The sequence below is a fragment of the Lytechinus pictus genome, chromosome 6, assembly GCF_037042905.1.
Source record: "Lytechinus pictus isolate F3 Inbred chromosome 6, Lp3.0, whole genome shotgun sequence".
NCBI classification, from domain to species: domain Eukaryota; kingdom Metazoa; phylum Echinodermata; class Echinoidea; order Temnopleuroida; family Toxopneustidae; genus Lytechinus; species Lytechinus pictus.
Genome location: NC_087250.1, coordinates 1,807,928 through 2,961,360, shown reverse-complemented (window position 1 = coordinate 2,961,360; position 1,153,433 = coordinate 1,807,928). Strand labels below are relative to the sequence as shown.

Genomic DNA, 1,153,433 nt, shown 5'->3' with positions numbered 1-1,153,433 from the left:
CAGACAAACGGTTAATTTCTCCGTTTTACTGTTTTTAAATATTCTAATTTTTAGTTTTTTCCTTTGAAAAATACAAAATTAAATTTGATTTTTCCTTTTATTTTTCTGCTTTGCGTTCAAGAAACAGAAAATTGAATCGATATCTCGTTTCCTTTTTCCTATCTACCTTGATTCTTAATTATGGCTCTGCAAAAATGTAGCATATCCTCTCTATCTAGTTTCAATTCATTGATTTATGCCTTATAAACACAAATATTTTACCTAGAATGATGGGATGATAATACAAACAACTGTACTTTGGGTTGGGTCTAAAATATTATTTAACAAATTTGCATCTTATCGCGGTACACGTGCAAATTAAATTATTAAATTACCGGCCGGTACCGCATGTACAGAAAGTCAGTTGCAACTAAGTGTGATTTTTTTTTGCAGAGCCATAGTCTAAAACCAAGATGAATAGTATATAATGTTTGACATGGCCGGCCAGCCATAGTTCGTGTATGGGTTACACTTCGTACTTCGTTATTCCGAAGGTTCGTAATTCCGAAACACTTACATTGCCTCTACCTCGACGTTCGTTTATCCGAAAAGGGGTTCGTCAATTTAAACATTTTGGACGTTATTCCGAAGGGTTGTCAGTCCGAAAACGAAATGAGTTCGTTGTTTCGAAGGTTTGAAAGTCCGAAAACGAAATAAGGTTCGTTGTTCGGAAGGTTCGTTAATCCGAAAAATTAAACAATCGATGGCGAAGCCGGGAAAACCGGAAGGGTAAGCGTAGTAATAATAATAATAATATAGGGTATTTATATTGCGCACATATCCACCTTGTTAGGTGCTCAAGGCGCTCCTATATTACCCGGCTAAGCTAGGCGCTCATAGCGCACACAGCTTTTTACGGAATTACTTCCTACCGGTAGTGGAGGGGAGGGGGGGGGTGAGAAGAAACACCGTTGCTGTTCAATTGTTATGATGATGGGGAGGCAAAAAGAAGGGTGGGGAAGCAAGATATAGTAAAGTAGCGCATAGCCTTTTTGAAGGGATTTCTGATTATGGAAAGATATATATTTAGGCTATACCTTTCGTGAGAGAGTGTAATGAGCGAGCGGTTTGGGCAAATTTTAAAACCTGATGTTGTAAAACTCTTTTTTTTTTTTGGGGGGGGGGGTCAATTACTGTGAAAAGGGCATCCTTGTGAGGTGTCGCTAACGTGAATTGCAAGCTCAAACATTCTGAGCATTTTGTTGCAGTCGTTAAATGATGTGCATCTAACTGAAGAATTTTACATGAGCGCGAAGTGCAAGCTGATTATACTGACAAAAAAGGAACCTGCTAAGGACTGCGTTTAGTGACTCATCAATAGGATGCATCGAAAATTGCCAGTGCAAGGCACGAGCTAAAAAATATTCCAGCCTTAAAACGTGACATTCTAAGCCTTTTTAACAATAACTGTAACACTACCCCCCCCCCCCCTGGGATATTGTAGTTCAAAATGTATACTTTAGAAAGGGGTATTTCATTTCGAAAAAAACGGCACATTTCATTTTGGAAAAAAACATACATTATATTCAGTAAATAAAATAATATATCCTACACTTTTCCTTTGTTTTTCTTTCCTCCTTTTTGGTTTATTTTTGATTGTAGAACTTTTTGGAGCCATGGCCCAACCCTTTCATACGCAGTGCTGTGCTGTTTGGGTCCGGGGCGGGGCCTTCCGAACTTCTTGATATCAAAGCCATTTAAACCTCGCAGATTGACTCAATTTCAATCAAACCGCGGGCATATACAGAATATAGCTTTTACACAACACATTTATTCAACCCAAATGAACCAACTATTTTGAAGGGCAAAACCTAGCAATGTGGGAAAAATTTGTAAAATTGGGCAGCGTGCAACGCAGCTGGAAATAAAATGCTTATTGAAATTGAATTTTAATTGTGAGATAGATTTTTCCATTATATTCAGCAAATAACACATTTCATTGTTTTCATTCATTTCATTATACGTTGTCCCCTATAATTTATTTTATTTCCTCTTGGGTCTGAAACGAATTAGACCCCCCCCCCCCCCCCCCGCCTGCGAAATTATTTTTTCCCACCGAGTATTGGACCAACATATGAATATTCATGACTTGCGTCTTCGGATTGAGAGTACGCATGCGCGTGGACCACTGCCGATCGTAAGCATTCACGTTGCTCAGAATGAATTAGCATCGTCAAATTACCGGTACCCTTACATAGTTACATAGGTCTTATAGGCTTAGATCTATATGTATATATATATATCAAATTCTTAAACACTTAATAAACTAGCTGCCATTAATGGCAAGACATGTGCTAGGGTAGGGCTAGCTCCTAGCTTAGGCTAGCGCATTAACTTTACCTCAAATCTGGACCTGTCTAATTAAAGGAGAATGAAACTCTTGGAGCAAGTTAGCTTTTGTGAAAGCAGAAAAATCAAAGAATAAGATCAACAAAAGTTTGAGTAAAATAGGACTAGCAATAGAAGAGTTATGAGCATTTGAATGTCGAGATCACTATTAAATGCTATGGAGATCCTTCCATTGGCAATGCGACCTAGATCTATGATGTCACAGATGAACAACTCTCCCCTTTTGGACACTGACAATATACCCCAAAACATCTCTTTTTGCTCATTCTAATCATATGACAAACGATTCATCAATAATATAATGTTGTGAAACCTCTGTACTTGTCCTCTCATATAAAGAGAGCACCTCACCTTGTGATAGACTCTATAAAAGTGAGAATATAAGTGAAATAAGTACTAAAATAATGAGGGAGTTGTACGTGTGTGACATCACAGATCTTGGTCGCATTGCCAATGGGAAGATCTACATGGCATTAGTGATCTCAATATTCAAATGCTCATAACTTTCTTATTATTCATTCAATCTTCCTCAAACTTACAACAATATGTTTCTTTGATTTTTCTCTTTGATATGGATTCAGCTGGTTTCAAGGGTTTCATTCTCCTTTAATGCCTAGTACTAATCAGTGTTGTAGTGCCTTGATGCTCGGCCTTGGCGCCTTAATGCCTAGCTACTTTTTCAAAGCCTTGGCCTTGAGGATTTTGAGCCTTTAAATTTTAAGGCATTTTCAAGGCATTTTCAAGGCTTTTTGTATGTTGTACTTTCATTTGTTTTAAATAAGTAATTATAAATGTTTCAATTGATTTTTATATACATATTTAATAACACTAATGGTCAATACTACCAATCACCAGTAACAGTAGCAGCAGCAGTACTAGCAGTGTCATCAATTGTAATTGTCACCATTATCAAGAAATTCAAACAAAGAATACATCAGTTATGAAATAGAGCATTATGTATTGGTAATGTGTTGTAATCATATGATGATAATGACAGTAAATAATAATGGTCATGATCAAGATAATAGTGCTTTGATGACAAGAATAATTTTTACATCTGACTGCAATTTTGACAACAATTTTCATACTTTAAACATAGCTAACTCTAAAGAACGATAACAAGGTTGATTTCTATTCCATTAGGATTTTCCTTGTATTATTTTCTTTGGCCAACAAGAATGTTTTAAGTCTTAATGATATTCTGAAAAGATTTGGTAAACTTGAACACAGTCTCCAATTTTGTCATATCCAAATGGGTTATGTCAATGGCATGATGAGCCAGAAACTTTGAGGGGCCAAGCATGGCATATATAGAGCAAAATTTCTGTCAAAAAAAAGAAGAAAGCGATTGAAGCGAGCGAGTGAACAAAATGTGTCCCCCTCTTTCTATAAGAAAAGCTAATTTTGCAATAGATTGTTTAAAAAATAACATCACATTTACTCCATCTTTTCCTTTCCCTTCCCCCCCCCCCCCTTGTCTAAGTTTATTCTTGGTGGTGGGACTTCTTCTTCTCTCTATCTCTCTTCTAAATTTTATATTTGTTTTGGGTCAGATTGACAAAACAAAGGGGAAAAAATGTTTACTTCTTTTTAATCATATATCGTTCAACATTGAATCTCATTTCTCTACAGTTTCAAGGAAATAAGCAACGTATTTGTTTTTGTGTCAATATGGTTTCAAGAAATAATAATTAACAAAAAATAATTTAATAATTAATAATTATCAATATTATCAATAAGTATTAATAATTAATGATTAATTAACTGTTTGATAAAAATGGTTGTAAGCAGAAAAAAATATGAAAACTTACAAGAGTCCTAAAAATGACTCATTTTCAGTTTAAGCATTTAAAAATTTTAGCTTGCGCTTTGTGCTCTCTTGCCCCCCCCAAAAAAAAAATCCCTGTATGATTTTTTTTTCCAAATGAAATATGCCCTTTTTAAAAAAGAAATACCTTCTTTAATAATAAAACATAATACATTTTAGGTTCGAAAATCACAGATTTTGAATCGTGCTTGCATCAATTATTGTTTAGTACAGTACTGCTAATGGTTACAAAAATGTATAGAATGTTGCTTTATGGTTGAAATATCACAAATATTTGGCTCGCTTCCTGCACTCGCATCAATTATTGTACTCGTTCTCTTCTCGTTCACAAAAAAATGCTTAGAATGTTCAGTTTTCAGGTTGGAATATCACAAATTTTTGAGCTCGCGCTTTGCGCTCGCATTATTTTTTATTGGTGAGTTATGTATCTTATTTAAAATGCCGTAATTAATTGCTTCCTTTACTGGTCAGTATATAAAAAGAATTAGCGAGCGCAAAGTTATTTTTTAGTTAGATACACATCTTTTTCATGATTACAAAACCAGCTCAGAATAAAATAATTTCCATGTCTTATTACACGACATGTCAAGAAGTTTGAGCTGGTGATTTGCGCTGGCAACATCGCGCAAGGAAATTTCAACAATGATTAGCCCCATAATTGACCATAAATCAAGTTTTACAACATCAGAATTGATTTTTTTTTTCAAAACCGCTTGTTCGCTATGCTTTCTCGCTGAGAAGTAAAACCTAAAGCAAAATATCTATCTTATAATTAAAAATCACTTTAGAAAGCCTTTGCTCAACTTAATTTCTATAAAACACACAATTACTTCACGCAGTTCATAATCTTATTTTGAAAATACATGTATCTGTTTGCACAAAAAAGAACTCATTTTGATAAATGGGTGCCTTTTTGGCGTTGACCCCCCCCCCATAATAATTTTCTGTTGCCCCTGTCCCATGGAGTGGAGAAAAACATACGTTGAGAATGCCAGGATCAGATGACCGTGGTAATAATAATTATTGCAATGTAAATCGCCTATAGAAAAATTATGGATTATGTGTACACAGGTAACTATATCATTATTTTAATATGTCTCTATCATGAAATTATTTTTGTTTTAAATGTACAAAGGTTAATTTTTTTTCTCGCTCAGTCCCCTCGCTCACATACATTTTACCATGTGTGGTGTCTGCCGCCTAAGTATTGTTAGTTCATTGTTCTGTATATCGTTAGTTTGAAATGCCTTGGCCTTGAGGTTTTCAGGCCTTGGCCTTGGGTCTCCATGCCTCCATGGCCTTGGCCTTTGGTATTGAAGCCTTGGACTTGGGTATTAAAGCCTTGGCCTTGGAGGTTTGAGCCTTGACTACAACACTGAATAGCCGACTATAATGCCATGGTTAACTTCGAACTGGTTAATTCCGAACTTCACGTTTAATTAGGTTTAGACAAATATTAGCTTATTTGCCATGGTTTAATATGTCTAGTCCGTATACAAAGCCAGTCCTAGATCTAAAAAAAAAAAATATCTTAATTCTAGTCTAGTCTCTATATCTAGACTCTGATCTACGCTGTATCAGCATGGAACCACTAGTGTACCAAGGGGGGGGGGAAGACTGTCCCTCTGACGAGTCACAACTGATTCGGGGGACGTGCCCCCTTTGAGAAGCCAAATTAATAATTTGTAATGTAAAAATGCAATGAAAAAGACGTATGTCCCCTTTTTTGAACGTGAAGATCTTTTTTTTTTTGCTTGTCAATTTTTTTTCAGCTAAGAAATCCATAATTTGGGGTGAAGACCCTTTTTTTTTTTGGGGGGGGGGCTTGTCACATTTTTTCGCGGACGAAATATCCTCTAAGAAATTTGCCCCCCTTTTGGAAAATCCTAGATACACCAGTGCGTGCATGGAACGTATTCTAACGTCAGGCACAAATTAACGTCAGGGATCTTGATCCCCGTCTTCACCCAAAATTAAGGATTTCGTAGCTGAAAAAATTTGACAAGAAAAAAAAAAGATCTTCACGTTCAAAAGAGGGGACAAACGTCTTTTTTCGTTGCATTTTGACATTACAAATTATTAATTTGGCTTCTCAAGGGGGGTGGGGCACGTCCCCTGGATCAGTTGTGACTCGTCAGGGGGGCAGTCTACCCCCCCCCCCTTGGTACACTAGTGGTTCCATGCTGATAGCGCGTAGATCAGAGTCTAGATCTAGAGACTAGACTAGAACTAAGATATTTTTTTTAGATCTAGGACTGGTTCTGTATACGGACTAGACATATTAAACCATGGTAAATAAGCTAATATTGGTCCAAACCTAATCAAACGTAAAGTTCGGAATTAACAAGTTCGAAGTTAACCATGGCATTAGTCGGCTATTCCTATTAGTATTAGGCATTAGACAGGTCCAGATTTGAGGTAAAAGTTAATGCGCTAGCCTAAGCTAGCCCTACCCAAGCACATGTCTTGCCATTAATGGCAGCTAGTTTGATAAGTGTTTAAGAATTGGATGTATATATAGATCTAAGCCTATAAGGCCTATGTAACTATGTAAGGGTACCGGTAATTTGACGATGCTAATTCATTCTGAGGAACGTGAATGCTTACGATCGGCACTGGTCGAGACCACGCGCATGCGTTCTCTCAATCCGAAGACGCAAGTCATGAATATTCATATGTCGGTCCAGAACTCGGTGGGAAAAATAATTTCGCCCCCGCCTATATTGAACGATTGAACGGGGTTATAGAGCTATTTGAAGGTTATAAATGAAGAGTGGGGTATGGGGCAAAGCCCCGGTAGCTTATTTGCATAAAATTTAGCAAGCTTATAGCACGATGTTGTATGCAGTCCATCTTTATTCCCGCTCTTTAATTTTAATCATCGGCAACCCGGTCATGTTATTATTTTTCTTGTTCCTTTTCTTTGTTTCCGATTTAGCTTTTAATTACATTCTACCTTCGTTTCCCGCTATTGTTTTCCATCTTGTCATCTTTTAATGTATTTCCCAACGTGCTATTGCATTACATGGGCCTATTTCGAAATGATTTTTTTCTTTCTCAACTGTTCTTCTTTCGAACATTTTCCGCTTTCATTCCTTTTTCAATTAAAAAAAGAAGGTTTTTTTGTTTTCTTTTCATTTCCTTTTCCCTTTTCCTTTCTTTCTCCCTCTTTTTTTCTTCTTTTTCCTGTTTTTCTTTTATTTTCCCGGTGAAATCCGCCAGAGGGGGGGGGGAGCTTGCCCCCACCCCCCCCCCCGCCTGTTACGTCACTGATGCCAGCAAGGAGCGCCAGCTGATAATTTTTTACGATCAGACCTGAACAGGAATATTTTTGAGAACTTCTCAGAATACTTGAATATAAAAAGCTTCATTTTTGGATTAACGTACTTTATTTCGTTTTCGGACGAACCGTCGCACAGTGGGCCGAGGCGAAACAAAAGTGCGCCAAAAGTCATTTTGGACATTTTCAGATTTTTAATTTTTGTCATGCCCAGCTGAAAGACAACACTTTGAATAATACTTCAGCAAAATATTTCATTCCGGAATTTGCATAAAGGTTGTTAATTTCCTACCTCAAATCGTAAAATGTGACATTTTGCGAAGTGTCGCGTATATGACAACCTAGTTGAAAACAGGCCATATCACAGGAGGTTTTTCATGTAGGAATCTAAAATGGCTCCCACATTATCCTGATGTATTTTTTTTGTGTGTGAAAGGGTTCAAAGTAGATAAAAGACACCTTTCAGGAGGTATATAGGATGATTATTCCCCGAAATAGGCTGAAAATCCATGTTTTTTGTATTTACATTAGAAACGTTTAGATTTCCGTGGATTTCCGTCTAAATTCTATAAGCATAATTTTTCCCGATGTCTAAGCTTTAAGTCGATACCAAATTTAGCTGCCCGTTTTTGCCCGTTTTCATGTTAGAGCCGATTTTACTTGATACAACACCCCCAAAACCTGTTCAAAAACGGCATATTTTATACCGCGCAGTCGTCGTAGCGCACCGTATGGGTGTACATTGCCGTTCGCTTTTGCACGACGATTCCCATTCCATGAAAATGACGTGAATTCCGGGCATGATGTAAACAAAATAAAGGTTGCTAACGCAAATAAGGGCTATACCCACAACTCTTCCAGAAATAAAACTTACTTGTAGAAGAATTTCAGCCAAAAACCCTCCTCATAGTGATACATTCGTGGTGTTATACTCTGCGTTTTACACAAGTCAACACAGCTTGATAAAGCACGGTTAGTATTTTTCAGATTTTAAAGTTTTTTTTAAGAAATCTAATCAATGATCATTTTGATGCCATAAAAAATTATTTTCGGCATCTCATACACACTTTTTAGGCATGTGAGAACCAAAACCAACATTCACTCTGGTCAATCTTAAAGTAGCACATAACACATAATTTATATACTACACATTGTTTGGCGTAATTTGTCTTTTCACATATGGGTTTTGAGTAGCCAATCAAAATTTGGTATCAAGGTGACGTCACATCGGATTTAAATTATGTTCAGTCGATTCTACGCCCAAAATTACCAATATGAAACATGTTTAAGTAAAAATCTAACTCGGAATATAATTTTGGCGCACTTTCAACTCATTCTGGCCCACTGTGCGTCGCATAGTGGGCCGGGGCGAAACAAAAGTGCACCAAAAGTCATTTTGGGCAATTTCAGATTTTTAATTTTTGTTATGCCCAGCTGAAAGACAACACTTCGAAGAATACTTCAGCAAAATATTTCATTCCGGAATTTGCATAAAGGTTGTTAATTTCCTACCTCAAATCGTAAAATGTGACATTTTGCGAAATTTCGCGTATATGATAACCTAGTTGAAAAACAGGCCATTTCACAGGAGGTTTTTCATGTAGGAATCTGAAATGGCTCTAACATAATCCTCAAATATTCTTTTGTCGTAGGAAAGGGTTCAAAGTAGATAAAAGACACCTTTCAGGCGGTTTATAGGATGATTATTCCTCGAAATAGGCTGAAAATCCATGTTTTTTGCATTTACATTAGAAACGTTTAGATTTCCGTGGATTTCTGTCTAAATTCTATAAGCATCATTTTTTCCGATGTCTAAGCTTTAAGTCGATATCAAATTTAGCTGCCCGTTTTTGCCCGTTGTCATGTTAGAGCCGATTTTACTTGACACAACACCCCAAAAACCTGTTAAAAAACGGTCATTTTTATACCGCAAAGTCATCGTAGCGCACCGTATGGGTGTACATTGCCGTTCGCTTTAGCACGGCGAGGACGATTTCCCTTCCATTCCATGAAAATGACATGAATTCCGGGCATAATAAACAAAATAAAGGTTGCTAACGCAAATAAGGGCTATACCCACAACTCTTCTTGAGTTAAACTTACTTGTAGAATAATTTCAGCCAATAACCCTCCTCATAGTGATACATTCGTGGTGTTATATACTCTGCGTTTTACACAAGTCAACACAGCTTGATACAGCGCGTTTAATATTTTTCAGATTTTAAAGTTTTTTTTTATAAATCTAATTAATGATCATTTTGATGCCATAAAATTATTTTCGGCATATCATACACACCTTTTAGGCATGTGAGAAGCATAAACCAACATTCACTCTGGTCAATCTTAAAGTAGCACATAACACAAAATGTATATACCACACATTGTTTAGCGTAATTTTTCTTTTCACAAATAGGTTTTAAGCAGCCAATCAAAATTTGGTATCAAGGTGACGTCATATCGGCTTTAGATTATGTTCAGTCGATTTTACGCCCAAAATTACCCAAAAGCAACATGTTAAAGTAAAAATCTAACTCGGAATATAATTTTGGCGCACTTTCAACTCATTCTGGCCCACTGTGCGTCGGATTAACAAACCTCATTTCGTTTTCGGACTACGGAACCTTCGAAATTATGAACCTTATTTCGTTTTCAGAATAACGAATCTTCGAAATTACGAACCTTCGGAATTACGAACATTTGGAATAACAAACCTTCGGAATAACGAAGCATCTGAATTACGAATGTATGCGAGTTCTGGCTCTCCCTCTTTCGCAAAAGGTTCGGTCTTCAATATTCCGCGGTACGATCAGAAAAATCGTGTCTGATTTCGAATCGGAAAAGGGAAACGAGAAGGCGCGCTCAATTTTCTGTTTCATGCAGGCGAAACAGAAAAAGAAATTTTCAATTCAATGTTGTTCAAAGAAAAATTAAAATATGTGAAAACAGTCAAACGGAAAAATGAACGTGTATTTATGTTTTCCCGTTTTTACATATTTCATTCTTGAATAAAATTATTAAAAGATTGCCGTTTTTTCTGTTTTAAATCCCGAAAATAGAGTCAATTTTTACTCAATATTATTTTCGTGCTTTTTTTTTCTTTTGGAAATCAGAAAAACGAATTATCTAAAAGTACATTGATTGAATTATTATTGAGTACCATCTTAACATTCCAGTGTCACAAAAATTTTAGTTGCCATTGAATGTGTTTCTCTGCCTTTGGCATTTGAAACCAATATAAGCGCCCCAAATTATATTTTTTTAGATTTGCTTCGAGTTTGAAAAGGCACATTCTAAGCGCTTAAATATATAACCTTTCAAAATAGATCAGTAATATTGTAAAGATAGCTCAAGAATAACTTAAACAGGAAAGCTAATCTACTGTAGAGCTTAAAGTCGAACACTAGGTTTGAAGTTCGGGGCTAACTGGGGCATAAGATTTGCACAATGTTCACATCTAAATGGAACTATCAAGCAGTCTGTAAAAAAAATGGTTGTGTCAAAAAACTGTCCAATCTTGTTTTCTTGTCAACTTCTTGATGTCAAATTTTGACAAAATGAAGGACAATATCACTCTTTTTGCATAACCTGCATGATTTTTGGCAATCTTAATTACTATATTGGCTATTAAAAAAACGTACCACATGACCTTTTGATGGTTTGGGGGTGGCTGGTTCACATTTCTATATTCAAGTTCTTTTTTGATTGATTTTGAAGAAAAAGCCGTAATATATGTATATATATATATATATATATATATATAATATGTCAAAATAGATCAGCGAAACTTAATGGATAGACCTAGAATAACATATAAACAAGTTCCTGATTAAATGCCAAAGAAGCCAAGCCAGAGCTTAAAGGAGAAAACTAAGCTTTAAAGGCAGAAGGTTTACACATTGTGCACATCTTATGAAACTTCCAAGCAATCTGCAAAAAAAGATATATTGTGTCAAAGAAACTCTGGTATCTTGTGTTCTAGTCAAATCAACGATAAATTTTGACAGAATGAAGGAACTCTTTCAACTAACCTGACATTTTGCGTTCGCTTTTTGCGATTCAAATTACTCTTTTGGCTATTTTCAAACAGCCTTAACTCAAGACTAATTGTTGGAAATGTAGGCCCAACAAATTAGAAACAGTTGAGCATTTTTTAATCGAGTGTCCCAAATATATAATAGAGAGAGCCATGCTACTTACAGAAACAAATCTATCAACCCCCCAAAAAATAATGGATCTCTTAAAGAGTACTAAGGTAGAAACCCAATCTGCATTGGTCCGTTTCGTTCTCAGAACGAAACGATTATAAAGTCTGAATTTTCTCCGCCCCCTAATTTTGTATTTTTTATTTATTTATTTATTCATTATTATTATTTTTTTTTTCTACAAGCGTTAAATCTATGAAAGGGAGACACAAAGCAGAAGACGATGCAGACACATGGTCGATTTTTACTCACTTTCCTATGGTCCTATACATTTTGATTATATGTCATTTTACTACATCGACAACAGATAGCCCGTAACGCGGAGCTCAGCGATCGTCGTGGATCCTGTTTTTCTCTCTTTTTTTTCTCCCATATTCTTTTTCCCTTCCTTACCCGTTGCTAATTATCCGAGTTCTTTAATTTGGTGATTTGTCAGGGGGGGACAGAAAGGAGTTAAGAATGACGAGAGAAGTTTTGTTGTTTATTTGTTGGTTTGTTTGGTTTTGTTTTCAAGTTTGTTTGCTTGTTTTAATTTTTTTTTGGCACTTTCATCCCATACTTTAGTTTTCGGTGTCCCGAAACCTGAAGTTTTATCAGGCCACAAATCCAGTTTACTTTTGTTTTCTCTATTGCAGCTTAATGTAGCAGAAGAAAATACAACGTGCTGCAAGAAACAGAACGCATAAAAAAGAAAAAAAAAAAAAAAAAAAGGAAAATTCTTATTTTAAAAGGACAAAAAATACAATATGTCTATATAAGAAGAAAAGAAAAGAAAAGAGAAAAAATGAAACAAGAGAAGAAAAAAGAGAACAATAGAAAAGAAAAGAAAAAAAAGAAATGAAAAGAAAAAAGAGAAAAAAAAAGAAAAAGAATAGGAAAAAAAAGAGAAGAGAGAAAAAAAAAAAAAAAGAGGAAAAAAGAAAAAAAAAGATAAATAACAATAAAAGAAAAGAAAACAGAAGAAAAAAAAGAAATATATCAAGAATAACAAGCTGTTAAAAATGAACAAAAGCTGTGGCAAAAATAGTCAATCCTGACTGGTTGCCAACCAAGGAAAGAAGAAGAAGAAGAAGGTGGTTGCTGACAATGTTGGTTAATGTTACAATTAGTTGCTCTCTGATAACGAAATTATACGCTGATTGTATTATCTGTATTACCTTAAAAAGGTTTATGTCAATACTAAGATACTACACATAGCGTTTGTAAATAATTTCGTGCCCCTTGATGCTGGTTTACGTTCCCTTCTTCATGTTCTTTTGTAAAAGCTTGTAACTCAAACCCGTGCCTTAACGGAGGAACGTGTATGGAGGAACTATTTGGATATAGCTGCTCTTGTGTCCTCGGATACGGTAGGACACATTGCGAAGAAAATATCGGTAGGTTTGTTGTAATGATGCATTTTGCGTCATTTCGTAGTTTTAGCTCTCGTCCTTATTAGTCATTATCTTTTTCTGCTGCTTCCTCTCTCTTTCTTCTTTTCATCCCCTCTGTTTTATTTATCGATGATTTATCATAACTTAATCAAAAATACAATAGATAAATGACCTACCATTTTAAAACTTAGATTCTTCTCTTTCATCTGGTATTACTTAGATAATTCCTCATTCACGCGTGAGTGAGCAAAAACAATTTGAAGAAATAATAATAATAATAATAGCAATTTTCTATAAAGCGCTTTTCCCAGAATGGCCCAAAGCGCGTTACAGCATATTATTACCCCGGTCATTGAATTCTTCGCAGCCACATTGTGGCGCTGGCAAAATCAAACATACAATATATTTCGCATCCTACCGGGTACCCATTTAGCACCTGGGTCGAGAGTGGCAAAGTGTGGATTAACGCCTTGCCCAAGGACGCTAGACCGCGATGGGATTCGAACACACGACCCTCTGTTTACAAGGTGAGAGTCAGAACCACTACACCACGGCTCTTCCAAAAACCAAAAACTCATTTGGCGGGCCGTACCTGAGTTTTAAAAATAAAAAAACCACATGACTAGAAAGTTCAATATCTGCTCTTCAATTTGATACCTCAATTACAGAAAATTGTCAACAAATAACAAAGTTCTGGTTATTTGAAATAAGGCTTGAATTTCAATAATTTCATAAAATGAAGAGGTTTTACAGGCTAGCGTTCAGCCTCACTCGACACTCCGTTTTGTTGACGATCAGCCATGCATTAAGTCTTTTGTTACCGTGCGATAGTTTTTGTGGGAAAGCGGTGAAAAACGTTTATTTAATGAAATTATGGAAATACAAGCATTGTTTCGAGGGATCATAACTTTTTACTTCTTGACCATTATCTGTAATTGAGGTATCAAAGAAAAGAGCAGATATTGAACTTTTAAGTCATGTGATTTTCTTTTTGAAATTCAGATCCCCCCCCCCCCGCCAAATGGGTTTTTGGTATCTTTTCTTCAAATTCTTTTTTGCTCACTCATGCGTGAATGAGTAATTATTTAAGTAATAACATATGAAAGAGGAGATTCTAAGCTTTACATTGGTAGGTCATTTGTCTATTCTATTTATGATTAAGTTATGATAAATCATCGCTAAATCTCGGTTTCGTTTTTTGTGGGACGCACTGTATATATATATATATATTTCACATGACACTAATATACTTTTCACACTGCACTTTTTGTCCTTAATTGGTGTGGGGGGGGGGGTCTTAGCCCCACCAATTTCCGGGGTTAAGCTTAGCCCACTTCGTTTTCACACTACGTTTAAGCAAAGTGGGCTAGCACGGTAAATAGTACGGTACTATCTGGTTCTGCAAAAAAGCAGGGTTAGCCGGCTTATTGTGGTGCTAGCACCACAATTGCGGTGCTAAGAGATGCAGTGTAAAAACGAAACAGGGCTAAGGAAAGTGGGGCTAAGCATTAGCCAATCACATAAGTCGAATTGCACATTAATCACGCTCTGTATGGTAAAATCATCAATATTTATGAGCTGAGGGATAATCCGGGGTTAGGGCATTAACCACGGTTGAGCAGATAGTATGGGGTTAAGAAAGACAGTGTGAATTGAAAAAAAAGATAGTATGGGGTTAAGGATAGTCCGGGGTTAAGGATAGTATGGGGTTAAGGAAATGCAGTGTGAAAAGCATATTTTTGTCCTAAATTGGTGGGGCTAAGGGGGGGTCTTAGCCCCACCAATTTTTCGGGGTTAAGCTTAGCCCACTTCGTTTTCACACTACGTTTTAGCAAAGTGGGCTAGCACGGTAAATAGTACGGTACTATCTGGCCTTGCAAAAAAGCAGGGTTAGCCGGCTTATTGTGGTGCTAGCACCACAATTGCGGTGCTAAGAGATGCAGTGTAAAAACGAAACAGGGCTAAGTAAAGTGGGGCTAAGCATTAGCCAATCACAGAAGTCGAATTGCACATTAATCACGCTCTGTATGGTAAAATCATCAATATTCATGAGCTGAGGGATAATCCGGGGTTAGGGCATTAACCACGGTTGAGCAGATAGTATGGGGTTAGGAAAGACAGTGTGAATTGAAAAAAAAGATAGTATGGGGTTAAGGATAGTCCGGGGTTAAGGATAGTATGGGGTTAAGGAAATGCAGTGTGAAAAGCATATTTTTGTCCTAAATTGGTGGGGCTAAGGGGGGGGGGGTCTTAGCCCCACCAATTTTCCGGGGTTAAGCTTAGCCCACTTCGTTTTCACACTACGTTTTAGCAAAGTGGGCTAGCACGGTAAATAGTACGGTACTATCTGGCCTTGCAAAAAAGCAGGGTTAGCCGGCTTATTGTGGTGCTAGCACCACAATTGCGGTGCTAAGAGATGCAGTGTGAAAACGAAACAGGGCTAAGGAAAGTGGGGCTAAGCATTAGCCAATCACAGAAGTCGAATTGCACATTAATCATGCTCTGTATGGTAAAATCATCAATATTCATGAGCTGAGGGATAGTCCGGGGTTAGGGCATTTACCACGGTTGAGCAGATAATATGGGGTTAAGAAAGACAGTGTGAATCGAAAAAAAAAGATAGTATGGGGTTAAGGATAGTCCGGGGTTAAGGAAATGCAATGTGAAAAGCATATTCGTGTGACTTTGATCACCTCGATCATACGAGTCCAAGGCATATTCTCGATATATATATATATAAATATAAAGCCCACAACAACAAGATTACAGACACTAGCAAAGACAAAGCCAAGGACTCCTGCAACTGCAGAAAGAAAGAAGACTGTCCGATCCCTGGAAAATGCATGGCCACCAATGTCATCTATGAAGCCGAGGCAGTGACATCTAGGGACAGGAAAGTGTACATCGGGCTCACATCAACTCCATTCAAGACAAGTTACGCTAACCACAAAGCAAGCATCACCAATCGGGGGAAACGGCACCAAACTAAGCTCAGCGAGTACATATGGAGACTGAAGGATGAAGGAACGCCCTACTCAGTCAAATGGAGAATCGTAAGACATGCGCAGCCCTACTCACCCAAAACAAAGAGATGCAACCTGTGTCTGTGGGAGAAGTACCACATAATCACGGCCAAGAAAGCAGCAATGATAAACTCAAGAACAGAACTCATTTCAACTTGTAAACACAAGAAGAAATTTTTACTTTCAGGTTATGGTTAACCATAGAACACCCCCCCCCCTTATGTGTCAAACCCACTCCACCCCAACATTACCCCAATTCTCCTTACTCAGTTTAAAGAATAGCTATTACCTGTTCACTGTAGTCATTTATCCCCCTTACATTGTGGCTTTTGTTTGTTTGCTTGACTGCACTAGAGTTATTGTTCTCTTTAACTGTACTTTAGTTCAACATTAAATTTGATTTAGTTGCTGATGAACCCTCAGGGGGAAACAGTCTGTACAACTAAAATCTAAGCAACTCGCTCCACCCTATTACTATACTACATGAAGCTCCTATATGTACATGTAGTTGAGCACTTTTCAGTAACTGCAATTTCGTATAGTCATTATAAATATATATATATATATATATATATATATATATATATATATATATATATATATATATATATATATATATATATATAGCTACGCCTACCATTGTTCTCTTCATCCATTTCTTTCACACACAATATTTAAATATAAAAGAGTTGCCAAAGCTGTAGTACATGTATAACTTCACACACATATATATATATATATATATATATATATATATATATATATATATATATATATAATGAGATGAGGCGAGGCCATTATGTTTAATATTCACAACTCAACGGCGATTGGTAGAAGTAAACTTATCATCACACTATATATATATATATATATATATATATATTATTTAATTTGATTTGTTTGTCTCAATGTACATGTTGAGATTTTTAGCAGCTCTGTAAGATGATTTTAGAGAAAAGTAGAAATTCCCATTAAAAGTCAACTAAAATGGGGAAAAAAACTTTTTTTTCAAAAGGGGTTAAGTCAATTTCAGTTTGGTTGCAAAAGAGGTTAAGTCCACAGAGATTTTTTTTGGGAAAGAATATCGTTATATAAAGACAGGTAGATTTCTTTTATACCCAACTTTATGTTCTCATGAACATGACAATTTAGTTTCTCGTAAACAAATATTGCAATAAATCAGAATAAGTGAGAATATTGCAATAAGTGAGAATAAAAATATTTTTTTTCTCGGAATGGTCAAAAGTGGACATAACCTCTTTTGAAACTAAACTCTCCATATATAAAACACAATATATATGTTTACATAAAAACACAATACGAATATTTGCAATATTGGAGAATTAGAAACATTTTCTTGGAGTGGACGTAACCCTTTTGTCAATAAGGGGTTAGGTTCAGTTTTCATGAATTTTATTGTTTTCTGACTCTAAATCTCTAAATGCTTTATTCGCTCTGGTGATACCAAATAAAAATTTGAAATTCAAATGAAAATGTGATTGAAAGTGACAAAAAAAAATCACTTTTTAGTCAAAATGTATTGGATTCTTTTCAGTTTGCTTGCAAAAGGAATTAGGTCCAAAATTATATATTTTTTAAATGTATAGAGAAAAATGAAGAGGGGTTGATTTCATCGCATACATTCGTAATTCCGAAGCTTCGTTATTCCGAAGGTTCGTAATTCCGAAGGTTCGTATTTCCGAAGGTTCGTAAATCCGAAGGTTCGTTAGTCCGAAAACGAAATGAGGTTCGTAATTCCGAAGGTTCGTTAGTCCGAAAACGAAGTGAGGTTCGTTATTACAAAGGTTCGTTAATCCGAAAACGAAATGAGGTTCGTAATTCCGAAGGTTCGTTAGTCCGTAAACTAGTGATTAACGAACCTTATTTCGTTTTCGGACTAGTGAACCTTCGGAACAACGAACCTTATTTCGTTTTCGGATTGACGAACCTTCGGAACATCGAACCTTATTTCGTTTTCGGATTATCGAACCTTCGGAATAACGCCACAAATGTTCGGATTAACGAACCGTTTTACGTTTTTGGATTAACGAACATCGAGGCATAGGCAATTTACGTTTTACGGAATTACGAAGTGTAACCGATTTCATTTATACTCAGTTTCATGTTCACATGATAGGGTAGTACATCATGGCAATTTAATTTCTCATAAGAATATTACAATTAGTGAGAATAAAAAACAGGTTTTTTCTCGGAATGGTCAAAAGTTGACCTAACCCCTTTTGCAAATAAACCCTTAATGTATAAAACACAATATATATAAAATACATACACAATATAAAGAATATTATCTCCACTCTACTTTCTAATAGAGAATTGTAAATTAAGTTTCTTCAAGAATATATTATCCCTGTTTGAAAATCGATGAGGCGGAACTCTTGTTTTTTTTTGTTTTTTTTATAGTATGCCCTGACAAGTGGTTGTACGCGACCAAAAAGTGTTTCCAGTTCCGCTATTCAGCAGACGTACTTTCTTACAAAAGCGCTCGTGAAAACTGCGATTCTCTTCCCCTTGTCACCTTGGGTAATGGGAAGACGACCGGTCCTTCTTTGATTAACATTGAGAGCATCGAAGAGTTCGACAAAATAAGACATCTCTTGGAAGGGGATTTCCTCTGGAATCACTGCGAAAGATCGAATGGACAGTGGAAATGCTACAGAAATCGAAATGGGGACTATAGTTCCTACCGAAGTAAGCTTTCACAATAATAGTATCATTATGATAATAATAATAGAATCATAATGATAATGATAATAATATTTTTACTGTGCATGACGAATAATACAGAGCATTACTAAGAAGATGCTATCTTCAACATATTAACTGTGGATGAATCCCTTATAATAGAGAGTCGCATTGTGTTCCATACTTAAAGGACAAGTCCACCCCAACAAAAAAAGTTGATTTGAATAAAAAGAGAAAAATCCAAGTAATTTCCGATACAAACGTTCAATCGGTTATAGAATACTTTCGGCTTCTTAAAGGTCAAGTCCACTCCAGAAAAATGCTGACTTGAATAAGAGAAAAATCAAACAAGCATAACACTGAAAATTTCATCAGAATCGGATGAAAAATAAGAAAGTTATGACATTTTAAAGTTTTGCTTAATTACAAAAAAAAAATATATATGCACATCCTGGCTGGTATTCCAATGAGGAGACTATGACGTCATCCACTCACTATTTCTTTTGTATTTTATTATATGAAATATGAAATATTCTAATTTTCTCCTCATTGTCAAGTGATACAACGATTTATTCCTCCCTGAACATGTGGAATTAGCATTGTTTAATACTATATGGTTTAGTCAAGTTGGTCCTTATTGTCAAATCTAAAAAAATGAAATATTGTTCAATTCAAACAATAAAAAACAAAATAAATAATGAGTGATGGACATCATCGACTGACTCACCTAGTTGTGCATATTACTGTTTTGTGAAAAATAAGCGAAACTTTAAAATGTCATAACTTTCTTATTTTACATCCGATTTTGATGAAATTTTTAGCACTATGCTTGTTTGATTTTTCTTTTATTCAAGTAAGCATTTTCCTGGGGTAGACTTGACCTTTAAGAAGCCGAATGTATTCTATAACCGATTGAACTTTAAATCGGAAATTACTTTATCACATTTTGGTCTTGGGTTCAAAATCTACACTGTAATTGTATGACCTCATGTCGTGATCCTCTAGGGCCACAAAGTGGTGGCATTTTTAACGCCGGGGGGGGGGGCACTTACATTGCCGATAGGATACCATGCGCGACCAAAACAAAACATGTAAAAAGGATGTCTTTTTCAAGGTAGGGCACGCTACGTACGTAATATAATAAGGGTGTCAAAAGCAATCAAATAATGAATGGAAAGCTCCGTGTTTAGGGTAAAATTTGCGAGGTTATAACAATTTAAAACTAAAATTTTATAAATAAAGGATGTAATTTTTGGCACAACAGACAACGCTACGTGTTTAGAGTACGATTTGCGCGAGGTGTGAGAGGTTAGGCCGTATATGTAGGAAAAGGTAAAACCAAGGAGCTTCCAAGCTCCTTGGTAAAACCGACGTCCGTGACATAACACTTAAAATATTGCTGTACTTGTTTAGGTGTTCAGTTCAGGGATTACTTGCCAAGATTATCGTTTTGTTTCCAATACTTGTTAAGGGTAGGGTTTTACACGCCAGTACTTGTAAAAGGGTGCATTTTCAGAATATGGAAAATACTTGTTTAGTGTGCTTTTCGAGATCCCATAGTCGCACATGGTATCCACTCGTCAATGGAACAGCCCCTGTTACACCCACCACTGGCGTAAATCCGTGTTGATGGGTGGGGGGGATGACTGAAATATTTTGGAATTTTTTTGCAATCATGTTTTTAGATATGCAAGGAATTATCATTGATATGTCCACAGTAGCGTACCGTGGGTCGCGGCATTGGGGGGCACCAGCAAAATGTTTAAATCACTGAGTGAGTGCGCTAGTGAGCGCGCGAAGCGCGCTCAGTTGCCAGTTAATCTGACCAAATAGAGACATTTTAAGGACAATGTCATTAAACGGATATGTATCTCACTGATCAAATAATGCGAGCGCGAAGCGCAAGCTGATTTTTTTTCATATTCACACCTAGAAAGGGACATTATAATCAAATTTGTGTAATTATGATAGGTACCTGTCTCGCTAAACAATGCGAACGCGAAGCGCGAGCTGAAAATTTAGATAGTTCAGACCTGAAGTGGGGCATTTAAGGTCTCTTTGTAGGAATTAACTAGGACCATACGTATTTCATTAACCAAATGATGCGAGCGCGAAGCGCGAGCTGAAAATTTTTGATATTCAGATCAGAAGAAGGGACATTTTAAGGACTGATTTGGGGAATTCATGAAGAGCAGACATATCTCATCAATCCACTAATGCGAACGTAATCACGGACAGGAAATGTTTCATATATACGAAGACCTTAACATGGGGCAATCACTTTTTGAGACATGAAAAAGAAGCATATATGTCACTACATAAAACAATGATAACTCAAGTGCTAGGAAACATATTTGGTTTGTATTGACTTGAAAACGGGATGTTTTAGTACAACAGGATTATATATCTCGTTAAACAGACAGTGCGAGCACCAGGAACAATGAATACGTAGGCCCTGGGCAAATCATAAAGTTATGATTAAAATGTTTCCTATGTAATGTAACATAACATAATTATGATATAATATAATATTATAATGATGAATAATATTTTCTTTTTTCACTATGTTTCTCTTCCTTTCTCCCTCTTTTCTCCTTTTCCTTCCCCCTTTCCCGGTTTTTTTTTCTGGTCAGCCAATGGAAAGGGGATGTGCCCCCATGTCCCCCGTAGTTACGCCACTGTATGTCCATATGGCAAATACCCCTCCAATAATATTATATTTTTTACCCCATGATTGTTTAATGGTTTTATTAGAGATTTTATTCATATTTTTTTTTGACATTCCATCTTAATCCCTTCCAAAGACCCTAACATTGATGAATTGGAAGAAACGGGGGTTTCTCTTCAATGTTATAATAAGGACATAAGTTTTTCGTTTGGAAATGGTGAAATGGCTTTTTATTTGCATTTTATGATTCAATAATATTGTTTTATTTGTTAAGCGGTATTTTAGGAAGAATTTTCACCAATAAAACATTTATCTCTTGTGATTTTTTTTTCATTTCTTTCGTAAAAAGTGGGGGGATGTTTGTACAGGCCATCCCCCTCCTCGAAAAGTGGGGGGGGGATATATCCCCCCATCCCCCCCCCCCCCGGGATTTACGCCAGTGACACCCACAAATGTAATAACGCCAACAAACGTAATAACGCCCACAAATGTAATAACACTTTACCCACAAATGTAATAATTTCACCCACAAATGTAATAATGCACTTTACCCACAAATTTAATAATTTTTGATCGCCCACAAATTTAATAATTTTTGATCGCCCACAAATGTAATAAATTTGGAGGGATTTTTGGCGAATCCGTTCTAAACTAAACTTTCATATAGCCCAAAAGTGCAAAGTCTTTTTTCCAGACCCGGTAAGTCCAAACTAAGATACCATAATGATATTCCAGTGGAATAAAAATGAGAATCGAGCTAAGTCTTTTCTCCAGACCCAGTTAATCAAAACTGGTGGAATAAATGTCTTTTTTTTTTTTTTTACTTATATGGCGCGTATTGAGAATATATGCGCTAAGAGTTAATTGAGAATCAAACGTAGTCTTTTCTCCAGACCCGGCTACTTAATACTAAAAACTAAAACCCTATAGTAATGCGTTTATATAGCGAAAAAAGTTCAAAGTCTTTTTTCCAGACCCGGTTATTTCAAAAATTTTAATGTAAGTCCTAAATCTTTTTTCCAGACCCGGGCCCTGTTGCAGAAGGAGTTGCAATCAAACGCAACTAAAAAAATCTTGCGCAATTTGATTTTCAGCCAATGAAGCAGCTGCATTCAGGACTTGCGCTTGATATTTTGACTTGCCTTTAAACGCAACTTTTTCTGCAACAGGCCCCTGGTTAGTCCAAACTAAGATACCATAATGATATTCCAGTGGAATAAAAATGAGAATCGAGCTTAGTCTTTTCTCCAGACCCCGTTGAATAAAACTGGTGGAATAAATGTCTTTGTTGTTGTTTTAACTTATACGTCGCATATTGTAAATACATGCGCTAAGAGTAAATTGAGAATCAGGCGTAGTCTTTTCTTCAGGCCTGGCTACTTAAAGCTAAAAATAATAAATAAAGCAACACCAAAAAAAAGAATTCCTAAGGCCAATCAATCCTAAAAAATAAGCAATCAAACAAACTAAGACCCTGTATTATTAAGAAAGGCTTCGAACATTGTCTTTATTCCAGACCCGGTCATTTTTACACAAAAATATCAAGACCCTATCATTCATATTCAAGTGGAATTATTATATTGTTGTTGTCGTCATTTATTTTGGTATGAGTATTGAGCGTATTCTTTCATCCAGACCTAAATTTTTCTTAACGAAAAAAAAACATATACAAACAAATAAAGAAACAAACACTTAAAATTGAAAAACCCAACCATCATTCAAACTAAGACCCTGTGATAAAACGTGGGTTTAGAGCGGTGTCTTTACGTTGGATTTATTTAATTCATCCAGTACAAGACAAAAGTTTGGGGCCACCCTCAGATTTAATAGAAAATAATGTAAGAGAGTACATTATGCATAGTAGTGTTTTGTATGATTTTTTTTTTATCGAATCTTGGGATGGCCCCTAACTTTTGGCCGGAACTATATATCTAATATTTAAATGAAAAACAATGGAAAATAACACAAAACCTAAAAACTACGACCAATCTTCCGAATTCAGACTCAATAAAGCGTTGTTGTTTACGTTTAACGGCGTTCATTAAAAAAATATATGCCTTCTCTGTTTATTTTATCATCAAGATGAAAGGATTGGATTAGAGCGTAGTCTCGGTTATTTTACACTTCGCCATCTCATCCCTGTACAATAACATGGGTTGTTGTTGTTTGAGCTTATACGGCGCCTATCATTCAGCAGCGAATATTTGCGCCAGCACAAATTTGCGGTCGATTTTATATGTTCTTTTCCTGTATTAATATCATTCAATTAACATTGGTAGTATAAAGAATGTAGCATTTATATCCCGAAACAATCTTAAAACTTAGACCCCAGCATCTTCCAAACTATAAAAACCCTGTGATAACGCATATTTAATTTGACCAGACCAGTTTAAAAAAACCAGAACAAAACAAACATTTAAAATTAAAACCCTCTTTCAGCCTAAGATTCTGTAAAAAAGAATGCATTTAAACACTCACTTTTTCTTCCAGGTAAAGAAATTTATATTTAAAATAATAAAAACTAGGAGCCCAGGGAGCATTTCATGAAAGGAGTTGTATGACGTTTTATCCGACAAGTCCCATTTTATCCGACACTTACCATGGTAGCACTGCTTCTTAGCCAATCAGCATCAAGGAGAGTTGTCAGATCTGGCAACTTGTCAGACATAAATGCTGATGAAATGCTTCCCCAATCATCTTATCATGTTGAACAAGCACAGGAATATGATTGAGTCTTAGTTATGAAAATTTCATTTATCTTATTTTTTAATATGACAAGGTCTGGAATAAAGAGAACTCTCTAAGCCTTCATTTATTAAAGGTTCTTAGTTTGAAGGATATTTGGGTCTTAGATTCCGTTGTTCTTTTTTTCTGATTTTTGTTCTTTTGAAATAATTGGGTCTGGAGGAAAGAGTATGCCATTTCTCCATGTTGAAAAGACGAGAAAAGAAAAAGAAAGGGAAAAGAGAAAAAAAAGGGAAAAGAAAAAAAAAGACACAGAAAAGAAATAGACAAAAGAGAGAAGAAAAAGTAACAAAAGAAAAAAACAAGAAAAAAAAAGCAGAAGAAAATAAAGAAAACAGAAAAAAGGGAAACAAAAAGAAAAGAAAAGCGGAGGGAAAAAAGGAAAAGACAAAGAAAAACCAAAAGGATAAAGAAATGAAGAAAAACAATGTAAAGGAAAAAAAAAAAGAGTAAAATAGAAAAATGATGAAGAGAAAGAAGTTTCCTTCTTCCCAAAGAAGGCTCCAAATCAAAGCAGTGGCAAAAACAGTTTTTTTCCGACTGATTGCCAACTCAACACAAGACAGAATAAGAGGAAGAATTTTTTCAGCATTAAAAGATAGGGGGTCTTTGCTACTTTATTTTTACTTTTTAAAAATGATTTGTAATTTTGAAATAAGTGGGTCTGGAGAGAAGACTACACTATGTTTCCATGTTATTTAATATCAATAAGATTGTGGGTCTTTGTCTTTTTTCATATTTTATTTTGTATTCTATGATTTTTTGTATAAAAAATCTGGGTCTGGAGGAAAGACTGCGTATATTTCCATGTTATTCAACATCAATAGGATTGTGGAATCTTTGTTTCATTATTATCTATCTCTTTTACGATTTGTTGTTTTTAAAAACTGGGTCTTGAGGAATAACTACAATATATTATTCAACATCAATGATATTGTGGGGTCTTTGTTAATATTGTTTGTATGTTTTTATTTTCATTGTTTCTTATGATTTGCTATTTTGAAATAACTGGGTCTGGAGCAAAGACTGCACCATATTTCCATGTTTCCATATTTACACGTCTGACAAAACTCAAAAACACACACACACGTTATTCAATGTTGACAAGATTGCAGGGTCTTTGTTTTGTTGTTGTTGTTATATTTTTAATGACTTTTATAACTGGGTCAGGAGTTAAGACTACACTATATTTCCATGGTATTCAACACAAAGAGGATCGTGGGCCTTTTTTTGTTTTTTATTATTATTAGTTTATTATTAATATTCATCATTTGTTATTTGAAAGATCTGGGTCTGGATGAAAGACTACGCTATATTTCCATGTTATTTAACATTAATAAGATATTGGGGGTCTTTGTTACTTTTTGACTCTTTAAAGGTAAATTGTGTCATTGGTTTATTTCAAAACTTTCTTTTAAATTTCACTCTTTGCTTTCCACAATATTCATAAACAAGTTCTGAGTCCATACAATGTATTGCATTGGCCAGAAAGAACTGTTTTTATTCTCAAAAAAATATATAAAGATGAGAAGATTTGCCGAGTGAGCTTTTTTTATATTTATTTTTTGAACTAACATAAAAAATGAAGAGCGCCACCTTGAGACCAAATGACATCAATAACTGCTCATGAATATTCATATCTCTAGCTCTCGCCTCTGCGCGAGTCTCAATCAAGTGCAGTGCCGATGCACGGTACGGACGCATGGACGGGTACGGAGTCTGTACACCGTGAATGCACGGGTTTCTTTCCCGGTTTCTATTGCATTTCGTAGAAAGCGTGTACATTGAAAACAAAGTCTGACGGCTTTTTCCTTGCTTTTATCTTTGCTTCGTTGATCTGTATTGTTTCTCGATTTCTCCAGGGTATGGAGGGAGGGAGAACGGTGCTTGCGAAAGCGAGAGAAAGGCTATATTCTTATTTATTATATTTTTCTAGTTTTTTATATGTATTTTTGTTTTGTTTCCGATTCACTGAATTGTTATCATTTTCTTCAGGTTCTGTATTTTGATTTGTTCATTATTATCACGTGTAGTAATATACGTTGTAATTTCTTAATTGTTTAAATAATAGGCCTATGCTACATTTTTTTTAAAGGAAAAATTAGAAATCATTTTGTATTGAACTAGCTTGGCCACCAATTTCGTTATTTGCTTTGTGTGTCATATAGCTCTCCACCACTGAATTCGTCCATATACTGCCTCGACGTATTTATCAATTAAATTGGACAAATACCGCGTGGCCTATAGTGTTTTTTTTTTACAATATCCAGGGGCGGATCCAGCTTTCACTAATAAAGAGGGAGGGGGTTGAAAAATATTTTCCCCGATCGATCCGCAGCTCAAAGCTATTTGTTTGTATCTATATAGTCGTAACAGTTACTCATAAGCCCTATAAAAAATGCGAGCGCGAGGTAAAATTTTCGGAAATCGTGTATTGTGTCCTGAAAATTGACGGATATCCATGCAGCACGGGCCGGCTGTGCCCCCCGCCCCCCCCCCCCCCCCTTCAGAGGCACAATCAATATTTCTTATGTAAAAATCTATCGTTCTAACCATTTTTTTTTTGCTTGTCAAATTTTCCTCGGGAAAATGTGCCCCCCCCCCTTTGGAAAATCCTAGATCTGCCTCTGAAGATTAATCATAATAAAACAAAATAATCATAACGGTACGTAGGGCCTATGGTGCACTGGGTAGCCACTTCAGTTCCGTAAACTGTTCTCCCAGCGGGCCATGCTAATACCCCGGCTTATTAGCTTGGCTACCTAGTAGGCGATCAAGCATTTGAATTAGTAAATGGTAGTTCCCTTGTTTGTTTTACCATGGACCTATAATAGGTCCATGGTTTTACTAAGGCCTGTTTTTGTTTACATTGATCAGCTGATATTTCTTTAATTTGATATGAATAATACCTTTTTATTGTAATCGCTATTTTACTATGTTTTATTATACAAGGACCAAGATGAAAAAACCAGTAATTACAACTCTGATCTTGTGAACTTTTTTAGATATGACTGAATGAATAAATAAATTAATAGGTAGGCCTATTGATAAATAGATATTCCATCGAAACTGAGGCAATGCGAACACGAAGCGCGGGCTAGATTGTTTTATGCAGTGACATGGTTCCCCCCCCCCCCAAAGTCTGAATTACCCTCACCTTATTTTATTCATTCTTCCCCCTTATATTTTTTCTTCTCTCCCCACCCTCTGCTTTCCATTCTATTACTTGTTTCCCTTTCTTTCCCCCTATTATGCGCCGCCAATAGGGTGGGGGCGCCCCGTTGGCCTCCTGGATCCGCCTATGATACCGGTACGTCAGGCCTGTATATTATAAGCAATTGATGTTGTAACATCGATTATCCCCCCCCCCGAAAGTTTTTCTTTGTATTTTTCTTTTCAGCTTGTTATGGTAGTATATACTAAACAAGTATCACGTTTGACTTTGTCCAACTTTGTGACCAAAACTTTAGTACGGTTTTCTCAGTGAAATTGATGATGACGTCTCCTGGGTGCCTCCCCCTTCACCCCACTCCTCCTTGGTCCTCTGGGCTTGGCGAATAAAATTGCGTACGTATCATGGAGAGATATATCGAGGACATACAGCTAGGCGGAATTATTTGGGGAAGGGGTCTTCCATTTCTTTGTTATTCAGCGATGGTTCAGCGAATGTGCTCTATGCAAAATCACGTTTTGGCACGACTTCTAAGCACTGGGCATGTCAACGGACAATAACAAAATAAATGCAAACATGTCATGGATCGAAATGGTAAAAAATATATATTTTAAAGAAAACCATCGATATCAAAATTTGATGCAGTCAAACCAAATTTTTTTGTTAATACCAGTTTCAACTTACATTAAAAATTATAACCCGAGGCCATATTAGCACCGGGGGGGGGGGGGGGGGCAGAGAGCACTTGCACCCCCCAAAAAAAATCCCAGTAGGAATTTTTTTTTTTTTTTCAAAATGGAAAGTGCCCTTCTTTCAAAATGATGTGTGCCCCTTTTAAAAATAAAATACCTTTTTTGAAGTCAAACAATACATTTTAGGTTAGAAAATCACAAAATTGTTGGCTCGCGCTTCGCACTCACATCATTTTGAAAGAAGGGCACTTTCCATTTTTTCCCTACTGGGATTTTTTTTGGGAGAGGGGTGCAAGTGTTTTGGTTACAACTTCTGCTTACAATGTTCAATTTTCAAGTTTGAATATCACAAATTTTCAGCTCGCGCTTTCCGCTTGCATCATTTATTGTTTATTCTTGGTTTCAAAACTTAGAATGTCCATCAGGTTAAAATATCACAAATTTTCGACTCGCGCTCGCATCAATTATTATTTATTGGTTTCAAAAAATGCTTAGATTGTCCAGTTTTCAGGTTGGAATATCGCACTCGCGTCCATTATTCAGTTAGATACCCATCTTTTTCATGATAACAAAAACAATTGCTCGGAATGTTTGATTTTCAGGTCTTATTAGTACATGCAATGTCCAAAATTTTGAGCCCGCGATTTGCGCTCACACCATCTCGCAAGGATGCTCTTTTAACAATAATTTGCGCGGTAATAATTGACCAAAAAGCGAGTTTCACAACTTCAGATTTGAAAATGTTTCCAAACCGCTTGCTTGCTACGCTCGCTCCCGGGAAAAATAAAGCCTGATTACATATTTAATCAATCAGAAAAGACTTCAAAAAGGCTTTGCTCACCTTAATTACTATAAAACGCACAACTATTTAACGCAGATGATAATCTCATGGTGAAAATTTCAATTGCATAAAAAATACATATAAGTGCCCTCTTTTGCCCCCCAAATGAAATACGTTCCGCCCCCCTGATTATCACCCATCGCACTTGCTGGTATTTCTATTTATCGTCATTCCCCCCTCTCAAAGAAAAAAACTTATGCTTTTGCCCTTTATTTAGCCTGCAATGGAACTTGTCGGAAATTTTATTTAAACGCGAGCATATCAAACAGGATGCAAACGGAGGTCTATTCAGCTGGGCATTATTTATACGCTTTGGATTCTTGTTTGCCTAGAAAATGTAAAATATTTCAAGAGTTCTTATATTTTCATTACATCTTTGTCCTTATATCTCTATATCCGTAGCTCCACCATGCGCGTATTCGAGGGCCCTTGGGGCACACCCCCCCCCCCCCCCTGGGTAGGCGAAAAAGGGGCGCCAAAAATAGGGAGAAAAGGGGAGAAAAAATGAGGGAAAGAAGAAGAGAAAGAGAAAAGGGGGAAAGAAAGAGAGGAGGAAAACAAAAGAGCGAAAGGGGAGCGCCGAATTAATGTTCGCCCTAGGGAGGGGGGCGCCCAATTGATAATCGACCCATAGGGGCGCCGAATTTAAGTCCAACATAGATAGGGGAGCCGAATAGTTATTCGACCTAGGGGGTGCCAATTGATGTTCAGCCTAGGTGGGGGGGGGGGGCGAATTAATGTTTTACCTCGGGGCGCCGTATAGATGTTCCACATAGGAGGGGCCGCATTGAAGTTCGACATAGGGGCACCGAGGGGGCGCCGAATTGATGTTCAAACTAGGGGCTAGGGCGCCGAATCGATATTTTCCATAGTGTTGCCGAATTGATGTTTGACATAGGGGGGCGCCGAATTGATGTTCAACCTAGGGGGTGGCAAATTGATGTTCAACCTAGGTGGAGGGGGGGGGGGGCGAATTAATGTTTTACCTCAGGGCGCCGTATAGATGCTCGACATAAGAGGGGGCCGCATTGAAGTTCGACATAGGGGCACCGAGGGGGCGCCGAATTGATGTTCAAACTAGGGGCTAGGGCGCCGAATCGATATTTTCCATAGTGTTGCCGAATTGATGTTTGACATAGGGGGGCGCCGAATTGATGTTCAACCTAGGCCGGTGGCAAATTGATGTTCAACCTAGGTGGAGGGGGGGGGGGGGGCGAATTAATGTTTTACCTCAGGGCGCCGTATAGATGCTAAGATGCTAAGATTTTAAGTTCGACATAGGACATAGGGGCACCGAGGGGGCGCCGAATCGATATTTTTCATAGGGTTGCCGAATCGATGTTTGACATAGGGGGGTGCCGAATTGATGTTCAACCTAGGGGGTGCCTAATGGATGTTCACCACACGCGGGCGCCTATTTTATTTTTGTCCTGGTGCGCCAAATTCAGGTTCAATTAACCAAGGGAGGGGGGTGGGCGCCAAATTCATGTTTGCTCGCATCAAATACTCATCCTGTTCATGATTACCAAAAGTGCCTATAATTTTAGATCAGAATACAAAAAAAAAATCATCCTACTCTACGCACTCGCATTAATTGTTTAGTAAAGTGACGATCCTGTTCATGGTTAGATAAGTGCTTAGAATGTCCAACTTTGGATCGAAATATATAAAAAAAAAATCAGCTCGCGCTTCACGCTCGCATAAACTGTTTTGTTAGTGCTCATCTTGTTCATGATAATCGAAAATGCTTACTCGAATGTCCAAATATTAGGTAAGAATATGAAAAAATTTCATCTCGCTCTTTGCGCTCGCATCAATATTGTTTAGTTAGATGACAATCCTGTTCATGATTACCAAAAGTGCTTAGTCAATGTCAAAATTTTAGGTCAGAATATCAATAACTTTTTAAGCTCGCGCTCCGCGCTCGCACAATTGTTTAATTAGATACCCATCCTTTCCATGGCTATAAAATATGCTTAGAAATTCCAGTTTTGGGTCGGAATACTAAAAATTTTACGCTCACGCCTCTCGCTCGCATTAAATGATTTGTTAGATACCCATCCTTTTCATGATTACCCAATAATGCTTAGAATGTCCAAATTTTAGATCAGAATATCAAAAATTTTCAAGGCGCGCTTCGCGCTCGCATTAATTATTTAGCTAGATACCTATTCTGTTCATGGTTATAAAAAGTGCTTATCATGTCCAGTGTTGGGTTGGAAATTCAAAAATTGTCAGCTCGCACTTCGCGATCGCATAAAATGTTGACAGATACCAGCCCTGTTCTTGATTACCAAAAGTGCTCATAGATTTTTCCAAATTTTAGGTAAGAATATGAAAAATTTTCATCTCGCTCTTTGCGCTCGCATCAATATTGTTTAGTTAGATGACAATCCTGTTCATGATTACCAAAAGTGCTTAGTCAATGTCAAAATTTTAGTTCAGAATATCAATCACTTTTAAGCTCGCGCCTCGCGCTCGCACAAACAATTGTTTAAATAGATACCCATCCTTTCCATGATTACAAAACATGCTTAGAATGTCCAGTTTTGTGTTGGAATATCAAAAAATTAAGCTCGCGCCTCGCGCTCGTATTAAATGATTTGTTAGATACCCATCATGTTCATGATTACCCAATAGTGCTTAGAATGTCCAAATTTTATGTCAGAAAATCAAAAATTTTCAACTCGCGCTTCGCGCTCGCATTAATTATTTAGTTAGATACCCATCCTGTTCATGATTATAAAACACATGTGAAAAGTGCTTATAATGTCCAGTGTTGGGTTGGAAATTAAAAAATTGTCAGCTTCCACTTCGCAATCGCATAAAATGTTGATAGATACCCACCCTGTTCTTGATTACCAAAAGTGCTCATAGATTTTTCCAAATTCTAGGTAAGAATATGAGAAATTTTCATATTGCTCTTTTCGCTCGCATCAATATTGTTTAGATAATACATATACCCATCATGTTCACGGTTGCATTAAAACTCAGGATCCGCCCCCGGTTAAGAAATTACAGCTCCCGCACATAATTTTAGTATGGTCTACCACTCTGATGAGAAGTTGAACTAAATTGAAACCCCAAAATGCTTAAAATTCTGTGCTTTCTGGTCGCATTTATTTTTTTCAAAAGGTGGTTACAACATATTCATGGATGTTTTTTTTTCATGAACACATTGAAAAGTGGTCTTCGATGCCTTTTTCCCGTGATTATGAAATACGATCATTCAAACTGCATTTAAGGCACCTATGATTGCCGTGCTGGGCGCGCGCGCGGGTCGGGGTGCCATTTTCCGAAAAGTTCACAGGGGCGCCAAAATAGTCGGGCTCAATCATGGATCCTGGATACGCGCATGTCCGTTGGGCATCGTTTCCAACACTACCTCCTTATCTATACCGGCGTGATACTAGGCGCTAGTCCATGGATCGGATCGGTTTACTTCCATTTCGTCTGATGCCAACTCGTCCAAATGCCAACTCGTCTACTATCATTATTTGGTCTACCATCAGTTCGTTCACTATCCACATGCATGCATTCCGTCTAATAACCATCTGATCCAATAGTCATTTAGTCCATATACAATTTGGTTATTGGACGTGTTATTGTGCAAAATGAATTGGATACTGGACTAACTGGACCAAATGGTTGTTCGATGAAATTTTGATGGACGGATTGGCATTGCATGGACTAAATGAAAGTAGACCATGTGATGAATGGACGAGTCGGCAGTTGACGAATTGGCAATTTACCAATGGACCTACTAGTACTAGGCCACTGAATTGAACTTGTCATGTGCCATAACACCTAAACTGCTTCCTTATATCCGATACCCCCCTCCATCCTAGCTCGGCCGCCCCAATAAAGGGAAGGAGGAGAGAGAAGAAAGGAAGAGAGAGATAGATTGTTGAAAGGGAATCAAAAGAACGATCAAAAGGGAATTTGAACGCAACATAATATTATACTCTGTTATTGTTTGAATCGTTTCTCTCTCATGAAATCTATATTTTTAATATATATCGTTTCAGTCATTCTCATTATTTTACTGCATAGCGAATTACAAAACGTCCTATCCTCGTTTCCACTGACCACACATGACATTATTTATCATTTTATTATTATCATGCAATGAAATTCATACTGTTTTTACACGCTGCGTCGGCTGCCATGCACTTGACTACCTTGTAAATATTTTTCTGATGATATTCAGTTTAAATCAGTGGCGTTCAAAATAAGGCTTGGGGCTGTATGGATTCCAAAATTTGTCACGGCCAAGAAAAAAAAAGGAAAGAGAGAAGGGAAACTATTATCTGAATATCATGTCAAAATCTATCATAGATTACAAAAAAAAAATCAAGATTTGTGCCCTATATGTATATATGGCCCCTTCATTTTTGTTATGTTAATTATTTACGCCACTGGTTAAAATTAAATTCAACTTAAAACATTTTCCCTTTATCATTGCATTATACATTCATGAATAGTGAAAGCATGTTCATAATATCTTTCTGTATTTTTCGCTTTTTATACAATTCCTAACCTTAGGTTGTGTGTATCCCTTATGTTCGCATTCTCAATGTTATTTTTCTCTTTATTTCAATATTATTCTCACAAACTTTATTATGGTATGCCTATTCAAGAAAGTATTACTTGTTTGCTTGCCCCATGACAGCTTTGCCTTCACGTTTGCAGATCGGAGTGTCTCTCAGTCAGTATTCAGAGCTATTACTGTATTCTCCTTGACCCCCCCCCCCCCCCTGTGAGTTGTAAAACACCCATAAAGGCAAAATATCATATTTTTATCGGCAACATATTTGCGTCACATCACCATAAATTAAGTACATCAGAATAGGCGTATACCCATTGAACCTCGCCAGAATGGGCTTGCCCAAAAATTTCAAACACAAATTTCTTTTTTTCCCCGAAAGTCATCACCGCTTGGAAGTAGGCGACCTTCCCGCCCCAAAATATTATTATTCATACAATAGTGCAATCCGTCACGAACACCATGCACGATTGGCCTTTCATAATTAACTGATCTCCAAAATATTTGAACCATATTCCAACACTTTCTACGATCAATACGATCGCCTTGACTGATCTGATACTTTCTGATACGATTAATTATTCCGCGATTATATGCCTCTTGGAAGCGGGGGGGGGGGGGAGGGGGGGATGCGGCATGTATTATTTTCCATGGGCAGCACCCCCTGGAATTCTGATAGGTGTCAAATTTGAGAAATGTATGGAATGACCAACATTTCGTGTTAGAACCTTTATGTTTTTCTTTTGCTTTGTCAATTTTTTTTCAGCAGGTAACCCCACCCAAAAAAAATCGTGACAGTGTGAACTGAGCACATTTTTTTTTCAATCATCAAAAATGATTATTATATTATTTTCCCCATGAGTTGTGAAATGTTGACACGCCGAGATCTCCTTGGTCCCAATCCCAATGAAGAATACATTTCCTCGGCTATATAAAACAACAGTTATCATTCGTTTTTCCTATATTTATAGCAGGAAAATGGGAGTCCCAATTCCCGGTTCCACTTTCATTGCTAAATAAGTCTACGTTATGCCAATCAAGATGTGAGTGATGTCTTTGTGTCCTGCTCACGTCGCCACGCACCAGTCATTCACATTTTTTTCAACAGTTGAACTGCTCGTGCACACACTGTATGCGTAGGCCTATATCCCGGAGGCCTATCTTCCTCTCATTTGTTGCAATAAAAGTTCATCTTTCCATCTATTTTTATTTGTTTATTGTTTATTTAATAAGGGGTAGCCCATTCAACAACAGCTCCCATGGGGCGCCCCTATCTATTATTCGTCATTGGTATCCATTTGTCTTTGTCCATCCATTCTTGGAGTTATACATTCATCGGATGATCCATTCATATATATGCCTATTCATCCATCTATTCATTCTTTCAGTCATCCATCCATCCATCCACTGATGGATTTGATTAGGCATATAGGCTATACCCCCACCCTCCCCATACTGGAGAAATACTCTGCGACCCATTCTCTGGAAATCCTTATTGATACACGTTTCAAAGCAGACGTAAATTACTATCCCCTCGGACGTTGCTTCTCCAAGTCTACTTAGTCTTCTTTCACGTACTTCGTTGCCCTGTTTCACACGGCATGACTTGTAAAGTTCTGTTGTAAAACATGCCGGTCGGCCCCCGGGGTCGGCTCCGAAATTCACCCCTCTGCATACCTAGAGCGGTTCTACCATAGACCACAGCCTGCGCCGCGCAATATTGAATATACTCAACTTCTCATTACTCCATATCTAGCTACAAGCTTTCTTGTGTGGCTGCAAGAATAAGAGTTTTCCGAGAAATCTTGCCCCTTACGTCTACCCCCCCCCCCCTTAATTTTTTTTTGCTTTTGCTCATGATGCCTCTGCTCTGCTTGTGAATATTGACCAAATAACACTTTATTCTAAATTTGCAACTTGATGCATGGTCGCATACACACACTGTCACGGTCTACACGATGTAGACTACGCTACATACTTCGCATCAACAGGTTTCTCAGCTCACCTTTTGACCTCGCAAGTTCAGTCTAAACAACGAAGAATAATCCTACTTTCATGTCAATACTGTGTGTCCTCCATGGTCCCATCAACTTTTATATTCCTTTTATGTTTTACTATTTTGCATCCCGCCCTGAAAATAATCGTTTTTCTCTTCGCCCTTCCCTTTCTTCATACTCGGCCCTAGACAGAATGGGGGTGGCCGTCTATATACATATATATACATATGAAAATTTTTCATCTCGCTCGCTTCAATATTGTTTAGTTAAAATTAGATGACAATCCTGTTCATGATTACCAAATGTGCTTAGAATGTCAAAATTTTAGGTCAGAATATCAATCACTTGGGCTTAAAAAGTGATTGATATTCTGAACTAAAATTCTGACATTCTAAGCACTTTTGGTAATCATGAACAGGATTGTCATCATAGATATCTCTGATTGTCATCTACCTAACAATATTGATGCGAGCGCAAAGAGCGAGGTGGCCGTCTAATCAAACTCAGCCCTTGCCCTTCTCTGGGATTCTCGTATCTCTTTTAGTCTTGGAGTACTTTCAGATTCATGACATAAGATTCCGAAAGTAAGCAGTATTACAATCCTTTGCTTCGTCATTCACGTCCGATAATCCACGTGTCTGAATCCTTATTCACGTACGATACAATCATGGAGCTATAGCTCCATATAATATGCTTGTAATTGTCCTGTGTGTGCTATCGCTAATAGTGGAGTATGTCTAAAGTAAACGTGCATGCAGAGCGCAAGCATATCGCTATAGCTAGTCCACCTCCTGGACTGTTGGTATTTTGTACGATACGACCTTAGGATACGACTACCAAACACAACACACTACATCCCCATAACACGCATACACACACCCCCTGAATAGTCACACGAAACAACATTTTTTTTCGGGGAAAGTGAATCAGTGGGTTAGGTGAATCACTGGGGGTAAGTGAATCAGTGGAGGGCGTGTGTGTGTTGGTTATGTGTGCGCGCGGGGGTACCTGTACAGTCCGATAAGGTTTGCCCCTGGTTTGCCCAATCAATAAAAATCGTCCAGGACGTGGACCAATCGCTAGCCGGCTAGCATCGGCTCATTGAGCTTGCACGCAACGTTCGGTGTTTGCTTCTACTCGACTCAGCTACTTCTGCACACAGCGCTGCACTTTGTTGATACGGGGATTTCTTGATACCGCGCATGCGCCATGACGTATTTCATCGATATGCATGAGGTTGTAATGAATATGCATGATTCGAACGGTGTTCTAATATCAATTTATTTGTTAACTCGAGAGGGCGGAAACAAAATATATAGGTTAACCTACATATTATAATATATATTTCACCCCTCAATATCATGAAAACAGAAGAGTTATACCAATTTCTTTTGAGTGATAAAGTAGAGCATTGATATAGATATTTAATGAAAATAATATCTTTACAATTGATTCACTGACCTTGTCTAAGATTAACCAATCATACACTATACCTTTAAGAAATGATTTGCAAGTTTGAAATAAGTGGGTATAGAGGGAAGACTACATCATATTTCCATGGGCGTTGTGGCGTGCACCTGTTATCCAAGCTATGTGGGGAAGTTACAAATTGATGCAGAGATTCGAGGTTCGATTCTTGGACACGTCTTTCGGATGGTGACGTTAAAGGTCGGTCCCAGACGTAAATAATCATATTTGATTGATACACGTTTGACAAAAGTCAAATACACACATACACACAGTTATTCAACATCAATAAGATTGTGGGTCTTTGCTTTTTAATATTTTGTTTTGTATTTTATGATTTTTTTATTCGAAATATCTGGGTCTGGAGAAAAGACTACGCTCTATTTCCATGTTATTCAACATCAATAAGATTGTGGGTCTTTGTTTTTTTAATATTTTGTTTTTTATTTTATGATTTTTTATTCAAAATATCTGGGTCTGGAGAAAAGACTACGCTATATTTATATGTTATTTAACATTAATAAGATATTGGGGGTCTTTGATAATTTTTTACTCTTTAAGAAATGATTTGCAATTTTGAAATAAGTGGGTCTGGAGGAAAGACTACACTATAGTTCCATGTTATTCAACATCAATAAGATTGTGGGTCTTTGTTTTTTTAATATTTTGTTTTTTATTTTATGATTTTTTATTCAAAATATCTGGGTGTGGAGAAAAGACTACGCTATATTTCTATGTTATTTAACATTAATAAGATATTGGGGGTCTTTGATAATTTTTGGCTCTTTAAGAATTGATTTGCAATTTTGAAATAAGTGGGTCTGGAGGGAAGACTACACCATAGTTCCATGTTATTCAACATCAATAAGATTGTGGGTCTTTTTTTTTTTTTTTTTTTTTTTTTGTATTTTATGATTTTTTTATTCGAAAGATCTGGGTCTGGATAAAAGACTACGCTATATTTCCATGTTATTTAACATTTATAAGATAGCGGGGGTCTTTGTTACTTTTTGACTCTTTAAGAAATGATTTCTAATTTTGAAATAAGTTGGTCTGGAGTGAAGACTAAGCCTTATTTCCATGTTATTCAACATCAATAAGATTGTTGGGCCTTCGTTTTATCATTATTATATATCTTTTTTAATGATTTGTTATTTTTAAATAACTGGGTCTTGAAGAAAGACTACGCTATATTTTTAAGTTATTCAACATCAATGAGATTTGGGGTCTTTGTTAATATTGTTTTTATTGTTCTCTATGATTTGCTATTTTGAAATAACCGGGGCTGGAACAAAGACTACACCATATTTCGATGCTAAGATTGGAGCTGTGATTTTCCTCATCTCTTTCTTTGTCATCTCCATCCTAGGTTTTACTTGCATACTAGTAGGCTTATATAACATATTTTCAGTAAAAGCCCTGGTATTTAATTGTGAGACACACCTACTCGACTATAAATCCTAGTAGATATCCTAAAAAAAGGACAAAGAAAAGAAAAAAAAACAAGAACAAAAAAATATTTGAATTTAACATTATTCATTTACTTTTTTTTCCAAGAAAACAAACGTTAATATTATAATATTTATGATGGCGAAAATAGTCAAATTGACTGGTTGCCAAATAAAAAGGAGAATCCCCCCACCCCCCCCCCCCTCCCCTGCTATTCAATGTTGAAAAGATCTGTTTTGGTTCTTGTTTTGTTTTTTAATTGATTTTTATAACTGGGTCTGGAGGAAAGACTACGCTATATTTCCATTTAATTCAACATTAATAAGACTGTCGGATCTTTTTATTATTATTTTTTATTTACTATTAAAAATATTTGGGGGTGGAGAAAAGACTACGCTATACTTCTATGTTATTCAACATTAAGAAAAATCAATTTTGGGATCTTTGTTTGGAAGATTGTTTAAATATTTTATATAACCGGGTTTGGAGAAAAACTTGAGACCGACTTTGCGCTATATGAACTCATTACTATAGGGTTTTAGTTTAGAACAGATTCGCGAAAAATCCCTTAAAATGTATAACATTTGTGGGTAAGGTCATTATTACATTTGTGGGCGATCAAAAGTTATTACATTTGTGGGCGATCAAAAGTTATTACATTTGTGGGAAAATGCATTTTTACATTTGTGGGTAAAGTGTTATTTCATTTGTTGGCGTTATTACATTCGTGGCACTAGCGTACCTACGGGGGGGGGGCAGAGGGGGCAATCTGCCCCCCTGACGAGCGACAACCCATGCAAAGGACGTATCCCTGCCCAGCCCCCCCCCCCCCCCCTCTGACGAGCTTTTTTTTTCTTTTTTTTTTTGCTTGTCAATTTTTTTTCTGGTACGAAATCCTTCATTTGTGATTGAAGACCTTGTGAAAAATTTTTCTGGTACGTAATCCTTCATTTGTGATTGAAGACCTTTTTTTTTTTTTGCTTGTCAGTTTTTTTTTCTGGTACGAAATCCTTCATTTGTGATTGAAGACCTTTTTTTTTTTTTTCTTCTTTTTTGCTTGTCAAATTTTTTGGCGGACGGTTTTGCCCCCCCCCCCCCCCTGTGAAAAATCCCAGGTACGCCACTGATTCGTGGGTAAAGTGTTATTACATTTGTGGGCGTTATTACATTTGTGGGTAAATTGTTATTACATTTGTAGGCGATTATTACATTTGTGGGTGTAACAGCCCCCCCCCCCCCCCTCACCCCCCGGGTTAACGCCATAATATTTACGATGATCGTTGCTTTTGATACTAGATGTATGTGGTCTCTTGCAGACTGGGGCACGAACCAACCGGAAAATCATCATCTCAAAGATTGCGCTCTGATTTACGTGCCTGATGGGAAGATGCATAACTCCGACTGTAATGAGCCAGCAGCCGTTGTGTGTCAAGTCATCATATAGGGGTCAGAGGGGCTAGAGCCCTAAGCCCGCCAGGCACTAAAAGTTTTATTGTTTTTTTTGTAAAGCGACGCAGAACAAATTAAAAAAACCCATTGAATGCATTGAATATACCCGTCAAAATAATGAACAGCTGGGAGGCCTTTGTCGAAAATTGATTTACCGGAGCGGCAGTTCCGTCCTATCTTTCAAAGCTGCTAAAAATGGAAAATGTGTCATTTGGGCAGAGTTAGGACGAAACTACCTTCTTTATATATCCCAATATTTTATATTATTTAATTTGATGAATTAGAAGACAAGAATTATTGTGATGTAATGTTAATAATGATACATCATTATCATTAATGTTCTACTGTGCCGTATTCATGGAGTAAATTTCGGTAGTGGGGAATATATTCCCCTTCAAAGGTGGGGGGGGGTGGCATGTACAATCAACCCCCTCCCTACCCCACCTACATGTAAACGGTCTTTTTTTAAGACGGAAAGGATAATTTTTTTAATCATCAAATGATAAATATTACTTTTAATGAGTAGAATTATCTTTACCTACAATGTGCTTAAATGACCTTTTTTTTCAGATTGTGTAAGTACAGGGTTGGGCGAAGGTTTTTTTTTTTTTTTTTGGGGGGGGTGTTAATTCTCTGGTGGTTATGCCGTTTACTATCCATCATTTTACTAACCTCTCAAAAAAACTGTGATAACGTATCTTCATGGCTGAGCGGGCACATTTTGTGACGTATCATCATAGGGGGTTTACGGTAAAAACGTCTCTATCTTAAAAATACATGTTAAGGACGTTCCACAGTTAAAATGAAGTCCATGTCATTTTCACCAAATTTTGCAGAGAGTTACTTTGGTATCTATGCATTATGAAAATGCAAAAAATAATATATGTTCATGTGCTTATTTTTTTTTCTACGGGTCTTCAAAGTCGCCGTATTTGAATGATATGCAATCTTGCGCAATCAAGAGAATCATGCCTCTCTTAGACCTCACGAATTCACCAAATGAGTTTAAATCATCTTTACTAAGTGGATACCGCATCAAACTTCATAAATTTTTCAAGATGTATTACAAAGTGTATACCAAAGTAAGAGAAAGTCTTTTAATTGGTAAAACTATATCAATTTGGAGTCAGCAGCGCCCTCATTTGGCAAGAATAGTGCAAAAACTCGAGAAATTTTTTTTTTTAAGACGTGAATCTACTCAAAAATTTAAAAAGTATTTTGTAAGCTGCACTTTTTTCAAAATCCATGTCATTTTCATCAAATTCGGCTAAATTGTAGAAAAACGCATATCGAAGGTGTAGGGACGTTGAAAATATGGGGTCCATGTGCTCGTTTTTTAACTATGAGTGTCCAAAGTGATGCGAGTTGGCATGAAAATCGCCGAAAATGCGCCCAAAACATGCAAAAGTCTTTTAATACCTAGCTCTAAAATGCAAATGGTTCCATATTTCGCTCCTAAACATTTGAAATCCATGTCATTTTCATCATACTCTCTAGATTTGTAGAGGAATATATTCATAAGGCATTAAAATATTAAAAGTATGGGTTCCATGTGCTCGTTTTTAAACTATCAGTGTCCAAATTGTTGCGAGTTGGCTTGAAAATATTGAATTCCACCTAAAATGCGCCGAAAACGTGCAAAAGTCTTATAATCATACCGTCTAAAATGCGAATGGTTCCGTAGTTTTGCGCCCTAACATTCAAAATCCATGTCATTTTCCTCATACTCTCTAGACTTGTAGAGGAATATATTATGAAGGCATTAAAATATTGAAAATATGGGGTCCATGTGCTCGTTTTTGAACTATCAGTGTCCAAAATGTTGAAAGTTGGCTTGAAAATCGCCTAAAATGCGCGGAAAACATGCAAAAGTCTAATAATACCGTCTAGAATGTCGAAAATACGAATGGTTAGTTCTGCTCCCAAACATTCAAACTCCATGTCATTTTCATCCTACTCTCTCGATTTGTAGAGTATTTTATTTTGAAGACGTTAAAATATTAAAAACATGGGGTCCTGTGCTCGTTTTTGAACTATCAGTGTCTAAAGTGTTGCGAGTTGGCTTGAAACAGCCCAAAATGCGCCGAAAACAAGTTTGATATAATATAATACCGTCCAAAATGTCTAAAATACGAATGGTTCCGTAGTTCGATCTGCTCCCAAACATTCAAAATCCATGTCATTTTCATCATACTCTCTAGATTTGTAGAGGAAAATATTTTGAAGTAGTCAAGACATTTAAACTATGGGGTCCATGTGCTCGTTTTCAAATTATCAGTGTCCAAAATGTTGCAAATTAGCTTGAAACAGCCCAAAATGCGCCGAAAACAAGCAAAAGTCTGTTAATACCGTCTAAAATGCGAATGGTTCTGTAGTCTTGCTCCCAAACATTGAAAATCCATGTCATTTTCATCATACTTTGCACATAGATACTTTAGCACCTGAATATTCCAAATATGCAAATATTAACATGGGTCTATGTGCTTGATTTTTTGCTATAGAGCTTCAAAGTTCACCTAGATGGATGTTCTTAAGAATTGCGCATCCAAAGGAATTTGGCATTTTTAGACCTCACGAGATCACAACAATGAGTTTAAAGCTCTATTACTCAGTCAAAATCCATGAAAATTTCATGAAATTTTGCAATATGATTAATAATTGTATCCGTAAGATGGATAATTTATTTATATTGCTGTCAATTGTTTGCTCATTCAAGTCTAACAACTCTCTCAGTTCTTAGAACTTGCAGGAAAGATACTCAACCTAAAAAATGTGAAATTTCAATAACAAACTTGAGAAGTAAAAGAAATGCAGTTTATTCAAAACCCATGTCATTTTCACCAAACTTTGCAAAGTTGTAGAGGAAGGTATACCTAAGAGGTGCAAACATTAAAAAATATGGGTTTATGTGCTTGTTTTCAAACTATCAGCACTCTTATTAGAGCAAATTTGCTTCTTAAAACACCGGAAAACGCGCTAAAAGCTTTGTATCTAATAGGAAAAATTCCGAACCACTTTTCCATTTATTCAAACTCGGGGTCACATTCATCATACTTTGCAACACTACAGAGAAACTATTTTGAGGTATAAAAAAATGGTCCATGGAATATTTCCACTTTATCAGCTTCATAAAATAACACATCGGATCTGCAGTTTGTGCAGATAAGGAGAAAAATCAGCTCACACTAGTACTACCTACAGCTGATTAATCTCCAATTCATCCATTGTGACGTCAGCGCGCAGAGTGTAACATATGCGCAGATCATGATGCGCACAAACATAACTGTGGAACGTCCTTAAGTTGAAATCTTTTAAATAACATGTAATAAATCTTTTTTTTTTACTTTGTATGTTGAAGATTCTACAGCTTGATTTAATCGTTTGCTATCACAATTTTACTATTTTACTATGTAAATATGTAACGTTTTTATTGTTTTTAAATCTCAATGCATTTTACCTGCTACCATCTCTAAGTGAGTCATGTAAGATATGGCGTGTACATGTTAAAATGTGATGAACGTGATCTGTTTTTTTTTCTTCTTTGTTTCCGTCATGTTTTTCCTCCCTTTGTCTCCTCGCTTGTTCATTCTCTCCATTTATATCCCTACACCTTCACGACTTCCATTAACATTCGTCTAGTTTCCCTCTTTATTTTCACTCACCTACCCCTGCATTTTTCTTTTTTTCCACTGAATTTTTTTTCTAAGATCACATAGTTCATATAATTAAAGGTTTTTGTATAATTTGATACAATTTTACGATACTTTGTATGTCTGTAAAATTGATCCCAATTTGGCCTTTGGCTGCGATTATCTTTTAATAAACCATTTTATATATATATCTATATATCTAAAGCCCATTTCACAATTGACATATGACCAGTTTACGACCGCTTGCAACAGTTTTTTCTTGTTGTCGCACGATCGATCTCTTGGTGTCTTGCGAGCATTCGCAGTCGTTTATGACGATCGCACGAACTCGAGGTGTTCGTGACTGGTCGCATCTGAACTTTGAACGTGTTCAAACCAAACAAGATCAAATACGATCGATTCACTCGCATCAGGTCGTGCCATCGGTCGGGCGATCATCGTGTGAGTGTTGTTCAACGTTGTACGACCTGATGCGAGAGGTGGCACAACTACACTGCAAAAATGCCAGTGTTAATTTAACACCAGCATGGTATGTATATCGGTCCACACCAGAGGGGTGTTGAAACAACACCAGTTTGGCCTTTAAAAAAGCTGAAACCAATATGGCATTCAAATAACACAAATTAGTGTTAAGCCAATATCGGTTTCATTTTTAACTGGTGTTGTTTCAACACCTCTCTGGTGTGGACCGATATAGATATCAGGCTGGTGTTAAATTAACACCAGCGTTTTTGCAGTGTAAATAGTCATATTAAGTCGACTGGAAGTCGTACAAACTTGCACATGTGCTAGCGACTTACAGAGACCAGTCTTGCGACTTGGTGCGATGATATATAGGCCATAAAGCCCCTTTCACAATTGACGTACGATCTGTTTACGACCACCTGCAACAGTTTTTTCTTGTTGTTGCACGATCGATCCCTTGGTGTCTTGCGAGCACTCGCAGTCGTTGTAGACGATCGCACAAACTCGAGGTGGTCGGAGGTGATCGTGACTGGTCGCATCTAAACTTTGAACATGTTCAAAATCCAAACGCGATCAAATACGATTGATTCACTCGCAACAGGTCGTACCATCGGTCGGGCGATCATCGTGTGAGTGTTGTTCACCGTTGTACGACTTGGTGCGAGAGGTGGCACAACTAAGTATAGTCGCATTTAGTCGACTGGAGGTCGTACAACACTTGCACCTGTGCTGGAGACCTACAGAGACCAGTCTTGCGACTGGGTGCGATAATATGAGACTGTTGCAAGACCGATCGAAATTACGGCTTACTACATTCCACTACCGTTGCATTCGCATGTATGCGACCGTTCAGCCCCTTTCACAATTGACGTCCGACCAGTTTACGACCGCCTGCAACAGTTTTTTCTTGTTGTTGCACGATCGATCTCTTGGTGTCTTGCAAGCACTCGTAGTCATTGTAGACGGTCGCACGAACCCGAGGTGGTCGTGACTGGTCACATCTGAACTTTGAACATGTTCAAAATCCGAACGCGATCAAATACGATCGATTCACTCGCATCAGGCCGTACCCGGGGTCGTACCATCGGTCGGGCGATCATCGTACGAGTGTTGTTCAACGTTGTACGACTTGGTGCGAGAGGTGGCACAACTAAGTAGTCGCATTTACTTGACTGGAGGTCGTGCAACACTTGCACATGTGCAAGCGACCTACATGTACAGAGACCTGTCTTGCGACTGGTTGCGATAATAATATGGGCCATAAGACTGTTGCAAGACCGATCGCAACGGCTTACAACATTGCACTACCGTTTCATTCGCATGTATGCGACCGTTCCACTCGCAATCCCTCGTGCAACACTCGCATGTGATCGCACGAGCACAATAAGAGCATATGCGACTTACTCGTGCAACGGGGTTTACTGGTTGTTTTTGTTGTACGACAGCTGTTGCAACTGTGAAAGCCTCTGTGCAATCTTATGAGATGACTAGCGATTGATGCCTGTTGCAGCCTGTCGCACGACCAAAAGGTGGCAAATTGTCGTACGTCAATTGTGAAAGGGGCTTAAGACGGTTGCAAGACCGATCGCAACACGGCTTAGAACATTGCACTACCGTTGCATTTGCATGTATGCGACCGTTCCTCTGTGTTACAAAATAGGAGTTAATAATAAATGAAAGAAATGGCAGAAAATATAACAAACAAATGTAACATAAACTGCACAAAATTAAAAGGGCAAGATAAGTTTATGTTTTTGTCTTTTGAAACATAAATCAAACTTTTCCGAAAAAAAACCTAGAGAAAATAGGGTAAAGGGCATTCCTACCTCAACAAACAGGCCCGCATACTGAATTCGGGTTTAAATTAAACTCTTCTAAGGTTGTCGTTTAATTAAGGATAACTAATTGTTACATAAATCTGTAATGGTGCATATTTAATTTATTAGCTCATTCAAACAACATAATGTACATACGCGCATACATACACGCACCTAGCTATTTGCAGATTGACTGACAGCCCATTGGAATCCCCAAGCTATGGCAGCTATTACATTGCTCTGAGTTCGAATTAGTCTATACCTCGCATCAATTACACGAACACTCGCACTGGTTTCATTCAAACGTACGAGCAATCTCATTGTCTCACGTCGACTCCACGACTATGCAATCAGTCGTGCAACTAATGAGACTGATATCAAACCAATCGCAGTCTTTCGTGAACCACTCGCATGTGTATCGCACGAGCCCGAGATGAATAGGATTGATAGTTGTTGCATCGTGTCGCGCGACCAAAAGTTCGCAAATGATCGTACGTCAATTGTGAAAAGGGCTTAATGTAGCGGATTTTGAAATACACACATGCGCTTCATTTCAAATATTGGCAAGCAGCAATTCACTTATTTTCGACAAAGACATTTTGGTTGCTCTTTTCCTGAAGAGCATTTTGACGATTCATTTGTTTTATTCTTGAAAACGTTCTGAGTAGCGGAGCAAAAACTGACTATGACACGATCAAAATACGAAGCGCTTGTTTCTCTATGAAATGTTATTATAATTATTTCATTTCAAGTTTGGCATAATGCGAGGAAAATTTAAAAAAGAGAGTTCTCGTTTCTACAAGCCTTGTCGGGAAAAGTTCAGATCGGCTTCAAGCATGTCAAGTCGCAGCTGGTGATAAAGTCCTTATGATTAGGAATTGAAGTTGTTGTTTCTTTTTTTATTATTATTACTGTAGGGAAGCTAGAAATAGACTAGAATTTCGATTTTAGTACTTTTACAACTATTGGGATCTTCGATTGATAAGATTTGATAGGTTAGAATATTTAATTGGAAAGCTGAAATGATTTGTTTAAAAATTGGATCGCAACGAATCGTTGTCAAGTTGTAGATGCGCTTTTTTTAAGCCCCTTTCACAATTGACGTCCGACCAGTTTACGACCGCCTGCAACAGTTTTTTATTTGTTGTTGCACGATCGATCTCTTGCGAGCACTCGCAGTCGTTTATGACGATCGCACGAACTCGAGGTGTTCGTGACTGGTCGCATCTGAACTTTGAACATGTTCAAATCCAAACAAGATCAAATACGATCGATTCACTCGCATCAGGCCGTACCCGGGGTCTTACCATCGGTCGGGCGATCATCGTGCGAGTGTTGCTCAACGTTGTACGACTTGGTGCGAGAGGTGGCACAACTAAGTAGTCGCATTTACTTGACTGGAGGTCGTGCAACACTTGCACATGTGCAAGCGACCTACATGTACAGAGACCTGTCTTGCGACTGGTTGCGATAATAATATGGGCCATAAGAATGTTGCAAGACCGCAACGGCTTACAACATTGCACTACCGTTTCATTCGCATGTATGCGACCGTTTCACTCGCAATCCCTCGTGCAACACTCGCATGTGATCGCACGAGCACAATAAGAGCATATGCGACTTACTCGTGCAACGGGGTTTACTGGTTGTTTTTGTTGTACGACAGCTGTTGCAACTGTGAAAGCCTCTGTGCGATCTTATGAAATGACTAGCGATTGATGCCTCTTGCAGCCTGTCGCACGGCCAAAAGGTCGCAAATGGTCGTACGTCAATTGTGAAAGGGGCTTTATGGGGGCAGTTTTACGGATCTATCCGAACAGTCATTGACTTACACCAGCAGTATTTCCTCTTCCCCTCCTTATCCATCTATCGTCCATTATACTTTGTGGAAGACCAATGTGATTTAGCATTTTAGCTTGTTTAATACTCATCAGTAGTTAGCTGAATTAAAGTAAGTACTTGAGCTTTTTGTTATTTGCTGAATTAGAAATTCCTTTTTGTCCTTGGAATAAATAGGCGCTTTGCATAATATCTTCACAAATTTTCATTCAATACACGCCTGAGTAGCAAAAATAAGACAGTTGAAAAGTAATTTGTTTTCTGTGTAAATATTTCTTTGAGTAGTCTGCTTCAGTTGCAAAATAATGAAAGTATGCACTGGTCATTGTTTATTCTTTGTGTATCAATAGTTAGCCCATCTAAGTTTAGTACCGAATTGTGTTCTTCTTTATTAATAAATCGGAATATCAGTTTGCCTTTCAAATAAATATGCGTTATGAATAATATCTTTACATATTTGTAAAATCGTGTGTCTGAGTAGTAACAATGGAATAGTTGACAAGGTTGTTTTTCTTGAATCCGTGTAAATATTACATGTCATATAACTATTTAATTGCAACAATATACAAATCAAATAGTGTGCTTGTATTGCAAAATAATAAAAGTGTGAAGTGCATATTATTTATTCCTTGTACATCAGTAATAATCTTTATCCTGTGTATAGATTACTTGTCAAACAGCCTCACAATTGCAAAACTACTAGTAATTAAATCAAGTAGTGTGTTTTAATGTCAATATATTAAGAGTGTGCAGTGTTCATTATTATATGTTCATAAATTTATTTACATGCCATTCCGTGAGTAGTTTGCCAATTTAAAGTTGGTAAGGAATATTAGTTTGCATTCAAATCATACACCTGATCGGGAAAAATAAGCCAATTGAAAAGGATTTTTTTTATTTCGTCTGTGTAAATATTACATGTCATACACCTATACTATTGCATAAAAAATAAAATCGAATAAGTGTGCTTTCATTACAAAATAATAAAAAAAAGTGCAAAGTGTATTATTTATTCCATTTACATCAGTAATTCGGGGGGAAAGGTGTGTTTTTTTAGTTTGCGTTAATATTGCGTGTGATACAACTATACAATTGCATGAGTAATTAAATCGAGTAAATGTGCTTTCATTGCAAAATATTAAAAGTGTGCAACGTGTTATTCCGTGTACACCAGTAATCCGGTAAATTTGTTTCTGTGTAAACCTGGCATGTCATTGAACTATCAAACTGTAAAGATAATTAAATCGAGTAGTGTGCTGAAATTGCAAAATAATTACATTGTGCTGTGTGCATTTCTTTTCTATGTATAATTATATACATGACATGCAACTATACAGTATAATGTTTTATAAGTCGACTTGGCAAGAAAAAATATCTCGCTATGTTGACATATAACGTCTTATATCTGTTTATAAGTCGAATTGGCGAGATTACGTATCTCGCCATGTCGACATATAACTTTATATAAGTCGACTTGGTGAGATAACGTATCTCGCCATGTCGATATTATACGGTTATTATGTCGACATGGCAAGATAAAGTATCCCGTCAAGTCGATGGCACTTTAAAGGCTCCGTACGTAACAATTTAAAGAAAACGGTGATTCTACTCCACCACGCCCGTCCTTCCGGTTTACCTGGCTTTGCCACATAATATTATTTTAGTTTTTCATACTAAGGAACCTTATTTCTTTTTCGGGAAAACAACTTCATTCTGCTTTCGGACTAACGAACCTTCGGAATAACAAGCCTTATATTGTTTTCGAAAAAAATAAATAAGGAACCTTATTTCATTGTTGGAATGACGAATTTGATTTCGCTTTTGGACTAACAAACATTCTGAATACCTTACCTTATTTCGTTTTCGGAAAAACGCCCAAAATTTGAACCCTTTTTGGTTTCGGAAAACCGGATATCGAGATAAAGGCGGTTTACGTGTTTTGGAATAAGTAAACAAACCTTTGGAATAGCGAACTGTAACATTAACATCATCATTTGCATTCAAAACCCTTTTGATCTGAACTGTTTGACAACAACCATATTAATCACATCTTGGCTCATGTAAAGTTAAATGTAAATGTCTTTAATAACATAAGTTTTATTAAGTTCTCAGGTTGCAAAAGGACTAGACAGTGAACGAGAAGCAAAAACTGGGTGTCACATACCAAACTAAACAAATAATATATTCGAATTACATGCACATATTAAACATTTATATAGCGTTTTTTTTTTCAATTGAAACATGCTTAAAGCGTTTTAAGATTTAACATGACAGTGAAATAGATTCCACTTTACATGTGCTTATATCATTAATAAATGGGAAGGAGACATATATTTTTTTTAGCTTCATTTTGAATACTTGTACTGATGAGCGTTAACGGATTTTGCAGGGTAGACTATCGCGGACATTGGGGCCTATGAAACGTATCTATTGTTGAACTTTTTTTAGTTTAGTCTAGGAATTTGGAAACAAACAAAGGTCTGTTCTAAAACATTATGCACGGGGAGATTGTTTGAATGGAAAAAGCAAGCACACTGCAAAAACTCAGGTGTTGATTTAACACCAGCCCGGAATATATATACATGTATGTCCACACCAGAGAAGTATTGAAATAACACCAGTTTAGTATCAAACCGATGCTGTTTTAATACTACTTGGTATTGTATAAACACCTATCTGTTGTTAGACCAAAACCAAACTGGTGTAGTTTAACACTTCTCTGGTGTGGACATATATAGATTCCGGGCTGGTGTTAAATCAAAACCGGTGTTTTGCAGTGCATGTATTGTGGTGTCAGGTTATTCATGGATATGTAAATATACATTATGGATTCAGTGAAAATGTAAATAATTGCGAATAGACGCATACTCATTGAATTAACGCCATATAATGACAACACATGACTATTCAATACCAGTAAATGAATGTAAACAAATTCAAATAATGTATCAAACAAATGCGATTTTCATATTAATATAATTATGTTAAAACTTATTAACCCTAGTCAACGAAGCCAAAATGCTTTATTTCACTAGCGCGGAATACATTCTTCAAAATTAATGCTAATCCCCCAAGTTCCACCGAAGCCTCAAATTTAAATTCCTTTAACAACAAGTGAACATTTCATGTAAGATCTCTGAAAACGCTTTATTCCGCAGATTCGTATGTATTAACTAATCTGATTAATTACTTTTTTTTAACCTCCCTTAGACTGTAACGCATTGCTATTTCGTAATTCCATCTTTCTTAACGAAGTATATTTTACATTTGCCTTTGTAATCTTCAAAATAATGAGTTTTGATTATTTTCCCATGAAATCAACGGAGTTAAGATGCAATCAAAAGCAAGCGCATTTCAATGAATGATTGATTCGATTAAGATGAGAAAAAAACAATCATGGCACTGAAGGTTTCTTTAAATTGGGATGTTGAATGATAGAGTTGACAAATTTTAAAGTTTCGCTTGATTTCACAGAACAGTTATTTGCACATCCTGGTCTGTATGCAAAAGAGGGGACCTATGTCATCCGCTCACTCATTTTCTTTATTATATGAAAATATTATTGTTTATTGATTCATCATTGTGAAATAGTGGTCTATTACTTCTAGAATATGTTGACCTTCCTTTTTTCCACATTTTGTGCTACAATCAAGAGGATCCCTTTCTTTGCAAAATTGTAAAAATTTAAACATTATTCATACTATAAGTAACAAAAGAAACGACGCGTGGCTGGTATCAGAGACGTTTTTTTTTTGTATCACATTTTAATGAAAATTTCAGTGTAATTATTTTTTGAATTTTTTTCCATACAGACCATACAGACCTTACATTATCTAAATATGAGAGTCGAATTATTTATTTTTAACTAATTCTTATGAATAAACATAAGAAATTCGAAACCATTTTAATAAACGGATTATGACATTAAAATAAATTAATAACAGAGGTGTTTCAACACGAAAACAAAACAAACGATGCTATGAAATTATCAATAAGTAATGGTATTCCTATTTTTTTAGAAAAAAATAATTATTGTACATGATAAAAAGAACATTATATGGTTACAATATTGACAGGTGCCTATTGTTTTGATCGAAATGACCCAGAACAGTTAAAATGGCGGCAATGGTAATTACAAACGAGAATCACTTTCACTAACAACATGGATCAAAAGAACAATTATATCAATACACGTGTTAATAATATACTGTATTATAAGGATAGCATTGGTCTATGCACTCTAAGAAACGTTGTAACCAAGCAATGAATTGGTTCAAATAATTATAAACCTACCAGTTGTTTGTTGAAAACAAGATTGCATGCAAATTGAATTGGATTTATTTTGTGTTATTTATTTATTACGTTTTAGGAAAAGTTGGCCTTTTCATATTTCTCCCAACTTTGGGGTTGGTTGAAAAGACTTCCTTGCATCATATGCGGAGTCTCCCTTAAAAGATCACTTGACAGATAGTGACATCCTATGTAAACGAACAGTCAATAGGACTGACATTGATAATAGTCCGAGAACACCATATTTACCATTAAGCAGGACTTTCCCCCTAATGCGATGCTCTTTGGGATTCTGTCCTGACCTGGAAATGAAACATAAGTAAAACACATGAAAAATACAGACACCTTAAAATCCCAGTATCTTATTCAAGACATACATAGATATTTGTAAATACATACATTATGTGTATAACGGGCCTTTCACGCTATAACCCGTCATTCGTCCAACAAGTGAACGGCCCTTCATAGTATCACCCCGTTAAAGGAGAAATATATAGAGTATGACTATAGTCTTATCATATATCAATGGGCAGGTGGTGATGTGGGGATTATCATCATGTCATTTGAAATAATTGAAAATAAATACATATGACAGAAATCACAATTATAAAGCGCTGAAATGCCTTTCCGAAATATTCTTCGAATCGGTCTCTGAATTGACTCGAAATTGATGACATGTGTTTGCCTTTGCCCAACGATCTGTACCTGAATGGAATAAACTCCCTCTCCAAATAGTTAATGCAGTTTCGCTTGACAGCTTCCAAAAGCTTCTGCAAAGTCACCTTGAAAATATCCCTCACTCCTCCTCTTAACGTGCGTCCAAGTTTAATCTCATCTTCGAGATAGGCTGCAGAGCCCTTTGAAGATTACAGCAGATGATAATGACCAGATAAGTGATTGGCTTTCCCACATCAAGCTCCACTTGCAAGCATAACCTGTTGCGAGGGTACGGGAATAACTCGATCACAAAATGGAAGCAAATCCAGAAGATTATCTAAGACACACACAAGAACCAAAGAAAAAAATACAGAGACAAAATTATAGGCTGACCGATAGAGAGGGAGGGTGTGTGTGACTGGGAGGGAGGCAGACAGACAGAGCTAGATGAACAGACAGACACACATAGGGAGAGAGAGGGGGGCAGAAAAGGGGGGCAATCAGGATGGGGAGAAAGAGAGGGGAGAGAGAGAGCAAAATGAGTAGGAGACCGGGATGGTCGACGACATGTCGGGATCTTTGAAGGACGACGACGTCAGCTCGGCGTTGATCGTAGTGCGCGTATTCAAGGCTGGTTTCTCTGTAAAAGGAAATCAAGAAGAGAAAAAAAAACATAAGTAAATGTGATTCAAGAACAACATATCGGGGAATGGTGAATGGCGGCAACATATCAATTGTCTGGATATAAAGATTAACATAAAGTCCAAAGTGGTCTTGCAAGATTTTCAGAATGTTTCCAATGTATAAAATACAAATATATTCATTATTAACTTTCCCCCAGTTTGAATAGGAATTTAAGTCGCCGTAGATCAAAACTTTTTTGACCAAAAATATGCAGAAAATAGCTTTGCTAACATGGCAAGGTTTAGAAAGCAGCAAAAAAAAAAAATATATATATATATACAGTATGTGTTTTAAGAATAAAAAGAAGCCAATTTTCCTATTTTATTTCATCTTTAAAAATGAAATAAAAAGAGTCGGTGATTGAAAAGTGTATAAGAAAACTTTTCCCTTTTAATAAAAGTAGTCCAAAAATTCGTCAGAAAAAAAGTTTTTTCAGCTAAAAAATTATTAGGGTACTCATTCCGTTTTATTCAATGAATCACGACTACTTGTGGCTGCTTTTAGTTCTATCTCAATGAAAACTTATTAAATATGTTTTTATGAAATATTGTCTCCGGCGTTGATAGGTGTATTAAAGTTTTATTGAATATTTTGAAAAATTGTAATCTTTCGTAATAAAAACATGTATTTCTTCGAACCTTTTGTTTGTGTTTCTTGCAAGTATACTTAAAGCAGCATGACTGAAACTCATGACAAAATTGAATTAAGCAGTTAACCGGTATCTACTCAGATTATCAAGTACAGAATAGTTAGCATCAGGTATCAATAGTATGTTCATGTTGTTTAATTTTCTATCATCAAACCCATGTTGAATAGCTTGGTTAAATGGTACTGTACGGCGAGTCTAAAACAGTTGTTTTTTGTACGAGCTAGATAATGCCTTCGTCACATATGTTCTACGGCGGCCGTACGGCGAGTCGAAAACAGCCGTTTTAACATTTTTTTTGTACCAACTACATATAGGTGGTTTGAATAAAAATGAATAAAACGGCTGTTTTCTACTCGCCGTACGGCCGCCGTAGAACAAATGTGACCAAGGTATAAGGGTGGCTTAACTTGCTGCACGGCCGCCGTAGAGCAAATGTAAATGAGGTGCAACTTCCATTCTCCTTAGTTAGCATCAGGTATCAATAGCTCGAAAGTCCACCTCCATTTCCATTGCATTCCAATCACAACGGTCAGGGCTCAGTGAAATCATTGTTCGATTTTTCTAATAGCTCGTGAACCTGGTCATTTCTTTGTTTGTTGCCATTTCAACATTAAACTGTTTACTCGATGGAACTGAGGAATTCATCACCTTTAAAGGTCAAGTCCACCCCAGGAAAATGCTGACTTGAATAAAAAGAGAAAAATCAAACTAGCATAGTGCTGAAAATTTCATCAAAATCGGATGTAAAATAAGAAAGTTATGACATGTTAAAGTTTCGCTTATTTTTCACAAAACAGTGATATGCACAACTAGGTGAGTCAGTTGATGATGTCCATCACTCACTAATTCTTTTGTTTTTTATTGTTTGAATTATACAATATTTCATTTTTTACAGATTTGACAATTAGGACCAACTTGACTTAACCATAGAGTATTAAACAATGCTAATTCCACTTGTTCAGGGAGGAATAAATCATTGTATCACTTGGCAATGAGGAGAAAATGAGAATACTTCAAATTTCATATAATAAAATACAAAAGAAATAGTGAGTGGATGACGTCATAGTCTCCTCATTTGCATACCAGCCAGGATGTGCATATAATTTGTGAAATTCAGCGAAACTTTAAAATGTCATAACTTTCTTAGTTTACATCCGATTTTGATGGAATTTTCAGTGTTATGTTTGTTGTTTTTTTCTCTTTTTATTCAAATCTACTTTTTGTTGGGGTGGACTTGTCCTTTAAGATAAACATTGGTTGCGGCAACAGAAAGAACACACACCAAAAAAAAATGTATTCATATTATCAGAGTTCAAGTTCGGCAATGGAATAATTCATGAGCATGATGAAATGTAATTAAGGATGATTAGGAAATTATTCCATGCAATCATAGGGTTTTGTCCTGATGATTACGAAGACTAAATGTAAAATGTCATTATGAGGATAGACTGTTGATTGTAGATGTGTGATTACAAAGATACTACAAGGGGAAGATCGGCCACTTCGACGATTTTTTAAACGCTCGATAAATGCTTATGGGGAAGGGCGCCAATCAGCGTTGAGTATGTAAATCTTCGCATATCGGCACGCGACTGTGTATAAAACATATGGGGAAAATGAGAGAGGGAAGTTTGGAGAGGGTTCAAGGGTGGCGCATGGAAATAATTCCACGTTTTATTACCAATAAACCTCTGAAATATATTCATCTCAAATTTAAGGGGGAGGAAATTGAAGAATAAAAAATGAAATGTAAAATTCGTCTATTCCTTCACCCCTTCACCATTTCTGTCATATGTTTTGTACACAACCATCTCGCGATACGCAAACTTGAAGGTAAAAAAGGTCGTTACTTACTCAACGTTGTAGAGCGTTTCATTACGCGGTCTATCTACCGTCCAATCTTCCCCTTGAAGTAACTTTGGTGATTATGGAGACTTAACGCAAAATGTCATTATAAGGATAGACTGTTGATTGTAGATGGGTGATTATGAAGTATTAATGCAAACTGTTATTATGAGGATAGATTGTTGATTGTAGATGGGTGATTATAAAGACTTAATGGAAAATGTTATTATAAGGATAGACTGTTGATTGTAGATGGGTGATTATGAAGTATTAATGCAAAATGTTATTATGAGGATAGACTGTTGATTGTCGATGGGTGATTATAAAGACTTAATGGAAAATGTTATTATGAGGATAGGCTGTTGATTGTAGATGGGTGATTATGAAGTATTAATGCAAAATGTTATTATAAGGATAGACTGTTGATTGTAGATTGACCTTCAGGCCTAGTACAAATTGCAGATTAGTTTATTTATTATATTGCGTTGTGATTTCTACAATGCAATAGGTTCGGTATCGGTTGATAATCATTGTTCACATCTACCAACTGAACCCTTCCACATGCAAGAGAATGTATTCAAATCATCATACTTCAAGTACGCAATAAAAATGAGTATGATATAATAGAACATGAAAAAAAAGTTGATCAGTGTAATCAAGGCCAAAATAAACCATATAAACTTTAAGGTTCGTGTAAATAGAGCTTTATGATATAGTTTACAAGTGTGTAAGACTGTGAGCGCATGTAGGACAGAGGCGTCCCATTCCATGATGTAATCGTCCAAATAACAGCGAAACCATATCTGAGATCCAGTTTAAAAAATTGAATTATTTTTCCCCAAAGAATTATGCTAATATATCAAATTGTCTCTGCACAATATGTGTTTCGATATTGGTTCAATAATGCTGAAAAAAAAACTAAAAGAAAAAAAAAATTATGGTTATCCTCATAATCAGCTAATCTACACATGCGGTGTATTTCACATACTCCATATCATAGCATCAGACATCGAAGCCTTGGGTGATTTGAAGCTGAAAACATGCTTTAACACCTCATTTTCAAAGAGTGTCAAGATGCCTTTATTATTGTGAGTTGTGTATTGTATTGTAATTCACTACTATTGTTCAATTTTTTTTCCAACGCAGATAATTAAAGTGAAAATGTAATTATGACTATTGGTAAAATCGTGGCGTACGATCACGGAGGAGAGCGCGCTGTCGGCTTTTCCTCATGCGGAAAGCCAAAGACCTGTTCTAATCAAATCGTTCAAATTAGGCTGATTATGGTTATTTACATTTCATTACCAATAAAAGAAGAACGCCACAATATTAAATGCGATGTACTTTGGCTCAACTGATAATTCGGTAGAGTCGGGTCGTACTTGAATATCCAGACATAACTATCCAAACTTTAGCGAAGATCTCACTTGTGTATAAGAATGGTTTGTATGACGTCTTTTTCACAATTATAATGTTTTTAGTCCTATTCATTTTTACGCACCTTTGAGCTGGATGCTGGCAGGAAAAATAGTCACACATTTCCACATCTAGACTAGTTCACACACATAATTATGTATCTATACAGACATATGCATGTTTCTCCTTCGTTCTTAACTATTTGAGTTACATTGTATTACATTTTTTCTTATGTTATTGTTACAATTGAGGGATTAATCATTCGACTGTGTTTCTTGCGACAACATTTTAATTATTGAGCAATATTTTTGGAAAATGTAAGCGATACTCATACATGCATTCGATTTGCTTATAGTTGTAAGGCGAATAAATACCTTTATCTCTCATTTCATCAATATTATTCATTGTTATCATATCTTCACCATTTTTATAATTAATAATATTATTAATAATATTAATAATAATAATCAAAACATTCACAGCACATAAATTAAAAAAAAGTTGTTGTACACGATTTCTCACATTAATGTAACACGTGAACTGTACATGTGTAATATTTCACAGTTTGTTAAATTTTCGTTTCTCTTTCTTCCTCTTTAAGCATTATTTAGGGGTGACGGCCTTATCTGTGTTCGTCATACTGAACCACGAGTTTTACGGTAAGACATAACGTTAAACCCTTTCAAACTTACTCGGGGACCATTTTATTTGTACAAATAATGTTGTTATTACTTTGCACAAATGGTAAAAGAGAAAGAGGAATGATTGAAAAATACGCCGGACCTCCTTATTATTTTTTTTTACAAAATGCAACTCTCTTGCGCGGCTTAAGTCCATTAATTGCACTATAAAAAGTTTTTTCTAGATCATGCGTAAAATATCACCTTTATATTTTACAGCTCTTTATAGGCTGAAATCTATTAAAAAAAACAAAAAACAAGGAGAAAGCATACAGACAAAGAAGAGCAAGAAGAAGAAGAAAAAAAAAAGTTACGCCAGTGTCAGTCAGCTTCTTATTTATCCTTCGTTTTTCCCTCATGATTACCCGGAAGCAGGTGTATTCGGTGGCCAAACATGTGGAACAATACCAGACATCGCCTGCCCTCAAACCATTTCCGAGCACACCGGGGAATTAGTGCAGCCTGTTCCCAAGTATCTAACTCGTGATCATCCTGAATATGAAGTCAGAACACCACCGGCGATGAGAGATAAAGTCAACCTATACTGCGCACATCCAGGTAGGCCTACGATTGCTACTTTGACCGAGCACAAAACCCTTGCAACAGGTCGGCTTGTACCAAAAATAGAAGAAATGATCAACAAAAGTTCGGGAACAATTGGACAAGCAATAAATAACGTTATGAATATCTGAATTTCTAAATTACTAATTCTGTTAAAATGGAGATCCTCCTATTGGCAATTGATAATATACCCCCAAACTATTTTTTTTAATCCATTCTTATGATAGTACAAGCTCTTCGTCATTGGCTTTTTACGAAGCCTCAAATAAACTTCCCCCTGGACCAATGAAAACAAGACTATGTCATCTAAAATGGATAGACCTCATAAAAAGAACATTTAAAAGTGATTGAGGAGTTTTTATAAGTATGATACATGTATCACAAATGTTGGTCGCAATCACAAAGGAAGAATGTCCACCTCATTAGCAATCTCAACACTCACATGCTGATTACTTTATTATTTGTTAAATTTTTCTTCAACTTTCATTGATTTCTTTTATCGATTGTACTGCTTTCACACAAATTTCTTGGTCTTCGTTATTACGACAACGAAATAGGAGTCGGTATTTCGAATGTTTTTTTAATCAGAAACTGAAATAAGGTTCGTTATTTTGACGGTTCGTTAATCTGAAAAGTGAAATAATCTGTGACTATCTAATCTAGGGTTTCATAAAGCCGTTCATAAGTTAAGAACGACTGGTGATCCTTTCTTGTGGTAAATGGTATATTGAATTGGCGATGGTTAAGCGCGTATGAAGGGTTCACCAGTCGTTCTTAAAGTTGCTCTGAACTTACGAACAGCTTTATGAAACGGCACCCAGAACATCAAGCGTGGGGGGGGGGGGAACACCGTTTCATTTCCAATTTGTATAAGGATGGGAAGGCAGGGCACGTAACTTGAGGGGCCAAATGGGGGCACTTTTATGTCTAAATGGGCCTTTTTGTGATATTGTCATTTACGTCGTTGTGTGTTTTGCAGTAATTCAGTTGAGCAAAACCTTTTTTTGAAATGAATTCTGATATCTAGGCTTTTACACGGTTAAACTTTCAAATCTGAAGTTCTTAAACCCACTTTTCGGTCAATTATGAGGCTAATTAGGCCATACTGTTAAAATGGCATCCCATGCGAGATGTCGCGAGTGCTAATCGCAAGATCAAACTTTGTGACACTTCAAAAGGAAATAAAAATTAAAAATTCTGCGAAGTTCTCATAATCATGAAAAAGAGCACAAAGCGCTTACCTAGAATAAATTATATTCCAACTTGAAAACTGGACATTTTAAACATTTTTATTACCAGAATAAAAAGTGAGTACATTGCTACAAAAAAAAACTGAGGCGAGCGTGAGCAAAAATGAAAAGGGATTTTCTAACCTGAAATATATTATGTTGTACCTCAAAAAGAGTATTCATTTTCGAAAAATGGCGCATTTCATTTTGAAAAAAGGGCATTTTCCCTTTTGAAAATAGCATTTTTTTCCTACGGGGAATTTTTGTTTTATCATAACCAGCAGAAGCTTTAAAAATCGCACTATCAGGCAGCAATTGCTCAGAGAAAATAAGATTTTTGATCCAAGCGCCAATTTTAAATGCAATAAATTAATTTTACCACAACATACACATGTATCAACCTCTGTTGGAACTGTTGCTGAAAAATGTCTAGTTGTTCTTCAATGTTTTAATTTAACTGGTTTATGATCAAGTTGTTATTTTGATTTGTATATGCTATGTACATGTAACTATAAGAAAATTTATTGGGAGGCTGCACTCTACAAGATCCGCTTTTTAGCAGCCTCCTCCATTTCCAACCTGATATGTAATAATCTTGAATATATTTTTTGTACAGGGATACGAACCTTTCAATTTTGGGCTCACGAACTTTTAGATTAACGAACATTATTTCGTTTTTTGACTAAGGAACCTTCGGATAAACGAGACTCGTGAAACTTCCAAGCAATCTGCAAAAAAAGATACATTGTGTCAAAGAAACTCTGGCATCTCGTGTTCTAGTTGACTCTACGGTAAATTTTGACAGAATGAAGGACAATTACTTTTTCAATTAACCTGCCGTTTTCTGTTCACTTTTTGCGATTCAAATACTACTTTGGCTATTTTCAAATAGCCTTAACTCAAGACTATTTGTTGGAAATGGGGTGGTTGCTGACAGATGTTGGTTGATATTATTATTAGTTGGTCTCTAATCACGAAATTATACGCTAATTGTATTCTCTGTATTATATCAAAAGGTTTATGTCAATACTTTGAGACTACACACAGCGTTTGTACAAAAATTATAATTTCGGGCCCCTTAATGCTGGTTTACGTTACTTTCGGCATGTTCTTTTTTAATAGCTTGTAACTCAAACCCGTGCCTTAACGAAGGAACGTGTATAGAGGAACTATTTGGATATAGCTGCTCTTGTGTCCGAGGATACGGTGGGACACATTGCGAAGAAAATATCGGTAAGTTTATTGCAGTGTTGCATTTGCGTCATTCGTAGTTTTAGCTCTCGCCCTAAGTCATCATCTTCTTTTGCTGTTTTATTTTATTCTTCTTTTTCTTCTTCTTCTTAATATTATTGTTATTTTGCTTCTTTTTCTTCCTCATGAATCAATATAAATTGAATTTGAATTGATAGCGAGTTATAATGATGAAGCTAATGATACAAAGTAAGTCACTGCCGTAAAGATGGATGGGTTTTGGAGCTCTATATACCTCCCCCCCAAAAAAAAAAAAAAATAAGTACATAAATAAATAATAGAAAAAATCACTACTAAGAAAGAAAAAGACAAAGGAAAGGAGATAAATAAAATTGAAAGAGTTAAAATGTAGTATCCTTTCCTAAATGAGATGCTTTACAAAAAGTCAATATTTGTGTTGTTCGCTTCGTTCACTCGCATTCCTAAAAAAATACAATATGTCTGACTCCGTCAGGGTTTCATGTTCTCACTATGCCACTGAGTATTGCGGTAAGGAGAATTTGAGCTTATCGAAACGCAATGCTAATCCATCTAAACCTACCCTTTAAAAAATAGAACAATTTAGTCTCTGTAACATCATCAGACAAATATGATGGAAGAGCCGTGGTGTAGTCGTTCTGACCCTAGCCTTGTAAACAGAGGGTCGTGTGTTCGAATCCCACCGCGGTCTATCGTCCGTTTGCAAGGCGTTAATCAACAATTTGCCACTCTCGACCCAAGTGCTAAATGGGTACCCGGTAGGATGCGAAAGATATTGTATGTTTGAATTTGCCAGCGCCATAATGAGGCTGCGATGAGAGCAAGGAATGCTCCCCATGGAGTGGAAATTGTGTACTTTTTGTGCGGGATTGAAATGAATAAAATGACCGGGGTAATAATATCCTATAAATTTGATATTGTTAATATCATTATTAAATGGCATCCTTTAAGGGTGATTCTTTGTGCTCCTTTTGGCCCGATCGGTGCAAAATTGCAGTTACATACCTTTAAGGGTGCCAATAAAACAAACAAACGAAGGTACAGGGCCCCGTTGCATGAAAGTTATTATAATTGTGGCTCTACCATCAGATGATAACTACACTAGTAATGATGGTCAACAGCCAATCAAAATCAAAGATCATATAAAAGTTACCATTAGATGACAAAGTTACAATAACATTAACTTTTATGCAGTGGGGAACAGAGTTAGACTAACGTTTTAGTACAGGGTCAGTAAAGTGAATTAAATTAATATACTGGGGGAATTCAAGTTTATTGTTGATCTATTGGTGTTGGTGTAAGGTAAATTTTTACACGAGTATAAAAGTAAAAAGGCCACTCGCTATTTTATGATATGTCAATAATGAGATCTGGATCAATTTTACAAACTCAGAATAGATTTTGGAGCCAGGGGAAGCAAACTAAATTGCAACACTAGCACCAACACTAATGCCAACACCGGACTTCAAATCAAACATTGTTAGATAACTTTTTTTTAATGATTTCGGAACGGAAAAAAATATACATATTGAGTGAAAATGGAAAGTATTTTTTTTAATTTAAAACAGACAAACGGTTAATTTTTCCGTTTTACTGTTTGTAATATTTTAATTATTAGTTTTTCCTTTGTAAATACAAAATATTTATTGGAACGTTGTGGCCCAGTGGATAAGTCTTCTGACTTTGAAACAGAGGGTCGTGGGTTCGAATCCCAGCCATGGCGTAATTTCCTTCAGGAAGAAATTTATCAACATCGTGCTGCACTCGACCCAGGTGAGGTAAATGGGTACCCGGCAGGATGCCTTGAATGCATGAGCGCTGAATGGCAGCTCGAGCTAAAACCGGGGTAATATTGATATCAACAACGTGCCTCGGAATATAATATTTCTAGATAGATGGCGCTATATAAATGCCTATTATTATCATTATTATTATTATTATTATTTTATGTTATTGCTTGACCTGCAAATATTTAACTTATTATTCATATTTTTTTAATTCGGTTTAAACATAAATAAATGTACACGATACAAATGTGCAAGGACCAAACTGACCATGCTTACAATAACATGAATAAGTAAAACTTACTGAAAATCAAGCAAGTAAAATATAAATGCATTTAATAAAAAGAATTACTATTAACGTTTTTAACGAAAACCAGTATAAGGGCAGAATAGTTATCATAGAAGTTATCAGATTGAATATCGATAGGGGCGTGTTGAGGGGCATTTTGAAACTATTTTGTCAAAGTTCTAAATGTCTAGTAAAAAATCTAGTCTTGATTAAATGTTCACCACTTATAAACCTGAACAATATATATATATATATATATATATATTTATATAATCATAAATGGTTTGGTAAAAGGAACATATATATATCAGCACGGGGGTGGTCAATTGTTTGGACCAAAAAAAAGATGGTAAATACCCCTTTTGGGGCTGGGGCGGGGCAAAAAAAAGCCATCCGCAGCTATCGAGCCAGTTTTTTTGGAATATGGGGGGCACTTATTTTACATTAAATTCATATTTGTATTTATACTGATGTGGACTGAGCTTTCTCCAATAAGGAGGGTGGGTGATTTCATTTACATTTTCCCCGATCGGCTGCTCAATGCTGATTTTTTTTTCTTTTAAGGGTTAGTCCGAAGAGTGATCTCTTAGCTTTATCCTTATAAACAAGATTGAATAATTCGAACGCGAGAAGCGAGCAAAATTTTATAGGAATGTCAGGAATTTGGTCCTAAAATTTAAACATTCTGACCAATGTTATGAACAAGACGCATATGGAACTAACTTATTTATTTGAGCTCGAAGTGCAAGCTGATATTTTTGATAAACTGTCATAAAGAGGGATTTTAAGCAGTTTGTTCGAATTCATATAAAAGTAGGCTTATACATACTAATGGAAATAATGCGAGCACGCAGCGCCAGCTGATAATTTTTCATGATCAGACCTGAAAAGGAATATTTTAGAATTACACGGAATACATGCATAAAATAAGTGCTTCAAACGAACCTTATTTCATTTTTGGATTAACGAACCTTATTTCGTTTTCTGACTAACGAACCTTCAGAATTACGAACCTCATTTCGTTTTCGGACTAACGAACCTTCGGAAGTACAAGCCTTATTTCGTTTTTGGACTAACGAACCTTCGGAATTATGAACCTTATTTCGTTTTCGGAATAACGAACCTTCGAAATGGCGAACCTTTGCAATTACGAACCTTCGGAAAAACAAACCTTCGGAATATTCGAAACTTCGGAATAAGGAAGCGTCGGAATTACAAGTGTATGCGAGTTCTGGCTCCGCCTCTTTCGCAAAAGGTTCGGTCTTCAATATTCCGTTTGGCTTACGAAAAAGGAATTATCTAATCGTACCTTGACGGCGGTGCGATCAGAAAAAGCGTGTTTCTGATTTCGAAACCGAAAAGGGAAACGAGAAGGTGCGCTTAATTTTCTGTTTCATTCAGGCAAAACAGAAAAAGAAAACGACATTTTCAATTCAATTAGAACATGCCAAAACAGTCAAACGGAAAAATGAACGCGTTTTTATGTTTTTTCCGTTTTTACATACATGTATTTCATTCTTGAATCAAAATATTAAAAAAATTGCCGTTTTTTCTGTTTTAGATCTCGAAAATAGAATCAATTTTCACTCAATATTTCGTTTTTTTTTTTTTTTTTTTTCCTTTGGAAATCAGAAAAACGAATTATCTAAAAGTACCTGGATTGAATTATTATCGAGTGCCATCTTAACATTCCAGTGTCACAAAGTGTAGTTGCCATTGAAGGGGTTTCTCTGCCTTTGGCATTTGAAACCAATATAAGACGCCCAAAAATATATTTTTTTAGATTTGCATTGAGTTTGAAAAAACACATTCTAAGCGCTTAAATATATAACTTTCAAAATACATCAGTAAAATTGTAAAGATAGATCAAGAATAACCTAAACAAGTACATGAAGTCTGTAATAGAAGCTAATCTACTGTAGAGCTTAAGGAATAAAACTATGTTTGAAGTTCGGAGCTAACTGGAGAATAAGATTTGCACAATGTTCATATCTCAATGATTGTGTCAAAGAAACTCTCGTATCTTGTTTTCTTGTCAACTTCTTGATGTGAAATTTTGACAATAGGACAATATCACTCTTTTAGCATAACCTAGCATGATTTATACCTTTTTGGGGCAATCTAAATTACTATATTGGCTATTTTCAAAAACCTTACCAGATGACCTTTTGTTGGTTTTTGAGTGGCTTGTTCACATTTCTATCTTCATGTTCTCTTTGAATTGATTTTGAAAAAAAGCACATTCTAAGCCGTAATATATATATATATATATATATATATATATATATATATATATATATAATTGGACAGCAAAAGAAAGTACCCACCCCTGTCAAAGGCCGCACACAAAAATTCACGACATAAATATAAACAATTTTTGTACACAGTTGTGCTACAATACCCCTTACTAATCACATGCACATAAGCAATAGAATATCTTCATAACAAAGAAGAACTTGACATGCAAAGCATCTTTGTCTCTGAATCAAAAGTCCCACACAAAAGCACTTTCAACCGAGCACAAATGGCCACTGAATGGACAACATTTTTTATTTTTAACAACCAATATGTCAAAGTGAACACCTGTTTGTCAAAAATGATGCTCATGAGTGTGCTCTGCATGTAGGGATGCTCTCCTTCCTGATTATGCAAATTCTCAGAATGAAATCAGTTAGCTGTTTTAGACTTAACAGTACTTTACTCTGGTCTAAGCAAGCTTCCATCAGGAAAATCATGCCACGTTTGACACATGAACAACGATTAGGGGCCATTGGGATGCTTGAGGCAGGTGAAAGTCATCGAGCAATTGCAAGACGTGTTGGTTGTTCGCACAGAGCAATTTCTCAACTGGCCACACGGTATCAGGAAACTGAAAATGTAAGTGACAGACAAAGAAGGGGAAAGCCTCGGGTCACAACCCCTAATCAGGACAGGTGGATTCTCATTCGACATCTTCGAGATAGTTTTCGTCCAGCTACCCAAACAGCTGCAGAAACAGTGGGCCAAAATAATAACCCTATCAGTGCTGACATTGTGAGACGTCGCTTGAGGGAGCAGGACCTGGTATCAAGACGGCCTTGCAGAGGTCAGGAGTTGACCGCTATCCATAGAAGGAATAGACTGAGGTGATGCAGAGAGCATAGCCGCTGGACCAGAAGACAATGGAATGCAGTATTGTTTTCATATGAATCCAGGTTCTGCGTCAATACAAGTGATGGACAGGAGCGTGTGTGGCGCAGAGCAGGAGAGCGATATGCAGAATGTTGCATTCGTGAAGTTGATCGGTGGGGTGGACCTTCTGTGATGGTGTAGGCAGGCATATCAGCCAACCATATGACTCATCTGGTTATCCTGGCAGGTAATCTGACAGCTCAGCGCTATTTTGATGAAGTATTGAGACCCCATCTGCTCCCTTTCCTGCAGGCACATCCTTTCACCAGGACAATGCAAGACCCCATACAGCACGGTTCACAACCAACTTCCTTCAGGAGCAGGACATTGACGTCATCCCATGGTGTGCATGCTCTCCTGACCTCAATCCCATTGATCATCTGTGGGATGAACTTGGCAGACGGGTGAGATCAAGGGAACAGCCTCCTACCAATCGGCAAACATTGATCCAAGCTCTGCAGGAGGAATGGACAGAGCTTCCCCAGGACTACGCCAGACAACTTGCCCAAAGCATGCGTCAGAGATGCCTGGAATGTGTCCAGGCACGAGGAGGACATACACATTATTGAACATTGTTGTTTGTGTCTGGTTTATTTATCCTTTGACATTGACTTTTGTGTAAAACCTGGACGGCTCATTCTGTTACATTTTGTGACTTTTGATTCAGTAACCAAGATGATGTACATGTCATTTCATGGAAGAACAGTATAGTCATGTCGACTAAACTGAAAATGGGCTATCCATCCGTTTTGCATTTGAATTTTTGTTTTTTATACGGAAAATAAATACTATACTACTATACTATACTATTTCTTGGTAATAAAGATAATCACTTCCTGTTGGGTATGTGATTACTGATGGATATTGCACCATACCTGTGTACTAAATTGTTTATTTCTATGGGGTGAATTTGTGTGTGCAGCCTTTGAAAGAAGTGGGTACTTTCTTTTGCTGTATGTATATATATATATATATATATATTATATACATATGTCAAAATAGATCAGCGATACTTAATAGATAGACCTTGAATAACCTATAAACGAGTTCTTGATTAAATGCAAAATAAGCCGAGCCAGAGCTTAAAGGAGAAAACTAAGTTTTAAGTTCAGGGCTTACTTAGGCAGAAGATTTGCTCATTGTGCACATCTCATGAAACTTCCAAGCAATCTGCAAAAAAAAAAATATTGTGTCAAAGAAACTATCTTGTGTTCGAGTCATCTCAACGGTAAACTTTGACAGTATTAATGACAATTACTCTTTCAAATAACCTGACATTTTGCGTTCGTTTTTTGCAATTCAAATTACTATTTTGGCTATTTTCAAACAGCCTTAACTCAAGACTATTTGTTGGAAATGGGGTGGTTGCTGACAGATGTTGGTTGATATTAATATTAGTTGGTCTCTGATAACGAAATTATACGCGAATTGTATTTTCTGTATTATATCAAAAGGTTTATGTCAATACTGTTTTTTAACACAGTCAGTGTGAGACTACACACCGTTTGTATACAATTTCGTGCCCCTTTATACTGTTTTACATTTCTTTCTTCATGTTCTTTTTTTTTGAAAGCTTGTAACTCAAACCCGTGCCTTAACGGAGGAACGTGTACGGAGAAACTAGTTGGATATAGCTGCTCGTGTGTCCAAGGATACGGTGGGACACATTGCGAAGAAAATTTAAGTAGGTTTATTGCAGTGATGCATTTTGCGTCATTTCATAGTTTTAGCTCTCGTCCTTACTAGTAATTATCTCCTCTTGCTGCTTCCTCTATTTTTTCTTCTCCTTCTTCCTCCATGTCCTCCTCCTCTTCTTCTTTCTCTTCTTCATCCTCTTCTCCTTCTTTCTCCCCTGGGCCTTGGAGTTGTAAAATAGGCCAAGTTATATACATAAAGTCTTATGATATCTTAAAGATGCAAGGAATCATAAGTATCAGCGACCCTATAATATTATAAATAATGATATATTATGATTCCATGAATTCATTTTTGATAGGTCAAGATGACCGAAAATTTCCCATAAAGAAGCGGGTATGAAAGGAAGCATCGTTTATATTAACTATGAATTTACTCTGATGATACGTGTAGGTTTATGTAGCAGTAGTAAAGTGGAGTGGAGGGTACGCGAACCATCACCCGAGGTAACTTCACGCAAAGTTCGCGAAGATAGACATAATGGATGCCTGTGTAAACCACGTATTCAGTGTAAGTGGTTCTGATCAACGAACGCAGAGGTCGTGAACACCAGAACATTGAATTTGCGCTAGATACTTCACAGATTTGGGCTTTGAGAATATTATTTTGCTGAAATCATGTCGGGGCAATGCCTGAATATTGCGTGAATAGCGCACGTATCCACCTTGCTAGGTGCTCAAGGCGCTCCTATATTACCCCGGCTAAGCTAGTCTACCGATTTCGATGCGCTCAGCTTTTTGAGGTATTACTTCCTGCCGGTTCCCATTTACCTCACTTTAATTGAGTGCAACATAATCATACACAATCAATGCGGAAACATGTCGCAACTATGTCCTGAATGCGTCAAGTGCGTGCACTGATACAGTCCTGCACTGAAACGCATCAATACAAGGCAATAAGCAACACAAATATTATAACATGCAGCACTTAGTGAAGGCTTCCAAGAAACTATACTTTTACCACTCAAATTGTATCAGGGCATTTTCTGTCATTTTTAATATAACCTTACATATTAAATAACTTTGTGACGAGATCAAATCGAAACAATCTTGTTGTCAGTCACATTGCTCGGAAATTAATTGAATTGTAAAGATGTGTGAAAAATAATAAGCTATAGAAGAATGAAATGATAATGTTAATATAATCCCCCGTATATGCATATTTTCATTTAAACAAAATGATTCAAACAATTGATCAATAAATATTTTGAAATACAAACGTGCAAAATAAAAACAGATTAAGCTTTCAAAATGTACGAGATGCACAGAAACTGGTTATCTTGATCAGGGAGGTATTGCAGGTGTTAGAATCTACTCCCTACTTCCTATAACAGATCTAAACTACTCCAACTGCGTACGGCTATGATTATGTATGTAAAGATCTCATCTGAATAGCGTCTGGTTGAAGTAAAATTTCTACCACTATATATATATATATATATATATATATATATATATTTATATATATATATATATATATATATATATATAAATATATATATATATATATATATATATATGTATATATATATATTTATATATATGTATATATATATATATATATATATATATATATATTAATGAGGCAAAGTGGTATTGCATTGTACTTAGTTCTTCTTCAGGAATACAATAAAGCTCACAGTGACAAGAACTGAAATAATAACATTTATGATTATAGTAGTCATGGGACCGCGCACAAAACAGCATCACCATCATAATAATAAAAAGTATATTGGAGGCGCAGGCTGTAAAATTTATCGCGTGAGGACATCATTGATATGTCACAATCACTTATTATGACGCCACCACAATCATGAAAGTGCAAGAATATAATGGACAAAGGCTTATTTTTCAAGAAAATAAATTACGATAAAGGGAGGTGACAATGACCTCCCAAATCACTCTGTCTTGAAATAAACTGTTGATATGTATGGAGGAGAGTAGAGCAATAATAATAATAATAAACCTCTGAGAAATTCCTGAAATTATTTATAAAAATTGTATTTGTCCAGCCAAGACAGATCCTTTTTTAGGCCATACTGAAAACTTTGGCTATGAATAATGGCTCAAAGTTCAGCGAGTTTCCTCTCTTCCGCGGATTAATACCAAGTCTGTAGAATTATTTAAAAAAAAACTGAAAACATACTTGTACAATGCTGCATACACATGATTAACCAATATCATTTTTCACCTCTATTTACGCTACTTTTTTCTAACAACTTTGTCCTTACAACTTCAACAGAGACAGCGGGATCGACATCCCCGACTTCTGGATGCGAACCATCAGACAGCACAATACCCCCTTGCCTGGCAGTGCACGCCGACCCGATCGTTCCCGGCCCCGAACGAGGGACCGCTCAGCTAGTCAGCCCCCGCCCACGGGAAACTAGCGAGCCCGCCATTTTTGTCTAATATGCATATCGCCGACCCACGGCGTATTTGCATATACCCCCGGCTTATTTGCATATACGGATTACCGGCCGCACCGCATACCGACGCAACGGATCAATGCCCACCTATTGTTCTCGCGTTCGTGCGTACGGTCCTGGAGATTAGTATAAATAGAGTACGTTATCAGATAATTTTCGTCACTTGATAAAGAGTTGCAGCGGCACTCGAAAGCTCGTGAACTTGTAAGCCAGTGAACACTTTTTGCGAGAGTGATCACGAATTTCCTTGTTGACCATAGTAGATTGCGAGACAAATGAATACCCTCTAGCGATTATATATATATATATATATATATATATATATATATATATATATATATATATATATATATATATATATACATATATATATATATATATATATATATTTATATATATTTCACATGGCACTAATATGCTTTTCACACTGCACTTTTTGTCCTAAATTGGTGTGGCTAAGGGGGGGGGGGGTTAAGCTTAGCCCACTTCGTTTTCACACTACGTTTTAGCAAAGTGGGCTAGCACGGTAAATAGAACGGTACTATCTGGCCTTGCAAAAAAGCAGGGTTAGCCGGCTTATTATGGTGCTAGCACCACAATTGCGGTGCTAAGAGATGCAGTGTGAAAACGAAACAGGGCTAAGGAAAGTGGGGCTAAGCATTAGCCAATCACAGAAGTCGAATTGCACATTAATCATGCTCTGTATGGTAAAATCATCAATATTCATGAGCTGAGGGATAGTCCGGGGTTAGGGCATTTACCACGGTTGAGCAGATAATATGGGGTTAAGAAAGACAATGTGAATCGAAAAAAAAAGATAGTATGGGGTTCAGGATAGTCCGGGGTTAAGGAAATGCAATGTGAAAAGCATATTCGTGTGACTTTGATCACCTCGATCATACGAGTCCAAGGCATATTCTCGAAATATATATATTTAAATATATATATTTGAATATATATATATATATATATATATATATATATATATATATATATTATTTAATTTGATTTGTATGTCTCAATGTACATGTAGAGATTTTTAGCAGCTCTGTAAGATGATTTTAGAGAAAAGTAGAAATTCCCATTAAAAGTCAACTAAAATTGGGGAAAAAACTTTTTTTTCAAAAGGGGTTAAGTCAATTTCAGTTTGGTTGCAAAAGAGGTTAAGTCCAAAGAGATTTTTTTTGGGAAAGAATATCGTTATATAAAGACAGGTAGATTTCTTTTATACCCAACTTTATGTTCTCATAAACATGACAATTTAGTTTCTCGTTAAAAAATATTGCAATAAATCAGAATAAGTGAGAATATTGCAATAAGTGAGAATAAAATGATGTTTTTTCTCGGAATGGTCAAAAGTGGACATAACCTCTTTTGAAACTAAACTCTCCATATATAAAACACAATATATATGTTTACATAAAAACACAATACGAATATTTGCAATATTGGAGAATTAGAAACATTTTCTTGGAGTGGACGTAACCCTTTTGTAACCAAAATCTTATGAAGAATTCATTTGTCAATAAGGGGTTAGGTTCCGTTTTCATGAATTTTATTGTTTTCTGACTCTAAATCTCTAAATGCTTTATTCGCTCTGGTGATACCAAATAAAAATTTTAAATTCAAATAAAAATGTGAATGAAAGTGACCAAAAAAAATCACTTTTTAGTCAAAATGTAATGGATTTTTTTCAGTTTGCTTGCAAAAGATATATTTTTTTTAAATGTATAGAGAAAAATGAAGAGGGGTTGATTAAATCTCATACATTCGTAATTCCGAAGCTTCGTTAGTCCGAAGGTTCGTAAATCCGAAGGTTCGTATTTCCAAAGGTTCGTAAATCCGAAGGTTCGTTAGTCCGAAAACGAAATGAGGTTCGTAATTCCGAAGGTTTGTTAGTCCGAAAACGAAGTGAGGTTCGTTATTACGAAGGTTCGTTAATCCGAAAACGAAATGAGGTTCGTAATTCCGAAGGTTCGTTAGTCCGAAAACTAGTGATTAACAAACCTTATTTCGTTTTCGGACTAGTGAACCTTCGGAACAACGAACCTTATTTCGTTTTCGGATTGACGAACCTTCGGAACATCGAACCTTATTTCGTTTTCGGATTATCGAACCTTCGGAATAACGCCACAAATGTTCGGATTAACGAACCGTTTTACGTTTTTGGATTAACGAACATCGAGGCATAGGCAATTTACGTTTTTCGGAATTACGAAGTGTAAACGATTTCATTTATACTCAGTTTTATGTTCACATGATAGGGTAGTACATCATGGCAATTTAATTTCTCATAAGAATATTACAATTAGTGAGAATAAAAAACAGGTTTTTTCTCGGAATGGTCAAACGTTAACCCCTTTTGCAAATAAACCCTTAATGTATAAACCACAATATATATAAAATACATACACAATATAAAGAATATTATCTCCACTCTACTTTCTAATAGAGAATTGTAAATTAAGTTTCTTCAAAAATACATTCTCCCTGTTTGAAAATCGATGAGGCGGAACTCTTGTTTTTTTTTTTTTTTTTTATAGTATGCCCTGACGGGTGGTTGTACGCGACCACAAAGTGTTTCAAAGTCCGCTATTCAGCAAACTCACTTACTTTCGGCCAAGCTCGTGTAAGCTGCTCTTCTCTTCCCCTTGTCACCTTGGGTAATGGGAAGACGACCGGTCCTTCCATGATTTACATTGAGAGCATCGAAGAGTTCGACAAAATAAGACATCTCTTGGACGGGAGTTACCTCTGGAATCACTGCAAAAGAGAGAATGGACAGTGGAAATGCTACAGAAATCGAAATGGGGACTTAAGTTCCTACCGAAGTAAGCTTTCACAATAATAGTATCATTATGATAATAATAATAGAATGATAATGATAATGATAATAATATTTTACTGTGCATGACGAATAATACAGAGCATTACTAAGAAGATGCTATCTTCAACATATTAACTGTGGATGAATCCCTTATGATAGAGAGTCGCATTGTGTTCCATACTTAAAGGACAAGTCCACCCCAACAAAAAAAGTTGATTTGAATAAAAAGAGAAAAATCCAAGTAATTTCCGATTTAAACGTTCAATCGGTTATAGAATACTTTCGGCTTCTTAAAGGTCAAGTCCACCCCAGAAAAATGCTGACTTGAATAAGAGAAAAATCAAACAACCATAACACTGAAAATTTCATCAGAATCGGATGAAAAATAATAAAGTTATGAAATTTTAAAGTTTTGCTTAATTTAACAAAAAAACTATATGCACATCCTGGCTGGTATTCCAATGAGGAGACTATGACGTCATCCACTCACTATTTCTTTTGTATTTTATTATATGAAATATGAAATATTCTAATTTTCTCCTCATTGTCAAGTGATACAACGATTTATTCCTCCCTGAACATGTGGAATTAGCATTGTTTAATACTATATGGTTTAGTCAAGTTGGTCCTTATTGTCAAATCTAAAAAAATGAAATATTGTTCAATTCAAACAATAAAAAACAAAAGAAATAATGAGTGATGGACATCATCGACTGACTCACCTAGTTGTGAATATTACTGTTTTGTGAAAAATAAGCAAAACTTTAAAATGTCATAACTTTCTTATTTTACATCCGATTTTGATGAAATTTTTAGCACTATGCTTGTTTGATTTTTCTCTTATTCAAGTCAGCATTTTCCTGGGGTAGACTTGACCTTTAAGAAGCCGAATGTATTCTATAACCGATTGAACTTTAAATCGGAAATTACTTTATCACATTTTGGTCTTGGGTTCAAAATCTACACTGTAATTTTATGACCTCATGTCGTGATCCTCTAGGGCCACAAAGTGGTGGCATTTTTAACGCCGGGAGGGGGGGGGGGGCACTTACATTGCCGATCGGATACCATGCGCGACCAAAAAAAAAACATGTAAAAAGGATGTCTTTTTCAAGGTAGGGCACGCTACGTACGTAATATAATAAGGGTGTCAAAAGCAATCAAATAATGAATGGAAAGCTCCGTGTTTAGGGTAAAATTTGCGACGTTATAACAATTTAAGACGAAAGTGTTTTATAAATAAAGGATGTAATTTTTGCCCCAACAGACAACGCTACGTGTTTAGACTACGATTTGCGCGAGGTGTGAGAGGTTAGGCCGTATATGTAGGAAAAGGTAAAACCAAGGAGCTTCCAAGCTCCTTGGTAAAACCGACGTCCGTGACATAACACTTACAATATTGCTGTACTTGTTTAGGTGTTCAGTTCAGGGATTACTTGCCAAGATTATCGTTTTGTTTCCAATACTTGTTAAGGGTAGGGTTTTACACGCCAGTACTTGTTAAAGGGTGCATTTTCAGAATATGGAAAATACTTGTTTAGGGTGCTTTTCGAGATCCCATAGTCGCACATGGTATCCACTCGTCAATGGAACAGCCCCTGTTACACCCTCCACTGGCGTAAATCCGTGTTGATGGGTGGGGGGGATGACTGAAATATTTTGGAATTTTTTTGCAATCATGTTTTTAGATATGCAAGGAATTGTCATTGATATGTCCACAGTAGCGTACCGTGGGTCGCGGCATCGGGGGGCACCAGCAAATTTTTTGAATCACTGAGTGAGTGCGCTCAGTTGCCAGTTAATCTGACCAAATAGAGACATTTTAAGGACAATGTCATTAACGGATATGTATCTCACTGATCAAATAATGCGAGCGCGAAGCCCAAGCTGAATTTTTTTCATATTCACACCTAGAAAGGGACATTATAATCAAATTTGTGTAATTATGATAGGTACCTGTCTCGCTAAACAATGCGAACGCGAAGCGCGAGCTGAAAATTTAGATAGTTCAGACCTGAAGTGGGGCATTTAAGGTTTCTTTTTTTTTTAAGGACAATGTCATTAACGGATATGTATCTCACTGATCAAATAATGCGAGCGCGAAGCGCAAGCTGAATTTTTTTCATATTCACACCTAGAAAGGGACATTATAATCAAATTTGTGTAATTATGATAGGTACCTGTCTCGCTAAACAATGCGAACGCGAAGCGCGAGCTGAAAATTTAGATAGTTCAGACCTGAAGTGGGGCATTTAAGGTTTCTTTGTAGGAATTAACTAGGACCATACGTATTTCATAAACCAAATGATGCGAGCGCGAAGCGCGAGCTGAAAATTTTTGATATTCAGATCAGAAAAAGGGACATTTTAAGGACTGATTTGGGGAATTCATGAAGAGCAGACATATCTCACCAATCCACTAATGCGAACGTAATCACGGACATGAAATGTTTCATATATACGAAGACCTTAACATGGGGCAATCACTTTTTGAGACATGAAAAAGAAGCATATATGTCACTACATAAAACAATGATAACTCAAGTGCTAGGAAACATATTTGGTTTGTATTGACTTGAAAACGGGATGTTTTAGTACAACAGGATTATATATCTCGTTAAACAGACAGTGCGAGCACCAGAAACAATGAATACGTAGGCCCTGGGCAAATCATAAAGTTATGATAAAAATGTTTCTTATGTAATGTAACATAACATAATTATGATATAATATAATATTATAATGATGAATAATATTTTCTTCTTTCACTATGTTTCTCTTCCTTTCTCCCTCTTTTCTCCTTTTCCTTCCCCCTTTCCCCGTTTTTTTTTTCTGGTCAGCCAATGGGAAGGGGATGTGCCCCCATGTCCCCCGTAGTTACGCCACTGTATGTCCATATGGAAAATACCCCTCGAATATTATTATTTTTTTTACCCCATGATTGTTTAATGGTTTTATTAGAGATTACATTCATTTTTTTTTTTTTTTGACATTCCATCTTAATCCCTTCCAAAGACCCTAACATTGATGAATTGGAAGAAACGGGGGTTTACTTTCAATGTTAAAATAAGGACATAAGTATTTCGTTTGGAAATGGTGAAATGGCTTTTTATTTGCATTTTATGATTCAATAATATTGTTTTATTTGTTAAGCGGTATTTTAGGAAAAATTTTCACTAATAAAACATTTATCTCTTGTGTTTTTTTTTTCATTTCTTTCGTAAAAAGTGGGGGATGTTTGTACAGGCCATCACCCCCTCCTCGAAAAGTGGAGGGGGGGGGATATATCCCCCCCCCCGGGATTTACGCCAGTGACACCCACAAATGTAATAACGCCAACAAACGTAATAACGCCCACAAATGTTATAACACTTTACCCACAAATATAATAATTTCACCCACAAATGTAATAATGCACTTTACCCACAAATTTAATAATTTTTGATCGCCCACAAATGTAATGATGACTTTACCCACAAATGTAATAAATTTGGAGGGATTTTTGGCGAATTCGTTCTAAACTAAACTTTCATATAGCCCAAAAGTGCAAAGTCTTTTTTCCAGACCCGGTAAGTCCAAACTAAGATACCATAATGATATTCCAGTGGAATAAAAATGAGAATCGAGCTTAGTCTTTTCTCCAGACCCAGTTAATTAAAACTGGTGGAATAAATGTCTTTTTTTTTTTTACTTATATGGCGCGTATTGAGAATATATGCGCTAAGAGTTAATTGAGAATCAAGCGTAGTCTTTTCTCCAGACCCGGCTACTTAATACTAAAAACTAAAACCCTATAGTAATGCGTTCATATAGCGAAAAAAGTTCAAAGTCTTTTTTCCAGACCCGGTTATTTCAAAAATTTTAATGTAAGTCCTAAATCTTTTTTCCAGACCCGGGCCCTGTTGCAGAAGGAGTTGCAATCAAACGCAACTCAAAAAATCTTGCGCAATTTGATTTTCAGCCAATGAAGCAGCCGCATTCAGGACTTGCGCTTGATATTTTGACTTGCCTTTAAACGCAACTTTTTCTGCAACAGGCCCCTGGTTAGTCCAAACTAAGATACCATAATGATATTCCAGTGGAATAAAAATGAGAATCGAGCTTAGTCTTTTCTCCAGACCCAGTTAATTAAAACTGGTGGAATAAATGTCTTTGTTTTTGTTTTAACTTATATGGCGCGTATTGAGAATATATGCGCTAAGAGTAAATTGAGAATCAAGCGTGGTCTCTTCTCCAAACCCGGTTACTTAAAACTAAAATCCTATAGAAATGCTTCATAGAGCATAAAAATGCAAAGTCTTGATTTCCAGACCCGGTTATTTTTAAAATTATAATATAAGTCCAAAGTCTTTTTTCCAGACCCGGTTATTTCAAAAATCATAATTTAAGTCCAAACTAAGATACCATAATGATATTCCAGTGGAATAAAAATGAGAATCGAGCTTAGTCTTTTCTCCAGACCCCGTTGAATAAAACTGGTGGAATAAATGTCTTTGTTGTTGTTTTAACTTATACGTCGCATATTGTAAATACATGCGCTAAGAGTAAATTGAGAATCAGACATAGTCTTTTCTCCAGACCTGGCTACTTAAAGCTAAAAATAATAAATAAAGCAACACCAAAAAAATAATTCCTAAGGCCAATCAATCCTAAAAAAGAAGCAATCAAACAAACTAAGACCCTGTATTATTAAGAAAGGTTTCGAACATTGTTTTTATTCCAGACCCGGTCATTTTTACTAAAAAAATATCAAGACCCTATCATTCATATTCATGTGGAATTATTATATTGTTGTTGTCGTCATTTATTTTGGTATGAGTATTGAGCGTATTCTTTCATCCAGACCTAAATTTTTCTTTAAAAAAAAAAAAAAAAAACACAAATAAAGAAACAAACACTTAAAATTGAAAGACCCAACCATCATTCAAACTAAGACCCTGTGATAAAACGTGGGTTTAGAGCGGTGTCTTTACGTTGGATTTATTTAATTCATCCAGTACAAGACAAAAGTTTGGGGCCACCCTCAGATTTAATAGAAAATAATGCAAGAGAGTACATTATGCATAGTAGTGTTTTGTATGATTTTTTTTATCGAATCTTGGGATTGCCCCTAACTTTTGGCCGGAACTATATATCTAATATTTAAATGAAAAACAATGGAAAATAACACAAAACCTAAAAACTACGACCAATCTTCCGAATTCAGACTCAATAAAGCGTTGTTGTTTACGTTTAACGGCGTTCATTAAAAAAATATATGCCTTCTCTGTTTATTTTATCATCAAGATGAAAGGATTGGATTAGAGCGTAGTCTCGGTTATTTTACACTTCGCCATCTCATCCCTGTACAATAACATGGGTTGTTGTTGTTTGAGCTTATACGGCGCCTATCATTCAGCAGCGAATATTTGCGGCAGCACAAATTTGCGGTCGATTTTATATGTTCTTTTTCTGTATCAATATCATTCAATTAACATTGGTAGTATAAAGAATGTAGCATTTGTAGCCCGAAACAATCTTAAAACTTAGACCCCAGCATCTTCCAAACTATAAAAACCCTGTGATAACGCATATTTAATTTGACCAGACCAGTTTAAAAAAAAAACAGAACTAAACAAACATTTAAAATTAAAACCCTCTTTCAGCCTAAGATTCTGTAAAAAAGAATGCATTTAAACACTCACTTTTTCTTCCAGGTAAAAAAATGTATAGTTAAAAAAATAAAAACTAGGAGCCCAGGGAGCATTTCATGAAAGGAGTTTTATGACGTTTTATCCGACAAGTCCCATTTTATCCGACACTTACCATGGTAGCACTGCTTCTTAGCCGATCAGATCTGGCAACTTGTCGAACATAAATGCTGATGAAATGCTCCCCCAATCATCTTATCATGTTGAACAAGCACATGAATATGATTGAGTCTTAGTTATGAAAATTTCATTTATCTTATATTTTAATATGACAAGGTCTGGAATAAAGAGAACTCTCTAAACCTTCATTTATTAAAGGTTCTTAGTTTGAAGGATAGTTGGGTCTTAGATTCCGTTGTTCTTTTTTCTGATTTTTGTTCTTTTGAAATAATTGGGTCTGGAGGAAAGAGTACGCCATTTCTCCATGTTGAAAAGACGAGAAAAGAAAAAGAAAGGGAAAAGAGAAAAAAAAGGGAAAAGAAAAAAAAGATACAGAAAAGAAATAGACAAAAGAGAGAAGAAAAAGTAACAAAAGAAAAAAAAAATAAAAAAAAAAAAAATAAAGAAAAATAAAGAAAACAGAAAAAAGGGAAACAAAAAGAAAAGAAAAGAGGAGGGAAAAAAGGAAAAGACAAAGAAAAACCAAAAGGATAAAGAAATTAAGAAAAAAAATGTAAAGGAAAAAAAAGAAAGTAAAATAGAAAAATGATGAAGAGAAAGAAGTTTTCTTCTTCACAAAGAATGCTCCAAATCAAAGCAGTGGCAAAAACAGTTTTTTTTCCGACTGATTGCCAACTCAACACTAGACAGAATAAGAGGAAGAATTTATTCAGCATTAAAAGATAGGGGTCTTTGTTACTTTATTTTTACTTTTTTAAAAATGATTTGTAATTTTGAAATAAGTGGGTCTGGAGAGAATACTACACTATGTTTCCATGTTTTTTAACATCAATACGATTGTGGGTCTTTGTCTTTTTTAATATTTTATTTTGTATTCTATGATTTTTTGTATTAAAAATCTGGGTCTGGAGGAAAGACTGCGTATATTTCCATGTTATTCAACATCAATAGGATTGTGGAATCTTTGTTTCATTATTATCTATCTCTTTTATGATTTGTTGTTTTTAAAAACTGGGTCTTGAGGAATGACTACAGTATATTTACAAGTTATTCAACATCAATGATATTGTGGGGTCTTTGTTAATATTGTTTGTTTGATTTTATTTTTATTGTTTCTTATAATTTGCTATTTTGAAATAACTGGGTCAAGAGCAAAGACTGCACCATATTTCCATGTTTCCATATTTACACGTCTGACAAAACCCAAATACACACACACACACGTTATTCAATGTTAACAAGATTGCAGGGTCTTTGTTTTGTTGTTGTTGTTATATTTTTAATGACTTTTATAACTGGGTCTGGAGTTAAGACTACACTATATTTCCATGGTATTAAACATCAATAAGATTGTGGGTCTTTGTTTTTTTAATATTTTTTTTATTTTATGATTTTTTATTCAAAATATCTGGGTCTGGAGAAAAGACTACGCTATATTTCAATGTTATTTTAACATTAATAACATATTGGGGGTCTTTGATAATTTTTGACTCTTTAAGAACTGATTTGCAATTTTGAAATAAGTGGGTCTGGGCGAAGACTACACCATATTTCCATGTTATTCAACATCAATAAGATTGTGGGTCTTTGTTTTTTAAATATTTTGTTTTGTATTTTATGATTTTTGTATTTGAAAGATCTGGGTCTGGATAAAAGACTACGCTATATTTCGACGTTATTTAACATTTATAAGATAGTGGGGGTCTTTGTTACTTTTTGACTCTTTAAGAAATGATTCTAATTTTGAAATAAGTTAGTCTGGAGTGAAGACTACGCTTTATTTCCATGTTATTCAACATCAATAAGATTGTTGGGCCTTCGTTTTATCATTATTATATATCTTTTTTAATGATTTGTTATTTTAAAATAACTGGGTCTTGAAGAAAGACTACGCTATATTTTTAAGTTATTCAACATCAATGAGATTTTGGGGTCTTTGTTAATATTGTTTTTACTGTTTTTTATGATTTGCTATTTTGAAATAACCGGGGCTGGAACAAAGACTACACCATTTTTCGATGCTAAGATTGGAGCTGTGATTTTCCTCATCTCTTTCTTTGTCATCTCCATCCTAGGTTTTACTTGCATACTAGTAGGCCTATATAACATATTTTCAGTAAAAGCCCTGGTATTTAATTGTGAGACACACCTACTCGACTTTAAATCCTAGTAGATATCCTAAAAAAGGACAAAGAAAAGAAAAAGAAAAAGAAAAAAAACAAGAAAAAAAATAAATATTTGAATTGTACTTTATTCATTTACTTTTTTTTTCAAAGAAAACAATCGTTAATATTATAATATTTATGATGGCGAAAATAGTCAAATTGACTGGTTGCGAAATAAAAAGGAGAACCCCCCCCCCCCCTGCTATTCAATGTTGAAAAGATTGCAGGGTCTGTTTTTGGTTGTTGTTTTGTTTTTTAATTGATTTTTATAACTGGGTCTGGAGGAAAGACTACGCTATATTTCCATTTAATTCAACATTAATAAGACTGTTGGATCTTTTCATTATTATTAATTATTATTTTGTATTTACTATTTAAAATATTTGGGGGTGGAGAAAAGACTACGCTATACTTCTTTGTTATTCAACATTAAGAAGTATTAATTTTGGGATCTTTGTTTGGAAGATTGTTTAAATGTTTTATATAACCGGGTTTGGAGAAAAACTTGAGACCGACTTTGCGCTATATGAACTCATTACTATAGGGTTTTAGTTTAGAACAGAATCGCCAAAAATCCCTTCAAATGTATAACATTTGTGGGTAAAGTCATTATTACATTTGTGGGCGATCAAAAATTATTACATTTGTGGGTAGAGTGCATTATTACATTTGTGGGTAAAGTGTTATTTCATTTGTTGGCGTTATTACATTCGTGGCACTAGCGTACCTACGGGGGGGGGGGGGGGCAGAGGAGGCAGTCTGCCCCCCTGACGAGCCACAACCCATGCAAAGGACGTATCCCTGCCCCCCCCCCCCACCCCCTGACGAGCTTGAAGACCCTTTTTTTTTTTTTTGCTTGTCAATGTTTTTTTCTGGTACGAAATCCTTCATTTGTGATTGAAGACCCTTTTTTTTTTTTTTTTTTTTTTTTTGCTTGTCAAATTTTTTGGCGGACGGTTTTGCCCCCCCCCCCTGTGAAAAACCCCAGGTACGCCACTGATTCGTGGGTAAAGTGTTATTACATTTGTGGGTAAAGTGTTATTACATTTGTGGGCGATTATTACATTTGTGGGTGTAACAGCCCCCCACCCCCGGGTTAACGCCATAATATTTACGATGATCGTTGCTTTTGATACTATATGTATGTGGTCTCTTGCAGACTGGGGCACGAACCAACCGGAAAATATTAATCTCAAAGGTTGCGCTCTGATTTACGTGCCTGATGGGAAGATGCATAACTACGACTGTAATCAGGCAGCAGCCGTTGTGTGTCAAGTCATCATATAGGGGTCAGAGGGGCTAGAGCCCTAAGCCCGCCAGGCACTCAGCAGCCGTTGTGTGTCAAGTCATTTTTTTTTTTTTGTAAAGCGACGCAGAACAAATTCAAAAAACCCATTAAATGCATTGAATATACCCGTCAAAATAATGAACAGCTCGGAGGCCTTTGTCGAAAATTGATTTACCGGAGCGGCAGTTCCGTCCTAACTTTCAAAGCTGCTAAAAATGGAAAATGTGTCATTTGGGCAGAGTTAGGACGAAACTACCTTCTTTATATATCCCAATATTTGATATCATTTAATTTGATGAATCAGAAGACAATAATTATTGTGATGTAATGTTAATAATGATACATCATTATCATTAATTTTCTACTGTGCCGTATTCATGGGGTAAATGTCGGTAGTGGGAGATATATTCCCCTTCAAAGGTGGAGGGGTGGCATGTACAATCAACCCCCTCCCTACCCCACCTACATGTAAACGATCTTTTTTTTTTAAGACAGAAAGGATAATTTTTTTAATCATCAAATGATAAATATTACTTTTTAATGAGTAGAATTATCTTTACCTACAATGTGCTTAAATGACCTTTTTTTTCAGATTGTGTAAGTACAGGGTTGGGCGAAGGGTTTTTTTTTTGGGGGGGGGGTTAATTCTCTGGTGGTTATGCCGTTTACTATCCCTCATTTTACTTACCTCTCAAAAAAACTGTGATAACGTATCTTCATGGCTGAGCGGGCACATTTTGTGACGTATCATCGTAGGGGGTTTATGGTAAAAACGTCTCTATCTTAAAAATACATGTTAAGTTGAAATCTTTTAAATAACATGTAATAAATCTTTTTTTTTTACTTTGTATGTTGAAGATTCTACAGATTAATTTAATCGTTTGCTATCAAAATTTTACTATTTTACTATGTAAATATGTAACGTTTTTATTGTTCTTAAATCTCAATGCATTTTACCTGCTACCAACTCTAAGTGAGTCATGTAAGATATGGCGTGTAAATGTTAAAATGTGATGAACGTGATCTGTTTTTTTTTTCTTCTTTGTTTCCGTCATGTTTTTCCTCCCTTTCTCTCCTCGCTTGTTCATTCTCTCCATTTATATCCCTACACCTTCACGACTTCCATTAACATTCGTCTAGTTTCCCTCTTTATTTTCACTCACCTACCCCTGCATTTTTCTTTTTTTCCACTGAATTTTTTTCTTCTAAGATCACATAGTTCATATAATTAGAGGTTTTTGTATACTTTGATACAATTTTACGATACTTTGTATGTCTGTAAAATTGATCCCAATTCGGCCTTTGGCTGCGATGATCTTTTAATAAACCATTTTATATATATATCTATATATCTAAAGCCCATTTCACAATTGACATATGACCAGTTTACGACCGCTTGCAACAGTTTTTTCTTGTTGTCGCACGATCGATCTTTTGGTGTCTTGCGAGCATTCGCAGTCGTTTATGACGATCGCACGAACTCGAGGTGTTCGTGACTGGTCGCATCTGAACTTTGAACATGTTCAAGTCCAAACAAGATCAAATACGATCGATTCACTCGCATCAGGTCGTGTCATCGGTCGGGCGATCATCGTGTGAGTGTTGTTCAACGTTGTACGACCTGATGCGAGAGGTGGCACAACTACACTGCAAAAATGCCAGTGTTAATTTAACACCAGCATGGTATGTATATCGGTCCACACCAGAGAGGTGTTGAAACAACACCAGTTTGGCCTTAAAAAAAGCTGACACCAATATGGCATTCAAATAACACAAATTAGTGTTAAGCCAATATCGGTTTGATTCTTAACTGGTGTTGTTTCAACACCTCTCTGGTGTGGACCGATATAGATATCAGGCTGGTGTTAAATTAACACCAGCGTTTTTGCAGTGTAAATAATCACATTAAGTCGACTGGAAGTCGTACAAACTTGCACATGTGCTAGCGACTTACAGAGACCAGTCTTGCGACTTGGTGCGATGATATATAGGCCATAAGACGGTTGCAAGACCGATCGCAACACGGCTTAGAACATTGCACTACCGTTGCATTTGCATGTATGCGACCGTTCCTCGGTGTTACAAAATAGAAGTTAATAATAAATGAAAGAAATGGCAGAAAATATAAAAAACAAATGTAACATAAACTGCACTAAATTAAAAGGGCAAGATAAGTTTATGTTTTTGTCTTTTGAAACATAAGTCAAACTTTTCCGAAATAAAACCTAGATAAAATAGGGTAAAGGGCATTCCTACCTCAACAAACAGGCCCGCATACTGAATTCGGGTTTAAATTAAACTCTTCTAAGGTTGTCGTTTAATTAAGGATAACTAATTGTTACATAAATCTGTAATGGTGCAGATTTAATTTATTAGCTCATTCAAACAACATAATATGTACATACGCGCATACATACACGCACCTAGCCCATTGCAGATTGACTGACAGCCCATTGGAATCCCCAAGCTATGGCAGCTATTACATTGCTCTGAGTTCGAATTAGTCTATACCTCGCATCAATTACACGAACACTCGCACTGGCTTCATTCAAACGTACGAGCAATCTCATTGTCTCACGTGGACTCCACGACTATGCAATCAGTCGTGCAACTAATGAGACTGATATCAAACCAATCGCAGTCTTTCGTGCAACACTCGCATGTGTATCGCACGAGCACGAGATGAATAGGAATGATTGTTGTTGCATCGTGTCGCGCGACCAAAAGTTCGCAAATGGTCGTACGTCAATTGTGAAAGGGGCTTAATGTAGCGGATTCTGAAATACACACATGCGCTTCATTTCAAATATTGGCAAGCAGCAATTCACTTATTTTCGACAAAGACATTTTGATTGCTTTTTTCCCGAAGAGCATTTTGACGATTCATTTGTTTTATTCTTGAAAACGTTCTGAGTAGCGGAGCAAAAACTGACTATGACACGATCCAAATACGAAGCGCTTGTTTCTCTATAAAATGTTATTATAATTATTTCATTTCAAGTTTGGCATAATGCGAGGAAAATTTAAAAAAGAGAGTTCTCGTTTCTACAAGCCTTGTCGGGAAAAGTTCAGATCGGCTTCAAGCATGTCAAGTCGCAGCCGGTGATAAAGTCCTTATGATTAGGAATTGAAGCTGTTGTTTCTTTTTTTATTATTACTGTAGGGAAGCTAGAAATAGACTAGAATTTCGATTTTAGTACTTTTACAACTATTGGGATCTTCGATTGATAAGATTTGATAGGTTGGAATATTTATTGGAAAGCTGAAATGATTTGTTTAAAAATTGGATCGCAACGAATCGTTGTCAAGTTGTAGATGCGCTTTTTTTAAGCCCCTTTCACAATTGACGTCCGACCAGTTTACGACCGCCTGCAACAGTTTTTATTTGTTGTTGCACGATCGATCTCTTGCGAGCACTCGCAGTCGTTTATGACGATCGCACGAACTCGAGGTGTTCGTGACTGGTCGCATCTGAACTTTGAACATGTTCAAATCCAAACAAGATCAAATACGATCGATTCACTCGCATCAGGCCGTACCCGGGGTCGTACCATCGGTCGGGCGATCATCGTGCGAGTGTTGCTCAACGTTGTACGACTTGGTGCGAGAGGTGGCACAACTAAGTAGTCGCATTTACTTGACTGGAGGTCGTGCAACACTTGCACATGTGCAAGCGACCTACATGTACAGAGACCTGTCTTGCGACTGGTTGCGATAATAATATGGGCCATAAGAATGTTGCAAGACCGCAACGGCTTACAACATTGCACTACCGTTTCATTCGCATGTATGCGACCGTTTCACTCGCAATCCCTCGTGCAACGCTCGCATGTGATCGCACGAGCACAATAAGAGCATATGCGACTTACTCGTGCAACGGGGTTTACTGGTTGTTTTTGTTGTACGACAGCTGTTGCAACTGTGAAAGCCTCTGTGCGATCTTATGAGATGACTAGCGATTGATGCCTCTTGCAGCCTGTCGCACGGCCAAAAGGTCGCAAATGGTCGTACGTCAATTGTGAAAGGGCTGTAAGCCCCTTTCACAATTGACGTACGACCTGTTTACGACCACCTGCAACAGTTTTTTCTTGTTGTTGCACGATCGATCCCTTGGTGTCTTGCGAGCACTCGCAGTCGTTGTAGACGATCGCACAAACTCGAGGTGGTCGGAGGTGATCGTGACTGGTCGCATCTGAACTTTGAACATGTTCAAAATCCAAACGCGATCAAATACGATTGATTCACTCGCAACAGGTCGTACCATCGGTCGGGTGATCATCGTGTGAGTGTTGTTCAACGTTGTACGACTTGGTGCGAGAGGTGGCACAACAAAGTATAGTCGCATTTAGTCGACTGGAGGTCGTACAACACTTGCACATGTGCTGGAGACCTACAGAGACCAGTCTTGCGACTGGGTGCGATAATATGAGACTGTTGCAAGACCAATCGAAATTACGGCTTACTACATTCCACTACCGTTGCATTCGCATGTATGCGACCGTTCAGCCCCTTTCACAATTGACGTCCGACCAGTTTACGACCGCCTGCAACAGTTTTTTCTTGTTGTTGCACGATCGATCTCTTGGTGTCTTGCGAGCACTCGCAGTCGTTGTAGACGGTCGCACGAACTCGAGGTGGTCGTGACTGGTCACATCTGAACTTTGAACATGTTCAAAATCCGAACGCGATCAAATACGATCGATTCACTCGCATCAGGCCGTACCTGGGGTCGTACCATCGGTCGGGCGATCATCGTGCGAGTGTTGTTCAACGTTGTACGACTTGGTGCGAGAGGTGGCACATCTAAGTAGTCGCATTTACTTGACTGGAGGTCTTGCAACACTTGCACATGTGCAAGCGACCTACATGTACAGAGACCTGTCTTGCGACTGTTGCGATAATAATATGAGCCATAAGACTGTTGCAAGACCGATCGCAACGGCTTACAACATTGCACTACCGTTTCATTCGCATGTATGCGACCGTTCCACTCGCAATCCCTCGTGCAACACTCGCATGTGATCGCACGAGCACAATAAGAGCATATGCGACTTACTCGTGCAACGGGGTTTACTGGTTGTTTTTGTTGTACGACAGCTGTTGCAACTGTGAAAGCCTCTGTGCGATCTTATGAGATGACTAGCGATTGATGCCTGTTGCAGCCTGTCGCACGACCAAAAGGTCGCAAATGGTCGTACGTCAATTGTGAAAGGGGCTTTAGGGGGGCAGTTTTACGGATCTATCCGAACAGTCATTGACTTACACCAGCAGTATTTCCTCTTCCCCTCCTTATCCATCTATCGTCCATTATACTTTGTGGAAGACCAATGTGATTTAGCATTTTAGCTTGTTTAATACTCATCAGTAGTTAGCTGAATTAAAGTAAGTACTTGAGCTTTTTGTTATTTGCTGAATTAGAAATTCCTTTTTGTCCTTGGAATAAATAGGCGCTTTGCATAATATCTTCACAAATTTTCATTCAATACACGCCTGAGTAGCAAAAAATAAGACAGTTGAAAAGTAATTTGTTTTCTGTGTAAATATTTCTTTGAGTAGTCTGCTTCAGTTGCAAAATAATGAAAGTATGCACTGGTCATTGTTTATTCTATGTGTATCAATAGTTAGCCCATCTAAGTTTAGTACCGAATTGTGTTCTTCTTTATTAATAAATCGGAATATCAGTTTGCCTTTCAAATAAATATGCGTTATGAATAATATCTTTACATATTTGTAAAATCGTGTGCCTGAGTAGTAACAATGGAATAGTTGACAAGGTCGTTTTTCTTGAATCCGTGTAAATATTACATGTCATATAACTATTTAATTGCAACAATATACAAATCAAATAGTGTGCTTGTATTGCAAAATAATAAAAGTGTGAAGTGCATATTATTTATTCCTTGTACATCAGTAATAATCTTTATCCTGTGTAAAGATTACTTGTCAAACAGCCTTACAATTGCAAAACTACTAGTAATTAAATCAAGTAGTGTGTTTTAATGTCAATATATTAAGAGTGTGCAGTGTTCATTATTATATGTTCATACATTTATTTACATGCCATTCCGTGAGTAGTTTGCCAATTTAAAGTTGGTAAGGGATATCAGTGTGCATTCAAATCATACACCTGATCGGGAAAAATAAGCCAATTGAAAATGATTTTTTTTATTTCGTCTGTGTAAATATTACATGTCATATACCTATACTATTGCATAAAAAATAAAATCGAATAAGTGTGCTTTCATTACAAAATAATAAAAAAAAGTGCAACGTGTATTATTTATTCCATTTACATCAGGGGGAAAGGTGTGTTTTTTTAGTTTGCGTAAATATTGCGTGTGATACAACTATACAATTGCATGAGTAATTAAATCGAGTAAATGTGCTTTCATTGCAAAATATTAAAAGTGTGCAACGTGTTATTCCGTGTACACCAGTAATCCGGTGAATTTGTTTCTGTGTAAACATTGCATGTCATTGAACTATCAAACTGCAAAGATAATTAAATCTAGTAGTGTGCTGAAATTGCAAAATAATTACATTGTGCTGTGTGCATTGCTTTTCTATGTATAATTATATACATGACATGCAACTATACAGTATAATGTTTTATAAGTCGACTTGGCAAAATAAAATATCTCGCTATGTTGACATATAACGTCTTATATCTGTTTATAAGTCGAATTGGCGAGATTACGTATCTCGCCATGTCGACATATAACTTTATATAAGTCGACTTGGTGAGATAACGTATCTCGCCATGTCGATATTATACGGTTATTATGTCGACATGGCAAGATAAAGTATCCCGTCAAGTCGATGGCACTTTAAAGGCTCCGTACGTAACAATTTAAAGAAAACGGTGATTCTACTCCACCATGCCCGTCCTTCCGGTTTACCTGGCTTTGCCACATAAAATTTTTCCAGTTTTTCATACTAAGGAACCTTATTTCTTTTTCGGGGAAACAACTTCATTCTGCTTTCGGACTAACGAACCTTCGGAATAACAAAGCTTATATTGTTTTCGAAAAAAATAAATAAGGAACCTTATTTCATTGTTGGAATGACGAATTTGATTTCGCTTTTGGACTAACAAACATTCTGAATACCTTACCTTATTTCGTTTTCGGAAAAACGCCCAAAATGTGAACCCTTTTTGGTTTCGGAAAACCGGATATCGAGATAAAGGCGGTTTACGTGTTTTGGAATAAGTAAACAAACCTTTGGAATAGCGAACTGTAACATTAACATCATCATTTGCATTCAAAACCCGTTTGATCTGAACTGTTTGACAACAACCATATTAATCTCATCTTGGCTCATGTAAAGTTAAATGTAAATGTCTTTAATAACATAAGTTTTATTAAGTTCTCAGGTTGCAAAAGGACTAGACAGTGAACGAGAAGCAAAACTGGGTGTCACATACCAAACTAAACAAATAATATATTCGAATTACATACACATATTAAACATTTATATAGCGTTTATTTTTTCAATTGAAACATGCTTAAAGCGTTTTAAGATTTAACATGACAGTGAAATAGATTCCACTTTACATGTGCTTATATCATTAATAAATGGGAAGGAGACATATATTTTTTTAAGCTTCATTTTGAATACTTGTACTGATGAGCGTTAACGGATTTTGCAGGGTAGACTATCGCGGACATTGGGGCCTATGAAACGTATCTATTGTTGAACTTTTTTTAGTTTAGTCTAGGAATTTGGATACAAACAAAGGTCTGTTCTAAAACATTATGCACAGGGAGATTGTTTGAATGGAAAAAGCAAGCACACTGCAAAAACTCAGGTGTTGATTTAACACCAGCCCGGAATATATATACATGTATATCCACACCAGAGAAGTATTGAAATAACACCAGTTTAGTATCAAACCGATGCTGTTTTAATACTACTTGGTATTGTATAAACACCTATCTGTTGTTAGACCAAAACCAAACTGGTGTAGTTTAACACTTCTCTGGTGTGGACATATATAGATTCCGGGCTGGTGTTAAATCAAAACCGGTGTTTTGCAGTGCATGTATTGTGGTGTCAGGTTATTCATGGATATGTAAATATACATTATGGATTCAGTGAAAATGTAAATAATTGCGAATAGACGCATACTCATTGAATTAACGCCATATAATGACAACACATGACTATTCAATACCAGTAAATGAATGTAAACAAATTCAAATAATGTATCAAACAAATGCGATTTTCATATTATTCTTATTATGTTAAAACTTCTTAACCCTAGTCAACGAAGCCAAAATGCTTTATTTCACTAGCGCGGAATACATTCTTCAAAATTAATGCTAATCCCCCTAGTTCCACCGAAGCCTCAAATTTAAATTCCTTTAACAACAAGTGAACATTTCATGTAAGATCTCTGAAAACGCTTTATTCCGCAGATTCGTATGTATTAACTAATCTGATTAATTACTTTTTTTAACCTCCCTTAGACTGTAACGCATTGCTATTTCGTAATTCCATCTTTCTTAACGAAGTATATTTTACATTTGCCTTTGTAATCTTCAAAATAATGAGTTTTGATTATTTTCCCATGAAATCAACCGAGTTAAGATGCAATCAAAAGCAAGCGCATTTCAATGAATGATTGATTCGATTAAGATGAGAAAAAAACAATCATGGCACTGAAGGTTTCTTTAAATTGGGATGTTGAATGATAGAGTTGACAAATTTTAAAGTTTCGCTTGATTTCACAGAACAGTTATTTGCACATCCTGGTCTGTATGCAAAAGAGGGGACCGATGTCATCCGCTCACTCATTTTCTTTATTATATGAAAAGATTATTGTTTATTGATTCATCATTGTGAAATAGTGGTCTATTACTTCTAGAATATGTTGACCTTCCTTTTTTCCACATTTTGTGCTACAATCAAGAGGATCCCTTTCTTTGCAAAATTGTAAAAAATTAAACATTATTCATACTATAAGTAACAAAAGAAACGACGCGTGGCTGGTATCAGAGACGTTTTTTTTTTGTATCACATTTTAATGAAAATTTCAGTGTAATTATTTTTTGAATTTTTTTCCATACAGACCATACAGACCTTACATTATCTAGATATGAGAGTCGAATTATTTATTTTTAACTAATTCTTATGAATAAACATAAGAAATTCGAAACCATTTTAATAAACGGATTATGACATTAAAATAAATTCATAACAGAGGTGTTTCAACACGAAAACAAAACAAACGATGCTATGAAATTATCAATAAGTAATGGTATTCCTATTTTTTTAGAAAAAAATAATTATTGTACATGATAAAAAGAACATTATATGGTTACAATATTGACAGGTGCCTATTGTTTTGATCGAAATGACCCAGAACAGTTAAAATGGCGGCAATGGTAATTACAAACGAGAATCACTTTCACTAACAACATGGATCAAAAGAACAATTATATCAATACACGTGTTAATAATATACTGTATTATAAGGATAGCAGTGGTCTATGCACTCTAAGAAACGTTGTAACCAAGCAATAAATTGGTTCAAATAATTATAAACCTACCAGTTGTTTGTTGAAAACAAGATTGCATGCAAATTGAATTGGATTTATTTTGTGTTATTTATTTATTACGTTTTAGGAAAAGTTTGCCTTTTCATATTTCTCCCAACTTTGGGGTTGGTTGAAAATACTTCCTTGCATCATATGCGGAGTCTCCCTTAAAAGATCACTTGACAGATAGTGACATCCTATTTAAACGAACAGTCAATAGGACTGACATTGATAATAGTCCGAGAACACCATATCTACCATTAAGCAGGACTTTCCCCCTAATGCGATGCTCTTTGGGATTCTGTCCTGACCTGGAAATGAAACATAAGTAAAACACATGAAAAATACAGACACCTTAAAATCCCAGTATCTTATTCAAGACATACATAGATATTTGTAAATACATACATTATGTGTATAACGGGCCTTTCACGCTATAACCCGTCATTCGTCCAACAAGTGAACGGCCCTTCATAGTATCACCCCGTTAAAGGAGAAATATATAGAGTATGACTATAGTCTTATCATATATCAATGGGCAGGTGGTGATGTGGGGATTATCATCATGTCATTTGAAATAATTGAAAAGAAATACATATGACAGAAATCACAATTATAAAGCGCTGAAATGCCTTTCCGAAATATTCTTCGAATCGGTCTCTGAATTGACTCGAAATTGATGACATGTGTTTGCCTTTGCCCAACGATCTGTACCTGAATGGAATAAACTCCCTCTCCAAATAGTTAATGCAGTTTCGCTTGACAGCTTCCAAAAGCTTCTGCAAAGTCACCTTGAAAATATCCCTCACTCCTCCTCCTAACGTGCGTCCATGTTTAATCTCATCTTCGAGATAGGCTGCAGAGCCCTTTGAAGATTACAGCAGATGATAATGACCAGATAAGTGATTGGCTTTCCCACATCAAGCTCCACTTGCAAGCATAACCTGTTGCGAGGGTACGGGAATAACTCGATCACAAAATGGAAGCAAATCCAGAAGATTATCTAAGACACACACAAGAACCAAAGAAAAAAATACAGAGACAAAATTATAGGCTGACCGATAGAGAGGGAGGGTGTGTGTGACTGGGAGGGAGGCAGACAGACAGAGCTAGATGAACAGACAGACACACATAGGGAGAGAGAGGGGGGCAGAAAAGGGGGGCAATCAGGATGGGGAGAAAGAGAGGGGAGAGAGAGAGCAAAATGAGTAGGAGACCGGGATGGTCGACGACATGTCGGGATCTTTGAAGGACGACGACGTCAGCTCGGCGTTGATCGTAGTGCGCGTATTCAAGGCTGGTTTCTCTGTAAAAGGAAATCAAGAAGAGAAAAAAAACATAAGTAAATGTGATTCAAGAACAACATATCGGGGAATGGTGAATGGCGGCAACATATCAATTGTCTGGATACAAAGATTAACATAAAGTCCAAAGTGGTCTTGCAAGATTTTCAGAATGTTTCCAATGTATAAAATGCAAATATATTCATTATTAACTTTCCCCCAGTTTGAATAGGAATTTAAGTCGCCGTAGATCAAAACTTTTTTGACAAAAAATATGCAGAAAATAGCTTTGCTAACATGGCAAGGTTTAGAAAGCAGCAAAAAAAAAATGTATATATATATACAGTATGTGTTTTAAGAATAAAAAGAAGCCAATTTTCCTATTTTATTTCATCTTTAAAAATGAAATAAAAAGAGTCGGTGATTGAAAAGTGTATAAGAAAACTTTTCCCTTTTAATAAAAGTAGTCCAAAAATTCGTCAGAAAAAAAGTTTTTTCAGCTACAAAAATTATTAGGGTACTCATTCCGTTTTATTCAATGAATCACGACTACTTGTGGCTGCTTTTAGTTCTATCTCAATGAAAACTTATTAAATATGTTTTTATGAAATATTGTCTCCGGCGTTGATAGGTGTATTAAAGTTTTATTGAATATTTTGAAAAATTGTATTCTTTCGTAATAAAAACATGTATTTCTTCGAACCTTTTGTTTGTGTTTCTTGCAAGTATACTTAAAGCAGCATGACTGAAACTCATGACAAAATTGAATTAAGCAGTTAACCGGTATCTACTCAGATTATCAAGTACAGACTAGTTAGCATCAGGTATCAATAGTATGTTCATGTTGTTTAATTTTCTATCATCAAACCCATGTTGAATAGCTTGGTTAAATGGTACTGTACGGCGAGTCTAAAACAGTTGTTTTTTGTACGAGCTAGATAATGCCTTCGTCACATATGTTCTACGGCGGCCGTACGGCGAGTCGAAAACAGCCGTTTTAACATTTTTTTTGTACCAACTACATATAGGTGGTTTGAATAAAAATGAATAAAACGGCTGTTTTCTACTCGCCGTACGGCCGCCGTAGAACAAATGTGACCAAGGTATAAGGGTGGCTTAACTTGCTGCACGGCCGCCGTAGAGCAAATGTAAATGAGGTGCAACTTCCATTCTCCTTAGTTAGCATCAGGTATCAATAGCTCGAAAGTCCACCTCCATTTCCATTGCATTCCAATCACAACGGTCAGGGCTCAGTGAAATCATTGTTCGATTTTTCTAATAGCTCGTGAACCTGGTCATTTCTTTGTTTGTTGCCATTTCAACATTAAACTGTTTACTCGATGGAACTGAGGAATTCATCACCTTTAAAGGTCAAGTCCACCCCAGGAAAATGCTGACTTGAATAAAAAGAGAAAAATCAAACTAGCATAGTGCTGAAAATTTCATCAAAATCGGATGTAAAATAAGAAAGTTATGACATGTTAAAGTTTCGCTTATTTTTCACAAAGCAGTGATATGCACAACTAGGTGAGTCAGTTGATGATGTCCATCACTCACTAATTCTTTTGTTTTTTATTGTTTGAATTATACAATATTTCATTTTTTACAGATTTGACAATTAGGACCAACTTGACTTAACCATAGAGTATTAAACAATGCTAATTCCACTTGTTCAGGGAGGAATAAATCATTGTATCACTTGGCAATGAGGAGAAAATGAGAATATTTCAAATTTCATATAATAAAATACAAAAGAAATAGTGAGTGGATGACGTCATAGTCTCCTCATTTGCATACCAGCCAGGATGTGCATATAATTTGTGAAATTCAGCGAAACTTTAAAATGTCATAACTTTCTTAGTTTCCATCCGATTTTGATGGAATTTTCAGTGTTATGTTTGTTGGTTTTTTCTCTTTTTATTCAAATCTACTTTTTGTTGGGGTGGACTTGTCCTTTAAGATAAACATTGGTTGCGGCAACAGAAAGAACACACACCAAAAAAAAAAATGTATTCATATTATCAGAGTTCAAGTTCGGCAATGGAATAATTCATGAGCATGATGAAATGTAATTAAGGATGATTAGGAAATTATTCCATGCAGTCATAGGGTTTTGTCCTGATGATTACGAAGACTAAATGTAAAATGTCATTATGAGGATAGACTGTTGATTGTAGATGTGTGATTACAAAGATACTACAAGGGGAAGATCGGCCACTTCGACGATTTTTTAAACGCTCGATAAATGCTTATGGGGAAGGGCGCCAATCAGCGTTGAGTATGTAAATCTTCGCATATCGGCACGCGACTGTGTATAAAACATATGGGGAAAATGAGAGAGGGAAGTTTGGAGAGGGTTCAAGGGTGGCGCATGGAAATAATTCCACGTTTTATTACCAATAAACCTCTGAAATATATTCATCTCAAATTTAAGGGGGAGAAAATTGAAGAATAAAAAATGAAATGTAAAATTCGTCTATTCCTTCACCCCTTCACCATTTCTGTCATATGTTTTGTACACAACCATCTCGCGATACGCAAACTTGAAGGTAAAAAAAGGTCGTTACTTTCAACGCTGTAGAGCGTTTCATTACGCGGTCTATCTACTGTCCAATCTTCCCCTTGAAGTAACTTTGGTGATTATGGAGACTTAACGCAAAATGTCATTATAAGGATAGACTGTTGATTGTAGATGGGTGATTATGAAGTATTAATGCAAACTGTTATTATGAGGATAGATTGTTGATTGTAGATGGGTGATTATAAAGACTTGATGGAAAATGTTATTATAAGGATAGACTGTTGATTGTAGATGGGTGATTATGAAGTATTAATGCAAAATGTTATTATGAGGATAGACTGTTGATTGTCGATGGGTGATTATAAAGACTTAATGGAAAATGTTATTATGAGGATAGGCTGTTGATTGTAGATGGGTGATTATGAAGTATTAATGCAAAATGTTATTATAAGGATAGACTGTTGATTGTAGATTGACCTTCAGGCCTAGTACAAATTGCAGATTAGTTTATTTATTATATTGCGTTGTGATTTCTACAATGCAATAGGTTCGGTATCGGTTGATAATCATTGTTCACATCTACCAACTGAACCCTTCCACATGCAAGAGAATGTATTCAAATCATCATACTTGAAGTACGCAATAAAAATGAGTATGATATAATAGAACATGAAAAAAAAGTTGATCAGTGTAATCAAGGCCAAAATAAACCATATAAGCTTTAAGGTTCGTGTAAATAGAGCTTTATGATATAGTTTACAAGTGTGTAAGACTGTGAGCGCATGTAGGACTGAGGCGTCCCATTCCACGATGTAATCGTCCAAATAACAGCGAAACCATATCTGAGATCCAGTTTAAAAAATTGAATTATTTTTTCCCAAAGAATTATGCTAATATATCAAATTGTCTCTGCACAATATGTGTTTCGATATTGGTTCAATAATGCTGAAAAAAAAAATAAAAGAAAAAAAAATTATGGTTATCCTCATAATCAGCTAATCTACACATGCGGTGTATTTCACATACTCCACATCATAGCATCAGAGATCGAAGCCTTGGGTGATTTGAAGCTGGAAACATGCTTTAACACCTTTATTAAACTCATTTTCAAAGAGTGTCAAGATGCCTTTATTATTGTGAATTGTGTATTGTATTGTAATTCACTACTATTGTTCAATTTTTTTTTTCCAACGCAGATAATTAAAGTGGAAATGTAATTATGACGATTGGTAAAATCTTGGCGTACGATCGCGGAGGAGAGCGCGCTGTCGGCTTTTCCTCATGCGGAAAGCCAAAGACCTGTTCTAATCAAATCGTTCAAATTAGGCTGATTATGGTTATTTACATTTCATTACCAATAAAAGAAGAACGCCACAATATAAGGCGATGTACTTTGGCTCAACTGATAATTCGGTAGAGTCGGGTCGTACTTGAATATCCAGACATAACTATCCAAACTTTAGCGAAGATCTCACTTGTGTATAAGAATGGTTTGTATGACGTCTTTTTCACAATTATAATGTTTTTAGTCCTATTCATTTTTACGCACCTTTGAGCTGGATGCTGGCAGGAAAAATAGTCACACATTTCCACATCTAGACTAGTTCACACACATAATTATGTATCTATACAGACATATGCATGTTTCTCCTTCGTTCTTAACTATTTGAGTTACATTGTATTACACTTTTTCTTATGTTATTGTTACAATTGAGGGATTAATCATTCGACTGTGTTTCTTGCGACAACATTTTAATTATTGAGCAATATTTTTGGAAAATTTAAGCGATACTCATACATGCATTCGATTTGCTTTTAGTTGTAAGGCGAATAAATACCTTTATTTCTCATTTCATCAATATTATTCATTATTATCATATCTTCACCATTTTTATAGTCAATAATAGTCAATAATAATAATCAAAACATTCACAGCACATAAATTTAAAAAAAGTTGTTGTACACGATTTCTCACATTAATGTAACACGTGAACTGTACATGTGTAATATTTCACAGTTTGTTAAATTTTCGTTTCTCTTTCTTCCTCTTTAAGCATTATTTAGGGGTGACGGCCTTATCTGTGTTCGTCATACTGAACCACGAGTTTTACGGTAAGACATAACGTTAAACCCTTTCAAACTTACTCGGGGACCATTTTATTTGTACAAATAATGTTGTTATTACTTTAAACAAATGGTAAAAGAGAAAGAGGAATGATCGAAAAATACGCCGGACCTCCTTATTTATTTTTTTAAAAAAATGCAACTCTCTTGCGCGGCCTAAGTCCATTAATTGCACTATAAAAAGTTTTTTTCTAGATCATGCGTAAAATATCACCTTCATATTTTACAGCTCTTTATAGGCTGAAATCTAAAAAAAAAAAAAAAAAAACCAAGGATAAAGCATACAGACAAAGAAGAGCAAGAAGAAGAAGAAGAAAAAAAAAAGAAGTTACGCCAGTGTCAGTCAGCTTCTTATTTATCCTTCGTTTTTCCCTCATGATTACCCTGAAGCAGGTGTATTCGGTGGCCAAACATGTGAAGCAATACCAGACATCGCCTGCCCTCAAACCATTTCCGAGCACACCGGGGAATTAGTGCAGTCTGTTCCCAAGTATCTAACTCGTGATCATCCTGAATATGAAGTCAGAACACCACCGGCGATGAGAGATAAAGTCAACCTATACTGCGCACATCCAGGTAGGTCTACGATTGCTACTTTGACCGAGCACAAAACCCTTGCAACAGGTCGGCTTGTACCAAAAATAGAAGAAATGATCAACAAAAGTTCGGGAACAATTGGACAAGCAATAAAGAACGTTATGAATATCTGAATTTCTAAATTACTAATTCTGTTAAAATGGAGATCCTCCTATTGGCAATTGATAATATACCCCCAAACTTAATTATTTTTTTAATCCATTCTCGTGATAGTACAAGCTCTTCGTCATTGGCTTTTTACGAAGCCTCAAATAAACTTCCCCCTGGACCAATGAAAACAAGACTATGTCATCTAAAATGGATAGACCTCATAAAAAGAACATTTAAAAGTAATTGAGGAGTTTTTATAAGTATGATACATGTATCACAAATGTTGGTCGCAATCACAAAGGAAGAATGTCCACCTCATTAGCAATCTCAACACTCACATGCTGATTACTTTATTATTTGTTAAATTTTTCTTCAACTTTCATTGATTTCTTTTATCGATTGTACTGCTTTCACACAAATTTCTTGGTCTTCGTTATTACGACAACGAAATAGGAGTCGGTATTTCGAATGTTTTTTAATCAGAAAATGAAATAAGGTTCGTTATTTTGACGGTTCGTTAATCTGAAAAGTGAAATAATCTGTGACTATCTAATCTATGGTTTCATAAAGCCGTTCATAAGTTAAGAGCGACTTTAAGAACGACTAGTGATCATTTCTTGTGGTAAATGGTATATTGAATTGGCGATGGTTAAGCGCGTATGAAGGGTTCACCAGTCGTTCTTAAAGTTGCTCTGAACTTACGAACAGCTTTATGAAACGGCCCCCAGAACATCAAGCGTGGGGGGGGGGACACCGTTTCATTTCCAATTTGTATAAGGATGGGAAGGCAGGGCACGTAACTTGGGGGCACTTTTATGTCTAAATGGGCCTTTTTGTGATATTGTCCTTTATGTCGTTGTGTGTTTTGCAGTAATTCAGTTGAGCAAAACCTTTTTTTGAAGTGAATTCCGATATCTAGGCTTTTACACGGTTAAACTTTCAAATCAATTATGAGGCTAATTAGGCCATACTGTAAAAATGGCATACCATGCGAGATGTCGCGAGCGCTAATCGCAAGATCAAACTTTTGGACACTTCAAAAGGAAATAATAAAAAATTCTGCGAAGTTCTCATAATCATGAAAAAGAGCACAAAGCGCTTACCTAGAATAAATTATATTCCAACTTGAAAACTGGACATTTTAAACATTTTTATTACCAGAATAAAAAGTGAGTACATTGCTACAAAAAAAACTGAGGCGAGCGTGAGCAAAAAGATAAGCGATTTTCTAACCTGAAATATATTATGTTGTACCTCAAACAGAGTATTCATTTTCGAAAAATGGCACATTTCATATGGAAAAAAAGGCATTTTCCCTTTTGAAAATAGCAATTTTTTTCTACGGGGAATTTTTGTTTTATCATAACCAGCAGAAGCTTTAAAAATGGCACCCCACCCTTAACTAAATCTGGAGGTTATTTTTTATTATTAATTGAATCGCACTATCAGGCAGCAATTGCTCAGAGAAAATAAGATTTTTGATCCAAGCGCCAATTTTAAATGCAATAAATTAATTTTACCACAACATACACATGTATCAACCTCTGTTGGAACTGTTGCTGAAAAATGTCTAGTTGTTGTTCAATGTTTTAATTTAACTGGTTTATGATCAAGTTGTTATTTTGATTTTGATATGCTATGTAACTATAAGAATATTTATTGGGAGGCTGCACTCTACAAGATCCGCTTTTTAGCAGCCTCCTCCATTTCAAACCTGATATGTAATAATCTTGAATATATTTTTTGTACAGGGATACTTGAAATATGTTTTTTTTTTGTCAAAATGTACAAAACAAACTGTAATTGTTGAAAATGGAAATAAACGAAATGAAATTAAAAATTGCAACACCGTTTTGTTACTATAAATGAATGAACTTAATTTTCAGAAAAACGAACCTTTCAATTTTGGGCTCACGAACTTTTGGATTAACGAACATTATTTCGTTTTTTGACTAAGGAACCTTCGGATAAACGAGACTCGTGAAACTTCCAAGCAATCTGCAAAAAAAAGATACATTGTGTCAAAGAAACTCTGGCATCTCGTGTTCTAGTTGACTCTACGGTGAATTTTGACAGAATGAAGGACAATTACTTTTTCAATTAACCTGCCGTTTTCTGTTCACTTTTTGCGATTCAAATACTACTTTGGCTATTTTCAAATAGCCTTAACTCAAGACTATTTGTTGGAAATGGGGTGGTTGCTGACAGATGTTGGTTGATATTATTATTAGTTGGTCTCTAATCACGAAATTATACGCTAATTGTATTCTCTGTATTATATCAAAAGGTTTATGTCAATACTTTGAGACTACACACAGCGTTTGTACAAAAATTATAATTTCGGGCCCCTTAATGCTGGTTTACGTTACTTTCGGCATGTTCTTTTTTAATAGATTGTAACTCAAACCCGTGCCTTAACGAAGGAACGTGTATAGAGGAACTATTTGGATATAGCTGCTCTTGTGTCCGAGGATACGGTGGGACACATTGCGAAGAAAATATCGGTAAGTTTATTGCAGTGTTGCATTTGCGTCATTCGTAGTTTTAGCTCTCGCCCTAAGTCATCATCTTCTTTTGCTGTTTTATTTTCTTCTTCTTTTTCTTCTTCTTCTTAATATTATTGTTATTTTGCTTCTTTTTCTTCCTCATGAATCAATATAAATTGAATTTGAATTGATAGCGAGTTATAATGATGAAGCTAATGATACAAAGTAAGTCACTGCCGTAAAGATGGATGGGTTTTGGAGCTCTATATACCTCCCCCCCCCCAAAAAAAAAAAAAAGTAAGTACATAAATAAATAATAGAAAAAATCACTACTAAGAAAGAAAAAGACAAAGGAAAGGAGATAAATAAAATTGAAAGAGTTAAAATGTAGTATCCTTTCCTAAATGACATGCTTTACAAAAAGTCAATATTTGTGTTGTTCGCTTCGTTCACTCGCATTCCTAAAAAAATACAATATGTCTGACTCCGTCAGGGTTTCATGTTCTCACTATGCCACTGAGTATTGCGGTAAGGAGAATTTGAGCTTATCGAAACGCAATGCTAATCCATCTAAACCTACCCTTTAAAAAATAGAACAATTTAGTCTCTGTAACATCATCAGACAAATATGATGGAAGAGCCGTGGTGTAGTCGTTCTGACCCTAGCCTTGTAAACAGAGGGTCGTGTGTTCGAATCCCACCGCGGTCTATCGTCCGTTTGCAAGGCGTTAATCAACAATTTGCCACTCTCGACCCAAGTGCTAAATTGGTACCCGGTAGGATGCGAAAGATATTGTATGTTTGAATTTGCCAGCGCCATAATGAGGCTGCGATGAGAGCAAGGAATGCTCCCCATGGAGTGGAAATTGTGTACTTTTTGTGCGGGATTGAAATGAATAAAATGACCGGGGTAATAATATCCTATAAATTTGATATTGTTAATATCATTATTAAATGGCATCCTTTAAGGGTGATTCTTTGTGCTCCTTTTGGCCCGATCGGTGCAAAATTGCAGTTACATACCTTTAAGGGTGCCAATAAAACAAACAAACGAAGGTACAGGGCCCCGTTGCATGAAAGTTATTATAATTGTGGCTCTACCATCAGATGATAACTACACTAGTAATGATGGTCAACAGCCAATCAAAATCAAAGATCATATAAAAGTTACCATTGGATGACAAAGTTACAATAACAGTAACTTTTATGCAGTGGGGAACAGAGTTAGACTAAAGTTTTGGTACAGGGTCAGTAAAGTGAATTAAATTAATATACTGGGGGAATTCAAGTTTATTGTTGATCTATTGGTGTTGGTGTAAGGTAAATTTTTACACGAGTATAAAACTAAAAAGGCCACTCGCTATTTTATGATATGTCAATAATGAGATCTGGATCAATTTTACAAACTCAGAATAGATTTTGGAGCCAGGGGAAGCAAACTAAATTGCAACACTAGCACCAACACTAATGCCAACACCGGACTTCAAATCAAACATTGTTAGATAACTTTTTTTTTATGATTTCGGAACGGAAAAAAATATACATATTGAGTGAAAATGGAAAGTATTTTTTTAAATTTAAAACAGACAAACGGTTAATTTTTCCGTTTTACTGTTTTTAATATTTTAATTATTAGTTTTTCCTTTGAAAATACAAAATTACATTGCATTTTTCCTTTTTTTTCAAGAAACAGAAAATTGATTTAATATCTTGTTTTCTTTTTTTCTATTTTGCATTCACGAAACAGAAACGTGGGCGCGTGTTCTTGTTTCCCTTTTTCCGTTTCGAAATCAGAAACACGAATTATCTGATCGTATCGCCGTCAAGGTACGATTAGATAATTCATTTTCCTTCGGCCAAACGGAATATGGACGAGTGCTGAAGCTTACGGCAAAAGGGGCGGAACCAGAACTAAGCACCTAGCATCTCCTTTCTATCTACGCATTTCAGTTTCAAATCATTGATGTATGCCATATAAACACAAATATTTCACCTAGAATGACGTGATGGTAATACAAACAATTGTACTTTGGGGTCGGTCTAAAATATTATTTAACAAATTAGCATCTGAGCAGAGACTATCTTATCGCGGTACACGTGCAAATCAAATTATCGGGCGGTACTGCATGTACAGAAAGTCAGTTGCAACTAACTGTGATTTTTTGCAGAGCCATAGTTTAAAACCAAGATGGATAGTACATGTTTGACAAGGCCGGACAGCCATAGTTTGTGTATGGGTTACACTTCATACTTCAGAATATTCGTTATTCCGAATGTTCGTAATTCCAAAACACGTAAATTGATTTTACCTCGATGTTCGTTAATCCGAAATGGGGTTCGTTACTCTGAACATTTTGGGCGTTATTCCAAAGGTTTGTCAGTCCGAAAACGAAATGAGTTCGTTGTTCCAAAGGTTTGATCGTCCGAAAACGAAATAAGTTTCGTTGTTCCGAAGTTCGAGAATCCGAAAACGAAATAAGGTTCGTTAATCCGAGAACAAAATAAGATACCTTGTTCCGAAGGTTTGTTTGTCCGAAAACGAAATAAGGTTCGTTATTCCGAACGTTCGATTATCCGAAAACGAAATAAGGTTCGTTGTCCCCAAGGTTCGTTAATCCGAGAACAAAATAAGGATTGTTGTTCCGAAGGTTTGTTAATCCGGAAACGAAATAAGGTCCGTTGTTCCGAAGGTTCGTTAATCCTAAAACAAAATAAGGTTCGTTGTTCGGAAGGTTCGTTAATCCGAAAAATAAAACAATCGAGTGCGAAGGGTAAGCGTGGTGGAGGGGGGGGGGTAGAAACACCGTTGCTGTTCAATTGTTATGAGGATGGGGAGGCCAAAAGAAGGGCGGCGGAGCAAAATATAGTAGTAGAGCATAGCCTTTTTTAAGTGATTTCTGATTATGGTAAGATATATATTTAGGCTTTACTTTTCGCGAGAGAGTGTAATGAGCGAGCGGTTTGGACAAATTTTAAAAGCTGATGCTGTAAAACTCATTTCTTTTTTTGTCAGTTACTGTTAAAAGGGCATCCTTCTGAGGTGTTGCGATCGTGAATTACAAGCTCAAACATTCTGAGCATTCATGGCAGTCATTAAATGATGTGCATCTACATGTAACTGAAGAATAAACACGAGCGCGAAGTGCAAGCTGATATATACTGACCAGAAAAAGGAACCTGCTAAGGACTGCGTTTAGTGACTCATTAATAGGATGCATCGAAAATTGCCAGTGCAAGGGGCGAGCAAAAAAAAAATATTCCAGCCTTAAAACTGGTCATTCTAAGCCATTTTAACAATAACTGATAACACCCCCCATGGGATTTTCTAGCCTAAAATGTATACTTTGAAAGGGTATTTCATTTAAAAAAACGGCACATTTCATTTTGGAAAAAACACGGAAATTCCCCATTTTGGACAGATAGTATTTCTTTCCTACGGGGATTTTTTTTGGGGGTGCAAATGCCCAATGCCCCCCCCCCCCACCTCCACGCTGATCTATCATTACCAGGTGCGTTTACGTACGCAGAATTCTCTCAAAGGAATAATCATAGGCTTGTGAGGCTAGTTCATTATTGGAACGTTGTGGCCCAGTGGATAAGTCTTCTGACTTTGAAACAGAGGGTCGTGGGTTCGAATCCCAGCCATGGCGTAATTTCCTTCAGCAAGAAATTTATCAACATCGTGCTGCACTCGACCCAGGTGAGGTAAATGGGTACCCGGCAGGATGCCTTGAATGCATGAGCGCTGAATGGCAGCTCGAGCTAAAGCCGGGGTAATATTGATATCAACAACGTGCCTCGGAATATAATATTTCTAGAGAGATGGCGCTATATAAATGCCTATTATTATCATTATTATTATTATTATTATTTTCTGTTATTGCTTGACCTGCAAATATTTAACTTATTATTCATATTTTTTAATTCGGTTTAAACATAAATAAATGTACACGATACAAATGTGCATGGACCAAACTGACCATGCTTACAATAACATAAGTAAAACTTACTGAAAATTAAGCAAGTAAAATATAAATGCATTTAATAAAAAGAATTACTATTAACGTTTTTAATGAAAACCAGTATAAGGGCAGAATAGTTATCATAGAAGTTATCAGATTGAATATCGATAGGGGCGTGTTGAGGCATTTTTAAACTGTTTTGTCAAAGTTCTAAATGTCTAGTAAAAAATCTAGTCTTGATTAAATGTTCACCACTTATAAACTTGAACAATATATATATATATATATATTTATATAATCATAAATGGTTTGGTAAAAGGAACATATATATATCTGCACGGGGGTGGTTAATTGTTTGGACCAAAAAAAAAAGATGGTAAATACCTCTTTTGGGGCTGGGGCGGGGGAAAAAAAGCCATCCGCAGCTATCGAGCCAGTTTTTTTTGGAATATGGGGGGGCACTTATTTTACATTAAATTCATATTTGTATTTATACTGATGTGGACTGAGCTTTCTCCAATAAGGAGGGTGGGTGATTTCATTTACATTTTCCCCGATCAGCTGCTCAATGCTGATTTTTTTTTTCTTTTAAGGGTTAGTCCGAAGAGTGATCTCTTAGCTTTATCCTTATAAACAAGATTGAATAATTCGAACGCGAGAAGCGAGCAAAATTTTATAGGAATTTCAGGAATTTGGTCCTAAGATTTGAACATTCTGACCAATGTAATGAACAAGACGCATATGGAACTAACTAATTTATTTGAGCTCGAAGTGCAAGCTGATATTTTTGATAAACTGTCATAATGAGGGATTTTAAGCAGTTTGTTCGAATTCATACACAAGTAGGCTTATACATACTAATGGAAATAATGCGAGCACGCAGCGCCAGCTGATAATTTTTCATGATCAGACCTGAAAAGGAATATTTTAGAATTACACGGAATACATGCATAGAATAAGTGCTTCAAACGAACCTTATTTCATTTTCGGATTAACGAACCTTATTTCGTTTTCTGACTAACGAACCTTCAGAATTACGAACCTCATTTCGTTTTCGGACTAACGAACCTTCGGAAATACAAACCTTATTTCGTTTTCGGACTAACGAACCTTCGGAATTATGAACCTTATTTCGTTTTCGGAATAACGAACCTTCGAAATGGCGAACCTTTACAATTACGAACCTTTGGAAAAACAAACCTTCGGAATATTCGAAACTTCGGAATAAGGAAGCGTCGGAATTACAAATGTATGCGAGTTCTGGCTCCGCCTCCTTCGCAAAAGGTTCGGTCTTCAATATTCCGTTTGGCTTACGAAAAAGGAATTATCTAATTGCACCTTGACGGCGGTGCGATCGGAAAAAGCGTGTTTCTGATTTCGAAACCGAAAAGGGAAACGAGAAGGTGCGCTTAATTTTCTGTTTCATTCAGGCGAAACAGAAAAAGAAAACGACATTTTCAATTCAATTAGAACATGCCAAAACAGTCAAACGGAAAAATGAACGCGTTTTTATGTTTTTTCTGTTTTTACATATTTCATTCTTGAATCAAAATATTAAAAAAATGCCGTTTTTCTGTTTTAGATCTCGAAAATAGATTCAATTTTCACTCAATATTTCTTTTTTTGTTTTTTTGTTTTCCTTTGGAAATCAGAAAAACGAATTATCTAAAAGTACCTGGATTGAATTATTATCGAGTGCCATCTTAACATTCCAGTGTCACAAAGTGTAGTTGCCATTGAAGGGGTTTCTCTGCCTTTGGCATTTGAAACCAATATAAGACGCCCAAAAATATATTTTCTTAGATTTGCATTGAGTTTGAAAAAGCACATTCTAAGCGCTTAAATATATAACTTTCAAAATACATCAGTAATATTGTAAAGATAGATCAAGAATAACCTAAACAAGTACATGAAGTCTGTAATAGAAGCTAATCTACTGTAGAGCTTAAGGAATAAAACTAGGTTTGAAGTTCGGAGCTAACTGGAGAATAAGATTTGCACAATGTTCATATCTCAATGATTGTGTCAAAGAAACTCTCGTATCTTGTTTTCTTGTCAACTTCTTGATGTGAAATTTTGACAATAGGACAATATCACTCTTTTAGCATAACCTAGCATGATTTATACCTTTTTGGGGCAATCTAAATTACTATATTGGCTATTTTCAAAAACCTTACCAGATGACCTTTTGTTGGTTTTTGAGTGGCTTGTTCACATTTCTATCTTCATGTTCTCTTTGAATTGATTTTGAAAAAAGTACATTCTAAGCCGTAATATATATATATATACATATATATATATATATATATATATATATATATATATATATATATATATATATATATATATATAATATATATATATATATATATATAAATTGGACAGCAAAAGAAAGTACCCACCCCTGTCAAAGGCCGCACACAAAAATTCACGACATAAATATAAACAATTTTTGTACACAGTTGTGCTACAATACCCCTTACTAATCACATGCACATAAGCAATTGAATATCTTCATAACAAAGAAGAACTTGACATGCAAAGCATCTTTGTCTCTGAATCAAAAATCCCACACAAAAGCACTTTCAACCGAGCAAAAATGGCCACTGAATGGACAACATTTTTTATTTTTAACAACCAATATGTCAAAGTGAACACCTGTTTGTCAAAAATGATGTTCATGAGTGTGCTCTGCATGTAGGGATGCTCTCCTTCCTGATTATGCAAATTCTCAGAATGAAATCAGTTAGCTGTTTTAGACTTAACAGTACTTTACTCTGGTCTAAGCAAGCTTCCATCAGGAAAATCATGCCACGTTTGACACACGAACAACGATTAGGGGGCATTGGGATGCTTGAGGCAGGTGAAAGTCATCGAGCAATTGCAAGACGTGTTGGTTGTTCGCACAGAGCAATTTCTTAACTGGCCACACGGTATCAGGAAACTGAAACTGTAAGTGACAGACAAAGAAGGGGAAGGCCTCGGGTCACAACCCCTAATCAGGACAGGTGGATTCTCCTTCGACATCTTCGAGATAGTTTTCGTCCAGCTACCCAAACAGCTGCAGAAACAGTGGGCCAAAATAATAACCCTATCAGTGCTGACATTGTGAGACGTCGCTTGAGGGAGCAGGACCTGGTATCAAGACGGCCTTGCAGAGGTCAGGAGTTGACCGCTATCCATAGAAGGAATAGACTGAGGTGATGCAGAGAGCATAGCCGCTGGACCAGAAGACAATGGAATGCAGTATTGTTTTCATATGAATCCAGGTTCTGCGTCAATACAAGTGATGGACAGGAGCGTGTGTGGCGCGGAGCAGGAGAGCGATATGCAGAATCTTGCATTCGTGAAGTTGATCGGTGGGGTGGACCTTCTGTGATGGTGTAGGCAGGCATATCAGCCAGCCATATGACTCATCTGGTTATCCTGGCAGGTAATCTGACAGCTCAGCGCTATGTTGATGAAGTATTGAGACCCCATCTGCGCCCTTTCCTGCAGGTACATCCTTTCACCAGGACAATGCAAGACCCTATACAGCACGGTTCACAACCAACTTCCTTCAGGAGCAGGACATTGACGTCATCCCATGGTGTGCATGATCTCTTGACCTCAATCCCATTGATCATCTGTGGGATGAACTTGGCAGACGGGTGAGATCAAGGGAATAGCCTCCTACCAATCGGCAAACATTGATACAAGCTCTGCAGGAGGAATGGACAGAACTTCCCCAGGACTACGCCAGACAACTTGTCCAAAGCATGCGTCAGAGATGCCTGGAATGTGTCCAGGCACGAGGAGGACATACACATTATTGAGCATTGTTGTTTGTGTCTGGTTTATTTATCCTTTGACATTGACTTTTGTGTAAAACCTGGACGGCTCATTCTGTTACATTTTGTGACTTTTGATTCAGTGACCAAGATGCTGTACATGTCATTTCATGGAAGAACAGTATAGTCATGTCGACTAAACTGAAAATGGGCTATCCATCCGTTTTGCATTTTGAATTTTTGTTTTTTATACGGAAAATAAATACTATACTACTATACTATACTATTTCTTGGTAATAAAGATAATCACTTCCTGTTGGGTATGTGATTACTAATGGATATTGCACCATACCTGTGTACTAAATTGTTCATTTCTATGGGGTGAATTTGTGTGTGCAGCCTTTGAAAGAAGTGGGTACTTTCTTTTGCTGTATATATATATATATATATATATATATATATATATATTATATACATATGTCAAAATAGATCAGCGATACCTAATAGATAGACCTAAAATAACCTATAAACGAGTTCTTGATTAAATGCAAAAGAAGCCGAGCCAGAGCTTAAAGGAGAAAACTAAGTTATAAGTTCAGGGCTTACTTAGGCAGAAGATTTGCTCATTGTGCACATCTCATGAAACTTCCAAGCAATCTGCAAAAAAAAATATATTGTGTAAAAGAAACTATCTTGTGTTCGAGTCATCTCAACGGTAAACTTTGACAGTATTAATGACAATTACTCTTTCAAATAACCTGACATTTTGCGTTCGTTTTTTGCAATTCAAATTACTATTTTGGCTATTTTCAAACAGCCTTAACTCAAGACTATTTGTTGGAAATGGGGTGGTTGCTGACAGATGTTGGTTGATATTATTATTAGTTGGTCTCTGATAACGAAATTATACGCGAATTGTATTTTCTGTATTATATCAAAAGGTTTATGTCAATACTGTTTTTTAACACAGTCAGTGTGAGACTACACACCGTTTGTATACAATTTTGTGCCCCTTTATGCTGTTTTACATTTCTTTCTTCATGTTCTTTTTTTTTTGAAAGCTTGTAACTCAAACCCGTGCCTTAACGGAGGAACGTGTACGGAGAAACTAGTTGGATATAGCTGCTCGTGTGTCAACGTATACAATGGGACACATTGCGAAGAAAATTTAAGTAGGTTTATTGCAGTGATGCATTTTGCGTCATTTCATAGTTTTAGCTCTCGTCCTTACTAGTCATTATCTCCTCTTGCTGCTTCCTCTATTTTTTCTTCTCCTTCTTCCTCCATGTCCTCCTCCTCTTCTTCTTTCTCTTCTTCATCCTCTTCTCCTTCTTTCTCCCCTGGGCCTTGGAGTTGTAAAATAGGCCAAGTTATATACATAAAGTCTTATGATATCTTAAAGATGCAAGGAATCATAAGTATCAGCGACCCTATAATATTATAAATAATGATATATTATGATTCCATGAATTCATTTTTGATAGGTCAAGATGACCGAAAATTTCCCATATAGAAGCGGGTATGAAAGGAAGCATCGTTTATATTAAGTATGAATTTACTCTGATGATACGTGTAGGTTTATGTAGCAGTAGTAAAGTGGAATGGAGGGTACGCGAACCATCACCCGAGGTAACTTCACGCAAAGTTCGCGAAGATAGACATAATGGATGCCTGTGTAAACCACGTTATCAGTGTAAGTGGTTCTGATCAACGAACGCAGAGGTCGTGAACACCAGAACATTGAATTTGCGCTAGATACTTCACAGATTTGGGCTTTGAGAATATTATTTTGCTGAAATCATGTCGGGGCAATGCCTGAATATTGCGTGAATAGCGTACGTATCCACCTTGCTAGGTGCTCAAGGCGCTCCTATATTACCCCGGCTAAGCTAGTCTACCGATTTCGATGCGCTCAGCTTTTTGAGGTTCTACTTCCTGCCGGTTCCCATTTACCTCACTTTATTTGAGTGCAACATAATCATGCACAATCAATGCTGAAACATGTCGCAACTATCTCCTGAATGCGTCAAGTGCGTGCACTGATACAGTCCTGCACTGAAACGCATCAATACAAGGCAATAAGCAACACAAATATTATAACATGCAGCACTTAGTGAAGGCTTCCAAGAAACTATACTTTTACCACTCAAATTGTATCAGGGCATTTTCTGTCATTTTAAATAAAACCTTACATATTAAATAACTTTGTGACGAGATCAAATCGAAACAATCTTGTTGTCAGTCACATTGCTCGGAAATTAATTGAATTGTAAAGATGTGTGAAAAATAATAAGCTATAGAAGAATGAAATGATAATGTTAATATAATCCCCCGTTTATGCATATTTTCATTAAAACAAAATGATTCAAACAATTGATCAATAAATATTTTGAAATACAAACGTGCAAAATAAAAAAAGATTAAGCTTTCAAAATGTACGAGATGCACAGAAACTGGTTATCTTGATCAGGGAGGTATTTCGGGTGTTAGAATCTACTCCCTACTTCCTATAACATATCTAAACTACTCCAACTGCGTACGGCTATGATTATGTATGTAAAGATCTCATCTGAATAGCGTCTGGTTGAAGTAAAATTTCTACCACTATATATATATATATATATATATATATATATAATAAACACAAGTTCACAAGGTTGACTGGAGGTTCATCAAATTTAATTGCAACTCTGAGTTTCACGCAACCTACGTGAGGTGCAATCTTCAGGCAACTGATAAAACATTTCAATACCATTGAACAATGCATGTCGCGATCGCGCTGAGGTTTTATAATTCCGCGATTAATCGATAATTAGATGAGATGGCATCTCATCTAATTATCGATTAATCGCGGAGTATCGATTATTTGAAAAACATTCAAATTATAAAAACCTCAGCGCGCACTGGTTACCTAGTTTCCTGCGCCCAGTATGTGCGTGTTTGGTGTAACGCGCTTCGCGCGATCGCGACATGCATTGTTCAATGGTATTGAAATGTTTTATCAGTTGCCTGAAGATCGCACCTCACGTAGGTTGCGTGAAACTCAGAGTTGCAATTAAATTTGATGAACCTCCAGTCAACCTTGTGAACTTGTGTTTATTATTCAAAGCTCTTCCTGTAAAGGACATCGAGCACTCTATACAAGGATAGTATTCCCGAAGTATATATATATATATATATATAGTAATGAGGCAAAGTGGTATTGCATTGTACTTAGTTCTTTTTCAGGGATACAATAAAGCTCACAGTGACAAGAACTGAAATAATAACATTCATGATTGTAGTAGTCATGGGACCGCGCACAAAACAGCATCACCATCATAATAATAAAAAAGTATATTGGAGGCGCAGGCTGTAAAATTTATCGCGTGAGGACATCATTGATATGTCACAATCACTTATTATGACGCCACCACAATCATGAAAGTGCAAGAATATAATGGACAAAGGCTTATTTTTCAAGAAAATAAATTACGATAAAGGGAGGTGACAATGACCTCCCAAATCACTCTATCTTGAAATAAACTGTTGATATGTCTGGAGGAGAGTAGAGCAATAATAATAATAATAAACCTATGAGAAATTCCTGAAATTATTTATAAAAATTGTATTTGTCCAGCCAAGACAGATCCTTGTTTAGGCCATACTGAAAACTTCGGCTATGAATAATGGCTCGAAGTTCAGCGAGTTTCCTCTCTTCCGCGGATTTATAATCTCCTCCGAAAATAACTATTTTGATATCACTGATAGAGTGATTTTCTATGTTGAAGTGCTCAGCTACCGGGAAACCATCGCGGTATTGTCGGATAATAGACCTGTGATTATTGAATCTTGTCCTAAATTTAGTTATTGTTTCTCCAATGTATGTTACATCTGGGCATTTGCTACAGAGTAAGCAATACAGAATATTGCTTGAATCACAGTTGTGGTTGGGAGGTTTGATTGCATAACCAGTAGGGAGGTGTACTGAGCTGTCGGTTATGATGTGTGGACATATCTTACAACGGGCTTTTCCACAGGGTTGGTTACCCTGAGGTTGAGGGGGTCCCGGTAGCCGACTCTTCACGATCAACATTTTAAGGCTGGGAGGCTGCCTCTGTGCATGCAACGGGGCCTTTGGCATGACCTTGAGTAAGTTTGTCGTTCCGGTCATTGTTCCCGTCCTTCTCAGAGAAGAACTCCTTGAGGTTGACGCGGCGGTTGAAAGACTCGACGTCGTAGCAGAGTTGAACTTTGTCGAGACATCTAGGGCGGCAGTATGACAGACCAAGACTGAGAGTACTTGCCTCTTGTTTGGATAGTTTATATCTGGAGAGGTTGACGAGATTGTTAGGTGCTCCAGACGCATCATGAAGTGTCTTTGTGTGACGATTATGGTTTTTACCGTCACCAGGTCGCCGGGGGGCTGAAGATCCCCGAAGTAGAGGGGACTCGAGAATAAGTTTATCGAGCTTACGACCCTTCCGTGTCAGGGAATGATGTAGCGACTGACGGTAATGTTTATCAAGCTCACGGAGTATGACTTGAGGATTAGGCTGGTCATCATCAGGATTGAATGAGGCTTTCAGGATAGAGACTGCATGATCAAGGCGTTGCTGGAATTTTTTTATCTGTCGCTGGTATGATTCATGAAGGCAAAGATTCCGAAATCTCTGAGATGTACGGACACAAATGTTCTCGGCGAGTTTTGATTTGAAGGTATCTTTTAGAGGGTTTTTGATGCGGAGGCCTTTAGGTATAATATCGAGTTCCTTGGAATTAGACAGGAAAAAGGTGTCCGATCTTGTCTGAGCGAGTTTCGTGTAGAGACGTTCACAGGAACGGCGGGCGCGGAAAATTACTGCATTGAGTTGAGACATGACGATATTACATTTCGCGTGTTGGACATAGATTATATTAATGAGGAAAAGTGGTAATGCATTGTACTAGTTCCAAATGAGTTTATTTTGAAGTCCAAATTTTCGACGTTAATTACACGTCTTCTTCAGGGATACAATAAGGCTCACAGTGACAAGAACTGAAATAATAACATTCATGATTGTAGATATATTCGGTAGATATTCCACGTGTTGGAGTAATATTAAAAGAAACAAGGTTGAAACTTTCATGCTTTAATCCAACAAAATTGATTGAAGTCCACAAAATTTTCGACGAGTACATACACAGAGGGTAGCTTATAAAATTACCTACCCGCTTATGTAAAAATATATTAAAAACTCGCATTGGTTCGGAAATTATTGATGTTTGTTTCAGGGGGACTTACTTTTTTTGTTGTGTGTATATATATATATAAGAGAAACAAGGTTGAAACTTTCATGCTTTAATCCAACAAAATTTATTGAAGTCCACAAATTTTCGACGAGTACATACCGTCTTTATCAAGTGAATGACAAAAGTACCGCGTTTCCATGTACAATTTCCTTGTGTAACTAGGCGTATTGTCATGGAGACGCATTAGGCTCAAAAACATAGATCATAATAAGTACTAAAACGTCATTTTGACATCACAATATATAATGTTAATCGAAATAGGCGAAGCGTATCCAAATAAAAAAATCAAGCGGCGCACTACTAGCGACTTTGGGACGTCATATATGAACAAGACGTCATAATGTATGACGTCATTTCTTGTAAACTGGCCAGTAAAAGAAAGTACCCACTTCTTTCAAAGGCTGCACACAAAAATTCACCCCATAGAAATAAACAATGTTGTACACAGGTATGGTGCAATACCATTAGTAATCACATACCCAACAGGAAGTGATTATCTTATTACAAAGAAATGAAATGACATGTACAGCATCTTGGTCACTGAATCAAAAGTCACAAAATGTAACAGAATGAGCCGTCCATTCACTTTGACATATTGGTTGTTAAAAAATGTTGTCCATTCAGTGGCCATTTTTGCTAGGTGGAAAGTGCTCTTGTGTGGGACTTTTGATTCAGAGACAAAGATGCTATGCATGTCAAGTTCTTCGTTGTTATGAAGATATTAAATTGATTATGTGCATGTGATTAATAAGGGGTATTGTAGCACACCTGTGTACAAACATTTTTTATACAAAAAAATATATTGTGTGCGGCCTTTGACAGGGGTGGGTACTTTATGTTGCTGTTTAGTTTATTATGACGTAGTAGCAATAAGAAATCATAAATGAATATTAATGATCAAGAAAATCAATCAAGTTTATGTGTTTCGAAAAAAAGCTGTAATTAGTGAGCCATGACATATCAATATTCATGCCAGGTTTTCTGTAACTTTCCGTTTTGATTATCATTTTCATTTTGAAAATGTGTCTTTCCTCGAAAGACACAAGTCCGTGTTTGATTATACAACAACGCAGGTCGCTTATTGAATGCCCCACTTGATTGAAATGCTCTGCTACAGGGTGATTCAAATTACGAGTGATGCTGCTCTTGTGGTTGTTAAACCTCTCCCTAAACCTGAGAGTTTCTCCTATGTATATGTTTTGGGGCATTTGGAGCACTTTATGGCATATATAGCATTTGTTACGTCACAGTTACATGCGGGGGGGGGGGCGTTATCACACATTTGTCTGATAGCCTTATTTTCTGATCAATAATTATGTGCTTGCAAATTTGACATCTTGCCTTTCCGCATTTTTTGTTTCCAATTTCTTGAGCACTTTTGGTGATGGAATTGGTCGTGAGTAGGCGGCGCAGATTTTTTGGCTGCCTTTGTGCATGCAGAGGTGGTTGGTCAAATTTAGACGCCAATTCAGGATCATTCTGGTCCATTCATTCCGAATATCCTTAGCCAGGGAGGTAACTTGTGGATGGAAAGTTGTCACAAGAATTTTGCGTTGCTTTTTACCTTTGTCTTCATGTGCACCTAAGAGACGCAACCTGTCACAATGTAATGCTTTTAGCCTGCATGATTCAACTGAATCCAAGGGGTATCCCGCTCGAATGAAGTGACGCGCCAGTTGAAGCGATTCTTGAGTAAACTTTTCATGGTCCAAAATAATTCGCCTGTAACGTAACATCTGATTATATACTATTGAGCCCTTCAAATGGTCCGGAAGAAAACTATCGTATTGGAGATAAGAGAACTGTCTGTAGGTTTATTGTACACTGTGGTAGAAAGCTTACCTTCCTCATTAATGATAGTGTCATCGAGAAAGTTAATTCTTTAGATTTCTCGATAGTGAATTTGGAAAAAAATTGTTCTGTTGGCATTTAGAAAGAAATTGTTCTTCAAGCATGGCCATGAATATGCAAGCGTATGATCAAAACGGAAAGTTACAGAAAACCTGGCATGAATATTGATATGTCATGGCTCACTAATTACAGCTTTTTTCGAAACACATAAACTTGATTGATTTTCTTGATCACTAATATTCATTTATAATTTCTTATTGCTACTACGTCATGATACAATAAATAACGTCATACATCATGACGTCTTGTTCGTATATGACTTCCGAAATGTGAAATAAAAGTGCGCCGCTTGATTTGTTGTTTGGATACGCTTCGCCTATTTTGAATAACATTCTATATTGTGACGTCGAAATGACGTTTTATTATTTATTAAGATCTATGTTTTTAGCCTAATGCGTCTCCATGACAATACGCCTAGTTACACAAGGCAATTGTACATGGAAACGCGGTATCTTTGTCATTCACTTGGTAAAGTTGGTATGTACTCGTCGAAAATTTGTGGATTTCAATAAATTTTGTTGGATTAAAGCATGAAAGTTTCAACCTTGTTTCTCTTATATATATATACACACAACAAAAAAAGTAAGTCCCCCTGAAACAAACATCAATAATTTCCGAACCAATGCGAGTTTTTAATATATTTTTACATGAGCGTGTAGGTAATTTTATAAGCTACCCTCTCAGTAAATTTTATGGACGTATTTTACGTCATGCTTCAGTGAGCACCGTCAGAAGGCAAAAATGTAACCTTTCAAAAGTCACAAGCCAAATATCATGACTTTTAATCAATTTTTTTGGAACTGATTCCACATTCTCATCATTGAATATAGTCAGAAGGCTTGTAAAAGGTACTTTCTAAAAGACGATACAACTTTTTAGGTACATTTCACGGTTGAATAAACACAAGTCAAAAGTTGCTATAATTTGATTTGTTACACATTTTTATCAATAAAAATTTAGAATATGATGACAGATATTTTTGGGAAGAGTATCTTCAACACTATTAATCGTTTCACGGTTCAATGAACATTTATTGAAAACAAGAAATACGATTTTCAAATATCATAGGCAGGTATTGTTTAATTTTGGTAACTGAAACTGATGTTTTATCAACTTTTTCTTTATGTTCCTGACCAATTAACATGCTTCAATAATTCAAAGGCGTTTGATTAAACATTCTTGCTTGAAGGAACATGTGGAATGTGATTAGCTCCTTTTTACGTTATTGGAAAAATGCAATTTGTAACTATGGATATCTGTCACAAACCTCCTTGCATTATTCATTTGATTTGATTTTTATGAAAATCCCGATGTTTAATGCATCAGTGAGCACACAATATTCAAAAATTATGAAAATTAGAAGAAAGTTCAAGGCCTTGGCCCCACTCTGTGCCGTATCGAATGGTTATTTTGGTGTGCGCACCTTTTGGATAATGTAACTCTGAAGCCTTGTGCGAAGTTTCATGAAATAACTGTTGGCAGAAGTAACAAAAACCGTCTACTAATCAAACCCTCATTTCATATTTGCTAAAATGTTGACTTCCTCTCTCATAGACTTGTATAAATTATGGGTGCATATGTTTAAGAATAAGTAACCCCTTATTCAATATGGTGGAACTTTTTTTCAAGGCTGTCTTTAGCAATGTCATTTGGCAGTAATGTTTATCAACCTATGGGCAGAATTCTGTGCAAAAATGAATTCGATTTGTTTATTAAAGGATGAGTGAGCACGAAACAAAGTGGGAAAATGGCTATTTTCAATGTCAGAGACTCATTTTAGAGAGTAATAAGGTGAATATTGGGGGCAAATTCGGTTTCAAATGTGACTTTAATTGCTGTTGATTTTATCATCCATCATTTCTATCACCACACACTTTCCAAACTTTTAACATTTTTATGGTTGAGCGAGCACAGTCGAAAACTAAGGAATTAATACTCTTTATACTGCATAAATGTATTATTTTCCTAACAATTTCTCATGATCAGTTTAATTTATGGAAAATCAGTGGTGAATCCAGAATTTTAAAATAGGGAGGGGCCTATAATCGGGGGAGCCAACAACATTTTCAAAATTTAACCTAACAATTTGTAGAGAATACTACCAAAAACCCCTATGATGATACGTCACAATAAAGGGGCCGCGGAACGGCTTTCAAAGTGTGGGGGAGGGGCTGAGCCAAAAGTGGGGGAGGGCTGACCATGCAAAAAATCACAATCGTATGGTAATTTTTACATGTTTGTACATGCTTTTGGAAAAAAAAGTGGGGGCTGAGTCCCACCCCCTCCCTCACCCTGCTTCCGGGCCCCTGCAATATTGTGCTCACTCAACCATGAACATACGATTTAAAACTTGTGTGTGGAGTGGCTAAATGATGGATAGTTAAACAGCATTAACACCATAAAAATTCACCTAAATACAACTTTTGCCCAACTTTGTATTTGCACAGTCTGAAAAATGACTCTTGTGACTTTCAAAAATTGTCATTTTTAATTCAACCTTTAATTAATCATGCATGACTCAACCGATCAATCTCATTTTCCCCCAGGAGTCGCTTAATGAGTGTAGAAAACCACCTACGAAATATCATATTTCAAAATAATTCCGTTCAAAGGTTACAGCAATTTGATTTTATAGGGGGGGACTTACTTTTTTTGTTGTGTGTGTATATATATATATATATATATATATATATATATATACATATATATATATATATATATATATATACATATAACGAAGTATGTCCCCCGTCACGGAAAGAAAATAAAGACGAAACTAGTTAAAGTGGAATATTTGAGCATTCTTTAACTATTCTTCATTTAGTTTGATTATTATATATATATATATATATATATATATATATATATATATATATATATATATATTAATGAGGCAAAGTGGTAATGCATTGTACTTATATATATATACATATATATATATATGTATGTATATATATATATATATATATATATATATATACATATATATATTATTATTATTATTATTAGTATTTGTTTGGCGTCACCTGTGCTTGGGAGGCGAAAAGCGAACTGAATCACTATGACCCTCAGGTCTCTCCTCCCGATATAACTGATTGGGGGGGGGTGCAGGTGTTTCCCCCTACTCTTATACGAATAGTGCAATGGGTTCTTAACGTGCAAAGGTATATCTATATATATATAATCACTAATAGTTTAGAAAATGCCGTAGAAATTAAATCGTAGATTTTAATGTCTCTTGATAATGAAAGGTAAGGTCACACTTTTCGTCAATGACCATGATGTAACAAAAAAAGAGAATTCAAAATGGGTATCTAAAACAGTCTTGAAAAACACGTGGCGTACCTAGGATTTTCCACAGGGGGGGTGTTTTACCCACAAATGTAATAACGCCCACAAATGTAATAACACTTTACCCACAAATGTTATAACGCCCACAAATGTAATAACACTTTACCCACAAATGTAATAATTTCACCCACAAATGTAATAATGCACTTTACCCACAAATGTAATAATTTTTGATCGCCCACAAATGTAATAATGACTTTACCCACAAATGTAATAAATTTGAAGGGATTTTTGGCGAGTCCGTTCTAAACTAAAATCCTATAGTAATGCGTTCATATAGCACAAAAGTGCAAAGTCTTTTTTTCCGAACCCGGTTAATTAAACATTATAGTACAAGTCCAAAGTCTTTTTCCAGACCCGGTTGTTTAAAAAATATAATAAACGTCCAAAGTCTTTTTTCAGACCCGGTTAATTAAAAAATTATAATGCAAGTCCAAAGTCTTTTTTTCAGACCCGGTTGTTTCAAAAATTAGAATTTAAGTCCAAAGTCTTTTTTCCAGACCCGGTTGTTTCAAAAATTATAATATACGTCCAAAGTCTTATTTCCAAACCCGGTTGTTTCAAAAATTGTAATATAAATCCAAAGTCTTTTTTCCAGACCCGGTTGTTTAAAAAATTATCATATAAGTCCAAAGTCTTTTTTCAGACCCGGTTGTTTCAAAAATTATAATATACTTCCATAGTCTTTTTTCCAGACCCAGTTGTTTCAAAAATTATAATATAAGTCCAAAGTCTTTTTTCAGACCCGGTTAATTCAAAAATTGTACTGCAAGTCCAAAGTCTTTTTTTCAGACCCGGTTGTTTCAAAAATTTTAATATAAGTCCAAAGTCTTTTTCCAGACCCGTTTATTTCAAACATTATAATATAAGTCCATACTAAGATACAATAATGATATTCCAGTGGAATAAAAATGAGAATCGAGCTTAGTCTTTTCTCCAGACCCAGTTGATTAAAACTAGTGGAATTAATGTCTTTGTTGTTTTTTCAACTTATACGGCGTATATTTTGAATATATGCGCTAAGAGAATCAAGCGTAGTCTTTTCTCCAGACCCGGTTACTTAAAACTAAAAACTAAACCCTATAGAAACGATAGAAATGCGTTCATATAGCACAAAAGTGCAAAGTCTTTTTTCCAGACCCGGATAATTAAACAATTACAATATAAGTCCAAAGTCTTTCCTCCAGACCCGGATATTAAAAAATTAATTTAAAAACTTCAAATCTAAGACCAATTTTCCAAAGTTTCACCCAGTAAAAAAGTATGTCTTTACCCCACACCCAGTTTTTTTAATAATACTACGACCCCTACAAAACATTGTAATAATGCATGGGTAAAGCAAACATCCTTTCTCCAGACTTGGTTATTATTTGAAAAAAATAAAATAGTTTTTACAAATATTCTAAAACGAATACCCAATAATCTAATTACTGTGGAATTACATGAAGACCGATTGTCGAAGATAGACTTTCCTCCAGACGCAATTATTTCAAGAATAAAAAATCAATAAAACCCAACCCCCAAAACGAATCTTAGAACCAACAATCCTCCAAATTAAGACCATGCATGTAGAAAAGCACATGTTTAGAGTGTTGTCTTTATTCCAGACCCAGTAGTTTAAAAAATGATTTAAACAATCTGAAAAACAAAAGACTTTGTCATATTCTTATTCTTGTGGAATAACACGAGTATTATGCTTAGTCTTTCGTCTAGACCCGGTTATTTAAAAGATAAACAAATATTGAAAAAAAATCACAGCTAAGACCAATCTTCAAAATTAAACCCACTTAAAATGCTTGGGCTTAGAGTGTTGTCTTTATCCCTCACCCAGTTCTCTTTAAAATACAAATTAAGCAAAACATTAATCTTAAAACTTAGACCCCAGCATCTTCCAAACTATAAAACCCTTGTGATAACGCATACTTAATTTGACCAGACCAGTTTATTATAAAAAAAACAGAACAAAAAAATTTAACCCTCTTCCAGCCTAACATTCTGTAATAAATGATGTAATTAAACATTCATTTTGTCTTCCAGTCAAAGAAATTTATTATAAAAAAAACAACATCAAAACTTGGAGCCCGGGGAGCATTTCATGAAATGAGTTGTCTGACGTTTTATCCGACACTGGTAGCACTGCTTCTTAGCCAATCAACATCAAGAACAGTTGTCAGATCTGACAACTTGTCGGACATAAATGTTGATGAAATACTCCCCCAATCATCTAATTCATGTTGAACAGGCACAAGAATATGATTGAGTCTTAGTTATGAGGATTTCATTTATCTTATTTTTAAAATGACAAGGTCTGGAATAAAGAAAACTCTCTAAACTTTTATTTATTGAAGGTTTTTAGTTTGAAGGATAGTTGGGCCTTAGATTCTGTTATTCTTTTTTAATGATTTTGGTTATTTTGAAATAATTGGGTCTGGAGGAAAGACTACATCATATTTCCATGTTATTCAATGTTGATAAGATTGCAGGGTCTTTGTTTTGTTGTTGTTGTGTTTTAAATGACTTTTATAACTGGGTCTGGAGGAAAGACTACGCTATATTTCCATGTTTTTCATCATAAAGAGGATCGTGGGTCTTTGTTTGCTTTTCTTTATTAATACTAATTTATTATTATCATTCATCATTTCTTATTTGAAAGATTTGGGTCTGGATGAAAGACTACGCTATATTTCCATGATATTTAATATTCACAAGAGAGTTGGGGTCTTTGTTACTTTTCCACCTGTTCTAATTAACTGGTCTGGAGAAAAGACTACGCTATATTTACAAGAGAGTTGGGGACTTTGTTACTTTTCTACCAGTTTTAATTAACTGGGTGTGGAGAAAAGACTAAGCTCGATTCTCATTTTATTCCACTAGAATATCATTATCGTATCTTAGTTTGGACTTATAATAATTTTGAAACTACCGGGTCTGGAAAAAAGACTTTGGACGTATTTTTTAATTTTTGAAACAACCGTGTCTGGAAAAAAGACTTTGGACGTATATTATAATTTTTTAAACAACCGGGCCTGGAAAAAAGACTTTGGACTTGCATTATAATTTTTTAATTAACCGGGTCTGGAAAAAAGACTTTGGACTTATATTATAATGTTTGAAATAAACGGGTCTGGAAAAAGACTTTGGACTTATATTAAAATTTTTTAAACAACCGGGTCTGAAAAAAAGACTTTGGACTTGCAGTATAATTTTTGAATTAACCGGGTCTGAAAAAAGACTTTGGACTTATATTATAATTTTTTTAATAACCGGGTCTGAAAAAAGACTTTGGACGTATATTATAATTTTTGAAACAACCGGGTCTGGAAAAAAGACTTTGGACGTATATTATAATTTTTGAAACAACCGGGTCTGGAAAAAAGACTTTGGACTTATTTTATATTGTTTGAAACGAACGGGTCTGAAAAAAAAGACTTTGGACTCGCATTATAATTTTTGAAACAACCAGGTCTGGAAAAAAGACTTTGGACGTATATTATAATTTTTGAATTAACCGGGTCTGGAAAAAAGACTTTGGACGTATATTGTAATTTTTTAATTAACCGGGTCTGGAAAAAAAGACTTTGGATGTATATTATAATTTTTGAGACAACCGGGTCTGGAATAAAGATTTTGGACTTCTATTATAATGTTTGAAACGACCGAGTCTGAAAAAAAAGACTTTGGACATATATTATAATTTTTAAAACAACCGGGTCTGGAAAAAAGACTTTGGACTTGCATTATAATTTTTGAATTAGCCGGGTCTGGAAAAAAGACTTTGGACGTATATTATAATTTTTAAACAACCGGGTCTGCAAAAAGACTTTGGAATTGTACTATAATGTTTTATTAACCGGGTCTGGAAAAAAGACTTTGCACTTTTGTGCTATATGAACGCATTACTACAGGATTTTAGTTTAGAACAGATTCGCCAATAATCCCTTCAAATTTATTTCATTCGTGGGTAAAGTCATTATTACATTTGTGGGCGATCAAAAATTATTACATTTGTGGGTAAAGTGCATTATTACATTTGTGGATGAAATTATTACATTTGTGGGTAAAGTGTTATTACATTTGTGGGCGTTATTACATTTGTGGGCGATTATTACATTTGTGGGTGTAACAGGGAGGCAAAACCGTCCGCAAAAAAATTTGACAAGCATGAAAAAAAAAAAAAAAAAAAAAGGTCTTCAATCACAAATAAAGGCATTTGTACCAGAAAAAAATTTGACAAGCAAAAAAAAAAAAAAAAGCTCGTCAGGGGGGACAATAAAGGTCTTCAATCTCGTCAGGGGGGCAAAAACGGTATTTCAAGCTTGTCAGGGGGGGGGGCAGGGATACGTTCTTTGCATGGGTTGTGGCTCGTCAGGGGGGGGGGGCAGACTGCCCCCCTACCCCCCCCCCCCGTAGGTACCCTAGTGATTGTGAAACTTACCTTTAAAAGATATCAATGCGCTGAAGATGGAGGAAGCGCACTGTAAAAGACGCATCTAAAGACGCGTTGTCATGACTGCAAGATGACAATGGCGAATATCCGGCTCCAAAACAGGACAATCTGAAAAGGGCCTCACCGCCAACAGTCGAAGTTTAGCAGTCAAAGGTACTTGATTTAAAAAGAAATAGTTTCCTTCGGAATATGGAATAATATAATCACAAATAGTTTAGAAAAAGCCGTAGAAATAAAATTGTAGATTTTAAAAGGAGTATAGCTCTAACAAAAATGAAAGATAAAGTCACACTCTTCGTCAGTGCCCACGATGTGACCAAAAAAAGAGAATTCAAAATCTGTTTCTGAAACAGCCGTGAAAGACAGGTTTGTACATGGGCATACGAATTGTGAAACTTACCTTTCAAAGATATCAATGCGCTGAAGATGGAGGAAGCGCTCTGTAAAAGACGCATCTAAAGACGCGTTGTCATGACTACAAGATGACAATGGCGAATCTCCGGCTCCAAAACAGGAAAATCTTAAAAGGGCCTCACCGCCAACAGTCGAAATTTGCAGTAAAGTATATATAAAACACACTTACACAATATATACATGATGCATGTGTAAAGTTATTCATGTACAACAGCTTTGGCAACTCTTTGTATTTAACTATGTTGTGAGAGAAATAAAGGAAGAAAACAAAGGGTTTTTTTAGCTCTGGGGAAACGTGATTTAAGCTACGCCTACCATTATTCTCTTCATCCATTTCTTTCACAATATATATATATATATAAATTTATATATATATATATAATTTTTCAACCAAACTGAAATGGACTTAACCCTTTTTGAAGAAAAATATGTTATTTTTATTTGCCAACCAATATATATATATATATATATATATATATATATATATATATATATATATATATATATATATATATATATATATATGCATATATATATATTTATATATATATATGAATTTATATATATATATATATATACATACATATATATAACACAATATATATTTAAAACAATATATATAAAACACTTGCTCACTTGCAAAAGGGGTCAGGTCCATTTTTCATCAAATTTAATTTGTATGTCTCAATGTATAGATTTTTAGCAGCTCTGTAATATGATACCAAAGAAAAGTTAAAATTCCCATTAAAAAGTCAACTAAAATGGCAAATTAAAATAAGATTTTTCAAAAGGAGTTAAGTCCATTTCAGTTGGTTGCAAAAGGGGTTAAGTCCACACATATTTTTTTGGGGGAAAAGAATATCCTAAAAATATAAAGACAGGTAGATTTCTTTTAAATCCAATTTTATTTTCTCATGAACATGACAATTTGGTTTCTCATAAGAATATTGCAATAATGGAGAATATTGCAATAAGTGAGAATAAGAAACATGGTTCTTCTCGGAATGCTCAAAAGTGTACCTAACCCCTTTTGCAACTAAACTCTCCATGTATAAAACACAATATATATATATATATATATATATATATATATATAACCCACAATAAGAACATATTGCACTATGTGAGAATTAAAACAATGGGTTTCTTGGAGTGGACCTAACCCTTTCGCAACCAAAATCTTCTTAATAATTAATTTGTCAAAAAGGGATTAGGTCCAGATTTCATAAATTTTATTGTTTTCTGCCTCCAAACCTCTAAATGTTTTAGTTGCTCTGATGATACCAAAGAAAATTTGAAATTCAAATGAAAATGTGAACGAAAGTGGCAAAGAAAAATCACTTTTTAATCAAAAGATATTGGATTCTTTTCAGTTTGCTTGCAAAAGGGATTTGGTCCATAATCATATATTTCTTAAATGTATAGAAAAAATGAAGAGAGGTAGATTTCCTTTATACTCAATTTTTATGTTCACATGATAGGGTAGTACATCACGGCAATTTAGTTTCTCATAAGAATATTGCAATAAGTGAGAATAAAAAACATGCGTTTTTCTCAGAATGGTCAAAAGTGGACCTTACCCCTTTAGCAACTAAGCTCTTCATATATAAAACACAATATATATATAAAACACAATATGAAGAGTATTGCCTCCACTCTACTTTCTAATAGAGAATTGTAGATTAAGTTTCTTCAAAAATATATTCTCCCTGTTTGAAAATCGATGAGGCGGAACTCTTGGTTTTTTATTTGTTCTGTTTTTTATAGTATGCCCTGACGGGTGGTTGTACGCGACCACAAAGTGTTTCAAAATGCTCTATCCAGCAATTTTATACGTCCCAGCTCGTGACTTCTGCTCTTCTCTTTCCCTTGTCACCTTGGGTAATGGGAAGACGACCGGTCCTTCCTTGATTAACATTGAGAGCATCGAAGAGTTCGACAAAATAAGACATCTCTTGGACGGGAGTTACCTCTGGAATCACTGCAAAAGAGAGAATGGACAGTGGCAATGCTACAGAAATCGAAATGGGGACTTAAGTTCCTACCGAAGTAAGCTTTCACAATAATAGTATCATTATGATAATAATAATAGAATCATAATGATAATGATAATAATATTTTTACTGTGCATGACGAATAATACAGAGCATTACTAAGAAGATGCTATCTTCAACATATTAACTGTGGATGAATCCCTTATAATAGAGAGTCGCATTGTGTTCCATACTTAAAGGACAAGTCCACCCCAACAAAAAAAGTTGATTTGAATAAAAAGAGAAAAATCCAAGTAATTTCCGATTTAAACGTTCAATCGGTTATAGAATACTTTCGGCTTCTTAAAGGTCAAGTCCACCCCAGAAAAATGCTGACTTGAATAAGAGAAAAACCAAACAAGCATAACACTGACAATTTCATCAGAATCGGATGAAAAATAAGAAAGTTATGACATTTTAAAGTTTTGCTTAATTTAACAAAAAAGCTATATGCACAATAAATAGTGAGTGATGGACATCATTGACTGACTCACCTAGGTGTGCATATTACTGTTTTGTGAAAAATAAGCGAAACTTTAAAATGTCATAACTTTCTTATTTTACATCCGATTTTGATGAAATTTTTAGCACTATGCTTGTTTGATTTTTCTCTTATTCAAGTCAGCATTTTCCTGGGGTAGACTTGACCTTTAAGAAGCCGAATGTATTTTATAACCGATTGAACTTTAAATCGGAAATTACTTTATCACATTTTGGTCTTGGGTTCAAAATCTACACTGTGATTTTATGACCTCATGTCGTGATCCTCTAGGGCCACAAAGTAGTGGCATTTTTAACGCCGGGGGGGGGGGGCACTTACATTGCCGATCGGATACCATGCGCGACCCCAAAAAACATGTAAAAAGGATGTCTTTTTCAAGGTAGGGCACGCTACGTACGTAATATAATAAGGGTGTCAAAAGCAATCAAATAATGAATGGAAAGCTCCGTGTTTAGGGTAAAATTAGCCAGGTTATAAAAATTTAAGACTAAAATGTTTTATAAATAAAGGATGCAATTTTTGCCCCAACAGACAACGCTACGTGTTTAAAGTACGATTTGCGCGAGGTGTGAGAGGTTAGGCCGTATATATAGGAAAAGGTAAAACCGACGTCCGTGACATAACACTTAAAATATTGCTGTACTTGTTTAGGTGTTCAGTTCAGGGATGACTTGCCAATATTATCGTTTTGTTTCCAATACTTGTTAAGGGTAGGGTTTTACACGCCAGTACTTGTTAAAGGGTGCATTTTCAGAATATGAAAAATACTTGTTTAGGGTGCTTTTCGAGATCCCATAGTCGCACATGGTATCCACTCGTCAATGGAACAGCCCCTGTTACACCCACAAATGTAATAACGCCAACAAACGTAATAACGCCCACAAATGTAATAACACTTTACCCAGGCACAAATGTAATAATTTCACCCACAAATGTAATAATGCACTTTACCCACAAATGTAATAATTTTTGATCGCCCACAAATGTAATGATGACTTTACCCACAAATGTAATAAATTTGGAGGGATTTTTGGCGAATCCGTTCTAAAGTAATCTCCTATAGTAATGCGTTCATATAGCCCAAAAGTGCAAAGTCTTTTTTCCAGACCCGGTTATTTAAAAAGTTATAATATAAGTCGAAAGTCTTTTTTCCAGACCCGGTAAGTCCAAACTAAGATACCATAATGATATTCCAGTGGAATAAAAATGAGAATCGAGCTTAGTCTTTTCTCCAGACCCAGTTGAATAAAACTGGTGGAATAAATGTCTTTGTTGTTGTTTTAACTTATACGTCGCATATTGTAAATATATGCGCTAAGAGTAAATTGAGAATCAAGCGTAGTCGTTTCTCCAGACCTGGCTACTTAAAACTAAACATAATAAATAAAGCAACACCAAAAAAAGAATTCATAAGGCCAATCAATCCTAAAAAACAAGCAATCAAACAAACTAAGACCTTGTATTATTAAGAAAGATTTCGAACATTGTCTTTATTCCAGACCCGGTTATTTTTACAAAAAATAACAAGACCCTATCATTCATATTCATGTGGAATTATTATTTTGTTGTTGTCGTCATTTATTTTGGTATTGAGCGTATTCTTTCATTTAGACCTAAATTTTGTTTAATAAAAAAAAAAACATATACACACAAATAAAGAAACAAACACTTAAAATTGAAGGACCCAACCATCATTCAAACTAAGACCCTGTGATAAAACGTGGGTTTAGAGCGGTGTCTTTACGTTGAATTTATTTAATTCATCCAGTACAAGACAAAAGTTTGGGGCCACCCTCAGATATAATAGAAAATAATGCAAGAGAGTACATTCTGCATAGTAGTGTTTTGTATGATTTTTTTAATCCAATCTTGGGATGGCCCCGAACTTTTGGCCTGAACTATATATCTAATTTTTAAATAAAAAACAATGGAAAATAACACAAAACCTAAAAACTAAGACCAATCTTCCGAATTCAGACTCAATAAAGCGTTGTTGTTTACTTTTAACGGCGTTCATTAAAAAAATATATGCCTCTTTGTTTATTTTATCATCAAGATGAAACGATTGGATTAGAGCGTAGTCTCGGTTATTTTACACTTCGCCATCTCATCCCTGTACAATAACATGGGTTGTTGTTTGAACTTATACGGCGTCTATCATTCAGCAGTGAATATTTGCGCCAGCACAAATTTGCGTTCGATTTTATATGTTCTTTTTCTGTATCAATATCATTCAATTAACATTGGTAGTATAAAGAATGTAGCATTTGTAGCCCGAAACAATCTTAAAACTTAGACCCCAGCATCTTCCAAACTATAAAAACACTGTGATAACGCATACTTAATTTGACCATACCAGTTTATTAAACAAAACAGAACAAAACAAACATTTAACATTAAAACCCTCTTTCAGCCTAAGATTCTGTAAAAAAAGAATGCATTTAAACACTCACTTTTTCTTCCAGGTAAAGAAATTTATAGTAAAAAAAAATAAAAACTAGGAGCCCAGGGAGCATTTCATGAAAGGAGTTGTATGACGTTTTATCCGACAAGTCCCATTTTATCCGACACTTACCATGGTAGCACTGCTTCTTAGCCAATCAGATCTGGCAACTTGTCGGACATAAATGCTGATGAAATGCTCCCCCAATCATCTTATCATGTTGAACAAGCACATGAATATGATTGAGTCTTAGTTATGAAAATTTAATTTATCTTATTTTTTTATATGACAAGGTCTGGAATAAAGAGAATTCTCTAAACCTTCATTTATTAAAGGTTCTTAGTTTGAAGGATAGTTGGGTCTTAGATTCCGTTGTTCTTTTATTCTGATTTTTGTTCTTTTGAAATAATTGGGTCTGGAGGAAAGAGTACGCCATTTCTCCATGTTGAAAAGACGAGAAAAGAAAAAGAAAGGGAAAAGAGAAAAAAAAGGGAAAAGAAAAAAAAGATACAGAAAAGAAATAGACAAAAGAGAGAAGAAAAAGTAACAAAAGAAAAAAAAAAGAAAAAAAAAAGAAAAAGCAAAAGAAAATAAAGAAAACAGAAAAAAGGGAAACAAAAAGAAAAGAAAAGAGGAGGGAAAAAAGGGAAAGACAAAGAAAAACCAAAAGGATAAAGAAATGAAGAAAAAAAATGTAAAGGAAAAAAGAGAAAGTAAAATAGAAAAATGATGAAGAGAAAGAAGTTTTCTTCTTCACAAAGAATGCTCCAAATCATAGCAGTGGCAAAAACAGTTTTTTTCTGACTGATTGCCAACTCAACACAAGACAGAATAAGAGGAAGAATTTATTCAGCATTAAAAGATAGGGGGTCTTTGTTACTTTATTTTTACTTTTTTTTAAATGATTTGTAATTTTGAAATAAGTGGGTCTGGAGAGAATACTACACTATATTTCCATGTTATTTAACATCAATAAGATTGTGGGTCTTTGTCTTTTTTAATATTATATTTTGTATTCTATGATTTTTTGTATTAAAAATCTGGGTCTGGAGGAAAGACGGCGTATATTTCCATGTTATTCAACATCAATAGGATTGTGGAATCTTTGTTTCATTATTATCTATCTCTTTTATGATGTGTTGTTTTTAAAAACTGGGTCTTGAGGAATGACTACAGTATATTTACAAGTTATTCAACATCAATGCTATTGTGGGGTCTTTGTTAATATTGTTTGTTTGTTTTTATTTTTATTGTTTCTTATAATTTGCTATTTTGAAATAACTGGGTCTGGAGCAAAGACTGCACCATATTTCCATGTTTCCATATTTACACGTCTGACAAAACTCAAATACACACACACACACACGTTATTCAATGTTGACAAGATTGCAGGGTCTTTGTTTTGTTGTTGTTGTTATATTTTTAATGACTTTTATAACTGGGTCTGGAGTTAAAACTACACTATATTTCCATGGTATTCAACACAAAGAGGATCGTGGGCCTTTTTTGTTTTTTATTATTATTAGTTTATTATTAATATTTATCATTTGTTATTTGAAAGATCTGGGTCTGGAGAAAAGACTACGCTATATTTCCATGTTATTCAACATCAATAAGATTGTGGGTCTTTGTTTTTTTAATATTTTTTTTTTTTTTAATGATTTTATATTAAAAATATATGGGTCTGGAGAAAAGAGTACGCTATATTTCTATGTTATTTTAACATTAATAAGATATTGGGGGTCTTTGATAATTTTTGACTCTTTAAGAAATGATTTGCAATTTTGAAATAAGTGGGTCTGGGGGAAGACTACACCGTATTTCCATGTTATTCAACATCAATAAGATTGTGGGTCTTTGTTTTTTTTATATTTTGTTTTGTATTTTATGATTTTTGTATTTGAAAGATCTGGGTCTGGATAAAAGACTACGCTATATTTCCATGGTATTTAACATTTATAAGATAGTGGGGGTCTTTGTTCCTTTTTGACTCTTTAAGAAATGATTCTAATTTTGAAATAAGTTGGTCTGGAGTGAAGACTACGCTTTATTTCCATGTTATTCAACATCAATAAGATTGTTGGGCCTTCGTTTTATCATTATTATATATCTTTTTTAATGATTTGTTATTTTCAAATAACTGGGTCTTGAAGAAAGACTACGCTATATTTTTAAGTTATTCAACATCAATGAGATTTTGGGGTCTTTGTTAATATTGTTTTTACTGTTTTTTTATGATTTGCTATTTTGAAATAACCGGGGCTGGAACAAAGACTACACCATATTTCGATGCTAAAAGAGACAAAAGAAGAAAAATAAGAAGAAAAGAAAAAGAAAAAAATAGAAAAAAAAAGAAAAGAAAAAAGAAAAGAGAAGACAAAAAAGAAAAGAAAAAAAAAATAACATGAAAAGGAAAAAGAAGAAAAAAAAAAGAAGAAAATAACAGAAAAGAAAATGAAGGAAAAAGAAAAAAAAAAAAATTAAAAGAGAGAAGGAAAAAAAAATTATAATAAGCTACTGAAAATGAACAAAAGCTGTGGCAAAAATAGTCAATCCTGACTGGTTGCCAACCAAGGAAAGAAGAAGAAGAAAGAAGAAGCTAAGATTGGAGCTGTGATTTTCCTCATCTCTTTCTTTGTCATCTCCATCCTAGGTTTTACTTGCATACTAGTAGGCCTATATAACATATTTTCAGTAAAAGCCCTGGTATTCAATTGTGAGACACACCTACTCGACTTTAAATCCTAGTAGATATCCTAAAAAAGGACAAAGAAAAGAAAAAGAAAAAAAAAACAAGAAAAAAAATAAATATTTGAATTGTACTTTATTCATTTACTTTTTTTTCAAAGAAAACAAACGTTAATATTATAATATTTATGATGGCGAAAATAGTCAAATTGACTGGTTGCCAAATAAAAAGGAGAACCCCCCCACCCCCCCCCCCCTTCTATTCAATGTTGAAAAGATTGCAGGGTATGTTTTTGGTTGTTGTTTTGTTTTTTAATTGATTTTTATAACTGGGTCTGGAGGAAAGACTACGCTATATTTCCATTTAATTCAACATTAATAAGACTGTTGGATCTTTTCAATATTATTAATTATTATTTTGTATTTACTATTCAAAATATTTGGGGGTGGAGAAAAGACTACGCTATACTTCTATGTTATTCAACATTAAGAAGAATTAATTTTGGGATCTTTGTTTGGAAGATTGGTTAAATGTTTTATATAACCGGGTTTGGAGAAAAACTTGAGACCGACTTTGCGCTATATGAACTCATTACTATAGGGTTTTAGTTTAGAACAGATTCGCCAAAAATCCCTTCAAATGTATAACATTTGTGGGTAAAGTCATTATTACATTTGTGGGCGATCAAAAATTATTACATTTGTGGGTAAAGTGCATTCTTACATTTGTGGGTAAAGTGTTATTTCATTTGTTGGCGTTATTACATTCGTGGCACTAGCGTACCTACGGGGGGGGCAGAGGAGGCAGTCTGCCCCCCTGACGAGCCACAACCCATGCAAAGGACGTATCCCTGCCACCCCCCCCCCCCCCTGACGAGCTTGAAGACCCTTTTTTTTTTTTTTTTTTTTTTGCTTGTCAATGTTTTTTTCTGGTACGAAATCCTTCATTTGTGATTGAAGACCTTTTTTTTTTTGCTTGTCAAATTTTTTTCTGGTACGAAATCCTTCATTTGTGATTGAAGACCTTTTTTTTTTTTTTTTTTTTTTTGCTTGTCAAATTTTTTGGCGGACGGTTTTGCCCCCCCCCCCTGTGAAAAACCCCAGGTACGCCACTGATTCGTGGGTAAAGTGTTATTACATTTGTGGGCGTTATTACATTTGTGGGTAAAGTGTTATTACATTTGTGGGCGATTATTACATTTGTGGGTGTAACAGCCCCCCCCCCCCCCCGGGTTAACGCCATAATATTTACGATGATCGTTGCTTTTGATACTATATGTATGTGGTCTCTTGCAGACTGGGGCACGAACCAGCCGGAAGATGATCCTCGCAAAAGTTGCGCTCTGATTAACGTGCCTGATGGGAAGATGCGTAACGCCGCCTGTAATCTGCTTGCAGCCGCTGTGTGTCAAGTCATCATATAGGGGTCAGAGGGGCTAGAGCCCTAAGCCCGCCAGGCACTCAGCAGCCGTTGTGTGTCAAGTCATCATATAGCGGTCAGAGGGGCTAGAGCCCTAAGCCCGCCAGGCACTAATTTTTTTATTTTTTTTTTAAAGCGACGCAGAACAAATTCAAAAAACCCATTGAATACATTAAATATACCCGTCAAAATAATGAACAGCTGGGAGGCCTTTGTCGAAAATTGATTTACCAGAGCGGCAGTTCCGTCCTAACTTTCAAAGCTGCTAAAAATGGAAAATGTGTCATTTGGGCAGAGTTAGGACGAAACTACCTTCTTTATATATCCCAATATTTTATATTATCTATTTTGATGAATCAGAAGACAAGAATTATTGTGATGTAATGTTAATAATGATACATCATTATCATTAATTTTCTACTGTGCCGTGTTCATGGGGTAAATGTCGGTAGTGGGAGATATATTCCCCTTCAAAGGTGGGGGGTGGCATGTACAATCAACCCCCTCCCTAACCCAACTACATGTAAACGATCTTTTTTTAAGACAGAAAGGATAATTTTTTTAATCATCAAATGATAAATATTATTTTTAATGAGTAGAATTATCTTTACCTACAATGTGCTTAAATGACCTTTTTTCAGATTGTGTAAGTACAGGGTTGGGCGAAGGGTTTTTTTTTTTGGGGGGGGGGTTAATTCTCTGGTGGTTATGCCGTTTACTATCCATCATTTTACTAACCTCTCAAAAAAACTGTGATAACGTATCTTCATGGCTGAGCGGGCACATTTTGTGACGTATCATCATAGGGGGTTTACGGTAAAAACGTCTCTATCTTAAAAATACATGTTAAGTTGAAATCTTTTAGATAACATGTAATAAATCTTTTTTTTTTACTTTGTATGTTGAAGATTCTACAGCTTAATTTAATCGTTTGCTATCACAATTTTACTATTTTACTATGTAAATATGTAACGTTTTTATTGTTTTTAAATCTCAATGCATTTTACCTGCTACCATCTCTAAGTGAGTCATGTAAGATATGGCGTGTACATGTTAAAATGTGATGAACGTGATCTGTTTTTTTTTTCTTCTTTGTTTCCGTCATGTTTTTCCTCCCTTTCTCTCCTCGCTTGTTCATTCTCTCCATTTATATCCCTACACCTTCACGACTTCCATTAACATTCGTCTAGTTTCCCTCTTTATTTTCACTCACCTACCCCTGCATTTTTCTTTTTTTCCACTGAATTTTTTTTTCTAAGATCACATAGTTCATATAATTAAAGGTTTTTGTATAATTTGATACAATTTTACGATACTTTGTATGTCTGTAAAATTGATCCCAATTCGGCCTTTGGCTGCGATGATCTTTTAATAAACCATGTTATATATATATCTATATATCTAAAGCCCATTTCACAATTGACATATGACCAGTTTACGACCGCTTGCAACAGTTTTTTCTTGTTGTCGCACGATCGATCTCTTGGTGTCCTGCGAGCATTCGCAGTCGTTTATGACGATCGCACGAACTCGAGGTGTTCGTGACTGGTAGCATCTGAACTTTGAACATGTTCAAATCCAAACAAGATCAAATACGATCGATTCACTCGCATCAGGTCGTGCCATCGGTCGGGCGATCATCGTGTGAGTGTTGTTCAACGTTGTACGACCTGATGCGAGAGGTGGCACAACTACACTGCAAAAATGCCAGTGTTAATTTAACACCAGCATGGTATGTATATCGGTCCACACCAGAGGGGTGTTGAAACAACACCAGTTTGGCCTTTAAAAAAGCTGACACCAATATGGCATTCAAATAACACAAATTAGTGTTAAGCCAATATCGGTTTGATTTTTAACTGGTGTTGTTTCAACACCTCTCTGGTGTGGACCGATATAGATATCAGGCTGGTGTTAAATTAACACCAGCGTTTTTGCAGTGTAAATAGTCATATTAAGTCGACTGGAAGTCGTACAAACTTGCACATGTGCTAGCGACTTACAGAGACCAGTCTTGCGACTTGGTGCGATGATCACTGGCGTAAATCCGTGTTGATGGGTGGGGGGGATGACTGAAATATTTTGGCTTTTTTTTTTGCAATCATGTTTTTAGATATGCAAGGAATTGTCATTGATATGTCCACAGTGGCGTACCGTGGGTCACGGCATTGGGGAGGGGGGCACCAGCAAAATGTTTGAATCACTGAGTGATCGAGCGCGCGCTCAGTTGCCAGTTATACTGACCTAATAGAGACATTTTCTGGACAATGTCATTAAACGGATATGCATCTCACTGATGAAATAATGCGAGCGCGAAGCGCGTGCTGAATTTTTTTTATATTCACACCTAAAAAGAGACATTATAATCAAATTTGTGTAATCATGATAGGTACCTGTCTCGCTAAACAATATGAGCGCGAAGCGCGAGCTGAAGTTTTCGTATATTTTGACCCCAAACAGCGAGATTTTGAGGAATATATTTTAGGAATCCATTAAGAGTATGCATATCTCACCATAGTCATCTAATGCGAGTGCCAAGCGCTTGTTGGTTTATAAGGATTAAATCTGAACACACGAAACACTTTTTGTAGTCATTGCAATCATGATTATCATACGCATCTCACTAATCAAATATTGCGAGCGCGAAGCGCGAGCTGAAAATTTAGATAATTCAGACCAGAAGTGGGGCATTCTAAGGTTCTTTGTAGGAATTAACTAGGACCATACGTATTTCAATATCCAAATGATGCGAGCGCGAAGCGCGAGCTGAAAATTTTTGATACTCAGATCAGAAGAAGGGACATTTTAAGGACTGATTTTAGGAATTCATGAAGAACAGACATATCTCACCAATCCGCTAATGCAAACGTAATCACGGACAGGAAATTTTTCATATATACGAAGACCTTAACATGGGGCAATCTCTTTTTGAGTCATGAAAAAGAAGCATATGTCACTACATAAAACAATGATAACACAAGTGCTAGGAAATAAATTTGGTTTATATTGACTTGAAAACGGGATGTTTCAGTACAACAAGATTATATATCTCGTTAACAGACAATGCAAGCACCAGGAACAATGAATACGTAGGCCCTGGGCAAATTATGTTTAATGAAGTTATGATAAAAATGTTTCTTATGTAATGTAACATAACATAATTATAATATAACATTATAATGAATAATATTTTCTTCTTTCCCACTATACGCTTCTCTTCCTTTCTCCTTTTCCCCGTTTTTTTTTTGGTCAGCCGATTGGGAAGGGGGGGCACGTGTCCCCCATGCCCCCCTGTAGTTACGTCACTGTATGTCCATATGGCAAATACCCCTCCAATATTATTATCCTTTTTACCCCATGATGGTTTAATGGTTTTATTAGAGATTACATTAAAAAAGAATTGACATTCCATCTTAATCCCTTCCCAAAGACCCCAACATTGATGAATTGGAAGAAACGGGAGTTTCTCTTCAATGTTATAATAAGGACATAAGTATTTCGTTTGGAAATGGTGAACTGGCTCTTTATTTGCATTTTATGATTCAATGATATTGTTTTATTTGTTAAGCGGTATTTCAGGAAGAATTTTCACCAATAAAACAATTATCTCTTGTGATTTTTTTCTTCATTTCTTTCGTAAAAAATGGGGGGGGGATGTTTGTACAGGCCATCCCCCCCTCCTCGAAAAGTGGGGGGATATATCCCCCCCATCCCCCCCGGGATTTACGCCAGTGGCGATGATATATAGGCCATAAGACGGTTGCAAGACCGATCGCAACACGGCTTAGAACATTGCACTATCGTTGCATTTGCATGTATGCGACCGTTCCTCGGTGTTACAAAATAGGAGTTAATAATAAATGAAAGAAATGGCAGAAAATATAACAAACAAATGTAACATAAACTGCACAAAATTAAAAGGGCAAGATAAGTTTATGTTTTTGTCTTTTGAAACATAAATCAAACTTTTCCGAAATAAAACCTAGAGAAAATAGGGTAAAGGGCATTCCTATACCTCAACAAACAGGCCCGCATACTGAATTCGGGTTTAAATTAAACTCTTCTAATGTTGTCGTTTAATTAAGGATAACTAATTGTTACATAAAGCTGTAATGGTGCAGATTTAATTTATTAGCTCATTCAAACAACATAATATGTACATACGCGGATACATACACGCACCTAGCTCATTGCAGATTGACTGACAGCCCATTGGAATCCCCAAGCTATGGCAGCTATTACATTGTTCTGAGTTCGAATTAGACTATACCTCGCATCATCACGAACACTCGCACTGGTTTCATTCAAACGTACGAGCAATCTCATTGTCTCACGTGGACTCCACGACTATGCAATCAGTCGTGCAACTAATGAGACTGATATCAAACCAATCGCAGTCTTTCGTGCAACACTTGCATGTGTATCGCACGAGCACGAGATGAATAAGATTGATAGTTGTTGCATCGTGTCGCGCGACCAAAAGTTCGCAAAAGATCGTACGTCAATTGTGAAAGGGGCTTAATGTAGCGGATTTTGAAATACACACATGCGCTTCATTTCAAATATTGGCAAGCAGCAATTCACTTATTTTCGACAAAGACATTTTGGTTGCTCTTTTCCCGAAGAGCATTTTGACGATTCATTTGTTTTATTCTTGAAAACGTTCTGAGTAGCGGAGCAAAAACTGACTATGACACGATCCAAATACGAAGCGCTTGTTTCTCTATGAAATGTTATTATAATTATTTTATTTCAAGTTTGGCATAATGCGAGGAAAATTTAAAAAAGAGAGTTCTCGTTTCTACAAGCCTTGTCGGGAAAAGTTCAGATCGGCTTCAAGCATGTCAAGTCGCAGCCGGTGATAAAGTCCTTATGATTAGGAATTGAAGTTGTTGTTTCTTTTTTTATTATTACTGTAGGGAAGCTAGAAATAGACTAGAATTTCGATTTTAGTACTTTTACAACTATTGGGATCTTCGATTGATAAGATTTGATAGGTTGGAATATTTAATTGGAAAGCTGAAATGATTTGTTTAAAAATTGGATCGCAACGAATCGTTGTCAAGTTGTAGATGCGCTTTTTTTAAGCCCCTTTCACAATTGACGTCCGACCAGTTTACGACCGCCTGCAACCGTTTTTATTTGTTGTTGTTGCACGATCGGTCTCTTGCGAGCACTCGCAGTCGTTTATGACGATCGCACGAACTCGAGGTGTTTGTGACTGGTCGCATCTGAACTTTGAACATGTTCAAATCCAAACAAGATCAAATACGATCGATTCACTCGCATCAGGCCGTACCCGGGGTCGTACCATCGGTCGGGCGATCATCGTGCGAGTGTTGCTCAACGTTGTACGACTTGGTGCGAGAGGTGGCACAACTAAGTAGTCGCATTTACTTGACTGGAGGTCGTGCAACACTTGCATATGTGCAAGCGACCTACATGTACAGAGACCTGTCTTGCGACTGGTTGCGATAATAATATGGGCCATAAGAATGTTGCAAGACCGCAACGGCTTACAACATTGCACTACCGTTTCATTCGCATGTATGCGACCGTTTCACTTGCAATCCCTCGTGCAACGCTCGCATGGGATCGCACGAGCACAATAAGAGCATATGCGACTTACTCGTGCAACGGGGTTTACTGGTTGTTTTTGTTGTACGACAGCTGATGCAACTGTGAAAGCCTCTGTGCGATCTTATGAGATGACTAGCGATTGATGCCTCTTGCAGCCTGTCGCACGGCCAAAAGGTCGCAAATGGTCGTACGTCAATTGTGAAAGGGGCTTAAAGCCCCTTTCACAATTGACGTACGACCATTTGCAACCTTTTGGCCGTGCGACAGGCTGCAAGAGGCATCAATCGCTAGTCATCTCATAAGATCGCACAGAGGCTTTCACAGTTGCATCAGCTGTCGTACAACAAAAACAACCAGTGAAACCCGTTGCACGAGTAAGTCGCTTATGATCCTATTGTGCTCGTGCGATCACATGCGAGTGTTGCACGAGGGATTGCGAGGGGAACGATCGCACACAACGGTAGTGCAATGTTGTAAGCCGTTGCGATCGGTCTTGCAACAGTCTTATGGCCCATCATATTATTGCACCCAGTCGCAAGACAGGTCTCTGTACATGTAGGTCGCTAGCACATGTGCAAGTGTTGTACGACCTCCAGTCGAGTAAATGCGACTACTTAGTTGTGCCACCTCTCGCACCAAGTCGTGCAACGTTGAACAACACTCCCATGATGATCGCCCGACCGATGGTACGACCCCGGATACGAGCTGATGCGAGTGAATCGGTCGTATTTGATCGCATTCGGATTTTGAACATGTTCAAAGTTCAGATGTGACCAGTCACGACCACCTCGAGTTCGTGCGACCGTCTACAACGACTGCGAGTGCTCGCAAGTCACCAAGAGATCGATCGTGCAACAGCAGGAAAAAACTGTTGCAGGTGGTCGTAAACTGGTCGGATGTCAATTGTGAAAGGGGCTGTACGGTCGCATACATGCGAATGCGACGGTAGTGGAATGTTGTAAGCCGTAATTTTGATCGGTCTTGCAACAGTCTTATATTATCGCAACCAGTCGCAAGACTGGTCTCTGTAGGTATCTAGCGCATGTGCAAGTGTTGTACGACCTCCAGTCGACTAAATGCGACTATACGTAGTTGTGTCACCTCTCGTGCCAAGTCGTACAACGTTGAACAACACTCACACGATGATCGCCCGACCGATGGTACGACCTGATGGGAGTAAATCAATCGTATTTGATCGCGTTTGGATTTTGAACATGTTCAAATTCAGTCACGACCACTTCCGACCACCTCAAATTCGTGCGTTCGTCTACAACCACTGCGAGTGCTCGCAAGACACCAAGAGATCGATCGTGCAACAACAAGAAAAAACTGTTGCAGGCGGTCGTAAACAGGTCGTACGTCAATTGTGAAAGGGGCTTTAGGGGGGCAGTTTTACAGATCTATCCGAACAGTCATTGACTTACACCAGCAGTATTTCCTCTTCCCCTCCTTATCCATCTATCGTCCATTATACTTTGTGGAAGACCAATGTGATTTAGCATTTTAGCTTGTTTAATACTCATCAGTAGTTAGCTGAATTAAAGTAAGTACTTGAGCTTTTTGTTATTTGCTGAATTAGAAATTCCTTTTTGTCCTTGGAATAAATAGGCGCTTTGCATAATATCTTCACAAATTTTCATTCAATACACGCCTGAGTAGCAAAAATAAGACAGTTGAAAAGTAATTTGTTTTCTGTGTAAATATTTCTTTGAGTAGTCTGCTTCAGTTGCAAAATAATGAAAGTATGCACTGGTCATTGTTTATTCTATGTGTATCAATAGTTAGCCCATCTAAGTTTAGTACCGAATTGTGTTCTTCTTTATTAATAAATCGGAATATCAGTTTGCCTTTCAAATAAATATGCGTTATGAATAATATCTTTACATATTTGTAAAATCGTGTGCCTGAGTAGTAACAGTGGAATAGTTGACAAGGTTGTTTTTCTTGAATCCGTGTAAATATTACATGTCATATAACTATTTAATTGCAACAATATACAAATCAAATAGTGTGCTTGTATTGCAAAATAATAAAAGTGTGAAGTGCATATTATTTATTCCTTGTACATCAGTAATAATCGTTATCCTGTGTAAAGATTACTTGTCAAACAGCCTCGCAATTGCAAAACTACTAGTAATTAAATCAAGTAGTGTGTTTTAATGTCAAGATATTAAGAGTGTGCAGTGTTCATTATTATATGTTCATAAATTTATTTACATGCCATTCCGTCAGTAGTTTGCCAATTTAAAGTTGGTAAGGAATATCAGTTTGTATTCAAACCATACACTTGATCGGGAAAAATAAGCCAATTGAAAAGGAATTTTTTTTTTCGTCTGTGTAAATATTACATGTCATACACCTATACTATTGCATAAAAATAAAATCGAATAAGTGTGCTTTCATTACAAAATAATAAAAAAAAGTGCAAAGTGTATTATTTATTCCATTTATATCAGTAATTCGGGGGGAAAGGTGTGTTTTTTTAGTTTGCGTAAATAGTGCGTGTGATACAACTATACAATTGCATGAGTAATCAAATCGAGTAAATGTGCTTTCATTGCAAAATATTATAAGTGTGCAACGTGTTATTCCGTGTACACCAGTAATCCGGTGAATTTGTTTCTGTGTAAACCTGGCATGTCATTGAACTATCAAACTCTAAGATAATAAAATCTAGTAGTGTGCTGAAATTGCAAAATAATTACATTGTGCTGTGTGCATTTCTTTTCTATGTATAATTATATACATGACATGCAACTATACAGTATAATGTTTTATAAGTCGACTTGGCAAGATAAAATATCTCGCTATGTTGACATATAACGTCTTATATCTGTTTATAAGTCGAATTGGCGAGATTACGTATCTCGCCATGTCGACATATAACTTTATATAAGTCGACTTGGTGAGATAACGTATCTCGCCATGTCGATATTATACGGTTATTATGTCGACATGGCAAGATGAAGTATCCCGTCAAGTCGATGGCACTTTGAAGGCTCCGTACGTAACAATTTAAAGAAAACGGTGATTCTACTCCACCACGCCCGTCCTTCCGGTTTACCTGGCTTTGCCACATAATATTATTTTAGTTTTTCATACTAAGGAACCTTATTTCTTTTTCGGGAAAACAACTTCATTCTGCTTTCGGACTAACGAACCTTCGGAATAACAAGCCTTATATTGTTTTCGAAAAAAATAAATAAGGAACCTTATTTCATTGTTGGAATGACGAATTTGATTTCGCTTTTGGACTAACAAACATTCTGAATACCTTACCTTATTTCGTTTTCGGAAAAACGCCCAAAATGTGAACCCTTTTTGGTTTCGGAAAACCGGATATCGAGATAAAGGCGGTTTACGTGTTTTGGAATAAGTAAACAAACCTTTGGAATAGCGAACTGTAACATTAACATCATCATTTGCATTCAAAACCCTTTTGATCTGAACTGTTTGACAACAACCATATTAATCACATCTTGGCTCATGTAAAGTTAAATGTAAATGTCTTTAATAACATAACTTTAATTAAGTATTTTTAAGCTTCATTTTGAATACTTGTACTGATGAGCGTTAACGGATTTTGCAGGGTAGACTATCGCGGACATTGGGGCCTATGAAACATATTGTTGAACTTTTTTTTGTTTAGTCTAGGAATTTGGAAACAAACAAAGGTCTGTTCTAAAACATTATGCACAGGGAGATTGTTTGAATGGAAAAAGCAAGCACACTGCAAAAACTCAGGTGTTGATTTAACACCAGCCCGGAATATATATACATGTATATCCACACCAGAGAAGTATTGAAATAACACCAGTTTAGTATCAAACCGATGCTGTTTTAATACTACTTGGTATTGTATAAACACCTATCTGTTGTTAGACCAAAACCAAACTGGTGTAGTTTAACACTTCTCTGGTGTGGACATATATAGATTCCGGGCTGGTGTTAAATCAAAACCGGTGTTTTGCAGTGCATGTATTGTGGTGTCAGGTTATTCATGGATATGTAAATATACATTATGGATTCAGTGAAAATGTAAATAATTGCGAATAGACGCATACTCATTGAATTAACGCCATATAATGACAACACATGACTATTCAATACCAGTAAATGAATGTAAACAAATTCAAATAATGTATCAAACAAATGCGATTTTCATATTATTCTTATTATGTTAAAACTTCTTAACCCTAGTCAACGAAACCAAAATGCTTTATTTCACTAGCGTGGAATACATTCTTCAAAATTAATGCTAATCCCCCTAGTTCCACCGAAGCCTCAAATTTAAATTCCTTTAACAACAAGTGAACATTTCATGTAAGATCTCTGAAAACGCTTTATTCCGCAGATTCGTATGTATTAACTAATCTGATTAATTACTTTTTTTTACCTCCCATAGACTGTAACGCATTGCTATTTCGTAATTCCATCTTTCTTAACGAAGTATATTTTACATTTGCCTTTGTAATCTTCAAAATAATGAACTTTGATTATTTTCCCATGAAATCAACGGAGTTATGATGCAATCAAAAGCAGGTGCATTTCAATGAATGATTCATTCGATTAAGATGAGAAAAAAACAATCATGGCACTGAAGGTTTCTTTAAAGTGGGATGTTGAATGATAGAGTTGACAAATTTTAAAGTTTCGCTTAATTTCACAGAACAGTTATTTGAACATCCTGGCCTGTATGCAAAAGAGGGGACCGATGTCATCCGCTTACTCATTTTCTTTATTATATGAAAATATTATTGTTTATTGATTCATTATTGTGAAATAGTGGTCTATTACTTCTAACATATGTTGTTCTACCCTTTTCCAAATGTTGTGTTACAATTAAGAGGATCCCTTTCTTTGCAAAATTGAAAAAATTTAAACATTATTCATACTATAAGAAACAAAAGAAACGACGCGTGGCTGGTATCATCGACGTTTTTTTTTTGGATCACATTTTAATGAAAATTTCAGTGCAATTCTTTTTTGAATTTTTTTCCCATACAGACCATACAGACCTTACATCATCTAAATATGAGAGTCGAATTATTTATTTTTAACTAATTCTTATGAATAAACATAACAAATTCGAAACCATTTTAATAAACGGATTATGACATAAAAATAAATTCATAACAGAGGTGTTTCAATGCGAAAAAAAAAAACGATGCTATGAAATTATCAATAAGTAATGGTATTCCAATTTTTTTTGAAAAAAAATAATTATTGTACATGATAAAAAGAACATTATATGGTTACAATCTTGACAGGTGCCTATTGTTTTGATCGAAATGACCCAGAACAGTTAAAATGGCGGCAATGGTAATTACAAACGAGAATCACTTTCACTAACAATATGGATCAAAAGAACAATTATATCAATACACGTGTTAATCATATACTGTTTTATAAGGATAGCATTGGTCTATGCACTCTAAGAAATGTTGTAACCAATCAATAAATTGGTTCAAATAATTATAAACCTACCAGTTGTTTGTTGAAAACAAGATTGCATGCAAATTGAATTGGATTTATTTTGTGTTATTTATTTATTACGTTTTAGAAAAAGTTGGCCTTTTCATATTTCTCCCAACTTTGGGGTTGGTTGAAAAGACTTTCTTGCATCATATGCGGAATCTCCCTTAAAAGATCACTTGACAGATAGTGACATCCTATTTAAACGAACAGTCAATAGGACTGACATTGATATAGTCCGAGAACACCATATCTACCATTAAGCAGGACTTTCCCCCTAATGCGATGCTCTTTGGGATTATGTCCTGACCTGGAAATGAAACATAAGTAAAACACATGAAAAATACAGACACGTTCAAATCCCAGTATCTTATTCAAGACATAAATATATATTTGTAAATACATACATTATGTGTATAACGGGCCTTTCACGCCATAACCCGTCATTCGTCCAACAAGTGAACGGCCCTTCATAGTATCACCCCGTTAAAGGAGAAATATATAGAGTATGACTATGGTCTTATCATATATCAATGGGCAGGTGATGATGTGGGGATTATCATCATGTCATTTGAAATAATTGAAAAGAAATACATATGACAGAAATCATAATTATAAAGCGCTAAAATGCCTTTCCGAAATATTCTTCGAATCGGTCTCTGAATTGACTCGAAATTGATGACATGTGTTTGCCTTTGCCCAACGATCTGTACCTGAATGGAATAAACTCCCTCTCCAAATAGTTAATGCAGTTTCGCTTGACAGCTTCCAAAAGCTTCTGCAATGTCACCTTGAAAATATCCCTCACTCCTCCTCCTAACGCGCGTCCAAGTTTAATCTCATCTTCGAGATAGGCTGCAGAGCCCTTTGAAGATTACAGCAGATGATAATGACCAGATAAGTGATTGACTTTCCCACATCAAGCTCCACTTGCAAGCATAACTTGTTGCGAGGGTACGTTTTTCTCCACACTTACTGAATAACTCGATCACAAAATTGAAGCAAATCCAGAAGATTATCTAAGACACACACAAGAACCAAAGAAAAAAATACAGAGACAAAATTATAGGCTGACCGATAGAGAGGGAGGGTGTGTGTGACTGGGAGGGAGGCAGACAGACAGAGCTACATGAACAGACAGACACACATAGGGAGAGAGAGGGGGGCAAAAAAGGGGGGGCAACCAGGATGGGGAGAAAGAAAGGGGAGAGAGAGAGCAAAGGCCCCTGTTACATCTGAAAGTTTCCTACCCGAGACCCGACCGAGTCCACTTGCAACCTTGACTGGATTGGATTATTGGTGGATTAGCTTCGCGAACGGACCGAGTCCGAAATGTGGTCTGTTTACATCACAGCGTTCATTCCCTCCCCTATCGGTATGGTTTCGAGCGGTATCCGATTGCTGACACCAAAGGGCACTCTCGATCTAGGCTCTGAATAATTTGCGCGCGCTAATTGAAGTTGTTTACATTTCGTTATTCTGGAAGCATGCTGATGATCCCAGCAGTCGTTGAAGATATGATCGATTTGAAAAGAATACGTTTAAAGTGCTTCCTTCTTTCCACTAAAATCAAAGACTTTATCAATCACAATTCACATGTCAAAAGCCGCAAAACATTCGAAGAACGACGGGGCTGGGGAGGGGATAGCGCGCGCTATGACGTAATTTGACAGCTGGCGAACGGACCGAGATAGGTTTGAAAGCTTGTGTGCGTTTACATCTACGAATCGGTGGACCGGGGCCGGCCCGATACCTACCCGAGACTACCTCTTGATGTGGTCTCGGGTAGGTTCGCTAAAAGGTGGCCCGAGGTAGGTTTGGGATGTTTACATCTGATTTCTTTCCGACCCGAGGTAGGCCCCGGGCCGGCCCGAGGTAGGGAATCTCTCAGATGTAACAGGGGTCTAAGTTCGTACTAACATGGATCAACGAAAGCGCTACATACATGGTCATGAAAGCACAGATTTGGGGTTGACGGAAATTTTAGTGTGAGATACAAAATTTGTCCTATAAGTTATTCAGGACCTACAAACAAATCAGCTTCGTTTGTAAGTAACAAAAATACTTTTAATTTTTTCTTGAAGGAGTTGATGGAGGGGGCCTGTTGAATATCTTTGTGGAGAGAGTTCCAAAATTAGGGGGCTGTAAAAATGAAAGTACTTTGAGCAAAAATAGTTCTTAGCATTGGCAGATGGAAGTGGTCGCCATGTCTGGTGGGATATTTATTATAATTATTATTTTGAAGAAACATATCGTGGAATACGGAGGAAACCATGTTGTTTTTATAGTTATACATAAACTGTCCTAGTTGGAATAAGTACAAGTCTGGGATTTTAAACAAATTATATTCGAGAAATAGCGGATTAGTTCAATTCAATTCAATTCAAAAATGGTCTTTATTGATAATCAAACATGTTAACAATCATACATGAGAAAACAGCAAGAGCTGGAAAAATCATGTTTACAAGTTGGTGTTGGCACATTATTAAATACATAGTAAAAACCACAGTAAAATGCATTTAAAAAGGCTATACATTTAAAAGTTAATGCAATTTAAATAAAGCATAAAAGGTAATGAATGAATGAATGTAATATGATAATTGCATACTTGAAGGAGAGGAGACTGACACTTATTCAAATGACAAAAATAACTGTATGGTGGGGTGGGGTGACCATTTTGCATTGCCTTTCCTAGTCTACACACTCATCTTTTGTTGAGTATGTCAACCAAAAAAGGCAATGGACTGTTTTTAAATCTTGTTGTTCTTATTGGAAATTGTTGATAGTTGTTTGTACGACGAAGATATATGTTTGTATGTTTTTTCTTAGGTAGCCATGTCTTACACAAAGGATGAGTTGAAAGTGATTTTGCAAATTTTTTACACAGTGTCAGTCTTCTCTCCTCAAGTGTTGGTATATTACATACCTGACATGCATTTGTGTATGTGATGTAATTATGTCCTAAGATAATTTTACAAACTCTCCGTTGTATTCTTTCAATAGTATTATTTTGTTTTGCTGTAAGACTGCTATGAAAAACTGGAGCACAATATTCTAAAATTGGTCGTATATAACCCATATATATTGTCACTAAATCCTTCAAAGGTAAGTTGAACTTTTCAGTTTCCTTAACATATATAATTTTCTATTGCACCTTTTAACCAAGTCATCGACATGTAAATTCCATTTCAAATTAGATTGTATAATAACTCCAAGAATTTTGATACTTTCTACATTACATAAGGCAGAGTTATTAATGGCAAGAACCTCAGAAGTGATGGGGTTTTTCATAAAAGTAATATGTAAAGTAAAACACTTTGAAGGATTGAGTGACATATTATTTGATTGTGACCAGGATTGCACTGAATTAAGTACTGATTGTAATTGCGAAGTGTCGGTTGATTTACGACACTGTACTAAAGACAAATCATCAACATATTTAAAATAGTGTATAGGAATATTTTCACATAAATTATTTACCATAATTAAAAAAAGGATTGGGCCAAGTCGTGTCCCTTGGGGCACACCGGCATGATTGACTTTGATATCAGAAAAGATTCCATGATATAATGTACATTGCTTGCGATATTCCAAAAAACTTACAATCCAATTTATGATCCATGGTTTTATGTGCATATTAATCATTTTTTGAATTAGAATATTGTGATCCAGGCGATCAAACGCCTTTCTAAAATCTGTACATACAACAGTGGACACAGATTTTTTGTTTTCTGCATTGTCATAGAGATGATGTAATAGACCAACAAGATAATGTGATGTAGACAATCCTGGTCTGTTACCGAACTGGTGCATATCAATTTGTTTCTCAATGTCTTTCAATAACCATTGAGCCATAAAAGATTCGGCGAGCTTAGCAAAATGTGAAGTTAAAGCTATAGGACGTAAATTATTGATGCAAGGTGGGTGAGATTTTGGAATGGGAGTTACTTGACCGAATTTCCACTGTGAAGGTACTATTCCTTGTCTAAAAGATATATTGAGTATCCTAGTAACCGGTACACTCAATTCACATGCAAATTCTCTAATAATACGAATGGGGAGATCGTCTCTGACAGATGCTTTGTGTAATTGTAATTTACGCAATTTACAATAGACTTGCCAACAACTGATCTCAGGACTTTCAAACTGAGAAGGTAAAAAAGCTGGTAATGATCCTCTATTTAGAGGAGAAAGATCAGAAGCAATTGACACAAAAAAATCGTTGATTGCATTAGCTGCTTGTTTATCATATTGATCATCTTCAATGTCAATACCAGGAATCGTGATTGGAATATTGTCTTGATTACCATTTGTAAGTATTTTAATATGTCTATACCAGGCTGAAGGATTATTTAATTGTTCCTTTTTTATACGAGTGTTGTAATAATTAGTTTTTGCAGCAGAGATAGCTTGAGCAATTTTATTTCTTAAATGTCTCCAAAGAGTGTCATTTTGTTTTTTAAAAGCCTTTTGTCGGTCACGTATAAGTGATTTGATAAAAGGTGTTATCCAAGGTTTATCAGTCTGACTAATTTTTACTTCTTGCGAAGGTAAGTATAAATCAAGTTTATTTTTTATGCTATCGATCAACCTGGTATACATTATTGATAAATCAGATGTATTTAAAAAGACTTCTTCCCATGTTTGTGCTGTCAACCATTGTTCAAACAACCTTAAACCACTGTCCGTTAAAGGACGTACAATTCTAATTTTCTTATCAATAATTCTTTTAGAAATATTAGAAGGATACCAAATAACACAGTTATGGTCGCTTCTGCTGACTGGCGGAAGAATAAAAACATTTTCATAAAATTCAGAAAAGTTTGTAAAAATCTTATCAAGTATATTGTGCCCTCTTGTTGGTTTATTTACAACTTGTTTAAACATGTCATCATTTAGTATTTCTTGTAAATTCAGATCATTAAAATCACCAAGCACAGTTATCCCTGCATCAGGGTATTTCACAAGTAAAGAATCAATTGTTGAGATAACATGATCTGTATAATCAGCCTCATTAGGGCTTCTTGGAGGAAAATAGAGTACACATAAAATGATACTTGAAATTTTCCTGGGTAAATGAGGGGGTCTTAACATAACCCATATTGCTTCAATATTCTGTGGTACTTTAATGTCAGTTAAAAGACGAGGATGAAATTCATGCTTGGCAAGAACAGGGATGTGAAAATGAAATAATACGAAGGAATTTCTTTTGTAGAAGTAATATTCTGTTTAGTAAATTTTGTTGTGTATTACCCCAAACCAGGAGTCCATAGTTGAGATATGGTAATATGAGAGAAGAATATAGAGTTAGTAGAGAGGTAACAGGAATAAACCTATTTATGATGCCTATATTACGAGAGATGGTTTTGCAAATATCAATGTGGCATTTCCAGGAGTTTGTTATCTACATGGACACCCAATAATTTGATTGACGGCTGAATATCTTCAATACAAATATCAAGAGGCAACGAATCTATAGTATTACTAAATAGCATGTGTGGAGGTTGACGTTTGTGACAAGATGACTAACTCAAATTTTGGAAATGTTCTAACAACTCTGGAGTGACAAATTAGTGACAACAAGATGAGTACCAATATTATCACACGAGTTCGACGTTTCTTCAAGACTTTAATGACCATTGCAGTTATCTCTACCTTGAACTTGGAACTGTTCAATCTGTAATTCAATGACACAGAAAAAGATATACAATGTATTAGTTGTCAGTTAACAAAACTGTCATTATAAACTAAATGTGTCGCCATAAATATGTAAACTTTGTCTTCCTGATTACTTTAACTCATATAAACTCACTCATCAGAAATGAATTATTTGTCAGCCACTGCATAATTATCTGACTATAAACCTGTGCCTCAGTCTATAAATTATTTATCTATCTTGTTTTTATAATTGACATCTGCTGTAATGACATTGCATGTGTATGTGATGTATTTATCCAAATAAATTTATATCTGCTCTGAATTGCCCACAAAATATGCATCCGTCTTGCCTTATTTGTCTTGTGTCTCGTCAAATGCAAATATATATGACATTCAGTCTTATTAACCCATAACATACACATGCACTGCCTACCCTTACACTGCAGCCATATTACACAATAGCAACAAGCCCTTTAATTCCTAGAAATGTTTCAAAAGCTCACCTAACGTCTATTACGATAGCAATTCATTCATGTACTGTTTTACTTGGCTGGTTTTACATTTCAAAGCTTTCTATGAAACACTTCAGTTATCTAAATCTAGCTTCACTTTCATTTATAACCTTCGGAAGCTCATACAAGTCAATGCTTTATCGCATACGCTGTACCACGTATAACGAATCATGTTTTCTATGTGATAATGCCAAGTTTTGAACCAAAAATACACATTATTTGTGATCATATTTTATACCTCTACTGGCACTAATCATTAAACTAAAGATCATACTACGGAAATATGAAGATAAATTCAACTTACAACATTGGCATTTCCAGATTAACATGAATTTTAGAAACAATCCCAAAATGACTTTCATTCTATCTCATAGAAAATTTAGATCCTCGACAAATCAACTACGCCCTCACTCGGCATGTTCGAGAAACGAATCCAAAACTCTCGCTTCTGACGTCATCGCAAAAATTCAGAAGCTCGTATTTACAGCATGTATTTGGTTTTTTGAAGATTGATTGATAATTTGTTAGCTCTAATCCAACTCAAAACTTTAGTTAATTCACAGTTTATTATTTCAGCAAAGGTTAACGGATCCTTGTGAGACAAAATAGATTTGTGTCATCAGAAAAAAAATGAAAGATAGAATACTGGATGCTCTGCTAAAGTCATTTATCTGAAGTAGGGAGAATGTATTGGAACAAAAATTCTTAACAATATCATTAAACTGGGAAACAGTAACATATTTACAAAGGGAAGTATGTGCCGGGTCATTGTGATCAAAGTAAAATTGCAGCTCTTCAGCCGATGAATTGATGGAATCAGCAATGAAATTATCATATGTACCTGAATAACTTGTGAGGGTTACATTATTGGAAGGAGATCTAAACAATTCAAATAGATCTAGCATGGAACAAAACAAGTGTCACTACAACATTTGTTGAATACAAAACGATACCCTCTCAATCTTTATTAGACTTTCACCCAACTGTCACTATTTTTATATTTGTGTGTGTGTGTGTGATCTTTCTTTTTTTATAAGGACGGACACGGTAAAGAGTATAAACGCAATCCAGCTCGTTATCATGGTTATACGCATAATATTTTCAATCTCTGAAACGCACCTTTTTCACAGTCTGTAACTGTCATCAATATTGCTTGGAATATTTTGACCTGTTAACACACATAATGGCACTTGCAATATATTCAAAGGAAAGCAATACCCAATAATTGAAATCATACCTTACCTGCTGATAATATCAATAACAGGAGGCATAGTGCTATCCGTTGGACGGCTAGATGTATGATAGCCTGGGTAAGAATAAAACAACCGGAACAATTAGCTTGGTTGTGCAGAGCACCTTAACATTGATGTACAATTCATAGCACAATGTTTTCGTATTTGTAAAAGGACTTTCCGACTTTACAAGGTCATTGTTTTCAGTTTAAAATCATGGGCAAGAAAATTACGATTATCATTAGATGAAGTCCACATTTTCAGGTTTCCGAACATTTTCGTCATCATATTTTTTATTTTACCCCTCCCCATGATTTATACGATACATGCAGTTCGTCCGACAAAATACGAAACCGACATTGATCGATGATATAACTAAATAACAAATACAATATACAAATGACATATCACTATAAAGCTTAGAGCCCCTCATTTCATCTGCAATAACTTAAATGATTCCTCATTCACGCCCATGAGTGATTAAGAACAATACGAAGCGAGGACACCAACAACATTGGCGGCCGGTATCTCAGTTTCAAATGGGAAATAACATTTTTGAAAAGCTCAATAACTGTTGTTTTATTTTGATATCCCAATCATTAAAAATGGTTAATAAATATAAATAAAAAATTGTTCATTTGAAATAAGGCTTGAATGCTGATAATTCCATAAAATGAGGTAGTTTAACAGGCTAGCTCAGACTTACTCAGCAATCCACTCTGTTCACGATCAGTCATGCATAAAGTCGTTTGTTAACTGTGATAAACCGGTCAGAAACGTTGGTATAATGAATTTATGGAATTACAAGCATTGTTTCAAAGAACCAGAACTTTTTCTTGACCATTTTCTGTGATGGAGGTATCTAATCAGGGATCAGATAGTGTTTTGTGTTTACACTTGTAATTTTATCTTTGAAACTCAGATAACCCGGCCTTGTAAGCTTTTAGTATCCTTCCTTCAAATTGATTTTGCTCACTCGTGCATGAATCTTGAATCTTCTATGTTATACCATGGAGCTATAGCTCTATGGTTATACCACCCGAAAGACGGGACTGTAAGCTTTATAATGATTGGTCATTAGTCTATCATGTATGAGTGACAAAGTGATCACTCTCACAAAAAGTGTTCACTATAGCTTACAAGTTCCCGAGCTTTCGAGTGCCGCTGCAACTCTTATATCAAGTGACGAAAATTATCTGATAACGTAGTCTATTTATACCAATCCCCAGGAGCGTACGCACGAACGCGGGAACAATAGGTGGGCACTGATCCCTTGTGTGATTGGTCGGGCGTTTCACCAATCAGTGCGTCGATGTACGGTGCGGCCGGTGATCCGTATATGATTGGTGAAACGCCCGACCAATCACACAACGGACAAGCTAGTGAACACTTTTTGCGAGAGTGATCACGAATTTCCTTGTTGACCATAGTAGATTGCAAGACAAATGAATACCCTCTAGCGATTATATATATATATATGTATATATGTATATGTGTATATATATATATGTATGTATATATAATTGTGAGGAGCATATGTATATGCATGTACATTAAAAAAACTGTATATATATATATATATATATATATATATATATAAATTTTATTCGAGATCAAGTGTATGGAGAGGGCCGTAGCAAGGTCAATACCCGTCTTCATCAAGCTTTCGGGCACATGCCCTTCATCAGGATCTAAACCAATCAAATACAAAATATAGGCCTACTAATAACAATGGTAAATACAATACAATGCAATACATAACGGAGATAAGTAATTGTAGTCTATAAATAATAACCAATTATACATGCAAGGTAATGGTAAGTCAATATGTAACGAAGTATAGAATATATAGTTACCGTAGGGTCCGTAAGTATAGTGTGTTGTTTATAGTAAAGTTAAGTGTGAAGTGAGGTCAGGTGTGCGGGGGTGAGTTCATTAAAGGGTGAAGAGGGTCGTTTATTGGTCGGCGTTTATACCACGTGGTCTTAATGTTTTGAGTTTGTGTATCCAATGAGATTCCCTTTTTATAATGGTGCCGTGTTTCTTGTTTTTTTACTATTTCGATGGCAGTGATGTTAATGTGGTGTACTGTATGCCCGGGAAGGTTGAAATGTATGGTGTACGGGAGGGTTTTGCTGTTGGGTTTGTTTTTGTTGTAATTGGTTACTTCTGATCTAGTGTTATTCAGTCGTGTGTATAGTGTTGTTTCAGTCTTTCCGACGTATTGCATGTTGCATTTAGTGCATGTTAGGAGGTAGATGACCCATGAGGATTTGCAGTTTATTTGATCGCTACGGCCTTGCTGCGGCCCTCTCCATACACTTGATCTCGAATATAATTATGAAGGAGACCCGTACACGTACATCGCCAAGATTAATCACACTTACATATATAATTATATATATATATATATATATATATATATATATATATATATATATATATATATATATATATATTATATATATATATATACTGTAGCTTGTATATATATAAAAGTGCAAATCACATAGAATTAATTGAATTTCGTAACAAAGTGACATATGAGGTCTTTAAAAAATGTTAAGATCAACTGCCCTAAAAATGTTACCCTGCATGATTAAGGGGAATGACTCGTGTGGAGGTGAAATAAAATGTGGTAATAGTCGGTATCTAAATGTAGGTAACAACCTAATGCTTGGGCATCAGGAAAATGGAAATAATACACTCTAAAAACACTGAGTAAAATTCTACCCAATATTAAGTAAAAAGGGAACATGCATGTTTGCTGGGTATTTTTTCACCCCATATTAGGCTATTTCAACACAACATTGCGTAAAATTTACCAAATATTGGGTATCTTTTTACCCAACCAGCATGCATGTTCCCAATTAACCCAATATTGTGTAAACCTTTTTTAGAGTGTAGAATATAGACAGGGATCCATGAAAGTCTGCACATTTCTTGTTCTATGTAAATGTAAATAAAACACGGATAATCAGCCTATTTCGTTGAATAATGATCATATAAACCACCTAAAAGGTGTCTTTTATATGTATGCGTTAACAACTTTTTTTTTATTTAGTCATCAACATTTGTATACGTGGTACCTAGCAAAAAGTAGTAGAAGTAGAATATCATCATCCTTGATCAGCATACCGGAAATAAATATTTTATTGAAGTGTCTTCTTTCAAATGGGCATGACCAAAACAAATATATCAAGCTGCCCAAAATGATGTTTTCCACACTTTGGTTTCACCCCGGCCCACTGACCGACCTAACAAGTAATTTCTTAAAATGATTACTGTATATCAAATATTTTTAGTGAAGTGATTTGAAAAAAAAGGACTTTCCATATTTTGATAGATTCAAATTACCTCCAGCGATACAAAAGAGAATCAAACAACTTTCCACCCGGGTTGTTCACAAAACGGTCTTAGCGAGAAGAGTTCAATTATAATACCATAATACAACAAAAGTGACCTTTCCAGAAATCAAATTGAAAAAAAAAATGATCCAAAAAACTAGAATCCCATCAAGGCGCTCGAACCTCTTTGATGCTGACAAAGCTAATTGTTCTATTCCGATTTAAGAGTTATATGGGCGTGTATGTGTTTCCTCTTTTTCAGGCCAGAGTCAGCATTTTTATACGTGATTAGTTGAACACGGGTGCATCTTCACTTTCATTCACCCTTCGAGAGTGAATCTGTATGTCAAACTAAAATTTAAATGTTCACCTTACTGCTTTATCCCTACCGAGAGGTCTGTTACAGAAAGAGAAAGACTTCGAATCGAACGCAATTCGATTTTCAACCAATCTAAAATGCACATTCGGAACTTCCGCTTGATATTTTGACTTGCATTTATTAACGGAACTATTTATACATCCAACTCGAGAACTCTTCATACTATGATACGTTATATACAGCAAATAACCAATCAATGGTATATGCATGAAAAGGTAATACCATAACGACTTCGATTCAACACGTTTATTCTACACTTGACTTTACAGGTTGTTGCTACCGTAGTCGCGCGTAAATTTATACGCGTAAAAAAAACTTTAAACCCTATTCAAACTTGTTTGATTTAACATTTTTTAAAGATATAATCTGAAAAAGAATAATCCATACTCTCTAATTCTTAAGATGGATCTAAAAACCAAAATTTATTGATTGAAGAAAATCCGTTTGAAATTAAGAAAATTTATATGATTTTAAGTTTTGGATTTGTGACGTCATAAACGAGCAGCTGCCCAAGATGCTATGTAATATAACATGCGTGAATTTCATTTTTTTTATTCGTCCTGATGACTTATTTTGGTTTGCTATTCGTGATTTGGTGTAAACAAAATTTGTCTATTTATATTTAAATGGTTCAGTAAAAACCTTTTTCAATTTTCTGAGAAAATGAAATTTCATAGATTTTTTACAATTCGCTATGTTGGAATACTGCTTGTATATGATGCCACAAATCAAATGATTACAATTCTAATGTTTTTTAGATGGATTTTTCTCAAACCTTCGGCATTAATTTCTAACATTTTTCTGCTATTAAAAAAAAATGAATGTTTTACCAAGGTGAACTTTCCATTTAAAATATGTACTGTAGACCTACACTATAAAAAAAGCTATGTGCATTTGATTTTTCTATAAAATGAATAAATGAATAATAGTAATAATAATAATAGTACTACTTCTACTACAAACTTCTGCTACTTCTACTAAAAATGATAATAATAATAGTAATAATAGTTACAAAAATATATTAATAAAATAGTAATTATAATAATAATAATAATACCAATAATAAAGCAGTTTTGAATGCAACAGCTCGTATAGATTTTGATTTTTTTCTCCCTTAATTACTACTTGTTCTGAAGGAATTTGATTGGGAAAATCTGTACACGATATTTTCTATTATATTTTATTTCTATGTCATAATAAGTGAATGTGGGTCGGTGATCAATAAGTCTACCTCTATCTACTGGAAGTCTAGTCATCATGGCAGATGATCTTACACCAGTTGAAAATCTTTAACTCTTTCAACACAACTTATTCAATCTAAGAAGCACGTTCCATCTCTCAAAGACCGGTCACACTGTCTCCAATTCCACAATTCACAATAAGTTCAGAATGAAACACCAACGTGATCCAGAAAGCTTGCCTCTAGAATTAAATATAGTCTGCTGTGCAAACCCTTCACTCGAGTTAAGGGTCTGAATGTGCAGTCTACTCATGCCTTGTGTACTGAAGGCCCTCTCGCTCAGGTATGTGCTAGTCTTTGCGTGGAGACACACTTGCTGATCACAGTTTCAGGTCTGTGCCTGCAGACTACACTAAATACGTGTCACTCGAACCATTATTTTGTCTGGATTATCTTGCAAGCGTCTAGTAAAATCAAACTGACTGTCATGGAAACCAGACCTTTTTCCTTTTCAAGAGAAACGGACAAGCAGCCTTAATAGCGCCACGTCAAGTCCTCAAATGCTTACATTTGGCAAGTATTTTACAGGCCTTAAACTATCCTATAGACTCGTGTGTTAAATGGCACTTTAAAAAGATTCTGAAAAAAATAAGGATGAAATTCAGGGGTTGAATGTTTACTACCAGTAAATATGATATATATCTGACCTGTCCAGAAAATGGTCACTCGACCGGCTCATTCTAAAAATAATTCGGCATATATAAAGGATCTCCTGAAGGTACAAATTCACATGAAACAGTAAAATAGCCCTTATCCTTCCACCAGTCAAAATAAAGTTCCACAGTAATTCTCATTATTTTTATTATTATTATTTATTGGGCAAAAAAAAAAAAATACTTTTCCGTATAAACAATACAAAATAAGAAATATCAACCATTGGAACGCCAGGGACAGAAAAAGTTAACTGAATTACTGTGGCATGAAGCCTCCTGTCCCTTTTCCAATGGTTGATTTACAATTATATTAATAACTAAACAATAATAAAATACTCGTAATATAAAGGGGTGTAGCATGCGATTAATAAAATATATAAACAAATTTAGTTACTTGTAACTGAAAATGAGTGGAAATGACGGGGGACTCAAAGAGAAGAAAGTTGAAGGTGACAAAGAGACAGGAAAGGAGAGAATGGGGGAGAAAGAGGGGGTGGGGAAGGAAAAGCAAAAAGTGACACACCCGAAATGGTACACTAATACTTAAAATAAGACGTATTAAGACTTAACTTCTAAGGGATTAAACACTAAACAGCTCGTTTAAATCGGGCGCTGGCGAAGGTAACGCCAAAGCGCTACAAGCCATCTCGATAAGGAAGTCTCGACCACCCCCGTGCGCAAGGACTCGGGGAGCTCATCCCAGTAACGGAGAAATGCATTATGATTGCCGAACCATGCAACCACTGAGTCCGCGCACGGAGGTGGACGAACCTCACCTCATCAGTTCGCCGAGTATTTACCGAAATGGCACGCCCAACAGTAGTACATTCAATTACACGGAATAATGACTTCACATCATAAAAGATATCCATTCTGAGAACTTGATGTTGTATTGATTACATTGATTATATTGGTTATAAGATGGTTATATTTCTTTCCAAATTGGGAAAAGAAAGTTCAGTAATTACTGAAAATAGAATCCGTGTTCGATGGTCAATCATACTCATACACTTTGTCAATCAGCCATATCAACATAAAACATTTGAGAATGGGTTGGCTCGAATTAATATATATTGCCTTCCCGAGGTTTATAGACCCATGCGACCTATAATGCAAATTTTTGGCAACACTGGGTAAATATATATATAGATAAATATATATATATATATATATATATATATATATATATATATATATATATATATATATATATATGTATATGTATAGATACAATTGATCTTTAAAAATATCACTATCATATATATCAAATTAAAACAACAGTAGATAATGGATAGTGGTGAATAAAAATAAAATCACCTGATTAACAGAACGTCACTAAAATAGTATGGATTAAGCTCGGTTTTAAATAAAACTTCAAACAGGATCAAATCGATCGGCATCGTTGCTGTATTAGACTGCAGTTGTGTTACGTAATACAATCAATAAAAAAAACATTGACAAAAATGAAAGAAACGAACAGAAGTAAATTATATGCAGAAATAATGTACAATTGGCAATAACATTAAACATAATATATTCAAGATCAGGATAGTTTAGAACGTCTTCAAATTGAAAAAAAAACATCCACCCCGAAAAATAAATGTCCAAAAGCAAAAAAAAAAAAATTATGGGAGAAATGAGGACTAAGACTCTCTTTCTATAACTTCTTACACCAAATTGTATTTCTAAGCGCGATTAAATTCTTGTCCTCGTTTGGTTATCTTAACTCGCAAGTTTCGTTGTTTTTTTTTCAGATAGAGAGAGACAAGATCTGATAGGAAGAGAAAAAGAGATGGATAATTGAGTGAGAGGATCATACAAGTGTATCATTTAAGAAACTTTCGTGTGATTCCATGAAAACTTGACACAAATCCCTTCTTTAACTCGATACCATACTAATGTGGTATGTAATAACGCTTGGATGTTTTGCGCCAACGTATTGAGGCATGGCTGCAATGTTTGAATTTATTTGCAAGTGATCAAAACCCAACAAGAGTTAGTGCAAATATTTGTTAATCCCTTTGCCATAAAATTAACTTGAAACTAAGTATTCAAAAATGTTTCGAGCCTATAATATCAATTTTTGAACATGTGATTTGCAATGGATTACAATGCTTCCCTTATAAGATAATTAAATCATTGATATTTGGATTCAGTTAGTGCAGTGCAGTCATGTCTTACTTTGGCGCAAATCAAAAGTTACATCACTGCAAAGAATACTTTCTGATTATCAAATACATACCGCATATGGTATCAAATAATTTGGGAGAAGATACTGTTTTCCGGCCATATATACACAACAAAAAAGTAAGTCCCCCTGAATCAAATTGCTGTAACTTTTGAACGGAATTATTGTGAGATAGGATATTTCGTAGGTAGTTTTTTACACTCAATAAGCAACTCCTTGGGAAAAATGAGATTGATCAGTTGAGTCATGCATGAGTAATTAAATATTGAATTAAAAATGACAATTTTTGAAAGTCACAAGAGTCGTTTTTCAGATTGTGCAAATACAAAGTTGGGCAAAAGTTCTTTTTGGGTGAATTTTATGGTGTTATGCTGTTTTACTATCCATCATTTTCCCACTCCACACACGATTTTGATATCGTTTGTTCATGGTTGAGTGAGCACAATGTTTTGCAGGGGCCGCGAAAGCGGAGGGGAGGGGGTTTCAACCCCCCCCCCCCCTCCACTTTTTTTACCGAAAGCATGTACAAAAATGTAAAAATTACCAATAAGACTGTGATTTTTTGCATGGTCAGCCCCCCACACTTTTGGCTCAGCCCCCCCCCCTCCCCTTTGAAAACCGTTCCACGGCCCCTGTATTGTGACGTATCATCATAGGGGTTTATGGTAGTATCCTCTACAACTTGTTAGATCATGTTAAAATTTAAAAATGTTGGTGGCTCCCCCGATTATAGGCCCCTCCCCCATTTCAAAATTCTGGATCCACCACTGATTTGTCCAGAAATTAAACTGATCGTGATAAATTGTTAGGAAAAGAATACATTTATGCAGTATAAAGAGTATTCGTTCCTAAGTTGTCGAATGTGCTCGCTCAACCATGAAAATGTTTAAAGTTCAGAAAGTGTGTGGTTATAGAAATGATGGATGATAAAAACAACAGCAATTAAAGTGACATTTGAAATCGAATTTGCCCCCAATATTCACTTTATTACCCTTTAAAGTGAGTATGTGACATTGAAAATACAAATTTTCCCACTTTGATGCGTGCTCACTCATCCATAAATAAACAAATCGATTTCATTTTTGTACAGAATTCTGCCCATAGGTTGATAAACATTACTGCCAAATGACATTGCTAAAGACAGCCTTGAAAAAAAGTTCCACCATATCGAATAAGGGGTTACTTATTCTTAAACATATGCACCCATAATGTATACAAGTCTATGAGAGAGGAAGTCAATTTCTTTTTACAGATATGAAATGAGGGTTTGTTTTAAGGACGGTTTTTGTTAATTCTGCCAGCAGTTATTTCATGAAACTTCGCACATGGCTCCAGAGTAACATTATCCAAAAGGCGCGCACACCAAAATAACAATTCAATACGGCACAGAGTGGGTCCAAGGCCTTGAACTTTCTTCTCATTTGCATAATTTTCGAATATTGTGTGCTCACTGATGCATTAAACATCGGGATTTTTATAAAAATCAAATTAAATGAACTATGCAAGGAGGTTTGTGACAGATTTATCCATAGTTACAAATTGCATTTTTCCAATATCGTAAAAAAAGAGCTAATCACATTCCATGTGTTCATTCAAGCGTGAATGTTTAATTAAACGCATTTGAATCATTGAAGCATGTTAATTGGTCATGAACATAACGAAAAAGTTGAGAAAATATCATTTTCAGTTACCAAAATGAAACAATACTTGCCTATGATATTTTAAAATCTTATTTTTTATTTTCAATAAATGTTCATTGAACCGTGAAATGATTAATATTGTTGAAGATACTCTTCCCAAAAATAACTGTCATCATATTCTATAATTTTTATTGATAGAAATGTGTAAAAAATCAAATTATAGCAAATTTGGACTTGTGTTTATTCAACCGTGAATTTAGCCAAATAAGTTGTATCGTCTTTTAGAAAGTACCTTTTACAAGCCTTCTAACTATTTTTCATGATGAGAAGGTGGAATTAGTTCCAATAGAATGGAATCAAAGTCATGATATTTCGCTTGTGACTTTTGAAAAGTGACATTTTTGCCTTCTGACGGTGCTCACTGAAGCATCACGTAAAATACGTCCATAACATTTAATCGGAGGGTAGCTTACAAAATTACCTACACGCTCATGTACAAATATATTAAAAACTCGCATTGGTTCAGAAATTATTGATGTTTGTTTAAGGGGGGACTTACTTTTGTTGTTGTGTATATAATGAGTATGTGCTAATGATATATATATTTTAAACTGGGGTTCGTTATGTATCTTAGGCGTCTCTTTTCACTCACGGTACATTTGTTTACTGTGTTATCAGTTGTAAGAGACGTGACCCCGTCCCGTCTCCGGGTGGCAGAACGTGCTTCCTAATGCATTTTGGCGAACAAATTATCACGAATAAAACCTAGGAGAATTTTAGCTGATGTAAGACTTTCAGCCATGGTAGCTAGACACTCGGAATTATCATTTTCAACATAAATTACAACGAGTCCTTTATTTTATTATAACAGGAGTACAATCTAACATACTGTGAATTAAAAAATATATATATTTCACGGAACAATCAAAACGTGTCATAATCTAAATTCAATCGTTATGAATTGATTTTTATAGGAACAAGTTGTTAAGCACTTTTAGGTTTGCGCCTTAACTCTTTAGTCTGTGATTATTTCATCCCTCATATGCCGAATTATATTAGAAACAATAAAACGAAACAAAAAATCATAAACAAGGTTTTGCGTTGTGATTTACAGCGTTTTATACCTCTGTACAGTAGTTTGAACAAAAGTGTACTCAAGAAATATATTAATAGATAGGTAAGACCATGAGTAATACATAAAAAGTAGATAACAAGCAAACGTTAGAGAGGGAAAAGAAGGAAGCAGGATATCTTAGAATGAGTAGAAGATAAAGAGGAAGGAAGAAAGTACGTCAGAATATAAATGCAAAAATGAATAATATAATCAATTATAAAACTATCTACCCCAGAACTGCTTGGACTCAGAAACAAAAACAGGTCAGTTGCTGTTGTTATGACCACTATGATTTTGATTATTTAAAAGTGAAAGTGTATTATCATACCGAAACTGAAGAAATGGAAGAAGGGAAGAGAAGACAATGGCACGAGAAATCGATAGAAAGGATACATGAGAATAGAAAAAAATATATATTTATATGTTATTTTATGTATGAGGACTAATTGGGTAACCTTTTTTAATTTGAACGGTCACACAAACTATCACCATTTTTATGAAGACCAATAGGATAATTTTTATGGAAAATAAACTTTCATTACGGATAGAATACGTACTACACTTGTGAAAGTCCAATGATGCCGATATCATTGATAATGCCATTTTGCAGAAATAGCGAGTGGAGGACACCATCATGACATGATGGACTCGAACTACAATAATCAGATTCATGATTATTGCTATCAATACGATCACCATTATATATAAAATATCAGTGAGTATAATTTGTGATGATTATCAAAATCATCATGATCATCATAACAATGATGATAATTATGATTATTGCAATCACGATCATGACTTTAATCATGGGAAGAATGTCCTCAAAATTAGTTTCATTTTTATCCAAGTGGGTTTAATGACTAGAAAGGTTTTGCATGATTAATGAGCTTGATGCAGACTAAAAAGCCTCTTTTCATTCGGTCATCGCTGCACCTAATATTGATAAAATTCCATGTTTTTGGTATCTGTATAAATAAGACTATTTTTCGGGCCATATGTCTGAATTTTCAAAACAAATTTGTTATATAAATATATATAAATGTGTGAAATCATATATGTACAACAGCTTTGGTAACTCTTTTATTTAAATATTTTGTGAAAGAAATGGATGAAGAGAACAATGGTAAGCGTAGCTTAAATCAAGGTTCCCCAGAGCTATCTGCCCTTTGAAAAAATTGGTGATGCCAAAAATGTCTCTGCCGGGAATTGAGCCCAGCTTTGAACGCCGGTGCTTTAACCACTAGACCACAGAGACGGGTAATACCTTGGTCACATTTGCTCTAATTCAAACCACCTATATATAGCTGGTACAAAAAAATGTTAAAACGGCTGTTTTCGACTCGCCGTACGGCCGCCGTAGAGCAAATGTGACGGCAGTTTATAATCACTCGCGTCGCGTGCGGGTTCGTAATCACTCGCGTTTTGAATTTTTGGCGATTTTTTTTTTCGGTGCGATTTTTTTTTTACGGTGTCTTCAATGGGACAGACATGCAGAGAAAATAAAATGAAATTGAAATTCGAGTTTCGTTTTAAGCCGGCAAATAAGTGCCTTAAAATAAAATGTACTCGACTACTGTTTTAACATAACAAACAGGCAAATCAGCCATGTGGCTCAACTAACTTAGAATAGATCCGGACTTCTACTGTGTCTTATACGAGGACTCCGAGCCGGACTTGCCATATCTGCCACATCGATATTACATCGTATCATTCCCATATGCAGACATGCCTGCATGCAATGGCCCCAAGGCGGCCGGACCCGGCCGCGGTCGGACACGACGTGCATCGGTAGCATGGAGCAAGCTAACGTGAGTCGAGCTGAGTTAGATCCCACGTTATATATGAGGCGCCGATTGTACCAATATTATATAGAACAATTATTTGTTATATAATCATTATTCATTAAATAATAACTATTATTTATATATAATTTACATTCTATTTGTAAATAATTACTATTATATAAAATAACATTTCTAATTATTTATATATAATTCCAAGTAATACTTCATTATTTGTAAATAATAATAGTTCGACATTCTATTATTTATAAATAATGATTATTTGTTTTTCATTATTTATAAATACTGATTGTTTGTTTTTCATTATTTATAAATAATGATTATTTCTTTTTAATTATTTGTAAATAATGATAATTTTTTTTCATTATTTATGAATAATGATAATTTGTTTTTCATTATTTATGAATAATGATAATTTGTTTTTCATTATTTATAAATAATGATTATTTGTTTTTCATTATTTATAAATAATGAATATTTGTTTTTCATTATTTATAAATAATGGTTATTTGTATATAAATAACGATTATTTTTATATAATGGCAAACTGTAAAAATCGTTTATAAATAATGATTATTTATAAATAATACGATTATTCGAATTAGCGAATAGACGCATTTGTGAGAGAATGCAGGTCCTTACAGCAGACGTATCTAATAGCGTTCCATACAATCCGTGAAGATCAATTAATGCGCGCTTGTATTCCGCGGGAAATCTTCAAGGACACACCCCCAACAACAGGTCTGCGATTGGCCGACAGCAGCCTCATTAGCCCCATAATGCAATGTCCTTAGTGATAGCTTAACAACTGCCGAGCAGGCTCCGCCTATATGCAGGGAACAGCCAATGAAATATAGCAAGCGATTTCGGGACGTGCGCACCCGCTGGAAGAATTGCAAACGTGTGCTCATCCTCAACTTCGCACTGGGGGATTCAAGACGTTATTTTTTGTGATTTGTTCACTACGTGAATTTTTCCCGATTAGCGTTAAAACATGGGCAAACGGAAAGCTGGACGTGGCCGTGGCCGTGGTAGACCACGCAAACAAGAGACTGACACTGCCGGGAGGACGGCAAATAGAGTTATTACGAGATCAAGGAGGAGAAATGGTGAAAATACCGGGCAAGGTGGAGCAGCGTCAGCGCAGGCCGAGGGTGGTGAAGTCCAACGGACGCTCTCGGGACCGGGGCAGCTGGAGATGAGCTCTACGCCTCAGCCAAATCAACCACAAATACCCGTGTCAGGTGAGGTTGCTGATGCTGTTATTACAACTAACGTGATTACTAGTGCAGATACAGCTAATATCGGTAATGCCGTGACTACTAGGGATGAGAGTGGTGTGGTGTCACCCATTCCCATGGGGTCATTTCCGAGTATTGTGCCACCATCATACACTAGGCCTAGTGACCTAGGTCCCCCTGTAGGTCGTATCCTTTCCGAGGACGGTTACAGCAGTAATTCTAACGTTAGATCTAGCTCCAGTTTGACTCGGAACGTAGGCCTAGATCCAAACCAGGGCCAAGCTTCAGCACTAAATGATAGGCCAGTGAGTGTTAACCCAACTCAAATACACGGGGAAGCATTAGGGGCTGCGATTCCCAAGAACATCAAAGAAAAAATATGGAGAGGTGAATATATAGATCTAAACGGGCTAGTTGGTGATCAGGGGATGTCCACCCGGCCCATGGGGCCACAGGAGGAACAATTTGGGTTCACGATGGTCCAGAATGGTCAACAAATTTTCTTGAAACCTGTGGCTAGCTCAAAAAAACAAGATTACCAATATCGAGTTGTGGACCAGCGCGTTTCTGGTATATTCTGGTATATGCGAGCGTCTACTTAGAGGCGCACAGTCACTCGGCCCAGGCCTTACTTAAATACTGCAGCCTTATCAGATCAGCTGCTAATAAATATACTGGATTCGGGTGGCGAGAATACGACATTCAGTACCGTTCCCGCATGTCGGTGACGCTTCTGGGCCAGGCTTGGGGTAGAATAGATGGCGAATTATGGCTCATGTATGTGGTCGGTGGGGGTTCTCCGAAGCAAGGGGCCCATAACCCCTCGAGCTATAGACTGACAGGATACGGGAAGAACAACTACACATCTCCTGGTCAATTTCCCTTTGCCCGCCAGCAGGCCGGGGGGTGGAGGCAAAATTCGGACCACCGAAAGGTTAGCAGTAAGCGAACGCCAAGCGCGTCAAATGTATGTTACGAGCTCAATTTCGGACCAGGGGTCTGCAATAGGCAGCAATGCAGATTCTTACATAAGTGCGTTGCATGTGGCATCCCGGGACACGGGAAAGTCAAGTGCCCCAAGTTCCTGCAAGCAACTGGAGGCCAGGGGCAAAAGTAGGGATAAAGTAGAATTAGGTATAGAGTGCTGGCCTAGTCTTTTGCCAGCGTTAGCCCCGACTCCAGTTTTGGTTGAGAAGTTAGTTACCAAATTAAGGGACTATCCCGACAAAAGGACTGCCGAATTTTGGAAGTTAGGTTTTATGTTTGGTTTTGACTTGAATTATACAGGCCCCCGGATGCCAGTCGATTTTCCGAATCTAAAATCAGTGGAACACAACAGGGAAGAGGCGAAGAAGAAAATTGATAAAGAAGTTAGGCTAGGTAGATATTTAGGACCATTTGACAAGAGACCACTGACCAACCTTAGGGTCAGCCCTATTGGTCTTGTGCCAAAAAGAACTCCTGGAGAATACAGGTTAATTCACCATCTTTCCTATCCTACAGGTCTTTCTATAAATGATTTCATACGGGAGGATGCATGTAAAGTTGAATATAGTAGGTTTGACGATGCAGTAGACATAGTGTCAAGGATCGGTAGAGGAGTGCAGCTGGCAAAGGAAGACATTAAGTCAGCTTTCAGGTTGCTCCCTATAAATCCCCGGGATTTTGAATTGTTGGGTGTGAAATTTCAGGGTCTGTATTATGTTGACAGATGTCTCCCGATGGGCATTCGGTGTGCACCAGCATATTTCGAAAAGTTTTCATCCTTCCTCGAATTCTGTGTGAGAGACAAACTGGGAACCGATCGGCTGATACATTACATGGATGATTTTTTAGCAGTGGGTTCAGCCAAGGGAGGGGGCCTCTCATGTCTAGAAATTATCCAAGAGTTTAGGACATTATGCAAAGAACTGGGGGTCCCCCTCGCTCAAGAGAAGTCAGAGGGTCCCACAACCAGACTTACATTTCTAGGCTTTTGAAATTGACACAGAACGCATGGAAGTAAGAGTCCCTTGCGAGAAAAGGACACAATTGAAACGGAAGATCGCAGAGACAATTAGGAAGCAATCCTTGTCTTTGAAGGAGATACAGTCCTTGATCGGGTCGCTTAATTTTATATGTAGGGCGGTTAAACCGGGAAGGGCCTTTCTGAGGAGGTTAACAGATCAGACAAAGAAAATTTCAAAACCAGACAGTGTAATACAACTCTCAGAGGGAACAAAGTCCGATCTAACAACATGGCTCGCCTTCCTAGATGACTTCAATGGGGTGACTATAGTTCGACCGGGTCGCTGGGAGAGTGACTTTGATCTTGACCTCTTCACTGACGCGAGTGGTACAATATGTTTCGGTGGTTACTTTCATGGCAAATGGTTTTGCGGCCATTGGCCCCCTTTTGTTCTATCTGGGGACTATTCCATTGCATGGAAAGAGATGGTCCCAATAGCCGTAGCACTGTTGGTATGGGGTTCCGATCTAGCAGGGAAGCGAATTAGACTTCATACCGATAATATGGCCATTAAGAATGTTATAAACAAACAGACATCCCATTGCCCAAGAATAATGTCACTTGTAAGAACCCTAGTTCTCCAATGTTTGAAGAGAGACACGATAGTCACGGCAGTCTATATCGCCACAAAAGAAAATGATATTGCTGACTCTCTATCCCGGTTACAGATGAGCAGGTTCCACACGCTGGCACCACAGGCGGATGCAACATCAACACCAATACCAGAAAGCATTTGGCGGATATAGAGCAGGAGGTATGCCGGCTTATTTCAGATGCTACAACTAAGGGGACCAAGACCTCGTACCAGAGAGCTATCGACTCGTTCCAGCGATTCCGACTGGCGAGCATGCTGGATTCATCTTGGCCGGCTACTCCCCAGCAGGTCATGTCATTTATCGTGCATCTGTCACTGAGTGGTAGAGCACCATCAACTATAACACTTCATGTGGCAGCGCTATCATACTTGCATAAGATATACAGCTGGCTTGACCCGACCACCCATTTTCTGATCAGGAAGATGATTGAAGGAAGCAGGCGAGGCCGGAAGAGGAAAGATTGGCGCAGGCCTATAACATGGGATGTCCTTGTCAATATTTTACCTAACCTCTGTCTCATCTGTGAAACCCATAATGAAGCCGTCATGTTTCAGGCATCATTTCTGTTAGCCTTTTTCGGAATGCTGCGGGTTGGTGAGTTCACGGTAGATGGCACAGGTGGGACCGAAGACAGGACCCTCCTTGACCAAGACATAAGTGTTTTCCAAAGCTCTAAAGAAGCTTACCTGTTGGTTACCATTCGATTCTCAAAGACAGATCAATATGGCACTTCAACAACTCTGAAGATAAAGCGAAATGGATTGAACAGCAGCTGTCCAGTAGGGGCGATGGTTAGATATCTGAAAATGAGGCCAGTGATGCAAGGCCCCCTCTTCTGCCATGCAAATGGGTCACCGCTAACTAGGTATCAGTTTAGAGCTGTGTTGAGGAAAGTCTTGGGAGTCTCCGGCTTTGAAGCAGAGAAATATGGGACCCATTCCTTCCGAATTGGGGCCGCCACTACAGCGGCCATTGGAGGAGCGACAGAAGAACAGCTTCAAGAAATGGGCAGATGGCGGAGCAGTGCGTTTAAAACATATGTGAGAATTTGAGGGGAACTGAGATTTCTATCATTATGTTGATGCAAACAAGCTTATGATTTTGGTTTGTACAAGTATGAGGTATAAGCACTTGACTATAGGGAAGCCTAACTATGTTACGACCAGGAAGAAGGAAGGGTAAAAAGTCTGTCATTTAATGTAGGACGTATCCCATTGAGTTTAACGGATAATACAACACAAGGAAGTGAATTATGAATCTATTAATACATATCAAAAAAAAAAAATAATAATAATAATAATAATAAGAAATAAATAAAGATGAAAAAATAGGTAGCACATATAAGGATAACCATGGAAGAAAATGGACAAAGCACGATATAGGAAGTAAACAAATATCGAAGCGGTAGCAATTACAATTACGCATTGTGGGGGGGATTCACCCAAGAGTCGAAAGATATATGATGCTCGTGATAGTATAATTTCTTTGTCATGCAGGACCAACAGGCAACCGGAGGATCTGGATCGTAGGAGACAGCCTAGTGCGAAGGGCGGGAGAAAGGGCCAAGGCGACAGGTCTCCAAAACCTTGAGGTTCAGCCAGGGAGCCAAGTCCTGTGGATCGGGAGGGGCAGCCTTGAAATGCATGACCTGGCCAAGTCTGTACAGTCTCTGCTAAAGCATCACGCTACCCCGGACGTGGTGATTCTTCATGCGGGCACCAATAACATCGGTAGACACCCAGTGAAGAACTGCAGGCAGGCGGTCGACGAGACTCTCCTGTCTATCAGACAGCAGCTTCCGAACAGCCACATCTGCTTTTCTGAAATCGCACCAAGGCTATTTTACTACGGCAGATCAGATGGTCCGCACTCCCAATTGGCGTTGAACAACTGCCGTAAGACTATTAACAAACATGCCCGGGGAAAAGTAAGGAGAATGTTTCGAGCATCTTATCTGCATCACAACATAAGCATACAGGACCACAGGCAGTACTTTCGAGACGGGGTACACTTATCTGATAGTGGTAGCGATCTGCTCATAAATGACTTCCGGATCGCTTTACAATCCTTGGCTGCCTAACAGGTAACGGTTCAGGAAGTGTGGTCGCTAGGAGGATGGCAAAAAAAAAAAAAAAAAAAATATTGGGGTTTCCTTTTTGGATGGGTGTTTCTGTCTTATTTCACAAAAATTTTCAACACCAGGGGGAGGGACTGTGTACTTATTGGGTCATTAAATATTGGAGAGGGGAACGCGTCTTTCTGAGTCTCCTGGCTTGGAATTCCGGATGGATTTCTTCCTCCCGGCAGGTCACATGACCAGGTTCCCCCTCCAAGATTTCACATTCATGTCTTGAAACCTCTCCCCCTCCTGACACACGAGATAACTATAATATTGAATAGATGAAAAATGTATAGGGGAACCGCACCCCAGGAAATACCTGTCCTGGAGTCCCGGTCGGATGTCTTCCTTCCGGCAGGTCATGTGACCCGGTTCCCCATCCAATATTTCATACTCATATACGCCTCTCCTTCCTACATCTCTGACACTCGAGAACATAATATTGAATAGTTGATAATTGTATAGGGGAACCGCACCCCAGGAAATACCTGCCCTGGAGTCGCGGAAGGATGTCTTCCTTCCGCAGGTCAAATGACCCGGTTACCCCCCTTTATTTGGACCTCCTTCGCCGAGGTCTCAATTGTTTGATCTTGCTTAATTGTTAAATATTGTTGGAAAATTGTTCTTAATCTGGGAATATCCCCCAGTGACAATAAAAAATGAGAAATGGCAATTTCATGTGTGAACTGTATTTATTCTCGCAATACGATTATTCGAATTAGCGAATAGACGCATTTGTGAGAGAATGCAGGTCCTTACAGCAGACGTATCTAATAGCGTTCCATACAATCCGTGAAGATCAATTAATGCGCTTTTGTATTCCGCGGGAAATCTTCAAGGACACGCCCCCAACAACAGGTCTGCGATTGGCCGACAGCAGCCTCATTAGCCCCATAATGCAATGTCCTTAGTGATAGCTTAACAACTGCCGAGCAGGCTCCGCCTATATGCGGGGAACAGCCAATGAAATATAGCAAGCGATTTCGGGACGTGCGCACCCGCTGGAAGAATTGCAAACGTGTGCTCATTCTCAACTTCGCACTGGGGGATTCAAGACGTTATTTTTCCCTCCCTCCCACCCATTAAAAGCATTGATTTCTGTAGGGGGGGGGGATAACCGGAAACGATATGTTTTGTACTTCATTGTATTTCAATACTATGCTGGTATATGCGACAAAGGGGGTTGTGATGGGCAAGAGGAATACCCCACATTCTTGATGGCTAGGTATAGGGACCCTTTACGGGCCAATTGAACTAAGTTGGTTGAATGTGTTCTGGTTGGAGGATGGGCTTGATTGGTTGGTTGGATGGGCTTGTTCTACTTGTTTAATTGGTCTGATCCATTTGGTTGGATTGGCCTGGTTTTGGCTGGCTGGTCGGTCAGGCTTGTTTTGGTTGGTTGGTTGGGCTAGATCTGGGGGCTTATTATAATCACTCGGGTCGCGTTCGCGTTCGAAATCACTCGGGTCGCGTTCGAAATCACTCGGGTTTTTTATTTTTGGCGATTTTTTTTTTTATTTCGATGCGATTTTTTTTCTAACGGTGTCTTCAATGGGACAAACACGCTGGGCAAATAAAATGAAATTGAAATTCTAGTTTCGTTTTAAGCCAGCAAATGCCTTAAATAAAATGCATCATCTTAAAGGCGCAAGTGCAGTTAAAATGTAATAGAAGTCGCAAGCACGCGCGATGATTCGGAACATGTTATTAAAATGCTTTGGGGAGCTAACGTTTTCAAATAAATGTATTACTATCTTCAGAAATTAACTTTTGATAACCAAGAACAAATCTAAAAGAAGCGGGGTCCGCTATCACCACGAGGTTGAAGAGAAGTGTCTATCATCATAAAGGAGGTAAGAGAGTAGTGCAGTGATGTCCGTCGGTAATACGACCTCTAAAAGTTCACGGCGGCGTCCGCTATCACCACGAGGTTGAAGAGAAGATATCTATCCTCGTAAACATCGTCAGAGATAATACTGCGTCTTTCTCCCTGATTAATGCGACCTCTAAATAGCTAGCACCTCAAAAAAATCTTGAAATATGTTCTGAACGATCACGCACTGTAACTAGATCTACGCCGATATTTTATATCCGATTTTTCCTTCAAGGGGCATGATCGAAGATTGGCAGGTGATCGCGCCGATTGTGGTAAAATCGGGTAAAATCGGGAGCCGATTTTAAAATCGGTTAATTAGAACAGGTACAATTACGATTTTAAAATTAATTTAAAATCGATTTCCAAAATCAATTTTAAAATCGATCTAAGATCAATTTTAGATCAGTTTTAGTATTAGTTTTTAAAAGCCCATTCACATTTTTACTGATGCTGACGAAAAGTTAGTTTGGTTGTCAGAGCATTATTTGTCCTGCGTCTAAATAACTATGTCCGATCGAAGGACCGTTTTAATTTCGGAAAGGTAGGAGAGACAGAGAGAGAGACTGACCCCCGTTCGGCTCAACGTATACGTTTGGCACGCGAGCACCAAGAAGATCAATTAAGCACATCACCTAATGCAATGTTTCGAGAATTTAGGTAGGGAATTTTTTAGGTCTCCAGTTACTTAAAACATGATATGGCGATTTTATCTATAAAATAAGACAAATTTTATGAGAAATGGACAATAGTTAAGAGCAGAATTTTAAAACGCCTATCGGAAAGATCGTCCTCAAAGCTCATTACGTATTAGACAGCTGGCAGCCGTCTGTTTCGAGTTTTTTTAACATTTTTATTTCTCCTCGTACACAGACGGCTCGCTATGGTGCAACCATCATTACGGGTTAACAATGCAAAATCCCCCAGACAGCGCTCATCGATTTTTGTCTTTATTTCATAAAAATATATGGAAAGAACTTTATCAAATAAATATTATTATTCCGTTTTGTCCTAAAATGCACCCAAAAAAGAGAAAATAAACTTAAAAGGGGAAAAACAGTAACTAATTGCTTCGGCTGTCGCGCAACTTCACTTCCCCGTTTTATTGGAACTTAATGCATAAACATATGGCCATTGAGTCCCTGTACAGATCGAGCTAGAACTTCGGTCTCTGTATTGGTGAGTGGAGCTAATGGAGTTCAGCGGAACAACGAACATTACAGACTGGAGACCGAAGCTTTTGGTCTAACTGCGTATATATGCATTAAACCACGGATGGCTGGCTATGCATACCGCTGAATAAAATACTTTCGGACGAGCTGCAGACTGACTGGCACTGTAACGTGGGATCTAACTCGGCTGGACTCACGTTACCTTGCTCCATGCTACCGATGCACGCCGTGTCCCGCCTTGGGGCCATTGCATGCAGACATACATGTCCGTACATGGGAATGACGATGTAATATCGATGTGGCAGATATGGCAAGTTCCGACTCGGAGTCCTCGTATAAGAACAGTAGAAGTCTGGATGTATTCTAGGATAGTTGAGCCACATGGCTGATTTTGCTTGTTTGTTATGTTAAGCAGTAGGCGAGTGCCTTTTTTTTAAAGGCACTTGCCGGCTTAAAACGAAACTAGAATTTGAATTTCATTTTATTTTCCCAGCGTGTTTGTCCCATTGAAGACACCGTTAGAAAAAAAAATCGCCAAAAATCCAAAACCCGAGTGATTTCGAACGCGACCCGAGTGATTTCGAACCCGAACGCGACCCGAGTGATTATAACAAGCCGATCTGGGGCCCGTTTCACAAATAGTGGGGGCTCGTTTCTGTCTTATTTCGCAAAAATTTCAACACCAGGGGGAGGGACTGTGTACTTATTGGGTCATTAAATATTGGAGAGGGGAACGCGTCTTTCTGAGTCTCCTGGCTTGGAATTCCGGATGGATTTCTTCCTCCCGGCAGGTCACATGACCAGGTTCCCCCTCCAAGATTTCACATTCATGTCTTGAAACCTCTCCCCCTTCTGACACACGAGATAACTATAATATTGAATTGATGAAAAATGTATAGGGGAACCGCACCCCAGGAAATACCTGTCCTGGAGTCCCGGTCGGATGTCTTCCTTCCGGCAGGTCATGTGACCCGGTTCCCCCTCCAATACTTCATACTCATATACGCCTCTCCCTCCTACATCTCTGACACTCGAGAACATAATATTGAATAGTTGATAATTGTATAGGGGAACCGCACCCCAGGAAATACCTGCCCTGGAGTCGCGGTAGGATGTCTTCCTTCCGCAGGTCACATGACCCGGTTACCCCCTTTCTTTGGACCTCCTTCGCCGAGGTCTCAATTGTTTGATCTTGCTTAATTGTTAAATATTGTTGGAAAATTGTTCTTAATCTGGGAATATCCCCCAGTGACAATAAAAGTTGAGAAATGGCAATTTCATGTGTGAACTGTATTTATTCTCGCAATGGGATGTTTAAACAAAAATGTTATTTATAAATAATGAAACACGATGAATTTTCATTATTTATAAATAATGGGAAACTCAACAAATTATTTATAAATAAAGAAATGTGCACTGGCATTGTTAATAGATGATTATCATTTACAAATAATAGAAAACTCGACAAACTTATTTATAAATAATAAAAAAACGAATTGCAATTATTCATAAATAATGAAGTATGCAGTGTCATTATTTATAAATAATGAAACACAAAAATTATCATTTATAGATAATGCAAAACAAATAATCATTATTTATAAATAATGGAATGTCGAACTATTATTATTTACAAGTAATGAAGTATTACTTGGAATTATATATAAATAATTAGAAATTTTATTTTATATAATAGTAATTATTTACAAATATTATATATTAAATAATAGTTATCATTTAATGAATAATGATTATATAACAAATAATTGTTCTATATAATATTGGTACAATCGGCGCCTCATATATAACGTGGGATCTAACTCAGCTCGACTCACGTTAGCTTGCTCCATGCTGCCGATGCACGTCGTGTCCGACCGCGGCCGGGTCCGGTCACCTTGGGGCCATTGCATGCAGCCATGTCCGCATATGGGAATGATACGATGTAATATCGATGTGGCAGATATGGCAAGTTCCGACTCGGAGTCCTCGTATAAGACACAGTAGAAGTCCGGATCTATTCTAAGTTAGTTGAGCCACATGGCTGATTTGCTTGTTTGTTATGTTAAAACAGTAGTCGAGTACATTTTATTTTAAGGCACTTAATTGCCGGCTTAAAACGAAACTCGAATTTCAATTTCATTTATTTTCCCAGCGTGTTTGTCCCATTGAAGACACCGTTAGAAAAAAAATCGCACCAAAATGAAAAAAAAATCGCCAAAAATAAAAAACGCGTGTGATTACCAACGCGACGCGAGTGATTACGAACGCGAGTGAATATAATAAGCCAATGTGTGTTAGGCGGGTAAGTGGCTATAGACGAGTCTATATATGGTTTGACCCGGAACAAATTGCAACAAATGATTTTCAACTGTTTTTGGTAGTATTTGATCTCAGGAATAACATACTAAAAATCTACCAAAATCCGCATACGGGAAACTGGTTATTTTCAAGATGGCGTCCAAGATGGCCGCCATTCACTGAAAATTGATATAACTCAGTCATAATTCACCCAAAAATCCTAATTCGGTTCATATTCCATGGTCAAGTGGGTAAAATAATTTATTGATACGAGTCAGAGTAAATATTAGCGCTCCGGGGTACCAGGAAAATCCAAGATGGCGCCCAAAATGGCTGCCGTATACTAAAAAATCCACAATTCATCTATTACTTTCTTAGGTGGCTTTAATTTGGTTTCTATTCAATGGTTTGAATGGTGAAGTAGTACATCGGGACAAGTTACAAGGACAGCCAGTGGTTTGGTGCGTCCAAAAATCCAAGACGGCTTCCAAAAATTGAGTTTAATATGGCTGTCAATACTTAAAATGGACAGCTCATATCATATCCACTTGGGAGATATGATTTTGGTGTCTAGACCATGGTTTAAATGGTCAAATAATACATTGGAACAAGGTACAAGGACAGTCAGTGGTCCGGTATGTTCAAAAATCCAAGATGGCTCCCAAAAATGGAAAAGAAAATTATCTTGCTATTAAAAAAAAAACCCAACATAGTATGTTCAATATCCGGGAATATGATTTTCGTGTCTATACCATGTTTAAATGGGTCAAATAATTCATTGGGATAAGTTACAAGGACGATGGGTGGTGAAGTATGTCCAAAAGTCCACGGTGGCTTAAAAAAATAGTATAGATTAGCCACTGGTATTTAAAAATGGACAAAGTTCATGTAATATCCGTCAAGGGCATATGATTTTGATGTGTATACCATGGTTTTAAAAGTCAGAGAATTAGTAACAAGGACAGCCAGTGGCCCAGTATGTCGAAAATTCAAAATAGCTTCCAAAAAACGGAGTCTAAAATGACTGCTGTTACTTTGAAAATGGACATAGTTCATTCAAAATCCACCAAGGAGATGTGATTTCGGTGTCAACACTATGGTTTCATGGTTAAAATAAGACGTTTGCACCGGTTACATTGATATGTAGTTGTCCAGTTTTCCTAAAAATCCAAGAGGGTTTTCAAAAAAGGCATCTTAAACGACTCATATCACTCAATAATGGTCCGAGTTCTACAATTTCTTTCTGTAAGAAATAATGTTGGTGTCTAAATTGTGGTATGAAGGGTCAAATAATACATTCGGACAAGTAACAAAGATGGTTAGTATTACATTTTGTCAAAAAAAAATCCATAGTGGATTCTGAAATTTCATCAAAATGGGTGCTGTTACCAACTCATGAAACAATATGAAAACTAAATGTAGACACCAAGATTATTTCTCACAGGTCTATAATGTTTGAATTATGTCAATTTTTAAGTAACAGCACTCACTTTGAAACCGATTTTTTGAAGCCAACTTGGATTTTAAGGCAAAACGGATAACTGCATATCATGGTATCCAGTCCCAAAGTATTTTTGACCCTTGAAACCTTAATGTAGACACCAAAATACTATCCCCAAGTAACAAAAGTAATTTAAAACCCCAATTTCTAAAGCCATCTTCGATTCTTGGACACACCTGACTGTCCTTTCAACTTAACCCAATATATTACTTGACCCTTTAAACTCTAGTGTATACACCAAAATCATACCTTCAAGGTGTATTTCTAATAAACTATGTATACTTTCAAGTAACGACTGTCAATTTACACCCCATTTTTGAAGTCACCTTGGATTTTTTAAACATACAGAAAACTGACGGGTCTTGTAACTTACCCTGGTGTATTACCTTTAAACCATGGTTTACACACCAAACTCATATTCTCCAGACAGATATTGTACAAATTATGTCATTTTATGAGTAACATCAGACTTTTTACTCCTTTTTTGGAAGCCATCTTGGAATTTCTGACATACTAGTCCACTGACTGTCATTGTAACTTGTCCTTATATATCATTTGACCCTTGGAACCATATTTTAGGCACCGAAATCATATCTCACAGGCGGGTATAAAATGAGCTACATGTATGCCACTTTTATGTATCAGCAGCCATTTTAGAATCAATTTTCGGAAGCCATATTGTATTTTTGGTCATACCAGACCACTGAATGTCCTTAAAACCTGCCCTAATGTATCATTTTGACCCTTGAAACCAGTGGTTTAGATGCCAAAATCGCATCTCCCAGGCTGATATGAAATAAACTATGTCCACTTTCAGTAACAGTAGTCAATGTAGAATCAATTTTTGGAAGCCAACATAGATTACTTGAAATACCAGGCCTCTGACTGTCCTTGTAACTTGTCCAAATGTATTAATTGACCCTTGAAACCAGTTGTTTAGACACCAAAAATCACATCTCCAAGGCCGATATAAAATGAGCTATGTCCACTTTAAGTATTAGCAGCCATTTCAGAATCAATTTTTGGAATCCATCGTTGATTTTTGCACATACCAGGCCACTGACTTTCCTTGTAACTTGCCCCAATGTATTATTTCACCCATTTAACCATGGTATAGACACAATCATATTTCTGGATATTGAGCAAACTATGTCGGTTTTTTTTTTAAATAGCAACAACAATTTTAGACTCCATTTTTGGAAGCCATCTTGGATTTTTGAACATAATGGACCACTGACTGTCCTTGTCACTTGACCCAATGTCTTATTTGACCATTGAAAACATGGTCAAGACACCAAAATCATTATGTCCCAGGTGGATATGAAATTAACTAGGTCCATTTTAATTATCAACAGTCATTTTAAATTCCATTTTTGGAAGCCATTTTGGATTTTTAGACACCATCTTAGATTTTTGGACACACCAGATCAATGGTGTCTTTGTAACTTGTTCCTATGTACTACTTCACCCTTAAAACCAATGAATAAAAACCAAATTATTACCACTTAGATGAATTGTGGATTTTCAGCCTACGGCAGCAATTTGGGGCGCCATCTTGGATTTGCCAGGTACACTGGAGGGTTTATAATTCACGCTAGCTTGTATCAAAAAAATGTTTACCCCCTAGACCATGGAATATGAACCGAAATAGGATTCTAGGGTGGATAATGAGTCATTTTCAGTGAATGGCGGCCATCTTGGACGCCATCTTGAAAATAACCACTTTCCCGGATGCGGATATTGGTAAATTTTTAGTATGTTATTCCTGAGGTCAAATAGTACAAAAAGCCGTTGAAAAATCTTTTATTGCAATTAGTTCCGGGTAGGGGTATTTTTGTTCGTATATTGACCCGTCTGCTAAGGCGACCCCGATCCGATTGACCGTCAGATAGACAGATTTTCGACACTATACCAATTATAATTTCCTGTGTCGGGTGTAGATAGGTTTTGAACAATGACAAGCCGCCGTGCCTCTGCTGGATCGCTTTGATACAGTACACGTATGGGAGAAAGTATAAAAATGTGTGAAATTATATGTACATATATATATATATGTACATAATATATATGTCACGTGGGAAGTGACTATTTTTTAATTATTTACTTACTGCTGCTTGACACCAAATAAAGAATACGTAAAACTGATAAATACAGTTATTAAAAAGATTTAATCAAATCTCTTGTCATTCTGTGGTTTCCTTTTCTTTTACAATGATTGTACATGAAATATACATGGATATAACAAAATATAACTTAACTTAAACAATAGTTGAATAAAGCCCACATCGTCTGTTCTGGCTTGACATGCCCCACTCGGCCCTGGTGGTCGGTCCAGTTCCTGGCCTCCGCAGCTTGCGATGTCTCTTCCACTCGGCCTCGGCCTCCGCAGACAGTTGCCCCCTGATGAGTAGCCCTCAGATCAGAGATGTGGCTTCAACGAATTATTGGACGAGATCGATCCCCCAATGATGACATGAATTTTGACCAATCATGTCGGTGGAGAACCGGCGGCAGCTGGGGTCGTTATCTCGTCACCGGCGTAGTCCCTCAGTTATAACTTAGACTGCCTACACGAACATCTGTAGTCTATTTTAGCTTAGGTGGTTCTCCCTGAACTACTGAAACTAACCTCTAATATACCCTACCGTTACTAGGAATAACTGTAAAGTTTCTATAACGTAATTCAAAGAATTTCAATAGCAGATGAGTGCATAAAGCAACACATTCTTAATAACAAAAGACTTCCTGTGCATCTGTACATCTACATTCTTCAATGCTAAAGCACAGTATTAACTATTTATGACACCTGTATGAAGATGCTTAGCTAGTACGAAATATTTTTAACACTTGAACAAAATATGGCATCCACCTGATACTCTAGGGGGGGGGGGGTATCAAACGTTTCCAACGCAACGCTTGCTTTTGAAACATTCAAAACATATGTACATATACAATTGTCTATAGGCCTACCATAACCTGGACCAAGTAAATATTTTAAACACATGTTTGAGCTCTAACTGAAACACATTTATAATTAAATTTCTTTCCCGACAATATCCCCCACCTTAAGATAAAATTAAGGGAACCTGAATTATATCCAATAAAGAAATTTATAACAGAGTCTCCTTTAACAAGGTATTAATAAATCTCTATCATAATGTTTTATGAAAACGTTAGTTATCCATATTATAAAACGAATATTTCACTAACTATATCCAGTGATACATATATATATATATGTATATATAAACATCCAAAGTAATATGCATAGACATACAAGAGCTCATTTCCAATAAGCCATCTATATTAGTGTTTAAACAATGTAACCTTTACTGTCTAAATATCACTATGTTTTGCAAAACTGCTCTGAACTGATATTCAACAATCTCTGAAAATCTTATTTAACGATCTATAACGAGAATTATTAAATTCGGCAAACTTCTTTAAACACATTCAATGCTTTAAAACTACATTGATGTCTCTAACTTAAAAATCAGTAAACTTTCTGAAAACTGTGTTTTAACGAAGTAAAATGATTCTTACTACTGTTATATTATGGATTAAAATTCAACATAAAAAATACAATAATATAACCGTTAGACATTGCTTCAATAATAAAGTCTTTTATAACTTTGAACATTGCTTTGCTAATTGAAAATCAATCTATCCTTTTCCAAATAAGTGAATCACTTTTTTTGTTTAAAGATTGAAATGACATTTCATATATAAAAACAAGATGTCTCATAATAAACAGACAATATCCACGATACTATGATATAGGAATATGTATGGGTTTATCTTTCAATTAAATCCTGACTGGTTACAGTTACAATTTTTTTTTCTAAATGTAATGTTAAAATACAGTGTATAATTTAAAACACTTCTGAATCTGCAAGAAAGCAATGTATAATTTCGCAAACTGTCAATTCAAATTTTAACTATACATTCAACATCATTTCAAAATCGATAGAATAAAGATGTATTTCTTCAAAGTGTATTTATTTTTAAAGTGATATATAATCAGTCAAGACATTACATGAGATATTAAAATGACTAAAGATTTTCCTTTCTTTAAAGTATTTTTTTTAATGGCTTGTTATTTCAATTGGCAAAAATTAACAAGATTTATCCTTTTCCTTAAAACTACGATTACAATCTTAATCAACTTAAATAAAACCTATCAGCCCTAAACTAACCTATACTATGTATAACTAAGCCCTACCACACACAGTTTCCTTAACCTAAAAGTTACAGAACAGCGAAAAGCCCGTTGAAATGTGAACGCTGTGTGCTGGTTCCAGGGTTCCTGAAAGAAATGAGAAAACCTTCATGAAGTAGCTGTCATATGTATATTACAGAATAAGTGAAATGATTCACGTGTATATCATTTAAACATGTTAAATGTGATTCGAATTGTTTGAATCTTAACTACGTGTTTACTCAATTCATTATAATCTTCATTACAATGTTTTCTAAGCGCCTTGAGCATGTGACCAAAAATGTATAAGACGCTATAAATCGTAAGTATTATTATTATAGTAGTTTGTGTTAAATTCGAACTATTGGATTTGTACCAATAGAAATTCTTTATTACATATATATGTTTTTATTTGGAGTTCGCGCTCTCGCATTTTGTCACCTGACAGAGCCAGTGAGACAAAATAAATAAATTCCATCTACTAAAGCCCATTTCTTCACCAAAAGTTGATGAACCTTTAACCTGCTTTAATGAACTATATAACGAGTAAACATTAAAATCTGACAAGATTTAAATATTCTTTCTTGGCATTCAGTTTTCACATAAACCTGGCAACCAGTGTCTGAACCCCTAGTGCCTTCCAGTAAGCACACTAGAACGTACCTCCCAATGAGCGTACAAAATTCAACCATGCGAAACACCTATCCACCATACGCAATATCTAAAGCCTATCAAATGCAATATCGCCTCTCAAAAAAGACAATTTCCTCTTAATCTGTTATTTTAAACTTCTGATTGCAATAAACATTGGCAAAATCCTTTCCACATGGCGTCCAACGCCCATTATCAAATACCCTAGACCATGTGGACGGTTTCTCGCGCTAAGCTGAGAGCCATATCCAAACATGCGGAACACCACCAATTTAATGCAATATAATTTAGTATCCATAAACCGCTTAATTATAAGCCTCCACATAAAACCTGACATCCAATGTCAAACCTAGAGCCTCCCAGTGAGCACCCTAACGTGTATCTCCTAGCGAGCATACACAAACCATGTGAACAACTTCTCCAATCAAAGCACATGCGATACAAATATTTGATCAGAAATCCAAAGTTCCAAATATGAGAACAATAATCTGTATTATCTTTCATCCAAGCAAATTTAAGTCTAAAAAGCAATAGGCTACCAAAGACATTAAACCAAGGGGTTTTATTATATATTTTCAGCGGGGAGAAACAATTAACCATCAAAATGCGTTCATCGATCTCCATTCTACTTGCCTCAAACAAGGCCCATTTCCCTACCTAACGTGGAAAGTTATTTTATCTGTTCAATGCTAGCCATAGCGACTATTATATAGATTCCAACAAATTAAAATGTCCTAACAGGCTTTAACCGTCCGCATAAACAAAGCAAAAGCTTTAACACCTGGCAACAAATGCCAAACCCCTAGTGCCTTTTAGCAAGCACACTAGAATGTATCTCCCAATGAGCATACAATTTAACCATGCGGAACCACACCAATCCACTTCATACAAGAGGATTCAAAGCCTAGTCAAATTCAACACCGGACTCTATTCAAGCACGTAAACTTGCATCAACAATCACAATTGCCTAAATACCAGGCATTACCAAGGACGTAACCTTGGGGAGAAACCCCTAAACTATTACATCAATATCAATAGACCATAGTGACATCATTCATCATTAATTAATTCCTAAACATGGAAAGGTGACCATAGCAGTAATTAATTCCTTTCCAGAATAATTTTGAATTATTTCAAGCAACAGGATCTCGGTGGGACCTCCAAATTGTCACGTGGGAAGTGACTATTATTTAATTATTTACTTACTGCTGCTTGACACCAAATAAAGAATACGTAAAACTGATAAATACAGTTATTAAAAAGATTTAATCAAATCTCTTGTCATTCTGTGGTTTCCTTTTCTTTTACAATGATTGTACATGAAATATACATGGATATAACAAAATATAACTTAACTTAAACAATAGTTGAATAAAGCCCACATCATCTGATCTGGCTTGACATGCCCCACTCGGCCCTGGTGGTCGGTCCAGTTCCTGGCCTCCGCAGCTTGCGATGTCTCTTCCACTCGGCCTCGGCCTCCGCAGACAGTTGCCCCCTGATGAGTAGCCCTCAGATCAGAGATGTGGCTTCAACGAATTATTGGACGAGATCGATCCCCCAATGATGACATGAATTTTGACCAATCATGTCGGTGGAGAACCGGCGGCAGCTGGGGTCGTTATCTCGTCACCGGCGTAGTCCCTCAGTTATAACTTAGACTGCCTACACGAACATCTGTAGTCTATTTTAGCTTAGGTGGTTCTCCCTGAACTACTGAAAATAACCTCTAATATATCCTACCGTTACTAGGAATAACTGTAAAGTTTCTATAACGTAATTCAAAGAATTTCAATAGCAGATGAGTGCATAAAGCAACACATTCTTAATAACAAAAGACTTCCTGTGCATCTGTACATCTACATTCTTCAATGCTAAAGCACAGTATTAACTATTTATGACACCTGTATGAAGATGCTTAGCTAGTACGAAATATTTTTAACACTTGAACAAAATATGGCATCCACCTGATACTCTAGGGGGGGGGGGGGTATCAAACGTTTCCAACGCAACGCTTGCTTTTGAAACATTCAAAACATATGTACATATACAATTGTCTATAGGCCTACCATAACCTGGACCAAGTAAATATTTTAAACACATGTTTGAGCTCTAACTGAAACACATTTATAATTAAATTTCTTTCCTGACAATATATTTATATATATATGTATATATGAAAAAAGTTGACCTAATACAAAATAATTATTTTCATCCGTAAACTTTTCTTTTTTACACTTTATTTCCGTTTGCGCCCGAATACGATCTAAACTTTGATAAGTTGTAAGTTGGGAAAAGGGTGTTCTAAACGGGACAATGTCCACCTAATTATAGTCCAAGTGCATTTTGCATCGTAAAACAAGAATACTGCACTCTTATAGGTCAGAGACACATGCCTACGGTACATGAATTCCAAACGTATTCATGCTGGGGCCTCTCTAAGGTCACACCATGCGGTAGTCTCTTCAAATTAATCGCAGCATTTGAGTTGAAACATTATCCAACCAATCAGAACTCTGGATCCCTTGCTACTTAGGAATCTCGTCTGTATCTTGATGGGAAAATGTCGATCTTGACCCATTTCCAGGGCGCCATATATTAAGAGTGACATTTTGAGAAAGTATGACATAAATAAAAGTTGGGCTAAAAAAATAATTAAATAAAGCTAAGCACGTTTTGTAGGAGAATATAGAGGAAGAAAAGTTCAATAATATTGAATTTTACTCGGAGATAAAGTCGTAAAATTATTTTGAAAAATCTTACGATTCAAAAGATTTTGCAAAGGAATCAAAACACGAGAGGTTTTGAATAAATCGTGCTCATTTGCTCACTAGCAAAGGGTCCTGCAGTCTGGTTGGGGATGGTAGGATGGATGAGATTGTAGAACGATGGCAAGATAGGAGAGATAAGATATTAGAAGAAAAAAGATGGGTGGCAGGAGAGAGCTGGAATGGCAGGAGAAATGGGATGCTAAGAGAGGTGGGATAATAATAATGATAATAATTCTAATAATTATAGTTATAATAAATAACTATAATAATAATGATAATAATAACGTCATATTTTACCCAAGGTTGCCACTTCCATACCTCGGCTTTGGCACGGCTACCTTGATATGGCGCTCGAGCATTCGAGGAATTCATTTCTACCGGGTACCCATTTACGTCACCTCGGTAGAGCGCAGCGCAGTGGACATGGTGGATAGTAGGTGATGGATAAAAACTTGATGGGGGACTTATAGAGATTGTGGGCGAACAAGAAAACGGATGACATATGAAATAGAGCTGAGCCATCATAACGGATAGAATACACGTAAAAGACAGAGAATATTATGTGAATAGGTCGTACAAGACAGATAGTATTATGTGAATAGGTCGTATTACAAAGGTATCGCACATGATGAAGTTATACATTAATGGATTTAGATAGATAGATATATAGACAGATTGCTTAGAGATAGAGATAAAGCTAAATAGGTCGACAGATCAATAGATTAATATATTTATGGATAGGCAGATAGATATATAATTTGACAGATACATAGATCCACAGACAGACATACAGATCGATGGATAGATAGATAGATAAACAGATGGATGGATAGATAGATAGATAGATAGATAGATAGATAGATAGATAGATAGAGAAATAGATAGATAGATAGATAGATAGAGAAATAGATATAAAGATAGATAGATTGATAATGGATCCCCATTACTGATAGAATAAAAAAAAAATGATGAAGAAGTTTTTGAGATTTTATGGGAACAAGAAAAGGGTGGGAAAAAGACGATAAAGAAAAAAAATTACATGAAAAATTTTAATAAGACGAGAGGTGATCTTTCAGATTCACAGATTAGTAACTATACTAAAAAGATGAAGGCATAAAGAAAAAAATATATATACATAACAATGCAATAATAAAACAATTTTTATCAGTAGATCCATGCACTTAGCAAAACGTCCTATTCTGGGGACTGAGCCATGCCCGAGCTAGCAGTCATTATTTTCCTTTGAATTTACTACATTCTTTCTTCCTCGAGGTCCGTCTACCATAGGCCCGTTGATATATTCAGGCTCGCTTCCACGTACCGCTGTCAAGTCAAGGTCCTGATAAGCAGCTGCCTCGTTACTCGGTCGTTCATAGAGCTCCACATACGTCTCGGAAGCACCTGCAGTCTGCTTACCGTCATCGTGTTTGTTCTCATTCTGTATGTGGGGAGTACGGTGGGATTGCCGTCTATGTTATGTAAAAAAAAATAAAGAAAAAGACGTATACATCTTTTTAAATAAATTAAAATAAAATTTATAATTCTTCCTCATTGTAATGATTATCAAAAACAGTTCATCCATGATATGGTGTTGTGAAACCTCTAAATCAAGCCATCTAATAAAAAAAAAACACCAATTCAAATGAAGTATGTAATACAGCACTATGAAAGTTGTACGAGTGTGGCATCACTGATGGTATACCTGTATTTAGCATAAGCAGTTTCAATATTGAGAATTATGTTCTCAACTTTATTATCATTTATTCAATCTTCCTCAAGCTTTCATTGACTTGTTTATTTGATTTTTTGTTTCTCTATTGTCTGAATTTACCGGGTTTCAAAGGTTTTGTTATTATCCTTTAAGGATATATCTTTATATTGCCCATCTAACGTCTAAAGTGCGTGACTTAAGAGCCTTGGTACAAAATTATGCGAAATGGACTTATTCAGCTTACCTTTTCAAGAGAAGTAAAATAAGTATGATTAACAATATACTTGATGGAATAAGCGCAGAGAGAAGAATTTCTTTAAGGTGATATCTTGGTCCATATCCTGTAGAAAGTACAAACATGATTACATGCAAGTAGATATTGAACAGCCGTGTTGGCTGCCAAGTGACCGTTTTCACGTGACTTGCGAACGTTTTGCAAAGGATTTGCAATGGCGCGGATGTCGGAAAAATGAGGGAGATGGATTTTTTTCTTTATGCACAAAAACAGGCCCTTTAATGTTCAAACGCTTTGCCAATATTATTCCACGCTTTTTGTTTGGGGTCATTCTTCGTTTGGAAGATGAGGGCAAAACAAATCACTCGCGACGGAAAAGGGACTCCAAGCAACCCCTGCGAAAAAAAATGGCGAATCTTCTGAACGGCCAAACAGTCTAAACAAAACAAATTAAAACCCCTGCCAGCAATATATCTTTTATTTTCCGGGCATGCGCCTCCAAAAAAAAAAAGAACCTCCACGTCGGGAAAAAATGGTAACGGGTTTGATTTCTTTTCAAATTATATATATATATATATATATATATATATATATATATATATATATATATATATATACATGTACATATAAACATTATACATATTTTACTGTGTAATGTAATCAGTTACAGGCATGACAACGGCGCCAGGCTTCAAACTGGACGCATATAAATCGGGGACCATAGACGATCAAACCAGAAACAATCATCTTACCAAAAACTTCGATCAAAAGAGTTCTTGACCATTCACCCGGGCCCAAGCCATTGACCGTGTTTACCTGAAAGCAAAATAAAATTAAACTGGTAATGATAGTAATTGGTGAGTTTCATTAAAAAAGTACACAATTTTTTTTTTAGTTCAGATCTTGATATACATGTACTGGTTACTAACGTGGTGACTAATTTGATTTCTACGTCGAATAAGTGGTAATATAATATTGTTTTGTAGAATATGGTTTAGTAAAGGGGAATATGTGATTTACAAGGTCACACTTAATTATTTATTTAGTTTTTTTTTCATGAGGGGGAGGAGACATGTAACAAAGTTATGCACATAAAGCGTATCTTATAACCTGCCACCCAAAGCAACAATAACTCGTCCAATTTTCTTTTTCGATATTTTCTATCGCGAACACCTGACAAAATTAATCAACAACTGACAACACAAGCACTTGACTGAATACGGATGTACTTCTTTGAGAGCTTAGAAAAATAATGAGAAAATGTGGTTTGAAATTCGAAATTTGCTTAAGCATGAAATAGTACATTGTGCACATTATTGAATCTTCCAAGGAGTCCGCTAATTAATGATGTCGAGGAAACATATACATGTATATATTTTTTATGCAATTTTACAACTTTAAATGGTGACAGTATGAAGGCGAATAGTTTATTCTTTTATTCTAAAGTTATATCATCTTTCATTCTAAAGATATAACTTATTCCGGCGTTTTATAAATAATATAAAAAGGTTTCGTATGTAAAGGAGAAATTCGAAATTTTATAATATAATATATAAAAAATAAAAAAATAGGTGATATCATCAGTCCTTTTTCTTACATAATGACCAGGATAAAAAATATGTCTGATTTGTGAAATGAATCAAAGCTATATTAAAAATGATAAAACCTTCTTATTTTATATTCAATTTTGAAGAAATATTCAGTGTAATGGTGTATTTCTAGTTCATCTCTTTTTACTCCGATTACCTTTTTTAAGGGTTGATTTGTCCGTTTGAATTGTTTACATGAGATGTTTCTTACCCGTATCTCGTAGACCTCCCCTTCTTGCACTCCTTTTATCACATAAATGTCGGTGACCTGGGATGTTATAATAGACTCTGAATGGGCATCTTCAATGGTGGGTGATATCTTCTTGTAGTTAATAGTATATCCCGTTATATGGCCATTAAGATGAAGCGGAAGAGATGCATTCCATGTCACGATTATAACAGAAGTTATAATTTCAGCTTCTATTTCTGACGGGGGTGGGGCACCTTGTTTACATGAATTCAAATGAAAATATTATACTAATACTAGGAGTGGGCTATACATTGGTCAAAAATACTTTTTCTTTGGTCATTTTAATATGGCAATAGTTTTTATTTTTTCCTTGTAATGTATCTCAACATGAAATGACAATTTTTTTTGTCTCGGGTCCGAGAAAAATGTGTGCCATGCCAAAAATTCAAAATCCGCCAACCCCCCCCCCCAAAAAAAAAAAAAAAAAAAAAAGGTTTCATCGTCTTGTGGTTCTTGGATATTGGACGATACGAGTTCCGCAATAGCAATTAGCTTCATATACATGTAGTTATATTGCTTTTATTCCTCTACTTTGGATTTTACGGATATTTGCGAAATATATCTTATTAAAAAAACAATGTTATTTATCCACAGGAGCCATGCAGTATACAATGTATTGTACATACTGCACTGCATACAGGTATGTCCATGCATTGACCACCGTGACAAGGTTTGTATATAAACTATAGTGACATAGATATGAGCTCTTAGGTTTAAAATTAGATGCCTTAGAAATTTAAGATATGTTTTGTCTCAAAAATTGAAGACACGTTTTGTCAAATATGCTCATTCAGGGGGCGGAGAGGGGGAAATATCATTAATAATGGATTATAGTCAACCGCACATTATGACATTTAAACTGTGGCTATTGTGTTACCATTATGATAGCTTTGCCATTCAATAGGAACTTGCATGGAATCCTTGATTCTGATTGGCCGTTGATCAGTGTTGCCATGGTAGTTACCTGACCCAATAAACATAGGGTTAGACACCACAACCAGGTAAAAACAAGTCTCCAAATGAAGATATGGCTAAAAATGTGATGTGCGTACATGTACATGATGCTTACACTGTGTGTGCAATTTATGTTTATCATCGGGTTACATACATGTACATCAGCTGACAAGCAATCAAATGCACAAGTCACATTCCAATTCTAAACCTCAGGAGCTCACTTCTATCACACTATAGTTTATATACAGGACTTTAAGTCATGGTGGTCAATGCATGGATATATATGCAGTGTTGTATGTACAGTACATAGTATACCATACAGCCCCTATGGACAAATGACATTTTATTTTATTTGATAAGATAATTAATACTAATTTTAGGGGAAACGAATTGCCTGCCCCCCCAAAAAAAAAAAAAAAAAAAAAAAAACATATGAATAGAAAACAAAAACCATAGAAAAATACTACCAAATAAAGAAGTTGTGCCCAAATCTCTTTTTTTTTGGGGGGGGGGGGGTGGCGGCCATTTTGGATTTTGGCGCAGCACACTTTTTTGCAGTCATTTGGGCATGGTTTAAAAAGTAAGACGAAATATATTAAAAAACAAAGAACGGACTTTAGAAGTTTAGATACGTGATAAAGAATCAAAAGGCCCTGTAACACATTGGTATCCCTAAAAGTGTTCTTTTTTTATTCAGTTTATAACTTTAGAAGGAAACACATTTGAATCGTGTTTGTGACTTATACATAGACAATATACCAACAAGTGATGAGCGTGTCTGCTTCAATTACTAGTGCCTGAAATAACCCTTATTTATTTATATATTTATGTATTCATTGAATATAAAACACATTGATACCTTTTTCGTTTGCAACCATAATAATATATTCCACCAATTATTCAGATATTCGAACATGGAGCTGTCTTACTTAAGTTCGGTTTCGGTTTTAAAAATATATATATACAGTGCGTATAAAAAAAAGTTTACACTTTGAAAAAGCCCTGGGAATTAGAAAATATACAACATGTCGGTAATTTGTTCACATATATTTTTGGGTTTGGGTCTCATATATCCAATGAAAATAAATGTTTTTGACAGAATGTTACACCTGAGTGAGCACTGTCCATGTTTGTAAAGCTCGCAGAAATCTGTTTGTGCAGAAATGCTCGTTTTCACGCTGTGTCAAGGGAAAGGGCGAAATCAAACTTACCCTGCAACACATTTCTCATACATTTCCCATGCATTTTTAGTCAATTGAAATAAAACGGATACATTCAAGCATTCTGTAACAATTTTGCCACCCAAATTGAAATGTTAGCACTTAATAAGCACAACCTTTAACCTTTTTGTAGCAGCTGGATCTGAGGACATAACTGAATCTGAACAAAAGTTTATATCAAACATCTCCAGCATTTTTTCACAAAGTTTTTATCATTTAAAGCGGGTTTACATTTCATTTTTCATTTAATACTAGTTTCTCCACACTTTTCCCAAACTCGACAATGATTATCAAAATGAAAATCAAGCCTAAGCCATTTCATGTAAATCACAGCTCAGTGTAAAGCAAATATCTTCACGATGGCATCGGTGTGTGTGGGAGTAGGGTGGGGCGCAATTCACTCTTTGAAGTGTTTTTGGCAAAGAAACAAGTAAAAAAAGGTAAAATATATATTTTCAAATCAATTTTACTAGCTAAATTACATGTGTTCTTTATGATTAAGGTCTACTTTTATTCGCATAACTATTTCAAAGTTCTGCGCAAATCATTTTCACTAACTTTTCAAAAGTAAGTGGTGCTCACTCAAGCGGAAATATTTTTCGACAGTTATATCGTCATTTGCTTAAATGGATCTGTACCAATGTTAAAATGTGGATAAATCTTCAGGATATTACAAATGTATAATCTTACAGGATTTTTTCTAAGTGTAAACTTTTTTTGATACGCATTGTATATTAATTACCTCAAAATCTGTTCTGTTCATCTGCTTTCGTCGACGGTAATTATCTCAATTGACTTATGTAAAATAAATGAATTGCCACCAACTGTGCGCATTATTTTGGTCATTAATATTGATAATAACAAATATATAGGTTTTCTTGATGTTTTTTTCCCGAACAAGTTAATTTTGAATAAGATAAAAAGGGTAAATGATTCTACTCGGCTTACTATCTTCTGCAGTCATATCCAATAATGGTTGACTCATATCACCTTCCGAATCACGATTGAGGATAGCCATAGTGATAATATAAGTGGTGTATGGCTCTGGCAAAGACAGATCAAAACCCATAGAAACATTTAAAGGAACATCGATGGATCCTCGGGATACCGTTGAAACTTCCACTGAGTTCCAATAGATTCGAACGCCCGTTAATCCACTCCGGCAGTTAGCGTCCGAAATAGGGTTCTGTAGCATAATGTTTAAAAATAATTAACAAGTATTCCAGGCTTGGATAAAGTATTGCCGTCCAGGCTTTGAGAAAGAAACTTGCCGTCGAACTTTGGATGGCTTGTGGCTTCCACAGGAAAAAATAATATTGCCCGTCCAACCGGGGATATATAATTCCCATGACTTCCCTCAAAAGAAACGCCTAATATATCTGTATATACTTGTAGTTGGTCCGCATCTAGACCACAGGAAGCGGGGGGGGGGGTGGCAATTTGAAAATTTACAATTTTTACTGATTTTTTTAAACAAACTTCACCCTAAGTGTGCACGAAATCTTTCAATTTCACTTGAAAAAGCCCCCCCCCCCCCCCCCACCTCCTCCATGACAAGCTTGGTCCCTTTGCTCCCATTTCAAGTTTCTTAAAAAAAATAATAAGAAGAAATAAACAGAACGTTTCTTTTCCACTGGGAAAATGGGTAAAGTATTCTGCGAGCAACAATAATCCGCATCCCCATTCTCGACAGAAATTTGTTCAGCGATCGCGCTTGGTTGGATCTGGTCACGAAGGCCGCCGCGCGCCCGGTAGAGACAACTTGTCATTCGGTGTGCCTGAGATTCGGCACAACCTCCCCCCCCCAAAAAAAAAAAAAAATTATAATAATAATCCGGGCAGAAATATGCATGTTCTATTTAAACCATTAACCTTGCGCAGTCCTGTCTCCCCCGAAACAATAATAATAATAATAATAATAACCAATAAAATGTATTAATAAACAATGAAACACCATCTCTTCACAAACTCTGTCTACCGGTTATATAAAGCAAACAATGCACATACTTTCATGTTGCGATAAAGCCCATACTTCTGTTTATACGGAAATTGCGCAAATTTCCATGACATGCGAATAAACGACATGCAAGCATCGAAACTTATATCAGAAAATTAACATGGGAATTGCTTAAAGGGATGGTCCGGGCTGAAAAGGTTTATATCTTAATACATAGGGTAGAATTCACTGAGCAAAATGCCGAAAACTTCATCAAAATCGGATAACAAATAGTAAAGTTATTAAACTGTTCTCATGTTATTACATAAAATTCCGATTTTTTTCATCAATTCATACTTGTGTGAAAAATATGTCTCCCTTATAATGAAATAAGTTGCAGCAATAAACATCTAATGCACTAAATCAGTTGTCAATCCAATTTTTATAGTACTTGGAGGACAAAATTTGAATAAACCTAATTTCATATAATAAAATACAAAAGAACAAGTGGGATGTGACATCATCAGCCCACCTAATGAATGTTCATGACGACTGTTCTCACAAAATATTGCGAAACTTTAAAATTCAATAACTTTGTTATTTTTGTTATCCGATTTTGATGAAATATTTGGCATTTGCTCAATGAATTCTACTCTATTCATTAAGCTATAAATACTTTCAGCCTGGACCATCCCTTTAATGAAACGGGTTCGCAGAATTTATTCGTAATGGGAAATTTATTAGTAACCCCTCCAAACTCTAAAGGATTGCGGAGACGAGTATGCCATCTGTTTTCTAGTGTGACATCACAGGCCGATGTCTACGGAGCCCGCCAGGTGAAATGAAGGAGAAAAATTATCCGTGCATTATTTCGTTCCCTCGCAATATTACTTTGTTCCCACGCAATACTATTTCGTTCCCACGCAATATTATTCCGTTCCCTCGCAATATTATTTCTTTCCCACGCAATACTATTTCGTTCTCTGTAAATGTTATATCGTTCCCACGCATTACTATTTTGTTCCCACGCAATATTATTTCGTTCCCACGCAATATTATTTCCTTCCCAAGCAATATTATTCCCCTCTCTCTCCGATCTCCCGAACCGCAGCGGGCGTGTATAACACGTGCATCATAGCAACATGCTTTGGAATGGTATGCGCTGATGATGGTGGTGATGACGATGGTGCTGGTGATTATGATGGTGATGATGGTAATATCATTTCGTCCATCAACGTATTCATCTAACAACCATTTGGTATAGTAATCACTTTGTCTAATAACCAGTTCGTCTATGACCAAGTCGTCTCATAACCACTTGGTTTAATACCCATTTTCTTTTCATTTATTCCGCGCACAATTAACACTTGGTCCAATTAAACCAAATGGTAAACGGATCAAATGGCTCTTGAACCAACTGGTTATTAGACAAAATGGTGAGTTGACGAAATGGCAATTAGACCATAGAGCTATTATAGCTCTATTAGACCATGTGAATAGTGGACGAACCGATGATATACCAAATGTAGACGAGTTAGTAATTGGACGAATTGGCAGTAGACCAAATTAGAATAAACCGTAGGCCTATCCTTTGCATTTTGATTTTTGCAAGCATGGCTGAATAACCGACACACACGCATACCGGCCCCATCCCCTACTTCACAAATCTCCTTCTCTTACACTAATCTCCCACTTTCTTTATATTCGTCCTAACGTCATTCACAGCTGCTCCCTGTGACTTTCTTTTATTCTTAGACCATAGAGCTATTAACAGAACCTCACACACAAATTTAAATTAAGAATGTCACACAGAGAAGAAATTTTGAAATTGATCAAATTTTACAAATTGATACGAATTCATGCACGTGTATTCCTATTTGTTCAAAATCTGAAGAAAAAAAGGATAATTCTTTATATATCCTCTATATTCCTTCTGTTCAATCTTCTCTATCAGAAATTACCAACATTAATGGTTTTCCAAATAGCTTTATTTTCAATTTGTTTAATGCCAATTCGTCCAATAACCAGGTTGTAAGACGAATACATTGGTAGACGAAATGACATTACCATCATCACCATCATAATCACCACCACCATCATCATCACCACCATCATCAGCGCATACCATACCAAACCATGTTGATATACTGCACGTGTTATACACGGCCGGTGCGGCGCGGCGGATCGGAGAGAGGGAGGGGGAAAAATATCGCGGGGGGTAATATTGCGTGGGAACGAAATGATATTGCGTGGGAACGAAATATTGCGTGGGAACTAAATAATTTTGCGAGGGAACGAAATAATATTGCGTGGGAATGAAATAGTATTGCGTGGGAACGAAATAGTATTTCGAGGGAACGAAATAATATTGTGTGGGAACGAAATAATATTGCGAGGGAACGAAATAATGCACGGATAACTTTTCTCCTTCGTGTCATCTGGCGGGTTCCGTAGAAGTCTAATACATTAATTGACGAATTCGTTATAGCCTTACATCTCGGGGAACGCGTAAATATAAAAATACCCAATTTGCATGTGTATTTAAGAATTTTAAATAATTCAAAACTCAGCTGTAAAGATTTAGTTTGTGCATCACTGTCTCAATATGAGTCAACTCATTAAAAAAAAATGGTTTCATGATTAAAAATATGATACTCACCTTCCACTTGATGTTCAGTGTTCGAGATAGAGAAGATGATGAAACGTTGATAGACTGCACTAAACCAAAGGGCGCTATGAAAAAATAATGATCGAAGAAAAGATCAATTTACCTTTAGGTTTTACCGCTGAACTGTAACGGCGAATTCGAGATTTATGGACGCGTCCGTTACTTGCTGTTTCGGCGCGTACATTCTACTTTTAAAAAAAAATTGATATCGGTACGATATTCCCCCCCCCCTAAAAAAAGTGAAAACTTACGTGAGCACTTCGTTGTACCTTGGACTTCCAAACGAGGTCCCCCACCCCCTACACCTGGTCTAACTGCTGCTACAGCAAACACATAGTCTGTATCCGGACTTAGACCAGTCACTCTCTCAGATGGTGCAAGAGGATCAGACCGTGGGACTTGTTGTTCCTGTTCTTCTGGGTCGTTGACCCTATAATAGATACGGTATCTTAGAAGAGGAGGATCACCTATATCTGTTGCTGCATCCCAGGCATCCCACATTAGAGTGATGGATTCATTACTCCTTCTGGTTACCACGGGTGAGCTACGAAGCTCTGGTTGGGCTATAGAAAGGCGATATGTAGAAGCGATAATGATATAGCAATTAATAACTCCTAATGAAAATAATGTATTAATAAATTAGAATTTATAGATCTTAACCAATTTTTTTTACCTAAACACATTTACTATGGTCGGACCAAAAACGCAAGATTTCATTAAAAAAAATATGTTGATTTGCAAAAGATTTCCAGAGAATCTCTATTGGTATCAAGCTTATTTTTATGATTTGTCTCTACGTTTATAATACCCATTGTATGGGATAAAAAAAATTGTTATTTTTAAAATTTTCACCTTCTGGTTGCCTTATCCACTTGCTAACAATTTCCTTGAAATCATGTTACATACTTATTTGCTGCTACCAGAAAATATTTATCAAAGCATGGGGGACGAAAACACCTTTCCCAATGATTTGGCTGAGGGGAAAGGAAAGAACGAACGAAGGAAAGGAAAGAAAATACACGACTGAAATTGAAATTCCGGGTCGTGTAAGCCTATAACTTACGTATTTGATAAAAAAACGTTACATGATCTAAATAATGTTAGCTCCCCGCCCCCTCCCGTCCTTCTTTAAAAATTACATCAATCTCTCTATCTAACAGAAAATTTAACAATTCACCTACTGAATTCTCCGTCAGCCGTAAGAGACTCTGACCAACATTCGTTTACGTCGTGAATGGAGCAGGCGAATGTTTCTCCAACGTTAACGTCAGTTACAAGAAAAGCAAAACGTCCGAATGGTGTGGCTCCGATTGAAATTATATTTTGCTGCGTAAAATTTCCACTGCCCAATTTCCTGTAGATATTTACCACTGGAGCAGCCGTAGAAATGAATTTATCTCCGTTTAGTTGACAAAAGAAATTGCTATACTGTCCTCTGTTAACTTTTTCATATTTAACAGTGAATGCTTTAAAACAAAATAGATATACACACATAAATGTAATTACAGTTTGGTTATTTTTTTTTGTTTCGCTGCAGTTGTAGAGAAGTTTATCATGTTTACAGACTCAATGATTTTGTTTAAAATCAGGTGCATGCATCCGATCACTGACAAAAGAAGCAATAGTTTGCATTTTTGAAGAAGTACTCCGGATCGAAAATCGCTAAATGTGATGGCAAATAATGAACTTATTTTAAATTCTAGCAGCGCAAAGTTGTTGAATTTGAATGTTGCATTGTCTCTATATTGTAAAGCGCGCGGATATCCGATTATCCGGTCTCTTGTCATCAGTTCCCTCATTTGCATACCGAACAGGATGTGCATAAAACTGTTTTGTGAAATTAAGCGAAACTTAAAAACTTTCTTATTTTTTATCCGATTTTGATGAAATTGTCGGGGTTATACTTGTTGGATTTTTCTCTTATTATTCTAATAATCTTTTTTGCTGGGGTGGACTTGTCCTTTAATAAACCACACACTCCCACTCAGTACTCGGTAAATTATCTTCTATTTTAATGAGACTGGCGCAGGATTATGCACAAACAATTATTTGCACACCGTCATTAATATCAATATGTAGAATGAGGATGTCATGTCCCCACATTGCTTTTTAATGTTATTACATTGAATCATAATTACTTCATATTTCCTTGCATGAGTGAATTAGTAATTGATATGCAACGATGATTATCTAACAAATTAAATATGTTTTTCAATCCATTTTTATCCATAATTTGCGGACGAAATGTAAGTGTTGCATCCAGGGTATTATGTTCTTTACGCGAAAAAGTGAATATACAAAAAATGGGTTGTACATTAATGATGATGAGTAATATTAATACTAATAATCATTATCATTATAATGATTATTACCCGGCAGGATGAATTGAACGCCTTTCCGCCTTTTTGGCGGTTCAGCTACAGCCGGGGTATATGATACCAAGTATCAATCGCAGAAGAATATATATTGAATATAGAAGTTGTGCTGTATGAATGAACCATAGTATTATCACTTTTATTATAATCACCATCATCATTATAAATATTATCATCATCATCATCGTCATCATTTTTATCCTTACCATTATCATAATTATTATGACAAGAACAATTACAAATTATTATAATGATGATAATAACATCATATTTTAACCAGGGATGCCACCTAAAATCTGAAGAAAAAAAAATGTTGTGCCAGCAGGCACTGCTTAACTACCCTGATAAGGCGTTCAAAAATGTGTGGATTTATGTTTTCTACCGGGTACCCATTTGTAACACCTACTTTGTCAAGAGTTGCAAAAGTAGATAAACGCCTTGCATATGATGCGAGTGCTGCCATGGGATTCGAACCCCGGACCTAACTAATCTTAATCTTTGACAACATTTGATATATGAAGAGTTTAGTTGCAAAAGGGGTTAGATCCACTTTGGACCATTCCGAGAAAAAACATGTTTTTTATTTTCACTTATTGGACTATTCTTATGAGAAGTTTGCAAGTAAACTGAAATGAATCTAATCTCTTTTGATTAAAAAAAGTGATTTGTCTTTGCCACTTTCATTCACGTTTTCATTTGAATTTCAAATGATCTTTGGTATCATCAGAGTGATAAAAAAATAGAGGTTTAGAGACAGAAAACAATAAAATTTATGAGAATGGACCTAACCCCTTTTGACAAATGAGTTCTCCAGAAGAGTTTAGTTGCAAAAGGGGTCTACTCCACGAAAATCTTTTTTTTTTTTTCTCGCATATTGCAATATTCGTATGCGAAACTGAATTTTCATGATACCCTACCATGAAAACATAAAACTGGGTGTACGAGAAATCTACATGTCTTCATATTTTTTAAGATATTCTTTTCCAAAAAAAAATTGTGTGGACCTAACCCCTTTTGCAACTAAACTTAAATGGACCTAACCCCTTTTGAAAAAGAAGCGATTTTTCTTTGCCATTTTAGTTCACTTTTTGATAGGAATTAAATTTTTTGTTTGGTATCATCTTATAGAGCTACTAAACATCTATACATTAAGACATAAAAATCAAATTTGATGGAAAATGGACCTAACCCTTTTTGCAAGTGAGCTCTTCATATATATATATATATATATATATTGGAAGTTAAAAAAGCAGATTTCCACTTACGTTCGCAATTAGGACCACATCTTCCCGAAACGCATTCTGTAGATTATAATTAGAAAGATAAAAAGGGTAGTTTAATAATCATTTAGAGTTGTGATAATCTCTCCTAAAGTGCATACGTCATTCACTTCCTTTAAGCAAAGTGACTGTATATATGTCAGGAAAATATATTTCTGTATAGGTTCCCAATATCTAATAACTAACATTGTAAGAAAGTTGCCAGAGGGGGGGGGGGTTTAATTGAAACATTAAAGAGTGGGAACTTGCCCCCTCCCCCCCACCAAAAAACTAATATTAATAATAACTTTAATTGCCCCAATGCTTCAACGGAAAAATAAAATGACTCAATGGCTAGTTAGTGCATTTTTCTTTTAAGATTTGAATGTTAGATGACATCCGAGTTTACATCGCATTCTAGACCCTTCCATGTGTAAAAGAAGCAACCGGGGATCGGTCATTCGTGGAATAGCAAACTAGTATAATTGTTCTTATTAGATATCGTACAATTATTTTATTAAATATCAATTTCACTGACCTTGGCAGTTTGTCCCTGTCCATTCTGATTCGCAATCGGAAGAGCTTCCAGTACAGACCCCCGTAAACCGATCATATCCTCCTGATACACAATGACACGTCTCAGTACAACTAGCTCCAAACTCTCCTATATCACATTCTACAAGTATACCGATATAGAACAAGATAGAAAAAGAAAGGGGATGAGAAGGACAAGGGGCATGGATAGGCATGTATAAATAATATGAGATGATAAATTTAAGTGGTACTACAGGCTGGAAATATTGTGGTTTGAATAACAAAAAAACAGACAATCAAAATACTCAATATTTGATTAAAATTGGACAAAGAATAACAAAGTCAAGGCGTTATGAATATTTGTGCTTTCCCCTGCGACAAAATATCACACATGTAAGGAAAATATGAAACAATCATGATTTAATGTAATAATATTAGAAAAGGGATACGTGGAGATGTGACATCATCAGCCCACCTAATGAATATTCATGACGACATGCGCATAGCAGTATGTTTTCTCAATATATTGCTTAACTTTAAATTCTATATAACTTCACTCTTTGTAATCAGATTTTGATGAAATTTTTAGTATTTTGCCTTTGGATTTTTCCCTACTTAGTAAGATAAAACTATTTTCAGCCCGGAGTACCCCCATCTTAGGCATACTGTACTGATTATCAAGATACAGAACGTTCAAACCTAGGAACATGGTCCACCTCGATCCTGCAAATGTATTTGATATGTCAACCTCATCCTCGCATATCCACTGTAATATCTTACGAATCAATCTAGTTAATCGATCATTCAACTAATCAATCGATCGATTCTCATGAAAATACTATTAATACTTTCGAATATACAGATATATATCTATTCTTATCGGGTTATGTTTGTTGAGTGAAATTGATCATGAGATTTGTGCCAACAACAACAACAACAAGATTTATACCATTATATTATATATATACATGTTAGCTATGACAAGTTTCTCTGTCCCTTATTCTCTCCTGACATGCATTATCTACTCATTTCCCTCTTAATTCCGTTTGTTTAAAACCGTCGATCTGCATTCTTATATTCCCATTTCCTCTATCATTGTTTCATTATTACTGTGAATTGTAAGATTGCCACGGAATTACCACAATCCTGTTTATTTACATTAACAATGTTCATTGTGCGCATACCCCACGCAAAAAATGGGAAAATCCCTTTTCTATATGGCGATTTTGAAAACACAATCAGAGGTTTGTAATATGTTTGAAAATATATGCAAAATAAATAAACAGACAATAGGCTTCCGGATTTTGAGTTGGAACTAGCTTTGACTGATTGGAAGTTCCAACTGATTGAAAAATCGGCGGTGCGTGGCCTTAGATATGATGGTGGTATTTATATTCTAGTAATGGTTGATGTTCATTTATATGCATATCAAATGCACCAGGGTTTTTCACCTTTAATAGGCAACGCCGTGCTAAATTCGCTTGTTTTACACGGTTTTTATTATTTTTTTCAACGAAACAAACAAATCACCTAAAAGCAAACTGAGCGAGTGGCATACATGAACGTTTTAATTATCTTCTGAATGGTGAAAAACTGAACTACGTTTTGATACTCTTATCTAAACAACATGGGCCTATTCTCTATAAAACATTCATACAATGTAATTTTATTGCTATCGCACATTAGGTTGACACAAGAAAGCAAGCTGGTCTGTGATGATGGAAATAATGATTAAAATATGTAGGCCTATTTGCTCTCTAAACATATTTTTTGTAGTTTACAGGTAAGACAAATAAATATGATATGCACCTTGGCTCGGAATTATTAACTCACAACTTTTCTGAATGTACGAACAGTAAACGCTGCAAAAGCGCCGGTGTTAATGACTGTTAAAACAACATCTGTTAGGCTAACACCAATTTGGCATATAAGCAACTTTAATAAGTGTTAAACCAATATCGGTTTGATTCTTAACCGGTGTGGTTTTAACACCTCTCTGGTGTGGACAGATATACATACCAGGCTGGCGTTAAATCAACACCGTTTTTTTTGCAATGTAGCATCGGTAACCATAATATCATACCTGTAGTACAGTCTAATCCTTTATATCCTGGTGTACATGAACACCCATATGGATCAGGTACACAAACCTGAAGACCACTACATGCCGTCTTATCATCTGAAAGATCGTAGTCACATCGGTACTCGCAGTTACGACCAAAGCGATTTCCACCGCATACTGTAACATGGTAGAGAGATTGTTATCCTCACAGCATTAAACAAATTTTAATTCATTTCCAAATGAATGAGTACAAAGAAAATTGCAAAAACAGGATGAATATTTATCATTACTCGGGCGAGTCGTGTGTTCCAGTGGTTAATGAATTGGACTCATAATCGCAAGGTTGTGAGTTCGAATCCCCAGTCTGCCATTGTCTTCACTTTGATAAGAAGGCCCAAGAGTAATATATGTCGTCTATAAGGTCCTATGACTGATCAAACTAGACGTTAAAAGTGTCCTTGGTAGGTGGTTGTTTACCAGCTTGGCATTTACCAGCAACAAAGCTGTCCTCCCGAGTTTCTACGGGAGCTACCATAACCAGAAACAGAAAGACAGTCACGTTTGAAAGGAAAGCTAGCGAAAGTTCCGGGCGACTTCAGGCTGAAGTCCTACTTTTTATGGAAATGATATGAAAATTGATAGGGAAAAATTACATGTTGAGGATTCAATTTTTGACACGTTGAACACGTTTATTTCTCCCCACAGATGTAATGAATAAGACAACTTCGACTGACTTGCAGGTCACTGAACAAGATTCAGTAGAATATAATGGCTCGATAATTATGCAGTAATAACTTACCTCTTTCGCAAGAATCGCCCTGAAATCCTGGAGGACAGATGCATTCCCCGGTTTGATCGTGGCATATTCCTCCATTATAACATGATGAGCACAATTGGGTGCAACCACTCGACTCATTATAGCGACCAGCCGGGCATGCTGAAACATTTTTTTAAATATAATTGTTTACCAAATAATTTCTAGTACGTTTACTTTAAACAAAGAAGACTGTATTTCAGTCTTATGGTCACCTTTTAAAATAGGATTATCGTTTTGCCCAATGTATTTTTTGAACTTTTCTATTCACCGAAAATTATATTAAAGTATATATTACATATATTAATATATGAAGTTTAGGGGGCTGGGGTATTTCAGTCCGTTTTTTCAAATAAAATCATCACGATATGAGACATTTCAGAATATATTTTCACATTACAATTAACATCACTATTTTAACATTTTTAGTTGATTTAATAGAAATACAATGAGACGAAATTCAATACCATTCCAACAAACTGGCATGTTAGAATTAGGCGTTGGCCATCAAACGTTTCTGGACTTGCATCAGCGCACCGTGTTAATAAATATTTGTCCCACTTGAATAAAGACAATAAATACGCTGTAATTTATAGACCACCAAGGCAGCTTTGCAAAATTTGTTTCAATTGCTACGTTATAGAACATAACCTCCTCTTACCTAACCCGTCTTGTCAAATTGGATTAAACTGATAAAAATAATGATTTCTTAAATTCAGTTTCCCCCTCACCCCCCACCCCCCCCCCAAAAAAAAAAATGGGAAAGAAAAAAGATGATCTGCCACCTCGACTGTGTACCATGACGTACCTCTTACAATTAGTCTTTGTAGTCCAGCCCTTGCCAGTCCTCTTTCACCTCGTAAATGAATTTCATAAACACCTTTATCTGATGTATCCACTTTTCCTACTATTGTATAGACTGTCAAACTTTCGAAGATTGTGTTCTGAGATATAGTGTCAAAAGGGCTTGTTGTACCATTAAACCTCCATTCTTTGATGGTATCAATAGGGGTGACCTCAGTAAAATCAACAGTCACATTCACATCACCTGTGTTGACTGTCTTTGTAAACCTGCCACTACGAGGTAAAAATTTAGCTGCAAAAAAATAATAAACAATTGTGATGTATATGGATTTAAAGATAGTTGTGACTAGTGATAATACAGATAAAGTAAATAAAAAAATAATAAACAGACAAAAATAAACAACCAAAAACGCACCATCTGAAACAATAAGAATAAAACGTATCAATGAATAGTAATACAGATAATAGTCATCATAATCCCTTGCCTCTTTTTAGATATTGTTTTATCATGTTAAATATATGAAAGGCCATCAACGACAGCCTCAACCACATACGATCTTTAATCGTAAATGATGCAAATCACTAACTTCAGCCAGTTACAATTTTTTATAAATTTTTTTTTATCAATCGAGGTGGAAAATGAAGAGCTTATGATATGTATGAGTTCATATTACAAACAGAATGTTGTTATTTTGGAAAGATTCGACTGAAAAAAGACAAGCTTGGACTAGTGTGCATTCTTTTTTATACGGTTTTATGATACATCTGACTAATTTCCTAATATACTTTCCCTTGCTATTTTTTAGCAACGTACACTTTGCTAAAAAATCAAATTACATGGAGTATTGCCTGTTTCATTGATTCCCAAATTTTTTCCAATCTTTCCCATTATAACCAAATATTTTGCACTAAATGGATATAGATAATGTGTTTCCACAAATATTGGTAAGCCTTTATTTAGTTTTGGTATCAGCCCCCCCCCCCTCCCCGAAAAAGAAATTAACAAATGAATGCATTAATAAAAAAATATTAAATAACTGATTAATAAAATATATATTTTAAAAACTTGTCTTATATCTTTAGTTTGAATTTTATATATCGCTTTAATCCTGTCCTAGTTGATTAGCGTCCCCTTTCCAAGCAAAATTTGTTCGGAGTTTCCGCGCTCAGGAGGACTACGCAAAATTATCTTATATCATGCATGCCCGCGAAAATGAACTTAAATAAATATTCATTTGTTAGTCGCCAGAGCACCAACTGACCAAGTATTTATACAGTAATTATGTTTATCCATAAAAGATTATAATTCAATATATATCATGTGTATTAGGTGTGTCGATAATATATGTCTTACCATCGGATCTTAGGAAAATTGTTGGTACAGCGGAGAATTCTCCATTACGCACTGCAGCGCAGTAGAAGACACCATACGACCTGTGCTGACTTGTGTCAAGGTTTACTCTGTAGACTTGAGTTGATGGATTGCCAGCCAAGAAAGAATCGCTTGAAAATGGATTATCATTAGCTGGGTCATCGATATCATTGTAAGTGTAGACGTACCTCCCTATATAGACCTGTGCCGTCAAATCAGGAGCATTTCTGTAGCACTCGAAGAAAGGTTCACCAGTCTCTGCGCTCGTGTATCCTCGACTGGTAGAAGATATATAAACACTTATGCATGCTGAAATAAAGAAACATGCATAGGTTTGCTTCATCTTCTTCTTTTCTCCCTTGTACATCCGTTCTTATATTGGAGAACCGGGTAGTAATATCATTAAACATTGGCCCTACATTATATTGTTGCATTTGTCACATGTAATCAAATTTTGAATAAAAATGCAATAGTCATTTCGAGAAAGGGAGCAAACTTTCCTGTCCTACAACTTATTAAAATTACGCACGAATTTTTAAATCATAGGAAGACTCAAAAACACCCACACACACCCTCGCATCAACACCTTGAAACACACCATCATGCACACCAAAACACATACAGTATATGTATTTGTGTGTATACAGTGCCGGCCGCGGGAAACGTCACGGTGCGCCCTAGGGCGAACGCGGGAGCCCGTAGCGGGCATTTGAGGGGAGCGGACGAAGGCATATGGCCGCGGTTGATACCCTAGGGTGCATATGCCCTAGGGTGTTTCCCTAAAGAATTCACCCGTGCATTCTTGGTCGAAGCGAGTACAAGCATTTGACACATTTGTTCAAAACTATATGTGATTTTAATCCCATATCAAGCATAGGTTATCAAGGCCGTTTTTTCTCAACATTTATCGTGGATAAAATGTCTTATAAAAATTAAAAAAAATTGGGGTGATAACTTAGATTTCATTTTTTTTTCCGAATCACTCATCTTGTTCGAATACACACTGACATCGGCGTGAAAAGCCCTTTTCCTATTAATATTATTTTTCCCTTTCCATTCTTAATCTCTCTCTTCCCCTTTTTAACCTTTAATTTCTTCACCTCTCCCTTCTCCTAATTATTTCGCCTCTTTTCTATCTTTACTTTCTCTCTCTTTCCCTTCCTATCCTTCCTTTCTCCCGTTCCCATTTTCTCTCTTATCTCTCCCTCTCTGTTGATTATCCCTCTCATTTCCTTCTCCTCCATTTTTGAATTCCCTTTCTTCTATTTCTTTTAATTTTCTCTCTTCCCTTCCCATTTTTATTTGCAAAGGTTTCAAAGGGAGGGGTTTTTAAAGACCCGATTTGAACTGTGATGAAAAGAATATCCTTATTTATTGTTGTTCACCCATCAACAAATCAATGATCCCCTCCATTTCTAAGAACATCCTGTCACTATTTGGGAGGCGGATGTGATCACAGGAGTTGGGTGAGTGAACGAGGAGCAAGACTAACCCGGACTGTTAACAATAACAAAAGAACAAAACAACATAAAAGTACAGCCAGTTTTGCAGGTGTTCGCTTTGTGGCAAATCTACTTTGTATGATCTTGGCCAAGTAGTATTCATTTCAACCTTTCATTCCCCTCATTAGGTTTTACATGTTTAATAACTGCTTTTATCAAATAATTGACGATGCACGTTTTCATATGTGAATTCGCAAATGCACATAATGTTCATAATTCTGTTTTATCTAAGTTTTGTCATATATAGTGTTTTCTTTATTGATATGAAATGTATTCAACTGGTGATGTGTGGACTTCTGTTAGTAACTTGGCAATTCTGATTTACCAAAAATCAAGTCTGCTCAATTTTTTTTGTTATTTGTTGATATGTCTTTCTTCTTTTCAACCCTGTGTCCCCCGATAAAACACATTTCGATATCTTATCTAAAAAGCTCCAGTGGCGTAACAGGAGGGGATAGGGGTGGGGCAAGCCCCCCCCCCCCCTTGCAGTGGCGTAGCTACGGGGGGCCTTGGGGGCACGTGCCCCCCTGAGATTTGCCGTGGCCCCCCTCCCCCCCCCCCCCCCTGAAAAAATTGGCGGAGCAAAAAAAGAAAAGAAAAAAAGAGAAGGGGAAAGACAAAAGGAAAAAAGAAGAGGATGAAGACGAGAGAGACTTGCAAAACAATAAATCTTTCAAATAAAATTTTCGCTCGCGCTTCACGCTCGAATTTCCTGTTCGATGAGATTCATATCTTGTTCAATAGGCTGATATGGATCTTGAAATATCAAGTTTTTAAGTCAATATACAAAACAAATTTCATCTCGGACATCGAGCTTTCATTATTTTTTTTTCATTTACAAATTTAATGCACTCTGTAAAATGTCCGTTAGTATGGTCTACATAATTATCAACATTTTGAGCTCAAGCTACGTGGTCGCATTATTTGATTTGCCAAGTTCCTTGTCTTCGTGTATTCCATAAAGTTCTCAAAATATCAATTCTAAAAACGTAGGCCTATTTTTTTATTTCTAGTTTTCAAGCCTTAAAAACAAAAACTTCCACGTTGTCATTACGCATGTTAGATAAACAAATCTTTCATTAAGTGTGATCCACATCCACTTCAAAATTTTCCTACACAGTACTTGAAATAGTTTTTAAATGACCCTTTTCAGATCGTAATATAAAATGTTTTCAGCTCGCGCTTGCATTATTGATCTTCATGATTATAAAAATGTATTCAGAATGCCAAGATTCTAGGTCTAAACCTAAAATATGCGCACGCATGTTTATTGAGAAAGCCTGCATGTTCTTTATTTAAAATATGCTTATCCAGTTTCAGATCAGAATATCAATAATTGCAATGTTTCTGCTCGCGCTTCACACTAGCATTATCAATGATACCCGATTAACCATATCCTATTCATAATATACAAAATATGAATAGAGTGTCCCGCTTTTAGGTCTAAAATCTTAATTTTCTTCCGCTCGCGCTCGCATCAATTGTTTAGTTACATACCTATCCCATTTATGATTACAAAAAGTGCCTTGAATGTCATTTTTTTAGGTCGAAATGTCAATAAGTTTTAGCTCGCGCTTCGCGCTCCCATTATTGAAATATGTACCGTATTCGTGGGTAGCTGTAAACAGTCCTTAACAGTTCTGTTTCCGATCATGCTAGAACATTTATTAAAAATTTCTGCTCGCGCTTCGCGTTTGCAGTAATTATCTAGTTACATACACATCTTGTTCAGGATCACAAAGAGTGCCCAGAATGTTCAATTTTCAGGACAAAATAAATGAAAGATAAAAAGACATTCTCTCACACTTTGCGCTCGCACTTTTTATGTAGGGCTTATGAGATTATTTCATATTTGGGTTGTTTTATAAGAATAAAGCTAAGAAGTGACTGATCGGGGAAAATATAGGTGAAGATAATTTCGGGCCCCACCCCCAGTCGGATCTGCCCTTGTGACATAGTATATACACACACACAGAAAAAAAATGTTGCCCCCCTGAAAAAGCAAGGACCCCCCAGTGCCCCCCCCCCCCCAGGAAAAAATCCTAGCTACGCCACTGCCCCTGTAGCGGATTTAACCGGGACAATAAAAAAGGGGGAAGGGAGAAAGAGAGAAAGGGAAAGGGGAAGAAAGAAAGAAAGAAAGAGAAAGGGGAAGAAAGAAAGAAAGAAAGAAAGAAAGAAAGAAAGAAAAAGGGATAAGGGAAAAACGGGAAAGGGAAAAAAGAAAAAAAAGGGAAAGAAAAAAGAACATAAATAGGGAAAATGGAAGAAAAGCGGGAAAAGAAAGGAAAGAAGAACATGTGAGGAAGTACAAAATATTCTGAAATACTAATTCATTAGCAATAGAGGGATATAAAATAAAAGGATATAATTCAATGGCACGGGCATGAATGGCGGGAAATGGGGGGAAAGAGGCAAAAAGAAACGGGAAATGAAGGTACGGCCAAAAGCTAATTGGAAAATCAGAATATGAAGAAAAGGGACAAGAAAAAAAAAACATAACATGACCGAGCTGCCGAGGATTGAAAAATATAAAGAACGGGAAGAAAGGTGGATGGCGTCTATTAGAAGCTTGCTAAATTGTATGCAATAATGGTCGCAATCAGGACAAAAAAAACCCTAGCCAAGGGTTAGCCAAGGGCTTGTATATCAGCTATAATAATCCCAACCTATACAGATTTACCGCTGGCTATTACCGTAAAAAGCCTCTTGATGTTTGTTTTGGCTAAATTTCCAAAGCTAATTTCAAAATCATTTTAAAAGGCCAAAAAGGAAGGAAGGAAGCAAGGAATGGAATGTAAGAATAAGGGAAATAATTAAAAATGGAAAAAGGTAATTAAAGAATGAAAGAAAAGAAAACACCTAAATATCTCAAACTAAAAATGTAATCTACAACATTTTCCGATCACACTAGTTTTGAAAACATAATGGTCTATCACAAGAGAACCGAAGTACATGTAAACCTAATGCTAATGTGCCCTAGGGTAAATGCAGGCGCGGCCAATATTTTTAAGGACGCGGGTGATTGAGGGTGCGGGTAGACACCCCCGTCCTCTCCGCTCGAATACCCTCGGTTAGACGCTAAAGCATCCTAGGGTGTTTAAGGGCACGGGCGTGACGTTTCCTGCGGCCGGCACTGTATATATATATAAATATATATATATATATATATATATATATATATATATATATATATACAGTGCGTCCCAAAAAAAACTATACACTTTTGAAATGGCTGCCAAATAAAAAATATAGCAGTTTGGGGAAAAAGACTTACATATATGGAAAGCCAATAAAGTCAACTTTCAAATGACACCAAAAAGTTGGAAAACTGTTCATGCTTGAGCGAGCACTGCCCACTGAAACAATGGGTATGAAAATTAGGGTGGGCTGGAATTAGCCTTCCAATTTATGTCAGTTTTTAAGAGGCAAATCCTTACGAATTTGCAAAGTTAAGGGCGTTGTGATGAATTAATGATCAACCGTGACCAGTTTTGGTTGCTTATGCAAATTTTCTAAATTATTAAATTGAACTTTAATGCATGAGTCAACACAAATTACACTTTTGGGGCAGCATTTCAACTTTATCATGTGGATCTCAGCAGTGTGTTCATGGGAGTCGGGAGAATAGGGGGTGAGATAGGCCTTAAGTGGGAGAAGTAGGTTGATCGAATAAGGGTCAACAGAACATTCAGCCCCCGCCCCCTCCCTTTTTCCTGCCCTCCCCTCCTGTTGAGAGACTGATGGCTATTGTCATGTACGCGTGAAGTCCAGAGCGGAATGTTGATTTAATGATTAATTCTGAATTGGGGCATCAACTTTTTCCTATCAATCATTTCATCAACAATTTATCAGTAAATCAACTCATTCAATGTGCAATGTGATCAATCAAACATTCAGGGTTTTTTCTTCTATAAATTATTTCATTAATCATCATAATCATTAAATTTCTTGGTAATAATTCAATAAAAAATGACCATCAGCCACCGGTCACTTGGCAGCCAGGAAGGGAGACAGAGAGGGGGGCTGGGAAATGGAGGTGGAGAGGGGAGGGTACATATGACTTTTAATTTGTAAAAGGACAAAAAGAAGAGGAATGCCCTTTTAACCAAGTCTTAGCATATCTCGCCTTCTTGCTTGTAACAGGTACCATCACATTACTCTGACTCTCACGAACACATTTCTGAGGTCAACAAGATGAATATGCTACACTAAAATTACAATTCCTGTTCACTCATGCATTAAATTTCAATTTAGTAACTCATGAAATTTGCCTAAGAAACCAAAACTTATCTCACTCATTAATTTAGCTTAGCAAGTTCCAAAGGACTAACCACTCAAAAAATTGTAAGGCTAATTCCTGCCCAGCCTAGCCGAGCTTAGTGTCTGAGGAGGAGAGAAGCGGGGGGGGGGGGTTGAGATGGAGGGAGGGGTTGCTAAATGTTCTGTTGACCTTTCTCCCATCAATGTTCTTCACCTACCTAAGTCATATTACCCCCTTTTCTCCTGACTTTCGTAAACACATTGTTGAGATCCACATGAAAAAAGACAAAATGCTGCACTAAAAATTGCAATTCACGATCACTCATGCATTAAATTTCAATGTAATAGATTCAATTTAATAACGCATTAAATTTTCACAAACAACAAACTGATCACAACTGATCTTTAATTCACCAAATAACCCTCAACTTTGCAAGTACCAAACAAAAAACCTGAAAGAAATGTTCTGTTGACCTTTCTCCCATCAATGTTCTTCACCTACCTAAGTCATATTACCCCCTTTTCTCCTGACTTTCGTAAACACATTGTTGAGATCCACATGAAAAAAGACAAAATGCTGCACTAAAAATTGCAATTCACGATCACTCATGCATTAAATTTCAATGTAATAGATTCAATTTAATAACGCATTAAATTTTCACAAACAACAAACTGATCACAACTGATCTTTAATTCACCAAATAACCCTCAACTTTGCAAGTACCAAACAAAAAACCTGAAAGAAATTGGAAGGCTAATTCCGGCCCACCCTAATTTTCATACCCTTTGTTTCAGTGGGCAGTGCTCGCTCAAGCATGAATAGTTTTCCAACTTTTTGGTGCCACTTGAAAGTTGACTTTATTGGCTTTTCATATCTATAAGTTATTTTCCCCAAAGTGCTATATTTTTTGTTTGGCAGCCATTTCAAAAGTGTATAGTTTTTTTTGGGACGCACTGTATATATATATATATATATATATATACATATATCTATATATATATATATATATGTGTGTGTGTGTGTGTGTGTGTGAAATTATACATGTACAACAGCTTTGGCAACCCTTTTATTAAAATATTTTGTGAAAGAAATGGATGAAGAGAACAATGGTAGGCGTAGCTTAAAGCAAGGTTCCCAACGCTATTTACCCCGAAAAAATGTCTCTGCCGGGAATCGAACCCGGGCCCCCAGCTTTGAACGCCGGTGCCTTTACCACTAGACCACAGAGACGGGTTAGTGGCTAGGGTGACCCCGATCCGATTGACCGTCAGATAGACAGATTTTCGACACTATATGCCAATTGTAATTTCCTTTGTCGGGTGTAGGTTGGTTTTTGAACAATGACAAGCCGCCACGCCTCAGCTGGTTAAAAGCTATTGCTTTGATACAGTACACGTATGGGAGAAAGTATAAAAATGTGTGAAATTATACATGTACAACAGCTTTGGCAACCATTTAATTTAAATATTTTGTGAAAGAAATGGATGAAGAGAACAATGGTAGGCGTAGCTTAAATCAAGGTTCCCAAGAGCTATTTACCATTTGGAAAAATTGGTGATGCCGAAGAAATGTCTCTGCCGGGAATCGAACCCGGGCCCCCAGCTTTGAACGCCGGTGCCTTAACCACTAGACCACAGAGACGGGTTAGTGGCTAGGGCGACCCCGATCCGATTGACCGTCAGATAGACAGATTTTCTACACTATACCAATTGTAATTTCCTTTGTCGGGTGTAGGTTGGTTTTTGAACAATGACAAGCCGCCATGCCTAAGCTGGTTCAAAGCTATTGATACAGTACACGTATGGGAGAAAGTATAAAAATGTGTGAAATTATTCATGTACAACAGCTTTGGCAACCCTTTTATTCAAATATTTCGTGAAAGAAATGGATGAAAAGAACAATGGTAGGCGTAGCTTAAATCAAGGTTCCCCAGAGCTTTCTACCCTTTGTAAAAATTGGTGATGCCGAAAAAAATGTCTCTGCCGGAAATCGGGAATATATATACATACAGTAGAGGCCAGAAGTTTACATACACCCAGGTCATTCAAAGAAAAGTTGACACTTGCCAAACATCATAAAATTTACTGTATCTTATGAAATATTTGTGCTATCATGACGAATTTCATATCAAACAAATGAGTATGTCATGCCCCTTCATCACATTGATTTGTCACCAGGAGCTGAAATATATTTAGGTGTCATTTTCTCCCCCGAAATCTTCATATTTTAGACAAATCAAAAATAAAATCTTGACAAAAACATTTCATATTTGTGCTAGTTACTTCTTAACACAAACATTTTAGATTGCACTTTTTTGTTCAGCGGTGACTAATGATAGAAAATGTAATATAAATCATGCATTAGACATTTATACATTTCTATGAAATGATGTTTGAAAATATAATAACAAACAAAAGAATACATTTGGCACGAATATTACCGTTTTTCTTCAAAGAAAATTCCACCTGAAATATACTTTGATCCCAACGGCATTCAAACCATATGAAAGAGCTTATTACGCTCTTTCAATAGATAACAAATTTGTCATTGTTGTATATATATTTCTGTAGATATAGTAAATGTTTCGATGTTTGGCAAGTGAACAAATTTCACTGAATTCCATGGGTGTAAGTAAGCTTTTAGCCCCAACGTTATATATATATATATATATATATATATATATATATATATATATATATATATATATGTATATTGCATTGCATTCATACCTACACAAAACTCGGGTGTTTATTTGATTAGATCTCGTCCAAACCAAGTTGAAAAAAATTACCACAACTCACATTTATGTTCATGATTATGGGTAAAATACATTTCCAGAGTCAACCGACAAATACAAGATGCTTAGATCATGGCCATGTTAATCAATATTTCACCCGAATCCGAATGATCGCCATTTGATTTATAAAGAATAGAGCGGAATGAATATATGTGGTACATCGGTAAAAAGAAGCAATATTTTACCTTCATATAAATTCAGCAGAAAGGCAATAACAACCAACCTATTGAAATTCATTTTAAAACCAGTCACCAAATTCTTCAAATCGTAAGCACGGTAAGGGATCCGACCAGTAGCAGCACGAACTGTTTAGAAACCGATATTCTCTGGGCATATAGTCTTATAGCATGTCTAAAAGAAAATCAGCCTATTTATGATTACTGTCTATCAAGCGGGGAAATTACAGGAAGTATAATACTTGACTTTCTATTTCGCTTTGGGAAAATGCACTACATGTATATCCGCATCATGAACATGTATTTATATTCGGTGAAGTTCCTGAAATGTGGAAAAATGCCATCGTGACTGCATTACGCAAAGGAGGCTCTAATGAACTTAATAATATTAGACCGATTTCTATTTTACCGATCTTATCAAAAATCTTAGAAAGAATAGTTGTACAATTACTTTAATTCTCATCATCTCTTGAATGCTTCCCAATCAGGCCCCTTCATTCAACCATGACAACACTGCTTTCAATCACCGATGATTGGTTTAATGAATTTGATAACGGGAATGTTGTATGTGCTGTAATGCTTGATCTGCGCAAAGCGTTTGATACTGTAAGTCACGAATTGTTAATCGATAAACTATGTCAGTATGGTCTGGATGGAGTGTCAATAAACTGGCTCACGAATTATTTAAAAGGAAGAAGGCAGGTTACAAGAGTCAGTGGCCATATATCTCAAACTCGCCTTATCCTGGGTGGTATTCCCCAGGGGTCAATATTGGGACCCCTACTTTTTATCATATTTGTTAATGATCTACCGTCCATTTTGAAACATTGTAAAGTTAGCTTGTATGCAGATGATACAATGATTTATTGCTCAGGCAAAAGCCCCACTGAAATATGTTTTAAGATTAATGAAGATCTAGAAACCATAAGAAAATGGCTGATTAAAAATAAACTACATTTAAACATCGATAAAACCGAGTACATTGTACTAGGTACCAAACAAAGGCTCTGTAAAATTAAAAATGCTATGTTTCAGATACATATTGATAATACTCCATTGCGTAAGGTAGATGAATGCAAATATTTAGGTGTTATCCTTGATTCTAATTTAACATGGCAAAACCATATTGATATTGTTCAGAAGAAAGTAAATGGTGGTTTATTCATGTTAAAGTCTATAAAGAACTTCGTCGACGAAAAGGACCTGATAATGTCACATTTTAACTATTGCGATGCTGTATGGGGTACCTGCGGGTTGATTAATCAGAAAATTATTCAAAAGCTACAAAATAGGGCTGCCCGAATAATTAATCGATATCCATGGTATTCATCTTCCAAAGAAAATTTAAATAAATTAAAATGGGTAACGCTACAAGAAAACAGAAGAGACAACATTGCTATAATTATGTTTAAAATAATGACAGGACAGGCACCGACATATTTAATTGAAAGATTTTCATTTTATAGGCATACATATAATACACGGTCAGGTCCACTAACTTTAAATATCCCCCAAGCAAAAACCGAATCTGGTAAGAAAACTTTTACGTTCAGGGGGGCTCAATGCTGGAACTCACTACCAATCCAAATGCAACAATCTAATACCACTACCAGTTTCAAAAGGGCATTAGCTAATTCAAGGAAATGAATCACAAAGGGATATGTTGATGGGGGAGGGTATGTCTTTTTTTTCCCCGTTATACCTGTATGCGTTAAATCAAAGGGATGAGACCTAATGATGACGGGTGTATGAAAGGGTGTGTGGTGTGTATCTGTTTGTGTGTAAGGGTGAGTGTGCAGTGTTGTTAGATATAGTTTTTTTCATCAATAATTCAAATTAATCCATTTATAACTATGTATCTGAGTAATATTTCACCCTATAATAATGTTATATTTTCTGTACTATGCATTCATATTGAAGGTATTCTGTATATTACCAATTTGTCATTTGATTACAATTCGTAATTATTTGTATAAACTTACCGTCTTTGTATTATCACCTGGTTATAATTACGATTATTATGGTTTATGTATTATTCATGTATACTAAGATTGGGTGCCTTTTACTTTGTACATTTTATTCATGGCACGGCCCCAGTGCAAATCAGACTATGTATCTGTTTGGGTTTTTTACCGTGTGAAAATAAAGTTTATCTATCTATCTATATGTTTCCACAACTTGCGGCCTTCCAATCGAAAGGTTACCCGAAAACACGTTAATGTTCATGATTGTTGAAAACAAAATCTCATGGGTAAATATTGTTTTAGTTATAGCAAAGACCTTCAGTCTCGGTCTCGTTTCATAAATACTTGTTATAATAACCAAATGCGTAATTTCTGCGACAACCTTACCATCAGCCAATTAAATTGAATGACTTCAGTAGCTTTTAAATGTTGTTTCGAATTTGATATCATAACAAGTATCATGAAACGGGCCCCAGTTCCTGGTTCCAAACCAGGAAATAAGCATTTCCTCGAACACTTTTATTAATGGAGGAAGAAGTAGTTCATGGAGGTAGGACTATTTATTTCTTCTGGTTCTGCTCTTCTCTACCGAGTAACGTCAAGATCTCTGAATTGACCATCGACCCCAGGAGGAGAGGGGGGGGCAGTCAAATGTATTGCTGTACACATGCGTTTCTAAACATTCCCTAAACGAGTTCTTCTCTGTGTGCAAAATAACCCCTTAAACAAGTTTTTCACGGGCTTCATTTACACATTTTGCCCCTAAACAAGTTTCGTCTACTTGCTAACAGTAAGCTTAAATAGACAAAACTATATATATGGTATTGCATGCCCCCCCCCCCCCCCCCCCCCCCCCCAGTGCAGTTAACGTTTCAGTCGGGAAGAACCCGAACACTTCAGAAACGAGGAGAAAAAAGGCCCAGGGAAAAAAACATACCCTAAACACGTTTGGCTAGTCTATAAAAAAAAAGTTTTGAAAAAAAACATACCCTTAATGCGTTTGACACCGCGATTGACCATTTGACCAGTTTCTCAAAACCACCTTTCCAAAAAAATCGGTGTTCTTTGTTACCCTTAACGAGTGCACGCGCGGCCCGCGTCCAAAACTTAAAAACGCCCCTTTAAACTCGTTTTTTGTTCACGCATGTGTACAGCAATATATTTGACTGGCCATGACGGGCCATCGACCTCCTTAAATGCCTGTTATTTCCCTGGCGTGTTGTTTTGGGGTATTTGTTCTAACTTTGTTATTATGGCAACTACATGCACCAAGTTTCCGGGCCAAGTTTACCACGGTGACATGGCTCAGCGGTCGATCACAATCAAGATTTCCATTGGTTTTTTTACCATAATTGGCAGCATTGCTATAGTAGTAACTACTTGGGAAACGGGGCCCCCGATTCCATGATAAGTCTATTACTTGAGAAATCCATACGCTACAACTTTTTTTCCTGGTTGCAGTATATGATTTAGGTGGTGACTCTGGTGTAATGCATGCTGGATTGGGGTTTATTTTTACCCGCTTAACATATTACTGAAGGCTCTGGTTTTCTTATCAACCCTTAATTTACGACATATTGATTATTTGTATAATACATTGCAGATTTTCCTAATTCATCAAGCTGACCCCTTGCACAAAACTATAGGATACTTTTCATGTTAGAAAAAACATATTCTGCCTAATCATTCAAAACTTGAAATTATCATTTCCGGGGTGAGGGGGGTCGCTACCATTTGAAACTCCTCCATATCTGAATTCCAATACCAGAACATTTCAATGTTCCCCATTGGTGATGGGCGGTGGGGAGGTTACATTTCTTGTAAATATAAAGCAGATTGGCATATGTTCTTGCATCAGATTGATACTGTTAGCTACATGTACATGTAGGTGAGGCTTTCTGCTATATGGCACATGTTAAAAGATAGTAGGACTTTCATATTCCAACTCATTGAACCATCTAAACGTCGCACTAGTGGGGCTGCGATTGACTGTAACACCTCCCGTTTTCCAACGTTGTTTTTATCGCGTTCATTCTGGGAAATCAGAGTAAAGTACTGCAACGAAAAACTAACACTATTCTTGCAGTATAAGTAGAGGTCTTATCATTTCGTCCGAACTAGTAATACAATAGAAATATGCTCAAAATATATACAATGCATTCAGATGTACTGAGAGAATCGCAGCTAGTTACAGAGATACAAATTTACCTTGGCACAATCGTATCAGCATCAATGAGTTGAACAGTGCCCTCCTGGAAAACATTGTCACACAAGAAATCAGACTTTTAGAAAGCGATGTCCAGGACATTTTAAATCTTGAATTTAAAACCGAACTGCTTTATTCTCAATATTAACATTCACGAACACACGGATGATTGAATACGTGTAAACAATACGGCATTAAACAAAAAACAAAAAACACACATTATTTTCTTAACTCAGTTCAAGAACTATCCAATGTCTCCTTATTTGCCATTCAAACATTTTATCTAAAATCACTGACTTTGTTGTATTGCCATTGTTTAAAATAATACGTATTGAGTTACATCCATCCGCCGCGTTGGCTATTTAAAGGACAAGTCCACCCCAACAAAAAAATGATTGGAATAAAAATATAAAAATCCAACAAGCATATCACTAAAAAATTCATCAAAATCGGATGTAAAATAAGAAAGTTATGACATTTTAAAGTTTCGCTTAATTTCACAAAACAGTTATATGCACAATCCTTGTTGGTATGCAAATGAGGAGACTGATGACGTCACCCACTCACTATTTCTTTTGTATTTTATTATATGAAATATTCTAATTTTCTCCTCAATGTCAAGTGAAAGGGTGATCAATTCCCCCCTGAACATGAGGAATTATCATTGTTTAATACTATACGATTCAGTCAAGTCGGTCCCTATGGTCAAATCTCTAAAAAATGAAATATTGTATAATTCAAACAATAAAAAACAAAAGAAATGGTGAGTGATGGACATCATCGACTGACTCATTTGCATGTCACAGAGTTGTGCATATCACTGTTTTGTGAAAAATAAGCGAAACTTTAAAATACCATAACTTTCTTATTTTACATCCAATTTTGATGAAGTTTTCAAGTTTTGCTAGTTTGATTTTTCTCTATTTATTCAAATCAATATTTTACTGGGGTGGACTTGACCTTTAAGGTCATATGTGCCTAAAACAGACCATGTTTACTCCCCTTGCTACATATCATATGAAGTGTATACCAGAGAGACATTTCAAATGAACGATTCATCCCCCTCCCCCTACATAATATTGATTGAGTTTTAGGGAGATACCACATGGATTGCCAAAATAGCCTCATATTTCCCTGAGTCGTGCTAATTGGAATAAAACCAGGAAATAAAATCAACATGATCAAGGAGGTGATTTTTTAGCATGATTGTCCAAATTCATACACCGGGTATCCTGCCTTGGCCATTATGACGTATTATGTATCATTAGACAGACAAAATATGTTTGTATTTTTTACATGTACGTCCGAAATGCCCATTCCAGGTAATAGTTGAAAAAGTGTATCATAACTTAAATCACAGATACGAAAAAGAAATGTCCTGCACGTGAAAAGACACCCTTATTTATTTGGTATATAACTGACGCCTTTGAAGGATAAGAAAGGTCACTTGGCGAACGACAGTACCAGAATTTCAAAAAGAAAATCACATCTTGATAAGGGATGCAATGTCTGCTATATATCATTTTATTTTATTAGAAAATATCACATCACTGCTGCTTCAAAATAAAGCTTAAATTTCCAAAATTGATTTAGTTTTATTATTAGCGATTGGTTTTTTTTTTTACCTGATTGCTATTAAAACTTAAATTTGCGACTTTTAAACAGTTTTCGTAATCATAAAAAAGTGCGAATGTCACTGAGTAAAATAACGAAAGCTCGAAACGAGGGGAGAAGTATTCATTATATATTGATTTTGAAAATGAAATGATTTAGGCGCTATTTAATACTCTTGTGGGGGAGCTTTTTGTTTGCGTTTACTCTAGAAAATGCAGTTAATACCTATGATTTCTTCATCAATAATTAGGTAACTTAGACAGCATTTTTTTTACCTTGGGAGTAAGACTGATTTTGACACGTTAGTAGATCATTGAACCCATTACCTTATCATCTTCTGATAAACGACCTCATGAACACCTTGTCATTGATGGTTCAGTGGTAGAATACACGCCTCATGAACGTGAAGTCGTTGGTTCGATCCAAGGCCGAGTCATACCGAAGACTTTCTAAAAGATGACACTTCTGTCTTCTTTTTAGGCACCAGCATGTAGAATATAGTAGGGTAATAATAGCCTGTTATTGTATGCAGGGCCTTCTGGAAGAACAGCTTTCAGATGAAGTTGCTACCCTTGGAAAACAAGTGGTACTATTATCATTACAAAGTATGCTTTCTAGTTGAAACGATCTCCGACCATACGGTACAGTCCCTCCAACAAACGAGAATCTGAATCCACCTATTGGATGTCATATATATTTCCCGCATACATTCGCGATTCCGAAGCTTCGTTATTCCGAAGGTTCGGATATTCCGAAGGTTCGTTATTCCGAAGGTTCGGATATTTCGATAGTTCGTTATTTTCTATCCTTATCTGGAGCCCAAATAATATCAATCATCTTTATTCATGAAAAGGTGTAGGCCTAAGTCTGCGAGTGTATCATTATGATTATGAATATAAATATTTATATGAAACATCTGTAAAATTCAAGAATGATAAAATAACAAGAATTAAAGTACCACTGCACTATGAATACATTAGCCATAGATATTTTGTTACATAACAGTGCAGATTATGCAAAGGAAAAGTGAATTGAAACAGTGAATTTCAAATAGTATAAAGTTTTTTTTTTATTTTTGATATTTCAGGGGGCGAGAGGAAGATCAATAAATCTTCCAACGCCCGTGAATATTATTAATACGATGAGCCCATTATCACAAAACATGGCGCTATAAACATTAAAAGATGAACAAGTATTGTTTAACACAAAATGCCATTTAAATCGTTCTCAGCAGATTTGCTCGTCTGTTGGTGAACTCTGATTGTATTTGTATAAGACCTAAACTTTGCTCATATTTTTTATTCATAATACTCTTAGAGATTGATAACCACCATCGTCATATTTATGCAAGCCAATCTTTAAACCCATTTCTTTATCATTTTGGCCTGTATCATCGTAATTATCTACCTATTTAGCAAACTTATGCATGTACAAGACGCGATCTTTGACCTTTGCTGTATTTGCATTATTATCTTTGAAAATTGTTTTCCATAATTATCCCAATTACCAAACTCTGCTCCTCCTTGTACGAAGGTGTACCTTGCCATTTACTTGATAATGGTCTCTGATTAAAACTAAACTTTTGTCCTCAGTAATTTCCATTGCTCTTATTATAGTTTTAGTAATACTGAAGACAGGTTTATGTGTTCGCTGAATCGGGATTTTCACGCAAGAATGTTGCATGTGATGAGTGCGATCCTCTCTCCGTCTTACGAAAATATCTATCACTACAATGTTATTCAAATAATATTTTCTTCGTGACAAATTGGACAAATCTTAAAGGAAACGTATATGGTCTTATCTTCTTTATAAGCAAAGTAACGCTGATTTTGTTTGGAAGTTAAAGGAAATAATGATCCTTGGAGACAAAAATTTGCTCACTTAAGGAGCTCTATATTCGATGGATTCAGCCAACACACCATCAATGTAAATTAATACATACATATAACCTTATTTTGTGTAACGGTGCAATAATTTTACAGAGGTTCCTTGGACCTCAAAAGAGGGTAGTGTTTAGCAAGTCTTACATCCAACTATTCGAGTAAAATTGTGTAATGGCACGATGAAGATGCCTTCGACGATCCGTTGTCTCATCTATCTGGCCTTCTCGTTGTCCATGATCAAAGCCGATAGCAGCGTACCGGACTTTGACTGTGACTTCGAGGCGAGCTTCTGTGGTTGGGTTGTGGATCCAGCAGGTGATATCCAATGGACCAGGCTCTCAGGACCAACGCCTACTCCAGATACTGGCCCATCATCCGACCATACATCAGGCAAAGGTATGATAATAGAGATAAGAACCTTCGGATGCTGTATGAGGGATTTTAAAGATCCAGACCGGACCCGAAAATGAAATTGATAAATTATATACCAATCGAAAGCTTATAAGCTACTGAATACACCAAGGTATGCTTTATGCATTTTCACCGCTTCCAAGCTGAGTATTTTGCTTAAGAATATTCCAATTATCGGGTTTCGAACCCCGCTTAGAAAATAGGCTTTATTGTGCTTTTCACCTGCCTCGAGACCGTGACGTCACGTTGTGTAAGAAGCGTCGTGATTCCATAGGTTTGTACACAGAAAAACTGGGTGATTTTTTTTGCTTTCCAGATAACGCATTTCATTCTCTTCACTTCTATCACAGAGGGATATCACATATATTTTTACCCACAAGCTTGAATTTATGAAATCTGCAGTTTTTAACTAGTTTTTGCCATATTTTATTTCCTGCTAATTTGGCGCAGATTTCAATTCTATCTGCATTTAGATTATGTATAACAACTTTTCCTGACATAGCAATTTAGGCCCAATAAGAGCCAAACAAAGAAATCACAAAAAAGGTAGTGAATAGTTGTAGGTTTACAACAATTTGAACAGTGAATAATTTTGAGTGCCATTTTCATCTGAAAACGAAAAAAAAAATGGATTCATAACATGGAAATGGAAGAAAATACCCAATGCTTTTGTACACAAACCTATGGAATCACAACCTCCTGACACAACGTGACGTCATCATTTCCAGGCGACGTGGGGGTGCTCAATCGAAGCGTACTTTGGAGGAGCAGTTTCTTTGATTTTTATTTAATATTTTTAACTATTGGAAGGAGATATATGTAATATTTTTGGTATATTCGTATTGTATGAATCATTACCTTTATTTTGATATATGATTGTTTTTACACCGGTCAGGGTCTTTAAGTTACATAACATAAATAGAGAATTTTCACCGAGCGATGTACGGATGATTCAAGAACAAAATATTTTTTTATTAAATGTCCGTCAAATGACAAAGATCAATTGAGAAAACTTTCTCGAAAATCGGTCAACTGGAACGGCAGTTTCTTCGTTGTTTCAAATTTGATGGAAAAATTGAAGTGTATCGTTTGTTTACAGGTAGAATCAAAGACCGAACTGTGGTTTTCATTTACCAATTTTGAAGAATGACGTCTTTCTTGTCTCTTTGTCATGACGGGCATTTGACAATTTATTATGTTCTTAACTCCTTTGTAATATGCCCGATAAAGGTAAACCCTACGTTAGAATTCAGTCAGTAGGGCACACACAGGTAGTCTATGACATCCAAAGCGTCTTGTCTGCAAGGTAGACGACTATTGTCTTACCTCCTTCTCTTTTCCAAACAGGCGTTACTTTGTTAACCCTACTCCGCAAGAATTTAACCAGCACGAGGGTAATTATGTGTCCAACCAATTTGGGGCAGTATTTTACCCAATGCGAGAAAAATATTTTAAGGTTAAAAAATAAGCAGCAATTACTTTAGAATTGGCAACGCTTTCATTACACTAGATAGATAAAAATGCCCAAAAGAAATGTCCTATGTTGGTTGGACACATCACTAACCTCATTGAACATTTTACCCAATATCTTTTTAGAGTGTAACGTCGTGAGAATACACCCGATGGAGAAGTGGAGGCTCTTCCGTTTCCGCATGCAGGGAGGGGGAATTGGTTTGGTTGATCAGTTTTTCGTCGAGGATGCAACAAATAAATTTCAATGTCAATTTAGCGGAAAAATATATTCGGGAATATTTCCGTCATTTTAATGTAAAACAAAAATCATAATAGCATTTATATATCACCATTAATGATATGTAGATCATACTTGTTTTGAATGATATGTTTTATCCCATTTTGTGTTCTATGATTCATGCCAAAAAGAGTTGTTGTTTTTATTTATGTTTATTTAAAAATGTATGATACGAATGATATGAATACAGAAGAAAACAATAAAATAAAATATAAACCTAATCACACATTATTTCAGATGTTTGAATTTAATACTGACATACATGTAATAGCGCCCTTTCTGGATAATGCTTTCATTTATTTTTATTTTTTAATAAAAAGGTCAGTAATAATCCAATATAAAAAATAAAAAGCTACATTAACGATTATACCCTGACATTTTCAGCCTCTTTCATGCTTGAGGAGAGATTCTATATTAACCCTACTGTTTTGTGATCAAAATTAATTTCGAAGTCGGTAAATTCAACCAATAAATACATGTTTAATTAATTTTTTTTCAAATCAATAACCGTGTTAGGGCACAAATGTCCAAGTAATATAATTGTGAATTGGAATAGTGGCATTCACTTTGGGAAATTTGCCAAACGAAATTATTTATAACACAAATTGGTATAGCAATTAAAAAATGAAGAGAAATATCATTCCCTTATCACTTCTTATATAAGAAAAAAAGTCAATTATAAAGAATGAATAATAAATGAAAGGTGTTACATCAATCTTTAAATCGTTTTTAAACAAAATAATACAAACGTAGATATTTGTTAGAGTAATTTTGTTCATCATTAGATCAGAGGAAAATTGGTCATGATGGAAAAAGCAGCGACTTGGGACTAGTCTTCCGTCTTATAACTGACTTCAGAACCAAAATGATAAAATGTTATCAGATCACAAATAATGGGAACGGTTAACGTTTTATAATTTTGTGTTATTTGGTAAAGCTGACAAGGCATTGTACATGTATGTTCAAAGTCAGGAAGAAGTAATTTAGACGCCTTAATCATGTTAAAATTAATAAATAATAATGATTATATATTGTCCATATTCTTTTTCAGAGCGTTAACAAACACCAAAATTAAGATTAAAATCAAGGTGACTTTGTCATGTAAAAAAAACCCGCATATTTGTGTTATCTCTTTTTCAAATACTATCTATATTCCTGTTTAAACTCTCCTATTTTGAAAAATGATTAAAGCGCGTTCAAAATTTCACCCGCGTTAAGATCACACGAGGCATACTTCACTTGCGGTCCGATTGGAGGGGGAGGGGGGGGGGGTAGCCACCCAAAATGCTCACAAACAAAAAACAATAAAAAACAAAAAACAGAGAAAATGAAAAGGGTTTTTGTTTATGAATATTCATGGAAATTGTTTCCCCAAAAGTTCGTTGTTTGTGTGTTTTAAGGGTTTTCCGTTACTCCATCCGCCAAACAGCCAGAGCCTGCCCCCTCAAAGCGTTTGGCTCATTACGTCACTGCATTACTTCACTATGGATATTGGATAAGAAATCATATACAAATCGTCATTAGATTCACTTTGTGTACAGATTTTTGTTAGGATTTCTACCTACTTTAGATTCCTTTTTTTTTCAATAATTCAATAATTCTATCACCGTAATCATGAATCATGTTGGGTTTTTTTCGACTCATGTGGTTTGTGAGTATAAAACTGCCATGTCGATAAGACTCACAATTTCATTTTACTTGATCCATGCAGTGTTCACGTGAGGCTATAACATAAAGTTAGGCAACAGTTTATCTCTACTGACATGCACTCAGGGGCCGAAAAACTTAGTCTCACCTCTTATAAGTGATAAGGGATATAAGTTTATTCAAACCGATCAGGTGATATAATAATGCAAATATTTTGTATAAAGGTTCAATGGCAAAATGAATATAACAAGAAAGGTTTAGGACCCTTTGGCAGGTAAATTATCCCAACTTACCTTTACCTGTGCCTGTTTTTTTGTAGATTGATCATATAAAATTAATGCCGTTGTCTGATTAAGTGTTATATTGATTGATCTTTGTTTCTATATTTTAAAATATCCGATATTAAGATTTATATTGATCTTTAAAAAAACATTTCCTGAGCTATTAAACAATTCACAGTTATATTATAACCTTTCAAAATTGACGAACAAACACCCCAACAATGAATCGCTTAATGAAGTGCAGATGAAATTCAGCAAGACCTTCCAATGATAAAAAAGGGTGTTTTTATTCGATTTTACAGCTCATTTTTTTTCACATTATGAATAAAATTGAATACTCTTGTAAAGAAGCTACATGTAGTTGTCTATTTTTGGCTTTTTGAAGACCGCGTTACTATTTTGGCGATTCCATGCTAGAATAATCAGCCATCTTCGCAGCATGTTTCATCCTACAGTCCAAATAAACGAGGAACTTAATTTGTTTGTGTGGTATACCCAGTTGTTGTGTGTCCGGACGATCAATTTTAGAAAGTCATTTGGAAAAAATTACAAGCGAAGTTACATCAATTTTTAGTACAAAATGTTACAAAATATTATAGAGAACAAAATAGAGGATGATTACAACTATTGAATTCATATTTTTAGTGTAATCTTAAGACAAAAAAGAAGGCTTCAAAAATATAAAGTGTCCGGACACCCGACCCCCCATCCTAATAATAAAGTACCACTGGGTAGTCTTATAACGAAAAAATGACAACGAACAAAAAAATGTTGTCCATGCATGGGTGAAGTAGCGGTAAAAATGTTTTGCTGTCGTACTGCACATTTCCGAGTCCCGTACGACACACAACATTTATGACCGACAAGTTGTCAGATCTGACAACTTTCCCCGATTCTGATTGGCTGAGAGGTACTGTTGCTATGGTAACTTTAGGATAAAACGGGGCTTGTCGGATAAAATCCTTTCATGAAACGCTCCCCTGTACGACACACAACATTTTTACCCTTACTTCACCCATGATCAAACCTTTTTGTGTAGGTAATCATTTTTTTCACATGACTGCCAACTATCACTTTAAAATAGGCAAAGCAAATATTTTTTTTATTGCTCAAGCATTTAGCTAAGAGACTATAAATTGTTGTCGAAATGTCCCGTACGACAGGTATGGAATCGCCCATTGTAGCTATTAACATAGAACTCTCCCTAGCGACTTGTTGTTGGTTTTGGGTTGGCTTGTCCTATTGGCCCGAATTCACAAAGGTGGTTTTAAAAACCCACGCTTGAATCCATGGTTTATGCAGATTTCATGTATAAATTACGCTTAATTTAGCGCGTATCGGGCGCGCGTGTAAGAAACGTCCAATGCTAATGCGCGCTTTTGTCACAGTGCGCCAAATTGATGCCTGTTACCATGGTTAGATACGCTATTTTATTCATTAGTCCACCGTTTGAAGAGTGGACTCATGAATAAAATAGCGTATCTAAAATGGTAACAGGCATCAATTTGGCGCAATCTGCATTGGACATTTCTTACACACGCGCCCGATACGCGCTAAATTAAGCGTAATTTATACAGGAAATCTGCTTAAGGACGTTCCACAGTTAAAGTGAAATCCATGTCATCTTTATTAGAGCAAGTGTGCTTTTTAAAACACCAAAAATGCGCTAAATGCTTTGTACCTATGTGAATAAAAAATAAAAACCACTCTATACCATTTATTCAAACTCGGGCTAGTATTCGTGATTCTTGGCAGCACTGCAGAGTAAAGTATTTTGAAATTGTAGAGATATTTTTTAAATGGTCCATGGAATAATTCAATTTTTTTAGCTTCATAAAATAACCTATCGGATCTGCAGTTAGAGTGCAGATGATGAGAAAAATCAGCTCATACCCACAGCTAATTAATCACATGTTCATCCATTGTGACGTCAGCGCGCAGAGTGTAAAATATGCGCAGATCATAATGCGCACAAACATAACTGTGGAACGTCCTTAAACCATAGATTCAACCGTGGGTTCTCAAAACCACCTTTGTGAATTCGGGTCATTTGGTCTCAGCTCTGAAATGCGCTACTCATGAATTCAATCATTATTAATATTATTTTTATTACTATTACTATTAGCGTCATTATTAATGCTATTACTATAATTATTACTATCATTATCATTTAGGAAAATATTAGAGAATGAAGAGAGCTTATTTGATATGTTTATTCTTTCCTATTTGAAAACCTCAATATAGGATATTATATTTACACTGAAACCGGTGATATGGACTACGGAGCAACGGCGACCCTGACGTCTCCATCTATTCCTCCGCTGGGAGTGGATGGTGCTTGCGTGACGTTTTGGTACCACATGCTTGGCAGCTACATAGGAACATTGACGGTATACAATCCTGTTAATAATGAACGCTGGAAGAAGACGGGTAACCAAGGTAATATGTGGCTGCAGGCAAATGTCTGGTTAGAATCGTCCGCTTCAGTTACCCAGGTAAAATATCGTTATTTCACCAATTTTCAATTTACAAATTCAAGATGGCCAGAAAGATGATCCTTATTTAGCCTTTGCCACAGGCACTCGGTGCTGTTATTAACTCCCGAGAGCAGACAGTACCTGGTCATTTCTGTATTGGCGTATTAGCTTTTGCTTTTGCTAAACATATCTTTTTTTTTAAGTGAATAATAACACCGTTGATAAGTCAGTACACACATGTCGTTTTGTCAATGTAACTGATCAATAGAATAGTTCCGATGATAAAATTTGCCTAAATCAAGTTTTTAATAATAATCAACATCTTCAAGTTACTGTATATAATTCTTTGATTTTAATTACAAATATTTGCATTTGGTCATTCACTGACTTTTAAAAGTATTGGGGCTCAAATTTAGAACGAATAGCAGATTGATCGGCTGCTGATATTGTAACATTTTTTTCTCTCTCTCTTTTTTGTGAGGGGGCCTTTTTTTTTGCCTTTATGTTATGATAAAACAAAATATTAAAAACTAAGCTTTAGAAAACTCTATACATGGTATATATAGTTTTGTACGTGCAAATGTATTTTTTTAGCATGATATTTGGTTTATATTTCAACAGGTTTACATCAAGGCTATGATTGGTGGAGACTACTACTCTGACATCGCTATTGATGACGTCATGATCCAAAACGGCCTAATCTGCGAAGATGCATGTACGTTTGTCTTTTTTTATTTATCTCGAGTTTGTTCGTTGGGAGTTCATTCCTACACGTGTTGTGTGATTACTGATAATACTTCGTGTACCAATCGTTTGGAGATCGTACACATCATATTTTCTTGTCTCACCACTTTTAAAAGGTTACTGACAACCTGGTTATTCACACAATTTTTTAAGTAATCATATTTTATCCCCTTTATGATTAGATTCCTTTTTTTAATACTTTTTTTACTGCTTCATGAGCTTCTCTTTTATCATGGATACTGGCGCATTACAAATGTCAAAATCATTATTTGAACTCATTTGTTTTCGTTCCAACTGAATTTGGACGGACTTTATTCGAACAAGGAAAAGGTTTCGTTCCATATGGTTTAAGAAATAAAAAAGGTGTACTTAACAACCGCGTAGCCAGGATTTCATTTTGGAGGGGGCGGTAAATGCACGCGAAGCGTGCCAACACTTACAGAGCGCGCGAAGCGCGCTCCCTAGGGGGTGGGTGCAGGGAGGGTGAGTTTCCCCCTCCCATGCGAAGCGCGAAGCTTTTGGTGTTTCATAAATTAAAATGAAAAGGAGCCGTCTCTCTTGTCTCTAGTACCTATATCAGCTCCAATTCAGTTGACTATATTGTGATTTTGAACCTTGTTTTCAAAAGTGATTGTGAACGCACAAAAAGGAATACAATGGAGGAAATTAAAATCATAATAACCCCGCGCGAAGCGCGGAAGCTAAAGCGTTTTATCAATTTTTTTGCCATGAAAAGGGTCACGAGAAAAGGGTATTCTCAAAGATATATTGAATACTTCCCTTGGAAATATCAGATTTGATTACAAACAATTTAGCGACAGTGCATATCTTTAACTCGCAAAACAGAGGGAAAGAAGTGTATATGCAGGGAGGAAGATATTCCTCCCCGCGCAGAGCAATAAAACTCTGAAATTTCAAAGGGAGGACGTTTCATCAAATGCAGATATATCTAATACCCCATCGGCTCTAATCCAATTGATTTCCTAAGATTATTGAACTTCATTACAAGGAAAATAGTGCGCAAAAAGTTGAAACTTCTGTGATTTATTAAAATTATATAAAAAAGGATGCCTAATTTCTTTGACTTATCCTGAAGCGCTTCATTTGAATTATAAAGAAACCTAAGTGTCATTCAAAATTTCACACTGAGGGCAAAAAACAGGACAGGAGATGAATGTGCAGGGAAATAACATGAAGATTAATAGAATTTGAAAAAATATTGTACTTTTTTATTTAATACGACACGAATTTTATACATTCCTCTTTTTAAATTAGGAACCTGTTTGCCCCAAATTATGGTTGTTTAGTAATGACCTGAAAAGCAGGAGAAGTTGACTTTATGGAGGTGACGGCAGAAATTTATATAAAGATTTTGCCCGCCCGGAGCCGACCCGACCAGAAGTTGCGCGATCAATAAAAAAAAAAGATAACTTCATATACTTCGGCCTAACCTTACTCTAATTCCATGCCCTATTCTATACATTTGAACTTTAACTGGCAAGAAACACATATAGCTGAGGTGGAAAAGCAGGGTTAGAGAAAGGGTGGGGTAAACAATGGAGAAATGTCAATATTGTCATTTAACCGCGCGCAACGCGGAAGCAAAATTCATATATAAATTTAGAGCAAGAGTGAAGGAGTTTCTCTTTTGAGAAAAAAAAAAGAATAAAAAGAAAAAAAAACCGACAAAGCTACCTTTCTTCCCTTTCCTCCCTTCCCTTTTCTTTTTTTCCTCTCTTTTTTCCCTTCTTTTTTTCTTTTTGGGGACGTTTGGGGGGGGCGACCGCCCCCACCGCCCCCCCCCCCTGGCTACGCGCCAGGTAATTAACACCCCCTCCCCCCCCCCCCCCACCGAAAAAAAATAATAAAGTATTAAAAAATAAATGAATGGAACTCTGATGCGAATGCAGAAAATATTATTTTGTATCTATTGAGAGCAAGACAAAAATTCTGAAGATAGAAATGCTTGATTGTGATTATCAATCCCACTATAAGACGCTCCGAATCTGTGCTGTCTTTCTGACCTTCAATCATTTGTATTGTGATAAGCCTTCTCATAGCTCGGTATTTACCCGCACAATTAAGATAAGAACATTAGACATTGTTGACAGAGTAAGTTTACGATACGAATCTCACGCTGATAATATCAGCATAATGCTAATTTTGCATATATTTACTCTGATATTCTTCATGATCGTTAAAGGTAAAATCCTCCCCAGAAAAATGCTGATTTGATTAAATAGAGAAAAATCAGACGAGCATAACGCTGGAAAAAAATTCAAGATCAGATGTAAAATAAGAAAGTTGTGATAATTATAGTTTCGCTTATTTTCCTCATAACAGTGATATGCACAACTTAGTGACATGCAAATGAGACAGTCGATGATGTCCCTCACTCACTATTTCTTATGTTGTGTATTGTTTAAATTAGACAATATTTCATTTCTTTGACAGCTTTAACAATATTGAACAACTTTACTGAACCATATAGTATTAAACAATGCTAACCAGGGGCCGCGGTACGGTTTTCAAAGCGGGGGGGGGGGGGGGCTGACCATGCAAACATCACAATCCTATGGTCATTTTTACGTTTTTGTACACGGTTTTGGAAAAAAAGTGGGTTGGGGCTAAAGCCTCCCCCCCCCCCCTCCCCGCTTCTGCGGCCCCTGCTAATTTTACACGTTCAGAGATTTTAATATAAAACTCAATTTTGGAACGAGGTGTACATCAACGTTTAAAGACAAATCGTATGAGATGTACAAAACTTCGGTGACATTTAATTCTGTTTTGGAGTTATTATTCTATGATCTTTATTATAATTTTATGGTTCATAAAATGTTTCAAATATTCATGCAAAGACAAGAGTATCAAAGCTAACTTTGCCAATTTCAAACCGGGCTTTAAAAAGGAATAGAGGAAATTTTTTTAGAATGAATACACGGAATAACTTGTATTAGACATGAACTGATTCCATGCATCTTTATGCATAAAATGAGTTATGTGATAACTAGGAATTTTTGTGATGAGTTGATAAATAAACGCAAAAAATTCTTGAACAACAAAAAAATCTTAGAAAGTATCTACGAATTAACCTCATTAATTTCTATTTAGAAAACATATTTAAAATGTCCTACACGTATCAACATGGGTTGCAGTTAAATAAAACATCAAACAACATTTTTGATGAATCCATAATAAGGGATCATTTTTACGGGCGTTTAAACTTTTTACCTGTTGAGGCAACATACTCGTAACAATTTTGGGCTCTTATTTAAAGCTTTTCCAACCTGTGTGTGTAGAAGGGGGGGGGGGTTGCTGAGTTGAATAAACATGAATGCGTACTTCCCCGTACACAATTATAATCCGGACTTGACCCGTAAATCCTTACTCTAATTTTGTCAATGAGTATGGTTGCAATGTGTCCTTTTCGCTCACCGATTATATAAACAATATAAATGTTCCTTATAATAAATGAAGAGCTCACTTTCAAAAGGGGTTAGGTCGGTTTTTCATCAAATCTGATTTTCATGTCTTAATGTATAGATTTTTAGTAGCTCTATAAGATGATACCAAAGAAAAGTTGAAATTCCTATTAGAAAGTGAACTAAAATGGCAAAGAAAAATCATTTTTTTCAAAAGGGGTTAGGTCCATTTCAGTTTAGTTGCAAAAGGGGTTAGGTCCACACAGAATTGTTTTGGAAAAGAATATCTTTAAAAAATATGAAGACAGGTAGATTTTTCTGATAACCAATTTTATGTTCTCATGGTAGGGTGTCATGAAAATTCAGTTTCGCATAAAAATATTGCAATATTGGAGAATTCAAAAAAAATATTTTCTTGGAGTGGACCTAACCCCTTTTGCAACTAAACTCTTCTGAAGAACTCATTTGTCAAAAATGGTTAGATCCGTTTTTCATGAATTTTATTGTTTTCTGTCTCTAAACCTCTAAATTTTTAGTCACTCTGATGATACCAAAGACAATTTGAAATTCAAATGAAAGAGTGAATGAAAGTGGCAAAGAAGAATCACTTTTTTAATCAAAAGAGATAGGATTCATTTCAGTTTACTCGCAAAAGTCTACAATGATATATTTTTTTTAATATATAGAAAAAATTGAAGACAGGTATATTTCTTTTATACCCAATTTTATGTTCACATGGTAGGGTAGTACATCATGACAATTTAGTTTCTCATACGGAATATTGCAATAAGTGAGAATAAAAAAAACTTTTTTCTCGGAATGGTCCAAAGTAGACCTAACCTCTTTTGCAACTAAACTCTTCAAATATAGATTATAGTATGATATAAATTATTATACTTAACAAAATTAAAACAAATACAATGTTGTCCACAAAAATTCTAAACTACGTCGCCCCGTTGTACTACAAAGTAACAAGAGTAAATGTGTCATACAAGAGTTAACTACCACGATAGACCACTATTTTGTTCACGAAAGATCACCGATCATGTATTCTTCTGCTCCTTCATTCATCTTTCAATTATCTCTCCGTGATCCTTTTGCAATCTAGGGGGCAATCAAAATTTTGCGTACAATGCTACTTCCTTATATATAGCAAGGATCCAGCGAAATCATGCGACTATTAAGCATGTCTAGGGGGACAATTATAAGACGACCTCTATTGCAGCGGTAAACAATTTGAAAATTGTAACTGCCCTCCCCCACCCTCGCCGACGTTGCCCCCAATGGCCTTAAGTCGACACATGGGCCCGTATTCTGAAGTCGGGTTAAATTTAGACCATGGTCTAACTCTGTGCTAAAATTATGGGGAGCCAAATATTTAAAAAATATGTTTTTGTTGTATATTTCTCATGTTTAATGTTTTGCTTTTCTAATGAAGAAAAATACATCAAAATACTTAGTTTATCATTCCCAGACAATTATGAACAATTTGGGAGTCATATGAGTCAATAGATTGAATGTGTACTGTTAGCGATTTGTGCCCCAATTGGCTCTCCATATTTAAACCACAACTTTAAACCAGGGTTTAATTTAAACCTTAGTTCAGAATACGGGCCATTGTGATTTGGGACATGACATTAGGATCCAATCGTTTGTAAATTCGTTCATAACTTTACGAACAACTTCATGAAAGACAACCAAGTGATTGACACAAGTTTATCATTATAAATCTGCAACCGTTTCCATCAAAAGCTCAATCTTTTTTGTTTTGATTTCAGCACCCGGTCCCAATGACTGTGATTTTGAGATCGATCTCTGTTCCTGGCACCAGGAGATTAGCAGGGATGATATAGATTGGGATCGAGTATCGTACGCAATCAACCCCAATCCTTTAGGACCACCGGCTGACCATACAAGGGGCGATGAAACAGGTAAATATGCTTTCAAGCATTAACATTTTGGCCTACTTATTCCGTCAATTCATATCAATAGGTGGATAGAGATACATCGCGCTCTTTCGAGGGCAAAAAGGTACCCCAGATGGTCAAGAACACACGAAGCTCTATCCTTTTTTCCCCTTTTTTTCATTTTGTGTGCGCTGCCTTCATGGAGTCCTTTTACGCGTTTCTGTGGACCCATACACTGCTAATTACACTGTAAAAAATGAAGTGCTAATTTAGCACTTACAGTGCTTGTATAGTGACTGCACTTCAAATGCTGATTTTCTAGTTTAAATTTGAACTAGAAAATCAGCACTCGTAGTGCAGCCACTATACAAGCACTGTAAGTACTAAATTAGCGTTGTAAAGCGTTGTGGCCCAGTGGATTAGTCTTCAGACTCTGAGACAGAGGGTCGTGGGTTCAAATCCCAGCCATGGCGTAATTATCTTCAGCAAGGAATTCATCCACATTGTGCTGCACTCGACCTAGGTGAGGAAAATGGGTACCGGCAGGAAGTAATTCCTCAAAAAGCTGTGTGCACCTGAATAGGTAGCCTAGCTTAGCCGGGTACTACTAATAATAGCAGGGCCTGCTGGGTGAACAGTTTTCGGAACTGAAGTGGGTACCCTGGGTAAATATACCGTTATTATTATTATTATTATTATTATTACTTCATTTTTTACAGTGTAACTACTTTTCCATTTCCTTAAGGTGGTGCGTGGGGCAGCGCAAATCGAGATCCATCCAGGTTATAATGATTTTGAGGGACGATAACTATATCAGCCGTTTTCTTAATTTTTTTTTTGTATCTCAATAATCGCATTTTTGCATTCTTTTCTTGAGACACTCATTGTTTTGCATATTTTTGAAAATATTCTGGCTGTTACCAACATGTAATTGTTGACACCAAGATTGGAATACTTGCTTTAAAAAAAAATTAAAAAAAACACCGAATGAGAAAATGACTTGCCCCACGTACAGTACGTCGGCATCGGCACTGTTAAAACCATAGAGCTAGTACAGATATCAGATTCCATTATGAAAGCAACGGTACATGAAGGTGTTGCCCCATATTAAACACTTTGAATATGTCTGGTAATTATACGTTTAGCTAATTCATTAAGGAAGTTCAGTACAGTAAAAACACAATCGAAAAAAAGAGCGAACTTATACCTCAGTCATATTTGCTCTACGGTGGCCGTGCGGCCAGTCGAAAACAGACATTTTATTAGTTTTTATTCAAACTACCTATATGTAGCCGGTACAAAAACAAATGTTAAAACGGCTGTTTTGGACTCGCCTTACGGCCCTCGTAGAGCAAATGTGACTGAGGTATGAGTGTAATGCTTACAGGACCAGCCTTTTCAAAATAGCCCTAAGCTTTAAAAAAAACCTATATGAAATTAAGTCACCCATAGAAAAAGAGATTCACACACTATATGGAAGTTGGAAAGATTAAGCGCATATAAAGACCTAGATAAATCACGAAATGCGTAAATGATCTATTCGTGACATTTATTTTAAGTGGAGGATTCCCAGGTGCAAGAAAACAAACGAACGAAAAAAATATCCCTTATATCGAACATGTGCCAGAATATATGTAACTGATTGTAGAGTATTGTAGAGTATATTGTTAAACGTTGCTTCATAGTAAAATTAGGTTTGCAGTATTAAACAAAAATGGCTGAAGGTCCGATCTACAGTGGAAAAGTGTTATTACAGTGAACACATGACTCAAAAATGTCTAACTTCTATTGAATGTACTACAAGAAAGTAAATCACTTAACATCTATTCACAGGTTATTACATGATGGTGGCCGAGTCAACCAACTTTGATGACGAAACAGCGAGACTGGTATCCAATACTATTCAAAACACTGATGACTTGGGCGCGTGTTTGGAGTTCTGGTACCACATGGATAATACGTATAGTATAGTGTTGAAGGTCCTAAAATGGATTAGTGGTCCAAGTGATGACCAGGAGGTAAAATGGCGGAAGGAGGAGGCACGTGGTCCAGGATGGCATCAGGTCTACATACACTTTACGGAGAAACAATTATACACGGTACTTTTGTTTTTGTTTTGTTTGTATAAATGCTTTAATATCATTTGATGTCGGAAGCGAAATATTGTCATAATTTAATATCAAATTAAACAACAAATGATGAACGCTGATAGGCCATTAACAGAAGATACAACTCTTCAAATTTCACAGTATAACAGTTTAGTATTTCTTAAGAAATAGTTTAGAATATTCGAAATTAGGTATTCTCGAAAATGGGTTTCGTTGCACCTCTTTACAATTAGGATTTAATCACGTGATGTAATGAGGACGGAATCGTTATAACATGCGTTTCTTTGTAGAAAATGTGACTATTATTTTTGAAATATCACTATGCATACTTAGAAATGATTTGCAAAGAAAAGACTTACCTACAGACTGAGTACTCACCAAACGGAAACCATATTTGTGTTATTTCCTTGGTTGTTTCCTATTTGGCTTTGATTGCCTTGTCGGGCAAAAACGCTACATGCGATAAGAATGCAGAGTTAATGGTGAAAAGCACGCCCAATAAGCATCATACAAAACATTGGTATTGCGGAAAAGTTATAGAGCCGCATGGAGATACCATTAATTATATCAGGACAAGAAGATACTCATTATTGTGTCGTCGTATATCATCAGGCATTGAGTTATACAACGTTCAGCGTTGAGATCATTATATAAACAACGAGTAAGATATTATGATGGGCCTATACGGTAAAGCAGTATAGTGAAATAGCTACTTCGCTAACAAATACTTACTGTCGATATTGTTATCATTATAACTTCACATTGTTATCGACCGTGGATTTTAGGATCGAAGTCGATCATGAAGTCATAAGCAATTTTAACAGCCACTGCATGAAACGACAAAAGATCCATTCGTAAATTATATGAACAAAATAATAATGTTTAGATCTACTTTATGAAGTTGTCAAACATACAAATTTCACATGTCCACTGCAGATAACCTTTGAAGCCACAAGAGATTTTGTCAGCGACGGTGCAGTTGCAATTGATGACGTCACTCTTAATGACGGGATATGCCCTACGCCAAGTGAGTAAACGCATGTTTTCTAACGATTAATGTCCATCTAAAGTAGGGTGTTATTAAATATGGTGCCATTTTACTAGCTATCATGGATTTAATTACCACTTATTGTGCTTAATGGTTGTCAGCGTTTTATCATGGTCGATCACGTTTTGAACTATTTTTTTTTATTATCGACATAATAAAGATAAATAATAATGTAAAACGCGAATGTCTGATTAATCTATTTGTCATGTTCATACTGCACTCAGAATATATCACAATATCCTTTTTTGTTAAGCAGTATCGGGGATTGCCTCAAATGTTTTATCGGGTATTTCGTTGGAAATAAGCTAAAATATCCGGAATATATCCAATATAAATTATACGTAAAAAGAGTACAGCAAGGGTTAACCTAATTGCACATCAATGAACTTTCTAAAGGGGCTGTAATACCAGGGGCCCATGTCATAATATTTGTTACAATAACAAATTTGCAATAAAAGTTAAAAGCTTATTCGCTGGTAGAAAATTTGTTATGGCAATTTGCATTTGTTAATATTGCATTTTTTTATGAAATGAGACCCAGAGTCCGTTTCCCAAGGACTCATAACTGTTGTAAATTTACCATTATTGTAATTACCATTGACGCCTTGATAGTGATTGGCTGTTGAGCCATTATTACCATAATTGCAAAGTGTATGTATTCCAGCAAAGGGTTCCCTGACGTTTAGCCAGCGTACGCGACGTAAGTAGTGCAAGACAATTTATTATATTGGTCTAGTCATATTTCTATTATGACAAACAAAATAAACGAATGCTTGATGTTGAGAAATATGATTACATTGCAGACCATTTCTTTATGGAATTCTATTCCTTCATTTAATATATGGAATGATTGGTAATGGTACATGTATAAAGAAATATTAAATGAGAAAACGGCTTAAAAACATACGTCGCCATATACGCAGGCTTGGAATATCCATGATTGACTGTGTAACACGTAACATACAGACATTCTCAAGATACTTCGCTCCTTTATAAACAATAGTTTACTTTTTGTCTCACCTGCATAGCAGAGTGAGACTATAGGCGCCGCTTTTCCGACGGCGACGGCGACGGCGGCGTCAACACCAAATCTTAACCTGAGGTTAAGTTTTTGAAATGACAGCATAACTTAGAAAGTATATGGACCTAGTTCATGAAACTTGGCCATAAGGTTAATCAAGTATTACTGAACATCCTGCATGAGTTTCACATCACATGACCAAGGTCAAAGGTCATTTAGGGTCAATGAACTTTGGCCGAATTGGGGGTATCTGTTGAATTACCATCATAACTTTGAAAGTTTATGGATCTGATTCATGAAACTTGGACATAATAGTAATCAAGTATTACTAAACATCCTGTGCAAGTTTCAGGTCATATGATCAAGGTCAAAGGTCATTTAGGGTCAATGAACTTTGGCCAAATTGGGGTATTTGTTGAATTACAGCCATAAATTTGAAAGTGTGTTGGTCTAGTTCATAAAACTTGGACATAATAGTAATCAAGTATCACTGAACATCCTGTGCGAGTTTCAGGTCACATGATCAAGGTCAAAGGTCATGTAAGGTCAAAGAACTTTGGCCACGTTGGGGGTATTTGTTGAATTGCCATCATATCTCTATAAGTGAATTGGTCTAGTTCATAAAACGTGGAAATAAGAGTAACCAAGTATCACTGAACATCTTGTGCGAGTTATAGTAGTTTTCAAAATCAGCACTGCTGCTATATTGAATCGCGTGATGCAGGTGAGACGGCCAGAGGCATTCCACTTGTTAAATTTGTTGTTTTATTTTTTCATTTTTTATTAACAATACCTCCTAACATTAAAATGGTCAATTTTTTCATATCGAATAATATATTTCTTACATTTCAGTAGGTTTCTTCTATACTCTGTGCTTTCATTATGCAATGATTACAGATAATAATAAATGTTTCTTTATCCAATAGATAAATGTGATTTTGAGAATGGTGACTGCAATTATTCCCCTGGTGCTGGGACAGATTTCTTGTGGACTGTGGTACAGGCAAACTCGGGTGACCCTGTGCCCCCGATGGACGTGTCATACAACAGTCCTGCAGGTAAATTGTATTCAGTTTGTCTCGTTTGGTTTACAGATAGAGGTGGGGACCGAAAATGCTAACGAACATTTCGAAAAGGGTAAAATAGATATGAAAATAAGGGTTTATTTTAAATTATTCTGTGTTTTATGATTATGTGGCTGTTATATTATATCACAAAATTTGATTGTTGCATTAACGTGCCAAAAGTTTGCCCGTACGCCAAGTCTGCCAGCCCCCCCCCCCCCCCAAAAAAAAAAAAATAAATAAATAAATAAAAAATGCGCCACTGTTTGGTCATAGAGGAACGCAGGAGCATAGCCTTGATTTGCCCTGTTGGCATAATAATTATTTCAATAAAGGGGCAATTTACCCTGACAAGTTTATTGTAAAAATAGTAGAAAAGGTAATAAACAAATATTGTCGAAGGTTTGAGAAAAATCCATTAGGAATAAGAATTAAAGTTATTAGAATTTCAATCATTTGATTTGTGACATCATATACGAGCCGCTTTCATGCATATCGTATGGTAAAAATCAATGAAATGTCCTCTTAGAGAATCGAAAATGTTTTGGGGTTTTCTGTACCTTTAATATATCAATAGACAAAGCATTTCATACCCGTTCCTAAAGCAAAAAAATGTCATCACAAAACATTAACAGATATAAATGTATGCATTTTATAATACATAATATATGGGGCAGCTGCTCGTTGATGACGTAACAAATTCCAAACTTTAAAATCTAATGACTTTCCTAATGTTTAATTGATTTTCCTCTAACCTTCATCAATATATTTCTTCTGCTATTTCTTCAACAAACCCTTTTTCAGGGTGAACTGCTCATTTAAGTTAGCCTTCATATTTTGAAGAAAAAAATATACACGTATCGGTCAAAGCTACTTTTATATAGACCATGTAGACATTATATGGACATTTGCCGAAAGCAATTTAAGCAGTAATGTTTGTTTATTGACGTGTTGCCATTTTTATGTAATTAGCTTATCGGCGGATTTTTTTCAGGAAAGACAACACCTACTGCAACAAGAACTGTTCTTGATATTGAGTTTTAATACATTATATATATATATATATATATATATATATATATATATATATATATAAATCACAGTCTAGCTGTTATATCTTTTGAGCTATGGCTAAATTGAAACAAAAAGTGTCTTCTACTTGAGGTAACGTACTTCTGTGGGATGATAATGATGATGATTAAGTTGATATTGATAACAAACATTATAATAGGCAATGTTATATTCCTAGAAAGATCACCGTACCTCTGTGGGATTATGATGATGATGATAATGATGATGATGATTAAGTTGATATTGATGAAAAAAACACAAAAAAAATAGGCAATGTTATATTCCTGAAAAGAATGCCCCCTTCGGCTACATATCTCGGTCCGTGTGGTTTCATTAAGGGGGGTACATCCCTCTGAACAATGGTACTCTCGAACTCTGGTCTTGTGGAAATGTATTAAACTATGTCACATTCGGCTAAAAAAAATCTGGAAACCCCTGGCATTTTACCACATTTATAGAACCACGGTTTGTTTCAGTGGCGTTTAGACGGGATGGAGGGCTAGGCAGGGCGCTTGTACCCCCTGCAATCAAATAGAACCCAAGAAAAAAAAAGAAAATTGAAAATAGAAGTGAGACATATAACATCATTTTCTAAAAATCTACGTCAAAATTTATTACACAACTGGATATTTATAATCGAAATGTTGAAATTTTGGCACGATACGCCAAATCTATCCTCCTCAAAATGTTTGGCTCATTACGTCACTGGTGTGTTTCCATTTAAGAATACTGCCGTCCTGGATGAGATGGATGGGTTTATGGATTCCTTGGCGATATCTTCACGTGATCACACGGGACCTAAAATTATTGCGTGAATAAGCCTATTCCATTATGTAGCTCACTTTTCTGTTCTAATCCCTCACCAAACCAGGTCATATGATTTTTGCTGACATGTCATCAGTCCAGTCAAACAGCCAGTTAGGGATAGTTGAGACAGGTTTGCTAGATCCTACAGACAGTAGCGGTAGATGTTTTCAGTTCTGGTACCATCTTGGAACAAGCCGAGTGGTCATTCTAAAGGTAAGAAGGATATGCACTAGGTTGATGAAAGTTGTTTTCAGTAATACCTTGGTCACATTTGCTCTACGGCGGCCGTACGGCGAGTTGAAAACAGCCGTTTTAACATTTGTTGTACCAGCTACATATAGGTGGTTTGAATAAAAAATAATGAAACGGTTGTTTTCGACTCGCCGTACAGCCGCCGTACATGTAGGTCATATGTGTCCGAGGTATAACAGAAGAAATATCACAGCAAGAATGTTTCTGAATCTATGAATAGATTGTGTGTAATTCAAACAATAAAATCGGAAAGAATAATAAAAAATACCACTTCCCCTATTGCATATAAATGATTTGCCTGTTTTGTGAAAAGAGCAAAAATGTTCATTATATTTTGAGAGCTACAAAAACAATTAGCATATGAGAAAACTATAGTAGTAAGATCGTCTTCGAGGAAAGCTCAACGCTCATGGAGGAGGGGGTGGCATTTTTTTCTAAGATTATTTATTTTCCAAGCACTTCCTTTCTTGGTCAGACTTTTCATATGGGAAGAAATTAATATGTGTATTGGTTGGATGGATGCTGTCAACATTCATGTTTTTATCCTTTACAGGTTTATTTGGTTACAGAAGGGGGTCAAAGCACTAAACTTTGGGAAATGGATGAAGTCAGCGATCCCAATGAGTGGCATGTTCAAGAAACAAACATCATTAGTACCAATGAAAGAATGAAGGTATTTAATTCATATTTATGTACAAGACAAAATGTAATGTAGATATCTGCTGACTTTTGGAAGCCCGGTAACAGTGTCGTTTTTTTTTTTTCTTCTAAAAATGTCATGAAGGATTTTACGAGGAATAGATACCAAACAGTTATTCAAATTTAGCATTATGCCAATCTCCAAATTTATTTACCAGAATCTATCAAAGGATAATCAGATTCTAACCCAAAAAAAGGTTTTAGTATGTTTCAATCATGTACACGCATTTTGTAACTTCGTCAGTAGATTAAGTCCGCTCTACCTTCTTCTTTTTAGTTTCCTCCTCCAAGTACAGACCCCTTTCTGGTGTAATACTAGTGAGTTTGGCGGGGACTGGTAGGTTGAATAGACTGTGTCCATCTTTGTTTATATATTTATTCGCCATTCATTTAAAATATTTTAAGAATCTTCATTAGGTATTTTAACTATCATTTCTGCTAGAGATCATGATTAGAGAATAGTAGAAATTCAGATGGCTTCATTTTTGTATTTGTATTTATTTATTTATTTGTGGTGTTTACCGTTTGCATATCGACCAGATATGGCAAGACTTTATCACAGTAATGTCTTGCCACTTTCAATTGCAATAGGTGTCTTTTGAGGCGAGCACGACTGATTATCGGCAGGTCAGTGGAATTGCCGTTGACGATGTTTATTTCAAAGATTATCCATGCCCTCTGGACCGCAGCTGTGATTTCCAGAACAGTTTCTGCACCTGGAAGAATGATCAAGCCGACGAGGAAGACTGGTACAGACTTCATGGAGCGACTCCAGAATGGCCCAGTTCCGGCACTGACGTTGATCATACGTATGGCAGAGATTACGGTGAGTTACTGGATTCTTCCCATGTTACTTAATTGGAATTAATACATAAAATAGTATATTCAAAAGAATGTCACACTACATCTAATTCCTTGTAGATGTGATGTGTAGAACGAAGATTGATACTAAATCGGCATTCAGTTCAAGAAAGACTTAACCAAATACTTCATTTGACTAAGGATCATTACTCAAATCTCACCAAGATCATCACTAATTAATCACTTTTTAATATTTCAACAAACTTCTTAATACAGGATAGTATTGTGACGTCATGTCATTGTTGACACGCAAAAAAATAGTGCACCACTAATGCGTCACGCCAGAGGCTCTTCTTAAATCGGGATAATTGCGTGATAAACTTTTATCTGCCAATTGGATTTCCGAATTATGGCTCAAGTTTGTCTCCTAAACAGGCGTCTTGACTTTTAAGTAGCATCCATAATTATATCACATTAACCATATATTTTGTATGAATTATTCTGTAGAGACGCGGAATACACAATATAATCGATGAGACATCCACACTGGTGTCAAGTTTCATTTTATTTACCCGAGCTCCATCCGTGACGTTGTTCGTCAGGCCACAACCACAAGAAATAAAGACTTAATTATAATTACACGAGTGTGTAATCATTGTAGTTTGAATTATGTGCAATTGTCATTTTTTCATTGAACCTAATTCTTCTTCAGAATTGTAATGGTACAGGAAACGTTAAAATCAATCAATTTCAAAACTCAGAGCTTTGATGTCATATTTGCTCCCGGTGTCTGCAATATGTTGTAAAAGGGGACAAGAGCTACCTACAAAAATTATCATTTAACTTGAGTGAGAAAAATATGTATCACAATACCTTTCAAATTGCGTTCCATATGTTCAATTTGCTTCAATTGGACTTCCAAGGAGCAAAATTATATAGATATTGATTTTCAGTCACAGATACTTATAGTGTGTGCTCCTATTTGACTTTGATCAATATCAAATATAGAGATTTAATTTGTATTTAGATAAGTTACATTTATTTAAATTTAGATTAATATGTACTGATAACCGATGTGGTTATTTTTTTTTTATCCAAGGCATATACATTCATGTGTATCATGGGCAGTATGATCCGAGTCCGATTACTGCCATTTTGAAATCCACTGTCTTCACTGCTGATATATCACGTTGTTTTGGATTCTATTACGTTCTGTTCGGTGATCGTGTTGGGAGCATTGAGGTTCAGGTACTTACCGATATCTCTGCAACACCATGGAGTCTTCAAACACTAGAAGGCAATTTGGTCTCTGGATGGAAGCAGGCTTTGGTAGGTGGATTATTTCCTTTGTAAAATTTACCCTATTTTTATATGTATTCAACTTTCTACCACCACCCCATACCCAAAATGGCACGAACGAATGAAAGACGCATTCTGTGAGGCCTCAAAACGTATTTCTAATTGTACCTGGACTCGGGAATAAAACTGATCCAGATCACAATATTGACATCTCAAAAACTAGTGAGTGACTTTTCAGGACCATCTTTATTTTATGTGTGGTGTTATACTCGTGTAAAAACTGACCTAACACTAACATCAGTAGGTCAACATTGAACTTGAAATCACACATTGAGCAGCTGAGCGGTCTTTGACGAAAATTGGTAAACCGGGACAGCAGCTCTTCCTTAGATTCAGAGCTCACGAAACATTTCAAATATATCGTTTGCCCAAAATCATGGACAAAATTTTAATGTGGATTAAAGGCCACCGCACACCTTACGACTGTTCGCGATCCGATTTTGGAACAAATCGCATTTTGCCTATTTTCTGAAAATGTGAATGGAACAAATCATTTTATTTGAGGTTGAAATCAATTGAAAGAATACTAATATAACCATTTTGAAAGATTGCAAGCTATAGTTTTGAGTAAAGGCCAGATTAGTTTCAAATCGTAGTCAATCGTACGACTGATATGACGTCATTACGACTAGATATTGAATTCGCTTTTATTCTAAGGAGGATGATAGCATAGTCACAGATTTGAACATAGGTATTCGTACGATGATTTAGAACATTACACAGTACGATATTCCAAGTCTCAATATTAGCATCAAATTCTACTACATTTTATTCTGAAATCGAGTCGCCGACCAGTCGTAAGGTGTGCGGTCGCCTTAAGAAATTTTCGTCGCAGCCTTCTTTGCCTTAAGAGGTTTTTTAGAACATCGTTTGCTTAGTGTTGCCAAAACTTCCTAGTGCTTTCCAGCCGAGGGGCTCGCCGGCTGGCGCGAACATCTCCCGGCACCTAAGAGAAGCCAGAACCAAATTGATGAGGAATATAAACTAAGTAAACAGTAACTTGATTTTTGTGTTGTTGTTCGTTTCGTACCATCTTAGGTTCCTATCCTCCAATTCAAAGAAGCCTACTCGTACCAGATCTTATTGGTAGCACACATACCTGGTGGAATGGATGGAGAACAGTGCGTTGATGATATAACACTCGAGGACCGTGATTGCTCTGATCTACTAGGTAAGTCGAGGTACGGCTGGGCAAGACAGGGTAAGACCGGTAAGGACTGGTAAGGACTGGATAAGACTGAATAGCACTACATAAGACTGCACGAGATTGGACACCCAGACTGAATAAGGCTGGGTACGATTGGTTAGGACTGGATAAGACTGAATAGCACTACATAAGACTACACGAGACTGGACACTCAGACTGAGTAAGGCTTGGTACGACTGGTTAGGACTGGATAAGACTGAATAGCACTATATAAGACTGCACGAGACTGGACACTCAGACTGAGTAAGGCTAGGTACGATTAGTTAGGACTGGATGCGACTGAATAGCACTATATAAGACTGCACGAGACTGGACACTCAGACTGAGTAAGGCTTGGTACGACTGGACAAGACTGAATAACACTATATAAGACTGCACAAGACTGGACACTCAGACTGAGTAAGGCTTGGTACGACTGGGAAGAACTGGATAAGACCGAATAGCACTACATAAGACTGCACGAGACTGGACATTTAGACTGAGTAAAGGCTGATGAAGACTGGGTCTTTTCATGAAAATTAAACAAATATGACATAAATTATACTTTAAACAAAAGTAATTATTTCTTTAACCCCCTCTCTATCATTCTCCTTTTGTCTCTTCAGCTCCAGAGAACCAGGGTTGCGATTTTGAAAATGGCTTCTGTTCGTGGGCCCAGGGAGCAAGCAGTGCCAACGGCGGATGGATACGAGCGTCAGGAGAAATGCAAACCGACGAAGGACCAGGATCGGATCATACATTGGGGGACGAAAGGGGTAAGGGAAAGATCGAATGACGGTTTACGCGTCATCGGGTAACCCACGTATTAACCCTTAACGTGCCATGAATACATATCTGTTCATCCACTGGAGTGCCACGAACACAATTTCATGCAATGGTCATACAGCTATTGTTTATGCCTATTGCATTTCGAGGAGTGCATTGCATGCATGAGTGATTCCATTTGTCAGTTCAGCTTATGGTCAAGAGGTTTAACATGATTGTCTCATGAGTAATTCCCTTTTTAATGAATGAAAAAATTAAATATAGACTCTTTGAAAAAATTGGCACTCGCTGATTACAGTGAATGGCACATTAAAAATGCCTTTTCCATCAAAAGTTATAGTTATATATTTATTGTGTTTTATATGGACTAACTTCGCGAGTCGTGATTACGTCTATTAGTTCTGACTGTCGCCTCTGAAATTGGGGGTCGAGGGTTCGAATCCCTAGCCAAGGCGTGTTTTCCTTCAGCAAAAAAAAAATACCCACTCTGCTGCAGTCGACCCAGGTGAGGTGAATGGGTACTTGGGAAGATTATTTGAACGCCCTGAGTGCTGTTGAAAAAAACTGGTAGCTCGAGATATTGAAGTAGGGGGGTAATAGCGGCGCTTTGTGCCATCATGCAAAAAACGCTATTTACATCATTTATATCTAATTATTATTACCACTACTACTCCTTATACTTTACTATAATTTGTATATGACTAGTATTTTTAGTATCATAATTATCAATATTATTATTGTTATCGTTATTATCATCATCAGTATCATTGATGTTGTTGGCATCCTAAACGTTTGTTTAATAATGTAGGATTCTATGTGTACCTGGATAGCTACAATGGTGAGTGGGCGCAGCTGACCTCATCACGAATGCTTCAGGCAAGCCAAGATGACGTTTGTCTTGAGTTTTGGTACCAGAGTTATGGATGGCCAAGTGGAAACAGGCTTACTGTCTATGTACAGACATCGGAAGGGCTTTCGACTTTATGGGAAGAAACAGTACCTATGGGGCCTCACTGGACCCAGGGGCTAGCTAAGCTTCGACAATCTGGAGAGTTTGTGGTAAGAGGCACGATTTTCTTTGTAAAATCTATTCAAAACCATGCCAGGCCCTTCTGTCTATCCCCCTCTTCCCCATGACGTAGGCATGATGTGGTACACGCACGTGTTTGGGGTGTGTAGAACAAGGCGAGGGTGCGTTTGTGCGTGTATGAGAGTTTATGTAACAGTCTGTAAATTGAGATATTTATTTATCTACTTATTTTCGATTATTTTATTTTATTATAGTTTTATTCATGTTTTATTTATAACAAATGATAAAATAAATTGGAGGGCAGTCCTGTTTAGTTAAAAAAAACTGCTTTACAACGAAGCCCACGATCACCTTTATAAACAGAATATAGAACTGATAAAAGATACATGAATACAAATGAAAATTAACATTAAATAAAACAAACGCAATAATCTATGATTATAAACAACAACAAAAAAGAGGAAGGAATACGAGATCAGAGTTCATGTTATAACACATGTTTGGCCAAATGGACAGTATCCTCGTTTTAAAAGAATTGATAGAATTGGTGGATTGAACTAAAATTCGGAGTTTAAAAGGAGCTTGCTTGAAAAGAGGAGGATCGTCTTTTGAATCCAGTTTTAGGGAATGGAATGTAGAGGAGAGAATTTAGTGCATAGCGGATTCAATATTTAAAGGTGCAATGAGTAATTAGCGGTTTTTTATAATTTGGGGCTTTTATATTAATTGATTTGAATACTAATAAACAGTAATGATACTTAAATTAGTCTTTGTTCAACAGATTGCCAATTTAGGGTTTTGCACTGTGATGTGTAATAATAATCCTTATTTAATATTAATCTCGCATATTTATTCTATTTTTTTGGTAGTTTGGATAGATTTTGTTTTGAACAGTTTGTCCATGTAGTGCAACAAATATCAATATGTGGTAAAATTCATGCAAAATATAAGGTTACAGGAGTATTATGGGGTATTAAGTGCTGTATGCGGCGAATACATCCAATTACACGTGTACGGACTATCTTTGTACTTATTGTTTTACAATTATACCTAGACCATGTCAGTTGTGAGTCAAGTAAATGTAAAACCCCTATAAATTTCACTTTATCAACACACTGCACGTAGTTATCGTATAATTTGATCTTGAATTGGTGATTATCTAGCTTTTTGTTTGTGCCAAAACGAATAACCAGTGTTTTTTGCGGATGAATATACATCTTAATAATATCAAACCACTTGCATATTAAATCAAAGTCATTTTGTAAATTCAACTGATTAAATTGTAATCGTAGATTTCTTATGAATCTTTTATAAATGTTAATGTGTAAACAAAAGTTCAAGACGCCCAGAACTTATTTATTTTCTAGAACTAGAGTTTGGAGTGTAAAGGAAGTTAGCATTATACTGATGTGCACATTTTTAAAAAAATAAGAGGTTAACAACGCATGAACGAACGATAATAACGTTACTTCCCTGAATGTACAAGATAACCGATTAGGCGTCTCGTGGACTAGTGGGGGTATTTTGTGGGACCTTTGCGGCAAATCCCTTAAAGTTAGACAAAATACTCCATAAGACAATTAACGAAAAACATCATGAACCGTGCAAATTCATATTAGGTTAGTATTTTCATTCAATGGTAATTATTGTGAAAATGAAAATAATCACTAAAATCTTTAGAGTGGCCACGCTATGAACAAACCCAAAATACTCCATTTGCCCAAAACTATGAAAAACTTTTTTGTTGGTGTAGTTGTTGTTTTTAATTCATAATACTAATTTTTTTCCTTTCGCAACATTTAAAAGATCAGATGTACATGTAGACTGGCATCAAGGTTAATGAGATTGATGTCATTGATGACTTTGGAATTGAATAAATTGATTTATTTCGTAACAATGTTTCTTTTATTCTCTCTCTCTCTTTCTCTTACTAAAATATCCCTCAAAAGGTTATTTTCGAAGGAGTTCATGGCACAGGCTACGACGGGGTACTAGTCCTAGATGACATCGATTTCACAATTGGTGAATGTAAGATACCGAGTAAGTTGAAATTGCCCTGCTAGAAAGAACGTGGTGTGGACAGACTAGTCACACTGTTGGCTCAAATTCAGCAGTGTGACGGTATTTTCACGCTGTTGACACCTCGACAGTGTCATTTCTCAAAGCGTGTTCACATGGTTGACTATTTGAATATGTAATTCACACTGTTGAAATGCTCGGATTGAACAGTGTGATGGTGATTTCACACTGTGTACCACAAGATGACACATACTGTGAGCCAAACTGCAGGACATTTCTTTCCAGTTTGGTGGAAACAAAATGCTATGCCTACTGAAGAATTTTCTTTTTACATGACATTAAGTTAACGTTGGCAACATGGAAATAGAAATTAAATCTGACAACCAAGATAAGAACCGACGACGTCATTGTAATTTTCTTGCGGCATGCAGTGCTGGGGACAAGGGAAGCAATTTGACACGTTGTTGAACGGTGAACAGAGCTAATGTTAAAGGAGAATGAAACTCTTGGAACAAGTTAGCTTTTGTGAAAGCAGAAATATCAAAGAATAAGATCAACAAAGGTTTGAGTAAAATAGGACTAGCAATAGAAGAGTTATGAGCATTTGAATGTCGAGATCACTAATGCTATGGAGATCCTCCCATTGGCAATGCGACCAAGATCTATGATGTCACAGATGAACAACTCTCCCCTTTTGGACACTGAAAATATACCCCAAAACATATCTTTTTGCTCATTCTAATCATATGACAAACGATTCATCAATGATATAATGTTGTGAAACCTCTGTACTTGTCCTCTCGTAAAGAGAACACCTCACCTTGTGATAGACTCTATAAAAGTGAGAATATAAGTGAAATAAGTACTAAAGTAATGAGGGAGTTGTACGTGTGTGACATCACAGATCTTGGTCGCATTGCCAATGGGAAGATCTACATGGCATTAGTGATCTCAATATTCAAATGCTCATAACTTTCTTATTATTCATTGAATCTTCCTCAAACTTTCAACAATATGTTTCTTTGATTTTTCTCTTTGATATGGATTCAGCTGGTTTCAAGGGTTTCATTCTCCTTTAAGGGAATGTCATAGTCTTTGGATATGGGGCATTCTTCTCGGAGAAAAAGGTCCACATTTCCTTTCAACAGTTAAATAGTTTAATTTCAAACAGAAGTTATTACGAAATGTTTATAGCATACAACATTTACCTTGTTATGTTCACGTATTGATTCGTCTTTGGGTAAATAATAATTAACAGGCTATTTCGAACAAGGGGAAAGATACAGACTTATCTTCCAAGTTGTTCGATTTGCATGAAAAAGTACGAATTAACGGTTCAATTTCAAGATCCCTTGCCCAAAATAGAAAAAAAGAAAAGACAAATACGCGTTGGGTCGACTGGATTGTAAATTGAATATCATGAAAAGACGAATATTTACTTTCATGTTATACCTGTCTTTAATCACAGTATCCCTACGTACTGCTGTCATAACTGAGTGTCAGCTTGCTAGCTTCTCGAATATGATAACTTGCCTTTGCATGTTGCTGAAACATTAGTTATCTTGTTATCAAGTTTTCTTGGTCCTTGCATGCAAACGTCAGGGCCCTGTCCGCTAAGGATTATATTCACTGTTGTTACTGAGGGTGCTGTGACAATGGTCAACAACACCCCAGTAACAATTCAATAATTCTCCCTGGCCAGGCCCAAAGCAGACATTATACATCATTCAATAAATAAAGCAGCTTAACATTGTTGCTTGGGGGTTTATGAACAGGGATCACTAACCCCTCCCCCCCCCCCCCCAAAAAAAAAAAAAAAAAAAAAACGGAATAAATAAATAAACGAAATAAGTAAATACACTTAGTATCTCTTTTTTTTGTGTAAGCCACAATCGTCACATTAAAAGTCAATTGACATCACAATATTCCTGTTTCAACAATTATAAGGTTTCTGATACTTCTGATCATTTACAGATTACTGCGGATTCGAAAATGGTCAATGTGGTTTCAGTCAATCGCCAAGTGATGCGTTGCTATGGCAACTGTCTTCCTCAAATTCCAGTTCATCCCAAGTCATTCCACCTTATGATTCAACTTTTCAGTTGCCTTTGGGTAAGAAGTGAACACAGCTCTTCTTTTCGTCATTCTACTATTTAAATTCTGGTTCCATGACGGCGCGGCAAAGGCATGAGTGATTGTTATAAGCACTTCTAGATGATGATGATGATGGGGACGATGATGGTGATGATGATGATGGTAATTACAATGATGATGATGATGATAATGGTTGTACTTGTGATGATTATGACGATGATGATGGTGACGATGATGATTATGGTGATGATGCTGCTGCTGATGATGATGATCATGATGATGATGACGATGGTGATGATGATGATCATGATTATAATGATGATGATGATGATGATGATGACGATGGTGATGATGATTATGATGATGATGATAATGGTGTCGATGATGATGATGATGATGATGATAATGGGTGATGATGATAATGGGTGATGATAATAGTGATGGTGATGATAATGATGATGAGGATGGTGATGATATTAATTGATAGTAATTGTTCTAGTCTCTTCTCAAGGTATGACACGAAAAATGAAGATCACATGCAAAAGTGATTTGAATAAACTATGAGAATCATGAGACTTCACCACCTTGTTCTATGTATCTTTCCCTATATCTTGAACTTGAACATTTGTATTTTTAGAGATTTTTTGGACATTACATTTTTTTGTACATTAAATTTTTTGTACAGTACTTTTATACATGTATGTATTTGAATGTATCTTGTAGGATATAATTTTAAATGTCAGTTTCCTGCTCATGTCTACTATGCAATAAGAATGACACTAACATAACTTGTAACAATTGTCATCTCTGTTTATACACTTCATACCCTGTATCTTCTATAGCAGACTGTGACAACTCTCAAATTTCCAATCAGTATTACTTGCCTAAAAAATTTCATGAAATAGCTGGAAGACATGATATTAATTCTTCCTTATTGTTTGTGCACTTCAATTGCAGAAGCCTGAAACACAATCTTGATCAATTAGTCAGCTGTTTAGATAACATTAATCATCCTCTGTCTGTTATCGGTATAACCGAATCATGGTTAACTAAAGAAGATTATAATTTTATCACTTTGCCACATTATCTTTACATTGGTAACTCACGGCCCACAAAGAGAGGTGGCGGTGTTGGTATTTATGTTATCGATTCTTTTATATTTTAAAAGAAGAATAGATCTTGAATTCTTCAATGAACATATAGAAAGTGTTTGCATCGAAATCATTGGGAATAATACTAGTATCATAGTTTTAGTGGCCTACCGTCCACCTCGTTATAATCCTGTGAAATTTATTGAATTTATTCAACCTATACTTCATGTCATTTCTCGTGAAGATAAACAATGTGTATTACTTGGGGATTTCAATGTTAACATTATGAAATATAACCACTCAAATCATGTTAATGATTTTGTAGATGTATTGCATTCATTCTCTTTTGATCCACAAATATCCAGGCCAACCAGAATAACATCACATTCTGCCACAATACTTGACAATATATTTTGTAATCAAACTGATAAGGTAATTCATGCTGGTATTCTTTTAACTGACGTGAGTGATCACTTGTCACCATTTATCATTATCAGTGCTTCCTCTTTTATGAACAAGTCAAATGATGTGATCAAATCTATAAAAAGGAGAATATTTAGTGATGAAAACAAATAAATATTTCAAAGGAGATTGCATGAAGTTCATTGGGTCACCTAAGTTCCTTATTGGATGTGGATGAAAAGTTTGATGAATTTTTAAGTATCTTCTTGAAAATATTTGACGAATGCTTTCCTGTTACTGAAACTACACTGAACCTGAAAAGAAATAAGAAACCTTGGTTTAATTCGCACCTTAAAAAAAGTATGTAAGAAGAAACACGACTTATATAGCAAGTTTGTAAATAAACCCTCTTCATACCGTGAAACCACTTATCGAAATTATAGGAATTTTATAAATAAGGAGATTCGAAATAGCAATCGTAAATATTATAATAATAAATTTATAAACTTAAAAAATAATCCACATGCAGCCTGGAAAATTATAAATGAAGTTCTTCATAAAGCCTCTAGGTCTCATGATTTTCAGCTTGAAGATGCAGACAACGTAGGTTCACATATTGTTAATAAGAATTTGATAGTAAACATGTTTAATTCATATTTTTGTAACATAGGTCTTGACATTCAAAATAAACTTGATTCAAGTAATTCTGTCAGTGGAAACTTTGAACAATTTTTACATGGGAATTTTGTTAAGTCAATGTTTTTTTCTAGAATAACACAAGGAGATATTTTGGAAGTGGTTCATAAACTGGATCCCAGTAAGAGGTCAGTGTATGATGATCTTGATCCTAAGATCATTAAATATAGTATTCTTGCCATAGTTACTCCACTTTGTGATATTTTTAATGCATCTCTTGCCCAAGGGAAATTTCCTAGATCTCTTAAGATAGCAAAAGTAATACCAGTTTTCAAGAGTGGAGATAAAGGTAAACTTACCAATTATAGACCTATATCTGTTTTGAGCACATTTTGTAAAATATTTGAGAGACTTGTTTACAATAAATTGATGACTTACATTTCAAACAATGATATTTTATGTGCTAAACAATATGGATTCAGACATGGGTATAGCACAAACTTAGCACTCATTGATTTCACAGATAGACTTGCGAAGGCTTTTGAAAATAAACAAACCACAGTTGGCATTTTTTTAGATTTATCTAAAGCATTTGATTCAATTGATTATTCTATTTTACTTAAGAAATTACAATTTTATGGAATCAGAGGTTTGGTTTTACAATGGTTCACTAGTTATTTAAACGGTAAAAAACAATTTGTAAAAGTTCAGGATTTCATCTCTAATTGTCGGAATATAACCGTAGGCGTACCGCAAGGTTCGATTCTCGGTCCGCTCTTGTTTTTGTTATATATCAACGATCTTCAATTTGCTAGTAGTATTCTGTCAATTTTGCTTTTCGCAGATGATACCAACCTTTTTTTAAGTGGAAAATATCTAATAGATTTAAATAACATACTACAAATTGAATTGGTTCATTTTAGTGATTGGTTTTTTGCAAATAGATTGTTGGTAAACTATGATAAGACTTGTTACATGATCTTCACATCTAAAAAACAGAACAATGATGACGACTTTGTCAACATTTCTCTTAACGGTATCACTATTAAGAGAGTAACCAATACAATTTTTTTAGGAGTGACCATTGACTCCAACCTCTCTTGGAGAGTGCACATTGATAACTTATGTACCAAAATATCTCAAGCCATTGGCATTTTTAATGGACAAAAAAAAAAATCCTTCCATTAAATGTATGTGTTACTTTGTACCACACAATGATTTCACCATATAGAACTTATTGTATTACTGTATGGGGTAATTGTGCGAAATACCTTATCAATAGAATTTCCATTTTACAAAAAAGAGCAATTAGAGTAATCACAGATAGTCATTATCTTGCTCATTCTGATCCCCTTTTTAACAAACTTAAAATTTTAAAAGTTCATGACTTGTACAATTTGCAAACGGCTTGTTTTGTATTTTCAGCAATGAAGAAGCTCCTACCTCAAGTATTTAATGATTATTTTGTGTATAGATATTTTTTAATAGGTATAATTGTCGTAACTCTTATGATCTGAATATCCCCTCATGGGGTTATCAATTTTCTAGAAGTACTATATGTTATAGTGGACCTGTTTTATGGAATTCTTTGCCCCAAGATATGAAGCAATGCCCAACCTTAAGTAATTTTAAAAGAAAATATAAAATATTTTTATTGAATTGTTACATTAATAGGTAAATTCAACATATTGCAGTTACCCCCCTTCTCCACCGCCCCCTAATTATTATTATTATTATTTTTTTTTTTTTTTTTTGATGTAGGGTCTTTCTTTTCTATTTCTATTAAATACAATAACTGGTTTCTTTTTTGCAGTATACAAGGGATCAGCCTAGACAGGCCAATGGCTTATTGCTGATCCCCCACATCCACTGCTACCTAATGTTATTCACTCCTATCTGTCCACTTTTTTACAATTGATTTATCGTGTATTTTTTTTTCTTTGTTTCTATTGTGTATATTTGTATGAATATGTTTTACATATTGTATTTGTCATTTGAATGTTTTTATGAGAGATGTGAAATAAATGAAATTGAATTGAATTGAAATGGTGATGATGTTGATGGTGGTGATGATGCTGATGATTATAATGATAAACTTGATGATGATGATGATGGTGATGATGATGGCGATGATTGTGATGATGATAATGATGATGATGACGAAGATGATTATGATGATGGGTCTTAGATAGCACAAGTATCTGCCTCTGCTTAGTGCTCATGACGCTTGGTAAAACAAAATACGAAATGTCTCACAAATTTCTACGACATCTACTCCCTTTTTATTGGTCTAGATGCTGTAATATTTTTCTTCTCAATATTGCATTCTTCATAAATTTTCAACCATATTTATTTGTAACAAAGTCTTCCGCTGCCATTACTTTCCGTTGAGTCTTAATGCGAATATTGTTTTAAAAAACGTATAATTACATTATTAAACATTTTCAATTGTATAGTAAATCTTACGATAAAACACTACAATAAAAAATTAACATAATTTTATTTTCCCCTGGCCCTGGGGGTTGGGGTGGACACATGACCTTGATGAAGCGCAAGGATATGCCCCCTGACCTTCAAATAATTCCGTTTTATATCATTTTTTTTTCGGTTGAGTCGAAAATGTCTAAGTTTATGTTGGTATTAACACATATGTATGTTGGGTCCTTTTTCAACTCCGTTTTGCTTCCTTTTCCAGGTCATTTTATGTTTTTAGATCTAACTGATGTTCAAACTGTAAACCAGTTTGGGTTATTAGAGTCAGGTGTCTATTCTCAAGAGCCAAACCCCGATCGTTGCCTTACAGTATGGTTGTATATGTACACTTCCATGGATGTTAGCCTTACGGTAAGTCCTACTTGTTTTTATTTTAATACTTGTTGTATGAAAGCGGAAATGTGTGAAGGGTAATAATTTCTCAAAATGAATTTCTCTAATAGTAAAACATTCCTTGTTTAATAAATGTACGAAATTGCACAATATACGAAGTTAATGCATGTTAGCCTTTCAGCGCTTATACGATTAAGCCTAAAATATGATAAAGTGAATGCAACGACCAAGAGGTTACCTGCATGAATCTAATACTTTTTATTATGAGACTAAATGAATGAGTGTGTAAGCCGGTCTAGGAACTCTGACAAGAAAACCGCTGATGGCTAACTGCCCGCGTGTGCGGGTGTGTATGTGTGCATGCGATTGAATGTGGGATATTATAAGTGTGTATTTGCGATATGGTAACTAACCAGTATTTCTTATAATAGTAGTTTTTTGGGTTAGGTTTGTTCATGAGTGTTGGTGTGGGTGTTGAAAATGTATCAGGGAGGTAAGTTGAAGTATATGCAGTATATGAGAATTGTTTAAAGATGTAATGTAAGCAAGGTTAGTGTGTGCTCGTTTGAATATTGATGAAAAGGTGTTTATTGGTTCAAAGGTTCCCAAACTTTCCATAATCTTACATTTATTTTGTTGAATAATAGGTTAACCAAGTAGGTGTTCCTTCGGATAACGCTAAGGTTATTCGATCCTATTCTGGGGTAGATCTATCGCATGAGTGGTTCGTGTCTCAGATCCAACTGTCGGTCAATGAGGACTTCAAGGTAATTTATTTTCTTGTTGGCACATAAACATACACTTCAAACTATAAAACTATGTCGATATTAGAAAAAGGAACCACGGCTACTGAATTTTAAATTATTTTCCTCATAATTTAATCACAATCACATCTGCAGGGCCCAACGAGGAAATATTTCATAAGAGGTTCGTTCATTATAATTCTTATCAAAGTACTTGCATGCAACGGCGTAGGCTGGTTTAATCATGGGGAGGTCCACATCGTGGGGTGTTGGAGCTAAAGTTTGGAATATCAGCTGTTGAAAGCAGAAGAAGGGGTACAATATCCGGTTATCTTGCTCATGTCGGAACTCCTCTGCCGAGCGGGAGGTTGCATCCCCGGTCTACACCCTTGAATTGTCACCAATACTGTGCAGTAAAAAAATATACAGCGCTGTTTACTATCTATGAACCTTACAGTAATTATTTCAACAGTTTAAACGAGTGTTTACATTTTAAGCAACAAAAGTTTAATTTTCAATATCTAATCTTCAATAAATTAAACATGATTGTTTAAACGGTTAAACACATACTGTAAGGTTCATAATTATAGTAAACAACGCTGTATAAAATCTTCAAACAGCGTTTTACTGTGTAAGCCCTACAGTGTTCTTGCTTGTGCCCCCCCCCCCCCCCCCCCCGTTTTACTCTTTTTTCATTTTATTTGTTTTTGTCATTTGCATGCCGTCGATTTTGCCCCACTTTCGTCGTGCCTGAATGTTCGGTATAAGGACTAATCGTGAAATTCTAAATCGTTAAGTTCCAAAATACAGTTAGACAAAATTACTTCATACCTCCTGACGAAACAGTTTTTCAGTTGTTTTGAAAATTATGTGGGTTTTTTTTTGGGGGTGGGCATTATTAATTTTGTGTCTTAGTCTACTCTCTTAAGACGTCAAGAAATAAAGTACAGAAAGACACATTTCGATTAAAAAAAAATAAGCACGCATCTGCTTTGTAAAGTACGGACCATTTTATTCTTTGAATTTTCCGTTTTTGCGTGCTACGGCACCCAGCGCTTGATGCGCTAATATTTACTTTAAACAAAAATTCGTACGGTTTAGAGCTAATAAGCATAATAATAATGATAATAGTAATAATAATAATAATAATAATAATTTGCATTTATATAGCGCTTTATCAATCTATAAACGACTGCTCAAAGCGCTTCATAATTTTTATTACCCGGTCACTGGATTCATAGCAGTCCAAGAACCCTGCTAGGCGCACACTTGTTAAACCAACCACAATGACGGTTGTTTCCTACCGGTACCCAATTATCATCTGGGCGGAGAGTGGCAAAGTGTGGATTGACGTCTTGTCAAAGGACGCTAGGCCATGGTGGGATTCGAACACACCACCCTCTGATTACAAGGCGAGAGTCAGAACCGCTACCCCACGGCGCTTTCACGCTATAGGGCGTGGTTCAGTAGTCTACCCCTTAATAAATATTATGATAATTTAACAATATTTTCAAAAGATGAATGAATTAATAATAAAATATATCATGATGAAATAGTGAATATATAAATAAACATAAATAAATGAATATACTAAATTAATCTAAACTAAAAATAGAAATGAATAAAATTGCAGAGGTTGAGGATAATAATACAAATATTCTATATCAGTTAAAATCTAATTTCTTAAACATCGGCAATCAAGGATAAAATGCCCACTTGGGGGAACAACCGAATAAAGGTATGTAATTGAGTGCACCGCATTTCTTTCAATTGTCACATTGCCATCCATCCTTCCTTAGATCACATTCCTCGTGAGGAGTCTTGACCCAACCAGCGATGGATCGGTAAGCCTTGATGATTTCAAGATAGAAGATGGACCCTGTCCGGTACCGGGTACTTGCGATTTCGAGGATGGGTTTTGCATGTGGAAGAATGAGGTTGATATGGATGATTTTGACTGGATTCTCTATAGGGGATTAGAAGGTACAGGGACGGACAGTGGACCTTATGGAGATCATACGAAGGGAAACCAAGAGGGTAAGGAATATATCATCACTTTCACTTTGGCTTAGATAAAGATAAATTTATGTACATGTAGCTGCAGCAAACAATGATTATTTTATGACAATGGCCCGTATTCTGAACTCGGGTTTATTATTAAACACTGGTTTAAAGTCTTGGTTTAACTATGGAAAGCCACATGGAGCACAGTTTCCTTACAGTACACTTTCAATATATTAACTCATTATGACACCCAAATTGTTCATAATTGTCTGGGAATGATAATTGAAGTATTTTTCATCATTATGAAAGCAAAAGGAAATAAAATAGTAAACATAAGAAATATACAATATAAACAGAATTGTTGAACTTTTGGCCCCCATAATTTTAGCACAGAGTTAGACTGTGGTGTAATTCAAACCAAACTTCAGAATACGGGCCAATGTCTTTAAAATTAGGGTTATTAGTTACACTATTATCATCGATCTAGATCCAGTGCATTAACATAAACTTATCTTTGTGGAGTCGTGAAATCTTAGCTGAAAATAGATCAATCTGATGAATATTGATACAGAAAAATATGTTTGGGAAAGTCTGCTAATATTGTATGTAAAAAACCTTACATTGGATGGAATTCCGTTATCGTTTTTTTTTTCATTTATCTAAACATTTTTTGAACAGCTATTTGGTGCTTTTTATTGATGAATATTATTAGATAATACTTGAGCTCATTTGGAGAGCGTTACCAGCGTAGTGGTAGTAATTTTTTTACCTGATTGCTAAGAAAGTAAAAATGCGTGTAAGCTACAACCAGAGGACCGGCGGTTTAAGGTCCTCTCCGAGGGACCTGGTTATGAGGATTTAAATGCCTCACCAAAGGGCACCAGCGCACCAATTGAGAATCCGACCCGGGTCACCGGAATCCGAAACCCCCGCTCTACCGACTGAGCTATCGTGCCTCCTCAAATTCGAATATTCATACTCATTGATCTCCCTATCTCTTTCCAGGCGTTTATGCAATAATTTCCCCACCGGGACGCTCTGTGCAGGATTATGCAATTCTCAAGTCGCCGGAATTCCTGGCTGACTCCACCCGATGTTTGAAGTTTTACACCTACCTAAACTATGAGCTTACGGGTAGGTTGGACGTTCAAGTCCTGCCAAGCACGGATGCAGTTGGTGAAGTTGTCTTATCCCTCGAGGGGAAGCAAGGATCTTCTTGGAAAGAATCATTGGTGGGTCCATTTTCGAATTATAATTTCATTTTCCTGAACACAAGATTAAGATGTACAATGTACTTTGTATGAACAAGTTTTTCCCATAACTCATTTCCGATATGTCACGGTGCACTCGCCATAAGCTCTGCTTGCAGAATCGCTACTTCCAATATTTTGTTATTTTTTTGAAAATGTATTAATACTTTTATCTTTGGAAATAAATGTTGAATTGAGTGAGTAAAGTAGGTTCACTTTTAATAGTGATTATAAAAGATGGGCCACCCAGGTAGGGAATGATTTTGAGATTGGGGTGAGGGTAAGCGTGAACATAAAAACATGATGGTATTTTTTCACGTTAGAGTACACATGGCTACTGAAAGGGGGGGGGGGTGAAGCTTTTTGGCTGCACCGGTTTCGCGTCCGTTAGCCGTTTATCGCAGGTGGGCTGATAGAAACCTTGTATCTCAAAATTCAAGTGTTTTGATGACAGCTCAAAATAAGCTAGATTTAGCATGGGTAGCAACATTCACTCGCTTCGAAACAGTTCTTCAGAGGTATTAGGAGGAGACTGTTTACAGACTATATGAGACCCTATATTGCTCATTTTTTTTAAACACAGCCTTTTCTAATTTGACCAGAATTATCAGCCCGCCAGCCCTATGTTTATTATGGAAGGCGCTATTCGTTAATTTATGGGTAAAATACTGAAGACATTGAGACTGACAAATTTCACAATAACAGGAAATTCCTGGCAAGAATGACATTGCCCTATATTTGGTGATTAATGATTTTTTTTCTCAAAACACTAACCAATAATTATTATCATTTCTTGTTATGGCGTTTTAGGTTACTTTGAATATCACCGGCACAGAGTCGTATGTTATCCTTTTCAACGCGAGTGTTGGCGCTGTTGATGCTAAAGCTAACATCGCTATCGATGACATCGCTTTTTACCCCGGAGAGTGTACAGGACTTACAGGTAATTCGAAGAGTTATCTCTCTCAATTCTTTATTTAAAGTCTACCATATCGGCGATTTTTTTTTTTGCAAGAAAATATAAAAAATAAAAGGAAACTATGTTTTGCCATTTAAGTGAAGCAATCAATCTAAAACGAAGAGACAGTCTTTGCAATTGATTATCCAAAAAGGAGCTCTAACCGACTGAGAAACGCCACATCCTCATGAAAATAAATAAGTTGCATTGATTGGAAGAATGAATATATTTCCATCTTTGTTCCTTACCATGTTTACATGCCAAAGATTCAACACATCCTCTTCTTCGGGTATTTCATTTCATTCTTTGCAGACGTATGTCATTTCACATCGGGATTATGTGACTGGATGCAAGAGGATGAAAACGATGAATTTGATTGGTTGGTTGGCTCTGGGGATGACACTCGCTACGGCAACAATGAACAGCTTCCTGACCACTCATTCGGAACCGTTCAAGGTAAAAGGTTATTAACCCTCTGATGGAGGTCATGTAATACTTGAAAAGTATACATCAATCTCTTCGTAAACTATTTGACTGTAGACCTTTTATTCTTTCTTTCTGTCTGTCTTCTTTCTGATTTTTTTTGGGGGGAGGGGGTGCTGGCTTCTTTAGATATTAATATGTCACAATCATCGTTTATGTCAGCGTTTTCTCACTTATGATATGCTATCAGTTAGGTTCATAACAATTTGACAACGCTTCCTAAAAGATGGTTTTCTGTTAACAGTCAGAATTGATCAGAATCGATCAATAATTATTGATATTGATCAATAATTACAATCTATCCATTCCAAGTATCAACAGTAAACGTAAGTAAATTTCTTTATTATTGTGTCATTTTTTTTCCGCAGGTGGATACGCCTACATTGATATGAGAGACGCGAGGAACCAACCGGGCGATAGAGCCAGACTGGTCAGCTTAGAAAGGTCTTCTCCAAGAGATGCTCAGGCCGAATGCCTCACATTCTGGTATCATCAAGATGCCGAAGCCGTGTCCCTCAATATATACATGCAGTGGTTTGACAATGGAACATTATTCATCACTGACGACCAGCTCTGGTCGACCATCGGAAACAGAGGGGATTATTGGTGGTTTGGAGGGGCGACTCTCATAAGCAAATTTCCTTATCAGGTGATTAATGCCTAAACTTTATACGTAGAGGGTGCAATTTTAATGGTAGCCCTCCTGTTTGTTTGTTTGTTTGTTTGTTTGTTTTTTTGGTCACTCAATACCTAACTGAAAAGGTCGTAAACCTTGCACTTTTTAGTACTTCATAAAATCCCTTTTTTATTTTAAGGAGCATAATAATGATGCAGTTACATGTAAACATGGAATCGGATTTCAAAGACTTTGGTATTTGGAAGACTAAGCTGGAATAGTTTGTTGCAGACAGGAGGTAGCAATGATTGGCTCTCTTTCAAAAGCATTGAAAAAAGGGCCTAATTCTACCTTCTAACCTTTCATTACATAATGAATATATTGTGGCTGCTTTGCGATCAAACTTGCAATGATCACATCATACCTAACAAGGAAAATCTAGCTTCGATCGGTACTAACCAACTTCCAAAATGAAAAAAATATATATATTATGTTATTATTCGTAATGAAATTTGAAATAGAAATACTCCGATAATTGTTCTACCCCATTGACCGTGGGCCTAGCAGCCCTTGTGCAGCGCGAGATCCAAAAAGATTATTGTCATCAGTTTGGTGAATCAAGGAGATATATCTCCTTGGGTTGTTGTTGTTGTTGTTGTTATTTTAATTAGGCAAACTAGTCAGTTTTGACTATTGTTGCCTTGTTAATTTGCTTTTTTTTTTTCAAAAGGAATAATTTCTTTGTTCAATATATATCAGTTAAAAAAGTAAAGGAAAGATAGGAAAGAAAAGTTCTTAGGAAATCGTGCAAGACCACCTCTCCTGCCCTGTATTAGTACGTTATCCTGACAAGCCCGCTCGAGGTACATTTCGAGGGCGTCTCAGGAGTACAAACAAATTGTACTCCCTATGTCTCTCAAACGTGAGCAGGTGGCGCTCTATCCGATAAATCAACTTCAAACGTGAATCGTGTATGTGTATGTTAATGACAGTTTTGCAATTATTCTAGGGTACCAGATCGAAGTTAAAACGTAACAGCGGTCAAACACCAGAAGAATATCATTCCGTTGTAACGAAGTGAGAGAGAGAGAGAGAAAAAAAAAACATTTAAAAAACGTTAATTGCTGTTATTCATAAGTGGAGTACATTTCATAAAAAAACGTACAACTTAAGGCGACCGCACACCTTACGATTAGTCTGCGACCCGATTTCAGGATAAAATGTAGTAGAATTTGATGCTAACCTTGAGACTTGGAATATCTTACTGTGTAATGTGCTAAATCATCGTACGAATACCTATGTTCAAATCCGTGACTATGCTGTCATCCTTCGTAGCATAAAAGCGAATTTAATGTCTAGTCGTAATGACGTCATAGCAGTCGTATGATTGGCAACGGTTTGAAACTAATTCGGCCTTTTCTCCGAAATAAAGGCTTGCAATTTTTTCAAAATGGTTATATTAATATTCTTTCAATTAATTTAAACCTAAAAAAATGATACGTTCCATTCACATTTTCAGAAAATGAGCAAAATGCGATTTGTTCCAAAGTCGGATCGCAAACAGTCGTAAAGCCCCTTTCACAATTGTTGCCAAAGACTACAACGGCTTGCGACTCGAAATTTTTCCCGTTGTACGACTCGTTGTAGCCGTTGTACCACTTATTGTACGATCCAGATGCGACAAAATGGTCGTATCTCGGTCGGGAAAAAAAACTGTGCTGCTCCGATATTTTGAGCGACTGACGCGATGAAAAATAATTGCACGACAGGCAGTACGAGTGTTGTGCGACTTTGCACGCACTCGTAAGACCCCGAACGAGTGTTGCACGAGTATTTTCATGTCGTACGATGATGCATCCTGTCGTACGAGTCCGTTGTACCACCCTAAGACTATTGGAAGACCTGTCTTGTTCCCTTTGCAACGTTGTACGATTTTTTTTCACCCCCAATATAAGCTCGAGAACTCCTGAGCTTTCATCCCAAATGTCTGGACCATCCATACTGTAAACATGGCTGCTGCTCGACCAATAGCTCCTGGGAGGCTCTTGCATTTGCTAAGTCTGAGAAGGCAAATCCAAAACGTTCAAGACAGACATGTCATATTGATGGCCTTACCCATCCGTAGACGTCAAAGACATGCAAGGCAAAGAAGAAGGTGGTGGTGGGTCAAACCCTGGATTGAGAGACGTGTGCTGTTTGGACAGTATGATAATCTGACGACGGAGTTGCAGAGAGAATGTCAGGGTGACTTCCTGAACTACATGAGGATGCCACCAGAAACGTTCCTTGAACTGTTGCAGTGCATCACTCCGAGGATAGAGAAGTCCTATCGCTACCGGCAGCCACTGGATCCTGGGCTCAAACTGGCCATCACCTTGATATATCTAGCGACCGGCAACAGCTACAAAACCCTGCAGTATGCCTTCCGTGTTGCCCATAATACCATCTCTCTGTTTATACCAGAGGTGTGCCAGGCCATCATCAGTGAATACCAAGATGAAGTATTTTCCTGTCCAACTACCCCAGATGAATGGAGAGAAGTGGCACGGACTTTAATACGCTGACAGATGGAACTTTCATCATGTCTGCGGAGCCTTGAACGGAAAAAACGTGGCCATCAGAAATCCACCAGGGTCTGGTACGATCTACTACAACTACAAGGGTTTCTACAGCCTCATCCTCTTGGCCCTAGTTGATGGCAATTACAAGTTCCTCTGGGCTGACGTTGGTAATCCCGGTTCATCATCGGATGCCCAGGTCTTCAACCACAGCCCGCTGAGACGTGGACTGGAGAATGGTACTCTTGGCCTGCCAGATCCAGAGCCCCTGCCAGATGATGACCGAGACACCCCTAACTTCTTAATTGGGGACGACGCCTTCCCTCTCAGGACATGGATGCAGAAGCCGTACTCCAACCGTGAGCAGACCGACGAGGAGAGAATCTTCAACTACCGTCTCTCGAGGGCTCGCCGTGTGGTGGAGAACAGCTTTGGCATCCTTGCCCGTCGCTGGAGATGCTTGTTGAGTACCCTACAGCTTGATCCAGAAAAAGCCAGGACAGTCATTATGGCCTGCATGTGCCTCCACAACCTAATGAGAGATCGTTTTCCTAGGCTTCAGAACATTGACGTTGACCATGAATATGAGTTGGGCAACCACATCCCTGGGGCATGGAGAAACGCAGCAGTTCTGCAGGATGTTGAACGAGTTGGCGAAGGCTACTAGGCAAACAAAGAGGGCAAGAAGCTGAGAACTTACCTGAAGCACTACTACAACAGTCCAGTTGGAAGCCTGCCCTGGCAACAACACATGATATAGACTGCCACTTGGCGCACTACTTGGGATACAGCACAGACTCTGCCATAAAAATGGCATGTAAACTTCGATCATGATTTTGTGGAATGAATCATTTCAAAGTAGAAATGAATGACCATGTCAACAGTTATTTTAAACATACATTACTTTTACATCGAAAGGTAGTTTGAAATTTAAAAAGTTAACTCTCCTTAATAACATGTGTTTGAAATAAAATAATGAAGGAGAACATGTTTGAAAAAATGTGATTTATGAGAATAAAAAAGATGTACAGATATAACATTTTTTCTTTTGTCATTAATCATGTTGTTTAAAAAATTATATATTTTTCCAAGACATTTTGTTAACGAAAATGAATTCTATTCACCGAGTAAATGTTTAAAAAAGTTTGAAATAAATGTTCCAAAATAATCAAATTATAATTTGAGTTGAGACAGGTCGTCAAGTAACAATAAAAACAATCCTAACAAAATTTCACTGTTCATCTTCTTCATCTGACAAGTTCAACTGGGTGATGATTGATGTGTTGGCGCTGTTGCTGCCTCCTTGCTGCTGCTGCTGAAAGGGGGCCTGCTGTTTTTGCTGGAAGTGGGGGTGCTGCTGCTGGAAGGGGGCACGCTGCTGCTGGAAGGGGGCCTGTAAATTGGGCTGCTGAAATCCTCCCTGAGGGTTCTGAGGGGTCCAGGTGCTGCTTGGGCCGAGCATCCCAAGGAAGGAAGCAGGTGGAGCGTCCTGGGTGAAGCCGATCGGCGCTGACTGAGGCCTGAGTGGCTGGATCATCTGGGGAGTGCTGGGGCGAGATACTGGGGTGGTGGAAAGGTGGTCCGCCCGATCCTGGTAGCGGCTCACCAAGTTGAAAGTGTCCCTGGTGAACTCTCGCCAGAGGGGTCATGGGAGTGGGCGGACGGCCAGCAGCATCCATTCTAGCCAGGCCTGCCTCTCGTCAGCGCCTTGGGTGAGTGCCGCATCCACCTGGCTCCGGATGGCCGTCTGCTCGGTGGATGTTCTGATGAATTCCAGGAGGGCCTTGTCCACATCGGTGGGCGACCCCCTCTTCTGCCACTTCTTGGGAGGTGCAGCCCCCTGGCTGGAGACTTGGTTGGAGCTGGGTGCTTGGCTGGCATCTGGACCCTCCTCATCTAAACCCTCTTCGTCGGAGGCGGCTTTAGTAATTCGGCCACTGAGGTGGCCCAGTTGGCAGCCCTGTGACCGATGGACTATGTGCTTCGTCAGAAAACCAAGGTTGTTATTGACCCATCTCTGCCTGGGGGTAAGGACGATGGCCTTCTGACCACTCTTCTTTCCAGCGGTCTTCATCTTCCCCAGGATGGTCCTCTGGCTTTTATACCATAGTCTGATGTCGGCCACTGAAAATATACAAAATGTAGAAGCAAGAAATTAGTCAACATCCAAAAAATTGGCATGTTTTACTAATAAACATCATCAATAAATCGGAATGTGCATATTTTTCAGCTACTACTTACCGGTGACTCCCAGCTTTTCCGCCATCTCCATGTACTTGCGCTCCTTCTTCTTAGAGTTTTTGAAGTCCACCTTGCTCTTGTCGTAGATGAACTCATTGTCAGCGAAAAACTCGGCAAGCTCCTGCTCCATGGCTTTGGTGATACCGCAGGTAGCATGGCCAGCTGTCACGTTGTTCTCATCACTGGCGGCGGCTGGTGGATCTTGGCCCCCTTCCTGCAGCATTTCATAATCCTCGGTCTGGGCTTCACCAAATTCATCACCCTCATCACCAGCTATGACAGAATCAGTAGCTTTCTCCTCGGCCACGGGTATAGGCTTATTTTTCCTCTTTTTCCTTGACTTCTTTGGGGCCATGCCGATGCTTGTATTTTGGTTGTGTCTTGTTCACTGTAGCAGCGTCTCGTCAGGCATCAGCGGTTGTAATGAAGAAAGTCGCATCGCGTGTCGTATTTATAGGCCAACACCTCGCGCGACAGGTGGTGCGGTGTGTCGCACAATGGGTCGTAGCCTTGTACGATCGGTTGTAGTAGTCGTACAACGGGTCGCTAGGTCGCGCGACATATGGCGCTACAAAACGCATATGTCGTGCGTCTTGGTCGCATCATCGTTCAACCGTTGCAGCCGTTGTACGACTGTTGCACCCGGAAACATGAAAATAATCGCACGATTACGTCTCACGACTGTTGTATCCTGGTGCAGTGGTCGTTCACCTCTCGTACGATTTTATATATTGCTTGCGATTCAAAGACAACACTTCTACAACAGGACGGAAAAAATATTTTCAAAAAAAAAATTATCGCACGAGTGAGGCGCCAATTGTGAAAGGGGCTTTAGGTGTGCGGTAGCCTTTATATGTCTTTGTCCTTGATTGTGATAGGGCGCTGAGCCCAGTTATATACAATTGTAGTTCCCGTAATGACAAAATTAACCTTCCTTGTAAGCCTTTATAAAACGGGCCCATCACAATGGCGGAGGCATATTGGACGGCGTGCAGTCAGGGATCCATCCTCTCCGTTTCTACTTGCATTAATATTTATCTGTTTTCTTTATACACTATAGGCTGTCATTGAGGGTAAGATGGGAACGGGAAACACCGGTGGTTTGACAATAGATGATGTTGAATTCAGGACAGGACCTTGTGATCCGAAAGGTAACCACTCTGTTAGTATTATGTTTACGATATTGAAATAAAATAGAACTGTTAGTCTGCGACATTTCCAAAGAATGGATGAAATATGTTTTTTTTTATGTAAAGTAAACATACAATCCAACTTTGTAATTGTAAAAGCATTGAGATCTTCAAATCTGAACTAAATACAAATCTTTTTTCAGCAACCTTGTGAAAAATGTGTGACTGATTGGAAAGCATGCGCCTTTGAAAGTGTTCTTTTTACAGATAAATGGTACAGACTATATAAATGGTGTTCGTCATCATCATCACTGTCATCATCATTATCATCAACATCATAAATATCATCATCATCATCATCATCAATAATATCATTATCATCATCAATATCATCATCATTGTCATCATCAATATCGTCATCATCATAATCATCATCATTATCTTCATCATCATCATTATCATCATCATCACCATCATCATCATCATCATCAATATCATCATCCTCGTCGTCATCATCATCATCATCTTTCATTGCATACCTTGAAATCAAAACTTTCTTGAATTCAAGAGAATTGCACGCCAAGAATACATGAATACTGACTTTTCTTGTGTGTGTCATATATTTATACTGGTAACAAGGGTCTCATTATCCTTTTAAGCCTAAATCGTAAGTTAGTCCGGAGACATGTGAGCCTTCCGCTTATTTCGACTGTTATATTTGCATTTCCTATTGTGGGGAGGGCACTAAATTCCCCAAAAGTCATGGAACGAATGGTATACTATTGCACGCAATTGTATACATATAGAGTAATATATGATTGTATCCGTAAATAGGACGTGAAACAACTACTTTGAGAACATATTTACCCTACAATCTTTACCACCATAAATGATCACGTAGGCTGAAAAATAAACAATAACTATTTAGTGTATGTTTTCCACACGCCTTTATCATATTTCTAGTTATTATATTTTTTTGTTAATAATAACCATGACCCCCCCTCCCCCACCAGCTCTTTACATTTTATTGATGAAATAATGTTGAATTCACCCAGCAGCTTTACAAACTCAGCAAATTAACGAATTCTGATATCAATTTGCTGGAGTCCAATACGGCGAAAAAAATTAAACCATTAATAACCGGTTGGTGATTATCTTTCAATATTGGCCAACGCATTTCTTGAATATTCATCAATTTCATTCTCCCCTCATCATTACTGTGCCTCTTTTCGGTTGCCCAAAGTCGATTTGGCGATGCAACGTATCTCACCATGTCAACGTGCAATTTTAGCCTTATTACGTCGACATGGCAAGATATTTTGTCTTGCCAAGTCGACCTTTAAAAATGCATGTTGGCATGGTGAGATACGTTACATCACCAGATATATATTAAAAATGTACTAGTATATGTAAAAATGGCGAGATCCTTTATCTTTCAAAGTCGACTTATATGTCGGCGTGGCGAGATACGTTATACGTTATCTTTCCAAGTTGACTTGTCAACTTGACGACATAAATTATTTCGTCAGCTTCATACAAAAAGTGACTTAGCGCGCATGTGCAAAAAAAAAGAATTCAATAAAGCACAAATTACGTTTTGACCTCATGCTTGAATGTGCTTTTAGCAGCTAGTGTATCATTTTCTGTCCTAATTCTCAAGCACGATTTTTACATTCATTGATATTTTTAGATTTTGTTAAAACACTCTAAACGACTTCTGATCTTGAGAATGAATACCGTATGCCATTTTTCCGGGAACAAAAATAGGCAATCCACTGATCAGGTTCCCGGAAAAAAGACGCTATAATGCGAATGTGCAATCCAGTTCTCGGAAAAAGACTGCTAGCCCGAAGCGGTCTATGTGCATAAGCACGTTAAACATAATTGTTTTTTTCTTCCTGGAATGAAATGCGCGATCCAGTTACCAGAAAAAAGGACGCATCTATGTGCGAAAAGCTCGTTGGAATGTTTTTACTAATTGCGTCATAATGACGCCACTTTTAGGTTCGAGAATGGTACCAGAAGAAATTTCATGACATACTTTTTCCACTTCAGCAATACAAGAAATGCGATTTTTTAAAAGAAAATGTCGATAAGTCCATTTTTGCAGGGAGCCGACGATTTAAACAAGATAAAATATCTCACCATATTGACATACATTGTACGTTTAATAATTCGACTTGACAAGATAAACGTTCTCGCCATGTTGACATAAAACTTTCTATCAGTCGACTTGGCAAAAATAACATTTGTCGCCATGTCAACAGGCAAGTTGTTATAAGTCAATTTGACAAAATAACATTAGTCTCCATGTCAACATAAATTTTTCAAAAGTGCTCGGCACATCGAAATAATAAGGTTATTAAGTCGACATGTATAAAGATAAAGTATCTGACCAAGTCGTTCACTAAATTGCACTTTAAAGGTTCCGAAGCCAGCTGAACGCAATGAACAATCCATGAATATTTGATACATTTGCTCTTTTTTTTCGTTCTGTAGGTCACTGTAATTTTGATCATGACATGTGTTCTTGGAGGAACGCTGCTGATGATGGTGTCGATGATGATGAGATTGCTTGGATACGAGCTTCAGGAAGTACTGAATCAACAGGCACAGGCCCGACCAATGATCACACCCGAGGAACGAAAGAAGGTAAGTCAGTTCGTCACTCTATTTGTTCATAATACAAGCGCGCAAATTGCGTTCTTGTTATTGTGAAGTCTCTGATTCCTCTTTCTTTTGAGAGATTGATTACTCTACCCCGTTCCCTGCGCTTATGCTTAATCCTTTAATTGAATATCTGTTCATAATACAAGCGCGCAAGTTGCGCCCTTAATGTGACGTCACTGATTCCCGTTTCTTATACATGTTATAGGGGATTTGCGGACCGTACTGACTACTCTACCCTGTTACCTGTGCTTACGCTTAATCCTTCAATTGAATATTTATGTAATAATTCATTTCTCACACTCGGCCCGGTGTTGTTTAGTATGCCTTTAAAAATCGACTTAATTCAACATATTTGGGGGATTACATGCACTGTAAAAATGCTGTTTACAATTTTAAGCACGTTGTTTAAGCCCGTTACTCTAACAATTGTTGTTTACACGTTTTTTTAAACAGCTGATCAAACTTTTTAAACAAGCTGTTTAAGAAGTTTAAACAATTTACTAAAAAAGTTCAAACAATTGAAACAAGTTCAAACAACTTGTTAGAGTGACACGCTTAAACAAAGTGTTATTTTTTTTATTCTTACTGTTTGCATGATGTTAAAGAAATGTTACATTCTTGTCATTTCGATTTCGGATATGGCTATTTGGGGGGTCCATATTACCGTTCATAAAATGTTTAATGTCAGAGGGTATCTCAAGGAAAATTGAGTAAAGTTGTAAAATAAAAGAGTTTTAAAAAGTATATAGCTTGTGTTGCTACTACATTCATGGTGTATTTATTAGCGGTGCCTACACTTCGAATTCTTTAGTATTCAGCAGTTATTACGTTTTTTACGCTTTGAAGGATAATTATTGAACTTTTAAAGATTTATGATTCTATGTTCTTATTTAAGTAAAATGTATTTTATGTGTTAATGATTCAAGGAATACATGTATTCAACAAATATTGAAAAATATTATGCTTTAAATGTAAATGACGTGAATATTTAAGTGGTATGAATTTAAATATCTAATAATGTTTCAATGTTAGTGATTTTATCACATTTAAAATTGCATATCTAATGAAATTCCAAGTATTTCATTATTAATTCATTATGAATCCAAATAAAAATTGCAACCCGTTTCGTACTGTTTAGCTCTAAAAAGTTGTAACTGACTCCTCCTTTTATTTCTACTTTCTATCCTTTCCCTGGCTGTAGGATTTTATATGTACGTTGACGGCACGTTTACCTATCCTTGGAGCATATCTACTCTGTATAGCGAGATATTTGATCAAACGCCCTCTAGCGGTGATTGCTTCTCATTCTGGTATCATTGGCTAAAATCAACTGGCTCAAGTAAGAACTGAAGATTATACCAATTTATAATTTCTTTCTTTCTATTTTATCTATTCATTTATTCTTTAGGCCAAGAAATGATCACTAAAATGGTAAATCATTTCAAACTTAAGAAATCTTGGTTAACCTTTTTTATTTATTTGATATTTAATTCTAGATTATTAATCAGATGTCCGCAAACAATCATAAACAGGTCTGACGTGTCGATCTTTTACAAAAACACGCACCCTTTTCTCTCTCTGTCCACCCCCCACACACACACACACGCACGTAAACACGTACATATACACTCACATGCACTCTCTCCTGTTTGACCATCGAACTGCGTACCATGGAAACACAATACGTTTATTGAAATTTAATTGAAATTTGTAATAATGCAATTCCCAATTAAATATTAAGATGAAGGGAACATGCAACGATTTTAAAACGGGGAGGGGGTGGAATGGGCTGAACATTTCCCCAAAATAGCAAATACATGGATATACTTATACATCCCCTGACTGCCCCTAGTCCCCTTCTGTATAACTTTTTAAAGAAACGGAAATCCTGGTAGGCCGTGTCGAAGATTGGACCTTAATCTACACATTTGTGTCGTTATCTAACAATTTGTCTTAATTTCGATGTGTATATAATCATTTACCACTTTGATCCATTCAGACTATATGAAGTTTGTGTGCTTTCCAACAGGTCTGATGTCAATTAAGATACATGGTTAGATCTTGTTAGAAATTGAGATGATGACCCATTTATAATAATAATAATACTAATAATAACGGCATATTTACCCAGGGTAGCCTCTTCAGTTCCGAAAACTATTCTCCCAGCGGGCACTGCAATTATTATTACCCCGGCTTTAGCACGGCTACCTTGATCGGGCGCTCGAACATTCGAGGAATGTCTTCCTACCGGGTACCCATTCACCTCACCTGGGTCGAGTGCGACACAGTGTGGATAAAATTACGCCATGGCTGGGATTCGAACCCACGACCCTCTGTTTCAAAGTAACAGTAATTTCTATTAACGATCTCAAAATGAGTTCAAACATAATCCAATAAAATGACTACCCAAGTGTTTTTATATATAAATACTGATATGTGCCAAATGGCTGTAGAAAAAAAATCACCGCTAAGAAATTATCAAAATAAGCATGGAATCTCTTAAAAAGTATTGGGTATTTTTCCAAACATTATTACTACACCATCCCATATATGCCTTCTTGTATTTAATATTATTCATCAGGTGTATTGGTTTACAGCTACGATTTCACAAATATAGGATTGTATCAATGTATCAAAATTAAACTTATCGTAATATGGTGACATTTAACCTTGATTTTAAAGACTTTATCATGAAACTTCTTTGTATTACCTTTAACCTCACGAACAACTTTAAAATAACACCCCGCTGATAATTTTACAATGGGGTTAGACATTTTCCTGGTATAAAAAGGAAAACAGTTACAAGATTGATTTTATTGACTGTAATGGTTTACAAATGGCAGGGATGGGCATTTTGAATTTATTTGTCTTCCGTTTCAGCAACTCCACCGCTCACAGTCTATCTCCGCCAGTACACTCCCCCAACAGTCAATGATCCTCAGGTTATGTTTACGGTGAGCGGTGAAAGCAGTGAATTCTGGAGAAGAGCTCAGTTTGACGTTGAGTCGCCAACCGATTTCCAGATTTTGTTCCAAGCCATCTTGTCCAGCTCAGATGACATTGCTATAGACGATACAGTTCTCACCACATCACCATGCGAAGGTAACTCAGGATTCAATAAGTAGTAGTAATAGTAGTAGTAGTAGTAGTAGTGGTGGTAGAAGTTGTAGAAGTAGTAGTAGTAGTAGTAGTAGTAGTAGTAGTAGTAGTAGTAGTAGTAGTAGTAGTAGTAGTAGTGATAGTGGGAGAAGGGGGAGTGTAGGAGTAGAAGTATATAGCAATAATAGAAGTAGCAACAGTAATAGTAGTAGTAGTAGTAGAAGTGATAGTAGTAGTAGTGCTAGTAGAAGTTGTATTATACCATGAGTAGAAGATGGGGTAGTAATACAGTACTAGTAGTAGTAATAGTCATAAGTCAAATTGTATAGTAGTACTAGTAGTAGTAGTGGTAGTAATAATAGTAGTAGTTGGAGAAGGGATAGTGTGGGAGCAGTAGTATATAGCAATAGTAGTAGAAGTAGTAGAAGTAGCAGCAGTAGTAGTAGTAGTAGTAGTAGTAGTAGTAGTGCTTGTAGCAGTAGTATTAGAGTACCGTGAGTAGTAGATGGAGTAGTAATACAGTACTAGTAATAGTAATAGTCATAAGTCAAATTGTATAGTAGTAGTAGTAGTAGAAGTAGAAGGTCACGGTAGTAGTAGTAGATGTAGGAGGAGGAGGAGTAAGAATGAAAATAAAAGTAGCAGCGGAGATAGTAGTAGAAACAGTTGCAAGAGCAGTGACGTTAGAAGTAGAAGTAGTAGCAGCAGTAGTAGTATTATTATTATTAGTAGCAGTAGTAGTATATTACCAGTAGAAGTAGATTTAAGTAGGACTATATACATGTATATAGAGAAGGGGAGGGGGGCGTGTGCGTGTGTTTTGTAGACAGACCTACTGAACAGTTTAAGTCAACTTCTCGAATCGTTCGGGGTGACAATTTGGCACCCTATATATTACATCCTAAGACTTTCATTAGATTCCTTAAGAAGAAAATAAATGGAGATCAAACCTTTGTATACAATTAGGGACCAATACAGACATTTTACTGATTAAGATTATGCCGATGATAATAGCATCGACTACTGCTCTGTTGAAGGATGCTCAAGAAATACACGTACTCCTTGCAGTAGACTTGATAGAGGATGCATCTGCAAAGTTTGACTTCTACTTGAATTCCCCAAAGACTGAGTACATGAAATTTAATGAAGATCATGACCGTGCCTCAAGCCTCAATACTGACAAGGGAAGGAGCCAAGCTTAAAGAAGTGGATGATTTTAAGTATTTAGGTTCATACATATGCGACTCAAGAAAATACTTTCTAGGAAAAGTTCTTACATGGAATGAATTAAATACGCTGCATTTGATTTGGAATGAAATATTTCTCTGTCAAAAGAAATATCCCTGTTTAGGACATGTATGGAAAGTATCCTTTTGTATGCCGGTTGGAAAACAATTATTAGTGTTATTTTGTTATCTTTGTTGGCAGAGCCTAATTTGTGGGACTGTACATTCGAGGACGGTGAATGTGGATATACACAGGTTGATGATGATGAATTTGACTGGTCACCTAAGAGTGGAGACACCTCATCAATTCTCACAGGACCCTCCTTTGACCACACACTAGGAACAGGTAGGTATTCTTCGTTTCGTACTTGTGGCACAATATGTAACAATTTTATCATACACTTTTCAGACACATTTTGCAACGTTCAGAATCTATTGAAAATACCGTCACGTCATATGGGTAGATTAGTGGTCATTGTCGAAAGTTTGTGGACCGTGACAGCACATCGTCCTAAGATTCGGACCGCACAAAAAAGCAAATATTTCGTTTGTCCAGAGTTTGAATTTAATTGAATTTATTGAATTTATTGAATTTCCACAATCGAAATAAAAGTGTACAAAGTAAGCATTTTATAATGCAGTGGAGGAGATAACAAAAGTAAAATTACTTATCTAGGTTATCCCCTTACAAAACAACAAGTACACATAAAACATATAAAATTATACATTTCAATGTAATACAGCAAAAAATCACTAAGTAAATAATTTACAATTAAACATAATCATGTATATACTCACACAAACACACCCACATACCCACGCACACACTTACACTTTATACACATGCAGGAAAATCCTATCTCTTTTCGTGCAGTAACAAAAAAGTGCCTATATCTCCTTTTGAATGAGTTCAATGTTGGTTTTTCTCTTATAATTACTTCAATATTGTTCCAAATTTCTGGACCTTTAAAGAAAATATAAAATTTTTAGCTGTTTGTTCTTGTTTGGGGAAAATTATATTTGCTGGATGATCTTGTATTATAATTGTAAAAATCAGAATTGAATTGAAAATATTTTGAAATTTGAATGGGAATTTTATTTCTGCAACAAAGATACATACAAATTCCAATACTATAGAGATTTAAATCATAAATATTCAAAATCTGTCAAGAACAACAATGCTGGTTCGATTTACTGATTTTCGACAAATGCTGCTTTGTTAAATATGGCTTCTGAAAAAGATTTTCTGCGTGGTAGAAAGCGTTTGCGAAATGATTATTAAAATGATTTATTGTCTACTATGTCATGTATGTAGGCATTCCGTGTAGGCACCGTGAAACAAACTTTATGACACTGTATTCTGCTCAGCAATGATGTCACCTTTGTTTCAACTATTTGTTCGAGGGGGGGGGGGTGACATGGATAGTGAGACTAAAAAAAGTTAGTGAAGAAGTAAAGTGATAGCATCATCACTTATTGTTTTAATTATAACTTTATTATGTGGTACCTAGCAAATGGTTATATCTTCTAGTAAAAGAGATAAGTTAAATCCGTAAATTTGTATCTTTCTTCCCTATGACAATTAACTGCAACCCTCAAATCCAACAACAAGTAACCAACAAATTAATTTTACGATTTGTGTTGAGCTTGGAAGAGCCCATCGTAAGCTTGAATCATATATCGTGCCAAATTGATCACTATGTACCCGCACGAGTTCTTGCTCGAATTTAGAAGAAATTTGGTGAAGATTCAAGCAATAACGAGAACCAGGGTTACATGTACTTTATTGAAGGTACATGTAGAAGAAGTTCGGTGAGATCTTCAAACAATAATGAGAACCAAGGTTTCAAGTTTGGGATTAATCAAACATGAAAGGTAAAACAATATGCACTCTAAGTGAAATTTCCAAGCAGTCCGAACAAATAGGTTTCAAAGTATCTATTTTATCTTGTGCTGTCAGTACTTGATTTCACCTAACAATTTCTATTTTGCTGTATAATAAGAATAAGAGCTTATCTTCATTTGTTCTCTTCTATTTCGAAGTCCAACTTGCTATTTTGGGTATTTGCAGTGAACCTTCCAAGGCAAGGGATTGTTGATTTTGGGTGGCTAATCACATGTATTTTGTAGAGGATTTGTTACATTTTTTACCATTTGTAATACCTTCGGTTTATATTATAAGTCCCTGACGACATAGGCCTATCTCCTCACAAAATTGATTGGCTGCATAAGGCGATGAAACATATCTCGATTCACTCCCAATGTAACCTTTAAACCGGTGGACTATCAGATAATATTGACTCCGTTTTATGTATTAATATGCTTTCAGCACAAGGATATTACATGTATTTGGAAACGTCACAAGGACAGACAGGGAACAGCGCTAGACTTGCTAGCACCTTTGCACCTCCGGGTAAATACTGCATTAGTTTCTGGTTCCACATGTTTGGCCAGACGATTGGATCTCTAAACGTATACCTTCAGAGGAACGAGTCGGCTCTGGACCTGCCGGTCTGGACCAGGACCAGTTCTAGTGGAAATAGCTGGATAGAAGCATATGTCGATGTGGTCGACATTTATACATTTCGGGTAGGTGACCTTTGCTTAATGTGTTGACACAATCTAGGGATATGGTTAATAGGCCTACTGCTGCACCCCTGTACTTCGTTTAAAGTTCAGATAAGACCAAGTATTGTCAGATACTGTCCGTAAATCGTAGATTGTTTTACAACCAGTATACATATACTTTTCGTTTGGTCACATCTGACATGGTCCGATCTTTCTCCGCCGACAGTTTGCCTACTAACAATTTTTAGTATAATTGCTACTTAACTATATACATGTATAATGTGGTGAAGTTTCCAGTTAGCCATACTCATGTCTTTTAATATCAATATTCCCGGACTCCATTTCGTGTGTATAATTATTATTATTTGTATGAGCCAGATTTGTATATGAGCAAGTAAATTTGTAGACAAAGTTAAGACCAATGCCGGGCATTAGATCACATTTATAGCGTATTCAACATCACGTTGTATTTGACTTTCTACCTTGTAGACCAACTGATTCAGTGGCGGAAATGGGTAGGGGCACATCCGGACCGCCTCCTACCTTGAGAGGCAAAACTAATATTTCATTTATTCCAGACAAAATTTGTCATAAGTAGGGAGTGAAGAAATACTTTTTGGGGGTAGGGGCTTTTTTATGTTTGGTACAAAAGTGCTCCCATCTTTTGGAAAATCATGGATCCACCATGAACTGCTTGTAGACCAACTGAATATCCCCCATATTCAATGGCCTGAAGTCTGAACTCCGAATTAATTTTAACTCTGTGGTATAACGTTTTTTATGTTAGTGTAGATAGCTAATTGTGACAATAGTACAAATTCACTTTGTCAGCTCATTGCACACACGAATCATTCGTAACCGTCTGTGAATGATTTATGAAGTAATTTTCTTCATTGGAACAGGAGGAAAGAGTCTAGTGTTATAGGATAGGAAACAAATAATTTAAATACAATTTTTGCATGGTGGCTTCCAAGAATTTTAACACAGAGTCAAAGCATGGCCTATGTGAACCCGAAATGTGTGACCGTTGTGTTGGCTCACTTGGTAGAGCATCCGTCTCACAACCGGGAGGTCGGGGGTTCAAACCCCGGCCGCGTCAGACCAAAAAACGTTAAAAGATGGGAGTTGCTGCTATCCTGTTTGGCGTTCAACAATTAAAGGGATAGAGCCACGTCCATCTGTCGCTGCACAGCGGCTGCTGGGCCCATGATCAATTGGGCAAACAAATTTTCGGAGTAATTCATTTCTGATATCTATTTCGAACAATAAAATATGGATTTTCATTTTTTTTTTTTTTTTTCATAATAATGAGCGTTTTATGGTCACTACATTTGTCCTAAGGTTGTTTACGAAGCAGTCCGTGGGAGTAGTTTCACTGGAGATATAGCAATTGATGACGTTGGTATGACGGAAGGTGAATGTCCAGGTAAGTCAATCCATGGTGTTTTCAAGTCCGGTGTTGGCATTGGTGTCGGTGTTGACATTTTGATTGCTTCCCCTAGCTCCAAAACTTATTCAGAGTTTGTCAAACTGATCCAAATCACAGTATTGACATCTCAACAACTAGAGGGTGACTTTTCGGGACCATTGATGTTTGATGTCTGGTTTTATAATCGTGTGAAAATTGACCTAACACCATCACAAAAAGGTCAACACTGGACTTGAAATCACCCATTGTTTAATCTGTAGACCTCCTCATTGATTCATTTTCATTATTATATTGATCGTGATGATGATGATTGCAATGATAATAATGATAAAAGTGACAATAATAGTAAAGTAAATTAACGCTAATGATAATGATTATACTACTACGACTACTATTACTGATACTACTATACTACAAATGATAATAATGATAACAACAACAATAATAACAACAAGGATGATTATGAGAATAATGATGCAGTTTTATTTTAAAAGGGTAGTCATTCTTATCTAGCAACTGCTCCATCAGCAGTCCCCTCTCCAATCTTAATGCTAGTGCCAAGCTAAAAGTAAATTTTTCCCCCAGAGTGAAAAAAAATCGCAACACTAACAAGCTGACATAATTTTTGAAGAAAAGAGTAAATCATGGCAACTATTTTCACTTCTTATATCAAATTCGAAGCGCTTTAGCCTTTAATTTACATCAGTCGCTTGTTAATTTCCACTCAAAACATGGTCAGAAACAGCCCGAAGTTATGTCGAAACCTTAAATAATCATTTACTGATTAAAGTCAATCAGTAAAAAACTATCATTGATACATGTAGTTCTCCTTTCCACACACACGGCGATTTGGCCAAGAATATCAAGTGAATGCACATATTTATTTTATTTTCAAGGACATTCCGTGTCAAAATATGACCCAGAAAGTGTAATATAAAATGAAAGGATATTTTAATATTTAATGCAAGGCTTAATTAGGTGCTAGTAAATTCGATCCCTCCCAAGAAGATTATGGTGACTTAGCTTTATTTATGGACCCGCACGAATTTGAATATTTTGAACTGAATAACGTTTTATCCATTGCACTGACGGATGGGGGGGGGGGGGCAATGACATCCATGAGTTTCACGACCAAAAACAAGATAAAAAAAGGGAATTAGAAGAAAGGAAAGAGGGTGACATGTGACATTATTTTCAAAATATATCACATGATTAGATTTTCGCAATGAAAATGTTAACTATATAAAAAAAATTATCGCTTCGCTCGCTCGCAGCTCTTTAAAAACATTGTTCTACAGAAAATTCTGTCCCCTCACAATTGCTTTAAGTGTCAGTAAAGGTTTTGTTTTGTTTTTGTCAATGACATGCTTGATTGATTTCAGCGCATAATTCGTCAAAAAGAATGCCGTTCTGTCATTGTAATCTAGGGGTGGCGATCTTGGGGAGGGGGCGGTAGGCACAGTGCTCCCCCACTTTTTGAAGCCCTGAAAAAATGCCCTTTTTCCGCGAAAAAAATGTCTCTTCACGAACGTATAACGTGCCCCTTTCACCTGAGGAGGACCGGCTTTAGGTGTTACAAAGTGCCCTTTCTCGTATGAGGAAGACTCGGTTTAGGTGTTACCAGGTGCCCTTTTTCGTATAAGTGTCATTTTTTACCAAAAATGCCCCCTCTCGAACGTGTTCTGTGCCCCTTTCACATGTGAAGGACCTGTTTTATGTATTAGCAATTAAGCGTCATTTGTCGTATATCAGTGCCAATTTTTACCAAAAAATGCCCCTCATATAGTTGTTCAGTGTCACTTTCACCTGAGAAGAATCCGCTTTATGTATGAGCAAGTGCCCCCTTGCCTTCTAGTAAATGACCTTCTTGTATCAGTGACCCTTTTTTTCCTAAGAAAAGTGCCCCTCAAATAGTGCCCTGTGCCCCTTTCACCTGAGAAGGACCCGTTTTATGTTTTAACGAGAGCCCCTTTGAAACAAGAAAACAATATTCTCATTTTTATGTTACTACTCAAGAGGGAAAATTGTAAGAGTAATCCTAATCTATCACAAAATTGGATTTTAATCATAAAAGTGTCAAAAGTATTGCTTGCTCGCGACTTCTTAAATTATGTGATATATCTTGCCACCTCAAAATGTTGGGCCCATTATTACCCAACTGTTTTCTTTGTTTTAAGATAGTGCCCTTTTCGAAAGAAAAAGTGCCCTTTGAAATTGTTCCCCACCCCCACTTTCAACTTTGCTCCTCCACCCTTGTCGTAATCATTCTTTTTGTTTTCTTTAATTTTGGATTATGTGTTACCAGGGACTGAGGCATGTGATTTTCAACACGATGATATATGCAGGTATCAACAAGAACCAACCAGTGATGATTTTGATTGGAAACAAGGCTCTGGGAGTACCCTTTCAGCCGGTACAGGTCCAACAACAGATCATACGTATGGGACTACATACGGTAAGATAGAACACATCAAACATATGTTTATAATCTTAGATTTCACATAAATATCCAATTTTATCAACATAACTGAATGTACTAAAAATTATACTTTTGTTAGAACTCATTGTATCTTGATAAATTTTTAATTTACAAATTGATATATATTCGATCCAAAATCAGTAAATACGACTAGGAATAATGTATTGCCACCTTGGAATTCAATTATTTTTTTTAATTCAAAACTTTATTCCAGACACAACTGCATAAGCAGAGGTCCATATAAACAAACATTATAGTAAACATCAAGACAGACATACAGAGATAAAACTAGATTGAAAAAACCCAGATAATTATGTGTAAAGAGTCGAACAATATATAAAATAATCACACTAAAATTATACTAGAAATTAACAATGAATACACATCGAGAGCGTTGTTGGCTCAGTCGGTAACGCATCTGCCCGTCATGCCCGTCGAACCAAAGATCGTCGGTTCGAGTCCATCCCGGGCGGATGACTGAAGCCAGTGCGTTGTGTTTAAACGTCTCTCCAATATGTTTCATACCGATGCAGGCTATGTTACAATGGAAAACACTCCGTCCCTCGGATAGGACGTTAAACGGAAGCCCCGTATAGAGGAGAGTCACCCACTTTTGCACGTTAAGAACTTACTGCACTATTCGTATAAGAATAGGGGGAAATCCCGGTGTAGTGGTCCACCTGCATCCCCCCCCCCCAATCAGTTATATCGGGAGGAGAGACCTGCGGGTCATAGTGATTCAGTTCGCCAAAGAAATAATAATAATAAACAATAGTTTAGCCGTGCTTGTGGTTGTTGCATGAAGCGCCTAACCCTATAATATTATTACTTCTTTTATTATTATTATAATCATTATTATATTATTTCATTCAGAAGTTAAGATTACACACTCCCTTACAATATCCGGTTTCCACATTTCCTTCAATATAACCACCCGCATAGGCGGCGGAAGCGGGGGGGGGGGGGACGTGTCCCCCTAAACTTTAGGTGGGGGGATGATCCACCCCCTAAATTTTTAGTTGATAACCTTTTTTTCTTTTTTTTTTTGCTTGTCCAAAAATTTTGGTGGTCCCTCCCTGATATTTTGGTTAATAACCCTTTTTTTTCTTTTTTTGCTTGTCAAAAAATTTTGGTGGTCCCCCTAAAATTTTTGGCTTCCGCCGCCAATGACCACCCGTCCTCGATTTGCCTTTTGTTCACATTCTTGTAGCTGATGACACCGTTCATCTCATGTAACGTCCATCATTTTTTATAAATAGCTCAAAGAAACTATTGCTACTCATCTGAATAATCTATGCCTTGATGTATTGTTTGAAGTCATCATTTAATTATTGTTACATTAAAGGGGAATCCAACCCAATTAAAAAACTTGTTTTATAAGGAAAAGAAAAATCAGACAAGTTGATAGGTGAAAGTTTGAACCATATTGGACAAACAACAAGAAAGTTATGAATTTTTAAAAGTTTTTAATATTGGTAATCACTATACCCATGGAGACTTCAAATTGGCCGCATATGGGATGTCATAGTGATGTAAGGCAAGGACTACTCTTCCATGTACTCCAATACATATTATGGCCAAAATGTCATTTTTCCAACAAGTTTTATTTCAAATTATATTTTTCTTTCATGAGGACATAAAACAATATACTACCTGGGTTATATTTAGATTACTGCCCCGGGGGAATTGGTGCTTAGGAGAAAACCACAAATCCCTGATAATAAAGTACATGGCCTATGGGAAAGTTGTCCTTGCCCCTTGTCATAATTTACTTACCCATTTGCCAATTTGAAATCTACATAGTATTAGTGATCTCATGTTTAAAGCAGCTATAACTTTATTATTGCTTGTCCGATTTCTTTCAAACTTTCACCATTCTGTTTAATTTATTTTTCTATTTTTCCAAACACAACATTTTATGGCCAAGGCTGGATTCCCCTTTAATCGTTATCTTATAGATACAGTGAAAACCGGTGCACTTACTTCGCTTCAAGCAGTTTTGTGCTGGCTCCTGTATTTAACTCTTCTTATCATATAATCTGCTATATGTATAATTTATTATCAGTCTTTGTCAGTATTGTTTTTCTAGGATTGTCACATCGAAAATGTACTCATTGGTATATGTCTTATTATGAAAAGGCCTAAATGTTTATTTATAATTTATCATGAATTTAATGCAGAGACTCCAGCAAAATAAAATTGGCGGGAAATATTTTTATTGGGCGTATATTTCAAGTCTCCTTTACCGAATGTTGCATCTTGGGAAGGATATACAAACCATGAGCAATTTAATACCTGAGCGGATGCTGTTGGCTGCATTTTATTGTTTTTGACATTTTTGTTTTAATAACTGCTTTGTTATCCCCTCACAGGCAAGTACATGTACATTGATTCATCTGAACAGAGTCCAAGCGATAGGGCGCAGCTGTATACCAAGATGACTGATCCAGATCCAAGCGGGTTCGCGTGTTGGAGATTCTTTTACCACATGAACGGTGCTGGCGTTGATACACTACGAATTCTGGTTAGCTGCAAAACCCTTTTTTTCCTTCAATTTCCGTTTCTGTCATCAGACAACATATTTTCAGATTAATGTGCATTTTTGTTGTTTTTGTTTTAGCGAAAACAAATCAAATCACATTTCTTGCTTATATAATAGCAAGCATAATATATGATGGGAGTATGTTTGGTATTGTAATGATCAAATCTTGTAAACACTTGATTGAATGTAGAATAAATTCGATGAAGATCTGGGTTCAGTCAAGCATGAGATCTAAAAACTGCGTCATCTGTATGAAACTTCCAAGGAGTCCAGTAAAACGGTGTAAACCAAACAAAATCCCTTTTTTTACTTCTTAGAGACAAAATCATTGCTATAGCTATTTATAGAGAACTTTCGCTGGCGAGTAACTATTTTTATTGCTGGTAACATAATAATTAATATTTTTTCTTTCTTTTTCTGACACATATACATTTGATTTCGGTGAATATTGAACTGGACAATTTAATAGCATATTAAAAAGCTTGGTATCATCTTGTAGGGGCTTTAGCAATTATATAGTTCATAATTAGGCAAAGTCTGTTCACATAAAGATTAATTTCATTTATTTGTTGTTGTTTTTATTTTGTTTTACGGAAACGATAAACAAAAAAAAAATAAAAAGAACAACCAAAAATAAAAAAGGTCCCCTTTACTGTATCTTCATAAAGTATTTTATAATTATTTTTATATTATTATTCTTATTGCTATTATTAGTGGTCGAAGTAGTATGAGGGGGGGGGGGTTGTTACTGCTATCAAAGTTCCTTTTTTTTCTCTCATTGTTATCATTATTTTAAATGCTATACTATGCTCACCGATGCGGTACTGTTTATCTCCATCTACTGCTTGAAAGCGTGGTACTGTTAATTTCCCATTTCTGTGTTCGATTTTTTTTCGTTAGATTTCCTCTTCATCTACTGTGTTTTTTTTCGTCTATTCATATTTCTGTTTCATTCTAGTCTGACATTGATGGAACACAAAGTGAACTATTAACTTTGGTTGGTAACCGTGGAAACAAATGGTTTTCAACACACGCTGAAGTTGTGGCTTCATCAAGATATCGTGTAGTATTCGAAGCATCAGTAGGCAACGCCAAAGATACAGGGGATATAGCAATCGATGATGTTGATTTCCGAGCTGGCCTCTGCGGTCATGAATGTAAGTTGTTATATAATGTACACGTATATGTGTTAGATAGTCCACGTGTTTGATTCATACATTAGCGGTGGCGTCGTGGCTTAGTGGTCACGAATCTCGTCTTTCAATCAGTGGGACGTGGGTTCGACTCCGAACCATGACGTGTTTCTTTCAGCAAGAGCTTCACCCACATTAGGATGCACTCGGCCCAGGTACTGAGGTGGATGGCACCTGACAGGATTAATTCTTTGAATGTCTCAAGCGCCTTTAGCAGCTGGAGCTAAGCCGGGTTGGTAATAATATAATGCGCCATTGATTAGGCAACTAGATAATCGGCGCCTCATGAATGTTATATAGCATTAATAATCAGAGAAATAATGTTTGATCTTTTTCCAACTAAATTCATTAAATGCCAAGCATGTATAATATCACCGTGTTTCTTGTATCGATGCGATTACTTGTATTGATGTATTACTTTCGTTGTTATAATTACGCCATGGCTGATCTTTGTTTTCATATATCCCCTCATGTGCAATAGTTATTTTAGTTTGTTTGCATCGGTGTTGATATTAGAAATGCGTTAAATTACGGTCAAAACAAAACAGATAATTAGCCAACAGATTTCCTACCAGCGCACACCGTTTGTCAATTGTCACCCCCTCAAATTTTCTGAGGAGCTCAGGTGTCTTACAGTAACTGAAGCAACTATCGGATAAATCAGATTTTTTTTTCCGGATAAAACATCGTGCAAGTCTTTTCCGAAACGTTCCCAGGAAGAGATGGTTCCCCGCGAACTACTGTACAAAAGACTAGTATTTGTTTAGTAAAGATATCCAAGGGCGGAACTACTCTTCAGCGTCAGAGCTTGAGAGGTTTTCTTCACACATGACCAGCCACCAAAACCAACATTTGTGATTTTTATTCAACTTGAAAAAAGGCATCTTAATGGCATGCAGTTTGTCAAAATTGATGAACAATAATGTTCGGAAGTGACTGAGGGGGGGGAATTCAACGAAAGCTTAAGAAAATAGGAGATAAGAAGATTTGAGGCAAGGTGTTCACCAAAGTTCAGACAGAGAACCGGGTGTGCCAACGTGGCGCAAAAGCCGAAAAACACAGTTGTTTGGACACAAATTACCTACCGGATATGTAGTTGCTGACAACACGACACACGAAATGTGATGGAAAAGCTGGTAACAAGCAGTATCTTCTCATTTACCAGCCCTGCTGAATCACTGAAATTCGAATGTTTATGTGGCTTCATTCATTTTTGCTGAGCTAGGATGACGTCACCTAGCGCTCGTTCGACCATGACTAAGACACCGAACGTCAAAACCCTCAAATACGAGTCACAGATTTTGGCAGTGAACGAGAGGGCTCGTCACAGATTACATCGCGCATGCGCAGAGCTCCCAAAATTAATTAATCTCGCACGTCAACATGGCACGTCGCAGAAAACGAAAGGCCTCTATTATTATTGGATCCAAGACCGCAACCTCAACTGGATACAGAGTTTCTTAACTGATCGTGAGCAGTCGGTAGTTCTTGAAGGCGTTTCATCTAAAGCATGTATCGTTGCATCGGGTGTTCCCCGGGGGACTGTTTTCGGCCCCACACTCTTTCTGCTGTATGTTAAAAAAAATCTTTTTCAACAAGTCTCATCTGCAACCCGGCTCTTTGCCGACGATTGCACGTTGTATCGAGAAGTTTCAAGCAGTTCTGATGCTCGGATGTTGCAGAAAGATCTTAATGCACCCCAGAAGTGGTAATTCACCTGGCCAATGTCATTCAACCCTGGAAAATGCTTTGTTCTGAGGTTCTGCCCTTCTCGGTCTTCAGTGAACTACAGTTACTACATCCACAACACTGCTCTTCAATTCTGCAAGAGTGGAGCATATCTCAGAATTACCTTATCCAACCACTTCAAATGGTCAACTCATATCTCACTGATCTGCAAGAAATCTACCCAACAGCTAGGCTTTGTCAGGCGTAACACAATGTTTCTCTCTCAGTCATTCAGAGACAGCATAAAAGTCCCTTATACGCACTCAGAGCACTGCTGCAGTGTTTGGGATCCTCACTCTATCATGGATACACAGAATTTAGAAAGAATCCAAAGACAAGCGGATCGCTATGTTCTAGCTGATTACCGTAGAATTAGCAGCGTAACCAGCATGCTCACCAAGCTAAAGTGGCCTAGCCTGTCCTCTGGACGCACTATAAGCAGACTCAGCATGATGTATACAATTGTAAATGACCTTGCTGCAATACCCCAAGACAAAGTCTTTTCTTTATTAAAGCACCACTGTCACCAGGAAAAATAACAAAAAGTGTTTTCAGACACATCGATCGTCCAAGAATTTGCCTTTGCCCAACGATCTGTCCCAGAATGGAATAAACGCCCTCTTTAAATAGTAAATGCAATTTCGCTTGACAGCTTCCAGAAGCTCCCCCCCAAATCACCTTACAATAACCCTCACTCCTCATAACGTGCATCCAAGTCTAATTTCATCTTCGAGATAGGCTGCAGAGCCTTTTGAAGATTATAGCAGATGATGGTGATGATGATGAGATATGTACAACCTGAACAGGCCCAGTGAAACTTCCAAGCAGTCCGCAAAATATGGTATCAAATATACTCTTTTTTTTTCTTCAAATTTACAGCTTCAAATTTCGAAAGTATAAAGGATAAGAATTTTTGTTTCAGATAATTTTCCCCCTTTTTTAAAAGACCAAATAACTTGTTGGGCTATTCACAGAACACCTCTCATGGCGACTTGTTGTTGGTATCGGGATGAATGCTTACATATGGTATCGCATCCAATGGAGTTGATATAATTACATTGAGGAATTTGTTTTTATGTCACTTCATTTGCGTATCTAAACATTAAAGGAATACAATATACGCCATTGACACATCAACGAGAAAATGCATGGCAATGAAATTCAAAACAAAAAAGAGGACAAATCTTAGATTATAATAAAATAATAAAAATGTCTCATAATGACAATGCTAAAAAAAAGGGAAAACCATGGTGTTAATATCTAGAAACACCAACAGGTGCCTTTGAGGGAACGCAACAGGCACGGCGCAAGCTGAAACTTGTGAAACCGGTCAAACACCAACCCAAGAGCCGCTGATGCCCTTAAAATCAAATCTCAGTGTTACTTCAACACCATGCAGTGCTAAAATAACACTCGATAGGGGGCAACCTACACTCTTAGAAAAAAAAAGCTGCCGATTAGAACATATCGCTGTCCCGTAATCAGAACCGTTGAAGGATATTCAAAGAATCAGGACAGGATTCTGAAATGTCCATTTCACCTGGTTTTAGTTATCCTAGGAATTCACACTTGAAGGGTCTTAATGCAACTCCTGGGGTCCTGGATGGAATGGACCCCACTAATATTGTCACGTTTGTATACAATCGGTGAATCGCAAACCTTTACTATTTTATTTTATTTTGTTTCAGTGTCATGCACCTTTGAGAGTGATCTTTGTCTCTGGGAAAATGTTGCTTATGGGGATAGTTCAGACTGGCAACGGATCTCTGGGTTGACGGTTACAGGTACTACAGGGCCTAATGTTGACCATACTACTGGGACAGAGTCAGGTACGTACATTTGGTTTACATTATCACCGGTAAAAAGGTACCGTGGTCCAGTGGTCTAAAACGCCTCACTTGACATGTGAAGGTCAAGGGTTCGATCCCCGGCCACGGCACGTTGGCCAGCGAGCGAGGCAAGTAACCAACAATGTTCTTTTATACTACGTTCAAATGAACATATATTCTTTGTGCATTCTTGTGAATTGTTTGTGCGCTTGATCCGTGGTAAGAAAAACAATACAGGGAAAATGTGTGTACATAATAAAACCAATAGTATAGTATTGGGATAATCCCCCCTGACAGGCAAATGAATTGCGCATCAAAAATGAAGATAAGATACTACAATATTAAATAAAAGATAGAAAGGTAACCTTTAAAGATGATGAAGAAGAAACTAGTATAAAAAGATAACTAGACGAAGAAAGACAGAAAAAGGAACTAGATCACCAAAAAACAGATAAAGAGGCGAAATGAATAGTAATAAAAAAAGCGCAATTATTTATGTACAAAAAAACACGAACAAGATAAAACTAAGAATGATGAGGAGGTAGAGGAAACTATAAGAATGGGGGAGAAAAGAACTAGAAGAAGAAGAAGAAGAAAAAGGAAAGACGGGCGAAGCAGGATTGGATAAAGGGGACAAGAATAGTAAGAAGCTGAAGAAATAGAAGAAAAGCTGGAAGAATTGAAGAACAATCAATTGAAGAGCATGTATTATGTTTATTATTCTGTAATTATTTTCTTTTGTTATTTTGCTATTTATTTGTATGATGTTGTTGTTTAATATCGGAATTATTAAGAAATAAAGATTCATTCATTCATCCAATGAATATGACTTTTCGTTATCCTTAAACTAACATGACATGCATACCCATTATTATTTCTCCATTCCTCCATTTTTACCAAATAACTATCTTCAATAGGTTATTATATTTATTTGGAGAGTAACTCACTTTCACCGGGTTATGCAGCTTGGCTGGTATCACCTTCGTTTAGAATGGAAGACCTCTCCGCAGCCTGTTTTACATTTTGGTTTCATATGTATGGATCTACAATCGGAGAACTCAACGTTTACCTGGTCAATGAAAGAACACTTGAGGAAACTTATGTTTGGCGGCTGAACGGGCAACAAAACCCTGACCAGTATACGTGGTGGCAGGGCAAGTTTGAACTCCTTGATGAGGGCGTGGTGAGTAAATGTTATTTATTTATTTATCTAATTATTCATTAATATGTGTATTTATTCATTTATTTATTTTTAATTTATTCACTTATTTATAGCGAGTTAACATGGTCAGCGCATTGATTTGATTTACTTGACCAAGCTGTATATTCAGGTCTAGTTCCAATTCGTCTAATGCCAATTCGTCCTATTGCCAACTCGTACATGTATACTACCATTTGGTCTAATAACCAGTTGGTCCAATAGCCATTTAGTCTATATACCATTTGGTCTAATTAAACTAAAGAGTTAATTGTGCAAAATGAATTAAAAGAAAATGGGTATTAGACCAATTGGTTATCAGACGAAATGGTGATTAGACATAGTGATAATTGGACCAAATGGTTATTGGACCAAATGGTTGTTAGACTAAATGTTGATGGGCGGAATGGCATTGGACTAAAGAATGAAGGTAGACGATGTGGTGAGTGGACGAGTTGGTAGTGGACGAATAGGCAATTTACCTTATATTCCTGGTTGGTGTTTTTTTTCTAAAAACGAAATATATGAAATGAACTATAATGAGTTTATAGGGTGAAACGAAACAATACATTTTTTTTATTATTATTTCGAATGCGAATATTATAAAGCTGGAGGTAGTAAAATAATGTTGCTGACAATTAAGACTGTACTAATTGATGATGGTCAGGATAATGATGCTAGTAAGATTGTTATAGTAAATGGCAAAATATTGTTGTGACGATGGCGATGATGATAGCAATGTTTTAACCTGTTTTTATTTTTGTGAATGTCGATAATATTTGATATGTCACGAAATATATCCTATGCAAAACAATGATTCAAACTGAAGGGTCATTCATTCCAAGTGGTATTCTTTTTATTTGGAAGGCGTTATTGGTATCCTTAATCGTGTTAAATCGGTCATTCGTAAGGAATTCTAACCAGTTGTTGAATTCCCATTAATTACTTTCCTTAATTTTTCCCCAGACAACACCGGTACCTTCTTTAGGAGATTCCTACGTGGTAAGTATAGTATCAACTTTAAAGCCTGTGCAGCGCCTTTTTTAAAGGAATCTGTTTCAAATGTGCATTTCCATGGCTGTTTCACGCATACCCCCCCCCCCTTCTTTAATGCCAGTGGTGAAATGTGAGAATTGGCGATGGAAATCCCATATGTGTTTTTGATGGGGGAGGGGAGGCGTTTGTATAAGTTTTTGCAAGCCAAGGTACTGCACAAAAAACTAAAATAAAAAGAACAACCCAAAACACTCTCATCGTGGGTAATAGATGCATTTGCGGCCTGGTGAATTGCCATTGCATGTTGAATATCTTTTTACATTGCCATATACATCATATAGGTGATACCATACACAACATAAGCGCTGTTTAAGTTTAGACAACTCTGGTAACAGCTATACACTAGCGTACATATGGGGGGCAGACTGCCCCCCTGACGATTCACAACCCATGCAAGGAGCGTATCTCTGCCCCCCCCCCCCCCCACCTGATGAGTCACAACTCATCCCTGACGAGCCACCAGTGGCCCCCTCATTTGAAGTTAAAGACCTTTTTTTTTCTTGTCATTTTTTTTCGAAATCCTTTACTTGTGGTTGAAGACCCTTTTTTTTGTCAATTTTTTTGGCGGACGATTTTGCCCTCCCTGTGGATCATCCTAGGTACGCTGCTGCAGCTATATGCACAAAATCAACTTAACCGTCATTACGATTAATCAACAAGCTGTGATTTTTTTTTAGGACATACAATCTAATTTTGTTATCAAGATGAAATCAATTTTAACACATTTCTCATCAATATCAACACAAACACTGGGGCTTGGGATCACGTAGTTTACATCTCATTGGCTTATTGTTAATACCTACGTACGGCGAGTCGAAAGCAGCCGTTTTGTTCATTATTTTATTCAAACTACCTATATCATGTATATGTAGTTGATACAAAAATATGTTTAAAAAGGCTGTTTTCGACTCGCCGTACGTCCGACATAGAGCAAATGGGACCGATGTATAATGGATGTGTCCCTCAAGATACCTGGTTTGGTACATTGCTGTTTATTTTCATGGAAACATCCAATTTACATGTTGCTTATTATGTTAATGGCACCACTATAATACACATGGACCGACATGTACTAATCTGACTAATAGCTCCATGACAGTCATATTGGACTGATTGGACCTGTCCGTATTGTAGAGGAAACAATTTCATTTAGAAATAGAATTGTCTGGAATTACATCACCGTCTAAAGTAAATGACAGGAAAATATAATATATAAAATATGCGGATAGCTCGATAGCTGAAAATAAAAATCTCACATCTCAATTTTTGCAAAATAATGACGGAGGTGGGGGTGTTGCTATTATTCCATCGTTTGTTTTTATGGTTGGCGTATATTTTATGACTGAGTGCTTAGGTAGGTTGGGTTAGCAAACCATATTTGTAGCATAAGTATCATTTGATATAAATATGATATACAGGCACGGTATGTTTCGGCTGTCTATGATCCCAACATATCCTCTTTTTTTCTTACATTTCTGTATTTGTTTCTGCATCCCCATTTTGTTTTTTTTGGGGGGAGGGGTCCAATACTGAAAAAAGGGTGAAGACAGCTTCCTTATAATGTCAGCAATATATAAACGGATTAGGTTTATGATATATGTTTATTTTATTTCAGATCAAGTTCGAGGCTGTCCTCGGCTACTTCAATTACGGTGACATTGCTATTGATGATCTGGATGTTGAAACTGAAGCATGCGCAGGTAATCAATAATTGGATTATTAATTTCTTCGTCTTATATGATTCTGTCGTCCGTAGGTTGTTATTGTCCATCTGCATTCCGTTTCATTGTCATGTGTTTGTTAAGGATTGGCTTTAAACTTGGTTAAGAATACATATATGACTCGCTACGCTCTGAAAAACAAACGGGATCAATATTCAAAAGGTGCAGATATCAATATATGAATTTAATTGTTTCGTGGTAGCTGAAAACAGATATTATTGAATGATAATTTAGTACAGAGGCGCAATTGGAAAAGGACATATCTCTCCTTGGAGGGGTGTAAAAATATTAGGGTTCCTATGCTAGTCCTGTAAGATGAAACCTAGCTGGACCATTTTGACGTATTTATGTGTTGAGTTAATCGATTAGACAAATCATCAGAAATTCCCTAATAAGTAAACATGAAATATTAACAGTCACCACGTTTTCATGGACTTTTTACACTTCATAAGAAAATGGAAGGTGCATATTAATGGACCTACCCTGCTTGGAAAAGGGATTATGATCATCAATGTCACAACAGAAGTGCGATTTATTGTCCTCTTATTTCAGTATATCCCAAATCAGCTGAACCATCGTTACAAGAGTCGGCAAGCTGTGATTTTGAAGTGAATCGATGTGGCTGGTTTGATGTTGATGATGATCGCCTGGACTGGCTGAGATACCGAGGACAGACCCCAACGTATGACACCGGACCTTTCAAGGATCATACAACCGGAAACGGTAAGGGAAGGACCTTGTTTAGTCCTACACATTCGACAACATTAATCAAATCTGTTGGCTGTTTCATAAAGATATTTGTAAGTTATGAACGACCTAAGGAACGACTGGCGGTCATGTTGTGGGAAATTAAATACACCAAACTTTCATTGGTGTTTATTAAATTTCCAAAAAGATCACCAGTCATTCGTAAAGTCAATCGTAACTTATAAACACCTTTAGGAAACACCCTCCTGTAAAAATAAAAATAATAATGAAATAATAGTAATGATAATAATAAATGCAGGAATGGGACATTAATATTGAGCACTTTTAAGGTGACCGCACACACCTTGCGATTGGTCTGCGACTCAACTTTGGAATAATACGTAGTAGAATTTCATGCTAATATTGAGACTTGGAATATCTTACTGTGAATGTTCGAAATCATCATACGAATACCTATGCTCAAATCTGTGACTATGCTATCATCCTTCTTAGACCAAACAAGTTTAATATCTAGTGATAATGACGTCATAGCAGTCGTACGATTTGAAACTAATTTGGCCTTTACTCCAAAATAAAGGCTTACAATCTTACAAAATGGTTATATTAGTATTCTTTCAATTAATTTTAATCTCAAATAAAATGATACGGTCCATTCGCATTTTCAGAAAATGAGCAAAATGCGATTTGTTCCAAAATCGGATCTTCTTCTTCTTCGCGAACAGTCGTAAGGTGTGCGGTGGCCTTTAAATTCATGTTGACAAACAATTGAAGAAAAAAGGAGGAGAAGGTAAACATGTAAACAAGAAGATGATGATGGAGAGAGAATTGTGGCAGTTCAACTTTCCTTCTGTTATTGTAAATATTTTGACCTTCATTCCAGGAAGCTTTTAATAAATATTCAACTACTTTCCTACTTATTTTTTTCTTGTCTTTTGTAGGATTCTATTTATTGTTTGAGTCATCTTCAGGACAGCAGGGATATAGTGCCGGCGTCAGGTCACCAGTAATCCCTAGTGCCCAAGGTGCATGTTTCAACTTCTGGCTCTATATGTATGGCCAAACGATGGGACAACTGGAGGTACATACTCAACTGAAAATTCCAAAGTGCTCCATTGTGTATTCACAGTGTGTTTACAGTGTGTTCACAGTGTGTTGATAATGTGTTCGCAGTGCATTCACAGTGTGTTCACAGTGAGCTGGTAGTGTGTTCGCAGTGCGTTCACATTGTGTTTAGGCCTATATTGCGTTCATGGTCGGTATGCATTACACTGTGAAAGCAATTTACAGTGTGTCTAGTTAAATTCATACTTTTTAAACTCTTTTTACACCTATTTCACTTTTTGCGCAGAGGGCGTTTACTGGGTTCAAATTGTGTTTATATTGTATTCACATTATGTTGGAATTATATTAACTATTTGTTCACAGATGCCCGTATTCTGAACTCGGGTTTAAATTAAACCCTTGCTTAAAGTAGTGATTTAATTATGGAGAGACAATTGTGGCACAGGTCTCTATAAGTACATGATCAATTTATTAATTCTTATGACACTCAAATCATTTATAACTGTTTCAGAATTATTGCTGGAATGTTTTCTTCATTATGAAAGCAAAGGAAAACGAAATAGCAACTATAAGAAACATACATTATACGCAGAATTTTTGAGGTTGTGGCTTCCCATGATTTTAATACAGAGTTAGACCATGATCTAAGTTAAACTGAACTTCAGAATACGGGCCAGAGTTTTCACAGTGTGTTTGCACTCTTTCACATTGTGTTCACAGTGCGACACACAATTTGAACATCCTCATACCTATGAAAGAAAATCAAAGTATTGAAATTTCCACAGTATCTTTCATTTGATCACTTTAGAGTGTGTAAATCAGATTTTAGCTAAGTGCACGGGACGAACACACAAATAGCACTCGCGCTGTGGAGTGGTCCGAGGTGTGAAAATATGTCTCAGCCTGTTTAATTTGACGTTCTAACTCTGACAACCACATACTAATACTGTCTTTTATGTCAGCACTGTGTAAATTCACACTGCTAAGAAGTCCACAGGGTGAATTTGTCTTGACCTTTTTTTAATATTTTATTTGAGTATATGAATCCTGTATTCAGGTAGCATACACGTAAACTCACTGTGAACGTATTATGAACAGGAACAGTTACGAGTCTGTGTCATTTTTTTTTCTCCAAGGTCTTGTTATCCAGTGCCGACGGGACAGAAGAGCTTGCTCTATGGCGGCAAGATGGAACACTACAGAACGAATGGGTGTACAGACAAATAGATATCACAGTCGATTATGACTTCCGGGTAAATACAAATGATACAACGTATTTGGCGCTGTTATTGAATTATTGCTTCAGTGGTCAAACGTGGAGTAGTGCGTGTGCAGTGCTTTGTAAACGAAACGAAGATGGTACATCATAGTATCCCGCAATTAGTAACCATCTGGAATAAAATTATTGGAAATTGTTTTTTTGACTGATTTGAGTAGGTATGGGTGTCAACATTTACCAAAAAACAGTTGGGAGGAATACGGGTTGGGGAAAGTGGGGGTTTTTCAAGGTCAAAGGTCAATGACCTTTTTAAATATACTGTATATAGGTATCTCCAATATAAAATAATACAGGTTGGTGATCATGGTGTCAAATTGCACAGATTCTTACAAGAAGATCAAATAAGATCAAATTAAGTACCTAAAATACTAATTCACCCATGAAACTCAAGGTCAAAGCCATCTCTGAGATGAAACGACACAGGTTGGTGATGTCGTGTCAAAATGCACATATTCTTAAAGGAAGGTCAAATACCAAAAAGTTTATCACCTACATGTAGAATGCATATTAATCCATAAATCTCAAGGTCAAAGGTCAATGACCGTTTTACATAGGCTATATATATTACAATGGTATCTCTGAGATAAACGCTGCATGTTGGTGATGTTGGTGTAAAAAAGCAATTTAGCAAGAATATAAAAAGGCACAAAATAATCATAAAGAATAATTATTCACATTTGATATCCAACGTCAAAGGTCAAAAGTTAATCAACATCTATACATCTATCTATATGATTCCCCCCCCCAAAAAAAAAAAAAAATAATAATAATAATAATAAATAATCCATTATACTCACATTTTATTTGTGAATAATAAAAAGACAGATGGCTATTTGTAATGAAAACCTGAATGTTTGATAATTTTACTCTGAAATAAGGATAAATAATGACCATGAAAAATATATTTAGGGGTTAGAGGTCAATCAATTCATTCAACGTCAGGGAAGTTAGATAATGAGTTGGATAATTTGATTGTGTCACGAAGGTATAGAGATTCTGATTGGAAAAAGATTGGCCTGCGTGGAAAATCAAAAAAGTCCGAGGTGCAATTGAGATCAAATAACACTTCTTAATATATATTGTAATGCATAGTCAAAAGTGTAAAAAAATCATATATGATATAGTTTGAAATGGTAAAGTTGTCTAAAGTAGCAGCATTTAGATATGCATTTATGAATCTAAATCAAGGTACTAATTTCTCTGTAACAATAGGTCACTCACCTCAAATGCTACAATCAATACTATAAACTACAACTTAATCTGTAAATGGATAGGATAGGCCTAACTCTCATGTCAAGCATCATCCGAGAACATTTTCAAAAAGCCAGGGACAATGATGAAGAGATAAAATAGGCAATCATTAGAGCTGCAGCTTCTGTCATATTTGAATGGAGTTAAGTGTCTCAACTTCAGCAAAGCGTAATTTAACTCTTGAAAACCTTCTGAGATTTACAGGACTTTGATGTGGCCTATTCTATGAAACCTAACGTTCTATCAAGCTTGATTCTCAATAACTGGAAGTGGTGCTGTAGGAGTTTTGTTAGTTAGGTCGATGTATGTGTACTTGTAAGTTATTATCTCCTTTAAATTTCATTATTATATGCCTAATTTGTGCATGATAACAATCAGTTGTTTGGACCAAATACATGATCCTTGAACAAACTGATACCTAGAAGAAATAGCATCATGGGTGATGTAAGGCAGAGAGCAGATATGAAGTTTTGTCCTGCATCATTAGCATCTCAAGAGATTCTGGCAGCTCGCAATGAGAGGTAATAAATAATAAGGGAATTAATCCTTGTTGAAGTTGAGATACGTAAGTCAGACACTTGATGCCATTTACTATGACAGAAGTTGCAGCTCTAATGATGGCCTTCTTTTCATCTTCATCATCATCCCTATATATACATATATATATATATATATATAAATATATCCTCTGATCTTGGATTTCAAGGGAGAAAGTTTATTCGTTATACTTATTTTTGTTTTGTTTAATCTCCTTGTACAAATCTGCATTTTGACCCCAAGATCACCAACATGTGGTGTTTTATCTCAGAGATACCATAAAATGGTATATAATGTTAAAACGGACATTGACCTTTGACCCTGAATTTTATGGGTGAATGTGCATTCTCGATGCTTGATTTTATATTATATAATCTTCCTGTAAGAATATGTGTATTTTGACACCAAGAACACCAACCTGCTTAATCACAAATACAATAGACAAATGACCTACCATTGTAAAGTTTAGTATCTCCTCTTTCATCTGAAATTATTTAGATTATTTCTCATTCACGCATGAGTGAGCAAAAATAATTTGAAGAGGGGATACCAAAAATTCATTTGGTGGGCTGTATCTGGGTTTCAAAGAGAAAACCATATTTTTAAAAAGTTCAATATCTGCTCTTTAATTTGATACCTCAATTACAGAAAATGGTCAAGAAAAATAAAGTTATGGTTATTTGAAATAAGGCTTGAATTTCAATAATTTCATAAAATGAAGAGGTTCTACAGGCTAGCGTTCAAACTCACTTGACACTCCGTTTTGTTGACGATCAGCCATGCATTAAGTCTTTTGTTAACCATGCGATAGCTTCTGTGGGAAACCTGTGAAAACACGTTTATTTAATGAAATTATGGAAATACAAGCATTGTTTCGAGGGAACATAACTTTTTTACTTCTAGACCATTTTTTTGTGATCAAGGTATCAAAAATGAAAGAGCAGATATTGAACTTTTCAGGCATGTGATTTTCTTTTTGAAATTCAGATACCCCCGCCAAATTAGTTTTTGGTATCCTTTCTTCAAATTGTTTTTGCTCACTCATGCGTTAATGAGGAATAATCTAAGTAATATCAAATGAAAGAGGAGATTCTAAGCTTTACATTGGTAGGTCATTTGTCTATTGTATTTGTGATTAAGTTATGATAAATCATCGCTAAATCTCGGTTTCGTTTATTCTGGGACGCACTGTATAATATGGTATATAATGTATAAAAGGTCATTGACACCATTTCGACACCATGATCACCAACTTGCGCCTTTCCATCTCAGAGATACCACTACACAGTATATATGAAAAGGTCATTGGCCTTTGACCTTGATAAAAACACTCTCCCCAACCCGTATTCCTCGTAACTTTTTTTTTTGGTAAATGTTGACACCCATTCCTACTCGAATCAGTTGAAAAACCATTTTATTCCAGATTGGATATTTTGGGGTCTAATTTAGGGATACTATCAGGGGGTCTTTAAAAAAAAGCTGTTTGTATTAAGTAAAGTGTGACCTTACGAACGACTGGTGATCCTTTATTGTGGTAATGATCACCATTTAATGTTCATTGGTGATTATTTGGCGCATAAGAAAGGTTCCCCAGTAGAAGAGCCGTGGTGTAGTGGTTCTGACTCTCGCCTTGTAACCAGAGGGTCGTGTGTTCGAATCCCACCGCGGTCTAGCGTCCTTTGGCAAGGCGTTAATCCACACTTTGCCACTCTTGACCCAGGTGCTATATGGGTACCCGGTAGGATGCGAAAGATATTGTATGTTTGATTTTGCCAGCACCATAATGAGGCTGCGATGAATGCAAGGAATGCTCCCCAGGGAGTGGAAATTGTGCATTTTTCGTGCGGGATTGAAATTAATCCAATGACCGGGGTAATAATATGCTGTAACGCGCTTTGAGCCATTCTGGGAAAAGCGCTTTATAAAAATTGGCTATTATTATTATTATTATTACTTCTTTAAATCCTTCTTAACTTACGAACAGCTTTTATGAAACACCACCAGGTGTCTATTCGATTGGATTGTAATGCAAAGCAACAACATGCATACACAAAACTATATGTATCTGCTATGGACATTTTTTTTTCTTGTACTTATTGCGGTAATCCCCAGTACCAGCTCTTTTAGAGCGAGCGGGAATCGTGGTCTTTTTTTAGATACGAAAGTCTATATTTTGGTATGTTTTTTAGATTTCGGAAGTTAGGTCTTAGTTGATTTGATTCGCACCATTTTTTTAGGTCGTACTAATATTAAATTTATTTTGAGTAATAAAGTTCCCCGGAATTCACATTTGTTTTCCAAAAATTGATCAGCTGTTATCAATTGCAGTTTATCATAAAATATAGACAATGTTTGCATTGAAACAAACATCATCTGCCTCATAAATCAGGCAATGATATTTCGTTTATATTGATATTAATACAATAAAGGGGCAATGTAATTAATAATCGAATTATGCACTGTCAATGAAAGGGTAGGGGTCACTGAATGTGTGTATTGATTAGCCCAAAACCATAATGTTATGTTACTATTCCTTACGGAAGTCATGCATGGCAGGTTTGGCAAATGTGTCTCTATGACCTGTTTATGTTCGTTTCAGATTATTTTCAACGCGTATCGTGGTTCCAGTGCGTACGGCGATATTGCCATTGATGATCTATCTTTTGACGAATCGTTTGCTTGCCCCCACCTTCGTAAGTACTTAACTCTTGGAGCAGGGTATCTATAGTTGCAACTAATTGATTCATGATAAACTGTTTAAGACCATGTTTAATTATTACCATATAGTATTTGATCTTCATCTCGTTTATTTTCCAAAATATTTTAATTTATTATAGGCCCTACTGTGTATATTCATACTCTAAGATGAAATATGCCCGCAGTAAGGATCACTAACACAGATACGGACATTTGTGGCAGATTATTATTATTATCAGTATTGCTTGGAAAATTACAGACATCTTGCTTTAATGCCATACTCATTCGCGGGCTCATTTGTACATTTTTGTTATTATTTATTTGTTATTCATCAAATACTAACGGAGAAACTGGCGTATATGTCAATTTTTATTGAGCCACTCTCCCGAAACCACTTATAACTTGACTCGGAAGTTATCTGTAAAAAACACAGCAAATAAAAAAATGGCTTGAAATAAAAAGCAAATTACTTATCTGAAAGACTATTTTATTTGTTCTAAACATTGAACTTGAAAAGATGAATAAAAGACGATGTACAAGATTATCTTTCAGGTCGGTTGTTGCTGAATGCTTGGTGGTTTCACCGAGAGTTCACCGTGTGTACTTCTACATCGTAGATTGACCAAAACAAATTTCTTTTAACTTGTTTTCCTTTATTACACATGCAATATTTGAGGCTGAAAGTGAAAATTTTTCACATTGAATCAAGCACTAGGATACACTTTATTCATTATATGAAGCTTAGTTTTTCACCCCCCCCCCCCTCTCTCTCTATCTCTCTCGCTCTCTCTTTCTCTGTAGCCCAATGAACGAACGTCTAAACATTCATTTTGAGCCACTAACTGTTTATTTGGGGTGGCGGGTCGCACTTATATGAATATAAACGAATATTCCGTTCTTCGACTTAGTATTCACTTAGTATATATGTATATTCATCTTTTTTACCTTCTACCAATTTGTTAGAGGAGTGTTCCTTCGAGACGGATTATTGCGGCTGGTCACAGGAAACTGTTCAAGATGACTTTGATTGGAAGAGAACTCGAGGAAAAGATCATTCGGATATCCCAATTGATAAAACAACTGGGGTAAACACAGGTATCTAAAAATAAAATTCTACTTTTCCTTTTTTCCGTTTGACATTTGCTACCCTTTGTCTCTCTCTCTCTGTTTCCCTTTTTTGTCTTATTTCCTTCTATCTCCCTTACATTATTTATCATCCCCTATCCCTCTCTCTCCCTCCAATCTCTGGCCCTCTCCCTATCCCCTCTCTCTCACACTGCTCTTTTTCCACTCTCCCTCTTTCCATTCTACTTATTATTCTTTTTTCTTCAGAATTCTTCTTCCTCCTCCTTCTTGCAATGTGTACATCCGAAGTATCCACCTCTTGTCAAATCCAGATTATCGAAGCATTTTTTTGTGTCAGACAGAACTCTGAATGCATTATACATGTATATATTGGAGCTATATAAACAAGGTAGGAATAATAATCGCATGAAATACGTACAAATTCGCAATATTCATATCGATGGGAACCGACTAGTTTACACTACTTCTAAGAGCAATGGTGCATGGTGAAAAAACTATATTAGAGTACAATGTATGCACTGGCATGCCTCTTTAGTTGTCTCTCACAGTAGGTGTACATTTATTTTCATAGTTATTTGCTTTAACACTTAATAATGATGTTCTTTAAGCAAGCGAGTGGTGAATAATATCATTTGACATCTTTTTATCTGTCTGGTGGTAGGGTACTACGCTTGGCTTGACACCACAACGAACACTATTGACGGCCAGACTGCTATCCTATTCAGCCCAACTTACATCCTGACATCAATTCCTCATTGTCTTCGGTTCTGGTACTACCATGATGGAATTGGCGCCCTCACCGTTCATTCTCGCCAATCAGGAACGTATTCAGATCCATTATGGGCTGCACCCCCTGAAGGCATTACGAGCTGGAGGTTCGGAAGCAGTACGGTGACCGACGCCAATAGTTTTCAGGTACGGTCATCAGGTGTTCGTGAGTTAAGAGGAACTCTAGGAACGACTGGTGTACATTTCATACACGCTAAATAATCACCAATAAACATTTAATGGCGAATACCATTTGTTTATTTATTTATTGATATATTCATATTTCACAATCATCAAAGTACATTTATAATAAATCATTTTAACACTGAAAAAAATGCATAACACACAGGATTGAAACGTAGCAATGAAATGAAAAAAGTGGAGGGGCCTACTAAAAAGCAAAGCTTGTAAAATGTAGACCCCCTATCACAATTTTATACAAGGTAATATGATATAAGTAGAGTAAAATAATCAGCAAAATTCTATAAAATTATATATAAACACTGTAACACAAATGTATTTACACTATATACAAAATTAAATATTGACTTTAAAATAATCAATACTACCGTGGGTGAGTATGAGGTTCACAAAATATTTGATTGAATCAATAAGAATTCAGAATAATTTTTTTGATGAGTAATTTAAATCGGTTTAGATTAGCTGCCTCTTTATCGCAAGAAAGGTTACAAACACCTTTATGAAACAGTCCCCCAGGTCTAGTTTACCCTAACTAAGTAACACGTGTTTAATAGGTATATTCAACATTTTCGTACAAGCAAAATGAAGATAAACAAATCCAGTAACTCTTACAACGGGATGATGCCACTCCAAACCTTGTTAAGCACAAAACAATGATATAATAAAACTTATCATATCACTTATAATTGGACTTATGAATTAATGGAAAATCGACATGATAACAGTAACTTAAGTATATTTTGTGAGGGCGGGAGTTGGGCGAGTAGACCTGTACAGGATAAAAGAAGTGGGCGCAAGCCGTGTCCATGTGCCCTAAAAAAAAGTCAAATCTGATTGCAACCGACTGTCTTTCCTGGGGCCCATTGCAGAAAGAGTTGCGATCAAACGCAACTCTAACAAATCTTGCGCAACTTGATTTTCGGCCAATGAAGCATCCTGTTTTGGGGACTTGCGCTTGATATTTTGACTTGCATTTAAACGCAACTCTTTCTGCAACAGGATCACATATAAGCAGAGGGTGATTTTCATTGAGTTTTGGGCAGATTGTAGAAGGTTGTAAGGATTAATTAGTTGATGATAATTGCATTGTTGAATTGGCCCTTTTCGTATACAGGCCGCTTTCAAGGGCACCGTAGGTTCCAGTCCAGGATCCCTAATGGCGCTTGATGAAGTTCGGATAGACGTGGGGGCATGTCAGCCACTAGGTAGGTATCTCTTGTCAAGTCTTAGTTGTTGTGGGGGTTTCATTAAGACAGTCACGTAGTTTCGTAAATCCCTACGGAAGATTGTGATACGGAAAGTCAAATATGGGTTTGCAAAGAGGTTTATTACAAATATTGTTTTCATGTGAAATATATACCACTTCCGGTATTTTGTTTTACATGACAAACTTTAGGGACACATATCCTAGCACCCTTTTCCGCCGAATTTCAAATTGTGTTAATAAGACAAATAATTCCTATTTACCCGGGGTAGCCACTTCAGCTCCTATAAAATGGTCTTCCATCAGGCCATGCATAATATAATGATGGCAGAACAGTGTGGCAGAATGTCAATTTTTTTTTATTTCGTATGACTCGGCCGGGGATCAACCACTGTGCCATTATATCCGGTCAAAGCGCGGGTAAAATAGTGCGTACCTTGACGAAGAGCGTGGTGAAAAAAACACGATTTTATTATGCTGAAAAGCTTGGACTTATCCCATGAATTCAGTGAAAATAAACATCGGACAAGGCCCTATATCTAACAACAATTTTCCATGTTAAACTCAATTTAACCAAGAGTGGGATTAAGGTCGTTGTTATGTTCATAATTATACTAAATGTAATTATTTTAGGCAAATAAAGGTTGTACATTTCCAACGATACGAACTACATATTGTTAAACAAAGCAGGTTTACGTGATATCTTATTTAGTCTACATTTAGTATGCTCCTTAGAGAAGATTTTATCTATTTCAATGTTATTACGCTATATAATATTCTACCATTTATCAAACCTAACATTGTATATTACAGGATATTGCACGTTCGAGGAGCCTATATGTGATTGGTTCAATGTTGAATATGACGATTTTGACTGGACATTACTTAGCGGTAGCACACCCAGCAGTGGTACAGGGCCGGTCAATGACCACACACTTGGTAGCCCTCTTGGTAAGTATAGATTGTTTTAAAGGAGAAATATATTGATTATGAATATGGCCTTATTACATATCAGTGGAAAGGTCATGAATGGACGGAGGGGGCTGGGCCAGAATAAAGTGCAATAAGCTACTTTATTATTCTACGAGTCGGCGCTACATGTGGCATACTCAAATGGGCAATTGTACCTGATGGAGATATTGGACTCTGATTCAGGGATATTGACAAATACTCTATGTACCCCCGAATATGACGGAAAGGGTTTGGGGAGTGCCTCGCGTGTTTCATGGGTTTGTGTACGAACAAAATATCGTCCACCATTATACGTAGTATGCATTCTGTTGCACGGCTGATATACGTCAGTGTGCATCCGCTTTTTTTTCTGAATGTCATGTGACACACATTCATCCAATCAGGTGGCAAGAATCAATAGTTGTTTTTGTAATATGTACTGTTTTTTCTTGTTATAGGTCATTACCTTTATATAGAATCATCCAACTCTCACAGTGACTACCAGGCGATATATGAGTCAGTTGGCTTCCCTCCAAGAATAGATGGATGTTTCTCGTTTTGGTACCACATGTATGGCAAGGGTAAGTTTACCAAGAGTCGACCACTGCTGAAATTCTGTATGGAAATTAAAAGCATATTTGTGAATTATTATATCATGGTTCATTTACAATTTGGCAATTCCTCAGAATTACTTTTTTGGCTACATCTGCTCATCAGGTTTAAATCATCCCCTATTTCTTTTTCATGATCATCCGTAGTCCTTTGTATTGATTTGTAAGGTTATCACGGTAAATGTGCAAAAAATTTCATAAGATGAGTCGAAATGAAACAATCAAACTTGAAACTTTTATCACTTCATAATCCGCCCAAGTCATGTTTGAGAGCAATACAGGCTATTATACATGTTAAAGGAACAAGAAGTCAGGGACCGATAGTTTGAAAAAGGCCCCTCATAAACAGATGAAGGATGTTCGAACGTATATATTTCATATAAAAGTTTCTCTACTTTTTGTGAATGCACAATGTGACAAAAAAATTCTTGTTACATACATTGTAAATCAGACTGGTTACGCTATGAGAATTTCAAAATAGTAATTATGTACATGTAGGCCTATATCAAAATAAGGAATATATTGAAGAAAAGTCGAAAACTGATTATAAATTGAGCGTATTAACATAAAACGACTTAGGCCTACCTTAATTTCTTGGCTAATTGAATTAAATATGTGATTTTTTCATTTATTTTTGTAATCAATATCTCGAAGTTTATTGTGGAAGCGCCTGATATGCTCGATATATCATACTTTCACAGTGTTTTTTATTTTACTATCTTAGTTGTTTTTCTTTATCCCATGCGACTCTGTACTTCTGTTTGTGGGGGTATTGTTTGTGGGGGTCTTGTGGTTGCGATCCTCGTCTTTCAATCAGAGGGACATGGGTTCGAATCCCAGCCATTGGGTGTTTAAATGCAGCAATAAATTTACCTAAACTTCGCTGCACTCGATCCAATACAATATACAAAAATACCCATATTGGGTAAAATGGGAACATGCATGTTTATTGGGTAAAAAGATACCAGATATTTTGTAAATTTCACAACATTTTTTAACATGCAAATTAGCCATTATTGAGGGAAAATACCCAACAAAGTAGCATTTTCGCTTTTTACCCAATATTGGGTAATTTTTTACTCGATGTTTTTAGAGTGTGGTGAATGGGTATACCCAGTAGGGTTTTTTTCTTGAACGTTTTAGTGCCTATATGGTGACTAAGCTGCAGTCGGGGTAAATATCACTAAGCGAAATAGAGTATATGAAAACCATATTATTACTGCTATATTATTATTTTTATTTCAATTATAAAGGATATGTGGTTGAGACAACCGAGACTTAGCTGTAGTTCCCCTTCTGTTTATAATTGGCGTTAACCATGAATCAAAACAGTATATTATTTAGTTTATACGTCATAGAGATGTCAAAATATCCGGTACGACGAAACATGAATCGCTAAATACCAAATAATTGAAAAATCACTCAAAACCAACTTAAAACATTTGTATTACCATGTATGTACAGAACTAGGAAATTTAAATGTTTATACGGAAGAGTTGTCATCCGGCAAAAGAGATCTCATTTGGAGTATGAAAGGGGATCAAGGAACAGCTTGGATCCCAGCGAAGGTTGATACATCTGTGGGTGTCTATCACAAGATATTCTTCCAAGCGATTGACCATTCTAACCAAGGAAGCTATACTGGCGATATTGCCCTGGATGATTTAGAATATTTGGATCATAACTGCAAATATGTCCGTAAGTAATCAATTCGATTCGATTCATGTTTCTTTTTTAAAAGACCTGTCTTCCTTTAAAAACAAAGTGAATGTCATGTTTTACAAAAGATACGGAAGGTGCTAGTAAAGATGATTGATAACAGAAAAAAATACGACCAGTGCAAATGTCTTTTTTTTATTGATTGCACAATAGCAAGAACGTGGACCTACTTAATTTATCATCTTTTTTTAACAGTTAAGATCGTTATCGAATAAAAATCTAGGTATTTCGTACCTATAATGTGCGTATCAAAGATAAATATATACATGTAGCTATTTTCGAGGGCTGATATTCCGGGAGTATTGAATATCATACTTAAAATGTACTAATATGAAATAGGAACTAGTCGGCTTTTATCAATACCCTCTTTCACAACTCATGACCCAACTAAATTGATAATGAAGACCTCAGGTACGAACTACATTTTCCTAAGTTTTGACTAGCACTGTAGGGCTGAGGTAATTTTCCATCGATATGTACGAGGAGTTGTGGATTCTCGAAGGTGGGCTAACTTAGCCCATTGACGAAAACGCGTTATTTGACGTCAGGGACCACGGAGGCTAAATTTGTTTTTCTCGAAGTTGGACCAAGTTAGCCCATGGGCTAAATTTTGCCTGGGCTAAGTTAGACAACATTAATGAGAATTCGACCAATTACGGCCGCTAGCTCGTCTGCCTCTTAGGATTTGATCTTAACGTTTTAACCCTACAGCGCCCCCTACCGACCCTCCTACCATACCATCAGTCACTGTCACACCCCTCCCGTGGGATTGCACCTTTGAAGGGGGTACAACATGTACCTGGACCCAAGGAACCAACGATGATTTTGATTGGACCATTCAAAATGGTAGCACACCGACTATTGGAACAGGCCCCTCGGCAGATCACACAACTCAAACTCCATACGGTAAGAATGTTAATTTCTTGAATAATGTTGCACCTGTGTCATGAATTCAATTTAATCCACCCTTGCATGCATGCCAAAATTCGACGATTCCAAAACCTACTTCTACTGTTCTGTTCTTTCCACAGCTGTGAACATTGCTGATTCTACATCTACTGAATAGAGACAAACGGTACAGAGACCCTTTCACGAGACATCGGAGTTGATTAGTCGTCACAGTGTCTGGAACGCTCACCGAGAATTCAAGAAAAAAACCTGAAAATTAGTGAACTTAAATGGGTCTCTTTCCCGTTTGTCTCTATTCAGTAGATGCTGAATCAGCAACGTTCACAGCTGTGGAAGGAGCAGAACAGTAGAAGTTGGTTTTAGAATCCTCTAAAAATATTAATGATAAACTAACAAGAAAATTTAATTAAAACCCTATAAGATTTGAAAAAAGTATGACAAATTAATTGCTTATATATTTAGTAGAGACTAATAAAGCAATTACTTTAGATTTCTTTAAAAAAGAAGGAAAATCCCAGTTTATATACATTGTACAGGTGTTTGGCAATTTAAATGCAGCCGTGTGTCTATGGGTCGGGAAATTATGTTCCATGTAGCATTTCTTAGGGGCCCCCGATTAATGGAAAGAGACAAAAAGTGAGAGAAAGACTAGTTTTAGGCTAACATATTATGAAACAAGATCAACGGGCGCAGAAAGATGAAAGTGGGCGACAATTGTCCCTTCTTCCATATTCCATTGAAACCCGCCGTTTTCCGACAATATTCTTTTTAAAAAGGTGTTACAGATTTCAGATAATATCTTAGATTTCAAAGGATTTCATTCCAAAAAGAATGGTACAACAAGGATCTGTAATAACTAACTAAAAATAAGACTACTTTAATGTTTTTAAACACATAATTGAATGTTAAGCAGACGCATTTGAATATGTTGAAAGTACGTATATGGCAATCCCCCCCCCCCCAAAAAAAAAAATAGATGAACAAATAAATAGATACATTAATGAATAAATAAATAAACCAAAATAAAGAGGTTTCAATGGATTTTTCCCATCTTACATATCATTAATTCAGATTTAATCGGTGCTTAAGAATAGTGTCATTTCATTTGATAGTAAATAAAGGACCAGCAGTTACTGACCTTAGTTGAAGCATCGATCAATAAGAAAACCGTTTTCGCAATGGCCAACAATAGGTTTGATAAACTACCGTGTGATTAAAAATGCTTGAGACTACCATAAACAAATCTCAAAATCATGGTTCACATCAAAAAGCCCCGGATTTGCAAAACAAGAAATCCGAGTGTAATGTTACTGAAATCACTGGCGTGTACAAGATAGGGGGCATGGTAGACTTTTGTCAAGGCCCTCGCGACTTGGCTCTACCCTAGTCAGGTAGTGGCTGAAACGAGACTAGCGGCCTACAAAGATAACTGGCGAAACCCGAGTAAACGCGCGAGCCGAACGACTTGTTGTGAGGGCCTTTTGGAACATGGATTTCACAGCCTGCTATGAATTATTCATGAGCATGCCAATTAGTCTCCCTCCGAATATTGACCAATCAGAACAGCAGCTTCACACTGCCTGCCATCGTGGTTCGTTCAATATACCCGACGCTGACGGGGTCGGAGGTGTGCAGACTATGGTGGTTCTGGTGCCTGCGACCTGACGTCATGCGAGAAACGTTTGCTGATTGGCCGCTACCTCTCAGGTAGCAATTCCGAGTCAGAAACAATGGTTAACATAAAAAATCCAAGTCAGGTTCCAAAAGGCCCTCACGACATGTCGTTCGGCTCGCGCGCCTCGGGTATCGCCAGGCCGCTAGTCTCGTATCAGCCACTACCTGACGAGGATAGAGCCAAGTCGCGAGGGCATTGACAAAAGGGCTATGGCATGGGGGCCCAGGACCCGAAAAATTGTCCACAATCAATTAGACATGGTGGATTCAAGAAACCAAATAAAACGAAAAAGTTGGAAAAGATAACTTTATTTCAGAAAATTATGTCAAAATCAATCAGAATTAGATGTTTATTTTGCGATATGTATAGGGCCCGTTTCAATATTTCACCCATCATTACACCACAGACTGATATTGCTCATATACACCTTTCTACAGGTAAATATGCATTGATTGATGCCATGTCAGGCAATGAAGAAGATGTAGCTCGTCTATACAGCGATGACCTACCAATAGGAACTCAAATGTGTCTAACATTCTGGTATCATATGTACGGTGCACACGTTGGATCGCTAAATGTTGGCTATGGAAACACTGATGGAAACGAAGGTAGGTAATGTACATAATATCGATTGGTATGTTTCCATTACCTGATGTGGTTGATTTACGAATGTATTTCTGTGATTTCCAAAATCAGTGAGGAAGTGAATTTTGCATTTGAATCAATCAAATGAAAAAAAACATCCACAAGAAATTGTTAAAAATAAAACAAATGTGTTATGATGAACCATTAATTCCTTCGCCCTTTCTGCAAGAATTTCATTTTTCAATTAAGACAGTTCTTTTTGGGGGCAATATTGACGAGTCATGAAACGTGAGTTTGGCTACTTACAAAGCCTCCGATGGTAAGTCGTGGTCTAGTGGTTTTGACATGGGTTTGAATCCCAACCATGGTGTATTTTCTCACATTGTGCTGCACGTACTCCATCCATGTGAGGTGAAAGGGCACCCGGCATGATTAATTCCTTGAATGCACTGACCGCTGGGAGGCAGCTCGAGCTAAAGCTGGGCTAATTTTATCGGTGCACCTAAAATATATTATTTCTAGATAGATCGGGCTATATAGTTGTAAATGACTTTGATAATTATTTTAATGTTATTATTGTTTCTAGTATTAGTATTATCATCATTATTATTTTTTATTGTCATTATTATTCTTATTGATATAATTATTATTTTATTATTATTATTATTACTATGATGATGATGATGAAAATACGTACTGCATAAATCAAACCTGTCACATTCTCTTTAGTTTGAAACTACACTGGTTTAATTATAGTCTAGACCTACCTGAAAAATGCAGGTTACCAATAACATACTTATTTTAACTGTTTAATTGCGGATATGAACTTGTTTATGTTCGATTCAAACGCTGTAATATTTTTCTCAGACCTATTCATATTTCAACCTTTTTTTTTTCCAGAGGGTACAGTGATTTGGACGAAATCAGGAACACAGGGGTACGACTGGATTCTGGGACGAGTGGCCATTGTTGCCAGAGAAACAAACCCAAAGGTATATATAGAGGGAGTGGCAGCCGCTGGTTACCAAGGTGACATTGCAATTGATGACATCATTATGGTCTATGGATCCTGTCCGGCTTTGTGTAAGTTCATCAATATTCTGGTTTGTTCGAATGTGATTTGCTTCTTTTGTTGAAACTTTCTGGATTCTATGTTTTTATTTGTGTTCTTTTCTGTGCAGGCCAGTTTGATCCATGATTTATTCAGACCAGTTAGACCAAGTAACATTTAAGATCCTAGACTCTACCGCTAATTTGTACTAGCCATGTTTAATGCATTAAATAGGGACGAATGAACTTATTTTGAAATACTTGTAGAAAGCGTAGATTTTTTTACGGCGGGATAGCAATCATAACGGCCTCATAGCAAAAAGGATCGACCTATCCAGTTTTTCTTCATCTTAGAATTGATAGACAATGCGATATTATATTGCATCCACTGTAAGATGTCATGTTTCTTTTAATTTATGTTGTTATCTGCGTAGGAGCTAATCCAATGATATACACTTGGAATAATGAGAACAACAACAATAGTGATTATAATAATAATAATAATAACTATGTTAAAATAATGACGGTAAATATTCAATGATGACAAAGACTAAGGATAATGATAAATATGCGTATGCAGCACGACTGAATACCAAAATGCCTCCATGCCCGCTTTTTTAAAAAGCCTGTCAATTTAAGAATAGGAAGAAAGTTGTTGACAACCATAACGGGGTCATAACAGCAGCTCATGCGAAACACTTCTAAAAAGAAATTGTTTCAATGTTTATTTAAACATTGATGTAGAAGTGAAGGGGCCAAAAAAGGGTTGAATGGTAACCAATCATTTGCAAATAGTCCCAAGCTGATTGTGTTTGCTCGATTTTCGTTGATTTTCTAGTATTCTGTGACTTCCAACCCGATGATGCGTGCGGATTTATCAATTCGGATACTGATGAACTGGACTGGACTAGAGACCGTGGTTTAACATCAGTTTCCACTGGACCACAGCTTGACCATTCTTACGGAACGGCAGAAGGTACATCTATTTGTATTCCCATAACCCTGTATAAACGCTGGAATGCTCCCCATGGAGTGAAGGATGTGCATATTGTGTACGGGATTGTTTTTTTTTTCTTTTTTAACGAGTCCACACATTTAAAATGCATAAAGCATTTTCAGTTTGATATAGGATAAAACAGCAATTTGGGTAAAGTGCCTTGCTCAAGGGCATAAGTGCCATGCCGGGAATCGAAACTCCAATTAAGCGCCTCAGACCGCTCGGCCACGGCACCTCGATGACTCGATGACCGATTTAATCCGAGGTCCGGGGTAATAATACAGTTGTGAACGCTTAGAGGAACACATGACACAAGGTTAACCATGATTATATGATAAATTGTAAAATCAATCGTAAATGTCGATCAAATGACAACCATGTACAAAGTATACAGTAAAAATTTTAACTAAATCAATTTTTCTTTTTTACTAGCCTTAATTTTATATTTCTCCCCATACATTGCCATATGGATTGGCAGAATAAATAGCATTGATTCGTAATGTCCAGGAATTCATCCCGAACTGTCCCGGGGGAGTGGGTGCGCAGATGGATCAAAATTTTAAACAAACACCCTCTTACAATAATAAGAGTTATTATTGTTATCATTATTTTATTATTATTGTTGTTATTATATTATTATCATTATTATAGTTATCATTATCATTATTATTGTCATTATCATTATTATATTATTAGTAGTATTATCATATTGATAATAGTCTTAAGAAGTAAAAGTTTTTATAATTATGATGATGTTAATTATAATGAATTAATAAATAAATACGAGGAAAAATGGGGAAAGCCTTGTAATCACATAATATTCAGCTGAGATACTGGTGACAAAAGTTGCCAGTGGACGGTTCTTAATGTACGTTTGCCTCGGCATAGGGTGGTGAGAGGGATCGATCTAAATGTCCCTCTCCGAACCCCAGCTGTTTTGCATATTGGAAATGGCGCGGTTTTACACATGCTACGGGCACTGCTTTTCTAAGAAAGGCCACTGACTATTCTCTACCCCCCCCCCTTCTCTCTCTCTCTCTATCTCTCTGTCTCTTTCTCCCTAAAGATAATTTTAACTTGGGTTAATGGTATCAGCTCCCCTTCCATTTATTCCACAATACTTTTGTGTACATCGGAACAAATTGCTACATATATATAAGATCGAGGTCAATATCAATAGTTTCTTAGACTTACCGTGCACTATTTTTTTCTATAGACCTCTGCGCTAAAGCTATTATTATGTTATAAGAAAAACATTATGCATTTGTTTTTGTTTGGGGGGTTGATAATCTTTGCATTAAACACGTATTATTGATGTTATGTAATTTGTATTTTCATTCAGGGTATTATATGCGTATAAAGACCGGGCAGCGCACGAGAATAAATGATATGGGAAGGCTTTGGACCCCTGAGTATCCTACACCCCTAAGCGGATACAGATGTGCTGAATTCTGGTTCGTGATGAGTGGTAAGTAACATCGATTTAAGATAATAAAAATTAAGATAGTATTAAGTCTAATAAGACTGGGGGTGATCCACTCCCCCCCCCCCTTTCGACATTTTTCAAGATAAATCCGCAGCGCGATTTTTTTTCTTACCACGCATCGCTCGCTGTCTTTTTACTTTCAAGTCTCGCGCAACTTCCGAGACCAAATTTGTGACTCCCAGGTAGTCGTACGTGGTTCCAAAATCACGCAACACTTCGTTAGTGCAAGTCAGGCAAAAAATTGCCCCAAAACGTAAATTCGTCTAAAAATCCAAAGCAAATTGTGTTTTTGCCAAAATTCCTGAAGGTATCTCTATGTTTGTCTCACCTGCATAGCAGAGCGAGACTATAGGCGCCCCTTTTTCGGACGGCGGCGTCAACAACAAATCTTTAACCGAGGGTTAATTATTTGAAATGACAGCAGAACTTAAAAATAATATGGACTTAGTTCATGCAACTTGGACATACATAATAAGGGTAATCAAGTATTACTGAACATCCTGCCTGAGGTTCAGGTCACATGAATACAGTCAAAGGTCATTTAGGGTCAATGAACTTAGACCATGTTGGGGAATCAACATCAAAATCTTAACTTTAGGTTAATTTTTTGAAATGTCATCATAACTTCAAAAGTATATGAACCTAGTTCATGAAACTTGGCCATAAAGGTGATCAAATATTATTACAAACATCTTGTTTGAGTTTCAAGTTACATGAACAAAGTCAAAGGTAATTTAGGATCAATGAACTTTGGCCGAGTTAGGGGTATTTGTTGAATTACCATCATAACTTTGAATGTTATGGATCTGATTCATTTAGTTTAGACATAAGAGTAATCAAGTATCACTAAACATCTTGTGCGAGTTTTAGGTCACATAACCAAACTCAAAGGTCACTTCGGTCAATGAACTTTGGCCATGTTGGGGGTATTTGTTGAATTAGCATCATGATCTTGAAAGTTTATGGATCTAATTCATAAAACCTGGACAAAAAAGTAATCAAGTATCACTGAACATCTCGTGCGAGTTTCAGGTCACATAACCAAAGTCCAATGAACTTTGACCATGTTGGGGGTTATTATTAAATTGCTGTCATAACTTTCAAAGTTTATGAATATAGTTTATGAAATGTGGACAAAGGGGTAATCAAGTATCACTGACAAGACTTAGGTCACATAATCAAGGTCAAATATCATTTAGGGTCGATGAACGTAGTATTTTCTCATTAAATGAATGGTGTTTTTTGTGAATAATCAATTTAAATTAGTTTTCAAAGTCAGCACTGTTGCTATATTGAATCGCGTAATGCAGGTAAGACTGCCAGAGGCGCTCCACATGTTAATTGTATTTGTTAAGCTCTATTAATTACATTTTATTTATGGTCAAAATAGAGTCGGCGATGATTTCAATCGGAAAAATAAAAAGCAAAAGGTCGAAAAACAAAGAAATGCATAAGAAAACTTTTTAAAAATGAATACTTAAGAGAAAAAGAATGGATATATCGAAATTTCTTTCAAGAACATTTAATCAAAATCTTACAAGTAGTCTATGAAGAAAAAATAGCAGTTTAGAGGCTTTCTTGAGTTAATTAGAGAAATCCGACATTTAGTAATAATGACAATAATAAGATCATCTGTAGGACTCTTTGATATACAGGTGTTTCAAAGCGCACAGTTGGACTGACTTATTAAAAAAATACATTTATAAAGAATACGCATAAACTAGCTTTATCAATGAGAAGTAATGATAATTTTTGAAGAATTTGATGGTAAAGACTTATAGATTATCATGCCATGGGTAACACGCGTGACAATTTTCGTCTTCTCAGGCATCAAACTAGCCCAGTCTTTTAAGGGTTAAGTATAGGGGACCTCTGTAGCGCAATTGATTATTATTATTCAACCTGATTTTCGAAATTTATATTTGTCATCCGGTTTTGATGAATATCTTTGTATACAATTGTTATATATATATAATTCTCACCAGATTCATGTCAAAGTGAACTTAGCCTAAAACATGTTTTATCGACTAAATTGATTGTATTGAAGAAAACCATCGTTCCTCCATAATATGGGCCCGGGGGTCAAATATATTGCTGTAGACATGCGTGACCAAAAAGAAACGCGTTTAAAGGGGTGTTTTTCAGTTTCGGGCGCTGGCCGCGCGTGCACTCGTTAAGGATATCAAAACCACCGTTTTACAAAAAAGGGTGGTTTTTGAAAGACTGGTCAATGGTCAATTTCATGCGAGGTCAAAAGTATTTAGGGTATTTTTTTTTCCAAAGCTCTTTTTTAAGACTAGCCAAATGTGTTTAGGGTATGTTTATTCCAATTCCCCCCGGGGCTTTTTCCTCCTCGTTTCTGAAAAGTGTTCGGGTCCGAGACAAAACTTTTCTAGGGGTTTTATTCTGGCGACAACTTATTTAGGGGCCAAAATGTGTTACTGAAACCCGCGATAAAAACATGTTTAGGGGGTTATTTTGCACACAGAGAAAAACTCGTTTAGGGTGTGTTTGGAAATAATTTGGTCACACATGTGTATAGCAATACATTAGACTGCCCCTGTGGGATTGACTTATAGTCTCTCAACCCCATCATATTAGCACTTAAACATATATATTTAGAGAGAGAGAGAGAGAGAGAGAGAAGGGGGGAGAGGTTTGGTTCCTGAAGCCAGTCATTTTTATGTTGTATTATTGACGCCTCTGAAATAAAAACTGAAACAATTTTCACAAAACATGAATGTATATATATGCTATTTTACAGATGTGTTTGGTGAATTCTCCCTCGAAGCTGTGTATCTGGATGAGAATAATTACATCATACCAAGTGGAATAAAGGGAATATACTCGGTAATGTGTTAATGACGTATATCAAGATTATACAATATGAATTTTGTGTATTCACTTTTAGAATGATTACTTCAGCTTATTCATTACAAATATATATTTTGTCCCCATAAGAATCCCTCTATTCATTGATTTTTATTGATTTTTTTTTTTTTTTTTTGGGGGGGGGCGATTTGGTTTACTATAAATGGAAATAAAAGAGACACAATATTGGATATTCATGTTTACAAGATATACGCAGTAGGCTAATAATACCAGAATAAACATGTAATGTCAGTCGTATTTCTACGACTGTAAAACATATGTGCACGCGCTCTCACAGTTATTGCGATTGTGTTACGCTTACACAGGTGTGGCAAAATGCGTAGGGTTAGAATTAGGATTGTTTTAGAGTTTTCATTTCAGAAAATAATGTAAAAAAAAAAAAGGATTAGGTATTATTAAGGTTCGGAGGTTAGGTTTTATGTTTGGCTCAATATGAAAATCTTCCATCGGAGCGATTGTCGCCGGAGCAATTGTCAAGGAACCTACACAAGCCTCGAACTCCCCCCCCCCCAAAAAAAAAAAATGATTAAAACACTTGGAACAAGACTAAAGATAACAAGCACAAGCTTTGTCGGGAGTTCGCCCTAGACAAGGGAATTGCTCTGACTGATGATAACAGTCTGTATGAAAGAGTCCCCGTTCCTTAATTAATAGCCGTGTGAATACGGTTCGAATATTCGAATTAATCGAATACTTCATTACCAAGCGGAACAAACCCCAGTACATAAATTGAAATCTTAATACAAAAGGCGACAGTTTTTTTCGAATGTTTATCGAAATCGAGATCTAGAACACAGATAGGTAGGCAAAATATATGAAAATGCTTTACCATATACCCACTGAATTGGAATTAATATGTCGCCGTCAAATATCGCTAAATATCAAAAGGAAAACACGTATCAGGTAACTCTTTTGTAACGCTTTTTTCATTTAGGATCCAACGACTGGTTTTTGGCGTAAGGCATCATTGGAGGTCCCCTCTGATCGAAGAAATATGTTTGCATTTACCTTGATCATCGAAGATGAAATCTCAGGAGCCTTTGTGGCTATAGATGACTTCTATGCAAGGAACGGTCAATGTGGCGGTCAGCTAGGTATATAGGACAATTCCAAGCATTATTAAGAGCGGTATCATATTTAATTCCATAATCCAAATACAATGTAGGTTCTGAATCTATATGTGGAACGTTGTGGCCCAGTGGATTAGTCTTCGGACTTTGAAACAGAGGGTCGTGGGTTCGAATCCCAGCCATGGCGTAATTTCCTTCAGCAAGAAACTGATCCACAGTGTGCTGCACTCAACCCAGGTGAGGTAAATGGGTACCGGTAGGAAGAAATTCCTTAAAAAGCTGTGTGCGCTATGAACGCCTAGCTTAGCCGGGTAATATAGGAGCGACTTGAGCACCTAACAAGGTGGATATGTGCGCAATATAAATACCCTTTATTATATTATTATTATTATAAGACAAGTCTATAATACTCAGTTTCTACAATGTAGAGCGTTTCTACATTACAACCTAAATGTAATATATGTAGGAGGCGTCGTGGTCTAGTGGTTGTGACTCTCGTCTTTCAATCTGGGGGACATGAGATCGATTCCTAACCATGGCGTGTTTTCCTTCAGCAAGAAATTTACCTATATTGTGCTGCAGTTAACACTTTGGTAATATATCACTATTGTCAGCATTATTATTAATGTCAATATGATTATTGTTAAAAACAGTACACAAATGAATGAAACATCTCTCGGCGTCAAAATAACCTAGACAAAAAGAGTGGCAATTTGGCAAAAAAATAAACGTAATTGATTTATCCATGGGCCACGCGGATCATCACCCTTTTGTTTAATGGGCTATCTTGCTATGATATTTCATTTCATTTATTTACATCCCCAACATTTACACTATGTTTTGTTCCGTACATCTTAAAAAATAATGAATAGAACAACGAAGTTGTATATTACAAAAATCAAGATAACTATAAAAACAGGTTGGAAATGTAGAAGGCTGCTGAAAAGCGGATCTTGTAGAGTGCAGCCTCCTAATAAAATATTCGTAACATGGTGAGAATTTCAGCTTAAATCCACTTAATTGTAAAGTTAAAAAAGGAAAGAAAGAGAAAATGAAGAAAGCAGGATTAAAGTCTCCAGATTTCAGGGAATCTCAAGGATCAACGGGAAAAGACACGCGTTCACAAGACACTGCTCGCAATGCTTTATAAAACAAACTGAAATGTTGATAAATAGATCATAGCCGTTTGTCATTAATGTTCGAAGCAACAGTAATGGTCATAGAAATAGGTCGACCAATATTTCGTTTGAATCAACCATAAATTTGTGCAGGTTCATGTGATTTCGAAGTGGATACATGTGACTGGACCAACACACAGATGGGTGATGAGACAGACTGGCGAAGGTATAGTGGTTCGACGGACAATGATGGAAGTGGTCCGGACTTTGACCATACCACCGGCACCCATTCAGGGTGGTACATGTACATGGATGCTCTGTTTGGTGGCCTAGGAAGCAGGGCTAGACTAGAGTCTGCCAGCCTCTATCCCCCAGAAGACTTCGTCTGCTTCAGTCTCTGGTATCATATGGCATGTCCGGGGGACAGCAAGAATACACTAACGGTGAGTAGTTTAAATGAGACTCTATCATTTTAAGCAACTCTTTAGATTTAGTTTTCATGCAGGATAAATGTAGTGTATTTAACATAATATAGTGAACTTAGTCCTATACTTTTGTCTCACCTGCATAGCAGAGTGAGACTATAGGCGCCGCTTTTCCGACGGCGGCGGCGGCGGCCTTAACACCAAATCTTAATCTGAGGTTAAGTTTTTGAAATGACAGCATAACTTAGAAAGTATATGGACCTAGTTCATGAAACTTAACCATAAATTTAATCAAGTATCGCTAAATATCCTGTCCGAGTTTCATGTCACATGACAAAAGTCAAAGGTCATTTAGGGTCAATGAACTTAGACCATGTTGGGCAGAATCAACATCAAAATCTAAACCTAAGGTTAAGTTTTTGAAATGTCATCATAACTTAGAAATATATGAACCTAGTTCATGAAACTTATACATAAGGTTAATTAAGTATCACTGAACATCCTGCATGAGTTTCACGTACATGACCGAGGTCAAAGGTCATTTAGGGTCAATGAAATTTGGCCATAATGGGGGCATCTGTTGAATTACCATCATAACTTTAAAAGTTTATGGATCTGATTCATGAAACTTGGACATAATAGTAATCAAGTATTACTGAACATCCTGTGCAAGTCTCAGGTCACATGATCAAGGTCAAAGGTCATTTAGGGTCAATGAACTTTGGCCAAATTGGGGTTTTTGTTGAATTACCATCACAACTTTGAAAGTGTGTTGGTGTAGTTCATAAACCTTGGACATAAGAGTAATCAAGTATCACTGAACATCCTGTGCGCATTTTGGGTCACATGACCAAGGTCAGAGGTCAATGAACATTGGCCATAATGGGGGTATCTGTTGAATTACCAGCATAACTTTGAAAGTTTATGGATCTGACTCGTGAAACTTGGACATAAGAGTAATCAAGTATCACGGAACATCCTGTGCGAGTTTCAGGTCACATGATCAAGGTAAAAGGTCATGTAAGGTCAATGAACTTTAGCCACGTTTGGGGTATTTGTTGAATTACCATCATATCTCTGTAAGTGTATTGGTCTAGTTCATAAAAATGTGGAAATAACACAAGTATCACTGAACATCTTGTGCGAGTTATAGTAGTTTTCAAAATCAGCACTGCGGCTATATTGAATCGCGTGATGCAGGTGAGACCGCCAGAGGCATTCCACTTGTCATATTTCTCTTTCCATTTTGTTATCTCCCCTCCTCAGCACCCCCCCCCCCCCCTTCTCTTTCTCTCTATCTCTCTCTTCCTTTCTCAGTTCTCCAAATATCCTTCAAATGAATGTGATGCTTCAATTATTTTTTTTTTCAATAAGCCATCGTATAATTATGTATTTTTCCTTTCCATATGTGGGCATCGCTTTTAAGCTCTTCGAGCTTAAGATGATCCTCTCATATATTGACGATGGTGTATATATGTGAATGAAATTAAGTAATAGTAATAATAGCCAATTTTTTTTAGCGCTTTTCCCAGAATGGCCCAAAGCGCGATACAGCATATTATTACCCCGGTCATTGGATTCATTTCAATCAAGCACGAAAAGTGCACAATCTCCACTTCCTGGGGAGCATTCCTTGCATTCATCGCAGCCACATTATGGCGCTGGCAAAATCAAACATACAACATCTTTCGCATCCTACCGGGTACCCATTTAGCACCTGGGTCGAGAGTGGCAAAGTGTGGATTAACGCCTTGCCAAAGGACGCTAGACCGCGGTGGGATTCGAACACACGACCCTCTGTTTACAAGGCGAGAGTCAGAACCACTACACCACGGCTCTTCCATAACATTAATCAATCCCATGAAATTCAGACAATAAATTGTTCCTTAACGTAAATTTTGTACGAACATCCACACTAGTATATTAAACAATATGTCTGTTAAATGGTATCATAATTGATAACATCAAAAATGTTATCCCTTAACTCTTTAAGAGCCATTGGCAGCTATTTGTGCCCTTAGGCCTCTAATGCCATTGGCACGTATACGTGCCCAAGTAACTTTCTTTGGTTTAACCACTTTTACAGTCAGAAAATCAACACCATGTTCTGTGTTTTTTATGTTGTTATACTGGCAGGAATTCACAATTAATTTTATTATATAAAAAATAGTGGTTTACATAGACATTTTTTTAGTAAAATTGTATTTTTGCATCATTATTTTGAAGAGTTGATTTCGGATATTGCCGCGATCTGAATCAAGATTTCCCCTATAGACACGTGTGATATAACGGTTGTGTGCAGCAATACACGTACTTCTATGGGCAGAGCAATGGCGAATGTGCGAGGGCATTCAGCTCGGAATTGACCAATGACAGAGCGGTACGATGTTCCTCACCCAACACTACTCGCCCAGTCGCTATTGTCATATGAATATTCATGAGCTATCGATCGGGTCTTTTGCCGGCCGGTATGGTGGTATTCTTGTGTCAAGGCCTTTTTTCTGCCTGCAAATATGCACGATTTGTGGAAGATTTTTTTTTTGGGGGGGGGAGGGGGGGGGCGGGAGAAAGGTCTTATACTTTGTTTTTAGCATTCTCAAAAAATTGTTCTCGCTATAAATATATGAGTAAAGAAGGCTGTCATTTCCAACTCTCGTCTGCGCACTACAATCATCACACTGATTATTTATTTATTCATTTATTATAGTTATTATAATTATCATTATTAGTATGACTATTATCATAATCATTATTATTGTTATTGTAATTATTAATATCATTATTCTTCTCCTTCACCTTCTTCTTATTATTATTAAAGGATTGTCTGGGCTGAAAGTATTTATAGTTTTATAAATAGAGCATAATTCACTGAGCAAAATACTGAAAATTTTCATCAAAATCGGATATCAAAATAACAAAGTTATTGAATTTTAAAGTTTAGCAATATTTTGTGAAAACAGTCGTCATGAATATTCATTAGGTGATGATGTCACATCTCCACTTGTTCTTTTGTATTTTATTATATGAAATTAGGTTTATTCAATCTTTTTTCCTCCAAGCACTAGAAAAAATGAATTGACAACTGATTTAATGCATTAGATATTTATTTCATTATAAGGGAGACATATTATTCACACAAGTATGAAATAATGAAATAATTATGGTTTTATGTAATATCATAAGAAAACGGAAAGTGGGGATGTGACATCACCAGCCCACCCAATGAATATTCATGACGACTCTTTTTCACAAAATATTACTAAATTTTAAATTTTAATAACTTTATAATTTGTTATCTGATTTTGATGAAATTTTCGGCATTTTGCTCACTGAATTCTACTCTATGTATAAAGATATGAATATTTTCCTTTAATCCCTTTAATGTTATTGCGATCAGAGTCATCATCATTATGATTATTATTCAAAAATAATTGTTGTGATCATACATGTATCAATTGCATTTCTTCTGCAGCCAAACTCTCTCTTCATAAACTTAAGATCTAGTAAATAACGGGTCATATTCGTTTGTCTTTTTATAACCCAAACCATTTTTAAAGAAATGATTTTGACATTGTTATGCTTATCAGTATCATATTCAAACTTCTCACAAAGATATGAATCGTTCAATATTCTCCTCGAATAAAATAGGAAGAAGCAAAAAATGTGATAATTAAAACTGCCGATAATAACGCTTTATTCCTTTAAATATTTATCTCTTTTTTTTTCAAAGTGGATGTTTTTCCTTTACTAAATCCAACCATTGGTAATAGAAAATGTAAACGGAGTATGAACAGCAATATCAGATGTTTTGAGGAAAAGAAAGAGATAGGGCGGGACAGCTGCCAGTTACATTAACAAAACCGATCAGACCGACCTGTTAGTTGCTGCATTGACTTCACTATCAAAGAGATTTTAAAACGACTTTAGAGAGTAGAAATGAAAATGATGACGATAACGGGTTGAATATTAAATTTCTTAAGGCTTGGTCACACCACCCGAGCGTTGCTGGAGCGGTTGTGGAGCGGTAGGGAGAGAGGGTCGAATTTCGCTCACAAAATTGGGGAATCGAAAACAAAAATCGAAAAAAACAAAAAAACAATCGAAATCGAAAATGGTGAACAGTAGCGAGCGGTGATGATTTTTTCTCTCCGCTCCAACAACGCTCGGGCGGTGTGACCAGGCCTTTATATATTGTACATCATGTTATCTGAACAAATTATTATTTTTTTTACTACGGATAGTGCTACGAGCTGGGTAGACCCTGGGTGGATGCCGGATTTTTATGTAGGGGGGGGGGGGCTAATTGTTTTCTTTTTACCTGGGTCACCCACAAAAAAGTAAAAATGTAAAAAGAAATAGATATCGGAACCTTTGAAAGTATTGAATAGTCAAATCAAAAGACGTGCGTGAGCCCCGATTTCTAAGAACATCCTGTGCTAAATTGCTTTCCTAGACAATAGGTCAGGAGGGAGCGCGGATTAGAGATTCCTCATGAAAGAGAGTCTGGGCATCTATTGTTCATGACTTGGTGGCATGAACAAAAGAATGTAGTCGCGGAGAATGTTAACAGGTGGCTACATTGGTCAGACCAGTAATACAGAACAAATAGGCCTATTTTCTTTTTTGAAAATTTGTATTGATTTTTTGTTTGTAACTGATCTGCATTTCCTCTTCTTTGATTGACGAAAAATAAAGGGGTTTTTTAATTGCTTTTTTGTAATTTGCCAAGAACGCCCATATCATTTTGTGGGATTCTATACCCCAAACTTGTTAGTAGTGAATCTGTCCGATCCCTCTTTATCTATATTTTGATATATCATCTTTAAATTTATATTTTGTCTCCTTCTGACTGGCAATAACTTTGTTTGTTACACTACGAATAAAAAAACACACAGGGTCTTATTTTGAAGACTACACGAATGAAAGTTTACGGTTGGCCACACTTTGAAGATACAGGGTTCTGATATATTATTGTGTGTGTTCGCGTGGGGATCACAGCTGTTCTGTGATTGGTCACTTGATCGAAGACGATGACCTTTTTTTGGAAAAGAACGCTTTAAATGTGTGTGTATTCTTCAGAGATAGCAACTTAAATAGCCAAAATAGTATTTCATTCAAAAGAACATTATTTTTTGTTATTTCTGTTCGTTCAATTTCATCAATATCTACGTCATTTAAAAGGGTAAACATTGAACTTTTATTTTATCTTCTTAATTTCTTGGTATCTCTACAATTTATCAGGTTATTTGCTCGTTGAAATGTTCATGAAATTATAATTTCTAGGTTTTACTTATTGAAAAAAAAAAGTAAAATATTACATTTTTTCTCATTTTTTAAAAACACGAATGAGAAAGATTAATAACACGATCATAAAGTCCATGAACCATGCACGATTTCATGTGTAGAAGGTTTCATTATACAATGTACGGGTAAAGAGTTATGACCGTTTTAAACTCTGCTTACGTTTCGGTCAATTTAGGATTCCCTCGAATACCCCTAGCAGTCAAGAGGTATTCGTACTGGCACAGTAAGAGTTAATGGTAGGCCAGTCATGTCTCTAGGGAGGGGGGGGGGGGTGTTCTTGCTCTATAATTCATGCCATCCTGATACCAAGAACGTTGGAGTCATCGTCATCTGTTTACAATTGATAGTTATTTGTGAAGTTGGTCCTGTTGAACTGATGATAAATTAGGTTATTTCAACGTGGTATGATGAGACCTATGCATTTTATCTATCTTTAGGTGGCCTGGGAAACACCAGCTCTAACCCACGTGGTGTGGTCTTTTACTGGAGTATCAGAAGATGAATGGAATTATAGGCAAATCAGCTTCGTGGTTACTGAAGAATATAGGGTAAGTTGTATCGTATGGAGCACGGAAACAGTACTTTTACCTTGTAATGGTTTGACCAAGGGGTTTTAAGAGATGTAGTCGAAACGAAATGCAAATTGATTCATGTAGCTTCGAATTTCTAAAGAAATACACAAGAATACACATGTGCACTGTAACCTTTGGTGGCGGATCTGTGATACCGTCTGTTTCATGGGGAAAGTGATTTGTGGCGAAATTTCACAATTAGGGATATTTCCAGTATAATTTGATTACAAAATGTGGATTTCAAACACATGAAATGTATGTTCAAAAGCTTTCTTATGACCTAAAATTAGGCAAAATATTACCATAGTGGTTTCAAAATGTGGAAAACCTTAGAATGTGATAATTTTTAAATCAACATTTTTTAATCAAATTTCAACACACTTACACTGCCACTTTCAAAAAGGTAAGATCAGTTTAAGGGAATTATACATATTTGTGACGTCATGTGTCGAAGTAGTGCCGCCAGTACAGAGTTATTTCAAATCATATTTCAAGAGATGTTCAAACTTTTTTGTTTGCTTCCCCCACCCTCCCGTAAAAGTAAACAAAGTGTCAACTCATAATATCCGACCAGAGAAAGAGAACAGTAATTAAAAAAAAAACATTTCCTATTGTACGTGATCAGCAGGTCTACAGTTCGCAAGGAATCTTAGGTCTTATATAATCTGCAAGAAAATTTCGTGAAGAACATACTCTATCCTTGCTGCATCAAAGTTGTTTTAAAGGGAACGTGTTGGGTGGCGCTCTACATGCGTCTTTTAAAACTGACTCGGGTTGGAATCGAACTAACGACCTCCCGCTCATGTAACGGGTGCTTCACCATTGAGCCACCATAACCGATAGCTCACTGGGGAACGGTATATATTGATTTTTTTATGACTTATTGGTGAAGAAGTGCGTACCATTCCCGAAGTATTTATGCCAATATTTAAACTGTCCCTATAAATAGCAACAAGATGGAATGTTTATCAACTTATAGTCGATTTTGGTTTGCGCCTAAAATACGATTTAGTTTATTTTCGAAAAATATATCTTAAAGTCATATGGGTGCCAGCTTTCATAAAAGGAGTGCATTATCCGCTGACTCCAGACTTTTCTCTTGGGGGAAGCACAATCGGTGAAGTCAAGCTTTTTCATGCTTTGCCTCGATAAAATTTCGGGCCAGGGAGAGTACTAATGGAAAGTAATATAATGACATATATAAGGCAATGGTTTGAATTTCTCGCGGCATTATATAACGTCTGCTTCGGGGTGATAAGTCCCATTCTAATCTGGGGTAATTGACACACACTGGAACAAGCTAAAGGCTCCGAATAACGCCCAATTCCCCATGGCAACTGACGAGAATATGCCTTCATTCTCTTTCAAAATATTAATATGTATTTTACTTTCTTTAGTGTCTGACTTCTTTTTATTGCTTCATTTAATTCATACAATGTTATTTTAGTTATTTTTTGTGATGATGATATATATGTATTATTGCATTGACTTAATTATTGTGACCAAATTGTATTGTCCTTATTTGGATTATTGTTGGAAATGATATCAATAAATGAAATGAAAATGGAATATTTCAGATGATGATAGAAGGACTGATAACCGGAACAGAATCCTGTGACATTGCCATCGATGACCTGTATCTATTTAATGGTGCTTGTAGTGCTGATACCACCCCTCCACCACCATTCACCTGCCTAACAGGAGATGAGAAGGTGGATGCAAGTAAGGTCTGTGACATGAGATCCGATTGTACCGATGGGTCTGATGAAATCAATTGCGGTGAGCTTCTTTCATTTTGTGTAGACTTCTTCTCCTGACTACCCCTTATTCTTCTGCTGCTGCTGCATCTCCTTCATCATCCTCTTTTCTTTTTTCTTCTTCTTCATCTTCACTCTTAATAATGCTGGGCAACACACTGTCCACACAACGATTGCTTAAAACTTCATCCAATTATCGGTAGTTTTAAAACCAATAATGAGTGCTTGGGGTGAAAAGTATGCAGTATTGGTTGAAATCTACCGAACGTTGGGTGAACTTTTTAACCAATTGCTGTGTGGACAGTATGTGGCCCAACATTTTAAGAGTGTTCTTTTTTCTCCTCTTCTTCGTCTACTACTACTACTACTACTACTACTACTACTACTACTACTACTACTACTACTAATACTACTACTAATACCACTACTTCTTCTTCTACTACTACTTCTTCTTCTTATTCTTTTTCTTCTTCTTCTTCTTCTCCACGTCATCTTCATCATCATCTTTGTTTTCTTCTTCTTCATTATCTTCTTGATATTTTATTATTGTTATTATTTAGATTCTCCTCCTCTTTCTTTCCTTCTTCTTCTACTGCTCGTACTGCTTCATCATTTTTATGTTTTGTCATTTCGAATTCTTACAATTCTTACCAAGTTTTTTCAATTGTTTTTTCAGGAGTGTGTACATTCGAGGAGGATCAATGCGGATATACCAGTGATCCGGCAGGCATGTTTCCGTGGATAAGGCAAGGGGGCGGAGTCTCCACAACACCTCCTCCCACCCTCTTTCTTCCTCCTGCAGATTTCGAAGGCGCTAGTGGAACATACATGATTGTGGATAACACTGCGATTCCAGTTGTGGGCGGAGCCTATCCCAGGCTCCTCGGTCCCTGGATACAAGAGGCGGGGTCTAGCTGCGTCATGCAGTTCTGGTACTACCTTTCGTCAAACGGTAAATCATAATGATTATTACAATCATACGATGATATGTTTTGGTGATTTAAGACCTTTATATACCGAATTTTAAGAGTGAACATTTTAATAGGAAGTAACGAGATCTATATACTCAGGTTAATGATGATAATTGTATTTTCCTTTGCATGGTAGTATAATTAACATATCCTTTCACTTTTATAATTTCTGCATTCTTTTTCGAAACAAATAAATATAGGTGACTATTTTGATGGTAATAATGGTAAATCATCGTCATATCAAAACTGATCTTAAAAAAAATATTGCAACAGCATGAATAACCACAACTCATGATAATAGTAATAATGATATTACTATTATGAGCAATAATGAGAAGGGTTCAATATTACAGTTTTTTACAACGTCAAGCTTAAATGACAATATTGGTATCGGTGATACAAAAATATGACTAATTAATTGTCTAATTACGGCTAATAATGACTAGTCCATTGACCAATCACAGTTTTAAGATGAGGCAATAAGAAGGAGTACTTCACTATGTTTTACATTTTATAACAAAATATGTAAACAGTATTTACCCAGGTATTCACAAAACTACCCAAACTTATCACCTCTGAAATAGAACTAGTTTGTACAGTTCTTGAGGTACCTCGTGTGTATACTTCTTACTAATGCCCTCGATGGCGTGTGTTATTTCTATACCAGACTATATCGCCGTCTCGTACACGACCTCACCCATTGAGGACACCATCATGTATCGGACTTCTATGAGGGGATACTGGCATCGAGGAATATTTACTGTTGGCAGAATCGTGAACCCCTTCCAGGTAGGTCTCTCGAAAAAACCCGCACAATATCAGTGTGTCCATAGTGTAACTCAATTGGAAGTCTGCCACAGTGTGCTGAAGTGACAGGCTATTGCAAATCGCCTTCACCAGTGATATTTGAGCACTTTAACAGTGTGAATTACATAGTCATGTATGTAAACACACTTGACTCATTTTCAGACAGTGTGTTCAACGTGTGGACCACGATCGGAAATCGCCTTCACACAGTGAGATTTGAGCAGTGTGAATCACAGTATTAACACATCCCTCTAGGCATTAAACACACTGAACACAGTGTTCTGCTACATGTTCACAGTTTGGTACACAAATGGAAATTGATTTCACACAAGTGAGATTTGACCAAGTTACCAGTGTGAATCAAATAATTCAAACAATCTGAAGTCGCATTCCCACAAGTGAGGACACAGTATTTTATTTGAATGCACTGAACACGGTGTTACAATGTGTGTTCACAGTATGTCACGTGGGCATGTTAACATTGTAAATCATGACACATACACAATTCACAAACATTGCATAGGTATGGACGGTGTGAAATTATCTTCATATTGGTACAGTGTGTACCACTTGTTCACATAGTGCCCTAACACACTTTGGACACTTACACTGTACAGGTGTCCACAAAAGGAAATTTTCTTTGCATTCTTAAACTGAACATATTAACCACATGTATGCATCTGCATGCATCTCTTATGTAAACAAACTTTTTGAGTCTGCGTTCTTCCCAGCTAGTTAATTTCAATACGCTCTAAACTCCAAGGATTTAGAATAAATCCACATCGGCTGTGAACCAGCCATATTTCGAATTTATTTTCAATCTTAAGGATTAACTTTTACATCTCAAAAGATTTGAATTCAAATCTTTTAGATTTATATTCAAATCTTTCATATGTGTATTCAAATCAACAATGTTTAAATTCATGTCTCATATTCTGCTAGTCACTGTGTACAGCCGATCTGGATTTATTTGTAATCCTTGGAATTTAGAGTTTACATGATCATCGTAATTATAGTCTCAGATTTACCTTCACCTTAAATTCTTAACTATTCTAAGATTTGCACTTGCTATCTAAAACTGTTTGAAAACTTTGGCAGATCAGATCTTAGTACTGATTAGTCATGGTTGATATTGTAGCTAGCCTAATTGATTGGAGCAAGTTAGTTATCACTGAGGAGTGAAGATCGTGTGATTGCGTTATCGTGAATCGTCGAATATGGAGGTGCCGTGGCCGAGTAGTTTAAGGCGCCTGACTATACATCAGGTTTCCCACGGTCATGGAAAATCCTGGAAAATCCTGGAAAAATTTGTGGTCCTCGAAACTTAGGGAAAAGTCAGGGAATTTTGAAAATTTGTGAAAAGTCATGGAATTGCATTTGGTATCAAATGTCCAATTTTCAAGATTTCTTCATTGTTTTTGGAGCATATATATAACAATGCACTTGTTAATTTAGCTGGTGTCCTCAAGTTGTATCACAAATGGCCTCATTTTTTGTAATGTAGAGTGAAATGCAGCACTATGTTGAGAATTTTAGGATGAGGATGTCTTTGTTAGCCTTTTTTTTTCATGTCACCTTATTGTAAAACTTAAATGTCACTCTTTTGTAATAATTGGCTCATGTTTGACATATGTAAAGTGTTTCATCTTCATATAATTCAGGGTTCCCCCAGAAATTTGAATACAGAATTCCATGACTTTTATGTTGAAGTTTTGTAGTAAAGGTGAATTCAGGATCCTAATTTCAATATGGGTGGAAAATTTTACATTTACATATATTGTATATAGTTCACTTTTGTGGCAAGATCTGCATGTTATGCTCTGGAAATTTGGAAATAGTTCATGGAAATCTGTCAGTTCAAGAAATTACATGAGTTTGTGTTCAAGACAATTTTGAATCTTGATGTTGGTAATGTACCCTGGTCAGAAACAGACCATATACCAATGATAATACATGTATATGTACATGTCATGAGTAAGGTAGTGGGTGGAATGGATGGCTGTGAGGGGAGGTTATGGAGGCCATCATAATGTGTCTTATTTTGGAAACCGTGCCAGAAAGCAAGTCATGGAAACCAGCAATTTAGTCATGGAAAAGTCATGGAAAAGTCATGGAAAAGTCATGGAATTCTGTTTTCAAATTTCTGTGGAAACCCTGATACATGGAAAGTCCGGGGCTCAATTCACGGCCGCGGCACCCATGCCCGTGAGCATTTAATCGACAATAAGCCAGTTCGGAGTTCCATTCTGCGCACGATTTTGAATTTTGTTTTTCATTAGATCCACACAAAAAATGCGTCCACTAGGCATGACTAGCGACTGGTATTTCACAGGTTGCCTAGTACATAGTTATAGCAACCTGTCAATGCATTCAAAGTAAAAATGCAACGAATACTTTCATTAAGTGTTCATTGGTGTGCTATTCTAGTCACCTGGTCTATACAATTTATGCAGCCTGCTATGTAAGGCATGCTTACGTAATATCTTGCTTTGAAATCTGCCTATCACAATGTAAAAATGAAAGGTCATTTGACCGAAATTGCCCTTGAGGTACTATCGAACTGGTCTATTCACTTTCATCCTGCATTCAAATAAATGGATATGCTATACGCATTCTTGTTAACTAGTTGCGCACTTGATAAAAAAAAATCACTAGATCTCCGGACCTGGGGCCCGTAACACAAAACTTAGCAATGATCGTAGAACATTTTTCAACGATTGATTCCATTTGCTATAATGTACAATCAACAGTAAAAATCAAGCATTCGATCAATCGTAATGCTTTGTGTTACCGGACCCAGGTCTTTAAACATGAGTGATCACTAATTAGCGCCAATAAATCCAAATGTGTTGGTGTGCATGTAGAAATTTATATTTATCGATAATCACCATCCCGATGAACTTTATTCCAGATTAACATAATCGGTTTACCCGGAGTGGGCGGACTTGGTAGCATTGTAGCAGTCAGCGATGTTCTTCTGTCGAACTGTGGATTCCGTGAAGCCGAGGAATCCTGTGGAGTTGGTGAATTCACCTGTACGAACAGGGCATGTATTGACATGGACCGAGTATGTAACTTTGCTGATGACTGCGGTGATTACTCGGACGAAATGCATTGTGGTAAGTTTTGAGGTGTAAGTTTTGAAACAGCCTATCAAGATCATCATTGCATGCGCATTTTTGCTCAGTAGAATGACTAAGATCCAATCAGAATTGCTCTTTCAAATTAGCCATTGAAAGCCTATGTTTCTGCTGCATCTTTGCTGATGACTGCGGTGATCACTCGGACGAAATGCACTGTGGTAAGTTTTAAGTGATTGCCATGACCCTTAATCCTTACGCTACAGTCACTTCAGATAAACAGCAAATATAGTTTTGGTCAATCAGAGGCCCGAAACACCAAGGTTAGCGATAAATGAAATGTCCTATCAAGATCATCATTGCATGCGCATTTTGCTCAGTATACTGACTAGGACCTAATCAGAATTGTTCTTTCAAATTAGTGATTGAAATCTTACCTTTGTGTTTCGGGGCCCTGGGGTCAGTTCCGCCGTTATAAATGCAACAAAACTGGTTCAAACATTGCCAGGTTCCCATTACTCAAAAGGTAGCGATTACTCATGATTGTAGTAAATTGAAACAATCGTTGAAAAAATGTTCTACGAGCGTTACTTAGCTTTGTGTGGCATTATCGTGGTTTATGTCACCAGTCCATTCACTGCCGTTTATTTCGTCAGCGGTGGTGACATCTTTCCACTCCCATTGACTTTGTACACAACGAGCGCACACACACCGACACACACGAGAAGAGAGGTGACAAATTTCACGATAAGGCCCTTTGTGTTGCGGACCACACTCTAAAAAATATTGGGTAAAAATGCTCCATGAGGGTAATTATGTGTCCAACCAACATTGGGCATTTCTTTTGGGCATTTTTATTTATCCAGTGTGATGAAAATGTTGCCCTTTCAAAAGTTATTACTGCTTATTTTCTAACCTTCCTGGGCAATATGCTTCCTGCATTGGGTAAAATACTGCCCCAAATTGGTTGGTCACATATTTACCCTCGTGCTGGTTAAAATTTTACCCAGCACTTTTTTTACAGTGAACAGGTAGAGCCAGTTGTCACTTCAAACCTGCACAGGTTATTAGAGGGCGTTATTAAAAAAAAATCGACAAAATATGACGGTAGTGGGACAAATATGTCAAAATTTGCCTTATCAAAAAATTTGGCAAGCGAAAATCAAAATGTTATCCAGTATTAAATTGGCACAGGTTCATTTTTAAGACTATTTCAAGGGTGCTTTTACAAAAAAAAACATTTAGGGCAATTCATGTGGCCTATATATTGATAGATTATATTATTGAAAAAAAATGTAAAGCTAGATGCGCTTGGAAAACCGAGCAAACAAGCTTAGGTGGAACTTGTTGCTTTGAAGAGTTAATATACTGAGGATGTTTTATCCGCTTTTGATAAAATTAAACTGTTAGTATTCTTGCAGTCCGTCTTTTTAATACCGAATTATGAACTTAGGAAGCATTATTGAAATTATGAATGGACACATTTCCACCAAGGCCTGTCAGAAATGTATCTTGATGTGACACATTAAAGATATACCTAGTTCCCTTTGCAAATAATTTATTTATCAAAATCTTTCAACAGATGAGGAGAAGCATACAGCTAGATGTGACTTCCAGTCCAATCTATGTTCCTACACGCACTTACCTGGGGATTATCTGTGGATCAGAACGTCAGGAGCAACCACAGTCGACAAGCAGTACGCCCCCACACGAGATCATACGTCCAACTCCGCAGGGGGTCATTACCTTCTCGCGGATGCATTGGCATCATCAGCGGGTGATGTTGCTCGCATCGCCTCACCCACGTTCATTCGCACGGGGCTCACATCTACTTGCAAGGTGGGTATTCACAAATGACAAAAAAAAATCAATTCAATCCCATTTAAAGGAGAATGAAACTCTTGGAGCAAGTTAGCTTTTGTGAAAGCAGACAAATCAAAGAATAAGATCAACAAAAGTTTGAGTAAAATAGGACTAGCAATAGAAGAGTTATGAGCATTTGAATATCGAGATCACTAACGCTATGGAGATCCTCCCATTGGCAATGCGACCAAGATCTATGATGTCACAGATGAACAACTCTCCCCTTTTGGACACTGAAAATATACCCCAAAACATCTCTTTTTGCTCATTCTAATCATACGACAAACGATTCATCAATGATATAATGTTGTGAAACCTCTGTACGTGTCCTCTCATAAAGAGAACACCTCGCCTTGTGATAGACTCTATAAAAGTGAGAATATAAGTGAAATAAGTACTAGGGTAATGAGGGAGTTGTACGTGTGTGACATCACATATCTTGGTCGCATTGCCAATGGGAGGATCTACATGGCATTAGTGATCTCAATATTCAAATGCTCATAACTTTCTTATTATTCATTCAATCTTCCTCAAACTTTCAACAATATGTTTCTTTGATTTTTCTCTTTGATATGGATTCAGCTGGTTTCAAGGGTTTCATTCTCCTTTAACATTTCTTTACGAAGGCTTAGCAGTATTCACACTATGACAGTTAGGATAAAATGCAGTTGAACATTCTGAAATCACACCTTTTAACGAGTGCATCATATAGAATCATAAAAAAAATCTCATAAAAACGACTAGGAAAATAAAAATTCCAAACAAAGGCGTAAAAATTATTTGCTGAAGGATACGCACTGTATAAGCTAATACTGCAACAGCAAAGAAAAACAAAGAAAAAAAACACAAAGCAGGACAAGTGATACACAATATTCAAATAAAACAGTTAATTAATCGTCAACGAATCAACCAAAATTGAAACTAGGCAAATCCCTCAATGATAATAATATTTATAATAATAAAACTTCTGGTTTAACAGACCGCCTAAGAATAGCGAAAAAGAAAAGGAGTTTACAAGAAACAAGCAAATGAGAGAACTAGATATAGATGAGAGAACTAGAATTTTGAAAAATAAATGAAATAATAAAAATAAGTTGTATGCCTTTACCTAGGGTATTTTCAAATTTACCGCAAACATAATGGCATTGATGATGCCATTTTCATATTTGGTAGGTACTCTCTAGTATCAGAAAATAAAAAACCTTAAGGATCTTGGACTCATAAATGATATGCGATAAATTAGCTAATATCAACCACTAATAAACTTTCTTTTTTATTTATATGACTGCACTGGGTCATCTATTAGCCAAGTGAATTGCGTCAGAGAGTGGGAAGAGTGTGATTAAATACGTTTCTCTTTATATCTAATATTTTTATTTCCTCTGCAGATTCGTTTCTTCTTCTTTGGTAACGGACCTGACACTGGGATTATAAACATCTACACTCGGTCGTCAGATGGCGGCCCTCTTGACCGTCTGGACACGCTCTCGAACTTTGCTACGGATAGCTTTTCTTATTACGACGAGGATTTGGTCGTTTTAGATGATTTTCAGGTGGGTAAACTGATTGATGCAAACTAAGTACAAAAATACCCCCAGAACTGACTTGTGGGCATCCAAAGGGAAGAGTCACTTATAATACAGTCAATATTGGTTCACCATTTTTGCCCATAAACGCCCACGATGGAATGAATACGATGCCGTGACTTCATGCGTCATTTCTTATTTTATCCGAGGCATGCTTATCCCTGAAATTTTCCCTCTGAAAAAAAGTTTACCAATTCCACTTTTATCCGAATCATTTTACTGGAGGTCTTACGTTTACTGGGTTTCTTTAATACAAAATTAGATATGTTAAATTTATTGTAGAAATATATTCTTAATGCATGTTAGTATCGTCAATGTTATTGATTGTTATGTATTGGAAGATGTCTTATTTGGTGTTTTATTGCAACACTTAAGGAAGAAAAACAATAGTGTTAAGTTTATTAGTTGTCAAGGTATCCCTTAATTTGTAAAGACATCAAACTTATATTTCTTGTATGTATTTTATTTCGTATATGAATTGAACTTGTCAATAAAAACTACTTAATACAAAAAAAAAATAAGTAGTCCCACAATTGGATTCGATCCCTGAAATTTCGGCTGCAGAGACCAGAAACCAAGATCAAGACACATCCACTCCCATAGTAGGCATGGCCGTATACTTGATCTCATTGTCATTTCTTAATCTTTTCGTTTGTCTGAAGCCAGTCCCCTACATCATTGGCAATTTGATATAAAATACAACTGTGGAGCGTTGTGGCCCAGTGGATTAGTCTCCGAACTTTGAAACAGAGGGTCGTGGGTTCAGATCCCAGCCATGCCGTAATTTCCTTCAGCAAGGAATTCATCATCTGTGTGCTGCACTCGACCCAGGTGATGTAAATGGGTGCCGGCAGGAAGTTATTCCTCAAAAAGCTGTGTGCGATTAATTGGTTGCCAAGCTTAGCCGGGGTAATAATAATAGGAGGGCCTCTTTTAAAGCGCCATGAACACCGAAAGGTGGACCTGTACGCTTTATAAGTAGCCACCACTATTATTATTGTTCACTGAAAAACACCAATGTTGTTTAACCATTTTCAGGTGTTTTCACTGGCGTTTAGGCTTCTTTTTTTAAGTCTCATGAAGTAGATAGATTAAATATAATAAAAAGCTTTTTCAATTTGGGCTGCCATAAAAAAATACATCAATATATTTTGTTTAATTAATCATCGCTAAAGGTATTTTAATCTCATTTTCTGACATTCTTAATCCCCTTAGGTTGTAATCGAAGCTGTAGCTGGCAGCGGTCGTAACGGAGCCATTGCCATAGATGATATCAGCTTCATAAACTGTCCGCTTTCGAATAATCCACTTCCGGGTGGCAGCACACCAGCTCCGCCCACCACCCCCATCCCCTGTCCTATACCCTCTGATTACCAATGCGGTGATGGTCAGTGTATCCCTAAGGATCAAGTCTGTGATTTCATCGTGCAGTGTAACAATGGACGAGATGAGCAAAATTGCGGTAAGAATTTGAGCTGTGTTTGAGTTTTTATTTAGTTAATCATTTAGGTTGTCAAGTTTGACCATTAAATATACATTACATACAACACAGTTCTTTGCCGCTTAATATTAATTGCTTTAGTTATAACGCAATCCATTTTCAAGCTGTTTTATTTCATGTAATTTGTTTTGGTTTGGAAGCTTGTTTCATGCTTGGGATTAAGTTCTCCTAAGGATACAGTCTTATTTGACGAAGAATCTTTCTGAACCTCCCCAATCTTGTTTGTACTACAATTAATTAATGTAAATACATTTTATACAAACACGATATTCAAATCTTGACTCCAATATGATTATCAAGAAATCATCCACAATTTGATTTTAACCATTCTATTGGAACAATAGTATAAACAGAACTATTAAACTAATTTTGCGGGTAATCCTAACTCTAGATTAATTTAAATGCTGTTCAAGGGTGTGGTTTGAAATGAGACACCTCTAGGAGGAGTATTATTTTAACACTTTGAATTTAAGTTATCAATTTATCTTGCAATGAAATCATCCACAAAGATTGTTGACTATTATAGATTTCTTATGCCGTAGTGAACGAATAAAATGGAATGTTCACAGAATTTTGAAGTTTTTTAATCCTCGTGATTTCAGTAATGGCTTTTATACCCCTTTCATAAACACAATGAAACCTATCCTCCAATTAGCCGCCTAAGAGTAATGCGGATAATTCAATAAAAATTGCGTTCACAAACTCCGAAAATTATCCGCATTATTTTTACGAGCGCCCGTCCTGAAAAAGGCGGATAATCTTCATGACAACTGGACACGCCCCCTCCGATGCGGTTGTGTTGGAAAAGGGTGACCTTGTGACCGCACCATAGCAATTATCCGCATGATTTGGAAATACGTTCATAAACTCAGAATCTTGTCCCGATGCCGCTATTATGCGGATAATAGCAGCATCAGAATAATGCTGATAACTCTTGTCCTCCTCTGATTTTACGACCAAATTATGCTGCTATTAGCCGCATAATTTGGTTTTATTAGGTTTATGAAAGGGTATGATAGAAGTTAAACCGAGCTTCAGATTCAAGTTCGTTGTCTTCAGAGTGCGGGTGACCCCTGTAAAAAATATATAGAATTTACAATATAGAGAATTAGTTGATTAACATTTTCTTACAAATGTGTTTGTTGTATTAGGTGCATGTGAGTTTGATGACTTGCAGACGTGTGGGTCAGAAAACTTTGGGTGGCGTTTAAGAGAAGCTGGTTCCGACATTGATTATCTTCCGACGGATCACTTCAATAACGGTTCAGGTATAGGCAAAGAATGATCATCTCTGTATTTTCATTTGTGTGAGTGTGAATTTGAACGTTCCTTTATGCATGCGTGTGTGTGTGTGGGGGGGGGAGGGCGTGGGTGAACCTAAGAAGGAACGAAAGTATGAGGGGTCATTTTATGGTGGTTGGCGTTGATATGTGCCTTTTTGTTTTGTCATTACAGTTTGTATTTGCCAATCAATTGGTTCTTTAAACGCTGGCTGAAAGGACTATTCAAAACAGTAGAATATGTGATGTAATGATTCGACTCTTACTCGTATTCACATATTTTTCTGCGATTATGAGTTAATGCACGGGATATATTCGTATTTACCTATATCACTGTTATCATTCTATTCTTTGCTATTGATCTCTGTTGTGCAACATCTTTCCCGTTCCTTTTCCACATTTGTTATTAAGGATAATTTCGTTCCTTCTGTCTGTATATAACTAAGGAAAAGATGCTCTACCAGCGGCTACCAAAAGGGTCTTATACGGCATACCACAAGTCGATAGTTTTTCGGTCATCTAAGTGCTATACACCTCGTCCTGGCTGGCGAGTACTTCGCTTGGATTCTCTCAGAAGCTCTCCCTATTTCGTTACCCTAGCTACATATAGCTTCAACAAATAAACTATGCATCCAAACTATTACACTATGATTTCCTAGGCAAACCTCTCTAACAAACTTAGTTTACGTACCCCAAAGACCATCACCTCTCCTAAAAGCCATACACTGCAAAAACGCCGGTGTTAATTTAACACCAGCCTTGTATCTATATCGGTTCACACCAGACAGGTATTGAAGCAACACCAGTTAAAAATCAAACCGGTATTAGTTTAATACTAATTGATGTTGCCTAAATGCCTAAATTGGTGTTAGCCCATATCGCCAAACCGGTGTTGTTTCAACACTTCTCTGGTGTGAACTTATACGGATGCAAGTCTGGAGTTAAATTAACACCGGCGTTTTGCAGTGCACCATCAGTCCATACTAACTCTGCCCCTGCTTTCAAGCACATCCTCTTCCTCCACCTCTCCCCATCTTTAGCCTTATCCCCAATCCTCGAAACCACCTTCTCTCTGAACTTTAACAAAACCCTTACATCTGACCCTAACTATGTTAATATCTACCCTAGATTTTGACGAATTCAGAGGCAATCACGTATTCTGTCAATTTCTGTGTCGTTTCTTCATAGATCCGGGTTTTTATCTAGAGAGTATCTACGGCTACAACACATTGACAACCCCTCTGATTGGACCTCCCGGGTCTGCGTGCCAGGTTCAGTTCTATTACTATATGAGCAATGCAACAAGTCAATTAGAACTGAGGGTACGAGTAGAAGATGGACCCCAACTCTTTGTGGTGAGGGGTACGGAAAATCCTGGTACATGGGAGTATGGAGTTGCATTTGTAGGAGAATTCGATGAAAAGATTAAGGTACTAGTTTTACTTCTTTCTTTCTTTGTTACTCTTTCTTTTGCCCCTCTACCCCTACCCCCTTCCCCCCCCCCCCTTCATTATTTTTCTCTATAGGCCTAGGCAATTTGATATCCTTCTCCCCTTTCTTTTATGTGTAGTTCTCCTTATCTCTCTCTCTCCCTCTCTGTCAATCTTTATTCAAGAAAAATGTGCCATCGTTGGATTATGAATATTGCATTGCTTTTTGGCAGCCCCCCCCCCCTCCACCTCTTTCTCCCTATCTGCTTCACTTTTTTTTTCTCTCTCTCTCTCTCCGAAGTCGCTTTAAATTAATAATTTTGACGTTAATTTTTTTTTTTTCATGAGAGTGTATACTGATTGAGGATTTTGTAACAAGACGTTAACTGTAATTTCACTAGTGCTGCCCCACCCGGTCGCCGTATTAAGCGCAAAGGTTGAAGATCATTCGCTAGATGATCAAGACCATCGTTGCATGCGCATATTGCTCGGTAGACTGACTGGGAACCAATCAGAATTGCTCTTTCAAAAAAGCGATTAATCGCTAACCTTTGTGTAATGCGGCCTTGATATTATGACATGAATATTTTGTTACCTCTCTCTACAGATTAGCTTTGATCATGTGTACCTGTTCGCTATTGAAGGCCTGGGCTTTACTATGGCTCTTGATGGGATCAGCTATCTTCAGTGCCTTGGAAACATGTCCGTTTCCCCAGGTATATATTCCTTATCTGACATTTATTAATAAAAATACATCCAAAGAAATGAAGATTATCATTCACTACACCATAGTTCAAGAAATGATCAAAAAATATTACGCATTCAGGAATGGACCGCAATAATCATGATAATACTAAGAATTCATGATGTTTCGGCGGGAAAAAACATGTTCTTGACATGATTGAATAGGTCTGTGCTTGTATTTACCATGCTTTCATTTTTAATCCCACCCGTTGTTTATTTTCTCTCAACTACATATGAGTTGTGAGAAAAGAATTCACGATGTTTCGACTGGAATTTACGTGTTCTTTAGGTGGTTGAATTGGTTAGTGTTTGGTTTTTACCATGCCATCCTTTTTATTCACGCCAGTTGTTTATTTACTTCCGATTGGATACAAGTTAAAGGAAACGAGTTCCCGATGTTTTGACGGAAACAGTGGTGTTCTTGAGATGATTGAATAGGTCTGTTCTTGGTAGTTACAATGCTTTCATTTTTATTCTCACGTTGTTTATTTTTTTTTCTAAACTAGATATAAGCTGTACCTTTGAAGATGGTCTATGCGGTTACATGCAAGGTTTGTCTCCAGATGAAGACGATTTTGATTGGGTAAGAGCGAGAGGCGAAACCGATTCTACTCATACCGGACCTCGCTTTGATCATACTTCTGGCACAGGTAAGATGATAACGTGAATATAATAATGATGATAATAAAAACACTGAAAACACTGATAACAATGTGATAAAGACAATTACAATGATAATAATAATATTAATGAAATACATACACATTTACAGTATAAACATTTATATAATATATCAAAAAGGATAACAATTACAATAACAGTAAAAGGTTTAATAAAAACCATGATTCAAATTAAAATTCCTATTCAATAATTGTTAAAGAAAATAATACAAAAATATACAGAATACGTTCATTCCATTATCATCTGAGAAGAAACACAGTGTACAAAACATGAATTATTATTTTTTTTTTATTGACAAGAACCTGTACTATAATGTATGTTGAAGAAGTTGGAGTCCATAAAAAGGACAGGTTGTACACTATTTGTTTTGCAGACTTTCCCACGAAATCAGTGTTTACTGCAACTACTTAAGTTTATCTTTAAACATGAAATGCGCACATCAAACTTCTTATATATCTGGTTGTAGGTTACTATATGTATATCGAAGCAGATGGCCCAGCTGACGGTCAGAAAGCAATCCTTAAGTCCCACCCACAGCGAGCTACCACTGGAGACGGTGTTTGCCTGACATGGTATTATCACATGTACGGACCCGACGTAGACAGATTCAATGTCTACATTCAACAGGGTAGTCAGGCCACGCCCATCTTCAAACGGCAAGGCACGCAGGGTAACCAGTGGAAGTACGCACAATGGACTGTGACGTCAAACATCGCATGGGGGGTCAGTAACTACCTTTATACCAATTTGTTTATGGCCTTTGCTTTATTAAAACAGAAATCATCTTTTTTTTTTATGGAATGCATGACCATCAATGTAATAAACTTAGTGATATATAGTAGAAATTTGAATAATGACCTTGATAACAGTTTGATTACAAAATGATCGGACCTTTCAAATGATTTTCCCCTTTTAAAGTTGAAATTTTACGATTTGATAAAGTAAGGCACATGATTGAAACAAATCTTGCACTGAACCCAAAATATGTTTCTATTAATTTACTCATTTAATCATAATGACAATCATATAATACAATAACCATAACCATGACAATGGTGATGAAAAATTGAAGCCACATTCAAATATAGTGATAATGACGTTGGTTATAATACTAAAAATAGCATCTAATAAATAACTTGTATCGTCAGATACTCGTCAGATTGTTGAAACAACTATTGATTGCCATTATCACCCAGGCTTCAGCCCTTTTTACAATTCAGACACATATGTATTTCAAGGGATGGTGTTCCACCAGTAAATAAAAGTGTTTCCGATTCGGTATCGCTGTTCTTTTCCGCGACTGTTCAGGTCACATTTGAAGCATATCGAGGACTTGGTGCTGCCGGGGACATAGCTATCGATGACGTCATTGTTGAAGATAGCGCATGCTCTGCATACCGTAAGCCTTGATTTCTCATTTCTCTTGGCTATCTCATTTCCGACGTTCTCATTTATTCTAGTTGTAAGTAACTAAAGGTGAATACATGGGAAAAAAGATAGAACATTGTTATATCTTCAAGTCAAGGATTCTTAAAAGAATGTTTTTAATAGTCCTGCTACTCTTCCTTTTTTTCGTTTCTTCCGTTTGATAATACCATCTACCTTTCACCTTAATGAATATGAATAGATGCCCGCTCACAACGAATCAGTATCCCGCACTGGGAGAAAATCAGTGATTTTTTAACCATTATCATCAGGCACGTATTGATCATGATTTAGTTGATTTTGGGGATGAACTTTTTCACTTCTTTTCTCTTCATAATTTTCCCAACCTCTCCTTTTAATGTCTTAGAAAAAGATAGGTAAAGATAACTTGTAACCAGCCACCCCAAAACAAACAATAAGTCGCCAGGGAAGATCCTCTATCTGTAAAAAGCCCAAATATGTCGAAATTTAAATTCGTTAAGTTGAATATAAGATAGGATACAAATGTTTCTATGACATCGTATTTTGTGGACTGCTTGGAAGTTTCATAGAGATCGCCCCGTGCATATCTCATGCTTGAGTGAACGCCGAATTTCAAACCTTGCTTTCTCCATATTCTTTGAAGCTCTAATGAATTTAATCTGCATTCAATACATTGCCTGAGTGGCTTATTTTTATCAGTTTCGATAAGTTATATATTATTCTAAAGCTTAGGGTGTGCTTTTCCCCCGATGAATAGGGTCGCTGGTTGAACCTGAAATTGTATTGTTGTAATGTGACCATGATAACCGTTAATACAAGTATTTGTCAGTGTGTTCTAAGCTTCATATTGCCTTAAAATATTCAGAGGAGCTATGTTAATGCTTTCTATAGTGTACGTCCTATGGATAATTCGTAATGATATTGATTTTCATATTTGTGTAACTTGTATCTGTGCAGGAACGTGCGATTTTGAGATTAACTATTGTTCTTGGACACAAGATTATGACGATAATTTTGATTGGAACATCGGTAACAACGGTTCACCCGCGGAAGGAACAGGGCCTACTATAGATCATACGATGGGAACTAATCTAGGTATGGCTTACATATATATAATCCTAGATGCACTTGAATGGTATATTGCAGAGTCGAAGCCGAGTGCAATAGTCATGCTGATGAATGTAAAATATATCTGATATACGACGACAGAAATAAAATACAAACCACTTTCTTTTACATCAGCAACGAATACTGTTTGAATAAAAAAAACAATAACACAAAAATCATTTAAATTTTAGTTTGATTGATTACTTCATACAGTCATTCATTCATTTATTTTATTCACGGTTAAAGTCCTATTCAGCTACAAGGCTGTTTTACAAATGGTCCGTGCAAACAAAATGTGACTAAAATGATACTAGTGTTTTGTTTTGACATCCATTAATGAATTTTTTATCTCTACATTAATTCAAGTACTTTACCTTAAAAAATACAAGTAGATTCACGGACAACTAGATTGGTGAAACCTTCATTCCTTAATTTCGATCCCTCACCAGGAATGTTTGCTTACGTGTCTACGGCCAAGCCTCCCCGGTCGGCCGGTGAAGTAGCCCGTTTATTCAGTCCGGTGTATCCGGCAGCAGTCAGCGAATGTTTTACATTCTGGTATCACGTCTATGGAGATGACATCGGAACCTTAGAGATACTCATCTTTGACACTATCTCGGAGATATCAACTAACATCTGGCAGGCGAAAGGTTTGATTTGCCATGATCTTTCATGAAGCTGTTCTAAGCACGAATGTATGCACGACCATACTCAATTAAGCTTCTATGCAGACCTATTCTTGAGCATGTACATTTTAAAACCACTAAGTTATCTGGTGTCTCAAGAAAGTGTTACCAAATGTTACCCGTCCCCCCCCCCAAAAAAAAAAAAAAAAAAAAAAAAAAACGTGTTTCAATTTAGTTATTGCTCAATTACTCATTACTCAATTCAGCCGTGCTAAAGCGCGAACAGCTTCATGAAATATTCCCGATGATGCATTTTGGGAGCAAGTATATTCATGAATTATTGAAACTATAATGCAAGTGTTTTAGCATCGTATTGTTGTGCGTCCCCATTAAACAAGAAATTTCACGAAGCTGAATAAAAAGAATACTAAAGAAATAGAATTAAAAAAAAAATATATCTGTAAACAGGATGCAATGCCACGACAACAACTCGTAAAAATACACATTTGTTAAAATCGCTTTTCTCTATCATGTACCTAACGTCTGTCTCCGTGGTTCTATTTGTCTTCTCTCTCTCCCCTCTCTCTCTCTCTCTCTCTCTCTCTCTCTCTCTTATCCCTTTCTCTTTATATCTCTTCGTCTATCTGTCTCCATGATCGTTTTATACTGTCTCCTGTCCCATCTCCATTTATCTCCCATTTATCTCTCTTGTCTCTTTGTGCTTGACTTTTTCTGTCTTGTCCCTTCTTTTTCTCTCTTCTCTTTGTATATCTTTCCTCCTCACTCCATTCTCTATACCTCTTCCTGTCCATATTTCTCTTACGTCTCTCTCCTCCCCCTCACCTCTCCTCTCTCACTTTCTTTCCCCGTCGTTCCTCTCACATGTCATATTCTGTCTTTCCTGTATAGCTCATGAGAATATATGGCATTATTCACGTGCATCAATCATACCATCGCATCCATACCAGATTGTGGTGAGTGCTACCCTCGGGACTGGTAACTTCGGTGACATTGCCATAGATGATCTCTCACTCCTTGATAACTCCTGCACCAGACCAGGTAGCCATGACAAATTATTATTCTTTTAATCACTAGTGCACACTTTCACTAGTCCTGGACAAATCCTGCACCATGCCATGAAAAAAAACAATTTTCTTTAAAATTTAAAAAAAATCGCTGGTGCACGCTTGCTGTAGTCCTGGACGAATTATGCACCAGACCAGGTAGCCATGACATAATGATATTCATTTGAAAACCGCTAGTGCACCTTGTACTAGTGGAAAGAAAACGGAAGGAAAGAATGCAGTAAATACAGTGTGTTTACTTCTAAATGTGAAATAAACACTGTTTGTATGTTCGTTTAGGGTGTTCAAATTTAACAGTGATAATAAAAACTTTGCACTGTAAACCGAATGCTTTTGTACATGTAAAATACTTGAAATACTTCATACTAGAATTGCTTAAACATGGTGAACGTGAGTTCATGTTGTATTCCACATTGTTAATTTTACACTATAAAAGTGCAGCGAGAGTGTCAAACTCTGTTATTCTCAGATCAGAAAACTCGTATATATTATCTAGATGAAGTTTAATAACCTGCGTGTATACAAGGTAAATTAACTGTGTTAGCATTGTCATTTTAATATAAATTACTAATATGTAAACAAATTAATCAAAAGACATGCAGAGGTAAATAATGATTTTGGTTTGAAGAGCCATCATTTGTTGTTTTTTTTTTATTTCTAAATGATTACAAATAGTATAAGTTATGGGACACGAGAAGGCGTTCAATGAGGCCTTTAATCAATATATTTAACTGGAAAATTTTGTTGCCAGTTTATTGTAAGCACACATATTTAGCTTATGACTTTTTACCAAATAATTTATGACTTTTTGTGTTTTCTTTTGGCATGTTAGTGTGATAGTGAGGTATTCAAGCATCTGAGATGAAAATTGCAATCACTAATTGCGAGCATTTATTTCAGATATGATAAGTGATTACAATATCTCTACTTACTACCCAGGTTTCTGCGATTTCGAGCAAGATAAATGTGGATGGACGGATGAAAGAGAAACAGATACTAAGGATTGGTTACGCAATAACGGCGTAACTCCATCCCCATATACTGGACCATCATTCGATCACACAACGGGAACTGAACAAGGTTAGTTTGATAAAGTAGTGTTACTGTTTTATCGTTTGAACTAATTGTATGATATAAAGTCATAAAAGACATAAGACATCATTTACATGTACATTTAAAAAACTGTAATATTGATACATTGATGATAATAATAATGGTAATAATATTAATATATTATTGATAAAGGAATAGGAAGATACAAACAAGTAAGGAGATAAATGGATGTACAGAGCATTTAACAACTGGTAATACAATACATATAAATAACCACTGGATGAATAGAACTCTTTGATTAAGTCACACCATAAAATGCTCAGATTACGTAGCGAGGAGCCAATTCCACACTGCTCAACTCTAAATCCTTAGCGAATGTGAACAGTGTGAAGACGATTTCCACACTTGAAACATTTAGCATTAGTGTTTTGCAGCGTGTTCACATATTAAATTATGTCAACATAGCTTTGCCACTGTTAAAATGCTTAATCTCAACAGTGTGGAGATGATTTCACACTCTGTGTCACATTGAATTAAATTTATCTATTTCATTTCTAGTGGTGCTAAAATGTTTAATAGTGAACCCACCAGAAAATGCACTGACTGATGTGATGAGTGTTGAATGTAGACAACAACACTATATTGTCCGGCGAGCCCAGAGAAACAACTTCATTGAATGTTATATTTCATCACCTGACCTCACAATTAGATTTCTAAAAGATAACATAACTTGAGCACTTTTAAATATGTTCATTTTCTGATGTGATTTACTAACGTTTTTTAGCACCACAAAGAATCACGTTAAGCATTTTCGAAAATTTATTTATAATATATTTGTACACAAGGGCCAACGACAGCTTTGTTAATGATATGTCAATTTATGTGGTATATTATTTTGTTTGTTTTTTATCAGGGATGTACGTGTATTTTGAAGCAGATAATGGAGTATCGAATAGTTGGGCGGACCTGATCGGTGAAATCCTCAGTCCGACTTCAGGATCGTGCCTCACATTCTGGTACCATATGTTTGGTAATGGTAAGTAGTAATCCGGTTCGTAGATCCATTCTACGCATGATTAGAAAGAGCCGTGTGGAAGAGCCGTGGTGTAGTGGTTCTGACTCTCGCCTTGTAAACAGAGGATCGTGTGTTCGAATCCCACCGCGGTCTAGCGTCCTTTCGCAAGGCGTTAATCCACACTTTGCCACTCTCGACACAGGTGCTAAATGGGTACCCGGTAGGATGCGAAATATATTGTATGTTTCATTTTGCCAGCGCCATAATGAGGCTGCGATGAATGCAAGGAATGCTCCCCAGGGAGTGGAAATTGGGCACTTTTCGTGCGGGATTGAAATGAATCCAATGACTGGGGTAATAATATGCTGTAACGCGCTTTGAGCCATTCTGGGAAAAGCGCTCTATAAAAATTGGCTTTTATTATTATTAGAAGAAGATTCTGTGCATGGTCGAAAGAAGGTAATTCGCCTTAAAGTGACATGGTGGTTTAATATTCAATGAGATACACACCAACTTTGAGGTTGGGTTATTTATATATTATTTTGAATTTTGCTTTTTTTACCAGGTCCACAAAAACATCAATGCGTCAACTAGCGACTGGTAACAGTTGGTCAACTTTGTTTAAACATCATGCTAATGAATTCAAAGTAGACATGTAACAAATGACTACATAAAGTGTCAATTGGTGCGCTATTATATTTCATATCTGCATCCGTTATATTTTTTCTTTGAAATTTGAAATAATGAAATAAATGCACAATCATTAGACCAAACTTAATTGTCAATGGGCTAACTACGAATTGGTATATTTAGTTTGAATGTTATTACATACTGTCTACCTTATGTTATAGGTAAAGTGGGGCAGAGCGACGCCTCCCCTTGAATATTAAATTTCATAAAATCGCCCTAGCAATAAGTGATCATTGTGGCTATGCATTACAAAACGTAAATTTACCAGTGGCCTGTCTCCTCTCTCTTTATGACATACCTCCCTGATTGTATCTCTTATCATTGTATTGATACCTCAACGGTGACACAACTTTTGCTCCGGTGACAATTGCTCCGGGCTTCATTTCGTCTATAATACAGTGTTAGTGTTGCAATATGATTTTAAGCTAGCTTTAGGGCTAGGCTTAGGATATGGTACAATAGTGAAAAACAGGGTTGAAGTTGGTCATTCCATTAATGTGTTGAATATTCAGCGGAGCGATTGTCGCCGGAGCAAATATAATGGAACCGTTTCAACACGCATCAGGGAGGGGGGGGCTTATATAGCATGTGGTAAACATTACATCGTAACAACACGTGATCCTTGTGATATTAAATTTAACAAAAAAAAACGTTCTGCTATTTTTTGTTGTTCCATTATGTTGTTTAGCTGTTGGTAGTTTAGAAGTGTATACCATGGATGAAGATGACAAGGAGTTTGGTCCTATCTGGAGCACATCAGGTGCACAAGGGGATGTATGGATCATGGGTAGTGCTGACGTCACGTTCGATCGAGAGTTCAGGGTACGTACATCAATAAAGACATATTTCTTACCAAATTCAGAAGTCACCTATGAATATGGAATGGTGTTTTTAGTCACTTGTAAGTCTTTATTTTTTCGACAAAATGAAGCAGATTTGGGTTTTAAAACAATCAAACAAGGAAAAACAAAGGATATTTTACTTGAAATTGAGGTAATTTTATTAAATTTCGATTTTTCAGCATGCCTGTCTCATTTCAAGAGGGTGAATGTTGTCTATGGTTAATAATACACGCCGCACCTCAAGGTAAATCTTTGGGGTGGTACAGCGCCCCCAGCACTCCCGCTTCCAATGGCCATGGGCTTCATTTAAAAACATAACACACATACACAGAACCTTACAGCGAAGATTGTCTAGAGTTAAACTTACAAACATTTGTGAACAAATACCAGAACAAATAAATTCGCGTTTCTAATTTCGTTTCTCAATCCTCTTTGTTAGGATAAGACATTCTACTTCGTCAAAACTAGGGGTAGATTGCTTCGGAAGGGGGTGAAGGTCTGGTTAAAATGCAATTTTTGTTTACGCTATATATTCTACAAATGCCTCTTTTTTGCTGCGAACTTCATTTTTTTTTTTTTTTAACATGTACCTACTTTTTTCTTAATACATGGAGATCACACTACCCGGGCCTACCGTTGGTGCCCTAAAATCAGTTCAATTGAATATTGGATCTTCTCCTAGGCAAAACTCTTTTGAAATTATGGGCATTTCTTTTTTCCAATAATTCATTTTAACTATCGCATACTTTCCTTGAATTTGCCTGAAATAAACAGTTACAAACGTATGGCTTTATTTTGGTTCGCAGATTGTTTTTAGGGCTACTGGTACAGACGGGACAGAAGGTGATATTGCCTTGGACGACATTGATATACAAATAGGAGAATGCAGCGATGGAGGGGGACCAACAACTATACCAGTAGTTTGTAAGTTTATCACTTATAATGTCAGTGTATTCCTTCAAGGAATAGTAAATAAATATCCCAAAACTGTAGTAAAAAAATTACAATGACCCACCATGTGTCCCGCAAAAGTATTTTCAATGTAAAGCAAAGTGTGAAATTACCTTCTCACTGTAGAATTCGAACATTTCTTTTGGCGTCACCTGTGCCTAGGAGGCGAAAAGAGAACTGAATCACTGTGAACCGCAGGTCTCTCCTTCCGATATAACTGATTGGGGGAGTGCAGCTTCACATGGTTCACTGTGTAAAGAGGATGATCTTCACCTAATTGTGTTGTATTGCCCCTCTACACATCAGAACAGAGGTGTCAGCACAAGCAAGAACATAACCCTCTTCATCCACTCTATAACGATAAACCTGCCAAAAGAGATGTAGCTTCCTTTACTCCACTGAATCCCTTGATAGCCCTGCTCACCGTCTCAGGGTCTCCCTATGGTCCAACCACATTCAGTCTGTGGCACACAAGCTGTCCTATGGACCCAGCGAATCACCCCAGCCCCCAGGTTGAAGTGACATGGTGTTCTAAAAGCGAAGATGCATGTATTAACAATGTATTTGCAATTTTTCAAGATGAAAAAGGAGATGAATGATAATTAAGAGACAAACAAGATTTTGTGAAGTGATCGAAGTGAGTACAAAAATATACATATTGTTTTTATATGGCCTTAGGTATGTGGCATTTGGCAAATTGTTATAGTTCCCAGTGAAGGTATAAAGCGTAAAATTTGCAGGTTTTGATCTTTCCTCAATTACAACATATCACTTTCTGCTTTCCTCTTAGCAATGGCCTGTACGTTCGAAAGCAACCTATGTTCATACAGCCAACTTGATAATGACCAATTCGACTGGACCAGGACCTTCTGGTTCACCGACACTGAAAGCACTGGTCCATCGTTTGACCACACCCGCGGGGACAGCAGCGGGTATTACGTCTACATAGATTCAACAAGCCGTACCCCTGGCGACAGGGCACAGCTGGCAGCTCCAACACAGAACCCGACCGGCACGGGATCACCCAAGTGCTTGGTGTTCTGGTATCATATGTACGGGGCGGAAGTTGATCGATTGAACGTGTATCTGAGGCTGTTCAAGTCAGGAGTGGTAGAGGATGATCTCATCTTTACCAAGTATGGCTCACAAGGAAATCAATGGATCAAAGCAGAGAAAGAGATCACCACGAATTACAACTGGATGGTAAGTGCTTGGCTATCATTGATTGGAACATAGTTTGCACGATCTTTGATATAAATATAATATTCCTGATGGAAAAAAATCAGTGCCATGTCCATAAAGTTCACTTTATGAAGATATGATTCACATGTTAACATGGTCATTTTTCCTAGGGGTGCTGCGTGTATTATGGTTTTTATAGGCAGCACCCCCTGGAACTCTGGTAGGCGTAGACAACGATTAAATGTATAAATAACGTACTTTGTGTATTGAATTTTTTTTTGCGCTCAATTTCTCTGGACCAAAATGATCTTATTATGCGCTGAAACTCACTTTGTTTTCTTTCTTTTTTTGCTTTACTTTTCAAATTTAAATCAGCACCCTCAGTTTTTAAAAAATCGTTCTCAGGGTCCTGCAGATTTAAGATTTAACAGCGTAATGATAGGTTTGCACATGTTGGTGTTTACAATGATAAATATTTTAGGGAAGGGACTTTTGCCTCATCATTTTTTCATCTATTATATCAAGGAAGGGCACGAACAGTTGTTCCTGAGCAGCAATCGAGAGTCGGCAGAATAGTTAGCCGCATCGATTTCCATGACCACCTAATCCAGACACTGTCATACATAATTTAAATCACGAAACATGATTCATGTGAATACTGATTAATGCCGTCATAGGTATATCGATGGATAATATGAACTGAAGGTCCAGGTTATGGTAACTTACCATTGAATGGTAACTACCATGGTAACGTTGATCAACAGCCAATCAAAATCAAGGAGCCCGGGGTTCAATCCCTCTGCAGCATTTTTATCCATTATCAGGCCGTTTATCTATGTATGCCACTATCCAACAGCAACGTGTAAGAAATTGGTAATTGGTAGGCAGGGGCAGATCCATGATTTTCCAATAGAGGGGTCATTTTTGTAAAGGAAAAAATTGACAAGCCCCAAAAAAGGTTTTCAATACATAATCGAGGTGATTTTGTTCCAGAAAAAATTGATAAGCAAAAAACAAAAGAAATATCATTTATGTCCCCGTTAAAACATTTGATCGTGCCTCTCATAAGGGTGGGGGCCGGATGTGCCGCTTCCTTGATACGATACTACTTTTAGGAAACAATTTCTTTGAATAATGAAGGCACCTGATCGGGGTAGCCGTGGTAAATTATGATTAGAAATATTATATTGTTTTGAGATTTGTAATGTTGCATGTTGTTATTATCATTACTCCTTCATTATCACGCAGATTATCTATGAAGGTATTAACGGAGGTCAATATGGTGATATAGCCCTGGATGATTTGAATCTATACGATGGAGTATGTCCACCACAAGGTTAGCTATTTTTCATATGTTCACATTTGTTTCTCTCTCTTTTCTCCAACAAAAAATGTATCCATATCGTATATCTTATATTTTTTTGGTGGGGGTTCTCCTCTTATTCTATGATTTATTTTTTTCTATCCATATAAGATGTAAAATGTCCGCTGTACATAGAATCAACTAAATAAGTAAGTTAATACCTCGTTCACACCGTCTTGCGATCCTTTCCCAACTCCGCGATTGGCCTTTCGTAACTGTTTGAACCATTCAAAACATTCATGTGAATTGCAACGACTTAGCTTATACGATATGTGACGATCACTACCATTACTCTACGATTAAGACAACCGTTTAAATTGCAGCGTAAATCGTGACAGCAGCGTAAATACGTAAATTTGTATAACAAATGAAAGAAATTAAAATGTTCAACACACGACGGACAAAGGGTAAGATGAGCCAAGTGTTTTGTATAGTACATGCCGCTATCAATAGTGATGAATAAAGCATTAATTTTATGGTCATGTATTGCATTTTTTTTCAGTTGAGTGTGATTTCGAGGTCGATTTTTGTTTCTGGACACAAGAACCATCTAGCTCGTGGAAATGGCTAAGGAATGCAGGTTCAACACCCGATGAGAGCACTGGACCATCACGTGATCACTCAACAGGCACATCGTTTGGTAAATGATAGATAATAATACCATTTGGAAGCGTCAGGGTTAGTATGGGTCTGGGTCAGGACAATATGTAGTCCTGAAAAAGACTGTAAGGTTATCTTTCTTGTTTGATTCTTAGCTCTCAAAAAATAAAATATTGATCGACATATTAACCAGCATACTCTGATCGTCCTCATGATGAGGATTGAAAGTGCTGACGAATATCAACACGAAGAATGACATAGGAATTATGATGAAGAATCTCCAAATTGAAGATTGAAGAAAATGAATAAGAAGCAAAGGAAGAAGAAAAAGAAGAATTAGAAGAAGTAAAAGAACATTAAGATAGAAAGGGTAAATAAGAACGAGGGGAAGAAGAAGAAGGAGAAGAAGGAGGGGAGGGGATGAAGAAGGAGGGAGAAGAAAAGACAAAAACAAATATGAAATGCTTTCCAAGGAACAGTGGAATTGATGTACCTTCCAAACATACTGGATTAATGAATTACATGGCCACTGTAATCATCATTCACAATGCAGTTTCTAAAGACGCAGCGAGACTAAAGAAATTAGCACCGATGACTTATCAGGACCACGTCCATCTTTCTTTCATATTCTTTAATCCCCAATGAGCTTTGGACAGACACCGCGGCTTTAGTAACATAATGTGCTGAGTCCGCAATTATTATTTTTCTCTACTAAAGGTTACTACGCATACGTGAGTGCTTCTACTGCTGATACTGGTTCTAAGGCCCTTCTGTACAGTCCTATCTACCTTGATACAGATTTGGAATGCCTGAGGTTTTGGTATCATATGTATGGCAGTGACTTGGGTCAACTGACTGTCTATACAGAAGACCAAGTCACACTCAGTAACAGTGATCCTTTGTTCATAAGAAATGGTAAGTATAACTGAGGCCAACTCCTGCCCCAAACTGTTCTCGTTCATTTACTCTTGTATTTCTTCTATTGTTGTCATTGTTTTCTCTCTATTTACTACCTCATGCACATGTTTCGACTTTTGATATAAAGACCGTGTGTGTGTGTGTTATTAGACTGTTAACCTTGACTCATTGAATATGTTTATCTCATTGCAACTATACATTAATTATTTAGTTCCGCGGGGCCTTAGAAACTAGTAATGTAGAAAAATAAATGATCCGAAATATTGACATTTGGACAATTTTATACGTTCATTATTATCTACTTCCACAAGGCCTTGAAACAATTTTTTATTAAAGAACGTATAATACTCTAAACAATAATATATTTTTGGGGGGTAACCTTTGCCGTTGGAAATCTCTTACCTTTTATTGGGCTTGGTAAATTTTCAGTGAGCAAAATGTCAATTCATTTACCTCTGAGGTAGGCTTTTTTTTTGGGGGGGGGCATTTGGAACCAGTTTACTTTAAGAGATTGACCAACCCTCCCCACAAATAGAATAGTTTTTTTTTATTTGTTCTTGTTATCTATATAATATAAATATATACTAAAAAAAAATTATGTGTGGCCCTAACCCCTTTTGCAACCAAACTGAAATGGACCTAACCCCTTTTTGAAAAAAGGTGATTTTTCTATGCCATATTAGTTCACTTTTTTAATGGGATTTTGAACTTTTCCTTGGTATCATCTTATAGAGCTACAAAAATCTATACATTGAGACATAAAAATCAAATTTGATGAAAAATGGACCTAACCCCTTTTGCAAGTGAGCTCTTCATATATGAATTGTTTAATGTCTTTTTTTCGTTAGGTCCTTCTGATGATTCCTGGCGGTTTGGTCAGGTAGGTATATCATCATCTCATCGTTATAAAGCTGTCATTGAAGCTACACGAGGTGATGGTGTACAGGGAGATATCGCTATTGATGATGTCGAGATTATTAGAGGGGCGTGTCCACCACCAGGTCAGTTTCTCAATTCTATTCATTTCGTTTCATCAAATGCAAAAAGAAAGTGTCTTATTTGTCTAAAGATCAATACTGCAGTGATTACATAAGTACATTTAGAGATTGTATGAACAGTTGAAATTATTAATCCTTTTTAAATTGGTTAATCTTGAATATAAGTACTAACGATTTGGTAAAGATAAAACCAGGAAAAGCTTGTAATAAGGTGATTCAGTGTATATTTCTATGTAATATTTGGTCATCCCTTCCATCTTATGCCATCCACTTTCAGATACTATGCCCTTTTCAAAGGTTCACCAACTTCCGTCCTCATAACATCATAATTCTCATTCATTATTGCAGGATTCTGCGATTTCCAAAATGATCTCTGTGGCTGGTCCCAGGAGGTAGTCCAGGACCAGTGGGATTGGCTTAGAACATCTGGGGGAACAGACAGTCCTAACACAGGACCGCAGGTAGACCACACCTATGGAACAGGGGAAGGTATATGGATGATGTCATCTGTATTTTATTTTTATTTATTTATTTCATTTGTCTTCTTTACCCACGGTAGCCTGTTCAGTGATTGAAACACTGTTGTCAACTAAGGCCCTGCGCAATACATGTATACATACATATTACCCTAAATAAATATTTGTAAAAATTCAACAAAAAAACAATGAATCCTTGAAGCAAACAGTCAATTATTTTAATGAAGCACCGCTCTGAGTCTGTTTCAAACCATGTGAAAAACATTAAAAGCATTCTTATGCTCACTGCCTTTCAATTTAAAGAACTCCATCCAATAACAAGGAACTACAGAACCATATTATCAATGACAATATGGAAATAGTTATAAAAGAATATATTATTCTCGTCTAAAATAGTACATTCTTTAAGTTTCTTAAAAAAATCTGCATAATGTAAATGCAAATCCGTCAATATGTAGACTATTCAAAATGGTAGATTCTTTGTGACGTGACATACAATGTGTCATTTCAGGTTTTTACATATATTTTGAGAGCTCCTTTGTGACGTCATCCGATCTTGGACAGTCAGCCATCTTAAATAGTGAACATTTCAGTCCTGTAGACTCTGCTTGCCTCAGCTTCTGGTACTATATGTATGGAGATGGTAAGTAATTATGACGTTGTAAACATATACAATTTACTGTGTGATTCTACTTTATCTGTTCAAATCACATGATTATAAGCTTGGCGAACCTAATTAGCCTCATCTTCTGCAATGCCTCAAACGGTTCCATGACATTGATTTCGCTCCCGCAACAATTGCTCTGATGGAAAATCTGCATGTTAAACCAAACAAATCTAACCTCCAAAATTAAATAAACCATAATCATAGTTTTAGCATTACTATTAACCACAAACTTCATTACAATCCTGACTCTAACCCTATGCCCTCTAAGAGGACTGGCGCAGGAGCAAACGTCATGTCACCGTCTCAAATATCATATTCCATAATAGGGTGAAAAATATACCCATAATACACGTATCAAGGGTATATGGACTTTTCTTTTCTTCATTTTATAATTTATTTCTACCCTTTACATCGTATGCATGACTTGTACATCGCCCGCTTGGTGAAAAATAACCCTTTATGTGTTTCTTTTTTGGTATCATGCAGCATACAGTATGTAACTTAAAACGGCCGTGCCCCTCGCCTTCCAACCTGGCTCAAAATCAATTTTTATCACTCCCTTATTTATTTCCTTTACCTACTCTTCTTAGATGTTGGTGATCTCGAGGCTTGGATGGACTATACTTCCGGTCAACCAAGGAAGAATCTTTGGTCTAAGGAAGGAGAGGAATATTTTGCATGGATGAATGTTAAAATAGATCTCAACAGTCAGAGTGAATTTAGGGTAAGCACGTTATTCCTTAACAAACTTATCATCTTAATCAAATATGATGTTTATGGTTTTACCTAATGGGTGTTTCATAAAGCTGTTCATAAGTTAAGAGCGACTTTAAGAACGACTGGTAATCATTTCTTGTGGTAAATGGTATATACCAAAATGTTCATTGGCGATGGCTTAGCGCGTAAGAAAGGATCACAAGCCGTTCGTAAAGTCGCTCTTAACCTACAAACAGCTTTATGAAACGGCACCCTGGTATGAGAGGGTGTCAGTACTTCTTGACAGAGAATGAATGAAAATAAACTCTCTTCAATAATCATTCTACCATCTCAAAGAAATGTGCGATGACCTATATCTCTTTTTAAAAAAGTCCATATGTTCGAGATTTTCAATTCGGAGGATATTTTTTAAATGTGTATGTTCTCCATTTATACACACTGTATATGCAGACACTGCTGTGTAGTTACTCAAAATCAAACCTTGGTTTAGAAAATGTACTTCCAGACTATTCAGTATTAATTTGACACATCCTTGGAATGCTAGTTTCTTTCATTTAACATTCATTGCATGATCATGATATATCCCACTCTACATTTCATTATTTATACATTATAGTAAATTAAACAAAAGGTACCCCCAAAAAAGTAGTTTGAGATTAACCAGGGCTATAAACGTTGGCTGAATCAATACCGCAAATGGTTACCATTATGTCAGACACTGCTGTGTAGTTACTCAAAATCAAACCTTGGTTTAGAAAATGTACTTCCAGACTATTCAGTATTAATTTGACACATCCTTGGAATGCTAGTTTCTTTCATTTAACATTCATTGCATGATCATGATATATCCCACTCTACATTTCAGTATTTATACATTATAGTAAATTAAACAACAGGTACCCCCAAAAAAGTAGTTTGAGATTAACCAGGGCTATAAACGTTGGCTGAATCAATACCGCAAATGGTTACCATTATGTCAGGTTATAGCGATGAAGACTATTATTCATTCAGTCTTTGTTAAAACAAGTAAGATGAAGAAAAAGGAATATGACGCGAAAACTTTACCACTTAATAAATGGTTTCCTTTGAATAAAAGTTATGCATGTGACATAATAACTTCATTGCGCCCTCCCTCTGAGGATATCGGAAAACGTGTAAATGGAGTTATCAGAGATGCGCAACCTGTCAATCACCAATGCATGCAAGGCAATGGAACTGACCTCTAAGATGGCGGCGCAATGATGTTAACGCACAAGGTCTATGGCCATAAAATATAAAGCAAAACTCTGATTTTTTTCATAAATTTTCGTTTGGGTTTATTGAATTACCATAAATAATCTTTATATTGAATTTCTTATTACACAGATCCAACTTTCAGCTGTAGCACGAGTGGTTGGAGATCAGGGTGACATTGCAGTAGACGACTTAGACATTGAAATGAAAGGATGTTCAGATATTGGAACAGCGCCCCCAATGACCACAACTAAACCAACTGCCGGTAACGACTCACCTCATGATGGCTAAATAAAGTATTGTTTGACAATTGAAAACGGGTATATCACCTGTCAAGACAATAACAAGCATCTGGCACGTGCGTTATTAGGTGTAGTTGTTACAAAATCCAGTTCATTGTATGATGATCTTTTTAGATGGATGTCTGCAATTACCTGTCATTGATATGTTATTATAATAATTGTAATAATTTCAATGCTTTGTTTTCCTATTCATAAACCATTATTTTCATTGGAGGGCTTAATTACTTTCATGAATCATATTTCTTATATGTAAACCATGTTTTTCTTTAAATCATAATTTTCTTAAAATGTACTTTGATCCTTGTTGAGCGCTTAGCAAAGTGTTATCCAGATAGGCGGCGGAAGGGGGGGGGACGTGTCCCCCCTAAATTTGAGGTGATGGGACGATCCCCCACTAAATTTTTGGTTGATAACCTTTTTTTTTTTTGCTTGTCAATTTTGTTTCCTGTGTCCCTGAAATTTTTGGTTGATAACCTTTTTTTTTTTTTTCCTTGTCAAAATATGTTTGCGGTCCCCCCTAGAATTTTGGGCTTCCGCCACCAATGGTTATCCATCATAACTGCAGGACAAATATTAATCTTTTAAAACATTCACATCTAAATTGTTTACTGCATGGACTTCGAGTTCCAACTTTACCACTAACAGGTGTTTAGCATCAAAGTATTTAACCTACTTGAAGTCACATTTACCCTAATCTGATTACATTGTTTCATAATTTCATCTTCACTATAGCTCCTGTGCAATCTATCTGTAACTTTGAGGTGGATTGGTGTGACTTCACAGTCTTGACGCCGACCTCACTCGCCTGGAATCGAGGATATGGCAAACGATCATCATATAGTGGACCATCAGTCGACCACACCCTAGGGAGTACCTCAGGTAAGCTGCGATACGCCACCCCGACACCAGCGATAAATCCCCAGGGAGTAGCGATGACGGTAGTTGTTACTATGATTGTGGTGATGATGGAGATAGCGTTTGCGGTATGTTGATGTTGGTGACTGTAATATTTATGTCATTGGCAGTGAAGTTAGTTTTTATGGTGTGGGTGTGATAACGATGATATCGACGAGGAGGATGATGGTGATAATTATGATGATGATTTTGATGATGATGATGATGATGATGATGTTTAAGATGATTACATTAACGATGGTGATGTTTTTTTTTATGCGATGATGAGGATAGAGGTGATGTTGAAGACGATAATATTGATGATAATAAAATTAAGATGATGAGACGATTGCGATAATTCTAAAAGAAGGACAATTGATTTGTTGTCATTCTAAAAGGATGATAATAATTAAAGGAACATTAATGTCGGCTCCAATGATACCAATATTCATTTTATTCAATCATTGAATAAGTTCGAACTTTTCGCTTTAAACACAATCTGACATATCTCTTCAGCTTTTGCTCTATCATTCTGCATGTTTGTTAACCATTTTTAATAGGATACTATGTATATCTGGATACCTCTACTGGTGGCAGCGGGGACTATGCCCAGCTTATATCAGGGACAATAACGCCAAGCTCTGGTGGCGTCTGCCTATTATGGTGGTATAACATGAACGGACCTGATATCAATAAGTTAGAGGTTTGGAAGTATGAATCAATCAAGGAATGGGTAAGGGCTGGGCACCAGGGACCGGACTGGAAGCAAGGACAGCTCTTCTTCACAGGCAGCTTCAGGGTGAGTTGCAACACCATTTTAAAATTTCACTCCGTAAATTGGCAATGACATTTAGATCTCATAACCTACATAATGAAAGAAAATTGCTAGATCAAATTAATTGATAGATTGAACAGCTTATTCCTCACTGGCAGCTTCAGAAAAAGTTTTGACACCATATCAAATTTTCCTCCCCAAATTTGCAATCAAATTTAGATAATATAACCTACATTAATTGAATTTCGAAAAAGAGAAAGATGGCCACATCAAAACAAATAATGAAAACAAGTCTTCTTCACAGCTTCAGAATATTTTTTTAATCATTTTTGTCAAATTCCACCCCGCGATTTGGCAATGACTTTTTACCCTATAACCGCCATGCATTTAGTTTAGAAAAAGAAAAATGGTCACATCGGTATAATTGATAAAACCGGTATCAGGACAACTACCCCCTGGACAATCACCCCCCGGACAACTACCCCCCGGACAATTACCCCCCGAGGACAATTACCCCCCGGACAATTACCCCCCGGACAATTACCCCCTGAGGACAACTACCCCCCGAGGACAATTACCCCCCGGACAATTACCCCCCGGACAATTACCCCCCGGACAACTACCCCCCGGACAATTACCCCCCGGACAATTACCCCCCGGACAATTACCCCCCGGACAACTACCCCCGGACAATTACCCCCCGGACAATTACCCCCCCGACAACTACCCCCGGACAATTACCCCCCCCGGACAACTACCCCCCGGACAACTACCCCCGGACAATTACCCCCGGACAATTACCCCCCGGACACGGCCAACTACCCCCTGGACAATTACCCCCTAGACAAAGGGAGTGCACAGAGTCATACGTCGGCCGTACGTTTGACGTAAGAAGTACTCAAGGCATTCTCGAGTATCTTGGCATCAAACGTACGCCGTAAGAAAGCTGTGAAATTGAGTTCCATCCATAGGCGGATCCAGGGGGGGCCGAGGGGCCCGCCCCCCCCCCCCCCCTATCGGCAGAGCAAAAAAATGAAAAAAAAGGGGGAAAGAAAGAAAAATAGAAAAAGAAGGGGAAAGAAAGGAGGAAAAATAAGAGGTAAAATAAGAGGGAGACGAGTGGAAAAAAAAGGTCAGGGGATGACTTGGAAAATGATTAAAAAATATATTTCATGTCACTATATTAATTTATTTGCTCGCGCTTCGCGCTCGCATAGCCTGTTCGATGAGATACACATCTTGCTAAATAGGCTGATATGTAGCTTAAAATGTCAAGTTTCGAAGTCGATATTACAAAGCATATTTCAGCTCGGACATTATTCATAATTTTGTTTGATTTACAAACTGATTTTTAAGTGCTCTGTTTAATGTCCGTTTTATGGTGTGAATAGAACTTGCAGCTTGCGCTATGCGCTCGCATTATTTCATTTGCCAAATTATATAACAAACTACTTAAAACCCCCCTTTTATGACAGTTTACCAAAAAATTCGTCTCACGATTTGCGCTCGCATTTTTGGTAAAAATATATCAAATCCTATTCATGATTACAAAAGAGCTTAAAATATCCAGTTTTCAGGCCTCAGTGTCAACACATTTTACTCACTCATTTAGGCTTATTGCATAAATAAATATGATAATAAAATTTTCATGAATTCTTAATGACTAAATTGTCCCTTTTCAGAAAAGAATATCGACAATATCACAGTTTCATATGTTTCATATTGCGCTTAGGAAGAGGAATAAGAAAGTTAACATCATATTCATATGATGACAAAATGTCCTTAGACCTAGAATATCCAGGTCCTAGGTCAAAATAATAATGAAGATATCAGCTCGCGCTTCACACTCGCATCATTTATTAAGTGCTTTCCACATCCACTTCACAATTTCCATACACAATGCTTTAGATAGAGCTCAAATTCACCATTTTCATACCGGAATATCAAGTATTTTCCGCTCGCGCTTCGCGCTCGCATTGCTTTTTCGATGAGATTAATATCTTGCTCAATATAGGCTGATATGGAGCTTAAAATATCAAGTTTCGAAGTCAATATACAAAAAAATTTCATCTCGGATATCGAGCTTTCATTATTTTTAAATTTACAAATTGATTTTTCAAGTGCTCTGTAAAATGTCCGGTTTATGGTCTAAATATTAATATTTTCAGCTCACGGTGCTCGGTCGCATTATTTGATTTGCATAGGCCTACTTCTTTATAAATTCTTACAAACCGTCCTTAAAATGCACCTTAAACGAATTGTATACTATCATGATTGCCAATTTGTATAGAAAAAACACTGTATTTGATTATGTCATATTGTTTACAATTTAGTAAATTTGGTAATTGATTTCCTTCTTTAATGTTAAATTGCTTTCACCCAAGAATAATACACACAAAAACACCTTGTAATTTACGAGGTGTTCTTGTGTGTATTATCTTTGCATAAAGTTTTTTAGCTTACTGTATTAAGTTATAAAGCCACATCTTAATCTGGAATGTGCACCAATTGTTTCATAATTCTTAGCTTCTTGTTAGTTGAACTGTTTTAAAATAACATATTTATAGGTCTACTTGACAGTGTTAGTGTTGATAGTTGCGTTATCGACTTTCAATATTTCTACCTATAAAGGTGTCTTTTTTACGTTTTATCTTTTTGCCTGATTCTTACCTGAAATTAAACCCAAAATAAATATTAAAAAAAATCAGATCAGTTGGAATCAGAGATATTCAGCATTTGTGATTATTATGACTAATCGTGTTCAATTGTTCTATGAAAACTTAGAATGAGGGCCAGTTTACAAATTTTCTGATGTATATATGCATAGCCAAACGGGAGGTTTCGGATGCAAGCCCCCCCCCCCCATTTTTCATGATGCAGAAGGCGCCGCTAAACAAATACAAAAAAAGGAAAAAATAAGAAAGTGAGAGAACAGGAGAAAGAGCAATATAAAAGAGAAAGAAAAAGTTATTAACTTAAGATAAAGGAGAAAATATTTCAGAAACCTGTGCCACCGACCAAAACTTACAATGGGTCCCGCTTAATTCTAACATTGATGCTGGAGAGAAGGGGGGATTTTCTGAAGGTAATTGTCTGGGGGGTAATTGTCCGGGGGGTAGTTGTCCGGGGGTAGTTGTCCGGGGGGTAATTGTCCTCGGGGGGTAGTTGTCCTCGGGGGGTAATTGTCCGGGGGGTAGTTGTCCTCGGGGGGTAGTTGTCCTCGGGGGGTAATTGTCCGGGGGGTAATTGTCCGGGGGGTAATTGTCCTCGGGGGGTAATTGTCCGGGGGGTAGTTGTCCGGGGGGTGATTGTCCAGGGGGTAGTTGTCCTAGAACCGATAAAACCAGCTCATCCTCAATTGCTGCTTGAGGGTAAGCCCTAAAACCGTTTTAAATTTCACTCTGCAAATTGGCATAATTATGATATCTCAAACGCTACAAAAAAATACAGTATCTGAAAATCGCCTTACAATGAATGTTACACAAGCAAAGAAAAAAAACATGACAGATGAGTATGAATCAAGATGATTTTTTTTTTCATGGAACTAATGATCCGGATGGGGTCTTAAAAATTGTCAGCAATGCATTTATCACAAGTTCTGACTATCTCGGTAAAAGCTTTAATTCTAATTCCTGAGAAAAACCAGCCTCTGACTGCTACTTTGGAAAATGACAAAATTTACATTTTGGAAAGCATTATGAAGTGGTGCCCAGTGGCCCATTTCATTAAACCTGCCTAAACTGCCTAAACTGCCAAATCAAACCGTAAAGCGAGATCAGGTCAAAACGCTGGCCAGCAAGCAAGCAATACACTCTGACCAAAGACACCGTAAAGATCTTAACTCAGGGCCAAGCCCTTCACAACCCTTTAATGGACATAAGATTGGCCTGGCCCACTCCCCAAGGAAAGACAGACGCCATTCTATAGACAACGGACCTAGCGCAATGGCAGAAGACCCCACACTTAATGCCCATCCTGTCGAGGCGCTAGATGCAGAAAGAAAAGGTGAAATCAACATCCCCTCAAAAATGGACTTCGAGACAACTGTGACCGAAGATGATGATGCAGTTCTTCTTGACTCGCCCACCTCTACACCAACCACCACCAGCAGACTGAACCATACATATGCTAATATAGTAAAAACTAATATGCCTGATTCTGTAGGACAAAATATTTCTGCTTCACCAAGAGCGACAGACAATAGTGGACCTCGTACCCAGAATATCCCCAATCCTGCATCTGCACCTTTACCTGATGCTGACAGTGCAGAAAAACGACAAGACCAGGTTTTTCGGCATGGCAGAGCATCCCACGCCACTTACCTAAACATTATGGCAGTCATAACCAGGGCAGCAATGGCATCATTGGCGGTGTTACAAACCCCCAACATATGGAATCAGACAGGGACACAGTTTCTCATGCAAGCACACCTCCACAACATCTCTTATCACATAAGGCTGCTGAACCTTCACAAACAGCACCTGCTCCCAGCCACCGATCCTCAGTCAAGCTATGCTCCTTCAATGTACGTGGAATAGCTTCGTCTCAGTTCTACTTATATGATCTTCTTTGTACTTGTGACATTATCTGCATACAAGAACACTGGCTACATGAACTCTCTCTTGGTAGGTTAACAGAAATTAGTCAGAATCATTTGGTATTAAGTAAGTCCTCTTGTCGTCCTGCAGAGACTGTAGTCTCTCGCCGTGGCCATGGTGGTCTTGCGATTTTCTATAGCAAGAATTTAGAGCCATATACCTCCATTATTCCAACTACCTCTGAAAGACTTATTGGAATGAAGTTGAAATCTCATGGAAGCCTCAAGGATCTAGTCATCATGAGCGTATACATGCCTACTGGCAACTCCACAGACATGACCACAGAATACATATCTGTACTAGACGAACTGACTCACATCCTACAGTCTTTGAATCCGAAAACAGAGGTCGTCATACTTGGAGATTTTAATGTAGATCTCCTCCGCCCTGCTAAGCATCACAGACTACCAGCCAAGGCCCTAAAAGAGTTCATGGAAGAGCATAACTTCAGTTGTCTGAACACCCTGCTTCATATTCCTGGAGTCTACACTTATTCCAGTGATGATGGATGCACGAAGTCTAACCTCGATCTTGTCTTGGTCAAAACTCCTAGTGAACACTGTTTCAAAGAGTTTCACATCTGCAACGAGGAACCAAAAAACACATCAGATCACCTCCCTGTTGGAGTGACCTACTTTCACACTTGCAGCGACCCCAGCTTAGTAACCCCTCGACATGAGCCCAGTGAAATGCCCTATGGCAAGAAACTGTCGAAACTCAGAGTACATTGGGATAAATTAGATTCTACAAGTACCGAAAGACTTTACACACAACCTCTGGAGGCTCAGTGTAGGAAAATCTGGGCGCAACACAAAGACAAAGCCAGAATTCTACAGCCAGATACTGCAGAACGGCTCCTTGATACAATCTGTAGTGTCATGGTACAGACGTCTACTTCAAACCTACCTCACTCCCTCTCTAGTACTCCAAGGAACAGGAAACCAGAATGGAACAAAGATGTTGACAAGTCGTATGTAAAAATGAAGGTCAATTGGAAGAGTTGGAAAGATCAGGGTCGCCCTCGGAGTAAGGAAAATACGGCTTGGATTTCCTACAAAAAATCAAAGAATATGTTCAGACGGTCACTCCGGCAAAGCAGGCAACAAAGTCGTAACGAGATTATAAAAGAAGTGGAATCTTCAAAGGATGACAACCCCCTTCTCTTCAGCAAACTTGTTAAGCAGCACAGATCCCCCAGCAACATCAGGACAGAAACAGACTCTCTTATTGTCTCCGATAAGAAGCATACAGGACAACAACTCCTTGAAGGATGGGAGCAATACTTCCGTGCTCTTTCCAACCCTGATCCCTGCCCTCCCTGCCAGGTGGATGAGGAAGTAACTCAGGCAGAAGTTTTACTCGAAGGAACTCAACTGCATGTCACATCTTCGCAGCTGAACATCGCCATTGCCCAGCTAAAATCCGGCAAAGCAGGAGGCATAGACCAGATCTCCCCTGAACATGTAAAGTTTTCCGGACCAATCACTCGTCTTGTTCTTGTGCAGATTTACAACTCAATCCTATTCCACTGTCACATACCGTCCAACTTCAAGACCAGCTTAATCCTTCCAATTCATAAAGGAAAGGGGAAATCTCCCACTGATCCTTCGAACTACAGGGGTATATCTCTCACTACTGTGTTCTGCAAGATCTTAGAACTCCTCATTAAGCCAGAATTAGAAGAGGCTCTTCATAAGTCAAACATACCTCATGAGCTTCAAAGTGGATTCCAGGAAGGTCACTCATGTCTACTGGTAGCGGCTACATTGAATCTCATCATCGAAAGCAACAAGAAGCAAACATTCATTGCATATCTGGACGCCGCCAAAGCTTTCGATACAGTCTGGCACAATGGTCTTCTCCTCAAGCTATACAAGGCTGGTGTTCGGGGCAATCTCTGGCTTGTTATAAGGAGATTGTATGAAGATCTTAGCTCTGCTGTGTGGTGGAAAGGCAGAATAAGTGAAAGCTTTCCTGTGAAGCAAGGTGTAAGACAAGGAGGAATTCTTTCCCCCCTACTCTATTTGGCCTTCATCGATGGTCTGATCAACAGCCTCCAGTCGTCGGGCCTCGGAGCTTTCACCCAGTCCATATACACAGGCATTCTTGTACTCGCAGATGACGTTGCACTAGTGGCTACCTCCGCAAAAGAACTGAACAGTATGCTTCAACTTGTCTTCGACTATTCCTGCAGGTGGCGCTATACCATCAATCCGTCTAAGAGTGCCGTCATCATCACTGGTTCTGGTCCCCAGACCTCAGAGGCATGGCAATTTGGTTCTTGTACCATACCTCTCGTAGACAAGCACCCTCATCTGGGTATCACCCGTTCCTCACACAAACTTGATGCTACTTCCAAGATGATATCTACCGGCAACAAGACTCTCTATGCTCTTACTGGTGTGGGAGCATTCCGTATGGGACTCACCCCCGCAGTCATGGCATCACTCTGGGAGAGATATTGCATACCTAGGATGCTGTATGGTTCAGAGGTCATCCACCTGACGAAGGCAGCCCTAGATCGCCTAGATAGGGCCCAAATATCCCTATTTAAAACCCTACTAGGTCTTCCTCGCTCTACTGCCAATGAATCAGTCCATATCCTCACTGGCCTCCCGGCGGTATCTGATATCGTAGCCATCCAACGCCTCAGACTTCTGGGGAAGCTGGTGAACCTCGACCCCTGCAGGCTAGAGTATCGTCTTCTTCTTCATGTTATGTGCCAGCACCCCAGCTCCAAGACTGTCCAAATGTTCCAATCCCTCATCAACAAGTACGACCTACCCTCCTTCAATGATCTTCTCAACTCCCCTATACAGTACAAACAATGGAAGAGACTCATCTCTACAGCCGTTCTTGACTACAGGGAGGAAGAAACCCAAGCGGCTCTAGCAGCCAAATCCTCACTTCAGCTGCTTAGTCACCTAGACTGCGCCCAGAGGACAACTCTGCTCCCGTCAAAGCTAAACTCTCATAGTCATCGCCAAGCCTTATCCCTGAAGAGTCAACTTCTTTGTGGTGTCTATGCTACCAACACACGTCTCACCAAGATTGGAAGGCGTCATGATAGCACATGCTATTGCAATATCAAGGATGAGACTGTAACCCACCTTATAGGAGAATGCACCCTCTATACGGATGAAAGGAAAAGGTTCCTCACCAACCTTCCTCCCTACCTCCAACATGATCTTGCCATAACTCCTGTGTCACAAGTCGCAGCAGCTGTTACGAACGTTGTACTTCTTGGATTGGACACTAATGGAACTAGTATATCTGTTGCCTCAGCTCCCCAACTTCATTACTACTCTCTTAATTTCTTGCATGAGCTTCATGTTAAACGTTCTCTGTTGGTGAACAACAACTAGACAGTCTGGTGATACACTTTATTCCAATCTCCTCCTGAGCCTTGCTCTTTTGTTTCTATATGTATTTATCAAACCACTTTTTCTGCGTATCCACTGGATCTCGCAGTTCTCCAGGACTGGAGGAAATCAACAGAAGAAGAAGAAGAAGATTACAAATTTTTAATAACAGTTACAAGCTACTGAAATCCATCGTTCTGGTTGGCAGTTAGTAAGTATACGCCTATGAAATAAAAGTTATGCATTCGTTATTGTACCAAATCCTTAAGAAACAGGACCAAGATCTTCCGTAGCCTATGCAAAAGTATAACAGATACCAATTCACCAATCTTAATGAATGAGTGAACGATTTACTAAATTAAGGTTTTTCGCTCCTTTCGAGTTTCGAAATAAATGTGGTCTATTTTTATTTCACTTCATTTATTCTAAAGGCTGATTTCCAAGGTTATAGATCAAGCGGAGACAGAGGAGAAATAGCAATTGATGACATCTCATTCAGTAGTGGAAATTGCCCTCCACAAAGTAAGTCTGAACTAATTATCCACAGCTTGCAACATGTAGCAATTTAAATGCTTCTGATCCTCAAGGTTTTTATTTTTCAATGGATTTTCTAGAAATACAAAATGCCATGTTCTTATGAGAATTGTTTAAGGATTCCACTAATAGAAGAACGAAATATACAGCCGCAACTACTGATATATTCCCAATACAGTGAATGATTGCATTTTTCTTTATCGTTTGCGTTGCTTCACTTGAAAAAAATCAGAACGTGTAAGGTGGCGCCATTTTGACGCCCATTAAATGATATTTTATGAGAAAATATACAAAAGTAGTAGCCAAGGGAAACTCCACATAGACTCACGCTGTGTCTTTGTAACGCTTGATCCATTATTTCAGATCACCTTTATAAAGAACCGATTTTAAGAAACTAAAATTAATGAATGAATATCGTTAGGTGAAGTGATTTGCTTGAATGAATATTGTCCAAATAAGAACGGTGCTAATCACATGATGGTTTACACGACGGGTTAGCAAAATTATTGTAATACATGTTTGGAATGAGTCTCTGATTTTAAGCAAGAAGCGACAACACATTAGTTAGTAGCACCTACGGGTATTTCTCTCATACATATTAATGCTTGCCCATCTCTATTTAATAACATCCTAAATACAATTTTTTATTGTTTTACTCTAGGATATTGTGATTTTGAGCATGGTGATTGGTGTGGATTTGATCAGGATTACAATGATCAAGGAGATTGGAATGTTGGACCTAATGGTTTCAGCTCCTTGGCCCTAACCTATGGACCTGATACAGATCACACATATGGAACAAATCTAGGTAAATGCAGTTCGAGATGCATTCCGAAGGAAATGACTTTTTGTTTTAACTTAAAGAGGAGTGACTTCAAAGGTCATTACCACCACGTTCATCGGAACGTTTGTTAAGCACACTTTGTTTTATGGATACTGGAAACTGTTTTAATCTCATTTATCCAAAGATACTTGAATGTATACTTGACAAAACTGTACTCCTTGAATATAAATCTCGATATAATCCCATTTTCTCAAAATTGATATTATCAATTAAATGGACAGTCATTTCTGAATTACATACATATTTATTGATGTATATATATATATCATCAAAGTATTATATGTATTGTAGGCCCCTTCCGGCTGGAAAGAACACAGTATCTTACAGTGTGCCCAACTCTGGACTATGTGAAATATTATTCACACTTTTATTAATTCTCAAATTCAACACTGTGGAAATATTTTCACACTGTGGACACACTGGTTTTTCCATAATAGGGCTCCCACATGCTGTTTAACTTAAATCTTGAGGGTTTACTCTCCTCTTGGTTAAGAATACTCTAGTTTTGTAATTGCAAAATTGCCGTGTTATTTAGAGTATAATCCGAACAACATATACACCTCTGATTCAAAATAAAATTTTTGTTGGCACTGGTAAAATTGCCTATATGGCCTGCTTTGTATTTTTTCAACGTCAATATTACGGATCTTATTAATGAGTTATGAATCTTTTACTGGAATTTTGTGAAAATTTTAAATTTGAAACTCACAATTATCTATGGTCGCGACGTTTCACCAACCACTGTTGGCTTCATCAGGCAAATGGAACACCAGCACATCTTTCCAAGTAAAACTGCGTCCAGATCAGTAGACCGTAACGCCACTCGGTTCACCGAAAGTTAGTCACGTGAGAGACGGCTTGAACTTTCCGTAGAGATCTTAATTATTTCGTACTGTTCTATTGTAAGTTAACATATTTCACATTCAAATGAGAATGAAAACACTGTAACTGTGTTATCCTAACTGTCGTTCCCACCCTGTAGGCCATTTCATCTACGTGGACAGTGTTGTGAATAATGTCCAGGCCAAGGTCCGTCTTATATCACCAGTCTACCCGTCCACCTTTCAACGGTGTTTGAGACTGTGGGCTTTCAGAAGTGGAAATAGTCCCCCTCAGTTGACAGCCACAGTGACCATTGGGGATTCATCTTTGACACAGATCTTAAATATCAATGAGGGTGCTGGTGCAAACGTTTGGCTTGTGTATGAAGTATCACTTTCAAGCAGTCTACCTTACACGGTAGGAATCGTATTATAGACTATAATTTGTTAAAGCTTGTTTCATTTTAATTCTCAAAGTAAATGTATTCAATTTATTTTGTTCGTCGAGAATAATTAGGGACGATGCTGGAAATGAAATTTGTTTACATGTATTTCAAATTCATACTCCCGATTCCAAGGTATTGTTTTCCACAAATAGTTCCCAACATATTTCCTATTATCATACTGATCGGGTTAGTTAGGAAAAACATCAGTCCCTAATATTTTTTATGTTTGTACATCGATATGTTATGCTCTTTGTACTTTGTTATGTTGGTGAAAAGTTGAAATGAAATACTTTATTCTTTATTAGTTATCAATTTTCAAGAATCGTTATCGTTATGTTGCTTTGCATTATTATATAACCAAATTAATACACCAATTAACCCCACTTATCAGATTGTTTTTGAGGCGACTGTTGGTTCTGAAGGAGTTCTTGCCCTTGATGACATCGACTTGAACAAAGACTACTGCTCTCCAGTCGGGTCATGTGATTTTGAATATGACACGTGCACCTATTGGAATGAGCCTTCTAACGACGATTTTGATTGGATAAGATGGAGTGGACAAACCCCGTCTTTGAATTCAGGGCCAGATACTGATCATTCTACGGGAACACCCGCAGGTACAAAACTTTATCTTTGGAATGGATGTACAATCATGGCTATGTTATGGGAGTTTGAATCATGAAATATAGTTCCTTCTTAAGTAATAACATTTTCATTAGGTACTGACTTTCAAATATGCCCACGCTTGCCTTTAATATCCGATTTTTTTTTTTTTTTTCCTTGCGCATCACTTTATTTGCTGGATAAATGGGATTCACAAACAATTGTTTCAATTCAAACGTTTATTTTGTCATAACTACTAGAAATTGCCACCAATTGTGTATACTAGTAATGTCTTGTAGAGTCTCGTAACGTAAGATACAAGGTTTTGGCACGGACAGAGAACAAGTAGGCTTCTACTCTCACCTGATCAGGCTCATCTGCGAGAGATACTGATAGAATGGTGAAGATAGGGGCTTAACTAATTACATTCCTTGTTTTTCTTCCTCTTTAGGCGTTTACATGTACATTGACTCCGCCGCACCACGCCAAAATGGTGATAATGCTATATTGATTTCCCCATCTGTTGAGGGAACAAAGTGCCTCTCCATCTGGTACTATGTGGATGGCGCCGTCGGAGCTCTCCTCGAAGTGATCACAGATGATAACGTGATATGGAATCAACCAGGATCTTCGACTGGTGCATATTGGTTGCATGCAACAGTCTCGACGAGTTCAGCTAGTCCATCGTACATGGTATGTAGGGTAAAAAAAGGGGGGTAAACTCTAAGCTTATTAGATGGTTCATTGACCTATTGATTATTTGAATGATTGAAATACAGTTCGGTTAGTTGGTCAATCGATGAATTGATTGGCTGGTTATTAATTAGTTATTTAGTAGTTGGTTAGCTTGTTGGTTGGTTAATTGGTCATTAAGTAGTTGGTTGTTAGTTGATTGGTATTAGATGCATAGATCGACCTATTGATCATTTGAATGGTTAATTGACTACTAGGGTAGGTTGTTTGGTTAGTGGGTTTACGATGTTAGATGGTTTGCTGACTCAATTTTGAATGCTTTATTCAGAGTTTGGTTGTTTGGAGCATTGACGGAACGATTGGAAGATTTGTTAAATACATATAGTTGCTTTTGATTGGTTCATTGATTGATTGATTGATTGATTATTTTGTGCTTGATTGGTTTACTGAATTGATACCTTATTGATTGCCGAGTAATTGATTTATTGATTGATCGACTATTTGATTATGAAAAGGACATTTTCAATAATATGATATTTTCGGATGGATGATTGATTGGTGGATTGACTGATTGATCATTCCACTATTTTTATGATCGAATAAATTAATGGTGTTTTCCGTTTAGAAATGTTTACAACCCGAAGTGGTAATAGTTTTCTTGAAAATGTCCCCCATCTGTAGCAGCAAACTGACATACGCTTGGTATAAAAAGGTGTATGATATTTTATCTCCTTCCTGAAGGTTCGCATCAAAGGTAGTGTTGGGACGCCCTCTCAGAGTGACATTGCTATAGATGATATCAGCATCTTCGATGGCCCCTGCGCAGGGGCTACTAACCCACCACCATGTCAGTTCTACTGTGATAATGGTGCGTGTTTGAAGGATGCTACCTTGGTCTGTAACTTCAATGATGATTGTGGGGACAGCAGCGATGAGTTCAACTGCGGTAAGAATAATATAAATTTCATGAAACAATCGTGTGTTTGAATTCAAAGTATTGTCAATCTTATTTGTTTGTAAGATTTATGAGTGATCTAGTATATTTGAATTAGTTGAGACCCTTTTGAAATAATAAGATCACTTTGTATTCGCATGCATCCTTTTCTCAAACAATGCTTACAATTTGGAAATATTTCGCTATTCAATGGCCGACATTATCATTTTAAACAAATATATTTTTATTGTATGCGCAGATGTTCTAATACAAAGTCAGCCACATGTAGATGCCCCTTCCCCAACCCCACAAAAAACGACAAAACAAAACAAAAATACCAGCCTGTAAAAAATGCTGTTAAAAATTTTAAGCACGTTGTTTAAGCCTGTCATTCTAACAACTACTGTTTGACATTTTATACAACACTTAAGAATTATTTAAACCACTGCTTCAATATTTTAAACAACAGTTTATTTTTTTTCAAACAACTGCTTAATTTTTTTAACAACTGTTTAAACAACTTGTTTAAACTATTTAAACAAGTTGTTTAAAAAGTTTAAACAATTAGAAACAAACAATATGATTTTTTTTAATGTGCATGGCATGTCATATTGGTAATCTGGAGTATTTGTTATCCAACACAGGCACGTGTGATTTCGAGTCGGATTGGTGTAATTATACTGATACTAGTATAGGCAGTATGATATGGCAGAGAGGTAAAGGGTCTACATCAACAACTGGCACAGGTCCATCTAAAGATCATACTACAGATTCCGTTGAGGGTGAGTATATGAGAAAAACATATAAAGTAAATAATAATAATCACGAAGATAAGTATTTAAAAGAATTGCACAATGAATATGTAACAGAACATGTTTGTATACTTGTGGGATTGAGGCATGCTTCTCATTACTATTACTTATGATTTTGCTTAGATGTCGTGGATAAATAGTGTTGCAATTAAATCCATTTTAGGTTTGAAATTTAATAATATAATGATTAGCTGTAATGAAAAGTACAACAGTATACTATTTTTTACGAAGAGAGCAATTAGCAATCGATGGAAAAATCGTGTATCAAAACATCTCATCGCAATTTTTTTTTTTTTTTTAATCTTATCTGTTAATATTTTTTCGAGTAAGTCTTTATTCAATTTCTCTCCACAAATCATACAATAAAATGACAAATGCATGTAGTACATAACATACAGTACTGTATAAAAAGAAAAAAAATGACATAGGCCTAGTGCCTCGATCCATCAATGTTTATAATAAACTTTAATATGTTGTTACATATTCATGGTGCGTTCTTTGCCTGTATTCATTTTTGGTTTCTAACATGCTGCCGTGATTGCCTACAAGAGCATCTGCTACATAATTCGAATGTCCCATGTATGTTATGCACTGTGTTATTTCTTTCTCAGGATACTACTTATACATTGATGCTAGCCAGGGATCTAGTTACAGTGAAGCTAGTCTAATGTCCCCTGAAATGAATGAGGCTAGTCCCAGCTGTATTCTCGAGGTCTGGATTCATATGTATGGACAAGGTATTTATGTAATATCGAAATTAGGCGTTTGTTAGTGGCATTACATTCTTTCTACGATTAAATCGATTAAATACATGTAATAGCAAAGATGCCTGAATGGTCACTTGTATTCAATTGGACCATGTCCTTATTGTATGTCGCCCAAGCATGCAGTGGAAGCGCGGTGGTGTAGCGGTTCTGACTCTCGCCTTGTAATCAGAGGGTCGTGTGTTCGAATCCCACCATGGCCTAGCGTCCTTTGGCAAGGCGCCAATCCACAATTTGCCACTCTCCACCCAGGTGTTAAATGGGCACCCCTTAGGATGCGAAAGCCTATGTAGTATGCCTAGCAATTGAGTCTTGGAACTCTTGTTGGAATGCTCCCCAGGGAGTGGAGAAGGTGCATACATTGTATGCAGGCATGCAAGGATCCGATGACCGGGTTAATAATATATCTGTAAAGCGCTTAGAGGCGTCGTTCCGATGTATTATGCACTATGACTATGTAAATGCGGAATATTATTATTATTATTATTGTTTCCTTCAGTGATTTCGTGTTTAATATTTCCTTCAGTGATTACCACAGCTTTTTTAAACTATACCGGTTAACTGTTCCCAGTGGCTGAAGGCTTGTTACATTACCATACCATTTCATAAACCATAGCGTTTGTGCCAAGTACTCGCCGCATTAAATATATTGTGTCTAACCCGACTAGATCCGCCCCCACCCCCTGAATTTCGGTGTTAAAGCGTATCTTTATTTTACTGAGACTTGTGTTATTGATCAATTTCTTAGACATTGGATCTTTTGGTATATACATCGTATCTGGATTAGAGAGTGCTCTTTTGTTTTGGGATGAGAGAACTAATCGAGATGAGTGGTTTAGATCCTCTGTTGGTGTCGGTCGAATCAGGGGAACTTTCCAGGTATATTCACTTTCATTCAACTATTTCTATATTGTTAATTGAGAGATTAATTACGATTGTTTTCAAATGTGCATTCAAGTTTTTTTCACGTGCTTCTAGATCTTCCCACATGTAACTGTTATTAAATTCCTTTCTTATGCATGTTAGGTGGCCCGAGTTATTTGATAACGGGAGAGGGGCAGTACGACCTAAATACATGTAAAAAGTATGCATATAATACATTTTTGATTCAGCTCCAAGTCAATGTAAATTATGCTGTAAAATATGTGAACTTCCCATGGAAATACTTAAATTACACAGGCATTCATGTATGAATATGTTTTGTGATTCCACCACATTTCCATTAAGTTATTTGTATATCTTTTTTTTTTAAGATGTGGATATTAATTTCGATTCAATTCAATTGAACAGTGTTTAAGCGTTTCTGCGGGATTTCCCAAAAGTAAAGATAGGATTTAATCATTCATTAGAAATGATGTTTGCAACAATGTACTAAAGTTAACCCTTTATTTCCTTCATTTTCATTGAAATTATACATAATATTATGATACGTTTCTCTTCTCTTTCTATCTTGTAGATTCAAGTCCTTGCCCAAAGATCATTTGATGTTATAGGAGACATTGCAATTGACGACATCACTTTCCGGGATTGTGGATTTCCAGGTAAGATAAACCCCCACAGAATTAAAGACTCTCATGTAAAATATAAACAAAACAAAAACCTCCGATTCATAATGTTCAAACCAACAGGGTTTATGCTATTGATGCTGCTACACAATGAATTTCTTGTTCTCGTCTGCGGGGTTAAAAGAAGGGAAGTGTAGAATATCCGAAATTCTTATTGCATTTGAACCAGTGTGAACTTTTACCAATTAACGCAATTTTGCCTAATTTTTTCGGATTTATTGAAAACACCGTCTTCTTGTCTTTGTGTCAGCCAACTTGTCGGTAATTTTGCAATTAAAGCTAACATACGTTATTGTCAACCTCGAAATAAAATAGAAAATTTATCTCGTTGAGAAAATCCTTGAAACTAATTAATTGTCAGCAATCTGCTGAAGCGGGGTTATTTTGTTCACTATAACTTGAGTAACTAGCTTACAGTTTTGGAGGATGCGCCACTGAAACTTTTCAACGGATAAAGGCAGTCATAAAAATAGACTTAAATCTTACTCATAACCAAGCAACAAAGGATTGGAATTGAGTTTAAAGGGGAATGAAAACTTTGGAACAAGTAGGCTTGTGTCGAAACAAAAAATCAAAGAAACAGATCAACGAAAGTTTTAAAAAAAAATCGGACAAATAATTAAGTTATAAATTAAATTAAGTTATGAGCATTTGAATATTGCAATCACTAATGCTTTGGAGATCCTCTCATTGGCAATGCGACAAGGATGGTGATGTCACATGTGAACAACTTTCCCTTTGATGGACTATAAAATACTCTCAAAATGTATATTTCTGCTCTTATGGTGATACAAACTCTTTATCCATCATGTATTCTTTAAAAATCTGTATTACATGCCCTCCTACAGAAAGAACACATGATCTACTGATATGATAAAAGAGGATATTTAAGTGAAATATATACTAAACTAATGGGAGTGTTGTTCACAAGTGACATCACACATCTTTGTCACATTGCCAATGTGAGGATCTCCATAGCATTAGTAATCGCAATATCTAAATGCTCATAACTTTCTCATTAATTGTCCGATTTTTCTCAAACTTTCGTCGACCTGTTTCTTTGATTTTTCTGTTTTCACACAAACTCTCTTGTTCTTAAGGTTTCATTCTTCTTTAAGTGTTGTGCTAAACTCATAAATTGCATAAAATGTTTAAAACTAATATTTTTTTAATATGTTAGATCCTCCTCCAGAGGGTTGCACATCAGATGAGTTTACATGTGCCAATCTGAGATGCATAGCTACAGACCGAGTATGTGATCTCACAGACGACTGTGGGGACATGTCGGATGAAATCAATTGCGGTAAATCATTTTAGATTTATACAAAGTTTATCTATTCCATATTCCATATATATCTAAACTGAATATTGAAAAAAGTAATAGAATTCCATAAATTCAGTCAACAACAGTACACATTATGATTTGGTTATGATAGTTAAGACGAGACAAGTGCACATGAATGCATTCTAAAACGAACAATAGGATATTTTTTTTATGTTTGCGGGAGCGATTATATGTGGCCATTGACTCGAAAGGCTGGTGTCTTCTGCCATTTAAGAATGAAACACACCAACGGAATATGGATCGAGATTTTCAACTACATTGATTCTCACGCATGATAGGCATTTACACCCCGGATACACAAGTGGAAGCCGGTTAATCGCTGATTGGATTTTATAATACATAGGTGAAAGAATATACATACAGATAACATCGCTATGAAAGTAAACTCTTCGTTTTTACACACTCATAATTATTTTATAAAAAACATATCACGATTAGTTTTGTCATTTACATTTATTTCAAAAAGATTTTTTAAAGGTATTATGATTTCTTGGATATTGTTTTTGATACGCACGAGCTGGCTGCATGTGATATATCCACAATTATATAATAAAACCAAAAAAAAAACATGTCTGCAAGTACGAATATAAATTATTGAGGTTTTTTCAATTTTTATTTTGCAACCTGTATTTCTTTTCTTAACCGTTACCGGTATCACATTTGTGACAATCGCAATGATTATTTGATTATTAATAACATCTGATTATTGCTACTTCCATGAATTGATATTGTGTATTCCTAGATATTTTATCACCATTGAATATGTTTTAATGATTATTTATCGTTGTTTTTGCCGTTTTTCTTCGATGTATTTCACAATGATAGAAACATATGAGCGATGTAGTTTTGAGAACGGAATTTGTAGTTGGACTCAGCTAACTAACGATGAATATGACTGGAGGTATTTCTCTGGTATTACACGTACCCCATGGACTGGGCCAGCCAGAGATCACACCACTGGTCTTCCTGCAGGTAAGAATTCACTTTTTTTCATTATTCTTTTTTTCCCCCTTTGTTTTATTTTGTTTATATTAATAATAATAATAATAATAACGGTATATTTACCTAGGGAAGCCACTTCAGTTCCGAAAATTGCCCTGCTATTATTATTGCCCGGCTAAGCTAGGCTACCTATTCACAATGCACACAGCTTTTTGGAAATTACTTCTTGCCGGTACCCATTTTCCTCACCTAGGTCGAGTGCAGAACATTGTGGATGAATACATTGCTGAAGGAAATTAGACCATGGCTGGGATTTGAACCCACGACTCTCTGATTCAAAGTCCGGAGACTAATCCACTGGGCCACGACGCTCCGTTTAATTATGTTTGATTGTTTAGTTTTGTTGTTGTTATTATAAAATACTAACAAGACCTTAAGAGAATGATACCTTTTTAATATCTTTCGACAACTGCCAAGGAATCATGGTTTTTATTACATTCTTACTCCAGTGCAACTTTGTTTTTAAAGTTCTACTATGACGTTCACCCAATCAGATTTTTAATTTTCCAATACCAAATTCATTTTGATATTTTTTTTCGTTGTTTAATTTTATTTAATCATTGTATTATTATAAAATACATTATAGAATAATACATTTCATCTTTCAACAACTGCCAAGGAGTCAAGGTTTTAGTCTTTACTATTGTGCAAAATTGTCTTTAGAGTTCTACATCTACTATGACGTTCACCCAATCAGATTTTTTACTTTTACAAAACCAAAATGGTGTCATGTCCTTCGTAAAAGATCTTCTGCAATGTGATCTTGGTGTACTTGTTTGGACGCTCATTTTCCAATCAGAGGGTTGTAGGTTCGAATCCCATCAATGGACTGTTATGCAAGAAATTTACCAACATTGTGCTACACTAAACCCTGGTGTGATGAAATGGTTTACTTCTAAGGTTTAAATTGCTTAAAGAACCTTAATATGCTATGTATATTGTATTATTAATCATTTTCATAGAATTCATTTAGCGCTGGATAAGTCAGCTGTGGCTAAATCCATGGTACTGATAAGACAGTAATAGGCCTACTGACAGGATCTAGATGGATTGATAGATCGATAGATATATAGATAGATAGATATATATTCTTACAAGTATTATTGTTATTCCCAATAGGTTTCTACATCTATTTGGAAGCAAGTGACGCCCAACCTGGAGATAGGGCACGACTTGCATCTAGAACTCTCACTTCTGTGACGTCATCAGGTTGTTTCTTGAGATTCTATTACCATATGTTTGGAGAAGATATTGACCAGCTGAACGTGTACACAAGGCAAGTCATCAACGGCCCTTTGACACGTATCTGGAACAGAGAAGGAGAGATTGGGGACTATTACTTGAGAGCTGACATTGAGATTGATTCTCCTCAGTACCCCGTCCAGGTTCGTAATATCCCTTCTAGAAAGAACAAAGTGCTATAGTGTATCCACAGTGCGTTCACATCTTGTCCATAGTGTGTCTTTTTGTGTTTTCACAGTGCATGTGCAGTGTTTTTCAATATATTTACAGTATGTGCACAGTGTGTTCACAGTGCGATTGCAGTGTGGTCGGGGTGTATTCACAATGTGTTTTAGTATTTTCACGTGTGTTATCAATGTGCTCGTAGTGTGTTCACAGTGTCTAGTGTATTTGCATTGTGTTTTAGTATTTTCGCAATGTGTTAACAGTGTATTCGGAGTGTGTGCGTTTGCAACGTGTTCACAGTGTGTTAAAAGTGTTTTCGCAGTGTCAACAGTGTATTCACAGTGTATTTACAGTATATTCACTATGTATTCAGTGTGTCTGCAGTGCATTCATTGCGATTTGCAGTGTATTCACAGTGTGTTTGCAGTGTGGTAACAGCATATTCAGTGTATTCTCAGTGTGTTAACAGTGTATTCACATTGTTTAAACAGGGTATTTGCAGTGTGTAGACAGTGTTTTCGCAGTCTGTTCACAGTGCGATAACTGTGTATTATTCACAGTGTGTAACCTTGCACTCACAGTGTGTTAATAACATGTTAACAGTGTTTTAACAGTGTGTTAACATTGTTTACACACCGAGAATACAATAACACACTATTAACTTAACAGTGTGTTTGCAATGTGTTAACAGTGTATTCGCAGTGTATTCAGTGTGGTAACAGTGTATTAACAGTATTCTAACAGTGTATTCACAGTTTCTTTACCGTGTGTTCACAGTATAGTGGAATATGATCGTAAATGTGTCATATACGCAGTTCAACACTTCAAATGGTAGAATTTATGAGTGTGAAAATTATTTCAGCTTATTGTCTACAATGTAAACTTACTGTGCACTGTATGGCACTGTTTTCATTTTGTAGGTATTGGCATTATCATGTGAAAGATCATCTCACTTCTTTAATATTATTTTAAAGAATTTAGGAATATATCTAGAAGTTCCTAATAAAGCACAATAAATGTCTATACCTCAATGAGTAGTTAAAAACTTAAATTGTAAATTCCATCAAAAGTGTACTACGTTACACTATTTTTTTTTTTCGCATTATTTGCATATACATGTATTTATCCTCATGTTATCCTCTATCAAAATCCTTATCCGGGGATACGTAGTCCAAAATGTACCGACGATAGAAATATGATGAATGACGTAACAGTAGTAGTTCCACTGTGATTTATCATCGTTGTCACGGTGACAAACGGTTTTTATTGACTCCTTCATTAGAAGCAGTTTGGTGACCAAACAGCTTACTAAATGCCTATTTGTGATGATACCCACAGACCTGCTTCACTTTTCTGGTTTCACATACCTCTAGTGGTCTAATGTTTTCCGAGATATCATAATCTATCCTTTAAGCTCTAAAGTATGGTCTGTGGAATATTTTAAATATATTTTACCCTTGTACAGTACCAAATATATTATAATATTTTAATTTGTGTATATGCATCCGGTCCCTAAATTTAGAAATTTGATATAATGTATATAGAGTTGCCCTGATTTGTTATCTTCTTTCGTGCCTCCCCCCCCCCTTGTTATGTAATGTAGGCTTCTTTGTATGGACGTTTTTTTAAATGTATTATGTCTTTATTTTCTATACGTCACGGTACACTCGTCACAAGCACTGCTTACAGAGTTGCTACCTACATTATGTTGTTAATTTTTTGAAATTATATGAATGCTTCTATCTTTGGAAATAAATGTTGAATTGATTTTTTTTTATAGATCATCATAGAAGCTACACGAGGGGATGGTATATACGGTGACATTGCTATTGATGATACAAGCTTTACCCCTGGGTGCGTCTTTAGTGACACGCCCCTGGCAACCGTCTCCACCGTGGCCCCCACCCAACCCCCTACCCTGCCGTACTGCCCTCCCGATACCTTCCAATGTAACAATGGCACTTGCTTGGATGTCCAGCAGAGGTGCAATCTCAATAGCGATTGCCTGGAGGGTGAAGATGAGATGAATTGCGGTGAGTTGCTGACATCATTGGGATTTTTTTATGAGGGGGGGTGGTAGTGTACATTGTAAAATGCGTTCTATTGTGTATTGGAATTTTGTTAATGATACCATGTTTGAACGAATGTAGAAATGATAATTATGAACTTTCATTATTGATTTCATTGCTCAAGTGTGAAATAAAGGGGTATTCTCGTTGAAAGATAATACAACTTCATGAAAAGAAGTAAAACAATACACTATATAGCAAATGAAAAGTATGGAAGTTTTTCGGTTTAAAAGTTAATACATTATCATGTACCATCAGTATGCAACATAATGGGGGTAAAAATTTAGAAAGGCATAAATATACACAAATTGCTTTTCTCGCCCCCCCCCATCTCTCCCTCTTTCTATTCAGTCATTACATACTTATCGAATGGAATTGATATCACATCGTTACAAGAGAATATTTGTAAATATACTTACCTTTTTTGCTTACATATTGAAATGGAAGTAACCACCCGTCAAAAAATATTATTTAGCTGCATATTCATTTTATATTTCATAGGTGATTGCGATTTTGAGCTTGATACATGTGGATACACCAGCATCCCGAATGGAGAATACCTGTGGACACGAATCCAAGCGAGTGACTCTATTACTGGGCGTGGTCCATCCGTAGACCATACCAAGAATAGTGGAGACGGTTATTACATGTTTGTTGATAGTACTTACGGATTATTTGGAATGACTGCACTTCTGATCAGCCCTGTTGTCCTTGGAGAAGCTGGCTCCAGGTATTCAAATATTGTTTCTATTTATTCAACGGTACTTTTTTAAGTCGCTAGGTTCGGTTTATTATGTTGTTTTAACAACTACTTTATTCTCACAATTAAATCAAACTAACCCTGTTGCAAATAACACAATTTCCGACAGTGTGGATTGCAGGGTCTTGACGAAGTGGAACCCAATGTGAAATCGCCATCACATTGTTAGAATAGAGCGTTTTAATACTTTGAATCTCATCATAAACAGGTCCAACATGGGAATGCTAAAACTTTCAACAGTATAACCTTATCTTCACCCTAATGAATTTGAGCATTCCAAGAGTATCTTTCACACAGTTCAATTTATAGATCCGATGTTGAGATGTTCCCAGTTTGAAATTATCTCCATACTGATAGATTTTAACATTGCTATGTGAACGAACTATTATATATATTGGTGGTGATTTTTTTACCTGATTGCTAAGAAAGCATGAATGCTTGTAAGCAAGCAACCAGAGGACCAACGGCTTAATGTCCTCTCCGAAGGACCTGGTACTGAGGATTAATGCCTTACAAAAGGGCACTAGCGCACCAAGTGGGAATCGAACCCGGGTCATCAGAATACGAATCCCCCGCTCTACCGACTGAGCTATCGCGCCTCCACTATAAACACTCACAGAGTCAAGATATGTAGAATGTGAAATTATCTTCGCACTGTTACACTGGACAATCTCCTGCCGGAAATAGAACAGTGTCACACAGTATGATCACAGTGTGTTCACATAGTGGACTATGTGAAAATATTCACTGTTTCAAGCTCATATTCAACGGTGTGAAGATATTTCCACACTGTGAACACAGTGTCCAACTGTGAACACATTGTTGGACACTGTGTTCTTTTCAGTAAGATTTCTGTGAGCATATTCGTTATGTCATCATTCACACTGTTAAAGTGCTCAAATTCAGCAGTGTGAAGATATTTCCACACTGTGAACACACTGTGGGACACTGTGTACTTTTCAGTAGGATATAATTCACCGTGTGAGCATAATCGTATACTGCATGATACTGGGGTACTGTGCTTAATTGCCATCATTGATATTTCCCTCCTTGCTTACATTACAGGTGTGAGTTGGAATTCTATTATCACATGCTTGGTGGTCAGGTTGGGTCTCTAAGCGTCATCGTATATGACAATGGTTATCCTGATGCATCATGGGTAATTGCAGGTGATCAAGGGTCAAGCTGGAACCGTGGGTCATTAATGGTTGGACCACACGATGCAGGGCAGTATTATGTAAGTAACGGTCAAATGAAGTCATCTATATCGTAATCAACTCTTTGCTTGCAGAATTAATTTTGGGGATAATAATGATTGTTTCCATGTTATTTTCTTTGAATCAAGATATCCATATTGCAATGTTGATATTGATGAAATGTTATTCAAGAACTATTGCCATTTATTAGCTTCTCTAATATGAAGGTAAAGAAGAAAACTAATTAATACGACTGTTGAATTTAATTGTACGAATGTGCAAACTTGCTTCAGCGTGTAAAGGGTTTTGTGCTTGTAATTAAACGGGTCAAATAAAACAAAAATAAATTGATTATTGAGCAGAAGTACATAAATAACAAGTTGAAAAGACAGGAAGAAAAAAACGAGGGGAATGGAGGGGAAGGAGCAGATGAAAAAAAAATTATAATCATAATTATTTATAAGAGATCGTACTTACTGATAACAGTATTACTAATAGTGAAGGTAATTAGTGAAATACATATGGTGTTGCAAAAGTAACAGATAATACAATTATCATATGAATCAAAATTACAGTGATATCCACCTCATATTAACAAAACTGATTACCAAAGTTTTAATTTGATTTCTTTCTTTTATAATATTTTGTCTTCTACGTGGATTAAAATTTATTTTTTTAAAATATGAATACCTTATATTTACATTTGTTTATTTTGTTTATCCCTTCTTTACTGAAATATTTGTTTATGATTTATATAGGCTCGCTTTGAGGCCTCACCAGGAGTTGGTTTTGATGAAACAACTGAACCAACAGACATTGCCCTTGATGATATCAGGTTTATCAATTGCGGTAAATCAGCAGGTAAATAAAGCAATGTAATGGAATTATTCATCTACCCAAGTCATAATAAAAGACTATTATTGCGTCAGATAATAATACATTGCACATGATAAAATGAAATATGAACTACATTCTCATCTTTTGGCTGCCCATGCAGTATTTTAGCACAGACTTGGAACATGCCTACGCGAAGCTAAACCACACTTTTTGTTATATTAAACTTGCACAATTTTTGATTTAGTAAATCTATCTTCAAACATTCCCTTTTTCTTATTAAATGAAACAAGAAACATTTTTTAGCATTGTGGGAAGAACATGGAAAATTTCCGTTATTCAAAGGGGCTTCAAAGCTAAATTGAAGCTTATTCGTAGCTGTATAGAAGGGAAAATGATGAAATCATGAACTTTCTTCTCTTTCCATACTCAAGACCTCGATTGTAACTTTGGAGAGGCAGAAGGAACGCTGTGCGGCTGGAGCCAGAATGTAGATACCGATACAGTTGACTGGACCTTGTTTAAAGGAAGGACCCCAACGGGCTACACTGGGCCACAGTTTGATCATACCAATGGTCTAGGTAAATATTACTGGGGCCGAATAAGGCCACCGCACACCTTACGACTGTTCGCGATCCGATTTTGGAACAAATCGCATTTTGCTCATTTTCTGAAAATGTAAATGGAACATATCATTTTATTTCAGGTTAAAATTAATTGAAAGAATACTAATATTACCATGTTGAAAGATTGCAAGCCTTTATTTTGGAGTAAAGTCCAAATTAGTTTCAAATCATAGCCAATCGTACGACTGATATGACGTCATTACGACTCGATAATAAATTTGCTTTTATTCTAAGAAGGATGATAGCATAGTCACAGATTTGATCATATAGGTATTTGTACGATGATTTAGATCATTACACAGTAAGATATGCTAAGTCTCAATATTAGCATCAAATTCTACTACATTTTAATGTGAAATTGGGTTGTAGACCAATCGTAAGGTGTGCGGTCGCCTTTACACAAACCTAAGCAATTGATCGTACAGTTGTTTGGTATGATTGATTACATTTACCATTATGGAATCAAGCTAAAATATCAGAAAATGATGTATTACGCTTGTATTCGTCAAGTAGTTAAACTCATGGTACCGTAATAAATTTTATTATCCTTGTCTGTGCCATACAACCAAATCAATAAAAAGGGGTTAACTGACCAAATTTTGTGCAGAAGAGCAGGTGTCAAGTACCCTTGATACAAGTGACCCATGTGTAAAAAAATATCTTAAAGGCTAAATCAAGATAGCTTTAGCAAATATGTTTACTTTACGTACATGCCACGGGTTAATCTTCCTCCTGTTTTTCTTTGATTTTAGGCTATTATATCTATTTGGAGACATCTGGTTTAGCAAATGGTGACTTTGCTCGTTTAGAGTCTGGCATCCTTAGATCAACTGATGATCAACCGTACTGTCTTTCGTTCTGGTATCTTATGTATGGTTCTACTGTTGGAACATTCAAGGTTTTCAAGAGAGATACAGATACCGAGGATGAGGTTCTTGTGAGTATAAACGCCGATGGATACAACACATTATCCAGCAGTGTAGTCACAGTGTGTCCCATTATGTATCAAACAGTGATACCCACACTGTATTGCAGAGTGGTTCACAGTGTGTCCCACAGTCTGTTCACAGTGTGTCACAAGTTGTTGGCTACATTGTGTTGCACAGTGTTTCACAGTGTATTTCATTGTGTATCACACGGTGTTGGCCATAGAGTGTTGCAGAGTGGTTCACAGTGTGTCCAACACTATATTCAAAGTCGAGTCACAGTGTGGACGTCCATGGTATTTTACACGGTGTTGGCCGCATTGTGTTGCACAGTGTGTCAAATTGTGTATAGCACGGGGTTTGCCAAAGGGCCTACAAAAAGCATAAAGTATTTCACAGTATGTTCACAATGTATCCAGAGTGTGCCCCATGATGTCTTCCACAGTGTGTTCACATAATCACATCTTTGCATCATAGGTTGATATCCGTCATTGGAACACACAATTAACACTCTCACCATGGAAGTATCCATAATGTTAAATTATTAACATCCTGGAGCATGAATCACATCTCAAAGTCCAGTATGTAATTACAATGTGAACTGTCATACTGCAGAGATGTCCACAGTGTGAAATGATACACACACTGTTGACTTTTGACTGTGTATAAAATATTGTCGAATAGTCCATTATGTGAACACGATGTATGGCATTGTGTTCTTTTCACCAGAAAATGCACAGGAAAATACTAAACACATGACTTAAAACTAACTAGCAGTAATAATGCTGATGATGATAATAATGATAATAATGATAATAACAAATATAATAATAATAATAGTGATAATACATAACAATGGCGTATTTACCAAGGGTAGCCACTTCAGTATTGAGAACTGTTCTCCCAGCTTGCCTTGCTTTCATTAATAAACTATGATCAAAACACACTGGCGTAAATCCGTGTTGATGGGTGGGGGGGATGACTGAAATATTTTGGCATTTTTTTGCAATCATGTTTTTAGATATGCAAGGAATTGTCATTGATATGTCCACAGTGGCGTACCGTGGGTCACGGCATTGGGGGGGGGGGGGGGGAACCAGCAAAATTTTTGAATGACTGAGTGAGTGACCTAATAGAGACATTTTAAGGACAATGTCATTAAACGGATATGTATCTCACTCATCAAATAATGCGAGCGCGAAGCGCGAGCTGAATTTTTTTATATTCACACCTAATAAGGGACATTATAATCAAATTTGTGTAATCATGATAGGTACCTGTCTCGCTTAACAATGCGAGCGCGAAGCGCGAGCTGAAAACTTAGATAATTCAGACCTGAAGTGGGGCATTCTAAGTTTTCTTTGTAGGAATTAACCAGGACCATACGTATTTCATTAACCAAATGATGCGAGCGCGAAGCGCGAGCTAAAATTTTTGATATTCAGATCAGAAGAAGGGACATTTTAAGGACTAATTTTAGGAATTCATGAAGAGCAGACATATCTCACCAATCCATGAAAAATGCGAACGTAATCACGGACAGGAAATGTTTCATATATACGAAGACCTTAACATTGGGCAATCACTTTTGAGTCATGAAAAAGAAGCATATGTCACTACATAAAACAATGATAACTCAAGTGCTAGGAAATACATTTGGTTTATATTGACTTGAAAACGGGATGTTTTGGTACAACAGGATTATATATCTCGTTAAACAGACAATGCGAGCACCAGGAACAATTGAGACGTAGGCCCTGGGCAAATTATGTTTCATAAAGTTATGATAAAAATGTTTCTTATGTAATGTAACTTAACATAATTATAATATAATATAACATTATAATGAATAATATTTTCTTCTTTCCCACTTTGTTTCTCTTCCTTTCTCCCTCTTTTCTCCTTTTCCCCCTTTCCCCGTTTTTTTTTTTTTGTCAGCCGATGGGGGGGGGGGGATGTGCCCCCCATGTCCCCCGTAGTTACGCCACTGTATGTCCATATGGCAAATACCCCTCCAATATTATTATCTTTTTTACCCCATGATGGTTTAATGGTTTATTAGAGATTACATTAAAAAAAATTTGACATTCCATCTTAATCCCTTCCCAAAGACCCCAACATTGATGAATTGGAAGTATTTCGTTTGGAAATTTTATTTGCATTTTATGATTCAATAATATTATTTTATTTGTTAAGCGGTATTTTTGGAAGAATTTTCACCAATAAAACAATTATCTCTTGTGATTTTTTTTTCATTTCTTTCGTAAAAAGTGGGGGGGATGTTTGTACAGGCCACCCCCCCCCCTCCTAGAAAAGTGGGGGGGATATATCCCCCCATCCCCCCCCCGGGATTTACGCCAGTGTCAAAACATATAGCCTAAGGTCCGATATATTGTAATTGTGTATTTGGAGCTCATGTACCATAGTTTCTCTGTTTGGATAATAGTTTCTAAAGTGAGTTGTGCATATTTCAAGAGTTTCAGGGTAAGTCTTGAAAGTATGCAAATGTATTCATATAATTCTTAGTTGAATTTCAATACAGTGCATATCATACAGGATCCCTCTTTGCAAATAGTATTGGCATCCATTCCAAATACACCTTTTTTATAAGGAATAGAGTGTAGAAAATACTTAAAATCTTGCCTTTTCAAAGAAAAATATATCACTTTCACTTTAAACTTTTCAATCAAATACTTTTGGTTAGTATTTCTCTTTTTATATTCTCATTGTTATGTAAAATTTCCTGTTAGGGTGCTTTGTAATCAATTTCAATTTCATCTCCTATTTCACGGAAATACCAACCCCTTCCTTTCATAAATGAATAAATGAATGAATGAATACTCATATAGTATAATAATATCTTGTTTTTCTTGATAGATGTGGTATAAGCGTGGCAATCAGGCTAGTGTATGGTTACCAGCCCAGATGAACATCATAACATCTTCAAATTATGAGATTATTCTTGAAGCCACACGGTCTTCTCAATTTTACGGCGATATTGCTGTTGATGATACCGCCCTCTCCGCCGGCGCATGTCCAGGATCACGTGAGCAAACCGTCATCTTCAATGCATTAATTTTGCTATATCATTGCATAATTGCATACAATATAAGTGTTACGTCAGCTAGATTTAGATTGGAAAAGGTTTCATGGGACGTTTTAGTTAGTAAATGCTTCAGATATCTTTAGAGAACCAAGCTTGTGACACTGTTTTGATTTAAATGTTATTCTATTACCAGTTTAGATTTCAATCGTAATTAAATTCTACCTTGGATTCCTGTTAAACAAAATGAAATTAGAAAAAAGAGCGAAAATAGACTAAATCCAGTACGATTTCAGCTAATGATAATTTTATTGTTCTATGTCCTCATTATAAAAGGAAAACATAATTTGAAATGTAACTTTTCGGAAAATTGAAATTTTTGACCATTTTATGTATTGGAGTCATGGAAGAGTAGTCCTTAATTGCCTAACATCACTATGACATCACATATGCTGCCAATTTAAAGTCTTCATGGGGGAAGTGATTACCAATTTTTACAACTTCAAAATTCATAACTTTTGTATTGTTTGTCCGATATTGTTGTCATCTTCTATGATTTTTCTTTTTCCTCTAAAACAAGTTTTTGCTTGAGTTGAAATTCCTTTAAGGTTTTGTTTCTACAGGTAAATGTTTCGCTTCAAAGGCTTATCCTATTTGATTTATGTTTGTAGTTGATTGTGATTTTGAGGTTGACTTCTGTGACTGGAAGAACGTTGATGGAGATGATTTTGATTGGATGCGGGGAACACCGATCTCATCGCAGGGAAAGGGTCCTCAAGTTGATCACACATTAAACACAAACGCAGGTAATTGACAAAATAAAAATGTTGTTTAATGTTTTTTTTTAATGTTTACTACATGTATATGATTCTTACAGTAGTTGTTTAAAATGATTAAACAAGTGTTTGAACTCTTAAACAACAAATTCACTGCATTTAATTTTTGAAATCACAGTGAAATTATACATGATTGTTTAAGCTGTAAAGCAACTTAGATAAGGCCTATGTAATAAATATACAATTCTAAAAAGCGTTTACTGTGGATGAATATAAGAGCGACTCAAATCCATGATACTTCATTTCAAGTAAATCAAGAAAAACTAACTGATTTTTTTATGTCGGATTGGGACTTTGATCTGTTTTTCCATCGATTTCGGGCACTTTTAACCTGAATTGCGGGACATAAATTACACATAAGAACACAACAACATAAGATCATTATGCTAGCGATGTCCCTCTGGCCAAGCGATAGGCTTGGTTCGATCTTATATTCGTAATATTGAATGCTTAAGCTTCATTCACAAGGGTCTATTTTCTATTGGTCTACATCTCAAGGGTAACACCACATGGGTTGGGCGAAACCAGTTTGGTCAACTATTTTTTTTCTTAATTTCATTAGTTTGATTTTCAACAAAATATAAAATCAAGTAAATACAAACGTAACAAGTCAATGACATAAACAATATACCAAGGTCATAAAATCAACTTAAAATAGACATGTTATACACTGCAAAAACTCCGGTGTTGATTTAACACCAGCCCGGAATCTATGTCCACACCAGAGAATTATTGAAACAACACCAATTTGGAATCAAACCGATGCTGTTTTAATACTAATTGGTTTTGTATAAACAGCTATCTGGTGTTAGACCAAATCGAACTGGTGTTGTTTAACACTTCTCTGGTGTGGACATATATAGATTCCTGGCTGGTGTTAAATCAACACCAGAGTTTTTGCAGTGTCCAAAGTATTATGTGGTTTATAATTTGCGAAAATGAAGGATCCCACAGAAAATAAAGCTTGTATATTGTGGGCTCCTCAAAGTAAGATAGATTGGAACAAAATTTTAATATACACATCGTATAAACTATCATTTTTTTCTGAGGAACTGTTTGCTACACTACACTTTATAGCAACTTTCCTCATTCTATTATTTTACCAGGTCATTACGTGTATGTGGACACCAATGCGAATAGTCTGGGTGACACTGCTATCTTATCAAGTCATGATTACATCCACACCGGTCCACGATGCGTATCATTCTATTACCATATGAGTGGGTCTGGTCCAGGAACTCTGTCGGTCTATAAGCAGGATGACGGGGAGCTGTTTGTTAGTCCTAGCTGGACTAAGTTTGGGGACCAAGGGGATAGATGGGTCCATGCACGGGTAGAGATTGTGCCAACACCTGATAAGAGCTATAAGGTAACTTCATGTAAAGCAGGAGTGGCTTTAGGGTGTTTTCATAGGGAAGGTTGGTGACAAGGCCTAAATATTGCATCATAGTTCTATTATAGAGCTGTCGTTATTTCAATGTAGATTACACCCAAAAAAATATTTTTAATTCATTAAAGAGTTTGAATACATAACATATGAAATATATACATGACTAAGCATCTCGTCTTAATCTTCTTCTTTGTAAGTTTTTCTTCCTCTTCTAATATTTTACTTTAAAGTGCTTTGTAAATCATAAAGAGTTGGCATCACTTCCCTTTCTGTAGCATCTCCCCTGGACTTCACTATTTCGATGCCAAGAGGGTTTTTTTGTCAAAATTCTATCAAATCTTGTTCATTGTCTGATTTCAATATATGTACTTATAAACTTGTGTTTTACTTAAATTTCATACGTGACCAGCCACCCTAAAACCAACGATAAGTCTCCAAAATTGATTATGAGATATTTAATGAGTTTGAAAAAGGGGTAATAAGCTGTCATATGATATATTTTATTTTTTAATTCATTCATTATTTATTTATTTTTTTTTTATTTATATACTATTTATTTATTTCTGATATATATAACTTTTCAAAACTAACCGACACAATTTAATACTTGACGATATGAAATATGAATATATGAATGAATAAAAATAAATGAAACATATGCAAGAAACATTGCTGGAGCTTTAAGAATTTTTTTAAGTGTAAAATAGTGTTTAAAGTTTGGGTTCACTCAAGCAAGATATATGCATGCTGTGCAGTATCAGTGAAACTTCCAAGCAGTTTGATAGCAAAACAAAAACATGTGTAAAAGAAACTATTGTATCTTGTTCTTATATACTCAACTTTAAAGCATTACGTGAAATTTTGATAGCATGAAGAAAAAGAATCACCCAGATATTAAAGCTGATTTTTCTTTTTGGAGGCCAAATTACTATTTAGTCTATTTACAGAGAACCCTCCCTTTTATTCCCTATTGTCGGTTTGGGGTGGTCACATATGTACACTTGACGATTCTGTATGTGATTCGCAAATGAAAATAGTTCTCAAAATGAACATACTGTGAACATTCACACTGTGGAATTATCTTCATACTGTTCAATTTGATATTTTTACAGTGTGAATTACCTCATTTCGCCAAAACTTTGAATACACTGATCATCACGCTGTAGAGATAAAAACAGTATGGAACACATCGCGTGATATTGCACCAGGGGTAAAAGTGTGTCACTCTTGGCCTTGATAAAAAATAAAGCTGTTTTCAAATATTTATTTCCTAAAGATCTACATCGAGGCTACATCATCAGGTCCTTCCTCCGACAGCGATCTCGCAATCGATGATATCAACATTGACGACCACATTTGCCTTCCCGAAGGCTCATGTACATTCGAGTATGATATGTGTGGCTTCGTCAATGACTATGTGAATGATGACGGACTTGACTGGTTTAGAGCTAGCCGTACAGGATCAGGCGACACTGGACCTACTGTTGACCATACACTACAGACAGGATACGGTGAGCTCACAGTGATGTTGGTATATAAATAAAACACACAGGGGAAAAAACTGTTTAAAGATTTATACAACACTTTGCAATATGAACCTTTCAGTAGTTGTTTAACAGTTGAAGCAATCATGCTTAATATATCTGTTTCAGATTTTAAACAACTGTGTGAAAAAATCAAACAGCGTTTCGACTGTGCATCAGCAAGTGCTTTAGTAATAATTGAGTAGAATGATATTGACCCAAGCCCATGTTAGTCCATTTCGAGTAAAAATTGAGCATTTTTGAAATGCCGAATGATGATTTTTATCAATTTTCTATTCATCTTTTGCACTTTTAGATGGAAATCCATGATATCAAATACACACATGATGAACTCATGTTTATAGGCAGCAATGACAATCACCAAACTCAAATTTGTCCAAGAAATTGTCTTGGACAATTTTCATTTTCATGTACTCAATTATGAGCAAGAGCTATCTCGTTGAACAGTTTTACACTTCCGCTGTATACCTGTATGGGTAGTTTGGAAGGCAATAGAAGTGTTGATATTATGCAAACTAATAACTGAGAAAAATTACTTGTATATTTTGCTCGATTAGATAGCGATATGATTCCTTTTTATTTGGTTATCTACACTCATCTGAAAATCATGACCGAAAAGTCGGACCGGTCAGACATTTGTCACACCAAACACCCTCTTACTGTTTCTCTTCGAAGGAAAGAGAGGAAATATGGAAAAGACATCGCCAAGAAATCTGACTTGCAAACCAAAGGATTTTGTTTCACAGAAATTTGCATTTTAACTTTGCTTGGTCTGGAGTCGCTTTTCATTATTGTCGCTGCGACATAAGAGCTAAAAGCGAAACGGTTTTATTTTTAATTCAATGACGACGATCTCTTTACATTGTAAACGTTGTGCAAGCGAAAGGGTTACCGAAATGCAAGATATCAGACGGTTTCGAAAAAAAATTCCTACCTAATAAACTTGGCTAAACAAACAAAGTTGAAATCTGTCTTTTTCATTTTGAAAATAACATGAATATCATGGACATTACTATAATAATGTCACAAGCTTGCTGATTTTCATGATTGACTCACGATGCTCCTATAAAATTATTAATGCCTTCCCAGGTATACCATACAGTCCGGGGAAAATGCATGCCATATGTGAAGATTTGTGGATATCATGAGCAACTTTCTTAACGAAGGATAATAAGGCATGAATTGTATTGTAAAGCCAACTGAAACCGGAAGTAAAAAAAAAATATCACTCAGAAAGTTTAGTGTTTGGCTAAACATGATTTTTCCATAATTCTACATGGTAGTAGGTTGATAATCTTTAATGTTTTACCTATCTCTTTTCTTATAAATGGGAATGACTTTTGCAATCAGGAACTTGTCCATTAACAAAGACAAATTGAAAAAGTGAGCAAGGAGATTAACAAAATGTGGCATTACAGTTTTAAGTATAACGTCATTAATATCATCATAACCAGAACTTCTTTTAGCTTCAACTCGTTATTTTTTTTTATTCATTTAGGTCACTTTGTGTTCATCGAGGCTTCATTCATTGCCCCTGGAACCAGAGGTTGGCTGCTCAGTGAATACTTTCAACCAACCGCAGGTATGATATATAATCAAGGCAAATTTTAATTAGATTTTTGACTCCTTAAATTGGAAATAATGAAAGAATTCCGACTGAAATACAGGTCGCAAAATCACATTTATGTTCTATATTTTGACCAGGCAGCAAGGGTTTCAATGTGTAATATCCACTGCTATGACATAAGCAAATAGTAATCTTCATTTTGAATCATTGCCAATTTACTGGTTGATACAGGTCGATGCATGGAATTCTGGTACCACATGTATGGCAACACAACTGGTGACTTGAATGTGTATTATACCACTGCTACAACCTCTCCTAAATTGCTGTTCAGTCAAAGTGGCAATAAGGGTAATGTTTGGCTGCAGGCAAAGGTAGATGTCGACTCAACAGAGAAATTCTGGGTAAGTAGGCTATGGCGTCCCCTGAACGCGCCGTGGTCTAGTGGTTAAGACTCTTGTCTGTCAATCTAAAGGACGTGGGTTCGATTCCCAGCCATACCATGTTTCCTTCTGCAAGAAATGTACCCACATTGTGCTGCGCTCAACCCATATGAGGTGAATGGGTACCCGACAGGAAGAAATTCCTCGAAATCCCCGAGTGTCTTGTGGCAGCGCAGCTAAAGCCTTTGTAATAATAATAACGTCATTATTTGCACTGCGCAGTTGAGTGTACATGTACGCACTTTCATGCTGCTCAATATGAATTTAAGATTATAATTTCGTCGTTATTTAGCATATCTGTTCTCAATTTTTAAGTGTATTTCATTTCGACTTATTAATGATTTTAATTGAAAGTAACAAGATGACAACAGAAGTAAAGATCCAATACAAATGACAATACAGCAGTACCCATAATGATTGCGTATGTTTAGTGGAAAAAATACAATTTAAATGTCTTTTTAAAAGTAAAGCTGAATAATCCGGGATCCACTAAACACATGAGGCCATGCGATTAGAAACTGCCGTAATAAGCACGTTATAAATCGTTTGTGTAAACTTTTACATTAATGTAACCAATTGTACCATCTAATTAGTTGTTTAACTACCCGAGTTTATGACAAAGTTTTGTTTTATTATTATCGTTACTACCATACCAATTTGATTTTGTTAGCAGGTAATAGTTAGGAAAGCGATTTGAAGTGCGATTAGAAAATCATTTTTTTTTAAATAATTAAAACGTCTTTTAAAAGTTTCATATTAATATCATCATTATCAACTACCCATTTTTCTTTATGGTCCAGGTCACCTTTGAAGCCGTGGTTGGGTCCGACTATCTCAGTGACATAGCTCTTGATGATATGTTCTTCCATCCTTCTATATGTGCTATCACTATTGGCCCACCGCTACTTCCACCCACATATCGTAAGTCAGTTTAGGTCGAGAAACAGGTGTTTTGATACTTACATTGCATGCTTGGGGCAGAATGGTTTGTGGTACTTGGAGAAGAGAATTTATTGCAAGGGAAATTGGGGTATAGTGTTCTCAAATGGAGGTTTTTCGTCATGGCCTGCCTCCTTTCCATCCCAGTATTCCTTACTAAACGAACAGAGCGCCACACAATGGCCCATTTACCAAGTTCCCTCTTAACCTAAACCATGGTATAAATTTGCGTAAATTGAGGGGCAACCAAAAATGACTACTTCTTACTCACATTACATATACAGTTTTATTGTCTTGTTTAATTAAGTGTATTATTATTTATAATGTTTATAAAAAAAATTGTATTTCTAAGGGATGCAGGTATATCATCATTTCTATTTCTTAGCTGTATGAGCTACATTTTTAAAGAATGAAACATTTCTTACACTTTTGAATCACTAGGCAAGTAACTGTTGTTCTCAGTGTGGTTAAAGAGTTTCTTGTTGGTATCATAGTAGGCATATTTTTATTTCATTTATATATTTTATATTATCTAATTTCCAGGAACACAATGACACTCATAACAATGTAAAATTTCAGTTCTTTGAAAATAATCATCATATAATATTTAAAAGTACACACAAAAAGGAAAAGAACATCACCTGATGCTTTTTTTAAATCGTATGCTATTCAGCTTTTCAAAGTATGAATATTTTCAATGCAAATGAAAATAAACAATGTTTATCTATAATTATGTATTTACAACAAACATAATTATGTAGTTATTCACAGAAGACTGCCCATGATTTTGAATTAGTTACGATGATGATGATGTCTTTCTTTCTAGCACCCGATTCTCATGACTGCGACTTTGAATCTGATTTGTGCACCTGGAATCAGGATGTTGATAATGATTTTGACTGGATCAGGGCTTCAGGAGTGACAGACAGTGCAGGAACAGGACCTTCTTCAGATCATACTATAGGAGACCAAACAGGTGAGAATGACTAGCGTACCTACGGGGGGGGGGGGGGGGGCAGAGGGGGCAGTCTGCCCCCCCCCTGACGAGCCACAACCCATGCAAAGGACGTATCCCTGCCCCCCTGACGAGCTTGAAAGACCTTGTTTGCCCCTCCTGACGAGCTTGAAGACCTTTATTGCCCCCCCTGACGAGCTTGAAGACTTTTTTTTTTTTTTTTGCTTGTCAATTTTTTTGGCGGACGGTTTTGCCCCCCCCCCCCCTGTGAAAAATCCTAGGTACGCCACTGGTGAGAAGGACAGGGGCCCGTTTTATAAAGATGTTCGTAAGTTACGAATGACTTTACGCACGACTGGTGACCCTTTCTTGTGCTATATGATGTATCCCTATATAGCTGACTCATGTATAAGAACATGTTCCAGTCGTTCGTAAAGTTGCGCGTAACGTTACGAACAGCCTTATGAAACACCACCCAGGAGGTTTCGCATTAATAAGTTAAACTTTTGAAGAGGATAAAATGAAATAATGATAATATGATGAGGATAACTGTTATTTACCAGGGTAGCCAAACTTCAACATTTAGGTCACTTTCAAGCATGCCTAGTATGGCATGATATGTTATTACGCACCCCCATTCACAAAGTCTAGCACTCAATGGAAATGCTGATGGGCTGGGTTTTTTCTAGTGTTAGGTATGATTCGACAGGGGATCGAACCCACGACCTTCCGTTTGTTGCAGGAGGTCTTTCAGGCTAAAAAACATACCAAAAACAAAAATATCAAAATTTGGTAAGTGAACATTTTATCTCCCCCCTTATCTAAGGTACGATATTGCTTGCCTCTGTGGTCATTTAGCCAGTAACGCATCTAAGAAAACAGTACCTGGGACTACGTTGTATTTGACTCCTTTCCACGTGGATTCTTTTAAATATTGTTCTGTTTGTTTTGTTGTTTGTGTGATAGCATGTACCTTCTGAATTGTTTTTCATGTTTTCTTTTCCTTTGTACTTGGGTTTTTTTCTCTTAATTGTCTACGTTTGTGGTATCTGAATATGGCACCTGCCTTGTTGCCCCCCCCCCCCCACACTGCCCCCCTCCCTCCCAACCGCTCTTAAACTCTACTGTTTCTCACATTACCATGATTCAATCTATGTTTACAAATCTTCTCAGGTTATTACATTTACATCGAAACCTCCAATGGAAGTCCCGGTGATGTTGCCCGGCTTAACTCTCAGTTCTTGAAAAACATCGACGATACCGGATACTGCATGGAATTCTGGTTCCAAATGTACGGCCAGCACCTGGGCGCCCTCATCGTCTATGAGAAGATAGGTGACACAGAGATCCCTGTATGGACAGAAACGAATCCAAGAGGACCACAATGGAACCAGGTCCATCTTCACTTTACAGATTCAGGATCGTACACGGTAAGTGGATCTATTTATTTATGCATTTATTCTTGAATATTTATACAGAGTGACCTGATCAGCATAAAAAACATACACTATACGCAAAAACATAGTAAAACAAAACATTATGAAATACAGAAAAAAGCAACAAATACAAAGTAAAAATACAAGAATATGTTACGAGATGGCAAGATACATGATATAAACATGCAAAATATTAACATTAAAAGCTGGTCTACCTCAGGGCTCTGTGATTATATTAAAAATTTAAAAAAGATGAAAGATCGTTTTAAACTTGGTCTTATTTATTATTATTATCCATTTCCCAAGTATGCCATTATCTGATTCATTTATCTTGTTTTATTACTAATATATAAATATAAAAGATAAAATGAAACTTTTATTCAACCGTTATGAATATAAGATGCGACCAGCCACCCCAAGGCTATTACTGAATTTCTTCTACTATCAATCAAATACTTGAGTGAGTTACTGTTGCGACAGGCTATATATTAATATAAAACTAAGGATGTAGGTTTTTTTTTTCAAGTTAAAAGAAACCCTCACATTTAATTCTGAGCGACATATTGTCGGTTATGTGGTAGCAGGTCACATATGTGCGGATGAATGAATAAGACCAAGTTAAATTTAAAAATAGAATTTTGATATCAGTGTATACATTGCGCATAATATGAATTAAGAAACAAATTTAAAACTAGGATTGAAAAATGTGCATTGGAAAAGGCAAAAGGCTTGATATATCGGATGCACTGCTTTATGCCCCTGACTTTTATTACTTTGTGACTTCCTGTTTTAAAGCAACATACATGTACATAGAATAATATTGTTAGTAAATATTAGCCGTCCCATGATAGAAAGAAGAAACTTGTTTTCTTATTTACTCTACGTGATCCTTAAGGAATTGGAAAAGCATAACCCAAAATTTCTTATAATATAAACATTTCAAAATGAAGTACATGTAAATATGTATATTTCGACAATTACACCTTTTAAAGGACAAGTCCACCCCAACAAAAACTTGATTTGAATAAAAAGAGAAAAATTCAATAAGCATAACACTGAAAAATTCATCAAAATCGGATGTAAAATAAGAAAGTTATGACATTTTAAAGTTTCGCTTCATTTCACAAAACAGTTATATGCACATCTCAGTCAGTATGCAAATGAGGGAACTGATGACATCACTCACTCACTATTTCTTTTGTATTTTATTGTATGAAATATGAAATATTTTGATTTTCTCGTCATTGTCATGTGAAATGAAGTTTCATTTCTCCTTGAACACGTGGAATTCCATTATTTTTAACATTGTGTGCTTCAGGCAAGGAGGTCCTAATCGTCAAATTCGTAAAAATTGAAATATTGTATAATTCAAACAATAAAAAACAAAAGAAATAGTGAGAGAGTGACACCATCGACTCTCTCATTTGGATGTAACTGGCTTGTTCACATAACTATTTTGTTAAAAATAAGCAAAATTTGAAATGTCATAACTTGCTTATTTTACATCCGATTTTGATGAAATTTTCAGCGATGTGCTTGTCTGATTTTTCTCTATTGATTCAAATCGAAATTTTTTGAGGTGGACTTGACCTTTAAAAACAGAGAAACTCATTCCATGGAGTTGCTTATTTTGTTTGAGTACGTCAAATATGCCCTCTCATTCTTATTTCCTGTCAAGTCTGATAATCCTTGTGAAAAATAAACAAATCTTGCCAGACACCATCTTTAATATCATATATTGTAAAGTAACGTACGTTTTTAATCGAATGTGATTTTCATGTTATAATTTCAGGTTATCTTTGAAGGCCAAAAGGGTTCGGATGCCTTGGGTGACATTGCCTTGGATGATATATCATTTCATCCGGGTACCTGTCCGACACCAAGTAAGAAAGAAATTGGCAATATGTTACAATTATAATAATAATGATTTTAATAATAATAATAATGATAAAAATAATATGAATAATGATTTAAATAATGACAATAATGATAAATATCATAATAATAGTAATAATACAAATAACGTTGATAGTAATAATAATGATACAAAAAGAAGTAGTAATAGTAGATTTGTATTGAGATTTTAGATTTTATATTGAGAGTGGATGTATCTTACAAATACAACCCCCCCCCCCCCCCCCGATTTTTTTTTTTTGGGAAAATAGTGATCTTGACTTATGTAATATCTATTCCTTCCTGAAATAATATTGGTAAATTATGTGCATGCAATATTCATATACTATTTTGCATGCATTACCACACGTTCAATATGGGTGTGATTCGTACTCATATGATGAAACGATTCACCTACTTACTAGTCAAAGATAAGATTTGAAAAATGGTCAAACACTTCCTAAATAATGCATAGTTTTCTTACTATCTAATTGAAAATTGTAGATTATTGGGAGAATAGAATGACATCATTAATGCATCATTAAATTTTCTAATCCCCGACTCACACTCCATTTCATATTATTTTCTTTATCCAAAGGTATGTGTGATTTTGAGAACGGAGCATGTTACCTGAGTCAAACCGAGCCAGATCAATTTGATTGGCAGGTCATTCAAGCCAATTCAGAAGCAACAGCACCTACCACAGACAATACCTACAGAACTGAGTATGGTAAGCCAAATAAAAATTATTGATCCTGAAAATAATACAAATAATAATCATACAAAATTGATGGCAACAGGGCCCCTATCTTTTTTATGACCCAAAAGGATAATATAATCATTTTTAATGGCTGTAAATCTTAATGATAATTTATTCCCAGTCTATGTCTTAATTTTATGAGTTATCTATCTATTTCAGAATATACATGTACATCATCCTCCGTTAAAAGTACTGACTACTAGATGATAATGATATAACCAAAGCAAGCACTCTTTCCGTTAGTTTACCACTCATGAGGCAAATAAAAATAACCATGAGTAACTTGACGACTGGTGGTAGTAAAGAGCTCAATGGCAATATGATTTATTTTTACATTGTATTTTTTCCATCTAATTTTAAACCTGTGTTCTTCTCTCTGATAACATATATTATGTGACCAGCCAACCGAAAACCAACAAGAAGTCGCATGGGAAGGTACTCTGCAAATAGCCAGAATAATTAATATCTGGTCTACACAGATCTAAAACCTAGATTACTAGCTAATCTGAAAGAGTAATTCTTTTTCTTCATACCGTTAAATCCTAATGTTTTAAAGTTGAATAAAGAACAAGATACATGTACATTAGTTTATTTGACAAAGTTTGTTGCATTGAGATTGCGCAGTGTGCACATCTTATGCTTGACTGAACCCAAAACTTCAAACCTTGTTTATTCCCTATTTTTTAGGCTCTCGCTGAAATTCGTCTGCACTCGATGCAATTCTTAAGTTACTTATTGTTGATCAGTTTTGAAATGTTATACATAATTTTAAAGCAACAAAAAGGGGACATTTCAAGCTCGATAAAAATTCTCGAAATTATTTTGGGTGACTTATTGTTTGTTTTGGGGGTGGCTTATCACATATATGCATATAAAATGTTCATAAGATTTAATTTTACATGTAATACATGTCACACACATCATGGATAAATGCACACAGTGGACAAACAGCGAAGTCTGAAATGTTTCATGTAACTTTATAAAGACCATGCTAATATGTAAAAATTATATTTGTATAAGGAGTATAAGTATTAAAATTTATCAGGAAATTCCCTTCTTTTGCCGGTAGGTCATGTATTCTATGCAGACATGACTGACTTGTCATCAAATGACGATCTAGCTATTGTGGAAACTGGTCCCCTACCTCCAACATCTACTTTGGGCAACTGTTTCCAGTTCTGGTATTCAATGTTCAACTCCCAAATTTGCCAACTTCAGGTTTGATTTGATTTGATTTGATTTGATTTGATTTTACATATTTCACAAGTACAAACAAAATTATGAAACAATATCAGAAAACTTATGAGAATACAAATCAGACAAGGCATAACAATTAATTCAAATAAAAGAAAATAGCGATTTGGAATCAAAGACAATTAAAAGAGTGAAATATGAGGGAACCTGCATAAAAAAGCAAGGCTTGTTAAGTCTGCAGGTAGGTTATATGCAAGAAGAAAATATAGTAATTCACCATTACAATTAGCGTAACTGAAAAAGCTTGTCAAAAAAGGCAAAGTATATCGGACAAAATAAATTAATAAATAATTGAATAAAATAAATAAATAAATGAATTGATTAATTAATTAATTAATATCAGAAAAGGAGGTCAAACCTATTCCCTCAAAACAAATTCTGACATACTTAAAAGAAAATCATCAAAATCTTATAAGAGAAAAAAAAACTTCCTCTCACCCTGCACAACCGAACCCTCAGATATCCTTGTAATCTTTACAACAACAGTACCATGCTGTGTAGTCAGTACATAGTTTAAAGAACAGTTCAAAATAAAAAAATTACAGTGAAATTTAAGGTACAATCAAAATATGTATAGAGGTAGTACAAACGAATTGCCCATTTGCGAAAATATCGAATACCGGTTTAGTTCATTTGTATATGCCATTATGAAAATTTGATTCAGTGGAAAATATATGCACAAATTATGTTAGTAACATCGCACAGTAAGTTATGAATAGAATTATTAGATCCGTCTCGAATTGTATAATTTTTAATTGGGCTAGTATGAATTGGTTACATGTATTTCAAACATGGAGCATCCAATGATATGCATGAATAGGGTTATGTCAGCACATTCCTTAGCAATATTTGATGTTACTTTCATAACTGAATAACCCTGATATCTTTTATACAGGTGTATAAGATTCATGCTATGAGCGGAGAAGCATCATTAGAATGGGAGATGGATGGCATAACCCACGAGGATGAATGGCATGTCATGGAAATAAATCTCAATAACACTGATGATCTCTTCAAGGTATGACTCGTTTTCTTCCTCGTATTGGTCTACTTCAGTCTGTTCCTTCTCTCTATTTGCCTTGATATTACACTTTGTATTCACCTATTATCAGAGCTGCCAACCTAATTGGACAAAAAAACTCTGAAAATGCTATTTTCAACACAAAAAAATCCTTTTTTTTGCCACTCATACGTCAGCAAAATTTCTGAATGGAATCTAGCACACAAGTATTAGAAATATCCACTAACTTACATTTTACGTACTTGTGAATTATTACATGTAGTTTATTGTCAAAAACCGAAACAGAAACAGAGACTTTTGCATGCATATGATACAGTACACGTATCACAGAATTCATGAAAATCTTATTTTATTGAGATAAATCCTATCCATTCTCATGCAAAAAATCATACAAAACAAGGTAAAATGCTATTGATTGGCAGCTCCGTATTCAACTTATTCTTAACTATCCTCTGCTGTCCAATCATTTATGAAATATAATAGGCCTAATATTTGTATTTGTATTCATATGCATTGTCAGTTACACAGAATATCCCTTATCCACTTTTAGTCTTTCAATACATGTGTGAAGCTGCTTTTTAAGGTCAGAGTTTAAAAATTACCATCCCACTGACTCGATGACGTTTATGATCATAATTATGAATGTCATTATTTATATTTCTTTACATTGCGTTTACTCCTTTCCTTACATTTTTTCACACCCAGTTGTATGAGTTTCGAGCAGCATCACATTGGTACATTAGGTACATTATAAAGTACCTTTTAGAATCGACTAATGACCCTCTTGTTCTATACCGTTGCAGATCCAATTCCGAGCCTCGAGTAAAGACTACACACAGAATGCTGCCATATCTCTGGACGATCTTACCATCTCGTCCGCCCCGTGTTCCCCATTCGGTGACTGTAACTTTGAGACCGGTCTTTGCACGTGGAAGAATGAAGAAAAGACTGATGATTTTGATTGGCAGCGGATCCAGGGTAGGACGCCCTCTGACGGTACTGGACCAGGCGTTGACCATACCTTCGGGACGCCTTATGGTAATGTTTTAAAAATCTTTTGTATGCCAAAATCTCTATAAGAGGGGCCTTATTTGGATCTTTTCCTCCAGCGTTTCAGAGCAAACGGTGAAAATGACAAAAAAGGCAAAATTGAACAAAAACAAATATGGACTCAATTTGTACACACAACGGCATATAGGCTCATGGTTTGTTGGAGTTTCATTCTAAATGTTGTGAATGTGATGATAAAATGAAGTTTATAACTACGCTATATGACACTGATACTAAATAATATAATGTCATAATGGCTTGGCAAGGAGTACGATGAACCTTTAAAAAAGTATTGAATTTCGCATCCTACCGGGTACCCATTTAACACCTGGATGGAGAGTGGCAAACGTGGATAAGTGCCTTGCAAAATGGCATTAGCGTCGGGTGGGATTCGAACCCTTGATCTCTGAAGAGTCATGTGACTGAACCACTTCACCACGACACCTCCAATTTTAATCAAATACTTACCTGTATGATGGCTTAATATTGTGTTGTCCTGACTTTTCTGAGAAATTCTACACTCGAGGAAATCGGAACATAGGACAAAACTTGAAAAGTACAATTGTTCTTTCTTTATATCTATTTAGGGACGTATATATACACAGAAGCCTCGGGGCAGACACAGGGACAGGCGGCCACCTTGAAGTCAGGTGACTTCCTGGCCTCACAGAAACTATGCATGGAGTTTTATTACCATATGAATGGGGAAGGTGTAGGCAATCTCAATATCCAAACTCAAGCAGATACAGCAACTAAGGTCACGACATTGGAGACACTGAAAGGCAACAGGGGCGATGTGTGGAGACATGATACGGTATGAGTGTGGAGAACATGAGGGTTATATATCCTCATGTTGCCCCTGAAATGTATGTCCATTAAACATTGTACTTTCTGATAAATGTGTCCTGCTTTTTTTCATCTCAATGAGACCCTATTTTATCTTTTGAAAAATGCATATTTTGTGTAAAGTTGTAAAATATGATTCCTTTACACTGAGACATGATTATGCTTCTCAGATTTTGGAGGTCAGTTGTGTACATTTCTTGTAGGATCAAAAAAGGACTGAGGATAGAGTTTGGATAGTTTTCTTTCAGGACCAACACTTGCCAAAAAAGATACACGGTGTACTGTGAAACCTACCTCACTTCTTCACCATGGAAACCTTTAGAAGTTACAATAAAGGATTTTTTTTTAATGAAATTATCTTATTATATCATGATGACGAGACTGGGACACAGTTGTGCTTACCAAATTTCCAAGTTTCATTCAGGTCATGGGGAGTATTCTACTAAAGGACTTGTTGGATGTTTTATCTCACAGTTACCATAGTAACAGTGATTCACAGCCAATCAAAATCAACCAAAGTTGTCAGATCATACATTTTGTCATGCAACTTAATATGTTGATGAAACGCTGCCTGGTATGAAGCCCCTCCCATTTTTACCTTCCTTATTAAGCTGTTGCATGATTCGCACGGTCTTATCATTATAATGAGTTATCACATTTTTCCCTCTCACATTGATACTGAAAACAACATGCAAACAATCAACACTTTTAAGAGAATATTTTTTTCAAAGTTATACCTTGTTATTTATCTTCGATAAGCACCTTGACACAAATATTTGTAGTGTCTTTTTAGCAGGCATCCGTTTTATGATCTTGCAAATCGATTCTCCAAAAATTCTTACGGTTGTGTCCATGCTAAAATGAAAGAAGTAGAAAGGAAGAGGATGCTGAACTAGATTCCTTAATGATTTTTTTTTCAAAGTCGTTGCCTTAATGAATGGACAGATGGATCTATTATATGCTTTTCACACTGCACTTTTTTCCCTTAACCCCAGGAAATTGGTGGAGCTAAGGGGGGTTCTTAGCCCGACCAATTTCCCGGGGTTAAGCTTAGCCCACTTCGTTTTCACACTACGTTTTAGCAAAGTGGGCTAGCACGGTAAATAGTACGGTACTATCTGGCCCTGCAAAAAAGCAGGGTTTGCCGGCTTATTGTGGTGCTAGCACCACAATTGCGGTGCTAAGAGATGCAGTGTGAAACGAAACAGGGCTAATCAAAACTGGGGCTAAGCATTAGCCAATCACAGAAGTCGAAATTGCACGTTAATCGCGCTCTGTATGGTAAAATCATTAAGGCGTTAACCCCGGCTAAGCAAATAGTACGGGGTTAAGAAAGACAGTGTGAATCGAAAAAAAGATAGTATGGGGTTAAGGAAATGCAGTGTGAAAAGCATATCAGTTTTATCACTTTTCCTGTACTAAATTGATCTTTGATTCCCGTTGATTACAGATAATATTAAATCCAATCAAGGATGCTTATTCGTACCAGGTGATGTTCCAAGCTACGGTAGGCTCATCTCAAACCAGTGATATATCACTCGATGATATTGCTTTCTATGATGAGGAATGTCCAGGTGTGTAATAGTTTATTCTATCCCCCGTGAGATAGTAATTTATATTACCCAACTCGGTTCAAAATCAAGAAGCAGTATGATATGGGTGAACTTGTGACTTTTGACTATATTTGTTTTTGCTTGTCCATTGTTTTTTGGCAATTTCTTCTATGGTGGTAATATTTTTTTCCCCTTGGAACACCACTAGCCCCCCCCCCCCAAAAAAAAAAAAAATAACCGGCCCTTGGTTCATCCATGAAGTGGACAAAGATCTAGGTTCTAAGTTTACGAACTAACTCTTTGCCCACTTAGTTCAACTATAATCACATAAGGTAGACTGCCAAGTTCGACTCAAGTCACATTATATTCACAATGCACAAAGAGTGCATTAAGTCTATGGTGTATACACACACAATCGTGAAGTGTGCATCGCACTGTACTACATACATAAAACATCTACTGTTAACAATAAACCAATCAAAAGCTATTGTGAGCTAAATGAGAATAGCCCATACCAATCCCCTTTTAAGATTGCACAATGAAATCAATGTGGTGCAGGAGTGAATCAGTCCGTGGCGGGCAAAGAGTTAAATGATTTTATAAACCCCAAATATTCCATTATGTAAACGTTTATTTTTCAAATTTGATTTAACTGCTTCCACGGTGGGGATTATTGACTTACCAACAAACAATTTTTTTAACACGACTAGACCCCTCCCTCCACCTCCTTACTTTAAAATAAAAGAAGTTGCCCAATGGAACGACAATGGAAAAATTGTAAACAAATTGTAATATCAGTGGCAGTAACCATTTTGTACCACTTTAAGTGGATATATGATTCTATTTCAAGTATATTTGAAGAATACCTTCATTTGTCACTCGGTGTGGTGTTTCTTATTCCTGTACGTAAGTTTAGAATGACTTTGTAAACGACCCTTGAACCTTTCTTACCAGCTAAATAGTCACCAATGAACATCTAATGGTGAATATCATTTTCCACAAGAAAGGATCACCAGTTGTTCTTGAAGTAACCCTTTACTTACAGCTTTATGAAACGGCCCTGCTATGCAATCTTCGTAAAAATAGGATAACTGATACCACATTCAGGGGCCGCGGAACGGTTTTCAAAGTGGGGGGCTGAGCCGAAAGTGGGGGGGCTGACCATGCTAAAAATCACAATCATATGGTCAATTTTACGTTTTTGTACACGGTTTTGGGAAAAAGTGGGGGGGGGCTGAAGCCCCCCCCCCCCCCCGGTTCCGCGGCCCCTGACATTTATAAATAACTTCCTGCTTATCACGGTCTAAATGTGTTTCTTTTTGTAGCCGATCCAACTGACTGTGATTTCTTCTGTGATGACCCGGCTCAGACCTGTATACCTTATACACAATTCTGTGACTTCACTTATCATTGCCCAAATAATTTAGACGAACTAGACTGCGGTATGTACATTTCGATTCATATCATTTGACTGATGATGGTATCACATTTAAGATAGTCTGTTGTTAGCTTTCATGGACCTGACTAATACAGGTTGTGATTAGGCGTTTGTAATCAAATTGAGTTAAATTGTCAGTATGATTCTCTTATGTCGATTCTGAATGATTATACTATCGATTGATCAACAAGTCTTTTGATCTTTCAATCAAATAATTGAAATGCGCATTCTAATTGACTGTATTATATGTCAAGTGAATCAGATTATAATGATAATGATAATGATAATAATATTTGCATTTAAGTCAAGCTCAAGGCGCACAAGTGAAGGAGGGGTAAACAAAATTACAAGTAACAGAAAATCATTAATAAAATGAGTTATTAAAGAGGTCGGTTTTTAGCTCAATCTTAATTGGTTCGACAATCTTGTTATCTCGGATCTCTCGTGGGAAGGAATTCCATTGTCAGGGCCCTGCATGAATGAATGCCCTTTCCCGCCACTTTGTTTTACATTTTGGATATATAAGAAGACCAGAGTCACTGGAGCGTAGAAGCCTAGATGATGTGTAGATGTGAATCAGAGCAGAGTTGTACTGTGGAGCAGTGCCATAAACTGAGTGATATATCAGCAAAAGGATTTTGAATTTGACACGTTCACTCATGGGCAACCAATGTAAAGATTTAAGAACAGGAGTGATGTGGGTATTTGAATTTGTTGCGAAGGATGACTATACGAGCAGCAGAATTATGTAGTTTTTGCAATCGAGTCATTTGGGACTGGGGTATAATAATTAAAGGTGCAGACGATATGAGATAAATGAATGAACAATTTATAATAAGGTGATCAATTGATTCCTCGAATTGTATTCCCAAGTTATGCAATGTATATCAGTCTAAAATTTTGACTACAATTCACTTGTCCATGACCCTGGAAAGCAAGGGCTTCCTATGAGTTGCTGCGGGTGATATTTTTCATAGGCAACACCCCCTGGAATTCTGTAGGTGTGGCAAAATGGATAAATATAAGGACCTAGCTAGATTTACTTGTCAAATTTCTCGGAACCGAAACGACCTTAATCAATTTTGAAGTGAAACATTTTTTTTGCTTGTCAAATTTACAAATTTACAAAGCCCCTGTAACACTTGTTTCCAGGGCCATGCCCTCATCAAGATGCATTTTAACTACTTTATTTCTTTACCGTTTATTTATAGGATCAGCATGTACATTTGAACAGGACACCTGTCGCTGGTGGAACGCTGGATCAAGTGGTTATAAATGGATTAGACACCAAGGAGCTACACCAGATTCTAACACCGGACCTGCATATGATCATACTACACTAAGTGCTGCTGGTAAATATATAAACATTAGCATCCTGTGTTACACCCAAGGTGTTATCTTTTGTATAGACTTAGAAATCTTGTGTTGGATCTTGAGATTAGATACTTCGTTTTATGTTTAGGGGTAAAAATTTGTTCAGTATTGTCTAGAACATGATTTGATTCTTTGCCTGCCACAAAGATAGGCCCTCCTGCGCCACATTAATTTAAGATGCATCTTTATGAGGGGTTTGGCATGGGCTATGTTAATTCATTTCACAATAGCTTTTGATTGGTTAGTTTTAAAGTAATAGTTTGCACACTGTACAATGCGATGCACATTACTATTCTGAATGTGTGTATGTGCAAGGGAATAAATGCACTCTGTGTGTATTGTGAATAAAATGTCGCTGAGTTGAAGTCTGGCTCGCTGTATGTTTACAGTCCAGGCAAAGCGTACGAAGAGTTAATAACTGGAGGGAAATATCAAAATATACTCAGCATTTCTTTGTACATCCGCCCCCCATTTTCCACATGCTATTATTTTACTTCATGAAGTACTGAAACCATTATAAATGGTAACATTTCACCTTTCTTATGTGAAGCACAAAGGGGAAACAGATCATTTCAGGAGCTCCCGCATTCAGAGGGTTTGATGTATATACTTTATGGGATTGCGATTGTGAGTTTAATTTGTCTATAAAACATGGACTTACCCTATAGGTATTACTGGAACCTAATCGCAATAGGAATATCGGCTCTCATTGGCTATTCTTTTTAGGTTTTCTGATACTTAAAATATGATATATCTGCATTTTGTTATATCTGGCAAATAATTGCTGGACCCTAATCGCAATAGGAATATCGGCTCTCATTGGCTATTCTTTTAAGGTTTTCTAATGCCTAAAATATGATATATTTGCATTTTGTCAAGTTATATCAATCAATCAATAACTCACATCACCTGTACTTTTTATCTCTTTGCAAGGCTGGTATATGTACGTGGGCACCGCGCCCAGCTCCGGTGCTGCCTATGCTGTATTCTCCTCTCGAATGCACAACAACGCTGCAGCAACGTGTGAGATTCAGTTCTGGTTCCATATGTACGGTGAAGACATTGGTGTACTGCAGCTATGGATTCAAGAAGAGGTATACCTAATGCTACCATGGTTTAAGGAAGGAGATCAAGGAGACTATTGGCATGAAGGAATCGCAGGGATCGGCAGGATTCCTGGTGGATTCAATGTAAGTTAACCTCTTCCATTAAACTTTAAAAAATTGGTAAGTTAGTGAAATTTTGGCTTCGTTTATCCTTCATGCCTCTGAAACTGTAATTATACAAGTGCCTTGAGCACCTAACAAGGTGGTAGCCATGTGCGCTTAACAATTACCCTAAATCATCATAAAAGATTAATCCCAGAACTGCATGTCAAAGGCATGACCCTGTGCATAGAAAAAAGGTATCATGTCAATGACCGGAATTACCGTACATGTTTCAAATCATAAGACGTAGTGTTGTGTAAGTATACCGTAATTCTTATTGATGCAACTGCAATGAATGGCGATCTGGGCCCCGTCTTACAAAGAGTTACAAAGATCAATCATAACTCTATAGAAATCCATCAGTGTCATAATTTTTTTTCTACAAAAAAATTGCACAATGTCCTTTGTATGCAAAGAGAAGCACAGTGAATTTTCAAGAAAACAATGAATGCATGAATATACATCACGGATAGAAAATATATTGAACAAACATGCATAATAGATGTTGATATTGCTGGCTTTCCATAGTTGCGATTGATCGGATCAATCGTAACTCTTTGTCGGACGGGGCCCAGATGTGTATATAGGAACTTTTAGTGCTATCATATTGTATGCATGGGGACCGTTTCATCAACATTTTTGTCTGACAAGTTGTCAGATCTGACTTTCCTTGATTCTGATTGGCTGAGAGGCACTGTTACTATAGTAACTGTCGGATCAAATGGGACTTGTCAGATAAAACGTCCGACAAGTCCTTTCATGAAACGCTTCCCAGGTCATTTCGGTGACTATCGGCATGAAAGAATACAAGACTTGACAGAAACACAACTTATATGTATTCAACTCAATTTCGTCTGCAAAAATTGTATGCATTAATCTATGGTCATTTTATTTATATTTAAATTTAACAAGTCAAAATGCTGTATAAGAACAAGCATTTGCCTCAGAAAACCTAAAAGCACATAAATGTTTTTATATATCATTACCCCAATATTTTACTTAGACAGTCTGTTCAAAATATTTGCATTCTTGAGAATTAACAAAACCTATTTTCGCATCAGGTCAAGTTCCAGTCAATTCGAACTTTTGAAGTTCTTGGTGACGTGGCAATTGATGACATCAGAATGGAATCATGTGCTCTGCCAGGTAAAGTTTTTCGCTCCCTTATCCCGAAGGGGGGAGCATTTAAGGGAAATAAGTTGCAAAGAAGTAATCCCATTTGCTCAACTGTTTGTAAAATACAATATTTACCTCTTAATTTTGGACTGAACGTTCATCCCTATTTCATAGAAATCATCCTTCAAATCTCTACCTAAAGCGGATTGTAGATTCTTGAATATCCGGTCAATGATATATTTCAAGATCACCGTAAGGAAGTCAAATAATCTAAGTCAAGGTACCTTCTTCTATCAAAGTTCCATAAATTTGTTATTTGGTATCCGATTTTGATGATATTTTCAGCATTTTGCTCTGTGAATTTTAGTCTAGTTTTTTATATTTTCAGCCCGGAGCATCCCTTTAATTGAATTGCCTAAGTGACAGTTACTGCCCCTGTCTAAGTCTTTTTGATAATCATCTGATGTTGATTTTGTTGCAGTACCTCAAATTGAGGATTGTCAAGCCGATGAGTTTCGATGTGATCGTGGCGCCTGCATCACAAAAAGACGACTCTGTGATTTTACTGATGATTGTGGAGACTGGTCTGATGAAGCTTCAGATATTTGCAGTAAGTTATTAGTACTATTGCACGATGAGTCAGATCCTCACGACGCGATTGGTCGAAATGTGACACGTGACCAGACAAAATGGCAATGTTTTAAATGGCTATTATACAAAATGGTTAGTATAATTTATAAGGTAGTCCATATAAGACAAAACTGACCAGAGAATAGATTTAACTGTCGAAACTACCAGAAATAGTTCACAATTTGGATGTGCATAAAGATCAATAGTTGACTTCACTTTGTCATAAAATAAATAATATAATAATGATACATGTATGTATTTTGAAGATGTGGACACAAATAATAAAAAAAATAGTCAAACTGTATTACTAAATTATATATACAAAGATGATATTGTAATCTCCTAAAATGAAAGAAGCATCATATATCTCTTATAACAGTAAGTATTCGTACTATTCCAGTGTCATACCTAGCCTTGATGCAAACGCATTGAATATCTGATGATGTGACTATACCCCTTGTGATAATATATTTTGAATAAATCGCATTAGGAAAAAGGAGAACATATTACTTTTGCGATTGATTCATGAAATATTTTTTTACGATGTCGGTCCCACTGCTACCTTTGATATGAACACACTAAAACTCTAAAACAGTAATTAAAAAATGTGTATAATATATATTTCTCAACAAAAGAATGAAACGGCATCCAGTATATTTGATATTCTAGGATCATAATTATGTATCCCTTTAAAGTACAGTATTATCCTGATGATAGTGTGATTATAGTAATAATAATAATAATCCGCCTTTATATAGCGCTTAATACATCGGAACGACGTGTATAAGCGCTTAACAGATATATCTTAACCCCGGTCATCGGATTCAATCAGTCATTCCCACACACAATGTGTGCACATCCTCCACTCCCTGGGGAGTATTCCAGTCAGTTGCCAGTGAGGCGCACACAGTACTGGACAAGCTACATTGACTTTCACATTCTGCCGTTTACCCTTTTAGCACCTGGGTCGAGAGTGACAAAGGGTGGATTAAGGCCTTGCCAAAGGACGCCAGACCGCGGTGGGATTCGAACACACGACCCTCTGGTTACAATGCGAGAGTCAGAACGACTCCACCACGGCTCCGCCAGCTGTTGCTGCCCCCCCCCCCCCCATCCCAAACTAGAAAAAAAATTAATACACGTGTTATAATGTACATGTAGCACCAAATATATCAGCTACATGTATCTCAATGAAATCAACTTTACATGTGAACATATTAAAACGCTAATTGGTCAAATAGTATTTAAAGGTCAAGTCCACCGCAGAGAAATTTAGATTTAAATCAATAGAGAAAAATCAGACAAGCACAATGTTGAAAATTTCATCAAAATCGGATGTAAAATAAGAAAGTTATGACATTTCAAAGTTTCGCTTATTTTTAACAAAATAGTTATATGAACGAGCCAGTTACATCCAAATGAGAGAGTCGATTATGTCATTCACTCACTATTTTTTTTGTTTTTATTGTTTGAATTATACAATATTTCAATTTTTACGAATTTGATGATTAGGACCTCCTTGCCTGAAGCACAAAATGTTAAAAAAAATCATTCCACGTGTTCAGGCAGGAATGAAACTTTATTTCACATGACAATGACGAGAAAATCAAAATATTTCATATTTCATAAAATAGAATACAAAAGAAATAGTGAGTGATGTCATCAGTTCCCTCATTTGCATACCCACCGAGATGTGCATATAACTGTTTTGTGAAATGAAGCGAAACTTTAAAATGTCATAACTTTCTTATGTTACATCCGATTTTGATGAAATTTTCAGTGTTATGCTTGTTGAATTTTTCTCTTTTTATTCAAATCAAGTTTTTGTTGGGGTGGACTTGTCCTTTAATATAATGCTCTGTAGAGTGTTATGAATATTTCTCCACCTGAAATAATAACGCAAATAGGCATGTTTAAATCAAGTTTATCATCAATTTATGTGCTATATCTAAGTAAGATATGAACACATCGCTTTATATATATATATATATATATAATATATTTATTTATGTATACATATACATATATATGAACAGACGTATTGTTCACGTCTGTTTAAATTATTTTTTTTGCAACTTTTTGGATTTTGAATCCTTTTTTTCACCTCATGGGCAATGACGAAGAGTGTGACTTTGCCTTTCGTTTTTAAGAGCTACTCTCCTTTTAAAATCTACGATTTACTTTTGCTGCATTTTACTTAACAAATTTTGATTATTATATATAGATATATGTTTGTATATATCCCCATGATAAGGGTTTAGTAGTAACGATATCCCTAAAAAATTCAATGTAATACATGTGTCATTGTGGCATCAAATTTTACAGCATTTCAGTTTCATATCTACGTTAGATGTGAACTTGTTGAAAAATCAGTGAGTCAAATATTATTGACTATGTACTCGGTGGAAAAAATATTGGTGCAACTTTATAATATAATCAAAATTATTGAAAATTTACATCTTTCCCCAACCCTAGCCCTCTTAAAAACACAGTCACTGGCTTCCTTTTGGTATTAAATCATATTCATACATATTAAGTTGCATTTTCAAAATTTAGCATTCAGAGTAAAATATTGTAATACTTACATGTATAAGAAATTGGAAGCATGCTCTATTTCTTGGATTTTTTTTATGTTCTCAGTTTTTAATCGCCCTATTCCAGTCTCATTTACATGTATTTCTACTATCTTCCTTAGATATGAACAAATTAAATCTCCAATGAGTCAGACAGTACTTGATATATCCTCCGTGTAAGGATGTATTTACAGCTATAGCATCTATAAAAAAAAGAATTAATATTACATGCGATACTTTGAGGGCTGTTAGGATTTGCAGTTAAATCAAGCGCCCTCTCTCGGTAACATTTATTTTTCTTTACGTCAAGGAATTATTTTACATATTCACGGCATATTCATTAATTGGATACTAGAAGCTACTGACAAGCATTGTATTCTGAAATTGTTCAGTCCATTCCTTGCTTGGCAATGTGCTTTGTGTAAACGAAACATAAATAAGGAGATATTTTATTTTGATCAGGCATATGATTCGAATAAAATCTTAATGAAATGGGTAAATATGTCAAATAAAACAAATACTTCAAACCATAACCGTTTTCGGGCAAGTGCATCAATATAATCCAGAAATGATTTCGAAGATTGGCATGCCCTTTTGAAGGTATTCACAAAAACTAAAGGTAGGCTTTTGTTATTATTATCGATATTATTATTGTAGATGGGATTTGTAATGCACCAAATTCTCTGAGTAGCGTGCTAAAGGCGCATTAAAAAAATGAAAGAGAGAGAAAGTACATAATTACAAAATGGTAAATAAAGGAATTGACACTTATTACTATGATTATGACAATTATTATTGTTATTATTACTATTAGTACTATGATTATTATTCATATTACTATCGTCATCATCACTATCACTATTACTATTGTCATCAATATTTTCAGAGGATTACAATAATTGTGACTTTGAGGATGATACGTGTGACTGGAGTCAGGATAATACAGATGAAATAGACTACATGAGAATCAAAGGTCCCTCAGATACTAACTTTAGGACAGGACCCTACAGAGACCACACAACACAGACTATAGGTAAGCATACTTTCACCTTGATTTGGTCAGAGTGAACATACCTCACTTGATTGCAGATGATATTCACAGAGAGCTTCAAGAAATACGGAGAAAACAATTTTTGAAGTTCGGGTTTATTCAAGTATGAGATGAGCACGATGTGCCATCTCAGAAGCGGTGCCATAAAACTAAATGCATCTTATTTTCTCTTTGACTTCACAATTTGAAGTTTGGACAGTGAGAAGAAGACAAATTACTCTTTCAAATAAGTTAATTTTCTAATTTTTGCTTTTTGAATACCACATTTACTATTTTAGTTATTTACGGAGAACCTTCCCTTGTGAATCTTTGTTGGTTTTTGGTAGCTGGTAATATTCGTCATAATGAATGCAACCATGACTGTTTACAATGAAGGCGATAGAGCGAGCATGCTTTAACAATGAAGTTATTTTGAGATTCCTCTTGTCCTTTGTAAAAAGTAAAGTTAATAGTCATGATCAGTGAATAACATGTGTAATATAGGATGTTATGCGTGTGCTTTTATATAACAATCCCCATATGATAATGGTTTTGCAATACTCTTGTGACATAGGTCATTACATGGTTATGGATGCCAGCACAAATGGTTATACAGAAGGTGATAGAGCAAGAATGGTCAGTCTTGTTCATCAATCAATTGGAGACTGCAGGGTAAGTGGTATCTCATTCAACCTTCGTAGTACAATAAAATGTATTGAAATTGAACTTTACCAATACTGATAACTGTACCTGCTAAGCATAGCCATCTAACTTGTATCAGATTTTATGTTTCGCCATGATAAAAGCCATTTTATTGGATTCCCCTCAGACATGCATGCTTAATAGTTCATTTAATGTTCATTATATGGGGTTCATTTAATATTGTAATAGTAGAAATAAAAGTAACTAATTGTACATTATAATGCAAATGTTTCATACCTTCAAGAATGGTATATTTTAAAAGTACTTATGATGCAAAGGAACATATATATTCAGTATTAAATAATGATGTATTTGTTGAACCAGGATTTAAACAGGTAAATTTTTCCCCAGAGCAGTAACTTTGTTGTCATTTCTTGTAAAGTTCTTGGTAATTCTGCTCAACAAAAATAAGGAATCCATGGCAGTTTCTGTAATACGTAAAATTACCATCATCGTAGTAGATAAATTATAAATGTATTTCTAGGATCTTGCAAAATGAAGAAACATTGAATAGTAAAAATTTTCCCGGAGGACAGCTTTCTCTCAAATTCATATTGAAAACTATACCTTGCCAGTCCTTCTGGGAAGAACACAGCGGCACACGATGTCTTCAAAGTGTCTACAGATTATGGATTGTGTTAAGCTGTGATTCACATTGATAAAATGCTCAAATTCAACAGTGCGAAGATATTTTCACACTGTGGATACCTCAATAGTGTGACTGTTCACAGCGTTTTCACATGGTCGACTATGTGAATATATTATTCACACTGTTAACATATGTCCAAATTCAACAGTGTGAAAGTGATTTCACATTATGTTCCACACTGTGAACATACCTTAAACACTCTGTGGGACACGGTGATATATCCAGTGGGGGCCAGATAAAAAGTTCACCCTCTTTTCTCTGTCTGCTTTTGCTTGTAGTTCCGATTGTGGTACCATATGTTTGGATCTAACATGGGCACACTGAATATATTCATGAAGACATCAATAGGAGGCTACATGACCACTCTCTTCACCAAGACTGGCCATTCAAATGACTATTGGGAACTCGCAGATGTAGACCTAACTGCTTCCGGGTCAACCAACTTCCAGGTCGTAATAGAGGCCATACGAGGGGACGGGCCATATGGCGATATTGGCATCGATGATACGTCCTTTACACCTGAGTGTGTGAAGTCATCTGGTAGGCACACCCTTATGCTTCACAAAGCAACCTGTGCATGATTTATTTCAAAATTTGATAGTGAGAAAGAAAAGAAAAACATGTAAGATGTTTGCTATAACAGTTAATTCATGAAGGGTAAAAAATTGTTTTACTTATTTCTTTTGTTGGGGATGGGATATGAAACATTGTCTAACAAGAAAAACAACCAATATCTAGAGACGTTGATGATAATCTGTTTCTGAATAAAAATAAGGAAATACAAAGGACAGTAATAAAGAGAACAACTATACAGTTTATTCACGGGTCGGTTCAACTGAAATACATGTATTTTTCTTTGGTTTTAGTCAACCGTTAAATCTGGTTGTAAGACTTTACTTTGAAAAAACACAAGAATGTCGGTTATCGCCTTTTGGGGAGCAAATTGCTCCAAATTGATCTTGATATATCAAGAAACTTCATGCTTATTTGGAATATTGAATAATGTACATGTAAATTAATGCATGTGATGTGTAACATGCATTTTGTGTTTGATTATGTGCTTTGTGGAGAAATTCTAAATAAAGACTTTCTTTGAAAAAAATGTAACAATTAGCTGATGTAAATTAAATAATTGTATAATAATGATTAGTTTCGTTTAAAACTATTTACAGGAGGACTCCCTTCAGGTACCACTACCCCAGCAGTGACCACCATTGGTCCTTGTGGGGCTGGTAAATGGCAGTGCTCTGATCTGACATGTATCGATGGTGACAGATACTGTGATTATCAACAAGACTGTCCAGATAACTCCGATGAAACTATGTGTGGTAAGATCGGACTTTGGTCAGTGGTTTTCATTGACAATTTTGATAACCTAGATGGTAGGAGTGTAATAGTAGTAGTAGTAATGTTAGTAGAAGTAGTAATAGAAGGCCTAATAGTAGTAGTAGGAGTAGGAGTAGTAGTAGTAGTAGTAGTAGTCGTCGTGATAGTATAGTAGTAGTAGTAGCAGAAGTAGCAGTAATAGTAGTAGTAGTAGTAGTAGTAGTAGCAGTAGTAGTACTGTATTATTATTAGTAGTAGTAGTAGTATTACTACTACTAGAAGTAGTAGTAGAAGTAGTAGTAGTAGTAGTAGTAGCATCAGTAGTAGTAGTATTAGTATGAGTAAAAGTAGTAGTAGTAGAAGTAGTGGTAGTAGTAGTAGTAGTAGTAGTAGTAGTAGTAGTAGTAGGAGTAGTAGTAGTAGTAGTAGTAGTAGTAGTAGTAGCAACAACAGCAGCAGCAGTATTAGTAGTAGTAGTAGTAAAAGTAGTAGTAGTAGTAGTAGTCGTGATAGTATAGTAGTAGTAGTAATAGCAGTAGCAGTAGTAGTAGTAGCAGCAGCAGTAGTAGTAGTAGTATAATTATTAGTAGAAGTAGTAGTAATATAAGTAGTAGTGATAATAGTAAAAGTAGTTGTAGTAGTAGTAGTAGTAGTAGTAGTAGTAGTAGTAGTAGAAGTAGTAGTAGTAGAAGTAGTAATAATCACCAATGAACATTTAATGGTCAATATCATTTACCACAAGAAAGGATCACCAGTCATTCTTAAAGTCGCTCTTATCTTACGATCAGCTCTATGAAACGGTCCACCGATGGCTTTATCAAATTTAAACTGGACTTAAACTGGAAGGTCCACAATATCCAATTTTGTTACGCCTCTCTCTAATCTCACTGTATACAGGACCATGTGATTTTGATTCTAGTCTTTGTGGATGGAGTGATGAAAGCTTTGGAACGTATGCATGGGGGCAAGAAGCTGGTGGTAAAGGAACCATACCAGGGCTTAGTACACAGGCTGACAGTGGTAGGTATACCTTATCACTATTGTATATAATAACACTTATAATAAGGCAGTTCTTGAAATGCGCATATTAAATTATCATATAACGCCCATATGTGCTTTCCAATGAACTTGGATATCAAGACCCTGACTTTAGACCCAAAGCCTTTTAAAGTGTAGAAGCATTTCAAGGAATAAATATCTTCCTGGTACCCATTTACCGCACCTGGTTTGAGTGCAGCACAATTTGTGTAACTTCTTACCGAAGGAAATAACACCATGGCTACGATTTGAACCCATTGCGGTATTGACCCTCTGTTTAAAAGTCAGGAGACTAGTCCACTGTGTCTATTCAGTGACTGCGCCAGGGTATAGCGGTTCTTACTCTCTCCTTCAAATCATTCAAATGAGAGTCGCAACCAGTTTTGGGAGGTGATATTCCTTCGAACTTTCCATCCATTTTATCTTTCCATACCACAAATAATCCCTTTGGAAGTCTTTGAACTAGGCTACAAGACTTTGACTTGTGTTATGTTCAAAGTCTTGCCTTAACCTTTATTCATTTTTTTTTTATTATTTTAGGTTTAATATAGCCTATATTTGGACTGGAACCCTTGATTTTTCCATTGTAAGCGCAATGGTTATCTCATTGCGCCACTGTGGTCAGTTGCTCAAGTCAATTCCAAGTATATATATTTACAAATCATGTTTATGAATATTCATGATGTGTAGTCTACTCGTCTTTGAGTTTTGCCCAAATAAACCCAACTCGTACGCCGGGCAAAAAAAAATTGTAGGAAAGGAAATTTAGTTTTGGGCAGTTGAGCCTAATTTTTCTCAAAAAGGTCCCCTGTCAGGAAAAAAAACTATTTTATTTTGTAAAATTTTACTATGTAATTTTCAACAAGGTTTCATTCTACATAGCATAAATTATAGTCTTCCCTTACCACTATGATTCAATATTCCTCATTGGCAGATAAAATAAACCTTTAAAGAAAGCTGGGCTAAAAATATGCAACGTAAACATAACAAAACATTCACATGAAGAGCTGTAAATAAACATTTCATATTATTATCTTTATCAATAGTACATTTATCATTATTTTTATGCCACCAAAATATATGTATTATTGTTATAAAGGATATTATATGAGAGTGCTACCTGGTAATGCTCAGTTCAAGGAATTTGCCCGATTCGTGAGCCCAACCCTTCCAGATACATCTATCAACTGTCGCTTTGACTACTGGTACTATTTCAAGGTAAATAATGACACATTACACCATTGAGACCAACGAACGCTGAGGACAGCTACACTTTGTAGTACTGCAACAATATAATAATTCTGAAAATTTGTAATTTCATTGATATTGATATATATTTATTTGTTCCGTATACATGTACAAAATCTTGAGTTATATGAATTGTGATTATAAACTTATGGATTTGAAACAGGAAGAAAATAAAATATTCAAAACAAATATAATATACGTTGATTATTAAAGAATAATGTAAACCTTATATATGACGTCATAATCCCATAGCGCCGTCTCTCATGTGATGTAGGCTTACATGTAAACGGAATTGTCAGAAATGAGCTAGCTGCAACTCGCCAATGCATGCAAATGAATTCGGCCTCTAAGATGGAGTCACGAGTATGTCAATGCTGAAGGTTCATTGCTTTATCAGTATAACATAAATATATTATGTATTTCAGGAGTTTGTTTGTCCATAAAGGTTCTAACATTCTTTTCCCTACATCACCCCAAGAAGGTTATGAAAAATGGGGCTGAATGTGCATAATTTGTGGTTTTCCTGTAATGCATATACTTGGAATAGATTAAAACTCAATATTTGAAGATTTCCTGATGATTTTTTTTTTTTTTCATTTTCATTTCAAATTTTTCACTATAAAATAGAACGAACAAAATTATCCTAAAATAAATGGTCATATCACAAGATGCATTTTGTATGATTTTCACATTCTCATTTTTTCTCTTTGCTTTCAATTAATAGCCTTCTGACGCCAGTGTTGAGTTCAACTTAGAGATGAAGAAATCGGATCAACCTGGGTATATTGTTTATCACAATGATCAGACCGAGCAGTGGCTAAATGTACATGTTTATTACGGTCGCATCGAAACTACTTATCAGGTATTGTTTGAAATAAAAAGAGGGTGACTAATTCATATTAATCACACCCATAATATATCAATTACATGTAAAAAAAACAATCTACAGCTCTTAAAAAGGCAGTATAATCTACAAATATCGATAGGGACATTTTTATTTCTATATAAGTATTAAAATATGTCCAGTCAGTAGACGTGATATTATAAATATAATAATGATAATGATAATAATAATTATAACAATAATAAAAATAACAATCCTAATGATATTAATAATATGCACTTATATGGCGCCATCTATGTAGAAATATTGAATCCTGAGGCGCACAAGAAAAAAAAGAATGAATGAGTGTCAACATGCAAATAACTAATACTGTAAGAAAAAATCACACTTCAGTTTTTATTTGAATATATCTAGTGCTTATATAATTTTGTTTATGTAGTAATGGTATTATTATTCGTAGCATGGACTTGTTTGGTAGTAGTTATTGTAATGGGCAATGGTCGTAGCATGTGATTAGTGGTGTTGGGAGCAGTAGCAGTGATAGAAAATATATATAAAGTACATTATTGCCAATTTAAATGTGGATAGCAATAGCATTCACAATAAGGCACACATGTACTATCTATGTGTAATGTCTTGGTATTCTTTAATTTAGAGAGCATTGTTTTATTAAAGAACAATTATTTGTATTAATTTGTTTTCAAATAAATTTGCTTTGTCCATGTTGCCTGTGTTTCAGCTCGAGTATATGTATACGATAATTTTTCTTCAATATGCAATTGCTAGATCTGTCATTTTGTAACAGAATTATTATGTGATGGTGACGATCCATAGAATTTATTTTGCGCCAAATATTTTAATAAAAAGATCATAGGCGCATGCTCATCTGATTAAGCTAAATATTTTACACCAGCTGGAATAAATTAGTTTTGTGGGACGATTTGAAGCGCATACATTCGTAATTCCGAAGCTTCGTTATTCCGAAGGTTCGGATATTCCGAAGGTTCGGTTATTCCGAAGGTACGGATATTCCGAAGGTTCGGATATTCCGAAGGTTCTTATTTCCGAAGGTTCGTTAGTCCGAAAACGAAATGAGGTTCATAATTCCGAAGGTTTGTTAATCTGGAAACGGATTGAGGTTCGTAATTCCGAAGGTTCGTTAGTCCGAAAACTAAATGATTAACGAACCTTATTTCGTTTTCGGACTAACGAACCTTCGGAACAACGAACCTTATTTCGTTTTCGGATTAACGAACTTCGGAACATCAAACCTTATTTCGTTTTCGGAATATCGAACCTTCGGAATAACGCCACAAATGTTCGGATTAACGAACCCTTTTACGTTTTCGGATTAACGAACATCGAGTTATAGGCAATTTACGTGTTTCGGAATTACGAACCTTCGGAATAAAGAACCTTCGGAATCACGAAGTGTAACCGATTTGAAGAGCTCAATGCCGTCAATTATCATTCATTTGTGTTTTTTTTCCATCTTTCATTGTCTAGCTTATCTTTGCCGCCTTCGCGCAAGCAGATGAGGACATCATAGTTGTGGATGAGATCTCCTTTACTGACTGTAAGGTAGATTCCTATGTCCCTTGCGAGATTGAATGTGATAATAAGCTGTGTGTACCATACTCAGTTGAGTGTGATTATGCAAATGACTGTGGTGATCAAACGGATGAGAATACATGTAGTAAGTACACTCAATTTCTTTATATTCTTGTATTTGTTTTAATGCCTCCGGGGGATATGTTTCACAAAGATTTAAGTGTGACGAAGAGTTACATGTACAGTTAATTCGCAGTTGCGCGGTGTACATTGACGAGCAGATACCATGCGCGACCCAAAAAAGGGATGTCTTTTTCAAGGGCACGTTACGTAGGTAACGTAATAAGGGTGTCAAAAACACTAAAATAATGAAAAGCTACGTGTTAAGAGTTAAACTTGCGAGGGTATAAAAAATACTAAAATGTTTTATAAAGGAATACATTATGCCCCACAGTCAACACTATGTGTTTTTGGGGTACGATAAGCGCGAGGTGTGGGGTGGGGCCGTACTAAATCGTTTTGTTTCCAACACTTGTTAAGGGTAGGGTTTCACACGCCAATACTTGTTAAGGCCCATGTTGTGACTAATCACACTTCTATTCGAGTTATTCTAGGGACTTGTCCCTTTGGAGTGAACTGTACGTCCTTACAAGTATCTTTAAAGTGAAATGTATATATTTATTAAGAATTTTTCCCTCCAAAAGGGTTTAAAAAATCCACCCAGGAAAAACATATTTCACTCAAAAAGGACCGAGATCAAATCGTGGTTTGATTTGGGACCAGTGCACCATTTCATAAAAAAGTTGATACGATAGCGACTCTGGCTGGAATACTACCATGACAACAGTGAAATTTGATTGGTTTTTCCAGCTTGACATTCCTGCAAAAGTTGCTATCATAACAACTTTTTTAAAACTAAATCCGACCCACAATAGCTCTTGGATTGAGAGAAAGAAAATTTAATATATCTGATATCCACAAAGCCCCATAAGCCTTCATCTATCTGCTAATTGGCTACCTATTATCAGGGGCGGAAATCTCTCCCAAAAGGTAGGGGGGACGAGGGGATGGAAAAAAAAGTTATCACCCCAAATTTTAGGTCATTTTGACAAAAATAGATTTGAAAAGCAAAAAAAAAAGGTTATCATCCAAAAATACATGTTTTATTTCGATTTTGAATGATGTATTTCGTACCATCATAAAAGACCAAAAATAGTAGGGGGGACATTTGATATTGTGTCCCCCCTACTATTTTGAGTATGGGACACGTCCCCCCTGGGATTTCCGCCCATGTCTATTATCAAGCGATGTTTTTATATTACCTTCGTTCTTTACTTGCATGTTCAAATTCAATTATTAATCACTACGGTTTGTGTGTGTCTTTCAGGTGAATACAGAATGTGTAACTTTGAATCAGGCACTGCATGTGATTGGAGCCAAGATTCTGAAGATGACTTGGATTGGGTGTGGCTTGACGGTTTCCAAGGGGATGCAGTGGGTGGCCCTATAGATGACCACACCTACTTAAATCCAACAGGTAAATGTTAAGGCAATGAATGATACTGCCCATGGCGCTTCCTATTTTATGTTAACTATAAATGTCTAGTGGTCGTTTTTAGTTTCTAGGGTGCAATCAGGCATCTCCTTTGCATAGGCAAATATGCAATTAAAGAACTTCCCTGTGTGTCTATAAATCTTAATTACAAAGCATCGAATTCCTTTAATTCAAAAGGTATATATGTAAAAAAAAAAATTTAAAACATAAACGCCAGCTGTGGTAACAATCTAAAAAATGAATCCAATAAAATGACCAATGAAGTGATTATATCTATAAAAGAATATGTGCCTACTTTGGGCACTAAATAAAAGCGGAATAATATCATTATTATGGGCGAGGAGAGAGTAAGGGCTTAAGTTTTGTGATTTATCTTTTTTGGATTTCTTCAACTGAATTGTATATATTTATTCTCTGTTAATAAGAAAATTTGTTTCGTATCGGGTTAACAAATTACAAAATTAAATGAAATTACAATACCGGTGGTAGTACAAACAAATATGCCGTATATGTTATCATTAAGCAAAATTATGCACAATTACCATTATTACATTAAAGTAATTCAGCCATTACCTTGTAGTACATAGGCCTAAGGAATTGGATCAATGTGTGCTGAATATGTGTGAGCGAATTTATTTTAAGATCCTCTTGCTTACTTTCCAATGTTTGATAAAATCAGCTCCAGTCTATCTTCAACAATTAATATCTGAATACTCACCCTCCTGCAACTTGCGCTTATGCAAAAAATCACTCTTAGAAGTTCATGCCATCAACACCCAGTCTTATGGTTCACGATCTTTTTATTCAGCATCCCCTCAACTTTGGAACAACCTACCTCAGAGCATAAAACAAGCAGACTCAACTGACAAATTCAAATTTATGTTAAAAACTAACTGTTTCGTTAAATAGATCGTCCTTAGCATATGCAGCTTCAACTGTCACCATGTATAATTTAATTTAGCTGAAATTTCTTGTCTTTCTATTTATTTTCCTTAAGCGCTTAGAAACATTCTTTGTGATAAGCGCTATATAAATGATGTTAATTATTATTATTATATATGTACATGTGTATATTAGCTAAAGATTATATGTATTAACATCAAAACATTTTTTATAGGTCATTATTTCTTCCTGGATTCTGGGGAAAATGACGTCAATAAGAAGGCTCTATTGGATGGTGTGGTATACTCTAAACCTCAAAATACAGGAGACTGTCAGGTCAGTATTTAGGTCATCCTATGAGATTATTTAACAGACTGCATGGAGGCATATTATTATTATTATATTTTCATCATCATCATCACTTACCATCAACACCATCATCCTCACCATCATCATCATCACCACAACCACCATCGTCATCATCATTATCATCAACATCATCTTCATCACCACTTCCACCATCACCACCATCATCAACACCATCATCATCACCACCATCATCATTATCATCACCACCATCATCATCACCACCACCACCATCATCATCACCACCATCATCATTATCATCACCATCATCGTCATCATTATCATCAACATCATCTTCATCACCACTACCACCATCACCACCATCATCAACACCATCATCATCACCACCACCACCATCATCATTATCATCACCACCATTATCATCACCACCACCATCACTATCATCAACACCATCATCCCATCACCATCATGCTCATCATCATCACCACCTTCACCATCATCACCATCATCTTCATCACCACCACCATTATCATCACCATCATCACCGTTCATTTATTTAGTTATATAGATAAATTCTAAAATGCATGATACAAACATACATGTGAATGTTTTTTTTTACGTAACGAATACAGATTTAACAGAATAGATTGGTGGTCAGGGGTGATTAAAGCATAGTAAATTGATGTGGCCCGGAAGCGCGTTTCCGTTTTACACCCTGGCGAAGGCATTTTCCGCAAAAATAGCCACAAAGCGACTAGTGAAGAGTCTACACACGTCGCTGGTTGCAGCGTGCGACATACCACCGCATGCAATCAGCACAGTTACTGATCAGAGCACAGAGTTCCTCGGCATTTCATGTACAGAGAGCAGTCATATGAGTGAAATCCGAACATGCTTTTGCAGTTACGTTTTTTTTATGAAAGTTAATGACAGACAAAATCAAAATAAACAGATACCTATAATAGAAAGACAAATTGAAGTTTGATGGATTGATACACATAGATGCCGAAAGATAGATATATATAAGACTGATAAATAGATATAGACATAGATAGATAGATAGAAATAGAGAGTGAGAGAAAGACATGCAGAGAGATGGATAAATATAGATAGATGGGGGAGAGAACTTGAGAGAGGGGGAGAGAGATGTTATAGATAGATAGATAGATGTATGGACGGATTAAGAGAGATAGAGAAAGAGAGAAAAAAGACAGATGGATAGATAGATAGAGAGAGAGAATTTGAGAGATAGATAGATGTTAGATAGATAGATAAAGAATGAGAGAGACAAAGAAGATAGACAAATTAAAAGATAGATAGATAATGTAGTTACATAAATAGATAGATAAATAGATAGATAGATAGATAGATAGATAGATAGATAGATAGATAGATAGATAGATAGAGAGAAATACAGACAGATAGATAGATAGATAGATAGATAGAGGGGGAGAGAGAGAGATAGAGAATTTGAGAGATAGGTAGATGTAAGATAGATAGATAGATAAAGAGGGAGAGAGACAGAGAATATAGACAAATTAACAGATAGATAGTACTGTAGTTACATAGATAAATAGAAGATAGATAGATAGATGGCGAGAGAACTTGAGAGATGGAGAGATGTTAAAGATAGATAGATATATATATGGACGGAAAAAGAGAAAGAGAAAAAAAAGACAGACTGATGGAAAGATAGATAGATAGAGGGGGAGAGAGAGAGATAGATAGATAGATATAAGATAAAGAATGAGAGAGACAGAGAAAATCGACAAATTAACAGATAGATAGATACTGTAGTTACATAGATAGATAGATAGAGGGAGAGAGAGAGAGAGATAGACAATTTGAGAGATAGATAGATAAAGAATGAGAGAGACAGAGAAAAAAAGACACAGATTGATAGATAGATAGATACTGTAGTTACATAGATAGGTAAATAGATAGAAGATAGATAGATGGGGGAGAGAACTTGAGAGATGGAGAGATATGTTATAGATAGATAGATATATGGACGGAAAAAAGAGAAATAGAGAAAGAGAGGAGAGAACAAAAGACAGACAGATGGATAGATAGATAGAGGGAGATAGAGGATTTGAGAGAAAGATGTTCTGCGGATATCTTCGGTGCGGACTTTTGGATCGCGCGCCCAGCTGATTATGTAAACAAACGTAGACGTAGACTCCTCACTAGTCGCTTTGTGGCTATTTTTCCGGAAAATGCCTTCGCCAGGGTGTAAAACGGAAACGCGCGGCCCGCGCGGAAGCATATCACCCTAACATACAGCACTGTATAAGAATGGCAAACATAAATGCTGATTAATATAGATGAGAATAAAACAAATATATGGATATCAATTGATACAAAATATTGGCATTACAGACAGACTGAATGAATGAACGCATGAATGAATGAATGATAACATGAATGGATGAATGCATGAATGAATGAATGAATGAATGAATGAATGAATGAATGGATGGATGAATGAATGATAAAATGAATGGATGAATGAATGAATGAATGAATGAATGAATGAATGAATGAATGGATGGATGAATGAATAAATTATCAAATGAATGGATGGATGGATGGATGAATGAATGAAAAGAGGGTCGTGGGTTCGAATCCCAGCCATTGCGTTTTTTCCTTCAGCAAGAAATTTATCCACACTGCTGCACTCGACCCAGGTGAGATGAATGGGTACCCGGCAGGAGTAATTCCTTGCATGCTCTGAGCGCCGGTGATGGTAGCTCGAGCTAAAGCCGGTGTGATAATAGCAGCGCTTTGTATCCTCTGGCAAAAAGCGCTTTATAAATCCAGCTATTAGTAATAGTAGTAGTAGTAGTAGTAAGAAAGAAGGGAAGGTAAATAATTACTCCTTGAAGTCTCATGCATCACTGAGAATCATATAACCAATTAAGGCAATACACTTTATTGCATAAATACATCAACTCATCTTATTTGGTCTTTATATATTCACAGAATATGAGATGATATTCATTCAGTAATAACAACCAATATTTTTATTATATTCAGTAAAGAATAAATGAGCTTATGATTCGGTCAGAATATAGTTCAGGCAATTTCTATGAAGAGGCATTTCCATAAAGTGTGTTTAGATCAAATTTACATTTGACCTCAAGTGAACCAAGTTTAAAACTGTTCTATAGAAAATATTGGTCTTTGATGTATGAATGTGACAACAACATTCACTCTTGTTGATAAAATCATTTAATTTTGCAGGAAAAAATGTATGTTTATATGTTGTAACATTTCCCCTCTCCTTGGCTCCATGAATGACATCTTTGTTTATTTTTACCTTCTTCTAGCTTCGTTTCTGGGCATTCATGAACGGAGCCAATGTAAACCGCCTGAGTGTTCTAACCCAAGTAGCGACCCATGATGACCCAGTAAGGTCTTGGACCAAGACTACAGCTACGGGTGAACAGTGGATCAAGTACATTGTTCCAATGGACACTGGATACAAATTCAAGGTATTTTTTATCTCATATTATATCACCCTAGACAATTTTTAATCAATTTATTGAGCCCCACTGCCCTCCTCCTTATTTGTGACTTTCTACCAAAATATAGTCAATTTCCTTGTGAATATATAATTTTGGTGATTTGCTGATTTTTTCTACCCGATTGCTAAGAAAGTATGAATACTTGTAAGCAAGCAATCAGAGGACCGATGGCGTAAGGTCCTCTCCGAGGGACCTGGTAATGAGGATAAGTGCCTTTCCAAAGGGCACTAGCGCACCAAGTGGGAATCAAACCCTGGTCGCTTAAACCTGAAACCCCCATATTACCGACTGAGCTATCACGCCTCATCTTTATCTGTTGTATTATTGTTGATGAGAACATTATTTATCCACCATTTTGTAAACAATTAATGTAAGAACCCAGTGCTCTCCCCTCCATCTCCACTTCTTTTGTAAAAAGTGCTTAGAGACATGCATCTTTGCTTATGTATTTTGCGCTATACAAAAACGTTTCATTATTATTATTATTATGTTCATGGTGTTCATCAACAATTAGTTGTATCTACCTGTTATAATAGTTTTATGTCTTAAACTGATAACCTAATCTCTTAGGTTGACTGTAGATAACCATGGATGCTTGAAGCATCAAAATATCTCATATAGAAAAATTAAAACAAGAAAGTCACCTCATTGTCATTGCCTAATGTAGGTATACTTCGAAGGGATCGCTGGTGGTCTTGATGACGCCATAGCGCTTGATGACATCACAATGACTCCTGGATGTATCAAAGATCCTGATCAAACATTGCCTGAATCCGTCACTCCTACAGGTAATAACACACATAGATGGCCAACATGAATGCATACTAACGCTATCCTGCATGTCAAATGCAAAATTTATTAGTCTACATGGGTTCATGGGATTTCAAGCTCAAGTTATAGTTCCCTGAAAAACATCAAGACGTCATTTCAACAACTTGAGTACTTTAAAAGTGCGGCCTTTTTTATGGCAAAGATCAATAATCTTGTTAAACTTAAAATCATTTTCATCAAGTTTGTTGGTTCATCTGAAGCTGGCTTGTGAAATTAATTGTTTCCATGATCTCCCACGACTTAATCAATATCAATTCTGCATCTGTAGAATACAGCTTTTATAATTTTACTTTTTACGAATCTTCAAGTTATACGAAGTCTTGTGGATAGGCACAAAAATCATTTAGTATCATTATTTTAGTTGATATAAAGTAATAGTAATAATCATAATTTTATATACTGCAAATTAGCAAATTGCCTCTAAGCGGTTGAGAGAAAGGAAATATGAAGTTTAAAAGGAAATAGAAATAGAAGTACTTTGCACAACAAAATGTATCAAAACTAATATTACAATTTACAACTAGTTCTTACCATACATGTAGATGAAGTCTCTAGGTCCCCGTTTTACAAAGAGATGCGATTGATCCCATCAATCACAACTATGGACGACCAGCAACGTCAACATTTATCAGTCATGTTTGTTTAAAATATTTTGAAGCTATGATGTATATTCATGCATTTATTGTTTTCTTAGAAATTCACTTTGCTTCTCTTTGTTTACAAACGACATTGTGCAAATTTCCTGTGTAAAAATTTGACACTGATGGATTTCCATAGATGTACGATTGATTGGATCAATCGTAACTCTTTGCAAGACAGGCCCCAGGGCCCCGTTGTACAAAGAGTTACGATTGTACCGATCAATCATAACTCTATGGAAATCCATCAGTGTCATAATTTTTCTACGGGAAATATGCAAAATGTCCTTTGTAATCAAAGGAGAACACCCCAAATTGTCAAGAAATCAATGAATTCATGGATATGCATTCATATCTAGAATTTTTTTTGAACAAACATGCATTTCGTATGTTGACTTTGCTGGCTTGCCATAGTTACGATTGATCGGATCAATCGTAACTCTTTGTACAACGGGGCCCAGATGTCACTTTTGGACATTTTAAGTATTGCACTTCTTTCTTCAAATAATTCATGATTATCTTTTAATTTCGAAAATGGTATAAATCAAATTTGATATAGCGCTTTGAATAATTGAAAAAATGTTGCAAAAGAGCGTAAAAGAAAAGTCTCCAGATGTCGCTTTTGAACATTTCAAGTTATATGTAGTTATGTTTTGTGACTGATACACAAATCTTCTTTCAATGAATCCCGTGTTTATCAACATTGAGACCGCCATCAATTTCAAGCTTAACCGCTCACGATGGTAGTCTCATGCATTCATTACATGTAAGTAATTGTATTGTTATTTCTAAAAAGTCAAGTTAATGCGCACATCATTATTTTGTATTCATTATGATTATATTATTTACGTTTATATTGCATATAATTATGTCACATTTCATATTGTATTTTTTTTTATGCAGTAGTAAATGAAAATAAACAAACAAACATTGATTTTTATCTCACAGATGCTCCACATTGTGATGCTGGTGAAAGGGCATGTAGGGATGGTACTTGCATCGCTTCAGAGAAGTTCTGCAACTTTATCTATGATTGTGATGACGTCTCTGATGAACTTGATTGCCGTAAGTGTACCCATGGAGCTATAGAAAGTCCCAGGTTGAAATAATTAGCGTTATTTGAACGACTTCATGAATTTACCTTTGCAAGTTTCATAGGAATAGAAATGGAAGGACTGCATGGCCTGTATTCTGGAGTAGAGTTTAACTTAGCCAACGGTCTAACTCTGTGCTAAAATTATGGGAAAATAACAAACTCTATTTATATCATATATTTCTTGCGTTTACTATTTTGTGTCCCCTTGCATTTATGATGAAGAACAAATCTTTCCGTTATCATTCAAAGGCTCTTGTGAATGATTTGAAAGTCAAATTAGTTGATAAATTGGACATGCACTAACAGACATTTTTGTCCACGATTAGCTTTCCATAGTTAAACCACAACTTTAAACCAGAGTTTAATATAAACCATTGTTCAGAATACGGGCTAGTATGTCCAGATTTAACTAGAGTGGTAAATCTACATGGTAGGTGGGACATGCAGACACCGAACAGGGAGGCAGAATCAGATGACTGGGGCAGTAGTATATCTCTTAATCGCTTCGAGAACATTCCCAATGTATCAAGCACTGTATTTGTATTACTATTAGTATTGTGCTTGATATTTTTTTAGACAATATTATTATTAGAAACTTTTGTGACAATGTGTCCTTATTTTGATTTTCGTGTCACCGTAACAATTATGTTCCCTCTCTCTTTAAGAGAGGAACTTTTGAATGTGCCTGTCTTTATAACTATGGCATCTAGTTACAGGTATTAACGCTGCAATATTCAACACAAATATCATAGAAAATGTCAAAAGTACAGTTTTCATGAACAGTGCTGGAAGAATATAGCCCTTATATCAATGGCTCTGAATAAAGTCTTCCATCTGTAAATTTCTTAGTATTTGTATTATGTTGCAGTCTGCATGTTATTTCCTAGTTTGTACTCAGTTTTTTTATTTTCATAAGGTAAACAAATCAGACTAATTGCTTTCCCTCAGAATGATTCATTGAAAAGCGATATACCACTGGATGTGACTAACCCTACCCCCCTTTATTATTCTACTTTTTTAGCATCTGTTTGTGACTTCGAGAATGATCTGTGTATGTGGACCCAGGGAGTGAATGATAACTTTGATTGGTCAAGATTCAACAACTCAGAGGAATCAAGCTTTGCTGGACCAATCTCTGACCATTCACGTGGCAGTCCAATGGGTAGGTTTGACAAATAGGTTCATCCTTTATCATAGCATATTAGTCACAACCAGAAAAATAAATACATTGTAGTATACATGTAATGGTTATTATAATTCATGTGCATGAAGATTTTGTTACAAAATAAATAAACTGATGAAGAAAAAAAACATTTTCAAAATCAAAAGCAAAATCATAAAAAAATATTGAGACATTAATGCAATCAAATAAAATACCCATTACATAATACACATGTTTTCTTTGCCAAACTTAGGTATTTCTATTTTTTTCAATGTCGTTTCATAATTCCTTTGGCAGCGATGCAGCATACAAGGAATATATGCATTGAATAATCATGTACTCATCGTTTGAAACTGCACAATATAACCATGTTAGATAAACTTCTAGAATTTCGGTATGAATATATACAAATACTATCAACATAATATCGCTGAATATCAAGATTTTGGAATATATGCATGAATTGTTTTATTTTCTCAAATCCTCTTCTTGAAGGTATCTACTACTTTGTTGATGGCCTGACAAGCACAATGAATCATCATGCAACCTTGATCAGTCCAAAGTTTGGTCAGACAGGAACCAACTGCATAGCCTCTGTGTGGTACTACATATACGGTGCTTCATATGGTATCCTGGAGATCAAACGAAGATTAGCTGGCGAGGATAGAACATTGATGGTCATTAACGAGGGTAATATGGTCAGTGAGCAGTGGACACAGGCCACAATAGCTCTTCCGCCATGCCTTGCAAGCTTCAATGTAAGTTCTCATCTCTAAGCATACAATTATTTCGTATGGGCAGGGCGTGAATTCCATAATTTATCCGCAGAGTGAGTCCTCAAGGACATATTAGTAATTTATCCCCATCCCCCCTCCATGCTTTTTTCATTCCAATTACAATCCACCTTTTTTTATTCTCTAGTTGTTTTTTTGTCTACATCATTCTTGCCTTATTCCACTTATTACTGATAGAGGGAGTCCATAATGTTTTTGTCTAATTTAGTGTTGTAATAACTGTTTTTATATATTTTGTTTACTCTACTTGATAACCAAAACATCTTTCCTACTTTCAGAAACGCATTACATTTCATATTCATTACTTGCTGTTGTAATAAAGGAATTTCATTTGATTAGTGTTTGTCAATCCCCTCCACTTTCTTAATGTATTTTGTATTTGTGTAATATCTTGTTACTGTATATATAATTTCATGTATTGACTGTTTTGATGCTTGTTTGTATTTCTTTATTTAAAAATTAAATTTTTGAAGTAAATTTTAATTTAAAGAATAGAAAAGAAACCGACGGGGTTGGAAAACCAGATTTAGTTTTCAAAGAGAGACTTTATCCAATTTTCTCCATAAATCATGTAATCAAGTACAAAAAGCATGTAATATTATACAAGTAAAAAAAGCACAAATTCAAATAGGTTTGATGTGCCTGGATCCATCAATATATGCAATAAACTTAATTAGTTGCATATTCGTAATGCGTTGTAACTCGTGTTGATGATTTAATTTCTTTTGAAATGAGGAAAACGATGAATAACCTTTGCAAAATTGAGTAGAAAATACATAACATTTAACATATAATTTATCAAAATTAAAAGAATAATAATTTCCGTCTAGTATCCCAATTACAAATTTATTAATAGACGAAATAATGAATTCATTAACTTGCCTTTTCTTTATTGTTATATAATAAAAATCTAATGGATAGCTCGTCTTAGATGCTGGTAACCAACAGACCACCCCTGCCCCAGGAGGCTTTGCTATCGATGATATCCGTCTTGATAACTGTGCCTTTGACGTTTCACCATCATTAATACCGTGCCAGTCTAATTACTACCAGTGTTCTGTTGAACACTGCTATCCAAGAGATAGTACGTGTGACCTGACCCGAGACTGCTGTACAGACAGTGGCATGGGAAACGATGAAACCGGCTGTAGTAAGTTTATTTGTTGGTATTTATCCGTATTACTGGGACTGAAGATAATGCAGATTTTTTTTGTGTGTGACATGACCCTTTATTGATAATCACATGGTGAATGATGAAGGCAGATGCTTTTAGGGCAGTCTAGGCTTAAGATAATCCAGAGTTGTTTAGTTTTAGTGTAACGCCACTCAATGTTGTCATTTTGGAAGTGTTGATGAAGCTAGCTGGCTGCGGGAATTAAAGTTAAGAGAGTAAAATATAATTCAGTGTATATATCCAAGGGTTGGTGTGTACTTTATTCCCCTTAATTCACACGTACTCCCCCCTTAGTTCCACGTCATTTCCCTTTATTCACCATTCCTTCATTCTCACTGTATCATTAGTTTGGCCTTACTTCCAAATTACTGCACTATTATTTCACCCTTATTTTCCCCTACTTTACCCTTATCTTAACATTACTTCTTGTTTACTTCACACTTACTTTCCACGTACTTCTCCTTTACTTCACCCTTACTTGACTCTTAAATCACCTTAATTTAGCACTATTCTCCCCTTACTTTCTTTCAGCTTCTTACAAGCAATGTGACTTTGAGGATGGTCTGTGTGATTTCTGGAGTCTGATGCCAGACAATGATTTTGATTGGTCAAGGGTGCAAGGACAGGATATGACGCAATTGACCTTTGACCACACCTTAGATTCAGGCGATGGTAATGAATAGACTAAACCTACAATTTCTGTTCTTCCTTTTTCAACCATGCTTAATTTTTTTTTCATGGTTCATCCCGATGCTAAATGTCTATTAGGCCGTTATGGTATCTCATGCATAAACATATACATGTAGTATCAGATAAATTAGAATAAGTAAGAAAAACATAATATCAGCAAATGTGATTTCCTTTGTGCGCTTACAAACACTATGCGATTAGGATAATTTTTTTAAGTTCTATTGCTGTTGTGAGTATGAAAGGGGAAGTTTAAATTTATCTTTCAAAATATAATTTAGGAGAATAGACAACAGAAAGAAGAAAACATCAATAAATATTTGAATATCAAGTTTTTGACTTGCAAGAGGAAAGAAGTATTCATTTTGAAGCTGTTAATCTTTTTGAAATGATTTGTCATGTTTCCCACCAAAGGATCTTTCCTGTATATGGACCCAACCAACCAAGCAAGTAGTGGTGATATATCACAGCTCGGAAGCTTTATTATACAGCCAGCTAATAACAACTGTAAGGTGAGGTTTAAATACTTACTTTAATTTACTCCAACGATGTTGTAGGACTAAGATTCTTCATCGATTAAAGTAGAGATGTCCACCTCTGCTCTCGTTCAGACAACAAAAATATATACAAACGCACTAACTGGTGTTGGTAGGGGTGGCAAGGGTATTGTTATACCGAGGTTTTTTACCTGACTGCTAAGAAAGCACGAATGCCTGTGAGCAAGCAACCAGGGGACCAACGGCTTAAGGTCCTCTCCGAGGGACCTGGTAATGAGGATAAATGCCTTACCAAAGGGCACTAGGGCACCACTTGGGAATCGAAACCGAAATCGAAACCCCCGCTCTACCGACTGAGCTATCGCGCCTCCCTCAATAAATATCTCAAAAATTACTTTGGAAGCACTTGAAATTCACAGGAATTCATAGGCAATCTTCTCCCAATGCTTATCAAGTCTAATGCATTCACTGAACAAGCAGTAACTACCTCTTCTGGGAGACTGTTCCACACATCTATCACTCTGTTAGCAAAGAAACACTTACACATATCAAAACATGACAATCTCTTCTGGAGCTTAAAGGGAATTTATTATGCTTGTTTTTTAAATAATATTCATGTAAATTCTATAGATAATTCCGTAATTATATATTCCGACCCTAAATATGCGGGACCACCATGAAATCATTTTCCTCCCCATATTGCTTCATATAAAATGGTGCAATGCTCTTAAAATATCATGGCTTGGGTACCATATGAAGCAAAGTTAGAATGGATTTGTATAGGGGGATGTCAGACATATAATATTTGAAAATTAGTGTATATGAGATTGCCCTGTTCGATGGACTTTTTTTGTTAAGTATATTTTATTTTTCCCCAAAATCAAAAAGCATTATAGTGCAATCAACAAAACATTTTCATTTCATGGACTTATCAGTATTAGATAATTAGAGATATCTGCAGTGTTACATAATTATTTTTATTCAGAGTGATCTTAAGTATGATTGTTATTATTTTATTAACTGTAATATCATCATTTATAGAATACATGCTGACATTGGTATTAATGATATTATTATTCAATATGAATATTATTTTTGGAGTTTTATTGCTACAAAAGAGTATCGTAATTTTAATTAATAATGTTATTCAGTTTTACTGAATATTATTGTTATTATTTACAAAGCCTTTACAATTGCATGGTAAGAATACACACTAGCTGATGGAGGAAGATAAATGAATATTGGACATATTTTCATGTCGTCTGGACATGTGTCATTATAACCTATTTTCAATTTTTTTCACCATGTGGGTGCAATATCTTTTTAGTATATAGTGCAAAAATGAAATGACATAATTCTAACTTTAATATACTACACACAGATGCGTTTTTACTACTACATGAGTGGCACCGCCAGCGGAACCTTGAATGTGTATACTCGCACTTTGATAGGAGGCCCTCTATTGTCGAGATGGTCAGACTCTGGAGATCGAGGTTTAATGTGGATGAAGCAAGTCATTACTCTCGACAGTGATGAGATCTTCCAGGTATAGGGGGGCTTTTCATGAAACGAAAGTCAGTGATTTCTCCCTGACTATTGTTAAAAGCTACTGAAATCCTTGCATCTGATTGACTCAACATGAATTAGTCAGGATGAGCATTGGCAAGATGTATCATGAAAAACTCCCAGATTTCTTCCTTTGTGTGACTCTTAATTGTAGACTATAAACCAGGTAGACTCTTGAAACAATATTGGGCACCTCTACCCATTATGAATACAATAATCTGGTTACAATTATTGTCAATGGAAAACATGTATGCATTCGGATGCTCCCCCTATATTGGGACTTTCCTGAAACCATTCGTCTCTGCTTTCTAGCACAACACATGACATTGTGTACTCTACCTGCATGTATTCTCATCATTGATTATAGCAAATATTAACATGATCATGATGGAGGCATCATAGTGTAGTGGTTCTGATTCCCATCTCTTAATTAGAGGGTCATGGGTTCAGATCCTACTGAGAGGCATCAATTACCTTCAGCAAGACATGTGTCCTTATTGTACTGCACCCAACCCAGGTGAGGTAAATTTATTAAGGACGTGGAAGGAAAATTTTCCTTGAAACAAAGTGCGCGTAACAGGTGTTTTGCTTAAGCCAGGGTAATTACGCTGTGATGCAGAATTCAGATTGAATGACCGTTAAACACTTTATAGCCAGAAAATATCATGACTGGTTAGAATTGTTATATAGTCAAGGATATGAAAGTGGGTATAGCTTGTAGAATATATGTTCACTTGGTATTTAAATGGGTTGACTATTTTGCCATGTGTATATAACACAAATCCATTGTGTATATATTCAGGTCATCTTAGAAGGGGTGAAAGGTGAAGGGTCATCAGGAGTGTTGGCCATTGATGATACGACCTTTGCTCCTGACTGCAGAGCATCATCAGGCAATCTGCCCAGTAGTACAACTGCACAACCAACTACACCTGGTAAACAGACTGAATTATCTTTTGAAATAATTTAATTATCATTTTTCAAAAAATTGTCATATTCTTCATATTCATTGTCAAAGTTAATTTTTGTCTTTTTGTGTGCTTCAATTCTTTGATTCAATTAAAAATAATTATTAATTAGTAATTCATTGTTCATTCTTTATTCAAAGTTTTGATTTTTGTTCATTAATTTTATTTTGATTCTATTAATTGTTTGTGTTATTAATTATGTTGTTTTAATTGCCCCATTCTTATTCCTTAATCGTGCAATGAAAGAAAAATTTAAGTTTAATTAATATTTTATTTCAAGATTTTTTTTTAACAATGTGACAATATCGTTCATGTGTGATAGATGATTATTCCTGAAATGGAAGATTTCAAGTTATAGGACTGATATTTTCTTAAAATTTAGTATTTGTGAAAAGAACTGAATTTATTGAACAAGCACATCAATTCTAACGAATTTAGCAATTACATTTCCCATATGGAAAGACAATTTGGGATTTTTTTTTCCTTAATAGCTGCTAGGACTTGACTCGATTTAGTTTTAGAACACAATTTTAATATTGAGTTATCAAGGAAGAATGGTAGCATTTATTTTCAGGAAAGAGAAATATGTGGTAATTTGTTAGAAGAGTATTAGAAAGAAAGATTTGTATCATATAATTATACATGTACCATGTTATTCAATTGAGTGGAAAAGGTGACATCCCTTTCAGAGGTCTGTTTCATAAAACTTGTCATAATAACAGTTAAAAGCTACTGATATCATTTAGTCTCATTGGTTGGTAGTCAATTTGCTATAGAAATCATGCATTTGTTAGCATTATACATGTACGTTTTTAAGAAACGTGATCCAGGTCACTTCCACCCCCTGGCGGATTACCTTGGCGCCACATTTGTAGAAATTATATATTATACTCAATTGAACTGCTCAAATGAATACACCATGCAGGTTGGTGTTTGAATGGGAATAAGTTAATGGTCGGGTCTTTTTGTCATCCCGTTCAGTTCCCCCTACAACTAAACGAAGAACAGAAGCACCAACGACCACATCAGGGCAAATAGAAATAACAACAGAAAAGCCAGAGGCTTCCGAGGAACCACCAGAAGACAACAGTAAGGATTAATAACGATTCTTGGTTTCTTTTTTTTTGTTCCATTGATTTCCATATGTGCGTTCCTAGATTATACAAGTGTGAGTAAATAATAAATAATAACAAAGCTATTGTATATCGCATGTGACGTCCCTATGTGCTTCTAAAGGACTTGGATATTGTTACCCTGGCTTTAGCCCTACAGCCTTTCCAAACACGGTGCAGCGTTTCAAGGAATAAATTCCTGCCGGGTTCCTATTTACCTTACCTGGGTTGAGTGCAGCACAATGTGGATTAATTTCTTGCAGAATGAAATAAGGCCATGGCTGGGATTCGAACCCACGACCCTCTGTTTCAAAATCAAAAGACTTATCCACTGAGCCACCTTTTCTTATAACTCTTTGTGTGACGTAAAGCATGAAACCATATCATAAGCATTTAGCATGCCGCATATTGAACTTGAGTAGGGTAGTTTATCATCATGTTATCGTTAATCTTCTTTTTTGTCAATCTCCCCCTAAATTCGATCTACTCTTTATTTATTATATTTCTTATATTGCAAAATTTGCAGACTCTTATTGTCATTTTTTTGTTTTTATTCAATTTGTATTATTGATATGTCATTGTAACTTCTGCCCTGTGTTAGGTTTTGTTTTTTAATCATTATTGTTTTATAGTGGTCCCATTTTCTACAAAACCCATGCATTCTCTATTAGAATTGTTCATGACCTATTATGCTAACTTTGATGTTTATATACGTCGTTTTAATATGTTTTCTTTTAAAGCTGCATTAATCATCGGTCTGTCTGTGACCTTTGGACTACTGTTCCTCATTATAGTGATAATATTACTTCTCTACTGGCGCCAAGGAAGAAGGTAATATATCTTTGTCTAATATCAGTAAAGCCCAGCTCACACTGTGCGATCCAGTACGAAGCAATATTTTGATAAATCGAAATTGGCATCAAATATGAATTTCCAAGAAGCAAATACTTTTTTTAAGTTCAGCACAATATCAGGAATAATAAAATCATAACTTTGTTTTGCGACAAGCTCTTTTGTCGGAGTTAAGTCTTAATTGGCCTCAATTAATGATGATGTCATTGCGATTAGGAATTGAATTTCATTCCTACAGGCAGGCTTAAACTAGACTGAATTTTGATATCAGTAGTCCTACCACTATTCCTATTTCTGATTGCGAAGACTTTTTCAGCTGGAATTTTCATATCAAATGTTATTACAATTTCTTTGAAAATTGGATCACAACGAATCGCATATAGTGTGATCCGGGCTTAAGTATAAAAAAAAAGCAGAGGCAGGGTGCCAGGATCCAGTGTGCTAATATGATAAGATATAAATGTAATGAACATCTACACACTGTGTGTAGCACAATATACCAGAGTGTGTGCACTGTGTGTAGCACAATGTACCAGAGTGTGTACACTGTGTAGCACAATTTACCAGAGTGTGTACACTGTGTGTAACACAATGTACCACAGTATATGCACTGTGTGTAACACGATGTACCAGAGTATGTGCACTGTGTGTAACAGGGTGTACCAGAGTGTGTGCACTGTCTGCAGCACAGTGTGAAATCATCTTCTGACTGTGAGATATGAATCTTTAAGAGTGAAATGAAATATTTTCATTTTGAATATGTGAACACTATTACAATAATGTTGTATTTGAGTATTTTAACAGTAGAATCAAATTTTCACATAAACTGCTCTATAAACACCGTATATGACTGCACTGTGAGCAATAAAATTGTAGGTTTGTCTGCAGTGTGAAATATTTCCACAATAAAGAATATTTAAACATTTTAACGGTGTAATAACATTTTCATGAAGTCATTACATGAATGTGTCCACAATGTGTATTTATTTCCACACTTTTGTGTTGAGCAGGCTCTTTTTATCTTTCAATATATGCATTAAATAAACATTAAGGCCCCTATTCTGATAGCAGGTTTAACTTAAATTCAGGTTTAAAGTTGTGGTTAAAGTATGGATAGCCAATTGTTACATAAATCACTAACAGTAGAGATATCATACTTCAGCTCATTTGGCTCTCAAATCATTCATAATTGTCTAGAAAGTATAAATAGATGATTGTCTTCACCATCGATGAATCAGGAAAGAGAACAGTAAACATAAGAAACATACAACGTAATGAAAATTTTGATATTTTTGGCTTCCCATACTTAAACCACAACTTTAAACCTAAGTTTAAGTTCAACCTGACTTTAGAATACGGACCTATGTATATGAGCACTTATTCAGTGTGGCTCACATTTTCACTTTTATGTAGTCCACTTTGTGAACATACTGTGAGCACACTGTGGATAATTATGTTCTTTCCATCAATGTAAGGCCAAAAGATTAAGCCATGATTTATGTGTGTATTCTTCTCCATCTTCTAGAGGGAAAGAGGACCTAGCAAACCTACACACTGGTATGGAAACAACTGGATATGATAAAGATTTTGGGAACGTGAATGTAAGTATGCTGAAAATCTGGGCCCCATCTTACAAACAGTTACGATGATCCAATCGATCTCATCTGTATGGATACCCATCCATACCATAATTTTTTCTACAGGAATTTGCTCAATATCCTTCGTAAACAAAGGGAATCACATTAAATCTTCAAGAGAACGATGACTTTATGAATGGACATCATATCTAGAAAATATTTTTAACAAATATGCATTTTAGATGTTGACGTTGCTGGCCGTCCATATTCGTGGATGATCGGATCGATCGCAACTCTTTGTAAGATGGGACCCTGTTAAGTAAGTTACACAGGTAAATGGGACACATCATGAAAACATTTTTATTATTTTACCTATTTGCAATTGCATTTGCATGAATCATATTACATCAATTATTATGTGTACAGACCATTAGACTCCAATTTTGCATATATGCATAATGAAATCTTGTTCTTATAGTAATGCTTATGATGATACTTATGATCATGGTTTATTACTTTATTTTTCTGTTACATATCCATGCAATTTATCCATATCATATTAAGCATGAAAATATTAACAATTATTTAGTTAACTTTATATTGTACTATGTACCAACTGATGGAAACAATATTTTCAGATGTGCAAACATAAGTATGATCATACAATTGTATTCATCCTACTGTTTTTTATATACATACAACAAATAAAATAGTAAAATACTTTGCATTGTAACTAATGTGGAAAGAATATTATCAGATATGTACAATAAATACTTGATCTAATACTTAAATCTATTTATGATTACAACATTTTACACAAACCTGAACCTCACTTTTAGTTAAACACCTAAGATTATGTTAATTATACTCAAACTTGTAATTATATATGTCCTGCTATCTATTCATATACTGACGACATGTCATACTTTGTATTGTAATACGTACCAAGCAGTGAAACAGTGTATTTAGATATTCATAAGGATTTGCTCTTCTTGAATAAACTTGTGCTTATAATATCCTGCCTTATATTTATTTATTCCATATAGTTTGCATTACAAGAGGTTGATTCAAGCATGTTTGGGGAGTTTCCAGATGACTCAATGGTAAGTATTGATAATGATAATCACAATAATATAACGATATAAGCAAAAACAATTATAACATAAATAATAATAACATTATTATTAATAATAATCGTAATATTATTATTATTACTAATAATAATAATAGTTATGTCAGATCTTTAAAAGGGTAGCCAATTCAGGCATTTTGGAAACTGTTACCCAAGTCAATTACATCGCTAAAGGGTCGATTAAATCGTGCCCAAATGCAGAAATCATTCAACTAAACTGGAAAAAATTTTGAAAAAAATCATTTTAGTGATACATTTTAAGGAAAGGATAGGGTCTCGAATGCAATTACATTCATATCTTATGATGTGATTATGGCCCTTGCAAAACAAATTTAATGAATTCATGTTGGTGATTGCCAAACCTTACACCAATTTTCACAAATGCATTATTTTTTTCATTCAATTTCAATTACAAATTCATATTATTTCCCATCTTCAACAACCAGTATATACTTTCCTCTTTCAATTATTTGCAAAGATTTATTCGAGAACTCAGAGAGTTGCCCACATTGTCATTAAACTAGTGACTAAAATGTAATTCATCTCCTTAGTATGCAATATATGTTTTTATTTTATTCGTTATGATAGCATCATATTCAATTCTTAAGGCTCTCGACTCATTTGTCATGTTTGCATTTTAACGAGAAGCACAAACTGTTAATAAATCAGTAAAACATTTATCCAAATTAAGAATAATTGTTTAAAATTATGTCGGATATATTATATTAAATAAAATAAGGGGTGCGCAGCTAATGTATTTCATGTTCCTAGGCTTACAAACTATAAAATAGAAAAGAACTGAAAGAGATCTTATTTCCTATGTATTTTTTTTTCATTCTTTCTGTAGCCTTCCGGTGCAGGAATTAATAACCCAATGTATTCATCGCCTTCAACCTTACCAATGGACGAACACACTGAGGCCTGATAATGAAGAGCGCCATCTTATGTCGAGATATAACCATTCTTTAGTATTCAGATATATATATATTAGATTATTTTACTAGGTTCAACAAGAAAAAAAATGTATTTACATTATTAAGCTTTCACAGGGAGTCTTTAACATTCCATAATTATCTGTGTTGATTAATTTAATATTGATTTGGTGTAAGCCTCTTTATCTTTATTCGAAGCAGCTAGGTATGACAATTTTCAAACACATTCCACATATAGCCTGTATTATACATGAAAAGTTTTGTGAACGCCAATGTATGGCTTGTATAGAATCCATATTAGCATTTGACGGACATTCATTTCGTATTTTTACAATAAATGTGTATTTAATATACATGTATATGTCCAAATAGTTCACATTTTAAAGAATTATAGAAACTAATTCATTTCCACAAATAACGTCCCCCCCCCTCCCACAAAAAAGCGAAGAAAAAAATATCTGTATTGTCATCATGGATATCGATATTGATATATTCTGATTGAAGACTACCGATGATAGTATTGGTCCATTCATAATCTCCTCAGCATTGGCATTTAGATTGATTTACTGTCTATAGTCGAAATGGGACAAACACTATACCTTGTCAACCTTTAATCGCAATCCAGTATCATTATTATACAAATCCGTATTCAATTATTTAAATCTATTTTTATTGTACAGAATGGTGAAATTATAATGATTTTCTGCGCTTATTCTACTGAACATTCACTTCCTTTATATTTGTACTTGCACTGCATTATTGCTTCAAGGTATGTAAGTTTTGTTGCAATGTTCATTTCTTTCCCACACAGACCGCAATACTCATTGTGATGGCGGTCTTTTGTATCCATGCAGAAGTTGATGTTTATGTTTGAAAAATAGTTTCATCTCATCTTGAAATTGTATTGTTCTTTTGATGTTAATAATGTATTTCCTTAATCCCATATGCCATCATTTTGATGCATCAATGGGTTTGAAAACTTAAGGTATAAGTGATATTTGTCGTACTAATGCCTTTTGTCTCCAAACCTCGTTCATCTACATCGTTGTTCTGTTTCATTGTTGAATTTGATGTATACTTCAGACTAATCTATGCAAACATTTATGATTTATATGTTAATGATAATGATCTTAAAAAACTTGCAATATTGTTTGTATGCAATCGTCAAGAATTCGAATGCATCAATAAGTTGTACGTCAAGGTATCAGTGATCAATGTCGCACTTATGTCTATTCTCAACAAATATTGTTCATAAATACCGTTATCCTACGTTCATTTCAATGTTATCTATTGCTTATCAATGCAAGCTGGATTAATGTTATGTTTATGATAATGATCATTAATAATTCCTCGAATTAGTTTGAATGCAAAAGTATAATATTTGATTATAATCACTTCTTTATTGAAAAAGCAGTATACAAATGAACAAAGTAAAACAATGAAAAGTAACGAGCAAAACCAGGTCCATGAACCTATACTGGTTCAAGGCAGGTTGAAATGTACGTAAAATGGTTCGCAATTCATTAAAAAAATCTAATTGGGTATTGGTGACTGGAGTCGTACCAATGTATGTACTCTTCCAATCTTTATCTTTTTTTGTTATAAACAAACTAGCTCTTCCTTGAGAAATCAATTTGATTTTTTTAAAGGGACTCGTTCCATTATTTCATCCTAAAATTACTTGCGTTTGACTCAGCTCCGAAAATGTTTTGTAAAAAGTTCGTAACAAGAAAAGCTCTCATTACAACATTTCACGAATTTATTTTCATGCATTTGATTTCCTTTACCTTCATATAATTGTTAAACCATGTGATTTATTCCACTGAGGTTTATCATTGCAACACTTCTAAAATTGGAGGTAAAGTTCAAACTCTCTGTGTACCATTGCTGTTCACGTATGGACTTCGATTTATGCCCCTTTGATTTCTAAATTATGGCTACATAAAATAAAAAAGCTCGAACAAGTATATCGAAATAAACTGTTGATAGTGTCATTTATATATTGTATGCATGTCTGCAAATTTTGACCTTATAAAATTGTTTGACAAACAAGTTTATACCACCGTGATAATATTTGTCTATAATACTTTTATACGACATTATTTTGTTACACTGTGGATGTTGATTTCAAAATGGATTCGGAGCATCAATTCTCATTATTATACTACTGTAGTATTGTGTATAGGATAACATTCCACGAACATTCCATTGCCTTTTGATATTCACATAAAGGTGCAATAAATACACCTCTTTACAATAATAGCTTTTCTTTTTCTTTTTCAAAGTCATACAATAAGTGTACGACAACTCTTCTTCATATAATACGAATATTTCAAAATGTGTTTGACATGGAAATGCCTATGTTTGCTTTATCTAAACATATTCATGAACGTTAAGTGTACGAATTTATTTTTTATGTTTTATGTGTACAAACAAACTCAACAAAGCAGTGTAAGAAAGTTTCGATTTGATCTGGTTGCTTCTAGTATTTTAGTCGTTGAAATGATAACCGTTGTTACCCAGTTGTAATTTTACCGTTAAAGTATACGTCAATAAAACGTTAATTGAAAATAAATATGTCTACTTCTAACCTGCCTACTTTATTGTGGAGAGAAATACTACTTTGAGCTCTGATTATATGAATTGAATGTAATATAAGATGATGGATGATTTTATCCAAAGATGACAGACTTTTGAAGAAGCGGATGAATCTTAAAACTTTGATTTATTATAAAATAAATAGTTTAATAAGTGACTTTAAACCATTCATTAAATTAAAAACAGTCTGTTCTTGTAAGCCCACTTTATCCCTTTCTACACACCTAAATCATAATACCTCCACACTACCCCGGCCCAGTTTTAAGCTGTGCTGTTCTCAATCTTCTGGTCTCTGGTGTCATTATATCCCCCTTACACGAGCCTTTTGTTTGTTTATTAAAGTAGAGTTTATTGTTCACGTTAGGCCGTTTTTTAGTTCAATTTTAAAGAGCTATTTTTAGTTGACTTAGTAGCTGATGGGTGAAATCGACTGAAATATATACATATAACACATACACACACACACACACACACACACACACATATATATATATATATATATATATATATATATATATATATATATATATATATATATATATATATATATATAATAATAATAATATAGGGTATTTATATTGCGCACATATCCACCTTGTTAGGTGCTCAAGGCGCTCCTATATTACCCGGCTAAGCTAGGCGTTCATAGCGCACACAGCTTTTTAAGGAATTACTTCCTACCGGTACCCATTTACCTCACCTGGGTTGAGTGCAGCACATTGTGGATCAGTTTCTTGCCGAAGGAAATTACGCCATGGCTGGGATTCGAACCCACGACCCTCTGTTTCAAATTCCGAAGACTAATCCACTGGGCCACAACGCTCCACAAAGCGTTGATATATATATATATATATATATATATATATATACAGTGCGTCCCAGAAAAAACGAAACCGAGATTAAGTGATGATTTATGTTCCCTCAAAACAATGCTTGTATTTCCATAATTTCATAAAATAAACGTGTTTTCACCGGTTTCCCACAGCAGCTATCCCATGGTAGATCGTCAACAAAACGGAGTGTCGAGTAAGTTTGAAAGCTAGCCTGTAAAACCTCTTCATTTTATGAAATTATTGAAATTCAAGCCTTATTTTAAATAACCAGAACTTTCTTATTTCTTGACCATTTTCTGTAATTGAGGTATCAAATTAAAGAGCAGATATTGAACTGTTTAAAAATGTGGTTTTCTTTTTTAAACCCAGATACAGCCCGCCGAATGACTTTTTGGTATCCCCTCTTCAAATTTTTTTTGCTCACTCATGCGTGAATGAGGAATAATTCTAAGCTTTACATTGGTAGGTCATTTGTCTATTGTATTTGTGATTAAGTTATGATAAATCATCGATAAATCTCGGTTTTGTTTTTGTGGGACGCACTGCCTTTGGGACAAATTGGTGATGCCGAAAAAATGTCTCCGCCGGGAATCGAACCCCAGCTTAGAATGACGGTGTCTTAACCACTAGACCACACCAATTATATTACTTGGTTTTGTTTTCATTATCAAATAAATGTTTGATGCCAAAATTTGGAACCCCTTTCAACCGAATCAAGCACAACGAACATTTCACGTGGTCTGTTGTCTTTCTTTCTTTCATCCGGCATCCTAACACATGAACTAGAGTTACCCCTTTGCCTGGTCCATCCACTTCTTCTCCTTTACTGATTTTCTTTCATTTTATATTGCTTTATTTTCATATATCCTATTAATATTCAATCTTTAATCTAGTTCACCCTGAATAGATAAAATATTACTAAAAAATGAAAGTTTGACCACATCTACTCGCGTACTTTAGGGCCTTCAAAAAAAAGTACTCTGAAATGTCGAAACATAAGGTTTTAATTCCCCCCCCCCCCCCCGATTGAACTTCATTCTTTACTTTGAGATTCTAAGATCCCAAATGTGATGCACAATATGTGATAATTTACACAACTGCGTTTCTATAACTTGTCTACACCTGAAATCTGTTCTGTTTTCAATGATCATATTAATTTCCTTTGCATTATAATTCTTATGAATGTGGTATTTATGCAACCATTTATACAACAGTATTATAAAGGTCCAATCTCGAGTATTTTATAACTCCAGGCAAAAATAAATCTCAAATCTTGCCACAAGATAGCACAGGACCCTGCTGTTTACAATACATAAAATTATATTGTGCAGTTATAAATTCTCTTTTATTTCTAGTTCATAAATCTTTAATCAATGTTTGCACCTTTACCCTTCTCATAAACCTCGTAGCTATCTTATCACAAACTGGCACAGGCATATTCCTATTTTCTATTAAGTTATTACATAGTTTTAGATTTAAAAAACAGCTACCGGTTACCATTCCATAACTGGTATTTGACCTGAGGAGTCACCAACGGCAGCCATCTTGACGCATGTCTCTTTTTTCAAAGAAGGAAACTGTGCAGGATTGGGGCACACGGTTGCTTCGTCTTTCTACAGAATATTTGATATCCTGTAGATTCTATTTTCTTAAGTGATATTTTTGTTTTGTTTTGATAAGTAAACTAGCATTGTCCTTACGCGTTATCTGAACAAGGGAGTGTATTAGCGGTCTGTTGCAAAAATACGTTCAACGATTTGAAGGTTTATTTATAAAGGATTAATTTTCCAAATTAAGTGGCCACAAATATCGCTCTTAACTATTGACATAGCACAATCGAGCAGAATTTACAAGGTTGCGGAGCCCTGTGGTTAACATCAAAGACCTTTGCCCAGTGGGCCTAGGATTCGATACTCATCGCAGCCTCTCTGAGGCCAGACCCCATGCTGCAGACATGTGGTATTATACCATCCTCCTGGTTATGATAACCCCTGGTGTCTTGGGTGACGCTAGCGTTCCTAATTTCGACTGTGATTTTGAAAGTGATCAGTGTGGATGGACCTCTGATTTGTCGAATAACCTAGTCTGGACCAGGAACTCTGGACCTACTTCAACTCCAAGGACTGGACCGTCAGGAGACCATACATCAGGCTCAGGTAATGATTACTGAAGAATAGATATAAAAAAAAATAATGAGAGGATAATAAAAATTATGAATATGAAAATAAAATTGGAAGTGCTTACACTGAAAGAAAATGACATTGATTTTTTTGGGGGGGAGCCATGGCAGAAATGACAGTGACTTAAACTTCAAATGGCTCGAGATTCACATGTTACTTTATGCATACCCATATTTTACATTATACATTGGCAAATGATTATATATAAACTATAATAATTCAAATAACATACCTTCTTTGTAACAAAAATGGATTTGATTACCAGTATGAAACATTTACAGACAGAAAATAAAATCCCTGCATTTAATATTTTGATGTATTTTCCAAAAAATGATTAGCTAAAATACTAATCATTTCGATTGTTAAAATACTAAACACTATTATTTCACGTTGTGTTCTACACTGTGATCACATTGCGTTTACACATTTTGGGACATTGCGTTTTTCTACCAATATCAGGAGTAACAAAATTATGATGAATTAAAAATTGAACTCGTACAAGCCTATTTACAATGTCCATAATGTGTTTAATTTGTTCGTTTTTTGGATAGGTAATGACCTATAGTAAATAATATCATCACCATGAATAATGAGATTATTCGGTACATGAATACCGTATTTAAACTCTTAATTCATGTTTATGGTTCACTTTTACACTATTCATTTATTTATTTATTTGTTTGCTTATTTATTTAGTATCAAAATGACAATTACAATATGCAATGAGGATTCAACAATATATGAATGAGGGTGGATACATGTAGCTTAGCTGCCTGGATTTGGGGAAAGCTTAAATTGATAACTGTGACCTGAGGATCCTCCTCCCTGATCAAGCAACATGCTTGGCAATTGCAATTGTAGATTTAAGTAAATATTGATTATGTATACAGTAATATTGAACGCCGTCTCCTGCGATATCAATGCTGAATACAATGTGGCGCTAATACTTTTATATTTATGATTCGTCTGAGAGCATCTACCCTAATTCAAGTTCTGTCTCAGTCCTATTTGTTTTCTGAACGATCCTCTTTACTTTGGCATGTTACAAGTTACTCTCTCATTTTGCATTTGTACCATTACTGTAATTTAATATAGTTTCTTATAATTATCTCTGTCTTTTTTTAAATATGTCGTTCTGTAGCGCATGTGATCCATTCAGGGGCGTAACAGGGGTCGGTGGCCAGGGGGGGAAGAGCCAAACATTTCCAAGTCATATCATGGAACAGGCACGGTGTATCGGGCAAAAAATTAAAATGCGAGCAAATTTCGTGAGAGATATTTACATAATGTTTAAAAAAGTTAGGATTTTTTGATGATTTTGCACATCAGGGCGAAGTTCTACATGCTCGAGGGGGCCCAAGATGGCTCGTGTGGCAAAAAAGTAGATTAATATAAGTCCCAAGCGAGCGTAGCGAGCGAGATTTAAAAAAAATCACCTTTTCATGAAAATCTAACATGAAGATAGATTTTGACGTGATATTCAGAAAAATATAATACACTTTTTCTTTCTTTCCTCCTTTCTTGTGTGGTTGTAAGAACTTGTTGGGGCCAGGGTCCAAACTCATCCATACAACAGTGCTATGTGGGTGGGGTCCGGGGCGGAACCCCGGAACGTCTTGATATTAAAGCCATTTTAAACCTTATAGATAGCCACTAATTTTAATCAAATTGCGTGCATAGCTTTCACACAACCCATACTAGTAATCTCAATGCAGTTGTGTACCGTAATCATCCAAAAAAAAATTGAGGGGGCACACCATAGCAAATGTGGGAAAATTTGTAAAAAGTCGCCAGCGAGCAAAGCGAGCCAGAAAGAAAAATGGCCTTTTAAAATAAAATTCCAATTATATGATAGATTTTTACATCATAGCAAATAGCATGTCAAATATGTTGTTTTCATTCGTCTCATTTCGCTGCCTCCTTTATTTTCTTTTATTTATCCTTGGCTGTGGAACCCCCCGTACGCCAGTGCTTAAACGCAAAGTTTAATGCAGGAATGGTTCATACAGGGGCCGTTATAGAGCCCTTTAAAGGTTACAGATGAAGAGCCCCAACTGCACGGGGTCTTGGACAGGGCCCCCGGTAGCTTTGGAGATTTAGCAAGTTTACGATAGACTTTCATACGACATTATGCTATATACCATCCATTTTTCTTCCCGTTCGTTATCGTCAATCCTAGGCAGCCCGGGAGTTTCATCTTGTCCCTTTTCTTTATTTTCCAATTTAGATTTTGGCTCGTTCCATTCTACCTTCATTTCCCGCTTTTGTTTGCCTTTTGTCATCTTTAATTTATTTCCCTGTCTTACCAAACATGCTAATGTATATGTAAATCGGGGCGAATTGGTTTTTCTCACTTGTTCTTCTTTCCTTCCTTTTCCCGTTATCTTTCCGTTTTCCCTACTTGGGTTTTTTCTTAGTTTTCTTTTCCCTTTCCCTTTCCCCTTTCGCCCCCTTTTCGCCCTTTTTTATTTTCCCGGTGATCTCCGCCAGGGGGCAACTTGCCCCCTGCCCCCCCCCCCGCCTGTTAAGCCACTGGATCCATGTAAATTTGATATAAAACCCTTTTTTATGTATAAGCGAAACGAATTTCCTAACTGTCTGACTGTGGACAATAAAATGAAATTGAATTTAACCATTGTTTTACCTCGACCCCCCCCCCCCACTCTCTCTCTCTCTCATTTTGCTGCCAACCATACAGGATTTTACTTGTACATCGAAGCTGCTGGTGCCAGTACTGGGGACAAGGCGACCATCATATCGCCTACCATCCCCGCCCTCCCCGCTGGGGGAGCATGTGTCTCATTCTGGTACCATATGCTGGGGACCACGATGGGTACATTGACGGTGTATAGCCCTCAAAATCAAGAGAAGTGGAAGAAGGCGGGCGACCAGGGGAATCTGTGGATGCAGGCAAACGTTTGGTTGCAGTCCACTTCAAGCTCGTCGCAGGTACCTACTAATCCATTTCCCCGATCTCAACACTGTCAGAAAAAATTATTTGAATGAAAATAAAAATAATAAAAAACCGTTACTACAGCATAGTCTCGAGAATATCTGTAGTCACACTCCGCGGTGTAATCTTACATTCATTGCGTAAAACTACAGACAATTGGTATATGGTGCATGGAACCTTACAGATTCATCGTCATAAAATTTCATTCCCCTTTTTCAATACTCATGTTATATCACATTGCCTGGAATTCCCTGTTATGACAACTTACAAAATGACTCTGTTATTTTGTCTTGTAAATTCTTCGTTTTTTTTTACTGTTAAGTGTCATTCTGGTTCCATGTCATTTGTGCCTGCATGCCACATTGTTCCTAGCGAAAAGGCTAAACATAACCCCTAACTTTAAACCTATTAAATGCATCCGATTACAAATCTGATTCTGGTAACAGATCGTATGTCATTCACTTTTTATTAATTGATTCATTAATTTTGCAATCGAAAATTAAAAAAAAGTTAGGAGTGGGTATAAAGCAGCAGTCCGAAAACCATCTTTTATTTGACGTTCAAAAAATGAAAATGAGAAATTATCCTATCTGAAAGAATAATTATTCCTCGTATTGTGAAAAATGGATTTAAAAAGTTAAAGAAAGTACACTTTCACTCTCACATTTTTTCAGAACTGCTTATAAACTTGTTTTGCTTTGAGATTGCAAAGCGTGTACATCTCATTCTTGAGTGACCCCCAAACTTCAAACATTAATTGTTTTCTTTTATTATTTAAACTTTTTGAAGCCTATACCCATATTACCTCTACATGAAATCACGTACTTGTGTGGATATATTATTTTGTAATATGGGTATGCTTTTAGAAGCGCGTTAGAAGTTTAATAGTCCCGACCTTTCGCTGGAGAACGCGAACGCCTATTTACGACGTTAGTTGATTTTGGAAGAGACTTTTGGGCCCGTCGTCATGGTCGTAAAACTCTGTCCTGCAATGCAAATTGTGTGACATGAAATTTTTTTTTCGTTTCGCATCTGCAACGGAAACATTCAACATTCGTTTCGTGTGCAAAATTCTGGTTGCTACTATGGTAACAGCGATATATCCGATCTAGGACGACTTTCCAAAGCCACATTTGGTTCCTCCCAGAGCTCGAGAGGCCGCCCGGGGGCCCACTTCCATTGAAGAGTGGTTACCAGGCACGACCACGCGTAAAAAGGGATAGAGTGGGCAAGTACTGTATTACGTATAGGCCTATGTAACGTTATAAGGGTGTCAAAAACGATGTTTAAAATACTGAAAGGGAGGATATGTTTTCAATACTTGTAGGGTCTCACAAGCTAAATACTTGTTAAGAGATGCATTTTCATAATCTGGAAAAGCCTTGCTTCCCTTGTTTAGGGTGCTTTTCGAAACCGCATGGTCGTGCCTGGTATCCACTCATCAATGGAAGTGGGCCCCCCGGGAATTCGAATCTAATCCCCATTTCTGGGGAAAGTAAAACATAATGCCCATTGCATTGTGTGCTATAGAGGCATTTCGTTTGTGTAGGAGTAAACAAAATAAAAAACCTGTGTTCAGGCGTATACATGCTGTGTACATAATCAATGCATGCGAAATGGTTTCGGCTGGAAAGGTGATTTGACCCATGGAATCAATTGCCAAAGATCCACCAATAAATAATCTACATATATCGATTCGATGGACTGTAATGATCTATATCTAAGCCTTAATTCAGTAACTTTTTCTTCACTCAATATGTACTCGATTTGTTTGAAAAACCACTTTCTTATCCATGTCATAATCTATTGTAGGTTGTAATGTACATGCATGTATGGTGCGGGTGTCGCGGGAAAGAATTTTGCACACGAAAAGCAGATCTGTAGGGCCTGTAACCCCCCTGTAACACAAAGCTTAGCATTGATTGTAGAGCAGTTTTCTACGTTTGATTCTTTTGACTACTATGTACAATCAATCTTAAAAATCAAGTGTATGATTAAGCGTTAACTTTTGTGTTAGGGGACCCTAATATTAGCATCCGTGATGATTGCGAAATGTGGCTATTCGCTTTGTGCGACTTTATTATTTACAATTATAATTTCTCTTAAACATACACTAAGAATATGAAAGTATCCTTTGACTGATATTACGTTAATAGATCACCAAAAAACGAATAAATTTGATGTATTTCAATTTATTTTCAATTAGATGTATATTACTGGCGAGCTCGGCGGATCGCATTACTCAGATATGGCCATAGATGATCTGTCAATAAAAACAGGAATCGTGTGTCAAGATGATTGTAAGTTTTCGCCCAATCTATCAATTCATCAACTCTTGCATACAGTTAATACATTCATTATTGGATCCACCCATTAGTTAGTTGTCCATTAATTTGTCCTCCCTTCAAACATTCATTTTTGTATTATTCACATTCATTCGTCCATTCATTATTTATTCGTTCATTAATGTTTCTATAAATTCTCAGTTCATTCTTTTATTCAACGACTATGTAAGGGTTAACAATTGTAAAATATTCAAGTTTAATTCACAAATTATGAATGAAAAAAAAATTGAATTTAAACCATTTGAAATGAGAAGTTAAATGGTGACTGATTAAGTTTTAAGGTTATGACTTAAAAAAAAAACCATCGTAATTTACCTAGGTTGTGGATTCTAAGACGCAGCACTAGATCTGATAATCTTTCGTCCTTTGATTTTGTTCGATATCTGTAATTCATCTTTTTTCTTTCTAATATTCGTTTCCTAGTGCCGGATGCCCACAGCTGTGATTTTGATCAAGATTTTTGCTCCTGGTCTTCTACTCCTAACCCTAAGATCAAATGGATAAGACACTCTGGTCCAACGCAATCCACAGGAACTGGTCCTTCAAACGACCATACAAAGGGAGACAAGACAGGTGGGCTGAAAAAGAGAAAGAGAGGGCGTTAACGAGAAATTGAAACGGGGGGGGGGGTAGGATGGGGTGATTTTTCTTTCTTGTCATGCATTCAATTAAGTTTTGTGTATATTTTTGTATATTTGTTTTATATGCATGCATTAATGTTTTAAAGGACCCCATGGAAGAACAGTGGTATCTTATTAATACCGCTGAAATGTTTAATTGAGCATGTATATATTTTATTTTTTATAGGGAAATAAATACAAACAATACAAACAAACAAAGAGATAGGCGTAGAGTACGAGAGGTCGGGAAACGGGTGGGGTGGATTTTTAGGTTTACCGTAGTTAACTGCGAATTGTCATCCAATTGACTGTATTGAAGGAAATAAACTGAATTGGCAAAAAGAGAAGGGAGACTGGGAGAGAGAGAGAGGTGAGGGGGGAGCGCGCTCCCAATGGGGTGGGGGCTCTGAAATAAAAATTAAATTAAAGAGAAAGAGAGAGAAAAGAATGCGCTCGCTACCGGGGAACCCAAAAGAGATCATATTACTTATTTGCCGCAGTGTGTTCATACATTAGGCCCTATTATCTTTCAATCAAAATGTTTATAGGGGATATTATGGCCTTTTTATTTCGCGCCCAAGGGGGTGGGGGCTCTGAAATAAAAATTAAATTGAAAACAAAGAGAGAGAAAAGAATGCGCTCGCTACCGGGGAACCCAAAAGAGATGATATTACTTATTTGCCGCAGCGTGTTCATACATTAGGCCCTATTATCTTTCGATCAAAATGTTTATAGGGGATATCATGGCCTTGTTATTTCGCAAAAGCGAAGCAATATTAAATAATTATGCTTAAATGTTCTACAGGATCTGTATTCTAAATCTTCTAATCATAATGATGATGCTGGTCCACAACATATAATGCGCCATATTAACATGCATAGGCGCAGGTTCATCCAGGTACGCTCATTACTACACATCTGCTGAAAAAAGTGAGTTTTGAGAGACGATTTGAAGAGTTCAATGTTGTCAATCTCACGGAGCGAAGAAGAGAGGGCGTTCCATATTGGCGTGGAACAATTATAGACGAAAAGGCACGGTCTCCATATCCATTTACATATGTAGGTGTGTGATGGGTACATGAAGAGTGGCACCTGTACCAGACGAGTGAAAGCCAGGACGTAGACGGCGCTGTTCCATAATGATCATGGTGATATTCAGTTGTCTTTTTAAGCAACCTATATGTGTATGTATTTTCTTACAGGATATTACATCTACGTCGAAGCTAGCGGTGCTGCCTTGGGCGCCAAAGCTCTTCTCATCTCTGACGTCATAAAGAACAGTGACAATGGATATTGCATGGATTTCTGGTACCACATGTTTGGTGCATCCCTTGGTGTCCTGAGTCTGTACCAGAAGATAGAAGGAAGCGATGATCCGCAGACCTTGATCTGGACTGAGACACAACCTAGAGGTCCACAGTGGAATCAAGCGCAGCTACAGTTCACTGGCTCCGATCCATACCGGGTAGGTAGCCCTAACCGTTAGTGACCAAGTGAGCTACCTACTGGAAAACACAGTGTCTTAAAGTGTGTGCCACAGTGTGGGACACAATGTGAAATCACCTCAACATTGTTAAATTTCATCATTTTAACGGTGTGAATCACATATTCACAAAGTAGACCATGCGAACGCGCTGTGGATCTTAAATTTGAGCAATTTTAATCCTTACCGGGTAGGTAGCCTAACCGTTAGTGACCAGGAGAGTGACCTACTGGAAAGAACACAGTGTCTCAAAGTATGTGTCACAGTGTGTTCACAGTGTTCACAACGCATCAATTTTGTTGAACACAATGTGAAATCACCTTAACATTGTTAAATTTCATCATTTCAACAGTGTGAATCACATATTCACACAGTGGACCATGCGAACACACTGTGGATCGTGAATTTGAGCAAGTGTGAATAATATCTTCACTTACACAGTAAAAACGCTGTTTAAGATTTTATACAACTCTGTTTACTACATGAACCTTACAGTATTTGTTTAACTGTTTAAACAATCATGTTTAATTTATTGAAAATTAGATATTGAAAATTAAACTTTGTTGCTTAAGATTTAAACAGTTGTTTAAACTGTCTAAACAATTACTGTAAGGTTCATATTGTAAACAGCGTTGTATAATTTTTTACTGTGTAGTACACAATGTGAACACACTATGATTACACTGTGTGACAAGGTGTTCTTTCCAGTGAGGCATTTCATCAACAATTGTGTTCTGATAAGTTATTAGGGAACCGTTGCATGATACAAATTGTGATCAAACGCAACTACAAAAATAAGCACTACTAGATTTTCAGCCTACGAAACCCGCGTATATTACGCACTTGAGATTGATTTGGATTTTGTTTAATTTTTAAACGAAATTAGAGAGTTTTCGCATATACTACGGAGCCGCACTCAACAACGCATCAATTCCTTTGAATATGCAAGTCAAATCACAATGGAGAGCTGAGAGGCTTCAGTCGAAAGTTGGTGGACAAGGGGAGTAGCGTCGTCTCGTGATTCTATACAACGGCATAATTATTTTCAATTGTTCGTCCGGTCCAAATCTTCGATCTGCTGTCCCGGTTCACCAACCGTCGACAAAATCATCCCAGCTTATATTGTGATTTGACCTGCATTTTCAAAGGAATTGGTGCGTTATAGAGGGCTGCTTAGCAGTAACTGCGAAAACTCTTTCTGCAACCATGGACCTATAGGTCCATGCTGCAACGGATCTGAAAACTCTCATCAATTTTGATTGGCTGAGAGCAAATTCCATATGTCGTGTGTCAATAAAACAAACTTTGTTGGATAAAAATTCTATCAATTAAGCCATGTTTTCAAAAACGCTTACCAGCTGTCTGCGCCTCCTTCATCGAATATGCATATACTGTATCATTCTACTGCCTTTATAGCCATAGGGATAAACTAACACATGTGACGTTTACAGTCGATATGTTTGGCCGATCATTGTAAAGCGCTTTGAATTATTAATATAAATACTTAACAAACAGTAAATACACTCTCAAAAATTAAAGCGAAGGGTCTGAGGGTGGACGACACTGTTACTCCTCGTCCCTTCTTTACTTTTTCCACCCTTCAAGTATTTTGTGCTTCTTGAGTGTAGCCTACTTACCTCAGTAATTTTTATTATTAGTTTTATTTGTAGTCTTTATTAAGCTCCTTTATGCCATCGAGAAGGTGTATGTTTTTTCAGTATGCATGCTATACGATTATTGTCCATGAGGAGTTTGGCAAAGTTGTTATTAAATTGATTTCCCCCCCCCCCCGACTTTTGTTTAAACAGCTTGTCGTAGAAGGAGGAATTTCCTTAGAAAATATCGGGTATGGAGACATTGCAGTTGATGATATATCGTTTCATGATGGCAAATGTCCGACACCAAGTAAGTAAAATCATTTCATTTTTTTAATGCTCCCCCGGGAGTGAAGAGTGTATTAATCATTTTTTTTTTTTTGCCATATACTTAACGGAATCTCACGAGGTTGTTTCACAGAGCTGTAAAAAATGAATAAAGAAAGAAATAGCCATGAATTCACACACAACTGGTAAGAAATGTCTTGCTAAACCAGTTTTTCAATCATATTTGATTTCCATTAGCTAAATGTGCATTTTAATATTTGTATATTAACAACAGATTCATTTGGTAAAAATTGCTTTAAAATGTCAAGGGCCTTTACAAACAATGAAAGTAGAAAAAAATCATAATTTATTGATTTCTATTCTTTCATTATTATTGCATTTCAGATCACTGTGATTTTGAGAGCGGAGATTGCGGCTACACTCCCGGAAGCGGAAGTAACTTCAACTGGAATGTCATCCAGCCAAGTTCAGACGTCAATACGCCCTCTATTGACAGTACTTACCGAACTGCAGCAGGTAATTCTTGTATATTCAGGAATTAGGAACCAACTTCCGGTCAACGACCATTCAAACAATGCACCGCAATTACAATTAATCTTAGCATCTACTTTCTATTTTAGAGATTAATAATCATTAAAGAAAGATACTTTATTAATTGCATTTTCAAACGCTTAAATACTCGAGGGCCTTCTGCAGGTATTTATTTAACTGTTTTGCTATTGATAGGGTTACATTCGTTACTAATTTGAACAAAAATAGCTTTCTGAAAAATAATTACAGTTGAAAAAAATGAAGTAAGTTAAATGGGGTCTATATTTAGCATGCTCGGGCCAAAATATGTTTTTTTTTTTTTTCAGAGAGATGTAGTAGAGGAAAGTCTAAGGTCCCGACTGTCACGTACCTTTGTCTACGTATACAGAAATAATAATGATAAGAAAAACATCCGCTTAGCCACCTTAGCCATTTGACCATATAAAATTCATCTTGTAAGTTCGGGGGCATGTTTTGAAAACGGAAGCAGGTTTTATAGCAATGCAGATGTAGCTATGCAGAAAACAATTTTCTATGTAGACAGACGAAACCTTTGGCCTCGTGGACCTACTGACTCGCCGGGTAATAGTTTTCTTTCATCCAACATGCCTACTTTTTACCCTTTCCCTTTGAAGGACACGTGCTTTTTGCCGATATATCATCTTTGTCATCGGGTAACCAGAAAGGGATTATAGAGACCGGTATGTTCGATCCAACCGGGGTTAAAGGTCAATGTTTTCAGTTCTGGTACTACGTGGGGACGTCTACCGTATCTGTACTAAAGGTAAAGGCCCGTATTCTGAAGTCAGGTTTAACTTAGACCGTGGTCTAACTCTGTGCTAAAATTATGGGAAGCCAAAAGTGTCAAATTTTTTATTAAGTTGTATGTTTCTTATGTTTACTGTGCTCTTTCCTGATTGATCGATGGTGAAGACAGTCGTCTATTTATACTTCCTAGACAAATATGAATGGTTTGAGAGCCAAATGAGCTGAAATATGATATCTCTACTGCTAGTGATTTATGTAACAATTGGTTATCCATACTTAAACCACAACTTTAAACCTGAGTTTAAGTTCAACCCGACTTCAGAATACAGACCAAAGAGTAGATGAATATAGTTCATTTACCTACTCATATTTTCTTCTTTAGTTATTGTCCTAATTTATGTTTGTATTGTTGACAAGTGTTCTTCAAAATGAAAATAGGATGATTACTCTCGAGAGGTCTTTGGCCTTTGGCATCCTTTCAAATCCAACAGTCTCATTTCCTTTATCGTTTTTCCCATTGATTTACGAGAACGTAGGTTTTTTTTTTCATTTCATTTCATTTATTTGACCATTTAAAATCAACAAAGTACATGAACATCATAAAATAAGTATACAAATCAATCATTGACAAACAAGATAACAATTTTATCTTATCTTAATTTTGTTCTTATCTACGTCATGTTCTCAAATTGGTATTCTGAAAATGTTCTTATCTTTTTCTTATCTTTTGTTCTTATCTTTTTTCTTATCTTGCTTTCCCTCCTATGCTGAGCGCGTAAATTTATAACTCGCGCATATAATACAAAAGCGCGCTAAAAGATAAGAACAAAATAAAGATAAGTGGTATTCTGAAAACGTTCTTATCTGTTATCTTTCTTATCTCTTTACGATATTTATGATAATATTTAAGATAGCTAGAGGGTTATCACATCTCAGGATGTCCGCGTTCTTTCTTTCTCAAAATCGATGGCCACTGGTAGTAACAAGTATTCTTTCCACGTTTTCTTTCATTCACCCTTCATTTTTCCCGTCTCTTTTTCTATCTCTTATTTCTTTCTGTATTTATTTTCTCCTTTTCTTCCTTTCTGTTTGTCTGTCTTTCTTTCTTCCTTTCTTTCATTTTTCATTTATATCTCTTGTTTTATTCTTTTGAATCTTTTCTTTTCTTCCTTATTTTTCTTTTTCTTTGTTTTCCTTTTTTTTCTTTACTAAGTCTTTATTTTTCCCCTCTTTCTTCCTTTCTTTCTTCCCCTTTTTTTTCTTCCTTCACTTTATTTTTTTTTTCAGTATCTTTTTTATTTCTTCATTCTTTTTCTTTCTTTCATTCATTCTTTCGTCTTTATATTTGTTTTATTTATTCATTTTGTTTGTTCCTTTTTTCTTCCTTCCCTTAATTTTTTTTTCCTTATTTTTCTTTGTTTTCCTTCTCTTATCATCTTTTTCTTTTTATTTTTTATTCTTTTTTTTTCTTTATTCTTTCCATCAATCTTAATTCGTTTCTTTTTTTTAATTCATTCTTTATTTTTCCCGCCTTTTTATTTTCCTTTTTCGTTTTTTTTTCTTTATTTCTTTACCGTTCGTTCCTTCTATCTTTCTTTAGTCTTTTTTTTTTGCTTTAATTATCTGTTCATCTTTTCTCTTTCTTCCTTTTTTTCTTTCTTTCTCTCCGAGTCTCTCTCTCTCTTTCTTTATTTCTGGTCTATTTTCCTTTTTTCTCTCTTCCTTTACTTTTTACAGTTTTTTAATTCCTTCCTTTTCTCTTTTGATTACTTTCTTTCATTCGTTTTTTTTTCTATTTTTTTTTCTTTTGGGGTTCTTTTATTCTTTCATTTTATCCTTTTTAATCTTTTTATTTTGTCCCTTTTGGTTTTTTTTGTAAAGTTTCTTTCTTTTTCCTTCTTTATTTTCTTTCATTTTTTATTCCTCTTGTTATCATTAATAATCGTTCTATTCATTCCTCCTTTTTCTTTCTTTTATTCATTCTTTTTTTTTCTTTCTTTTAATTTTCTATTTTCTTTTAAGTTCTTTTTGCTTGCTTTCTTTTGTTTACCTTTTCTTTTTTTCATTGTTTTCTGCTTTGTTCCTTTCATTTTTTTGTTTGCTTCGTTCTGACCCTTTACTGTCTTCTTTCTTTCTTTGCTTTTTCTTCCTGCTTAATTTTTTATTCGTACCTACTTTATTTACCTTTTTTCTTTAATTTCTTTCTTTATTTTGTGCACGTGTCTACGTCTCGAAATAATAATCAGTCATTGCGTATAAAATGCCTATCTCGCGCAATGCGCCAGAAACAGTGTACGCGCAGCGCCCATGATATTCTCTTCACATAAGGAACGCTTCTATTGGTTAAACTTACAATATAACACGCATTTTGATTGGTAATATCCTAAAAATGGGCGTGTTGAAGATAAGAAGGAGGCAGTCCTTACAGAGATAAGAACGCGTTAAGAAGATTTTCAGAATACCGATTGCAATAATTTTAGCGTCTTCTTATCTCATTGAGATAAGAACAAAGATAAGAACAAAGATAAGAACGTTTTCAGAATACCACCCCAGGACCCAAAAGAAGCAAAACTGCTTATAAATTGGGCCCTACATAAAATACATGTAAAATATTAGAGTGTAGTCTGTACACATACACACACCCACCCACACACTCACGTACATACCCAACCTAACACATCCACGCATTACAATAAACTAATTTTACAAAAATTATGCTTAAAAATTAATTTGAACATGGTGGAGATCATGCGTATACTGATCATTATAATAATGATAATATGACCTACACAAACCTAAAATAAATAGGATTATTGAAATGAAAGAAGCAATTGCATATAGATTTTTTGTTTGTCCATATGAATAAACAAAAAAATAATTTTTGGGGTTTTCATGTTTATATTTCCCCCAATAAATTTCATTTGGTTTTACCCATTGATGTTTTGGCAAGTGTTCTTTTCACTATGAATGCAGAAGAAAATAAAACAAATAATTACTCAACAGGTATTCTTGGTGATTGGAGGTGAACGGACTAAGCTATGGGAGATGCATTCTGCTAGCCATCCTGCAGAATGGCATGTTCAAGAAGCAAACCTTATCAGTACAACACAGAAAATGAAGGTAAATATCTTTCGACGTGAGTAAAAGGCTCTTTTCACCATATTTAAGTAAAGAAAGAAAATCCCGTTTATCAGAAATTCGATTGTTAACCCCCCCCCCCCCACTTCTAGGACTTCTTCTGTAACACCTTGAACACTTGAGAACATGCGATTTTACAATGATTACAATTTTTAGTGTTGCAAGAGAGATAAATTATGCAGGGTATTTGATGCTACATCCATTTTAGAACACTTTCCTCCAAAGTAATCTCAGAAGTAGAATTTAAAAACAGTCCTCGGCACTCTGACATGGGAATTTGACTTCGCTAGTTTCAAATAATGTTGAATCAGTTTAAATCTTCTATGTTTGATATGCTATTCATGCCCGAAAACCTATGCTAGAATTGTCCAATGTTTGAGCATATTTGGGGTTGGAAGAAGTAGGAGTTTTTGTACGTCCCAGAATATGAATTTGTGTGACGGTGCGTGAGAGTAAATCCTATGACTTAATAGCTTTGCAATTTGAACTTCATTGTGACAAAAGAGATAAAACATAATCTTGAATAAAAAAAACTTTGGAACTTCGTTACAAATGAAGCACTTTGAAGTTCATTATTGGATGATGACGTCAGGCACACGCTGTATTGACTTTAGTAGCCCTCTGATTACGTCACTCCTTCTTAACTTTTAAATCATTAATGATGTTGGTAGTTCAGTGTAATATCTTTTCCTGACTATTCTTCCCCTCCTTTTTCTTTTATTAATGAACCTTATCAAAGATTTCATTCGAAGCTAGCAGTGATAACATCGACTGGCCAGGCGGTATAGCAATAGATGACATTACCTTGGCCGATTTTCCCTGCTCACCTTTTGGTAGCTGTGACTTTGAGAATGGATACTGCACGTGGAAGAATGAAGAAAATGATGACGACACTAACTGGCTACGTAATAATGGGATGACGATATCGTTTAACACTGGAGCTGATGTTGATCACACGTATGGGACTATGGATGGTGAGTCTGGCCGTGAATTGCCAATTGGTGTATACCCCCTTCGTCTCCTGTTTGACTCAGCCAATCTCATATCCCGACTGGAAAGAACACAGGGTTCCATGACATTTGCTCTGGCGACAATTGCTCTGCTCTTAATAATTGTACACTCTAATCAAATGACCGACTTCAACCCTGGGTTACTATACTCTACCCTAAACCTAACATAAAACCCTTTTGCAACCCTCACCCTAACCCAACATCTTGGACGTAATTAAGTCCGGAGCAATTGTCACAGGAGCGAATGTCGTGTCACTATCCCACAGTGTGTGCCACAGTGTGTTCAAAGAGTGAAACACAATGTGAAATCACCTTCACACTAGTAAATTTGAGCACTTTAACAGTGTAAATCACCTGTTCATATAGTCCACAATGATGTCCACAGTGTGAAAATATATTCACACTGCTGAATTTGAGGATTTTAATAGTGTGAATAATATTTTCACATGGTCAATAATGTGAACGCACTGTGTAACACTGATTTCTTTCCAGCGTGGATGATCTGATCAGAGTTTGACTACAAGCAGATTCAACATTTTTTTTTTTAGTCTCCAATTTGGTTCATTATATCCTGGGGTAAAAAACTTATTATTATGATTTTTCAATGTTATTTATTTCACAATTTTAGGATTGCAATGACAAAAAAACGCACTTGAATTTTTATTTAAAATACTTAACGCTCGGTGCAATTGCCACTTCTCCCATTTAACATTTTGTCTAATTTCAAGTTGGGTTATAGGCGTACCAATTTTGACTAATTTCAAGTTAAGTTATAGGCGTACCTATTTTGTCTTATTTCAAGTTAAGTTATAGGCGTACCAATTTTGTCTAATTTCAAGTTAAGTTATAGGCGTACCAATTTTGTCTTATTTCAATTTAAGTTATAGGCATACCAATTTTATCTAATTTCAAGTTAAGTTATAGGCATACCAATTTTGTATAATATACACTTGTTCTAACATCACCTGACCTTTGTTTTGGAACATTTTCATTTCTCAAATTAAAAATGTTAAGTGGGCGAAGTAAAATCTAGACCAATTGTGGATTAGAATAAATTGGAATAGCACAAAGTTGTATCAGATCAAGGGTATGGAAGACCTAACGACAACAACCTCATACTGATAAGTAGTCTAAATTGGCTGAACTCTCATAAGTACAACTTGAAATTCTTCTAGACCAAGGGAATAAAAATTAGTCTATTACCTAGGTCATAAGTCACTTAGATTTCGCCTTTAGTTTCAAAGCTTTTTTGCAATATTTGCAACAATCGTTATAAAAAAAATTACTATTCAAAATTTGAAAGATACTATTTCAAACAGTTCATATGGGATTAAAGCGTGCCTCAAAATCCATTTGGCTAAATGTATGTTATATTATTGCTGAGCTATCACCAGGAAACGTCACTATATCGCTTGTTTCAATTTCCTGCAGGTGAATACATCTACTTGGAAGGCTCGTACCTGGAACAGGAAAATGCGGCCATCTTGAAATCTACCGTGTTCACAGCCGATACAACCCGATGCTTCGGGTTCTGGTACTTCATGATGGGTAGTGGGATAGGTAATCTCATAACACAGATTACTGCCGAGAGTCTATCCCCAAAACTGACTCTCAGGACCATACAAGGGAACAAGGGATACGGATGGAAACAAGCTTTTGTAAGCACCATCATGATATATTTTACCCCTGCCTCGTGAAAATTCATTTTGTTAAGCCCTGATCAGAAGGTGTAATATATGAATGTTATGAAATTGACCTATACAATGTATACAGAGGCTGAAGGATTTGTGTCTTTTTACGAAGGACCTTTCCGCACTTGGCTGCAGTATAGTCATCATTTGGGGGGGAAAACACCTATATAAAATAGAAATGCTCTGTGTTGGAAAAGGACAAACCATTCCCTAGTATCCCTGACATTAAATGGCATCTCCTAGCATGCCAACTGTTAATTCAAAGTATAATGAATTCATTTTTTCGCAACTTTGAGCAAAAAAATATAGCTACTCAGTATTTTGCTGATTCACTTTGGGTCGTAAGTTAACCAATCAGATTCTTTGATATCATTTTGTCATTTATTTTCTCCTACGTTTTGATTTGATTGGAGTTCCTTTCGAAATAAGGCTGCCTCTGGGAACTCCCATTTAATGATCACCTTTTTGTATGCCCGATCCCCATAATTCCTTAAGCTGATCAGACCATGATACATGTAATTGGAAACCGTTACGTTCAAGGAGCTGCAACGTCTTCACTGCAGCTGTACACATTCAGTAAATCATCATAATATGGAATGGTCCTTCTCTTTTCACTTTGCTACAGGTTCCAATACAACCTCTATCTGGTTCATACTCGTATGAGATCCTCCTAAAAGGAACCATTGGTCCTACTCCATACGCTGATATTTCCATCGATGACATCACGGTTGAGAACAGGGATTGCTCAGATGAAGCAGGTAATTCTATCATCCCGTTTCTGTTTAGCGGCTCTCCGAACAACAAAGTAGAAAAAAATTGAAAATTGAAAGGGATAACATCGGAAAACATTTCAAATGTGCTAATTTAAGAAGTATCGATAAATTAACATTTGACTTGAACCGAACAATGGTTATGATATAGGGTTCTGTTTACCATCAAACATCTATGAGAGACCAACATATTTTTAAACAAGCTCCATATGCAATGAAGACATGTCGTGAATGAATGGGCATATATGGAGATTGTATAGTTTATCATATTTTTTGAAGGGGGATTGATAAGTAAAGTCCTCATTCTTTTTTTTCATTTTTGAATTCCATTTGTTCAAACGGCATGAACAAATAATCTGAAAATATAATGATACAATGTACAATCGGCCGTAGATGAGGTTAATTTATTTTTCGCTGCTGCCCTTTCAGTATACTTGATGTCTCTGTTTGATTTGTGTCATGTTTTTACTATTTATATTTTTGTTTTTATACTGATAAAAATAAATTGAATTGAATTGAATTTAAAGTAAATTTACGTACGGTCTTGTTATTGTGCTTGAGGTAATTTATTTTCAAGGTTTCCGTTCTGATCCTAATTCCTCTATTTTCCAATTAGGGGAAAATGGGAACTATAAGTTAACCAGTGTATCAATTTCATTTTTTTTTTTGTTCAGCTCCGGTTACACACAACTGCGATTTTGAGAGCGATCTATGCTACTGGTATCAAGATGAACAAGACGATTTTAATTGGGTCCGGGCTTCAGGAGTCTCGGATACTGCAGGAACCGGACCCGGAGCGGACCATACCTATGGAAATGATCGGGGTAAGAATAATAAATGGAAGATTTTTCGGATAACACTCCTTGATTACTTAAACATTCATGTAACACGTTCGTGTAGCACTTGCTTTATCATAAGTCGTAGGTGCTCTAGAATAATGCAACATAATCACCAGATTAGCAGATAATAATAATATAATAATAATAATCCGTTTTTTGTATAGCGCTTAATACATCGGAACGACGTGTCTAAGCGCTTTACAGATATATTATTACCCCGGTCATCGGATTCAATCAGTCATTCCCGCACACAATGTGTGCACATCCTCCACTCCCTGTGGAGTATTCCAGTCAGTCGCCGGTGAGGCGCACACAGTACTGGACAAGCTACAATGACTTTCACATCCTATCGGGTACCCATTTAGCACCTGGGTCGAGAGTGGCAAAGTGTGGATTAACGCCTTGCCAAAGGACGCTAGACCGTGGTGGGATTCGAACACACGACCCTCTGTTTACAAGGCGAGAGTCAGAACCACTACACCACGGCTCCTCCACACATAGATGTTCCATGCTCTTCGTTTCCAGGAATCTACATCCTACTTGCTCTCGTTAGCCATACGTGGAATGGGTACAGCAAGATGTTTTTGCTGAATGTAATAGCCCTTGTACTCTGTAGGATTTGAACCTAAAGAAGGTGAACTCATGCATGAGGTACATGAGTCAGAACCACTAAATCATGTATGATTATCATTGGAGCGTTGTGGCCCAGTGGATTAGTCTTCGGACTCTGAAACAGAGGGTCGTGGGTTCGAATCCCAGCCATGGCGTAATTTCCTTCAGCAAGAAACTGATCCACAGTGTGCTGCACTCAACCCAGGTGAGGTAAATGGGTACCGGTAGGAAGTAATTCCTTAAAAAGCTGTGTGCGCTATGAACGCCTAGCTTAGCCGGGTAATATAGGAGCGCCTTGAGCACCTAACAAGGTGGATATGTGCGCAATATTTTATAATGTATTATTGCACTAAGTACGTTGAGAAACAAGCTAAATTCCCTTCTGACTTGTTTATTTGGAAGCTTCAACAAGGATTTAAAAGAAAATGTTCTCGTAGAGGAAGCTTTCTTATCGGCCATCATGTTTAAGGGCAAAAAAAAAGCACTGGAGAATTTGATGAGCAATAAATAAATAATTACCCGAATACTGATTGTTTTTCCTTCGATTTCCCTATTCTTAACCCATCAGCAAGTGCTTTAATAGTTCTTTATACATTTTTAACGAATTTTAAATGTTTTTATTCCAAAACTTCGTAAACAATCTATTTCAGGATACTACATATATACAGAAGCCTCTGGTCTCCAACCTGGCAACGTGGCTCGCCTGTTGTCTAATCTTCTCATCGACCCAAGTGAAGGTAGCTGTATGGAGTTTTGGTATCAGATGTACGGTATGCACCTTGGCAGTCTAAACGTATACATGAAGATTGATGATAATGAGACCGCCCTCTGGAGTGAGACAGAGTCCAGGGGACCACATTGGATTCCAGCACGAGTGCAGATTAATACAACGGAACGGTTCACTGTGAGTAATCCATGGAACTTCGGTCAGTTGTTGAAACAGTTGAAATCAAATACATCTCTTTAAAATAGAAACGCGACTTTTTTAATCTTAAGTATGATTTCAAAATTGTTTTTAAACGCAGATTTGTTTAATTCGGGCACATTTTTTATCTGAAATCGTTTTAGATCAAACAGCTTTCAACGCATTTGATTCGTTAGAAGCATTGTTCCTATGGTAACTGTCGGATGAAATTAAATTAGTCGGATAAAACTTCCGACAAGTCTTTTCATGAAACGCTTCCTGTTCTGAACCTACTGATGAAACCCAAAAATAAGGAACTGATAGTAACAGCGGTGGGATATGGCAGTTGTAATATAAAATTGAAAAAATATGTATATAACTTTCTCCTACAAATATAAACCGTTTAAGCATCCTCTTAAAATGCTTAGTTTGCATGAATAGGTCAATATTTTGACAGTTTGGCTTTGTAGATCTGATTTGATGATTTGTTTTGTTTCGTTTTTGTTTATGAATTACAAAACATAATTTCGTATTGCTTCGAGTGGCCTGCGGTTGCTACCGTGAGCTGCGATCGGGTGTTAGTTTGCAATCTTGGGCGGTTGAATTTCGGGTTATTTACTAGATCATCCTTTAATCTTTGATCGTTACCATATCTGAAGTTCAACCATATGTTTCATATACACTGTCTCTATCAATTTCAAAGGTTATATTTGAAGGTATCAGGGGGCCGAATTATCAAGGGGACATCGCTTTAGATGACATTACATTTACAACCGGCGATTGCGGCACACCGAGTAAGTATTGGTCAGAATTAGGTAGTTTTATCGGAAGATTATGTTTCACCAATATAATATTGGATAAGCATGTGAAAGCAAAGTGGGTCTCATCATTTACTAAATGTAATTACTGAATGTCTTAGTAAGGCCATGAACGACGTTAAAAGGTGGCACTTATACCGCCCACTGCATGTTTTTAGGTAAATGCAAACAAAAAAAAGAAGAGAAAAAGAAGAAAGAACAAAAAAGGGAGGAAAATGAAGAGCATAGGAGCATAAAAGGTGTTCCATAACATTTGCTCCGGCGACAATTGCTCCGATAGAAAATCCACACTTAAAGACAAACATAAACTCTATTCTCCAAAACTAATAACCCCTAATGCTTATCTGTACATTATTCTGAACGAAAAATCTTCTACAACCCTAACTCTTATCCTATGCCCTCTGAGATATCAAGACCGGAACAAACGTCGTGTCACCCATAAAAAGTGATTGTGGTTACTTGTAATAGTTGAACAATGGAGTTAACTCTACAAGTAGGTTTGACACTATTGTCAAAGAATAAAATATGTTTTTCTCCTACGAATATAGTAACGTTGACCTATTTTGTTAAGTTGAACGCCTTCCAGAGCCATACCAGGGGCCGCGGAACGGTTTTCAAAGTGGGGGGGGGGGGGGTGACCATGCAAAAATCACATTCTTATGGTCATGTTTACGTTTTTGTGCACGGTTTTGGGAAAAAGAGGGGGGCTGGAGCCCCCAGCCCCCACCCCCCCCCCCCCCCCCGCATACTGTCACCATATTTTCAGCACTTCTGCAATTTGGATGATAAAGAATGCGCCAAGAGATATACTGAATGGAGAGCCCTGCTTTCAGAAGTAGTTTGACCAAGAAGTATTATCCTATTCTGCGTTTTCTTTATATTGCTTTATTATTATGCTGATGTGTTCATACGTTATAATAATATTTATTGACACCCCCCCCCCCCCCACAGCACGCATCTGGGGTTTTTCTTCATGTTGGGGTAATTTTTTTATCTTAAATTATATTGTTTTAGGTTACTGTGGGTTCGAGAATGGACTATGTGGTTTCACTCAACCAGCAAGTGATATCGTACAATGGGCACTAACATCGTCGTCGCCATCTATGTCATCACCAACACCAACAACCGCCCCGTATCTTCCACCATTTGACGCTACTTATAGAACACCAGCAGGTACGGCCCTCCTAGATAGAACACAGTGTACCTCACAATGTGTCACACTGTATTTCAGAGTGTGTCATACAATGTGTATCGGGGTGTCTCACAGGCACGTGTTCTGAAGTCGTTAAAGTTAAACTCTGGTTTTAAGTTGTGGTTTAACTATCGAAAGCCAGTTGTTACATAAACCTATAACAGTAGAGGTTCAATGTATCAGCTGGGAAGGATAAGTATGACAGTTGTCTTGACCATTAAATAATTAGTAAAGAGCACATTAAACATGAGAAACATTCACTGTAAAAAAAATTGAACCGTTTGGCTTACCATAATTTTAGCACAGAGTTAGACCATGGTCTAAGTTAAACCCGATTTCAGAATACAGGCCACAGTGTTTCTCACAGTGCGACTCACGTTATCTCACAGTGTTTTTCTCTCGCAGAATTTATCATAGTGTCTCGTAGCGTGTCAAACAATATGCCTCACAGTGTGTCTAACAGAGTGTCTCACATAATGTATCTTAGTGTGTCTCACTGTGTTTCAGTGTGTCTTGCAGTGTGTAAGGCAGTGTGTATCACAGTGTGTTTCGCAGAGTGTCTCACAGTATGTCGCACAAATTGTCTCACAGAACGTCTCTCAGTGTGTCTCACCGTAGGTATCACAGTGTATCTCATAGTGTGTCTCACATAGTGTCACAGACTTTCACAGTGTCTTGCAGTGTGTTTCACAGTATGTCTCACAGTGTATCGCACTGCGTTTCACATCGTCTCGCAATGTGTATCAAAGTGTGTCTCACAGTATATCCTAATACGTAACCGTGTGTCTCACAATGTATCCCACACAGTGTAACAGCTTGTGTTTCACAATGTGTCTTACAATGTGTAACACAGCGTGCCTCACAGTATGTATTAACTGTGTTTTACAGTGTGTTACTACATTGCTCACATTGTATCATAGTGTTTCTTACAATGTCTAACATAACGCAATACAATGTGAAGTTATTTCTACACTCTAAAGATTTCAGTTTATTTTTCGTTTTCGCATTGTGTGAACAATTTGGATATTATGCTTAAATCAGTTCCAAGAGAAAATAATTTTAGTATCTGTATGTAGAAAGTTCTTGAACTGATTCCTCTCTATATTTAGTTAATAATTGTTGTAACTGGTTCAAATAATCCTGTAGTACATAATAGGCAAATTATTTCATGTATGGTGAATTAATCACACTCATTGGGCGAAAAACAAAATGTTGTTCTCAAAGCTTGCCGTTAATTGTAACTATTTCAATTGCTTGCTTATCTTTCAAAAAAGGTGTAAAATTATATTCTACTGCTGTAATTAATATACCAGTTATAAATTGCAATAAAAGTAATGCAATTGATATCAAAGCGTCTTGCAACGCCCCCCCTTTTTTTTAAAATTCTTATTATATTGTGTCTATTGTGTCTCCGTGTAGGTCACTTTATGTATCTTGAACTTCATGATGATCAGAACAATAACGATGGTGGACTGTCGACAGGTGTATTTCCAACAGGAACAGATGCAGACAGATGCCTTAACGTCTGGTTTTATATGCAAAATAGCGTTAAAATAAGTCTGAAGGTAAACATGGTAAAACATTTTGTAAGCATTTTATTTAAGGGCCCTATTTGAATATACCAGTAGGTACTTCATTGCCTCATTAATCCAGACGTTTGATGCCTTTTCCATACTACCAATACTCAGACAAATTGGAATTCATTTGGATAATCTATAAAATAGTTGTGAATGTTTTGATTTGAAACAAGTTGGCCACTTTGTGACAACACCTGTAATGTCACCTTTCATTAAACCAGTTAAGATGATTGCGGTTCACACAGTGATCGGTTTCATGAAGTATAACTACGTGATTAACAGTGAATACTGTTATAAGCTATGGAAATCCTTGTATGTGATTGGTTGATAGCACATGTGTATGTTTCCATCACTGACAAGACAGTTTAATCATTCTCCAGGTCATACAGTTAGGATTGACTTCGACGAATCAAAATCAGCTAGCTTCGATTGTTGGTGAAGATTTGGCAGATGAGTGGCATGTAATACAAGCAGCTCTATCGGTCACAGAGGAATTCAAGGTAACAATATATCCCTGCTGAAAAGAACACAGTGTCTAACAGTGTGTTAACAGTGTGCACATAATGTGTACACAGTATGTCCACAGTGCGTTCACATTGTACACATGGTGTATTTACAGTATGTCTATGGTGTGTTCACAGTGTGCATATGGTGTGTTTCCTGTGTGTCCATGGTGTTGTTCATAGTGTGTCCACTGTGTGTGTAAAGTGTGTCCCCAGTGTGTTTAAAGTGTGGACATGGTGTGTTCACAGTGTGTCCATGGTGTGTTCACAGTGTGCACATGGTGTGTTTACAATGTGTCTATTATGTTTACAGTATGTCCAGTGTGTTTAAAGTGTGGACATGGTGTTTTTACAGTGTGTCCACGGTATTGTTCACATTGTTTCCACTGTGTGTGTAAATTGTGAACCTGGTACATGTTTCATAAAGCTGTTCGTAAGTTAAGAGCGACTTTAAGAACGACTGGTGATCCTTTCTTATGGTAAATGGTATATTCATTACCGATGGTGTAGCGCGTAAGAAAGGATCACCAGTTGTTCTTAAAGTCGCTCTTAACTTACGAACAGCTTTATGAAACGGCCCCCTGGTGCGTTTACAGTGTGCACATGGTGTGTTTACAGTGTCTTCCCAATGCGTTTGGAGTGTGTTCAGAGTATAGTATAGTAGGTTTTACGGTACACCATGTATATTTCTTGGGCAAGTGTTGGTCCTGAAAAGGACCTTCTACACTATTCTTCTTCGTCATGAAATTGTTCAGAAATTACAGTGTTCAGAGTATGTTAACAGTGGATTAACTTTGTGGATAGCAGTGTGGAACACTATGTATCATCATCGTCACACTTTTACATGTTATAACTTTAACAGTGTGAATCACATTTTCACACAGTATTCTGTGTAAACACATAATGAGCACTGACACAGGTACAGGTGTCCGCAATGTGAATTGTCTTCAGTGTATTAGATTTGATCATTTTAAGAGTGCGAATCATATATCCAAATAGTCCACGCTTTGAACACACTGTGAAGCTAAGTTAATTCAGCCGCAGTGATTTACCTTCAAGAGGAGTTGGGATCTAGTACGACAACTCTAACAGTATTGTAATGTGATCACTGTTGAATAGAGGGTGAACTTAAGACTCATGCCTCTTAATGCAAACTATATCGTGATAATCCACTCCAACAAAAAGATCGCTCAAAATAACCGAGATCTAATTAAGTGAATTGAGGATCTTAAGAATGCAGTATGCGCTTGAAAACATTCCTGTTTTAGTTAATTACCATAGATCAAATGGCCATAGTTGTAAAAAAAAACTAATTCTATACTTTGTCAGTTTGTCCTCTCTAAAGCATAGTTTTCCCCTCATTTCTGGAAACTGAAAAGTGAAAAGAAAAGCGAATTATAAATGTTATAAACATAGTTGAGCAGTTACGAAATTACCTATTTTCTTTTTTTTTTCAGATCATATTCCAAGCTACAAATCTCGATCAAAATGAGGATGTCTCAATAAGCATCGATGAATTCAAGATTACAGATGGTCTGTGTCCTCAGCCTGGCAGTTGTGATTTCGAAAATGGTTTCTGTACATGGAAAAACGAGGAGAACTTTGATGATTTCGACTGGCAGCTCATACAGGGTAGGACGCCCTCTGACAACACAGGCCCGCCATCCGATCACACCAAAGTGACGTCATATGGTAAACACATCAAGCTCAAGCTTTTTTTCACATTGCGATGAGCACAAACAAACACATGAATACCAATACATGTAGAAAGTAAGAAATGCAAAGGCCAAACAGGATGGGAATATAATATTCAATAAATAGAACAGGAAATAATGTTTACAAAATTGCATTACATGTGGATATAAAAATAAAGTGCAATCAAATGAATAAACAAAATAAACACAAAAGTCATTAACAGTATTCTTTTTACAGCTCCCTCTTATTCCAGTTTATACATGTATTTCCAGCGCTTATTACACAATGTACATTTGAATTAAAGCATTTTTTTTTAAATTTACTTCTAATGAATGTTTTTTTCCACATTCATAATTTGTGTCATCATTATTAGTGATGAAATATAATCCTCATAAAGATGATCATGAACCGCATATTTTCGTACGTACGTTTTCATTTCTTGTCATCCGAAAGATGCATTTCTTTCAGTCCTCACCTCTAGAGCTAAATGTACAAACTTCCGATATTGAACATCGATGCCACTGGCTCGATCCTTTATGACGACAACTTCATCAAGACTTGGAGGCACTCGTTGACTATTGATTCCTGCCTTTTCAATCTTTTTTTCAGGGATCTACGCATATATTGAAACATCCGGGCGTGCAACAGGGGACATTGCCATCCTTAAATCTTCTGATTTTCAATCTGGGTCCACACAATGTCTCGAGTTTTATTATTACATGTATGGAACCAACCTTGGTAGACTTGATATCCAGGCACTCCAAGACAAGGATACAATCGGCACAACATTAAGGTCATATAATGGTACGCAGGGAAGTGCCTGGAGACAATCGCTTGTAAGTCTATTAATCACTGTTCGTTTTATTCCGTGTAAACAGCCATGTTCATTTTGCTGCATTATACATGTACGAATTGATCCTGAAATATTTGAACATTAAAGGTCATCTCAGTACAGGAAATTTGGAATTTAATTGTGTACTTTATATTTTTATGCATAAATAAGAGTCTGTCAACATGCTTTTCGTGTGTATCAGTAGCGGACCGTGACCCGGAGGAGACAAAGCATTGGAGGGGCACTGTATTGTTTGTGAACAATGCTTTGCCCCCCCCCCCCCCCCAATGCTTTGTCTCCTCCGGGTCACGGTCCGCCACTAGTGTGTATATCTCGTGACATCAGGGAAACGTTTCATGAAGGGAATTGGACATTTTATCCGACAGTTACCATAGTAACAGCGCTTCTCAGCCAATCAAAATGAAGGAAAGTTGTCAGATTTGGCAACTTGTCGGACAAAAATGTTGATGAAACCCCGCCCTGAAGTCGGTAATTGATTGAGCTTCAACATTTGATGAACTTGATGTAATGTTTTCTTTTCTCTTCCCTTCCTCATTCATTCAAAGCTGTTCCGATAGATTCAATTATATCTTAAATGACTTTCATTTCTTGGTTTCCCTGTTATCCTATAGGTTAACTTTGATATATTCGATGGTTTATACTACACGATCCTTTTCAACGCAAGCGTAGGAGCAACAGGGTTGAGCGACATAGCTGTTGATGATATCAGCGTTTACCCGGGTAACTGTTCCGGACGCTCAGGTACGCCTCTCGATGTGTTTCTTTTATCTAAGAATGTAGACTTATGTATGCTATAGTCCTATCCAGGGGCGGACTCAGGATTTTCCAAAAAAGAGGGCATTCATTTCACTGAAAGTGCATTTACCTGCCTATGTCAGACATTTTCCCGCTATCACATTATTCCATAGTCCATCCCAAAACACAACACATTACTCTCTTTTTTTTTTATAAAAAAAGAAGGCCCTAATGCAAGCACAGAAAATATTTTTTTTTTTAATGAAAGTTTTTTAGAAGTGCTAGCCATGATAGTGCACCCGAGGATGCATACATCTATATCCATATGTGCCTTGATTTCTGACACTTCCATCTACATGTATAATAGACACATTGTTTGCTTGGATCTGAGGTAGAGCTAGCAGGGCGACTGGTCGACGTTGATATTACAAGTCCACCACTAGCGTACCTACGGGGGGCAGGGGGCAGTCTGCCCCCCTGACGAGCCACAACCCATGCAAAGGACGTATCCCTGCCCCCCCCCCCCCCCCCTGACGAGCTTGAAATACCTTTTTTGCCCCCCTGACGAGCTTGAAGACCTTTATTCTTTATTGCCCCCCTGAAGACCTTTTTTTTTTTTTTTTTTTGCTTGTCAAATTTGTTGGCGGAAAATCCTAGGTACGCCACTGAAGTCCACACTATTAGTAGTAGAAGTGTTTACGAATTAGGGGTACTGAGATATCGTTGCATAATGAGATAACATTCTCACTCTTTTCTTGACAGACATTTGTGATTTTTCCGTCGACTTCTGTGATTGGGAGCAAGCGATTGATGACGACATTGATTGGTTGATAGGTTCAGGAAGTGACAGTAATGACCAACCTATCAAAGACCATACCACAGGAGCTGTAGGAGGTAAAGATTCGATGCTACATCAACAAACACTCTTCGTTCCTCATTTATGTCTTGTCTTACAAATAGGATAAATTCCGCTTACAATTCCTAAATTTACTCCTGCTAAAAATACATGCGTTGTAACAGCATTTTCATGGTAGAATCTTTGCATTCACAATGCAGCTTGTGAAGCACAACAACTTTGAATATTGGTTTGATAGTTTCATTTGAACTACTTATTTTTTTTTACGAACCTGGAACCATTTCATTACAGTCATTCATTGTTTTGATATACGCCGAACTCCACTAAATTGCGAATCGCTAGAGACGATACGGTAGTAAAACAATATTAAGGTCAAATATCAAATTTTCCAAATTACCTTACTTCGTGAGGAATATAAACCTACTAATGGATAATTCCATGAAATTGTAAATTTTGTTGTATTTTATCCTTTCAATCTTAACTTCACCGACTGATCATGCCATGAAAATTACTGAGATTTAATATGAACTTGAAAACGGAGAGGTCAATAATTGTTGTAATTGCTCAGATATTTTTGCATCGATGCTCCGTCTCCTTATAGGAAACTATGCTTACATCGACTTCCACGATGCACAAACCGAACCTGGCGATCAAGCCCGTCTACTCAGCTTAGAGCGAAACCCGCCTGCCGATGGTCAGGCAGAATGTCTTGGTTTCTGGTATCACTTAAATAAGACGAACGTCGGATCCTTGAACATCATGGCCACATGGGTAGATAATGGTACAACGGTGATCACTGATCCACTTTGGACCGTCAGTGGTAACCGTGGGGATCAATGGTGGTTTGGTGCTGCAACGGTCGTCTCCAAGTTTCCTTATCAGGTGAGTCATACTGGAAAGACCAAAGTGTCAAGGAGTGTAGTACATAGTGTGCCACAGGGAGTGTCCGCAGAGTGTTCTATAACGTACCTTACAGTGTGTACCACAGTGTACCTGAGTTTGTTCAAAGGTGTTTAGTGTGGAACACAATATGGAATCATCTACAGAGTGTTAAATGGTATAGTATTTCACAATGTGGATCACAATTTAACATAATTCATATTGTGATCACCCTGTGAACACTCCCACTGTCGGTGTGTCCACAGTGTTATTTGATTCTCAAACTGTTACATTTAAACGTCTGAGTTGTGTGAAACACCTTTTCACAAAGACAAAGTCCACTCGGTGAAAACACTAGTGAACATTCACAGCGTCATATGATCTTCACACTGTGGAAATTGAACGTTAAAGACTGTGACCACAGTGGTAACACTTCGTTCCTTCCAAAATCAAAGACTTAATCGTGATTACAATGGCATCAATTTCCTCTAGCCAGAAACATTCGATGGCTTGGGTCTAGATGCCGTTTCGAGCATCCAAATACTGTAAACAGGGTAGACATTTTAAGCACATGAACATGGCCTTCTTTCAGTGCTCCATTTTACATCATTTAATATTTCGTGATGAATTAACCTTCCATGTACTTTGCAAACCTTACAAGTCATTCCTTGAGTTCACCAAGATTTTTAGCGTCCACCATGGGCGGAAATCCCAGGAGGGACAGGAGGACACGTCCTCCCTACACAAAAAAGGAAGGGGGACACAATATCAAATGTCCCCCTACAATTTTTGGTATTTTATGATGGAAAGAAATACATCATTCAAAATCGAAATAAAACATGTATTTTGGACGAGATTACCTTACTTTTTTGGTGATACCCCCCCCCCCCACCCACCTTTGGTGAGAGATTTCCGCCCTTGCCGTCCACAATGGGGCCCTTCCGTATGCGTTTTAAAGTTTTCAATGAGTTAACGATTACCCGGGGCAAAAGCTAAAACCAAAAATTGACGATGTGATTTTCCCCCAATGTTATCGCCAGGTCATCATAGAAGGTATAGTTGGAACTGCGACGAAGGGAGGCATTACCATAGACGATGTTGGGTTTACTTCCGGGGCATGTGATCAACCAGGTAAATGAACCTAAAAGAATTGCCATGTTGATGCATTAGTAAAATGAATCAACGTCTGCAAATTTCATTTTTTTATAATTTAGATTTCTTGTAAAATTCGTTCGGGACCCTATGTGTGAATTTTTATTGAGCTTGATAAAGCACATTCTTATCCTTAAAATGGTTTCGAAGCAGTCCATGTTGTAAATAAAACTCACGTACAAATGTATCTCGTCTATTATATTACACTTCCAATTTTGACAGAATGATGAAGATGTACTCTTTGAAATAAGCTAATAATTTCTACTTTTTGAGGATAAAATTATTTTAATAGAAACATCCCGATGACTCTTTGTTGGTTTTGGTATGGTTCGTGTGATTAGTTTTTAAAGAGCATTCCTTTGCAGTGGATCTTCTTTTCATGATATTTTTCCGAAACACAGTGGAAATGAAACGATAGCTCATGATAGTTGATTTTCATGATTCCAACGAATTTTATCTTTAACATGGTATCACACTTCATAGGTCACTGTAGCTTTGATCGGGACATATGTTCGTGGCAAACTACTGGTGATGATGGTGATCACGATGAGCGGCCTTGGATACGGGAGTCAGGTAGAACAGTCAGTGGCAACACCGGACCAGCTAATGACCACACTAAAGGAACAGCCGAAGGTACTTTTTCCATTCAAATCTATGTAGAACATTGCCCTAAAAGTAGCAAAAAGACCCTTAAAAGGAGTAGCAAAACGCGGTTTAAATGTGTAGAAAGACGCCCTTCATACGAGTAGCTAGGCAAAAAATGACGAGGGTTACAAAACGTATCGTCCGAGAGTAGTAAAATGTCTTTTAAACAAGTAGCAAAGCGCCATTTAGTTGAATAACAAACTGCTTCTTAAAGGAATAGAAAAATCATTGTAGAAATGGTTATCAAGTATCGAAATATCCCTGAATCGAGGTGTAAAACGGCCGTCAAAAGCAGAGCAAAACGACTTTTAAATGAAGAACAAAATGTAAATGCAATTCAAAATGCCATTTAAGCGAAAAAAGCAAGGCGCCATATCAACAATTGGGTAGATAATCTACGCCATTGCATAGGTAAATTGCAAAAAACATCATATATCTAAAAAAGTATGAATTAATTATGCTGATCTATTCATGAAATCATACTTTTTGGTCGAATTCACCAAATAAAGCTCCTAGAAAGCTACTTTTGGTGAAAATATTCTTTGTGGCATTCCCATCAACTACAGATGAAAAAAAATTAGCTACAAAAATCAATTTATTATGTATTTTGCTGTTTTTCATTGAGAATAATCACTCTTATATGAATTTTAGATTAACAGGCTTTGTATTAACTTTATACATGATATATACGTCTATGAGCAATTTTGGTCTGAGGTGCATTTACATAATGTTGGGTAATTTCCTAACCGCGTACCTGGGCATCACAAATCTGGTCTCAAAAGTTACGCAAAACTTAAAAACCAGTGAGTAGCACGGTGAAAATATATCACGCAACGAATATATTGCGAACAAATGTCGAGAGGGGCTGAAAAGGCCCCCAGATAAGTTAGGGTTAAATTAGGAGCAAAATATAGATTTTTTTAATTGTGTTTGGATGAATTAATTTAACTTGATTTAGATATAACACTACGATTCACATTTCTACATTGCCAAGATGCGTTCACATTGCTGTGTTCTTGTGTTCTCAACAGGTTATTACGTACATGTTGACGCCACGGACACTGAAGATGGCGACACTGCTACACTATTTAGTGAAGTCTTCGACCCTTCATCCGCTGAGGGCGATTGCTTTGCATTCTGGTACCATATGAAGGGAAAAGGTAGGATACTAATTTCAAATAGTAAGATGTTTAAACAGGGGTATGCCCCCACCCCCATTCATTGCAATACTTTCTTCCAACGACCCCTAAGTCTTAAGACTTTAGATATGTGTCATCAGATGTATGGCGTCAACTACGAATCATCGTAATGGTAGTATGAAACAATACCCGACTTGATGGGCGAAGGTGCACCGGATGGAGTTTCTTTTGACTCTCCCATGACATGTTCCAATGATGACAAGTGAGGGAAACTCTATATGTTATACGTGAATATATGAAACACTGCTTTTTCGAGCGATGCATTGGAGAGCGTGACCTCCGCTGCTCTCTGTATAGTCTATTGTATTTCAAGTTTTTTTTTCAGTCTTGGTTGCATGTGCAAGCGACACAAGGGCCCGGTTACATACAGATTAGCGATTAGTCGTTAAATGAAATGGCCTATCAATATCATCAATGCATGCCCATTTTGCTTAGTAGACTGAATAGGAACAATCGGAATTGCTGTTTCAAAATTAGCGATTAGCTATTAAAGGAAATTCAATAATAAGCGTATAATAGCATACATGCTGCTCGTGCTGTCTCTGATCACTGTAAATTTGACCTCTAGACTATCCCATCTTTTCTCTCTCTCTCTCTCTTACATACATATTGGTTATTTCAACTAATCATTTACAAAATATATATCCATTGTGCATCCGTGATGAAAGGTTGTATGCGTCGATAAAGGTATGAACAGTTGTCATTTTCTTTGAATCTACAGGGGAAGTTAACCTAACGGTATACTATCAACAGTTCGACCCTCCTACGACCTATGACCCACAGGAAGTGTTTGTCGTCAGTGGCAATCAAGGTGACATGTGGCTGGAATATCAGTTTGACCTTACCTCGGATGTGGAATTCCAGATTTACTTCCAGGTCGTGTTTACTGAGGGAGGCTACATTGATGTGGCTATCGATGATACGAGTCTTACAACAACAAAATGCTCAGGTAAGGCCAAGCTCGTTTACTATAGGAAAAAAAATGCAATTTTCCATCCTAAAAAAACAAAAAAAAAATGCTAGGATCACCTTTAGCATCTTTTAGTAGGCAGAAAATTGCTACATTCTCCATTTCTTTCAGGTGCACCATAAGAGCAAGGAGTTTTAAGAGATGGAGAACCATCCATCACATTGCCTTTAAAGTCATTTTATTAAATGCTGCGATGATAAAATATGTTGCACATGTTCTTCATTGGATTTTTCTTGCAGACTGCAGACAAATGATTCCCACCTAAATACTTCTTAAATCTTTCATCCTCCTCTCATACGTACATCTTTTTTCTAAAAAAATATGTCATTTATCAAGGACCAGTCATTTAGATTTCTCTGCCATCTACACTTAAGGAGGTACAATCGTTTAATGTATTTAAGAAAAGATCAAGAGAAATTATTCTTGCCAATATTCATGTGCTGTGAGTTAATTTTCTTTAATTTGTTTCATTTAACTTCTTGCCCCCCCCCCCCCATTTGTTTTGTATTTCTATTGTATTATATTGTCTTAGGTACTTATACAACATGTCTTGATATATTGTAAGGTCGGCCGTTATAAGGGTATTTTCCTTTCTGGCTGCTTCCTGCCAAGCATCATTTTATATATTGTACCATTGTAAATATTGTATTTTATGTATGTGTATCATGTTATTATATTTTTAATGCTTTGGTTAAATAAATTGAATTGAAAAAAAAATGAAATAAGTGAATTTTTAGCTTGTTTGTGAATACTTGTACTGAAGGACATGAACATGATAAAGGGATATTCCACACTGTAAAAACTGGTGTTAAAACTGACACCAGTGGGTGTTAATAGAGGACCACACCCTCTGGTGTTAAAATTACACCCTAGAGATTGAATATAACACCAAAGAGTGTACATGTAACAACCAAAGGTGTTGCAATAACACCTATAGGTGCTAAACTAACACTGTCAATTTAATACCGGTGTAAAATCACCGGTGTGGTCCTCTATGTACACCGGTTAACACCGCAGTTTTTGCTGTGCAGATACATGGACCAGTGAACCTTAATGATGTCCTTTTTGGAGTTCATTCTAAAAGAAAATGGTATGTTATGTTCCCTTGTATAAACGTAAAGCATAGTGCGGTTGATGGACTGGAGAAAAAAAAAACGAAATACACAATTGTATTTGGTGTCAGGTTTTTTCTTGACGCGTAAAGAAAACAAAACAATTCAATATTGTATGTAATTCTATTTTTTATGATTTTTTGTTGACCGGTAACCAGTGAAATTCTGCGATTCGATAACTTTTCCCTTATAGAATTCAACCAATGGCACTGTACGTTCCAGGACGGTCTATGTGGATATACCCAAGCTGCTGATGACGAACAGGAGTGGACTAGCAAGTTCGGTCGTACATCATCTTTCGACACGGGCCCAGATCACGACCACACCATCGGCGATGGTAGGGTGTTTTTTCGAACCATTTTTTTTTTAGATCTAAGAAAATGCATTGATAAAAGTGATTATGATAACGAACCATTATTCAGGTTGTTATTTGTATTATTATGATGATAGAATTACACAATGCAACATTTATAATAATAATAATAATATAGGGTATTTATATTGCGCACATATCCACCTTGTTAGGTGCTCAAGGCGCTCCTATATTACCCAGCTAAGCTAGGCGTTCATAGCGCACACAGCTTTTTAAGGAATTACTTCCTACCGGTACCCATTTACCTCACCTGGGTTGAGTGCAGCACATTGTGGATCAGTTTCTTGCCGAAGGAAATTACGCCATGGCTGGGATTCGAACCCACGACCCTCTGTTTCAAAGTCCGAAGACTAATCGACTGGGCCACAACGCTCCACTATAGTTATATATGCATATAGTGCTACAGACAATATTTCTCGCGACCACAAACCTTACGACTGGTCCACGATTTAATTTGGAACATCTCGCATTATAACAGTTTAGTGTTGCCAAGATTTGATTACTGTTCTGCTGTATGGTCGAATAGATTTCAATCCCATACAATTAAGCTGCAAAAAATTCAGAAGAGGGCTGCAAGAATAATATTGAACAAGACATACGACACACCGTCGGCTGATTTGTTCGCAAGTCTTAAATGGATGACACTAGACAAACGATTTGAACTCAGTCGCGTTTTGATGATATATAAATGTGTTCATAATTTAGCACCTTCTTACCTTCAGGTAAACTTAACCAATCCAAATGATGTACATGAACATCATACCAGACAGAGAGACAGTGGATATTTACGCGTGCCCAAGTTTCGCACTGATTGTTATAAGTGTAGTCCAATTGTTTCTTCAATATTTGAATGGAATAAGCTTGATAATTCAATTAGAAGAGCTCCTTCTGTCATTTCATTTAAGAGAATGTTTAAAAGAACTTGTAATTTATAAATAACTTGCGGAACATCCACTGTTGTGCGTATTTGTGTTAGCATGACCTTGCTGATTTGGTGTATATTATCAGTAGTTTCAAGATGTTGTTCTTAGTTAATTTGATTTATTGATATTTGATTATACGTCAAACGAGTGTCTGTCTGCGTTTTGTTTGCTGCTAAGTTTGTTAATGTTTCGTTTTACATTCAAATCCTAATGTGAATTTTAATGCCGTAACATTCTGTACATACGTTATGCATTTTGTAAATATGTTTATTGTTATTCAGGGCCCCATGGAAGACCACTACTTATTGGTGAATGGGCTACCCTGTCAAAATATCAGAAATAAATAAATAAATAAATAATTTTTCTGAAATTGGGAAAGAAAAGTACAATATTTGAGGTTCAAATTAACTGTAGGAATACTAAATACTTGGGATGAGTGAAAGATGATGCGCGCTATACTGATATCAATCAATAAGAACATGCGTTACATATGTGCTCGTCGGCATTCAAGCATGGATCTAAAGGGGTGTTGCAAGAAAATATTTGCAATCAATTGCAAATATTCTGTTGTAATTTTACAACTGATAGATTAACATTGGCTGTAAAAAAAAACAGACTAGGCCTACACTCCTTGTTTCAAGGAGCAGATTGGCAATCAATCACAAATTTGCAATTAATTTCGAGACATTATGATTGGTTTAGGGATCAGAAATTGACTTGCAATTGATCGCAAGTTTCTTGCAACACCCTATAAGTCACACTTAACTCTTTGCAAACCACCCCCCCCCCCTCCCCTCACCTAGATTAAGAGGCAATAAACTGACATATACGATTTGGTATATATCCTGCTTAAATGAGATTCCATTCATGCAAATGAGGACAACACACTCCCGAGTTCGAGCGCGAGCTGCGTTTTGATTGGCTATTATTCTTACGTGGAAAGCCGGTTACTAAGGGCTGGCTTTCTAGACGATTACTAGAGGAATAATATCTATCTACGACATTTCCCAAGGACAAATCACATCTTTTGAAGAAGGGACCACCTTGATTGATAAGTAAAATACTTCAAATTAGACTGATGTAAATATCATGACCAATTTCATAGTAAAACTGTGTCAAAAATTCGTCAGAAAATATCCTTCAAATTACGCACCCGGTGAAAGAGTTATCTCGTTCTTCGGGTGGAACGTGTTAATTAACCATTATTGCTTTCCACCTCTTCAGTCTTCGGTAAATACCTTTACTTGGAGACCTCAACTGGGAAAGCCGGTGACAAGGCACGGCTCCTCGGTGCGTTCGCCCCACCAGGCAAATACTGCATTGACTTCTGGTTCCACATGTACGGTCAACACGTCAACACGCTTAATGTCTACATTCAAAGGAATGCAACGGTCCTGGACCTACCAGTGTGGACTCGGTCTGGGTCTATTGGCAATCAATGGATGGAAGGATACGTGGACGTGGTTGACGTCGAAGAATTCAGGGTAAATTTACACTCCTACCGAAATCAGTCAAAATAAGTATTATGCTTCCAGAGAAGTTTGCGGCGCCATGACCGTTTTTAACGGTGTGAGGGAGAGGGGGTCACTGCCATTGAAAAGTAGATAGCATCTGCGAGTATCGTCCTGAAAACTTACCCACAGAAATCTGGATAAAAGAAAAATTACATTACACAAATTTTCTAGCCATTGGCGGCTTAACATTGAAACGAAAAAAAACATTTAAAAAATTTAGTTAAGTGAAATTTCGCTTACAATTTAGATTGAGAAATGAAATAATCAACTACTTGAAATAAACTGATCAATTATTCTTCAATTCAAATCAATTCATCAAATCTATTTCTCTTCCCGGTTTTTTGTGTGTGTTTGTTGAATAGATTGTTTATGAAGCAATCAGAGGAATATCCTACCTTGGAGACATCGCTATCGATGACCTTGACTTGATTGAAGGGGAATGCACAGGTAAAGATTTTAATTTTTCTTTTTATTTTATCTGACACCACTAGCATGTAATAACAATATTGATGCACATGCTATTCATTATAATAGATAGGGAGAAGAATATGATTTTGATAGGTCACGGAATGTAATTATAAATATTATTGAAAACGGTGATTGAGTAGCCTTTTTTAAGGGGCGTCTTTTTCAATCCATTTTGCTTATAAATGACTGCTCCCTTCCATGCAATGGCTGTTATTATTTTACCTCGACATAATATTGTAAATTCATTATATAGGCCTATTATGTGTTCATTTTGTTGCATGGAAATGAAAGAATCAATCAATGATAAAGCCCTTTATTTCATAACCATAGACATTTGCTTCCTACGGAACGTTTGTTTTGACCTTTGACACTAGGTACCCATATGTGTGATTTTCAACACGATGACCTATGTGGATATCATCAAGAAACTATCAAGGACGATTTTGATTGGTTGCAAGGATCTGGAAGTACGTTGACCCCTGGAACTGGTCCCACAGTAGACCACACCTATGGTACAGATTACGGTAAGTTAAGTCATCAACGACTTGATCAAATCAAGAATACTGAATAACTAAAATATATGTACCGGTTCATCAGAATTCGAAGCAAAAAAAATAGATACATTTTTTAAAGTTTTGAAACTATTTAGCATGTGGTACGGCACCTAACGAGGACAGAAGGACAAATTGACTGACATAGATCACACCCGCCCCCATCCTTCCATTCCAACTTCACTCTATGAACTTTTCAAGCCATAGGCATTCTAGAGCATTACAGCTTTTCATGCTAGATAGAAAATCCATTTAACCCTAAAAATACTGGACTATTTCGACGCCTAAGAAGACTGGGAGGGTGGGGCTCAGTCCCCTAATGATCTTGGCCGTCGATCACGTGATCGCGACGAAAATTGACTACCACATTGCCAATGGCATAATCTACAGAATTGTAAGATCAAATTCTTTCGTAAAATCTCATTACTTATTAATTATGCTAATGTATAGGTATTATTATAATTTTGCTCTAATTAACTAAATAAGGCCAACACTTCCCTGATAAGGCCACTAAAATGCTATGTTTTTGTTCACAGGCTCTTTATAGGATTGTGATCAAACGTATTTTAAAAAATCAATACCACAATTATTTTCTTTATATGTTTATCATTGTTTTCTAAATTTCTTATGTATTTCTTTGTTTTTTCACCTTTTGTTTTCTATTGGTTTTTTTTTTCAATTGAAATTGTCGAGGATTTTATTTTTACCATAAACAAGATTAAATTAATTACCTTTAATCAGTAAAAGGTAAAAAGGATAAATAAAGATGATAATAATATAGGATTTGTATAGCGCACGTATCCACCCTGTTAGGTGCTCAAGCCGCTCCAGGGTTTATCTTCATTTGGCCCAATGCAAATTCATCCACTCACAATTTCCTCTAATAACCAGTTGGTCCAATGGCCTTTTAGTCCATATACCATTTGGTCTAATTAGACTTACGTGTTAATTGGGCAAAATGAATGAAAATAAAACGAATATTAGACCAACTGGTTATGAGACGAAATGGTCATAGAATAACTGGTGATTAGACGAAGTGATGATTGGACCAAATGGTTGTTAAAAATGAAATGTTGATAGAAATGTTGAATAGCATTAGACTAAATGAAGGTAGACCATGTGGTGAGTGGACGAGTTGGCAATATACATCCTCTATTACCACTGCTAAAGCTAGTCTATACCAATTCCGATGCGCACAGCTTCTTGAGGAATTACTACCCATTTACCTCACCTGGATTGAGTGCAGCACGATATAATGATACATTTATGAATTTTGGCTAAAATTACTATTTGCATTGGATTTGCAAGTACACAAATTCAAGTTTTGGGGGGAATTTTGAGTATGCATACACTTATACGAAATGTTGCTTAAATTCGGAATCGCGCACCCGGAGGTCGCAATTATTGTCTCAAAATTTGCGCGAGAAAGTAAAACGTCAGCGTGCGACGCGGTCAAAAATTTGGCGCAGCGGATATATCTAAAAATTTCGAGAGGGGGGGGGGGCTGAATCAGCCCCTCCCCCTCAAGTCTAATTTTAGGATGAAATCGTTTCAGAAACGTTGCGCATTATAGGGGTCGATTGTATATATTCTTAAATTTTATAATTCCAAAATATTATTTCTGTAACTGAAATAGCGATAATAACCATAACTGGATTATGTCTTTACCTTAACAGGCAAGTACATGTATATAGATTCATCTGCACAATCACCTGGGGATATAGCCCAATTCTATTCAAAGACTGCAGATCCAGATCCTACTGGTTTCGCCTGCTGGAAGTTCTACTATTATATGAACGGTGCTGGAGTAGATACACTAAGGATACTTGTAAGTTTGCTACATCAAAGTCATTGACAGACCCCCCTTTTCCAAGGCCAGATATCGAGCTATTCATCCAGCACGTTGTAAGCCTCTGTCTATTCTCAGCTTGTAAACAGGATTTGCCCCCCCCCCCCCTCCCTCTGCATCCCTTCCTGAATTATATGTTCCTTTACGATGTTGCATTCGGCATATCATTACACGCAATTACATAAAATAATAGTCCAACCTACGATAATGAAAAAAAATCTTTTGGAGACTCAAGGTGAAAAAATTGCTGTATCAGCCTGTCAATACATGCAAAATATGTTAAAACTGTAACTAGGCATATTAACGTGTAATGCGTTAAAAAAACTATTTTATTATTTTATCTTCGAAAACGCAAAGGAACAGTGTCATTTGAAATGCGTCACATTTACAGAAGCAGTTGAAGTAGAAGTAGAAGTGGTATAAGTTTATTCCAGTTTATCTTGAAGCGGAAAATATGTTATTCTTAAACGTTGCTTCATACAACATAAAGGTGAAAATGATAAGATGATTTGAATGTAAAATGTGTATATATAAAATATCAATTTCAATAAATGACCGTGAAAATCAACTTGAATGGATGCCATAAAATAAAAATGAGAATTCAGAACAAATAACACTTTGAGATATTGTGGTTATTTATCATCTTATCCTTTCGACATATTTCTATCTAATACTGCTTAAAATGTTTTTGGAAATGAACTATTATTGTAAAAGTAATACACAACATCGACAACATTTATAGTAAGATTCACATGCACAAGATCCTTTTAAAAGTATATTGTAAAACGTCTGTACTATATATATATATATATATATATATATATATATATATATATATATATATAAATATATATATATATATATATATAAATATATATCAAAGGTAATAAGTGTGGGCAATTATTCTAATTCCCGAGAAGAATGGTGTGTAATAGTTCTTTTGTAATAGTGAGGTGGATCACTACCATTTGATGACTGGTCTGGTCAATAGCACTCGTGATTAATACCAGTCTCATAGAATATTTTTGCTCTGTTAGCTAACATATAGTTCCCCCAATCCATTGACTAGGATATGACGGATATAATATTTTATATTGACCGTTTTATAAAATATTAGATAGCCAAGACAGATAGCCAAGCACAATTGGTCCATAGCGCGTCAAGTGATATGATCGAAATCAGTGTATTTTCCCAGCCTGTCCACCTTTGATGAATATATTGACCAGCCAGTCCATGAATATACTTCCATACTGACCGCTTTATAAAATGTTATGATGGCTTAATCACACAGTTTGACGTTGATGGCAGCCAAACGGAGATAGCTGCAATATCGGGCAACCTCGGGAAGGGATGGCATTCAAAGCAAGTAGAAGTAGCGACCACACAGAGGTATCGTGTGGTGTTTGAAGCATCGGTAGGGGATACCAAGGAGACAGGCGACATTGCAATCGATGACGTGGACTTTAGGAGTGGTCAATGTGGACACGACTGTGAGTATTACACTCTTACTACGCTAGTAGGGCATTGCAAGAAACTTACCTTCGATTGTATTGCAACCGTACGTCCCCAAAATCAGGCGTAGTTTCGATTGGCGTCACCGAAAAAGGGAGAGAGAAAAAATTAGAAAGAATATAATCGACGCATGTAGGGGGAGGGGGCGCATTGGTATTAGAACCTGTACTGTATTTGATGTTAGCCTGTTTTCACCCAACGATACAGAATCAATCTTAGCACACAGCAAATGCATTGAAAATGCAAGTCAGATCACAGTTAAAAGTTGGGAGGTCTTTGTCGAAAATTGGCGAAGCGGAAGAGCAGTTTCGTCCGATGTTCCGGAACGAGCTGCATGACTAAAAATTGCAAATGCGCCGTTTATCTGGAATCATGGAACAAAATGCTGTTTCGATTTACCAACCCTCTACATTGTCATGAAGGGCACTTTTCACAATATACCCTCTGCATTCTCGAAAGCATTCTGCGTAGCGGTCACTGCCTATTAGGGCAATGCGGAACGTTCAACTGCATATCAAGCACGCGTCCCCCAAATCAAGCGTAATTTGGCGTTACAGTTTAGTTGCAATTAAACGCCAAAAAACTGCAGATTTGATTTATGCTTGATTTTTGTTTTGGACTTGCACTTAATTCGGAACTGAACGCAAGTTTCTTGCGACGCCCCCTTTGTGTAACGTGATAATAGTTTATCAATATAATATTGGTGGTGATCGTTAAAGTGATTATAATAAGAGTATAACAATATTGATAATGGTAACAGAAACGTAAAAAGTGATCATGATGTAAATCAGTTATAACAGACAATGATGATAATAACAATATGAATGTTTTTTGGTACAGAAGTGTATTTCTTGTTTTATTTTTTGTTCTTAATTTCTTCAGCATCAGTGTATTTTGTGTAAAACTTGATCTAAAGTTTATTCTCTAAATACATCCGTATTTTTTTATTCTTTTTCTCCTATTTTTACTAGTATCAGTGGATTTTGTGTATATTTCGAGCTAAACTATTCATGTATATTTTGTTATTTTTAGTATCATGTGACTTTGAGGGCAGTATGTGCTTATGGGAGAATACACAAAATGGTGATATAGCGGATTGGGTCCGATATACTGGTATTACACCAACACCACAAACAGGACCTAATTTTGACCATACAACAGGGACAGAAGAAGGTGCGTATCAAACATCTTTATAGAGAATTGTCTTTAAAGGAATGTTCCAGGCTGAAAATATTTCTATCTAAATAAATAGAGTAAAATTCACAAAGCTAAATGCTGAAAATTTCATCAAAATCGGATAACAAATAACAAAGTTATTGAATATTAAAGTTTAACAATATTTTGTGAAAACAGTTATAAGCACATCGTCATGAATATTCATTAGGTGCGCTGATGATTTCACATCCCCATTTCCTTTTTTCTTATGTTATTACATGAAATAAATGTTTCATTATTTCATACATGTGTAAATGATTGGTCTGCATTATGATGAAATAAGTTGAGGCAATAAATAACTAATGTACTTAATCAGTTGTCAATCGAATTGTTTTAATTCTTGGTAGAAGAATTTTAAATAAACCTTATTTCATATAATAAAATACTAAAGAACAAGTGTGGATATGACATCATCAGCCCACCTAATGAATATTCATAAAGACATACCTAGAACTGTTTCGCCGGAATAATGCAAATCTTTAAAATTCAATAACTTTGTTATCCAATTTTGATCAAATTTTCAGCATTTTGCTTTGTGAATATTACTTTATTTATTGAGATATAAATGTCTCCAGCCCGGACCATCGCTTTAAGTTACTACTGTTTGTCTTCAAAACCCTACATAACCAGATGCCAAAATATACCAAAGACAACCTTGCTTTTCATAGACCATCCCGCCGTAACCTCCGTTCATCCAAAGACCCATTTCTGCTTGCTATTCCAGGGGAGCATTTCATGAAAGGACTTGTCGGACGTTTTATCCGACAAGTCCTGTTTTATCCGACAGTTACTATAGTAACAGTGCTTCTCAACCAATCAGAATCCAAGAAAGTTGTCAGATCTGACAACTTGTCGGACGAAAATATTGATGAAACGCCCCCCAGGTCGCACGGGCCTAATCACAACTGGCAGGCCATAGATATTCATTCGAGCCAACCCATTGCTCAATTTTTAAATTTGATATTGCTGATTGACAAAAATGAATGAATATGACTGACAATCTAATACTGATTCTAGGGAGGGTACCTACTGAACTTACTTTTTCCAAATTGGAAAGATATATCACCACTATGGAACTATATTTTTACTGGCGGAAGAATTAGGGTAATTTTACTCTCTCAAGTGATGAATTTGGTCCCGGCAGGTGTAGTCTTCATAAATGCTGATTTATTTTTAAAATGAGCCGGTCGAGGTACCCTTTTCTGGTCAGATATGGAATGTCAGACATTTATCCTATCCACTGGTAGTAAACATTAAACCCTCGAATTTCCTCCTTGTTTTTTATGAATTATTTTTAAGTGCCACTTTAACACACGAGTCTATGGGAAATGAATTAGGCCTGTGAGCCCTCCAAAGACCCGTACAGACTGAGGTGATCACACTTTTACTGTTACCATGGTTACCGCATCTAAAGAATGGCACAACATCCCCTCTTTCATCAAGTCATCGAAAACTACAGATCATTTTAAGAAATCTCTAAAAACTTCTAAGGAGACATTTTCTTTTTATCTCATTCGTACATACATTTGTATTGTATATTGCATAAACATACGAAGCTTGACCCCATTAGTAGTCTTCAAATATTTTATTGAACATTGTTAATTTCTATTTGTATTTGATAAATTTTAATCAGTTATTTACTTCAGGGGACTCACATAAACAAGCGAAGCTTTTCAGTGAGTTCCCTTTTTTTTTCATTTCTGTTTATTCATATTGTGTTTTGTTCCTACTTACTTTGTCAATTTGTTTGAAATGAAGAAAAAATAAATTCAATCAATCAATCAATCAATCAATTGTAATTATATAGTTTGATATGTTTGTAAACGCTGTGATATAGTTTTACTATGGAGAGCGTATTAATGCTAGTTATTATTATTGTTTCTAACATTTTTTTTTCCTTTTATATGCTGCATTTTACACTTCAAAATACGTGGAGCGGAAACAGATATGAATTTTAACATTTAACTCATGGTATTATGTAATTTTCTATGTTCATATCCAAAGGACCATGCAACTAGCGCCATGAGCGTCTGCAAACGGTGTATGCGCTCAATAAGACATCAACAATATTATTATTATTATCATTATTATTATTATTACTATTACTACTACTACTATTTCGTATATCGTTCCTTAGGTCTTCATGTGTGTGTAAGTGTGTCAGAGGGGGGGGGGGGGGGTCTGTGTGTCTGTGAAATCACTCAATTACACAAAGGCATAACTACATTTAAAACATCCTTACACGTGTGTAATTAATTTACCTAATCTCTCTCCCCTACTGAAAATACAATTCAAATGTCAAATGGTATATAGACAAAATAATGAATATTCTCTTTATCAACTGATTGTCTTGTTTAACAGGCTTTTACATGTATTTCGAGAGCCATACCGCACAACCTGGGTATTCTGCCTGGCTACTGTCCCCGCCCTTCAATTATGACGTCACATCTACATGCTTTACATTCTGGTATCACATGTTTGGTTCGTATATCGGTGAGCTTAATTTCATCGTCATCGATGACGTCACAAAGGAAGAAACCTATCGATGGCGTCTCCAAGGGCAACAGAATCCTGATCAGATGACTTGGTTGCAAGGGAAATTCCAGGTGTTTGATCCCAACGATGACATGGTCAGTACAACAGTATCTATTATCGAGATTCTGTGTGACCTGCCACCCCAAAACCATCAAAGTCGCCTGAGAGGTTCTCTGTAAATAGCCAAGATTAATAGCAATTTGACTTTCAAAGGGTATAAAATAAAATAAATACCTTACATGTATTTGAAATAGTAGTTATTCCTCTTATTCTGTCAAAATTTGAAGTAGTAAAATTAAATATAAAAAATACCAGATATAAGTTTCTCTGACACCACGTTTTCTTTACTGGTTCTAGATTATGCGGTAAGATTGCATAGTGTGCACACGTCATGCTAGAGTGAACCATTGAGACAAACATTTTGTCCTTATTTTGTGAAGCTCACTAAGTTTCCTCTACATTCACTCATGAACTTGAGTGGATTATTGTTAATCAATTCGGCAAGTAATGTGTGATTTTAAAGCTTATGAAGTCATTTTTTTAAGATCAATGAAAATCTCAAAATTCACATTTGGTGACTTATCACCTTTTTATTCCGAAGGGGTTGGATCCATTTCAGTTTGTTTGCAAAAGATACGAAGACAAGTAGATTTCTTTTATACCCGATTTTATGTTCCCATGGTAAAGAAGTTTATCATGACAATTTAGTTTCGCATAAGAATATTGCAATATGGGAGAATAAAAAACGTGATTTTCTCGGATGGTCTAAAGTGGATTTAATCCCTTTTGCACACAAACTCTTCGTATTTTTCTTCAAAACATTCTTTATTGGTTGGTTGGATGACAAGACGATATACACCTCTTATCCCTCTTGTTGATAAACTTCTTAAATAGGGCAAGGCTTGGACAAGTCTTCAGTGTAGAAGACAGGCAATTCAACGTTTCAAGGGCTACGGTTGTAAAGGCCGTTTTACCTATTATTGTACAACAAATGAATTGATAGCACGATAGAACTCGTCAGTATAATCATGTGTCCTTTTAAAAGATGGTTAAATCTATTCTTGATAAAATTGAATTATATTTGTTACTGTTACTGTTTATCGGGTTTCCTTTTTGTCTCACCTGCATAGCAGAGTGAGACTATAGGCGCCGCTTTTCCGACGGCGACGGCGACGGCGGCGGCGGCGGCGGCGTCAACACCAAATCTTAACCTGAGGTTAAGTTTTTGAAATGACAGCATAACTTAGAAAGTATATGGACCTAGTTCATGAAACTTGGCCATCAGGTTAATCAAGTATTACTGAACATCCTGCCCGAGTTTCATGTCACATGACCAAGGTCAAAGGTCATTTAGGGTCAATGAACTTAGACCATGTTGGGGGAATCAACATCAAAATCTTAACCTAAGGTTAAGTTTTTGAAATGTCATCATAACTTAGAAAATATATGGACCTAGTTCATGAAACTTATACATAAGGTTAATCAAGTATCACTGAACATCCTGCATGAGTTTCACATCACATGACCAAGGTCAAAGGTCATTTAGGGTCAATGAACTTTGGCCGAATTGGGGGTATCTGTTGAATTACCATCATAACTTTGATAGTTTATGGATCTGATTCATGAAACTTGGACATAATAGTAATCAAGTATTACTGAACATCCTGTGCAAGTTTCAGGTCACATGATCAAGGTCAAAGGTCATTTAGGGTCAATGAACTTTGGCCGAATTGGGGTATTTGTTGAATTACAGCCATAAATTTGAAAGTGTGTTGGTCTAGTTCGTAAAACTTGGACATAATAGTAATCAAGTATCACTGAACATCCTGTGCGAGTTTCAGGTCACATGATCAAGGTCAAAGGTCATGTAAGGTCAAAGAACTTTGGCCACGTTGGGGGTATTTGTTGAATTGCCATCATATCTCTATAAGTGTATTGGTCTAGTTCATAAAACGTGGAAATAAGAGTAACCAAGTATCACTGAACATCTTGTGCGAGTTATAGTAGTTTTCAAAATCAGCACTGCTGCTATATTGAATCGCGTGATGCAGGTGAGACGGCCAGAGGCATTCCACTTGTTTGGTTTTGTCTCGCCTTCATAGCAGATCGAGACTACAAGCGCCGATTTTCCGACAGTGGCGGCGGAGTAGTCGACATCAAATTTTAACAAAATGTCATCATGACTTAGAAAGGGTATAGGCCTAGTTTGAGGTCACATGACCAATGTCAAAAGTCATTTAGGATCAATGAACTTATGTCATGTTGGGGAAATCGACATCAAAATCTTAAGATTTTGAAATGTCATCATATAACTCAGAAAGTTTATAGATCTAGTTCATAAAACTTGAACATAAGGGTAATCAAGTATTACTTAATATCAACTCTGAGTTTCAGGTCACATGACAAAGGTCAAGGGTAAGTGAACTTTGGCCATGTTGGGGGTATCTGTTGATTTCCAAAATAACTTTAAAAGTTATGGATCTGGCTCATGAACCTTGGACATAAAAGTGTTCAAGTAGCACTGAACATCATTTGTGAGTTTCGGGTCACACGATCGAGGGCAAAGGTCATTTAGGTACAATGAACTCAGATTATGTTGTTGATTATGTTATCAAAACGGAATCTGAACCAAGGTTAAATTCTTTAAATGTCATAACTCTAAGGTATATGAATCTAGTTCATGAAACTTGGACATAAGAGTGATCAAGCATCAGTGAACATCCTGCGTGAGTTTCAGGTATCATGATCAAGGTCAATGAACTTTGGCCGTGTTGGGGGTATTTGTTGAATTGCCATCATAACTTTGAAAGTTTATGGATCTAGTTAATGAAGTGTGGACATTAGGGTAATCAAGTATCACTGATCGTCTTATTTAAGTCTTCGGTCACACAATCAAGGTCAAATGTCGTTTAGGGTCAATGAACATAATATTTTATCATCATATGAATGGTGTTTTTTTTGTGTGAATGATTATTCCATAGTCGTTTTCAAGGTCAGCACTGCTATATTATTGAATCACGTAATGCAGGCGAGATTGCCAGAGGCGCTCCATTTGTTTAGAATTATATTGAATAATTAAATTAAACGAATAATCAACACGATTTTTGTTTCCTTCCCATAGACAACTACTGCGACCCCTCTGACAGGAAAAATATTTGTGGTATGTATTTTATACTTTCAACTATTTTGAAATGATTTGTCGTTATTTCTATTTTACTATTTTTTTTTGGGGGGGTGGGGGATTGGGGTTATGTGTCAGTTTGACCTTGATACTTTCAAAGTGTACCATGCTTCCTTTTATTCCTGTCTTCCGTGTAAAGGTTCAGTTGAAAAAAGATTTTCAAAGCTTGTCTAAGAAAATTTGATTGTCTTTTGTAAAAATGGCAATGAAGAGTTTACTTTTCGTGCGTTCATATTCGGAACAATATCTAACCAGCTTGAATTCTTTTAAAAAGGTATCCAACTAACTGCAAGTCTAAAAATATCACTTTTGAGATAAAAATTGATAATTCTGAGAATGAATTAAACTATATTATTTAATTTCTATCCTTTTTTATTTTATATATTATTTTTTTTTACTGCATGGTAATAAAGGTGTTACTATATGAATGTATTCAGTATGAAATTAGTATATGTTATCATTCAAGCGGAGATAGACTACACCGCGCAGATTGTTGCATTATGCATGTTATGGGTAATGAGACTGGCCAATATAGTTGTGGACTTGAATTGGTAATATACAAGTTTGCTGGTTCGTATTTTCTTTAATTATTCAAATATTTCGTTAATAACAGATCAAAGCTGAGGCGGTATTGGGCTACTACAGCTATGGAGACATTGCATTGGATGATTTCAGCCCTGAGAGCGATACGTGCGATTGTAAGATTCTTTGATTTCACTTTTTCTTGTACTCTCGATTGCACTCTAAGAAGACAGGAATTTGAAATAAACTATTATGGTTGTGAATAGGACCAGTCGATATTATGTAATTAAAAATCAATCATTAAAGATTTAAATGTAAATCTTAAAGATCTAATTATAAATCGAAATTTATTAGCATTCAATTTTTTATGGATTGATAAGATAAGATAAAATTGATTTTACACGGTTAAAAAGCCCAAACAGTTCACAGACTGAAACATAGTACACAATTGGGGACATAGTAAACATTTAAAAACAGAGTTTAACAACAATATAAAAAAAAAAAATATGTTAACATAAAAAGAGCCTCAATGAAATATTACAAAGGAATCATAAAAAGGTGAAGAGGAGGGGAGGAGAAGAAAAAAGGGAAGAAGAAGGGAAAAAGGAGGAGAAGAAAAAGACAACGGAGAATAAAACAGAAGAAAAGAAGAAGAAAAGGAATAATAAGGATAATAAGAAGAAGACGGAGAAATGATAAACCGTTATATACATGTATCCTAATATCGACTGGTCACTATTCATAGCCGTAATGGATTTGTTTTAAATCCTTGTAATTTAGAGTGTGGGCTTCAGCCCGGAGAGGAAGGCATTGTGAATGACGATATAATAAGGTTTAATTTAGTCAGACTCCTCCTTATGAATATTCATTGACACGAAACATTAGAATATATTGTAATTTATGACATATTGAACTGCTCGATTGGTGTGGCTCAATCAGTAAGCAGGTCCTGCAGTCGAGAACACGGACGCAGGTTCGAGTCTCGGCTCGAACCATTTTAAATTCTTTTTAGTAAACAATGTAAGTCCGAGATTTTGAACCTATTTCAAATCCTCTAAACGCCCTTTCACACGGTGAAAAAATGTAATTTGAATGATAATTCCAGTGAGAAATAACACTGATGACGAATTCTTAGCACGTGTGAAACCAAGCTAGAACATGATTAGAATCACGAACGCTAATTACAATCACAAATTCAAATTCTACTCCAGAGGTGAATTCCAGTGGAAGTTTCACTCAAATTACGGTACGAACTTTGCGTGTGAAAGGCTTGACCTCCAAAATGTCTTTTTTGGGCGGCGCTTACGTGACATTTTAACAGCCTACTATATCGTCATTGCCGGCCCTCTCACGTCGGATGCACAAATACTGAGCAGACGAGTAAAATATCGCGGCCCGGAGATATTGTTGCTTCTCCCGAATTCACTTCCTGGTGTCATAACAGAGTTTATTCATTCAGAGATTACAGATTACTTTTCATGAACCCAAAATAGTAAAGTTTGAAGTAAATTTTGTAACTGAATTGAGCAACCCGTCTCATATCTAAACAAAATGCCCCTAAAATTCAATTGCGGTCATTAAAGACATTTCTTTTTTAAAGCTAATTTACTTATCTTTTATGTTTGTATATTTATTTCATTATTTTCCTTTTGTGTATTTGTAAAGCGTTGTTATACAATCATTGTGAAGAACGCTACATAAATGCCAATATTGTTTTGAATTGTAACCAAGAATAAAATAATGTCACCGCTAAAGTTTTCTGACCCATATCAAATACTCCGATTTCTCCCAAGTAATTCCATATTTTATTCATAATATGTATTCTTCGAAAAGTAGCAGCACCCGAAGTAGCAGAAAATACTATAGGCATAGGAGTAGTGTTGTAGAAGGATTACAGATGAAGAAAACGACGGGGGTTAATAGTGATAAGAGAAAATAATTCAGTCTGACGTCATAAATACGACTTCAGGTGGTGAAAAATCATGTTTTTGTCTCACCTGCATAGCAGAGTGAGACTATAGGCGCCGCTTTTCCGACGGCGGCGGCGACGGCGACGGCGACGGCGGCGGCGGCGTCAACACCAAATCTTAACCTGAGGTTAAGTTTTTGAAATGACAGCATAACTTAGAAAGTATATGGACCTAGTTCATGAAACTTGGCCATAAGGTTAATCAAGTATTACTGAACATCCTACCTGAGTTTCATGTCACATGACCAAGGTCAAAGGTCATTTAGGGTCAATGAACTTAGACCATGTTGGGGGAATCAACATCAAAATCTTAACCTAAGGTTAAGTTTTTGAAATGTCATCATAACTTAGAAAATATATGGACCTAGTTCATGAAACTTATACATAAGGTTAATCAAGTATCACTGAACATCCTGCATGAGTTTCACATCACATGACCAAGGTCAAAGGTCATTTAGGGTCAATGAAATTTGGCCGAATTGGGGGTATCTGTTGAATTACCATCATAACTTTGAAAGTTTATGGATCTGATTCATGAAACTTGGACATAATAGTAATCAAGTATTACTGAACATCCTGTGCAAGTTTCAGGTCACATGATCAAGGTCAAAGGTCATTTAGGGTCAATGAACTTTGGCCAAATTGGGGTATTTGTTGAATTACAGCCATAAATTTGAAAGTGTGTTGGTCTAGTTCATAAAACTTGGACATAATAGTAATCAAGTATCACTGAACATCCTGTGCGAGTTTCAGGTCACTTGATCAAGGTCAAAGGTCATGTAAGGTCAAAGAACTTTGGCCACGTTGGGGGTATTTGTTGAATTGCCATCATATCTCTATAAGTGTATTGGTCTAGTTCATAAAACGTGGAAATAAGAGTAACCAAGTATCACTGAACATCTTGTGCGAGTTATAGTAGTTTTCAAAATCAGCACTACTGCTATATTGAATCGCGTGATGCAGGTGAGACGGCCAGAGGCATTCCACTTGTTTGTTTGTCTGTTTTACATGCAATATTTGCCCCTTTTCCTACGTTCTCATATCATGTATATGTGTTTCATCTTATATGTTTGAAATGCTGATGAAAACACATATCTATACGATGCATTACAATAGATTGAATTGAATTAAATTGAATTTATTTCCGTTAAAAACAAATAACAATACATATAAAATGATACATGTGAATTGATAAATGGAAAACGGGAGGATGGCCCTACTCAGCAGCATCAATCATGGTGCTGCTGGTCTACCGAGGGGTCATCATATACGAATTCATGAACTAAATATGATCTTTTTAAAAAGAGGAAATAATTAGCATTACATTTATCAAGGTCTTTTTTTATTTCAGATATGCCTTTGGCTGCCAATCCTATCAATCAAGATACTGTTACTTGTGACTTTGACTCTAACTGGTGTGGATGGAGGAACATGCCAGATGATAATCTTGACTGGTACAGACAAAACTTTCGGACCCCGACAACTGATACAGGGCCTGATTATGATCATACCCAAAATTCACGTAAGACACAATCATCTTTTTCTTTTTAGGATGATGATAATGACGATATTGGTAATTATAATAACAATAAGAAGAAGAGGAATAAATATAGATTAATTGATGTATTGATGGAGATTGATTGATTGATCGATGAATTGATGTAGATGATTTGATGTAGATGTAATGGTTCCATGATAATTGTTGATTTCACTCTATGTGTATAAAATGTATTTTGTTTTCACTTTATTATATTTTACATAAATTGAATGACTATGATCTTGAGTTATTTACTGAACTGCAGGGCGCCTTTGGAAAGCAGTTTTGCATAACTGAACAGGCCTAACCTGCAGTATAAAATAAAGAAAACCAACAATTGGATAAGTAATAAATAATAATATACATTGTTTATATAGCGCATATCACAGTGATATATATCATCACGTCTCTATGCGCTTTAGAAGAAAAGACGAGAAGGAAACGCCTGTTTACAGAGGAGCATATAATCAATGATGTACTGGACAATATCTTATCTTACAAAAAGGAATGTCTTCAAAAGGGACTTAGCAGATGACATTTTGAAGAAAAAAAAACGAGAGCCATAGAATTGAGTATTATATTTTTGAATGACCAGTAAAGATAATGTTTATCTTGATAATGATGAATGATAAAGGGACCCCTGCACAGACCTGTACTGACCGGATAGAAGCGTTGTTACCGCAGGCTAACGATGTGCTAACAGAAGCCCTGTTACAACCGGTAATGTGACAGCGATTGCTAATATTACAACAATGCATACACAGTGAAATAAAATTGTTTTTAATTCGCAATCCAAAAGATGTGACTGGGCTTACTGTTAGCGCTCTGTTAGGCTAACAACGTTTCTGTGCGACCGGCACATGTGTCTCAACTTGTAGGTTATGATAATCTGCGATTGGGATAGCTTCGCTTACATTGACTTGTCCACTTCTAAGAAATTGGTAATCATTAGACCTGTTGTCAGATACGAAATATAACTGAAAATTTTCCTGTTCTTATTATTTAAATGGGATAACAAACAACATATTTGCCATTGCACATATGCATTATCATGCTCATCTGTATGATAAAAAAAAAAACACTATAATTCCGGTTTATTGGTGACCTTCATCTGCTCATGCGCAAATTGTAATAACGAAGTGACTTATACATGTTATACAATGCTTGATATTCTTGTGACCTAACTCGTATCCCTCTTCCGACAGAGCTTGGTTTTTTCCTGTATTTCGAGGCGTCACCTGGATCTCAGGGGTACAATGCAAAGCTACAGTCTGTACCTATCACTACTACACCTAACGGAGCATGCTTTAAATTCTGGCTTCACATGTATGGACAATCGATGGGCGAATTGGAGGTACGATACACTGTACAAAATGTGGTGTTAACCGGTGTACATAGAGGACCACACCAGTCATTTTACACCGGTGTTAAATTTACAGTGTTCGTTTAACACCTAAAGGTGTTATTTCAACACCTTTGGTTGTTACATTTACACTCTTTGGGTTATGTTCAATCTCTAGGGTGTAATTGTAACACCTCGGGGTGTGGTCCTCTTTTAACACCAACTGGTGTCAGTCTTAACACCACAGTTTTTATAGTGTATGATCACACCTTATTATTTTCCTTTATTATAATATGAATCTATTGGTGAGTGGGAACTGCGGTATGCATACACCGTATCATTCGGTCATTACCTTCTTAAAACTGTTTGCAATGCCCGAGTTAATTGTTACCGAGTGTCGGTGTGGATCCAGGATTTTAGAAATCGGGAGCGTATATTGTTTAACCCTCTCGACTTTTCGCGAAATGTTTTACTTCAAGTCTCCCGTATCTTTTAAGACCTAATTGCGACGCCCGGGAACGCGGTTTCGAAATTACCTAAAATTTTGTAAATGCATGTCACACCAAACATTGCTCAGAAACGTAATTTTGTGTACAAAGTCAATGCAAATTGTGTTTTCAACCAAAATTCATTAATGTATGATTATTTTCACTTTTGTTGGTTTAAATGGATTTACTTAATGCCTTTATTATCGTAAAAGGGCCCGACAACGTTCATAAAAAAAAAACTAAAAACAGAGGAATACATAAGAAATTATTAAAAAAAGCAATATAATACATTAGAAATCGAATTGATATTGTATTTTTCCATGTAACTTTACAAAGAACATGACAAAGAGTTTCTATACCAAAAATAGGAATTTTTTATCTTTATTTAGGGAATTAGCGCAAAAAATATGATTTTTCACACTTATTAAGGAAACATTAGCCTAATTGATTGATAGCAATTTTCATGACAAAATTACTATACAATTTTAAAGGCTATGTCCCAGGAAACGTGCATGCCAATTTTCGGTGCGGTCGACGGCCGAGATCTAAAGGGGGGGGGGAGGCTGCGCAAATTATTTTTCATGAACTTTTCAAAAGCGAAAAGATTTTTTTGACAGTTATATCGCCATTTGCTCAAAAAGATCTGTACCAATGTATAAATGTAGAAAAGCTTCAAGATATTACAAATATATAATTTTATAGGATTTTGATTGCTTACCATTTTTTTTACCATGGCTTTCCATTTTCATTTATTTTTTTTTTGGTCATATTTATATTTCCCAACAAGTACAGGTCTCATCTGTTGGCATCGATGGAAATCAACAAGAATCTTTGTGGAAGCAATCTGGAACACTCCAAAATAAATGGGTTTACAGACAAATAAATATTGTGGCTGACTATCATTATCAGGTAAAAGATAAATATTTCAATTCATTCTTGATGACTTGTGTAGGCCTAAATCTTAACTTATCGAAGTGAAATATTTTTGATATTTTACATGCTAAATTTCATACATTTTCAACCAGATTTAACCAGTTTAAAAGGTTATTTTTTTTCTTTTTCATCATTAAAAGGAATATATATCAGCACGAGTTAAAACACACTTTAACAATGCAACTATTAAGTTTATTGTAGATTTTTAGGAATCGAGGCAAATCGAACTTATTTTTGTCTATACATGTAACATATTGTTTGTTATGTATTGCATGCAGATTTGTAAAGAAATATCGAATAACATCTTTCTTTAAAAAATCATATAAGTGATGAAAAACTGGCATTTATATTACAATTGTTATTAATTTTCATTATCACCATCATTTTTATCATCCTTATTATTGAAGCTGCAGCAGTAGTAGTTGGGATATTAAAACACTAATATATCATACGATTTCTATCATAATTTTACATAGTTTAAACTACTAGTCCTAACTACCATCAGTTTATAACTGTTTATCATTATCATTTACTTGATACTCATTTCATTAGAATACTTTCGTTATCATTAGTGGTGTATCATTTTAATTTTTCCCCTGTGATGTCTTTTGTATCTTATAGATCATCTTCAATGCAGTTCGTGGAGTTTCCTACTGGGGTGATATTGCCATAGATGATATTTTCCTCGACCTAACTTCAAGCTGTCCAGTGTTGAGTATGTACATGTATATCGCTTTTTAAAACGATCTATTTTCCTGCACAAGAAAGTGAAAATTAAACCAGTGTCTCAGTTATTGGTCTATATAGCTATGGGTTGTGAAGGTGGTTGATAAATTTGTCCACGATTTAAAACAGCTACTGCTTTTATAATTGCTAGTTCTGGGGTGGTCAAAAAGCGTGTGTATCAATTAATATTCTATTAATGGTTTCCTTACCGCGTAACTACTGATTAAAGCAGAACTTTAAAATATGGACCATTGAAGTGTTTGTTTGTTTATTTCTATGGACTACTATTTATTATTACCATTGTAGTTTAGGAAGGATCTTATTTAATGAACCGTGATAATAATGCATAGGGAGACTGATGTTCTGGTTTATTTTCTCTTTCATTAATAGAAATTGAAAGCATAATTTTTTGCGACATACATGTATTCATCCTCATTTTTTGACCCGCCCTTTCCCATGGCACATTAGAGATATTTGCAAGGAAGACATATTTCTGTTTTTGTTTTTCTCTCCTTCTTTTCCTCCTCCTCCCTTCATCTTCTTTATCATCATCATCATCTTCTTCTTCTTCTTCTTCTTCTTCTTCTTCTTCTTCTTCTTCTTCTTCTTCTTCTTCTTCTACTACTACTACTACTACTACTACTACTACTACTACTACTACTACTACTACTACTACTACTAGTATTACTACTACTTCTACTACTACTACTACTACTACTACTACTACTTCTACTACTACTACTACTACTACTACTACTACTATATACTACTACTACCACTACTACTACTAATAATAATACTATACTAATACTACTTATACTCGTTTATATAACAGAGGAATGTAGCTTCGAGACGGACTTCTGTGGTTGGTCTCAAGAGAAGATTCAAGATGATTTTGATTGGTCTCGGAGTCGTGGCAAAGATCACACGGACATCCCAGTTGATAATACTGTTGGGGTAGATACGGGTGAGAACAGTGGTCAATGATGATGCTGATGATGGTTGGGATAGTTGTGATGGTGGTGATAATTGCGATGGTGATGATGGTTTTGGTGGTGGTGATGAGGATGATGATGGTAGCGACGGCGATCGTGATAATGTTGATGACGACTACAATGAAAATAAAGACGATGCTTGCTATATGGTGATTGTGATGATGATAATGAGACTGACCTACACGATATCAATACCGAGATCAAGACGATGATGATACTAGAGATGATGGTGATAATAATTCTGATAGCACTTGATGATGACAATATCTTGTGATATTGCTCGGAGTACATGTAGTAAGGGTGATGGTGACGATGATAATGATGGAGTTAATGTTAAGTTAACTAGGCCTACCGATTTGCCAAATCAAACTAGATATATTGCCGCATACCTAGATCCCATATATGTTTATTCATTCTATTTAAAAGGCACTTATTTCCATATTTGTATACCTCAATCTGGTTTGTGTTCAAGGTTACTACGCCTGGGTGGATACAACTACCAACCCAGTGGATGGACAAAGCGCTATTCTTTTTAGCCCTACATACACACTCACATCGATACCACATTGCGTTCGATTTTACTTTTACCACGACGGGGTCGGCGCACTCACCATCCACTCCCGCGAGTCTGGCAGATACTCTGATCCGCTCTGGGAAGCGCCCCCTATCGGCTACAAGGGGTGGAGGTTTGGAAGTAGTAGTGTGACAGACAAACATAGTTTTGAGGTAAATCAACTATCAAAGAAAAAATCAGATATGAACATTGTTCTCTTTTACAACACAAATTTATATTAAAACAATGAAAGCCTTCCATCTATATACTGATTTACTTAATAATAATAATAGGCATTTATATAGCGCCATCTATCTAGAAATATTCTATTCCGAGGGGCACAAGAAAAGAAAGAATGAGAAAGTTTGGATGAGTGTCAAAGTGCCAATAACTAATACTGTTAGAAAGGATAAGACATCAGTTTAGATTTGAAGGTCTCCAGTGATGGTATCATTCTTAAATTTAACGGCAAATTATTCCAGAGAGAAGGAGCTGAGGCAGAGAAAGCTCGCGCACCATATGCTACACGTGTCTTGGGAGTCTTAAGAAGTTGCTGGTGTGATGATCTTAGGCTACGAGCTGGTGCATAAGGCATTATAAGGTCTTGTAGATATTTTGTTGCCAAACCATCATTTAACACTTTCCAAGTGAGAAGAAATAGTTTAAATTATATACGCTTCAGGATTGGCAATCAATGTAACTTTTGGATTAAAGGTATTGTTTAACTTTGTGAGCAGCCGATTTAAAAAAATTCTCAAACCAAGATGATACATGTGTACAAGTGCATGTATTAGAACTAATAAACCCTGAAAACAACCATTATTGAGAATGAAAAGCTAAAACTACAAGGCAAACCCCGATTTTGTAAACAGGCGTCTTATAGACGCCTAAATAGTACACATAAGTGTATGGGATGAAATTAAGATGGTGTTTTCGGTCACTTTATATTTAAATTTTTGAAGCACTAAATAACTATTTTCGAACGCAATTTTTTCTGGGCTTCATTTTTGTAACATATCACAGACACAGGTGACAAGTGTGACCTTCTAGCTCAGATTTTTTAAAAGTCAAATCAATGTTAGCCAATCACTTTAACTACTTAAATGAACTACCATTGATAATATTTTGTCATTTTCATAATTATTCTAAACTTTAAACTCACAGGCTGCTTTTAAAGGGACTGTCGGTTCTACCCCAGGATCCCTGATGGCTATTGATGACGTCAGAATCGACGTAGGAGGATGCCCATCACCCGGTACGTTCTTGAGAAACATTCTTGTTGTCTTTTGCCTGGAAATAAAGTAAATAAATAAATTATGTGAACTGTATTTCCTTACAGAGTGAACTATAGCTCCGTGTGGAGTAAACTGTACATTTTTTTTAAGAGTTAAAATCCAATCTAGAGAAATGCAAATCTTACTCGGAAATGAGAAAGTTCGTCTCACTTCTAGGAGAGTAAGATAAGGGACCACTCCGGACCAGATTGACTCTTTTTTAATTCAGAGGGTGGAGTTTTTCGCTTTTAATTACGATACTCAAGCTTCTTGACCTCCATTGCATGGGACTTATTTTTTCTGATGGTATTGTTGTATTCTGGTATTTGGTGGTGATTTTTTGGTGGTGATTTGCTATACTATACCTAAATGAATTCATAATTCCACAGACCAATGGAAGAAACAGATGTACTAAACGTACACACCCACACGCACCCTATCTTAGAGCAACTTTATTTTCAACCAATGAAATACACATATCCAGAACTTGTGAATGATTCATTGATTTGCGTTTAAATTCTTAAATTGTTCCTTTAACGGTTTTCATCATAATTTCAAATGGTTCTTAACTAAAACATGCATAAACAAATAATTTGACAAGGTTCAAATGCATCTTTTCGTTATTTTTTTTAACTTCATTGCAGGCTACTGTACGTTTGAAGAGCCTATCTGTGATTGGTTCAATGTAAATGAAATAGATAAGATTGATTGGGTTCTGATCAGCGGTCGGACATCTAGCGGGGGGACGGGCCCGACGAACGATCACACAACCGGAAACGTTTTAGGTAAGGAAGGAACGATCAGTAGCGTTTTAGGTAAAGATGCAACGATCTGTAGCGTTTTAGGTAAGGATGCAACGATCAGTAGCGTTTTAGGTAAGGATATGCAACGATCAGCAGCGTTTTAGGCAAGGATGCAACGATCAGTAGCGTTTTAGGTAAAGATGCAACGATCAGTAGCGTTTTAGGTAAGGATGCAACGATCAGTAGCGTTTTAGGTAAGGATGCAACGATCAGTAGCGTTTTAGGTAAGGATGCAACGATCAGTAGCGTTTTAGGTAAGGATGCAACGATCGAGGGGAACAGAAACGAGCCATGTGGAATGCAATATTACACCAAAGAAACAAGTCTCGTCGGAATCCCAGACGGACCAAAACTTTTTCCTTGTGCCAAATGGCTTGTCATTGGTCGCTTTGGATTAGATTTCTTGTATTTAATTATTTGTTCATTTACTTAATTTATTAATTAATTTATTATTTATTTACTTATTTATTTTTTCATTCCTTTAATTCATTTATTTATTCATTTATTCATATAGTCATTTCTTTATTCATTGAAGACAAGCCAACATATTACCTTAACTAAAAGTATTAAAACCTTTCACTAACTTTCAATCAATTTGTCAAATATTGCATTAATATTCTTCATAATGGTACTACAATGCCTAACTACCTGTGCACCTGCAATGTTCTTCTTTTCATTTTCAGATTTATTTGCATCACCCTTCTCTCCCTCCCTTTTTCCATCGCATTCTTTTTGGCTCTCCTTTATATAATGTTATAATCTTTTAAATTTATAATAAAATAATAATAATATGCAACATTTATATTGCGCTTAATACAAATGTTTCTAAGCGCTGCATACTATTATCCCGGCTTAGCCCTGATCGGGCGCATCGAGCATTCAAGGAATTCCTTCCTACCGGGTACCCATTTACTACACCTGGGTCGAGAGTGGCAAATGCAGATAAACGCCTTGCCAAAGGACGCTAGGGCTGTGGTGAGATTTGGACCCCGGACCTTGTGGTTCACAGTCCGGAGACTTATCCACTGAGCCACAACACCTTTATCATTATCATAATTGTTTTATTATTTGAATTACTTTGACTATTTTATTTCTGTCGACGATTTGCTTTATTTTGATAATTTGTTTATTGTTTTAAGCTCGTCTCCGTCTCTATTATTGTATATAGCTTTTTGTAATTAACGTTGAAACTATATTTCGGAATTTGCCTTTTATCCCATTGATTTTCTTAGCAAGTTCAATTGATTCATCTTCTATATTTTTTATGAGATGTCATTGAACTCTTTGTATTATTTTGTATACGCATAGTTACTTCGATTATATTTTGTTTATTTTGTTAAATGGAAAAGAAAATTTGAACATTTATTTAATCATTTATGGCAAAATGAATAAGGACTACAGATCAGATACATGTACAAAGGAAATTGAAAGACCCATCGACCGGTGAACAGAAATACCCAACATGACACTTGTTTGTATTTCTTTTCATTGATCCTTTTAAAAAAATGAGAAACACTGATCAAAGGTATAAGATTGTGTTTTCAATCCTATATATGTATACAGTGCGTATCAAAAAAAAGTTTACACTTTGAAAAAGCCCTGTAAATTAAAAAATATACAACATGTAGGTAATTTTTGCACATATATTCTTGGGTTTGGGTCTCTCATCTATATATCCAATGAAACTAAAAGTTATGACAGAATGTTACACTTGAGTGAGCACTGTCCATTTTGGTAAAGCTCGCAGAAATCTGTTTGCGCAGAAATGCTCGTTTTCACGCTGTGTCAAGGGGAAAGGGCGAAATCAAACTTACCCTGCGAAACATTTCTCATACATTTCCCTAGCACTTTAAGTCAATTGATATAAAACGGATAGATTCAAGCATTTTGTAACAATTTTGCCACCCAAATTAAAATTTCAACACTTAGTAAGTACAACCTTTACCCTTTTTGTGCCAGCTGGATCTGAGGACATAACTGAATCTGAACAAAAGTTTATATCAGACATATCCAGCATTTTTTCACGGATTTTGTATCATTTAAAGTGGGTTTACATTTAATTTTTCATGTAATACTTGTTTCTCCACACTTTCCCAAGCTTGACAATGATTAACAAAATAAATATCACGCCTAAGCCATTTCATGTAAATCACAGCTCAGTGTAAAGCAAATATTGTCACGATGGCCTCAGTGTGTGGGGGAGTGGGGTGGGGCGCAATGCATTCTTCGATGTGACTTGGCAAGGAAACAAGTTTAAAAAGGTAAAAGATATCTCAAAATCAATTTTACTAGCTAAATTCCACGTGTTCTTCATGATTACGGTCTACTTTTATTCGCAAAACTATTTCAAAGTTCTGTGCAAATCATTTTTCGCTAACTTTTCAAAAGTAAGTGGTGCTCACTCAAGCGGAAATGTTTCTCGACAGTTATATCGTCATTTGCTTAAATGGATCTGTACCAATGCTTAAATGTGTAAATATCTTCAGGATATTACAAAGGTATAATTTTACAGGATTTTTCTAAGTGTAAACTTTTTTTTTTATACGCACTGTATAAATTGCAAAATGTACGTCGCGAAACCATTTCGAAGAAATAAAGTCAAATGAAATAAAGTAAAAACAAATCCAAACTTCGCCTAATTAGACAATAAATACTTCATAACAAACTAAACCCAATAAACTATAAAAAGTTGATAATTAATGATTGGAGTGAGTATAAAATGACGATAAATATCAACTATGTGATATTAATATTGGTTTTCGTAATCTTCCTTGTTACACTCTAGGTCATTATTTGTACATTGAGGCGTCGAATTCGCAAGACAAATATAATGCTATTCTTCAATCTGTTGACTTCTCACCGAGAATCGAAGGCTGCTTCTCATTCTATTATCACATGTATGGATTAGGTAAAATGATGATGATGATTATGATGGTGATGATGATGATGATGATGATGACAATGATGTCGGATGATGGTGATGATGATGTCGGATTATGATGATAATGATGATGGTGATGATGATGACAATGATTGTGATGATGGCGAAGATGATAGTATTAAAGGTGGTGATGGTGATAATGATGATTATGATGATGAAGATGATTTCGGATGATGATGATAATGATGATGATTTCGGATGATGATGATAATGATGATGATTTCGGATGATGATGATGATAATGATTGTGATGATGGCGAAGATGATAGTATTAAGGGTGGTGATGGTGATAATGATGATGATGATAATGATGATGATTTCGGATGATGATGATGATAATGATTGTGATGATGGCGAAGATGATAGTATTAAGGGTGGTGATGGTGATAATGATGATTATGATGATGAAGATGATTTCGGATGATGATGATAATGATGATGATTTCGGATGATGATGATAATGATGATGATTTCGGATGATGATGATGATAATGATTGTGATGATGGAGAAGATGATAGTATTAAGGGTGGTGGTGATTGCGATGATGTTGACGACGACGGCAATTATAATGTTGAAAGTGATGAGAACGATGATGATAGTCATGATGATGACGTTATAGTGATTATGGTAATTGTGATGATGAAGATGGTAATAGTGATGATCATGATGATGATAATGATGATGAGGATGATGGTGGAGATGATGATGATGATCTTTTTAATCAATGATCAACCATTATCATTGTCGTCACTACCATCATAATCTCCATGATGGTAATGACGACGATGATCATGGTTTTCATTGATTACAAAAATTAATTTCTCAATTCTTTAAGAGAGTTCTTCTAACTGTAATTATTTTCTTAGAAATTGGAACGCTTAACGTACACCTGCAGGAACTTCAGACCGGTGCAGAAAGCAAGACTATCTGGACTAAAACGGGAGAACAGGGGAACGCCTGGTTTCTAGCTGAGATTGATGTATCTGTCGGTGTATATCATCTCATTCAGCTTGAAGGCATTGATAGTGTTGGTTATAGAGGGGATATAGCATTAGATGATATTAAATACACCGAGCACAACTGCAAATATGTCCGTAAGTATTTGATTTATTACCTCGTTTCACTCGGCGCGTTAAGAGTCTGAAATGCGATATATAATAATAGCATGATTATTTTATTTATTATCATGATTATACGATTATTATCATTATTATAATTATTATTATTATCATCATCATCATCACCATTCATATTTTTGAGATTATTATTGTAGGCGCCTTTTTTCACAGCGACATCAACATCAAATCTTAACCGAAGGTTAGGTTTTGAAATGACATCATTACTTTGAAAGTATATAGACCTAGTTCATGAAACTTGGGCATGAGGTTAATTAAGTATTACTGATAATCCTGCCTGAGAGAGGTAGAGGGTCATTTTCGTGTTGTAATTACTTTAAAATATTTGTTTAATTATGTTAGTAAGCTTTGCCTAGAACAATAATTCAAAATTTGATTTCATTTACATGCATGATATCGATGATTTTTTTTGTTGTAATCTTGAATTTATTTTCATCAGGCCATTGATGAAAAATAGCCTTTTGCTGATCTTTTGTACCTAACGAAATACATTTTTATAAATGGATACATTATTATGAAATATTCAATTTTACCTTCTTATATACACCTGACACCAACCTGCTACCTATAATCTCAATTTCTCAGCACCTCCTACCCCTACCCCGACCAAAGCCGTTACCTCTGCACCCCTCCAATGGGATTGTAGCTTCGAGGGAGGAACACTCTGCTCGTGGACGCAGGGAAAGAACGATGATTTTGATTGGTCCATTCAAACTGGGAGTACACCAACGGTTGGGACAGGTCCCCCTGCGGACCACACGACTCAAACTAAGCAAGGTATATCACAATTATATTGCATTTATATTTGACTACTTTTCAAAATGCATTTTACCCATGCACTTTCAATTAAAACTTTGTTTTGGATATGAGGATTATGACAATGAAAATACAGAACGATATTTTGAATTAAAAAATAGCACTGATCATTTATCAAACATCATTATCATATGTGATTACATACCACGAATTATCACACATTTTTACTTCCTTTTGATTTTAGTTATTGTTATTATTTTACTGGTATCTTTTTCAAACGCACTTAAAGGGGAATCCAGCCTTGGCCATAAAATATTGTGTTGGGAAGGAGAAAAATAAATTAAACAGAATGGTGAAAGTTTGAAAGAAATCGGACAAGCAATAAGAAAGTTATAGCTGCTTTAAAATTGAGACTACTAATACTATGGAGATTTCAAATTGGCAACTGGGTAAGTAAATTATGACAAGGGGTAAGGACAACTTTCCCGTTGGCCATGTACTTTATTATCAGGGATTTGTGGTTTTCTCCTAAGTACCCATTCCCCTGGGGCAGTAATCTAAATATAACCCATGTAGTATATTGTTTTATGCCCTCATGAAAGAAAAATATAATTTGAAATAAAACTTTTGGAGAAAAAAATGAAATTTTATCCATGATATGTATTGGAGGGTGTTGGCATGTTCCCCAAGGGGCGGATCCAGGATTTTCCAAGGGGGGGGGCAAAAAACAATATATATTAAGGACATTACGTCCACCAAAAAGTTTGACAAGCAAAAAAAAAGAAAAGGTATTCATTTTCAAAAGGGGGCACACTTCTATTCTATAGGCACTTTTAACATTAAACATTTTAATTTTGCCTCTCAAAGGGGGGGGGGGGGTACAGGCCGGCTTTGCCCCCCCCCCTGGATCTGCCAGTGTACACCAGTGATATATTTATTTACTATTATTCCTTTTTGCAGGTTTCTATATTGTGATTGATGCAAGCTCTACCAATAGCAATGATGCTGCCCGTATCTATAGCAACGCTCTCCAGGCTGGTACCCCAATGTGTATGACTTTCTGGTTTCACATGTATGGCGCTCATGTTGGTCAACTCAATGTCGGATATGGAAACACAGATGGCAATACAGGTAAGATTAGATCATAATATGTTTGTTGAACATTAAATAGGCCTAACCATTTCTTTCAAGCATTTAGGGATACTTATCATTTAATATGTGTATTTGCTTCATGACTTAAGACATTTATGCCCTTTATTATTTTTGCTACATTTAAAAAAAACTTCCTGTAATTTTAGTTTTTTATTCTATTTTTTTTATATATTTAAAAAAAAGGTACATAGGCCTACAACATGCACTTATGGAGAGGGTTTATCACCCCTCTGTGAACGGGGAATTCAATTCAATTTTCAATTCAATTTCAATTCAATTCAATTCTGGTTTTATTGTGAAAATGGTACATGAGAAAAATCCGAAGACTCATATCATATTTACAAAGTAAAAATGTACATGTATATTATTAAAAGATTACAATATATCACAATTCTAGTGCTAGACAAATAATCAACAAAATTGATATAATCAGAAAAAATCATTTTTGGCAATCTCAAAAAAAAGATTAAAATTGATTGAAATTATAACATTGTAAAACTATCATTGTCAAAATTAAATCAGCAAAGTTGCGAGTATTAAAAACATATATAAATTAACATTTACACTTGTAAAATATCATGATTAAAAGTCATGCATATTTAAAACTAGAAAAATATGTATAAGAAAAAAATTGTAAATAGCTGTAAATGGATTTGAGAATTATTTCCTGTATAAAATGACAAATCAATGAATCGAAGTCTTGGAATCGAAGCAAAGAAAAAGACAAATGCCCCAACGCAAGAATAACGCGAGTTCGGGGAGGGGGGGGGGTGACTTGAACAGCTGACTAGGGAAATCCCCGAATCGTGCGATCGATAGCACACGTGTAGAAGCACTGACTTTGGATCCATGCTTTCGGCTAGCTACGTATACGCGAGTCTTTCCTCCCCGCAAGCCGGCGGGCTCGAGGCCGGGCGATTGGGCGCTGCTCTCCGGTTGGCCGGCAGGATTCAATAATGGTAGTCGGAAATTAACACCGTAGGCCTATCCTATAAAATATACATCTATGAAATCAAACATGATGAGTGAGGTAAGATTTTGATTAGAATTCCTCTTTTGATAATGAATTCTGATGTTTGTTTTAGTTCTAAAATTAACATGATTAAAGAGAAAAAATGATTGGCGCATAATTCCATCATTAAATCAAACAGCGTCTCTCGAAATACCTGACCGAGACTGACGGGAGTTGGAACCCATGCACACATAATTGGCTCAAGGAACCCAGGAACAGGGGCATGAATTACATGTATAATAATCTAATGTTGTTTTATTCTCCCTTTATAATTTTCCTTTTCTTATTCCCTAAATTTGTTCTTTTTTGTTCTTTTTTCCCCTCTTGCTCTGATATTAATTGTTTTGGATCTTCCTAGTATAATATCATCCTCTTTTCATTCTTTTCCTTTTTTCTTTTTTCTTTTTTCTTTTCCTATTCTTCTTCTTGTCCTTTATTTCTTTCCTCTATGCTCTTTCTCTGCCTTTTGCCGGCCCAATTAATCCTCCCATTTTTAATACTATTCAAATAAAGATCTAGGCCTAATGTTTTCTTTTTATGCTCCCCTCCAATCATGGAGACCAAGGCCATACCAGCGCCAGGGTACGTACACTGGATGGATGTAGGACGTATAATGAATGGCATGGCCTCTTTTTAAAAAAATTCTTTTTTTTCCCTTCATCTTAATTCTTTGTCACCATCATCTTTTAATTCTTCTCAATCCTAGCTTGCATCTTCCTATTCTTCCCATATCATTTTGATGCATATATACTTTATTATCATTTGTTCTCCCCCCACCCTGAATAGAAGGCTCAGTTGTGTGGACTAAATCAGGCGACCAAGGGTATAACTGGATGGTTGGACACGTGGCCCTCTTTACCGACATTAACAACCCTAAGATTTACCTAGAAGGCACAGCTGGAGACGGTTACCAAGGTGATATCGCTGTGGATGACATTAAGTTCAACTATGGTGACTGTCCTGCCTTATGTGAGTATTTTACAACTTATTAATACTCTGCAAGTAATTAAATTTTAAATTTGTTTAACCCATTACTATTTTTTTTACATAGATTTAGGTTTCTGTTGTATTGAACAGTGCTTTGTAGTTTGCTTTAATATTTTTAATGATGCCAATGCCATTTTTTTTATTTGTAAAAAAAAAATGGCATTGGCATCATTAAAAAAAAGTAAAATACTCACATAAAGTTCCCCCCCCCTACTCTTTATATACGTTGTTTCTCCAGTCATGTCTCTTCCCGTTAAAATACCCCTTCCGGGAAGAGACTTGACTGGAGAAACAACGAGGTGAGTTCGAGTCCCAAGAACCAGCATCTATAAAAGAACCACCTCACCTTTTCATCTATTCAAATCTGGCCAAGTTTTGAGAGAGAAGCTGGCTCAGATGAACCAAACATTGCGGGTTCGAGTCCACCCCAAGAGGATGACTGAAGCCTGCATTGCGTGTAAACGTCTCTACCCTGTTCCATAGATCTATACAGGCTATGTCACAGTGGAAAACACTCTTTCCTTCGGTTAAGGTGTTTAATGGAGGCCCTGTGTAGAAGAGAGTCACCACCTTTGCATGTTAAGAACCCAGTGTACTATTCGTATATAAAGAGTAGGGGGGAAACCCCCGGTGTAGCGGTCCACCTGCACTCCCCCATCCGTCATATCTGGAGGATCTAGAGACCTGCGGATCATTAGCTTTTCGCCTTCAAGGCACAGGCATGTGCCAAACGAATGATAATAGTACGTTCCCTACAAACAAGCAACATTATGAGCAGCATTTAAGCGGAACCGAATGATAACATTGATTCACTACTCAATACATCCACACAGCAATAATTTTGTTACCAAGCAAAACAAATGTTTTTTTTCTCTCATAACATTTCAGATTATCTATACAAATGAAATTATAGGCTGGTTTATTTTCTGCATTTTTATAGTAATCTCAAAAGATATATATAAATTAACACTCGCTACACAGTATTGCTTAGCTTGCTCCCCTTAATTTTATATGCTTGGAATGAAATGACCCAATCAATCATTTTGTTTTTGTCTTGGCATGCAGTATTCTGTGACTTCCAGGCTGACGATGCATGTGGGTATGCTAATGATGACACAGATGAGCTTGACTGGGTCAGAGACCGTGGAATGTCATCACCTAAATCACTGCCTCAAAATGATCATACATCCGGCACTCAAGATGGTATTAATTATTTCAAATCGATGATAATTATGATGATGATGATGATGATGATAAAATAATGGTGGTGATGAGGAGGAGGAGGACGATGATTATGATGATAAAATGATGATGATGGCGGTTGTGATAAAATGATGATGACATGGTGACGATGGTGGTGAACATGATGTTGATAATAATGATGGTGGTGGTGATGATGCTGGTGGTGTTGATGATGATGATGATGGTGATGATTGTGTTGATGATGATGATGATGATGATGATGGTGATGATGATGATGATGATGAGGATGATGATGATGATGATGATGGTGATGATGATGATGATGATGATGATGATGTTGATGATGATGATGCTGGTGGTGTTGATGATGATGATGATGGTGATGATGGTGTTGATGATGATGATGATGATGATGATGATGATGGTGATGATGATGATGGTGATGATGGTGATGATGATGATGATGATGGTGGTGATGATGATGATGATGATGATGATGATGATGATGGTGGTGGTGATGAAGGTGATTGTGATCATCATTGTGAGGTTAATGAAATGATGAAGTTGAATTTGAATTTGATGTTGATGATAACAATAATGAAGATAATGATAATAATGATCATTGTGATCATAATGAAATGATGATGGATGAAAAAGACAACATGATGACATTATTGATGTTGATGATAACAATGATGAAAATGATGATTGTAACCAAAATTAATTGAGGATGATGGATGCGATGATGACGACCACTCCTATTCTGACTGGTAGGAGGTCATCTCCTGATCATATCTGCCTGCTAGTCATTTACAAAAATAAGAAAAAAAATGACAGACCGATTATGGATTTGACCTATGTGATCACAAATAATGATTCTGTAACCATTTTTATTTTCAGGATTCTACATGCGAATCATGACAGACCAGCTTTCAGAAGTTGACAATAGTGGAACCTTGCTGTCATCCATATATCCCAATCCTCTGAGCGGCTTCAGGTGCACCGAGTTCTGGTACATGATTAGCGGTAGGTGACATAACTTTGTATAAGTGGGACTACATGTAGATTAATCAAGAAAGGGATATAAGTTGGATGAATTTGTGTTTTTCATCGGTTACATCAAATGAAAACATAATTCAAGGTCTAGCGCGTCAGTGGTAATAGTGTGAATTAATTCGGGTTGAATATAGATGAATGAGATTATGTAGTCTGTATCAAGATCAGTAATACAGTAGTGATAAGGCGCTTGAGACATATACATTGTACGTATCTCCACACTTCCAGATTATTGTTTCTCTGGTCATGGGATTCAATCAGTAATTGCAGCATTTAGCACCTGGAAAGAGAATATGGATTGATGCCTTGCCAAAAGATGATATGTTTTATTATTTCTAGTATTTCCATATTTATTGTGCTGGTATATGTGTAAGAGTGTGTTTGTTCAGTTTCTTTTCCTCATATTGCTCACTTTACACATTGTTTAGATGACTTTGGAGAGCTGACTGTAGAAGCCTACCAAATAGATGCCTTAGGGGCTATCCTACCAACCGGAGTATCAACATCTTTTAAGGTGAGATGGTATGACATCTTATCAAGAGTCGGAGCCATGCCTTTCCCACAGGAATCCTGTAAGGAGCTTCTTGGACCCTTACGAAAAACAGCATTAGCTGATAGGGTGTTCCATCCCACGAGTGCTAAATAAATAAATAAATATAAAAAATTATCATTCCTAGTTTCTAACATTTCATCATAGAGAAAAGAATGGGGGATGAGGCAAAGCTGCATTGAAATGATTCAGCACCTTTATTGCAGGATTATTGCTAAAATATGCATCACAGACAATTGGCATGTTGCCTACTTAGTTGTGTATATAGGCACCTTGGTGACGGTATCTTTCCTTCAAGAATCCTATGGAGAGCTATAGTCATTAACACTCTTACGGCCAAATGAATGTTCATGCATTAGTTAGCATAATTGAATAAAAATAAATTTTAATAATGTTGATGCAATTATATATGGGGTGTATACAGTTTTAGAGATACAGTCATGGATGGTGTGTGGGTCAACTTTCGTGACTATCATGCGTCAATACCTCCCCCCTCCAGGCTATGGAGTTTTATAACAACCCAAGCTATATCGGGTGAATCAACAGTGCTCCTTCATCCACCTCGAACATGAATGGATATTATCTTTTTTGTACCAGTGTGTTCACATGTTTTTTCTATAACTGTTATCATGAAAATTCAGATGCGTAAGAAAACAAGTGTATTTCATTACTTTCCAGGAGCCAACAAGTGGTCTTTGGCGGAAAGCTTCAATAGAAGTGCCATCCAGCAATGACAATGTGTTTACATTCAAACTGGTTATTAAGAAGGCTCTCCCAGGTGTCTATGCTGCTCTTGATGATATCTATGTCAAAGATCAACGGTGTACTGGTCAACTAGGTAGGACATAAATGAATTGTTGCTAGAATTTTTTTGCTTGCCATTTCATTATTATCATTATTATTTGTTTGGAGTCACATATGCATGGGAGGTGTGTTGGCTCAGTTGATAGAGCGTCCGTCTCACAACCGGGAAGTCGGCGGTTCAAACCCCGGCCGCTTCAGCTCAAAAGACGTTAAAAGATGGAAGTTGCTGCTTTCCCTCTATGGTGTTTAACGATAAAAGGGATAGAGCCTCGTCGATCTGGCGCTGCTCAGCGGCTGCCGGGCCCACGATTAATTGGGGAAAGCAAATTTTTAGAGTATTTCATTTCATGTCTATTTCGAACAATAAAATATGGATAAAAAAAAAAGCGAACTGAATCACTATGACCCAGGTCTCTCGGTATATTTTTGGATTGCATGTTGCTAATATTATTTTTGCTTGCTATTTTAAAGATCCGTACAAAAACCAGTGATCCCACACTTTCTGTTTAAAGTACATCTAAGGAATGGAATATCATCAAACTACATATTGATTTAAGAGACTTTTAAAAACATACTCTCTGACTACTTATTTCCTTCTTCTTTATCTCTCTTAAATTTGTATTGTAAATATTATGCACTTTTATGCTTATTATGTTTAAAGGCTTAGATGTACATGCAGTTAATGCTGGTTATTATAATCATGAATCTGAATAGCAAACATTAATAGCAAATATACAGATCAACTACAAAATTTTATTAACTGATATAAAGACCTATGAAATAACAGACAGCGGTCTCACCCTCAATCTTGGATGCTTTTGAGATCATCTGAATGAAGACACTGTTAACTATTCCTATAATTACTCTTCTCTATCAGGATCATGTGACTTTGAAATCGATACCTGTGATTGGACGAACACTCAGAATGCTGATGAGATTGATTGGCTACGACACAGTGGTTCTACAGGTAACCAGGACACGGGACCTCAGTTTGATCACACGACAGGCTCCCTCTCTGGTTGGTATATGTACATTGATTCTGCTCTAGGTTCCCATGGGACCAGAGCTAGACTGGAGTCTTCCAGCATAGATCCTCAAGAGGACTTTGTCTGCTTCAGCCTCTGGTATCATATGAAATGCCCCAGCAGCAATAACAAGCTAACAGTAAGTTGGCCATGTCTCTTTTCACTATTTTCAACTTGTCATGTTGACCAATCTCTAAGGATTAACAGTGAGGAGTAACATGAAGATAAAGGCACAGCTTACATGTATTCTGAAACACACAAATTTGTGATTCCATTCCATATAAAACAATTACATCATATTGTATAAATATAATAATCACAGTGTAATAACAATGATATACATGTAGATAAAATGGCATGAGTAAAAAATGGAAATTGGCTATTGCATAAGACTCTAGCGAATTTGAATCAACAGCCACCATATAGTGTAGATGCTTCTCAAGCACCTGTTTAGATTATTTTTGGTGTTTTTAATTATTTTATTTGTGAATTGACTGAATATATTTCTTTTCACTCATCAATTCTTCCTTCTATGTATATATTTTAGGTTGCCTGGGAAACCGCATATCAGACGAACATAATCTGGTCTTTCACTGGCGAGGCTGATGGTTGGAACTTAAGACTACTCACATTCAGTGTTGGAAAGCAGTATAGAGTAAGTTGGCTAATGCCAGTTTTATATGAAACCTGGTTGCTGGAGACATTTGTTCGGGGCTGTTAATTATGTGTTTCTTGGAATTCAAGAACCATTTGGCAACTTCAAACTTGGGACAGCTGCATGGTCGGGGATGGTTCTGACAATGCTCAGCACCCCCAGAAACAATAGACTAATCCTCCATGAACAGGTCCCTGGACAGCTGCTCAACATTTTATACGAACATATGAATAGTGCCTATTCAATTGAATTATCTTCAATCAAGCTGTAATCATATGCTGTATATTTGTATTAAATACATATTTTTCTCATTGAATTTCATTATCATTTTATACACTGGATTCTTGTTATTTCATGCTTGGCCAAGCCCCCTTTGAAAATACTCCAGGAGCCATTGGTTCATAATGTACAGAAAAAAGGGTTCAATTCTAATCAATCGTTCCCATCATTTCAAATATGACTTAATTCTGCTAACATTTACTCCTTTATTCCTATTGAAAATGTATGTACTTTCCCTGCAAAGATGAATACAACTTCTGTTATCACTATAGTTTTTGTAGGTTCAAAGATGGCCGATCATACCAATTTCCCCCCGAAGGTCTGATGCAGATTGAAAAGCCAATGCTGGCAGTGGGGCAGGCTAAGTGATGGCTCTTGCTCTGCTTGTACTATGCCGGCGACTCTGTCCTTGCTTGTCCACACATCTTGACCGTAAATTGCCAATTCGTCCACTGCCAACTTGTCCACTCACCAGTTTGTCTATTATATGACCATTTAGTTTCGTAACCAGTTGGTCTGAAATTCAATGGCTATTGGGCCAACTGGTTATTAGATGAAATAGCAATTAGACCATGTGGATACTGGATGAACTGATTGTAGACCAAATGATAGTAGACAAGTTGGCAATTGGACAAATTGGCATTGGACCAAATGAAAAATAAACATCTTGACTCGTAACCTGACACAACATGACTAGGCCTGACCCATGGTGCACCAGAAGGAACAATTGATTCAGCTCAGCCACCTTTATTGCTACATGTATGTCTGACCGTACATTGTCTTTTCTTATGACAGATGATGATAGAGGGAGTGCATGGAGATGCGGCTGCATGTGACATTGCCATTGATGACCTGTATCTATTTAATGGTGCTTGTAGTGCTGATACCACCCCTCCACCACCATTCACCTGCCTAACAGGAGATGAGAAGGTGGATGCGAGTAAGGTCTGTGACATGAGAATGGATTGTACCGATGGGTCTGATGAAACCAATTGCGGTGAGTGTTATCTATTAAGTTCTCTCTTGTCCTCTCTTGTTGATTGGGCAAGGTTATATTCTTGGCCCTGTCTTACAAAGAGTATTGATTGATCCAAGTAACGATCGATCCAATCGATCGTAACTATGGAAATCCATCAGTGACATAATTTTTTTCTACAGGAAATTTGCAAAATGTCCTTTGTAAACAAAGATGAACTCACCAAATTGTCAAGAAGACCATGAATGAATGAATGAATATACATCATTTCTGGAAAAAAATTGGAATAAACATGCATTTTAGATGTGGGCATTACTGGCTTTCCATAGTTGCGATAGATCGGATCAATCGCAAGCCTTTGTAAGACGGGACCCTGGACACACTTTTTTACAACTGCTTGCTAAAGGTAATAAGTTAGTAATGATACTTCTTGGGCCCGTCTTACAAAGAGTTCCAATTGATCAGATCAATAGCAACTATGGAAAGCCAGCAACGTCAACATCTAAAATACATGTTTGTTCAAAATATTCCCTAGAAATGACGCATATTCATACATTCACTGTTTTCTTTGCAATTCAGTATGCTTCTCTTTGTTTTCAAAGGACATTGAGCAAATTTCCTAAAGAAAAAAATATGACATTGATGGATTTCCATATACATTTACTTGAGATTGATCGAATCAATCATAACTCTATGTAAGACAGGGCCCATATGATAATAATTATGATTTTGATATTAATGATAATGGCAATAATAATAATAGGGAAATTATTGATAATGATATATGTATGTAATACTGTAATTAGAGTAATACTCTAAATATACTAAAAATCTACCCAGTCTAGCCACTTTAGTTATTAACTGCTCTACATGTACAACTAGCCAGCATTATTATTCTTCTCCCACATAAATGCTGAAGGTACAGTATGAGATGCCATTTTCTCTGGCATGTTGCTAGTAAACTTAACATTATCTCTTTATCTATCAAGGCACCTGCTTCTTTGACGATGACCAGTGCGGATACACCAGCAACCTCACAGGGCTGTTGCCATGGATACGCCAGGGAGCCGGTGTTCCAGCCACCCCTCCTCCCAATCTTCCCCTACCGCCTTTAGCTCCCAATTCTACCTTCATGGTGGTAGACAGGACGGCAGACCAGGTCGCCGGAGCGGACTATCCTCGATTGGTGAGCCCTTGGATACAGGAGACAGGTTCTAGCTGCTTTGTTCGCTTTTGGTATTACCTCGATGGTGCAGGTAAATATTGCACAAAGAGGTTTTTTTCGTTTATATTTTTAATAGGTACTCAATACTTATTCACAAGGAACAATTACAGGTTTATACAAGTGAGATAACAAAAACAAACTTTTGAAAATGCTGCGTAATCCTATCATGTCCTTCACCAATAAGATATTCAGATCTACTTCAAACTTTATTTAAATGAAGGAAAGAAGGGAATGAAAATTAGGCTTTGCTTTTCTTTTCTAAACTTACATCGATTATTGTATATAAGAGTAGAGAGAAGGAGAAAAATTATACACAAATAATTGTGATGGTCTTTGCTACATCCAAACATTCTTTGGAAGGTTGACAATTGCACTCCCTGTTTTAGTTTCAAGCTCAAGTACTTTCCTAAACATTTCCAGAGAGGAACAACGATGGCACACTCAGCCATAAAACGTTTGATAGATTCAGACAGCTGATTGCAAAAGCTACATAAATCATTGTCTATAATCTCTTTATTGGTGGCTATAGCCTTGTGAAGTGTCTTGAAATCATTGCAGCAAGGGTGAAAATAAACTCTTAGGTCCGTATTCTGAAGTCAGGTTTAACTTAGACCACCCATGGTCTAACTCTCTGCTTAAATTATGGGGAGCCTAAAATTCATAATTTCTGTTTATATTGTATATTTCTTATGTTGACTATTTTGTTTCCTTTTGCTTTCATAATGAAGAAAAATAATTCAGCTATCATTCCGAGACAATTATTAACAATTTGGGTGTAATATGAGTTAATAAATTGAATGTTTACTGTAAGAATTTGTGCCCCACTTGGCTCTCCATAGTTAAACCACATCTTTAAACCCAAATGTTACATGTACTTGATATTTAACCAAAAAATATATAAACCAATAAAAAAATTACATTCTGGGCTTGCACTTGACATTTTTACTGTCATTTTTTTTTCATTTTCATTTATTGTTGGTGCAGCATATCATAATAATTTTTTTTTTAAACATAGTACATGTACATAACAAAATTTTCAACAATAATGAAAAAATATAAACAAGGTAGTATTTTTCTATAACATAGCGATTTATAAAGATTGTAGAGGTTGTCACTATAAGCTTAGCTTGATTTTTTTGGCAAACCTTACGTTTGATTGTAACTCTCTCAGCAATCCAGGATCTATTTTGTTTTAGTTAAACTAAACTGACGGACAGTGCTTGTTGTCTCCCATTAACAAGTCTTTTATCAAACATATCTTTCGAAATTACTCTTATACGTGTGGTATAGTTTATATTTTAGGACAAACCAGCTTACAATTTTATAGGGAAATAGGAGTGTGTAAGGGAGAGATTACTTTTTTTGCTGCCCCTTTTTCATCGCAGTATGGATATATTTGGTAGCGAATGCATGTGCTATCATTCAAGTGGGACTATATTAGAAGACTGTGGTGCATAAAACGTTGCATTATCATTATTGTATTCTAAGTCACTGGATTCATCTGTTGAGTATGATAGGAAAGTGGTCAGGAAGCCTACATTATCACATAAGAATCTATTCCCAATAGCAAATAGTTGTCTTGGTAATGGTTTATACTTTATTTTGTATTTTTGAAATGTTGTTTTTCATGAAATATCATCTCTGTGCTTTTTTTTTCCTTCACAGGGTTTGACTTAAAGTTTTCCCATTAACATCAGCAGACTCTCGTTTAGACTTTCAAATGATAATAACCATACTTGTACTATTGTTATTGATTACCTATAGATGATAACCATACTTGTACTATTGTTATTGATTACCTAAAGATGATAACCATACTTGTACTATTGTTATTGATTACCTATAGATGATATCATTGTGACCTACAAGACATCACCAGCAGAAGAGACCGTCATGTATAGAGCTGCTATTCCAATGTCTGGTAACTGGGAACAAGCGATCTTTACTGTTCAGAGAATAAGAAGACCATTCCAAGTAATGCATTTTTCTTCCGTTGAGAGGTTCTTTTCTCTTGTAGGATATACTATGTATTTTTTTCTTTATCCTTAATGCTAGCAATGATGCATAGGGTATGGTTGGAAAGAGGAAATATGCTAGAAATGTGGGAAAAAAATTCAGTGTAGTACATGTATGTGGTGTCGTTCCTCGTTAAAAGCTATCTAACGGAACATACTCTAAGTTTGCAAAATAATTGAATCACTGTTAAAATATGCCACTTGGGATTTTTGGGGGATAGAATTTTGCTACTATTATACAGTTTGCCTAATTTTATATCCATATTGAATTTTGTCAAATTATGAAAATGATGACGAATGCCAATTTGAAGAGAAAAGCAGGCCTTATGATAGCAGTAGACCCTACCACTGGCACTAAAGTGTATTTCTGTGGTTTGCACATTGCAATATATTATGGCAGCTATTCCAGTGATGTATTATTTTCAATTTGGTGGTTAGTACAGGAGCGTTACTATCCGGATGTAAAGATGTCAGTGTAACTTAGGAACTTTAAATGTTTAAGACTTAGGGAATGAAGAGGCCCTTCAAAGTAATTCATGGATTTTATTTGATTGGCAGTTATGAGGTTCCTATTAACTCTTTGCACGCTGAATTAATTTTGGGGAATAATAATGATAATTGTGTCCATGTTATTTTCTTTAATTCAAGTTTTCCATATTGTACCATTAGTACTTATTATTATGATATACATTTTATCCAAGAATTATTGCCTCTTATTAGCTGATCTAATTTGAAGGTAGGGGACAAAATTATTATTCCCATTGTTGATTTTAATTGTACGAATGTTCAAAATTTCAACATCAGCGTGCAAAGGGTTAAAGTCTCAAGTACTTTGGAGTTTGGAATTTTTTACTGGTCAGTGAATTATGAAGAACTTTCATGACAAGGTGCTCCCTGTACAAAAACTTTAAAGGAATCACAGATAAAGATGTCAGTGGATTAGTTGATAAGGCAGCTTATCATTATTAAGAGCTGTGTCTTATCCCACAGAAAGCCTGAAATTATCTTTTCATCTCTAAGATATCTGGGATCCGTTTCATCAAACTTGTTACAATAACAAATTTACAATAACAATTATAAGCTACTGAAATTCTTAAATCCGATTGGCTGACAGTAAATTTCTTATAGAAAGTGTGCATTTGTTCTTATAACAAGTCTTTATGAAATGGGGCCCTTATCAAATGTCAGTGCCATGTCTTTCGTGTTGGAATACTGCAAGCAGCCTTTCATTACCAACATTCACTCTTTATAATAGACAAAACACTGGGGAATGCAGGTGAAAAGACACACAGTGCCTTTATAAAGGGATTCATGCTAAAAGATGTCGCACAGAATTTTGAAAAGGCCCCTAATTCTCACATTTCCTGATGGACAAAACAAATAATGCGAGAAAGCAGTGGCAAAGATTTCTTGCAAGAATCCAGCATTCCCGCAGCCACAGTGTCTTCTCTGTGATGAAATGTAAAGGTTAGGAATGAAAAGTTGAATGTGGAGAAACCATGTTGTAGTGGTTCTGACTCTCGTCTTGTAAACAGAGGGTCTTGTGTTTGAATCCCTCCGTGGTCTGGCGTTCTTTGGCAAGGCATCAATCCACACTTTGCCACTCTCAACCCAGGTGCTAAATGGGTACCCGGTAGGATGTGAAAGTCATTGTAGCTTGTCCAGTACTGTGTGCGCCTCCCCGGCGACTGACTGGAATACTCCCCAGGGAGTGGAGGATGTGCACACATTGTGTGCGGAAATGACTGATTGAATCCGATGACCGGGGTAATAATATATATGTAAAGCGCATCGTTCCGATGTATTAAGCGCTGTATAAAAGCAGATTATTATTAGTAGTAGTAATCCCTGCAGGAAAGATGCAGCTTGAATTTTAATTGGCAAGGTGCCATGATAAATCTGCATTATTGTCTTCCTTCACTTGACAGATGAATTTCCTTGGAATGCTTGACTATGCTTCTGATAGAGGTGTCATAGCCGTCAGTTCCGTTGAGATGATCATGTGTGGATTCCCAGAACCAAAGACGTCCTGTGATGAGGGACAGTTTAGATGTTCCAATAGAGCCTGTATCAGCATGAATCTGGTTTGTGACTACTCTGATGACTGTGGTGACTATTCAGATGAGCTCCAATGTGGTGAGTTGAATGGGTAGGGCCTTGAGCTACTCTCCTTGGATGTCCTTGGGGTTGGTGTCTGGGTATTGGAGTCCTTTGGTTGGTATCATTGGGGTTGGTGTATTTGGGTGTAGTGCAATTGGTGTGGTGTCCTTTGGGTGGGTATCATTGATTTGATATGACTGGTGTTGCTGTCATTGGGGTTGGTGTCCATGGACTTGGTGTCCTTTGGGATGATGTCCTTAGAATTAGTGCAATTGGGTTGGTGTCCTTAGGTTGGTTTTTAGGGTGTCGGAGTCCTCGGGGTGTATCGGGGGTTAATGTCCTTATAGGTTAGTCTCCTAGAGTTGGCGTCTTTGAGATTAGTCTCTTTTGGTTGGTGTCCTTTGGGTTGATGCCCTTCAGGAAAGTGTCCATGGTGTTGGTGTCCTTGGCGTTGATGTCCTTAGGACAGGTGTACCTGGGTTTGATGCCTTTGGGGTTAGTTTAATTTGATTGGTGTCAGTAATGAGGTATAACTGTGGTCAGTATCCTTTGAGATGGTGACCTTGAGGTTAGTATCATTGGGTTGGTGTTTTGGGATTTGGTGTCCTTGTTTTTTCCTGGGGTTGGCGTCCTTTGGGGGATGTCCTTACGTCTGGTATCATTGGGGTAGATGCACCTGACTTTGTGTTCTTGTGTTGGATGTCCTTGCATGCTGACATCCTGCTTCCAATCTTCCCATTTTGCCAGTTGTAAGTTAGTGAATTGCAGCGGTGCCAATCGAAATGTGTTAAAAATGAAGACACTATCAAGTTACTTATGGCACACAAATGTCACTGCACAATATCATATTAGATATTCTGATGAAGGTATTACTTTTGGATATTTGATTCAGGATATACCTTTCCATGCTGCTAAATGTTTCTAACTACCAAAAATTTAATCTTGTCATTGACTTTCTGATCTGTATATGCATAGACCCTGACACGTACTCAGGCCGATGTAACTTTGAATCTGGTATGTGCTCATACACAAACATCCCTGCTGACTACAACTGGGTGAGGACATCAGGAGCTCTTGACATGGGAGTGAAGTATGCCCCTACACGTGACCACACCCTTAATGAAGTTGGGGGTTATTACATGCTTGCTGATGCTAAAGGTACAGGAACAGGAGATGTTGCCAGGATCGCATCGCCAATCTTCCGACCAACTGGTCAGACCTCTACATGTATGGTCAGTATCAACTTCTTCTTTTACTTGAGACTTGAATTTTCATTTTGCCATCTAGATTCCGTTTTAAAGGATTTTGTACCTCTTATGCACCTTGTTTCCTGCAGGAATCCTGCAAACGTCAATTTACTACCATATTGCCACATGCCATTGTAGACAAAATAGTGGGGGTTCTTTGATGCTGTTATGACAAGATGCAGGAACAGTTGTCTCGTGTCACTGTATGATAAATCTGCAATATTGTAATTCTTTTTTATCCTTACAGATATCAATGTTCATCTTCCAACATGGCCCTGATATTGGTACCCTCAATGTTTACACAAGGACATCAGTCGGAGGTCCTCTTACTCTCCTTATTAGTCTGACCAACTTTGATGTGGATAGCTTTGCTCGTTACAATCGGATCATATCAGTACAGGACACATTCCAGGTATAGTATCGTCATCTTAATAACTATAATCCAGAAGTCTTCCTTATCAATCGATATGACTTAACATTAATAGGTGAGGTGAATGGGTACCTGGCAGGAATTTATTCCTTGAAATGTGTGTGCGCTGTAATCTTAGTAATTACGGCTGCCAAGCTACAGCTGGGGTAATAATATCCAAGTCCTTTGAAAGCGCATAGAGACATTATTCATAATTGCGATATGCGCTATACAAAAACTATTTATTATTATTATCAATACCTTTAGAGAATGATAAAGCACACCTACAAATTTACTATAAGATTGTACATGTAGGACAATAGAATTAAACTTTGTTGATTTCTTTTTTAAATGGAAAGAATACGGGAAAAAAATGTCATTCATTTCATTCTTGCTCCTAAGCCAAAGGTGTTTCTTTTCAATGCCTGCAACTTTACATAAGCAAAATAGTCAAAGATGATATGACAATAGATTCTCACATGTAATTGGTGTATGTTTTGAAATACAAATTTTAAGGAGGAAATAAATCTGTTCATCTGGACTTAATGTTATTGAAACGGAGAACAGTTTCACGTCTGATCCGGGACGCTTCTTCAGCTCGTCTGAACTGGCGGGTCCGCTTGACGCCGACACACAGTAGATGCTGTGTAGTAGATGTGGAGCGTTGTGGCCCAGTGGATTAGTCTTCGGACTTTGAAACAGAGGGTCGTGGGTTCGAATCCCAGCCATGGCGTAATTTCCTTCAGCAAGAAACTGATCCACAGTGTGCTGCACTCAACCCAGGTGAGGTAAATGGGTACCGGTAGGAAGTAATTCCTTAAAAAGCTGTGTGCGCTATGAACGCCTAGCTTAGCCGGGTAATATAGGAGCGCCTTGAGCACCTAACAAGGTGGATATGTGCGCAATATAAATATCCTATATTATATTATTATATTATGCTATTGTCTTTGAGACATCAAGGAATTACACGATTTGATTATAAAAGACAACAAAGAGGTCTCATTCATTTCATTCTTGTTTCCCAACCCAAGGTGATAATAGAGGCAGTCACTGGTAAGGGACCAGATGGAGTCATTGCGATCGACGACATCTCGTTCTCGAACTGTGACCTCTCAAACGACGCACTTCCCCCAGGCACCACACTTGCTCCGCCAACCACCCCTATCCCCTGTCCTATACCCTCTGATTATCAATGCGGTGATGGTCAGTGTATCCCCCAGGATCAAGTCTGTGATTTCATCGTACAGTGTAGCAATGGACGAGATGAGCAAAACTGTGGTAAGATACAGTAGGATGGTAATGTTTGTGTATTTAAAGGGGGGAGTGAACTATGTGTGGTCTCTCATTGACTGTGTGTTGTTATAAATACATAGTCTTAAAATTATACGTTTTCAGATATCTACTAATACTACAGAGAATAAATTGACTTATCATTGTATTTGTATAGAGAAACTAAATTGTTTTTGAGAGGAAAAGTAATTGTTTTGCTACTTGGTAACAAAATTATTGCGGTATATATGTATTGAGTAGTTAATTAGCATGCTATCATTCAAGTTGGTCTAAATCACTAGACTACGCTAGCATTATGCAGGGGCCGCGGAAGCGGGGGGGCTGGGGGAGCTTCAGCCCCCCCACTTTTTTCAAAAACCGTGTACCAAAACGTAAAAATTATCATATGATTGTGTTTTTTTGTATGGTCAGCCCCCCCCACTTTGAAAACCGTTCCGCGGCCCCTGTTATGGGTCAGGAAACTGGCCAGGTATGAGTAGTTGAGGCCTCAAGATGGCGCTATTGATTTGTATCTGCTTCAAAAAAATTACAATATCAATTTTTTTCTTCTGTATTTTATTTTTTTTTTTATCAGTAAAAGTAAAAATAATAATACAGTGCCGGCCGCAGGAAACGTCACGCCCGAGCACGCAAACACCCTAGGGGGCTTTTGCGTCTAACTGAGGGTATTCAAGGGGAGCCCCCTAGGGTGTTTAGCCGCGCCCGCAGTTTCCTGCGTGCTATATAATATTGGCCGTGCCCGCACTTATCCTCGGGTACCCTAGGGTACGTACATTGCATTATGTTTACATGTGCATGTACTTTGGTTATGTTGTGATAGACCATTATATTTTTTAACTAGCGTGATCAGAATCTATTCTAGATTTTTTTTTTAGATGTTATTTGTTTTCTTTTCTTTCATTTTTTCATTTCTGTTTTCCCTTAATCCCTCTTTCCTTTCTTCCTTCCTTCATGTTTTCTTCTGTCTTTGTTTCTTTCAAATAATGAAGGAATTCTTTTTCTTTTTCTTTCTTTCTCTTTTCCTCCATTTTTCTTACTTTTCTCTTTTCTCTCCTTATGTTTTTTCTTTCACACATTTATTCATCTTCCCTTCCTTTATTTTAATTCTTTTTTTCTTTATTCATTTCAAGTAATGACGGAAACTGTTATCTGTCTTTTATTCTTTCTTTCATCCTTTTATTCAAACTTTTTTCCTCTTAATTTTTCCTTATTTTTTTCTTTCCTCTCAATTCATTTCTTGTTTCCTCATTTTTTTTTCTCTTTTGTTTCTTCCGCTCACCCTCCCTTCCCCTTTCTTAATATATTTTGTTAACAAGTCTAACATTGTGTAGCCTTTTTGTTGATTTTTTGGCCTGGCTCGGTCGATCCGATGGTACATAGTGCTTTATCGATTGTCCCGTATTTAATTTTGTGAAATCTGGTCACCCTTGCTGGAATATCGAATTTATTGTTTTTCATTTACCGCAATGAATCTAATCAATTAATCTAATTTGATGCATTAGGTAAACTTATTTTCCTTACGCCTTACGTGGGAGGCATACATGTATCATACAAACTTGTTAAAAAAAATAGGACACAATTGTGATTTAATGTCATGGAGATCAATTCTTTATCTTTTGTGATAATTTTTTTTTTCTCTCCATTATTCCTCTCCCTTCAGCGTGAACTTTACACCTAATCCCATCTCCTTATTATGAACAGTGTAAGAACTATAAAACATTTGAAACATTCTTCCTTGAGTTTTAACGGGGTGCACAGGGTGGAATCAGGAAAGAAGAAAGAAATGCATATCAACAACAAAAAATAATTAAAATAGACAAAAGACATTAATAAGCAGACTTGATTTTTTTTGTAAATCAAAATTGACAAGTTATTAACAGAGTGAATGTTAACAAACATTAATGACAAACTTAAAATAAAACAGAATTATGAATATCAAGGGCATTTGCGAATTCTCATTATGTTAAAACAAACGTGCGGTCAATATTGGGATCGTCAATTCGTTGACATGGTTGATAAAACCCTAATAAAGGGAATGAAAGGTACGTGAAAACGAATACTAGTACTAGTATGACCAAGATCATACAAAGTAGACGTGCAAAAAGCGAACACCAGCAAAACTGGTTGTGCTCATCGATTTGTTATTTGGGTCTTTTGTTATTGTCAACAGTCTGGTAGAGTCTTGCTCCCCGCCCACACCTTTGATCTCTTCTGATCACATCCGCTTCCCAATTTATGACAGGATGTTCATAGAAATGGGGGGGGGGGGGATTAATTTGTTGATGCGTTAACAACAATAAATGAGGATGTTCTTTTCATTTCGGTTCAAATCGGGTCTCTAAAACCCTCACCATATAAAAAGTATACATTTACCTAAATGTAACAGACGGAACAGATTTATCTTTTTGCTAAAACATCTGATTACATTACCTGCACTCTATTGCGGTTTTTAAGTTACATTGGTAGATATTCGAATTGGGAAGAGATGAAAGTGGTGGAAATAATAAATGAGAAGATAGGAAGAAATATACTTTGTTATATGAATTGGAATGATAAAACCAAGTCACAACTTGGTATAATACAGAATTCAGTGTTATATGGCAGCTAAAAATAATAATACATGGCATTTGTAAAGCGCACTTTCCATCTTGATTGGATGCTCAATGCGCTTCAGAGCAAAGCAACAAAAGCTATTTACATAATGTAACTATTTAAAAAAATTCTAGCGCATTTAGCTTCAATGTTTAAACACATACCCTAGTAAAAGTATGTTTTCGAAAGCTACTATGACGTAGTGTGTGGAATGGGTACTTAACGAGTTAATTATCACTTGCCGACAAAGCAAGAATGGAGCAGCTATACAAACCATTCTTTTCTTTTGTTACGAGTTTTGGTGGGTGCTCACGCAAACGCTAACTATCAAACCTAACAATTCTTTTGGGGGAACAAAGGAGTCAGTCAGCCAAGTTAAAGAATGAAAGCCCCGTCCCGGTTCACCTTTATATAGTCAAAAATCCTTTTAATCATCACGCGTGAGCATTACTGAGTAAAACAAGTTTCATAACTAAGTACTGCAGAACTATATGGTATCCATATTACCATGAAACAATAAGCCCCCTCTATTTTCTCTTTCTCCCGTTTCCCCTTCGTTTCTTCGCTCAGGCTCCCTTCTGCTTCTCTCACTTTTTCTATTTCCTTCTCATTTTCCCTCCATCCCTTCCTTTTTGCCTTTTTCTTTCATTTTTCTTTCTTCTTTCTTGAATGACGGATGTTAATTCGAGACAAGTTTTTAATTGATGCAACGAGAGCAGGAAATTGTGAGCATGGTGAGAGAAAATAATTACAAGATTGAGCGCAAGAATGTTCAATACTTGTCATCAGCGTAAAAATGGGCAGATGCGAGTTACTAACGTATTTTCTGACATGAAAATCTGGACAAATTCCCAATTTTTTCTTCCCACTTTCTCTCTTTTCCTCTTTCCCACTTCTATTGTCCCCTATACTTCTTACCTTTTCCTGCGCCCTTCCTTCTCTTCCCTTTTTCGCTTTTTTACTCCATTTTATTATGTCTCCCTTCTTCATTTTATTTAATTTCCCCCTCCTTATCATTCTCTCTTTCTCATTCTGTCCTTCCTTTTCTTCCTTTGTCTCTTCTTCTCCCCTTCGATTTTCAATCTATTTTCCTTTTCTCCTTTTCCCTCTTTTCTTTCTGCCTCACCTTCCCTGTTTTATCCCCTCTGTTTTCTTCTCCATTTCACCTTTTCATTATTTCTTTTCTTTACCCCCTCTCCCTCTTTCTCCTCTTCGCCCCCCCCCCTCTATTTTCTCTTTCTCCCCTTTCCCCTATTCTCACTTTTTCTATTTTTCTTATCTCTTTCCTTCTCGTCTTCAATCCATCCCTTCATTTTCGCCTTTTCTTTCATTTTTGCTTTCTTCTTCTCCCTTTTATCTGCATCTCGTAGATCCGCGCCTGAAAGGCATGTCAGGGTATATAAAAAAGGATGACCATGTAGGGAAAGAATAGAGTAAATAGTTCTAGGACGACCTCTGGAATGTAGGGTCAACATCGACAAATACCTGCTCCTTCGTCAGAAACTCATTTACGATCACGACTAACCATGTCAGTGAATGAAATAACGGACACCACGGGAGAATATTCATATACATGTATAGGAAAGGACCCTTTACGCTGGTGCCAGTGTGTAATCGAACACAATAAGTAATTCGGTGAAAAGCCTAAAATCCCAGTTATCAACCCAAAACTTTGTAATTTTCATAACAGATTTTATCCACGATAAATTATCGAAAACTTATGCTTGATATGAGATAAAAATCACATGCAGTCTTGAACGAATGTGTCAAATCAGACCTCCTCTTTCGACCAAGAATGCACGGCCGAACATCCTAGGGAAACACCCTAGGATAGACGCGGGCACTATCCTCGGGCGCTCCCCTAGGGCACTCATGTCCTAGGGGAGCGGACGCGGGCGTCTTCCCTCGTCCGCTCCCCTCAAATGTCCGCAACGGGCTACCGCGTTCGCCCTAGGGGGCACTGTGACGTTTCCCGCGGCCGGCACTGTATATTCATGAATTTTGGCTACAAACAGAAGCTGTATTAGATTTGTACATGAAATCACGTTTTTTAGCAATTTTGGGTCTGACATGCACTTACGAAATGTTGCTTAAAGTTTAGAACAGCATTACCTCCGCATTGCAAATTTGGACTTGAAAGTTGCACAAGACTTAAAAGAAAAAAGCCATGAAATGTTGCGGCACGATTTTTTTCGCCTGACATATTTATCGCGAAAAAGGTGAATGATGGGGTCAAAAAAGCCCCCCCCCCCCCACCTGGACTAGATAGGTTTAAAATCTTATAGGAACATGCATTAGTAGTTCTGTACTAGTTTTAGTTATTATGTTGGCTTTACTTGTTGGTGTATAGTATTGACAATTTTCTGACATCTCCTCAAGGGTTTTACCTTTTAAGATTATGTTCCCTCAGCTGGTTGGTTATAATGTATGTTTGTTCGCCATGGGATTCCCTATCCAAAAATTCATTCCTCATTTGTTTTGTTTCTAAACAGGTGCATGTGAGTTTGATGATTATGGATACTGTGGATCGCTTGTGTTAAGCTGGATACCTATGAAGGCTGGGAATGACCCAGACACACTTCCTACTGATCACAATAATAATTTGACAGGTAGGACAGAATAAGATAGCCAGAAAAAAATGAAGAATATATAATTCATATATAAATTTATGTACTTTTGAATAAAAAAAAATGCATTATTTGTAAATTCTGTTACCAAGAAAAGATAACTGAAACAATTTTTCAGTTCATTTTCATGAGAGTTGGCTTGTGATGACCTAAATATGCTCTGCATGCTATTTTCGGTCCAGATCGGGGATGATTCAAAGAGGATAAGATTACCAAGATGTACATGTAGCTATCGTTATAACTTTTTTCTGTAAATAGAATATAAAACAAATATTCCAGGCATAAGTAAAGCAGGAAACTATTCATCCTTGGCTGGAATAGCAATATTACTATTTTTTATCAGACCTTTGCCCCTACAAAAATATACACTAATTGCCAGTCCAACCTATTAGAGATAATTTCTTCTATACTTTCCCAAGGCCAGTGGTATACAGGGGTGTGAGAGTTAAGATTATAGCTGATTTCAATTTTTTAGCTTGTCTCTCTTCTGTACAAAAAGTATGGGAGCTCTTTCTACATGTACATGTATTACAGACTTTCAACACTCTTCAGTCTTTTTCAGATCATTTTATTTGTGACCACTCACACCCCTGGGTATATTTGTATATTGTAATAGTATTTTTGGAGTCACAATAATATACAGACCATGCACATCTGGGGAATTTGATCAACCATCCTCTCTAAACAGTGGAAGATCAAGAGAACTCTTGTCATTTAATAGATTTCAGCTATATCACCATTTTATAATTATTACTATTCAACTCTTTAATATCTCTTTTATCAAATAGCCCCAGGATTCTACCTCCATGGTCATTTTGGTCTAAACAGCTTGACCACTGCTCCTATTGGACCAACTGGTGCTTTGTGTCATGTCCAGTTTTATTACTACATGACCTCCAATCAACCTTTCACTATCTTCATCAAGAATGGGCCTCAGATATACGGAACAAATGGAAAGGAATCCTTAGGAACATGGGTGTTGGGAACAGCCTTTATTGGAATGTTCCAGGAGAAGGTTCAGGTAGAGACTGTGCCCACTCATATCAATTTTTTTTTATCATTGATTTATTTTTATTTCGATTAACAATATTTCTGTTCTGGTAACTCCTGTAGGCACTCGGCAGGAAATTCTTTCGCATGTAAAATGACAAGCTTGTATATAGCCAGTTACATAGGAAATATTTTATGTTTGAGTTTAAGGGGTGTTGGCTTGCCTTACAGTATATAGATTTGAACTCACAACCTTAGGATTATGAGTTCAATGCACTAACCACTATGCCACATGACCAGTGGTCGGTAACAAAAATATAACAAACAAGTTTTGACATTAAATCAGAAATATGCATTGTTGAAAAATAAAGTCACTTGCAGGAAACGGATTGTCATTGTAAGCAAATATGCTTGGGAATTTGACAAACCAAATCATATATTACATATATAATCATATTGAATAAGCAGAAGGAATGGCGAAGAATGACTGAAATACTATCTGGAAAAAAATTAGTAGAAAAATAAACTAGTTGTGATAATATAATTGTGATAAAACAACAATGATGATGATGGGTATGATTATGACATTTGAAAAATGAAATGATGAAAATTTGTTGATATAGTAACATTGGTAGTGAAATATGATACAATTACACTGACTGTAATGGTTTCATCTAATGTCTTTATTCTTTTTTTTCTAGTAAATATTGACTTGATCATGGCTATGTTGTAATACTCTTTCTTGAACACATGTTAAGAAAGCCTCATTTGTTTAATTGACAAAAATGAAAAGGGGATATGGTAACTAATAATTTTAGGCAAAATATATATTGAAAAGTTGATAAAGCTGCTTATGGTATGAATGTACTACACGGTGTATAACTATTTGATGAAGGAATATTTGGTTTCTTCTGTTTACGCTGAGGGAATTGAGATATTATGATAATTTTTTTGTATTTGTAGATCACATTTGAGCATCTCAATCTGGATAATCCAGATAACCCTGACTTTACAGCTCTGACCGTGGGCTTGGATGGCATCAGCTTTTTCAGTTGCCTTGGTGATTCGAATGTATCACCAGGTATAGTACATGTATATCAATTTTGAGTCATGTATATGAGAATAATATCATCAGTAATCATAAATCATAAAAACAATTCTTCTAGATTTGTATGTGATTTATATTACTTGGATTACTTTGTATTATGTTTGAATGGAAATCAAATAAAGAATTTAATTGAAATTGAGTAAAAATGGGCTGAAAATTTGAGGAAAAAATCTTTAGTGGTCGCTTCCTGATATCTTCATAAGATAAGAGATCTAAGAGCCATTTTATGCAGAAAAAATGTAAACATTAATGAGAGAGGGCGCTAGATGAAAAAATAATGCCAAATTTAACAGTCAATGGTCACTATGTATGTTTGTAAGTTAGGAATGTGAGATGATATTTGAGAAGAATTCACATTACTGATCTTTTACCAAAGCTGTAGCAGTGCTTAAAGGGGGGGGGGGGGCATGAATGGAACAACACTGTTTGTTATAAAGCTAGATATTCTTATATATATACATATACATGTGTGTGTAAATACCTATTTAGAATACAGGTAATACAGTATATTGGCCTAATATTATTTGTGTAGAGAAATTAAATTGCTCTTGAGATGAAAAAGTAATTGTTCTGCGACTTAGTTACATAATTGGTGCAGCAGTGAAATAGTGTGTTTTCATATCCAAATACATGTAGGCCTAAATTACAAGACCTCACTGTTCAGAATGTTGCATTGTGGGTAGGGAAAGTGGCTAAGATTAGATTAGTTGGGGTGGTTTGCTGGTTCATATTCACCTTTAAGAATGATTCTGTTCCTTCAATAGATATCAGCTGTACGTTTGAAGATGGTATGTGTGGGTATATTCAAGGGAAGAGCCCAGATGAGGATGATTTTGATTGGCTGAGAGGAACCGGAGAGACCTCATCGGATACAACCGGACCAAGGTTTGATCATACTACCGGCTCAGGTAAACAATATAATCTGATTTTATTTAGTGCTCAAAGGAAAATGAAAACTTTGGAATAAGAAAGCTTATGCGGAAAAAGAAAATTCAAAGAAACAGATAAATTAAAGTTTGAGAAAAATTTAATAAATAATAAGGAACTTATGAACATTTGAAGTTTAATAATAATATAATAATAATAATAATATAGGGTATTTATTTTGCGCACATATCCACCTTGTTAGGTGCCCAAGGCGCTCCTATATTACTCCTACAGTTTAGGTCATTATTGTAATGTGTGCGTAGATCCTCCTATTAGCAATGTGACAAAGCTGTGTGATGTTACATATCAACAACTTTGCCATTACTTTGGTATATCAAATCTATCAGTAGATCATGTATTCTTTCTTTTTATAGCCAATCAAAGGGAAAGTTGTTCACATGTGACATCGCACATCCTTGTCGCATTGCCAATAGGAGGATCTTCATAGCATTAGTGATTGCAATATTCAAATGCTCATAACTTTCTCATTATTTGTCCGATTTTACTCAAACTTTCTTTGATATTATTCTTTGATTTGTTGACTTGTTCCAAAGTTTTCATTCCCCTTTAAAGTCTGTCTTAAGTTTTGGCAAATCCCCCAAACTGCGTCTTTCACTTTTCCAATTCACTTTTATGTAATCTAAATAGATATGCTCTAACAGTTATGGTGTGGAGGATATGAAATGAAAATGTTGTCCCCATACCAAAGTTTTAGATGGACTTTGATGCATCATAACTTACATGTATCCAAGCGCTTTACAATTATTCCCTCGGTCATCAGATCCTTACTTGCCCTCTAACAATGTATGCACTTTCTCCACTTCCTGGGGAGCATTCCAACAATTAAGAGTTTTAAGACTCGTTTTCCTTGAACCTTGAAGAAGTACTCTCCCAAAAAGCGTACACGCTGTCCTGGAGAGGGTTGTGCTGTGTCAGGTGCTGCCAGTGCTTCAGGTGATGTGGTGATCCTGTGGTGGTATTATTGGTACACTATATACAATGAAGGTTTTTTTATAAAACCTCTGTCTTTATAAATGATCATCATTGATTGTTTCTGGCCAGGGTATTACATGTACATTGAGGCAGACGGACAAGCCGATGGCGACAAAGCGATTCTAAAATCTCATCTTCAGCGGCCAACCGGTGACGATGGGGTTTGCCTGACGTGGTACTATCACATGTATGGACCGGATGTTGATAAGTTTAATGTCTACATTCAGCAAGATGGGACGATGATACCAATCTTCAAACGTCAAGGGACGCAAGGAAACCAGTGGATGTATGAACAATGGACTGTCATCTCACAGACCTCTTGGGCAGTAAGTGAGATCTTATCATTTGTGCATTTCATACTACATGTAATTGCTCGCAGTTTGAGTCCTTATTGTGACATCACTCCTCCATTTTAACCCTTTGCATGTAAATGATGCAATATTGCAAATTTGTATGAATAAATCAAATACATTTCTCCTTCCTTTTTTTACCAGCAATGAAATATAGTAATGGCTATCTAGAAATAACTATCAGTATCAATGGTTCAATAGGTCAAGTAAAATTCAAAGAAAACGTCAAAAGAACAATAGATGACTCTTTGAGAATTAATTCAGCATGCTAAGAGTTACATGTATGCTCCTAGGAGATTCATAAAAAGTGTACTAAACACCATGCATGAACCAAAGTGGATTACATGCCTTTTTTAAACACTACAGTTTTCTTATTTATACTTTGAATATTGTATGATGATTATTTTTATAGTGTAATTGTGTTCCTAGAAATGAAATGAAATAAATAAATAAATACTCCTTTATCTTTGTACTTCCCTACCTACATGTACATGTAGCTGTGTTTCAGATTCTTAATAATTGTGGTGTATGCTCAAGGAGAAAATTAGTAATTGACCTACAAGAAAAAGTAGGCTTCTCCTGACAGCGACATTGATGACGCATGTATTAAGACACACCCAAATACCAGTAACAAAAATACGAATATAACCTTTGTGTTTACTGTCATCTAGGTTGTTTTTGAAGCCTTCAAAGGATTGGATGATGCAGGTGACATTGCTATTGATGATATCATAGTAATAGATGGAACCTGTTCACCACAAAGTAAGTTTCAGTTACCAGCTGGGTGTTCCACAAAGATTTATGACTCAATAAAAATCAAACTTGACCCATTAAAGATTGACTGGTTATGCTTTCAGCATGTATTATCCATAGATGTATAACTGCATCCTTCGCCTCTCTTATTATCGCCTTGACATATTGGAAATGTTCCAATTTCTAATAGATTTTTCAAGTCTTAAATCATTGAAGGCCTCTTAAACTTTGTATAGATCTCAAAATTACAAATATGAAGGCAGCTTAATATAAAATGTGAATTAAGAATAGTGACATAAATTGCAACTTTCTTTTGTCTAGAAAGAGTTATCTACAGGATGAAGAAAACAGTTTTCATACAATATGAGGTTGCCTCAATTTCAATAATTCAAAAAATAGACGTTTTCTGACCTTTACTCAAATTCTTAGAGATGCAAGGTTTAGCAGCCCACGAATGTAAACCAAATATGTTGATAAATTTATTTGCCATAGTTATTGAATAATGAGACAATACTTTACGCTTTATTTGAAACTTTGCAGGAACATGTGACTTTGAGGTTGGCTTCTGTTCATGGAGTCAAGACTCTAAGGATGATTTTGATTGGTCGATCGGTAACAATGGATCCAGCATAGAAGGCACAGGACCACCGGTAGACCATACTATGGGAACAGATTTAGGTAGGATTGATAACTCCCAAGAAATATGAATTCAGCTAAACTCTATTCATTCCATACCATGAATAGTAGCATCAACATGTACATGTAATCAGAATACAATATTATTACATCTTGACAAATTTGGGATCTGCCCATGTGTATTGTTATTTTTTTCATCCCTATTTTAACATTGTAATTGTATTTATTTGTCTTTATATGCAAATGTGAAATATACATGTAATGATGTGAATTGAATAGAGAAAGAAGTAATAATGGAAAATCTCTTAAAATCTACAGTGTACAATAATACATGTACATGTAGATAATGATAATTTATTTATTTTATCTATTTATTTTATTTCCAGGCAAAAGAAAACAATAATATATACAATAGGAATAAATTACCACCGACTAGTGCCTGAGGATGACTAAAAGAAAAACTAGTTTCTGTTATGAAGCTCTCCTCACTAGTCGGGGTCTACACATATACAAAAATAAAATCGGTATAAAATGGCAATATATGTTTAGAAGCATTACTTATTAAAACAAAGAACTTAGTAATAAAGAGTGTTTGTTTCCATGTGCAATTATAATATCCAGTCAATATGAAGTGTTCATGTATTTAAATAAACAACGTTATGCTATTATCAGATAGTAAAGCCTGAGGAGATGGAGTTGCATACATGTATATTGTGAGAAATTAAATGTTACCATAATCAGAGAATACGCAAAATAGTCAAACGTGACAATAATGATCATGCTACAAAGTAACATAACAGTAAAAATAATATTAATGATGGCGCTGATATTGATAATGACAGAAATAAGAATGACAATGATTTTAATAATAGTAGTACTAATAAAGTGATGACTAAAATAATAGTGATAGAAGAAGAATATAAGAAAGCAATAACCAAGTGACATCAACCAATATTCTTATCCAGGAATGTTTGCCTATGTGAAGACAACCAAGCCTCCTAGAGCTAATGGTGAAGTAGCCCAGATATTCAGCCCTGTCTACCCCGCTGCAGTTAGTGAATGCCTCACCTTCTGGTTCCATCTCTACGGGGTAGCTATTGGAAAGTTAGAGGTTCTCGTCTATGATACCGTGTCTAAACAATCGTCCAGTGTTTGGACTGAATTCAGTAAGAATTTATAGTTTAATTGCTTGTGCTTGACCGTTATCCTTTAAATGCTGCTACTCTGCTTATTCTATTGCTGCTGTTGATAACCTTACAAAGCCCTGTACTGACCGCACAGAAACGTTGTTAACATTACCAATGCGCTAACGGAGGCCCTGTTACAACCGGTAATGTGGCAGCTATTCCTAATGTTACATGTACAACGATGCATTACTTATGCATTGATATAAAAGTTTTGACTTTACAGTCCAAAATATGTGACTGGGCTTACTGTTAGGGTTCTGTTAGGCTAACAATGTTTCTGTGCAGCCAGCACTGGTTTTTAAGAGGTGCTCCTTGTCTTTCTTTCAATATTACCATAATTTTATTTTTTTTCTTTATACTGTCATGATGCATTGTGATTATACTGAATGTAAAAAAGGGAAAAATATCTTTGTAATACTCATATATGTACAGAAAAGAAGGACAAATAAATATCTTATATCATTCTGATTGAATCATAGTAGGTAGTAGGAGCATTAGAAACAATATTTGAAATGCTCATTGCTATCGCTAATGTGACACACACTGACACACATACATTATAATTTTTACTAGGCCTACTACCTTAATTCCTTTGTCCTTTTTTGTCTTAGTTCCTCAAAAAAGTTGTGAGCCGAGTTTAGCCATAGTAGTATAGGAGCAGCATGAGCACCTATCAAATACCCTATATTATTATAATTGTTGTTGTTATTATTATAATTGTTATTATTACTATTGCTAAATCCGTGTTTCATTGTCTATGTCTCAGGTCACAGTGAGATGGGATGGCACTATGGACGTGCCTCTCTCACAGCCAACCACCCATATCAGATTGTCATCAAGGCTACATTAGGTGACGGTGACAATGGTGATATTGCCGTTGATGATCTCACCGTTCTGGATGAAGCTTGTTCAAGGCCTGGTAAGCCCAGCAAAGATATACTCATTCATTTAATGGATGCCTTAAATCACTCATACTTATATTGTGAGAACCTGGAACAGACTTCCCTATGCAGCTGTTACCAAACTTTCTCCTTCCCTACTTTCCAGACGGCTGCCTTCCAAGTTATCAGAATTTGCAGCCACCTGCGGGACTCTGATCATTGGAAACTGAACGGCAATGTTTTTACTTGCACTCCACTTCCACTTTTTATATCTCTGTCACTGTTGGCCAGTGGCTGTGCATGCACCCATCCTAGTGATGGGTGCAAGAAAAGATTAATTCTTCAAGGTTCAAGGTTTCCCAAAGAAATTCTGAAAGAATTAAAACAGTGCCAAAATATTATCAGAGAATCTGTACTTAATTTTTGCACTAATAACGCACAGAGCAAAAATTTAATGTTGATGATAGAAGGGCCATTATGAACAAGAATTCAGGCTGGATAATTTTAACTATCACCCTCATGAGCAGTCAATATCCTTTTAATATTCCCCAGGTTTCTGTGATTTTGAGAATGGTAGATGTGGATGGAGTAATGAAAAGGAGAAAGACCAAAAAGATTGGTTACGCAATAACGGCGCTACCTCATCACCTTTCACTGGTCCATCATTTGATCACACAACAGGAACTGACCAAGGTAAGTGCAATAAAGTCATAAATTACTTTGCAAACTTGATAGCAGTTATTATGTTTTACAGACTTTTGGATGGATTCATGCCAATGAAAGTATGTGACCGCCCAGATCTACAATCAAGTGGCCATACATGTAAATGATTTTGAGATTTAAATAATACTATTTGAAGAAACAGATCCTAACCCATATAGGGTCATCCTAAAAAAGAAGTTAACAAAACTCATGTCTCTACCATTAAGCCCAAATTGTCACACCCTTGCTAGACAACACAAATGGAGAATCTGCACAATACATGTAGGGGAAGGCGGGGTAAGTTGAGCATAAGGGCAAGTTGAGCCACCACCCCCAGGCCAATAATGAATGATCAGTCAGACATTATGGTGGTGTCATGTATTGATGACCCATTACATAACCCTTTACCCCACCACATTGTTTTCGATTTTGAAACAAAAAGTACTTTTTTAGAGGGAAAAATACAAATTTCAGCCAAAAAAGTAAAAAAGGGTGTAAAAAAGATCAGTGCTTTTTACCCACACACGTCTTAAAAATATAATAAAGAAATAAGAACAATATTGGTAGTCCAGGTATGGATCTTCATTCTTGTCATAGTCTTTTACATGATGGAAGCATAAGAAATGTGTGGATGTAAAAATATCGCATAAGTTAGGACTGGGGTAAGTTGAGCAAACCAACATGGGGCAAGTTGAGCCATGGTAATTTGTATGGTAATGTATAATAAAAAAAGAAACAAACCTTGAATAGCCATTGATAAGCAGGCAGAAAGGTGCAAATTCACATGACAGTTCCTTTACTTTTAGAGGGTGTTAGTATTTATAAAGAATTAGCAAGTGAAGACTTGAAATAAAAAATTGACATGCTGGTTCTTCCCCCATACATTTTGTACATAATTTTTGTGGCTCAACTTACCCCACAAGGTGGCACAACTTACCCCACATTTGGGGCAAGTTGAACCATTTGACATCAGTTTTTTCAAAGGTCACAATGAATTTCAGTGTGGGGGTAGGAAGTTATATATAGGTGAAAAATATTTCCCAAGAATCAAATTTAAAGGCAAGGTACTTTTTTCTACAATATTATTAGTCATATCAATTCTAACATGCAAAATGCAAAAAGTGTCACAACTTACCCCGCCTTCCCCTACATCAAAGCTATGTAAGTGTAGTCTGCTGTGCAAAACCTTCACTCAAGTTAAGGGTCTAAATTGCAGCTTAGTCTTGCCTTGTTTACTGAAGGCACAGCAGGTTTTGTATGTGTTAGTCTTTGTTTGGAGACACTTGTTAATCATCAGGGTCTGTCTACAGACTAATGTAGCTAGACGACTTGTTGAAAAATCCAAATATGAAGCCATATCACACACAGTTGTATGGAACCTAATGATTAAGTTGTTAACAAACCAGTTAGGATTGTACTCTATCACAAACACCTAGTATTTGTGAAGTACTGTAAGACGGCTATACATGTACATGTACTTCTTAGTTGTGATTTTTTGTCTCACCTGCATAGCAGAGTGAGACTATAGGCGCCGCTTTTCCGACGGCGACGGCGACGGCGGCGACGGCGGCGTCAACACCAAATCTTAACCTGAGGTTAAGTTTTTGAAATGACAGCATAACTTAGTAAGTATATGGACCTAGTTCATGAAACTTGGCCATAAGGTTAATCAAGTATTACTGAACATCCTGCCTGAGTTTCATGTCACATGACCAAGGTCAAAGGTCATTTAGGGTCAATGAACTTAGACCATGTTGGGGGAATCAACATCAAAATCTTAACCTAAGGTTAAGTTTTTGAAATGTCATCATAACTTAGAAAATATATGGACCTAGTTCATGAAACTTATACATAAGGTTAATCAAGTATCACTAAACATCCTGCTTGAGTTTCACATCACATGACCAAGGTCAAAGGTCATTTAGGGTCAATGAACTTTGGCCGAATTGGGGGTATCTGTTGAATTACCATCATAACTTTGAAAGTTTATGGATCTGATTCATGAAACTTGGACATAATAGTAATAAAGTATTACTGAACATCCTGTGCAAGTTTCAGGTCACATGATCAAGGTCAAAGGTCATTTAGGGTCAATGAACTTTGGCCAAATTGGGGTATTTGTTGAATTACAGCCATAAATTTGAAAGTGTGTTGGTCTACAGTTCATAAAACTTGGACATAATAGTAATCAAGTATCACTGAACATCCTGTGCGAGTTTCAGGTCACATGATCAAGGTCAAAGGTCATGTAAGGTCAAAGAACTTTGGCCACGTTGGGGGTATTTGTTGAATTGCCATCATATCTCTATAAGTGTATTGGTCTAGTTCATAAAACGTTGAAATAAGAGTAACCAAGTATCACTGAACATCTTGTGCGAGTTATAGTAGTTTTCAAAAATCAGCACTGCTGCTATATTGAATCGCGTGATGCAGGTGAGACGGCCAGAGGCATTCCACTTGTTTGTTATTTCTCATCTGTTGTTTTGAACCTGCTCTTCTGATATCCTGTTTTATGTCTGATTCCATAACAGTCATCTGCCATCTACATCAATTTCATGTTTCTCTTGCCTCTTCATGCTTGTTTAGAGGAGGAAATATGCTTTTTGTCTTGATTGTTTACTTTTTATTAATCAATAGAATATGATCTATAAAAGTGTATCTAAATTTTGCAAAGCCATATTCTGTAATACAATACTCAAAGAGCTATGCAGAAACATATGTTTTTTGTCATTGCAAACACCTCAACCTGCACATCATAGTGCACAATTACGTAATCGAAATAAAATGTTGCTTTCATGCATTATTTGTTTTATTTTCTAGGAATGTACATGTATTTTGAGGCTGATAGTGATCAAGCCAATGTGAAGGCTGATCTTGTGAGTGAATTTCTTCCAAAAACTCAGGGATCCTGTATGACCTTCTGGTATCACATGTTTGGCGATGGTAAGTTATTTGGGTGACCTGCCACTCCCAGACCAACAATAAGTTGCCCAAAATGAATTGTGAGATCTTTGTTGAATTTGGTAGAGCACTTCCTAAGCTTTAAAATTATATACAGGCTGTGGAGCGTTGTGGCCCAGTGGATTAGTCTTCGGACTTTGAAACAGAGGGTCGTGGGTTCGAATCCCAGCCATGGCGTAATTTCCTTCAGCAAGAAACTGATCCACAGCGTGCTGCACTCAACCCAGGTGAGGTAAATGGGTACCGGTAGGAATTAATTCCTTAAAAAGCTGTGTGCGCTATGAACGCCTAGCTTAGCCGGGTAATATAGGAGCACCTAACAAGGTGGATATGTGCGCAATATAAATACCCTATATTAATATTATAACTTGTCAAAATTGATCAACACTATCCCACAATATCCCACACAAGTACTTGATTGAATGTAGAAAAAAAATCAGTTGCTTAAACTTTCAAGCTGTTTGCATGATAATGTGCCCAAATCAAGCATGCTTATATTTGGGGTACACTTAAGTGAAAAGACAAAAGTTATGACTGTTTTTTATGACAAAAGGTACAACATCCTCAAAAACACCAATTTTTTCTGATCTCTGAGATAAGATAAAGTACTGAGATTAGATAGTGTTCATCATACCACGCCAGATATTAGGAAGAGGTTTGCCTAAATATAAACAAAAATATACCCTTCTTCTTTCCAGGTATTGGTAGCTTGGATGTGTATATAATGGGTTCTGATGGAAACCTTTTCAAACCTTCTGCATGGAGTATGAGTGGCTCACAGGGTGATGTATGGATACAAGGCAGCATAGATATTGTGTACATTGGGGAATTTAAGGTTAGTCATTATGAAAGTTGATAGATAGTAGCTTATATATTATTAAAAAACTACAAATCCTTAGTGGGCTGTCAAAACCTTATTAAAATTTGAAAAAATTTATGCCGGCTAATAAAAGCCCTATTATTGAATTTTATTCAATTTTATTGAATGTTAAGGCGGAAACCTAATAAAAAGTCTCCTAATTCCTGTAGAGAACTCTTTAAGGCATAAGAAGGTTGCCACTATGTCATAAAATGTCTCTAAAATAGAGATTCTTCTAACCTGTCCTGTAAATTTTGAGCTACATGTATGAGGATCTAACAGCCCACTGACGATGTGTATTATATATGTAGTAACCTTGTACCTGTTTCTTTTAACCACTGATGATTGCTCAAGATCCACCTCTGCTGTAATTCCAGTTCATATGAGAAGGGGAAATGCTCTCAAATTATCATAGCTCAAGTAGCTCATTGATTGATGTAAAAATAGAATTATGATGTTAGAAAATATAATTCTACTAGGTATCGAATTTGAAATTTGTTTGAAATTCTAATTTCCTACAAAATACATGTAAATGTACATGAAGTTTTGCTGTATATGTAATCAGTATAGGTTAATGTAACTACTAGAAGTGGCAGGGTGGTTAAATAACCAGTGCGTTATACAATATAATTGTGTAAACACAGCAAAATAGTGGGTTTTATTGTTGTTGTATTAACCTTTTGCAACATATATTTTTACAATGCAAAAACAATTGTATTCATCATTGTAAATATGTTCATTTTTATTATACGCATATTCATTATTGTAAATATGTTCATTTTATATGCATATTCATTATTGTAAATATGTTCATTTTTATACGCAAACTCATTATTGTAAATATGTTCATTTTTATATGCATGTTCATTATTGTAAACATGTTCTTGTTGAAACTCTCATACTCCCAATCGGGGGTCGATAGAGTTTAATAAAATCTTATCTTATCAAATATTCTTGTTGGTAATGATAGATCGTGTTTGAAGCTACAGGGACGAATAATGGAAATGGTGACATCGCTATAGATGATATTGATATAAATACCAGATCCTGCAGTGATGGGGGAGGTCCAACATCTTTACCTGTGATACGTAAGTATTGCGTTACATAACTGGCAACCCTCTTTTGTCTGTAAGAGTCCAATTCTTCATTATCATAGCATCATGACCTGGGTCTTGTTTCATAAAGTTTTGTTACAAGATCTAAAACAAATTTTATGTCAACCAATCAGATTAAAGGATTTCAGTAGCTTTTAACAGTTATTGCAAATTTTTTGTTCTAACAAGTCTTTATAAAACGGATCCCAGCGATGGATCAAGGATTAACCAAAAAGGATGGGGGTAGAACAATTCTGACATAGAAAAAATAAGGTCAATGATCCCATGAAAAATTAGTTCAGAGCTGCCAACCAGTATGTTTTTGGCGTATTTAGTAAGTTTTTGCAACCAAAATATGACAGTACGTTTCCTCTTCAAAAAATACGATTTTGCAAAAGAAAGAAAAACAGTTTTATAAAACTTACCCAAATATGGTTATTATCAGGGACCGATCCAGGATTTACCCAAAAAAAAGACTAAAACAATTCTGACAAACAAAAATAAGGCGTATGGTGTCATAAAAAATAAAGTCATCGCCATCAGATGCATTTCACATCAAATTCTAATGACTTTGATAATAATATTTTATAATTACTATCATTACATTATCATCTTGTCATCATCAACAGCTGTTGGTAATGCATTGCCTAACTTATGTTTTAACAAGATGAATTGTTTAGCCAGAAATAAATGTCACTGGGTGAAATACTAATATATCAACTAAATGCAGTTTATAGTTTGCCATAGTAATAGGTAGTTGTAAAAAAATGTCGTGTATATAAACATAGAAATCAGTTGAAAAAGTAGATACTTGCCTATTTTTATAGATTTCAAGATAATTCTGGCTTGCACCCAGTCTTAAAACAAGCAGACAAATTCTTGGAATCAACAGGAACATTGAATTGTCCATGGTGGACGATAAATCTTTACAGAGGAGCTGATGAATTTGTTTCTAATTTGTCTTGAATTTGCCAAGGACTAAATTGGTGGCAGACTCTTTCCCAAGAAGTAGTCAATGACAGATCGTTAGCCCACTGGTTCCAATAAATGTCTGACTTAATCAGATTCAATATGCACCCTTGTATTGATGCTATATATAATGATATTACATTCCACGTGTTGGCCACAGATGAGACAAAAGAGACAAATAATGCATTGCAGTTCCAACAAAGTTTATTTCCAAGTATTCTCCAAATTTTTGACGTAAACCTCACATCTTCGTCAGGGATTTTTTTTGTTTTTTTCAAGACACTTTCTTAGCTCTTCCATGACTGATAATCTCTTATTCTTTGCAGCAATGGATTGCACATTCGAATCAAGCATGTGTTCATACGGCCAGCTGGACAGCGACCAGTTTGACTGGACACGAACCTTCTGGTTCAGCAGCACCGACGGCACGGGGCCCCAGACGGATCACACCAAAGGCAATACCTACGGATGGTACGTCTACACGGACGCGACGGACCGCAATCCCGGGGACAAGGCACGACTTGGCAGCCCCGCCCAGAACCCAACCGGTTCCGGATCCCCTAAGTGCCTCGTATTTTGGTATCATATGTACGGTGTGCATGTTAATAGGTTCAATGTCTATCTACGGATCTCAGGTCCTCAGATGACGGTGGATAAGATCATCTTCACTAAGTTTGGCACACAGGGCAATCAATGGAAGAAGGCTGAGAAAGAGATCACGACTGATGATATCTGGATGGTAATTATAAAAAGCTGATAATGAAATATTCATGATAAGAATTATAATTACATGTATTATTACCAATAATGTCCCTAGCATTTCCATTTATTGCAGCGTACAATACACTAATACATTGTTGATTATAAGTGTTTGTCAGAAGTATCTGTCAAAGTGCTCGCAAGAAGGATGAGGTTGGGAGGCCCATTGTTATCGATACTCTGAACTATCTGCAAATCCCCTCAAGAAAGGGAGAAGTCATGCCTCTTATATCAATGTTAATGATAATTTGTTCCATTTATATAGTGCAGCAGCCTACTATAGTAGTATATTATTACCCCTGCTGTAGTTGAGCTGCTGTATAGGCGCTAAAGCATTCAAGGTATAAATCCTACCAGGTACCGATTCACCTCACCTGGGTCGAGTGCAGCACAATGTGGGTAGATTTCTTGCTGAAGGAAAACACTCCATGGCTGAGATTCGAACTCATGTCCCTCTGATTGAAAGACGAGAGTTGTAACCTCTAGACCACAACGCCCCATGATAATGATAATACTAATGATGATAATTATGATAGTAATGTGATAATGATAAAACTGATAATGCTGATGATCTTCCCTTGATATTTCTACTGCATTAATGTACTTTTTTTTTTCAGATTATTTATGAAGGTGTGATAGGAGAGAGTGAGATCGGTGATATTGCACTTGATGATATATCTCTTTACGATGGTCCATGCCCTCCGCAAGGTGTGGTAATCGTATAGAACCTATTATCCTGTATTCTGGGGAGCATTTCATAAAACAGTAATTTTCACTGACCATTGTTATAAGCTACCAAAATCCTTGCTTCTGATTGGCTCACAGCAAATTTGTCATTGAAAATCACTGCCTATTTGTTTCATGAAACACTCCCCTGATCACAGGTTTAAAATAATGTTTTGTTATAAAGTTCTAGTTTACCTATGGGTAGGCAACTGTGACGATTCCATGACATTTTCTCCTGCGACAATTGCTCTGCTATAAATTCCACTTACTAATAAAATAACTTATTTCAAACCCAGATTTATAGCACTATATCCTATCTTAACCATCAACCTGACACAAAGCCATATTCCAACCCTAACCTTATTTCTTAGATAAAATAAAACCCGGAACAAATGTCGCAGGAGTTAATGCTGTCACCATGGTGACTTGTATATGTACATGTATCCCTAACCATTGAGGTCAAATTGTTGACAGAGTCAGGACTCAAAACATGCCCTTATGCTTTTAATCATTTTTAATTAAAGTTATATACATGTAATGTTCCTGATAGGTGAATTCCATGTCTTGTCATGCCTTAAAAGATGAAGCTTGTATGAGATATATGCATATAGGTGTTATGTGCTACTAAATGGAAACATTGGCCTACAAGTATCACAACTTTGAGGCTTTTTGATGTTGTCCTTTCTTTACAATGTTGTGCAATCAAACCCTTTGTAAGCATTGCGGTTGTCACACCAATGTGGATATACTTAGGAATTGACTCCTGTGCATCATTTGTTTGATATTTTTTCCATCTCTCTTCCCTGACAGTTGAATGTGACTTTGAGATGGATTTCTGTTCCTGGACTCAGGACCAGACTAACCCATGGAAATGGCAGAGGGGCACAGGACCAACCCCTACACCGAGCACTGGACCCTCGTATGATCACTCTACTGGCAGTGCTGTTGGTAGGTATTAGCTCATTGAATCGTTGGTCTGAACGGATGAGAGGGGTGGTCATTGCCCAGGGGATATTTGTCCTGGGGCCTGTTGCAGAAATACTTGCGTTTAAACACAAGTCAAAATATCAAGCGCAAGACCCAAGTACAGGTACATGTATCTTATTGGCTGAAAATCAAGTTGCGCAGGATTTTTTGAGTTGCGTTTGATCGCAACTTCTGCAACGGGCCGCTGAATGGTTAATTAGCTAGACGGTAACCAATCTCAGGGTGTGTTCATTGTTGGTTTCCAAATACATGTGGCAACATGAATCAAGATTGAAAACGTGATTACAAAACGCAGATCTAATAAGAAACAAATGGTGTGTTTAATGTCCTCCATTCTCGGTTGTAACGTCTTTTGAACGTCTTTTGGAGGAAAATTTAAACGTCGAAATAGATGCCTTTGCAATCAGCTCAGATTTTACGACCTTCAAAATCGCGAATGCAATGTTGAACACAATTGAATCATGAAACGTCTTTAAATTTGCTCTCGCAGTGAAAGCCTACACAAGCAGGTGCCAGAATTGACCTTTCTTGTGATTGGTCACACTTTTGCGTTGACAGCTCATTTGTGCCATTGGCCCTCTAAGATTAACAAAAAATTATTTGGATTGTACAATAAAATGTAACCATATTTTTTGTGACGCTACATGTACCATTTTACAAGAAAATGAATGACATATCTTTCATCCAGATGAAAATGTGTCTTGTGTAATGACTGCCCTAAAAATTTATAATTTTTGTTTCTTATGATACCTCTTAGGTTATTATGCTTATACTAAAGCATCGGATGCATCGGCTGGATCGAAGGCACGGCTCTTTAGTCCCATCTACGTAGATACTGATATGGAATGCCTGAAGTTTTGGTACCATATGTATGGTGGTGACCTAGGTCAACTGACTGTTTATACAGAAGACCAAGTTACACATGGTAACAGTGACCCCTTGTTCACACGCAGCGGTAAGTATGCAGTTACATAAATGTACATGTGATGTGTAAAAGTAAATAAAGTGTATGTGAAATGCATGTAAATGTTAAGGTAAAATTCAATTTCAATTGTAAAGATTTGGAATAGTTAAAATTCATACAAAAGAAGCTGAACTCCACGTAGAGCAGCCTAGGAAGTGTGAGTTTACCATCATGAGAGGACTATGCATAGTTAAACCACAACTTTGGACCACAGCTACATGTAGAATTAACCCTGAGTTCAAAATATGGGCCAGAAACATTTCATTTGCTATTATCAAGATGTATTTGTTCATACAATAATTTCCATGACAGACTAGATCACCTTTAACATTTACAAAATGGATTGCATTGGGGCGACCATGTTTTCTAAAGAGGACCAAGGTTTGTCACAAAAAATGATATTAAAATGAAATTAAGAAAATCAAGAGTCTACAGTACCTAAGGCAGGATAATGAGTTTTTAGTATATGAATGAAACAAAAATGAAATTATGAAAATCCCTATTTTATTGTTCGAAATATACATGAAATGAAATACTTCGAAAATTTACTTTGCCCAATTGATCATGGGCCAGATCGACGAGGCTCTATCCCTTTAATCGTTGAATGCCAAACAGGGTAGCAGCAACTTCCATCTTTTAACGTCTTTTTGTCTGACGCGGCCGGGGTTCGAATCCCCGACCTCCCGGTTGTGAGACGGGCGCTCACAAGTGAAAATCAAGTGTATGAATAAATTGTATGAACCAAGCAGAGCATACTTGTTTTTTATCCCTTTTAATCTGTTGAATATAAATCTTTTTGTTTTAATCTCAAGGTCCTTCCGATGATTCCTGGAGGTTTGGTCAGGTTAGTATATCATCATCTCATCGTTATAAAGCTGTCATTGAAGCTACACGAGGTGATGGTGTCCAGGGAGATATCGCTATTGATGATGTCGAGATTATCAGAGGGGCGTGTCCACCGGCAGGTTAGTTTCTATCATAGCTCATTTCATTACTTCTTTATTCATTAATCCATGAAAATGAAAATTTATTCAAAACTTTGGCTAATAGCGACGAGTACAGCAATTCCATAATTTAATTGAACTTTGTTGTTTTATTTTTCCTTTCTAACCCTCATTTTGCACATTCTTATTGTATTCCTCAAACTGCCTGAGCCATAATAAATTAGAGAGCATTATAACACATGAAGTAGAAGATAGAGATAAATCTGTTCATTATGACCCAGTAATAGGAGGTGAGACCTGCGTATGTGTACCACATGGAATTAACCTGTGGTAGTACATGTATGTGGCATTGGAATTATTTCAGTACAAGTTTGGCTTCCATGAGTTAAGTTTGTACTTTTTTTTCGCATTTTTTTCAGGATTCTGTGATTTCCAAAAGGATCTTTGTGGCTGGTCCCAAGAGGTGGTCCAGGACCGATGGGATTGGCTCAGATCTTCTGGAGGAACAGACAGTCCTAATACTGGCCCACAGGTAGACCACACATATGGAACTCGTGATGGTAAGCTTTTTTAGAAATCCTTCCTGCTGGTACCCATGGTCAGTGACTTTTTTGTATGTTTCCTATTTCTACTGTATTTTTTCCTCATGTTTTAATGGTGAAGAAACTTGGTTTAGTTATTATTCCAGGCAGTTATGACTGAGTTGGGTACCAAATATACTGATGATTTGATCCTGTACTGTAACATATTTGTGTCGCGGAAGGGCTATCCATACAAATTTAGACAAGAGTTTGAATTGTACCTGAATTCAGAATACAGCCCTGAAACATTATTTCATTTGCCAATATTAAGATGTTTTTATGAAGTAATTTCCACATTACTTTTACAAATGTCACTGCAGAAGTAGTTGTCAGAGTTCCCATTATGTAGATCTAATTGAAAAGGTACACAATTTTTCTCTTTAAATTATCTTTTATTACAGGTTTTTACATTTTCTTTGAGAGTTCCTTTCCAAACATGAAGATTGGAGAAACAGCGATACTGAACAGTGAGCACTTCAGTGCTACCCAAGCAGCTTGCCTAAGCTTCTGGTATTACATGTATGGCACGCGTGAGTATTGATCTGGATACTATTATAAAGTCTTTAACCCTACAGGCCCTCGTTTTATGTTCTTTTGTATTCTTCACCTGAAGATTTTTTTTTTTTATGTTGCAAGCAGTAAAATAAAATGAATTAGAAACTTGCAATGTGATACAAATCATCACCACTCATCTTAAAATAATAATATTAGCTTTCCTGATATAAAAAGAAATAATATGATTGTTTAGTAGGAAATCACTTTGCCGCAGAGCACATGTAATGATATTGTATTTTGAAACCATGTTTTAATATAAATGGACTTTGAAGTCAAGTTTGTCTCTGATAGCCTTTGGACATCCTGATTTTTACAGTCTATAGTATATTAAATGTCCTCCAAATTTGCCACACAGAGAAGTTATGTTTCGTGTCATCTTTTATTTCCAGCATGTTGCCCCAATCAATTTTTTGCTCTCTCTCACGCTTTATTTTTCTTCCATCATTTTTCCCCAACTATCCTGCAAACCTTTCTTTCAAATTCTTTTTCTCTCCCCTCACCCCACACCATCTCCCTCCCCCTTTTTGATCCTCTCTTTGTCTTTTCCTCTCTCTCTTTCTCTTCCTTTTTTTTCACCCTGTCCTCTCTTTTTCAACAGATGTTGGAGATCTTAACGTTTGGATGTCCTATCCTTCTGGAAAGCCTAGGCTGTCCTATTGGTCTCTGAGTGGGGACCAAGGCTATGCTTGGTTCAACGCTAAAATCGATCTTGCAAGTGATGAAGAATTTAGGGTGAGTATTATGTGACCTCTGACTGTTATGACAACTTTAGGAGAATGACTATTTGTTAATGCTGACAGCTTTTATGAAATGCCCTAGAAATTTACGAGCAAATATAATAATGATAATAATAATAATAATGATGTCTTATTGAGCGCGCACACTGTCCAGAGACGCTAATGGCGCTAGCGCAGCAACATTTCCTTTGGATATAAATATTTTATACATTTTATAAATTCATGTATGAACAACTACAAAATGTAGTTGTTCCAGGGGTGTGAGAGTTCAGATTTTTATCTGATTTCAGATTTTTATGTTTAGATTTTCAGCTTAATTTCAGCTTATTTTTGGCCTTCCTCTGTACAAAAAGTATGGGAGCTCTTTCTATTTCAGACTTTTTCAACGCTCTTCAGCTTTTTTTAGATCTTTTTATTTGTGACCACTCACACCCCTGTTGTTCATGTAAATGAAGTCGTCAAAGATATCTTAAAACACTACAAATACTAACTATATACCTGTTTAAGTGTTAGCATATTTATTAACAACCTACATGTAGGATTTCTCTGTTTAAGGATCAAGAAAGGTAAATGATGTATAATCCATTGATACAATGTCAGAGATAACAAAAGTAAGAGTACAAGGGAGATACACAATTCAGTAAATGAACAAACAAATGTATGCCCAGTTGATAAAGATGGTTAACGTACCAGTTAGAAGTCATTTACAGTTGGAAGACATTTCCAGTTACTCAACTGGTTTCAGTTAGGATTTCCAGTTGCCCGACCGGTTCCAATTGCTTTCAATGGAAAACTGTTTTATTCCAGGTAAAACCAATTGAAACCAGTTGAAACCAATTGAAACATATTGAAACCAGTTCAGTGGGAATCCAACTGGTTTCAATTGGATTTGGTCCTGGGGTTCAAAAAATTTGAGATGACTGGAGTCATTTCCTAATTATAAACTTAACTCTTTGTGCGCGGGGCCATGAACCCCTATGTGCTGAATTATTTTCAGGGAGGGAAACAATGGATTGTTTGAGCGTCAAGTGCGAAGTTCACACGGCACCAAGTGTGCATTGGTGCAAAGTAGGCATGGAAAGGGTTAATAACATTATGATAATAATGTACATGTATAATGCTTGAATGTTCATGATGAACAGTGGAGGAAAGATCTTAATTCATAGCATATTGCAAAAAACTATTTTTTAGCCACATATGTAGAGTCATTATACTGAAAATTGAAATTATATACAATATTTTAGATTTAAAATTCAGAATGAACACCATTTGCATGCTGCTCATAGCAATAAAACATTTGATGCAATCGATTATTTTAATGAGAGGGTTTATTATTGTACAATGCCTACTCAGCTTGTTGTACGCGAGCAAATGGGAGGCTGAATGTCAAACATTTGTACCGTTTCACACACGACGTACCATTGCATGGCTTTAGGAGGTGACGTCACAATACGATTCAATTTATTGCGCTCGGTAAAAAATGAAGATGAAATGGGCGCATAGCTTGCTGGCTACATGCCCAATGTTGCCCGAGGTCATGTGCGCTTGTGGAATTTTGCCTTTCGCCTTCAATATTTTTGCTCCCTTTTCATAGATTACAGCAGGGAAAAACTCTTTGTTTTTTCATAATAACATTTTTTTTTTCATAATAACATTACATTGACCTTGACTTTCCCTCAAAATAACTCTGAGGCGTTGTACAACACAAATATTCATGCAATGGTGCGAGATTTCGCATGAGGTGAAAGAAAGAAACACTCTTGTCAACTCGGCTAACGCCTCGTTGAATAGCATCTTTCTTTCACCTCATGCGAAATCTCGCACCATCGCACTCATGACTATACGCTATATGTATACTGTTCTATTCTTAGATCCAACTGGAGGCTGTATACAAGGTTGTGGGAGAGCGAGGAGATATTGCAGTGGATGATTTAGACTTTGAGATGAAAGGATGCTCAAACATTGGTACTCCTGCTCCAGTAACTACACCAAAACCTACAGCAGGTAAGAGATAGTGGGGCAGAGGGAGAGTCAAGGTCAATGTGGAAGCGCCGTGGTGTAGCGGTTCTGACTCTTGCCTTGTATTCAGAGGGTCGTGTGATCGAATCCCACCATGACCTAGCGCCCTTTAGCAAGGCGTCAATCCACACTTTGCCACTCTTACCCAGGTGCTAATTGGGCACCGGTAGGAAACAACCGTCATTGTGGTTGGTTTAGCAAATTTGCGCCTAACAGGCTGCTTGGAATGCTATGAATCCAGTGACCGGGTAATAATAATTGTGAAGCTCTTTGAACAGTTGTAGATTGATAAAGCGCTATATAAATGCCAATTATTATTATTATAATAATGTAATGATGACGTTGATAGTGACAATGAAAAAGTGGTTACGAATCTTGTCTTTCAATCTGAGGGACCTGGGTTCAACTCCCAGCCATGATGTGCTTTCCTTCAGCAAGAAATTTACCCACACTGTGCTGTACTCAATCCAGGTGAGGTGAATGGTTACCCGCCAGAATTAATTACTTGGGTGTACTTTAGCCTTTAGCAGCTGGAGCTACACTGCTGGGGTTATACAGTGCTCTGTTGAATAGGAAACTAGATAATCCGCGCCTCAAATTATATATATCATTATTATTATTTTGATTGTGAACAGTCATAATATTATTGTGATAAAGGTAGTGTTGGTGGTAATGGTGATGACAGTGGTAATGTTGATGGTGATTGATTGATTAATTGATTAGTTCATTTTCACATTTCATAAAAACTTAACAAAACATAACAAGATAGTGATGTGGCGGTTGAAATGATGATGATGATGATATTGAATAATTTAATGGTTATGATGATGAAGATTATTGCATTGATGATCATGATGGTGCTAAAGGCACTTGGTGCACCCAAGGAATTAATCCTGGCGGGTACCCATTAACCTCACCTGGGTTAAAGGGCTGGTCCAGGCTGAAAGTATTCATAGCTTAATAAATAGAGTAGAATTCACCGAGCAAAATACAGAAAATTTCATCAAAATCGGATAACAAATAACAAAGTTATGGAATTTTAAAGTTAAGCAATATTTTGTGAAAACAGTCGCATGAATATTCATTAGGTAGGCTGATGATGTCACATCTCCACTTGTTCTTTTGTATTTTATTATATGAAATTAGGTTTATTCAATTTTTTTTCCTCCAAGAACTAGAAAACTTGGATTGACAACTGATTTAGTGCATTAGGTATTTATTGCTGCAGCTTATTTCATTATGAGGGAGTTATATTATTTACACAAGTATGAAATAATGAAAAAATTATGATTTTATATAATAACATAGGAAAACGGAAAGTGGAGATGTGACATCATCAGCCCACCTAATGAATGTTCATGACGACTGTTTTCACAAAAATATTGCTAAAGTTTAAACTTCAATAACTTTATCATTTGTTATCCGATTTTGATGGAAATTTTCGGCGTTTTGCTCAGTGAATTCTACTCTATGTATTAAGATATAAATATTTTCAGCCCGGACCATCCCTTTAAGTACAGCACAGTGTGGGTAAATTTCTTGCTGAAGGAAAGCACATCATGGCTGGTAGTCGAACCCAGGTTCTTTAGATTGATGATGATCTTCATGATGATGATGATGATTATAATTTGATATGATGTGGGTGATGATATTGACATTGACAATCGCATTGCTGTGGTGAATATTTTGAGAAGTATGAATGTGACTTGCATGTTGATGCTTCACAAAATTGTATCAATAATTGTGATAAGGATGACAATATCAGGGGCAATGATTATAATATGGATAGATTGATAGGGTAGTTCTGAATGAGATAATGAACTAGCACTGTAATTGCTGTAATGGTGATGGCAGCTACAGTGTAAGCGATGCTTCCTTTATGAGTAATTTAAATCTGGCTAACTTTGTTCATGTTGGAAAAATGGATTCAAACTTTGGATTTAGTGCTACTTTATTTAACTTTTGCAATTTAAATGGCTCACACTTGTAGCTTTCATTCATATTTATTTGTGGCTTTGAAAACCTTACAATCTCACTGTTCACCCCAAAATGAGGTTAACTCTAAACAAATTTATATTTTAGAGAAATGACATAAAAATGATAACCTTCTTTTATCTAGAGAGAGTTCACTATAGGAATTAACCCTAATTCTCCCGGGGGGGGCCATAATGGCCCCCCCCTCGACAATTTTCGCGATATATCAGCTGCGCAAAATTTTTTGACCTCGCCGCTCACTGACTTTTTACTTTCAAGTCTCGCGCAAATTTTGAGACCAAATTTGTGACGCCCGGATTCGCGGTTACGACATTACGCAACATTATGTAAGTGCATGTCAGACCCAAAATTGCTCATAAACATGATTTCATGTACAAATCCAATGCAAATTGTGTATTTAGCCAAAATTCATAAATGTATCATTATTTCTACTTTTACTGATTGAATTTAATTAATTTTGCCTTGCTTATGATCAGAATTAAGTCTGGAACGATTTCCATTGAAAAAACAATAAAAAACAAAAAGTAAAAAAAACAATGAAATACATAAGAAATTCATAAAACAATAAAATACATAAGAAATTGATTTCCAAACCGAAGTTTTTTTTAATTGCGATTGTTAAGAATGCTACAAAGAATATTTTAACCAAAAATTAGCATTCTAGGAGCTTTATTTAGTGAATTAGAGCAAAAAGTATGATTTATGCATAAATTAGCATAATTAATTCATATAAAGTAAAATCTCATTATTTTGGAAAATTTTACCATACAGCATTGTAGATTACATCGCACACAACCAGCGTGCACATTTTTGCGTCGCTCGAGCGATCAGCGGCCGAGATCTTAAGGGGGGGCCATAATGGCCCCCCCCCCGGGAATGACAAGAATCAAAATACCCCGGGAGATTGAGGGTTAAGAAACTGTTTTCAGACAATGTGACGTTGCTGCCATTGCCATAGTTCATTACAGCTTTTTACATATAAGTTTGAATACATGGTTTTTCACAGCCAGCTGGTCATTTGCTATATTGTTCAATTAACAATATTGCATTCTACTTCTTTGTATTTTCAGCTCCTGTCCTATCTATCTGCACCTTTGAGACAGACTTCTGTGACTTCACCCAAACCACACCAACCTCTGTGAGATGGTATCGAGCTACAGGCACCCAACCTATCTCTAACACAGGACCAACTGTAGACCATACTCAGGGAAACATATATGGTAATAAAAATCCCTACTCCCTCCCTCTTCCAACCTGTTGAAAATGAAAAATAGAGTAATTTTTTTTTTAACAAGTGCAAACCTAGTTACCAAGAATGCGTTAGCATTTTCATTTATTAGAATGCAGGGTAAAAGAGCATCGCCAATTTAAAGTCTTGCTCACGGGCATAGGTACGTGCCGCGGCCGGGAATCGAACCCCGGACTTTCCATTTATAGTCAGGCGCCTTAGACCACTCGGCCACACCACCTCCAAATAGAGTAATGATAATTTTTTTTTTTTCCTTTACACAGGCCTACCAACCAGTACGATTTTCCCGTATTTAATACACGTGCCGTGATTAGGACTCTTTTTTTTTATTTTAAAATGTTGGCAGGCCTGCATAGCAGTGTGCATTTTATAATAAAATACATTTTTGAGGGGAATACATTTTTTTATTACAGAATACAATTTTTCATTCCCAGAGGTTGGCAGGTCTGTATACTGGTTTTTTAAATAACATCATTGGGAGCAGAAAGCTTGGATCAGGGTACTGTTTCATAAAGCCTTGTTATAGTAACAAGTTCAGAATTTATATAACAAGTTTACTATTAGCCAATCAGATCAAATGATTTTAGTAGCTTTTAACTGCTATTTCAAGGTTGTTATTATTATTATTATTTTAAAAGTTTTATGAAACAGGCCCCAGGAAAGTATTATGAGTGATTTCACTGGCAAATTTGCTCTAAGCCAATCAGATGCAAAGGTTTTTGGTAGCTTTTAACAATAAATAGTAAATAAACTTTGGCATTTTGTGCCATGAAATGCTCCACAGGAAAATAATGCTTTATGCTAGAGGTGTTATCATTCAAAGCTCTCACTTCTAATTTTAACATCACCCTCTAAATCATACATTCTATATAATGTGTAGTTCATTTTACACTATTTTCCTCATCTATATGTACTGTACCCTCATTGTAAAGCAAATTCCTTCACTGATCATGTTTGCACTGAATGAGAACTATCTGTATGGTGACTCTACATTATGTGATCTCTTTTGTTGGATCAACATAATGTTTATTACATCCAGAGGATGTTACTGTACATATAACCTACATGTAGGAACAATGTAGGTAATACTGATGACTATGGCCAATTGACTTCCAATTCAATGATAGCTGACCCTCAAGGTGGGGTAATACCAATTACTACTACTAGTTTACCTCCAGTTTGATGAAGGTTTGCCGTGAAGTTTTTTTCTACTTCCAGTTGGTCACTCTTTTTTCATTATAGATATTTATTACATTATTTTTATGTGTATATCCATAGGATATTATGTATATCTCAAGACCTGTGTGGGTAATTCCAATGACTACTGTCAGCTGACCTCTAGCTCAATGACCACTAATAACCTTTGAAGTTTCCATGTGGTCACTGTTCTTTCTATGGTCACACTTCTTTGATCTATGTATTTGTTTCTGTGTATTTTATCCACAGGATACTACGTATATCTCAAGACCGATGTTGGCAATGTCGATGACTTTGGTCAATTGACCACTAGCTCAATGACCGCTGGTCCTAATGGCATCTGTGCCTCGTGGTGGTATCATATGAATGGAGCCGATATCAATAAGCTTGAGGTATGGAGGGATGGATCAAGCAACGTCATGGAATGGACAAGGGTTGGACACCAAGGACCAGACTGGAAGCAAGGCCAGATCTATCTCAGTGGTAGCTTTTCAGTGAGTCTGTAAAAACATGTCCAATTCTACCTTCACTTGTCAATGATCAACCTACACTATGATTTACATTTATGTCAGTGTTTTTATGCACTTTATTTATTGACTTTTTGGTACATGATGTAACCCCAATTTAACTGGACCATTTCAGACCATGATAAAAGGGAGGGGGGGGTCAGTTTCACACCGCTTCTTTTAGATCTTTGCCGCTGATTACGCAGTCGCCACAAAAATTTGCATGCATGATATAAACTACAAGACTGTAAAGTAAAATTTGATAAAATTGAATTGTTTAATCAATTGATTATAAAAAATAAGCCGATGCAATTTGCTCTAAATATTGTATACTTTTGCCTGCAACTCACTTTATATAGGTAGTAGAATGCTATTCTTTTTATCAATTTTTACATTTCTAACAAATATCTACAAAAATTGCCTTAACATAATTAATTTCCTATATATTTTTTAAATGCATTTTCTTGTTTTCCACTGTAAAATAACCTGCCAATCTATGAATCAGGAGGAACAAAATAACACACAGTCATCCGGCTTGGATAGACTCAAACCAACAATATTTGATTCAACAGGCTCTTGTATTTCCTTGGAAAAGGGCAGTCTACTGCCAGGATATTGTGCTTATTCCTGGCCTTTTCGTATAAATTGTACCATTTTGACATTTATTTTCCTTTATTCATATACAGTACATACATTTGGTTTGATTGTATTTAACGTTACTATGTGATCTGACTTTTACAGAATCAGACATTAATTGCTCCCTCTCTGTGACCAGAATTCACAAACATTGACTACACAGATGTCTTGTATTATAGTGCTTCATACAGGCATGAATTTGACGTCCTTTTCCTAAAGTGTTCATTTGTAATGAAGACTTTAGTATTTGCAATGAAATAGTCCATGCTCAGTTTGTACTATTGAAACTGTCTTTCTAAATTTGGGCCTGAATGTTTCTGATACTATAGGTGATATTCCGAGGATATAAGGGCAATGGCCAAAGGGGAGCGATGGCTCTTGATGATATCTCATTTAGCAGCGGAAAGTGTCCTTCACAGAGTGAGTTTATATCTATTAAGTTTTACACATACATGTACCAGGGCTCCATAGCATAGAGCTTAGTGATTGATCATGGACTGATTTCACTGTTTGATTGCATTGATTATTGTGTATGGTCATTTATGAAAAATCAGCCTCAAATCAGTTCCTAAGCTGTATGTTATTAGGCCCAGGTCCATATAGTATTTCAGCAGATTGGTTGCAAGTAGAATTGTATTTTGCTTCCTTCAAATATTGGTTGAAATGTTGGAGATAATGAACATGAGTTTCCTGTTGAAAGATGGCTTACATGTTCATTGGGTTAATATATGTTCATGCCACATGCACAATTGAGGCAACAAATTTTAGCAACATTTTACAGATCGTTCAGATATGGTTATTTTTCTCACTTATTAAACATGCATTTTGTGCTTTAGTTCTGAAAAGTTGTCCTAAGTCATGACATCATACCTACTTCATCATGTTGTGACTCATGTAACTAAGTCCTATTTTAACAAGATATTCTAGACAATTTCAGTGTATGCCACCTAGCTAGCTTTAATTTGCAGTAACTTTAAAAAAACATTGAATGGTCCAAAATGTGTGTAACCTTTACAAATTTTTCTAGTATCTACACATATATCCCATTGAAATTGTACACTGCATTGTTGCAGAGCCTTGTTACGTATCAGAAATAAAATACTTTTTTTAACAAACAAACAATCTCCACATAGTGATTATGTATATACATCCCACTGCTGCCACCAAATGACAATAAAAGGGCATTCAAAACAAAAAAAGTCAATTTTGCATATTATTAGGAACAAAGATGCATCTATTATATGAATTGCTAATTACGATTTGTTTTATTATTTGAGAGAAGTACTTATTTGCATCACAGTGATACCATATTTATTTTATTTATGGTTATGTACTATTGTAAAAAAATATTTTGCATAATTGAATAATGGTTGGCTGAATGCGAAGGATATCATACACATTGTTTGTTAACAGTAGTTCAATACAGTCTATTTGCGCTCAGGTTGAGCTTTTGTTCAAACTGTTGCTGGAAGCTTTTTATAGCTAATCATTTTATTAGGATATACACTAATAGTGCTTTGTATAAATACATGCTGATCTATGGTATGTTTCTAACCCGTTATATAGGATATTGTGATTTTGAGCATGGCGACTTGTGTGGATTTGATCAGGATTACAATGATCAAGGAGATTGGAATGTTGGACCTAATGGTTTCAGCTCCTTGGCCCTAACCTACGGACCTGATACAGATCACACCTATGGAACCAATATAGGTAAGTGAATTATTATTCATTAAACATCAATGATCATATAGAATTTGGAAGATAGAATGAGATAGAATTGGATCATATAATTAATAATAATACATCATATAATGTAAAATGGTATCATATAAAGGAATCTAAACTGTAAAATAAAAAACATTGATAGTGCACTACTCTCTTATAATAATATGAATAAATATTTACATAGTGCAGTTTTTATGTAGAATATATTCAGTTGCACCTGTTTTCTGAACAGTTATGTTTTGATTAAGATAGTTTAGATAGTGCATATACTGTATGCAGGCATCCAAGAATTTGATGACCGAGGTAATGATATTTATGTAAAGCACTTTGAAACAAATATAACTATCATTATAATGATTATTATTATAACCCCCCCACCCCCCAAAAAATAAATGAATATAATAAATAAATAGAATAAATTAAAACTTTTTTGTTACAGGTCATTTTATCTACGTGGACAGTATCAATAACAACTACATGTCTAAAGTTCGCCTGATCGCCCCAGTCTACCCATCAACATTTCAACAATGTCTTCAGCTTTGGGTATTCAGCATGGGGACTGATGCACCCGACTTCACAGCGACCGTCACGATCGGTGATACTCCGCTTACTCAGATCTTGAGCCTTGACGACTCTAATTCTAGGGGCATGTGGATTCCATATGAAGCATCGTTTTCCAGTAGCTTGGACTACACTGTAAGTATGATGCCCCATCCATGGACACCTCAGTGGGAATCGAACTTAATCCTGCTGTTGCTAACTACAGAAAACAATGGGGATTGTGGCTGAAATAGAAACTGAGTGGGATTCCGGCAAACTAGATATAGCTCTGAGTTTTGGTATTAAAAGTGACTAACAATCAAAGGCTCCTGCATCCAAAGAAGATGACGGAACATCTTGTCCCGCAAGGCTTCTATCTTTTCTCGTGAAGAGATTGGTTGGGTCCCAAATGTTCCGAAAAATTCTTATTAGGAGTCGTGTTTTTTGGGGGGTGGGGATTCCCTAACTTTTGCTCCAACTCCAACTGCTCCTGTGAAAAAAACTTAAACAAAGCCATGCATAACCTGAACCTGACACAGCTTGTCTCGTCATGTTATGAGCCTCCAAAATACACAAGTCTTGACCGAGGCCTAAGGGGTCAGTCCATTGTTACTACATGTATTTGTATTTTTGTACCAGCTTAAGCCCTAAACGGCAGAGGCAAAATTTATTTGTGTGAATTATGATGAAATCACTTTTTTTGTGAACTGTTGTCTGTATTGATGAAAGTCTCAGTAATAGAATATGAAGACTTTGTGTCCATAACTGTGTTTCGTATTCCCATGAAACATAAAATTAAAAATCATTTTTTTTCTCTCTCTCTCTAACAGATCATTTTTGAGGCCACAATTGGTTCTGATGGAGTTTTAGCCCTGGATGACATCAACTTGAATAAAGACTACTGTGCTCCTCCAGGGTCATGTGACTTTGAATATGACACCTGTACCTTCTATAACTACCCTTCTTCGGTTAGTAATGATCAATTTGATTGGCTAAGGGCTAGTGGTCCGACACCGTCTCAAGATTCTGGTCCAATTGCAGATCATTCTACTGGAACACCAGCAGGTAAAGTTATTCATTTCATCATTAGTGCTTGATCCTCCATATTTGTTTGTCATTTTCATTTATCATTTTCCCTTTTCATTTTGTTCTTCTCACATTCTTTTTTCTTCAATTTTTATGGTTCATTCATCATAAAACATTCTCAAGATTTTTCATCTTTTTTCATCATGTTTTTATTGTTCATCATCATTGTTTTCATTTTAAATTTTCTTTTCAAATTAAGGTTGCATGGAAGTATAAAGTGAAAAGCATATTTAATAAAGATTTTTTTTGTGCAAGTTTTTTTTCAGTTGGCTGTCACAATAGAAAAGAATTGCCCTAAACTTAAATGTCAATCCTCCAACCAGGCATTCACTTTTAAAATCGCAATGAAAGTCTACCAAAATAAATCAAAATCAAATAATAATTATACTTGCTTATGTCGTGCTTAACGCTTACTTAATAATAAGTCTCTATTAAATCACTCAACTGGTACAGTAATGCAGCTTAATTACCCAGGGCTTAGCAGAGCAGCTTTTATGTTCACTGTGTTTCTAGGAATGTCTTCCTACTGGCCGGGTACCCACTCACCTTACCTTGGTTGAGTGCAGCACAATTTGCTAAATTTCTTGCTGAAGGAACACATGCCATGGCTTTGAATCGAACCCATGTCCCTCAGATTGAAAGACGAGAGTCATAACCACAAGACCACACCCCACCACCACTAATTTTTTTTTTTAAATCTACTACTCTCTTCCCTTAGGGTTCTACATGTACATTGACTCGGCTCCACCTCGTCAGACTGGAGATAGCGCTATCCTTAACTTTCCCTTTCTAACTGGTGAGAATTGTATATCATTCTGGTATTACATGGGCGGAGCAGACGGTTCTCTTGATGTAAGAACAGTTCCATCTCTGTGGTCTAAGACAGGTCCACTGGATAACACATGGATGCATGCTACAGTAACTGTCACTACCGATGACGTGGATAAGACTTATAGTGTGAGTATACAAAACAAAGTGTTACTTACTCTACTAATGTGTGCAAGAATCTATTTATGGTATACTTATATCAGGCTCTAGCGCTGTGTCTAACAATTGATGTTCTTATAAATGCAGAGCTTTATATTTCTGGTTCATTTTGGGAGAATACTAGAAGCCAAGCACACACTATACAATGTGATTACAGGCCAGTGCACACATTGCAACAGCTCTGCAACACGCTACATGGCGCCTCTTCTTTTTCATGTATGTTGTTGGCCATGACATCATCGTCTAGGACAAATCTGATTGGTTGATATTATTTCAAACATTTGACGTGTCAAACGAGTGAGATGAGGTCTGCGTCCTGGAATCTGGCAAGGTGCCTGGGAGAAACAGAAACATGATTCTCATTCATGACAATACTTGTAGTCAATGCCTAGTTATCTTGTATATCCCACTTGAATAATGACAATAATTTCCTTTTGGCACCATGTGAAGGACTCTTTTGGAATTACCATGGACGTTATATCTGAGATCTTGTTCCCCCTTTTAGGTTAGCCTTATCGGTACCCTAGGAACACCTTCTCAGAGTGACATTGCTGTTGATGATATCAGCGTCTATGATGGACCCTGTGCAGGGGCTACTAACCCACCACCATGTCAGTTCTACTGTGATAATGGTGCGTGTTTGAAGGATGCTACCTTGGTCTGTAACTTCAATGATGATTGTGGGGACAGCAGCGATGAGGTCAACTGCGGTATGAACAATATTTTGTTTAAGCTGTAGTATTGAGTAATATAACCCAATTTTATCTGGACTCTGTTTTGTCCCGTCTCTTCTGTAGTTTTAACATTCATATTTTGAAAAAAGAAAATCAGTATTTCATTGTTGGAAAAAGTAATCTGAAATAGGAATACTCCCAAATTTCATTTTGCCCAATTGATCAGGGGCCTGACAGCCACTGTGCAGCACCAGATTGACATAACTCTATCCCTTGAATTGCTGAATGCCAAACATCTAGGTTAGCAGCAACTCCCATCTTTTAACGTCTTTTGGTCTGACGCGGCCGGGGTTTTGAACTCCCGACCTCCCAGTTGTGAGACAGATGCTCTAGCAACTGAGCCAACACCAGTTTAACCAATACATCAGTTAAAGAGTTTTCTAATGAGATTAAATTATAACATGTACTAAATTTGTGTAATAATTTTCTTTCTTTCCCCTTTAGTTTAATATACATTGTTCCTGTTACTTTCAGGTTCTTGTGACTTTGAATCAGGATGGTGTAATTACACTGACAATAGTATAGGCAGTTTAGAATGGCTTAGAGGTCAAGGTTCAAAACATGCAGTTGACTCTGGACCATCAAACGATCACACAATTGGAACAAGTGAAGGTGGGTTCAGTATTAGCACTTTTTTAGAGTATTATGAAGTGCTGCAAATCATTATTGTCATACATTATTCATGGTTTATTTCAAACATAATCATCATGGTGATAGACTTAATGTTGGAATCATAATAAGATGTCAATCCATATGAATAATCAGATAAATGAAGATAATCATTTTCTTTTTTTAATTCATGGAAAGAAACTACCATACTGGTCATTTAAATGTTATTATTCTGAATAAATTCAGCATGGATATTATATTCAATCCCTAAAAATCTCACGTATTGATGCAAAATGTATTGTGGAATTGTAAATTCAGCTGGTGATATGCACTACACAAGAACTGCAATATCATTATTATTATTGTTCTTGTTGCTGTTATTATTGATATTATTAATATTAGTATTGTTATTGTTGCCATTATTATTATTATAATTGTTATTATTATTAACAAAAAGTGCTGATTTCTGATACCTTGCAGGTTACTATCTATACGTTGATTCTAGTGAAAGTTCTAAATTCAGTGAAGCTTTTCTTCTCTCACCGGAGCTTAATGAAGCAAGTCCTGGCTGTATTCTTGACCTTTGGATTCACTTATATGGAAATGGTATCTGCCCTTTTACAATATAGTTCCCTTCCATCTATTTCCATTAGGGATTAGACTGAGTTTGTTACAAGTGATGATGCACAGTTTTGAACTATCTCTCTGAAGTATTATACAAGTAGCGAATAGGCATGAGTGCGATGGTGCAAGATTTCGCATAAGGTGAAAGAAACACCTCATTGAATAGAGCTGAGTTGAATAGAGTGAAAGAAAGAGTGTCTCCGTCTTTCACCAAATTCAAAATGTTGCACCATCGCACAAATAAGAATATTTGCTATTTGTATTGTACAACGCCTCAGAATTTAATGCCTAATCTTACATTTAGCACCCTAATCCATCGGTTACACTTCGTAATTCCGAAGGTTCGTAATTCCGAAGGTTCTTTATTCCGACGGTTCGTAATTCCGAAACACGTAAATTGCCTATACCTCGATGTTCGTTAATCCGAAAACGTAAAAGGGTTCGTTAATCTGAACATTTGTGGCTTTATACCGAAGGTTCGATAATCCGAAAACGAAATAAGGTTCGTTGTTCCAAAGGTTCGTTAGTCCGAAAATGAAATAAGGTTCATTAATCATTAGTTTTCGGACTAACGAACCTTTGGAATTACGAACCTCATTTCGTTTTCGGATTAACGAACCTTCGGAAGTACGAACCTCACTTCGTTTTTGGACTAACGAACCTTTGGAATTACGAACCTCTTTTCGTTTTCGGACTAACGAACCTTCGGAATAACGAACCTTCGGAATATCCGAACCTTCGGAATAACGAAGCTTCGGAATTACGAATGTATGCGCATCCATCAGCTATGTTTGCTGGTGTTTGATAATGCTGTGTGTGCATTCATTTCAAATCATGCTGTCATTCTGTAGTTCATTAGTTTGATTAACCCTTAACTATGTACATGTATACTGCTGACATGGTTCTTTGTATAAACTTTTTTGTTGGTTCCATTTTTCTCTTGTACATTTTATTTCTACAACATTCAATCAAGTACTGGTGTGCGTTATTTTTGAGTGATATTGATAAGTATTGAGAAGTTATACAGTGTGTCCCAGAAAAAAACGGAAACCAAGATTCCCCTTTTTTTTCTTGAAACGCAAATTAATTATAATATTTTGTTTACATCATCATACAATTCAGTTATTCCTCTACATTTTGATGCCTTATATGTGACAAACACCTCACGCATTATTGAGCAAGACGAGTTTGAAGTTTTAATTTCAAAATCAGGTTGCACAGAAATATTAGACAAGATTACTTTGTGATACGACAACAGTGCTTATTCGACGATTGACTCATTAGCATTTCTTTGGTATTCTTTGTTAAGTTTCTCTCACTGATCCCTGAAATGAGATTGGATTCAGATTCTTACCTGAGTTTCTGCACAAATCTTTTCTGATAGCCCTTAATATTTATTGTTTGTAACCTGCCATGCCTGAATGATTTGCTAGGCTGTTGGTCTCAAATTAAAGATGAGACTCCGCTTTTACCATCTGTATCAAATTCATAGTAAAAACATGTTTGTTAATTGTGAGATTTATCTCTGAAAACAGATTTCCTTTTTGTGGGACGCACTGTATATAATTTTAAAGCATAGGCTTTGCTCATTAAAAATCTTAAAGTTTACCTTGGGTAACTTATTGTTAGCTTTTGGTTGGCAGGTCACGTATGCTGAGCTTGTGACAATTCAGCAGAATCTTAATACACAAATTTAATTAATCCATGGATTAGTGTGTATGTTTTTCTTTTTTTTTAGTTGTTGGATCTGTCCACTTTCTGCTCGTTTCTGGGTTGGACCGATCCTTTGTTTCATATTATTCGAAGGTTGGATCGGGAGAATGGTCATTTGTTTCCATCCCTATTGGACGTGTTAAAGGCACTTTCCAGGTAGGTAAACACAAGAAAACTTTATTCATTAAGCCAATAAATCCTACAATAATTACCTACTACACACTTAGCAAGCCTGGTGGGTGTCTCATAAAACTATTTGTAAGTTTGGAACAACTTTAAGAACGACGAGTGATCTTGAAGTGATACACACCAGATGTCCATTGGCGTTCATTTAGTTCCAAAGAAAGGTTCACCAGTCGTTCTTAAACGACAAGTCCACCCCAACAAAAATTGATTTGAATAAAAAGAGAAAAATACAACAAGCATAACACTGAAAATTTCATCAAAATCGAATGCAAAATAAGAAAGTTATGACATTTCAAGGTTTTGCTTAATTTCACAAAGCAGTTATATGCACATCCTGGTTGGTATGCAAATGAGCAGACTGATGACGTCATCCACTCACTATTTCTTTTGTATTTTATCATATGAAATATGAAATATTCAAATTTTCTCCTCATTGTCAAGTGAAGCAACATTTAATTCCTCCCTGAACATGTGGAATTAGCATTGTTTAATACTATATGGCTCAGTCAAGTTGGTGCTCATTGTAAAATCTGCAAAAAATGAAATATTGTATAATTCAAACAATAAAAAACAAAAGAAATAGTGAGTGAGGGACATCATCCACTGTCTCATTTGCATGTCACATTTTTCTGGGGTGGACTTGACCTTCAAAGTCGCTCGTAACTTATGAAAACCATTTCTGCCACTATTCGCAATGAAAAGTATTAACAATTGGATGAGACTAGATGTAGTTGCTAGATAATTAGCTACTTGATCATGCCCTGAATTCTAATTAGATTTTTGTTTACATCCTACTTGTTAGTTTTCACAAACTACAAATGAAGAGCTTGATTCCATGACGAAATACCTCCATTTGAAAGGGTATACCCCAAATCGTTTTCACCAATTCTCTTCTCCAACCACTATAATCCCGATCTGCCCCCAAGCAAGAAATTTAAGTATCAAAACACCTATTTCTTGACCTCGCTCTGAAGATAACTCGACAGCCCAGCACAGCAGGGGGTCACACACGATGGATTGCAACGTGTCTAAGAGCCTGCTATGGAGTTCCGTGTATACACGCGGTGAATGCATCGTGTGCGCAGCGCTTTAAGGGCAGTCCCTGCATGCAAAGCATAACCTAATTTTTATTCGCTTATTTTCCTTATTTCGAGGTCGATTTTCTTCGTTCGAAATTGAAAAAGGACTAATATTGGATGTCTGAATACAATATGCCTTTGAAAACGTGATTAAATATCGAAGACAATAATTTAATTCCGAAGTTCCTTCTTCAGGCAGAGAAGTCTTACGTAATAGCACAGCTGTTGTTTATCATTTCGTCCTTGGCTTTACTGGCCTGTGGAGGTGAAATTGAGACAACGGGGATTACATGGCCAAGATGGGTTTATCGGGGCTTGGAAATGTTCAAATGAGAAATGAGAGTTTCAAACGAATTTTGGGGTATATTACCGCAGTTTGCGACCCCAACAGCGGTGGAACTCCAAATGGGCTATTTTCGTAATGCCAAAAGGAGCTAAATCCACTTTTGACCAAAATTGATATTTTGATACAAATGTATGTATCTTAGACATGGAAATCAAATGCAACATATCGAATTTTAAAAAAAATTGGAAAGGATTGTAAAAATTGATTGCAAATTTGAGTTTTGTTCCAAAAGGAGCTAAATTCATAACAGTTTGTTCCAAAAGGAGCTAAATCAACTATGCAGTTATTTAAATTTGGATATTTTTCCAATTTTGAATAAATCTATGCATTCAATTTTTAGGTACATGTTGTGCATTCAAGTTCACACCATCAGTGCAAATTTTGCTGAAACTAATAGAATTTTACAATTTTTATGAATATTTTTGGATTTATAGCTCCTTTTTGGAATTGTAGATATCGAAAAGTCACTGTCCTTAGAAAAGATGACAAAATATATATTTTTTTTTTTTCAAAGGATATAAACATCAGAAAAGATGTAAAATGTACCCTGCTAGCCATATTTATTTGTCTCGAGTTCAATTTCCAATATCAAACATGTCTAAATTGGCAAAAATTGACATTTTACTCGGGTTTTGTTCCAAAAGGAGTGAAATCCCTGGGAAAATAAAATTTCGAAAAAATTCTTAAAAAATTGATAATGAATGCTAGATTTTTGAAATCATGATTTAATTAATCTAAGATTGTAGTACTATCATCTACATGTATATCAAAATCAAACAGCAGTGGCTAAGGGAAAGTGGTGAATTAAAAAACCTTGATTTACAGAAAAATACCAAAAGTGGATGTGTAGCTCCTTTGTGAACAAAACTCTTCAAATACAATGTGTATGATGAAAATAGTGATATTAATGTAGTAGTATCGTTTAAAATTTGTTCTTACTAGATTGAAGTGAAAGCATTCAGGGATTATGCTGGGAAAGGGGATATCGCCATTGATGATATCTCATTCCGGGACTGTAGTTTTCCAGGTAAGTTCAATCTATATGGTTTTTTGGGGGGGGCTTATAATAAGTGCGAATTTCGAAAACTATACAGCTTGGACTACAATGTTACGATATCGAATAATTGTGTATCATCATTGGGTTCCCTTATTACCCATTTTTAATTTGAGTAGAAATGGTACTAGTAGTAGTAGTAGTAGTAGTAGTAGAAGAAGTAGTAGTAGGAGTAGTAGTGGTACTAGTATACTGTAGTAGTAGAAGTAGGAGGAGGAGTAGGAGTACATGTAGTAGTAGTAGTAGCAGTAGTAGTAGGAGTAGTAGTAGGATTAGTAGTGGTATTAGTATACTGTAGTAGTAGAGGTAGTAAGAGTACATGTAGTAGGAGTAGTAGGAGTAGTAGTAGTAGTAGTAGTAGTAGTAGTAGTAGTAGTAGCAGGAGTAGCAGTAGTAGTAGTGGTAGTATGCTGAACACATCCTCATTTTGATTTGTTTGTCTCATCAGGCTAACATCAATAATAGTGCAGTAGGTTTCACGGTACACTATATCTTTCATGGGAAATTGTTGGTCCTGAAAAGGACCACTCAACGTTTCGACAAGTGTGTTAAGTTTGAATGTCCCATTTTCAGCTCTTTGAAACAGTGGTTGATCATTTTAATATACCGATGGATTATAATGACTTTATGTCAAACACCAGTAGTTAAAGAATGATAGTAAAAGAAAAGAACAATGGCAGAATTACATATATATAACACCAGGAATTATCCTCTTGGCTCTGACACTTCTGCACTTATGGTGGCAGCGGTGGGATAATAACTTCACTGTGGATTACTATTCAATTCCATCTGTATTTATTGCTTCCTGTAGCGCCACCTCCAGGTGGATGTAGTCCAGTAGAGTTTACCTGCGGGAATGGAAACTGCATCAACACAGACAGACATTGTGATCTCACAGACGACTGTGGAGACATGTCTGACGAGATTAATTGTGGTAAGTTGCACTGTTTGTTTGTTTGATATTGTGATCTTGCAGACGACTGTGGAGACATGTCTGACGAGAATGACTGTGGTAAGGGTCATTGCTTGTTGTTTGTTTGATATTGTGATCTTGCAGACAACTTTGGAGACATGTCTGACGAGAATGACTGTGGTAAGGGTCATTGCTTGTCGTTTGTTTGATATTGGGATCTTGCAGACGACTTTGGAGACATGTCTGACGAGAATGACTGTGGTAAGGGTCATTGTTTGTTGTTTGTTTTATATTGTGATCTTGCAGATGACTGTGGAGACGTGTCTGACGAGAATCACTGTGATAAGGGTCATTGTTTGTTGTGTGTTTGATATTGTGATCTTGCAGACGACTGTGGAGACATGTCTGACGAGAATGACTGTGGTAAGGGTCATTGTTTGTTGTTTGTTTGATATTCTGATCTTGCGGATGACTGTAGACATGACTGACGAGAATGACTGTGGTAAGTGTCATTGCTTGTTGTTTGTTTGATATTGTGATCTTGCAGACGACTGTGGAGACATGTCTGACGAGAATCACTGTGGTAAGGGTCATTGTTGTTTGTTTGATATTGTGATCTTGCAGACGACTGTGGAGACATGTCTGACGAGAATGACTGTGGTAAGGGTCATTGTTTGTTGTTTGTTTGATATTGTGATCTTGCAGATGACTGTGGAGACATGTCTGACGAGAATGACTGTGGTAAGGGTCATCGTTTGTTGTTTGTTTGATATTATGATCTTGCAGATGACTGTGGAGACATGTCTGACGAGAATGACTGTGGTAAGGGTCATCGTTTGTTGTTTGTTTGATATTATGATCTTGCAGATGACTGTGGAGACATGTCTGACGAGAATGACTATGGTAAGGGTCATCGTTTGTTGTTTGTTTGATATTATGATCTTGCAGATGACTGTGGAGACATGTCTGACGAGAATGACTGTGGTAAGGGTCATCGTTTGTTGTTTGTTTGATATTATGATCTTGCAGATGACTGTGGAGACATGTCTGACGAGAATGACTGTGGTAAGGGTCATCGTTTGTTGTTTGTTTGATATTATGATCTTGCAGATGACTGTGGAGACATGTCTGACGAGAATGACTGTGGTAAGGGTCATCGTTTGGCTGTAGTGGTATGTCTGATAAGTTTGTTTGATTCTGTCCTGGACAGTATTGGAATTGGTCTTGCTTCATTCAAGAGGTATTGTGTGTAACCCTATAAGTGCAGGGTTTTTTTTTTAGTGTTTAACCGTAGGCACGCTTTCGGGAAATGAAAGCATGTCATGTTTTAAAACACCTAAGCTTTCAGGAATTGGTATCAGTAGAAAGTAAAGAAAATTTCTGGTATTTTAATACTTAGGCAATTCGATGTTATTCACAAAGTGTATTTCTATATTTTTTTATGTTGATTAAAAAAACCAGCAAAATTTGTTATCAAAATAACATAATAATACAGACAACATATACGCATGGACACATAGTATATAAATATATAATATATATGTTGAGTGTGTTACCATGGTAAAGATAATATAAACAATTCAATAATACAAGTAATTAATAGTATTATTTGTTAATTTACAGGGTGTATAATTAAACAGGAATAATGATACAAATCCAATGGCTGCCTTCCCATGGAATTTTTCTAATTTCGGGGGGTCAATGGTATTCTGTGATCTTGGTGTCTACGTAAAGCTGATGATGTGGGCAATCCCATTAGTAAAATTGCAAGCCCAAAAAATTTACATCTTTATTACTCAATTCCGCATTCTTTAAAAAATACAAAATTTGTTTAATATATTATATGTTTATTTGGTTACCATAGCAACACATAGAATGGGTTCCCTTCCCGAAAAAAATTCTCGCAATAATCCCTAACCTTTATACTCTCAAAATATGTATGGTTGATGAACTTTACTGTTTTCAGAATCATAGAGTATGGTCTTCAAAACCTGCTGCAATTTTGTTTATATTTCGTCAAAATTAATTGGGCTGTTAAACACTTAATATTTTGTTGTTTTCAATCGAAAGTCGTATTAAAAACATAACAAAACTAAAGCATGAGATGCTTTTAAAAAGATGTTTTTTAAAAAAAATTATTCGGCAGGTCCATTTTAATTTTAAGCAATGGAGATCTCAATTATGATCTTACAGCAGGCTTTACTCTGAAATTATTTTCTAATTGGTAATTATAAGCATAATTACAGGTCTATTGAGCCATGAGAAGCCAAGGCCTGAATTCACAAAGGTGGTTTATAAAACCATCGGTTGATCCTATGGTTTATGCAGATTTCATGTATGAATAAGGCTTATGCAGATTTCCTGAATAAATTATGCTTATTTACGGCGTTTATTAAAAATGTCCAATGTTGATGCGCACTTTTCTCACAATTCGCCAAATTGACGCCAATTGCCATGGTTAAGTACTCTATTTTTATTCAGAGTCCACTGTTTGAAGAGTGGACTCATTAATTCAATACAAAAAATAGCATGGATAACCGCAGGAACAGGCGTCAATTTGTTGCACTGCGATAAAAGCGTGCATCAGCATTGGACATTTTTAATAAACGCTGTAAAGAAGGATTATTTATTCATGAAATCTGCATAAACAATGGTTCAACCAATGGTTTTAAAAACCTTCGTTCTGAATTCGGCCAAAGTTTTCTGCTGTCTGCTGGTCTGAATAGCCTACATGTACAGTGTTACTAACAGGGGGCAAAATTCATCATCTTTGACCCCTTCTTATCTTATCTGTTGAGTGTAGACAATTACGAAAACTGTGACTTTCAGACTGGTATCTGTAAATGGACCCAGCTGAGAACAGATGAGGTTGATTGGAGAAGATGGAAAGGACTGACCAGATCAGTTGGGACTGGTCCTGGTAGAGACCACACGACAGGTCTAGATTCAGGTACTTCCTAGCTCTTATTATTAAACCCTTAGTTAAACTGGTCAGATTGAACCCCCCCCCCTCCTTTTGATGAATTTTATGACCACCCAGCTGCAATTTTTTATTTTTTTATTTTACAGTACCGCCAGCTGACAGTTATGAGGCTACGTGATTACTTTTACATGCTTGTCAACTTGAAAATTGCTCTAAAACTTGATTTATCTGAGGAAACTTGAAGGCTCTGACTATGTGATTTGGTTTTAACTGATTTGTGTGTCTCGTATCAGTCTCATCTGATTTGGGACTCAAGTAGATGTATCTCTGTCTTGGTCTTCATCCAGGATCACATTTTCTCTGTCTTTGACGCTATCATGTCTGAGACCGTTTCAGAACCAACACTGATTAGGCACCTTCTTCATATCAAATGACCTTTGGATTGGTCATATCAAAGGTCATATCAAATGAACTTTAGATCGGATTCTTATAAGTTAGAGCTATGGTCTTTGCCGCACAAATCCTGTGAGCTGGTTTTCACTACCAATCACCACATTTAATCAGCAAATAATGTGGCATTCTGGAAAGTTGCAATGAAACAAGGCATAGCACCTATATCATGGAATTCCTGCTAAAAGAAATGGCACAGACCCCCGGCCAGGGGGGGGGGTACTATTTCACTGTACACACGCAACCACAGGTTTTACAAACCCACCCTAAACAAGCTTTATCCGTTTGTCAAATTTATACCCTATTCAAGTATTTTCACATTATAAAAAAAATGTTTTAGCCGACAGTTGCCATACAAACTCTGACTCTCGGCCAATCACGATCAATCAAGCTGTCACACCTGACAACTTGCAAGACAAAGATGTTCATGAAATGCTCTCAAGGGCCTTGTCTTACAGAGAGTTACGACAGGCATGCTAACTACTCCTTTTTAAAAGGAGTTACTTCTTTTTTGTTTGAGATTTTTTATATACATTATATTATGTAAAGAAAGAAAACTCCTTTTTTTTCCAGATATTATGTACAGTCATCTATGGGAAATGTGCTGTGACTCCTATTTTTTTAAAAGAATCACTCCTATTTTGTATGTTTACAGGTTGGTCCGATCAATCTTAAGTATATGCAAATCCATCAACGTCATAATTTTTTCTTCAGAAATTCACACAATGTTCTTTGTAAACAACAAAAAACACACTGAATTTGAAGAAAACTATGAATGTATGAATATACAGTAACAGTACATCTAGGAAACATTTTGAACAAACATGTATTTTGGATGTTGATGTCGCTGGCTTTCCATAGTTATGGTTGATATTGGATCAATCGTAACTCTTTGTAAGATGGGGCTCAGTTTTCCTAAATGTTTTTATTGTCATTTTCGTCCTTAAACCACTACTCTTAGGTTACTACATCTATCTTGAAGCAAACTTAGCAAATTATGGTGACAGGGCACGTCTTTCCTCAAGAACTCTTACTTCAGTAACTACTACAGGATGTTTCTTGCGGTTCTATTATTGTTTGTTTGGTGAGGATATCAACGAGCTCAACGTTTACACCAGACAAGCCATCAACGGCCCATTGACACGTATCTGGACCAGAAGTGGGGATATTGGAGAATACTTCTTGAGAGCTGATATTGAGTTGAAAGATATTAGCTCCTCGATTCAGGTTAATTTTGAGAATGTTTATATCCTTGATGATAATATTCAGGTTGCTTTTGAAGATCACAAATTAAGATTGTAGCTACATGCAGCAGTATCTATATTTGCGAAATTGTGGAAGGAGGAAATCATGAATTCAACAAATAGAATTGCAATTTAAAATGGAATACATTGTACAAGTAAAATGGATGCCGAATTTTGAATAAGAAGTGGATTTAAAGTATGAATAATTTGCAAGTGAAAGGGATACAATAGGCCCAAGATAAGAAGTATAAAAGTTTCATGCACATGATATACTTCTTTCATTCCACTGAATCATTACAAATAATATTTCACACTGATAAGCCCATTAAGCCTTGGGGCTGTCCTTGACATCTTTCATGATAAATCCCCCATGCAAAATGTTTTGAATGCGTCGCTCGCTGACTTTATACTCTCAAGTTCCGCGCAACTTTTGAGACCAAAGTTGTGACTATTAGGTACACGGTTCCAGGATTATGCAACATTTCGTAAGTGCATGCAGACCCAAAATTTCTCAAAAAACATGAATTTGTGTACAAATCCAATGGCAAATAGTGTTTTTAGCCAAAATTCATTAATGCATCATTATTTTTCCTATAAGTGATCAAAATAAATCAATTTCGTCTTGTTTATGGTAAAAATAAAGTCCTTGGCAATTTTCGTTGAAAAAAGAAAAAAAAAATAGTAATAAATATGATGTTGAAATTTTTTGTATACATTTGTTCAGATTCCCATAAAGAGCCTGTGAACCAAAAACGAGCATTTTAGAGCCATTATTTATTTTTTTCGTGCAAAGTTTTGATTTTACACATAAATTAGCATAATCAGCAATGAGATTTTTTGCAGAGTTTGACCCGATAGTTTTATAGATTATATCATTGGTAATGCACGTGCCAATTTTTATCTTGATTGCACGATCAACGGCCGAGTTCAAAAGGGGGTAGTTGAATCAGCCCCCCCCCCTTCCCGTCTTCTAATTAGGCATTGAAATAACCCAGTCTATTTAGGGTTAAGCATTGTGGTGTGTTGGATCTACAGACTTTGAAAAGGCTTAATCTCACTTTTTAACTGGTCAAATCTCTGCAGGTTATCATTGAAGCTGTAGGAGGCGATGGTGAATTCGGTGACATAGCCATTGATGATACAAGTTTCACACAAGGATGTATATTCGGTAACACACCTTTGCCAACAGTGACTACGTCAGCGCCAACTCCACCTCCTGTTAATGGTCCAACCTGTGGACCGGATTCATACCAATGCAACAACGGAACTTGCTTGGATGTTGATCAGAGGTGCGATGGCAAGATGGATTGTGGAGAATCAGAAGATGAAACTGATTGTGGTTAGTACTCAAGAAACAAGAAAAAGTGGTGGTGTTGTGATGGTCATGATGATGGTGGTGTTGGGGATGGCAGTGATGATCATAATGATGATGTAGTAGTGATGATGATGGTGATGATGATAGTGGTGGTGATGATGGTGATGGTGGTGGGGATGATGATGATGGTGATGGTGGTGGTGGTGATGGTGGTGGTGGTGATGATGATGGTGATGATGGTGATGGTGGTGGTGATGGTGATGGTGGTGGTGGTAGTGGTGATGGTGGTGGTGGTGGTGGTGGTGATGATGATGGTGGTGGTGGTGATGATGGTGGTGGGGTAGTGGTGATGATGATGATAATGATGGTGGTGGTGGTGATGATGATGATGGTGGTAGTGGTGATGATGTTGGGGATGGCAGTGATGATCATAATGATGATGTAATAGTGATGGTGATGTAGTAGTGATGATGATGGTGGTGGTGATGATGGTGGTGGTGGTGATTATGGTGGTGATGATGATGGTGGTGGTGATGATGATGGTAGTGATGTTAAAGATGATTATGGTGATGGTGGAGGTGGTGGTGGTGGTGGTGATAATGATGATGATGGTGGTGATGCTGACTGAACAAGATATACAACATGTCACATTTTGTAACCTTTAGTCAGTTACCTGATGCTGTACTCTCTTTCCAATCCTTTACAGGCAACTGTGACTTTGAATCTGATGAGTGTGGCTGGACCGGTATCCCCAACGGACTTTACCTCTGGACCAGGATCCAGGCTAGCAGTGCCCCGAGCGGGCGTGGCCCAAGTCTTGACCACACCCTCAACAGTGGCACAGGTTACTACATGTTTGTTGATAGCACTTTTGGAACATTTGGAATGACAGCTCTCCTCCTCAGTCCACTGGTCCTTGGAAGTACTGGGTCAAGGTGGGTATGCCAGGTTTTCTCTTCCTTGTGCATAAATGTTACTTTTGTCACTGAGGTATTAAGACATGGGTCCAGTAACACAAAGGTTAGTGAATGATCGTACGCTCGATTCATACGATTGATTTTACATTGTAGTCAATTGAATCAATTGTAGAAAAATGTTCTACGATCATTGCTAGCTTTGTGTTACAGGCCCCTGCTGTCTCAAATCCTAAGAATTTTTTAAAGAATAGCTAAAATTTTATTTTAGAGTTATGACATATTGAAATGCTGTAATGTTGTAAAATCTCTTAAGATTACCACAAATGTGTGGCAACATCAAAATATGGGCTCAAAGGAAACACCCACATTTTCCCTTAACGCTAACTCTGCTCATTTTCCTCCTCTGTAGATGTGAGATGGAATTCTATTATCACATGCGTGGTGATGCAGGTACGCTAACTTCTATCCTGTATGTTGACAACCTTCCGGATGCCTCTTGGAGTATGTCAGGTGACCAGGGAACCACATGGCACCGTGGGTCACTTCTTGTAGGACCTAGGTTCGCTGGCCAGTATTATGTAAGTATATGCATGTACTATTATTATTATTTGATTGGCATCACCTCTGCCTGGGAGGCGAAAAGCGAACTGAATCACTATGACCTGCAGGTCTCTCCTCCCGATATAACTGATTGGGGGGAGTGCAGGTGGACCACTACACCGGGGTCTCCCAGTGCGTACCTGCATCACCACTGGGTCCAGTTATACTATCATCATCATTAATGGCGAATTCTTATGTCATCAAGGATGCCTCATTGTAGGTCCTAGGTTCGCTGGCCAGTAAGTGTACCATTCTCTGTTTACAAAGGACATTGTTCAAACTTCTTGAATAAAAAGTTATGGCATTGATGGATTTCCATATAGTTGTGGTGAATTGGATCAGTTGTAACTCTCTGTTAGCCGGGACCCTGGTCTGTATCCTTCAGTGGGACCAGTCACAATTTTTTGTAAGACCGGTCCTAGATCTCCTCTTTATTGCTTCATATTTTTCTATTCTAATGATGTCAATCTTCACTGTGTTTGTTTCTCAGGTTCGACTTGAAGCGTCACCTGGGGTTGGTTTTGAGAACACTCAAACACCTACTGATATAGCTGTGGATGATATCAACTTCATTAGCTGTGATAAATCTACAGGTTCGAATATTTTTTGCAATTATTCATTTATTTGTCTTATTTCATTTCCTTTCAGAGATGGATTTTATCCAAAATCAAACACCTAAACAAGTCATTCATTTTACAAAAATATAAAGCAAACATGTTTACAACAGCTATAAACTTCATGATCAACCAATTTTCTTTTGTTTTTATTAAGAACCTGCTCGTTATGTTCTAATATATCATTTGTCTTATTTAAAAGGGTAGCCTAGTCATTAAATTGAATACTTTTTAGATCAGCTTTCACACGATAATACATAGAAAGTTAATAGAAATTGATAAACTTGTATTTCGATTCTTGTTAGATATTGATCTACAATAATTTAGCTCTGAAACATATAGCTTAAAATCTGTAGGGCTGATTCTTACAATTGCTCATGCACATTAGGGCAACCATTTGTAGAAATTAGGCCCGGTCAATTGTTAAAGGGTACTCCAGGCTAAAAACTATATGATATGAACAGATAGAGTTAAAAGCAGACAAATACAAGACTGAAAATTTCATTAAAATCTGAAGAGGAATAACAAAGTTATGACATTTCATATTTTTGTATGGGGGTTAAACTGTTACGTGTATATGTATGGGGGTTAAACTGTTACGCGTATATGTATGTACTTATGAATATGCAATGAGCAAGATAGGGATTTCTTATCCCTGCTTATTCAATGTACACCTTTACAAACACACAACCCATATGAATATTGAATAGTACTGTGGTCTAAAGTAAATATTTTTTTTGGGGGAGTGGAAAATCAGTTTTCTGAGTGCAGCTTAGCTCAGGCGCGTAGCCAGGGGGGGGCGGTGGGGGCGGTCGCCCCCCCCAAAACGTCCCCAAAAAGAAAAAAAAAGAAGGGAAAGAAGAGAGGAGAAAAGGAAAAGGGAAGGGAGGAAAGGGAAGAAAGGTAGCTTTGTGGTTTTTTTCAATTTTTATTCTTTTTTTTTTCTCAAAAGAGAAACTCCTTCACTCTTGCTCTAAATTTATATATGAAATTTGCTTCCGCGCTGCGCGCGGTTAAATGACAATATTGAAGATCTCCATTGTTTTCCCCACCCTTTCTCTAACCCTGTTTTTCCACCTCAGCTATAAGTGTTTCTTGCCAGTTAAAGTTCAAATGTATACATTAGGGCATGGAATTAGAGTAAGGTTAGGCCGAAGCATATATGAAGTTATCTTTTTTTTTTATTGATCGCGCAACTTCTGGTCGGGTCGGCTCCGGGCGGGTAAAATCTTTATATCAATTTCTGCCGTCACCTCCATAAAGTCAACTTCTCCCGCTTTTCAGCTCATTACTAAACAACCATAATTTTTAGGGCAAACAGGTTCCTAATATAAAAAAGAGGAAGGTATAAAATTCGTGTCGTATTAAATAAAAAAGTTCAATATTTTTTATCAAATTCTATTAAACTTCATGTCATTTCCCTGCACATTCATCTCCTGTCCTGTTTTGCGCCCTCAGTTTGAAATTTTGAATGACACTTAAGTTTCTTTATAATTCAAAATGAAGCGCTTCAGGATAAGTCAAAGAAATTAGGCATCCTTTTTATATAATTTCAATAAATCACAGAAGTTTCAACTTTTTGCGCACTATTTTCCTTGTAATGAAGTTCTATAATCTTAGAAAATTAATTGAATTAGAGCCGATGGGGTATTGGAGATATCTGCATTTGATGAAATGTCCGCCCTTTGAAATTTCAGAGTTTCGTTGCTCTGCGCGGGGAGGAATATCTTCCTCCCGGCATATACACTTCTTCTTCTCTGTTTTGCGAGTTAAGGATATGCACTGTCGCTAAATTGTTTGTAATCAAATCTGATCTTTCCAAGGGAAGTATTCAATATATGTTTGAGAATAACCTTTTCTCGGGACCCTTTTCATGGCAAAAAAATTGATAAAACGCTTTAGCTTCCGCGCTTCGCGCGGGGTTATTATTTTAATATCCTCCATTGTATTCCTTTTTTGTGCGTTCACAATCTTTTTTGAAAACAGGGTTCAAAATCACAATATAGTCAACTGAATTGGAGCTGATATAGGTACTAGAGACAAGAGAGACGGCTCCTTTTCATTTTAATTTATGAAACACCAAAAGCTTCGCGCGGGAGGGGGGAAACTCCCCCTCCCTGCACCCACCCCCTAGGGAGCGCGCTTCGCGCGATCTGTAAGTGTTGGCACGCTTCGCGTGCATTTACCGCCCCCTCCAAAATGAAATCCTGGCTACGCGGTTGGCTTAGCTGATACAGCTGACATTAACATGTTATTTTGTTTTGTGTGTTTTTTGTTCTTGTAGACCTAACCTGTGACTTTGGACCTGGTGATTCTGATGGAACCTTCTGTGGTTGGACACAGGCCGACGGCTCAGATTCTCTTGATTTTGGATTATTAAGTAAACCTCCTTCTGGGACTGGTTATGCTGGTCCATCGGCTGACCATACTGATGGGACAGGTCAGTTGATTGGTTTGATAAATAATGACCATTTGTGAAGGTGATTCAACACACTAGAATTGTGTGTGTTTTTATTTATACAACACACTAGAATTTAAGGCTTGTGTGTGTTTTTATCTATACAACACACTAGAATTTAAGGCTTGTGTGTGTTTTTATCTATTCAACACACTAGAATTTAAGACTTGTGTGTGTTTTTATCTATTCAACACACTAGAATTTAAAGGCATGTGTGTGTTTAATCAATTCAACACACTAGAATTTAAGGCTTGTGTGTGTTTTTATATATTCAACACACTAGAATTTAAGGCTTGTGTGTGTTTTTATCTTTTCAACACTCTATAATTTACGGCTTGTGTGTGTTTTTATCCATTCAACACACTAGAATTTAAGGCTTGTGTGTGTTTTTATCAATTCAACACACTAGAATTTAAGGCTTGTGTGTGTTTTTATCTATTCAACACACTAGAATTTAAGGCTTGTGTGTGTTTTTATCCATTCTTATATTGTGCTCATTGGACGGATAGTGCAACACACAGTTAGTAATACTTTTAGGCTTGTGTCCGTACAGTGAGGGTATATGGCTCACAAACATGGAATGTAAATGAATGAATGGATGAATTGAATGAATGAATGAATGAATGAATGAATGAATGGGTGGGTGGGTGGGTGGGTGGGTGGATGGATGGATGGATGGATGGATGGATGGATGGATGGATGGATGGATGGATGGATGGATGGATTCAAAACCCCAAATGGATACATGGATCACTATTTTACATAGTTTATATAACAACATGGATGGTTTTTAGGACCCCGAGAGAAGCCATGCTTGTTGAGATTGTCCCTGTCAAAATTAAGATTTTGTGCTCAATCATATCTGAACAAATGAGCACCAAATCTGAAACTCGGTGGCACAATGGGCAAATGCCAATGCCAACTCTGTGTGTGGCCTAGGAAGGATGGTTCATGGAGCAATGCACTTTGTGGAATAGATTTTGTTATGTTCATTTTAGTTTGCCTATGGGTAGGATAGTTCATAGTGCAATGCACTTTTTAAAAAAAGATAGTAGCTGGTGGAACTCACGTTGAACTCATGGTTAACAATATGGTGGAACAAATTGTCATTTTGTCTGTTGTTTTTCAATTAGGTTACTTTGCTGTTGCGATTGCTAAAAAACTACCTGAGGAAGGAGATTTTGTTCGTTTATTGTCTGGCGCCCTCAGATCAACTGATAATCAACCCTCCTGTTTCTCATTCTGGTATCACATGTCCGGCCCTGGTGTTGGGTCTCTCAATCTCATTCAGAGAGATACAGATGGAAATAATGAAGTTTTGGTAAGTATGATTTTAATGATGTTGGGTGCCCTTAAGTGGTACATGTATATAACAGTTCATTCTTCTTATGCTTTTTTTTTAGATTGTTGCTTGGGCCTCATGTTGCCATCATAAAATAATGAAAAGTGCCCCATAACTATCACATAAACCATAATTACATTCATAGTAGAAGGGTTTTCATCAAGCTAATGAAAATATGAATTAACTCTATTCTTAAATCTGTACATGTTGGCAGCTAGAGGGAATGTGTTGGCAGGAAGTGAATTCCACAGCTGAGCCGTCCTTGGTATACATGAAGATTGATGAAGAGAGGTCTTTGGATAGCCACTCTGTAGGGGTGGGCAGCTGCAGTAGAGCGTGTCAAACGGACTTTAGGGCCAAGGGAGGAAGAATTCCAGACACATTCTTACCGAATGAATATGTCTGATATCATGAAGCCCATTATCTTTACATATTAAACTTTAATCTGTGGTTAAAATAATGATATACTGTAAAGAATTTATATTGAAAACCTCTCCAACATGTTAGGTGCGGCAATGTTATAGATACATGTAGGTGGATAGATATTTACCCTTTCCTTGTGTACTTCACACCAATGGACACTCGATGCCACGCCAACTTTGCAGTTCACGCTCAAACAAACAATCCATTGTATTAATCCTTTACCATAATAATACCATATACGTGTGAAAGTAGACATTATTTACCAAATTTCTGATCATTTTTTTTTTCAAAAATGTCAGAAAGCTTGGGGAATTCTCTACAACTTTGCTGTGAAACATTTTCCCTCAAAATGTTGCAGTGAAAAATTAAAGCGAGTTGAATTGAGCACGTCCATTTCATTTACCTCTCCCGATCCCTCCCTGAAAGTAATTCAGCACAGAGGGGTTCATGGTTCTTCTTCAAGCTACACTGACTGCCTCCTTCAATCCTGAAGATTCTTGCAGTATTGTAGTACTGGGGGCCGGCAGGTGCAATACACCGGGTGAACACCCTACTCTTTGATGAATAGTGTATTGGTTTTAACGTGCATAGGTTGACATTTGCGTCCTTTCCGATGGACGGAGTGTTTTCCAACTGCATTCACACCTGCACTGAATACAGTGGTGAGGCACGCTAACACACAAAGCTATTGCATCAGATTTTTTGTTAGACGCGTTTCGGCATGAGCGGGACTCGAACCCCTCACGTTGAGATCTACATGTATGATCTTATCCAAAACATGCGCTCTAACCGACTGAGCTACGCTGCCTCCTTCAGCATACAAAGAGTTAATAAAGAATTGTGATGTGTTTACAAGTCACAAATAATATCATTATAAATAGAAATTTATTCAAACATATACAAATATAGTCAATAAATCAATAAATAACACTAACCGATAGCATTGCCTTGGTCTGAATATGTTGGCATTATCTTCACAGAAAACTTCATCTAACATTGAGATTGAGTTGATGGAAATTGTGGGGTGCAAGGAGAGTCATACATGTACATGTATGTGAATGACATGAGTGATATACAAGAACCAACTTTTTCCCTATTGCTATTTGCTTATTATTAAATGAAAATGGGCAAAAAATGCCCTTGTTTAGGTGTTAGAGAATATAATTTTGGGATTGAAATGTTTGTTTACAGATTTGGACCAAGAATGGCAACCAAGGTAACACATGGATGCTGGGGCAAAGGAACATAATAACGACCTCAAACTACGAACTGGTCCTGGAATCAGTTTGTGGAAGTAACTGGTTCTCGGGTGATATCGCAATCGATGACATCATGTTTAAAGAGGGCGCTTGTATTGATACAGGTAAGTTATGCAAACATTGAGTTCTTTAACCCTGACTTACCTGGGAGGGCCTATTAGCAACCCCACCCCCTGTTTAGAAATTATGCAACATTATGTACAGTGTATGTCAGACCCAAAATTGTTCAAAAACATGATTTCATTACAAAGTCAATGCAAAATGTGTTTTGAGCTAAAATTCATAGATGAGTGATTATTTTCACTTTCATTGACAGCTGTCATTTGATTTGATGTGGGTAAAATAGCAGTTAGACCCTGTGGATAGTTGACAAACTGATGGCAGCTAGACCAAATGATAGTAGACTAGATGTAATTGAATGAATTGGCATTAGACCAATTAGAAATGAATTATTCAATATTGGTACTCCTATTTTTACAGTGGAATGTGATTTTGAACTTGATTTCTGTGATTGGAAGAATCTTGGTTCTGAAAGCGATGATTTTGATTGGCTGCGAGGAACTGCTCTCTCTTCTCAAGGAAAAGGACCAGATGTTGATCACACAACATTTACAAACACAGGTAGTACAATTTAATTTTTCCTCTCTCTCAAAACACTATTAAATCTACATGTCTGACGTTTGAAGGTTTGCATGATGGTGTACTGTATAAACAGTACATATGTGTAAAGTCCTGGAAGGACTGAGATAAGAAAATTTGATAGAAATGGAGGTAAATTGGAAAGGTGAGAAAGTGGAGGTTGTGAAGTAGAGTATCATTTTTTACATGTACATGTATGTTTTCTTAGATCATTGTCGCCGTACTTGATTGAATGTTGAAGAAATAAAAATAGTAATAATTTGATATTTAAGTAGCACCTACAGCTAAAGCCAGGGTAATAATAATAATAACAATGCGCCTCAGAATAGAATATTTCTAGATAGAAGGCGCTATATAAATGCCTATTAATATTACAATTTATTGTATTGCCTTATTACACCACCTAGCTACTGAACTCAATTGCTTAACTGAAATACCTCAAATAACCTTGAACAAATGAAATATGTTGAATAAATCCATTTCATTCTCGAGAAAACTATTATATATTTTATTTGTTTCTATTTTCTCTTAACAAACCTTTAGGATATTACCTGTATGTTGATACTAGTATGAATGGTCCAAGGACCACTGGTATCTTACAAAGTAAGGATTACTACCACACTGGTCCACGATGCGTGTCGTTCTACTATTATATGAGTGGATCTGGTCCTGGAACTCTGTCGGTCTATAGACAGGACGATGGGGATCTGTTTGTTAGTCCAAGCTGGACCAAGACCGGTGACCAGGGTGATCGATGGGTCAGAGCAGAGCTAGAGATCACTCCTAATCTTGACAAAAGCTATAAGGTTCGGCATGATTGTCTTTGCCTCACTCTCGCTGTGATTCTTCTTTTATTATGACGATAGTGATATTAGGATTCATAGTTCTTTTTCAGAGGGTAAAATTACAACTATTATTATCCTGACTTAAGATGTTGAATCAGGTTCCATATTTTTGTGATTCATTTGGTCATGGTGTCATATGTCAAAGGTCATTATTGTTAAAAAAAAATGAAGATAAGAACATTGTTTTGTAGATAACCAAAGAACCATTTGATAAGAACAATTTCAAAAATACCTCATGTAAAAGGCAGTATAAGCTTTCTGACACTTCTCTGTAAGTCCTAGCTGGGGATGTGAACAATAGATAATTACAGATTTGGAAATATCCCTATTCTTGGCAAAAGTTACAAATCATTCTTACCTGTATGTTGTATTTCATTAATCCACATTTTGCCACTCTCTACCCAGGGGTTAAATGGATACCCAGTAGGATGCTAAAGCATATGTATTATGCGTAGTAATTGAGTCTTAGCACTCTTATTGTAATGCTTCCCAGGGAGTGGATAAAGTTCATATGCTGTAGACAATCAACCAAGATCTATTGACATGGGTAATGATGTACATGTATCTGTAAAGTACACTAAAAAAATTCAGAGTCGCGCCTTTTGAATAGAAATGTCGCAAGTAGCTTTTCAATTTCATTCCTCACATTTCATCACAGAAACATGAAAGAATGAGGAATGCAGGGAAGCTGCAATGAAAAGACACATACATGTAGCACCATCACCATCTTGCAGGATTCCTGCTGAAAGGCACAGATTTTTGACAAGTTGCATTAATCGCTTTAAAGGGGAATGAAACCTTTGGAACGAGTGGGCATGTATGGAAACAGAAAAATCAAAGAAGAAGTAAAAGAAAGTTTGAGAAAAATCGGACAAAGAATGAGAAAGTTATGAGCATTTCAATATTGCGATCACCAATGCTATGGAGATCCTCTATTGCAATGGGAACAACTTTCCCTTTGATGGACTATAAAATGCCTCCAAAATGTCTATTTTTGCTCTTTCGTATGGTGATACAAACTCTTTATCCATAATATACATGTATTCTTTGAAAATCTGTAGTACATGTACATGCCTTTCTGTAGAAAGAATACATGATCTACCAATAGATGTGATAAAAGAGGCAGAATAAGTGAAATACAGGTATATACTAAAGTAATGGGAGAGTTGTTCACAAGTGACATCGCACATCTTTGTGGCATTGCCAATGCGAGGATTTCCATAGCATTAGTGATCGCAATATTCAAATGCTCATAACTTTCTCATTGTTGGCGCCATTTTTCTCAAATTTTTGTTGATCTGTTTGTTTGATGTTTCTGTTTTCACACAAGTTTTCTTGTTCCAAAGGTTTAATTTTCCTTTAATCTATCACAACTGTAATCACAGAGTTTATTTTTATGTTAACTACAGATCTACATAGAGCTTACATCATCAGGGATTTCCCCCGATAGCAGCATGGCCATTGATGATATTAACATTGATGATAGATTCTGTTCAGCCCAAGGCTCCTGTACGTTTGAATTTGACATGTGCGGATTTGACAATGATTACCAGAATGATGACGCTGATTGGATGATAGGGAGCCGCACTACGTCTTCATCTTTCACCGGACCTGCTGTTGATCATACATTACAGACTGCATATGGTGAGACATACAACAATAATAATAATAATGACATATTTACCCGGGTAGCCACTTCAGTTCCGAAAACTGTTCTCCCAGCGGGCCCTGCTATTATTATTACCTCGATTTAGCACGGCTACATGTACCTTGATCGGGCGCTCGAGCATTCAAGGAATTTTTTCCTACCGGGTACCCATTCACCTCACCTGGGTTGAGTGCAGCACAATGTGGACAAATTTCTTGCCGAAGGACATTACGTCATGGCTGGGATTTGAACCCACGACCCTCTGTTTCAAAGTCCGGAGACTAATTCACTGGGCCACAACGCTCCACGATATCAGATATCAAAGCTGGGGAATGTTTTTTGGGACAGTGTAGTGAAGAATTAGTATATCTTTCATTGAATTTAAAGAATCATTGGTCGAAAAAAGTTCAAAAGCTGAAGCTGCATCTTTCTAAAGTTGAAATTCTAGATGATACTTGAGTATAGTTGATATTATTGAACCTTGACAAAAGCTTTTGAAGGATTAAAGGATTTGAATTATAATGAAAAGCTATATCAATTTATCACTGAATTTTCTAATCTCCATAGCCTCACTAAATGGACTACATGTAGTATACATATTGGTTATACTATTCAATATAGTACTTGTATCCTTTTGCCAGCTGGAACTGGATAATCCCTATACAGAACCTTTGATAATGATAGCCTTCAGTATTCAATGAGTTAATGCAATTGATATTTAACTTCTGAAGGTTTCCATGGCGAAGAAAAATAGTGTAGTAGGTTTCACGGTACACCATGTACATGTATCTTTCTTGGGCATATGTTGGTCCTGAAAAGGACCACCCAATCTCAATTGATATTTATTTCTACAATGCAGCAAAGCTTCAACAGTCTTTTCAGTAGGATAGTGCACATACACTTTAAACAAAGACTTGATTTATTGTTGATTCTTTTTTTTTCAGGTCACTATGTCTTTGTTGAGTCATCTTTCAGTGACGAAGGATTCAAGTCTTGGTTACTTAGCGAACATTTCTCACCAACAGGAGGTATGTTAGTCCCAAAATATCTTTTAATTTAGGAAAGTTTTAGTGGACTTACAGGTGAGACAGCGCTCAGTGCAATGCACTTTATAAAGTGGTCACATGGTACCTTCTAATTGGATGCATGTAATCCACATAGATGATCGAGTCCGACATGGCTCAATTTCTTGACCCAAGTGTGAGAGAGATTGAAGCAAAGTCTTGTCCAGGGCCGCACAGATGTCTCCAAAACCAATCATAGACCTATATACTGCTTGATGAAAACTAACTTTTCTGTTTAAACGTTGAAAGATGTTCTTAGCAATACCTTTGGATATTTGTCTTGCATGCGGCAGCGGCGTCATCAACATCGACATCTTAACCAATGTTAAGTTTTTGAAACGTCCTCATAACTTAGAAAGTATATGGACCTAGTTCATGAAACTTGGACATAAGGGTAATAGCGTATCACTGAAGATCCTGGTTGAGTTTCAGGTCACATGACCAAGGTCAAAGGTCACTTAGGGTCTAGGAACTATGGCCATGTTGGGGATATTTGAGGAATTGTCATCATAAATTTGATTTTTATGGTTCCACTTGTTATTTATAACTTTCCATTTTGTGTTTTGTTTGGTGTTTCTTCTCTTTGTAGGTCGTTGCTTGGAGTTTTGGTACCACATGTATGGTGCTGGAATGGGAGATCTGAATGTTTACACTGCCACTAAGAACACGGCTCCTAAACTACTATTCACAGAGAGTGGTAATCATGGGGATATATGGATACAAGGACAGGTCAATGTGGACGCACCCACAACATTCTGGGTGGGAATAAGTATTTATTGTTAATAATTGTAATTATAATATAGAATACTTATTGTCAAGCTCATAATAACGGGAGATATACATATACATATACTTTGACATGGATTACAATGCATACAAAATAGTTTAGGTATCAAATTGATCAAACAAATGTAATGAATGACAAACAATTCATCAATTATTACTATATAATTTTGTGCAATAGGCGAGCAGTGTAACAGAATTTGACTTTAAAGTAAATGCCAGTTGAGGTAAGGATCTTAAGATTACTTCTAACAGGATCCAATAAATGACCACCCAAGCATTTGTATGTGTAAATAAAAGATTTGTAAGAAATGGCCCTAGAAGAAAAATTAAGGCTTTCTCGTGAAATGACTGTTTGCTGCAACTGCAAACATTAATCTTTTACATTTAAAGTTCAACGTAAAGGAGCAAACTGCATGTATATGTTCCAAATTCTACATGGACAACACTGATATTGAAACCCTGTGAATTCCTTTGAAAAATTAGTTTACAAGGCTATCCCAAAGCTTTGTATGCATCTACATGTAACCCCATTAAAGAAAGACGTTTGCACTTCTAGGTGTTACGATTGAAAGTCTGTATGATATTTAGAGTTGTGTTGCAGTTCTTTCTGCACATACTTCTCCATTTTGGTTTATCAAGTAATATTTCTGCATGTTTTTTTTTATTTTGTGTGTATTTTCCAGGTAATCTTTGAAGGAGTTGTTGGGTTCAATTACACCAGTGATATTGCTTTAGATGACATATTCCTACTTCCCTCCGTTTGCACGGTCACCATGCCACCACCTACTCAACCGCCTCCCCCGCCTACGGCATGTAAGTACATGTACTGTTATTAACTGCTTTGGTTATGAGGATGTGTTCCATAAAATATAATAATAATAATAATGGCATATTTACCCAGGGTAGCCACTTCAGTTCTAAAAACTGTTCTCCCAGCGCGCCCTGCTATTATTATTACCCGGCAAAGCTACATGTACATGTAGGCTACCGATTCAGGTGCACACAGTTATTTGAGGAATTATTTCCTGCCGGTACCCTTTTACCTCACCTGGGTTGAGTGCAGCATAGTGTGGATAAATTTCTTGCTGAAGGAAAACACGGCTAGGATTCGAACCCACGACCCCCTGTTTGAAAAGCGAGAGTCAGAACCACTAGACCACGACGCCTGATATACGTCTGAGCCCCAATATTGGGAGTCTTTATGAGTCATAGCTCTTGTAGGGTGATTATTTTATGGAATTTTCTTCCTCTTTACCCTCTTTTTTAACTCTTTGTCCGACACGGACATAATCTCTTCTGTGCCACATTAAGTTTGAGGTGCAACCATATCAGGGTTTTGTATGGACAATGCTTATTCAACTCACAATATTTGATTAATGGTAAAGAAAAGCTTTGTGTGTACCCTGAACAGTTTAATGCACACATCACTATTGTGTGTGTGTGTGTGTTCAATACACTCTGTGTGTATTGTGAATGAAATGTGACTTGAATCGAAGTTGGCAGCCCACTGAGTGTTACTCTAGCAAAATAAAGCGGGCAAAGAGTTTAATTGTTATATATAATGGTTCAATTCAATTCAATTTATTTATCAAGTAAAAAATCACATGAGTAGATATATACATTGTAAAATGTGGAGATCAAACACCCTAGGAAAGACAGAGGCTTGAAAAGCAGGGGGTTCCATGCCAAATAAATGACAGTGATACAAATGCAGCAAGTAAATGACAGTAAGAATAAAAAACATAGGAAATAACAATTGAAGTAATACATGAAACAAGTTACAATATTAACAATACGTGACAAAACAAGATAAAACAAAATATATCATATAACTGTTTGTTTAGTTTTGGTTCAATTTGGTTATTTTTTTTGGACAAAAAACTTTGGTTATTTTTATGCCTCATTTTCTGGTCTTTGTAGTACCTGACATTCATAACTGTGACTTTGAGAATGGTTTCTGTAACTGGACCCAAGATCTCAAGGATGACTTCAACTGGACCAGGGCTACAGGTGAGACAGTTACTCCAGGAACAGGACCCAGTGCAGACCACACCAAGATGGACCAAACAGGTATGGACCTATCAAGAGCACTTGAAGGATCAACTGAATATTCGTTTATTGTGGATATAGGAGGGATGATCTGATTAGCTTTGGTTTCTATCAAGGTCAAATATCACAGAAGTTTCTCTTTACTATTCATATACCTTGTTTTTGTGATGGCTAGTTTCAAATAAGGTCCATATTTGCATATTAACTCTTAATGTGCCATTCACTGTAATCAGCGAGTACCATTTTTTGTTCAAAGAGTCTATATTAATATTTTTATTCATAAAAAAAGAATCACTCTTGAGACAATAATGTTAAACCTCTTGACGATAAGCTGAACTGAACAATGGAATCACTCATGCATGCAATGCACTCTTCCTAATGCAATAGGCATAACAATAGCTGTATGACCATTGCACGGAAATGTGTTTGTGGCACTCCAGTGGATGCACAGATATGTGTTCATGGCACGTTAAGGGTTAAAGATAAGATGATCTGATTAGATTTATGGGTCATAAGGTCAAAGGTTGCATGGGACATGGCATCTCTTTCTCTAAATCAAGTAAAAAACCAATATCAGACCTGAGCGAGGATGATTTCACTTAGATTTTTGTGACTTGAGTCAAAATGTCAAATATCCCAATTTTTTTATTTTTCTCTTTTTAACCAAATGTTTGACGATTTTTTTTTCTAACTTAACACATTGAGGAGTGTGCAGACTCTGGTTAGTTAAGAAGCTAGGTGTGTAGTAGATCTCAGAGGCCTACGCCTCAACTGCGCACAGTGATACCAATATTATTTTTGGTTTCATCCTGTCTTAGGATTTTTCATGTGAATGTAAATTGAAATGTCTTGCCAGATATCTAGCGGCATCACCCAATTGAACTTTGCCTTTTTAAAGTACGTTTAGACTTATTACAACTTTCCCTTACATCTTTAAAGGATATTACGTATATGCCGAGTTGTCTAATCACCAACCCGGTGATCCAGAGCCCGGTGACATCGCCCGTTTGAACTCTGCAGCCTTGAAGAATGTTGATAAGACTGGATACTGTATGACGTACTGGTTCCATATGTATGGAGAAGATATTGGATCCTTCACAGTCTATGAGAAGAACGGTGATGTAGAGACTGCTGTGTGGACTGAGACGAGGACGAGAGGCCCTCACTGGAAACCAGCCCATATTCATTTCACAGATACGGGAACTTACTATGTGAGTTCAACTTTTGTTATTTTTTTATCATTTATTATTATCTGTCTTTAACAGAGAGGCCATTTTTGTCTTGACCACAATAGGGTAAAGTTCAGACTTAGGAATCCAAAAGGCATCTGTCCTCAATTTTGTATCCGTCCAGCCATCATTGTCTGCCATGAATGTTAAAAAGTCCAGTGGCAAGATTCTCATTTTACTTTTTGTTTAGTTGATCAAACTAGGATTATACATGTAGATATACTGGGATTTATTTGATGTTGGTGTTGGAAATTGCTTGTTAAGGTCAAATGTCATTTCAGGTCATACGTTAAAGTCCAATTCAACCCTAATAAGATTGAGAGGGCTGATTCAGCCCCTCCCCCCAAGACATTTTTTTGCGCCACTTGTTGACATATTATTTTCAAGTCACGCACAACTACATGTATTTGCTATTCCCGGGTACGAGGTTCTGAAATTACGCAACATTTCGTAAGTGCATGCAGACTCAAAATTGCTAAAAAGTGTGAATTTGTGTACAAATACAACACAAATAGTGTTTTTAGCCCAAATTCATAAGTGCATTAATATTTCTCCTCGTACAGATTAAACTCAACTAATTTCATGTTATTTATGGTCACAATAAAGTCCCAGACGATTTCTATTGATAAAACAATAAAATATCGTAAGTAAAAAAACAAAGAAATACATTAGAAAATAATTGTGATATTCAATTTTTAAGTACATTTGATCAGAATCACATTAGCATAATTAATTAGCAATGAGATTTTCTTGGAGAATTTGATTTTACCATGACTAATGCATGTACCGTTTTCATCATGACCATGCGACCAACGGCGGAGATCATACTGGGGGCTGAATCAGCCCCCCCCCCCATTTTCTTATGCATCGTCATAGCCCAGTGTTTTTGTCTCGCCTGCATAGCAGAGCGAGACTTTAGGCGCCGCTTTTCCGACGGCGGCGGCGGCGTCAACATCAAATCTTAACCTAAGGTTAAGTTTTTGAAATGACATCATAACTTAGAAAGTCTATGGACCTAGTTCATTAAACTTGGACATAAGGTTAATCAAGTATTACTTAACATTTTGCCTGAGTTTCAGGTCACATGACCAAGATCAAAGGTCATTTAGGGTCAATGAACTTTGACCATGTTGGGAGAATTATTTTCAAAATCTTAACCGAAGGTTAAGTTTTTGAAATGACATCATAACTTAGAAAGTATATAGACCTAGTTCATGAAACTTGGGCATAAGGTTAATCAAATAAAAGTGAACATCCTGCTTGAGTTTCAGGTCACGTGACCAAGGTCAAAGGTCATTTAGGGTCAATGAACTTTGGTCAAGTTGGGGGTATTTGTTGAATTACCATCATAACTTTGAAAATTTATGGATCTAGTTCATGAAACTTGGACATTAGGTTAATTAAGTACCACTGAATATCCTGTGCGAGTTTCAGGTCACATGACCATGGTCAATGGTCATTTAAGGTCAATGAACTTTGGCTGTGTTGGGGGTATTTGTTAAATTACCATCCTAACTCTGAAGGTTTACGGATCTAGTTCATAAAACTTGGACAAAAGAGTAATCAAGTATCACTGAACATCCTGTACGAGTTTCAGGTCACATGACCATGGTCAAAGGTCATTAAAGGTCAATGAACTTTGGCCGTGTTGGGGGTATTTGTTGAATTACATGTACCATCGTAACTCTGAAAGTTTATGGATCTAGTTCATAAAACTTGGGATATGAGAGTAATCAAGTATCACTGAACATCCCCTGTGAGTTTCAGGTCACAAAACCCAGGTCAAAGGTCAGTTAAGGTCAATAAACTTAGGCAATGTTGGGGTAATTGTTGAATTGCCATCATAACTTTGAAAGTTTATAGATAGAGTGAATGAAATGTGGACATCGGTGTAGTTGACAAGTCTTAAGTCACCGTTCAAATGTCATTTATGGTCAATGAACATGGTATTATGTCATTATATGAATGGTGTTTTGTGAATGTTTTCAAAGTTAGCACTGCTGCTATATTAAATCGCGTAATGCAGGCGAGACTGCCAGAGGCGTTCCACTTGTTAGGGTTAAAGGCTCAAAGTAATATCACAAAGTTAAGCTACAAGTAGTGTTACTGCAGTGGTTAGTGCTGATTGGAAACTTTAACCATTCAAAATTACCAACCCCATCTGTCCACCCTGCGCTAATTTTCCCACTGAAAAAATTATTTTTATTGTAAATTCAATTCCATGAAAACTGACTAGCTTTCGTTTTCCTGTACCCTCTGTTTTTTGTGGCGTCAGCACGCACTATCATGCTCTTGATTCATGTTCTTTTTCCTAGATTATCCTTGAAGTAGTGCGTGGACCTAACGATAGTGGTGACGTTGCCATAGATGACATTAGCTTCCATCCCGGGGTCTGTTCTACGCCTGGTGAGTTTCAGTGAGATACACTTCTCTCATGAATTTGAGCTTGCCCTATTCACATGTACATGTACCTCACCTGGGTTGAGTGAAGCACAATATGGATAATTTGCTTGCTTAAAAACAGTGTTCTGGAGTAGGACTTGCACTTATGACCCTCTGATAGAGATACACAAGTCAGAATCACAGCACACCATGACATGGGGGGTCGATTTGTGTTGTGAATCTTTTGTTCAAGGGGGATCATCTGTTGTGTCATCCCCCCCACCAGTGCATGGTGAAATGGTTCTGACTAGCGTCTTTTAATTGAATGTTGTATGTAAGAATCCAACTGGAGCTTACTGGAGGGTCATATATTACAATCCCACTGCTTAAAAAAACAGTGCTTGGGAGTAGGACTTGCACTTATGACCCTCTGATAGAGATACACAGGTCAGAATCACAGCACACCATGACATGGGGGGTCGATTTGTGTTGTGAATCTTTTGTTCAAGGGGGGATCATCTGTTGTGTCATCCCCGCCCCCAACTGAATAGTGTGACGTCACGGATCGACACCAGTGCATGATGAAATGGTTCTGACTCGCATCTTGTAATTGAATGCTGTATGTTAGAATCCCACTGTAGCTTATTGGAGGGTCATATATTACAATCCCACTGCGTCATAGCATCCTTTGCCAAGGCATGAAGACACACTCTGCCTCTCTCCATCCAGGTTACCCTGTAAAATCTGAAAGCCAAGAGTTTGGAAACCCTTGTTGGAAGTGCACGCTTTGTTTGAAGGCAAGCTGCAATTCTATTCCTTGGGTAGTGATGCAGGGGTGCTAAAAAGTTAGTGAACCCGAGGAGAAAATGCACTCTTTCATGCTGAACATTGAACTTAGACAACAACACTGCAATGTCTGGCGAGCCCACAGAAACAAACTAATAATAATCATGATAATAGTACAGATCTTAATACGCATAACACCTACAGGCCTCTCTGAGGAAAGCGAGAAATGTGGTTATAATTGTAAATTTAATAATTATACATCAAGTATATTGACTGTACTACATGTATTTTATTTCCTGACAATTAAATATCTAAATGACGGCAGAATTTGAATACTTTTAATATGTTCATTTTCCCGTGGGGGTTCACAACTTTTAAGCACCACTGTATGCAGATCTGTAAAGTTACTTTAGATCCATAGCGCTAGGGCCTACATGTATGAAGTGCTTTATGAAAGCAGAATAGTATTCATTGTAATCATCCCAACCACTTTGTCTCTTGTACTTCCATAGATTCTTGTGATTTTGAGAATGGAGAGTGCTTCTACAGCCAGACTACCCCTGATCAGTTTGATTGGGCTGTCATACAAGCAAATTCAAAATCAATTGCACCACCGATAGACACCACGTATAGGACTGAATATGGTAAGAATAATCGTGATATGAAATGAATTTGATTAGTTTAACCTGCTATGGACATCTATTGAATGATAATGAATAAGTGTTTGGTATCGCAAAGTGGTAAAATAGCCTTAAAAACGGACATACTGAAGCTTTTCGACATGCACTCATCGGAGTAAAATCGCATGAATTACTAAAACGCTAGAGCAAAACAATTATAGAACCGAAATAGACAATGGACGCTAAATAGCGAGCCATGATTGGCTGTCAAGTAAACAAGTTAGGCTTGGTACATGAAGCGAACGCAAGGGTTCTTACGAACTCCTTCTGGCAGCACAGAATCGGGTTTGTTAGCTGAATATACGCTGCCTCGAGCATGCGTAAATGAGTGAAACTCCTGGCTTGGCTGAGCACCTTAAACCAAGATGAACAGTATTGTTCAGCGCATGCTTGGTTGTTCCGCAAGTGGTTAGCAAAAGCTAATAATAATGAATTGAATTTACTTATTAAATTGAATGAATATTTTTAAATGAACCTATTTTCTATTTCTTTTCTTCAGGCCATGTCTTTATTGCTGACATGACGAGCCTGTCTTCAAATAAAGACGTTGGGATTGTAGACAGTGGACCGATAGCAGCTACTACTGGAGATGGGCAGTGCTTATCAATGTCATATTACATGGTCAACTCTAAATATTGCCAGTTTAAGGTAAACGAAAAGCAGTGATTATACAATAAAATACAAAAGAAATAGTGAGTGGATGACATCATCAGTCTCCCCATTTGTATACCGACCAGGATGTGCATTTAACTGTTTTGTGAAATTAAGCAAATCTTTCAAATGTCATAACTTCTTATTTTACAATCGATTTTGATGAAATTTTCAGTATTATACTTGTTTGATTTTTCTCTTTTTATTCAAATCAACTTTCCGTTGGGGTGGACTTGTCCTTTAGTAAGTAGAACCATGACTGAGAACCAAAGAAAACTAAAAGTGTTTAAATGGTGGTTGTAATCACTTTGAAATAGAAAGAGGGAAGGATTTATTCCTTGAATGCTTAAAGCGCCGATATAGTGGTTCAGCTACAGCAGGGGTTACAATACGATACAAAGTATCAAGCGCAATAGAAATATACAGTAACTGCATGATGTTGAGGAAAGTGTGGTAAACAAATCCATCTCTATTATTGCCCCACAAAAAAGGCACAAAAATGTGAGATTATTATTTGTTTTTATTGTTGCTCTTATCTTTATTTACTCTCAATAGATTTATAAGGTTCAGTTAGTATCCGGTGAGGCTGAATTGTTATGGGAGATGGATGGTATTGTTCATGAAGATGAATGGCATGTCATGGAGGTCAACCTTAATAATACAGACGGCTATTTCAAGGTACAAGTTCTTCTCTTTCCTTTTTTTCTTTTTTACCCATGACAACCCACCTTTTTCTATTTTCCTTTTCATATGATTGTTTCCCCTCATTCTTACTCTGTTGCATCCTTTTCTTTCTCTGTATTATTTGTTTATCTCTTTCTGTAGTTTAGTGTTTTATTTTTATATCTCTTTCTGTAGTTTAGTGTTTTATTTGTTTATCTCTTTCTGTAGTGTAGTGTTTTATTTGTTTATCTCTTTCTGTAGTGTAGTGCTTTATTTGTTTATCTTTTTCTGTAGTTTAGTGTTTAATTTGTTTATCTCTTTCTGTAGTTTAGTGTTTAATTTGTTTATCTCTTTCTGTAGTGTAGTGCTTTATTTGTTTATCTCTTTCTGTAGTTTAGTGTTTAATTTGTTTATCTCTTTCTGTAGTTTAGTGTTATATTTTTTTATCTCTTTCTGCAGTGTAGTGTTATATTTTTTTATCTCTTTCTGTAGTTTAGTGTTTTATTTGTTTGTCTCTTTCTGTAGTTTAGTGTTTTATTTGTTTATCTCTTTCTGTAGTTTAGTGTTTTATTTTTTTATCTCTTTCTGTAGTTTAGTGTTTTATTTGTTTATCTCTTTCTGTAATTTAGTGTTTTATGTGTTTATCTCTTTCTGTAGTTTAGCGTTTTATTTGTTTATCTCTTTCTGTAGTGTCATGTTTTATTTGTTTATCTCTTTCTGTAGTTTAGTGTTTTATTTGTTTATCTCTTTCTGTAGTTTAGTGTTTTATTTGTTTATCTCTTTCTGTAGTGTAGTGTTTTATTTGTTTATCACTTTCTGTAGTGTAGTGTTTTAATTTTTTATCTCTTTCTGTAGTCTCATGTTTTATTTTTTTATCTCTTTCTGTAGTTTATTGTTTTATTTTTTATCTCTTTCTGTAGTCTCCTGTTTTATCTTTTTTATCTCTTTCTGTAGTCTCGTGTTTTATTTTTTTCTCTCTTTCTGTAGTTTAGTGTTTTATTTCCGTAGTATCCTGTTTTATTTCTTCTCATTTTTCTTTCCATTGTCGTGCTTTAGGCACCTTGTAAAAAGTCAGAACTTTGTCTTTCCTGTAGGAATCTTGCAAGAATCTTTTCATTATAAATCATCAAAGTCACCATATACAATGGGGTCTGCAGGAAAGCTGAAATGAAAAGACGCTTAGCATTCTTATAGCATGTTCCCTTGCTAACATATGCAGCACAAACTATTGACAAGTTACCTTCCCTATCTGCTATATTTTGTGTTTCCTCCCTTTCTTATTTTTATTTTTTAGTTTATCTTCCTCTTACCCTATGCTTGCTCCTTTATCATCATTATTCTCTACTATTTCCCCCTTATCTTCATGCATCTTTGTAAAATATCTTCTTGATTTGTCATTGCCTTTTTATTTATCTACATGTATTCTTTGTTTTGACGGATAGATAGATTCCATGCAATAGCACCATTTAATTCTATATAATTCAATTTCATTCAATTTCTTCATTTGATTTAAGTTAAATTTGGTTTGATCTATTGTTAGGTCCGCTTCCAAGCGTCAAGCCGAGATCGGACGATGAATGCAGCTATATCAGTCGATGATATCACCCTAAGCACCACACCTTGTCAGCCGTTTGGGTCATGTGACTTTGAGACTGGACTCTGCACATGGACAAACGAAGAGAAACTTGATGACTTTGATTGGAAACTCATTCAAGGACAAACACCGACCGACTTTACTGGTCCACCAGCCGATCATACATTTGGAACGCAGTATGGTAAGACACACAGGCTGTAAGGTTTTGGTGCTGATATTGAGAGTGGCATCATACATTTTATACACTTTGTGGTAAGACATATTGAGTGTTAAGTGTTCATGTTAGTGTCAATATTCAGTGATAATCATAATCTTGAAACCCGTTTTTGGTACGAAGAAACACTGGATGCAAGATGTTGGTGTGGATAATACAATGTACATCATTATCATTATCACCATCATCTTATCACAATCATCTTATTATCATCGTCACTAATAATAATAATAATAGTACAGTTCTTAAATATGCATAACACCTACAGGTCTCTATGCGCGAGGAAAGCGAGAAATGTGGTGAGAATTGTAAATTTAAAAATTAGACATCAAATAATTATACATAAGATCAAAGAATATTAAACATGGATTGGACCTACATGTGACTAAGTTAAACATTCTGAAAGAGGTGGGTTTTTAATTGTACTTTGAATTTCTCAAGCTGGGTAATATTTCTTAATGTCGGTGGTAGAGAATTCCATTGTGCTGGTGCAGCTTTTTGGAAAGCCCGATCCCCATATGATGTGGTCTTGACAGTAATTTCAGAGAGAAGATTTTGTGAGCCAGAACGGAGATTACGCTTGGGTTTATGAATTTGGACAAGTTCTTGAAGATAAGCAGGGGCAATACCATGAATACATTTGAATGTTAATATGAGAAGTTTATATTTGATCCTTGATCGAATGGGTAGCCAATGAAGGTCAGATAAGATAGGGGTGATGTGTTCAAACTTTCCTTTTCGAGTTATAAGTCTTGCAGCAGAATTTTGGATATGTTGTAATTTATCGAGAAGTGATTCCTGTATTCAGAATAATAAACTATTATTGTTATCTAAGTGACTTAAAATGAAGGCATGCACTAACTTTTCTGTTGTTTTCCTATCATGATATTTTCTCATTTTCCCAATTTTGTGTAACCCAATTGCAGCAGCCCTACAAATACTGTTAACATGGGACTTCATTCCTAATTCATTCTCGACAATTACCCCTAGATCCCTTCATCAGCATCATCATAACCATCATTATCATTGCTGTGGCTATCACTGCTAATGTATTTTCTCTACCCTTCTACATGTAGGTACCTACATCTACATAGAGTCTTCTGACATGCGAAAGAATCAGAAAGCTATTCTAAAGTCTGGAGATTTCCTTGCCTCTGAGAAGCGATGTTTGGAGTTTTATTACTACATGTACGGAACTTCAGTAGGATCTCTGTACGTTCAGAGACAGGCTGATACACAATCAAAGTTCACCAATCTCAAGAAACTGAGCGGAAATAAAGGAGCATACTGGAGACAACAATTGGTGAGTTAATCAATCCATGGGGGGTAGGGTTTGTTCAGAATAATGTAAAAAAAGGTTAGGGTTAATTTAGTTTTGGAGGTTAGATTTCATGTTTGGCTTAACGTGCAGATATTCCATCGGAGCAATTGTTGTCAGAGTAAATATCATGGAACCGGTAGGGGAGTGGCACACTATATAGATTACAGTTCAAATTTCATTGACATGTTTCCCCACTAATTTGAAAGTTCTTAAGATTGTATAGTGTAGATATTATACAGATTTAGATTTAGATTTAGATTTTATTTCCGTTCAACAATTTTTTCAAAATATAATCAAAGTAACAATACATATTCAATATAATTGATAATACAGACAAATCAATGAAATTTCGTAACAAATGTTGAATATAAATTAAACAAAGCTACAATTTGTTGCAGTAATATTATCAATGAAAAGAAACAAGAAATGAACGGAGGGACTTGCCAAGAAAAGCTTGTAGAGAAGGCAAGCCCCTAAACTTAGTTTCAATACTAATTATAAACAAACTATATATACAACTGTATACAAAAATCGAGACGGACACAGAAAACAAACTTAAAACAAGTAATCCACAAATATCAAAATAAAACGAATAAGCGACAACAAAAATAAGAGAAAGTAATTCAAATAATAATAATTACAGTGGTAACACACAAAAAAGTACTTACAAAATCATAATAGGGAGGAAAAAGTGGCAAAGGAAAAAAAGAGAAAGAGAGATTTACACATTCAATGTAAATTGTAACTTTTTGTCAATCATGCATGAATGAGGAATCATCTTAGTTAAACCAAAAGAAAGAGGAGACTAAGATTTGCTATCATGATTTGTCATTTGTCTGTTGTCTTTGTGATGAAGTATATATGTTGAATATTTGATAATTCTTGGTTTTGTATTTCTTGTTGGACACATTGTGAACACAATACTAAAACAGATCATTCATGTAAATAATACATAAATATATCATTATATTTTACAATTCAATCCAAAGCATTTACAATTTCAGAACCCACACTTAATTTTAGAGACTCTGAGACTTTCTGTGTTTTCTCTCTTTGTAATCTTTACACCCTCCCATGGTTTAGAGACCCATTATAATAGTTTAATTCAAATCTTTTTATGTCTTTACATTATTGTAGAATGTCCAATTAGATGTGATATACAAAACATTTCTTCCCATTGAGATTGCTATGCAACAATTCAGATGTCTTATTCTGTCTTTCCATTTATGTAACAAATGCAAGTGATGTGATTGACAAAGTTTATTCCTCAATTTTTTTTTACGCTTCTGTTTGGACTTTTAACTCTGTATTCCCTTTTACTGATTAGATACAAGTACATGAAGGTGTAGTGGGGGATGCTTATTTACTAATTGGAAGCGTCGTGGTGTAGTGGTTCTGACTCTTGCCTTGTAATCAGAGGGTCGTGTGTTCGAATCCCACCATGGCCTAGCGTCCTTTGGCAAGGCGTTAATCCACACTTTGCCACTCTCCACCCAGGTGTTAAATGGGTACCCGGTAGGATGTGAAAGCCTATATATATGTAGTATGCCTAGCAATTGAGTCTTGGAACTCTTTTTGGAATGCTCCCCAGGGAGTGGAGAAGGTGCATACATTGTATGCGGGCATGCAAGGATCCGATGACCGGGGTAACAATATGTCTGTAAAGCGCTTAGAGATGTCGTTCCGATGTATTAAGCACTTTATAAATGCGGAATATTATTATTAATTTAGATTTTATGATATAATTATGATGTCTAATTCTGTATTTCATTTCATATATAAAAACAACTGTTATTAGATGTCAATAGATGAAGCTTATTCCTACCAATTGATATTTTATGCTACAATTGAGAATTCTAATTCTGTCTTTCATTTCATGTAACAGCTACCATTAGATGTGATAGATGGAGCTTATTCCTACCAATTTAGATTTTATGCTACAGTCGGGACATCTAATTCCGGTGATATATCGCTTGATGATATTGCTTTCTATGATGGAGAATGCCCCGGTAATTGTTATAATAAAAATTATTTCTAAGCTTTCTAAGAGTTTCAAATTATGATTATATATCATCACACTTGTTTTTAAATAGTTCTAGATGAATTAATCAAACAAATTTTATATTCAGTCTTATCGAACAGTTGTCAAGTGTATATACGTAAACTGTGTTTCATACTGTACAAGAGATGATATCCATTTACATGATATCCACTTAGATTCATGAATCAATTATTATTTATCAAATGTTGTTGTTTTCTTTATTATTACTTTTGATCGATTGTAATCATTCCTTTATTTTAAAGAGAGGCAGTGTTCAAAATGATGAACAAACTGAAACGTTGTTATTACTTTTATTATTAGAGTATTATCATTATTGTCATCAGCAGCATTGTTTTTATTATCATTACTCTTGTTATTATTGTATTTATTATAATGATTTATATGGTTTTTCAGCTGAACCCAGACAGTGATTGCTTATTTTATAATATAAATCAATTTCAAGATCAAGATATTATTATCTTCATCACCATCATTATTGTTATTATCATCAATTTTGTTTTTCTTATTAATTACTAATTTTATTGATATTGTTTTCAGCCGAGCCCACAGACTGTGATTTCTACTGTGAAGATCCTGATAATACATGTATCCCATACAGCAAGTTTTGTGATTTCATACCTCATTGTCCAAACCAGAGGGACGAAAGTGACTGTGGTAAGTTACCAGTTTCAATCTGTCCCAATACAAGCACCAACAGCATTCATTTTCAGTTTGATTTTATGGAGCGCTGTGGCCCAGTGGATTGGTCTCCGGACCTTGAAACAGAGGATTGTGGGTTCAAGTCCAAGCCATGGTGTAAAAAAATTGATCCATTGTATGCTTACACTCAACCCAGGAGATGTGAATGTGTACCATGGCAGGATTACACTTAATTCTTGAATGCACACATACATGTAACTGGAAACGGCAGCTCTAGCTCTTCAGCTGTCAATAGATGAAGCTTATTCCTACCAGTTGATATTTTATGCTACAATTGAGACTTCTACTTTTGTCTTTCATTTCATGTAACAGCTACCATTAGATGTGGAAATAATAATGGTGCACCTTAAAATAGATTATTTCTAGATAGATGGCTCTCTATAAGTACCTACTTCTATTATCCTTATAAGAGACCAACTTGCCATCTCCTTATGTCCTGATAGTAGTACTAGTAGTAGAGGTGTTGTGGCTTGGTGGATAAGTCCTGTGACTTTCAACCACAAGGTCCGGGGTTGGAATCCCATCATGTCACTCACGTCCTTTGGCAAGGCGTCTATCTACATTTGCCACTCTCCACCTAGGTGTAGTAATTGAGAACCCGGTAGGACGGAATTCCTTGAATGCTTGAGCGTCTGATAAGGTAACCGTGCTACAGCTGGGGTAATAGTATGCAGCACTTAGAAACATTTGTATTACGCGTTGTATTAAATGTTGCATATTTTTATTTCTTTTGTTATATCTGTAGGATCATCATGTGATTTTGAAGAGGGTACCTGTCGCTGGTGGAATTCTGGTCACAATGTTTATAAGTTCATTAGACATCAAGGTGATACACCAGACTCAAACACTGGTCCAGCCTTCGATCACACCACACTTACTGCATTCGGTAAATTCTTAAATCATATTTATGTATTTGATTTTTATTTCATTTTAATCATTTCTACATTCACATCAGTATCAGAATTTTAAAATACATGTATACAATATACGAAGGTAATATATAACAAAATAATGATAGTCATAGTATAAGTATATCAACAAGAGGTATTATACATTTTTCAAAACAAGAGGATGATTTAAAGAAATGCAGGAGATCGCCATCATAAGCGATTATGCGTGATGATGATGGGGGCCTTGTAAAAGGTACATACATATTTCTTCATTGATGAAATGGGTATTACCGAAATTCAAGACAATTTGCACCTTGAAAGCAAAATTAACATTACTGATATTTCAATGATAACATTGATGATTACCAGGGAGCATATTATGAAAGTGGTCAGGTCTAACAATTTCAGTGCAATCTGTGGCTCTGATTGGCTGAGAAACACTGTATTCTGACTGTTACCTAGGTAACTGTGGGATAATGACATAGTGCATTACACTATGTACTTTCTATTTACTATTTCATCATCTGCAATTAGTTGGTATATGTTAGCACCATGTTGAATTCTGGGAGAGATGGGCCGTGCTTACATCCAGCACTGATGCATCACTGAATGCAATGAAAGCACATTGCACCATGTACTATCTATTTACTATTTCACCTTCTGCACTAGGTTGGTATATGTATGTCAGTACCTCTCCTAACTGGTACACAATGGGCGGTGATTTCATCCCGCATGCATCACTGAATGCCATGGAAGTTTAAATATTCAAATCCTCATGTAAAATTCATCTTTGTTCAACGTTAACATTTTAATGAATAAGTAAGCCCACCTGTGCACCCATATAAAGCGCCCTATAAATGTTATTACTATTATTAGTAGTAGTATTATTATACTATGTAATATCTATTTACTATTTGATCTTCTGCACTAGTTTGCATCACCCCTAATTCCGGTACTAGATGGGTAGTATTTTCATTTTGCATGCATCACTGGATGCAATGAAATTGCATATTGCATTACACTATAATATACTATCTTTATACTACATGTATTTCATCTCTTTGCACTAGGTTGGTATATGTACGTTGGCACCACTCCTAACTCCGGTACAAGATGGGCGGTGTTTTCATCTCGCATGCATCACAATGCTGCAGCGACCTGCGAGGTCTGGTTCTGGTATCACATGTACGGTGAAGACATCGGTTCTCTAGAGCTTTACATACAGGAGGAGAAGTTCTTGATGAGACCTTGGGTGAAGACCGGAAGCCAAGGAGACACCTGGCATGAGGGCATTGCAGCTCTTGGAAGAATTCCTGGAGGATTCAATGTAAGACGATGTTATACAACTCCCAAGAATGTTCTGTAATCTGATTGGTCCAAATGGGATCACATGATATTCAGCGAATTGCACTATTGCATCCAAAATGCACTATCCTGCACTCTGACGTCATACCAAAAATACTATCCTGCACTCTGACGTCAGAGTGCAGGATAGTGCGAAATCTGGAATTATCTAGAATGATCTAGAATTTAGAGAGCCACTCAGTAACATGGGGGAGGAGGGGGGTTGTATAAAACAAACAATGCACGCATTCTTGTGCATAGAGGACCTAAATAATGAACTCTGTGCTCGACTAGCCAAATGGATATACCGCACTCGGTCCTGCGGACCTCGGTGCAGTATATCCAATGGCTCTTCTCGCACATCGTTCTTATTTGGCCCTTCATGCATGTGCTTAAGTTCAATATTTGTATAATGATCCACAGTATTTATATTGCATCATATTTCTGTTAAAAACATTCATAGGCGCAGGCTCATCCAATTAAGCTAATTACTACATATCTGCTGAAATAAGTGAGTTTTGAGAGACGATTTATAGAAGAGTTCAATGATGTCAATTTCATGGAGTGAAGAGGGGAGCGAGATCCAAAAGTGTCGAGCAATAGAAGTAAAGGCACGGTCTCCATGTCCCTTAAAGTGTGTGATGGGTACATGAAGAGTGACGTCAGAACCGATGAGCGCAAGCCAGGATGTAGATGGTGTTCTATCGCTCTCCGAACCCTAACTATGATGCCTAATTGTAACTTATGAGCCCCAGATTTCAATGATTATGGAGAAGGGGAAACTCACAGAATTCAGAAAGAGCACAAAATTTACAGTAAAAAAATGAGCTTCATTAAATGCACTGAGAATCATGAAAATCAAAGCAAAATCTTATGAAACAGAACTGTGCCTATGGGAAAAGTCTTTCCATCAAACCTGAATCTTAATTCAGAGATGAATTATCAACATTGGCGACCTTTTAATGTAATGGTCATGACTTTGAAATTGATTGCAGTTCATTGAGGTTAAAGTCGCAAGTGATTTGATTCAACAATGATCATTTCATTGTCTTTAATAGGATAATGTGATTTCATTGAAGAGAAAGGGAACTATTGTACTGTAAATTTGCCAAAAATTATTTTATTTTATATATAAAACTGTCATTATTTCAAAACACAAAATTGAATGCAGTTTTCAGAGATTAAAGTTGCAATTTGTTTTAATCCACAATAATGATTTGATGGGCATGGGATAAAGGGATTCCATATTACTAATTTCAATGGAAAAACTTATTGTAAGTTTACTGACATGACCTTCCATCAATTTGTCACACTGCAGGTGAAGTTTCAGTCAGTACGTCAATACACCGTGTTTGGTGATGTAGCCATAGATGATGTCAGTATGAGACAATGTGCACTGCCAGGTAAACTCATTCTATCTTCCTCTATGATAATAATAATAGTAATACAAAGACTTTTTATAGTACACTTTCCATACATGAATTTATAAGATGCTGAAGGTGCTTTCATACTACATTTCAGTCATAAATTGACTCTTTCAACTCTGAAAAAAAACAGTCTGTAAAGATAATTGTAAGATGTTAAGACACAGCCTACAAACATATACATGTCACTACATAGATATTAAAGAAAATTGTTATCACTGTATATGTTTTTTTAACATTTGTATCATATAATCCTTGTATTGGGGATATATTATGGGAAATTTTTCCATTATCTCTGACCGATTACCTCCGTAAATTGTACCTTCTTAATTTTACCGCTGAGTAAAGATGACTTACACTGATTACATGTAAGTCTAGAAAAACATTACAAAAACTTTTATATTAAGAGTATCTTCCCCAAATAATTTGATCATATTTTGTGTGGTATATATATTTTTTGATGTGATGCCAGATTTCAGTTGTGTCAAAACAAGTTGTGACTTCAATGAATGAATCTGTCAATGAAGCCATTATCTACAGGAATTGCATTCAAACTGAAATTACATAGATTGTAGCAGCACATGTATGCATGTATTCTGATGCATGTCTATTCAGACAGGACTTTCCTTAACAAATTGGCAATCTTAGTAATCTGTAATCTGTAAAGCTGTAATCTTAGCAATTACGGCTGCCAAGCTACAGCTGGGGTAATAATATCCAAGTCCTTTGGAAGCGCATAGAGACATTATTCATAATTGTGATATGCGCTATACAAGAACTGTGTATTATTATTAACAAATTGGCAATATTTGGGGTGTAAAGTTTTGTTGATTTACTCTGTTTTTTTTTGCTGTACAGTTCCACAGGTGAGAGACTGTGATATTGATGAATTCCGCTGTGCTACTAATGCCTGCATACCATTCATGAGAATATGTGATTTTACTGATGATTGCGGAGACTCTTCAGATGAAGCTCCTGATCTCTGCAGTAAGTTACATTTGAATATTTCCTCACAGTTTACATTAATAATAATAATATACATGTACATGTAGGTATATTTACCCAGGGTAGCCACTTCAGTTTCGAAAACTGTTCTACCAGCGGGCCCTGCTATGACATTTCTCAAGAGACAAGGAAACAATTTTTTTTAGATACACACATTTAAAAGTTTAGCCCTTTTGTGGCAATGGGTAACTTTAAGGGTTGAAAGTACATAATTTTGATACAAGGAATGGAGGTAGATTATCAAAGACTTTTAATATTTCACGATACTTTATTATCTGAGAGATATCAAATGATGAATATAGAGATCAAGTGTAGGGGATAAGAAGACTGTTACAACCTTTCTTCTCACTTTATTTTCATGTACAAATGGTGGACATAGTATATATCCATTGGTACTTGTCACTATGTCAGGTATATGTACCTATGATATGTATGACTTTGAGATTGGTACCCTTAGTATTCACATATTACTTGTTGGGTACCTATAATATGTGAGACTTTGAGAATGGTACCATTTGCATTTATCAATTATTACTTGATGGGTACAGTACCTACATGTATAATATGTGTGACTTTGAGAATGGTAACCTTTGTATTTACTAATTATTTAATGTTGGGTACATATAGCATGTGTGACTTTGAGAATGGTACCCTTTTTATCAATGCATTATTGTCAGGTATCTATGATGTTACTTTGAGAATTGTACCATTTGTATTCATACTGTATATTAGTACATGTCAAGTTACATGTACATGATATGTGTGTCTTTGATGATGGATCCCTTTTTATTTTTCCATTATTATTGTTAGGTACACCTATGATATGTGTGATTTTGAGAATGGTAACCTATGAATTGTCAGGTACCTACAATGTGTGTGACCTTGAGAATTGTACCCTTTGCATGTATACATTGTTATTTGTCAGGTACCTATGATATGTGTGACCTTGAGAATGGTACCCTTTGTATTTATACACTGTTCTTTGTCAGGTACCTATGATATGTGTGACTTTAAGGATGGTACCCTTTGTATTTATACATTGTTCTTTGTCAGGTACCTATGATATGTGTGACTTTGAGGATGGTACCCTTTGTATTTATACATTGTTCTTTGTCAGGTACCTATGATATGTGTGACTTTGAGGATGGTACCCTTTGTATTTATACATTGTTCTTTGTCAGGTACCTATGATATGTGTGACCTTGACAATGGTACCCTTTGTATTTATACATTGTTCTTTGTCAGGTACCTATGATATGTGTGACCTTGAGGATGGTACCCTATGTATTTATACATTGTTATTTGTCAGGTACCTATGATATGTGTGACTTTGAGGATGGTACCTGTGACTGGGTTCAGGATGCTGCAGATGAAATGGAGTTCAGCAGATTAAGTGGACAGTCTGAACCTGGTGTACGTAGCGGCCCCATCCGTGATCACACAACTCAATATCTTGGTATGTTTACTCAGTATTATCTCAATACAATGTATATCACCCTACATGTAGTCTTACTCATAAATTGCAATATTGTTATTTTCATATAGAATCAAAGTTTAGATATAATCTAAGTTCTTTGCGTATATTTATATGGAAAGAAGCATGTATGTACTTGTACTGAAAAAAGTGCTCATGAGTTTAATAAAGGGATGCTCCAGGCAGAAGACATTTGTATGTCAATAAAATGATTGCATCCAAATCGGTTAACAAAATTGAATTTTAAAGATTTGCATTATTCCGATGAAAAAGTTATAGGCATTTTTTCATGAATATGCGTTAGGTGGGCTGATGATGTCACATCCCCGCTTTCCTTTCTCTTATGTCGTGTCTCATTTTTTCTTACATGAGTAAATGATGTGTTCCCATTAGGATGAAAGAAGTTTCAGCAAGAAATGCATCTAACTAATGCACTTAATCAGTTAACAATCCAATTGTTTTAGCTCTTGGTAAACATTTTTTTAATAAACCTAATTTCATAAAATAAAATACAAAGGAACAAGTTGGGATGCGACATTATCAGCTCAGCAAATGAATATTCATGAAGACATGCCTAGAACTGTTTCAATTATTACCATGGCTGTTTTATTTTATAATTGTTCTAGGGTACTACATGGTATTAATAGCTGATACCGATGGTTATAAGGAGAATGATACAGCCAGACTCATCAGCCCTGTTTACAAATCAACTGGTCCAGACTGTAGGGTGAGTCTAAAACCAAAATACCTTTGAATCAATGGTTCAAAATTATAGTTTATAATAATAATAATGCAGTTCTTGAATAGCGCATATCACATTATGTCATAACGTCCCTATGCGCTTTCAAAGGACTTGGATATTATTACACTGGCTTTAGCCCCGCAGCCTTTTATAGCTCGTTGGCATTTCAAGGAATAAATTCCTGCCAGGTACCTATTTACCTCACCTGGGTTGAGTGCAGCAAAGTGTGGATGAATTTCTTGCTCAAGGAAATTACGCCATGGCTGGGATTCGAACCCACAACCCTCTGTTTCAAAGTAAAAAAACTAACCCACTGGGCCACAACGCTCCAATTTTATGCAGAATTGACGCATTGACTGTGCTTAATTCAGCAGGTAGATTGAGAAAGCGTCCAATCTCACATCCTCCATTTCTCGGTGATGGGTTTTCTTTCTAATTAATAACTCAAATAATGCTACCGTAATTGTTTCAGGGACTAGCCTTTGATAGACCTTTCCCAGGTCCCTCATACTTCCAATGGTTATGGTCAGTTTAGTGTTTAAAACTTAATGATTCCTATTTCGATATTTGTTGGGTGAATTTTGTTTGTATTTTTGATTGTTTTTATTGAGGCTGAAATTATAAAAAAATATTTGAATTGAATGAAATCTCTTCTTTCTCTCTCGTCCTCCCTAACTCTCTCTTCTCAGGCACGTATTTGGTATCACATGTATGGCCGTGATATGGGAACATTGAACATCTACCTACGAACAAACATTGGTGGATACAAGACCCTGCTCTTCACCAAGAACTGGTATTCCAATGACTATTGGGAACTAGCTAGCCTTGCACTACTCGATGAAGGGTCGTCTAATTTCCAAGTTGTGATCGAGGTTGTCAGAGGCGATGGTCCTTACGGGGATATAGGGATCGATGACACATCATTCACTACGGACTGCATGCAAGTAACTGGTAAGTTTACAAAGAGAAGTGTCCATTGGTGTAAGGGTCAATGGTCTGTACAGTGACAAGGATTAACTCTTTGCCCACCACTGGCAGAATCACTCCTCCACCAGATTAACTTTAAAGTGTAACCTTAAGAGGGGTTTTGCATGGACTATGCTAATTCAGCTTACAATATCTGTATGCGATGCACACATCACTAGTGTGCATGTGTGTATGAACAATAGACTTACTGCAGTCTCTCTGTAGAATGTGACTTGAGACGAACCTGGGAGTCTGTTGTATGTGACTCTAGATGAACAAAGCAGGCAAAGAGTTACCAATATGTTCAGGTGGCAGTTGCAGAAATGCAAGTCTAAAGTAATATGCTTCTTGACTTTCAACCAATCCAAATCGCACGTTAGGGATTGCACATGACTTTCTGAGTTGCATTTAATCGCAATTCTTTTTGCAATAAGCTTCAGGGCCCCATTGCATAAAGGATACTATTATGGTAACTTTGCCATCAAATGGTAACTACCATGGTAACAATCAGTAGCCAATCAAAATCAAGGATTCCTTGTAAGTTACGATGGGATGGCAAAGTTCCCATAATGATAGCTTTTATGCAATGGGGCTCATACTGTTTAAAAGTAAGTTTTAATGCACACACTTTGCATGTAACAAAGGTCTTTTCCATGTCTTTTAAGAAGAATGAAATAATGCCATTAAGGATCTTCCACAGCTGCTTGTCCTTCACATTCCAATATATTAACTATGATGAAATGTATGAATTAGCCATGTAAAGATGCTTGCAGGATCCCTAATAAAAGACGCCTCACCTAGGACGTTCCCCCTTATGAATCAAACAAAGCAAGATTATAATTTTTTGACAGAGGCCTTGATCTTTTTTGAATGACTGTTTATATGACACACTTTTTATAGCTACATGTATTATGCCATTAGCAAGAAATTCCTGAATTAAGCAGTGAGCATCAAATTTGGTAGCCTTGTTTCACAGGGGTAATATAGGATTGCCCTGGGGACCCGTTGCAGAAAGAGTTGCGTTTAATTGTAAGTCAAATAATCAATTGCAAGTCCCAAATGTGCGCTCTTGATTGGTTGAAAATCACGTTGCGCATGATTTTTAGAGTTACGATTGATTGCAACTCTTTCTGCAACGGGCCCTAAGAATGTTGATGTATGTGGAGCGTTGTGGCCCAGTGGATTAGTCTTCTGACTTTGAAACAGAGGGTCATAGATTCGAATCCCAGCCATGGCGTAATTTCCTCCAGCAAGAAATTTATCCACATTGTGCTGCACTTAACCCAGGTGAAGTGAATGGGTACCCGGCAGGATTAATTCCTTGAATGCACTGAGTGCTGAAAGGCAACTCGAGCTAAAGCCGAGATAATAATAATACATGTAATAAACACTGCGCCTTGGAATAGATTATTTCTAGATAGATGGCACTTTATAAATGTTTATTATTATTATTATTATTATTATGGCTAGTATGAATACCCTATTTATTATGAATAATCTATATCACTGGTGGACTTCATACAGATACAGTACAACAACTGATACTGCTTGTTCCATGTGAGAAGGCTAAATGACAGTTTGTTGACCTGACTTTGTATTAACTTTCTAAATCTTTATCTTAGATGGACATCCTTCTGGTGCAACAATTCCTGCGGCTACAACCATTGGTCCTTGAAGGATGGATAAATAACAGTTTGTTGCTCTGAGTTTTATTGGCTTTCTTCATCTTTATCCTTGGTGGAATTTCTTCTTGTACAATGACTCCTGCTGCTACAACCATTAGTCCTTGCAGGAAGGGTAAATAACAGCATACCGACATGACTTGTAATGACTTTCTTAATCTTTATCGCAGGTGGACTTCCTTCGGGTACAACGACTCCTGCCACTACTACCATTGGTCCTTGCGGGAAGGGTAAATGGCAGTGTGATGACCTGACTTGTATTGACTCTAGTCAGTACTGCGATTACCAAGAAGACTGTCCTGATAAATCGGATGAAGCATTCTGTGGTAAGATATCATTTCATCCTCATATACATTTCATTTGGAAAGCTAAGGACAGTAAAGAATAGATATTGTTCAGTCAGTTCAAGGGCAGGTAAAGGGTTAAGCCGATGTCATCTCGGGTACCATGAACATAGAAGCGCTACCAGACCTCTCTATCCAGCATGGCTGTCCTCAGTTCATTAATTCTATCAAGGCCTGAGTCTTTTTTCATGACATTGTTAAAAGTGGCCCAACTTCTCCCTCTTCTCGCTGTGCCCTGTAAGTTTCCCAGAGATATTGTTAACTTGATGAAGACACTACTAATTGCTGACCATTATTTAATGCCTAAAGCTGCAATATCTCTTCAGGAAGAAATGCCACTTTTCATAAAATTTGAAAAAACAGCTCAAATCTACTGATATCTTTGATGTATACATGTAAATGTTCATCTGTTTTTTAAGCTTGGTGATTCTTATTCTGGCCAAAGTTATTGCAATTATGAGCACAAGAATAGTTGTAATGGTGATTACTGTGTGTGTATGTGTGTGTATAAATCCTAAAGATTTGTTTATTTATTGTTGCAGGCCCATGTACGTTTGAATCTGGAATATGTGGATGGTACGATGAGAGCTATGGGCAGTATGTATGGGAGCAGAAACAGGCTGGAACAGACCAGATACCGGACAAAGATCATACTCTAGACTCATCAAGTGGTAGGTACAGGGTATATCAAAATAAAACATGATGGGACAGACCAGATACCAGACAAAGATCATACTCTAGACTCATCAAGTGGTAGGTACAGGGTATATCAAAATAAAACAGGCTGGGACAGACCAGATACCAGACAAAGATCATACTCTAGACTCATCAAGTGGTAGGTACAGGGTATATCAAAATAAAACAGGATGGGACAGACCAGCTACCAGACAAATATCACAATCTAGACTCATCAAGTGGTAGGTACAGGGTATATCAAAATAAAACAAGCTGAGACAGACCAGATACCAGACAAAGAACATACTCTAGACTCATCAAGTGGTAGGTACAGGGTATATCAAAATAAAACATGATAGGACAGACCAGATACCAGACAAAGATCATACTCTAGACTCATCAAGTGGTAGGTACAGGGTATATCAAAATAAAACATGATGGGACATACCAGATACCAGACAAAGATCACAATCTAGACTCATCAAGTGGTAGGTACAGGGTATATCAAAATAAAACATGATAGGACAGACCAGATACCAGACAAAGATCATACTCTAGACTCATCAAGTGGTACATGTAGGTACAGGGTATATCAAAATAAAACATGATGGGACAGACCAGATACCAGACAAAGATCATAATCTAGACTCATCAAGTGGTAGGTACAGGGTATATCAAAATAAAACATGATCGGACAGACCAGCTACCAGACAAAGATCATACTCTAGACTCTTTAAGTGGTAGGTACAGGGTATATCAAAATAAAACATGATGGGACATACCAGATACCAGACAAAGATCACAATCTAGACTCATCAAGTGGTAGGTACAGGGTATATCAAAATAAAACAAGCTGAGACAGACCAGATACCAGACAAAGATCACAATCTAGACTCATCAAGTGGTAGGTACAGGGTATATCAAAATAAAACATGATGGGACAGACCAGATACCAGACAAAGATCATAATCTAGACTCATCAAGTGGTAGGTACAGGGTGTATACAAATAAAACAGGCTGGGACAGACCAGATACCAGACAAAGATCATAATCTAGACTCTTTAAGTGGTAGGTACAGGGTATATCAAAATAAAACATGATCGGACAGACCAGCTACCAGACAAAGATCATACTCTAGACTCTTTAAGTGGTAGGTACAGGGTGTATCAAAATAAAACAGGCTGGGACAGACCAGATACCAGACAAAGATCACAATCTAGGCTCATCAAGTGGTAGGTACAGGGTATATCAAAATAAAACATGATGGGACAGACCAGATACCAGACACAGATCATACTCTAGACTCATCAAGTGGTAGGTACAGGGTATATCAAAATAAAACATGATGGGACAGACCAGATACCAGACACAGATCATAATCTAGACTCATCAAGTGGTAGGTACAGGGTATATCAAAATAAAACAGGATGGGACAGACCAGATACCAGACAAAGATCACAATCTAGACTCATCAAGTGGTAGGTACAGGGTATATCAAAATAAAACATGATGGGACAGACCAGATACCAGACAAAGATCACAATCTAGACTCATCAAGTGGTAGGTACAGGGTATATAAAAATAAAACATGATGGGACAGACCAGATACCAGACAAAGATCATACTCTAGACTCATCAAGTGGTAGGTACAGGGTATATCAAAATAAAACATGATGGGACAGACCAGATACCAGACAAAGATCACAATCTAGACTCATCAAGTGGTAGGTACAGGGTATATCAAAATAAAACATGATGGGACAGACCAGATACCAGACAAAGAACATACTCTAGACTCATCAAGTGGTAGGTACAGGGTATATCAAAATAAAACATGATAGGACAGACCAGATACCAGACAAAGATCATACTCTAGACTCATCAAGTGGTAGGTACAGGGTATATCAAAATAAAACATGATGGGACATACCAGATACCAGACAAAGATCACAATCTAGACTCATCAAGTGGTAGGTACAGGGTATATCAAAATAAAACATGATAGGACAGACCAGATACCAGACAAAGATCATACTCTAGACTCATCAAGTGGTACATGTAGGTACAGGGTATATCAAAATAAAACATGATGGGACAGACCAGATACCAGACAAAGATCATAATCTAGACTCATCAAGTGGTAGGTACAGGGTATATCAAAATAAAACATGATCGGACAGACCAGCTACCAGACAAAGATCATACTCTAGACTCTTTAAGTGGTAGGTACAGGGTATATCAAAATAAAACATGATGGGACATACCAGATACCAGACAAAGATCACAATCTAGACTCATCAAGTGGTAGGTACAGGGTATATCAAAATAAAACAAGCTGAGACAGACCAGATACCAGACAAAGATCACAATCTAGACTCATCAAGTGGTAGGTACAGGGTATATCAAAATAAAACATGATGGGACAGACCAGATACCAGACAAAGATCATAATCTAGACTCATCAAGTGGTAGGTACAGGGTGTATACAAATAAAACAGGCTGGGACAGACCAGATACCAGACAAAGATCATAATCTAGACTCTTTAAGTGGTAGGTACAGGGTATATCAAAATAAAACATGATCGGACAGACCAGCTACCAGACAAAGATCATACTCTAGACTCTTTAAGTGGTAGGTACAGGGTGTATCAAAATAAAACAGGCTGGGACAGACCAGATACCAGACAAAGATCACAATCTAGGCTCATCAAGTGGTAGGTACAGGGTATATCAAAATAAAACATGATGGGACAGACCAGATACCAGACACAGATCATACTCTAGACTCATCAAGTGGTAGGTACAGGGTATATCAAAATAAAACATGATGGGACAGACCAGATACCAGACACAGATCATAATCTAGACTCATCAAGTGGTAGGTACAGGGTATATCAAAATAAAACAGGATGGGACAGACCAGATACCAGACAAAGATCACAATCTAGACTCATCAAGTGGTAGGTACAGGGTATATCAAAATAAAACATGATGGGACAGACCAGATACCAGACAAAGATCACAATCTAGACTCATCAAGTGGTAGGTACAGGGTATATAAAAATAAAACATGATGGGACAGACCAGATACCAGACAAAGATCATACTCTAGACTCATCAAGTGGTAGGTACAGGGTATATCAAAATAAAACATGATGGGACAGACCAGATACCAGACAAAGATCACAATCTAGACTCATCAAGTGGTAGGTACAGGGTATATCAAAATAAAACATGATGGGACAGACCAGATACCAGACAAAGATCATAATCTAGACTCATCAAGTGGTAGGTACAGGGTGTATCAAAATAAAACAGGCTGGGACAGACCAGATACCAGACAAAGATCATAATCTAGACTCTTTAAGTGGTAGGTACAGGGTATATCAAAATAAAACATGATGGGACAGACCAGATACCAGACAAAGATCATAATCTAGACTCATCAAGTGGTAGGTACAGGGTATATCAAAATAAAACATGATCGGACAGACCAGCTACCAGACAAAGATCATACTCTAGACTCTTTAAGTGGTAGGTACAGGGTATATCAAAATAAAACATGATGGGACAGACCAGATACCAGACAAAGATCACAATCTAGACTCATCAAGTGGTAGGTACAGGGTATATCAAAATAAAACAAGCTGAGACAGACCAGATACCAGACAAAGATCACAATCTAGACTCATCAAGTGGTAGGTACAGGGTATATCAAAATAAAACATGATGGGACAGACCAGATACCAGACAAAGATCACAATCTAGACTCATCAAGTGGTAGGTACAGGGTGTATCAAAATAAAACAGGATGGGACAGACCAGATACCAGACAAAGATCACAATCTAGACTCATCAAGTGGTAGGTACAGGGTATATCAAAATAAAACATGATGGGACAGACCAGATACCAGACAAAGATCACAATCTAGACTCATCAAGTGGTAGGTACAGGGTGTATCAAAATAAAACATGATGGGACAGACCAGATACCAGACAAAGATCACAATCTAGACTCATCAAGTGGTAGGTACAGGGTATATCAAAATAAAACATGATGGGACAGACCAGATACCAGACAAAGATCACAATCTAGACTCATCAAGTGGTAGGTACAGGGTGTATCAAAATAAAACAGGATGGGACAGACCAGATACCAGACAAAGATCACAATCTAGACTCATCAAGTGGTAGGTACAGGGTATATCAAAATAAAACATGATGGGACAGACCAGATACCAGACAAAGATCATAATCTAGACTCATCAAGTGGTAGGTACAGGGTGTATGAAAATAAAACAGGCTGGGACAGACCAGATACCAGACAAAGATCATAATCTAGACTCTTTAAGTGGTAGGTACAGGGTATATCAAAATAAAACATGATCGGACAGACCAGCTACCAGACAAAGATCATACTCTAGACTCTTTAAGTGGTAGGTACAGGGTGTATCAAAATAAAACAGGCTGGGACAGACCAGATACCAGACAAAGATCACAATCTAGGCTCATCAAGTGGTAGGTACAGGGTATATCAAAATAAAACATGATGGGACAGACCAGATACCAGACAAAGATCATACTCTAGACTCATCAAGTGGTAGGTACAGGGTATATCAAAATAAAACATGATGGGACAGACCAGATACCAGACACAGATCATAATCTAGACTCATCAAGTGGTAGGTACAGGGTATATCAAAATAAAACAGGATGGGACAGACCAGATACCAGACAAAGATCACAATCTAGACTCATCAAGTGGTAGGTACAGGGTATATCAAAATAAAACATGATGGGACAGACCAGATACCAGACAAAGATCACAATCTAGACTCATCAAGTGGTAGGTACAGGGTATATCAAAATAAAACATGATGGGACAGACCAGATACCAGACAAAGATCATAATCTAGACTCATCAAGTGGTAGGTACAGGGTGTATAAAAATAAAACAGGCTGGGACAGACCAGATACCAGACAAAGATCATAATCTAGACTCTTTAAGTGGTAGGTACAGGGTATATCAAAATAAAACATGATCGGACAGACCAGCTACCAGACAAAGATCATACTCTAGACTCTTTAAGTGGTAGGTACAAGGTGTATCAAAATAAAACAGGCTGGGACAGACCAGATACCAGACAAAGATCACAATCTAGGCTCATCAAGTGGTAGGTACAGGGTATATCAAAAGAAAACATGATGGGACAGACCAGATACCAGACAAAGATCATAATCTAGACTCATCAAGTGGTATGTACAGGGTATATTAAAATAAAACATGATGGGACAGACCAGATACCAGACAAAGATCATACTCTAGACTCATCAAGTGGTAGGTACAGGGTATATCAAAATAAAACATGATGGGACAGACCAGATACCAGACAAAGATCATAATCTAGACTCATCAAGTGGTAGGTACAGGGTATATAAAAATAAAACATGATGGGACAGACCAGATACCAGACAAAGATCATACTCTAGACTCATCAAGTGGTAGGTACAGGGTATATAAAAATAAAACATGATGGGACAGACCAGATACCAGACAAAGATCATAATCTAGAGTCATCAAGTGGTAGGTAAAGGGTGTATAAAAATAAAACATGATGGAACAGACCAGATACCAGACAAAGATCATAATCTAGACTCATCAAGTGGTAGATACAGGGTATATAAAAATAAAACATGATACAGACCAGCTACCAGACAAAGATCATACTCTAGACTCTTTAAGTGGTAGGTACAGGGTATATCAAAATAAAACATGATCGGACAGACCAGCTACCAGACAAAGATCATACTCTAGACTCTTTAAGTGGTAGGTACAGGGTGTATCAAAATAAAACAGGCTGGGACAGACCAGATACCAGACAAAGATCACAATCTAGGCTCATCAAGTGGTATGTACAGGGTATATCAAAATAAAACATGATGGGACAGACCAGATACCAGACACAGATCATAATCTAGACTCATCAAGTGGTAGGTACAGGGTATATCAAAATAAAACAGGATGGGACAGACCAGATACCAGACACAGATCATAATCTAGACTCATCAAGTGGTAGGTACAGGGTATATCAAAATAAAACATGATGGGACAAACCAGATACCAGACAAAGATCACAATCTAGACTCATCAAGTGGTAGGTACAGGGTATATCAAAATAAAACATGATGGGACAGACCAGATACCAGACAAAGATCATAATCTAGACTCATCAAGTGGTAGGTACAGGGTGTATAAAAATAAAACAGGCTGGGACAGACCAGATACCAGACAAAGATCATAATCTAGACTCTTTAAGTGGTAGGTACAGGGTATATCAAAATAAAACATGATCGGACAGACCAGCTACCAGACAAAGATCATAATCTAGACTCATCAAGTGGTATGTACAGGGTATATCAAAATAAAACATGATGAGACAGACCAGATACCAGACAAAGATCATACTCTAGACTCATAAAGTGGTAGGTACAGGGTATATCAAAATAAAACATGATGGGACAGACCAGATACCAGACAAAGATCATAATCTAGACTCATCAAGTGGTAGGTACAGGGTATATATAAAAATAAAACATGATGGGACAGACCAGATACCAGACAAAGATCATACTCTAGACTCATCAAGTGGTAGGTACAGGGTATATAAAAATAAAACATGATGGGACAGACCAGATACCAGACAAAGATCATAATCTAGACTCATCAAGTGGTAGGTACAGGGTGTATAAAAATAAAACATGATGGAACAGACCAGATACCAGACAAAGATCATAATCTAGACTCATCAAGTGGTAGATACAGGGTATATCAAAATAAAACATGATGGGACAGACCAGATACCAGACAAAGATCATAATCTAGACTCATCAAGTGGTAGATACAGGGTATATCAAAATAAAACATGATGGGACAGACCAGATACCAGACAAAGATCATAATCTAGACTCATCAAGTGGTAGGTACAGGGTATATAAAAATAAAACATGATGGGACATACCAGATACCAGACAAAGATCATAATCTAGACTCATCAAGTGGTAGGTACAGGGTATATAAAAATAAAACATGATGGGACAGACCAGATACCAGACAAAGATCATACTCTAGACTCATCAAGTGGTAGGTACAGGGTATATCAAAATAAAACAAGCTGAGACAGACCAGATACCAGACAAAGATCACAATCTAGACTCATCAAGTGGTAGGTACAGGGTGTATAAAAATAAAACAGGCTGGAACAGACCAGATACCAGACAAATATCACAATCTAGACTCATTAAGTGGTAGGTACAGGGTATATCAAAATAAAACAAGCTGAGACAGACCAGATACCAGACAAAGATCATACTCTAGACTCATCAAGTGGTAGGTACAGGGTATATCAAAATAAAACATGATGGGACAGACCAGATACCAGACAAAGATCATACTCTAGACTCATCAAGTGGTAGGTACAGGGTATATCAAAATAAAACAGGCTGGGACAGACCAGATACCAGACAAAGATCATACTCTAGACTCATCAAGTGGTAGGTACAGGGTATATCAAAATAAAACAGGATGGGACAGACCAGCTACCAGACAAATATCACAATCTAGACTCATCAAGTGGTAGGTACAGGGTATATCAAAATAAAACATGATAGGACAGACCAGATACCAGACAAAGATCATAATCTAGACTCATCAAGTGGTAGGTACAGGGTATATCAAAATAAAACATGATAGGACAGACCAGATACCAGACAAAGATCATACTCTAGACTCATCAAGTGGTACATGTAGGTACAGGGTATATCAAAATAAAACATGATGGGACATACCAGATACCAGACAAAGATCACAATCTAGACTCATCAAGTGGTAGGTACAGGGTATATCAAAATAAAACAAGCTGAGACAGACCAGATACCAGACAAAGATCACAATCTAGACTCATCAAGTGGTAGGTACAGGGTATATCAAAATAAAACATGATGGGACAGACCAGATACCAGACAAAGATCATAATCTAGACTCATCAAGTGGTAGGTACAGGGTGTATAAAAATAAAACAGGCTGGGACAGACCAGATACCAGACAAAGATCATAATCTAGACTCTTTAAGTGGTAGGTACAGGGTATATATAAAAATAAAACATGATCGGACAGACCAGCTACCAGACAAAGATCATACTCTAGACTCTTTAAGTGGTAGGTACAGGGTGTATCAAAATAAAACAGGCTGGGACAGACCAGATACCAGACAAAGATCACAATCTAGGCTCATCAAGTGGTAGGTACAGGGTATATCAAAATAAAACATGATGGGACAGACCAGATACCAGACAAAGATCATACTCTAGACTCATCAAGTGGTAGGTACAGGGTATATCAAAATAAAACATGATGGGACAGACCAGATACCAGACAAAGATCACAATCTAGACTCATTAAGTGGTAGGTACAGGGTATATCAAAATAAAACATGATAGGACAGACCAGATACCAGACAAAGATCATACTCTAGACTCATCAAGTGGTACATGTAGGTACAGGGTATATCAAAATAAAACATGATGGGACATACCAGATACCAGACAAAGATCATAATCTAGACTCATCAAGTGGTAGGTACAGGGTATATAAAAATAAAACATGATGGGACAGACCAGATACCAGACAAAGATCACAATCTAGGCTCATCAAGTGGTAGGTACAGGGTATATCAAAATAAAACATGATGGGACAGACCAGATACCAGACAAAGATCATACTCTAGACTCATCAAGTGGTAGGTACAGGGTATATCAAAATAAAACATGATGGGACAGACCAGATACCAGACAAAGATCACAATCTAGACTCATCAAGTGGTAGGTACAGGGTATATCAAAATAAAACATGATAGGACAGACCAGATACCAGACAAAGATCACAATCTAGACTCATCAAGTGGTAGGTACAGGGTATATAAAAATAAAACATGATGGGACATACCAGATACCAGACAAAGATCATAATCTAGACTCATCAAGTGGTAGGTACAGGGTATATAAAAATAAAACATGATGGGACAGACCAGATACCAGACAAAGATCATACTCTAGACTCATCAAGTGGTAGGTACAGGGTATATCAAAATAAAACAAGCTGAGACAGACCAGATACCAGACAAAGATCACAATCTAGACTCATCAAGTGGTAGGTACAGGGTGTATAAAAATAAAACAGGCTGGAACAGACCAGATACCAGACAAATATCACAATCTAGACTCATTAAGTGGTAGGTACAGGGTATATCAAAATAAAACAAGCTGAGACAGACCAGATACCAGACAAAGATCATACTCTAGACTCATCAAGTGGTAGGTACAGGGTATATCAAAATAAAACATGATGGGACAGACCAGATACCAGACAAAGATCATACTCTAGACTCATCAAGTGGTAGGTACAGGGTATATCAAAATAAAACAGGCTGGGACAGACCAGATACCAGACAAAGATCATACTCTAGACTCATCAAGTGGTAGGTACAGGGTATATCAAAATAAAACAGGATGGGACAGACCAGCTACCAGACAAATATCACAATCTAGACTCATCAAGTGGTAGGTACTGGGTATATCAAAATAAAACAAGCTGAGACAGACCAGATACCAGACAAAGAACATACTCTAGACTCATCAAGTGGTAGGTACAGGGTATATCAAAATAAAACATGATAGGACAGACCAGATACCAGACAAAGATCATAATCTAGACTCATCAAGTGGTAGGTACAGGGTATATCAAAATAAAACATGATAGGACAGACCAGATACCAGACAAAGATCATACTCTAGACTCATCAAGTGGTACATGTAGGTACAGGGTATATCAAAATAAAACATGATGGGACATACCAGATACCAGACAAAGATCACAATCTAGACTCCTCAAGTGGTAGGTACAGGGTATATCAAAATAAAACAAGCTGAGACAGACCAGATACCAGACAAAGATCATAATCTAGACTCATCAAGTGGTAGGTACAGGGTATATCAAAATAAAACATGATGGGACAGACCAGATACCAGACAAAGATCATAATCTAGACTCATCAAGTGGTAGGTACAGGGTGTATAAAAATAAAACAGGCTGGGACAGACCAGATACCAGACAAAGATCATAATCTAGACTCTTTAAGTGGTAGGTACAGGGTATATCAAAATAAAACATGATCGGACAGACCAGCTACCAGACAAAGATCATACTCTAGACTCTTTAAGTGGTAGGTACAGGGTGTATCAAAATAAAACAGGCTGGGACAGACCAGATACCAGACAAAGATCACAATCTAGGCTCATCAAGTGGTAGGTACAGGGTATATCAAAATAAAACATGATGGGACAGACCAGATACCAGACAAAGATCACAATCTAGACTCATCAAGTGGTAGGTACAGGGTATATCAAAATAAAACATGATGGGACAGACCAGATACCAGACAAAGATCACAATCTAGACTCATCAAGTGGTAGGTACAGGGTATATCAAAATAAAACATGATAGGACAGACCAGATACCAGACAAAGATCATACTCTAGACTCATCAAGTGGTACATGTAGGTACAGGGTATATCAAAATAAAACATGATGGGACATACCAGATACCAGACAAAGATCACAATCTAGACTCATCAAGTGGTAGGTACAGGGTATATCAAAATAAAACAAGCTGAGACAGACCAGATACCAGACAAAGATCACAATCTAGGCTCATCAAGTGGTAGGTACAGGGTATATCAAAATAAAACATGATGGGACAGACCAGATACCAGACAAAGATCATACTCTAGACTCATCAAGTGGTAGGTACAGGGTATATCAAAATAAAACATGATGGGACAGACCAGATACCAGACACAGATCATAATCTAGACTCATCAAGTGGTAGGTACAGGGTATATCAAAATAAAACAGGATGGGACAGACCAGATACCAGACAAAGATCACAATCTAGACTCATCAAGTGGTAGGTACAGGGTATATCAAAATAAAACATGATGGGACAGACCAGATACCAGACAAAGATCACAATCTAGACTCATCAAGTGGTAGGTACAGGGTATATCAAAATAAAACATGATGGGACAGACCAGATACCAGACAATGATCATAATCTAGACTCATCAAGTGGTAGGTACAGGGTGTATAAAAATAAAACAGGCTGGGACAGACCAGATACCAGACAAAGATCATAATCTAGACTCTTTAAGTGGTAGGTACAGGGTATATCAAAATAAAACATGATCGGACAGACCAGCTACCAGACAAAGATCATACTCTAGACTCTTTAAGTGGTAGGTACAGGGTGTATCAAAATAAAACAGGCTGGGACAGACCAGATACCAGACAAAGATCACAATCTAGGCTCATCAAGTGGTAGGTACAGGGTATATCAAAAGAAAACATGATGGGACAGACCAGATACCAGACAAAGATCATAATCTAGACTCATCAAGTGGTATGTACAGGGTTTATCAAAATAAAACATGATGGGACAGACCAGATACCAGACAAAGATCATACTCTAGACTCATCAAGTGGTAGGTACAGGGTATATCAAAATAAAACATGATGGGACAGACCAGATACCAGACAAAGATCATAATCTAGACTCATCAAGTGGTAGGTACAGGGTATATAAAAATAAAACATGATGGGACAGACCAGATACCAGACAAAGATCATACTCTAGACTCATCAAGTGGTAGGTACAGGGTATATAAAAATAAAACATGATGGGACAGACCAGATACCAGACAAAGATCATAATCTAGAGTCATCAAGTGGTAGGTAAAGGGTGTATAAAAATAAAACATGATGGAACAGACCAGATACCAGACAAAGATCATAATCTAGACTCATCAAGTGGTAGATACAGGGTATATAAAAATAAAACATGATGGGACAGACCAGCTACCAGACAAAGATCATACTCTAGACTCTTTAAGTGGTAGGTACAGGGTATATCAAAATAAAACATGATCGGACAGACCAGCTACCAGACAAAGATCATACTCTAGACTCTTTAAGTGGTAGGTACAGGGTGTATCAAAATAAAACAGGCTGGGACAGACCAGATACCAGACAAAGATCACAATCTAGGCTCATCAAGTGGTATGTACAGGGTATATCAAAATAAAACATGATGGGACAGACCAGATACCAGACACAGATCATAATCTAGACTCATCAAGTGGTAGGTACAGGGTATATCAAAATAAAACAGAATGGGACAGACCAGATACCAGACAAAGATCACAATCTAGACTCATCAAGTGGTAGGTACAGGGTATATCAAAATAAAACATGATGGGACAGACCAGATACCAGACAAAGATCACAATCTAGACTCATCAAGTGGTAGGTACAGGGTATATCAAAATAAAACATGATGGGACAGACCAGATACCAGACAAAGATCATAATCTAGACTCATCAAGTGGTAGGTACAGGGTGTATAAAAATAAAACAGGCTGGGACAGACCAGATACCAGACAAAGATCATAATCTAGACTCTTTAAGTGGTAGGTACAGGGTATATCAAAATAAAACATGATAGGACAGACCAGATACCAGACAAAGATCATACTCTAGACTCATCAAGTGGTACATGTAGGTACAGGGTATATCAAAATAAAACATGATGGGACATACCAGATACCAGACAAAGATCACAATCTAGACTCATCAAGTGGTAGGTACAGGGTATATCAAAATAAAACAAGCTGAGACAGACCAGATACCAGACAAAGATCACAATCTAGACTCATCAAGTGGTAGGTACAGGGTATATCAAAATAAAACATGATGGGACAGACCAGATACCAGACAAAGATCATAATCTAGACTCATCAAGTGGTAGGTACAGGGTGTATAAAAATAAAACAGGCTTGGACAGACCAGATACCAGACAAAGATCATAATCTAGACTCTTTAAGTGGTAGGTACAGGGTATATCAAAATAAAACATGATCGGACAGACCAGCTACCAGACAAAGATCATACTCTAGACTCTTTAAGTGGTAGGTACAGGGTGTATCAAAATAAAACAGGCTGGGACAGACCAGATACCAGACAAAGATCACAATCTAGGCTCATCAAGTGGTAGGTACAGGGTATATCAAAATAAAACATGATGGGACAGACCAGATACCAGACAAAGATCATACTCTAGACTCATCAAGTGGTAGGTACAGGGTATATCAAAATAAAACATGATGGGACAGACCAGATACCAGACACAGATCATAATCTAGACTCATCAAGTGGTAGGTACAGGGTATATCAAAATAAAACAGGATGGGACAGACCAGATACCAGACAAAGATCACAATCTAGACTCATCAAGTGGTAGGTACAGGGTATATCAAAATAAAACATGATGGGACAGACCAGATACCAGACAAAGATCACAATCTAGACTCATCAAGTGGTAGGTACAGGGTATATCAAAATAAAACATGATGGGACAGACCAGATACCAGACAAAGATCATACTCTAGACTCATCAAGTGGTAGGTACAGGGTATATCAAAATAAAACATGATGGGACAGACCAGATACCAGACACAGATCATAATCTAGACTCATCAAGTGGTAGGTACAGGGTATATCAAAATAAAACAGGATGGGACAGACCAGATACCAGACAAAGATCACAATCTAGACTCATCAAGTGGTAGGTACAGGGTATATCAAAATAAAACATGATGGGACAGACCAGATACCAGACAAAGATCACAATCTAGACTCATCAAGTGGTAGGTACAGGGTATATCAAAATAAAACATGATGGGACAGACCAGATACCAGACAATGATCATAATCTAGACTCATCAAGTGGTAGGTACAGGGTGTATAAAAATAAAACAGGCTGGGACAGACCAGATACCAGACAAAGATCATAATCTAGACTCTTTAAGTGGTAGGTACAGGGTATATCAAAATAAAACATGATCGGACAGACCAGCTACCAGACAAAGATCATACTCTAGACTCTTTAAGTGGTAGGTACAGGGTGTATCAAAATAAAACAGGCTGGGACAGACCAGATACCAGACAAAGATCACAATCTAGGCTCATCAAGTGGTAGGTACAGGGTATATCAAAAGAAAACATGATGGGACAGACCAGATACCAGACAAAGATCATAATCTAGACTCATCAAGTGGTATGTACAGGGTTTATCAAAATAAAACATGATGGGACAGACCAGATACCAGACAAAGATCATACTCTAGACTCATCAAGTGGTAGGTACAGGGTATATCAAAATAAAACATGATGGGACAGACCAGATACCAGACAAAGATCATAATCTAGACTCATCAAGTGGTAGGTACAGGGTATATAAAAATAAAACATGATGGGACAGACCAGATACCAGACAAAGATCATACTCTAGACTCATCAAGTGGTAGGTACAGGGTATATAAAAATAAAACATGATGGGACAGACCAGATACCAGACAAAGATCATAATCTAGAGTCATCAAGTGGTAGGTAAAGGGTGTATAAAAATAAAACATGATGGAACAGACCAGATACCAGACAAAGATCATAATCTAGACTCATCAAGTGGTAGATACAGGGTATATAAAAATAAAACATGATGGGACAGACCAGCTACCAGACAAAGATCATACTCTAGACTCTTTAAGTGGTAGGTACAGGGTATATCAAAATAAAACATGATCGGACAGACCAGCTACCAGACAAAGATCATACTCTAGACTCTTTAAGTGGTAGGTACAGGGTGTATCAAAATAAAACAGGCTGGGACAGACCAGATACCAGACAAAGATCACAATCTAGGCTCATCAAGTGGTATGTACAGGGTATATCAAAATAAAACATGATGGGACAGACCAGATACCAGACACAGATCATAATCTAGACTCATCAAGTGGTAGGTACAGGGTATATCAAAATAAAACAGAATGGGACAGACCAGATACCAGACAAAGATCACAATCTAGACTCATCAAGTGGTAGGTACAGGGTATATCAAAATAAAACATGATGGGACAGACCAGATACCAGACAAAGATCACAATCTAGACTCATCAAGTGGTAGGTACAGGGTATATCAAAATAAAACATGATGGGACAGACCAGATACCAGACAAAGATCATAATCTAGACTCATCAAGTGGTAGGTACAGGGTGTATAAAAATAAAACAGGCTGGGACAGACCAGATACCAGACAAAGATCATAATCTAGACTCTTTAAGTGGTAGGTACAGGGTATATCAAAATAAAACATGATAGGACAGACCAGATACCAGACAAAGATCATACTCTAGACTCATCAAGTGGTACATGTAGGTACAGGGTATATCAAAATAAAACATGATGGGACATACCAGATACCAGACAAAGATCACAATCTAGACTCATCAAGTGGTAGGTACAGGGTATATCAAAATAAAACAAGCTGAGACAGACCAGATACCAGACAAAGATCACAATCTAGACTCATCAAGTGGTAGGTACAGGGTATATCAAAATAAAACATGATGGGACAGACCAGATACCAGACAAAGATCATAATCTAGACTCATCAAGTGGTAGGTACAGGGTGTATAAAAATAAAACAGGCTTGGACAGACCAGATACCAGACAAAGATCATAATCTAGACTCTTTAAGTGGTAGGTACAGGGTATATCAAAATAAAACATGATCGGACAGACCAGCTACCAGACAAAGATCATACTCTAGACTCTTTAAGTGGTAGGTACAGGGTGTATCAAAATAAAACAGGCTGGGACAGACCAGATACCAGACAAAGATCACAATCTAGGCTCATCAAGTGGTAGGTACAGGGTATATCAAAATAAAACATGATGGGACAGACCAGATACCAGACAAAGATCATACTCTAGACTCATCAAGTGGTAGGTACAGGGTATATCAAAATAAAACATGATGGGACAGACCAGATACCAGACACAGATCATAATCTAGACTCATCAAGTGGTAGGTACAGGGTATATCAAAATAAAACAGGATGGGACAGACCAGATACCAGACAAAGATCACAATCTAGACTCATCAAGTGGTAGGTACAGGGTATATCAAAATAAAACATGATGGGACAGACCAGATACCAGACAAAGATCACAATCTAGACTCATCAAGTGGTAGGTACAGGGTATATCAAAATAAAACATGATGGGACAGACCAGATACCAGACAAAGATCATAATCTAGACTCATCAAGTGGTAGGTACAGGGTGTATAAAAATAAAACAGGCTGGGACAGACCAGATACCAGACAAAGATCATAATCTAGACTCTTTAAGTGGTAGGTACAGGGTATATCAAAATAAAACATGATCGGACAGACCAGCTACCAGACAAAGATCATACTCTAGACTCTTTAAGTGGTAGGTACAGGGTGTATCAAAATAAAACAGGCTGGGACAGACCAGATACCAGACAAAGATCACAATCTAGGCTCATCAAGTGGTATGTACAGGGTATATCAAAATAAAACATGATGGGACAGACCAGATACCAGACACAGATCATAATCTAGACTCATCAAGTGGTAGGTACAGGGTATATCAAAATAAAACAGAATGGGACAGACCAGATACCAGACAAAGATCACAATCTAGACTCATCAAGTGGTAGGTACAGGGTATATCAAAATAAAACATGATGGGACAGACCAGATACCAGACAAAGATCACAATATAGACTCATCAAGTGGTAGGTACAGGGTATATCAAAATAAAACATGATGGGACAGACCAGATACCAGACAAAGATCATAATCTAGACTCATCAAGTGGTAGGTACAGGGTGTATAAAAATAAAACAGGCTGGGACAGACCAGATACCAGACAAAGATCATAATCTAGACTCTTTAAGTGGTAGGTACAGGGTATATCAAAATAAAACATGATAGGACAGACCAGATACCAGACAAAGATCATACTCTAGACTCATCAAGTGGTACATGTAGGTACAGGGTATATCAAAATAAAACATGATGGGACATACCAGATACCAGACAAAGATCACAATCTAGACTCATCAAGTGGTAGGTACAGGGTATATCAAAATAAAACAAGCTGAGACAGACCAGATACCAGACAAAGATCACAATCTAGACTCATCAAGTGGTAGGTACAGGGTATATCAAAATAAAACATGATGGGACAGACCAGATACCAGACAAAGATCATAATCTAGACTCATCAAGTGGTAGGTACAGGGTGTATAAAAATAAAACAGGCTTGGACAGACCAGATACCAGACAAAGATCATAATCTAGACTCTTTAAGTGGTAGGTACAGGGTATATCAAAATAAAACATGATCGGACAGACCAGCTACCAGACAAAGATCATACTCTAGACTCTTTAAGTGGTAGGTACAGGGTGTATCAAAATAAAACAGGCTGGGACAGACCAGATACCAGACAAAGATCACAATCTAGGCTCATCAAGTGGTAGGTACAGGGTATATCAAAATAAAACATGATGGGACAGACCAGATACCAGACAAAGATCATACTCTAGACTCATCAAGTGGTAGGTACAGGGTATATCAAAATAAAACATGATGGGACAGACCAGATACCAGACACAGATCATAATCTAGACTCATCAAGTGGTAGGTACAGGGTATATCAAAATAAAACAGGATGGGACAGACCAGATACCAGACAAAGATCACAATCTAGACTCATCAAGTGGTAGGTACAGGGTATATCAAAATAAAACATGATGGGACAGACCAGATACCAGACAAAGATCACAATCTAGACTCATCAAGTGGTAGGTACAGGGTATATCAAAATAAAACATGATGGGACAGACCAGATACCAGACAAAGATCATAATCTAGACTCATCAAGTGGTAGGTACAGGGTGTATAAAAATAAAACAGGCTGGGACAGACCAGATACCAGACAAAGATCATAATCTAGACTCTTTAAGTGGTAGGTACAGGGTATATCAATATAAAACATGATCGGACAGACCAGCTACCAGACAAAGATCATACTCTAGACTCTTTAAGTGGTAGGTACAGGGTGTATCAAAATAAAACAGGCTGGGACAGACCAGATACCAGACAAAGATCACAATCTAGGCTCATCAAGTGGTAGGTACAGGGTATATCAAAAGAAAACATGATGGGACAGACCAGATACCAGACAAAGATCATAATCTAGACTCATCAAGTGGTAGGTACGGGTATATCAAAATAAAACATGATCGGACAGACCAGCTACCAGACAAAGATCATACTCTAGACTCTTTAAGTGGTAGGTACAGGGTATATCAAAATAAAACATGATCGGACAGACCAGCTACCAGACAAAGATCATACTCTAGACTCTTTAAGTGGTAGGTACAGGGTGTATCAAAATAAAACAGGCTGGGACAGACCAGATACCAGACAAAGATCACAATCTAGGCTCATCAAGTGGTATGTACAGGGTATATCAAAATAAAACATGATGGGACAGACCAGATACCAGACACAGATCATAATCTAGACTCATCAAGTGGTAGGTACAGGGTATATCAAAATAAAACAGGATGGGACAGACCAGATACCAGACAGACACAGATCATAATCTAGACTCATCAAGTGGTAGGTACAGGGTATATCAAAATAAAACATGATGGGACAGACCAGATACCAGACAAAGATCACAATCTAGACTCATCAAGTGGTAGGTACAGGGTATATCAAAATAAAACATGATGGGACAGACCAGATACCAGACAAAGATCATAATCTAGACTCATCAAGTGGTAGGTACAGGGTGTATAAAAATAAAACAGGCTGGGACAGACCAGATACCAGACAAAGATCATAATCTAGACTCTTTAAGTGGTAGGTACAGGGTATATCAAAATAAAACATGATCGGACAGACCAGCTACCAGACAAAGATCATAATCTAGACTCATCAAGTGGTATGTACAGGGTATATCAAAATAAAACATGATGGGACAGACCAGATACCAGACAAAGATCATACTCTAGACTCATAAAGTGGTAGGTACAGGGTATATCAAAATAAAACATGATGGGACAGACCAGATACCAGACAAAGATCATAATCTAGACTCATCAAGTGGTAGGTACAGGGTATATATAAAAATAAAACATGATGGGACAGACCAGATACCAGACAAAGATCATACTCTAGACTCATCAAGTGGTAGGTACAGGGTATATAAAAATAAAACATGATGGGACAGACCAGATACCAGACAAAGATCATAATCTAGACTCATCAAGTGGTAGGTACAGGGTGTATAAAAATAAAACATGATGGAACAGACCAGATACCAGACAAAGATCATAATCTAGACTCATCAAGTGGTAGATACAGGGTATATAAAAATAAAACATGATAGGACAGACCAGATACCAGACAAACATCATACTCTAGACTCATCAAGTGGTAGGTACAGGGTATATCAAAATAAAACATGATGGGACAGACCAGATACCAGACAAAGATCATAATCTAGACTCATCAAGTGGTAGATACAGGGTATATCAAAATAAAACATGATGGGACAGACCAGATACCAGACAAAGATCATAATCTAGACTCATCAAGTGGTAGGTACAGGGTATATAAAAATAAAACATGATGGGACATACCAGATACCAGACAAAGATCATAATCTAGACTCATCAAGTGGTAGGTACAGGGTATATCAAAATAAAACATGATGGGACAGACCAGATACCAGACAAAGATCATACTCTAGACTCATCAAGTGGTAGGTACAGGGTATATCAAAATAAAACAAGCTGAGACAGACCAGATACCAGACAAAGATCACAATCTAGACTCATCAAGTGGTAGGTACAGGGTGTATAAAAATAAAACAGGCTGGAACAGACCAGATACCAGACAAATATCACAATCTAGACTCATTAAGTGGTAGGTACAGGGTATATCAAAATAAAACAAGCTGAGACAGACCAGATACCAGACAAAGATCATACTCTAGACTCATCAAGTGGTAGGTACAGGGTATATCAAAATAAAACATGATGGGACAGACCAGATACCAGACAAAGATCATACTCTAGACTCATCAAGTGGTAGGTACAGGGTATATCAAAATAAAACAGGCTGGGACAGACCAGATACCAGACAAAGATCATACTCTAGACTCATCAAGTGGTAGGTACAGGGTATATCAAAATAAAACAGGATGGGACAGACCAGATACCAGACAAAGAACATACTCTAGACTCATCAAGTGGTAGGTACAGGGTATATCAAAATAAAACATGATAGGACAGACCAGATACCAGACAAAGATCATAATCTAGACTCATCAAGTGGTAGGTACAGGGTATATCAAAATAAAACATGATAGGACAGACCAGATACCAGACAAAGATCATACTCTAGACTCATCAAGTGGTACATGTAGGTACAGGGTATATCAAAATAAAACATGATGGGACATACCAGATACCAGACAAAGATCACAATCTAGACTCATCAAGTGGTAGGTACAGGGTATATCAAAATAAAACAGGATGGGACAGACCAGATACCAGACAAAGATCATAATCTAGACTCATCAAGTGGTAGGTACAGGGTATATCAAAATAAAACAAGCTGAGACAGACCAGATACCAGACAAAGATCACAATCTAGACTCATCAAGTGGTAGGTACAGGGTATATCAAAATAAAACATGATGGGACAGACCAGATACCAGACAAAGATCATAATCTAGACTCATCAAGTGGTAGGTACAGGGTATATCAAAATAAAACATGATGGGACAGACCAGATACCAGACAAAGATCACAATCTAGACTCATCAAGTGGTAGGTACAGGGTATATCAAAATAAAACATGATGGGACAGACCAGATACCAGACAAAGATCATAATCTAGACTCATCAAGTGGTAGGTACAGGGTGTATAAAAATAAAACAGGCTGGGACAGACCAGATACCAGACAAAGATCATAATCTAGACTCTTTAAGTGGTAGGTACAGGGTATATCAAAATAAAACATGATCGGACAGACCAGCTACCAGACAAAGATCATACTCTAGACTCTTTAAGTGGTAGGTACAGGGTGTATCAAAATAAAACAGGCTGGGACAGACCAGATACCAGACAAAGATCACAATCTAGGCTCATCAAGTGGTAGGTACAGGGTATATCAAAATAAAACATGATGGGACAGACCAGATACCAGACAAAGATCATACTCTAGACTCATCAAGTGGTAGGTACAGGGTATATCAAAATAAAACATGATGGGACAGACCAGATACCAGACAAAGATCACAATCTAGACTCATCAAGTGGTAGGTACAGGGTATATCAAAATAAAACATGATCGGACAGACCAGCTACCAGACAAAGATCATACTCTAGACTCTTTAAGTGGTAGGTACAGGGTGTATCAAAATAAAACAGGCTGGGACAGACCAGATACCAGACAAAGATCACAATCTAGGCTCATCAAGTGGTAGGTACAGGGTATATCAAAATAAAACATGATGGGACATACCAGATACCAGACAAAGATCACAATCTAGACTCATCAAGTGGTAGGTACAGGGTATATCAAAATAAAACAGGATGGGACAGACCAGATATCAGACAAAGATCACAATCTAGACTCATCAAGTGGTAGGTACAGGGTGTATAAAAATAAAACAGGCTGGAACAGACCAGATACCAGACAAATATCACAATCTAGACTCATCAAGTGGTAGATACAGGGTATATCAAAATAAAACAAGCTGAGACAGACCAGATACCAGACAAAGATCATACTCTAGACTCATCAAGTGGTAGGTACAGGGTATATCAAAATAAAACATGATAGGACAGACCAGATACCAGACAAAGATCATACTCTAGACTCATCAAGTGGTAGGTACAGGGTATATCAAAATAAAACATGATGGGACATACCAGATACCAGACAAAGATCACAATCTAGACTCATCAAGTGGTAGGTACAGGGTATATCAAAATAAAACATGATGGGACAGACCAGATACCAGACAAAGATCACAATCTAGACTCATCAAGTGGTAGGTACAGGGTGTATAAAAATAAAACAGGATGGGACAGACCAGATACCAGACAAAGATCACAATCTAGACTCATCAAGTGGTAGGTACAGGGTATATCAAAATAAAACATGATGGGACAGACCAGATACCAGACAAAGATCACAATCTAGACTCATCAAGTGGTAGGTACAGGGTATATCAAAATAAAACATGATGGGACAGACCAGATACCAGACAAAGATCATAATCTAGACTCATCAAGTGGTAGGTACAGGGTATATCAAAATAAAACATGATGGGACAGACCAGATACCAGACAAAGATCATAATCTAGACTCATCAAGTGGTAGGTACAGGGTGTATAAAAATAAAACAGGCTGGGACAGACCAGATACCAGACAAAGATCATAATCTAGACTCTTTAAGTGGTAGGTACAGGGTATATCAATTAAAACATGATCGGACAGACCAGCTACCAGACAAAGATCATACTCTAGACTCTTTAAGTGGTAGGTACAGGGTGTATCAAAATAAAACAGGCTGGGACGGACCAGATACCAGACAAAGATCACAATCTAGGCTCATCAAGTGGTAGGTACAGGGTATATCAAAAGAAAACATGATGGGACAGACCAGATACCAGACAAAGATCATAATCTAGACTCATCAAGTGGTATGTACAGGGTATATCAAAATAAAACATGATGGGACAGACCAGATACCAGACAAAGATCATAATCTAGACTCATCAAGTGGTAGGTACAGGGTATATCAAAATAAAACATGATGGGACATACCAGATACCAGACAAAGATCACAATCTAGACTCATCAAGTGGTAGGTACAGGGTATATCAAAATAAAACAGGATGGGACAGACCAGATACCAGACAAAGATCACAATCTAGACTCATCAAGTGGTATGTACAGGGTGTATAAAAATAAAACAGGATGGGACATACCAGATACCAGACAAAGATCACAATCTAGACTCATCAAGTGGTAGGTACAGGGTATATCAAAATAAAACAGGATGGGACAGACCAGATACCAGACAAAGATCATAATCTAGACTCATCAAGTGGTAGGTACAGGGTGTATAAAAATAAAACATGATGGGACATACCAGATACCAGACAAAGATCACAATCTAGACTCATCAAGTGGTAGGTACAGGGTATATCAAAATAAAACAGGATGGGACAGACCAGATACCAGACAAAGATCATAATCTAGACTCATCAAGTTGTAGGTACAGGGTGTATAAAAATAAAACAGGCTGGGACAGACCAGATACCAGACAAAGATCATAATCTAGACTCTTTAAGTGGTAGGTACAGGGTATATCAAAATAAAACATGATCGGACAGACCAGCTACCAGACAAAGATCATACTCTAGACTCTTTAAGTGGTAGGTACAGGGTGTATCAAAATAAAACAGGCTGGGACAGACCAGATACCAGACAAAGATCACAATCTAGGCTCATCAAGTGGTAGGTACAGGGTATATCAAAAGAAAACATGATGGGACAGACCAGATACCAGACAAAGATCATAATCTAGACTCATCAAGTGGTATGTACAGGGTATATAAAAATAAAACATGATGGGACAGACCAGCTACCAGACAAAGATCATACTCTAGACTCTTTAAGTGGTAGGTACAGGGTATATCAAAATAAAACATGATGGGACAGACCAGATACCAGACAAAGATCACAATCTAGACTCATCAAGTGGTAGGTACAGGGTGTATAAAAATAAAACAGGCTGGAACAGACCAGCTACCAGACAAAGATCATACTCTAGACTCTTTAAGTGGTAGGTACAGGGTGTATCAAAATAAAACAGGCTGGGACAGACCAGATACCAGACAAAGATCACAATCTAGGCTCATCAAGTGGTAGGTACAGGGTATATCAAAAGAAAACATGATGGGACAGACCAGATACCAGACAAAGATCATAATCTAGACTCATCAAGTGGTATGTACAGGGTATATCAAAATAAAACATGATGGGACAGACCAGATACCAGACAAAGATCATACTCTAGACTCATCAAGTGGTAGGTACAGGGTATATCAAAATAAAACATGATGGGACAGACCAGATACCAGACAAAGATCATACTCTAGACTCATCAAGTGGTAGGTACAGGGTATATCAAAATAAAACATGATCGGACAGACCAGCTACCAGACAAAGATCATACTCTAGACTCTTTAAGTGGTAGGTACAGGGTGTATCAAAATAAAACAGGCTGGGACGGACCAGATACCAGACAAAGATCACAATCTAGGCTCATCAAGTGGTAGGTACAGGGTATATCAAAAGAAAACATGATGGGACAGACCAGATACCAGACAAAGATCATAATCTAGACTCATCAAGTGGTATGTACAGGGTATATCAAAATAAAACATGATGGGACAGACCAGATACCAGACAAAGATCATAATCTAGACTCATCAAGTGGTAGGTACAGGGTATATCAAAATAAAACATGATGGGACATACCAGATACCAGACAAAGATCACAATCTAGACTCATCAAGTGGTAGGTACAGGGTGTATAAAAATAAAACAGGCTGGAACAGACCAGCTACCAGACAAAGATCATACTCTAGACTCTTTAAGTGGTAGGTACAGGGTGTATCAAAATAAAACAGGCTGGGACAGACCAGATACCAGACAAAGATCACAATCTAGGCTCATCAAGTGGTATGTACAGGGTGTATAAAAATAAAACAGGATGGGACATACCAGATACCAGACAAAGATCACAATCTAGACTCATCAAGTGGTAGGTACAGGGTATATCAAAATAAAACAGGATGGGACAGACCAGATACCAGACAAAGATCATAATCTAGACTCATCAAGTGGTAGGTACAGGGTGTATAAAAATAAAACATGATGGGACATACCAGATACCAGACAAAGATCACAATCTAGACTCATCAAGTGGTAGGTACAGGGTATATCAAAATAAAACAGGATGGGACAGACCAGATACCAGACAAAGATCATAATCTAGACTCATCAAGTGGTAGGTACAGGGTGTATAAAAATAAAACAGGCTGGGACAGACCAGATACCAGACAAAGATCATAATCTAGACTCTTTAAGTGGTAGGTACAGGGTATATCAAAATAAAACATGATCGGACAGACCAGCTACCAGACAAAGATCATACTCTAGACTCTTTAAGTGGTAGGTACAGGGTGTATCAAAATAAAACAGGCTGGGACAGACCAGATACCAGACAAAGATCACAATCTAGGCTCATCAAGTGGTAGGTACAGGGTATATCAAAAGAAAACATGATGGGACAGACCAGATACCAGACAAAGATCATACTCTAGACTCATCAAGTGGTAGGTACAGGGTATATCAAAATAAAACATGATGGGACATACCAGATACCAGACAAAGATCATACTCTAGACTCTTTAAGTGGTAGGTACAGGGTATATCAAAATAAAACATGATCGGACAGACCAGCTACCAGACAAAGATCATACTCTAGACTCTTTAAGTGGTAGGTACAGGGTGTATAAAAATAAAACATGATGGGACAGACCAGATACCAGACAAAGATCATAATCTAGACTCATCAAGTGGTAGGTACAGGGTGTATAAAAATAAAACAGGCTGGGACAGACCAGATACCAGACAAAGATCATAATCTAGACTCTTTAAGTGGTAGGTACAGGGTATATCAAAATAAAACATGATCGGACAGACCAGCTACCAGACAAAGATCATACTCTAGACTCTTTAAGTGGTAGGTACAGGGTGTATCAAAATAAAACAGGCTGGGACAGACCAGATACCAGACAAAGATCACAATCTAGGCTCATCAAGTGGTAGGTACAGGGTATATCAAAAGAAAACATGATGGGACAGACCAGATACCAGACAAAGATCATAATCTAGACTCATCAAGTGGTATGTACAGGGTATATCAAAATAAAACATGATGGGACAGACCAGATACCAGACAAAGATCATACTCTAGACTCATCAAGTGGTAGGTACAGGGTATATCAAAATAAAACATGATGGGACAGACCAGATACCAGACAAAGATCATAATCTAGACTCATCAAGTGGTAGGTACAGGGTGTATAAAAATAAAACAGGCTGGGACAGACCAGCTACCAGACAAAGATCATAATCTAGACTCTTTAAGTGGTAGGTACAGGGTATATCAAAATAAAACATGATCGGACAGACCAGCTACCAGACAAAGATCACAATCTAGACTCATCAAGTGGTAGGTACAGGGTGTATCAAAATAAAACAGGCTGGAACAGACCAGCTACCAGACAAAGATCATACTCTAGACTCTTTAAGTGGTAGGTACAGGGTGTATCAAAATAAAACAGGCTGGGACAGACCAGATACCAGACAAAGATCACAATCTAGGCTCATCAAGTGGTAGGTACAGGGTATATCAAAAGAAAACATGATGGGACAGACCAGATACCAGACAAAGATCATAATCTAGACTCATCAAGTGGTATGTACAGGGTATATCAAAATAAAACATGATGGGACAGACCAGATACCAGACAAAGATCATACTCTAGACTCATCAAGTGGTAGGTACAGGGTATATCAAAATAAAACATGATGGGACAGACCAGATACCAGACAAAGATCATACTCTAGACTCATCAAGTGGTAGGTACAGGGTATATCAAAATAAAACATGATGGGACATACCAGATACCAGACAAAGATCATACTCTAGACTCTTTAAGTGGTAGGTACAGGGTATATCAAAATAAAACATGATGGGACAGACCAGATACCAGACAAAGATCACAATCTAGACTCATCAAGTGGTAGGTACAGGGTATATCAAAATAAAACAGGATGGGACAGACCAGATACCAGACAAAGATCACAATCTAGACTCATCAAGTGGTAGGTACAGGGTATATCAAAATAAAACATGATGGGACAGACCAGATACCAGACAAAGATCACAATCTAGACTCATCAAGTGGTAGGTACAGGGTATATCAAAATAAAACATGATGGGACAGACCAGATACCAGACAAAGATCATAATCTAGACTCATCAAGTGGTAGGTACAGGGTGTATAAAAATAAAACAGGCTGGGACAGACCAGATACCAGACAAAGATCATAATCTAGACTCTTTAAGTGGTAGGTACAGGGTATATCAAAATAAAACATGATCGGACAGACCAGCTACCAGACAAAGATCATACTCTAGACTCTTTAAGTGGTAGGTACAGGGTGTATCAAAATAAAACAGGCTGGGACAGACCAGATACCAGACAAAGATCACAATCTAGGCTCATCAAGTGGTAGGTACAGGGTATATCAAAAGAAAACATGATGGGACAGACCAGATACCAGACAAAGATCATAATCTAGACTCATCAAGTGGTATGTACAGGGTATATCAAAAGAAAACATGATGGGACAGACCAGATACCAGACAAAGATCATACTCCAGACTCATCAAGTGGTAGGTACAGGGTATATAAAAATAAAACATGATGGGACAGACCAGATACCAGACAAAGATCATAATCTAGAGTCATCAAGTGGTAGGTAAAGGGTGTATAAAAATAAAACATGATGGAACAGACCAGATACCAGACAAAGATCATAATCTAGACTCATCAAGTGGTAGATACAGGGTATATAAAAATAAAACATGATGGGACAGACCAGCTACCAGACAAAGATCATACTCTAGACTCTTTAAGTGGTAGGTACAGGGTGTATCAAAATAAAACAGGCTGGGACAGACCAGATACCAGACAAAGATCACAATCTAGACTCATCAAGTGGTAGGTACAGGGTATATCAAAATAAAACATGATGGGACAGACCAGATACCAGACAAAGATCACAATCTAGACTCATCAAGTGGTAGGTACAGGGTATATCAAAATAAAACAGGATGGGACAGACCAGATACCAGACAAAGATCATAATCTAGACTCATCAAGTGGTAGGTACAGGGTGTATAAAAATAAAACATGATGGGACATACCAGATACCAGACAAAGATCACAATCTAGACTCATCAAGTGGTAGGTACAGGGTATATCAAAATAAAACAGGATGGGACAGACCAGATACCAGACAAAGATCATAATCTAGACTCATCAAGTGGTAGGTACAGGGTGTATAAAAATAAAACAGGCTGGGACAGACCAGATACCAGACAAAGATCATACTCTAGACTCTTTAAGTGGTAGGTACAGGGTGTATCAAAATAAAACAGGCTGGGACAGACCAGATACCAGACAAAGATCACAATCTAGGCTCATCAAGTGGTAGGTACAGGGTATATCAAAAGAAAACATGATGGGACAGACCAGATACCAGACAAAGATCATACTCTAGACTCATCAAGTGGTAGGTACAGGGTATATCAAAATAAAACATGATGGGACATACCAGATACCAGACAAAGATCATACTCTAGACTCTTTAAGTGGTAGGTACAGGGTATATCAAAATAAAACATGATCGGACAGACCAGCTACCAGACAAAGATCATACTCTAGACTCTTTAAGTGGTAGGTACAGGGTGTATAAAAATAAAACATGATGGGACAGACCAGATACCAGACAAAGATCATAATCTAGACTCATCAAGTGGTAGGTACAGGGTGTATAAAAATAAAACAGGCTGGGACAGACCAGATACCAGACAAAGATCATAATCTAGACTCTTTAAGTGGTAGGTACAGGGTATATCAAAATAAAACATGATCGGACAGACCAGCTACCAGACAAAGATCATACTCTAGACTCTTTAAGTGGTAGGTACAGGGTGTATCAAAATAAAACAGGCTGGGACAGACCAGATACCAGACAAAGATCACAATCTAGGCTCATCAAGTGGTAGGTACAGGGTATATCAAAAGAAAACATGATGGGACAGACCAGATACCAGACAAAGATCATAATCTAGACTCATCAAGTGGTATGTACAGGGTATATCAAAATAAAACATGATGGGACAGACCAGATACCAGACAAAGATCATACTCTAGACTCATCAAGTGGTAGGTACAGGGTATATCAAAATAAAACATGATGGGACAGACCAGATACCAGACAAAGATCATAATCTAGACTCATCAAGTGGTAGGTACAGGGTGTATAAAAATAAAACAGGCTGGGACAGACCAGCTACCAGACAAAGATCATAATCTAGACTCTTTAAGTGGTAGGTACAGGGTATATCAAAATAAAACATGATCGGACAGACCAGCTACCAGACAAAGATCACAATCTAGACTCATCAAGTGGTAGGTACAGGGTGTATCAAAATAAAACAGGCTGGAACAGACCAGCTACCAGACAAAGATCATACTCTAGACTCTTTAAGTGGTAGGTACAGGGTGTATCAAAATAAAACAGGCTGGGACAGACCAGATACCAGACAAAGATCACAATCTAGGCTCATCAAGTGGTAGGTACAGGGTATATCAAAAGAAAACATGATGGGACAGACCAGATACCAGACAAAGATCATAATCTAGACTCATCAAGTGGTATGTACAGGGTATATCAAAATAAAACATGATGGGACAGACCAGATACCAGACAAAGATCATACTCTAGACTCATCAAGTGGTAGGTACAGGGTATATCAAAATAAAACATGATGGGACAGACCAGATACCAGACAAAGATCATACTCTAGACTCATCAAGTGGTAGGTACAGGGTATATCAAAATAAAACATGATGGGACATACCAGATACCAGACAAAGATCATACTCTAGACTCTTTAAGTGGTAGGTACAGGGTATATCAAAATAAAACATGATGGGACAGACCAGATACCAGACAAAGATCACAATCTAGACTCATCAAGTGGTAGGTACAGGGTATATCAAAATAAAACAGGATGGGACAGACCAGATACCAGACAAAGATCACAATCTAGACTCATCAAGTGGTAGGTACAGGGTATATCAAAATAAAACATGATGGGACAGACCAGATACCAGACAAAGATCACAATCTAGACTCATCAAGTGGTAGGTACAGGGTATATCAAAATAAAACATGATGGGACAGACCAGATACCAGACAAAGATCATAATCTAGACTCATCAAGTGGTAGGTACAGGGTGTATAAAAATAAAACAGGCTGGGACAGACCAGATACCAGACAAAGATCATAATCTAGACTCTTTAAGTGGTAGGTACAGGGTATATCAAAATAAAACATGATCGGACAGACCAGCTACCAGACAAAGATCATACTCTAGACTCTTTAAGTGGTAGGTACAGGGTGTATCAAAATAAAACAGGCTGGGACAGACCAGATACCAGACAAAGATCACAATCTAGGCTCATCAAGTGGTAGGTACAGGGTATATCAAAAGAAAACATGATGGGACAGACCAGATACCAGACAAAGATCATAATCTAGACTCATCAAGTGGTATGTACAGGGTATATCAAAAGAAAACATGATGGGACAGACCAGATACCAGACAAAGATCATACTCCAGACTCATCAAGTGGTAGGTACAGGGTATATAAAAATAAAACATGATGGGACAGACCAGATACCAGACAAAGATCATAATCTAGAGTCATCAAGTGGTAGGTAAAGGGTGTATAAAAATAAAACATGATGGAACAGACCAGATACCAGACAAAGATCATAATCTAGACTCATCAAGTGGTAGATACAGGGTATATAAAAATAAAACATGATGGGACAGACCAGCTACCAGACAAAGATCATACTCTAGACTCTTTAAGTGGTAGGTACAGGGTGTATCAAAATAAAACAGGCTGGGACAGACCAGATACCAGACAAAGATCACAATCTAGACTCATCAAGTGGTAGGTACAGGGTATATCAAAATAAAACATGATGGGACAGACCAGATACCAGACAAAGATCACAATCTAGACTCATCAAGTGGTAGGTACAGGGTATATCAAAATAAAACAGGATGGGACAGACCAGATACCAGACAAAGATCATAATCTAGACTCATCAAGTGGTAGGTACAGGGTGTATAAAAATAAAACATGATGGGACATACCAGATACCAGACAAAGATCACAATCTAGACTCATCAAGTGGTAGGTACAGGGTATATCAAAATAAAACAGGATGGGACAGACCAGATACCAGACAAAGATCATAATCTAGACTCATCAAGTGGTAGGTACAGGGTGTATAAAAATAAAACAGGCTGGGACAGACCAGATACCAGACAAAGATCATAATCTAGACTCTTTAAGTGGTAGGTACAGGGTATATCAAAATAAAACATGATCGGACAGACCAGCTACCAGACAAAGATCATACTCTAGACTCTTTAAGTGGTAGGTACAGGGTGTATCAAAATAAAACAGGCTGGGACAGACCAGATACCAGACAAAGATCACAATCTAGGCTCATCAAGTGGTAGGTACAGGGTATATCAAAAGAAAACATGATGGGACAGACCAGATACCAGACAAAGATCATACTCTAGACTCATCAAGTGGTAGGTACAGGGTATATCAAAATAAAACATGATGGGACATACCAGATACCAGACAAAGATCATACTCTAGACTCTTTAAGTGGTAGGTACAGGGTATATCAAAATAAAACATGATCGGACAGACCAGCTACCAGACAAAGATCATACTCTAGACTCTTTAAGTGGTAGGTACAGGGTGTATAAAAATAAAACATGATGGGACAGACCAGATACCAGACAAAGATCATAATCTAGACTCATCAAGTGGTAGGTACAGGGTGTATAAAAATAAAACAGGCTGGGACAGACCAGATACCAGACAAAGATCATAATCTAGACTCTTTAAGTGGTAGGTACAGGGTATATCAAAATAAAACATGATCGGACAGACCAGCTACCAGACAAAGATCATACTCTAGACTCTTTAAGTGGTAGGTACAGGGTGTATCAAAATAAAACAGGCTGGGACAGACCAGATACCAGACAAAGATCACAATCTAGGCTCATCAAGTGGTAGGTACAGGGTATATCAAAAGAAAACATGATGGGACAGACCAGATACCAGACAAAGATCACAATCTAGACTCATCAAGTGGTATGTACAGGGTATATCAAAATAAAACATGATGGGACAGACCAGATACCAGACAAAGATCATACTCTAGACTCATCAAGTGGTAGGTACAGGGTATATCAAAATAAAACATGATGGGACAGACCAGATACCAGACAAAGATCATAATCTAGACTCATCAAGTGGTAGGTACAGGGTGTATAAAAATAAAACAGGCTGGGACAGACCAGCTACCAGACAAAGATCATAATCTAGACTCTTTAAGTGGTAGGTACAGGGTATATCAAAATAAAACATGATCGGACAGACCAGCTACCAGACAAAGATCACAATCTAGACTCATCAAGTGGTAGGTACAGGGTGTATCAAAATAAAACAGGCTGGAACAGACCAGCTACCAGACAAAGATCATACTCTAGACTCTTTAAGTGGTAGGTACAGGGTGTATCAAAATAAAACAGGCTGGGACAGACCAGATACCAGACAAAGATCACAATCTAGGCTCATCAAGTGGTAGGTACAGGGTATATCAAAAGAAAACATGATGGGACAGACCAGATACCAGACAAAGATCATAATCTAGACTCATCAAGTGGTATGTACAGGGTATATCAAAATAAAACATGATGGGACAGACCAGATACCAGACAAAGATCATACTCTAGACTCATCAAGTGGTAGGTACAGGGTATATCAAAATAAAACATGATGGGACAGACCAGATACCAGACAAAGATCATACTCTAGACTCATCAAGTGGTAGGTACAGGGTATATCAAAATAAAACATGATGGGACATACCAGATACCAGACAAAGATCATACTCTAGACTCTTTAAGTGGTAGGTACAGGGTATATCAAAATAAAACATGATGGGACAGACCAGATACCAGACAAAGATCACAATCTAGACTCATCAAGTGGTAGGTACAGGGTATATCAAAATAAAACAGGATGGGACAGACCAGATACCAGACAAAGATCACAATCTAGACTCATCAAGTGGTAGGTACAGGGTATATCAAAATAAAACATGATGGGACAGACCAGATACCAGACAAAGATCACAATCTAGACTCATCAAGTGGTAGGTACAGGGTATATCAAAATAAAACATGATGGGACAGACCAGATACCAGACAAAGATCATAATCTAGACTCATCAAGTGGTAGGTACAGGGTGTATAAAAATAAAACAGGCTGGGACAGACCAGATACCAGACAAAGATCATAATCTAGACTCTTTAAGTGGTAGGTACAGGGTATATCAAAATAAAACATGATCGGACAGACCAGCTACCAGACAAAGATCATACTCTAGACTCTTTAAGTGGTAGGTACAGGGTGTATCAAAATAAAACAGGCTGGGACAGACCAGATACCAGACAAAGATCACAATCTAGGCTCATCAAGTGGTAGGTACAGGGTATATCAAAAGAAAACATGATGGGACAGACCAGATACCAGACAAAGATCATAATCTAGACTCATCAAGTGGTATGTACAGGGTATATCAAAAGAAAACATGATGGGACAGACCAGATACCAGACAAAGATCATACTCCAGACTCATCAAGTGGTAGGTACAGGGTATATAAAAATAAAACATGATGGGACAGACCAGATACCAGACAAAGATCATAATCTAGAGTCATCAAGTGGTAGGTAAAGGGTGTATAAAAATAAAACATGATGGAACAGACCAGATACCAGACAAAGATCATAATCTAGACTCATCAAGTGGTAGATACAGGGTATATAAAAATAAAACATGATGGGACAGACCAGCTACCAGACAAAGATCATACTCTAGACTCTTTAAGTGGTAGGTACAGGGTATATCAAAATAAAACATGATGGGACATACCAGATACCAGACAAAGATCACAATCTAGACTCATCAAGTGGTAGGTACAGGGTATATCAAAATAAAACATGATGGGACAGACCAGATACCAGACAAAGATCATACTCTAGACTCATCAAGTGGTAGGTACAGGGTATATCAAAATAAAACATGATGGGACAGACCAGATACCAGACAAAGATCACAATCTAGACTCATCAAGTGGTAGGTACAGGGTATATCAAAATAAAACAGGATGGGACAGACCAGATACCAGACAAAGATCACAATCTAGACTCATCAAGTGGTATGTGCAGGGTATATCAAAATAAAACATGATGGGACAGACCAGATACCAGACACAGATCATAATCTAGACTCATCAAGTGGTAGGTACAGGGTATATCAAAATAAAACAGGATGGGACAGACTAGATACCAGACAAAGATCACAATCTAGACTCATCAAGTGGTAGGTACAGGGTGTATAAAAATAAAACAGGCTGGAACAGACCAGATACCAGACAAAGATCATAATCTAGACTCATCAAGTGGTAGGTACAGGGTATATCAAAATAAAACAGGCTGGAACATACCAGATACCAGACAAAGATCACAATCTAGACTCATCAAGTGGTAGGTACAGGGTATATCAAAATAAAACAGGATGGGACAGACCAGATACCAGACAAAGATCATAATCTAGACTCATCAAGTGGTAGGTACAGGGTGTATAAAAATAAAACAGGCTGGGACAGACCAGATACCAGACAAAGATCATAATCTAGACTCATCAAGTGGTAGGTACAGGGTGTATAAAAATAAAACAGGCTGGGACAGACCAGATACCAGACAAAGATCATAATCTAGACTCATCAAGTGGTAGGTACAGGGTGTATAAAAATAAAACAGGCTGGAACATACCAAATACCAGACAAAGATCACAATCTAGACTCATCAAGTGGTAGGTACAGGGTATATCAAAATAAAACAGGATGGGACAGACCAGATACCAGACAAAGATCATAATCTAGACTCATCAAGTGGTAGGTACAGGGTGTATAAAAATAAAACAGGCTGGGACAGACCAGATACCAGACAAAGATCATAATCTAGACTCTTTAAGTGGTAGGTACAGGGTATATCAAAATAAAACATGATCGGACAGACCAGCTACCAGACAAAGATCATACTCTAGACTCTTTAAGTGGTAGGTACAGGGTGTATCAAAATAAAACAGGCTGGGACAGACCAGATACCAGACAAAGATCACAATCTAGGCTCATCAAGTGGTAGGTACAGGGTATATCAAAAGAAAACATGATGGGACAGACCAGATACCAGACAAAGATCATAATCTAGACTCATCAAGTGGTATGTACAGGGTGTATAAAAATAAAACAGGCTGGGACAGACCAGATACCAGACAAAGATCATAATCTAGACTCTTTAAGTGGTAGGTACAGGGTATATCAAAATAAAACATGATCGGACAGACCAGCTACCAGACAAAGATCATACTCTAGACTCTTTAAGTGGTAGGTACAGGGTGTATCAAAATAAAACAGGCTGGGACAGACCAGATACCAGACAAAGATCACAATCTAGGCTCATCAAGTGGTAGGTACAGGGTATATCAAAAGAAAACATGATGGGACAGACCAGATACCAGACAAAGATCATAATCTAGACTCATCAAGGGGTATGTACAGGGTATATAAAAATAAAACATGATGGGACAGACCAGCTACCAGACAAAGATCATACTCTAGACTCTTTAAGTGGTAGGTACAGGGTATATCAAAATAAAACATGATGGGACATACCAGATACCAGACAAAGATCACAATCTAGACTCATCAAGTGGTAGGTACAGGGTATATCAAAATAAAACATGATGGGACATACCAGATACCAGACAAAGATCATAATCTAGACTCATCAAGTGGTATGTACAGGGTGTATAAAAATAAAACAGGCTGGGACAGACCAGATACCAGACAAAGATCATAATCTAGACTCTTTAAGTGGTAGGTACAGGGTATATCAAAATAAAACATGATCGGACAGACCAGCTACCAGACAAAGATCATACTCTAGACTCTTTAAGTGGTAGGTACAGGGTGTATCAAAATAAAACAGGCTGGGACAGACCAGATACCAGACAAAGATCACAATCTAGGCTCATCAAGTGGTAGGTACAGGGTATATCAAAAGAAAACATGATGGGACAGACCAGATACCAGACAAAGATCATAATCTAGACTCATCAAGGGGTATGTACAGGATATATAAAAATAAAACATGATGGGACAGACCAGCTACCAGACAAAGATCATACTCTAGACTCTTTAAGTGGTAGGTACAGGGTATATCAAAATAAAACATGATGGGACATACCAGATACCAGACAAAGATCACAATCTAGACTCATCAAGTGGTAGGTACAGGGTATATCAAAATAAAACATGATGGGACATACCAGATACCAGACAAAGATCATACTCTAGACTCTTTAAGTGGTAGGTACAGGGTATATCAAAATAAAACATGATCGGACAGACCAGCTACCAGACAAAGATCATACTCTAGACTCTTTAAGTGGTAGGTACAGGGTGTATAAAAATAAAACATGATGGGACAGACCAGATACCAGACAAAGATCACAATCTAGACTCATCAAGTGGTAGGTACAGGGTGTATAAAAATAAAACAGGCTGGAACAGACCAGCTACCAGACAAAGATCATACTCTAGACTCTTTAAGTGGTAGGTACAGGGTGTATCAAAATAAAACAGGCTGGGACAGACCAGATACCAGACAAAGATCACAATCTAGGCTCATCAAGTGGTAGGTACAGAGTATATCAAAAGAAAACATGATGGGACAGACCAGATACCAGACAAAGATCATAATCTAGACTCGTCAAGTGGTATGTACAGGGTATATCAAAATAAAACATGATGGGACAGACCAGATACCAGACAAAGATCATACTCTAGACTCATCAAGTGGTAGGTACAGGGTATATCAAAATAAAACATGATGGGACAGACCAGATACCAGACAAAGATCATAATCTAGACTCATCAAGTGGTAGGTACAGGGTATATAAAAATAAAACATGATGGGACAGACCAGATACCAGACAAAGATCATACTCTAGACTCATCAAGTGGTAGGTACAGGGTATATAAAAATAAAACATGATGGGACAGACCAGATACCAGACAAAGATCATAATCTAGAGTCATCAAGTGGTAGGTACAGGGTTTATAAAAATAAAACAGGCTGGAACAGACCAGCTACCAGACAAAGATCATACTCTAGACTCTTTAAGTGGTAGGTACAGGGTGTATCAAAATAAAACAGGCTGGGACAGACCAGATACCAGACAAAGATCACAATCTAGGCTCATCAAGTGGTAGGTACAGGGTATATCAAAAGAAAACATGATGGGACAGACCAGATACCAGACAAAGATCATAATCTAGACTCATCAAGTGGTATGTACAGGGTATATCAAAATAAAACATGATGGGACAGACCAGATACCAGACAAAGATCATACTCTAGACTCATCAAGTGGTAGGTACAGGGTATATCAAAATAAAACATGATGGGACAGACCAGATACCAGACAAAGATCATAATCTAGACTCATCAAGTGGTAGGTACAGGGTATATAAAAATAAAACATGATGGGACAGACCAGATACCAGACAAAGATCATACTCTAGACTCATCAAGTGGTAGGTACAGGGTATATAAAAATAAAACATGATGGGACAGACCAGATACCAGACAAAGATCATACTCTAGACTCTTTAAGTGGTAGGTACAGGGTGTATCAAAATAAAACAGGCTGGGACAGACCAGATACCAGACAAAGATCACAATCTAGGCTCATCAAGTGGTAGGTACAGGGTATATCAAAAGAAAACATGATGGGACAGACCAGATACCAGACAAAGATCATAATCTAGACTCATCAAGTGGTATGTACAGGGTATATCAAAATAAAACATGATGGGACAGACCAGATACCAGACAAAGATCATACTCTAGACTCATCAAGTGGTAGGTACAGGGTATATCAAAATAAAACATGATGGGACAGACCAGATACCAGACAAAGATCATAATCTAGACTCATCAAGTGGTAGGTACAGGGTGTATAAAAATAAAACATGATGGAACAGACCAGATACCAGACAAAGATCATAATCTAGACTCATCAAGTGGTAGATACAGGGTATATAAAAATAAAACATGATGGGACAGACCAGATACCAGACAAAGATCATACTCTAGACTCATCAAGTGGTAGGTACAGGGTATATCAAAATAAAACATGATGGGACAGACCAGATACCAGACAAAGATCATAATCGAGACTCATCAAGTGGTAGATACAGGGTATATCAAAATAAAACATGATGGGACAGACCAGATACCAGACAAAGATCATAATCTAGACTCATCAAGTGGTAGGTACAGGGTATATAAAAATAAAACATGATGGGACATACCAGATACCAGACAAAGATCATAATCTAGACTCATCAAGTGGTAGGTACAGGGTATATAAAAATAAAACATGATGGGACAGACCAGATACCAGACAAAGATCATACTCTAGACTCATCAAGTGGTAGGTACAGGGTATATCAAAATAAAACAAGCTGAGACAGACCAGATACCAGACAAAGATCACAATCTAGACTCATCAAGTGGTACATGTAGGTACAGGGTATATCAAAATAAAACATGATGGGACAGACCAGATACCAGACAAAGATCATAATCTAGACTCATCAAGTGGTAGGTACAGGGTGTATAAAAATAAAACAGGCTGGGACAGACCAGATACCAGACAAAGATCATAATCTAGACTCTTTAAGTGGTAGGTACAGGGTATATCAAAATAAAACATGATCGGACAGACCAGCTACCAGACAAAGATCATACTCTAGACTCTTTAAGTGGTAGGTACAGGGTGTATCAAAATAAAACAGGCTGGGACAGACCAGATACCAGACAAAGATCACAATCTAGGCTCATCAAGTGGTAGGTACAGGGTATATCAAAAGAAAACATGATGGGACAGACCAGATACCAGACAAAGATCATAATCTAGACTCATCAAGTGGTATGTACAGGGTATATCAAAATAAAACATGATGGGACAGACCAGATACCAGACAAAGATCATACTCTAGACTCATCAAGTGGTAGGTACAGGGTATATCAAAATAAAACATGATGGGACAGACCAGATACCAGACAAAGATCATAATCTAGACTCATCAAGTGGTAGGTACAGGGTATATAAAAATAAAACATGATGGGACAGACCAGATACCAGACAAAGATCATACTCTAGACTCATCAAGTGGTAGGTACAGGGTATATAAAAATAAAACATGATGGGACAGACCAGATACCAGACAAAGATCATAATCTAGACTCATCAAGTGGTAGGTACAGGGTGTATAAAAATAAAACATGATGGAACAGACCAGATACCAGACAAAGATCATAATCTAGACTCATCAAGTGGTAGATACAGGGTATATAAAAATAAAACATGATGGGACAGACCAGATACCAGACAAAGATCATACTCTAGACTCATCAAGTGGTAGGTACAGGGTATATCAAAATAAAACATGATGGGACAGACCAGATACCAGACAAAGATCATAATCGAGACTCATCAAGTGGTAGATACAGGGTATATCAAAATAAAACATGATGGGACAGACCAGATACCAGACAAAGATCATAATCTAGACTCATCAAGTGGTAGGTACAGGGTATATAAAAATAAAACATGATGGGACATACCAGATACCAGACAAAGATCATAATCTAGACTCATCAAGTGGTAGGTACAGGGTATATAAAAATAAAACATGATGGGACAGACCAGATACCAGACAAAGATCATACTCTAGACTCATCAAGTGGTAGGTACAGGGTATATCAAAATAAAACAAGCTGAGACAGACCAGATACCAGACAAAGATCACAATCTAGACCCATCAAGTGGTAGGTACAGGGTGTATGAAAATAAAACAGGCTGGAACAGACCAGATACCAGACAAATATCACAATCTAGACTCATCAAGTGGTAGGTACAGGGTATATCAAAATAAAACAAGCTGAGACAGACCAGATACCAGACAAAGATCATACTCTAGACTCATCAAGTGGTAGGTACAGGGTATATCAAAATAAAACATGATAGGACAGACCAGATACCAGACAAAGATCATACTCTAGACTCATCAAGTGGTAGGTACAGGGTATATCAAAATAAAACATGATGGGACATACCAGATACCAGACAAAGATCACAATCTAGACTCATCAAGTGGTAGGTACAGGGTATATCAAAATAAAACAAGCTGAGACAGACCAGATACCAGACAAAGATCATACTCTAGACTCATCAAGTGGTAGGTACAGGGTATATCAAAATAAAACATGATAGGACAGACCAGATACCAGACAAAGATCATACTCTAGACTCATCAAGTGGTAGGTACAGGGTATATCAAAATAAAACATGATGGGACAGACCAGATACCAGACAAAGATCATACTCTAGACTCATCAAGTGGTAGATACAGGGTATATCAAAATAAAACATGATAGGACAGACCAGATACCAGACAAGGATCATAATCTAGACTCTTTAAGTGGTAGGTACAGGGTATATCAAAATAAAACAAGCTGAGACAGACCAGATACCAGACAAAGATCATACTCTAGACTCATCAAGTGGTAGGTACAGGGTATATCAAAATAAAACAAGCTGAGACAGACCAGATACCAGACAAAGATCATACTCTAGACTCATCAAGTGGTAGGTACAGGGTATATCAAAATAAAACATGATAGGACAGACCAGATACCAGACAAAGATCATACTCTAGACTCATCAAGTGGTAGGTACAGGGTATATAAAAATAAAACATGATGGGACATACCAGATACCAGACAAAGATCATAATCTAGACTCTTTAAGTGGTAGGTACAGGGTATATCAAAATACAACAGGAGGGGCAAACCAGGTAGGAGTCATACATCATACACTAGACTCATCAAGTGGTAAGTACAGGCTTGGATAGACCAGATACCAGACAAAGATCATACTCTAGATTCATCAAGTGGTACGCATACGCATAGTATTATTGAAATAAAACAGGCTAATTTAATTTTTGGATAAGTCTTGAATCTATGTCCCTCTTTATAACATCTAACTTCTGACTCCCAATTTATTTGTGATAAGAAAGGAAATGGTGTAGTGAAAATTGTTTTCCTTTTACAGTGCTGTACAATGTACATCCTAATCATTTCATATTATTAGGCCATTTATCAAAAGTCTGTCCCTCGTAATAGCAGGATTCCCGCTATAAAAATGCTATGGGTATTTTCACTACATTTAGACCTATATATTACAGTTCGGAGCCTGACTTAGAAATACCATGTTTATTGTTTCTGTTTGGTGGTCTCTCTATTCTGGTTCCATTGTACTGTACCTACAGATGTTGAATTGATGTGTTTAATCATAGGGTATGAAGAAATTAACTATACCTACATGTAATATGTTGCATTGATATGTTTATAATAGGATACTATGTGAAGGTTGTTCCAGGCAATGGTCAATTCAGTGAGTTCTCAAGGCTGTACAGCCCTATGCTACCACACACTGCAGTTGAATGTATCCTAGACTTTTGGTTCTTCTATCAGGTAAGGAAACCTGCTTCATCTTAAAGTTTTAACCCTCAGAAGACCCCCCTCGACATTTCTCGCGATAAATGCGCCACGCAAAATTTGTTGGTAGGGTTGTTCACTGACTATTTACTTTCAAGTCTCGCGCAACTTTTGAGACCAAAATCGCAACCCCATGGGTACGTGGTTTAGAAATTAAGCAACATTTTGTAAGTGCATGCAGACCCAAAATTGCTCAAAAACGTGAATTCGTGTACAAATCCAATGAAAATAGTGTTTTTAGCCAAAATTCACAATTGTATCATTATTTTTCCTTCTACTGATAAAATTCAATTAATTTTATCGTGTTTATGGTCAAAATAAATTCCCTGACAATTTCCATTGAAAACACAAGTAAAAACAAAAAGTCGAAAAACAAAGAAATACATAATAAATTTAGAAAACAATAAAATCCATAAGAAAATAAATGTCATGTTGAAATTTTTTTAAAGAACATCAGATGATGATCAGATACCTATAAAGAGTCTGTGAACCCAAAATTTGCATTTGGGGGAATTATTTAGTTAAGTAGAGCAAAATTTTGATTTTATGCATAAATTAGCATTATCAATTAGCAATGAGATTTTTCGCAGAATTTGACCTTATAGTTTTGTAGATTATGCCATGGGAAATGCGCGTGCCAATTTTCGTTGCGATCGCACGATCAATGGCTGAGATCATAAGGGGGGCTGAATCAGCCCCCCCCCCCCTCTTTAGGCGTCAAAATAGCCCAGTCTGTTAGGGGTTATGAATCCTGCATCTTGATCCCGACTCACTTTACAAGTATATAGAATCCTGCTCTAAGAAAGCTTAACATATTATAATAGCAGCTTTCTCACAATCACCATTATACTTGTCTATGAGATAATGTGAGGATTGGAATGTTCATCAGTGCAGAGGATTATCCTTTGTTCTTTGGGGGACGTCTATTGTTGCGTCCCCACCAAACACAAAAGATCATCCTCTGCGCTGTTGCCCATGAGGATGGGTAATGAAAAGCTGCTTTTAAGATTCCAAAGAGAGAGGGGGGACTGTGGCTCTGGGTTTTCAACAAGGTGCCTGAAGTTATGCTTCCTGTGGTTCATTAATCTCTTGACTGCTGAATGCTGCAGTTCCCATTGGCTTTGTACAGAGATCACCTGGTTCCAGTAGACAATGTGTTAAAATGTTGACTACTGAATTCGGGGGTTCTCTTAAATGTAGGCGTTTTACAGGGCACATCCGGTTCCAGTGGGTGGAGCTTTACGGGCTTTGTGATATGGCGATAATATCAAAGTGTTGAGACAAAGAAACTTTATTGAATAAACAGTGTGGGATAATGTTATTACCTCTCACTATATTGTAACCAGTTACGTTGATGTAAATATTAAGCACATCTCTTTATGTTAACCCAAACCCCCCCCCCCCCCCCCTTCCCACAATATGAAACATTGAGAATACCAACAATGACAAAATGATGTGCATATATCAGATATATATCAAGCACTTGATACAATGCTTTTGAATGCTGCATGCTATGAACCATTTTATGTTTTGTTTTACTGTGTAGGAGTCTAGTAAAAACGTAGAGTTTAAGCTGGAAGTGAAGGTTGGTGATGACCCCAGTTTCACGATCTGGAGTCCTTTCTATACCTGGACGTCATCTTGGATGAAAGCTCATGTAGGGATAGGGAGACTGGAGTCATCCTATCAGGTATCATTTAATCATTACCTTTTTTTGGTGCACCCTGTAAATTTCAGTTATCAACCATTATATAGTCTGGGCAGTGTCTGTTAAGAATTGATCGCAAAACAGAGCTTGTACATGTATCTTGGTTTTTGTTGAATTCAAATTACTTCAAATTTAACAGAATATGGAGGAAGGATAAGGATTACTCTTAATGATAATAATAATTATAATAATGTGACTTATAAAGCGCCAAATCCACTCTGTAGAGTGCTCAAGGCGCATAAAGAGCTAAGAGTTAAAAAAAAAGTTTTTAGAAGATTTTTTAAGTCTCGACAGAGGTACATTTTTTTATGTCTTTGTGGAATAGCCTTTGGAATGGAATTTAAATGAATAAATGTTCTTTTTTTCAAACCATACTACAATTTTTGCTTACTGCAATAACATGTATTGACAAAATATTCTGTTGTTTTGAGCTAAGTGGTCACCTAGGAATTATTTTCTGCTTTCACTGTCTTTTATCCTCATAATTGTTTTGTGTGATTTACTTTGCAGCTCATCTTTGCTGCATCTGTGGAGTATGAGAATGATACCATAGCGATTGATGATATCACCTTCACTGACTGTAAGGCTGTATCCTATGTTCCATGTGAGATCCTGTGTGATAACAAGCTGTGTGTGCCTTACTCTGCTGAATGTGATTATTCTCAGGACTGTGGGGACGGCACTGATGAAAACACATGCAGTAAGTTGATTGGTTTATCACTTGGTCTGGAAGCAATTGGCCTACTTCTGGTATAGTCTAATTACACATGGGCTTAACCCATTTGGTCTGCAACTTTTGATCTATTTTTCAAATAATCTAGTTACACATGTGCTAAACCCATTTGGTCTACAAGCAGTTGGTGTACTTCTCAGATAGTCCAATTCCACATGGGCAGAAACAATTTGGTCTCCTTTCAATTTGGTCTTGTTTGCACCACTACTGGTCTAATTCTAAGTTTGTTGGCTAATCACTTAGTGTGCAAGCAGTAGGTCTACTTCTTGGATAGTCTAATTACACATGAGGCTAAACACATTTGGTCTACTTTCTACCTTTAATTTCATCTTGTTTACACTAATCTTGGTCTAATTCCAAGTTGCTTGGCTTGGTCTGCAAGCATTAGGTCTACTTCTGGGATAGTCTAATTACACGTGGGCTTAACCCATTTGGTCTACTTTCAATTTGGTCCTGTTTGCACTACTCTTGGTCTAATTCTAAGTTGGTTGGCCTTGCATCTTGGCCAGCAAGCAGTAGGTCTACTTCTTGGATAGTCTAATTGCACATGAGGCTAAATACATTTGGTCTACTTTCTACCGTTAATTTCATCTTGTTTACACTAATCCTGGTCTAATTTCCAAGTTGCTGGGCTTGTGGTCTGCAAGCATTAGGTCTACTTCTGGGATAGTCTAATTCCACATGGGCTAAACCCATTTGGTCTACTTTCAATTTGGTCCTGTTTGCACTACTCTTGGTCTAATTCTAAGTTAGTTGGCCTTACCTCTTGGTGTCCAAGCAGTAGGTCTGCTTCTGGGATAGTCTAATTCCACACGGGCTAATCCCATTTGGTCTACTTTCAAATTGGTCTTGTTTACACTACTCTCTGTCTAATACCCAATGGCATGTATTCTGAAGTCAGGTTTAACTTAGACCACAGTCTAACTCTTTGCTAAAATTATGGCGAGCCAAAATTTAAAAACTCTATTTATATTGCATATTTCTTATGTTTACTATTTTAATTCCTTTTGCATTCATAATGACGAAAAATACTTCAGTTATCATTCCCAGACTATTATGAACAATTTTGGTGTCATATGGTTTAATAAATGGAATGTGTACTGTTAGGGATTTGTGCCCTAATTGGCTCAACTTTAAACCAGGGTTTAATTTAAACCTGAGTTCAGAATACGGGCCAATTAGTCTATTATTTATCTAACCATATAGACTAAGTAGTGTTAGTCCAAGTGTACATTAGACATGTTGAAAAAGTGGTAGATGGGCTAAAATACAATCTGAATAGACAAATTAGGATTAGCCTATGTGGGATGAGATTAAACAGAAAGGTAACACTATAAGCATTGGAAATGGTGCAATGTATATTTGTTATACACGTATGCTTGTAATGGATATTCTTTGAGAGACATTTTATTTTGAATTACATTAAAGAAACAAGTAATAAGCAGTGTCAAATACATGGTATTGGAAATCATGCTTTTCAAGAACTCAGCTGCATTTATAAAAAAAGGTATACATGTAATTTTTTAGATCTATTGAATTTGCTACATACATGTATTTTATTGCTTATCAAGAGGAACAAACATTGTATATAAACTTTGGAAAGGGAAATAAATGATTAATGAACTAAAATTTATATTCTATTAGGTGCCTATTGGATGTGTGACTTTGAATCTGGTACGGTGTGTGACTGGACACAAAATTATGATGATGAATTAAACTGGTTCTGGCTCACTGGATACCAGGGATCTCTGGATGGGGCCCCCTATGAAGACCACACCCATGGTAGCCCAACAGGTAAGTGGTAGTACAATTTGCTGGATTCACAATACGTTGCGCCATCTATCGGTTGCAGCTCACAGGCCAAACTTTGCAATGCCTCATGGGAAGAAGTCGACATCTGTCGCATATGCTAGTACTAAAGTGTATGCATGCATAGGATTATTCAGTGCTGGCTGACGCGGCTCGACCGGATATGCTGTTAACTAGGGTCCAGGAGTTGGGAGAGAAATTTGCCTGCATACTTCTGTGCAAAATTTAGACCGATTTTGGTGAATTCCTACCATATGATTTTCCTTTTTGAAGCATCACAGTCACATTACAGTAAAATATCACTGTGCGCTGCCTACGCCTGCATGCGATGTTGACCGCGAAGTTAGAAATTTGGCCTGTTCGCTACAACCAATACATGGCGCACCATATTGTGAATCCAACAAATTGACCACACCCATTTTATTATGTACATTGTATGTTACAATGTTAGATTATAGAAGGTTTTAATGGATACCAAGGTTCTCTAGATGGAGCCCCCTAATGAGGACCATGCCCATGGTAGCCCAACGGGTAAGTGGTGTTTCAAGTGACCACACCCATTTTTATTCCGTATGCTACAGTGTTAGTTTGTGGAAGGTTTTATTGGGTACCAAGGTTCTCTAGATGGAGTTCCCTATGAGGATCACTCCCATTGTAGCCCAGTGGGTAAGTGGTAGTACAAGTGACTGCACCCATGTTATTATGTATGTTATATATTTATGGAAGGTGCTTTTGATACCAAGGTTCTCTAGACGTAACACCCTAATGAGGACCACGCCCATGGTAACCCAACAGCTAAGTGGTGTTACAAGTGGCCACACCCATTTTAATTTATGAGGTACATATGAAGCTAGTCAGCCTGTCTAGGTTTGTCTAAGGGAGTATATGAACCTGGTGGGTGTTTCATAAAGCTGTTCGTAAGATAAGAGCGACTTTAAGAACGACTGGTGATCATTTCTTTTGGTAAATGGTATGCACCATAGACGATGTTTTAGCGCGTAAGAAAGGATCACCAGTCGTTCTTAAAGTCGCTCTTACCTTACGAACAGCTTTATGAAACACCCACCAGAGCTTAAAATGTTGGCCACTTGAAGGTTTCATGATGGTGCTGTAATCAAGGACCCTTCTTATAAAGACTTAAAACTACATGTGAGCATTTCAATTACTGTAAATACATGTACCATGATTGGCTGCTTGGCCATATAACCATGGTAGTTGGTAGAATGGTAGAGTTACCGGACACATGAGCCCGTATTCTGAAGTCAGGTTTAACTTAGACCATGGTCTAACTCTGTGCTAAAATTATGGGAAGCCAAAAGTGTCAAAATTTTTATTAAGTTGTATGTTTTTTATGTTTACTGTGCGCCAGTATGAATTATTTGTATTTATAGTATCACGCCTCTTGGCGTTCCATACATGTTATATGTGTTGTTGTGCACTTACGATGCTTTGTATTTTATGTTGAAAGTTGACTCGGTCACGGTTAATTACACTCATCCCAACCTATACTTGGATCGTCTGACGTTTCACCTTTTATGTTCTTGCGGTGCTCTTTTCTGAGTCATCGATGGTGAATTCAATCATCTATTTATACTTCCTAGACAATTATGAATGATTTGAGAGCCAAATGAGCTGAAATATGATATCTCTATTGTCAGTGATTTATGTAACAATTGGCTATCCATACTTAAACCACAACTTTAAACCCGAGTTTAAGTTAAACCCGACTTCAGAATACGGGCCATGTGGTTTTTGTAATAAGAAATGCCCCCTTGGACTTTCTTTTTAACAACATTATATACACTCTTGATCATTTATACTTTCTCTAGGTCATTATTTCTATTTGGATTCTGGAGAAGATGATGTCAATAAGAAAGCCTTGCTGGATGGACTGGTATTCTCCAAACCTCAAAGTCCTGGTGATTGTCAGGTAATTTTTTATTAAACACATTTTGCTATGGAATATGTAGCTCCTTTAGGCTCTTTGCAAAGGCCTTATGGTTATGGCTGAGGAAATGGATTTAAACAAATTTGTTAGACGTACTGAATATGGCACATCTCATTTGAAATTAGTACTTCCTTCTGTATTATAACAATAATGCAAACATCAAATTAATTTTGCCCTTTGAATCTAAACCATACTAAATAAGGATTAAGGGACAGCACACAGATTTTTACACCTGGACAGGAAAATGTATCTTCTGTGCCTTTTTGTCACATGCAGGGTTCCTAGCCCATCAGGGAAATCAGGGAAAATTATTTTACTTTTTTTTTCAGGGAAAAATCAGGGAATTTTATTTTTAAAATACCTCAAATCAGGGGGAAATGCCTCAAATGAGGGAAATATCAGGGAATGTTGATCAGCCCAAAAGTCGAAAGCACGGTAGTCAGTCAGACTATGTTATATTTTGTTGCATCAAAGCAACATCCATTGAATGACTGTTTATGGTATTACTAATTAGTTCTACATTATTGTTTTTATACTGAAAATACATGTAATTCACTGCAACAACTTAGAAAACATGCGAAACTGGGTTTGGGTAAATGGGTTTAAATAATTATCAGGGAATTTTTTAACTTCATCAGGGAAAAAATCATGGAATTTAGTTTTCTTGAAAAGCTGAGAACCCTGACTTGTAATGGTAAAAAAAGAGGAGGCATACTGTAGCAGAGATGCCAACCGTTACGGATTTGCCGTATTTGTTCCGATTTTATTCCTCCAATTACGGTGTTACGGCAACAATAAAAAGGTTACGGAAAAAACAACTACAATACATGTGTATTGTGTATTGCTTTGCTGTGCATGTGTATATATGCGTGTATTGTGTATTGTGCATGTATATGCGTGTATTGTGTATACATGTATCGTGCATGCAGTGTGTGTGTGGCCAACGGTAAACCAACGGGAGTTTCTCTACAGAGATTTCTATTGCAAGCGCCTCCGCGCGCCGCTGCTGAATACACAGCGAAGTGCGGAGTGCAAGCCGCGGTTCATGCACGCACAATGTCAATGGCGATTGGGTGGTTGAGCGTATAAACGATGCTGCTTCGCGGGATGTTCCTGAGAAACTCCCATTTGTTCCTGACAAATATGGTAAATATTCCTGACAACCATCCCTTTAGGTTGGCATCTCTGCTGTAGCTTTTAATAGTCAGTAGAGCTCCTGGTTCAACTAGAATTGTATAATCTCAACATAAATTGTGTGGATTCGAGTCTCATGCTGAAACATGTCTAACAAAAAAATGATTCTAGCATTGTGTGTAAGCATGACTCTCGGCTGTATTCAATGCGGGGTGAATGCAGTAGGAAAACACTCTGTCCATCGGAAAGGACGCATATGTTGTTGTCAATGTGGATATGCCCATTATCATTTAAGGAATTGACCTTTATCCCTTGTGGATATGCCCATTATCGTATAAGGAATTGACCTTTATCCCTTTTGGATATGCCCATTATCGTATAAGGAATTGACCTTTATCCCTTGTGGATATGCCCATTAACCCCCGCAGAATCGCCCATTATCAATGTCGGGCTAACAATGACCATAAATTGTAGATAAATAAATAATGGAATCGCCGAGATTCCCATTATAACAATATAATGATTTGTCCTTTTCTGTAGATTCGTTTCTGGACATTCATGAACGGAGCCAATGTTAATCGTCTGAGTGTTCTGACCCAAGTATCAACCCATGATGACCCGGAGAGAGCTTGGACTCAGGATAAGTCTTTGGGAGATTTATGGAATAAGTTTTCAGTTCCTCTTGACATTGGATATAGATTCAAGGTAGAATATTGATTCATTAATGGTTTGAACCTGAAAGGCTGGAAACCTGGTCATGCCGTGAACTTGCAACTACCTCAATGGCTGAAATACCAGATTGAAGCAATGTAACTTGAAAATCATGTGTTCTTAATGTCGGGTGATCTTTTTAAAATGACGTCATCTTGAGGATATTCAGTCAATAATTTAGTTGAAAATTTTGTAAAACGCAAATAGCAATATCCCTATTCCATGGTGAATATAGCATCTTTCATCTCATGATAAAACTTTTATAAAAGAAAGCACTCATGCCTATTTACTAAAAGATGAAAGCATTTTCCTTCTTTCATTGTTTTTTAATGTAGGTTTACTTTGAAGGCATCGCTGGTGGTTTGGATGATAACATAGCTATTGATGACATCACAATGACTCCTGGTTGTATCAAAGATCCTGATCAAACCTTACCAGTCACCGTCACACCAACAGGTTAGTAGAGATGAGTAAAGACATTTATTTATTAATTTAAGATTTAAGTTTATTGAAAAATAAGAAACGGCTTGAAGCCAGAGGCGAATGTCTTTAACATTCTAAAATATCATGATAGAAACTTGCATCAATTAAATAGATAACTCAAAATGTGTCTGACTCTATTGCTCATTCAACATCAGTGTGGAGATTTTTTATCTAATGACATAGTAACAACAGTATCAAGACCTTAGTTATGCTGTGTTATAAATCCCTAGTAATTTTTTCTATTGAACCTTTGCCCTTTGCCTTTTACAGATAGCCCACACTGTAGTGTTGGTCAACGAGCTTGTAATGATGGTACATGTATCGATTCAGAAAAGTTCTGTAACTTTATCTATGACTGTGATGATGCATCAGATGAGATAGACTGCCGTAAGTAGAATTTCTATATTTTTCAAATCAATTTATTATAAAGGACAGTTGTAGACAGTTTGGCTAGTAGAGCAACAGAATTAGAATAGTTAACATGACAAACTACATGTACATTTAATGACATGTATGTGTATTCTATATCTTTAAAATAAACTTATTATACTATACTGGACAGTTTAGCTAGTACAACAACATAATTAGAATTGTTAACATGACAAACTACATTTAATAATGTGTATTCATACCCCCAGAGAAGCTAAATAAGTCCACCCACTACATGTACCTCTAACTAATCTGTGGAGTCCATTGTTGGGTAATCAAAGGAATTACTTCTATTAATCACCCTTTTTTGTTCCTACAGCCATTATCCCAAGTGGAATTGGAATACCCCTCTGTTGTGCCTTGGGTTTCCCATTATCGTATAAGGAATTGACCTTTATCCCTTGTGGATATGCCCATTATCGTATAAGGAATTGACCTTAATCCCTTGTGGATATGCCCATTATCCCCCGCAGAATCGTCCATTATCGCCCATTATCGTAAATGGAATTACCCTTTATCACCTATGCTTTTCTCCTATGCAGCATCTGCATGTGATTTTGATCTTGACATGTGTATGTGGAGACAAGGAGTGAATGATAACTTTGATTGGTCGAGATTCAACAACTCGGAGGCGGATAGTTATGCAGGTCCCATCTCAGACCATTCTACAGGAAGTCCAAGGGGTGAGTAGGGAGATATTTCATGTAACAAACTGTTATAAGCTACTGAAATCCTTGCATCTGATTGGCTGTGAGCAAACTAGTCTGTGAAAATCACTGTCAAGGTAGTTCATGAGTTTTGATCTTTTAACTCTGTTACTGAATCTACTATTGCCAATATGGTTTCATGTTTTGATGTAAATAAGTCTCCTGGGTTCCGTAACACAAAGGTTAGCGATTGATTGTAAGCTTGATTTTCATGATTGATTGTACATTGTAGTCAAAGGAATCAATTGTAGAAAAATGTTATACGATCATTGCTAAGCTCTGTGTTTCGGGCCTCTGGTTATGATAGATTAAGTGCTAATATTGTTAAATCTTCTATTCTTGCAATTGCAAATTCTCCTTTATGCAATTTATTACATTGTTGCTTTGAAGAGGGATTAATTCCTGATAAACATAGTAAAAATTAGTTGTATACCAATCTATAAGAACGGCAGTGAAAGTACACACTACAGCATAGACCAATGTCTCTTTAATCAGTATTTAGTAAGTTACAGTATTTGAACAAAATTGTATACAGTGTATGGGAAATTATTAACTTTCATTGATAAACATGATATGGGACCAGCCACCCTAAAACCAACAATGAGTCGCCAGGGACAGTTATCTGTAAATAACAAAAATAGCTATTTGGTCTTCAAAAGCAAAAATTTGAAATTAGCTCATGTGAAAGAATCATTCTCCTTCTTTACACTGTTAAAATTTCAAGTTTTGAAGTCAGATAGATAACAAGGTACATGAGTTTCTTTGACACAAATTTTTGCAGACTGCTTGGAAGTTTTATTGAGACTGCACATGGTGCCCATCTCACGCTTGAATGAATCTGAACTTTAAACACCGTTTTCTCCTTATTTCTTAAAGCTCTCGCTCAGTTTCATCTGCATTCAATCAAGTCCTCAAGTGGGTTATTGTTGATCAATTATGACAAGTCATGTATCATCTTAAAGTTTAGGTTTTGCTGTTTTTCAATCTCAATAAAAGTTAAAATTCATTTTGTGCAACTTATTGTTGGTTTTGGAGTGGCTCATCACATATATGAAGTATGCTCTTCTAATTAATTTTTGTTTGCGTTCTATTCTAGGTATCTACTACTACGTTGATGGTCTGACAAGCAGTAAGAACCATCATGCAACATTGATCAGTCCTACCTATGGTCAAGCAGGGACGGACTGCATAGCCTCTGTGTGGTACTACATCTATGGTTCATCATATGGTAACCTGGAGATAAAACGAAGAGTGGACGGTGAAGAGAGGACATTGATGGCTATCAACGAGGGCAATGTGGTCAGTGAGGAGTGGACACAGGCCAGAATCAGTCTTCCACCGTGTTTGTCAAACTTCAATGTAAGTCATAATAATAGTAATTGATAATAATGATAATAATTATAGCTATTCCAGTTCCGAAAACCATTCTCCCAGCATGTCCTGCTATTATTACCCCGGCTTTAGCTGGGCTGCCGAGTTGCTCAAGCTTTCAAGGAATTTCCTCCCACCAACTACCCATTCACTTCACCTCAATAAATATCTCAAATTTATATTGCGCGACTAATTGTTGGTTTTGAGGTGTCTGGTAGCCAATTTATTTTTATTGGTCAGGAGCCTTTTTCACAACAACTTACGATTATTGTAACTTTGCACTTACTGCAACTACCCTGAAAACCTTGATTGCGAACGGCTGCTGAGCCCTGTTACCATAGTCTTTATGAAATCTTTATGAAACAATCAATCGTATCTCTATGGAAATCCATCAGTGTCAATTTTTTCTACAGGAAATTTGCAAAATGTTCTTTTTAAACAAAGAAAAAACACCAAATTGCCAAGAAATCAATGAATTTATGAATATACATGTACATCATATCTAGAAAAAATTCTGAACAAACATGCATCAAATATGTTGACTTTGCTTGCCTTCCATAGTTGCAAATGATCGGATCAATCACAACTCTTTGTAAGACGGGCCCCAGGGTTTGATTTCACCTCGATGATTGCAGCATGAATCCTTGACTTAAATATAACCAAGTTAAATTCTCCTTTGAGTGGGTCTGACCCATATATAGAAGTGGGTGATTCATAAAGCTGTTTAGTAGTTAATCCTATTATAGACCAGGCTATTTTGCAGCCTAAGAAGACGGGGGCTGATTCAGCCCCCCCCCCCCCTTATGATCTTGGCTGTCGATCGCGCGATCGCGACAAAACGTGGCACCCGTGTTACCTTTGGCATAATCTACACAACTATAAGATCAAATTCTGCAAAAAATCTCTTTGTTAATTAATTATGCTTATTTATGAAGAAAAATCAAAATTTTGCTGTAAGGAATTTCTTTTTTAAACGCCCGTATTAAGCGCCCTATAAATGTTTTGTGTTATTATTATTAGGACCCCTGTAATGTCAATGTCTCTAATTCAATCTTAACACAGATACTGATAGAAGCAGGAAACAAACAGTCCATTACAGCCTCTGGAGGCTATGCCATTGATGATATCCGCTTTGACCATTGTGCCTTCGCTGAGTATGACCAATCTTGCCCTACAGACTTCTATCAATGCAGTGATCAACATTGCTATTATCAAGATCACAAGTGCGATCTCAATAAAGACTGTTGCACAGATACCGGCAAAGGCAACGATGAAAACAACTGCGGTAAATTGAATTTAGAAACTGTAAATTGAGTAACATAAGTGTATGAATAAAATAACTGCCAAAGTTCATGATAATTCACTTATGCAGCTTCATTTCTTTGGAACAATTTCCCCCTACAAATTTGCAATGCTAACTGTGTTAATACATTTAAAGTTATGCTTAAAACTCATCTTTTTAAATCATAAAAAGTTCATATCATATGTTTATTGGCCCATTTGATGGTATTTCTTTATTCATGATCTGGTGAGAAAAAGTTGTAAATGGTAGTATTAGTTTTGATACATTTTTTTGTGCAAAGTTTTTCTATTTCTATTTCCTTTATACTTCATATTTCCTTTCTCTTAACCGCTTAGAGGCAATTTGCGAATTTGCAGTATATAAAATTGTTATTATTATTATTAATAACACAAAAAGACTTTTATGTTCTATGATGATTATTGTCACTTTTTAATTCAATGGTCACTGTTGGTTAATCTAACCCATGACATCATGTTCATGAACCAGACACTCTACCACCGAGCCGTCATGCTTGTTAGTAATGATGAGTTCAATCCATCACCACTATTATTATTGATATTCCTTTCAGGATCATACAATCAATGTGATTTCGAGAGTGATTTATGTAGTTCGATCTGGAGCCATCTAGCAGCGCCTGAGGATGATTTCGATTGGACGAGAATACAAGCTCTGAAGATGAGTCAGATTGCCTTTGATCACACTAAAGATACAGGAAACGGTAAGCCATAAATCAGATACTTTGTTCCATTTTCTGACGTCGCGTTTAACTTAGACCATGTTCTAACTCTGTGCCAAAAATATGGAAAGACAAATATATGAAAATTGTCCTTGTATGTTTCTTATTTTTACTGTGCTCTCTCCCAACTCGTGAATGACAGAAAACGGCGCGCCATAAATTACATACTTTGGCCCATATTCTGAAGTCAAGTTGAACCTAGACCATGGTCTAACTCTGTGCAAAAAATATGGAAAGACAAATATATGAAAATTGTCCTTATGTTGTATGTTTCTTATGTTTACCATGCTCTTTCCTAACTCGTGAATGGTGAAGAAAGCTATCTTATTGAGAGAAAAGTGAGTCAATACATTGAAGTTCTACTGTTATAGATTTATGCTACTATTGGCTGTCCATAGTCAAACCACAACTTTAGACCTTAGTTTTCATGAGACCCGACTTCAGAATACGGGCCTTTATATTCATTTGGTCTACAAGCAATGATTGGCCCACTTTTCAATTTTGTAAATAAATATTCCTTCAATTTGATAATGAGCTTACTACTCAGAATGAAGTGCATTACAGAATATTATCCCTGTCATTGAATCCCAGCATGCCTGCACACTATGTATACACTTGCTCCACTCCTTGGGGAGCATTCCAACAAGAGTTCCAATACCCAATTGCTAGGCATTTAGAGCTTTTGCATCCTGTCTGGTACCCATTTTACATAAAGTAGACAGCACGGTTGTAGACCGATCAGCAATTTACTAAATTGGTTTACCCTTCAACAGTGCCAATGACACTTGAAAAATGGGGAATTTCATGAAATAGTCTTACTTTTTATCAGACCCCGTTTTCTTCTAGTCCTTCTTCACTCCACAGGCTGCTCAAGCTGTAATGGGTTTTAAAGCATAACAACTTTTAATATGAACTAGATGAAAATCATTTCAGGAAGGTTCCCCATATAAGGGGTCAGATAAACCTAGTATTGCTCAATTGTTTGAAAAATTCTTGATATTGCCTTTTATCCAGATATAAAACTGTTCGGACATAAACAGCTTTATCACATCAAAAGAGGGTCTTATTTTTAAACAAACAAATACAATAACTAGGAATGTCTAAACAAAAATCTAAGCCATGTCATTTCAATCTTCATTTGTTAGGATATTACATTTATATGGATCCACAAAACAGAGCGCAGAGTGGTGACAAGACACAACTTGGCAGCTATATTATTCAAGCAAGCAATACAAACTGCAAGGTAAGTCAGGTTGAGAAGTTGTACCAGTCTTTCTCGGTTATCTTCCTCCTTCACTGCTGATGTTTCATGCACGTCTTTCTGCTAAGGGTTAAAAGATTTCCAGAGTTTGCGTCCAGCCATCGCCCTAAACTACTTGTTAACCCTGAAGCTGATTAAATCTCCAGCTTGTGTTCAAATTTTAATTTTCTAGCATAGGTAATTCTGTTGCTGCAGTTTTAAAACAAGAATTACATGTTTTCCATAACAAAGGGGAATAATTCAGAGAGGTATATGTATATATGATATGAAACGGTAATTTGCAAAAGATAATCAGTCTTCACCTGCCCAACCACACTTTCCTCCACATTAACCTGCGTGAAAAATACTTCAGATTTAAAACAGGAATTGCATATTTTCCATAACAAAGGGGAATAATTCAGAGATGTATATGTATATATGATATGAAACGGTAATTTGCATGAGGAGCGTTTCATGAAAGGACTTGTCATGTGTTTAAGGTGACAAGTCTTTGTTTATTCTGACAGTTACCATAGTAACATAATTTCTCAAGCAATTACATTCAAGAAAAGTTGTCAGCTCTGACAACTTGTCGGACAACAGAATTTTAATGAAATGCTCCACTCATACATTTGCAACTTTCTCACAAATTAATTCTTTTTATTACTTTATCCAATGTTAGTGTATTAAGTGTACAAAGAATTTTGTATGCTTCTTCTTTGAGGAAGGAATGTTGGTATAAACAAATTTGTAATGTTTAATCTATGTAGATGAGGTTTTTCTATTACATGACTGGGATAAATGGAGGAACACTCAACGTCTACACCCGTACTATGGTAGGAGGCCCTCTATTGTTAAGATGGACCGATGCAGTTGATCGAGGCCTGATGTGGATGAAGGAGGTCATTACTCTAAACAGTGATGATATGTTTCAGGTAATAGAACCCTGTCCTGCCAAAGACTCATTCTTTGTACCAGACATGTATGTTTCATTCCAGCTGTAGATTCTAATGTAAGTTTGAAAAGCAAAATAACTTGCAATTGTCATACTTTTAACCCTAAGAAGACTGGATCAGCCCCCCCTCGACATTTTTTGCGATAAATCCGCCGTGCAGAATTTTTTGACCACGTCGCTCACTGACTTTTTACTTTCAAGTCTCGCGCAACTTTTGAGACCAAAATTGTGACCTGGTTCCGAAATTACACAACATTTCGTAAGTTGCATGTAGACCCAAAATTGCTCAAAAGTTTGTGAACAAATCCAATGCAAATAGTGTTTTTAGCCAAATTCATAAAATGTATTAATTTTATCTTGTTTATGGTCAAAATAAAGTCCCCAACGATTTCCATTGAAAAAACAATGAAAAACAAAAAGTTTAAAAATAAAGAAATACATAAGAAATTTAGAAAACAATAAAATACATAAGAAAATAAATGTGATGTTGACATTTTTTAATAATAAATTTGATCAGATGCCTATAAAGAGTCTGTGAAACAAAAATTAGCATTTTAGGGGCATTATTTAGTTAATTACATGTAGATCAAACTTATGATTTTACGCATAAATTAGCATAATCAATGAGCAATGAGATTTTTTGCAGAATTTGATATTATAGTTTTGTAGATAATGCCATGGGTAACGCGCGTGCCAATTTTCGTTGCGATCGCGCGATCGACGGCCGAGATCATAAGGGGGGGCTGAATCAGCCCCCCCTCCCAGTCTTCTTAGGCGTCGAAATAGCCCAGTCTATTTAGGGTTAAAGATATACTAACAGTGTTTTATGCCTCGAGGCCAGAAATTGCGTCGTCGGCTTCAAAGCCTAATGTCTTGGCCTCGTTCTTGGAGCCTAATGTCTCAGTGTCTTGGCTCGAGGACTGAGCACGGCAGCGACAAATGTGGTCATTTTCAGCCCGTGCTTCATCATCTTTTCTGTTCCTGAAATACATGGTTCAGATACTGTGAACAATTCAACAGGTGAAAAAAAATTTACATTTTTTCAGTGATCTCGATCTCGGAATGCCCATGTCTCGGTCTCGACTGAGCCGGCCTCAAATGCAACAGTCATTAGCTGATGATCCCAAATTCATCTAACATTGCATTAAAATATTGCACATAACAAGGTGGCACTTAAACTCAAGCTGTGTGTAACATATTGGGATTTATCTGGTTCAAGCAATGGAATCAACAATATTACATGTATATCAAATTGACTCAATTCTTCTGTGGGTCATGACCCACAGAAGAATTGAGTCAATTTGATATACATGTAATATTGTTGATTCCATTGCTTGAACCAACACATAGAAAAGAATGTATGGGACTACACCAAAATCTTCATCTTAATATTTCAAGCTCGTGTTTGTTATATTTTAAATGTTAGGGTATTTGAAGTCCGATCCTTTGCAGTGGATATTTTTTAAATGATATTCTTATTGAATATCATGCAAAGAATTTAATAGCTCTTAATGATTATTAACTTCTTTGCGAAAACTTATGTTTACATGTAATAATTATTAATTTTCATATTTTACCCTTGGTAGCCACTTCAGTTCCGAACACTGTTCAACCAGCGGACCCTGCTTGACATGATAGTGTTATTATTATTATTATTAGAAAACTGTTCTACCAGCGGACCCTGCTTAACATAATTATGTTATTGTTATTATTATTATTATTATGTATCTTTGATAAATAATTGCATCTTGATGTAGGTCATCATAGAAGGTGTCAAAGGTCAAGGGTCAACTGGCATCCTGGCAATTGATGATACAACCTTTACTCCTGAATGTCGTGTCTCTGGATCTAGTCTCCCTGTTCTTACTACAGGGGTACCTACTACCACTGGTAAGAATCATCTTAATGGTTACTGAAGCTATAATGTCACAAAAACAGTTTTGGGGTACAACTGTGCAATTCCATAGTTTAATGACATTAATAGTAACAGATATGATTTATAATATTCCTAATCATTCTTGTAGAGTGCTCAGTACACAAAGAAATAGGAGAGAGAGAGAGAAAAATAAAGAAGGAATCATGACATTTAAAAAACAAGGAACCCTTAAATAGGGATGTCTTCAGGTAACACATGTGTAAGCAGAAGTGCATTCTTGGAACCAGAAGGAAGAAACAGAGATCTTTCCAGAAAGTCAGCTACTCTGAAGATTTGAGAATCCCCATAGCAATTATTGCAACACTTTTCAAACTTCTATAATGCTCTTCTTTAAGAACCAATTTTGATGTAATTTGTTTTAATTTCCTCCCTGTATTTAAAGCCTGTCTCACACTATGCGACTAATTTTTCATTGTTTTATGGATGAACTTTCTCATGGCTCTTTTTAAGATCATAAACAGCATAACATAAATCAATTTAGACCAGCAAAACTAAACGTAATCATACATTTATGATTTTTGGTTGAAAACACAATTTGCATTGACTGTGTACACAAAATCACGTTTTTGAGCAATTTTTGGTCTTTGATGCACTTACAAAATGTTGCGTGATTTTGGAACCGCATACCTGGGCGTCGCAAATTGGGTCTCAAAAGATACGCAAGACTTGAAAGTAAAAACTCAGCGTGCGGCGTGGTAAAAAATTCACGCAGCAAAAATATTGTGCGATAGGGTTAAATATGCACCTGCAAATATAATGCCTTGTGTCACTTATTGTGTAAGAATCATCCTCCACATTATTTATTTTTCTTTTTTTTATTTGCCTCAGTGCCCACTACATCTACCAAGCCTAGCAGTAAGCCATCGTCACCATCCCAAACTGATGTTATAACTACAACTGTGCAACCTACAAAGCAGCAAGGCACTCACAGCCCACTCAAAGGTGGTATAAACAGTATGTATCCATAGTCTAGTATGAGTGCCTCTTATCACAGTGCTCTGTGATTGATCATACATGTAGGGTTGAAGTTTGAAACTGATTGCATTGTCATTATGTCCAATCAATTGTAATAAAATACACTTTTTGACAATTGCATCATGTGCCTCCAACAATAAGCATATCTATTGATTGTATGATTTACTTTTGAAATGGACTGCATTGCTCATCATGTGTAATCAGTCATAACATTGCACTTTGTAATCAATTATTACATGTAGGTTTTGTCTTTCAGTGTAAATTATTATTACAATTACAAGTTATATTGTTGTTCATATTGAACATTTAAGTACTACTAGCACTAAAATACCAGGATGTCACAAGACCTACCACCCTTTCGCACGGTAAAAAATTGTAAGGCTAAATGCACATTCTTAGCACGACGTGTGAAACTAAACTAGAATCACATCCAGCTCTGTGAAAATGGATGGATCCTCTAAAAAAAGCAAATGCTTTTTGAACCCCTGTAAATTGTAGAATTGACTACAAAGACGGAACAAGATGTAACAGAAGAGAACATAGAACGTAGAATCCACTATGTTAACATGTTCATTGGATTACATCCTTTGCACTCCCTCCTGGATCCACCCCTAGGACCTGTTTCTTAAAACTTGCTATTATAACAATTTTGCAATAACAATTGAAAACTACAGAAACCCTTCAATCTGATTGGCTGATAGTAAACTTGTAATAAAAAATGGTTACTTGTCTTTATGAAACGGGGCCCTGATATTGTTTGTGCAATATGGTTTGGTTTTATTCATGATAAAATACGGAACATATAAACAAAAGATATATATTGCATGATCAAATGGTAATACCTAAATACCTAAAAATTATATTGAATGTAATATTAAAAAATATGGAAATCTTATTGGGGGATGACCTGTTTCAGATTGGCTATTAGCTAATCTGAAGAGCTGAAGAAGCGTCCCGGATCGGACCTGAAACTGTCCTCTGTTTCAATCAAATTAAGTCCAGGGGCCCGTAAGACAAAGCTTAGCAATGATCGTAGAACATTTTCTATGATTGATTCCATTGACTACAATGTACAATCAATCATGAAAATCAAGCGTACGATCAATCGCTAACCTTTGTCTTACGGGCCCCAGATGAATAGATTTATTTTTTTCATCGTAATTTGACTTTTCCAGGATGAATCAAACCATACATCAGTTTATTAGCCAATCTGATCTTTCACGGGGTCTCTAAAGATATATAAATTAGATTAATTACAATTTTTATGACAATTACAATTTAATATGTTCTGTTATTTTGTAATTGTGCCACTTTTCTCTGAATCCATGTACTATAGCTGGTCTAGTGGCTGGACTCTCTGCTACGGCTGTCATCATCATTCTCATCATCCTTGTGTCTGGATTATTCTGGCGAAGAGGAAGAAGGTAGGAATTTTAATATCAAATCCTTATCAATAGAAGAATTATAATATTCCAATTACGGTCTTAATTCTTGCCATTGTTATATCTAAATTACATGTAGTATGGAATATGTTAGTCATTGTGGTAGTAGAAATAGCTGAAATGTTCATCTGTTGTCACACGATGGAGCAAAAGTGGTATTGCAATGTTCGAAGAAATCAGCTCCAGTCTATCTTCAAGTTTTGATATCAGAATATTCACCCTCCCGCAACTTGCGCTCAAGAAACAAATCACTCTTAGTAGTTCCTCCCACCAATACCCAGTCTTATGGATCTGATCTTTTCATTCCGCATCCCCTCAACTCTGGAACAATCTACCACATACATGTAGTACAAAACAAGCAGATTCAACAGAAAAATTCAAATCCATATTAAAAACCTACTTTTTTTTAAATAGCCTCTCCCTTCGCATGTAAAACCCCTCAACTGTTTGCAGTCTACTGTGAACTATACAATTACTTTAGTTTTTCGCTGAAATTCCTTCTCTCTTTCTATTTTTTCCTAAGCGTTTAGAGACATGTTTTTGTGATAAGCACTATACAAATGATGTTAATTATTATTATTTTGCAAACTGGTCCACATTGTCTGAGGAACACTAGCCTAGCAGGTAGCAGTCGAAATGTCGCGATACCAGTTCAATCCATCGTGTGACAACTTTTCAGCTATGTTGTTCTGGTTGATGTGCTTAGGAGGGATAGTGATTATGTTCCGGGGAGGGGGCCACTTCCATAGACGAGTGAATACCATGCGTGACCCCCAAAACGTGTAAAAAGGATAGGGCACGTTACGTGATAAGGGTTTCAAAAACACTAAAAACACTAGGAAAACTATGTGTTTACTGTCCAATTTGCGAGGGCATAAAAATGATATAATAAAGGATGTACTATTTGCCCCAACACTGCGCATTTATGGTTCGATTTGAGCGAGGTGTGTGGGGTGGTTTAAACCCAATGAAAGTAAAGGTAAAGCTGAAGTCCGTGACATTACAAGGGAATACTTGTCAAGGGTACAGTTTTGTTTCCAATACTTGTTAAAGGTAGGGTTTCATACGCCAATACTTGTTAAGGGGTGCACTTTCAGAAAATGGATAATACTTGTTTAGGGTGCTTTTTGAGACCCCATGGTCACGCATGGTATCCACTCAGCAATGGAAATGCCCACCCCGCCCCCGGGAATTGTGTTTTAGGTAGGGTGCTTGAGCTTGAAGCGGCAGATCAGAGGGGAAGGGGGGGGGCCAAAGAAGGAGAGTAAGAGGGTTGGGTTGAGGGAGGGGGATGCACTGAAGAGAGTAAAGTGGAGGGAGGGGGTGTGCATGATCTTTGTGAATGTGCAAGGTGATGCCGGCCACCCCTGTAGTCAGGTACTAAACCTGATTTAAAACATGGATGACTGACAGACTGGAGGGGGAGGAGGTTTGAATTGTTATTAAAACAAATCTTGATCATTGAGGAAAATAATGTTGGTAATTATGTAGATTAAGTCGTCACAAGACATTACGTGTACGACTATTCTTGTTACATGCATATCTATATCATTTTGGCTGAGGGGAATAATGCATTCATTTTCTCTTTCTCGATTCCCTTCTAAATTGTTTTTTGTTGAAATACTGAGTAAAATAATGATAAAATCTTTGCCATATTTTTTTTTCTCCAATGTTACAGGGGAAAAGGAGAATTAGGAGCTCTAAGGAGTGGCCTGGATACACCGGGATTCGATAAAGACTTTGGTAATGTTGATGTAAGTATTTGAACCGGGTCTTACTTTCCATTTGGTCTCTTCCCACTTTGACAGATTCAAATCTGTGATAAAACTTAAGTACCTTTTTAAGAAGCAAGTATCAATAGTCCTATACCAATTAAAACATCTTCCATATACATCGAAACTATGTACATGTATAGCGTGAAAGGCATCTCTAAGTACCTATTATACAACACATACAGATCCCTGACAGCTGATTGGATAAATGCGCGTCACATGACATTCAGAGGAATCATCTATAGCATGCTTCGATATGAAATCCGTGCTATCCTCGTTACAAGTTGAAAGAGTCTATTCAACTCCGCTTGGCATCGTTGAATAGACTCTTTCAACTTGCACACTCATGTAATATTCGGAACGATCGCACTCATCAACATTTAATATTTGTATACTATCATTATTGTTGTGTATTATATTCCACATACTAAGAATTTCGCTATGAAAGGGTACATGTAGTTTCCCCATCAATCATCACTCACAATGATGGTCCTTTTGTCCATAATAATTTTCATGACATGTATGTAGACTTAGAATGTGTTTTGTATGCATGGATCTGAGGATGGGATATATCTTTTTCTCATTTTTATTGTTATTTTTATTTTTATCTTTCCATAGTTTGCTCTACAGGAGGTGGATACCAGTATGTTTGGACAATATGAAGCTGGGCCAACGGTAAGCATTATTAACATTTCATTTTGATTGTTTCATATCATTATAGTTATTGTTATTCATTAATGTGCACCCAGCTTGTTGTATGCAAGCTCAAGTGTGCTCCATTTGTACCATCGCACACATGCATTAAGGGTTGTGCATACGAAAAGTTGAATATTTTAAGATATAATATTACTAATAGTAGTAATAATAATAATAATAACTCTTATTAACCCAGGGTAGTCTCTCTCAGCTGTAAGCTGATCTTCCAGCGGGTACATAACATTACCCTCCTCCATTCTCGTACATGTACGTCGAGCGTCTGATAAAAAGACAAAAAGGTCCCATTTTTAAAGCCTCTTTGGTATGACTCAGTCAAGGGATTGAACCTACGACCTACCATTCATGAAGCGGGCGCTCTACCACTGAGCCATCGTGCCCGGTATATCATCCATTTATATTAAGATTTTTCTCCTGGAAATTTTGAAATGAAAACCATTACTTGTTCTGTTTATTTTTGTTTTTCTTTCTTTACAGTCAACAACAAGAGGCATTGATAATCCTGTATATTCAGCTCCAGCGCAGTTACCCATTGACGGACATACAGAAGCTTGATTGTAAAGGGCGCCACCAATGGTAGAATGTAACTAGTCTCAGTTATTGTCAATAATGATAAAAATGAAAATGATTATGATGGTAGTAATCAATTTTTATAAAGCACAAAGTACATGTATATAGTGCTCTGAAAGAGAACATAACTGGTAGAATAAATAATAATGATAATAATAATTATGATATGAAAGACAACATAGTCTCTTAGCATGTTGACAGAGAAATTTAGAGGGTAGAATGAGAAAAAATGAAATAAATATACTATTGGAATGTATTAATATATTGATTAGATATTCAAGGAAGAGAACTACCTACATGTACACTGTACAATGCATCATGAAGGAAGTAAATTATGTATAGTATGTGTAGAAATAAATCAGTTTACTAAACCAGACTTCATGACCATTCTATATTTTGATTAAGGAATTTCCTGTTCAGACTTTGAATTAATGTCGCAACTCAAATCATGTTAAAGGCAAACATTGTTCTCATATGAATGAACCTGCCTTATTTAAATCTATTGGACCGAATGCATCTGATTGATAGTAAGCAAAAATAGACATGCTTTGCATGTTATTATCTGAAAATTGAACCAAGGCTAATATTTCACTCATGAGAAATTGATTGTGTGGAGACTGACTGTATTTTCTGTTTACTTCATTGGTTGCCATATGACATTTCACAAAATATATTTTACTTTCAAATTTCATGTAATTCAGTTCTTTGCTTATTTACAGTGGTACATTCCCTCAATACATAGCTAGCTTTCAGAATAGGAAAATTATAAAACTAGTTGCAAGCAAATTAAAGCTGTGGACATTATAGGTGATTTTGTATGTGCCATGATGCTATATTTGTCTAGATCTACAAACTTTGTTGTTCTTTTATGTGTAATCATATAAATTTATCTCAGACATTTTCTGTTTACAGAAGACAGAATTTTGTCCCTGACTACATATTTCTGTGAATTCTGTTAAGATAAATCTCTGTGCATATTTTCATTATTTGCACTATTGTGGGTTTATTAAATCCTCTTTTTCAAAAGATTCTTTTTTATTTTGTAGCAAAATGATGTCTCCTCAGTAAATGAATTCTAGAGGTGGACAGTGTCATTGTGTGATACTAGATATTGATTCATTGTAATCAATTCTATAAGGATTTTTTAATAAAGGAAAATTAGTCTAATCCAGAGATGCCCGTTTTCAGGCTAAGTTGTATAGGGGCTTTAATATGTTCTGGATTCAAGCATGCCAGTTGACTTGTATATTGCTGTAAATCATCTTGTTTATGTTGCAATTTTAATGAATTATGTATTCTTGTTGGTTGATATGTGAGCTGGATTGCTATACCTTTACTAGATAATATTCATGTCATAACGTCACAACTGTGTTGATGTTGAAATGAATTGCTGCTATGTCAGGCTTGCTTATTGATGTCTTTAAAGATACAAAGCATTTTGCAATGTAAGTTACATGTATGTATACATTTGATGTTTTCATTTAATCTGGCATTTAGTTGATATCCAATATGTAAAAAAAAATGATCAAAATAAATAATTAGTTGATAATAATACATTGTCATTCATGTTTACTTTCCTGATTCCTTTTTACATGTATATTAATGGTAAAGTCAGATTTTTGCTGATTTATTGTCTCCTTTTTGGTTTCTGTAGATAACAATTTTTCTCTCCTTCTCTCCTCTCCCTCTCTTTCCCTCTCATCTCTTTTTCTATTTTCCCTCTCCTCTTTTCTCCCTTTTCCCACTTTCATTCTCTTCTTATCTTCCTGAAGCTCTGCAACTTCCTTCATAGAGTACTATCTTTTGTTCTCCGTCTTAGTCGCTTTATTTATTTCTTAAACTCACTCTCAACATATCTCTCTCTCCCTCTCATTTTGGTTCATTTTTCTTTTACTTACTTTTGCCCCCCCCCCCCCCCGTTACTTTTTTTCATTCTCACTCTCTATCCCCCCCCCCCTCTCTCTCTCTTCTCACCTTTTTCTTTGACAATTATACAAATTGACAAAATAAACCTCAGAATTCAGACCTCTGTCATTTCAAACCTCAGCAAGCAAATGTTGCTATCATTGATAAATTGGATTATTTCACTCAAGTGGTTGTTTCCATGGCAATACATTCATCAAAATGTCTCTTATTGAGATCCATACAAGAGCACAAAGAAGAAACTTTGAGAGAAAGATTGATTGTTTACAAGAACATCTTTTCAGAGATTATTTTATTTTTTGGCATGAAGTGCTGTCTACATGCATATAAACCAATGAAATGAACAGCCTTGTATATCAGGTTAATTTCAATGAAAACAGTATAACAAATTAAATGCACAACTTTAAATCAGGTCCCAATCTTACAAAGAGTTGCCATTGATCCGATCACTAAAGAGTTGTGATTGATCCGAACAACCACAACTAAAGAGTTGCGATTGATCCGATCAACCACAACTAAAGAGTTGCAATTCATTCGATCAACCACAACTAAAGTTGCGATTGATCCGAACAACCGAAACTAAAGAGTTGCGATTGATCCGATCAACCGCAACTAGAGTTGCGATTGATCCGATCAACCGCAACTAAAGAGTTGTGATTGATCCAAACAATCACAACTAAACAGTTGCGATTGATCCAATCAACTGCAACTAAAGAGTTGTGATTGATCCTATCAACCCACAGCTCTTAAAAGAGTTGCAATTGATCCGATCAACCACAACTAAACAGTTGCGATTGATCCGATCAACCGCAACTAAAGAGTTGTGATTGATCCAAACAATCACAACTAAACAGTTGCGATTGATCCAATCAACTGCAACTAAAGAGTTGTGATTGATCCGATCAACCACAACTAAAGAGTTGCAATTGATCCGATCAACCACAACTAAACAGTTGCGATTGATCCGTTCAACCACAACTAAAGAGTTGTGATTGATCTGATCAACCACAACTAAATAGTTGCGATTGATCCAATCAACCACAACTAAAGAGTTGCGATTGATCCAATCAACCACAGCTATGGAAAGCCAGCGATACCAACATCTACAATGCGTGTTTGTTCGAAAAAAAATTAAAGATTACATTTGTTTTCTTGATGATCCAGTCTGCTTCTTTTTGTTTACAAAGGTCATTTTTCAAATTTTCTACAAAAAAAAAAAAAAAAAATATGACATCGATAGATTTCCATATAATAGAGTTCGGATGGATCAATCGTAATTCTCTTTAAGGCAGGGCCCATGTCAATTTCAATGAAGTAAATATAACAAATTGAATGCATAACCTTAACTTGGGTCATTTTTAAGTCACTCGATATCAAATATTGAATACACAGTCTTATATCAGGGTTATTTTGCATTAAATCTCAATGCAACAAATCAAATGACAATTTTATATCTAGTCATTCTTAACTAGCAGTACCTTAACACAAACAATAATTTTGGGCACATTTGAAAGAAAGAAAGGAGATTATTTCACAAACAGGGGAAGTAATAATGAAAAAGTAATAAAAGCATAATCATAATGACTATAACTATATAGTAGGCAATGGCGGATCCAGGGATGGGGGGCATATATCCACCCCCCTTTGAGAGGCATAATTAAAAATGGTAATGTAAATATGTCGTTTTGACCCAATTGTGCCCCCCCCCCCCTTTGAAAGTGAGGACTTTTTTTGTTTATGCTCGTCAAATTTTCCGTGGATGAAATGCCCCTTCAAGTTTAGGTGAATTTTTTTTTTGCTTGTCAAATTTTCATCAGGAAAATGTGCCCCCACCCCCTTTGGAAAATCCTGGATCCGCCCCTGACAGTAGGAATAATTAAGGCCTTTGGTGATTTTTTTTTAAAAGCTACTGCAAACTAGAGATACTGGAAATTTTGCAGCTGTACCAAATTTTCAAATTTAGTTAGATCTCAGCTTTTGATAACAATGTCCATAGCAAGGGCTGTTTGAAAATTTACATAGTTATTTCCCTCTCACATTCCTGGTTATTTGTAAACAACTGGGACATGTTTGGGTTCTATAGAATCCAATTTCAAATCACTTATCTTTTGTTTTCCAAATATGGAAGTGCCGTGGTGCAGCGGTTCTGACTCTCACCTTGTAATCAGAGGGTCGTGTGTTCAAATCCCACCATGGCCTAGCGCCCTTTGGCAAGGCGTCAATCCACACATGGCCACTCCCACCCAGGTGCTAATTGGGTACCGGTAGGAAACAACCGTCATTGTGGTTGGTTTAGCAAGTGTGCGCCTAACAGGCTGCTTGAAATGCTATGAATCCAGTGACCAGGTAATAATAATTGTGAAACGCTTTGAACAGTCGTAGATTGATAAAGCGTTATATAAATTCCAATTATCATTAATTATTATCTTTTAAGATTTTTTTTTTTAATGAGCATCTCAATGCAATTTTTGTCTTCCAAATAAACAAATGGATAAGTTATGGTATTGCCATTAACTCTGCCCCACTTTGGGCAAAAATGTTGTGTTTGTTGTGTTTATTAATGGCAGGATGAGCGCGATAGCTCAGTCGGTAGAGCGGGGGTTTCGGAGTCCGGTGACCCGAGATCGATTCCCAAGAGGTGCACTAGTGCCCTTTGGTAAGGCATTTATCCTCATTACCAGGTCCCTCGGAGAGGACCTTAAGCCGTTGGTCCCCTGGTTGCTTGCTCACAGGCATTCGTGCTTTCTTAGCAGTCAGGTAAAAAAACCTCGGTATAAATGTCACACATTCATGAAGATAGGGGTACAATTTGATGCAGACTTCTGTTGGATAAATTCTTATTTAAAAATCTTGTGTAAGAACTGGAGACAAATAACAATTTAAAAAACAAATAATCATTAAAGAGAAAAGGAATTTTCAAAAATATTTACACTTAAAAATATATTTCAAAGGAGAAAATGATGTATATGTAGCAGAATCAATATTTTGTTTCATATAAAAGGCCCACAATTGAACAAACTGGAGCATTCACATTACCAATCCAAATCAACACATGAATAATCTTGGTTACTCTATAAAACATTTTTCTAAAAACATATACAGCATGAACACACTGTTTATTTCAAAATCAAAACATTGTATATATATATATATATATATATTCTACATGTATGAACAGAGTACAAGATCGATCAGTAAATATTAGTAAATAGCTACTGTTATGCCCAGAATGATAATTGTATTACACTCTTAATATAATGTAAGTGTTCAATTAAGTCAAGTTTTGAAAATGAAACTGCAATAACTATAACAAGTATCAAAGCATGCACATGATATGCTCAGAATGCTTGAAAAACATTTTCAAAAGCTTAAGAGGTTTTTGGAATGCTCAAAAAACATGTTCAAAACCCTTATGTTTTCAAAACATTACATTACAAGTCATCATTTTCAAAACCTATGAAAATTCTTTTTTTTTTTTATGTTTTGCATTAGCTAAGAAGCTACTTTATTTTAAACACAAATAAGACGAACAATTGATATGTAAAGTTCAAATCTGTACATTATCCAACTTCTTCAATAATGTTGCATATATTTCTATAACTTGCTATCTGATCAGTACAAAAAAATAAAACTACTTGTGAATACACTCTCAAAAGGTCATGGCCTTTCCACTGATATCACGAGCCTCTTTCACACTACAAATTTTCCTGAAGCAAAAGCAAGGTGTGGACTTTTCATTTCAAAGTTTGCTCTAAATACATGTATACTCTAAAATCCTTTGATGTTTAAACACACCCACATAATTCAATTCCTTTGCAATGGAAAGTATGCAACCTGTTCACATTTTATTTATCCTTTCATAGAAACAATTCATGTTGCTAATATTGACATACAGACCGCATGCCATTATAGAGGCTGAAGCCATTGTCTTGCATACGTTGGTAATCTTCGGCTATCTCTATAGCAGTTCCATGATGTTTGCTCTGGCGAAAATTGCTCCGATGGAAAATCTGCACATTAAGCCAAACATAAAACCTAACCTCCAAAACTAAATCAACCCTAATCCTATATTTTCTTCACATTATTCTGAACCAAAAACTCTATTACAATCCTACAGCCTCTCGAGGAGGATACACACCATTAAGATTATGACATCATGTGTATAAGGTGTATTGATGTAAAGCTGCATGTGCAAAATTGGAACACAGCCAGATCAAAGTCATGTTAAACACATTAAAAAAACATGGTCTCGTTCACATTTTGTAAACAACTTAAACATGGTCTCGTTCACATTTTGTAAACAACTTAAATTGTACAACTGCATTGCCTATTTTCATTTCTTCTTTGTGATTTTAATACAAACTGACTGCTACATATGCATGTCCATGGGAGAGTCGGAAATGTTCAGAAAATTCAATTTTATTTTCTATTCATCTCGTACAAATAAAATGGTATAAAGTAAAGTTATCTGTGATTTTAAAGGAAAAAAACACTGTACCGGTCCTCTACATAAGGTGTCGGTCACGAGACCGCTGGATAAATGATGTCAGACTATGTTCAAGCTATTCGTGAACGATCAAAAGGGTACATTCAAAATTACAAGTGCATTTTAATGCCACGTTCAATACAACCTATATTCCGAACACCTGAATATTAGAAATATCACTATTAAGAAGGATGCAGAACTAGTTTCATTTATATATTTCCCGTTCTTAGAAAAAACATGTAGCATATAATTCCAGCCTCATTTTATTTTGCAATCACAAAGCAAAAAACAATAGAAATATACATGTTGATATATACAGTGTACATTTACACATTGCCTGAATTCTAACAAGGAGCTAAGTATTCATTCATCAAGGTGGCCAATAGTCTTGCAATACAGCCGTTTGCACATAAATCATATCAACATAAATATAAATTGCACAAACTAATACCCCAAACACAGATAGTCTCAAAATCCAGTTGTTTGAAAAGAAATTACACAAAATAGGATGGCCATTGCACAGAAAACAAACTGCTAAAATCGGAAATTTGATATAGGCTTAATGAACCTATTTGCACATACATATAGATGACTTAAATGTTGCATTTAAATGGTACAGGTATGAAAGAAAACCTTAATAAAATAAACAGTGCAAATAGGCTGTAGGACTTTTCATATAAAAGTGGGTCAAGTCTTGAAATCAAAACATTAGCGCAACATTGCAAGTCAAATATTAAAACTAGTTGCCAAATCAGGAGCAATTCAAATTGCATATTAATTAGATGCAGATCATTTCATTCTGTTCTTCAATATTTCATTATTTATGAATCTACAAATTCAAGATTAAAAAAGCGATGCACACACTTCACACGGTATAAAGTTTGTTAATACTCGGAAACAAAAGGTAACAAAAATAGTTTGACACAGTAAACAGGTATAGTTTGTTTTTGTTTGTTTTCAGCTCTAACATGAAGTAGATCTACAGAGTATTTATTAGAACATAAAATTACAATAGTAGCATTAAAGAGTATGAGCAAAAAGCTTTCAAGAATTCATAACTGACAATTTGTTGAGCTGAATCAAGGATGAATTAGAGGAACAGGGCAGTGTAAGGGTTAATCATAATCTGATTTTTTTTTAAAGGATCATAGGTTTATAAAGTTACATTTGATATTAACTAGTTAAGAGCAACCTGATATGACGTAATAGAAACTAACTATCAGTTTGGACACCATTTCTACCCCCCCCCCCCTACATACCATACTGACAGTTGAACTGATGAAATTCAGGTAATTTTTTTTTTTTAGCACTCCCTGATGATGATAAAAACCAAAATATCAATCCAATGTTCCCCTACTTAACCAGATATAGATCTGGTTAAAAATAGGAGAACATTGAATTGTTATTTATCAAAATCTTTGTTATCTTTACTATTATCATTATGTTTATTACCTTAACTCAGCCCCCCCCCCCACCCAAACAAAAACAAACTTGAATGATTGCAGAAGCAAGTATCAGCTTGTCCTTTACATGTACGTGATAGAGGTGTTAAAGGCTTGGTCCCACTGCACTTACAGATGCAGAGAGGATGTAAAACGGAAAAAAATCTTGCCATCCTTTGGAAAACATTATGTATCCGTTGTGTGCTCTTTGCATACGTGTTTTATACGCTCTATTTCCATCAAGCATCCGTCCACTGTGATTTTATTGTTCATTGTCTGAAGCGGATGAAAACGGATGGAGCCACCCCAAAGTTTTGCTTGTCCGCTGTATCCTTCATGAATATGTGTTGTATCCGTCGGTCAGTGGGACTTGCCTTTGCTTTTCAATTATCACAACTTCAAAATCCATAATTTGTATTTCTTTTTCTGTATCAGCTAGACTCTGGTCAGACCCATTCCTCTCGTTTCATTTTTCATAAAAAAAAAACATTCAGGTTAAAATTCTCATTTTACACAATAAAATATTTAGCACCTATTAACAACACTATAAGCACCAAAATAAAAGAGAAACGGCGGCATGCAAAAAAAAAGTTACAATTGAAATTGAATTTGAAGATGGAAATCAGAATTGAAATGAATGAAATTGTTTGTCCCCAAAACATTAAGAATCAAAGAAAAAAAGATTATTGCACCAGCAGTTAACTTGGATGAATTTGGATACTCTTGCTTCTCCCAATTTATTGATATCCAAATTTCATATGCATTTAACTATAGAATTACTTTTTTGCAAGTTTGTGAGAAAGGTGCGTAGAGTGAGTAATACTTATGAATACATGTGTTCTTGGTTTGCAAAGCACACACTTACAAAAAAAATCAGATATCCATTGCTCCAACTACAACATGTACTGTATATACTCAGAGATTCAGTGTTTTATACTCACACAATGCCACCACAAAATACTAGAAAAATTTTGTCTTTACAGAAAAATATAAAAGGACATAGTAGAAAAATCAAATTTCATGTATTATTCAAATTAATTGCAACAAACTGAAAGAATAAATGCTAAAAATATAATTTTAGTCCCCTTTCTAGTAACTGAAGGATCTCATTTGATATACATGTATTTACATGTAGTCATGAACTCTTTCTATTGACTTAAAGCTTGACAAACAAGGTATTAGCCAAACATGTAAGGACCTTATTGAATACATACACTGTAGAAGAAAAAAAAATCAAATATGACGTCATAGTCAGAATGAAAGATAATTGCAAAATATATTTGTAAATAATGGAATTCTTGCATCTATTTCAAATTGAAAATTGGGATTTTATTATTTTCATTACAATGTCAATTCTAAAAGTGTAATGATATTAAAGTTAAAAAAAAACTTTTATTCAGGAATTAAATTAAAATAACATAGCAAATCTAAAATGATATTAAAATCTCAATGAATAATTGTTTTTATTGTGAGAAGCATAATATGTAGTACCCGCCACATATGAAAGAAAAGGTAGCCACTTCATTATGTTTCTAACATCTTCACTTTGATACCATTATATGTGCCCAGTCTAACAAGCATTGGACTGACAGATGGACCAACCGGATTCTACATGTAATTCCTATTATCCCCTGCTTCAGTCTTTGTTTGGTGAGGGTATAATCATATAATATTGACTGGCCTTGAGGGGAACATCAAATATATTGCCCGCAAATTAACCATACAGTGTATTGGCCCGAGTCTTTAGACAATGGTAATATGGTTCTTTTAAGGGCAATTTATTTGATGTTCCCCAAAAGAAGAGCCAGTCAATATTTTTATTAACATCCAAATCCGATATCTACATGTAGAGCAAAAAATATGAAAATGAAGATATTTCTTTCAAGAATAGGGTTCTATTGTTTCGTGTTTATATCGAGCGGCTCAGCACTTTGCCATTAATGACGTACTTAATTGTAAGCTCCCGGATCCAGCGTTGTCTTTATTATGACTTATATTGTTGGTGCGCAGATCATTATGAAGCGTATCTCTTTCTACACATGCCCAGATGTGAGACCATGGAAAATACAAAGGTATATTTTGCGTCATCTCTGCATGGAAAGTCAATACCCACATAGAGACCGAGCAAAATATACCTACATGTAACCCTTCCCGATATTCAGAAAATATAGGGCAACACGGTTCTGACCAGCTCTGATGTCTGATAAAGGCAATAATAAATCATATTGCCCGAACTTTACAAATGATTTGATTCTCCTACCAATTTAATTTGGAATTGTTTTGATGAACACTACATTCAGTTAATAGTGAATACAATCTTCCACATACTATCCTAAATGTAATACCCCCGTCACACTTATTCGGAATCAGCAGGAATCGAGCAGAAGCTGGAAAGAAAAAATATTCAAAAAATCTAGAAATTTTTGGGAGGAACTTATGAATTCATCAAACTGGAGATGAAATTCAGTAAATTGACCAGGTTTATCATCATACACTAGTCAAAATGAACCGCAATGGAGTCAGATTGATAATTCGTGCTACGTTCTTGGACATTCTAGGGGCATTCTAAATATTCTGAGTGCATTCTGAGTGCATTCGAAATATTTTTGTCATTTCTTTTGGCCGTCCCAAAGGTTTTGGTCATGTTCAAAACATTCGAGGGGTATTCTCGAACGATGTTGGAAGTAGATTTAAATGACCAATTGGTGGTCAAACAATAGTCCTTCATTCAGGCCAATTCTGCTTGATTCGGAATAAGTGTGATGGGGGCTTAAGTAATATTGCCTAAGAATCATGTACATTCAACAACAAGAAAATTCCTTTAACAAACAAACAAACAACAAAACCCAGTATCAACCGCCATCCTGCTACAAATGAGTGGCAACAATAATATATTCATATATATAGCTTCTCTCAAACGGTTAAAAATTCGGAAACCTGTTTAGGTCCCACCTCAAATACATGTTCATATATATATATATATACAAGTAAATAATTCATTTAATTTTGAATTATATGAATACATTTCATAGCTTATTACCACAATGTCAAGTAGAATATTTCAGACAAACTTCTTCCAATATGAGTAACAATGTCAAATTCAATATAGTTTATAAATCAATGGTTTAAAAAAACAATAATAGATCAGGAAATATACAGATTAGCTCAGAGATAAGATAGGGTGTAAAAAGGTTGTAAGTACAAGAAAAAAAAACAGGCTCACTCAAAATCACTGTCGAGTTTGATTTTCTCCTTTTATTTTCTATTTTTCACTACTTGCCACTGCCCCTATCATTGATATTATGTTCAGAGCCAAGGTTGAACAAACAACTTTCTTTGATTTTGAGACAAGAATTTCAACAAGGCATAAACCAGCAAATGGTTCCCAAAAGAGACCAATTTACTCACTAAATTAAGAAACAAAGAGAAAAAACATTCCCTCAAAGAGATACAAGAATACTTGAAATGGTATTAAATCGTACAAAAAACTTGCTTCATGCATCTAACCCAGTCAATAAGTGTGTCACTGGATCATTGTAAAAACACATATCTTTTAATGGAATGTTGTGTAATACTTCTATCTGCTAACACTCAAATCTACTAAGGGTGATTCTGTAAAAGAAGGGTGCCAATTTGTGACAATTTCAGTGTCCCTCTCAAATGATAAATTTTGAGTTAGTGAGACCATAAATTTTGTCATGAGACTAGTAGATCTCAGCTGGCTACTGAATACTGAGAAGAGTATCGGCCTATGTTTCTTCACACTAGTGTCATGATGACATAGGCCCGAATTCACAAAGGTAGTTTTGAAAACCCACGGTTGAGTCCATGGTTTATGTAGATTTCCTGTATAAATTACGCTAAATATAGCGCGTATCGGGCGCGTCTATAAAACATGTCCAATGCTGATGCGCGCTTTTGTCACAGTGCGCCAAATTGACGCCTGTTACCATGGTTAGATACGCTATTTTATTCATGAGTCCACTGTTTGAAGAGTGGACTCATGAATAAAAACAGTGGACTCATGAATAAAATAGCGTATCTAATTATGGTAACAGGCGTAAATTTGGCGCACTGTGACAAAAGCGCGCATCAGCATTGGACATGTTTTATACACGCGCCCGATACGCGCTAAATTAAGCGTAATTTATACAGGAAATCTGCATAAACCATGGACTCAACCGTGGGTTTTCAAAACCACCTTTGTGAATTCGGGCCATATGGTTCAAAGTTCATCATGCATTAAATGGGACACGAAAAATATCACACGTACCCTATGTTACGGAATCCCCACAACAAACTTGTAACTTACAACCTTTTTACACTGCTGGAGTCTAAAAGGGGGGGGGGGATGTGAGGGGGGCAACGGTGTACCCTCCTTATCTCGCAGAGGGGTGTCTATGATGACCGAATGAGAAGGCCAAATCCTGACAGAGTCCGACGTCGGTCTCCGGAGGGAATAGACACACTTCGTTTTCTGTGGTAGCGATGACTTTGAAGGTCTGGACAAAGAGACTAGTCTTGCGACCCCTTTCCTTCTTCTCCGAGCTAATGAAGATGTATCTAATAGGAGAAATGATAATGTATTTGAAAGAGATTTCCATTAAATTATTTCCTAATTATCAGAGCTGCCAACCTCTGTTGACCAAAAAACGTACTGATCCATAATTAAAATCATATTTTGAAGGAAAAAAACATATTTTGGTACAAAAATCGATCAATTACACATATGAAGGATGCTAATCAAATTTGACAAAAAACATATTTTGCAATAAAAAATCATATTTTATCACTTTTGATTATGAAAAAAACATACTAATATCGTTTAAACATATTAGTTGGTAGCTTTGAATTATCATTCTTTTTTCTACCCTCTTACTTTTGATCTCAAATGCACATTCTCATTACTTGTATTTTGCAATCACTGGCTCTGTTTTAAAAAAACATATTATTTTTTTTTACTTTTCAATGTGTGCATGATTCTTATTCACAGCTGGGACCCATTTTCATTAAAGGACAAGTCCACCCCAACAAAAAGTTGATTTGAATAAAAAGAGAAAAATCCAACAAGCATAACACTGAAAATTTCATCAAAATCGGATGTAAAATAAGAAGGTTATGACATTTTAAAGTTTCGCTTAATTTCACAAAACAGTTATATGCACATCCTGGCTGGTATGCAAATGAGGAGACTATGACGTCATCCACTCACTATTTCTTTTGTATTTTATTATATGATATATTCTAATTTTCTCCTCATTGTCAAGTGATTCAACGATTAATTCCTCCCTGAACATGTGGAATTGGCATTGTTTAATACTATATGGTTCAGTCAAGTTGGTCCTTATTGTCAAACCTATAAAAAATGAAATATTGTATAATTCAAACAATAAAAAAAAAGAAGTAGTGAGTGATGGACATCATCGGCTGACTCACCTAGTTGTGCATATCACCGTTTTGTGAAAAATAAGCAAAACTTTAAAATGTCATAACTTTCTTATTTTACATCCGATTTTGATGAAATTTTCATTACTATGCTAGTTTGATTTTTCTCTATTTATTCAAGTCAGCATTTTCCTGGGGTGGACTTGACCTTTAATTAATACAACCCATCAAGACCCTTATTTCCAGTTCTCCTGCTACACCTAGTTTCCAAAACATGGGGGAAAGGTCATTTCAAGTTTCCTTTATTTCATTTCGACTCAACATATTACCCAAATATGAAATGATAACCATACAAATCAATACAAGGGACTATAGCATTATAACCATACACAGGAAACAGATAGGTGTTTTTCGGTTAACAATAAATAATGATAATTGTACAATTGTGATGTATACATTTAGGGTAAAGCAAAATGTAGAACAATCTCAATTAAACATCTGCAAGGCTATTTTGATCTTTATAATAAAATAAAAGTGGAGGAAATTGAGAGATCCACTGAAAAGCAGGGTTAATTATTTGTCCACTGGTCCTATAAATTATGGAGCAGCCTTCCTGAAGATATTAAAGAATGATTATGATCACTGAGTTGGATATATTTTTTTTCTTTCTAAAATTAACATTGTATACATGCATGAAACAAAATAATAAGAACAAAATACTTACTTGTCCAAGTATGTGTCTTCCCATTCAATAAACCTCATCTCTCTCCGGAACTAGAAAAAAATGAGAAAAGGATGAATAAGCCATCAGTTGTTTAAAGGGATGCTCTGGGCTGAAGTTATTCATATTTTGATAATAAGAGTAAAATTCACAGAACAAAATGCTAAAAATTTGATCAAAATCGGATAACAAATAACAAAGTTATTGAATTTTAAAGATTTGCATTATTCCGGTGAAACAGTTCTCGGCATGTCTTCATGAATATTCATTAGGTGGGCTGATGATGTCATATTTCAACTTGTTGTTTTGTTTTTTATTATATGAAATTGGGTTTATTCAAAAATTTTCAACCAAGAACTAAAACAAATGGATTGACAACTGATTAAGTGCATTAGTTATTTATTGCTGAAGCATATTCCATCATAATGGAGACACATCATTTACACATGTATGAAAAAATAAAAACAATTATGATTTCATATAATAACATAAGAAAAAGGAAAGTGGGGATGTGACATCATCAGCCCATCTAATGAATATTCATGCGACATGAATATAACTGTTTACACAAAATATTGCTAATTTACAATTCAATAACTTCGTTATTTGTTATCCGATTTTGATGAAATTTTCAGCATTTTGCTCTGTGAATTTTACTCTATTCATTTAGATATGAATATTCTCAGCCTGGAGCATCCTTTTAAACCAGCTGAACGTATTGATTAGACATGGACTGTTCTAGTCCTTATATATTTTATTGCATGTACAACTTCAACTACTATGTTTTTTTGAAATAAACATTTCATTATTTTCATTGACCATACTATAATTAAAAATCATTATGTTAGTGCAGTAATAAACGTTTCAATTTGTAATTTATAGATAATCGAACATGCAGACAGTACTTTCCAATATAATCCTATTTTAAACCAATGTTTGACAATAAATATTTGCCATGGAATAACTTTGGAAGAGGATAAAATGTGAGCAACTTCAAGGTGGTGCTATGCAAGGCATACCTCTCGCTTTGAGTGATCCAGCCTCTCCATGTCTTTTTTGATTGATGTGTCCGTCAGGTCAACGCAGAATGATTCTGCCGTGGGCGCCGTTTTGTCAATGTGTGTGCTTAGTGTGTGGAGAGCAGCATCCTTAAGGTTGATAAAGATATGAAACATGTTACATCATTTTCAGACAGGATGTGGATTGTTTTGGCAAAAATTATGAAACTTAAAATAATAGGCAGTATATGATCAAAATGTCTTTAATTCCCCCCGGGCCACTCAAATATACACTTAAGGGTTGTAAAAACAACGAATCAACATTTTTAATATTATTTTGTTTGAGATACCAATGTCAAAATTTTGCACTGCATCTTTCACATGTATGGAAATCGTGCAAGCGGACTTTCATTACCAATTCTCACATTTGATCATAAACAAAACGATGGAGAATGCAGGAAAGCCGTTATGCATAGTGTCTGTATGGCAGGATCTCTGCAAAAAAGACGCGGCAGACTTTTGACACGGTACATGTACTTAAATCAGGAGGATTGAGGAATATCCATTATACATGTACAAACAAATGCTTTCCATATGCTTTTCCTGTAAATAAGATTCCCTACACCAGATTTCATAAACTAAAAAATATCCCTTTTCTTAATCCTGCAGGCATTTTCACTACAGGAACAGTATTTTCTCAGATTTCTTTTTTTTTTGGGGGGGGGGGAGAGGGGGTATTTCTTGATAACCTACATGTAAATATGTCATGCACAAATCGGGCACAAACAGAAACAATTATATTGTAAATACAATTTATGGCTCTCAACCGAAAGCCGTAAATTGTATTTACAATATAATGAAACTTCCCCAGCAAGCCTTTAAAATTCCAAAGAGAAACTCATTGTAAGCATTTTCCCATCACCTGATTGGACTTTCAAAACTGAATAATAGAGGTCTCTGAGGGAATTCTACAGGTAAAATGAAGATAAGTCTGCATCAATAGTCTAATTGTTGTTTGGTCTCATCCCACATGGTCTAATCCTTTTTTTACGACCAGTTCATCTTCTAACCATTTGGACTAATTGCCATTTATCTAAATTACCATTTGGTCTAATTTTCAATCAGGCTACAACAAATTTGTCTAACATAGCGTAGCCAGGGGGGGCGGTGGGGGCGGTCGCCCCCCCCAAAAAAAAAACGTCCCCAAAAAGAAAAAAAAAGAAGGGGAAAAGAGAGGAGAAAAGGAAAAGGGAAGGGAGGAAAGGGAAGAAAGGTAGCTTTGTCGGGTTTTTTTCTTTTTATTCTTTATTTTTTTCTCAAAAGAGAAACTCCTTCACTCTTGCTCTAAATTTATGTATGAATTTTGCTTCCGCGCTGCGCGCGGTTAAATGACAATATTAAAGTTCTCCATTGTTTCCCCCACCCTTTCTCTAACCCTGTTTTTCCACCTCAGCTATGTGTTTATTGCCAGTTAAAGTTCAAATGTATACATTAGGGCATGGAATTAGAGTGAGGTTAGGCCGAAGTATGTGAAGTTATCTTTTTTTTTAATTGATCGCGCAACTTCTGGTCGGGTCGGCTCCGGGCGTGTAAAATCTTTATATCAATTTCTGCCGTCACCTCCATAAAGTCAACTTCTCCCGCTTTTCAGCTCATTACTAAACAACCATCATTTTGGGGCAAACAGGTTCCTAATTTAAAAAGAGGAGTGTATAAAATTTGTGTCGTATTAAATAAAAAAGTACAATATTTTTATCAAATTCTATTAATCTTCATGTCATTTCCCTGCACATTCATCTCCTGTCCTGTTTTGCGCCCTCAGTTTTAAATTTTGAATGACACTTAGGTTTCTTTATAATTCAAAATGAAGCGCTTCAGGATAAGTCAAAGAAATTAGGCATCCTTTTTTATATAATTTCAATAAATCACAGAATTTTCAACTTTTTGCGCACTATTTTCCTTGTAATGAAGTTCAATAATCTTAGGAAATCAATTGAATTAGAGCCGATGGGGTATTAGAGATATCTGCATTTGATGAAACGTCCGCCCTTTGAAATTTCAGAGTTTTATTGCTCTGTGCGGGGAAGAATATCTTCCTCCCGGCATATACACTTCTTCTCCTCTGTTTTGCGAGTTAAAGATATGCACTGTCGCTAAATTGTTTTTAATTAATCAGATCAGATCTTTCCAAGGGAAGTATTCAATATATCTTTGAAAATACCCTTTTCTCTGCACCCTTTTCATGGCAAAAAAAGATGATAAAACGCTTTAGCTTCCGCGCTTCGAGCGGGGTTATTATGATTTAATTTCCTCCATTGTATTCCTTTTTGTGCGTTCACAATCACTTTTGAAAACAAGGTTCAAAATCACAATATAGTCTACTGAATTGGAGCTAATATAGGTACTAGAGACAATAGAGACGGCCCTTTTCATTTTAATTTATGAAACACCAAAAGCTTCGCATGGGAGGGGGAAACTCCCCCTCCCTGCAACCACCCCCTAGGGAGCGCGCTTTGCACGCTCTGTAAGTGTTGGCATGCTTCGCGTGCATTTACCGCCCCCTCCAAAATGAAATCCTGGCTACGCAGTTTGTGTAAAACCAGTCTGTCTACTATTTGGTGGAATTATAGCCCATTACCATTTGGTATACCCTAATTTCCAGTTAGGGTATACCAAATGTCATTTAATACATGTATCCACTTGGTCTTGTACCACTTTATCTATATACACTAGTTAGGTGATTGGGCATTATTCCCAAGTAGAATGCAGATCAAAGAACAATTTATGTAAAGCAATTTGATAGTAAATCAAATGGGTTTAGCTCTCAAACTGAGAATATGAGAAAAATATTATTCACACTGTTAAAATGCTCAAATTCAACAGTGTGGAGATATTTTCACTCTGTGGGCACCTCCACAATGTGACTGCTCACAGCGTGTTCACATGGCCGACTATGTGAATATGTGATTCACACTGTTGAAATGCTCAAATTTAACAGTGTGAAGGTGATTTTACACTTTCTTACACACTGTGAACACACTGTGGCATACACTGTGGAACACTGTTTTCTTTCCCGTCAGGAGTAGACCATCTGGTTGTAGACCAAGTGATACATAATAGTAATAATAATAATAGGCATTTATATAGCGCCATCTATCTAGAAATATTCTATTCCGAGGCGCGTTGTTATTTTTATTATTAGTACCCCGGCTTTAGCTCGAGCTGCCTTTCAGCGCTCATGCATTCAAGGATACATACCGGTAGCATATCTGGTTTTGGCAGTATATCTTTGAGATGAATGAGCTCCATATGATATCTCTGCATATCTATTGCTGAATAGTCATAGCCATCTATTAGCAGAAACAAAATAAAAACAGAATATTAAACAAAATAACAAACCCATGTAATACATAATATCCACATTGGAAAAAAAATACAGAATAAATAGTAGTTTGGGAATACTTTTTTGTTGCTATCTGAAAAAATGTACAGAATTAACAAAAAAAAATGTATCAAAGCAATTAATATTCACATGGGAAATATGCATAAAGAATGAAAGAATGTACTAATGTAGAATTGATGATTAGATGAATGATATTAAATGCTGAAAAGAAAGGAATATTATCCTTTTAAAATAGCTGATTGAAACATACTATTTCTTTCCACTTCGACATATATATTCTCATGTAGGGCATGATAGCTCAGTCGGTAGAGCGGGGGTTTCGGATTCCGGTGACCTGGGTTCGATTCCCACTTGGTGCGCTAATGCCCTTTGATAACTTAGGCATCAATCTTCATTACCAGGTCCCTCAGAAAGGGCCTTAAGATGTTGGTCCTCTGGTTGGTTGCTTGCTAACAAGCATTGATGCTTTCTTAGCAATCTGGTAAAAATCAGCACCCTACCACCACCAAATTGAAATGATTGAGTTGAGTCAAATCACATTCAGTTGCATTGTGAAGATCTATGACAATGATTCAAAACTATTTTAAGAGAAAGGATGAAAATGAACAAAAGCCATGATAGATACATGTAAACTATCGAAGATATGATAGGGATGATGATGATGGTGATGGTGATGGTGATGGTGATGGTGATGATGATGATAGTGGTGATTGATGATGATGATGATGTATTGTTGATGATGATAATGATGACAATCATTTTGTTGATTAAGCTGAAGATGGAGATGATGATGATGATGATGATGAAGATGATGATGATGATGATGATGATGAAGATGATGATGATGATGATGATAATGATGATGATGATGATGATGATGATGATAATGATGATGATGAAGATAGAGAAGCAGATGATAAAACCCCCGCTTTACCGACTGAGCTATCACCCCCTACGAGAGAATACATATAGAAGATTCTGACTATACTCACTGAAAGCGAACAAAACTACTGTATTGACCGTCTTCTTTGGCAAACATTCCAGATCATGTCCAAAGAAATCACACACTCTATGCCAGATGAGATCACTCACACCACAAGAGACATCGACTGTTACCAACTGATGGTCATTACGGAAATATCCTAGCCACGCCTTCACACTGTTCTGATACAACACGTTTCTTCTCTGTGGACCATCAAAAGAAAGAAAGAATAAAAGAGATTAAATTATCAACTGCACAAGCTCCTGGGAAAGGGAAGTTACTTCGTGCAAAACACAAAATGCTAGTTTGATAAGCCCCCCCCCCCTTCTTACCGCCTTTAATATGCTGCCTGTCAGCTGAGACAATAACTGTCTAAAGGCTTTGATTTTATCTGGATGTTTAGTTCCACATGCTACATGTAGAATCCGTACCCCCTCCTCCCCCAACCCGTTCTTTTATCTCATCAGGATGTTTAGCTCCATGTCATGTGTTACAACCCATCCCCCTCTTCCCTCCCTCCTCCCATCTCCACCCCCCTCTCTCTCTCTCTGCTCACGTCTAGTCTTTACAAATAAGCCTCATCACTCTGTTCTCCTTCCTTCATCTTATCATGATGTTTAGCTCCAGCTAGGTGCTGAAACCCATAACCCCTTCCTTCCTTCATCCCACTCCCCCCCCCCCCTCTCAGCCACCTCCCCTCCCCCTCTACTGAGTACTCACTGCTAGTCTTGATGAATCAGCCTCATCACTCTATTCTCTTCCTTCATCTTATTAGGATGTTTAGCTCCAGCTAGGTGCTAGAACACATATCTCCTTCCTTTCTAATGTATTATAGTGGGTATGTGCCGCGGAGGGGACCCCCATTTTTACACTCAAATTTCCGTTCCAAGGCATAGCATTTTTGTCTTATTGAGAAAAAGAAGAAAGAAAGCTGCTTCAAAGCATAGCATTTTCTTCTTATCGAGAAAAAAGAATTCTGCTCCAAAGCTTCGCATTTTTTCTGTTACGCCGTTCCGGTCGCAATTTTGGTGAAAAGCGGCCGCAGAGCACTGTTCGACCATCGCCTCTGCGCTAGCGTGCCCGACAGTCGTGCCATCGGGCTAGCTGCATGCACGTTCCATAGGGATGCATACGCACTCACATGCAGGCGACCTGTTCCAAAGACCCCCGTTTTCACAAACATTTGTAGTTCCGAAGCCCGTTCCGAGGACCCTCCTTTTTACAATAAGCCCGCTCCAAGGCCCACGTTTTTTGTCTCGCCCGCGGCACATACCTACTACTTTTTTGGTCGAGTGCCCCCCCCCCCCCCCCGGGCCCCCTCCCCTCCCTCCCCCCCTCTCTTTCTCTTTACTCACGGCTAGTCTTGATGAATCAGCCTCATCACTCTGTCCGCCTTCTTTCATCTTATCCGGATGTTTAGCTCCATGTGCTTTCGCTTCTTCAAGAATCTTGTTTTCATGGATGGCAAGGTTCAACGCAAAGTATGATGGGTACTGTGTGATAAAAAAAAATATTAAATTGTAGTATTGTATATTGATTAGGGTCCACGTTATTCATCTTTTACAACAAAGTCCAAAGAATATTAAACAAAGATACAGTCCAGTCATATACAAGTATACAATGTGGAGGGATCTACATGTATGCTAAGCTTGGAAGTTTTTCCCTATTTGATTTCAATCAAACTGAATCAGAGGGTGTTTCACAAAAGTTACATTTAAATGTGACTAGAGCCATACATAAATGCTAACATGCATGTGATATGTTACGCACAATATGCTGTACCACTCGCATTGCCGTGATATCTTCTACCGGACACAACTGAGAATTTAAGTGTGACACAAAGGGGGTGTTGCAAGAAAATATTTGCAATCAATTGCACATTTCTGCTGCTAATCTTCAATTGAAATATCAATTGTAACTATACCTTATTGATTTTTACTACTAGTTGAAAGTAGCAGACTAGCAATCAAGTGTGGATTAGCAATTAATCCCCAAACTTGTGATTGATTTTGTGACCTAAATTTGACTTGCAATTGATTGCAACTTTCTTGCAACGCCTCATACAGTAACACTTAAATCTTTCTGAAACAACCCCCAGATTTCAAATTTCAATAACCCATATGGAAAATGTTTTTATTCTTAGAACTACTCCTTAACAACATAAAACTACTATTTAAAATGTATTTTACAGTGCATTTATCAGTACCCAGGGGTTAATACATACAGTACATGTACCAGCAGACTTTCTATTTGAACCATACTTTACGCTGCATGCATTTGACTATAAATTCTCAGTGTGTTGATGTTTCAACGTTTAAACAACAGGGTAGCCTGCATATTGTATAAACAAGCGAACATTCCAAACCAGTTGACATTAGACATACATGTAGTAGAAAAGCATTAAGTCTCAGTGTATATTGTACATGAAGAAAAAAATAAACATTCTACATTATTTTGATGAAACAGGGGGAAGGTATTACAAGGCATTCTGAGAACTTTTTATTTTAATACAAAGTCAAAATAGTCATTCCCAAAGATGATACATGTATGTATAACTCAAATTATGCAAGCTCCACATGTACATGTAACCCCCTCATTTCTTGATACCTGATACCTTCTCATTTCTGCATACCTGTATTCTTTTACAGTTTGTTTTATTAAATACCACAGTAAAAAAAGAAAAATATCAAAGCATCATCCCAGGTAGATGTAGATGTTTACCCTCTCAGTAAAAACAAAACAAAAAAGAACATCTTTAATCTTACCAGATTGCGTAATCTTACAGGAAATTGGTTTTAGGTGTCTGGAATCTTACAAATTTCCTTATAAACACCTTTTCCCCCTTTTTAAACAGACCTGTTCTGTTAAATTGCAGAAAAATTCCTGTTTTACGATTTTTACAGAATGATTATTTTATTGCTTTCTGGAAAATCTTCTCTTTTTTTCTGTAAAATCTGGTTTTTATTAACAGAGTATACATCTCTGAATACAAGGCATTTTTATAATAAGTTGGTTATTCACATAATTCCAAATATAAAATAGATACATACATGTACATGGTTATCTAGAATGTAGGCCATCATACCCCATGACACACTTTATCATTTTTACCCCTTTTCACTCCTTCATTAAGAGTGTACATGTCAAAGATGACAGCGTTGACATCTCTGTTTTGATTGGGTTGATGCATGGAATGCATAGCATGTAATAACATGTGGCGTGAGGTGAGGATATTGGAATGTTAATTGACATGTGATTCTCATCATCATATCTGCCTTTATCCTCCATAGATCCACTGAATATACAAGTGTTATTATGTGCATTCCAATGATATCACCCTGTCTCCCATTATCCCTCTCCTTCTCTCTCTCTCTCTCTCTGCAAGAGCTGCCAACGTTATTTGTGAAAAAAATCCTATTCTTCATTTCGTTTTATCCTATTTTCAAGCCTAAAATTCAATTTCTCTTTAAAACTTTGAAAAACATACAAAAAAATAATCATTCTTGCGAGTTTAAAAATCCTATTTCTAGGGATTCCTACATGTAGATCCCATTTCGTACCATTTTCCCCTTTCCTACTAAAATAGGATAAAATCCCATTAATTGGCAACTCTGATGCTCTCTCTCTCTCTCTCTCTCTCTCTCTCTCTATCTATCTCTTACAATTGGCAGTTATAGGGTTTCCCTATTCTACTGATAAAGCACCTGGGTGGAGAGTGGCAAACTGGATTGATGCCTTTCTGTGGTGGGATTTGAAAACAAGCATTTTCCCCTTATAGAATAAACATGAAATGTAAAATGCCTACCTTCTGTGTGAATTTGCTGAGTTCATATTCTGGGTCCCCCGTGAGTGCCCCACATCGTAGTAGGAACCTTAGGTTTGGAACGATGTCAACCAGATAGATGTGCTTAGGAGCTTTGTCAATCTCATCGGATATCATTTGAAATATCCACTCTAGATTGATTAAACCAGAATTCTCCTGAAATTATAAGAAAATGATCATTCTTCATTAGAGTTTAATACCTGAAACTGCCTACGCTTGCCTATAGGAGATACAAACTGAACAAATTGCAGATCTTCAAATTAGCAATTGGTATTGATGACTTTCGTCCAGATAAATTCTTACCTTATCAAGATCAGAGGGAACACGTAATTTAAAGATTCAGAAGAATTGCATTCGTACAAAGTTGAGACAAGGTGTATTCTCTCAGAGAGTTGTGACACATACACTGTAGAAACAATCTACTAGATGAAGTAGTTCAATAACATTCAATCTGTCAACATATTCAAATTGCGTTTGGAAAAGGTGTGGAAAAGGTCCCTGAATATGTAATCCACATGAGAATTTTCTATGTCCATGCTCTACCCATGCTACTCAATGCCAAATAAGATTTAGGTACCAACTTTGGGATGTACATGTACATGTAGAGGGGCAAAGAAGTTATGTATATCTTTATGCCTACATGTACTTCTATTTGTAAATTTCCAAGGTAAATTAGTAGACCCATGAAGGATTTTTGGATTAATTAATCAATCATATCCATCAGTTTGATTCTGTTTGGTTAGAGTGCATAAAATATACATGTACATGTTTATTGTGTTCCTTTGTGATTGCATTTTTTATGTTAAAAAATTACAAGTTTTTTTCAAATTGCAAAGAAATTGCCAATTCCTTTCCTATGTGAAGATGAAGAGCTGATGAAACATGGTTCCAATAATTAATAATCCTGAATAAATTGACAATGATACTATTAAGAAAATTATTCATTTAATAATTAAAAAGCAATGCTTAATTCATTCATTTGCATGTTTTTACATTAAAGGAGAATGAAACTCTTGGAGCAAGTTAGCTTTTGTGAAAGCAGAAAAATCAAAGAATAAGATCAACAAAAGTTTGAGTAAAATAGGACTAGCAATAGAAGAGTTATGAGCATTTGAATGTCGAGATCACTAATGCTATGGAGATCCTCCCATTGGCAATGCGACCAAGATCTATGATGTCACAGATGAACAACTCTCCCCTTTTGGACGCTGAAAATATACCCCAAAACATCTCTTTTTGCTCATTCTAAAATATACATCTCTATGTTCTAATCATATGACAAACGATTCATCAATGGTATAATGTTGTGAAACCTCTGCACTTGTCCTCTCATAAAGAGAACACATCACCTTGTGATAGACTCTACTAAAAGTGAGAATATAAGTGAAATAAGTAAAAGTAATGAGGGAGTTGTACATGTGTGACATCACAGATCTTGGTCGCATTGCCAATGGGAGGATCTACATGGCATTAGTGATCTCAATATTCAAATGCTCATAACTTTCTTATTATTCATTCAATCTTCCTCAAACTTTCAACAATATGTTTCTTCGATTTTTCTCTTTGATATGTATTCAGCTGGTTTCAAGGGTTTCATTCTCCTTTAATACTAGTCAGAAATATTCGATATTATACTCCACAGCATAGAAAATGTTCCCATACTTCCATCTTACTCATGCATATCCCGCATCCCTTGTCGCACTCAGCCTATTATGATTCACAATAGTCAAACAGCCTTCTAGCTCTCACTAGATTGGGTGGTTAATCACTGTGACCTTGGCATTCAGACATCTTAACTCCATCTTTCTTTCATTGATTTTATAGAGCTCATAGATCTCTCAGTGGAATTCGTTCATCCCAATCCATTATATAGCATAATAATCAAATTTCACTCAGCTTTATTCAGCCATAGGAGACCTTTCTCGGGGCACCATAGCAAAAATATTTATCTACAGAAAAAAAAAAAAATAATAATAATAATATAGGGTATTTATATTGCGCACATATCCACCTTGTTAGGTGCTCAAGGCGCTCCTATATTACCCGGCTAAGCTAGGCGTTCATAGCGCACACAGCTTTTTAAGGAATTACTTCCTACCGGTACCCATTTACCTCACCTGGGTTGAGTGCAGCACATTGTGGATCAGTTTCTTGCCGAAGGAAATTACGCCATGGCTGGGACTCGAACCCACGACCCTGTGTTTCAAAGTCCGAAGACTAATCCACTGGGCCACAACGCTCCATGCCATTTCTGAATGCCCACTTCTGATTTGTTGAAACAAATCTTTTGTTTTTTTAGAGCAGTGTATGATTACAACCCTTTTTGTAATATATCTAATCCCTAATCAAACAGGCCTAATGTGATTTATAATTTTGAAACATTCCTACCTGTGTAAAATAAAGAGATAAAATGTGCAGGTAGGATATCTCTAGCATGACATCACTGAATTGCAATCAACATCAGATATGAAGTCATTTGAATCGCAGTTAACATTAGACACGAAGTCATTTGAATTGCAATCAGCATTAGATAAATGTAACTTGCAATCAGCTTTAGATACAAGTATTCAGTCAATTGCAATCAGCATAGATATGATTTTATTTGAATTGAAATCAGCATTAGATATGACATTTTCCTTGCAATCAGTATTTATAGATCTTTATGAAGTCATTTGAATTGCAATCAGAATTATGGGCGTTGCAAGAAACTTGCAATCAATTGCAAGTCCATTTTTTAATCCCTAAAACAATCATATGTCTTCCAGATAATTGCAAATTAGTGATTGATTGCTAATCTGCTCCTTGAAACAAGAAGTTTTTATAATCTGATTTGCTATAACTAACATTGTGGAGCGTTGTGGCCCAGTGGATTAGTCTTCGGACTTTGAAACAGAGGGTCGTGGGTTCGAATCCCAGCCATGGCGTAATTTCCTTCGGCAAGAAACTTATCCACATTGTGCTGCACTCGACCCAGGTGAGGTAAATGGGTACCCGGCAGGATTAATTCCTTGAATGCTTGAGCGCCTAGGCAGCCCAGCTAAAGCCGGGATAATAATAGCAGGGCCCGCTGGGAGAACAGTTTTCGGAACTGAAGCGGCTACCCTGGGTAAATATACCGCTATTATTATTATTATTATTATATTGATCTGTCTGTTGTAAAATTGCAACAGAATATTTGCAATTGATCGCAAATATTTTCTTGCAACACCCCCTAAGATATGAAGTCATTTGAATTGCAGCCAGTATTAGATATGTCATTTGAATTGCAATCAGCATTAGATATGCCATTTGAAGTGCAATCAGCATTAGATATGCCATTTGAAGTGCAATCAGCATTAGATATGAAGTCATTTGATTTGCAATCAGAATTAGATCATTTAAATTGCAATGAGAGTTAGATATGAATTCATTTGAATTGCAATCAGCATTAGATGGGATGTCATTTGAATTGCAACCAGTATTAGATATGACATTTTCCTTGCAATCAGTATTTATAGATCTTTATGAAGTCATTTGAATTGCAATCAGAATTATGGGCGTTGCAAGAAACTTGCAATCAATTGCAAGTCCATTTTTTTATCCCTAAAACAATCATATGTCTTCCAGATAATTGCAAATTAGTGATTGATTGCTAATCTGCTCCTTGAAACAAGAAGTTTTTATAATCTGATTTGCTATAACTAACATTGTGGAGCGTTGTGGCCCAGTGGATTAGTCTTCGGACTTTGAAACAGAGGGTCGTGGGTTCGAATCCCAGCCATGGCGTAATTTCCTTCGGCAAGAAACTTATCCACATTGTGCTGCACTCGACCCAGGTGAGGTAAATGGGTACCCGGCAGGATTAATTCCTTGAATGCTTGAGCGCCTAGGCAGCCCAGCTAAAGCCGGGATAATAATAGCAGGGCCCGCTGGGAGAACAGTTTTCGGAACTGAAGCGGCTACCCTGGGTAAATATACCGCTATTATTATTATTATTATTATATTGATCTGTCTGTTGTAAAATTGCAACAGAATATTTGCAATTGATCGCAAATATTTTCTTGCAACACCCCCTAAGATATGAAGTCATTTGAATTGCAGCCAGTATTAGATATGTCATTTGAATTGCAATCAGCATTAGATATGCCATTTGAAGTGCAATCAGCATTAGATATGCCATTTGAAGTGCAATCAGCATTAGATATGAAGTCATTTAACTTGCAATCAGCATAAGATATGAAATCATTTGAATTGCAATCAGCATTAGATATGAAGTCATTTGATTTGCAATCAGAATTAGATCATTTAAATTGCAATGAGAGTTAGATATGAATTCATTTGAATTGCAATCAGCATTAGATGGGATGTCATTTGAATTGCAACCAGTATTAGATATGATGTCATTTAAATTGCAATCAGCATTTTATGCCATTTGAAAAGCAATCAGCATTAGATATGAAGTCATTTATCTTGCAATCAGCATGAGATACAAGTATTCAGTCATTTTAATTGCAATCGGCATTAGATATGAAATCATTTAAATTGCAATCAGCATTTATAGACATGAAGCCATTTGAATTGCAATCAGAATTAGATATGAAGTCATTTGAATTGCAATCAGAATTAGATATGAAATCATTTGAATTGCAATCAGCATTAGATAGGATGTCATTTGAATTGCAACCAGTATCAGATATGATGTCATTTGAATTCCAATCAGCATTAGATGAGAGAAGAGGGTTTAAACCAATCAAACTGTAATTGATTGTTTAATCTTATCATCATAAATTAAAGCCTTTGGCTAATTAAAGCAACAAAAAGGTTTTTGATTGTAAAATGTCAATGTTTTTATACTCTTTTATGACCAAGATTTATAAAATTAAACATGCAATGGGTAACCATTACATTGTACATGTACATGTATGTAGCAATTGGATCTCAAAATCTCAATATCATATTTTTTGACCAAAAAAGAAAATGGTTCAGATGAACTTGGACGAATGTATGTAATTTGCATAAACCATGGATAAGTCCTGCTATGTGTTTCATAAAGCGAGTCCAAGACTGGTGATCCTTTCTTAATATGGTAAATGATACACAGCAAACTTTCATTGGTGTTGATTTAATGCCTAACTAAGGATCACCGGTCATTTGTAAAGTCACTATTAAAGTTACAGCTTTACATTAAACACCTACCAGGGGTCCGTTTCAAAAAGTTGTTTGTAAGTTAAAGAGCAACTTTAAGAACGACTGGTGATCCTTTCTTACGCGCTAAACCATTGCCAATGAATCTACCATTTACAAGAAAGGATCACCAGTCGTTCTTAAAGTCACTCTTAACCTACAAACATTGTATGAAACACCTACCAAAATCCAATTCACCTTTGAGACCTACCATGTTCTTCACAGCCAAGGAGTATAAAATGGCTTTAATGATAATAAGATCTGTAGAAAAGTGTGGAGTGGAGATTGGATGTAATAGAATGGATCATTAGAAAAGCAATAACAATCTTCGTCTGAGCCTGCCAGTTATTTCCCAATGGAATACAGCATTGAATCGAGGTTAATAAACATCGTCACAACCTTCATTACATGTGATTGCTCATTTGGCCTCTAACACTAATACCAATTTCCACCTCTGTATTCAATATCAAGTTATCAACACCTTTTTTTAATATCCCCCCTCTCTCTTTCTTTTTTCTCTATCCTCAATTTCATCACATTGAAGTACTTTTTTTCATTTACTCCACATTTTTCCCCACTATACTGTAATCAACAGCCTTTAGGTATATGAATTCTAATTTCACTTTTATTTCTATATTTCTTATGTTCTACATTGTAAAGCGCTTTGACATGATTTCATGAAAAGCGCTATATAAGACTAAGATATTATTAATACAAAGATCATATAACATAGCAAAATAAATACTAATATTGAACACAACTTAACAGATTAATATCAAGACAGAACACACATTGTTAATCAAACATAGATGTCATCACCTTTTTATAAACACTACTGCTATTTAAACTCCCAATGTATCCTATTTTATTTCTTTTTTTTCCTCTCTCTTCTGCATCTCTCTTGCCTCTCTCTCTCTCCTCTACCCTTCTATTCTTTTCCTTTCTGTCCTTTTCTCTTCCAGATGCTTGTGAAAGATGTCAGTATAACATCACAGGGTGTGTGCATTATCACGGGTGGTGTCAAATCTACACCATGCACTGTCAGTGTATCAACACCAGCAAACAATACTTCCTTTTGATAGTGGTGAATAACATGTAGTTTTGTTTATCATCACAACACAGCTTTAAAATAGGCTTCTGTTGACACTCGGCTGGGCTAAACTGAAACATTGTTTTGTTCTTTTTCAGTGATCCTACTTGCTCAGCAGGGGGAAATTTAATATTCTTTTTTTTTCTAGGGTCCACATATTTGGGCTCACCAACCCAATTTTGCTTCATAGTATCACAATTTACATGTACATGTACAAGGGACCTATGGGGATTTCAAGGGGGGTTCACAAGTTTTCAAGGGATTTATAGGACATTTCTGTGGCAAATTTGCCCTAACCCCCCCCCCCCCATATGACAGTTTTCCCCTACTGAGAATATAAATACTGAAGTTACCAGCCCTGCACCACTGTACCTGTCATTGAAGTTGATGGCAATATGCACTGTATGATGGGGGGACCTAAAGCTACGCACTTTGTTTTCAAACAATAAAAACTATCCCAATTTTAATATTTCAACAAATGTCTTTCACTACTTTGTAGCAAACATTCTAAAGATCATTAACCAAGAAGAAAATATCGCAAAACTCACTAATACGAAAATCCCGCCGTGTTTTCCGAACACCTCTTGATTTTGCCACCCGATGTAGAAGGGGTCCTAAAGCTACGCACTCGATTTATCATGCAAAAAAATAGTATTTCCTGTGTGTCAATTTCTAAAATATATTCATATTATTATAGGGTAAAATGAAATTTAAGCGAATATAACTCCAAAATTCTAAAATAGGTGTGGGTTTTCTCTGCATTTAGAGATTTACTGCAGCCTCTGTAGAAAAAATTGAATAGGAATCGTTCGTCACTCTGCAGTCACAGTTCCACACACAGAGTGCGCATTTGCCATAAAAACTGCATGCGCGATGAGTGGTGCGTAGCTTTAGGACCCGCGCAGCATTAGGACCCCCTACCATACATGCAAAAAACATTCGGTTGTTGTACATATATACAACTTTTAATAAAAGTTGCATTCTCTGGCATCCCTACACTACAGCAGTAAACTAGCCGTACACTGGATGCAACTTCAAATATCAAGCTTTGAAATCTTAATTTAAATCCTTTCAGATTACAAAAAAAAATCTGCAGGATTAAAATTAAATCCAGTTTGACTGATTCTCAGCAAATCTTTATCTATGTAAATCTATGTTCCTTGAAATATGTATTGATATTAAAATATTTAGTAGGGATGAGGAATAAATATTTATATAGCACATTATATTACACTTTGTTTCTAATTGTTTACATTGCAATTATTATTACCCCGGTCATCAGATCCTGGTATGCCCGACCACAATGTATGCATTTCCTCCACTCCCTGGGGAGCATTCTAACAAGAGTTCCAAGACTCTTTTGCTAGGCATACTACATAGGCTTTCGCATCCTACCGGGTACCCATTTAACACCTGGGTGGAGAGTGGCATATTGTGGATTGACGCCTTGCCAGAGGACGCTAGGTTGCGGTGGGATTTGAACGCATGACCCTCTGACTGCAAGGCGAGAGCCAGAACCGCTACACCACGATGCTTTCACAAGGAAGGTGTTGATAATTTCTTAGGTTTGATAATCACACCATGTGTTTGTAACAAAACCTCACTTGCACAATGAATATATATAGATGCATCTACGTAATCATCAAAGAAGACATGAAAATATGGAGTCTGGGGATATTCTCTGAAAAGTTTTCTATCAATTTGGCAGGTGGTTTGTGACTATTTCTATCTTCTACTGCTGTATTCATTCATTGATGATCATATCCTGAGTAGCTTCTCATAATTGCAGTTTGTCTAATAATCTTCATCATTTTTTTTTCATCCCATGATGCTTTCAGCAAAAGAAATGACAGTTACAATGGAATTCTAAATATAAGACATACATATGAATGTCAATGTCCAAATTCATGTACTTTTGATATTTGCATTATTCCGTTTCATCAATTCATCAAGCAATATCATCTCTTTACATAATGTTGGATCTTGTTGAATGGAGGATATTTCATTGAAGCATACCATGCAGTCGTTATTACAACAGGGTCACTCATTGCAATAAAACCAAAATAAAGTGCAATTAGCATCATTGCGCAATAGCAACCCATTACCCGAATCAAAAGCAACAGAGTCAAGTAATTATTATCAAAACCTTAAAGGGGAAGTTCACCCTGACAAAAAGTTTATTGTAAAAATAGCAGAAAAAATAATAAAAAAATTGCCGAAGGTTTGAGAAAAATTCATCAAATAATTAAAAAGTTATTAGAATTTCAATTATTTGATTTGTGACGTCATATGCAAGCAGCATTCCTACATAGCGAATGGTAAAAAATCAATGAAATGTCATTTTCTCAGAAAATTGGAAATGGTTTTTACTGTATCTTTTGTATATAGACAAATCATTTCACACCCGATCATGAATAGAAAACAAAATTAAGTCATCAGGAACCATATAAAATTTGAAATTCATGCATTTTATATTACATAACACATGGGGCAGCTGCTCGTTTATGACGTCACAAATCCAAAACTTTGAACTCTAATAACTTTCTTATTCTTTAACGGATTTTCCTCAAACCTTCACCAATATTTTTTACTATTTTTTCTGCTATTTTTACAACAAAGTTTTTTTCAGGGTGAACTTCCCCTTTAATAGAGGGAATGATCTGTGTGGAATTCACACTCATTTTATTTATTTCACTTTTGCGTGTACCATTTCTTCATTCTTTCATTGCCCCCTCGTTTTCTCTATTGCTTTAGCTTTTTGTCTCTTCATTTCTATGGGTTTTTTATATTTTCAATTCCTGTTAATATGTCATTTTGTTATTTGATTTATGTATGCCGTGCTTGTTCTGTTTACTCGGAGATGTCTGGGGCGATCTTTCTTCTATGTTTGTATTTATTCAGGACTTTGCTTTCAATAAACAATTTGAATGATGAATAAAGTGATGAACTACTACTACATGTTGCTTGCAATTAATATCAATCATCGCGTGCAATTGTAATTTTTTTTCAAGCATCTCTATTTAAACATCAACTACTCAATGAAATGAAAACTGTCCTTCCAAATCACCAATGATTTTGTTCTCTCAAGAGAGCGTCAAATAAACATATTTCTGTAAAGATCCACACACTGAGTGAGTAAAAATGAGCAGGTTGATGCAGAGGTAGGAGGTTCGAGCCATGAGAACTAGATAAATTTGTTGACCCCCCCCCCCCCCCCCCGACGATATGATATATATAATTTTCTTTATTTGCTAGGATAGTTATCCTCATTCTATACCGCCTTGCCCCACTCAGCCTACTCTGTACTTATTTTGTTGCCACACATGCATACTTTTTATTTTTAATCTTCGCCACTACTTTCTTTATCTGTCTGGTCCAATCATCTCTCTGTACTTTCTACCTATATCTCCTTTTAATTACCCTTTCCCCTTAATACTCATCTTTTCTCTGTCTGTCTCTCTATGCTGTCTTTATCCTTCCCCTTTTTTTTTGTCTTTTCTAATACTTTTCATTCATGCATGTACAATGTGCCCCATTGTGGTGGTTATAATTTGCGTACTTAATATTTATAATGTTCAATACAATGTATGATTTTATTTACTTTCAACAATTTATTTCCTTGTATTATATTTATAATAAGAAGTACTAGTAATTTTATTCAATTTATATCACTTCATGTTTGTATTTGAGTATTATTCTGTTATTGTAAATTGTTCACATGTTTTTATTCAGCCTTTGGCTGCAAGGAATGTTTTAATAAACCATTATTTAATTGAATTGAATTGAATTGAATGGTTCGAGCCGTAGATCACAAAGTTAAAATATTAGTCACAGACATACAGTATCTGATATACATGTAGACACATCTGAAAAACTAAATATAATATATCACATGTACATGTACTCAAAGTGCACTGAGAATGCAGACCAACTAGCGTGGAGCAAACATGTTAATATTTGCATTCTTTAATGCAATACCGGAAACATACATGTACATGTACATGTACATCATCACGTACAATGTATGCTTCATCCATGCCTAGCCCTGCACAGTCTCATCTATTTGAAAGCATTTGATGACAATATGAACCCCTTTCACACAGTGAAAACTTTGGTATGGTTTAATATCAAACATTATAAAATCAGGTGTATTATTTCAAGCATCGCGATTGGCCAATACGCGTCACATGACATCCAACTTTTTTTGTGCATGCACGGCAATGCAAAAGGTGCGCAGTAAAAATTGACATTGCACGCTCAAGCGAACCAGTGCGGTAGAAGTCCAACAAAACTGTACTGTAACTTTTTAAGAATTTGTTTCTGTGTTGCTATTTTATAAAACAAATAATGCACTTGCTCTGTCGTGCGTAAAAGTTAATGCAGAGAAAGCTTGGTTTCTTCAGATGGTGCACACTGGGCCCTCGCCGCCAGCGGCTCGTGCACAGTGCGACACCTATCTAAAGAAACCTCGCATGCTCTGCATTTCCACTAACGCACTCGGCTGTATTCATTATTTGTACACCATTCAATCTTGTCCATGATCACTCGAGTACATTGTAAGCATAGTGAAACTTGGATCATCCAATGAGGACATGGATGTTTCATATTATGAGCGACTTTACGAAAACTGGTGACCCTTTCTTTCACAACAACTTACTAAATTGTGAACATAATTTACATTGAAGAAAGGATCACTAGTTGGTTATAAAGTCACTCCTAATACTATACAGCTTTATGGAACACCCATCTGGGCACTTTTCCATATAAAGAAAAACAAGTGGAATGCCTCTGGCCGTCTCACCTGCATCTCGCGATTCAATATAGCAGCAGTGCTGATTTTGAAAACTACTATAACTCGCACAAGATGTTCAGTGATACTTGGTTACTCTTATTTCCACGTTTTATGAACTAGAAAGTTCTTTGACCTTAACATGACCTTTGACCTTGATCATGTGACCTGAAACTCGCACAGGATGTTCAGTGATACTTGATTACTATTATGTCCAAGTTTTATGAACTAGACCAACACACTTTCAAATTTATGGCTGTAATTCAACAAATACCCCAATTTGGCCAAAGTTCATTGACCCTAAATGACCTTTGACCTTGATCATGTGACCTGAAACTTGCACAGGATGTTCAGTAATACTTGATTACTATTATGTCCAAGTTTCATGAATCAGATCCATAAACTTTCAAAGTTATGATGGTAATTCAACAGATACCCCCAATTCGGCCAAAGTTCATTGACCCTAAATGACCTTTGACCTTGGTCATGTGATGTGAAACTCAAGCAGGATGTTCAGTGATACTTGATTAACCTTATGTATAAGTTTCATGAACTAGGTCCATATATTTTCTAAGTTATGATGACATTTCAAAAACTTAACCTTAGGTTAAGATTTTGATGTTGATTCCCCCAACATGGTCTAAGTTCATTGACCCTAAATGACCTTTGACCTTGGTCATGTGACATGAAACTCAGCCAGGATGTTCAGTAATACTTGATTAACCTTATGGCCAAGTTTCATGAACTAGGTCCATATACTTTCTAAGTTATGCTGTCATTTCAAAAACTTAACCTCAGGTTAAGATTTGGTGTTGACGCCGCCGCCGCCGTCGCCGCCGCCGCCGCCGCCGTCGGAAAAGCGGCGCCTATAGTCTCACTCTGCTATGCAGGTGAGACAAAAATGCATGCATGTATTTTCTATGTTAACATCGGCCAATCAGACCGAATGATTTCAGTAGCTTTAAACTGTTTAATATTGCAAATTTCTTATTGAGACAAATTTTATGAAAAGGGCCACAGGTACATAAAGTAAACATGTACAGGTAAGTGGTTTTAATGGCCTGGAGGTCGTTTCATAAAGCTGTTCGTAAGTTAAGAGCAACTTTAAGAACAACTGGTGATCCTTTCTTACACGCTAAACCATCGCTAATGAATACCATTCGCCATAAGGATCACCAGTCGTTCTTAAAGTCGCTCTTAACATACGAACAGCTTTATGAAATGGCCCACAGGTCTGTCGATACATGTACATGTATGTTTCAACAGGGAATTCTGCTCAGTAAAAAGCTATACATACTACATAAATTTACTCATGTACTATGTATGTGGTCCTTGTAGACAGGTGGTATTTTATTCAGGTCTTTGTTGCTTTATTAAAACTAAATTAGACTGTACGTACATGTACATACGATCAAAATTTGATTGTATTAATTTAACTCAAAATTCGTTATGAACCTTTCGAGCAGCTATTCCAGCTGTAAGGATACCACAATGGTTTACTATTGCAGACAGACCACTACCCATACACCCAAACCACACCAATGTTCATCACGCTAGGTGGGGAATGATTTTCTATTAGAGGTAGGGATGCGTAAAATGCTTGCATCCTTTCCGTCTCACTCTCAATCACATCCACTCTTATTACCTACTACTCACACCTGAAGGAATACTGCATCATTCTACTGAGAAGAAATTAAAGGGACCAGTTAACCTTCTATTTATAGGGACCTTGTAAAAAGTCTGTCGCTTCATCATTTAGCACGAATCCCACTATAAAGGCACTACATGTATATGTTTTTAGGTGGCTTTTCTGCATTATTTTGTGTGATGAAGTGTGAGAATTGGAATTAAAATGCTGCCTCCAGGATTTCAGTACAAAATACAAGGATTTTTTTTTTAAATACATTTCAATGATTTTTTTTGTATCGATACCTTCAGTCAAACATATTTAAATCAATACTTTTGACAAGGTACATGTATCTTTCCTTCTCATTTTATTGTACTTCCCCTTTTCTCCAATTTACCCCTCTCTCTCTCCTTACTCCCAGCCTTTCCACTTCCTTTATCCCTTTTACCCCTCTCTCTCTTTGGTTCATGTACCTCCCCCCCCCCCCCCGGTCCCTCTCTCTCTTTCCTTCTTCCCCCTCCCCTTCTTTTTTCTCCCCATTATCCTCCCTCTCTTTCTCTACTGCCTCTTCTACATGTACAAGAATGTGTACCTATCTCACCCCTCTCTCTATCCCTCCACCATCCCTCTCTCTCCTTACCCCGAGCTTACAACTCCTTTTACCCCCTTAATACATCTCTTACTCATTTTACCCCCCTGTCCCTATCCCTTCTCCCCATTATCGCCCCCCCCCCCTTCCCTCTCTTTCTCTACTGTCAATCACATCCACTCCTATTACCTACTATACTCACACCTGAAGGAATACTCATCATTCTACTGAAAAGAAATTAAAGGGACCAGTTAACTTTCTACATGCATGTTTGTCTACATGTACAGTGGTATATCACCCCTCTCTCTCCTTCTTACCCCCTCCCCTTCCCCCTTCCTTTCTCCCCATTATCCCCCTCTTCTTCTGTATGCATGCGTCTATATCACCCCTCTCTCCTTACCCCCTCCCCTTCCCCCTTCCTTTCTCCCCCCTCCCTTCCCTCTCTGTCTTTACTCCCTCTACATGCATGTGTCTATATCCCTCTCCCCCCGCCCCGGTCCCTCCCACTAACCATCTCTTCCTCGTCAGACCATCAAACTGCTCCCATGTCAAGACATGCTATTAAAATTGATCTACAAAAGTAGGCTAATAAACACCTCCATATCTCCCAGCTATATCTATTTCCATGTATAACTCCCCCAAGAGCAATGTTATTAAATATCATGTTTCTTATGATTATAGTGGGTAATTATTATTACACATACACTGCAAAAACTCTGGTGTTGATTTAACACCAGCCCGGAATCTATGTATGTCCACACCAGAGAAGTGTTAAACAACACCAGTTTCGATTTGGTCTAACACCAGAAAGGTGTTTAAACAACACCAATTAGTATTAAAACAGCATTAGTTTGATTCCAAACTGGTGTTGTTTCAATACTTCTCTGGTGTGGACATTCCGGGCTGGTGTTAAATCAACACCGGAGTTTTTGCAGTGTATGTAACCTCAAGCAATCCGTTTGAAGTCATCAAGAAAGTGGCAGGTACATTTTCTTAAATCAATTTTGTTCATGAAGACTGTCTTACACTCTACTATTAAAAGAGAGATTATGATCAGAATTAAAGTAATTTTTCTGCAAAAAAAATATAATTTAGCAGTTTTAATGACGAGAATTATAATGGTGATAACAAAATTAAACAAACTTTGTTTAAAAAAAACCTGTGGTATTTGATGTACATGTTCATTTTAGCAGGGTCTTGTTAGCTGCAAAACAAGCATTTAATCCAAGTGTACAATGTATAAAGCAATAATAATCAAATGATGTCAAAAAATATGTAACTCAAAAATAAAATACTTTGAATACCATACTGAATACAACAAAATAAATTATAAAGTATTCAGTTTACATGTTTTACACGTCGGCAACATTAATGATAAATAGTTATTCATTTTCATTACAATCAGAAACAATGCTTTGTTTCTAATTGAGTTTTGAGATCCTCATTCAACACCATAAATCATAAAAATGCAACTGACTTTTATATTAGTTTCCACAAAAAGCACTTTATCAGTGTCAGAAAGCATACAAATAAGCCAAATTGCCTATAAAATATAAAGGGCAATTACCATCCATACGGCACTTGTAAAATGAAATAAATATCAAAAGAACAAATTAGAAAAATGTCTTTCAAATTCAACAGTTAAAGGCTTTCACATGATACAGGTATAAATAATGAGGATTTCTGTTACAGGATTTATTTCAATATTGTAATAGAGAAGGCTCAATAAAATATATTCAAAATAATATGAAAAGAGAGCAACTTGGGTAATTATGTACATGTACATTTATGACTGTATTTTCAATTGTAAAGTACATGTACTTTACATCATCATGTACATTATGTGTATGATGATCAAGTACAGCGGAAGGGTAATGAAGTGAGTCAATCTAATTACCCTTTTCACTCAAAAGTTCAAAACAGTGTTATTATCACACATGGAGTCATTAAAGGACACCCCACTCTGTGTTCATTCAGACTCTCTTTTCCTTCGATTTCGGCCAAAGTATTGACTTTGAGATTTTTGCAGAAAATGAAAGTACAAGTCCTATACTCTATACAGGCAGCAATTTATTTTGTTTTCTGATATGTCAGGAAAATACAATTCCATAATTTTGAAATATTTTCTGACAGAGACAATGCACTGTAGGTGGAAATGCAAATGTTTTCAAATTTCATATACAGTATGAAATCACAATATTCTTTTCCCTTTTAAAGTTCAGACCAAAAACAATTATTCAATGTACCGGTATGTACAAGAAATTAAACATCCTTGAAAATCAAAATTTTGTTGCTGGAACATTACGTATTTTATGAAGAAAACTATTAAGAGCATAACTTGCAGTGTCTGGAAATTTGATAATGATCTACACTGTGCGATGTTCCAGACTGCAGGGATCGAGTTTCCTCTATACTCCTTTCTTTTTAAAGTACGTCCAACATTTTGCATAATGTACATGTACATGATGTATGTTGTTTCTCCTCATATAGTGCTCATATATTATATACAGAGTAGCTGCAGTGCCTGGAAATTTCTAATAAAATTTGTGATGCTCCAGACAGTGGGTTTCTATGAAAACATTTAAACATTTTGCGGAGGGCAGCCGAAATTCTCAATCAATACCGCTATAAATTGTTCAATAACAGCAGCACACTGAGAGGCTGCCCCAGAGACTGGTGTCTAAACACAGGGTTCAATCAATATGCATTGAAAGTGAATTGCACTGTTGAGGTTCATGGTAGAGAAATCTGATACCCATCTTGATAGCTCAAGGTTGAGTTGGAGTCTACCCAGTTTGGTCCCATATGCAGTATTCTGTGTCATCAGTGGCTGCATTTCATACAATAAGGTCATAGCAAAGAAGTGCAAAGTGACACAAGGCTAGAGTTTCATGCATTTTAATAAGAAACGCATTCCCACGGTTGCTTTCTTTCTTTCCCGTCTTAAGGGTTTGGCAGGAGTCAATTAAAGGTGCATCAAAAGTGAACACTTTTATTGCAAAATACAATTTTGTTCTGCTTCTCCAACTCTCTCTCTCTCTCTTCCTCTCACTCTCTTGAAGACATCTAATCAGAAAAATATTATGCTGGTCTCAGTGGGAATTTCCCCCAAAATTGTTACAAAAGGCCCTCGAAAATAAAAGAGGGGCCCACACCCCGGAAAATCCCCATTGACTGCAATGTTAACGTTTATTCAATTTTGAAGTTTTAGTCAGTAGGTTGCAAAAATTAGACACAGATTTTCTTTTAAAAAAAGACTGTCTCTATAAAAGGCATGCATACATATGTGGAGCGTTGTGGCCCAGTGGAATAGTCTTCTGACTTTGAAACAGAGGGTCGTGAGTTCGAATCCCAGCCATGGCGTAATTTCCTTCAGCAAGAAATTTATCCACATTGTGCTGCACTCAACCCAGGTGAGGTGAATGGGTACCCGGCAGGATTAATTCCTTGAATGCATGAGCGCTGAGAGGCAGCTCGAGCTAAAGCCGGGGTAATAATAATAACAACGCGCCTCGGAATAGAATATTTCTAGATAGATGGCGCTATATAAATGCCTATTATTATTATTATTATTATCATATAAAAAATGTACTGGTCAGTACATGTATATACATTATACATGTACTGGTATATGTTTTAAAATGGAAAACAGTATGGTGCTATTCAAATGCAAAGAGGAACAAGGGCCCTTGAAATAATCCCAAAAGATGTGGAAGATTATCTTTAAAGAAAGAGTCTCTGCAATACCAATAGGGCGTTAACTACCGGTATGAACTGTAGACAGTGTAATGCCATGTACAGTGTAGCATATGGGGTTGTTTTTATGAATGGTATTATTGTTTTAATAATGATGGATGACATTTTTGTTTTCTTGATTTGGTTTAAAAAAAAAAAAGATTAAAAAGAATAGAGAAGCATAGTACATGGACGGGGCATTTTTTTTATTCCTACTTTCCTTTTTTTCTCTCCCTCCCTTTTATTTTCACCATTTCTTTAATTTAGTAGTAGCTCCCTTAAGACGCCACAATCATAGCAGACTGCGCAGTAAATTTCACAAACATGTGCTCAACAAGCTATGATCCAATTATAAAGCTCTTACTCTGGAATGGGTATCTAATACTCTTTAGCAAGATTACACTGAGCTACAGAAGGAAGCCATATGGTCCCACACATACCAAATGATGTCATCAACAAGGGAATAATTTGACAAGCATGCATGCATGGTTGGTTGTCATCTGGGCTGAAGACATTGATGTACAGTAGTACTATGGACTATTGCCCATTTCTTGTCTTTTATGCTTTAATAAACTAAATAATTTAAAAAAAGAAAAAAGATGTATATATATTAAAATTGGCTACGAGAAATCAAAGCGACGAAAGAAATATTTACATGAGAGCACATTTTAAAGAATAATATCAAATCATGGAAAACCGTTGTTAAAAGATGAGAGTTGCTGCTACCTCGTTTGGCATTCAATGATTTAAAGGGATAGAGTTACTTTGATGCGGTGCTGCTCAATGGCTGCCTGGACCACGATCAATTCAAACAATGAAATATGGATTATTACCATGATTGTTTTTAATCATTTTCTTTTATCAGTTTGAGGTCAATTTTTGGGATGAAAGTGGTCTAATCTGGATCAGAGGAACCTAATAATGAGATTCAAGCATCCAGGTCTGTCTCACGATCTCACGCATGGCACCCATTTTTCTCATGCATTGGGACCCGACAGAAAAAAAAAAAAAAAAGTAGCATAATTCGCTAGATTATACGCACTGGACGACCGCCTTCGCACGCCGTCGCGTCTACTCCGGCACGCGAGACAAATCTAGTGTAGTCAGCGCACAGCTACATGTAGTACGTGATACGATGAATCGCGTGCGTGCATCGCATGGTTTTGTAGTACGGATCGATGTCATGATGAAGCCCATTCTTTTCAAAACTTACAAGTGAAAGTACTGGCCGCGAGCGCGCAGAGACGCCGAGTCATGAAAATCTCACGCATAACATTTTTTAAAACTTGGCATCTCTGATAATGTACATGAATGTAGTACACATAGATTTTTGCCAACACAGTACAGTGCAGTGAAAATTACAATATTTCCACCCCCCCCCCCCTCTTCACTATTCATGTATGTACAGTACGTCAAGGAAACTGGGATTTCCATGTCTTTTTATATACAAAGACAAACAAATTTTGATTTTTGATTCAAATAATCATATAATTCAATTATTCCTCTTTATTTTGATATCAAAGACGAGTTCAATATTTAATGTCAAAACCAGGTTGCGCAGAAAAATTAGACAACAGTGGTTCGTGATACAACGACCGTGCATATTCGACGATTGGCTCATTAGCATTTCATTTGTAATCTTTGTTATTAAAGCTTCTCTCACTGATCCCTGAAATGAGAGTGGAATCAGATTTCTATGCAAATTGTTTCTGATAGGCCTCAATATTTATTGTTTGTAACCTGCCATGCGTGAACGACTTGCCAAGCTTTTGGTTTCAAATGAGAGATGAGATTCCACTCTTGCCATGAGTATCAAATTTATAGTAAAACCATTCTTAACAATTGTGAAATCTATCTCTGAAAATGGGTTTGTTTTTTCTCGGGACGCACTGTAGAATGCCCCCATCCCTTCACTGTACATGTACAGTATTGTTGTTCTTCATTTTCATCAACTGCTGTATTGTGATAAATTGAATGTTGTCATAGATAATACCTGTACATGTACAAGAGCATGTTATTTTAACACCATATAGCAAAATTATAGCCTCAGAGCAACATGTAAGCTTTGCTTTTAATGGAGAAGTTTTTTTGGGGGGTATTTGTGACATCCTTATACTGATAATGCAAAGCATTACTAGCTATACACGTACATAAATGTACATAGATGAATGCATTTTGAATAGGGCAACTGAGTGTGCCCCTACACATGTATACTGTACACATTGCAGTTTGAGTGAAGGTGTTATTTCACTCGTGAACACATACCATCCCATGGTCACTGTGCATGTATGCATGGGTACTTCACCAATGTACAAACATGGGACTGTTCAGGGGGGAATTTATGGGTTGTTATTGTTCAAGGTTCTCAGCACTTGCCATATATCTGCAGCTGTTTCTATGTGATGACAGGATAAATCTCATGATTCAGAGATTGTTTATGATTTTCTTTCTTTTTTTTGCAGTTTGATTTTGCTTTTCCTGTTTTTCCAGTAATTGTAAGGCAAGACAAATCATGTTCATATGACTGTCCTTGTAAAAATAAATTGAATTAGCAGTATAATACTTAAATGATGCATGTACATGTATATACTGTAGGCATGTTTCTGCATATACCATCATTATTTAATACACCTACATGTACCTGTGAATGCACTAATAGCTTGAGCCCTGTAGTTTGACATTCCAAATTGTACTCATGTAGGCAAATATGATTTTCTCAACATAAAGCATGACTACTGTATATGTACAGCAGTACATGTACAGTAGTCATGCCTTTAAATAATATGTAATTGAAATATCATACAGCGAAGTTGGTGGATGAAAGCTACACTACATGTACAAATGTACATGTAGTGTGTGAAAGCAAAATCATTATCTCAAAATATTGCCCAATTAATGATGAATTATTGATGAGTTGAAAACCAATGCTATCACGGTATACAGTGTCGTTCGATTGCATACATAATGCATTATTAAACTGCACTACTGAGACACAAATTAATATTACAATGAATATGGGCATGCACTAGTGGATTTCCAAATCACATGACAATATTGAACAGAATGCAATGCGTATGCACAGTACACATACAATGCATATATTGCTTTGTAGAGAATAATGATAAAATTGTACTTCAAAATTCCCAATTGCATGCATGCATAGTAATGTATATTTTTTTATATTAAAGAGACACTTGCAGTTTCCCATCATACATGTACATGTATCTTGAATGCTAGCAATTATACAAGGGATACTGAAAAGAGTGGTTTCATATCTTATCTTGATCATTTTATCAAAGACAAACAGTGATTGGCTGAGAAATCATACCAGTCTTCATGAATAGGGTTTATACATACCGAGAGTGGTTTCATATCTTATCTTGATCATTCTATCGAACACAAACATGGTGTTTAGCTGAGAAATCATACCAGTCTTCATGAATAGGGTTTATACTGAGAGTGGTTTCATATCTTATCTTGATCATTCTATCAAACACAAACATAGTGATTAGCTGAGAAATCATACCAGTCTTCATGAATAGGGTTTATACTGAGAGTGGTTTCATATCTTTATATCTTGATCATTCTATCAAACACAAACATAGTGATTAGCTGAGAAATCATACCAGTCTTCATGAATAGGGTTTATACTGAGAGTGGTTTCATATCTTTATATCTTGATCATTCTATCGAACACAAACATAGTGATTAGCTGAGAAATCATACCAGTCTTCATGAATAGGGTTTATACTGAGAGTGGTTTCATATCTTTATCTTGATCATTCTATCAAAGACAAACAGTGATTGGCTGAGAAATCATACCAGTCTTCATGAATAGGGTTTATACATACCGAGAGTGGTTTCATATCTTATCTTGATCATTCTATCGAACACAAACATGGTGTTTAGCTGAGAAATCATACCAGTCTTCATGAATAGGGTTTATACTGAGAGTGGTTTCATATCTTATCTTGATCATTCTATCAAACACAAACATAGTGATTAGCTGAGAAATCATACCAGTCTTCATGAATAGGGTTTATACATACCGAGAGTGGTTTCATATCTTATCTTGATCATTCTATCAAACACAAACATGGTGATTAGTTGAGAAATCATACCAGTCTTCATGAATAGGGTTTATACTGAGAGTGGTTTCATATCTTATCTTGATCATTCTATCACACACAAACATAGTGATTAGCTGATAAATCATACCAGTCTTCATGAATAGGGTTTATACATACCGAGAGTGGTTTCATATCTTATCTTGATCATTCTATCACACACAAACATAGTGATTAGCTGAGAAATCATACCAGTCTTCATGAATAGGGTTTATACATACTGAGAGTGGTTTCATATCTTATCTTGATCATTCTATCAAACACAAACATAGTGATTAGCTGAGAAATCATACCAGTCTTCATGAATAGGGTTTATACATACTGAGAGTGGTTTCATATCTTATCTTGATCATTCTATCAAACACAAATATAGTGATTAGCTGAGAAATCATACCAGTCTTCATGAATAGGGTTTATACCATAGAGATGTATACTAATTACGCTAGAGTGCGGAGTCGCCATAGGCGCGCGTACTTAACGTCTGTGATTGCGCGGAGCATGGTCGGCCATTGCTCGATAGGTCTAGATTCGCAAAAGTACCCGGATGTACCCATAGCTCGTACGTTGTAACGCTGTGGAAAGGGATGCTGTCTCCGGCTTTTATCTTGAAGAAAAACAAATCAAACCTAATTACAATTGAAAATATGAATGACAAATTGCATCTCAATAAATTATTATTGTGATTACATGGGGATAATGCTATCAATTTGTCTTTTTATCTGGATTCTCGGGATGAAATTCTCTATACAGTGTATTTACCTGCCCCATGCCTAAAATAACAATATTGATAATATGACATAAATAAGAAGAAAAAAATAAAACATACAACATTAAAAGTAAATTTTGACAATCATTTCAAAAGACAGTGAATTAGCCCATCTTCTCTGGACTTCCCTATCTTTGGCTTTAATGATGCATCATCCTTTGGCATATTCCTTCCTCCACATGATTCCGTGTTCTCATGACCAATTTGTTTATGATGGATATAATTTTGTAATTTTGATTCATTTCAACTCTATCCGTTTCAATTCACTTCAATTCATTTTTTTTTTCATTTTCATTCAAACATAATACAAAGTAATATAAATTGGATAGGCCCTACAATTTTACAGATGAACATTCTTATCTCGTAAAAAAAAAACAGTAGGCCTATAAAATTGAGCATGCCATCGCCAACTACATGTAACTTGCATTAATTTGTATGAAGTATATACTATTTTTTTTAATGTACAATAATTTGTATAAGTGTTTTGATCTTTGATTACTATTTTATTAGCAAGTATAGAGTATTTAAAGGGCATCCTATTAATTTCACATCATGGTGAGCCTCCCGTTACACCATCAATGGTAAAACTATATTGGGTTTTCATGTTTTTTTTCTCATAGGAACATTATATTCCCTAAATCTGCGGGCCTATATCGCACCGAAAATGAAATATTGATTTAGAAAATCATATAGAATTTATTTTTATTGTTCAAAATTTGTGTTTTTAATACCCTTCTCTTTAAGTTAGAATCGGTTTATTTTATTCGCTTTTTAGGGGGTGCGGTGGAATTAAAGTGGCATACGCACCCAAGAAAATTTACAATCAAAATAAAAGTATTCAAGTACAGGGGGCTCGACTGGACCCCTCCCTCACAGGACTTGAGGTTAAATTAAGATCACTCAACAGCCGACAATAATTGTAATATCTTATTCCAAGTATTTGTCAGTTTTACAATAGGCCTATTATTGCTTAATATGTTTGGTTTTTGTACTCACAATTTTGCAAAACTTTTTTATTTTAAGTTTTATTAAGTTTCCAATAGATGTATCTCTTTCAGGATATTTGAATATGTATATATATATCAAATGCTTTTATACACTCAGTTGTAGTAATAATATTCCTTGTAGTATAGTACAAATTAAAATTATATCCCACTCCTGCTCTGTTTCTTCTCCTCTCCTCCTTCTTCCTAGCTCTCCTTATTATTCGATCCTTGATTTGTTCACATAATTTGTCCAATCGACTTAAGGATCATAAACACCAGCGATATGTCAACAGAGTATTTCAGCCGATCAGCATATTACTTCAGCCGGGGGGGGGGGGATCAAGTCTAGATTTCCAGAAAATCAAAGTGAAACTCTTTTATGTTGCGTTAAACACGCATTGTATAATTTGTTTAAAATTATTTTTAAAAAAATGAAGAAATAAATTATTATCAGCATCATGGTTATGCCTAGGCCTACATGTTATTTTTAATATTCATCCTCTCCAAATCATTAGAAAATAAAACTCATAAAAATAAATGGAGCGAAAGTATCGAAATGTTTAACATGGCCAAAGCAAAAACAATTGGGGATGTATCATTGGCCTGTATATGCGCTATTGATATTCCTATATAGGTATTTTTGTTCTCGTTTTGTTTGATTTTTTTTGTTAATTTAAACTTTAATTCAGTATATTCAAAACTATTGAACTTTTCCATTTGCTTTCGCGCTCATATGTCATCATTTTGTTCCGTTTCTGTGCTATCACTGTACATGCCCCATAGGTACTGTACGCGCATGGCAGGCTGCGAAGACCTATCGAGGAATGGCGGCCGGTCTCCGCGTAATCACAGCGATTTGACGAAGTACGCCCTCTAGCGTTATTAGTATATTTCTCTATGGTTTATACATACTGAGAGTGGTTTCATATCTTATCTTCATCATTCTATCAAACACAAACATGGTGATTAGCTGAGAAATCATACCAGTCTTCATGAATAGGGTTTATACATACCGAGAGTGGTTTCATATCTTATCTTGATCATTCTATCAAACACAAACATAGTGATTAGCTGAGAAATCATACCAGTCTTCATGAATAGGGTTTATACATACTGAGAGTGGTTTCATATCTTATCTTGATCATTCTATTGAACACAAACATAGTGATTAGCTGAGAAATCATACCAGTCTTCATGAATAGGGTTTATACTGAGAGTGGTTTCATATCTTATCTTGGTCATTCTATCAAACACAAACATAGTGATTAGCTTAGAAATCATACCAGTCTTCATGAATAGGGTTTATACATACCGAGAGTGGTTTCATATCTTATCTTGATCATTCTATCGAACACAAACATGGTGATTAGCTGAGAAATCATACCAGTCTTCATGAATAGGGTTTATACTGAGAGTGGTTTCATATCTTATCTTGATCATTCTATCAAACACAAACATAGTGATTAGCTGAGAAATCATACCAGTCTTCAAAAATAGGGTTTATACTGAGAGTGGTTTCATATCTTATCTTGATCATTCTATCAAACACAAACATGGTGATTAGCTGAGAAATCATACCAGTCTTCATGAATAGGGTTTATACTGAGAGTGGTTTCATATCTTATCTTGATCATTCTATCAAACACAAACTGCTTTCTACAAAGTTACAAACCCAATTGGGTTCCAACGTCTAAACTGTTTCACCATAAATACTTATCTACACGTATTCCGTACTACAGTAACAGCAACTCATCATTTCAAATTGAACTCTTAATATGCGGTGATATAAAGCCTAACCCCGGTCCAGCTAACGTTACTAGGAACAATCATCATTATCATCATTATTCTTCATCTGAATTATATGGCTTACAGAACACAAATAAACAATCACTACATCTACCACATACAACATGGAAAATCATCAAAAATCTTGGTATTCAACGGGAACCTCTTCATCACCGTGGCAAACGAGCAGGAAAGAGAAAAACCCCGATCGCAATAGGGCGGGAACTGGTTCATCTTTCCATGACAACACCTAAAATTGCTTGTAATGATGATCAATGCACAATACCAGTTATCATTTGTTCGAGAATTGAATATCGGCCCCAAAAAAGAGTTCATTCATCTAATCTTCGTCTAATTAAATTGCATAGAAGTGAAACCAGTGGATACTTTTTACCTAAATTTTTCTTGACTAATCCAAGATCGATCAACAACAAATTGGATGAGCTTGAAATCATCGTAAAAGAAAATTTTGTTGATATAGTAGCATTGACAGAAACCTGGGAAAATGAAGTGTCACCTCTAGAGTTGTTACATTTAGATGGTTTCGCAACTTTTTCTAGGCCACGTAAAAATCAACAAGGAGGTGGGGTAGCTCTGCTTGCCAAGCACGAATTTCATCCTCGTCTTTTAACTGACATTAAAGTACCAGAGAATATTGAAGCAATATGGGTCATGTTAAGACCCCCTCATTTACCCAGGAAAATTTCAAGTATCATTTTATGTGTACTCTATTTTCCTCCAAGAAGCCCTAATGAGGCTGATTATGCAGATCATGTTATCTCAACAATTGATTCTTTACTTGTGAAATACCCTGACGCAGGGATAACTGTACTTGGTGATTTTAATGATCTGAATGTACAAGAAATACTAAATGACGACATGTTTATAAAACAAGTTGTAAATAAACCAACAAGAGGGCACAATATACTTGATAAGATTTTTACAAACTTCTCTGAATTTTATGAAAATGTTTTTATTCTCCCACCAGTCAGCAGAAGCGACCATAACTGTGTTATTTGGTATCCTAATATTTCTAAAAGAATTATTGATAAGAAAATTAGAATTGTACGTCCTTTAACGGACAGTGGTTTGCGGTTGTTTGGACAATGGTTGACATCACAAACATGGGAAGAAGTCTTTTTAAATACATCTGATTTATCAATAATGTATACCAGGTTGATCGATAGCATAAAAAATAAACTTGATTTATAGTACTTACCTTCGCAAGAAGTAAAAATTAGTCAGACTGATAAACCTTGGATAACACCTTTTATCAAATCACTTACCGGTATACGTGACCGACAAAAGGCTTTTAAAAAACAAAATGACACTCTTTGGAGACATTTAAGAAATAAAATTGCTCAAGCTATCTCTGTTGCAAAAACTAATTATTACAACACTCGTATAAAAAAAGAAAAATTGAATAATCCTTCAGCCTGGTATAGACATATTAAAATACTTACAAATGGTAATCAAGACAATATTCCAATCACGATTCCTGGTATTGACATTGAAGATGATCAATATGATAAACAAGCAGCTAATGCAATCAACGATTTTTTTGTGTCAATTGCTTCTGATCTTTCTCCTCTAAATAGAGAATCATTACCAGCTTTTTTACCTTCTCAGTTTGAAAGTCCTGAGATCAGTTGCTGGCAAGTCTATTCTAAATTGCGTAAATTACAATTACACAAAGCATCTGTCAGAGACGATCTCCCCATTCGTATTATTAGAGAATTTGCATGTGAATTGAGTGTACCGGTTACTAGGATACTCAATATATCTTTTAGACGAGGAATAGTACCTTCACAGTGGAAATTCGGTCAAGTAACTCCCATTCCAAAATCTCACCCACCTTGCATCAATAATTTACGTCCTATAGCTTTAACTTCACATTTTGCTAAGCTCGCCGAATCTTTTATGGCTCAATGGTTATTGAAAGACATTGAGAAACAAATTGATATGTATCAGTTCGGTAACAGACCAGGATTGTCTACATCACATTATCTTGTTGGTCTATTACATCATCTCTATGACAATGCAGAAAACAAAAAATCTGTGTCCACTGTTGTATGTACAGATTTTAGAAAGGCGTTTGATCGCCTGGATCACAATATTCTAATTAAAAAAATGATTGATATGCACATAAAACCATGGATGATAAATTGGATTGTAAGTTTTTTGGAATATCGCAAGCAATGTACATTATATCATGGAATCTTTTCTGATATCAAAGTTAATCATGCCGGTGTGCCCCAAGGGACATGACTTGGCCCAATACTTTTTTTAATTATGGTAAATGATTTATGTGAAAATATTCCTATACACTATTTTAAATATGTTGATGATTTGTCCTTAGTACAATGTCGTAAATCAACTGACACTTCGCAATTACAATCAGTACTTAATTCAGTGCAATACTGGTCGCAATCAAATAATATGTCACTCAATCCCTCAAAGTGCTTTACCTTACATATTACTTTCATGAAAAACCCGATCACTCCTGAGGTTCTTGCCATTAATAACTCTGCCTTATGTAATGTAGAAAGTATCAAAATTCTTGGAGTTATTATACAATCTGATTTGAAATGGAATTTACATGTCAATGACTTGATTAAAAGGTGCAATAGAAAATTATATATGTTAAGGAAACTGAAAAAGTTCAATTTACCTTTGAAGGATTTGGTGACAATATATATGGGTTATATACGACCAATTTTAGAATATTGTGCTCCAGTTTTCCATAGCAGTCTTACAGCAAAACAAAATAATGCTATTGAACGAATACAACGGAGAGTATGTAAAATTATCTTAGGACATAATTACATCACATACACAAATGCATGTCAGGTATGTAATTTACCAACACTTGAGGAGAGAAGACTGACACTGTGTAAAAAGTTTGCAAAATCACTTTCAACTCATCCTTTGTGTAAGACATGGCTACCTCGGAAAAAACATACAAACATATATCTCTTCATCGTACAAACAACTATCAACAATTTCCAATAAGAACAACAAGATTTAAAAACAGTCCATTGCCTTTTTTGGTTGACATACTCAACAAAAGATGAGTGTGTCGACTAGGAAAGGCAATGCAAAATGGTCATCCCCACCCCACCATACAATTATTTTTGTCATTTAAATAAGTGTCAGTCTCCTCTCCTTCAAGTCTGCCATTATCATATTGTATTCATTCATTCATTCATTCATTGCCTTTTATGCTTTATTTAAATTGTATTAACTTTTGAATGTATAGCCTTTTTAATGTATTTTACTGTGGTTTTTACTATGTATTTAATAATGTGCCAACACCAACTTGTAAACATGATATTTCCAGCTTTTGCTGTTTTTTCATGTATGATTGTTAACATGTTTGATTATCAATAAAGACCATTTTTTAATTGAATTGAATTGAATTGAATAGTGATTAGCTGAGAAATCATACCAGTCTTCATGAATAGGGTTTATACTGAGAGTGGTTTCATATCTTATCTTAATCATTCTATCAAACACAAACATGGTGATTAGTTGAGAAATCATACCAGTCTTCATGAATAGGGTTTGTACATACTGAGAGTGGTTTCATATCTTATCTTGATCATTCTATCAAACACAAACATAGTGATTGGCTGAGAAATCATACCAGTCTTCATGAATAGGGTTTATACCACTTGTGGCGCACCAAGCCTTGCGGAGTGGCGGCGTGGGAGCCGGTGAAAAAAGGGGGAAAATATGTATGTAGAATTGATGTTTCATGATAATTTTACACAAAGGGAAAACAAGTCAGTTGTATTTTAAACTAGCCTTTTAATATTGATTTTATTTTTTATTTATTCTATAAACGTTATGGTTTTTATATCCTGGATTCATGTGCGACTGTCAATACAGCATGTGCATCAGGATAGAAGTAAACAAATTGATCACAAGTGATCTGATAGTCCCGTTCGTCGGATACTAGTATCTATCACGTTTTCAACTATTTTTGCAGCTAGTAATTTTGCATTTCGAGATTATCCATTGAAAATTGATGAAATTGCTCAGATGCAGCATTTGAAATGATGACAATAAATCCATGATATAACACTCTTATCGGACTCTTATACTTGACAAGCCATGTTTTTAATCAACAATTTGGACTCCTGGCAAAGCTCATCATATCGGAAAATGTGGTGACATAATTATATAAAATTATTAATTAGCATATTAGTGTGGCATCAGGAAAAGTAAGTCGGGTAAGTTTTAACCATCAAATAATTTTCACAGAAGTAAGGAGTTTTAGACATATTGAAAATCAGAAACTTGGTTTCCGAAGCCGATTATTTAAAATCCAAGGTTGTGAAAGATAAATGTTGTGATGTATTGCCTGCTGTGATGTGTGCATGCCCTCGTGAACTAGTGGTATTACTGGTATGATGTGAGAAGTCACTTACCATTTCAAAAAATAATAAATTGTGTAGTTTGTTTACATTTGTATTTCCTGTATTGATATTAATTAGATCCCTTCTTGGCCATTTAAAAAACCTCATAATCCAAAGCTTCAAGGGGCTCCATCCCCTTAATCCCACCAGGGGCCCCTCAGCAATATTTCGCTCGATCGTTAGCGCTTGTGGAGCAGTACAGATTCTCAACAAGAAATGTGGAGCTTCGACAAAAGTAATTGAGAATGACTGGTTTATACTGTGAGTGGTTTCATCTTTATATCTTGATAATTCTATCAAACACAAACATGGTGATTTAATAGCGGATTTAATACCAGTCTTTATGAATAGGGTTTACATACAAATAGAGTGGTTTCATATCTTATATTGATCATTATATCAAACACACACAAACATGCTCATCAGCTGAGAAATCATACCAGTCTGTACTAAACCAATATAGAAAGATCATACCTGTACATGTGGAAAGGAGTCTTTTTTATTTTTAATTAGAATTGATTTTGATCAGATAATATCCAAACAACTTCTTTTTTATTTAAAAAAACTACATAGTATACATGTACATGTAGTATTAAATTTCATCATGACCAATGATTATTTGTGTACATTCAAATAAAAAAAATACATTTTTAATCAAACAATACTCTAGTTTTCCAGAAAATTTGTAGATCGAGTCAGAATTGATTGCTGTACAACACAAGAAACACCAAGTTGATATATGTTTTGTGGGATTTTCTCCCCATCTCTTTCTTTATCCTGTATGATGTAAAAAAAAAAAAAAACGCTTCTAGCTTGCTCTATCTCTCTCTCTCTCTTTCTCTCCTTCTTCAGGTTGTATTATAAACCTATCAATCAATTCATAGAAGATTTCATCACATGACAAGCTTTCCATTATATGCCTCAATGCATCCTCATAAAGGTGGTATGGAACTTTTTTACATGAACATGTAGGCCCGTATTCTGAAGTCAGGTTTAACTTAGACTCAGGTTTAAAGTTGTGGTTTAAGTATGGGAAGCCAAAAGTATCAAAATATTTTATTAAGTTGTACATTTCTAATGTTTACTGTGCTCTTTCCTGATTCATCGATGGTGAAGACAATAATCTATATATACTTCCTAGACAATTATGAATGATTTGTGAGCCAAATGAGCTGAAATATGATATCTTTACTGTTAGTGTTAGTCATTTATGTAACAACTGGCTGTCCATACTTAAACCACAACTTTAAACCTGAGTTTAAGTTAAACCCGACTTCAGAATACGGCCTGAAGTCTTTTATAAATCAGGAGCCTGGTGCAGAGAGAATTGCAATCAAACAATAACTCCAAATATCAAACACAACTGTGACATGTATTACATTTGTGCTTGATTTCTAGAGATGTGTGTAAACTGTAATAGTGTAATTGTATATTAAACACTATGGAAAAGCAGAATTGTGTTTAAATCAGCAAAAATACATACCAGTACCTGTACTGTACGTAGCTGATCCAAAATACACATACATACATATGCATGTATGTACATCGATCTGGATGTGTGCAGTGTACAGGTATGTATTTTGGACGTGCTATTTTCCATATTAAACACAATTCTTTCTGCAATTAGTCTGAGTGTAATCACTTCCAGCTTGATTAATGACAAGCCTTACCCCCCCCCCCCACACACTCCCTATATGTACCACTACAAAGACACGTGCACATTCTATTCAAAGTACAGTTTTGCCCAGATCAGGCATACACTGTAAATGTACACCCTATACATAATGTATGACCTATTTAATAGTGTATAGTTCATGTTCAGTATCGATTGGGAAGGTGGTCTCTACATGTAATTCTATTGTAATTCTTTCTTGCTCTTGGTTTATCGTAGCATGTATTACAAAGTAAATTGAAAAAGTCAGTATTCTATTTATTTCTTCACTTGAACCCATACTGTACCTTTTACTTCATTTTGTTTGTTACCAACGATTTTAATGTTAGAAAAGTGTTTTCTATAATAATAGAAATAAAACACTGCAGGTACGTTTCTAGAGACTACTAGTACTAAAATTTATCATCGTGAAAATATATTGGTGACCAGTGATGATGATGTTCGTCCTTAGCTAGCAAAGACGACCACAACTTCAAAATTCTTGTAGGTTCGAGGATGGCTATAAAATAAAACAATCTTTGCCCGAAAAAGTCTGTTGCAGTGTGGGCAAGTAAAAGGCATCAGTGGGGCTGGCACAGCAATGGTGCTTGCTCTGTTTTTACATAATTGGTGATCACTAGCAAGCGGTTGAAGCCATACAGAAATTAATATTTTCACAGGTTTATAACTTGCACTGGTACAAACAGATATACATGTACAGATTTCATCCACAACACAAAATTAATTTGCAATTCAAGCATACACGACAGTGCATACTACATGTACTCAGTTTGCATTACATGTATGTGTTGTTTATGTTCATAGTGCCTCCATACTGTATTTATGATGAACTAGACAATATTCAACAAATAGAGTGTGGCCTAAAATTCAAACATTCACATAAACATACACATCTACATGTACATTGATCAAGATTGAAGGCAAAAAGTATTAAAAAGTGAACAATTTTCATGTGCTGGTACAAATTATGATGCAGTGAGCAAAAAAAAAGGAAAGATATTGTTTTTAATGTGCACATCAGTTTATTACATTTTCAAAGGAAACATTTTCAGTGAACAAGTACCCCGTTATCACGGTATCGTCAGTGTACTTGATTACACTACAAGATTTCTTACACCATAAAGACAATTTTTGTGACAAAAGTTATGACATCCACCAGAATACCAATTTTGTCACATCTCTAAAAAAAGATAAAATATGGAAAAAAGACAATGTTCAGAATACCGCCCCTGGGTCTACCCCTGTAACAAATCCCTAATAATGGGTACCTTTTTAGTCAAAATGACCTGTAAATATGCGTATGGGTTTTGAACCTTCAGACGCAAACCAAATCTAAGTACCCCCACCCCCTTCCCCGGGAGGTGTAGTACAAACTACCCATTCCAATTGTTAGAATACCACACTGATGTTATTACAGGCCAGAGTCCAAGTTTCACAAACTTTTAGCAATTGAACATAGGGCTGCTTTCTACATTGGAAAGATTAATAAACAACTGCATGACCAATGGAAAAGACCTGTGATACAGCTCCCAGACCCAGTACAGTGTTTTTACAGCCAGACACCCAGACTTGATCATGTCAATATTTAAAAGCAATCTCACTGAGCTGTTCTAGACCAGAAAAAAAAATCAATATTATCCATGAATACGGATGGAACTGTACATGTTGTTCAGAGATTTGCATTTAATAAAAATCTTGACACATTCAATCACTCTCTTCGATGAAAATACAGTATGGTAGCATTTTTACAGGCTCTTGTATTTCAATTTTGAAAAAATGGCATCAATACCATCCTACATGTACATGTAGATTGTTTTGCTTAATTACGATCTTCATTTTTTTCATAGAAAATAAACAAAATAAAGATCTTATTCTATAAGGTTTTTATTTTGTGGGAGGGTCCCTGTTATTTTGGGTTTGCATTTTTTATGTTGCTTTGAAAGAAATTGCTTGACTTGGCCCTCATATACATGTGGGCTGGAATCTATGGAAAACATGTGTTAAACATGCAGCAAAATCATTTACAGTAGTCTTGAAAGGAGAATGCATGAATGAAATGTTGAAATAGACCAGTTCCTAGTTACTTCAGGGACAATTTTGGTCAAATGACCTTTCATTTCTTTCATTATGATAGGCAGATTTCAAAGCAAGATATTACGTAAGCTTGCCTTACATAGCAGGATGAAGAAATTGAATAGACCAGGTGACTAGAATAGCACACCAATAAACACTTTATGAAGGTATTTGTTGCATTCCTACTTTGAATGCAGATCTTAGCATGTTGCACAATGTACTTGGCAAACTGTGAAATACCAGTCGTTCGTGGACGCATTGTTGTTTTTTGTGGATGTAAATGAAAACCACAATTCAAAAGAATATATGAATAATCAAGACATCAAAGTTGGTGCTTATCTCATTAGATTTTAAACCACCATGTCACTTTAGTACAAATGACCTTCCTCTGATCATGCGTAGAATCTTTTGATCATGCGCAGAAAGGAACTACAAACTGGCTTATATAAGAGAAGAAATCCAGCATACTATTGCAGTGGTGGTTCTATTTTTTTATATTGTATTATTGACATGCAATTCAAACAAGAAACAATCACTGATGCATCTGCACCGATAAAACTTCCTCCTGTTGATATACATACATACTGTACATGTATAAAGACCTGCTTGGTTGCTAGGCAACTCGAACGACATCCTATCACTAGTATTTGAGTGGAGACATACATGTAGACAAATATGTATTCCTGACTTGCACATAAAGAAAGTGATTGCAGAACGACCGCAACGTGTAGTACGTGTATGTTTTGAGGCAGTGCATGTACAATATAAAAAGCAATCTCAATTTGATGAGAGATTGCAGGTTTTAATAAAAAACAGCACAAGATATACTGGGCACATTGCATGCAATGTCATGCACCGATTCTGTACACGCATGCATGGAACATATTTATAGAGTACCGGTACTATGTACAGTATTGATTTGGATATTGGTGAATAAGATTTTTTATTGAAATTATTTTATTTTAAAAGAGGTGAGAGAAAATCAATTTCAAAAATAGTAATAAAGAATTTGTTGTTATGAGGTTAACTTCTGGGGCCCGTTTCATTATTCTAACTCTAAAATAAGGTTTACCCAATATTGCGTAAAATAGGAGCATGGTTGGGCAAAAAGATACCAAATATTTTGTAAATTTTACGCAATGTTGAGTTGAAATTTACCAGTACCCTTAAAACATGCATATAGCCCAGTATGGGTAGCAAACATGTCCCCTTTTTACCCAATATTGGGTAAAATTTTTAATACTCAAGTGTTTTTAGAGTGTACATGCAATGACAAATTTGTATACACACAAGTCTCTAGTGTATACATGTAGATGTACATTACATACATGTACTGATTTTTTTTTTCTCATGGAGACTGTATTGTACATACATGTATACATTCATAAATTTACAATGTACATAAGATGCACACTGTACAGTATGTCAATATATGTACACACAGGAGTCTACATGTGTGTACCTTTAAATTTGTTTTCTCATGATGGCTCTACGTACAGTACATTGTATGTTCATAAATTTACAATAAATGTCAGCAGTGTCTATCTGTCACCCTGGTTCATCAATTATACACTACCGTTTGGATAGCATACTCAATCCAAGCTTGCAACCACAAGCCAATATTTATGTACAGTAGGCATAAAATTGCAATCTACATACAGTACATACTTACCGTGTTTACACTTAATCGGCATTTGAATCGGCTCTGAACCGCGAGCCGATGCAGCATCGGCTTTTTCATAGCGTGTAAACGCGAGTAACTTGCATCGGCTCGCGGTTCAGAACCGGCAATTTGCACCACCAAAGAAGTAGGTTCTGAACCGCGAGCCGATGCAGAATCGGCTTTTTTACTACGTGTAAACAGAAAGCCGATTCTGCATCGGCAATTTGTGCGCATTTCATTTACTTTACCATTGTGACGTAATTGTAAGCGCACTGATCCAGCGTTGTCTTTATTATGACGTATATCGTTGGTGTGCGTATCATTTCAGGTTTTTGCATCGGCTCGCGGTTCTGAACCGCGACCTGTAACAACGTGTAAACGCAAACCAAAAGCCGATTCTGCATCGGCTTTTGGTTCTGAACCAAATGCCGATTAAGTGTAAACACGGTAACTGTAGCCCAAATACATGTACAGTGTATGTATCATTCATCACATAAAATGAAAAGACAAATCTCTCTAATGGGCAATTCCATATCAACCTTTTTGTACATCCGACCCCCATTTTTCTCAAATACTTCACTTCATAAACTGACCAAGTCATGGTCCTTTGAGAACATTACAGACGGTCAAAAGAATCAGAAATAAGAGACAGAAAATTTCATGAAGGTCCCACATATTGAGGGGTTGGACGTACATGTACATACTTTATGGAATTGCCCAAATGTAACCTAATGGTAGCCTACAAATGCTGTAAAAATATGGTTAATAGTAATTCAAAAGTTTACAATTTTGTAACTTTTGAAAATATATATCGTCTATCAATTTTTTCTATTAAATGCTATTAAAGGTTTAACAATGAAAGTACCAGTAGATTGCAAATTCCATATGAATTGTATGTACCTGTATATTGACCTTGAATTCAAATGATTTGTCCTGAGATAAGATAATAGCAACAGTGCATCCGACTGCATGGAGGGCACAAACAAAACCATATGTGTATTCGAAACTCTAATTACTTTAACCCATGGTTGTGGATTAACTATGGATAACCAAATGTGACATCAATAGTATGAAGGTGATCAATTTGTCATTCAAATCATAAAGAAAATATCAAAATGATAATTAATAATTACCATATAGGTACATGTACATATAGTTTACTTCACAATTTTACCATCAAAAAGCATGGAATTGATCTCAATATTAGAGACACATCATTATTAAAAGTTTATTAAAACAAATTTTTGACACACGTAGCTTCCCATAGTTTTAGCACAGACTTTTAGTCCTTAAACCAGACTTTAGAATACAAGCCATAGGCCCGTATTCTGATCTCAAGTTTAAATTAAACCCTGGTTTAAAGTTGTAGTTTAACTATGGAGAGCCAATTAGGGCACAAATCTCTATCAGTACACGTTCAATTTATTATTACTCTTATGACACTAAAATCATTTAGAACTTTCTTAGAATGATACCAGAAATATTTTCTTCATTATGAAAGCAAAGGGAATCAAAATATAATAAATATACAATATCAATAGCAGAATTGTTATTAGCTTTTGGCTCCCCATAATTTTTTAACAGACTTAGACCATGGTTCAAGTTAAACCTGACTTCAGAATACGGACCATAGTACTTGTAGGACTGTTATTTTGACATTTGGTTTCCTGTAATAGTTTAGTTATTTGTAGTTCAAGCTTTGGTATTTAGTTCAGCTTTGTTTAAATTCTCTATGCTTCTGTTGTCATCCATTTACAATTGACTTTCAACCTACTTCTCCTGTCATTCCTTTCCTATTCAGATGTGTTCATTCATTACATTCCCACATCTGATTCTTTTGTTCAACATTCTTATTATGTAATCATCCCAACATCTTATTCATCTCCATCCTCTATCTCTTATTGGTTATTTTTATGAATTAGACTTTTCCACTTTCAGTTGGCTCCTCCAGTCTCTTGATTTTCATTGGTTGATTTTGTGTAATTTAGATATATATATGCTAATTTTGTTATTGCCATTATGAGTTTAGCTGAGGCAAATTAGCCCAGCAAATAAAACAGTGCACTACCAGACTTCATCGAGTTAAGTTCCATTTTGTTCCTGTGTCATCGAGTTTAGTTCCCTCTTCTCCTCTCCGTTTGCTTCTGTTAGATGTATGATTGAGCTTATGTTATTCCCTTCTTCAGTTGAACATTTATTTTCCCCCATAAACTGTATTATTTTACAACCCCACATACTGTTCCAGGTAAATAAAATGTAGGTACAAACCTACAGAACTTTTATAAATCATGGTTGTACTGTTCAATGCATCATTTAAATTAATGAAATAGAGACTACTTGTATAGAGAGTGATACTATACATCTTCATGTGGTGATCGAAAGAGAATTTTCTAATATTGTCAAATGCCCTTACCACCCCAGTCCTCCTCTCTCTCTCTCTCTCTATCCCACTCTCTCATCATCCATTCAATCTTAATCTTCATCCATCTCCATCAATCTTTCTCAATTGATTGAAATCCTTCTCCGTCATCAGAAATATTTCCTCCCGATCCTTTAAAGATCAATTCATCTTCCCAGTGCGCTACAGTATCCTATTTCTATCCATCAAATACCTGGGCAAGCTTTCTCTTCATCTATATCTATTGCGTACTGTCTCTCTTCTACCCCCCCCCCACCCCCCCCCCCCCCCCCGCCCGCTCTCTTTTTTCTTTCTTTACCATGTATACACATAGTCATTTGCAAGTGCAGCCAAACATACACTGTACATGTAGTGGGCACCTGTCTGTGGTGAGAACCTTCTTTAGTTGGGCTTATTTTAAAAGGTATTTTATAATTATAATGACGGTAAAAATGACAATGACAATGGTAAAAAACGTTGTATACCGTTATAAAACCTGAAGATTTAAAGGGCTACATGTAACTATAAAATAGAATAACTATCTCCAGTTGCCACGTCTTCTGTTTCCCTTGGGGTGGCCTTTATGTTCTGTACATGTAGCGGCCATCTGTCTTTGGTGAAAACCTTTCTTTTTAGTGGTCACAGAAAGTTTGTCGCATTAATAAGACCTGGGGAGCGTTTCATGAAAGGACTTGTCGGAAGTTTTATCCGACAGCTACTATGGTAACATTGACTCTCAGCCAATCATTATCAAGGAAAGTTGTCAGATCTGACAACTTGTCGGACGAAAATGTTGATGAAACGCCCCCCAGAAGACTATGAAGACCAACTACAGTATCTCCAGTTGCTACTTTTTCTGTTCCCCTTGGGGTGGTCTACATGTACATGTACATGTATTAATGCAGGTTTGACTGTTCTTATGCATGAGAAACTGATCATTATTATTTTGCTAGTGTGAATGTGGGAAGACATTAAACTCTCATGTCTGTTTTTAAATCCATCCATTATCAATTCTCTCTCTCTCTAATGAATACATGTATACAGAGACTCAGCTTTCAGGGGAGTATAAAGAGTGATCACTCGCTACCGCTGGCCTCAATCCATTTCCGGTACTAGAGCAATTTACCACTTGCCTATTTAAAGCGAATTGGATTTTTGTGACATGTATGATAAATTATGCAGTTCTATATGCAGTTTGTTCAACATTTCCATGTATAATCTCTATTCTGTCATTACTTATTCCTGAATGTAAAATGAGTGTCAGTCAATGATCGAACTGTTAGAGCCAACCTTGAAAACCTCATTCTTAGTCAAGGTTTATATAAATAACACAAAATTACATTAAAGCAATAACACACATTTAAAATGAGATACATGTATATACCGGTATTGCATATTCAGGGCATCTGATTTTTTGTCTCCTTTGGCTGTGGGTTGTAACTTTAAATGTACATTCCTCCATCCATTTTGTAATTGGACAAAAAAGCTCCCTTTGTATAATGTCAAAGAAGAGCTCTTTGCAGTGTTCCCCTACCACTCCCCTATTAAAGTTTTAGGAGAGCTTTTTATTGCTCCCTTCATAATTATGACACTGTGTCCCTGATGTATTAGCGATGACAAAGCTTTCTGGAGGCAACTCTCATTATTTGGTGCCCCTTCCCTTCTTATTACTCAATTTGTAAACCCTGTACATTTTATGTGTTTACTGGTACATGTATGTATTTCCCCATATTTGAGAAACATGTGATACATGTAGGCATAGAGTAGATCTAATCTGTATTGCTCCTAAAATTATTCCCAGTACTCTTGATGTTTTCTTTTCATCCTCTACATGTATACATGTACATGTATCTCTATAAAAGTCTATTCTTCTCTCAATCTCCTCCCCCACCCCCTGTAATCTCCCTTGGCTTTTTCTTTTACTTTCTCCCCCCCCCCGCGCTCCTTCCACCCCCCCCCCCTTCCTCTCCATCAGTCATTAGACAAATAATAGTTTCTCCACCAGTTAGAATCCACCCCCCTCTCTATTTCCCTTTGCCCACCCCCCCCCCAACATATACCTTTCCATCAGTGATCCATATTACTTACCGATACGATAGACATTGTCTCTCTAATGCTTCCACTCGCCGAGATGTTTGCTACTTTCTTGGGAAGTTCAGCCAAGAGTAGATCCTCCACAATGATCACTTTGAATCCATACATATGAACCATATCATCCACGATCCTTCCTTTACGAGAACCCGGTCCACCTGTATTCACAAAAGATAGTGTAATTGTATCATCATCCAGGCCGCCACATAAATGTACATGTATGTGTATGACTATTTATCAGCACAAGTTAAAAAGCTACAATGTAACATTTTTGTTTTTTTTTTATTTTTTGAAGATATTGGACAAATCCCAGGTCTGTCACTAATATCTCCATTGAAAAATGCAATGTGTGGAGCAATGTGTAGAGCGTTGTGGCCCAGTGGATTATTCTTCTGACTTTGAAACAGAGGGTCGTGCGTTCGAATCCCAGGCATGGCGTAATCTCCTTCAGCAAGAAATTTATCCACATTGTGCTGCACTCGACCCAGGTGAGGTGAATGGGTACCCAGTAGGATTAATTCCTTGAATGCATGAGCGCTGAGGGGCAGCTCGAGCTACAGCCGGGGTAATGATAATAATAACATCGCGCCTCGGAATAGAATATATCTAGATAGATGGTGCTATATAAATGCCTATTATTAATTATATTATTATTACGTAGAGTGTAAAAAGGTCCATCATTTTCTATCCGCTGAAATCACTGCAGTCAAAAAATAAAATTTGATTCACTATACAATGGAGTACATACAAGTCAGACTTTATGATTTCTTGGGTTTAAGATAATACTCTATTTGTACTCTCAGGTTGCATGGAGTGAAAAAAAAATGCACTCACTTTGTACAAAACTAAGAATATATCTAGCCTTAACCTCAGACTGTGTAGGGCCTAATGTGTACATGTTGCTGACCATTCTGTTATATCTAATCAAATTCACATTTTTATTAGTGTTCAAATTTTACATACATTATTAAATCACTCCAAAGGACCTCAGTATAAAAAAGCTAAACCCAAATATAGTTGAGTGCCCTTTATGAGACTAATTTTGATTTTGTTTTGTTAATACTGAATTTTCTATGGGGAACATGCAATTTACTAGATACTACACTGATCTCCTACATTGGGCCATTAACCCCCCCCCCCCCACCCCCGTAAAAATAAATTAATTAATGAATACCCCAAAAAAAATGAACAAATAAATAGATAAGAAACAATTAGATAAAAATGAAATAAAATTAGTTAAAATGAATGAATACATAAACAGAATAAAATAAACAAAGAAATATTTTTTTTATCCAGAAATAATGTACAATATCCCCCCCCCCCTCTAACCTCTGGACAGTGAAAAGTTTCACACTGCTATTGACACATTCCCTGTAACAAACCAATCAAGCTTTCACTCAACACTGGTATGCATTACTTCCTGGTGGGTATGTAATGTTATAGAAATTTTGGTCCATGCTGTCAAATTTAACTGGTATGAGTACATGTATGCATTTGGTGCATCCAAGACCAGTCATCAATACGGATGAGTCTTTTTCCCCCTTTTTCATATTTGTTTGATTGTTTAGATCTATATTATGATTTATAAATTTATTATTTCTGTGCTATGACAATGTATGGTAGGGGGTCCTAAAGCCGCGCAGGTCCTAAAGCTACGCACCACTCAGTGCCCATTCAGCTTTTATTAAATGGCAAATGCACCGCACTCTGTGTGTGGGATTGTGACTGCACTGTCTGCAGAGTGACAAACAATTCCTATTCATTTTTTTTTCAGAGGTTGCAGTAAATCTCTAAATGCAAAGGAAACCCACAACTGTTTGGAATTTTGGAGTTATGTTCGCTTAGATTTCATATTATCCTATAATAATATGAACATAGTTTAGAAATTGAGGAACAAGAAATACTATTTTCTGCATGATAAATTGAGTGCGTAGCCTTAGGACCCCTTCTACATCGGGCGGCGAAATCAAGATGTGTTTGGAAAACACGGCAGGATTTTCGTATCAGTGAGGTTTGTGATATTTCTTCTTGGTTAATGATCTTTAGAATGTTTGTTTGCCAAAAATTAGTAAAAGATAATTTGTTCAAATATTAAAATTGGCATGGTTTTTCTTGTTAGGAAACAAAGAGCGTAGCTTTAGCCTAGGTCCCCCCATCGTACAATGTGTATAGCCTATAGTATAGGTAGCGGTTTGAATTCCTAATCTGAATCAAATCTAGACTACATGTATTTCTAGACACACATGCATAAAAAAGTGGACTTTTGACATTGTAATATTCAATATTGTCACATATAATTATAAATTTCATTTCAAACAGAGTTCTGGGGTCCGTTGCAGAAAGAGTAACGTTTAAACGCAAGTCAAAAAATCAATCGCAAGTCCAAAATGCGCGCTGTTGATTGGTTGAAAATCAAGTTGCGCATGATTTTTAGAGTTGCAATTGATTGCAACTATTTCTGCAACAGGCCCCTGCCATCTTGCCATGATAAACAACCATTCATAATCATAGTCCAAATGATTCAATCCCATTATTAATTAAGATCGTATTGAATGCAATGACGCTAAAGTATCAGGAACATTAACAGCAAGGAGCCCCAAGGGCCCCCGAGTTCTGATGTTATTCCACTATCTGACCCTGCCCTGTTGTTAATTTAAAAAAAAAAATTAAACAGCCCCATTTCCTGGCTCTGCCTCTGCACAAACATTTTCACATCGGAAGTTTAATTTTTAATTTAAAATTTGAGGTCTTCTACTGTTCATACAGGTCTATATATCACCTTGATCTACTTTACTATGAAATTTACTAGATTCTTATCTAAAATAATATAAACTTTACCAGGGTTGGTTTATTTTAATCAACAGTCAGACAGAGTATGACTATGTAAGTATGTTCATATCTTGCTTGGATCGCATAATGAAGATGTCGCACACTCCCACACGTTCACTGCACTGCACACGGCTTGGCTTACCAAATATGAAAACAACGGTGGTTTCTTCGGTGGACAACTTGACCGAGTTACCGACTCGAATGCTGACTTTTGGTCTGCGATGAAAAAATCCCTTCTCCCCATCTTCACCTTTTCCATCAGTACTATTTCCACATCCCATGGTAAATCCGTAATCCAAAGATAAATAACTCGAAAGGCTAGAAATAAGAGCAAAACGTTCAAATCCTAAACATCCGTCATCATTTTTTTTTGACGAAAATGAAGGAGCGATACGCGGCGCGTTAACACGGGCGCTGCGCGACGTACGTACATAACACACACATCATATCATGCATGCATGCACGAGCGCTAGCTGCTGAAAAAAAAAACATGTTGAAGAAATGCGCCCTCTTACGACGAAATACAATTATCGTCGGCAAGCTTAACGCGCGGCATGCAATCAGCGAGTACTATTGAGTTTTCGGGGGGGGGGGGGGGTTCAGAGGGGAGTTAGTTTTAAACAACGTGTTTAATGTGTAGGGGAAGGCGGGGTAAGTTGAGCATAAGGGCAAGTTGAGCCACCACCCCCAGGCCAATAATAATTAGTCAGACATTGTGGTGGCGTCATATTGATGACCCATTGCATAACCCTATAACCCCACCACATTGTTTTCAACTTTTAAACAAAAAGTGTTTTTTAAGAGGGAAAAATACAAATTTCAGCCAAAAAAGTAAAAAAGTGTGTGAAATAGATAAGTGCTTTTTGCACACGTCTTTAAAAAGACATAAGAAAAATATTGTTAGTCCAGGTATGGATCTTCGTTCTTGTCATAGTCTTTTACATGATCGATGCATAAGAAATGTGTCAATGCGAAATTATCCATTAGGTTCGGACTGGGGTAAGTTGAGCTAGCCAACATGGGGCAATTTGAGCCATGGTAATTCTTATGGTAATGTACATTTTTTTTTTAAAACCTAAAAAGCCATTTATATGCAAGCAGAATGGAGCAGATCTACGTGACTGTTCTCTTCCTTTAGAGGATGTTAGTATTTATAGAGAATTAGCAAGTGAAAAGACTTTAAATAAAAAATTGGCATGCTGGTTCTTCCCCAATACATTTTGTACATAGTTTTTGTGGCTCAACTTCCCTAGAAGGTGGCTCAACTTACCCCACAGATGGGGCAAGTTGAGCCATTTGACATCTCTTTTTTTTAAAGATGACAATGACTTTCAGTGTGGGGATAGAAAGTTTTATATATAAGTGAAAAATATTTTAGAAAAAATATATTTTAAGGCAAGGTACTTATTTCTACAAGATTATTAATCATATCAATTTTAATATGCAAAGGGCAAAAAGTGTCACATCTTACCCCGCCTTCCCCTTTGTATTCGCTTGCACAAACTTTTTGAAAATGTAGTTAATTGATTTCGGGAGGGACAGATAAGAGCTATTTTAAAAAGAATGATAATATATAATTTGACCATTGCGATCGCGAAGCGCCAGCTAAATTTATATATAAAGTCTTATACTTACTCTAAAATGAGACATTTTTAAGAACCGTTTTAATTTTTAAAGGGAATAAGTAGGCATGAGTATGATTACTGAAAAACATACACCTAATTCGAGCCCGAAGTGAGATTTGAAAATTTTGTTTCAGTAGTTAAAAGAATAATGTGCATCTTATTAAAGATCAAAATCATGGTCACTCAGCGTTAATGAAATACTTCAAAAGACAACGGGGAAAGTGTGAATTTTTAAAGCGAGCAAAATTAATGAGGATTATTAGATTATCATATTTAAAGATAGATACTGGTTATGATAAAATTAGAATGGAAAAGGATGGGGGCATGATTTTAGTGGACTAAGGGTGACTATAAAATGAATTATAGACCATCGCACACTGCATTACATTCGGTGCCACGCGAACTTCGCATTTCACGCTCAAACAAACATTATACCAGTAGGAGGTTAATACGTGTCCAACCAATGTGGGGCAGTATATTCTCCAATGCGGGAAGCATATTGTCCATTAAGGTTTAAAAATAAGCAGCAATTACTTTAGAGTGGGCAACATTTTCATCACACTGGATAAATAAAAATGCCCAAAATAAATGCCTAATATTGGTTGGATACATAATTACCTCACGGTTCATTTTTACCCAATATTCTTTAGAGTGCTGGGAAAATCGCTTTTAGAATGTAAAAATTATCCCAAAGCCCTTTGGTGGTGTTTAAAATTGAATCCACTCATTTATGGTAATATTGATAACTCAGATGATTAAAAACAATATATTTCTGTCTTGAAAGTGGGTAGATAATAGTTACAGCCATCCCTTCTCCTAAAAGTATGTGTGAGGGTGTGTGTGGGGGGGGGGGAGGGGGCGTATCTCCCGTCCCGCCGGGGATTTGCGTCAGTGATTTACCCCACCCCTTGATAATAATAAAAGTAAAAATAATATGCAACATTAATATAGCACTTTTAATACAAATGTTTCTAAGCGCTGCATACTATTGATTTCAATTAAGATCCTTCATGTATCATCATCGAGTTCTATTTAAAATCGGCATGTTACCGTCATACTCTCCCCCCAAAGTTAATTGTATACCTCTTACATGATCCATCTCTCTATCTGACAGCCTCCCCCTCCCCCTGACCCTCTCTTCCTCTAATCTCTCCATCACTCCGCATTTTTAATAAGTTTTTTTGTAATGTTGAGAATGATCCATTATGTGTGGATTTTAATCAATAAATTTGGAAACTTGAAACTCCACACTGTGCGCGCTAGCCACCCCTCCCCCTTCTCTCTCCCTCTCTCTCTCTCTGTTCTTTACCAAGAGAATGCGGTATTCCTCAAAAGACGAAGGACAAACTGTGAAATGTCTTGGGGGACATAATCCTGAAACAATATTATTTCTAAACATAGGAATTTCTATACAATGTCAACAACTCCAAGGATCAAATTATTTTCGAAAGTTTACTGAGAGCGCCCATTCTGCTGTATAAAAGAGTTGTCATTTTTTTATCAAGCAATCTGCTCAGGCCTATAATGACAACCCTTCTCCTGCAAACTGTAAACGAAGAGCTCACTTGCAAAAGGGGTTAGGTCCATTTTTCATCAAATTTGATTTTTATGTCTTAATGTATAGATTTTTAGTAGCTCTATAAGATGATACCCCAAAAAAGTTGAAATTCCTATTAAAAAGTGAACTAAAATGGCAAAGAAAAATCACCTTCTTTTCAAAAGGGGTTAGGTCCATTTCAGTTTAGTTGCAAAAGGGGTTAGGTCCACACATAATTTTTTTGGAAAAGAATATCTTTAAAACTATGAAGACAGGTAGATTTCTCTTATACCCAATTTTATATTCTCATGGTAGGGTATAATAAAAATTCAGTTTCGCATAAGAATATTGCAATAAGTAAGAATAAAAAACATGGTTTTTCTCGAAATGGTCCAAGGTGGACCTAACCTCTTTTGCAACTAAACTCTTCAAATGTTGAAATTATTTGGTAGGAGATCATATTTGTTTAGAAGGACTTTTTATTTAGTCTTATTTAGTCAATTTTTTTCTTGGTGATTCATGCCAAAAAACAATTAACCTATATATTATGTTTATTATGTAATGAAAAATGTATTGTATACGAATGTTATGAATGCAGAAGAAAATAATAAATCAAAATCAATCCCCCCCCCTCCATTTTGATCCAAGCCTGTGGATGTAAATTTGAATTAATCGTATATGGTTTGTGTGTGTGTGTGTGTTTGTGTGTGTTTGTTGTTGTAAAGACACCTCACTCATACTTCATGCTGTATGACGTATTTACTTCTCTCAAAATACTGTAAAATATTTTTTGGTAGGGTCATTTATAATGTTTTATTTATTTATTTATTTCAAGATGCAAATAATGTCTATATTTTGACATGCTATATGGGCATTATTTTTAATTATTTTCATATAACTTAGTTTCTGTTTTTATGAATGCTTATTTCGAGCCATGTTTTAGTTACAACGAATTACTTATTATTTAAGGGACTGCGCTTCAAACATATTCTGTTTATGCTTAGTTCCTATTTATTATTATCAATGTAACACTATATCCTGTCAATTTATTTTTGTTATGCATGGTGAAAATAAAACATGAATTCTCAAGCATTATCAGCAAAGGCCGCGCTGATTGATCAACGTCTCCCGAATGTCAAAGTTGAATAGCGCCATCTTCCTTTGAGTTCAGTATAATATTGCAGTAATCAGGCAGTTGCATTTCCAATAAACAATCAGAGAGGAATCTGCTATAGGCTCTATACCGCGACTACACTTCTACACTGTCGTTGCTATGGCTGGACGTCGTCTGCTAGAAATCGGTGGTGAGAATGCCTCAAACAGTTTTATGCAAAGTGATAGGTTATGTTTGACAACAGTTGATTAGTATGTAACTCGGCATTTAGTGCAGTTATCGCTTACGATGCTGAAATGACGCTTTCAAATGTGTATTCAATGCTTGTTATCATTTATCATGCAGAAATGCGAGTTTCTCTACTGCTAATAGGAGATCAGATCTGGTTGGTTTGCAGGGCCGTAGCCAGAAGCATTTTGTTGGGGGGGTGTACCAGCTAAATTTGCCAACTAAATTTGGAGTGACAGCGCCAACGTGAGCACAGGGGAGTCTGGTGGGGATGTGCCCCCCTACAATAATCACATGCTAAAAGATTTTGAATTATTAGAATTGAATTTGTTATTTTTTTAATGGACCTTCTGTGCAAGGTGTCTCAACTAAAATTTTAAGAGTGCTACTGCTAACAGTGGCGTACCGTGGGTCACGGCATGGGGGGGGGGGGGCACCAGCAAAAATTTTGAGTCATTAAGTGGGCGCGTGAAGCGCGCTCAATTGCCAGGTATACTGACCTAATAGAGACATTTTAAGGACTGTGCCATTAAACGGATATGTATCTTAGTGATCAAATAATGCGAGCGCGAAGCGCGAGCTGAAAATGTTTGATATTTAGTCGTAAGGGACATTATAAGCAAAGTTTTGTAATCATGATACGTACCTGTCTTACAAAACAAACAATGCGAGCGCGAAGCGCGAGCTGAAATTTTTTGTATAACTTAACCCTTAAAAAGGGACATTTTAAGGACTATCTTTTGGAATTTATGAAGTGCGTACGTATCTCATCATAGTCATCTAATGCGAGCGCCAAGCGCTTGCTGATTTTGTTAGAATTACACTGGCACATGAAGCACTTTTTGTGGTCATTGTAATCATGAACATGATACGTATTTCACTAATGAAATATTGCGGGCGAGAAGCGCGAGCTGACAATTTTTGAAATTCAGACCTGAAGAGGGGCATTCTATGGCTTGTTTGTAGGAATTTATTATTTCACTAATTAAGTGATGCGAGCGCGAAGCGCGAGCTGAAATTTTTTTATAATTAGATCAGAAAAGGGGACCTTTTAAGGACTGTCTTTAGGAATTCGTGCACTGCAAAAACGCCGGTGTTGATTTAACACCAGCCTAGCTGTATCTATATCGGTCCACACTAATGCGAACGTAAGCACAGACTGGAAATGTTTTATGAAGGCCTTAAAAGGGGGCAATCACCTTAAGTATATAGTCATGAAAAAAGCATATGTCACTACATAAAACAATAATAACTTGAAGTGCGAGGAGATAATTTGGTGCATAATTTTTATGGACTTAAAATATAACAGGACTATATATCTCACTAGTCAGACAATGCGAGCACCAGGAATGATGCAACCCCAACCTGCCCCCACTCCCACCCATCCCCACCCCAAGCACATTCTGACACCATAAATTAAAAACAAATCTTTGGCGACAGAATTTAGTAAAAATAATTAAGAACATTTTTGTGTTTTTTGCCAACTGCAAACTTGTAGACAAGTCTACAAGTTGTAGACTTGTCTTCATGAATTTGCCAACTGCAGAGTTACCAGTTTTTACAAGTCTTGTGTTCTGTTCTTTTCAGATCTGAAACGGGGCAGTACTTGTACATCACTTTGCTGACAGGTAGAGCGTATAGTGTTCTGCCACTTTAAAAGGCCCACTTTATAATTTGCCAACTATCTTTGGCTTTGATTATTCAACTTAAACCTTGGAAATTCATCCCACCCCATATTAATTTACCTAGTCTTACCTCTAATTTTACAAAACTAATGTGTTTGTTAAATCGTCAATAATCGTGGTATAATTTGCAAACTCACAAGCTTGATATTGGGGGAGGACCGGGGGCTTACTTAGTGTGTTATTATAGCTCCATCTGCTTTGTCCTTTGTATTTTGCTGACTAGTACATGTATAGGCTCTAAGCCTGGCTACATGGACTTGGATTTGCCAACTGGTTGTCTTTACTCTATAAGACGTAACCTTCTTCGAAGTTAGTACCCCTATTTTTCTTTCCTTTTTTCTTTCTTTCTTTCTTTCTTTCTTTCTTTCTTTCTTTCTTTCTTTCTTTCTTTCTTTCTTTCTTTCTTTCTTTCTTTCTTTCTTTCTTTCTTTCTTTCTTTCTTTCTTTCTTTCTTTCTTTCTTTCTTTCTTTCTTTCTTTCTTTCTTTCTCCCCCCCTCTCTCTCTCTCCTTCTTTCTTTTTTCTCTTCCTTTCTTTCCCTCTTTTTCTCCCCTATCCTCCATTTTGCCAACTGGTACATGATTTTGCCGACTGCCATGAATGTTGGGGGGGTGTCACACCCCCCATACCCCCCCTCTAGCTACGGCCCTGTTGGTTTGAGAGTGTGAAATGAAATAAGTAGGGATTGCAAAATGATAAATAACTTCTAATTATCATCAGGATTCCTATTTTCAATATTTAGAGCACACAGAGAAAGAAAGATGAACAAAACATTAAAATACATAAACTTGTCTCGGTCAGATGTTATACATCATCGATTGCGCACTTGAATACTATTCAATTCGTTGAAAGCTACGGGAGGAAGGGGGGGGTGGAGCTGAGTCGGGGTACACACCTCATCCTCCTGGCTTGTAAGCAGGGCGGGGTTGATGCCTATAGCACCCTGCCCCATATAGGCGGCGGAAGCGGGGGGGGGGGGGACGGGGGGGGGGGGACATGTCCCCCCTAAATTTGAGTATCTGTAATACTCATGTGTGCCCTGTATATAGGGCACACATGAGTATTAAAGACCCCCATTCACTCACGTGTTATATCATAGCTCATCAAAAAATCATTAAAAATCAACCCCTCGATAGATTTTGCTTTAATTTACTGACATTAGTCACAATTAACAGTACATTAAGACTTGATATGTTAATCAGGTACTTGCCCAGCTCAATCAAAAGTTAAATGGCCTGAAATAAGACTAACCATAATTTCGGCCAGTTCATTGCCAGAAAAACCAGAACTGCATTGTGGGTAATAATAATTGAAATGAAATACAAAAATGCAGTCGAGCCTCCCCAAATGCCTTAATTGTGAAAGAGTATGAACATAGCATTATCTCTATCGTTTTTCTTTTGATATACAAACATTTGATCTATTTTTAATGAATTATTTTAATCAATAAAGTCATGTGATCTTTACTTAGGCCTGTCCGACATGCTTTGCGCGCAGATGAATTACTCTCGTGTGCCCTATAATTCTGTGATAGTATCACAGAGAAGGGCAAATGATCGCAAATCTAATCGTGTTTTTCTGCAATAAAGCCGTTTCCTCAATAGAATCATACTCTTATTTAAAAAAAATCCCAATTTAATACTGCCTGATTATCTTTTCCGTTTGGTGCCTTAAAGGGGTACTCCAGGCTGAAAAATATTATATGAACAGGTTAAGAAAAATCAGACAAGCAAAACAATGACAAATTTATTAAAATCGTACAAGGAATAACAAAGTTATGAAATTATAGAATTTGCTTTATTTCGGTGAAACAGTTAAGTGCATGCGTTCATGAATATTTAATGAGCACGTTGTTGATATCATATCCCCACTTGTTATAGACATCTGATTAAATTAAGTTGATATTCAATGCTGTAACTCGCTTTATTATAAGGGAGACATTATCATTTACACGTGTATTAACATATAAAATAAGTATGACTTCATGTAGAAACATAAGAAAAAGTAAAGAGGGGACATTACATCATCACTTCACCTTATGAATATTCATGACGACGTGCAAAAAAAAAACTCCTTTCACAAAATATTGCTAATCTTTAGAATTTAATAAATTCATAATTCTTTTTCAGATATTGATGAAATTTGAGGCTCCGTGAATTAAGCCGGATTACTCCTTTAATTTTGAACACAACTTTCTCCCTTCCCCTCCTCCTTCTCCCCTTTTATTTAACCCTCTCGGCCACCTCTATATTTATTACCTCTGTCGTAGAAACTTACACAGCAAAAACTGTGGTGTTAACCGGTGTACATAGAGGACCACACCAGTTATTTTGAACCGGTGTTGAATTGACAGTGTTAGTTTAGCACCTATATGTGTTATTGCAACACCTTTGGTTGTTACATGTACACTAATTGGTGTTATATTCAATCTCTAGGGTGTAATTTTAACACCAGAGGGTGTGGTCCTCTATTAACACCCACTGGTGTCAGTTTTAACACCACAGCTTTTACAGTGTATATTTATTACCTCTGTCGTAGAAACCTAGGAAAATATAAATGAAGTCAAGACATAAACAAATAATCTGTTCAGTCGAGTAATATGTTCAAAATCAAAACAGTTATAACCGTGTTTTTTTTATTCACAATATTATTTGAGTTCACATCCAGGAAATCCATTATGTCCTCTCATTAGTGAACTTTAATAGAAACTGTTGTTTCAATGATAAATTCAATTAACTTGCATTCAATTGATCATAGATTTGAATAAAAAACGAATGAAGGGCACTTTCCTAAAATATAAAGCTCACGCTACTCGGCAATATGCAAATTAGGGACGCTTGATACCCAAAACAGCAAATGAATGCGATTGCTATTAACAAGGCAGCATGCGTCGATCAGATGTTACCAGCAAACTCACATAATATTTAAAGGAGAAGTCCACCCCAACAAAAAATTGATCTGAATAAAAATCCAATTAGCATAACACCGAAAATTTCATCAAAATCGGATGAAAAATAAGAAAGTTATGACATTTTTAAATTTCGCTTGATTTCAGAAAATAGTTATATGGGCTATTCCACGGTTACTCACGTTACATTTGGAGACACCTTGACTCATACTTGGAGCTGTAACTCCATTATTATTGATAGGAACTAAACATCTCTTTATCACAACAAAGTACGCAGTCTGACTATCCTTTGTATGAAAACAAAACATGGGAAATTTTATTATGCTCCTGGCAAATCTTTGAAATGTGTCGGTTACTCATGTTACATGATTTGGACATGCATAAAATGAAAAGTGGACATAAGTGAAAAGTGTCATCATACAAGCCTTTTATGAAAGTTGATTATTTCCATTTCAAAGAAGTATATTAGGGAGACAAACTTTGTATATAATTAAAAAAAAGAACACATGGTTTTTACTAGGGGTGCAGATAAAGTGGTTACTCGCGTTACGGTTCAGATGGGCTATATGTACAAAGACACATTGAGCTCATGTCCACCAACCTATGGAATTGCCCATATGCACATCCCGATCGGTATGCAAATTAATGAGGGAACTGATGACATCACTCACTCACTATTTCTTTTGTATTTTATTATATGAAATATTCTAATTTTCTCCTCATTGTCCTGTGAAACCAAGTTTTCTTTTGCCCTGAACATGTGGAATTACCTTTGTTCCACATTTTATGGTTCAGTCAAGTTGGTACTTTTTGTCAAATTTGTAAAAATTGAAATATTGTAGAATTCAAACAACAAAAAACAAAAGAAATAGTAAGAGAGGGACATAATCGATTCTCTCATTTGCATGTGACTAAATATTGTGCATATAACTATTTTTTGAAAAATAAGCGAAACTTTAAAATGTCATAACTTATTTTACATCCGATATTGATGAAATTATTAGCATTATTTTTGTCTGATTTTTCTTGAATGATTCAAATCAACATTTTTCTGGGGTGGACTTGACCTCTAAGGGATATATTTATCTGATTCAGACTGTAATTAAATAGCGTTTCAAATTAAGAGTCGAAACATTGGCCTTTTTGTGACAACCTCCATTCATCCTTTAGTACGCCCTCCCAGTGGCAAGATGAGCAAAAAACAATAAAATAAAATAAAGTATAATAAATGAGCATGAAAAGCAATGCGTATGGGGCAAAAGAATCTAAAAGGTAACGAGGGAGAGACGATTTTGGCCTTAAAGAAATTAAAACGAATTTTTGACATATTTTGATATGATATTTAGACTGTATTTTCCAACTTTTTCTTTCCAACTTTTCTCTTTCCTTCCCCACCCCGGTAATTGAACTTTCTTTATATTTTATTTTATTTATTTATCTATATGTTTATTTAATCAATTTATTAATTTATATTTTTATTCATTGAATTATTCATTTATCTATTTATTTATATATTTATATATTTATTTTTATTTATTTATTTATTCTTTCATTTATTTATGTATTTGTTTAATTAATTTTTATATTTATTTATGTGTATTTTTATTTTTCATTCATATTTTATTTTTATTTATTCTATTTATTTATTCATTTTTTAGGGGGGGTGGGGTAAATGTTCCAAAGCCCCCATACCCCGGTGCTCCCCTTCCTCCTCTAGCATTGTCTATCTCTTCCTCCTTTCCCTCACACTCCCCTATATTCTGACCCCCCCCCCCCTTCTCTAAGTTCCAACTTTTTCTCGAACTCCAAACCTCATCCTTTTCAATTTACACCCAGTAAACAGGCTCATTTTCACTGATAATATTTCCCAAACTTGTACGTGCCTTTTTTCTTTGCATTGAAGTCTAACCTCACTGACAAACCAAACTCGTACGTGCTTACTGTTTTGCAGTAAGGTCAAAGGTCCATTCGTTTTTTATTTTTTATTTGTCTTACATACCATGGTTTTGTGGGGTCAAAACCACATTTTTACAATTTGAAAACCACTTTATTGCAAGAAAAGGAAAATAATTAAGTGAGAGATTTGGTTTGGTTTATTAATCATCACCTTGATGAATATATACAGAGCAATATAGAGCATTGCTCTATAGAGCAATGACCTTGGAAGGTTTTAAAGCTTCTATAAATCACTACTTTGTCTACCTTCCGTTTTATTTATTTATTTATTTATTCATTTATTTATTTATCTTATTTATCTAACTTGTGTTAACTGGCTCCATCAGTGACTGGCATACTGTTGTCCTTAGAGGCCTACAACCATAGGCGGCGGAAGCGGGGGGGGGTCCTTTCCCCCCTAAATTTAAGGTGGGGGACGGCCCTCCCCCCTAATTTTTTTTGGATAACCTTTTTTGTTCTTTTGCTTGTCAAAAAATGTTGTGGCCCCCCCCTAAAATTTTGGTTGATAACCTTTTTTTTTTCCATCCCAAAATTTCAGGTGGACCCCCCTAAATTTTTTGGCTTCCGCCGCCAATGCCTACAACAAAAAATACAAACATTGCTAACATAAACATGAACATGTGAAGTTGAGACAAACAAACTGATAAGAAGAGAACATAAAACAACCCTGATTTCTCATTAAAATCACTTTTAACCCCTATTTTAATCATTATTTCCCCCTTTTCTCCTCCCTTCTTTGTTGTCATCCATCTATGTATTCCTGTTCAGCTATGCACCTATATGCCCCCCTTCTCCATGCCCAGCCCTTCCGTATCTCCAATTATCATTATTATCGCCATCATCATCATCATTATTTCATAATTTTTATAATTATTTTTGTTTTTATAATTATTTTTGTTTTTATAACTATTTTTGTTTTTTGTAATTTTTTGTATTTATAATTATTTTTGTTGTTTTTGTTTTTATGATTATTATTATTTTTTTATAATTATTTTTGAAAGCCATTTTCATAAATCAAAAATGCAGCCGTGAATCCCGGATTCTACAAAGGTGATACACGGGGGGGGGGGCAGTTTTCTTTGCAAACACTTCACTCGAGGCAAGCGGTCTGAACATGCTGTTGACAGGGGCGTCGATCCATTTTTCAGATTTGGGGGGGGGGGGGCAAAATGATGAATCAACGTTCCAAAGACGCTCGATCTCACAAAACAAACAACCCCCCCCCACACACACAGGCCTATATATATATATATATATATATATGACTCATGTGAAAGAGACACATATCTCACCAACAAATTAATAAGAGCGCGAAGCGCGAGCTGACATTTTTTAGTATACTGACCTGAAAACCGGAAAAAGTAACCTGTTTAGGACTGTTTGTAGTAACTGATGAAGAGGATACATATCTCACTACACAGATAATGCGAGTGCCGAGAGCTAGCTCAAATTTCTTTGTATTCTGACCTGAATGCTTGATATTCTAAGCATTTTTGGTACCAATGATTAAGATGGGTATCTAAAACAACAAAAGATGCGAGCGCGAAGCGCGAGCTGAAAATTTTGATATTTCGATCTAAAACAATGACAGTTTGATGGACGTTTTTAATAAAGAACAAGATATATATTCAACAAAAGAGTATTGCAAATTGGAGCGGGAGTTCTTTTGATGTTTAGAACTGAGAACGGGACATTTTATTCACCTTTTTAATCGTGAAAAGTATGGGTTTTCGCTACAGAAATGATGCGAGCGCGAAGCGCGAGCCGAAAATTTTTATATTCCAATCTGAAAAGCGGACATTTTGAGCACGATTTTAAATAAAGAACGGGTTGTGTATCTCAATCTCGCTTGCTGATTTCTGTGTTACATTACAATCTTATTTAATTTTTGCACATGCGGAATAATTGGGGGGGGGGGGGGGCAAAATGATATGTTTGCCCCCCCAATATTTTGCCCCCCCCCCCGGATCGACGCCTCTGGCAGCTGACAGTCCCCTGCCAATGACATGTGTGTACAGAAGGCATCTCAAACCACAATGGCAAGTTGAATTTATGCTAGTCTTTTGATAAGACAATCAGGCTCTATGTCTGCAGATTATATAGGAGGGTGGGGTTGCATGGAGCAAATCGACTGTGGATATGATGGTAGCATGGGTCAACACTCACCCCACCCCCCACACACCCCCGATATCTGACAAGTATGAAAATATGGTGACACGACAATTGCTCTGGTCTTAATATCTCAGAAGGCATGGGGTTAGAGTCAGGATTGTAATACAGTTTTGGGGTTAGAATAATGTAAAGATAAGGATTAGGGTTTATTTAGTTACGCAGGTTATGTTTTGTGTTTCGTTTAATGTGCAGACTTTCCATCGGAGCAATCGTCGCCGGAACAAATGTCATGGAACCAAAAATATTAACTCGCAAAAGACGGTCGACAGTTTACTCCCCAAATTTTATCACGATCGGATATAAAAGTAATAAAATTTAATTCATCCCCGAACATTGCTGCCCCTGAAAAGCCATAATAGTAATTACAATATTAACTATGGTGTAATGAGCAAAAACAAAAACTGGAGGTCAGATGCCGAAACTGGGGTGACAAAGTTCTTTTAAAATGCGAGCGAGAGAAGTGAGCGAACAAAATCTAGAACTGTTTAATACAAAACTATCCGGCCTATAAGTCTTTATCTTCCATTTTTCTTTCTTCTTGTTTTTTCTACCTCATGATTTTTTTTTAATATTTCTATTTCATTCATTTATTTCTTTATTACTTATCAATATTATTTTATTTATTTATTTTTTATTTCATTTCATTTTATTTATTATTATTTATTTATTATTATTATTATTATTTTTTTTTGGGGGGGGGGGGGGGACTGGGCATAGCCAGTTAGTACTGTAGAACAGATTGTATAGGCCATTATACACCCAGTTTATCGAATTTTCTAGCCGTTGTTCTGCTCCAGCTAAGCAATGTGTCAATAATCATTTAGTTTTGTTTTCTTTAAATCATACCCACAATCGTCAATATTTACAAATACGCGGGATCAAAAACAGGACGAGAAATTATTTCAACGGCAGGGGGGCAAAGTCAAATGCCTGGAGAACCTTCACGGTAATGTCGTAAGTCAGCAGCATGCCGCAGCATTCTTCGCCGTGCCTGTGCCGGTGGGATCTCGCACCTACCCGATGGGAACCGCATTGTCCGACGGACCCCTGCCAAGGATGGTCTATTAATAACTACCGTTCTTTCTTTTTTCTTTTTTATACAACCTCTCCAGATTTTATTCTGATGTCTTCTATTGGATTTAAAAGGGTACACCAGGATGAAGATAATCCTGGATGGGGTACATCAGGGTGAAGATAACAGGATTAAGACAGGTGAAACAAAATCAGAACAAAACACTGAATATTTCATCAAAAGCTGACATCAGATTAAAAAAAGACAAGGAATACGACATTAAAATATTTCATTATTTTGTTGAAACAGTTCAATATGCCTACAGTCTTCATGAACATGAAATGAGCAGCTGAATATGTCAGTTCCTCTTCTTATACTTTTATATAAACTTATATTTATTCAAATTGTGTCTGTCAGGAATTGAAAAAGATTGGATTGACTATAATGTGTATAAAAATAGACTTAATATGTACAAATATGAAATAATATATATATATATTTATACAAAAGCATATCATAAGAAAAAGAAATTGCATATCCGTGAGGCGTACATTACGATAGTTTAGTTTAGTTAAATGTAGAATTAAATAACTTTGTTATTTTTATTATCAGACTTTGTTTCCAGCGTTTTGTTTTGAAACATCATCATCATCATCATCTTCATCATCACCATCATTTTCACCATCATCATCATCATCATCATCACCACCACCATTATCACCATCGCCATCATCATCATCACCATCATCATCACCACCATCATCATCATCACCATCATTATCACCACCATCATCATCATCACCATCATCATCACCACCATCATCATCATCTTTATCATCATCATCACTACCATAATCATCATCATCACCATCATCATCATCTTCATCATCACCATCATTTTCACCATCATCATCATCATCACCACCACCACCATCATCACATTCGCCATCGCCATCATCATCATCCATCATCATCACCACCATCATCATCATCTTTATCATCATCTTTATCATCATCATCATCATCATCATCATCATCATCATCATCATCACTACCATCATCATCATCATCATCATCTTCATCATTACCACCACCATCAGTTTAAAAAAAATATATATAGAGCCAGTTTTCAGTTTATTAATCTAGTTGGGTTGGGGGGGAGGGGTCGTGTAATCAGGGTCAATGTTTTTATCCATACTACTCAACGAAGCTATACGACCAAGATTATTTGTGGATTTAGTTTCGCCGTATTCAAAGTCTATTTCAATTCAATTCGAATAATTGCATTATTTTCTTCCGTTTTCACAAGATATCAATTTACAATATAATCCATACAAAATCATTTATTATAAAGGACTGTAAATATATAAAAGATTTGTTTTACAGAAGAAGGCACAATTCCCTAAAAGCAAAAAGCTATTCATGGTGATACCAAGACATGGTGTAGTCTATATGATTATCATAAAATTCTCCATGCACATTTATGAAATTCTTTATCCGCTCGTTGTGGTAAAAAATATGGATTTTATTTTCCCCAGTTATAACCAGGAATAATAACTATTCTCTTATTGACATAGCGTCAATTGAGAAACCACAGCAATTTCATGCTCATTGGTTCTATTTTTCGATATCATCATTCGCTGGACTATGGAATAGAATCCGAATTGGAGAAACTTATAATCGAAAATGACAAGAAAAAAATGTATATGAAGAGAATGATATGCATGGAAAGAAAGATTGACTGTAGAGAAGGGTGCGAATTTAGAAGAGGCTACAGAAAAATCGGGGGGGGGGGGGCACAGAGAGGAGAGAGACCACGCCCTCTGTAGACTAAACATGGACTAGATAGAGACGTCTGCCTTGCTGTCCATCATGACGTCACAATGATTATTGACAGGTGTCTATCAACGCTAAGCAGTCGTTCGTTCACAGCTCAATGCGCACAAGAACGACGACAAGGTCGGTGCGTTGTCTTCGCTTGCAGACCTCTTATGAAAACTGAACAGTGTTAGAAGACTTCTTCTTCTACCTCCCCCCGGGCCTTGCTCCTTCTCTCTCTCTCTCTCTCTCTCTCTCTCTCTCTCTCTCTATCTTTCTTACTCTCTCTCCCTTTGCCCCTCTTAGGGATTGTCTGCAATAAAATGTACTTGAAATTAATCGCAAATTTCAATTGCAAATTTGGAAGTAATAGATCGATTTGAAATAAGGAAAATCACTTTATTTTTGTTGATGCAAGAAACAGACTACCCGGTAGTTAGTGATCAATGGTAAATTTGACTTATGCATGGCACTGGGAAGGTGCTGATGATGAGAGCGTCATGGACCTTTCGTTCTGTTTCTGCGTACCCGTGATGATGGTGGTAGTGAAGATGAAGACGACGACGACGATGATGATGATGGTGGTGGTGGTAGTGGTAGTGATGACGATGCTGATGGTGGTGGTGGTGGTAGTGATGACGATGATGATGATGATGATGATGATGATGATGATGATCCACAGCGTCATGGAACTTTCGTTCTGTTGCTGTGTACCCGTGATGATGATGTTGGTATTGATGACGATGATGATGGTGATGATGGTGGTGGTAGTGATGACGATGATGATGATGATGATGATGATGATGATGATGATCCACAGCGTCATGGAACTTTCGTTCTGTTGCTGTGTACCCGTGATGATGATGTTGGTATTGATGACGATGATGATGGTGATGATGGTGGTGGTATAGTGATGGCGATGATGATGATGATAACGATAATGATGGTGATGATGACGGTGGTGGTGGTGGTGATAATGATGATGATGTGATGGTGGTGGTGATGCTAAAGGTGGACTGGTGATGATTTTGATGATGATGATGTTGATGATGATGGTGATTGTAACAGTGCTAATTCAGTTTGGTGAATTGCAAATGTAGTGTCAATGGGATGAGGATATGTCTAGCAATTTCCTAGTCGCCTTTAAAGGACAAGTCCACCCCAACATAAACTTGATTTGAATAAAAAGAGAAATACCCAACAAGCATAACGCTGAAAATTTCATCAAAATCGGTTGTAAAATAAGAAAGTTATGACATTTTAAAGTTTCGCTTCATTTCACAAAACAGTTATATGCAGGCATCTCGGTCGGTATGCAAATGAGGGAACTCATGACATCACTCACTCACTATTTCTTTTGTATTGTATTATATGAAATATGAAATATTTAGATTTTCTCGTCATTGTCATGTGAAATGAAGTTTCATTCCTCCTTGAACACATGGAATTCCATTATTTTAACATTTGTGGTTCAAGCAAGGAGGTCCTAATTGTCAAATTCGTAAAAAATTAAATATTGTATAATTCAAACAATAAAAAACAAAAGAAATAGTGAGTGAGTGACATCTCGACTCTCTCATTTGGATGTAACTGACTCGTTCATATAACTATTTTGTGAAAAATAAGCGAAACTTTGAAATGTCATAACTTTCTTATTTTACATCCGATTTTGATGAAATTTTCAGCATTGTGCGTGTCTGATTTTTCTCTATTGCTTCAAATCAACATTTTTCTGAGGTGGACTTGACCTTTAAAAACATCACGTAGACAGTAAAAACGCTGTTTATGAACCTTACAATTGTCTAAAATCTTAATCAACAAAGTTAATTTTATAATACTTATTCCTCAAAATGTCATATAGTAAACACTACTGCATAAAATTTTAAACATTGTTTGTGACAACTGTGATTCTTCGACCGACTCATGCGAATATAAAGTACCTCCTTTGAGACGAGTAGTGTCTTCGAATAAAGACTATCACTTTGAGGGCCTGTCTGTCTATATTGAGCGAAGGTACTCAATTACCCCACTATCCAAACATTGATATAAACAATATATTGAGACTAACAAATGACTAGACACGAAACAAGATTTTGTAAACATTACCGACGCTGACAAAACTCTCCATCATAAAGATAAAATGAAAGGAAAAAGAGTGATTTCTTTTCGTGCATTGGAGAGCGTGTCACGTAATACAGCTTTCATCTGAAACCTTGTATCGTGGCTATGTGATTATTTCAATATTTACGGTTTAGATTTAGAGAAACATCGCTATTGTTAAACTCCTATTACAAAGCATGCCAAGAAAAGGTAGAGGGGCTTATTAAATCCACTTTCGTGTTTTAAACATCCGTGATAAGTGTCAGCAAACCTGGAGTTTTTTAGATTCTGTGAATCTGAGATTTGAGGATATCGTAAATATGAGTGTTAATGGTGACTCTACAAGGCTTCTTGATCGGAAACATGTTTGGAAAACATTCAATCTTTGATTTCCCCCTTACATTCCAGAGTTGAGAGTTAGCAAGGCGATCATTGGTCGATAGAAATTAGCTGACTGGATGAGAGTGTTTCGTTCATCTTCACTCCCAAAGCTCGCGTAGACCGCCCGGACGCCGTGTTCCTCGATCACCGTTTTCATATTTTTTTTTTATATCACCTGTCACGAGAAGTCGGAGCCGGATGATCATCACCACCACTTACATTATCGACCCTTGGTCATGAAGTTGGCAATCATACAAACATCTATGTTTCCTTGGGGGGAATAGTACATCTCACTGAATGGAGAGGGCAATCATCTAGTACACTTATGATAAAATAACTTCATGTTTTCTTCAACTATTTCTGTGATCCGGCTTTTTAGTGGTGGAAATGTTTACGACTTCTAGTAAATTGAAAGCGAATCTGGTAGTACAGGAAACGAACACCGAAACTTTGAACATCTAGTAAATTTAAGCATCGCCTCTCTAGAGTATTGAGTGCCATCATCATCGAACTGACGTCGCAAAAAGTGGATTTTTTTCATATTTTCTTAATATTGATGACTTTTGTCTCGCATTACTTGCTCGATTTTAATTCTTTCTTCGATTCGAGGTAAAACACGTGACATATCCCTGGACATCTTACTCTCTCTCCCTCCCTCCCTCACCCCAGCTCTAGACTGAATGACTGATCAGCTATTGATAAAGTACAATGACACCAGCGTTCTTCCTGCTTGACAAGGGAACTCTATCATCTATGGTTGGACTCCAATACGACTTCCTAACCAGGCCTTTTAACCACCTCATTGCCACCAAAACGAATTATCTAACACCAATGATCGTTTAGTGCGACCTACAGATGCGAAGAGGTTAAAGCCCACCATACCCGGAACGTGAATCGCATCATAGGGGTAATAGAGATTTCAGAAGGGTACAACTAGGGTGCGGTTTCACCCCATTGGTGGCATGGAGTGGTGAAAGATATTCAATAATTCATGGCTAAATATTTTAATTATCTGAAGGTCAATATACCTTGATATATTAACCTTTTAGGGGTAAACGGACGGATGATCATTTGGAAGAAAGTATACACTCTCGAAGTCTACTGTCAAGAGTATATAGCACTATCACCACCCCAACAAATTGACCCTAACTGCTCTTCAATTAAGTCACGCCTTGGACATTTTGAATTACCTATTGAGAGACAACACTTCAACTACTGATGCAGCTGCACTTAATATATATGATAGTATACGAACGTCATTTTCTTAGGGTCACGTATTATTAATATAAGTTGATCCATAGGTGGAGAGTTAGTAATATGTATTTTTCTTTTCATTTTGCTTCCAATCTGTATAATACGATAAAACAAAAGATCGAAAGTAAAATTTCAGCTTGCGGTTAACTCTATATGAACAACGATCGTGTTCATGTGCATGACGTCACTCATCACCTGACATACCATCGTAATTCATGAGATGTCACATGACAGCGAATCAATTATTCCTTTACCCCGAACGGGTTGTGAAACATTCCTAGGACGAGCCAAACCCTTCGCCATTCCGGATATATCGTTTCAGCGGGTCATCGGAAATAAAACCGCTTAGCGATGATTGGTAGAAAATTATTTGAAGCCTGGTAGACTACTATTGTTTTAGATCTTATATTTTTATGATTCAACAGATCCAGTACGTATCACACCTTATCGCCCGCCGTCTCTATCGGTATCACTCTCCACGTTGGTAAACTTGGTGAGCTCGGAATCAAAACCGCTGTCAATTTGTCAAACGTGTGATTTATCGAGGAATATGGCCACATAAATCATTGTGATGCCACGAATGTTCTTGATGACATCACGTCTAGAAACCTCCACATTCTGGACCATCCTTAAATGTGATTTATTTTCAGCAAGGTGGAACATTTCGTTGCCTATGATTGATTGATGAGCAGGATGAGGATTGTACAAAAGTGATTTTTTTGTGTGGAGAAAATGAGAGTATAAAAGGCAGAGGAATCACATCATTGTAGGATAATTCAACAGTGACGCCAAACGCTTGGTTACACCCAATTGTGTTTTTCCTTCGTTATTTTAACCTCGAATTTATCGAAGCGAGCTACTTTATCCGGATGGAAAGGAGATGTTTTTGCATTTTGATAGATTCGAATTAATGTTATATTATTGCAAACGTGCTGGTTTGTTACATGGACGTCTCGATGAATCAAAGCAAACATTTTAAGACGAGAGCTGACAACAATGAGACGGTTTACGACTGAACATTTTGACTTGTCAAAACATATTTAATATCTTCGCGTGTTTTCATAATTCCTGTGGGGGAAATATTTCATCGCTTGTGCTGAGGTTTAATTTTAGTGCTTAACATAACCTTGACTTCAGCATTCCTTTGTATGAAACAAAGCCTTTGTCTGAATTGTGAGTAAAAGGTTTTTAAAACAATAGACATCATTCGCCAATAACATTTTCTCTCGTGTGGATCACAGGCTAGCTAAAACATCATCGTCATAAGAATCAGCAAACTTTCTACGAGTTCGGTCGCAAGCGAGGAACATCATGGAGAAGTGCAAGTTAAGGATTCGTGACGATGTGTCTTTGAGGACCATGTCTTCTCCCTGCACTTTATGCATTTCAAACATCATGAAAAACTCAGTCTTCCTTCTGGCTTTGTTCACTGTTTTATCAGCAATGAGCATGAACGGAAGACCTGAGTGCCAATTGGTTCAGCTTCCGATGTGTGCTTCAATGCCTTACAACTTAACCAGAATGCCCAACCTTTTACATCATAGCACGCAAGAGAATGCCAAGCTGGCTATCGAACAGTTCTTGCCGCTTGTCAACACCAACTGCAGTGGTAACCTGACTTTCTTCCTATGCGCGATGTACGCGCCCATCTGCACAATGGGTTTCATGGAAGAACCTGTGCCTCCTTGTAAGAGCATCTGTCAGAATGTGAGGGCGGGCTGTGAGCCTATAATGGTAGAGCACAACGTGTCTTGGCCTGAATATCTGTCTTGTGATCAGCTACCTGAGTATACTTCCGGTGTGTGTATCACCAGAGATGCCATCGTTGACTCGGGGCCAACCATGGACCAGTTCCAACCCACTCCTGCAGGTAAGAAAAAAAAACCTTGTTGGGCGCCCTCATCCACCTAAGATCTAGATCACCATGTCCGCCGAATGTCCTGTCACCTGTATCATTAGTCGTCATGGAGTGATGGCATTTTAGATTCCAGTTGCATAAGACCTGCAATTGTTGGTAATAATTATAATAATGATAATAATAATATGCAACATTTATATAGCGCTTAATACAAATGTTTCTAACCGCTGTATACTATTACCCCGGCTTTAGCGCGGCTAACGGCTAACCTGATCGGACGCTCGGGCATTCAAGGAATTCCTTCCTACCGGGTAACCATTTACTGGGTGGAGAGAGGCAAATGTAGATAAACGCCTTGCCAAAGGACGCAAGTGCTGTGGTGGGACACTTCTACTTCCATGTTAACATGGATGCATTTTTTTATACTCCTTTTGGCTGTTGACCAATGTTAGCAATATGATGGTTGCCATACCGATTAAGTAAATCATTAAAAATCGAAAGGAGACCATTATGATGTTTTATAACGAGATATTAGTTGGTCCCAGTCAAAACTTCTGATTGTTAAAGCTAAATGAACGCAGTTGCAGTAAAACACTGATTTCGTGAGAAAATCTGTAAAACCAAGGTAAAGTATTGATATATCATCATGGATCTAAATCTGGTACAGTTACATAAACTGAACATTGTGAAATCATAATATCTAGCTAAAAAACGATCACACTGAAGATCGCCAACACAGATAGGCACACGTGGGACAGAGTATTATTATTGCTGGAATCAAGACCCGACGGAAGTGACATAATCCGCGCTTATTTTGCTTATTTCTCAGCAATTACACAATTTCTTCCAGAATCCTTTGGCACATATTTTTTATTCATACAAACAGACACTTTGGTGATCATTATATTAAATTCTGTAAAAAGTCATTTTGAAATCGTTCCCACAACTGGAATTTATCTTTAAGCCAGGCCCACAATTGCGAACTTGGCACCTTAGCTGCGAAACACAAACATCAGGAATCAATTAAAAAATATCAAACAGGTATTGCCAAACAAACCATTTGAAACAAACTCAAAACTCTTTCCCCCGTCCATTCTTCTTTAAACGTGTTGAATATATCCACTTTGAGAGCACAATATATACAAATAGTATGTTCTTTATACAACAGAGGCCTACACTGCAAAAACACCGGTGTTAATTTAAAACCAGCCTGGTATCTATATCGGTCCACACCAGAGAGGTGTTGAAGCAACACCGGCTTAGCGTTCGGCTAACACGAGTTTGGTTTTAAAGCAACACCGATCAGTGTTACACCAATATCGCGGTTTGATTCTTAACTGGTGTTGTTTTGACACCTCTCTGGTGTGGACCGATATAGATACCAGGCTGGTGTTAAAGGGATGCTCCTGGCTGAAAATATTTAGATCTAAATAAATAGAGTAAAATTCACAAAGCAAAACAATGAAAATTTCATCGAAATCTGATAACAAATGGCGAAGTATATTGAATTTCAAGGTTTAGCAATATACTGCGAAAACAGTTATATGCACGTCCTCATGAATGTTCATTAGGTGGGCTGATGATGTGACATCCCCACTTTCCTTTTTCTTATGTAATATTACATGAAATCATAATTGTTTCATATTTTCGTACATACATGTGTGAGTGATATGTCTACCTTGTAATGAAATAAGTTGCAGCAATGGATATCTAATGCACTTCATATGCTATTTCAATATTTTTGGTTCTAGAAGAAAAATATTTGAACAAACCTAATTTCATATAATAAAATACAAAATTACAAGTAGGGAAATGACAGCAGATTGCTCATTAAATATTCATAAAGACATGCCTAGAACTGCTTTATAATGCAAATCGTTAAGATGCCAAAACTTTGTTATTCCTTGTCCGATTTTGGTCAAACTTTCAGTGTTTTGTTTGTCTGATTTTTCTTAATGTCTTCGAATCAAATCATTTTTAGCCTGGAGTACCCATTTAAATCAACACCGGCGTTTTGCAGTGCATTGTATGTTATACTTGGGGTTCAAGTTTTACTAAATCCCGCTTATCCTCAGTATGTATCAGAAATTGATATTGAAATAAATAAACTTCCAGAATTTCCCTATGACAAACATGATTGACTTTTCTCTTACTAGATTATTTTAAGGACAATATATATAAACTTAAAGAGCAGTAAAAAGATACATGTTAACCTCTCCTGGTAGTCAAATTGGTAACATCTATACAAACAGTATATCACTCGTCATGAAAAATTTAAGAATTTAAAAATTATGTCACATAAATCAGCACATCAATTTTGAAAAAAAAATGAAATGAAAGTACATGCCCTCGGTTTCGCGCTCAGTTAATCCCGAATAAAAACAATTTCGGAAATTTAAAGAGTTTTATTTGAATGAAAAATGTTGTAGAATTCCATCACGTTTTATAACCTTGACCTTTGGCAGTTCAACTCATAATATCGTACAATTGATTTTTTTTCTCTCTACTCTGACACATACACTGTAGTATTTCTAATGGTTTGTCATGTAAAAATATATTCTGTTAATTGCATCCACTGTATTTTGCTTCTTTAAGACCATTTTTTCTTTCAATATATCTTACACAATTGAATTCTTTTCTTCTTCTTCTCTTCCTCCTCTGGCTCGCAATTTTACCATTTGACCACCCCTTCCTTTCTTTCTTTCTCCTCTCCACCCGTCACTGTCTATCACTGTAGGTCCGTCTCACACACACACACACACACGCACTCTTTCTCTGTATATCTTCCCTCTCTACCTATCGCACACACTCTCCCAAACACCCATTTACCAGTTTTACAAAACGTTGTTTCACCTTTTTTGTCTCATCGAACCTATCGCTCCCTATCGCCCCCAAACACCATCTCATTCTCCGTCTCTCTCCCTGTTTGCCTTTCTGTCTATCTCTCTCTAGGCCTGTCTCTCACTCTCGCTCCACTAATCTGTCAACCCACACATATACACACCCTCTCACGCTTATCAAGTTCCCCTATATCCTGCATCTCAATCATAATAATATATAGTTTCTTTCTTTATTTCTATATGATTTTATCCCCCCCCCCCTTTCTCCCTTTGCATGCACAAGTACCCATTGTCTACATATCTACAATCTATCTATATTATTTCCCCGGGGGGCCACTTACATTGACGAGTGGATACCATGCGCGACCAAAAAAACACGTAAAAAGGATGTCTTTTTCAAGATAGGGCACGTTACGTACGTAACGTGTTAAGGGTGTCAAAAACACAAAAATAATGAAAAAAGGGTATTTATTTTGCTAGGAAAGGTACGTGTTTAGGGTCAAATTTGCGGGGATGATAAAACAAATTAAAATGTTTTATAAAGGATGTCCTTTTTGCCCCAACACTACGTGTTTAGAGTCCGATTTGCGCCAGATGTGGAAGGTGGGGCCGTTCGAAACCAAATGGTGTGTAAGGTAAAACAGACGACAGATCGACGGACCCGTGACATAACAATAAAATATCGCTGTACTTGTTTACGGGCTCATTTCAGGGAATAGAGTATCGTTTTGTTTCCAATACTTGTTAAGGGTAGGGTTTCAGACGCCAATACTTGTTAAGGAGTGCATTTTCAGAATATGGAAAATACGTGTTTAGGGTGCTTTTCGAGACCCCATGGTCGCGCATGGTATCCACTCGTCAATGGAAGTGCCCCCCCAGATTATTTCTTCCCCTTAACTGAAGTGATTCGTAATCTGGTTTCTTGCTTTGTGCGTGGTTAGTTCTTATTCAATAGTCAAAATTTTATTCATTAATTTTTACTGGCACATTTTACATTAGATTAAATCTTCGAGTATCTTGTTTTGTCATGATCAATGGACCGTTTCTCGAAACGACAAGACCCAGATTTGAGAAAGCGAACATAACACACTCCATACATTATGACCAAAGGGATGTATATCAAGATAGACTTCTACCAGTTTGGAAAAACTTTCCCCGTTCGCAAGCAGGGTGGGATTTTTAAGGTCATGCGGAAAGAAAGATGTTTACAACATAATGTAGACTTCCTGGTGTGTGGGGGCGCTATGACATAATATTATTATTATGATTGACGTTAGGATTGACATGTCTACAAATATTAAAGGGGAGACGTAATTTCGCAAAAATTGATGAAAGTCGTGTTTTTCAAATTATGTTTACACTTTTTTCATGTTTGTTATTTACATCGAGCCAAGATCACTGTTACAATAAGCTTCAGATTTACGTAATCTTTATTACTTATTTGGATTGATTAATAAATCACAGTCATAACATAATGAACAAAAAATAAAGGGGGGGGGGGAGAAACCAAAGAAGAAGAAGAAGAAGAAAATAAATATCAGGAAAAAAGAAGAAAATGAAGACGAAGAAGAATCAGAGACTGATGAGACAAAAAGATAAAAACCATATCTGCCTACATATAATTTCCAATGATTTGTTTAAGGTCTCTTTATTTCCCAAATCAGATTAATTTTCAAACAATTTTGATGTTTTTCTTGGCTACAAACTTTGCAATCTAAGATATGAAAATATAATGAGAATTATTAAAAGGGGTGATCAAAATTGAAAGTAACATATTTTATCATATAAACTAAAAAAAATATAAATATACTCTCTAAATGTAAACGAGTGGAAATCCACTAAAAAAAGAGTGAAACTCCACTCGGTCAGGTAGTTAATGGAGGACAACCCCTTTTCGAGTGAGAAAAAGAGTGAGATACCATATTCTCAATCGGATATTACGAGTGAGACACCCCTCCGTTAAGAGTGAAAAGTTTACCACTCTTTTAGAAAGAGTGGAACTATTCCTTTCCTTTCAGAGTGATACCAAACCCTTCCCTTTTAGAGTGATACCCACCACTCATTTTAAAGAGTGGTGCCTTACTATTTTCTGTCGCCTTTCACACAAAATAAATGATGCTGACAGAGAATATTGTCTTTTTGTAATTTAACAAAGTTTTATTCACTAGATTTTCCATTCAATTCAATATTTATCCAATTCTAATAAAACATACATGTACAATTGTGTCAGTAATATTGATCAATTAACAATATTTGTCATAATACAAAATATTACAAGATACAAAAACCGATAAAGAAAAGCACAGTATCAGAATTGAGCAGTAATAAAACCCAGATGGGAATGTCAAGATGACCACCCTTGATGTACTATATTGCATTAGAATTAAATCCATTAGGAGTAAATTAAATATATATATATATTAATGCCTATTATTATCATCATTAAATAAAAACAGATAAAGGAACGCTAAAATTTGATCAAAATCAGACAAAGAATAACAACAATTATGATATTTTACAATTTTGCATTATTTTGCTCGAACAGTTCTATGCATGTCTAAATGAATACGCAATGAAAAACCGATGATTGCATATCACCACTAATTATTTTGTATTCTATTTTTGAAATTAGTTCATATATTAACATTTTGTTCTCAAAGAATGAAAAAAAAAATGAATTGCTGGGTACATTTCTGCAACTTTTTCTTGTTACAGAGGAGACACATAAATACATCTGAAAATAATAAATTATATTTTTTGTAGAAGAGAAATGAAACTGGGGACATGACACACATCCCACCTTTTGCAAAACGGGTGCATATAAGTGTATTCACAAAGTAAGGATAAACTTTGAAATTCAATAAGTTCGTTACTTGATTTTGATAAAGTTCTAAGCGTTTTGTTTGGTGAATTTTAATCTACACATTTATATTCAATTATTTCTAGCCCGAAGTGTCCCCCTTAAAAAAACTGTTTTAATCTTTCTTCCCGGGATCACTATTGGCGATTCAAGTTTTGTTAATAAAAACTGTGGTACTAATTGTAATTTTCATATATCTTAATTGTTCAATATCATTTGCTCTCTTTTCTCCTGTCTCCATCTCTCTCTCTCTCTCTCTACCTCTGTCTCTATCCAGTTCCTCAGGTGCCACCGGGGAATTGCGACGCATGCCAGTACGATTATGAGCTATCACGTGATCTGTTTTTCGAGAAGGAATATGAATTTGGTAAAGTATCTTATAAAGCTACTTGCAGGGGCGGTTCCAGGATTTTCCAAAAGGGGGAGGGGGGCTCATTCTCCCGAGGAAAAAATTGACAAGCAAAAAAAGAAAAAGAAAAGGTTTTTAACCTAAAATCAAGGACAAAAGTTTGACAAGCAAAAATAATAAGAAAAGGTCTTCACTTTCAAACGGGGGGGGGGGGGGGGGGGGCACCTTTCTATTTAAACACCGCAAAAGTTATTCATAATATCATCACAACTTTTCTAAAAATTTTGAGCCGAAAATATTATTAAAACTCTTTCGAATTGGAGAGTGAATTATTCATTGAACATGTTTATTGTTTCATTTGAATTTTGGTATACGATAAGATTTAATGACCAGTAACTTAGCCTAGATAAGTTTGGTTAGCTGAAGTTCAGTAAAGCAACAGGGCCCATCTTTCTTCCAATTATGTAGTTAAAGGTTTAATTTCCCATAGTTTCATTTACTGTATGTAGAGTATTGTGGTTTGGTTCCGTTTACGTTAGCTTAGTAAGAACTGAATTTTGAATATTATGATTTATATTGTTATTTCGGAGAAGGTCTTTACATTTTATCAATATTCCACGTTATCACCATTCTCTTAATACAATTTTTTTAAAGTGTTTTTTTTAATGATTTACCTATAATCGCTTTACAGTGATTCGTGCAAGGGTCGAGGGTTTCTTTTCCGGTACTCGAAGGGGTGAAATGTACATCCGGGTCATTATACATCACGTGGTACAGTTCAGTGAGATTCACATACCAGTCGGAGAGGTAAGAGTCACGTGACAGGCAGTTTTGTTTTCTTAGTTGTTATATACTAAGCATGAAGCAATCTAAATTCACACTTATCAATGCCGCGATAGTTGAGGTCAGAACATTGGCGGAAAGACATTAACTTTGATGAAAATCCGTCAAAATTTCACAGTTTTTTTGTGACGTTACTTTTGTAGGCCCTGTACGATTACAAAAGATATACATATATGACGGCGACGGCTGCGTCGTCAACACCAAATCATAACTTACAAGGTATATGGGCCTAGTTAATTAAACTTGGTCATAAGAGTAATGAAGTAAACACCCTGCCTGAGTTAGATCACATGACCAAGGTCAAAGGTAATTTAGGGTCAATGAACTTTGGCCATGTTTGGGTTTTTTTGTTAATTTCAATAACTTTGAAAGTTTATGGATCTGGTTCATGAACCTTGGACAAGGGTAATCAAGTATTTCTGAACACCCTGCCTTAGTCTTAGGTCACATAACCAAGGTCAAAGGTCACTTAGGGTCAATAAGCTCAGATTATGTTGGGGGAATCAAAACGATTAAAAAATTATATATACTTGTAACTATGGATATAGTTCATAAAACCTGGACATAAGAGTAATCAAGCATCAATGAACATCCAGCGTGAGTTTCAGGTCACATGACCAAGAGCGTTAATGAACGTTGGCCGTCTTGGGGGTATTTGTTGAATTGCCAATATAACTATAAATATAAAGTTTATGGATCTAGTTCATAAAATGTTGACATAAGGGAAATCAAGTATCACTGATCGTTTTGCACAAGTCTTTGGTCACACGGTCAAGGTCAAATTCATTTAGGGTCAGTGAACAAAGTATTTTTTCATCATACGAATGGTGTTTTTGTGAATGATTATTCTATAGTCGTTTTCAAATTCAGCACTGCTGCTATATTGAATTGCTCCACTTGTTTTAGTTTAAGTTCCAGTAACACAAATTTGTCACCGAAATATAAATAACAAATTTTACATATTTTACATAAATATGTAACCATGGAATTTATCTCCTCGTTTTGTTTGAAATAAAAGAAGAATGAAATCGCCCTTCATGCTGTTCAGACCTATAATGATGCTTTTATTCGGTCTACGTTTATATACAGGAAAGCAAGATCACTACAATGTGTCGTTGTGCAGTCTTATACATACAAGACGAATTTCAATCTGACCCTATGAATTGTCCTAATCATGCTAATGGAAAGAATACATTGCCCTACACTGAAAAAAAAACGGTGTCGATTTAACACCAGCCCGGAATCTATTTATGTTCACACCAGAGAAGTGTTAAACAACACCAGTTTGGTTTTGGTCTAACACCAGATATGTGTTTATACAACACCAATTAGTGTTAAAATAGCATCGGTTTGATTCCAAACTGGGCTCCGTAACACAAAGATTAGCGATCAATCGCTAAATGAACTGACCAATCAAGATCAATATAAGACGTGCATTTGGCCCAAAATACTGACCAGGAATCACTCAGAAGTGTTCTCTCATATTTGCTATTCATCACTAATCTTTGTGTTACGGGGCCCAGGTGTTATTTCAACACTTCTCTGGTGTGGACATATATAGATTCCGGGCTGGTGTTAAATCAACACCGGAGTTTTTGCAGTGTACAGTGTGTTTACACTGTTTTCACAGTATGGTATATTGTGTGAATTCAACTTCATACTGTTAAAGTTGAGCATTTCAACAGTGAGTGTGAATCACATCAATAAATAATAAATGCAATTTTCACATCGTCCTGTCTGTGAACACACGCCCCCTGGATTTACCCACAGTGTGAATTCAACATCAACACTACAAACAAGAGCATTTAAAAGCAGATGCGAACCACAGTCTTAATAGCACCACCTCAAGTCTTAATTACTCATATCTGGACAGTGCCCAAACCCATATTGCAACATTCTGATTAGTGTAGTCTTGAATTATAGGCCCACTTAAATAAAAACCTATTGTTTCACTACCCATTACATAATACATACCGTAGTACTTTCATATTTGTTTAATAGGATTTTATCTTCTTCATAATTGATAGGTGTATCAACAGGTATATTTCAAGAATAACTATTTACAAGACTAATTCGATGATTTGATCACTCAGTGTTGGTCAGTTCGATCCCCTTGAACCACATCGACAGTGTGAATACTCTGAATACACCGTGAATACACTGTGAATACACTATGAATACACTATGAATACACTGTGTCTACACTGCAAACACACCGTGAACATTCTGTGAACGCACCGTGAACACACTGAATACATTATAAATGCATCGTGAACACCCTGTGAGCACACTGTGAATACGCTGTGAACACACTGTGAATACACTTTGAACATATTGTGGACACACCTCTGAACACGCTGTGATTACCCTGTGAGCACACTGTGAATACACTGAATACATTATGCATGCATCGTGAACACCCTGTGAGCACACTGTGAATACGCTGTGAACACACTGTGAATACACTTTGAACACTCTGTGAACGCACCGTGAACACTCTGTGAATGCACAAAGAACACACTGTGAACACACCATGAACATTCTGTCAACGCACCGTCAACACTCTGCAGTCTAAAAAGCGAAGAGCTACGAAGAGCTAATTTAGCTCTAAAAGAGCGTGTATAGTGACTGCACTTCGGAGTGCTGATTTTTCTCGTTCAAATTTAAACTAGAAAAATCAGCACTCCGAAGTGCAGTCACTACACGCTCTTTAAAAGCTAAATTAGCTCTTCGCTTTTTAGAGTGTGTGAACGCACCAAGAACACACTGTGAACACACTGCGAATACACTGCTAACGCACTGTAAACACTGTGTGGACACACTGCGAATACACTGCTAACACACTGTAAACACTTTGTGGACACACTGCGAATACACTGCTAACGCACTGTGAATACACTGTGAACACACTTTGTGACAATGTGTTATTTCCCTGCAGGAGTGAAACACAAGTGTACTCTAATCAATTACGGTAATGTTTACTTTTGATTACAGGTCCAACTGTGGGTCAACAACTACTGCGCATGTCCGATGCTAACGCCCGGTGAAGAATACATGATAATGTGTTACCAAGATATAATCAACGGTAGATTGTTACTAGAAAACGACTGCTTGGCGATTCCATGGCAGAACAGATACAGCAAGAGGGTTAAGGTAGGTTCATTACGTCTTTTAATAATTTAATAATGGAATTTACGATGGAGACGGTAGCTCGGAAAATGACGGAATTGTAATTTATTTATTTATTCATTTATTTATTAGAACATATTTATTCAGGTACAAAAGATCAGCATAAAACTGTTTTTCATCAATGACCTGATGAAAACATGAGGAACAACATAAATCATCATATCGTACATGAAAATAAAGTCAAAATCTGAGTCAAAGATAACAATGCTTGGTAACATAAATAAACAAATATTTTTACTTACATGATAATATGAATCAAACTGAAATATCTAAGTTATCAAAAGGGAACAGTTACTAATTATATAACTACTAATTGTATAATTTATTCACTGATAAAAAAACACTGAAATGATAGCAATGAAATAATTATGGCATTATAGAAAAAAAAAATCGAGTCGGCCTCTGACTGCGCATGTGTGAACGCTACCACATTTCACCTATCTGTGTTTTTTATTGGTGATTTTTTTTTATGGAAAACTCTAGAGTAACCAACCTACAGTGCAGGAACTCTTTATATGGGGATCGATTCATGAAGGATTTTCATGAATTACCTTCCAAGCCAATCATCTAAAATAGGTGTCTTAGCATTTAAAAAATGGCTAAAAAATATACTAAACTACGATAACTTCACTCGCTCACTAATTCTTTTTTTTCTGTTGCCAAATATTTTAAGTTTTTCATTACTTTTAGCATAGCTCAACCACAAGACATTAAATCTTTAAAACCAAAATATGTTTACCATTTATTACAAAATGAATTGTGAGTGTTGAACGTCATCAACTCATTTGCATATCACCCGTGTCGTCCATATCTCTTATGTGAAATGTTTTTCAATGTTTTTATTTTCTTATGTTATATTCAATTTTAATGTTGGGATTGAGTTCACCTTTAATCCTCCAATACCTTCAAAAATTATTTCTTTCTTTTGTTTTTCTTTTGTAGGATTATGCACTATAAGGGATGTTACATAATTCATTTTTTATATTTAAAAAAATCAACATATTGTCTGGGTATATATTTGTCCTTTGATTTTTTTAAATAAACTATTATCCTATATATGTTCTCATTTTGTTGATATATCAAAACAATGATAACTGCTCCATTATATAATAATAATAGGCATTTATATAGCGCCATCTATCTAGAAATATTCTATTCCGAGGCGCGTTGTTTTTATTATTATTACCCCGGCTTTAGCTCGAGCTGCCGTTCAGCGCTCATGCATTCAAGGAATTATTCCTACCGGGTACCCATTCACCTCACCTGGGTCGAGTGCAGCACAATGTGGATAAATTTCTTGCTGAAGGAAATTACGCCATGGCTGGGATTCGAACCCACGACCCTCTGTTTCAAAGTCAGAAGACTTATCCACTGGGCCACAACGCTCCACATTATGGAATGGAATTTGTCGATGTTCACTTGGTCTGCAAACAATTAGCCATTAATTTTGTCTAATTGTCTTTTGATCTGCAAAACAATTCGTCTTTTACCCCCATTAGTCTAACTCCCAGTTGGTTAAAGGTCAAGTCCACCCCAGAAGAATGTTTATTTGAAGCAATAGAGAAAAATCAGACAAACATAATGCTGAAACTTTCATAAAAAATTGATGTAAAATAAGAAATTTTAAAGTTTCGCTTATTTTTTCACAAAATAGTTATATGCACAATCTTAGTCACATGCAAATTAGAGAATCAATGATGTCCCTCACTCACCTTTTCTTTTGTTTTTATTGTGTGAATTATACAATATTACAATTTTTACAGATTTGAAAATATGGACCAACTTGACTGAACCATAAAATTTTAAACAATGGTAATTCCACATGTTCAGGGAGAAATAAAACATCATTTCACACGACAATGAGGAGAACATTAGTATATTTCATATAATAAAATAAAAAAGAAATAGTGAGTGAGTGATGTCATCAGTTTTCCCATTTGCATACCGACCGGGATGTGCATATAACTGTTTTGTGAAATTCAGCGAAACTTTAAAATGTCATTTCTTATTTTACATTCGATTTTGATGAAACTTTCAGTGCTATGCTTGTTGGATTTTTCTCTTTTTATTAAAGTAAACTTTTTGTTGGGGTGGTCTTGTCCTTTAAATCTTCCCTTTGCCTATTTTATTATTTCTACTTTGCCAAATAAATATTTGGTTCAGTTCATATAACGATATAGGCTAATTGGTGCTAGACAAAATGGCAATGGGCTAAATGGCGATTGGACCAAGTGGTCATACACTCAAAAAAATAAAGTGCTAAAATTAGCACTTAAAGATTCAATTTTAGCACTTTTTAGGAGCTTGTATAGTGACTGCACTCGAAGTGCTGATTTAGCACTTGCACCCGGGCTACTTTGCTAGCACCGAAAGGTGCTGATTGTTGTGCACTTAAAGTGCCAACTTCAGCTCCCTTTTGGGTGCTATCAGATCAACCCTTATGCAAGTGCTAAACCAGCACATCGAGTGCAGTCACTATCCAAGCTCCTAAAAGTGCTAAAATTTGATCTTTAAGTGCTAAATTTACACCCCTTTAGGTGCAGTAATGTGAGACAGAATGAAGATGGGGCATGTCAAATAACGCATGAGCCATGTGTAGATGGCTGATCAACTTTGCAACAGGCCCTGGAATAATCAAATGACATTTATAGCAAAGATACCCCATCTTCTAAGTTTGACAAGACTCTAGACTAGAGTCTAAACTATGAAAGTAGTCTGTATTATACTTCTAACTTAAACCTGAACTTAAATATTTAGTGCATGCTTACCTTGCTTTGCCTCTGACTACACCGTGACGGAACCAACGTCTTGTGCACACTATAGATCGTAGACGGTGCGCGCATTCCATGCCTCATCAGGCCCAGGCCAGGCGCGGCCTGATCGCGAGGCCGGACCTGCCCCAGGGATATATACGGTGGTCCCGAAGAAGCGTGTGTAGCAAACTCACTAGCGAGCGGCGAGCGAACAAGTCAGGACATGAGTATGCAAATCCGGATCCCAGCTTTGCGAAGCAACCAATCAGATCACGTTTTGCAGTCAGCACTCAATGTGAAGTGCTACATTTTTATTTTTTCTCGTCTAGCACTCGTTTTCAGCACTCAAATATTCAGCACGTTTCGGTTTCCTTGTAAAAGTTAACCCTTCAAGTGCTGATTTTGGCACTTCAAGTGTAGAATCTCACTCAGCACCGAACATTTAGCACCTCAGTTTTTTGTGTGTAAATGTAGTCCAATTGGTAATTTACCAATGAAATCAGTTCCTTGATAAAATCTTTCCCTTTTATATTCAAATTATTCTCTTTATTGTAGAAATGGGGCCAGAAGCTTCTGTACGATCAGCGATATCGAGATTCAAGTGATTCAAGGAGTAATAGAAGAAACAGAGATCTCTATTACCTATATGGATAGGTCAGAGGTCTTTTCATCAGAGGTCAATGAACTTCTCCGGAGCTGACGTCACAATCGATCATCTTCAATTATGTGGCGGAACATCGTGCAAATGTTGTCATATTTAAATGACATGGTTCAGAATAAGCTTTTAAAGCTTAACGAATGATGGTAAAGGATAATTTTAATAATAGAGGCTTTACAAACAGCTATTAATTATCGTATAGTGCGTAAAAATGATATCAACATAATGTTTTCTTTGCTGGTTTTCAAGAGACTTGATATTAAGTTTGATATCAAACTTAAATGTCAAACTCAATTATCAAGTCAAATCCCTTTTAAAGCATTTTGAGAAATGATTGTTATTATTATTTTTATTATTAGTAGTATTATTATTATTATCATTATTATTATTATTATTAGTAGTAGTAGTAGTAGTAGTATTATCATTATTATTATTATTATTATTTCCATTGTCCACAACTTGATGTTCTGTTGGTATATTACACAGCAACCGGACTTCTTCCAGAAATCTAGGGTTATTGTTCTATATTCTATACTAGTATTATTATTATTGTTATATATTGTTCTAAATTATCATTATTATTATTAGTATTATGCCTAAAATTGTTATTATCGATTTGAGGTCTACTTAGTTTCACTGAGACATGAAACTATTATTGTCAAGACTTATTTTAGGGGGTCATTTATTAAGTCATTTTATTCATCATGTTCATTAAGTATTATGAATGACTCATGCTATTTTCGTATGATATGAAATCGAATGTGTTTTAAACATGATACTTCAGCCTAGTACTGGAGTACATACAGCCTTATCATCGAGAACGTCGTCGAAATCGGATGTAAGTTAACGACATTTTGGTGTGTTTTTTTAATATCTTTGGTGAAAAAATTGCACGAATTACCATAGGACATTTAAACCCATGTTATTGGTAACTTGGAATATGAATCTTTCTCTCGTTTCATTCTTCTTTATCTCCCTTGTAACGAAAACAGTGACGACAATGTTGCTATTATCGATAAAATTAGGAGTCATACCAGTCTGTGCATTCTCCATTAATACAATGTGAATAGAACTAATTGAAAAGAAAGATATGAAGCAGGGATATTTCATGATAAGCTTTCTTATCATATCCATGGCCCTTGGAAGAGCGGGGGGGGGGGGGTCTTGGTGTGTGAATCACTAGAATTACAAATTTCATTCAATTCGAAGTGTTTTTTTTTTCCTTTTCAAATTTTTCTTTCAAACAAGCACCCCTATTAAAAGTCGTTCCCATGTTGCTGATCATATCATAATGATGCAAACAACTTTTTCATCAAAATGATCACAAAACTTGACTACCTTTCATAACATCTTTATTACATTGTTGTTAATCATATCAATGTTATGAAAAAGTGGTCTTTATTACATAATTAAAAAATAACTCGTCTTAAAAAAATGTTTGGCAGGAACATTGTATATTAGGGAGGTTTATATTTAAAGAGACTTTCCCCATTCATACTTTATATGAGGTTTTCACCTAGAAGACGATGTATGAACGGTGCTTATAAAACTTTTTAAAAGACATGCTACATACCTATAGGTGTTTCATTATTAGTATATTTCAAGCACGGATTTCTAGTGTAATCTTCAAGCCCTATAAAGCTTATTCTGCTGTCCTTGATAAATATTCGTAGCTCATTCAAATTAATATTTATAGCCTGTTTATATTTATGATGTTTATAAACACCGGTGTTGGTTTAACACCAGCCCGGAATATATATATGTCCACACCAGAGAAGTGTTAAACTATACCAGTTTGGTTTTGGTCTAACACCAGATAGGTGTTTAATCAACACCAATTTGTATTAAAACAGCATGGGTTTGATTCCAAACTGGTGTTGTTTCAATACTTCTCTGGTGTGGACATATATAGATTCCGGGCTGGTGTTAAATCAACACCGGAGTTTTTGCAGAGTACGGTTTGAATATTAGAAATGCCGTATTTTATTTAGACATCATGCTCAGGGGGTAATAGATGCTATGTCGGGGTCGAACCAGGCATGCCACCTAATACCCCCTGATTCATTGACCCTCGACAAAGACTTCATTGTCATAAAGGGCATTGACAATAGATTATTTACGTTCCAGAAAGCGTCTTGCGTAGTGGTTGCGAAATATCATTATTGATACGATAGAAAATAAACACCATACATGATTTCTGAATAGCGCCCCCTATAGATATCAGAATGTTCATTGTCAGAGTTTTTACTCACCTTTTCAGCCTTTAACAATGTTAGTCAAAAACTACACAATTTAACACTTTTTGTTTTTGAAATTGTAGATAATTATATTCAGTTATATAACATAATCATAGCATTGTTTCTCTATTCATCTGAGCATTTAAACAGGTACTTTCTTTGTAAAATTCGAATTTATGTTTAGGTTAAGTTATTTGTTCAGCGATGAAATCGCATTTGTGTTTGTATCATTCAAAGTTGTTTTGAAAAACGAGTCTTTGTTCTTGTATATCATTGCTCTCTCTCTTTGTGCTGATCTGAACCTTTGTTGATCCTGTATTTTGAAGCTTTCAGAGGTTCTTCAAAAAGAAGAAAAGTTTTCAAAACAGTCATTTAGAAACATTTTTTTTGGTTTTATTATAAAAGGAACCCTTTAAGGTTTTATATATACAACCTATGGGATTATCGATGTTGTTAAAAACAAATAGGTAGTTTTAAAAACCCTGTACAAAATTGGCAGTGTTCTTCATATCTTCAAAACCCCCATAGGTTATACATGTATAAATAATCTTAAAGGGTTCCTTGTATATAGAATAAACATAGTTATAAAGGACTGTTCAGAACCCCTTACTGATTCTCCGAAGAACATTCAACTGTTCCAAAAACGAAACAAAAAAGGTTTGAGAATTTCTAGTCGGTGTTACAAGGATTTTTTTTCAATCAATCGCAAAAATTCTTATGCAAATTTACAATTGATATATCAATTTTTAGCTAAAGCAAGTTCATTTTTAATGCTTTTTGGAAGAACCAAATCAGTACTTTGCTACAAATTTGTGATAAAAATTACCAGACTTATGATTGATTTGGGAAGAAAAATTTTACTTTGAAAATGATTGCTAGTTTTTATCAACACCGCATAAAAGTTTTTAATTATGTTTCATTTTGTATTCATATGTATTTGTGTAGTAATTTCTTGTTATTTTTTAATAATAAATATACCATTAAGAGAATTTACCCTTTTTCATTTTATTCCTTTCTATAGATATTTAAAGATATTACCTCATTACGGTTTGATATTGTACATTATAATCCATATATGCTGTTTTAACGACGTCCCCCTTATAAGGGAATGGTTGCTTGTGTACATGGGCGGAAATCTGTCCCCAAAGGTAGGGGGGACCAGGGCCTTGAAAATTTGACAAGCAAAAAAAAAAAAAGTTATCACCCAAAATGTAAGTTCATTTTAACCCAAAAATAGTAGGGGGACATTTGGTATTGTCCCCCCTACTATTTTTGGTAGGGGGACACGTCCCCCCTGGGATTTCCGCCCATGCTTGTGTAAAAGGAAGCGTAGAAAACATCAGCGCCGAAATCTGACGAATATAGCAGCTACCACCCACCCCCCCCCCCAAAAAAAAAAAAAAAAAAAAAAAAAAACTATAAGTCGCCAGGGAAGGCTCTCTGTTATTAGCCAAAATAATAAGTTGGTCTTCAACTATTAGACATTCAAACTAAGTATGCTTATATCAAAGAGTCAGGTGGGGTGTCTTTGACACCATTTTCGGAGGCTGCTTGGAAGTTTCACCGAGATTGCACAGTGTGCGCATGTCATGCTCATAAGAGTCGATCCCAAACTTCAAACTTTATTGATCCTTAAATTTTAATAGCTCTCACTGAATTTCTTCTTCATTCAACCAGGACGTGGGCGGGTTTTTGTTGATCAATATCGACAAAGCTCAAATTGTACTTTTCAAGCTAAATAAAAAAAAATATATATCAAAATTGTTATGGTCAGTTTGCGTTTGCCATACCACGTTTTCCTCCCTCCTCCGTCTTCTTCGTCATCTTCTCATTCCCTCCTCCAGCTCCTCATTTTCTTCTCAATTTTTTCTTCTACTTCTTTTTTATTCTTCTTACGCGTATTTTTCTTCGTCTCATTCCTTTCCACTTTCTCTCTTACTTCGTTTTTATCATTTTCCTCTTTTTTCCTAATTACTTTTCTCTTCCTCTAACGTCTTCCTCTTCTGTTTGAAATTCTCATACTTCTCATTCCTTCTCTTCTGCTTCTCATTCTTGTTCATCTTCATTTTCCCCTCTGTTTCCTCTTCATCCCCATTCATCTCCTCTTCTTATTTTTCCTCTTTCTCTATTTATTTCAGCTTGGCACCAGATGGCGCGCTATAACTCGTTAAGAATCGCACATAAATCGCAACACGCGTGAAATATTGGGACCTTTCCACAGTTAGTAAAATGTGCAAGTTTGATATTTGAGAGTCTGATTGTTTATTTCGATGACGAAATTATATTTATACCACCAATTTAGTGTGGTTTCTCTTTGCTCGCTGCGATCGCTTGAATTGAATTAACTGTGTTGTTTTAAAAAGGAAAATACATGCGACAAGATATGTGAAATAAGACCTTTATGTTTATTGTTGACTTGGTTTCTCGTCTATAGGTACGAGGGGCATAGAAAAAAAACCGTCGTTACATGATCGATAGGTCATGTTATATTTTGTCGACGCAGTATCAATTCTCCCATTAATTTTGGTGCTTATTTTGACTCGCTCGCTACACTCGCCCATGTTGAAATAGATAAAAGACAAGCAACGTGATAGATTAATTTTGATAACGAAATAACAAACTTCTATCTTTGTAGAGAACAGTGGCGCAACGAGACAAAAGGAAAATTGATGGGGAATAACATGGTACTTGGTAAAAGTTCTTAAAAGTCCTGATCGAACGAAGCGAGAGAGCAAATATATTGATTTTTTTTTTTCAAAATAAAAATGTAATTTCGTCATAGATTTCGAACGTAATATTCAGAAAATAACATATCTTAATTTAATCCCTTTCCTTTTCCCTTTTCCAGCCTTTTCCCTTTTGGTCATGGAATGTTTTTAGGACCAGAACATGGCCCTAAGCCCCCCTCCCTTTGTACCCCAGTGGGAGAGATTACTTATTGTTTTGGTTGGTTAATGCGCCCATGTTTACGCATATCTAAGGAGTTAAATAGTTGAGATAGTAAACAGTGCAATGGATTTTAAACAAAGATTGCACACAGTGCACCACTCACACATTTGCGCATATTCCAGGGCCCCCGTCTTATAAAGAGTTGCGATTGATTCGATCAACCATAACTATGGACGGCCAGCAGCATCAACATCTAAAATGTATGTTTGTTCAAAATATTTTCTAGATGTGATGTATATTCATACATTCGTCATGCACTTGAAAATGCAGTGTGATTCTTTTTGTTTACTAAGGAGATTGTGCAAATTTCCTGTAGAAGAAATTATGGTGTGGATGGATTTCCATACAGTTGAGATTGATTGGATCGTTCGTAACTCTTTGTAAAATGGGACCCAGAACTGGTTACGGCTGTGAAATTGCCGGGTGAATGCAGCACAATGTCGATCAATGTATTGATACAAAAGAAATTACGGATTCGAAGCCACAACCCTATTTTTTTTCAAAGGCAAGAGTCAGAATCACCAGACTAAATATCTTTAATTAACGTGGTGGCAGCGGTGGGATATTAACAAAGGGCTTTTCACATTGATAGCTTGCTATTCGTCTTTACCGATTGACCCTTTTGAACTGGGTTTTCACCGTATCAGTCTGTTTTCAACATAGACTGTCTTCTCACTGTATTCAAAGAATAAGCCCATAACACAGAAATAAAATAGGATATTTTTATTTACAGTATTTCATATCACTTTTATATGCAAAATTCAACTCCAGAATCGTACGAGCTAGGGGCCTGCTCCAAATGAATTGTATTTAAAAAAAACACGCAAGTCCCAAAAATGCACGTTTCTGATTGGTTAAAAGTTACGTTTGATTTTAGATGTTCATTTGTATTTTGTTTCTGCAACAGACCCCTGAACTTCAAAATGATTTATCGAGAGGGGGAGAGAGATATAGAAAGAGAAAGAGAGAGAGAGGGGGTGGGGGGTGAGAGGGAGAGACACCAAATCCCAGTTTACAGTGCAGCAACCTCATCCACTTACATTAACATTTGGTATATCTAGATTATAATTAAATCGTAAAACTGTCCATATTGCATCATAAAATGAAATCAAAATTCAACAAAAAACTACAATATGACTATGATATAAAAAAATATCCTTCACTGTTAAAAAAAAGATTTTACAGAAAACTTTGTAGAAGAAAGATCTAGATCTAATAGAAAAAAAATTAACGGAGTTATTTTGTAAATTGTTATATATATATAGCAGGAAATTTTCTGCAATTTAACAGAACAGTTTTTTAAAGGGAAAAAGGGTTTTGTAACAGAACACTCGTAAGGTTTTATACAACAAATACCATTTTTCTGTAATTTTACACAATGCATGTAAGAATACACAGTACAGTAACATTACAGGTGATTTCGAGACTCTGCTGCTTGATATTCTGTTAACATTTTCTAAGCGTTGACACATTCAACTCGAAGGGGTTGTCACATTATTCATTATATTTACAAGTCTTAAAAGTCGTCTAAATGTGCACAGTCTTCAGTGAAAACTCAAATACAATGGATACATGAATATTCTTTGATTATGATATATATTTCAGATAAACAGGAACCTCTAAAGCATGAATTTTAGGCTGATTAAAATCATCCCTTAACCACTACGTCAATGCAATCCCTTGACAATTTGCTGCACCCGACCACAGCGTCATGGAACTTTCGTTCTGTTGCTGTGTACCCGTGATGATGATGATGAGTGACAGGGCGTGAAATATCAGATTATTGATGGATTCCACTTTCGAAAGTCCCCCTTGAAATACATTGAAAACTGCTTGACGATCCTGGTAAAAAAAATGTCAACAACATACTTTTTGAGTGGATATATCAATACCCATCTGGGTAAGTGTTGTAGAATGAATCAGAAAAGATTCGAATCCTGTATGTTCTGGTTCAAAATCGGGAGACTTACCCACTAGCCCAAATTACGACATACATGTATCTTAAAAATCATAAGTACTCAAAATGAAAATTCAAAATAACACATTGAAGAGAAATAAAAAAAAAAGTATTTGGGCTACTATCATTAGTATATTGTTTCATACAGATGAACAAAACCTTTAATACTGTTTACTTAACATAATATAATCAAAGAAGCATTCGAATTCTAAATATGTATTGTTCTATTATAATACTAGTAATAGTTCTAACATAGTATTATTTTGTTTAAATACTAATTTTATTTACCACGCCGGGTGGTGAATAAAAAGGTGACATTTATGACATCTTTATTCCCCTCCATTCAAATGAGAAAAGAAAACAGTGATACAAAATCAACATAAATAATGATTTGTTCATTTATATAGCCAAGTAACTATGTGCATTATACCGGTACTCAACTTATACTTTGTATCATATTAATACCCCGGCCGTAGATGAGCCGTCAAGGACTAAGTCCTACCGGGTGGGTGTTTCATAAAGCTGTTCGTAAGTTAAGAGCGACTTTAAGAACGACTGGTGATCCTTTCTTGTGGTCAATGATACACGCCAAAACATGCAAAATGTTCATTGGCGATGGTTTAGCGCGTAAGAAAGGATCACCAGTCGTTCTTAAAGTCGCTCTTAACCTTCGAACAGCTTTATGAAACGGCCCCGGGTACTCATTCACCTCAATTGGGTGCAGTGCAGCATAATGTGGATAGATTTCTTACTAAAGGAAAAGACACCATGGCTGGGATTCGAACCCACGCCCTTCAGATTGGAAGACAAGAGTCGTAACCACAAGACCACAATACCCCTACGACATACATCAGATATTCGTCAGAGTCTTGTTAGTCAAGTGATTTATATTTGAATATTTCTGAAAGCCAATCCAATGCAAGGATTTCAGTAACCGTTGTTAATAAAATCACTCAGAAACAGTGGCGTAACAGGCGGGGGGCAGGGGGGGGCAAGCTGCCCCCCCTGGCGGAGCTCACCGGGAAAATAAAAAAAACGGGAAAAAGAAAAAAAAAAGGGGGGAAGAAAGGGAAAGGGAAAAAAAAAGAAAAAAGGGGAAAGGGGAAAGGAAAAAAGAACAAGTGAGAAAGAACAATTCGCCCCGATATACAAACACATTAGCATGATTAGTAAGACAGGGAAATAAATTAAAGATGACAAAAAGGCAAACAAAAGCGGGAAATAAAGGCAGAATGGAATTAGCCAAAATCTAAATTGGAAAATAAAGAATAGGGACAAGATAACGTACACTACCGGGCTGCCGAGGATTGAGATAACGAGCAGGAAGAAAAATGGATGGTATAATGTCGTATGAAAGTCTATCATAAACTTGCTAAATCTCCAAAGGCTCTGTCCAAGAGTCAAGACCCCTTGCAGTGGGGGCTCTTCATCTCACCTTTAATGAGTTCTATAACGGGCCCCTATATGAACCCTTCCTGCATTAAGCTTTACGTTGAAGCACTGGCGTACCGGGGGTGGTTCCACAGCCAAGGGGAAATAAAAGAAAATAAAGGAGGCAGCGAAATGAGATGAATGAAAAAAAATATATGACATGATATTTGCTATAATGATGTAAAAATCTATCACATAATTAGAATTTCATTTTAACAGGCCATTTTTTTTCTAGCTCGCTTCGCTCGCTGGCGACTTTTTACAAATTTCCCCACATTTGCTATGGTGTGCCCCTCACAATATTTGGATGATTACGATACACAACTGTATTGAATTTATGTGTAGTGTTAAAGCTATATAAATATACACGCAATTTGATTAAAATAAGTGGCCATGCATCTGTAAGGTTTAAAATGGCTTTGATATCAAGAGGTTCCGGGGCTCTGCCCTGGACCCCATCCATAAAGCACTGTTATATGGATGAGTTTGGACCATGGCCCCCACAAGTTCTACAACCAAACAAAAAAAATGAGGAAAGAAAGGAAAGTGTATTATATTTTTCTGAATATCTTCATGTTAGATTCTCATGAAAAGGTGATTTTTTTTATCTCGCTCGCTTCGCTCGCTCGGGACCTATATTAAGCTACTTCTTGCCAGAAGCGCCATACTCGGCCCCCTCGAGCATATAGAGCTTCGCCCTGCGGATGCTCATAATCATAACAAAAATCCTGTTCACCGTGGCGTACAAAAAAAGAGAGAAAAAAGGAAAGAGAGGAGGGTGAAATATGATCTTTTTAACATTATGTCAAAATCTATCACAAAATTTAATTTTTGCAATAAAAATGTCACTTTTTTTTGCTCGCTCGCTTATATATATGTATATATATATATATATATATATATATATATATATATATATATATATATATATATATATATATATATATATATATATATATATTTGCCCGTTACGCCATATCGCCCCCTCAAAATTTTTGCCTTATGACGCCATTGCCTGTTCCATGATATGACCGGGAAATTTTTGGCTCTTGCCCCCCCTGGCCACCGACCCCTGTTACGCGCTGCTCAGAAATCGCCGAGTGAAACGCTCCCCATCTTTTGATTTATAATTTGGAAAAAAACCAGTCCAATTACAAATTAATTTTGAAATTAAGGCATATTGAAAAAATAGCGGTGTTCTCGCAACACCATAAAGATTTTGATAGGACCGCATGTGGCATGTATCGTCAGTGTTAAATTCATTGCGTTAACTCACCGCGGTGTCAGTGTTTATTATTTCATCACTATTTGGTGTTATATTCAAACTCCTTGATTCACATTTGTACACCTCTGAGGAAGTGCTCTCATAACATCAACTGATGGTGTTTTAACACCGTAAAATAAACAGTGTATAAGATGAAGGTTTAGAAGTATGTGTTATCGGGACGTGCCCCTCTCGTGTTAGCAGCCATCTCAGTTGGGCCAGGATTATGTGCTGCTAATGGATAACTACTGTTTTTTGCACTCTGCTGCTGTTGCTGCATGTAATCGGGTTTTGCCGGTTTTCCTCGGTGATTTTCGGGTCTCGGTCGGTAGATGTACGATCTGTCTTCTTCCTTTGGTTGTAAAGCAGTGACGGGTTCTCTCATGTTTCGTTGGGGAGAGTAATTTGGAGGTCTGTTCACGTGCCGACGACTTTCGTTGTGGCCTCGACTGTACTCGGCGGAAGCGTTCGGGTTTTGGTTCGTTAATCTCCGTGGCGGCTCTGAGTAAATCGGCGGCCCGCCCGAGTACAGCGGTTGATCAAACGGGTCGCCTTGAGCCCCATCGTAAATGTAACTCCTTAAGTTGTACGACCTGTCTATTGGTTGCTCTAGCCCATCCTCTTCGTATCCCTGATTGACTTGGCCACGCCTATTTTCATTTCGAAGATATGATTGGTGGTTCGCACCTAGATTTGGGCGTGGCATCCTTGACTGCTGCCGGTTCCTCCTAGTCCGGTCTTCGGGCATATGCTCTCGATCAAACGCAGGTGGATACGGATAGTCATTCCGGATAGGAGGTTGCTGCTGATTTCTCGACTTACGGTCATCTCGACGGTTATCCGGATAGGGAGCCGGATGTCTGGTATTCTGTCGTGGTGGCATTGACTGCGGATGACCGTTTTGAACTGAGTGAGGGTAACGAGCGTAATTTGGTTCTTGGCCGAAATGAAGTGGCCGAGTTTGAGGAGGACGAGATTCATCATCTACCACGGGATTGTTAACGAATACACTATCCTGAATAGACCGAAGATTCTTCTGTCTTTCCTGAAGTGAAAATAACATAACAAAAACACATAAATAACAAATGTGTTCTGTGGCTTGCACACATAAGTATGAAAGAAATAAAATATTGGCTGCTGGCAACCCTTAAAGCTAAGAAATACTTTGGGGAGGTGGATTTTTTTTTCCTTCGCTAAACATCCCTTCCTCCAATCAATGGAAGGCTTCTTACTTTACGGTCTCTCAAAGTATAGCAACCTGAGGGCTATGACGAATTGGTATGTATTGCTATTATCATTAGTAAAGAGAAATGTTAAATGGACATAAATTGACCGTCCTACTTTTTTTTGGAAATCGTTACTTATAAAAACCGATAGATTTCCTTGTCAAATGGCCGTCATTTCGTGCAATCACATTTATATATTTCAGTTTAAAAAAATAAAGTTTCATGAAACAGGTCTTAAAAATCTTACCTCTTCCTCGTCTAAATCCTCCTTTACTTCCTCCTCAAAGTCTTCAACTGGCGTTGCTACGCAACAATAATAACAGTTCCACATGATAGTAATGATAAAGAGTAAGACGCCACCTACGGCCATGGCACTGAAGAAAAATACGCTGAAATAGTCCACTCCCACGTTGCCTGTTAAATCGTTTCCCATTGGTCGAGAGAGATAGGCACGATATGCGTAGACACATGCGCAGAGGATTTCACATGGAACCAGCAAGAAAGCCAATATGATGATAAATGTGCCCTGAAATAAAGATGAAAAAAGGCATTCATCATAAAAGCGTGACATGATAAGACGCCTAAAACTAAGGGGGCTGACCTTTGGGGACAGTGGCCCAATTAAAAAAAAATGCGTACGAGCAAAGCTAGCGACCCAAAATATGATTTATAATTATTATTCCAGTTTTGATAAACGTTGTTTGCTGAAATTATGTTATGTTGAAGACACATTACAATAAAATTTAACAGAATGATACAACTCAATGCGATTTGTTTTGAAGAGATGAGCTTCTCAGCCTCCCTAGTACGCCAGTGCCAGGAATGAAACCAAATAAACATCTTAGGTAAAGCATATTGGACAAAAATGCAAATGGTGTAAGCATCATGGGTTGTACTGATATACGTAATGAACTTTTCCTCACAAATAGATTACTGTTTTCTTGAGAAACTTGGTCTTGATAATATGCTTATAGGAGTTATTTTGAAAGAGGTCTAAATCCTTTTCATGTCGACGTTAGTGCATTTTAGCACCCACTTTGTAGCCGCTTCCTCCAATGCACCAATGCAAATCAAATCACAATGAACAGATTAGAGGTCATTGTCGACATATCCGGTCCGAATCTTATATAGGACGATGTGCTGTCCCGGTCCACCAAATTTCGACAATGACCTCTAATCCGTAAATTGTCATTTGACTTGCATTTTCAAAGGTGTTGTAGAAAGGGTCTGCGAAGTGATGGCTTTTATACACCAATATTAGGTCATTCGTTCACGGTAACTAAATTTCGGCTTTTCAAATGACCAAAATCGAACGATTTCGAGATACCTGTATTCGTAAATAAATGGTTTGATTCACTTACCAAAGATTTGAATTTGACACAAAACAATACGATGATCATGAAGCCTACTGTGAATGCCTGAAAGTAAATAGAAAGCATAAACAATTATATAAATTAATTAATATTTACATGATCTCTTCGGATCAAAGGCATTTATAACTAGGTTTATATTACAATCAACATGATATTACTAACTACTACAACTTCTACCGCTGCTACCACCACCACCACTACTACCACCACCACCACCACCACCACCACCACCACCACCACCACCACCACTACTACTACTACTACTACTACTACTACTACTACTACTACTACTACTACTACTACTACTACTACTACTACTACTACTACTACTACTACTACTACTACTACTACTACTACTACTACTACTACTACTACTACTACTACTACTACTACTACTACTACTACTACTACTCCTACTACTCCTACTACTACTACTAAACTACTAATATTACTACTACTAAAACTACTACTAATACTACTATTATTACTACTACTACTACTACTACTATACTAATATTACTACTACTACTACTGCTACTACTACTACTACCACAAATTTTACTGTTTATATTTAAATTGTTATTCTAAAATAAAAAAAATACCTACCAAAACCCCAGTCCACACAGAGGCGAAATAATTGAATTCAATCAACTGTCCATCAGGGCATTCGAAGTAACACGCCACCCATAGTCCAACTTCAGCCATGCCAAAGAAGATAAAGAGAAATGCGAGGACCAAGCCGCACCCTCCTAATGTGACGTCCATGTTTCCTGCTCAGCCTTTTCCTTTTTGATATTTTCTTTCTTTTATTTTGTCAGATGTAGCCTTTCAGTGAAAATCTGTGAATTTGGTTGCAAAGGGGAATTGATGATTAGGTGCAAAGCATCAGAGCTAAAAATAAATAAATAAAAAACATAAGCTGGGTGGGATAAAACGTAAAATAGCTTGACGCATGAACGCTTCCTGTTAGAAAAAATATTTATTTATTTCCGTTTTATTTCAGCAGGGTAGCCCTTTCAGTTACAAAACTGCTATACCAAGGGGCCCTGCACATTAAAAAAACTAATAAATATAAATAACAATTTACACACAAAAATTAGAACTATATACTTAAAGGTCAAGTCCACCCCAGAAAAAAAGTTGATTTGAATATATAGAGAAAAATCAAACTAGCATAACGCTGAACATTTCATCAAAATCAGATCTAAAATAAGAAAGTTATGGCATTTTAAAGTTTCGCTTATTTTTCACAAAACAGTGATATGCACAACTCAGTGTCATGCAAGTGAGTCAGTCGATGATGTCCATCACTCACTATTTCTTTAGCTTTTTTATTGTTTGAATTATTATTTCATTATTATCATTTCATTTTTACAGATTTGATAATAAGGACCAAGTTGACTGAATCATATAGTATTAAACAATGCTAATTCCACATGTTCAGGGAGGAATTAATCGTTGTTTCACTTGACAATGAGGAGAAAATTAAAATATTTCATATTTCATATAATAAAATACAAAATAAATTGTGAGTGGATGACGTCATCAGTCTCCTCATTTGCATACCGACCAGGATGTGCATATAAATGTTTTGTAAAATTAAGCGAAACTTTAAAATGTCATAACTTTCTTATTTTAGATCCGATTTTGATGAAATTTTCAATGTTATTCTTGTTTGATTTTTCTCTTTTTATTCAAATCAACTTTTTGTTGGGGTGGACTTGTCCTTTAACTACAAATATTTACTCAAGTAAAATCACATTAAATTAAAATTAAAAATCTAAAATCACATACAAGCAGAGTATTTATATTAAGTTTAAATTAAATTAAAAACAACACAACTACATGTATAATATTTACATTAAATTAAAGTTAATACTGCTTCTTTTTAAATCGGAGTTAAGAGTTAAAATTCTAGATCGTTTCTTAAATATGGGAAAAGATGTTATATTTGCATATTCTGGGGTAAACTGTTCCATAGATTTGAACCATAAAAATGCAAAGTTTTCTTGTAATACTCTGTTCGAGGTGTTTTGATTTTTAACGGGCAAGAATGTGCATATCGAGTTTGAAAGTTAGTATCACGATAAACATTAATTTCCTTTAAATATATGGGAACTAAATCATTAATTAATTCAAACATGATGTGATAGGTCGGATACTGTTGTCTTTGTACAATGGTTTGCCAGTTTAATTGGGTGCGAAGAACATTGGAAGGTATTGAAAAATCAGCATTAAAATCAAACGAGCATACTTGTTTTGGAGTTTTTGTATTTTCTTAATATTGCACTTACTAGTTCTGCCCCAAATAATGATACCGTAGTCAATATGTGGCAAGATTAATGCATTATATAACATGATTAATATATTGTGCGGAATATTGTGCTTTATCTGTCTGATACAACCAATTATTCTTGAAATCTTCGTAAATACTTTTTCAATATGTTTGTTCCATGAGGCAATGGCGTATAGAAGCCAAAACATTTAATGGGCACAACATGGGAAATCGGGTAAAAATCGATGAAATCTAAATGTCATGATACATTTCTAATATTATACTCAACAAAAATGTCATGTGTAAGAAATGAATCCTTCCCTTTTCTTTCTTATCCGCCGTTTCTCTTTTTCTTGGTCGTAGAACGTAGGGTTTTGCCAAAGTAATGGGGGGGGGGTGACCTAAATATATTTAGATGTTAACATTTTTTTGGGGGAAATTACAGAGATGTATTATTATTATTACATTACATTTTCTTGTTACAAAAGATCTCTCATTCAATTATTTCCTTTAATTTGGCTTTCCCTAATACCTTAGTCACATTTGCTCTACGGCGGCGGTGCGGCGAGTCGAAACAGTCGTTTTATTCATTTTTATTCAAACCACCTATATGTAGCTGGTACAAAAAATGTTAAAACGGCTGCTTTCGACTCGCCGTACGGCCGCCGTAGAACAAATGTGACCAAGGTATTAGTTTCTTCATGCCTTCCCCTTTTTCATCACTTGAAAAAAACGAGAGGGTGGGGCGGTCGCCCCTTTCCCATATCACCCCTCCCCCATGGGCGTCAACTCCACCATTGTTTTGTGCATAGTCAATTGGAAGTGCACGACCTCTATATACATAAACTGCTCTTATATAGAATATTGACTGCCATTCCTAAAAAGGGAGTCTTAGGTTTATAATACAATCAACATGATCTTATGTTCTCATCATCCCAAGTAAAGTTTGCAATCAGGCTAAGTGACTGGTTGCTTTGGATATTTAGTAGACCAAAACTAATGACAGTTTAAGCTATTATGTATGGGGGCGAAAAGTTGAACAATCGTGACGGAATGTATTTAAACCCCTTTGATCAATGAGGGCGCCGCGCGCCGGTGCGTTTGCTGCACTCACTCGCTTAAGTTTCATTTCAGTATTAGATACTGAACATAATTATTCATGCTTTGAATAAATCTCCGTCGCATTCTCAACCCAGTCTGTATTATATTTGCACACCGAGGCATCGACAACATAATTTAAACTTATCAGCAATATGAAGTACATGTATATGAAGTATGAAATCCCGGTAGGATTTATTCCTTGAACGCTTTAGCGCCTATTAATATGGCGGCTCAGCTACAGCCGGGGTAAAATATATATATCAAGTATCAAAGCGAAGTTGAGTATATGCACATAGTAACTGCGCTATATAAATGGCATATTATTATTATAAGTAAAATATACAAAAAATATAATATATTTTTTTAAACGTGTATTCCCTCCCTGTGTACGGCCAGCCAAACATGTCTACTTTTCTTTTTTCAAGCAAATATACTTCATTGGTTTAATGCCAGCATATTTACAATAAATAAGATAGCAAACCTTTTGTGTAAGCGGAAAGGTGCAAGGTATACATGCGTGTAAAAGATATTTAATGTGGGAATACGAGAAAGATACACAGTTCAACAAAAAAAAAACCGAACAGTGGCAAAATTGATGAGGATAGAACATGTATTATAATGTAGAAGAAAAACTTCCAGTAAATCAAATATAAGGATGAACAGTCAGAAGACAATCTAAATTTATAGGTTAATAGTGTGTAGGAACTATTGGCAAGATTACCATGTCTAAAAATGCGCATTATGTTGGTAATATCAAGAAATTTGTAATGCAATATCTGATGAAAGTTCAGCAAGAAAGTTTCACTTAAAAATAGGAAGAAATTATTTTGGATATTCGTGTAGCATTGGTTTTTTAACCCCATACACTCGAAACTGCATGGATTAAAAACAAATTTAGATCATTTATTATTAGTGAACATCCATTACTGGCTTTAGATTGAAACCTTACTAAATCCTTTTTAAAGCTTAGATAATTAAATCAAAATCTTTTTCGATTTAGAAGTAAACATTAAAATTGAAGCCAGAGTTTGCAGACAGGTCTCTAACAGTAGAGATCCATGAAATTTAGAATGTTCAGATCACACTTTTATGGCGTGCCGCGAGGGCACCCATTCGAGTAGGTCGATATATTATTTCAACAGTGCAGTGATATATATACCAAGAGAAAAGAGATGGCAAGAAAAAGAACTTTACGATGAAATTATAAAAATATATCAGTAAATAACTTAATAATTAGAATAGGCGTCCATGAATGATGTTTGTATTACATTTGCAATAATCATGATAATTAAAAAGGATAGATGAGCATTTCGAAGAATCATTTCAAAAGAATTGCCTATTAAAAAAATATTTATAATCAAAGAATGAAAATGGTTTTATTTCTCCTCGCATGATCTTTGCCATTACTCCTGAATGAACTGGATGAAAATCTAGTATCTACTAAAATGCTTGTATATTCTGGTGTTAACCCCCGGGTTTATTTATGAAAACAGCACTCATTATTATTGTTGTTGTTGTTATCATTATTATCATTATCATTATCATTATCATCATCATCATCATTATCATCATCATTATCATCATCATCATCATCTTTACCTGAAGATTAATTCATGGTTTCATGTTTTGATTACGTATCAAGACTAACGATACAGTCACAACGGCAAAGCCGACTCTACACCGATCAAACCTATTACATGATTACCAATAACATACAGCTAAGAAGACACGTGAAGGAGTCTGTATTTCCCTATAAACCTCTTGTGAGGCCTCTCAAATATGCAACACAATGAAGAAACTTTCCCATTGTTGTTAAATTCAATGGTTGAAATGAGGAAATCCGAGCAAATTTACTCAAAGCCTACTTCTGTCAAAGAAGCATACATTGTACGAGTGTTTTTGATACTACCAAAATAGCATACCTATGTCCGTTCTCTATCCCATCTGTATCGGTGCTTACATTGTATGCAATATCTTTCATTATGGTTTCCCTTTTTATTTCTTCTCTTTACGATATATATAATATAATATATATATATGTATGTATATATATATATATATATATATATAACCTATATGTATATGCGATGTTACATTATTCTGTGAATTACTTTTTTAAAGCAAGTATTCTCATTTTTAACTACATTCACCCAGGGACCTGGGAAGCGGGGGTGCACCCCCAGAAATTATCCTGGGGGTGCTGCGTGTATTATTTTCCATAGGCAGCACCCCCACGAAATCAGGTTCCCCCTGTATTTTTTAAAATATGTTATAATGTACATAATTATCACATCCGACAATCGCAAATCATTTCCATAGTCTTTCACATATTCCAATAACATCCCTCCTATAACGCGACTCAATCAAACTCCAGCGGGGCAGCACTCCGATACAGACGTGGTCGCGCGCAATACGTGGTAACCATAAACACTCTTCGATAGCAGGGAGGGACATGGGTGTGGTTGGACTTAAACTTCCAGGTTTTATGTCGAATCAAGTGTGCGCGAGCCCGACCGCCCGTGTTTTGTACACAAAAATTACAAGTCAAACAATAGAAATCAAATTTCACAGTCTTTTTCGCCCTGCCCCATGCCCCTGGGGGCTGGGAAGCGGGGGTGCTGGGGGTGAAGCACCCCCAAAATTTGGGGGTGCTGTGTGTGTTATTTTCCATAAGCAGCGCACCACCTGGAGATCTAGTGGTAGGTATGATAAATGACAGAAATGTAATGAAAATGAACGACGTTTTGTAGAATATACCCCCCCTTTAGAATTTTCCGACACATTACTTAAAATAGTGTTTAAATTCACCCTCTATCATATCGGAATATCAAACATTTTCTGCTCGCGCTTCGCGCTCGCATTATTGATTTTTATAATAAAAAATGTGCTTAGAATGCCCAGATACTAGGTCTAACTCTTAACACGCGCACGCATGTTTATTCAGATACGCAGCTTGATTGGGGGGGGGGGGGTACTCCGGGCTGAAAATATTTATATCAAATACATTTTATCAAAATAAATAAATTTTATCAAAATCTGATAACTATTAGTTAAATTATTCAATTCTAAAGTTTAGCAATATTTTATGAAAATGGTGATATGCATGTCGTCATGAATATTTAATAGGTGGACTGATGCTGTCACATCCCCATTATCCTGTTTCTTGTATTACTACATGGAATCAAAATTGTTTCATTTTTTTCATACCAGATAATGAAATAAGTTGCAGCAAAGAATATCCAATGGACTAAATCAGTTGTCAATTCAACTGTTCTGGGTCTTGAAAGGAAAATATTGAATAAACCTAATTTTACATAATGAAATACAATAGAACAAGTGGGGATATGACATCATCATTTTGCTCATTGAATATTAATGAAGACATGTCTAAAACTGTTTCACTGGAATGATACTAATCTTTGAAATGCAATAACTGTGAGATTCCTTGTCTGATTTTTATTCTTATGTTCGTCTGAGGTTTCTTTATCTGTTCAAACCATTTTACATTTAGTGTGGAGTTTCAGATCAGAATATCAAAAATTTTCTGCTCGCGCTTCGCGCTCACATTATTTTTTTAAAATTTAAGAATACATGTATATCCAATTACCCATCATTTTCTTGATTTACAAAACATGAATAGAATGTCCCGTTTTCAGGTCTGAAATCTCAATTTTGTTTCCGCGCTCGCATCAATTGTATAGTTATATACCTCCTGTTCATGATTAGAAAAGTTCAAAAGATGTCTCGTTTTTAGGTTTGAAATCTCATCTTTATTTCCGCTCGCGCTTCGCACTCGCAGCAATTGTATAGTTTTATACCTATCCTCATCATGTTTAGAAAAGTGCTTAGAATCTCTCGGGTTTTTTTTTTTGGTCTGAAATCTCAACTTTGTTTCCGCTCGCATCAATTGTATAGTTATATACCTATCCTGTACATAATTACAAAACGTGCTTAGAATGTCCAGTATTTAGGTCGGAATGTCAAATTTTTCAGCTCGCGCTTCGCGCTCGCATTATTTGATTGTTGATATACTGTATGTATCGTCTTCATGGGTAACTGCAAACAGTCCTTATAACACGTCCCTTTCGATCAGACCAGAGCGTATATAAAAATATCTGCTCGCGCAGATCACGCTCACAATTATTATTATTTTTATTATTATTTTCAGGACAAAATACATGAAATTTCCACAAAAAATAGCTCGCGCTTCGCGCTCGAATTATCTAATTATATATTCATGTTTTTTTACAAGAAGAAAGCTAAGAAGTGACTGTCATATACAATGTATATGTATATATATATGTGTGTGTGTGTGTGTGTGTGAGGGTGTATGTGTGTAATTATGGAAAACTGGTGTCTGTCCCCCCACTTTTGAGAGAGATTTCAGCACCCCCACATTTTGTCAATAATTTCTACATTACTGGAAAAACAATGCATAGCAGATTACATTTATATGATTTTTACTCAAATTATGATGCACTGATAAACGAACAATTTGGGTTGAGGGGGAGGGCACTGAACTGCTTATGGTGTGTTATTTTTTTTCAAATCATATCCTAGATGGAAGCACCGTGGTGTAGTAGTTCTGACTCTCGCCTTGTAATTAGAGGGTCGTGTGTTAATTCGAATCCCACCATGACCTAGCTTTCTTTGGCAAGGCGTCAATCCACAATTTGCCACTCTCCACCCAGGTGTTAAATGGGTACCCGGCAGGATGTGAAAGCCTATGTATAGTATTCCTGGCAATTGAGTCTTGGAACTCTTGTTGGAATGCTCCCCAGGGAATAGGGAAGGTGCATACATTGTATGCGGGCATGCACGGATTGGATGACCGGATAAATAATATATCTGTAAAGCACTTAGAGACGTCGTTCCGATGTGTTAAGCGCTTTATAAATGCGGATTATTATATTATTATTAGATAGATTGGGTAATGGCATTTTTGTATATGCGTTGCATAGACCTTTCTTACTAGGCATCTGACAAAATCGATCACCTAATTCTTCTTTTAAAAAAAATCATACTATGGAATATAAGGAGTATGTTTTAACAGGTTGAAATCATATGCAATGGACAGAAAACAGTATGTGGATAGTCAATGGTGTCATTTCATATTAAAAATAATTAATGTATGGAGTTCCACAAGGTTGTATTTTGGGGCCTCTTCTGTTCGTGTTATATGTCAATGATATTATAAAATACTTGTATTTCATTTTCTCTCTCTGCTGACGATACTGTTATTATATTATCTCAGAAAAATATTAATTTTTAATAGCATAAACAAACATCTAGGTATTATAGCAAAAGCATTCTTTTCAATTTTGAAAAAAGAATAAGTATAGTTTATTTCTTTAAAAAGGGGGAATGTCTGAAAATCACGAAAATATATCTGTTCAGAATAATACTGTTCAATGTATTCTATGGGCAATTCCATAAAATATGTACGTACGACCCCATGTATGTGGGACCTTCATGAAATTTTCTGTCTCTGATTTCTGGTTCTTATAACAGTCTGTAATGCTCTCAAATGATCATGACTTGGTCAGTTTATGAAGTGAAATAAGAATCAAGAAAAATTGGGGTCGGACGGCGGACGTACAAGAAGGTTGATTATTTTATGGAATTGCCCCTTTCGATATCATTTGTTGGTATTACAGTGGACGAGTTCCTGAACTGAAAGACGCATGTTAATGATGTTTCTTTAAAATATCGAGAAGTACTTGCAAAGCCATGTCATATAAACTTATCCAATTGTTTTTATACAAGTTATTAATGTTGCTTCACTGGCGGATCCAGGGTGGGGCAAATCCGGGCCGTACCCCCCTTTTGAGAGCCTTAACACAAATTTATAATGTAAAATGCCGTTTTTACACAAATCTGACCCCCCCCCCCCCACCTGAAGGTCACAAACTCACAATATATTTTTAATGGGAATTATGTCGCTCATATACAAGTGAGGATTTTTTTTTGCTTGTCAAATTTTACTAAGGCGGCGAATTTACCTTCAATTTTAGGTAAAAACCCATTATTTTCATTTTTTTTGCTTGTCAAAAATTTTCTTGGGAAAATATGCCCCCCCCCCCTTGGAAATCCTGGATCCGCCCATGTGTAGCTTGATAACTCAAATATATTACATTTAACATACTGCAATACCGTTTTGGGGTAATTCACATTTGTCCCATTTCGACAGCTTAAGATCTATTCAAAAGAAAGGAGTTCGAATGATAACTCACTCAGAATATAACGCTCATAGTAATCATTTATTTGTACAAATGAAAATTCCTCCAGTTCAGGAGCTTGTAATATTAAAGGACAAGTCCACCCCAACAAAAAGTTGATTTGAATAAAAAGAGAAAAATCCAACAAGCATAACACTGAAAATTTCATCCAAATCGGATGTAAAATAACAAAGTTATGACATTTTAAAGTTTCGCTTAATTTCACAAAACAGTTTTATGCACATCCTGGCTGGTATGCAAATAAGGATACTATGACGTCATCCACTCACTATTTCTCTTGTATTTTATTATATGAAATATGAAATATTCTAATTTTCTCCTCATTGTCAAGTGATACAACGATTAATTCCTCCCTGAACTTGTGGAATTAGCATTGTTTAATACCATATGGTTCAGCCAAGTTGGTCCTTAATTATTGTTAAATCTATAAAAAATGAAATATTGTATAATTCAAACAATAAAAAACAAAAGAAATAGTGAGTGATGGACATCATCGACTGACTCACCTAGTTATGCATATCACTGTTTTGTGAAAAATAAGCGAAACTTTAAAATGTCATAACTTTCTTATTTTACATCTGATTTGGATGAAATTTTCAGCACTATGCTAGTTTGATTTTTCTCTATTTATTCAAGTCAGCATTTTCCTGGGGTAGACTTGACCTTTAAACATGCTTATGTTTAATTTTCATATTGGTAACATTCCTCGAATCTTTATAAATAGGTTTATAAACAATTCTTTCACCCATTCGCACAATGCAATGTAAACACATTAACCCCGTGAACATACCACCAAAACGTTTAATTTATTTGCATATGAAGGATTAAGCAAATGGAATGATTTAGAATTTTAGACAAAAATATCAGGCCATTCCTTTACTATGTCAAGGTTGCATGGTAAAATGAATTATGTAAAAGGGGCTTTTTTTTTAATTAAACTTATTTTTACTGGGTACATGAGTACAATTTTCGTTCTTTGCAAACATTTTTCTTTCATTCTTGTTCACGCTTTCTCTCTCTTTTCTCTTTATATCGATCTATCTTTCCCTATATTTCTCACTCTCTTTCTTTCTTTTCCTCCTCTTTTATCTATATCTCCTTTCCCCCTTTTGTATGCATGATTTTCCATTAAATGTTGTGTGAGGGTGTATGTCGTATGTATGTATTATGTTGCTAACTTTACTTCCCCCTCTTTTGGTATTTGCATCGCTCCTTAGTTGTACGAAGCTTTTACAACATACTCGTTGGCGCACATCCACACATAGAAAGAGAAATACGAAAATTAAGTTAACCCCTAACCTTCATGCTTCAGTTATACCAACAAAGCCTACTCCAAACCGATTGATGGTATACTATTCGAAATAACGTAAAAGGTTTGATCGGTCTACAATCAGTCCTGTCTGTGTGGTTGTATGCATTATGCGGAACCAAATCCCAACCTCTGAAAAACACAAATGATTGTGCGATTATCACGAATAGATCACACACGCAATTACTCTTTTGGATACTAGATTTTCTTCTTATCAAAAGAATGGCATATTTTCGCGATCACTTCGAGAATCACGGGAAATCTATCGTCTGACATACACAATAGTTTGATTATCACTCAATTTCAATATGCACGCTATTTTACCCTTATTTTTTTGTTTCCTGGTGCCCTAATTCCTCAAATTGTCCTCTTAAAAACCACTGTACAAAGCATTGATCGCAGTAGTCTTCGATATATTAACAACCTGAATGCTCATGGTATGAATACATATTACTTCTGAAAATTCAACCGATCGGAGCAAGTGAGAAAACAACTTACGTTTTATTTGAACATTTTTTTCTTCATGAATAATTTCACTTAAAAGTTCTTGGGGTTTTGAAACTTGTATTTTTCTCTGATTATAGATTGTAAGATTGATCATCGAATGAAATCTTAAATCTTGATAAAATGCTAGGAGCCTATAGTGTTATGGTACAGCATGATCCCCAATCACTGGCGGAAGGGGGGGCACATCCTGCCTGTCCCCTCCCCCCATTTGAGAGCCATAATAAAAAAATATAATGTAAATATACCCTTCTTACGCAAGTGAGGGCATTTTTATTTTTGCTTGTCAAATTTTCATCAGGAACATGTGCCCACCCCTCCGTTTGGAAAATCCTGGATCCGCCCTTGTCCCCCATTTTCTCTACATCTCACTAAAATATAAATAAGTGCACTGTGAGATAGGAAGACTGGTAGGATGATACGATTTTTACCATTATAAATTTCTTTCTGTTAAGGATATAGATTCCTCACTGTGAGGATAATACTAATAATAATGAACAATAATACTGATAATAATGACAGGTTATATCAGCAATGAAGAAGGGCAAAGCAAGTGGGGTTGATAACATTATGCCAGAACATGTCATCCATTCCGGCCCAATCTGTCGTAGTCTCCTCCTTCTTCTGTTCAACGCGTGCATGGATTTGACACATATACCCGAGCCTATGAAGCAAGTCCTTGTGTTACCAATACATAAAGGCAAGGGTAAGCCAACCAATGACCCATCAAGCTATCGTGGAATCTCCCTCACTCCAACCTTCTCCAAAGTACTTGAACTGCTTCTGAAACCCCATCATCCCTGATGAACTCCAGTTTGGCTTTCAAAAAGGTAGGTCCTGCATCTTGACCTCAGCATGCCTGCAACTGTCCATCGAGATCAACAGTAGCTACAAGAACTCTACCTACGTTGCTTTCCTAGATGCACAAAAGGCATTTGATTGTGTGTGGCATGATGGCCTCTTCAAAAAGATACGTGACACCACTGTTCATCCTTCAATTGTGGCCCTCCTTGCAGAATCTTACAAAGATGCTAATAGCAAGGTTCTTTGGGAAGGAAGAGCATCTAATTCAATTCTACTGGAAAAAGGTGTGAGACAGGGTGCCATACTCTCACCATCCCTATACACACTCTTTATCGACAACCTGATAAAGACCCTCAAAGAGAAAGGTCTAGGATGCAGTTTTCAGGGGAGGTATACAGGTATAATCGTTCTCGCAGATGATGTAGCCCTACTTGCCTCCTCTGCTGTTGAGCTACAAGAGATGCTATCCGTCACCCATGAGTACACCAAGAGGTGGCAATACTCCATCAACCCCTCTAAAAGTGCTGTTGTTGTCTTCAATGAGAAGTACACCTCTCTTGACAAAAGGCAACAATCTTCATGGATGCTGGCTGAGGGTCAGTCCATCAATAAGGTTTTACAACATCCCCACCTAGGTATCACCAAGTCTTCAATGCGATCTGACCCTACCATAGACATCATTGCAAGAGGACTTAGGACCTTTTACTCCCTCCATGGTGTCGGAGCGTATACATCGGGCCTATCTCCACACCTCTGTGCGAAGCTGTGGACAGTATTCTGTGTCCCCAGGATGTTATATGGCTCCTCTATCGTCTCCTTAACATCCCACCAGGCTAACCGCATAAACATCGCCCAAAACCAGTTATTTAAGAAGATTTTGGGAATCCCTCGGAGTGCAGCGAATGAATCAGTGTTCACTCTCACGGGCATTACCCCCCTCATGTCACAAGTAGAACTGGATAGCCTCCTCATCATAGGTCAGCTAACATCATTATCTGAAGACCGCTTTGAGAAGAGGGCATTTGTACATGCTTCTATCCGCGGTGTACCCCTCGTGAAATCCTGGAACCTCCTCCTCTTCAAGTACAACCTACCAACCCTTCTCTGCCTAATTGAACACCCGATCCCATATCACAAGTGGAAAGCCATATGTAGGAAGTCCATCTATTCAAAAGTGCTGCAGGACACTACTAATGCCATTGCATCTAAGTCATCGCTGTCCTTTTGGAAAGATATTGACAGTCTCCCACCATCTTCTCTGCTATTTCCAGAAGGATTAGCCCCTCATCTCCGTAAGGCACAGATTATCAGAGCTCAGCTCCTCACCCAAACATACCCCACCCAGAAGCGTCTCTCAAAAATTGGCAAATCCCAAACTGCCTCCTGCCTGCTATGCAAAGATGGTGATGAAGACACCCTTCACTTTATCTCCTCTTGTAGCCATCTACATTCTCGGCGAGTCGCCTTTATGGCAAATGCCAACAAGATGCTGCCTGATTTGGGGATGAGTGCCAGTCTCCACATAGATGACCCTCTAGCATTTGCCCTGCTAATTCTCCTCCCAAACCAAGACCTCTCTGCAAACACTGTAAAATCTTTTACGACACTTGCCCTCAATTTCTTGCTGAAAATCCATATGTTTAGATCTTCTACACTTGAATCCTAGTCCTCTCTGCTGAATACATCTACCTTCTCTGACTGACCTCTCTTACAATACATACTAAGCTACATATACCATTTTGTGCAGGATCTCTCTGCTGATCTCCGAAGCTAACGGAGGAAGAAGAAGAAGAAGAAGAAGATAATAATTATAAGAACAACAACAACAATAATAATAATGATAATAATAATATCAATCATATTACAATAATGATGATTAACTTTTTTATCCTGCGTCTGTGAATGTTTTTAACAGAAATATGGCGCGATATAAATGCTGCATGTGGATTATCATCATGACAATGATAATAAAAATCATGATACTAATTATATCAATAATGATAATACAGTAATGATAATGGTAATGATGATGCTAATAATGATAAGGATGTATGTGTTAAACTTAAGTTAATCATATACTCATTGTCATTATCAATATCACACACACACACACACAGAGCGAGAGGGAGCGAGACAGAAAGACAGAGAGGGATGATTTAGGCGTTTCAGGGAATCCCGTTTTCAAATCGTTGAACTCGCCACCTAAAATATATATACACAATCATTACCGCTGGGTTGGTTTACTTACCTTATTGTCCGGGTGCCATTACATTTCAATCATTCTCCAAGAGAGTTAATCGAGCCAAGTCAAGTAGAAGTATTAATGCTAGAAATCTGCAAGGAATGAATGCCCCCGATGTCCATACACATTTGTTGTAAAAATTACGATCGAAAAGGAATATGGGCCGGTGAATTGGTGAGAGAGAATTGAAGAAGACACACGCTTTCAGATTTAGGGTGCTTCTGTCCTCAAATTATTATCACCTTTGACTTGAGTTCCGTTCAGAGGCGAACGCATGTGCGTTAACAGTGGGCGGATATTTCTGAAAACACACTGCAAAATACGCTTATCTGTACATGTACTTGCCACCAAAATTGGAACCTTGCAGTGACGCAATGAGTGTTTGAAGCGCGTGACGACATCGAGATTGTTGCAGAAGCGAACTCTTTGCCGAGCGAAGTTGACTCAAGTTTACTTTGTATTGTGAAGGGAGGGCTTCCTTTAGAACTCTTCGCTGACTGTTGTATTCAAATGTGGGATGAGTGTGTGTTGGTTTATTGTGTGTGCGTGTGTATAGAGGGAGTGTGTGTGTGAGTACGGTGAGTGTATAGATAGGAATGCATTCCATGATGATTTTGCTATTGTGTAATGGTTTACATGAAATCAGTGCGCGCCACGCACCGTTACACACGAATAGAGGCGCCATAAAGCAAACTAGACTCATTCACTCTGCCACCCTTAACAGTAATAGGGAAATACTAGACTCGGTCACGTGAAGGAAATACGTTTTGCTAACAAAACGGCTGAGATATTTTTACCATAATTCAGTATGTATTATCACATGCATGGAAATTATTTATGGAAATGGGTCGAAATACTGCAGAGGGAACGATGAGTCGCGATATGACGTGATAGGACGAGCTATTGATAATCGTATCAGTTTACACCAACCCACTGGGCAATTTGTTACCGATTACCAATTTTACCGGTTATTACCGGTAATATCACCCGGAAATTTGAGTAACACCAAATATTACCGTTATTACCATGTTATTACCGAAATTATAATTCCTGTTGATACCTGTTACTGTTATCACCCTGATAAAACCTACATTTACCTAGTTACAACAGGGTGATGAGGGGTAATAAGGGTAATGTTGAATGACTTTGATTGGTTATAACATTGCAAACTTTAGTAATAAGAGCAATCTTACAGCAATCCCAGCGAAATTTTCAAAGTCCAAAAAATTACTGTTATCACCCTGATGAAACCAACATTTTACCCAGTTACAAACAGGTTGATAAGGGGTAATGGGTAATGTTGAAACGCTTCCATTCCCAGACAGCAAAGTATCTGGATCACATACGGTTCTTATCTGGGATATCTGGGTCCCATATGGGCCCACATGGAACCCAGATGAAAACATATACTTGAACCCACATGGTGCCCAGATAGGACTCAGATGGAAACGAGACCTCCAACCCATGCGGAACCCATTAATATTGGGTAAATGGAGTAATATCAGATGGTAATATCAGGAAAATGCTGGGAATATTAGTTACTCATGAATATTCATTCCTACAATAAATGGCCAAAATTTTAGCTAATATAGCTGTAATAATTAATGTGTTTATGTTTATGCAATTATTCCACCCAGAAAATTTTCAGAAAAATGTGTAGTTTATATATCATATTAGTCATAATCATGACATTAATTTTAGAAAAATGTTTTAGGGTTGAATAATTGTTAACCATAATTTGTCAAGTGTTGTAAACTCGCTCAATATATAGAAGTAAATGACAGGGTTTGGTGGATAGGTGTAGGATAGGATTAGGATTAGGATGTAGGATTTTAGGATAGGATAAGATGATATGGCTTAGAGTATGGAGTTGTAAAAATGTGCTTCAATGACCCTAATGACACTAATTGTTTTTTTAATGAGCCGACATTAATTGGGTAATATTGGGTAAACAGAGTAATATGAGGTGGTGATATCATTAAAATGCTGGAAATAGTAGTTACATCATACTGAGAAATATTGGGTAAATGGAGTAATATCAGGTCCAGGTAATAAGAGGGAAGGATTGGTCTACTATTTCCCTGTTATTACCCACTGTTGTTACCGTAGTAATATCCATGTTATTACCTGTTACAACCCGGGTAATGTCAGGTAAAATGCCCAGTGGGAATGACAGCTCTTGTCGTTCTGGAGTTGGTTTCATCGATGTAGCTATAAACACTAAAAAAGGAAAGATTTCGAGTTTATTTTTGTTGCCTATAATCATGCATGTAACATCGGCTGAATAGTGTGACCTCCACCTTAAGTGAACAAAGTGCAGAATGCAACTTTTTGTTCTTTGTTTGCAACATGGTATACATTATGTAACGTAAAAAAAAAGATGGGGGGCTTAAGTCATGCGGCCCATCCCCTGATTCCACAGCCCTTATGGTGAAATAATTTAATGATTAGTGTTTACAGATATGGAGTGAATGGTGGTTTATCATTCAACAGAACAAAATGTCTCGGCACTGGTAAGGTTCTTAATTAACCCGGGGCTTAAAATCAACATCACTGATTATAATATTATACAGATCACTGAACTGAAAATTGAGATTATTTTTTCCTCATACATTCTTTAAAAATCATTTTTTTAAATTCCCCCCCGCCCATCCTCATACGTTTTACCACCACTTTTATAATACACTGTAGTTTGTCTTTCATATACGGTATGCAGCCTTGTAGCAAGGGTTTTCAATTAGGGGGCTCGATTCTCGATTTTTTTTTCTTTTCCTTTTATGCAACATTTAACGAGCAAAATTAGAAAAAAGGGCCATCCCGGCGTAAAAAACTGTTTTCATTCCTTTATTTTTGGCTTTGGAAAATTTAGGGGGTTCGAACCACCCCCTCCCCCTGGCTACGGGCTTGGCATGTATGTCAAAATTATTCAACGCTTTGTTATGTTTGATGTTTGAAGAGATTTCATGACTTTATAAAAAAAAAAATGTTTATCAGGACAGTGAGCGTAGGGGGCGCTCATTAAAAATACATATTTTGCACAATAGCTTTTTTCGTGTGTGGAAAGTATTTAAAAGTAATTAAGGCCTCTGCCTTTCATATTATTTTGCTTTCAAATCTCTCTCTCTCTCTTCCATCTATCGTTCAATCAATATCCATAGTGAAGTTTAGAATAGTAACATGAGATCCGAGATTTTCAAACATTGTCAACCTTTTCAACATTTAAATTGCCTTTATGTTCACAGGGGGGGGGCAATATTTGTATGACGCAGCCCTTTAGATTTCTATCTGTATTACCTTTTCCTCCACTTTCCTTCGTTTTCTCCCCCCCCCCCCTCCCTTCTTCATTACTTAACAAGAACCATTAGGACGGAAGCCTCCTATCCCCCGGACCGCCGCCCTCTTGTTAACGATTTTGGGTAATGCATTACGTTTTGTTCACATACAGTTTCCTCTTTAGTTGATCGACCATTGTTCTTCTGGTTATTTGGGCTATATTAACATGATTAAAGTCCTACAGTTATATTACACGCCCGACCGACCAAATGATATTTCGTTATTTCCAATGACATAGGTCAAGGGTTTTGCTGGTTGCTTCCTTCGCTCGCGACTTTCAATGTATTTTTGCCATAACACCACTGGTACTGGTAGTGGTACTTTGTAAAAATAGGACAAAACAAAGAAACAAAATGACAGTAGAAGGAAGATTTGATCAAAACATCCTCGTTTGTCATCAAACCATACATCAATCACTTTGTATTTATTTGGAGAAACTGAAGGGGAAAAAATAAATCTCAAACTCTCACAAAAAGAAGCTCCTCCTCTTTTGATATACATTATCTTCTGAACCTTTCGCGTGATAAGCGATGAGAGTGACCCTTGACCCATATCATCAACATAACGTGTGATGAATGATGTAATGTCAAAGGGCAGAAATAAAGAAGTACATCCTTCATGGTAAGTATATCATTTCGCTTTTTGTTATATTTTCCAACTAAAATTTGGGGATTATTAAAACAATTGTAACTCAGCACTGTGCCAATATCCTAACATCGGTCGCTCTAATGTAACGCATAGCCCTATAATATACCAAACAGTTTCCAAATGCTTATCATTAGTATAAGTACTGCAAATTATATATGTTAATCTTCCAAAGACTGTAATGGGGCAAAAATGAAAAGATGAAGGCATAGGCCAAGAGATAATATTTTTAGTTGTGTATCTTTGTAGTTGTAAAAGTAAACAATGTCGTCATATATTTGGCAAGCTCTAATGAAATTCGTATTCTATTTTTCTTTTTCAAAATTGGTACTCTTTCGTTTACAAAAGAATTGAAATCATTATATTGGAAGATATAAGTGACAATCAATGATAAAGAAAGTATACAAAATATTAATTTTGTTAAAAAATATTCATAATATTTACACATCTTAATGAATAGAGATCTGTAAATATCTATGCACTATGAAAAATGGGGGATTCACCAAAAATCATAGCTTTTACGATTTACTGGTAATAAAGAACAAACGCAAATAAATAACAAGCATAATGATAAACAGAAGACAACAATATTAGCATTGAAAAAAAAAAACAATGATATAATAAGAAAGCATGTATTCTGTTAATATTTAGGGGTTTAGCTCACCCCAACATTATACATCTGAACATCAGTTCGTTTTATGAGTAAGAGGAACATCCCTCTGATGTCACAATCAATTTTAAATTAGAAAATGAGAGAAATATACAACATGAAAGAGAGGATTATTCACGATTGTCTTTCTTTTATAGATATCAATATGTGCTACAAAAAAATGAATTGCGTTCAAAAACATAAGTAATGATTAACAGTGTGCAAAAAGAATGACGACAAACCAATCAATTCAGACATGCTATCATGTCTATCATCATGATCATGGTCATGATCAAGTATTAAAATGAATTTTATATAATTAATCAGACACAAGTAGGCCGTATATATTAAAATCCAACCAATCTCAATATATATCTCGTCAATTAACCGTTATTGTTCATATCATTTCTCTGTTGGAGGAAATTAAAGATTTAAAGCCATGTTTGGACGCGCGTCAGAGAAGACATACCACACTCATGTCTCATTTTGTTTACCTATCTCAAATGTCACTTGTAATGTCAATCATGTCAGTAGGCGTATATTTCCCGATTGCATGGGTAAAGGCAGGAACGCCGCTATGGATATTTTGATATGGAGGGGGAGGGGTGTAAAACGACCTAAAGCTGACGTCATTATTTTTTATATTATCAATTAGTAAGGCTATTTTTAGGAACACACCTCTGGTTCATCTTTTTTTACAATTTTCTTCTATATATTGACATTTTTCTTCTCCCATGTCTTTTTATCCCTCCTTTTCAAAATGTTTTTTTTTTAACTACTTGAAACCACCATGGATACTGTGGCTTCGCCATTGTAAAAAGAATGAAGCCAAAATTATTGTATCTACTAAAATTCTTAAGGCCAAGCATCCCCTATTTATATTTTATTCACAAAAAAGCAATACAAACAATATTGACCTTATCCAGTTATCACTAGAAACAAAAACCATAGAAAATTGGATGTTGAAGAAACTTTTTATCAACATACATAATGCCGGATCTGCATGAGAATATTTTTTTTTTATTATTAGTATAGTTGCATTAGCTGTGTCATTTCCCCCTGCCACATTTTTTCTTCTTTTATTTCAATCCCTAGTGTAAACCATAAACAGAACATAGTGCGCTTAGAAACACCAGTAGTAAGCGCCTTATAAATGTTATGTATTATTATTATTATTGTTATTATTATTATTATTCGAACAACATTATACAATTATACATTTTGTCTCCTTGTAATGCACATGACTGTTTTGTAAAGAATAAGGGATATTTTTAGGCCTTAAATGTCATAACTTTCTTGTGCTAAGTCCGATTTTGATTTTCTCTCTTTAGTCAAATCAATTTTTTTTCTTTCTTGGGTGAACTTGACCTTTAGGTAAACTCCTTGAAAAAAAATTATGCCATAACAAGGGTCATCCCCTTCCTGTGAAATATCTTTCCGTTGAATCATAATGTTTTCGGTTGAGATAGTCTTTGTTACTTATTTCAGGATTTAATTTTTTCCCGGACAACGATATACCGTCCAAGGTTATAGAAACGGCATTAAAGCTTAAAGGGTCTGAACTTTAAGACTGTTCAATGTCAAATTTCTTCAGCTTGATGCGTCCGTTGAATAGAAGCTCAACACCGCAGGAATGAACACAATATACACACGCGACCCAGACTTGACCTCTAAACCTGCGTGGTGTCAAATACAAGATGATGCATTGAAATAGGATTGGAAACTGCAGGTGGAAACTAAATCAATGACGTCACAATCCATAAACTTAACCTGTATGGAAATGGGGAGGTAACGTACGGATTGAAATCTTATCATTTAAACTAATGACGTCACACTTTTATAGATTGGACCGACGAGATTGGTGCCAAATAGACAAGATGGTCCATTTAACTGGATTTGCAATCTCACAATTCAACAGTATAGTCTCAAGACAGACTGATCCCAAAATAAGTTGTGTGTATGTGTGTGTGTTTGTTTTTTGGTAGGTAGGCCTATCGATGGTTGCTATGGTTTCAATGAGAGATTTGTAACTTATTCTGTGAACGTTGGAGGATGAACCTTTCTATTCATTTTGCATTCACATTGAAGCCCTTTTCGAGGCGGTGTTCTGTGAATCAACTTCGAATACTCATTTCAAGATCATAATCCTATCCTAATGTACAATCTTAACACTAGCTGTAAATGTCCGAAGGACCTCATTCCCACCCATCGTGTTCTGTATCCTATTACGCACACTCGGGGATTGGCGCGACGGATTACATCTCGGTTTTTTTTCGTTTGACGAGAGTTCCATCGGTACGATCCTCTCATTGGGTTGTGCTGGGAGGGGGCGTGGCCACCCCATTCAGACGAACAAAAATACAATTCTCGAACCGTTTCAAAAGCAACGGCTTTATACAGTGGCGTACCCAGGATTTTCCAGGGGGGGGGGGGCAAATTCGTCCGCCAAAAATTAAGACAAGCAAAAAAAAAAAAAAAAAAAAGGTCTTCAACCACAAATAAAGGATTTCGTACCAGAACAAAAATTGACAAGCAAAAAAAAAAGGTCTTCAACCACAAATAAAGGATTTCGTACCAGAACAAAAATTAACAAGCAAAAAAAAAAAGGTCTTCAACCACAAATTAAGAATTTCGTACCAGAACAAAAAGTGACAAGCAAAAAAAAAAAAATGTCTTCAAGTTCAAAAGAGGGGGCCATTTGTGGCTCGTCAGGGATCAGTTGTGACTCGTCAGGAGGGGGGGGGGGAGTTTGCCCCCCCCCCCCTTAGGTACGCTAGTGGCTTTATATGCTAGCTAGAATAAACATTCGCCGTAAAAACATTGCTTATTATTAAATCAGTTGGTGATTACTTACGACATGGGTGGCGATTGGGGGGGGGGGGCAGGGAGTGTTAGGACGGGCGAGGGTGGGGATTTCCTCCCTCTCGAATCAGCATGTAGGAGAGGGCCGCCCCCCCCCCCCCACACAGCTAAAGACGGACCAAAAATCTAAGGAAATTGACGCGCATGATGATTGATCGATCTCGAAAAAAATTTGTTTAGAAACTTTTATTTCTCAGACCTAAACGTTCACCTCCAAAAATGACCTATTATAACTCAATTGCTCCATCTGGCAAGCAAAACATGTAAATGAAAGAAATGTTATTAATGTAAAAGGGCAGAGAGTGCTCTTCGATTAAAATTTGCCCAATTATGTGGGAAACGGGGGTGAGCATGCGAAATAGAGCCCCCGATCTATTGACGATCAGTTCAGTAAAATAAAATAATGACAGATGACCCCATATGCCAGTATTCCGAAGTATTCTCCATATAATTTGGGCACAGAGTTAGACATTGGCCATTAAATTAGATTAGACATCATGCTATCGGCCATAGTGTTTTACAGTTTCTTTGACACCCTTTGTCAATACCCACCCCCCCTTCAGTTTCTCTACGAATGATAATGTTTAGATCAAAAAGGGAATAAAATAAGGAAGGATAAAGGAAAAAAAATAGTATTTAACATGGTAAACACCTTTATACCATAGAAAGAAAAATAAACAGTTCAATAATTAGCTATGCAAGCAGAACCAACTAATTTTCAGTTACGAGTTGTATTTCATATCTATATAAATTGATTATCAACGTTGTGATATTTACGTGTATTACTCTCTAAATTTTTTTGTAAAGCAATAATGACCAAGCGTTAACAATTATTTAATGAACATAATAAATAAAAAGCAAGACATGAAAATGAAATACGTCTTCATATCTATTTCCATCGGGATTCTTCACCACGACTTTTCTGCAACTACGCATTATAAAATTCTATAAATATACAGAATAAGTTTACGTCTGAGTGACTCCTAACATTTAGGTTCTGGTATTTCTCCGTAGCGTTCGCCCTGGAACACCAATCTCTTCAAGTCCATGACGGCTCTCAAACGATTTGAGATCCTGCAGAGCTGTCATCCGCGCTAAACATACATGCCTTGACTAGACCTATAATATACAGTGTGCGTTACACCTGTTCGGTGAAATCATAATCACAGAATAGCTTCTGCTACCAGAACACACCAGGCATAACTCATCAATTAATCTACCGATATATTTACCAGTGACAGATAGTAGGTAGTACATCGGTGGAACACAATACTTCGAATACTGATCAGTCATCTAATATGTAAGTATAACTTCAAACTTTCTTTTAATATATTCAAGGAGCTTCCAACACATATATTTGATTTGGACGTTAAGCTTTCAGAAGGTTTTCGTTTAGTATTAGTTTTATCATCTGTAGACATTTTCCTCGTGGTTTATTTTGGTTTTTCGTTGTCGATATCATCTTCATCTTGGCTCTGTGATGCCTGATGTATGTACGACTAGTGCTACAAAAGGCAGGGGACGAACCCCTTATGTTGTCGCGCCTCCGGACATTTGCCTCATGGTTTGATAAAAACAATTATAATATTAAGATAAATGATGAAAAGAGTAATAATGATAATATCATTAATAATGATGATAACAATAATAATAATGACGATAATAATGATAATAATAATATAAATGATGAAAATAGTAATGATAATAATAATATTAATAATGATGATAATTATAATAATAATGATAATGATCATAAGGAAAATATAAATAATAATAATAATGATAATAATAGTAATAAGAATAATAATAATAACAACAATAAATTTGATTTATATAGCGCCAAGTCTACTCTGTAGAGTGCTCGAGCGCTATTCAAGAATTATGAAGGAAATTAAGAATTGAAAAGAAATGATTTTAGGTGTTTTTTTTAGATGAGGAAGTTAATTATTTTAAACGACTTCGTGAAGACTGTTCCATAACTTAGAGGATGAGTAGAATTTTTTTCTCTATTGGATTCTATATAATGATAAGTAAGGATTGAAGATTGAAGAGAGTAAGATCATTATGTTTTTTTTTTTTGGGGGGGGGGGGAATGTTTACTTTTCTAGCGAACACACCGAGGTACGGATCTGGGGCCTACAAAATAATTATGATGAATATAGTGCTCCCTTTATACACTCCTTATGGAAGTTGAGATAGAAATAAAGCTCATATTTTTAGTGATAAAACCCTCATTGATCTTTCTTGATTAGTTCCTTATCGAGTAATTCTTGGTGGCAATTAAGATTTCAAAAAGCCCTACAATAATATCTTTGGGTCAGTGTTCTCTGCATGCCCTCTCCAATAAACTGATTTCTGAAACCACTGATTTTGCCCTCTACACCATGCTAATTCGTTGCGATTTTTGTGATATGAATTAAGTTTCTTCAAACGTAGCCGAGTATGAATAATGATTTACAGTACACGAACTCACAGAAATGATCTTCTAATGACATTTTTAAATGCTTTTACACTTAAGATAATAGATAATTTACGTATTATATTGGTCTGCATGGGCAAAATATCTGAATCTGAATCTAAAACAAAACGTTATATCTGACCATTGCAGTCTACATCACCTATACTATATATATGGGCCAAACTTGCATTGATATCGGGGCAATAGTTCGTTATATATAATATATGTATGAATGCATTCGGCGGTGAACCACTATATACCAGTATAAATACACTTTGAATACAGGTGGAATTCATAGCGAGAAATCTTTTTTTTGTGCCCGAAAGACCTTCAATAAAACATTCTGAAAGAAATTTTCCCTATCGTGCCTTTTTTCTCGCTTTCGGCGGGGTTTCATTGTTTGATATATTGATATAAACCTCCGAGTAAACATGAAATAATATCTACTGTCTGCATCTATGGGAGTATAATGTAATATTCATCGAGATCACAATATGAGGTGTGTTTTAACAAAATATCTGTTAGCAGAAGTAAATTGTAACAGTTTTTTTCTCAGTTGTCACAAGCAGCTGAAAGACGTTAATTGTTTTCTGAATGTTTGTAAGTTTATAACAATCAACACTAGCGTACAGATAGGGGTTGAGGGTTATGCCCCCCCCCAAAAAAAAAAAAACATGACCAAAAAAGAAAAGAAAAAAGGAGAAAGGGAAAGAAAGAAATAAATAAAGATGGATAGATAGAAAGAAAGAAAGAAAGAAAGAAAGGAAGGAAGGAAGGAAGGAAGGAAGAAAGAAAGAAATAAAGAAAGAAAAATGAGAAAGACAGAAAGAAAAAAATTAATAAAGAAAGAAAGAAATAAAGAAAGAAAGAAAAAAAAAAGAAAGAAAGAAAGAAAGGGAAACGGTGAACATATGTGATCTCATTTTCTAAATATTCAAAATCTATCACAAAATTGTTTAAAAATCCACAAACGCCATTTTTAATAGTCCTATATTAATCGATGTCTTTATTACCTAATGTTTTCATCTTTGCCAATATTATAATCAGCAGTAATAATGTAGGTCGTAATATTATCATAATTTTCATTATTATCACTGTAGGTGTTGCTATCATTGTTGTTGTTGTTGTTGATGTTGTTATTATTATTCTTATTATTATTATTGTTATTATTATCATCATCGTTATTATCACTGTAGGTGTTGTTAACATTATTGATGTTGTTGATGTTTTTATTATTATTTTATTATTATTATCATCACTATTGTTGTTGTTTTAATTGATTATCACCATCATCATCTATATGCCTATGCCATAAGGTAAAACTTTTAAAACTAAATGAACTTTATGAATCGCAAATTATTTTATTTATGTACAAATATTTCAATTTAAATTCTACTTTTCCATCTTGTTTTAAAACTTATTTTATATTTAATAGCAGTATAAATAATTATGCAACGAGAAATTCAAACAAATTATATATACCGTTCTTTCGTTATACGCTTTCTAAATCTACAATTCGTTATAAAGGACCAAACTTGTGGAATAATTTACCCGATACTTTAAAATTATCTGTTACATTCTCATCATTGAAACGTAGATTGAAACAAAACCAACTGTCTACTTATAGTTAATAATTCCAACTGCCTATCTAAGGAGGGGGGGGGGGTTGATTTCGATATGTTCGTGTCTGTTTTGTTTGTTTGTTTTTTTGGCCACTATTCTATTTGTGTTTTTAATCGTACCATAATGTAGTAATCAAGGGAGTCTGCTTTGACAGGTCAATGGCCTTTCTGACTTCCTACATCCGCTACATTTTATTTTCATTTCTTTTATATTTTGACAATTTTTTTATCGCTTATACTGTGATTTAAATTCTTTTACTCATTTGTTGTTGTATACTTGTACATATGTTTTTAAAGGATGTCAAATAAATAAATTGAGATTGAAAAAAAAAATCATTATCTCTGTATGCGGAGGAGAAAAGATACTAGTACTAGTAGTTAGAACTTAGAAGTACAAAAATAATAGTAGGATAAACATTCAAGCGGAAGTTCACCCTGACAAAAAGTTTGTTGTAAAAATAGCAGAAGAAATAAAAAAAAACATTGGTGAAGCATTGGCGGCGGAAGCCGAAAAATTAGGGGGGTCCACCTGGATGGACACGGGTAAAAATTTGACAAGCAAAAAAAAAAGGTTATCTACAAAAAATTTAGGGGGATTCGTCCCCCACCTCAAATTAAGGGGGCAGGACCCCCCCCCCCCCCGCTTCCGCCGTCTATGTGGTGAAGTATTGAGGAAAATCCATTAAATATTAAAAAAGTTATTAGAATTTTAAGGTTTTTTTTATTTGTGACGTCTAACGAGCAGCTGCCCCATATGTCTTACAATAAAAAAAACATAGATTTCATTTTTTTTTAATGGTTCGTAATGATGAACTTCTTTTTCTTTTTAGGAGTGCGTATAAAAAGATTTATGTATTGATATATTAAAGATACAATAAAAACTATTTTTGATTTCCTAAGAAAATGACATTTCATTGATTTTCTTACCACACGTTATAGTTTATTTTCTTTTTTTGCAACGTATACAAATATTTATGTTTATATATGGTATACAATTCATGTATGTACAATTGATGGAAGTGAAATAAATAAATTTGAATTTGAATTTGAATTTGAATATAGTATTTTATTCAAACCAAATCAAACACAAACAGTGGTACAAAGCATAACATTAAAGAACTCAGAATGATAGGTTTGGGACCGCAGTGAAGCACTGCTTGTTGACGGGGCCCATTTACATAGTGGTATATCACAAAAAGTAACATATTTACAATGAGTATAACTTAAGAACAAATGATGTAACAATATAATAATAGGGGTAGGTTATAAAATTGTGATGTTTCTCTTTACCCAGGGTACCAGACAGCCTAAATGAAGCAGGGCGTTCCCCCGAGCATCCTACTACCTCATTCATTAATATCGATCCAAAATTGTGAATGCATCAAAAACGTTCAGGAAAAGCCACAGCATCAAAATAAGCAGGCGCCCTAATGAAACCGAAACACCACCCTTTTTGACCCTGTATAGACAACCTCTAATAATAAATTATAAAGGCACACATGTAATCCCCCCTTATACACAGGCGCACTCACACACACACACACACACACACGCACGCACCCACACCATCACCCTCACACACACACACATGGAGACCTCACTCTTGGCAATCTGCATCATGATTTATACATTCACACCGGCCTGCAATCTATCGAAAAGGGTGTTTTTTACACAGTAATCGAGACAGAGCCAAGCTATTTCTAACGTCATGGGGTAACTTATTCCATTCTTTAACACAAACTATTCTAAATGAATTCAAAGCAGTTTTGGTTCTTGCTAATGGCTGATGGATAAGGTTTCTTTGACGAGTATGATGATGATGGATGGAAGAATTTTCCACAAACAAGAACAAATGCATTCTGGCGTGATTGACACTTGAACATAAATGTTACACAGTTAAGAGAGACCATATCATCAAAAGGTAAAATTTGCAGTTGTAAAAACAAAGGAGTACTTGGTGACCTATAATCCGCATATGTTATGTATCTAACAACTTTTCTTTAAGAACTATCAATGTATGTATACGGGTCCTATATGTGTGCCCGCAAGCAATCTTGCAGTTCATCAAATGAGGCCTTACAATAGAATTATAATGTAATGCTATTGTCATGCCTCATTTGATGTACTGCTGGGGGAGGAAAGCTGCTCGCTTATGACGCCACAAATCAAATAATTAAAATTCTAATAACTGTTTTATTCTTTGATGGATTTTCCTCAAACCTTCGCCAATATCATTTCTTACTTTTTCTGCTATTTTCACAATAAACTTTTTGGTCGGTGAACTTTTTCTTTAAATAAGAAGGTTCCTTCATAATTTTCCCTCTTTTTTTTCAGATAAGCCAACAGTTGTGAAACCAAGATGGCGTACGTCTACTCCAATGCGATTCATGTATCCATAGCCTTATTGCTTCTAGGTCTTATCCAGATCGCTTTGGAAGTCAGTTGTTTCTTTGGTTGCTATGCAGGTTATCAATATACATACGCCTCACCGGGATGGAGCGGAGTCTTGGTAAGATCCACTAGCGGTATACCTACGGTGATGGGGCGGGGGTGGGGGCGAGTATACATAATACCAATATACATACGCCTTAGGGGGGCAGGGGCGGATGCAGCTTCCACAAATGGGGGGGGGGTAGTCATCCACATTTCCCCAATTGACAGCGGAAAACCGATTTTTTTTTTTGAGGGTGTATTCCAAATTAGAAAATGAAGTTTTAAGTAACTTTGTTCTAACAAACAAAATAAGTATACACAATGTATAAATAAATAATACGGGTGCGACGTGCGAGCTCAATTTTTGTTTCGATATTTTTGATATTTCATGTATTCTGACCAGAAATTTGAACATTCTGAACTTTTTTTTGTAATCATGATCAATATGCGTATCTATTTTAATGTCAGAGCGAAGTGCGAGCTGACTCACGGACCTGAAAAAAGACCTCTTGACTCAAGAAATGGAAACGAATCTTTCTGACGAAATAATGCAAGTGCGAAACGCGGCTGAAAATGTTTGATATTGCGACCTGAAGGACGTGACATTCTAAGCACCTTTTGTAACCATGATCAGAATAGATATCAAACTAATAACTATAATAGATGCGAGTTGATTTTTTTTACATTCAGAACATAAAAAATTGATAGATTACATAATTAAAGCACTTTTAAAAATAAAGACCTTATTATGCGAACTAATTTTTTTTGCGATTTTGACCTAAAAACGGGTCATAATACCCTTTTTAACCATGAAATGGACTGGTATGTTCCCAAATAAACATTGCGAGCGCAAAGCGCGAGCTGATATATATATATATATATATATTCATCTTTAGAATGGACATCTTATTAAATAGTGTGCAAGCGTAAAGTGCGAACTGAAAAAAAAAAGACATTCCTACCTTAAAATGGGACATGCTTTTCACTTTTTGTAATCATGGTAAGGATGGGTATTTTCCTAAATATTATGTGAGCGCGAAGCGCGAACTTTTTGATATTCCAATCTTAAAACTGGGCATATTAAGCACGTATAAACAAGCTCTGTATCTCAATTAACTTGATGAACTTTCTATTTAGTTACACCATTTTTTTTCCATAACTTTAATCATAGTGATTATCGATATAGTAAATATAATTGCACTTTAATCTGAAAATGAATCGTAAATAAAGAGCATAAAGTACTAAAAAAAATCAAAAGTAATTAATTGGATTATTTACTTAATTTCCGGTTACCCATGTCATTAGAACGAAATGTTAGTTACTATTTTGAAAATGCCAATAAATTGACTTAATAAATGATAAAATAAAAATATCCTGCTTCTGTTTCTTTGCAGGCTTTTCTGACTGGTGTATTTGGTATCTGCATGGTTCGGTATTACAAAGAAATGATTTTGGTAAGTATAGATACAAATTTATCATTTTTTTTTATTCATTTCTTATTATAATGAATATTATTCATGCAGTTTAAACAATGGCGAATGCAATTGAATTAAGGATAGAAAATGTAAAAAAGATCATAGCTTCTTTATTATTAATTCATCCTTATAATTATCTTTAAAAAAATATGATGTGCAGATGTTTTGCGGCTTTTGCCATTATTCAATTTATATCATCTTTGTTTGAGTCTCTAGCAATATGGGTAATATGAATACATCTGTCCTGTCCATGTCAATTAAATGCCTCTGTCAAATCGGGTGATATGTAATTTATAAAAGTTTCCTATTCTGCTGATAATGTTCTGCTGTTTCACAGATCACTGATCTCGAGGCCGGGTAAATAAAGGTGGGCCTTGTATTGGCCCTTGAGGAACTCCGTGATTTCCTTTATGTGCTAGGGCCAACTCACGGAATTCAAAGTCATTTTAAGTTGGCCGTGTACCAAACAAAATTAATATTCTCTCTCTCATTTCATCGGTCACCACCGTCATCACCGTGTTCATCATGGTCACCATCGTCGTCATCATCATTCATCATTATCTTCATCATCATTATCTTCATCATCATCACCATCATCGTCATTATCAAAACTACCATTATCACCATCATCATCATCATAATCAATCATCTCCATCATCGTCATCATCATCATCATCATTATTACCACCATCATCATCATCATCGCCGCAATCATCATCAATCATCTCCATCATCATTATCATCTTCATTACAATCATCTTCCTCATTCACCCAGGTGAGGTGATTACGTGATTACCCAGCAGGAGTAATTCTTTGAAATGTACTGAGCGCTGAAAGGCTGATTGAGCTTATTTAAAGCTGGGGTAATAATAATAATATCAACGCGACTCGGAATAGATTACTCCTAGATAGATTGCGCAATATAAATGACTATTATTGTTTTTATTATTATCATCGTCATCACCATCACCATCATCACCATCATCATCACCAAAACCCCATCATCACCAGCAGCAGCAGCAGCATGACCACCACTGTCGTAATCATTACCATCATAGTTATCTTAACCAACACCGCCATCAACACCGACACCATCATCATTATCATCACCATCATCACCATCATCATCACCATCATCATCATCATCATCAATAACATAACTATCATCATCGACACGGATTATATGATAAATATCAATTACTCAGAAGTAACAACAGTATTTCCTGATTTCTCCCAATGCAGGGTAAATGTTTCTTTATCTTCAGTCTCCTCGTGTTGTTCGCCAGTGCAGCTTGCCTTTTCCTCGTCGCGTTCTTCGCCTGGCGAGCCGAATACGCCCTGGCCTACGATGCTCAAGAGAGGGCGCGCCGACGGGGACGTTCTGAGAAACTAGTCGCTACTGGGCTTGCCATTCATACCTGTGTGTTATGTGTTGGTGTATGTCTTCTTATATCGTCCTGCTATGCATCATGGTTAAACTGCTGCTGTGAGAAGGCACCTACAAAGAAGGTAAGATGTCGGGGCGTCATATGACACCGGGGCACCCCCCCCCCCTCTTCCGCTCCGAACGACCTTTGATCTGCAAGGCTGAAACAATATTTATCTGATGACATCAATATTTTGAAGAAGGATCTCAAAGACAGTGTTTTCATAAAAAATTAAAGTAATCAAGATGGGAGTGGGAGATATAGATAAAGTTCTGAACTTTCGAAAACGTGAAACTTGGTAAGAAGGACTTTGGCCAAAGCTCATACGTTCCGCTTGCCAAAGTGGTTTTGGTTGCAGGTTTCGCAATACCACACCACTACTAAGAACGAACTCATGAGAGCGTCGTGGTTTAGGGGTTCTGACATCCTCCTTCAAACCAGAGGGTCATGGATTCGAATCCAAACCAAGTATGCCATGAATTCATTCTCGAAACTCGGAAGCGCGTAACAGCTGCCAGGGTAATTATGTTACATTTTAGGGTGATGAGAGCCTTCTGATCAACAAATTACAAACACTATTAATAAATCAAATTCCATGATATTTTACATTTTAAAGCACTTTTATCTAAGAGCCCATAGATAAATTGATCCATTTCTTATCAATTTCTTTAATTAATTTATGTGTTTCATAATCCAAATTCTATTTTCCGCTCCCTTCCGTCACTTTTTGTGTGGAAGCGTCGTGGTGTAGCGGTTCTGACTCTCGCCTTGTAATCAGAGGGTCGTGTGTTCGAAGCCCACCATGACCTAGCGTCCTTTGGCAAGGCGTTAATCCACACTTTGCCACTCTCCACCCAGGTGTTAAATGGGTACCTGGTAGGATGTGAAAGCCTACTATGTAGTATGCCTAGCAATTGAGTCTTGGAACTCTTGTTGGAATGCTCCCCAGGGAGTGGAGAAGGTGCATACATTTGTATGCAGGCGTGCAAGGATCCGATGACCGGGGTAATAATATGTCTGTAAAGCGCTTAGAGACGTCGTTCCGATGTATTAAGCGCTATATAAATGCGGAATATTATTATTATTATTATATATCTCCTGTATTTCTTTCTCTCCTCGGCGCCCCATCTCCCCCTTTCTCCCCCTCTCTCCCTCTCCCTCTCTCTCTCTCTCTCTTTCGTTATGCCATCTCCGTCTCCCTCGCCTCTTCATTCGCCAATCTTTATATCTTCTCCATTCATGTTTTTGTGTCCAGGGTTACGGTCTTGCATTGGAACCAGTCCGAGTGGCACATGGGACATCTCATAATCGTCTTCGGGAAAGCCCCTAGGCCAATTGGTCGCGACTGGGGACTCCCCTTTTCATAGCCATCGGGGGAATCCCCGAGGCTAGTGGTCGACAGGGGAATTCCCCACAAATGACGCCATCATCAATGCCAATGCCCTGAGCTATTTGATTATTATGGTGGAAGCTGGTTGACTATTATCTCTGAAAATGCATTGTATTTATTTCAAGACAAGAAGGAATAGGTACCCGTTACATAATGACTTAAAACATAGTAACTTTGCCCGAAATACCTTGGAAACATTGATTTTAATTTGCTGCTGAGCAATGTTATAATAGTAGTTGCCAAAATAGCAAAACTTCCGTATTTGCCCCCGGAAGTAAAAGCCCCTCCACTTAACCTACATCAATTAGCATACTGCTGACCGTGAAGTTGAACGTATATTGGCTGGGAATAAAGCAAAATATATACGATATGTCGGCAATACCAATACTTTGTTACGCATTAAAATGGAACCTCATAAATGCTCACTAAAGGTGAACACGCTATCATTAAAACCATGAAGCACACATAGGATATCGCTACCCATAAAAATCTATTTCCAACTACGCTATGATGTTTCTTATTTCGAAGCTGTTGAAATGATTAATTATTTATACCGTTCTATTAATTGTTATTTATAAAATCATTAGTTTTTAATCGCCTTGCCTTTTCTGCGAGTAATTGTTTCTTAGACACCCAACGCATTTGAAATATTCATATGTTGAGCTTGATTATTTTTTTGCACGTAAAAGATTGCACAGGCCACCCTCCCCTGTTAGATTTTTGTAAATATTACATTGTGTGTTAGAAAAGTTTATTATGGATTATATAAATTTAAATTGTATTATTTCTGTGAATTTACATACATTTTCTCTCCTTTTGATAGTACTTTGCGGTATTATGTAATTGATTTCAGAAATATTAGTAGCTGACAAAATTACAGTATATTGCAGTAGAATAAAATCTAAATGGATAGGGACCGATCGAATTCGCGATTTAGTTTTAATCCTGCAGATTTTTTTTTTCAAAATCAAAGGGTTTTAATTCACATCCCTCGAGATTTAAAAAAAAATCTTAGAATAAGGAGCCTATTAAAAGCTAAATCCAGAATTTGGTTGGGCCCTAGCTACAGTCTATTTGGATTTATTTTGGCATCCTTGCAATTTAGGTGAAATTGTAGCAAATTGTAACTTCACTGGAAAAAAAAAGAGTTAATGATTAAATTTCAACAGTCAGAAGTTTGAGAGGACAACACCTTACATGTTTCACACAATTGTTAAATTTGTGGCGTTTTCACCCATTGATTTTTAATCAATTGTAATACATTCTCTCGATATTATCAGATTATTCGGTGTTATTCAAGCACCCAGGTGTATACACAACACCTGAGGGTGTAGTCATTTAAAAACACTAAATAGGTTATGTTTAACACTGTAGTGTAAGTATTCCTTTAAAAACATGTCTCTCTGGATGAGTAGCTTGTACATGCCTTTCATAACGTTCTAAATTTATTCATGACCAGTTCATATTTGTATGGGCGGAAATAGTAGCTCAGGTGAAAATTATGAGATTTCGCTTTTTTTTTCAATTCGATTTTTAGCTATGTAGTAATTTAGTACATGTTATCACTGAAGTATCATGTAAAGTATTGTAAAATACAAATTTCTTTTGACAACGGCAAATCATGTACTGGAGTCTTATGTAATGAGAACGAACGAAAGAATAGGAAAATGCAGCAAACAAGCAGAGGTAAAGGAGACAGAAATAAGGAAGGAAGGAAGGAAAGAGAAAAGGAAGAAAGGGGGATAGAGAGAGAGAAGGAAGGAATAAATAAAGAAAGGAAGGAATAAAGAAAGAAAGGAAGGAATAAAGAAAGAATGAAGAAAGAAAGGAAAGAATAAAGAAAGAAAGAAAAAAGGAGGGAAGGAATGAAAGAATGAATAAAGGAAAAAGGGACAGAAAGAAAACAACCAAGCAAGATCAAAAGACAGAAAATTGTCCTTTCAATTTTTTTTCTTCACATTTTGTCTTCAAAGGGTGGGGGAGGGGCACCACCCCCTGGATCCACCACTGTCTGCCATCATCACCACCACCACTCATCATCTTCAACATCATCATCATCACCATCGTTACAATCATCACCACCACCACTCATCATCTTCAACATCATCATCACCACCATCTTTACAATCATAACCACCACCACTCATCTTCAACATCATCATCACCACCACCACTCATCTTCAACATCATCATCACCACCATCGTTACAATCATCACCACCACCACTCATCTTCAACATTATCATCACCAACAATAAGTCGCCCAAAATGAATTTTGAGCTTGAACAGCACATCCTAAGCTTTACAATGATACATTGAATGAATTGAATATTACCCTCGCAGGTAACAAATGCAGAAGAAATTCAGCCAGAGCTTTAAAGGGAGAAAACAAAGTTTGGAGTTTTGGGTTCACTCAAGCATGAGATGCGCAATCTCAGTGAAATTTCCAAGCAGTCCAGAAAAGATGGTGCAAAAAAAAGGAGATTGTCGTTTATTCAACCTTAAATCTTGACAGCATGAAAAAGAATTACTCTTTCAGATATGACAATTTTCTCTTTCTCTTATTTTTTGCTTTTGGAAGAGCAAATGATTATTTTGGTATTTTCTGAGAACCTTCCCAAGTGATGGTAGTATTGTTGTTTTTCAGCTGATTGGTATGAAATGTGGTGTACTATTTTTCTTGATGGAATTCCCGCTTAATCTATTTGTGAATTTTAAGTGAAGTTTAACAAAAAAATGAATAAAAAATCATACTTTACATGGTAACAAATGGAGAGACACAAATATACACAATAACCTGAATGAAACTTTAAATTTTCACCTTTTATTACATATCTCAAATATAAAATACAATTTTTTTTCAATCAATAAAAATGACCACCTCTATTTCCTTTCTATCAGACACTTATCAGGAAAAGAAGAGAAACTAATTTGCTTAAAACAACATTTTGATGAAGTGGGCAGAAGGAGAGAAGTATTTAATAAAGCTTATGTTATTGGATGTACATACTTTATATAAATGCAATGTTAATAATGGAATAAATAACTTTTGTTTTTCTATCATACTCTTCAACATATCACACGAACATTAAATTGCGGCACAAGACAAACATGCTAGGAGCAATTTATCAAACAAACAGTGATTTTTCAATGACAATTATTATATAGGTAAATTGCCACTCGTCTATTGACAACTCATCCACTCATCATAGTGGTCATATGGTCTAACGCCATTTCGTCCATCAACATTTCATCTATCAACCATTTGGTCCAATCATCACTTCGTCTAATACCATTTCGTCTCACAACCAGTTGGTCCTAATTTATATTCGTTTTATTTTCATTATTTTGCCCAATTAATACTCAATCAAATTAGGCCAAATGGTATATGGACTAAATGGCTATTAGACCAACTGGTTATTAGATGAAATGGAGAGTGGAGGAAATGACAATTAGACCATGTAGATAATGGACAAACTGATGGTAGACCAAATGATAGTAGACGAGTTGGCAATTGGACGAATTAGCATTAGACCAATTGAAAATAAACAATTATATGCATCTTATTGGCTCAGAACAACTTAGTCGGTGAAAATCATGGACTGTTTGCTTCATGCAACATTCCCGAGAATTTATTGGGCCACACTACAAAATGTTGTCCTTGTCCAAATGTTGTTACATACATGTAGGATTAAAGTATACTAATAACAAAGTATGATAGGACAATAAAAAACCTGGGGAAAAGAGGTTAGGTTGCACACATCAGGCAACTCTTCAAACAAAGATGTAAAGTCCTCTTATGCTTCAGGCTAGCTGAAATCAAGTTTTGTGTAAAGGGCCCCTAGTCTTATAATCAGGGCCATTAAGCTTTGATTGGGTAAACAGGACGATCCTATGACACACCTTAAGATAAGCTTGGAGAAGAGTGACGTTCCCATTGACACACCAAATGGCACAACATGGTAAAATGACTTAATATGATGCACATAATGGATCAGTCTTGTGACTGACATATTGCGTCCATGACGGATCTATGCGTCACGATTCTGGGAACATGACGCAACCTTGACGCACCATTCCCGAGAGGACATAATGTGCCCCTTACAAGTGACACCTTGGGCCTGTTGCATAAAACTTTTTACCTGACAAAACTCTGGTAAAAACTGAAAACTAAGGTTAGTCTGATTTCTGCCATTGACTTTAACATAGGACAAAAACTCTAGTAAAAACAACCTGCAGTAGTATATAACAAATAATGCACAATGAAATAGGTCATACATGCATATGCACCCCATGTGGACTGTCTTTACAAGGGTCAGATACTTCACTATGGCAGCATAAATTATTGTGGCTAAATAGAATGGAGCAGATCTCTTCATAATGTGTACAGTCATCTCCACATCGAGATATACTTCAGGTTACAGCCTTCCACATACTCAGAGAACTGTTCTGCTAATCGTTTTGCTTACCAGACACTAATACAAATGTTATGAACAGTTTGTTTGGTTTTGTACTGTATAAACAAAAATAAAATAATTTCTACTTTGTTTATGGAGCGTAATACTCGAAAGGAGCCCGGCCAAATACCAAAGACTGGCTGCATTACAAAAGCTTCTGATGGCATAATTTGTCAACTACAGGTAGAAGTTTGAAATCAATCTCAGTTATCAATTTTTAGACACCTTTTCCCCAAAAAGGCAAAAGTCACAGTTGAAACTTGCCAGCAGAAAGCATCTTCATTGCTCAATTTTATCAAAAACAAAACAATGGGAATGTGGGGGAAAGCCCCTATGAAAAATGCTGAACACCTTTACACACAGCACTGTAGTAGATACATTTGTATTAAGTGCTATATAACTGTTGCATATTAGTATTATCATTATTCATAGTGGGATTCCTACTTAAATAAACGGTTCCATGACATTTGCTCTGGCGACAATCGCTCCGATGGAAAATCTGCATGTTAAGTCAAACATAAAAAACTAACCTCAGGAATTGAATAAGCCATAATCCCTATAAACTTTACATTATTCTGAACAAAAAAAACTCTAAGACAATCCTAACTCTAACCCTGTGCCCTCTGAGATATTAAGACCGAAGCAAATGTTGCAGGAGCAAATGTTGTGTCACCAAATAAACAGTTTTTGAATACTTTGTCACCAACCAAACATGTATTCCAATGTCTTACTGACAACATTGCTGGACTTCTGTGGAGTTCTACTCTCTTGAATAACCTGGAAAATGAGAAATAAAATAAAAAATAACTCTTATTGTACTTGTATCTTGAATGTATCTTGATTGTATCATGGAAAAATTCCCCGCCCCCCCCCCCAGCGCCTTTGAGAGCCTTGGAATATAGCCCCTGAAACTCCCATAGAGTTCAATATTAACTAAAATATAACAGCAAATTCAGGTTCGTCAACTAAAAAAGTATTCCAGGGAACCATTTCATCAACTTTTCTTGTCTGAAAAGTCGTCAGATCTGACAACTTTCCACGATTTTGATTGGCTGACAAGCACCGTTACTATGGTAACACGACTTGTTGTACAAAATGTCTGACAAGTCATTCCATGAAACACTCCCTGGAGTTCATATTATAAATTTTTTCCCCTGAATGGTAGTAAAAATCATTTGTATTTCTTGGAAACCTCTTTGATCCAACAGTATACCATAGTACTTATTGAAATTGATCCATATTGTGCTGCACTCAACTCAAGAAAGGTAAATTGGTACCTGGCAGGAATTTATTCCTTGAAATTCTTGCTGAGCTAAATTTGTATTAATAATATCTAAACACACTGAGACATTTGGTAAAGTAATGTGCACTACACAAGAACTGATTATTATTATTATCATCCTTACCACTTCTTCTGCTTCTTATATTATTTCTTTGGCAATTAGTCATAAGTGACTATATTTGCAACAGACTATATATTAGTACAGATGAAATTCTTCATTTCTGATGTACTTTTTTTCCTCTTATTATTATTATTATGGTAATGACTTAACCCTATCTAGGCCGGGGTATTTTGGGAGTTCATTTGGCCGGGGCGATTGCGCTGAAAATTGGCATGAAGGTTGTCTGGGACATTATCTGCAAAATTGTATAGTACTTTATTTCATGCAAATTGCTATTAAGTGATTATGCTAATTTATGCGTAATTAGTATGCGAAATCATTCTTTTCCCTCTAACTCCCTAGATAAAGCTCCAAATGTTCTAATTTTTGGTTTAGAAACTCTTTGTGGTGTTCTAAGCAAGTGTACATGAAAACCATTGTGATATCAGATCAATTTCTTATGTATTATATTGTTTTTTGCAATTTCTTATGTATTTCTTTGTTTTTTGGACCTTTTGTTTTTCATTGTCTTTTCAATGAAATTTGTTGGGGACTCTTCTGAGATCATAAACAGCATAAAATAAATACATTTGGACCAGCAAAACTAAAAATAATCATACATATATGACTTTTGGTGGTAAACACAATTTGCATTGACTTTCTCCACGAAATCACGTTTTTGAGCAATTTTTGGTCTGATATGCACTTACATAATGTTGCATAATTTCGGAACCGCGTACCCGGTGACGCAAAACTGGTCTCAAAAGTTGCACAAGACTTGAAAGTAAAAAGTCAGCGAGCGACGCGGTCAAAAAAATTGGCGCAGCAAAAATATTGCGGCCTGGATAGGGTTAGTATTTGGACACTAAAAAATGAGAGAAAAACAAAAATCAATAACACATGAGGGTTACTAGCTTTCTTGTATGCAGTGGTCAGATGGGGGGGGGGGGGCTGAGTCTTTATAAGAGTACAACATTCCTTACCTCATGGGGGTAACTAGCTGCCTTGTATGCAGCGGTCAGTGGTCTGATGGGGGGGGGGGGCTGAGTCTTTATAAGAGTACAACATTCCTTACCTCATGAGGGTTACTAGCTGCCTTGTATGCAGCGGTCAGTGGTCTGATCGGGGTTCTTCTTGTAGTCTCTTGCTCCTCACTATGTGAAGCTAATCTCTTAGCAGGGGTAATAGGTGCATCCCCTATACCGGTAGTATTCACCCCATAGGAGTCTGATGTACCCCCACTCATTACCCCCTGCAATCAAACAAAAAACCAAAAAATGATGATAACAATAATAATTATAACAATTTTATCAGCTCATGATCTACAAAACATTTGATGATGATAACAATAATAATACTAACAAGTTCATCAGCTCATGATCTACAAAACATTTGATGATGATAACAATAATAATACTAACAAGTTCATCAGCTCATGATCTACAAAACATTTGATGATGATAACAATAATAATACTAACAAGTTCATCAGCTCATGATCTACAAAACATTTGATGATGATAACAATAATAATACTAACAAGTTCATCAGCTCATGATCTACAAAACATTTGATGATGATAATAATACTAACAAGTTCATCAGCTCATGATCTACAAAACATTTGATGATGATAATAATACTAACAAGTTCATCAGCTCATGATCTACAAAACATTTGATGATGATAATAATACTAACAAGTTCATCAGCTCATGATCTACAAAACATTTGATGATGATAACAATAATAATACTAACAAGTTCATCAGCTCATGATCTACAAAACATTTGATGATGATAACAATAATAATACTAACAAGTTCATCAGTTCATGATCTACAAAACATTTGATGATGATAATAATACTAACAAGTTCATCAGCTCATGATCTACAAAAAATTTGATGATGATAACAATAATAATACTAACAAGTTCATCAGCTCATGATCTACAAAACATTTGATGATGATAACAATAATAATAATAACAATTTCATCAGCTCATGATACAAAAACATTTGATGATAATTATAATAATATCAATTTAATCAGCTCATGATCAATATTTGCTACCTGTTTAAATACCAAATTTGAATGATACCATTGATCATATCATCAAGTTGGATTGGTTAAGGCCATCAAACATCTTACGATTTTGGAATTAAACGTAGTAAAATTTGATGTGAAAATTGAGACATGGAACAGTTTATTGTGTAAAGTTAGACATCATCATACAAATAGAGTTATGCTCAAATCTGTGATTATGCTACCATCCTTCTAAGAATAAAAAAGTGAATTGAATATCTAGTTGTAATGACATTTGTCAAATGTAATATTGAATGCAAATGTAAAAGCATGATACATTTTCTGAGAAAATAACATTTTATTGAATTCATATTACGTGACATACAGTAGAGTGGCTGGCATGTGATGTTATAAAATCAAAGCTTTTCTCAGTTTTAATCAGAGCCAATTTTTTGTAGGGGTATACTTCCCCTTGATGTACATTTCAATGCTTGCATACGAAAGCTGTACTTATCAAATCCAATCAAATAAAGTCAGGTCGGGTCAGATCAAGACAAGCCAAGTCAAGTAAAGTCACATCAAATCAAATCAAATCAAATCAAATCAAATCAAATCAAATCAAATCAAATCAAATCAAATCAAATCAATGTCATACCTTGTCTATACAGGGCGCCACTCCTACCATGATGTTACCACCGAACACCTTGCCGTTTTTACTCAATGCTTTCCTCACTTGAATACGAGAGCTGTACTGAACATGCATCCAATTACCAGAACTAGCCACCTACAACAAATACAAGATAAACAATATCTTTCAATACAAGGTACTTAAACAAATATGGTTAGTGCCTTAGTGGGGTTACGACTCTCGTCTTTCAGAGGAAAGTAGCTTGTTAGATACAAACATTTTGGGATAGGCCTACACTTTAAAATTTTTGTTTAAATCTTTTTGTGATCGGTACCACAACAGTTGGGTGTTTCATAAAGGTGTTTGTATGTTACAAGGGACTGTAAATCACTGGTGAGCATTTCTTGTGCTAAACCAGGACCCCGTCTTACAAAGAGTAACGATCGATCCGATCAATCACAACTATGGACGGTCAGCAACGTCAACATCTAAAAATGCTAATTTGTTGTAAATATTTTCTAGATATGATGTACATTCATACATTTATCGTTCTCTTGAAGATTCAGTGTGATTTTCTTTGTTTTAAGGAGATTGTGCAAATTCCCTGTAGAAAAAAATTATGACACTGATGGATTTCCATAGAGTTACAATCGATTGGATGAATCGTAACTCTTTGTAAGACGGGGCCCAGATACTTATAACCCTGGTATTCCCATCAGCTATTAATGTTAACCCATGGTAACACGCATTTAAATGCAAAGTATGCTGGTTGTTAAGGACTTGATAAGAGTTATAAAAAAAGCTCGCTCAAATTACGATATAAGAGTAAATTTGGGGTACCTTAATAAGCACACGAAAGGATCACCAGTTGCTTGTAAAGTTATGCATAACTTCCAAACAGTTTTATGAATCAGGGCCCGTTTCATAAAGCTGTTTGTAAATTAAGAGCAACCTTCAAAATGACTGGTGAACCTTTCTTACGTGTTAATCCATCGCCAATGAATATACCATTCACAACTAGAAAGGTTCACCAGTCGTTCTTAAAGTCACTCTTAACTTTATACAAACAGCTTTATGAAACACCAACCAGGGCTCTGTAGTTGTTTGCCCCTTAAATTGTCGGTGAACAGAGCAGCAGGTAGGAGGACACCAGCCCCCACCAGGATCTAGCTAGTATCTGATACAAAACTGTTCTTTTTGAAATTATATACTCGGTTGCATTTGTTAACCCTAATTCTCCCGGGGGGGCCATAATGCCCCCCCATGCCCCCCCCCTCGACAATTTTCGCGATATATCTGCTGCGCAAAATTTTTGACCTCGCCGCTCACTGACTTTTTACCCTTAAGTCTCGCGCAAATTTTGAGACCAAATTTGTGACGCCCGGGTACGTGGTTACTACATTACGCAACATTATGTAAGTGCATGTCAGACCCAAAATTGCTCATAAACGTGATTTCATGTACAAATTCAATGCAAATTGTATATTTAGCCAAAATTCATAAATGTATCATTATTTCTACTTTTATTGATTAAACTTAATTAATTTTGCCTTGTTTATGATCAGAATTAAGTCTGGAACAATTTCCATGGAAAAAACAATAAAAAAACAAAAAGTAAAAAAAACGAGGAAATACATAAGAAATTAAAAAAACAATAAAATACATAAGAAATCGGTCTTTGTACCAGAATTTTTTTCATTCACAATTGTTAGGAATGCTATAAAGAATATTTTCACCAAAAAATAGCATTCTAGGAGCTTTATTTAGTGAATCAGAGCAAAAAGTATGATTTCATGAATAAATTAGCATAATTAATTCATATAAAATAAATATATATGAATTCAGTGAAATTTACCAATGCAACTGCGTAGATTACGTCATTCTCTACCATAATGCAAATTTTCGTTGTGATCGCGCAATCTGCGGCTGAGATCTTTAGGGGGGCCATAATGCCCCCCCCCCCCCAGAATGACAAGAATAAAAATACCCCGGGAGATTTAGGGTTAAGATCTCTTTTTTATTTGTTTATATTTGTTATTGTTCGTATATCCAAAGGAACTGTAGTTGTAGTTTGAACTTACCACATGTGAGACTATATTGCCGTACTGTGAAAACTGTTGAAGGATGTAAGATGTTGCAGCTGACTGAAAACTAAACAAGAAAACACAACAAACAAACAAAATTATAACAAATATGCAACAAAGTACAGGGGCGGTATTCTGAAAACGTTCTTATCTTAATTTTGTTCTTATCTACGTCACGTTCTCAAATTGGTATTCTGAAAACGTTCTTATCTTTTTCTTATCTTTTGTTCTTATCTTTTTCTTATCTTGCTTTCCATCGATGCTGAGCGCGTAAATTTATAATTCGCGCATATGATACAAAAGCGCGCTAAAAGATAAGAACAAAATAAAGATAAGTGGTATTCTGAAAACGTTCTTATCTTTTTTCTTTCTTATCTCTTTACGATATTTATGATAATATTTAAGATAGCTAGAGGGTTATCACATCTTACGCTGTCCGCCTTCTTTCTTGCTAAAAATCGATGGCCAGTGGTAGTAACAAGTATTCCTCCCACCCTTACTTTCATTCACCCTTTATTTTGCCTGTCTCTTTTTTCTTTCTTTCGTCCTTCCTTTCGTTCTGTCTTTCTTTATTTCATTTAGGCCTATTTATTTTCGCTTTTTCTTCCTTTCTATCTGTTTGTTTTTCTTCCTTTCTTTCATTCTTTATTTTGTTTTATTCTTTTGAATCTTTTAACTTCTTCCTTATTTTTCTTTTGCGTTATTTTATTTATTCTTTCTTTTTCTTTTTTTTAATTGAATTTATTTCCGTTAAAAGTAAATAACAATACATATAAAATGATACATGTGAATTGATAAAAGAAAAAAGAGGATGGCCCTGCTCAGCAGCATCAATCATGATGCTGCTGGTTTACAGGGGGGTCCTTCCTTTTTTATTTTCCCTTTCCGATTTTTTCCTTTTTTTCTTTACTAAGTTTTTTTTCTTTCCCCTTTTCTCTCTTTCTTTCTGTTTTTCTTTTCCTTTCTTCCTTCACTTTATTTATTGTTGTAATCTTTTTATTTCTTCATTTTTTTAGGGAAAAGTATATTTCATTTTTTCTTTATTCCTTCCACTAATCTTTCTTCGTTTTTTTCATTCATTCTTCATTTTTCCTGCCTTTTTGTTTTCCCTTTCTTTTTCTTTCCTTCTTTGAATCTACCTTTCTTTTTATCTTTATTTAGTTTTCAATTTTGCTTTACTTTTCCTCTCATTTTTTTATCTTCCCTCTCTTGTCTCTTTCTTTCTCTCCCTCTCTTTCTTTATTTCTTTGTTTCATTTTCCCTTTTTCTCTCTTCCTTCACTTTTTACATATTTTTATTCCATCCTTTTTTACTTTCTTTCATTCTTTTTTTCTAACTTTTTTGGGTTCTTTATTCCTTCATTTTATCCTTTTTAATATTTTATTTTGTACTTTTTCGTTTTTTCCCTTTAAGTTTTTTTCCTTTTCCTTCTTTATCTTCCTTCAATTTTTTATTCCTCTTTTTATCATTGATTATCATTCTATTCATTCCTCCTTTTTCTTTCTTGTATTCTTTCCTTTTTTATTTATTTTCCTTTTTTTAATTTTCTTTTAAGTTCCTTTTGCTTGCTTTCTTTCGTTTACCTTTTCTTTCTTTCATTGTTTTCTGCATTGATCCTTTTATTTTTTCAATTTCTGCTTCATTCTGACCCTTTTCTGTCTTCTTACTTACCTACTTACTTTACTTCTTTCTTCCTGTTTTATTCTTATTCTTAACAGCTTTCTTTACCTTTTTTCTTTACTTTCTTTCTTTCTTTATTTTGTGCACATGTCTCGAAATTCCAATCAGTCATTGCGTATATAAAATGCCTATTTCGCGCAGTGCGCAAGAAACAGTGCACGCGCAGCGCCAATGATATTCTCTTCACATAAGGAACGCTTTTATTGGTTAAACTGCCAATATAAAGCGCATTTTGATTGGTAATATCTTAAAAATGGGCGTGTTGAAGATAAGAAGGAGGCAGTCCTTACAGAGATAAGAACGCGCTAAGAAGATTTTCAGAATACCGATTTGCAATGATTTTAGCGTCTTCTTATCTCATTGAGATAAGAACAAAGATAAGAACGTTTTCAGAATACCACCCCAGATGTAAACAAGCAGTGATATGTAGAAATGCACTATTAAGTGGTGTAATGAGCCACAAATATTTAGCAGGCAGGGGGAAAATTTCTAAAAGTTATGAGGAGGAGAAGTGATCGAGCAAATTCTGATATTTAAAATCTAATTTTTATGATACATGTAGATGTAGATTCTGACAAAATAATATCCAGATTTCATCCCTTTTCCTTCATTTTCACTTCTCTTGTTATTACTTTGGTAATGGAACTTGGTCATCTTTATGCCAGAGGGTAGTCAGTAGCTTTGTCCTGAATTCTGTTAAAATCTCTGTACTTATTTGCAAAATAAAATAATTGCACTTTCATTTTTTTTACTGTGTACGAAAATGATAATATGGTTGACGTATCATGGTATTTTAAATGTACACAGCAGACCTGCCAACCTCTGGGAATGAAAAAGTGTATTCTGTGATAAAAAGTGTATTTTTCCCCAAAAAAGTATATTTCATAATAAAATGTGTGGCGCACGTGCTCATCGCGGCGCTCAAGCTGCATGCAAGCTAAAATGCGCACTGCTCTTGCAAATGAAAAAAAAAACATTTAAACATGTGTATATCTCACCCTGGTGTTAACAGAATGATTGAAAAAAAAACAAGTTGTCTGAAATTACATTGATATCATAACCATATTTGTGTAGGTTTTATGAAATAGAGATATATAGAGATGATTTTTCTCAATAAATTACTATTTTGTAAAAAAAAAAAAAAACGTACTAAATACGCCAAAAACGTACTGGTTGGCAGGTCTGACACGGTATCAAACTTGTCTTCAATTTGATATTCAAAGACAAATGCGATATTCACTCCTTTTGCTACATAACACGAGGCATTCAATGTTGTTTTTCATTGCATTCATGGATCAGCGCCCCCAATTTATGTGTTTGTGTATTTTTTTAAAAATCAATTATTACATACCCAAAAAGTATCTATGCTCATCCATATCTGGTTATCTTGTAATTTCCACACTTTCTAAACTTGGGGGGAATAACCTTTGACTTATGCAGGCCTCACTTGTTTCTCTACTGAATACTTTGAACTCTGCTCAAGACTTTTCTATTGTCCTATTAACTCTCTTTGTGCCTTGTGTTTTTGACAAAGTAATTAAGGAGCTTTATATTAAAATAACATTATTATTATTACCATTATCTTTATACCGTACCTACCATAGAGACACTGATTCTCCGCAATCGCGGAAAACGGACGGAATTCATGGAAACAACCTATCGGAACGGAAAGTGTCTTTTCAAACGCAAAACAGAAATTACTCCAAAATCTCAATGAAATACAAATACTAACTGGCCGCAAAACACGATCTCACTTCGCTTCAATCATGACAATCCACACATCGTGACTGCACTCAACTCCATCACCCGATTGTATTGAAAACATCCACAAGCACAAGCTAATATAAGCGACCACGCATCATTTGATAACAAGTACCAATGAACGTAGAAGGCAGCAACACGTGTTGCTGCCCTCTACGTTCGGCGATGTAACAGCACGATCGCGGTACTCCTCAAATCCAAAATGGCGAAAAGGCAAAGGTTGTCGACCACTCAGAACGATGTCCAAAAAGCCCCAAAATTGTTGATAGAATTTCATTTAACCCTAAAATAATGCCAATAATGTGAAAGGTGAGGATGTATTCATGTTAAATATGTTTCTTGAATTATTTGATGTTAACAGCTGCTCTTCTAAAGCCAGGTTAATTATGTTACATTACCATAGAGCATGTTGAGACTTCTGATAAGTGCTAAGCACTATATAAGCAAGTAGAATTATAATTATTAAGTAAATATCAATATCATCATTATTATTTTGTAACATTCTTTGTAAATGTACATGAAGTGGATGAAAATAGCATTAATTTTCAAAACACTGAAGATCGCAAAATTTACTTTTCAGAAAATGGGAAAGTGGGGTCTTTAACATGTCATGAAAGACTCTCTCCTTCCTCAGTTTAAAACAACATTATTACCCAAATATTGTGATCCAAGTATCATCTAATTCATCCTCCGGTAAGATAGACTCCCTGTAATGATTAAAAAAAAAAAGAAACACAAAAACAAGGTCTGAATTATTATTTTTTAAATCACAAATTGAAATGCACCATTTTTTCAGGGCCATTTTATCTTAAAGCAGATACGAACCAATAACGTCATCTCGAGTCCTCAACTACTCATACCTGGCCAGTTTCCTGACCCATAATGCAAGTGTAGACCCACTTGAATGAGAACATGTTAATAAAGTACTCAATACATTCATACCGCAATAATTATGTTACCCAGTAGCAAAACAATTATTTTTCCTCGCAAAACATTTTAGTTTCCCTATACAAATTATAGGACAATCTATTCTCTGTAGTATAGTAGATATCTAAAAACGTATATTTTAAGACTACATGTATGTATTTATAACACACAGTCAATGAGAGACCACACACAACAATTCACTCGATCCCCCTTTAAACAAATTCTTTATCAAAATAGACATATACTAAAAAGTTCAAATGTTGAGAAATATATAGAAAAAGGGATCTATATCAATACAGATAAACAGAAAATAAAACTATTAAAGAAAATGGGGTACAGAAATGGATATTTTCCCAAAACAACTTACAAAGGGTAAAGAAAAAAGAAAGAATCATATTTGTCAAATATCACTTGAGGCATATATTTGTCGCAAAAAAAACTCACCCCTGTGTATAGAATGGATCAACCTGTGGTGGTGATGGAGGTGCCTGCATAGACCATTGGCTGGACTGTACCATTGACTGTTGAGAGGGGGAGAACAGACGACTAGCAGCAGGGGAATCTACAATGAAATAAAGTTCGGAATAGAAAGACATGTAGTAATGATAATAATGATTATAATAAAAAAGTAATAACAATGATAATAATAGTATAATAATAATAAAAAAATAACAATATAAAAATGTTCATTTCTACAGCATTCTAACTAACTAAAAGTTGCTTCACAGCACATTAAAGATGAACAACATGAAACAAAATAATGTATTCTTCTTAACCCTAAATAGACTGGGCTATTTCAACACCTAAGAAGCTGAATCAGGCTCCCCCCTTGTGATCTCAGCCGTTGATCGCGACGAAAATTGGTCAGGCATTACCCATGGCATAATCTACAAACTATAAGATCAAATTCTGCCAAAAATCTCATTGCTAATCAATTATGCTAATTTATTCACAAGATCAAAGTTTGCTCTGATTAATCAAATAATGAAAATGAAAAGTCAGCGAGCGAAGTGGTAAAAAAAAATTGCACGGTGGATTTATTGCGAAAAATGTCGAGGGGGGGGGGTAAATCAGCCCCCAGTCTTACTAGGGTTAAGCGAGTGCACTGAAATAGTTCCTCAGCAACTTATTTCTGATAATTTAAAAATTTGATTTTAAAATCAATAAGTTTGTAATTAAATCCAAAGGAATAAATGTCAGCACACAACTATAATACCAACTTCCAAAGCCAATTAAAAACCATTTCAAATTTGCCTTTTGAATTATAATCATTTTTTGGTTTGGTCTGAATGGAGTTGCATAGATCTCTCCGTTTCTCTCTTGAAAATGTTGATTAGTTTAGTCTTCATTTTTTTAATCATCTTCAATCTCGAACTTCAATGGAGACACAGGACATCAAGTATGTCAGCAGTAAATTATGTTCTTAGAATCAAAGTTAATTAGCTTATAATTAAAGTCAAAATTAATCAGTTAATTCAGTTTGTCAAGATTTCTCACATACCTAATGCTCTTGATGCTCTTGAAGGTGCCTGGGTAAAATCCAACTGAGTGAAGAAGAAGAAAACAAAACCAGGAATAATAGTAAAGTCTTGTTCAAATAAAAAAATTAAGTTTTGTCATAAATTTGGCATCATTTAATATCATAACAAAGCATCTTGGAATTTACTAAGATCAATTCTGAAGGGTGTTCAAGGTACTTGTCATCATTACCTGCAGGGAAAGCTTTTCAGGGCAACTATTTTAGCTCACTCGTACAAATTTACACCACTGTATTAGGAGATAATAGGGGACTCCTCATTGGTTTTCATGTGGGGGGGGGGGGGGGTGGGTGATTTTGAAACTATCTGAGTAGGGTGGAGCTCAATGTGGATAAATTCTACATTCTAGGCTGGGCTACTTTGGTAGATCTAGGAGATTTATGGCATAGGGTCAGGAGTAGAGCTTTAATCCAAGGCCATGACCCTGAATGACCTACTGATTGACCCCTCTCTTTGGCCTTAGATATTTTAAGGACGTTCCACAGTTATATTTGTGCGCATTATGATCTGCGCATAGTTTACACTCTGCGCGCTGACGTCACAATGGATGAACAGGTATTAATTAGCTGCGGGTATGAGCTGATTTTTCTCGTCTTCTGCACTTTAACTGCAGATCCGATGCGTTATTTCATGAAGCTAAAAAATTGAATTATTCCATGGACCATTCAAAAAAATATTCTCTACAATTTCAAAATACTTTACTCTGCAGTGCTGCCAAGAATCACGAATATTAGCCCGAGTTTGAATAAATGGTAGAGTGGTTTTGATTTTTTCTTCACATATATACTAAGCATTCGGCCCATTTTTGGTGTTTTAAAAAGCACATTTGCTCTAATAAAAATGCTGATAGTTTAAAAACAAGCACATGAACCCCTATTTTTTAATGTTTCTACCTCTTAGGTATACCTTCCTCTACAACTCTGCAAATTTTGGTGAAAATGACATGGATTTTGAATAAAGTGCAGCATTTATTGTACGTTTGTATTTTGTTACTGAAATTTTACATTTTTCAGATTGGGATTTTGTTATCTTTTACGCCATTTTTAAGAACTGACAGTGCTGTTAAACTTAAAATTGCAAACAAATAGCACTATTAATAGATTCTCCATTCTAACGATACAATTATTAACTCTCTTGCGAAATTTGATGACTTTTTCATGTATTTTGAATGAGTAATGGAGGTTTAAACTCATTGTAGTAATCTTGGGCGGTCTAAAAATGCCAAATTCTTTTGAATGCGCAATTCTTAAGAACATCAATTTGGGTGAACTTTGAAGCTCTATAGCAAAAAATCAAGCACATGGACCTATGTTATTTTTTGCATATTTCGAATATTAAGGTTCTAAAGTATCTATGTGCAAAGTTTGGTGAAAATGACATGGATTTCACTTTAACTGTGGAACGTCCTTAAGCGCCCTTTTTCCTTTTTTGCCTTTCATGCGATGATATAAAAATGGTTTAGTACTCAGAATTGGTCCAATGCCAATCCGTCCAATTACTAACTCATCTATCATTTGGTCTACCATCTGTTTGTCCACTATCCGTATGGTCTAATTGCCAATTCGTCCACTCGCCATTTCGTCTAATAAGCAGTTGGTCCAATAGCCATCTAGTCCATAAACCATTTGGTCTAATTCGACCAAGTGTTAATTGGGCCACATGAATGTAAATGAGATGGGTATTAGACCTACTGGTTATGAGACAAAATGGTCATAGGCAAATTGGTGATTAGACAATGTGATGATTGGGCCAAATGGTTGTTAGACGAAATGTTGATGGACGGAATGGTATTAGATGAAGGTAGACCATGTGATGAGTGGACAAGTGACCTGGCAATTTACCACAAAATCAAATATTAACGCCTGTTGTAGATCAGGACAACAGAGTGTTTTGAAGACTGACTTCTGCAGAATACGACAAGACCTATTAAAAGGGGACGTTCACCCTGATGAAAAGTTTGTTGTCAAAATACCGGAAAAAATTATTAAAAAATAGTGGTGAAGGTTTGAGATTAATCCATCAAAGATTAAGAAATTTAATACAATTTTAAGTTTTTGATTTGTGACGTCATAAACTGCATGAGCAGCTGCCCCATATATGTTAAGGAATATAAAATGCATGAATTTCAATTTTTAAATGATTCATGACTAAAATGTTTTTCTTTCAGAGCATGGGTGAAATGATTTGTCTGTTGATATAGTCAAGGTAGAATAAAACATAAAAACATTTACATTTGGAGAAAATGATATTCCATTATTATTTTTTTACTTCATGATACATGGAACGCTGCTCACATATGACATCAGAAATCCCAAAATACAATTTCTAATAACTTTGAAGGAGTTGTCTCAAACATTCCCTAATATTATGATTTCTTTTTCTGCTATTTTTAAATTAAACTTTAAGTCAGGGTAAATTTCCCTTTTAAGGTCTCTCATCAGATTATCATGTATGATTAATTAAACAGCTCTCTTCAATTTATAAAACTTTAATCGCCTTTTCTTTTTATCTGATCTATCTATATCGACCCAACATTGTTATCATATCAATGATTTTTCTTAAGTCTATGAGGTCTAATACATGTATTATTTTGAATTTGTATTTTCTTTTTTTTTTAATATATACATGTGAACCATTTGTAAACACATTTTTTTTTACAGCCACTGACTGCCAAATGTGTATTGTTTTTGGAATAAATAAACCATGAATATATATATCATTACTCTCACCTGTCTCCTTTCTGGTGTATCAAAAACAGCAGGGCTCCCTCTATTGGCTTCAATAGGATCATATAGACCCGCTACAGGTGGGGCATTGCCTTTATCTTTGGGTGTGTGTGAAGTAGTCCTGAATGAAAAGAAAATCGGAAAGGAATATGAACCCATTTCAAGGAATACTTAGTAGCAGGATTCCCAGCTTTTCAAGAAAAAAAAATCCCTGATTTTTCCCTGCTAAAAGTTCAATAATTCCCTGATAATTATTTCAACCCATTCCCAGTTTTGCATGTTTTTTAAGTTGGTGCAATGAATTACATGTATTTTCAGTATAAAGCAATAATGTAAAACTAATTAGTACCACCATTACCAGTCATTCAATGGATGTTGTTTTGATAAGCAACAAATATAACAGAGTCTGACTGACTACCGTGCTTTTGACTTCTGGGCTGATTAAAATTCCCTGATTTTTCCCTGATTTGAGGTATTTTTAAAATCAAATTCCCTGATTTTTCCCTGACTAGAGAAAAGTAAAATAATTTTCCCTGATTTTCCCTAAAATTATTAGACCATTAAAAAACGAGCAAATTACATCAGTTAAGCAGACCAATCAGAATGAAAAATACATTAAAAAAAAAGAATTTCGTCTCCCATAGACTTTGTACTCAAAGTGTAAAAAAGTCATAAAATTTTGCGGCACTTTCCTTGTGCCTTCCGAAAAAATCGTAAAAATCTTGCGAAGATTCATGGGGGGGGGGATCATGCCCCCAAGTCCTTTTTATGACATCATTCTGATAAGAAGATTTTCAAAATGCTGTTTCTTTCAAAATCAGGTGGTAGACCATTTGTAAGGGGTGCGGTGGCCCTACCATACAGGTACGTCATACCTTGGCGTCTGTCCAACACGATTCTCAGTAGAGTCTACTCTGAGGAGACTACTATCCCTCGGTCCAAGGGTTGATGGGGTCATTGACCTTGATGGACTTCTCAACAGTGTTCTCTGACGTCCACTGGCAGGCTAAACAAATCAACAACACAAACACTGTCATTATTGGGCTTACAGTTACCAGGGACCTGTTGCATAAAAATTACTATGGTATCTGTCATGAAATCTTTTATTTTGATTGAGCTGTTGATCATCGTTAATATAGGGTATTTATATTGCGCACATATCCACCTTGTTAGGTGCTCAAGGCGCTCCTATATTACCCGGCTAAGCTAGGCGTTCATAGCGCACACAGCTTTTTAAGGAATTTCTTCCTACTGGTACCCATTTACCTCACCTGGGTTGAGTGCAGCACACTGTGGATCAGTTTCTTGCCAAAGGAAATTACGCCATGGCTGGGATTCGAACCCACGACCCTCTGTTTCAAAGTCCGAAGACTAATCCACTGGGCCACAACGCTCCACAACAACAACCACGTTACCATGGTAGTTATGGCAAAGTTGCCAATAATTGTAACTTTTATGGAACAGGACCAAGGGCAATCCAAGGCTACACTATAGTCTTAGATGACGTTGATTTGTCTCAATGCCCCTTTCATTCACCTTTGATATTAAAAAATGAGTCCTTTTTTATTTTCCCAAAAATGTACACATCAAAAGTGTAGCTATGCCCTGAAAATATTGAATTATCATATTCTCATTTTCTAGTTAAAGTGAATCAAATTTTCGATCCCTGAAAAGGTGAAATGGCCAATGCTGTTAAAACATACTGTGGTTCAATAAAAAACAACCATAGTCAATATCCATTGTATTTTGTATTCAATTCAGACAATACAAATTTAAAAAAAGAAATAGTGGGTAGCACCATCAACTCTCTCATTTGCATATCATTGTGTTGTGCATATAACTGTTCTGTAAAAAGTAAATTAATATTTAGAATGTCATGACTTTCTTATTCATCCAAATTTGATGCCGTTGATCTCCGATCATAGCGGAGGAAGAACACAGGAGAGAGAGAGATGAAATTTTCAGTGTTTCTCTTTAATACACAAGTCTAATCAACTTTATGCTAGGGTGGCCTTTATGTTAAAATAAATCATTCACTGGGTAATTTACCGAAACTGCGGGGCTCTGCTCTCCAATAAGATAGGCAGGAAGGAATTGACTTGACAGACTTGATGGAAGACTAGTTGAAGAGGATTGTGGAGACCCAAGGATCATTGATTCTGTGCCTGAATTCAACAAAAAGAAAAAAACAAAACCAACACTGCTATTGATAAAGATAGAATATCTAGAGTCAGAGATTAGGTTGTATTATGTAGTAATACTGGATATAAGCTGCTTTTTCATATGCAATACGTAATTGTCATGCTTTATTTTTGTTGTTGTTGATTATTAATATTGTTAAAATCATTGATATTTTTTGTTAATGTTTTTTATTATACTGATTCAATAAAACACATTAAAAAAAAAGAGATATACTGGGTTCATGTAGGCTTTCCATTCACTCACTTATATTTTCTTCATATTTTTTAAAGGGGTACTCTGGGCTGAAAATGAAAAGAGTATGATTCACCAAGGAAAAATGCTGAAAATTTCATCATAATCTGATAATAAATAACAAAGTTGAGCAATATCTCGTAAAAACGGTTACATGTACATCGTCATGAATATTCATTACTTGTAGTTGGGCTAACGATGACACATCCCCACTTTCCTTTTTCTTATGTTTTTAAATGAAATCATAGTTATTATATTTTCATACATTCATGTATATCTCTCTTAATAAAATAAGCTGCAGCAATGAATATCTCATGCATTAAATCAGTTGTCAGTCCTTGTTCTTGGAGGACAAAATTTGAATAAACATAACTTCATGTACCAATAATAAAATACAAACTAGAAATTTGACTTGTCCAAAGGACACAGATGCCTCTGCTTAATATTGTGCCGAAACCAATATGCATTAAATTTAGACCTTTGAACCAACTCACATATATTTAATGAGCTGTGACCTTTGACCTGCAGACTCTGAATTCGAACTTAGCCTGTATTTTGATGTCATCTACCTACACACCAACAATTTTTAAAATCCATTAAATATTTTTCCAGTTATTGCGCAGAAACCAACTCCCATATTTAATGAGCTGTGGCCTTTGACCTACGGACTCCGAATTCGAACTTAGCCTGTATTTTGGTGTCATCTACCTACACACCCACATTTTTTTTAATCTGTTGAATGTTTCATAAGTTATCATGCCAAAACCAACTTGCATATTTAACGAGCTGTGACCTTTGACCTGCAGACTCCGAATTCGAACTAAGCCTGTATTTTTGTGTCATCTACATGTACCTACACACCAACAATGTTTAAAATCCATTACATATTTTTTTCGAGTTATTGCGCGGAAACCAAGTGGGGGGGGGGGGAAGGACGAATGGAAGAACGGACAGACAGGGGCAACGCTTAATGCCCCCCCCCCCCGGACTTCGTCTGTGGGGGCATAAAAACAAGTGGGGATATGACTTCATCAGTCTGCTATTAAATTGAATATTTATGAAGACATGCATAGAACTGTTTCACTGAAATAAAGAAAATCTTTAAAGGACAAGTCCACCCCAACAAAAAGTTGATTTGAATAAAAAGAGAAAAATCCAAAAAGCATAACACTGTAAATTTCATCAAAATCAGATGTAAAATAAGAAAGCTATGACATTTCAAACTTTCACTTAATTTCACAAAACAGTTATATGCACATCCTGGTCGGTATCCAAATTAGGAGACTGATGACGTCATCCACTCACTATTTCTTTTGTATTTCATTATATAAAATGTGAAATATTCTAATTGTCCCCTCATTGTCAAGTGAAACAACAATTAATTCCTCCCTGAACATGTGGGATTAGCATTGTTTAATACTAAGTATATGGTTCAGTCAAGTTGGTCCTTATTGTCAAATCTGTAAAAAATGAAATATTGTATAATTCAAACAATAAAAAACAAAAGAAATAGTGAGTGATGGACATCATCGACTGACTCATCTGCATGTCACTGAGTTGTGCATATCACTATTTTGTGAAAAATAAGGGAAACTTTAAAATGCCATAACTTTCTTATTCTACATCCGATTTTGATGAAATTTTCAGTTTGACTTTAGTTTGATTTTCCTCTATTCATTCAAATTAACATTTTTCTGGGGTGGACTTGACCTTTAAGATGTCATAACTTCTTTATTCCTTATCTGATTTTGATCATATTGTCATTTTTTGTTTGTCTGCCTTTTCTTTATCTTTGAAATCATATTCAGCCTGCAGTAACCCTTTAACATAGCCTGAGACTAGACCACAAGCCTCCGAGTTCCATCTCTATTTCGTTGGTTGTTCTGCTGCACTATATTTTGCTTCACTTCACCTCCTCTATAGGGAGAAAGTAAAAAGGTAAAAAAAGTTCAAAGACTTCTCCAAACAGACAGATTTCAGCTGTTTTGGATGAGAATGATCAGTCCATCAACACTGGCAAACCATGCAAACCGCTTCCATTTTAAGGCTTGAACCTTTTGCTAATTTTTCTTGCGGTTCCAAAAAAATTTTGAATGTTAGAATTTCACAAAGAAAAGTTGGATTTTGATAAATTGTCAAGATGATGCGGTTCAATCATTCATAATTTTACAAGTTTAATTTATATTAACATCTGCCGACAGGAAATGGTTTACAAATTCCAGACCTTGTTAAATGCAGTAGAGTAAAAAACTTACCAGAAATTCAACATGTTAAGCTTTTCTGCAATATTTTTTTGTTCTTAAGTGTCTTTTCATAAATGAAATTCGAATCAGTGTTTGGTGAATATAGATGTATTTGTCTAAATTTTTAATTGCAATGTTTATTTTCAATTTCAATCTCATTATGTCATAAAATCTTATTTTAATGCCATATTTTGCAACCGTAATTTGACAGCTCCCACGTGTCGTTTGAAATAGCGCTTAGCGCTTTCAAAATTCAGTGCATGGGAGGGACGCTGAATTGTGCTGCACCTTCTTCTTCTGTGTTGAATTCCTCCGTTCACCGGAGAACTGCAAGCCTTTAGTTGCAGTGATCAATAATGAGCTATTTTAGTCACTGTTTGCAGCAGCTTGATCACCAAGGCGCTGTCGTACAAACACAAATTGAAGAGTAACAGGATGAAAGTCAGGAAACTGATACGAGACATTGCCAATGACACCACACGGCACACGCAACATGAAACATGCAATGGCCATTCACTCCCGCATTGCACTCAGTCTCAACCCTGAAGCATGTCGTTGACTTTACTTCTGTGCAAATTCAGTGCGATTGAGTTTTGCTTTTTGTTACTGTATGAGCTGTTATTTTCACGTACATAATTTTTCGCAAAATCATGGGGGTCCCTACATTTTTGCGGGTTGTTGAATTTGTAGTCGGAAGATGTACCTAACAATTCCACAGCATTTCAGAAAAGAAAAATGGGGCAAAACTTGTGCAAAAATAGCTCCTCAAACTCAAAGACCCATGCTGACGTGTCGTGTCTTTCGTACATAAAATATCACTCTAGGCGACACCCCAATACTTACCCGTGCTAATAAACTGGGACTCCACTCACGCGCGTTTGGGCCTCCCTAGCTTAGAACTAAGCACTAATATCACCTTAAAAACTAAATCTACAAGGTATGTATAATCTATTTATAACTTTAATAATGTTTAATCGGTACTCACCGGTTCTTTTGTTGCATTTTCAGACCATTTCTCACAATTCTTCATAAATATTTGCGGCAAATTTTGTCGCCATAGACAGCTTAGCGTCCATCTTTATTGATAAATGGAGCGCCCTTTACGATAGTTGTTAATGCCGCGGATAAATCGTTAGGCATTTTGGCCTGTGTTCAAGGCGTTCTTTCTGTTTTATTTTTTATATTGAAGATTGTGCATTTGTTGAATAGCGCCGTCTACGTCAGGTATGAGATCGAGTGTATAAATACACTCTTCCAAAATAATTATGATTCCGACCTGGCGTTGTTTAACTTCAATCTCTTTCACCTAAATTAGCGATGAATGCTAGCATTATAAAATATATATTATTAAAGTCTGACGAAAAGAATAACCAACCGATCAGCTGACGAGAACGCGAATCACGTGATCTTCATATCAGCTTCGATCGCGAGTCAGAAGAGAAGAGCAGCTGCCCAGAAAATCAGGAAAAAGCCGTGAAAATGTAAGTTCCCCTTCATTTCTTTCATTTTTTGTTGTTGCTAACGATGCATTTACACTATAAAATTATAATTTAAATAAGAGAAAGGAATATAGCTTGTACTTGTGATATAATTGCCTAAATATCCTGTTCTCAGAGATTTCTAACCAAAAATACTACTGATGTCGCCTATGAGGTCCATACATGTAATGTTGGACCTCATTGGTACTAGGAGTGTAAAATATGTCCCTGTAAAGAACATTACAAAGTGATAAAAAAAAACTTAAATTTCACTTGTTTGTACCTTTAGATCTGAAAATTCATCATGTCACAGTTTGATCTGTAAAAACAATCCTTGAAGTTAGAAGTTGTGTTAGATTTTTTTTTTTTTACTTAAGTTAGTTAAAGTGCACATGCAGATGCAAACATATTGTCTATTGAAACTGCCAATGTACCTGTGTATAGAGTCAATCAAATCATTTCATTGAGAATACATGCAATAGAGTGAGTGAGGTTATATTGGATACATATAAACCTCGTTCGTAGTCGTAGGAAACTAGGATGAGTGGACTCTCCCGGCTCGCCTCTGTTGAGAACTTACACCAATATCGATGTATGGGACAACAGTAAAACCAAAAAAGTAAAAACTATCGGACAGATTCACGAAAGAACAATCGTTTACTAGACGCAAACACTAGAATAGGAAACCTTCACACAATGAGTAATCGATAAAATGTTCAATCAAAATGTTTTTTATACAAAAAGGAGACAACTCACCTTGAGGACCTTCCATTGCATTGCTAACAGTTTTTCACGACCAAAAGCTCAGATTTTAAAGAAATTCAAAATTGTGGTTAATGGTGTTCTTGAGTACAAAAAGAGAAAAGAAAAATGGAGAATGAAAATCCGAGGCAGCGAGACAAAAGACAAGTTGGGAGAAAAATCAATGGAATGTTGGATATAAATAAAATGCTGGGAATGAGAATGCTTAAAAAATTCCTAACTCTCTTATTATTTAGGAGCCCCCCCCCCCCCCCCACACACCAATTGGAGGAGCAAAAAGGAAGAAAGAAAAAAGGAAAGAAAGAAAAGAGGAGAAAAGAGAAGTGAAAAAAGAAGTGGAGGAAGACCAATGAATGAAATAAGATGAGGGGAAGACTTGGAAAATAAAAAGAATCTTTCATGTCACTATATTTCCTGTAAGGTGATTTACATATCTTGTTCAATATATATAAGTTTGGAAGTCGAGTGTACAAAACATATTTTACCTCGAAAATCAAACTTCATTATATTGTGCTCTGTAAAAATGCCAGTCTGAATATTAACATTTTCTGCTCGCGCTGCGCGCTCACAAATTTATCAAGTACCTACTATTTTCGTGTATTCCATAAAGTTTTAAAAAATATCCCTTCTCAGGTCAAAATGTCAAACGGTGTTTTAGCTAGCGCATGCAAGCTCGCAGTTTGATTGGCGAGTTATGTCTCAATATTGACTTGAGTATATAAGTTAAAATCCCAATTTCATGACAGTAAGTTTATCAAACATTTTGGCTCGCGATTTGCGCTTGCATTAATTGTTAAATATATATTAACTCATGCATCCAATTCATCACTTATCAGGCATATTAGATTAATAAATAAGATATTAATTATAAATTGTCCCTTTTGTTTCGAAGCGCAAGTAAAATTTTATATTGTGACATGAAAAATTATTTTTATTTATTTTATTCACTCGTCTTCCTCCTCTTCTTTTTTTCTCATATCTTTTCCCTCTTTTTTCCTTTCTTTCTTCGTTTGTAAGAAAATTAAATAAACAAGAAATATAAAAAACAATACTTGGTCTAAACATACTTAGATCTAGGCATGTAAAAAAAAAGTCCCCCTCCAATCCTAATGTTGGCCGACGGCAAATATATTTATCGCTCAGGCCTACATTTAATTTATATTAACTAGAAAAAAATCACTAGGCTTTATTACGATGAAACACACACCTACTTCAGGCAGTACGTAATTCGAAGATGAAAACATATATTTGCACCCAATTTCATTTTTTTAAACATATTTCATAGGTGTCTTTTTTTGGCTTGGCCCCCCCCCCCCAAAAAAAAAAAAAACACGAAAATGTGTTCCCCCTCCAAAGATCCAACATGCTATTTAAGTTTCCTGGAAAAATGAACACCTACATATGCACACTGTCACTCTTGTTACTTATAAAGAAGGAGCCGTCCATTAACTATTTTTTAAAACTTTTGTTTGTTTTAAGACAGCGCCCTTTTCACAAAATGAAATGTCCCTATTCCCCTTGTTCCCCACACTTTCTACTTCGCTCCACTTCCCTGATCCTGTTGTAGTGGGGTGATAAACTCTGGAAGGGCATAACATCTCTATCAGTGCCAAGGGAGCAAATGTTTAAACCGGTTTTACATGAATGCGATATACTTTGACATAATCATATATTATATTATAACTCACCATTCTCCTTTTATGTCTTTCATTTTCTTTTACTTTATTGAAACATGTTCTATAGACAGTGTGTGAGAGAGTTATAGGGAGCTTAATTTCAATTCCGAGTTCCTTATTTACGATACCAATAAAGTAACAATGGAACCTCTTTTGTAAAAATATGCTGAAATCATCTTTGAACCTTACCTCCTATTTTCTACTTCTTTTGGAAACATATAAAATATCTGATAGCAAGGTGGAAAGAGATGTAGTAGGCAAAAAATATGAGGGGGTTGGAGTTCACATAAGGTGCATGGCTCCTTTTAAAAAGGCAAGAGAGAGAGAGATAGAGAGATTTTTTGTCTATTCATTTCTAATCTTCTATTTCATTTTACGTATCTTATGTTAATTTCTATTTATTTATTTTTATTCAAATTTTCATTCTGTTCTATTTATTTATTCATCGTTTTAATTATTTCATACCGATTTTTATAATTTCTATATCTGTTGTCATATTTTGTTGTGATTAATTCATGATTTATTTTGATTATCTATTCATTTTATTATTCCATTATCCTGTTGATATTGTTTCTACTGTTATTGCTATTCTTTTATTTTTTACACTTTATTTCTTAATGGTATTTTGTTTTATTACGTGTTTGTGTGGGAGAGGACACTGCAAAAACTCTGGTGTTGATTTAACACCAGCCCGGAATCTATATATGTCCACACCAGAGAAGTACAGCAGTTTTGTTTTGGTCTAACACCAGATAGGGGTTTATGCAACACCAATTAGTATTAAAACAGCATTGGTTTGATTCCAAACTGGTGTTGTTTCAAAACCTTTCTGGTGTGGAAATATATAGATTCCGGGCTGGTGTTAAATCAACACCGGAGATTTTGCAGTGTAAACGAACCTCCCCTTTATACATGGAAATGCATTTCCTACGTAGGCCTACTTAAAAAAATATCAGTAAATATTGACCTGTACACAATCATGTATTCTTTGTGTTAACCCCGATATATCATTATGAATTACTGAGTCTGATCCGAGTCAATATTAAAGACGACTAGAAAGTAGGGTAGAGGTATTCTCTTAATCCTCTGTCACACCAACGAAACCCACTCCAGACCTATTAACGTTGTTTCCAATGACTTACCATCTGTTGGAATGGAGTCTGGATATTACGCCAAAATCTCTCTCACACTTTGATTCTTATAAAAAATTTTGCTCGCTCGCTTCACTCCCTCGCAACTTTTTATTTATTTTTACGCCATTATACGCCATATCGAGCCCCCTCACAATTTTTGGCTCATTACACCACTGAGCAAAACTAGGGAACATGTGATACTCCATTAACCAACCCATAGCATACTGATTTGGAAGGCCAAAATCTAATACCTGTTTGGAATTACGGACATTGATCTAGTCCTTTGGAATCTATGAGTCAATCACAGATTGACGCCGATAAAACACCCTATCAGAATCTCAAACAATACCGGCATGTCTTTTCTATTTACATGCTATTTTGAAACATTCCACTGTTTATGATTATAACGAGATGCACACTACGATTCTCGACTAATAATAATAATAAATAATAATAAACAGTTCTTGTATAGTGCATATCACAATTATGAATAATGTCTCTATGCGCTTCCAAAGGACTTGGATATTATTAGCCCAGCTGTAGCTTGGCAGCCGTAATTACTAAGATTACAGCGTACACGCATTTTCAAGGAATACATTTCTGCCAGGTACCCATTCACCTCACCTGGGTGGAGTGCAGCACAATGTGAATACATTTCTTGCCGAAGGAAATTACGCCATGGCTGGGATTCGAACCCACGACCCTCTGTTTCAAAGTCCGGAGACTAATCCACTGGGCCACAACGCTCCACTAATTGCAGTTTGTCATTATTTATTCACCTTGAATGATAATACTGTAATAAAGAAAAGGGCTATTTATTTTTTGGGGTTACCAATATACCATGTTTTTTTTTTTTTTTTTTTTTTTTTGTGGGGGGGTATCAAACATGGATAGCTATGCTGTACGTTTTCACTTTTGTTTTTAATAGTTTTGGTCTTGCTACAAAGAAGAGCAACGGGGGGGGGGGGGAGGGGGGTCAGGTTCCAAAACAAATAACATCATATAGTTGTACATAATCATGATAATATGCATACTCAAGTGCAAGTAAACCTTAAACCAATTAAAGTAATACTACTAGCGATCAAATCGTATTTAGAAAAAAAATAGTTTAAAACAAGGTGAGAATAGGGAGCTTGTCAAATTTTACTCGGGAAAATGTGCCCCCCCCCCTTTTGAAAAACTCAGCATACAAATACTATTAAACTGATGTTTTACTTTCCTTTCTTAGAGTGGTCAATAATAAAAATTGTATAAATATAGCTTATTTTGACTATATTACTTAGAAAATGTATTTAATCTAAGAGACACTGCTTTTTTTAGTGTCTCATTTTTTATGTTTTCTACATCATGTGTATTGAGTTGAAATAGATTTAGCATATTTAGTATACATATTTAGTATATTTCTAAAATATTTATTTCCAATTTACTTAAAATTTGTATTTATCATTTTTATCATGTTTTATATTGTATTCTTTAACCCTACAGTTAATTTGACACATGAAAAATAAAAACCGTTTGAACAATTTAAAATAAAGAAAATTGTCAATTTAGGTGAGGGGGGGGGGGGGACGCTCAGCGTGGAAATTTGGTACTAATATTAGCCCGCGGAAATTTGTGACTTGAGGAAAAAAAATTGCACTCCCAAATCCGAAATATGAATCTACGCCCCTACCCATTAAAATCGGCACAAACATCGAAATTTAATAATTTGTTTAAAGAAGCTTGCAAGAAATTAAGATAAACCCTTTAAAGGCTTGCGAACCACCGATTGGTGATTTAGACGTGAATCGAGGAGAGTAAATAGATCTTTGCTTTTATCATAATCACAAGTGTGATTATGTATGTATATGTATGATTGTAAATAGCCACACGGGAGACACGGGAGACACTTAGACTATGATCACCTATTTATTCTGATCTGAAAGTCTTGTGACTTGACTAAAATTTATTTACATATACGACAAGTGTGGTCAGGATATCTATAGTTAGCCCTAGGACTTAAGGATAGGAGCTGGTTTGGCTTGAAGCCTTGGAAATCCATGTAATGGATCTTAACCAGTGATTCTTTTTTATCATGGCAAAATTTGGAGGAAGAAGGGGACTATTGATCTTGTTGGGAGTTGCACTATCTTTTTCAACTGGTAAGATGTCCCTATCTTAATATTTCCGTTTTTTATCATTCTAGAGGCGTTTTAGTTATAACTAGCGCTGAGGCAAGATCATTTTCTTTGGGTCTGGAGGAATCCCAACATGGTTTTTTTTTTTTTTTTTTTTTTTTTTTTTTTTGGGGGGGGGGGGGAGCGCGTGTCGAAGAGAAGATTTATATTCATGAAAATAAAGTTCTGCACAATATAATATAAAGGGAAATTAGAAATAAGGACCAGAATGGAGGTCTTGCACAACAGTCATGAAAATAAGAAAAGAAAGTAAACGTGAGGGTGGGAGCCTATCGACCAAGAGATACATTTTTGTATTTTTTTTCTTGGCATTTCGACAACACAACAAGACACAAAACATTTTCCAAAGAGATAATAATTATGTTTTAAAAATGGAACAAATCCCTTAATGTTCTTACTATAATTAGGTTAGCTTTCATTATACGGTGAAAGCAGGGGCGGCGTATCCAGGGGAGGGGTAGGGGGGGGGGCACTTGCCCCCTAAAATTCCTCGTAGGAAAAAATGCCCTTTTTCAAATTGGAAAGTCCCTTTTTTCAAAATGAAATGCGCCCTTTTTAAAAATGAAGTACTCTTTTTAAGTAAAACATAATACATTTTAGGTTAGAAAGCACACATTTTTTTTGGCTCGAGATTTGCGCTCGCATCAATTAGGGTTTAGTAAGGTACTCATTCTTGCCTTGGTTACAAAAATGGTTAGAATGTCAAGTTTTCAGGTTGGAATATCACAATTTTTTGGCTCGCATTTTGCGTTCGCATCAATTATTGTTTAATAAGGTACCCATTTTGTTCTTGGTTACAAAAAATGCTTAGAATGTCCAGGTTTCAGGTTGGAATATAATAATAAAAAAAAATAATAATAATATCACAAATTTTCAGCTCGCGCTTCGTGCTCGCATTATTCGATTGGTGAGTTATGCATCCTATTAATTAGTCAATAAATGCAGTCCTTATCAGGTCCATTTTCTGGTCCGTATATTAAAAAGCTCTGCTCGCGCTTCACGCTCGCGTCATTTCTTTAGTTAGATACACAACTTTTTCATGATAACTGCTTGTATTGTTTTCTCTTCATGTCTTATTAAATGAAATGTCCAAAATTTGAGCTTGCCATTCGCGCTCGCAACATCTCACGAGGATGCCCTTTTAACAGTATAGCGCCATAATTGACCAAAAAGCGAGTTTCACGACCTCAGATTTGAAATTTTTTCCCAACTATTCGCTCGCTACGCTCGCTCGCGGAAGAAATAAAGCCTAAATATATATTTCATCAATCAGAAATCACTTCAAAAGGCTTTGCTCAACTTAATTACTACATTACACAAAACTACCTAATGCAGATGATAATCTCACGGTAAAAATCATGATCCGTTTGCACCAAAATACAAATTTGACATATAGGGGCCCTTTTTTACTTTGCCCCCGAAACGAGAGTATGTTCCACCGCCCCTGGGTGATAGGATCTGTGTTTGAGAGAGCATAACCACCAAGAATTCAAGAATCCTTGGACTTATATTTGTATAATACAAAGAGTACAAAACCAGAACAGACAATGCAATGAAAAAAATAGTTATATGCGAGTGAGCGTAGCGACTGAACAATTGTATTTTTACCTGTGAATCTGAACATTTAAACCCCCTCATTATGTCTTTGTTGATTGAAGCACTTAACCACGAACCTTTTCCCACTAAAATATAGGTTCTTGAACTCACTAACCAAAACTTTGATAGTGCAGTGTATGGGTACTTGCATACAAGATTTTTATTTATTTTTTATTTTTTTTATTTGTTCATTGCATCCACAACGACAGTTACATATACAATTAAATACTTATAGACAACAGGAAATACATAATAATATATATTTTATTGGTTTTGGCATTTCATAAGCTTGATGTGGATTGGACATCGAGATAATCTACTAGTATTTTTACGCGAAGCGCGTTCTTAAGAAAGTTAAGTCATGTACCATGTTCCTCACCCTCTTCTTCTTCGTTCTTGTTCTAATTGTTCTACTTCTTTATCATATTATTCTTCTTCTTTTCTTTTTCTTCTTAATTTTTATCTTCTTCTTTGAAAAAAAATCTTTTCTCATGTCAGTATTGTCATATTTTATTTTTCATTTCTTAAATATTTTTAAAAATGTGTTATTATCATTATAATTATGGTTATTGTTATCATGATTACTATCAATATGGTATATATTTTTTGGGAGGCCGGGGGATGGGTGGGAGGGCAAAAATGGTCTTTGTCCACTCCACCTTTGAACAGTGCGGTCAACTCTCCCTGCCTCCTTAAATTTCATCCATTGTTCTACTGTGTTATAATTGTAGACCAGATAAATAATTTAAGACCAGATGCCTAATCAACTTTATTACTTGTGATAATTTCTCATTTACAGTGCTAGCCCAGTTCGATTGTTCCTTCGATGTTGATCTATGTAGCTGGACCCAAGATGACGAGGACTATACGGACTGGCAGGTAGGGACTGGTCCAACGACTACACCTGATACTGGGCCCTCGGGCGATCATACATCAGGAGGTATGTAATAGACCTTATGCATTGACGTCATGACGTCACCTTAGAGGCTGAATCCATTGGCTGGCGCATCTCTGAAAACTCAGTTTACGCGTATTCCTATCCTCTAAAGGCCACCGCACACCTTACGACTGTTCGCGATCCGATTTTGGCACAAATCGCCTTTTGCTCCTTTTCTGAAAATGTGAATGGAACATATCATTTTATTTGAGGTTAAAATTAATTGAAAAAATATTAATATAACCATTTTGAAAGATTGCAAGCTTTTATTTTGGAGTAAAGGCCAAATTAGTTTCAAACCGTAGCCAATCGTACGACTGCTATGACGTCATTACGACTAGATATTAAATTCGCTTTTATTCTAATAATGATGATAGGATAGTCACAGATTTGAACATAGGTATTCGTACGATGATTTAGAACATTACTCAGTAAGATATTCCAAGTCTCAATATTAGCATCAAATTCTACTACATTTTATTCTGAAATCGGGATGGCGCTATGAGATAATGACGTCATATGTAGGCCTATAATATCTACATGGAATATTTTATGTGTAATCTATTTGTAGACTTGATGAGATGTTTTGTCTTTGAAATCGACGTGAAAGAGTTATTATGACAACTAGGCGATACGTTATCATGCGAAATCGAGCCTTGTTAACATATATTAAATACTTGTTATCGTGCGGACGCCACTGTAATATAACAAATTATCAAGTGCCACGCATCTGCTTTCATTACAGAATCACAATGTAGGCCTATAATTTATTATGTCGTTTTTGATAGGTACCCAGTCAGCAAAATATATGGGGCCCATATGGGATTAATCTGGGCAAATCTGGGCAACAATATGGGCCCCATATGTGAAACACATATGTGGCCCATATTTGAATGTACGGGCCCCATATGACCCATATGGGTCCTATATACCGTTTGCACCGTCATCCCCATATGGGCCCCATATAGGCCAAGTGGGTTTCACGTGGGTTAAATGTGGGCATGCCCACATAAAACCCATGTAAACCCCACATGGCCCATCTGGGCCCCATATTAAAACAAAACTGTGTTTCCATCTGGGTCCCATGTGGGCCATGTGGGTTTCATATGGGTAAGATTTGGGCAAGCCCACATGAAACCCATGTAAACCCCACATGGCCCATCTGGGCCCCATATGAAAACAATACGGTGTTTATGGGTCCCATGTGGGTTTCATATGGGGAAAATCTGGGCAAGCCCACATAAAACTTCTGGGCAAGCCCACATAAAAATTTCTTTACAAAGAAATGGTTTCAATTACGTGCCATGTTTACATGAAGTGATCTGTTCAGTTCCCTTTCCATGTACAATGATACATATGAATATTATTGTTCATTTACTCCTTGCTTGTTCCTTAAATTGTTTACTATTATGTAAACCTGACAGTTCAATTTATATATTTGTTACAATTACTGTTGTATTGTATTTCGTTGTTATTAATTTGATTTGTCATTGAAAAGATATCTTGTTATGTTTTGAATAATAATAAAATCCCTGTGGAGGGGAAACAAATTGAAAAAAAACAAAAACATAAAACCCATGTAAACCCTACATGGCCCATATGAAAACAATGCTGTGTTTTTATATGGGTCCCATGTGGGCCATGTGGGTTTCATATGGGGAAAATCTGGGCAAGCCCACATAAAACCCATGTAAACCCTACATGGCCCATCTGGGCCCCTTATGAAAACAATGCTGTGTTTTTATATGGGTCCCATGTGGGCCTCATGTAGGTTCACGATGTTTTAATCAATTAAAAAAAGTATATTAATTTGTGTCATTAAGGTGACTTTACAACCCAATACTCTAATCCTTATATCATATCTTATAATCCTACATTCCAACCCTAAATCCTAATCCTATCCTAATCCTATCTTACACCTAACCACTGAATCTTGTTATTGACTTCTATATATAGAGCGAGTTTGTTATACTTGACAGGCTATGGTTAATAACAATTTTCAATATTTAACCTTGAAAATTTTCTCCTGAAATTAAATGTTTCGATTTTTTACTTTATGGTAATAAATTACATACTTTTCTGAAACTTTTCATGGTGGAATCCTTGCATAAACATAAACATATTAATTGTTGTAGCTCTATTAGCTAAAATTTTGGTCATTTACTGTTGTAATGAATATTTATGAGTGCATGCAGTCCAGATCGATCCAGTAATATGACCCAGATAAATCCCAGATGGGTCCCATATATTTTTGCCCATCTGGGTCCCACTTGGAAATGCCCATCTTCAGCCCAGATGATATTCATCTGGTACATATGGGCCAAGATTTAACCAAGATGGGTCCCACATATTTTTGCCCATCTGGGTCCCACTTGGAAACGCCCATCTCTAGCCCAGATGATATTCATCTGGTACATATGGGCCCAGATATATCCCAGATGGGTCCCACATATTTAAGCCCATCTGGTTCCAACTTGGAAATGCCCATCTCCAGCCCAGATGATATTCATCTGGTACATATGGGCCCAGGTATAACCCAGATAGGCCCCATATATCTTGGTCCCATGTGGACCTACCCACTTCTGGCCCATATGGTTTCCATATGGGCAATATGGGTCCCAGATAACCCACATTGGACCCATATGGGACCCAGATATTTTGCTATCTGGGTAATCATGATTATAAGAAAAACCCTGTTATGAAAAAATAGCATGAAAATATGAATTATTGCATTTATATTTCTGTGTTTTATCCTTCAGATGGGAAATATCTCTATGTTGAGACCAACGATCCGTTTATAAAGTCTCAATCAGTCCGTCTTATCAGTCCTCCTGACCAGGTCCAGGCAGGCGGGACCAAATGCTTTCAATTCTATTACCACATGTATGGATCAACTACGGGTGATCTTAGGGTTTATGTAGCCAGAGCTTCGGCAGACTTACCGATAGGAAATGAGACTTGGGTACGGTCTGGGGATCAAGGGAATCAGTGGAATTTGGGACAAGTAAGTATCAAATTTTGAAAATCTTTGTTAAACATCGGCTGAAAACCATAGGCAAGTCTCCCAGTGTCACCTGTAGACTTTGTTTAATAATAATAATAATAATAATAGCTGGATTTATAAAGCGCTTTTTGCCTGATGATACAAAGCGCTGCTATTATTACCCCGGCTTTACCTCGAGCTACCATCACCGGCGCTCAGTAGTCTGCTGGGCAAACCCTTCACTCGAGTTAAGGGTCTGAATGTGCAGCCTACTCATGCATTGTGTACTGAAGGCAACAACAAGTTTTGTATGTGCTAGTATTTGCGTGGAGGCACACTTGTTGATCAAAGTTCCAATCAGGGTCTGTGCCTGCAGACTAGGCGCTCAGTGCATGAAAGGAATTACTCCTGCCGGGTACCCATTCATCTCACCTGGGTCGAGTGCAGCACAGTGTGGATAAATTTCTTGCTGAAGGAAAACACGCCATTGCTAGGATCGAACCCACGACTTTCTGTTTCAAAGGCGAGAGTCAGAACCACTAGACCACGACGCACCCACAGATGACGAAAGCTCCATCCACTTTCTTGCATCTTACCCAATTCTTCACTCCCAACGTTCTGTACTCCTTCAGCACGTTCTGTCCCTGAGCCCTACTACATCAGTTACCCAAGCTTTCATCACTCCTGATCCCCTCATCCTTGCCACCAATATTCTTGTACCCTTCTCCAACCTACCCTCTTAAAATGGTTGGGCAAAAATGCCAAAATTTTAACCAATTCTGGGCAACACTATACTCTCCACACAACTATTGGTTAAAAACTGTCCAGATTGGGTACTAATTGGGTAATAAATTTGCTCGATTTTATAATTATTGCCCAGAATATATATATTTTACCAACATACGTTACCAAACAAAGTGGACAGTCGGCTATGTTGCCCAGCATTTTAAGTGCGCATATTTTACTATTGCTACTGACGTAACGACCCACAGCCTCAGATATATCTTAAAATTCACCATATTCGTATTGAGGAACTCGAAAGTCAACCAACCTGCGGAAAAACGCTGATCCTCAAATATCGGGGGAAGGACAACCTGAGATGAGATGATCCCGGATGAAATAAATATATGTAATTTCTTCACAGTTCAGGGCTTCAAAAAGATATTTGCATATTTCATTTCATTCAGAACCTTCAAATTTGATATTCAGTATTGGAAAATTCACCACAACAGCAACCAAAACCACCATATGCCTCTGTATTACAAAATCATTGTTTTATTTGTCATGTTATCCATATATATCAAACTCCATATGTGACAGCGGTCCACAAACGGCAACACAGTCATAATAATATAATCGTTGTTCATAAACTCAATCTTCCAATGAACTGTGAGAAAGATATAATTGGGAATAAACATGATAAATATATACAATTGTTCATATTTTCACAATCAGTTTTGTTCTTATCGTCATTGTTAGCTTTTTGCATGGTTAAAACTAAATTGATCATGAATAGATCGGAATTTGTTGAGATTCTATTAGAGTTCTACCAAACAGATGAATCTCTTTACGGAAATAATATATTATGGGGATTTTTCTTACACTTCATCAAAAACTTTGTGAAAATGTCCTGATGTTCATTATTACATTACGTTTTTTCATGACCTCCGTTTGGATATGAAATCGTATATCGGTTATTCATACCTTGGTCACATTTGCTCTACGGCGGCCGTACGGCGGCCGTAGATACCTGAATTCGAGAGATTTCTGCGGCGGCCGCAGAAAATCTGCGGTGGCCGCAGGGTCGACGTACGGCGGATTCCTACTTTTTACAGGCCGTAGGGGTGGCCGTAGAATTTTAACTCGGAGTTATAACATTTTTTCTTTTCTACGCTCGCCGTAGAAATTAGACTAGCCGTAGGCATGGCATAGAACGGTCTACGGCGACCGTACGTCGAGCGTACGGTGGCCGTGCGGCTGCCCTCGTGTTTTTCTTCCCTTCTTTCCCCTTATCCTTTTGTGTTATCTGCTCGGGAGCCACCAGGCGCGTATTTAGAATTTTGCACCTCGGGGGCCCGACCTATAATTTTGGCCCATATGCATGTGCACTTTTCAGGAAAAAAATGGCGACCCCTCCTCGTCAGGCAAACAGGTGCCTTAAATGCATGTTGAATTATCTTATTTCATAATAACATGAAAAAGGGCAACTGCAGACCACTTTTTTAATGATGACTTGATAAAAAGTAATTTCTATCCATGAATATGATGTAATACCACTTTTTTAAAGAACAAATGTGACCAGGAAGCACAGATATTGCCCTTTCACCAGCGGCTAACTTGGGTAAAATTATTATTATTATCATTATCATTATTATTAGTATTATCATGGGGAGTTAAATGCTGATTTTTGTTGTTTCGTAGGGTGTAGTTCTTATTTGTTTCTCCATAAATTAAAAAATACGCCGTGCGGCGACCGTAACATATGTGACCGCTAGAGTAAGTGGCCGTGGAAATTCTGAGGCGACCGTAGAATTGCTACTCGCCGTAGAAATTTTAGAATCTACGTCGGCCGTAGCAAATGTGACCAAGGTATCACCATGTGCTTAATCATTTTATGGTGTAGCACTTAGTGATAGTCACTTGTCATGCTTGTAAATGCGTACTAAAGTTCAGACAAAAATACAAATATTTCTTTAGCATTCTTCCTTGTCTGAACAGAATACATATTAACCCTACAAATATCTAGGTCACAATGGATCCCTTATCAATGAGGTTAGCGATTAATCGTACGTGTGATTCTCATTATTTTGTAGTCAACGCAAATAATCAGTCGTACAAAGAAATGTTCTAAGATGATTGCTAAGTGTTTTTTTTAAGTTTTTATTGGGCTTTCATGGTTTTGTGTAACAAATCACATAAAAACAATACAAGAAATTTGAAAAAAAAATAAGAAAAAATAAACAAGCAGAATACATATTATAAGTTTACATTAAAAAAAGTACAGCTTATCAACATTATAATTAGTGATAAACATGTAGTAAAAGCAGTCACCTAATTCGTATCTTCTAACATGTTCAAGTATTCCTCATCCCCTATAGTATAGTAAAGGCAAGAATGTAATAACAGAGGGATAAAAATTAGGTGATTTACCTATTATTAGAGACTAACAAGATTCCATCCTCAGAAGTAGAGGATTGCTAAGTTTCGTTTTACGGCCACGGGTATTTTTTTAGTATAAGCCTATCAATATCCCTTTTAATGGTTTTTAGCTTGATGGAATACCCAAAGAAATATTAAAACTATTGGAAAGTTTGACATGTGCTATTTAAATAATCATAAATGTTAAATGACCACCTAATAACTATATATTTTTTTAACAATTCGACAACAAATTTGTGAAACACCAGCTGAAATTGCTCCCCTCAGATACGCCACTAATAGGAAATCATAAGATGAACACGCGGTGTCCAGGCACGTCTGCTTGCGGTCTGGGTAACCCTTCAGGAAAGTGCAGTTTACATAGCCTTCTATGCAAATGAAAATCCCCATGATGTTTGCAAGAAAGAATCAGTCATTATTTTGGAGAGTGAGCAAGCCCCTTTATTTCGAAAATAAGAAATCCTGGGTCATCAATCACATAGGCTCTCAATCTGTTTGAATACATAAAATTCGTAAAGCGCATTTTCCATCATAATTTCGATGATGTTAAGTTATGATAAATAATGATAATGCAAAATCAATCTACAATCCTGTTTACTTTAAAGGACAAGTCCACCCCAACCAAAATTGATTTGAATAAAAAGAGAAAAATCCAACAAACATAACACTGAAAATTTCATCAAAATCGGATGTAAAATAAGAAAGTTATAACATTTTAAAGTTTTGCTTAATTTCATAAAACAGTTATATGCACATACTGATCGGTATGCAAATGAGGAGACTGATGACATTATCCACTCACTATTTCTTTTGTATTTTATTGTATGAAATATTCAAATTTTCTCCTGATTTTCAAGTGAAACAACGATATTTTCCCCCATGAACATGTGGAATAAGAATTGTTCAATACTACATGGTTCAGTCAAGTTGGTCCTTATTGTCAAATCTGTAAAAAATGAAATATTATATTATTCAATTTCAAACAATAAAAAACAAAAGAAATAGTGAGTGAGGGACATCATCTACTGTCTCATTTGTATGTCACCGAGTTGTGCATGTCAATGTTTTGTGAAAAATAAACGAAAATTTAAAATGTCATAACTTTCTTATTTTACATCCGATTTTGATGAAATTTTCAGTGTTATGCTAGTTTGATTTTTCTCTATTTATTCAAATCAACATTTTTGAGGTGGACTTGACCTTTAATTAGTATCAAACTTTATACAATTTAATAACTGCCGATGTCGGCTGTCAAAAATAAATATTATTTTCTCTAGCCTGAAATTAAAATGATTTGAAAAAAAAATGGAATGCAAAATAGGCTTAACAAACAAGATTGTGCCCTAAATCTGTTTTTGTGTGGATTATATGATAAAACATTTTTAAATGGGTGTACTCCGCGACTTGACATGAATATCATTTTAATTAATAATGAAATGCTCTCCAATGCCCTTGAATACAACTCATAGTGCAAGGTTAAGGAAAAACACGCGTGTTGCACGTACTGCAGTACTTAAACAAACATCCTAAAATCAGTGCTTTTGTTTTCCTTTTGAGCGTCTTGACAAACTCCATCGCAGATAGCACTACTCTCACCCAATCCCATCTACATCGGAATATATAAGAACAGTTATGGAAGAATGTTATAGATGGGCGGATTACGGGAGCCAACGGGGAGCCGTATAAAAGAAATGGGCATTGTGCATGCACCCTGTCTTAACAAATGCGTCCTCCCCTTGACCATGTTGACAAGATAGTCAACCTTTGGTTACACTTCAAAGATTTAAGTGTGTTCTTGGAGTATGAAATCTTGTCATTTAATTCTGAAGAAATCTAAGAAACTTTTGCAGCTTATATTTTATGAAATTCGTGGTCTACGTCGACATAATGACAATGTCAATATAAAAAGCACAAACAAATATGAAATATTTCAAGGCATTGTCTGTTAACAAATATCTGTACGCTTTTTGTACTTTGTTTGCCAAACGTAGGAACTTTAAACTTGTGTCAATTGTGTATTGTTCGCGTTTCAGCATTAAAGTTTGTTTAAGGCTAATAAGAAGACGGGTTCAGTGATTAAGAACCGACAGTGTTTCGTGTAATAGGTATTAATGATCATTCCTAATGGCACATTTACGAACTAAGTATTCTGTTTTCAAATTTTGCTCATTTGTTTTTATTGAATAAATAAGTAATTTCTACGTATTGTGAGATACAAAAATTATGGGTCATATTGCATTCAAATCTTTACTCAGTTTATTTCTATTTACTACTTTTAAATCGTAAAGATGATGAAAGAGGTGAATTCCGCCAACCTCATTATTTTTTCACACCTTTTGAAATTTGCTTATTTAAAAAAATCTCTTTTCAACACGCCTTTGATGCTCCTGTTGATAAAACAATGTATTGGTGTACATTTGTTTTTGACATTGAGTGCTGCGAAAATAGAAATACTTGGGATGGTTGTGTGTGTGTGTGAGGGTGTGTGTGTGCGTGTATCTGTGTAATTGATAGGTTGCGTGGTGGGTTGTCAGTACATTTCCGTGTACTTTTTTAAACTTTGCATTTTGGGTGATATAGGGCTGGGTGTGGGGTGTGTGCGTGTATGTGTGTGATAGCAGTGAATATGTGTGCAAGTTTCTACACATATGCACATATTTCGGTTACACTTCGTAATTCCGAAGGTTCTTTATTCCGAAGGTTCGTAATTCCGAAACACGTAAATTGCCTATACCTCGATGTTTGTTAATCCGAAAACGAAAAAGGGTTCGTTAATCCGAACATTTGTGGCGTTATTCCGAAGGTTCGTAGCTCCGAAGGTTCGATAATCCGAAAACAAAATAAGGTTCGTTGTTCCGGAGGTTCGTTAGTCCGAAAACGAAATAAGGTTCGTTAATCATTTCGTTTTCGGACTAACGAACCTTCGGAATTACGAACCTCATTTTGTTTTCGGAAATACGAACCTTCGGAATTACGCGAACCTTCGGAAATACGAACCTTCGGAATAACCGAACCTTCGGAATAACGAAGCTTCGGAATTACGAATGCATGCGCATATTTCGCACCTCAAATCTTTTACCTTTTTTTTGTAAATAGCATTCACAAAAACTAAACAAGATATGGTAAATAATTTGTATTTGAATATATAGGATTTGCCTAACATTTTGGCTTTTGATAACCTACTTACCAAGGATAAATGTATAAAGGCAAAGATACAATGCAAAATAGTAAATAAATCACTCAGTTAAGCGATTTTTTTTTCTGTTCTTAGTTCCACAATTCGTACTTGCTTTTCACATTGATTTTATTCGCATGACATTTAGATAAAAAAAAAACCTGAAAATTTACTTTTTGCTTTTCTCAACTCTACATGATCAGATGATGTGCTACAATTAAAACTTTAAAACGATGGGGGAAAAACTTATAGCAATTATTTTATATTGAAAAACCTGAGTGCATGATTTAAAGAATACCTAAAATGGCACTCTCAGAAATGTTTTAATAATAATAATGATACTACATGTTGCTTATAGAGTATTTTAAGAAATGTGAACATCAACTGCTATAGTAAAAACAAAATAGCATGCAAGTAAAAAAAGGGGCACTATCTTTAATGAAGATATATACCCCCCTCAAAATGACAGAACGCACAGGTGTTCACATTTCTTAAAAGAAAATCATATGGGATAAGGGGTAGCAGATAAGTGTATTTTCTTTATGTGTAGGGGGCAAAAAGAACACATATGTCACAAGGGAATTGGGTGCAAACTTATATTTTTACGAACATATTACTTTTTTTCCCTGAAGTACGGCTCGGCTGTGGAACTCACTTCCCGCCAACACATTCCCTATATAGCTCCCAACATGGACAGATGAAAAAATAGTGTTAATACATATTTAATTAGCTTGATGTAAAACCTTGACCTTTCAATTTAATTATGGTTTATTCCATGGCAGTCATGGGTCACTTTTCATCATTTTATGATGGCAACATAAGGCCCATAGAACAATCTAAAGGCCACAGCACACCGTACGACTGTTCGTGATCCGACTTTGGAACAAATCGCACTTAGCTCATTTTCTGAAAATGTAAATGGATCACATCATTTTATTTGAGGTTAAAATTAGTTGAAAGAATACTAATATAATCATTTTGAAAGATTGCAAACCTTTATTTTGGAGTAAAAGCCAAATTAGTTTCAAATTGTAGCCAATCGTGCGACTGCTATGACGTCATTACGACTAGATATTAAATTCGCTTTTATTCTAAGAAGGATGATAGCATAGTCACAGATTTGAACATAGGTATTCGTACGATGATTTCGAACATTACACAGTAAGATATTCCAAGTCTCAATATTAGCATCAAATTCTACAACATTTTATTCTGAAATCGGGTCGCAGACCAATCGTAAGGTGTGCGGTCGCCTTAAGAAAGAAAAGTAAATGCGTTTCGTGCTAATGTAGTCGAGCAAACGGATATTTGAAGGATATGTCTGATTACTAATTGTAAGTATATAATTATGTTAGCTATGGGCTGTTTGAGAAAATTGAAATATTTATTCTTAGAACTTGGTTCGTGCCTACTCTGGTGCTAATTACAAGTCTGATCTTTACTAGTATGTTAAACTGTTACACTCTTAAAAATGCTGGCAGGGCAACACACTGCCCACACAACAATTTCTCAAAACTTTATCCAATTCTGGGCAGTTTTAAACCAATAATGTGTGCTTTGGGTGAAAACTTCACAGTATTGGTTGAAAAATACCCAGAGTTGGGTAAATTTGTTAACAAATTGTTGTGTGAACATTTTAAGAGTGTATAGGGAATTATATCACTTCATATGGTTTTGCATGCCTATCTTGAAGAGAAAGTTTTGTCGGAAAATTCCCTTATGAAAATCTCTTCTTAATAAGAAAATAATAATATAGGATTTGTAAAGCGCACGTATCCCCCTTGCTAGGTGCTCAAGGCGCTCTTATTACCCCGGCTAAGCTAGACTACCGATTCTGGTGCGCACAGCTTTTTGAGGAATGACTTCCTGCCGGTACCCATTTACCTCACCTGGGTCGAGTGCAGCATAGTGTGGATCAATTTCTTGCTGAAGGAAAACACACCATGGCTAGGATTCGAACCCACGACCCTCTGTTTGAAAGGCGAGAGTCAGAACCACTAGACCACGACGCGCCCACTTATCGCTTAAAGATTTTTTTCCTCCCGCCTTCAATGCAATTTTGTTCAATTTACCCCCAGAAACAGTTATCTCAGCTTCAAATTGCTGCAGGTCGTATTGTTACATTGTCAAATTCTCACATATTACTCCAATTCTGAAAATGCTGCACTGGCTCCATATCAAGGATCGGATAACTTTTAAGATTTTGTTGCTCGCCTTTCATTGCATCCATGGATCCCCAATACAATCTTACTGTTATCAATTATTACATACCCACAAGGTCTCTACGCTCGTCAACATCTCGTTTGCTTGTGGTTCCAAAAGATTCAAAGACTTTTTGGGAAAGATCCTTTGCTCATGCGTGTCCCATACTATGGAACAGACTTCCTAAAGACATCAAAAATTGTATCTGTTGAGTCCTTAAAAATGTTCTAAAATTATCTCTTTTTACTTCTTAATTTCTTTATACGCCTTGGACATACGGAGTTGATTTGGCGCTTTATAAGCCACATGTATTATTAGGGCCTCGGAAAAGGTGAAGATGAGGCCGGTTTTACCTCCTCGATGACATTGTAAAGCGAAAGATTAAGTGCTCTTTTTAGGCATAACATGTTCGTTCAAAAAAAAAAAACCTCTCCCAATTCTTCTTTGAACTGTACGTGCCCTATCAACATGATCAATTTCAGAACGGAACCTGTGCAGATTATAAAAATGTTACCTCAATATGAAAAAAGACATTTTATACTATGTGTGGAGTGTTGTGGCCCAGTGGATTAGTCTGCGGACTTTGAAACAGAGGGTAGTGGGTTCAAATCCCAGCCATGGCGTAGTTTCCTTCAGCAAAAAATTTGTCCACATTGTGCTGCACTCAACCCAGATGAGGTGAAAGGGTGACTGACATGAATTTATTCGTTGAAATGCCGAGCGCTGGAAAAGCTACTTGAGCTACAGCCGGGGTAATAATATCCAAGTCCTTTGGAAGCGCATAGAGACGTTATTCATAATGTGTTATGCGCTATACAAGAACTGACTATTATTATTATCATGATAAATTTTAGGGGGTAGAAATGAAACGGCGCTACATAGAATCAACAGACTGAAAGTTGAACAATTACTGTAAAATAAAAGGGGCCCTTATCATAAGTAAATAAGGGCATATGGGGAACGGGAAACTTGATCAGAGGGGAGGGGGCACACTGCAGCAAATTAATGCACTGTGAAAAAAAAGGTTCATTCACCTTTAAAAGATAAGCTGACAGAAGGAACAGAATGCTAAATAGGGAAAACAGGTGCTGAACAGGCAGGAAAAGAGCGATTTAAAGCGCAACTTCTCTGATACCCTAAATTCACTTGAAAGAAGGCAAAATGGACACTCGTTATCACACAAAATTGGTCTGTCTAAGATAAAAAGAGGCACTGCACACGTTGATAAGGGACAATTTTTCTTGGGTGAAAAGGGGCCACTTTAAGTGCTTCAAAAGTTTGAGGCACACTCTAGATTCCAAAGATTTGAAATAAATCCAGATCGGCTGTGAATAGTGACCAGCCGAATATTAGATTAAGATCTAAACCATTAGGATTTAAACATAAAGCTAAAAGATTTGAATTTAAATCCTGGGAATTTAGAGTGCACTGTGCAGGATCGCTTCCCCTGATTTTAACCAAGTTTTGGCTTCATTGAAATGATTTTTGAGCGAGTAAAAATAAATGAAATTATGAAAGATTTATAAATATTTTTATTTTGATTTAAATATAAATACGAAAATCAAATATAACCGCTCTTGTTTGACGCCAATTTGCACTTTATTATTGTCTAAATTTGATTATTGCAGCTCCTTCTTCTAATGCATCCAGTTTCCTTATATTTGATATTTGGAAAGTTATGTTTTGAACAATGAATGAGATTATAAACACATAGTTTACTGAATGAAATATTCGGGACTTGGGGTTTCCTTATTATCATGATCATTTAAGACATTTTTTTTGGTTATACCTTGTGTTATATGAATTTGTACAAGCAAAATTTCTCTTATATTTTAAATTTATATTATAGATCGACATCACGAGACCAGATTCAGATCCATTTGACGTAACAATAGAAGCTTATATCACAGGAACCTATTATGGTGACACAGCAATTGATGACGTCAGCATATCAGCAGGTTTCTGCCCCGGAAGTAAGTTCGTATAAGGATTTTAAAGAAATTTAAAATGATATTAACCTAACAGGTACACTCTTAAAATAGTTGGGCAAAACAAATGTCCAACTTTTAACCAAACCTGGGCAATATACTGTCCACACAACTGTTGGTTAAAATCTGTCCATATTGGGTAATGAAAACTAATAATTGGGTAATAGATTTGATCAATTGAATAATAATTGCTCATATATATCTATATACCAGCATATATACATTACCTAACGCAGTGGACAGTATGTTGCCCGACATTTTAAGTGTGTACAAAAATTCCTTTGTCCTGAGTTATGCATTGATTATCTTAATTTGATAATACCTCTAACACCAGTGTCAGGGCTGGCACAGTCATGGAAAATCCTGGAAAAAAAAATGTGGTCATGGAAAGTCAGGGAAAAGTCAGGGAATTTGGAAAATTTGTGAAAAGTCATGGAATTGCATTTACCTCTTGGCTATGACAGCTTTCCAATTTGTCGTGTCTCGCAACTCTCATACTCTGATCGTACTCTGCTATCATAATTGGTGTTCATGGTTTCCCGGGACGTCACGGGAAGTCATGGAAAGCAGCAATTTAGTCATGGAAAAGTCATGAAATTCCGTTTTCAAATTTCGGTCGGAACCCTGATATGTGCTTTTCGTAGCTGCATGATCGCAAACAAAAATGACACCTCTAAAAAATTGTCTACGATTCATATGATTTTCAGGACTGATCTGATACGAGCTGAAGCGATCACTAAGATTATCACTCAGAAAATATACTCGAACTTGGAAAACAAAAATGAACATACCGTATATGATATTGGGAACCGTCCGTCTAGCATTGGCTAAACATAATCATTCAAAGTCTCCCATTATATAGACGATACGATTTTTGTTAAACATGCATATGCTACGTATGGCAATCCATGATAGTACATTTGTTCAATAAGAGAATGGAAACGGGGACATTAATATCACACAAACAACATTTTAATTTCTTGGTTATTTTCTTTGATGTACTACATGTCACTTTGAGGTACCACAGAAAAGGAAATGAATGGAACTCGTGACAAGTGATTTATTTTTGAAATTTCATTTACCGTCCGCCAAATATTTTTCTGGTGTCTGTTCTTCAAATGATTTCCACTGGTGCTTGAATGGGAAACATATGAGCTGAATAAGATAAAAGAGGAGACTCATTAAGTTACGATAAACCATAAATAGTCGCTGCCGTATTTTTCTGGGGCGCATTGCATATTAATGCATAACTCAGCTCAAAGGAAATTTTTGTAGAATAGACCAGTTTGTAGTTACTTCATGGACAATTTTGGTCAAATGACCTTTCATTCTTTTCATTATGATAGGTAGATTTCTAAGCAAGATATTACGTAAGCATGCCTTACATAGCAGGATGAAGAAATCTAATAGACCAGGTGACTAAAATAGCGCATCAATGAACACTCTATATATGAATGTATTTGTTGCATTTCTACATGGAATGCATATTATAGCTTGTTGTACAATGCACTTGGCAAAGAGTGAAATACGAGTCGTTCGTGGACGCATTGTTTTTCTTGTGGATGTAAATGAAAAACACAATTCAAAAGAATATATGAATAATCAATATATCAAATTTGGTGCTTATATCTCATTAAATTGTAAACCACCATGTCACTTTATTACCAATGACCTTCCTCTGATCATGCGCAGAGTGGAACTACGAACTGGCTTATTTGATGGATTTGTTTCTCCTTATTTATTTCTTTGATGTACATAGTTGTGGTGACTCCAGCACCTTCTGCTATCCCATCCTTATCTGAATGTGACTTTGAGAACCCTGATATATGTGGGTACTGGCAAGAGAATGTAACAGATGACTTGGATTGGTATCGAAACAGAGGACCAACAGGTTCTAATACGGGACCATCTAATGACAACACATACGGAACAGATTCAGGTAAGTCATCTTTAAAACCTATCGTCTTTATTGGTTTGCACCCCCTTTCTCTCTCCCTGCCCCCCTCTCTCAGGGATATCGGCGACTGATGATCACTATTTGTCTCCTATATGTATACAGTATTGACAGTGTGTCTGTCTTTTCTTTGAAATGTGTCCTGCTTTGGGAGGAGAAATGAACGTAGAAAAAAACCCTGTCAGACCTTTTTAAAATGTGAATGCGACATTATAGGTTAAGCGTTTTTAAATACATCTTTTTAAATAACTTTCTTTATAATGATAATAATAATAATAATAACAATAATAATGATAATAATAATGATGATAATAATACAGTAATAATGATTATGATGATGATGATAATAATAATAATCACATTAGTAGTAGTTGTAATGATAATAATAATAATAGTAAAATATATTTTAAACTACTATATAGCTACTGCTACTACTACTAAATGTTAATAATATGTTTATTATTATTTTTCAATTGAAATAGGGCTAATTTCGACCCCCTCCAATGTGCAACTGCTTTCTCCATTTGAAATCATCCACTTGCCCTAAATATTTCATGTTAACCGTTTAATGGAATTTTTGAAGAAAAAAAATCTTGTCTAAAAATGTTTATTATCATGTGGTTCGGTGTAGCAATTACTCATAAACAAAGGGACGAAAAAAGGAATTATAGAAAAATTGAATTGGTCCAAACATTTATCAATTTATATTATTTTCAGGGCATTACATGTACATAGAATCATCATCCAGAGATGGCGACACCGCACAACTCTGGTCCACTCCATTTTCTGCGCAGGGTGGTCATTGCATCGAATTCTTTCATCATATGTGGGGTGAAAACATGGGTACGTTGAATGTCTACGCGCTCCAAACCGGAAGTGACGTCAATAGCTCTGTGCCTATTTGGTCAAGATCAGGTGATCAGGGAAATGACTGGAACATGGCCAGAGCAGATGCTTCGGGTATTGTTGGAGATTTCCAGGTACGTTGGTCAAATAATTACCCATGATACTAAATGTTATATTATATCTATATCAATCCTTTCGGGCATATACCTATAGTTTTGTGACCCCCTCCCCCCTCCCAAATAAAAACCGCTTTCCACTTTTATCCCAGATCTGTTCAGTTTTGGATGATGACCTACAAACAAGTTTAGTCTATGATTTTACACGAAAAAACTTGTAAAATTGTTGTTCTGCTCTGAAGCGCCTTGAGCATCTAATCAAGATGGAAAATGCGTGATACAAATCTTATGAAAGGCCTTTAAAAAAAAACAGTGTCTTCACATTTCCGAGGAACTTTAACTAAAATAGCCTTTACAATTTTAAGTTAGAACATTTTAAATAGCATACTTATGTCCAAAATATGAAAATATCAGATTTTTAAATAAACTGTTAAACAAGTTAGATGATAATCAAATTCACTTTATTGACCCTTCCCCCCCTTTTGATACAAACGTTTCAGACAAGCATGCTTTTTCCTACTGAAAAAAAAAAACAGTGTCCTACAGTGCATTCACAGTGTGTGCCATAGTGTTTTCACAGTGTGAAACACAATTTGTACACAGTGTGAAACACAATGTGAATCACCTTCACACTGTTAAGTTTGAGCATTTTGGTGTAAATATATTCACATATAGTCGACCATGTGAATACACTATGAAGAGTAACTCTGTCGAGGTGTCCACAGTGTGAAAATATCTTCACACTGTCAAATCTAAGCATTTTAACAGTGTGAATAAAATGTTCACATAGTACACACATCACGCTGTGTGACACTATGTTCTTTTAAGCAGGGTAAAGTTCCAGCGTTATCATTTGTCACCTAATAGGCCATAGGCCCATACGTGTGGGAAATCTAACCAAAGTAGAAAGCTGTTAGAAAGCATATGCATTCAGAAAAGCAGTAGAAAATTTCAGTGAAAGCAAACAAATAACACACACCCACATAGTTTACTACCAAATGAGCGAACATGACCGAAACTAACCATTATGGCATGGAATCGCGCCCAGTGGTTTTTCCTTAAATAATCTTTTGCGATTGTAGGGTCGAGTCTATACCCATGCAAAGAACAACTCAATTTGAATATTACAAGAGAAAACAAAAGTACACATAAACTCAATATTTTATCTAAGTCGGATATAAAGTAAGACATTTTCAAGGGTTATGTCCTAAGATTTGCTAAATTTCACAAAACAGCCTAGCTTAATTTCACAAAACAGATGTATCAATAAGAGTATTATATGCAAATATACATTCAACAATGTTTTGCATGCCACCGTATTCCTTGTATAAATTAGTCTATTAAATCATTTTTTTTTCGTTTTTTGTTTACATTTTATGGACGATATTAGCTCTGTAGTAATAATAAGTATGACATTATACTAGTAATTTTATGCGGAACGAAACATATATGTTTCACTTGTGATATACAGGATTTACCATAGTACTGCCCCTTTTATACTAACAATTTTATAAAATATAAACTTTTACCCTTCTTTGTTACCTGTTTTAGGTAATCATTACTCATTATGCCTATATAAGTGCTTCCTTTTAATTCGTATTTCATATTTACTAATTGATCATATAAAAGATCGGCATTTATAGTACCTAATACTTTGCAATGTTTGGCACGTCACACATTATACCAGTACCATTTCTCTTAGAAGCAATGAAAATAAAGACTGATTGGTATGAACTTAAAGTCAAATACAACAACAAGAGCAACATTTTAACCCGGCCAACAACAATGAAGTTTATTTTGGTACTAATAATTTCATCATCCTCGCACCATTCATCTCTTTATCCATTTCACGACCCCCATAGATAGTTTTTGAAGGCATCATCGGCGAAGACACATCGGACATAGCTATTGATGATGTGATCGTATCTGAGAATACGTGTCAAGAACAAGGTATGTTTCTTCACATTCAACTGCTCATATCAAGATAAGGGTAAATCTGATGATAATGAACAGCTATACATGTATAACTAACTGGTGAGGTCAAGTGGTTGAACTGTTGAACTGGCTTTTATTAGTGGTGATCGCTCGAGAGGGTGCAGAGCGCAAGTGAGGTGCCATGGGGTGGGTTCCGCGAGCGGAACGCGAGCTGCTCAGAGCCGGGGTTTTGGCTAGCTAGCTCAGTATATTGATTGTAGGAGCGGGGAACTCCCATTGGAGTGGTATGAGCATGGACGTCACGGTAGTCGGGTCCATGGTGGAAGCTAGCGCATCTCTCCAAGACACCCACACATGAGCGCCTAACTCATGGTTGTTTTGGAATGGGATGTATTGTACACTGGTACGCTGAGCTTTCATTGCATGTTCCGTCTCCATTAGGATAAGCTAGGCCAGTTCCTCTCCAGCAATGTGTTATAGCAACCATTTAAAAAAAAAGTAGGCCTACTTCTGAATCAACTTGACGTAAAAAATGTGTTTTTTAAACTATGTTATGTTTTGAAGTATTTTTGATAAATCTTTATAAACTTTTTGTTTATATAAGTCAACATATGCTGCATACTGTACACAGAGAGTGAATATTGTTTTTCAAAGTGTATTTATAAAGATAGTGTCCTGGTCTATTTGGGAATATTATAAGTGTTATGAACGCAACCATAATAAATCATAATAATGTAAAGTGATAATAATATATAGGAATAAATAAAATGCTAATTATTGTAATTATGATATTAATAGTGATAATGATAATGATAATATTAACAATTAAATAATATTTCAATTTAATTTATTTTCCATTAAAATATCAATTAAAACAAATTCAATACAAAATTTAGAAAATAATATCTGGAGGACCCCAAGAAAGATGAGGATGGGGCCCTGTATAAGATAAACAAATATCTATTATAACAACAACAATAGAGGGCAGAGAAGGATAATGAATGTATTTATGATACAATAATGATATAATAATGAAAGCAATGATGTAGAGGTGTTGTGGCTCAGTGGATAAGTCTTCGTACTTTGAACCACAAGGTCCGGGGTTCAAATCCCACCGCATGCAGCACTAGCGTTCTTTGGCAAGCCGTTTATCTTTGCCACTCTCGACCCAGGTGTAGTAAATGGGTACCCGGTAGGAAGGAATTCCTTGAATGCTTGATGCACCCGATCAGGGTAGCCATGCTAAAACCGGGTATTTAGTATGCAGCGCTTAGAAACATTTGTATTAAATGCTATATTATTAATGATGATCATAATGAGGATCCTAATTGATCATAATGTCATTTATCTTTCTCAGGTGATTGTACATTTGAGAGTGATATGTGTACATGGACCAATGAAGATGATACTGATGATTTTGACTGGATCAGACAGCAAGGAGATACAACATTAGGGCCAACTTTTGATCATACACTCGGCAGTGCTGCAGGTATGAATTGCCTATTTGTCTATTGCCAACTCATCCACTCATCACATGGTCCACCTTAATATTTCATAGTCTTATACCATTCCGTTGTTTAACATTTCGTCTAGCAACCATTTGGTCCAATCATCACTTCGTCTTATCACTAGTTCGTCTATGACCATTTTGTCTTATAACCATTTAATTTTCATAAAATTAACACTCATCCCAATTAGACCAATTGGGATGTGGACTAAATGGCTATTGGACCAACTGGTTATTAGACGAAATGATGAATGGACGAAATGGCATTTAGACCTTGTGGATAGTGGACAAACTGATGGTGGACCAAATGATAGTAGACGAGTTAGTAATTGAACAAATTTGGCATTATAGACCTATTGAACATAAACCATACGTAGGTATGTGGGTGTGGAAGAGGGTGATATTGGAAAAAATTGTGCAAGTATGTGTGTGTGTGTGTGAAGATAGTGGATGGGTGACATACTACCCAAGATCACCCAAAAGACAATGTTGTTGCTAAGACTGGTTGCGAGAGAAAGTTTGTACGAGGATGGATGAGGGTGTGGGGGAGGGTGTCTTTAAAATAATTAGTGGGTGTGGGGTGTTAGGAGTAGGTGGGTGAGGTACAACAGACACAAGGCTGTACACTAAAGTAATTCAGCTGAGATATTATACATACAGGAATTGACAAGGAGAGAGAAAGAAAGAGTGTGTGTGGATAAGTGAGGGTGTGGAAGAGGGTGTATCGATAACAATAGGAGGGGTTGAGAGAAATAGAGTTTGAGAGAGAGAGAGAGGAAGAGAAAGAGAAAAAGAGAAAGAGAGGGAGAGAGAGAGAGAAGAGTAAGAAAAGAAAGTATATAGACCATTTAAAAAAACTGAACAAATCACACATTCTTCTCTTCATCCTAATCTCCTAAACTTTACAATTAATCACCAGGTCACTATATCTTCATGAATGCTGACGGACAATCCCCTGGCAAGACTACGCGATTATCATCTAACATGTACCCAAGACACCTTGGAACACGACGTTGCATTACTTTCTGGTACTTCCTGGAAGGGGTCAATGTTGGGTCACTTCTGGTCACTCAGATGACCAATGAAAATGGTGATATTGACCGCTGGTTGGTTGGTAGTACCCAAGGATCACAGTGGAATTATGGTCAAGTGGCTGTTTCTCAGGACAAGGATTACTGGGTAGGGAATCATTGATGAAATCAAAGAATGATCGTCATAATCGTTTAGTCCATCATCTGCCACACTTAAATCTGTCCATCCTGAACATGGTATCAATTAGGGCTCTTATCGATAACGTCTTTATCGATAGTCCTGTCGATAATCGCTTGTTTTTGCCACTAAGCGATATCAATAACCTTTCTCTCTTTGTCGATAATACCCGCTAATATGGACGCAGTGATTTTTCGCGATTTCACAGAATTCATGGAAACGTCCCTTTAAATGTGGCTTATCAAACCGAAAACATTGAAAAAAACCATTTTTCATCAAGCTACAGCTCAACAGAAATTACTCCAAAATCTTAACAAAATACTAGCCACAAAACACGATCTCACTCAGCGAAGTGGGGATGAGATCGTGACAATCCAAACATCATGACTGCACTCGACTCCATTCGATCGAATTGAAAACATCACAAGCGCAAGCTCAACTAACGTCGAAGGCAGCTATCACACAGCCTAGCCGTGTGTTGCTGCCCTCTACGCTCAAAGCTGTACAGCACGATATCAAAATGGCAGATAGGCGAAAGACGTTGACTGCTCAGAATGATGTCCAAAAAGCCCCCAAATTATCGATAAAACTTCAATCCTAAAATAATGCTAATAATGTGAAAGGTAAGGATGTATTTATGCTAAGTATGTTTGTTAAAAAATGTACTCATTTACATACGATGAACGCGGACTTTAAAGCGTTCTTGGTACAGTGGCAGATACAAATTTTGATCAATGCAAGTATGTGACATGATATAGCTATAATGCATAAAAAATGCGTTTTGATTATGTTCTTTTGTCGATAGTTATCAATATTGTTAAGATATTTTTAGCATGATATCGACAGAGAATTTACTTAACGATAACAGCCCTAGTATCAATTCATCCATATTTTCTAAACAAAACCAGTAGGAATAAAGTGACGGTTCTAATGCATCAGCAGAACAGCTTCCTACCTGAATCTTAAGCTGTTATTCATTTTTGTCTCACCTGCATAGCAGAGTGAGACTATAGGTGCGGCTTTTCCAACTTGGACAAAAGAGTAATCAAGCATCACTGGTCGTCCGGCATGAGTTTTAGGTCACATGATTCATGTCAGAGGTCATTTAGGGTCATTGAACTTAGTATGAAGGGTGTTTTTGTGAATTGTTCATCTTGGTTGTTTTCAGAGTCACTTTCAAAGTGCTATATTGAATTGTGTAATGCAGAGGCATTCCAATTGTTTATTCCTCACATTTGTAAAAAATAAAACTTATTTGAAATTAAATGGAACTCTGGATTCATTATAAACATTGGTTGACATTCATTTATTATGATTTATATAGAATGTGAAATATTCCCTTAATATTCCTTTTTGTTACTATGCTCGTTAGATGATCTTCCAAGCCAAGATTTTTTTTTAAATGGATAAAAGTAGGATATACTAGATGTTCTCTTTTCTTGGTTTGTTCCTTAGGTGATATTCGAAGGCAAGGTAGGATCCTCTTCTGTTGGGAATCTTGCAGTGGATGACATCGCTATTAGAGATAATGGATGCCGAGGTTTGTGAGATATTATTCTTGCTGTTTGTCCTTTCCAAGTGCATACACAAAAACTATCAAAATATTATTATTATTTCTGTTTGATGCTATAAATCTTATCCATTCATTTGCTTGTTTCACTCAACTTATAGAGGTTTAGTGTCTTAGAAGAAACTTTTGCAGTCATATTGAAAACTTGTATACAGTATACTAGACATATAAAAACTTAGCAGACTACGTCTACAACTACGAATATGTCATTGAAATGATTGAGGAGTGTTGCAAATTTTAGGAGCAGAAAAGATTAATTTCTCACCTTCTGACACCTGTATACCTCTGTGTGATAACTGGCCTTATTTTACTTATCGAACATGATTTAATTTTAGCATAAAATAATCCATATAATTAAATTGTTTTACCCAGAAATCATATTTGGTAGGACAAACACCTGCGAGGTTGAGTAGGGAAATTATTATGAATATATTTATTAAATCTCTTTTCTATTTGCATTGATGTTACAGTGATACCACATGGTGCAGAGGTTGGTCCGCCGCTACCCTCCACTGTGGCGCCGCCCACCACTGCGCCCCCAATCACTATCCCGGCTGGTCCAGCTAATTGTGACTTTGAGGGAGGGATGTGCGATTACACACATGACAGTAATGGAGACTTTGAGTGGAGCAGGAGGAGGGGGGTTACTGACACCCCAGACACCGGTCCTGATACCGACCATACACACCAAGGTGCAATAGGTAAGGATTGTCTCTATTATGGGTATATAGGGAGATTGGAATGATTGTTTGCACCCATGGCAGGAAGGAGATTTTAGTGGACTAGGAAGTGAGGTTAGTGTGACACCCCAGACACCAGTCCTTGATACCGGTCCTGACACCAGTCCTTGATACTGGTCCTGATACCAGTCCTTGATACCGGTCCTGACACCAGTCCTTGATACCGGTCCTGACACCAGTCCTTGATACCGGCCCTGATACCAGGCCAATTACAGACCACAATCATCAAGGTGCCATATGTGATGATTGTCTCCATACAAGGAGGGGATGCACAAATGTAATTGGCAGTAAAAGACATTGCGGATTAGGAAGAAGGGGGTAGCCTGACACTCCAAATGCCAGTCCTCGTGCCGTTCCAGATGCTGATCATGTGCCATTGTTATGGAAGGGGGGGGGGAGGAAGGGGGATGTTTTGTGAAGACATTACTCCCATTAGAGTAAGGGATAAGTAAGTGGACAGAAAAGAAACGGTAAACCAAGTTAAGAGGCATGTCTTCATTTATATCATCCCACAAGACTAAAAAACGGGAGAAGGATGCAGCCTGTACGTGATTTGATTTATCTTATTGGTGATGATAGATTCTATCCTCTATTTTCTTGCTTGAATTAAATGACCCCAAATCCCGTCTCACACTATGCGATCCGGTGCAATTTTTCAAGAATTCACATTTTGCATTAATTATGAAAGTTCCAAGAAGTGAAATTATTTTATTTAAAATATGGCATATTGTTAGGAAAACTAAAATCATACTTAACTTTGCGGCAAGCCCTTTGGTCGGAGTAAAGTCCAAATCGGCTTCTGGTTGTAGCCGATGATGTCATTACGATTTCAAATTGAATTTGCTTTTATTAATTCAGGGAGGCTCTAACTGGAATGAAATTCGATTTCAGTAGTCCTACCACTATTTTGAACTCTGATCCGTAATATTTTATTCGATGGAATATCCATTTCAAATTTTATCACAATTAATTAATTTGACATTTCGGATTGCAAGGAATAGCATAGTGTGAGATGGGCTTAATGCTACGACATTGCTACGTTATGTATTGGCGTGGCCATTTTGTTAGCAACTCGTATACACTGCTGTATTATTAATTTTATTTCTCTATGACTTCATGTTTATCGCATATGCAGTTAATGCTGGTTGGTACATGTATACGGAGAGTGACTTCCGAACCAATGGAGATACGGCTCGACTGATCAGCGATGAGTTCACAGCTGTTAATGATTCATGCTTTACATTTTGGTATCATATGTATGGGAGTGATATTGGAACACTCAATGTGACGACATCAGATGCTAGATTTACCTGGACCAGGACTGGATCACAGGGGAATAAATGGCTGCCTGTTAAAATGAATATCGACACCGCTATACAGCCTACAACGGTAAGCATACAACGGTAGACCAAGCATGCTTGTGAATATGCCACTAGGGAAGCTTCTCTGTAAATAGTCAAAATGATGGTTTGGTCTTCAGAAATTAAAAATGAGAAATTTATCTTATATCGCAAGTGTCATTTTATTCATACTGCAAAATTTGAAGTTAGAAAGTTAAATTGAATACACCTAAAAGGACTGGGCTATTTGAGATGTATTGAGGACGGGGGAGGGGGGGGGCATGATGCCCCCTTCTGATCTCAGCCACCGTTCGTGGGATCGCACCAAATAATTTTTTAATTATTATGAATAAAATATTCAAATATATTCATGAAAATATTATTTGCATATTTAACACCCGATTTCACTTTAAATTTTCTTCTTCTTCTTGCAAATGTCATCTTTGTAATCTAATTTAAAGGTTTCCACAAAGAAAAAATGCGAAAGCCAATTTTTTTCCTTTTGTATTTTTATGCCCCCGCAGACGAAGTCCAGAGGGGGCATTAAGCGTTGCCCCTCTCCGTCTGTCCCCAACTTGATTTCCGCGCAATAACTTGAAAAAGATTTGATGGATTTAAAAAAAAATTTGTGTGTAGGTAGATGACACCAAAATACAGGCAAAGTTTGAATATGGAGTCCACAGGTCAAAGGTCACAGCTCATTAAATATGCGAGTTGGTTTCCACGCAATAACTCAAAAATATTTTATGGATAAAACAAAATTTGGTGTGTAGGTAGATGACACCAAAATACAGGCTAAGTTCGAATTTGGAGTCTGCGGGTCAAGGGTCACAGCTCATTAAATATGTGAGTTGGTTTCCATGCAATAACTCAAAAAATATTTAATGGATTTTACAAAATTTTAGTGTGTAGGTAGACGACACCAAAATACAGGCTAAATTCGAATTCGAAGTCCGCAGGTCAAAGGACACAGCTCATTAAATATGCGAATCATTTCAAAGTTCTAAATAATATTGGTTTCTGCACGATATTAAGTTTAATCATATTGAATGAATTTCTGATCGTGTTAAGCGGGGCATCTGTGTCCTTTGGACACGTAAAATTTCTAGTTTTGATTTTAGAATTTCTTATGTATTTCTTTGTTTTTTTCATCATTTGTTTTTCATTGTTTTTTTTAATAGAAATTATTACAAACCATGTAATAACTAAATTAAACCCTAAATTAATTAAGCAGACCAATTATAATGAAAAAATAATCACCCTTTTATAAATTTCATCTCCTATAGACTCTGTACACAAAGTATAAAAATGAGCCATTTTCGGCATGAGATTGCCTCGTAAAAAGTCATCTGACGTCGTGATGGTTTACCCATATGTCGCAAATTTGATCTCAGAAGTTGCGCAAGACTTAAAAGAAAAAAGTAATAAAATTTTGCGGTGCTATCTTTTTGCGTTTCGGAAATACCGCGTGAAGCGTCAAGGGGGGCCTCATGCCTTCCAGTCCTTTTAGGGTTAAAGGACGAGATACAAGAGTTTCTTTCACACCATTGGTTTCTTGGAAGTGTCACCAATATTGCACAGTATACATATCTCATAATTGAGTGAACCCAAAACATAACCCTAAACCCCCCCTCAACATTTTCCCCGACCATTCCACTACGTGAAATTTTTCTACCGTGCTGCTCACTAACTTTTTACTTTGAAGTCTTGCGCATTTCTTAGACCAAATTTTGTATGCCCGGTATGCCATTCGAAAATTACGCAACATTACATAAATGCATGTCAGACCAAAAATTGCTTTAATTGATTTTGGCATAATTATGCTTAGAAAAGGTTTTGCTATAAATTGGGCATAAAACAAAGAAAAACAAAAGGTCGAGAAACAAAGAAATACATAAGAAATTCATAAAACATTCAAATACATAAGAAATTCATTTCCAAACCAGGATATTATTTTTGTGATTGTAAGCAATGGTGCATTCTATGGGTTTTTTTAATAGTGAATTAGTGCAAAAGTATGATTTTAAAACATATAAGCATAATTAATTCTTATTTAAAAAAAAAAGATTTCTGAAAAATTACTCATACAGCCTTCTAGATTACATCCGACAATTTTCACGGTGTTCGCATGACCGGCGGCTGAGATCACAAGGGGGGGGGGGGTGTTGATTCAGAAACTGCCAGAGGTGTTCCACTTGTTAATGTAAATATGCTGTATTAACACATGTGTGCCCCCCTGCTGAAAGTCACAACATATATTTTAATGGGAATATGTCGTTCAAACACAAGTGAGGAATTTTTGTTTTGTTTATTGCTTTTCAAATTTTATGTGGATGAAATGACCTTCATTTTGGGGTGAATACTTTTTTTTTTGGGGGGGAGGGGCTTGTCAGATTGTCTCAACCAGTTGTTCTTGTTGTTGTTCTTTCTTTTTTTACATGTCTTATACCTTAATACTGATCAGTTGACCGCTGAAATTGAAGTGAATGCTTGCTATTACAATTCCTGGTTCAAATATTTATAAGGTGATAATGACTACTGATAAAAAAACCCTTGAATATTATAATCTTTGTACTATAAAATAAATTCTGTTTTAGGTGTCAATATTGACATAACAACCTAAAATCTGTATGATGTTTGTTCAACAAGTCACAGTGATTGCATTTTAGGACAGCCTCTGTTGTGATAAAAATATAAATTAAATAGACTGTTTTATCAACCTTTGTAACTCCATGTAGATGAGTGAATAATGAAAACTGAAAATGTATTTGTTCCTCAATCATGCTCAGGTTTTTTTTTTTTCTTTTCTTGTCTATTCCTATTGTTTATGAGTACATTGTACTTTCTTGGAGTACAAATTACCACTGAAAGGTTGACCTGTGCGCTATATGGAGCACAAGTGACCCCTGGAAGGTTGACTTGTGTGCTTAATAATTAGCCACTATATTATACTGCATCTTTATTATATCAAATGAGACACTGCAATTAATTTTACTTACCTTACTTTAGAACTCTATTAGCAAAGACTAAAAGAATGCATTCTGCATGGATGGTCCAAATCTCCTAATAAAGAAGATAAATATAATTGTGGTGATGGATCATTTTTGCACTCTTTTAGTGAACAAGACAATAAACGTAAAGAGAACGTCTGGTTATTAGATCAGTTGTTGAGGAAACAGTCTCAGAGTGTTTGGAGAATGTTGGTTTTTATGCTCCTTAGAAACACCTATATGATCCCCTTTTCACTCTGAGTGCCATTCACATAGAACTGTTGAGTGTTTTGCTTGGATAATTTGAGACTATTTATCAAAACCATTTAATTATATACAGCCTTGAGTACCCCTTTAAATCAAAATGTTTTTAGTCTATAATACATCTGTCACTGCTGGAAAGAACACACTATTTAGCCGTGTATTCAGTGTGGAACAGAGTAGGAGCTCATTGTCACACTTAAAAAAATGCTCAAATTGAAATATCTACAAATGTACATAGTGTGAGATTATCCCTACATTGTTGAACTTTGTTTACTTTATGAACTGCACATTAGTTCTTAAACAGTTCAATCAAGTGTTTAAAACAAAATTAAATTTAAATTTAATCTTCAATAAATAGTAAACAGTGTTGTGTAAACTTCAAAACGGGTTAATCATTAAAATAAGTTGAAATATTTCATTGATTTCGTTAAAGTGATCTCCACAAACCTATTCATTTGATACCTTGAAATTATTTTTTAATACAACTTATCTTTGCAGTTGATATTTGAAGGAGTAATGACAGGTGGAGTAAGGGGAGATATAGCTATTGATGATATACAAGTTGATGACAGTGCTTGTAATGCAGGTATGATTATCGGGGAATGTTCCATCAAGCTAAAAGTATGAAGTGCTAAATTGTAAACCCCAAACCTCTCAACCATATAAATTATTTATTTATGTACTGATCCATGGTTAAAGTCTTTGTTTCTTTAGTTTCCTTTTTCTTTCTTTCTTTCTTTCTTTCTTTCTTTCTTTCTTTCTTTCTTTCTTTCTTTCTTTCTTTCTTTCTTTCTTTCTTTCTTTCTTTCTTTCTTTCTTTCTTTCTTTCTTTCTTTCTTTCTTTCTTTCTTTCTTTCTTTCTTTCTGTTTTATCTGTTTATTTTTTGTTATTTCATTCTGTCTTTAATATTTTATCTGTTCATGAATTTATTAATTACTGTGTTTATTTATTCAAAAGTTTGTACCTTTTCAAATTCATTCAGGCAAAAAAAGTTCTTTCATGAAGTCTTGTTTCATTACACATACATGAGCACACATTTTTCACAAATCATACAAATAAAATGAATTTATTTAAAGAAGAAATTACAAACCAAGAAGCATAATAAAATTTGAAAAGTAATTTTTGTGTTCTTCTAGAAATGAAGCATGTATAAGTATTAAAAACAAAGTTGGATTATTTGAGTAATAATATTTTCCTTATTGTAGAATACTTTTGTGATTTTGAGACTGGGCTTGATGGTTGTGGCTTTCTTCAGCATGAACTATATGATGATTTTGATTGGTCGGTTGGGTTTGGGGAAACCCCTACTCGTCTAACTGGGCCATACATTGACCATACAACTGGCACAATGACAGGTAATTACAGATTTTCTATGAATATGAAGGTACATTAAAAACAAGATATTGTTCCATGTTAAATGCTTCAAGCTATCAATTTGTAATCTCAGATTCCCATTATTTAATATTATTCTAATTCAATTTTCATAGAAGCCCTGTTTAACATTTAACATTTTCATTCTTGTATAAGGCTATGGAATTATATGAAAGGAAATTTCATGGACTGATAATGTTACCAACGTATATAAGTGATTGAAAGAGCCAATTTACTGCATGTACTTATTAAATAGACAAATAGACTTCTTGAACATTTTTGGCCAGGCTTTCCATTCTGATATTCCACTTTAATGAATAGATGCACAGACGTTATACAAATGATGCATGCAGATGAGTACATTAGGCGATCTATCCTCACGCGAGTTGAGGCTCTGTTCAATCCATTGGGTTGAACACAGCCTCAACGAGAGTGGATAGGTCGCATAATGGATGAATGAAGACATGCATCATTTGGTTTATACAACGAATTTTCTAGATTTTGTTATTTGACAATAGAGAAGAAAAAAAACCAGATGGAATTAAGACATATTTTGCCTTTGTCTGACAATTCATTTTCTATGGAAATGTTATTAATTTCTCAGTGTATGAAAGCAATTAATTGTTTTTGTTTTTTGTGACGCACTTTGATTCATGAATCTGAGTGCGCACAGTTAGCCTTTTTGTTGATGCGCTTAATTCCATGCGCGCAAACACACACACATACAAAATGTATGTACACACACATGCTCAGTGGTACACAATGAAGGAGAGAGCTCAACCGTGCAATGGAAAAAAAATGGATCAAATATTGAATGGCTTTCAACCAATCAAATTACAAGAATCTTTGTATGAGTTGTATAAAAACAAATGGAGGTTCCCTCACTTGCCATTCATATATTCCCATTTCCACAAATCGTTGACTGTGGTATATTAAACTTCTTTGTTGTTGTGGCTAATATGGTAATAATTTTGGTATAAAAGGAAAGTGGATACTGTCCACTTTTTCAAATCATGTTCTATAAAGTCAATTAAATGTCTTTACATGTCATAAATTGTTTAAATGGGACAATAGTGATGGTATATAAGTAAACTTTTTGAGTCACATGACTTGAAGCTGGTAGCCCGGCTCTTAGGGTATATATGCGTTCACGAGGAAGCTGGATTTCTGTTTTTTGTGGTTCAAAGGGTAGGATTACCAGAAGCTTGTAATATTTCAGGGGAGTATGGAAAAATTGTCTTTAATAAGATCAGAAAAGTGTCATATGATTCAGTCATTATTAATATTTGATTTGGATCCTAATCAAACGATTGGCTGAAATCTATCACATGACCAACCATTTATTGTACAGGCAAATGAACTAATGAATAGTTTTATTGACCAGTCGTGGTTTTAAGATGAGGAGGGTTTATCAATAAGAGGGTTCAAAATTGTTATCCTATAAAACATTATGACACATACTGTATCACTTGGCTTGGGTATTATATGATAACCCAACTGTTATGATTTGTACACTCCGAAGCTACATGTAGTGTTGGTATCGTTCTAAAGGTAGTAAGGTACCACACAGGTCGTGTGGTCCAGTGGTTAGAGCATTGGGCTCATAATCGCAAGGTTGTGAGTTCGAATCCCCACTCTGCCATTGTATCAACTTTGATAAAAAGGCCCGAGAGTGATATCTGTCGTCTATAAGGTCAGCCACTATGACTGATTAACCTAGACATAAAATGTTTCCTAGGTAATTGGTTATAATTATACTAGCTTGGCGTTTACCAGCAAATGGCTGTCCTGCCAAGTTCCTACAGGATTTACCATTAACAGAAACAGAAACAGAAGTGTAATTCTGACTAAGCTTGTTGCCTGTTATTTCAATTGTCTTCTAAATTGGCGACAGAATGAAAAACTACCAAAAAATCACTTTAAAATGCAAATTGGCAACTTTTCAATTAAACAATTTTTAAAACATTATTATTAACTTATCAGTATTTTTTTTAATGAAAAAAGAAATGTTTATTACCAATTTAAGAAACAAAATAAGATCAATTTTGAACTCATGAAAGCTTTGCGTTGATAGGAACTGGGCCCCATTTCATAAAAAAATGGTTGCTATGATAGCAACTCTTGCCTGAATATCACCCCCTTTAGTGTAAGAGCCAATCAAAAGCGGAATTTTCACTGCTGTCAATGCAAGTTAGCATCATAGCAACTTTTTATGGCATGGGGGCCATAATTTGAAAAAGGTCAGATATTCAATGAATTTTATTGTTTTGACAGGATACTATGCATTCATAGAAGCAGACAACCAGCAACCTGGCTCTAGGGCATGGCTAATTACTCATAAATACCCTGGAAAGGGAGTACATTGTGTAAACTTCTACTATTACTTGTATGGGGATGATATAGGCACACTCAGCTTGTTCTATATAAAGGCAAGTATGTTAAGGTGATGGTGATGATGATAATGATGGCAGAGTTCTCGAAGTGCTGATGATGAGGATGATGATGATGATGATGGTGATGATGATGATGATGATGATGATGGTGATGATGATGATTGATGGTGATGATGATGGTGGTGATGATGATGATGATTGTGATGATGTTGATGGTGATGTGGATTACGACGATGATGATGGTAATGATGGTGGTGGTGGTAGTGATGATTGTGATGATGGTGATGATGATAATGATAATGAAGGTGATAATTGATAAATATAATGATGATGATGATGATAATGATGGGGATATGAAATCTTGTTGAGTTTCTATTGACTTATTCTTAAACCTTGGTTACATCTGGTATTAAAATGTCTAACCGACATACTGCAATTAATCTTTTTATGTCCCATATCTTCTCTTGTAACAATCTGGATCTTCCCACGATGCTGACTTTTCTCACATTTTCCCTCATATTTAATTGTTATTAACTGAAACTTAATGAGTCGAGGTTATATTTCAGTTACATTGAAGAATAGGCTAAGGTTGATGTCTTCAATTGATGTAGACAAACATCTTGATAAAACAAAATACAATAAGAGAAAACCTGCCTAGTGGACCTTTGCCCTCGTGGACCCTCTTCGTAATTGACCCTCTCCTCATACTCATGCTCCCCTCACATCTACTTCTTTCAGAATTAGCTAATAACCTGCGACCTCTTGTCAGATTTTCTTAAACTTAGTTCCAAAAGGTACGGTTAGACTTCAAAGGACAATGCCAAGAAATAACATTCAAATCTGCATCATGTTACGGAAAAGTCTTAAGTACAAACGGGAGGGGGTTCAAATTGACCCCCTAGCTCCCCTCCCCCTGTTGCTTGTGGATGTAGTCAGTGCTAATCCTGTTGCCCCTCACTTTTCTTTCTCACATCAACGCAGGAGAATGGGGCATTCTCAATGACGCTCTTTTCAATGACAGGAGAGATTGGTAAGGTCTGGAATATTGCACGCGTTCCTATTGACCTGTCAGAAGACTTTCAGCTAGTCTTCTCGGCCAGTGTGGGCGATGGTAACCTAGGTGATATTGCTCTGGACGATATCGAACTCAAACAAGAAGCCTGCCCTCATCCCGGTAAGCTCTTAGTTAAAGGGGAATCCAGCCTTGGCCATAAAATGTTGTGTTGGGAAGGAGAAAAATAAATTAAACAGAATGGTGAAAGTTTGAAAGAAATCAGACAAGCAGTAAGAAAGTTATAGCTGCTTTAAAATTGAGATCACTAATAGTATGTAGATTTCAAATTGGCAACTGGGTAAGTAAATTATGACAAGGGGCAAGGACAACTTTCCCATAGGCCATGTACTTTATTATCAGGGATTTGTGGTTTTCTCCTAAGTACCCATTCCCCTGGGGCAGTAATCTAAATATAACCCAGGTAGTATATTGTTTTATGTCCTCATGAAAGAAAAATATAATTTGAAATAAAACTTTAGGGAAAAATGACATTTTAGCCATAATATGTATTGGAGTACATAGAAGAGTAGTCCTTGCCTTACATCACTATGACATCCCATATGCGGCCAATTTGAAGTCTCCATGGGTATAGTGATTACCAATATTTACAACTTTTAAAAATTCATAACTTTCTTGTTGTTTGTCCAATATTGTTCAAACTTTCACCTATTGACTTGTCTGATTTTTCTCTTTCTTATAAAAACAAGTTTTTATTTGGGTTGGATTCCCCTTTAAATTTTATTTAATACATTTCAATTCAATTTGAATTTTTAAAATTCAATTTGATACATTTCATATCAATTACATGCATTTTGATTCAGTTTCATACTTATCAATGAAATTCAAAACGACAGAGCCATGCATTTTACCCTCAATTTTGCAAGTATCTATCCATCACTATGCCACATCCCAATGAGTAATATGGGAAAGCCATTTCCAAAGAAACTTTGCACAATTCTGGTCAAAAGCAGCAGCACATTTAGGGCCCAGTCTATTATGCGGTCAATACCTTTGAGTAGACATTCACAGACATTTCTTGTTCCACAAATTTCAGAGCAGGAAATCAGAGCTGATGATTTGGTGATTGATGAGGATATAATTAGCACATTTTCTGGTAATATGATGTTTTGACATATTTGGTTTTGATTGAATACCGTATAGGTGATCTCATGAAACTACACCATGCTGTGTTTGAATTGTTTTACAGGCAATATAGATTTTGAGAATGGCTTTGAATCTTGGAGCAATGATCCTTACTTACTCCTGGGCCAAGGTAGTACTCCAACCTTCTCTACAGGACCAACAACAGATCATACACTTGGTACTTCTGAAGGTAAATATACAATTATCTATGTTGTCACAACTGACATCCAGATATAAGGGGAGGGGGGCCTGTGGGGGCCCTGGACCCCAAAATTTTCACAATTAAGAGAAAAATATAAAAAACAAAGAAAAGCATAGGAAAAGGATGAAATGTGTTATGATTTTCTGAATATTATGTTAAAATCTATCAAATACTTGGAGTTTTTGTATTAAAACATAAAAAAATTTGCCCACTTTCCCCACTCGCAGCATTTTAAAATTTTGTCCCATGTCTGGCCCCCCACAAAATTTTTGGCTCATTACGCTGCTAGGTGCCAGTCCTGAAAAGTCATGTGTGACTGCAAGCAATGTACCCTTTTCCTTGAGACTGCCACACATGATTTTTTCTTAACAGAAAGGAAAATTGTCTAGAAAGGCAATGTGCTCCCCTAAACCCTCCCCTCTCCACTCACTAAGAACAATATTTTGTCTTTCGCCTTCTCATATATTCTACTTTGTAAATTTTCAGCTCTGAAGGAGTAATATTCATCAGGATTTATGCATGCATCTGTTATGTAGTATCTATGAAAGAATATCCATGCAATAATTTCTATAGAGTGTACTCGATGTCATTTTTTTCAGTTATTTTCTTTTAGTCTGTTTGATACCATATGTTTGGTACAGTATGATGAAACATGCATTGAACTAGTTCAACAATACATGTAGATTGACTTCAAAGGGGCCAATATTCATCTCGTCATATCGTATCTTAGGACCTCATGGATCAATCTCCTCCAGAATTTGGTTTATAGATTTTTTTCAACATACTCTACAAAATACATCAAAATACTGAAATTCAATCAAGTAATTTGTGATGTCATCGCTTCAGTGCTCTATTACCTCTAATTTAATGAAACATCCCCCTGCAATCAAAAATCATCATTACTTGTGTATTTTTGCATCATCATTTTGTTTAGCAGTTGTGAGTCACGTCTTGTTTATCTTCCCTCTCCAGGTACCTTCGCTTATGTTGAATCTACCAACACAGCTCCAGGAGAGATAACTCGCTTGAGAAGCCCTCCCCTTCCACCTACCCCCTCCGATGGTCATTGTATGAGCTTCTGGTATAATATGAACGGTGCAGATATCGGTGTGTTGAGGGTACAGCTAGAGACCGTGGATCTCAGCGCGAATATGACTCTGTGGGACTTTGGAGCAAACGTTGGTGATGTTTGGAATCCTGGTCAGGTTCCTATTATCATGGATAGTTCAAATTACTGGGTAAGATTTCTTAGATCAATAAAAGAATTTTGGATAGGAGCCTGATGTGAAGCTTATTTTTTTTTCAATTCAATTCTTTATTCCATTTCCATTCAAAACATAATACAAAGTAATATAAAGTAATACAAATACAATTTTACAGACGAGTATTCTTACTTCATAAAACAAAAATAAAAAACAGTATAATATTTAGCATAAATGGAAATGAGGGGGCCCACTAAAAAGCAAAGCTTGTCAAGTGTGGATCCCCCTTGGAAATGAAAAAAATACAATCGACTTGTTCATACTGTATATGCGTTTATATACAGGAAAGAAAAAAGAGAAGGAACAAAAAGGTCGAAATCATATTGATGTAAACATAATTACAGAACAAGTGCAAAGCTATTCACACAAAGAGGTCTTAGCTGTGAAGGATGTGCTGCGCAACAGACAGAAGAAAAAGCAGACAGAGAGAGAGATTTTAAACTAGTTTAGGTTATAAAATTATTTTTTTCAAACATTTGCACACATAGTTACCAAATATGCTTATAGCATTTCCATTTATTTGAATATAGGATAAAAGAGCACTGTTTATTAAATACCTCAATTGTAGCATTACTAGCTAGGACAGTACTTGAATTGAATGATGATCCTAAGCACTGTTTGAAGACATTGAAATTTGTGAGATATTTCCTATTTTTGAGCAAGCGCCAAACAGAGGCGAATACCAGCGCTGTACAATAACCCATCATCATCATCATCACCTTGCTTATTATCAAAGGTGTGGTTGTCTGGGATGTAACACTGGACTTTTTGAATTCATTATGAACCTTTTGCCTATAACAGTTCTCCAAAGGAATTTAGGAGACTGTTTTCAGGTAATACAAGTCCATTATATGCACTACTGCCATAATTCTAAAATGCATTTTTTTTTTCTGATATACTTTGAATTTTTTGTATATTTTTCCTATTCCAGATTGTATTTGAGATGCTGAAAGGTGGAGGAGACGAAGGAGATACTGCTATAGATGATATCACGTTCTCTGAAGTTATATGCGGAAGTATGTAACCACTAGTTATGGTAGATTATCAGGGATTAAAATTGGTGCAGGCAAGGAGAGAATTAAGAAGGGAGTAGGTGATAAGTGAAGTAAAAGGACGAGGGGATGAAGGAGATACTGCTATAGATGATATCACATTCTCTGATGTTATATCGTCAGCGTTCATCCGAACCGTCGTATCAGTCGATTTTGAGATTTTTTCAGAAAAAGAATGAACAAGTCCTATTCTGTTCATAACTATATTTCTAGGAAGCAATTTATTGTAGTTTCTGAGATATTTTGGGATTTCCATGACGATACCATGTAAATTGTTAATAAAATGCGAAAATTCCATAGGAAACGTGTACTGTAGCAAAGCAAACAACAAGTTCGCGCACTTGAAATGCACATGAGCAGTCAGCCAAACCGTCGTATCGGTACTGCATTGACCTGCATGTGAAAAAGCGATACAACGTTTTGACTGATCGCGCGCATTGAAATCGCGGTCAGGGATGTATCACCTATGGTGTTTTTGTACAGGGAAAATCTAAACCGCTCCAACTGAAATTACAAGCATGTAGCTGTTCTACGATATTTTCTCTGGTCCTTGGTTTTGTGTAAAAATAAAGATACCAATGTCAAGCAATTGTGTTGGTCTTTCCAACCATGTATTTTTCTAGCAATGAATATGTTGTAAGGCAGGGGAACTAAGTGTGAAAATTACAATAAACTTTGAAGTCGATTTTCTCTAAAATGGGTTTGCACCGTACGGTTCATATGACCGCCGACGATATGTGGAAGTATGAAATTCCCATTAGTTGGATTTCTAGATAGACCATGGACGTAGGCAAGGGAGAGGGAATTAAAGATTGCAGGAAAAGATTATGCGAGATGCTGAAAGCAGGTGGAGATAAATAAAAGGGACACTGCTTATGGATGACTTCATGCTATCTGAAGTAATATCTGGAAGGGATTGATAATGGCAGTAGGCAAGGGGATTACCTTGAGGGCAGGGGGGGAGGGCATTTTTCAATGTTAAAAGTGACTGAAATTTCTTCTTTAGTTACCTGTTGGGGTTGGTATAAACTGCTACACCGCATAGGTCAAATCTTGTTAGGAGAATGCACGCTTCTGCCTAATAATGAATGAAATCACATATCATCTATCAGTGCATGTTGGCACAAAGTTTGACTTTTATTCAGATATAATTCATCGTGAAATATCCTCCTGGAGCTAATACGATAATTGAAAATCACATATATAGTTGTTGTTGGAATTGAAGGAAAATAAAGATTCATTCATTCATAAATACATTCATTCATTCATTTATTTATTCATTCATTCATTCATAAATACATTCGTTCATTCGTATGTACGTTCATTCGTTTGTTCATCCGTCCGTCCGTGCGTCAGTTCGTTCTTTCATTCATTCATTCATTCATTCGTTAATTTCTTTTGCTTTGGTTCACAGTTTCTCCACCTTATGCCGATCCGGATAGTAAAACAACAACACCACGCCCCACCACGGTTCCTTCAACTACACGTAAGATTTTTAATATCTCCAATTTTTGACTGATCATACTGATGTTATAATTAAATAATATCACTGTGAATATGTAGAAAAACAAATATATTGATGAAGTTGACAAGTCTACAGCAACCATATTTTATGATTATTTGGGAATAAAGATAATGGTGAATTGTGAGATTCTATCTGTCCGCTCTCTTGCTTATGTAGTATATATTGACAACTGATTTGAATTCAGATCTTTAAATGTTTTTTATGATGGAAAGATGATTGAAAGGTTAATGATACAGCACCCCATGATAATCCTGAAAAAGGAATGTTTTTAATTTTCTTCAATATATTTCGATAGTGTTGACAACAATAGACCTGGTTTGCAAACTCTCAATCCTATACACCTGAGAAATATGAACCAAAAGAAACTGACAGTTCTTCTTTTTATGATTGACAGTCAAACAGTTTCTACTAATAGTGCAAGAAAACTCACTGAATAATTGATGCATGTTATTCAATTTCAGTTTTGTCCTAGAAAAAGCTTGGTATTTATGACCAACAACCCAAATACCAGTAATAGGTTGCCCAAAATAATTGTAAATATTTTAATTTTACTTGGCAAAGCAAATCCAAAGCTTTGGAATGATATGTAACTTTGCAAGCTTAACTCAAAAAACTAAAAAATAACTCACCCAAGAAGGCTACTTGATTGAATGTATGAGAAATTCAATGAGAGGTTTAAAGAATAGAGAAGTAGGTTTAACCCTAAAAGGCCCAGGGGGAGGGGGCGGATTCCACCCCCTCTACATTTTTCACGATAAATCTGCCGCACAAAATATTTTAACTGCGACGCTTTTGAGACCAAATATGCGATGCCCAGGTACGCAGTTACGAAATTACGCAACATTATGTAAGTGCATGTCAAACCCAAAACCGCTCAAAAATGGTTATTCATGTACAAATCAAATAAAAATTCTGTATTTAGCCAAAATTCATAAATGTACACTGTATTATTATTTCTACTTTTACTGATTAAACTTAATTAATTTTGTCTTGTTTATGATTAGAATTAATTCTGCAACAATTTCCATCGAAAAAACAATAAAAAACAAAAAGTAAAAAGCAAACAAATACATAAGAAAAAAACAAAAAACATAAAATACATATTTGATCAGGATCCTACAAAGAGTCTGTGATTAAAAAAATTAGCAGTTTTGGGGCAGTATGATAGATGATTAGAGCAAATGTTTTATTTCATGAATAAATTAAAATAATTAATTTATCAAATGAAAAATCTTATCTAAAAAAAAGTAACCATACAGCCTTGTAGATTATATCGCACACTACCTCTGTGAAAATTTTCAGTGGTTGGCAGGTCACATTTATCTTCCATAACCATGTTTATTTGTGTATGCACCTTGACCATACCAAGATATGGTTCCTACTCCATTTTGATCAGTGTATAGTCTTGTCACATAGGCCCACTTGAATGATAAAACACCAATTCACCGTATAATAGGTCATACTCCAATAATTAATTACCAATTTGAATAACAAGTTCTGTTCTAGCTCTGAAGATATTGAAGTCTCTCTATGGAAATAACTTTATTGACTTTTCTATTATCTGTATACATGTACGGTTGTAGTTATCAGGTAAGACTAGCTATTCATAGCATTCACCACTAAATGGCCACTCACAGTCTTCTTCCCCCTTTAAAGCTATTCATGTTTTATTCTTAATTTTCTTAATACCCCAATAATTATATTACCAATTAGAATAACAGGTTCTGTTCTAGCTCTCAAGACAGAGTTTCTCTATTAAAATAACTTTATTGAGTACTAGTATTCTATTATCTGTATACTGTACATGCATGTAGTTCTCTCTAAAGGTATATTTTTAAGACTAGCTATTTATAGCATTTACTCTTAAATGGCCACTCACAGACTTCTTCTTCCCCCTTTAACACTTTCCACGCGTACTTCGCACCAATGCACACTCGGTGCCGTGCGAACTTCGCATTTCACACTCAACAAACAATGCATTGTTTCCCTCCCTGAAAATAATTCAGTACAGATGGGTTCATGGCCCAGCGCACAAAGAGTTAAAGATATTGACATTTTATCCTTAATTTTCTTCATATCAGCTGGAATCAAATATGGTTGTAATTTTGACATTGACTGGTGTGATTTTGCCCAGTCTACTACTGATGATTTCCAGTGGTCTCGTACAAACTTGTTAACACCAACACCAAGCACAGGTCCAGAGACTGATCATTCACAAGGAGATGGTAAGTACCTTTTTGCATTGGTTGGTAAAAAAAATGTTTGTTTGCCAGCCAACTGACTGCTGTCAAACAAATTCAAATTCAATTCGGTTTTATTAAACAATACTCATCAAAAAGTCCGAAGACTAACAATGTGAGTTTACATTAAAAAAAAAATACATAACAGAGAAATAAATAAATACATAGCATGCAGTGACCATTAAAGAAGAAAAAAAAGCCATTATGTTTAAAATGCAATAATAGTATTAAAAGAAATAGAATGAGCAGATGCATGTAAAAAGACTGATTTAATTTATAAAAAAAGAAAAGAAAAAAAGAGCAGGTGAGGAGCAAGAAAGGGGAGCAAGAATGGCAAGAGTAAGCATGTGAAAAGGTGAGAATAGAGAGGGGGATGTAGCAAAAATAAAGGAAAGAGGGAAAAAAGGAAAGGAGGGGAAAAAAGACCCACTAGTAAACAATAAATTGCAGATTACAAATATGCCGACTTTTAAATTTTTGGATGTTGTTTGAAGGTTTGCATGGTGGCATGTACAATCGCTGATGTGGTTTACGGTACACCATGTGGAGTATTATAGAAAACAGTGGATAGAAGACGAAAAAGAAATGGATAGGCGAGAAAATGGAAATTTGAGAGTTGAGTTATCTTTCTTGAATGTAGCCCTGAAAAGGACTGTAAACCAGAAGAGATTGAAGAGTTGAAACAGCTTGAGTATTAGGGTGGATGAGGAGATGCTGCCTTGAGTTGGTGAGTAGAGATGATGAGAGGTTTTAAATTTTTATTCAAATTTGACCCCCCCTTCAAAAAATGTACCAACTGACCCTAAGAAAGAAAAAAAAGCAACCGACTCACCCATTTTATACCTCAACATTTCACTGGGTTAGATTACTAGGTTTGTGGAGTAGTCTGCAAACTCAGACTCATATTTGGCACTTTAACAAATTATACCATGTATAGAGTGAAGACTAGACATCAAGCTCTCTGTGTCATATAAGATTGGTAGAGCCAGCCACAGTACATAGTGAATCTAGTCTCACTTCTTCAGACTCTGCATTATAAACTATGCGAATTGTGAAAAGCAAGGGTCCGCGCCTGCAGAATAGTTTGAGGAAGTGTAACACAAAAAAATCTGCTTGATGTTTACAAATGATTGTAACTTGTTTTACATGGTTTTAAATTGATGTGAAATGATGCTTTATTGTACAATTGATTGGATCTTTTATGTAACAAGGTCATGATGGGGGGGGGGGGGGTTGAGGTCCATATCAACTTCAATTAATGTCTACATTCTGCTTATACCATGCTCAAAACGTCAACATCATTCTCACTTTTCTTTTAGCATGGTAATAATATATAATTTTACTAATATTCATTGATTTCTTTAGAGACCGGATTTTATGTCTTCACTGAAGGCTCTTCCAACCAGCGCAAGACGGCAGCTTTCACATCACCCACCCTCCCTGCCTCCTGGGGCGGGGCGTGTGTGGATTTCTGGTATCACATGTGGGGTGTTCATATGGGTACATTGAATGTCTATGCTGAGGAGAACTCAACCAGTATTAACTTACTCTGGACTAGGAGTGGTTCTAAAGCTAGGGTCTGGTATCAATCTAGCGTACACTATTCAACATCGTCAGAATTTAAGGTAATTTGATTCCAGTACTTTTTGCATTTATTTATTTTTTTCATACGATAATATTCTCCTCCACAACTGTATACTTCTACAAACGACTGTGTTCACTCTATCCACCGTCATCTATTGAGCACTCCATCCAAATAATATTATTCAATAATGCAGTTTAGTTTTTTTTGGGTAAAATATACCCACAACTGAAATATTTGTATCTAGATTGAATTGTATTCTGTATTAAAGTTGTTATCAGAATCTTTCAGGCGATCTTTTCTACTGTTCTTTCTTTCAACCTTAGAACTGCAACTTTAAATTTAGCTTTCATTTCTGCAGCAATCACCAAACTTTGTTCTCTGCCAATACTATGCATTTTTCCGTCCATTTCCTCTTTATCTCCCTGCCTTCTTTTATCTGTGTTAATCACAAATCACGATCACATGGGGGGGGGGGGATGCCCTTTCTTCTGCCTCCCTTTTCAAAAGTATGTAAATCCTTTTTATCACTATTGTGATTATGATTTGATATATTATTTTTAACATCGTTATTTATTGTTCTTACTGCTATTATCAGTCAGCGTTCTTTCTCTTATGCAGCTTCATTTCTTTGGAACAATCTCCCCCTACAAATTCGCAATGCTAACAGTGTTAATACATTTAAAGTTATGCTTAAAACTCATCTTTTTAAATCTTAAATTGATCATATCATATGTTTATTGGCCCATTTGATGGTATTTCTTTATTCATGATCTGGTGAGAAAGTTGTAAATTGTAATATTAGTTTTGATACATTTTGTTGTGCAAAGTATTTCTATTTCTATTTCCTTTATACTTCATTTTCCTTTCTCTTAACCGCTTAAAGGCATTTTTTGCGATTTTGCGGTATATAAATTGTTATTATTATTATTATTATTATTATGATTCATCTTTACCATTGCTGGTATTGTTTTTGCGAGTAATACACATACATATTTTATCATAAATGCTATTCTGTAAATTTTATAGAAGTATTGATATAACAAGTTCATTCATTCAAATGATATTTATATGTATCTGTATGTATCTATCTGATTTTGTGTTTCAGTTTGTCTTTGAAGGCGTTATGGGTATTGACTTTTCAAGTGATATTGCTCTAGATGATATCTACATCACACCGGGACCTTGTCCAGGTAAGGTGCTATATCAAATGACTATTGGATGGGATTAGCAATAATTATCATTGTCTTCCTTCTCATTCAATTCATAGATTAATGCAACCCAAATTGAAATTTGTAATAGAAAAATGAAAAGTAGAGTGGCAGATAAGTGAGAGGGATGATAAAAATGAGACAAAGATTTGTTTCAATTTTTTAAAGTTAGAAAACAATTGTCATCACAAAACTTATTCGGGATTTAAATTAAGAGTAGTAGATGGAAGAGGCTTTCATGAAATCAATGAGACATTTTTCTTTTTTTTAATTTAAACTGTAATCATTATCCTTTTATTATATAAAGTGAGAACTTCTCCATCTTCTTTGCTCCAAATAAACAGAATCACAAGAATTCACCCTTTTTCAAATTTTTTATTACACAAAATTTCATTTTTTCTTTCATAAAATCCTATGCCAATTTGATAGCTTAGTTAAATTTGATTATCAACCCAGAGGATAGGTGCATGGATGCAACCATGAATTATTGTTTATGATCATTCCCTCAGCATCTTTTTTTTCTTCATGCACAACACCTCTAGGGTAATGGGTTGCTGAAATGAAGTTCCTCTTAGGCAATTGTCTATCTCTGTGTTAAAGTTATAAAAGGCTACAAAATTTAAAATTGAAATTTACATGCTATGTTTCCTATCTTGACTTTGGTTTTATATTTTAATGATAAAGATAAATACTTCAGTAATTATTCCCAGTCAGTTATGAATGATTAGTTTTAAACGCACTGCCAAGTTGAACTTGTACTGTTAGAAATACCTGTCACAATCGGCTCTCCATAGTTAAACCCCAATCTTGGACCAGAATATGGGCCAGTGTGTTTATATGACTTGTGTTAAAGCTAGCTGAGGATCAGGAGATACTAAAGTTATACTTGGCTACTAGACAGTGTTTACTTATTAATTCGGTAGATAACATAGTAGGTCAAATGAGAGGTAACTTGACTTTGACATTTCAGTATGACATTTCATTTGGACAAAGATTTTTCACAAGACCTCGAATGATTATTTATGACACTTTAAATGAAAGAGGCCTTCTGAAGAAATGTCTTTTAAATAATGATTACATTTCACACCCTATGTGATATGGACATGTATGATATACATGTACATTTATATTTGCTTTGGTAAGTTCAAGGTTAAGATCTTTCTAGGTTTATGTTAAAGATTCTTCTATAGATTCAATTTATTAGTTACTCATATTGTATTCTAATGTATTCTGACTCTTCTTTGTTTTAATTTTGTTTTGTCCTTTTTTATTCTTTCTTCCTTTTCTTCTTTGTCTCATAAACATCTGTAATAGTTTTATTGTATCGTGTCCTATTTCTCTTTTATGACTTCTATGTAATCTGTTTGCACTACAATAAGTGTTTATGTACACACATTGCAATTGCAAGGACTAAAATATCTTGATACAGGAATATAATAATACTCCTGCTAAACAAAGTTTGAAGAGGGTATATGCAGGAATCGACATTTGCTTCGTCTGGCAGTTGGTTGGTCCATTGTAAATGTTGCAGATCGAACTACTTCTTCTATTTATGATCATTGCTCATGAATCTTGGTACAAACATTGGTCTTGGGGTAAAGATGCGGAAGACCTATTTTTCCAATGTGTTCCAAGAAGCATGCAAAAGCAATTTTTTAATGTCTTTTGAAACTGTATTGTCATGGCAACAGCATGTGGTGGGGTATTAATTTGTTTAATGATAGTTTTACTTTTATATTTATATTCTACTCACTTTGTATGTGATTTTTTTTGCAGCAATCCATGCATGCAGCTTTGAGGATGCTGATATATGCGGTTACAAACAAGATTTAACTGATGATTTTGATTGGGTATGGGGTAATGGTTCCACAACCACCCTCTACACAGGACCTTCTGTTGACGTTACCTTGGGAACAGATCAAGGTAGGCTCATTTTGTCAGCTTTCTCTGTGAAACATGTTTCTTGAAAGTCTTGTGACTTTTTCCTTCAGTCCGAGTGTCCATCACTTTCATTATCTGGCATGATTTGGAATTGCATCCTTCATGCTAATTGGTCTATGATCAGTTGGACTACTTCTGTCATAGTGTAGTACGACATTGACATTAATCATTTAGTCTTCCATTTATTTCATCTATTTGCAGCCTGGTTGCCATGGTTTTCGGGGGTTTGATCCTCTCCTTTCTTTCTCTTCTCCATTTTCTCCTGTATTTTGCAAAACACTGGAAATACCTGAAATAGAGGGTTCTTTGGGCGAAAGCAAGCTCAATGTACCAACTAGAAATGCTTCAGTCAAGCCTGCTATGCCTAGGGCAACTCCAAGGGGGGGGGGGGGTGGAGAAACAACTTTTCCATAAGGTAATGCCTAGCCTAGGGCAACTCGGGGGGGGGGGGTTGAGTGAAAAAGCGACTTTACCATAAGGTAATGGGATGAAATTCCAGAAATGTTTCTTAACATCTTAAGGTCATAAATCTCATTCTACTCTGGATGTTAGGCATCTGAATGGTTTAGTTAGGCATCTTGTTAAAAGTCAGAGCCATCTCTTTCCTGCAGGAATCCTGCAAGTAGCTTTTCATTATAAATCCTCACAGTCAACATACACAAAACAATTGGGACTGCAGGAAAGCTGCAATGACAAGATGCGCCTCCTTGCATGCTTTCTATTATAATATTCCGCATAGACTTTTTACAAATAGCCTCAAGCATCCAAAGTGTGTTGAATCCAATTTAAGTACTTTTGTTTCCTGTATTTCTAATCAAGGTCATTACATGTACATTGAAGCTAGCAATCAGAATCCTGGTAGGAGTGCAAGATTGATATCACAGCGCTTTACCCCTGATGAAAATACTACTGATATTTGTTGGAGTTTCTTTTATCATATGTATGGTGATCAGATGGGGACACTCAATACTTGGGTAAGTATGTTATAATAATTGGTATTATGATGATGATGATGATGAGGAGGAGAAAGATGATGATTATGATGAGGAAGAGGAGGATCGCAGAGGTCCATGTCTCATTTCTTGCCACTCCAACCAGCTGAGAAGTTCATGATGGGCGCGCACTGGAACAAGGAACCACAAGTTTGAGGGTCTCTGGAATGGGAAAAAAGAAATTTCTATGGTTTTCTAAATGGGTGATGATCTTGAACATAAATTGAGATTGTAAATGGGGGTCTCCACCACAGTACATATATGTATCATATATTCATACAAAGTGCCTCCCCCCCTTGCCCTCGGGGTCCTAGTGCCTATTCCGATGTCATTATTTGATGTGGTTTGGTCTGCGTATTATTCCCTAAATCCTGAATGATCAACTTTCTTTATTTTGTTTCAGGTTGAGGGAGGAAGTATTCCCAGCTGGACATTTACATCAGATGGTGGGGTTGCTGACCGTTGGTATTATGCTGAATTTGGAGTGACCAGTCAATCCTCATACACAATAGCCTTTGAGGGTGTGGTCGGGAGTGGAAGTAGGGCTGATATAGCTATTGATGAAATTGACTATAAATTAGGACCATGTGCTTTTGGTAATGGAATATTCATATTTTATTTTAACATCCATTTTGTTACCAGTTATCTGCACATATATATTTCATTTTTTATTTATTATGATTAGAGAGTGTCAGTTCTCTGTGAATGAAAATTAAGATAGATTTAGACTCATTCATTTTTTCTGTTCAATGAATTACAATCACAGTAACAATACATAGTCAAAGTATTAATGTCATTTATGATAGAATATACAAAATATAAACAAGAACTGAGTTGAACTAACATGATTTTTGCTGGTAAGGAAATGAAATAGAATGGAAGTTATCCAAGAATGCACTTCCGTTGACACATTTAAGCGCTACCGTAACATGTGTCTATTTAATGCTTCCTGCTCTTAATGGTCAAAGTTACTCCTCAAGTTTGTTAATTTATCATTGCATATGTATATGCCTTTTTCTCTCTCTTTCTTTTCCTTCTTTCATTGTGCCTCTTGCACTCTGCAGACTGGACTTTGCACACTATAAATTCCATCTATTATTTTTTTATTTTTTGTTCAGGAACATGCACTTTTGAGGATGAGTTCTGTGAATGGGTCAATGTCGAGGGAGATGATGGTGATTGGCTCTTGTTCCAAGGACCTGCTGATGTCGGAGGAATAACAGGACCAAATGTGGACCATACACTAGGAACAGATCAAGGTAAAATATACATGTACATGAAATAATGTGTCACTCAATATAGTGCTGTTACTATATTCATATACTCAACTGTGCTATGCAACATCTTCAGGATCCTATAACACAAAAGGTTAGCAATTAATCATACGCTTGATTTTCATGATTGTACATAGTAGTCAATGCAATTAATAAAAAAATGATAATAATAATAATTGGATTTATATAGCACTTTTTCCAGAGGATACAAAGTGCTGTTGATTGCATAAGACAAGTTAAGGTTTATGGTTATGTAAGTGTGTTTTGAGATATTTTTTGAAGAGGTCAAGAGAAGAGAGGTAGTAAAAAATTGTGTCTACGATCATTGCGAAGTTTTTGTGTTATAGGCCCCAGGTTATTATCCCTTATTATCAAGTTCACTGAATAGGACCAGTTATATTTCCTGTGATATAATATGTGCCCTTATTTTCAAATCAAATTCATTACTATCCCTTATACCAAGGTCACTATCTCTTGGTGGACTCGGACCAGTTATATTTCCCTGGTTATAGCGCCCTCCTCCACCTCGGCGAGCCCCACCTTCGGGGGATGCAGTGCTTAAGGTTCTGGTATATGATGAATGGTCGTAATGTTGGTGAGTTGATGGTGCATGCTACCGATGGTTCACCTCTCTCAGCTAGTCATGTTGTATGGATGTTATCAGGCAAGCAACAGGATGATGGCGATACATGGCTCAATGCAGCAGTTTCCATTGACTTTGATGCATACAGTGATGTAAGTATATATTATTTTGACCCCTTAGATAGGCTGAAGGGGCGATAGTGTTTCAATCAGTATAGCTAGTTTTGAACGTAATTCACCATTTATTGATCAAAAAAGGGAACAGTTATAGCAATAGTCCCAGGTCACCTGTCCTAAACGAACATGGTACAGGGAAACTTTTCATGAAAATAGTACATTAATTTACATAAACATAAATAAAACAAGAGATATGCACATATCAAACATGTTATTTCGATTTGATTCATAACAAGGTTCATATAAGAAATGGGAAGGGGGATGGAGGTGACATGCTACCTCATGATTTAACTTATGTTGTTCCTATTTTGTTTACTTACGTTTATAATTAAAGAGGAAAAATTTCTCCATTGAATTTTCCACAGCTTTTATGCAAGATTGCTGTCCATTCCTGTCAAAAGAGCTAAATCACTTGAAATAATTGTGTATCAAGTGAAAAGATGTCATTTTAAATTGACGTATATATATAAAGTTGAACAATCAAGTCATGAAAATAAGATAATTTGCATTATATACCAAATGTTTTTCTGCATGAATGAAAACAATGCCCTTATGTCAATTTATTTAAAAAGCTTTCTGTCTTGTCTTGAATTTGAAATGTATATTGGGTTTATGTTACAGATGTGTTTAATTCCAGAAAGAATGAAAAAAAAAAGTTTTGCATGAATACATGTTCATAGTCATTTTATCACAGTGATAATTCTTCATTTAGCTCTATGTGTTAGGTTATTTGTTAATATAGAAATGAAATGAAAAAAGCTCATGAATCATTAATCCTGAATCTTAAAATGAAAGTAATTGAATTCAACCATCTGATTGTTTGATTTTCTTGCTATCCATCAAGGTATACATCAAGGGTATGATCATTGAATCTCCTTACGGTGATATCGCTATCGATGATTTATCGCTAGAAGGAGGATCATGTGATTGTAAGTAAAGCATGTCGTTAGTGTTGGTTAATGCTGGCCCCATTGAAGCAGTTAATACTATGCCACTTAATTACTAGATTTTATGAATAGTTTGCCCTGAAGTGGTAATAATAATAATAATAATAATGATAATAATAATAATAATAATGATAATAATAATAGTAATAATAATAATAATAGCTAGTTTTTATATAGCACTTTTCCCATAACGGTTCAATGTGTTTTACAGCACATTATTACCTGGTCATTGAATTCATTTCAATCCCCAAACAAAAAGTGCAGTTTCCACTCCCTGGGGAGTATTGCTTGCATTCAAACAATAAATTTTGCATCCTAACGGGTACCCATTTAGCACCTGGGTTGAGAGTAGCAAAGTATGGATTAATGCCTTGCCAAAGGACGTTAGACTGGGGTGGGATGAGGAGGACATTAACTCTTTGTCCGCCAAATTCGCCGATTGGCACACTTGCTGCTTCGCCAAGTACGCCGATTGGCACAAATCTCACGACAATCTGATCACATTGATTTATACAATGCTATCAATCACAAAAGCTAAGCTCCCTAAGCTGCACTTCCTGCCTTGCCATTGAAAAAAATAATAGCCTAGGCTTAGAGTATTGGGCCTGTACTATTATTCTTTGACAAAGGGTTTATAAGTAGCTTGTTCTCATATTTTGTAAAAATCTGGGAATGAATAGCCTGTACACTTATAGTTTGCCAATTGAAACTTGAAGGTTTCCATTGATTAGAGATATATCTTCTAAACATGAACAAACATTTAGGAAATATACATCAATAGAAAGCTAATTTCATACTCTACAAGTTTACTATAGAACATTTTTCTGTAGGAAAAAGCATAAAAAAGTTACAGCCATGAAAACTACGCATGCAAATCCAGAGCACCCATTTCTGGTGTCCACAGAATTAATCCAGCAATAGGGGATTCCATGCACGGCGGATAAAGAGTTAATGATGTGTTGGTCATAAAATGTCTGCATGTATTTTTCCTTTTTTTAAATTTTTTTATTGGGCATTAATATGTTTTAAAAATAGAATAAAGTGGGCTGAAAAATCAAGTGAAATACATGAGAAGAAAGAGGATAAACTCTTAGCAACTTTACAATGAACCTATTTTGATTCCACCAATAATTGCTTGAATCAATGACATGGCAAAACGACAGGAGTCACTGTCTCTCCATTGAAATGCCTGAATTCTTTTAAAAACGTTAAGAAATAAATATATTTATTTCTGAAACACTACATTTTAATGTTTATTGACAATAATGATTGAAAGACATTGCCAATTTTCCACAAAAGCTGATCAAGTAAAGCTCCAATTTTTTTTAAATAGATCTCAATGCGAGTACCATTATATTTGACCATTTATGATTCATAGTCTATCCACCTGAGGCATCACCTGACTACACATTCAAACCCCTGTCATGTGACTTTGTCCATTGATTATTCATAGTCTATCCACCTGAGGCATCACCTGACTACACATTCAAACCCCTGTCATGTGACTTTGTCCATTGATTATTCATAGTCTATCCACCTGAGGCATCACCTGACTACACATTCAAACCCCTGTCATGTGACTTTGAGGATGACATATGTTCATGGACTGATGACCAATCAGATGACTTTGATTGGAGGCGTGGTCGATCAGGTGACAGTGGTTGGGGAACAGGTCCTAGTCAAGATCATACCAGTGGAACGGGTAAATAAGTTATTTCCATGTTTTCATTCTCTCTCTCTCTCTCTTCTTTCTCATTCATTTGACATACAAATTGGCTGTTTCATGAAGTTGTTATCAACTGGGGTGTGACAGTTCAAGAGTTTTAGCTGATTTAAAATTTTTTTAATTTTTATTTTCAGTTTAATTTCAGCTTATTTTTGGCTCTCCTCTGTAAAAAAAAGTATGGGAGCTCTTTCTATTTTAAACTTTCTCAATACTCTTTGGCTTTTTCCAGATCGTTATATTTGTGACCACTCACACCTCTGTATTAAGTTAAGCATGTTTGGAGACCCTTCTTGTACGAAGAGATATATTGCTACATATATAGCTGACATAGCACCTATGAAAATATGATATCTGGTGCAGAGAGGGTGCATGCATAACTTTATGAAAAGCTTTAGGAAACACCCACCAGGGTCTCGTAGCACAAAGGTGAGGTATTAATCATACGCTTGATTTTCACGATTGATAATTCATTGTGGTACATGCAATTAATTGTAGAACAATGTTTTACGATCATTGCTAAGCTTTGTGTTTCAGGCCCCCTCGTTAGGAAAACAAAGTTTCATGGAACATCTTGTAAGTGATTCATTCTCAGACTTATTAACCAAGTTGACCTTTGACCTTATTGAATATACAGGATACTACTTGTATACCCAGTCTGGGAATCATTACTATGAAAGTGCAAGGTTGATCTCCCCCGTGCAAGATGGAAGGACCGAACCCGTCATATGCCTCCAGATGTGGTATAACCTGAATGGGGAGAATATGGGCTCACTCAAAATCAAATGGAGGGGTGAGAATGACAATTCAGATGGAGGGACATTGTGGATGAGAGAAGGGAATACAGGAGATTTCTGGCAGATTGCAAACATTGACTTTTACCCACCTAAGGATCTTTTTGAGGTACTATAATTTACATGACATTACTTTTAGCTTATTTTCAATATTTTTTTATGCTAATATTATTTACAGGGTAGGACATTTCCCTCTTGGCTCTTTTAATTTTTGTTCTTGAAACCCCTTGAATGCTACATTTATTTCTTGTTTTCTCTTGCAAATATGAAACAGCATAACCCCCCTCCCTGTTAATCTGTAGGCATCCACACCATTATGAATAAGGAGCAAATAATTTGAACTTTTACAAATTTTATGCTCCTGTTTTGATATGATTATCCTATTTTTGTGATAGAATAACAATAAACTAGAATGAAAATTGTTCAAATTCTTTCATATTTTTGAGTAACTTTTGAAGCATATTTTCAGTTGTAAATGATGTGGTGTTTCACAATTTCTCACTGTTTGCTTGGTGATTTGTCGAGTATTGATTTAAACAGAAGGAGCAATATGTGGCAATATCTTGACTGATCTGAGAATAATGTTAAAATCTCAGAGTTTATGTATGTTTTTCTCTTGTTTTGTCTTAGTTCCAAATAGAAGGGACGATTGGTGATAATATTTTCAGTGACATGGCAATCGATGATATCACAGCCTACCTTGGACCCTGCCCAGCAACAAGTAAGCCTTATCACATTTATATAAAATATGGGTAAAAAAAATTATATTATACTACTGTCCTGCATTGAAAATAATAATTTATATCCCGGACTTATCTTTCTCTGTTATGTTTGGTTATTAATGTGTGATTATTAATGTGTGGTTATTCTTTTCCTAATTTTTTTCATCTCAATAGTAATAATAATACTAGCTGGATTTAAAAAGCGCTTTTTGCCTTAGGATACAAAGCACTGCTATTATTACCCCGGCTTTAGCTCGAGCTGCCATCACCGGCGCTCAGTGCATTCAAGGAAATAATCCTGCCGGGTACCCATTCACCTCTGCTGGGTCGAGTGCAGCACAATGTGGATAAATTTGTTGCTGAAGGAAAACACGCCACGGCTAGGATTTAAACCCATGACCCTCTGTTTTAAAGGGGAGAGTCAGAACCACTAAACCAAGACGCGCCCACACATAATAAAGTTGTATCAAATTCATTATGCATTGCAATGTCAGAATCCCCATCGTTCAATCTCATTGGGAATTTAACTTTCAAAATAACATGTGTGGTTTTATACATGAAACTGTTCTAAATGACTAGTAATTATAAATAATAATAATAATGGTGGCTACTTATATAGTGCAGAGGTCCACCTTTCGGTGCTCATGGCGCTTCAAGGAAAATAAAACAAGGATAGAATTTGAATTCTCCTGAATAAACACAATATTAAACTGTAAATGAGAGATTAAATAAGTTTTCATTATGTATTTGTGATAGTTAAATACTTTTTCTTTTGTTCAATCTGAAGGGAAATGTGACTTCCGTTATGATATGTGCGGTTGGATGCAGGAGACTGTCCTAGATGATTTTGATTGGTCAAGAGGTACAGGGTTTGACTATCCTCGACCGGGAATGAATCTTCCTGATCACAGCCTTGGAACACCTAATGGTGAGCCACCGTCTCAGAAGTCTCTTATCTTGTCCTCCATTTTTTTTTTTATCTTTGCAGTTTTTATTCGTCACAAAAACAATCAAAGTATACAAAACATATGGTTGCACTTCAATCAAACAGAACATTGATACAAACTGTGTATAAGTACATACAACATATCCTAAAAAAAACTGTGTACTCAGAATAATTTACAAATAACTTGTACCCTAGTCCTGCCGACAGGACGATCCATTAAACCGAAAAAGAAAAAGAGGTACGGTAATACCTGTCGGTTCACTGTCGTCCTGGCGGCATAACCGGGGTATAGCGCAACCCCAAAAATATGACATTTTAATGTATTAACATAACCAAAAGTATGACATAAAAAACACCACTACAACACGAACAGAAGATAAAACAAACTCACAAAAAGACGATTAACACAAAATACTAATCTACAGTGGTTACAATTGATGCAATGGAAAAAAAATGTTTATGTTTTGCAATTTTACATTTTGTCCTCCATTTTGTCCTCCCTTTTTCCTCCCATTATCTGTACTCTCTTTGTCATATCAATGTATAGTGTGTAATATTAGAATTTTAGTTGTGATCTTGAACATATTCGACCATTATAAATGTATTTGTGGTATGTCATGGCTTAGTTAAAAGTCATGAACCAGTATGTTAAATGTATTACCTTCTAAATTCCAATTTTTATATTTTTAAACTGAATCTAGTTCACCCTATTGCCTGCTAGGATCAGTGAATAAACCATACTTGGTTGAAAGTAAACTTTTCTTAGGTTTGCTCGCTGGTTGCTGGATGAGAACCATATCATTGATGTGCTAATTTAATGAATATGCCTCAAAAGCATTTATAATAAAAATATGCACTGATAATCAATTGCTTTTTGAGTACGTTGCCAACCTACCTAGCAATGATCATCAAAACATTGCATTTCTACCATTCAAAGGTTACTTCATCTATGCAAACCACTCTGAGATGGTTAGTGAAGAAGATCGAGCAATCCTGTACTCCAAAGATATCCCCGCAACGTCTGAGGGTGACTGTATGACTTTCTGGTATCATCATAAAGGATTGAGCACTCTCAGGGTGTGGGAACGTGTTGGTAATACCTTGATAGGACCGTACTGGGAGACACAACCTGGTGGACTCTTCAATGATTGGATGATGGATAGGGTCACACTGAAGGCTACTTCTTCTTTCAAGGTAAGACTTTCTGGTATCACCATAAAGAATTGAGCACTCTCAGGGTCTGGGAGCGTGTTGGTAATACCTTGATAGGACCATACTGGGAGACACAACCTGGTGGACTCTTCAATGATTGGATGATGGATAGGGTCACACTGAAGGCTACTTCAACATTCAAGGTAAGACTTTCTGGTATCACCATAAAGGATTGAGTACTCTCAGGGTCTGGGAGCGTGTTGGTAATACCTTGATAGGACCGTACTGGGAGACACAACCTGGTGGACTCTTCAATGATTGGATGATGGATAGGGTCACACTGAAGGCTACTTCTTCTTTCAAGGTAAGACTTTCTGGTATCACCATAAAGGATTGAGTACTCTGAGGGTCTGGGAGCGTGTTGGTAATACCTTGATAGGACCGTACTGGGAGACACAACCTGGTGGACTCTTCAATGATTGGATGATTGATAGGGTCACACTGAAGGCTACTTCTTCTTTCAAGGTAAGACTTTCTGGTATCACCATAAAGGATTGAGAACTCTGAAGGTTTAGGAACATGATGGTAATACCTTGATAGGACCGTACTGGGAGACACAACCTGGTGGACTCTTCAATGATTGGATGATGGATAGGGTCACACTGAAGGCTACTTCAACATTCAAGGTAAGAATCAAGTAATCTTGTACCTTGACAAATAATCCTCTTCAGCAGTTCCAGGATGATCCCAGGCCGATGATGTGGAGTGCATTAGTAGAGGGTGTGTTGTTTTATGTTGACCTTTTGGTTTCAAGACACTTTTTATGCAGCATAGCACCAAACTTAATATGTCACTGGTCATGAAACATATCTCAAAATGCATAGAACTATCAGTGATGGGAGTTTGATCATTTTTATTTACTCACAAGGGGTGTTAATTGAAAACACAATCCAACTTTTACTCCTAAAACCAACACTAACATTGTACCAACGCCAACACAAAACTTGAAATCATCCAATGACACTGAAGGCTTGTTCTACTCTCTTGGTAAAAGTTGAGTAATCTTGTCCCTTGAAAAATAATGCTCTTCAGCAGCTAGATGGTCCTGGTATGATAATAATAATAATATGACTTTCATCAGTTTGAACTCAAGTGGTGAGAGAGTGACATGAAAGTCTGCTCCTTTCAGTATAAGAGATGAGCAATCTTGACATTGTAATGAATTCCGATTTTGTTTCACCCTGGTTGGTCTTGGATGATCAAATTACATATTCAAAGAGTAAATGAGAAAGAAAAAAATTAATAATACTTGATCAATGTTACTAAGTGAACAATCTTGTGTTCATGGAATTTTGTAATGCAGATGAAACTGCCAGAAGAATTACATTAGTTAATAATGATTGTTGCATTGATCAATAATAAGTGATAAAATCATCAATTGTTTGATCAATGTACCAAAGTGACAGCTGCTTGATTGACCTTTGTAATTGAAGGTGAGATTGCCAACAGTATATTTTATTTGTTAATAAAATCATAAATTTCTGATTTTCTTCTGATTTTCAGGTTGCTTTTGAGGCTGTGATTGGACCCACTTTAGATGGTGAAGATGGAGAAATTGCAATTGATGATATCAATCTAGAAATAGGGCCATGCGTGGCACAAGGTAGGTCAAAGTGGGAGCATTTAGTCAATGGTTTTCACTGACTATTGCGCCCTTATCCAATCAGATGCTAGGCTTTCAGTTGCCTATAATAATCAGTGAGTGAAGATTATTGAATATTTATTGTCATGAAATGCTTCCCAGCAAATATTTTTAACACTTTTTTAACATTCTGAAAAACACAGTCTTAACTTAGCATTTGTTGTTTTATTTGCTCCAGTTTTAGTTTCTTGGCGGCATTTTTCATTTTACAGTTTATGACTCATGTATCAGATACAAATAAACATTGGTTAGGGAGCATTTTTGGAGTTAAACACTTAACATGGGCCAGTATGCATTTGTTAACGGTGATGTTCCTAGCATTGCCAATGTAAGGAATTAATGATGTTATTTTAGGGAAACCAATACTGTTCACATTCACATTGAAAGATAGTTGAGTTTGAACATAGGCATATTATGCCCAATATGAATCTTATAGTCCAGAATCTCAAAAGTTTTCAGGCATATACTATGTATGATATTTAAAGAAACAGTAGTGAAGTAGAGTTGATACATCTAAATGTGTATAAAATTTTGAAGGATTTTTTTTATCCCATCGCAAGAACTCCCCTTTAGATATTGACTGCAATCATATACATGTATTGTGAACAAACATGCAGAGAGAAAAAATTCATGATATATAAACGAAACAAAACAAATAAATGAAACCAGTATTTTATTTTTGAATAAATAAAGTTTTATTTAGAATTAGGAAACCACTGAGGGGATGGTATGTTTAGTTTATGTGTATATTTTTTTTCTTTTCTTTTTTCCCTGAAGGTTTCTGTGACTTTGAAGATGATACGTGTCTATGGGATAATGTGTACGGTGGTGATGATTTGAATTGGTATAGAAACCAAGGAGGTACTGATACCAGTAACACAGGACCAGATGTGGACCATACCACCGGAAGATACCAAGGTATATTGATTCAATCACGTTGTTGTAATTGTATTTTCGTCTTTATTAAAGGTGAATTAGGCAATGTGGCAAATTTTAATTCCAACAATTATGTTTAATGTATATTTGATAGAAATTCCATAAAAGGGTCTCTAGATAGAAGCATTTACTTCAGGGGCTACAGGTTAACACCCAATTCTAAATACATGCATAAATTAGCATGACTAAATTATTAAAATAAAATTGGTAGATTTAACGAGATTAATTAGCTAAGAAAACGCATAAATAACATAAATTTTTACTGATATCCAAATTTTGTGTTGGCAACATGATTTGCAAGTGCTGCTGTGGTATTAAAACCTTGGCCTTATGGCGAATAAGACTTTGAACCATGCAACGCCCTCAACAAAAATTGTTTGTCATATGTCTTAATTGATATGATTTATATTGTTCTTTGTCTGTTTCATTCTTTGTGTGTATATAGGATGGTACATGCTGTTCCCTGTAGGCTTCGAGGCTGAGGGTCGTAGAGCATGGTTTGTCAGTGAACCACAACCTCCTACCCAGGGTGGCTGTTTTCAATTCTGGTATCACATGTATGGTGAACGTAAGTAAATCTGTTTTTCACTTTGTACAGTGCCGGCCGCGGGAAACGTCACAGTGCCCCCTAGGGCGAACGCGGTAGCCCGTAGCGGACATTTGAGGGGAGCGGACGAGGGAAGACGCCCGCGTCCGCTCCCCTAGGACATGAGTGCCCTAGGGGAGCGCCCGAGGATAGTGCCCGCGTCTATCCTAGGGTGTTTCCCTAGTATGTTCGGCCGGGCATTCTTGGTCGAAAGAGGAGGTCTGATTTGACACATTCGTTCAAGACTGCATGTGATTTTTATCTCATATCAAGCATAAGTTTTCGATAATTTATCGTGGATAAAATCTGTTATGAAAATTACAAAGTTTTGGGTTCCTTTCCTATACATGTATATGAATATTCTCCCGTGGTGTCCGTTATTTCATTCACTGACATGGTTAGTCGTGATCGTAAATGAGTTTCTGACAAAGGAGCAGGTATTTGTCGATGTTGACCCTACATTCCAGAGGTCGTCCTAGAACCATCTACTCTATTCTTTCCCTACATGGTCATCCTTTTTTATTTACCCTGACATGCCTTTCAGGCGCGGATCTACGAGATGCAGATAAAAGGGAGAAGAAGAAAGCAAAAATGAAAGAAAAGGCGAAAATGAAGGGATGGATTGAAGACGAGAAGGAAAAAGAAAAAGTGAGAGAAGGGGAAAGTGCAGAAAGAGAAAATAGGGGGGGGGGGCGAAGAGGAGAAAGAGGGAGAGGGGGTAAAGAAAAGAAATAAGGAAAAGGTGAAATGGAGAAGAAAACAGAGGGGATAAAAAAGGGAAGGTGAGGCAGAAAGAAAAGAGGGAAAAGGAGAAAAGGAAAATAGATTGAAAATCGAAGGGAAGAAGAAGAGACAAAGGAAGAAAAGGAAGGACAGAATGAGAAAGAGAGAATGATAAGGAGGGGGAAATTAAATAAAATGAAGAAGGGAGACATAATAAAATGGAGTAAAAAAGCGAAAAGGGGAAGAGAAGAAAGGGCGCAGGAAAAGGTAAGAAGTACAGGGGACAATAGAAGTGGGACTTAAGAAAAAGTAGAGAAAAAGAGAGAAAGTGGGAAGAAAAATTTGGGAATTTGTCCAGATTTTCATGTCAGAAAATACGTTAGTAACTCGCATCTGCCCATTTTTACGCTGATGACAAGTATTGAACATTCTTGCGCTCAATCTTGTAATTATTTTCTCTCACCATGCTCACAATTTCCTGCTCTCGTTGCATCAATTAAAAACTTGTCCCGAATTTACATCCGCTCCTTCAAGAAAGAAGAAAGACAAATGAAAGAAAAGGCAAATAGGAAGGGATGGAGGGAAAATGAGAAGGAAATAGAAAAAGTGAGAGAAGCAGAAGGGAGCGAAGAAACGAAGGGGAAAGGGGAGAAAGAGAAAATAGAGGGGGCTTATTGTTTCATGGTAATATGTATACCATATAGTTCTGCAGTACTTAGTTATGAAACTTGTTTTACTCAGTAATGCTCACGCGTGATGATTAAAAGGATTTTCGACTATATAAAGGTGAACCGGGACGGGGCTTTCATTCTTTAACTTGGCTTGACTGACTCCTTTGTTCCCCCAAAAGAATTGTTAGGTTTGATAGTTAGCGTTTGCGTGAGCACCCACCAAAACTCTTAACAAAAGAATAGAATGGTCTGTATAGCTGCTCCATTCTTGCTTTGTCGGAAAGTGATAATTAACTTGTTAAGTACCCATTCCACACACTACGTCATAGTAGCTTTCGAAAACATACTTTTACTAGGGTATGTGTTTAAACATTGAAGCTAAATGCGCTAGAATTTTTTGAAATAGTTACATTATGTAAATAGCTTTTGTTGCTTTGCAGCTCTGAAGCGCATTGAGCATCCAATCAAGATGGAAAGTGCGCTTTACAAATGTCATGTATTATTATTTTTAGCTGCCATATAACACTGAATTCTGTATTATACCAAGTTGTGACTTGGTTTTATCATTTCCAATTCATATAACAAAGTATATTTCTTCCTTCTTCTCATTTATTATTTCCACCACTTTCATCTCTTCCCAATTCGAATATCTACCAATGTAACTTAAAAACCGCAATAGAGTGCAGGTAATGTAATCAGATGTTTTAGCAAAAAGATAAATCTGTTCCATCTGTTACATTTAGGTAAATTTATACTTTTTATAGGGTGAGGGTTTTAGAGACCCGATTTGAACCGAAATGAACAGAACATCCTCATTTATTGTTGTTAACGCATCAACAAATTAACCCCCCCCCCCATTTCTATGAACATCCTGTCATAAATTGGGAAGCGGATGTGATCAAAGGAGATCAAAGGTGTGGGCGGGGAGCAAGACTCTACCAGACTGTTGACAATAACAAAAGAACCAAATAACAAATCGATGAGCACAACCAGTTTTGCTGGTGTTCGCTTTTTGCACGTCTACTTTGTAAGATCTTGGTTATACTAGTATTCGTTTTCACGTACCTTTCATTCCCTTTATTAGGGTTTTATCAACCATGTCAACGAATTGACGATCCCAATATTGACCGCACGTTTGTTTTAACATAATGATAATTCGCAAATGCCCTTGATATTCATAATTCTGTTTTATTTTAAGTTTGTCATTAATGTTTGTTAACATTCACTCTGTTAATAACTTGTCAATTTTGATTTACAAAAAAAAAATCAAGTCTGCTTATTAATGTCTTTTGTCTATTTTAACTATTTTTTGTTGTTGATATGCCTTTCTTTCTTCTTTCCTGATTCCACCCTGTGCACCCCGTTAAAACTCAAGGAAGAATGTTTCAAATGTTTTCTAGTTCTTACACTGTTCGTAATAAGGAGATGGGATTAGGTGTAAAGTTCACGCTGAAGGGAGAGGAATGGGTACGTATGGAGAGAGAGAAAAAAAACTTATCACAAAAGATAAAGAATTGATCTCCATGACATTAAATCACAATTGTGTCCTATATTTTTAAACAAGTTTGTATGATACATGTATGCCTCCCACGTAAGGCGTAAGGAAAAAAAGTTTACCTAATGCATCAAATTAGATTAATTGATTAGATTCATTGCGGTAAATGAAAAACAATAAATTCGATGTTCCAGCAAGGGTTACCAGATTTCACAAAATTAAATACGGGACAATCGACAAAGCACTATGTACCATCGGATCGACCGAGCCAGGCCAAAAAATCAACAAAAAGGCTACACAATGTTAGACTTGTTAACAAAATATATTAAGAAAGGGGGAGGGAGGGTGAGCGGAAGAAACAAAAGAGAAAAAAAATTGAGGAAACAAGAAATGAATTGAGAGGAAAGAAAAAAATAAGGAAAAATTAAAAGGAAAAAAGTTTGAATAAAAGGATGAAAGAAAGAATAAAAGACAGATAACAGTTTCCGTCATTACTTGAAATGAATAAAGAAAGAAAGAATTAAAATAAAGGAAGGGAAGATGAATAAATGTGTGAAAGAAAAAACATAAGGAGAGAAAAGAGAAAAGTAAGAAAAATGGAGGAAAAGAGAAAGAAAGAAAGAAAGAAAAAGAATTCCTTCATTATTTGAAAGAAACAAAGACAGAAGAAAACATGAAGGAAGGAAGAAAGGAAAGAGGGAATATTAAAGGGAAAAGAATTAAAAGGGAAAACAGAAATGAAAAAAATGAAAGAAAACAAAACAAACAACATCTAAAAAAAAAAAAATCTAGAATAGATTCTGATCACGCTAGTTTAAAAATATAATGGTCTATCACAACATAACCAAAGTATATGCACACGTAAACATAATGCAATGTACGTACCCTAGGGTACCCGAGGATAAGTGCGGGCGCGGCGAATATTATATAGCACGCAGGAAACTGCGGGCGCGGCTAAACACCCTAGGGGGCTCCCCTTGAATACCCTCGGTTAGACGCAAAAGCCCCCTAGGGTGTTTGCGTGCTCGGGCGTGACGTTTCCTGCGGCCGGCACTGTATCTCCCTGGAGGGGAGGTTGTGCATGCATTGCACCAGTAAAGCATTGGCTGTGAGGCATGGTCTGTCAGTGAGTCACAACCTCCTCCCCAGGGTGGCTGCTTTCAATTCTGCTATCACATGTATGGTGAACGTAAGTAAATCTAATTCTCATTTCAACAATCGCCCTGGAGTGGACATTGAGTGCAGGCAAGAATAAGATCTCAAGGAGTCCTTTGCAAGAAAAATTGCAATCAAACATAACTGAAACATTACTTCATTTCCAACCAATCAGAAGTGAGCATTAGTTCAATAGTCTGCGGGCACAGACCCTAGTTTTTTGCAATTTGCATAGTGCATAATGCAAAGTCTGAAATAGTTAGACTAGATTCACTATGTACTGTTGCTGGCTGTACTGTGATTGGCTTCGTTTAAAATGAAAAAAAAAGTATTGATTTTCCTTTTGAAATATTCAGATATAGGAGAGCTGAATGTATATGCTGAAGATCTGGTTAGTGAAATCAGAGGATTGGAGTGGAACATGACAGGTAACCAAGGCAACCAATGGGTCAAAGGTCAAATCAACCTGAACCAGGTTACTGCATTTAGTATTATCTTCGAGGGCGTCGTTGGGACGGGTTCTACCGGTGATATTGCTATTGATGATGCATTCTTCTTGCCTGATCAGACCTGCAATGGTGAGAGTATATGCCTCAATTGTATTTTTATCTAGTGTAAAATGCAGGTTGTTTTTATTAACTATAAAATGTTTGTGATTTACCAAGGATTATTGTATGTTCATTGGCCTAAACAGCAACAAAATAATGTGAGTTATTTGCATAAATTGACCTTCTTGAAGTCAAATATTTGCCTGAATGGAAGTAATTCTCAGATCAGATGCTGCAAAATATGTGTTATTTACATCTTCTAAATCAAATTTTGCTTAGGTCAAATATATTTTTATGGTTTTAAGATATAGACATATTCACAGGATATGTATTATTATGTTAGCAAGTGAAGTTAAAGCAATTGAATATGAAGACTTTACCCTTGACTTTGAATTTTTCATAATTGTTGTAATATGTGTTATGCCATTTACACATTCTGAGGGCTCTTTCATAATGCTGTTTGTAAAGTTAACATGACATTAGATGGCTTGTGATGTGTTTAATGCTAAATGATACATTTCTATGTAAATGATCAGCACAAAGGGACATGTTCCAGTCTCACAAAATGTCTCACACAACTTAGAAATAATATTACAAAGCACCAACCTTAGTCCTGTAACAAAAAAAACTTATCAATGTACATAGAACAAATTTGAAGATACATTGCATTGATCATTACCATCATTACCAAAAGTTTTAAATCCTGTTTCTTCCTGTAAATGAGGGCAGCTGGATTCACCTCACAATGGCCCTTACTCTCTCTCCACTTTGCCTCATTCAGGGCGTCTTCCATCCTCGACTCAACCCTCCTACCCTCCTCCCTCTTGCAACTTCCATGTCTTCTTCGGCCGTCCCCTCTTTTTCAAACAACCCACCTCAAACTTAAAAGCCCTTCTTAAAACATGCTCTTCTCAGCACGTGCCCATACCACCGTATCCCATTCACCTTTGCCAACAGGTTCACTGCTTCCAAACCCAACAACTGCATCTATTCATTACTCTTCTTCCTATCCATCAACTTCACACACTCTCTCTCTCTGTCCTCAATTTTCCATTTCAATTTAGCTCAGATACCATGTTCGTCTTCCATACAGCATCTCCATCACCTCGTACACCATTCCTTTAATCTTCATTGATGACAATGTAATACTGACAATCAGTTTTTAAGTTTTATGTTATGTTCCAATTTTCCAGACACTAGTCCTGTCAACTGTGATTTTGAAGATGATTGGTGTGACTATTCCCAAGATGACAGTGAAGATTTTGATTGGAGAAGAATACAAGGCACATCTCAACCTGATGATAAGTATCCTAAGATTGATCATACGCTGGGAGATGGTACAGGTGAGACATTCAATCCTTTTATCACTACTTTGATATGAATTTTATTCTCATACTTCAAAGAATAAATAACATCAACACAATACAAGAAATACATTTGATTATAACATAGAATACAGAAGATTGTGACAGTAAATGAAAGTGAAATATGAAGGAACCTGCATAAAAAGCAGAGCTTGTAAGGTCTGCAGGTTCCTTTAAAATGATTATGAAATTAGCAATTTAAGGAGATTGGACATATACAGAAAGTCACAGACTACATTGGAAGAGAGCCAAAGATACATGTAGGTGTAAAGAAATCAAGTTGTAAAGAATGAGTCGATGATGTCACTCACTATTTCTTTTGTTTTTTTTATTGTTTGAATTGAAAAATTGTTCAATTTTTACAGAATTGACAATAATGATGAACTTGACTGAACCATAAAATGTTAAAACAATGGTAATACCACATGTTCAGGGAGGAATAAAACTTTTAGTGATTTAAATTACATATCCACATTTTAATGACTTGCAGTGAATATACCAAATATAAAAAATAAACATCAGGTTTTCATTTTCAAACAGTGATTTTACTATTTTCATCCCATTGCCAATTTCATAGTGTTTAATGATTTACTGAAATTACAAGAATAATTTTTTTGTAAAGTTTGAAATGTTTTTGAAATGTTCACTTAGATTTTGTTGAGAGATGTGGTTACTGGACTCTAATCAAAAGATGCATTTAATACACCTGTTTCTTTCTCATATTGTTTTGTATCTTTCTCTCATAGGCTGGTACATTTACATTGATACGTCCTCCCAGTCAACTGGTGACATTGCCCGTATTCTCACCCCGCTCCAACCCGTTACATCACAACAATGCCTCATTCTATGGTACCATATGTTTGGTGCCTCACTAGAAACTTTAAATATCTATTTAAGAAGGAATGATGCAAATGATAGCTATGTTGGTGATCTAGTATGGACAACACAAGGTGATAGAGCAGATCAATGGATTGAAGCACAGATAAGTGTTGCTGAAGCTGTGCCTTACCAGGTAATTAGCCAGAGTTTTGTTAAAAGAATATTATACAATTGTTTGGTATAAAGGATAAAGTGTAATTCTAACTCCTACATTTCATAAAGCTGTTTCTAAGTTAGACAAGCAGAAATTTGACAAAATTTTAACCCCCAAAAAATATTATGTTGAGGTAACTCTCATAGGAACTCGGCAAAGCAGCTTTCTGCTGCATCAACGCCAAGCTGGTAAATATAACCAATTACATATGAAACATATTTACACCTAGGTTAATTAGTCATAGTGGCTGACCGTTCTAGACAACAGAAATTACTCTTGGACCTTTTTTGGTTAAAGTGGAGATAATGGCAGAGCTGGGATCTGAACTGAAAACCTTTCAAATCATGAGTCCAATGCTCTAACCACTAAACCACATGAACCACAAATATATAGCTCTCCTGACGTATTGAACAAATATGGACAGCCGCCGGATTAGGTGGTTGGAAACTATGGTTCCAAAAGTGACTCCGGATTGCGACTATTTTCTTAAGGGGTGCAGCCCTCAAGGATAATGGTCGCATTTGTGTCACTTAGGGGATCATAGTTTCACCAACCTCTTTAGGTAATTGAACAAACAATAAAGAATTACAATATTCGAGTGAAAACTTGTTAACGAAATTGATAAACAATTTTTTGAAGTTGGTCGAAACTGTCTTTGTGTTTCAATCAGTCACCTGTTCAGATTAACATTTTGACAGATATTGTATAAAAAGCCCTCTGTGAAGGCAGAATATTATTATCCATAGTATTTCCAAAATCCAATAGTGGCAGGTCTTATCATGCCAAACTTTGGCAAAAGGAAGCCAGTGACACAAGTCAAAATTGAGTTATTGTTGTTTCTGAAACACCCTTTGTATGCTGCATGTTCAGGCAAAATTTAGGAAAGAAATTATCGTTCTATGGAAAGATATTGAAGAAAAAATGCTGTTAAATTGCATTGACGCCTGTGTAGAATACGAACACACATTGCTCATTAACAACAAATGTTACTTATGTAACTTGCTTCCTTTTGCCAAAGTACAGCAGCATAGTATCAGTTGGCTTTGTAATTCTTTGTGATTCTGTTTGACTATAGGTTGTATTTGAAGGACGAGTTGGTAGTGCTTTTACTGGTGATATATCTTTAGATGACATCTCAATGATTCACGGGTACTGTCCAGGTATGTACAAACAAACTATCAATAAAAGGTTCTAGTTTTCACAAACAGTGTTAGCATAATAACAATTCAATTCTATTCTTTATTTCATTTCCATTAAAACAAAATACAAAGTTATATAAATTACATATAGATACAAATGAAGGATTTACAATTTAATGAAAAGCAGTATTAAACAAAGAATAAGGAAGTGGAATGATGGGAGACCACTAATATTTATTTTTCTACAGTGCCATGAGTCTCTAATAATTGTTTGATAAGGACACTTTGTAAATTTTGTTAATCATTATCATAATTTACCCCATGTCTTGATAGTTCTAGCAAAATATGAACAACCTACCCAGTGTAGTATCCCCATCAGGCGTGTATTGGAATTAGACAGATAATTACTCTATGCTGTCTAGCTGGGATGGCAACTCAAATCGCTTGTACCTCGAGGAAATGGCACTATTGAAATATTAACAACTATTATTATTATTTATTTACTAGTTTTGATTTTTTTTCTCCAGGAACACCAGGTTGTGATTTTGAGGATCCATTCCTATGTGGTTATTTACAAGATAGTAGTGATGATGACATCGATTGGATCTACTGGCAAGGATCAACACCTACACCTAACACTGGACCATCATTTGATGTAACTTATGGAACACAAGCTGGTAAATCATTTATATTCTTCAAATTGGCAACAGCTGTTTTTCCCCTGGAACCTATAGAGCCCTATTCCAGATTTGAATTAAATTAAATTCATTGCACTTATTCCATTCTTCATATGTCATACAAAACAGAGTACATTGGAAATTTAAAAAATCAAAGAAAAAAGTTTTTATCATAATCTGAAGAAAAATGTTTCCTTACTGTATGTTTGTTGTGATAATTCCTAATCTATCAATGGTGAGGCAAACTATTCAAGTTATTATTTCCAGGCAGATTTAAATGATTTGAGTATCAAGTGGGCTGTGAACTGAACAAGTAATTACTGTTGTTCCCTCTTTTTAGTTTTTATTTTTATTTTCTTCTTCTTTTCTTTTCTTTTCTTTGTTGTGCCTTTATCATCTTTTTAAGACTGATACCGGCGCATTACACATGTTCACGTTATTATTGATAAAATCTTAATTTAAAGTTGAGATAAAATGTTATGTGTTTCATCCACAGGGCATTATCTGTACATTGGATCGGAGGGAACCGCATCCAATAGAGCTAGATTAATATCACCACACATCTCCATTAATAACCCAGATGAGGTCCATTGCTGGAGATATAACTATCATATGTATGGAGATGATGTCTATGTTTTAGAATTAGGGGTGAGCATGAAACTTGATTCAATTTGTGACCTGCAAACTCAAAACTAACAAATCACCCAAAAAGATTTTTTAAAGAAATTAATAGAGCGTGAAAAAGAACATCCCAAGCTTTAAAATGATAAATAACTTGTCAAATGTTATCAACTAAGCCATACAAGTAATTTATTCAGTGAGAGCTTCCAAGAGTAATGAGAAAACAATGATGGAAGTTTGAGGTTCACTCAAGCATAAAATGTGGGACTGACAAGAAGTCTGGTGTAAAAAAAAAATTAATTTTTATTTTTATTTTAATATTTCGAAATTAGACAGTATGAAGTATAAGAATAATATTTATGAATTTTACTTTGTGGATACCAAATAATATGGCTATATACAGACATATAATGACAAAGTTTTTTTTCTTCTCTGGAATAAAAAAAAAAAAAAAATTATTGTTATCATATTTCATTTCCTTATAATATCATATTATATCTTATAGCGTTCTTTCTACGTAATGTACACTGCACTTTTCTGTCCCTCCTCTCTTCTCCACCTCACCTCCCCCCTCTCTCCCTAATGTTATAAAACAAAATATTTCTCACACGATCAATCAGTTACTTTTTTTGTAAAGTACACATAAATTGTTTGTATTTATTTTTAAACAAAAGTTCTATATATCATTGCGACCCAATATTTTTTTGTTGTAATTTTGTAATGAAACTAAGTTAGGGGCTTGCCTTTTGTACAAGCTTTGCCTTTTTTCGGCAAGACCCTCCATTTTACTTTTAAATACAAATGTCATCTTAGGTAACTTTATTTATTGAATTGTGTTCCTTAAATCTAAGATTATGTTATATATATTTTATTATGTCTTGCAGTATTTTCGACCTTGTTATGTTATATTATAATTATGTACAATTGTGAAACGGAAATCAATAAATCAAATCAATAAAATCAAATCTTTTTTGTACATCTTCGATGTGTATTGCTGTAGGCCCTCTATGGTAATAACAGGTACGAATTCCTCACAAATCATCTATATGATCAAGGGAACAAATGGCACGAGGGCGCTGTTCAAATCAGTCTACCAGAATATGATCTGGTGTTTGATGGATTACTCGGCAGTGGTCTCCAGAGAGATATAGCGATTGATGAGATAACAATGACAAGAACAAGTTGTGGTACGTTTCCTTTTTGTTTCTTTTGCAGTCTGGGGAAATCATTTCAGGGGCCAGTATCACAAAAATAGCAATCGATTGCACATATTCATTTTAACAATACATTGCATGTATGTGTCAATGCAAGGGAGTCCATGATTAATTGATAAGCTTTATGTTGGAGGGACTAGCTGAACCTTCTGAATGAAACAACTTTCTTGATTGTGAAATTGAATTCTATTCTAGGATCGATATTAAATTATGATTGCTATGTGGAGTGGATAATGCTCATATATTGTATGTTGGGGTAACATTCTCCAACCTCTTGCATATATATATGTAGATAATATATATAACGATATTACATTCCGTGTGTTGGACACAGATGAGATAAAAGAGACAAAGAGGTAATGCGTTATAGTTCCAACAAAGTTTATATATCTATATATATATATATATATATATACATATTCCACAAATTTGTTTGTACATTATGGCCGAAAGCTTGTGTTGATCCTTTTATTAAATTCAAATATCTGTTATGGCCTCTTGTCCATCCCTTAATCAAAAAAGTTTATTGGATCTTACTCCCACTTGAACAAGCTTTCCTTTGTGTTTGGGATTTTTATGTTGCTCATGAATTATGTGAAAAACAGGTTTGTTTGAACAAAATAGTGCAGTTTATGGAATAGACTGTTGTGAAGATGATTTATACATTATTCATCATACCATGAAAATATATGATCTTAATAGTTGTGCCTATTTAGAAAAAGGCATGATTAACATTTGTACCTCTTAACTTAATTAGTGGGTAAGTTTACAAAATTCTGTTCAACTTCCCTTGGCAGTACGTCTTGCTATAAATGTGCAATGTGAAGTTTGTTTCTTTAACAGTTACTTTTCCTGCATTCACCTTTCCTATGCCATGTTGAATTTTAGTGATGACTTAATATTTGTAGAAACCTGCCTGAAAGATGTAGCTCTGACTCTTTTCACGGTGCCTTGCCAACATTATGATATTTATTTTTTTATTATATTTCAGAGGATTGTGATTTTGAGTCTGATTTCTGTGGGTGGGTTAATGCTGCCAACGGTAGAGATCAACTTGACTGGCAAAGACAATCAGGAAGTACTACTACACCACAAACTGGTCCTCTAAATGATCACACAACACTCTCAGATACAGGTTGGTATGGTTAAGGCACTATAAGATAAAAATAACAGACAGAGAGAGAGAGAGGGAGGGGTGATAGAAGGAAAATGCTAATGCTGCTGACGGTAGAGATCAACTTGACTGACAAAGACAATCTGGTAGTACTGTACTACACCACAAACTGGTCCTCTAAATGATCACACAACACTCTCAGATACAGGTTGGTATGGTTAAGGCACTATAAGATAAAAATAACAGACAGAGAGAGAGACAGAGAGAGAGAGAGAGAGAGAGGGAGGGGTGATAGAAGGAAAATGCTAATGCTGCTGACGGTAGAGATCAACTTGACTGACAAAGACAATCTGGTAGTACTGTACTACACCACAAGCTGGTCCTCTAAATGATCACACAAGACTATCAGATACAGGAAAGAAAAGGGGGAGAAACAGGTGGAGTACAAATAGAGAGAAAATGGGATAAATTCTAGAAATTGTACAATTCAACCTGAGATGACAAAAAAGCAATCTTGTAGTTCAACTAAACCACCACAGAGTGGTCAAACAACACTATCAAATGTAGGTACAGTGTAAGTACGGTTAAGAAAAAAGAGTTACTTAGGGAAGGGAGGAGGGCCGTAAAAATTTGTGGACTACCATGTTATCAGATAGTAGTGGTTTATTTTTTTGTTTTTCTAAGACCAGGTCTTGAACATTTCCATTAAGAGGAAATGATCAATGGTAAATAGAAAAGAGAAGGACAAGATCAAAAGAGTGGATTGCATGTAATTATCATTATATTATAAACTCACATATTGATATCATTCAAGAAAAGAATTCAATCGCGGTAGCAAATCGCTTTGGCATTGGATATTGGTTAAACATTTCTATTTCTCATTCACTATTAGTGGTTTATTTCTATACTCTGACAGGCTTCTATATCTACATTGATGGTAGTTTTCCCAGTCGGCCAGGAGACATTGCTAAGATCAGTTCAACTGTATCCCTCGTTACCAGAACTCATACCTGCTTCTCGTTTTGGTATATGATGCATGGTCAAGATATTGGTGAACTGAGACTGCTGAAGTGAGTCTTAACCCGTTTAATTCTGTAATTCCCATAGACTTTGTACAGGTATTACCCGGTTCCAGTTCGCAACGGATTAATTGGTCTTTCATAAAAGTGGCAAATTGATCACAAGTTAATTTAAGGTGTTAAAACATAAGTGTTCCAATCAATTTCAAAGTTCTTGCTGGGTTTTCATCTCGTAACATAAATTATTATAAACTCTTTTTGCCATCAATGCGTATACGTTTCTTGCAACCAACCCTATGAAGTTTTGGGTAGGCTCATCCAGCTAGGTTGGACTTTTACATGATGTAATTTCAGGGCTCATATTATTGGTGAAAAGATTGTCTAATCTGCCTTGTTTTGCCCATGGATCATGTAATAATGTTTAAAAATTAAATAATGATTTATTCAGTTACACATTGATTAATTGATATTTCGCATATCTTTTTTTTCAGTTGGTTAAAAACATTTTGTGATGAATTAAAATTTAACCAAATGATCGATTTGCGTTTCGTAGAGTACTTGAATCAATAACTCAGCAACAAAAGTATGAATCGTTTCTCTCTGTAGAAATTGTACTAAGCATCATTTCCTGGCTAATCCTTTAATTTCAGCCTAAACAAAACATTTTGGAATGCAGAAGAGCTGCTGCAATACACTCAGTGTAATTCCTGTTGAGAAAGTTTGTATACACTTTGCAAAGCTGCATCAGAGCACCAAAATGGGTATTCTGCCCTCCAATGACAAGAGGAAGCAACTCTTAGTGAGGAATAAGTGTCTAAGTAGATGGAGAAAATATGTCTTTGTTTTATATAGAAATGTGTAGAGTTACTTGCTTTTGAAATGTGTTTATTTTAGAAGCTGGTGAAGATGCAACTCCAATTCCATCAGCATTCTGTAAAGCATTCTCAGAAAATATCCCAAATTGAGAAAAGAGTCAATTTTGAAGAAAAAAAAACAGACTTGCTTTATTCATGGGACAGTGATAATAGTATGTATATGTGTGGAAGAAAAGTGTTTTACACTGTGTAATATTTGTGGATAAATATGTCATTTCTTTTTTTCTTATACAGAACTGAGGCTGGTTTAGAAGAGACGGTATGGAGTCTCAAGGGAGAACAAAATAATGATAATACAGTCTGGAAGCAAGGCAAGATACAATACAGTGATGCTCAAGATAAAGTCAAGGTACTTGGAAATATTTCTCTGTTGCATACAGGAATGGTGTACCAGGACTATTTTTTTGGTCCAAAACCACTGTTAATATAGAATGTGGTAATCAATTCTTAATTTTGTAATAAATAGATCAATCTTTATATAGTGTTTGGTCGTAATACCATACCGCACCTAAACTATCCGGCAATATTCTTTAGATATTTAGAATGTCCTCTTCTGTATCTTTTATATAATGAAATATTTTATGATGTGATGATTATCTATAATTTGACAAACTTTAACAATTTGCATAGTAATGATAACATTTTGCATGTATTCATGTATTCAATTATCACCTTTGTAGTAAAGCAGCAAAACAGTTCATATTACTAAATAGGTTCATTATTGCGGAATGAAATAATCGCTAGAGGGTATTCATTTGTCTTGCAATCTACTATGGTCAACAAGGAAATTTGTGATCACTCTCGCAAAAAGTGTTCACTAGCTTTCTAGGAAATTCGTGATCACTCTCGTAAAAAGTGTTCACTAGCTTACAAGTTTACGAGCTTTCGAGTGCCGCTGCAACTCTTTATCAAGTGACGAAAATTTTCTGATACGGTAGTCAATTTATACAGTTCATATTGTTCTCAAGAAAGATAACTTGTGGTATAAATATTCGAATCAGGACACAAAAATTTGAAAAAAAATTTGAAGTAAGCACAAAGGAATTCTCTCCCACTGAATATACGAAATATATTACCCAGCTTGTAATGAGAAATTCAAAGTACAATTAAAACCCCACCTCTTTGCGTACTAAGTTAGGTTCAATCTAATATTCTTTGATGTTTAAAATGCAATTTAATGTTGAATTTTCAAATCTACAATTCTAACCACATTTCCCGCTTTCCTCATGCATAGAGACCTCTAGGTGTTATGCATCTATTAAGAACTGTACTATTATTATCTTCATAAGATTGTCATTATTATCTATTCAGATTTGATTAAATATGGACAGAGCTAATGAACACAAACTTATACTTGTGCCTTCATTCAAAGTATTCACACTAATCCTATTATCTTATGATTATCATTTATAAGATGGAGTTCTGGGGAATCGTTGGATCAAGTGATTTGAGTGACATTGCACTGGATGATATCCAGCTCATTCCTGGAGAGTGCGATAGTAAGTTATAACCCCCTCTTCATCTTCTCAAACAGTGTAAATAAGAGCCCAATGTGATAGTCATAGATATCTCCAACTTCATTTGATCGATATATGATATGATATCATATGATACAATATGATAATAAATGATATTTCCCGTTTACGCAGTTAGTGTATAAATAATCGCAATCAATAATAAGTGAAATCTCCCTTTTCATGAAGAAGTCAGTATTTGAAACAACACAAGGACCCTGAATGTATCAAGATAGATTGACCAAATTTTGTCATTGGGGCCAATGATGTTTATTGCAAACCTATTAAAATCAAGCAGCTCAAGAAAACATAGTGAAATGCTTATATGAAAATGGCCAGTATTTATAAGCAAAAAAGAGAAAAAAATATTGATAATGAATACATGCATTTCATACATGTATTTGTGTTCCATGGCATTTGCTCCGACAACAATTGCTCCACCCTAAATACCACATACTAATCAAATGACCTTCAACCTTGGTTTTAACACTAGACCCTACCCTAATAAACCTAACCCTAAACCTAACATAACCTTAATGCAACCCTAATCCTAATCATACATCTTAAAAATTAAGCCCAGAGCAATTGTTGCAGGAGCAAATGTTGTGTCATCTGTATTTGTATTGTGCAGATATCCACTGTAATAAAATAAAATACTTTCCAACAAGTGATGAAACATGAATATTTCTTTGCATTGAGCAGTAACATTAGACACTGAGAAATTAAGTTCATATGTGATGTCACACTAATGTGTATGCCTTCAGTGATCATATCAAATGTTTTTTTATTTGATAAATTTTTAGCCTATCCTCCAGAAGCAGCTGTTGTTCCAACTACAACGCCAGCACCTCCAACTTCTCCACCACGTAAGTAAACATTCATATACAACACACATGACATGGTGCCTTTATCATGACATGACTATTATATGTTTGCTGCGTTATCCGGCTTTTTATGAAAAAAAACGATATTGCACATTGCAAAGATTAAGTAAGAGAAATCTATTTGAAATAATAATCATATGCTTCAAAGTTGTAAAAACTGTACATCTTATTGGATTTTATACAACTGTACCACCATACTGAGAATACTCTGTGTTTACTTAGTACCTAATAGATTGGACTAGTATATGCTTTACATATATATTACCTCCGTCACCAAACTAAGCATTTCAGCGAGACTTTGAAACCCAATTACTTCATGGAATGACAATGTGAATTCACTCGTTGAAATTGAATGCTGAAGAATGCCTTGATATAGGACGCTGAGTTTAAGACACCAAATAATGTTGAAGTTTTATTTGGTATACAAAACAAAATAGGTTGGTTCATTGAAATGTGAATACAGAGTGCATGTTTCTGGTGCATCAACTCAAATCTGATCCCCTTTCTGCCCAGTTTTTAGCAGACATCCTATTCAGTGTGTGTCTCCCCTTTTAATCCTCGGGTTGACCAATTTGGGAGAGAAAAGCTGCTTTGAAATTATTTTGAATTTTAAGATGCCCAACACTTATGGGGACATAGCAACTTTTAGCAAGAAACTTTTATTACTTACATCAAAAGCAAGTACTTCAATTGATTTTTACTCCACCATAATTCTCAACTCTCTTGCAATGTCCTATTATATTTGATTTGGGGAACATTTGATTACACTTGAACTTTGCAACAATCCTTCAGACTTTTGTTTTATTTCATTGTAGCATCTGGGACGCAAAGCTGTGACTTTGAAAGCGATACATGTGACTTTGTCCAGTCCACTGATGATGATTTTGACTGGAGAAGAGGACAGGGCTCAACCTCAACGTCTGGCACAGGCCCATCATATGATCACACAAGAGGAGATGGTAAGATATGGCGTTCCACAGGGAAGTTCCTACTCTCCAGTATTGTTTATCATTCTTATCAGGTCCATCATATGATCACACAAGAGGAGATGATAAGATATGGTGTCCCACATGGAAGTTCCTACATTCCAATATTGTTCATCATACTTTTTACCACTGCCTTGGCAAAGTTTATACAATCTTGGTAGGAAAGTTTAACAAAGAAATAATGAATTGAAATGGAATTTTACTATTTTCAGGATTTTTTTGTATTAGATATGTTATTGGAACATTTACACACAGTTAACCCTAAATAGACTGGGCTATTTCGATGCCTAAGAAGACTGGGGGGGGGGGCTGATTCAGCCCCCCCTATGATCTCGGCCGTCGACTGCGCGATCGTGACGAAAATTGGCACGTGTATTACCCATGGCATAATCTCCAAGACTGTAGGATCAAATTTTCAGAAAAATCTCATAATTCATTAATTATGCTAATTTATGCGTAAAATCAAAGATTTGCTCTAGTTAACTAAATAAGGCCTCTAAACTGCTAATTTTTTATTCACAGACTCTTTGAGGGATTCTGATCAAATGTACTTTAAAATAAATTCAATATCACAATTCTTTTCTTATGTATTTCATTTTTTTTTAAATTTCTTATGTATTTCTATGTTTTTTGACTTTTTGTTTTTTATTTTTTTTCAATGGAAATCGTCCCCTACTTTATTTTGACCACAAACAAGATGAAATTAATTGAGTTTGATTAGTAAAATTGAAAATAATGATACATTTATGAATTTTGGCTAAAAACACAATTTGCATTGGATTTGTACTCAAATTCACGTTTTTGAGCAATTTCGGGTCGACATGCACTTACAATGCGTAATTTCGGAACCACGTACCCGGGCGTCGCAAATTTGGTCTCAAAAGTTGCGCAAGACTTGAAAAAAAATAGTCATGGAACGGCGCGGCGCCAGCTTTTCGCATTACATATTTATCGCGAAAAATGTCGAGGGGGGGGGGCTGAATCAGCCCCCCAGTCTTTTTAGGGTTAATGGGGTAGGTTGATTTATTTGTTTTTCTAAGAAAACAAGGGTTATGCCAGGATTTATACTTTGAACTCACTATTGGGCAATGTCAGAAAATATTCAACCCTTTGATGCCCAACCCCAATTTACTTCTCTGTTAGAGATGCCAAGTTGAAAGACAAGTAAGGCATGAGATTGTTGGTAGCGTACTGTCATTTGGCATGAGATTACCGGGCATTGCATATAATGTATATTAGGAAAAACTGTGATACAGGCATTAGAATGAGATTTTGATGGAAGAGTGCATGACATGGGAGTCTTCACATGTCTGGTCCATATTGACTTCATTTCATGATCTCTTCATTCAAGCCATGGTAAATTAAGAGCAGGGCATCCTTCTATATCTGGTTTCTAGTTCCAACTCCTCTCACAGGAGAGGGATGGTAAGATATGGTGTCACACAGGGAAGTTCCTACATTCCAATATTGTTTATCATTCTTATCAGGCTCTTCATATGATCACACAAGAGGAGTTGGAACTAGAAAACAGACATAATGAATTTCAGGAAGGTCCCTTATAATGGGTCAGACAGGCTTACTTCTTAGAAATGGCCTTCTAACATATGAAAGCAGCATCATTAACCTATCTGAAATGATAACAGTTCTGTATTTACTGGTTTGTCACAATTATAAGCCAAATGGCATAACCCTTTACAAAAATTTACATAAGCATACATTGAACATCAAACTAAAAAGCTCAAATTCTACATATTCATCATAATAAACAGCAAAACACATAGAAATCTTGTTGATCATGTTGGGGCCATATGTATTAAATTTTGACATGCATCTCCATGATGATAAACCAAAATGGAAAATACACGCGGCCAAACAACATAAAAACAATGAGTTCTGACTAACCAGAAAGTAGCACGGAAGGGAGGAAAAATGAAAAGAGAGGTAGTGAGCAAGAGGAGGAAAAGTGGGAAGATCATGAGCAAGAGAGAGACGAGTGTGTGTGTGTGAATGTGAGTGTAACAATGAAAATGTCTATCATCATACCTAGATTTGAATGGAAAAATATAAGGTGTACATTATTGGAGTTAAGTGGCTACAATGAGATGAAGCATACAATACGTAAAGACACACTTAATATCATAATATAAATTAACATATTAAATACTGATAATACATGCAGATTTATTCATGTGGTTGTAACTATGTAGCTTTCCATCATGTCTCGTCAGCATGTGATATGATGATCTACGACCTTTATCCCCTATCTTTCTCTTTCTTGCAGCTTTAGGATCATACATATACACCGAGGGTTTCTTTGTTAATAGGAGACATCGCCTAGAATCACGCCTTTTCCCCAGTACCATGATCTCATGCGTTACATTCTGGTATCACATGTGGGGATCCACCATGGGTGACCTGAATGTCTACGGTAAGGAGGGAACAGCTCTAGGCCAACCTTTGTGGACTAGAGAAGGTTCTTTGGCAGATCAATGGTTTGAAGCACAGGTCCAGTATGCCCCTAAGGCCAACTACAAGGTGCGTGTCGGTGGTTAGGGTTCACTCTGTCAAATTGGTCTAATTTCCATTTAGTCAGTTTATTACACTGATGTAGGTGTTGTTTGAAGGTTTGCATGGTGGTATGTACAATTGCTGATGTGGTTTACGGTACACCATGTGGAGTGTTATAGAAACAGTGGATAGAAGAAGAGAAGAAATGGATAGGCGAGAAAGTGGAGATTTGAGAGTAGAGTATTCTTTCTTGAGAGTAGTCCTGAAAAGGACTGTAAACCAGGAAAGTTTGATGAGTTGAGAACAGCTTGAGTAGTAGAGCTGATGAGGAGATGCTGGCTTGAGTCGGCGAGTAGAGATGATGAGTAGTAGAGAGTCTCTCTACTACTCATATGTATTTATGTGCTCAATGCTTTTGTCTACTATTGATTAGGTCTAATTACTGTTTTGTCTCCATTTAAATTGGTTTAATACCCACATAATCGAATGCCCAGTTTTCCAGAATGAATATGCCTGCTGTTGTGAGTTCCAATACAGACTAATCTTGTATGGACAGGAGATCCTTAATCAAAATTTTGTCATATTTCCCATTATTTTAGATTGTTTTTGAAGGACTGACTGGGTCAGGACAACAGAGTGATATGGCTCTGGATGACATTGATATACAACCTGGATACTGCCCAAGTAAGATGTCTTAAGGAAAACTCCACCCCAACAAAAAGTTGATATGAATAAAAAGAGAAAAATCCAACAAGCATAGCACTGAAAATTTCGTCAAACTCGGATGTAAAATAAGAAAGTTATGACATTTTAAAGCTTCGGTTAATTTCGAAAAAAATTTATATGCACATCCTGGCTGGTATGCAAATGAAGAGACTATGACATCATCCACTCTCTATTTCTTTTGAATGTATTTTATTATATGAAATATTCTAATTTTCTCCTCATTGTCAAGTGATACAACGGCTAATTGCTCACTGAACATATAAAATTAGCATTGTTCAATACTATATGGTTCAGTCAAGTTGGTCCTTATTGTCAAATCTATAAAAAATGAAATATTGTATAATTCAAACAATAGAAAACAAAAGAAATAGTGAGTGATGGACCTCATCGACTCACCTATTTGTGCATATCACTGTTTTGTTAAAAATAAGTGAAACGTAAAAAATGTCAAAACTTACTTATTTTACATCCGATTTTGATGAAATTTTCAGAACTGTGCTAGTTTGATTTTTATCTATTTATTCAAGTCAGCATTTTCCTGGGGTAGACTTGACCTTCATACTATACGAATGATAATATGTATCTTTTTATTTTTCTTGTAAGAAGGTATTTCATATGTCCATCTTTTATGCTTTATTTTAGTTTCTATTTATCATTGGATATGAATAGATTTAGTTCTGGGGTTTTGGAATGATTTTATATGAGGGATGTTTTCACTTCCAAATTAAGTCTTGTATCTCAGGTTCATGCTTTATTAGTTGTGACCTTTAAAAAAAAAAGTATTTTATTTCTGTTAGAAAATGATTTTTTTTTTCTTGTGTAAAAAAAGTGTCGGTCACCTTTTCCCTGAAAAATAATGACAGAGGAAGCAATATTTTTGAGCAACTCCTTAAATCTGTGTCTGGTCCCATATGCATCTAAGAAATATTTAATCTGATTTAGATTTTATAAGGAGCCACATTAGAATTAATTTTAGAATGCATTTATCTATTTTTGGATATTAATCTAATTTCAGCCCACTGAATTGACCATAATTTGAAATGAGAACAAAAAGTTTGGGCTGATGTTTACCATATCAATAACTTATCAGTTCATCTCTTATAGTACATATAGCTAATTGAAAATGTTTTTCAACTGGTATTTTGGCTCAGTTGGTAGAGCTTCTGTCTCACAACGGGAAGGTCGTGGGTTCAAACCTTGGCCACGTCAGATCAAAAGACGTTAAAAGATGGGAGTTGCTGCTACCCTGTTTGGCGTTCAACAATTAAGGGGATAAAGCCTCATCATTCTGGCGCTGCGCAGCGGCTGCCGGGCCCACGATCAATTGGGCAAAACAAATTTTCAGAGTATTTCAATCCTGGTGTCTATTTCGAACAATAAAAAAATATGGATTTTTCAATACACAGTGAAATAATCTGTTCTAGTAGGTAAATTGCTCCTATCATTTTAACTATTAAATTGTATTTCAATTTACAGTGAGTGAAACCTGCACGTTTGAAAACCCTGACATCTGTACTTTTAAACAAGACTTTGATGATGAGTATGATTGGACATGGTTCAACGGACCAACACCTACATTGTACACAGGACCTTCTGTAGATGTAACATACGGAACTAGCTCTGGTAAGCCTATTACAAAGACATTAACTGTATTTTTGAGATATATGAGTTTATGAAGGAACCTTTTTTCAAAGTCGCGTTGCGTGATTACAAATTGAAAATAATTCACTTAAAACGTCTTGAGTTTTGGCGAACCCACCAAAATGTGGCTGTATATCACTATCAGAATTCTTTACTAGATTATACGAAATAATAATAATAATATGTCCATTTATAGAGCACAGTTACTATGTGCATATACTCAACTGCCCTTTGATACTTGGTATCATATTATTACCCCGGCTGTAGCTGAGCCGCCATATTAATAGGCGCTAAAGCGTTCAAGGAAAAATCCTACCGGATACCCATTCTCCTCACCTGGGTCGAGTGCAGCACAATGTGGATAAATTTCTTGCTGAAGGAAATTACGCCATGGCTGGGATTCGAACCCACACCCCTCTGTTTCAAAGTCCAGAGACTAATCTACTGGGCCACAACCCTCCACAACACAAAATGTCCTAAAACATTCATTGTGTGGCAGATATGAAATGATTTTTTTTTTACTACATAAAAATAATTATGTCTAAATTAATCTATTTTGGTCATCTAAACATAAATAAATATGGATATGACATGTGTTAAAGATTGCAAATGCATACGATAGAATTTAAATTAGATTTGTCTTGAACTGTATTTTCATTGTGAATTGTAGAAAGTTATATTCAAGATTCAATATGATATATTTGGTATGTCCAAACATAGTTACATATAGATGTGAATAAGAAAATAAGACAAATTACACTCACAATATTGGCTGTGCAAAATTGATCTTTGGTATTTTCAACCCTAATTTTCAGAATATTGTAATTTATGCTTATGGAATTATAATGGACACGCCTTCCCCCCAACTCTTGAAAATGAAAATATTGCATTTATTCATAGCCTGTGCACATTATTGACATTGTTATTATTACTACTAGAAAAGGTAGTGTCTGAAACCATTGTTTTAGCACAATCAATATTTTTTCCCTAATTTACGTAAGTTTTTTCTCAAGTAATGTTTGTTGATTGTGGAAAAAAGTGTTGAAGATAGGATGAAGAAGAAGAATTTACAAGTAAACAGGTCCCTCCCTTCCAGTGAAATACGCTTTCTTTGGAAGTTATGAATAAGCCTAACTGGAAATTAAAGAAAATTGGTAAATGTACTAGGTAGCATGTAGGCTTATACTCCATGTGCAATTATACCAAACAGAAAACAGACATATCAGCTGTAGACCTATTGGCAATTTACTATTTCTTTCTACAGGACACTATGTGTATGCCAGTGCCTATGAGAGATTAGAGGGAGATCGAGCTAGACTACAATCAAGAGAGATCATTCATGATACCGATCAGACAGAGTATTGTGTGTCATTCTATTATCATATGTTTGGGACAGAAATGGGAACACTCAACATCCGTCTAAAAGAGGTGAGTGTGTTTGCTATTCCGGCATTAAGAGTGTGCAATTGTTTTATTTATTTTAGTGTAACCATGAGTGTGTGTTATTTTACTGTCATAGTGGGGGTGTGTGATATTATGTGAGTGTGTGTTATTTTACTGTCATAGTGGAGGTGTGTTATTTTATTGTAACCATGAGTGTGTGTTATCTTAGTGTAATGTGAGTGTATGTTATTGGACTGTCATAATTAGTTTGTAGTATTTTAATGTTGTGTAAGTGTGTGTAATATTAGTGTTGTGTGTGTGTGTTATTGGACTGTCATAGAGTGTGGTATTTTAATGTTGTGTGAGTGTGTGGTATTTTAGTGTTGTTTGTGTATCTTTGGACTGTCATATTGAGTGTGTGGTTTTTTAGTGTTGTGTGAGTGTGTGTTATTGTACTGTCATAGTGGCGGTGTGTTATGTTAGTTTTTGATTGAGTGAATGAGATTATATTTACATAGTGTGTGTGTGTCTGTTATTTTAGTGTTATGGTGAGTGTATTGTTATGTTAGTGTTATTGTGAGTGTGTGCTATTGTACTGCCATAGTGGTAATTGCTACATGTATATTGCCATAATGTGTGTGCTATGGTACCAAATGGGCAAAGGTTGGTCAAGTAATCATGATATGGATGGCTAGATAATCCTGGCTGCTGGTTTTAGGAATAATAAAACAAAGTAAACCAAGAGAATATTTCTTTTCTGTTAAAAGAAGCAGACAAGCAAGCAATTGAAAGACTTACGGTTGCAATTTCATGCAGTGTCCCCCACTCCCTTTTATATAATGAAGCAGCTCTTTTTTCTGCAAAAGCTCCTGAAATAAAAATGAGCTTACCTAATGATTCATCAATCACTTACTCCTCCAGGGTAACCAAGAAGTAAGCACACCCTTGTGGACTCAGGGTACAGAAGACCTGAGTGATCACTGGTACATGGGAGAGGTCAGCCTGTCTAGCGCCCTCACTTTCAGAGTTGTCTTTGAAGCCATTAGGGGTTCTGGAGACATGAGTGATATAGCTATTGATGATGTTACCATTTCTAATGAAGTCTGCCATGGTCTAGGCAAGTAAAACCCACATAACTTACTTTAAATTACTTTAAATGACTAGTTTTGTGAATAAAAAAAATCACTTTGAGACCCCCCCCCCAGAAAAAAAGACCCTGAATATTTCATGTTGCTGTCGGTCTAAAGTAAACTAAAAAAAGGGTAAATTTCCTCATTCCAGAAAGGATTGCATTTAAGTGCAACTCAAATAACATATTCCTTGCAATAACGAAAGAACCATTTTAGTGGTGGACTTTAAACCAGTTTCATTTGTGCATTTGTAAGTGATGATCCAATTAGATGCTAAGGTCGCAAGGTCAAAGATCAGAATTAAGAGAGGTCATTAATTATTTGAGAATGTTAGAAATTTGGTGTGCCACATTATATAGTGTATTATTTATCTGGCATTTTGAAGGCATACAGTTTGACCATGAGCATATATGAGGATGCATGTGTATTTTTATCAAGAACATTATATTGAAGCAAAATCACCTTTAATATGTGGTGTCAATCTCTATTCTGAATCTGTAGGTGATTGTGATTTTGAAAGTGGAAGCTGTCCATGGGTGAATATTGATAGAGATGATCTAGATTGGATAACACAGCAGGGCTCTGCTGGTCAGTCAGGTCCAACCGTTGACCACACTCTAGGAGAAGCAGGTAATACCTCTACAAGATGATGATGATAGTGATGGTGTCGGTGTTGGTAGCGGTGATGATGGTGGTGGTAAAAATGATGATGATGATAGTGATGGTGTTGGTAGCAGTGATGATGGTGGTGGTAAAAATGATGATGGTGATAGTGATGGTGTTGGTAGCAGTGATGATGGTGGTGGTAAAAATGATGATGGTGTCGGTGTTGGTAGCAGTGATAATGGTGGTGGTAAAAATGATGATGGTGATAGTGATGGTGTTGGTAGCAGTGATGATGGTGGTGATAAAAATGATGATGGTGATAGTGATGGTGTTGGTAGCAGTGATGATGGTGGTGGTAAAAATGATGATGATGATAGTGATTGTGTTGGTAGCAGTGATGATGGTGGTGGTAAAAATGATGATGGTGATAGTGATGGTGTCGGTAGCAGTGATGATGGTTGTGGTGGTAAAAATGATGATGATGATAGTGATTGTGTTGGTAGCAGTGATGATGGTGGTGGTAAAAATGATGATGATGATAGTGATGGTGTTGGTAGCAGTGATGATGGTGGTGATAAAAATGATGATGATGATAGTGATGGTGTTGGTAGCAGTGATGATGGTGGTGGTAAAAATGATGATGGTGATAGTGATGGTGTTGATAGCAGTGATGATGGTGGTGATAAAAATGATGATGATGATGATAGTGATGGTGTTGGTAGCAGTGATGATGGTGGTGATAAAAATGATGATGGTGATAGTGATGGTGTTGGTAGCAGTGATGATGGTGGTGGTAAAAATGATGATGATGATAGTGATTGTGTTGGTAGCAGTGATGATGGTGGTGGTAAAAATGATGATGGTGATAGTGTTGGTGTTGGTAGCAGTGATGATAGTGGTGGTAAAAATGATGATGATGATAGTGATTGTGTTGGTAGCAGTGATGATGGTGGTGATAAAAATGATGATGATGATAGTGATGGTGTTGGTAGCAGTGATGATGGTGGTGGTAAAAATGATGATGATGATAGTGATGGTGTTGGTAGCAGTGATGATAGTGGTGGTAAAAATGATGATGATGATAGTGATGGTGTTGGTAGCAGTGATGATGGTGGTGGTAAAAATGATAATGATGATAGTGATGGTGTTGGTAGCAGTGATGATAGTGGTGGTAAAAATGATGATGATGATAGTGATGGTGTTGGTAGCTGTGATGATGGTGGTGGGAAAAATGATAATGATGAGGAGGAGGAGGTTGGTGATGGTAGTGATGATGATTATAATAATGTTGGTAGTGGTGACATTCATGATGATGACTGCAATATTGGTAGCAAGTTTAGTGAAAGATAAGTGCACTTATTTCATTATAAGGATAGAGGAATATCACAGGATAGAGGAATATCACTACTTCAATAATTGTTATTAATTCTGAATGCCATATTGAGATTTGGCTGTTCATTTATAATTCCCACGAAGATGATGATCAGGAAAAAATAGTGTTAACAATTTGATGTTTCAGTGATAACTGTTTATTTAAATTTATTCATGTGTATATTATTTCATTTTATTTTACCTTTAAGTTTGTTTACTAACTTGAATCAGTGCTTATAAATTATAAACCTGTTTGATTAATTATTTCCCAAAGATATTCCAAAAGAAACAATTTGATATTTGAAGTCAATATCAAGACCCTACTCTGAATTTTTCTCAACATCTTTTATCCATTGATAATACTAAAAGTGAAGATCATGCCTACATGTACTGCTGACATGGTGGTGATATTGATGATCATTGATACATTGTTCCATGCAGGCCACTACCTTTTAGTCGACTCTTTAATTCCTGCTGCCATCGGTCTTCAGGCACACCTAATGCTTGGTGCCCCGTCACTGACTGGAGTTAAATGTCTTCAGTTCTGGTACATGATGTACGGTATGAACATGGGTCAGCTCCTGGTCTATACGTCCCAAGCCTCAGACCTAGCCAATCGGGACCTGGTTTGGATGCTGGAGGGCCAGCAAAGTCAGTCATCTACCGAATGGAAGCAAGCTTCGGTACCTGTTAATTTTAATCAGGTTGATGATGTAAGTTTTGATATTTAGCATACTGTGAAACCTGTCTAGAACGACTTCCCAAGAGGAACCTGTCTGTAAAGGTTATCCCCAAAGGATATCTTTCTACGCTGAATATTCCCCCCAAACAGAAACAATGGAAAGGGTTTTTATGAGCTGGTAGTCTTTATGGATAGGTTCATGTAATTCAGTCAAATCTGTCTGTGGACACCACGCAATGGAGACAAGAAATGGATAGCTTTGTGTACTAGAGACAAACCCGACTATACAGACTGCCCAGGAGTGACAAGGAAAGCTTCTGTACCAGTTAATTTCAATTAGATTGATCACGTTAGTTTGATCCCAAACCATACAGCGAAAATTAGAGAAAGGCCTCCCAAGGGAGTCAATTAAGTAAAGTCATTGTATGATGAAGGGGAAGGATGAGATAATTACAGAATTATTGAGGTATAAAACCAGTAATCATGGTTACAATTTGGGCAGTTCAACTGATCCTCTGCTTTTACAGATTCCATCCTTCAAAACAAAAGTAACGCTAGGTGATCAAGCTTTGCTTGTGTAGCCCCCGAGCTCTGGAATAGCTTACCCCCGGAAGTTAGGAAATCACCATCCGTAAACAACTTTAAATCAAAGCTCAAAACACATCTATTTAATTAATAAGTATTTTATGAGTCCTATAAAGCGCAGTAGAATATATACTTTATGGAATAGTTTCTAGGCTCTATCAATTAATATATTATTTATAAAGCATTTATATTTTTAGCCCATTGGAGACTAGCTGATAATTGTTGTTACACCTTTTTTTTTATAAATATAACTCAGCCCGCACGTATGCAGTTGTAGTCGTAGTTTGGTTAGTGTATTTGAGTTGGTACATAAATGTAGAACAGAATAGATGGTCTACCAACTCAACCAACACACCAATAAAATTTAAAATCAATGTACTAACCTCCTGAGAAATTTACCATCAGATTTATTGCACAGTCAACACATTTATTTAAATATTTTTCACTAAAAGTGATTTAATATTTTTTGTGTTTATCATTTTAGTTATTCCTTGTAGCAGTTCTTGGTTCAACTTCATATTCCAATATTGCTGTAGATGACCTCAACATCTTAAACGGAAATTGTAACTGTAAGTTCAAACTCAGTCATGTTTGTTTCAAACATTCAAACATATTTGCTTCTTTGTAAAGGTAATAATTGCATTATCTTCATCAATCTGGAGCGTTGTGGCACAGTGGATTAGTCTTCGGACTTTGAAACAGAGGGTCGTGGGTTCGAATCCCAGCCATGGCGTAATTTCCTTCGGCAAGAAATTTATCCACATTGTGCTGCACTCGACCCAGGTGAGGTGAATGGGTACCCGGTAGGATTTATTCCTTGAATGCTTTAGTGCCTATATGGCCGCTCAGCTATAGCCGGGGTAATAATAGTATACCAAGTATATTTTGGCGCCTTGAGCACATAATCAATGTGGATTTGGCGCTGTAGAAATACTCTATATTATTATTATTATTCAGCGCTTTTCTAAGAGACAAGAAGGTGAAAAATCCTTCCCTGTGGTTGCTGCAAAGCTATGGAATCACGTCATTGCTACTGTGATGACAGCTTCCTCTGTTGAATCATTCAAGAAAGCCATTAAATCACTTCTACTTTGCTGAAAAGGACAATGAATTGCATGGACTAAGCTGACCATTCTGAGTAGTGTGTGCACTGGGCTTTGTAACTGAAAGGAAATTGTGCTGTATCAAAATGACCATTGGATTGGATTGGATGGTAATTATATGCCTTCTTCATTTAAAAAGGGCTAGTTTGCTGGATATCATGATAGTGACATCACAGAATATGCATTACTGTAGTGTGTGTGATCTGAGATGATTTGGCCTGAATTTGGGATGTACATGTCAAACATCCATGTACAAAGCCCCTTTGCATGCATTCATATAGGCATTTGTATAGGGTAATCTATCTAGAAACAATATATTCTGAGGCGCATTGTTATTATTATTACCCCGGCTTTAGCTCAAGCTGCCTTTCAGCTTTCATGCATTCAAGGAGAAATTCCTGCAGGGTACCCATTCACCTCACCAGAGTCAAGTGCAGCATAGAGCGGATAAATTTCTTGCTAAAGGAAAACACGCCATGGCTAGGATTTGAAACCACGACCCTCTGTTTGAGAGGCGAAAGTCAGACCATGATGTGCCCACTAATTATATTATTTACAGGGTTCTGTAACACAAATTTTGGTGATTGTTTATATGATTGATATATAAATACGGAAAAGTTGAACTTCTGTTCTCAACACACAAATAAAAATCTAAAGGATTACCTCAACAAATTTTGGCTGCTAACTGCAATCTTCCTCAGTGATGACGGCATCAAATTTTTCTCTATGTGTTGAGAACAAAAGTTCAACTTTTCCTTATTTTCAACCAACACAAATGAACTTTCATGATCGAATTGATTTTAATGTTGGATTGTTCATTGTGGTCAATGTAATCAGCTATCGAAAATTGTTCTCTGATTAGCTTTATGTTAAAGAAATCAGAGAAACTGAATCTGGTGGATAAAATTTAATTGACAAAATGCCTGAACTTCAATGTTATTGCTGCATATGTGTACATACATGTACTACCCTTAACAGATCACAGGGTGAAGGGCATAATATAATAAAGTACCAATGTTATTACAAAAACAGAAATATTTTGAATTGATATAAGAATTAAAAATACATTTTGTTTTATTTTTTTTGTGCCCATCCTGCCTTTTTAAACAATTTTGATTATCAGCAGAAAGGGGAATCCAACCTTGCTAATAACTAAAATTGTGGAAGTAGGAAATAACACCAACGAAATCATGAAGGCTTGAAGGAAATCAGACAATGAACAAGTTACTTATGAATGTTTGAAAATGAAAGCATTAAGACCAAGCAATTTCAAATTTGAAACTTGATTAGGTTTTGACAATTACATGTAAGTGGCAAAGACAATATTGTCTTCTGTTAAAAGAACTTTCCACTTGCAGTTAACCTGAACTCATATTTTTCCCCCTTTAGTGAACCCTGCAAGTGCCTTGCCAGGATCTACTAATAGCCTACTTGACTGTAATTTTGAGAAGACATTTTGTTACTGGAATCAAGATCTTACTGATGATTACCAGTGGACATTGTGGACTAAAGCGACTGGAACAAATGGAACTGGTCCAAGTTCAGATCCAAACTCAGAAACAGGTCAGAAACAAGGATTCAGTTAGGGAATTACACTGTAAAAACTGTGGTGTTAAAACTGACACCAATTGTTGTTAATAGAGGACCACACCCTGAGGTGTTAAAATAACACCCTAGAGATTGAACATAATACCAAAGAGTGTAAATGTAACAACCATAGGTGTTGTAATAACACTTATAGGTGTAAAACTAACACCACAAATTTAACACCGGTGTAAAATAACCGGTGTGGTCCTCTATGTACACTGGTTAACACCACAGTTTTTGCTGTGTAGGGACTGAATTAGGGACTGGATTAGGGACTTTCTTATTGCACATGAACTATATATAGGTTTATGTTTACGTTTGGCTATGTAGACAGCAAACTAGATCGTGAAAGTTTTTTGTGTAAATCTTGGGCCAAGCTCAAGATTGCCATTTTGTGAGAATATCTACTGCAAACTAGCGCGATATCATTACAACTAATGACAGTCTACCTGATGATCAATGACTTACTGTCCTGGGGAGTAGAGCGAGTGGGATTCTCTCTTCACAAGGTAAGAAAACGTGCAATAGCTCAGTCAGTAGAGCGGGGGTCCTGGACTGCGGTGACACTGGCTTGATTCCCACTTGGTGCGGTAGTACCATTTGGTAAGGCATAAGTCCTCACTAACAGGTCCTTGGAGAGGACCTTAAGCTGTTGATCCTCTGGTTGCTTGCTTACAAGCATTCATGCTTTCTAAGCAATTAGGAAAAAATTACCACCATTTACCATTTCAGGGTTCAGTTTGGGAGCGAGGACTTTCTTATTGCAAATGGACCAGGGTTATGGTTATGTTTGGCTATGTAAATCAAACTTGGACATGAAGGTTTTTGATGTAGATATTATGCCAAGCTCAAGATCATCATGTTGTGAGAATATCTACTGCAAACTAGCGCGATATCATTACGACTAATGACAGTCTACCTGATGATCAATGACTTACTGTTCCGGGGGAGTTGAGCGAGTAGGACTCCCTCTTCACAATTTATTTACAAACCTTATACACATTTTAAAGGTTTTTTTGTATCTCATAATTTTTGTTTGTATGAACACTATCTTCCTGATTGATTTGATTTCTTTATTATGTTACCTTGATAATGAAGCTGATGTGGTTCCTCTGTTATTAATTTTTCTAGCCTGAAACCAACAAAGTCATAGGTTGTCTTCACTCTAGTGCAAGAAAACATTATATATTTAGTCTAATGCCATTCTGTCCATCAACATTTCGTCTAATATTTGTCCATTTAATCCAAAACCATTTGGTCCAATCATTGCTTTGTCTAGTCACCATTTCATCTATGACCATTTTGTCTCATGACCAGTTGGTCTGATATATATTTCATTCATTTTTCACTTAGTCCAATTAGACCAAATGGTGTATTGACTAAATGAATATTGGACCAACTGGTTAGACAAAATAGTGAGTAGACAAATTTGTAATTAGACCATGTGGATAGTGGACAAACTGATGGTAGACCAAATGGGAGTAGAGGAGTTGGCAATGGGACAAATTGGCATTAGGCGAACTGGAAATAAACTGATAAAACATGGTTTGCATTATCATTATCAATATGGTCATGATTTATTTAATTTTTTGTAGGGTGGTACGTGTATGCTGAAGCTGATATGGTGCTTCCAGGCTCCAAGGCTCGTCTCTTATCTCCTCTGGAACACGAGTCTGCTGACTACACGGAAACCTGTCTTGAATTCTACTATCACATGTTTGGTGCAGACATGGGAAATTTATATGTGTACATAGAGAGGACCGACTTGAATGAGACAGAAATGATTTTGAAAAGAGGTGGATCTGATCAGGGTAATAACTGGTATGTTGCTCAGGTCAACATTGGTATAGAACCAGGAGTTGGTTTCTATAGGGTGAGTATATAAATAGTACATCATTGAGAGCATTTGTAAGAATGTCAAGGATGAAGTGCACTTTGGGTTCCATGATATTTGCAATTGCTCGGCTATAAATTACACACACTAATGAAATAACTAACTTCACTCTGGATTTAACACTAAACCCTACCCTAAACCTAACCTTAACCTTATGTAGGCCAGGGGGATTTTATTTTATTTTGGGGGATCATTGCCGGGGAGCCTGCAAGGCACCCCTTGAGATCTCGGCTTTCAAAATGTGTTCATCAAATCTAATTTCCTGAATAAAGCTCCAAATGTCCTAATCTTTGGTGTACATGAACAAAATTGCGATGTGAGATCAATTTCTTTTCTTTTTTTGGCAATTTCTTATATATATTTCCTTGTTTTTTGGGCCTTTTGTTTTTCATTGTTTTTTTTTCAATTAACCTTGTTGGGTACTCTTTTAAGATCATAAACCAATGCAAAAAATAAATTAATTTAGACCAGTAATACTAAACATAATCATACTTTTATGAGTTTTGGTTGAAAGCACAATTTAATTTGACTTTGACACAAGATCATGTTTTTTAGTAATTTCATGTCTGACCTGCACTTACAAAATGTTGCGTAATTTGGAACCGTGTAACCGGGCATCATGAATTTGGTCTCAAAAGATGCGCAAGATGTTAAAATGAAAAGTCTGCGACTGGCATGATAAAAACAATTTGCGCATCAAAAATATTGCACAAAATGTTGAGGGGGGCCTCCGTGCCTCAATAGGTTTATACCTGACATAAAACCCTTTTGCAACCCTATAATCCTAACCCTACATCTTAAACAAAATAAAAACCATAGAGCAAAGGTTGTGTCACTGCACTTGGGACTATTCTGAAATGCCTAAGCTGTAGCCAAAGGCATTTGAACTGTTAAAAAGGTAACAAGTGTGTGTAATTATTCTAATGGCAGAGAAAATGATTCATTTACCATTATCATGTTACCCTCTTCAGTATTTCTTCAAATTCATCAGCTACCACTGATATTATAATCTCTCTTCAGTATTTCTTCAAATTCATCAGCTATCACTGATATTATAATCTCTCTTCAGTATTTCTTCAAATTCATCAGCTACCACTGATATTATAATCCCTCTTCAATATTTATTCAAATTCATCAGCTATCACTGATATTATAATCTCCATCATGATAAGTGTAACCATCTCCTTCATTGTTAACACTCTGTCCATTTTATAAAGGTCTACGAATTAAAGGATGCTTGCTTTCGGCTTTTTGACTTTTATTTAATATATTGATGCAATTTTTTCTCTTTTTTTACCGATTTTTTACTCCGTCTTTACATAATTTAAAAGGTTGATACGGTTTGTTAAGTATTAGATTATGCATTTTACTCCATATTTTATTGTTTGGTCAACACCAAACCATAGGGTAGACAAATAATATTAGAAGAATTGTTATTGTGCAGGATTTGGGTGACTCTGACAGAAATGATCACCTGAAAGAATACATGTAGGTTTTGAGGATTCAAGCCCAGGGCACACTATGCTATCCAATATGACATGATTTCTTTTTTTTAGGCGAAATTTTTCAAATTCATATAAACCAAATTGTCAAAAATTATAGTTTCTTCTTGTTCTCATTTCCTTTTACAGCTTATTTTTGAAGCAGTACGAGGTGGTTCTATATACAGTGATATTGCTATCGATGAGATTAAATATCATAACGGATCATGCCCACCTATTAGTAAGTATTTTTCATGAATTAATTTAGGATCACATGCAGACAAGTTTTTCGCTGAAAGGTTAAGGTACGATACAAGTCGTTTTCGATTTTTTGTGAATTAATAACCCCCTTATGTCTCTGACCAAGAGTCAAAGCCACTTATTGTTAGGCCTTTTTAGCAAGCTTCATGTTTGGTATTTCTCCTTCATAACCATCCATCATTTGATCATGATGAAAGTAAATACACTGAGGGAGAATTCTTGTTAAATGACAAAGCTATTGTTGGCAGTATATCAGAGTCGCATTGATTGACATTAGCAAATAAGCCAAGTGCATGCTACCAATTCTCAGAATTGATTAAAGTAGAACTGTAATGAAAATAAACACTTATTGTCTCTCACTCTGCTAGAAACTTGTGGATTCGAGTCAAACTTAATGTGTGGTTGGACGAATGAGATCTTATATGATATGTTTGACTGGTCTAGAAACACAGCCTCTTCCTTACGACTAGATCTTGGGGACCATACCAATGGTGTTCCATCTGGTAAGTGACCTCACTAATGCTTTACTGCTCTAATAATCCCACCGCTGCCACCATTTCTCATCTCTCATTTTACTGTGGTCTAAATGATGTCATTTGTCCAAGTTTGTGCTATGTCTTTTATCAAGAATCTTACTACAAAGGCTCTGTACATCTTTTCATAGCGGCTTTCCCAGATTCTCTATAATTTTGTCTGTGACGAAATGTGAGGATTGGTAAATGGAATATCACTTGTGTGATCCCAGTGGAAAGTTTACAAGCTGCCTACAGCATCTTACAAAAAAGACAGGGTGACAATTTTCCCCAGGAAACCTCCATGCATTTTTTCATCACTGAATACTAGCAGATCATAATTGACAACACAATTTGGCTGTGTGAAAGACGCAGTGAAGAGTTGTTACAGGAATCCCATTATAAAAAACATTTTGTCACTTTTCTGCATCCCCTCTGTCTTACCTAGTATGAAATGGAAAATTAGCAATGGAAACCTCCTGTTGGATTCCTATGGAAAAGAAATAGTTTTTGTGTACTGCACGAGAGTAGGCCTATATTTGAGCATAGTCATGCTCTAGAAGACCATTGCTTGACAGCATCTGTGAATTGAATTTGAATTTTTTAACAAATTTCATTCACTTGACATTAACAATATATACAATGATAACATACATGTAAAAATATATATTTACAGTAGTATCGTACAAATCGGTAATACATAAATAGATTTTCCATAAATTTCCAATTAGTTGTATTATTATACATATATACATCATATACAACGAAAAATAATGTATTTATCCTGAGGTGTAAATAATACATGATTTAGCACCGTAGCACTAGATCTTTGCTCTATCCTCTTGTGTTGAATATAAAAACCACATTGGTGGTCCTATATTGCATAATTGCAAACCACCAAAAAATTTTTGGATGAAAAGTATTGATCATCATTATTATTTCATTGAGCATAATTTTTAAACATATAAAGAATAGTTACTATTAATTTCATAAGGAGACTCACTTGGATGCTGCAAAGTGGAAAATAATTATGAAATCACATGTATAACCCATAGGTCTTTCTTTCCATGTAACAAATAATCACACATCTGTATGTTCTCTACATTAGGGTATGAAATTATTTTGTAATATAGTCCTACTTCATCTATCGGTTACAATTCATTTGAAATTGAAATCAAATAACTGTCTTGCAACCCCCACCCCAATTTGATATCTAAATCTTTAAAAAGTTGTCATACCTCTACATAAACAGTATAAATCCTCTGTTTCCTGTGTCAGGATACCTGATATATGCCAACCAAGGGATTCCACGGGTTCCGGGAGACTTTGCAACCTTGCTCAGTCCCACATACTCTGCTACGGCTACAGGAGATTGTTTTTCTTTCTGGTATCACATCCACGGAGAGAGCGATGTGGGTAGACTCCGTGTGTATGAAAGGATAGATGGAAACCTTGAAGGTCCTTATTGGAGTTCAACCGGTGTGAATGAAGGGGACAACTGGTGGAAAGCATCAGTCACTCTCAAATCAAAGTCTCAATTTCAGGTATCATTCCACTTTTGCTACCCATCTAACATGTTTTCTTTCAAGCTATATCATAGCTGGCTCTTAATTGATTTGTGAAAATCTCTTTATTCAATAATCAATCTTATTTGTATAGTGCCTTACAATTATTTCATTAGAATCCCTGCAGTACTCAACAATGATGCACTTTGTATATTACGCTGATAACCATCAAATACCACTAATCATTCAATACTGGATCCATTCATAGGTTCAAAGCAGAAATGTCTTTATTACTCATTTTGTGATGTCATCCTTTATTCTCAGATTGCTGTGGTAGGTGATGTTGGGAATGACCCTAATTCTGAGCTGGCTATTGATGATTTCAAAGTTGAAGAGCAGCCTTGTGCACCCAGGGGTAAGCTGTACTTTCTGCAGGAATGATAAAAGTATTGTTCAAAACATATCATTTATGATTACTCTTTAGTGTTGCATTTTATGTGTTTCATTTATGTAAACTAATAGAATATTCAGTGTTCCACAGGTAAAGGTATGGTTTACTTTTCTGTCTGTGAGAGGACCATTCAGGCCATTCTCTTTTTTTCCAAGAATCTGATGACTCTTTTGCTCCCACCAGGTACCTATTTATTACCTAGGTGAAGAGGGTAAAAGGGGGGGGGCACTCAAATTATATTTTGATGGGGGTGTGCTTCATGAAACCCTGAAATGGGGGTCTGAGGAACTGACAACCAGGGTAATTATATGGGGCCTTGGAAAATGAAAATATACAAAACGGTATAAAAAACAGGTCTATACGGAGTGGGATCCGGAACTTACTGTGGTGCGCAGTAGCGCTGTGCATGTGGGCGCTAGTGTGCATTGCACCGTGGTATGGAGGAAATAATTATGAAGCCGTGCGTCTGCTGCCAGCTTTGCGATGCTCGCGCCGGACAATTTAGACGGCTTGGGAACTGAAATGTTTTGTAACAAGGGTCTTGAGAACGGGGTACGCAGCTTCTGAACGTAACTTTTGTCATTCGGAGTATCTAGGGAACTGAAAATGGAGTCTGAAAAAGGGGTTCATCAAAGCAGCACGTCCCCGTACCACCAATATATGTGAGTGCCCCCCCGGGGGTAAATTGTCTTTTCAAAGGACATACCGCAGCTGTAACCCTGAGAGTAAAGGAATTGAACATCTGTTTAACTCCTTTAAAAGAAACCCTGTCAAAATTAAACATTTTGAGGGCAGCTCAGAAAAGGTGTATTTTAGAAATTATGCCAAAAGTGGTAGCATCATATTGTCTAAAAACAGTCTCCAAAGTCCTGTCAAGAATTCCTTCTAGGCAAAAGAAGGTTACCACTTACATCGGGATTCTCATCTCAAGCTTACACTGTCCTTAAAAATGTTACATTTTGAATAAAAGGTTTTACCCCATTGCGTACTGGAACCAGGTAATCCCTGTACAAAACCTATGGCGGTTGTAGAATTAAGTAATCAAAGGGTTAACAGCTTAGAGATCTTATACAATGTGTATGTTTTGTTGTAGGTTCATGTAGCTTTGAGAAGAATTACTGTGCTTTGAGATAAAATGTTATGCTGGAACCAGGTTATCACTGTTTGAAACCTATGGGGGTTGCATTAATTAAAGGTCAAGTCCACCCCAGAAAAATGTTGATTGGAATAAATAGAGAAAAATCAAACTAGCAAAACGCTAAAAATTTCATCAAAATCCGATGAAGAATAAGAAATTTATGACATTTTAAAGTTTTGCTTATTTTTCACAAAACAGTGATTTTAATCAGGTTTAAACAATTCAAATGAGAAGATGATGATGTCCCTCACTCACTATTTCTTTTGTACGATATTTCATTTTTATATAGACCAACTTGACGGAATCATATAGTATTAAACAATGCTCATTCCACATGTTCAGGGAGGAATTAATCGTTGTTTCCCTGATAATGTTGAGAAAAATAGAATATTTCCTATTTCATATAATAAACTACAAAAGAAATAGTGAGTGGATGACGTCATCAGTCTCCTCATTTGCATATCCACCAGGATGTGCATATAACTGTTTTGTGAAATTAAGCAAAACTTTAAAATGTCGTAACTTTCTTATTTTACTGTACATCCGATTTTGATGAAATTTTTAGTGTTATGCTTTTTGGATTTTTCTCTCTTTATTCAAATCAACTTTCTGTTGGGGTGGACTTGTCCTTTAAGCAGTAAATGGGTTAACAGTCTAGTTATGTTTTGTTGTAGGTTCCTGTGACTTTGAGAAGGATTACTGTAGTTGGATGAATGATGTATCTGGTGACGATGAGGATTGGGTGAGACTCAATGGGGCTTCTACCGGTGGTGGAACAGGTCCAGTCAAGGACCACACCTTAGGGGCAATGTTGGGTAAGTTACAGATCTCGTGCTCTCTTAGGTGGATCCAGAATTTCATATAGGAGATATTTAATATACAATTCACCTGATTGAAAAAAACATTTTTGCCCAAAGAAGAGGGTGCACTTCTCATATAATTGGGGCATAGGGGCATTTTCTTGGGAATGTTATCATTCTTTGCTATTAAGTTCTCTATTTACGCCCTTTGGGCTTAGCATGCATGTGTATGTGTATATTTATCTCATGCTTTTACATTTTTGTTTGTATGTTTTCTTGTTCCAAAGGCCTGCTTATCAGCAGATCCCTGCTTCTTTAGGAGCCAAACCAATATCTTATTGTACTTTATATGTGTTACTACATATATGTTATTTTGTATTTTTATAATTCTTCACTTAATAGATTGAATTGGGTATTAAGATTGTTTTGATCGCGTTTACAGGTTCCTTCTTGTACACTGACTCAGTTGTTTTTGCGGCTGGTGAGAAGGCATGGCTATTGAGTGAGGTTTATCAAGCTGGGGATTCTTGCTTCTCATTCTGGATTCATATGAATGGTCCGGGTAGGTTCAAATTCCTTTAAAGGAGAATGAAACCCTTGAAACCAGCTGAATCCATAACAAAGAGAAAAATCAAAGAAACATATTGTTGAAAGTTTGAGGAAGATTGAATGAATAATAAGAAAGTTATGAGCATTTGAATATTGAGATCACTAATGCCATGTAGATCCTCCCATTGGCAATGCAACCAAGATCTGTGATGTCACACACGTACAACTCCCTCATTACTTTAGTACTAATTTCACTTATATTCTCACTTTTATAGAGTCTATCACAAGGTGAGGTGTTCTCTTTATGAGAGGACAAGTACAGAGGTTTCACAACATTATATCATTGATGAATCGTTTGTCATATGATTAGAATGAGCAAAAAGAGATGTTTTGGGGTATATTTTCAGTGTCCAAAAGGGGAGAGTTGTTCATCTGTGACATAGATCTTGGTCGCATTGCCAATGGGAGGATCTCCATAGCATTAGTGATCTCGACATTCAAATGCTCATAACTCTTCTATTGCTAGTCCTATTTTACTCAAACTTTTGTTGATCTTATTCTTTGATTTTTCTTCTTTCACAAAAGCTAACTTGCTCCAAGAGTTTCATTCTCCTTTAATAACTTATGATTGGTTGCAAAGTATCACATGACCAGTCATTTATTCAAACAGGGTAATTAATTTGACTAATGACTGATACTATTGACTAGTTCTATTCACCAGTCATGATTTGAGATTAACTTGCTTTATCAAGTTCAAGTTCAGGTTAAAAGTTATTAAAAAAAACCCAGATATATAAGTACAAATCAATAACAGATAATACAAAAAGATATGAGAGGTTTTTGAGGACCCCTAAAAAGCAGAGCTTGTGAGTGGGGCCCTACAATAAATGAGATGTAAACAATGAAGGAACATGCTGTACATAAGAAGAATAAAATACAGATATGTATGGAAAAAAAACAGAGATAAGCAAAAACAAATATGCAACACTTACACATTCTCACACGCACATACACGACTAGGCTGGCTAGCTAAGTGATAACTCATAGTTTTATAGAACAATTACACTTTCTATACTATATTTTACCCAGATTATCAAAGAGATATCTTTTACATTGTACTTTAAACCGGTAAAGAGTTGTACAGTTCCTAATATCAGCAGGTAACCAATATTAGGAACTGTACTTCATGATATAACAAAGATCCACATCCCTATCTTCTTAATATATACATCACTTTTCTTGTCGATTAGTTTCTGTTACCGGAAAGAACAAGGTACTATATCGATTGACAATTAGATTGGATGGGATGTGCTCAGACATCTGATATTTGCTACCTTTTGAATAACTGTTCCAAAAGGTATTTCATGCATTTATTGTTAGTAGTGTTGCTAATGCCAAAGATGATTTACATGATTTTTAAATTCTCTGGAGGTATAGAACTTCTTTAGAAGACAGTTCCACAGTTTTCTGTTATTGTCAATCGTAGCAAACACATACATGTAGAATGTGAGTAGAAAGAGATACATGTAAAAGTAATACCGGAAAAAAATTATACTTTTCATTGCGTAATTCGTTTTTTTAATTCCTGGATTTAGCATCCAAGGACTGGCCTTTATTTGTAGTGAAGTATTGCTTAACTTACAAAAAGATGTATAAAATTCCATCATGGCTCGCATCAATGGATAGATCTAACTTTTACTTGTTTCCTCATAGTCCAGTGATAAAAACTGGTGCTATTGATAAATCTTCATTATTTGCCCAAATCATCGTAGTGGTTTTAAATTTCTTTGAAACAATGATTTGTGTAGATTTTATGCTTTAGTTATGCTTCATGTGGCATGCATATTGGGAGAGACTCCAGTAAAGAATGCATGGTTTTGTCCTCAGACACTAGATTAATGTCATTTACTATGATCTAAGCATTCATTAGCAAAGCTTTAATGTAATTTGATTTAAATACTTAATGCTAATTTTGCCCTATTACCTTAGTTAGCATGATGAAAAAAATTTATTTTATTTATTCTTTCTATTAAAGTTACCCTTCAGGTTAAGTACATATGTAGTTATTTCATTAATTCTGTATAAACTCAAATTCAGAACTACTTTTGTAAATTTTCGGGCCATTATGCAGGGTTGATAGTGCTTGGAAATGGAATATCTTGGATCTTCAAATGGGGTATTTGGATAATAATAATAGTAATGATATTAATGATAATAATGAATGTGATTTCTTTAGGTGCCAAATCCGCTTAAATCTAAATGCTTGCAGTTCAGGTACTGAGCCGAGATCGTCTTCCAATCGAGGGTTTGACGTATTGTATTAGTCAGAAAATAAATCTGTTTTAGGCCTGTCATAAGATTTGGATATTGATCAATATGTTTGCAAACAACTTTACTTTCTATCGTGACTTTCTTTATAATGCCAAATATTATTTCAGTTTTTATAACTTTCTTATATGTCACCCAATAATTTTTTTCAGGTAATAAGACTTTGAATCTTTACACCGAGGACCAGTCTAACTATGTGAAGGACCTCACTTGGACCCGGTCTGTGAACCTAGGTGATCGTTGGGTCCAAGGCCTGGTCTCACTCTCAAATCCTGATGTATATAGAATCATCATAGAAGCTCTGTATGATGATGATGATGATGGCAGTATAGCTCTTGATGATACCATGCTTGCTGAGGGGGGACTCTGTAATGGTGAGATATTCCTCTTTCCTCGTGTGATATTTGTTATGTATTCATTTATAATTATCTGTTTCTTTATCCATTATTCTATTTTTCATGTCTTTATTTATTCATTCATTCATTTATTTATAAATTGATTATTTTGTACACTCTTTTCATCTGTTCATTGTTTTCTAATGTAGTTATTTATTTATTCTACCTTGACAATCAAAGTTTGAAGGGGGTGTATGAGGAGCTTTAGAGCATTTATCTTTCAAATTTAGGGATTGGAGAACATTTTTATCCTGAAATATTCAGGCCAGGCCATGCTTTTGAAATAATTTTTACATCAAATAAAAAAAAAAAAGCATTCAGATATTTTATTTTCATCAGGCATCTGATAAAAATAGATTTTCATATAAAATCACCAGTTTCTTTCCTGTCAAACACATTTCCATTAGATAACATACAATTACAATATTTATCGATATGATTTGCAGAGAGTAGTGTTGCTAATTGTGATTTTGAAGATGACATGTGCGGCTATGAGCAAGCCGATGATGATGATTTCGATTGGACGAGAAACCAATGGAGGACACCTTCAGATAACACAGGACCTACCTATGATCATACTACCATGACATGTAAGTCTATATATACGGTAACAAGGAATTGTTTTAAGCATTTGATCTCCTTTTATTCTTCAAATTGGCAACAAATCTATTTTTACTTTTCATGTCAATTAATTTTTCATGGGCTATACCCATACAATGGAAAAAGGTAGCTCTGCTTGCTGAAAAAAGAATCGCATTGTTTGGACAATTTTCTCTTGATAAATCCCTCTCGAATAATGCAAATTGGAAATTTTTAATCATTTTTGCATTTCCTTTTGACTTACATTTCATCTGAATACATTTTTTCAAAGTAACTCCCTTTTTTATGAATATAAATCTTGGATATTGATATGAAATATTTATTTATATGAAAACAGATTAACTTGAACCCAAAAGGGGTGTCACACCTGTACATATTAGCAAGCATACATGTATGCCAATGTGTGGCAAACCCTTTTCCCCTTTATACCCATTTTTTCATATTACGCATTCCACCATGCATGATCTAAAAAAACAATTTGTTAACAGCAGAGAATACCAACAATTCAAATTGATGAAGAATCATTTGTGTCAGAGAAAGGTCATTCTTTGCATCAAGAAATGGGATGAAGAATGGCTTGCTATGGCCTACAGTTATATCAGCATACACTGGCTAATTTAGGTGTGCCAGCTCCATTAGTAAAGTTATATGTAGATCCGTAGGATAACATTTGATTTACTTTTCTAATTCCTTGTAGCTGAGGGTTGGTATATGTACATGGAGTCATCGAGTCCTAATCTACAAGACATGGAAACCCGTCTCATCAGCCCACTCATTGATCTCACAACAAGACTATGTCTTCATTTCTGGTATCATATGTTTGGACGTGAAGTGGGGACGTTGAATGTCCTCACTCTTCGTAAGTCAGCTAAACCATCAGACATTGGGTCAGTTGTGTGGACTCGGAGCGGTCAAGTGGGTGACCAGTGGATGGCAGGGACACTAGTCGTTGGAGAACCAGAGTCGTTCAGGGTAGGTGCAACTTTAGCCATCTGGAAATCAAGTTAGAGTCGGCAACATTTATTTTCCTGTATGTCGTAAATTGTTTTAATAGTCAAACGATTCATAAGCAATTTTTACCTTTCTAATCATTAGGCCTACTATTCTGATATTTCCATGATGATGTGGTCAAAATATAGTTTCACACCACCTGTGTTGAGTGCAGCACCTTTTTCTTGCAATGGGAAATCACAGTCTGGAGGAGGATTTGAACCAATGACCCTTTGATTGCAAGGCAATACCACTACACCATGACACATTAGCATGTAACAAAATATTGTTTTGTTCTAGCATTCTTTTCATTTGTGGTATTTTACTCGAAAAGCTTCAGTATGTCCATTTTTTGTCTTGCCTGCATAGCAGAGCGAGACTATAGGCATCGCTTTTCCAACCGTGGCAGCGTTGACAACATTGAAATCTTAACCAATGGTAAAGTTTTGAAATGTCATCATAACTTAGAATATGAACCTAGTTCATGAAACCTGGATATAAGGGCAAACAAGTATTACTAAACATCCTGCCTGAGCTTCAGGTCACATGACCAAGGTCCAAGGTCATTAAGGGTCAGTGAACTTAGACCATGTCAATATCGAAATCTTAACCAAGGTTAAGTTTTTGAAATGTCATTATAACTTAGAAAGTATATGGACCTATTTCATGAAACTTGGAAATAAAGGTAATCAAGTATCACTGAACTTATATCTTGGTCAAAGATCATTATGGGTCAATGAATAATTATTTGATAGCTGTTTTTAAAATTAGCATGGCTGCTATATGGAATCACGAAATGCAGGCGAGACTGGCAGGGTCATTCCACTTGTTAAGGCTATTTTATTTAAGTTTGACCCATTCTTCTATATCTATGTGTATATTAGTTGGTGTTCCAAGGAGTCGTATCTGGTTATGAGGGTGATATAGCCATTGATGATATCAGCATGTATTCAGGAGATTGCCAAAGTAAGTATACCAATGATGCTCCAAGAAATAAGAACTCCTATACTGTGTATCTCATAAAAACGTACATACAGTTAACAACAGAATTATTCATACCCCTACTGAAATTTCAATATTTCATGTTTTTCTGGAAAACTACAAATGGACACAGAATATTTTGGCCGTAGTTGGATACCTTAACCTGAAATGTAAAAATTCTGAATGGGTTTTGTATAACCTCATTTGCATAACAAAAAGGAAATAACTTTATTTGTATTTTGACTAGCTCAAAATTATTCATACCCTTTGTTAAAGCACGGTATTTGGCCATATCAATCTGATATGCACATGCTCCAGACCTTCTGCATGTTTCTGCATGTTGTTTTATTCACATGCAAAGATGTATTGGCCTGTCTGAATAATTTCCAAGGTGGTGAGTTATGGAATGCCATTGTTCTAGAGTATAAAGTTAAAATCAATTATGGAATCTTCCTCAGCTGTTATGATCATGGCGAAAACTAAGGAACCCTGCAACGACCTCCGCAATGAGTATTGTGAATGCCCACAGAGATGGGAAAGACTATAAAGCCATTTCCAAACTCTTCAGATTACCGGTACCCCACTGTACAGTCCATTGTCCAAAAGTACAAGAAGTTTAGAATAGTGTAAAACGTTGACACTCGTAGGCGGCAGTCGAAGATATCTCCTCGTGTGGCCAGGAAAGTATGCCGTGAGGCCCTTTGCAATCCTAGAACAACAGTTAAGTCTCTTCAGGACAACTTCGGTCAGGTGGGCACCTAGGTTTCACTGCAGACCATACACCGCACACTCCACATGGAAGGACTACACAGCTGTCGCCCAATGGAAGACCCTTCTCCTGACTCAGAAGCATTGTAAAGCTCGACTTGCATATGCCAGAGAGCACCGAGATAAGGATAAATATTTCTGGTCATCAGTTCTATGGACAGATGAGACAAAGGTGGAACTTTTTGGCCACAAAGATGTTTCCTTCGTTTGGCGCAAGAAAAGCGATGCATTCAACCCAAAGAACACTGTGCCATCTGTGAAGTTTGGTGGTGGTGGGAACATCATGCTATGGGGCTGTTTCTCTGCAAGTGGGCTTGGCAATCTTGTAAAAGTAGAAGGCATCATGAAAAAGGAGCAGTACATCCAAATTCCGGAAGACAACATCAGGTAGTCTGCAGAAAATCTTCATCTCGACCCCAACTGGACATTCCAACAGAACAACGATCCTCAACATACTGCAAAGGCAGTCAAATAATGATTTAAGGATATCAGTGTGGAGGTGCTACAATGGCCAAGCCAAAGCCCAGACCCGAATCCCATTGAAATCCTGTGGAAAACCCTCAAGACGAGGGTGCAGTCAGTGCATTTTTCTATAAACAGAGTAGTCTATGGGGAAAATTAGTATCGTGGTTCGGGGCCATTCTGGCCACTTGTCTATTTTTACTCTTTTGAAGCACTTAATGTTGTTTTTAAAGCACATTTTTTTCAGAGCTCAATTTTTGCACCTTACCACAGACACTGATACCATTTAGGACCATGCAGTTCAGATTAATTTTACGTGAAACAGTATTTAACAATGCCTTTACAGTTTTATTGACAAAGGGTATGAATAATTTTGAGCTAGTCAAAATACAAATAAAGCAGTGCGATATTTGTTATGCAAATGAGGTTATACAAAACCCATACAGAATTTTTTCTTTTCAAGTAAAGGTATCCAACTACTGCCAAAATATTCTGTATCCACTTGTCATTTTCCAGAAAAACATGAAACATTGAAATTTCAGTAGGGGTATGAATAATTCTGTTGTTAACTGTACATATATTCTGCATGTATGTTGAATTGGTAGGTATCTTGGGCACCTTGACAAAAAGTTAGAGGCATACAGTATTTCAGAATGCTATGCTCAGTTCTGACAGGTATAAAGCATTTGATACAGTCATGTTGAATATTATGTTAGAAAGACATGCAAGCACTGCAGAAAATAGATAAACATGAGAACAACTCTGTGAACTGGTTTCATTTTGGTCAGATTGGCAGATTATTATCTGGTGCACCGTTTATTGGATTTTCATATCAATCCAACTCAATTCAATTCTCTTATTTCCCTCAGTTGTCCCATATGTAAAAATGCAAATTGTACTTGTTTTGATTATGAGAATCATATTTGCAATAGTACAATTTACATATATGCATTATAAAACATTAAAATCTTGCTTTGTTGGATTTTTCGTAATTAATTTTTATTTTGCCTGAAGACTCTGTTTTCTTCAAAATCTGTATTGTGGAAAAATTGTTGATTTTATTTCATGTTTTTTATTTGATAGGAACATTGAGTTGTGAGTTTGAGGATCCACAGATCTGTGGTTACGTTCAAGACTCTATCACCGATGAATTTGATTGGACATTCTGGTCTGGAGACACGCCCACTTCATACACAGGACCCTCTGTTGACGTCACATACGGAACAAGCTTTGGTAAGGTCAGGCTCTCTTAAGTTGAGATTAAGAGCAGATTAGTTTCTGCCACCACTTAGTTTTACTAAATGTGCTAAAATCCATTGCAAAATATATTTTGAAAAGTTAAGTTGATAATTGTTTAATAAACACATTTTAGTATTGAATCCATTTATTTGATTGAAAATGTATTTTGCAATGATGTTTACAGCAAATTATGACTTCAGGGACACTTGGACTCTTTCATTGCATTCATGCCCTACTTTGATGGAAATCAAAATTTCACATCATAACATAGAATACCTCCCAATTATTTAAGCGTAAAAATATGCCATATGAAAATGGTATCAAATTATTCTGGAGAACCAACTCCTTCAGGATATACAGTACAGTATATGACAGTTTTGATTGTTCCGTCTCTTTCTATATATTTCCTTTGGTTTATATTTTGCAGGTCATTACATGTACACTGAGTTATCTGGAAGACATAGTTTGGGCGAGTCTGCAAAGCTTATAAGCCCTCATGTTTCCATGGAAACCACCCAAACGGTCTGTTGGAGGTATTACTACCATATGTTTGGTCGAGATGCCGGAGCTTTTACCGTTGCAGTAAGTATTTTGTATGTTTCAACACAATGGAATAGACTCAATTTTCTTCTTGGTATGGAAACCCATATTTTATCGCTTGAAATAAAATCTCTATCCCTCAAATCGTTGAACGTAAACAGGGTTACAGCAACTCCCTTCTTTAACGTCTTTTGGTCTGATGCGACCGGGGCTTGAACTCCCAACCTCCCAGTTGTAAGATGGACGATCTACCAACTGAGCCAACACATCTGTTTAGCTATTGGTAATGGGGCTGATTTCTATGAGTGATTAAATATTTGAAAGATCTTAAAAAATAAACCCCATGATCAATTTGCTAAGATTTTGGGCCCTGTTTCTTCTCTGGATATTGCCAGTATTTTATCAATTTATTGAAATCTTTGAAACTGGAGTATTTCAGTGTTCACTTTATTTAATGTTTCATTTGTGTACAATGTGTAGATGTAATTTCCAAAATTATTAAATTAATGTGATTTTAACAAATAGCAGCGACTCTTAACCCTTTGAACCCGATAGGGCGGAATACTGGCCAACCAGTAAACGCGCAAATACCCGATAGGCCGGAATACCGGCCTACAGCCATGTTACTTCAAAACATGGATGCTAAATGTCAGGTGATCTTTTCAAAATGACGTCATCTTTCTAGTACGTGTAGGAATATTTAGTCGATAATTTCAGTCAAGGTTCGCAATGATTTTGGAAGGATTTAGCATAAAAAATGGCCCAAATATGCCTTTTTTTGTGGTTCCTCATGTCGTATGTCCGGTAACACACGGTGTAATACGCGGTGAGTCACGTGTTTATTATGGGGAAGCAATTGGTATATCTGACTTTGGTTAAAACAGTGATTTTGATCCCAAAACAGACACTAAAGTTGATATTTCTGTTTGTAGACTAGGTCTACGAGAAGGTAAACAACGTCAGCCGGCTCGGTCCGGGTACTAGCAGGGGGAAGATGCCGTTGGATCTCGAATCATGGGAGTTTGTGCAAGTGGTCGATTTGTGCAAATAATTCAGGGTATAGGTCACCACCGCCCCTAATAATTCAGGGTTCAAAGGGTTAATGTCTAAACTAATGAAAGGCAGGTACAGCACTTCTTTTAAAGGTGATTGCCATCATCGTTCTTATAATATGAAACATAATATACTACATGCTAAAAATAGGGTTTGGTGTATTACATGTTATAATGATATAAACAGGTAAAGCTATTGAAAGATTTATCAGATGCTTTTTTGTATATATTTATATATTTTGCTTCAGAATACATTGTGATTTTATCTTGACTGGGTAAGTAAATTATGACAAGGGGCAAGGACAACTTTCCCATAGGCCATGTACTTTATTATCAGGGATTTGTGGTTTTCTCCTAAGTACCCATTCCCCTGGGGCAGTAATCTAAATATAACCCAGGTAGTATATTGTTTTATGTCCTTATGAAAGAAAATATAATTTGAAATAAAACTTTTGGGAAAAATGACATTTTAGCCATAATATGTATTGGAGTACATAGAAGAGTAGTCCTTGCCTTACATCACTATGACATCCCATAAGCGGCCAATTTGAAGTCTCCATGGGTATAGTGATTACCAATATTTACAACTTTTAAAAATTCATAACTTTCTTGTTGTTTGTCCAATATTGTTCAAACTTTCACCTATCAACTTGTCTGATTCTTCTCTTTCTTGTAAAAACAAGTTAGTTTTTATTTGGGTTGGATTCCCCTTTAATTCATGAAATATATGTGTATTGCCTATTCATATCTCTGTAGTACCGCAACAAAGATTTTGTTCAGATCACCGTAGCACAATACCATGGGAGCCAGGGCAATGAATGGATTGAAGGTAAGATAAACATGTCCCCTGCCCCCTCCCCCTGCACCCTTAGATAAATCCCAGATCCTGCTAACAAGAGTTGCTAAGTATTGTTTAATCTTGGTATTACAATTCAATTTTTATATGACATTTGCATAAAAAGTCCATACATACAATTAAAATGATGAAATAGGCAGATTATACATAGAATAACACAAAATACAGAGGATACACAAATGTGTGGAACTTGACAAGGGCCAATGCCCTGTCAAAGGCAAGTCCCAAACAGTTGTAAACATAAAAAAATGCTAAAACAGAACTAACTTAGAAAAATACGGCATTCATGAGTTAAGAATTTTTTTCTATATTTTGGTTTAAAGGAGTTGAGTATTAATGATGACTAGCCGTAATGTCACAATGAAATGTGATGTGGAAGCCAGGTAGCTCAGAGACACACTGGGTGATTTCAAGTCCGGTGTTGGTGTTGGTGTTAGTGTTGGAATTTGGATTGCTTCCCCTAGCTCCAAAACCTATTCTGAGTTTGTAAAACTGATCCAGATCACATTATTGTTATCTCAGCAACCAGTGAGTGACTTTTCAGGACCATCTTCATTTTATGTTTAGTGTTGTACTCATGTAAAAATTAACCTAACACCAACACCAAAAGGTCAACACTGAACTTGAAATCACCCAATGATACTATTGTCATTGGCCCACACTCATGAGGACAGTATTGATACATACAAATATGCCCTTTCATGAATCATGCAGAAATTAAGTGAGCTTTCTCATAATGAATTTGTAGTCTTTATTTTGAAAGAAATGACATTCTTAGAAGCATGTACTAAACATCTGGTTTCTTGGCAATCATTGTATTCTCTGCTATTTTTTTTACAAAACATTATTTATCATTTTAGTGGGTTATACTTTCAGACCCAGAAAGGGTGTCGATAAAGTTAATCTGATCTTTTCTTATCTTAGTGGGTACTACAGTAACAATATATTGTTGTATCCCGGGTGATTTGAGCCATATGAGAAGTCTAAAGCTAGTGCTGTTCAAGATATTATACATGTACATGAATATCAATTATTGCATTATAATGAGTTACCTTCAAATGTGATATTAATTCCATAATTTTCTTCATATTTGTGCTTATGCTTTTTTAATCCATAATTGTATGTATGCATCAGCAAACAGGAATATTGATTCTCTAGCATAGATTCACTCTCTTCATGTTACCATCAAACTTGGACTTTTCAATACAATTATTGAATGAAAAATGTACTTTTCTGATAACAGGGCAAGTAGAGGTGACTGAAAACGGATACGAGATGATATTCATTGGTACTTATTACAACGGTGATGAAGGTGATATTGCTTTAGACTCGGTTTCCATGACACCAGGTCGATGTAGTGAGTAACCTTAGACTCTTTATGAAAAGTTTTTCCTTAAAAGAATGAAAGGAGCAAATTATCTTAAAGTAGGCCAATTTGTTATTTCTTTTCTATTCACTATTTTTTAAATTAATTTTTGGAATATTCTCTAAACCTTAAATTCTTTGGAGTTAATTGTTACAGAGTAGATTTTGACGCTATTAGATTGAGGGTATGTCCATTTAAGGGGAACCTGCTTTTTACCTTTTGGAACTTCAATTATGATAATTATTTATAAATTCTCATTATTTGTTGTTAAATTCTCATAAATTATTGTGATTTTGAGAGATGCTAATACAGACATTGAGTGAACTTGCAATACAGATGTACCTGGCAGTGGAGTAAGCTTGAGAGAAGAAGTTGATGTGAGGTAGAACTTCACCATAGGGGTGCAGTTGAAGATAGAGAGAACTCAATCGTAGGGTGAATTTGACATAAATGAACTTGATGATTGTGTGAATTTGAAAATAGCAAGAACTTTACGTTAGAAAGAATTTGACATAAGGAAGAACTGAATGTTAAGGAGAACTCTATATTAGTGAGAACTTGACAGGGAGAACTTAGCATTCGATAGAACTTCAACTTTTTCATTTCTTTCTTAAACTTGAAACTTGGCAGTTGATTGTGAATTCCAAAGTTAATGACATTTAGTGAACTTGCTGCAAGGATGAGTATTACAATTTTTGAGCCTTAACACTTGTAAGTTGATTGTGAAATTCAGAGTACCTGTTCCGGCCTTTTGCTAGATACAATTAGGGAATTGACTCGGCCATTAATAACAATTATCTTACTTTAATTGTTTGTAGTTGACTGTGATTTCGAAAGCAGCTGGTGTGGATGGGTGAACTCTAATGGAGATGATTTTGATTGGGTGAGATGGAGGGGGGAAGCAGCGACACCTTCCACCGGTCCTTCATACGATCATACAAAACAAAATGAAGCAGGTAAGTTTCATTGGTCCTTCGTACGATCATACAAAACAAAATGAAGCGGGTAACTTTCATTGGTCCTTCATACGATCATACAAAACAAAATGAAGCAGGTAAGTTTCATTGGTCCTTCATAAGATCATACAAAACAAAATGAAGCAGGTAAGTTTCATTGGTCCTTCGTACGATCATACAAAACAAAATGAAGCGGGTAACTTTCATTGGTCCTTCGTACGATCATACAAAACAAAATGAAGCGGGTAACTTTCACTGGTCCTTCGTACGATCATACAAAACAAAATGAAGCGGGTAACTTTCACTGGTCCTTCGTACGATCATACAAAACAAAATGAAGCGGGTAACTTTCACTGGTCCTTCGTACGATCATACAAAACAAAATGAAGCGGGTAAGTTTCATTGGTCCTTCGTACGATCATACAAAACAAAATGAAGCAGGTAAGTTTCACTGGTCCTTCGTACGATCATACAAAACAAAATGAAGCGGCTAAGTTCATTGGTCCTTCGTACGATCATACAAAACAAAATGAAGCGGGTAAGTTTCATTGGTCCTTCGTACGATCATACAAAACAAAATGAAGCGGGTAAGTTTCACTGGTCCTTCTTAAGATCATACAAAACAAAATGAAGCGGGTAAGTTTCACTGGTCCTTCGTACGATCATACAAAACAAAATGAAGCGGGTAAGTTTCACTGGTCCTTCGTACGATCATACAAAACAAAATGAAGCGGGTAAGTTTCACTGGTCCTTCGTACGATCATACAAAACAAAATGAAGCGGGTAAGTTTCACTGGTCCTTCGTACGATCATACAAAACAAAATGAAGCGGGTAAGTTTCATTGGTCCTTCATACGATCATACAAAACAAAATGAAGCGGGTAAGTTTCACTGGTCCTTCGTACGATCATACAAAACAAAATGAAGCGGGTAAGTTTCATTGGTCCTTCATACGATCATACAAAACAAAATGAAGCGGGTAAGTTTCACTGGTCCTTCGTACGATCATACAAAACAAAATGAAGCGGGTAAGTTTCACTGGTCCTTCTTAAGATCATACAAAACAAAATGAAGCAGGTAAGTTTCACTGGTCCTTCGTACGATCATACAAAACAAAATGAAGCGGGTAAGTTTCATTGGTCCTTCGTACGATCATACAAAACAAAATGAAGCGGCTAAGTTCATTGGTCCTTCTTAAGATCATACAAAACAAAATGAAGCGGGTAACTTTCATTGGTCCTTCATACGATCATACAAAACAAAATGAAGCGGGTAAGTTTCACTGGTCCTTCGTACGATCATACAAAACAAAATGAAGCGGGTAAGTTTCACTGGTCCTTCGTACGATCATACAAAACAAAATGAAGCGGGTAAGTTTCATTGGTCCTTCATACGATCATACAAAACAAAATGAAGCGGGTAAGTTTCACTGGTCCTTCGTACGATCATACAAAACAAAATGAAGCGGGTAAGTTTCATTGGTCCTTCATACGATCATACAAAACAAAATGAAGCGGGTAAGTTTCACTGGTCCTTCGTACGATCATACAAAACAAAATGAAGCGGGTAAGTTTCATTGGTCCTTCGTACGATCATACAAAACAAAATGAAGCGGGTAAGTTTCATTGGTCCTTCATACGATCATACAAAACAAAATGAAGCGGGTAAGTTTCACTGGTCCTTCGTACGATCATACAAAACAAAATGAAGCGGGTAAGTTTCACTGGTCCTTCGTACGATCATACAAAACAAAATGAAGCGGGTAAGTTTCACTGGTCCTTCGTACGATCATACAAAACAAAATGAAGCGGGTAAGTTTCACTGGTCCTTCGTACGATCATACAAAACAAAATGAAGCGGGTAAGTTTCATTGGTCCTTCGTACGATCATACAAAACAAAATGAAGCAGGTAAGTTTCATTGGTCCTTCTTAAGATCATACAAAACAAAATGAAGCGGGTAAGTTTCACTGGTCCTTCGTACGATCATACAAAACAAAATGAAGCGGGTAAGTTTCATTGGTCCTTCGTACGATCATACAAAACAAAATGAAGCGGGTAAGTTTCATTGGTCCTTCATACGATCATACAAAACAAAATGAAGCGGGTAAGTTTCACTGGTCCTTCGTACGATCATACAAAACAAAATGAAGCGGGTAAGTTTCACTGGTCCTTCGTACGATCATACAAAACAAAATGAAGCAGGTAAGTTTCATTGGTCCTTCGTACGATCATACAAAACAAAATGAAGCGGGTAAGTTTCATTGGTCCTTCATACGATCATACAAAACAAAATGAAGCGGGTAAGTTTCACTGGTCCTTCGTACGATCATACAAAACAAAATGAAGCAGGTAAGTTTCATTGGTCCTTCGTACGATCATACAAAACAAAATGAAGCGGGTAAGTTTCATTGGTCCTTCATACGATCATACAAAACAAAATGAAGCGGGTAAGTTTCACTGGTCCTTCGTACGATCATACAAAACAAAATGAAGCGGGTAAGTTTCACTGGTCCTTCGTACGATCATACAAAACAAAATGAAGCGGGTAAGTTTCATTGGTCCTTCATACGATCATACAAAACAAAATGAAGCGGGTAAGTTTCACTGGTCCTTCGTACGATCATACAAAACAAAATGAAGCGGGTAAGTTTCACTGGTCCTTCGTACGATCATACAAAACAAAATGAAGCGGGTAAGTTTCACTGGTCCTTCGTACGATCATACAAAACAAAATGAAGCGGGTAAGTTTCACTGGTCCTTCGTACGATCATACAAAACAAAATGAAGCGGGTAAGTTTCACTGGTCCTTCGTACGATCATACAAAACAAAATGAAGCGGGTAAGTTTCATTGGTCCTTCTTAAGATCATACAAAACAAAATGAAGCGGGTAAGTTTCACTGGTCCTTCGTACGATCATACAAAACAAAATGAAGCGGGTAAGTTTCACTGGTCCTTCGTACGATCATACAAAACAAAATGAAGCGGGTAACTTTCATTGGTCCTTCGTACGATCATACAAAACAAAATGAAGCTGGTAACTTTCATTGGTCCTTCTTAAGATCATACAAAACAAAATGAAGCAGGTAAGTTTCATTGGTCCTTCGTACGATCATACAAAACAAAATGAAGCGGGTAAGTTTCACTGGTCCTTCTTAAGATCATACAAAACAAAATGAAGCGGGTAAGTTTCATTGGTCCTTCATACGATCATACAAAACAAAATGAAGCGGCTAAGTTCATTGGTCCTTCGTACGATCATACAAAACAAAATGAAGCGGGTAAGTTTCATTGGTCCTTCATACGATCATACAAAACAAAATGAAGCGGGTAAGTTTCATTGGTCCTTCTTAAGATCATACAAAACAAAATGAAGCGGGTAAGTTTCATTGGTCCTTCTTAAGATCATACAAAACAAAATGAAGCAGGTAAGTTTCATTGGTCCTTCGTACGATCATACAAAACAAAATGAAGCAGGTAAGTTTCACTGGTCCTTCGTACGATCATACAAAACAAAATGAAGCGGGTAAGTTTCATTGGTCCTTCTTAATCATACAAAACAAAATGAAGCGGGTAAGTTTCATTGGTCCTTCTTAAGATCATACAAAACAAAATGAAGCGGCTAAGTTCATTGGTCCTTCGTACGATCATACAAAACAAAATGAAGCGGGTAAGTTTCACTGGTCCTTCGTACGATCATACAAAACAAAATGAAGCGGGTAACTTTCATTGGTCCTTCTTAAGATCATACAAAACAAAATGAAGCGGGTAAGTTTCATTGGTCCTTCGTACGATCATACAAAACAAAATGAAGCTGGTAACTTTCATTGGTCCTTCTTAAGATCATACAAAACAAAATGAAGCGGGTAAGTTTCATTGGTCCTTCATACGATCATACAAAACAAAATGAAGCGGGTAACTTTCATTGGTCCTTCATACGATCATACAAAACAAAATGAAGCGGGTAAGTTTCATTGGTCCTTCGTACGATCATACAAAACAAAATGAAGCGGGTAAGTTTCACTGGTCCTTCGTACGATCATACAAAACAAAATGAAGCGGGTAAGTTTCATTGGTCCTTCGTACGATCATACAAAACAAAATGAAGCGGGTAACTTTCATTGGTCCTTCTTAAGATCATACAAAACAAAATGAAGCAGGTAAGTTTCATTGGTCCTTCATACGATCATACAAAACAAAATGAAGTGGGTATAAGTTTCATTGGTCCTTCATACGATCATACAAAACAAAATGAAGCGGGTAACTTTCATTGGTCCTTCATTTTATCATACAAAACAAAATTGAATTGAATTGAATTGAATTGAATTTATTACCAAATATCACTGTTAGGTACAATTACAAGGAATAGTACATCACATACATGTATAAACAAAACATTTGGTAATTGGAGCTAACATAATAGCAAGATGCTAATCGAGGTTAGCCCCAAATAATATCATTATCATACATGTAGTTTAAACAATAAATCTACATGTAACTAAATCTCAATATTGTACATCAAATTCAATACTAATTCTAGTTATTAATGTTGCAGAAAATTTCGATAATTTTAAGTGAACATATTTACACTATTTACAAGAAAAAAATATCTTAATTATTCACAAAATCTTTATATAGAATTATTTGTTTTCAGGCAGTATTTTACCATCCCAAATTAATTATATTCTTCCAGTAGCATTAATTTTAACGATCTGCTAAATATCTTACGACTGGATCTGGTCAGTTCACTGGTCCTTCATTCGATCATAAAAAACAAAATGAATCGGGTCAGTTTACTGGTCCTTCATTTGATAATGCTAAACAAAATGGTAAGTTTCATCAGAGAGTTGTTTCACAAAGAGTTAAGTGTGACACCATTCTCACTACCTTCTGGAAACTAGTTTAATGGAAACTAGTTTAACGGAAACTAGTTTAAGCTGTAATGAGAACAGTTGAAGCAATCTTCCAAACTGGTTCATAAAACCACCTTGTGATATACACTACTCAAAAAAAGTTAAGGACCACTTTTTAAAACGTACATAAAGATTTTATACAAGGTGTTTTATTTCTGGAAATACCTCAGTACAACTGTCCTAAATGTCCTTAAACACGCTGTAATCAATTTCACGCATGGGTGGTTTCAGTTGTTGCACAATGTCTCTCGCATCACTGCACATCCTGAAAAGTGGGCCCCGAGGGGTATCAGCTACCGACATGAAGTGGTAAAAACGAATGTCTGAGTGTCTTTCAGGCAGTTCAGTAACGAGTGTGACCACCTCCTGCAGCAATAACGGCTTCACAGCGCTGTCTCATGGAGCTGATGAGGCGATTGATGTCTCTGACGTCCAGTGCATCCCATGCAGCCTCCAGAGCCACACCCAGCTGCTGCAGTCCAAGTGGATGGGCTTCGAGCTGCTCGAGACTCCTCCCCATCATGTCCCAGACGTGCTCTATCGGGTTTAAGTCCGGGGACCTCGCTGGCCACTCCATACGCTCAATCCCCTGGCCCTCAAGGAACTCGGTCACCACCCTAGCTCGGTGGGCACGGGCATTGTCATCCATGAAAATGATGTTTTGTCCCACATTTTCTGCAAATGGCACCACTATATGTTCAAGGACCTCATCCCTGTACCTCACTCCTGTCATTGCTCCCCCTGGGACCACGTAGAGACGAGTACGGTTGGCGTAGGTGATGCCTCCCCACACCATGACGCTGCCTCCCCCATAACGGTCATGTTCTGCAATACAGGGGTCTGCAAATCTCTCTCCTGGTCGCCTCCAGACTCTCGAACGTCCATCATTGTGGTCAAGGGAAAATCTGCTCTCATCTGTGAACAGAACTCTACGCCATTGCTGTCTGGTCCATCTGACATGCTCCCGGGCCCAGTTGAGACGAATTCTTCTGTGAGCAGGGGTGAGTGGGACACACTGAGCTGGCCGTCTGGCATGCATATTGGCTCTGTGAAGTCGGTTACGGATTGTTTGAGTGGAAACAATCACTCCAGTTGCTGCAGCGAAGTCATTGTTGAGGCGGCGTGCACTGTGAAAGCGGTTGCGGAGGCTGAGATTCGTCAAGTAGCGATCATCTCTAGGGGTTGTCGAAACTGGTCGGCCACTGCGGGGTCTCTCGGAGTATAGCCCTGTCTCTCGGTGTCTTTGATTTGCTCTGCTAATGACACTGTGTGACACGCCCATCATTCTGGCTACTCTTCGCTGACTGAGGCCAGCTTCCAGCATCCCTAGGGCTCTGGCTACATCTGTTTCACTTAGGTGGTGTCTTGGCATTGCTGTTGTAGGCAAGTTGTTGATTGTACAGACTAAAGCCGGAAAATGCTTTGGAAGACACTTGTCTTATGGCCCACTGCAATGATGCCAGAGACATCATGAAAGAACTGCATGTGTGAAATTGATGTCATTGTGTTTGATGGCATTCTGGACAGCTGTATCTTGGCATTGCTATTGTCAGCAAGTTGTTGATTGTAGAGACTAAAGACAGAAAATGCTTTGGAAGCCACTTTTGTACGGGCACATTGCAATGATGCAAGAGACATGAAAGAACTGCATGTGTGAAATTGATTTCATTGTGTTTGATGGCATCCTGGACAGCTGTATCTTGGCATTGCTGTTGTCAGCAATTTGTTGATTGTAGAGACTAAAGACAGAAAATGCATTTGAATCCACATTTGTACCACTTCACAATGGGCCCACTTTTCAGGATATGCAATAATGCGAGAGACATCATGCAACAACTGAAACCACCCATGTGTGAAATTGTTACAGGGTGTTTGAGGAGATTCAAGACAGCCATATTCGGGTATTTCTAGAAATACAACACCCGGTTTGAAAATTGTATACACACATTAAAAAGTGGTCCTTAACTTTTTTTGAGTAGTGTAGTTTTCAAGATCGCTTTGCCTCGATAATCTGGTTTGAGGACAGAATAAATCATTGCTCTACCACACTATTTATTAACATCTTGATCTTTTGTATTCTTTATTAGGTTATTACCTACTCTTTGATACAAGTGACCCTAGAAAGCTTGGTGAGGTAGCTCATGTATCAAATGTGTTTGAGACAACAGACGATGATATATCCTGTTTCACATTCTGGTTTCACATGTTTGGAAATGATGTTAGCGAACTTGAACTAATCAGGTAATTTTTAAATTTGTGCAACCCTTAAGCCTAAAATGTCAAGGGGAGGGCTTTTCACCCCCTCCATCCAACATTTATCGCTTTGAATCCACAGCGCGAAATGCTTTGACCACAATTTGTAATTTCATATACATATGAAATGTGTTTCAGCTAAAATTCATAAATGAGTGATTAGCTACAATTCATTGACAGCTTATATTTCATTTGATGCTATTTAAAGAGAAATTCCAGTAGTTGCAGTAAACACTGATTTCATGAGAAAGTCTGTAAAACAAGGCTTAATTGTCAGTATATCATCGAGGATCTAGATCTGGTACAGTTACATAAACTGAACTTCGTGAAATCTTGAAATCTACGCTGAAAAATGTTCAGACTGAAGATCCCCAACACAGATAAGCGCACATGGGACAGTGTATAATTATTGCTTTGAATGTCGTGCCCGACGCTCTACCCGAATCCTGTGCTTATTTGCTGATTTCTCAGCAATTACACAATTTCTTCCAGAATCCTTTGGCACATAAGGTTTATTTATACAAACAGACACTTTGGTGGTAATTTCTTGGATTCTGTACAAACTCATTTTGATATCTTTACCAAAACTAGCATTTACCTTTAAAGCCAAAATAATGTCACAGATGACATTTGTCAAAAAACAATAAAAGTAAAAAACCAAATACAAAGAGATATATAATAAAAAAACAACAAATACAAAGGAGAATAATTTTGCCACTGGATCTTATTCATTAACAATTTTTGGAAATGCTATGGAGAATATTTTCACCAAAAATTTGTCTTCCAAGACCTTTATTAAATGAATTAGAGCAAAATGTATTATTTCATGAATAAATCATCAAGTAGAAATCCGCTCCCCTGGAATATAATCCTAACTTACCCACTAAGCATTTTTTTGTATCTCTTCCTTCTCCTATGCTTTTTCTTTTCCATTTACTTATTCTTTTACTTTGTTTCTAATTGTGCTTCGTCTTTTCCCGATTTATCTCCTGATATCATGATTGTGTTACCATCATAACATTAATTGCAGGGCACCAAGAAAAACGGGTATTGTAGAATTTGTTTGGAGATTGAGAGGACAACAAAGTACGGACCGAACAAACTGGATTCAAGGTCAGATTCCATTCAAAGGGAGTAATTTGGTGAGTTCATATCTCAAAGCAATTTATCCTTGCTCAGTAATGAATTTTGTTAATCTATCATCAGGTTCATAAAAATTAAATATTTGATATGAATACTTTACAAAAGAAATGATGTGATTGTGGTAATGTGTAAAGTATCAGGGCTCTTATTTCTGGAAACATTGAAAGTTTAAAATGACACTTCTTATTTGATTTCATACTTATAATGTAATTTTATTGATTGTCGGGCAAATTTGATACCTCTCGTATTATTCAAATGAACCCCCCCCCCCTTTCCAGATGCATCTCTGACTTCGGTGAAAGTGAATTACTCGTACCATTAATCTAAACAACAATTTTATTGATATTGATGTTATGACATTCGACCCTTTTTTCAGGAACCGTTTTTGACTGGAATTCTTATTCTGTTATAATTTCTCTTCTTCCTCCTGTCGCGTTTCCAGCTTGCATTTACTGGGACGGTTGGGCCTGGTATATATGGTGACATTGCTTTGGATGATTTTCTGTTTGTTCCTGGAGACTGTATGGGTAAGATGAATTTTAAAAATTTTGATTGATTTGTTTTGATTTAAACTCGATAAAATAGCCCTCCATCAGCCAATGGCTAGTTTTCAGAGAGGCCTTGCAAAATACAAACATTACTAAGAATGATAAATCATAATAAAGTAAACTAAGTTAAACAAAAACCTATTTAAAAAACCACAAGAAAAAAGGGGGGGGGTGATGAAACAAAACAGAAACAAGATCAAAAGTTCTGTATGATTTGCAATGGATTTTGATTAAAAAAAAATCAATAGTTTAGATGTAGATTTTAAATAAATTTGAGATGAATTCTGGTTCTCAGTTTATCAGTTTTTATCAGTTTGGTTTATTTTTTCATATCTCATAAAATATCAAATAGATTGTACAATGTAACGTCCATCAAAAGACAGTAAATCATTGATAATAACATAATACAATACATCACCATAATTCATAATAAATCAGACAAATTTTATACAATTGAATGTTTGGATTGGAGACAGATATATCAATAAGATGAGAATATGAAGGGCAAACTATTTAAAAAGCAGAGCTTGTAATTTATAGTTTCCCTAATAATTAAATATAAGTAATTGTCAACTTGTTTTAATATCAATATGTGAAGAAAAAAAATAATAAAAAACGAGAAAAAGAAGGATACAAAAAGAAAAAAAATACAAAGGGAGGTGGACTAACAATAGTTAAGAGGAACATTTGTCTAGGGAGCAGATGAACTGTCATTTAGATATTTGTTTAAAATATAAATTTTCAATTTACGTTTAAAAGTATATATAGAATTGCAATCTTTGAAGTCTGTTAGTAGTTCATTCCAAAATAATGGACCTGTGACAATAATTGTTTTATGTGAAAAAGCTGTACGAGTACGTGGAAGATGATAATAATGACTTTGATGAGTAGGATAACTGTGAATCTCGTCATTTCTTCTAAATAGAGAAGATACGGTAATAGGTAATTCTTTTCTTGAGAGTTGAAACATAAATATTCCAAGGTTAAATGCATAAAGATCATAAATTTGTAGAACATTACATGAATAAAAGAGTGGCATAGAATGAGCCCGGTAACTTGCATTATTAATAATTCTTATTAGTCTTTTTTGGATAAGTAAAATTTTATTGATATGAAGTTTTGAACTGTTCCCCCAAGAAAGGATATCGTAATTTAAATACGGCAAAATTAGGGTGGAGTATAAACATAACAAGACACGGGTTGGAAAAGATGACTTAAGTTTGCAGATGACACCAGTATTTCAGGATATAATTTTACTAATGTGATTAATGTGGGCTTTCCAAGTTAATTTACTGTCGATATATACGCCTGGTTGTGGTTGTGCTTACTATGTATATCAATCCTACCAGAGTAGGTGGGGGGGGGGGGGCTGAAGAAATTGTAATTTTTTAGAGAGAATCACCTCACCCCCCCTCCCCCATGGTGATGAAAAATATTTAGAAATGGCTGTTTCCGGTGCCTATGATAACAAACTTAGATTATTCATATAAAGTGAAACAAATTGACTATCCATTTGTTTACAATTAAGGAGGCAAAGAAAAGAGGGTAAGATTAATATAACATAGATGGATAAACACCCAAATTGCTTCAAATTTATCATGATAGTTGCCAACCATATTGACACTCTACAAACTTCTGTTTAGAATGCATTTTATATGCAAGGTTGTAGAAATATAGATCCTAAAACTATTTGATTTCTTTCTAATATTTTTTTTCACAGTACTACCGAGAGAAGCTGATTTACTTCCACCTAAGACTACAGGACTTCCACCTACCACACCCACTCCAGGTAAGATATTGCTTGCTGATTCTTATTGATTTGACTTTTTACGGTTTAACCAACTGGGTTAAACCACTGAACTAATCTTACTTTAATGGCCTGTTTTTTGAAGACTGACTACATGTATTTCGATGCCTAAGAAGACTGGGGGGGGGGGGGGGCTGATTCAGTCCCCCCTTATGATCTCGGCCGTCGATCGCGTGATCAAAAAAAATTTGGCAAGCGCGTTACCCATGACATAATCTACAAAACTATTCGATCAAATTTTGTGAAAAATCTCTTTGCGAATTATTCTGCTAATTTATGCATAAAATCAAAAGTTTGCTTTAATTAACTAAATAATGCCCATAAAATGCTAATTTTTGGATCACAGACTCTTTACAAGAATCTGATCAAATTTCACCATCACATTTATTTTCTTATGTATTTTATTATTTTCTAAATTTGTTATGTATTTCTTTGTTTTTTATTTTTATTTTTATTTTTATTTTTTTCAATGGAAATTGTCAGGGACTTTATTTTGACCATAAACAAGATGAAATTAAATGATTTTAACCTGTCCAGTAAAATGAAAAATAATGATACATTTATGAATTTTGGCTAAAACACTATTTGCATTGGACACAAATTCACAGTACTGGAGCAATTTTTGGTCTGCATGCTCTTTTCAAATGTTGATTATTTTGGAACCCGTACCAGGGGGTCACAATTTTGGTCTCAAAGTTGCGCGAGACTTGAGAATAAAAAATCATTGAGCGACAGGGTCTTATTTATCGTTCCCAGACAGTTAAGATTAGAGAGTCATATGAGCTGATTTATTGAACCAGTATTGTTAGAGATTTATGTCAAAACTGGCCATCCATAGTGACACCACAACTTTAAACCAGAGTTAAGAATTCAGGCTAGTGAGTCTAATGTTTCGATGTCTAATCCGATGACTGGGACAATGATATATTTGTAAAGCGCTTGACACATTCCGATGTATTAAGCGCTATATAAAAGCTGATTATTATTATTATTAATGTTTTCTTCTGGATTTCTTCTTCTCAGCTCCTAACCCATACAGCTGTGATTTTGAAGTGAATTTCTGTACCTACATACAGTCTTTGGATGATGGTATGGACTGGACTAGACAAAAGGGTAGAACTAGTTCATATGATACCGGTCCATCACAGGATCACACTACCGGTGAAGGTAAGCTTACCACTATATCTACATGTCCTTCTACTATAGATAAAGTCCCTAGTTTGGTACGATACTACAGGTGAAGGTAAGCTTACCACTATATCTACATGTCCTTCTACTATAGATAAAGTCCCTAGTTTGGTACGATACTACAGGTGAAGGTAAGCTTACCACTATATCTACATGTACTTCTACTATAGATAAAGTCCCTAGTTTGGCATGATACAGAAATAATGAACATGCCTTGGCATTTGGGAAGAACACATACATTCTTGAAAAGCAATATTTTCCAGGTGCCAAAAGTTTAGATTATCATAAAAATACAATGGAGATCTTATCTTGAAAATTCAAATTAAATATAATTCAACAGAAGTATGTATATAAAAAATATTAACATTTTTATTAAAAATATGTTTGTGAAATATGATGCTTAGAATAATAATAAGCAGTTCTTAGAAACACATAATACCATATAAATAGTCTCTATGCGTGTAGAAGAATTATAATACATGTGTTTCTTAAAAAGATATGTTTCTAACACAGATTTGAATCTGTTGAAATCTGATCTTATATTACGAGGCAGATTATTCCACAATTTTGATGCCATTTTCCCAAAATTGGAGACTACCTAAATTAATCTTTTTTCTTCATGATTAGCCCTGAATGCTAGAAGGTACTCTCAAAGATGTAGATATATGTATAGATCTAAGACTATGTATCCTGCTACAGAGGGACATTATAAGTGGCTTTCTTGCATTCTCTTTTCATCATCCTCATCATCACTTGAGCACGAGATAACAAACACCTGGGGCCCGTCTTACAAAGAGTTGTGATTGATCCGATCAATCGCAACTACATGTACGGACGGCCAGCAATGTCAACATACAATTGTATAAATGCATGTTAGTTCAAAAAAAAAATTATAGATATGATGTATATTATGAATTCATAGATTTTTTGACAATTTGGTGTGTTCTCCTCTGTTTATTAAGGGAATTTTGCAGATTTCCTGTAGAAAGTTATGGCACTGTTGGATTTCCATAGAGTTACGTATGATTTGATCAATCGTATGTCTTTGTATTACGGGGCCCTGTTGTATGTCATTTATTTCATAGGAGCATATATCTACACAGAGGCTACTGGCAAAGCACCAGGGACTATAGCTCATCTAGAGTCATCTTTCATCCCTGCCTCATCAATGCCTACAGTGTGTGTTGATTTTTGGTATCATATGTATGGTTCTAATATGGGTACACTCAATATCAAGCCAAAGATTGGTGACGACTTGAAGGGCGCCCTCTGGACCCGATCAGGGGATCATTCTGACAGATGGTTACATGGACAAGCTAATTATCAGTCATCCCAAGATTTTCAGGTTAGGCATATACATGTAGCCTTAACTGTATAAGGATGGGGGGGACCTTCTAGTGCTATACAGAATTCATTCAATTTTTTTATTCCATCTGTTTGAATTATGCATTTTCATTTGTAACCTTAATCTTGTTCATGTTTCAAAATTTATGAGAAACAATAATTTGCATTCATATGATATGAGACAGTCAAATGCCTATCACTTACCTAAAAGTAGAAAAGTATTTTCTAGCAAAACTGTATATTTCACAGGATCAAAACCCAGGAATTCTCTGGACAGAGTAAAAAAAGAGGCAGCTAATCTGAACTGATTTAAATTACTCGTCAAAAAATTTCTTCTGAATTCTTATTGATTTAATCAAATATTTTGTGAACTCCATACTTATCCATGGTAGAGCTGATTTTTTTTTAAAGTCAATATTTAATTTTGTATATAGTGTCTATACATTTGTGTTACAGTGTTTATATCTATATAAATTTATAGATTTTTGCTGATAATTTTTACTCTACTTATATTACATTACCCTTGTATAAAATTTTGATAGGGGTTCTACATTTTACAAGCTTTGCTTTTTTAGTAGGCCCCTCCACTTTTTCATGTCATTGGTATGTTTAAATCCTGCATGTGTTAGGCAGTTGATGCATTTTTTCATTGTAAAAATGATTTATTACGAAATGTACTTTGATGATTTGAGGAATATGAATATATCGATAAAATAAATAAAATAAAAGTAATTAAATAAATATATACATGTAAGCATTTTTCATTTCTTTGTAGATTGTGTTTGAAGGTGTTCTTGGTGTGGATCATTACAGTGACATGGCTTTAGATGATGTCACAATATATTCTGGAAGCTGTCAAGGTAGGAACAATTATTTCATTCTTTAAAAGAGAGAGTGAATGGACCAACCCTCTGTGTAGGCTGTCATTGACTGTGTGTTATAAATGTGATAACCATCTGAAAACTAAGAATAATTTGCACAAAATAAATTTTGTGGTTTTAATTAAGTTTGAAGAAGAAACACATCCAAAGCTTTCGAATGATATATAACTTGTCAAAATCTATCAAAAGTAACCTAACCAAGTGCTCAAAGGACAAGTCAACCCCAACGAAAAGTTGATATACACGTACCACATACGTACCACATACAACTGTAAGTTGGTTCTTGATAATTATCTGTCAGTTTTATGATAATCAGAAATGTCTCAACAACAATTGATTTCAATCATGTTTAGTAAAGCTAGTCAAACATACATGTATGATAATTTTGTACTCAATTTCTTTATGAAATGATGTTTTTTTAGCAACTTATGGTCTCAACCTCAGAGCTCAGTAATAGGGCACCACAAATGGTTGTAAAAAGAAAACGTGCATTGCAGAAAGTTGCATCAATAGCTTTTGTCTATTGAGGTAAACAATGTAGTATTGTAATCATAGTCTCATAATTATGTTGGACATTCAGTATTTTTGTGTCATCAGTGTATATTTCAATTAATAATAATAATAATACATAAGATTTATATAGCGCACTTTCCATCCTGATTAGATGCTCAAGGCGCTTTAGAGCAGAACAAAAATATTTACATATAATACATGTCTGAACAATAAGTCAATGTCTATCAAAAAACACTTTTGTACAGGTATGTTTTCAGGTTGCCCTTGAAGGTGGTCACTGAAGTCTGGGTTTTCAAACTGTGTGGGAGAGAATTCCACAATTATATCTGTGTTATTTTTAAAACTTACAGATTTTTAGGAAAATCCGAGTGTAATGCTTATTGATGTTTTCTCACTTTTTTCCAAATCAACTTCTTGGGATTGTATTGGTATAATTATTTGTTATGTTCCCAGGAGTACATGAGTGTACGTTTGAGTATGAAGATCTGTGTAGTTATGTGCAGCTGGATTCAGACAACTTTGATTGGTCTTGGGGAAGTGGCTCTACTCAAACTCCCTACACTGGACCTGCCGTGGATGTTACTACAGGGACATTGACAGGTAACAGTAGAGGGCGGTGTTCATAAAGCTTTTGTAAAGTCCTGCTTGTCTTACCAAAACTATTGAACAATGCATTAATTCAAAGAAGGACCAAATATGTATATATTAATATGGGATAGATATGCTTATACATGAGCGTATCTTGTATTTAATTCATATCCTGACTTCCATCCAAAGTTCCCTAATGAATGACGAACTGACCCAAATCTTAATTGGACATACACAAGAATCATTCTGTTTTTCTTGATTTATGAACTTTCATGGACCTCGGTCATTCTGATATTCATATACTCAATTGCAATAAGTCCCAAAATGTTGGGAACTTTAGCTGATGTGGTTTATTATGATAAAGAAACCTATTGAATTGCAACTCTAACAAGTTTTCTGTTAAATTCTGCATTATCACAATCAGATAGCAATATTAACCAGCAATAATGATTTAATGATGATGACAATTTTTGATGAAAATTATGATGATAGTTATAATAATAGAAAAACAATTATATAAATAATGTAATTCAATGACAAATATGTCAATATGAAAATGCAAGACTTATTGAGATTATTTTTCCAAAAGCCCAATCAATAAAATATTCAAACTATTTTTGAAGTGTATTTACCTCATTCTCTCCATTTTCATTTATCTTCATGATATTGTTGAACCAGGCATGATCAAATGGGATCTGGACAAATTTTAATTGAAGAACTGGAAACAGACACAAACAATTTCATTAAGTTAGTACATGCTTACTGTGATATGGAATTTACCAATTTCTTGGATCTTTTGAAATACATGCAGGTCATTATTTATACATTGATGCAAGTGAGCAAACATCAGGAGACATTGCTAGAATAATGACACCAGATCTTGACCCTTCTGATGGTAAAACTGAGCTTTGTTGGAGCTTCTATTATCACATGTTTGGAGATAACATCGGTCAACTTAATATATATGTGAGTACAAATCTAATTACATTTTTCATGAACATCATTCCAAAATACACATATTGACGGTCACACTTTCCTTGAATAATCTAGACCTTTTGGGGATTGTGCTGAAATTTGGTATGCACATTTATTACATCATGAAATACCAGCCAGTATAAGAAAACCTGAAGAATTAGTTTTTAATTCTGAATATAATATGAATATTCATTTGTGAGAAACATCATTTGCATATGTAACTTGCAATTCAACTTAGGATTTTCATTCTTTCTTCCAGATGTAATCTTTGTATTTTTTATAGTAGAGGTAGGCTATAAATGTGTAATATTTAAGAATCAAGTTTTGTATATCTCATTTATGCAGATTGTTGTCCTGATAAATATCTTAAGAAAATTGGGAGAAACAGGACAGAGCAGGCAAAAAAATGTTTTTGAAGGGGCCTGGCCTAAAACTGCGTAGTCATGGTCTGTTGAGAATGATTAAAGTTCTTCATTTTAAAGCATTTTGAGTCAATTCTAATGTCATATTTTTACTTATGTTATAATAAATTGGCATCTTAAACAATGTGCAAATAAGTATTGAAGCAAGGTTATTTTGGTTTGAACCCTATAAAGGTTAAGGGTTCACTCCCCCACCTGGAGAACCTTCAAAGTTGAATTGAAATAACTACATACCAGGCCATCTGTTTGAATCATATTCCTTGAATGCCCGATGTGCCCGATCAGGGTAGCCGTGCTAAAGCCGGGCTAATAGTATGCAGCACTTAGAATCAAGCGCTATATAAATGTTGTGTATTATTATTATACTAGTAATTATTTCCAGCCAGGAGGCTACATGTACATCTGACCATATTTTTCCCCTCCCAGATTGATGGTGATGACACCCCTATTTGGAGTCTTGGTGGTACAAACCTGGGAGATGTCTGGTTCTATGACGTTTTTAATATCACAAAATTTGTGACTTACAAGTTGATCTTTGAAGGGGTCGTAGGTCAAGGGTCAGCCGGTGATATTGCCATTGATGAGATTGACTATAAAAGAGGATCTTGTGAACCAAGAGGTAAATTGATCTTTAAATTTTCATATTACTTTTATCTTTGAATATTCATAATACGTTATCTTTGAATATTCATTTTACATTATCTTTGAATATTCATATAACATTTATTTTTGAATATTTATCTTTGAATATTCATATTACGTTATCTTTGAATATTCATTTTACATTATCTTTGAATATTCATATAACATTTATTTTTGAATATTTATCTTTGAATATTCATATTACATTATCTTTGAATAATAACATTTTATTTTTGAATATTCCTATTACATTTTTCTATGAATAATCACATAACATTTATTGTTGAATATTCATACAACATTTGTCTTTGAATATTCAAAGACATATACATTTATCTTTGAAAATATATATTACCTTTTTTTTGGATATTCAAATTTTGTTATGCTGGAGTATGACTGTTGATTTTATCCTAAAAGAACTTGGCTGTTTAAGTTCTATTGAGGACAGGGGTGGGGCCATGATGGCCCCCTTCTGATCCCAGGTGCTGTTTGTGTGATTTTGCCAAAATGTGTTATGCACATTCTTTAAAACATAAACTTCAAGTTGGTATAGAAAATAATCTCCTGAAATGATTATCTCTTATTTGTTTTAAGTATTATGAATAGAATATGCAAATTTATTTGTGAAAAATATTTGCATATTCAACGTCCAATTTCACTTAAGATTTTTTTTTTTTTCAAGATGTTATCTTTTTAATTTGATTCATAAGTTTCCAGAAGAAAAAATTGGGAAAGCCAATCTTTTTTTTAATATGTATTCCTATCAATATTTAGATATTTAAATCAATTGGGCCCATTCTGGTATTCTTGACGCATTTTCATTCAATTAGGTTATTGTTAACTGTGCAAAATGTTGTAATTGTCAATGTATTGTCATGCCTTGGATGTTTTGTTGATTAAACCTACATCACTCATATCACTCACTGGGTTAAAAAACAGTGTATATTATCTGAAATCCTGTAATGAATGAATAAATAAATAAATAAATGTGGAGCGTTGTGGCCCAGTGGATTAGTCTCCTGACTTTCAAACAGAGGGTCGTGTGTTCAAATCCCAGCCATGGCGTAATTTCCTTCAGCAAGAAATGGATCCACACTGAGCTGCACTCAATCCAGGTGAGGTGAATGGGTACCCGGCAGGAAGAAATTCCTTGAATGCTTTGAGCGCCTAGGCAGCTCAGCTAAAGCCGGGGTAATAATATTAGCAGGGCCCGCTGGTTGAACAGTTTTCAGAACTGAAGTGGCTTCCCTGGGTAAATATACCTATATTATTATTATGATTATTATTATCATAATTAAATGACTGAATAAATAAATGAATTAGTAAATAAATAAATACATTTTTCATCAGGTGCTTGTGATTTTGAGAATGGAATGTGTGCTTGGCAGAACATTCCAGGAGATAATTTTGATTGGTTGAGGAATCAGGGTTCTACTACAGACTCAGGAACAGGACCAAATGTTGATCATACCACAAATACTGTGGATGGTAAGTCATACTAAATCAAACTTTAAAGAAAGGATATAGACTTTCTTAAAGAGCAATTATCAACAATCTCTTTGTCATTAGATACATTTTTTTATCATTAGAATTCTATTTGTCATTGAAGTCATTCTTTTTTTGTTATTTCATCATGAATGCATGATGAATTTGTGTAAGATGACTAAAGGCTTATAATGCACCTTTTGGTATGCAATAAATCTTCTCAGAATGTATGACAATTATGAACAATGGGTGATATGGAGTGTTGTGGCCCAGTGGATTAGTCTTTGGACTTTGAAACAGAGGGGTGTGGGTTCCAATCCCAGCCATGGCGTAATTTCCTTCGGCAAGAAATTTATCCACATTGTGCTGCACTCGACCCAGGTGAGGTGAATGGGTACCCGGTAGGATTTATTCCTTGACCGCTTGAGCGCCTAGTAATATGGCAGCTTAGCTACAGCCGGAGTAATAATATGATACCAAGTATCAAAGCGCAGATGAGTATATGCACATAGTAACTACGCTATATAAATGGACATATTATTATATGAGTAAACTGCATAATGCCCATTTTGTATTCATTTGTGCAAGCTAGTCTCACCATATCTGAAAAATGTAAACTGTTGCTGGGCTTCATAGAATTGTGTCTGGTTGGAAATGCACTGTCTCTTTAATTTTTCGTTTGTGTGAATGTTTTCTAATGTGTGAAAGCCCTTGCTACATCATCGCATTGTATTTAAACCATTTTTTATTTCATTTACTCTTAGGGTTTTATGTGTAAACTTAGTCGAGCTTTCCCCATTGTTTTTTTGAGATGATGCTTTTCTTTATCTTGGTATTCTTTACCTTACTGGTAGCTAATGCCTTCATTTCATCAATCCCTAGTTTTCTATTTCTATATCAAGCCATGTTCCCTCCAAGACTTCATTTCATCCATCCGTAGTTTTCTATATCTACATGCATATGAAGTCATGTTCACTCCAATGAGCAGCATAGAATATACCCTACTGAAGGTGTTAATTACTTCTTCCGGTAAACAATAGGGAAGCGGAAATTGGTTAATTAGTGTGACTTCCGGTGACAATAAGGAAGCGGAAATTGGTTAATTAGTAATCCTTCCGGTCACTTCCAGTGACAATAAGGAAGCGGATCTTCGTTAATAAGACATCATTCCGATGACATCCTGTAAACAATAGGAATGTGGATATTCGTTAATGAGGCATCCTCCCAGTGTCTTCCTTTATCCGGAAGCACATTCTTTTGTTCTAAAATCATTCATGGAGCAAGGGGGGGGGGTCACTGAGCCATATACCTGCAGGGGGATCTGGGGATTAGCCACTTGGTTTCCTTGAGCAGGATAATCAGACATGTATTAGTCTGTGAAGGTCTGAGTATATACAGTATGATCAATGAATTACATTCTGATATTTCTTTGGACACACCCACCTTATTAGATAGAACCTGATTGGTCATTCGGTTTGACGATTTTAGAGTGGAATATATGTCGGTGATAAAGGGCATGATGCGCATGCATTCCTCTTCACTTTTAGACCAGTTTTTTTTCCCCTGTTTTTCATTTTTATTCTTGTTCTATATTAGTGATTCAATTCAATTGCTGGTATATTATTCTTGATTTTATTCGATAAAATAATATACATATTGTTTCATACTTCAGAGTTGAATTTAGTTTGTTTGGTTCATTATTATAAAGTAGACGCCCTCTCCCCCCCCCCCGCTGTTTTGTCATTACCACTTGGTTGTTGCGTTATGTGTTATCTACAAACCATTCCTATTTATTGGGGAGGGTGTGGTAGATGGGGTAGGGTGGAACTGGTGGGTCTATTTAAAGATTGGTAGCTGAGATGTTGATGTATTTCAGATTTTGTATAATAACATAACAATAATGATAACAATAATAGTTACATTTATGTAGCTCTTCATACGTTGGTTTCTAAGCATTTTACATATGTCATTATTATCACCCTGGTCATAGGATCCACCACTGTTCCACACATAAAGTGCACCATCTCCACTCTCTGTGAGCATCCTGGCCAGGCAACCATTTATCGGTGTACACATGCCAAGCTAATCGCATTGACGTTCACATCCTATCGCGTACCCATTTAACACCTGGGTCGAGAATGGCAAAGTGTGGATTGTATGTAGCTAGATAGTTCTACTTGTGAAAGTTTGAAGTTTCCACCCTTGGTAGACGTAGGTACTGCAATATCAAACAAATGTACAACATCATTAAAGTGAACAGTAGTTTATTTTTTTCAATGCGCATAAACATACAGAAATTACAATCATCATTACTGTCAGTATTTTCTTTCACAGAGTTCGTTTATGGTCAATCTGAATCTTATGCATCGTTGCCTCACTTGCCACCATCTTCGGTCTCATCTGTTTCTTCTTCACTGCTGTCTTCATCTTCATCCTGGTATTGGAATAATCCCTCAAATTTTGTCTTATGTCTGGCTAATACACGGCGAATGGCTTTCGACTTCTTCATGCCATTTTCTACTTTCTTCATGATGTCAGAAAGGATTTCGTAATTGGTGTCATCATCTTCAAGGTACAAGCTCTGTCGCAAGAAGTTAGAGTAGTGGTCAAAGAAGATTCGTTTAACAGCCCATAGAACTTTCACATGGGCTTTTTCTTTAGCATCATCATCACTCATACCATTGGAGATATACTTTTTGTATTTTTCATTCCTCGACTCCTCAGTTGCTATCATGGCCATTTCTAACCATTCATGGTAAGCCTGGTTATCTTCAAGTTCTCCTGTCTCGTCCATCTCTGAATTCATTGATTCTTCCTCTCCTCCACTTTCCGAGTCCTCGGATGGTGCATTGCCGTCATGGATAGCCTCCGCAACTCGGTGTTTTTTAGATGGAGGTTCATACTGAGAATCATCTTCGCTATCCTCTTTTTCGTATTCAGAGTCTTCGTGGTCTTCCATTTTGGGGTGTACAATCTGTTCGTGCCTCTTGAGATCAAATTTTCGACCATATGATTTATTACACAGTGAACAACTGTAGCGCTTGGACATGAAACTATTCATGTTCATTCGTTGAAGTTCCGTTTGCAAAATGACACAGGGCAACTGAATCTTCATACTTGTACAGATCGCATTGCCGCAAATAAAAGCGGCGTTTACGCCGTAACGCCTGTGACGGCGCTCGAGATGCATTGCTACGGCTTCAAAGAGCAACTGAATCTTCAGACGCGTACAGATCGCATTGCCGCAAATAAACATGGCGTTTACGCCGTAACGCCGTTGACGGCGCTCGGGATGCATTGATACGGCGTAAACGCCGCTTTTATTTTTATTTGCGGCAATGCGATCTGTACAAGTATGAAGCTTCAGTTGCTCTTTGAAGCCGTAGCAATGCATCTCGAGCGCCGTCACAGGCGTTACGGCGTAAACGCCGCTTTTATTTGCGGCAATGCGATCTGTACAAGTATGAAGATTCAGTTGCCCTGTGTCATTTTGCAAACGGAACTTCAACGAATGAACATGAATAGTTTCATGTCAAAGCGCTACAGTTGTTCACTGTGTAATAAATCATATGGTCGAAAATTTGATCTCAAGAGGCACGAACAGATTGTAAACCCCAAAATGGAAGACCACGAAGACTCTGAATACGAAAAAGAGGATAGCGAAGATGATTCTCAGTATGAACCTCCATCTAAAAAACACCGAGTTGCGGAGGCTATCCATGACGGCAATGCACCATCCGAGGACTCGGAAAGTGGAGGAGAGGAAGAATCAATGAATTCAGAGATGGACGAGACAGGAGAACTTGAAGATAACCAGGCTTACCATGAATGGTTAGAAATGGCCATGATAGCAACTGAGGAGTCGAGGAATGAAAAATACAAAAAGTATATCTCCAATGGTATGAGTGATGATGATGCTAAAGAAAAAGCCCATATGAAAGTTCTATGGGCTGTTAAACGAATCTTCTTTGACCACTACTCTAACTTCTTGCGACAGAGCTTGTACCTTGAAGATGATGACACCAATTACGAAATCCTTTCTGACATCATGAAGAAAGTAGAAAATGGCATGAAGAAGTCGAAAGCCATTCGCCGTGTATTAGCCAGACATAAGACAAAATTTGAGGGATTATTCCAATACCAGGATGAAGATGAAGACAGCAGTGAAGAAGAAACAGATGAGACCGAAGATGGTGGCAAGTGAGGCAACGATGCATAAGATTCAGATTGACCATAAACGAACTCTGTGAAAGAAAATACTGACAGTAATGATGATTGTAATTTCTGTATGTTTATGCGCATTGAAAAAAATAAACTACTGTTCACTTTAATGATGTTGTACATTTGTTTGATATTGCAGTACCTACGTCTACCAAGGGTGGAAACTTCAAACTTTCACAAGTAGAACTATCTAGCTACATACAATCCACACTTTGCCATTCTCAACCCAGGTGTTAAATGGGTACGCGATAGGATGTGAACGTCAATGCGATTAGCTTGGCATGTGTACACCGATAAATGGTTGCCTGGCCAGGATGCTCACAGAGAGTGGAGATGGTGCACTTTATGTGTGGAACAGTGGTGGATCCTATGACCAGGGTGATAATAATGACATATGTAAAATGCTTAGAAACCAACGTATGAAGAGCTACATAAATGTAACTATTATTGTTATCATTATTGTTATGTTATTATACAAAATCTGAAATACATCAACATCTCAGCTACCAATCTTTAAATAGACCCACCAGTTCCACCCTACCCCATCTACCACACCCTCCCCAATAAATAGGAATGGTTTGTAGATAACACATAACGCAACAACCAAGTGGTAATGACAAAACAGCGGGGGGGGGGGAGAGGGCGTCTACTTTATAATAATGAACCAAACAAACTAAATTCAACTCTGAAGTATGAAACAATATGTATATTATTTTATCGAATAAAATCAAGAATAATATACCAGCAATTGAATTGAATCACTAATATAGAACAAGAATAAAAATGAAAAACAGGGGAAAAAAAACTGGTCTAAAAGTGAAGAGGAATGCATGCGCATCATGCCCTTTATCACCGACATATATTCCACTCTAAAATCGTCAAACCGAATGACCAATCAGGTTCTATCTAATAAGGTGGGTGTGTCCAAAGAAATATCAGAATGTAATTCATTGATCATACTGTATATACTCAGACCTTCACAGACTAATACATGTCTGATTATCCTGCTCAAGGAAACCAAGTGGCTAATCCCCAGATCCCCCTGCAGGTATATGGCTCAGTGACCCCCCCCCCCCCTTGCTCCATGAATGATTTTAGAACAAAAGAATGTGCTTCCGGATAAAGGAAGACACTGGGAGGATGCCTCATTAACGAATATCCACATTCCTATTGTTTACAGGATGTCATCGGAATGATGTCTTATTAACGAAGATCCGCTTCCTTATTGTCACTGGAAGTGACCGGAAGGATTACTAATTAACCAATTTCCGCTTCCTTATTGTCACCGGAAGTCACACTAATTAACCAATTTCCGCTTCCCTATTGTTTACCGGAAGAAGTAATTAACACCTTCAGTAGGGTATATTCTATGCTGCTCCAATGCCTTCATTTCATCCATCCCTAGTTTTTTATATCTATATGAAGTCACGTTCACTCAATGGCCCATATTCTGAAGTCTGGTTTAACTTAAATTCAGGTTTAAATTTGTGGTTTAAGTATGGATAGCCAATTGTTACATAAATCACTAACAATAGAGATATGATCATATTTCAGCTCATTTGGCTCTCAAATCATTCACAATTGTCTAGGAAGTTTAAACAGATGATTGTCTTCACCATCGATGAATCAGGAAAGAGCACAGTAAACATAAGAAACATACAACTTGATAAAAATGTTGACACTTTTGGCTTCCCATACTTAAACCACAACTTTAAACCTGAGTCTAAGTTAAACCCGACTTCAGAATACGGGCCAATGACTTTATTTCATCCATTCCTAGGTTTATACGTCTACACGGAGTCCAGCTTTCCCAGGGTATTTGGGGATGATGCTTTAATTTCTTTATCTTGGTATTCTTTACATTACCGGTAGCCAATACCTTCATCCATCCCTAGTTTTTTATATCTGTAATGAAGTCACGTTCACTCAATGACTTTATTTCATCCATCCCTAGGTTTCTACGTCTACACGGAGTCCAGCTTTCCCCAAGGTTCAGGAGATGAGGCCTTTCTCTTCCTTGGTGTCCCTGATCTGACCGGTCTCCACTGCCTTCAATTCTGGTATCACATGCTGGGTAATGGTATGGGGGAACTCTTGGTGTATACATCCAACTCTTCTATACTGGTAGCCACTGGGGATGATCTATGGCGCATGGTTGGTAGTCAGTCCCCTTCATCCTATGAGTGGCTGTATGGGCAGGTTACAATTGACTTTGACTATGCCAGTCAGGTAGGTCCTTCTTTCTTTTGTATGGTATCTTGTACAATGCCAAAGTGAGAGCTAAAAGGAAAAAAGTGATTGAGAAGTCCCTATAGCTGGAAGCACCTGTGAAGAGCTCTGTCTTGTCTTGTTGATATTGCACAAATAATTGTCTAATAGGCTATTGATGTATTGATGTGCAGGATATCATGCAAACACTGCTGTCGTACCATTTATTCTAGGTTTATAAGCGTTTTGAACTTTGCAAGATCAGAGGTATTTCTAGTAACATGGGGAAGAGAGTTCTAATCTAATATAATTTGGTATAAGGACTTTGTTGGCCCTATTTGCATGACTTGTGGATGAAGTAAGGGATTTGGGAGCTATACCTGACTGATGTTTAATGAGATTAGGTAATGAACCTCTGTGAACAAGAAATTCAGGCGATTCTCAGTCCTTTTGTCTTGTAAATACTCTCATTTTAGTTAACTCATCATTGCAGATACACTTCTATGACTCTCGTGTTCATCTTTAACTCATTTTGCAGTCCGTTCCTGATCATTTCCAAGGTCATCATTGATAAAGAGAGTACAACAATATAAATACAAACACATAACATAGTCTTACTACTTTAACTACAAGTTCGGTAGTTCCAGCAGGAAATGAGTTAGTACGGTTAAGTCTGTATATGAGTTGATGTTCTAAAGGTGGGATAATTGGCTAAATGGAAGCAATTTCTAAGACCAGACAATGCAAATTAAGCAGTATTTACATTTTTACAGCCATATTTTTTCCATATAAAAAAAAATTCACTGGGAATCATGCATTTTGTTGAATCCATTTAGTTTTCCTTTGTCTTGGTATAATAGATTTATTTTGTTGGCATCGTTGGCTCAAGTAAATCAGACATGGCTTTAGATGATATCTTCATTGACAGTGGTGGTTGTGAAAGTAAGTACTCAAAGTACAATTCATCTTAGTAGTTGATAATAGTAATAAATTTTAGTTTAACTGATGTCTCCATCAGCACACGGGTATAGATTGGGGGAGGGGGCATGGATTTTGAGCATTGGAATCAAAATATTGCCCCCCCCCAAAAAAAAAAAAAAAAGGAAAGGGTAGCATAATCTTTGTTTCTGTCAGCACTGGTATTTAGATAAGGGGAGCACTGGATATTTAATATTCAGAATTTTAATATTTGAAAATATTCAAGTTCAGCTGGACTGTCCATAAATTCTAATTCAGTATTCAATTCCACTCTTCCAAATCCATTGAGCCCCGAAAAATACTAATCCTAAATCCCAGACAATCTGAACGCCTAACAACCAGCCAATTTGCATTCTTTCACTTCCACATTCCAAATGTGAGCCTGGCCCAGAAAAACTACCAACTGAAATTAACACATCATGGAATGTAAACAGTGCAAGAAGGCAAACAAACTTTTTACCAAAAACAAACAAATCTGTATTTCCCACCCCGCTATAACTAAATTTAATATGCCTTGTAAATGTTCCTAAGATTTAGCCTTGCTTTGTTCATACAGGAATTTTATGAAATCTTATACAAAAAGGTGTTTCCCCACAATATTTTTTTATTCATTATGCTACTGTCCGTCTGGATAGAGTACGGCATTAAAGTCAGATCTCTTGAACTTTGCCCACTTTTTCAATAAACAATATAGTTGTGCATCTTTCCTAGCTGAATTCCCCATTATTGTATATAAGATGAAATATGAGGATTAAAAGGCCGCTTGCAGGAGTTCATCGGGGAAGACGTGGCTCTGATTTCTAACAATGTGCCCAACTACTGCACATCCTCAGTAGGTCTTCTAAAATTCAGACCGGAACATTTATCATTTTTTATTTGATTATAGTTCAACCGCCTGGAGCCGATCCATCAGTAGGTCTCCAACCCTTGTCATGTGACTTTGATGATAATAGTCTATGTAGTTGGACTCAAGACCGTACTGATGATTTCAATTGGATACTGAATAAAGGCGAGACTAGTTCATCCACTACAGGACCTGATACTGATTACTCTGGAACAGGTAAAAGACTTTTCTATTATCAACATGGTTATCTACCCCAATATTGGTAAATCTGTTTCCATGGTTTCCAATTATTCTATAGACCTCAAATGATATTTGAAGGTTTGCATGGCAGTATGAGCAGTCACGAAAGAGGTTTATGGTACACCATGTGTAAAGTCCTGGAGGGACTGACATGGGAAAAGTGAATAGAATTGGAGGTGAAATGGAAAGGCAAGAAAGTGGAGGTTTGAAAGTAGAGTATTCTTCTCGAAATGAGTGTAGTCCTTAAAAGGACTGTAAACCAGAAGGAGAAGAAAGCTCTACTGCTCCTGATACCACTCTACTCACCGACTCAAGCTCATCTTCTCTCACCTACTCAAGCCTGCATACTACTTAGTTTTCCTCTCCTCCTGGTTTACAGTCCTTTTTAGGACTACACTCATCTCGAAAAGAATGCTCTACTTTCAAACCTTCACTTTCCAATTCTATCCACTATCCACTTCCCGGACTTTGCACATGGTCTATATACCTCTTTGGGTTGCAGGTTTCTCATAATCAGTATCAGTTAATATTTTCCCACTTAATAAAATCTTTTTTCTTCATAGAAGGGTACTGGTATCTAGGTCTGAATGGTGTGATTTGTAATGGCTTATTATACTGCAATACTTATTAACGTGTGTTACCTATTTAACACATTCATTCTTGCGCATTAGTCTGTGCAATATTGCATCGTATTGAATAGCAAGTTTTGTACAGGAGCACATGAGATACATTTTTTATCAGTTATCAATACTGTGTGCAATATGCTTTCATACTGCCAAGGCAAAACATTCTGACCAAAATAAGTGTTTCGATGCATCGTTAAAGTTAGACTAGAAGGGCTACAATCTGGGAAGATAAGGATATATGAAATATTGACAGCTCATGAGGGCATTAGTAAAAATTATTTGCTCAAACTGACCTTGAGACTATAGGCTACTATTTTCTTCTGAGACTGGAGGACGAGGCTAATCATTGATGGGTAATAGTTTTTATTGTTGCCTAAATAAAAGAGCAATTACTGCATGTTTCAATTTTTTGTTTATTTTGTTTCATATAGTGATAAACTTCGAGCAGGGCAATAGTAGAAACAATTTCCCTGCTCAAATCATGATAATTGGTATATAATTATATAATATTGACTGGCCTTGAGGGGAACATCAAATATATTGCCAGCAAAAGGATCATATTGGCCCGAGTCTTTAGACGAGGGCAATATGGGTCATTTAAAGGCAATATATTTGATGTTCCCCGAAAGAAGAGCCAGTCAATATTTTTATTATCATCCAAATCAGATATCTAGAGCAAAAATCATGATAATGGGGATATTTCTTTTAAAAATAGAGTTCTGTTGTGTCATGTTAATATCGGTCTAGGCTCTGCACTTTACCATTATGACGTACTTGCAAGCGCTCGGATCCAGCGTTGTCTTTATTATGACGTATATTGTTGGTGCGCGGATCCTTATGAAGCGTATCTCTTTATACGCATCCACAAATGCCCGGATGTGAGACCAGGGAAAATACAAAGGTATATCTTGCGTCGTCTCTGCATGCTAAGTAAATACGCGCATTGAGACCGAGGAAAATACAAACAATATACCTACCCTTCCCGATATTCAGAAAATGTAGGGCAATACGGTTTTGTAAATGACCAGCTCAGATGTCTGATACGGGTGATAATCATCTAAAATTCATCTTCCAGGTTATTATATCTACCTAGAAGCTACCGGCCAAACAGAAGGTCAAGTGACCAGACTCCAATCACCAACAATGGTACCCTCGGGTGAAGGTACCTTCTGTCTTCAGTTCTACTATCACATGTATGGTAGTGGTATGGGAACACTCAATGTAATATTGGCTGGAGAAGGGGGGTCTAAAGAGACATTCTTCTCAAAAGGAGGCACAGACATGGGGAACGTATGGAATGAAGCCTTTGTCAACGTTGTATCCAACGATGTTGAGTTCCAGGTAAGTTTATCACCTTTGTCTTTACTTTGTTTTTAATTTCAATTTGCTTTTAACATCTGTATCCAGTTTATATCTATCAGAGTTTGTGGTTAAGTGGTAGAGGGCTCGCCTTGCTCATTCACCTTTATCCTCATAGGCCCGTATTCTGAAGTCAGGTTTAACTTAAACTCAGGTTTAAAGTATGGATAGCTCATAGCTAATTGTTACATAAATCACTAACAGGTAGAGATATTATATTTCAGCTTATTTGGCTCTCAAATTATTCATAATTGTGTTTCCCTACATCCACCGTACAGCGGAAATCATTGTTTTTATTTACTGTGTTTTACTATCTGTTTATGACTACTTATACTTTATACTTGTCAATATATGTTGTGTTGTATAAGAATTTTATTTGTATTTATGTATTTTTTGTATGGTAGTAGGGTAATTGGCATTTCAAAAAGTGATCATAACTAAAATTGATTTTCACTGGTACATTTTTTTAGTCATCCTCTCTCTCACCTGCACTCAGAAGTCAAAGTTTTGTTACTATTTCTTCAAATTTTACATTTTCACTATTTCTGATTAGGGAAAAAAATATTTAACCCCAAGCTTCTCATGATAATGAATCTATGTAGTGCAGGTATCATCAACAAAACATTTCTTAACATTAAAAGGAAGATGTTATATTTGTATGATTTCAGTTGGTCTTTGAAGGTGTACGTGGGTCATCTGATGCTGGGGATTTAGCTGTTGATGTAATCACCATTACTGATGGCTTATGCCCACCAACAAGTGAGTAATATCTAAATAATGTTGTAGTCGTTATAAACCAAACCACAATCATGGTTTGGTATCTGTGGTTTCAAACAATGGTCCATGCAGATTTCTCCTCAGTTATGCTTAATTCAGCGCATATACAATGCAATACAAGTATTTACACTTGACGGACAGTCAACCTGAAGACGGACAGTCAACCTGCCCGAAACGTCGAGTCTCTCTACTACTCATCATCTCTACTCGCCGACTCAAGCCAGCATCTCCTCACTAGCTCTACTACTCAAGCTGTTCTCAACTCATCAATCTTTCCTGGTTTACAGTCCTTTTCAGGACTACTTTCAAGAAAGAATACTCTACTCTCAAATCTCTACTTTCTCGCCTATCCATTTCTTCTCTTCTCCTATCCACTGTTTCTACAACACTTCACATGGTGTACCGTAAACCACATCAGCGAAGTATTTATATAGCGCTTATAATGATTGTTATCACAGCGCTTTACAAAATGAGCAAAATCAAAAATGTGAAAGAAAGAAAAAAAAAATACATACATACATAAATAACAAATAAATTAACTATTAAGAAGAAATGTCTTTAATGACCGCTGGAATGCTCCCAGAGATGACGATTCACGGATGCAGCGGTTGAGTTGGTTCCAGAGGCGTGGCGCAGCAGCAGCGAATGATCGGTCCCCTGAGGAGGTAGCATTTCTTGATCATGCCAACAGAATTGTATCATTACCCGATCATAGTCCATGCCTTTCACTCTGGAACAGAGAAATTAGGTCATTAAGATAGGGTGGAGCACAATTATGGATGCATTTGTAGGCAATGACGAGGATATAGCATCCAATAATTAAAGCATACGTTTGCCAAGGGTCGCAAAATGAATCCACTGTTTATTGCGTTAATCAAAACAAAGAGTGCCTTATAAATGCTTTAACATTAGTGACAGGTGTCAATTTAGCCTGTTGGGATAGAGTGTAATTATCATTATTGGACACTTTTTTGATGTGTAACGTACACAATCCTTGTGATTTATGTTTTTCTTTCTGCATTATATACAAGGAACCTGTGATTTTGAGCTTGGGTTCTGTGGATGGTTACAAGAGCCCTCCACGGATGATTTTGATTGGTCACGTGATGCAGGTGTTGATGTTCCCCATGGCAACGATAAATTCATCGATCATACTACAGGAACAGATACAGGTTACTTATATTAATTAAGTATTAATCTAAAACTAGGGCAAACATGATACAAAACATTTCAGTCAATTGTCAATGTAAATATTCAGCATATCTCTCTATGTTATACCCAGCAGATTTAATTCAGATATCAAGTATTATGGACTAAGGTGGAATATGTGCCAGAGTTTTGCCTTATAGAACAGAGTGAATTCAGAAGTAAATAAGTTAATAGAAATTGTTTCAAATCATTACCATGTAATTAATTGAAAAAGAAAATTTGGGAAATTCCCTTGTTTTCGGGTAGTGTGCTCAAACAAAGATTATGTAAAACTATTTCTAACTAAAATATCATTTGTTACTATTTTCATTTAGCAACCAGGTAGTAGGATGTGAAAGTTCATTAAAGCTTGACCAGCATTGAGGATGTGCATTATGTGTGATATAATTGGGAGACTTGGTTAATAATATATCTGTACATGTAGTTCGATGTGTAAAATGTATGTCTTATAGTGCCTTATAAATGTAGATATCCAGCTTGACATTTTTATTGTCATTAAAGAAAAATTTAACCTTTTGAACGAAATTGCTTAGAACAAAAAAATCAAACAGATCAACAAAAGTTTGACAAAAAATTGAATAAATAAGAGAATTACGAGCATTTGAAGTTTAGATCATTATTGTAATGTACATGTAGATCCTCCCATTGGCAATGTGACAAAGATGTGTGATGTCAAATGTGAACAACTTTCCCCTTTCTTGTGTATTTATTCCACTTAAGGACGTTCCACAGTTATGTTTGTGCGCATTATGATCTGCGCATAGTTTACACTCTGCGCGCTGACGTCACAATTGATGAACAGGTGACTAATTAGCTGCGGGTATGAGCTGATTTTTCTCATCTTCTGCACTTTAACTGCAGATCTGATGCGTTATTTCATAAAGCTTAAAAATGGAATTATTCCACGGACCATTCAAAAAAAAAATTCTCTACAATTTCAAAATACTTTACTCTGCAGTGCTGCCAGGAATCACGAATATTACCCCGAGTTTGAATAAATGGTAGAGTGGTTTTGATTTTTTCTTCACATATTGTAGATACAAAGCATTCGGCGCATTTTTGGTATTTCAAAAAGCACATTTGCTCTGATAAAAATGCTGATAGTTTGAAAACAAGCACATGAACCTCTATTTTTTAATGTTTGTACCTCTTAGGTATACCTTCCTCTACAACTCTGCAAATTTTTGTGAAAATGACATGGATTTTGAATAAAGTGCAGCATTTATTGTACGTTTGTAGTTTGTTACTGAAATTTCAAATTTTTTAGATTGGAATTTTGTTATCCTTTACGCCATTTTTAAGAACTGACAGTGCTGTTAAACTAAAAATTGCAAACAAATAGCACTATAAATAGATTCTCCATTCTAATTATACAATTATTAACTCTCTTGCGAAATTTGATGACTTTTTTCATGTATTTTGACTGAGTAATAGAGGTTTAAACTCATTGTAGTAATCTTGGGCGGTCTAAAAATGCCAAAATCTTTTGAATGCGCAATTCTTAAGAACATCAATTTGGGTGAACTTTGAAGCTCTATAGCAAAAAATCAAGCACATGGACCTATATTAATTTTTGCATATTTCGAATATTAAGGTTCTAAAGTATCTATGTGCAAAGTTTGGTGAAAATGACATGGATTTCACTTTAACTGTGGAACGTCCTTAAACTGCCTCTTTTATCACATCTACATGTATCAGTAAATCATGTATTTTTTCTATAGGAGTGCATGTAATACAAATTTTTAAAGAATACATTATGGACAAAGAGTTTGTATCACCATAAGAAAGAGCAAAAACAGACATTTTGGGGGTATTTTATAGTCCATCAAAGGGAAATTTGTTCACATGTGACATGATGCATCCTTGTCGCATTGCCAATGGGAGGATCGCCATAGCACTAGTGATCAGAATATTAAAATGCTCATAACTTTGTCATTATTTGTCAGATTTTTCTCAAACTTTTTTTTATCTTCTTTTTTTATTTTTTTTGTTTTCTTTTTTTATTTTTTTTGTTTCCACAAAAGTCCACTTGTCCCAAATCAATTTTTACTATCAGGTCATTTCATCTATGCTGATCAGTCCCTTGGTATAGCAGGACAGAGGGCGCTACTCTACAGCGGTGCCTTGGATGCCACACCTGTTGGTGACTGTATGGCATTCTGGTATCACTTAGCCAGTACAGATAGGACAGTAGGATCTATTAAGGTATGGGAATTGATTAATGGAGAACTGGTTGGTCCTTACTGGGAGTCTGGAACGGGTGTTCAGCCTAGCTTCTGGATGCAAGCCAAGGTCAATGTCAAAGCAAGCACCACTTTCGAGGTAAGTAACTTCATCATTATGGTAAATCATTGTTAGGCATCATACTAATATACACCAGTTGCTAATGGATGCATTGATGTTTTCCACTGGATCTAGTGAAAATGCAATTCAAAAGGATAGATGATTAATAAAGACATCAACGTTGTTGCTTATCTCATTCAGTATTAAACTACTATGCCATTCGAGTTCAAATGACCTTCTTCTGATCATGGGCAGAAATGGAACTCCGAACTGGCTTTATATTATCAGTGAACATGACATAATCTGTTATGTTAGTTTCATAATTTGGGGACATTGTGTACCTTTGGAATCCTATATCTACATTTTTATTATTTCATTTAATTGTTTATTTTGAAATTATTTCTAAATAATAATGAATAAACCATTATTGTGTTTATACTTCAGATTGTTCTTGAAGCCCAGCTTAGTGATAGTACCAATCAGTGGTTAGCTGTTGATGATGTCATAATTGATAGCGAACCATGCCAGCACCCAGGTATTCAACTCTTAAACTCATTGTCCTGTGAATTGTGAATGCCAATATGATTATCATAGATTGTGTGATGGTTCACGAAAGGAATGTAGTCGCAGCCAGGCCCGTTGAAAAAACCTCCCTTAGACTTTGAACACGGGACTTGGGCCAACGCCCAGGCCAAGACTGGCAAAGTTTGGACTCGATGTCGGTTTGAGCCATGTCCCTGGTTTACGCAAGTGGTGATGTTAAACACTGTCACAAAGTAATGGTTAATATATTACAAATAATACATTGTATTTGCTTTAAAGCAATGGATACACTTTGTTAAGAGTTTGACTCAAATATCGTGTGGCTCGCATGAGCATATATGTTTCCAAATTGCTGACCAGATGCTTTCAGTTGTTAAAAAAATGTATATTGATATAAATTGGCACTTGTAGACAATGGACCTTTCTAATTTTAATAATATTATTGTAAGAATTTAAATCTCACATTAATTATTTCAATTTTTTCTTACAACTTTTGTTATCTTTGATCAGGTCTGTGTGATTTTGAGGAGAATGATTACTGTTATTGGTCTAATACAAAGAAAGGAGACAAGTATGATTGGGAATTGAATCGTGGAACTACTGGTAGTCAAGACACAGGACCTAGTAAGGACCATACCACTGGCACAGAAAATGGTAAGATGATGCCGTATTTTAGACATCTTGTTTTACATAAGAGCAACCGCATCATTACCGCAGGAATAATCATTTTCTTCACAAATCATCAACTTATCGAATAAAAACTATCAAAGGTCCAATCGTATCTTCAATATTTGAATGGAATAAGCTTGCTAATTCAGTTAGAACAGCCCCTTATGTCATTTCATTTAAGAGAATGTTTAAAAGAACTTGTAATTTATAAATAACTTGCGGAACATCCACTGTTGTGCTTATTTTGTGTTAGCATGACCTTGATGATTTGGTGTATATTATCAGTATTTTCAAGATGCCCTTCTTAGTTAATTTGATTTATTGATATTTTATTTTACGTCAAACGAGTGCCCGTCTGCGTTTTGTTTGCTGCTAAGTTTGTTAATGTTTCGTTTTACATTTAAATCCTAATGTGAATCTTAATGCTGTAACATTCTGTACATACGTTATGCATTTTGTAAATATGTTTATTGTTATTCAGGGCCCCATGGAAGACCACTACTTATTGGTGAATGGGCTACCCTGTCAAAACATCAGAAATAAAAATAAAAAGGTTCAAACTTGATTTGCATTCATTTGTTTTGTTGTTTTATGTTCCAAATCATTGTGTTAAGCGCTGTGAAATGGTGTTACCTCGTAAAAGTACTATAATTATGAATATTCTATTGTTGTTCTGTTTCTGTAGGTCACTATGTATATGTAGATGCTACTGATTTCGGACAAGCTGATGACAATGCCAGGCTTGAAAGTGCAACTCTTCCGGCTGAAGATTCATGCTTTAGATTCTGGTATCACATGTATGGAAAAGGTATGAGAATATCAGAATCACTTAGGGCCACGTCTTACAAAGATTTGCGAATAGTCCAATCAGTCTTAACTATGGAAAGCCAGCAAAAAAAAATACTGATTGACCAGAAAGTATTCTTAAATTCAGCTGACCAAATGGAAATGATCTCATTCCAGATGATGGTGTTTCTTGTCCTTTTATCTTCGAGATTGATTTCTCAGCCACCCTTTGTAAGAGTGAGCTGAGAAATCTTGTGAGAGTTAACCAGGACATTATTTTTATAAAAAAAAAATATTGTAAGCTTTGCATTGTGTGTTAGTTGTATGACAAGCATTGGATGAACTCTCGCCTTTCAGCTGTAACTTTCCCCTAAATCAATTTTAATTTAAAAAATCCCCTTTCTTAAAAGTTGCATGGACTTGACTTCAGTTGCGATCAACTCATGTAAAACCCCCTTCTTCAATTCCTTTCTCTTAAACTTATTTTATCCATTCATCAATAGATTCTACAAACCATTCCCCCCTAAAAAGACCCATAGAGCTCAGGTTGACATTTATTGCTTTCTTTCCATTGATCTAGGAATGGGATCTTTGAATGTCTACAGCAGAGATCAGCTTAACCAACTAATGGTGTTAGAATGGTCTGAGAGTGGTAACCATGGTGATCGATGGTTGGAAGGCGTGGTCTCTTTGTCGAGTATGAACTCATTTAATATCATCATGGAAGCAACCTTTGGTGGTAATTATACCGGAGATGCTGCATTAGATGATACTTTCATCACACAGACTGGCCTGTGCAATGGTGAGTTCATAATATTATAATAATCCAAACTCAATCTACAAGTTTAAGTTCCCAGGTATATTCGTTAGAAAACTAGCAAAACTAGAAAACACCACCTTTGCATTTTTTCCCGAATTTTAAAATGAGGCCACATCTAACAAATATTTTGGCTTTGTCCCTTTTTAGTGAATCTCTATGATGTATGCATACAGAATTAAAGTTTGTTCTTAACCTGAAATCTTCCTAGATGATTGATTTGATAGTGAAATCATAATTCATTTATTACAAACAGGAATACCCTCTCATTGGGTTCTTAGGAGACAAACATACTCATATTAAAATTTACATTATACAAGACATATGAGAAATGAATAAAAAATTGAGCTCTGACTTTTATGTACATGTAGATACTGGTGTCATTGGGTGTGGCTTTGAGGATGATATATGTGGATACACTCAAGAAGAGGATGATGATTTTGATTGGACGAGACACAAGGGACACACAGGAACTTCAGACACTGGTCCTCCGTTTGATCATACGACAGGAACAGGTAAGCATCCTCTTGCTTTGGTCTTCCAGAGAGCCTATAAGGATTCTCTCAAAAGAGGGCACTACATAGCTATTCCTTGTTTGTTTGTTTGTATTTATTTCCATAAAAAGATAAAATATATACATGCTCAATTTAACATAACATACAGATCATATGGAGGATGGCCCATTTCAGCGGTATTAATAAAATACCGCTGTTCTTCCATGGGGTCCTTTAAAACATAAATACATGCATATAAAGCAAATATACAAAAATATACACAAAACTTCAAAACTTAATTTAATGCATGAAAAGAAAGAAACTTCACTACAAAGAAAGCAACAACAGGCAAAATGATTATGGAAAACCGAGATGCAATTGAAGATTTGATTTAAAGGACTGAATCGTTGAACTAGACGATAAATTAATTGGTAATTTGTTATAAAGTGTAGCCCCCCTATACAAAAATGTCCGTTTACAGCTGTTTGAATTTGGTTTTGGGAGACTGAGATGATTTTCAGTACGCAGAGAGTAAGGGTATGTTTTACCAGAAAATTGTGTTTTCATATAATCAGGTGCAAAATTATTCAAAACTTTAAACATCATTACGTACATATGTTCCTTTTGCCGGGTATTTAAAGTCTTCCATTTCAAGATATCATGGATGTATGAGGATGAAGTATGCAAATATGGATCGATTTTTAGAATAATTCTTCCTGCACGATTTTGTAGCTTTTGCAATAAATCCAAATACTTTTTCGATGCAGATTGCCAAACAATATCAGCATAATCAAAGTGTGGAAGGATAACCGAAGAATATATTAAATTTAAACTAGATTCATTAACAAATCGCCTAAGTCTGCCAAGGAAACCAATCATTTTACCGATTTTTGAACACATGTGATCAAAATGAACATTCCATTTAAGTTCCCTATCTATAAAAACTCCAAGATATTTAACACTTTCTACCATTTGAATATCTGTTTCGCGAATGCGTAAGTGAAGATTTTTATGTTTTGCCAACATATGCCGAGTACCTAAAAACATACTTACGGTTTTATTACAGTTAAGTTTTAATCGATTTTTGCTCATCCAATTTGCAACATTTTTCAGTTCATTATTAAGTGTTCTTTCAACTACAAGTGGATTTTTGTCCGAGAAATATAAAACAGAGTCATCGGCATATAAATGAAAAGAACATTTATGAAGAGAGCATGACAAATCATTTATGAATATGACAAAAAGAAGCGGACCCAATATAGACCCCTGGGGTACACCATTTGAAATTACATATTCATAAGAAAAGACATTATTCAAACAAGTTTTAATTTTGCGATCGGAAAGATAGCTTAAGAACCAATCGAGTGATTTACCAGTAACTCCAAGAAGAGGGAGTTTAGATAAAAGAATTTGGTGATTGACTAGGTCAAAGGCTTTTTGTAAGTCTAAAAAGACGGCTCCCGTATAATCCCCATTATCCATGGCAAGAAGCCATTCATCAGTAACCTTTGAAAGTGCTGTCGTAGTTGAGTGTTTAGGTCTAAATCCTGATTGTTCAGAAATGAGGATTTGGTTTTTATTCAGATAATGCAATAGCTGTTTTTGAATGACCCTTTCAAGTAACTTAGAAACACATGGGAGTAATGAAATTGGTCTAAAATTATCAGGATTCGATTTGTCCCCCTTTTTGTGTAAAGGTATTATCTTGGCAACTTTCCATTTACCTGGTACTTTTCCTTCTACAATAGATTTATTTATTAAATAGGTTATTGAGGGGACTAATTCATTTGCACAAGTCTTTAGAATAAATGTAGATATACCATCAACTCCAACAGACTTTTTGTTTTTAAGTGTATTGATTTCTTTCAAAATATCACTTTCTTGTATCTTGTTTAAAGTAAATATATCATCAATATCAAGTACTTGAGGAAAATCTGTTAAACCTTGCGTTTCATCAATAGATACATTGTTAGCAACACTTGCAAAATGTAGATTAAATTTGTTAGCAGTATCGAAAGCGTCACCAGTGCATGAATGGTTAGCAGATGATACATTACGATTAATGATTTTAATACTTTCCAAGACTCATTTCTAGTTTGATTTTGACATAATTTTTCATAATAATATTTCTTTTTTTCTTTTTTAATTTCATAGGTGACTTTATTTCTTAAGCGCCTATACCCTACCCATAACCTTTCCTCTTGTTTAGATTTAGCTTTACGTTTAATTCGATCTCTCTGTTTCATTAAGTTGAAGAGATGTTCATTAAGCCAGGGAGAGTGTTTATTCTTTACACGTTTAGTTTTAAATGGCATATGTTTATCCACAACCTCTAGCAAAAGTTCTTCCCACCTTTTTACCGCATCATTTATATCATCAAAATTTTCTATCTCATTCCAATTTTGGTTTTTAACATCAGACTTAAAACGATTGATATCAATATTTCTACACTTCCTGAAAGTAATATATTTTTCATGGGTACCAAATGAGAAAACTCATAGCATGATCACTAAGCCCATTATCGATTACACCAAAAGACCTCACTTTATTTATAGAATTTGTAAGCATATGATCAATTAGTGTTGCGGAACCGCCCACTATTCGTGTATATTTAGAAGTATTAATTTGTTCTAGCGAATAAATACTATTGATTTGATTGTATTTCAAAGTCTGTGAATTACTCGGGCGTTTTAGATCAAAATTTGCATCTCCCATTATTATTATTGAATAGTTAAATCCACTAACAAAAGATAACATTTGTTCATAGTAATCGAGAACCGCACTATGGGAATTAGGAGGTCTGTACCAATTAACAAATATAATAGGTTGAGTGCTTTTTAAATGAGTAACAATCGCTATTGCTTCTATCGAGGACAAAGAATCATGCTCTAATAGCGTAAATTTCAAAGTTTCGTGGATGTAAATTGCAACTCCACCTCCTACTCTATTTCTATCTTTACGGATTATTTCATAATTTGGTATAAGTACCTCACCATCATTGATGCTATCATCTAATCTCGTTTCATTAAGTGCAAATATGTGAACTTGATTGTCAATGAGAATTGAACGTATTTCATCAATATTCCTCAATAAGCTTACAACATTTAACTGCGCAAAACGTAATCCCTTTAATGATAACTTCCGATATTTACAATTTCTTTCGTCATGTCCAACAAATGGTTCACTATAAATCGGTAGGTTTAAAGTATCAGAAGTATCATTATAAAAAGGTAATTCTTTCATTATACATTTTGGACATTTCCAATCTAAGAAAAGTTCTGAATCATCATTATAAATCCTCAAAGCAATGTTGACACAAGAAATATGAACCCATAAATTGCAAGATGTACAAAGTAGCCCCTTTTGGTTATTTTTCACGCTGTTGTTACATATAGCACAAGGAAAACGCCTATTCATTTACAATGATATAGAAGAAAACAAAGAAAAGAAAAAACTTAAAAAAATAAAAAAATAAAACACTAAAAGAAACCTCAAGAATCCCCAGACTACAATTACATAAAATACAATAGTAATAATAATGAATGGATTGAATGAAAGTTAAAATAAAAGTATCTTGGTAAGCAAAATGTCGTTTTTTTTCCCCTACCCTTGCCAAGTGTAGTATAAAAATATTTCTTATTAAAAGTTGTTATCATTGTCCAATGAGAGTAAAAGACAAAAGTCCTCCATAAGACTGTATCTCAATAGATACTCTTTGCCATTACATAATAAGACTGAATAGAACAGAGATATCGTCATGCATGTTGAACATCATGAGATAATAGGATGACCTATAAGCATGTTCAAAACGTTTACGAAGAGGTAATGAACTCTATCTAAGTAGGTCAAGTAACAAATACCCATTATGAACATCATATAGATGGTTAAACAATCTGATTTGGAATGTAGATGGACGGTATTATCATTGTCCAATGAGAGTAAAAGACAAAAGTCCTCCATACGACTGTACCTCAATAGATTATAACTACGTGGAACATAATAATAAATACCGCCATGCATGTTAAACATGGCAAAAGGATAACCTATATCAGTTCAAAACGAATTTAGAGGTCTATAACTTCTGATCAAACATTGTCAAAAACCAATGAACATTCTGAACATCAAAAGATGGTTTAAAATTCTTGACGAGATATCGTCATGCATGTTGAACATCATGAGATAATAGGATGACCTATAAGCAGGTTCAAAAACGTTTACGAAGATGTAATGAACTCTATCTAAGTCAAGGAACAAATACCCATTAAGAACATCATAAAAGATGGTTAAACAATCTGATTTGGAATTTAGATGGACAGTATTATCATTGTCCAATGAGAGTAAAAGACAAAAGTCATCCGTGTGATTGTAACTCAATAGAATATAAGTACATGCAACAAATAAATACCGTCATGCATGTTAAACATGGCAAAAAGGATGACCTATCAGTTCAAAAATCGAAACAATCTCATATGGACTTTAAAATAGACAGCAGTACCATTATCCCAAATTACAGTGGAAAAGTCACACTCTTTGTCATTCCAGAATAAGACTGTATAGAACAGAGATAATGTCACGCATGTTGAACATCGTGAGATAATAAAATGACCTATAAGCAAGTATTATCCTCATAGAATAGAATATACACTGTGTAATAAACCGGACAGAGATATCGTCATGTATACTGACCATCATAAGATAATAATAGGATGTCCAATGAGCAGGATCAGAAAACGTTAACAAAGAGCTGAAGAACTTCTTCTTTCAAACCCATGTAACAATAACCATCCTGGACATCCTAAAAGATGGCTAAACAATCTTATTTGGACTTTAAAATAGACAGCAGTACCATTATCCCAAATTACAGTGGAAAAGTCACACTCTTTGTCATTCCAGAATAAGACTGTATAGAACAGAGATATCGTCATGCATGTTGAACATCATGAGATAATAGGATGACCTATAAGCAGGTTCAAAATGTTTACGAAGAGGTAATGAACTCTATCTAAGTAAGTCAAGTAACAAATACCCATTATGAACATCATAAAAGATGGTTAAACAATCTGACGGATTGGGAATTTAAATGGACAGTATTATCATTGTCCAATGAGAGTAAAAGACAAAAGTCCTCCATACGACTGTATCTCAATAGAATATAAGCATGATAAGTACGTGGAACAAATAAATACCGTCATGCAGGATAAACATGGCAAAAAGGATGACCTATCAGTTCAAAAACGAATTTAAAGGTAAAAAACTTTTCGATAACGAATGAACATTTTGGACGTAAAAAGATGGTTTAAAATCTAATTCTGAATTTAATGAGAGTAAGAATAGTACTAAAATAACTGAAAATACATCACTATCAGAGTGAAATATATCACTACTCCATGGTTGGAATATGAATATAAGTGTATGGGCAGAATGTGATCAGCCAACATCCTAAAATGTGCAAAATGAAAAAACAAAAACTTGTTGAAAAGTTTTAATAGTCGACACTAATTTCAAAAGATAACATTTTGTCTGTGAACTAGCCAAATGCACATTATAAAATGTTTGAATGCATATTGAAATGTTTGAAAAAAAAAATGTAAGAACATATTATAGCAACATTCTACTAAGACTGTAATTTGGCGATGTCGGACCCATTTGTGATAGTAACTCGTCTGTCATTCCTTGTGAGCACTTGAATTCGTCCATCTTGGGTCCAGAGTCGTTTTACAATGTCTTTGTGTTTAGTTTTTAACACACGAATGAGATCACCTCTGCTTTTTGTTAGACTTTCCTGTATGTAGATTTGTTGTCCTTCTTGTTCTCTAAGCTTTCTCCTTGCTTGGTATATGAGATTACATACTTTATAGTTAGTAAAACGCATTATGATCCCTCTCACCTTTCCTCTGTTAGGACCTAATCTATGAGATCTATCTATATCTGTTTTCTGCAACTTTATGTTAAGTTTCTCTTCACACATCTCCATCACTGTAGTATCAGTATTCTCCAACATACCTTCTGCTAGCACTTTCTCTGGTAGGCCATGGAAAATCAAGCAGTTCCTCCTACAGTATTGCTCTGCATCCTCCTGCTTCTCCTTTAGGCTATCAATTTCCTTTCGCATCTGGTCTATCTTGTTGTCCCTCTCGTTGAGCTCGAAGTCAAGAGTTTCTTTAATATTTCCAGCAACGTTTTCCGTTATAGTATTGGTTAACTCCTCTATCAATGCCTCCTTTATCCTCTTTACAAGTTTATCGATGATATCATTGCTAGATTCAATGGCATTTCTCACCTCACCTCGGATTTCCTTCGTCAATTCTTCCGCTGAAATACGGGACCGTGTCATGATTGTAAACTCACTGGCAAGTCTCGATAAGACACGTAAGCTTCTCGAAGTTGATTGTTAAAAATCACTGGTCTCTCGTTTCACAAATAAAATCGACAATACAATGCTGAAAATTGGAGAAATATCACGTATGATTCAAGTTCATGAAGAAAATCCTCGGAAAAAAAACCTCATTATATTCCGTAACTTTACTACATAAGGCAAAAGGTAGGGGCCGAGAACGGAGTGGAGCGAAAAGTAAACACGTCCTTACATGACGACGAAAACGAAGTCCTTCATGGCCAAGCACTAATTAGAAACTGTGTGCTAATCTGCTTTTTAAGAAGTCTTATCAAATGCTTTAGAGATCACTGTGACATTCGGTGGCAGCGGTGGGATTATAACCCACACCTTTAAAACGAGTGACACAACATTTGCTCCTGGGACTTCATTTCGTATAAGTTGGAGTTAGGGGTTTAGGTTTTAGGATAAGGTTTAAGATGGAGCTAAAAAGTGATATTCTAACATGAAGCATCTTTAACATTGATTTCTGCACACAGTGTATGTTCAGGGATTAGGGATAATTTAATTAGAGTACAACACTGTAGTACTCTATATTGGCAGCATTCTTACCCTCGTTAAATTGGCTCATTTGGTAGAGTGTCTGTCCCTTAACCGAGAGGTCGAGAATTCAAGCCCTGCACATCAAAAACAGATGGGATTTCATACCAACCCTTTTGGCATTCGACGATTTAAGGGATAGAGCAAAGTCGATCTGGCACCGCACAGTGCCTGTCGGGATGCCAATCAATTGGGAAGATGAATTTTCAGAGTATTTCTATTTCAAATTATTTTTTCAAACAATGAAATATGGATGGATGTTTAAATTTGATTTCCACTTGATGCAGTGATATACAATGAACATAATGCATTATGTTAATTGTATATCTACCAACCCAGAGGAAAGTGATTCTTTGATATGTAATAAGCCATTCATCTCAATTCATTTTCATTCAGTATAACAACCCTGTTACTCTTTATTGTTCTCATTTTTTTCCTGCTCCAGTGGATGGTTATTATATGTACATAGAAACTTCTGGTGAAAGTGACTTAAGCAAAGCTCGTCTCTCAACCCCGATGGTTAAACCTGCCGCTAGTCAATGTGTATTATTCTGGTATCATATGTACGGCCTATCAGTAGATACACTCAATGTTTATACCCGTCGCAATGATGGGCAATCCCAACTAAGACCAGTCTGGACAATGCATCAACAGCAGTCTTTCGATTGGCTACTAGGGTCTATACAGCTTCATGAACCTATTGAATATCAGGTAAGATATACTATGTTGTACAAGTCACTGAGTTGTGTATATATTTATTTATGTAAGCAGGCAGCTACTCATTAACATGACTACTGTTGTCTTGTGAAGGATACCGAGATGAAAAAAATAGAAAACAATGGAACATTGCTGATATAGACCACAATTTATTGCTTTCAGCTTCAAGCCCTCTTCAATGGCTATATTAAAGATAAACAAAATAAAATAAAACATATAAATAATACACAAGGATCAACAGGTACAAGTACAGTTATAATTTCATGGTCACAATATATATATCCAGTAGAGTTTAGTGCAAGAGATTGACAGCTCGGCGTATTGAAATATACTATGGTGTTGAATTGGATTAAGGCTATTATTTGATACTACACAGGAGATATTTGGTCATATGTCGACAAGGTGTCATCACCTCATTTCTACTACTTAAAGAACCTAGATCAGTGTGACACATTATGAAAAACTTTTAGTAATGCAGAGGTTATATTTTTTGAGGCAGTTGAGTAAGCTTTACACTTCTTCAATATCTTCCTATGGATGGAATATGGCGTGTTGCTGTCTTTTAATGTCTAGACGTATTGACTGATGGCGGTGGCGTTCCTGTATTGCTTGTTGTTGAAGCTGCTTTAAGTGTTTAAAGTCTTTTTATCCGAAATGACACCCGATGGAGGATTGTTTTATGTTATTTATTCTTGATGAGTTCAAAACCGGTTATCATTGCATTTTCTACCGAGTGGTTTGGGAGATTGAAGTGTGTTGTGTATGGCAATGTTTTGTGTTGTGGGATGTGGAAGTTTCTTATCTCTGATCGAGTGTTATTGAAGCGTGTGTATATTGTTGTCTCTGATTCCCTATATATTGTTTACAACACTGTGAACGTATCATGAGGTAGCGGCCCAGCAGGATTTGCAGTTTCCGTTGGATGTCATGGTTTATTCTTGTCCTGAAACTGTGCTCCTGAATTTGTGTGCCTCTATGATATGTTTGTGGAGTACACATCTGTGTGATGGGCATTTGAAGAACCCAGTATTGGAAGTGTCATGAGCTTGTTGGGTGAGCACAGATTGGTCTCGTGCTCGTACTTGTAAATCGTTAAGAGTGCGCCCTCGACGGAAGGATGTTGTAGGGGGTTGAGTAAATATATCTTTCTTCTTGCTTGATTGGTGTAGAATAGGAAGATGTTTGTGTAGAGTTTTCAGGGGACGGAGGCGGTAGGTGGGGAGTATGTTATTGGGAAGACGATCTTGGTGAGTGGGATGTGTTGGAAGGTTTGTATCAAAGGAGATCTGACCTGGTTTGTCAGCGGCCCGTTCCGTTTGTTGCCCTACCGAGTGTCTGTCATATTCGCATCTTTGAAGGGATGTTCCCGTTGTTGCATGTGGTGTTCTGTCCTTGTGTTGTCAGAGCATATTCTTCTTACGCGTAACACTTGGCTGTATGTGATGCTTTTGAATGTATGTTTTGGATGGCATGATGATTGGAGCAGATATGTGTGGGTGTCAGTGGGTTTTGTGAAAAGTTTGGTGTGTGCATCAAAGAGTTGTAAGGAGACAGGGAGTGGCATTGAGTTCTATGTACCTTTTCTAGGATGTTTTTCTTTAATAATCAGGTGCACGGAATAAAGACGTAGGGATAGAGAAAGTGAATCAGTTGTACATGTTTATCACTTTATTATTATCTCTTTCAGATTTTAGTTCAGTTTTTACTCTCCAGTAGTGTATTCATACTCCACAAACAAGGTTCACATGATTCAAACAGTCTATTCAGGGTTACTATGTAAAGGGTCCTCCAGGACACACCCTAAAAGCCAACCAAAGAGTTTTCTGTATTTATTCAACACCTGGCCACGAACAGGCATACAATGCAGGCTGATCTGTATTGTACATAAGTTTCTTTTATTCAGGCTCTGTCTATAAGAGCTATGCTCGCACCTGTATTCATACACTGCATTTTACGTGTATGGGATTCAGATGTTATTTGTCTTTCAAGTTTGCCCATAAAAATATTGGCATATGTAGTCCATTGCCGTCCCCTCTACTTGAATGTAGTGTGTGTCTCACAGTCGACTATGAGTTTCGTATCCCTGATGAAGACGCAAGGTTTTCGCTGAAATTTTTTGTAATACTTGGAAATAAACTTTTTGTTGGAATTGAATGCAATACAATTCAAAAAGGAACTCTTTGTCTCTGTTTTCTCACCATTTGTATCCAACATGTGGAATGTAATATTGTTAAATATATATTAAAAAATGCTATTGTTATTATTATTTCATCCTTATTTTTTGTCATCAGGTGGTCTTTGAAGGAGTAGTTGGACAGCTTTATTTTGGTGATATTGCTCTTGATGATATCAGTATGTATGATGGTCAATGTCCAGGTAATTATTATATAGTAATGATGGCTCACTTGTCTTGTGAATAGGAGGTTATCAGTTCAATCCTCGACTGGGTCATAATGATATGAATACATTAATGGTGAATTTTTATGATAATAATACATGAGAGTTGCATAGCACACTTTCCATCTTGATTAGATGCTCAAGGTGCTTCAGAGCAGAATAACATTAAAAAAAACTAAATATAATACATGTTTGAACAATAATTCGATCTCGGTTCTAACGCACCGATACAGGTAATACAGATATATTTTCAGGTTGCACCTTATGGTGGTCACTGAAGTCTGGGTTTTCAAACTCTGTGGAAGAGAATTCCACAGGTTTGGCCCTGCATGAGCGATGGCCCGTTTCCCCAATTTTTTTTTTTAGAAACGGGAATTGTGAAAGATTAGATGATGAGCATCATAAGGTTCTTGAGGGCTGGTAGTTATGTATCAAAGACTGTAACTGGGGAATGTTTCATGTGAAAGAACTATGTGAAAGAACAATAGAAGAATTTTAAAGACTATGGCCCGAATTCACAGAGGTGGTTTTGAAAACCCACGGTTGAGTCCATGGTTTATGCAGATTTCCTGTATAAATTACGCTTAATTTAGCGCGTATCTGGCGCGTGTATAAAAAATGTCCAATTCTGATGCGCGCTTTTGTCACAGTGCGCCAAATTGACGCCTGTTACCATGGTTAGATACGCTATTTTATTCATGAGTCCACTGTTTGAAGAGTGGACTCATGAATAAAAACAGTGGACTCATGAATAAAATAGCGTATCTAACCAAAGTAACAGGCGTCAATTTGGCGCACTGTGACAAAAGCGCGCATCAGAATTGGACATTTTTCATACACGCGCCAGATACGCGCTAAATTTAGCGTAATTTATACAGGAAATCTGCAAATACCATGGACTCAACCGTGGGTTTTCAAAACCACCTTTGTGAATTTGGGCCTATGTGTTCCTTACTACCAATGTAATAAAAATTGTTACTTCATTTTCAAGGTTTCTTATTTTACCATTTTTGTCTCACCTGCATTGCAGATTGAGACTATAGGCACTGCTTTTCCAATGGCAGCGGTGGCGGCGGCGGCGGCGTCAACACCAATTCTTAACCGAAGATTAAGTTTTTGAAATGACAGCATATATATATATGGACCTAGTTTAATGAAACTTGGCCATAAGGTTAATCAAGTATTACTGAACATCCTGCCTGAGTTTCGGGTCACATGACCAAGGTCAAAGGTCATTTAGGGTCAATGAACTTAGTCCATGTTGGGTGAATCAACATCAAAATCTTAACCTAAGGTTAAGTTTTTGAAATGTCATCATAACTTAGAATGTTATGATGCTGCCGTAATCTACTTCTCATTGCTTTTCAAAGGAATTCTCATTGTTAATGTTACTAATTTCTTTCAGCTACTTCAATCTGTGAGTTTGAAACACCAAGTATATGTGGTTACCGTAACGACAAATCCGATGATTTTGATTGGATAAGATGGTCTGGCTCCACGCCCACAGATAATACTGGACCTCGATATGATATGACACCTAACGCACAGAATGGTATGAAATATTTGTATTCAATACTAGACAACTTTGAATTAATATTGATTTGAGGAAAGAACAGTGTTTCTGAAACTTAATAGAGTACTATTACTTGAGTCATATTTGTAATGGTGTTATACATAATCTTGAATGATTTCGAGTGAAATTATTAAAGTGATAACAAATTGATAAACTTAAATGAGGACTATTTTGTCCGACATATAAATCTAACCCTCATCACGTGATTTTTATTACCATGCATTTATCACCAGGTCACTACATGTGTATTGGAGCTTACCCCAGTGTCATAGTTTTTATTATGTATCCATCATCAGATCACTAAATCCCGGGGGGAGGGGGGGGGGGCACTCAGTATACAATGCATAGTGGGTATTTGCCGCGGAGGGGACCCATTTTTACACTCAAATTTCCGTTCCAAGGCATAGCATTTTCGTCTTATTGAGAAAAAGAACAAAGAAAGCCACTCCAAAGCATATAATTTTCGCCTTATCGTGAAAGAGGAAGAAAGAAATCCGCTCCAAAGCTTTGCGTATTTTCCGTTACGCCATTCCGGTCGCATTGATCTGCTACAATGAGCCGCAATTTTGGTGAAAAGTGGCCGCAGAGCGCTGTCCGACTATCGCCTCTGCGCTAGCGCACCCGGCGCCCGTGCCGCCGGGCTAGCTGCATGCACGTACAGAATATGCCCGTTTCATAGGGATGCATACGCACTCACATGCAGGCGACCCGTTCCAAGGACCCCCGTTTTCACAAACATCTGTAGCTCCGAAGCCCGTTCCGAAGACCCTCTTTTTTACAATTAGCCCGCTCAAAGGCCCCCGTTTTTTGTCTCGCCTGCGGCACACCCCTACTATTTTGGTCTAGTGCCCCCCCCCCCCCCCCGGGCACTTAATGTGTATTGAAGCTGGCACCATTATGTTATATTTTTACTATGTATCCATAATCAAGGTTCTACATGTGGTATATTGAAGGTGACCCCCGTATGTGATATTTTTTACTATGTATTCATGTATGTATATATTCAGGTCACTACATGTATATTGAAGCTGACCCTCCTCAAAAGGAAGGTGATATGGCTCTTCTGATTGGTCCACATATGTCACATGACACAGATACCACATCCTGCTGGTCTTTCTACTATAACATGTATGGGAAAGACACAGGCAGTCTGGAAGTTCTGGTAGGATATACTTTTTTGCAGGAGTTTCTGCCTATATACATTTTTAATATTTTAAGTCAAAAGAGAAATTACAATAATGCTTATGAAAATTAGAATAATTGTGATTTTTGATATATTATTCATATTCTGTAAAAATACAACAAATAACAGCATAAGTAATGGAGTAATAGAAACAGAGGAATATGAATATGATTGATTTATATAGAACTCAACATGTAGGTGCCAGCAATTCTTAGCAAATTTTTGACAATAAAAGCATCCTTGGAAAATGGCTAACTGAACACCGTTGATGTTTACTTGGGTTAAACTAGTTGAAAATTCTATTATGGAAGAGGGAATCAAGGAATGAAGTCCGAGTTAAAAATATTGAACTTGTCTTTCTGTAAAGTACACTCTGGTGCATTTCTTGAGAGACCTAATAAAGCTGAAATTATATTTTCATCAAAATGTCCACCTATAGATTGACTCCTCAAAATTGGGATGTAATCTTTTATATTATTTTTCACAGATAAATTGGAATTCTGATAAATAGTGTAATGAATGTTGAGTACTTAAAATATGTTGTATTTTATTTCACAGTCGAATGTAATGAGTGCTGAATCCTTTGATTCTTCAAAACTTGTATAATCTTCTCTTTTATTTCCCAGTTAAATGAGAATTCTGGTAGTACTACTAGCCTGAGTAAATTAGAAGGAGATCAAGGAATGTATTGGTTAAGAGAATCTATTGAGGTTCATTCTAATGGATATGAAATAATCTTTAAAGGAGTGGTTGGTAACGGTGTAGAAGGGGATATCGCTATCGACTCTGTGGATGCTGTACAAAAAAGTTGTTGTAAGTCGTTCACTCCACTCTTTTTTCATTCATTTTTAATGTCAATATACTCCTTTTCTATACTGCTTTTTTATTAAAACTTAAGATCAGTCATGTAATAACTGATTATGTGAACCCTAAATGGACTGGCCTATTTCAACGCCTAAGAAGACTGAGGGTGGGCTGGTTAAGCCCCCTCCCCCCGCTTATGATCTTGGCCGTTGATCGCGCGATTGCGACAAAAATTAGCATGGGCCTTACCCATGGCACAAAATACAAAACTATATGATCAAATTCTTTGAAAAGCTCATTGCTAATTGATTATGCTACTTCATGCACAAAATCAAAAGTTTGCTGTAATTAACTAAATAATAACTAAAAAAAAATGCTAATTTTGGTTCACAGACTCTTTATAGGAATCTGATCAAATTGACGTTAAATAAAACATCATTTTTATTCATTTTATCGTTTTCTAAATTTCTTATATACTTCTTAGTTTTTTTACATTTTGTTTTTTAATGTTTTTTTTTCAATGGAAATTTTCATGGAATTTATTTTGACCTTAAACAAGGTGAAATTAATTAATTTTAATCAGTAAAAGGAAAAAAATAATGATGAATTAATGATTTTTTGCTAAAAACACTGATTGCATTGGATTTGTACACAAATTCATGTTTTTGAGCAATTTTGGGTCTGCATGCACTAACCAAATGTTGCGTAATTTCGGAACTGCTGACCTGGAGGTTGCAATTTAGGTCTCAAAACTTGTGCGAGACTTGAAAGTAAAAAGTCAGTGAGTAACCCGTTCATAAAAATGTACGTGAGTGATTTGTCACATAAGATGTTGAGGGGGGGGGGGGGGCTGTGTAAGCTCCCCAATTCATTTCTAAATGAAACAAAATTGATGGATAGGATTATTTTAAAAATTACTAGAAAATTTGCATAAACATGTAATTGTATGGTGTGCTAATAAGTTATCATTTATGATAATAATAATAATATGGAGATTAAAATAGGAAAAACTTATAAGTCTTTAATTTTTTCCACTTTTCATATCCTAAATGATACGAATGTTATTCATTATTGCCAATGTAAGGATCGTAAACATGTTCTTCTATGCATTATTTATGTCTTTTTCATGTCAAACACAGTAAGCTGTGACTTTGAATTGAGTCTATGTGATTGGGGAAATGTGGAAGATAGTGATTTTAATTGGATCCGATGGAGAGGAGAGACTAGTACACCAGGAACAGGACCTGATACAGACCATACTAAAAGAACACAAGATGGTAAGAATACGGGCCAATCTGATATTGATTTTAAATTCTGCATTTGCTGATTTCCACTTGAAGATTGAAATATTTTTTTTATGATTGACTTTTTATTTCAATCATGGATTACCAACAGAAAAGAATGTTTCTCTTATCGATTATGACATACAAGAATGGTCCTTATGCTCATCAACAGTTGACTCCTTTGATATGTCATAACCTTGGGTGGGGGAGGTTCATGTGTTCATTCATACATACAGCACTTTGTGTAAGAGCTTTCCTGGAAATCTTGTCTCAGTTAAGTCTTCTGTGCCTGTTTATTTACCTTATAAAATATTTTCTCTCTTCAAATAGCCAAAATGTAAGTTAAAGGGATACAGTTAAAAGATAAGATAAAAGGGAAATACCAACCAAAAATGCTGGTTAAAGATTTCCATCTTCCTCGTGCTGTTGACCTTCTGTCATGTATTTTCAAAAGTTGCAATAAATATGAGTAAAATTGTTTACATTTCTGTGAAGTAAATATCATATATGTTTGAATGTTTCATTTCATTAATATGAAATGAGGGAATTGGCATTTCGGTGAGGTAAATATCAGATATATGTTTGAATGTTTCATACCATTAATATGAGATGAAGGCATTGCCATTACTGCTAAGTAAATACTTGATTTATGTTTGGATCTTTCCTAGGTTTCTATGTCTACATGAACTCTGCTGAACCTCGTGAAGAGGGTCAAGTTGCCAAATTGAGGAAGACCTTTATTCCTAGCACTGAAGCTGAAGATATGTGTTTTACATTCTGGTATAGCATGGTTGGTCTTGATATGGGAACGCTAGAACTCTACAAGTATGTATTTCAAATCATAAACACTCGTATATCTTAATGCCTAGTTTATTTTTGCTTTATCTTTTGTATTATGGACAATTTCTTTGGAGTATCCCACGGGCTATGTTTACATTTACAGCCATTGTATAATTTATTTCTTGGGCAGCAAGGAGACCTAAATACAAAACAATATACAGGCGGTATGAAGATCGTACAGATATATCTTTTTTTTGCAATAGCTATCTTTGATATAAATAAAGATTTAGTTCATATGTGAATAATATCATGTTTATATTTAAGCATATTATAAGAGCTCTTTAAAATGCAGATTTCTATGTATTTTTATATTTATTTCTCCAGAGGCCCATTTAATGAAGATATAAATGATGCTTTTGTGTTCAAAAACAATTTTTTTTCTGAAGATACTCTGGCTTATGAAGAGACAATAGATAAACCATTAAGTCATTTGTTTTATGTTGATATTTTTTCCATAGAGATGAAATGGAAGGTGATATTGAAGGGGTGATCTGGAGGCTAAGCGGTCAACAAAGTTCATCTGGTTGGTTAAAGGCAACAGTACCTTACAGGAAAGCTGCAACGGTATAGAATACCCCCCTAACTTTCTCTTTTATAATTGTTATTCCTTTTTGTAAAAATTTCCAAAAACTAGCAATTTGAGGACTTATTTTAATGAAGTACAGGATATTTTCAACTTCCTGCTTATTTTATTGTCCATCAAAATTGAAATCCTTCAGATTAAGTTTGAAGAGTATGTAATATGCGGTGTGAATGCAGACCTTGATTTGTACTCAGTAACCTCTCCAATAAATGACCTTTTTACAGGAGATTGCTCTACGTCCTATCCTCAGAATGTTCCTTCCCCCTGATGCTGTACACCCACATATAGGTGTTCATGATCACAACTCTGGTTTACCCTTGTAAATAATAGTGATCATTCATTGGGTGATTTCAAGTCTGGTGTTGGCATTGATGTTGGAATTTGGATTACTTCCCCTAGCTCCAAAATCTATTCTGAGTTTGTGAAACTGATCCAGATCAAAATATTGACATCTCACCAACTAGTGAGTGACTTTTCAGGACCATCTTCATTTTATGTTTGGTGTAAAAATTGACCTAACACCAACACCAGAAAGTCAACACCAAACTTGAAATCATCCATTGTTGTAAACATACAGTCACTTTGTCGACAAGTTTCTTAGATATTCCAGTTTAGCATTAGAACAAGCTGCTGGTGGAATTATTTGTGGAACTGTCATGGTGTAGCAGTTTGGACTCTTGCCTTCCAATCAGAGGGCTGTGTGTTCGAACTTCCCACCACATCTTTCGTGCAAGGCATCATTCCACACTTTGCCCACTCTCTACCCAGGTGTGTAAAATGGGTACCCGCTGGGATGCCAAAGCCTGTATTAGCGTGTCTAGCAATTAAGCCGTTGAGCCCTTGTTAGAATTCTCCTCAGGGAGTGGAGAAAGTGCATACATTGTGTGAGGCATGCCATGAACCGATGACTGGGGTAATAATAATTGCAACGTTAAGTGCTTTATTAATATAAACAAAGTGTAATAATCATCAGATAATTGTAACTATTATTATCATTATTATTATTTTTACAAGTTCCAGGGCTGTTTAAGGCCCAAAATGGTCAAAATTCATGGAATGCCAGCCTTATTTGTTACGGTTAGGGTTAGGGAAAAGAAAGAGTCTCCTCATCCAAGGGGCTCATTGTGGATACGCAAACCTTGAAACCTCCTTATCTGTTTCTCTCAATTATCAATCTTGTTTTCTTTTACATTCGATTTTGATCTGCAGTTTGAATTCCGAGGCATTGTTGGTAATGGCAGTCGAAGCGATATTGGGCTTGATGACCTAAACCCAGTTTCTGGAAGATGTGATGGTAAACACAAACTATAACTTCTGCACATATCCTTGCATGCCTTTTGTAATCTCAATAACAGAGCTTTTTTTTTCTCATAGTTTGAGGTGGTAAATATATAGAGTAGCTAAGTATGCATGACGAAAAACCTCCATTTGAGAACACTATACCCCAGTTTCCCTCGGCAATCAATTCTCTTCTCCAAGTACGAAAAACCCTACTGCCCCAAGCAAGCAATATAAGTATCAAAACACCTGTTTCTTGACCTCGGTCCGGATATAACGCAACAGCCCGACTGCGGTCCTTGCAAAATATGCCGCCATTTTTATTCACTTACTTTTCTTATTTCGAGGTCGATTTTCTTCGTTCGAAATTAAAAATGGACTAACATTGATTTTCTGAATACAATATGCCTTTGTAAACGTGATTAAATATCGAATACAATAATTTCATTCAGAATGTCCTACTACAGGCAGAGAAGTCTTACGTAATAGCACAGCTGTTGTTTATCATTTTGTCCTTGGCTCAACGCTCATAATCTGGCCTGTGGAGGTGAAATTGAGACAGCGGGGATTACCTGGCCAAGCGGGGTTGATCAGGCGGGTGTTTCATAAAGCTGTTCATAAGTTAAGAGCGACTGGTGATCCTGTCTTGCGGTATTAATGGTACACACCATTGGGGATGATCACCAGTCGTTCTTAAAGTCGCTCTTAACCTACGAACAGCTTTATGAAACGGCCCCCTGGGCTTGGAAATGATGTTTTAGATTTTCAAATGCAAAATGGGGTGAAATACCGCAGTTTGCAATCTGAACTGCGGTCCGTTCCCAAACGGGGGTAAGACGTAATGTGTACTGTGTAATGCATGTGATGATTGAATTCTTTTTTTCAAAGACGATTTCTTGAAAAGAGACTACACTCCCCTATAAAAATGATGAATATAATATAGAAAAGACTTGATCTGGAAATTGTGATTCATTATTAAAAATTCATGAGCTATTGGTATTTTATTTAAGGTATGGATTTGTCCTTGAATAAAAATTTTGATGTTCGTTGAATACATGACAATAATTATTTCAAATCAAGTATAAAAATAAAGTTCTGGAAGTTTTATCTAATGGTTTATGCTGATGAGACTGGAAATTGCAAAAGTTATAATTCACAAGCTAGATAAAAATGCAGTAAATGGCATCACCCAATAATGTATACCTTTTAAGAAACAAAGACTAATTCTATTTTGATTCAGATTCCACAATCCCAACTCTCACACAAGAATTACCGAATTCTGCAGCCCGTATTGTTACCCTTATCAGATGCTCTACTCACATAACTACAGTTCTGTCCTCACTATATAGGTTACCCATTGAGTACCGTATTGTATTTAAGTTATAATTATTGTTATTTTTTCACTGTAACCCTGGATCTGCCCCAGAATAATTGTTAATGTTAATTTTTTTTATGCCATTTTATCCTCCTCTACATTTATGATCTTCTGATTCAAAATTGCTTGCAGTTTCTAAATCCAAGAAATCATGGAGGTATTGGTCATTTTCACATGCTGGACCATCCTTGTGGAATCAGTTACCATATTCCATTCATTTCAATTTGTTTAAATTTGCCTTCAAGTAGTGTCCTCTCATTGTCATGATTGTGTTGCTTTTATTCTTTGTCTTTTCCTGCTTCATGTAATTTTTCCTTTTCTCAGGGCCTTGAGCACATAATCAATGTGGACTTGGCGCGAAATACTCTATATTATTATCGTAACTGTGACTGTTGCACTTTCAGGAAGAAAGATCTTCAAATCTGAACTTATTTTTATTTTCCTTTGTATATAGTTACACCAGCTGAAGCTAAAGTCGGGGTACCTGTCACGCCATCCTTGCCCTCTACCAGTGATAACCCAACAACTCATCTTAGGACTGAAGAAATCAAGACAACTTTGCCTCCAACAGAGGGTAAGATAATCCTTTATTATACTAACATCTCTATGATGTTCAGCAGATTATAAGTGTATTGTGTTGCGTGATGTTAAGTCCATGGTTATTATTTATAATTTGTTGTAGCGACACATATATCCTGTAACCTAACAAAAACTGGGGAGAGCTATAGTTTTCATTTTCATTTCATTTCATTTCAAATAAACATTTATTTTCCTCCATTTTACAAAATTTCTTCATTTTTGTTAACAAGAATTCATATGAAATCAATTTCCATAAAGGATATAAATATGTACAACATATGTGTACAGAGGAAGGCGTAGGTCCCTAGAAGCACATGCTTGTGGCGGGATACGTCTGTGGACATATAAATACATACAATACACAAAATACAATACAAAGATAAGAAGGGCTAGGAAAAGAGAAGAGAAGAAGGGAAGAAAACGGGAAGAAAACGAGAGAGTCTTATAGTAGCTCCGTCTGTTTCAAACCCCTCCGAAGTTATCTTAAAACATCCTTTTGATTCAATGATTCTCTTTACATTTCGTCCAAGGAACCTGTGATTTTGAGCTTGGGTTCTGTGGATGGATACAGGAGCCCTCTACGGATGATTTTGATTGGTCACGTGATGCAGGTGTTGATGTTCCCCATGGCAACGATAAATACAATGATCATACTACAGGGACAGACTTAGGTTAGTGTCCTGTTAAAATAAAATATAACATTAGTATGCTAATGATTATGTAGAAATGTGACAATAAGGAAAAGAGTGTTAAAAGAGTGGAGCGTTGTGGCCCAGTGGATTAGTCTTCGGACTTTGAAACAGAGGGTCGTGGGTTCGAATCCCAGCCATGGCGTAATTTCCTTCAGCAAGAAACTGATCCACAATGTGCTGCACTCAACCCAGGTGAGGTAAATGGGTACCGGTAGGAAGTAATTCCTTAAAAAGCTGTGTGCGCTATGAACGCCTAGCTTCGCCGGGTAATATAGGAGCGCCTTGAGCACCTAACAAGGTGGATATGTGCGCAATATCAATACCCCTATATTATTAAAAAAATACAACCATTTGTAAATATTAAAGGACAAGTCCACCCTAAAAAAAAATTGATTTGAATAAAAAGAGAAAAATCCAACAAGCAAAACACGGAAAACTTCATCAAAATCGGATGTAAAATAAGAAAGTTAGGACTTTTAAAAGTTATGCTTAATTTCACAAAACAGTTATACGCACGTCCTGGTCGGAATGCAAATGAGGAGACTGATGATGTCATCCACTCAAAGAAAGTAGAGGTTGGGAAGTAGAGACTTTTTTTAAGATGAGTGTAGTCATTAAAAGGACTGTAAACCAGAAGGAGTAGAAAGTTGAGTAGTAGGCAGGCTTGAGTAGATGAGAGAAGGCTGGCTTGAGTCAGCAAATAAAGCAAGAGAGTAGGCTTGACGTTTCTGGCAGGTTGACTGTCCATCTTCTAAATATTTTGTATGTCTCTTTTAAGTTAGACCTTCCAGATGAAATGTTCTTAGCTTTTATTGCCTAGAGATGTATGTGAACCTGAGCTTTGCCTATTAGAAAAAAAAAGACAGTCAATCTTTTAATACAAATAGGTTAAAACGATAACCAGATAATGAAAAAATGTGGGAAATTCTAAGTTTTACAATAAATGTATATTGTGTTATTTGTAAAAAAAACTGCTTTTATGGGAAACGTGTGTTATAGCAGGTTAACATCTAGGCTGTAGGATGTGAAAGTAATTGTAGCCATACACGATAGTGAGCACCTTACATGGTGACTACATGGGTTACTCCCCAGGGAGTGGAGGATGTGCATGCCTTGCTTGCAGGAATTGCTGATTAAATTTAATGACTGGGTTAATAATGAATATTTTTACAATGTATAAACATCCTGATTGATATGATTATTACCAATAATCATTGTTTTTTACTATCAGGTCATTTCATCTATGCTGATCAGTCCCTTGGTATAGCAGGACAGAGGGCGCTACTCTACAGCGGTGCCTTGGATGCCACACCTGTTGGTGACTGTATGGCATTCTGGTATCACTTAGCCAGTACAGATAGGACAGTAGGATCTATTAGGGTATGGGAATTGATTAATGGAGAACTAGTTGGTCCATACTGGGAGTCAGGAACGGGTGTTCAGCCTAGCTTCTGGATGCAAGCTAAGGTCAATGTCAAAGCAAGCACCACTTTTGAGGTAAACAACACTCCTGGGCCCCGTCTTACAAAGAGTTACGATTGATCCAACTATGGACAACCAGCAATGTCAGCATCTATTATGCATGTTTGTTCAAAATATTTTCTAGCTATGATGTATATTCATGCATTCATCATTGTCTTGGAAATTTACTGTGCTTCTCTTTGTTTACAAAGTACATTTTGCACATTTCCTGTTGAAATATTATGACACTGATGGATTTCCGTAGAGTTACGATTGATTGGATCAATCGTTACTCTCTGTAAGATAGAGCCCAGGCATCATTAGTAGGCATCTCTCATTAATCAGAGCACCATCTTTCACTTTGGAATTATGCAAGCGTGTTTTCATCACTAATCACATATTAGCATAGACAGAAGAAGAAAGAATTGATAAATCTCTGCTTTAAAAGTAACTCTTTTTCTTTATTCTAGAATTCCTGGTAAAAGATATGTTATAGATATTTAGTAAGATTCCTCCATAAAGTTGCTATCAAGTGTTTAGTTTTATTTGCATTTGCATATTACAGTTCTATCCATGGACCAATAATGCTGTTGACCTGATGTCTTGATGCAATAATCCACACACTTTAAATATTGGATTAGAAGGGCAACAATCTGGAAATCAAAGCTTACATTAACTTTTTAGAAACCCTTGCTTTTACTTCACTTCCCTGTTTTCCAGCAGTCTAAAAACACAATCCTTACTGGCTCTTTTCATCCAAGGTGCTCTGATAGGCTGTTCTCTTTCCCCTCATTTATGACATAAGGTGTTACTTTCAATACTTGCAAGAGGAATGCCTACTGTTTCAATCTTTGAAATTGTTGTATATTTACATTTTTGTCATTGCATTTAATTTTTTTTACATTTTCTTTCTAAATAATAATGAAATAAACCATTATTTTGTGTGTTGTTCAGGTTGTTCTAGAAGCCCAGCTTAGTGATAGTACCAATCAGTGGTTAGCTGTTGATGATGTCATTATTGATAGCGAACCATGTCAGCACCCAGGTATTTAACTCTTAAACTCAAGATTATGATCAAAGACTGTGCGATGGTTGATAGATTGGTGATTGTCAAAAACTGTAAAAAAGCAATCATGAAATGATTTCTGTTTGCAAAAATGATAACAAGTTTTTGCCGCAAAGCATTAACAGTTTGACTTGAATATTCTGAACTACACTTTCAACTTTTTAAAATAATATGTATTTTTCATCAATGAATCAAATGTCAATTGAATAATTTTTAAGCTTCAAACAACTTTTGGGGCGAGCTTTCATCCACTCCTGTAGACTTTCTTGAGCTTATTGTTCAGTCACTAAGTTTACTTCCTGTGTTGGTCTGCACCTCTGTTTTTCTTAATCTCCATAAGGTGTCGACAACCCAAGCCTAAACTCAAAGCCTAAGTCACACCCATTCCGCCCCCTTCTTGATCATTCATCACAGTGAAGGAGGGGTAAGGGGAGATGTGACTCTGATAATCAATGGCTTACTTAGTAAGCCTTGAATACCCGTCTAGAAAGGAGGGTTCCACGGAAAAGCGGGGGTCCCTGCGAAAAGCCAGGCAAGATATGGATGACATGAAGTCACCTTCAAGCACTGATTAGAAACTGTATGCTTATCTGTGTGTTAAGAAGGTACAGAGTTACAGACCAACACAGGCAGGAAACTTGTGACTGATCCATTGCCTTGAGAAAGTCCAGTGGAGTGGACAAAAGCTTACCCTAAATAATCATTAAGGTTGATTAAAATGTAAAAATTCTTTAATTCATCATCCCCAACTGATTAAGGTTTTCTCTATGAATATTATAATGTAAGAATTGAAAAACTCTCAATGCTTATTTCAATCTTTCTGACAACTTTTATTTATCTTCATGCAGGCCTGTGTGATTTTGAGGAGAATGATTTATGTTATTGGTCTAATACAAAGAATGGAGACAAGTATGATTGGGAATTGAGTAATGGAACTACCAGTAGTCAAGATACAGGACCTAGTAAGGACCACACCACTGGCACAGCAAACGGTAAGATGACCTGGTTTTAGAAATAGTTTTAATATTTGTAGAGCGACTTCTTTACAACAGGAATCATGCAGGCAACTTTTTATTACAAATCATCACAGTCGCCATAAAGAAAATGATGGGTAGTGCAAGAAAGCTGTAATAATGAGAAGACACACAGCAACGTCATACCAGGATCCCTGCAAGAAAGCTGTAATGAGAAGATGCATAGCATCCTTATAGCAGGTCCCTGCTTTCAGACATGGCACAGGTGTTGACAACTTTCCTATACCATAAAGCCACACACACGATATCAAAATGATGGAGTTCCCCTTTGCTTTTCTCCCCAAATATAGCAATGTTAGAAATATATCAATAAGTGCCAAATAAAGTTTCATATTTGATTTTGCCTCCATTTTTTTTCTTCCTTATTTTTTAAAGGTCACTATGTATATATAGATGCTACTGATTTCAGACAAGCTGATGACAATGCCAGGCTTGAAAGTGCAACTCTTCCGGCTGAAGATTCTTGCTTTAGATTCTGGTATCACATGTACGGAAAAGGTATGACAATATCAGAATCACTTAGCATAACAGGTCCATGTCTTACCAAGAATTGTGATTGATCCAATCAAATTTAATATGGAAAGCCAGCAAAAAAATACTGATTGTCATTTCATTGAAGGTTAAATGCATTTTAATCCAATGGAAACTCTTGGTCCTTTGTGTGCTTAGTGATTTTCAGTGCGACTTTTTCATCTTAGTTTCATGATTTCACAAACGTTCACGTAAAGGAAATCTTTGTGTGATGCATCTATTTGAGGTCTGCTGTGATGTGATAAACTTGTATCTTATCCCTTCCCTTTTCCTCATTTTATCCAGTCAGCGCAAGATTGTCCAAAGCACTTCCCACCATAACATGACCCATAGAGCTGAGGTTGACATTAATTGCTTTGTTTCCATTGATCTAGGAATGGGATCTTTGAATGTCTACACCCAAGATCAGATAAACCAATTAATGGTGTTGGAATGGTCTGAGAGTGGTAACCATGGTGATCGATGGATGGAAGGCGTGGTCTCTCTGTCGAGTATGAACTCATTTAATATCATCATGGAAGCAACCTTTGGTGGTAATTATATTGGAGATGTTGCATTAGATGATACTTTCATCACACAGACTGGCCTGTGCAATGGTGAGTTAATAATATTATAATAATAAAAAATCAATCTAAAAGGTTCAAGGTTCAAATCCCACAGCATTCTTCAGAATAATGATTATCTGTATTTACCACTCTCCATCCAAATTGTATCATAGTTTTGTTTGTATCCTTGTACCTCTATTTGAAGATTGTTATTCCAAAGGAGCTAAATCCACTTTTGGTGTTTATCTGTAAATCAAGGCTTTTTAATTCCCTTAGCCACTGCTGTTTTATTTTTATATATATATGATAGTACTATCATCTTAGAATAAATAAATCATGTTTGAAAAAAATTAGCATTCATTGTCAATTTTTTAAGCATTTCTAAAAATTTTATTCTTCATACATTTAGCTCCTTATGGAACTAAACCTTAGTAAAATGTCAATTTTTGCCAATTTAAACATGTTTGATTATTGAAATTGAACACAAAACACATTAATATGGCTAGGAGAGTACATTTCACATCTTGTCTGATGTTTATCCATTGAAAATTACCAAAAGAAAAAAAAATATATATTTGTCATCTTTACTAAAGGTGGTGACTTTTCGATATCTTTTCCAAAAGGAGCTAAATCCAAAAATATTCATAAAATTGTAAAATTCTGTTATTTCCATCAAAATTTGCACTGATGGTTCTAACTTGTATCCACAGCATGTACGTAAAAAAATGAATGCATAACTTTATGTAAAATATGGTAGTGGAATTAGCTCCTTTTGGAACAAAACTGTTTTGGATTTAGCACCTTTGGAACAAAACTCAAATTTGCAATCAAATTTTACCAACCTTTCCAAAAAAATTAAAATGCGATATGTTGCATTTGATTCCCACATCTAAGATACATATATTTGTATGAAAAATAAATTTTGGTCAAAAGCGGATTTTACCCCTTTTGGAATGAAGCTCTTCATATAGAGTGTCCTCACCTGGCAAAGTATAAAATATCACTTTATTTGCATTTATTCTCTCAATTTAAAAGAGACTGAAAAGGTATGAAAACAGATCGATCATTGTTATCAAGCAATGCCTCATCAGTTACATTAAAATGGGTCTACCCTTAGGTCATGCTTTGCTTCAGCCCCATCCCTAACATATACCTTATAATAATGATAATAATATAGGTATATTTACCCAGGGAAGCCACTTCACTTCTGAAAACTTTTCTCCCACCGGGCCCTGCTATTATTATTACCCCGGCTTTAGCTGGGCTGCCTAGGCACTTTGGCACTGTCAGTTTTAGTGAATCTCTGTTTGAAAGTTGTGTAACCAGCCAAAGGGGATTTTTAACCTGAAATCTTGCTCCAGAATTGATAGAAAAAGTACTGCAATTGGATCATGATTCATTTCTTACGAACAGGAAAACCTTCTCATCAGGTCCTGGGAAGAGAAAGATATTCATATTCAAATCTACATTATATGATGTAATATCATAGCCATGATTTCGACCTTTGACCTTTGCATAGATACTGGTGTCATTGGGTGTGACTTTGAGGATGATATATGTGGATACACTCAAGAAGAAGATGATGATTTTGATTGGACGAGACACAAGGGACACACTGTTACCTCTGACACTGGTCCTCCATTTGATCATACAACAGGAACAGGTAAAGCATCCACTGGCTTTGGTCTTCTAGAGATTTCAGACTTATAACATTTTTGCCAAAAGAGGGCACTACATAGCTATTCTGTAATAGAGTCACCCACATGCACCAATAAGAAACTGTATACTTACCTGCTTGTTAAGAATTCCTATCAAATTTTATAAAGATCAGTGTGACATATGGTGGCAGCGGTGGGATTCTAACCCACACTATCAAAGTTGGTAGCACAATATTTGCTCCTGGGACTTTATTTCGTCCAAGTTGGTGTTAGGGCTGAAATGGGTTTTAAGTTGGATTTAGGAAAGGGTATACTGGTAAATCTGCGATTGAATTTGGAAGTTAGTTATTTGATTAGTGTGTAGAATTTGTAACAGAGCAATCTTTGCCGCCGGGAGCAAATATCATGAAACTAAACTATGAAGCATGTTTAACATTGATCTCAGAACCTTTGGTAGAACCCAAGAGACTGGAAAGTACGCATCTGTTCTCCAGAGATGCCAACCGTTACGGATTCGCCGTATTTGTTCCGATTTTATTCCTCCAATTACGGTGTTACGGCAACAATAAAAAGGTTACGGAAAAAAACAACTACAATACATGTGTATTGTGTATTGTGTATTGCTTTGCTGTGCATGTGTATATATGCGTGTATTGTGTATTGTGCATGTATATGCGTGTATTGTGTATACATGTATCGTGCATGCAGCGTGTGTGTGGCCAACGGTAAACCAACGGGAGTTTCTCTACTATAATTTATAAACGCGCGCACTGCCTACTACGTTCATTGAGTTATGCTTTTATCAAGGCTTTCTGATTAGAATTATCGATATCCTGGCCAACCAATGCGAGCGACAAGTTCCGAACGCACGCACATAGACAAGCACAAATCAGCGGCACGAATCGCGGTATAATAGCGACTGGTAAATACGACTGTAAAGATGATGACGTCATCCAAGATGGCAACTTACGATGACCAACGAAGGAATCGAGGATGACTAAGTTTTTATCATCATTTGAAAGGAATTAGCGGTAACTGCGGTCTAAGGTACGATGTTTCTTAATTTTATATATTTTCTCGTAAGTTTGGATGTAATTATTTTTTCATAATGTGACATTTGATGTACCAAAAACGATCCGAAAATCGGGTTTCCGCCGAATGTTAGATCTAACGTTACTGCTGCATGCTGATACGGAACTCGGGGAGCTCCGGCCCGAAAAGTGGGCCGGAGCTCCTTGGGTTACGTACGTATCAGCTAGCCCAGATCTCCCTGGGTTAGCTGATACGTTGTCTTAATGTACGGGCCAACAACTCTTCAGTCTATGTATTGGTGAGTGGAGCCAACGCGGTTCAGCTGAACAACCAAAATACAGAGACTGAAGCTTTTGGTCTAGCGTTCTATGAGAAACACACAACTAACAGTTTTTCAAACCTAAGTCCTAATTGACTTCAAAGTCATCAATCACAACAAGGTAAGAAGCCACTTGGTCCTCCCCCCCCCCCCCCCTCCCCTAAATTTGAGGTGGGGGCAGACCTCCCCTCCTAATTTTTTTTTTTTTTTTTTTTTTTTTTTTTTTTTTTTTTTTTTTTTTTTGTGTCCATCCCAAAATTAAAGGTGGACCCCCCTAAATTTTTTTTTCTTGGACACTGTCCCGGCCCGCGATGAGTTTCAGTATTTTTGGAGGACACCTAGTGGCATCCCTGTATAAACGATGCTACTTCGCGGGATGTTCCTGAGAAACTCCCATTTGTTCCTGACAAATATGGTAAATGTTCCTGACAACCATCCCTTTAGGTTGGCATCTCTGGTTCTCATAGAAATTAGGCCTATTTGATTAGATTATATCACTTTAGCACCTTCGACTGGCAGGATTCTTACCATGCGTATATTTTCAATCTCTTGACAAGACCGATGTGTCAAAATTGGATTCCCACTTGATTCAGTAATAATGTATGGATTATGTTAATAATAATAGTATTGATAATAATAGTTACATTTATGTAGCGCCCCATATACATTGGTTTCTAAGCGCTTTACATTGTAAATATTATTACCCCGGTCATACAATCCATCTCGGTTCGACATATAAAGTGCACCATCTCCACTCCCTGGGGAGTACCCCGGCCAGGTAACCGTTTATTGGTGCACACTGGCCAATCTAATTGCATTGTAAATCTACTGACCCTGGGGATATGTAATGAGCCATGAATATATTAATTTCAATTCATTTTCATTCAATATAACAACCCTGTAATTCTTTTATTATTCTCATTTTTTTTCCTGGTGCAGTGGATGGATATTATATGTACATAGAAACTTCTGGTGAAAGTGACTTTAGTAAAGCTCGTCTCTCAACACCATTGGTTCAACCTGCTGCTAGTCAATGTGTATTATTCTGGTATCATATGTACGGCCTATCAGTAGATACACTCAATGTTTATACCCGTCGCAATGATGGGCAATCCCAACTAAGATCAGTCTGGACAATGCATCAACAGCAGTCTTTTGATTGGTTACTAGGGTCTATACAGCTTCATGAACCTATTGAATATCAGGTAAGATACAAGTCACTCAGTTATATTATCTATATATATATATATATATATATCTGTGTTTTTTTTTTCAATAACCATTTAAAGAATATGTTTCCACAGTACTACAGAAGCGTCTAAAATGTTTGGAGCATGGCAGATTTTTGTAAGAAATATTGACAAGTACTCTATATGTAAAAGATCTATTTTGGGGCTATTTGCTGTACAAGCCATAGAGCTTTTCATAAAATTCAAGTTTACATGAATAACAAGTTGATTTGAGCAAATATACATGATTCAGACAGCATAGTATTGAAAATTTAATCAGATTTACGATTTGATTTTTTTTACTATCATGGTTCCGTTTTATATAAAATGCAGTGTGTATCATTATCTCCATTATGATACAACTTTTATAAGATCTTGGACAGCAACCACAGTATCTCACCAAAAGGTCACAGCATTATATATATTTGTATTTCATCATTACTAAGACCATCAACAAAATTCTACTTCCCTACATGTGTTTAAGAAATGCAGAACGGCAGTTTCTTTTTTGCTAGTAATAGCCTTTTATCAAGATATAGTGGGATTAATTTTGCTCCTTTCTTGATCTCTTGAGGTGTAGAATTTTAAAAAAAATTGTTGATTTATGATGTATTCCACAGATACTTCCCATTTTAAAACTTTTTCATCACAACATCATGTTTCCCCTTTATCAATGTACAGAATCTTCTTATTCAGAAAGCATGAGAACTGGTTGTAATTTGCAGTGTAAAGGCATTTAATAGTTGTTAATATATACTTTCTTATTTTTTGTCCTCAGGTGGTCTTTGAAGGAGTAGTTGGACAGCTTTATTTTGGTGATATTGCTCTTGATGATATCAGTATGTATGATGGCCAATGTCCAGGTAATTATTTTATGGTGATGGAGGCTCAGTGGTAAAGTGCTTGCCTTATGAATGAGAGGTTATTAGTTCAATCCCCGTCTCGGTCATACCAAAGACTTTAGCTGTTGTGGAGTGATCTACTATAGTTATGAATACTGATGTAATGAAATGGTTTCTTTATTTTCAAGGTTTTTAATTGTACAATTTTCTATTAGCTTTGCACATTTTCATTTTGAAGCACTAAACAGCCTAAAACATTTAAAGTTGTGATGTTGTTATTATCCATATTGCATTGGTTTTCAAAGAAATTTTCATTGTTCATGTTACTATTTTCTTTCAGCTACTTCGATCTGTGAATTTGAAACACCAAGTATATGTGGTTACCGTAACGACAAATCCGATGATTTTGATTGGATAAGATGGTCTGGCTCCACGCCCACAGATAATACTGGACCTCGGTATGATATGACGCCTAACGCACAGAATGGTATGGCATTTAATACCAGATGATTTTTAACTAAATTGATTTGAAGAAAGAAAAGCATTTCCAAAACTCAGTTGTGAACTATTACTTGGGTCATATTTGGCATAATCTTTAAGTATTTGTAGTGGAGTGATTGAACTGATAACAAACTTGATTAAATCAAATGAAGATCTGTCCGACATAAAAAAGTTGCCCCCCGCTATGTGATATATTTTATATTTACTATCATCAGGTCACTATTGAAGCTGACCCCCACTATATATTTTTACTATGTATCCATTGTTAGGTCATGACATATAGTGTTGTGTTGGTGTTGGATCTTATTGAACTTTACTTTCAACCAGTCTTAAATAAAGACACGCAAGGCAGGATGTACAGTTTATATTTAAGACTGGTTGAAAGTAAAGTTCAATAAGATCCAACACCAACACAACACTATGTATGTCATGACCTAACAATGGATACATAGTAAAAATATGTAGTGGGGGTAAGCTTCAATAGTGACCTGATGATAGATAAATAAGTTGATGATGATGACAGTACAGGACATGAGTAAGTCACATGGTGATTCAATCTATAATAAGTCTGCATGCTGGAGCTAATTTAAAACTGTAATCTGACTTCTAAACTCCAATCTCTATTCTGACTTGGGTTCAAAAGTGAACCCCTTTTATATTGGTCTGGTCAAGACTCTCTACAACCAAACAGGTGTTGGTCAACCTTGGACGCTTGACCAAGACAATCTGTACATCATAACATTACTCTGAATTGGGGAAGTGGACCTTTTAGCAAGAAGGAGGAATGTAGTCAATAAGAAACCCATAAAATATGTGTGCATCAGAAGGGTAGCTGGAAGAAGAATGAGAAATAATTTCTTAAGAAAGGTGAAGTTGGTATACTTCCTGTAGAATGGGTTAAGTATTGATTATGTATTGATACATTATTGAATATGTGAGATAAGCTGACAACCTACTATGTGATATTTTTTACTATGTATTCATTACCAGGTCACTACGTGTATATTGAAGCTGACCCCCAGTATGTGATATTTTTTACTATGTATTCATCACCAGGTCACTACATGTATATTGAAGCTGACCCCCAGTATGTGATATTTTTTACTATGTATTCATCACCAGGTCACTACATGTATATTGAAGCTGACCCCCAGTATGTGATATTGTTTACTATGTATTCATCACCAGGTCACTACATGTATATTGAAGCTGACCCCCAGTATGAGATATTTTTTACTATGTGTTCATCACCAGGTCACTATATTGAAGCTGACCCCCAGTATGTGATATTTTTTACTATGCGTTCATCACCAGGTCACTATATTGAAGCTGACCCCCAGTATGTGATATTTTTTACTATGTATTCATTACCAGGTCACTACATGTATATTGAAGCTGACCCTCCTCGAACGGAAGGTGATGTGGCTCTTCTGATTGGTCCACATATGTCACATGACACAGATACTACATCCTGCTGGTCCTTCTACTATAACATGTATGGGAAAGACGCAGGCAGTCTGGAAGTTCTGGTAGGATTTCCTGTTTCCAGAGTTTCTATATTTGAAATATTTTTAGTCAATATTCAAATGTAAAAAAATGCTTATAAAAACTTTGTAATTGTGAAGTTTTGTTATGCAATTCTTATTTTGATGTCGGGTGCATAACAATACATAATAAGTAAAACTCATAGAAACACAAGATATTAAAAAAAATATGAGTAAGTTATGACAAATGGAAAATAACTAAAGTGTCCCTTTTTCAATAAATATGACATGTAATATAATTGAGGGAAAAGTAACAATCCGATAAGAAAAGCAACATAATATAGACATGATTTATTTATCCAATCAATTGGAGATAATCAACAAAGTACTTACTCTTCCATTTCAAGACAGATCAAAGAAAGTTGAAGTATTATTTTGATTAAAATATGCATAAAACAATGAATGATATCTCTTCTCTTTTATTTCACAGTTAAATGTGATGAGTGCTGAGTTGTTTGGATCTTCAAAACTTGTATAATCTTCTCTTTTATTTCCCAGTTAAATGAGAATTCTGGTAGTACTACTAGCTTGAGTAAATTAGAAGGAGATCAAGGAATGTATTGGTTAAGAGAATCTATTGAGGTTCATTCTAATGGATATGAAATCATCTTTAAAGGAATAGTAGGTAACGGTGTAGAGGGAGACATCGCTATCGACTCTGTGGATGCTGTCCAGAAAAGTTGTTGTAAGTCTCTCATTCATTTTTTTCATTTGTTTTTTCACTTTCATACACTTTATTTTATACTGTTTGTTTTTAGTTAAAACTTAGTTCTGTCTTGTATTCACTGATTATGTATGGTAATAGTGTCCATTGATTTCTATCAGATTTATATTAGTTGTATTATGTTGGTATTGAAATAAAATTTAAAAGTCTTATAGACTTTACAGACTTACATGTACATTCAAAAAGATTGGAAAACTATTGATTGTGTCAATTTCAGGAAGAAAAGCATGAAAAATCATTTATGCCGATCTAAGTGTTGCTCATTTCTTCTTCATATCTCATGCTCAGTAAGCTGCTAAAAGTCTTTCATTTAGTTTTGAATTTCTATATGTACAACAATAAAAATATGTTGTTTCCAGAATCAAAGCAAAAACATGTACTTTTATTCATTATTCATTTTTATTTCATGTCAAACATAGTAAGCTGTGACTTTGAATTGAGTCTTTGTGATTGGGGAAATGTGGAAGATAGTGATTTTAATTGGATCCGATGGAGAGGAGAGACTAGTACACCAGGAACAGGACCTGATACAGACCATACTAAAAGAACACAAGATGGTAAGACTACACCCTATGAAGATAATTATAGTATTAACCAATGTTGATTATATCCTCTCATATTTATTTGAAATTCTCCATTTGCTGCACAGGTTTCCACCACAGACTTTAAATATTTCAGAGATTTTGTTGATCAGCTTTTGTTTCATTCTTGGATCCGGAACAGAAAGCAATCTCTCTTTTATCACTTATTACATATCAGAACGATATGTATGCTCATCAATATTTTAATCCCTTGATATTTCATAGACTTGGGTTTCTCTGCCTACGTGCCCCACTTTGTAGTAGAGCTTTTGTTGAAGACTTCAAATCTTGTCTCTTAATTTTATTTACCTTTTCGATATAATTTTCTCTTTTTGAATATAAGAAATGTAGGTAAGATCTAAGAGACAAGCCAACTCAAAACACTTGTTGTTGTCCTTCTGTAAATGTATTTTCAAAGGTTGCATTAAATTTGAGATGATCAAGTGAATTGAAATTTCTGTGAAATAAATACTTGATTTATGTTTGGATCTTTCGTAGGTTTCTATGTCTACATGAACTCTGCTGAACCTCGTGAAGAAGGTCAAGTTGCCAAATTGAGGAAGACCTTTATTCCCAGCACTGATGCTGAAGATATGTGTTTTACATTCTGGTATAGCATGGTTGGTCTTGATATGGGAACGCTTGAACTCTACAAGTATGTCTTTCAATTCTTAAACATCTTTATTTTTTTATTCATGTATATTTGGAAATGAAATTATGCACAATTGTCATAAAGTTCCATTTTTCAAATTATTTTATTGAAATTCTTCTTCAGTTTTTATTGTAGTTGCCAGACATCATGATTTATAAATTTGAATAATCAAATTCGCTTTATTGTTTAATTCAAATGGGAACAAGTTTGTATATATACATAAGCACATTTGAGGCAAAAATCTTAACTTCATTTGCATTTCTTTGTTTCTTTTTCACCTGAGCCACTTCTAAAAAAGAGGATCAATTCAGCCTTTTCAGTAAAGTTAAAATTGATGATTTTAGTTTACCAAACATTTATTTTGGTAAGACATACAATTTTCTTTCTATTGATATTTTTTCTGTAGGGATGAATTGGAAGGAGATAGTGAAGGTGTCATATGGAGGCTGAGCGGTCAACAAAGTTCATCTGGTTGGTTTAAGGCTACAGTGCCTTACAGTAGAGCTGCAATGGTACAGACTTCTCCTAAAGTTTCTGTTGCCCAACAGTTTTGTTCCATTCATGATGAAATACTAAGCCCAATAACAAATACAGAGCCCTAAATATAAGCAAATGGTAAAAGAAAATGAACGCTTCTACATGTTCATTGGGGGTATCTTTCGTTTCTTGTGTTAAATAAGTTTTAATGAAAATGATTCCTCCATGCAAAAAGGCTCTGTCCTGTTTCCAAATCCAATACCAGTAATTATTGCAGACAATTTTCATGATATCAATTAATTTCTGATGAATAAAATCATTTAAATCCCAGTTTCTTAGGATAGAAGTACTAGTGTGTCCATACTAAATTGAGAAACCAATGAAAATTGAATGGTCGAAAAACTTAAAAGTATAAGATATATTAAACAATTATCTTACCATTAACAGAGATCTATGTTAAATGTAGATTAAATCTTTTAAAGAAAATATAGACCAGAAATATCTAGTTTGACGACTTGATGTAATTGATTAGAGCAAATTTATCTATTTCATAATGCATGAAGTAATTCATTTAACAATTTTTTCGGTTAATTTTGTAGATTACATGATGAGTGATGTGCATGTTGACTTTCATTGTGGACATGCTCTTGGTGGATACAAAATGGGTTCACATAACCCAGATCTATTACAGTTAAAAGGATGTAAAATACCCTCCTAAACGAAAAATTTGAAACAGAATGTAAAGTTGAAATTCTCAAAATCTATGATTTTATACATAGCAAAAATGATACCATTGACAAGAGTATTCATTTCTCTAAAACTTTGCTACACAATTTTTTTTTAATATGACAAACCAGTAAAAAGTTATTGCGAGTTGAATAAGACAGTGCACGCAAACCCCCTCTGAATGTGGCACCCAAAAATTAATGTGGCGCAGATGGGATAGTGTACGTGGCGGGCAAAGAGTTAAGATAGGATGTAAAATATAGAAGTCTGGTCCTGACTCTCAAGGCTGCTTTGAATAATCTCTTCATCCGTTATTCTATATTATCAATCTTGTTTTTAACTCTTTGCACGCTGAATTAATTTTTCGGGGATAATAATGACAATTGTTTCCATGTTTTTTTTCTCTAATTCACGATTTCCATATTGCACAATTGATACTTATTATTATTATTATATATATATGTGTGTGTGTGTGTGTGTGTTATCCAAGAACTGTTGCTTTTTATTAGCCTGTCTTATTTGAAGGTAGGGGAGAAAACAAATCATTACGATTGCTGAATTTAATTATTGGAATGTGCAAGATTGCAACAACAGCGCGTTAAGGGTTAATATTCTCTTTCCACTTACAGTTTGAATTCCGAGGCATTGTTGGAAATGGCAGTCGAAGCGATATTGGCCTTGATGACCTAAACCCTGTTTCTGGAAGATGTAGTGGTAAGGTGTCATCTGACAACCTATGGGGGGCAGTCTGCACCCCATGACGAGTCACAACCCATGTAAAGGACGTATCCCTGCCCCCCCCCCCCCTGACGAGCTTGAAAGACCTTTTTGGCCCCCCCCTGACAAGCTTGAAACTTTTTTTCTTTTTTTTTTTGGCTTGTCATTTTTTTCTATTACAAAATCCTTTATTTGTGATTTAAGACCTTTTTGGGGGGGCTTGTCAATTTTTTTATCTAGTACGAAATCCTTTATTTGTGATTGAAGACTTATTTTTTGGCCCCCCCTGTGGAAAATCATAGGTATGCTACTGCTGAAAAGTATACTGCTGCAAAATATTCAAGGATTGTTCGTTCTTAAGAAGAGAGCTTTATTTCGTTCACAAAGACATTAGGATTTAAGTTTGATAAATTGAGTACCTTATATAGGCTCAGAATCATGGCATGCGAATAGTTTTTTTTCCGGGGGGGGGGGGCAAGAGGTGTAAAAAAATTTAACATACTCAAAAGCAACAGAAAAAATTGAGTAATTTTTTAATTGGGGCACTTTTGCATTTTCAAAAGTTAAAATGAAGGATTTTGTGCACACTTTTTTTTCTGAAAGGGACTCTGTAGTGACAGGTTGACTACTTCTTTATGGTCTGCATGTATCTTGAAAGTCTGTGTGTGAGCATTGGCCTTCTAAATGGAGGTATTTTTGTTCTTTAAGTAAATCAATTCATGTAAATGTTGCATTTGCTGGAAGAAATTTTTTCTAATCTGAACTCATTTTCCTTGACAGTCACACCGGCTGAAGCTAGAGTCGGGGTACCTGTCACCCCATCCTTACCCCCTACAAGTGATAACCCAACAACTCGTCGTAGGACTGAACAAATCAAGACAACACTGCCTCCAACAGAGGGTAAGATAATCCTTTATTGTATTACCATATGTGGGCACATCGTGGTCTAGTGGTTCTGACTCTTTCCTTTCAAACAGAGGACCGTGGGTTCGAATCCTAGCCATGGCGTGTTTTCCTTCAGCATGAAATTTATCCACAATGTGCTGCACTTGACCCAGGTGAGGTGAATGGGTACCTGGCAGGATTAATTCCTTGAATGCACGAAAGGCAGCTCGAGCCGGGGTAATAATGATAATAATAAAAATGTGCCTCGAAATAGATCGTTTCTAGATAGATGGCGCTCTACAAATGCCTATCATTATTATCATTATTACCATCTTTATGCCATTTAGCAGATTCTAAAAAGATACTGTTTTTAAGTATGGTCCATGGTTAGGGGATAGGGTTGCAATAGGGTTTTATGTTAGTTGTAGGGTTGGTCTAGGATAATATATAGTTTTAAATCCAGGGCTGAAGTTGGTCATTAACGTGTGGAATTTGCAGCTGAGCAATTGTCGCCGAAACAAATGTCATGAAACCATCACATGAAGTCTCCTTTTCCAATGATCAATGATATGCTGATGTACCTGAGACAAGCCATATCATTTAATCCATATTTTGAAATAAAGAATTCTGGTGTTGATACCAAAAAATCCAGTTCTTGATATTGATTATATTTTTTTATTCAATGTTGTAAACAAAATACAGTCCTTAATAAAAATATGATTTACATTACAAAATGTGATTTGGGTAAAAATTGCTTGTCATGCATACCTCATCATGTGCTGACTAAACGGTTCAAGCGGTGTGATCACCCCTGTACGAAAATAATAAAGGGTAGGTTTACCACATTTCCAAGCTGATTTTAGTAAAAGCAAAACAATTGAAAGAGACTTGTAGATAAATATTGGGCAGAAATTGATAAAAGAATACGATTTCCATAGTTTAAATATGGCATCTGAACCAAGTAGATACAATTTAGGCAGGGTATTGACTAGTCTAAGTCATTACTATTATTCAGGATCACCTAGGGTAGCGTTTCATGAAAGGACTTGGCAAACATTTTATCTGTCAAGTTCTGTTTCATCCGACAGTCACTGTAGGAACTGTGACCTCCAGCCAATCAAAATCAAAGAAAGTTATCAGATCTGACAACTTGTCAGATGAAAGTGTTGAAATGAAACACTCCCCAGATATATGATCTCCATCATTCAAGATCAAAGATATGGAAAATATGCCTTATAATAATAATATTCCGCCTTTATGTAGCGCTTAACACATCGGAACGACGTCTCTAAGCGCTTTAAAGATATATTATTACCCCGGTCATTGGATCCTTGCATGCCCGCATACAATGCACCTTATCCACTCCCTGGGGAGCATTCCAACAAGAGTTGCAAGACTCAATTGCTAAGCATACTACACAGGCTTTCGCATCCTACTGGGTACCCATTTAACACCTGGGTGGAGAGTGGCAAATTTTGGATTGACGCCTAGCCAAGGGATGCGAGGCCATGGTTGGATTCGAACACCCGACCCTCTGATTACAAGGCGAGGGTCAGAACCGCTACACCACGGCGCTTCTACAAAGGAAGCGCCGTCTTCTAAAGAAAAGATTTTACCTTGGTGGGATATAAAGCCAAGCAGAATGAAAGTATATAGTTATAGAGCATCTCACTGAGTGATAACATGTTTGGTATGTTTTATTCTCAAAACCCGATTACTTTGATCATCTTATTTCTCATTGATGACACTCATCTCTACTATTATTTCATGTTCATACAGTGATGAGAACAGAAGAACCACAGGGAGCTGGTATGTATGTTTAGTACACTAATTAATTGCCCTTATTCTAATACCAAAGCTTGAAAACATGCATTCTCACTCAGACAACACTTACATTGCATGAATATTTATAAATGTTAAAAATGATTTACGATTTGTGTAGCATTTGTATCCACCTTGTCAGGTGCTCTGGGCGCTCTTATATTACCTCGGCTAGGCTTGTCTACCGATTCTTGTGCTCACAGCTTTTTTGAGGCCAAGGTTTACCCCCGGTAGGACTTCAGGAACCTGGTCAAATATGAGTAGTTGAGGACTTTAGATCACTCCTTGTTCATAGACTTATTCATTCCCAAATCTCTAGCAATAGCTTTTAATGTAAAAATGGTCAGATTTAGCTGTCATCATGATGGTTTTTCTATCTTGTATACATTTTATTCCAGAAGCCTTAGCTATAACCCTTGATATGATTGGTGAGATTATAGCCATCATCTGGATGGCATTTCTCATTGGCATTCATTTTATACCAGAAGACCTAGCTATAACCCTTGATGTGATTGGTACATGAAGGATTGTAGCCATCATCTTGATGGTATTCTTTTTGCTTTTATTTTGTTCCAAAAGCCATAGCTATAACCCTTGATATGATTTAGCCATCATCTGGATGGCATCTCTTGTTGGCATTCATTTTATACCAGAGGCCTTAGCTATAACCTGTGATATGATTGGTCAGATTTTAGATGTTATATTGATGATACTCTTTTTTGCTTTCATTTTCTTCCAGAAGCGTTAGCTATAACCCTTGGTGTGATAGGTGGGATAGTAGGTGTTATCCTGATAGTAATTGCTTCTTGGTTCATCACGAAAAGAAGATCCAGGTAGGTCTTACAAGTCAAGAATTCCCTTGATGGAAATACTCAACAAGGAAACATATATGAAAGGACTTGTCAGAAGTTTTATGCGACAGGTCCTGTTTTATCCGACAGTTACCATAGTAACGGTACATGTACCTCTCAGCCAATCACAATCAGGGAAAGTTGTCAGATTTTGTCACACCAAAATGTTGATGAAACGCTTCCTTGGTCTGAAGGTGTGGTTTGAGTATGGATAGCCAATATTGACACAAACCTGTAAGTTCACGTTTCCCCCCAATCATTCTTTAGTGTGTAGATTGTCTTTTGAGAATGAGGAAAGACAACAACACACAATATACATTTTGGCTCCCCATAATTTTAGTTAAATTAGACGTCAGAATATGGGTTATAATATACAATGTACTTGGGTCATTTCCAGTTTGGTGTTGGATGCAAAATTTAGACTGCCTTTGTTAGCTTCAGCACCTAATGTGAGTTCTTGAAGGACAAGACTATTCTAACAAAATGTTTATTTGAATAAAAAGAGAAAAATCCAACAAGCATAACACTGAAAATTTCATCAAAATCGGATGTATAATAAGAAAGTTTTGCTTAATTTCATAAAATAGTTATATGCACTTCTTGGTTGGTATATGCAAATGAGGAGACTGATGATGTCATCCACTCACTATTTCTTTTGTACTTTATTATATGAAATATGAAATATTCTAATTTTCTCTTCATTGTCAAGTGAAACAACGATTAAATCCTCCCTGAACATTTGGAATGAGCATTGTTTAATACTATTTGATTCAGTCAAGTTGGTCCTTATTGTCAAATCTATAGAAAATGAAATATTGTATACATGTAAATCAAACAATAAATAATTGACCTGTTATTACAAATTTCTAAACATCATATCTTGGTATACAATATGAAATATAAATATCTTTTCACTCACATTCATTGCGTGACTGTTTATTTTATTGTAAACAGACAAAAAAAAAGAAAAGATAAGGCAAGATATGATAAGACAATACAATACATTCGACACACCTCCTAAAGGTTTGTGTTATCTTATAATGTTTTTTTTTTGTATTTTATAATTGTAGTTCAAAACTTGAAATAGCAGCCCTCCATAATCACATGGAAAACCCTGCTTATGACCCAGATGGGATAGGAGGAGATGTAAGTATCAAAGTAAATCCATTTGTAATTAACCGAGAGATCTCAGTATATGGTTGACAGGGAAGTTAACCCTGACTAAGGTTGGTTTATGCAATCAGAAATGTTTGAGGAAATTAGTTGTAAAGGCTTGATGAAAATTCATCTAAGAGTAATGCAGTTAATTTTTTTTCATTTTCTCTGTCTGTTGTGTGATACAATTCCCCAAATTGTGATTTTCTCCAAAAAAAAATTGAAAGTGATTTTATTTCTGCTGGGAATGTATCATTAGAGATATCAACCAATGATGTAAAGATATACCTGAAAACCATATATATCTATCGTCGGCAGTCATCGGCACCATTGTATCGCGATACGACAGTGCAACACTTATTTCAGAGAAAATCAACTTCAAAGTTGTTATACTTTGTTTAGAATTTCCCTGTACCAATATGCAATAGGGCATACAACAGCCCTGACCATGGCTTCATTACCCGTGACCAAGCAAACGTATCCCTCTTTCATGTGCAAAGTCATTACAATACAGATTCAATGGTTTGGCTGTCTGCACATTTGCCGCCAAGTTCGCCGATTGGCACACTTGCTGCTTTGCCAAGTACGCCGATTGGCACAAATCTCACGACAATCCGATTACATTGATTTATACAATGCCATCAATCACAAAAGCTAAGCTCCCTAAGCTGAACTTCCTGCCTTGCCATTGAAAAAAAAATAGCCTAGGCTTAGAGTATTGGGCCTGTACTATTATTCTTTGACAAAGGGGTTATAAGTAGCTTGTTCTCATATTTTGTAAAAATCTGGGAATGAATAGCCTGTACACTTATAGTTTGCCAATTGAAACTTTAAGGTTTCCATTGATCAGAGATATATCTTCTAAACATGAATAAATATTGATGAAATATACATCAATAGAAAGCTAGTTTCATACTCTACAACTTTACTGAGAATATTTTTCTGTAGGAAAAAGCATAAAAAAGTTACAGCCATGTAAACTATGCATGCAAATCCAAAGCACCCATTTCTGGTGTCCACAGAATTAATCCGCCAATAGGGGATTCCGTGCACGGCGGAAAAAGAGTTAAGCGCGCGTATCTGTTGTTTACTTTGTCACAATACACATTTCCAATTGGATTTGTGCATTTATCTTAAATTTATATGGCATCGCCTATAAAATTTCCTTAATACATAACAAAAATAAACTGCTCGCTAGAAAGTTACGTATGTATACAGTAGGACTTTTACTTTCACGTTCTGCAAAAATCTCAGAATCAATTTTTTTACCATGTGTTGTGTTTTTTTATTGGGACTTGGTCTAATTTCCAGAAAGGTCTTATGTCCATTTGAGGTAGGACATAGTTGTCACTGGTACTTACCAACCTTTTTGACCTTCATATTATTTTATGTTGTGGCAAAATTAGATTATGTTTCAATAAGAGGGGAAAGGAAAGCTCATACCAAATGGAAAATCATAATTGCATGAATGTACTTATGATAAGTTTTACTAACATATTATTTGATTCTTTTGTGTTTTACATTTTAGATTGTATTAAGAGACATGGAAAAGAAACCAGTAGACATAGAGCCACGTTACCAGTCTTTCGTAAGTCTGTGTTGAAATTCAATAAACATTTTTTTATGTTTGATATTACTTTTGGTTCATAATCGCTTTTTACTCAAGATCTGATTATATTTTTACACAGCATCAGCAATTTCTTACAGACAAAATAAACTTGTTCTTGATGATACATAGTAATTGGTATAATATGGCTTCCATGCTTTAGTGTATAGAATTTTTTTTTTATTTTTTTTTATCACAATCAAATAAAATAAAATGTTCATCTATAGTTACACTGTTGAATATTATTAATTTTGTGACCTTGAAAAGCTGACCATAAGGTTTAATGCAGTTTCAACTGAATTATTAAAAAAAGAATGTGTCACCAAGGGTTGTTTTGAATATGCTGTTCAAATCTTGATTCATGTTTAAAATGTCAGGTTTAGGACTCGTCTTACACATGCATGGCTTTTACCTAGTGTATCACTGTCTTTTTTGTCACAATATATTCTCATGATTGTTTAGTAGATCATGAACCAGTGGAGGATAATCAATATTCATTTTTAATTTTTTTTTACATATTCATGAGGGAAAATGAATGACAATTATTACCGTCTTGTGTTTTCTTTGAATAATCATTATTTTTTCACCAGATTATGCTGGGAATTATTTTATGTTCTTGAAATACTTTGGTCTTTTGAAAGCTTCTTTAGTACCAAAGTGACTTATTAATATTATTTATTTCAATTGTATGAATGTAAAACAACTGCAAGCATCAACGGCATAGTTGAAAGTCAAAGACAGTAGTTGCAGCAAACAATTATTTCATGAGAAAGTCTTTCAAATGAAGGTTGTTTGTCAAAATATTATCATACATCTACACCTGGTACACTAATGTAAACTTATCTTTGTAAAATCATGAAATCTTAGCTCAAAATCGATAATTCTGATGATCATTAACACAGAAAAGCATATGTGGGGCAGTGTATTAAAATTGCTTTAAAAAATGCCTGGCATTTGATGGAATTCCAAGCTTATTTTGCTTGTTTCTCATTAATTACACATTTACTTTTCCAGAGTTATATGGACATATTTTTTTTTATTTATACATACAGACACTTTGGTGGTCTATTCTGTTCGAACTCATTTTTCAGATCGTTACCAAAACTGGTATTCATCTTAAATCTGAATCTGAATTTATTTTTTATTGAATCCATCATTTTTCTCTTACAGGCTCCGGTAGTGAATCCAGATGAAGGCTTTGAAAATCCTATGTATGCAAGCATGACGTCACCGGATCAATCTATCATCTAATTAATCAAAAGATATACAAATTTTTCTGAGGTTTAAGTTCCAACTCCTTAAATTGGCAACAATGAACATTATTTTTTACCCAGTTCTATGAAATATAACGTAATTCTGAATGAATAACAATTACAAAATTTCAACTGGAATTTTCAGCAAGATTTTGTATGATGTTGTTAATGATAAGTTTCAATTATAAGGTTCAAGTTGCATTTATAATACGACACTGCACTGCACACAGAACTGAAATGTTATCATGTTTCTTTAATAGTGCATTTTTCTATTCAACCATATTTCATAATGTAGCAGCCAGTGATCAGATTTACTTGTTAACAGTATAGTTCATTACATGTATGTATGTCAGGAAAATATCAACCTCAAGAGGCATTCCATGTGATACATTTGTTCTTTCATTTTGTTTTCTTTTTTGCTAAACATGTTGAATGAAAATATGAATTAGCAAATCAAATTGTATACGGTATGAATTGAATGTTACTAAAGAGGATGAACGCTGTAAGATTAAGATATATAGTTATATGAAAGGGAAAATCTGCCCCAACAAAGGAGTTGACCAGGAAAAAAAAGGTCATAACACTGAAATATTCGTCATTATTTGATGGAAAATGAAAATTTACTTCATTTCAAGTTTTTGTTGTTTTTCACATGGCAGTGATATTTGTATGAAGGTAGTATATTATAGAGGGAAACGATAATATTATATAATACTTCTTATTTTATGAAGAGTTTGTTTGCAAAAGGGGTTAGATCTACTATAGACCATTCCAAGAAAATAACTTTTGTCCCTCATTTTCACACTGACCCAGATGTTTACATAACTCATTTGCCTTTCATCCGATTTTAATGACATTTTATAGTGGTGCACTTACCCCATTTTTCTCTGATCAAATCAAATTTGTTTGGGTGGACCCTTGGGATGGACCTATATACCAATTCTTATAATAATAATATAGGGTATTTATATTGTGCACATATCCACCTCGTTAGGTGCTCAAGGGCGCTCCTATATTACCCGGCTAAGCTAGGCGTTCATAGCGCACACAGCTTTTTAAGGAATTACTTCCTACTGGTACCCATTTACCTCACCTGGGTTGAGTGCAGCACACTGTGGATCAGTTCCTTGCTGAAGGAAATTACGCCATGGCTGGGATTCAAACCCACGACCCTCTGTTTCAAAGTCCGAAGACTAATCCACTGGGCCACAACGCTCCACTTATTGCTAAAAAAAGTGTCAAACTCATTTATAATTATTGTTAGCAGAATTATGTTTCCTTTAAATAACATATGCTATGGTGGATTTTCTTATGAAGCTTATTGTGATTAATATCTACATTCCATATTTCCTTTTTACCTCATAAGTTCTTGAATGTTAATAAGCTTTGTTAGTAGTATGTTTACAAATGCATAAGATGTCGGTGGAATACGTTGTATTTGTATAATGATATGGAGTGGTTGTAAGCAATGACAATTATGAGATGTTAGTTGGTCATTTGCATAATGTGAATATCATTGACTAAAGTGACTATCACCCTTTGTTTTGGAAGTTATATTCATTAGCTGAATGATAGAAATGTACTTTAACCCTATCTAGACAGGGGAGATATGAGATCTTGGCCCTCGACCAGTCACCACGCAAAATAATTCAATTGGCATTCAAATTGTCTGGGATGTAATCTACAATATGGTAGAGTAATTTATTTCATAAAAGATTGAAATTAATTGATGCTAATGTATGCATAATTGATATTTAGAAAATCATACTTTTTCCTCTATCTCCCTAAATAAAGTTCTTTGCAAATCAATTTCTTGTGTATTACATGTATGTTGATTTTGCAATATCTTATGTATTTCTTTTTTTTTTTTTTTTCATTGTTTTTTCATTGAACTTTGTCGGGGACATTTTTGAGATCATAAACAGCATAACATAAATTCCTTTATACTATCAAAAGTCAAAATAATCATACATTTATGACTTTTGGTTGAAAACACAATTTTCATCGACTTGTACACAAAATCACATTTTTGAGTAATGTTGGGTCTGACATGCACTTGTGAAATGTTGCATAATTTTGAAATCGTGTACCCAGGTGTCGCAAATTTGGTCAGTTCAGTGAGCGGTGCAGTCAAAAAGTTCGTGTGGCGAAAATATTGCGCGAAATGTTGAAGGGGGCCTCTGAGCCCCACAACCCCCCCCCCCCCCCCCGCCTAGATAGGGTTAATTCAGACACATGGAAGAGGTATAATTTTGAGCTTTGTGAAAGTTTCAAATACACACAAAAAAAATTGTGTTATGTTACTTCTTTAAAATGGTAACAAAAATCAGAATTTTTGTTGTTGAGAAATATACAAGAAAAAGTGTCAAAACAAATATCTGATGAAATATTTGTTTAAACCCTTATAGTCCTAGTACTTTAAATTACCATTGGAAATTATCAGCAAGGTTTTCGCAATCATAATAAATTGATTTTAATTATTAAAAATAGGATACAGTTATGCATTTGGGCTTAAAACAGTCTTTGCATTTGATTTGTCCATGGCTTTCAGCAAGTTTTGTGACATGCACTTACAAAATGTTGGTTTATTTCAGGAACAAGGGGGGGGGGGGCTGTAGGCATGACTCACATAAGTTGTAGTCATGAAGGAGGTATGCCACACATACACTGTTAGAAAAAACAGAAGATTTGACAGAAGAAAAATTTAAAAAACGATTTTACAGAAAGAAGTAACAAAATCATTCTCTAAATTGTTATAACAGGAAAGATTTATACATTTTTTTAATATAATTTTACAGAACAGGTCTGTTTTAAAAAAGGGGAAAACAGTTTTATTACAATAAATTTGTAAGGTTACACACACCAAATAATTCTTTTCTGTCATTTTACAGAAATGCATGTAATATTACACAGTGCAGTAAGATTACAGGTGTTCTCGAGACTCTGCTGCAGGAATTTTTGTTTTTTAAAGTAGAAATTTTCTAACAGTGTACAATGTCATTAGCAATTAAGGCCTTTTTCTTTTTAAAAGAGTAGTTTTAAAAGTAGCTTTGGTGCATGGTAGTATTTGTAATATTTTATTATGGTTTCTTACAAGAGTTCATTGTATTTGAAGGATACATGTATTTCATGTTTTTGTCAAGGGTTAGTTTTTCATATTGAATTAATATCACTTAATTTTGTTGTAATAATTTATAATGTTCATGTTATTAGGATTTTCATGCACTAGCTAATAATTGACATTTTCCTTTGCAGATTATTTTAATTTGATATCCTTATGTTTATGGTATGTTGTAGTCTATTAAAATAATATTATACCATGTGTCAATGTGCCTTCATTTGTAAGACAAAAACTATGTGAAAATTAATGGAGATATCTTATATAGATTACAGATTAAAAATATTAACTTTATATATTAAACTGGAAAAAAGTTGTGAATTTGTGAATTTTTTTCAAGAAAAATGTTTGGCTTTTACACAATGCAGAGTGTCCATACCACTGCTGTATGTAGCAAAGACTCCATATACTGTATAAATGTGTTTGAAGATGTTGATCTTTATTATGACCATACGCACTCCATAATGTTCCTCTTATTTTGCTCATTAAGTGGAAAGTCCACCCCAACTAAAGAAATATATTTAAAATTCAAGCAAGTTTAGTCCCTAAAATGTCAATACATGGGATCAGGGGTTGAAAACGATTGTCTCGCGATAGTTTGTTGTGGAGTTACAGCGAGGCGAGGTTACACCGCTACAGACTTAGGACGGTCTGCTGACGGCGATTGTGGCTAGTGTGTAGACGGTATGTGAGCCCTCCCCCCCCCCCGGGGGGCACTTACATTGACGAGTGGATAACATGCGCGACCAAAAAAACACGTAAAAAAGATGTATTTTTCAAGATATGGCACGTAACGCACTTAACGTAATAAGGGTGTTAAAAACACGAATTTACTAATTTTAAAAATAATGAAAAAGGTATCTATTTTCGCTTGGAAAGCTACTTGTTAAGGGTAAAATTTGCGAGGGTACAAAAAATAAGGCTAAAATATTTTATAAAGGATGTGCTGTTTGCCTAAATAGTCCACACTACGTGTTTAGAGTACGATTTGCGCGAGATGTGGGGAGGTTTGGCTGTATTAAACCCAATGATGTAGGTAAATTGGGTAAAACCGGCGACCGATTCAAATATCACTGTACTTGTTTAGGGATCCAATTCAAGGACTACTTGCCAAGAGTATCGTTTTGTTTCCAATACTCGATAAGGGTAGGGTTTTACACGACCCTGGTACACGCCAATACTTGTTCAGGGGTGCATTTTCAGAATATGGAAAATACTTGTTTAGGGTGCTTTTCGAGACCCCATGGTCGCATATGGTATCTACTCGTTAATGGAAGTACCCCCCCCCCCCCCGCGATGTGAGCCCCCGAAATCATCGTCAATTACGGAGGCCGCTAAAAAGTTTTAAAGAGTCTGAAAGACTGCGTTTACAGTCGTCCATAAGTATAAGTATCCATTCTTTTGCCATAATTACATTGATATATCCAAACTATCACTACTGCATTAAACAGTTAGCTTAGTAACCACAATTTTAACAACTTTAATGAATTTATTTTGCAATGAATTATTTTATTAATTTAAAAAAAAAACTCACATTCATGAAGAACATCTCAAATTTTATTTTCAACTATTTTATTAACCTTGAAAGGAAATGGACAAAAAAGAAGAATGATACGACGGACATTTGCTACTAATGATAATCGATTACATTAACCGATTATTAAAAAATATTTTTTTTTCTTTTCTATTTGATAACCTGTTTTGCTTTTTTTTTTTTTTTTTTTGTTTATTTTATGTGTACTTTTTCTCTCTCCCTTTTTTCCCTTATTATTCCCTTATTATTCATTACGTGTCGTGGGGGGTGAGCGTTGAAGCATAACTATTTTTTTTTATCTACTACTCATCCTTTTGTGATTAGAAATTATTAAAGGTCAAGTCCACCTCAGAAAAATGTTGATTTGAATCAATAGAGAAAAATCAGACGAGCACAATGCTGAAAATTTCATCAAAATCGGATGTAAAATAAGAAAGTTATGACATTTCAAAGTTTCGCTTATTTTTAACAAAATAGTTATATGAACGAGCCAGTTACATCCAAATGAGAGAGTCGATGACATCACTCACTCACTATTTCTTTTGTTTTTTATTGTTTGAATTATACAATATTTCAATTTTTACGGATTTGACGATTAGGACCTCCTTGCCTGAAGCACAAAATGTTAAAATAATGGAATTCCACGTGTTCAGGGAGGAATGAAACTTCATTTCACATGACAATGACGAGAAAATCAAAATATTTCATATTTCATATAATAAAAAACAAAAGAAATAGTGAGTGAGTGACATCGTCAACTCTCTCATTTGGATGTAACTGGCTCGTTCACATAACTATTTTGTTAGAAATAAGCTAAACTTTAAAATGTCATAACTTTCTTATTTTACATCCGATTTTGATGAAATTTTCAGTGTTATGCTGGTTGAATTTTTCTCTTTTTATTCAAATCACGTTTTTGTTGGGGTGGACTTGTCCTTTAAAGAAATATGTCCAAAACAGAAGCTAATTTTACTTCTAAACTATTAAAGATGTTCATAATGAATTATAATTTAATTATGTTAATGATTTCATATGTTATATCTAATGAGGTAGAAGTGAGGTATGATTTTAAATTTACCCCGACGACAAGTTTAAAGTAAAAATTGTGTGAATAATATTTAAATATCAATACTACTGTAATTATTCATACTACTATTCTTTTAATTTATTTATTTGATTATTTTTTTATTTACTTCAGTTTAAATAGTCTATTTGAATTATTATTATTATTGATATAATTATTACGGTTAGTATAATTACTTTCATTGTGATTATTTACATTTTTATTATCAATATTAGCATAATCATTTTATTATTAGTATAATTATCATTATCATCATCATCAGAAGTAGTAGTCGTAGTAGTGGTAGTAGTAGTAGTAGTAGTAGTAGTAGTGGTAGTGGTAGTAGTAGTAGTAGTGTAGTAGTAGTAGTAGTAGTAGTAGTAGTAGTAGTAGTAGTAGTAGTAGTAGAAGTAGTAGCAGTAGTAGTAGTAGTAGTTGTAGTATGATTATCATCATTATATAGTATTTTTGTTGTTGTGATCCTGATTCCCTCTTATTGTCCATTACAATTACTTCCTTGGGGTCGAATGAGTGTTGTTTTTATTTCCATTATTTCCTTTCACCTCTAATTCCTTTAATGTTAACATGACTGGAGGAATGATAAGAATTACCAACGGTGTATTCACATACATTACTGTGTGTGTGTATTTGAGTTTTGTCAGACGTGTTTCAATCAGATATGATTATTTACGTCTGGGACCGACCATTAACGTCACCATCCGAAAGATGTGACCAGGGCTCGAACCTCTACATCAATTTGTAACTTCCCCACAGCTTGGATTACAGGCGCACGCCACAACGCCCAGTTGTGAGAGCCTTACTCTCACTCTATATCTTGTTCGGTCGGGGCGTCGTGGTCTATTGTGACTCCATATTTCATTCTGAGGGACGTAGCCGGGGTAATAGTAGCGCTTTGTATCCTCGCCCCCCCCCCCCCCAAAAAAAAAAAAACTGCTTGATAAATCCAGTTATTATTATTGATGAACAATAATTGATCAGCAGTTATTTATTCTTTCAATACTTCTGTTAATCCTCTTTTTTTTTTGGGGGGGGGTCCAAGAAATAATAATAATTTTAGGAGGAACTGAATCTAATTCTATAACTATTACTTAGTTTTTAAACATTCAATAAAATAAGTAAATAAAAATAATTATTGGCTTTTTGTAATCGAAAGCTTATCTTCCTACAAAAGAGGAAATGTCAACAACAAATTTGTTTTTTACAGAATATATTTATAAAATTTATTTACTGAAAAGCGATCAGCAGTTATTTATTCTTTCAATATTTCTGATAATCCTTTTTTTTTGGGGGGGGGGGTTAAGAAATAATTATAGTTTTAGGGAGAACTGAATCTAATTCTATAACTATTATTTAGTATTTTAAACATTTAATCAAATAAGTATATTAAATTAAATTTGGCTTTAAGTAATTGATAGCTTATCTTTTCTACAAAAGAGGAAATGACAACAACAATTTTTTTTTTAAGAATATATTTTTAAAATTTATTTACTTATTTCGTTTATTTTCTAATTTAACAATGCAACGTATGCTACATGTAAGTCAAGTTGTTGGTTGGTTTATTTTAGTGTGGAATTGGCGCTATCCATCGATATCAGATGATTTCCACCAGGCTAAGCGAGAGAGATTCCACCCTCCCCTGTACAGCTCTAGTCATTCGATATTGCTAGTAATTGCACTGTGTGTGAGATGTAGATTCACGGAGGAGAGGCGTTGTCTAGTAATAAAATGTGTGTATGCTTTATATCGCTTAGAAATTGTTTACTGTATGAAGTTGATTCAACTAGATTTCTTATACACCAAAGTTTCATTGAATAAGTTTTTATTACACAACAAAATCAGATCTGTACAAATACAAACAGAAAATATATATAGCAAACAATTTTTAAGCAACAGAAAGCACAAAAACATTTTTTTTATTATTAAAAAAAAAATTAACACGACTGAACAAAAATGTCTTTTTCCCATGTTTAACTTGCTATTTTTTTATTGGCTTATTGTAATCGATAGCTTATTTTCCTACAGAAGGGGAAATAAAGTAATTTGTTTAGTTTATAATAAGTTTTTTTTTTAAGTAGCAAGTTAACATGGGAAAAACATATATCTTATCAATTTGTAATTTTGTTCAGTTCTGTAAGTCAATTATAAAAGAAATAATACAAATGTGTTAGTGCTTTTTATTGTTTAGGAATAGTTTGCTGTATGTAATTTCTTTTCGTATTTGTTTAGAATTGAATTTATTGTCTAAAAAAAACCCATTTAGAAAAAAACTTTGGTGTTTAAACGATCTAATTAAATCAACTTGATTTATTGTACGTTACATTTAAACGAGAAAATGAATATAAAGCAAGAAAAAATATCCTGGGAATATTTCACTGATAAACAGCGAGTTTCACTGACCACTTAAAGGGATGGTCCGGGCTGAAAATATTTATATCGTAATACATAGAGTAGAATTCACTGAGCAACATGCCGAAAATTGTATCACAATCGGATAACAAATAATAAAGTTATTGAAGTTTAAATTTTAGCAATATTTTGTAAAAACAGTCGTCATGAATATTCATTAGGTGGGCTGATGGCGTCACATCCCCACTTTCCGTTTTGTTATCTTATTACATAAAATCATAATTTTTTCATTATTTCATATTTGTGTGAATAATATGTCTCCTTTGTAATGAGATAAGTTGCAGCAATAAATATCTAATGCACTAAATCAGTTGTCAATCCAAGTTTTCTAGTTCTTGGAGGAAAAAAAATTAATAAACCTCATTTTATATAATAAAATACAAAAGAACAAGTGGAGATGTGACATCATCAGTCCACCTAATAAATATTCATGACGACTGTTTTCACAAAATATTGCTAAACTTTAAAATTCAATAACTTTGTTATCCGATTTTGATGAAATTTTTGGACACTAAGCTTAGTGAATTCTACTCTATTTATCAAGCTACACATACTTTCAGCCCGGACCATCCCTTTAAGCTCGGGAAATCCTCGCATCTCATTGGCTCAGAGCAAAGTTTCATTGAACTTGGAATTTTGTTGACACATTCAGTAGAAGAAAAATAATGTGTATCAGTCTGGAAACGTGTATATTGTCTATGATCATCTTAAAATGAAGACCTCGGGGAACCGACGATCGTTCCCAGAAGCCACTCAAAAACTTAAATATATTTGACTATATTTGACACATATGTGTGGAATATATTTTTATAAATAATAATATTATTATCATTTTAAACGGTTAACTAAATGACTTATTTTTTTTTAAGGATTTGTTTAGAGATTAATTTAATTTAATGAAAATAATTATGAAAATTCGTTATATATATATATATATAATATACATGTATATATATATATCATAGCTCCAATTATATATTTTAAACTGGTAATGGAATCGTATCTAGGATCAAATGCTTAGGGGCGTATTTATAAACTTAGTGCAATTATTATAACAATCGATTACAAAATTATCGTTACATGAACGAAGATGATTCAATTCGACTCATTTTATCTAACCAATATAAAGAAGTATATACATGTAAATCAATTACAAAGCTTAATATTTGTAACAAATTTATAAAATGGTTAGGACCAAGAAGTTCTATGGCTGGAGTTCCAACAGGCAACAAATTTATTCAAGCAGGTGTTTATTTTTAAAGAAGCACAAACATCACAAAAGAAAGAACGGCAGTTAAGACCTTTTTTTTTAATGTCCGCCTTCGAAGCCGCCAGTTTCAGTGAAGAATTCCGAGGAGTGAAATTTTACGAATATCCATTTGGATCAATTTTCCATCTTTTATATTAATGAACAAACAGAAATTTGTACGCATGACAAGACATCAATAACCAAGCACTATTACGCTGAGATATTTGTCCAGATTACATCAATTTACCTTTAATTAGTGGAAAAAGTAAACATTTGACCTTTACTTAACCAGATTTTAACACTTTTCCGATCGTTTGCGGCAAATGAAAATTTCAAATGTGGTCGATGGAATAATGCTATTCATTATTGTATATGCCAAATGAGTGCCCTCACATGCCCAGTCGAGGAAATTTGAGTCATATTTCAGGACATATTGCATAGTTTATTTTCGCATGCCTCTGAATTATGTACTACACATATAACCAGACCAGATGCGGCGAAAAAGTAATTATCATCACAACAGCATATTTCCCTTTCTATATGACCTATAGCTGCAGAGTCATGCGGGAATCATCTGTCTACACAATCGCAAGAGATGTTGAGCAAAGTACATGCCTGACATACTTTCTGCTGGCGGTTTTTAACCTTGTTCAAAGGGATTTTATTTGCTGTTACTCCATCTCATTTGAAACCTCCTTGTCAGGACAAAAAAAGCTGAAGCTTGCTAAATATCAACCCTTTACATAAAATATATGACAAAGTAATTACAAAAACAATGAAATAAGAAAAAGTAGATCATAAAGACAAAAAAAAAATCACACACACACAGGGACCCATACAAACACATCCTCATACCCCCCGTACGATTTCGCACCCCCACCACATACATACTATAGAGGGGGGGGGGGTCTTATTTGTATTTGGCAACCAGTCAAATTTGACTATTTTTGCCATCATAAATATTATATTATTAACGTTTGTTTTCTTTGAAAAAATAAAAAAATATAGGAGTAAAGTAAAATTCAAATATTTATTTATTTTCCTTTCCTTTTTTTCTTTTTCTTTTCTATGTCTTTTAATTTTAATAGGATATCTACTAAGATTTAAAGTCGAGTAGGTGTGTCTCTCAATTTAAAATCAGGGCTTTTATTGAAAATATGTTATATGAACCTACTAAGTATGCAAGTAAAAACCTAGGATGGAGATGACAGAGAAAGAAATTAGGAAAATCACAGCTCCAATCCCAATCCTCCAATCCTCCAATCACAGCTCCAATCATATAGAGATCCTACCGTTTAGTAGTTGTGCTTTCAGTTTTTTATTTATTATTTTCTTTAGATAGTCAGGCACTTTTTTTTATTCAGCCATGCCACTTGTTCCAGTTTTTCATAATATCGAAGAAAATAGATTTTTATAAGGAGGTTAAACATCATTCAGTGGAAGGTGAAATAGATTGTAACCTTGAATAAATAAACTGCCAAATCAGTTGCATGAATATAAGAGGATTAAGAGTAATTGATATCCTGGATAGGCCAAACATTTACTTGTTTCAATAAAGAAGAACTTATGTTAAAAAATTGAAATTCATATAGTAATAATTCTTACTTTGGGAATGATTTTTTTTTAAAGCAGATGCGAACCCATCTCGAATCCTCAACTACTCATATCTGGCCAATTTAGTGTCTCTATACAAATGCAATTATATGTCAATTTATTGTCTTTAGTTTTAGCAGATATCTGAAAACGTATTATTTTAAGACTATGTATTTTTAACACACAGTCAATAAGAGACCACATCAGGTTAACTCCCACTTTAATAAAATATGCATATTGCCCAGGTGGGTGTATACGTATTCCCCCAAACATAACGTCTTACACGAAATTAGAGGGATGCTCGGAAGATATTCAGGCCCTTTATCTAAATAATATCTTCAGCCCGGCCTGAGCATCATGTCTCAAGTATCTAAGAGCATATGACTAGGGAGTTAAGGAGTTAATATCATGCAGTGCTTAGCAATAGCTAACCAAGCCGCCATAGAGAGTTTGGGCCTCGGATATTCGGCCATTGTCACTCGTGGTAGCTCAAAATAGGTAATGTTTTTCATTTTCTCAAACGTTTTTTTTTTCATTTATTTTAAATTATTCTGGCAATACAATAGTAAAAAACAAAACTAAATGCTTTCCATTTTTTCTTTTTTTTTGTATTAAGAAGTTTTTATTTGTCAACAACTTCAATTCATACATGTGATATACAAAATAAAATACATACGTCAATACAATATATCTTTACAAATTAATATATGAATACATTGTAAACTCATATAGTTAACACTTTACATTTTCTCTTTTTTCCTTTAGTGTTACAATAAAACCTAATAAAACTCAACGTACTCGATTTTTTTTTCTAGTGTCAAAATATTCACAACATAACAAATTTTCAAAATACACAAAACAAATCATTAATACCACCTAGTCGAAATGAAGCCATTAACAAGGATTTTCCATACCCCCCTCCCTACCTTGGCCTCATTCCTCAAATATTTCATATCCTCTAACAACATCAGCATCTGGCCCTGAACCCTACCTACCTACCACCCCCCCCCCCTCCCTCCCGACCCTATGTTGTTTATATAAAGGAGTTTGAAAATAACCAAGAGGCAAAACAAAAATAAAAAAGAAAGAAAAAAGGGAAATAAAAAAACACGGAAGCAAAACATTACAAACCCCCTTCCAATCCAAAGCATGTGCCCCCCTACCCTCTACTCTCCCCATAACCCCTCCCCCTCCCATGCCCTCCGTCGTCACAACCTTTCCGTTCTACTCGTGTGGGGGCGGAAAGAACGCTTTCTTTCCTTCTCTGAATGGTAAGAATGAAACAAAAATATATATATATGTACATATATATATTAATGAAAAATACTCTCATATTTTTTTTTGCACATCTAGCTCTCCCTAAACTCCTCCCAACATTCCCATTTTCTTAAGTGAAGGGGGTATTTATTTCTATTTAATGCCAATTTTCTTTCTTCAAATTCATCTTCTTTGAATTTACGTTTAATCTTATTCAAAACTATTTTTGAATTGTTTTCTCTACCACTGAAAACTAAATACTTCACAAGGATTATTAAGTGATTAACCAATTTTTCTTTTCCTTGATCTGCTAATTTTATCCCCAAAATATGTCTTCCCAAGTAAGATTGGTGAAAGAAACAAAGTCAAAAATATTATCGCAGTCTCTCCATATTAATTTTGCTTTTTCGCATTGAAAAAATAAATGACGATAAGTCTCTTCTTCTCTTTTACAGTAGCTACACAGATTAGAATCAACTTTCCCAAATAAATACAGATGCTGATTCGTATAAATGATTCCGTGTATTAATTTAAATTGGAACTCTCTAAGTCGGCTGTTTAATGTACATTGCCTGGGTCTTTTAAAAATATTTTCTATGTCTCTATGTGAAAGACGGTAGTTAAACTTTAGTATTGTGAATACTCCAGGTATTATTGCTTTCTGGTTAAGAAATGTTGTATAAATTTTTTTTGATGCAATGCTATTTATTGCTACAACGTTTTTCCATAATAAAAAAAACTATGTCAGGATCATCAGGAATTGTGTCTCTATCTGTTCTCATATTTCTCTTCCAGCTGACCGGAAGTGTATCATAGATCTTGCCAATTGGATTCTAATCCTCGTCGTTTTTCAACCAATATAATCGATCATAATAATCGATTATAAGGCTATCGTTTCATAAAAGAAGAGAGGTGTAATTGAAATTACATTGAATTTCGTTATCAAAGTTTTAAAGTTGTTTTTATGTATAATAGCATTGACCTAAAAATGAAATATATCAAAAGAAAACAACAATATTCTGTGACATCACAGACGAGCAGGTCCTCAATATGGTGCAGTTGCCTCAAAATTTCATTTTCTTAATTTAAAAAAATAGATATATATTTAACCGAGTACGTGATAGCGTGTACATGATCAGGTACGTATTGTCCGCAATGAGTCATTAACGTAACTGTAGTCAAAGCCACTGCAAGGGGGAAGTCTGAAAAGTTGTATATTAGAATAATTTCTTTTTTTAATGAGAGCGCCGTTAAAAACCAAACAACAACAACAACGTTAGGGGAGAGCGTCTTGAGTAAGTTAACTTTCGCCAGCCTCCGCGTATCGACATTTTGCGGTGTTTACAAATCATATGAGGTAAATGGTAGAGAGATGAAGGAATAGACAATTTCTTCACTTTGATATTTGTGTCTTTATTATTTTTTTCAATCTAAAATTAGAAATGAATATATCCGTTTCTAGGAAATAAAAGGTGGAATTTCCCTCATGCGCCGCCGTTGTGCTTATTTTCTCCATTATGTTTTAAACACATTGTTTCCAAAGAAGAAAAATCGCCAGTCCAGTCTGTTACTTTTCAAAACGAGACTTCCTGGAATTTACTTTGAAAGTTCCTGGAGTTTTACAAAATATCCCGGAATTTTACAAAAGTTATCCAGTCTTTCATAAAAAGGCCCAGGGTCGTAAGGAGCCAAACAAAATTGAGGGGTAAAATATGCAGTATTGGGCAACATTTATTAAGAGTTCGGAGCAAACGAAGCGAGCGATCTCCCCCCCCCCCAAAAAAAAAAAATAAATAAAAAAAATAAAAAAAATAAATAAATAAAAATAAATAAATAAATTCTTGATAGATTTTGACATAATATCCAGAAATTGAGATCATTTCCAGGAAATCCAGGAAATTCCGGGAAGTCTTGCTATTTTCCAGGATCACTTAGTGAAGTAAAACATTCTGGGAAGTTATCATTTCCAAGAATGATATTATTTTATGAATATTATATCAAAATCCATCTCAAACTCGGATCTTTGTAATGAAAATGTCAACATTTTGCTCGCTCGTTTCGCTCGCTCGCAATTCTTTTGCCCGATATACATCTTTAGTCATATTTCGCCCCTCAAAATGCTTGGCCCATTACGACAATGGGTGTGTAGAAGATAAGTATCTACGAAATAATTTTGAAAATTCCAGAATGTTTGGAAATGATATATGCATTCTTGAAGACTCGGTGTGGACTGATATTTGTTTTCCATAGGCGCCCGACTACATCGTGAAAGTCCGAGGTTCGATTCTCATCACGGCCCTTGACCAAGGAATGTTTTTTATTTACATTTCTACTTTATCTTGAAATAAAATGAAAACATTTTGCGCATTATGGATACAAACGTATTCTTAAGTTAACTATTGTACATTTTGATATTTCTATCAATATTTCTGCATTATGAAAAAGAATATCGATAATAAAAAAATTCTAATGGGTTGATATAGAACATAAACAATATTTTCTTTAAAGGGATTCTCCGAGATGAGAATATTTATATTTGAAGAAATAGAGTAAGACTTACAGGGCAAAATGCTGAAAATTTCATCGAAATTAGATAACACGTGAGTGAGTTTTGTCAGACGTGTATCAATCAGATATGCTTATTTACGTCTAGGACCGACCTTTAACGTCACCATCCGAAAGACGTGACCAGTGCTCGAACCTCTGCATCAATTTGTAACTTCCCCACAGCTTGGACTACAGGCGCACGCCACAACGCCCAGTTATTGAAGTTATTGAATTTTGAAACTTTAACCATATCTTATGAAAGCAGTTGTATGCACATCCCATGAATATTCATTAGGTGGGCTGATGATGTCACATCCCCACACTCTTATTTTATTACATCAAATCATAAAGTGGGGATTGTAATATTTATTAAAGGAGAATGAAACTCTTGGAGCAAGTTAGCTTTTGTGAAAGCAGAAAAATCAAAGAATAAGATCAACAAAACTTTGAGTAAAATAGGACTACAGGTAGCAATAAAAGAGTTATGAGCATTTGAATGTCGAGATCACTAATGCTATGGAGATCCTCCATTGGCAATGCGACCAAGCTCTGTGATGTCACACACGTACAACTCTCCCATTTGGACACTGAAAATATACCCCAAAACATCTCTTTTTGCTCATTCTAATCATATGACAAACGATTCATCAATGATATAATGTTGTGAAACCTCTGTACTTGTCATCTCATAAAGAGAACACCTCACCTTGTGATAGACTCTATAAAATTAAGAATATAAGTGAAATAAGTACTAAAGTAATGAGGCAGTTGTACGTGTGTGACATCACAGATCTTGGTCGCATTGCCAATAGGAGGATCTACATGGCATTAGTGATCTCAATATTCAAATGCTCATAACTTTCTTATTATTCATTCAATCTTCCTCAAACTTTCAACAATATGTTTCTTTGATTTATCTCTTTGATATGGATTCAGCTGGTTTCAAGGGTTTCTTTCTCCTAAGACATTCTTATGAAATAGTTGTTTGCTGCACCTACTGCTCCGTTGGATTGGGAGTAGAGGGCGTGACCATGTCTTTATCTGATTCTCAGGCAACAGAAACCGTCGATCGTTTCTTTGCCTTTCCAAAAGTATAATTTAAATTAGAAACATAATCAACCATTGTAAACTGAAAAAGTATATATAAATAAATTAAAAAAATATTTTTCTTAGTTATAAAAAAATTGATATCTTGAACGAATGAAATCAGTAATTATTCCTAAAAACCCATTTTATTTTTCTTTTGCTTTTGTTTATATAATTAAAACAAAGCAAGAAAATATGAAGAAGAATATAACCTGATTTCTAGTTTTTTTTATTTGTGATTATACTATAGTATAATCGATTATAATGCTTAATCGATTACAACGATGTAAAAAATATATAAATGATTACCTACTTATAAACGAGGAAGTTATAATAAAGTTTTTCATTAAGAAAGTGAAAAAGAAGAGGAAGGAAAAAAATCAACTTATAGGGAGGGATTAGGTTACAATGGGATGGTGGGCCCACTGAGCCTACTACGTCTTATTTTTGTATTTCTGTCTTATCATTACAAATTGTGATGAATTTTAATCTTTATTAGAGACAAGTTACTTCTTTCTCATCATTGTACAAAATGTGATAATACTTGTTTCAATGAGTGTACAATTTACCTATGAGGCTTATAATGTTATTGTATATTTGATTTAAAGGGATGGTCCAGGCTGGATATATTTATATTTTTAATAGAGAAAAATTTATAGAGCAAAATGCTGAAAATTTGATCAAAATCGGATAATAAAAAACAAAGTTATTGAATTTTAAAGACTTGCATTACTCCGGCGCTATGCATGTCTTTATGAATATCCATGAGGTGTGCTGATGATGTCATATCTCAACTTGCTCTTTTGTGTTTTATTATATGAAATTAGGTTTATTCACAGTTTTTTCTATCGAGAACTCGAACAATTGGACTGACAACTGATTAAGTGCATTGGTTATTTATTTGCCGCAACTTATATCATCATAATGGAGACACACCATTTACACATGTAAGAAAATATGAAAAAAGGTGATTTTATGTAATAACATAGCAAAAAGGAAAGAGGGGATGTGACATCATCAGCTATCCTGATGAATATTCATGACGATGTGCATATAACTGTTCACAATATATTGATAAAGTTTAAAATTCAATGACTTCGTTATTTGTTATCGAACTTTAATGCAATTTTCAGCATTAAGAGGACCTATCACAGCGGTTTAGGAGGAAATATCCGCTAGTTCCACTGTTCAATTGCCTTCCTGGCTTCCTGCGCTATTGTGTACATTTCGAGCCTTAGAACCGATATGTGTTCTAAGGCCCGCTCAGAAATTTGTAAATTATTACTTAAATAATGTTCTTGTTAAATACTTATTTTAAATCATTTAATATATGAAATACTTTGTTAAAATTAAATTCTGGTTAGCCCTTCTTCCGCCGTTAGGCTTGTTTTTTTTTAAATTTTAATAGAAAGGAATCACATGATATTAATGAAATAAATCTAAATAGTAAAAATTATTGGGATTGCTTTTGGTATTTCATCTAACTTAGCCAAGATTTTTTTGTCAAAACAATCTTTCAAGGATACAAAAGTGTAATCGATTACATGCAAATTGTACCCTTGTTGACAAGCCTGCTTGAGATTACATATCCTATAATACACTATCACAGTGCTTATACCATCGTTAAAAGACAAATACACACCAACAAAAGTTTACTTGAATAAAAGGAGAAAAACCTAATAGGCATAACAATGAAAACGTCCCCAAGAAAAATAAAATAAGAAAGTTATAACACATAATGTTTTAATCAATGTCACAAAACAGTTACTTCTTGGTCAGTATGCAAATAAGGGAACTGATGACATCACCCATTTACTATTTATTTTGAATGTCATTACATGAACTATGATATATATTTTCTTCACATTGTCAAGTGAAACAAATTTGTATCCTCCCTGAATGCTTGCCATTGTTTAATAACTTTGTAGTTCGGTCAAATTGGTCAATTTTATAGATATTGGGAAACTGCAAAAAAAAATGGAATATCATAAAATTCCAACAATAAAAAAATCCCCAGAAAGAGTGAGTGACATAAGCGACTCATTTGCGTGTCACTCATTTGTGCATTAAACTTTTTTGGAAAAAAAAAATTGTAAAAAATAGTCCTCCATTCATCATTGATCAGGGGGCCGTTTCATAAAGTAGTTGGTAAGTTAAGAGCGACTTTAACAAGGGAGTAGGCTGGGGTGGACTGGGTGTACGCACACTCCCCCACTGAGGCAGAGTAGCTCCGACACTGGCAAGCAAAACGAAATTTATACCCCTTTTTATGCCTTCAACAAATGATTTTCCAAAAATGTGCACCCCCCCCCCCATACCACTGTAGTTCCACCTCCCCAGGATGTGCTTCACCCCATGCTCTAACCAGCATCCGCCCTTGTTTAAAAACAACTGGTGGTCCCTTTTTGTGGTAAATGATATTCATGATTAAATGTTCATTGGTGATTATTTGGTGCGTAAGAAAGGTTCACCAGTCGTTCTTAAAGTCGCTCTTAACTTACGAACAGCTTTATGAAACACCCACCCGGTCAAAAGCTACTATAAGGTTGACTTCATGTTATATTCCTTAATATTGTGAAGTCATTGATGTGCAACCATGTCCCATCAGGCCTTGCTTTACAGTCATGTAATTACCCCGGCTTAATCTGGGTTGCCTACATGCGCTCAAGCAGTCAAGGAATTTCTTCCTAGCTGGCAACAATTTACTACAACTGGGTGGGGAGAGGCAAATGCATAATAGCTTTGCCTAAAGACTCAAATGCTGCGGTGGTATTCGAACCCTGACATCGTGGTTCATATTCTGGAGACTTTTATCCACGCGTCCGCAACACTTGTACGTATCGGTCTGATTGGAATTTAATTGCCATGATGATCAGAGAACTGACCTTTGTAAGAAAGAACAGGATAGAAAAAAGAGAGAAGGTGAAAGGAGAAGAGAGGGGGAGTTGGGGAAGAGAGATGGGGTGTGGGGCACATGCAGAACTTAACTATAGAGTAGGATAAACGTCTCGAACACCTACCCCCCCCCCCCGACCATCATGTGGCAATGCCACTACTGACCAATAATATTGAAGTAGGAAAATTTCCCTTACTTTAGCATGTTATGAATATACCCTGTAACACAAAACAGTTCAGAAATTACCAAATGCGATTGCTGGAAACCATGAACCACGATCTTACAATCAGTGGCGTACCGTGGGCCACGGCATGGGGGGGGGGGGGGGGGGGGCACCAGCAAAAAGATGAGTCTTTTAGTGAGCGCGCTCAGTTGCCAGGTATACTGACCTAATAGAGACATTTTAAGGGAAGTGCCATTAAACGGATATGTCTCTCACTGATACATAATGCGAGCGCGAAGCGCGAGCTGAAATTGTTTATATTCAGACCTAAAAAGGGACATTATTAGCAATCTTTTGTAATCATGATACGTACACGTCTCGAAAAAAAAAATGCGAGCTCGAAGTGCGAGCTGTAGGCCTAATTTTTGTATTTATTGACCTCAACAGGAACACTACAGTGCGTCCCAGAAAAAACGAAATCGGGATTTATCGATGATTTATCATAAATTAATCACAAATACAATAGACAAGTGACCTACCATTGTAAAGCTTAGAATCTCCTCTTTCATCTCGCATGAGTGAGCAAAAACAATTTGAAGAGGGAATACCAAAAAGTCAATTGGCGGGCTTTATCTGGGTTTCAAAAAGAAAACCACATTTTAAAAAAGTTCAATATCTGCTCTTTAATTTGATACCTCAATTACAAGAAATGGTCAAGAAATTATTGAGTTCTGGTTATTTGAAATAAAGCTTGAATTTCAATAATTTCATAAAATGAAGAGGTTTTACAGGCTAGCGTTCCGAGTCACTCGACACTCCGTTTTGTTAACCGTGCGATAGCTTCTGTGGGAAACCGGTGAAAACACGTTTATTTAACGAAATTATGGAAATACAAGCATTGTTTTGAGGGAACAGAACTTTTCTACTTCTTGACCATTTTCTGTGATTAAGGTATCAAATAAAAGAGCAGATATTGCACTTTTAAGGCATGTGATTTTTTTTGTTTGAAATTCAGATACCCCCGCCAAATGAGTTTTTTGGTATCCTTTCTTCAAATTGTATTTGCTCACTCATGCGTGAATAAGGAATAATCTAAGTAGTTTCAGATGAAAGAAGAGATTCTAAGCTTTACAATGGTAGGTCACTTGTCTATTTTATTTGTGATTAGGTTATGATAAATCATCGATAAATCTCGGTTTCTTTTTTTCTGGGACGCACTGTATATTTTAGGAATCCATTAAGAGTATACATATCTCACCATGGTCATCTAATGCGAGTGCCAAGCGCATGCTGATTTTGTTAGAATTACATCTAAACACATGAGGCACTTTTGTAGTAATTGTAATCATGATTATCATACGCATCTCACTACTCAAATATTGCGAGCGCGAAGCGCGAGCGGAAAATTTGGGAAATTCAGACCTGAAGAGAGGCATTCTAAGGCTTGTTTGTAGGAATTCACGAAGACCATGCATATTTCACTAACCAAATAATGCGAAGCGCAAGCTGATTTTTTTTTATATTCAGATCAGAAAAGGGGACATTTTAAGGACTGATTTTAGGAATTCATGAAGAGCAGACATATCTCACCAATCCACTAATGCGAACGTAAGCACGGACAGGAAATGTTTTGTATTAAGACCTTAAAACAGGGCAATCAATTTAAGCAGTCATGAAAAAGAAGAATATGTCACTACATAAAACAATAATAATTCGAAGTGCGAGGAAATATATTTGTTGTATATTGACTTGAAAACGGGGGGTTTTAGTACAACAGGATTATGTATCTCGTTAAAAAGACAATGCGAGCACCAGGAACAATGAAGACATAGGCCCTGAGCAAATTTTGTCTCATAAAGTTATGATTTTTTTATGTAATATAACATAACATAATTCTAATATTATAATATTATAATAAGTAATTATTTTTCCTTTCCCAGTACGTTTCTTTCCCTTTCTTCCTCTTTTTTTCCTCCCCCTTTTTTTGTCGAGCCGATGGGGGGGGGGGGGGGGGGACGTGCCCCATGGCCCACCCCGTAGTTACACCACTGCTTGCAATCAATTTTACTAACAGTTGCATCTCTTAATGCCTATGGACCCTGATCAATACGAAATGTTATTTATATCTCGCAAACGCTCGGTAATTTTATCCCATCATAAACCGGAAGATAGAGGAAAAAGTGTGGGGAATTCCCCGTTAGGCGATGGTTTGACAACGTGTTATGATGATACTCAACGATGCGCCATCTTGTTTTGAAGGAGACTCATATGATATCTCTAGGTCATTTGATAAAAAAAAAATCATAAAGATCCATAGATACAAACAGACGAGTAAGGGTTTCTATCAATCCGTATAGGACAAAAAGGAACCAATAATAAGGTGAGTGGATTGTTTTGCTTCGTCCTATTACTTAGTCCGAATTTACAGTGAAATCATATAGATCTATACAATTGTAATTTATGCCAGGATGGGCAGAAACATTTGGTATGTAACACACGTCATGCAGGGCACTTGGAACAATTCCAAAAGGGAGTGCTGGTTTAAAATTGACATGTCAAAAAGGGTATTAAAAGGTAAATGGGTACCGGTAGGAAGTTATTCCTCAAGAATCTGTGTGCGCTGTGAACGCCTAAGCTTAGCCGGGTAATACAGGAGCGCCTTGAGCACCTAATAAGGTGGATATGTGCGCAATATAAATATCCTATATTATTACTATTATTAAAGGGTGGGGGTGTTCGTAATCCCTTTCAGATTTCATGGGGGTAATGGTTATGGTAAAAAGCTCACGCAGCACCCCAGGTAACTTTGCAGCACCCCGCTTCCCATGGCCATGACATTACTAGTAGATATACAACTCAAATTTGCAATTCCTTATTCATTCCTGTTCGAGTTTGATTTAAATAAAGGCTCAATCAGGGACAATGGTGGCGCTTGGGCATGTAGGATACCAAGGTTGGTTAAAATGAAAATCTGAATTAGGAAGCTACTTCAGTGAAATTCTTATTAAAGGTCTAATCTTAAAAATCAGAAGAAAAAAAAATACCGAAACTCTCACGACTATTGGACCACGAATGAGAAATGAATGACACTTCAAAGTATTATTTTATTCTGGTGCATGCATTTTTTTGTCCTCGTGAAAATCAAATGTGCGATTTGATGATGCAATTTTTGTATTGTTTATTTGAACTTGTCTCCAAGAGTGTGACAATATACACCTAATTGTTGTTTTTACTGTGTAATATGCCTGAGGGGTCACCCATGGCCCACCCCGTAGTTACACCACTGCTTGCAATCAATTTTACTAACAGTTGCATCTCTTAATCAGGGGCGGAAATCTCTCCCAAAAGGTAGGGGGGACACAGGGGCGAATCCAGCCTTCGCCAATAGGGGGGGGGGGGGCCGGCGGAAATTTGTTTCAGCCATATTTTCCCCGATCGGCAGCTCGAAGATGATTTTTGTTTGTTTCTTTGAAGGGGTAGTCCTAATTAGTCACTTCTTAGCTTTATTCTTATAAATTGATATGTAATATCATAATCCTTATTTATATAATCTTTTTGGAAATTTTATGTATTTTTTCCTAAAATTTGGACTGATTCTGGGCAATGTTTGTTATCCTGAAAAAGATGTGTATGCAACTTAATAATTACTACAAACGCAAAGCGCGAGCAGAAATGAACTGATGGAAAAGATAGGCTACCTGTTAAAGTAGCATATAACAATCTAATAATGCGAGCGCGTAGCGCGAGCTGATTTTTTTTAACATTTTCACCTAAAGAATGGAAATTCTAAGCCCTTTTTGGTAACTCAATCAGAATAGGTATATAATTATTAAACAATTAATGCGTGGGCGAAGCGCGAGCCGAAAATTTCGAGATTTAGTCCTATAATATTTACTGAGAGAAACGCTCTATTCATGTTTTGTAAATCCTGAAAAGGATGAGTATTAATAATGCGAGCGCAAAGCGCGAGCAGAAATTTTTTATACACGTTTTGAACTGGTACCTGTTGAAAAGCTACCTGTTAAGGACTTCTTGCACTTAGCCATGAAGGCGTTACATATTTCAACAATCAAAATATGCGAGCGCGAAGCGCGAGCTGAAAATTGTTGAACTTTCTAAAGAAAGAATGGAAAATTTTAATAAGTTTTTGTAATCGTGAACAGGATAGCTATATAATTTAACGATTGATGCGAGCGCAAATCGCGAGCTAAAATTTTTGATAAACTGTCATGAAAAGGGGATTTTAAGTAGTTTGTTGTGTAATCAATATTGAAACATTTAATATAACTCGTCAATCAAAATGCGAACGTGCAGCGCACTAGCTGATACGTCTTGACAATCAGACCTGAAAAGGGATATTTTGAAAACTTTATGGAATACACGAAAAAAATAGGTACCTGATAAATCAAAATTTGAGAGTGCGCAGCGCAAGCAGCAAATGTTAACATTCAGACCATAAAACTTACATTTTTACAGAGCACTTTTAAAAAACTAATTTGTAAATTACACAAAACAATGAAAGTTCGATTTCCGAGGTGAAATATGTTTTGTATTTTGACTTCCAAACTTGATATTCGAACTCCATATTGAACAAGATATGTAAATCATCTAACAGGCAATGCGAGCGCGAAGCGCGAGTGAAAATTTTATATAGTGGCACGAAAGATTCTTTTTATTGTCCAAGTCTTCCCCTCATCTTATTTTATGCATTCATCGTCCTCTTCTTTTTCTCCTCTCTTTTCCCTTCTTTTTCCTTCTTTCTTTCCCTTTTTTTCTTTTTTTGCTCCGCCAAGAGTGGGGGGGGGGGGAGGGGGGGGGAGGGTGGGCCCCTCGGCCCCCTAGATCTGCCTATGGGGACAAGGGGCGGGGAAATTTGACATGCAAAAAAAAAAGGTTATCATCGCCAAAGTAAGGTCATCTCGTCCCGAAATGCATGTTTTATTTCGATTTAGAATGATGTATTTCTTACCATCATAAAATACCAAAAATAGTTGGGGGACATTTGATATTGTGTCCCCCCTACTATTTTGAGTAGGGGGGACACGTCCCCTCTGTCCCCCCTGGGATTTCCGCCCATGCTCTTATGCCTATGGACCCTGATCAATACGAAATTTTATTTATATCTCGCATACGCTCGGTAATTTTATCCCATCATAAGCCGGAAGATAAAAGAAAAAGTGTTGGGAATTCCCGTTAGGCGATGGTTTGACAACGTGTTATGATGATACTCAACGATGCGCCATCTTGTTTTGAAGGAGACTCATATGATATCTCTAGGTCATTTGATAAAAAAAAAATAATAAAGATCCATAGATACAAACAGACGAGTAAGGGTTTCTATCAATCCGTATAGGACAAAAAGGAACCAATAATAAGGTGAGTGGATTGTTTTGCTTCGTCCTATTACTTAGTCCGAATTTACAGCGAAATCGTATAGATCTATACAATTGTAATCTATGCCTGTATGGGCGGAAACATTTGGTATGTAACACACGTCATGCAGGGCACTGGGAACAATTTCAAAAGGAAGTGCTGGTTTAAATTTGACGTGTCAAAAAGAGTATTAAAGGGGGGGGGGTGTTCGTAATCCCTTTCAGATTTCATGGGGGTAATGGTTATGGTAAAAAGCTCACGCAGCACCCCAGGTAACTTTACAGCACCCCGCTTCCCATGGCCATGACATTACTAGTAGATATACAACTCATATTTGCAATTCCTTATTCATTCCTGTTCGAGTTTGATTTAAATAAAGGCTCAATCAGGGACAATGGTGGCGCTTGGGCATGTAGGATACCAAGGTTGGTTAAAATGAAAATCTGAATTAGGAAGCTACTTCAGTGAAATTCTTATTAAAGGTCTAATCTTAAAAATCAGAAGAAAAAAAAATACCGAAACTCTCACGACTATAGGACCACGAATGAGAAATGAATGACACTTCAAAGTATTATTTTATTCTGGTGCATGCATTTTTTTGTCCTCGTGAAAATCAAATGTGCGATTTGATGATGCAATTTTTGTATTGTTTATTTGAACTTGTCTCCAAGAGTGTGACAATATACACCTGATTGTTGTTTTTACTGTGTAATATGCCTAAGGGGTCACCCATGGCCCACCCCGTAGTTACACCACTGCTTGCGATCAATTTTACTAACAGTTGCATCTCTTAATCAGGGGCGGAAATCTCTCCCAAAAGGTAGGGGGGACACAGGGGCGAATCCAGCCTTCGCCAATAGGGGGGGGGGGGGGGGCCGGCGGAAATTTGTTTCAGCCATATTTTCCCCGATCGGCAGCTCGAAGATGATTTGTGTTTGTTTCTTTGAAGGGGTAGTCCTAATTAGTCACTTCTTAGCTTTATTCTTATAAATTGATATGTAATATCATAATCCTTATTTATATGATGCGAGCGCGAAGCGCGAGCTAATCTTTTTGGAAATTTTATGTATTTTTTCCTAAAATTTGGACTGATTCTGGGCAATGTTTGTTATCCTGAAAAAGATGTGTATGCAACTTAATAATTACTACAAACGCAAAGCGCGAGCAGAAATGAACTGATGGAAAAGATAGGCTACCTGTTAAAGTAGCATATAACAATCTAATAATGCGAGCGCAGCACCCCAGGTAACTTTGCAGCACCCCGCTTCCCATGGCCATGACATTACTAGTAGATATACAACTCATATTTGCAATTCCTTATTCATTCCTGTTCGAGTTTGATTTAAATAAAGGCTCAATCAGGGACAATGGTGGCGCTTGGGCATGTAGGATACCAAGGTTGGTTAAAATGAAAATCTGAATTAGGAAGCTACTTCAGTGAAATTCTTATTAAAGGTCTAATCTTAAAAATCAGAAGAAAAAAAAATACCGAAACTCTCACGACTATTGGACCACGAATGAGAAATGAATGACACTTCAAAGTATTATTTTATTCTGGTGCATGCATTTTTTTGTCCTCGTGAAAATCAAATGTGCGATTTGATGATGCAATTTTTGTATTGTTTATTTGAACTTGTCTCCAAGAGTGTGACAATATACACCTGATTGTTGTTTTTACTGTGTAATATGCCTGAGGGGTCACCCATGGCCCACCCCGTAGTTACACCACTGCTTGCAATCAATTTTACTAACAGTTGCATCTCTTAATCAGGGGCGGAAATCTCTCCCAAAAGGTAGGGGGGACACAGGGACGAATCCAGCCTTCGCCAATAGGGGGGGGGGGGGGGCCGGCGGAAATTTGTTTCAGCCATATTTTCCCCGATCGGCAGCTCGAAGATGATTTTTGTTTGTTTCTTTGAAGGGGTAGTCCTAATTAGTCACTTTTTAGCTTTATTCTTATAAATTGATATGTAATATCATAATCCTTATTTATATGATGCGAGCGCGAAGCGCGAGCTAATCTTTTTGGAAATTTTATGTATTTTTTCCTAAAATTTGGACTGATTCTGGGCAATGTTTGTTATCCTGAAAAAGATGTGTATGCAACTTAATAATTACTACAAACGCAAAGCGCGAGCAGAAATGAACTGATGGAAAAGATAGGCTACCTGTTAAAGTAGCATATAACAATCTAATAATGCGAGCGCGTAGCGCGAGCTGATTTTTTTTTACATTTTCACCTAAAGAATGGAAATTCTAAGCCCTTTTTGGTAACTCAAGCAGAATAGGTATATAATTATTAAACAATTAATGCGTGGGCGAAGCGCGAGCCGAAAATTTCGAGATTTAGTCCTATAATATTTACTGAGAGAAACGCTCTATTTATGTTTTGTAAATCCTGAAAAGGATGAGTATTAATAATGCGAGCGCAAAGCGCGAGCAGAAATTTTTTATACACGTTTTGAACTGGTACCTGTTGAAAAGCTACCTGTTAAGGACTTCTTGCACTTAGCCATGAAGGCGTTACATATTTCAACAATCAAAATATGCGAGCGCGAAGCGCGAGCTGAAAATTGTTGAACTTTCTAAAGAAAGAATGGAAAATTTTAATAAGTTTTTGTAATCGTGAACAGGATAGCTATATAATTTAACGATTGATGCGAGCGCAAATCGCGAGCTAAAATTTTTGATAAACTGTCATGAAAAGGGGATTTTAAGTAGTTTGTTGTGTAATCAATATTGAAACATTTAATATAACTCGTCAATCAAAATGCGAACGTGCAGCGCACTAGCTGATACGTCTTGACAATCAGACCTGAAAAGGGATATTTTGAAAACTTTATGGAATACACGAAAAAAATAGGTACCTGATAAATCAAAATTTGAGAGTGCGCAGCGCAAGCAGCAAATGTTAACATTCAGACCATAAAACTTACATTTTTACAGAGCACTTTTAAAAAACTAATTTGTAAATTACACAAAACAATGAAAGTTCGATTTCCGAGGTGAAATATGTTTTGTATTTTGACTTCCAAACTTGATATTCGATCTCCATATTGAACAAGATATGTAAATCATCTAACAGGCAATGCGAGCGCGAAGCGCGAGTGAAAATTTTATATAGTGGCACGAAAGATTCTTTTTATTGTCCAAGTCTTCCCCTCATCTTATTTTATGCATTCATCGTCCTCTTCTTTTTCTCCTCTCTTTTCCCTTCTTTTTCCTTCTTTCTTTCCCTTTTTTTCTTTTTTTGCTCCGCCAAGAGTGGGGGGGGGGGGGGAGGGTGGGCCCCTCGGCCCCCTAGATCTGCCTATGGGGACAAGGGGCGGGGAAATTTGACATGCAAAAAAAAAAGGTTATCATCGCCAAAGTAAGGTCATCTCGTCCCGAAATGCATGTTTTATTTCGATTTAGAATGATGCATTTCTTACCATCATAAAATACCAAAAATAGTTGGGGGACATTTGATATTGTGTCCCCCCTACTATTTTGAGTAGGGGGGACACGTCCCCTCTGTCCCCCTGGGATTTCCGCCCATGCTCTTAATGCCTATGGACCCTGATCAATACGAAATGTTATTTATATCTCGCATACGCTCGGTAATTTTATCCCATCATAAGCCGGAAGATAAAAGAAAAAGTGTTGGGAATTCCCGTTAGGCGATGGTTTGACAACGTGTTATGATGATACTCAACGATGCGCCATCTTGTTTTGAAGGAGACTCATATGATATCTCTAGGTCATTTGATAAAAAAAAAATAATAAAGATCCATAGATACAAACAGACGAGTAAGGGTTTCTATCAATCCGTATAGGACAAAAAGGAACCAATAATAAGGTGAGTGGATTGTTTTGCTTCGTCCTATTACTTAGTCCGAATTTACAGCGAAATCGTATAGATCTATACAATTGTAATCTATGCCTGTATGGGCGGAAACATTTGGTATGTAACACACGTCATGCAGGGCACTGGGAACAATTTCAAAAGGAAGTGCTGGTTTAAATTTGACGTGTCAAAAAGGGTATTAAAGGGGGGGGGGGTGTTCGTAATCCCTTTCAGATTTCCAGGGGGTAATGGTTATGGTAAAAAGCTCACGCAGCACCCCAGGTAACTTTGCAGCACCCCGCTTCCCATGGCCATGACATTACTAGTAGATATACAACTCATATTTGCAATTCCTTATTCATTCCTGTTCGAGTTTGATTTAAATAAAGGCTCAATCAGGGACAATGGTGGCGCTTGGGCATGTAGGATACCAAGGTTGGTTAAAATGAAAATCTGAATTAGGAAGCTACTTCAGTGAAATTCTTATTAAAGGTCTAATCTTAAAAATCAGAAGAAAAAAAAATACCGAAACTCTCACGACTATTGGACCACGAATGAGAAATGAATGACACTTCAAAGTATTATTTTATTCTGGTGCATGCATTTTTTTGTCCTCGTGAAAATCAAATGTGCGATTTGATGATGCAATTTTTGTATTGTTTATTTGAACTTGTCTCCAAGAGTGTGACAATATACACCTGATTGTTGTTTTTACTGTGTAATATGCCTGAGGGGTCACCCATGGCCCACCCCGTAGTTACACCACTGCTTGCAATCAATTTTACTAACAGTTGCATCTCTTAATCAGGGGCGGAAATCTCTCCCAAAAGGTAGGGGGGACACAGGGACGAATCCAGCCTTCGCCAATAGGGGGGGGGGGGGGGGCCGGCGGAAATTTGTTTCAGCCATATTTTCCCCGATCGGCAGCTCGAAGATGATTTTTGTTTGTTTCTTTGAAGGGGTAGTCCTAATTAGTCACTTTTTAGCTTTATTCTTATAAATTGATATGTAATATCATAATCCTTATTTATATGATGCGAGCGCGAAGCGCGAGCTAATCTTTTTGGAAATTTTATGTATTTTTTCCTAAAATTTGGACTGATTCTGGGCAATGTTTGTTATCCTGAAAAAGATGTGTATGCAACTTAATAATTACTACAAACGCAAAGCGCGAGCAGAAATGAACTGATGGAAAAGATAGGCTACCTGTTAAAGTAGCATATAACAATCTAATAATGCGAGCGCGTAGCGCGAGCTGATTTTTTTTTACATTTTCACCTAAAGAATGGAAATTCTAAGCCCTTTTTGGTAACTCAAGCAGAATAGGTATATAATTATTAAACAATTAATGCGTGGGCGAAGCGCGAGCCGAAAATTTCGAGATTTAGTCCTATAATATTTACTGAGAGAAACGCTCTATTTATGTTTTGTAAATCCTGAAAAGGATGAGTATTAATAATGCGAGCGCAAAGCGCGAGCAGAAATTTTTTATACACGTTTTGAACTGGTACCTGTTGAAAAGCTACCTGTTAAGGACTTCTTGCACTTAGCCATGAAGGCGTTACATATTTCAACAATCAAAATATGCGAGCGCGAAGCGCGAGCTGAAAATTGTTGAACTTTCTAAAGAAAGAATGGAAAATTTTAATAAGTTTTTGTAATCGTGAACAGGATAGCTATATAATTTAACGATTGATGCGAGCGCAAATCGCGAGCTAAAATTTTTGATAAACTGTCATGAAAAGGGGATTTTAAGTAGTTTGTTGTGTAATCAATATTGAAACATTTAATATAACTCGTCAATCAAAATGCGAACGTGCAGCGCACTAGCTGATACGTCTTGACAATCAGACCTGAAAAGGGATATTTTGAAAACTTTATGGAATACACGAAAAAAATAGGTACCTGATAAATCAAAATTTGAGAGTGCGCAGCGCAAGCAGCAAATGTTAACATTCAGACCATAAAACTTACATTTTTACAGAGCACTTTTAAAAAACTAATTTGTAAATTACACAAAACAATGAAAGTTCGATTTCCGAGGTGAAATATGTTTTGTATTTTGACTTCCAAACTTGATATTCGAACTCCATATTGAACAAGATATGTAAATCATCTAACAGGCAATGCGAGCGCGAAGCGCGAGTGAAAATTTTATATAGTGGCACGAAAGATTCTTTTTATTGTCCAAGTCTTCCCCTCATCTTATTTTATGCATTCATCGTCCTCTTCTTTTTCTCCTCTCTTTTCCCTTCTTTTTCCTTCTTTCTTTCCCTTTTTTTCTTTTTTTGCTCCGCCAAGAGTGGGGGGGGGGGGGGGAGGGTGGGCCCCTCGGCCCCCTAGATCTGCCTATGGGGACAAGGGGCGGGGAAATTTGACATGCAAAAAAAAAAGGTTATCATCGCCAAAGTAAGGTCATCTCGTCCCGAAATGCATGTTTTATTTCGATTTAGAATGATGTATTTCTTACCATCATAAAATACCAAAAATAGTTGGGGGACATTTGATATTGTGTCCCCCCTACTATTTTGAGTAGGGGGGACACGTCCCCTCTGTCCCCCCTGGGATTTCCGCCCATGCTCTTATGCCTATGGACCCTGATCAATACGAAATTTTATTTATATCTCGCATACGCTCGGTAATTTTATCCCATCATAAGCCGGAAGATAAAAGAAAAAGTGTTGGGAATTCCCGTTAGGCGATGGTTTGACAACGTGTTATGATGATACTCAACGATGCGCCATCTTGTTTTGAAGGAGACTCATATGATATCTCTAGGTCATTTGATAAAAAAAAAAATAATAAAGATCCATAGATACAAACAGACGAGTAAGGGTTTCTATCAATCCGTATAGGACAAAAAGGAACCAATAATAAGGTGAGTGGATTGTTTTGCTTCGTCCTATTACTTAGTCCGAATTTACAGCGAAATCGTATAGATCTATACAATTGTAATCTATGCCTGTATGGGCGGAAACATTTGGTATGTAACACACGTCATGCAGGGCACTGGGAACAATTTCAAAAGGAAGTGCTGGTTTAAATTTGACGTGTCAAAAAGGGTATTAAAGGGAGGGGTGTTCACTATACCTTTCAGATTTCCAGGGGGTAATGGTTATGGTAAAAAGCTCTCGCAGCACCCCAGGTAACTTTGCAGCACCCCGCTTCCCATGGCCATGACATTACTAGTAGATATACAACTCATATTTGCAATTCCTTATTCCTGTTCGAGTTTGATTTATAAAAAAAAAGGCTCGAGCAGGGACATTGGTGCCGCTGGGGCATGTAGGATACCAAGGTTTCACACTAAAATGAAAATCTCAATTAGTAAGCTACTTCCATGGGCGGAAATCCCAGGGGGGACAGGGGGATGTGTCCCCCCCTACCAAAAATAGTAGGGGGACACTTGCCAAATTGTCCAGGCCCTGGTCCCCCTACCTTTGGGGACAGATTTCCGCCCACGGCTACTTCAGTGACATTTTTATTAAAGGTCTGATCTTAAAAATCAGGACAAAACAATACCGAAACTCTTACGAATATTGGACCACCAATGAGAAATGATTGACACTTCAAAGTATTATTTCATTCTGGTGCATGCATCTCTTTGTCCTCGTGAATATAAAATGTGAGATTTGATGATGTCATTTTTTGGATTTTTTATTTGAATTTGTCTCCAAGAGTGTGATAATATACATTTGACTGTTGTTTTTACTGGTTATTAGGCCTATATGTGTTGGGTGATGTCTAAAGGTTTGCATAGTGGTATATGACCAATCACGATAGTGGTTTACGGTACACCATGTGTAACGTTCTGAAAATGAACTAGAAAAGATAACTGAGATACAAGTGAAACAGAAAGGTGAGAAAGTGAAGGTTAGAAAGTAGAGTATCTTCACTGTAAACATATTGGGTAAAATTTTTACCACCGCGAGGGTAATTATGTGTCCAACCAATTTTGGGCATTATTTTACCAAATGCGGGAAGCATATTGTCCAGTATAAGGTAAAAAATAAGCTGCAATTACTTTAGAATGGGCGAAATTTTCATCACACTGGATAAATAAAAGTGCCAAAAAGAAATGCCCAATGTTGGTTGGACACATAATTACCCTCATGGAGCACTTTTATCCAATATATTTTTTTAAGTGTTTGGGAAATGTGTGTAAACCTTGATTGATTGATTGATTGAATTTATTCTTCATTTCAAAAAAATTTACAAAGTAAGTAAGAACAAATAAGAACCTTAAAAGGATTGTAGACCAGAAAAAAGGGTACACAAGCTTGAGTAGTAGGCACAGGTGTGAGCAAATGAGAAAAGCTGGCTTGAGTCTACGAGTGAAGTTGTAAAGAAAGAGAGAAACACTCCTGAAGACGGACAGTACACCTACCCAAAACATCGAATCTTCTTTTCCGTTGATGATTTACTATTGTGTTAAGTAGAATCATGGATCCCAGTACTATTTCTGAGGGGTCTAAGTAGGGTGACACGACATCTTCCCCTGCGACAATTGATCCGGATTTAATATCTCGGAACTCGTAATAAGTGTTTTTGATTCATAATATGTAAAGCTGAGGATTAGGTTTATTTACTTTTGGATGATAGGTTTAAGGTTTGGCTTAGCGTTAGAATTTTATATCAGAGCAATTGTGTCCGGAGCAAATGTCATGGAACCCTTAGTAGTCTATACCGGCCAGGTGACATTGTATAGTTTAACTGCGCTTTCTACAATATCGCAAACTGATGGGACATACAGAGTGAGTCAAAGAAATGCCCAATCGGTTTGAAGTTTTATTGTCTGAAGTATAACTTATAATTATTACTGTATTGATAGATCATGGTAGGGTTATCATTTCATGCGGTCCTTTGCTTGCATGACTGATTATGAGACTATATCGAGAAGATCGAGAAGTAATTGTGTGATCCCAGAAACACACCTAATCATTATTCCACACTTACACAACCCCCACACTCACGCCCATAGCATCTCAACTTTCACACACGCACACACATACACTCACACACTCACACACACACCCAACGAACTTTCTCAACATATCCCAAAAGCATTATTTACCCATGATACCCATGATCTCACTTTTTAAAATGTTTTTTTATGGACAACTCTCCAGTTGTTAAACCTGACTTAGAAGTGGTTACTTAAAGGGATGGTCCGTGCTGAAAATATTTATAAATGATTAAATACAGTAAAAATTCACTTAGCAAAATTCTGCAAATTTCATCAAAATCGGACAACAAATAACGAAGTTATTGAATTTTAAAGTTTATCAATATTTTTTAATACAGTTATATGCACATTGTCATGAATATTCATTAGGTGGGCTGATGATGTCCTATCCCCACTTTCCTTTTTCTTATGTTATTACATGAAATAAAAAATGAATCATTTTTTTCATAAATGTGTAAATGACGTGTCTCCATTATGATGAAATAAGTTGCGGCAATATATAACTAATGCACTTAATCAGTTGTCAATCTAATTGGTTTAGTTCTTGGTAGAAAATTTTTAAATAAACCTAATTTCAATACAGCCTGGACCTTCCCTTTAAATATTGGACCCTTTGTGACTGTACTTGGGTATTAGTGGGTTTGTGGATGGAGGTTGTGTATTTGGGATTCGTTGTCTCAGTGTGGGTATGTACAATGTATGTTTGTGTGTGGATGCGTGTGAGGGTGTCGGGGTGTGTGTGTGCGAGGATTTTCAGAAGTACGTAGATAGGCATATGGTTGCTAATAGGTGTCTGTGTGTGTGTTATCTAGAGAACGTGTGTATATAATAGGATACTTTAGCAATCACTACGCAGACGTTTTCTACAACACAGAAATTCATTTAAAATTACAAGTTAAATAACAAAGGACAACTGAGGGTTTTTTGTCGAAAGAGATGGGATGAAGAAGAGACAGATGAATGATTCAGTAGAGAGAGAGAGAGTGCGTGTGTGTGGTGTGTGTGTGTGGGTGAGGGTGTGTGTGTCTGTGTCTGTGTGTGAATGGAGGATGGATTACAAAAGAAGGAGAGATATAGATGGAGGACAGAGATGAGGGGTAGAGAATGGAAGAGAGTTAGTAAGATAGAGTGATAAAAGAGTTTAATTGGATGTGTTCGCGCGTGCATGTGTGTGTATGATCGGGAGGGAGGGTGGTTGATGTCAAATTTCAAATTTGAAACAAATCGAGTCAACCTAAAACAAGATTGGCAATTAGTTCAAGAGGACAACGTTCTAAAGAGTAAAGGCTCGCTTACGGTCAAAATGTCCGCTATCCTTATCTTAATACATTTAATTCATTATGTCATTTGTTAGCCATAGAGAAGGTCAGAATTGAATTCTTATGAAAGTATTAAGCCTGGATAAAGGGTCTTACCATGATATGGTGAAATTCAACACTAAAGAATGTCACTTGAACAAGTGCAGGTCAACAGCAATTCAAAAGTTTTTGTTTTGGTCGCTGCTTCTTTACCCCAGTTAATTAATACAGATGCAATCAATAATTTTCCAACATGATTGGAAAGGGATCTTAGTTAAGATGAAGTCATTAATGTTGTTTTATTTTTTATCACCACGTAGCTCATGGATCACATCAATTTTCATTGCCATCAATTCTTAACCAGTTTAAACTGTAACCCGAAACGGTTATTCAGCACTGGTTATCGTATAAATACACCCTACATACATGCCATATGTGTTCATTATACACTCACTGTTCATTTCTTACTTTATAGAGTTTCAAACGTTTCAAATGTTGTCTCACCTTCCTTATGTCTCTTGTTTCCCCTTTAGATAAACATTAATTTGCTTTAAATCGTATTCATATTGATATATATACAACAAAAATTAACCCCCCCCCTTAAATCAAATTGCTGTAACTTTTGAACGGAATAATTTTGAAATATGATATTTCGTAGGTATTTTTCTACAGTCATTAAGCAACTCCTGGTGAATAATGATATTGATCTGTGAAGTCACGCATGAGAAATCAATGACTGAATTAAAAATAACAATTTTTGAAAGTCATAAGAGTCGTTTTTCAGATTGTGTAAATACAAAGTTGGGCAAATGTTCTTTTCAGGTGAATTTTATGGTGTTACCGCTGTTTTTCTATCCATCATTTAGCCACTCCATACACAATTTTGATAACGTATGTTTATGGTTGAGTGAGCACAATTTTTTGTGACGTATCATCATAGGGGTTTAGAGTAGTATCTTCTACAACTTGTTAAACTTGTTAAAACGTGTAAAAAAATTGAAAATGCTGGTGGGTCCCCCAATTACTCGGCCTTCCCCTTTTTAGAATTCTGGATCCACCACTGTTTGTCCATAAATTCAATTGATCCTGAGAAATTAGCAGGAAAAGAATACATTTATGCCTCTAAAGAGTATTCTTTCCCGAGTTAATTAAGTCACATTTGAAAAATGAGTCAGTGACATTAAAAATGCCCCGTTTTCCCACTTTGATGCGTGCTCACTCATCCATAAATAAACAAATCGATTTCATTTTTGCACAAAATTCTGCCCATAGGTTGATAAACATTAATGTCAAATGACATTGCTAAAGACAGCCTTGAAAAAAGTCCCACCATATTGAATGAGGGGTTAATTATTCTTAACCCTAAATAGACTGGGCTATTTCGACGCCTAAGAAGACTGGGGGGGGGGGGGGCTGATTCAGCCCCCCCCCCTTATGATCTCGGCCGTCAAACGCGCGATCGCGACGAAAATTGGCGCACGCTTCACCCATGGCATTATGTACAAAACTATAATATCAAATTCTGCAAAAAATCTCATTGCTCATTAATTATGCTAATTTATGCGTAAAATCATAAGTTTGCTCTAATCAATAAAATAATGCCCCTAAAATGCTAATTTTTGTTTCACATACTCTAGATAGGTATCTGATCAAAACAAAAATTCAAAATTTTAAACATCACATTTATTTTCTTATGTATTCTATTGTTTTCTAAATTTCTTATGTATTTCTTTGTTTTTCGACTTTTTGTTTTTTATTGTTTTTTCAATGGAAATCGTCAGGGACTTTAATTTGACCATAAAAAAGATAAAATTAATTGATTTTAAGCAGTAAAAGGAAAAATAATGATACATTTATGAATTTTGGCTAAAAACACCATTTGCATTGGATTTGTACACAAATTCACGTTTTTTTGTAATATTGGGTCTGCATGCACTTACGAAATGTTGTGTGATTTCGGAACCGCGTAACCGGGGGTCACAATTTTGGTCTTACTTGAAAGTAAAGTCAGCGAGTGACGTGGTCAAAATTTTCGCACGGCGGATTTATCGCGAAAAATGTCGAGGGGGGGCTGAATCACCCCCCCCCCAGTCTTTTTAGGGTTAAGCAATACACCATAGTGTACACAATGTGTATGAGAGAGGAAGTCACATTTTTAACAAAAATGAAATGAGTGTATGTTTTATGGACGATTTTTGTTACTTTTGCCAACAGTTTTTTCGTGAAACTTCGGACATGGCTTCAGAGGAACACTATCCAAAAGGCGCGCACACCAAAATAACCATCCGATACGCCACAGAGTGGGGCCGAGGCCTTAAACTTGCTTCTCATTTCGAATACTGTGTGCTCACTGAAACATTAGACATCGGGATTTTCATAAAAATCGAATAAAATGAATTATGCAAGGAGTGACAGATATCCATAGTTGCCTATGATTTAGAAAATCGTATTTTTGTTTTCATTAAATGTTCATTGAACCGTTAAAATGAGGAGAATTGTTGAAGATACTCTTTGCCAAAATAACCGTCATGACATTTGATCATTTTTATCGATAGAAATGTGTAAAAATCAAATTATGGAAAATTTTGAACTGTGTTTATTCAACCGTAAAATTTAGCCAAAAAATTGTATCGTCTTTAGAAAGCACATCTTACAAGCTTTCTGACTATTTTTTATGATGAGAATGTGGAATTCGTTCCAATAAAGTAAAATCATAGTCACGATACTTGGCTTGTGCTATTTGAAAAGTGACAATTTTGCCCTCTAGCGGTGCTCACTGAAGCATGACATAAAATACCTCCATAGCATTTACTCAGAGGGTAGCTTATTAAATTACCTACAAACTCATGTAAAAATATATCAAAAACTCCCATTGGTTTGGAATCTATGGATGTTTGTTAAAGGGGGACTTACTTGTTTTTGTTGTGTATATATATTTTTTTGAATAAATATTTGAATAAATATGTGTATATATTCACAAGAAGCACTAAAGCACGCCCTCATCGATACTCTCATTGTGAAGCTCATACCAGCTCCGATTATATGACCAGTGAAAAGGGTGTGATTGTGACGTTTCTCAAGGGGCCTTGAAACGATTGTTAAAGAGTCTTTTTTTTTATTTGACGAGCAAAAACTGATACAAAAATTAGGTCTTCGCTTTAAAAGAGATGATTTGGGTTATATTTCTATATTTCGGCATGCCCGCCTGAATCCCAGTTGATGCTTGCTGCCAATAGGTAATAACACACACAACACACCCTGGAAAAATCCTGAGGGAAGGGGGCACTAGCGTACCTACGGGGGGGGGGGGGGAGAGGGGCAGTCTGCCCCCCCCTGATGAGCCACCACCCATGCATGTATCCCTGCCCCCCCCCCTTACGAGCTTGAAATACCTTTTTGCCCCCCCCCCCTGACAAAAATCCTGGAAAATCCTAGGTACGCCACTGGAAGGGGGCGCTACAGAACCACCAGCGCCCCAGTTTTCCAGAGTTAAATGCCCCTTATTATCGTCCAAATAAGATAATAATAGTGATAATAAATAATGATAATAGTGATATCTTATTGAGCGCACACACCGTCCAGAGACGCTCATGGCGCTAGCGCAGCAACAGTTCCTTGGGATACAAAATTTTATACACGTACATTACAAACAGCTACTTAGATAAAAATATAAATCTTAAATCACTACAAGATATTGCCATGTACCGATTTTACAACCATTTTCAGTTCCTACTTTGTTGGTAAAATTTCAAATATTTCATGAGTTTATTCTCTCACTCTCTGTCTCTCTTTCTTTTTTTCTCCCCCCTCTGCTCCTGTTTTTGTCAAATGTCTGTTTTCTGCAAGTTCCTTCTGTCTCTTTTCTCTCTTTTTATAAACATTCCTATGCTTTGATTCAATTACTTACCATTTTATCTATGCCTCTCTTATTATGATACTGTTATGTAAATGACTTGTTATAATCGGTATGTTATACTATGTACACTGTCACAGGGGACCATGGGAGACCATCAAATTGTTGATGTGCTTCCCTGTTTTTCAAACAAATAAATACATCAATCAGAAATAAATGTTCATATTGATATATTTACAAGAAGCACCGAAGCACGTCCTTCGATCATCGATGTTCACATCGTGGCTAACATCTGCACCAATCAGGGACGCTCCAGTCATGTGACCTCTGAAAAGAGTTAAATCGTGACGTAAGTTCCTTGCCGATTATATACGGTGTAAAAAGGACCTCGTCATACACTAGAAATATACTTACCTTCCCTACTTTGTTTGCGAAATTGGTCCTCTCTCCCTATCTTTCCTTCTCTCTTCTTCTCTCTTTCACTGCAACTGTCTCTTTCTCTCTTACCTCATCGCTTTGCTTTAATTCATATTCATATTAATCTATTCAGAAGAATCAATGAAGTTCATCACTTGTCGACGCTCCCACCATGAAGCTATTATTCTCATGTTCCATGCAAACACGTGACTACTGAAAATTGGATTGGGACATTCCTCTCAATTAATATTTAATATTCATCCGACTCACAGTAGTACAGTCTAGCCATGTGTGAAAATTACCCCCGAAAATAAAGGAATTACCACTGCGTAATCCATAGACGTGTAACGACATTGATCATGTCCATACGCCATCTTGTCACGCAGCATAGATAATTATTATTCAACACATCGGTCTCTGAAGTTTATACAAAGTTTTAAGATAAGATCAAAACGATCAATTCTTTTCAAGCAATCATCATAGAAGGTGACGTCATTATACTTCAGCAAGGATCAATAAAAACAAGGTGAGTTATAAAGGTCGATAGACCCTACAACGTCAATCTGTCATTTGATATCGAGGAAATAAACAATATTTTATATAAGAATTGAAAGCGATCAGTTTATCGTGGATTTTAGTTTCTCCCCTACATAAATCCAAACGTACTGCATGCTAGTAACTAGCTATAAAGCGACTAGCTGGTGGCTTGCTTAATTAGCTATTTTAAGCTAGCAAACGATACATACTCGATAAAAGATCGATTTTTGTCTCCATGCCTATCACAAGCTTATCAAGCTATCCGCTTAACAAGCTGCAAGCTAGCGACTACATGTAGCATGCGGCTAGCTTAAATTTGCTTGAGGGCTAGGTCCATTTCCATGTATTGTAATTTGTACTGTTTTTCATATAAATATGCAAGTTTGCATCTGATACATATAACTTCGTATTATGTTTGAATTGAAATGAAATCAAGAATGAATATCATATCATCATGTTTGTGCCAAATTAATCGATCCCCAAATTCATGTGATAAGAATAGACACTCCTACAATATCTAGTTCGATTCTTTGTAAAATGTTAATACAGTTTTTTCGTCTTTCACCCGCAATCAGATTTGATTGAACATCCTGAGTATTATCGAGCTGATTGGTTAATTCATAAAAATGTTTGTTTTCATAATAAATGATTTCGGACCTAACTGATGAGGACTACTATCTCCTGTAAGTAGTGGCTTCTCCACATTACGTCGTTGGCGGCGGAATGACAATGATCATGAGAAAATGATACTTTATAAATGCTCTTCTGAGAAACCAATATTGGCCGAGCTTCCATTCATAGTTTGTTTGAAACATTAACAGACTAAAAGTAAAGAACTTCCCATGGCATATGGGGAAACGCTCTTGTAGTTTGGGTTTTCAGATGAGTATTTTGTTTCCTTTATCCATCTTGGTGATCTCTTGGAAGAATACGGCTCTTATATCATTACATTGAGTAGTTATAAGTACATGTATTGGTATAATTCCAATCTAGCTGATTTGTAAGTAATGTCTGCAGATGCATGCTTTTTTATCATTTGAAAGGGGTATGACTAAGGTTTGAACCTATTTTTCTTCTTGCTCATCTCTTCCTTTCCTCTACACTGCGTATAAAAAAGTTTGCACTTAAGAGAATTCAAAAAAAAATATATAGGTCTATATCTATTTATAATATCCTGAAGCTTTTTTTTTCTCCACAATTAACAATTGGTACAGGTCTCTTTAATAGAATGACGATATAACTGCTAAAAAATCTTTCCGCTTGAGTGAGCACCACTTACTTTTGAAAAGATCGTCGAAAACGATTTGCACAGAAATCAAAAATAGTTATATGGATAACGGTAAACATTAATCATGAAGAGTACATTGACTTTATAAAAATAGTGATTTAAAAATATATTTTACCTTTTTAATTTGTATCCTTTTCCGAAATACTGCATAGAGCGCCAATACGCCCCTGTCCCCCACACACCGAGGTCATTATGATGGCATCTTGATTTACACGGAGATGTGATTCAGATGAAATGGCTTGGTATGATTTTCTTTCTGTTAACCATTGTCATGCTCGGGAAAAGTGTCGAAAAACAAGAATTAAAATGAAAAATGAAATTAAAACTAATGTACTAAAAATGATAGCTTTGAAAAATGCTGGAAATGTCTCAAAATATATATATTTTTTTTACATCCAGATATTTCATCATATCCAGCTGGCACAAAAAGGATAATGGTTGTGCTTACCTCGGGTTAAAATGTTAGTTTGGGTTGCAAAATTGTAACAGAATGTTCAGATCTATCTTTTTATTCAAATGACTGAAAATGCAAAAAAAAAAAGAGAAATGAACCGCACGGTGAGTTTGTTTTCCCCGTTTTTCATTGACACAGCGTGAACAATAAACATTTCTGCGCAAACCGATTTCTGTGAGATTTACTAAAATAGACAGTGCTCACTCAAGTATAACATTCTGTTAAATTTTTTACATAATACATGTGAACAGATTACCCCCACGCTGTTTATTTTTCAATTCCAAGAACTTTATTAAAGTGTAAACTTGATTTGATTTTATTTTGATTGTGGAAGCGCCGTGGTGTAGCGGTTCTGACTCTCGCCTTCTAATCAGAGGGTCGTGTGTTCGAATCCCACCATGGCCTAGAGTCCTTTGGCAAGGCGTCAATCCACACTTTGCCACTCTCATCCAGGTGCTAATTGGGTACCGGTAGGAAACAACCATCATTGTGGTTGGTTTAGCAAGTGTGCGCCTAACAGGCTGCTTGAAATGCTATGAATCCAGTGACCGGGTAACAATAATTGTGAAGCATTTTGAACAGTTGTAGATTGATAAAGCGCTATATAAATGCCAATTATTATTATTTTATTTCATTCATTTTCCGTTCACAAAGCACAACTAAATCAAAGTAACAATACATAGTCCAATTCAAAGTACAATATCAATCGGAATAATGCATTAGGATTAGAAGGTATAAACAATGAGAACTAATGAGAACCAAAGTAACTTTGACTAATAACTATATAAAACAGAACGGAGGGGCTTGCCAAGAAAAGCAAAGCTTGTATGAGAGGCAAGCCCATGTAATTAGTTTCAAGACGTATATTACAAAACTATAGTATAAAAGAGTGACGGAAGACAGTTTAAAAGGAGGCTATACAAAATATATAAGATAACAACGAAAGAGTGATACAAATTAGAATAAACGATAAGAGTAATAATAACAAAAAAAAAACATAATATGGTTACAATCATTGTGATAATGAGGGGGAAACAGAGAAATGAAGAGAGAGAGGAGGGGTGCAGGTACAATTGTTATCGATACGCACTGTATAAGTGAGAGAAACACTTCAGTTTGTGAGAACTGAAGTGAATGGAAATGAAATAAAAGAATTGAATTGAATTGAATTGAACAATGTTCGGGGAAGGGGGGGGGGGGTGTATGAAACATTCCACATCGAGCCTTACGCACAGTCACATATCAAACTGCTTATGCTTACTCGAAGCGTAAAGAATATGATTGTATATATATATATATCTAAACAAAGAAAGCTTCAACGAGCACACACAAAAATCGACCAACATTATAGGTTAAAAAGTAACGGGGACATTGAATATTAAAATTTGACAACATTTTGTGCAAACGGGTAGGCCTATATATGTTGTTGTTGTTTTTATATCCGTATATAAATTAAGAAAGCTTCAACGAGCACTACAACAACAAAAAAGCCTCGATCAACATTATAGGTTAAAAAGTGACGGAGATATTGAATATTAAAATTTGACGATATTTTGTGAATACGGGTAGGCCTATATATATGCAGTTGATGGTATATGCGTGAGTAATATGTCTCCCAGTAACAAATTAAGAAAAGATGATCTTACATATTGAATCAATGTCAATCCTATTTTCTCATTTTTTTGTGGAAAAAACGCCTTTAGACAGTTGGGAGATTCATATTAACAAAGCCAATATTGTATAGAAGGGTTCCTTAGAAATAGCAACAACAAAAAAATCCCCAAAACATAACTTTACAATTCCCTATTTTCATTGTAATATTTGTCTGACATCATTCTGTCTATTCTTCAATTCATATCATTTTCAGCCTGGAGTACACCTTCAACTTTCTGCACTAGAAACCACATCATCTTCGTGTAATGATCTCATCACCAGGCAAGATAATTGCTTCTGATGGATATAGCATTTTCGTATTTGAAAAGCGACTCACATTCTAAACGATATGTCGGGATCAATTAATTATTGTATTCACTATGGGTACTATGCGACCCATTGACTAGAATACCATAAATTTGTGAAAAATAAATACCTGTTACAATCATGTAATAAAATAGTAGGCATACAGAGACCTAATAACTCTTACCCATTTCAAACATCACGGTTGAAAATGAAAATTTCTTTAAAATAACTATATACGCATCCAAGAACGTATATCATTCAAATGGAAATAGATATCAATATCACCTGTTGAAGTTATTTTTTCCGAGGACATATTTCATAATGTCATATTTTCTAATTCCATATTTTCCCGTATCATTTTGAAAGTTAGATATCCATACACACCATGATATGGAGGGGGCAGATATTGATCAGATTCAACTGACCATGGTGACCGAAAAATTTAGTTCAGAATGGGCATGCGGACTTACTTGGAAAAGTCTCCTAATATTTATCTTTACATTTAATGAAAACATATAAAACAAAATAAATTGGAATAATTCATCCTTAATTGGACTGGCAATTCGCATAAAGCGAGGAATATCCATTTTCTTCATGAAAAAAGTATAACCTACTTCCAAAAATATATCCCATGGGGCCTGTCGAACTCTTTTTCAAAATCATATGTTTCGTCTGTAATTCTAATAGCATTTATGTTTCTATCAGTGAACAAAAAACGATGGAATTTCTAAATTTTCGGCCTTTATTCTGCAAACAATGAACGAGGTGGCTGCATGAAATATTATACTTTAACCCATATTTAATGAACTCAACACGTTACAAAGTAAATAAAGTAGTAAACATGGCAAGATAAAGGTAAAATTGGCGAGCCAAGTTCCAATACTTGGAAAAATTGCAGTTGTCCGACGGTATGGATATTATGTAACGTAAACATTGTGTGATACTAACATAATAGAGGTGGAAAACATATTGAATATTGATATTATGGTGCACGGTAGGCTTAGAGGGGAGAGAGAGAAAGAGAGAAACGGAGGGTATGAAAGTAAAGGGATTTAGGAAGGTGAAACAGAAAGAGAGAGAGAGAGAAGGAAAGATATAGGGGTATGACGGGCCAGTGATGATGGGTAGATTATGTTTCATCATTAGACATCATTCCCCTTATAACACTGGCGTAAATCCGATCCGAGCAATGGGGGGTTGATAGCAATATACTGATCTGGAAGCGCCGTGGTGTAGCGGTTCTGACTCTCGCCTTGTAATCAGAGGGTCGTGTGTTCGAATCCTACCATGGCCTAGCGCCCTTTGGCAAGGCGTCAATCCACACTTTGCCACTCTCACCCAGGTGCTAATTGGGTACCGGTAGGAAACAACCGTCATTGTGGTTGGTTTAGCAAGAGTGTGCCTAACAGGCTGCTTGAAATGCTATGAATCCAGTGACCGGGTACTAATAATTGTAAAGCGCTTTGAACAGTCGTAGATTGATAAAGCGCTATATAAATGCCAATTATTATTATTATTATTATTATCTGAAAATTCGTAAAATTGGCGGAACACCCACCACATCAAGAGCTATGTACGGGGTATAGTGTACATAATTGAACCATCTTTGAGTGAAAGGTCTTTTACGATTTTTTTTTCGATGGATGTAAAGTAAGGATGAACAGTAAATATCAATATGCGAGCGAGTATTTGGAAGACAAAGTTATGTCCAAAAACATCTTACAAGTGGTGAGTAATTATCACATTACGGGCAGTGTATACATATGTATATACTGTAAATGTGTATATTACTAATGACCTATCACGAATTTGTTGGATGGCTATGTTGAAATGGATTTGTTAGGTTATAAATAAATGAATTAGAGCAAATATCAATATGCGAGCAAGAGATGAGAGGGAGCAAAATTGTTAATAGTTTAAGACAAAATGATGACTAAATCATCTTTCAAGGGGTATGTAATCATGGGAAAATGCAGAGAGTGGGGTGTCTGTAAAACGAAGACCAGGGACTCATATCACACTCGTGTGAAAGCGTTCGTAGTTCACGCCAGAAGTGTGCACAAAGTGTGTACAATACACGTGCGTGAGTTTGGACCTTGCCTCCTGGGTAAGGGTGTGTGTGTGTGTGTGTGTGACCAACCGCATTCAAAGGTGGGACCACGCATTTACAGTATAATTGATTATTTTATTGTGCATGCCATCCCCTCTCTCCACGAAGAGGGATGTATCCCCCCATACCCCGTCATTTACGCCCGTGCCTCATGATATATATTTATGTTGATGTGCAGTAAGTCAATGAGGTTTGCAAAACCTGCTATTGAGAGGGTAAAAGGAATGTGTATTGTTATTTCAACATGACGTAAAGAAGCAAAATCTATATCATTATGAGCACTGGACTAGAGAAGTGAACAAATGGAAGTGCCGTGGTGTAGTGGTTCTGACTCTCGCCTTGTAAACAGAGGGTCGTGTGTTCGAATCCTACCGCGGTCTAGCGTCCTTTGGCACGGCGTTTATCCACACCTGTAGGATGCGAAAGATATTGTATGTTGGAATTTGCCAGCGCTATAATGAAGCTGCGATGAATGCAAGGAATGATCCCAGGGAGTGGAAACTGTGCACTTTTCATGCAGGATTGAAATGAATCCTATGACCAAGGTAATAATATGATGTAAACGTTTTGAGCCACTCTGGGAAAAGCGCTATATAAAACTTGGCTATTATTATTATTATTAAATTAAGTTACGTACATGTACCTACCGCCAAGAGAAATATTGCAACCGTAATACGACGGGCTGTTTATGCTGGTGATTATGATGATAATGATGATGGTGATGATGGTGATTATGATGATGATTATGGTGATGATGATGAGTATGTTTATGATGATGATGATTATGATGATGGTGATTATGATGATGATGATGATGATGATGATGATTATTGTGATGATGTTGATTATGATGATGATTATGATTATTATGATGATGATAAGAATTCGTCTTTGATTGATGGTTCCATAGCTAAATCGAACTGAAAAGTAGTTCATTCTTTCATACATAACATATATAAAATATATTTTTGGAAATGTGTGTATTTTTATGATACATGGGACTTAAGTGATTGTTCTTTGATCAATAGGCCTATCTTATTCTTCATATTCCTGATACCATATACTGCTCAAGATTGTGACAATGATGATGTTAATGATGACGATGATGGTAATGGTAATTTTAATGATGTAGACGACGGTCCAGAATACAGTGACTAGTATACTAATTTGTTATTCGTAAGAAGGATCAATAAAATAAAGTGCACATAACTTTATAATACAAAACTTAGACAAAAGATAATTGTATAAAGGATATTGATATCGATTGCATTTTATACAGTGCAGAACAATTATCATCAAATCGCACTTAATGTTTGTGGCTACATGTAAACTTGTTTTCGAATTGGTGTAATAAGCTTATTATTGTTCGGAAATGGTGTTAGTTTGTACGTATATATTCAGTGATATGATATTATGAATAATCACGTAATCTATCAAATTGTGAGAATTCATAATAATTGTGATTATAGTGTTGATAATTGGAGAAAAAAATATTTCATATTAACGAAGTAAATATGAAACCAAGTTAAATTCCATTAAAATTTTGAAACTCTTCAAAATGTAGTGTAGAGATCTCATTGGTCAGTCTAAGCGTTGTGCAGATTACTAGTGGAAAATGATAAGAATGTTGGTTTCAGCAAAATACTGATTTCTAAAATTTCAGTTCTATGCGTTGTCTCATGGTATATCTTTGAAAATACATGTACTGATTATCTTTTTTTTCACATTTCTAGTAAAATCAGTGCTTACATCAACTTCTTGTTTGATTTATCTTTAATGGAAAAAGATTTATCGATATAATTTAGACTATAATTTATCCAAATGATAATGATGTGTTAATGCTATTTTCGACATGACTGTCATGCCCAATGTTTCAAGAAAAAACAATAATATACGTTTCAAAGGTCTGATATGTGCATGATCTAAATATTACTATTCCTAGATATGATATAAGTTGTAATTAACATGAGGTATATTTATTCATCATGAATCATAAATTAGGAAATTTATTCAAGCTTATAAAGGCGCGTTTTTGAGTAGCTGGTAATGGAAGCCAAACATAATTATGAGTAGTTATTTTACTTGATGAATCTCCGCCTCTTAAGTTGATATGTTTCATGTTAATTTTGGGTCGTGTGTAGAAGCAACATGAAATCGGTGGGATCTTTCCCTTTGATTTTGTTTTGTTAAATTCTCTATCGCACTTTGACTCGTTTGCGTGAAAAATATGGTTGTGGAGAATGTTTGGCATAAATCAGTCTCTTCTCTTTTGTAGGTGTACATTTTCAGCAAGCTGATTTCGAACAATGATTGGAAGCAAAAAGGTTGTTATTGTAGGCTTGTTGAGCACGAGGATATTGGAAATACCCAGTTGAGTGACTTGAGTCATCGTTTCACAAAAATTTACAGTCAATCGTAAAATTGCAATGGCATAACAAGATCATGGTTGAATGTACATAATTGTTCATAATAATCACAATGAACCAACCAGAATCAAAATTTACAATGAGAAATTGATTGTAAATGTGTGTGTAACGGGGCCCTGATCGTATATGTTGTACATTGGACTCTGTTGTTAAATCACTTCTTTATGATTAAATGCAGACATACATTAAATCTCGTTTGATTTGTTCAATAATATATGAAGACTTGTGAACGTTTTTAAAAAATAGAACTACACTGATCGGATTCATATTGTGACTGAGGTATATGTTATATGTATTATGTGAAAGCGATCAATTTCACGCACAACATTTACTGCAATGTGATATGATTGATCGTAAGATTTTATTTCATTATGTTACAAGACACTACTAATGGTTATTAATGAGAGGGATGTAAGGGAGTAGAGCGAGTGCTGGGAGGGTACACTGTTTTATGGTCATTCAAATCACATTTTATACAGAAGGGAAAGAGAGAGAGAGAGGGAATGAAGAAGCGAAAGATGATTGATTTGAGAGAGACAGTATGTGTGTGACAGAGGGTCTATAAGGGTGTGTGTGTGCGTGTGTGTGGGGGAGAACGAAAGAGTAGATATAAAGATGAAGAACAGAGAAGCAGAGAGAGAACTAGTGCATTGATTAAACAGAGATAAATAGATAGTTTGTTAAAGACGATTGATTTGAGAGAGTGTGAGGGTGTGTGTGTGTGTGTGTGTGTGTGTGAATGGAGGATGGATTACAAAAGAAGGAGAGATATAGATGGAGGACAGAGATGAGGGGTAGAGAATGGGAGAAAGTTAGTACAATGGAGAGAGAAAATAGTTGGAGTGGGTGTGTGCGCGGGTACTTGTGCGTGTGATAGGGTGGGAGGAATATTGATGTCAAATTTCAAGTTTGAAACAAATCGAGTCAACATAAAAGAAGATTGTCAATTAGTTCAAGAGGACAACGTTCTAAAGAGTAAAGGCTTGTTCATGGTCGAAATGTCCACCATCCTTATTTTAATATATTGAATTCATTCTGTCATTTGTCAGCCATAGAGATGGTCAGAATTGAATTCTTATCAAAGTATTAAGCCTGGATAGAGGGTCTTACCATGATATGGTGAAATTCAACACTAAAGAATTTCACTTGAACAAGTGCAGGTCAACAGCAATTCAAAAGTTTTTATTTTGGTCGCTGCTTCTTTACCCCAGTTAATTAATACAGATGCAATCAATAATTTTCCAACATGATGGGAAAGGGATCTTAGTTAAGATGAAGTCATTAATGTTGTTTTATTTTTTATCACCACGTAGCTCATGGATCACATCAATTTTCATTGCCATCAATTCTTAACCAGTTTAAACTGTAACCCGAAACGGTTATTCAGCACTGGTTATCGTATAAATACACCCTACATACATGCCATATGTGTTCATTATACACTCACTGTTCCTTTCTTACTTTATAGAGTTTCAAACGTTTCAAATGTTGTCTCACCTTCCTTATGTCTCTTGTTTCCCCCTTTAGATAAACATTAATTTGCTTTAAATCGTATTCATATTGATATATAGACAACAACAAAATAACCCCCTCCCCTTAAATCAAATTGCTGTAACTTTTGAACAGAATAATTTTGAAATATGATATTTCGTAGATATTTTTCTACAGTCATTAAACAACTCCTGGTGAAAAATGAGATTGATATGTGAAGTCACGCATGAGTAAACAATGATTGAATTAAAAATAACAATTTTTGAAAGTCATAAGAGTCGTTTTTCAGATTGTGTAAATACAAAGTTGGGCAAATGTTCTTTTTAGGTGAATTTTATGGTGTTTACCACTGTTTTTCTATCCATCATTTAGCCACTCCACACACGATTTTGATAACGTATGTTTATGGTTGAGTGAGCACAATTTTTTGTGACGTATCATCATAGGGGTTTAGAGTAGTATCTTCTACAACTTGTTAAACTTGTTAAAACATGTTAATTATTCTTAAGCAATACACCATAGTATACACAATTTGTATGAGAGAGGAAGTCAAAATTTTAACAAAAATGAAATGAGGGTTTGTTTTATGGACGATTTTTGTTACTTTTGCCAACAGTTTTTTCGTGAAACTTCGCACATGGCTTCAGAGAAACACTATCCAAAAGGTGCGCACACCAAAATAATCATCCGATACGCCACATTTGTAAAAATTTCGAATACTGTGTGCTCACTGCAACATTAGACACCGGGATTTTCATAAAAATCGAATTAAATTAATTATGCAAGGAGTTTTGTGACAGATAATCATGGTTGCCTATAATTTAGAAAATCGTATTTTTGTTTTCATTAAATGTTCATTGAACCGTTAAAATGATGAGAATTGTTGAAGATACTCTTTGCTAAAATAACCGTCATTACATTTGATCATTTTTATCGATAGAAATGTGTAAAAATCAAATTATGGAAAATTTTGAACTGTGTTTACTCAACCGTAAAATTTAGCCAAAAAGTTGTATCGTCTTTAGAAAGCACGTCTTACAGGCCTTCTGACTATTTTGTATGATGAGAATGTGGAATTAGTTCTAATAAAGTAAAATCAAAGTCATGATACTTGGCTTGTGCCTTTTGAAAAGTGACAATTTTGCCCTCTAGCGGTGCTCACTGAAGCATGACATAAAATACCTCCAGAGGGTAGCTTATAAAATTACCTCCACACTCATGTAAAAATATATTAAAAACTCCCATTGGTTTGGAATCTATGGATGTTTGTTTAAGGGGGACTTACTTTTTTTTGTGTGTATATGTTTTTTTGAATAAATATTTGAATAAATATGTGTACATATTCACAAGAAGCACTAAAGCACGCCCTCATCGATACTCTCATTGTGAAGCTCATACCAGCTCCGATTATATGACCAGTGAAAAGGGTGTGATTGTGACGTTTCTCAAGGGGCCTTGAAACGATTGTTAAAGAGTCTTTTTTTTTATTTGACGAGCAAAAACTGATACAAAATTTAGGTCTTCGCTTTAAAAGAGATGATTTGTGTTAAATTTCTATATTTCGGCATGCCCGCCTGAATCCCAGTTGATGCTTGCTGCCAATAGGTAATAACACACACAACACACCCTGGAAAAATCCTGAGGGAAGGGGGCACTAGCGTACCTACGGGGGGGGGGGGGGCAGAGGGGCAGTCTGCCCCCCCCCGACGAGCCACCACCCATGCATGTATCCCTGCCCCCCTGACGAGCTTGAAAGACCTTTTGGCCCCCCCCCCCCCGACGAAAATCCTGGAAAATCCTAGGTACGCCACTAGAAGGGGGTACTACAGAACCACCAGCGCCCCAGTTTTCCAGAGTTAAATGTCCCTTATTATCGTCCAAATAAGATAATAATAGTGATAGTAAATAATAATAATAGTGATATCTTATTGAGCGCACACACCATCCAGAGACGCTCATGGCGCTAGCGCAGCAACAGTTCCTTTGGATACAAAATTTTATACACGTACATTACAAACAGCTACTTAGATAAAAATATAAATCTTAAATCACTACAAGATATTGCCATGTACCGATTTTACAACCATTTTCAGTTCCTACTTTGTTTGTAAAATTCCAAATATTTCATGAGTCTATTCTCTCACTCTCTGTCTCTCTTTCTTTTTTTCTCCCCCCTCTGCTCCTGTTTTTGTCAAATGTCTGTTTTCTGCAAGTTCCTTCTGTCTCTTTTCTCTCTTTTTATAAACATTCCTATGCTTTGATTCAATTACTTACCATTTTATCTATGCCTCTCTTATTACGATACTGTTATGTAAATGACTTGTTATAATCGGTATGTTATACTATGTACACTGCCACAGGGGACCATGGGAGACCAACAAATTGTTGAATGTGCTTCCCTGTTTTTCAAACAAATAAATACATACAATAGAAATAAATTTTTATATTGATATATTAACAAGAAGCACCGAAGCACGTCCTTCGATCATCGATGCTCCTATCGTGGCTAATATATGCACCACTCACTTACCGTTCCTACTTTGTTTGCGAAATTGGTCCTCTCTCCCTCTCTTTCCTTCTCTCTTCTTACTGTCTCTTTCTCTCTTACCTCATCGCTTTGCTTTAATTCATATTCATATTAATCTATTCAGAAGAATCATTGAAGTTCATCACTTGTCGACGCTCCCACCATGAAGCTATTATTCTCATGTTCCATGCAAACATATGACTACTGAAAACTGGATTGTGACATTCCTCTCAATTCATATTTGATATTCATCCAACTCACAGTAGTACAGCCTAGCCATGTGTTAAAATTACCCCCGAAATAAGAAATTACCACTGCGTAATCCATAGACGTGTATCGACATTGATCATGTACATACGTCATCTTGTCACGCAGCATAGATAATTATTATTCAACACATCAGTCTCTGAAGTTTATACAAAGTTTTAAGATAACATCAAAACGATCAATTCTTTTCAAGAGATCACCATAGAAGGTGACGTCATTATACTTCAGCAAGGATCAATAAAAACAAGGTGAGTTATAAAGGTCGATAGACTCTACAGTGTCATTCTGTCATTTGGTATCGAGGAAATAAACAATATTTTATCTAAGAATTGAAAGCGATCAGTTTATCGTGGATTTTTGTTTCTCCCCTACAGAAATCCAAACGTACTGCATGCTAGTAACTAGCTATAAAGCGACTAGCTGGTGGCTTGCTTAATTAGCGATTTTAAGCTAGCAAACGATACATGCTCGATAAAAGATCAATTTTTGTCTCCATGCCTATCACAAGCTTATCAAGCTATCCGCTAACAATCTGCAAGCTAGCGACTAGCGAGCGACTAGCATGCGGCTAGCTTAAATTTGCTTGAGGGCTAGGTCCATTTCCATGTATTGTAATTTGTACTGTTTTTCATATAAATATGCAAGTTTGCATCTGATACATATAACTTCATATTATGTTTGAATTGAAATGAAATCAAGAATGAATATCATATCATCACGTTTGTGCCAAATTAATCGATCCCCAAATTCATGTGATAAGCATAGACACTCCTACAATATCTAGTTCGATTCTTTATAAAATGTTAATATAGTTTTTTTTCGTCTTTCACCCGCAATCAGATTTGATTGAACATCCTGAGTATTATCGAGCTGATTGGTAAATTCATTAAAAAAAAATTGTTTTCATAATAAATGATTTCGGACCTAACTGATGAGGACTACTATCTCCTGTAAGTAGTGGCTTCTCCACATTACGTCGTTGGCGGCGGTATGACAATGATCATGAGAAAATGATACTTTATAAATGCTCTTCTGAGAAACCAATATTGGCCGAGTTTCCATTCATAGTTTGTTTGAAACATTAACAGACTAAAAGTAAAGAATTTCCCATGGCAAATGGGGAAACGCTCTTGTAATTTAGGTTTTCAGATGAGTATTTTGTTTCCTTTATCAATCTTGGTGATCTCTTGGAAGAATACGGCTCTTATATCATTACATTGAGTAGTTATAAGTACATGTATTGGTATAATTCCAATCTAGCTGATTTGTAAGTAATGTCTGCAGATGCATGTTTTTTTTATCATTTGAAAGGGATATGACTAAGGTTTGAACCTATTTTTCTTCTTGCTCATCTCTTCCTTTCCTCAACACTGCGTATAAAAAAGTTTGCACTTAAGAGAATTCTAAAAAAAATATATAGGTCTATATCTATTTATAATATCCTGAAGCTTTTTTTTTTCCACAATTAACAATTGGTACAGGTCTCTTTAATAGAATGACGATATAACTGCTAAAAAATCTTTCCGCTTGAGTGAGCACCACTTACTTTTGAAAAGATCGTCGAAAACGATTTGCACAGAAATCAAAAATAGTTATATGGATAACGGTAAACATTAATCATGAAGAGTACATTGACTTTATAAAAATAGTGATTTAAAAATATATTTTACCTTTTTAATTTGTATCCTTTTCCGAAATACTGCATAGAGCGCCAATACGCCCCTGTCCCCCACACACCGAGGTCATTTTGATGGCATCTTGATTTACACGGAGATGTGATTCAGATGAAATGGCTTGGTATGATTTTCTTTCTGTTAATCATTGTCATGCCCGGGAAAAGTGTCGAAAAACAAGAATTAAAATGAAAAATGAAATTAAAACTAATGCACTAAAAATGATAGCTTTGTAAAAATGCTGGAAATGTCTCAAAATATATATATTTTTTTTACATTCAGATATTTCATCATATCCAGCTGGCACAAAAAGGATAATGGTTGTGCTTACCTCGGGTTAAAATGTTAGTTTGGGTTGCAAAATTGTTACAGAATGTTCAAATCTATCTTTTTATTCAAATGACTGAAAATGCAAAAAAAAATATGAGAAATGAACTGCACGATGAGTTTGTTTTCCCCGTTTTTCATTGACACAGCGTGAACAATAAACATTTCTGCGCAAACCGATTTCTGTGAGATTTACTAAAATAGACAGTGCTCACTCAAGTATAACATTCTGTTAATTTTTTTACATTCATTTGAAAGATGAGACCCAAACCCAAGAATACATGTGAACAGATTACCCCCACGCTGTTTCTTTTTCAATTCCAAGACTTTATTAAAGTGTAAACTTTATTTGATTTTATTTTGATTGTGGAAGCGCCGTGGTGTAGCGGTTCTGACTCTCGCCTTGTAATCAGAGGGTCGTGTGTTCGAATCCCACCATGGCCTAGAGTCCTTTGGCAAGGCGTCAATCCACACTTTGCCACTCTCATCCAGGTGCTAATTGGGTACCGGTAGGAAACAACCATCATTGTGGTTGGTTTAGCAAGTGTGCGCCTAACAGGCTGCTTGAAATGCTATGAATCCAGTGACCGGGTAACAATAATTTTGAACAGTCGTAGATTGATAAAGCGCTATATAAATGCCAATTATTATTATTTTATTTCATTCATTTTCCGTTCACAAAGCACAACTAAATCAAAGTAACAATACATAGTCCAATTCAAAGTACAATATCAATCGGAATAATGCATTAGGATTAGAAGGTATAAACAATGAGAACTAATGAGAACCAAAGTAACTTTGACTAATAACTATATAAAACAGAACGGAGGGGCTTGCCAAGAAAAGCAAAGCTTGTATGAGAGGCAAGCCCCTGTAATTAGTTTCAAGACGTATATTACAAAACTATAGTATAAAAGAGTGACGGAAGACAGTTTAAGAGGAGGCTATACAAAATATCTAAGGTAACAACGAAAGAGTGATACAAATTAGAATAAATGATAAGAGTAATAACAACCAAAAAAAAATATAATATGGTTACATTCATGTGATAATGAGGGGGAAACAGAGAGGAAAATGAAGAGAGAGAGGAGGGGTGCAAGTACAATTGTTATCGATACGCACTGTATAAGTGAGAGAAAAACGAAGCTGCAAAACAGTTCGTGAGAACACTTCAGTTTGTGAGAACTGAAGTGAATGGAAATGAAATAAAAGAATTGAATTGAATTGAATTGAATTGAATTGAATTGAACAATGTTCGGGGAAGGGGGGGTGTATGAAACATTCCACATCGAGCCTTACGCACAGTCACATATCAAACTGCTTATGCTTACTCGAATCGTAAATAATATGATTGATTGATTGATTGAATGGTTTATTTATTTATTTATTTCAAATATTCACTGAAAATAGCAGCCAAAGGCTGAATTACATTCAGTTTACAGATGGCATATACAGACATATAAAAAAATATACAACTTATAATAAAATACGCAAATATCAAAATGAAATTATTCTACAAAATAATTATACATAAATATGAAAGTAATTGAAATACCCAGCATATGAGATGGAAGCCTCAGAGGTAGAATGAAGTACATGTAGTGAGAACATTGTTAGAAAGAAAGACAAAATGAAATAAGAGGAACAGAGGGGGAGAGACAGGCACAGTGTTAAAGAGATTGGGTATTTAACAAAGATGGAAAAAAAATTATCGGAAATAGTAATTATAATGCAACAAATTAAAAACTAAGGAAGAAACAGATCATATTGGGATACATGTTTCTAAGTCAGTGCAACGAAAATAATTCAGAACAGTTCGACAATTACGGAAAATGGCATCTTGGGTAACATCATTTAGCATTGTTTGGCATTCAAGTACTGTTTATGGAGGAAATAAGTATGAAATTATCCATTTAGGTATGATTTGTCATAATGAAATAATATTTTGTCATAAAGGAGTATTTGGATTAAAAAAGAAGTACACGAGTAGTTTTATTAAAAGAGGATATATAAAACAGGTGAGTTCTTGGAGATAATTACTTGTATTTACCTATGTATAAGTCAAAATAAACAAAATATGAAAATCAAAATAATGTACGTTACAATAGAAAATTTTTTGGGAGCAGTCAGTGGAAACATTCAGTTAGGTGTGTAAATGATTATAAATTATTCAATAGATTTACAAGATAAGGGATTGCACTGTCTCTTAATCTGTTTGTCCTGAATCTAAGTTGTGTGTATGGTCTAGAATGCCTTGTTGATCGGATATTCGAGTCTCTGGTTGGCAAGAGATGGCGGAAATGGGATGTTGGCTTCACCAGGTCTTTCGCGAATGAGAGAGACAATGCCTTGCGTCGATCAGCAAGCGAAGGCAGTTTGAGAACAAAAAGTGCCTGCTCGTAAGATATATAGCCTTCACCTAATACAACTCGTAGGGCTCGCTTTTGTATCGACTCAAGTTTTCTTGCTTCCTCCTTGGTGATCCCGGCATTCCAAACGGGGGCCGCGTACTCTGTGACTGGTCTCACAAAGCAAGTATATATGGTGAGAAGATCAGAGGGTGGGAGGGCAAACTTCTTCAGGAGACGTAGCATGTAGAGCTTGCGGTTGGCACTTTTGAGAATTTCAGAAATGTGTGTACTCCATTTCAGGTTACTTTGAATGTGCACACCCAAGAGTTTGACACATTCAGCCTGATGGAGTAATTCGTTTCCAACTCTGACTAATGGGGGAGGTGTTGGATTCCTTGTAAAACAAAACTCAATGGTTTGACATTTCTTTGGATTAAGGTTCATTTTGTTTGTGTGAGACCATTCACAGAGACTGCCGACTGCCGCTTGGATAGCAGGTATTTGCTCTTTACAACGATACTCTACCAGTGACAGATCATCAACATACTTGTATACACAGACATTAGGAGAAATAGGCCCAAGATTATTACATGCATCGTTAATCATGGCCAAGAAAATAATCGGGCCTAGTTTGGTCCCCTGGGGGACACCTCCATTTGTTGAAGTCCAGTCAGAGAGTTGACGTCTATAGCGAACACGTTGTTGTCTGTTGCTGAGAAAATCACCTATCAGCTCCACTACGCAAGGGCGAACATTGAGTTCAAGCAATTTATATATATATATATGTATCTAAACAAAGAAAGCTTCAACGAGCACACACAAAAATCGACCAACATTATAGGTTAAAAAGTAACGAGGACATTGAATATTAAAATTTGACAACATTTTGTGCAAACGGGGAGGCCTATATATGTTGTTGTTGTTGTTGTTTTTATATCCGTATATAAATTAAGAAAGCTTCAACGAGCACAACAACCAAAAAAAAAGCCTCGATCAACATTATAGGTTAAAAAGTAACGGAGATATTGAATATTAAAATTTGACAATATTTTGTGAATACGGGTAGGCCTATATATATGCAGTTGATGGTATATGCGTGAGTAATATGTCTCCCAGTAACAAATTAAGAAAAGATGATCTTACATATTGAATCAAATGTCAATCCTATTTTTTCATTTTTTGTGGAAAAAAACGCCTTTAGACGGTTGGGAGATTCATATTAACAAAGCCAATATTGTATAGAAGGGTTCCTTAGAAATAGCAACAACAAAAAACCCCAAAAACATAACTTTACAATTCCCTATTTTCATTGTAATATTTGTCTGACATCATTCTGTCTATTCTTCAATTCATATCATTTTCAGCCTGGAGTACACCTTCAACTTTCTGCACTAGAAACCACACCATCTTCGTGTAATGATCTCATCACCAGGCAAGATAATTGCTTCTGATGGATATAGTATTTTCGTATTTGAAAAGCGACTCACATTCTAAACGATATGTCGGGATCAATTAATTATTGTATTCACTATGGGTACTATGCGACCCATTGACTAGAATACCATAAATTTGTGAAAAAATAAATACCTGTTACAATCATGTAATAAAATAGTAGGCATACAGAGACCTAATAACTCTTACCCATTTTAGACATCACGGTTGAAAATGAAAATTTCTTTAAAATAACTATATACGCATCCAAGAACGTATATCATTCAAATGGAAATAAATATCAATATCACCTGTTGAAGTTATTTTTTCCGAGGACATATTTCATAATGTCATATTTTCTAATTCCATATTTTCCCGTATCATTTTGAAAGTTAGATATCCATACACACCATGATATGGAGGGGGCAGATATTGATCAGATTCAACTGACCATGGTGACCGAAAAAATTTAGTTCAGAATGGGCATGCGGACTTACTTGGAAAAGTCTCCTAATATTTATCTTCACATTTAATGAAAACATATAAAACAAAATAAATTGGAATCATTCATCCTTAATTGGACTGGCAATTCGCATAAAGCGAGGAATATCCATTTTCTTCATGAAAAAAGTATAACCTACTTCCAAAAATATATCCCATGGGGCCTGTCGAACTCTTTTTCAAAATCATATGTTTCGTCTGTAATTCTAATAGCATTTATGTTTCTATCAGTGAACAAAAAAAGATGGAATTTCTCAATTTTCGGCCTTTATTCTGCAAACAATGAACGAGGTGGCTGCATGAAATATTATACTTTAACCCATATTTAATGAACTCAACACGTTACAAAGTAAATAAAGTAGTAAACATGGCAAGATAATAATAATAATAATAATAATAGCGGCATATTTACCCAGGGTAGCCACTTCAGTTTCGAAAACTGTTCTCCCAGCGGGCCCTGCTATTATTACCCCGGCTTTAGCACGGCTACCTTTATCGGGCGCTGGAGCATTCGAGGAATTTCTTCCTACCGGGTACCCATTCACCTCACCTGGGTCGAGTGCAGCACAATGTGGATAAATTTCTTGCTGAAGGAAATTACACCATGGCTGGGATTCGAGATAAAGGGAAATTGGCGAGCCAAGTTCTAATACTTGGACAAATTGCAGTTGTCCGACGGTATGGATATTATGTAACGTAAACATTATGTGATACTAACATAATAGAGGTGGAAAACATATTGAATATTGATATTATGGTGCATGATAGGCTTAGAGGGGAGAGAGAGAAAGAGAGAAACGGAGGGTAGAAAAGTAAAGGGAGTGAGGAAGGTGAAACAGAAAGAGAGAGAGAGAGAGAGAGAAGGTAAGATATAGGGATATGACGGGCCATTGATGATGGGTAGATTCTGTTTCAGCTTGGACATCATTCCCCTTAACATAACACTGGCGTAAATTCGATCCGAGCAATGGGGGAGGGGGGGGGGGGGTGATAGCAACATACTGATCTGAAAAAAAAAAAAAAAATTGGGGACACCCACCACATGAAGAGCTATGTATACGAGGTATAATGTACATATTTCTACCATCTTTGAGTGAAAGGATGTAAAATAAGGATGTACAGTTCATATCAATATGCGAGCGAGTAATTGGAAGACAAAGTTATGTCCAAAAACGTCTTACAAGTGGTGTGTAATTATCACAACACGGGCAGTGTATACATATATTCAGTATATATATACTGTAAATGTGTATATTACTAAAGACCTATCATGAAATTGTTCGATGGCTATGTTGAAATGGATTTGTTAAGTTATAAGTACATGAAATAGAGCAAGTATCAATATGCGACCAAGCGAAGCGAAAGAGCATAATTTTTGATAGTTTAAGACAAAATGATGACCAAATCATCTTTCAAGGGGTATGTTAATATTGGAAAACGCACAGAGTGGGCGTATTTTGCCAGCCTTGAAAGGTGCCAGCGTCTCGAAAATATGGGTGGTTTTAGACCGTTTACCATAGCAAGAGTTGTTAAGATATACACTTTCAAATGAACAGCGAGACGTAAATAGTGAAATAATTGCCCAATAATTGTAATAATATTTACATCAAATTAATGGTATTGGACAAAATGTTCACATTATTATCAATCTGGTGTGGGTCATTTAAAGCGTTGTGGCCCAGTGGATTAGTCTCCAGACTTTAAAACAAAGCAGAGGGTCGTTGGTTCATATCCCAACTATGGCGTAGTTTCCTTCAGCAAGCAGTTAATCCACACTGTGCTGCACTCAACCCAGGTGAGGTGAATGGGTACCTGGCAGGAATTTATTCCTTGAAATGCCGAGCGCGTTAAAGCTGCTTGACCTAACGCTAGGGTAATAATATCCAAGTCCTTTGGAAGCGCATAGAGACGTTATTCACTACGTCTTACGTGTTCTAAACAAGAACTGACTATTATCATCATTATTATCAAAATGATGGGCATATAATTACAGAGGATGATGAAGGTTAATAAGCAGTAAATTACAAAACTACTGAAGGAAAGGAAAAGAGAAATAAAAAGAGCAAATAAGTATCAAACATTCCATATTTTATTTTATTCAATGAAAACTCATTTGCTGACTGGTTAAAGGTGAGATGAGAATAAAAAAATGGATCATTATTATCTGGATTAAGGGTGATTATAAAATGATTATAAGTCATCACAGGACACAAAATTAACTTCCAGAAAGGTGATCAAATGAGATAAAAAATATTGCAGAAAGGAAAGATTTTGAATACTCTTTAAGATTATATTGAGAGGTGATACAATTTTCAAAATTTGAAACAAAATCCATATTTGAACTATTCATCATTTTTTGGGTTGAATAAATGTGATTTAAAGTCTCATATAAACGGATGAAATTGCAAATTGCGAGGGAAATATTGCTGTCCTAACCTGCCTCAGTCTGCGTTTAATTAACGACATTGATTTGATCAATGCCATCAGTAACTCATCGTTCTCTAAACTCGAAGTATAGAGTATACCTATATATGTTTTACCCGCTTTCACAAAGATGCAAGGATAGTATGACACACACACACACACACCATTACCCACCAGTGTATGGCAAATGATATTTTGATTGGTTTATGATCAAAGTAATAACAATTTTAAAGCCAATGGTATCATATACAATTAATAAAAGGGGACGTATTACTCTCATGATGCAGGAGATATAACATTTACTATATGCTCAACGTCGGGATTTGTAATGGCCAAACTCTTGTAAGATTAGATTGAGCGAGGGAGTGGAACCACTGCGCGAAAAAAAAATCATTTTTAGAATTCAAAATTGGGCATTTTAAGCACCTTGACTTCATTCAAGGGTGAGTCCACGCATTAACAGTAGTATTCATCATTTGATTATTTTATTTCTGTCTTGAAAAAGGGGATGAATGTGCATGCCATCCCCCCTTTCCACAAAGCGGAATGTATTCCCCATACCCCGTCATTTACGCCCGTGCCTCATGATATTTACTTATGTTGATGCGCAGTAGGTCAATGAAGTTTGCAAAACCTGGTATTGAGAGGGTAAAAGGAATGTGTATTGTTATTACAACATGATGTACATTAAGAAGCAAAATCTATATCATTATGTGCGCTGGACGAGAGAAGTGAACAAATGGAAGAGCCGTGGTGTAGTGGTTCTGATTCTCGCCTTGTAAACAGAGGGTCGTGTGTTCGAATCCTACCGCGGTCTAGCGTCCTTTGGCAAGGCGTTAATCCACACCGGTAGGATGCGAAAGATATTGTATGTTAGAATTTGCCAGCGCTATATGAAGCTGCGATGAATGCAAGGAATGATCCCGGGGAGTGGAAATTTTGCACTTTTCATGCGGGATTGAAATTAATCCTATGACCAAGGTAATAATATGATGTAAACGCTTTGAGCCACTCTGGGAAAAGCGCTATATAAAACTTGGCTATTATTATTATTATTATTATTGAATTAAGTTACGTACCTACCGCCAAGAGAAATATTGCAACCGTAATATGACGGGCAGTTCATGCTGATGATGATGTTGATGATGATGATGGTGATTATGATGATGATGATTATGATGATGATGGTGATTCTGATGTTGATGGTGATTATGATGACGATAATGATGATGATGATGATAATTATGATGATGATGATGATAGTGATTATGGTGATGATGGTGATTATGATGATGGTGATTATGATTATTATGATGATGATCATAAGAATTCGTATTTGATTGATGGTTCCATAGCTAAATCGAACTGAAAAGTAATTCACTGTATCATACACAACATGAAAATATATTTTTAGAAATGTGTGTATTTATATGATACAAGGGAGTTAAGTGACTGTTCTTTAAACATTAGGCCTATCTTATTCTTCATATTCCTGATACCATACTCCTCAAGATGGTGACGTGGTGACAATGATGATGATGATGATGACGATGATGGTAATGTTAATGATAGTGATGTAGACGACGGTCCAGAATACAGTGATTTGTTATTCGTAAGAAGGGTCAACATTAGTGCAAAATTATAATACATATTAATAGAAAAATTTATAATACAGAGCTTAGACAAGAGATAATTGTATAAAGGATATTGATATCGATTGCATTTTATATACTGTAGAACAATTATGCATTAATCATTAAATTTCACTTGATATGTTTGTGGCTACATGTATATACTTGTTTTCGAATTGGTGTAATAAGCTTATTATTGTTTGAAAATGGGGTTAGTTTTAACGTATATATTCAGTGATATGATATTATGAATAACCTCGTAATCTATCAATTTGTGAGAATTAATATTAATGATTGTGTTTATAATGTTGATAATTAAAAAAAAAAGTTAAATTCCTTTGTAATTTTGAAACTCTTTCATCTTCAGAATATAGTGTAGCGACTACATTGATTAGTATAAGCATTGTGTAGATTAACAGTAGAAAAAAAAGAATACCGTTGGTTTCAGCAAAATACTGATTTATAATGTTTCATTTTTATGCGTCGTCTTATGATATATCTTTAATGATCTTATTTTTACAGATTTCTAGTAAAATCGGTGTTTACAGCAACGACCCTTATTTAATTTATCTTTAATTTGAGAGACTTATCAATATAATTTTGACCATAATATATCCAAATAATAATGATGAGTTAATGATATTTTCGACATGACTGCCATGCCCTATGTTTCAAAAAAAAAAAAAATAATATACGTTTTGGAGGATATGTGCATGATCTAAATATTACTATTCCTTGATATGATATAAGTTGTATTTAAAATGAGGTATATTTATTCATCATGAATCATAAATTAGGGAATTTATTCAAGCTTATAAAGGCGCGTTATTGAGTAGCTGGTAATTGAAGCCACAACATAATTATGAGTAGTTCTTTTACTTGATGTATCTCCGCCTCTTAAATTGACATGTTTCATGTTAATTTTTGGTGTTGTGTAGAAGCAACATGACATCAGTGGGATCTTTCTCTTTTATTTATTTTTTGTTAAATTTTCTATCGCACTTTGACTCGTTTGCGTGGAAAATATTGTTGTGGGGAATATTTGGCATAAATCACAGTCTCTTCTCTTTTGTCAGTGTACATTTTCAGCAAACTGATTTCGAACAATAATTGGAAGCAAAAAGGTTGTTATTGTTGAGCACGAGAATCGGATTGGGAATACCCAATTTAGTCATCTTTACACAAAAGTTTACAGTCAATCGTTAAACTACATGGCAAATAAAGATCATGGTTGAATGTACATAATAATCACAATGAACCAACCAGAATCAAAACTTACAATGAGAAATTGATCGTAAATCTGTGTGTTACGAGGCCCTGATCGTAGATGTTGTACATTGGACTCTGTTGTTAATCACTTCTTTATGATTGAATACAGACATACATTAAATCTCGTTTGATTTGTTCAATAATATATGAAGACTTGTGAATGCTTGTGAAAAATAAAACTACACTGATCGGATTCATATTAACATTTTGACTGAGGTATATGTTATTTGTATTATGTGAAAGCAATCAATTTCACGCACAACAGTTACTAAAATGGGATAAGCAGAGCGAGTGAAAATGAGCTAGTGCATTGATTAAACAGAGAGAAAGAGATAGTTTGTGAGATAAAGATGATTGATTTGAGAGAAAGTGTGCGTGTGTGGGCGTGTGTGGGGAGAAGGGAGTACAAAAGAGGAAATATAAAGATGAAGAACAGAGATGGCGAAGGGGAATGGAGGTGTATTAGAATGGAGAGAGAGTGTGTGCGAGTGTATGAGGGTGTGTGTGTGTGTGTGTAAATGAAGGATGGATGGATTACAAAAGATGGAGAGATATAGATGGAGGACAGAGATGAGGGGGAGAGAATGGGAGAGAGTTAGTACAATGGAGAGAAAATAAAAGTTTGAGTGGATGCATTCACGCATGCGCGCGTCTGTGTGTGTTATCTCACTCTCCGTTGCTCTCTCTCTCTCTCTCTCATTCTTTTATCTTCTCCCTTTCTCTGCGCATTTCTTTGTGAAGTGTCGAAAGTTTAGCAAGTTCCTTGTGTCTTTATTTTCTCTGCCTTTTTATAGACATTCCTTTGCTTTAAATCATATTCATATTGATATATATCCACAAGAAGCACTGAAGCACATCCTCATCGATACTCCTATTGTGAAGCTCATACCAGCTCCAATCATATGACCAGTGAAAAGGCAGTGAGTGTGACGTTTTGCAAGGGGCCTTGAAACGATTGTTAAAGATCTTTTTTTTTTTTTTTTCATTTGACGAGCAAAACTGATACAAAATATCAGATGATTTGGGTTAATTTTTCTAAATTTCGGCACACCCGCCCGATTCCAATGAGATGCTTGCTGCCTATAGGTAATACACAACACACCCTAGACAAATCCCTAGGGTGGGGTGATTCATTACCACCAGTGCCCCTGCTTCCCTATTGTCTCTATACCGTGCACATGGCAATGCCATGTACCGATTATACGATTTACGTTCATTTCCCATTTTGATTGTGAAATGTCTAATATTCCATGAGTTTGTTCTCACTCTCTCTCTCTCTCTCTTCCTCTCTCTCTCCTTCTGTTCTCTTCTCCCTTTCTCTACTAATTTCTTTGTGAAGTTTATAAAGTTTAGCAAGTTCCTTATGTCTCTTCTTTCACTCCTTTTTTATAAATATTCCTGTGCTTTAATTCATATTCATGTTAATCTATTCACAAGAAACACTGAAGCACGTCTCTCATCGATGCTCCCATCGTGGCTAATAATTCCTCCAATCAGAAACGCTCTAATCATGTGACCTCTGTTACATCATGACGTTTACCTATTTTGCTTATGATATAGTGCGTCCCACCAAAAAAGGGAAGCCCGTTTTCAGCGATAGATTTCACAATCATAATGAATATGTTTCTACTATGAATTTGATACTCATGTCAAGAGTGGAATCTCATCTCTCATTTTGAATCCCACAGCTTTAATAGCAAATCGCTTACGCATGACAGACTACAACTTACAAACTCGTCTTGCTCATTAATGCATGAGGTGTTCGTCTCATATTAGGTTTCAATATAAATGTTTAGCAAGTTCCTAGTGTTTCTATTTTCTCACCCTTTTTATAAACATTCCTTTGCTTTTATTCATATTGATATATTCACATCGTGGCTAATCAGGGACGCTATAACCTTGTAATCTCTGAAAATAGTGAAATCGTGACGATTCCTTATCAAATTTCGTTGCCGTTTATATACTGTACATGTAGTAAAAAAGGGCCTCGCCATACGCCGAAAATTTACTAAGCGATCCTTTTTTAATTTGTCTGTGAAATATCAAATATTTCGTAATTAGGTTTTCCCTCTCTCTCTCTCTTTCCTTCTCTCTTCTCTCTTTCTGTACTAATATCTCTGTATCGCTTTGCTTTCATTTTATATTCATATCAATCTATTCAGAAGAATCATTGAAGTTCATCAATTGTCGACGCTCCCACCATGAAGCTATTATTCTCATGTTCCATGTAAACATGTGACTCCTGAAAATTGGGTTGTGACATTCCTCTCAATTCATATTTGATATTCATCCAACTCACAGAAGTACAGCCTAGCCATGCGTGGAAAGTAACCCACTGCGTAATCCATAGACGTGTAATGGCATTGATCATGTACATACGCCATCTTGTCTCACAGCATAGATAATTATAGTTCAACATAATTATCGATCTCCGAAGCTTGGACATAGTTTTTTGATGTTGCTTTAAGACGATCATTTTCCTTTTCAAACGATGGTCATGTAAGGTGATGCCATAATATGTCAATGAAGATAAGGTAAGTCGACCATACAATGTTACATCCAAAAGTTGATATCACGGAAATACCTGATATTGTCGTGTTTCGGATCTTTATTTCCGTTCGGAGCATACAATAATTGTCGGAATAAAGAAACTTTTGAATAAGTTATAGAGTGAAGCGTTTATTTGTATATGAAGCATCAATTATTCCAAGTTAATGATCAGCAACAGTTCTCAATTGAGTTGAAATTCATGAAGATATAATTGGAGATTCAGACAGTGGCGTAACTGCGGGGGCATAGGGGGGGGGGGGGCACGTGCCCCCCCCCCCTCCATCGGCTGGCAAAAAACGGGGAAAAGGTAAAGAAGACGAAGAAAGAGAAAGGGAGGGAAACGTAGTGGAAAAGAAGAAATTATTGTTCATTATAATGTTATATTATATATGTTATGTTATATTACATAAAAACAAATAACTAAATGAAACATAATTGCTCAGGGCCTAGGTCTTCATTGTTCCTGTTGCTTGCATTGTCTGTTTAACGAGATATATGTCAAACCTCCCGTTTTCAAGTCAATATACACCAATTAGATTTCTTCGCACTTCGAATTATTATTTTTTATGTAATGACATATGCTTCTTTTCATGACTACTTAAAGTGATTGCCCCATTTTAAGGTCTTAATATAAAACATTTCCTGCCCGTGCTTATATTCGCATTAGTGGATTGGTGATATATATGTGTGCTCTTCATGAATTCCTAAAATCAGTCCTTAAAATGTCCCTTTTCTGATCTGAAAATCAGAAATTTTCAGCTTGCGCTTCGCGCTCGCATCATTTGGTTAGTGAAATACGCATGGTCTTCGTGAATTCCTACAGATGAGCCCTAGAATGCCCCTCTCTTTGTCTAAATTTCCTAAATTCTCAGCTCGCTCTTCGCGCTCGCATTATTTGATCAGTGAGATGCGTATGATAATCATGATTACAATGACTACAAATGTGCTTCATGTGTTTAGATGTAATTCTAATAAAAATCAGCAAGCGCTTGGCACTCGCATTAGATGAATATGGTGAGATATGTATACTCTTAATTGATTCCTAAAATATAGTCCTCAAAATATCCCTGTTTGGGGTTAATATATACAAAAATTTCAGCTCGCGCTTCGCGCTCGCATTGTTTGTTTAGCGAGATAGGTACGTATCATGATTACAACCATTTTCTTATAATGTCCCTTTTTAGGTATGATTATAAAAGAAATCAGATGCGATCAGTGAAATACATATCCGTATACATATCCATTAATGTCACTGTCCTTAAAATGTCTCTATTAGGGCAGTATATCTGGCATATGAGCGCGCTTCGCGCGCTCACTAAGTGTCTAAAATTTTGGCTGGTGACCCCCCTCCCCCCCCCCCCAATGCCGTGACCCACGGTACGCCACTGGATTCAGATAAAACAGGGGGCGATGAATATGATAATTTTGAAGTATAAAACTTTAGTTCTGTAGTTAGTTCAACTAATATTGTCTATTTATAAATTCTTGATGTAATTCAGTCTATCTGTATTGGATTTTTTTTTTATTAATCAACAAGTTTCATTCATATGATTAGTTTCGGGGTGTAACATTTTAAGGTTTGAGTAATCTAAACTCCCTCTGATTGGTCTACAGGTCACTGTCTATCAAACATTTCTGGTATAAGGAGAGTGGTAATGGTCAGTGCGACTCTGCGAGTAACCGGAGTTGATAGTTTATCGAAGTTAGCTGAGATTTTTAAGAGTTGATGTTTAAATGGTTAGTGTTTAGGAGTTAAATTGTAATAAAGAATTTTCGTATCTTATATTCTTCACTGGGGAGTTGATAAACAAGTAAAGATGAATAATTGAATTGATAACAAGAAGTTGTAATTCATCACTTTATTAACATTCAAATCGTTCAAACAAAGGAATAAAATATATACAAACATAGAAGAAAGGAACGCCCAGGACTTATCTGAGTAACAGAACAAGCAGGGCATACATAAATAACATAGATTATATTAACATAATAGCATATACAATACATTACTATAATTACCCCGAATCAAAATATTAAAACAAGCATAAAGTACAGTAGGCCTATGTAGAAGAAAAACGAGAACTAAAGCAGTTGAGAAAAGAGAGGTGGAAATAAAAGGAGGGAGAGATGGTACATACAAAGGTAAAATAAAAATAGAAGTGAGAGAAGGAATGAGAAAAAGGGAAGAGTAAAAGAGAGAGAGAGGAGAGAGAGAGAGAGAGAGAGAGAGAGATTCTTTAATATACACTTTTACTATCAATTCTCATGTTAGTTTCATTGATATTTGTCAATAAGTTTACTAACCCATGTAGGATTATGAAATCATTGAAATCTTGGGTTAGTTCATCTGTTCATTGCATTCATGCCTTACTTTGGCGCAAATCAAAATTTACATCACTGCAAAGAATTCCTCCTGATCATCGAAGCGTTAACGAATACCCCGTACTTATGGTATAAAATTATTTGGGAGAGGCTACGCTTTCCAGTCATATATAATGATTATGCGTTTGTGACATATTATTTTCTTACAATGGGGATTTGTGAGGTGTCAATTTTGTTTTACTCACACGGTAGTGTAACATTGGTAATCAAGTAGGAACAATGCATAAACAAAATATGTTTGAAAGAATAACTGTAGGTAAGTAATTCGTTAAACATGTATCTAAATAAGCAATCATGAATATAAAATACAAATTAGAACAACATCTAAACTAATGCCCCTAGCATGTTAAGATTTGGGTATCACTTGCATCTTGAATGAATACAAAAATAATCAATTACATCAATACGGAAAAGTACAGAAAAAATATAATTTAAAATATTTGAGAGCAATAAATTCTTCATATTCTTCTTGAATGATAAATTGTTGTTACAAATTCGTATATACGAAAGTAGTGAATTTCAAATGTTAGGTCCTGCATGCCATATATATATATATATATATATATGAATGTCTCTATTGAATGAATGAATGAATCTTTGTTTCGTTTCAATTCCGATATCAAACAACAACAGTAAATCAGTGCGATACAAGCAAATAGCAAAGAACAAAAGTAAATAATTACAGGATAATATACAGGATAATATACATAATACATGCTGAAACATTAGTAACACCCATGAGAATAGGTGGGAATCAAACGTGGTGACCTACTAAGAAGCTTAGCTTGTGGGCCATAGGTCACCAAATTCTATAAGACCTAAACTATAAGAATCTGAAATTCGAAAAGAAGAAAGAAAAGAGGAAAAAATAAACAAAATAGGAAGAGCTCTATTTTTGCATAGATAATTGTGGGAAGAATACAATTTATAAAGTTAGACGAGATATAACAAGCAGGTATTCGTTTACTGATCTAAGTATTTCTTCAGTAATTCGGTCTTTAACTTGTTTCTAAAAACACTAAGGCTAACTGATTGCTTCAATGAAGAAGGAAGGGAGTTCCACAATTTTGGCCCTGTATAAACAAATGTATTAAGCCGAAAAATAGTTTTGACCAATGGCAAGTGGTGAAAAGAAACTTGTCTTGTATAGTAAGAATGGATTTGGTCATTTCTAACACATAATGAACAAAGGGCAAGTGGAAGTTCTCTTTTATTTAATTGATACATAATGCAACCGAGGTTGATATATATGTCATGTAAATTAAGGAACTTATTTTCATAAAACAAAATATTAGTGTGAGATCGTGAACTAACTCCACATACTAGTCTAATTACCCTTTTCTGGACTTTTAATAACCCATCTTAATGAACTTTAGCAGCGTTACCCCAGGCAAGGATGCAATAATTCAAGTAAGGCAAAATGAGAGTTGAGTACAACATGCATAATTTTTTTTTTTGGGGGGGGGGAATATACTCTTCAATGAATTAATGACTCCTGAATTTCTGTAAAAACCATCCCAAAATAATAAAGATTATGTGAATATCAATATGTTCAATGTTTAAAGTTTAAAGAATAATGGATCAGTAAGTTCAAAATATCCAGATCCAGTACAAAGCCATATGCCTCTTTTTTGCAATCTTAAAATGCAGTCAGTATTTACTATATTGTTCGCCCATGTACAGCGCGTCCCCCCCAAAAAAAAAAAAATGCCCCTCTGATATACGGCTGAATTAATTCAAAAATTGAAAATTGTTCACAATTAAATGCATGGTAATAGGAAGCTCATCTCATAACTTCCTTAAAAAATTCATTGGTCTCGCTTCAACGGTTTTGAATACACAGTCTATTTTGTAACAATGGTGCTTTTCAGCCAATTCCAAGTTTGCATACATGCAGCACTGCTACCACTGCTGGTTCTGCACTGCCTAGCATATCAACCCCCTTTGATCATTCAGAATCTGATCAGGGAATTCCCTGAGCTGACCAGGTAATCTCCATGATCTAACCAGGCTCATCAAATCACAACCTTGCGCATGTTCAGAAGGGCAACAACAGTACCTGACAATTCATTTCAAGTTTGATAATGGGAGATGCACAATGATGGAGACAACAGGTCATGTCTCTTCCATGCATGCCTTATTTTCAACAATATTACATTCTTGATTTCATTCCGATTTTATTTCCAAGTAAGTAGGCTCAGGTTAATTCATTTACCCTTTTGTATGAAAAAGGTTCAATTTTCACAAGTTATGTTCGTTTTTCGCAAAGTGTGATACACTTTTGGTTTGCCTTTCATTGTTCAGTTTATTGTTCTTATCCATCATTCATATTTTCTTTCAGGTTAGTGCAGGGATCCCCTATTAATCATTAAAAAATATATAATTTCATTTCTTTTGGTTTTGGTTTTTTTCCCCTTCTGCTTAAAGGGGTGACATGTTAAAGACAATGCAGAAATACAGCAGTGTTTCAAATTTGGAATGGCCTGACATGCACCACTGTGGTGGTGTATTCAAAACCGCTGAAGCAAGACCAATGAAATTTTTGATAGAAGTTAGATTATGCAATAATCTTTCTACTCCCGTACATTTGATTGAGACCCTATATCAGAGGGATAGTTTGGGGGGCGTGCTATATATGCTCTATTTGATACTGCTTTATTGAACATATTCCGTTAACTTGTAGCAGATTCATATAGAACTTTATATCATGTTTGAACTGAAATGAAATAAAGAATTGAATTGAATATCGTCATTTTGTGGAAAATGGAACAAAACTCAAATTAATGTGATAAGAAGAGACACACTTACAAACTCAACTATTGTTTATAAATCTTTCATACATTTTGTTCGCTTGGATAACTGCAATAAGATTTGATTGAACATTCTGAGTATTATCGAGCTAATTGTTAATTTCATAAAAATACTAGTTTTTCATGAATGACGAAATTATTTCGTAGCTAACTGAGTAGGCATATAGTTCTTCCTCCAAATTATGGCTTCTCCACATTGCGACGTTGATTGTGGTATGGCACTGATCATAAGAGAATGATACGTTTTGAAAGCTCTTCTGAGAGAATGATACTTTATCCAGAGCTAGTATGTTCCAAACTATTAGTCTGTTAATGTAAGGTTTTGTGCAAACAAGCTTACCATTAACTATAAGAAATGCAATTACATTATATTCCGTAACTCCACAAGGCGTATTGATCTTAATCATTTAGTGGTGAAGCTTAACAACCAAATAATTCCCAGAGTTGAAAATACTAGGTTTCTTGGCGTTATCATTGATAGTAACTTAACATGGATACATCACATAAATGAAATTGAGAACAAAGTTGCCAAAAATATCGGAATAATATATCGCCTAAGTTTTTACTTGCATAAAACTGTATTGCGTACATTATATTGCTTTTTAATCTTTCCATATTTTTATTACTGTAATTTGGTATGGGCGAACACATACCAAACCCATTTTAAGAAATTATGTTCCCTTCAAAATAAAATTGTGCGTATTATTTCTCCAGACGACAATATACCACTAGCAAATACTAAAAATTTGTTTCAATCCCTAAAATTGTTGAAATTAGACGACATCAATAAACTTCAACAATGTCATTTTCTCTACAGGTGTTTAAATCATCATTTAATCATTATTTTGATACCCGCTCAAATAATCAAATATTCATTCCCAAACATAAAAAAAAAAAATTTTCCAACACAATATTCGTTATACTGGCCCCAAAATATGGAACAAAATTCCGGATTACATAAAACAATCTCTGTCGTCAACTAGCTTTAAGTATAAAATGAAAAAACTACTCCTGACATTTTATATATGAATATTTTCCACCTTACGTTTCCTTTTGACTTTAAGTTAACATGAACCATGGACGATTGTTGTTGCGGCATTTATATTTTGCCCCCACTGATACATTTGTTGAGCATTCTATTTTATACAGTAATTCATGCCCGCCTCTCCGCTCACGTCTCCCTCTCTCGTTCCCTTTCCTTCTCTTCTTTCCTCTGCCCTTTCCTTTGTATTGTTTTTTTGTATTATATTTATGTCTATAATAGGCGTATCCCGCCACAAACCTCGGCTTTTAGGATATACGCCTTCTTCTTTAAACCAAACATGTACATGTTTATATTCCTCATAACATTTTGATTTTTGTATGAATTAATGTTTATGAAAATTGTTTTGAAATGGAAGAAAATAAATGTTTATTTGAATTGAATTGAATTGTTATTACCGCTGGTTCCAAGTTTCAGGGACAGGGGAACCAAAATGGGCCTTCTCCCCCCCCCCCCCCCCTCCCAAGGAAAGCAATAATTCCCAATTGCACAAGGGGGCGCCCCTGTAGCCATTCTACATGCATAGAAGGGTTCCATAGAAGAAAAAAAATTCAATTTGTTCTCCATTTTTATTGTAATGTTTGTCTGATTTTATTCTTATTCTGTTTAAATTATATCATTTTCAGTCTGGATTACACCTTCAAGTTGTGCTGAATCGGGAACTACGCCAATCTACGGCGAATGTCTGATGAACGTAACAGCCTAAAGAGAGAGCTTACCAAATCAGGTAAATTTTTATTTGTTTCTCTCATGTCATCCTACAATGAGATAAATCTTTTTGATAAATCATGCCATTTCATTTATTTAAAACGATTTGATATTTCAACATTAAGAAATAAGTCTCATAATAAGGGCATTTGCTAACGTAAATCGAGAAACTGTGATCGTTTATTGCCCTCTCTCCCCTCCCTCCCATTTATCTTACTTTCGTACTCATTTTACTATCCCTTTCTCTCTCTCTCTCTTCTTCTTCTTCTTCTTCTTCTTCTTCTACTACTACTCCCCTTTTCCCTTCCCATTTGTGTTGTTGTTCTTCTTCTCCTTTCTTTTAACTTCTTACTCATCGTTATTCTGTCATTACGTTTCATTTTATTCTTCCTTTCCTTCTCTCTTTTCTTTTGTTAAGGGAGAAATATACTGATTATGAATATGGTATTATTCAGTGCCGGAACTACGGTGGGGGGAATGGGGGGCATATGCCCCCCTAATCGGCTCCCCCCCCCCCCTCCAAAAAAAAAACGGGGAAAAGGAGAAAAAGAGGGAAAAATGAAGAGAAAATTTAGTGAGAAAGAAGAATTATTGTTCATTATAATGGTATATTATATTATGATTATGTTATGCTATATTAAATAAGAAACATTTTTTCACAACTTTATGAAGCATAATTTGCTCAGGGCCAGTAGTGTACCGTGACCCGGAGGATACAAAGCATTGGGGGGGGGGGGCACTGCATTGTCTGTGAACAATGCTGTGCCCCCCCCCAATGCTTTGTCTCCTCCGGGTCACGGTCCGCCACTGCTCAGGGCCTATGTTTTTATTGTTCCTGGTGCTCGGATTGTCGGTTTCTTGGCGTTATCATTGACAGTAACTTAACATGGATACATCACATAAATGAAATTGAGAACAAAGTTGCCAAAAATATCGGAATAATATATCGCCTAAGTTTTTACTTGCATAAAACTGTATTGCGTACATTATATTGCTCTTTAATCTTTCCATATTTTTATTACTGTAATTTGGTATGGGCGAACACATACCAAACCCATTTTAAGAAATTATGTTCCCTTCAAAATAAAATTGTGCGTATTATTTCTCCAGACGACAATATACCATTAGCAAATACTAAAAATTTGTTTCATTCCCTAAAATTGTTGAAATCAGACGACATCAATAAACTTCAACAATGTCATTTTCTCTACAGGTGTTTAAATCATCATTTAATCATTATTTTGATACCCGCTCAAATAATCAAATATTCATTCCCAAACATAAAAAAAAAAAATTTTCCAACACAATATTCGTTATACTGGCCCCAAAATATGGAACAAAATTCCGGATTACATAAAACAATCTCTGTCGTCAACTAGCTTTAAGTATAAAATGAAAAAACTACTCCTGACATTTTATATATGAATATTTTCCACCTTACGTTTCCTTTTGACTTTAAGTTAACATGAACCATGGACGATTGTTGTTGCGGCATTTATATTTTGCCCCCACTGATACATTTGTTGAGCATTCTATTTTATACAGTAATTCATGCCCGCCTCTCCGCTCACGTCTCCCTCTCTCGTTCCCTTTCCTTCTCTTCTTTCCTCTGCCCTTTCCTTTGTATTGTTTTTTTGTATTATATTTATGTCTATAATAGGCGTATCCCGCCACAAACCTCGGCTTTTAGGATATACGCCTTCTTCTTTAAACCAAACATGTACATGTTTATATTCCTCATAACATTTTGATTTTTGTATGAATTAATGTTTATGAAAATTGTTTTGAAATGGAAGAAAATAAATGTTTATTTGAATTGAATTGAATTGTTATTACCGCTGGTTCCAAGTTTCAGGGACAGGGGAACCAAAATGGGCCTTCTCCCCCCCCCCCTCCCAAGGAAAGCAATAATTCCCAATTGCATAAGGGGGCGCCCCTGTAGCCATTCTACATGCATAGAAGGGTTCCATAGAAAAAAAAATGTTTTCAATTTGTTCTCCATTTTTATTGTAATGTTTGTCTGATTTTATTCTTTTTCTGTTTAAATTATATCATTTTCAGTCTGGATTACACCTTCAAGTTGTGCTGAATCGGGAACTACGCCAATCTACGGCGAATGTCTGATGAACGTAACAGCCTAAAGAGAGAGCTTACCAAATCAGGTAAATTTTCATTTGTTTCTCTCATGTCACCCTACAATGAGATAAATCTTTTTGATAAATCATGCCATTTCATTTATTTAAAACGATTTGATATTTCAACATTAAGAAATAGGTCTCATAATAAGGGCATTTGCTAACGTAAATCGATAAACTGTGATCGTTTATTGCCCTCTCTCCCCTCCCTCCCATTTATCTTACTTTCGTACTCATTTTACTATCCCTTTCTCTCTCTCTCTCTCTCTTCTTCTTCTTCTTCTTCTTCTACTACTACTCCCCTTTTCCCTTCCCATTTGTGTTGTTGTTCTTCTTCTCCTTTCTTTTAACTTCTTACTCCTCGTTATTCTGTCATCACGTTTCATTTTATTATTCCTTTCCTTCTCTCTTTTCTTTTGTTAAGGGAGAAATATACTGATTATGAATATGGTATTATTAAGTGGCGTAACTACGGTGGGGGGAATGGGGGGCACATGCCCCCCTAATCGGCTGCCCCCCCCCCCTCCAAAAAAAAACGGGGAAAAGGAGAAAAGGAGGGAGAAATGGTCTGTTCTTCATGAATTCCTAAAATCAGTCATTAAAATGTCCCTTTTTGTGATCTGAATATCAAATTTTTTTCAGCTCGCGCTTCGCGCTCGCATCATTTGGTTAGTGAAAATTATTTCGTATCTAACTGAGTAGACATATGGTTCCTCTTCCAAGTGGTGGCTTCTCCAGATTTTGCGTCGTTTATGGCGTTATGCCACTGATAATGAGAGAATTATACGTTTTGAAAGCTCTTCTAAGAGTATGATAATTTATCCAGAGATAGTATCTTCGAAACTTTTAGTCTGTTAATGGAAGGTTAATGTTAATAACGCTGGTTCCTATTTGCAGGGACAGGGGAACCAAAAACGGCCTTAACCCTCCCCCATCCCTAGGAAAGCAATAATTCCCCATTGCATAAGGGGGCGCCCCTGTAGTGTTTGGTTTTCAGATAAGTATTTTTTATTCCTTTATCATGTTTATTCATCTTGGTGATCGTCTCTGGGAAGAATACGAATCTTATCTCATTAGATCAAAAGGTGTTATGCATGGCTCTTGGGAACGGGGGTGCTGGGGGTACTCAATATTTGCGTTACACGGTTATTCTCCATTGGCAGCACCCCCTTGAAATCTGAAAGTTGTGCGAAAATGGAGAAGTATAATTAAAATGATCTCCACTTGGTAGTGAAACCCTTTTGATTTTTGCCTACGAATTTTCTCGCGACCAAAATTATCTTCTTCTTTTTTCGGTAAATCCTTTTCAGGGCTTCCTTGTGAAATTTACCGCGACCAATATGACCTTCATTTTGTAATGAAACTCCCTTTTGTATTACTTGCCAAATCAAAATCAATACCCCTGTGATAAATCCTTCACAGGGCCCTGGTTTCAAGTTCAAGTTTTTATTTTCATTTCCACCAATAACATTAGAAATAAATACAAATCAGACATACATCATTATATATAATAAACAAATACAAAATAAATATGGTTACAATAATTACAAATCAACTACAAATTCAAAAACAGTTAGCAAAATCTTGTATGGAAATGAAGGAATACACTAAAAAGCATTGCTTTTAGAGCGTGGTTCCCCTAACTTAACATATCAAACAATAAAAAATTGGGGAGTCATTTGCATGCGTAGGCATAAGGAAATATAATAAGTTAAACTATACACAACAAAAAAAGTAAGTCCCCCCTTGAACAAACATCAATAATTTCCGAACCAATGCGAGTTTTTGATATATTTTTACATGAGCGTGTAGGTAATTTTATAATCCTGGAAAATCCTAGGTACGCCACTGGAAGGGGGCGCTACAGAACCACCAGCGCCCCAGTTTTCCAGAGTTAAATGCCCCTTATTATCGTCCAAATAAGATAATAATAGTGATAGTAAATAATAATAATAGTGATATCTTATTGAGCGCACACACCATCCAGAGACGCTCATGGCGCTAGCGCAGCAACAGTTCCTTTGGATACAAAATTTTATACACGTACATTACAAACAGCTACTTAGATAAAAATAGAAATCTTAAATCACTACAAGATATTGCCATGTACCGATTTTACAACCATTTTCAGTTTCTACTTTGTTTATAAAATTCCAAATATTTCATGAGTTTATTCTCTCACTCTCTGTCTCTCTTTCTTTTTTTCTCCACCCTCTGCTCCTGTTTTTGTCAAATGTCTGTTTTCTGCAAGTTCCTTCTGTCTCTTTTCTTTCTTTTTATAAACATTCGTATGCTTTGATTCAATTACTTACTATTTTATCTATGCCTCTCTTATTATGATACTGTTATGTAAATGACTTGTCATAATTGTTATGTTATGCTATGTACACTGTCACAGGGGACCATGGGAGACCAACAAACTGTTGAATGGGCTTTCCTGCTTTTTAAACAAATGAATACATAAAATAGAAATAAATGTTGATATTGATATATTTACAAGAAGCACCGAAGCACGTCCCACGATCATTGATGCTCCCATCATGGCTAATGTCAGCACCACTCAGGGACGCTCCAGTCATGTGACCTCTAAAAAGAGTTAAATCGTGACGTAAGTTCCTTGCCGATTATATACGGTGTAAAAAGGACCTCGTCATTATGAGGCGCCGAATGTACCAATATTATATAGAACAATTATTTGTTATATAATCATTATTTATTAAATAATAACTATTATTTATATATAATTTACATTTTATTTGTAAATAACTACTATTATATAAAATATCATTTCTAATTATTTATATATAATTCCAAGTAATACTTCATTATTTGTAAATAATAATAGTTCGACATTCCATTATTTATAAATAACGATTATTTGTTTTTCATTATTTACAAATAATGATTATTTGTTTTTCATTATTTATAAATAATGATTATTTGTTTTTCATTATTTACAAATAATGATTATTTGTTTTTCATTATTTATAAATAATGATTATTTGTTTTTCATTATTTATAAATAATGATTATTTGTTTTTCATTATTTACAAATAATGATTATTTGTTTTTCATTATTTATAAATAATGATTATTTGTTTTTCATTATTTATAAATAATTTGTTGAGTTTTCCATTATTTATAAATAATGATTATTTGTTAAATAATGAAAACGTCTACTTCATTATTTATAAATAATTTTTTCGAGTGCACCATTATTCTCATTATTTATAAATAATCATTATTTAATGTTCGAGTTTTCCATTATTTATAAATAAAGATTATTTGTTAAATAATGAAATATCTACTTCATTATTTATAAATAATAATTTTGTTTCAATATCCCATTATTTATAAATAATCATTATTTATAAACAATTTTTACAGTTTGCCATTATATACAAATAATCATTATTTATATACAAATAACCATTATTTACTAAATAATGCCATTATTTATTAAATAATGCCATTATTTATTAAATAATGGAAAACTCGCTATAACATGCAAATGTGGGACCGCCCATGATATGAATATTCATGATGCGATTTCCTTTTTCGTGATTTTTCTTCACAAATTTTTGTCCATTTCCTCTTCATAATGACATTTCTTGAAGCAATTTTCTAGGGATATGGTCTGATTGTAATATTCTTCATTTTCTATATAACTTCGTCTTCGTAGAAATATCAAAAAGTGTAATTTTATACGATTTTTCCTACAGTTCACAATCCCCATAGGCGCGCGTGTACGGTAGGGACAACCGGTGAATCGACGGAGTGCTCTTCATCGAAATACTACGTTGGTTGGTCCCCGGAAGTGGCGGGCGGAATTTAGCCCGAATCCTCGATGGAAGTCGATCAAGTGCATATGAGCTGAGAGAGTGAAATATCAGTGTACTTGTACAGGCCCTTCTACTTTTTATAAATATTTCTTGTTGCTTTTTTTGTTAAGTTAATTTTTCCTGGTGTAGAAATAAGTTTCAGTTCTAATAATGCACTTCAAATACATTTTGGAGTGTCTGTTTGGGGCGATTTCACCCTGGCCCCAAAATGCTCGCAACGACAATACGGGGGCATGATGACCCCTAATTTTTAAAAACTTATTTTTCTATTGAAAATTATATGATCACAAAATTCACCAAAAGTGTGCACGAAAGCCTTCGTATTTCACTTTTAAAACTCCAAAAAGTGCCCAAATGACAAGCTTGGTCGCTTCGCTGTGTCGCTTTCAACTTGAGAACGTTTACGCGTCTGCTTCCCCCCCCCCCCCCCCCTCCTCCGAAAGAAATTCTGTATACGGCCATGCTCTAAAGAGCCTGGCACATTGATTTATGTATACTTCATTTTCATTATTTTTATCTCATTATCATCATGGCCTTACGCAGAATTTTTTCCGGGGGGGGGGTGGGGGGAGCAGGACGCGCGTAAACTTTCTCATAAAAATCTTGAGAAAGCGAAGCGACCAAGCTTGTCATTTGAGCTTGGTCGCGTCGCTGTCTCGCTTTCAAGATTTTTTTGAGAAACTTTATGCGCGTCCTAGCTGCCCCCCCCCCGGTAAAAATTCTGTGTAAGGCCATGATGATAATGTGATAAAAATAATGAAAATGAAAAGTACATATAAATCATTATAAACCTCTCTTTAAGAATGTCGAATAATCCGTTCCTCTGATTGGTCAAAACTGAGGTCATGTAAACGACCATGCCTTCAAAACAACAAACTAAGGTGGTAACCAAGGGCAACGGGCATAGTTAACAAGATTTCTGCCCGTTGCCCCCTGACCCGCCCCTTAACGACGGGCATAGCAAAATTTGGCTGAGATCCCCATTTGATTGCATGCAAAATGTTGCTTTCTGTGGTGATTGCGGATACCATAAATATCCGCGCGATTTGATCGAAAGTTTTAGACAATTCGCACATTTACGCGCTTATTGCGCAAGTGCGCGCAACGGATATGACATATCGATGGAACGATGCCGATCTTTGACTTTTGCTTGTTAATTCATGTTAAAATATATGGCATTTATTGAAAAGAAACTTATTAAGGACATAACGGATGTATCAATCATCAAGTCTTGTCGCAGACCGCTCAAATTCATGCTCGCAGTCGCAAAAGGTGAGTCGGGTGAAAAGATTAAAGTTAGACGGTCACTGCACTTTCTAAGGTTAACATAACGTTACTCGTTACTTAGCCTTAGGTATGACAAACGACAACGTTATGACGGGTAGATCTAATGTTAATTGCCGTTAGTTAGCTTAGAAGTTATTAGATCTAACGTTAGATCTAACGTTAGGACGTAGGTTTAGTCGACTAGATCTAACGTTAGAGTACACTCTAATAGGGATTTATTTCTGAACGTTAGATCTAGCCTAGACCCTATTCAGAATCAGAACCTAATTAGTAATTTGGTTCCTAAAAATATCTAGATCTAGGCCTTGTGGGGCCTATCGGTATGAACTGCTCGGGAACTGCTTATGATATTCGACTTTGAGACCTAACTTCAGGATCAGGGCTAAGTAAGGGCCTAGACCTAAGTCCTAACGTTAGCTTGGGGCCAGGGCCAGGGCTTTAGATCTAGACTTAGACTAGCCCCTAACGTTAGATCTAATGTTTAATAATTCGGTTCATAAAATATATATGGACTGCTTTTATATTCGAGACATGGTTGTTTCTTTCGGCTCGCGGGTACCGCATCGGCCAGACCATGCCCTCGGGCAAAGCCCTCGTGCATAGTCGCGTTGCGGTCCCCTTGAGCCTCTAGAAACAACCATGCCTCTCAAAGCAGTCCATATATCTATAATGTGCCATATGCTCTTTTGAGCATGGCTGTTCACAGAATTTCTTTCGGGGGGTGGGGGCAGACGCGTGTAAACGTTCTCAAGTTGAAAGCGAGACAGCGAAGCGACAAAGCTTGTCATTTGGGCTTGGTCCCGTGGCTGTCTCGCTTTCAAGATTTTTTTGAGAAAGTTTACGCGCGTCATGCTCCGGCCCCGGCCCCCCTGGAAAAAATTCTGCGTAAGGCCATGTTGATAATGAGATAAAAATAATGAAAATGAAAGTATACATAAATCAATGTGCCAGGCTCTTTAGAGCATGGCCGTATACAGAATTTCTTTCGGAGGAGGGGGGGGGGGAGCAGACGCGTAAACGTTCTCAAGTTGAAAGCGACACAGCGAAGCGACCTAGCTTGTCATTTGGGCACTTTTCGGAGTTTTAAAAGTGAAATACGAAGGCTTTCGTGCACACTTTTGGTGAATTTTGTGATAATTTTCAATAGAAAAATAAGTTTTTAAAAATTTAGGGGTCATCATGCCCCCGTATTGTCGTTGCGAGCATTTTGGGGCCAGGGTGAAATCGCCCCAAACGCCTCAAACAGACACTCCAAAATGTATTTGAAGTGCATTATTAGAACTGAAACTTATCTCTACACCAGGAAAAATTAACTTAACAAAAAAAGCAACAAGAAATATTTATAAAAAGTAGAAGGGCCTGTACAAGTACACTGATATTTCACTCTCTCAGCTCATATGCACTTGATCGACTTCCATCGAGGATTCGGGCTAAATTCCGCCCGCCACTTCCGGGGACCAACCAACGTAGTATTTCGATGAAGAGCACTCCGTCGATTCACCGGTTGTCCCTACCGTACACGCGCGCCTATGGGGATTGTGAACTGTAGGAAAAATCGTATAAAATTACACTTTTTGATATTTCTACGAAGACGAAGTTATATAGAAAATGAAGAATATTACAATCAGACCATATCCCTAGAAAATTGCTTCAAGAAATGTCATTATGAAGAGGAAATGGACAAAAATTTGTGAAGAAAAATCACGAAAAAGGAAATCGCATCATGAATATTCATATCATGGGCGGTCCCACATTTGCATGTTATAGCGAGTTTTCCATTATTTAATAAATAATGGCATTATTTAATAAATAATGGCATTATTTAATAAATAATGGCATTATTTAATAAATAATGGTTTTTTGTATATAAATAATGATTATTTGTATATAATGGCAAACTGTAAAAATTGTTTATAAATAATGATTATTTATAAATAATGGGATATTGAAACAAAATTATTATTTATAAATAATGAAGTAGATATTTCATTATTTAACAAATAATCTTTATTTATAAATAATGGAAAACTCGAACATTAAATAATGATTATTTATAAATAATGAGAATAATGGTGCACTCGAAAAAATTATTTATAAATAATGAAGTAGACGTTTTCATTATTTAACAAATAATCATTATTTATAAATAATGGAAAACTCAACAAATTATTTATAAATAATGAAAAACAAATAATCATTATTTATAAATAATGAAAAACAAATAATCATTATTTGTAAATAATGAAAAACAAATAATCATTATTTATAAATAATGAAAAACAAATAATCATTATTTATAAATAATGAAAAACAAATAATCATTATTTATAAATAATGAAAAACAAATAATCATTATTTATAAATAATGAAAAACAAATAATCATTATTTATAAATAATGAAAAACAAATAATCATTATTTATAAATAATGGAATGTCGAACTATTATTATTTACAAATAATGAAGTATTACTTGGAATTATATATAAATAATTAGAAATGATATTTTATATAAAAGTAGTTATTTACAAATAAAATGTAAATTATATATAAATAATAGTTATTATTTAATAAATAATGATTATATAACAAATAATTGTTCTATATAATAATGGTACATTCGGCGCCTCATACGTCATACACTAGAAATATACTTACCGTTCCTACTTTGTTTGCGAAATTGGTCCTCTCTCCCTATCTTTCCTTCTCTCTTCTTCTCTCTTTCACTGCTACTGTCTATTTCTCTCTTACCTTATCGCTTTGCTTTAATCAATGAAGTTCATCACTTGTCGACGCTCCCACCAGAAAGCTATTATTATCATGTTCTATGTAAACATTTGACTACTGAAAACTGAGTTGTGACATTCCTCTCAATTCATATTCAATATTCATCCGACTCATAGTAGTACAGCCTAGCCATGTGTGAAAATTACCCCCGAAAATAAGGGAATTACCACTGCGTATTCCATAGACGTGTAACGACATTGATCATCTACATACGCCATCTTGTCTCGCAGCATAGATAATTATTATTCAACACATCGGTCTCTGAAGTTTATACAAAGTTTTAAAGTAGCATCAAAACGATAAATTCTTTTCAAGAGATCATCATAGACGGTGACGTCATAATACATCAGAGAGGATCAATAAAAACAAGGTGAGTTATAAAGGTCGATAGACCCAACAACACTAGCGTACCTACGGGGGACCTTTTTTTTTTTTTTTTTTTTGCTTGTCAATTTTTTTCCTGGTACGAAAAGCTTATTTTTATTTTTTTAAGACCATTTTTTTTTTTTTGGTTGTCACATTTTTTGGCGGCCAATTTTGCCCCCCCCCCTGTGGAAAATCCTAGGTACGCCACTGCCCTACAACGTCATTCTGTCAGATGATATCGAGGAAATAAGCAGTATTTTTTCTAAGAGTTCAAAGCGATCAGTTTATCGTGGATTTTTGTTTCTCCCCTACAGAAATTCAAACGTACTGCATGCTAATAACTAGCTATTAAGCGACTAGCTGGTGGCTTGCTTAAATAGCGATGTTAAGCCAGCAAACGATACATGCTCGATAAAAGCTCGATTTTTGTCAGCATGCATATCACAAGCTTATCAAGCTATCCGCTACACTGTAAAAAATGAAGTGCTAATTTAGCACTTACGGTGCTTGTATGGTGACTGCACTATGAGTGCTAATTTTCTAGTTTAAATTTAAACTATAAATCAGCACTAGTAGTGCAGTCACTATACAAGCACTGTAAGTGCTAAGTGAGCACTTCATTTTTTACAGTGTAACAAGCTGCAAGCTAGCGACTAGCGAGCGACTAGCATGCGGCTAGCTTAAAATTTGCATGAGGGCTAGGTCCATTCCATGTATTATAATTTGTACTGTTTTTTATATAAATATCTATGTTTGCATCTGATACATATTACTTCATATTATGTTTGAATTGAAATGAAATCAAGAATGAATGTGTGTGTGTCAAATTAATCAGTCCCCAAATTCATGTGATAAGACACTCTATTCTCTATAAAATGTTAATACAGTGTTTTCGTCTTGCACCCACAATAATATTTGATTGAACATCCTGAGTATTATCGAACTGATTGGTAAAATCATAAAAAACAAACATTTGCTTTTATAATTAATTAAATGATTTCTGACCAAACTGAGGATGACTACTATCTCCTCCAAGTAGTGGCTTCTCCGGATTGCAACGTTAATGGCGGTATGACAATGATCATGAGAGAATAATACTTTATGAAATGCTCTTCTGAGAGAACGATATTGGCCGGAGTTCCTATTAATAGTTTGCTTGAAACATTAACAGAGTAAAAGTAAAGATTTTTCCATGGAATAGAGGGAAACGCTCGAGTATTTTGTTTCCTTTGTCGATCTTGGTGATCTCTAGGAAGAATACGGCTTTTAACTCATTAGGTAGTTACGAGGAGTGGTATAATTCCAAACCATTTGATTTGTAAGTAATGTCTGCCGATGCATTTTTCTTAGTTGAAAGGGATATGACTAAGGTTTTGACTTCTTCTTTTAGATCATCTGTTCCCTTCCTGTTCAGTGCGTAAAAAAGTTTACACTTAGGAAAATCCTTTAAAAAATAATATATTTGTAATAATATCCCGAAGCATTTCCACATTTATACAGTTTTAACTTCTTCTAACTCATTAGGTAGTTACGAGGAGTGGTATAATTCCAAACCATTTGATTTGTAAGTAATGTCTGCCGATGCATTTTTCTTAGTTGAAAGGGATATGACTAAGGTTTTGACTTCTTCTTTTAGATCATCTGTTCCCTTCCTGTTCAGTGCGTAAAAAAGTTTACACTTAGGAAAATCCTTTAAAAAATAATATATTTGTAATAATATCCCGAAGCATTTCCACATTTATACAGTTTTAACTTCTTCTTGCTCATCTCTTCCCTTCCTCTATACAATGCTTGGGAAAAGTGTGGAAAAACAAGTATTAAAATAAAATATGAATATAAACTCATACACTAAAAATGATAGCTTCGTAAAAATTGCTTGAAATTTCTCAAATAAACTTTTGTTTGGATTTAGATATGTCCTCAGATCAAGTTGGCACAAAAAGGGTAATGTCTATGCTTACCTCGGGTTAAATATTAATTTGGGTGGCATAATTGTTACAAAATGTTCAGAAGTATCTTTTTATTCAATTGACTGAACATGCAAAAAAAAATATATGAGAAAACAAACATGTCAGAGTGTTTTCGCCGTTTTTCATTGACATAGAGAAAATGAGCATTTCTGCTTAAAAACTATTTCTATGAGCTTTACCAAAATGGACAGTGCTCACTCAAGCGAAGCATTCTGTCAAAATTGTTCCTATAATTCGAAAGATGAGACTCAAACCCAAGAAAATATGTAACAGATTATCCCGAAGTTGTTTATTTTTTAATTTCCAGGACTTATTCAAAGTGTAAACCTTTTTGTTGATACACACTGTATAAGCGAGAGAATATAGTATCCGTTAAAAAACGGAGCTACCAAACTTCAGTTCATGAAAACAATGTTCTTGGAGGGGGTATGAAACATTCCACATCGAGGCTGACGTAACGCCACATTTTAATGTTGTAATGCCTACTCGAATGGGTAAAGAATATGATTGTATATAAACCAAGAAAACTTCAAAGAGCACAGTATAAAAAAACTCTATCAACATACATAGATTTAAAAAGTAACTAAGTTTTTGAATTTTATAATTTGACAATATTTTGTGAAAACTGGTAGGCCTATATATAAATGCAGTTGATGCGTGTGCAACATTTCTCCCAGTAACAAAATAAGCAAAGATGATATTACATATTAAATCTAAAGCCAATCCTATTTTCTCATCTTTGTGGGGGAAAAAAAACTTGGGTAAATAACTTACGATTCATTTGGTAAATTAATAACAGCCAGACTATGAGGAGATTCATAATTCCGAAGCCATGCATAGATGGGTTCCATAGAAATAGCAAAAAAAAATCCTAACTTTATATGGCAATTTTCATTTTAATAATTGTCTGACATTATTCTTTCTATTCTTCAATTCATATCATTTCCAGCCTGGAGTACACCATCAACTTTCTGCTGCATCAGCAACCACGCCATCTTCGGCAAATATTTGATGAATAAGGTATCTTGGAGAGCTTACAACAACAGATAATATGTCAAATTGTGAAAAGCAAAGGTTGACTCATTTTATCACAACAATCAGATTACTTTGTGATTCATGTCATCGTCAATTTGAAAAAAAATATTAAGATTAAGAAACACAATTGGATAGTAGGATATATTCCAACGTAAGGAGAGAATTCGTTTCTCTGACTTATTTTTTTTTTAAGTCGGTAGAAATAATGTTGCTCCATCTCTGTCTATTTTTTCGCTATCTTTCTCTCTAATCTCTTTTTATTCTAACTCTCATTGTCATTGATTCTTCTGCTTCCTTATTTTTTTTCTTCCTTTGACCGCTATATATATAACTATCTATCTTTCGTCCCTTTCCTTTGATTTTTTTTTCAGATCAGATCACTACTTCAATCACCATGGCAGCTAATTTCTCCACAGACCAACAATGTGAAGGAAAGGAGTGTCAATCAATCACAGATGTGACGTACTACGTGGAGGAGAAGAAGAGACTATGTGATGACTGCGCCTCTAAAGAAGAATGCATCGCAAGACTTAAAAGAGGCGTTCCAAATATTTATTGTGAAGAACATGATGAAAAGGTAAAATTATATTGTAGAACTCATGGTATACCATTGTGTTATTCATGCGCTATGATCAAACATCAACAGCCTTGTGAGCAACAAGATATTAATGATGCAATAAAAGAAAGTGGGGCGAGGCTAACAGTTCTAAAAGAAAGAGCGAGGGACAAAGTGAAAGAAGGTCGTCTTTATGAAGATGAAATTGACCAATGCACGAAAGACACAGACACACATCTACAAGCTTTGGAAGATGAAGTTAATTCGATAATCAAGGCGGCGATCAACGCAGATAAAGTCAAGGAGACGACGGAGGCTGACAAAATCAACCAAGAATTTGATGATCAGAATCAAGTACTTCAAGAAGAGATTCTGAAGATCAATGAGAAGATTCGAAAGAACAATGAAGAGAGAGAGAAACAACTTGAATTAATCCATACAAATGCACAGATTAGACAAAGACATATTGACAGTAAGAAGATTGGTCTTCATAGAGACATTGATAACATTGTTAAAGAGAAGGATGGGAAGATAAGAGAGTTGATGAAATCATTGCAGGATGACACAAAAACAATAGAGAATGCAATACAGACCATAGATACAGTACTAGAAGACGATAAAAACATTGTTAAAGACGGTCATAGTGTGAACATGTCAGTGATTGATAAACTAAAGAAACCACTTTATAAGAATGATGTGAAACAAATCACTGATAGAATATCAGGTGTGAGGTTTGTGAAGAGTGTTGGGAGAGAGAAGTATGATGGTAGGATTGGTGGGTATGATGGCGAGTGGATGCTTAGTGATACAATCAGTGTCAAAGATAAATTCACATCCCCAATTATTTTGGGTTGCATAGATGAATGTAATGTGATCATCACCGACTTACATTGCCATACATACATGTTAGATATGAACACTAAACACATCCAGAGAGTGATAACGGGTACTGGTACATCATGTGTTATCTCCTGTGCATTACTGAATGATGACAAGATAGTATGCGGTACAGGCCGTGTAAGTCGTTATGGGATATTTTCTACTGGATCCATCAGTGTGTATGACAAACAATGGATGCACATTAATGACGTCACAATACCAAGAAACAAATCTCACGATATCTCGTCATCTTCTGGTCGCTTAACTCGTCTTTTCTCCTGGTTAAGTTTTGAAGGGGTTACGCTCACAACGAACGATATATCATTGGTGAATGTAACTGTTGACCGTGATGGGATGATCATCGCTGCTGGGTGGTATCAGTCTAAGATATACGTCATCAACCCAGCTGATAGTAAGATCGTGAATACCATCACATGTAAAGAGAATGTAGCTTTGCGAGGTGTGCTATCATCAGGTCACATCATCGCTCTACCTTACCCTCTTGATAAGAGAGTACTAATCATAGACAGACAGGGTGGTCAAAGGGAAATCCCCCACAGTGACGTCATCTTGAATGTGTGTGTTGATCCTATAACAGACGACCTCTACGTCGTGACATCAGATGATGAGTACAAGACGTGTGCGATTGATCAGGTGATGAGTGGGAATGAAGTGAAGAAGAGAAGAGTGACGTCATTCCCTCTATCAACTAGACTGACTGATCAATGGACTGTGGAGCTTAGGCAATATTACCTTTTATCATCTCGTGTAATGATCTCATCATCAGGCAAGATAATTGCTTTTGATGGAGACAGTATTCTTGTCTTCGAAAAGCGACTCACATTCTAAACGATGATATGTCGGGATCATTCACTATGATGAATATGAGACACACTGACCAGAACAATACCATCTTTGGACAATTTAAATATCTGTAGCAGTGAGGCCTAATAAGACTTAATAACTCTGATCCATTTTACACATCACGGTTAACAATAGGCATTGCTTTAAAAAACATAAATAAACCCCATAACTCCCGCATCCAAGAACATGTATCATGCATATGGAAATAGGTTTCTATATCATTGGTTGAAAATATTATTGGCGAGGTCATATTGCATAAAATATGACGAGCCGTCATCATCATCATCAAGCCTACACGCCACGATGGATTTCCTTTAGAAAGTATTGCTTTGCAAAATGTATAATACATCTTGTAATACTTATTTTCACAACTTATATTACGACTAATACTACAGTTTTGTTATATAATACCTTTGTATATTTTGACATTCTGATACCGTTGTGAATGCAGAAATAAAAGGAAATCAAAATAAATAAAGTCATAGTGGCATAATGCCATATTTTATATTTCCATATTTTCTGGTATTTGAAAGATAGATAACCAAACACACTTCCGATTTGAAGGTGCAGACATTGATCAGATTCTACTGAGTGCAGTGGCTGAACAACTTAATTCAAGAATGTACAAGAATCCATAGATTTATCGTAAAATTGAACAAAGAGATATAAATCAATACAGATTGGAATCATTTTTTCTCAATTGGACTGGTAATCCTCACTTAGCGAATGAAATATGCATTCTTTTTATGGACAAGGTTTAAATTACTTCCATAAAAATATGCCATGAGCCTGTCAGACTTCTAATTTAAACATTGGTGTCACATTTCTGTTTCAATCTCATCTGTTTCACTTGCCATCCTAATAGCAATTAGATTTCTATCAGCGAACAAACTAAGAGCAAAACACTAACAAGACTGATTGGAATACGATTCAATGTAGATTTATTAATTTTGGCCTTTTAAGTGCAAACATAAGGGACCCCGTCGTATAAAAAATATTAACTTTTAGCCCAAATATTGGCCAAGAGCGTTTTTCTTAAATATATTTTCCTTTCAGCATCATTCTTTTATCAAATAAACTAAGAAATATAATACAAGGTTTAATGAATTCAACGGTGTATATAAAGTAAATAACGTATAAGATTAAGGGAACTTGGCGCGCCAAGTCGACTGCTAATTGCAAATACAGATATGTAACATAAATATGCACAATACTTATTAAAGGGGGACACATGGATATTTCACATGCTTATGTTATGTTGCATGGTTGACTGGCATGAAGAGAGATAGAGAGAGAGATAGAGAGAGAGAGAGAGAGCGCGGGGGCTAATAGGAAGATAAATGTAAGATGATTGGACAGAAAGAAAGGAGGGAGAAGATGATGAGTAGAATCTGTTTCAACAATATACATCGATCCCTTAATATACTGTATAGTCATTTCTATGTGCAGTAGGTCAATTGAGTTTGCTAAAAACGTTACTGAGAGGGTTAAAAGTTGTGCAATGTTTTTTTCAATAGAATGTTTATTCGAGAAAAAAATTCTATATTTTGACATAATTCATATACTGAGAAACCAGTGAACTAACACTTGATAAAGTTATGATAAAATCATTGTATTTACACGAAATATATTCAGCCATTTTTTAAACAACCTTTATGAAAGGCAGACCCACTATGTACAGTATAACTGAAAATGGTGAATTTTAAAATAACAGTTTGCTTTTGAATATTTGTTTTCAATCAGACCATTAACAATAATGATCAATATCAGAATCATGTAAAATAAATGTTTATTCATCTTGGCCTTATTTACATACAGAATTGTAAGCCTTGCGTAAGAAATATTTTGTTTTGAAATGTAATACTGTAAATAGTTCAGGTTTTTTTTATAGTTATGAAACTATCATTATGTAATAAGAATTCGTCTTTGATTGATGTTGATGGTTCCATAGCAAAATCAAACTGCAAATTGGTTCAATCTTTTATGCACAATATAAACATATATTTGGGAAATTATGTGTATTTCTCTTATACATGAGACTTAAGTGATTTTTGTTTGAACATAAGGTTTATATATTATACCTTATTCTTTATATTCATGATACCATACTGCTCAATATGGTGACAATGATGATGATGATGATGATGATGATGATGATAATGATAATGATGATGATGACGATGGTGATGGTGATGGTGATGATGATGATGATGGTGATGATGAAGATGATGATAATGATGATGATGATCGTGATGATGATAATGATGATGATGACGATGGTGATGGTGATGATGATGGTGATGATGAAGATGATGATGATGATGATGATGATGATAACGATGGAGATAATATTGATAATAATGGTGACGGCCAAGAATACAGTGATTAGTATAAGAATTTTAATCTGTTATTTAAAGATAAAAGATAACTGTATAAATAATGTTGTTATCGATTGCATTTTATAAACTTGTCGTGGCCGAGTGGTCTAAGGCGCCTGGCTATACATTGAAAGTCCGGGGTTCGATCCCAGGCCGCGTTACCTATGCCCGTGAGCAAGGCATGTAATCTAAAATTCTCTTTTATCCTGCTTTCAAATAGATGGAAATGCTTTGTGCATTATTGGTAACTAGGTGTGCACTTGTTTAAAAAAAAATAGGTGAACGGTAAAGAACAATATGCGCGTAGAAATTTTGAATTAGTTCATTCTTAATTATGTTAATAATATTAATGCTATTTTTTGTCGGTGAGATTATTATTCTTCTTCAATGGTTTTAGTTTGTACGTGTCCAGTGATATGATATGATGAAAACCATGTTACATAACCTCATACTCTTTCAATTTGGTAGAAATCATAATGCTTGTTTTTTTACAGTGAGTTTAATTGAAAACAGTTCATTCAATAATAACTTTGCAACTTTGACACTCTTTCGTCTTCAGCGTAGTGCAGAGATCACTTGGTAAAAAACTTGTTTAAAAAATTGTTTTAAAATCATCATATCGTATCTCCTTATCAACTATGAGAAAGAATTATCAATATAATTGTGGTTAAAATATATCAAATGATTATATAATGTGTTAATGGTATGTCCAACGTATCATTTAAAGCCCTTAATGTGTATGATAAGCGCATGAGGTAAGTAATATTATTCCTTAATGCGATATATTCTCTAATAAAATTAAGTACAGTAGTGCTAAAAAAAATAGTGAACCCACCAGAAAATGAACATATATTTGAAATTGTTCAAATTCTGCCATCTTTTAAAACATTTTATTGTGCGGTCAGGTGACAAAATATAACATTCAAGATTGTTTGGTTAACAATCCAGGTGAAGTGGGATTCACTCACTTTGAAGCAGCACTGTATATTTAATCGTCATGAATCGTAAATTAAAAAAAATCATTTCAGTTTATTGATGAGGCGGGGTTTTTTAGTAGCTGGCCATTTGAGACACAAACTATGAAAAATATTTTTCCCGCCAAACATTTAATGATATATTTCTCAGTTATTTCTAGCCTTTCGGAGAACCTACATGGCCTTAAGAGAATTTTAACTTTAATAACTTCTTTTATTTTTTTTAATCTCACTTTGATTCGTTTGCGCGTAATCTATCGCCTTTGTGAATGGTTGGCTTTGAATTGAATCACAGTCTTTTGCCATTTTTGTCAATGTGTATTTTGAGCAAGCTGATTTCGAACAATAATTGGGAGAAATTGTTCACAGTCTTTGAGCAAGAGAAACGTATTGGGAAATCCAATTTGGTCACCATTTCACACAAAAATATGCGATCAATCGTAAGTGGCAATGGCAAATCAAGATCATGGTTGAATGTACATAATTGTTCAGAATAATAAGAATGAACTGATCCAAATCAATATTTACAATGAGCATATTGATCGTAAATGTGTGTGTTACGAGGCCCTGATCGTAGTTGTACATTGGACTCTGTTGTTAAATCACTTCTTTATGGCTGAATGCAGACACACATTAATTCTCGTTTGCTTTGTTCCATGATATCTGTAAACTTGTGAATATTTGTAAATAATAACATCGGCTTCACATTAACATTGTGTCTGAGGTATATGTAATATAGTATATGTACATAAAAGCAATCAATTTTACGAGCAACATTTACTGCAATGTGATGTGAATGAAGACACTATTATTGGCTATTAATGAGAGTGGTGAGCTGAGCGAGCGGGTTGAGTGCACTGTTTTATGGTCATTCCATGGATAGCTCTATGATCATTCATATCACATTTTATACAGAGGGAAAGAGAGAGAGAGAGGGAATGAAGAAGAGAAAGATGATTGATTTGAGAGAGATACACAGTGTTTGTGTGAGTGTGTGTTTATGCGTGTGTTGAAGAGGAAGTCCACAAGAGTGACAGATATAGATGAAGGACAGAGATGCGAGGAAGAGGGAATGGGAGAATGTGTATAGAGAGAGTGTGGGTGTGTGAGAAAAAGATGGATGGAGTCCACAAGAGATATAGATGTAGATGGAGGACAGAGATACAAGGAGGGGAAGGGGAGAATGTTATTGCAGTGAGCAGTGGCGTACCTATGATTTTCCACAGGGGGGGGGGGCAAAATCGGGCGCCCAAAAATTTGACAAGCAAAAAAAAAAAAAGTTTTCAATAAAAAAAAATAATGGTATTCGTACCAGAAAAAAAATTGAGAAGCAAAAAAAAAAAAAAAAAAAGGTCTTTAAGCTCAACAGGGGGGGGGGGGGGCAATACAGGTCTTTTAAGCTCGTCAGGGGGGGCAGGCATATGTCTTTTGTATGGGTTGTGACTCGTCAGGGGGGAGCAGAGTGCCCCCCTGCCCCCCCCCCCCCCCGTAGGTACGCTAATGGCAGTGAGTATCAAAAAAAGGTTACACTTGGAAAACAATCCTGTAAAATTATACGTTTGTAATATCCTGATGATTTTTCCACATTTTAACATTGGTACAGATCCATTTAAACAAATGACGGTATAATTGTTGAAAAATAAGTTAGTTTCTCATAAGGATATTGCAATAAGTGAGAATAAAAAAACATGGTTTATCTCGAAATGGTCCAAAGTGGACCTAACCCCTTTTGCAACTAAACTCTTCATATGCAGAGCATAACTATAGAGTATGGTAAACGTATCGAATGCCTGTCCCTGCAGACCAATTACATTGAAGAATGCAAACGTCCCTTACTTTAGCATGTTTATGTTATTGATATACTCTGTAACACAAAACAGTTCACAAATTATAAAATCAATTTCTGCAAACCATATACTTAAAACTTGCAACCAATTGTACTAATAGTTCCTATTTACCCCCATCGTCTCCCCCCTTCCCCCTCCCCCCTCTCTCTCTCCCTCCCTCCCCTACTATAAAGGTCATCCTATCCTACATAGTCGAACATTTGAACACGCTGTGTACAGTCCCTGTGAGGTGTCCACCGCGTGAAAATCTTCACACTGTTGTATTTAGCATTTGAACAGTGTGAATAATATTTTCACATACATGTAGTCCACTATGTGAACACATTGTGATCACACTGTATGACACTGTGTAGCTACCGGAATGTGTTATAATGTCACTTATTCTAACCCAGAACTGATAGCAGTGGTTGACTTCAAGTCTAAGGGCGTTGGTCTGTTGAAAGTGAAATTAAGGTTGCCTTCTCTACCTAATTTGAGTTTTAAAAATAGTTTTGAACATGTTGACAGTTAAACACCCATATTGCGTTTGATCAGTTTCGCTCTAAAGCCTATATTTAGTTGTGTTAAATCCCCCAAAAGTGCATGTTACTCTTCTCATTCATTACGAACGTGTACAAACAAAAAATTTGAAAACAATTTGACCTAAGCACTTTTGGTCATCAAGCAGGATAGGTATTTAACTAAACATCTTATGCGAACGCGTAGAGCGAATTGAACATTTTTCTTATTCCAAAACAAATCTGGACTTTCTATTAAAGCACTTTTGTGACCATGAACAGGATGGGTAGGCCTATCTATCTAAACAAATGATGTGAGCGCGAAGCGCGAGCTGAAAAGTTTTAATATTCTGACCTAGAATCTAGACATTGTAAGCACTTTTGGTAATCATGAACAGAAGGGGTATCTAACTAGACAATTTATGCGAGCGCTTAGCCCGAGCTGAAAATTAATGTTAACAGTTATTCCAAGCCAAAACTGGACATTCTAAGCACTTTTGTTGCCATTAACAAGATGGCTATCTGTTTCAATATTTCATGCGAGCGCGAGATAATTATTTTTGATATGCCTAACCGAACCTCACGATTCTAAAGCACTTTTTTGGACCATGAACAGGAAAGGTATCTATCTAAACAATTGATGCAAGCGTAAGGCGCGAGCAAATTTTTTTTGGTATTCTGACTTAAAATGTGTACATTCTAAGCACTTTTGGTAATCATGAACAGAATGGCTATCTAACTAAACATTTTATGCGAGCACTAAGCGCGAGCTGAAAATTGTTGATATTCTGACCTAACATTTGGACATTCTAAGCACTATTGGTAATCATGAACAGAATGGCTATCTGACTAAACATTTTATGCGAGCGCGTAGCGCCAGAGCTGAAAATTTTTGAGATTCTAAAAAACTTGTTGTGAACATGAATGGAATGTGTATCTCTCTAAACAATTGATGCAAGCGTAAGGCGCGAGCTAATTTTTTTTGGTATTCTGACTTAAAATGTGTACATTCTAAGCACTTTTGGTAATCATGAACAGAATGGCTATCTAACTAAACATTTTATGCGAGCACTAAGCGCGAGCTGAAAATTGTTGATATTCTGACCTAACATTTGGACATTCTAAGCACTATTGGTAATCGTGAACAGAATGGGTATCTACACATTTTATGCGAGCGTGTAGCGCCAGAGCTGAAAATGTTTGAGATTCTAAAAAACTTGTTGTGAACATGAATGGAATGTGTATCTATCTAAACAATTGATGCAAGCGCGAAGCCTGAGCTGAAATTTTTTTGATATTCTGACCTAAAACTTTGACATTGTAGGCTATTTTGGTAATAATGAACAGAATGGCCATCTAACTAAACATTTTATGCGAGCGCAAAGCGCGAGCCTAGAATAATTGATAGTCCGACCCAAACCTCAAAATTCTAAAGCGCTTTTGTGAACAGGAATGGAATGGGAATCTATCTAAGCAATTGATGCGAGCGCGAAGGGCGACCAAAAGAAATTATATTCTGACCCAAAAGCTTGGATTCTAAGCACTTTTTGAAACGATGAACGAGGAGCGAGATGAAAATAAGTGATATACTGACTTGAAACGGTAACATGCATTATTGCATTATAAAGGGTAATAAGTAAATCCCGTTCGCCCTGGGAAGCAGAAGCAGGTTTGTAGAGTCATCGCCAAGAGGTTTTTTTGAAATTGGGTTCTAATTATTGGTTGTCAAGTTTTTTTGTGGACAAAATCGCATGGGAGTGAGTTTAAGAAGCAAAATCTATATCATTTTGAGCGCTGGACGAGAGAAGTGAACAAATAAGCATTACGTCCCCACCTCCAGGAGAAAAATTGCAGCCGTAATATGACGGACCTTTTATGATGATGATGATGATGATGATTGGTTAATAAGTAAAAGTTAATAAGTAAAAACCTGCAAGCAAAGGTCACATCAACCGATAGAAGACCCTGCTTTAAAGCAGACCATAATGCTATTTCTCTCAAATTGACAACATCAACTATTTTAAAAGGAAGAGGATGTTGGAAAATGAATACAGAGGTGTTAAAAGAAAAATGTTATCTTCTTCTTCTTCTTCTTATGTTTGTTTGAGTGGCGATTAGTCATATTTGACTATTGTCGCCATTGACATTATTAATAAAAAAGAAAGAATTAGATTATTAATTAATGGTATTTTAGAAAGCACAAATTTATCTCCTATGCATATATGGGAAAATATAAAGATTAAAGCACGTGAATTCACACAGAGATATTGTAGAAGCAAAGCCTGCAAAAAGAAGGATACAAAGACTATTTTAGAAAAAAGATTCGCTGAACTCCAAAGAAAAGTTGATGTTGATATTGATTTCAGTGAACAGAAAGAATACATCTGTATAAAAAAAGAATTGGAACAAATATATGAAAGAGAGTGTAAAGGTGCTGCTATTAGAGCAAGAGTCAGGTGGTTAGAAAAAGGTGAAAAGTGCACAAGTTATTTTTTAGGTTTAGAGAAATACAACTCAGAAAGAAAAAATATTACCCAATTACTATCTGTAAACAAAGATAAATATTGTACTAACCAAACAGAGATATTACAGGAAGTCGTAAAGTTTTATTCATTGTTATATAGAAAATCTGATATCGATAAAACTGAGAGGAATAATTACATCAACTCAGTACATGTTCCAAAGCTGAGTGATGAGGGAAGAAATAAATGTGAAGGATTGTTAACAAGTGCCGAATGCAAACGTGTTGTCTTTTCTATGAATAAAAACAAATCACCTGGTCTGGATGGTATTCCCATAGAGTTTTACCAAACCTTTTGGGACGACATCAAAGATATTTTATTGTGCGCTCTTAATGAATGCTTCACAAATGGAGAAATGTCTGAAAGTCAGAAAGCTGGTCTTATTACAATGATTTATAAGAAAGGAGACCATAGAAATCTAGAAAACTGGAGGCCAATCTCGCTTTTAAATTGCGATTATAAAATAATGGCCGCAGTTTTGGCCGCACGATTGCAATCGGTTATTGGACAGATCGTTAACGAAGGACAAACTGGTTATATAAAACATCGCCTGTCTGCCTCCAATATACGTCTTACAATTGATGTAATTGAATTTATGAAAAGAAAATACTTAGATGGTGCTATAATGATGGCAGACTTTTCTAAAGCTTTTGATGTAATAGATCTCAATTTTGTGTCCTCATGTCTGGAAAAAATGAATTTTGGAAATAATTTCCAGACATGGATAAAAACATTGTACACAGATATTCGAAGCTCTGTATTAGTAAATGGCTGGATATCAGAGTCCTTTTCAATACAAAAGGGAATCAGACAAGGTTGTCCACTTTCAGCATTACTTTTTGTCCTCGCAGCAGAATTTATGTCTAACAAAATAAGAAATAATAAATGTATAAGAGGAATACCTGTTTTGAAACCAGAAGATAATTGTGAGGTTAAAATACTACAATATGCTGACGATACCCTGTTTTTTTGTGTTAGATAAAAGATCACTAGAATTGATAAATGAAGAACTTGAGTTATTTGGGAATGTAGCAAGTCCAAAACTTAATAAAACTAAGACAGTAATCATGTGGGTGGGGAGAAGTAACTCCAAATGGTCACTCAATGATATTGGTTTATCATGGACAGATATTCCTACAAAATACTTAGGGTTTTACATCTCACCTGATATAGAAAAAGCACGTCAAATGAAATGGGAAAATAAACTAACGAAGTTGCAAAGATTATTAGATAATTGGAGAAAAAGAAAGCTTACTATTTTCGGAAGAGTAACCATTGTCAAAACTCTAGGTTTGAGTCAGTTAGTACATATTCTCATGGTTGATATTATTCCTGAGAAAATGTTAAAAAGACTGAATTCTTTAATATATACTTTTATTTGGCAAACAAAGATAGAAAAAGTGAAAAGAACTATAATGACCAACAAACTGGACAATGGAGGGGTCAACATGATTGATCTATATACCCAAAAATTGAGCTTTCGACTAAGATGGCTGGGGCGCACTCTTGCGTCTAGTAAAGGAATGTGGTGTAAATTCAGCCTTTATTGGTTTAATATTTTAGGTGGTTTGAAACTACTCCTTAATTCAGACTTTGATGCTTTGAATATTAAAAATATATGCAAGCACCATCTTCCAGTCTTTTACATTGAAATATTACAGGCCTGGTTAAAGATAAAGAATAATGCTTGTTTAAAATATCACCCTAAAGTACATGGTATACAATACGAAATTTTGTGGCACAATAAAAATGTAACCTTTCGCAACATCACCCTATTTTTTGAAGGATGGTATAAATCTGGGATAGTATTTTTGAAAGATATTCTCAGGAATGGAAGTTTCTTACCTACAATGGAAATCTATTCCCTTCTTAAATCGCAGAAGAGTAAGCAAAGATTGATATTTGACTATACTTTATTACGTCAGGCTATCCCTAAAATTTGGATAAATGATATTACAACACATTGTACCAACCGCAATAATAAACCTTCTTTAGAGTTTCCCAAAATAGATGTAGGAACAAAAAATCAAATTAAAAATATTCATGATATTTCAAGTAAACAATTATATAGACTATTATCCTTAGATTCATCGAGCATTAACAGATGCTATCTGTATTGGGAACAGATAATAGGGTCACCATTAGATTGGACAAAAACTTTTAAAAGAAATTTGTGTCACTGTAAAGAAAATAAACTGAAAAAATTCAATTTTAAGGTTATATATAATTTATTGCCAGTAAGAAAGAATTTGTTTAAATGGAATGCTGTAACAGATGGGAGATGCCCGTATTGTTACGTGGACGAAGATGTTGTACATGCTTTCGTTGAGTGTAAGCTAAATAAAAGATTCTTTTCTTATTTGACAACAGTAGCTAAGATTGAATACAATGTCGACCTTCAAATAACAGAATTGCATTTACTTAAGGCTCACAAAGAAACCGAACTCGATTCATTTCTTACAATTGCTTTTTGGTGCATTTATAAATGTATACTTATAAGAAACAAAACAGGAAAAGATTGTCGAGAACTTAATTTGGAATATTTGTTTGAAAAAGAAATATGTAAACATGTGATGTGATTTTGAATGTTCAATTATGTATATAATAAATGCCCATGGTGGGTTTAAAAAAAAAAATGATGATGATGATGATGATGACGATGATGACGATTATTATTATTATTATGGTGATGATGTTAGTGATTATGATGATGATGATTATGATGATGATTATGTTTATGATGATTTTTATGATTATGACGATGATCATGGTGATTATGATGATGATGATGATGATGATGATAATGATTGATGATTATGATGATGATGACGATGATTATTATTATTATTTTGATGTTGATGATAAGAATTCGTCTTTGATTGATGGTTCAATAGCTAAATCGAACTGAAAACTAGTTAATTTTTTTCATACACAATATAAAAATACATTTTGGGAAATGTTTATATTTATCTGATGAATGGGACTCAAGTGATTGTTCTTTGAAAATTAGGCCTATCTTTTTCTTCATATTCCTGATACTATACTGCTCAAGATGGTGACATGGTGACAATGATAATGATAACGATGACGATAAGGGTCATGTTAATGATAGTGATGTAGATGACGGTCCAGAATACAGTGTCTAGTATACTAATTTGTTATTCGTAAGAAGGGTCAATAATAGTGTTAACATTATAATACGTATTCATGGCAAAGTGCACATGACTTTATAATACCGAGCTTAGACAAAAGATAATTGTGTATTGGATTGCATTTTATATAGTGTATATAGAACAATTAGGCACTTATCATCAAATTGCACTTAATATGTTTATGGTAACATGTATATACTTGTTTTCGAATTGGTGTAATAAGCTTATTATTGTTCGAAAATGGTGTTAGTTTGTACGTATATATTCAGTGATATGATTTTATGAATAACCTCGTAATCTACCAATTTGTAAGAATTTATGATAATTGTGTTTATAGTGTTGATAATTGGAAAAAAAATATATTTATTTATTTATTTATTTATTTCAAATCTTTATCCAGAGTAGCCTGTTCAGCTTTATGCAAACAAATATGTAAAATTACACAATATATACAATTAAAACGTTCATTAAAAATCGCTGGTTTTAATACCAAAAAAACATATAATTCATATCATAAAGAAAACATAAGTATACAGATGTTGGGAAATGGACTTTTGTGAAGGCGAAATTTATCAGGATTTAATTTGTGCGGTGAGATCTGCGTATCTGAACCAGGTGTTTCGAATATTTACGCTAGGTTACGTAATCGTACTAGGCCGAATTTACTTTTTTTTGAAGCGCATTGATATATGCATCTTTAATTAGGTCGTACTCGTACCGTTTCACGTGTGATAGCCCTTTGGGTGTGGTTTGATTAGGAGAAGGCATTTGAAGATCTACGTGCACGGACGTGTTTGTAGGCAGAGCACGAGAAGTTTTAAACGTGTGTTGGAGATTTCTTCGCTGGGAGAATTGGGACTTCAGCTGGTCCAATAGGCAGTGGGTCTACCTGTGGCAGTGGGTGGCAGTGGCTGGTAGTGAGCTACTGTGGGGCTTGCAGTGGCTGTGGAGTTTGCAGTCCAGGGGTTGCAGTCTGTGGGTTGCAGTCTGTTGTACTGGTAGTGGCAGCCTGTAGTTTGAAGCAGTTGATTGACCTTTTTCTGACCTTGGGTAGGCATCTTAGAGTTTTGTTTCTTATATCATCAGATGTGTATCATGTATTAATGTCTGATATTAGGATGATTGCATTAATGATTTTATAATGTCTTATAATATTGTCAAACGGTGTTACAGAGGATTTGTTTTGACAGTTTAATTAATCTTATACGAAATAGATTGAACAGATGCAAGAGTTGAGTGAATAAGCTGGTATTGGTATTATACTAGATATTGTTCGAGGTGCTTTGTACT

The 1,153,433-nt window shown here is 36.1% G+C and overlaps 19 protein-coding genes and 2 long non-coding RNA genes across 23 annotated transcripts; 16 read left to right on the top strand and 5 right to left on the bottom strand.

Annotated features, from left to right (window-relative positions):
* Nucleotides 1-49,726: 49,726 nt before the first annotated feature.
* LOC135154384 (uncharacterized) lies at nt 49,727-55,796 on the bottom strand. Its single transcript, XR_010293780.1, has 3 exons — nt 55,729-55,796; nt 52,590-53,181; nt 49,727-52,186 (listed from the first exon to the last, which is right to left on the bottom strand). It is a non-coding gene; the product is annotated as an uncharacterized LOC135154384 (long non-coding RNA).
* A 1,217-nt stretch (nt 55,797-57,013) lies between these two features.
* Nucleotides 57,014-88,767, top strand: LOC135154488 (fibropellin-1-like). Of its 2 annotated transcripts, none has more exons than XM_064100690.1 (7): nt 57,014-57,161; nt 57,737-57,794; nt 58,188-58,373; nt 60,728-60,838; nt 67,653-67,763; nt 72,746-73,033; nt 82,163-88,767. In XM_064100690.1, exons 1-7 carry the CDS (start codon nt 57,159-57,161, stop codon nt 82,288-82,290), a joined length of 885 nt encoding a protein of 294 aa, XP_063956760.1. In that variant the 5' UTR covers nt 57,014-57,158; the 3' UTR covers nt 82,291-88,767. The 2 variants fall into 2 exon arrangements, with proteins under 2 accessions (XP_063956760.1, XP_063956762.1); XM_064100692.1 differs by having other exon boundaries at nt 58,191-58,373; nt 82,163-88,766.
* An 8,239-nt stretch (nt 88,768-97,006) lies between these two features.
* On the top strand, nt 97,007-109,900 carry LOC135154468 (fibropellin-3-like). The gene is made up of 5 exons (XM_064100624.1): nt 97,007-97,127; nt 97,692-97,749; nt 98,155-98,337; nt 100,842-100,952; nt 109,728-109,900. Exons 1-5 carry the CDS (start codon nt 97,125-97,127, stop codon nt 109,898-109,900), a joined length of 528 nt encoding a protein of 175 aa, XP_063956694.1. The 5' UTR covers nt 97,007-97,124.
* Nucleotides 109,901-125,830: 15,930 nt separating this feature from the next.
* Nucleotides 125,831-133,960, top strand: LOC135154487 (uncharacterized). The gene is made up of 2 exons (XR_010293845.1): nt 125,831-126,109; nt 133,023-133,960. It is a non-coding gene; the product is annotated as an uncharacterized LOC135154487 (long non-coding RNA).
* A 50,997-nt stretch (nt 133,961-184,957) lies between these two features.
* On the bottom strand, nt 184,958-213,181 carry LOC129263568 (angiopoietin-1 receptor-like). Its single transcript, XM_064100688.1, has 15 exons — nt 212,929-213,181; nt 204,163-204,489; nt 202,813-203,100; nt 201,990-202,127; nt 201,212-201,367; nt 199,133-199,270; nt 198,601-198,636; nt 196,142-196,426; nt 195,212-195,523; nt 194,952-195,025; nt 191,305-191,542; nt 188,144-188,376; nt 187,096-187,159; nt 186,353-186,449; nt 184,958-185,866 (listed from the first exon to the last, which is right to left on the bottom strand). Exons 1-15 carry the CDS (start codon nt 212,978-212,980, stop codon nt 185,620-185,622), a joined length of 2,685 nt encoding a protein of 894 aa, XP_063956758.1. The 5' UTR covers nt 212,981-213,181; the 3' UTR covers nt 184,958-185,619.
* Nucleotides 213,182-220,245: 7,064 nt separating this feature from the next.
* LOC129263573 (MAM and LDL-receptor class A domain-containing protein 2-like) lies at nt 220,246-376,555 on the top strand. Its single transcript, XM_064100623.1, has 98 exons — nt 220,246-220,982; nt 226,920-227,170; nt 227,774-227,867; nt 233,097-233,249; nt 235,059-235,324; nt 236,270-236,360; nt 238,329-238,460; nt 240,409-240,557; nt 241,150-241,269; nt 241,887-242,121; nt 243,196-243,425; nt 244,494-244,626; nt 245,268-245,417; nt 246,236-246,486; nt 248,407-248,497; nt 250,451-250,588; nt 255,395-255,543; nt 256,173-256,292; nt 258,068-258,305; nt 259,278-259,504; nt 260,333-260,465; nt 260,793-260,936; nt 261,332-261,612; nt 267,439-267,529; nt 270,008-270,160; nt 271,380-271,517; nt 273,059-273,280; nt 274,706-274,849; nt 276,833-277,092; nt 278,413-278,497; nt 280,806-280,955; nt 283,352-283,503; nt 284,480-284,678; nt 288,131-288,271; nt 289,189-289,454; nt 290,436-290,471; nt 292,141-292,225; nt 292,799-292,969; nt 293,893-294,032; nt 295,153-295,269; nt 299,683-299,776; nt 300,744-300,875; nt 301,528-301,781; nt 302,950-303,040; nt 303,853-303,990; nt 304,449-304,571; nt 306,066-306,299; nt 307,032-307,226; nt 309,342-309,512; nt 310,390-310,572; nt 311,378-311,515; nt 312,879-313,004; nt 315,787-315,872; nt 316,849-317,008; nt 318,256-318,545; nt 324,269-324,379; nt 325,981-326,182; nt 326,837-327,112; nt 327,799-327,920; nt 330,850-331,057; nt 332,601-332,857; nt 334,270-334,434; nt 335,683-335,929; nt 337,120-337,236; nt 338,437-338,678; nt 339,286-339,394; nt 339,929-340,072; nt 340,570-340,826; nt 341,412-341,502; nt 342,468-342,605; nt 343,067-343,267; nt 344,153-344,302; nt 345,268-345,408; nt 346,295-346,417; nt 347,775-347,908; nt 348,735-348,852; nt 349,670-350,082; nt 351,310-351,397; nt 351,927-352,064; nt 352,742-352,939; nt 353,791-353,943; nt 354,289-354,429; nt 354,928-355,059; nt 355,674-355,807; nt 357,166-357,298; nt 358,068-358,214; nt 358,790-359,028; nt 367,396-367,486; nt 368,160-368,306; nt 369,325-369,581; nt 370,001-370,226; nt 370,664-370,905; nt 371,647-371,851; nt 372,484-372,621; nt 373,263-373,388; nt 374,164-374,294; nt 374,872-374,956; nt 376,161-376,555. The coding sequence occupies exons 1-98, from the start codon at nt 220,766-220,768 to the stop codon at nt 376,295-376,297; spliced, it is 16,212 nt and encodes a 5,403-aa protein (XP_063956693.1). The 5' UTR covers nt 220,246-220,765; the 3' UTR covers nt 376,298-376,555.
* A 588-nt stretch (nt 376,556-377,143) lies between these two features.
* LOC129263574 (MAM and LDL-receptor class A domain-containing protein 1-like) lies at nt 377,144-443,701 on the top strand. Its single transcript, XM_064100622.1, has 53 exons — nt 377,144-377,297; nt 378,447-378,712; nt 380,515-380,767; nt 381,305-381,533; nt 382,629-382,800; nt 383,518-383,620; nt 384,028-384,174; nt 384,972-385,156; nt 388,023-388,191; nt 388,860-388,994; nt 390,131-390,393; nt 391,691-391,925; nt 393,457-393,540; nt 393,757-393,926; nt 394,766-394,886; nt 395,731-395,880; nt 397,033-397,289; nt 399,088-399,178; nt 399,787-399,918; nt 401,018-401,166; nt 402,098-402,220; nt 403,027-403,261; nt 403,861-404,087; nt 405,570-405,693; nt 406,998-407,114; nt 408,322-408,462; nt 409,418-409,674; nt 410,754-410,838; nt 411,290-411,418; nt 414,898-415,044; nt 415,616-415,713; nt 416,671-416,932; nt 417,565-417,720; nt 418,616-418,738; nt 419,856-419,974; nt 420,729-420,866; nt 422,355-422,544; nt 423,787-423,936; nt 425,072-425,172; nt 428,493-428,657; nt 429,358-429,478; nt 431,108-431,224; nt 432,277-432,417; nt 432,913-433,175; nt 434,133-434,361; nt 434,917-435,057; nt 435,487-435,584; nt 437,938-438,070; nt 439,085-439,192; nt 439,956-440,046; nt 441,593-441,668; nt 442,691-442,747; nt 443,624-443,701. Exons 1-53 carry the CDS (start codon nt 377,144-377,146, stop codon nt 443,699-443,701), a joined length of 8,205 nt encoding a protein of 2,734 aa, XP_063956692.1.
* Nucleotides 443,702-448,544: 4,843 nt separating this feature from the next.
* LOC129263575 (MAM and LDL-receptor class A domain-containing protein 1-like) lies at nt 448,545-474,542 on the top strand. Its single transcript, XM_064100687.1, has 19 exons — nt 448,545-449,295; nt 452,018-452,268; nt 454,479-454,572; nt 455,041-455,190; nt 456,440-456,702; nt 458,529-458,625; nt 458,988-459,119; nt 459,770-459,918; nt 462,906-463,022; nt 463,780-464,014; nt 465,482-465,708; nt 466,367-466,499; nt 467,186-467,335; nt 468,613-468,866; nt 469,570-469,660; nt 470,699-470,857; nt 472,296-472,450; nt 472,736-472,953; nt 474,414-474,542. Exons 1-18 carry the CDS (start codon nt 449,094-449,096, stop codon nt 472,736-472,738), a joined length of 2,862 nt encoding a protein of 953 aa, XP_063956757.1. The 5' UTR covers nt 448,545-449,093; the 3' UTR covers nt 472,739-472,953; nt 474,414-474,542.
* Nucleotides 473,860-494,282, top strand: LOC129263577 (MAM and LDL-receptor class A domain-containing protein 1-like). Its single transcript, XM_064100620.1, has 18 exons — nt 473,860-473,892; nt 474,414-474,648; nt 475,261-475,487; nt 476,116-476,245; nt 477,002-477,133; nt 477,697-477,977; nt 479,015-479,105; nt 479,610-479,759; nt 480,803-480,931; nt 481,692-481,919; nt 483,246-483,389; nt 485,573-485,832; nt 486,225-486,309; nt 486,705-486,854; nt 488,558-488,709; nt 490,022-490,220; nt 491,275-491,415; nt 493,819-494,282. The coding sequence occupies exons 1-18, from the start codon at nt 473,860-473,862 to the stop codon at nt 494,169-494,171; spliced, it is 3,120 nt and encodes a 1,039-aa protein (XP_063956690.1). The 3' UTR covers nt 494,172-494,282.
* Nucleotides 494,283-496,037: 1,755 nt separating this feature from the next.
* LOC129263579 (MAM and LDL-receptor class A domain-containing protein 1-like) lies at nt 496,038-548,506 on the top strand. Its single transcript, XM_064100619.1, has 40 exons — nt 496,038-496,043; nt 497,787-497,871; nt 501,016-501,186; nt 502,407-502,555; nt 503,824-503,940; nt 504,586-504,679; nt 505,526-505,657; nt 506,158-506,411; nt 507,403-507,493; nt 508,157-508,297; nt 511,101-511,223; nt 512,124-512,351; nt 512,979-513,170; nt 514,110-514,280; nt 516,100-516,282; nt 517,366-517,503; nt 518,404-518,529; nt 518,988-519,073; nt 519,788-519,947; nt 520,791-521,077; nt 521,486-521,593; nt 522,668-522,869; nt 523,838-524,104; nt 525,920-526,047; nt 528,017-528,224; nt 529,164-529,420; nt 529,683-529,847; nt 530,876-531,122; nt 536,219-536,335; nt 537,142-537,374; nt 538,307-538,424; nt 539,216-539,359; nt 540,441-540,697; nt 541,393-541,483; nt 542,015-542,152; nt 543,076-543,276; nt 544,064-544,216; nt 544,731-544,871; nt 547,701-547,823; nt 548,442-548,506. The coding sequence occupies exons 1-40, from the start codon at nt 496,038-496,040 to the stop codon at nt 548,504-548,506; spliced, it is 6,297 nt and encodes a 2,098-aa protein (XP_063956689.1).
* Nucleotides 548,507-551,095: 2,589 nt separating this feature from the next.
* LOC129263580 (MAM and LDL-receptor class A domain-containing protein 1-like) lies at nt 551,096-557,026 on the top strand. Its single transcript, XM_064100618.1, has 8 exons — nt 551,096-551,502; nt 552,140-552,230; nt 553,059-553,196; nt 553,993-554,190; nt 555,012-555,164; nt 555,563-555,703; nt 556,126-556,254; nt 556,878-557,026. The coding sequence occupies exons 1-8, from the start codon at nt 551,116-551,118 to the stop codon at nt 557,024-557,026; spliced, it is 1,386 nt and encodes a 461-aa protein (XP_063956688.1). The 5' UTR covers nt 551,096-551,115.
* Nucleotides 557,027-562,371: 5,345 nt separating this feature from the next.
* Nucleotides 562,372-685,670, top strand: LOC129263584 (MAM and LDL-receptor class A domain-containing protein 2-like). Its single transcript, XM_064100617.1, has 67 exons — nt 562,372-562,378; nt 563,726-563,970; nt 564,948-565,038; nt 566,185-566,331; nt 566,786-567,042; nt 567,717-567,951; nt 568,691-568,929; nt 569,465-569,669; nt 570,168-570,305; nt 570,783-570,908; nt 572,665-572,795; nt 575,193-575,277; nt 576,116-576,238; nt 579,021-579,167; nt 580,552-580,817; nt 581,918-582,173; nt 582,856-583,084; nt 583,476-583,644; nt 584,157-584,259; nt 586,565-586,720; nt 587,872-588,059; nt 589,695-589,866; nt 590,243-590,383; nt 590,945-591,207; nt 592,656-592,890; nt 593,839-593,922; nt 594,548-594,717; nt 595,428-595,557; nt 596,665-596,814; nt 597,733-598,004; nt 600,338-600,428; nt 601,703-601,834; nt 602,370-602,518; nt 603,077-603,199; nt 604,725-604,959; nt 606,069-606,295; nt 608,199-608,322; nt 608,913-609,029; nt 609,820-609,960; nt 611,035-611,291; nt 612,627-612,711; nt 613,591-613,719; nt 615,047-615,193; nt 615,838-615,938; nt 616,643-616,904; nt 618,772-618,927; nt 619,488-619,616; nt 661,292-661,410; nt 662,981-663,124; nt 663,653-663,842; nt 665,520-665,669; nt 667,514-667,614; nt 669,307-669,471; nt 669,813-669,933; nt 670,231-670,347; nt 670,932-671,072; nt 672,193-672,455; nt 673,530-673,752; nt 674,339-674,488; nt 675,652-675,749; nt 676,517-676,681; nt 678,459-678,591; nt 679,466-679,591; nt 680,949-681,036; nt 682,733-682,808; nt 683,445-683,501; nt 684,018-685,670. Exons 1-67 carry the CDS (start codon nt 562,372-562,374, stop codon nt 684,093-684,095), a joined length of 10,470 nt encoding a protein of 3,489 aa, XP_063956687.1. The 3' UTR covers nt 684,096-685,670.
* A 619-nt stretch (nt 685,671-686,289) lies between these two features.
* On the bottom strand, nt 686,290-707,425 carry LOC129263590 (uncharacterized). The gene is made up of 7 exons (XM_064100683.1): nt 707,256-707,425; nt 704,806-704,943; nt 703,461-703,653; nt 702,324-702,415; nt 699,087-699,215; nt 698,071-698,120; nt 686,290-696,524 (listed from the first exon to the last, which is right to left on the bottom strand). The coding sequence occupies exons 1-7, from the start codon at nt 707,388-707,390 to the stop codon at nt 696,341-696,343; spliced, it is 921 nt and encodes a 306-aa protein (XP_063956753.1). The 5' UTR covers nt 707,391-707,425; the 3' UTR covers nt 686,290-696,340.
* A 59,890-nt stretch (nt 707,426-767,315) lies between these two features.
* Nucleotides 767,316-787,442, top strand: LOC129263059 (secreted frizzled-related protein 3-like). Its single transcript, XM_054900988.2, has 5 exons — nt 767,316-770,736; nt 776,702-776,791; nt 777,465-777,580; nt 780,611-780,769; nt 784,114-787,442. The coding sequence occupies exons 1-5, from the start codon at nt 770,178-770,180 to the stop codon at nt 784,210-784,212; spliced, it is 1,023 nt and encodes a 340-aa protein (XP_054756963.1). The 5' UTR covers nt 767,316-770,177; the 3' UTR covers nt 784,213-787,442.
* Nucleotides 787,443-793,911: 6,469 nt separating this feature from the next.
* On the bottom strand, nt 793,912-797,497 carry LOC129263915 (uncharacterized). Its single transcript, XM_064100681.1, has 4 exons — nt 797,260-797,497; nt 796,642-796,698; nt 795,528-795,806; nt 793,912-795,099 (listed from the first exon to the last, which is right to left on the bottom strand). Exons 1-4 carry the CDS (start codon nt 797,416-797,418, stop codon nt 794,215-794,217), a joined length of 1,380 nt encoding a protein of 459 aa, XP_063956751.1. The 5' UTR covers nt 797,419-797,497; the 3' UTR covers nt 793,912-794,214.
* Nucleotides 797,498-819,605: 22,108 nt separating this feature from the next.
* On the top strand, nt 819,606-831,040 carry LOC129263060 (uncharacterized). The gene is made up of 5 exons (XM_054900989.2): nt 819,606-819,916; nt 825,031-825,205; nt 826,524-826,583; nt 827,847-828,113; nt 829,287-831,040. The coding sequence occupies exons 2-5, from the start codon at nt 825,056-825,058 to the stop codon at nt 829,359-829,361; spliced, it is 552 nt and encodes a 183-aa protein (XP_054756964.1). The 5' UTR covers nt 819,606-819,916; nt 825,031-825,055; the 3' UTR covers nt 829,362-831,040.
* Nucleotides 831,041-832,228: 1,188 nt separating this feature from the next.
* Nucleotides 832,229-855,739, bottom strand: LOC129263061 (nucleoporin NUP35-like). The gene is made up of 11 exons (XM_064100679.1): nt 855,537-855,739; nt 850,676-850,791; nt 849,502-849,632; nt 848,630-848,747; nt 845,864-845,906; nt 844,807-844,924; nt 844,089-844,142; nt 839,992-840,061; nt 837,938-838,066; nt 836,335-836,511; nt 832,229-834,654 (listed from the first exon to the last, which is right to left on the bottom strand). Exons 1-11 carry the CDS (start codon nt 855,550-855,552, stop codon nt 834,577-834,579), a joined length of 1,050 nt encoding a protein of 349 aa, XP_063956749.1. The 5' UTR covers nt 855,553-855,739; the 3' UTR covers nt 832,229-834,576.
* A 4,375-nt stretch (nt 855,740-860,114) lies between these two features.
* On the top strand, nt 860,115-903,464 carry LOC129263591 (MAM and LDL-receptor class A domain-containing protein 1-like). The gene is made up of 21 exons (XM_064100677.1): nt 860,115-860,492; nt 862,924-863,064; nt 865,821-866,065; nt 876,430-876,553; nt 878,328-878,507; nt 879,240-879,502; nt 881,347-881,434; nt 882,777-882,908; nt 883,846-884,105; nt 885,591-885,675; nt 886,176-886,406; nt 887,581-887,834; nt 891,538-891,625; nt 892,246-892,395; nt 894,686-894,840; nt 895,786-895,978; nt 897,066-897,191; nt 898,176-898,441; nt 899,397-899,481; nt 900,932-901,003; nt 903,124-903,464. The coding sequence occupies exons 1-21, from the start codon at nt 860,426-860,428 to the stop codon at nt 903,321-903,323; spliced, it is 3,405 nt and encodes a 1,134-aa protein (XP_063956747.1). The 5' UTR covers nt 860,115-860,425; the 3' UTR covers nt 903,324-903,464.
* Nucleotides 903,465-913,522: 10,058 nt separating this feature from the next.
* LOC129263594 (MAM and LDL-receptor class A domain-containing protein 1-like) lies at nt 913,523-979,077 on the top strand. The gene is made up of 46 exons (XM_064100616.1): nt 913,523-913,690; nt 914,349-914,614; nt 915,136-915,226; nt 916,015-916,155; nt 917,111-917,367; nt 918,889-918,988; nt 919,805-919,945; nt 920,409-920,531; nt 924,950-925,171; nt 926,335-926,484; nt 927,252-927,517; nt 928,614-928,698; nt 929,205-929,354; nt 929,851-930,002; nt 930,976-931,162; nt 932,181-932,324; nt 933,220-933,373; nt 934,432-934,546; nt 935,612-935,696; nt 936,515-936,577; nt 937,411-937,554; nt 939,863-940,116; nt 940,689-940,773; nt 942,292-942,438; nt 943,721-943,884; nt 944,761-944,956; nt 945,471-945,561; nt 946,337-946,839; nt 947,388-947,597; nt 952,499-952,776; nt 954,429-954,519; nt 954,908-955,042; nt 956,330-956,595; nt 956,881-956,971; nt 958,820-958,960; nt 959,388-959,507; nt 961,975-962,196; nt 962,664-962,807; nt 963,515-963,789; nt 964,692-964,773; nt 967,102-967,251; nt 967,685-967,839; nt 969,606-969,678; nt 970,949-971,062; nt 971,890-972,027; nt 979,052-979,077. The coding sequence occupies exons 2-46, from the start codon at nt 914,450-914,452 to the stop codon at nt 979,075-979,077; spliced, it is 7,086 nt and encodes a 2,361-aa protein (XP_063956686.1). The 5' UTR covers nt 913,523-913,690; nt 914,349-914,449.
* On the top strand, nt 979,032-1,055,649 carry LOC129263595 (MAM and LDL-receptor class A domain-containing protein 1-like). Its single transcript, XM_064100676.1, has 55 exons — nt 979,032-979,180; nt 980,223-980,334; nt 980,778-980,862; nt 982,604-982,672; nt 983,714-983,857; nt 984,964-985,223; nt 985,998-986,082; nt 987,070-987,216; nt 988,016-988,170; nt 989,028-989,220; nt 990,594-990,731; nt 996,904-997,178; nt 998,018-998,099; nt 999,022-999,195; nt 1,000,921-1,001,186; nt 1,001,873-1,001,963; nt 1,003,013-1,003,153; nt 1,005,247-1,005,512; nt 1,005,918-1,006,008; nt 1,006,527-1,006,670; nt 1,007,371-1,007,493; nt 1,008,052-1,008,273; nt 1,008,660-1,008,803; nt 1,016,162-1,016,427; nt 1,018,725-1,018,809; nt 1,020,236-1,020,382; nt 1,021,411-1,021,565; nt 1,022,213-1,022,399; nt 1,023,530-1,023,667; nt 1,024,342-1,024,498; nt 1,024,972-1,025,077; nt 1,026,306-1,026,390; nt 1,028,204-1,028,323; nt 1,028,859-1,028,999; nt 1,030,252-1,030,517; nt 1,031,436-1,031,526; nt 1,032,396-1,032,539; nt 1,032,957-1,033,079; nt 1,033,487-1,033,708; nt 1,035,177-1,035,320; nt 1,037,606-1,037,871; nt 1,038,674-1,038,758; nt 1,039,078-1,039,224; nt 1,040,613-1,040,767; nt 1,041,281-1,041,467; nt 1,041,926-1,042,063; nt 1,042,586-1,042,742; nt 1,043,146-1,043,251; nt 1,044,572-1,044,656; nt 1,045,440-1,045,559; nt 1,047,324-1,047,353; nt 1,048,105-1,048,198; nt 1,049,287-1,049,362; nt 1,050,900-1,050,959; nt 1,052,148-1,055,649. Exons 1-55 carry the CDS (start codon nt 979,143-979,145, stop codon nt 1,052,226-1,052,228), a joined length of 7,809 nt encoding a protein of 2,602 aa, XP_063956746.1. The 5' UTR covers nt 979,032-979,142; the 3' UTR covers nt 1,052,229-1,055,649.
* Nucleotides 1,055,650-1,117,908: 62,259 nt separating this feature from the next.
* LOC135154484 (uncharacterized) lies at nt 1,117,909-1,144,836 on the top strand. 2 transcript variants are annotated; one of them, XM_064100674.1, is made up of 5 exons: nt 1,117,909-1,118,096; nt 1,127,116-1,127,216; nt 1,135,419-1,135,473; nt 1,138,389-1,138,459; nt 1,138,846-1,144,836. In XM_064100674.1, the coding sequence occupies exon 5, from the start codon at nt 1,138,869-1,138,871 to the stop codon at nt 1,140,756-1,140,758; it is 1,890 nt and encodes a 629-aa protein (XP_063956744.1). In that variant the 5' UTR covers nt 1,117,909-1,118,096; nt 1,127,116-1,127,216; nt 1,135,419-1,135,473; nt 1,138,389-1,138,459; nt 1,138,846-1,138,868; the 3' UTR covers nt 1,140,759-1,144,836. The 2 variants fall into 2 exon arrangements, with proteins under 2 accessions (XP_063956744.1, XP_063956743.1); XM_064100673.1 differs by lacking the exons at nt 1,117,909-1,118,096; nt 1,127,116-1,127,216; nt 1,135,419-1,135,473 and having other exon boundaries at nt 1,138,381-1,138,459.
* The last annotated feature ends 8,597 nt before the right edge of the window (nt 1,144,837-1,153,433 follow it).

Coding starts and splice junctions, on each gene's coding strand:
- LOC129263577 (XM_064100620.1), top strand. CDS start 473,860: ATGAGCACTGACACAGGTACAGGTGTCCGCAAT. Junction 486,310..486,704: donor GATTGAAGGGGAATGCACAG/GTAAAGATTTTA, acceptor CTTTGACACTAG/GTACCCATATGTGTGATTTT. Junction 491,416..493,818: donor TACAACAGGGACAGAAGAAG/GTGCGTATCAAA, acceptor CTTGTTTAACAG/GCTTTTACATGTATTTCGAG.
- LOC135154468 (XM_064100624.1), top strand. Junction 98,338..100,841: donor CCTATACTGCGCACATCCAG/GTAGGTCTACGA, acceptor CTTTTTTAATAG/ATTGTAACTCAAACCCGTGC. Junction 100,953..109,727: donor ACATTGCGAAGAAAATATCG/GTAAGTTTATTG, acceptor TTTTTTTGAAAG/CTTGTAACTCAAACCCGTGC.
- LOC129263584 (XM_064100617.1), top strand. Junction 576,239..579,020: donor GTCTGACGAGATTAATTGTG/GTAAGTTGCACT, acceptor TGTTGAGTGTAG/ACAATTACGAAAACTGTGAC. Junction 672,456..673,529: donor CGTGTTTGTCAAACTTCAAT/GTAAGTCATAAT, acceptor ATCTTAACACAG/ATACTGATAGAAGCAGGAAA.
- LOC129263579 (XM_064100619.1), top strand. Junction 541,484..542,014: donor TGGAACCTGTTCACCACAAA/GTAAGTTTCAGT, acceptor GAAACTTTGCAG/GAACATGTGACTTTGAGGTT. Junction 547,824..548,441: donor GTATCACATGTTTGGCGATG/GTAAGTTATTTG, acceptor CTCTGAGATAAG/ATAAAGTACTGAGATTAGAT.
- LOC129263568 (XM_064100688.1), bottom strand. CDS start 212,980: ATGAATTTCAATAGGTTGGTTGTTATTGCCTTTCTGCTGAATTTATAT. Junction 196,427..198,600: donor ATGTGGTCCTAATTGCGAAC/GTAAGTGGAAAT, acceptor TTTGTTTTAAAG/CATTCACTGTTAAATATGAA. Junction 195,026..195,211: donor AGGTACAACGAAGTGCTCAC/GTAAGTTTTCAC, acceptor ATTTTTTCATAG/CGCCCTTTGGTTTAGTGCAG.
- LOC129263915 (XM_064100681.1), bottom strand. CDS start 797,418: ATGGACGTCACATTAGGAGGGTGCGGCTTGGTCCTCGCATTTCTCTTT. Junction 795,807..796,641: donor GTGTCAAATTCAAATCTTTG/GTAAGTGAATCA, acceptor TCTTTATTTCAG/GGCACATTTATCATCATATT. Junction 795,100..795,527: donor AGGATTTAGACGAGGAAGAG/GTAAGATTTTTA, acceptor TTTTCACTTCAG/GAAAGACAGAAGAATCTTCG.
- LOC129263059 (XM_054900988.2), top strand. CDS start 770,178: ATGGAGAAGTGCAAGTTAAGGATTCGTGACGATGTGTCTTTGAGGACC. Junction 776,792..777,464: donor CGAGAAGGAATATGAATTTG/GTAAAGTATCTT, acceptor ATCGCTTTACAG/TGATTCGTGCAAGGGTCGAG. Junction 780,770..784,113: donor GATACAGCAAGAGGGTTAAG/GTAGGTTCATTA, acceptor TCTTTATTGTAG/AAATGGGGCCAGAAGCTTCT.
- LOC129263575 (XM_064100687.1), top strand. CDS start 449,094: ATGTGGTATTATACCATCCTCCTGGTTATGATAACCCCTGGTGTCTTG. Junction 458,626..458,987: donor TGGCAAATGTCCGACACCAA/GTAAGTAAAATC, acceptor ATTGCATTTCAG/ATCACTGTGATTTTGAGAGC. Junction 467,336..468,612: donor TACCTATGGAAATGATCGGG/GTAAGAATAATA, acceptor AATCTATTTCAG/GATACTACATATATACAGAA.
- LOC129263060 (XM_054900989.2), top strand. CDS start 825,056: ATGGCGTACGTCTACTCCAATGCGATTCATGTATCCATAGCCTTATTG. Junction 825,206..826,523: donor CGGGATGGAGCGGAGTCTTG/GTAAGATCCACT, acceptor GTTTCTTTGCAG/GCTTTTCTGACTGGTGTATT. Junction 826,584..827,846: donor ATTACAAAGAAATGATTTTG/GTAAGTATAGAT, acceptor CTCCCAATGCAG/GGTAAATGTTTCTTTATCTT.
- LOC129263573 (XM_064100623.1), top strand. CDS start 220,766: ATGAAGATGCCTTCGACGATCCGTTGTCTCATCTATCTGGCCTTCTCG. Junction 246,487..248,406: donor GACAATCTGGAGAGTTTGTG/GTAAGAGGCACG, acceptor ATCCCTCAAAAG/GTTATTTTCGAAGGAGTTCA. Junction 373,389..374,163: donor GATTCATATGTATGGACAAG/GTATTTATGTAA, acceptor TCAATTTCTTAG/ACATTGGATCTTTTGGTATA.
- LOC135154484 (XM_064100674.1), top strand. CDS start 1,138,869: ATGGCAGCTAATTTCTCCACAGACCAACAATGTGAAGGAAAGGAGTGT.
- LOC129263595 (XM_064100676.1), top strand. CDS start 979,143: ATGTTTGGAAATGATGTTAGCGAACTTGAACTAATCAG. Junction 1,020,383..1,021,410: donor GACACCTAACGCACAGAATG/GTATGAAATATT, acceptor GTATATATTCAG/GTCACTACATGTATATTGAA. Junction 1,021,566..1,022,212: donor CAGGCAGTCTGGAAGTTCTG/GTAGGATATACT, acceptor TTTATTTCCCAG/TTAAATGAGAATTCTGGTAG.
- LOC129263580 (XM_064100618.1), top strand. CDS start 551,116: ATGTGTTCATACGGCCAGCTGGACAGCGACCAGTTTGACTGGACACGA. Junction 551,503..552,139: donor CGACTGATGATATCTGGATG/GTAATTATAAAA, acceptor TTTTTTTTTCAG/ATTATTTATGAAGGTGTGAT. Junction 556,255..556,877: donor GTATTACATGTATGGCACGC/GTGAGTATTGAT, acceptor CTTTTTCAACAG/ATGTTGGAGATCTTAACGTT.
- LOC129263594 (XM_064100616.1), top strand. CDS start 914,450: ATGTGGTATAACCTGAATGGGGAGAATATGGGCTCACTCAAAATCAAA. Junction 928,699..929,204: donor GATTCACGGGTACTGTCCAG/GTATGTACAAAC, acceptor TTTTTTCTCCAG/GAACACCAGGTTGTGATTTT. Junction 954,520..954,907: donor CGGATCATGCCCACCTATTA/GTAAGTATTTTT, acceptor TCACTCTGCTAG/AAACTTGTGGATTCGAGTCA.
- LOC129263061 (XM_064100679.1), bottom strand. Junction 844,925..845,863: donor AAGAGCATCAAGAGCATTAG/GTATGTGAGAAA, acceptor ATTTCATTGTAG/ATTCCCCTGCTGCTAGTCGT. Junction 834,655..836,334: donor CAGCTAGTAACCCTCATGAG/GTAAGGAATGTT, acceptor CTCATTTTCCAG/GTTATTCAAGAGAGTAGAAC.
- LOC129263590 (XM_064100683.1), bottom strand. CDS start 707,390: ATGATATCCGATGAGATTGACAAAGCTCCTAAGCACATCTATCTGGTT. Junction 702,416..703,460: donor AGTAGTTTTGTTCGCTTTCA/GTGAGTATAGTC, acceptor TTCTGCTAATAG/ATGGCTATGACTATTCAGCA. Junction 696,525..698,070: donor GAAGACACATACTTGGACAA/GTAAGTATTTTG, acceptor TTCTCCTATTAG/ATACATCTTCATTAGCTCGG.
- LOC129263591 (XM_064100677.1), top strand. CDS start 860,426: ATGGCAAAATTTGGAGGAAGAAGGGGACTATTGATCTTGTTGGGAGTT. Junction 886,407..887,580: donor TACACACCAAGGTGCAATAG/GTAAGGATTGTC, acceptor TCGCATATGCAG/TTAATGCTGGTTGGTACATG. Junction 891,626..892,245: donor TGACAGTGCTTGTAATGCAG/GTATGATTATCG, acceptor TCCTTATTGTAG/AATACTTTTGTGATTTTGAG.
- LOC135154488 (XM_064100690.1), top strand. Junction 58,374..60,727: donor CCTATACTGCGCACATCCAG/GTAGGCCTACGA, acceptor CTTTTTTAATAG/CTTGTAACTCAAACCCGTGC. Junction 67,764..72,745: donor ACATTGCGAAGAAAATTTAA/GTAGGTTTATTG, acceptor TTTTTTTTATAG/TATGCCCTGACGGGTGGTTG.
- LOC129263574 (XM_064100622.1), top strand. CDS start 377,144: ATGATAGAAACATATGAGCGATGTAGTTTTGAGAACGGAATTTGTAGT. Junction 415,714..416,670: donor AATCAATTGGAGACTGCAGG/GTAAGTGGTATC, acceptor TTTTGCTTGTAG/TTCCGATTGTGGTACCATAT. Junction 439,193..439,955: donor GGAACCACCAGAAGACAACA/GTAAGGATTAAT, acceptor TTTCTTTTAAAG/CTGCATTAATCATCGGTCTG.